The sequence below is a fragment of the Ursus arctos genome, unplaced genomic scaffold, assembly GCF_023065955.2.
Source record: "Ursus arctos isolate Adak ecotype North America unplaced genomic scaffold, UrsArc2.0 scaffold_4, whole genome shotgun sequence".
Classification (NCBI taxonomy): domain Eukaryota; kingdom Metazoa; phylum Chordata; class Mammalia; order Carnivora; family Ursidae; genus Ursus; species Ursus arctos.
In genome coordinates, this window is record NW_026623056.1 from 65,521,374 (window position 1) to 66,674,806 (window position 1,153,433).

The 1,153,433-nt window shown below is 35.8% G+C and overlaps 1 protein-coding gene, 2 non-coding genes and 2 pseudogenes across 24 annotated transcripts; 1 reads left to right on the forward strand and 4 right to left on the reverse strand.

Moving 5' to 3' along the window:
* The first annotated feature begins 49,351 nt into the window (after positions 1-49,351).
* On the forward strand, positions 49,352-49,458 carry LOC113257233 (U6 spliceosomal RNA). The gene has a single exon (XR_003316887.2). It is a non-coding gene; the product is annotated as a U6 spliceosomal RNA (small nuclear RNA).
* A 14,546-nt stretch (positions 49,459-64,004) lies between these two features.
* On the reverse strand, positions 64,005-862,990 carry ROBO2 (roundabout guidance receptor 2). Of its 22 annotated transcripts, none has more exons than XM_048214918.2 (29): positions 862,787-862,990; positions 570,574-570,900; positions 232,924-233,081; positions 230,019-230,139; positions 217,894-218,032; positions 189,740-189,867; positions 185,187-185,198; positions 167,960-168,084; positions 163,909-164,080; positions 159,202-159,407; positions 154,795-154,876; positions 154,215-154,377; positions 152,468-152,634; positions 148,278-148,399; positions 140,423-140,654; positions 137,400-137,524; positions 134,869-135,040; positions 125,282-125,464; positions 115,117-115,159; positions 113,554-113,681; positions 107,854-108,135; positions 102,350-102,506; positions 93,535-93,795; positions 88,830-89,035; positions 78,737-78,919; positions 76,341-76,514; positions 69,762-70,034; positions 67,385-67,585; positions 64,005-65,493 (listed from the first exon to the last, which is right to left on the reverse strand). In XM_048214918.2, coding segments are annotated over exons 2-29 (4,359 nt in total). In that variant the 5' UTR covers positions 570,716-570,900; positions 862,787-862,990; the 3' UTR covers positions 64,005-65,491. The 22 variants fall into 22 exon arrangements, with proteins under 22 accessions (XP_048070875.2, XP_044236624.2, XP_044236595.2 ...); XM_044380689.3 differs by lacking the exon at positions 862,787-862,990 and adding an exon at positions 641,539-655,242 and having other exon boundaries at positions 107,863-108,135; XM_044380660.3 differs by lacking the exon at positions 862,787-862,990 and adding an exon at positions 641,539-655,241 and having other exon boundaries at positions 67,394-67,585.
* Positions 296,382-296,497, reverse strand: LOC113257179 (U5 spliceosomal RNA). Its single transcript, XR_003316861.1, has one exon. It is a non-coding gene; the product is annotated as a U5 spliceosomal RNA (small nuclear RNA).
* LOC123000552 (enolase-phosphatase E1-like) lies at positions 812,745-823,384 on the reverse strand (annotated as a pseudogene).
* A 262,204-nt stretch (positions 862,991-1,125,194) lies between the features above and the next one.
* Positions 1,125,195-1,125,999, reverse strand: LOC113256137 (microtubule-associated protein RP/EB family member 1-like; annotated as a pseudogene).
* Positions 1,126,000-1,153,433: the final 27,434 nt, after the last annotated feature.

The following is a 1,153,433-nucleotide window of genomic DNA, read 5'->3' on the forward strand; positions in this document are numbered from 1 at the left end:
CAAAATTACATATAATTATCAACCTTTTGTAGACGCTAGCAGTGGAGGTGGCCAGCTTTGCTGAAGCACTTATAGAAGAATTTCTGATGTGTGATCCTAATTCTCACTGGTATGAACTGAGGTCATGGATTTAAGTAGTAGCAATGCTTTTCCTTGGAAGCAGCCCTTGTGGTATACCATTGGGGCTTTTACTCTCTGTAGGGCTTACAATCCTAGCTCTCAGGCCCTCTTGGAGAATCAGTCAGTTGCTTAATATTTTTTAATAACTACTTTGTGCTTAAACTCACCAGAGTGGCATCTCCTTTTTGTGATAAACAACACCGACCAACAACACATTCGATAAGTTTGGGAAACCCGGGGTTAAGTTTATGATGCAGTTTTCTTTACCAAAGACAACTTTAGCATATTTAATGTGCATGGTGGCCTTCCAAGAAGATAAAGTATGCAGTTTTTCCTTGAATGTATTTAACTACCACATACTTTCTCGGAAGAAAATCACATAAAACCCATGTTCCGTGGAAGATTATTTGAGAAATGTTTCAGTTTTCCCCAGTCTACTTGCCATGAGAAAGACAGTTAGCTTGCCAGCATGCAAATCTTACCATGGTCCTCCCCTTCCCAAAATTCCTCAATAGTTTTCCATTGGCCTACATGACAAAAATATAAACTCTTTGGTGAGACATAATATTTTACCTATGTATTTATTTACTTATGCCTTTCAACATTTAACTCTTAGTTCCTGATCCAACCACATAGCCCTCCTCTATTTTCCCTAGCTATGATCTCCTACATTTAATGCCACGATATTGAACTGCCTGTAGATTACAGAAAAAGCCTTGCCCCTCTCTACCTTTGTACACACTGTTCCCTCTGCCTTTATCCTTTTCTATTAGGAGTGTATCCAACTTTTTACATCTTAAAACTCTCAGCTCGAATTCTGTATTTCTCTGTGATGTTGAACTTGGCACCTGAAGGGCAAATTTGGATAATTCTTCTCCTGATAATTCTCCTTCTACTGCACTTGGCACACACACCATTAAAGTTATTGCCTTATTTAGCTCCAACAGCTTACTTGAAGTGTCCCTCTGCAGTAAGCTATCATTCCCAGAGGGCTCAGGCAGCATTTTACTTCTTATATAATGTCATTAGCATGGGAAGGAGACATTAGTAGAGTTCTTTATAGAATCAAGTCTCTTATATTGTTAGTGGATAAATCAAGTGCCCAGATTCAGATCAATGTGCAGGGAAGTTCTTTGCTTCTGGTCCAAGTTTTCTCCATACAGATACTATTTTGAGTGGGGGACGAGAAGACCCCTATAAGCCCTACTCAGCTCACCCACCACTTCCTTCCTGAACATGGAAGAGTTTCATTCTTCCCTATTCTCAACTCCCAGTACACTTGGGTGTCTCACCCCCCTGTAAATTTCTTTTCTATTCACTCCTTCCTCACATGCACTGGAGTCCGTTATGGAATTTTGCTCCCTGATTCTTGCCCTACGCTCCTGCCTCTTTTTCTCAAACTCCATTCTTGGTTGACAAGCTTTCCCTTTGGCTTAATTTTTCTTAAAATGGAATTGAGAAGTTTTGGATCTCTGAGATTAGAGAAAATATTGAAGGAAGGAATAACTGTTTCAGCCTCAGGATCAAATATCAATAAGAAAATCAGCCATTTACATTGTCGAGCAAACTTTTCATAGCATAACTGCTGTGTTTTTATGCAGAGAGAGAGAGATTTCTTTTTTCCTTTCTTTCTCTGAGTTCTATTTTAAAAGCCTACATCTTTTATTTTACCTCAGTTAACACCCAGAAGTGATGCATTTTATGCCCAAGAAGGTGGTAGTGACAAATACATAGGTGAGAAAACTCTCCTGCCACATTTGCATTCCCAGTGTCCAGCGGAATGAAGACACATCTTACATATATGCAATTGTCTTTTAAATTATCACAAAAATGAACAAATGCATGATATTTCTAAGTAAAGAGCTTTAGGTGTATAATAAGGTCAGGAACCGTTTTTTGTTTGTTTGCTTGTTTTTTTAAGATTATTTATTTGTTTGAGAGAGAGGGAGAGGAGAGAGTGCACACCCATGAACGGGGAGTGGCAGAGGGAGAGGAAGAGAGAATCCTCAAGCAGACTCCCCTCTGAGTGCAGAGCCTGATGCGGGGCTTGATCCCATGACCCCGAGATCATGACCTGGGCCAAAATCAAGAGTCAGATGCTCAACTGACTGAGCCACCCAGGTGCCCTGGTCAGGAATCTGTTTTACAAGTGATCCTGTGAACTGGAAGTTGCCCAGCAGAAACAATGTTTAGGCCACTTCTCAAAGCTTTGCTCTGAAAGGAACAGAGCAGCATTTTGGAGGTTATGTGGAGTCAGAAGTTTTCTATTTGCTTGTTTTCATTTTTGTTTTTTAAGATGGGAAAGACATAAACATATCAATGAAATGAAGAGGAAGGCTTTTTAGGAGAGTAAAAGGTTAAAAGTCTGAAAATAGAGGGCATAAAATTAGGAAGCAATGTCCCTAAGAAAAATGAAGGGAACGTAATCTTGAGCAAACATGAAAGGATTCACTTTGCATAAGAGAGAGACTCTGTCTTTAAGTTGAGAGGGCTGTGGATGTGAAAATGGACACAAAGGCAGTAACGTTTATCACAGAGGATCAGGAATTTAAAGAAATTCGCACCTGAGAACCTCTCTCTATTTAGACATGTATATATGTATTTTTTCTTGTTTGCCAAGAGCTGAGTACATTTTACTCAACATGTGGTAGCACAAATCCATGTAAGTTTCCTCTTCCATTTTATTTAATCATTAGTTTTATCCCTATTTCCACTTTTATTCATCTACTCTGCCCCTATAGGCATTTATTCAAATGTCTTTTACCTGTGATATTTATCTATCTGATGGTGTATTATTCTTAACATATGCATGTGTAGATGCAGTTGGGGAATATGTCCGTGAACAAAACAAAACAAAAAATGCACTGTCTTTATGGATTTTCTACTCTAATATGAGGAAAGGAAGCAGAAAAGAGAGAAAAATTAAATAAGTAAAGCATATAGCTTGATACTTAGCTTTGATACTTAGAAGTGCTATCAAGAAACAAGAAATCAGAAAATAAGCATAGGGAGTGCCCAGGAAAGGTGAGGCTGGAGTTCTGATTGGAGCAGTCAGAGTATCACTGAGAAAGTGACATTGGAACAAATACTTGAAGACAGACCGAGATTCTTCTCTGCTCAGAACCTTTGGAAAGCTGCCCACATTACCCACAGCAGAAAGCATGAATCCTTAGAAAGGCCTGCAAAGTCCTGTACCCCTGCCCACCCTCCAGCTCTGCAACGTCTGGTCCTACTCCCCCTCACTCTTGAGGTCCAGAAACAGTAAAATCTGTGCTGCTCTTAGAACACACCAGTACCTAGCAGAATCTGTATTGGCTCCCCCTCCAGTTAGGGCTCAGTTCCTGCTGATATCCAAACAGCTCACCTCCTTATTTCTTCTACTCTTTGATTAATTGTCACTTTCCCAACAAGGCATGCCCTGAGCATGCATTTAAAATAAAGCAGCTAGATGCTCTGAACAAAAACTGGAGATACATTGTGCCCGTGCTTATGGTGGATGGGAAGAGGGTACCTAGAGATACAAGATACCCTCTGTTCCCTTTAATGGCCCACACTGAGACAACAATTGCCTGGTTTCCTGTCCAGCTCTCCAGCTATGAGGTCCTTCAACCCTCAGGAAAAGGGAGTGAATAAAAATCACTGGATCATCTGAAAAAAAAAAATAAATAAATAAAATGTTAATGTATCTTCTGCCCCCACGCCTGCAGTCCCTATCCCTCTCCCCTGCCTAATTTTACTCCATAAAATGTATCTCTTTCTAAAATGCTATACAAATTGCTCCTTTTATTTATTATCTGTCTCCCATCAACTCCTCTTCCCAGCCCCCCCACGGCACACACACTAGAAAGTGAGTTTCTGGGTGAGAGGACCAGGAATATTTATTTTGTTTTACTCGCGTATGTACTCACCAATCACCCACTTCCTCCCTGCAGGACCTAGAGAAGTAGGCTTTGAATACATTTTTGAGAAACACATGAGCAGAGGGAACACACCATGGGATATCTGGGAGGCAAGTGGGAGATGCCCAAGGGGAGCGGGCCAAGGGAAAAGTGTTCCTTGTTTGTTTAAGGAAATAAGCCCCTGTAGTCCGAATAGATAGAGAGGAAATCGAGACAGTGGCCAAACTGTGTTGGGTCTTGTTGGGCCCTGTAGGATTTTGGAAACCTTGGGAGAATTTTAACAAATCGACTGTAATAGGCCAAGGGCTAAAACTGAGAGACCAGTTAATAGACCAGTGCAACAAACCAGGGTAGAAATGAGGGAAGAAACTTAGCTTCTTATAAAATGTTTGATGTCATTTTGTATTCTTATATATATAATTTTAATTTGTGCAAATATTTATTTTATTCTTTCTCTTTCTTACTATTTTTTTGGGGGGTGTGTGTCACCAATATGTTTTCACGATCTCTCCATGCTGATGGGCAAGCAGCTAGTCAATTGCTTCTAATTACTATGTATTATTCCACTGTCAGCATCTATATCTTTTTTTCCTAATGTGAACTGGAAACAAGGCTAAGGTTGGGATAAGTTGTTGTTAGGGAACAATGTGAGGAGAATGAGGGTACGGAACAAATTGCTAAGGAGAAGGGGAGAGTAAATCAGAAAAGCAATGGTTTGAATTAAACAATGTCGGAATTTGCCAGATGGGGATGGTGAAGGAAGAAAAAGTCAAAGAACTAAGAGAACTCATAAGAAAATGGCCAAAAGGATAAACCCCAGGCCCTTCTGGACATTAATTATAGTAGTAAAAACAAAGACAGCACCACTAACAATAAGGTGGTTTTCCCTAAATACACAAGGTGCCAGGTAGGGATTCACAGACATTAATCAAAGAATGGACTAATACATTTGAAGAACAAAGAAAAATCAGGACATTTGCTACTACATAGAAATCAGCAAAGCAAATTTCAAAAAATAACAAAATGAAAGCCTTAGAAGTGTAGAGTATGGTATTCAGAAGTACTGATGCTTAATCTTCCAGAACCAAACACTTTCGAGACTACAACCAAGTCTAGTGAACGTCTTCACCGCTCGATGAGGAACCGGGATACATTAGAGTCATGTACATGCATGTTGATGCTCTCCGAGATGATGGTGGGAATCAGGGTGGAAAAGTCAGATGATCAGTGTATACTGACTACAGTTGTAGTTGGGATGCAGAGGATACCATCTCAACCTGGGTCCCATTGTTATGTAGGGCAGGGAGGAATAAGAATCCCAGGCAGAGAATGGATATGAGAGAAGTAACACCACGGGAGGACAGCAGATTTAAGGCAACAGAAGGAAATCAGGTGCAGTCTCTGAGGTACAAGGCAGTTTCTTGTCAGTGGGACAAGAGCCTCCAAATGGCACAATAATGAGATCTAAATGAAGATAATGGGAGAAAGTACAGAACCATGGGGTGGTCAGAGGAGCCAAAAAATAGCTGATAAAACAGGCATGCAATTGAGGCAGGGGGAATCGCATAGTTCTAGATCAAATAACGGCAAAGTTTTCTCGGTTAATTAAATAATGAATTTGGAATGAAATCTTTAAGTTAGACAAGTGCTTTAACTCTTTGGATAGAATCCATGCAGCAGGCATGCCTTCCTGATGGGGAAGGGGGGCCTGGTCCCCCGGTCCCCCAGTCCCCCTGTCTTAAATGGCCGTTCATTCTCCTTCCACTTCTCAGAGCAAATAATAAATTAAATTAATTTGTTTCTGATATTTAATAATTTTAGCTTTTTGAAATATTTCTGGTTGGTCCTTCGGCTGACAACTTTTAAAGTAACTAACTTTTTCTTTTTACCTTCATAATATTTGATACCCACAGAAGCCATTAACAGGTCTGAATTATAAATAAATATGCAGAAGTCATTTTCTCACCTCAGTTTTTGCACATCATTCTAAAAATAAAATATGATAAATGAGAGCAGTTTATATTTTGGAGAATCGCAGTGTGCTTATAATTCAAGTGACAAGGTTTGTTTTTAAAAGTTAAAGAAGAAATCCATATTAACGATTTGACTTCTAATTGTGATAACCGCTCAGTAGCCCTGAGCACGTATATTATGTGCAGGAGTCATACACACAACCATCTCTGAGCGTGGTGATATTCACCAAGGTTCACGTTCATTTTGAAGTGAACTTGTGCCCAATTTTGTTTCCACGTATGTTCTACATCTCCCATAGGACTGGTAGTGACTGGATCGTGTCCTAGGTTTCAGTTCACAGAAGGCACCAGTCTCTATTTTCCCCAAGCCCTGGTAAAGAACATGATCATAGGTTACTTCTTTGAGGGTGTGAAATCATGTCAAGGTGGAGAACTGGCTCACCCCCTGCCTCCAGTCTGTTTTCTTCACCAGGTGGGTAGGTTCTTTTTCCATGATGGAGATTGACGGGTTCCAAGAGCCCATGTCTGACCTCTCACCTCTCACCTCTCATCTCTGCATTGTGTTTAGATCCCTTATTGCTTTCGCGTATCTGACACTAGTAGATGGAGGCTTTGTTTGACCATTTTGCTAGCTGAAGTTGAACCAGACAGTTTCTATTTCAGTTCTGTGGGCCCCGAGGGCTAGTCCTATGTATTCAGTTTCTTCATCCAGAGATACTGAACTGTACCATCACATTCCTGGTCATGAAAATCTAAGGTCACCGGCACCACTAGTGCAGGGCCAACTGGTATACCTTGTTAATGGGAACACATTTTTCATAAACCTAGAAGAGGGAGATGGTAGGGAAGGGAACTGGGTGTCTGTCCTATCTCCTTCGGCTGGGTGAATGTTTCTTCAATCAGGACCCCTTCCCCAGTCTTCTGAAAACTCCAGTTTTTTTTATCTTTCTTAAGTTTTGGAGCCCTCATTTTATTATTGCTTCCAGAGGTGAGGTATTCACAATACAACCCTTAGCTAAGCATATTAGATCCCACAAAGGACTGTGGCTAGGCACTTTTTTTTTTTTTTAACTTATAATCCCCAAGAAAATATCACCTAGAGAGTTTCTTGTATAGAGTAGTATTATGTGCAGGGTCACAAGGAGGGAGAGCAGTGTATAAACTTTTACTTCGAGAAAGGAAGACTGCCTATAGTCTTAGAAACCAAGATTTTAGAGAAATCAATCCTAATGCATCCTCACCTGGAACAAAAAGCAGCAGAACATCATTGAAAAAAGTAGTAATCTTAAATTAGTGAAAATGACTTAAAACGTGTCTCTCTCTTACTAGTTTCTGGTCTTAAATTATTTACTGTCTCTTCGTCTCCTCGTCTATAAAGTGGGTAAACTTTTTCTATTTCATATGACTTTTGATATAATAAAATGAGAAAGCATGTAAGCCGCTAACAGAGTATGGTGATCATCACGATAAATAACAAACCCACTTATTTATCATTATGTTGAATTCAACTAATAACCTTTGAATTAGTCAACTGTAATTTCCAAGAATCAGTGTGGAATTTCCTACAAATTAAAAAAAATTAATTTACCTCTCTGGAATATTTAAACATAGCTCCTCTAAAGGAATTCAATGATTGCTTAAGGAACCGTATCTGGAGGAATTAGATGATTTATTTCGTGCCTCATCCTCGATTTCTATTTCCCAAAATAAAGAACCAGAGAAGATTATGCTGTTCCTGTAGCTGCATAATTAGTACCCACTGAAAATGTTTGTATCATACTCCATAATGAATGCATTATTCTCTTGGTTGCAAAAAGCTCTGTCTAGAAGAGGCTGTATGTTTTTCCAGATCATGGAAGTGTTGAAGTCAGTAATTGATATTATTAAATATGTTTACTGCTGATGCAGTGACACAGCTGAAATGTGCTTGCTTTTCTATGCTGAAAATTGATGGGATATTGAATTTGATTTCAATTCTACAGTGGATGTCAGCAAAACTTCAACATGTGAACCAAAGAAAACAGGAACAGTTGATAAATGCCCTTTCTGAATTAGTCTCAGAAATAAGAGCGAACCCAAGGGCTGTGGTAACATATGCTGCAGTTTCAGACAGAGTCTGTCCATGAAGCCATGAATAGCGGCTTCAAAGCAGCTTGATTATCCACAGAATAAGGGAAAGCCCTGTGGAACCCGAGGAACTGGCTCTCAGCCTTACCTTCGGACCAGGGCTTGCTTGCGGCTTGGTCTATGCTTGTGGCTGTCATCCTCAAAGGCACACATCTTATTTGCTTTGGAAAGATGACCTTTTTTCTCACTACACTGGATAAATGCTAAAGAGTGGCAGGAAAAAATAATAAGGCAGATAGATCAGGGAAATATTTCGGTAAAATAATGGCCAGAAAAAGGAATATTTTTGTTAGAAATAATGTCAAATGAATCTGGTTTTTTTTTTTTCTTTGCTTCTGTGGTGCACTGTGTCTAAGTGTGCGTTATTTAGACAAAGATTTATAAATTTATATCAAAAGGTAAATTCACCATGGATAAGCAGAGAACTTGTTCTCTTCCCAAAGAAAATGGCATATCCAGTGTTCTCTGTTTCATAGTTTTAGATTGAACTCTTCTGTGCTTATTAGGCTATTTCCAGGGAGGGCAAGCATTTACATGCATATTTACTAAGTCACTAATGCTCTAGCAAAATAATGTACTTTCCCATGCTTCATCTTACTTAGTCCCTAGAATGAGCAGGTGATCCATGTGGCACGGCATTTTAATCCCCATTTTCCATATTAGTACACTAAGATTCAGGGTAGGAAAATGACTTGGTCAGTGTCAAATAGCTAATAAGCATCTCACTGTTGGCTCTATTTCATCTGTTCCGATTTTAAACTGAGGGCTTTTTGCTTTATGTTTTCATATTATCAGCACACTTTTCCTGCTTGCTTTGGACCATTTACCAACATAACTCAAAATAGGAAAAACTACCCCAGTTGTCTGCTCTGTTGTTTCCTTCCTTAGCTGTGACTAGCACTGGCGATCATGTTGCTTCATGAGCTGGCATCGCAGAACGTTAGACCTGGCAGATGTTAGTGATGGTGTAGTTCAACCCTTATACCAGGTTTGCCAATCCCTTTCTTCACCTACACCCTGTGTACACTTGGCAGACCTTCTCCATTGTTCCTGTTCTAGGGTTATCAACATATCAACTTCCAACTTTACCGATGAGGTATATTCCCTGGGTCTGTTGCAATCTTTTTCAAGTCAGATGTTGACAGATCAACAGGGTAACTGAGGATATGTTATTAATGAATGAGACAAGGTATGGGCAGAGTTATGAGAACTGGTGTGGTACCCTGGGGTCATTACCTCCAGGTGGCCTAAAGGAGCCAGGGATGGGACAGATACTGGAACCCAAGGAGCTATAAGAGAGGTCTGCAGTATAATTGGCAAGGATGAAGATAGGGAAACAAAACACCAAACTCACTTCCTTCTGAGCTACCTGCTATCGTGCCATACCTCTCATTGTCCCAAATTGGAGGCCAGATGGTGTATTAGCTGAAGTATGTTTTAAACATAGCTAATGCTGGGATGCCTGGGTGGCTCGGTTGGTTAAGCATCTGATTCTTGGTTTCGGCTTAGGCCATGATCTCAGGGTCATGCGATCCAGCCCCAGGTCAGGCTCTGCACTCAGTGGAGAGTCTGCTTGAGATTCTCTCTCTCTCCCTCTGCCCCCTCCCCCCACTGCACTCTCTCTCTCTCTAAAAATAAAAAATAAAAAACATAGCCTACGCTAACATATTCTTTGGGAAGCAAAGTGGGTGAGGGGAAAAGGAGTGAGGTAACAAAGGGTGAACAAATATTTCAAAGGTACTTTATTAAAATAGCCCTGTCTTCACAAGAAGCAGATTGCTTGGTTTCACAAAGCATCTCCAGAGAGGTGCTATGAAGCTATGATGTGTCTCGGGAGTCTGAAGGGGCCCATTGGCTAATAATAGCCCCACAAAGTGTCAATCCCTCTGATCTGGACTGTTTCACGCATGGGCAATGAGCGGTCTCACGGTGTTTCCCACTCGGCAGCAATGAGGAAGCCGCAGCATGCAAGAAAATAGGTGGCTAATATGAACCAAGCTTCTGTGGGGTTGTGCCAGTGAGCAATCTAAAGGAAAGTGAACCACCGAACAGAGGCACTCTTGGCCTACGGTGGCAGGAAACGTCCAGCTCTCTGATCCTCAGAATAATGTTAGACCTCGCTAGGGCCACACCACTCAGAGAGCAAGCAAGGCAATGGTGCAGATCCAGGGATATTTACCAGGCCAGAGTGTCCATAAAGGTCAACCTCATAGCATGCAAAGGTGAGGCAGGAATTTGGGGAGAAGAGAGCAAAGTGGGTCTGAAAGGAAAAACAGAAAATATGCATCATGCAGTTAAAAAATGGAAAGATGTTTCTACAAACCAGCCATGTCATATTTTGCAAAACCGTATCTCCAAACCTTATTCTTTTTAAGATTCCCAAAGTTAAAGTGGCAAGAGAGAGTGGTCTCAAGGTAGAGTCTGATTGCCTTGAGGGTAGTATAACAAAATTTTGCTCTGTCCCTTTTAGTGGTTTATTTTCATCCAACATCCTATAAAACTGCCTTGTTACTCACGACTCACCCTTACCATGTTCTCAATGACTGTCCTCACTCTGCCTTCCTGTTTGCTCTCTGTGGAACCACTATCATCTCTTGCTAGGGCCCTTTGCTTATTGCCACACACCGAGGACTCAGTATATTTCTTTCCAGGTCGTTCTTTACAATGATAACAGAATAATCTGATCACATCATTGTCTCTTTTAAAAAGACACTACCATCTTATATACAAATTATTTTGCAATTTAGTATTATAAAATAGTATACCAGTTTTATCTTATAAAAAGGTCCATACTTTTCAATGTTTAATAGATTTGAGCACAATAAGGATGACATAGGGGCGCCTGGGTGGCATAGTTGGTTAAGCCTCCGACTCTTGGTTTTGGTTCAGGTCGTGATCTCAGGGTGGTGAGATCCAGCCCCAAGTTGGGCTCCCTGCTCAGCAGGGGCTCTGTTTGAGCTTCTCTCTGTCGTTTTCCCTCTGCCCCTCCCCTCCTCTCATGTTCTTTCTCTCTCTCTCTCAAAATAAATAAATAAATCTTTAAAAAAAAAATAAGGAGGACATAAATTCCACCAAACAAAATTGAGTGTGTGCAAGAGAGGACACGCACATGAGTGAGCACACATGCGTGTCCAGGTTATTCAATTCATTGCATTTTTTCCGCTCACATTCTCTCTTGATGGAAAGGTTGTCCACTCCTCCTGCTTACATAGACCATTTACATACCTCCATGATAGTCCTCGTGACATAGTTCAGTAATTTTCTCTAATTATCTCTCTTCCTCACTTCTTTAAGCCCGACGGAGAGTCTTAATCATTGAGACTCCTTATAGTTGTTACTCAGTGAATGGTTTTGATTGAAATGTAGAATCGAGTGTTTTAATAGTATGGGGTTTGCTTACAAGCCTATTTATTCTTCATTTTATTCATATCTATATATATTTACATGTGCATTGATAGTTCATTTTGCACATTGCTTTAATTTATAACCATAGATTACAAACATAGAGTCTAAACAAAAAACAAAATAAGGGTGTGTATAATTTAATTATACAAAGCTCACCCTAGAATGTATTTAAAAAGCCATTCAAAGACATTTTTATTGTTGTTTTATTTGGCAAAGCTACTTCTCTAGCCTTTCCTAAAGCGCATTAAGTAGTTTTTGCCTCTTAGTAAAAGCATGTTGATTTGCCACCTAGTCTGGCCTCAGTTTCATAGGCTGTAGAATGGGAGGAATAACATCTATCTCATGAGAGAGTGTATGTAACACTCTGTGCCTAGCCTAGTTCCCCAAAAGTCTATTAGACCCCTCTCCTCTGCCCCATGTTGAAAACTAATTTTTAAAAATACTTGTTATGTATGAATTGGGCAATACAATGTAAATATTGGCCAATAGTCGAAGAATATTTTCATGCATGTAAAGTATGGTGGAAAATCTTTCATTTTCATACCTTCAGGTTCTTTATCATCATGTTCAGAAGAGAAAGTTAAGAAATGCTTTATTGACTTATTCATTCACTCAACAGATATTTATGGGGCTTCAAACTTGTATTCCACATTGTGCTGAGTGCTGGAGATTAAAAAAAAAAAAAAAGAGCACTGGTTCAGGTATGGTCTTTCCCTGCCCCTTAAACAGATAGAGTCACCCAAGTTCTACCGACTTGTGGCAGCACCCGATTACCACTCATGCCTGGGACACAAGTGTTGTTTCTAATCTCCTTCTTGCAGAATTTGCTTCTGGCCTTCTCACCTCAGTCTCTCCCCCATCTTGAAATTTTTACCAGTGTTAGAGATTCATACACGTGTTTTAGTATTTAATTCCTTCTTACACATTGTCTCATCATAGATATTTAGCCCACTAATTTTTTTCTTTTTGATAATTACAATAAATTTTAATTCTAATCACTAAAGAGAATATCATTTCCCCTTTCTGATATTCTAGAAACTAACCTGACCTAGAAGTGCATTTGCATTTATTAATGTCAAACATCATCTAGTTACCCTTAATTGTGATTGGAACCACATGGGGGAAGAAAAGATGCAAAAAAGGACTTGCCTACCTCAGCTGTCTAAATTCGACTAACAATTACTATTTGCAGGTGCTGGGAAATGTATTATAAGGATGCTGCCAGGGAACACCTTGATTTACCCTTGAGGCATGGCATTAGGCCTCCAAGTACATAACCCAGAAAGGAATTATGCAGGTGCAAAACGAATCCACAGATGATTTGCCAAATGCCTAGTTTTGTACTCCTCTGATTCTGAAGACCATGTCATGGGTCTGATTTGTATTAACTTTTGATAAAATCTAATTATAAATAAAGACTAGAAAAACATTATAGAAACAAAGGATATTCAACTACGTGAATACAATCTTGAACAGTCGGAAATTATTCTGATGGCTTTCCCTACCCCTAACCCTGCCCTCGCAAAGTTGCATGGGTAAAGCTTCCTTTGCAAAGATGGTACATAACATTCCATCCATATAATTAAATCTTCTGGCATAGGCAGGAGTGGATATAGTACACAAATAATGTTTTTCACCAGAATGTTCTTTTTGTTTAAGTGATGAGGGAGTGGGGAGTGCCTGTAAATGGGGAATTTTCAAGAAGCTTAGTTGCTCCTTGCATGCATGACAATCTCCCTGGCAACGACTCCAATTGCTAAATACATAATAATAATTTCTTCACAGTAAGGCAATGAGATAAGCTATTAACTCCAGAGCTAATATTACTTTAGAATCGTGTAAAGAGTATAGTTTTGGAAAGGAAGGGTGCATTTTTGTAAATTTCTTCCTCTTTTGACATTTAACTTTGAGGCTGGGGGTAGATGCTACAAATTACTGGGATCTGAGTTCTGGAACAGGGCCTAGACTTCCAATGTGTTGCATGTCATTACCAAGCCCAGAGTTCTGTTTTGTTTTTTTGGCCCTGCCACACTTTCTGACGTCTAAGACGGTTGGTTTTCTTTTGTTTGTTTGTTTGTTTTACTCATACCAGAACCCATTCTTGGCCATGTACCATATTGCTAACACTGATCTACTTCAAATCTGTGTAAATAAAAATGGAGCTCGTTTTCATGTATCTACTTTAGAATTGCAGTTTTTCAAAGAGCAGTGTATGGTGAACATTATTATTAAGTGTTCACTGAGAATAAAAATTTTCTCGATACTACCCTAAACTAGACTATTTTCCCCTAAAACCAATAAAAAAACAAAACAAACAAAACAAAACAACCCAAAAAAAACAAAAAAGAAAAAACAAAGATTAAAATTTCTTTATAATACAACATTAAAAAGTGAATTGAGTTATACTGCTAGATGGATCCTGAAGGATGAGAACGTACTATCTTAGCCCCTCTTTGTTTTTTTTTTGTTTTTTTTAAGATTTTATTTATTTATTTGAGAGAGAGAGAGTGAGAGAGAGAGCACAAGCAGGGGGGAGAGGGAGAAGCAGGGGAGTCCGATGTGGGGCTCAAGCCCAGGACCCCAGGATCATGACCTAAGCTGAAGGGAGCCCCCTTAACCGACTGAGGCCCAGGCAAAGAACCCTCTTTAGTTTTATTGATAAAGAAACTAAGGTCTAATAATGCTAATTTAATCAGCAAGAATACAGCAGAACTATGAATGGAAGGTAGTTTTCTTCTAAATCCAGTACCATTTTCACTCTTCAATGCTGCTGGATTCTATCTAAATCACAAACCAGTTTTTTCGAAATAGAGACCCCAGGTCTACTTGCATCACCGTGATGCTCCCCACACCATAGCTTCAGACCCACCTCCCGAGATTCATTTTGCAGATCTGGAGTGAGGCACATGCATCTGCATTTTTAACAACCTAGAGATCTGATGCACACCGAGATTTGGGAACGCTGCCCGCGTTGTGATGCCTTGGATCGCTATGTAGACTGTAAGTGCTGATTACCTGCTTCCCATACACTTCCATTAAAATGTACAAAATATCTCCAATTCAGATATTGATACTGAGGCTCTTATGAAAAAGAATTTAACAAGTAGGATTTATCTGGGCTAATCTATTTTAGTCAGTGAAGCAATAGACGGAGTATAGGGTCTGGTAACACAAATTAACTCTCATCCTATAAATGGTGTGTGCTGTCAAAATCAACTGTTGCATTTACTTTTTCAGAGAAGCTGATGACTGGCATTGAACAGGATGGAGTAGATATCTTTTTCTCTAGCTAAAAACTGTCTACAGATGGGAACGGTGAGATCCCCGATAAATATTCAGCTAGCAACGCTTGATTATTTTCAGCCCCAAACTCAGAACTGGTGACATTCCGAAGAAGGCTGGTACGTTCCATTTGCCAGCCTAGAAATGACACTGTCGAGAGTCAATATTAATATTATTATGATCATCAGGAACATACTGGTACCCATTTATTTGTGAAAGCGATGATACAGTTTTCAACGGATAATATTCAACAAGGATCAAAATAACATTTTTCGTGTCAGGTTTTAATTTTGGTTTGATTTTGTCTGAAGAGAGTAAGGGAAGGAGGGGACTGAGAGATACTTCATATTGAAGTTTGATTGAAAACAAGCAAATGCCTACATCAGTCTACATACAAGACGAGGCCTCGAGTTTTCTCATTTCAAGCCTGAGTAATTTAGATCGTCTGGAAGGCACGTGGGCGCAAGGCCACAGATTCTAGTCAGTGTCAGTTGCCTTTGTACAGGAGACAATCAAGCAGCAAGGCACACTGTAATTTTTCTTTTATGTTTCAAAGGGTTCTTTAAAAAGATTGTATTCTTCCCTCGCATTTTCATTGCCACAGCTGGTGGCTCCCTCCTAAATGGTATATTAGGGCCCTCGAGCACTTGATGTCTATCTTCTCTTACTTGACTGACACGATGTGTGTCAAAATGTAAATAGTCTAATGCAGAAAGCACATGAGTTCAAGGAGAAATTATAAGACCGTTTCTGAAATGTCTCAGATGGGCTGCGCTCTGAGAAATTTCAGCCTGTGACCTTCCAGCTTTCTCTAATTCTAAGCTGGTGGGTTTATGAAATGTGCTAATGACCACACTAATCTATACCCACTGAAAGGACCGAAACGTTCTCTCTCCCCTACTTGGACACACAGCACTTTCTGCAGTGATCTAAAGCAGATTATTCACAGCTTGCGATATAGCCCTACAATTCCTTAGAGCGAAATTAAATTAAGCCCATTTCAGATTCTTTTACTGGTTATTAGGAATAGTGCATTTCACTTTTAGAACCTTGCTTTAATGAGAGTTCTGTTGTTAACGACATCATTTCGCATCCATAATGCTGTCTGCATCTGACCAATAGACAATTGAATGTAGTCTCGGAATGCTAGAGGTGGCAGGAGGTTAGAGACTTAGGACCATTTAGTTAGGCCTCCCCTTACCTTATTTTTCAGATGCAACATCCTCGTAAGCTGATTTTAACAGCTAAGCCTGCACCTGCCCCTGTGAGGCATCTTCGGTGCCTCCCCTTTTGCCACAGAGCCACTACCTTGAAGCTGAAGATGGAGCAGAATCTCTGTCATGGATCCTGGTAGAGGCAGTCAGATTCTCTAAATACTGGTCTCAGATTTCTGATTCTTTCCTTCCCCTCATCTCTCTTACTTCCCATACTTACTGAGTGTCAAGTTTTGTGAGGTACCCTGCTAAGGATAGAGATTTTGAGATAAGCAAGAAAATATCTGCCCCCAATAAACAAGTAGTTGCAATTGTGTTTCAGTAACATAAGATAAATATTAAAAAAGATATTGTGAGGATGGAAAGGTGAGATTTGCTTGCAGGATGATGAAATGCCCCTGTCTCTCCAACCAGGTAAAAGATGGCTCCTTGTTCCTCTCTTGCATTCTTACAATAGCTCACAGTTAATGGTTTGGCACGATCAGACAGGTCCTACTCTCCCAAACATACCTTGGCATTTCACACCTACCATCCTTTATGTATTTCATTTTTTTCGGATAATATTGCATAATGTAATGCACGAAATGACTCCTACCAAACATGGCCCTCCACTATTTCCCGACCTCTAGAAGCACGCACACGCCTCCCACACTCTCACTGTGGGATCTCAGTGTGTACATTGTGAGGACAATACATAGCAGTCTATTTTACAGAGATTTAGATCATTTTTTTACCTCATGATTTATTCTTGCTTTTTTGAATAAGTAATAGGATCATCTAAGCCCATCTCAAATTTTATAACTGGTTCGGCTTACCAGACCAAAAGACGGTCTCCCTTTGTCATTGTACATTTTACAGAAACATTCTATCGAAGCTCTAGGCTTCTGGTCTCTAAGTCACAAAAACCAAACTTGACATACTGAAGGGTTTCAAACTGCAAGCAGAAAAACTCAAGGCTACAAGAGCAATGAGTTCTGAGTTGCTCACAGACTAAGAGACTTTCATTACTAAGTATGAAAATTATTTGGCTTTTTTGGCTGATTAGTTGCCTAGTGGTCTTCTTTCTTATTTGTATCAGGATAGGTGAGTCTAGGGAACAAGGAAATCTAGAGATGACATGAACAAACTTGGCTTTTGAGGATTGGCTGGTTATTAGGATTCCTAAGAAAAGCTATAAATTCCTGTAAGATTAGGTTTAGTTTCCTTTATATACCTGCATTGATGGTCTCCATTTTGTCCTTGGCATAAGGGACTCCATTTTATTTTGATTCTACAATATGCCTCTAACTTGTGATAAAGGTGATTTGTCTATTGGGGTCCACAAAATGGAGGCTGCTCTGATGGTATTGCCCATATCACAGCTGGCATCTGGGGAAATGCCTCATTATCAAGGAAGTCAATCACAATCCTCCAACTCAGCTTTAGCTAGCTTACCTTACTCTAGAATATAGACCTGCTAATCTTAAAAGAAAATCTCTGACCTCCTGGCCAATCATGTCTTCTTTCCATGGTGCTATTTCTAACATTCTCTAAAACTCACTCTTGCCCAAAATCCCTCTGAAAAAATGCTTGTTAGGCACTGGACTCCCCCAGTCCATGGATAGTTTAACCTTAAATGCATTACATCAAGCTTATTTTTTCTTTAAAGATTTTATTTATTTGTCAGAGAGAACACAAGCAGGGGGAGTGGCAGGCAGAGGGAGAAACAGACTCCCCGTTGAACAAGGAGCCTGATGCGGGACTTGATCCCAGGTCCCTGGGATCACAACCTGAGCAGAAGGCAGAGGCTCAACCAACTGAGCCACCCAGGCATCCCACATCAAACTCATTATTAAGTTGTTTTATTTTTGTCATTTTACAGTTATCTCCTGGTGAAATGTATTTATTTCTGAATTTGTTGTTACTAATCCATTTGCATATAGTTGTGTATTTGTTTCTAATTGGATATGCTCAGTTACATTAAAGCTTCAGTTAACTTAAAAAAGTTAACATACAGCTTCAAATAGAATACTGGTATCATGTCCTTAAATCTCCTAAGGCACTATTTATAATTTTTTTTAGGTTGGGGTAATGTTATCAATGGTTAATTTTAACCATTACATATCAGTTCTTTTTACTCCCACTCTAAAAAGGATAATCTCATTTCATAGTTCTAGGAACCTATTGTCAACTAGGATGGAAATCTGGAGGGGAGTAGTAGCATCCAATATTAAGCAGTTGCTTTACCATTTCATAGTGGAAGTTTTACATCAGTTGAATAGGTAATACATGGATTTCAATGTCAACAGGATAATAAAAGCAATTCATATTTATACAGCATTTTAAATATTAAAACAAATACCAGTTTATTTCATTCTCATTACCCTATGGATAGAAAAATTATTAATAGAGGAATCATTGATGTTTTTCCCAATGGCAGAAATTTAAAACAAACAAACAAACAAAAAACCTCTCATATAAAAACATTCAGTTAGCCTCAAAAAGAGAATTCCTGGAATGTGATTTGGTGTTTTACTTCTTTAGAGCTTTGAAGAGACAGCAGAGCCCAGCCATACCACGTAGAGATACCAACACTTATGAACTCCATAGGCAAGGATATTTTCATCCATATGTACATCACCTAATTCTTGCTGCTCAGGAGCAGGGAACGTGTATGGATGATGGAAATCCACAAATAATCAACAACAAACTTCTTTGGCTCAAAGGGTTTACACTTTATCCCCAAGGAGGCTTTGGCCCTGATCTCTACCTCGAAGGAAAAATTGGCTGCTCTTTCTTCTCCCTTAGACCCCCTTCCCAGCTTGTGGCCATGAGACTCCCCTCCAGGAGTTTGTGTAGTATCTCCATTGGAGGTCATCTTTTTTTCATCACCATCTGGAGGTCTTTTCCCAGGCACTTTAGTTACTCCTCCACCTGATTACAATATCCCACTGATCCTGTTTTGCACTCTCTGCTTCTTAACAGGATCTCTCTTTGGTGTCGCAACACCATAAAGAAGTTAATAATGCATAATGAGCTTGGACATCAATAGTTGGAGCTGTAGTGGACTAAAATTATCCTTCTCTTTCATGTCATCATGAAGGCAGAGTCTGATCATGGGCTCAGTGAATTCCCATGTTGTCAAGACAGACATAGGTGGATGTTTTGTGAACAACAGTAAGCATGTGAGCATAGGCCAGAGCAAATGTGCCTTGCTCCCTCATTCTATTTCATCTGCAAAACTGATAACTTTGCATCTGTCCTTGAAGAACCAGCAACTACTAGTCTGGAAAAAATGACCTTTGTCTCGTAAAATGCACAATATGATCTTTTCAGTTTCCACATAAATCCAACTTGTCTTTCATTGCCTTTGAGTTTGTGTTGCTTAATAAATTATAGTGAGCATGCGTAGCCACACTTTTTAAAAATACTTCTTTTCTTTAAGACATAGCAGACTCGTTGCTTAGCTATGTCAGAAGCTTCCAAAATCATATTCTTTATTTTCCTTTAGTACATTAATAGAAAGGAAAATGGTGTCTGCTTTATGAATTGATTGCTTAGAAAAATGAAACACACTCACAAAAGCTAGTCTTTGGTAAATGAATACATGAATTAACTAATCCTTTGAAACAACTTGGGTACATGGACAAAACATTTGATTTGGGGAGAGGACAAGAAGTAGGAGGCAATTTGGGATCAGTATTTGCTCCAATGAGTGTAATTATTGTGTAAATTGTGGCTCTTGACAAAAATCTCTGAGTCCTGTTGAGATGTTGTTAATGCCCCAGGAAGAAGCCTGCCTTCTCCAGTGTGATTGCTTACAAAGATGCTGCTGCCTCCTTCCTCCTTTTCCCACAGGAGATGGGCAATTTGCCAGTGTTTCATTTTCAAGTGCCATTGTTCACCTAGAGCTTTAGGAAAAGCTTCTGCTTTTTTATTGTTAATCTGAGGCTAAATGATGATCGTTTTTTTTTTTTTTAAATCCTATAACATTGTATAACAAATTTATTAGGCACTGACATTCGCCACTATGGCGCAAAAAGCTTTGTCACTTATTTTTTAACTTAACAAATAATTTAGTAATTTATGCAGCCCTGGAATGACTTTATTGGTTTACAGAATCTCCTTTTATGAGTAATTCATTGGAAAAATTATAAATCTAGAGCCGTTTCAACAACACCTTTCAAGCATCATTCTTCAGTTACGATTCTGACAACAAAGCAGCATGGTAATGTTTATTACATGATTTAATCCTTTTAATGTCATATTTTACATTGCATATGTATACACCACTGAAGAAAAACAGTCCAATTGTCCTACATTCGAAGGAAATCAGATACATTTATTCATTAAAGAAATTGAAGAATAGGTTAAGGATGTTAATGATCATCGAATTTGAGCTCATGCTGGGACCTTATGTGTATTAGGTTTGGCAGTCTTGGATTAATTCTTCATATTTAACATACACTACACATTCCAGGGGGAAATTTCCTGTGTTTTATAATAAAGAGTAAAGCATGATCAAAATGGATGCCAGAATTTGAAATGGTTCTAAATGGTTCTATGCAAAAATGTAAAGCAGGTGATCTTTGCGATTATCACTCTGTCTAACATCCCTTTCAGCATGCGCCCTCCTCCTACCCTCACTTGTCATGGCCTGCTCACCCCCTAGCACTTGTGCGCTGTCACTTGTCCAAAGTCCCCACCATGACAGCACCCTTATGCTTCCAACCTTTCCCATTGCCTTCATCCTCAGCTCAAAAATTTCCTCCAAATGTTACATTCTTTAAGAGTCCTGTCTAGTCTAGAGAACAAGAACATTGATTTGTGTTTAGGAGTTAATAGCTGGTGGTAGCTATTAATGTGACACCCTTCCCAGATATAATTTGCATTTAAACAGCTGCCTTTAACTGAAAGAAGTGGAGAAGGCTGAGGATTTCAGACTGAGGCAGAGCCAATGAGAGTGATTTTTTGCCACCAAGCCCTTCCTAGTACCCCTCAGGTGTTTAATGTGCTTAAGCAAAATTAGGAGGGAAAAAACCAAATAAATACAGCTCTGCTTTGATTCCCAACTCTGATAATTACTGGCTGTGTGACCTTGAGCTGGTTCTTTAGTGTCTTCAATCATAAAACAAGGCTAATAAGGTTTTATGAGGACTAAATGAGTAAGATAGCTAAAACTGAAAGGTTCACTGTTAGAAGAATGTCAGTTAAAAATCTTTGGGTTGCAAATGACAGAAATCTAACTCAAACCAGACTTTCTGACATAGTAGTTGTTGTCTAGGAATGTGTATTTTTTAAGCAAGCCAAACAAGGGTATATTTTGATATGGTATCACACTTCAAAAATCACTGTTCTAAGGAATCAAGGAATATTCCGTAGACCAAAAAAAAGGGGTGGGGGTGAGGCCGGAGATGATGGAGAATATAATGGTCCAGATCTAAAATCATCTGAAAGATGGGGAAAGCAACCTTAGTAGGTCATAGAGTGTACAGATAAGACTGAAATGCCATGCCTAAAGTAAATTGAATTAGTCACTAAATATTTACTCAAGGCTAATCTTTGACGTCGGAGTGAACTCTAATTATAGAAATCACCTCTAGTTGGACCACCGTAACTGAACTAACATGAGTTCACTCCTTAGTGCACCGCAGATGGAAACTGCACCAGGTGGAGTTGTGGCACACAGGAAAGTTTATTTGCAGCAGATCAGGAGATCATAGGGAATGACTTCCAAAGTAGTGACTCCCCGAACAAGGGTAAGTGGGATTCTTTGATTTAGGGTTAGGTGAATATTCAGGAAAGAAAGTTTTGTCATCATGTCTAGAGACAGGCATAAGGTGGTGCATGTGCCTAGAGGAAACATACCTGTACATACGTTGTGTGTTATGTGAACGAGGTTTGTGCTCCTCCCTGGGTGGAGATTTTAGTATTAGTAATGGAGGATAGTCGGAAGAAAGGCAAGCAAGGGCATGAGGCCCCTACCTACCCTTAAAAGGAAAAAGACCCCATCCTGTTATTCTACACCACCCTGGAAGGAGCCCTTCACCCTTTCCCAACTACCTGATAGGCAGATGAGAGTGTGGACAAAAACCTGATTGGGTGACAGGTTCATGAAGGGTTAATCAGATTAAACGACCCGCCAGCATTCTCATAAAAACCCCCTAGACTTAGAAACTCCCATGGCAACCTTCTCGGATCCCCTCCCTCTTCAGGAGCTTTGCCCAATAATCTTTGCTTTGCTGCTCACCGCTCTTCATCTGGTCTACCTCTTCATTCTTCAAAGCAGCATGACCAAAAACCCCAGGCACTAAAGGAAAAGAAATCCTGAAACATTATAATGAGGTAAAGGCAGGAGTCAGTCACCTTAGGGGTCATTTCATGGTCCATCAATGGAGGCATGAGTCGAGGGTTGAGCTCAAACTGGTCTGGGTGGTAGTCTGGGCCTCCAGAGCTCTTCATCAGGGTAGTTGTTACTGCTTGAGGGATAGTTTCACTTTCCATCAAGGGATGCTATGCTGTCAGGTCTTTTGCCTGAGTTGAGAGATAGCTGGAAAGAAGAGCTTAAGAAAAAATGTGGGACAAAAGTTAGTGGGTACAAGCAGGTGGGCAGTAAAGACCATATTTTGGGGTCTAGCTGGTGACACTACTATCAGTAACCTGACAAAAGGGGCAGAAAATGAAAGAGGTACCAAAAGAATGGAGATGAAAAAATGTAATCCCATCTTTCTTTAGAGAGCCAAAACTTGGATGCTTGCAGATACAGAGCAATGAATGTTGACATCAATATCAAGAAAGATTACCAAAAGGAATGTTGAACGAAAGATGTCTAAGCACTCAATGGAGGGCATGTTACTCATTGAGAACCTATATCGATTTTCTAAGAAAAGGTCAGACTTTGTCGAGTTTGGTAAGTCTGGATGATCAGGGAAAAGTGGACATACAGGATGTCTGGAGTTCAATTGCCCATGAATTTACTATGAAAATGGATAAAGGAATCATTAACTACCAAGGTGGAAAAGCTTTTCCTCCACCCTCTTAGGCTTAATGACTGCAGGCCTGTGAATTAAACCAACAACAGACAGATTGACAAGAGAAAAGGCAAATGATGTTTATTAATATTTCACATGCACAGGAGTTCACTAAAAAGTGAAACTCAAAGAAGTGGTTAAACTTGGGAGCTTATATACCATTCTAACGAAAGAAAGGAGATTTGGGCTTCACAGAATAGGAAGTTGTGGGGAGTGATAAGGAAACACAGGAGGAACTAATGGAAGATAAGGGTAATTTCAGTAAAGTTTGTACATGCAAACTTGGTGTTTTTCTTGGTGTTGACGGTCCTCTTCCTGGTTCAGGTGGGATAGGAAGGCGGGAGGTGGCGCATGGGGATAGGGGGAGGGAACACTTTCACAAAGGGAAATTGATGTCCTGCTCTGCTTTTAGATAGATAAGGGGAGGACCGAGAATTCTTCCTGCATATATTGATTCTCAATTACTTTTGGTTCAAAATAATCCTTATAAACCAAAATGGCCTATTTCAGGGTAACATTCTGATGCCCTTCATAACCAAAGATCTTAAAGTAGCGATTCTCTAATTTTTGGCCTTAAAATCCTTTATTTTGTTAATATTTATTGAGGCTAGGAAGACCTTTTGTTCATATTGATTGTATTAATCAATATTTACTGTATTAGAAGTTAAAACTGAGAAATTCACTTCAATAATAATAATAAACCCATTATATGTTAAAATATTTTATGAAAATAACTATTTTTTCAAAACAAAAAATAGTAAGAAGCGGTGTCTTCTTTTACACTTTACAAATTGATGTTTGGCTTCATGGAAGATAAATTCTCACATCTGCTTTTGCATTCACCGTGCTGTGACATAGAGAAAACAGCTGGTGTTCTACTGTGCTTCAAGAGAGCAACTATCTAGGCATTGTCCGTGACACACCTGTCCACCTTCTCAGATTCTGATTCTGTGGGAATTATTTCCCATTCTGTAGGTAGTTGTAGGTGCCTGGAAGATGTACAAAGCCTGTCTTTTTTGGTAGAGGTTCAAATATCTTCCCCTCAACCCTGTGGAAAAAAACAGTTCTGCCTCTGTTTGCAATTCATTTCAACATTCTTTTGTCCCATATGAATTTGGACTTTTTGACTTTTCTTTTCCCTCATATGCCTGGTTCTCTCAGTTTAATGAACAAAGTAACATCTTAAATGCATGATCACTTTATAGCCAAAGGAGAGTTATGATTTTACCTTTTTCTAAAAACAAACAAACAAAAAATATCTTCTAACAGTGAAATTACTGGTTATGTAGAGTATCTTCACTGTATACTCTTAGGGAATGAGAGTAAAATATAAAAATAATGGCTTACTTTTATTGAAATGTAGTTTTAACATTGCAGACCCATCCCCAAAAGATCTTAGAGACCCCCAAGGATCTCAGATGCATATTTTGAGAACTACTGCTTCATAATTTTGAGAAATGCAGTGTCATTTAACACAGATGATAAAAAGGATATTTTTTGAAGTCAGAAAGATGGTGTGGGAAACCCAAAATGTATTATGATAAAAAAGTTTAAAGAAACCGAAGGATACATTTAGCAAAAAAAAAGATAAAATTTAAGGGATCATGATATTCATATTCAAATATTTAGAAGATTTAACAAAGGTAGAGATTGATTCCTCTCCCCTTGAATTACTGGAATATTAGTGACTTGTTTCTCAGAAATAGATCGAAGAATAAGTGACACTGTGAAACTTCCACAACCAGGTCGTACAAGGTGGAGGAGCTGACCCGATCACCTCTCTGGACAGCCATCCTTGGAACCCAGCCATCATGTTGTGAGGAAAGAAGCTCAGGTCACATGGAAAGACATGTAAATGTTCTGGCCAGCAGCCCAGGATAAGGTTTAAATCAACAGTCAGAATCAACCACCAGACATCTGAGTGAACAACACTTCAGCAATCAGTCTTTGGGCTGATGACTGCCAAGCTCTGTCCAACTTGCAAATCATGAAGAAAATTTATGTTTTTGTTTTTGTTTTTGTTTTTGCCATAAGATTTGTAGGTGGCTTGTTATGATGTAAGAAATATCCAAAACAAAGAATAGTTACTTCTTGAACTGTTCTCACAATGATTTTGGTGACAATTACATGGAGTCCAATATTGGCTGGCTATAAAAAGATTTTTTATAGTGAAAATCTATCCAAGGGGCGCCTGGGTGGCACAGCGGTTAAGCGTCTGCCTTCGGCTCAGGGCGTGATCCTGGCGTTATGGGATCGAGCCCCACATCAGGCTCCTCCGCTATGAGCCTGCTTCTTCCTCTCCCACTCCCCCTGCTTGTGTTCCCTCTCTCGCTGGCTGTCTCTATCCTGTCGAATAAATAAATAAAATCTTTAAAAAAAAAAAAAAAAAAAAAAAAAGAAAATCTATCCAAAACATACAATCATAGAATAGGCATGTTTAATGTTGATAGAATTGTACCTTATGGTTATGATGTCAATTCTTTTATCTTCCAGATGAAGAAATGGAAACTCAGCAAGGTTAAATGATTTGCTCCTCTACTCTTTAATGGCTCAAGCAGAACCCAAACCAAGGAATCCTGAAACTTAATTAACTTCATTTTCCACTACACCATTTTTGTTGGGAAGTCTTGGTTTTCCTACTTCCAGAGCTCTTCAAAGAGCGTGACTTCCTACTTGTCAGGAGTGTAATATAATGGAGAACAAGGATGGATGGGTTTTTGACTAGATGATAGACGAAGACCTTTCCAAAATTAAGATGTTATGATTCTATGACTTAACAAGAACATGTGTTTGCAGTCTTATGAGAAATAAATATCTTTTCTAAGCACACTACTTATACCGCTCTGTGGTCCCTCTCTCTGAAAATAATAATTCATATAGTTTTCTTATAATTTTAAATATTGGGGTATTTCCATTGTTAATTATCATTCAAAGAGACTGAGAGTCTCAGCATGCATTTCTGTACTCACTAATTCATTCTTCTGATATTTGTTAAGAGCCCACGTGTGCTCCATGTTTTATACATTTAAGAGACTGAGACTATTAATTCCATCTCATCCAACTCCAATTCTTCCAAATGTATTTTCATTTAATTCACTTTTGGTACTTACTCTATTTTTCTTCATGCTAATTTCACATATTTAAGAAGGGTAAGAATTAATTTGCTATTTTTATTAAATTATAGATTAATTAGTAGAAAACATCAAAAGGAGTAGAATGGAAAAATATTGCAATTACAAGATGTAGGGATTTTTGTCACAAGGCTATATTGGTAGGCTGGAAATATTTAAACTGTCACTAAATGGAATATTTGCTTTCTTTTTTCCATTATTGTAGCTAAAATATATGAGATCTTTAAGAGGGAAAAAAACAAAGCAAAAGGCAAATATTTTCCAGAAGAAAAGCATTTTAATGTTAATTGCTATTGCTATACAAAATTTTGAGGAAAGCAATGCAGGTTAATGATTGACGTGGCAGATCTATGACTGAACTCCCTGGGTTCATATCTCGGTGAGTCCATTTCTTCATTGTCTTACTCACGATGAGTTACAAACCTCTTTCCACTTTCTTCGCTTGTAAAATGGGGATGACCATAATAGTATCAACTTCATATGATTGTTACAATGGGTGATGTGGTTAATATTTGTAACAGTACTTAGAACAATGTTTTGCCACATGCTTTGTGCTGTAAAGACATTTGTGAATTAAAATATGGCCATGTGATAATACTTTGACTACTCTCCTCTTCTGATTAATTAAAAAGTTCAGTTTTGCCAATTTACCTAACATTTTAGGAATAACAGTAGTCTGTCCATTTATGTTTTTCCTTCTACTTTTAAATCCTCTTAAGTTTTAAAATTCAGGTGGTTTACTATCATCATATAATTATTTAAACTTAATCTATACTGTCCATTTAATTTTAATCTAGTTACATTAAATATTTACTTCAGGATTTTTGCTTCAGGGATCTTAAGAAATCTCTATTCACTTCAGGGGTGGAACAGAGATATGTTTCTAAATTTTCATTATATTTACAGTACTATCTTTAATTTTTGATCCACCTAAATTTTAAAATTTTGTGTGGTGTAAAATTGGCATCTAATTTTGCATTATCCATACAAGTAGCCAATTTCCCAGTGAAATATATTATGGCAAACCATATAAAGACGTGTCCATATCTTTGTCATATACCAAATGTCCATATGTTCATGACTCTGGATTTGGAGTCTTGAATATAATCCGTTGGTCTATTTTTTTTTCTTGTGCTTTGCCAGACTTTTTTACTTTTATAAATTTATAGAAATAGCCAATCTTTACCAAGCAATAATGTATCCTCAGGATGGTAACTATCAAACCATAGAATGAAATGAGAAACTTACTTTAAAGCAAACAAACACAAGTGAAAGACATGAAATCGCTGAGGAGCGAAGTAAGGCAAGAAGAAAGTGAGCCAACGGAAAGCAGGAATCAGCAAACAGCCCTTAAATGAAAAGCTTATTAATTCTCGAAGTGGAACTATTGTTAGAATTACACACGAGACTGACCGTATGTGACATTCAGATAGCTGTTTTAGCCCATTTATAATCTATTTAAGATACTAGCTTCCATTACCAATGCAAAACTTGATCATTAGCAATAAACCCTGAAGAATTAGACATCATAACATAGCAATTTTCAATGGGTCCAGGATGCCCTGGTGTCACACTGACAGGTGGACTACGTAGAGCGTGTCATCCTCACCTTTCTCGGGCTTGGTTGTAGACCTAAGATAAGAAAGCGAGTGAATGAAGACTTTGACAAAAGGAACTAAATCACTTGAAAAATGTAAATAATCAGAAAGCTGCTTCCAATGTGACATAGTTTTGTCTACACACCGTTATCTCCAGACAACATTTTGAAATGTATCCCTTCCTGTTGGCTCCTAATATTGGTAATCGTGCTTTATCCTGGATTTTCATAAGAATTCTGGAGGATTTGAGGAAGGCCAATTAATCAATGCCAGTGTGGATAATGATTTATGACCAGAGTAAAAATAGGAGTGCAGACGTTTCAATGTGGTCCCTTCTCTCTGTTGACTAGAATTTTTTTTTCTTTTTCTTGGAATGACTCCAAACATCTTGCTGGCAAAGACGGTGTATTTTTTGAGATAGCAAAGTTGTTTATTGAGCCACTGAGTTCAGTCAGCATCAGTAACTCCTGCAGCAGAAGGAAAATTGGTAAGAAAAGGCTTAGTGTGAATCTTTGAATACAGAGGAACCCAGTAGCTGGTTCAGCAAGTCACAGAATGGGACTTGGAATGTGAACACATTGTATGTAGAGTGTGTGTTTGTGTCTATTTTAAAATATATGGGATAATCTGTCCCTATTCAAGCATTTTTGTTATGTTACCACATTTGTACCTAAGTATTTTGATACTGTTACGGGCATAGCACTCCCAGACAAAAGAAAAGATATGTATATTATTTCCCTGAGCTCCCTTTTTATCCTTCAAAATATCTGATTCAGATATTCAATCAGATTTTATTACCTTTGTTTCCAAATCATAAATTGTTTAACAAATACCCCGTCATTGATGTGTATCAGAGAATAAGATAATATCTTATTTCTTTGATGAGTGATTATGGGATACTACCTTTATACTGCTGAGATTTATGCTACTCTTTTCAGCGAAAGTGAGTGTGGGATGGTGAAATGAACAGTAATAAAGTTGGCAGGCTCAATGCTGCTATGTGTGTCTAATGTCTGAGAAAGGAGTCTGCTTTTATGCAAATATAAATTGGCTGTGAAGCTTGTAATTCTAGAATCCAAACATCTAGCATGTGTCCTCTGTATGACCCAATGTGATTTGAAAGACAGAGTCGAGACAACGGGTGGAGAGGGCAAGGACTGAGAAGGAAAATATTAATGTTGTTTGTGGATATTTGTTAAAGGTCACTGCCTGTTAAAGAGACTCAGGAATGGAAGTACTGCTAAATTACAATCTTAGTAATGAAGAATAGAGGACTGTTGTTATTATTTTTCTATAGCAACAACAAGGGTTAATTAATATCTAACACTGCCTTCAGTATTGAGTAAACACATGATTTCATTTTAGCAAGTGTTGTTGTGAATACTAACAGTCCTTCTTTTGTGAGAAGGAATAACAAAAAGGAGGAGAGCTATGCCCGATAGATTCAACCTGTAAAAAGAGCCTTGTGCAGTCTGAGAGCTGGTAGTCAAGGACAATTCTGAACCATATTAAAAAGGTTACTGGGTCCCCAGAAACCATTGATATAAGAACTGGACACTGTGTCTTATATTCCTATACTGGGTAGCTATTGCCTTCTAGAATTCCTGCTAGCAATTAAGGGTTCTGTCAATGAAGGCTATGTTTTCATGACTCCATCTTTTAAGCACCATCTTTGGTCCAAGAGTATAAATCTGACCAAAGCTGGTAAAAATAGAGTTCTTTGATTCCTGGTCTAAGTCATTGGTCCAGGCCTAGGAACTTGACCATAGACTAATCAGGATAAGTCTCTGAGATTTAAAACCTTAAGATGAAAAACACAGAAGGTACTAAAAGCCATGTTTTCTGCCACATAGAAGAAAGTTTTATAGCTTTAATATTGAGAAAAATATGGTTAGGCAAATGGCAGCCGAGCTAGTGCATAGACTCCTTCAAGCCCTGTTTCGGGGAGTTCCTAAGCCTTACCTGCGTCCCCTACTTTCTTACGTACTGGATATTCATTTATACTTTACATTCCTTGAGTTAAAATATTGCCTGTTTTGTCTAAACAAGCCAACTTGGGATTTTTGTCACTTGTAATTTGGAAACCTAATATAATTGCTAAGGTCAATGATTTTCAGGTAATCTGGACAGAAGGATTGTTATGTATTAACTCTGATGTACTATGTAAAAAATTATGGTACAAGGTTTCTGTCTAGAATTGACCAAAACTTTTTTTTAAAAGATTTCTTTATTTATTTTTGAGAGGGGGGAGGGGCAGAGAGCGAAGGAGAGAGACAATCTCCAGCAGACTCCCTGCTGAGCAAGGAGCCGGATGCGGGGCTCAATCTCACAACCCTGAGATCATGACCTGATCACGAGTCGGACACTTAACCAACTGAGCCACTCAGGTGCCCCCAAAACTTTTTTAAAGAAATTATTTATATAAACTCTATTTCAAGCATTATGCTGAAGAGTTTATGATAGTTCAGTGTTACACAAATTAGTACAAGCATAATTTTAATCCTCTTATAATGTGATTATATCAAATAGAAGATACTAGATCATTCCTCTTTTTATCCCATCTCACCAAAAACTGTAGATTTTCTATATACAAATTAGTTCAAACTTGGGTGACGACTAAGTAAAAATAAAGGTGACAAATCAAAAATAGGTTTGATTTGTCTATCTCTTCGCAAAGCAAGTTCTATAATATTGCCCCTGCTTTTTGTTCAGAGTCCCTGCGATAGCAGCTACCAGATAGCAAACAATGAAGAAAGAACTCATAGCCTTGTGGAAGAAAGTTAACAGTGAAATCCCAACAGCACAGAGAGAGAAAGAGAGAGCGATATGAGAGAAGAATACCTACCGATGAAGGTTGGGTTGTGAAAATAAAAGCAATTCAAATTCAAGGAAGTGTCTTAGAAAGAGAAGGTATAAATGTGTGCTAGATGTAACTGAGCTCTTTCTCCACCCCAGACCCTTTCCTCACATTTGTGTCGATTCCTGATCTTTACATGCACCATCGGCCTTTGCCTTCTCTTCTCTATCTTCTTCAACTTCTTATGAATAGATCCACTCGTTTCCTTATGCAGATTCAGCATACCCAATTTTCCTGAATTAGTCCCAATCGAGCCAGAATAAATTCCCACAGCAGTCATACGACCCTGTCCTTAATTCCAACCTAATCGAATGGGGCTTTCAATCATTATGTTCCTATATTTACCATTAAAGGTCCAGTCATTTTATTTCTCCCCTAAGTGTCCCTTGCTGCTAATTTCTGTAAAGTAGAAATAATGCTGTATATCCCATGGGGCTGCTGTGATTATTAATTTTTAAAATGGAGAGAAAATGCTTAGACAAACCAGCCTCGTAGTACATCTATATTTATTATTTTTATTAGTGATATCTATATTTATTATTTGCCTTCTTCCTATCATTATTATTATTACTACTAATTATTTGCCAGCATTATCTTCCAGGGCCTAATGATGAGTGCATCTATATCCCTCAAACTAACATTCTGGTGTTTGCCCTATTTTTCAGGATTGATATTCTTTCTATGGTGCCCCATCCTAGTTCATTAGTTCAGTAATTCATTTATTTAGTCAATATTTTTCAAAAAGCAGCAGGTAAAAGGAGGCTTAGGTTAAAGACAAAAGATGAGGCAATGGGGGTAGCAAAAATGACTTAGCCAGTTCAGCCTTGGGAGAGATGGAGGTAAACAGGATGACCATATCCATATGTCATAAAAAAGATATGGGTTTTTATTCCTGAAATGGGGTGAGAAAGACCTAAGGAAAGAGATCAGTGTCGTACTAGGTTTTTTTAAACCATGTAACGATGATCCCTAAGCTCAAGAAGAATACATATAGGAGGAAAAACTGACACATAAACATACAATGTAATACAGGGTTCAAAGTGGAATGTATGTACAAATAGGAATGCCAATAGCTAATAGTTATGAATACATATTATATGTGAAGCACTGTGCCAAACCCAATGGCGTGCTGGAGCTGGCTCTTATCTGTACATCGGATCCAATCTGGCACGTATCTATTCTACTTTTAGTGATGCCATGGTGCAATGAATCAGGTCTTTTTTCCTTTCTTTTCTTTATTATTTTATTTTATTTAAGAGAGAGACAGCGTGAGAGAGAGAGCATGAGCAGTGGGGAGGGGCAGAGGGAAAGGGAGAAGCAGGCTCCCAGCTGAGCAGGGAGCCCTATGCAGGTCTAGACCCCAGGACCCCAACATCATGACCTGAGCTGAAGGTAGATGCTTAACCAACTGAGCCACCCAGGTGACCCTCTTTTCTTTTCTCTTTTCAGGGGATGTGCTTAAAGGACAAGCAGCGTCTCCTACATTCTACCCATTTCAATGGTGAGATCCATTCAAACCTCACATTAAATTTACTGTACTGATTCCTCAAGAAGGTTCTTGGCAACACGTCTAGAAAAAAAAAGATAAAGACTCAAAAGAAAGGTCAGCAGGTTAAGCTACAGATCAGCAGCCTCTACTCTGTAATTGATCCTCAGGCTTATGTGAGATTCATCATCTGCCTCTTTTCTCTCAACCTTGGCCAACATTTCTGCTGCTCTGGGTTAATGAAATGGCGGAGTGACCTAGATCTCTGTACCTCAAGTGACTGAGCTCTTGATACTGTGCCCTTGTTTGGCTATGGTCTGTTCCCGGTTAAAACAAGGCTTGAGATCACCAAGGATGCCATAGTGATCTCCAGAGTCTCAGCTATACTACTTTCTGCTGCTTTGTATGAAAGCAATTCTACCTCCTCACAATGATCAGAGTCAATTACCATTGCCAGTATAGTAACATTTTTGTGTGCAGGTCTATTGGCATGAGGAACTTAAAATGGCCAGGTGGAAGTCCTAATTTTAGAACTCTAGACCTGCCAAATTTAAAATTGCTAGGGCAAGAAGCACATAGTCTCTAAATGGGCCACTGGGAATGATGGCTAGAGGGGTTACTTCTGCTTCCATCCCATCATCTGGACTCATATATTCCAAGTATCAGAGACTCAGGATAAAATGGCCTTTAGCTATAAGTAAGTACCATACCTGAATTCAAGTCTCCAAACTAGCAAGGTATTATTGGCAAGTTAGAACTTAAGCATGCCTTTGGGGGGTCATTGCAACATTATATTAGACTGTCAGGCTTTGAGTGGTTTAGAAAATAGTAAGGGTAATGATCCTTTGGGTGGTGCTCAATGTTATGATCACTTTTCTGAAAAATGTGTCCTTTGATCTGAAGAAATATCATACAAGATAAAATGTCAATCAGACACACTGTAAGCCTTTAAATAGTGATCAAGACATTAAGGGCAGGAAAGGAAAACACATACCAGCACATCTGTCAATTATTGCCCACTCCAGGGTGGATGAGGTCTGATGTAGTCATCTTGCCACCAAGTGGCTGATTAATTTTGAGAACTGATAATTCTTCAAGGGCCCAGTATCAAATTGTGTTGCTGGCAAGGCAGACATTTAGCAACAAAATAGCTATATCAGACTTGGTAGAATAAGCTCATGCTGTTGGACTCATACAAAACCACCACCTCTTCTACCATGGCTAGTCCATTTATGCGTCTACTATGTGAGCACGGGCACAGATGAGAACAGAGGGTAGTTGACATGCTGGATGAGTCATCCTGGCCACTAGCTTGTTTAGTGCCTCCTAGTTGGCATTAATTTGGGCTGCAAAGATCTACACACCCATGAGTATATCCATATGCCTTTCTCTAGATTTTCTTTTCAATCTTGCTTTTTCCAAGCTACTGATCAATCAGCCAAATCATTTCCAACTGATCGGGAATCTGGGTATGTCATTATCACAGGCCACTTCTTTCTTCCTGTGAGAGAGAAGACCAGATACACTACACAAACTCTGCCCCCGGGAAAATTTTTTTCTTGCCACTGTCTTCCAGGATTCCTTATGCACAGGACCATCAAGATTCCCTTGGACCATACCATGGAATAAAGCAAGAAAGTTAAAGTATCATTGATCAAGACTGGAATGTATATTAATTACTGTCTGCCTTGGCTGTAAATATATCCATCCCGTTAAAAACTCAGGGGCTAGGAAATGACCACAGGGTGAATCCATGTTTTCTCTGGAATTGGACAAGAACTCCATTTATCACTTGGCATTTCACTATAATGGGTGACCACAATGGGATTTGGGGTCCTTGGTCTCATTATAACTGGAACTTCTAACCAACAACTTTTGAAAAATTCTGGGTATTCCATCACCCCCAATCTACATAGATTCCTTTGGGAAAGGATGAATGGCTGTAGCATAGCAGCGTCCTTCCTCAAATTCACTTGTATCTTCTTCAGTCAAGCTCAGGTCTGGAAGCTGGATGAGGAATAATGGTTTTCCACCAGGGTGGTTAATATCAGCTCATTTGACTTTAATCTTTTTTTTTATTATCTATATTAAGCTAAACATTGTTGGTTGTCCATTTTCCTCGTTCTTGCGAATACCATGTTGAATTAGCCATAACCATAGGTCCTGTGGGTCAGAGCCTCCAGGTTTCTATTCCAACGTTACTACCCATAATGGTAAATACACTCACTCTGTGTCTGATGGTTAAATGCTACCACCTAGTAGCCTCTGCTATTCTGTAATCATATCATCCCCACTACAGCAGGTGCAGTTTCACAACAGCATTTCTTATTATTAATATTGGCCTCCAGTGGATAGCCATCACTCCACCACCGAGCTTCCATTTGCTGGTTCCTCTTTCACTCAGTGCTTTTATTAGTAAAAGAAGTGTCCTTTGAGCCCTTTTAGAAAACATAGCTATTTGGTAGGTTGTTTAAGCTATCATAATAGATCTATTCTTGCATATCTACTTCTCTGAGTATTTTTGTTCCTTCCTCAACATTCTGACTAACGTAGTTCTGTCATTTCCAAGTACTTTAACGTGGACCATCATAATGTGGACTGTCCTTCCAGGAGCCATTTAAACAATGTATTAAGTCCAAGCACTTGTTAGGGTGTTGAACCTGAATCATGAGAGAGAGCCCCATATCATTTAATCCTCCCAATCCAGATTTAGATACAACTCAATTTCTCCAGGATCCTCAAGTCCACTCCTAGCTAAGTTTCCTTGATTCTAGCTGGATATGCTATCCAGGTTTTATTGTTCCTTTGGTGAATAACCTTCATCCTCCTTTAGGAGAGTTAGTACTTCCTAGCTGGGTCATCCTAAGACTTGATTCTAGTTATTGATGTCCTAGCCAGGAGGGGTACTTTTCAGGGGGAGATTTCAGTATGGATTTAGGAAAACAGATGCTTCTGGATGGTCGTTAGGAAAGTAGATATTGCTATCTTTAAGCAATAGTGAGTTCCCACTTCTGTAGACACAGAAGTTTCCAAGTAATTTTAGGTTCAATGTATTCAAGCACATCTACCCAAATATCTCCATAGAGTTTATGGGATTCCACTCTCTTCCAGACTTGAGTAGAGACTTGCCAAGGCTACGGATTTATCATTCTTTATAGCTCTGCTAGATTCACACTTGAGTTCTAGGCCTGAGCCTTAGTGGGGTCCGCTGTTTGACTCTAGGTGAGAAGAGTCTCTGTTAGTGCATGGACGTGCATGGAAGAACTTTCACTTTCATATTATGCCTTGAGGTGGTCATTGACTTATCTGGATTTGTCATTCTCTTTCTTTAGTTCATCAGTGACACCTAACAAAAAAGCAATCAATTCCACAATTCTAAAAATAACCATTACTCCTACATTACTTGAACGCTAGAGATACTGCATATACACCATCTTCCACTTTCAGTCCATTCCAGTTTACCACAAAGGAAGGTTTTGGTAATTGTAAGGCAGTTTTATGCCAGGAGTTACCATCCATCCAGTTTTCACCAGTAATTGCACCTCTGTTGACATCTGGTTGGTAAGTGACATCACTCCAAAAATCCCTTTTGACCATCTATTTCCTAAACCATCTCTGTTAACAATTGTGTTAGATTGGATTCCCCAGAATCATACTCTGAGATAAGATTTGTATGAAATGGAGTTATTAGAGAGTAATAACTGAAACAAATTGGTGTAAAAGTAGGGTAATAGGACTTGAAAAGAAGGAAGGTCAAGCAAGGGTATAATATCTAGAATATTCTTCTAGTTGCCAAATTAGTTTTCTGATGCTGTATAACAACTTACTATAACTTAATGACTTTAAAAAAAAAAAAAAGCCCACTTTAGCTCAAATTCTGCAGGTCGGAAACCCAGGAAGACTCAACTGTGTTCTCTGCTTAAGGGTTTACAAAGCGAAAGTCAAAATTACAGCCAGAGAGAATTCATGTTGAGATTCTTGGGAAGAATCTGCTTCAAAATTCATTTAGGTTGGGGCGCCTGGGTGGCACAGCGGTTAAGCGTCTGCCTTTGGCTCAGGGCGTGATCCCGGCGTTATGGGATCGAGCCCCACATCAGGCTCTTCTGCTATGAGCCTGCTTCTTTCTCTCCCACTCCCCCTGCTTGTGTTCCCTCTCTCACTGGCTGTCTCTATCTCTGTCGAATAAATAAATAAAATCTTTAAAAAAAAAAATTCATTTAGGTTGTTGGAGGAATTTAGTTCCTTGCAAGCGTAGAACTAAAGTCCCTGTTTCCTTATTGGCTATCAGCCAGGAGGCACTCACAACTCCTAAAGACTATTCTACAGCTTTGCATATGTCCTCTTCTATCTTCAAAGCCAGCCATGACCCTTTGAATCCTTCAAGTACCTCATATTTCTGAATTTCCTTTCTGCTACCAACTGGAGTAAAGCCTTGTGAGATCAGGTTAGGCTCATCTACTGTATAAGAACCTAGTTGGTATGTGATTTTGAGGCTGGTTGATAGGAAGCCTCTCCATGATGTAAGGTATTTGTCTCTCATTTGGTTTATGCAGCCTTATTGTTCATTGGAACACATTCTAGTTCCTTGACCATCTGTGATGGAATGTCTATGTCTATGTTCAGTCAAAAGTCAAATTAAATCTGATGTACACACAGAGTAGTTGGAATTAATATTTCTCTACAACAAGGTTAACTGATTTGGAAACTCAATTAAATCTGCAAAATCCTTTTTGCCAGGTTGTATAACATAGTCCTAAGAGTAACACTATGGGGCAGAGATCATGGAAGCCATCTTAGAATTCTGTCTACCACAGTCTGCTACAGAGTTGCCACCGATAAATATTTGAATCAATTAATTTATCTATAAAATGAAGATAATAAACCTACATAACTCACAGGATTCTTGTAAAGATTAGAAGAGAAAATCTATTTAAAAGTACTTAATGTAGTACTTGGCCCATAGTAAGCTGTAACAATTCACTTAGGTAGTGAACTTGTTAGATTCTTGTAGCTATTCTCTAAAGATGAACCTCAAAGGACCAAGCCTCCTAATATTCATGCCTTTGTATAATTACCTTCCCTGGTATCTGGGCTGACTCTTATGTATGATTCACTTGTAAATAGATAATATGTAACAGAAATAATACTGTCTGACTTCTGATGCTAGGTCATAAGAACTCTTATGGTTTCTATCTTCCTCTCTTGAAATGAATGCTCCAGGAAAAGCCAGCTCCCTCAGACTGCTATGTTCTGTGGAAGCTCAAGTTATTCATCTGGGGAAGGAGTATGGAGAGAAAGATGCCTGGGCAGTCCGAAGTTGTCCCACCGCAGGCAGATGATTCACCTGTGATTGAGGAAGTCATCTGGTATGTCCATCCTTCAATGTTCCAATCGAACTTTCGAACGAGTCCAGACCCTTCCAACATCTGACTGCAAACTCATGGGAGACTCACAGAACCAGTAAAGGAAATAATAAATTGTTGCTTAAAACCACTAAGTTGTCATGGTTTCTTATGCAACAACAGACAACCAAAACAGAGTTCTAAGCAAGACAGTAAATTAAGTTGTCGTCGTAGGATTTCCTTATAGTTCCAATTTGAGTTATATCTTTTCCTGGTTCCTACATGATTTTGAGTCTGGTTGATATAAAGATTTTCTGTGATGTAGGCGATCAGTCTCTCATTTGGTTTACGTAGCCTTATTACTCACCAGAACACGCTCCAGTTCTTTGACCATCTGCAATGAACGTCTGTGTCTATATGCAGTCAAAACTTAAATGAAATCTGACATACACAGAGTGGTTGGAGTTAATTTGTCCTCCCTTGGCTCCCACTTATTACAGAAAGACCTGTTCATTTAAGTGTTTTCAAGCTACACGTTCCTGTAGTTGGAAGTTATTACATGTTGATAGTTATCTTCACTGACATTCACTAGCTTTGATATGCCAGGGAATTTTTAATGGAACTGAGAAACAAAGGCAATACAGTTATGCAGACACTGGAATGTGGAATAACACTCCAGTGACTTAAAGAAATGGGATCAGTGTAGCCCTAATAAAATATGAAGGCTTTCCAGTCCCAGATCCTATTATCCCCAGTGATACTCTAGTTGTCTGTCTTTTAAAAGCGCAGATGCAATCCAGTTAGAAAAATGTCACAGCTCTCCTGCAACAATGGCATGCTCTACACTCACAGCAATAAAGATTTTCTCCATCAGTGAACATTGTTGTCTTTGGTCCCTGGCATGGAGAAGTTTCCCCCCAAATCTCACAATCAGTTTGTTTGACAAGTGGGCTGATCTCAGCCACAACAGCAGCAAATTTCTTCTTTAACTTTGGTAAGTCGCCAAAATTAAATAAAGGAAATGATCCAAGAAGAGCAATGAACAACAAGAGCCTAGATGCTCGTTGAGTAGCCTCGCTTGGCATCTGTGTCCAACAGAGTGCCTACATGCGCTATTGTCAAGGGCTTATTGATGATAAATGACAGAGAGGTCATTATTTCCCTGAACCCAATTGCAAAACCTCCTCATTCTTATAAGCACAGTCATGCCTGAAAGACATTTAAAGATATTTGTGACTGTCTAGAAACATGAAGGTTGCAGCTCCAAGCTTAATGGGCAGGAATGTGCTCTGAAGGAAACAACAGAATTACCCGAAAACCCAAGACTTCAAAACGTAGGACAGTGAAAAAAGAGGAAAATAAATTCATAGAAATGTAAGACCCCAAATGAAGAGGATATTGTTTAACAGGTTCCTTTATAGCAAAATTGTCAGCTGCACAAAGACTGTAAATCTATTTAAGTTAGGGATCCATATTATCTCCTAATGAGGAATTTTTTTGCCTTGATTTTTTTCCCCATTAAATCTCATTCTATAAGTCCTTTAAAAAATACAGCCATAGTGTATGTGCCTACTTGGAGGAGCTAAAGGAAATGAATCAACAAATAATTATAGAACTAGAAGGGATTCTAGAATTTTACTAGTTCCATTGTATTATTTGAGCTTTTCCTCTGATACCAGTCCAGGGATAGAGTGGCACTAAGCCACACAGTCAGGACTTGAACAGACGTTTTTGCTTCTGGGTCCTTCACTCATTCCATTGCTTCTCCTTGATGCTGCGAATATCTGTATCAGCGCACATGCTCTGCTCTTCACTTTCGTTTCACTGTAACTCTTAGTTACATTAATCCTTCTGTGGCCAAGGTCCTAGTATTGACGTGATGAGGGAGAAAGAGGAGGAAGACATGTTCCTGTTCTACATCTCTTGGGTGTTAGGGAAAATGGGGCAAGCAGCAAGTTAATGAATAAGAGAAAACTGCTGATGTTTGAATAAGGACACTCTATAGAATGTTAGATTATTGACAAGGGATCTTATAGAATCTGTGAAGTTAAAAGAGTATTAGTCTATTCCCCATTTCAAGAAACAAAACAAAGACTTGTAAGTATAGTTAAAGGGGGCTTTTAAAATCAGACCACAACTTTACTTCTAGGCTTCATTTTGAAGCTCTCCCTGCCTCCCATATGTTCCAGCCATGTCATTTTTTCCTATTCTCTGTTGGTTCATCCTTCATTCTTCCTAACAGAATTCTTTGGGGTTTTTCCAATACAACAGTGTTCTCTGCTAAATATTTGCTTTCTCAGACTGCCTTGTTGCTAATGGAGGTGGCAGGGAGAGGGGGGAAGCTGAAAGGGAATGTGCGACTTCTAGCTTAAGTCAGAGGAGAAGGGCGGAAGGTTTAGCAAATCACTATCTTTCCAGGTAAAATAGGATGGCTGGTATGGCCAATTTGTCTTTTCTCCTCCTCTTGACTGAAGTATATATGTGTGATATTTGGAGCTCCAGCAGCCACTTTGCCACCATAAAGGAAAGACATACCCTATTTCCTGAACCATATCCAGCAAAGTCCTATTGTGAGTTTTTTTCTTATGTGATAAAAACAAACTTTTCTTTGTTTAAACTACTGTTACTGACTTTTTTATTATTTGCAGTGGGTAACATTCCTAACTGATACGTTCTTCCATGGGGCCATGATTATTTTTCCATACCTTTTCCTACACTGACTCTTTTAAAATGTTTCCTCCTTCCCTACATGAAGTGTGTTATTCTACCTTTAAGAAAATGATGAACCATAGCCTCTCCTATTGAATCCTTCCTCAAATCCTCCAGGAGTTATTAATTCCAAACCTTTATGTGTCCTTATAGCTGTTTATACCAACATTCATCAGATATTTCTTATATGTTAATGATAATTTTGTATATAATCTGTATGGCCCCATTCAGTTTCCATAAACTCCATAGAGGTTGTATTAGCATTGAAATTGATCTGTTACTTCAGTTCCCTTACATTCATGATGCTCCAAAACAGGAAGTTCTTGCAAAGACAGCCCACCCACTTCTCAAGTACTGTAGACATGGCGGACATGGCTTGTATGCAAAGATGAGTCTCCGCCTCTGGGTTTCTGCTGCTGCAGCCTCAGGGCTCCTCCTGGTAAACTGTTCTTTCCACCTGGCATTTGTTGCATCTAATAAGTATCTCAGTTCTCTGCTCTACCTTCCAAAAGACTTCCTCTTCCTAGGAAAACGAGGCTCTGATCTGGGTACAGAAATCTAGGGCAGCTCTGAACGGCATCTGACATCCTGTGGGTCCTTGAACAATATTTCACAAATCAATGAGGCCCAGGAAGGCTAAATGACAATGTGCAAAGCTGTTCGGCTAGTTAGTGGTGGAGCCAGAGCTAGAAGTTTCTTTGACTCCTAAGCCCACACTCCTTCCTCTAGATGACCTTCGTGAGAACTTAGAGCATAAGGAAAGCCGAACTGGTAACACTGTTACCAGTAGGTTTCATTCTTCAAGAAAATCTGTTTGCAGTTCAATCTAGGATGTACAGCAGTGTCTCACCGGCCTTGAAAGCCCACGGCTAATCCTGGAAAGCACACTGGAGGACAGCTCTGCTGCTGTTAGAGAATTTACAACGTCCAAATAGAGGTAGAGTTCTACCTGTCATACAGGGAAAAACCAAATAAATGAACATGGGTAGGATTACTGCACGTGAAAAAGTACCTTTCTCATACACACACACACACACACACACACACACACACACACACACCCACACACATCCCTATCACCTCCTTTAGATGGATGTCAGCAAACTCGGAAGATAGAGCAAAGGCAACTAACAGAAGCAAAAAGACAGCAATCAATACTCAGTTGCCCTGGCAACTGGTGGGGGGGAAGCAAAGCTACTGCCAAATGATTCATATAATAATAGTCTTCGTGGAGAGTCCTGCAGCAGCACCATTAACCATCTGGCCTAAAACACAGGAGAGACGAGTAGTGCCAGGGCCTTACATTACTTTAGTCCTGCTTCATCCGATCCCCCAAACCCAGGCTTCTGACCTAAGCTGAGTTCAGTTAAAAAAAAAAAAAAAAAAAAAGACAAAAGCTATGTAGAATGTGTGGTAAGGCAGGGGAGACAGGAATTTCTTTTTTTCTCTTTTATTATCTAAAGTTTTAAAATGAGTCTTGTCTTAGCCAGCTCAGGCTGCCGTGACAAAATACCGCTGCGTGCATTAAACAGCAGAAACTGACTTTCTCACAGTTTGGGGAACAGGAGCCCCACTTCAAGGTGCCCGCTGATTTGGTTCCTAGAGAGAACTTTCCTCGGGGCTTTCAGATAGCCGCCAGAATTCTGCTCCTTCCTCACATGGCCTTCCCTCTGTGGCGTGTGGAGAAAGAGAGAGAAAGAGAGAGATCTTCCTATTATAAAGCCAACAATCCTATCAGAATAGGGCTCCACCCATATGACCTTATTTAACCTCAATTACATATAAGTTTTACATATAAATTTTAACATATAAATTTTAACATATAAATTTTGGGTGAGAATTCATTTCATAGCTTAAAGTTTATGTATTTTTCATATGCAAAATATATTCATTTTACCTCAACAGTCCAAAAGTCTTAACTTTCGGAATCTTAGCATCAAGTCTAAATTCCCAAGTCCAAGTCCCATCTGAATAGCCTCTAAATCAGGTATGAACGAGATTCAGGGTCTGATTCATCCCACAGGCGAAATTTGTCTCTAGCTGTGAACCTGTGAAACCAGAAAGATGAGGTACTTCCAAACTACAACGCTAGGAGAGGTGTGGGAGGGACATTTTCATTCTAAAAAGGAAAAACTGGAAAGAAGAAAGAGGTGACAGGCCCCAAGCTGGTTCAAAGTTTGGGAGTGCAAATTCCATTCAATCTTAAGGCTCAAAAATAACCCTCCTTGCTTTAATGCTCTGCCTTCCAGGCCTGCGGAGTCATCCATGACTGCGAAGGACATCCTTCCTCCTTTGTTTCTGCAGCCTGGCCCTACCCATGTGGCTCTCTGCAGGGCCCTTCCTCATGAGTTATCAGCAGTGGTCTCCTTGTCCACTGAAAAGGGGGAGGAAGTAGGCTTGCCCCCAGGACTATGGTGGGAGGGCGTCCTTCATGATCTCTGAACTGACTCTGGAGTCAACCTTCCTTTTCCTCCAAGTTTAACACACATGTTTGCAGCCTTCCTTCAATCCCTCCTGTTTTCTCTGTTTCCTTTGGTCCCGTGTTTCTGCTGGTATAATCCCCTCTCTGATCCTGCCTTCTATGGAGATAGTGGGTTCAAATCTTGCTTCACACTTGAAGAGGCCCCTTTCGGGCTGCAGGCCTGAGCGGTGGAGACCAGAGTGAGGTAAAAGGGCCCAATGCCTCCACAGGTGAATACAAATAGGCTCATAAGGCAACCCACCTCAAAATACCCATAAGCCCTAGCTGACCAATGGGCTACTTACAACCGGACACAGGTACTAAAAGAGGAAGAACCCATATGTTCCCATACTTCCTCACTTCCCCCCTTCACTACAGCCCCCCTCCCCCACTGCCTTGTGGCAGAGTCTTTCCTCTGGTGTCCTGCCTGCTGCTCCCTTGCAGTGTGTTCAATGAACTTCGATCTGCTTTGTTTTGCCTCAGGTGAACTCTTTCACCACCTGCCCTCCCGGCCTCCACCTGATCGGTCACCCCACGTTTGGTGGCCTGTACAGGGACCCTCTGCTGGCCCGGGGCTGTCTGTGGATTCTTCAAGAATTTCTCAGAACTTTCCCTCCGTGGACTGCCTCCTTGTGAAACTGATGACCTCCAGCTGAAGTTACTCCTTGGTGAGGATCTGAAGTCCCACGGGGAACCAGCCAGGCTGCCCTTGCCATAAAGAGTGAGGGATTCCCCTCTTGCCCTCTGGAGGGATCGTTCCCTCCCACTCATTTCTCTTTTTGCCCCTTTAGCAGTCTAACACTTGTACTCCTCAGACCATTGAAGGTCTCTGGCCAGGGTGGCCCCCCAATGTAGTCTGAAATTCTGAGGGCCAACAGGTGGGACTGCCCATGCCTGTGAGGGTGAAGGACCCTCTCCTCTCCTCTCCTCTCCTCCCCTCCCCTCCCCTCCCCTCCCCTCCCCTCTCCTCTCCTCTCCTCTCCTCTCCTCTCCTCTCCTCTCCTCTCCTCTCCTCTCCCCTCCCCTCCCCTCCCCTCCCCTCCCCTCCTCACCCCTCCTCTCCTCTCCTCTCCTCCTCCATTCCTCTGAGGCCTCCATTCCCATGGTGCAGCACAACTGGCCATGACAGCTTGTCTAGGGTGAATCCTCCCATGTCATAGGCTCTGCTGGGACCCTTTCCTGAGCTGACTCTCAGCCACCTTGCTTCCTTTGCACCCCCCCCCCCCCCGCCTTTTATCCTTTCTCTGAACAGATCCAGGTGCCATCTTGATCTACCGGCAAAACACCTTCCTAGGAGTCTGAGTGGTGAGTCCTCCTCCTTTTTCTGACCAGGTTTAGCCAACCGGTATCTTCTTTCCCTGTTGCAGAGGATGTCCCAGCAGGAATTGCTGTTGCCATTTGCAGTGACCATCTCCTTGGTGGGACACTCTGTAGTCAGTCACCGCACATAAAGTCCGTTACTTTTGCAGGTCAGTGGGACACCCTGGCTGAAATTGCAAACACTAGTCAGAGCTTCATTCCTTTGGTGAAATACCCCCTTGGGAATTGGCAGCTGGTCTTTCCCACCAAGGGACAAACCTTATTCTTTTGGACCCACTCGTGGGCTGTATTCCTAAAAATTGGAATAAATTCGACCCCTAAGGCCTGAGGGAAAATTCTCAAGCCAAGATCCTTCCCATTACATTAAGGAATTCAAAAGCCTCACAATTGCCTTTGCTCTCATGTGGCAGGACATTCATATCATCTTTACCATGCATTGCACCCATAAGGAAAGAACCTGTATCTGGTCTTTGGCTCATAGCTGGGCTGATGAGGCCCACACTTGTATCCCTGACCACGCTGTGGTGGGGGTACAGGCAGGCCCAATGCCAACACTAGATGGGATTATCAAGCAGGAGACCCTGGCAGAATTAATCAGCACTACGTGATAATTTGCCTAATTGAGGGCATACCTAAAGCAGTCATAAAACCCGTAAATTATACAAAGCTTAAAGAAATAACCCAAAGCCCAAATGAAAATCCTGCTTTATTTCATTCTCGCTTAGTGGAGGCCATGAGAAAGTGCACTAATCCAGATCCTCAGGGCCCGGCACGCATGGCAATATTAGCAACGCCTTTCATCAGTCAGGCCTCCCTTGATATCAGACAAAAGCTTCCAAAGCTCGATCAGGAACCTCAGACCTCTTTCCCCACACTTTGGATACAGACTTCAAGGTCTTCAATAACCCAGAGAGAACCTCAGGGCCTGATAGGGAACAGAGAGACAAGCAGCAAGCCCAGTATATGGCTGCAGCTATCACAAGCTCCCTGCCCTTCTCTGGGTCCACCCAGGGGCAGAAGCCATTACAGGTACAAGCTGTTAAGCCCTCCCCCCTTCCGCAAGAGCTCCTCAAGCCTACTTCCATTGTCGCAAGAAGGGCATCTGGCCTGGAAGCATCAAATGCCCCCTCCACCGGGACCATGTCGGGCCCACAAACAATCAGGGTATTGGAGAAGGGACTGCCCTTCCTTCCCACATGCAGGAGGCTCATCCCAGGCCCAAAAGCCCCAAACACAGGCCATCCCAGGTAATCCACAGCCTTAAACCGAGGCCACTCTAGGCAACCGGCAGCTGCCTTTAATTCTGTACCTCGATGATGAAGAACCCAATGGAACAGGGGAGAACAATCTCCTTTCCTTTGATTGACGGGGCCCAGACACTGTGCAGGCTCCCATGTTCTCCATCTTTATGACAGACCCTCAGGTAACCCTGGATGTGGTACAACACCAAATTGAATTTCTAATAGAGTTGGAAGCCACTTATTCTGCCCTTAATGAATACTCAGGCATTACTTCCAGTCCTCTATCCTCATCACTGGCAGAGTCAAGTACCCAAAGAGGGGATGTTTCACTTCCCCATTAATTTGTTCTTAGGGTAACAATACCTTCACCCACTTCTTTCTTGTTTTACCTGATCGTCTCACTCCATTATTTGGAAGGGACATAATGACAAAGGTACAAACTGATCTTTGCCTTTCTGAGATTGATTGCCCCCCACTGGCACTCTTGTCCTCTGAGTCTTCCGCCCCTTCAAACATCAAGGTCTCCATTTTCCAACAGGTGCGCCCTCAGGTATGGGACACCTCCATTCCAGGGTGCTCTCTATCGACGACCCCATAAGGATACAACTTAGAGATCCTCATTACTTTCCCCAGAAAATCCCAGTACCCCTTATGTCCAGAACCCAGACAGGGTCTACAGCTATTCACAGGAAAATTCTTAGCAATAGGACTTCTGTACTCCTGCAGTTCACCTTGTAATACCCTCATCGTGGCAGTAAAACAGTTTGATGGCCCATACAGAATGGTAGAGGACCTAAGAGCTTTTAATGAGTCAATTATCCCTATTCACCCGATTGTTCCCAACCTTTACGCACTCCCAGGACTGATTCCCTCAGACACTCTTTGGTATACTGTGTTGGATCTAAAAGATAGTTTCTTCTGCATCTCAGTGTACCCAGATTCCCAGTTCCTCTTTGCCTTTGAGTGGCAGGACCCCTCCACCCATGTTACCCAACAGCACTGTCCAACTTGGACTGTCCTCCCTCAGGGCTTTAGGGACAGTCCACATTTATTTGGACAACCCCTAGCCAAGGATCCGTCCACCCTTCAACTCCCCAGAGGCAGTGCCTTACTTCAATATGTTGATGATTTACTTATCCGCAGCCCCAGTGAGAACACCTCCAACACAAACACCATCCTGGTACTTTGGAGCTTGGCCTCCTGGGGCTATATAAGGTCTCCTCTTCAAAGACTCAAATTTCCTCTGAGAAGGTTCAATTCCCAGGATTAATATTAACCCCCAGGGACTAAGAACTCTCTGACCACTGTAAGGGTCTCATTTTATATATGAAATCTCCCTCTACAAAACAGCAGCTATGTTCCTTTTTGGGTTCCTTTTGGGTATGGCTGGGTTCTGTTGACTATGAATACCCCAATTTGGATTAATAATAAAGCTTCTTTATAAGGCCCTGAGGTACCTAAGGAGGAGCTTTTGGAGTGTGACTCTAAAATAATGCAAGCTTTTGGAGCCCTCAAACAGGCGCTTACAACGGCCCCAGCTTCACCCTGCCAGAACTCCAGAAGGCCTTCTTCTTATATGCACATGAGAGGAGAAGAATTGACCTTGAAGTCTTGATCCAAATGCTGGCACCTTCCCCTGGCCTGGTCACGTCCCTAAGAATCTAGGTCCTGTGGCTCAGGGAAGGCCTCCCTGCCTCTGAGCACTGGTGTTCGTGGCCCTACTGATAAGAGAGGCCTCTAAATTAACCTTGGGATGAGCTATGACCGTTTATACACCCCATCAGGTGTTGGACAACCTAAATTCTAGGGCATTTCATTGGATCTCTAATAGTAGAATTTCAAAATACAAAACCCTTTTATTAGAAACACTGGAACTAACCCTTAGGCCATGTCAGACCCTAAATCCTACCACCTTACTGTCAGATCCCACAACAAATGCCCTTTTGGAAACTTCTTGCTAAGACACTGTAGATTTGACTTGCAGGGCCAGGCCAGCTCTTCAGGATGTGTCTGTAGATAACCTGGACGCTGTATGGGTCATGGAGGGCAGCAGCTTCAGAGCAAGACGACGGGTCTCCAGGTATGCTGTTGTTAGCTTAACTGAAGTTACTGAGTCCAGAGCTCTGCCAGGTGCCACTACCTCAGCACAGAAGGCAGAACTAATTGCTCTTACCAAGACTCCCAATGGGCGCAAGAATGAAACTAAACATATATACTGATTCAGCTTCTGCCAAAATACCCCAGTTAAACATGCCTCTGAAATTTTGGTCTTGCTAGAGGCAGTTATGCTCCCTGCCCAAATAACTATTTTTCATTGCAAGGCGCATCAAAAGGATAATGACTCAGTCTCTGCTGGAAATAACAGAGCTAAGAGAGAAGCAAAGCCAGTCGCCAGGCTGCCCCTTTAAGCCACTTTGGTTCCTAGCCTAAATCCCTTCTCCCCACAATATACTCAGGAAGAAACCCAATGGACATTTAAAAAGGGCTTTCCCATACCCCAGAAGGTTGGCTGCATTGCCCCCATAATAAACTGTTACTTCTGGGAATGTTACAATGGAAATTTCTTCATAACTCGTATCAGTCAACCTGAGACATTCCCCAAACCCTGCAGACATTCCCCATCTCCCAGGTATGTTCTACCTATTGTCCCCTCACACCAGAGGCAGCCCATAAACCTCCCCCACTTCTTCAACCTATCCAGAGAAGAGGGACTCTACCAGGGAAGGCCTGGGATACAGATTTTAAGCACACACCTCTCTGCAAAGGGTTCAAGTATCTATTGGTCATTGTAGACACCTTTATGGGATGGATTGAAGCCTTTACTCTTAAAACAGTTAGGTCTTCAGAGGTCACCACTCCTCTCCTTGATCACATCCTCTCCTGTTTTAGGCTTTCCCACTTTTTACAGTCAGACATTGGCCCACCTTTTGTCTCTCAAATAACACAGGGAGTTAGCGAAGTCCTCCAGAGAACATACCTTCTGTAGCAGCATGGCACCCACAGTCCTCCTGTAAGGTAGAATGGACCAACCAAATCATAAAAAGGCTCCTCACTAAACTTATGCATGAAACTCAATAATCTTGGTTGACCTTCCTTCCCTTTGCATTATTAAGGTCAGGTATCACCCCAAAATCCACAACCCATCTCAGCACATTTGAGGTTCTTTATGAGAGACTTTTCCACCAGAGAAATCTTTTATTAGACCCCAAAAGTCACCATCTCACGCAGTATGTTGTATCCCTAGGACAAACTGTCTCTACCATTAATGACCACCAAAACCAGTGCAGTTGAAAACCTGACCACTCTTTCTCAGGTAAAATACATCCAAAACTTATATCCAGGGATTGGGTATACCTTAAGACTCTTTCACAGAACAAAAGTCACTTGAACCTGTCTGGACTGTGCCCTATCAAGTTCTCCTGACCACTACAATAGCGGTAAAATTTCATGGCTTCTCCCTATGGATCCACCTTTCCAGAATCAAAACTGCTTAGGCTACAGATGAGGAGCCCTCTACCAACCACAGCTGTGAGCTGTTGGAGATCTACAACTGTTATTCAAATGAGACTCAGGTGATATACACCCAGAGATGTAGAGGTCCATGAATCTGGCCAATCCCCATTCTCTTGTATTCAGTCATTGTGTGATATTATCTTAGGAAAACTCCCTAGATACTTTCTTCCCAAAATTCTCATGATTTCTCCTTCCCAATTCCAAGACTTCATTCTCAACATTTTCTTTCAAGGTGACGTCTCTGAATTTACTTGGTCAGAAATCATTACTTACCTGGAGCTGTCCCTGACCTTGATGCCTTGTTCTCACAATACAATCATCACCCCTTTTTTGGTTAATCTTTGTCTTTCTCATTGTAACCTTCTTTCGGTATATATCAAATCCTAAACATGGATTTCTGTGCTTAAATAATTGGCTCTAAACGTAAATAGCAAAAAGACCTGCCCACTGTGAAATAGGATCCCTGTTCTGCTCTTATATTGTTTGCTGTCACTTTCCACTGGTAATACCAAGGTTCCCCTAAGGAGGCACAATACCTCCCCCAAACAGCCAATTCAACCTATTCTTCCAATTGTAGGCTCTGTATAAATGCCTCTGGGCAGGGCAGGGGAGGGGGGAGACCTGGATCCACTTCCCAGGCCACACCGAAAAAACGGACATCAAGTGCTCGCTTTGGCAGCACGCATACTAAACTTGGAATGATACCGAGAAGATTAGCATGGCCCTTGAGCAAGGATGACACACAAATTCGTAAAGTGTTCTGTATTTAAAGAAAAAAAGAGAATGAATATCATGAAAGCCTCCCAGCCTACACTGTAACAAAGTTCCCAAAGCTAATACGCCCCAGGCAGCCTTAGATCATCTACGGCAGTCTCAAACAGATTTCAAACCTTACGTGCCACCAACCCACTTGTCTTGGGGTGCCGCTTTTCAGCCATCAAGCTACCCTTACATGCACCCATTTGCATGATAGCCACAAGACCACAGGGAATATCAGATTCTCTAGTGCCCCCAGCCCAGTTAGTCCCTTTCAATCTCTTTGGGTGCAGGGAACATCACAGTTCTGCCAAGGCAGACCTCAAAACTGCCCCAACTCTTTCGCTCTGGTTCCAACCCACAAAATGGGGGCCCTGCCAATTCTTTCCCCTAAAAACTGCTCATAGATGTCACCAGACATATGCTTTTCTGGGAAAATCGTATTTCTCCTTTCCATCTAAGATCTCACCAGAATGGTCTTTACATCCATATTTTGACCAACATTCTGTTCATGTTATTTATGTATTCTCTAAGAAGATGGAAACTTTCTCTCCAGCTCCCCTCTGCTTTTTTGAGCTCCCACCAAAATTACCTTTAGCATCCGCATTTCTATCAATAGTTCCCTCTCTTCAATCTTGGGTTTTTCTAGCATGGACCTCAAAACTCTTCCAGCCTCTACCCAGTACCCAGTTCCAAAGGTACTTCCTTGTTTATAGGTATTTGTCACAGTAGCACTCCAATTCTCAGTCCCCAAGTCTGTGTTAGTCAGCTTGGGCTGTTATAACAAATACCATAGATGGGGTGGCTTAAATGATAGAAATTTATTTTTCACAATTCTGGAGGCTGGAATTCTCAGATCAAGGGCCAGCAGGGTTGGTTTCTGGGAAGAGATCCCTCCTTGGCTTGCAGACAGCCTTCTTAATGTTGTTTCCTCACATGGCCTTTCCTTTGTGGCATGTTTCTCTTCTACTCTTCTTATAAGCCTACCCATCCTACTGGATTAGGGCCCTACACTTATGACCTCATTTAACTTCAATCACCTCTTGAAGGTCCTATCTCCAAATACAGTCATATTGGGAGTTTGGACCTCAACATATGATTGGGGGAGAAAAGGTCACAATTCAGTTCCTAGAAGGACTGTACACAACATACAACTTTTTCTGAAACACAACTTGATGAAAAGGAAATAAGTATTCCTGGGGTTTAATAAATGGACATGAATGAACATGAATAGATAGCATAATTTCCTTTTATTATAATAAATTATTCCAGGTGGTAACCAATTATTCTAGCTAGTCAGGTTATTCTAATTAGGTACCATTATTAGCCACAATGAGGTACAAATCTATGGTTCAACTGGTAGCTATAATAATTCTTCTTCTAACTATAATACAAGTATGATGCAAATTTCTTTACAGGAATGAGAAAAATATAAACTAGGTAATGTAATTGAGATTTACTTTGAAATTATGGATAATTACCTGGAGTTTAGAGATAATTAAACCTAAAAACATGTGCCCTCTTACCTCTAGGATTGTCCTTCTAGACCGATTATACACTTCTGTTCTTCTGTAGAGAAGACAGCTGAGTTGGTTACATTATTCTCTAACTCATATATATTATAATTTTTTGTACAGACTAATGACAAGTGTTTTGTGATTGACTTTGCAGAAAAAAATGGGTTTAAATATGTAGGGTGCAAGGATTAATATATCCACTGGAAGAGTCTATATTGTATTTTTCTTCAAACGTAGTATGTACTAATAGCTTTCTTCTAGCAAGTGTACCTACATTTATAGCATGCCTCCAGCATGTATTTCAGTGGCTTCTCTTAAAAAATGATGGGCAAAACGGCTTCACGTATCCACATGGACCCGGACTCTGCATTGTTTTCTAACCACATCTCAAGCTGTATTCATTCTTGTGCTCTCTGATACTGGCATTATCATACTGGGCCCAAATAGGAACAATAGGGTGCCTCTTAGAACAAGATAATTCAACGAGGGCTCAGTGAAGGAACTATTTACAAATATGTGAGTAAGATAGATTGAAACCAGAACCAAAAAGTGCTACCATCCTTAGGACCAAAGGGATTGTGGGATAGAAGTGGCTATGGAACCTGGGAAGAGAGATCCCTTTGGAGAAGACCTGAATGCCATTAGTGGAAGGGCATTACCTGAGACGTTACCTGGGACAACCCCATAGAGAAGGCCAGAGAAATAAATGTCCTGGCTTCTTCATTCTCAGCTTTAAAAAAAGAAAAAAGAAAAAAAAATCAGAGCTCTCCAATGGCCGAATCGAGCTATACGCCAAAGTTAGGGGAATCCGTTATTAAAGCCTATGCAGGTCAGCTCCTGGGGCAGAAAACTGGATGGTGAAGAATATTTTGGAGGGTCAATAGCAATAGCCAGTAAATGGGGTATCATTGTGCTGTGTTTGTGTTTATCTCTCCATACTAAGGGTCTTAGCATATGCCATTCTGTCTCCTTTTTTCTTTTTTTTAAAGATTTTATGTATTTATTTGACAGAGAGAGAGAGAGAGAGCACAAGCAGGGAGGAGCGGCAGGGAGAGGGAGAAGCAGGCTTCCCTTGGAGCAGGGAGCCCGACTCAGGGCTCACTTTCAGGACCCTGGGATCATGACCTGAGTCAAAGGCAGATGCTTAACTAACTGAGCCACCCAGGCGACCCTGCCGTTCTTTCTCCTTGAGCAAGTCTTCTCTTCTATTCAATTTGCTAATTCCTATTTATTCTCTGGATATCAGTTTAGAGAGTCATTTCTTTAGTTAAGCCTTCTTTGGCTCTTTATTATTCAGGACATGTCAGGTGATGCCATGATAATAAATAACACTAAAATCTCAATGGCTTAATACAACGAAGGTTTGTTTCTTCCTAACAAGGCCAACCTTACGGGCCTGCAACAGGCAGTCACACAAGGCCCCATGCTCAAGAAGGGCCAATGCTTGGTTTAACTACTGTTATCATCTTGGTATTTTCAATATGTTTTTTTTTTAATTGTGGTAAAATATGTGTAACATGAATTTTGCCCTTTTTAAATGTACAATTCAGTGGCATTCATTCAGTACAATCACATTTGCACTGGGAAAATTGTGTACTAATCCTGTTCACTAGTGGCACGTGCCCATCATGAGAATGTCCTCCAGCTGCTCGCTGAGCCATCCAGGCCTATGGGGTCTCCAGAACCTCGTCACTTCACCCCCAGAAATATATGGCTCTTCCAATGCCTCAGCAGGAGAAGAATCCTTCAAGAGTCAGGCACCCCTGCTCTTCTATCCTGCCTTATCAAGGTATGTAGTTGGAAAAGGAAGAGTATTTTAATTGTCCTTTCAGATAATAATGGATAGTCTTTTTCTGATAATATGTAAAACGTGACAAGTGGAATTTTCTGAAATTAAGTAGCAATGTAAAATTTGAAACCATATCAGTGAACTTTTTAACTCTGTTACATTAAGATCCATTAGTCTATCATGCACTTTGAATAGACACTTTGTCTATGTAAGACTTTAAGTGCCATGCTTTAGCCATTTGGAAAATGTTGACTCATGGAGTTACGCAGATCTTCCAACTGTTGGCTCGTTTTGTTACATAATATCAAAAATCATATATACCAATATCATTACCAGTGTTACTAGAAATGCCTTTAAGTATTAGGAAGTTGTCGAATTTATGGTGCACGAAAACCATGCAAGTTTTCAAAAATTCTAATTTTTGCTTGAAAGCTCAAATGTCAGCATTAATAATACTCTCATATTTGCTTGAAGTGTTAGACTCACATCTTTCATTTTTGAAAAAAAAGTCTGTTGAGTGTCAAGCAAGCACTAGTTATTTTAAGTAAATATGTTCTATTTTGAAAACACATGTTTCATCTTGGGACTCCCGTTCATATGCTGGTGAGAAGCAAAAGTGCTTTATGGGTACTTCCCAACCACCTCATCCCATATAATATTAAAGAGACAGGTATTCAGGGGTTGAGATTTAAGAAATCAATACTTTTTCCTGCTTTATTGAATTTTCTTTCTTTCTTTTTTTTTGTAAAGGGAATTGCGTGATGGTGAATATCATGGGCTGAATTCTGTCCCCTCCAAAACAAATGTGTTGAATTCTGAACCAGCACTACCTCAAAATGTGACGGTATTTGGAGATAGGGTCTTTAAAGGTAATTAACTTAGAATGAGGACATTAGGGTGGGCCTTAATCCACTATGACTTCTGACCCTCTAATAGAAGGATAGAAGGACACAGAGGGAAGACCATATAAAGACACAAGAACTAGTCAGCTTTCCACAAGTATTTAGTATTATAATAAAAATAGTGTTGACCTCACAATCTCTCTGAAAGTGTCTCGAGGACACCCAGGGTACTGGAAAGATACTTTGAGAACCACTAGGTTATCCACATTAAACACTTCATTTTCTCATTATTATTCCTTGTCTCTTTTTTCTGGGAGGCCACTAACTCCATCTTTTCTAAAAATGTCTGATGATTCACACAAATCTGGAAAGATCTTAAGATACCTATTTACACTGGAATGTTTCAGAATCTGTCTAAAACATGATTACTTAAGAATAAGCAACATCACACGAGTCTCCTTTTGTATGACTATATTTCTAAATGAAAAAAAAATTGTTTTGAACACAGTTTTAAAACTCTATGCCATCTTCCCCCATAATTTAATGAGAAAGAGCGGGTAGGATTGGGGCAAAACTATTCCACAACTAATTACATCGATTTTGTTGCCAACTCATTCATTGTGACTACTCTGACACTATTTATACATTGACAGCTTGTTAAGTTATATTAAGTCTGTATTTTTAAAGCATTTTCTTTGAGGCATATTCTGTTTCTTGCATCCAAAAGCATTATCTGATACATGGAGTATTCTACTGACAACATTTTTAATAAAAATGGAATTTTTCTTATAATTTGCCCCTTGTTTTTAATATGAACTTTAACAATTTGGATTGATACTTAAGGGGAAAATACATACTCTTACTATAGTAAATGAGAAAACCAGAATTGAAATATTAAGAAGGCTGAAACCTGTTGCCTTGTTTTCCCTGATAATTACCACTGAGCAGTCATTGTACTGAGGAAAACTGCCCATTCGTCAACACCTGTATGGAGAAACACAGTTTCACCCATTTAATTGATGAGTGTCTTGTTTCCCAAGAGTATACTGAGCGACTTCTGCGGGGCTCGACTACGTCGTGCGTATTCCATAGCACAGCTGAGTTCCTTTAGTGAGAAGCTCTTTTGTGGGAGCACATGCAGGAATCATTTTTACCTCAAGGACAATTTCTTCCACATAATGCAATACTCAGGCATTTGCTAAATGCTTAGGATGACGCAAGGATCTTCTCACAGAAAAATATTGACTCTATTTGCTCCCTAAGTATATGTTGCTTAAGTGGATTGACCTCTCCAGGTAAAAAATCCTGGTCTACTGCCTACAGTTTAACACCACCAATAAAATTGCCTTGAATAAGGTAATATTTACTGTGACTTCAATCCTCAGCTTTTATAAAGGGTTTATATTAAAAAATGATCTCTTTGAAAAATAGTCGTCTGACTTTTGCAAAGCTGCAGCTGAAGATAGCAGTATGGGTTTACTCACCATGTATACAGAAAATCTCTTACTAAATTTTTGCTGGCATGAGATTTTAGCAGAATAAATCTGTTTGTCTCTTCAGAGGAGTTTCATGCTATTTACTTTGACATAAAGAGGTAAAATGATGCGATAGGATGTTTTGCTCCTCTTAGGTGGGTTTAAGTCCCAACTTACTATTCAACAACTCCGTTAGCTTCTAAACACATTCTCGTTGCCTTCTATTCTGTTTCCACTACTAATTAGCTTGTTTTGCAAAATGTTTAGACTTTAAGCTCTTAGGGCATTTAGTCGAACGGAATGAATGCTTTTACAAGAAAAGTCACAATGCCATTCAACTTAATGTGGTAAAATAATTCAGTGGGTGCCAGGATATTCAAATCAATTCAATATTTAGGCAGCCCTTCAATTCACTGTTGTGTCAGAAACTGGCAGTTGCAAAAGGAGTATAAGACATGGTGTTTTAGTGTCATACATTTGTAAATATTTCACAATCTTTATTTAGAAACCCGCTCTCAAGTCTCAAATGGTTAGGAAAATAAATATACATGTCTTCAAGGGGGAAAACAATCATCTCTAATAGCACTAAATTCAAACATGGAAAACTTGAAATCCCTGATGACAAGCTATAACTAAAGAGTCATATCAAAGTGTGGGGCAGGTACAGTTTATGCCTGGGGAGCTCATCTAGCAAACTCACGTTCGAGAGTACATTGAATGTTGCCCCTAAGTCTTAGAGCAAGTTTATTTTGTCAGCACATAGTTTTGCATGCTGTTTCTATGTGTATGTTTATGAGTGTGTGGGGATATTACAAAATCAAAGTTCTTGTGCATTTTAAAAGTATGGAGTTGTTTTAGAAAAGACATTTGCAGGGAATGGATGATTAATTATATTTTGCCATTTCATAATTATCCACCCTTAGTCTCATGTTCTAATTATTTTTCATGTTTCTAAGCTTTCTGTAGTTGGTCTTTAAAAAGAAATAATCAACAACCCATTAGGATCCTGGGGGAAGGCACAATGAGACGGAGGAAAGACAGGAAGACCAAGATTTGCTTTCAAATCCATTTTTCCCTACTAAGTTTTATTTGCACATTATTATTCTTGTTTTCGTTTGTGTATTCTTTGCAGGATATAGATTTATTTGTTGGTGCTCCTTTTGTAGTTGGTCCTCAGGGAGATTATTGTTGCCAGATTTATCGGCATTGTGTATTGTTCTTAATTTACCCTAATGAAGTTCCTCTTTGAGCCCTGGGGTCTGGTTTGGCTCTACTGCATTCAATTGCACATGTGTAAAAAGTCGCTCTGCCCCGCTTGGGGTTGTATTGTATTAATCATAATTGGTCTCATTCTTCTTGTGTCTGGTATTTCCTGTTACTGTTTACATGAAACTATACACTTTCTAATTGTGAATATTTCACACTATATTATAATTACGATATTTATTTAGCTTGTAGATTTCAGCTTAAAAAGCATTCTTTATTGGGAAACTTACCCCATGCATGGCAAGTTTGGATACATAAAATTTGGAGATAGAATTGAATTTTCCCATTTACAAAAGCATAAATCCCCTTTGAGAATGAGATGTCCTTACCTCCCCAGAATGGAAAAGGAAGCTCGTGAAGGGGGCATAGGAGACTAAGTTTCTTTAGGTCTTCACTAAGTCTAGGCATTCTTACTCTACCTCTTTTCCTTCCATTCACTCTTTCTCCACTGCATCTTTGTTCTATTGTTGTTTTCCAAACATCGCATACCATCGACTTACCATTTACTATTCTATATTTACTACACGTAGCATCTCAAGCCCCCATGCTTTTGCATAGGGAAAGTGCAGCCCTCACATTTATCTTCTTTGTCTAGGAAGAAGAGAGACTGTGGTATTCTTCAGTCTGGGATGCTAGCTCAACTCCTAGAGTCTGAATTAGGTACCCACCTTCCATACGCCAGGGTAACACTCTGCCTGCACTGATCATATTTTGGATTCCACCAAATGGGAGATGTTGGCTCAGTTCACTGGTTCTTTCATCAGACTGTAGTTTCCTGTGGGCTAGAGACTGTATCCTGTCGGCTTCCCCTCCTCCAGGCTATCTCCTCAACTCGATTCCTTTTAACACTGAAATCTCACCTGCCAACACCAAACCTCTGTGCCACCTGTGAACTCCTGAAATTGATTTCTGCAACACTCACAATCATATATGATTTGCTTCGCTTTCTACTTCTAATATAATGTTCACTCTGTGCCTTATATTGCCTCCAACTAGTTCATAATGAGATTGTTACAATTTGTTATTGCCAGGCTCCACTACACTGTGCCAAGCAAAATACTATGTATACAACATTAGTTTATTCATTTTAAAACATTTGGTCATTCGAATGACAAAATATCCATTCCTTCACATATACATATGAATGTATTATATATATGTGATGTATATAATACATATATTTATATGTGCACATGAGTATATGTATACATATAAATATACATAAATGAGCATATGTATACATATATGCAAATATAAGTGCATATATAAACATAAATGTACATTATTATAAGTATACATACATAGAAATACATACATAATTTGTCTAGAGAAATAGAGATTATTGGAAGCATTATTCTGTCTGGGATGCGTGTCTTGACCCCCATAATCTTTGTTAGTGCCTCTTTTCCATAGTCTATGAATCTACTCATCATACCTTAGATTCTACTGAACTGAAATTATTTATATATGTATATGTGTATGTGTGTATATATATATATATATACACACACACATATATATGTATTATGTGTGTATGTGTATGTATATGTGTTTATGTGCATGGATGTGTGAATTTCTTACTACATGTATTGGCTATATAATACATTTTAAGTATATAATTCTTTTTATTTGGCTTATTATTAGGACAGATTCAAAATATCTGTCCACTTGAGATTCATTGATGAAAACAGTTCATAACATCACTATAAATTTTAAACTTTTTTTTTTTGAAGATTTTATTTATTTATTTGACAGAGAGAGAGACAGCCAGCGAGAGAGGGAACACAAGCAGGGGGATTGGGAGAGGAAGAAGCAGGCTCATAGCCGAAGAGCCTGATGTGGGGCTCGATCCCATAAGGCCGGGATCCCGCCCTGAGCCGAAGGCAGACGCTCAACCGCTGTGCCACCCAGGCGCCCCAATAAATTTTAAACTTTTAAATAATAACTATTCAAATGATATTAGTAAGAATTATATGGTATTAAATATTTGGCACGTATTTCATTAAGTTTGTTGTCATATGTATATGGGTTATACATATTTTGTGTTATACATTTTAGCTATAGTTGTAGAATACTTTAAATGTCAGGAAAATGCTAGGAAAAATGAATATCATCAAGATTAATGGAAACAAGGCTTAATCCCTGACAGATAATTACTTGCACAAGAAATGCTTGCACATTTATTGAAATGTTTTAATCGCTCTTCTTAAGCTGAATGCTACTCTCCATTTATGTCTTTTTTTTAAGGCTGCTTCCATTTGTCTGTTCCATCCTTTTTATTAGAATAACCATTACCCATCAGCAATCACTCTCACATCACCTATGCTGGGGCATTTTAATCTATTGATTGCGTTCATCTACCGTCTCAAAATTAATTAAGTAAATTTAAATCCCAACTCCCCCCATTTCATTTTAATTTCTCTTATATCATATTCTTTTATACTTAGTGCCAGTGAAAGTTCATATAACAGTAATCCTCAATTTCTCTTCCGAACTTTCATATTTATTTCTGAGTACACTGATTTTCATGACTAATTAGCTGCATTTTGCTTTCCACAGGGACTTACTGTCTTACTGAGAAATCATTAAGTCCTCTCTCCCTAAATTTTGTGTGAGCCACAAATTTTTTTTGTTGTTTTGCTATTTTTTAAAATTATTTTTAGCGAACTTCCATTTGAAGTAGAACTTTGCAGTAATCATAGAGGAGTCTTGAAAGTGAATAAATTGTACTTTTGTGAGTTGGGAGGGGGAGACAATGAGTGTATTTTCCTGCTTTAGTTTTAGTCTAGTGTTTTGGAGTCTTAACTGTATACAAAAGGATTGTAGAAAAGCTAAAGAACATAATGCCATCATCCCTGTTGCTCAAGTGCTGAGCACTGATCTCAATTAAGTACTTAAACTCTAAGTGGGAAGGATACACGGAATGTCTCCCTGAACACCTTTTCCTGTTGTCTCCACAGAATACCTGAGATTCACACTTTTCTTTCTCATGAGTTGATATTGATTTTAAAAAACTCAGCAAGAAAAAGGCAAAAACACAGCAAGGATTTTTTTGGGCTTCTAATGTAGAGCCTAGGGACAGAATGAAGTTTCTAGGAGATATTTCTCTAAGTGGGTGTCACCAAGTACCATTCCTCAGGACAAAGGGTTTTATGTCATATAAAATTTGAGCAAATTTGAAAAGAAGTCGTAAAGAAATCTCTTTACATGTTGACCTGTTTTCTTATTTTTAAAATACCTATTAAAATTCCACAGACTATTTTGAGAAAGACTAGAATATGGATACTATGACAGGGGGAGTGAAACTAATGCGGACTGTATTGCTTGCAAATGTATTTGGGAGACTTGCTCATTGTCTCTTTCCTCTTGGCTCAAAAACATTCATCAAATAGATACTTTCCCAGAGATCAGGGCCCCACTTCACAGAAGATATCTATTTATGAAGACAAAAGCGATTTCTGTTTGAAAATTCTGTAGGTTTCTTAGCACAATGTCTCAGTACTAGCTTGCAAAATGAATGAATAAATAAATAACCAAAACAAACAAAAAACAAGCCATTTGCCAGAAACAAATTATTCGTAAATGTTGTCTAGAGAAACATTGTGTAAAAATTGTCCAAAAAAGTTGTCTACTACCTAGAAGTTGCATCCATCAAAAGCATTTTATAGGCGAAGGAGTCTATGGTGTCCTGATCTGAGCGCAGTCACCCTGGCCTGTGAATTCCTTATCGGGGACATTGACCTGCGCCCCGGGTATGGTATTTGAATCACAAACCACAAGTGCCTGTCCCTGATTAATTGCCAAGGTAACTGAATATATACGTTTCTAGTAGCCTGACTGCTGCCTGGAGAAAGCGAGTAGGCTGGAAGATCCAAAGGCGGGTCACACACAGCTTTACGATTGTCGCACGTCTGTCTTTCGGACTGATGGCTTTGCAACCCTCTTTTATACTGAACTCCTTCTCTGGGTCTCAAGAAAACTCCCCCTGAGGCTAAGAGCCGAAACCGAGCCTGCAGTGAATTCATTGAGATGAAAGGGCTCTTGAAACCCCCTGGAGACAGCATGTTGTCTTCCCACCCTACGAAGACTTTCTACGTGTCTTTTCTTGCGAATTCTTGCAACTGGCCTTTCAGTTATCGCAGGTTTATTTCACATCTCTGTTACGAAGTGAAATTTAGCATGAACTTGGCTGATCTTCTCTTTGGAAGATATAAAATACACTTTCACAAATTGAGGACATTGAATGTTATTTCTTGTGAAAATGCTTTCCTGCACCACTGGTATATCTTTTATACAGCTAATATGTAATAATCAAGAGACCAAAATGTATGATTTTAATAAACCTTTCCGATAATTTTGCCCTTTTGCCATTTGTAGGTGTTTCCGTAATGCACCCAGATTCAATAAAGCAATGATTGTTTCATAGTTCCTCTACTATTTATCATATTGGTAACTGATACATCTGTCTTTAATCACACATATTATACCGTTGTATTACATTAATGCAAAATTATTTATAATTCCTCTAATACTATTTTATTTTCCTACTATTAATCTAAACTAAATGAAACTCTGAAGTGTATTATCCACTTACCATGTGCTTTAAACATATTTTTAAATAAACTGTTTTAGAGTTCAGTAGTTTTTTTTATTTCATTTTTAACAATACTATATTATCTGAAAGAATACCTGAACTTCTTTTATTTTTAGAAATAATTTGATCTTGTAATTGTACTTAGTGAAAAGAATGAAATATTCATGAAGTACAATAAAATAGGGAATTTCTCTTTTCTACCCAGTCCCTAATATAACTTTTCAACATCCATCATCTTAGAAAAAGTTATTATTAGCTATTCTAAGGCAATTAAGAAATATCCACTGTCTTCCAATTCTCATACTTATTTATATTTAAAGAATAATTTTTAAAGGTGATTTTGTAGATGAGAAGTTTGTATTCTATCTACCTGAAGGTCTTTATGGGGTGGGGAAGATCAGATCTGGAGAGTAGGGCTGAGAGAGTGGAAACTGTAATTTCAAATGCTTTTTATACTCTTCATCAGTGTCATCAGTAAAGTCACTACTGTAAGTCAATGTCAATTTCTAGCTACTACCACCCAACCCATTACCAAAGGAGAAAATCAGATTATGCATTTGGTCACAAAATATCAATGTAGAGTTGCAACAATGACAGAATGGTCTGTGTTTTTCTACAGGCAAGTTTGTTTTACATAAATGGCTTTTTTACAAATTTGAAATGTGAATATATTTTATTTTTTCCCAGTGAGTACACAATACACAATTCTTTGACAATACTATTAACCAATTTTATGCCAATTTCTTTTCTGATCTAACAACATCAAATGAAACACATTAAGATTTTGGACGCTGTTTGGTGACTTAAACAGACTAGTTAAAAAAAAGTCCATCTATAAAACAAAGTATAAAAAGTCTACCCACGGCCACAAAATCCCTTATCTTGCAACACTTTAAAGTCACAATAAATGTTTTTGAAAATGATGAGATAAGAAAAATTAGTAAATTGAACTTCAATGAGAAAAAGGTTTGGGGTTTCATTTGAAGTACACATTATAGAAAAGCAAAATAAAAGTAACTTCATCTCTAAGATAATGTGGAAAGACGTTGCTTTACACCAATTCTCATCATGTAACTTCATAAATACAAAGTACAGAAGCAGATGTACAAATTAGTGAATGTCATGGTTCTTCATATCTTTAATACTGACACACAATCACTTTCCAGTGGCGAAGATAAACCACAGTTTAGAGCTCATCGGTATTAGTATAATTATGTTGTCGATGAACAATTCCATAAATTTGTTGAATAGAAATTTGGAGGTGTTCTATCAAAGCTCATACAAACTTTCAACTTGAATCCCAATGAAGATCTTTTTAAATACCCAGAGCATTAAACTATGACATAGAACACCATTTTATCTGTTTTGTTACTTAGAACAAGCATACTTGCAATGTTTTTACTTCCCTTTGGTTGTAGGACACCTTAAACGTTGGTCTTGATTTTTTCTATATGCTCCCTTGAACTGGATTCAAATCCTGTGAAGGAATCTGCTGTTTTCAAGCCCCTGCACTATCCCACTTTAAATATGGCATGAGAAGATCTGGAGAGGGGTGGGCTGACTCTGCCTGCACACACGGAGGCATACCTGAGTTGGGGTGCTGATCGGCTTTCCCCAGTGGAGACGTGGCATGTTGAGAATGGAGCTGTGTTGTTAGGGGCTTGACTGCATAGTAGCATGGCCTGTGAGTGCAAGGCGAGTTTACACTCTCCAAGATTTCCTTCTGACAAGTTATGCAGGCCTTGTTTAGACCCACAGAAGAGTGAGCTCAGTGAATTTCTAATCACATTCATTCAATGGGATACAAAATGAAAAAAAAATACGGTAGGTCTTATACATGTGTGTATTCTTCTAATGACATTCTGACATACTGATGAGAAGCTTTTCACATACAGTAAGTCGACAAAACCTTTTGATTTTTTGATAGGATTCCTGACTTCATTTGGATAGTCACGGCATTCTTATCTTGCTCTGTATCTGTGTGAGGATGATATACTGGGTGCAAGATTTTACTAGCCAATTTATATAAAACTAGATTTCACAGGGAATGTGCAATGTTTAAAAGAACGTCCTAGTAACCATAAGGTCTGTACCGCCAAAATCTAACCAAAATGGTTATGTTTTATACACTGAAAATAATCAGGAAGATATGATGCTATGTCCTGCGTTATTCCAGAAGCCACTTTCTCTACATTCCAGAAGTCACATACTCTACATTGAAGTCTTGGGTTATTAGTCACATTAGGGATCAACATCTATGTGTAATAAATGTAATGAATTAAAGCTTTAATCTAAAGTGGGTTACAGAGAAGCATAACAAGGGAACACAAATGAACAAAACTTCGTTTGCTTTTAAATAGAAAGAGCAAAGTAGGGAACTGCATAAATAAAAACCAAATTCCTCACATCCTACAGTTGTGTATAGTATGTAGTCATTCTTCACAGGAACTTTTCATCTTCCCTAGACAATCTGACCCAAAAAATCAAACTGCATTAAAATCCAGGCACTGCTGGTAGAAAGTTGATGAAACATTTAATAAGTGTGCCTCAGATTTCTCTTCAGCCAAGAAATGAGCTACATGGCACCAAGAAGATGTTGGGGCCCGTAAAGAACATTACGTTCCTCCACTCTTGCCTGTGTTGATGCAGTCTCAGGGAACAAAAAAGATTAAAAAATGAATTATGTTATCCCTTTGCTGTAACAATATGATATAGAATTGGTGAGTGAGCCAATAATGCATGGGAGTATGAGTTGTCATTCAAGTGGGTCCCGTATTTTAGAACTGATTCTAATCATTACATTGAACATTTTTCAAAGTACCAACTACTGAACACATCATAGGAAAAACATGGGAAAGTGTAACTAGAAATAGAATTTACAGTTGTGTAGGCAGCACATGGAAAAAATGTCACAAGTGGGAATTTCAGGGAAGTTCTCTTCTACTTGCCTGATTGACTATACACGTACAGTGGCTGACATATACTTCAAAGTCATATTCATTTTGACCATACATGACTGATGTTCAGGAATTTCTTCTTCTCAAAGTCGTGGAAACAAATGAGGCAGGACACTGTTATTAATGTCCACTTAACGAGGTTTGGTTTTATTTAAAAAGTGTATAAACATGCATTTTTCTCCTTTTAAATTTTTCTTTCCAATTTACTCATTCAAAATGGGTCAAACATATTTTAGTTGGTGGCCAATTTCTGAGAATGTACCATAAAAGGTTTATTCCAATAAATCTACTTACTGTGAACTGAACATACTCTGAGCACTGCTGTGTAAGCACTTACAATTTGGCTATACATTTGTGGCATAAACTTCACTTCTTAACCAAATAAAACACAAAATTGTCTATAGACTGCATTATTTTTTCAAAGTCATAAATTTAAGTGATGCAGCTCTATCCTCTAGTGTGTACTGTACATGTATTAGAAAGATGAAACGAGATATTGCAATAGAGTTTTTGCATTTGGAAGCAGCCCGAGTATGTCCTAATAATAAATTGCCTCTTTAACTATTTGCTAGATATTCTGGAGTTCATTTTGTTTGTTTCCTTGGGGAACTTCATATTATATTCTGACTTAATGAGTTGGAGAGATTAATTATGGTAATTCAGAAAATGTTTTTTTAAAAAACTGTAATATAAACACAGCTCTTGTGAAACACCTTAATTTCCTTTTGCTTGTTATAATTCTCAGATGGGTCAATTACAATGACAGGTTAAACTGATTCTACATGTAACCTTAATTTCCTTTTTTTTTCTTTTTCTTTTTTTTTTTAGCAAGCTTAGTACATCTTTGCTACCTGTATATTGTAGTGTCTATTTAGCCTTAAGACTTAAATTTCTTTCTTTGACCCCTGCTTTTTGTCGATAGTAAAAGCCACCCTTCTGCTTTTCATTTTATTGACTCAGTCCCTGATATTCAAAGAAGACTTTGCCAACACCACTGTTCCTTCGCATCTTCCTATTCCTACACCCTAACTGCAAACCATCTAACGTGATTGGTTCCGACCAGTATATCCAGCCTGGCTTACAGTACAGAAACTCCCTTCACATTCAGTCTTGTTCTTCATGTCACGAGGAGTAGAGATTTGTGCTTATCACCAAATAAAATTGCAGTGCAAAATTTAAACATAAAAGTTACACAATTAAAAGTTAATATATGGCGCCACAGCCCTATTAATTCACATAGAGTACAACAGACCAATAAAAACAGACAATAGTATGAACAGAGCTAAAAAGAGTGAGCTTGCATAGCAATGCACAAAAGAAATTATATACAGAGGAAAATCCTTTTCTTCCTGGAGGGCGAGTTTTGTTTTCTTTCTTTTGTATATACTCCTGACAAGAAAGAGTTAAGGTGGGTGGTGTACTTAAGAGAAGAACACAAGTAAAATATCTGTGGGATATGTGTGGCTGTGTGTCTTTACATTGCATTTACAGTTCTTTTAATAGTACATAAATAAAGAAATTGTTCATTGCACTGTTTAGTGTCATCACTTCCATGAGTTCAGACCTGGTGGTCCTTCAGAGCAGCTTTGCACGTCTCCTCTCAGTTACTCTACAAAGAGATAAAAAAATCAGAAATAAGTTTGCATTGCAATTAAGTAGTCTTTTATCTTGCCAGGCACAACAAAAAGCAAAGCAAACAGATAATAAATGAAAATAACATCATCAGATACATTTTGGGAGCGTGTAAAGGGGAAGGGAAAGAAAGAAACATTGTAAAATTTGGAGATTTAAAATCCAGGGAGAGCTATCTTTGCATGTCTCCTGTGAGTTTATAGTTACTCTAAAATAAAAGTCAAGGCAAAATCCAAGTAGTCATGAATCAAGTTAAAAACTAGAAACATATTTTAATAATATTATTTCATGGCATCCCCCAGTCTGTGATGTAAGCGTAATAGTAATGCAATCTTTTAGATCAGGAAGTAGAGAGAGGGGGAAGGTAGTTTACTTGCTCTGGGTTGAGAAGACTGGAACCCAGGGCTGTTACTTCAGCAGTGCTTTTATTTTTTTTTTATTTTTATTTTTTTTAAAGATTTTATTTATACATTTGACAGAGATAGAGACAGCCAGTGAGAGAGGGAACACAAGCAGGGGGAGTGGGAGAGGGAGAAGCAGGCTCCCAGCAGAGGAGCCTGACGTGGGGCTCGATCCCAGGACTCCAGGATCACGCCCTGAGCCGAAGGCAGACGCTTAACAACTGAGCCACCCAGGCGCCCCTCAGCAGTGCTTTTAACGTGAATTCAAACAAGCGGCTGAAAATACTCAGCAAGTATAATTCTGACATCGGATAGCAGAATTGGTAAATTTCATGAAAAAAAAATTAACACAAAGAACTCAGTGCTTCTTACTGTGACATACTGTGACATGTTATTTTTCTCTGTTGCCTGGTATTTTATTTTTATAGATTATACTACTGATGCTGGTTCCTTATTCAAAAAGAAATTTATTTATAGAATATGTTATTATAATCAAAGTATTTCAAATTAACTAAAATCAAAGAACGACTTCACAAGGTCGACTGCCTAAATTTAAAAAAAATAAGTAAATGAAGAGCAACTAGGGAATGAGGAGTTCCTGAGGTTCTTTAGAAGGCAGAGAAAACTACAAAGTGGACTATATTTAATTAACTTATAAATATTAAGATTGATTGCCTAAATATAGGTAATTTTCGTATAGGGTAAATCAGACTTGAGATAGAAGAAACATTCATTTAATAGATGGCTGTAAATAGTAATGGTCTACCTTATGACTGAAACTGCTCAAAATCATAATCGATTTTTTTCTCATAGCAAAGCAAGATTGCTACTCTTCTGAAATTTGTTCATTGTACCAATATTATTGATGAGATTCAGGACATGCTACCCCAAAATATGACACCTTGCTATACTGAATATCCAAAGCTGAAGGAGTCTGGAAAACCAACAGAGGCAGGAAGGTCGCTCTGATCTCCCTCCTTCCCCCTCGCTCTTCTTCTCTGAAATAAGTCATAAATTCCCATGTGAAAGTTACCCTCCCTCTATAAGAGGAAGGAAGACATTCTTTTTCCCAGACACAGGCAGTTATGGGGCCGAGAAATCTGTGCAAACAAACCTTGTTAAACTAACCCTTATCTTTCTAGTTACTTCTTTACCATTGACTACTCCCCTACCCAAGCTCCTCGTCTCATAAAATCTTCACAAATTTATTGTTTCTTTGCCTAAAAGATATAAAAGCTTTCTGCTCTGGTCACTTCTTTGGGTCTTCATGCTCTTCTGAAGTCACCCACGGACATGTAAAAATTCAATATAATTTGTGGCTTTTCTCTTGTTAATCTGTCTTGATCAGTTTAAATTTCAGACCCAGCGGGGGACCCTGAGAGGGTCAAGGAAACTTTTTTGTCCCCTACATTATTAACTCACTCATTCTGAGTCACCAGAGCCTTTTAAGTGTCCCCAAGCACTTACATAATTCACCTGTAAACTGTCCTTGACTATTTGAGCCCATATATCCTATGTCGAGAAGGTCGCTGGCATTGCGCTGGTGACTTCCCCTCAACGCCTCGGCTTTCCTCGGTCCAGTGGATCCTTTCGAAGAAGCTGTTCCTGATGAGCTGTGACCTCCTGGAGATGGGAAACTGGGCTTGCTGTAGGGCACCAATGTCTCCTCTGAAAAAGAAACACAAGGTGCTAAGCTGGACAGCAACATGGAGGTGAAATAAAGTTTAAATATTAAGCTCAAGATGGGGTATTTTACCATTGCACTGTTAAGTAAAATTAAAAATAAGAGGTTTAATAAGCCCGGATATTAAAAAAAAATTTCCCTGTGCAGACAACACTGCAGATAATAGGAACTGAAACAGGATTAAATTAAAAGAAATATGGGGAGGGAGCGCCTGGATGGCTCAGTCTGTTAAGGATCTGCCTTCTGCTCATGTCATGATCTCAGGGTCCTGGGATGGAGCCCCGTGTTGGGTTCCCTGCTCAGCAGGGAGTCTGCTTCTCCCTCTCACTCTGCTCCTTCCCCCTTGTTCATCCTCTCTCTCTCTCAAATAAATAAATAAAATCTTTAAAAAAAAATCGGGGGATAAAAATGCAATATTATATACTCATTTGCAAAATTTAAACTCATTAATAAAAGGGAGCCACATACAACGAACCATAGTGTTTAACAAAAGCATTTATGAGTATAATTTTTGGAGTTCAGTGAGGCTCCCATTATATTTTTCAATTAAGACTGAAGAAACATGATTTTTGCTTCACTTTAAATTGTAGAAACATTTTCTCAATCAATTTAGATAAAGAACTATATATTAGTTGAAATAAGCTTCCTAAACGTTTGTTGTTTCTGGGGATAGAAACACATTATTTTAAAGATTGTGTATTTCCTTAAAAGAAAAAGAGAAATACACATTTTCATAAATAAATAATAATAAATGAAAACATATTTTATGTATGCACTCTCTACAAATAACACAATGTGTATTATTAAGTACCTAATATTCTGAAACATTTTTTTCTTTCTTTCTTTCCTTCTTTCTTCTTCTTTCTCTCTCTCTACCTTTTCTGTTTTTTTCTTTCTTTCTAGGTATGAGCTATTATTACTGTGATGAGTATTCCTCTCCTTGGATGGTCTTTATGAAATCGGAAGGATCACATGATTTTTCTCTTACAGCCTGAATGATGTAAACTTCCTAAATGTTTCACTAAATCTAGGTATTAAAACTGACATATTTTGGATCTTGTATATATTACATTTTCTAAAAGCTTAACCACCACGTTGTGACATCATATAATTATTGAAAATGCATGGGTAGTGGACATATCTACAAAAGATTGAGTCCAAATTAAAAAAATAAATGTGTAAAGAAATTCTCAAATGTTGTTGTGTATTTGCGTATATGTTTTAATACTCAATGAAAATGAATCCTGATATGAGAAGAAATGTTCCAGAAAATATATTTCTATAATAGGCCCTAACAGCCACTAACCCTTCCAAAAAAGAAATCCAACCACAAACAATGACATTTATTTTGTGACAGTTCCAGGAAGCTTGATTTATAAACAAGAATATTTCCCAATGAAGTATTCACAATCACCTAAATTTAAGCAGTTGGAAAAAGCGCAGGCCCAGCGTAACCTTTTCTATCCTGAGATATTTACACGCATTCTTGTGCAACTTTGTTATTTCAGTGAATTCAAAAATTTGACTGAAGTGAGTTTTCCTTTCAAAATGACTGGTTACTTCAGTCAAAATGAAACTGGTTGAAGGCAGGGATTAAATTGGCACTAAGATGGGGGCGCCTGGGTGGCTCAGTCGTTAAGCGTCTGCCTTCGGCTCAGGGCTTGATCCCGGCGTTCTGGGATCGAGCCCCACATCAGGCTCCTCTGCTAGGAGCCTGCTTCTCCCTCTCCCACTCCCCCTGCTTGTGTTCCCTCTCTCGCTGGCTGTCTCTCTCTCTGTGTCAAATAAATAAATAAAATCTTTTAAAAATAAATAAATAAATAAAAAATAAATTGGCACTAAGATGAAATTTAGAAGTCTTAAAAGCATTTCAATATAAACATTAAAAGGCAAAAAATCAAATTGTCTCCTGAACAATGCAGGTGAAGCCTGGAGGTCTCTCGAGCTCAAAGACCCCTATGGAGAGGTTAACTTGAGGAACATCCCCATGGGAATCAGCCTTAAGGTGTGGGTTGGTGAACTCGGCTGAGGAATCCTAACTTTTCAGTGATTCAAGGCAAGCTTTTTTCAGAGGCGCTTAAATAACTGCCATTTCTAAAACACCTGGTAGGAAAACAAAAGGTAAGAGTCCACACTTTCTTGGGACTGTGTAGAACACACCTGGTCCAACACTTTGTTTGTGTAGGGCTTTCCGTATATCTTCTTGGCGTTCTGTGGAGTTTATCCATTCTTGGGTTTGTCGCTGCCACTCTAGGGACGTTCTAGATGGACAATCCAATGAGCTCTTTGTGTCTTCTAAGTTGGATGCTGGTGGTGTCTCCAGAGAGCTTCCTTTTCTCTCTGTTGAGTTTTCCACGTTACCAGCATGCTGGCTCGGGCCTATTTGCTGCCTTAAACCCTGACCTGGAGGGGGATCTGGTGGTGGTGGAAGATCTAAAAATTGTGAATAATATTTAGAATGGACTAAAATTTAATGAAAAATACAGGTTTTAATTCAAGATGAAGAAAAAAAACCGTGCCCTCTTAAAAGTCTCACTCATGCAAAAGAAATTTGGGGGGGCGGGGGGGCAAAGGTCAGTTATTTCTATCTAAAATGTATATTATTGAACTCTTTGCTATCTTTGGATCACAGTGCCTTTGAAACAAAATCAACTGATTTCAACTATTATATGTGGAATGTGTTTTCAACTGCACATTGAGGCTAATGTTCAAGGTATAAAAGGCAATTTATGTGTTCTCCATATTTTCTCCATTGTCCACCCCCACCTCCCCAAAGTAGAAATATCATGACACAAAATGACTAGACATTCTAGCAGCTGTGTTAATAAAGGTCCCAGGAGGAATAAAAGCTGTCCTGCCAATCTCCATAGGAAATGTTGCCCTCGGGAAATTAAGAACTATATGCCGTATCATATGCAACATATGACTGCTTTACCCATGTATGTGGTACATTTAGCAACAGTCAAAGGGTTAAGCTAACATTTATTAAATGCAATTAACATTCTGCCTGACAACCAATTCTGGCTGTTCGTTTCATGAGTTAGCTAATGAGTTACAACTAATACATTATAATCTTCCAATGTATTAATTTTAATAAGTAATAACCAATGTTCAGAGTACAGATAGAATATGCTTCATGGTGCTAGAATAGACAAGGCATCATAAAAATTTGAGATGTGGTAGAATAGATAACTTTGCAAAAAAGCTCTTTAAATTAAATATAAGATATGAAAAAATCAAAAGTACAAATGTGCAGCTAATTTTTCATTTTCCTTTCAGTAGCTGTTCGGATCGTGACACCTTTGTATTTTGATTGTCTTCAACTGGGATCTTAGTCTCTTCTTTCATCTTTCTTTAAGTATTCTACTAGTTCTATTATATGACTTGTACCATTACACTAGTTCTAAAATCACTTTGTTGAAGATTATGAAATCTGAACATTCTAAACATTCTTTTGGATTACCTTCTAATTTTTCTGGCATACTACTGTGAACTTCTCTGTTCATTTTTAGAATACCAGTGATTACATTATTTGCTCATAAAATCACATATCATATGCACTACATACTTATATTATTAATAGAGGCTGTTGCACGTAATATTAGTCCATTATTTCCCACGCCATTGTTGTATTTGTGCTCTTATTTCTAATAATAACTGTTTGCGAAATTTGAAAGGAAAAAGCATAAATTTCTTGTGAGCAAAAGATAGCTTCCTTAAGGAAGGCTAAGTTGTTCTTTTTAAAGACTTTGTTAAGAAGCTTTATACTCTCTCTTAATGATAAAAATGAAATTGTCCTCCATTGAATTGACAATAATACTCTCCTTTGCATCTGCTTTGGGAGGTCCCACGCTGAAGCAGCATTCCCAGTTCTTATGTATGTCCTCTTGTTAGATTATGAATTACTAATTATTGAAAGGAACAGTGTTTCCATCTGGGAGAATAAAGTTGCATTTGGAACATTTCTTCCAAAATGAAGAGCTAATCCAATATCTGTTTATAGAATAATCCACCAATGAGTTTAGTGTTCCTTTATATTCAGTGCTGACTTCCTTCAGTTTGCATTATTATAAATGCAAAGTAATTATTTCATTTGAGTGTTTGGACTTAAGACTGCCAGTCATGGGGAGAGGCAGAAATTATTATATTTGCTTTCAATATAACATATATGGTCATTGATTTTTATTCTCCATCAAAGCATCTTCATTTTTAAAATGACCAAAATGGCACCTGCTTATGCTAGCCAAAATTCAGATTACTATTTAATTTAACCTGAAATTATATGGCTACATAATTAAGTAATATACTTGGAGTGTGTGTATTCTAAGAAGAAAGTACATGGCATGCACATCGAAATAAACAGGGAAAAGGATGGGATTAAGGATGACTGTGTCCAAACTAAAAGTATGTAATTAAATATGTTTACTTAAATGTATTATTCCTTTCCATGTTGATTCATTTCAACTAAATCAATTCACTACAGAGTCGGCCTCTGGCCTATGAGGATTTCCTATTGTCAGGCATACAACAGTCCAATGAAGTATGTGCCATTATTATCCTCTTTCTCAGGGTAAAAAAGAAGAAGAAGAAGAAGAAGAAGAAGAAGAAGAAGAAGAAGAAGAAGAAGAAGAAGAAGAAGAAGAAGAAGAAGAAGAAGAAGAAGGAAGGAAAAAGAAATGGAATACCTCCAGCTAGGAGCTCTCCTTCCATGAACTCCAGGCTCACGTGACTAAATCCATACTGAGGAGTTCAACCTAGATGTTTAGATGCATCTAAAATATCATATATCAGAACTGAGTTCTGGACCTTCCTCTACACAATATGCTTCTTCTGTAGTGTTCATCACCTCACTTGGTAGCAACTGCATTCTACAAGTTGACCAAAACTTTGGAGTAATCTTTGAATTCCTTGCTTTATAGCCTGTGTTCATTTCATGAACAAATCCTGTGGGCTCTGTCAAGCTACAGCCAGAATTCAGTCTTTCTCATTGCTTCCACTGATTCCGACTCGGGAGGAACCTCTCACATCCCTTCCCTATATGACTTCTACAGCTTCTTACGTGGTTTCTGTGCTTCCACACAGAAGCACATTTAGTCTATCTTGACATAACAGCTAGAGTGGCTTTTTTAAAAATAGAAGCATAAGTAAGATCATGTTACTCCTTCGCCTTACACACACACACACACACACACACACACACACACACACATCGCTTCAGTTGTTTTCCATTCAAAGTAAGAGCCAATGTCCTTACAGAAGATTGAGGCCCTACAAACACTGGCCCTCACTTACTTGCCTAACTTCATTTTCTATTTTGTTGCTCTTTCTGCCTCAGTCACATTCCTTCTCTTACTTTTCAGCAAATAAGCTTCAGGCTTCCACTTGCTATTCTCATGTCCTGGAATGACCTTTTCCCAATATCAGCATTGCTCTTTCCCTTTTAATCTTCCAGTCCTCTCTACTGTCATCTTCTTGGTCAAGCTTTCCCTGAGACTCTACTTAAAAAAGTCACCTCCACCCCGCCACTCTGGTATTTCTCAACTCACTTCCTATGTTTTTGTCTCCATGACACTTGGCTTTTATTTTCCCTTACATATTTATGTTGGCCTTTATCTTCCCTCAGTAAGATGTAAGCTCCGGAAAGGCAGGGAATTTTGCCTGTTGGTTTCCAGACTATCCTTGGGTACAGGAATGAATAGATTAATGAATAAAGAAATTTGCTTAATGGTACAAGCTAGTTTGCAGCAGAGCTAGTTTGTGGCCAAGCTAGTTTGTGGCAGAGGAAAGAGTCTAACCAGGACATTAGGAATGAGGGGAGAACAGACTGGAAGGAGATGATCTTGGGAAAAAAGGTTGACAGATAGAAAGCTACTTTCTCTGCCTTCTTTCTTCAGCATTTGTCAATATATTGGTTTTAAAGGTGTTCTTTAGCTTATGCAAATGGAATGGAAGATTTGGATCGAGAAACACCTGCGTAGGAGAGTCTTTATTCAAGGGAGAAGACGCCTCCTTGATGTGTGCTGGGTTTTGCATTGCCTTTGAGACAAAGACTGATGTTTTCCAGCATTCCCAACTCTTCTTACTAGACACAAGAAAATATTACATTTCCACTCCAGTCTTTGGCATGATGTCATGTGCCAGTGCTCTTGTCAAGGAAATGAGAAGGGATATGTGTCACTTGCAGGCCTGACTATAGAACCTCCCAAGGGATCACTCAGATTTTGTCTTCCCCTCAGTCAGAAGCCATAAATGTCTCACTTTAAAAATAATGGTATCTCAATATTGGAGAAGCGTACATCCTTACATTACTACTTAGAGGACAGCCACCTGACCTTTATAAATTGTTGTGTCTACAAGCAACAAACTTGCCGTACTAAGTCACTGAGGGATAGAAGTCATTGGTATAGCTGCTGGCAATAATTACCCTGATTAATTTACTCACCAAACATAATTTTTAAACTTATAAAGCAAAAGTTTTAGTGTCAAAATATTTATACACTAAGTGCTACTAAACAGTAACCTTCCCTAAAAGAACAGTTCAATTTTAAATACAAATACTATAAAATTATTACTGACGCATGGATTCACACCAATATAAATCTAGGACACATACATTTACTATAAAATAACATCCTTAAGGATAATCTATAGAGTGCCATCCATAATAAATGTCCTCATGTTATAACTAGAATATCACTGGATCATAAACTTGGGAAGACGTGGGAGCCAAAATTTCCCTTGCAATATCACTACTTTCAAAATATATCTACTAACAGCACAACCTTTTGAAATGCTGCCAAATTTAAGAGTGAGGGACCTGTTTGTTGTTTAGAAAGATAAGCAATATACTGATCATGCTTTAAACTAGGAGGCAGCTTGCTTTAACCAGACATTCTGAAAAAACTTGCAAGAAAAGTATTTTAGGAAGAAAAGGAGCACTCTCTATTTTGTTGGCTTATATTTTTTATCTTCCACATATTCTCAATATAATCTTCAAACATTTCGGAAAAAAATTTTTTTCTTTTCTCTTTCCACAACATTCATAGCAGGAAAACTATGTAAAATTATGAATTCTGAGATTTATAACTACCATATCAATGGGAGTGGTCCCTTTTATCTAGAGGGAAGAAGATCAACACTATTGACTGTTTAAGGTACTCAACTAATCTTCAGATCATCTGAGGCAGAAAGGCTGTGGTGAGCATTTTTTTCACCACAGCATATTCGTTTATAAAGGAATCAAAATCTTGAGTGCACCCTGACCCTCAAATTCCACAGAAACACTTCCCAATGAAAACAAGGTAACGGGAAAGATAAGTAAGCTCGAAAGCTTTTAGAACAAGTTATGGTTGACTTTTAAAGTCTGCCTTGCATTATAAAATGACAAAAGAAAGCACAAAGATGGCTGCCAGATACAGACCCTTCCCCCCAAACCAATAAAGAGTAAGTACTTCTTTCCCAACTAGGCCTCCTTCTGTCCCATAATGATAAGTCAAAGAGACTGAAATGAATGCGAAGGACTCCATCATAGCTTCTCAAAGCGGACTGAACATTAGATTCTTTCGTGGAGCTTTAAAAATACCCATAATTGGTTTTCACCCAGAACAATTAAATCACAGTCCCCAGGGTATAATTTGAGAGCTCCCTCGATGGTTCTAATGTGTGGCTTAGCTAGGTTCATCCTTTTGGTGTTCAGTAAGACGAACTCAGGATAAAGTTTGTGTGCCTATAGGCGATAGTGCTGAGAAGGGGGAAGAAATGTACCTCTGGGTTAGGCATTAGACTAGGCTCTTGACATAAATCATAAATATTACTTAGAATAAAACATCTAGACAAATATTTATATTCCTATTTTTAAATATATGAGAGTTAAGTTGAACATATGGGAAATAAATCCTGCTTTATAGAGATAAACTACTCTTTATTGAACAAGGACATCTCCCAGTAACATTGTGCTTCCTGAAACCAGCAGTGTTTAAGCAAATACTCAAAGACCGAATGCTATACGTAAATAAAAGAATTGAAATAGATCAGCAAACTATGGTCCATGGGCCAAATTCAGCCACTGCTTGTTTATCAATAAAGTTTTATTGGAAATCAGTCACACCCATTCCTGTTTGTTTTTGTTTTCTCTATAGCTACACTCACACTACAGTGGCAGTGTTGAGTGTTTGTGAGAGAGACTGTATGTCCAGGGAAAGCCAAAAATATTTACTATTTGGACTTTTACAGAAAAGTTTGCTGACCCACCCACCAGATGATCTGTAGTATACTTTTAGCCCTGAAATTCATGAAACTAAAAAAATTGCAAAATTACAAATCGCTTCATGGTCCTTTTCAAAAGTGAAATACCATGTAGGCTATCTTAATTTGATGTCAGAAATGTCCCAAATTTAATATCAGAAATGCATGGTAAGTGCACATGCTACCATGTTTTCTTTCCTAACCTCAAAGGAGAATGTTCAATAAAAAGCATTAATGGAAAATGCCAGAATGGCAGCAAGGTCAACACTAAAAAGTGGTATGGCATACATTTCTCGGGGCTTGGTAATACAGAAATAATTCCAGATCGTTAGAAAAGACGGTGTTTTGTTTGAACAAGACCATATTGCTAGGTTTTCTGCCTTGTTATGTAATGAGGCAATGCCTAATCTACCATAGCTACTTTAGTCTAAGTTAATGATTTGCACAGAGCACATGTCGTCAGTGAGGAGACAAGAGAGGAGGAAACAAACCTACCATCTGTCATTCCTTCCCTCCGATGAGGCAAGGCTGGTTGTTGGTCCATTCGCCCTCCCTTGTGTTTTTTAGTGGGCCGAGGCCTCTGACTTTGACTCAGGGCTGCACTGGTATTACTGTCAGTAGAAAATGGGCTGGTTGGTCGAGGTCTTTGAGAGGAGGTAAAAGCTTTGCCTAAAAAGAAAACAAAGGGAATGGGGTATAGAGAATGTTATAAGGCAGTGATTCTGCCTGTTTTGTATTTCTGCTCTTACTTAGCCTAACATCTAAACTTGCCTAGAGATGCCATTTGAAGATCTCAAATTCTGGTGCATCTCCATTAAAAAATATGCCTTGTTGCATTTATTTTATCCAATTTTTAGTAACCAACATACTGTCCACTGAAAAAATTCAAACAAATGAATATAAAACAAATCCACCAACCAAAAACTTGATATTACTTGATTATATTTTTATTTAACCTTGACAATCTTAGTGATATTTTCATGGATAAAGGCAAATTCATGCTGCTTTTACTTCTTAAAATTAAAGAAGTTACTTCTGAAATGAATTACATACTTGTCTTATTTGTTTAATCAGATTTTATCCTTGGAATCTTACAAACTCTCTTTGAGCACAGAAAAAGGTCCTGAAGTAATTGCACTTGAAAAATGTACATGAAAGTTCTGCTCAGAGACATATATTAAACTGACCTTACCAACCTATACAAATACACAATGAATTTTACCTCTTCTACAGAAACTCAATAACATTAGTGTAGAGTATAGGATAGATAGCAGGTTACCTTCACCTTGCATATCCAAAGTGCAATAGGTAATTTCTGATGAATAGTATTGTATCTGAGCAGACTCCAAATTCTCATTGAAAAATGAAATTGTGTTATGTCCTTTTCTTGAGGTTTAGTACATATGCAGGGAAATTTATTTTGTGAAAAGGGTAGCTCATAAATGTTCAACATCTTATGATTTTAATATAATGTTTATTATGGTAAGTAAGGGTTGTTTTATGTGCATGTATTTATTCTCTTGTGCATGTTTTCATTTCACACAAAATTATTGTATGTAGTTACATTTTCTTAAGTCAATGTGACATGATATTGCTTAATGCTTTATTAGCTATTAGCATACATGCAAGAAATGCACCTATGCCTTCTAATTTATTAGTTTCCTTGCACTTGCTCACTGCTGTGCTTATAGCTATGCCACAAAAAGCACTCAGGCAACATAAAGTTTCTGACTTACGCCTTATAAAGCAAGAAAATTCAAATAACGGTTATATTACAACATATTTTAGTTCGGATGCTATATGAAAAATAAACCTCTGCAATGCTTGGAAAATTTTTTTTATATCGCTTGAAGATTCCTAATGCATACTCAAAAGGAATACTGATGGTATAATTCAAAGAAAATTTCCAAAACTCCTTTTTATCACCTGAGAGTTTAGTAAAGGGTCAAAATCGTTTTTCTTTGCTTTACTAGTTGAATACTATTAAGATTTCAAAAATGCGTTTAAAGCTTCATTAGTTTGTTTTGTAGGGTAGCTCCGTTTAATTTGCATATTAAAACCTTCTTATAAGTGCATTTAAGAAGCACAGTCATATAATAGCATGGATCATGCCAAGGTTATTTTGTTTCGGTAAAACAAACAAACACAAATTACTGATCTATTATTAGAATGAATCTCACTTTTGGGGAAAAGAATCAGATACACGAAAAATTATTTAATTGGTACTCAAATGTTCTCAGACACCCAAATTAGATTATGCCGAAGAGCAATACACATGTAGTCATCATTTTATTCAAGTTGCAAATGCAGTGGGTGTATCTTTAATTAGCATCCTTTAAAACAACTAATAAATTATTAGGTTAACATTTTAACAGCCAAACAATTAATAAGACCATCAGCCATTTGAACTGTTAGACTGACAGCCTTAGACCCATTCACCCCATGCTGAGGAAGCCTTCCCAGAAAATGCATTTGCAGAAAGAAATGGGGCAAAGGAAAGTAATGGAGATAAAAGCTGAATAATTTTCATCACTGGGCACATTATTGATTGTGTGAGAATTTTGCAAAGTGTGAGTTATTGCAAATTTAATGGCAATCTCAGTTGCAGCTTGGTTGTAATATGAAAAGGAAGCATATTCTGATTAATCAGCAGAGCCACGAAGGGAAAGGGAAAAAACAGAGAGAAGGTGGTGAGTAGGACCTCTTCTTGGCTCTGCAAAAGCAGCATCAGAAGAAAGTTCTGGTAATAGAGGATCCGAACTGTGGTCATGCATCTTACAGAAAGCCCTGCAGTCAGACTCACTCAGGAGAAAGAACAGGAGAAAAAACAGTACAGTGTCTAAAGGACGAGATTCTCTCATGCAAAGAGCGTTGACTCAGAGTCTACCAACCTGTTCTCGTAAGGCTGGTTCCATCCAGCCTAAAACCAGCTTTATCTGCTGCTGCCACCAGTGCTTGCGCAAAGCTGCCGCTGGCAAGGATGGAGCCATGTGAAGAGCTACCTACACTAGATCTACGACTAGAAAAGCTACGATCCTCGTCAGATGCAGAGCCCCATCCATTTACCATTGAACCTAAAAACAAATGTAGTTGTCTAGTGAGTTTATATACTGGAGAGCCCATCTCCTTGCACACACTCTACTAAGGAACAGGTGGGCTGCCTCAACTCCTCACTCCTCCTTGAGGCACGTCTGCTTTCCTCCTGACTTCTGCAGCCACATGCAAGCATCCTCCAGGGTTTAAACACTCCTAGTGCCGAAGAATGAATCTCATTTAAAACCTGTACCTGTTTGCAACACATAAGCACAACATGTTTTGTATGGTTCCGTTCTTACATTGTTCAAATTGAAATTCTCTGAAAGAGAATTGCTAGGTACACTTTAAGTCCTCCAATTCAGAGAAGAACACTTTTACTGAAATAAATTATAGTGTATTTAAAGTAAACTTATCAAGGACTCAGATGAAGGAAGAGCGTGAATATGTATTTTGAATTTAATGCAGACTCAAACGGTAATTTCCCTTCGATATACCCTGGTATACTGTAGAAGTGCTAGAATCATTTCAAGATTTTAAAATACAAGTTGAAATAATCAGGAAATATAACAACAAACACTATAAACAAAAAAGGATAAATAGTATCAGAGCATATAGACTTAGAACAAAAGAAAAAATGCATCTTTAAAAATTTCTATTAATTTCAAAGCTCAGGATGCTTTCTTTGCCTCTTAGTTGTTTTAAGAACTCCCATTTTCTCTTTACTACTGATCTTTGTTTTAGAAAATTAACCATCATGAAGGATATAACTGGCATTAATATGGATTTTTCTGCAAAACGCAACATGGCAATAGAGGAAAAGAATTGCGCTTTTATGTGTGAAGAGCTGCAAAATATGAAGATATTGAGAAATACTTTTACTCTTAATTTTCAGCAAGTCATTTACAAGTTTAGATTTTTTTCTTAGACCAAGGCACACGGAAACCTAAATCTATTACTTAACACAATTAATATCACAATATTTATTTAAGTTGTGTACGTTAATTTATGACACAACAAAGTGTCAAGTGTAGCTTAGCCTAACTTTTTAAAAAAGAGAGGCAAAAAAAATATTTATAAGAAGCTCATTTATGCTTTCTACATCAACCAATTACATATTCATAAAAAAGAGATTAAAATCAAGTGCCATAGATTTTTCCCCCTTTTCTCCAGTGTTGAAGAGACAACAATATATTAGGAGTATTGCTGTGATGCAGTATTTGTATTTTTAGTTGAGGTGCCAAGATACAATCACACGGGTTCATGCATTTTCAAGAGAGAGAAAACAGAAACCAAAGGGGTTAGAAGAATCTGAGAAGTTAAAAGGGTGTTAAGTGTAGCAGAGAAAGATAGAGTTTTGATTCTATTTGTCAAAAGCACCGAGATACACTTTTTACTTTCCAAACAAATTCCCCTGACACGGGGCACTGCAAGCAAGCCCAGATAACAGCAGCAACTGAGCCTCCTCTGAGAGAACCATTTCTGAGTTAAATAATCACAAGTCAAGGACCAACAGCCCAAAACGAAAGGAGAAATGATGCAATGGGCTCTGCAATATAATGCTACAGCAGATAAGAAAAAAATCAAAGTGATTCAGTCAGTGATCGCCGGAGAATATGAAACCCTAGAACTGAGGATAGGTTTGAAATCTGTGAAAGCTCTGTCCTGGTCCCTTCTGGGTACCGTTTTCTGTTTTTCTAAATGTCTGCTGAGCATCTGCAACTAAATCTATGTCATACTCTCTGAAATCCCCTCTCGGAACAAGCATCTCCTTTGCTCCATCTCCAGTTACATGCTTAGGCACCTCCTGATTGCCTTCTGGTCCCTTCTGTCTTCCTCATTGTCATCTGAATTATTTCCCTCATTTATCACGAATTTTGTTCCTCCATTCAAAACATTACCCAGTTTGCTAGTGCCACATCCAGATACCAAGTGAAGAATTTGAGATCCTTCGCTATCTGGCCCAGCCTACCTTTCCAGCCCTATACCCTCTTCTAGCCTGTGTAGCCCCACTGCCTGACCCACATACATAGCACTACCTCTGGTCCTTTTGACACACCTCTGGCTTGTCACTAACTCTACTGACCACCGCCAAACTTGAAAGTCCAAATCAATATCCCTTTCATCACCCTGATTCCACCTCACCTTTAACTCTGTCTTAGGAAGAATCAATTTCTTTACTTCTTGTGTTTTTCAAACAGTATGCATACAGTAGCCTATCAGGTCTCTACAAACTACAGTTTGTTGCATATAAATGTTTCTTCTGGACAGTGGAACTGTCTGGATATTAGGGACTCCACTCATTTTCATATTTCTTCTATGGGGGCTTTGCCCAGTAGAAATTCAACAAACATCAGGCATGTTGAATTAAATATCTTCAGTGTTCTCATTATTCACCATAAATACTATATGTAATTCTATCCCATGTGCCATTTCCTAGCAATGAACTTATTTTATTTACAGAGAAAAATATACTCATAAGAACTTGTAGAAAATGTATTAAGTAAAGAATATAATGTCAGTCAACTCTTGCTGATAACCAGGACAATAGGAAAAGAAGTGAGTTATTACCCAAAAGGGAAAACTAAAAAATTAATTAATATACATATCTTAGCTATGCTTTGGTACACTTGAAAATTAACATTTGTCAATATCTAATTCAAGAAAATAATGTTATATGAAGTGGCGATTTGATTTTTTTCCCCCTGAATTCTCCACCCACACTCAACCATCTATTTTAATGTACTTTGCCCATTTTTGTTTGTTTTAATTCTCTTTTCTCCACTATAACCAGCCAAGAAATAATTGGGTCTTTTTTTTTTTTTTTCGTGTTCAAGTTGGCTAGCTGTGTGGTTCGAGCTTCAGGATTTATCATTTTGACAAATACAGTCTCTGAACCTGAAAAAGTAGGAAAAATCTTATGCCACAGCAGTGTCACTAAAGAAATGCCACTCAGTGACATCTCTTAACAGAGTTAGCTTTAAAAAAAAAAAAAAAAAAGGTTAGGTTTTTTCAAAAACACCCTTTCTACCTCCTGTGGTAGTGAGTCCTTCACATGCAGATTTCAACTTACAAGTTTGCCAGCCCCTAAACACATGCTACTTCCCAGCCTTTGTGTCTTTGCTCTGACTATCTCCATTGTTAATGCTCCTTGCCAAGACCTCAGAAATCTCAGTTATTCATGAAGGTTTCTTTGGTGCTTTCTTTTTTCTTTCCATGAGAAGAGGAAGTAGCATGGAAGACAAGGCCTCAAATAGGTTTTGATCAATATAGAAAGAAATGTTTTCTTTGCTACTCTAAGAGCTAAGAAACTAGATAGATGACTTCAAAGTTGAAGAGACACATGCTATACAGGTTTGGCCTCGGTGGGCAACAGGAAGCCTCATTACCCCAAGCAAAAGAGAGGCAAGTGCCGTCGGGGTTTAGTATAGTTGAGTTCACCTTCAAAATGGAGGGCAAGAAGGAGACAAAAAAAAGAAGGCAATAAAATTTCTTTCCTCTTTGTCCCTCACTCTTTGTCTTTGATAGCCACTCATCTATATTTAAGTATGATCTATGGAATGGGTGTATTTGTGGGGAATATTTTAAAAGAAAATTTGCAATACACCATGAAGAAAAAAGTATATAACATACATTAAATATCTTCCATGTTGTAAAATTGTTACATTTATTTAGCAATCATTGATTTCACCTCTCTGTGGCTACCATTTTTGTTCTTTCTTTAGATTTAAGCATCAAGAATGATCTGAACATTTGTGTAAACCATTACAAAAAAAGAAGACAATGATAGGAAGGAAAGAAACACACTGATTCATGAATTAGAAAGTAAGCAAGTTTGGGGATAACTGGTTTTCTTTCACAAATGTAAATAGAAACATAAAAATTTAAAATGAACACCTAGTGAATAAGTTCAGGTAGAGATTCTTTACAAATTATAAGCAATCCATACCAATTTGACATGTTATAGCCCCAAACATCATCAATACATATTAAACATTTAATGAAAAATGAATTTATGTCACATAGCCAAATTTATTTGTGTTTACATTTTCAATCTTTGGAAATTTCTCAGGTTTAAAGTTGCTGAAAGGCCAAAAAAATCTCAAATTTATTCAAGCTATTAAAGAAGAACTGCATATAGGACATTAAGTTGTTGCTCAAACGTTACTGAGCAGTAAAATACCATGATAAAGTGGCATCTTGCTGTGTCTCTATTACATCTTCAGCACTAAAATTAATTTATGATCAGTCATCAATTCATTTACATGCCGCTTTATGCTAAATCCTTCCTTGCTGATAAATGCTTATCCTTAGATCCATTAAGCTAGAGTAAAGTCTGTGCTTTATAATATGACCCTGCTAATTGTTGCATTACCATTTTTATGAGATACAAAAACTAGCTGTCCCTCATTTTTTCAGCCAATATTTAATCCAGGAACTCTTCCTATTAAGTGCAATCAGTCTAAATATCTGTTAAATAAAATCTTCAGCTATAAGTGTCTTTGGACAAATCAATCCAGATACTGACCTCTGCATAAATGTAGAAAAACACGTCTAATCTTTAGAAATCCTTCTTTCACTCAAACATATTGAATATGCAACGATTCCCCCTACATTCCTTAGAGGGAAAGAATGTGTAATATGTATGAAAAGCAAAATAAGTCATTACAAAATTTCTTTCTTGGGACATATGGCACCTGTTAACTTGTCCCACTCAGATAAAATTGAATATATGCTATTCCCCTTTTATCTGTTAAATTCTGAAGTATACGCTTAATTTCTTTTTAAATACATCACAGCTGTTGAAGTAGTCTCAGAACAGGATTTAATTATTTGTAGACTTATCTCTGAAATTCTCATATTTTATATAATAGAATATATTAGGTAATATAATATATTATCTAATTCTAAAATATTTTCCTTAAGTTTGTGCAACAAAAGCAAGGCATCAGGTCACACTTCTAAGTGGCCAATTCTCTAAAAGCTGTGTGGTCGAGGACGGTAGTGAGGCTGCCAGGTTTTATTGTTTTCAAAACGATCTGGTTTGGGAGTTCCAGTAAAAACCTCCAAAGACATAAAATACGGAAAATATAAAGCCATGATTTCCTTTTCAGCCCTAGTATTTATGTGGGGTCCAGCAGTTAAGGAAACTTTTATTCGTTTCGCTTCATGGCACTCTTCGTTGTACTTTCTGTGATCAGTGAAGCAGTTAGAATTTTGGCTCCAGGTACAGGACATTTTTCTTCTGTCCTCTCTCACACTGCCTTCTGTTTCTTTTTTCCTGTGGTGGAGTCATTAAAGTCAGGAAACATTTACCCTGGACTCCCATCATGGAAGATAGAGAAAGAAGTATTAACTCCTCTCCCTGTCCTGTTACCCCAAGATGGCGGATTTGGCATTCAGCAGGAAATACGGCAAGCATATTCCTGGAGACTGAAACAACTCTGGGTGTTTACTTTCTAGCCCCAGAGTGTGATGTGCTATAATCAAGATAGTTTTATACTTTATTATAACCAAATAGGTTAAAATTATAGTATAAATCAAATTAAAAAGGAGATTTCCTATAAAAAGTGCTGATATAGTTGATTTTTGACAGCATGAGTCACTATAACTGAATATAGAACTAAATGTAAGTAAATAAATGAAAAAGTTACATCTAAAAATTAAGATTTTTTAAAAAATCTTGATTAAGCGTATAGGGGTTAAGGACCAATGTTTCCAGAGATAAAATTATATGCTGTAGTTGTATATATGTGTATATTTATTCATATGTGTACACACACACATGCATACACACAGAAAGGAAGAAAGAGAGACAGAGAGACAGAGACAGAGATCCATATGTTAAGTAATAGACCAGGAAATCATTTTCTTTTCAAATATGTTAAATTCAGAGACTTAAAAAAAAAAAAAAGTTGGGCATATCCCGAGAAGGGATCATGGTAATTTATCTTAAGAGTAAGAACAATTTATTTTGAAAATTCTTCTGCCATTTATCAGGTGGGTAAACTTAAAAAGACTAAACCCTTCTGTGACCCAATTTCCTTATCTATAAAATGAGAATTAAAAAAGGGTGTGATAGTTAAGTGAATTAATATACGTTAAAACTTTAGGACAGGTGCGCCTGGGTGGCACAGCGGTTGAGCATCTGCCTTCGGCTCAGGGCGTGATCCCGGCGTTCTGGGATCGAGCCCCACATCAGGCTCCTCCACTATGAGCCTGCTTCTTCCTCTCCCACTCCCCCTGCTTGTGTTCCCTCTCTCGCTGGCTGTCTCTCTCTCTGTTGAATAAATAAATAAAAATCTTGAAAAATAAAAAAAAAAAACTTTAGGACAAATCTTCAAACTTTTCTATAAAATGCCAGATACGCTATATTTGAGGCTTTGCTGTCCTTTTTCGTTTTTGTTTGTTCCATGTTTTCTTAGAATCCTTTAAAAAGGTAGGAAACATTCTTAGCTCACAAAGCCACAGCAGAAAAACAGGTGGCTGCTTAGGAGAGTGCCTTGTACCTACTAAGGGCTCTATACGTGCAAGCCAGTATTCTTGTTGTTGATAACATTATCATTATCATTATTATTATTATATCTAAATTCTTGGTCAACAGGTTGGAAGGAATAGGCATCTGATAAATGTTTGTTGTGGGAATAAATATAATATAGCAGGTTTGCAAATACATTTTCCACATTACTGAGTTTTGGAAACCAAATGTTGATTTCTCCCTAAAACCCATGTGTTGAAGCCCTAATCCCTAATGTATAGGGAAGTGGGGTGTTTGGGAGGTAATTAGGTTTAGATGAGGCCATGAATATGGGTTCATCATGATGGGATCAGAGACCTTATAAAAAGAGACTAGGGGTGCCTGGGTGGCTCAGTCAGTTAAGCATCTACCTTTGGCTTAGGTCATAATCCCGGGGTCCTGGGATGGAGCCCCACGTGGGGCTCCCTGCTCAGTGGGAACCTGCTTCTCCCTCTCCCTCTGCCACTCCCCCTGCTTGGGCTCTCTGGCTTTCTCACTCTCTCTCTGTCAAATAAATAAGTCAAATCTTTTTTAAAAAGAGAGAGAGAGGGACCAGAGAGCTTTCTGTCTCTCTCTGCCATGTGAAAACACAGCACACAGATGGCTGTCTCTCCCGGCCCCTTGATCTTGGACTTCCCAACCTCCAGAAGTGTGAGAAGTAAATGCTTGTTGTTGAAGCCACCCAGTCTACTGCCTTTGGTTAGTTACAGCAGCCCAACCAGGCTAAGACATGAGGTCATGGGATATGGAACTACAGATATTTCCCTCTTTTCTTGCTTTTCCATTCATAAACCATTACTTCAAAATTGAAGATGTCTATCACAAATTACTCTGTTGTTATGAAAATGTTGAGAATTAATATAATTATTTCTTTATAAAGATGGATTCTGCACCTTATCAGCTGCTGATATTACTTAATGGGGTTAAGGGTTGGAATGTAATATATCCAAGTAAAATCCTGAATAATTGCATACACAGGCTTATTAGCCCATCTCTGTATTATCATTGGACTATCATTCTGGTGGGCTTTAGAGTTTCAGGGAATGGAATAGAACTGTTTGTGCCATTTAATAAAAATGGGTATTAGTTTCATGAAAATGAAAATCCCTACCAGACGATTTAGGTGAAAGTAATGCCTGATTTCCTCATACCACACACAAATTTAGAACCCCAAGTAATTTACACTAAGATCAGAATCCTCTCTGTGGGCACTTAGCATCTTAAAAACATAAAAAGCCAATGGAAACAGTGTCTGTTTTATTGCCCACCTCATTTAGCACCATTAAACTAGCTTTAAGTGTCTGAAGAAAACATAAGCACGTTAGAATAATATACATCAGTATGTTGATTTCCATAACATTTGGTCTGTACATATATTCACCTCAGAGCCGTCTCTACATACATGTACATGTGTGCACACACACACACACTCCTGCATACATTCACATGCAGATATAACCACAAACCCTATCTATACTCTCTTACATACACATCCATACACTTACTCACACTTCCTACACACACACACACTTTTTTGAGAAAATATATTTACTCTTAATTTATATTTACTTATATTATACTTATGTATTAGAGGACAAATTAATCTTTGATCATATCTTCCCCACAAAGTTATCGCAGAGCCAAAAAAAAAAAAGAAAGAAAGTAAAGGGTTTCCTCTTTGGCTACTTTTCATAAAGTACGACTCCTTTACTGAGAAGATGTATTATTCATAGGGTAAATTCATCATGTAATACATACCTAAACACCCTGAGGTTTTTATACACGGCAGTAAGTAAGCAGTGAATTCAAGGAGGAAAACAGACTGTTTTCTTAGCAATAAAAGCTTCATTTGGAATGAACAGTATACTCACTACAAGGAGAAAGGCAGATCGGTTTTAACCACATTCACATTAAATACCCTAACGTACGTGTTCCTAACAGGTGAGCATGGAAAAGTACGAAATGGCAGTCTCCTGATTTATAGATGTATTTATCATCTCTGACATTATGATACTTAATAAAAGAACTACATAGGCTATAGCTGCCCATTTTTGTGTTATTATTGCATTTTTTACTGCATTCCTAATGGAAAAGAGTTCAGTATCATTACTGAGATATGCAAAAATATGCAGAATTTTACCCTGAAGGAGATTATGCTACAAATTCAGGCAAAGGGGCTTAACATAATAGTGCACTAATAAGTTAGCTCTCTGCATTCAAAGATTTAAACTTTTGCTCTGCCACCTTCAGTTGGGTCTGGATTTCAAATCACAGCAGTATATCTGCAGTCCTTAAATCTTGATTAGCCTGGCAAGCAGACAGCCCCCAGGGAAGACGCAAAACAAAAAAGAAAGTGAACTCAAGCATCACACATTGCGTTATTCAGGAAGGCATACGGAGGAAACATATCGGTCCTTATCCTTCTCCATCACTGCCATAAAGAAGTTCCCAAAAGCGTTGGCTGAACTCTAACGCGTAGTGCAAAATCTGTGTGCGTTGGGAGGGACTGTGGTAAATGCCTCCAAGGACGAAGACGATATCATCAAGATAAATAACAGAAATGGGTGGTTTTCTGAGAAGACCCAATGCCATGCAAAGGCAAGATCTACGTTTGTGGTAATTACGTCTTTATAGTCCTATAGGAGACATTTGTGTATGTGTCAAAGAAGGGATGCCTACTGGAATAGAAAGAGGAAATTTTTATGTTTCTCCATATTGATTGTGTACACATTTGGACTCAAGTTTTTTCAACAAAATGGGATAAACTGAAATCCTTGGCAATAGGTTGCAGTTCTGGGATCATCCTAGGAGAGTAGCGACCGCAACCTTTCACATGGTGAACAAAGCCAGAGGACGCTGGAGGAGTAAACGGCAAAAATAACTATATTTCTTGGGAGAGGAGCGATTATTGAGTCCGATGATATGAAATGTGTAAGTGTACGGCTTATCTCGCTATACATTTTCTCCACTCCAAAAATAATGCCTTGTGCAACCTCAGAGAGGCTCATTCTGAAGACTTGCTTATTTTCATCAGTGAATGATTTTACAGAGTGAAATATCGAGAAGCGTTTTAAGATTACATTCACTTTGTATGTTGCTCCTGATATACAAAATATATCATTTCTAAAGTCAAGGTTTTTTATGTAATAGACTTGGTTCCCCAGTAGAGTGAACTTTTCATGAAAGCCCTGGATATAATTGAGTTTTCTTTCATGTCTTTAAAGCTTTTTAAAATTCATGAATTTTCTTATCATTTTTGCAGCAAAGCAAAGTATTTCCAAATCCTTTTTGAATTTTGTGTTTAATATTAACATATTTAAAATGTTATAGAAATAGCTGGAGTGGAATAAATCTTACATAAGAAAGTATTTGATTTTTGATGCATTTTAATGTTATAAATAGGTCAGTTATTCCTATTAAGTCAGTTCTGTTACCTGTCACAGAGCTGTCTAGATTGTCCATACTGGATCCGGGCGTCTGCTCTAGTGCTCTCAGGGGCCGGGGCATTTCTAAAGCTTCCTCCTCATCATCAGCATCATCATCTGGAACATCTGTTTCCAAATCGGAAATCAAGGCTCCGGACATGTAACCTAATGGTGGAACCGGGGGCTGTGGAGGTTGATTATTGCTTTGAACGTGCCTGGAATTCAAATGGGGGAAAAAGGGGAATTCATTAACATCCTACAAAATTAAAATTAAACAGCATGTTATGGCGACTCATTTTATCTTCTTGCTATTTTTTTTTAAAGCTTTTATTTCTTTATTTGACAGAGAGAGAGACAGCCAGTGAGAGAGGGAACACAAGCAGGGGGAGTGGGAGAGGAAGAAGCAGGCTCCCAAAAGAGCAGGGAGCCTGACGTGGGGCTCGATCCCAGGACCCTGGGATCATGCTCTGAGCCGAAGGCAGACACTTAACAACTGAGCCACCCAGGCGCCCTGTCTTCTTGCTTTCTATTAACTAATTTTGGAGCTTACAGTACTTTTTTACATTTCAGCAGAGACAATGGGCTATGTATATACATGGCTAGTCAAAACAACAACAGTATAGACTGTTACACTCTTCATTGGAATTTATGGGATAATATATGGAGAAAAAATACAAACCCAGCATTTTTGTGTAAATAAATCATCCAAAGGAGAATATGGATATTTGCCACAAATAACTGCTTAAAGCCCCCCTCTTTTTTTTTTTTTTTTGGTCCCAAAAGAATATAATAACTTTATTTACAGTTTAGTGTCAAAATTCTACTCAGCCTGTGTAGTCCATGTGACCTGCTGGCCTTCATGAAGAAAAAATGTCACACGAAGGGTTAATACCAATAACCCTTCTCCCAGCCAGAAGCACACTGCCTGTCCTACTTGGCTTTCCTCCTACGAGTCCCCCATGAACCAGGCTGAGTGGTTGTTTCCACTTTAAGCCAGTTTAAAGTAGAAATGGCTCCTTTATGTTCTAGCTACTTATTTGTGCCTTTGTTTTACGCACCAAAGTCTGAAATACCTCAAATGTAGAAAAGATTCATCTCAGCATTCTCAGCGTTTGGAATGGGAGGTATGCTAAGCATACCCTTTGCAATGCACGAATAACTTTAATCTCCACCTCATGAAGTAGACGGAACTTGTATTATCTATCCCCTTTGTCTCAGAATCTGTTAAAGTGAAGTTCCAATTTAAGCAGCAGTTTCAAATAGCGGGGCTAGCAAAATGGGGAGCTGGACATTGGGGTTCAGTTGAATCATTTTGTGACTACTTAAGAGTTTCTTGTAAATTATAAATGCCATGATATGTATGAAAGTCATGGTTTTGTTACTGTCATTAAGGAGTGAATATACTACATGTCTTAACACATTGTCTTTTCTTTTCGCCTCGATACAAAGTATTTAAAAGAGTCTATTTAAGGCACATGTAAGTCAACTGTTAGGCATTTTTACCCTAAGTTTTTGAATTAAAGATACAAGATGATTTTTAACACTTGCATTTTTGGGGAAAATATTCCATTCTTCTGGAATTTGTTTAACATCAGTCTCCCAACTGCATTCTTGAACTGGCAAAAAGCTCCAATGTTAACTAGATTCTAAATCTTTCAATGTTAAGACAAAACAAAAGAAAACAAAACCCTAAGATGTTAGTTCTGAGAGCCACATCTTTAATTTAACAGATCAGGAACCTGAGGTCCCAAGCCCTTATCTGGCATTCATCATAGCTCGCTCATGCAAAAATCAGGAAGTCTCTACACTACCAATACAGAAAATCTTGAGTGTTGATGACATCTTGTCTCAAATTCTGTTTGTGAATCAAGGATGGACTGAGTCAAGTCACAAGCAAGGGAATGTAAGGTGATATTTACATACATGATTCATTTTCCTCTAATGGTGTGCACTTTTGTCCTGGAAAGGACCAAAGAAACCGACATTCCAGTCTTACATCATTGCTAACACCTCTTGAATGGAACAAATATACATTAAGGCATAAAATATACTCCTTGACTTCAGCAGGAGTAGGAGATAAACTGAAATAGGAAGAGGGTGCAAAACATTTATAAATCTCTTGTAGTGACAAGCACTGTGCTATGCACTACATGGGTCAATATGAACAGAATCCCTGGAGGTGGAGCCTGGGAATTAGCATTCTTAAAATGCTCTTCCTGTGATGTTGATGTGCAGCTCAGATGGGGAGGGCATTCTGTTCCTGAAGGGCAAGATCCTGTGCGAGCACACACAGGCTCATAACTTTTACAAAAGGCGCTGCTAATGACACCCTGGAGGATTGTTGGGCTACATAGAAACATACTCAGTGAAAGAAACAGGGTTTGCCCCATGGGTACCTGGAGCAGGTGGAGAACTACTTTGTTCACTCATGTAGCCAATATCTATGCAACACACACTAAGGGGAGTGCTCTTCTAAGAGTGGAAAGACAGCAGTGAACAACTGAGGTAGAAACCCAAGCCCTTCTGAATAATCACAGCTATAATACAGCTAGATACTGGACTAGGTCCTGTTTAAGAGCAAACTCATTTAACTTTTTTTTTTAAAGATTTTATTTTTAAATAATTTCTACATCCAGCATGGGGCTGGAACTTACAACCTTGCAATCAAGAGCTGTGTGCTCTGCCAACTGAGCCGGGCAGAACTCACTTAATTCTCACAAAAACTGTGATGTGTAATAAAGAATTTGACCTCGCCCAAAGAGAACTTAGGCCTTTGCCATGTGCTCCAGGGAGATAATCTCTAAGTTCTAGAATGTCCTATCTGATAGAAGTGTCTTTGTTCACCTGGAGACCTTAGGCTTCTCCAGAAAGTTTAACAATGTGATTTACAGTAGGGGCTTTCAGTCACATGGTATCAGCTTGCCTTCTGGAGGGGCTAAGATCGAGGTCAGCCATGCAGACAGCCAACCATGTCTTTGTGACAAAGCTGCAAGAAAGACCATGAAACCCAAGGTTCATATGAGCTTCCCTGGTTGTCAGTACTCCATGCATATTGTCATACGTGGTTGCCGGAAAGTAATGCTATCCACAAATCCACTGGGAGAGGGCAAATGGAAGTTCTAGCTTTGGAACTTTCCTGCACTCCTTCCTGTGCATCTCGTCTCTTGGCAGATTTTAATCTGTATCTTTTTAATATAATAAACCATAACTTTCAGTGTCATGGTATTCAGTGAGTTCTATGGCTCCTTCTAGTGAATTCTTGGAACTGAGGGTGGTCTTGGAGACTATGCTCTCACATCGTATATGAGCTCATTGGTATTAGCATCAGCCTTTCACAAATGGGAGGTGGAAGCACAGAAAGGGTAAGCAAGTTGCTCACTGTCATACAGCAGATAAGTAGTGAGAGTGCCAGTGGTTCCAACCACAACTGCCCTCAGTAAAATACCAGACCAGGCAATCTGGAATATCTGGGGGTGGTACATAGGTATCACTATATTGTAAAGTTATCCAGGTGATTCCAAAATGCAGGCAAATTTGATAGCACCTGAGCTAGAATCTGTGCCTTAAATGACTAAAGTACATGCTTGCATTAGTTAACCTGAAGGAAATCCTTTGGCTCTTAAAGCAGTGGGCTCCAGGGTAAATAGTGGTATTTTATGAAGCAGCCTAATGCAAAAGAATGCTGTTTAACAGCAGATTGTCCTTGGCCTTTGAAAAAACATCGGATGATTGAGAAAAAAAAGTGCTTAGAAACCTCTGGTTCTAAGAAAAGAACCTATGTTCGTAATAAGCTTTATATGATTGGCCTGGTTTTACTGTCTTTTTGCTGTATTTTTTAAAGAAACAGTTTATTAACACTGAGAATGAGATTTATCTCATTATCAACTATCTTAGTATCTAAAACTATCAAAAAGAAAAGCAAACTCTATTTCATAAAAATTTAACATCAAGCACATCATGGAAATCAATAGAAGATAATCAGAGGTATGTCATTGCGATTTCAAGAGTCAGACTTAATATGTCACTATTTGGGAGAAGAGAGAGCACATGAAAAAACTTGTACAAAATTGTGAGATCTCGTCCTATTTGTATTCTTTCCATGCTTGCACAGCATATCTAAGTAGATTGCCATCTCTACCCAGGAAAGGGTGTGGATTGATTAGAAAAAAGGAATTTGGGATTTGTAGTTTATTCTAGGTTTTATTTTTTAATGCATCTACTAATATTGCTGGTTTTTTTCTGTCTCATTTAATTCAGCCCAGGGATCTTTTAATAACTGACACTGACCATATGTGATTTGCAGAAGCTTACATTTACATATTCACAACCACATACAGAATTAATCACAGGCACTTTGAAGAATCTAAAAGGAGTCTTTTATTATGGCATTGGAAGTGAGTTCAAGGATAAGCTAATTGCAGCTAACCTGTAAATTAGAAAAGATTCTGGTGTAGCCAAAAGCCGTTTACCCTGAAATTCAGCAGATCTGAATTCTTGCTCCGGTTTACTCTTTAACCAGTTCTGTGACTTTGATCAAATTACTTAATGTTTCCTTAGCCAATTTCTTTATCTGGATGATTAATGAGTTGCACAAAACCACTTCTAAACCCAGCTGCATAGTTCTATGAGAACTTCTTGTGCCTTGATCGTAAGAGAACATTTCCTTATCCTTGTGCTGAAGGCCTGGGTCCCCTGACCTAACGAGAATATTTACCATGTTTGCTTGGCTATATCAAACTGATAGGCTCTTGTCAACTCATCCAGGTGAGCCTGCAGCATGGGCTGCATCTCTTCCCGAGGGGATGGAGTAAGAGTTGCAGTGGACTGCTGTCCAAAGGAAATAGCAGGAGAAGAAGCCACGCCTCGGACAGGAGGGGTTGGGACACGATCGTCATCTTCTTCCAGTTCATCTTCCATACCCTGGTGTAAGTATGTTTGTACTGGTAATGGCGGGCACCAGCTATCACTGTCGTATCTGAAATTTAATGAGAGAAAAAAGCATATTGACACATACACACGTACACATGCACACAATGATACTGGCAACACACGACAACCACAACGGTAACGACAGCACCCACAATGTTCTCTCAGTTGATTTCGTCCTGATTTCAATTTGTCGGTGCTCCCACAGTAAATCACCTGGCTGTTATCTTAATTTCTAATCATAATGACATCTGCTATCTCAATATCTCAATTTATTCTTGGGAGATCTTATTAGCTAATTGTTACCCCACAGTTACAAAAGGCAATAACTTCCCAACAAAGTTACTCACGTGGAAAAACCAAATTGCTAATTAAAGACAATTAATGAATTAATTTAGTGCTTATAGATTTAACTACTTTCTTCTGCTGTTCATCCTTGTATACCAAACAGAATACGCCAATATTGATCATCAAAGAAGTGTCTGAAAATTTTACTTACTCTTATTCTAGATCTATGCCACCCTTTCAGTCCATATGACATGTCAATCATTAAGACTTTGTGCTACAAAATGTATTCGATGGCCCTTTGATGCTTTTAGCTCTCTAATTTTCTCAGTGGAAATTCATGCCTCCCTGTATCTTGACATCTAAAATCTATGAAACAGAAGTTCAAAAGCTAGCCTGATAAAATACATATTAAAAAGGAAAATAATAATTTATAAAAACAGTATGTTTTTAAGGACTCTGGTCAGGGAATATAGAAAATTAATCCAAACAGTTTTCATTGTGACACAACATCAGTGGCATTTCTATTTACATCTTCTCCATATACTATTGTTTTCATGAACCAAAAAGATCCTAGTGTACTTTTAAAAGGAGACTTAAGGATAGAATAAACAATATTATTGAATGTAATTGTCCCATAAATTCCACTTCTTAAATATCTATTGAATCTCCTACTTCACCTCTACTTCCATAATCACAGATCAGAATCATTCTGATGTGAACTAGCCCATTGGCATTCCTGGTCTCTTATGACATCATCTTTATCTCTTTTACCTATCTTCCATACAGATAATGGGATTATATTTCTAAAATATTCATTCACATCACACCTGTGCTTTGAATTATTCAGTGATTATCACTAATATAAGAAAAAGTTCAAATTCATTAGCAGGGACTAAAAGACCCTTCCCCCATCAGATCAGCCCATCTTTCTAGCTTAAATCCGCACTATTTCCCCAACATCAGCCTCCTGTATATTTTTTTCTGAATTCTGGGTCTATATATAACTATTCTTGCATCATCTGCCTGTGAGCTCCTGCTCTTTCTTCGGGTCAATTCGAATGTCCTCGGTTTTGTGAAGTCTTCTCTGCCTCTGCCTTATGGAATTGATTACAACTCTAAAATACTTATATTGTGGTACTCCCCATACTCTATTGGGATTATTATTTTTTAAGATTTTATTATTATTTTTTAAGATTTTATTTATTTATTTTACAGACGAGAGAGAGAGAGTACACAAGGGGGAGTAGCAGGCAGAGGGTGAGGGAGAAGCAGGCTCTCCACCAAGCAGGGAGATTGATGGGAGACTCGATCCCAGGACCCTGGGATCATGAGCTGAGCTGAAGGTAGATGCTTAACCAATTGAGCCACCCAGGCACTTCTATTGGGATTATTTGTTTCTGTTTTTTCTTACTGTTCTATGAGGTCTTTAAATTCAAGAACTCTGTAATTCTCAACTTTGCGTTTCTAGTACCAAATACAGTATCTAGTATATAGAAGATTTCATTAAAGAAACTAAAAATCAAATGCATATTTAAAAAATATATATATATGTCTTTTATACTGTAGTGTAATATATATATATATATATATATATATATATATATATATATATATATATATATATATATATATATTACAGGTGTATATAGTGTATCTTCTCCCTTACAAAAGCTGACCTGTAAATGCCCAGATGATTCTTGAATATTTTTTGAATATTTTCGATTCTTGAATATTTTTTGAATATTTTTACTCAAGTATCTTTACTTATCTTGTTTAAAATGGAATTTATTTAAAAAGCTATACACGGATGTTTGTAACAGCTTTATTCATAATTGCCAAAACTTGGAAGCAACTAAGATGTCCTTCAGTGGGTGATGGATAAATAAACTGGGACAAAATTCACCCTCGGGCCAAATTCAAAGCTTCTCCAGATAACAGAAAATTATTTAGTGCTAAAAAGAAATGAACCATCAAGCCATGAAAAGAAAGTGAAAGAAGCCAATCTGAGAAGACTACATATTGTATAATTACAAGTATATGACATTCTGGAAAAGGCAAGACTATGGAGACAATAAAAAGATCAGTGGTTGCCAGAAGTTAAGGGAAGGGAGGGATGAATAGGCAGAACATGGAGGATTTTCATGACAAAATGCTCTATATGATATTGTAATGGTAGATATATGTCATTATACTTGGTCCAGGCACACAGAATGTACAACACCAGGAGTGAATCCTAATGTAAACCATGGACTTTGGGTGATACTGATATATCAATGTAGGTTCATCAGTTGAACAGTGTATCACTTTCGTGGGAAAGTAGATAGTGGCAGAGGCTATGCATGTGTGGGGGCAGGGAGTATATAGGAAATCTCTGTACTTCTTGCTCAGTTTTGTAGTTAACCTAAAACTGATCTAAAAAATAAAGTCTATTTAAAAAAATCCTTGAGTTGATCATTTGTATATTCCACAACCATGTGTCAGGAAGCTGCATCTATTTACAGAGCATGCAATATCCACTAGGGTAGACTGATACCAAGCAAGGAATCAACAATACCAAGTCCTACAGAACTAGGGAGAAGGTAGGCTGAAACTAATTCAGGGGGTAGGACAAGGCTATGCTGACTATAGGAAAAATGGATATTTTAAAAGGTGGCCCAGAGAAAAAGAGAAGATAACAGTATTTGAAGAACTCTAATAGGTAAGAGCTGACAAATAAAGAGAATTGGCCATAGTTGAGGCAGGGGTGGTGAGGATGTGCCAGATCACACAGGGCCTCATCAGCCCTGAGAAGGACTCTAAGTGATGGATAGTCACTGAGAGGTTTTTTACAGGGAATCATCTGTAGCTGTTCAATTTTCCTCTCTTGTTGAGGCTACCTGAATAATCTACCTCGGTGAGCTGTGAACTGAAGAGCTTGTTTCAGCAGCCCTGTACACTCCGATAGGAATATCTCTTCCAAAATGTCTTTTATACTGTAGTGTAAACAGGCACACTTTAATATGTTACCGATAGTAATTTTTATATACTAGAAAATACCATTGGTTAAACTTGTATTCCATCAAATAACTATCTAAGTACCAATCTGACCTGAAAAAAAAACATTGCTCTAAAATGATGCCATTTTGATCTGTTTCATATGTTGGAGATCATAGTTAAGATTTCATTTGGAAAAAAAAAATTCTGTTATGTACAAAGTTTGCCACCCATGGTCCTAGTTAGATTCATTGCTTCTTGTTTTTCCCATCCAGTAATCAATCCTTCACACCATTTACCAATTGGTCTATGAAAACATCAGAATTGTTTGAATAAAACATTCACTTCTGCTCATTCTATTCTTTCCACTAAATATGTCTAAGCCTCAGCCTACCATTTTAGATGGTTTTTCCAGTTTCTCAAAAAGAATTTTCTACTCAAAATAGATTGGTTTGTTCCCTTCTTCTTCTTCTTCTGCTTCTGCTTCTGCTTCTGCTTCTGCTTCTGCTTCTGCTTCTGCTTCTTCTCCTCCCTTTTCTTCTTCTTCTTCTGCTGCTGCTGCTGCTCTTGTACTTTTCCATCGTGGTCTATTAGTTTAAGGTATTCAACTTATTTTGAATGAACTGTATTCTTCCAATTTCACCTACCTTAATCTTACAAATCCTTCAAGCTACAGGCTATATCCCATAACTTTTATAAACATTTCCCACATGAGGCCAACTAGCACTGATATATTACTCTTCCGAACTTGCACTGACATTTTTGCACATTTATTTGAAAATTGATTATATGCTATGTTATGCCATTTCCAATGTTGGTTTAACTATTGCCTAATATATTTGAGAATTTAACCTTTCACATGTTAATAGTATCTTTTCCTCAAGTGGATTTATGCTACTTTACAATTATGACATTGAATTACTCTTGTTTGGCCACACCTGACATAATACTTTAAAAATAGTAGATGATAAGCCTATTTATTGATTTGAAATGAAAACACACAAACTGATTCATTAATAACAATGCTTATGATTTGATGACATGGATAGAAGTAGAGTATAATGCTAAGTGAAATAAGTCAGAGAAAGACAAATGTAATTTCACTCATATGTGGAATTTAAGTAACAAAACGAATGAGCAAATGGAAAAAAGAGACAGAGAGAAACCAAGAAACACTCTTAATATTAGAGAACAAACTGATGGTTTGTTGAGGCGAGGTTGATAGGGGGATGGGTGAGGCAGATAATGGGGATTAAGGAGCGCACTTGTGATGAGCACCAGGTGATATATGGAATTGTTCAATCACTATATTGTACACTTGAAACTAATATAACACTGGAATTTAAATTAAAAAACAAAGAATGCTTAGGTTTCTTTTCTTAACTTATTTATTTGACTTTAAATGTTATATTATAAAGTCAAACAAAAATATGAGCAAGAATCCTAAAAAAACAAAAACAAAGTAAGAAAACCTGCCCATTTTCAGGATGGAATGTGAGTGCTATTATACTTCATCAATAGTTATATTTAAATTTCCTTCATAAAATATCAGATTTTCCCCCATAAACTAGAGCATGTATTTCCTTTGTTTATATGGCTTATTGAAAAGGATTTCCCACATTGGAATAAAGAAAGAACATGTTTATATATTCAATCTTTCAAATGGAAGTATTCTCTAAAATTTCCCTACTTCATAAGTAGTAAACAATCCTTGCTTCCAATAATCTAAAGGGAACACGTGCATGGAATGAAAATACGTAGAGAACATAAGAGAAAGAAGAAATGATATTATATGCATCATATGTTAAGGTTACATAGAAAAAATTGTAATTAGTTGTACTCAGGTCATTCTTTTATTATTCAAATACCATCAGGAGAGCACAGCCATATAAATGTTATTTTAAAAATTAAACACATTGCAAAATGTATTAAATAACTAAAAAATATTCCAGTAGCTATTCCACTTAGTTAGAATGAGTGTTTCTATTATCACTTTTTCCAAGTGTTTTCTACAAAGATAATCGAGAACAGGAGTGAGCAAAATCCACTTATGCAAAGCTGAGGGAAGTCCCTTGGATTCATCTCACTGGTTTGTGCAAGAACTGGAAAACAGAGAAGGAATAAAAGAAAGACTGGGAGAAGGCTGTTAAGGGAATAGAGGAAAGGAATTTGGGACATGGAGCATAGTTAATGGTCAGGAGGGCCGCTCCTTATCTCTGAGGTATCCATATCTGAATTCATTCCAGAACAATAAATACTAGGTATGCAGTTTCTGAAGAATGACAAGAAAGTAACAGATGACCATGAATGTTAAGAAAAGTGTAGCTCAGTTTTTAGTATTTCCTCCACATTTACAGATACATATCTTATTTGAAAGATGGAATTTCAACTTTTTCTTGTTGTTGTTGTTGTTTTTAAGATTTATTTATTTATTTGGGAGGAGAGGGGCAGAGGGAAAGGGAGAGAGTTTTAGGCAGACTCCATGCTGAGTGAAGGAGCCCGACACAGAACTTGATCTCAAGACTTTGAGACCATGACCTTGAAATCATGACCTGAGCTGAAACCAAGAATCAATGTTTAACCAACTCAGCCACCCAGGCACCCTCAACTTTTTCTTGTGGTAACAGAGAAGACTGTGAAAATGCTTCTGATGTCAAACCAAAAGTCTTTTGGCCAACCATTCCTAGAAAAGGTTTTTTTGTTTTTTTTTTACATATGAAGTACGAGGCATCATATTATCCGTCTTGCCTGGGAAATAATGAGAAAGATGACAACAAATCAATGTTGCATGTGAACTAGCTAAAGGCCAGATACAAATACTGAATTACTAATAAAAATACAATACAGTTCAACACCCACAAAAGCTCGCCAATCTCAAAGTGTAGCAAGAAAGCAAAGCATCAGATTTCTATTGGATTCCTCCGGAATTCTTCCTAGCATCCTATGATAGTAATAAAAATACATTATATTTATAGCTAAGGATAAATACATTTTGATACCTTTTTATCAAGCTGAGAGAGGCATATTGATGAGAGAGAACATTTACTATTGTTGCTATAACATTGAATTAACAATTAAATACTTCTCTGTCTGGACAATGATGATAAGTTTTGATATTCAGTTCTGTGGGGGAGAGTGACCCAAGAAAGGCTTAGAAAGAAATTGAATAATATCGAAGGTTTAGAAACAGTATCAAACATTGTAATAAAAAGTAAAAGACTACCTTTTCAAGATTGAGATTATTCTGGGCTAGGTATATTTCCAAAATGTATCCCTTTCCTGCCATCCTCCTGCCATTGCCTTATCTTACTGCCTTATCATTTTTCATGGTATCCGCTACTCTGCTGCAGTATTCCAGACGTGATGTACCCGCCCCAGCCTCATGCCCTTCAATCCATCATCTACATCCAAAGATCAGACTCCCTATATGACATATGAGGCTTCACAACTGGCTTCAAGGCAACTTTTCAGATCATCTCCTACTCTATGAATATTTCAAACCCAACAAACCTCATACAGCAGGTACCAACTGCTGAAGGAAACACACAAGTAATTAGAATGCAATGTGATGAGTACTACAATTGACAAGCAAGCTTAAGGAATAAAAGAATTAAGAAAGGCAAGTCACCTTAACTAGACTAGGATGGGGTTTTGAAGGAAGAGCAGATTCCTAAAGTCTGCAATCATCTTTTCCTACAGAATACACATCTTTGGTTTTTCTTTGACAGACTCCATGTGGCACATCTACATTATTGATATGTTTTACATAAGATCATGGGCAAAATTAAACATTTTTATAAAAAGTCAGAGAAAAGAGGGTGTGCTCTTAATTTCTTATTTCGAATGTGAACTTTTTAAAAAAGTAAAATAATAATGCTGTGCATATATATGGGAGTTATAATACCACAGAAGCAGGTGAAGACCTTTGGAGAAAAAGAAGGATGTAGAGAAGAAAATATAAAGGTATGTATGTGAATATATGTGTATGTGTGTATGAATACATATATGCACATATGCATATCTACCTAGCATCTGTGTGTATAATGTATATATATAGTATATATGTATACATATTACATAATTTAAAAAGGTAAATGAGGTCTTTTGAAGGAAGCAAATGTTGTAACAGCAAGTTCCAGTCAAGAATATTAATCTGGAGGGGCACCTGGGTGGCTCAGTCAATTAAGCACCCTGCTCTTGATTGTGGCTCAGGTCTTGATCTCAGGGTCGTGAGATCAAGCCCTGCTTCGGGCCCAGCGCTGGGTGTGGATCCTGCTTAAGATTCTCTCCTTCTCCCTCTGCCTCCTCCTCTCTCTTTCTCTCCCCCTTCCTCAAAAAAAAAAAAAAAAAAATTAATCTGGAGACATCAAAGATAGCACTTGTTTAAAAGAAAAGGAGATGGAGCCAAAAAATTATGTGCATATGATCTTTACATAAAATAAGAGAGGAGATAAGACCATTATTCAAATAAACTGAGGTGTCTTAACATCTAAATACTTCAAAATTTAAAGAAATTTGGAAAAAGAAAACCTGTCTTTATTATATATTTTTCCAGTTTCATTCAAAAGCGATGGTGACCCAGAAATTGTGAGGAAGACAGAGCAATTAGAATTATTAAAATAGAAAAAAAAAAGACTGAGTATATTTCTCTTCATTTGCTATTGTTTTTTTTTATTAGAAAATAAAAAGTATGTCTTTCTGTTTTAAATCGAATAACACTTTAACAGAGAAACACTAACTCTTGAGACGTATTTGGGAAGGAATAAGGAAACAGGGCACATTTAAACGTCCTTGAAGGAAATTTTCTAACTTAGAGAGGTTTTGTTACAGAATGTGCATTGGCTTGAACCTCTTTCATCATTCTGGCCCCTAAATTCCCATTGCAGCTAATGATTAAAGTCCCTACAATTACACCACGGGATGGAGCTCAACAGTGGATACTCTGCTACGGCCAGACACCAAGTCATTAGAAACCCGTGAGAGATGATGAAGAAGGTTATTTTAATTCCCCTTCAGCCCCGCTCAGGAGTGGCTCTTTAGTTCACAGAGCTGTGGGTACTCGCTTTCAAACTAACAAGCAATATTATAAATGGAGGCTGCATTACCATGATTGCAGACAATCGAAGGCACTTGACGCCCAAGGATTCTAGGTTCTCCATATGGGCTGTGTTGTATTTATCAGCTGAAATACATAGACAGTGCAAACAACAGGGGGAGGGCAACGAATGTGCTGGGAAGGGGGGCAGGGAAAAGAGTAAGAGACCACCAGAGAAAGACAAAAAAGCCCAAGAGAGAGAAGAGGAGAGCCGTGGGCATTTCGTTGGTATGGAAAACAGTTTTACCCATTTTCTTGCTGTTGCAGCGAATAGTGTTCCAGCTCTGTACCAGGAAGGGGCTGGACTGGGGGAGGAGGTAGAGGAACATTGGCCCAGGTCGATCCATTGTTTTTCTGTGGTTTAGAAGAGTTTTTATTTTTCTTCTTTTTTCCACCTTTCCCACCTGAAAGTAATAATGCATTTATTCAGATAGACCAAATATCCGTAGAAACAGAGGACATCAGATGGGAGGATGTATTTATGTTTCCAAAACACCACAATCAGTATATTACATTTGTTAAAAGCTATAAACAATGAGATGATATAATCAGAAAAACGTTTTTACAAATCGCTCAAAATTATACTGTTTTTTTCCCCAATGCATTAACTACAGTGCTGAATAAACCAAAAACATGGCTTTCTGCAGCAAAAGCACACTTATTGATTTATTCATGTCTGCTGCCTCTACATTTTCATTGTTAGATAAAATAATGGGCCATAACAAATTCTTTCAAATGTCAGATTTTAGTGCGTTTATAATGCTCTTTTGCATAATCTCTCTCAGTGGAAAATGCAGTGTCTAAGGATACAGGCTAAACTTTTCCATTAGAATTTACTCAATTTAATTAATCCAGGAGAGTACAGTTTTCTCTCAAAAGTGACTGATAAAAATCAATCAACTATAATCTGGATACTTGTAAATCTTTCACAATGACAAATTTTATAGAATTTTAAACTAACAAATGGCGTCATTATTTTTGCCTATAGTGAGAGTAGTTCCCAGATGTTTTAAGCATAACATTTCCTAAAATTCCAAAAAGAGCAGGATAATTAATGGAAATGCAGTGATCAGTTTCAGTACTATTGTTAATACAAATGAATTCATGCACAAAACACGAGCAAAAAATAACTTGGCAGCATATAAACCAACTCTGGAATTACTGGAGCTTAACGAAATATAAAAATAAAATTCATCATTTGTATAGTGCCATACTTTTCACTCTTCCAAAATCCAAGTAAATCAAGGTTCTTCCTAAATGGACCACAGTTGATTGCAAGAATGAGCGCTTCTCGAAGAGCATAACAAAGGATTTTGTTTCAATGGAACACAGCAGCTTTCCTTCACTCCCACTATGGCCTATAGTTCTATTTCCAAAAACATGGTATGGACCCCTTGGACCTCATCTTTTGGCACTGCAGGTTGTGAACATTGAATACTTGCAGCCGGGCTATCAACAGAGAGATTACTAGAAGTCTCATCTCCTTTCTTCTACCGATTACTAATCTGCATCAGCCAACTCAGAAAATTATGTCATTTAGTAATAACTTATTCAAGTGCCAGAAAGGGATGAAACTCCTAAACTGGACATAGACACTGTTGCCAATTATGGAATTACGTCTCTCGTCTAGGTCATGGGCACATAAACACACATACTTAAAAGAGCACCCCTACAGACAAAATGCTTTCACCCCTTCCTTTAACTTCCCACCTTTGCAGTAGGAGAGGTATTAAGAGAAAGCAGAGCAGGTATCTTCTGCTTCAAGGATAAGGGCTTAATCTTGGTTTGAAGACTAGTTTCTCACTTGGTAAATTACTCAATAGATATCCGTTCAATTTCCACACAGGTAAAACAGATACAAAGTTCCTACATCTTTATGGTATTTTGAGGATTGAATGAGATAGAGCATGGAAAGGGCTCAGCTTGTACAGAAAGCTCACTAAATGCCTGCCACTATTACCCTTTCCCATCTCCTCCATCTTAGAGCAAACATGGTTCTTGCCATTTCCACAGCCTTTGGTCACACCTGACTTCTCCAACCTCAATGAGTGTCCCAGAAATAGTCTGATTCTAGGAATAAAAATAATAAACCTGCTTGAACAGAAGTCTACAATGTTTATGTTTAAGGTAGGTGAGCCTTAATCCTTTGTTTCCTGATCATTCATCAAAATCACAAACCAGGATCATCTCTTTCGTGCAGTTTCAGAACTGTATTTCAATAATTAAAAGAGGAATGTGTTGGGCTGTGTGTCCTTAGTGGCTTTTCCCCTAGTTGTGCATCCTTTATTCCTTATATATTTACAGGTATGCAATGTTTTCTTCACTCTTCGCTTTAGAAATGTTATATGATCACCACCAGACCAAATGATACAAATAGGGAAGTTCTTACATCTCCATAAGGCAAATTCTGTAATATTAAACCCAGTTGGACTAAACGAAAAGGGAATAATCACTCTCACCTCTAAAAGAATGCTTTCTATCGCCAATTTAAGTAATATTGTATTCAAATGTAGATGAAGTAGTTAATAGATGAGAAAACAGAGGTTCTTTTTAAATGTTACGTGGTCCATATTCATGCAGTAAGAGAAAAAAAAACAATTTAAAATGCAGCAGCTTTACTAGAAATTACTATTTCTGGAGCTCTGAACCCAACTCTGTTGAAGTTCTTGTCCAAGGTCAAAAAAGGCTTTATCAACTCTTCAAATATCAGACTTAAAAATGAATTGGGGAAACAAAGCTGATTCATAGACGGAATTTATAAGGTTTTCCTCCAATGCCCACTTTCCCCTCCTTGGGAAATTTCTGCTCTGTCATTGTGGGGTGTCCTGGTAGGACTATCAATCAATAAGCTTTGTCCTCTCTTAGCATTGACCTAAGAGGTGGGCTCTGAGCATGGTGGTGGGCATATAACAAAAGTTAACGAAATTAAATGTTTATCTAAGATCTATACCTTGAGCTAAGTGAGCCAGTTACTTGCAACCAACGATCCCCAAGCATTTTAAGGGGAGAACGGCCTGCATTATGCTTTAGGGGAACATATTTTGAAGACTGGCAAACATATCTGACCCATTTCTCTTCAACTCAAAATGTAAATATTTAAACTGACATTTATGCTGAATAAACAACTTCTATGTATAGAAAATTATAAAAATAGATCATTTTCAAGTCAGTTAAACACACACTCTATTTCAAAAAATACTCGTGTGTAAAAATATTTCGTTATTACTACTGATATTGTGCTACATATATATAATTATGATTGCATATGGTTTTTGAGAGATCTGAGTTTTGTTGGTTTTTTTTTTTTTTTTAGTGGTTGCATTTTTAACACAAGTGCTCAGAACTTACGTATGGAATAAATTATAATGTTTCAAAGAGGATGAGAAATTCACTGAAATAATTCAGAAATGTCCAACTTTCTTTATTATTGTGATTATTTTAAATTGATTTCATTACTCGTATGCACAAATTAAGAAGATCTTATAATATATGATTAGATATCCACTGGGCAGTTGGATCTTAAATTTGGGCCTTAGAAAACGCATCTATGATTATAAGAATGAAGCAAATTTTGTGATATTAAACTCAATTGGACTAAACTAAAAGGGAATAATCACTTCACTCTCACCTCCCAAAGAATGCTTTCTATTACAATTTAAGTAATTTTGTATTCAAATGTAGATGAAGTAGTTAATATAATTCATAGATATATATAAATGTCACTCAGGAGATTAATGGATTAAAAAAAAGCAGTAAGCACTATTGTGAATCATGTTCTGCTTACAATTACTCAAAAGGTAACTTTTAAAACTCAGTGTCAATCAACATACACAGAATATTTAACGAAGGATTCACAAAAGGTCTTATTAATTCATGGCTTAAAATATATAGATTTTTAAAATATGTATATTGCTTGGGACTTTATAGATCTTGAATGGAATAGGCCTAGGATACATTACTTTTTAATTATTCAGTACAACTGTGGGACTCATTATAAATAAATGACAGTATAAATGACATATAAAGTTATTCAAAATATCCCCCTATATTATTAAGCCAGTTTATATTCATAACAGATGTTTAAAATTTTCTGGATTCTATAATGTATCTAATTCTACCGATAGGTAAGAAGAGCAAATGGCTCATTTTGGAGGGAATAGAGAGCATTGACATTTCAAACTGAAAGGGTTCTATCTCCTGAGGAAAAGTCATTTAGCAAATGTTACCCTAATGATGTAAAAGAGTTAACTCTTTATGGCCTAGGAGCCTGTGACATATCATAATACACTATAATCCTTTACTAAGAACTTGTGGATAAAAAAATTAATAAAAACAAATGGCATATCATTAATATAAAAAAATAAGCAAATAAGATCATGGAATCAATTAGAAATGTGCAGATAAAGTCATCAGTCACACGATGTACATGTTATGGTTGGAAGGTAGAGTGTGTCTACTACGACCTCCTTATTTGAGAAGTGAGGATCCTTGAGCCTGAAGGATATCAGTGCTCTTCATTATGATAGGCATATATTTCTGTCCAGTAAAAATCTGTCCTGATATATGCTATACAATACCTATAGATGCTAGGTTTGGTGGATATATCTCTAGTATATATTAACATCTATAGCATAAAAGAATTATCCATATGAAAGATTATAAGTTTTTTGGAAATTAAGCGTGAAGACTAATGTCATATTAACACTCTTGGTTTGCATGGTAGCAGCACCTTTTTCTAAATATCGTTCAATAGATGATAAATCCTGCTACATACTATTTTGAAAAGATTGTCCAAAAATAGAAAGTCCCATCTCTGGAATCTGATTATTATGAAAAATGCCCCAAATGATTTGCATTTTAGCTGAATTCATCATTTGCTGCCCATGTCATGGAGTTGACTTTCCTGTATGATCTTTTTATTATAAAGTTCTCTTGGCTCTTAGGTTGGGTTCAAGGCAGATCAAATTCATCTGCTCTTTCCTAAATAATATTTAGGAAAATGACACAATTTTTCAGTAAATATGGTGTCGTACACTCAGTACATAAAGAGTGACAGGGATTTTTATCTCCCCCCTTCCCAGAGCATGATTTCATTAGGATAAACTGCTATTGTCATCTGAAAGATAAATGCCTGACAGTGAGTTGTGATTCAGTACTTCTTCACGGTTGTTAGGAACACAGGTCATATGCTGGTGACAAAAAAATATTTCTCCTTACTGTGATGAGACCAACCTGAGAGACTGCCACTCCTCTCTGAGCTGTTGTGAGAGCTGGTGGTGCTGAAATCCTGTGACTGGTTGTGTGGCATTCTATTAGACAATCCCTCAGCCAATCGGTAGTCAGGGATGTAAAGTAAGGCTAAGGGTTAAAGGGCAGAGGTCATAGTGGCATCATGTGATTAGTTCACAGCACAAGCCCATGCAGAACATGCAGTTAGCAACTCAGAAGCAGATGTTGTGGGACAGTGGAGGAATGTTCCGTCTATCCTGCCTAATGGAAGTTGAGATGGATTACTGACCACTCTATTGAAAAAGAGCTAAAAGGATGAAACCGATTGGTGTTGGTGTGTGGTGGCGGTGGCGGTGGTGGTGGTAGGGATTGTGCAAGGTACTGAATACATGCCAAGAATATTTTTTTAGTTTAGGTAGTGAACCTGGTAATGAGTCACTAAACTGAACAACAAATACTAATTTCTATCTCATGCACAAATGATATGAAAAGAACTCCTCGGGGTGTAAGAACCTGACTCACCATTGTTACCTTTGTTCTGATCGGGTAGAGAGTATCCAAATCCCATCAGGTCCGTTTTTTGCTGAATTGAGCTTTTCCACTGTGGATCAGGGAGATCGACAGCCAATTCGTGTATGCTATTGGAATGCAAGATCTGTGTGGTGGCATATGGGGTGGCCTGTGTTATTTGGCTGGAACTGTTGTAAGTGGTTTTGGTCGTGAAGTCAATGCTGCTATAAATGGCTCCATCTGAGAGCATTGTTGCTGTTTTATCCCCTTGGCCTGGAACTGGTGGCAACACATCTGTGGTGAACATAGGGAAATGAAACAATTTAATGATGCACGGGAAGCCCAAAACTATCAGGATTGAAGATGAAAAATAAAAGTGTCATGCCGCACGTTTGCATTTCAGCTGAGACGGGCTTTATGAGTCAATGAAGGGTAGATGATGTACAACCATCGCCAAGCTATCAGCCTCGGTGACAGGCAGGCCTACTGCTCGTCCTTCACGTCTCACTGCTTAACGCGTCCCTTCCCCCATTTTCTTCAACCATGAATGAGATGTTTGGGATATTTCACTACCAAAAAATGCTTTCAGTTGTGCATGTTGCTTTTAGAACCAATGAAATTGTTAGCTCCTTACAGCAGAAATGATAAAAGTGAATCTACAAATCATGGATTGAAAACATCTTTTTCCACTTTACCCCAAAAGATGTAGAATATAGCTGCTGAATAGAAGCCAGATTTTCCAAAATTATACTATACAAGCAAACTAGGAGATACGTTTTTCTGAAGTTCCAGCTTGCTGTTTCTCTGATTTGATTTCACAGTTCCAGTATGGAGTAGAGCGGATGGTAGGAATGTTTTTTTCTTGGGTAACAAAAGAAATTTTTCATGAATAAGTCATTTTCACAATACAGCAGGATTTAACTATAGAAAAAGCAATCTGAGTGATCAGTGAGTTTAATTTATGCTACTAACTCTTAGAAGTGGAGAATTATAGTTTCAAGTTATAATACAGCAAGAGTAAAATTAAACTTTAGTAACAACACTGAATATCAATCAGTCCATTTATCTTTTGGTGTGCTGAATTATCTTTACGTGATGCTTTATAATTCAAAACTGCCACCTCCCTCATGAGCTCTTATTTTTTTCCTTTCTTAGAAGAAAGATACCAGAATTAAAAAAAAAAAAAAAACAACACAATACTGGGACACCTGGGTGGTTCAGTTGCTTGAGTGTCCGACTCATGATTTCAGCTCAGGTCATGATCTTGGGGTTGTGAGATTAAAACCGACGTCAGACTCCACACTCCACGGGGAGTCTGCTTGAGATTCTCTTTCTCTTTCCCTCTGCTTCCCTCCCTACGCCTGCTTACACTTGCTCTCCCTCTCTCTAAAATAAATAAATAAAATCTTTAAAAAACAAACAACACTAAATGACATATTTTTAATCATATAGAGTTAAAAGTGAATCTAATTATAGTATATATTCCTTAATAATCTATGTTCTGAAAGCCACACTTCATAGTACTTGAGCTCATCAATGATTTCTTCATTATAGGAAATTTTCAACTAGTTAAATTACTGTAATATTAAGTAATAAACCAAATTATTTTGCTCCCAAAACCAATTATCATGACAAGAAAAAAGCAGAAAGTGAAACTTAGTCAAAATATCCTCAAATTTTTAGGTTTGGTGATATCCAAAAGTACTTGAAATAAAGACTCTTATAAAAATATTAATTTTGCTTTTGCATTTTACAAAAGCTAAAAATGTCTTCTTTAGCAATAGCAACAAGACATTTATAATCCATTTTACACACTGCATAATTTAGATCTTTCTGAAGTCTGGAATTCCAACTTGCTTTATAAGTAAGTGGATACATAACTTTATTGAAGTAAATATTTTAAATGCATATCAGTGAAATTGTTAAAAGATTCAAATATATAATATTTCACAAACTTGTACAACCAAGTAAAAGTGTTTTTTGATTTCGGAGTCCCATAACTACTTTTTTGCCCTTTTGGCTTTTACCTACAAACTCATTAGAAAATTTGATAATGAAAAAGTGTACTTCATCCTCAAATGTCAATATCATTTTCATTCTCAAAAACATTTAATATTTAATAATCTATCAAAGTTATGAAAATAGATTCTTCACTCTGGGGAAATTTTCCGAGTTTTGTTTCTGCCACCTCCACTGTCTTTTATTGATAATATTAACCGGACAGACATGTTTTCCCAGCACGGGCCCCAACTTCCCAACACTTTGAACTTGAGGCCTTCTAAAACTTTCGATTTAGATTGGGAGCCACTTTAACTGCAAGCTTTTGAAACGGTTGTGTGTTCAAATGTTTAAAAGTGGAAAAAAGTTGTCCAAGGACCTAGTCCTACAGAATGTTATCCTGCCACAACTAAAGCTACAGCACTAGAAATAGAATCTCTCGCTCCCTGCTGGACGAAATCAGCCAGCCTTCAGGTCTAAGTGCTTCTGTATTGATTTGGGGGCTGCATATTTCCTTCAACTATTATTGGGTCCCTCCTACATCTTCAAAAAATAAATTGAATTATATCCAAACGTGGAAGATTATACATGAATATCTGGATGTGGGGGGATCATCCTATAATATCAGGAGGTTTGGAACTCTGGGTCCGCCTTCCTCCAACAGCCTGGACCTGAGTGGGTGTTGCCATCTTTAGGCAGGACCTTCCAGTTTCCACTTCTCACTGTCCACACCTACCTTTCCTTAGTGCTTTGGGCTGACTGGCACTTGTTAATATTTGAGTTTGAAACCTCTGAATTACAGGAACCCTTCCCTCCAGGTGGAATTACTCATGATTCATTCTGCGGTTTTGAGCACCTTAGTGATCCATGCATTTATTTCTTTTTGCCTGATATATTTGAATGAATGAATGTCTCCTGTATCATAAGATACTTAAGAACAGGAACATACAGGATTTATGTCTGGATTTCCATAATTCCTCACCTAGTGTTTTGCAGAGGGTAAGCACTCGCTGAATGATTAAATGACTCTTTTATAGTTTGTATTGACAAAAGGCAGACTTACGCAACAATTAGTAACTTTATTATTCAAAATACTATTTTCATTACATTTAAACATGCATTAGTATTCCATTCTTGAAAAGGAAATGTCAGTATACACAATAATTCTTTTAAGTGACCACAGTTATACAATCATACATGTGAATTCCACCTAGAGGATTGCAGAACAGTGTAGATAAAGGAACTGAGGCTTTGACATGTGTTAGACCTGCCTTCTGCCCCTAGATCTCAAGTTATTCATCTTGATAAACCTTAGTTTCTTGGCCTTTTAAAAATGTAAACATGATTATCTATTATCTACGTCACACATTTATTATGCCAATACAATGAAATAAAATGTACCAAAAAAGTCTATCTATTTCTGGTGCATAGTAAATGCTTACCATGCCTATCACACTGAAAAGAAATACAGTAAACCCTGCAAAAACTTTGTCTTGGCCTTGATGTTCGCCTGTGAAATATATCATATCATAAAAATGCAGTGGATATAGAAGAAAAACCTTGAAAATCTACAAATGTACCCTTTGGCTAAACTAGACTGAGACATTTTGGATGTTAGTGTAGCCTGCTAGAAACTGAAAAAAACAAAAACAAAACAAAACGTTTTCTCCATCTTTGCCTAAAGATACACTTCGTGATGTAAAGTGAATGGTGACTTATAACATATAGCACGTAAAAGAGGGATCAAATCCTTGATTGATAAAAGCCTTCAGAACAGAATTTCCTTTGATGAAATCCTTCTGGGTAGGGCAGAGAGGAATATTCTGCTCTCCCAGTGAGGAGGTGCTCATGTAGAGAGCCTACCCACGAAAAAGTAATAGCCTAGAATCAGAGGGCTCCGAGTTTGGTTACTAGGGAAGGCAGCCACGGTCGGAGGTTCTGGACAAAGAAGAACCCTAAACAGGGTGATTACACAGGGCAAGCCAAAAGCTGAGGAGTCATGCAATGTATTTTTGGTTTCTCATTTACTATACTGATGCCTGTTGGCCACCGCTTGTATGTCAAGCTTTGTGCTAAACCTGTATATACAATCATCCATTTAATCCATATTACACACCTGTGACGGGGGGATGGTTATTTTCTGTATTTTATTTGGAGAATGGGAGAGAGCTCCCCTTCTTCGAGTTGGTATTGACAGAATGCAGATTTAAGCAATAATTAGTAGCTTTATTTTTTTAAATACTATTTTAATTATATTCAAACACTTATTGGTATTCCATCCATAAAGAGAAAATGCCAGTATCCATGATTATTCTTCTAAGTCAGTATATTTATATACTCATGCCTGTGAAATCCACCACTGAGGCTTATAATAGGTTAGTCTAGCCCTGGGTCTCCTCCATTATTAATTCTACCCAGAGGTTTAGAAACCCTCTAGCAGATTCATCCACACTTTCGTGGATTATAGAACTACTCTCCTAATTAATCATTCCATTTTCTACTCGCACTCCATTTCCCACCTGGCCGTAGGCTGGATGACTTAACTCTGTACTTAGAGCCTAGTGTTCTCCTCTTACAAATCCATTGATGCCTTCTGACTACCCTTAGGACAAAGTTTAAAGTTTTTGTGTGGCTTAGAAGGCTCTCTATTATCTGTCCCCCAGTATTTTTTCTTTTTATCACCTCTGCTGCCTTGTACTTTATACTCATTAAGAATTTCATTCATTTCTCAAGTAGGTCAATGTCTCTCTTCTTTCTAGACCTTAAAATACTTAAAATATGGACATTTCTTCTCCACCCACTTTTCAAACAATTCTGCCTAATCTCTACCTCTCCTTCAGATGTCAACTTAAATAATAACACTCCATTCATAGAACTTTCTTATTCCCAATGGGCAGCTTTTTCATGTTTCACGGGTACCGACAGAGCAGCTCCAGCCCATTTACTATTTGCAAAAGTTTCTGCCAATGGAAAACTCATCTATTTCTGCCAAACTAAGCACTGGGATGACAGACTTCTCCAGCCCCATCTTTCTGTAAATACATCACTCTCCTACTGAATGGATAAAAAAGTGGTAGTGAGGAGGTTGTAATTATTTATAGTAGGTCAAATTCTGTTTCTGCAGAGAGAACCCTAGCACCAATTTTGGAGACCTTAGCATATCAGCTACTTAGCACCTTTTGTCTTTCGTTTGGGGTACCAATTACCACTGGTAAAACTAAGTTCTCTGTCAACATGTCATATTTATTGGAGTGTCTACTCTCTATAACATACATCTTATGAGGATAAACACCATCTCTCTTTATACTGATATTTTATTTTTACCCTCTGCCATAATGCCAGGTACATAGGACATACTTAATAAACACATGTTGAATTACATGTAGAGAACAGAAATGACTAGTTGAAAATCATAAGCCCTACTTAGCAGCATGGTTTCAGACTTTACTAATCTTGTGCTAATAGTCCTAAAACAAAAATGTGTTACGAATATTTGTCATCTTGGTTAGTAATGACTTCCTTAAAGCTTAGTCTTACTCAAGGTAATATAGACACAATAGTCTTATATAAAATATTTAGTGAATATACAGCACTGTTAGTACATGTGCTTTAGTAATTTGAATTGTGGAAGAAAATACTCTCTAGTATGTATTTTTAAAAACATTTACGAAAGCCAAGAACACAAATAACAAAGTTTTGAATAGCACAACTTACCTCCACGTCCAAAATTCCCAATCTCATTCGGGCCACTATTGCTATTGTTTACTGGTAAGCTCGTGGCTGGCCACGAATCAGCAAGCCATGGATAACTGGGATCCCCAGCATTTAGAAGACCAGGACGGCTGAAACAGAGATTAAAAAGAAATCAACCCATGGAGCTCAATGAGAAATTTGGACACCTGTCTCCTGCACATTTTAAAATAGATGAAAGAATTTAATAAGATTTTAATTCACTTCAAATTAAAATGTGTAGGTTCTCAAGAATTAAGGAACTTCAGCAGTTCATTAAGACTATATATAGCCTGTCAATGGAAGCAGAAGCGTCCTGCCTGGGATTCTGCTGACATCCAAATGAATTCAGTTGTCTGCCCTGAAACTGATGGGAATTGGTAACATAGCAGGATCCTGAAACAAGGTTTGATGATGAAATGGCACCTCAAGGGAACAATTGCTCAGAGTGACTACTCAGTATCAGCCATTTCCAAGACTTTGGGCTATTGCTTCCTCGATTCCTACAGCCCCATACTTATCTGTCCCCTGTAGGTTGTAACCCCTGTTATGAGCCCTCATGCTTGATTTAGAGGCAAAGAACTTGAGGGAAATTAATGAACAGTATTTATATTGCTCTATCAATAGCACATTTCCAAATTCTCTAAATTGCAAGATATTAGGGGTATATCAAAGATTTTTAAGGTAATTAAAGATTCACTGTGATCTGATCCAGCATCTGAGTATAGTCTATGAGAAAAACTTTTCCCACATCGTATTGAATAAAGAATTTCCATTTTCAATATAAAAGATGGGAATCCGATTCCTTTCCAGATTATTAGCATATTTACAAAGAAATAGCAACATCTATAATCATTGCACTTTATTTTTGATAGACTGTTTCTGTGAAATCCCTAAGAGAAACATGAGTTTCTATGGAAACTACAATAAGAAGACCCAACTGCTTGCTTGCTACATGCACTAGCTCTCATTAGACCTAATCTCCTTTGCTAAAATATTGATTAAATGGGAGATTGGAAGTTATTACCAGAGCCTAATTACCATCTCCATATTGGCAAAGGGGAAATAGATGAGGATATATGGGTTTGTTATCAGCTTTTATCAATTTCAATTGAGTATCTAAAGTTGTGGAATCCAGTCCTATCAATCTACAGCCTATTCATCATCCATGAATCATTTACTTTGTGATCGATTATGTGTAATTGTTCACTCACAGCAATTTAGTGAGAGCCAATAAGGAGTCTTAAACAACAGCAACTTCATTTGCTAATGTCTAATTAATGCAATAAACATCCTGCTAACAAATGAACACATTCCTTGTGATATTTACTACTAATTTCTTCAGGGGCATCTGGGAGATATGAAACATCTGGACTTGATTCCTCTAAAGTGCACAACAGATAGATCATTAAACCTTGTGGTAAGCCATTTAATTCCTCCTAGAATTCTCAGACTTATAAGTGATCGTTTATTACAATAATAGCCTCTTACTATAGTTTCCCCAGTCCTGATTAAAAATAATAATAAAAAAGAATCTCCTTAGCATACCTCCCATTGCTCATTAGTCCTCCATCTCCTCTTTGAAATGTAACTGTTAAAAAAAGAAAGACACACACACACAAGTAGTCAATATTAATTACGATTAATACCAACTACATATTGGTCCTTAGTTTAGAGCTGAGGCCTCTGGGAATTTTAACAAAATATAATTAACATAATTGTACAGAGAATAAGAAGCAGTGGTTTGGCCCAGGGCAAAGCCATCGTTTGCTCCAACTTTAATAAGACATTTAAAAATAGTCCAAGCCAAATGTATGGTTAAGTTGAAAGGGCAATTTGTGTTTGGATATCAAAAAACTGTTACAATTGGTATATATAGTGTCATTGGAAGATCAACATGCACTTATGGAGGATTATCAAATCATGACTTTTAATCTTAATATGTGGGTGTCCTAATTAGAAGGCACAACATAAAATGCACATAACAGAAATTGAAACGAAACAGCAAACAAACAAAATAACATCCTGCCAGTGAAAAAGAATAACAGGTACTGATTTGACGACATATTCCTCATCATCACACATCCTTTTCGGGTACTGCTAATCCCTATGAGTTGAACAACTACAATTACAATAGACATAAACTATAATTAATAGAGAATAATGTGTTGAGTGCTTTGTTTTATCATCCAATCCGCACAAAAAATGAAATTTTCAAAAACTTGATACTGAATATATTCAGTATATTACCTGTATTGTATGTAATAATTGCAGAAACTTAAGTCCTTTATAAAACTCTTGAATTTATTAGTCACACCAACAAGCATCCCGTAAAGCTATACCTGGAGAAGCCCTCTCTCAGGACATTAGATTCCATTCTGCAAAGCTATCAACATAAAAAAAAGTGGGTTTCGAGGCTTGGCCAAAGAATGTAAATATCAGTGTGGATCCATCATTTCTTATCCAAAATCTTTGTAGCCAAATATATTTGGAATTCAAAATGTTTCAGATCTCAGAAAGGTAATACAATGCATACTACAGAGAGGATCTAAGTCAGAAACTCTATTTAATGTGTTTGCAATAAAATATAAATATTCATGATTGGTGGGATAAAGTCTATGAATAGTTGCACATTAGCATGGATTGAATTTTGCCACAAAATGAGTTAACTAGAAGATCATGGGAAAAAATTTGGTGTTTAGAAGTTTATGGACTGCAAAATTGCAATTTTGACTAAAGTGAATATAGATCAGAGAAACCAGTTCCTAGGGATGAAGGAAAAAACTGCTGGTTACCAGAGGGGAGGGAGGTGGGGTAAGGGAAAAATAGGTCATGGGATTAAGGAGTGCACTGGCTGTGATGAGCCCCAGGTGACATACAGAGGTGTTGAATCACTCTATTGTACACCTGAAACTAATATTACACTATTAGCTAACTGGAATTTCCATAAAAACTTGAAACAAAAAACTAAACAAAACAAAAACTTAAGAAAAAAAATTGCACAGATGTGAATCCAACATGTCTTATATTTGGAAAATACTGATTATATTTACCATGATTTCCTAATAAGTAAAAAATAGAGAAAAAATAAAAGAAAGTTTTATGACTTGATTCATATTTTAAATAGAGGATATATTGTCACTTAAAGTATACATATAATAAATACTTTTTAATTTGAATAATCTCTCCATAATTCATCTATTCTTCAAATTTTGACTATGAAGTATGATTGCTCTTTAAATTTTGTAAATTTCCATTATTCAGGTCCCTAGTCCTTTCTCTAAGGTCATTTAATGACATATGTCTCATGACATCATAATCGGGTGATATGATCATGATTCCCAGGGTCTATCAGGAGGTAGTGCTTTGAGGAACATCTGGCTGGCACCTGAAGTATACTGCCTTATCAATTTTTCAGGAAACATCTCAGATTCATTATAAAACAATCCTGACATATCCTTTGTATCTGCCCCGGATTGGCTATGGACGGTTCCTCAGAGAAGATGAAAGAACACTGATTGCTACTCTGTTTCTTGACAGCTTGCCTAAGTGACGAGAATCAAGAATCAGCAGCGGTCCATACCACATTGGGTCCCATTAATAACTGCTTTTAACAACAACAAAAGAAGAAACAATTAATGGAAAAAATTGAGCACTGGAGCTATTAAATAAAGTCCTGATTTGGGGAAAAAAATATGCACACAAAATGTGAAAACAGTGTAGCTAATTAGTTTTCCATCTGATGTGATTTTCTAGTTATGTGGTTTTTTTAAAGGACTATCAAGTGATTGTTTTACTATACTAAAAGAGAGTAAAGATAATGTTGTGAATATCATTGTGAATATGAAAATAAGCAGGCACTGATGGGCTACACCTCAAAATGTGCTATTTAGAAGACATGTATTTAGAAGCTAAGTATTTCTCCTAATTTAGATGCTCTTTTGTCCCCACCCAAACTTTCCATTATTACTAGAGCAGTAAGTAATAGTAGAGAAAAGGAGGACAACTGAAGCAGAGTTGCACTTAACTTTTACATACTAAGCAGTGGTAAATTCTTCACAAAATGTAAATTTTAGGGGCTCCTAGGTGGCTCAGTTGGTTAAGCATCTGACTCTCGGTTTTGGCTCAGGTCATGATCTCAAGGTCGTGAGATCAAGCCCTGCATCAGGCTCCACACTCAGTGTGGAGTCTGCATCAGATTCTCTCTCCCCCTTCTTCTATCCTTCCCTCTTGTGTGCTCTCTCTCTCTCTCTCTCTCTCTCTGTGGGGATTCATCGTACCTGGATAGATAAGATTTAAATGAAATATGTCTCCAGAGGTGAGACTGGTTGAAAAGCTAAGGAGGAGTTCCTGGAATGCTGGGTCTCCTTTGAAGTTTCTGGGCTGAAAACAGCCAGATCCTTATTGCAGCTTAACGCTCTCAGCTAGGGCACAAATACTTAACTTAGATGAAGAACACCCTTACCTTATGGTCACGTATCTATCATACCCTTAGCCTGCAAACACATCACGAACACTGCTTGCTACAATCATGCATTGCCCTGTGTATCTATGTCTTGATTATTAAAGCCTAACATTCCTTTCTATTTTTCTGCTCTTACTTGATGTATTAATAGGACCTGCAATAAAAGCAGAGACTGAGTCTGGCTTGGGACCTTTCACCACTAGAGCATCTGGTCCCCTTGCCCTCTCTTTTTTCCTACTTAGGTGTCTGGAGTAATCTTTTCATTCGCCACCTCAGGGTTTGCTGGCCAAATCCAGCACTCTCTCTAAAATAAATAAATAAATCTTTTTTTTTTAAATGCAAAATTTAAACTTACAAGGCAACACTCAAAATCTTATCAAACAGAAAGAATCCAAATGGCCATTAAGCACTTGAAAGGATGCTCCACATCACCAGTCATTAGGGAAATAAAAATCAAAACTACAAGGGAGGCTACCTCACACCCATTAGGATGGCTACTATGCAAGACACAAGAAATAGCAAGTGTTGGCAAGAATGTGGAGAAATGGGAACGCTGGTGCAATGTTGGTGGAAGAGAAAATGGTGCGGCCACAGTGGAAAACAGTTAACGGTATGGTGGTTCCTCAATAATTAAAAATATAAAATTACCATATGATCTAGCAATTCCACTTCTGAGTATATACCCAAAAGAATTGAAAGCCAGGTCTCGGAGAGATATTTGTGGACGCCTGGTCACAGTAGCATTATCCACAATAGCTAAACCTGGAGGCAATCCAAATGTCCATAAATGGATGAATGGATAAGAAAAATGTTGTATATACATACAATTCAGCTATAAGAAAGAAGAGAATTCTGACATATGCTAAACTTGAGGACATCATGCTAAGTGATATGTCACTCACAAAAAGGCAAGTACCGTATGATTCCACTAATACGAGGTAGTTGGAACAGTCAAAGTCATAGAGACAGAAAGTAGAATGGTGGTTGCCAGGGGTTGGAGAAAGGGGGGAGATGGGCGTTATTGTTTACAGGGTATAAAATTTCAATTTAGAAGATGAAACGAGTGCTGGAGATGGATGGTGGTGATGATAGCACAACATCATGAATGTATTTAATGACACCAATCTGTACACTCAAAAATAGTCAAGATAGTACATTTTATGCTATATGTATTTTAACACAATAGAAAACTGGGAAAAAACATCATCAGGATTAATTTACACACATGTTAGAATATGGACACTATGCTAAGGTTCATACTTACCAATTAAGAATTAAATATTGTGAGTAAAATACTCTTAAATTTCAAAGCACTTAAGATATACCCAGTTTCTATTGGTGTTCCATTCATCATTAAAATCTGCTTTCAAATCTTTCTAGAGACTGTTTTTGGCAAAATATTCCATAGAGACACTTATCTTTGCACCTCTACATACCATCTATACAAAGGCAAAAATGAACAGTACATTATGTAAATACATGACCAACTTAAAATGGTCCATTGACAGAATTTGGTATACATGAAAATTCTCCATTTTGTATGCTTCCATGACAAAAGAAAACCAAAAACTAAAACCAACCAAACAAAAAACAACCCTTATCATAATAAGGTTGATTCACTGTCTTTGTAAAGTAAGGGGGAAAAAGGATGACTATTCAAATTTCTCTTTTACCCCATATTCCAAACTTTTAGATTTGTTCCATTTTGAAAAGTGGACCAAAAGTAACTGAGTCACAGCTGAGTCGTATTAGACCACGAGATGAAAAATAGACTAGAAATAAGGATAAGCGGGGCGCCTGGGTGGCACAGCGGTTAAGCGTCTGCCTTCGGCTCAGGGCGTGATCCTGGCGTTATGGGATCGAGCCCCACATCAGGCTCCTCCGCTATGAGCCTGCTTCTTCCTCTCCCACTCCCCCTGCTTGTGTTCCCTCTCTCGCTGGCTGTCTCTATCTCTGTCAAATAAATAAATAAATAAAATCTTTAAAAAAAAAAAAAAGACCTCTTCCCAAGAAAGCCTTCCCTGACATGCCTATGTAAAGCTGTAGTGCGGTTTCAACCACTTTAAAAAAAAAAAAAAAAAAAAAAGAAATAAGGATAAGCAATTAGAATGAGTAAAATAGAAGTCATATATGGAGTTTTGATTAGCATTTTCCCTCCCCTCCCTTCCTTCCTTTCTCTTTCTTTCAGTTTTTCTTTTTGTGCAGAGAAAAATAAATTAATTCCACAGCAAATTGAAAGCTGTTTGCGGTAGCTTTCGTTTCAATGAAATGTTGAATTTTCTTGAATCTAAAAGCAAGAGGGATGGAAGGAGAGGTCATTGGACAATCTTGCTCTAGTAATAATTCTTATAATCACAGTATATAACTTTGTGCTTACCAGAGATAAATTTCAAAGAAGTGTGAATCCTTACCAGGAAGGAGTCCCTGCTAGTATCTAAAGTTAAGAACTTTCAGGGAACAACATATAGAAGTTTTTACCTAAAACTAACTGGATAGTGCTAAGGTGTCCAAAAAGTTCTACAGATACCACAACCTTAAGTGTTTTAGAATTGCATTAAATATTTTGAATTTATTGCAATATTTTATAAAGGATAAAAGGTAAAGAGATTTTGCAAGTTTATATCATACAGAAAGTACGTCTACTATTATCTGAGAGGATTAATCCTAATCTCATGCCTGCTAAAACTGAGGGGGAAGGGAAATATAGCAATGTGGTAAATTAACATTTTGAGGTAAGGAAGCTTTCAGAGTGCCTATCTCTAGTAGGCCACATTTTCCTACTCCAAATGGAAACTTTAATGTTGCCAGCCAAGCTTCATTCCCTTTCCTGATAAGCTATTTCTCAAATATGAATGTAGATTAATCCTCTTTTAATAAGCATTAACTCAGCCCAGATAATCAGAGTATAAAAATTCCGTAAAATCTTTTAGCTGTCTTTGGATAGTCAAATAATTTGTATTTCACCAATGGTTTTTAAAGCCTATTCAAGAAGTGTTTAGCACTTCACAATTTGCTCACTCATTAAATTGTTTATATTTGCTGTTTCATGGAATCTGTTATTCTCGGAGGTTATACTCACAAACTCTCACTCACCCCTTTACAAGTGAAAATATATATACTTTCATTACAAAGTTGATGAATGAAAAATTGTGAATAAAAGAGAACAACGTAAGTTTGAAAAGAGTCATGTAACCTTTGTGAGGATTATAGAATGGATATACATGAACATGCATTATATATATATATATATATATATATATATATATATATATATATATAATCTTCATGAGAGCTACATGATTTTTACCCAAACTTATGTTGTTCACTTATCTATTCACAAACACTTCTATACATGTGATCAAACATTTACGCTAGATTCAAAAATCACCTAATATTCTCTGTACCTTCTGCCCAAATCTTTTTACAATTCATCTGATGCTACAACTTAGGTGGTGAATTATTCTAGCAGCCAGGAACCTCCCATGGGTGGCAAGAAGACTACTAGCGCTCAATGGAGAGTACGATAAATAACATTGTATGATGCTCAATGAAAGTATAACATGATTTCACATAGAATATGAACTATAAGGATTCCTTTTTTGTCACAGCTGCCCTTCTTTGTACCATGTGCAAAGATGTGGCATGTGATTGTGTCTGAAGAATTTAAATAAAGGATAAACAGGAAAAAAAATTGAATAAGAAGTTAGTGTGTAACATTGCCCTGGGGAAATCTCCACTACCTGCTGTGTAAAGAGGCAAAATAGGTTCAAGCCAAATTCTCCTCTCAGATCATTTTTTAAAAAGATTTTATTTATTTACTTGAGAGAGAGCAAGCAAGAGAGAGAGTACAAGGCGGGGAGAAGGGCAGAGGGAGAGGTAGAAGCCGACTCCCCGCTGAGAAGGAAGCCCAGTGTGGGGCCTGGGATCGTGACCTGAGCTGAAAGCAGATGCTTAACCCACTGAGCCACCTAGGTGCCCCCCAGATCACTTAAATATATAAGTTTGCATTTGATTCTTGATAGTTGTTTTTATAATGTAAGGTGTCATTCCACTAGTGTCTTATGATAAATATGTTAAATACTCTGATATATAAGAAAAATATCAATACTGAGCAGCACGTATTTTTTTCTTCCTTCTAGACAGTCAAATATAATTTTCCACATGACAGAGAGCCAAAGACTAGCCATAATAAGTCAGTAAGTTTTTGTCTGCACAGGGCGAGTGGAAGGCATCCTGCTGAAAGTCAGAATCTCTAACCTGAAAGGTATTTACATATCTTCCCACTAGTTAAAATCTTCCCTGTTCTACCTCTAGTGGTTAAGAAGAGATTTGGAATGAAGTAGGAAAAAGGGAGTGCTGAAATCAAATTTTACCTGCTTTACAATTCTACTTAGAGTCAGTCAAGCTTTATTAAAATGCATGTATATATGTAAATTGCATCACATATATATGTATATCTTAGTATATGTAAATTGCATCAGCTGTTTAAGTATAATCTAAGATCAGAATTGGGGGTTGAAATAAATGAAGTATCTTATGTTACAAAATTAATCTAAATACTTATCCAAAAGTAGATTTTTTTGTTTATTTAGGAAAAAAACTACACTGCTCTCATGAATTAACAACATTTGGACACAATATAGACATTACCATGCAGTGAAAAAGTGAAAATATTAGTCTTTTCACTTTGTGAGTAAAATCATTGTCTCCATGCTCATAAAGTTTATAAGATTCCCACAGAATTTTTTATGAAAATCAAAATATAAGCAGAACTAGTACAAATAGAGTATATTCTCTATAATTTTTATAACACACTTCAATGAAAGAAAAAAATAGCCCTGTATGAAATCTTTGTGATCTTAAATGAATCATTAGCTCATGCATGAAATATCAGAAATTTAAACCTATGATACATACTCCACTAATCATCCCTATTTAAAAATCCCCATTTTTAAAAGTTATATAAGGACAAGAACATGAAAATTTTAACAGGTGGAGGATAGGTTATATATGGAGGGAAATGTGTAAAAAATTCCACCAAGGCTGATATGCAATGCTAGGTACCTACGGTTTGGATTTTCATTTGCTTCTCACCTAGAAGGGAACAGCAGTTGCTAGAAGGCAAATTACTAGTTGAAGGTGAATCCATTCTGAGAGTCAGCCATCTATCAATTAAGTATAAAGGTTTTGAAAGGCTGCTCTCTGGCTTGGCCTTATTCCAAAATATTTGAAGGGCATAGCACCTTCTGAGTTAGCAGTTCCTCTATAAGCAGATGGATATCAATCACGATGAGAAATGATAATAGGAAATGTACTATTCTTGTCAAGCTCAAAGACCAACAGATATTTTCAAATTAAATGCATAGGTTTTGAAAAGAACTGCCATTAAAAAAAAAAAAAAAGGAAAAGAAAAAGAAAAAAGAAGTCTGTCTGACACAATTTTACTAAAAGCACAAACCTACCAGTTATGAGAACTATGTTATTTATAGGAGTGAGCAAATGAGTGTGGAGGATAAAAATGCAACACCTCGAATATGGATATCTTAGAACTCTGCATTGAAACTACAGCAGTCAATCTTACATTATTTTCACTAAAGTCAAGCAAAGGGATAAACACAAACTAGCCCGTAAATTAAATCAGTTCTTCCCAATGATTTACATGATTCATATGTATGTCACAGAGATGAATTGTAACACGGCAATTGATTAAACAGATGGGTTGATGACAATGCCTACAAGGAATGAAGGTAGAAGAGTAGACCACAGAACAAGAAGGAACATTAAAGTATCATGAATGTTCAAGACTCTGATGCTAGTTATTGCCTAGCATCCCTTGCTGGAAAGAATCCCTCAATGATGCGGTGATACAGCAGTCAGATGACAAAGCACCAGGAAGAAGCCATCAGCAACCAACGAGACACGAGAAAGGCAGAATGATTGCAAGTTGCAAAGCATGGAATCCCCCTTTTCAATGGATACACTGTCCTGCTTTCTCTAGTCATGGAAATTTACTCTAATGGTAAATAGTAACCTTAATTTTCATAAGATATGGACGTGAGCCACAATGCTGTAATAGAAATCATATTTAAATGCTGTGAAATAACAAGCAAGACAACCAAGTGGGTGCTATATCTTCTATTTTGCACTACTTAGACATTATCAGTGGCTAAAAAGCCTACAAGCTAGAGCAGCTGATAAGCTTAATAAACTATGAACCTTCTGTCAAAATCAGTTATTAAGGCATTTATAAACATTTAAACTTAAAACTAGAGATAGAAGATAGAATAAAATGTGTCAAAAAATTCTGAAGTATTTGTAGGATGATGTTAAATTAATATTGTTCCCTTGTAAATTTTGGAAAGTGTAAACTATTGTGAGACAATGTATTTCTATGGGTTGTTGTTGTTAGAGGAAACACTTAAAATGAATTGCAATTAAAATTGTTATTGAACATAGCTTCACTACGGAGTTCATTCTTTTAATCACTGATTTGTTAATTCCAGCCCCTCGTTTGTCTCCCTCTCTGCCTTGGAAATGTTTTGAAGGCCACAATTTTTGACATGCTTGAAATTCTGTTTCAGATTCTAAGAAGAAAACATTTTTTTTTGCAAATAGCTAAAACATCTAGGATCTCCTTTTTCTCCTTCTGCCACTCTTTCTTCTCCCTTTTTTCCCTTCTAAAATGCTGATTGGTCACCTTGAAAGAGATAGACTAGACTAGTAAATCACTTAATTCATGCTTCATCAGTCTTATTAATTCTGATGAGATTTTTTTCCTTGTTTTTATTTGTCATCTGGGACATTTCCTATTGTAATCTGCTTCTTGAAATACTAAAAGCTATATTTCAAATATTTTCTTCCTGAGCATGTTAGTAATGATCTCGCTTAAATCCACTTCTCAGATAATGGCTTCATAGCATGCAGTCTGTGTGTGTGTGTGTGTGTGTGTGTATTTTGAAGAACTAGTTGAGAAAAATGGTTACACATTTGTCTGTGTACACTCTTGTTATGCTTCATTGGAGATACAAGCAAAAAGCTTGCCTTATGGTCATAATGTGATATGGTGAAAAGAAATGCATTAAAGCATGTTTATAATTGCATTTTACAGAGCAGGTGTTTAAAACAAGCCAAAACACCCATTCATTCATTCGTTCATTCACTCACTCATTATTCAGTCCCATTCCCTCTCTTCCATTTCATCACATTCTTAAAGACAGGAGATTTTCTTAGGTAGAAATAGTCTCTTACCAGCATAGTTACTGAGTCCCTTTCTCTTCTTTCTTCGCCAATACAACCAGATGCTAAAACCCATCAAAATTACCCAGCAGGCACCACCAATACCGGCTATAAAGGCTGGTTGCTTCACAACATCAGTGATTTGCTCAGTAATGCTGTTATTGTTTTCAGTAATGACAACTTCATTACGTCCCCCTGTGGAAGAAATAATAGTTTTAGTAAACATTATTATGAAAGTAAACACAGGCATGCATACATGGTGTACCAAAGGCACAGAAAATTAGAAAATTCCTATGAAGGCAGGTAATATTTGTGCTCTGAGTGTGTCACAATTATTGATAAGCATATTTAATAAATTTCAGAAGAAGAATCAAATTAGGGGTCTAAACTGTGATTAAGAACATGGCTCCCTTATGTTTTGGTTTACTGTGACTAGATTCAGAACTGCTTCTTGAAATATTGCCTTATAAATAAGTACTAAAATAAGTGTAGGGTGCAAAATAACAGCAACTTTTCTTTAGTTAGGTAAAGTATGTTTTAAGATAGTTAAAAAAAAAAAACCAACTACAATACTGACAAAATTTGCAAATTGTCTTTCCTCTAGAGCACTGCTTAAATTCAAATGTTCATGGCTTAAAAATATGTAATTTAATATTGTCCTTATTTTGATCAAACACCCTCTAATTTTTTGGAATGCATTAAAACTACTGTATAAAACAATGGTAACTATGTACTTCATAGAGATTAGTATCTACAGTATATATATAGTATATATATATATATAGTATCTATTTTATATCTATCTATCTATATATATAAATCATGAAAAGGTAAAACTCATATATTCCCTTAAAACTAAAATAATTTGAAAATCCACTTGAAAGTTGAATTAAAAAGACAACTTTAATAGTAATTCTAAGGTCTATGTTACTAAAATAAAAATTAAAATCTGGACTACTATCACTCTAGAAATAGTCCTGGTTTTGTGAGTTTAGACCTTTCAGAGATAATTAAGAAAACTTATGGAATCATAGAATCACTGAAAAGCAAAGATTAGGTGTTTATTTAAAAGATTAAGATATTTACGCACTGGGAATTAAGTGATTTGTAATGTCAGTATCATATCCTATTAGTTACTAATCAAAGACTTTAAAAATAAATTGAAATAAAAATATAAGTGGCAAATGTCAGCATATCACATCACGTGTTCATTGTTTTAGTTATCATGGCATTATAATATATTGGAAAGAACATGGTCTTTGAAGTTTCTGTTTGTATATCATCTCTGGCACTGACCAACTTAAATAACCAATAACCTTATGTAGGGCACTTACTCTTTTCAAGTACCTGTTTCTGTTAGTTGGCAACAGTACTATTTCAAATATTTGGGAGTCTTATTTAAGATCATGTAATGTAAAGAGGCTGATAAGAACACAGTAGTTTATGAGTCAAAATTTTGACCCAGGTATGGGTAAGGGTTACTGTAAGAGCCACTCAGGGAACCTCATCGATGTAAGTTGTGAGAGTCCTGAAAACTACAGATGACTTGTTTGCCAGTTCCTCCTTTCTTCCAGGTCAGAAAATTAGCCAACATATTCCAGACTGACTTGTAGTTGAAGTGCAGCAAAGTGACTGAGTTATTGGCCAACAGACTTGACCCATATGCTACTGTGACAATGCTTGACATTCTCTCTCTTTCCTAGTGTTAAACAGAAAGAAGGGATCTTTGGAGGATTCTGACTCCTGTAAGAGATGGCAGAGCTATTTATTGGAAGAATTGAAGTTCCAAAATATCTGTGTGGAGTAAAAACTCCAACCTCCATTCTGCTAATCCATGTTAGTCTGGGCTATGAGTAAAAAAAAAAAAAACCCAAAAAACAAAAAACACACTTCTATTTTGTTAAGCCAATCATTATACAGGCTTGTTTGTTATAGCTGTCTGCATTTTTCTTATACATACTTATATTTCATTTCTGAAATGTCTCTTGTGTTAAATTCCAGATATAAAACCCAGATTCACTTACGTAATAAACCTGCTTAACTTTCCCAATCTATCTGTCCTTAGTAATTATATATATATAAACTTAGATAAAAATATATTTAAAATGAATTCATATTTTCAATACGAAGCATACACACAGCTGCTAATTTTTTATAGCTAAGAGTTACTAAAAAGAAAACAAACATATTATAGAACAAAGAGAATAGAAAATTTGTCCTTCCTTTGTGTAAAAGGTCCATAAAATATGATATTTTATATAGTGTAATATTTATGTTAGCAAAGGTGTATTACTATTTCTTATGCTGCTGGTATATTTGAAACAATGTTGTCAGTTGGGCTAATTAGAGCATAGACAAGGGATGTGTGTGACCTGTAACGCTCCATTGTTCTTGCAGACAAAAAATATAATGAAATGTAATGTCTTCCTCCCATTGGAGAGTAATGAAGAACAAAACTAATTTGTTGGACTAAAAATTAATTAGACACATCAGATTCGATTGTACCTATTACTGTGAAAGTTTGCAGCTGTTCCACATATTATTACCAACTATATAAGGTAAGTGTTAAATGGCCAAATGATTAAAGAAACAATAGCTATATTATTAAGCAAGATTACTGAAAATTATAAGTCAAAGTAAATTTGTTATATGGCATACTCTTTGATGCTTATTTATGTAAATGCATGTGGTTGCATTTCTGTGTGTGCAAGTGCAATGATATAGAAGAACTATGGACACTTTCACGTAAAGTCATCTTACCAGTGGGAAATACAGACAAAAGAACAATAATGCTTTTAAACCTGTGTATGGCTATTTATTATATTTATATAATATTTTAATTAATATTCTCTTAATGGAACTTTCTGGAATGTAAATGAAACTGAGAAGGAATAGGTGAAACAGCACATAGTCTGGCATAAGACAAATCTAAAATTATCAGCCATAAATTACATCAAATGCCAATACATGATTTAATTAAAGCAAAGGGGAAATGAGGTAGATCTTGAGTCACTTCGAGTGCTGTTTCTAGTACTGAACAGACAATAGAGAAAGCACAAATTGAAACAGAAAAAGGAGATTAGCTGTCACTAAATCACTTTTCAACTAAGGAATAACAGTTGTGTAGATAAGGTTATCAGACAAGATGTTAAGGTAGATGTGCAGGAGTAATTAAAGAAACAATTAAAGGCTTCTTCAGTACAACATTAGATATTAAAAAGAAATAGATCTCTTGAGTATAAATAGCCTTTTCTGTGTTGAATTGTGCTTGCTTGTGTGTGTGTGTGTGTGTGTGTGTGTGTGTGCGTGTGTGTGCACATGGGTGAGCATGCATTTATACCAAGTGGTACAATTCTATTGGATCACATCTTGAATATTGCACATTCTAACTACCCGAATAGGAAACAGATGTATCACTTATTTGATTATTTTTTTATTTCATAGAAAATTTGGAAACAGTCGTACAATAAACTAAAAAAAAAAAAGGTACTAATTATACATTTGAAGACAGTCTTTTTAAAATACCAGAAACTTAAGCAAAACTTTCTATTTGATTGAAAATACTCTAAATTAGTTTTCTTTTTTTAAGTTACTGTACAGTTGCTAAGTTCTTAATTGACATGGCATGAGCTTGGTTAAATGGTATTCTTGTAATGCTTTACTTGCTTCCAAGTGCAATAAATCCCCCAAATAGTGTGAACAATACACACAGTCACACAAAAAAAGAAAAAAAAGAAAACAACTTTACCTTGCTTGAGATTTATACTTCTTAATAAAAATAATAGAAAATACAGGAAAGAAAAATATAGATCCTTGATAATCTGGATTAGAAATATTCCATTTCATATATGCTATAGAGAGTAAAAAAAATAATTAAAAACCCACAAAGCTTTGTTTATTTATCTAGGAGTTCTCATGGAAAACAATACCCTTTAAATATGTTTCATAAACATTTTTAAGGGAAAAATTAATGGCTTACTTCTAAATAGAATTGTGTGTGTGTGTGTGTGTGTGTGTGTGTGTGTGTGTGTATCAGTTAAATCCTTTTGGGTGTACCTGTACTTCTCTCTTATTCCAATTTATTTTAGAAAATCTCAGAAGGGCAAGATTGTAGGTTCCCTCAGGTTAAGAAATTAATTCAGTCTGTATGACTAATTAAGAAAGGGAAGGCAATTTAAAGGAAAGTTAATACTATAACTTTTTCTCTTTAATGCTTTCAATATATAAAAGAACAAAAATTTGGAGAACATAAAAAAAATCAACAGTATGACTGAATGTTAAGTCTCTTCATATACAATAAATATTTTGTAATAATTTCCCAGAAATTGGAAGTGTACTCTGTGTGCATCATTTCAAAAAACAAACAGATAGTAATGGGACTGCCACATTCTATTGTATCAAACTCTGGGTAAGTACTCTTAAAATATGCAAACTCTAAGAAGAATATTTAAAAACATATTAAAGATACTAATAAGCAAAGAAAAGCAGGAAAAACTGAAGGTATTTGTCTCTTGAAAGAAGGGAAATACACTTGGGGAAATCTGCGCTTATGAGGCTTTCTTTTCCCTTAAAGATTTCAAACCATACAGTGCTAGGCAGCTAGAACCCAAACTGAAAACCTCAATTGTATTGCTATGAGGTGTCAGAGGATACAGCTCTGAGATGACAGAGTGACTGAAAATTTCATTGGGAAGTCATGTGAAAGAGCCACATGAAAGTGATATTTCCCAATCTTTGTATGAAGTCCTCCTCAATCATAAGATGAACTCTTAACCGTGCATGCAGAAAGAAGAGTCCAAGAGTCTGGTGAATATCAAAAGCCAGAAGGCTGAAAAGGCTGAATAGACTTTTCAGCTGATGTCCACTGTAGAGAATATTGTGTTTAAACCTTGAATTTCATCAAGTTGGGAAACCAGATCAACATATTAGGCTTTTCACTGAAGCCTCTTAGGGGCCATGACTTAGAAGTAAATGTCAAACTGAGATTTTGCTCTGAGAAAAAGGTCAAAACTTCAACAGTCCCATACTAACAAAGGTAAAATCCAAGCCCCCACAAAATCAAGATTGTCAGCTAGTAACATAACTCCCTTTAGAATAAAACCCAACATTCTTTAGCAGATCACAAAATTTTATGGTATGCATCTGCAATGTACAGTATACAGTAAAAAACTACTAAGCATGCAAAAACAAGCAAAATAACAACAGCAAAAAAAAAAAAAAAAGAAGAAGGAGAAAAAAACAAGGAAGAGACAACCAAAGGTCAAGAGAAAAAGTAATCAATAAAAATAGACCATGAGATGACACAGATGTTAAAATTAGGCAAAAAGGACTTTAAAGTAGCTATTACAATAACGGAACATGTAAAAGAAAACAAATCGAAATTCTATAACAGAAAAGTGTATTATATAAAATTAATAATTCACTGGATACTTCCATTTCTGCCCATAAAGAAAAAACAGGTATGGGACATGTAATCCCACCATAAATAAGTAGAAAAGTAGGCAAAATATGTAAAAAAAAAAAAAAAAAAAAAAAAAAAAAAAAAAAAAAAAAAGGGCAGGATCGTGAGAAAGGGGAAATAAACAAGGGAGTAAATACTATTTTCATAGCTTTTGACCTAAAGACAATACTAAAATGTGATGCAGTGAAGGGGAATGCAAACGTGGCTAAACAAAATTCCTGAGTTAAAGAGATAGAGGAACTCAGGGAGACTGAGGAAATTGAATTTATAGAACAGAATATCTGATAAAAAATGAATAACATTTTGAGTAAAATAAAATTTTTTTCTTAGTTTTAATTTACTTAAAAGGTAAAGATAACTAATGGTTTAAAGCAAAGCAAATAATAATAATACTTTAGTTTGCATATTGGTATTTACTACATGTATAAGAGTAAAACTATAACAATAGCAAAAATATTGAGAGGAATGAAAATGGAATTATATTTTTTAAGGTCTTGATAGGCAAATCCTAGAGTAACCATTATTAAAAATAAAATTATACCTAAGAATCCAATAGTGGATATAAAAATAGACTACAGAAAATTACATAATCATCCAAAAGAAATTAGGGAAATAGGAACAAATTCAGATAGAATATAAAAGCAAGATGGTAATTCTAAGCCCAAATGCATCACTAATTACATTGAAGTAAATGGTCTAAACATTCCCACTAAAAGGCAAAGACTGTCATGTTGAATTTAAAAAAGACTTAATATGCAATATAAATAATAGAAATGTACAATTTCTCGGTAAAAGGATGGAAACAAAACACAAACAATGCAAAAACTTATAAGATAATGTAGCTATACTAATAGTAGACAAAGTACATTTCAGGACAAAGAATTTTATACTAGGTAATAAAGTGGGGCATTCCATAATGATAAAGGATAAGTTCCTTAATGAGGTATAACAATCCTAAGATGTATTCACTTAAAACAAGTAGCAAAATATATGAAACAAAAACTTAGAGATGGGAAGAAGAAATACAAAAATCTTTAATTACAATAAATTTCCAGACTCCTTCCCTATTAATTGAAAGAATAAACAGGCAGAAAAACAGTAAAGAGCTGAATGATGCTACCAACTAATTTGACATGACATTTATAGAACATTCCACTCCAGAACAGAAAAAATGTACATACTTTTCAAATGCACAAGGAACATTCCCTAAGACCAAATGTTGAGCCATGAAATAATTCTCCATATTTAAAAGGCTAAATTCATACAATGTACATTTTCTAACCACAGTGGAATTAAATTACAAATCAGAAAGAAAAAGCTATTTGTGAAATCCCAAAATATTTGGAAATGTAATAATACACTGCCAAATAACCTCTGCAAAGAAAAAGAAATCCTTAGGTGAAGTGAAAGTATTTTCAACATTGTGATAAATGGAAACATAACACCTCAAAATGTGTATGATTTAGCTAAAGATGTGCTTAGTAAGAAATGTATAACTTTTAAATATCTGTATTAGAAAGGTCTAAATCATTGATACAAACTTCTATCATAAGAAGCAACAAAAAGTAAGTAGAGAAAAATAGCATAAATTAATTAGAAAACAAATAAAACAAGCCAAAAGTTTATACTTTGAAAAGGTTAAAAACATTGATAAATCCTTATCAAGACTGATTGAAATTGAAGGGGGCAAAAAAAAGGGGGGGAGAAGAAAGAGAAAGAGAGAGAGAACATAGATTCTCAGCATAAAAATAAAAGAGATAAGAGATGCCTGGGTGGCTCCGTTGGTTAAGCATCTGCCTTCGGCTCAGGTCATGATTTCAGGGTCCTAGGATCAAGCCCCACATCGGGCTCCCTGTTCAGTGGGAGTCTGTTTCTCCCTCTCCCTCTGCCCCTCCTTCCTGCTTGTGTTCTCGCTCTCTCAAATAAATAAATAAATAAAATCTTTTAAAAAAAGAATAAAAGAGATGACATTACTACATATCCTGCAACATTACAATTAAAGGGGATTATAAATAAGGAGATAATGCAAATAAGCATATAACAATAAATTCAACAACTTAGATAGATTAGACAAATTTGCTGATGGCAAAACCAAAAATCCATTTAACACAACTAACAGAAATAATAACAATTCTAAATAAATGCAAACTCATAAATGTAAACAGAATCCACAAAGAAAACTCTAGGCACAGACATTATAACTGATTATAGAATGAATTTAAGGAAGAAATAATAAAAGGCCCACAAAAACTCTTAGACTGTAGCAGAGAATGGGATATTTCCCAACCCCTTTTTATAAAGCTAGCCATCCTGATTCTAAAACCTGATAAAGAGATTAGAAGAAAACTATTGATCAATATGCCTTATGAACATAGATGCAAAATTCTTTACCAGATGTTAGCAAATTAGATCCAGTAAATTTGTAGAAAACATAATATATTTTGACCAAGTGGGATTTATCCCAAGAAGGCAAGATTTATTCACCTTTGAAATGACTCAATAGATTTTACCATATTAACACAAATAAGAAGAAAGGAGACAGAATATTGTTTGAATACACCCTGAAAAAATATGTCACAACTATTAAAATAAATAAGTGAGGTAAGATGAAAGGGTAATATATAAAATTAAGTTTATATATAATATAGAACAAGTGGAAAGGGAAATTTTATAAATATAAAAATCAAATAGGGAAAAGTTTAATAAAACATGTGGTGATATACTTAGGAAAATAAATAAGCCTCAACTCTCAAAACACATGCAATACCTTTAAGATGAATTATAGACATAAGCATAAGAGCTAAAATTATAAAGCTGCTAGAAGAAAATCTAAGAAAATAAGTTTGCTACCTACAGATCAGACACAATTTCTTAGAAAGCACTAAACATGAAAGAAAAATGTGGTACATTGTAGTTCACTAAAATATAAAAATTTGCTATCAAAAGACACTATTAATTAAAGAAATAGGGAATCCATAGACCAGGAGAAAATATTTGCAATTAGAAATATATGACAAAAATTTGTATCCAGAATATATCAGTTCTCCTATCACATAACAAGAGACAAACAACACAGTTTTAAAAAGGCAAAGACTTGGAAACTGTACAAAAGAAAATATGTGACTGGCCAATAAAACATGTGTAATGTTGTTCAACATCACTAGTCATCAAAGAAAATTGAAGTGAAAACAATAGTGAGGTGCTTTTTCATACTCCTTGGAATGACTAAAATTATGGACTGGCAACATCAAATGTTGGTGATGGTGAAGAAAAACTGCAAGTCATATTCTTTGCTAGTGAAAGTATAAATTTATACAATAATATGAAAAAGTGTTTACAGTTTCTTATAAACTATATCAATCCTATTACCCAGAAATTCCACATCTAGGTATTTCTCCAAAGGAAATAAAACTATATGTCCTCAAAAAGACTTATACAGGAATGTTCATTCCCTCAAAAGAAAAGCAGAGAAACAAAATATGATAAAGTCACACAATTGAATACTGCTCAGAAACGAAACATATGAATTGCATGATACATCTATGTTTTGAGATGTATCAAAACAAAACAGTTTTGTGAAAGAAGCCAGATCCAAAAATATTATATTCTGTGTGATTCCATTTACATATATTTCAAGAACAGGCAAACATAATCAATGCTAATAGGGAACAATTTTCTGTAATGATGATAGTAGATTTAATAGTGATTTCTTCTTTGGGATAATATAATTGGATTACAGTTTCTTTTGGCCTGTTTCTGGTTGGATTTTGACATTTTTCTCTCTTAGAGGAAGCATACAGATTTGAAACATAGTGCACTTTCTCCAGTAACTGCCTGAGTACCTATTATATTTCAATGACGTCAAAATTGCTAATGAAATTGATTAAAAATTATTTTCAAACCAACTTTCAGCATTTAAACACTAAGTGATTATAATTTGAAGAAGTTTGTAGGAAACTTAAGAGCACAAGAAATTGCTAATTATTTTTATAAGAAACCCTGGTCAGTCAACCTATTTGCCTATATGAGTGCACCCTATCACTCGTTGCTGCATATTCACTGTTAGGATTCAGATTAAAAATATCGTCTACCTTGTTACCAGTTTAACTCTGAAGCACAGGCCACACAGAGTACTCACCAATGATTATTGGCTGTGGCTCACTTTTTACTCCAACCCCTGCACTCGTGCTAGCTGCGACCTCTACCCGGTATTGAATACCTGGGAACAATCCACCAATGATTACAGATCGAATGGCTGCATCCACGGTTTTGTTGATATGGAATCGTGTTTCATTCCCCAGGCACCAGATCTATAGAAATGTAAAGTGAATAACAAGAGAATGTAAAATTATCCTTCCTGTTAAATTGATGACAATTTTTTTAGTAGTGACTAATGTATTCTCTCGTATTTGTAAATGACATTTTCTGAAGCCTAATTTTTACAGTTTATTTAGATCTGTGTATAGAGTGTGTGTATGTGCGTATTAAATGAAGAACAAGGAAGCTAAAACTACACCATGTTCCTTTCTATCTTATGATCAACACTGAATGCTTAAAATGCAGTGATTCCCTTAACACTTCTGGGAAGTGGTCCTTGGTTGCAAACAGTATTTGGGTATGGATTAAAACACATAAATTTCTCTGCTTAATTTATTTATCAAGATTTATTATGTGTATGATCTATTAAAATATGGTGATTATTAGTTGTAATATCCAAGGTATATAGGTGCACATCTAAGTAATTTATATTTTATTTAAGAAAATATTAACTTACTCAGAAGTAGTTAACAAGATTAATTGACCTAACTTATAAGTATTGACTGAGATGAAATTAAAGCCAATATTTACATTGACAATAATAAATCTTAATATTGATCAGAACATACGTACACACACAGACATACATGCGTGAGAACAAAGTGGTGGAAAGCCTTTAAAGACTGATGTGAGAGAACCCAGGCTTTTACTGCAAGTAAGAATCACACTTTAAGGCATACTTTGTCCTGGATATCTGTTACTGTCAAATGCATTATAAAAAGAATCATACTGTGTACACATATTTACGTTCATAATCTACAGTATTTCATAATCTACATGGAGATACATAAGTGGGAACACATATGGTTTGTTTCTGAAACAGGTAAATTCCTGAAACTTTTTATTTAAAGTAATTCCTGTGAACGATTTCTTTTATTTACACAATGATATCTATGCTACTAATGTAGGAATATTTAGGCCTAACCAAAATATACACTTTGTTACCAAAATAAGGCACTCTCATATGAGTGTGAAAGTTTACAACTTATGACAAAAATTACCATGTTATAATCAAAATTGGTATTGCAATAAATGGAAGTTCAAGATATTTAGTTCCAAATGATACAAAGTAAAATCCTAACCTCATTAAAATACACAGACCAGAATAGATTGTTCTTTGCTATTAAAACAATGTGCCCTAATCCTTGTAAAATTTATGCATATACATATATAATATTTATATATAATTATGATACTGTAAAACATTTATTCTTATACTTCTTGCACATGTTTCTTTATGAAGTGATGGGGATAATTTTAGAGTAAGTGCTCATGCACATTGTTTCAGTAAGTTATTCATTAATATAAAAAATTCTAATTTTATTTTTTCTTAGACATAACATAATTCAATCTGCAATGCTTTCAGTGCAATTATTCGGTTTCATTTTACATACCAACTCTAAACTTTTAGGGTGAGATGGGCTGTCTATTTTCTATTCTAATAGATCTACCTAGCATGTTGTTAGAATTCCACATACATTTACTAATAGCAAAATCATAGTTTTGAATTTATATAAGATTTAATGAGGGGTTTTACTATCATATGTGGTCTAATCACATCACAGCTAATCAGAATCTTATCTTATTTCCCAAAGTGAGACATCTTCTGTCTCTTAAACATCAGAGGATGGCAAGGAAGCAATGGATCTATAGTTTCTAAACAGCAGCAAGATTATCATTTGAAAAAGGAGATAATGAACTATTTTTGTAAGTAAGCTTTTCCATAATTTATTTTTTCAATGGCACCCCTTTCTCAAGTGAAATATTTTACAAAACCTCAATAAATTGACCAAAGCAGAACTTAAGAGTGGGAGTTGGTGCTTCCCACCCTCCTATCCCCACCCCAACTCTCTAAACCTTGGAAGCATCTTTTCATGAGACCACAGTTTCAAAATACCCCTGCTAAGGTCCCTCACACAGAAATTTAATAACAATGATACAGGACATTTCTGGGATGAGGGCTTCATGACCTACTCTGTACCTGATCTCTCTGAATCTCTGAGGTTCTGGAACCACGCTCTACAAAAACCAAAAAAAAAAAAAAACAAAAAAAAAAAACCAAAAAACCCCACAAAACACACACACACACACACACACACACACACACACACACACAACAAAAACACATCACTGTTATGGTTTACTTGTCCAAGTGAGTTTTTGTTATCTGTGTCTTGGAGTTAGGTTCCAATCCCCTATGCATTTGTTTCTTTACCTGTCACACAAGGATATAAAAATTACTTTACACTCAGACTCAAGAAGAGGGCTTCTGGAGATGAGCTTCATGCATGTGGCCCTGAGACTTCTCTGGGAAGCTTTTCCGTGAGCCTCGCTTCTCCACCCAGGCCCTACCTTGTATTCTTGGATGATTCCATTCTGATGATCTGGAGGAGGAGGATCCCAGGAAACACTGATACTTGTGCTATTGTGGCTTCCAACTGTCAGCACAGTGACAGACTGTGGAGGGGCACTTGGGGCTGCAAGGAAGCAATTAGGATAAACACAAACTGTAGGTCTCGATGTGCATTAATACTGCTTATAGAACACGAATATAAAGACAAGAAGCAAGAGGTCTGGTTTCCAGTCGTTCCGGATTTGCACGTAGTGTTCAACAGGGACAGTTTTCTAAAAAAATGTCCTTGAAATATAATGGATGGATTTAAAGCAAACACAACAGCTGTGCTAATATGTGCTCGATAATAAATTTAACAGCTAACATGCTAATGAGTGTTTTCTATATGCCCAGCACTGAGCTAAGTGTCATATTTAATGAGCACACTAACCTCAAGAAGTAAAAACAACTCTAACAACTCTTATCTCAGCTTTACAGAAAAGGAAGAAGACAACTGTAAGCGAGTTATCCAAGTCAAACACCAAGACAGAATTTGAACCCAGGTATGTCTGGCTCTAGAACTTTGATCCATTTGACTCCAACAGGCAGGCTCTCTTTCTGAAAAAACACTCCGACCAAAAGTATTCTGAGAGAATGTATTCCAAATTTTCATCAACCATTATCTCTGAGTGGTGTCATTAATAATATTATTTTTTGTTTTGTTTTGTGTTTAATAAATAAAAACAGAAACACAGCAATAAATTTCACCAACACAAGAAAAAAATACTTTTTTTTGTATCGGGAAAAATAATTGACTTATACATTGACATAATTTAAGACTTAAAACTTATTTTATATTGATGGGGAAGAAACTCTGAAGTCATAAATGAAAACAGTTCATGTTGGGTCGAGTGTGAAATGGATAGATTTTAATTTCCTACAGTTCCCATCCTTTATGGTTTCTCCTATAACTAATTATAATCACACTGAGAAAAGATGAGTGAGAAAAAATTTCTGATTTTAGACTGCAGCATCTGCTCTCCAGTCTCTCTGAGAGCTGAAAAATACTAATTTTACAGGAAAATTTATCAATTCTCCTTAAATCTTTGAGTAGGAAAAACAAAATGAAATACCAGTTGAAACAAAATTCAAAGAATTTGTGGTACTAAAGGATTTTTATGTAAAAGGATCAATGCTTTTATGGCTCTATACAGTTTAGCCCTTTGAACATATGTACACTTGAATGGTAAAAGATATTTTAAAAGCCTATCAAGTAAGTCTCCCATGTTTCATAAATTTGTCACTGAGGTATGCCCATACATGCACTGAGATATAGGATATATACAGACACGTTAGCACAATATTACTCTGTGTTATTCCTCTGATAATATTGCTACAAAATATGGCACGATGACACAAATCTAAACACATCTTCACCAGTTTTGTAGTTATTAAGTAGACTGTATTGAAAAATAGCACTTGAAAACTGGTTTCTCATTTGCCCTGCTGCTGGCTTGGAGAGAACACCATGCCTGCTTTCTGACAGGTCAATTATTCCAGTGCTCAGCTTCTTCTACAGTGTAAAGGAACCCAAATCTCTGCTCATCATTCCCACACACAGCCCAGCTGAGTTCCATTTGTTACCTTCAGAAGGCCACATAAACTGTAAATGAACGCAACCAAACGGTGAGAGAAGTCTAATCCAGAGGAAAAGTCCAACTTCGGTGAAATTCATTTTTGGAAGTGTGCTTCAAATGTAGCATTCTATATTAAATTCACCCACTGCACTCATTAGTACCACACATTTTCAACATAAAGTAAAATTTAATGGTGGATGAAGATATTATTATTAATTTTTAGTAATTTTTTTCTTTACACATCCTAAAAGTTGATTAACGTCTTTAATGATACGTACTTCCTGTTCGTGCCCATGTATCACAGCGTAAACCAGTGTGGACAGAACATTTTCACTGTGATGCTGATTATAGGATATGTGCAACATAAAAGCTCTTTTGTCAAATACGGACATCTATGGTAGCATAAGCAACCTATATACATTTTCTTAAGATTGCCCTCATATTGATTTACGAAAAAGGGCTTTTTTTCTAGGAGCTGTGTAAATAAAATTAGTAGAAAAGCAGAAAAGGGGGGGTTATTACACTTGGCATCTGACTTTTTGTACTTTGATAACACCATTTATTATAAGCCTCAGTTTAGTGAAGGAGATACTAGTACAGGGACTGGTTCAAATCTACATTAATTTCATGTCCATCACAAATTGACTTTAAAGTATCTGTGTGCAAGAAAGTTTCCAAATGGGGGTGGGGGAGAAAATGTCACTAATAAGAATGTTGTTGCAAATGTGTAAGTGGCCTTCTGATTAGAAATTATGAGTCAGACTGGCAGAGCCCACAGGGAAGGAAGCTTATAAAAGAAAATGTCATGCTTTACTACATCAAAAACAGGAAAGTGACAATGAACAGCCTGCATTCTTGAGTTTCCAGTAACCTGTCCCTATTTAATGAAGCCAAGAGAACTCAATCCATGTTAAGAAAAAAAAATGGGAAAATATTGTAATCAAATTCCAGTGTACTGGTAAAATTTGGAACAAATGTTCACTTAAGAAAAAAAATCCTATTACTTGAATGTCATTTTTTTAAAGTTCTCAGATTCTATGAGATTCTTGGAATAAAATGAGAAAATGCCACTTCCTGAATTCACTTTTTATATTCTCTCTTGTTATTCCTCTAAGGTAGATGATAAGCTAGAACTTCAACAGAAATTGTCTTGGGATGCCTGGGTGGCTCAGCTGGTTAAGCGGCTGCCTTCGGCTTGGGTCATGAGCCTAGGGTCCTGGGATTGAGTCCTGCATCAGGCTCCTTGCTCAGCGGGGAATCTGCTTCTCCCTCTGCCTGCCACTCCCCCTGTTTGTGCACACTCTCTCTTCTCTCTCTGATTAAAAAAAAAATAAAATAAAATAAAAAAAAGAAATTGTCTTCATTATGGTTTAAGTTTGGCTTTTGTTAGAAATCTGAATACTGACCTTCTTCAGTAGTACGAACTATTTTAGATTCACTGTCCATTCCTTGGAACTCATTAAAATATGGTCGAACTTTAATTTCATAAGTCACCCCCTTTTTCAGGTTGACTAAGACAGCACTTCGCTCCGTTGGAACTTTGGCATCTAAATTCTGCCATGTTGATGTCACCTGCAGGCCTGAAGTCTGACGATACATCACTCGGTAGCCTTGAATAAACTGAGGTTGGCGATCAACCTGAAAAACACAGCAAAAAGCTTTTGAAACTAAATGGAAATGTTTTAGACATGACAATGAAACCGTCCATCCTCATTTCTCTTGTCCCTGTTTCAGTCTTCATCAACTATCACTTGTGTGATGCCATTGCTTTGTAATTCATCTCCCTGCTTCTAATATCCAAGTCCAATTCTGAGTTCACATTGCCCCTAAGTTATGATTTCCAAAATGAAGAGCAGGACAACTCTCTCTCTTGCTTAAAATACTCCATAGTATCTAGGATGCTTACTTAATTAATTCAAATTCCTTAAAATAGCACAAAGGCCTGACAGGCCTAGACCTGCCAATTTGTCTAACTTCATTTCTCATCACCCTTTTCCTATATTCAACAGTTCCTATTTTTATGGTTGGATATGTAATGTGTTATTGCTCGGGAATTTCCATTCTTCTCTTTTGTCCATTCATTAATACCTTCACTCACTCCAATCAATTTTTGAGTTCCTACTAATCAAGTTACTGGTCAAGTAACATTCCTAACTAATATCCATAAACAAATGTTATGAATGAGATGGACGAGGAGCTAAGAAAGCCTGGAGGGGAGAGGAAGTCGACAGAATCAGGAAGGGGAGAAAGCATTTCCCCAAAAAAGAACAAGTGCTGAGATTTGCAAGGAGAGTAGGATCATTTATTCCAGAGGAAGAAGTGTAGAAACAGCCCATATAAAATTCCCACGCCTGAAGGAAGTGTGTGAGAAGATGAGGAGCTGTGAAGTTAGAGCATCTATTTTAAAGGCATTTGAAAAGCTTATACCCACTAGCAAATATTAAATGAAAGACATTATCAGTTTCTGGCTCCTTCAAGAGTCCCACTATTGGCACAATTTCACAATTTTCTTGATTCTTTCACTCATTTAAAGGTACGGAGGATAAGCAGCTGTTTTAATGAAAATCAGATTTTTGAATCTGAAGACTCATATCAAATAAAAATGTTAAAATGTTATTTTGTTCATTCATAATGATTACATGAAAACTGAATATATAAAAAATGCAAGCTAAAAATAAAACATGTCCTTATACATTTATTGAACAATCTCTATTAGAGTTTCACCATTGTTTCATTTTCAGGGAGAAAAGGATTTTTAACTTTTAATAATTTTGTAATATCTTGCCATTTTTCTAGAATTGGTGGACTTAAAAAAGTAACTATCACGGAAACTTCTTCAATTAATTTTCCATATATTGTAGCTTAATAGCCAGATTCTAAGAAGCCTTTAACTTGACAAATTTCACTGTCAAATACAGTGTAAAATTTAATGGAGAAGAGATGGCAAAACCTCATTTTGGGAAGGTTGAGGAGAGAAGAAACAGAGAAGGAGATGATGATGAAAATCGTTATTTCAACTTCTTAAAAATTTCTCTATCCAACTGTTAGCACATTGTGAATAAAAGGTATTGTCTCATGTATTAGCTTCTTTTTTTTTTTAAGATTTATTTACTTATTTTAGAGAGTGGGAGAGCGAGCATGCATACATGAGTGGGGGCAGGACCAGAGGAAGAGGAAGAGAGAAACTCCAAGCAGACTCTGCACTGAGCACGGAGACCGATGCAGGGCTTGATCCCATGGCCCTGAGATCAAGACTGGAGTGGAGATCCAGAGCTAGACACTCGTCCAACTGAGCCACCCAGGTGCCCCAGTGCCACGTGTTAACTTCTAACCCTTATTCTACAGTTGCAGCATCTAAAAGTTATTTTAAGTGGGCGCAGAAAATTAAAAAAACAAAAAACCCAGGAACTCAATCAAAAGACAGTGGCATGAAGGGACATTTTTCTATATTTAGAATGTCCAAGCGAGAGAGTCCATGGAGCCGGTGGGCCTGAGCATATGTGTTTCTATACGCAGACGAGTCTTAACAACTAAGAATTCCTTCATCCACCTGACAGCATTCTTACCCTCAAAGATTGGCTGGAATTAGTGCTACACTTGTATGAGGTTCTGTCAAGAGAAGGTTGGCCCAGCTCTGATGCCAAAGCTCATGATCTCTGAATCGTCATCCATGCTACCAGCTTGTGTTTGTACCAACACATGTAGTTTTTGAGAAGCAGTTCTTCTGACAATTACAAAGCAAGGCGACTCAAAAGCAAAAAGTTAAATTTATGAGAGCCAAAGAGAGATGCCTTTAATCAAAACTGTCAATGTTCAAAAATTCCTTGCAGCATATGTTAAAACAACATTAAGCTGGCATTTTATAAACTTCGCTGCATTCGCTTTAAGTGAATTTATATACTGAAAGAAAGACATAACTCACAATAATAGCTTGTTAATACTGAAAGAAGCAAGCTGTGTTTTTAAGAAGAACATTAAGCAGCTGTTTCCAGATGAAGAGAGTCTGTAAATCAGGGTAAATTGGTTTTATCCATGTTTGGTTTTCATTAATTGTTTTAGGGACTTTGTGAAGCTAATGTTTACTACACAACATTGCCTTGCTCACTTCATTGTACACTGCTTTCAACCAGTATATTCTAATGGCCTACTTAATAACTAAATAGTTTAACTTGATTTTGTGCCGTTGCAGTACATTCTTTTTCAGAAGAAAATTTGTTGTTACAGGTGGAAGCAAAAATGAAAATGCTGAACATTACCTTTAAAAAAAATAGGTGGGATTTTTATTGGATATGTGTTCTACACCACTGATTTGTAGAGCACATTTTGACAGGTGGTCATTTTCAAGTTAAACCATATGCTTGTTACTAGTTTTATTAACACTCTGTTTATAAGAAGTAGGATTTTCTTTAGTGTCGATTATAATCAGAGTCTGGCCACAAATCCATGGGTTTGTAGAATTTTTTTTAAAATTTCGTATTATCTGAAATATGAATAAAAAACCGTTGTCTTAAGGAAAAAAGTGAAATGATGAAGCAAGTTTCCATCGTCCAGTCATAAGGTCCCAACTGAGTTACAGCTCAGCCTTTTAAATTTTCTGAGTCTCCGTTTTCTCAATTCACTCAATAATATTCATATTACAAGGGCCTGGATACAATTAAGCGACGATTATAAATTAAAGAACTTTGCAAGTTTCAGGGATGCACAATGATAAAGCATCATTGTTAGGTAAGGGATGGACTTTAAAAAGGGGTCCGTATGTGACCTGAGGTTAGTGCATTAGAACATGCACTACCGTTCCATTAAAACCACATTCCACTAAAATGTGCAAGTGCTCACCACCGTCTTTTCTATTTAAAAAAAAAAAAAATCCATTTAAACTGAAAACTCAAAGTGAATTTTATCTGTTGGGCTTAGCCTGCTAAGGACTGATCTGGATGAAGCTGGGTTCTGAAATTCTAGTTTGTCAATGCATGCTTTCAATTTCAACAGCTGTGATGTTTAAGGGGCAAAGGATCTGTGATTCTTCTTGTCCTTGAACAAAAACAATCCCCCCCACTAGAATAACCATTGTTCTATTTTTTATTTTTTAGAATAACTGCTTTTTTAAAAAAATAAGAGATTTATTGCTATTTTCTTTGTGAAACAGTCATTCCTTATCATGTTTGGCCACCGTTGTTATGAGAGCAGTCACTTTTAGAAAGCGGCCGCGGCTAACTTTTGTTACTTCAAGATTAGCCTTGGTAAACCACCTTAGCTGGCCCCAAGTCCAACTACATAGGCTGGGGAATATATTTCTCTCCTCCAATAACACATCTGTAACTCAAATACTGACAATGTAATACTTTAAAGAACACACACGTTTAGCAAGTTGAAAATATGGCATGGAAATAAAGCGTTTGGTTATAATTTCTTCAGCAATTGACCACAGCCCCAGTCCAATTTTATTTCACTAAATTGACCTCTCAAACACATTCTTAATTTCAGGTGTAACTACAAACTCATGGGGAACAACACCCTTGATATAATTGAACACTTTCTTTTTAAAAACAAAAATAAAAATGTATAAAAATATTGATCATTCAAAACTGTTATTGAAAGGGTATTTTATAATAGATGCTCTGCTCAGAAAAAACAAAAATGAAAAACATGGACTCCAGACTCACAGAACTCAAGCTCATGAGAGAGAGAGATATGCAAACTAGTTAATGACAAGCTTCGTGGGATACAGAGATGAATATGACAAGGTTCCTCTCCTGGAAGAACTCCCAGACTACAAACCTGCAATTTTGATCTAATTTGATTTATTCTTTTAAACTCAGTGACTTTTTAAGTGATTAACTTCATAAACATAATGACTTTGATTCTTACCCAAATAATTTCCACATTTAGAAGCAGCTTAAAAGGCCCCTTCAAAACTCCCAACAGAGCAGAGAAGTGAGGAATTCAATTGAGAGTGAGGAAAAATCTGCTATGAAAAATACAATTATTTCCATGGATTTGCTAGTTTTATATTTGGTCAAAGTTACAGAGAGATAGAAGAGGCAAGGCAGATAATACCCCTGCTGTGCCAAGGGAAAAATGATGAGGTTATTATGTGCCCTCCATGGGAACAGAAGAATAGAAATCATTATATAGAGAAAACAGAATAAAGCTAAGCAAAACAACATTAAAAATGGAATCAGAAACAATGTAATTTTAAATAATTACTCTTAAAATATTATAAACTTAGTCTTATTTATGTTGAAGTATTATCCAATTTTGTACTCCTAGGTCAAAATTTTGATCACATGGTCTGGTTTAAGAAGTAACAAAATGCCCCATCCAGGACCCTATGCCAAATCACCCTTAAAATATACTCCTTTCAAATAAATATTTGTCTAAGTTTAAGTAAAAAGCACAAAACACAGATTTAAAGGAAATAAGTTCTAATCCTATCTTTACCTCTAAAGTAGGTGTGGGATATTAGAAACATCATTCAACCTGAATACATTGGCTTCCTTTTATAAAATTATAGAACTAAACAGCCTTAAACATTATTTTAGGTTTTCCTATTCTAATATGATAATGCCTTTACATTTCCACATATAGATAAAAATGAGTGGTGATGCCTTTTCTGGTACCCGAGGATAAAGTTAATCACTTCTTTGACTAAAACCTCTCTCTATAGGGTACATATATATCTGTTACAATTCTTATCCCCGTGTACTGTCGTTGAGAATTTCCATGTGTCTCTCAAATAGATTTGTGTCTCTTTATATAGTTCTCTACAATTAGAACAAAACTGGTCCATGAAAATGCTTGTTGAACTGGATTTGTTCAATGAATTTATTATTGAAAGGACATTGGGATAATTCTCTTTCATTGCATTTTACACTTCAAATATAATTAATTAGGGGCCCCTGGGTGGCTCAGCCGTTAAGCATCTGCCTTCGGCTCAGTCATGATCCCAGGGTCCTGGGATCGAGCCCCGCATCAGGCTAGCTGCTCGGTGGGAAGCCTGCTTCTCCCTCTCATACTCCCCTTGCTTGTGTTCCCTCTCTTGCTGTTTCTGTCAAATAAATAAATAAAATCTTAAGAAAAAAATATATAATTAATTAAGAACTGGTGAAAAGTAACCAGTTTTCCTTTCTCAACTTCCTTTGTTGATGGAGTTGATAAATGGTAATTTCCCAAAAGAAACTTGGACGTTAGGGACACCTGGGTGGCTCAGTCACTTAAGCGTCTGCCTTCGGCTCAGGTCATGATCCCAGGGTTCTGGGATTGAGTCCCACATCAGGCTCTTTGCTCAGCAGGGAGCCTTCTTCTCCCTCTGCCTGCCACCCTGCTTGTGCTCTCTCTCTCTTTGACAAATAAATAAATAAAATCTTAAAAAAAAAAAAAAAAGAAACTCGGCCTCTAAAAGCAGAAGGTGAGAATCCAATTTCTTACTTAGTCATTCTTCTACTATAACAAAACAACAATAACAGCAATAGGGACATAATTATAAATATTTTCCCATTAATATTATAGTTAAAGTAAAAGATTTCCTAGGTATCCCTAACTCAAATATCCATTACTTATACAATGTACAAGATCTATCACATAAAAAGAGGGCTTAACAAAGGATTTTTAGAGGTTATAATAGACAAATTTTAGATATAAATGAGAAGTTGGCACTAGCTATACTACACATGTGGAAGAACATTACCCGGCTCTTCTCAAAACATAGGCACACACATAGACACAAGTGTTAGTATCCTCTAATGTGGCTATTTCTATGCTATTTGTTGTTTCCACTGCAGTGGCTATCAAGTGATCAAAACATTTTGCATTTTGATATAACAGTGGGCAGGTTGACATTTAATAATGCGTGGAATTGAATAGTCTCAGCATATATTAAAATATAAATGTATTTCTTAAAATCCATTAGTTTTTTACTATATAACTCAAATTATTAAAATTATATTCATGTTTTGGTGCTATTACATGAGATACAGCTAAAGGAATGTACAGATGATTTATTTAAATGCAGAAGAAAACCTTGTCAAATTTAATTTGTTTGTGCTTCAAGTGATACCATTAAGAAAGTAAAAACTAACCCACAGAGTGAATGAAAATATTTACAAATCATATATCTGATAAGGAGTTTGTATCCACAATATATAAAAAAAACCCGTAAGTCTATAATAAGGACAAACAAACCCAACTTAAAATGAGCAAAGAATTTGAATAAACATTTCTCTAAAGAAGACATACAAATGCTCAAGCACAGGAAACAGTGGAAAATATCATTAGTCATTAAAGAAATGCAAATCAAAACCACAAGGATATACCACTCTGCGCCCACTAGAATGGTTAGAGTCAAAAAGACAGAGGATAACAAGTGTTGAGGAGGATGTGAGAGAATCTGGCAAGGGTGTGGAAGAAACTGGAAGTTTCAAATATTGCTGGCGGAAACAAAATGGTAGAACCATTTGGGAAAACATTTTGGCAGTTTATCCAAATGTTTGAGAGTTATAATTTTACTCAGCAAATCCTAGGTAGATACCAGGAAAAATGAGCACATATGTCAAGTTGTTCTCAAATGTTCATGGCCCCCTCATTCATGTTAGCCACAAATGAAAACAACTGAAAAGTGCATCAGCTGATGAAAAACCAGAGGACATCATATATCTGTATGATCGAATGCAATTCAGTAATAGAAAGCAACAAAGTACTGATAGATACTACTACATGGTTGGACCTCAGAAACATTATACGGAGTGAGAGAAGCCAAACACAAAAGACCACCTATTGCATGATTTCATTCATAGCAAAAGAACAGACAAAAGAATAGACAAATCTACTTCAACAGAAAGTGGATTAGTGGGTGCAAAGGGCTAAAGTAGGGGGACTGAAGGAGGAACACTGCTAACGAACACAGGGTTATATTTTCAGGTGATGAAATGTTCTAAAATCAGATTCTGATGATGATTGTGCAATTCTGTAAATATACCAAAAACGGAGTTGTACATTCTAACTCTGATATGTTAACTATCTCTCAATAGAGCTGTTAAAAAAATAAGAAAATGAAACATGTCATAGTTCTATTGCAATCAATCAATTTTTATTCTACTCTTTTATTCTATGGAATATTTTTCTTTTTAGCCATTGATTACACCTTGATTTTAAATGGTGAGGGTTTCTATTACTATTTGTTTGTGGATTTACTTTTTCCTTTTATGGTTTGTTTTCTTAAAGGAATAAAAGAAACTGCCATTAATACTGCCTTTGAAAACTTACCGTCCACGTGACTTGAACAGTGGTGGGAGTCAGCACAACTGGAGTATGAAGACGGACAAGGACATCTCCTAGTTCTTTCTGTACTTGTCTATGGTCCACTCCTTGTGCTGGTGGGCTGATGTCTACAGAGATAACCATTCCCAATATTTAAAAATTCCTAGTAAAATTCCAATGTATATTATACAAGCCATTACTATTAGGTCATTAGAGATAACGGCAGGGCAAAAAACTAAAATCCTTTGTGACGAAAAACATTAAAGCATATTTATATACATACCATCCATGCTAGGACATCATTTGAGAGATGATATTTATCTTTACTAAAATAATATTAATAAAAGTGTTTGTAATCTCTCACTCCCTTCGATTTCATTGTTGTCGAAGATCTATTATTTGCTTATTAAAGAATAAAGTATGTGCCACAAGACTTCTCTAGAAACATCAGTTTCCTATAGATGCTGGCACATGGAAGGCCTTTCCCGAGTAGTTAATGGAGCTATATCTGAAAACTGCTGTTTAGGAATTTGTTTAGTCCCTTGTCCCAATCGGTAGATTGTGTGTTCTTACTCCTTGACTTATTCCAGACTGGAAGCATGGAGAAGAAATAATCAGGGAGACTGGGAAGTGAATTATGTCACTAAAGGTAAACAAAGTGAGGTTTGAAAGAAGGGGAAAAAGACCCCCAAATTCACAAAAATACTATTGACTGAAAAATTTAGGATACTGATAAAATGCTCTAAAGTAAGCAATTTTGAGCAGAACTTCAGTGTCTGACCAAAAAAAAAAAAAAAAAAAAAAAATTAATTAGGCTGTTTTTTGGAAGCGACTGGGGGGAAGTGAGAAAGAGAAAGAACTGCAATATTTAGAATGATATACTCTCAGCCCCATACATTGCTCAGCTGGCCCAGTATTCACCATTCACATAATACTAGTCTGTTGTTCCATATAATGGTTTATGTTCTGTGTGCCCATTAAGGGGGAAAAAAAAGAGAAATTTATAGACTTCCGAGTTCATCAAATTGATATCAAATATTGAATTTCACACAAACTCAAATAAACTACTTTAACTGGTACACTGTAATATTAAGTTGATTTTTTTCCCTCCAACTATCTTTTAAGAAAGGAAGTCTAATTTAAAATAATTGATTTTCTTAATCCTGTTTTCTCCTATTTTCTCAGGCCACAGTGCAACACTGGCAAAAATATTTGTAAGTGCATATCTCAGCCATAACTTAAATTGGATGCACTAACAAATTGGGACATAAATAGAGAAGTTGGGTTGAGGAATGGGCAAAATGGGTGAAGGGGAGTGAGAGGTACAGGCATCCTGTTACGGAATGAATAAGTCACTGGGATATAAGCCACAGCATAGGGAGTATAGTCAATGATATCATAACAGCATAGTACGGGGACAGACGGTAGCTGCACTTGCGGTGAGCATAGCGTGGTGTATAGAGAAGTTGAATCACCGTGTTATATGCCTGAAACGAATGTAATAGCGTGTGTCAACTATACCAAAAAAAAAAAATTGAAAAAAATATAAAATTCTCAAGGACCTTAGCATGACATGGGAGAATGCATAAAATATAAATTTGGCATTACATTACAGTATATAATGAAAGTGTTGCTTTTACTTAGTATTTGGAATTTATATCAACAATTTACAAGTTTGATTTTAAGTAAGACAGCAGGATTAAAATACCTTAAATCTCTTCCATTTGAGATATACCAATTTGAGTAATGCACAAACTTATCTCATGACTCAGGATATATATTTGCTGTTGTTACTTGGAGAATGTATAATGTAAACAATAAAAAAGATGAGTGAAAAAACTGGGACATAAATAATTGGGAACTATGCTTTGGTGATTTCCCCCCCCAGTTCTATCATTCTTCATCCTTAACATAAATAGCAGAGCTATTTTACTTGATCTAGAAAAAAATATTATTAATATTATGTGAATAATATCAACCTTTTTTGACACACCTATGGTCTACTGTGATGTTGATGCTACAAGGATTGGTGTCTTCCTAAAATAAAAGATTTCTAAATTCTATGATACTTAACATCTTTCCAAATAAGACCTCACACAGCAAAGTGTTCTTTGAAAAGAAGTGCTTTGCAGAATGCGAAGCTGCTGAAAGTATGGTGTCAAAAAATGATCCTGACATTCAGACACAAAACATGAGTTTTCCTATTAAATATCCGTTAAGAGAACATAAGTCTTTTGCTCTATATAGTCTCTCAGCTGGAACAAGCCAGATCACAAACAACTTTTCATTAATCTTTTTTGACCTTTTCACCGAGAAGTTATTTTATGAGTCAAGATTTAGTGACTGGCAGAGTTACTGAATGATCAAGGAGGTCTGCCGGATATAATCACACCCAAAGTCTTCCCCACTCTTTATCTTCCGTCTTCCATTACAGCTATGCACAAACACTGACTGCTTCTGTCTACACTGGTAAAAATGATCTTGGTCCTCTGATTTCTTGAGTTAAAGCCATATACATCTTCAAGTCCCATAATTTAATTTACTCATTAAATTCAGACACACTAAAAGCGACCAGATTCAAGCAAGGTAAAATATAACCAGTTTCAGATCTTCAAATTCCTTGTTGTACTTTTTCTTTCTCTGGAGACAGGTTCTTTACCTACAGGCCCTTTATCACCGTGGAAAATTAATCACATTACTGCTTGGAGAACAATAGCAAAGTGGCATTCCCTCCTCCCCTGACTGTCATCATGTCAGCAACGTTCCAAAATCACGTGGTGACTATTTCACTGGATTCCTTTAAGGCACCCTTCTCTGTTATAATAGCATACTAGTTACTATCACTGAACTACATTGTAATTATAATAATATTTTTATGGCTGTATGGTGCTTTTCATTGCATAAAAATACTACTTTGAATTATATCTTGTTCAAAGCCTTTTACAAATAAGAAATAATTAACCCTTTCTCAAGAACTCTGTGGGAAGTCGGTTGTAACAAATAATAAAGCCACAATGTCTATTTTATTAATTCCCTCCATCTACTAGTAGGAAGGGAAATTATAATGCAGTATCTTGTATTAACCCCTCGACTCCAGTGACTTCTTAATTTGAAGATGCAGGCTACTAAAGATGAGAAGAAAAATCTTCAATTTTGAAATGGTAATATTCTGGGTGTTTAAACTTTTATTTAAATCCCAGTTAGGTAACATGCAGGTAACTAGCAGTTAGGTAACTAGCAGTAATGCTAGTTTCAAGTGTACAATATAGTGATTCCACAGTTCCATACGTCAGCCGGTGCTTATCAAAGCAAGTGCGCTCCTTAATCCCCAACACGGATTTCACCCATCCCCCACTTCCTCCCTTCTGGTGACCATCAGTTTGTTCTCTAAGTGAAGAGTCTGTTTCTTGATCTCTCTCGTCCCTTTTTTACTCGTTTGTTTTGTTTCTTAATTTTTTTTTAATTAGTCAAAAGAATTGTATACCTCAGGAAGAAAGCTTGATTTACTCCTTTCTGAAACAAATTGCTCCTTTAAACATCTGGTTTGATTAAAACACACACATACAACAACAACAACAACAACAACAACAACAACAAAACACACACACACCATAGGTATGCTAGTCAGACTTGAGCAGAAGCCTCTCCTGGAGAGCACCTTAACTCAGACTGCTGGGCCACACCCCCAGAGCTTCTGAGCTGGGGCCTGAGAGTCTGATTTCTAACATGGTCCTTGGTGATGCAGACGCTGTCCCGTGGGAGCTCCACCTGGAGACCCACTGCCCTATAAAAATAGAATTCTTGGACAACAGGAGTAATTTTGATTATCCCTATCTGGGTGTTGTATCCATTAAAGGTCACTTCTTGCATTTGTATAATTAATTTCAAAGAAGGAGACAAGTTTCCTCCTTTTGAAATATAGTAAAGACCTAACTTAGTTGATTTACTCTGTAAATGTAACCAGTTATTTTGTTCATTTATTTATTTTTTTACTAAACAGACCCTGGAAGCTCCCAGAGGACACATTCACTAAGGTGAACAACAAGTTCCCTTTTCTTTCCCTGGATCAGGTCTAATGAATCATTGTAACAAGTGATGCAGACACATTTATCTTTGCTCCTGCAACCCCTTTGTTCTTAAAGATCTGCTGAATGCCTCCTTCCAGAACCAGTCAAGTTCACAGCTATTGAAATTACCTTGTGTGCGCACAGGATCTGACATGGGGCTTGGGTCACTGAGACCCTGGGGGTTGATCGCTCTGACCATGAATAAATAGATCGTATTGGGCCGCAATCCTCTCACTGTGTAGAGTGTGGTCTTTACGTGGTTTGCCACCGTCTGCCAGCTATTGCTCACCGATTGGCTGAAACAGGAACGGAACTTTCACTTAAAGAACAGTCATAAAGGTGTCGGCAATGGAGTTGGGTATCAATGACAAAAGTTAATGGCTGAAAATTAAACACACACACGCACAACACTTGAAGTGTTAAGCCCAATAAATGAAACATTTGGATGATTTCGGTTTATTCAACAACAAAGCCGAGCCCACCTAACGGAAGTGCCATGCACAACAAAATTAAACTCAGCCCAGGAGATGTGACAGCCCGTTGCTAATGCACAGCAGCCCACTAAATGAATACCTGTAAAAGGAACAGAGGCCAAGATCACAACATCAAGTTTATACAATAAATATGGTCCTCGTAAATGTATATATATACCTTGAAAAGAATTAACCTGTAGAAAGAATAAATGGACTACAGAGTAAATTATGCCAATACATTTTCCTGTTACAAGGTGTGTTTTCTTTTGCATCAATTCCACATGCAATATTATAATAGAGCCTTCTAAAACTACATATCTGTAAAAGAAGAAAGGAAGCATGTAAGGAATATTTTCCTTTGGTCACATTTTTAATAAAACTGTACATTACATAATATGTGATTTCTCATCTCCAAATGGTGAAGTACCTCTGAATCTAGATGTGGAAACCCCTTAACAGCAACTAGAGATGGGATGCCCATTTAGAAAACTTTGTCTAAGGTCAAATGTTGCTTTTGTTCATAAGGAGGAGAAAATGTGATTTTTCAGGGCTGGCCGTTTGCTTTTCAAAAGTTCTTATACATCGAAGCATGAAAATTACAGAAATGCTGTCTTTTGAAAGTTGGAAATGATGTATTTGTTGATTGTTACCTTAAATAGATTAGGGAAGCCTAAAATGAAAGTAATAGTTTGTCCTAACGCTTAAAAATGACAGTGGCTATTGCTATCTTCATAATGGCAAATAAAAGCACATTGAAACCATATGAACTTCATTTTCCCATTTGTGTAAGCATTTTATCAAATTCTCACAATGACTTTATTATGACATTTGCTAACTTATAGTCTATATCCTTATATCGATGACGATTTTTTTCAATTAACAATTGGATATGGTTTTTCCTTTCAGCAACCAAAAGTGCATGGAATCAATTCCTTAACTGTAGCTTTTCATTTTTTTTCTTAGGCACACCCAATAGCTGTATTAAAATATATAGCACAAAAACAGTGGAATTATTTTAAGTTCCAGGGTTCCATGCCTCAAAAAACAATGCAGAACTTAAAAAGCACCTTGCCTAATTAAATTATTTTCTGCCTAGTTCTAATGACAAAATTCTCATCTTACATCCTTATGATGGTCAGGGTAAAGAAAGGAGCTAAGTGATTAGGTCGTGAGCTAGATCCCCATAGACTTAGGCATGGGTAATACATATTTAATCCTATAATCAAGTTATAAGTGAAAAATAAAAAACCTAGAGTCTAGTCTTGAATAAAATCAGATAAATACTTAAAGTGCACTGTTAAACATGTTCTTAAGATAAAACAGCAGGATAGCTCACGTGAGATTTTAGGATATAGGAGCTAAAGGAACAACCCAATGGAGAAAAAAAAGGAACTGTCCCATACCTGAAAGCCTCAATGATATATGCACTTGCTGGAAGGGCTCCAGGGGTACCTGGTTGCCAGGACAAGGTGACAGTGTTCTTAGTAACATCAGTGACCTGTGGTTTGGATGGTGGCCCTGGCAGGTCACTTAAGTCATAATTTTTACTGATTGTTGCTCCAGATTCTACAGAGGACAAACAGAAAATGCTTCAGTCCTGATTGCATAAGATGCCATAACACTTAAAAGAAGGAAAACAGTCTATTAAAGAAGTTGACCTAGACAATGAGCAATTCATCTTCACGAATCAAAAGTATGTAAATGAATATTTGCTTTTCCTACATGTTACTAAATGTTTACTCTCACGCAAGATCACTAGAATTGCTTGCTCTTCAGGTAGAAGAAATAAATTTATCAAGGACAAATGTATCAAATTGCATATATGCAATGTTATGTGGAGAAATTAAAAAGTGGCATATGACTTAGTTTTTGCATTCCATGAATTTAAAATCTTGATCTCTCCTTCAATTGTTATTTGATGATGAGCTAACCACTGAAATGGGCTCAAGATTCCTTCTGTTGAGATAAGTCCCAAGGCCTCACCTGTCACATCAAGCACAGCACTCCATGAAGTCTCCCCACTTGAACTTGTAGCCACACAAGTATAAGTACCAGTATCGGAAATCTAGTGTGCAAGGAAGGGAGAGAATTCAATTATTTTAATTAATTTGTAGAGCAATTACTCAATCTCAAGAAGGTAATATTTAATTTCTTAAAATCTGATGTATCATTTGGCTGTTCGAATTGTTCATTAGAGTCTATCATGTCCACACAAAATATTAAAATCAACTCATATGATATTATTTTACTCATAACAGGAATTCAATGATTTTTTATTATATTTCTACAAATAATGTTATTTGTCTGGTAAACTCTGTTTATCTGTTCCTCTTGCCTCCATGGTAATACCTTCATCGTCGTATAAATCCAATTTATGATGGGCTTTCGCTGTGTCAGAATTACATATGGACAACTCAGGACAGAATTTTTAAGAATCCTATAAATATTCAGAGATCAGTAATGCAAAACTGTCCCTTCCACCTTCAATACATTATATTTCAATGGATAAAATGTACTCAGGAGTAAATAACCACTGAGAGAACAGGGGCCTGACTTTTTTTTTTTTTTTAAGACATGGAGAAAAGTGAAGGAGAAAAACCCCTAAATCTCTCCCTTTAAATAGATTAGTATTCACTTATATTTAAACTTGAGTAGCGTGACAGAATGAAATAAAATAAAATTATATCATAAACAAACACACAAACCACGTCTATGGAATCACTGCAAGCTGAAAGGGGCCATGCAAATAACCTCATGCAAACGTAAAAGGTATACATTCTGTGATTACACTTTGGCAAAAGGTGCAAATCAATAAAAAAATGTACGTCCGAAATCTTCCTTGTGGTTGAGTCCTGTGCGCCTAGACTATAAACCTATTTATGTACATTAGTTTAGAGGTGAGGCTGGGAAGAGAAACCAATGACCAAACTGAATAAGGCAAGTCACATGACGCAAAATTAAAATTCTGTGATGAACATGAGTCTAACTGTTGATGAAATATGAGGGTTCCTGGGGGAGCGTGTCTGCTGGGTCCACAGTGTAACTGTACTGATGACTCAAGCTTCCACACCTGAGTCTCAGGTAAGTCATTAGTGTGTGAATGTTACTGCTGTGGCACCATTTTAATTGATTATAAATGTCATTACGTATTTTAACTCGAGTTTCAAACTGCTCTGGCACATGGTTCTCTGCCATATTATCTTCGTATGATTGTCTTCTATTATACAGCGGGATGATGGGGGATAGCCATTGTAAAAAGAGCCATTCTTTCAAATGTGGCTGTGCACGCATTATCGTCATTAGAAATCTCTCCATTTAAGAAGCATCACTCACAAACTAAATATAATGAGCCCAGGTTGGACTTTAATACGACGTTCATTTGAATATGGTCTGTGAAAGAGTAAAGAATTTGCATTTTATTATAGCCATTGAACTAAAATGTAGCACTTGTTATTATGTGCAAATGCTGAAAGAAGTGTATGTAGGTAATGCTTCTTAACTGCATCTCCTTGTCATTGAGTAGAGACACAGTCTGACATTAGCTGTGGTAGGTAGGTTTTAATGAGTATTGGAATATTCTACTTTTCAAAAGATACAGATTCGGTTTCCAATTAGCTGGACTATGAGAACACAGTGTTCATCACATTATTCCCCCCACACCCGTCCTTGCATTATGTACCAAAAAAAAAAAAAAAAAAGTAAAGAATAAAAAAGGAAGAAGGAAAGAAATAGTGAGACACAAAGGAATATGACCTATAGAAACCCTCTCTTGACTATATGAGTGAGGTAGTGTAAAAGCATTTTTATCTCCCTTTAAAGACAGTCATCTTACAGGAAAAGAACAACATTTTCATACTGGAGTTTATCAAAAGCCATATCAAAAGCTGAAGTATCGTTGCTAAAACTCACTCTTCAATCACCATCATCATCACCATCATTCTTATTCCTTTAACTTTAAATAATTTCTTTTCGGGTCATGAGTGCTTCATCTCTCTTCTGTCCTTCTCCTTTTATCCTTAACCAAGTGCTTTAAAAAGAGATTAATGTGCCGGCACACTCCATCACCTGCTTTTCTCCTTGTGTGGTTGGCTGCTGACGAGCCCCCGGGAGCTTGCATCTGAGAGAGACAACTGAGAAGCCTGACACGGGGCTCGAAGTTTGTTTGACATCATCAAGCACCCACCTTTAATTGCTTCTTTCAAACACTACTGGGGATCTTGACTATTCAAGCACACCCTTTAATTCAGCGGAACAGTGAAAATGCATTAACCTCCATGGCCCAAGTCTGCCTTTACCCCAAAGAGAGAGGTGAAAGTGTTTACTCAAGGAGAGTTGGCATTAATTTTTTAATAACTCCCATTTGTTCAAAGAAGGTTAACAATTAATTTAGAATCGATAAAGAGACAGGCTAAAATCTGTATCAATTTCTTTGTCTTTTAACTGAATTTGACAGCATTTTTTTCTACTTAAAGCAATAATTAATGCCTCTGTTTCAGAATTAAAATAAAATATATATATATTAATTTTATTAACAAATACACAAATTGAAAAAGGTTTGCGTGCTTTGAGTGTGCATGTACATATTACAAAAAGAGTCCTTCCTTTTTTTAAATGTCTGGGTGATACACTGACAAATACCAAATAAACATGTGATTGTAAATATATTTGTATTTTTTTTTTAAGATTTTATTTATTTATTTGACAGAGATAGAGATAGCCAGCGAGAGAGGGAACACAAGCAGGGAGAGTGGGAGAGGAAGAAGCAGGCTCATAGCGGAGGAGCCTGACGTGGGGCTCGATCCCATAACGCCGGGATCACGCCCTGAGCCGAAGGCAGACGCCTAACTGCTGTGCCACCCAGGCGCCCCAAATATATTTGTATTTTAAGAGAAGAAATAATCCATGTTGTAATCAGTTGAAAATACATGTAATGAAAAATATTTTAGCTTCCTCCCTGGCTTCTGGATAGGAAAATTAAACATTGTTTTTCCGGGGTTTTTTTGTTTTGTTTTATCTTATCTTGGCTCCCAATTTCTACCTAGATAACAGACTCTACTAATTATTCTTCCACCAAATCATTTTTGTTAATTTTTCTTCATGCACTGTATCAAACATTTTAATTCTGGCTCTCATTACCAATCTTCTGACTATTCTAGCAAACTCTTCAGTTTTAGCATAGTGATTGCCACATGGAGGGGAGGCTCTGTACATTTTGTTGAATAAAGTAAATATACTTGTAGAGGGCAGGTGGTTCCCGTCTGGTATTCACACCTTGTATAGTCAATCCCTCACCTTGAACGTGTGTGGGACCTGTTGACTTGCTTCTGGCCAACAGAATATGGCAAGGGTGAAAGAATGTCACACTTGTGATTATGTTACATGAGATTGTAATGCCTGCCTTGCCAGGAGACTCCCTTTCTCATTGACTTTGAGGAAGCAAGTAGTCATAATGGGAATATCAATATGGCAAGGAACTATAGGCAACCTTCAGTCAACAGCAAACAAGATGCTGAGGGTAATCAATATGATAGCCATAAGGAACTGATTGCTGCCAGCAATCATGTCGTTCAGAAGCAAATCTATCTCCATTCAATCTTCAGATGAGACCACAACCCTGATACCTGATTGCCCCTTTGTGAGATCCAGAAGAGGAAGACCCAGTTAAGTCATGCCTAGGCTCCCAAGCTCACAGAAACTATAATTAATAAATGTGTGTTGCTTTAAGCCTCTAAGTGTTTGCTAATATTGTTAAATAGCAATAGATGGCTAATACAATATTCAGAAATAGGCATTTGAGTTGCTTCTGAAGTAAGTTTAATTTGTTAAATTGGCAGGAATGGTTGCTGTCTTCTGTTAAAAGAACAGCAATGACTTGTTCTTGCCTACAGGTTTAAATCTAAACTCCACAGCAACTAAACCTAAAATGTAAGATCTTCCACCAACTAATCAAATCTACCTTTTATGTACTCAATCTTATCTCTGTAGTTTTTTCACATCATAGCTTGGCCAAGCCAAATTATTCATATTTCCTTACAAACTTCCTTTGTTCACAACAGTAAATCAAAAGCATTTGACACTTTCAAATTATTTTAAATATCCCATTACTATCACTAACTTCATGTGTTTAAGATTTTTATTTTATCAGTTGGATACATATGAGTTGGAATGAGAGAATAAAAAGTTTCTAGGTCTGTTATGATCTTATCATTAACATAAGGACTTTCCTTCTAATATCAACTCATCATTTGTAAAATAAGAAATAACATGGCCTATAATAAAAGGTACAGCAACTCTGCTAGTATGGAAGATTTTAAGTTCACAAAGCAATTTTTCCCTAGGGCAATACTTATGTTGAAATGAAGATCCAAATACAAGTCAAGCATTACTTACCCGTAAATTCTTAATCTGCAATGTTCCTTGTTCTTGTATAGTTGCTCTTGGATCTCTACCCAGAAAAGTAAATCCCTCCTTTAACCAGCTAATTACAGGAAGAGGATCACCAGTAGCTTTGCATTTCAGTAATGCTGTACCATCTACTGCTAGTGTTTGGTTGGCTGGGCCTTGTAGAATTATGGGTGGAGGTCTATCTGTCAAAACTAAAGGATAAGGATATTTTCAGTACATTTTAACTTCTTAGAAGTTATACTATTAGATGTATATTACATACATATTACTTATAATTTATCCTGCATATTCTATGTCCATTATGTATCTATCATCTATACATAATATACCTACGGCATATTTACTGAGGACATACCATAGTTTATAACTTACTCTGAATTACCAACAGTAGATGACAATAAAATAAATTCTGACATTATAATATTGTTGAAAGTCTTAATCATACTAAAATTAAAATAAAAATATGGAGAGTTCATGGTAGTTATTCACAAAATGTACATTTTATCTCTTATATGCATATTTAAGAAAGCCATACAGTGTTATATGGGTAGAAACAATTTTCATTTTGGCTCTCATTAAAAATAAAAGTATAATACATAATTTTGCCCTTCAAAGCACCTTGCTACATATATATAGACTATGATATATAGGTTGATGTTAAATTACTAGATATAAACACTTTATTTCCAAGATTATGACGCTGGGCCTTAGATTACAGTATTATAATCTGGATGATAGGATTTAGCTAGTCCTTAGAATTAAGCAGTAATTAGTTATATTTTATTTATTTATGGTATAACAAATTAGGGTTTTTTTGTAAAATCAGTGTGTGTGTGTATATATATCAATTCCTGTGTTCATCTGGGTAAAAGTTCCACAATTTCATAAACTTCTAGCTCAGTGATTTTATGTATTGAATATTGTTTCATAGCAGTATCTTCAGTGCCTTTTAAAGCATTTCATAATGATTTAGGAAATATATCAGAATGTGTAGTATTATTTAAGTGGGTGATGGAAATATGGAGTCAATTGGATGCAAACTTTCATTCAGAATTCATTAGAAGAACACTTCATAACAAAACTGACATGTTCAGGTCCAAGGAAGGCTTTGTTAAGAGAAAGTTCTGTAAACTTCAGCATGGATTTTGGTTAATTACCCAAAATATTTATGCATATTTATATTTATATTGTGTCTATTATATAATTACCAAAAATATGTATATCATATATAAAAATAAAACTTTCATAGAAAGTAAAAACAATTGTGGATTTAGGGATTGTTAAGCAACTGTGAGGACAAAGTGTCTATAAAGAAAGTCACGTTGTGTTACAATGTACATTATCACAATGTCGTTTTGCTTGTTCTCTAAACTCCTTTGTCCACCAGATTGTCTACTTCCCAATCTATATGCATCATCTTTATGATTAGAATTTGAGGTTTTGGGGGGAAAAACATTAAATTAAGCAGCCTTTCTATGGCCTACCATGAGAAAGCCAATCAATTTTAATTTAAAATAGAAGTTATGAAATATATAGCATTGCATGTGCATATCAAGATACAGTGGACTTCCAATCAACCTAGACCTACTATATCAAAATACGTATTAAAATGTGTATGTATGTCTATATACATACATAAAAACCTTATAAAAAACTAAAAAAAATAAAATTTTGTGTATTATCTACAAAAATTAGAACCACTTCTTTCATTATTTTCTTGATCAAATTCTTATTTTAGAAGTAAATAAAATAATCTTCAGATAATGTGAAAATACAATGTTATATTAATTCTGACACATACTGCACAAATAGATACTCAAACTGAATATTCATGGAATTTATTTTCTTTATGGGTCAAAAATGAAAGGCCAATTCACAAAACATTATGAATAATTGTAAATTCAATGAGAAAAATGGGTCTGCATTACTAGAGTAGAACCTATTTATTTAATTTTAAATATTCTTACTTCTTTCAAATTCAATATCTCTACAGAATTCAGGTAACTTCTTATAACCTGTTTTTATTTTTATATCTCTGAAATCATTAGATATAGCCAAGGACATCTAATTAGTTTCTTTCTTTTTATTGCTCAAATGAGTAGTTCCATGTCTTTTTAATGAATTTGATCAATAAAGTAATTGAAAATCTCCTGGCCAGAAGGAATTTTCGGTTTCAAAGATATTATGGGTGAAAGATGACCACAGGTTTCCATGACACTGAGGTCAAAGGTTAAATGAACATTTAGGGTTTCCAGTGATCTGTGAACAACTCCACGGTTTTCTCTACCTATGCATTATAAATCCTCAATAAACCATTCATATAAGATCATAGTGTGACATTTATTATCAACACAATAAATAAATACATTTTTTCTCTCCAGTCCTTTTAGATTCTATTGGCTGTACTCAGAATTCTCATTATAATTTTCTAATTTTCTGAGAGAAAAAGAGCAGAAGAAAAGAAGAAATGAATAGTGCCAATGAATTAATGAGAAGGTCTTCTAAAAGATATTTTGAAATTCAAGCATATTGAAGCATCTTCATTCCACCTATAATCAGTAAAATTATCACTCAACAGAACATTTCATCACCATTAGCAATCTCATCTTATATGAACACTTGAGTTAAAAATACCTCCAAGAAAGGAGTCTAAGTACAAAAATGTAGCAACAGAAACACTGGTATAGATGTTTTGCTTGTTTCTCTGAATGTGACATACATTTTTTATTCTACATTGGAATTTCAATTGGCTCTAAATTACCCTGGGTCACACCCTCCAAAAAATGTTCCAAATGAAAATGATAGCTCACGTACCATTAAATTGTTAACCAATCTGAAAAATTCAAAACTATGAATAGAAGCTAAAATCATCAGCTGATGTAGCAAGTAGTGTTTAGAGTTTTTTGTAACAATAATAATGTGTGTGTGTGTGTGTGTGTGTGTGTGTGGTTAGGTCTTAAAGTTAGAGTTCTTTACTGTCAAAATCAATAACTCTATAACCTTCATTCAATGTTTTTGCAGAAGGATCTTGACTTTGTGATTGCTTACTTAAGTAAAAATCAATGTAGGAATTAATATTCAAGCCAGTTTTAGCAAACTGTTCACAGTCATCTCACTCATCAGGTTTAAACTTGTTTTCAGAAACAAAGCTAGAATACCTACTGTTTTGTGAGATTATGTCATCAACCAACACAAGTTCTCAAAACAGAAGTTTTCCTTTTCATTCATCAGAAATGACTCTGAATATCTGTCATATCATCTGGCTCTTCTAATTCATCAATAAATATGGTTTGCCTTTTCCCATAACAATTTCTTTATTTAGAAACATTTTAGAGTCTGTTCTTTGGAAAATAATATAAGCAGCTAGATTATAGTGGAGGTTTTCATCATTATACTTAGAATGTTTTATTCTTATATATAGAACACAACTTAGGATATGGCCTAAGAATATCTTCTTTTCCCAGTATATGGACCTGGACATTTTTGTTAATGCTGGAAAGCATAAGGACTTCTAAAAAAAGATGAATAATTATCTTCTACTTCTTTTAAAAAATGCATAGGTATGAAGGACCGAAGATCTTGCCCATCTAAAGGGAGAATTTCCTAGCACTGTTACCCTTGAACCTGACTTCTTTCAGTTACATGGCAGTAAATTTCTGCAACATCAGCAGGTGCAGCCATTAACGACTCAATGTTCCCACAGCCAATGTTTATCTGTTCCATTTATTCCTATTCTTGACATGATGCTGAATCAGGCAATACCATGGACAGACATTAAAAAATATTTCCTTTCTATTAATTTTAAATTGCCATTTAATCTACATGTAAATTTGAATTGTATAAAAGTGCATCAAATTTCATGAGCAGAGAAGCAAGAGAATCAGAGAGGTCACAAAACAAAGTTCTTATATATCAGAAACCAGCACCAGGGGAAAATAAAAGGCCCACAAATCTCACAAATATAGGAGAACAAGAGAGAATTTTTAGCTTAAGACATCAAAGAACACAGCTTAAATTCATACTCAGAAGCTCACAAAATATCTAAAGTTCCCTACCTATCAAATGTAACATATAAGCTCTCGGGGAAATAAAAACAGATTATGAAGATCCTTACATCTTTTTCAACAATCACTATAAATGTAGGTGCCTCAGTTATGATTTATAGTATATAATGTGCAAATAAAAAAAAACCCAACAATTTTAGCATCCGTCAGTAGTTTAGAACGTATTTAATTAATTTAACTTAGTGAATGAATAATTAAAAAGTCATAGGATGCCATAATGTGATTAGCTAACTAAGAATTCATCTCTGTTTCCCCTGATAATATTAAAGATGGTATCTCTTCCTCCTCTCATGAAATAAAAATATTAATATCCATTAGAAGCAATCATGTCAGCCTAAGACCAGAAAATATGCAGATGATATATCTATACACTGGGAGTGTGGTGTCATTTCTTTAAAATAAAGAATCACTCTATTTTTAAAAATAAAATAGATAATCTTTGATATTCTTCTTTGAGACAGTACATATAGAATTAGAAACTATTAAAAATGTTATTTTACCTAGATTCAAACTTAGAAGGTAAGCATTCATTTACATGTTTAGCAAGTCAGAAAATTTTACTTGGTTAATAAGGATCTTGAAATAAAAATTACGATTTTCCTAAGACAAATCTAATAGTAACTCGCACCATCAGTAACTTCCAGTTGCGCTTTTGCTAAAATGCTTCCCGCCACAGTTAGGGCCTGGCAGATATAATAACCCGCATCCGAGCGCTGAATGTTGGTAATCGTGAGATCTCCGGTTGGCGAAACAGAGCATCTACTGTTGGGTTGCTGGGGTTGATTTGGAAAAAGCAAGTTCTGTGAAAGAAACAAAATCTCATCAATATCTTTTCCCACTCAGAAGGAAAAATATATTAACAATAGTTATTACAATTATTGGAATATGGTTGGAAAAAGAAAATACATTTATTATAAAAACATCGTGTTGAAATGATTAAATGCCACCTGGTTGAGTTTCACTGGGAAACTTTTTCCAAATCATAGGAAAATAATACGCTTCAAGAAGTCAGCATGCTCTAGTCTGAAGGAATAATCATCTAAAAACCATGGATCTTGGGGCACCTGGGTGGCTCAGCCGGTTAATCTTCTGCCTTCTGCTCAGGTCATGATCTTGGGGTCCTTAGATCAAGCCCTGCGTGGGGCTCCCTGCTCATCAGGGAGTCTGCTTCTCTCTTTCCCTCTGCCCCTCCCCACCTTGTGTGCACATACTCTCTTTCCCCCCCTCTCTCTCAAATAAATAAATAAAATCTTAAAACAACAACAACAAAAAAACCAAACCCTGGATCTTTATCTTAATCCTTTACTTTTTCCCTGACTTACTTTCTCCCTAACATCTTTGAAACATGATTTGCTCATCTGTAAAATGGGCATAACAATACTCATGTGACTCATCAGACATTGTGATAATGTGGAATGTAACATTAACTATGCTTGGTTTTACAAACTGCTCATTACTATGGAATGCAAAATAGACTTTTCACTAATCATTCTGAATACTCAATGTCATTATCTGAATTTCCTATGAAGTTGTTCAAAAGTGTGTGGCTGGGACTGACAGAGAGAGATAGCCAAATCTACTCCTGCTATAGAATTTCTGCAGATTATAATAGCTTTGAAAGGAGCTAGGTATAAATACTACCATCTATGCAAGGTGAAGCAAATCACTGAAAATAAAAAGAAGATACAGAACGTTTCTGAAGTGTGCATGTGCCCTTAAAGAATTTCATAATATGACTTTCTTTCCTATGAAAAATTACTTTGCTTTATTATACATCTCACATTAAACACAAGCAGCCTAACACATAAAATTTTGAAAGTTCCTATATGAGACCAGGAATGTTAACTTGAATGACCTATGTTGCTTTACTGTTGGTCAATTAAGAAAAACATTTGGGTATAACAAATCATATTGAGGTATGTTTCCAAGTTGAATTATAAATAAGAACATATCAATTTTTATGTTGTATTTACTTACAAAAAAGAACATTATAACCCTCTGGGATCTGTTTCTCGACATAGTAATTAATTTTCCAGGTTTGTAATTAAACAGTTTCAATACGTTACAATCAGGAGGTAATAACATTCAATTAAAGGCATAAGACACATTTTCACCTTAAAATGTTTTTACCCTTGAAGTAATACCAATGGAAGAGGATAAAATAGGGTATTAACACTTTTCAATTACGCTAAATGACTTTAATCCTGCGAATGATGTCCTACTTTAATTAGAAGCTCTTCTCTTTATTGCAACATGATGGATGTCCACTTTATTAGATTTGAGTGTGACACTATAAGCCCACTTTACATAAACATTACCATGTTATTAAACCCTTTCTAAAAGAAGTGATGTTTGTGAGCATGTCAGGAATATAATTTCAAAATGCTATTGCCCTCCTATAAAACTTGTATTACTATATAAGGCTAGACATTTTCATGCATATTGAACAATTCGAGAACAAGCTAATTCTCTTGTGGAATCCAAATATATTACTGAAATAAACCATCTAAAAGAGAAGGGTCTAAATTTTAAAGCCACTTGAAAATGATACAATAACTCAAAGTATGCACTTTCCTACAATTAGCCATTAGAATACTAATTTACATAGCACTAATACATCAGATGGGCTTAATTCTCTCTGGGATCTCTTCCTCTACAATGTAATATCAGTCCACCTTCTAAACGATTCGTTGACATGGAAAATGGCATATGATTGAGGTTAACCCATCATCTTTATTCCCTGCTTGTGTGACATAGGCACAAGAAAATGGATTACAAGCAAAACCCACGAATACTACAGAGCTCTTTTTGCCTTGAAGTACCTAGGTATCCTATTAGTGCTAATTGGCATTATCAGCACATATTGAGGAATATGGACCATTAAGTCCAGGCTCTTAACTCTCTCTGCTGATGGAGAGCCATAGATCACTGTAAAAATTGGATACTGGAGACAGTAAGACCAATTTATTTTTCCTAATATTCCAATTCATAATTTGAAACTTTACAATTTGCTCAGGCAATTCTCTTTTGTTCTCATTCACAGTTTCTCTCTCTCTCTCTCTCTGATGCAAGAGAGATAGATGAAGGAAAGAAAACCACACCTAAGATTATAATCAAATCAAATTACCTAACTGGAATTTTTTTCCAGAGATTAGTATCTCTGTTACATGCCACTTTGTCAAAAACAAACAGAAAAAGAAATGCTACTTGATTATCTTTAAAAACCATTAAAGCAGAATGTAGCATATTTAAATACCATGTTTATTGGGCCACAGAACCAATACACATGCAATATCTTACATCAACCTAGAGCTATTTTAGGGCATGTGATTTACACATGACACAGCTATATTTATATAACAATGAGATATGGAAAAATGGGATTTGGGTCAATAAATGGATTTAAAGTGTAAATTTGCAACAAACTGCTTTACATCATTATACTTATAAAATTGACAAATAAGTAATATATTCATATCATTACATTTACTATCAGTGGCTTGACGGAATAACTTTGATGGATCCCAAAGCCTCCAGGGCGGGTGGAGGGAAAGAGCTACAGGAAAGAGAAAAAAATCTCATCAAGCTACCAGGGCTCTCCAGCTTTCATCCATCCCAGCCTTCCAGGCACTGTGTAGGTCTTGGGGCAGAGGTAACCAGAGTAGTGTTGAGCCTCTCCTTCTTGCTGGGCATTAGTGTCTGGGCAGTGGGACACCTCAGATCCTGGCAGCCCTGGCCTGAGCAGAAGTATGAAGATGATAACTAAGGGGAACTTCCTCATGCTTCTCTATCCAGATAATCATACATAAATTCTGATCAATAGGTCCTTTAATATAGTCTAAAAACTTAATATAGTCTAAAAAAGTTCTTGGGCAAAGAACAGTTTTTGGTTTAAGCTGGAAATTCCATTCATTGCCTGAGAACCTAGAGGCTCAGTGCTTTTCCAAGTTTGGACAAGGCCTAAGTGAAAAAAAAAAAACAAAACGTATCCAATTGACTTAGAACAGAGTCTGAAAGGCCATGCTACCCAGAGAGGGCCATGAGTGGACAAATCGGGGCATAGCAAAGACCAGGCAATTGCTGATTCCTTCTGGTATATAATGTGTTATTTCCTATCTAACCGCACTGCGAATGAATCCAGAAGGGATGATAAAAGTAAATACTTCTCCCACTCTTAGATGGAAGTATCCTTAAGTTAATGATAAAGAAAAAGTATTTATAATCTCTATCTATGAAAGGGGATTGCAATTGGTTTCTAGGTGGATTGATAATGGAAATATTGTTTGACTGTTTTACGTGTGCCTAGGATATTCTAAGCATTTTATATGTACAAACTCATTTAATAATCCCAATGTAGCTTGCTGCAAGGAACTAAAATTATTTTTCTGTTCATTGATTTTAAATAGCTACAGAGGTTTCGATTAGATTTTTTAAGATAATTTAGTTACATGGAGTTACATCTCTTCTATGTAAAATACAGAATTTCGGACAATTAACACTAGAAAATAAAAAAAAATTATATTAGAACATCTGATTCTCACTTATTTTAGAATTAACTGTTCTCTTTTTTAGAAAATAAATTCAACATTGATAACAGGCAAGGTGAGACAAACTTTGAGGAATACCAGAGACAGGAAGAGTTCAGAGATTTCAGAAAAGCAGTTAAGGTTCACACTCACCTGGCTGCCTTCTTTTTGCCAAAAAACAGCTGGCTGTGGGTTTCCTTTAGTTTCACAGGGAAATGTCACTGTTCGACCTTGAGCAACAATCTGATCTCTTGGCCTAACCACAAACTGTGGAGGAGCTATAATTTAAAAGGAAAGAAAGTGTATAAATATCAACCATTGACAAAGAAAAAGATATCAAAGGGAAAATCTGGTACTGGGTGGATTGCTCAGAGCCAGACAGAAGCTACGGTTTTTAATTTTTTTCTATTTTGAAAGCATTTTTCAAAACACAATGGGGAAAGGACAAAAGCACTCTATCAAATGTAAGGAAAATAAAAGTAAACTTATTAATAGACACTTCCTAAATGTTGTACATAATAATCCTGTAGCCCATATATTTGCAGAGGAAAATAGATTTTTAATGATGTTCTAATGTTTTTTAAAGAAAAATATGGTTTCCCAATTTGGTTTTGCGACTTAAATAGATAAAGGTAAAAAAGAATCACTTCCTTACTCAAGTGTCTCCTTCCTCTGAAATTAGTCTATTCACAGACATTGACCATTCCTGTAATATTTATAAAACATTGTGCTATGCGCCGGGATACCAGAAGCCTTAGAATATGATCCCTATCATCAAAGTGCTTATATTCTAGAATGAGTTAAAGTGTTGAAGACATCAAAGAATTAAAGAGCTGGGAATTACATACAAAGATAACTAACTATATAATGACATGTTTGAAAGTGGTTGATTCTACTTAATTCATTTCATTTAGATAAATAAGCATTAGTCAGACAATTGCTATGTTCCCCTACTGGACACTAAGATACAGAGTTAAAAAATATCTATCCTGCAGCCTTCAAGGAACTCACAACCTAATGGGAAACACAAAACATGATGATGACGACAGCAAAAGCAAGGTAAAACAATTACCTAAGACTATGCAAAGTTCAATGACAGACATGCTTTCAGAGCACAGCATAGGAGCATTTAAATCATAGTACATATAAGAAACGTGACAGGACTTCAGGAGAGAAGGATCCCTTTGTGTTACGGCAGCTGTGAAAGGCTTTTCACAGAAAATACACATTATGGGGGCTTTGAGGAAAGGGCAGCGTTTAGATAAGTGGAGGAATGAACACATTCCAAGCAAGGAGCTTACTGAGCAAAGTGCAAGAAGCAAGAACACATCTAGCATACAGTGTGTAATCTGGCAGAAATGAAGGGTCTCAGTTGTGTAAACATCAATTGGCTGAAAAACATAGATTTGGATGTAGCCTAAGGAAGTCCTGAGAAGCCAAAGTGGGGGTTTTGTTCAGGATCTTTCTAAGCTAAGAAGTGACAGATGCAAAGCAAAATCATTGGAAACCTTACCCCTCTATGAATATAGTACGGATTGTGAGGGAGGCAGATCAGTCAATAAAGCAGGAACGCTGGTTGGAAGATGAGGGAAATGATGTAGGCAAAGATAATGAGACCTAGGCACGAGTAACTCCAATAGAAAATAACTTAAAGGGATGGTTGGGCGGTGGGTAAAAATCCTGAGAAAGTCCAAGTTTAAATTGGGAGCCAAGTGAAAGACAATAGACAGTATAACGTGAAGTTTTCACAAGGACATCTTCATACCAAAACCCACTCCTTTTGACAAGAAAACAGTATGTTTATTCCATGACTTTTCTCATCATCTGTTTGCACTCTAAATCGTTGGTTAGTCTAGAAAATGGAAGATGAAAAAAAATTTTAAATCAACTCTAATTTTTAAAACCTGTTGTCCAGGGCAACCATCCTAAAATTTGAACTCTAAAGAATTAGAAAAATAAGTGACGTTCAGTGAAAGTCTTTATCCAGAATTCTTTCAGCCCTTTGGGAATATACAAGAGCAGCTCCAAGAACAAAGTAAATGTAGGGTAGCCTCAAACATACAACCAAGGACTCATTCTTACAAGAATGCTAGTATAGAAACAGCAGCAGCAGCATTTTTTTTTTTTTTAATTCACTGAGATTTGTAGTGACTTAGTTTTTGGTGTTCTATTATACTGCCTCCTAACTCAACCCATTCAACACACACCCCAGGGACAGTGGGGATAAATCTACTAAGTGAAATTTTCTTCTATAACTATAGATAACAGTAGCCTCAGTCTAACAGAATGGAGAACCCAGATTTATGGATCTATTTGAACGGAATGTGGTTTATGTTGCCTTGCATTTTCAGGAGATTACTTGCTTCTTACAATCTTCTTGTTATTTCTACACAATTTCACTGAATCAGCAGATACATTGATTTTTGTTCCATGTTTTCTAATAGGAATGATAGATTAAATCAATGTTACAAAATTACTTCAGGGACAAGTCTTATAACACTGCAATGTTCATTTTTCACAGAAGATATGAAACCACCAGATTATTTATACCCAAAAGACTTAAGGTTGGTCTCTATTATCTCTAATATCCAAGAAAAATAATATGTATTAAGCAAAATTTAAAGATCAAATATAGTTCCCACTTCTTAGTAAACTTACCAAAGACAAGTTTAGTGCCAATATGGATACTAACTAAACCAGAAGTATAGAGCAACTTAGCTTGTATCTCATTATCAAAAATTTTAAAAAATCATTTAACAGTCTGATAAAAGTCACACATTCAGCTTACTTGTTCATTTGTACTGCTTTGGACTAGAAAGAATTTAAATTGGCTCACATAACTAGTTGGTAAAATCTTAGAGCCCCATTTTTGCTATGAAGTCCTTCTTTATATAATTAATTTTTAAAATGTAATAGTTGAGAATACACGTGATTGAAGTCACCAAATGAAACACCAAATGAAAAGAATGAAAATATACTTTATAGTCTTAAGTATATTATGCTCACTCTGTATCTGTCTACCCATCTACTTCAGTAAAATTAACATCTATACTTTAATTATAATCACATACTTCCTTGTATTTAATTTTTCAAGCTTTTAAGAACTTTTTAGTAGATAAGTGATTTTGCAAAATGCTTTTGGAATCTAGATCCTACAATTTTAACCAGCTGCAAAAACATAGCCGCCCCCCCCAAAAGGACTGGCAAATGACCACAACTAACTCTCCACTTTTCTGAAAAGATATGATTCATTCATTTATTCATTCAAAATGCACTGATTGACTGCAAATTATGAGACATTCTGTTTGGTACAGGAAATGGAAAGCCAAATAAAAAATTGGCAGATACTTCCAAGTAAATAGGTAAACAAACACAAATGGAGCAGAGTATGATTTGTATAATAATACAAAAAGCAGAGGGCACTGGGTGAGAAAGGTTGGTAGAGCAGCAAATAGACCAGGTGATGAAGAAAGAAGAGGCAAGATGCCAGAGAGGGCTATGGTTGAGTTGGTTTCGAAGCACAAGTAGGAGTTCACTGGATGAAGAGGAGTAAGGTCACTTGGAAAGAGAGAAGTAGACATAAGGCAGAGACATGAAGAGCTGGATATGTTAGGGGAGTGTAAATGGTCTTAAGAATAAAATCATACACGCAGAAGTGATAAAATTAGGGCCAGATAATATATGCTAAAAGAGCTTAAATTTTGCCCTGGAAGCTATGGAAATCTGTTCGAAGACGTTTACGCAAGAAAGATGTAACAAAATTGATGTTTTAGAAAGAATGCTTTTTGTAGAAGAGAAAGGAGAGATGCGAGGCTGGAAAATCTTAGCAAGTTGGGGCAGAAAATCCAGTTGAGACTTGTTAGTCATAGTAGCACCTTAAGAACTCTTAAAGGACAAAGAAATTCTGTAATGTTACAATGTAACATTTACTAGTAATGATATGACCTAAGAAGACCAGGAAATCATCAAATTTTTGAGTTTTTATCCAATACTGAATTTTTTTAAATACCCCTAACAAAATAGTATCAGTATTTGCATTATTCATACTGTGAAGTATTCTTTCATGTGATTTTTATTTATATTGTACTTTTATTCCAAGTTACTATAAATACATTCTATTTCTAAAGTACCCAAATAGTTTCTAGTCATCAGAACTTAAGCCACAATGCTCTCACTGGAACTGGACTTACCTTATCATTTTTAAAGTTAAACAAACAAACAAAATACAGATATTAAAGCTAAGCAAAAAAAATTAAGAGTATTTAAGTGTCTGAAAATGTACATCCTTTCCTATTGTCACTTAAAGTTGGACCACCAAAACAAATTGCATCAATCACTTTTACTTCTGTAGACTCCCTCTGCTCAAGATCTATATTGCAATCTCCTGTGAAGGGCTATCAGCTGAAAGAATTTATTTTTGAGGTTTTAAAATGAAAAACTGCATCAATAATTCTTCTGCTAACATTTCCCATTTTCAGTATTTCTGCCAGGTGGCAGTGAAAATGGTTTGAAAAGACAGTACTTGGCTGATGGCACTGATGGGAGGGAGTAGGCTGAGAGGTGGCATTTTATCAATACAGCAAGGTATTACAAAGTGTGCTCTACATAAAATGGATTTTCTATGATGGCTCTCATTAAACATAAAAAAAAAACATGATTGGGTCCTCAAGATGACAATTCCAAACACACATTTAAACCCAATGTGCATTAAAGAGGTCGAGTTATAAACTCCAGAAGAATATGCTAGTTATAGAAACGGCAATTCTCTTACATATTTCTAAGAAAGAAGACTATAAAATACATATTTATATCCTCTCTAAAATCCAAAAGCGGTAGACACATCTTTTGTAGTTGTGATATAATAACATAGTTGCTTAATCTGTTAAGTGATTATACCTTATTGTTACAGCTACCACAGGAAATGAGATGAAGAAAACAGCGGTACACTTCAGTGTTCGATGGATACTTACAAGTTAAAAACAATAGCTTTAAAGGAGAGCATGTTGTGTGATTTCCAGGAAAGTAGACCCAAATATAAAAAGGTCAATTGAGATTAGAGGTCTGGTATTGTTCACTTGAAACGGCATTTTTGAGAATTTAAATACAATGCACGGTAAATTAGATTTGATTTCTGCTAAATTATGCTTTGATACTGCATTCAGCCCAAGCTGGCTTCAATCAAAGTCAGGCTACAGCTCTGTTATGCTAATGCCCGCTGGTGGAAGTGAGTGGGTGTTATGGAAATCAGATGGCTGAACATGAGTAGGAAGCATAGGCCATGCGTGAGGTGGGCTTGGAGATGAGGGGATGGGGAGACCTAAAGGTTAATCACATCATGTTCTGAGTTGTTTTTACAGGAAAATATGACTTTCTATGGCAGGCATGAGCATGGAGACAGTCATACAGCAGTTGCATATATTACCATGTGACAGCATGGTTATAGGCACACTCAGCAGATCTTGCTTTGGGTATAATATTCGCCTGAGTGAGTAAGCTTTTTATTCTGCAATAATAAACATTTTGTTTGTATCTTAAGCAAGTAGAAAATATTTTTTTTGCTATTTAATATTTTTGCTTGTTAAATTCTAACATATTCTATAAGCATATTTGAAAAGCACACTTATTTATCATATACTTGTGTTAAAGATTTGCTGAGTCACAAATTGCTTAATACAAGGGCAATAATTAACACTAATTGAGTGTTCATTAAATGCCAGGCAGTGTGTTAAACCATTCACAGGCATTATCTCACTTAATACTCAAAGAACCCTATGTGTTAACTACTACCACTATGATATGAAGATCATCAAACTAAATCTTATAAAGAGCACACAGGTTTTTAAAGATTAAAGCACTAGGTCGGAGGTCAGGTTTGACTTATGGTCCATCTAATGCCATAGTTGGACCTCTTAAACACTGAGCTTTTAGATTAATTCAGTTGACTTCAAACCATGATCTGACTCTAGTACCACACAGAAGGGTAAGAATTATACGCTATGATTTCTGATATGGTATAAGGATGTTAAAATCATAACATTATGTTTTTCCTGAGTAATTGCTTTGATTATTAAAGTAGCATAAAACCTACAATCGTGCTCTTTCTGTACTACTGAAAAGTACAACCTTTCTCAAGTATACTAATTTCAAGTCATTCTTTATTCAAAAACCTACACTGCTTTTTCTATAGCTTGCCCTTGCAATGCTTGCAAATTGTTCCCCTCAGTGTAGCATTCCAGCTTCCGTTTCCCGGCCTGAGATTTTACCATCCTGACACTCGTCTCCAGACCAGCTCTGGTATTTCAGCAGAAGAGTCTACTTTTGAACACTCACACATGTGTTGGCTTGTTCCCACGGTTCACCCATCTCATTATCTATTATTCTTTGATCCAACTTGTTGACAGTGATTAACCCGAGCACACTCTATGTTGTACTTGTCTTGTGTTCTTTCCACTTTAAAGTACCTGCTCTTGCTTGCATTGCCTTTTGTCTTTATTCTTCCCCTTGCTAAGGTGTCTTATTTCCTCAGTTCAGTTGTAACCTCTTACTGGAATGGGGGGCTACCATGTTGCATTGAAATGGAATCTTTATTTGGCCTGAAAAAGCCCCAAATAGTGAATGCTAAATGAATGTCTTGAAATAGGAAATTAAAAAAAAAAAAAAAAGTTCTTGCTCTAAAGCAAATACTCAATGGTTTTTGTTTTTGTTTTTTTTCCATTTTATCATACTGGAAGGATAGGACACATTCTCACCAGAGCCAGTGACTCACTTTTGTAGTAATTTGGGTGGAGAGATACCAAACAAAATATGTTGTTTGAAAATAATCTCCCAACTGATTCTGATATGTCCTTCTGTAGAGAATGACCCTGTACCATATTGGAAACTTATGACACAAAGACCACAAATGAGTAGCCACCATCCCAGAGTAACAACAATAATACAGAAAAATAGAGGAATTATGTAACGCAACTAATTCTAGATTTTCCTGAAAAGGCTTAGTTAATAGGCTTACCCCCACCAACAATAAACAGTGAGAAGTCATTTCATTAAAATGCAATATAGAGTGGGAATAAGAGATGTTACTTAGTTTATCATCAGAACAGACTAACTTCTAATTGATAAGTGATTGTTTCTTCAACTTACTTAATTCTATTTAATTTTTACTATTTAACACTTCATTTGACTTCAAAAGAATTTCTGTTAATAATATTGGAAATGCATAATGTCATAAAATATTTCATTTAAAGCTTATTAACACATAATTCATCTCAGAGGAAGCAGGGCATTTATAATGGAAAACATAATTTAGGGATATAGGATTTAAAATAATCACTTTTATAAAGTCTGTTTAATCACATTTTATTCATTTGTCATTATTTTCAAGGAATACAAATAATCAAATTGCTAAATTACCTACCTTTCCAGTTAACCTCTTCCTTACTGAGTCCACGGCAATAACTCTTCTAGATAAGTGCTATGTCTTCTTTCTTAGCCAGTACCTTACTTCTAGCTAATATTAAAAATTCCATGGTAAAATTCCAAAATCTATATACCTTTTCTTTCAATAATACTCTAGTAATTATCTATCTATATGCTTCTTCAATAATCTAATATCTCTTTATAAATATAAATACATATAAATTTATCTATATATTTGCTTCCTTAATGTCAGTATGAAAAAGTAAACATACTAAATGGCATACTGCTTTCCTAAATATGAAAAGTAAAGTAAATGTTCAAGGCCAATAGAATGGCTACAAAGAATCACAATTCTTATATTCTTCATGTATTTAGACTTCGCATTCTACTCTACCTATGAAACATCTCACATATACAAATTTTATTTAATCTTGTGTGAATAAAGATATGTTGCAGTTATGCAGCTATTTTAGAACTACTTTTTTGGAATTCATTAATTGTGGGAAGACTACTTTTTGAGGGTTCATCTAATAGCTAGAACTCAAAAAGTAACACATAGTTATTCAAAATCTGAAGGTTAAATTAAGCCATGGAGTTAGTCAAATGCATTATACAGTGTGACTATTAAATAATATAAGTGGCCTTCTAAATTGACATATACAGAAAGCAATTCCAAGGAGCATCAAAAGTACTGAGTTTTAGTAGTAAGTGTTACACACACACACCCAAGTATGCATAGTTGATAATCACGGTGAAAATCATTTTTCAAAATTTATATTCACACATAATATACTCCTCCCTGAAAAGGAACAGTGCAAATATCAAAATGAAATAATTCTATGACTCTCTAGAGAGCACAGAATGCCTTTGAAAGAGTAAATTCATTTGGTTCAAAATATCTTGAATTTCTGGATTTTATAGGCAAGCATATAAAAAACAATGTTATAATGAACAGCTATATGCACATAGCCATTTGTATTTGGTCTCAATTGTTTTTTAAAGATAACACATCACAGTAATAAAATTTATGCTAGAAATGAATTCAAATATTGGTTGGCACTTTGACCCATAATACTACTTAATTATTTTACCAAAACATTTACTGGTTTTATTTTGCGCCAGGGTCTGAGGGTACTAGGATCTCTGTTCTCTGGAACTCACTGGCTATAGAGGAAACTCATATGGAAACAATCAAATATGACACAACATGGGGAATATGATGAGGGTTGTAATACAGGATGTCCCACCATTATGACAATAACTTGACTCTGTCTGTCTCCAACAACTGGGGAAAGCATGGAGAAAGGAGGGCAGAAAGGGGGAGGGAGAGAGAGAGAGAGAGAGAGGTTGAATTGTTCCTTTGAAATTAAGTAGGTAAGGAAGGGAAAGTGGGAATTTGTTCTTCACAGAAGGAAAAATGCATTATGACAGAGTTATGAGTTTCTCAGACTGCAACAACTATTACCCCGACCAGCCTGCATCACCATCTTTGGCAACCCAGATCAGTCTGTTTGTTAAACTGAAGGATTATGTTGGTGGAACCATGATTTTTTTCCATGTAAATAATCTTTATTGGCTTTAGCAAGTCCAATTTAATCCTCTAATGGTATTAAATATTTCTACACTGCAATAAACATAATAGTTAATTCTTAAAGTAACTAAGTTGGATATGTTTAAGATATTTTAAACTTTATTATATACTAGTTTACTAAAATAGATTTCATTTCGATTATAGGTTAGTATAGGAAATCCTGTAACTACAGGAAATCATTTTGAGATTAAACATGCAAATTTCATAGACCTTCTGAATTCTACAAAAGTTATAAATTGAGAATGCCTAGAAAAATCTGACAAAATTTTAAACAAATTCTGAATTGTCAAGCACATTTTCCTATATTATTCTGTCCATTATCAATAGTAGTTTTACTTTTCTATTTGCTTTCCTAACTGACTAAAATACTGAGAACAAAATAAAATTTTGTTTTCTCTATGGGACTGTTCATTCTCAAAAAACAAAAACAAACAAACAAACAAAAACAAACTATTAACTTAAAAGCTAATGAATTAGTAAAGAAGGCAATATTTACATTATATTTTTAAATGATCTCATTTTTCACCAACAGAAAGAGAATAGTTTAACGAGTAGTGAAAAAAATTCTCTCTAGATCCTAAGCTGGGGAAACTAGACTTCACATTGCGGATAGAAGGGGCTGTAAGTATGGGGGTGTGGAGGAGATTCTTCAAGTAAATGGTGAGACAAGACATCCATTTTCACTCACTTAACCTGTCAACTTGCCAGAACTGTCATGTCAGCACTCCAGCTAAACCACGAAGGCTGATCACATCCCATTATCTCATTTTTTTTAGAGAAAGATTGCATGAAGATGCCAATCAGAAAAAAAAAAAAAAAAAGGAAAAAAAAAACTTGCAACCAAGAAACAAATGTACTGATGCTGAAGGGCTGCTTAGTTAACGGAATTTTAATATGCAACTGCAATGTTTCTTAATAACATTAATTACACGCTTAGTAAGGCACCATCCTAACTCATTAGTGCCTTCTTTTTGTTGTGTTTTATCTCCTACTAGCAGAATGGGGACTATGCGATTGGCCTGCTACCATTAATGTTGCTTAATCTTTTTACAGCACTATTCAAAGCTGCTTGCATAAACATTTTCTAGGCAAGTATTACCTATGTATGCATATGTGTGTATCAATTAACTGCACCAACATTTGGCTTGCCCCTACCACATGTAAGTGTTATGCTAGACCTAGAGACAGCAGAAAGATAAATACAACAATGTATTTACTAACAAAGAGTTAATAGTTTTGTAAGACAGATGAAAATAATATCCCTAATAAATCTAGAAAGCAATGCTTGCCATAAGAGATTGTAAAAGGCATTCAGATATATTTTAACTCAAAATTTAATTTAACTTGTTAGCTTATGTATTTTTAATGAATCTAATTATGAGCTATTCCCTTGAGTGACATTTAATATGTTTAAATAAGTAGTGTCATAATTCAAGTATTATGCATATAATTTTTAGGTGTAATGTACATCCTAATATCTATTTTAGAGTACATAGAAATACACACACACATATATATGTATCATGATATCTCTTTGTCAAATTACAAATTATTATAACATGTAAATGAAAATTTTGACTTTCTTAGAAGGTGTGATTAAAATATTCTTGTTATTTCTTTCTGGCACTAGCCAGTAAAATCTCTTAATACTAATCTGCCAACACTGTTTCAGTACAGAATATTTATATTATTTTGATGTTTAATATTTATAGTACTTTAATTTTAATTACTAAGCTAACATATTTAGGGTTTATTGTATTCTTACTTTAATAAACTCTAAAATTAATGAGTATTTAAGATTTTTGATACTTAGGTTAAGATAATGGAGTAAAGGCTTATTGTTCCACTTTCTTCTATTTATTACAAGAGAAATTAATAATATAGATAAACTACCATAGCCCAAAACCACAAATGGTAAAGAACTCCTGCCAAACATAGTCAAGTCTGTAGAAAATGAGGAAGCATGGTAAATACCAACTAGCCTCTATTCACAATCCCCTATCAATACCAATTTCACAAAAATTATCTGTCAACAATGTGAGAGCCCATCCCATAGTTCTTTGATGAGAAGAAGAAAACATTTAGAGTCAAGAAGGAGACTTGGGAAATATGAGATATGACTTTGTAGAAAACCAGTTAAAATGCAGAAGTTGAGGAGAAGGTGCTGAAAGAAAGGAAAAGCCAAGCCTAATGTGAATGGCAAAATTGCTGGGTGGCCTCCGTAGCCTTCACTTCCTGGAGATATTCCCATGATTATGTTATATCTCATGACAAAAGGAATTTTGCCCATGTAATTAAGGTTACTAATCAGTTGACCTTAAGATACAGAGAATAATCTGATGGGCCGAATCTAAGTGGATGAGACATTTCCATCAGGAAATTTTCTCTAGCTGATAGCAGAATGGAAAGTCAGAGAGCTATAAAGCAAAGCACATGGAAGATCCAACAGACCATTGCTGAATTTGAAGGTTGTGATGGCCATGTGCAAAGGCTGGCAAGTGAACTGGGATGCATTGCTGGCAGCCAGCAAGGACATGGGGACTTTAATCCTATAGCCACAAAGAACTTAATTCTGCCAACAAAACTGAATGAATTTTGAAGTGGATTCTTCTGGAGAGTTTCCAGAAAAGAGTTCAACCTGATCACAACCTTGTTTTGGCCTGTGAAGTGCTTAGCAAAGGACTCACATGAGTCTGTTTGGACTTCTTACCTATAGAACTGTGGCCTAATAAATGGGGGCTAATGAGGGTGCTCAATGTGCGGTAATATGTGATGCAGCAGCAGAAAACTAACACATCTAAAACCATCTTTATTATGAAGCAGGGATTATGAAGAAAGACAAAGAGGGAATTTCATATGGACTACAGAGAGCTTCTAACTTAAAGAGATCTGCTATTTACCATCAGGGTCACTAGCATATGGAGAAAAAATAAAATACTTTTTGATAAACTATTCAAGATAATGTCCACACAGAGGCTCTGAATGACCCTGGTACATCCCATTTTCTCTTCTCCAAACACACAAACTCTAATCTTCAGCAGTTAAATAAATGATTAATAATGGGATAGGGTCTAAAAACAGGATCTATGTAAAATAAAATAAAACAAGCTGCACATTTACTAATTGTTTAATTATTGACAGAAAGAACATAATCAATTAGTCAAAGAAAGAAAAAGAATCTTTATCTTCAAAGAATTACCCAAGAAAACACAGAAATACTTTAAACTAAATAGTTGCCCATAATCTAAATGAAATTACATACCACTGGGCCTCTCTTTTCAAAAAGAATCAAATTGAAAAAATAAAAAACCCTCAAAATGGGATAAAAGAGCTCAAAGGCAGCTGGAGGTGAAGACTATTATATTTAAGGTTAGCAAGGAAATGATGAAAAGAGAAAATAAAATCAAATAAATAAAATATATTTTAAGAAATATATTTTAGAAATAAAGATAATTGCAATTGGAAAAGTTAGGGAGATAAAATAAGCATTAAGAAATCAGACAATATGAAATAAAAATGATGACTTTTAAATGATTATACAGGATTTAATAAATATGGAATAAAGACAAAGGAAATCCAACATAACTCATGGGAGACAGAAAAAAAAATAGTCGAAGATAAAAGAGAAGAAAACACTCTTGAAATAGAGTAAATTAAAGCATGAATCTGCAGATTCAAGGGTCTTGTGTCCTGGGGATATTAGATACAGGGTGATCAGGACCAAGATATAATCCAGCAAGGTTCTAGAAGAAGGGATTACATTGGTCTTCAAATGATAAAAGGGAATGTCAGTCAAAGATAAAAATATTCCATAAACCTCAGACTTCACTACAGTACCATTCCAATACTAAAACAATCCAAGATTTTCACCAAGGCTTGGGAAAAAAAAATATGACTTAATAATTTTATCCCTGTCCTCTACTTTCGAGTCAACGAACAGACATTGTCAAACACACAGGCCCTTTCAAAAGAATTAAGTCAGTGACTAAAACCAGCCAAGCATGAGAAGTAGCCAGCACTTGTTTTTCACTTTAAGAATTAGCATTAGCTTAAGATATTTTAAACGTTTCACATTATGGAAACTCTGTTGGAATGTACAAGACAAAACAGAATGCATTTTTTTAACCTACAATTTAATCAAGACATATGGAGCAATGAAAAACGTGATGCTTAATAAAAATTAAATGGGACTCTGCATAAGGTAGCTAATTAGCTCCAGGTGCTGGAAACATTAAGTGCTTGTAGGAGGGAGATGATTACCTCAGGTCATGGGGTAACAGCTTGTCCAAAGAAGAAAGTCTGCAGGGAATAAAAGTATAGGTTTCCTTCCAAGACACACTCAGGACGCCTTTTGCAGAAAAGTGGATCTTGACATGAAAGGGTTCATATATAATACCTACATGTTTTCTGATTAAAAAAAAGAAAGCCTGGAATATTTCCAATATTAAATTAAATTATATACAGCACATAAAATGTCCCAGATTTCAAGGTGGGATGGACGGTGGTGGTGTCAGAAAGATCAGTTACATTATTTTCTATGTAATGTCTGCTTTATAATTTGCCTTGAATGAAGTTTTCAAATACTCACTTTCTTTTGGACCGCTTGGTGGTCCAAAATAATGTGTTTTAAAGCATGTTAAAACAAAACTACATTTCAGCTTAAACGGAACTTTCTAAAATGAGGATATATTTAATTTTTGTGTTTAAGTAGTGAAAAGATTGGAAAAAAACAAAACAAAAACAATGTCCCTACAGATTTTTGTTTAGACAGTGGCTACTTCTTTAAAATAATAATTCAAAAATGTGCATTTTGCCTCAAACATATATATTTCTCAATACCAACAAACTCTTGTGTGGCCAATCATAGTATTCCATCAAAAGGAAACATCCTTTGAGTCACTAAATAAGGAAATACTTAGAAGATTCCATAAAGTTGTGTATTGTCAGTTTGTTTTTGATATTTTAAACAAGTTTCACCTGATGCACACAGCTTTTAGCATCCATACTGGAGGCAGTGAGCAGCCAGCATATGGTATACATGATGGAAAACGGAGCAGGGCTCAGCTTCACTAGCAAGACAGCTGGTAGATTTGACAGTTCTTTTCCAAATTACTCATCATGTTTTGAGTTGCTGCTAGGAAAAAATGTGTTGCCCATCTCCAAAATAGATGTTCTTTTTTATTTTTAAGCTTGGGAAAGGCTTCCAAGAGAAAATAAGACAGATGGGTATAGGAAGCAAGATATTTATTCCTATTTAGACCATCTTCTTCTGTCAGTTCCCTTATCAGAATTTATCAGAAGAGTTTTCCAGATAAATGAATATTTCGGCATTCTTAGTTAACTCTGTCCTAGGATGTACTTTTGCTTCTCATACAAAGAATGCCTTTGGAATAGTAAAAAGTCAAAGCCACAAGAAGGGCTGGCAGGCTTTGAATAATCAAAGTGGCATTTGTCTCAATTTTGTGGTAACCAGCAAATTATGGAAGCTGCATTAAAGGACTCTTTCTGAAATGTTGACTTTGCCGACGAGCGAGTGAAATCTGGAGAATACTTTTCTCCATTGGCAAGTCTGTGATTATCTGCTTTCAGTGATACTTCCCCCACTGAGGATCCTCTAAGTCCAGAGTTTTTCCTACAATCTCAAAAGCCGACCAGAAGGTGTTTATTCCAACTGCAAATTGCATAGAGTTGCCAATTCTTTCATTCAAATGCAGGTCATAAGAGTTATCCATTTAGACAAAACTCCCAGTTTGGGGGTTTATAATGATTTCTAAATGGGCTTTCCACACAGACTAGCAAATTTTTTTTTTAAATCCTGTATGGAATGTAATTATTGATTTCTGAATCTGTAAGTATTCTAGAACTTGCATATATTTCTTATTTTCTTTCAAAAACTACACAGAAACTATCCTTTGAATTTTCTCTAAATTTAGATATTTGGTACACATTTCTCCACCCAATTTGTATTGGACTTCAAAGCTGGATTTTCTCCCCTTTCTCTGATTTCTGCTTTGTGGAATACCCTTTATGCTATTGCTAAGAGCTTCAAAGTTGAAAAACTTGCATTTCGAACCACTAACAAATATTAATGTACTTTGCTAAGAGCTTCAGAGTTGAAAAACTTGTGTTTTAGTCAACTAACAAATATTAATATACATTAATAGAAAACTACATGAAGTTTTCTATTATTTGACTACTTAATTTATGATTTACTTTATTTGTACCTTCTGACCTTACAAAAAAAAGGTTGGCATATCTATAGCTCCTGAATTAAAATTCATGTGAAAACTTTATGCAAAGAAAAAGCAAGCTAATTTCCTCATTATCCATCTCATTTGGTGATCCAATAAAAGCATATCCAACATTCAGTTTCCAAAATTAATAGCAGTTGTCAAGTTTAAAGTATAGTTCTTCATATTTCTGAACATTGTCATAAGTCATTGGAGATAGATTTATGAAATGACAGACTTTCCCAGAATAAAATACAATGTGTCAAGAAGCTGTTCTTTAGTTCCAGCCCAATGGGAATTTAAGAAATCATTTTAAACAAGAATAAAAACAGAAATAAGTTTGAAATGCCTTGTAGGTGACAAGTACATCTCAATGCTCCCTGTACATCATATTTTCTAATCAATGTATATCTTTTTTTATGTATGAGTTTTAAATGTATTAGAAATTATTAATTTATTGTTTTCTGTCCTGGGAACTTGTGAAATAATATAAATCAAGTGGTCATGGTTTATTGGCATAAGGTTTCTATATATAAAGATCTACAATTTAAATGTTATTTTTTTCTGTTAACTTGCAAAGTTATCTTATTGTTTCCCATTCACTTCTTACTTTTAGATATCATACCACAGATAGTCAGTTATCATTAATAAGAATTCATGCAAATACTAAAAAATAAGGGTTAAAAATTTAACATATTCCTCAACTTCCTACCTACCCAATTGTAAAAAGCATGATCAATTTAATAATTGCGTTTAAAGTAAAAAAAAAAAGCCTGCATTTTATGTTCAAATTAATTGTAAGCCATAACTGTGTTTTAAAAAATATAAAAATATGAAGTAACATATGTCTCAGAAATTAGGAATATATTAACCAATGTTGACATACAAAGCGTTTTCACATAAATAATCAATCTTGGGCTTATTTCCTTCCTACAATAGCTTTACTAAGTCAATACTACTCTCTCCGTTTTATAGACGAAGTGACCTAGGATCAGGGGTATTAAACAGCTAAAAAAGGAATTACTGCTCAGAAATAGCAGACCAGAAACTCAGATTGGGAAACCGAAGTTCTCAATTTTCTATATTTGCTATCTATGCAAGAATACACTACATACCAATAAGTTTGTGAATGTTTCAGCTAATGGAGAAAAATGTTATGTGTTTGGACCAAATATATCAAATGTCAATGTCAAACCAGTGTATTAAGAAAGCTTTTGAAGTTAGATGAACCATTTATAAAGCTGTGTCAAATCAAATAACTTATTAAAGTATCTTTTGATACGTTAAAGAAGTAAATTCATTCATTCATTCATCCATTCATCCATCTATTTATGCATCCATCTGTATATTTACTTATGACACAATTACCAAGATTTGTTTTATTTAAACACATTTGTTGGTTGGTTAAGCTAAACTTTAAAAGAGATACAGAAAGGTTATTAAATCAATGAATTTGAAAAGATCTCGTTTTCCAAATGTTTACAAGTAATTACCACTTAAATTACTACAAATGCAAACTGTTAACTTCAATCTTGTAAAGCCAAATGAAGGATGAGATATATTAAAACCACCAACTTTTCATGCCAAAGAACACAACTCATCCTTCTCTTTTCCTCTTAGTGTAAGCATCTACTTAGAATAACTTGAAGCATTCCACCAAATTTTGTTTAAATAGGCAAACAGACAATAAATATACAGCAGTTAAAAATGCCATTACAAAGCAAGGACTCGAAGCAGTTTAAAATCAAAAAAGTGCATCAAGTAATCTAGCTTCTTAATTTAGTTCCTAATCATTTATCTTAATGAATATCAAGCATAACTAGTAAACGATTATTTTACATATGCAGAAAAAAAGAATTGTTATATTTTTCTCTTTAAGAAAAATTAGCAGTTTAAGTATTAAACACTCATATATTATTTTCCATGAAAATTATCAACTGTTCATTGTTAATACCACAGGTCACTACAAAATGGCTTATCAAAGTGATGAATAGGTCAGGAGCAACTTTTACAGAAGATAGACCTACAAGTAATATTTTAACATGGGTGAATCAACATATTTCATTCTATCAAATCCTACTATGCATGAGTTATGAAGCATTGTACAAAGCCATGCTAAATGGATAGAAGGATGGCTACTTACCAACAGGGCGAGCTGTAGACATTACAATGGTGTGGTGAGAACATAAAGAAGAAATTAAGAAAAAAAAAAAAGAAAAGAAAATTATCAGAATGCATGATGTGTAATGTTACATTTAAGTATGGACAGTAGAGTGATCTCTAGTCTTATAATTCAAGTATGAACAGGATGTCTGAGTTTGACTAAAACTGAAAGTTATAAATATAATTCTAAGAAAATAATTATTTTGCATTCCAGAATTAGCTCTATGCGATTCGAGAGATTTTTATGTAAAGTCTTATTGTCATCACTTACTATAGTTATCAATTTCAAAGAACTTCTTAAACAGCCTGTATTACCCCAAAGTTAAGAACCCGATGAATATAACTATTCAAGTCACAGACTAGCAAATGTCATGTCAATAAAAGAAGGCCTCACCGTCTGATTTAAATAGCAATTGGATTTTAAGCATGGTTAGTCAGAACCATTACAAGGACTACAGAAAAGCCCCTGACGCTGCTTTTCAGCCAGTAATAAGTTAAGATCACATCACTTTTCATCCGTGGACAGGGTGGATGAAAATATAACAAATAGGTTGGAACATCCTTAGAGATTTCAACTGAGTAGCTCCCTAACTACTGTTAAGCTTTTTTCTTTCTTTCTTTTTTCTTTTTCCTTTTTTTTTTTTTTTTTTGGCAGAGGGCAGGAAACAATGACTGACAAGTTGATTCTTGTTCACACTGAGAATGGCTTTCAAACTGCTGCTTCAACAAATTATTATTATTTCTTTATTATACCATAACTCAATCACTAAAATCAGGCTGGCCTGTTATTAATGCACAGCAAATGTGAGAGACACACATGGGCTTAATAATACTTTCTTTAAAGAGAATAATGTCAAATCAATTTAGATAGTAAACCACTTTATATAAAAGCAATGGACAAATATAAAACATATGGTGCCATTATTCAAATGAAGAAGAAATATATTCAGTAGCATTTGAACTATTATGAACTCTTACATTCAGAATATAAACTTACACAGCAAATAAGTGTTTCACCCACGTCCCCGTGGATAAGGTTTTAGTGCATATATAATGTTACTCTAGAATTTAGGGCAGTTTTGTCTTGATGATATCTCATTGGACATGATGAGATAGATATAGCCATTGAAAGCACATATAGGCATTCATTCACTCGACCACTACATCATGATACTAGCTTTGTGCATTCTTTGAACTGATATGGACTTGCCTCTGTAGGAGATTCCTGGTGTTAAAATATTATTTACTATTCAAAGGGGGAGATTAAGATAATTCAAAGAAGAATAAAGCAATTATAGCAGCAGGATGAAAAATCCTAGCTTAGGGACCCTCTGGTGTGTCCTACTGTTTATGAGGTGTTACCATAGCAAGAGGAAGAAAAGAAGAAAGTTGCCCATGCACAATTTCTCTCCTTCCTTGGGGGGAGGAGTGCACAAAAATAACAGCCAAGAACAAGACAATAGACTAACATCATAAAGTTGTGCCTCATTCGAAAGGTATTTCTCTTAATTTTGTCAATGTCCAGTAGGAAAAGAACTTTGTCTTTTCGTTTTGAATTTGCAGTTTTCAGGTGCCACCTCAGGCTGAATCCCCAATATAATATTTCCTTTAGAAACCGAAAGGCATTTTGAATCTATGATATTAAAGAGAGAAAAAGAAGAAACCGCGGCAAAAAATCAGGCTTAAAAAAGTAAAACATATTTCTCTTTCACTTAGTCTAGCGTAATTAAAAAAAAAAAAAAAAGGTTTTGTTGCCCTAAAAGCAAGGTAGTTTTTCCAATGAAGTCTTGATTTATGCAAAGCCAATATGAACAATTGAAAATGGGGGAAAATGTGTTTACAAATATGCAGTTTGTGTTAACTCATTTTGAACCCATTTAAAAACGCTCTATTAGATCATGAATGATTTGACTAGAATATAAATGCTAGGAGGTTGGTTGTTATCAAGCATTATTTCTTTCTAATTCTATGTTTGTCAAGTCAGCAAAGGGAGCTACTTGCTGTTAAGTTTAGTTTTATAGTCTATTTTCACCTTATTTTAAAATGGAAAACAACTGAGTAAAATCTCTGTTTCAGATTTTGACTACAAAAGTCCTTCTCCTTTTCCCCAATTGAACATCATGATAAAATTTTAGCAGAAACATCCCAATTAAACTTCTTGTTTTTGTTACATAGTAACATTTTATCCGGAAAAAACCCAGCAGGTGGATGTTTTCAAAATCAGCAAATTAAACTAAACTGTGTCCCTGCATTAAATGGATGAAAATGGATGTGGCCTCTTGGGTCAGTTGACCCTGTTCTAATAAAACAATCCAGGGAAGGGCTAACATTTCATGTATGTGCATAGAAAAATGAGCACAGAAAAAAATAAGTCGTAGATAATATGCTTTTTCTCCTGTTAACCTCTTAGCATGAGAAGTTCCAACTGCTTTTCCTAATGGTAAAAAATATCTTTAAACAATATTTTACTCCACATTCTATTTTTGTATCATGGAGATTTTCTTTTTCTTTAACCCTGTTTTTGAGGTTTCAGTCTTAGATGAGTAATAAATACATACCACACAGATTAAACTCTCTAATCCATCTACAGGACACAGATTAGGGGAGAGACCATTTAAGGTTTGCTGATTTAAAAAAAATCCTATTAAAAACAAAAAAACTCTATTAGTTTTTTAAGTTAGCTGGAAACATCCATGCGAGAGGAGCATGCTTTGTTAAACGAAATGTTAAACCTGCAACTTTCAACAAATTATGAAAACAATTAGCTGGGAAATATCTCAAAGCAAACAGACCACTTCACGTCTCATTCATCCAAGCATTCAAGTATAAAAAGAACCCTGCTGCTACTTTAAACAAACAACTCCTCACATTTTCTCACCATTTGTTTAGTCAGCAAATATTTTTTAAATGAAACATTTCTTGGCGGGTTGTTTATTTTTTTTTCCCCACTCACTTCAGAAACAACAAATAAACAAGCTTTGGGGAAAATTTGGTCAGGTGAATTGTTTTCCCAAAGGGTTGCCTAGCAAACAAATATATGTAAGTATATAATCACCTACAAAGAACATAGATTAAATGTAGTAATGTGGCTTATCGGATTTTGATAATATATAATCGGCCTATATATTTGATTGGTATATGATCACAGCTTTTTATGATCTGTTAACTCACGAGGAACGAAAATGGTTTAAAGCCACTAACTTGCCGATTTTGTCTAAATTTGTTTTGTACCTAAATTCACACCAGGATGTCCAGATGGGGGAAAAAATGGATTCGGTGGAACAGAAGTGGAGCGATTGAGGAGTGTGGAAATCATCAATATTTTCCAAGTTATCCAAAGTGCATGTCTCCTAAGAGCTAGCTGGAGAAAGATAATTTTTTTGTTTTTTGTTTTTTTCCTTCTTTTTTGTTTTACGATATGGTGCTGAAATCATAGATCAGAAAAAATCATGGCGCCGATGGAGGACCAACATGAGAATCCCTTACATTTCTCACCAATGCAAATTCCTCCAAACCTTTTCACCAGTCTTATGAATTATGGAAGCAAAGCTGATTACACAGGGTGAGATATAACTGAGACTGGGCGGAAAGCATGCAGCTGACCTTCTCACAAAGGATGACAGGAGGAGGCATCAGTTAAAGGTGGTGGAAGAAAGGTGGAAAGACTGAGCAGGGGATGTGCACACCTATCTCTGTTCGAAGTCCTGTGAGTGTAAGTGATGCCATGGGTGATGTCTATTTGGCAAGAATAAGTGTAGATGTCCACAAGGTACTACTTGGTACCTGGGGCTATACAGTTTACTCATGTGGATCAACACGCAGGAACACAGTTAATTCATTCTGCCTCACTGTAGGGTTAAGTAATGCTCTCTTTCACTTACAAGCAATTCCAGGGAGTCTATAAATGAACATTATTCCATGAGTGAAAAAGTGCGTGACACCCAGAAAGTGAAAGTTATTACAGGAGCGACACTGACTATTTCAATTATTTAAGGCCAATGAACTTCACAAATCACTCTCTAAATCAGATTTTCTCATTGTGGGAGCTCATTTGTACCCATTTTTCACTTTGGAAGCAGTGTTGGGTTTTTTATTATTATTATTATTATTGCTTTTTGGATGCTGAAATAAAAGAGAATTTCAAACTAGTACTCTCCTAGTATAAACTAACAAACTAGTAAACAGAAAACAGAGTACTTTTAAAATTGTGATGTTTAAAAGCAGTAAACACTTCAAAACAGTGGGTACATAAAAGATGAGTATAAATCTTTTCTATTCTTAAGATTTACTTTTAAACCATCTTAGCTATTATTTATGAAATAAAAAAATAATTCCTTCAAATAATCATCCCTTTGAACCCCCATTTGAAAGTAATTTTATTTCAATTAATAATAGAAAGGACACAAAATCTAGGCATTTTAATAATAATAATAAAAGAGTGTAAGCTATTATTTTGACTGTGAGTTCACTTACCAGTTTAACCAAATATTAGTCTGTTGATTCAATTGTATTTTGCATCTTAAAGTTTCTTACCTCGGACTGTGAGAGAAGCAGAGGCTTCCACTTTTCCAACCCGATTCTCGGCAATACACATATAGGTGCCTTCATCCGTACTCATGGCCTTTTTAATTCTCAGTGTGTAATCATCTTTGATATCATACCTGTAATAGAAATGAACTGGTTTTATTAAATAACATATTAGCTGTATTAAAATAACACTACATACTCATCTTCATTTTTCTCTTTTGATATCATATTTTAACTAAAACCAAACACATAATATTCAGCCACAAAGTGCAATTGTTAGATTAAAGGTGTCACTAATAAGATCATTAATTTCATATGTGATCTCTTTCGGCCTCATGACCAGTTGCCCATATTTTATACATGTATAACAACTCTTACTGCATCAAAACTATCAAAGGCATTATTAGCTTTTGACCTCTTTTGGTGGTAGTTCTTAGATAGTAAGGAATAGTGTATATTTCAATTTCTAGGTGACTTGTATTTTATTATTTTGTAAGTTACACTGCACTTCAATATATGATTTACTTTTTGGGCATCTTGACTATAGAGCTGAAATATATTAAAGGAAACATTTTTTTTCTCTTATTTGTTGGCAAATTGACACAAATACATTGTTGAAATAATTAAGAAGGGGCCAATTTTTTTAAAAATTAGTAATATTAACTCCTAAAACACCAACATGCCTGGGAATGATTTCAAGAAATGCACATCCTCAGCTCTTTCACGCATATTTATTTTCTCACTTCCACTTTTTTAGCAAGTAGACTAACGCACTAGTTCAGAAAAAGATTCTAAAATTTTAACATGAATTTGTTGAAATACTTGCATATACGAATATACCCTTATTAGATTCTAAGAGATTACATTTACACAAACAGAATAATGAGCTATTATCTTTTCATATCTGATATTTCCTCTTGATATTCACTGATGGTCTTTCTTATTTCACACACATAATTTTACAATAGCATTTGATTGATCACACTGCCTCTCTTCCTCATCTATATTACACAGATAAAGCTGTATTTTTAAAACATTACTTTAATTGGTTCTATCTACTCACACTACCTGTGATTTCCTATTGCTTTCAGGACAGAAACAAACTTTTCAGGCTTGCATTAAAGACTACTATAATCAGATTTCTTTTACGTCTGGCTTTAGCTAAAAGAATAATAGCTCAGGTTTACTGTAACGGAAGACATAGACCTAATAACTGTTCTGTTTGATAGACCTTTGCATGACAAAAAGCAATGTCTGTGAACCAATCCTGCCAACTAAACTTAGTTATCCATGCTCTTCTATCCCCCAATTATGGTGGTTACTTTTCTGTCAGCATGTTTTCAGTTAAACTTTTGCAGATTTACAATGTTGTAAGTTGTTAGGAAAGCTTTCTCAAACTCTTCTTTGAAGCCATCCGTTACTACACTAGAAAACTCTAATTATTCTCTCCTTGAAACTTACTGCTACGCGAGCATTGCGTACTTACTTACATTTTGTATTATTGTCTATTTTGATGCAGGCAGAGATCCTGTCTGCTTCCCTCCCTGCTATATCCTCAGCCCCTAACACAGTGCTTTCAACAACCAGTAGCATAACCACGTGGTTAAGAGCAGACTCTGGAGCCAACTGGCCAGAGTTTTAATCTCGGGCTCTACCTCCTCCAATGCTTATAAAAATGGACAACATACTTAAATTCTCTGGGTCTCAATTTCTTCATTAGCAAAACAGTGCTGATAATAACACCTATTTCATGGAGTGAAAGTGAACTTTGAAGGAGCTGTAACATATAAAGTGCATAAAACTGGCATACAGAAAGCACAATGCATAGTAGATATTTTTTATTATAACTCGTAGGAGCTCAAGAAATATTGGTTGAATATATGATGAATATCTTGTTTCTTATAGATACAAGGGTCAACCAAACCTAAATGATGGCAAGGTTGCAAATTTGCCACATTTATCTATTAAGGTTTTCTTATGAAAACCTTATTTACAACTTAGGGCAAGGACTGGGCTGAAACGCATAAGAGTAACAGTGCATGCAAATGTGCTCTGCTTAACTTGGCCAATTAAAAATGAGAAAAATAATGATTTTGACGATGGGTTCAGAAAAGTTGCTGGTGATATATTTATTGCCTAATAAAAATCATCTGTCCTATGGTTAGTCTATTTCTGCTGGACATGCTTAGCTCTGAGATACAAGGATTGAATAAAAATAATGTATTTTGCAGACATTTCTAATTCATCTCAATATCTGAATTCTGGTTAGAGTTTTGTCATGGTTCTTGTTTAACTTGGTAAAGTCTCTTCAGAGCTCTCTGAAGTTTTATCAAAAGCTAAAAGAGGGGAAGATAAACTTGAATGTCTATAAAGCCCTCTCTGGATCAAACACACATGACAACGTTATTCTAAGTTTTTAAAAAAAATACTTATACTTGGTTTCTGATTTGTCATTGAGGAAAAAAATCAAAAACTGTATGTTGTCTCACAGTTTAAACAAACAAAAAGGACTCACATGCATTAGCTCACAGCATCCTCAAAATAATTTTCTTGAATCAGAAATTGTCATTTTACAGATGAGGAAACTGACCCTTAGTTAAGTGAAATGATTTGCTCAAAGTCATTTTACTACTGAAGAGAAAAATCAGAATTCAAATCTTGAACTCTGACTCTTAACCCAGCACTTTTTCCACTCTGTGTGTACCCCTTTCCTTCAGTAAAATACTTTGAAATTTTTTAAAAGATTTTATTTATTTATTTGAGAGAGAGAGAGTGAGAGCGCGCGTGCACATGTGCGCAAGGGCAAAAGTGGGGGAGGGGCAGAAAGAGAGGGAGAAGCAGACTCCCTGCTCAACAAGGAGCCTGAGGCAGGGCTGGATCCCAAAACCCTGAGATCATGACCTGAGCAGAAGACAGACGCTGAATGGACTGAGCCACCCAGGTGCCCCTGTTGAGTTTTTAAGTGCTAACTTAAGACATATATGCCACATTATCTATATCACTTGGATAGAAATATAATTTCACATTCAGCAAACATTTAGTTATAGTTTCTGGCAGATTTTACCTCAGGTTAGTTGAATTCATTATATAGGGAACAACATGGGGGATAAACAGAGTGAGAGAACTATTTTTATCTTGCTTTAGTAGGTACAAGTATTTACTTATAAATTACAGATTACATAATATTCGAACCCAAAATATGTCTAATATCAGACTTGCTGAGATTTCTCATTTCTTTAAGGAGTATTTAAGAAAGCCAAGAATAGAATGGGAACATTGCATCAGTGTCTTAATTTTTTTGTTCTTTTAAACTGATTTTTGTTTAAGCACTTCAGGATCAGGGATACAAGTAACTGTGCATTCTACTCTATGATTGCAACTTTGTTTTCATAAGAAAAATGAAAAATGAAATATATCTGGGGAGGAATAAAATGAATTAATCTTCACTACTAATGAAAGAGACTACCTTTCAAAGATACCATGCCATTTTAAGAAAATATTAAGCATACTTTTTTTTTCTAATAGACAGTGTTTCAGAAATAGGTTGTAAAACTCTGGATAAGAACAATGATCTGGTGCTATGGAGATTCTTGTAGAATATTTACAGAATTCCAACTCGGTACCAAGAGTACATACACCAGGTAATGGGCCCATAAGCTTTGGAGTGGGAAGAGATTTTGGGGTGATAATTTTTAATGATCTTCCCCTATATAAAGTGCTTCTTCATTGGAATTAGTAGATGCTTATTAAGCATTGTCTCATTTCAATTTACCTTTGAAAATCATTGACGTCTGAGAAAATTATAATGAAAATTTAATTATTTCAATTATTTTATTCAAGAAATCCTAACATTTAAGGAGACTTACATGTCTCTTACATGCCAAGCACTGCATTAAAATTGGGTATACATGCCTTCCGATTTTATTTATTTATTTGACAGACAAAGAAAGAGAGAGAGAACACAAGCACAGGGAGCAGCAGGCAGAGGGAGAGGGAGAAGCAGGCCCCCTGCTGAGCAAGGAAGGATCCTGGCGTGGGACTCCATGTAAGGCTCAACCCCAGGACCCTGGGTTCATGACCTGAGCCGAGAGCAGACGTTAAACCAACTGAGCCACCCAGGTGCCCCATGAGATACATGCCTTCTTTGACTCCAAGCATAGTAAAATGATTCTCAACTGGAAGGGATGAGATACGACTCCACACAAAGGTCTATCAGAACTACCTCTAAGACTTTCTCCAGCACGTACCTTTCCCCAGTCCTAAGGTTTGATATGAACACATTTCTGAGGGCCATGCTGTCTTATCCCAATTAGAAATAATGGCTACAATACACTAGTCCTAATGGCTCCCATCACACAGTGGTGTTGAAATTGAAAAACAAAACAAACAAGAACTACAATAACAAAAAACAGATTTGAAGACCCTCAGATATCCCAGGTTGCTCAGAATCTTTAAATTCTCATTTTTCACTGGATCTTTGCCTGAGGAAAGACTGTGAATATCATCAGCATTATGGATTTATATAAAACTATTTTGGATATATATAAAATGACTGAATCTTTCCATCAAAAGAAACTTTAAAAACCTCCCCTTCTGCAACAATCCAACACCTTTTGAATCCTATGTGCCAAAATCTACCAACCAGTCTTCCAACTTAATTCCTATGACAAATGACCATTTTGAACATTTCTGATCTCTATTAGAAGGTTTTCTATGGATGATAAAACAAAAACACTTCTTCCAGAAGTTCCTACTAATGCTATTACTTCCTGTGCCAACCAGAAAAGTGCACTCTCTCTCTTATATGACAGCCTTTTGAATTTTGCATTTTTTATTAATTATCTCATTTTTAGGTCAACTATTTCTAACAACAAACTGTATAATGTGATAGCAATTATATAATCTAAGGGTTTTTAGAAGAATGAAGAGCATCAATACAAATTCACTGGTTTATATACCTAAATATTCTTATGTGATTCTACTATTTGAAACCATCCAATAATTTCTTATTTAGTCACTCAGAATAAAACCTATTTTTATGATCTTCAAGGTTTTAGATAATCTACTCTTTGCCTACCAGTCCAACTTCATGTTCACCCTCTTCTAACCACATGATTCTTCTTTTCTTTATTTAACATAACCACTTAGTTACCGTGGTGTCTTCATACTACTTGTAACTTCATGGAATGCCCTTCCCCTCCATTTTCCATTGCTAATCCTTCTTGACTTTTAAGGTTACCAAATATTACCTCAAAGATGTCTTTCCTGCCCAAACAATGTGCAGTAGTTTTCTACCCACCAGTGACTTTTAAAAATTACTTTTATTTCTTTTTATTTTCATATCTCCTTTGCTACTTTTATTTTTTTCTTTAAAGCAATATCTCTCTCAAGTTTTTAGTTTCCTTGTTTATTGTCTTTTCAAGAGCATGTGTGCTCCATGAGAACAAGAACTAAGTCTCTCTTGTTCTAAACTAGGTACCCCAAGTCTTATCAAACAGTCCGAGATCTTGGATGTGTTCAATGAACGGTAAATTGAATGAATGATGAACCACCCAACCAATGCCTAAAATTCTTCTGTAGTTCTTTCATAGCAGGATTACTAGTAAAATCAGTGTATGCAGAATGGAAAGATTAACTAATTTGAAATATACCATTCTCCTTTATCAAGAAATATAGTAATACTGTTAGGTTTATACATCAGCAGTTAGCTCTGAAACATTGGCTAAATTAATATCAACATTATATTGTGAATGTAAGAACTCAAAGTATTTAATACATAAATGCTACTAGAAAGACAGACAAAGTAAAGAAGATAACAAATTTTGACCAGCAATCTAGACATTTGGTTTACAAGTTATCATTAACAAAATTCCCCTCTGTAAATTATTAATATGAATAATCTCTCTTCCTACAACAGAATAAATGATATGATTCTGGAAGAATATCTAAAATAAATGTGAAGAGCATGAGAAAACAGAGTTAAAGCGTTGTGTTTTGCTGAAGGCTTTCAAATATAGTATCTCATTATTTGGGCAACTAGGGTGGTTTCTAATCACACATTTTGTGAAAATAAAATAATGACAATAAAAAATATATTGCATGGTGTTCTCAAATATACTCTTTAATCTATCCTCATAAAAATTCTGGTAGGTAAGGAGGTAAAATACTATTTCCCCCATTTTAAAAATAAAAAAACTTATACATATAAAATCCAACCTGCCTCAAGGCAAACCATACATCTCATTAATAAATATACTTTTATAAAATATAGAAATTGGTTATTCTAAGAAGCTAACAGATTATAAATTCTGAGACACAGTAAAGAATTGAAAAATTATTGAGTCTAGTTTAATGTTCTATGTGTAAGTTTAGAAAAATAGTGCTTTGTTATCTAGAACCCTAAAATTCTTCGGTAGCAAAGGTTTAGACCATATTGGAATCTAGAACCTAGATTCTTTATGAACTAGATTACAGAGGTTTAACGTTCTACCAAGAAAGAGCATAGATCTTAAATTTATTTTAAAAAATCATAATGAATAAATATATAGGAGAAACATTAAAGTAAGTGTGGGATTTACTACCAAAATGGCAAGAGCTCCCACAAATTTTTCCTTAATGGTTTTAGTAAATAAATGGTCAATAGTACAATTAAGCTTTTAATGGCTGAGAATTCAGGCCTCATGATCTGGGTATAGAAATTTACACTAGATAAATGTATACTATCTAGTACATAATTTCAATTTTATTATTTGTGGGCTGAAATATCCATGAAAGCAAGGTGTGTATGTGTGTGTGTGTGTGTGTGTGTGTGTGTGTGTGTGTGTGTGTGTATCTATGTGTGGGTGGGTGTGTGTTTGGCTCACTGATGTTTTAAATTACTGAAATAATTGACATCATTTAAAATTTTGACATTTGCACATACAAATTTGGATTTTCAAATCAAGGTCTAGCTTACTCCAAAGTACATACTCTTTCTCCTTCATCACACTGCCAGCCCAATGGATCTAATGCAATGATACACTGTATAGCTGGAGACACTACTCTCCCTTCTAACACCACTCAACCACTGTGCCAATTTCTAGCCTGAACCCTGACAGTATCTTGACAAGCCCAGGAGACTCAAGCACATCGTGTATCTATCAATTTTCACAATAAGAAGCATCTTGTGTCAGAGATGATAAACTTATAATGTGATCAAATTAACTCTTACATGCAAAAACATAAGAAATGCAAGAATTGATTTTAAAGATACTATTTCCAAAAACACTTCAAGGGGCACCTGAATGGCTCAGTCGATTGGGTGTCTGACTTTTGGTTTTGGCTCAGGTCATAATCTCATGGGCCTGAGATCCAGCCCCAGGTTGGGCTTCACACTCAGCAGGGAGTCTGCCTGAAGATTCTCTCTCTCTGCCCCTCCCCCCACTTGCACATGTGTGTTCTCTCCCTCTTTCTCTGTCTCCCTCTCTCTCGCAAATAAATAAATCTTTAAAAACACTTCAAAACCCAGAAAGAAGTAGATATGTGGCTCATTACTAATTTCACATTTAGGCAATATGAGGCAAAAAATGACAAATTTCCTTCCCAAAGGCCACGCATTGAGGCAAACACAATCAGGAAAAATTGTCCTGAGTATCTACTACTCTCTCTGTTTTCTCTAATGGGTCACGATTTTCCTGAGACAATAATTTGCTTCCTAAAACTACATATTTCGCAAGCAATTGGATGGCAAATATTTCCAGCGGCCCAATAAAGGTGGCCTGATTTCTTTTATTTCTTTCTGGGTAAGTTGGTACATGCGTCATAGGAATCTCATTGATGCTTTTCACTATTACATTGGATAATTGGAGAAATTTTCATTTTTCCTAGAAAGCGAATATTGACTGAGTAATATACAAAATTATGAATAATAGTTCCTTACATTTAGAGAGATCTTTTTAGTTTACAACAGAGTTTAATACATGGTTTCACAAGAGTAAATGACTTAGAAAAAAATGCTTATTTCCAAACACCATTTTATAGAAGATGCTGAGATTGCTGTCTTGAACTATAAAGAGACTAGAATCAGTGTCCTCTGCGGCAAGCGCATTCATTCTTCTAATCCAGAGCGACACGCTCCCTTCCATTTGATATGTGTGTTATCACTCTGTACATGTGTGCATTGGGCAGGTGTGTACTTCTGTGCTAGTGATCTTATATTCAGAGTTTCAACAATTCCAGAAAATAACTTTACCAGTTTTTTACTCACTATTACTCTAAAATTCACTGTAATCCTAGGAGGTTCATAAATGTGTTTACTAATACATACATGCTTTACAATATTCTTTCATTAAGCAATCTAATGTACTTAGTTTTGTCTTGATTTGCTCTTAGCCTTCTTTAAATAGTTCAGAATACATTTTAAATACCTAAAGCATACTTTGATATAAAACAGCTACTTCATAAATATGGTACAATATACATGATCACCATGTAGGAGGTATTGTCTGACTTTAATGAAAAGCAGAAAAACAATGAAACAGATGAAAAAAAAAAAAAACAACAAAACAGTACCGGTGAGGAAATCCTGATAGAAATTGGGTGATTTTGATTGTAAAATCTGTCAGTCTTGGACTGGCGTAAATGCAGTCATTGTTGCCAGGTTTGATTAATGACAGTTGTACAATCATGTGCTGACAGTCCCCGCCATAAAGATACCTTTTTTTTTTCCTGATACGGAACACTGCTGAAAAATGCAACCCAATCAGATTTGGCCCCCGGACAACATGTGCTATCATCACTGTACCGTGAATTGAGATTGATTGGTAACCAGCTGTGACAAAGTGGGAAAAGAAGCTCTGGGTTTTGTATTCTATTTTTTCCCAAATAAAAAAAAAAAAAAAAAAGGAAAAAGAAAAAAAAAGGGAAAAGGAAACTGAATTGTGTCAAAACCATTACCATCTGTTCAGCTAAATAATCCACAAAACAAAACAAATTTATTTTAATACTGAAAACAACAGTTTATGTGCACGGTTCTGTTGGTGTGTGATCTCGTATTTGATGATGAATCTTAAAAGTGTTTCCAAAGAGAAAATATTATTCATTTTTAAGGAATAGAGTACTATCTTCTCAAATCGCTACTAAATTTAAACAGTCTATTCTATTTCTTTCTCAGGACAAAACTTTCCTAGGTAGTGGGAAGATTTCCTATATATCTAAATTTACTTTGGAAATATCAAACAAGATTTTTGAAAACTGGCAAAATTTGGTAACATAACCACATTTCATACATTTCTCATACTCTGCGATCCCTGATGCATCGTAAGCTTCTAGGGCATGACCTTTTCCTTATTTTCTGCCTTTTGTGCATATAATTCAGATAATTTAGGGACCTCTCCCTCCAAGCCTTCCACAGTGGCTGTAGAATTTGGGAGGAGAAAAGAACAAGAGAAAACACAGTATGATTTCTATTAACAAGTGTGATTTGACCATGTTTGGTTCAAGCCCGTGTATCTCATCGCCTTGCTTGAACTACATGAGGATTCCCCACTAATAAAACTTCCTGCACGGCTGTTGTCGTTTCAAAAGCACCTTTGTTTTTCATGGAAGGAAATTTATTTTCTCACATCTTTACTTTTTGAAATCACCTACTACTTCTTGCTGCAAGATGTCTGGCTCCAATTCTACAACAAATGTTTTGAATTAGCACTTAAAATTTTATTATGTATCTGCTTTATTAATCATTACGTTGGCCAATAGTAAAAACTATGAATTGAACCAGGAAACATCTAATGGCTATGTAAGTAAATATGCCTTTCCTTTTAGGGAGAGTTAAAAAGTTAGTTTTTATATTTTCAAAATACACTCAATCTAAAGAGCTAACGATCACCCTACACCTTTTAAACTCTTGCAGAAACTAAAGAAATGTCTACAATTCATGAACATGCCATAGTTCTGTAAGTCAATGAAACTTTAACTACGGAGATTTTATATAAAAATGTCACAAAGTCTATTGCCTGCTTTCAACAGAAGGATTTTCAGGATAAAAATTACTCATTAATCTTATGGAGTCATTCATGGATAATTAAAGACACAGCCATCAACTAAATGAAAGCACAGTATGGCTTACAGTAGACATGGAGATACAGCCAGTTAGAGCTCAGTGGTGGTGGTTTTCAGTTGTTCAAAACAGTGCATGCTAACTTTGAATTGAGGCACTCCTATATAAAACATCAACTTTCTTGGAGAAATTTAAATCTTTGCTTTTTTCACTCTTAAAAACTAAAAGTAGAAAAAGCTGGTCAATTTTCCTAACATAATCTTTCTGCTCACAATTTTTCAAACTAATTTCTTCCACAGACAACACTTAAAACTATTATTAAAACTCATGTAAGCGCCTCTTAGCAACCCAAGTTCCAGCTGATATTTTCATACTCTGTAATACTTCAGTATATGCTAAAGTCAAACTCTTTAACAATTGAAGTCTGGGACCCCAAAATGAGCACAATAGGCCATTATTTTGCTGGAAAAGGGATACTGGGTCAAGTTTTCTATACTTTAGAGCCAACCTGGGTCACATTCTTCTTTTTATCTACAACTATACTACTACTAATATACTAATTATCATACACACTACTATATACCACAGTTACAAAAGCTAAGGTTTATATTGGAAGAGGAATTATCTACCTATTCCTTCAGGATTCAGGTCATAAGCATTTCTGGGCAGGGCACCTAAGACCAGTATGAAGGACCGATATCTTCCTTAAAAATGAAAATTAGTGTAATATTCATTGGAAAAGGAAAGAAAACAAAAATCCTGGGAGATTAGACTTGTAGGGAAATACTAAGCAACAAGACAGTCTCCGAAGAGAACTTGCTGTGCTCGAAAGCCAAAATGAAACTTAAAATATTATGGCATTTGACTCTGCCTAAATAACAAAACAATATTTAGATTCTCTTGGCTTCCCCTAAATGCTATCCTTATTACCTCCATCCCTGGCATAGGGGCCTCCCTCCTTGTCAGCCTGACCATAGATGGAAAACCCCTCTACCATGGTCTCCCTTAAGCACAGCAGAGAGAGCAGGGCATTTTCTGACTAAAAAGCTAAAAGAAAACAAACACAAAACATGTTTAACAATACCCACCAGGATAAAAAATACTATAGTTGATTTAATGAAGTGCAGATTTCCGATCCCAGGATAACCAGGCCCAAAAGAACACTGCTGGGGATCCCGGACACCGCCGACCACCTTAAAACCAGAGCCTCTCTCTGGAGCTTGAGCAATTAAACCAAACTGCAGCTGAGCCCTTCTGGAAAGGCCAAAGCATCCTGCTTACCCCAAACCAGGAGTGCCTGCAAGTTTTAATCACTGTGGGCTTCTGCTGTGTGTTGAGTGCCCCTGTCCCCCATCTTCTACTCCTATGACAGACAATAGGGCCTCCAGGGATTAATTCTCTTGGTAAATTTGTGAACAACTGTAAAGTTCATAGCCCATTGTCCTTAGTCACCACCCCGTTTCCATCTTCTCTTGTTATCTTATTCTCTCATGTTTCACCTCTGCAGCGAGCTTTGTCTCCTCTGATACAACCTCTCACAATTTTTTTTTTCGTAATCACCTCCACAATATTTTTCACTGTGCCTTCTGAAATACCGGTTCACAGATTTGTAAAAACCTCCTTATCCTCTCTCACAGATTTTTACCTTCACCTCATGGAAGATTTCCTTAATGGAAATCTGGCTTTTTCCTGAGAGTTGGTAAAAGGGTGAAGGAGGAAAGGATGTGGGAAGTATCCTCTCTGCTATTCCAATTACTCGATGCCTACCATGAACTACTCAGTGAATGTTCTTTAAAATGAGTGGCTTATCCACTCATTATGAAAATAAAACAAACCAAAATCCTATCCCATTGAAAGGGAATCATTTCATTTAGCTTGCATATGGAACCTTAAGAATTTCATCCTCTTTCGAAAAATATGGTAATTAATAGGACTTACTTTATAGGGCTGTTTTAAGAACTAAACTAGTTCAAACATTTAGTTTTGAGACCTGAACTTGGTAGATAGTAAATGCTCACTAAATGTCCCCTGAGGTTATTCATGGCTGCCCCTCACTTCACGTATATCTCTTCCTCCAGTAATAATGTCTCCCTCTTTCTTTGGCCATCATCTCATTGCAGATCTTGGAGATTGTTCTCAACCAGAATGGCTCACTTTTGGAATCTGAAGTTCAAAGTCTGATGCTGCCATAACCTCAGATATTTCCTGCTGTATTAATAGTTTACAAACTTAACCTCTTCCTCTGTTTCTATCAACTCTTTCCATCATCACTTCCTCCTCTATCCTACCTAGATTCTATGTTCCATTAGTTGCTTGCCAACATCCTTACTTTTCTTGTGTTACTACCTCTGTGTCGCATTTCCCCAGCCAGCCCCAATTATGTATTACTGTAATAGTCTACCCTTCTTTATATACCAAGAGTAGACTTGTAAATGCTTCAATTTACCCTCAACTGGCTCTCTAGAGAAAAGTCCCAACTTCTGAACCTGCCCAAGAAGACCTGACCTGGTCTCTGCTCACTTCTCCAGTCCCATCTTGGCTACCTTCCAGTCAAGCCCCCACTGTACTCAGAATTCTCAGGCTCTCTCCTATTCCTGAATCTCTGCATATCTGTGTCTTTACACCTGGACTTTTCTCCATACCTCCCCACTCCCCCATTCTGTCTCCCTAAGGCCTAACTACTTCTGCTTATCCTGACACAAAATTAATGTGTTTAATGTCTCTCCACACTTCCAGAGTTGAAGCTCCACAAAGGCATGGTCATGTCTTTGTTCACAGTCGTATCCTCAGATCATGGTACAGTGAATTGAATCTAGTAGGTAGTCAAGATCAATTTGTTCATGAAGGAATAAATTAAGGCTGTACATACACAGGAAGAAGATGTCTTTCCCCAGGATCAAACATCACTGATAACAAAATGCCAAGTCTGTAGAATAGAGAGGCTGAAGAATCACTTTAGGGGAGCCCCAGGGGCTCAGTGGGTTAAGCATCTGCGTTCTGCTCAGGTCATGATCTCAGAGTCCTGGGATCCAGCCCTGGATCGGGCTCTCTGCTCAGTGGGCAGTCTGCTTCTCTCTCTCATTCTCCCTCTGTGCCCTCCCTCTCCCTCTCTCTCAAATAAATAATATCTTTAAAAACAATAATCACTTTATTTTCTGTTCTCTGAACTTTGATTGAGTTTATTTAAATTATATCTTCTACTCAATTTTTATTCAAAACATTTTCTGTGTTCATTGCCTCCAAATCATTGACTAATACCACAATTAACAATACAGTGCACAGGGCCCCAGAGCAATGCATGGTTAAAGGAGATGAAGTTACAGAGGATACCCTTGCTCATACTTATCCTTGTTCTATGATCTAATCTGTTGCCCAGATAACAAAACTCAAGTTCAATATACAGCAGTAAGAAAAGAGTGAGGTCCCAAAAGTTCAGGATAAAAATTAACTTTTAGGTCAAAATTACATGATAAAAGTATATTTTATCACTGATAATCTTTCATTAGATCAAATGTTAACATTAAAGGGTTTACCTTTACAATATTAAAATTAGAACTTTTATTATTGACACGATATTCACTATTTGCTTGGCAGACAGTTTTTTTTTTTTTACTTAGGCTGTTTTGTTTTGTTTTGTTTTTCTCTTTCTTTTTGGTATTATCTGCAGATAGGTCACTGACCTATCACTGATAATTACATTATTGTTTTCAAAACTGAAGAAAACTTTTAATACCACCTCATACTTGTACTGATTTTCACTATATTTAAATCCCTTAAAAGTTTACAGATTAACTTTGTGTGTGTGTGTGTGTACCATGCACCACTTTGTACTGTATTTATATAAGATTAAATTTAAACCATTCTAGAGATACTAGGATTTTCATTTGGTTCATAAGAGCAGAAAAGAATATCTAATTCTTTGCATTGCTATCCTTAATATGCAACCATCCTTGTGATTTATTCAAATAAAATAATATCTGCTCTTCCTTAAATGGATTACTTGAAATACTTTTAAAACTTAGTAGTATTATTTCCATAAGTGTGTTAATTAGAACATGACAATTTATGGTAAAAAATGCAAACAAGTCACAATTAAGGAAAGCATGTTGGAACCGAAAAAGTGGTGGAGGCAGGTTAAATTATCCTTCAATTTAGAACTAATTTTTGGCTAAAATTCATTTAAGACAATTTGGTTTTACAACAGGACTAAGAATTATAACATCAGGTTTGGAAAAGTGGATCTATCTCATAGCTGTGTATTTGGTTAGAAATTAATCTCAACTTTAAATTCAGTTAGAAAATGACTTCAGAGATTAAATCCACAACAATCCACGAAATCCACAGCTGACAGGCAGTTCCCCTTCTTATACTCTTCTGAGCAGAGAATGAACTCTGTGCAATGGGGACTGCAAGTTCAGAGTGAAATGGATCTATGGATGTGTCATCTACTTAGTGGCCTTATGATCCTCACTGGATAAACTTCCAGAAGACTCCACTGGTGTTCAAAGTGAGTACTAGCTGAGGGAGGGGCAGGGGTGCTCTGCATTATCAGAGGGAAGTTCAGTTTGGACTGTGCTATGGAAGATTCACAAGGCTCTCTCTCCTCTTCTGCCCACAGAAGCCTCCTCATGAAATATAGGTTCTGGAATAATTTAGGAATTCAACACAGCTACATGGGGGCACTTGTCATCATTAAGTGTGTCACAGAAAGTGTAGGTTGCTAGATTTATTTGAAAATAGAAGGTTCAGACCCTTCTCTAATTAAGCTACTCTTAACTAGTTTTATCAATTCAGCAACTATTTAATGAGCAAGAAATATAAAGAAACATTTCATGCCTCATATATTCTAGAAAATATGCAAAAATATACATTCATCTCAAGTCATTAGTGAACCAAAGGACCTTCTTATATTCGATGATGACATATTTCTGTCAAATCCAGCCGTGGTATTATCTGTCTATCTCACTGGTATAACCTTCATAGCTAAGTCAAGAAGGAAAGACTTTGAAATCTGTTTCTTTGAACTATATTCTATTATTTTTGCCCTAACATTATAAAACAAAAATAAAAATGATATAAAATAGCATTCAGATAATCAATGCCTACTTCATCCTTTCTACCAGATCGGGGTTTCTCGACCTCAGTCCTACTGACATTTTGGGCAAGGTTATCTTTATTGTGGGTGTCGTCCTGTGCACAGTCTGCTATGTCGCAGCGTTCTTAGCCTCTCCGCACTAGATAACAGTAGCACCGAGTCCCCCAAATGCGGCCATCAAAAATGTCTGCCGGTGTCATAAAAAATGACATCGCCAAATATCCCTCTGGGAATGGCAGAAGCAAAATTAGCTCTAGTCAAGACCACAGCACTAAAGATATATCCAGTGAGCACCACATATCAGATACAGAGCTGGATATTTGAGACTAAAGATAAATATGGCAAGGGGAGTTGGGAGACAGAGAAATAAAAAATGACAATAATGAGATTAACATGGTTTTCTCTTAGTTACACAGAAATAAAAAAAGAAAATAGCTGATCGCTGTTCAGTAAAACATGGAATGAAGGGTGTTCCAGTCCAAAATGGGAAATGAGCACAAACTTTCATGTCAGAGAGACCTGGAGTTTGAAACCAGCTTTGCCGCAAGTCCTGTGACCTTGAGCACAACGATGCTCCTTGTCCCTAAGCTTCAGTTTCCTGCAGTGTTAAAAAGAGGATTCATACTTCAAGGCTGTTGGGAAGATTAATTTTAACTGTGCAAACACCTAGCATAAAACCAGTGGGCCCTCAAAAAAATACAGTGTTTCTGGGCGCCTGGGTAGCTCAGTCAGTTAAATATCTGCCTTCAGCTCAGGACATGACCTTGGGGTCCTGGAATCAACGCCCATACTGACTTCCTACTCAGCAAGGAGTCTGCTTCTCCCTCTGCCTTGTGCTCCCTCTCAAATAAATAATAAATAAAATCTTTAAAAAATACAGTTTGTTATTACTTTAATATAATTTCCTTTGGGGCACCTGAGTGGCTTAGTCAGTTAAGACACTGACGATCTCGGCTCAGGTCTTAATCCCAGGGTTGTGAATTCAAGCCACACATTGGGCTCCCATGGAGCCTACTTAAAATAAATGAATAATATAATAAATATAATATAATATAATATAATATAATATAATATAATATAATATAATATAATTCACTTAATGATGAATTATTAGGGGCACCTGGCTGGTTCAGTAGGAGGGGCACGCAGCTCTTGTTCTTGAAGTTGTGAGTTTGGGCCCCACGTTGGGTGTAGAGATTACTTAAAAATATAACTTAAAAAAAAAAAAGATGGATTATTTCAGTGTAGCAGTTTAGAGGGTGGACTTGAGGGCTAGAGTGTCTGGTTGGGTTCAAATCTCTCTCTACCACTTGAATTTGCCTGTCAAATTCTTCCTTTGGAACGTAAGGATGATAAGAATACATGTTTCATGAGGAAACAGTGAAAATTAAATGATTTCTTTACATGAAAAGCATTTGAAAAATTAGCTTGTACTCCCTGAATCAATTTAAGATACACACTTTTCCTATTTTAACATCTCTGACATTAGGAATCATTTTCCGTAGATGATATATCATATTTGATTTGGCAATTTTTTCTCCTTAACTCAGAGAAAAAGTACTGCTGGATCTTACAAACAATTCGAGCCTGAATTCAGTGACATATGACATCATTATGTGATTATAAATAGTTGGGTTAAACAAATCTTTTGACTTCCATGTTTATTAAAGACAACCCTTATCATACAGGCAACCAAGTTATAAACCCTAGTATTACTTTTATCCCCCTTTTCCCATGAATCCTGACATATAATCGATCTCTTAAAAAAAAAAAAAGCTTTTCTTTGTACTGCCAGTTGCATTAGTATCCACATTTATATGTTTATAGGAAATAACCCACTGGAGTCCCCTGACTACCTTTTAAACAACTTCCTCCCAGGTATGCCTACCTCCAAACATTCGCTACTCTGAACTCTCCTACATAAAATATGAGAATCAATTTTTTAAACATAGAGACAAAGATACATTTCTATTGAATGTGCTTCAGTGAATCCTCATTTCATAGTGTGTTCAGTATAAACACTTTATTTGGAATTAGAGGCTTTCATAATAAAGCCTCAACTAACCTTGTTGGCCTTAAGTGCCACTCCACTCCACTTCAAGCAAAATGAACTGCTAATTGTTGGCTTATACTTTCCACCACCAAAGGTTTTTCATCCTGCTTCCATATTGCTTGGAATATTCCATTCTGCTTGGAATACTCTTTGCAGCCCCACTTAGGAGAATTCTCTTCTCCTTTTCAGACCCATCTCTAATGTCACATGGGACTAAAGCAGCTCTTCCTTTCTGAAACCCTAAAGAGTCTTGTATATCATAATTTTTATGTAGTTTGCCTTATTTAATAGTTAATTTTATACATATGTCATACCTTTTACTAAAATCCTTGAGAACAAACTCATCTTTTTTTAATCTGTTGCACTAACAACACTAAAAATGTTCAATGAACATGTACGATTATTTTTGAATTTTTGAAATGTAATATTTTATTAGTCTACATTAGAGATTTTTATTATTCCTTTGAGACAATTGACATCTTGCTATAAATTGTGTTCATAGTAAGGATAAAAATATTTTCTTTCTCTCTCTTTATAGAATTTCTCAAATAATGGTAAGAGTATTGATCAACTTTTTTGCTTCTATTATTTGTGGTATAAATGTTGAACAAAACTCTTAGAAAATGTGGATTAATAGATGAAATATTTATAGTTTCATCAAACATATTTTTTATAGCAAGTGTCATTCGTCATACGAATTGCAGTGGTGCAGAATACTTAACCAGGTATTCTTTATAAAGCCTCCAAACACCTATACATTTAATGAAATTCGTTAAAAGGTATTACAGTAACTTTTATAATTGTAACAGTCACAATAATCGTTAAGAATGATTGGTAAAGTTTCTTTTTTTTTTTTTTAAGATTTTATTTATTTATTTGACACAGAGAGAGACAGCCAGGAGGAGAAGGAACACAAGCAGGGGGAGAGGGAGAGAAAGGAGCAGGCTCCCAGTGGAGGAGCCCAATGCAGGGCTCAATCCCAGGACTCTGAGACCACGCCCTGAGCAGAAGGCAGACGCTTAACGACTGAGCCACCCAGGCGCCCCATGATTGGTAAATTTTCTACACTGAGATCTTGTCACAGGTCTACCCCATAGATTTATATCATGAATCACCTTGTCATAAGACACTTCTAGTACTTTAATTTCTTGACAAAGTTTCACTGTGTCTCAACAGGAGCAAACCACTCCCCTCCCCCACTCCTGTCCTACTGCCAAATATGACCTTTGAGAATGAAATTCCAATGAGTTGATACTATGCACCAGCCAAAGTAAATTTCTCCAATAATTGATTCTACTCTGTGGAGTAGGGTATAATCTTACAATGCTTTGAAAGTATTTGTTTTTTGTCTCTTATCTTTGACAATTGTATCTCCTTCACACACTAACAAAAACATTCATCATGTTTTTGTAATACTAGGTCTCAAGTTATTCTCTGTGGGGTTTTTTTTCCTTTCCTTTTCAATTCATAACAGTTGACTTGAATAATTGGGTTGACCAACAAGTTTTCTAGAAGGACCATTATAAGAAATAATAACAATGATAACAATAATAATAGTGATGATGATAGCTCACACTTTAGAAAATATAAAGTCTAGAACTCAGCCTGTCAATTTGTAACTGTTCATAGAACCACTGATAATCAAATATTATCAAGAAAATATAAAATAATGCTCTTTTACTAAATACAACCATTGTCTGACTGCCATTAGGCAATGCAGATGAAAAGATGAGTTAAATTATCATGCTCTAGCAAAGTCCATAGTTCTAAATTTATATACTTATACTATTAATTCTCACAGCAAGTATTTGTTTAGCTTCTTTTGTATTCTCAGGGACTTCATTTTTATTTCCAGATACAGTGTTAAGAAGAGCATTAGAATAGGGGTGCCTGGGTGCTCAGTTGATTGGGTATCTGACTCTTGGTTCTGATCAGTTGTGGTCTTAGGGTTGTGGTGTCAGGGTCTCAGGGTCTCAGGGTCTTGCCTCACACTGGGCTCCCCGCTCAGTGTGGAGTCTGCTTGTCCCTCTCCCTCCCCTTCTGTCCCTTCCTCTGCTTGTGCTTGTGCTCACGCAGTCTCTCTCTCTCACTAAAATAAATTAATAAATAAATAAAATCTAAAGAAGAACATAAGAATATATTGAGTTCAAATATTCTGTGATAATAAAGACATAATTATTTTAAACTTTGTTTCACTGGGCAGTGGGAAGTAATGATAATTTTTAAAATCATGCATACTTATTTAATATGATATATTATACATTACTGAAAGTGACATTATGATAAAGGTTATAAAATCATCTAGATGTACTTCATTACACTGATGTATTTTGTGACCATCTGATAGGTAAGCATCTACTAAGCTGCCTTTTCCTGATCTTAAACCCCAAATGGAGAATGGAAAAACATTGTTTCCACCCAGAACCTCTGGCTGGTGGTCAAGAGTGTGTCCTTGGAGCCAGACATCCTAGATCCCTTACTAGATGACTAACTTTGTCATACTTAATCTCTTTGTGTCTCATTTTTTTATTTGTAATATGGAAATAATAATAGATTTTATATCATAAGGTTGTCATAAGAATAAATGTATTAATGTAAAACACCTAGTGTAGGTCTGGTACAGAGTAAGCACAATATAAGTATAATTTATTAACATTACATTTACAGAAAAGGAAAATGCATTAAAAAACAAGTCTTTTGAATCAATACTAGACTTTTCCCATAAAAACCTAAATAAGCATTTAAAGTCAAAGGCAATTTTGAATTTTAAAATATGCCCATATATGCATAAAAATCTGACAGGATATATGCAAAACATAAAAAGTAGATGTCAGTGATATATGGGTACATGGGTACTTTTCCTTTTCCTCTTTAGGCCCACCCATTTTAAATTTCTGGATTTTTTCCTCCTATAAAAATGTGTTAGCATACTTGTTAAAATGTTCTGAGTTATTGCCATTCAAAGAACCCTACCATTTCAGAATTTAAAGGCACAGAAGCCATCCAATCCAACTTACACGTTCTGCAGATGTGGACTCTGGTACTCAATGTATTTTGTAAATTATTTAAAACAGCATGATGCATTTTGGCAGAGCTGGGATAAGATTGTTAATCTCCTAAATTCGACTTTACCTTGTAGGCCCACATTCCAATACAACTTATTAAGAACAACAACAGCAAAAATCAAACAGAAGTGCATCTTAAGATAACCCCCTGGGTGATTAAAAATCATCTAAGTGATTTTAACCACCAATTGTCATAGAAGGCAAGGACGTGTGTTAATATAGTCAGTTAAAGAATTTTCTCCTTTTTATATTTTGTTTACAGTTAAGGTAAGAATCTAGGTACTAGAAAGTGTGTCTCCAATGGTAAATATCCAATATATCCACCTGTGGCTTGACACAGTGGCTATGTCTTGGTAAGTCTTTGACTTGTCCTATAGTTTGGGCTAAGGAAGATGTTGCCCTAGTCCTGACCCTTGTCTAGTGAATTCTCTAACATGCTACACTTTTATGGATGAAACAAACCTGCTGTGTCTCCTATGTTGGACAACACCCACATGCCAATGACAGGTGGCACTCAGGGGGATCCTTTTGCTCTGTAAACTGGCACCTGGTCTTGGCTCTGCCTCGACACAACACAAGAGCTGCCAGTTAATGGACATCTTTGACTTCAAGGCATTTCCTATTCCAAGTGTGTCTCAGCTTGTTTGTTGACCACTGGCCAGAGCCCAAATTGGATGCCAGTTCCTGTATTGTTCCTGAACTGAGATTCTCAACAGATGGGCCAATGTGGTCACAGGATGGGGCAACTTGCACTCCTCAACTTAAGTGGCAATTAGTTTTGTGTTAACAGCAACTATTAGCACCTATTTGATGAAAACACAGAGAAAGTACCATTTTGGCATCCCTCTGAAAGTTGCTAATTAATTCTGTTTGTAAACAAAATTTATATCTTCAACTTCCAACGAAGTAACTTTGACCTGGTCCAAAGTTAGATTTTCAAAACACTAAGACACTTTATGTGTGGTTTATGAAATTGGTCTAAAAATTACCCTTTACATTAATGCTATATGGTGTTCCTATAAAGTTATTCATAATGTAGTGTTTCTAACTGATTATCTAAAATTTGATCTAAATATAAAATTTCTAAGTGGCTCAAGTCAATAAATAATTAATAATCACATAATTACGAAGCCCATTAGTTTAAAATATTTTATGCTGGACAGATTCTAAATTAAGTCCTGGCCCTAACATGTATAAATGTGTGACTTTGGAAGCAAGTTAGTTAAGCTTCTATTTCTATATCCCTCAAATGGGGACTTGCATTACACTAGAACAATATTGAAAATAACGTAATTAACATGCAAAAGTGTGTGACAAATAGTACGTTCTTCAAATATACTTGCTTTTATTGTTTCATAATCTTCTCACAAAAGTGACGGTTTTCTTATTATGAGCTGACAAATGATATAATGTGTGAAATTTGAAAGTCCCAACCCAGGTATCTTATTGAACTGGGGCTACGATAAAATACCTGGACAATGCACAATCTTCCAGAGGTGGTAACTTTCAAGCTTGGTAAACTGGCTGGCAAAATTTATAAATAAATCTATATGATTTAAAGGCAAAAGTTATATTTATTAAATCAATAGGATTTTATGTGTTTCTATAGAAATTGCCCAAAGAAAGAATATCCATAGAAATTACATACTCTATGTTTTTCACCTTCACTATATTTCTCTTATAGTTTGCTATATAACTAACAAATGCCACCAATCAGCTGAATTTATAAAACTGGAGCACTTGTTATGTGTATCCGTGGTACAGTATATACAGTGCTTTGAATTACTTATATAATTTTAATAACCCTTTGAGTTAGAATGGATGGCATAATTATTCATCCTGTAAGAATGAAAGTGTAGGTTAGTCATTAGTTCCACTGCTTTCCTGGTCTGTATCTTTGGGTTGTAAAACACGGAGTTTAAATAGCTTCTTCAAAGTCATACTCCTAGTTAATGGTAGAGAAATCTGTCAAACACTATTTCTAGAACATAGGGGTATAACTAAACAGATAAATGATTGAACAGTGTCAGAGCAAGCCCAAAGTCTAACATCTCTGGAGATAGCCAAAACATTCTTCATACTATTTGTAGCTATATTAAAAGATCTCACAGTAATTGTGCATGTCGTTCTAATTTTTTTTCCAGACAGAAATGGCTGAGTCATCTGGATAGCTGAAAAATCAGAGAGTAATTCATTTATACTTTTCTTTGTATTTCTGAACCTTAGGGACCAATCCACTTTTCAGATGTCACATACCATGTTTTATATACATTGCTTTTCTCCTGCTCTCAGTTCTTTTCCTTCTTTAAAAAAAAAAAAAAAGTTAATTGACCAATCTTGACCAGCCTACCTAATCAGCATGGTTATTTATCAGGAGCCCAAATTACCACATGTCCTTGAAGCACACAGTGTCTGTGAAGAAGGCCTATCTCCTCAGCAGGGTGTCAGAGCACCTTTTCAGCATCTCTGCATCCCAGAAGCACACGCTCTAAACAATGGAGCTTCAAAACAATTAATATAAGAACATTTTCCAGCACTAAGTGAAAAGAGCCACTTAGTGTAAAAATGCTACCAAAAAAAAAAAAGGGGGGGGGATTATAAGTGGTTCTATTCAGTTTCTTTTCTTAAGGATTCATGTATTTATGTGAATCTCACATTTCATGGAACTAAGAACTCTAAAAAATCTCTCTTAAAATAGACTTGCACTTTAGAAAAAGGAATTTGTCAGTGGCTTCAAGAAAATTGATAGAATTTTGCACCATATATCTTGCAACTCTTATTCTCTAGTCCTTTTTCTATTTTTATGAAATATTCATGAATTATATCCACTATGTGCAAGCCATCAACCGCATTTAGAATTTGCAGGCATACATAAGAATGTAAATGGCATATTTTATTTCCTTTTTGCTCTGACAAGCTATTATGAACATTCCTTTCTGTACTCTAGATCTTTATTAAGAAAGTTAGTGTCATTTTAGAGTTGGTTTAGAAAATAAATAAAAATGAAATTAAAAAAATCATGGAGCTAACTATATGGTGATACAACAAAATTATATGAATGATGAAGGATGTTAAATCTCCTGTTTGCAATTCTTTAAAAGACTGCCAATAATTAACTGAGACACAATCTGTACTGACAGGCCCAGATAAGAAATTACAATTAGATTAATCGCACTCCTCCTTAACTAATTTCTGAGAAGGGATATTTTTATTCTCCTCACCATTATTAGATTGAACAGAATACTGTAGTGTTGCTGTATTTTAATTTAATTTCTATTTGTTTCATTGTAAATTTATTATTTTCTGTTTCACATTACTGCATGGAATTTTCATAGAGCTTCAGGACACATATGTATATTACATATATATGTATTTGTATTTTGATGTAAAAAATATGCACTATCCATATGGTAAAATGGAACACAGCAGAAGATGAAACATCATTTTAGTTTTATAAATACTGGCAACTTTTATCACATGAAACACTTTGTGGAAAAATGTGCTGAAGGCACTAGTCATCAAAAGAGTATTAATTAGCAAAAAGCTCTAGGTTTGCCTGATTAAAAAGATGTGGTACCCAAGGAACAAACTAGGATTACTTTAGTCTTGACTTTCTTTAATGTATTGTGTATGTAAATACTTTTCCACATCACCCAATCTGGTTAGCATAAAAAATAAAACAAACAATAACGGTATATTTATCTTGCTTAAAATGAGTTTTTTTTAATAGACTATCAGTGAGCGTTATAAATATAGTAGGCACTTAATAAATATAGGTGATTCCAAAAGTGTATCTTTTACAACTTAAATTATGCTTTAAAAAAAACCTGTGTTTAAAAAAAGTAATCATTACAAACAATAAAATCGTAACCCTCTTTCCTCTTATCTCATTTTATTCCCTCTACCCACTTTATTGTTATATTGGTGTGTAAAATTCTTGTCCCTAACAGATGAGTCGATGTTTATTTATTTGAGCATACATATACTGAGACCCTGTGGAAAAAAGATATTGATACTTGACAGAGTTGCAAACAAAAGTGGTGACTTCTTTTTTCTTCCTAAAACCTTCAATTGTGAAATAGTAGCATCTTCAGAAGTTTCTACAAGCAATTAACATTCTGACAGTAGCATGTAATAAGGTGAAGGCTCCTTTCTATTTTGTCCCTTTGTTATATGGAAAATAGCCAAATAAACAACTTTTCCCTGGTTGGGACTTAGGGTTATTGCTAGCCTTAGGAATTGCTACTTTTCCCACCTCACCAAAACACTCATCTAATCAAAAAATGTCTTTAATACAACTCACCAAGGGTATATTTTAATTTTATTAAAGATAGTTACTGAGAAAGGTCTGGAGTTTAAAGGCTAAAACAAAGAAAGAGGTATATGAGTACCACTAAAAAAAATATTTTCACAGTAAAGGCCAAAAAAAATACGCCCTTAATTCATCTCTGGTTACTGAAAGTTTGGCACCGATATCTTCTTCTGTGTCGAAGGTTTAAACAGCTATCACAGCATTTCATAAAGTTAAACTTGAATGGAAAAGCTTTTCTTGTCTCCGAAAGAAAAATAGTCACATATTACTTACACAGTAATTACAGGCTATGCAGCTGCCCTACAAAGCTTTACTATAAATGTGTTAAGCATGAACCACGACACAAACCTTATTCAAATTGCATTAAACGTTAAGCCAAAGAAATGTCATCCTCCACACCACTTCACACAATTGCTTACACAAGAACAATGGCCATCTCCCTAGTCTGAGACTTAAATAATGTAATAGAATCAATGTTGTTGATTTAGGCTATGGTTGGTTAAAAGTCATTACTGTTATTCCTCACCAAGTAAAGAGGTCTATTTCCCCCTCATTATGCATAAGTGGAGCTTATGCTAATGCATACAAATCTAAGAATGAATAAGCTTCTTTGAAATACCATTTAACGATTGAGAATTCGAGAAGAAGTACATGGCTTCTATCATGATAAAAATATTGACCTCAATTTCTATACTGCACTGATCCTTACTTTAAGCCTTTCTAACATACAGTTTAAAGCTTACACAGCATTTCCATTTGCTTAATACTTTAAAAATATTTAGCTGGTCACACAAAGCACTGTAGTAGGATCATGCCAGTAATAGAAAAATAAAGAGGCCGGAAACCTATCACAATGTTTTAAGGAAAGTTAGTGGAGGTAAGATTTCTCAAAATTTCAACCTTGTCTTTAGAGCCTTTCTATCTTCCATTCTAAACATGTAATATTCATACTTTTCTTTGAGTTTTATTATTTGAACTCTGAAGCAAATGAATTTGGTAAGACTGGGGAATATTGTAGCAACTAAAGGTGTCAGGCTTATGATCTAACACCTAGAGAAATCTGGGAACAAATCAAACTGGGATTGATTAAGTTTTATTTTACCTTAATTCAAAGACATAGACCCATTAAAATGCAACACACTCTTACAACTTTTTATTTTTGAAACTTTTGTGAACTGGATCTTGTTAAATGATTAAAAATGGCAGGATTATGAGGGATGTTATGTGGATATCATGTAAACCCCCGATATCATGTAACAAAAGGGCATTCTCACAATTCTCACACCCCACAAATCCAGTCTAATCATGAGAAAACATGAAACAAATTCAAGTTTGGGGAACATTCTATAGGCTATCTGGCCAGTACCCCTTAACACTGTCAAGGTCATAGAAACAATGAAAGATTGAGGACTGTCATACTAGAGAACACTGGGGATACGTGACAAGTAAATGCAATATTCTATAATATCCCAACTAAATAAATACCCTAGATTGGATCCTGGAGCAGAAGGAAGACATTAATGGAAAACCTGGTGAAATCAAAAGAATATATAAACTTTAATCATTATGCATTAGCATTTGTTCATTAGAAATGGCAAATGTTTCATCATAATGTAAGATGTTAATAACAATAGGGGAAACTGAGTATCAGGTATATGGGTATTCTCTGTACTATCTTTTCTATAAAGCCAAAAATATTCCAAAATAAAAGTTGTTTGTTTTTAAAAACTGGACAAGGCTGGGGCGCCTGAGTGGTTCAGTCGGCTAAGCATCTGCCTTTGGCTCAGGTTATGATCCCGGGATCCTGGGATCTAGCCAGCCGTCTGGCTCCCTGCTCATCGGGGAATCTGCTTCTCCCTCTCCTTCTGCCCCTGCCCCTGCTCATGCTCTCTCTCTCTCTGTTTCTCTCAAATAATTAAATAAAGTCTTTAAAAAAAAAATGGACAAGGCTATTTACTCCCAGTAATTGAAAATTAACTTTTGTCTACAGTAGGCCAAATTTTACTACATAATTCATCTCTCAATCTTACATCAACATTTTAAAATTACACATTAAGCGCCCTCAAACTTGAGGAAAATTATTGACTACACATAGAGAATAGACACTAATAACTCAGCTCCATAAACTCTTCATGCTTATTAACCTGCTTCTCCACTGAAAAGACTTGAGGAACCTCACATTCACAAACTTCTGTAACAACACTCCTTTAAGTCTAGATCTCTAACAGCAAAGTGATGAAGGAAACAAAGAGGTGACTTTCCCTATTATTTAGGCTGAAAAACTAACCAAATTAGAAGTTTCACTTGTTTTATTCCTATAAATTGCAAAGAACCTCTCACTGACTATTTAAAATGTTTGGTCAATTTCAGGGCAGTGCTGTTGATTATATAACTTTAGAAAATATAGTATCAGATGGTTAGGGATAAATAAATCAAAATTTTGAAATGAATGCATACATTTAGTAAAGCATCCATAGCGGTTGCTGGTGAGAGCAGATAAAAGGCAACTGATGTCTGTGAAAGCATGTTTAATTTCAGTCAGTTGAATGAAACCTAATTTCTTTTTTTGTTTTTAGAAAAAAATTACTAAAAAGGCAGCATGTGAAATTTTATGCTGATGATGATTGTAGTAGGTGTGATGGCTATAGTTTCAGAAGGTAAGACTAGGAGGAAGACAAAACAAATCTTAAATCTAGACGTCATGATTCCAGGGTCCTGGGATCGAGCCCTTCTTCTCCCTCTGCCCCTCACCCTGCTCCTGCTCTCCCTCTCTTTCTCTCTCTCTCTCTGTGTTAAAAAATATATAAAATCTTTTTTAAAAAAAAGCTAGACTTGCTCATTATATATAAAAAAAACACTTGAATGATTCATTTGGTCATAAAGGGCACAGTCTTGGAAAGATTTAGACAATAAAAAAGTTAAATATTTTTATAAAAGGATGATAAACATTTTTGGACTTCCCCTAGAGAGTTGACTGACTGGGTGGGGGTTTGGTGATAGGAAGAATAGAAAAGAGACAGAGGAAAAATGTCCATGAAGAGATGGAGATTGAAAAAGTGACAGGTAGTCCCTAAATGACAAATTTCTGTGTGGATAGTGATGTCAAGTATCCGCTGCCTTTTCAGTATTGTGTTGCACGAAACTTCTAGTTTACTCCAGACCTTAAAGTCTGCTACACGCAGCAGCCTTTGCTTAGTGATGCTCTGGACAAGAAAGGAAGGCAGACGGTATCCAGTGTGTGGGGAAGTATCACGGCAACAGAGCAGGAGTCGGAGGCAATGAGGCTAGGTAGCTAAGAGTTCACCAGGAGCAGAATGGCAGACCTGGAAGGTCCCACCTCAGGAATCTTTGATATTTGGAGATAGTAGATGGAATGGAGGATTGGGCATTTATGTGAAAATTCAATGAAAGAGTGACATTAAAAGCGTGGAGGAGTTCAGTATATTAAACAGCAGCTACTTGGCTTACATATGTAAAAATTGTGTATGTGGAAATAATACACTGAGATATGAGTGTCTGGTGGTACAATCAGGATGTCTATTTTTTTCCTAATTATTCAATGGTTATCTAACAATTTTCCACCCATATGATGTTCTTACCTTCCCCTTGGCAAGTCTGCATCATCCTTTTTCCATCGCACAGTTGGTTGAGGATCTCCCTGGACCTGACAACGAAATTCTACAGCTTCTTCTTCCAGCACCACCTGGTTAATTGGCCTCCTGAGAAATGTGGGTCGTTCTTAGGAAGAAAAAAAAAAAAAAAAGCAACAATGGTAAAATGAAATGAATGTTGTGCACGTTTTAAGTACGTTAAAGAAAAAACATAAATCTGTATCGCAACTATGTCTTGATAAGATGTTATGAATCCCATGTAATTGAATGAAATAAAATATTTTGGAACACAGAAGGAGCTACAATTTGTATATAACACTATACAATCTTTTGGAAAATATTAAATTGATTTTTCAATGAATTCCTGAGCTAAATCATGTAAATCCTATCATTAAAATCTGAACACTGTATTCCACAGAAAGAAGGAAACAGATAAAAATGACTAATCTATCACAATGGCTGAGTGGGAAAATTAAAACTAGAAACCGATGGAAAATATCAAAGAGGAAACTAATTTTAATTCTCCATCAAGAATGCTAGCATTAACTGAACTGGAGTTAAAATAAAAACTTAAAAACAAAAGAATGCTAGAGGAAACAAACAAAAAGTTGTGCTCTCACACAACAGTGTTATCTAAATTGTTCCACATAGGCTATCATTTCACAAGGACCCAATACTTTCGTGAATGTTTTCACTTCATGTACGGAAAGCTCCCTATCTGATTTATTTTTTCTTAAATAAAAAAGCTGTCAATCTGATTTTTTTCTTAAGTAAAAAATACTGTTATTATGAATTATTGTAAACTATTTACTGTCATATATAATTTTCTAGGGCCACTTCCAATTATCTTCTCAGCATTCCAGATTTTTTTCTTTACCTAACTTTTACGTTTATTTCTCTAGTATTCTGTTTTAATTTTCCCATCATGTATTTTCGTTGTTGTTACTTTGCACCTATCTATCCCCTTACTCTGCATTTCAGCACCCCTCTACATAACACTAGGAAAACAATCAATCCCTGTCCATAAAAATCTTACCATCTAAGAGAAATATAAAACAAATAGTACTTTTATGACAAGCACTTTAAGTTCTTATCTAGTTTCTTCCCTTTTTGATAATGGTCTGATACAGGAAACATTACCAGTTAAGTTTTTATTAGCACATGTCTCCAAATTATAGGCAGTGCAATAGTGCTTACTGAAGTAGAAAGAGAAGTCAAGGAAAAGAAAGATGAAATCCATTGGGATTTGACACAATTTATCTGGCCATATGGCCATATTTAGTCACTTAAGACTTTAGCTTCAAATCCAATTTAAAAATGTCAAACAAGTGGCACAAAACTGAAACATATATAGCAAGAAATCTTAAAAAAAAAATCACTTCAAATAGCATATATTAAGAGTATAGGATGGAAGTATGTAATTTTATTGTCTAAATAAAGATCTATATTTATAAAATATATGTGTAAGTTGCAAGAAACGTATTGTAGTAAAGTCAACAATCATTGGCATTCAGAAGGAAGACAACTCCATCTCTCACAGTGAAGTTGACAGTACAGATCAAAATTTTCTCTAAAATAGCAACTTGCATATGCTTACATAGCTGCACTCTGACACCTCAAAATCCCAAGCTGTAAAACAGGCAAATAGAACTTTTCATGGAGAGCTTTTTAAAACACAGAATTTAGAAATAATCCATAAAAACTTGGAAGGAAAAAAAAGGTTGCTCCTGAAGATTTTAGGTAGTCAATCAATTAGCAGCTAAGTGCCCCTTCTCCCAAAGACAGTAGAGCAAATCCACATGTTGAATGGAATGATTTAGTATTATCCTTTTTTTTTTAAGATTTTATTTATTTAAGAGAGAGAGAGGAGAGCACGAGTGGGGGAGGAGCAGAGGGAGAGGGACAAGCAGACTCTGCACTGAGCACGGAGACTGACGCGGGGCTCGACCACATAACCCCGAGATCATGACCTGAGACAAAATCAAGAGTCAGTTCCTCAACCGACTGAGCCACCCAGGTGCCCTGATTTAATTATCCTTTTGAACTCTGGACACTATGTGCGCCAAACAACTATTTTTAGCACTGGTTGGTTGATACTGAGCTATTGGATCTGGAGCAAATAGACAACAGCAGCAGTACAGTAACTCCATGCGAGTGCTTGGAATGCTAATAGCAAAAATGAATCATTAGCACAGAAGGCAGGATTAACTTTTTCTTTCCAATCACTTGGAGATGTTCATCCAATTCACCTAAAAGCTGCAATAACCCAATGCTAAAAGAGAGCTAAGCTACTGCTAATATGGCTCGAGATTGAGAAATCATCTGTCAGTAGACTCTTCCCGCGCACTCTGATTTTAATGGGTGTGTTGTGCTACAGCCTAGTGTATGGAGAGAAGTTACTCCCTCATCCGCTCATTCGTTCAGCACTTGTTAACACAGCTTTTCCTATGTCAGGCTTTGAGTCTGGTAGCTGGTGAATAACCAGCAGCTTGGTTTCATCAGGAAAGTGGTGGGAGATGAAGCTAGTCAGATAGGGAATGGCAAGACCTTGAAGGGCCTTATAGGCCGTTTCAAGGAATATGAACTCTGCCCTGAGAGAGAAAGGGAGCTGCTGCGGATTTTTAAATAAAGAAGCAACATTTTAAATCACACGTGGAAAAGACTGTGTTGGCAGATCGGTGAAAGGTGACCTAGAAGAGAAACGCGAAGTAGTCAATTAGGTCAAATGGTTTTCGTAAGAAATTATTTCAGCTTCGACTGATACAGAGGTTCTATGGATATGGAAAGGGGCACAGAATGAAGAGAGATCAGAACTGAGTGATCAATCAGATGTGGAGGTTGAAGAAGACAAGTCTAGAAAGATCCTCATTTCTATTTAGCAAATTGGAACAGATTGGCAGGTAAAGAATGAATATGGGATGTGTGTGTGTATGTGTGTGTAGATTCTTTCATCACAGAAAGTGGTAGACATGAGAAAAATGAACACCTTATGCTTATGCCATTGTGGTCAGGTTTCTGTTATGTGAAGTTAAATGCATTCTTAATTAAGAAGATAAAGGAGGCTACTTACATAATAGGAGGGAAAAAATAAAAAAGGAAGTATGATTGTATCTGTAGATTTAGAAAAGCTCTTGGATTTAAAAAAATTAATAAAAAAGGAATCGAAAGAAACTTCTTAAGCACGGGGAAGATATTTGTTCAGAAATTAAATGCAAAACTTCTTTTTTTAAAAGTATAATGCTAAAATCATGCCTATTAAGATCAGGAATAAGATGGACATGCCAACATTAATGATCAATAAGAAAAAGAAAGGAAGTATGAATATTGGAGAACAGAATAATAATTTTGATAATTGATCATTGCAACAAAAAAAGAACTACATAGGATCATTGTAGCAACACTTGTAGTACTGGAAAATGGGTGCTTGTATGAAAAATTGTAGCAGATTCATACATTGCAAAACTAGTAAGTCATTGGAATGATAAAGTTATCTCTATATGTCTATCATCTATCTAACATGGAAAATTTTCATGACATGATACTAACTATAAAGTAAATTGTATAACAGTATGTGAGACCAGTTCCATTAAAACACACATAAATATTTTCAGGCCAAGTTTTTATATGCTTCCCTTAGCATGTTACCTGTCACAAAATTGCAACATATGAATATAGTCAATCCAAAGGTTAAACTTTACATTAGACTTGTTACAAAATCAAAGTTACTAAAAGCAAAGTTGTCTCTTCATCTGGGGGACACCATCAGGATCCTTGAGGGTTTTTTGGCTATCATATGTGTCCTAAGCCCCACCGTTTTGTATGGAGACACGTGGAAGCACCTAATTTATAATTTCAAGAAGAAGGAAGATATAGGATCTCCTGCTGCTGTTCTGATGAACTCAGCAGGGGTGGACAACTTCACAATGAACTTCCACTTTTCCCTTCTGCCCTCAAGCAGAGTCTAGTTGCCTAGCAACTAGATAACCACAGGAGAGTATGTGGTATAGAATTTTTGGAAGCCTGACACTGGCTCATGATGGAAAATGTAATTCAATTGATAGGAAAGAAAAAAAGAAAAGACAACGCAAAGAATAAGCCAGATAAAAGTCATTTGCACATAGAGGGCACATCAAGATGGGTTTTATACTGGAGTATCTTTGGTTGTACCTTCCAACAAAGTGACACAGACATGTACTAATATATTAGAGTTTGGTCACAACTTTTAAAGTGTTATTCTGGGAATTTCCATAGCACCCATTACAGTAATTATCTCTAAATTGTATTATTCATTATTCCAATTGTTTTCTGCTAATTATACTAAAATCACTTTCTACCTCAATTTTAACCACCTACAAAAAAACACTATGTTAAAAACTAGGTTTGCCTAACATTTATTTAAATGGAAATACTTTTTTTGTAAGAATTATTTTCCAGTTTCCTTAACTAGACTTTATTTCCAGAAAATCTGAGAACCAGAAACATGAATATTAAAGACTAAAGAAGTTGTCCGGGTAGAAAATGGATTTTTGAAGGCTTTGTCACTGCAGTGGCTACTATCACCATAAGCCAAACATATAGCCATGCCCCTTTCAGACACATAATTACAAGGAAATGTCTTGGGGTTTACTGTTTTCTGTCAAAATCATCTGCAAATAAATGTAAAGTTATAAGGATTAGAAAGTAAGTTGATAAGTAATCACATTCAATACCCATTAATGCTCATGGAGTTTGTACCCCATGAAGCTTTGCACAATTAAAATAAATATGTATGAAAACATCCTGAACTACTAAATCATGAGCAAACTTAATTTTGAGGCATGTAAAATAAGGTCACTGATTTTTCCATGTTACCACCTTATGTCCGATCACATATTGAAAATAAGGGGGAGAAATCTCAAGGGCTGTTTTCCGACTGCTTATCAATTAGATTAGAGTCCCTCTGAATGGCCTGATCCCTAATTATATAGCCATGGAGTGATCAGAGGCAATGTCTTTGCCAATGCAATTAACATTTTTTTTAATGTGAGATTAACTGGATTTGAATCACCTGCATAACTTGCTTACAAGGTTAATCTCTCTTGAGACAGTAGTGTTGTTTGGCAATGTAGTACTATGAAAAGTACAGCTTTCAAGTAGTCAGGTCAATTTAGTTTCAAATTGGCATATTCTGGAAAATCCAACTCCGTGTGTGGCTGTAATAAAATCAAATGCCAAGTCTCACTATCGTTATGTCAATAATGTTCAGAAAACAAAATGTTCACTTTCATGCAAAATACGATAAGTCTGAAATGTGGTTGCATAATATCTCTAACATTTCTTATTTACATGCGACAATGAAGGAAATTAAATCCCCAGTGAACAAATTTCTCAACTGCAGGCAGTCCTTGACTATGGCTATAAAATTGGCAATGGCTGTGTCATGACAGCTATTACCAGGATCATCTTAACAATTTTTAAAATAAACTTTGTGTGACATTATGAAAGTGGTGTTGCAGCAATAATTACATAGGTAGAGTCCTTTAAGTCCTGCAAGACCAAAGCTATGCAATAAAAGGACAGTAGAGCTAACCAGTGCTTGTAAACCTTATCTTTAACTTCAGGTGACCCAGAAGTACTCGCCACCCTATGGTGTCTATTAAATTGGGAAGTCAGATGGTTAGCCTTAGTATGTCTCTTTTTATTTAACTGGGCACGCGTGAGAGGACGGGGTTATGATAGCCATTGAATGTGAATTATTGTGCCCTTCCAAAACAGACTGGATGATAATGATCAGTCTGTCTGAATGTGATTAAATAAATCCTGGCTGCATTAATTTATTTTCTTGCCAAGAATTTTCTTTGTCTGAGAGAAATCATCCTGTGAAGCAAAGACAAACATAGGTAAATGTTTTCAGAAGGGAAAATGCTTCTCTCACCACATTTTACAGGCAAAGGTTCATGTTATTGCTGATACCGTGATGCAAAAGGTCTGCCGAGAGCAGGGTACATGTCTGTTCATCTTACTACTTTATTAAACACTTAAACAAGGCTTGGCACATAGGAGGTGCTCAATTGATGTTTGTTAAATGAGGGAATGAATAAAAAATACTTTGCAGTTCTAAAGTTTGCAAGTAAATATTATTTAAAAGAATTGTATTGCTCTCAATCTTGATTTTAATGATGCCTTATATTTGGAATTCTTACATGAAAGCCACAGGTTTATCAATAAAGTCACAAGTTTTATCAATAAAACTTAAGACATTTCCTAAGGTGTAGTACTAAGATCTCTTCTCTCACAGCTTTGTCTCCCAGTATCTCAACTACACTCAGGCCACCGCCTATAATCTTTCCTCTAATAACTAAAAATCAACATCACCAGCCCCACCCTCTGTACTCATCTCCAATGAAATGGCTACTTCCTAATTTGATTACCCTACCATGAAAGCCATCAATTGACACAGAGATTCTAATAGTCTTTTTAGTGAATAGCAATCAAATATGAATGAACAACAATAGATCACTTGCCATTTGAAGAAAGCCTCCAGTGTAAAAGATAGAACAATGTAGGGAAAGGGGTGGGGAAGAAGTCAGAAGAAATAAAAGCAGGAAGGTCACAAGGAAATTTTATTTAAGAAAAGGGTTAGTAAAATCCTAAGATGCAAGAAATTTTAAGCTATCTATGAAACAAGAACAGAATATTATAAACAAGGAAGAATGAAAGAAAAGAAAGACCTGGGTGGTTTAACATCATATTAACAAATACATGTTTGACATATAAACTGAATAAAAAAGATGGGAGAGTATAACTCCCTGATTGTTTAGACAGAGAGTTTTTAGATTACAATTGCTCATCAAGTGTCCAGCCAGTAAAAGAAAGAAGTGCCAAACCAAGGCATAGTATTGAAACAACTAAAAAGAGAAAAAAGCAAGCAAGCAAGCAAGCCAGAAAGAAAGAAAGAAAGAAAGAAAGAAAGAAAGAAAGAAAGAAAGAAAGAAAGAGAAAGAAAGAAAGAAAGAAAGAAAGAAAGAAAGAAAGAAAGAAAGAAAGAAAGAAAGGGAAAGAAAGAAAGAAAGAAAGAAAAAGAAAAACTGATCACACGGGAGTCAGAAGCACGGTAGACTTCTCAGAGCAACAGAGGAAGCTGAATGACATTGGAGTGGTGATTGTAATATTCTGAGCAAAACATTTTTAAACTAGAATTTTATAACCAGCCAAAGTATCAACCAAGTTTCAGAAAGAATACACACATTATGCTCTGAAATTTGCTCTAGGCTCCAGTCAAATAGAAGGCAGGAGAGAAACACTGTTCTGATATAGGACTTAACCAAGACAGAAACAAAGGGTGCAGGAAACAGAATCCAGCGTGAGAGAAAAGAGGAAATAAACATCAGCATGAGCTTCTGGAGTAGATCTAAACAGCATCGAACCCAGTCAGACTGGCAGGAGGTCTGAGGCCTCCAGGAAGACTGTAGCAAGGGGGGACTTAATAGCTAAGTAGAATTTAGAGGATTTTAAGCCTTCTGTTAGAGATTTCAAGAACGCATGACAGATGTAGACAAACACATGTAAAAGGAAAAAAAGAGGCTTATTACTAACTCAAAGAAGAACAAATAAGTGCCAGAAAAGAAATGCCATCATAATAGCATAACACTAAGCTCAGTCCACATTTACATGGTTATAAGAACTCAAATGCTGAATCTTACCATACCCAATGTTTCTAAAGTCAATATACTGAAGGACAGATAGAAGGGAAAGTGGAAGTGAGAAGGTGGGGAAGGGGATATAAGTGGGCCAAATCATTATCCTACAAATAGGAAGTCAAAATGATGTATAAAACTGAAGAATAAGGACATATTTAGAAATATAGGAATAAATCCCAGAAGAAAAAGATAAAACAGGCTTGTAGAAATGCTCCAAGATGAGGTGTGTGGGGGTGCGTGTGTGTGTGTGTGTGTGTGTGTGTGTGTGCACGCACATATTGCAAGGAGGGGTAGGGCTAGATATTTCTGTACTTCATTGTAAGTTTAGTAATACTTCTAATGTCTATTAGAAGTGTAACATATGAAATCTTTTTTTCATGGATTACTTTGGAAAGCATTTAAAAATCATTTGGGGGACAGGGCACCTGGGTGGCTCAGTTGGTTAATCCCAGAGTCCTGGGATCAAGTTCCATATCGGGCCTCCACTCATTGGAGAGTCTGTTTCTCCCTTTCACTCTCCCTCTGTGTATGCTCTCTTAACTAAATAAATAAAAATCTTTAAAAAAATAAAAATAAATAAAAAATAAAAATCATTTCAGGGGCGCCTGAGTGGCTCAGCAGGTTAAGTGTCTGACTTCGGCTCAGGTCATGATTTTGGAGTCCTGGGATTGAGGCCCCTGTTGGGCTCTGTGCTCAGCAGGGAGTCTGTGTATCCCTCTGCCCCTCTGCCCCCCTCGTGCTCTCTCTCTCTTAAATAAATAAATAAAATCTTAAAAAAATAATAATAAATAAAAATCATTTGAAAAAAAATTGTTATTTTTAAGTGACAGTTAAATTTTGGATGACAGATAGCCCAAACTTACCCATAATTAGAAATTTAATTATGTAATTCTAGTTTCTCTGACTTCAGGATCTTTAGAACTTAATTAACATATGTACAGTGCTAGGGAGTATTCTTTATGAAGGCATCTGGAGGGTGTCATAGATTTTAATGTCCATTAACACTATGATGCCTACTTCTTAATTTTAGATTTGGCACTGCCCACTTAACTAAGCTGTTATGTATGGCCTACAAATATTAAAGAACAAAAACAAACAGAATAAATGATGCATGGCAGAGGGCAGAGCAATATTTTGAAAAGGAAGTTACACTGATCATGTCTTTGTCTAAATAGGAGATCTCTAAAATAGAAGGCGCAATTTTTAAACTAAAAAAACTTCTAAGTTCAAGCTTACTTACTAAAGAGTACAAAATACTTGCCGAAGGCTTTTGTATTAGCCAACACCTATTACTCCTTTTGCTGTTTTTCTTGCCATTTTTAAGTGAATTATATTTTTTAAGCAATTATCAGTTACTTTTTCTTTATAACATATTTAAAGATGGAGTTGCAAAGGACAAGTAAAAATTTTCTGTAGCTACAGTGGGGTTATGGTAGCCAAATTTTTTAAAGCAGAATTGTTGCTACCTGACAATAAAATTGGGGGGGGGGTGTAAAGTGTAACCAGTTATACTTTTATAAACCCTAGGTCAGAAATAATAATATCTAACAATGAAATATGAGGAAGTTTATTAGAAAACATGTACTGGACACAAAAGCACCAAAATAAAATAAGGAAGTCCCCACTCTTCATAGCACACTAGTTCTTTTCTCTCAGAATTGAGCAAAGTACAAAAGGGATCTTTCTCATGCAATCCTTGTCAGGTCCTTGACTTGGACAATCACTAGTGTTTTTATGTTTTATTTCCGGGTTCGGGTGTTGTTTTCTTACCAGTAATGGAGATTTTGGTTTTTCTCTTCAACTTAATATTATACTTATAACCCCTGGGGTCGGTTCTGACTAGTCTACATCCTCAGATAAATGTTCTCAGCTTCTGAAATCAATTCTTCCAGAGGTATGTCCATTAGACACATTCAATCTTTTTGGTTTATAGGTATTTTCAAAATAATTCAGAAATTCCACTATAACTCCTGACATATTTAAGGATCTCCTGTAGTTCTCATCACATCTTTAGGGAACACAGGGTGAATATTTCATAACACAGTCACATTTTGCTAAGTCTAATTGCTTGGGTTATGACATTAAACCCTTTCAATTTCCTTCTGAAGGCAGTATGTACTGTTATAATTCAACATTTTTCTGTTCCTAAGCTTGTGGCAGTTAGAGAAAAATAGTAATGAGTGTTTCTTTAAATAGAACAGCTGTACTTGTGGGTTTTCAATGCTAATGTTCAGTGACCACTAATTTCATATCTTACCAGGCAAAACTGTATTTTATTCATTATGGAGTGAAACACATTTTGAGACTCTTCAGGCTGACTGCATGAAATTTAAGGGCAAACTGATACTTGTCTGAGCTCTGCAGGACAGAAATTTACGTGCATACTTTGAACAATTTTATTTTTGCTATTCAATTCCATTAATGAACTATGGGATTTCTCCTGGTTCTGTCATTTGGGACTTCAAGCTGCTTAGTATCCATAAGGAATATTACCAGAGATTACTTGGTACTCAGAGTGATTGGAAAGAGTGGCCCACACTTGGGTACATATTCACAAAGCACATCTTAACGCTCTAAATGTAATGGAAATCATAATATGGCTCTTTCGTATCGTGGCACTCCCATTGCACCACGGGATGGCACATCTCAAACTGCAAAAGAAATTTCTTTCAGAAAGTATTCAGGATTCTGACACTACCCTCAAACATGTTCTGGAGCAATGACCGGCAATAAAATCTTACCATAGTTCATAGAACCAGAAGATTATTTGGCTGGCACAAAAAATTATTTAAATATTCCACTTATCTCCTGTGTTGTTGTTGTTGTTGTTTTTTTAATCACATGATATGGGGCGCCTGGGTGGTTCAGTTGGTTGGGCATCTGACTCCTGATTTCTGATCAGGTCATGATCTCAGGGTCCTGAAATCGAGCCCCATGTTGGGCTCTGCACTCAGCAGGGAGTCTGCTGGTCTGCTGGAGATTGTCTTTCTCCCTCTGCCCCCGCCCCCCGCACGCAGACTCATAATCTCTCTCTCTCTCAAAAATAAATAAATAAATAAATAAACAAAATCTTTTAAAAAATCCCATAATATCTACCATAGTTAAATCTTTTAAGATAGAGTTTGTTACACACATAAGTATGTTTGTATATATGTATATATGTATGTGCGTATATACACATACGTGTGTGTGTGTAATCATATTACTCCAATAAAGAATCCCTTGGTTCCTAAATCTAAAGAAACATGAATATCATAGCAATGAAGTAGAGAAGCTGATGGGCTCCATTGTAGAAAGGATCTGTCTCTGCTGTTTTCCTGCGAGGCGCCATTTACTCACGTTCCATATTTTGCCTCTGAATCAGCCAAAGAAGCTCTGTTCCCCCATCAAGGGGGAAACAAAAAAGTGAATCATTCTCTGAGTTTTTGTCCTAGGCCCCAAACATCTGTTAACACCCAAGAAGAGCCAGATTCCAAACATGTTCCAGGATATTAGCTTCAAACAAACTTCGGCTGACTCTGCCATCAATACCCCTACCCTCAGTCATACGTGGAATAACCGTTATTGTTCACCTGACACTTCCTTCGATTGGACCTTCCCTGGATTCCTGGACGAACACATACCCTAGACCCTTTTCTAGTAGGAACTCCTAGCCAAAAGCGACAACAAAATTCATTCTTCTCTCCTTTCTGAGTCTCCCAGACAGCTCGTCTGCTATTCTCTGTCACTTACACTATTCAATAAATTCTATTTTCACTTTCTCTGGCTCACGTTTGATTTCCATCCTGCGTGAAGCCAAGGCCCCTCTAGGCTGGTCCTGTGGGATCTTCCCCTGGGTTCTTGGACCCAGCCTGCCTACATCAGCAAGACAGTTTATTTGTTTTTGGTTTTTTTCCCTAATTTTGATTATGTATATGTATTTATGTGTGTGTGTGTGTGTGTGTGTAGCTAGTTTTTTAAATCATAAGCTACACTGTAAATATTTCAATTTGAAATTTTTTAAAGTAGAAAACAAGTGAAATGTCTTTGCACTACACTAATAAAAAACAAGAAAACCAAAAAAACTTACCCTCTGTCTTGCATATAAAGCATACTTGATAAATATATCACAATGAATAAAATTTAGACAGATATAATAATCTCAAACAGACTTTGAGAAAAATCAAGTTTTTACATTCTTATGAAAGGCAAATCCTATAAATACATATGAATAAAGTAAATGAATTATTGTTTCAAAAGTTCTATTTTTTTTCACATCAAAGATTTTATCTGAAAGACAGAACCAGAAAACAAGCAAATCCAGTCCTTCACTACTCACAGTAAGTCATAATTACCTGTCCCTATAAGGCCTGGTGTTTAGTAACAACAAATATATTTAACATCAAAGGAAAAGTATATATAAATAGCAATTTATAATTTAAAAGAGAGTTTTACCAAAGACAGTCAGCTCTGCTGGATCACTGTCTCTTTCTCCCACCATGTTGGTGCCAACACAAGTATACATCCCTGCATCGCTTTTCCTGGTATTGGAGATCATCAGTTTTCCACCACGGATCTATTAAAATTAAAAAAAAAAAGAAGAAGAAGAAGAAAGAAAAAGAAAAGAGGGAGGGGAAAAAAAGAAAAGAAATAAAAGAAAGTAAAAGAAAAGAGAGAAAGAAAATGGAAAGTAAACAGCAAAGAGAAGAGTGACTAATAAATAATTTTGAATATTTAAGCAGACATTTTTTTTTTTCCCTAAAGGAAATAACTCGGTGTCTAAGACACAAAACTTTCCCCCTATTTTGGCATCCGCATGTGTTTTTTCTTCTCTTAACTTCTCCCTCAAGATAAGCCTTCATATTCCCCTGCTAGAAAATGCTTTTGGCCATTCTTTTTCTTTCTTGTCTGGTCCTATTTTGACTCTTGTGACTGCTTCCACCAAATCCTAATGGTTGGTCTTCACTCTGAAGTAGCTTGAATGAATTGCTATTGCTATTTGTTATCAGAAAGGAGCACGAAATAACCGCTTTTGGTAATATAATGAAATCCAACTGACCCAGGGATTCGACAAGCATTTACTGAGCACCTCTATGGGCTGCACAGTGTTCTAGATGCTTGAGATTCAGGAGTAAACCAAATAATAATAAACCTCTGCCTTCGTGGAGCTTAAATTTCAATTGTTAGCATTAATTATCTATGTCTCACCTTGATTGTATGTATGAGATAATTTTTGAAGAGAAGGGCAGGTCAGATAAAAATAAATTTTTAAAAATGATGACAGTATGAGTTGGTGTAAATCATTGGTTTCTAAAAGGTGCTTCCTAATTGTTTCTTAAATGTGAAGCATTTATTGACCAAATAAACCAATGTAATATGTTAAAATGTCTATTTGTTAAAGAGGATATTGAAGTAGAATTACATTTTCAGTATGTGTATCACCAACTCACGGCTTCTTTTCCAATTTTTTTCTTTGTATTTATATCATTCAACAATATTAGCATCACAGTGACTGAATGTTCTTAAAGAGATAGGAGGTAAGAACACGCTGGTTTCCTCTGTTTTTTTCTCATACGCAAACAAACCCATGCAGTGTGTTCTCAACAGATATATGTCAGGCTAAAACTTGTCATGTCACAGAAAGGGACTTTCAATTTTGTTTTTACATGGGAAGACTGCCAACCTGTTCTTACTTATATGCAGTATAATAAACTGCAGGTTATAAAAATGGCCATGGAGGCCATTTCTCCTCCCCCGAAGCCGAGTTTGGCAATATGACTTGATTTGACCAACAAAACTAAAGCAGTGTTTTAGTAGACGAAAAGTGTTCTCAGATTGAGACTGGTCTTTCCTTGCTGCAGCTGGAATCCTAAGACCACCATGGGAACCAGTCCGAGCTGGCTTGCTGGAAAAGTAAAGGCCAACAGAAGAACCAAGATGCCCGGCTGGGTATGTGTCAATGGCCAGACATGTGAGTACATCCAGCCGCCAGCACATCTTGTAACTAAGCCACAGAAGCATGAGAAAACCTAGCAAAGACCAGCCAAGCTGGCCCAGAGTAAAGAATTGTCATCTTACCCACAGAATCATAGTCCAAATAAAATGGTTATTATAAGTCACTGTATTTTGTGGTGGTTTGTTATAAAGCGAAAATTGAATGATGCAAACATGAACTAGAAACCTTTCAACACTGATTTTACTCCATCACCAGGAGCATATTTTCATGTTTCGTATCCAAGCACAGACCACTGAGGACCAAATTCTCCCTGGCCTTGTAGATCCTCATGGTGTCAAGAGTTCAAGCCAGAATCACATGAATATTTGTTTTTATCTCTTATATGGACTATCCGGTTCTATGTTCTGATGTAATCACGATGCATGCATAAAAAAAAAATCTTCATTTATAAGATATTTTTAAAGATAACAGACACCAGACTATATGGACTTTTTATAGAAGTGGCACATTTGTTCAGTTAAATGAGACATTATTTTAAGTAAAACATATTTATTCTCAATAGTTATATTGAATATAAAAATTCTACTAAGAATAGCATCAGAGGTTTGAAGCGTTACCTACTATTTCAGTGAACTGGTTCCCATAGGCATCACAAACAAGTGTTGAGTAGATCCTCTAAAAATATAAAATAATTATATGCCATTCCCCTTCTGTACCTCTTTACAATATTCTGGGTGCCTCATTTTGATATTAATCAAGTGATGAACCTAATCATCAATTTTCCTTGAAAGCAGACTATTTTTCTACAAGAGCTAAACTGCAGAACCAAAAAAAGTCATGTTTACTTTGATTTTACTTTATACCTCTTAAACTCTGAAATGAATTCATGTATAAAATTTTAGTTATAAATATTAAATTTGAAGACTGGAGAAGGTGCTTGAAGTACTCATTACTTCACATTATCATCTCTTATAATTTTGAAAATAGTGTCACAAGAAACGTTCTACTGAATATGGCTACGGCCATCATTTACCCTTTATCACTCATGTGATTCTACAGGACCAAAAGATGCATTTGAGATGTTAAAAAGAGCTTTGTCATTTTGTGCCGCAAAGATATATATACATGTATTTACATAGTCATATATATTTACATATTTGTATATTTTCATATTCAGATTGATATAATTATTAATATATCATCTAGACCTGATTTCTATGATTTTTGTCTCTTTGAAGCCTCATTGTGAAGTTTTAGTTCTTGCTTTTTCTTTCTCACTCCTTTCAATGCAGTGTAACCATAATTAGCATTCAGGGCAGGTCTACAATTTTATTAGTGATAAAATATACCCATTTGAAGACTTGATAGTCAATCTCTGTAGGCATTAATTTTAATTTAACTCACACTTATTCTTTCTTCCTTGTCATCAATTCGAACTTTGTCTTTCTTCCAGTAGATGGTGGGTTCTGGGTGTCCCCTGGGAGGCTGGCACTCCAGGATTGCAGGCTCTCCGGCTGCCACTACGACATCTGTGGGATTTTGCCGGAAGTCATCTCGTAACACTGAAGAAAAACAATTGCAGTGAAAGAAAATTCAATGACAGTAACTTTAGCTTTCTCTTGCAAAAGGTCATTTCAAGTCTTACTTACTTTGTTCTAATAAAAATTAAATATTTACCGAGAACATAGCCACGTCTGTCTTAAAACATTCTAGAGCCAACCTAAATGTTCAACAGGGAAATGGCTGACTGTAGGATCGTGCATCTTTGCTATAAAATCTGATTTAAAATATAAGAAAAGTCTAAGGAAAATAAGAAATACTCATGATATAGTTTTGAGATTTAATACTCAAGGTACAAAATTGTTCATGCAGTATGATCCCATTTTCTATAAAGAAAAAGCCTATATACTTATACGTATATACAAACACTAAAATAAATTGTCAAGTTATACTTAAAACCTCAAAACAAGTCATGTGCACATGGTCTGTGAGCACGTATGCATGTCAATCTGGGACGGGAAGTGAGGTGAGAACTCTTTGAGAACGCCCTTTCTCATGACATGAATATGGACAAGATCCACACTGTTTTCATTACACTTCAGAAGACGGACTCATTGTTCACCCCGCAACGCACTAGCACCCACATACACAGGGCTACATTTTCATTCTCCGTGCATCTCCACCTGCCAAGTGACATCTGGGCAGCGTGACATTCAGAGCAGAGATATCCCTGATAGCAGTTTGGCCAGTCTGAATTTCTCCTCCTTTCATTAGGAGAACAGCAGGTTGGACCTCCATTGTAACCTCCGAAAATCTGGCACGCCTGGCTCTCCAAATGTCACCTATCTATCTGTGTGTGCTTTGCTTTGGCTGGCAAGATGAAAAGCCTGGAGAAATGACTTGTCCTATCAGATTGCAGAATGCTGCGTTACTTTAGCAAAGAAGGGCTATGCTATTTTAGGGGAAACATTCAAAACAGTAGTCAAGACCAGGCCTATACCATATACCTCAACTGCCTCTGCTTTTTCTAACTGCCTGACTTTCCTATTCCTTTGTATTCCGACACTGACAACTTTGTTTCCTAAGTGTATCAAAGAGCAACACACACACACACACACACACACACACACACGCACGGACAGTGTCTTATATCTATGTCTATACATAAATTCATCAAGCTGTTTGAAATCAAAATTAGGTAGCTTCTGCTAGCCTGTTTTGTGAATCATCTGCTACGAATGTGGATTGGGTCACACCAACTGTCTTCCGTGTCCTATAATGAGACCTACTTCAGCACTCTGCTCCTTTGTTGGGCAAAGTCTCTAGGTTAATTGTCATTCTCAAAATAAATAAAATTCCCTGGCCTGCAAATAGCTCCAGAGAGACAACTGAGTGACTTTAAGGGCTTTTCTTCTCTTGTCTCTTGCAACACATCCTTTAACAGGGGTTTCCATCGTAATGAAGTCACGGCCTTTACGAGATTAGAGAATCTCGTCTCCTATTGAAGGAACAGTAAGAAAGAATTCAGCACAAATTGCTCACTCTCAGTTTATAAGCTGATTAATTTACTGCTTTTGCTGCTAAGGAAATGTGTTCGGTTTTAGCACGGTGAACTGCACATTTTTTGGTTCTCTTGTCTCACTGGCAAGAGAGGTGTGATTTATATGCATAAGGATTTGCTTCTGAATGGGCTGAGAGAAGTGTGCATTAAATGTGACATTCAGGCAGGGGGATGGGAAGGGGTTAACACTGTGGTTCCCTTTTGCAGGTAAATCCTCCTGGGAAAGCAAGCTGGTGACTCATTTATATTCTAAATACAGAACAGCTGCCTATTTATGCAATGTTAAGACATGCAAAAATATGGTAACAGAGTGGAGAGCACCCCACCAATATCCGGAACTGGCAACAAATGGTGTTTTGGCAGGCCCTCAATCTGTTCCAAAATGACACATCTGGCCAGTCGAAGGACCTTCTCTAGAACTGGTCTCTTAACAAATGCCATGCCAAAAAGCCTCTGCTCAAATGGTACTTAAGGCCATTGAAAATCATTCAGAAACACAGTGTTACATCAATTTGCAACAAGCCAAATTAAGAAAAAAAAAAATAAAATAAAGGTCCTTTGACACGGAGGACAAAAAGGAGAAAAATATCATAACAAACTAAGGACTGCTACTCTTAAACAATATAACATGTGTTTATGGCATTCACAAAAAAGAAAATGACTCCAATTTGCAAATGAACCCAAGAAATCTAACATCAACTGTAATTTCAGGCTTTCAGACTATTCACCCAGAGAGTAGGGTGAGATAATAGTATAATTGGTACTGTACCCTCTTCAACTGGGAAAATGCTCTTTGGGGTTTGTATAGCATTCAGTTAATTCATTTTTTTTGCTTAGTGATACCATTTCTTTTACCCTAAGTCTTTGGGGTAATAAAATGGTTTCTTCTTTCTCTCAAGGGGAACACATCCTTTTCATCAGGTCCTAGCATTGGAGACCAAAAACTTACTCTTAGTGAAAAGTAAAGCCATTTTTACTCTTCTCAAATTGTCAAAAAGGATAGGTATGTTCTGATATTTGCTTACATGCTTCTGAGGTTTGTCGATCCATTCCTTAATATAAGCAAAGTAAAATGAAATAATAACTATTGTTTCCAGTTTTTGTGCTAATTTTTCATTTCTGTCTTGGATTTTGCCCTATACATTATTGCAGCTGATAAAGAAAAGAAAGTATTCCCTATAGTAAAGAATTCATGCATTTTGGATGAAGGGAAGTAAAACGGTCTTGCAAATGTAGAAAAGCAAAGCAAGTCCAAATTCAGCCTGGTTTTTTTTTTCTCCTGAGCCCCTATTATAGAAAGAATTGAGAGCTACCTTTTTGATGTGGCTTGACAAGTAAGCCAAAACAAGGGTACGCAGCTATATGTGTAATAACTAAAGCTCCAAACAGGTCTTTAAGCAGAGTGAAAAGAAATAAACCCGATTAACTGAGAAACAAAATCTGGTTACAATGACAAAAGCTTAGAGGGTAGTATGAGGTTATGCTTTCAGGAAAAAAAAAAAAAGATTTAATAGATATATACTTTTGATACAGAATTTTCTTGTGGAGCTAAATTTAGAATACAAGGGTTCAAGTCTCCATGGGGGGGGAGGGGTGTGTGGACTCTCACTGGCTAGAACCAAAATATTCATTTCTGTATATGAGCTGAAAACCACAAATGAGAGTTCACCCAGCTACTCCTAACCTAGATTAGACTTGCATTCTTTTTACATTGACAGGCACTATGATTTAGGAAGTTATTTTGGAAGATCAGAAAGTTCTGAATTACTTGTGTGTTTCATAAAATATAGTTCATAGTCATGACATAAAGATTTGTAACAAATTAATTCAATTCTCCAGGAACATACCAAACACAACAATGTGCTTGGCACTGTCCTATAAAATGGTTAAGAAATAGAAAATGAGAATGACATGATAATGTCTGTGGTAAGCTTTTTCTCTACTATCCCTCAATGATCCATCTCCTCTGGCATTTATTCTCATATGCAATCTCCTCTCCTTTACTGTGGGCTGGGCCTAGTGACTCGCTTTTACTGAATAGATTATTGCAAAGTGATGGAATGTCACCTCCAAGATTAAGTTATAAATGATTGTAACTGTCATCTTTTTTACTCTCTCTGTCTCTGTCCTTCCCTCTTTCTCTTCATGGGATTCCTCTGATCATGTAAGATACCCTGTTTCTCAATGGAGAGGCCCGTTTGACAATAATCTAAAGGCAGTTTCCAGGCAACAGCAAACAGGGAACTGAGGCTTTAGTCCAACTACCCTGGAGGACCCAAATCCCACCAAAAACCATATAAGCTTGAGAGCAGAAACTTTCTCAGTTGAGCCTTCACATGATACCACAGCCCTGACCAACACATTTACTGCAGCGTATGAGAGATCCTATAGCAGATGACTAAGTTAACTCTTATCTGGGTTCCTGATCCACAGGCAGCAAATAAATGTTTGTTATTTTAAGTCTCTGAGTCTCGTAGTTTGTTACACAGCAATAGGTAACTCATATATTGCCCTAAAAGAGTTTTACATCTAGTTGTGCCTTTAGAGCTTACATATCTTTGATTCCTGTCTTCTCATAATATCATCTTCTTTCACCTCCAACTCCTCTCCCTTCTGTTCCAAATCAACAGTGCTCAAGAATTTAAAAAATATATAATTTATACTTTTTATATCTTTATGTATTTTATAAAATATTTTGTATTTTATATTTTTTACATTTTTATTTTATATTTTGTCAACAAAGGCAAGGCAAATCATTACTCAGACATTTCCATGTTAGTTTATTAAATTAAATTAACAATAATAATGAGACAAGGCTACGTAATTAAGAGACCAAAAGATGTATTTCTGAATTATAAGGTACACAGGTTTCAGAGTAGTTCTTAGTAATATAGAGACTAAAAATATTACCGATGAAAGTAGTCATACACATTATTGGATAAAGAATACCAACCATTACAAACTAAATAGATTATGAGAAAGGTAATCTAAAAGGAAATCACAAATAAAAACATTGTTAGCAGCAGTTGAAATGGATAGCAACTCCGATCGACACTGATAACAAGCCTTCTTGGCCAGCAGGGTTTCTCTCTGTATGTGCCCATGAGCTGTCAGAGCTGTGTGGCTCAAGACTTCTCAGTAGAAAACATAAGAGAGGAACATCTAATTATCAATGTACGTTAGCATCTGGTGGTCTTTCTGCTTGGAAATCTCCCCCAGATTCCCTTTTGTTTCCTTACTTTTTCCTATTTCTTCCTTCAGACGCATACCATTCTTTCAGTGTCAGCTTCAGACTTATCTGAAAAGTTTCCTTCTACACTCACACTGGACTAGGTAACCCTCTAATGGACTCCCATCTTGAAGGGCATGGAAGACCTCATCGAATGGTCTTGATTGTTGACTGAAGTGAAGAACTGCTCTTCATGAGGTGTGTTGTAGTCTTTTTCTCATATCAAATAAACCACAACACTTTTGTTTTGTTTTGTTCTAGTTGGTTGGATTTAAGGGATAGCATACTTGACTTGCCTACCCACAAGCTCATATAGCTCTAAAATAAAATCCAGGCAGTTCAAGAGGGTCAGATTAAATCAGTAAAGACACAACAGATCTTTGCCAACTAGTAAAACTGTTAGATCAAATTACACTGTCAGTATTAAAATGGACTAGAAAAAAATGTAATAGTTATTCCTATAGCTGGTACATATTGTTTCTCTCTCCCTACCATCACTAGCACCACCACCTAGCACTACGGGGAATGAGCAGCTGTAATGCCAACCAGCCTGAAGCTCAAGTCTTCTATTCTACTTCTGAGGAAGGAACACTGTCTCTTCCTGCTGCACTAAATGGTTGCTGTTGACAGCCATGCTGTGACCCCAGGGGGAGCTCCAGCCTCAGGATGAAACTGAGGCTACGCACTTGAAAAAAAATCTGAGTTCTTGATGACCTATCTGGACAAATAAATCTTGAAGACTGTGCCAAATCTGGACTTTCTAGTTACATGATCTAAATGAGTTTTTTTCATACTTAGACCAGTTTAAATTGAGTTTCCCCTTTCAACTGAAAGCTCCTCACTGACAAGCTATAATAATTCTGCATTTTTCTGAAGTTTCTATGATGGAAAGACCAAATATATCAAAAGAGGAATCATCATTCACAACAAACTATTTTATTATATTTGGTACAATCAAACAAAATAGGGGCGGAAGGCACAGGCTAGCCACCAGCTAAATAGATGATAAAATCTGATATTTAGGGGACAAGTCATAAGTGGTTTCTTCTGCACAGAAGGGGAACGAGAAAGAAAGAACTCAGTGGGGAGACATCCTGCTACCGCTGTGCAAGCTGACACTCTGGCACTCTGGCACCTCTGCAGCATGCTGACAATTCCAAAATGAGACGCTCTCCCCCGCCCCCCCCCCCCCATCTCTACTATGACTCCCGGTGCAAGCAAATTCGCTCAGCAAATGATCTAGATCAACCAGTGATACGAATTGGAGCATGCTGAATAAACAAGGGTGCCCTGTGACTTGTTCATTTTCAAGTCATAGCATTTTGGGCAGCCTGGTATTCTGCAGGGAATAAAACACACAAATACACAATTCACAAGAGGAAGGGCCCGCTCCAGATTTCTTAGCTAAGCCTTTATTCTTGAATCCCTTTTTTTTTTTTTTTTTAGCTCTGTTCTGTCCTCACCAGCAACATAATTTGAAGGCCTGCTAAGAGTGCCAAGTCTTCCTTAATGTTTTCCATTAATGTTTAAAACTTGCTGAAGGATTCTTAGAAATTGCATGGAAACATCTTGCTCTCTGTAATTTGTATCCGTAACCTCTGTAATGCATATGTTCTCCTCGGGGACCGAGTGTTGAGATCATTCATAAACTCTTGGATCGCATGTGGCACTGCAAACTGGTGACATCTGACCACGGCAGACTCCGAGGCCTGTCTCTGGCAATCATTTCCTCTGGTTTGAGTTAAGGAGCCGGCAGTTGGCATACCTTCAACACTTGGAAGTCCTATTTTTGGCAAAGCCTAGCATCTGATATTTGACAGGGATCTGCATACTCTATCCATTAGCTTAGGAGGAAGTTGTGGATAGGAGCTAATTAATGTTTAATCGGCTCCTCTTTTTTCTTCCTTAAAGTGCCATCATCCACAAAACTGCTCATGTGGGATTGATGTTTCCAGCATCACAGAGAGCTCAAAGGAATGAGAGCGTCTTAAGAGATGTGCCCAAATATAGTACGCGAGGAGGAGGATGGTGTCTGGAACAGCAGGTATTAGCCTAAACATTTTCAAGGCAAAGCTTTCCTCTATTCAGAAGAAAAACCTCCTCTCAACACCCTCAAAATATTCTACTCTACTATCCAAATAACTTCTTTCTAGCACCTGCCCCATTTAGGGCTAATTCCAGGCTTGGTTACAGAGATGCCTACAACTTTGGGTAATGGAAAAAATAGCACATTGAATTCAAAATACAGAACTACACAGGCTAGCATTTAAAAAAAAATAGCATCAAGTAATGTTTCTCAAGATGGTAACAGGGAGACAGGCCTTGCTGTCTCAGTTGGAGAAATGTGCAACTCTTGATCTCAGGGTAATAAGTTCAAGCCCCACGTTGGGCGTAGAAATTACTTAAATAAATAAAACTTAGAAAAGAGAAAAGGTGGTAACAAGGGAAATACCAGATTTTTCAAGCTTATGATACTGCCTCCTACTTTCTCTAGATCTAGGTTTGAGTATAAACAAACAAACAAACAAATAATCACAACATCTTTACAGGATTTGTATTTACAGGATGATTACAAACAGCCATCTGTCTGCTTCTAGCTTTTCAATCTGGTTCATGTCCCATGAGCCTCAAGTCTTTAGCCAAAGCAGTTAGGCTCCTAGGTTTCAGGAAGGCTTGTTACAACTGCTTTGCACAATGCTGTTTCTGCCCTTCCCATTTTTCTTCCACATCCCTCTCTTTCTCTTCCTTCTCATTTAACCCTCACTATTAGACCAAAGAAAATAAAAGTTTGAGAGGACTAAATATCATATATATAGATAGGCAAAAAAACAAAACAAAAACGAAAACAAAAGAAAAAAAAACCCTAAAATCAATATATTTAAGTGCACATTTAAATTTAAAATAAACACAAGTATATGTTTAAATTCTAACTTCAGGATTCATCACAGCTTTATAGCTACATATGTCAATTTGAATAAAGGAATAAAGAGTGCTATCAAGTGAATATTAATGTGCTGCTTTATTCTGGATCCCAATAGATTGCCGCCCTTCTCCCGCCTTGTTAGTCCTTATCTAAGGCATTAGCTTTTACAGCATTCTAACACTGCATAGTTCACAGAGGTACTCAATCTCGACAGCATCTTCCTGTCATTCTACCCTGTCCTAGCATCAACGGGTTATTGCTCCAATGTTTCTCTCCCATGGTGTATTCTGATGTGCATGATCAACATGAATTACAATGCCAAGTAACTGCCAGATGTCATGAGTTATAAACTCAATAGTCTAAGGATTATTACACATTAGGGCACCCTACAGTGCAAGGGTGTCCTGGAATTTATGTGTTATTTATTACCTATTGGCAGGGTCTCAATGTAATCTCACCCCTGCTGATGAAATGAGGGTTGGAAGGAGAGGAAGGTCAAGGTCAACCTCCCTCGTCAAGAATGCCAGTTACTTTGAAACTACTGTTGCTTTATCTTTTCTCCCCTTTACCTGAAACTCAATGAAATCTCTGAATAAGAGGAATATATATTAGAATGCATCTATGGACTCTCAACTCAATTATGCTGATATCACAATTTTCATCATGTCACCTATTTTGACAACACATTTCATAACCATAACCAGTAGAGGTCAATTTAGAGGGTACCCGTGAGTCCCTCCATAAACTTAAAAATGACCTCTTTGAAAGCACTCTGTTTATTTTCCTTTTTTTACATAACAGGAACATAGACCAAAGACTAACAGCATGAAACTTATTTAAATTTTTAATGCAACAATGAGAACATTTTTTAAAAATTATGTCCCACAAGCCTGTGGACTCTTCAGTCTTTCCCATCCAATATTTTAAGATTTACATATGTCCACACCACAAAATATGGCCATTATTCTAAGCTGTCATGAATTTTGCTGAAATGGACATAATGTGACATCTTATATTCTTCTAGAAATGTTCTGTTTGATTACTACATGACACAAAACTTGAAACGTTTCCTAATCCAGAATACGGTATATTTATTTTCAAATAGGCTGATTAAAAAAAGCTCTATCATCTCTCTCTTCTATCCCAAAGACCCAGTAACCTTCTTTTCTTTTGCCACCAAATGAATTCTGAATGCCGCAGTTAACATTCAGTAATCTCATTACACATCTACCATGAATCTTCAAAAGCATCACCATGTTTTGACAGGTGAGCAGGACAAGAGAAAGCAAGGGGTATATCCAAGCACTTTTTATTTTTATTTTTTTTAATATTTATTTGACAGAGATAGAGACAGCCAGTGAGAGAGGGAACACAAACAGGGGGAGTGAGAGAGAAAGAAGCAGGCTCATAGTGGAAGAGCCTGATGTGGGGCTCGATCCCATAACGCCGGGATCACGCCCTGAGCCCAAGGCGGACGCTTAACAACTAGGCCACCCAGGCGCCCCGCAAGCACTTTTTATTAATGCAAATGTGCTAAAGACCACATTTAAATTATTTCAGAAAACTCATATATATAACACCACTGACAACAACTGGGAGACAACGTGCTTGACATTTTTTGTTTACCTATTGAAAGCACAATTTCTCTTATCCCTGATGCTAAGTCCACAACCCACCCCCACTCAGCCCATTGCCATCTACTCTCTATGAAAACAAACTGATACCAAAGAACCAATACTGAATATCTTTTCAGGTGTAAGTAATGCTGAGTCCTCATGATGAAAATTTACTGTGTGTTTTCCTGAAAAGTATTTAAACATTCACATATACTTTAATTAGAACTTCACACCTTAAATGAAACTAGAAAGATATCATCTTAAGCATGGAAGTCTTTAAAAAAAATCCCTCCCTTCCTCTGACATACTCTGGAGTCAACCTTGGCCGTGCTCAGCAATAAGGGAATAAATCAAATTGTCTTCGGAGTCTCTGGCTATATTTTTATTCCCTGGGTTCCACTGGTAGTGTGAGGATAAGGACTCCGTACATTTTCATTCCCAAATTAAGACAAAGAATAAACGGAGCCACTTCCTTCCTGCTTGGAGAGGTGCCAACTCCCTACCTAGAAATAACTGCCTCATTCATTGCATGTGATTGTTTTATCTTCTCTACCTGAGAGGGTACCAAAACTTGATAAGAGTTATCAAAGAGTCTATCAAGCCTTCATTATTTTGTCTTTATCAAGGCTATTTGTGATACCAGATTATCAAATTATTATAATCTCAAATTTTGGCCATTTTCATGCATCAAATATCAATTGCTTCATCCCACTGTTCCCCAAAACCATCTATAAATGGTAAAATTAGAAATATTTTCTTATGCTGTCAATGAATAGTCAAATTTATAACTATTCTGAATATCCTACTTGCTCTCCTCCATTTGCCAAGGTGCTTTCATAGGACCTGCAACTGGCATTTAATTTATGCTTCTGAGACTACCACTATTTGGCAAGGAGGCAATAATGGCATTGTGGTTAAAATAATGGATTTTGTCAGAGGACTGTGTTTGAATCTCAGCTCTGCTACTTTATTAACTGAATGGTCTTATATAATCTCTGAGTTTCTTCATCGGAAAAATGGAGATAATAATGCTTTGGATTGTTATGAAGAATTAAAAAAATGGTCTTTGTAAAGCACACTGGGACATAAAAGAAGGACCTCATAAATGAGAATTATTATTGCTACTGGGAATTAGAAATACTGGTAAATAAGAAGGACCTTGTAATTCCATTTTTGTATTGAATTTTAAGTGAGTTTATTTATTTTATTTATTTTTTAAAGATTCTACTTATTTATTCGACACAGAGAGAGAGGCAGCAAGAGAGGGAACACAAGCAGGGGGAGTGTGAGAGAGAGAAGTAGGCTTCCCGCCAAGCAGGGAGCCCGATGCGGGGCTGGATCCCAGAATGCTGGGATCATGACCTGAGCCGAAGGCAAACGCTTAATGACTGAGCCACCCAGGTGCCCTTGAATTTTAAGTGAGTTTAAGTGTCAATTTTTAATTCCTGTGTCTGTCAGAAACTTAGTAATGTTCAAGAACACTGTGTATAAAATATTTCCTATTTTAAGGACCTGATGGTCAGGCAGCCAAACTCTATGCAATTGCTACTAGACAATGATAATAACTAGAAGTGAGTACTATGGGAGTTGGGATTTATATACAATAGCATAATCCAAAATCAAATATGTTTAGATATTTATGTTATGTTGTTAAGTATTAACAGGACAATAAAATGTCATTGATTCCTCCCAATTGAAAAGTTCATGTTTACCTGGTAAATTTTATACAGTTCATTTTTAAAAGGTGATTTTAACATAATATTTAATTTTGCTTTGTTTAAATGATACCAAATAATTTAGAGATTCTTCACTTTCCAATCAGTTCTAGTTGTAACTATAACTTTTATTTAACAGAAGAATTTTCTAAATCAGTCACTTCTTTCCTTATTTTATTTTTTAATTTTTAAGTAATCTGCACACCCAACATGGGGCTCGAACTCACAATCCTGAGATGAAGAGTCACATGCTCCAACAACTGAGCCAGCCATGCTCCCCTCACTTCTTTTTTATTTGATAAGTATGTACTGCATATTTTGTTGTTGCAAGGTGCTAGGCAACACATTTAGGAGTACGAGATACTTCAAGTCAAGATGTTGACTTCAGGGAGCTAAAGAGATTTAGGAGAGTTACCATGTATAAGTCAAAATCTACAATCTGAAAGAAAGGGGAAAAAAAAGCATGCAGTAACTACATTGAGAGGTACATTGAAAATGCATTAAAGCCCAAAGGAGAGAAACACTGAATTCAACAAGGAAGGCATTTTAGAGGAGCCAGCTTCAGAGTTGGGTTTGGAATATGCAGCATATGCTTTAATTAATTACAAAAAGAAAAGAAACATTCTGGAATGTGCTTGCATGCACATAAAGCAATTTCTGGAACAATACCTAAGAAACTAATAATAACAAATGCCTTTGCAGAGAGAAACAAAACTGGGAAGTAAAAGATGGAAGGGGAAGACTTCACTATATTCACCTTATACCTTTTGATTTTACAACCCTGTTAATGTAGTAATTATTTATTAATATTTATATTTAACAACGTATGAGTAAAAATAAAATTGATTATGTGTGTTTTCAAAGTATACGATGTGTCCCAACTGGATTCAACAGAGTTGTAAAAAGGTTATGGAAACGCAGAGACACAAAGTGCAAGTTTATAGAAGAATGGTGGTTTGGAACATAAATGTCAACAGAATATCTGTAGGATGATGATAAGTCTGACCTTAGAGATCAAAATATATAATTTGATTAATTAGCTCTTTTCTAAGAATAAAAATTCAGAAGACTTGAATGTTGAGAAGGTCGCTTCTTTTCATGGAAAGTTAATTGAAGCCCTACCATGAGTTTCATACAAGAGATATGAAGGTGAGGAAGAGGACAACCTTTTGATCCAGACCTAGGCCTCTTAGTGCCTATGTAAAGGACCGGATAAAAAGCAAGAAAGTTATGGAGGAAGGAGTAAGTAGTGGTGCCTCTGCTCTAGTTGAGAGAGGCTTGATGCCATTGCATATTAACTGTTCACAGAGTGCATAAAAGCCAAAATATCATTTACTTAGAAAAAGTTCTTCATCTCTCCCAAATTGTAAGTTGTGAATCTATAAACACATTTTAAATATGTGAATCAAGAAAATTATAAATGATTCTTTCTTTAAAAATACTTATCTTCATTTGAAAGTTCTTCATAGAGTTTTCTTTCTTCTTCTTCTTTATTTTTAAAGATTTATTTATTATAGAGACAGAGAAAGCACAAGGAGAAGAGCCAGAGGGAGAGGGAGAGAGAAACCCAAGCAGACTCCCCACTGAGAGTGGAGCCTGACCTGGGGCTCCATCTCAGCACCCTGAGATCACAACCTGAGCTGACCTAAGCCAAAACCAAGAGTTGGATGTTTAAACAACTGTGCCACCCAGGCACCCCTTCATGTGGTTTTCTTTATTGGAAATGTTTAAAAAAATTGTTCAGTTTTATAAAGATTTTGGTTTATTATCTTTGCTATGTCTATGCCTTTTATATTTCATATAATTTGAATATATAAAAACAATAGCTTTTTATTTTATTTTAAAGATTAATTTATTTATTTGAGAGAGAGAGAGAGAGGGTACATGCGGGAGGAGGGGCAAAGGGGAGAACCTCAAGCCGACTGTCCGCTGAGCCAGGAGCCCAACTCGGGGCTCAATCCCATGACCCATGAGATCACAACCTGAGCCAAAACTAAGAGTCAGATGCTTAACCAACTGAACCACCCAGGTGCCCCTAGCTTTTTATTTTAAAAGTGAAGAAACAGGATTCATATATGTACAGATTAAGCATAATGATATTACTCAATCTTTAATATAACTTTTCTTATAGGATGATAGTTGGTGGTATATCATAAAATGAATTATATTCCATCTTAAACAATATAATTAACTCTCTAGGAAACTTTCTCTATACCAGTAAATTCAATTTTGTCTAATCCTTAGGTTTATGATAATGTCAGCTCATTAAAATGTTAGTTAAAACTCATTAAAACACACACTCAGAGGTAACAGCTTCATTACTGTAATACGAGGTAAAGAAAAAGAGAATGCTCTATTATCATTTAATTGTTTTCAGAATTGAATATATTTGCATAATAAAAAGATTCACTGTATATTTTCAATAGTCTTCAAGTATTAAGCAGCCCAATAATTTAAAAATGTGTTCTCTAAAAATGACTTTGTTACTGCAGAATTCTGGTTGTTCTTCATTTAGAAAAAGTGGCCATATTAGAAATAGAAAATAATTTGAAATAATACTAAAATATGTTAACACAGTTTATTTCTTTTTCAATGTTTATAATGTCTAGCTAGAATAGGATTTCCATACAATAGTGGATGGCTTAATCAAATGCTGCAATTAATTGCCTTCACTAGATACATCAATACTTTGTAAGAATGGAAAGTCAGGTAGAAATTACATTGGAAATTAGCTGTATCTACAATGCAGATGTAATCATTTCATGTTTCTCCCCCATAGTAGCTTAGCCAGAGTAAATACTTGATATTATTTCTGAGAGTTAAGATGTGGAAAATTCGTATAAGTGATTTTTTTTTTAATTCTCTTCCAAATCAGACATGATAAAACCATTACCATTAAAGCACTGCATAAAATATATGTAATTCTAATGTATATTTCCTATCTTGTATCCTAAGATACTTCCCTAATTTTCCTCCCACTAGCCATTTACTCTTGCATGTACTTTGCCAGAAACTTTCTGTCCTTAAAGCATAGTCAATGTCACTCAAAAATGGAGTGTCCTCAGACATACATTCTTCCAAGTTAACCTCTGCCAGTCCTGCCTCCATGCTGATGCCTCTAAAGTGAATGCCTCCTTCCTTGAGCCCCCTGGAGCTCCAGACTCACGTGACATCACCACTTGAGTGTCTAAGAGTATCTTGAATTTAACGTGACCAAAATGGAATTCTTGATTTTTGTCACACAAATGTTTATCTCCCCAATCTTCAGTGTCTTTGTATATGGTATTGCCATATACAAATTGCTCAAGAAGTTATTAATTTTCCTCCACTTCTGTCCACTATGGACACATACACACACTATCCTGTCCATCAGTAAGACCTAAATGACTTTGAAACTTCCTCAGAATCAATTTTTTTTTTTACCTCTATCACTGTCATTTGGTTTAAGTCACTATCATCTCACCAGAAATACTGAAGCTGACTCTTAACAATATTAGTTTTGTCTTGCCTCTCTTACAGTCAATTCTCCACAAAGCAGAGTAATATCATTAAAATTATAAGACAAATTTTGTCATCCCTTTACCTAAAATTATCCAAAGGATTCATCATGTTTTCAAAAAAACAGATAAATAAACAAATGAACAATACCCAAATTCTTTACTTTGGCCTACAAAGCATCTTGGGGTCTGGCTCTCATCTTCCATGACCCTTGCCTCTTACTCCATTCTCCCCCAATGACTTTGGTCCTTCTCTTCTTCTAGCAATGCAGATAACTTCTTTAGGCCCTATTCCTACACTACTCACTCTGAAATTTTCTTCCCCTAAGATCTCCTTTTAGGTCTCCTCTTTTTGTCCATCAAATCTCAGTTTACATGTCAAATCTTTGGGTTCCCCTTTTATGATGACCCAATCGAAAGAACAAGATCACACATATCACATCTCTCTGGTATTTTCCCCCTGCATATCACATATCACTATGTGAAATTATTATAGTTTGTTTGTTTGTTCCTTATCTATCTGCCTTCAATAGAATGTAAACTAATGCCATGAAAGCAGAGACTAAGTTCATTTTGTCTTTTGTTGTATCCCAAGGGTCTGGAATGATATTCTTGGCACAAAATAAGTGCTTGTAAATATTTATTGAATGAATAGATGAGTTAAGAATTTCAATTCTTGTCATTAGCTAAACTGGATATTGTTGATTATTACATATGCATCTTTAGTAGAAAGTTTCCTAAGTTGATTCAATGATTTTACTCAATAAATGTATAGAGAGTTTCTTGTTCTTTATTTTGGTAAATGATACAGTATGCTTTGAAAGAGATTATTGTGGAATGATCTCCCATTTATGAACTTCTCAAGATCATGTTCTGAATATCTGAAAATATTTCAGTTTTCTGGTAGGGTGGGAAAAATCAAAACCTAATAATTGTCAAGACGGCCTGCATAGAAGGTGAGTGGAAACCTCATGATGACCCGGGGAGATAGGTCAGTTTATGACTGAAAAGACAGGAGTTCCAAAATGCTATCTTCATTCAGTTAATAAGAGGAGAAGCCAGAATTTGAAAATAAATCTTCTGTTTTTATTCTGGAGCCTATACTTTAAGATTATTGTAGTGGAAACTTAGGCATAACAGACATATTTTATAATTTCTGTACCTAATTATTAAATATACTAAAAATAATTTAACTTGGTAACTAAGATCTTTGTTATAATCAGTTATCGTATCGTGCTGTGAGACGGTGATTTCAAACATTAGGCTAAGTCTATTCTTAATTCAAAATTCATGATGAAACTTGCTTCTTTGACTAAATCTCTAATATGAACTAGATTTTCTACAATTGCTTTTTTCAGAAAAACCCAAAGAACAAAAGCTAACGGTAAGTGAATTGCTGACCAGTAGGACACTGTTGTCTTTCTGTGTAATGAACTATTGTGGCTTTTCTAAGGGTATGTTCAAGCCCTCAGGATTAGGGAATTTCTTTCTTCTTTCTTTCTTTCTTTCTTTCTTTCTTTCTTTCTTTCTTTCTTTTTTCTTTCTTTCTTTCTTCTTTCTTTTGTTAATATATAAGTCAATTTCTTCTTTCAGCAAAAGTAAATCTTTATGCAGCTTCAATCTTTTCTATTTTCTCATTAATTTTTATGGAATATTAGAAAATAGATGTGGGCATCTCAGGGATATTTCACTTCTCAGAATCATATAGTCACTGTGAGGTTATAATTTTTGCAACGACAAGTACAGCCAGAATTCTGCATCTCCAGCTATTCCTTGCCCTCTGCAGGGTAGGCCCTAGCACCTCACAGGTTTTGGTGAAGGAAATCATTCAATTTGAATCCTGGGATCATTACTTATTAGCCATGGAATTTAGAACAAGTTATTTTCCCTTTCTAAGCCTCTGCTTCTTCATCTGTGAAATGGGAATAATGGTGACCATCATCCAGGGTGGCAATGAGGGTTAAGTGAAAGAATTTTTGGCATTTAGCACATACTTGGCAAAGAGGAGTATTCATTCATTATCATGGCTTTGCATAATCGAATAGAGATATTTATAGTTATATATTTGCCCTTAGAAAGTACACGTCTCCTCACAGTGATAATTCTCTTGATTAAGTTAATAAGTATATAAAAAAATTGTAGGTAACATACAATAGAATGGAAATTTCTCTATTATCACACTCATTTAATAATGTAATATTTAGTAAGTAACATTCAATATGTTGCATAAGCAACTAATATTCATTGGGCTTAAATAATCACTTTAAATATTTACACTAATTCATTTAGATGAAGACACTTTAATTTTGCTTTACATTAATTAAGAAAAAATAATCACTCACTTTTTGGGTAGACTTTCTTAGTAAAAACACATAGAACAAGTGGGTCAAGCTTTTTAGCAAAAGAAGGGATCACAATGTGTAGCAAGTAGATGTAAAAAAATGACTCTACAATAATGCCAAGCAATTTTTATGCCTAATTCTTAGTGACCAACCATTTAGTTTGGTTTAAATGTAGATATTTTAATGCAAAAGTTAGCTTCTTAATACAGACTTTCATAATGCTCAAATTTATGACATTTGTCTCTTCACATTTTTAACTACTGAACACGTGATTTCATTGTTTATCAAATTGGGTACCTGATTCTCAATATTACATAACTATTGCTGATTAAAGATTAAAATAGATCATTTATTTCAAGATCACAAAAAGTAAAAAAAAAAAAGTTGAACTAGTGAGAGGGAAAAAAACCAAACAAATCTGGGGCCTTAGTTCCTAGAGAACCTCAAATTACCTTCCTGATAGTTCCATCTTCCACTCTCCAAACGCCTGTTAGTAAAAGAAAAGCAGTCCAGTACACCCCCTGACATCTTTAATTGACTTCCTAGAGAGTGTTATCAAGAGCTACTCAAGCAGGGCTAATAGTGCCTGCAGATTGCTCACACATGGCAAAGCTGGGTGAGTTGGACTTTAAAAGGGCTGGAGGAAGAGTCTAATCTCTACTCCATGTGGGGGCAAGAACTAAGGGTTATCTGAAAAGCAACAAATAATCCTTCAGCACTCTTGAGACAGAGGGAAGACGTGTAACATGAGCCAGGAAAATCGGGGCATAAATGCAGACCTCCTGGAGGTGCCTCCTATTGCCATATTTAGATTGTGACCCTGAGTTGTGTTAGACGATGGGACCTGAATGACAGGAAAAGGCACTGGCCTCACTGAGCCTTCCTTACGATAATTCACGTTGAGTCTTCTGAGAGCACATGCTTCCGGGAAGAGCCATGCTATGTTGAAATGAGGCAAAAAAGGATCTGGCAGAATCAGACAAGCCCAGTCATTTCAGCGAAGTTGAAAACCTCATCTCCATAGGGAGGGCAGCACATATGGTGCCTAAGATCTCTGCTTGGACTGCTGCCTAGGCACATCGGGATGAAAAGAAGTCTGTTTGTTTTCTTTTCATTTTAGTTTTGCCACTGAATGTCTCGCTTCTGTACTCGATATTTAATTGGAACAGAATGAAAGTTTTGCACACAAATCTCAGCACGTTGTATCTTTTAGCTTTTATTAAAACATCCTATTTTCACATGAATGTTTGCCCATCACTTCCAAGACCGTCCCCTACCTCCCCTCCACCAATTCTTTCCTTTGAAGCAGAGCCAACCCTTGAGGTTTCTTGTACCGCCAACAAAACATAAACAATTATGCTTCAAGTCTAAAGACAGCAACTCCTGTTCGCTCTTAATGTTAGATTTTCAATGATTCGTTCCATTCGCTTGCTGCGTCAAACTATGAAAAAGTTCACTGTACAAGTAAAAACTATGAAGTAGGTTTTAACATTACTGTTTTTTTTCTAGTTGATATCCAATGTCAGCTTCTATGAGGTGTTTTTTTTAAGTGTCCCACTTTTTGAATGTTTCTATATATTTTCTCCTAGTTAGTGTAACTTAAAAGATTTTTCATTAATGATTGGAACTGCTCAAACATTTTGAGTGAGTTTTATTTTATGTTTTATTTAATGAATCTATGTTATCTTCTCAAAAGTGTGAAAAAAGTTCTTGTCATTAATCAAATAATATGCAAGCTTTGATAGTTATAATAGCAATTATATTCATTTTAAATTCAATTAAACTGGTTGCTTTCGAGTCAACATTATAGTTTCATTCTTCTATTTATTACCCATGATAATTTTACCTTTTGAAGTTACAAGCCATAGAATTAAAAAAACAAACAAACGAACAAAAAAACCCGCACCTTTAATCAGCAACAGTAAACTACTCAAGCAATTTCCCTTGCCATCTCCTGGTATTACGCCACACACGTGGGGAATGGTGGACTAAATTACAGGTACAGCCTGGGTGTAAGAATGAGTGCACTACAAGGCAAAGCTAACTTGTCCAAACCATGATGATTCATATGGTGTCCCAACAAACTTAATTAGCAGCACGTCCACTTCCATGGCAAATGAATGGTCATAAACAAATAATAAATAAGTAATCAGAAAGGGAGAAAAAATAGAGAAAATAAGCTATAATGAAAAATAATAATTCTAAAAATTTTTAGGGTATACGATGGTTTCTTAGGACCTTAGAAGAATGTCAAAGAAATATTTAAAGGACAACCTTTCAACTTGTGAAATGTTATAGGTGAGCTAGATACACCATGGATTAAAAATAAATGTCTGTCTGGATGGTACCAGTACTGAATTAAAGTGGTATCATAGCATAAATTTTTCCTGTGTAGAAGATTAATATAAATATTTCCATCTTTATGCCTCAAGATATATTAGTGTAAGTAACGTCTAAATGAAAAGGTTCCTGAATATAAAACCTGGTATGCAATCAGGAGAGTTCTGATTGCAAAGGAGTCTGGGGTTCAGCATAAGTGCATGACCAATGTGATGATGGTGGGAAACAAATGTATAGAAATTGATGAGGCCTGCTAGAGACTGCTACATTTAGCAAGGCAGGATACCGGAAAATGCAAAAACAGAGAAATTAAATTGAACACTCATCATTTCTTGCCCCCCTAACACAATCATGTTTATCTGATAACAACAGAGTAGCAAACGAAATACACAACAATGACCAGAACAAATGTTTTTTAAAAAGGAATGCAATAACAGTTATTGTGCTATAAATGGACAAACTATTCAAGGGAATGGTATCAAAGAAAGGCTCAGTGTAAGAAGATTTTGAGGGAGATGCCAATCTCAAATAAGGCTACACACAAGTTCTATTGTTTAAATTTCAATGAGGGTCTCTGGTTAATCCAGGTCTAATCATTGATGAGAATAAGGAGTGAGAGCAAATGTGCTGGTTTAACAGAAGGAACAACAGAAAGGGCATGCATTTGGAGATACTTGAAACACATCAGAAATCTTGCAATCTCCTAGTGATTCATCCTCACTTTTGTTCCTAGAAGCTCACATTATAAAAAGGTCAACTTGTTATTTGCCTTTGATTTGGGTAATTAATGTAAATTAATCAAATGATTGTTCAATTACAACTCCATGCCATGCACCTGGAAAATAACAGTTAATAAATACAGTTTCCGTCCTCAATGATCTAGGAGTCTAATGGAAACCATGGTTAAAAAAGAGGAGACATTTTATAATTTTCAGAAATAATGAGAAATATTAACTAAATTTTATGTACTTTATTATTATAGCTATTAGACAGCAGCAAAAATCTCAAATTAGTGAAGCTCAATTAGTATCTGCAAATTGAGGAATCAGATTATTTCTTTTAGCCCTTACATCAACCTATGCCATAAATAAAACAGCAATGGAAACAAGCAGGTATAGTAAGTGAATGTGAAATCATAAATTCCAGTTAGTGGATATGATTAGAAATTTAGATGAGAGTAAAAAAAAAAAAAAAAAAAAAAAAAACAATCTTTAAAACTGTAACTTAAAGAATCTATCACATAATTGAGTGTTCAGGAGAAACCATTGTTTACTAAACTCTGCCCTTCCAAAGTCTAATATAGTGATTAGGAAGCTCCTCACTAAATGCTTACTGAATTAAAGAGATGATATGGAAGATCATTTATGGAGCAGATATAATATTTTCATTTTCTTTTACAAGTATTTTGCAAATTTTTGGAGTCGTTTAATAGATAAGGTGGTACATTTATTTTGGACAAGTGAGAAAATAAAGATGTCTATAACACACCCAAGTGGTAATATTGAGTAGGTTTGGATATGCAGATCTGTGGTAGCTAGGCTGAAGAAATGTGGGCACCCAGGTAGGAACTGATGATCCGAGATTAAAAGGCATCATTGACAGATATGGTGGAAGTCCTTAAAAGAACTCTAAGAAACACCAAATTTACAGACCAAGTTGAAGAAATGGAAACTGTAAAGTTTACTGCAATTTGATTCACCTTGAATTATATGGGTGTTCTTGATATTCAAACATATTTCTGCAAATTGAATGAAATTGTCCATGGATTTCTATAATTAAATCATGTTTTATAGAAAAAAAATTTGGGGTTTAGAACCCAAAACATCACATTCATCACACTGACCCTTTTAAAACTAATTTTGCCACCTATAAGTTGGGATTTGTTACAATAATAGCTAACACTTATTGAGTAGTTGCTGTATACTGGTTTCTGTTCTAAACACTTTGCAGGCATTATCTGTTTTAATCTTAAAAATAATCCCAGAGATGGATATTGTTAAATTGCCATCTTACTAACGAGAATATCTAGCCATACAAATATATACTTGGTAATTATTTGCCCACTGTTCCCATGATAGTAAAGAGTAACTGGGAAATTGGAATCCATGTCTGTTTTACCCAAAGCCATGCTCTTTGTATTCACTATAAAAGACTGAAACAGAAGCACATTGAATTTACCTGAATTTAACATACTCAGGAAGGAGAGAGAGACTGTATTTCTGTAACTCGGTCAGTTCCAAACACTATTCCTATGAAATTGGATTCAGAAATCTGTTCTCCTCTCACATTCTCCAAATCAACATGAGATGTAAGCATCTCATTATTCTGATTGTGACTAGTGAGTATACTTTATGGATTTTCAAGAATGATTTTTAAATTATTTTGCCAATGAACTAATTTTTTAAATTATTTCCCACTTACAATGTAATTCAGCAAGGTGTTTATTGTTTTCCTAGGGGGAAAAAATGGAAGGCAGGAAGAAAAATGAAAGGAAAAAAGAAAGGGACAAAGGCAGGAAAGAAGGGGGGTAGGAATAGGGAGGAAATTGAATAGACTTAGCACATCTTGCCTGATAATAGCAGAATACTCAAATTTCAAAGAGTGAGATCTTGCAATCATCTTCTTATTTATTCATTTAATACATATTAAATAAAAACCAACTTTGGGCAAGCACTGTGCCAGCAGGGAATGCAGTGCTGAGCCAACACACACATGAACCTTGTAGACTTTGACTGAAATAAATATTCCCTCCCATCATGAGGACATTAAGCCAAGATTGTGTGACCTAGATAGTAAAAAATATGAAAGTTCAGAGTAAAGCACTATGAGATCATAAGAAATAAGGAAAAAGTAACAATGGGAGAAAAGAGTTGTTTTTTTTTTTTTTATTTAAGTTTGTGGGATCCTTTTAGAATATCAATTGAAAATTTGAGTTTTTATAGACAGGGATGATTTTTAAAGCTACAAAATTCAAAGGAATTATATGGAGAGCACTGGAAATTATAAATGTTGCTTAGTGAAACTTGCTTATAATGAATTTCAAGCTATTGAAACAAATTTTGATATAAGTGGGAATTAAGAACAGATAGAAACCCATTTATATAACATCGGTTATGATTACCTTTGAGAATCAGACTGTTCTCAAATGCATTTGGATCTCTGAAAAATTATATATGACATTAAAAAGAATATAACTACTGAAACTAATGAATGTAATAAAATATGAAAGAAAACTACGGGGTTTGGGATATGTTTTTAACTTTGTAGAATTTCAAATATGCATTCAACAATTAGTAAGTTTGACTATACTTTGACTTTTAATTTCAAAGGGTCAAAAATTAACTAATGGGGTGCCTGGGTGACTCAACCGATTAAGTGTCTGCCTTCGGCTCAGGTTATGATCCCAGGGTCCTGGGATCAAGTCCCCCATTGAGCTCCTTGCTCAGGGGGGAGTCTGCTTCTCCTTCTCCCTCTGTCCTTCCCCCAACTCGTGCTTGTGCTCTCTCTCTCTCTCAAATAAATAAAATCATTAAAAAAAATTAATTACTTATATTGAATGCTATCTATTATCTCAAAAAATTATTCCAAATATACAACATGTAAGCAAGGCATTTTTTTCTCTCACTACCTTTACCTTTACCTTGCTTTGGCTTATGAATGCAACAAGGAAATCTCTAGTCTTTCTAAAAGATAAAGGCTTTAGACTTGTTCTACTTACTTTGCCGTCTTGGATACTGAAAAAACAAAAATCACCTGTATAAGTAGCCACAAATTATATTTATTTATTTTTTCATAATAAATGAAAATAATAAATAATAAATAATAAAATAATTAAATAATAAATAAAAAATAATAAATAATAAAAATATTTTTATTTTTTCAAATAAAAATAATAATTAAAAATTTATTACATATACCAGTTCTAATCATCATCATCATTCTTGTAATATTATCAACAGGCACCATATTGGGTACATAACCTCCAAAACTCACACCACCTTTCAAAAGATTACCTCCAGGGCAAAGACGCATGCTTCTGAGGTTTAGAAATTGACTTTCCAAAGGCAATATAGCTTAGAGTTGGAAACCCAGGGCTCTTTGTCTCTAAAGCATATACTCTTTTTACTTCCCTTACTGGGAAAGGGCTTATGCTAGTTTAAGTTGCATGATTAATATTCCATGTTAACAATAAGGAGTGAAGTGCCTCATTCAACAACAAAGTGGAAGATGTTGATTTGAACACTTTAACAACTGGATTCTCAATTCTAAATAAAAAACAGCTGACTCTACAATGCAATTATTCTAAAATATGCCCAGAGAAAAGTGTCTAGAGCATCTAAAGATTAGCAACCAGATATTTCTCATATGGAAAAACAAAAGCTTCTGGCACACATATTACAAATACAGAATATTTTTTTTTCTGTTTATAGAAGACTTGTAGATTTTTCTTAAACTAGAACTGAACTAGTAGATGCTGAAACAGAAAAGTACTTTATTAAATGGTGGAATTCATTATTTTTATTTTTGCGTCAGTTAAAAATAAGAAGTCCATTGTGCTTACCAAGAAGGTTTGTGACTTACTTTTAACACAACTAGAATGGCTCACTTGATAATAAAATGCTAGCCAATCCCCTATGGTCTTTTTTGAGGTCTGACTTTGCTCACTTGAGAGACACCATTTTTTTCACTTGAATAATTTTGTATAAATAAACTCAAATTTTGCTAGCTAAGCACGTGGAAGTCATATAAAGCACACCTAATCACACAGTTTAAGCATTCAAAATGTAGCATATCGCAAAAACTGCAGAGCTGTTTCTGTCAAAACCTGTCACCTGATGCATAAAATTGTTGGTTTTATGAGTCATTTTTCAGTGAACTCTAATGGAAACATGGCTGGTGGGAGATTTTAATGAAAGATGCAGATTTCTTTTCCTTTCTTTGAATGAAACTCAACCAAAACTGTCCTCTGTGATTAAAATTAACACATTTTTTGGTAAATAGAAAAAAATGCCTTTTCTAATATACTTCAAAGTCTGATAGACTTTACAGGATGTATATTTTCCCTTAACCTCACTGGAAATATATTTGCCAATCTAACTGCATATCCAATAACTTAAAAATTCAATTACCTCCATATATGTTTTTTTTAAACTCAGATGAAAATTAAAAATGCATACCCTTTCTTTCTTCTTATCACTATTTTATTTTTATAAGTTTAATAACCTTTTGTTTCTATCACTAAAAGTAATTATTTTATGCTATAAGCTTCAAGCTCAAGCTTTCTTTTGTAAAATTTAATTAATATTGAGTTATAGAATAGAATATTTGATGAATGTTAATTCCAAAGAAAAATCAAGTTAATTACAGTTTTTATGATTATTTTACACCTTACTTTAAATCAATTGACATATTTAACTGGATATACAGGATTTTTAGAAATGTTTACACCTTTCATTTGATGACCAGTAAAACCACAAAACTTACCTTAGAGAGATAAGATACTCATAAACAATTCATAGATACCTATAAATATCTAAAATAATTTTGTATTTCAAATAAAACAATATAATCCTATTAAATAAAATGGATTATAGATGGACTTTATCCAAATTTCCTCTGATAATTTCTTTTCACATAGATTTGCAGACACATATTTTTATCCTGGCTCGTATAAGTGATTTTATGAGGAAAACACTGCCTGTTGGTCTCAAGCCCAGAACTCAGTGAGAGGCTGGAGGTGACTCTATTGATGTTTCACCACCTCAAAACTTAGTGGCTTAAAAAAAGCCAACTTAGTGGCTTACAACAACTATTTCATTGGCTCATACTTGTGTGGGTCAATGATTAGGACAGGACTTTGCTGAGTGGTTCTTCTGATCTTGTTTGGGGCCACTCATCCATCTACAGTCATCTCGGGGCTCTACGGGAAATGAATGGTTGAAGATGGCCTGATTCACATTTCTAGGAGTTGGTGCTGGCAGTGGTCACGGGAATGGCCATAGGCTATGTGGTTGAACCACTCTCCCCACTTGGTCTCTCAATCTCAAGGGGTCTAGACCAAGCTACTTCATGGTGGCATCCATGTTCCAAGCAGGCAAATGTGGAATCAGCAAGACCCCGTGAGGTGTGTGCTTAGATTATCAATGCTACGGCACTCTATCAGCCGAAGAAAGTCACAAGGCCAGCCTAATTTCAAGAAGTAGAGAAATGGACTCCTTCATCTTCATAGTAATGACAAAGTTATCCATGGCAAGAAGGACTACTAAGTTTTAGTTTAGTGGATAAAATCTTCAATGTTTAACAGTTTGTTTTTATTGTATGTTCTCAGACTTTAACAGATGTTAACAATCCAACGATCCTAGAAAAGAACCTTATCATTATTAAGGGGTGGGGAAAAAAGCACACGTGTTGAATACTCCAACACGGGGCAATCAGAATACTATGCCTCTCAGTTCAGCAAGTTTCATCAAAAATATTAATGGTGCTTTTTGTCCTGTATATACAACAGATAGGTCTTCATGGACTGTGTAGCAATACTGCTAAGTAACTTATTAGTCTTGGCTGTTGCTATGAAACATTTCTGGGCATATATCGATTTGAATCTCAATATATGTGAGAGAAACTCCCCTTAAATACCGATGGGTTATAAGGAGGTTTTCCTTTATCAAAGTGTGATCTCACTTTTCTTTGAGAAAACTTCTGCTTCTCCAGGAAATTAAATGGCATCTGATGGGTTTGTTTACACTTTCTCATTTCCCCAAACCATTTTGTTTCATTTACTGCGTTCTGTCACAGTGAAAGTGATGTGGGGATTTAAAATGGATTCATCCTGCTCAAACAGATGTCAAAGATGAGGTACATTGGTTTTAACAACTATTTAGGGGCCATGAGAGGAACAGTTTTTTCCCATGTAAAAGCCTATCATTAGCATCCAAAGGATTGTTTTCTGTTTTTCTCCATAGCCATATTTTGCTAAATTTAGTCAAATTTATTAGGCAATAGTTTTGTGTATCAGTGCAAAGAACTGACAAGCATCTTTAATTTAAAACATTCTGCTAATGTATTGTAGAGATTACAGTACGTGGAAACAGTTTTGTTTTACTAGAAACCACACTTAGCATTTGAACAGTATAGAAAAATACATATTTTTTTACATCCATAAAGTGATTTTAAAAGAAAATCAGAAATTATGCTCATACCGAACTTCCAAGGACATGACAGAATAATGAACAAATTTGGATATATGCTTATTTTTTTGTTGTTGTACTTTTTTTTGTAGTAGCAGCACTGGGGTGAGATAAAAAATTAATAAGCTCCCAGTAGTTAAATCAGGCGTGGTTAGAGTTTGGTGATATAGCAGTTTTAATACTGTTTAGAATCATTATTGGTTTCAAATCATGTAATATCCTTTGTGAAATATTACCAGATGAGGTGGAGAAGAGAATATTAACTGCCTGTGTCATCATTTTCTTTGTGTTTGTATGCACGTGTGTGTGGCTTTGATGTCTACAATTTTGTCTTAGTAAGTGATTCTTTGACAATTAGATGGTGCTGAAAAGTATTTAATGACCTGAAGTATGATGCTATTAACGCCAGCTAGAGAGAGAAAAAAAAAATCAATACAAATTTTGCTCACAATTAGCAAATAATTCAATGATTTCTCACTGGTTCTCTAGAGAGGAGAGTTGTGGAATCCTTGAATTCAAGGGAAGTTACTCTGGATTTATTTCTACAGAAAAGCTTATCTCACAAGCACGATGACTAAAGGCATAAGTCTAAATGAGTCAGTGCCTCAGGGTAATGGAGTTACAGAGCCAATTACTATATGCCATCCTCGGTAATTATTTCACCTACGCAGCATATTACATATAGTTTCTAAAATATGTTTTATATTTCAAAGAAAAGCTAAGTCTTGCTATCTTAAAATTGACAAAAACACACTTTTAAATTGTTGGAAAGCAACTGGTACTTTTTAAATACTAGGACAACGAATTAAACAAAAACATAACTTTATACATCTTTCTTTCTAAGAACTACCATGGAAATTCTAGCTTTCACAGTTACCAAGTTAAGCTTACATCTGTATTTAAACTGTGCATTTTCCTTATTGAGAGACCCTGTGGATGAACTTCTAAAATCCCTAACCTTGTTTTACAGGATCATTTACTCTTGCAAGAGTCTTCTTCATCATTTTATGAATTTTGGTCAAAAGTCCCTTTTGGATAGCATTTATGATAATTTTTGTACGGCTATTTAAGGGTGAGAGTATTAAAAAAGTATATATAATAACTGAGGGAAGGGGATCTTTTGTGGACAGTGAACAAGCTCTTATTACACCAAATTAGTTTTTGTTTGTTTGTTTGTTCATTTTAACTTCTACCAATCCACTTAGAGATGTATGACAACTATTCGATGTTCTATTTGTTCACCTGGCTGTTAGCAATCCTGACATATTCTTACTTCCAATATATTTTCCCTTAAATTAAAAAAGCATTGCATTTTTTAAAATGTATCTTGCTACTATTAGCACAGAGTGGCTAATGATGCCAGAGGCTTTCTGCTTTCATGTCAGTCATTCCCCTAAGACACCGAATTATCTGAGTCCTTGAAAAGGCTGTATCCAAGAAAAAAGCAAAATATGTCAGTGATACAGCAGGGGATGTCACCAAACTGGTGTGCCACATCAATCACGTACTGATTTTTATTTGCCAAAAAAGGGCAATATGCCATTTAAAGAATGCGAATGGTTCCAAACCAGCTCAGGTTTTGGAACTGAAAAGCAGACACGTAGCACCTCCTGATTCAGTCACAGCAATTAGAAAGGATGCCTCCTGACATTGCAAACATTGGTGACAATTCTGCTGACAACTCTTAACTCGAGATACTACTAACTAACCAGATAGGAAACCTGGGCTCTTCCTCCATACGTTACACAATGTAAATAAAGGTCTTTCCTAATTCCCAAAGCCCAATATGAACAGATGTGCTTTTTTCAGTAATTGCCACCTTTTTTCCATGCAGGATTTTATGTCTGATTCACTCAGACTTCACTGTACAAGCAGCAACTGTTCTTTGTAGAAAAGTCAATGCTGCAAATCAAGAATTCCCATGAACATTTCAACCTCTTTATTCCTCTTTAAAACTTCTCAGGGTATCAAAATGTTAGTTTCAACTAACTAAATATAGCAAAGTATAATTTCCCATCAAAGGACAGACTAATAAACATCAGCAGGCAGAAACAAGTATAAGAGGACATTCAACAGAGTTATTGAGGATATTTACAAGGAGACATGAGTTAATATACACAAAATGTCCATTAAAACATGAGAGTTTTATACATACATATCCACCTAATCAGAGCAAGTGCATAATTACATACTCAACCCTACCAAGCACCATAAAAAGTTTATATTCTCTTAAAACCTCATCCTCTGTCTTAATTAGGAAGTTAGTCTTTCTAATAAAATATATAAATACATGAACCTAACCTAATTTATGCAAATATATGGGCAGGAAGGAGAGATATGAATATTAAAATTCTACTCAGCAGTATTCCTGAATCTACTTTATGTGAAATTGAAAGGAGAATGGTGAATAAATAGAAGAGAAAATTTTAAATCAAAGATGAAGGTATGGACAAGAGCAAATGAGAAATAAATGCAGAAGTAACCAGAAGAAGAAAAGAGGTGAGAATAGTTAGGGACATTATCCGCTTGATTTGTAAAATCATGCAGCCTGGGATGCTACATATAGATTATTTTAGAAGGCTGTAAAGTTGGCAACAATGAGATAGGAATCAAGAAAAAGAAACAATATTTGGTATGAGGGAGGGGCTCTGTGTTAGATAACTCATGGCATTATTTTTATTCCTTCTTTCATCCAAGATGGATGGTCATCTTAACGCTATGCGGGTACATAGCTATGACTTGGGGAATGAGAGAATTCTCCAAAGAAAGTCAGAGTATCTAAATCCTTTCTATTAATATGAGGAGTGATTAAGATGTTAAATTATAGGGGTGCCTGGGTGCCTCTAGGCACCCAACTCTTGGTTTTGGCTTGGGGTCATGGTCTCAGGATTCTGAGCTCAAGCCCTGCATTGGGCTCTGCACTCAGCACTCAGTCTGCTTGGGATTCTTTCTCTCTCCCTCTCCCTCTGCCACTTCCTTGGCTTGCACTCACTCCTCTCAAATAAATAAAATCTTTTTAAAAAACATGTTAAATTATAAATTATATTAGTATCTGATAAGGATAGAAATGTTTTGGAGGAAAAATGAAGATAATTATGTGGGGTTTTTTCCCCTCAAATTGTTCTATTAATGTAAAATTCAATTTCAGTAGAAGTGTGCTGCCTCGAAAATAGGAGCTCCAGAAGCATATACATTGATCCTCCCAATATTATTCGGAGATGGTGCTTCTTGGTACGGACAATAGCTTACTAGTTAAAATACTGAATGGAACTGCACTGCTCTGAGTCAACAAGAGTGAGACAGACTGTTTTATGCACCAGAAGATCCAAGTGATGTTGCCACATTTATCTAAGTTCTTAGATAACAAGGTCTCGGAAATCTAAGGCCTGAAAGGTGGAAAAATCTACATCAAACTGAAGTTATTTTTCTTCTGAGTCTATTTTCCATTCTGAAAAAAAAAAAAAAAGGATCATCATAATAACCAACCTATCCTATATATCTGACAATCTTGTTTTGAAGATTTTTAAACATAATGTGTATGAAATGGTTCTATAAACTTACAATGTTATTGTAAGCAACAATAAGACTTTTGATTTTACATGTATTTTTCATCTGATTGTATCCAACCAAACTCTAGTAGTCCATAGAGGTGTCTAAGGGAACCAAAACGGTTAGACTCGAATTCCATTTTTAAAGTTGGTTTCAGGGCACCTGTGTGGCTCATCCATTAAGCATCTGACTCTTGATTTTGGCTTAGGTCATGATCTCAGTGTTGTGGGATGGAGCCCTGCATGGGGCCCCGCATTCAGCATGGAGTCTGCTTATCCCTCTCCCTCCCCCTGCTTGTGCTTGTTCTCTCTAATAAATAAATAAAATCTTTCAAAAAATAAAGTAGGTTTCTTACTATCTTTAAATATAATAAAAAATAACATGCACTAAGGTACATTACATTTTAAATCTATCAAAGGTGCTGCCGATTTAACTGACTTCATTCAGAGCTTGAACTCAAAGTCTTCCTAAGTACTGAATGCAAAATTAAAGTGCTTATTATCACTGATATTTATATAGCGCTGTAAAGTTTGCAAAACCATTTCAGACACTTTATATAGGATGTTCACATACATTACATTACCATTGATCTTGGATCAGAAGGCTTAGACTTATTCGGTTTTATGATTTTTTTTATTGAAAGCTTGTTCACTTATCGGAAAATAAAAATGAAACTTAGTCACTTGTAAAATGGTGCAAATGAGAATGCTACACACCTAAACTCTGGTAGAGCCAGTTGATGCTTAGAGGCACCTGCTATGTGGGGTAGAGTGTGTCACAGTGCTACAGTTATTTGACTAATTCCAAAAGATATAACATTAGTCACACCAACATGAAATTATACTACAGACTATTTTAATAGTCACCAGTTTTAGATGTTTATCATCAGACTTTTATAATCATGATACCTCTTTAAATACTGTTCAATTACACAGGGTTATCTCTTACATAACAGAAAGGTCTTGTATAATACACTGGCTATGTTCTATTTTTGAACCAGAAATAGCAGCATGCAATAATTCATGATTGTAAATTTTATATTATTCTTACATTTTAACTAATACTTAGAAATCAATTCTAAAATGTTTTCTAGGAAAAAAAAGCAAATTCAAACTTAAAATGCTTTAAAGCTTTTCTTACTCTGTAAACAAAATGTTGATAAACCTCAGCAAAAATGATCCTTCTAAATTTGTGGTTTCTTTGAATTGCCAAGAATAATAGCTTAAGATAGCATTGCTCCAGTGTCTTTACGTCTAGTCACCAAAATTGATTTTTAAAGTTTAGAAACTAGCAGTTTGTTGTCTACCAGAGGCAAAAAAGTCACTTTGAGAACCTCGACCAAAGACGTTTATCTTGTAAATTTTACTCTGGGTGATCATTTTTCTTCAGTTTGATCCCAAAGGCCTCACTCTACAGATGTCCTCTGGAATACCGATTTCTCATGCAGTGCAATTCAGTGTGTAAAGGAATTCTTTCCTTGTTTAAATTCAGACATGAAAGTACATATTTTCCTCTTATATCTCATTTTTAACCCTCCCCAAATGCTTTTTGAGCACTATTTTACAACAATGTTAAATAAGAAGTGTTGGTATTTTTAACATTACGATTGTTATTTTTACTACATATTATTTTTTGCAATATATATACGTACATAAATACACACATACACATTCCTGTCATTCTTTTGGACACATTACATGTTGTGCACAGCACACTTCAAAACATGTTTCTTGGATTAAATTAAAGAATACAATGCTCAAACTGAAGAGAAATGGCAAAGAACTTCTCCATTAAAACAAAACAAAACAAAACAAAACAAACAAAAAACAGTTGGACAATGAACGTCACATGAGGCCAAGCCCCAGGATGAAAGGGAAAATGTTCATAAGGAGGTGGTGACATGTAGAACTATATTCTACTCACTACTCTACACTTCTCACTGGTATCTTCTCCCTTAGACATTGACTCTCCAGACTCCATAAAAATCTTTGTCAGAAACAATTGCACAACAATTTGATATCCATATTCGCTCTGGAAATGATGAAGTACATTTTTCCCTTCCTCTGTCTTCTGGCATATGCTGCAATAAATCCTTCTGGTGCTCAGGGTAGAATAGAACATGTTCTGGAAAATCTAAAAAAGACTTAGGGTAAGAAAAGGAAAAAAAGGGACGCAAGGAAGAAAAGAAGGTTGACTTAAGGCTCTTCCTGGATCTGAGGGCTCAATGCAAGAGCCTCACCTCTCATCCTTCTCCCCCTGCCCCCCACTCCCAGATATTTCGGGAGAGGGAGTTTCTAGAACCAGGTTAATTCACAACAGTGGAAATGGAAAAGGGACCTAGCAAAAACTGATCAATATCAAGGACTGGACTTTAGGCTGTGACTTTCCTTGGGTCCATGTAAGAATCAACAGACAAATAAAATTGGAGTTTCACATAAGTAATGAGATTCAGGGAAATTTTAAGACATCTTATTCAAGGAGAGGCCATGAGAAACTATCAAATGTTTACTTTATTATAAATACAGTGAATTAATTCTTTGATTGTTCATATTACTTGGAATAGAATGAAAAATTTTAAAAACCTTCAATTTATCAGGCCATGACTCATACATACTGCCTGAGATAGTCAGTGTGTATTGTAACTACTAAAACCATATGCACAACTCTTTATAAAAAAAGAAGTCTTTATTACTGTAAATGCAATATTATTATATTTATTTGAAAAATAGTCAATAGGCATTGCTGCAATTTAATTTTTATTTAGATCAAAAGACTCCCAAGTCATCAATGAACTTTGCTATTCAATACAAAGAAAGATGTAAAATGGCATATGAAAGTAATTATAGGGACAAAATTCTAGATTCAATAAGTACATTTTAGCCATCTACATAAAATATTGGGCTTTTGTATTGACCAAATGATGTAAAAATGTATCATGTGTAAAAACCAGGTAAAGAGCATCACGAGAAAGGAAATGGTATGAGCAATGGTCATTTTACTGAACTATCTTTCATTGTTATAGCAAACATATAGTAGGCTAACATGAAAGGAAACAACTTGTGCATTTTAGCTACATGTATGTTATTTGCCTCAAATTAGATTAAGTAAAAATTAAATTGCATGTGCATATTTTTCTGTTATATCATTTATTCCGCAAACACTACTCTGCTGCCCGCTGGACCAGGCACATCAGTGCTTAACTTGGTTAAAAGCCATTTAGAGTATATCAAGTCATTACATTACACTTTAAATATCTTATAGTTTTATTTGCTGATACTTCAATAAAGCCAAAGAAAAATCCATTTAGAGAACAAGGTATTGTATGTATAAGGGTGTCTATCTAGGAGAGACCTACCACATGTTGCAATGTGAAATGTTCTGTTCAAAATGCTTTTCTAGGAAAGAAGAGAAGGAGGAGGGGAAAGAAATGAGAGAAAAATAGGAGAGGGAAGAAAGGAACAGACGATGCTGAAGGAAATGGAATTCTCAAAACTGACTGACATCCTTGCCTTAGAGTGTTGCCTTGCAGTCCCCACTGGGGATAATCAAGATGATGTCTTCTCTGAAATTGCATTAATGCAAGGAACCCTCCTTCTAGCTTAAAGAAGACATTTTTTTCTGTGGATCTTGTTCTATTCTACCCTGAGCACCATAAAGATTTATTTCAGCATATGCCAGAAGACAGAGGAAGGGAAAAATGTACTTCATCTTTTCCAGAGCGAATATGGATATCAAATTACTAATTCATATGATAAGAGGTCACAAAACTATAGAGCTCGATAAAACACAGATTCAATGCAATGGAAAAATCATCAGATTATTCCCTTTTATAAATGACATATTGCTCATATTTTAACATATGTCGTTGATCATCAAGTTCAAGTCCCAAACAAAGCAGATAAGGCAGAGTGGTATTTCAATAAAGCTATGAGTCCAGAGTCTGGATATTTTAAGATATTAATTGCTTCTTAATGACTTACAACATATCATTCATTTTTTGCTATTAGTTTAATGGCTAATGGATAATGGTAAATATTCTATTTGATTAACACTGAGAAAATTAACTGCCAAAGCTGATGGTAATTGTAAAACTTAATATATATATGTATTACATGTAATATATATATATGGGTATATAATAATGTCCTCCCCAATTATAATGATAATTTTTGCCTTTCCCTGAACTTCTAAGTATGTTTTTATTTTAAATGACATTAATAATATAGAATAGTACCTATCTGATATCTGTGTATGTACTACTACTTTGAGAAAGTATTTCAATTCTTATAAAGTCAGTATGAGTTATTCAGTTTCCTAGGATAGTTATTCAGTAACTCAACTTCCACATACACACAAGAAAAGTTATCTCTTATTTTGTATGTACTTAAAGTATAGTTTAGCAGAGGGGTCTGCAAATAACAGCCTATGGGTCAAACTGGTCTATTGTCCCATTTTCTTACAGCTAGTGAGATAAGAGTTTTATTTACATTTTTAAATGGCAACAATTTATATGGTTAAGTACATACATAATATCCTTTATTTATAATATAATAGATATATCTATTTATATATAATTAACATATCTATTAATGCTAATGCAACATATATATTACATTACATGTATATATTATATATTATGTTACATATTCATTAAATATTACATATTACATATATTATATATTACATTACATGTATATATATTATATACATGTGTGTATATATATATACATACTGTATATATATGTGTGTATGAACAACATGGGGTTGGTGGCACTGACTCCCAAGGAAGGTGAAAATCCACCTGTAACTTTTGACTTCTCAGACACTTAACTACTAATAGCCTACTGTTGACTGGAAACCTTACCAATAACATAAACAGTCAATACACATTTTGTAAATGTATTATACACGTATTCTTACCATACAGTAAGCTAGAGAAAAGAAAATGTTATTGAGAAAATCATAAGGAAGAGAAAATACTTCTACAGTACTGTCCTGTATTTATTGAAAAAAAATCTGTCTATAAGTAGACTCACACAGTTCAAACCTATGTTGTTCAAGGGTCAAGTGTAACATACATAATATCACATATGTATGTGTGTGTGTTCCCTTTCCTTTGGTATATATGCCTTTTCAGGTACACACTTGTGAGCCTAAATAGCCTTAAATGTTCTAGCAAAGTAAGGGTGCTCATTCACACATCGTGTATATGCACTCTCTCCCTACATACATTTTATACCAATTTAATATCTAAGAAAACTCAGTGTCAGGTTTGAAATGCTAAGAAATCAGTGTAGGTGGGCAGTGATTTGGACAATTGCTAGTCTTGCTTGTCCATCATGTTGTCACTATTGCCGTTTGCTCAGCCACCTCAGAGACCACCGCTGAAATACACAGAAAGAGAAGGAGATAGAGAAAGCATGGTAAGGGCAAGCTTGAATTTTCAGACCAATCAAGGCTGCAGAGGCTGAAAAGTTTGTATACGAAGCTGAGTATATACCAAAGAAGAATGTGTATTGTAAGACAGTGCAAATCTCCCAGACATCATGTACAAGATAACCTAAGACTTAAGAATGTTTAAGTCACTGTAAGGCATAGATTTTCATTACCATATTGGTACATTTTATTTACTGTCCTAGTTTTGCATACCATACTCTTTTGGCTTCCAACTGATAGACTTTCTGATATGCAAATACTAAGATCAAGAATAGATTGGTCAGAGAACGCAGTGAGTTCACAGAAGGCTGCCATATTTTACTTTGGACATTTTCAAAAGAGACTTCTTTTGATTTTCCAAGAGGAATTTTCAGGGAGTAGGTAATTAGCAAACAAAAACTCAGCCATTTGCTATGCTAGATTGTGAAAACAATGTCAAATTCCCTCACTATCTGCAAGGTTGTGATGGATGATATTTTAATAAAGGAATTTTTCTAGCTCCATTTCACTTAGAAAACTTAGACCTTCTCCAGTTCTATGCAAATATGCTTTTAATGTAAGTATAAGAACCAAAGAAATAAACTAAAATTAGATGCTTTCTTAGAGGTACTTAAAACTATGTATTTCTTTTGCTAACTTATAAAAACTAAACTATTAATGATTATGATGTATTTTTGTTTATAAGGCAATAACCACTACTTCTACTTAAATCCAAATATATGACCCTAGTCACATTATAATTTCAATTCTCGAACACAAGTTTTGTAAGATGAAAGGAAATAGTGTGCAGTAGCATTTTGAGCTTATTTGAAATGGCATCAAATAAAAAAAATATAAATCCTCATATTATGAACAAAATTTCAGAAGTCAAATTAAAAAAAAAAACAATAATTTGTCAATTATTCAGAAAGTTTCAAAGCTGACAGGCCAACTTACTGGTGAACTGGATTTACGCTATCACCACAGGGTAGGACCACTTGAGCAGTTAAAAGCAAAAATCTGTCATCCTTGGTGAATTGTGAAGGACAGAAAATTTGGGTTATGCAAGGTATTTGGGAACATATTTTCTTGCATAGATTGCAATTGCTATGTGTTAATATTCCTTTAGACCTGAGCTAGAAGTAGAGAAGTACGTATATGAGTGTCCGAGGATTGCTAGTATAGAAGACTCACACTGCTTAATGCTAATACAAATTGCACAAACAACGCGAGCGAACGTGCCCTATGCATTATTGCACAGCTATTGCTTCCTAGAGTTGGCAGATATTTCCTCTGGACATACGTTATCCTAGCTGCTTGTTGATGATGCTGTTGAGTTTTGGGGAGCAGTTTTTGTCTTTATTCCTTAGGTTTTAAATAAAAACAACCGTGAAAATTGGCTTGAAAAACAAAGATAACATCAAAATAAGAAAACACCAAATTGCATATATTTTTTGGAAGACAATATTCTGATTATTATTTTTTTATATTACTTTATTCTGAAATCCCATATGGATACACATAAATTCGATTCTATTTTCTTTTTGTATCATCTCATAAGTTCACATCTGACCCTATTAGAATCCTTGAAAATCCCCACAGACTTGCTAACTTGAATAATTAATAAAATAGAATATCTTTATTCTTAAAGTACCGATGTTGATACAGAATGACAGTTTTTCTCTTAAAATAGTAAGTCCCAGAAAATAAAAACTGTAGATGGGGGGATAAAAAGAAATGTTGTGGTAGGCTATTTTTCCCCCATAGAGATAAGTTGCAATTAGCCTTCTCTGGTTCTATAATACAGAGGTTAAAACCATGAAAAGAGAATTTTTTGCATATGCACATATTTTACTACAGCATATTAAATTTTATTCCACAGGGGAGAAAGCTAGTATCTGATGAAATAGTAATTTATTATTATGCTGGAAAATATTTCTTCCCTCTCTCAACCTTTTACCAGCCTAGCTGGATATACTGGATTTTTTAAAATCTGAAACTTGAGAAAATCTTAAGGTAATATAAAACATGGATTGGAGAACCTAAGAGGCACCGGCATTACAAATCACACACATTAAGCTCTCCAAGAACAAGCATAGCTGTAAGATAAACGTTAATTGGAGGATTAAATCCAAAGTCATAATATGTGCTTGATACATATGTTTAAAGTAAGAAAGAAAGATATTTTAAGGAAATGAATCAAGATTCAAAAGAGGAAAGTCTATAAAGAGCTGATCAGATTATAAACTAAATAAATGGTTCTGCTTGGGAAGGGGGTCAACTCGATGGTACCAAAATAGCATGAGAGACACAAGAGATGTATTGAATAATATGGCATTTTATGTCCCACATTAAATTCTGCTGTCAGGTTGAAAGAATGTACGCCTATTCTAATAAGAACTTGGAAAAGACTGAAAGGTAAACACAACCTTTGGTTCCCAGAGGATTATACAGGTCAACCATTAGGTTCTAAAATAAGGCCTAGAGGGAGGTGTCAGAGAATTCTAAAATTCAGGACATTTGAGCCCAAGAGTTTGAGAGACGGAATTAGGAACAGGTTTTGAACAGCAAAGTTTCCCCATATGGTAAAATGATAGGAAGACTAAGTTCACAACATGACTTCATCTCACAAATACACTACAAATTCATTCTTAATTAAGAGGTCTTAATTTCTTCAAAGTAGATGGTGATATGGCATTTTAGTCATTAGATATTTATGTTGTGAATTTTTTGCACGGAAAGTCTACTGAATTCCTTTATTAACACCTATCAGATAAACTTTTAAGATGCGTTCATTTCATGGTCTCCAGTAATCTTGGATACTGTTTCTTTCATGACCTTTTCCCACCCTGTTTCATTCTTAACTGGTCTATGCTGCATATACACATTGATCTGTAGACAAAGCATTGTCAGATGAAATCAATATATCATTCCTTTGGTATTGAGACTGGCTCTTGCTTAGTTTACTTTCATTTTTTTAAGTAGATCAATAGTGCTAAACTGATGCATTACAAATTGGTGGTACAATTAGTATCTGTCCTCAAGCTAGTTAACATGGGAATACAGCTTGATGGGTAGACTTCAGATGGAAAAAATCTTTTGACACTCTTAAATCTGTATTCAAAATTACCTTCAAAATATGAATGTTTTAAAAAGAAAATTGTAATTGAAACAACAGCTACTTTTCACATTTCTTAGTATATACTTGGTTTGAAAAGACATTTTCTTATTAGATTAGATTTTTAATAAAATATGATTTTAAATAAAATACTTTCCATTGATGTATCAGGAAAAGAAGTTCTTTTTGAGGATATAATCCCTGGTCTAGAAAGAAAATAAATGGATTCATAGAGTATTTATTTAAGATACTTAAAAATAAATGTATTGATTTCAAATAAATTTTCTGACAAAATTAGCTATGTTTGTTATCTACATAAAAATGCACAGTTATAATTGTAAAAAAGCCCAGAAAGTTAAGAATTAACTTTATACACTTAACACAGTTGCTTTAAAACCTTCTTTACCTACTTTTTAGTTTGTATCACAGGTTCATCTCACTGCTGACAAAAGACCATAGAACCCATTTTCCTTCAATCTCATCAATACATTCATTAACAGGACTTCATCAATCCCACCACACTAAGAAAATATTAAATCTTCAAAGCATATTAAAATTGATTTCATGATTTGGGGATCAAGTATTCATTATTAGGCCATTTCTTCATTTTATATGTGAATGCATTAAAAATAATAATACTCAGACTAAGTGGCCTTAAAATCAAAGAGTGATATCCAGTGCAGCCATTATCTATGTAACAGTAATAAGGTACACAATTTATTCGGCTTGACCCTTAACACCAAAAACACTGTTACATATTGATTTGTTCTTCCTTTACCTAGGATCCAGTTGCTGGACCTCATCAACATTTCATTATGCACACCAATGGGGAACATGAAGGAGAGCAAATAAACCCCAAGCCTTCTGTGCAGTATACTACAGTGCACAGTTTGAGGGTCCCATCGCCTAGATTTAAAACAGTTTTACTTAGTTACCATGAATGGTGTTAACAGTAAATATCTTATAAGATTGTACCTGTTAAATGAGCTATTCATTCAATCAGTCAGCCAGTAGATTGGTTTCTTTCAATATTTATAGAGTTGTTGTGTTAGGGGACAGAAGCACAGCCCTAACTAGGAATATATAGCCCTTGTCCTCCTAGAGATTACATTTTAGTGAGGCTGACAGATTTTACATAATTATGCACTAACTTAATTCTCATGATTGTGATTACAGCTATACATGGGAAATTTAGGGCACCTTAACTGGTCTGATCATTCTTGAAAAAAATCACATTAAGATACAACTTAAGTTCTGCTGAGAAAGAGGTCAAGATATTGTCTACTATGGGGAAGGGGAGCCTTCTCAGCAGAGGGAATCACATAATCAAAGAGAGAAAGAAGAATAGCATGTGGGAGGAAGTGAAAAAGACTATATAAGACCTTGCAAGGACTGGTAGGTAACATTCACAATATTGGACTTTTTATGAAAAGCAAAAGGAGGTCATTAAAAAGTTTCAAGGAGAAGAGCAACATGAATCGGAGTAAGAGTGGCTTCAGGTGCACCAGATAACAAGCTGTTTCTTATTCCTGTGGAGAAATGCTGCTGCCTTGACCAGGATGGTGGCAGCATGAATAGAAAGAAGCAGATGGATTTGGAATGATACCAAGGAGAGAAAATCCACTGAGTTTGTTGATGCGATCCAGAAAATAAGGGAGAGGGAAGGGACAAGATTGACTTGGCAATTCCTGGACCAAGGAATTTCATAACGGTGGAGACATTCACTAAGGTAGGAAATTAAGGGCTAGCAGAATAAGACAAAACAAAACAAAACAAAACAAAACAAACCAAACAAACAAAAGCAAGAGTGAGCCAAATGGAAATGTTTCCAGGTAGACAGTTGGATATCTAGACCTGAAGCTCAGAAGATAGGTTACTCATCTTTTATGCATTTGAATTATCGGTTTTTAGAAGGTTGAGGCCATAGGTAGATGTGATTGTCTAGGGAGATCAGATAGATGAGAAGTTTGAGAGCACATACAACTAGGTCTAGAGGAACTCAATCATTGAAAGAATGATTTGATAATGACGACTAGATAATGACGACTACATCTAAGAGGGAGGAGGAGCAGTTGCTAGAGAAGAAAAAGCAAAATCACTGGAGTGGAGTCTTGGAGAATGCCAAGCACCCTGCCTGGCCCATGGCAAATATTATATGTGTCATGGAGCAGTGACGATACCAGTTTAACATAGAATAATAGAGCATAATAGAGAACTATTTAGGGAAGTCTAATACGGAATAAGCACCACCTTGTTTATGTTCATCTCTCCTAGCTAAGAAAATGAGATACCCTAGGGGCCCAGGTATACTGTTTTCCTACTCACAGCTGCCTCTGAGATCCTCTTTATCTCTCCCATACTTGTTTTGTTGGCTCCTGCCCAAGACAAAATCTTTTAATTCATGTCCACATGATACCTCACCCCAAGAACTATCATGAGCAGGGTGTGAGAGTCAGAGAGGCTAATAGTGGGAACAGTGGTGGTGAGATGGAAGGAAGCAGAGAAGATTCAACCCTGCAAGTGAGTCCTTCATCACTAGCCTCCAATAGAGGGCAACGTCCCCAATCTAGCCACATGTCCTCACTTCTCCAATAGACCAGAAAACCATGGAAAAAATTAGCCCAGCTCTACTCCCTTAGGTCTTCAGCCTATGTCCAGCCAGAGTCCTCTCCTTCTCAGACCTTGTGAAATAATTCTGGCCACATGGAGTTGTACTGATCACTGAATGGTGGGGCAAGGAAATATAAGGGTGAGTTACAAGCCACGTCAAGTCGGCATACTGCTCTGGTCAAGAAAAATCTAAACCTGAGCTTCAGAGTCAAAACTCTGAATAAAATTCTCCACAATTCACTCTCCTTATGGTGTTAGGGATTAATGAAGAACTACCTAGGGATAGGCAAACATTTTCTCTGGAAAGTTTGGCTTTATAGGCCAAAAGGTCTGTTGCAACCACTTACTTTTGTCACTGTGACCCTAAACCAGCCAGAGACAATATGCTAATAAATAAGCATGGCTGTGTTCCAACAAAATTATCTTAAAAAATTAGGAGGTGGACTGGATTTGGCGCACAAATCATGGTTTGCCAACCCCTAGTCTATAATATCATTAGTGCTTTCATAACCTTCAGGCACTGAATTAAATCAAGTTGTGTAGACTGGTGTGGGGTACCTAAAAACTACATCTAATACTATTTCTATGCAAAATTGCAAACTACTGTTTACAAATGAATTTTTGAAACCTAATAAATTCACAGAGGGCATTGCATTCCTTATACAGAATTCACTTTATGTATACAGGATTAAAAGGGGAAAAATGCCATTCCTTATATTTCCTATAAAATTCTTTAAATGTCACCACTCTAGCTTGAATATGAAAATGATTTTATTTTATTCTATAATCCCCTTTGTCCTTATTCTGAGTATATTCATTAATAGAAACAGAAGAGTCAAAAGCTATTACAAAGATTTGATTCCAAATTGCTAAAAAAAAAAAAAAAAGTACAAAGCAAATCGTATACACACCGTATGCCGCAGAGTGAATTGTTCTGTTTTGTTTTGCTAAATATTTATAGCTATATCAATATCCAACACAAGTCTCTTAATCCTCACCCTTAGTGCCAGGTTTTGAAATTCAAGGGTGTCTCTATATCCAGTAAATGTTGGAGGTTTCACTCTGGCAATAGTGAAACACCAGCATCAAGTCATATAAGTTTATTATTGAATCTGCTGTATAGACTTCCTCATAGACTGGTAGACTCTTAAGATTTGACAGGAATGACAACAACCACCACAAAGCCCCTCTCTAAATTTAGCATAGGTCAACATCTTCTCTAGGACTAAGAATTGAAGTCAACTAGCCTGCCCCCTTTCATCACTTTTATCACAGCTTTTGTCTTTTATGGAGCCAAGTATAGATTCTTCTGTATTCCTTAACTCAACCCATATTTATTGAACAGTATCAGCCAAATACTGAGCTAGATGCTGGGAACACAGGATTCAAGTAAGATAGACTGTGCTTTGGGAAGGCTCAGAGTCCAGCGAGGGTGCCATTTCAGGAAGAACGTGCAAATAAGGTTGTCACTAAAAGCTGAAAAGAGAAGCTGAATTTAATAGAAATCAATAATTATTTACATCTATTTTTGAACTGTAGGTGACTTCAACAATTAATTAGAAAATTATCCTGTAGAGCGTATAGAATGTTGAACTTTTCCTCATTAGTATTTGCTCTCCCATAGATACTTGTTGAATGAATGGACTTTTATGTAAGTACCACATGCTGACCAATCACAAAACACATCCCCATGAATGGATTTTTATATCCCTTCTCAGTTATGGTATCATTATAACCCCTTCACCCACCGTGTAAATTGTTGAAATCTTCTTTATCTCCATCTTGCTTCCATGTCCCATCACCCACTGACTGTTTTGCAGATTTTCCCACATGCAAATTTTGTTTCCATTAACATTGAGATTATCATCACCTCTCATATATTAAGCAGTTGTTTGCTGAAGCCAGCTTATTCTGGGCCACAAGAGCCAATTGCTAAATTTTCCAGTATTTTGTGAGTTTGTTGATAAATTATATACATTTACAACTGGTACTAATGCTGAAAAAGTTTTCAATTTGAAGACTGTAATTTATATAAGAATGAGAAATAGTTTGACAGTAGATCACATATTAGTGGGCAAAGAACTAACAGATTCGGATGCAACTCCATTTGGTAAATTATGGTTGAATTGCAATCATAGATTGGCTATAGATATAAGAGTTGGCAAAAATCAATGAAAGCACTCTGAGATATAAGATTACAATAAAGGATATTTTCTATTTTATTATTATTTATAAATTGTGTGTTCCATATCCTCACACCAGTAAAATTTAGAATAAGTAAATATGTACACACATACATACTTTTGTTTTGGCAACTTGTCTATTAAACATATAGCAGCACATCTCTGATTAATAGCCACGCCCTGCTAATATACGCACATGCATACAAAAGCAATGACAACAAAACTTCAAAGATGTCCTCACAAATAGTAAAAACTTTTTAGCCTTTCCTGCAAGATTTTCCACAAAACTTCCTTCCCAAGCTTCCACCGTATCTTCATGCAGACCTCTGGCTTTCCTCACTCTTCTCGATACAACAAAGCTCTCTTGCGGGTTCCAATCTTTAGACTTTGCTCTTACCACTCTCCCTGTTTGAATTGATCTACCTTCCTCCCCACCTGTCAATTTCTACTCATCTTTCAAGAATTGGTTCAAGTCCTCCCTTCCCTACAGAATTTACTCAAAACCACTAATCAAACCTGGCTTGGATTTCCAGCTATCATTCAGTGTCTATGCCATGTTTCCAGGCATAGGGGATACGATTATAGGATACATGCCTATCCTTGTCTGTTCCACTACTAAACCCACTTGATCCAATCCCATGGTCAAAGCAGAGTGGACCAGGGGAGCCTCTCACTCATTGGATCTGCCCTGCTAATCCAGAGGTTCTCTCTCTCTCTTTCTCAACTGTTCACAACCATTAGTTGGCACCGGAGCTGAGAGGCCATGAAGTTGTAACTTGGATGGGGCCATTTCACATCACAGGTAAGAAATTTAAACAGAGAGAACTAAGAGACACCAAAATGCAGAGGGAAATAGGGTTAGGAGAGAACACTATTTCATAGAGAAGACTACAACCTTGTTTTTCAATTTTGCTACTTTCAACATCACTTTCTGCCCTTAATTGCATGAAATAATGGGGACAGCTTTGTAATAAAACAGTTTTTCACATGAGCAATTGTGCATTTTTTCTATTGCTTTCAACCAAAAGTTGCATGGACAGAACAAAACAGTAACATCCTCCTCTACACTTTGTTGGACTCTCCTCAGACACCAACAGAGTAGATTTTATTGATTGGTTGATTGCATAAAGAACTTCCCATCAGGTTTGGGGAAGGGAGGAAATACCAGTTTGCTAGTCTTCATTTCCATTTTATGATTTCGAACAGTTGGGTACCGGTTGGGGCCATGTGACGGCTTAAAAGTATGTGGAAAAGGCTGATAAAACAAGTCATGTGCATTTAAAGGGTGGTAATAAAATGTAGCTGCTGGCCTATTCACAGAAGCAGTAAATGAGGATGTAAAACAGAGAGGGACTGTATCTGTGACCTACCATTCTCTCATATTCAAGAGGAGTTGAAGATACTTTTAAACTCGTATTTGGGGATTAAATGGCTGATGTGCTTTAGGTTAGGTTATGCTTCTAAAATTTGCTCTGTTGCTTTGTTATACATGTTTCTAAAATTTTCAGATTGGCAAAATGGAGCTTTTTCATAAGTTAAAATTACTTAGCTGATATAACTTTAGATTAGTATTAATTATTCATTTGGTCCTAATCTAACAAAAGTCAAAATTGTATAGTTTTGACTTTCTCTTCCACAGTTATGTGTTTTGACACAAAAAAATGTACTGTTTTGGGGCGCCTGGGTGGCACAGCGGTTAAGCGTCTGCCTTCGGCTCAGGGCGTGATCCCGGCATTAGGGGATCGAGCCCCACATCAGGCTCCTCCGCTATGAGCCTGCTTCTTCCTCTCCCACTCCCCCTGCTTGTGTCCCCTCTCTCGCTGGCTATCTCTAGCTCTGTTGAATAAATAAATAAAATCTTTAAAAAAAATGTACTGTTTTTTATTAGACTGTCAAGATGACAATGTTTAAAACTTCTTGTTGCAGGACACCTGGGTGGCTCAGTTGGTTAAGTGTCTGCCTTTGGCTCAGGTAATGATCTCAGGGTCCTGGGATCAAGCTCCATGACTGGCTCCATGCTCAGCAGGGAGTCTGCTTCTCCCTATGTCCTCCTCCCCCATGTGCACTCTCTCTCTCTCTCAAATAAATAAGTAAAATCTTTAAAAAAAAATTCTTGATGCATTAAGACTTCTTGATGTCACACATATATGCATTATGCAATATAATCTTGGTATGCAGTGGACCAACATAACTACAGAGTATTTCTTGCTATATACAATTTTGTTTAGCCATAGCAAAAACATAAAAATAAATGAAAAATGAGCACTGTTCTAAGAACGTTCAAATGGACATTAACACTAAAATATTCCCTAAGCTTTGATGGGAATGCCCGAAACATAAAATATTTCCATTGTTATGTATTTCAAATCACATAAGTTTGATACTGTATCCCCATTAAATTTCAGTTATAAATAAAAATCACATACTTCCTCTAGGTCTACGAGGAAGAGATCAATCTTCCAAATTAACGAGAGTAAGGACTCTGTGTACTTAGGTAGGTTCAAAATGATAAAGACTTCAGTAATTCCACTAATATCGCATGTACTTCAAAGCTATGCCGCAATGATTTTATTAAACAGGTAACATTTGTCTTGTTGCACTTTCTTGTTAAGTCACAATATTTTTCTGTTCCTGGAATGAGATATCACACTAAGAATTCAATGATAAGATAAATGCCAAGTTTTTAATGAAAAACCAGCTCAGCTCAACTCTGCCAAAAGACACGGCTAATGGTTGCCTGTAAGTTTAAAAATAGAACATAAAATTAATCTTTTTATATCAAGGATCAATGCAAGCTGAATAGTCAAAATTATTTCTCCTTATTAACCATTATCTTTAATGATTTATTGCATTCTTTATTGATAGTTTAAATTATTCCTGTGAGGTAATTAGCAGATCTTGCAAACACAATGAAGCTGACTGAAATGATTCAGGTGAGATGAGTCAGCAATGTACCAGGTGCAGAAACTGCTAGCCTTGCACTTGGGAAAATTACGGTGTATGAATGAACAACTTGCTGCTATTTCCTTCTCTCTCCCTTTTCGCCAGTGGGGGCCGGCAAGCCTTCCACTGCACGCGGTAACCAGCCCTTCTCTCCTTCGGGATTGGAAACTTTTGCCTTGATGCGGTCCTCCCGATCAACAAATAATATCTATTCATGTGCACAGGAGCTCAAACCCTAGCGTTACCACTTCCCAGCTATGCAAATTTGAGCTCACCTCAATTTCTTGAGTTATAAAATAGACATAAAAATTGCATCCGTCTCAGGATAAGGTGAGAATTAAATGAGATGATACATCAACTGCTTATAATCCTGGCTAGCACGTAAGAGATACAATACATACTGGCTCTTTTTATTATTAATTTGGCCCTGTCTTTTCACTAGCCAGAAACATTCTGTCGTCACAATATTTCTATCAGATGCGACTTCACTAGAAATGGCAGCGGGGTAGCCACTCTGGCAACTCCCAAATGCAGAGATTTTTAGGGTTAACTTAATCTGTGTTCCATTGCCTACACACACCTACAAATTGGTCCTACATATTCCACACATTCTGGATGACTTGTCCAGTAAGCCAGATCATTTTCCCTGTAGCAATGGCATTTCTAGAGGTTTCAGGTAGGATTAAATTACAATGTGAACTTCCTTGTCGGTAAATGATGAAATGAATAAGACTCTGATGATAGAACAAGAAATTCAAATATCCTCACCCTGTGTGAACTTGGGAAGCTGAGTTAATCTAATTTCTATTTTTACAAGTTTCTTTTTACATTCATATACAGCTTTGGAGGGAAAATAAATGGAATTGGTAAATTACTTGAATTTCTGAAGTTGATTTGAACACAGTTTTTCTTAGGCAAGCAAAGGTTCCCTTCCTCCCTTTTTTTTTCCCTTCCTTTCTTCCCCCCTCCCTTCTCTCCTTCTTATCCAAACAGTATCAATTATTCTTTTCACTCCCTAAGGAGGTGAGAGTGAGTGTGCGTGTGTGTGTTGTTCGTGCATACATGCAAGCACATATACTTACATTTTATATATTCATCTGTAGTTACATTATACACCTGTTCAAATAGGGCTTGATTTCCCTCTTATCATCAAGAAAAAGAGAAATTTTATAAGCCCAATTTCTATACATTCACATTGTTCAAATCTATATCCGTCATCTAAATCTCACTCCTGATTTCTAAACACTACAAAGTGTCACACTGACTAACAATCAAGCATCTCAAATAAAGCATAGAAAGCTGAACTCTCCTTCTTACCCAATGGTTCCCATCTGTGTTGATGGCTCAGCCATTCACTCTATTGCTGAAGTTAGAAATCTGTAAGCTCTCCTGCATCCATCCTTTTCCCTTACATCACAAAGCACTTCATCAAGTTCTCACAGCTCCATCATCTCCCAGGTATTTCTAGAATCTGCTCACTTCAATCCACTTCCACTGTCATCATAGTCTAATCCACCATTTTTTCTTGTCTGGACAACTTAATGGCCCTCTAACTGACATTTCTACTTCTCTCTTCCTCCTCTCCAATCCATCCTCAATAGGATAACTGATAATTGATAATCACAGAGATCTTTTCCTGCTAAAGCCCTTCCCTGCTTTAAACACTCCTGTGCTTTCTTATCACATACAGAATAACATCTGAATCCTTAGCATGGTCTGCCTATTACTGCCAGATTTGGCTGCTTCGGACCATCCATCCTCTTCATATGCAATCTCCTCCTGTATCCCTCAGTCATGAGTTCCCCTTGCTGGTCTACCACAGGTTCCTTTAGCCTACAAAGTTCTTACCACAGGACCACTACATATATGGTCCCACCGCCCTGCCTAGCACTTTCTCCCTGTCACTTGTATGGGTAGCTCCATCTTTTACCTCAGGGCTCAGTTTCTATGTCACCCCCTCAGAGAGAACATCTTCAGTGACCTTCTCCAAAATAGGACACTCTGCAAACCAGTTTACCACATCAACCATTTACTTCTCTAAGAATACTTTCAGTAATTTGTAATATATGTATTCATTTATTATTCAGCTGTTGATTATGTATCTCCCACTAAGTCAAAACTCCATATGGGCAAAGCCCAAAGTCCATGCCTTTCTCTCTCTCTCTCTCTTTTTTCCTTTGCATCCCTGACAGCAAAAATGCTCATAAACACATAGTGAGCACTCAATAAATGGTTAAGTCAATTGAAAATGACTCAGTAGAGGAAAAATTTAGATATTAGTCATGAGTATGAGTTTAGCGGACACATATATAATTTTAAAAATTAATACTCTTAAACCATTTGATAAATATATCTTTTGATTCAATTCACAATAATTAAGAGAAGGTACCTATGGTGATTTTTTTTTTTTTTTTTTTTTAGGAGAATGTTATAGCTCAGGCTAAACACAGAAAGAAAATCTATTAGCTGTAGATGTCATGCTATGGAAAGGTGGGTACATGGAAGGCTCAGGTACCAATCCTAAACTACATTTTCAAGGGGACAGTTCTTTCCACCAACTCCCTCCAAGGCCCCTCCTTATGACTTCACATACACAAACACACATACACACACAGCGTTCACATTTATCTCTGAAAAACATATAAAAGAGAATGAAACTATGTAAAAATCTCCTCAGTATTTTCTGAAGTAAACAAACATAATTTGGTGGGAACAAAAAAAAAAAAAAGAAAAAGAAGAAGAAAAAAACAGTTTATATTATCAAGTCCAGAAGGCCAGTTGTTTTAATAAAGTAGGACTATATTTATGTATAAAGCAAGTTTTAAAGTCTGACATTACAATTAACTTTCAACACTATTCTAACTTTTAATGTAGGATACTGTTATAAATCGATATTTATTTTTCAACCTAGATAGGACAGTCTCTAGCATTATGCACACACACACACGCATATACACACACACATATATGTGTGCACATTATATATATGTATACATGTACTATATATATATATATATATATATATATACACACACACATATATATATATAAAACCAAAACCATATACTTTCCAAGGACACTAGGACAAGCATTGACTAGTTTAATATTCTCTTTGTTTACTCTTCTCTGCACATTTTAGGATTTCCTGCCCTAATGTTTTGCTCATACCATTCCACTCACATTCTCCCATTTCCTTCACCTGTCTTAATTTGACCCATACTTTAAGATTCAGTTTAAATCCCAGTTCTTCTACAAAATCTTCACTGACTGTCATTGCCAAGAGTTATTCAAGAGTTACTACTTCTTTGGGTAAATATCTGTGCTAATTATCTCCCAAGTATTAGAGACATGGGCATCTGAAGGTGAAGTCAAGTTGGCTTAGAATAAGATAGGAGATTAGTGAGCACGGATATACCACTAAAGAAATATATTATACCCATATAAGTTTAGATGATTTTTAACATTTTTTGGATGATTTTTAACACTTTGCTTGTACTATTTCAGCTCTAATTCAATTCTTAAAGAGTAATGGCAAGCTATTTTTCTGAGCCTCGATTTTCTCATGTGCAAAATGAGGGGCAGAAGTAGAAAATCAGCAATGCCTCACCCAGTTCAAAATATGTTGTTACTGAATTATTAACATATTCACATATTCATTCATTCAGCACTTACTTGGCCCTGGCCAGATGCCAATCATGTTAATAAGCTCTGTAGATACAAATATGCTGTGACATCTACCCTGAAGGACACAAATATGTTATGACACTACCCTGGAGGAATTATTTTTGAGGAAGGGCCAGGATGGGGTAGGGGTATATGAAAACACATACTCTAGGATACTGCCACACATTGAAATATTTTAAATGTAAAAGGCATGCAATCAATAATGCAGTATCTCACCCATGCTGTGAATTTCAGTAAAGATACTTGGAGCGTATTGTGCTTTAGCTGAAACTGTACAGTGGGGAGAGAACTTCCAGGCAGAGGGACCCACAAGGACTGAGACATGAAATTGAGAGGAAGTAGGATATTAGGCAAAATTATAAGTTTGTAGTTATAATAGGTTGACAACAGTTTAAAATGTGCAATTTCATGTATTTCAATCAAGTATAACCTTAGTGATTGCTTAAATTTTTTATTTATGGTGTTTAGTGTTCTGTATTTTGTATTTGTGTCTTGACTCTGCAATTACTTTGAAAACCCATGGCACGAAAGGTCCATTTCTTATAGAAGAATATCACTGAATTGAAATAGTAGCTACTCATTAAATATATAATTAATATGACATGATAATTCATTTAAAAGTGATTTATTTGAATAACATTGTAGACACTAAATAGTAAAGTTGAAGAAATCTTCCTTCATAAACTGGTTAAAAGTACAGACCATCATTTACTTAACTACCATACATTGTGATGATTTTTCTTTTTGCCTAATAAGTAATAGGAAAAAAAGAAGCCAGTCATTTATGTCAACATAGTATTATATTGCATCTAATCCCAGGAAATCTGCTTTTTTAATCATTTAACTCCTAGATTATACCATTCTGACTGCCACAGAGAATATACTTAGACTATATATGGGGCAACTGGGAATCGGTAAATAATGAAAAATAGTAATTTACATAAAAGACTCAATGATTGCCTTCCAGTGGCATAGCTCTAAAAGCGAGTAAAGTGTTTTATTCAAAGAGTACTTGAGCATTCATAAAATGAGGGCACATCATTTTCCAAGCCTTCTATGCTTTTATAAAAAGTCATATAATTATATAATCATAGGCTGACACATCCATGAAAAATAGGTGCAAATCACTGCGAGTGTCCAAGCAATGCTTGCAGGCTTCTGCAACAAAGATGGGGTAATTCAATGAGGGGAGGTCAGATAAATGGAAAGAAACACATTAGCTGTGTTTTGCAGAAAAATACTAGAAAGATATTTTTAAAATCTGTGCCTGAAACATAGTTCTATTTAAATAATTCTGTGGTTCGATCTCATTGAGCTGTCATTTTTGACACAGCAGTTTGGGAGCAAATTGATTCCAGAGTCATACTTCTATCTTAGAAGGACATGGAAAAGACATTTAAAAAAAATGTGTGTTAAATGCCCACCATATGCCCAATCTGTGCCGGGAAGAGTTTGAGATGCAAAGATAACCACGACATTGGGCAGAAAGGTATGACCTACGAGTGATAAATGCCTTCTTAGCCTTCGTGTCTCTTTCTGGGAAAGACTGTCTTGACATGAAAAGCTAGAGAGGGTCTAGTAGGGAAGTGAGAGGTGCAAAATGTCCAACTCAGGCCCTGCTAATCCTCTATCCTGTCTGCACCAAGTTGACTTTGCCTTCATGTGTTAGCACCACAGGAGCGCACAGGCAGCTGTAAAGACTGATGCCGTAATGGCTTCTTGACTTTGGCGACTAGTCTGCCGATCGTAGCGTTTTCCGTGGTGCTACCTCAGCAGCGAAAATTGCCCAAAGAGTATAAAGCAAAGTGCCCATTAAACAAAAGAATACAAATCAGCACATGGATCTGATATTTCATGATATTTCGAGTCGACTGGAATGCAGTTTGATGAGCTCCAAGCTAGAGGCGTCATGTAGAAGGGAAGATAACATGCTTTAACACTAGACATTTTTTTACACTTAAAATTATTTAAGGTTATATATACTTCATTTTCTCATTATAATAAAATATTTACTTAAACTACTGAATATAAGAGAATGAATGGATTACTATTAATTCCTATTGATCGACTTTTATTTTTCTGTTTCTACTTGTCATTTTCCTCTTTCATATCCACTTCAATTAACTTATTTCTAGAGTTTGTAATAGTCTTATGCACACTGAAGGTGCTTACTAGCTCAATGCTTTTGATGATTAAAACCCGAGGCCCAGTAAAAAATGCCTACATAGAGCATTTTCCTGAAATTGTTATGCAAAATTTTGTGGGGTTTTTTTTCCCTACTTATATTAATGCTATTATATGAACTAATCCTTACAAAGCATTAATCCCCGATTATTATGGAAATATTCTGACATACAAATTCATACTGACGTTGCATCACCCTCTGTCAAACGGTATTAGGGCATAATGTTGAAGACGATGACGGAAAATAAAAGTTGGTATACACGGTCAGGTTGGGGTGAAATGAGAGAAAACTTGAAATGGACCTTCTCTCGATTTTGTCATGATGTAGATATCACTGGGGTAGATAATTATATAAAACACAAATAGAAATAAAATCTAAAAAAAAAGATAATACTAAATATTTACATGAAAACAAATGTTCCATGACATTTCCAGACACATCTAATCCATAAAATAACCCTATTTTCCAGATTGCAAAACTAAGGCTCAAAGAGGCAAATGCGCATGTCCACACAGCAAATTACGGGAGAGGCCAGCTTCTAACCCTACGTCTATGTCACAGGAAAGCCTGTGACTTTGTTTTTTCTATAATATCCTATCCTGCAGTCTCTTTTTAAGAGACTGAAGTGGGTAAAGAGGTGAGTTGGAAATTCTAATGGGACTTTGACCTCCAAACGATCTCTACTCTTCCCTTTAGGAGGGCATCTCAAAATCCATGGAACGTGGTACCCTGAAAGGAACCTCAAACACAACAGGAGTTAGCTAACAGCACATATTTTCTATATGAATATCTGACCAGTTCAATTTCCTTTTAAAAACTGAATCAGAGTGACAGACAACACATTTGGTAAAGCTTCAATCCCACCCGTTTGGCTGAAATCATTAGAGGAGCAGGTGGCTTTCATTCTCTTGGACGTTTCCCAGTTGTACAGCTGCTAAATGGGAAGTAAAGCGAGCAGCCACTCCCAGAAGGATGTGTGCCCAGGAAATCTGGCCTTATTGGTGGAGCCCTTCTTACTGAATAGCAAGAGACAGACCAAAATCTACCTTTTAATTTTATTTTGCTTTGAGAAACACACTACACATACCATATAGGTCTACATATTTGGGTATATTAAAAAGCATTTAAAACAATGACTTTTTAAACATACTGACTTGATTAACAAAAGGTAGCAGGCAAAATATTTACCTTAGATATTTACTTAATACAACTCCTTTGAAGTTGGGAATTTACGGACTCAGATCACTCTTTGATTTTGTAGTCTTCTCTCCCATCTTACTAGCATCATCTTTTTATAAAAGAGTTAATTAAGGAAATAGGGGTTTTTTTTTTAATGGGGTGGAATAATTTGAGTACCTATATTTAACTTAGTTCAATGGTTCTCAAGTGTTTAGTATTAAAGAATTATCCCGAATCTTCGCGTAAAATGCAGACTGCCTCATCGTGGTCCCTGAGACCGATTCAGAAGGTGTGGAGCTGGGCACAGTAATCTGATTTTTAACGATTCCTCCAGCCCCCATTTTCAGGAAGTCCATATGGAGATCATACTTGGGAAATAACAGCCGGACAAGGCAGCTCAAAAACTTTAGTCCCAGCATAGAAATGAAATCATTTTAGAGGAGTTCTTGGTTTATTTCCTTTTTAACAAATATCAATTTCCTTATAATGGCATTTCATATTAAACTCGAGTTTACCAGCTAAAGCTCTCAGTCCCAAACAGTAGGGTCTCAAAGCTATGTGTACTGTAGCTTTCATTTTTATTGTTATAGTAAGTGGCTATATAATATTTTTATATTGTGAAATGGGTTTTATTGCAGAAGGCAGAAGCAGAAAGTGCTAAAAAGTAGGTTGCTATAATACACAGAGTTCCATTTCTTCAATCATATGCCACCCTATTGTTATAATATTTATGTCTATGTATTCTTCGTTTCTTTTTTCAATTTTTATAGTAATATAGGTTCTCATGTTCAATTTATTTTATTATTACTCTGCTTATCATATGTAGGTGTTTACAGGTACTATCATTAATTAACCTCTTTATGCTTCAGTTTTCTTATCTCTACCAAAAACATGCTAGTACTACCATTAGGGTAAAGATTAAATGAGATAATATATGAAAAACCCTTATCTATATTCAATACATGATAGCTATTATTTTGTTTTGTTTTTAAAGATTTATTTATTTATTTTAGAGAGAGAGAGAGAGCACACACAGGCCAGTATGAGCCGGGGAGAGGGGCAGAAGGAGAAAGAAAAGCAGACTCTCTGCTGAGCGGTGAGCCCTACATAGGGCTCCATCCCAGGACCCTGAGATCATGACCTGAGCTGAAGTCGGAAGGTTAACCCACTGAGCCACCCAGGCCCCCCATGATAGCTATTGCTAATAATATTTATCATTACACTGTTAGATAGGTCAATGTCGCTCTATAAGCTGACAGAGTATGATTTAAGTTTTCCTATGATAGAACATTACTGAAACCACACATACGAGTTTACATTCCCTTGGAAGACCTTTACAGTCTCTGCCTCTTTCTCCTTCAGAAATTAAAACAATAAATAATGAGAAATTGTTATTCTTCATGAGTAGACATGGGATGGTTTCTCCCTTAAAGCCTCCAGAAGGAACCAAACCTTGATTTCAGACTTCCGACTACCTGAACAAAGAGGGAATAAATTTCTGTTTTAAGCCACCAAGTTTCTGCTAATCTATTCTCTCAGCTGGGAAACAATTGCACCCATTATTTCTTTCTTCCAACCCTTTTTCTTCCAACTATAGACAGCTCTTCTTTCATCCTTCATGGCATATGGAACACGCCACCTTTGGTCAAGCTTTCTTGATCCCTAAACCATTTTTTCTTGATGTTCTCACTGTTATCATTTTTTTAAATGCTACAACAGACATGGAGCGCCTGGGTGGTGCAGGTGCTTAGGCGTCTGACTCCTGGTTTTGGCTCAGGTTTTGATCTCAAGGTCCTGAGCTCAGCAGGGAGTCTGCTTGGGAGACTCTCCCTCTCCCTCTTCCCCTTCCCCCATACATGCACCCTTTCTCTCTCTCCCTCTCTCAAATAAATAAATCTTTAAAAGATAAAATAAAATGCTACAACAGACATATTGTATTGTGTTGTGTTGTTTAAATGGCTGCCTCTACCATATTATTAGCTCTTGGAAAAGGCAGGTTGGCCTTATCCTTTTAAATCCTTAACTCCTAGTATAACAGTAGTTTGCATAGACGTCTCAGTCATATGAATACACAAACACAATTTTTTTCTTCAGTGTTCTTAAAGAAATCTGGGGTCAAATAATGTTTGGAGTGTGACTCTCGAAATAAAATGAAAAAAAAAGAGAGAAATATAAATGAAAGTAATAGAATAAATTATAAATTGTAAAATTTAATATTATTAAGTTAATTTTAAGCTATCTTTGGTAAGTTGAGCCATGCTTAATAAAAAATACCATATAACTAGAAAGGTTACTATTTATATCTGCAATAAAAGTGTACACTTGCTTTGGGATATAGATGTACCCAATAAGTTGCAAAATTATGGTGCTATAATAAGAGTACAGCCCCCTTTGAATAAGGGAAGGCTGATTAAAGAACACCAACAAAATTGCTGCTCCGGTACTCTACCCACCCCACGCTAGACCAAGCTGCCATCACTTCAGACACCAGAACTGCCAAAAAGGCTGCTGTGACTTTTTCATCTACCTCTCTACAGGTTTGCAAATCATAGAAGGATGTTAGTTTCAGTGAGCTATGAATGTTGTCCAAGGTGAGATTAAAAGTGAAATAAACAAGCAAAAAAACTGGCATAGCAACAGGGCTTATTTCTTAATTCAGTTTATATGTTCATATGGTCCTTCTTTAATTTTTTTTGCTGCCAAAATATTCTGTAACACAAACAAAAAAACCCCAAAGCACATTAATATATAATAAAGCCATTTATTTAATAAAAATATTAGAACTGAAAAGAAAATTTTTTAAAAAACCGGTAAAATGAGAAAATTGTAAATATATTAACAATAAAAGCAGTTAATGTATTTGCCATGATTATTCATTAAATTTAGCTCCAAGTTTCTAGGAAAAAAAGCATTGCTTTGAGTACTGATGTCACAATAAAAATAATAATATCAAATTCATGTGAAATCTACCTTCTGTAGGTACCATTTTCTTTCTTTTTTTTTTTTTTTTTTAAAGATTTTATTTATTTACTTGACAGAGAGAGGGACAGCCAGCGAGAGAGGGAACACAGCAGGGGGAGTGGGAGAGGAAGAAGCAGGCTCCCAGCAGAGGAGCCCGCTGTGGGGCTCAATCCCAGGACTCCGGGATCACGCCCTGAGCTGAAGGCAGACGCTTAACGACTGAGCCACCCAGGCGCCACTATAGGTACCATTTTCTGAGTATGAGAATATTATGATCGCGTAGTTAGAAAACAGAAGAAAATATTGTGGCATATCATGGCATTCTTTGTTAAAAATGAATTTACTAATTTTTGAAGTTTTATAATATATCAACTACATAAACCAGAAAGATACAGATCAATGTGGTCTTTGTGGATTGGTCAAATAAGCATTCTATTCTGTCATTAAATGGTCTTGGTGTATAATTAATGACTTGGGAAATGCAATAGGGAGCTTGATGTATTTATTATGTATGCATTATTGAAGTTCTTGGAAATCTTAAAACTATACCCCAAAGCATTTTCCTCTGGTCACATAATCTATGAAAGAAAAGTAAACTATTTCTCCTCTTTGTGGTGTATTACCATTTCCTTTCAAGCCATCTTTCCAGGTTTGTTTTATTTTTCTCAATGGATTAGTTGAATGTGAATACATAATAACAAAGAAGAAAGTAAAATATTTCTGGCCAATCCTATAACTGACAAAACAAAACAGAACAATATAAAAAACCAAAAAAATTCAATCAAGAAAATGTGGTCACCTTCCATGAAAAACACTGGGTACTCTTGCTTTTGCTAGGTATGAATGAATTTGTTCTTCAGTATTGAATGTCCTTCACATCATTTTAATTGCACCGACATACTGCTAATTTTACTTTTCTTCTTTTGTTGAGTTCAAATGATAAACCCAATGTCTACTAAAAGAAAGATGTCAAAAAAAAAAAAAAAAGCCCAGACTTTCCAGCTGCTTGAAATTATCTAACACTGAACATGCACCTACTGAACTCATTATGTTTGCTCACCTCCTGACCGAAACTGCTCATCCTCAGTATTCTAGACCTTGACAAATGACCTCAAAGTGTAATTTTACCCCAATTAGAACCTTGTGGTCATTGTTATTTTTTTTTTCCAAATAAGTCTCAAAGTCCTGTTTCCCCTTCCTCTAAAAAATCATTTTAGGATCTACCCCTTCCTCCCCCCAATTCTATTGCCATTTTCTTGTCATCTCCCTATTATATTTTGCCTGGACTATTGCAGAGGGCACTGAATGGTTTATGACCTCCAGTTTTGACCAATCCCTGCTCCACGTTGCTACCAAATATATCTTTCTATAATACAGACATGATTATGTCACTGTTGATGTTTATAGAATAATATCCACACTCCTTAGAATCATACTCATTCACTATGACTCTAATCTATCTGTCCAAGCTGAATTCCTGGTTCTCCTTTTGTTTCAGTAATTTTCAAAGCCTTAATTTTGCTTTCCCACACCTCCCAGGCAAAGTTGAACATTCACTCTTCTGTTCTTCTGTAACACTGTTTATTTCTCTGGGTCCACACTTACCAACATCTGATACTAATTACAATAATGGTGAACATATGCCCTGAATATGCCTGAATGGTCTTCATGTTAAATATTCTCTCCTGTTGTCAACCCATGGGTGGGGTGATCAGTCATGATTTTTATTTAAAAAAAAAAAGGTCACCGTATCTTGGGACTCATCCCACCAGATAGGCAGCTCCCTGAAGGCAGGGTGGGGTCTCAGTAATCACAGCACTCACTGTTTCTTTGTTTAATTAAACCAGATTGGAAAAGGAATTCTCTATTTATACAAGTTGACTATGAAAGGAGCCACATGTGATAGATTACCAGAGATCTCAACACTGTCTGGAAATCTGTTCTCTTTCAACACAATTCATTGTTCCTCTACAAAACAATGTAAGCCAGTGTTTCCATTTTCTTTTTCAAACATTAATGTGAAAAAATAATCTTGCATCATGAACTGCACTCTATAAAAATCAAACATATGCGACTGTCTACCACCCCTACCCATACAACTGCATATATGGGCCCATTATCTACCTTGTCTCATGAATGGATGATCTGTCTATGTGTCTAGAGTACAGCAACTTCTCCACTTGTCTCTAGCTCCCATCTCCTTGTGCCCACTCAAGGACCTGCTTCAGCAATTTTCCTCTTTCTCTTCTGTATCATTAGTTTTTCCCTCTTTACTAGATGATTCCCATAAGCATTCAGACAAGCTTTTAATTATCCCATTTTAAGAACAGATGAAAACAAAACTCCTCTATTGTCCCAGCTTTCCTCTCCTGATACTCTCCATGTCTCTCTTCCCTGTTGTGCTGCAGAACTCTGGGAGTAACCTCCTTACTTAGGGTCTCCAATTTCTTTTCTCACATTCTCTCTTGAACCCTTTGCAATAAACACTTGTCTGCTGCTACTCCAGCAAAATTGCTCTTATAATGGTTACCAATGACCTCCATGTTGTGGTATCCAATGATCAGTTCTTGTTGCTCACCTTCTTTGACCCTTCACTAGCATTTGACACAGTTGAATATTCTCTCCATCTTTAAATATCTATTTCAATTACCCAAGGGATAACATACTCATTTCATTTTCTGCCAGCTATCAAACAGATTGTGTTTCCTCTCTCTTTTGCTAGGTCCTCTTTATCTTTTCAACCTTTAAAAATAAAGTGACCCAAAATTCAGTCTTGAGATTTCTTCTACCTCTACATAAACTCTGTGTATAGTCTTATCAGCTCTCATGACTTTAATTACTACCTGTTTGTTAGGTTTCCAAAAGTCCAAGCCAGACCTCTTCCTTGGACTCATACCTCCAACCACCTACTTCATGTCTCCATTGTTATATGTCAACCAGACAATGTCAGATTTGACTTATCCATTAAACTGTCACCTCTCATAGTCTTTCCATTTCAGTAAATGCCAATTCCCTTCTTCTAGTTTAGCCCATCAAAGCTGAGTCATCCTTGACTCCTGTCCTTTTCTCATCATCTCACAGAAGCTCTCTAATCCTGATGGTTTTAGCTTCATAATATATATGATTCTAATTACTTCTCAATACTTCCACTGCCCTGACCTGGTTAGTTCTCACCTGAATCATTGTAACTTCCTTCCCTGTCTCAGTTCTTGCCCCCATGTGGGAAATTCAATTCAATGCCAAGAGTGATCCTTTTAAGACATAAGACAGATCATGTCTCTTCTTCTTCAAAACCTTTCAGTGGTCTAGCTTGGTCTAAAAGCCGAGGTCCCCAGAGGAAGCGCCTGACCTGGCTTCTGCTCACTACTCTCACCTCATCCCTCAGCCTACCTTCTCCTGGACCAGGCTGCTGTATTTGCACAAGCCTCCCAGCACTTCCTAATTTGGGACCTTTGCACTTGTTCTCTCCTCTTCCTCGAATATTTTCCACCCACACTCCTCATCCCCAACATAGTTAATTATTATTATTTTTTAATTTCCCTTAAGGCTTCACTCAAAATTCACCTTCTCAGGGAGGTTTTCCCTGGCCACTCGATCTGAAATCACAACTCCCCAGCTGCTCACCTCCCACCCCCCAGACACACATGCTTTCTCCTGTTTCATGCTTTCTCTCTTGTTATACAACTCAATCACCCGAACAATATGTTTTCTTTATTTGCCTCTATTGTCATATCCACTTCTAGGAATAAAGCTCCATGGAGATATTTTGATCTCTTTTGTTCCCTTCTGAATCCTCAGTGCCTAGAAAAGTACTGGGCTCAGAGTCACGCTTGGTAAAAAATTTTAAATAAATGCATACAGTTCAGAAAATTTACTGCACTGACTCATCCCCAAAAGCTAAGAGGTATTAGCTACAGTGGGAAAGGAACACCCTTTACTAATTCAGTGCCCGGGGCAGATGCTAGCTCAGTATAAAACAGGAGTGTGGGGCCAGGCCAGGAGCGAGCAGAGAGCCCCCAGGAAATGGATTAGGGAAGCATTTCTGGGAAAAGTCCTGGCAGGATGGGGCTTTTGGAGCCTTTGCAAAGATTTCAGATCGTTAACAGAGAACCCTGGCCTTGGCTGCTCAAAGATTGCCCAGAGCTTGAGTGTTCCAGTAATGAATACTTCTGGTTTGAGATTCCACTCTTCACCATTTACTGGGATCCAGGAAGCAACTGACCCAGAGATTCAGTCATGGAGCAACAGTACCCAAAACCGGGTTCTTCTGTACAGGGTCTGAGTCAGTAGAATTTGAAGAGGGAGCGGGCAGCTTTTATTTGTAACAACATCCCAGCATAAAGCAAATGTCATGTGTTGTGTGTCTTTATAAAACATACGTCATAACCACAATTGAAGCTACTCTGGCTCCAGAGCTGGCAGCTCTGTCCCTTCTGTACCTGCAATTGTCCCCTCTTGGTTTCCCAACATGGGGTTCCCTGGGAGCCCTCTGGGCACCAATCTCCAGTTCAAAGCCGGCTGTGACTGCTGTGGATGTTCCTCCTTTTGTCAGGGATGTGGATTAAAGCACCTACAGCTGTCTCTGGCTAGCTGGGCTCGCTCTAATCAAATGATCGCGCACACGCAGCGGCCTGGAAAGTGCTTTCAGAATCTACTGCCTGAAGCTTATCCAGTGAGAATTCCATGTGAGTTAACAACTCTCCTCTTCTATATCAGACACATCTCTGGGTGGTATGAGGCTATCCGTCAACCACATACTAATAAGAATTTAGGTTGTTTTTCTAATAGCCAGTCAAAGTCAACATCACTAAAGTGGGGAGGAGGAAAAAAGGTAATTGGAACATTCGAACTTGCTATATCAGGTCATGAAGGAAACAATAAAGGATGAAATACAGTTTTGCATGCGTTTTTATGGTATAAAAACATTTTTAAAGTGCACTGTAAAATGGCTTGCTCCTAGCCTTGTCTTTCAGCTTCACCCAGTTCTCATCCCCATTACCAAACAATACATCAATTTCTTCTGTGTCCTTCCAGGTATGGTTTGTGCATGTATGAGCTAATGTGCATACATGTTCATATATGTACCTATAAGTTCAATTTTCTTAGTTTTAAACAATAGTTTAAAATGGGAATGTATAATTCAGCACCATTATTTTTCCTGCCTAATTAAAGTATCTTGGGAGTCTTCCTGTGTCAATGCATAAAGGCCTTCTTCAAGTCTCCTATTGGTTGTATTTAAGTTGATGACTATCTTTTGCTATTTAAAACAACATTATAATGCATAACGTTGCACATAAAATGCCATTTTTGTGCACACACCAATTTATCTGAAATATACGTTCACACAAGTGGAATTCTAGGGTCTAAGGTTACAGACATTTAATTCATATTGCTAATTTGTCCTCAATAAAGGTTTTATTACTTTGTACCCACACCGGCAATGCATGAGTGGGCTTCAGGGATGACTTCGGACAAATGTGCAAATAGCCTACGGGTACTTCTTTCCTGGGAGACAGGGATAAATGGGTAACAGGAGTAAGGAGAACCCTGAAAGTGGTACCAAATATGTTTATTTTTACTCTGTGCTTATGATAACTAAAAATTACTGAAAGCTTCACTGTACTGGATGTAACACAGTCATACTTGTGAGGCAGCCCATACCAGAACCGATAGAGGCAAGAAAAAAAAAAGCACTATAGATTTTTCTAACATACTTCTAAATGAAATTTTAAGAGCCATAATAATAATAATAATAATAATAATTTTGGAAATAGAAATCTTACATTAAGGGTAGGTAATTTATATGTTATCACAGATGCTGAAAACTCTATACAGAAACAAATTCCACAGACAGATGTATTTATCTAATTATCTGTCATGGCTTCACATTTTTTGAAGATTTCTGCATCGAGTGTTAATTCAAAACCAATGTTGGTACACTCGCTGGTACATACACTTAAAATCATTACACAGCTACCACAGCTACCATTTCTAACAGGGCATGTAAATTAGTTATTGCATGCAATTCACTGATCACTTATAAGATAACCCAATTAAGGAAATAAAGATTAGCGACATACATTATGTAAGAAGTAGTTTCTGGGTTACATGTATTTTTACTGTGCTCTTCTAAGTGTTAACATCTCTAGATTTCAATTTCAGTTTTGTAATGAAAAATGATGTGATCAGAATTTGTGCCTGTGCGTGTGCGTGGGGGGGTGTGTGTGTGCATGCGTGTGTATTATGCACTACTCACTTTGGTCCTTTCCTTGGCCTGATAATTGGAAATATTAGCTAGAGACACATTGTGATGGGGCTCCAGAGCTTCATCAGAATCAATTGAGCTGCCAGAACATTTTTAATGCTATTTGAAACCGTTAATGACAAAGAGGCATTTGCTTACCCATGGTCCAGTCCTTCTCCAGTGAAAATTACTGGTCATGAATCTGGTGAACATTTACAGGAATCTGCAAATGAAACAGCTAAATCCTTGCTGACAAGGAGCCTCATAAAGGCGGCTCATTTATTCTCTCAGGGCACTCATGCCTGCCACCGGATCAATAGAAAATCTCATCTGATATAATCTTAAATGCCATAGTGCAAATGCTCTCTTTGCAATTTTGCAGGAGAAAAGGCCCCACTTCCACTTTAAGGGGCTGACGCCAAATTCACTAAATAAACACAAATAATCTTCCCCTCAGTTTCCTTTGGTCTTAAAACCTGTAGAATGAAAAGGATGTGGTTTTTTTTCTCTCTCATTAAAAAAAAAGTAAGATTCAGACACTTGGGGGTTTTGAAATTAACTACTAAATAAGAGTTTATGATTTAGTTGCATATCTACCAACATACATATTAACTGCTTCAGAGTTTCAAACCGAAGATATGAATTAGCAACTTGTTGCTGTGTAACTGTTCTATAATCTTTACTGGTTTACTCCGCAGAAGCAATGATAATCTCAGTAAAGGACTTTAAAACATGTATGTATTGGAGATGCTAGCACAAACAATTCTAAAGCACAGCTAAAAAGAAAAGGGAGCTTAGAAGTGAGAACTCTGATAGCAATTGAGGAAACAGCAACAATAACATGAAATTTATGGTAACAGGTTTGTTTTTATTTTTTTTTAAGCCCTGCATACGCGAGGCCTCAAAAAATTGGGTAAACACTCAGAATTGTTCCTCTCCACGGAAATCTTTAGTAAAAAGTGAAAGATTTATACGATCTGAAGAGAAACCAGATATGGTAACAGGTTTTTAAGCCCAGAATCTGATAGGATATTACAAAATATGGCAGAAAAGATTTTACTTCTTCTATAAATGCCCTCCTTTATAAATGTCATGACTGCTTACTAGCAATTTGCCATTTAATTAATATGGGGGTCTGTCAATTCTAAAATCTGAACATCGTAATAAAATGCCTCTTGGCAAGAGTACAGATTCTAATATGGTTGGTAAATTAGGAGGTGAGGGTATGTATAAAGGGGCACGCGTTTTCCTTTCTTTTTTTTTTTTTTTTTTTAAAGATTTTATTTATTTATGTGACAGAGAGACAGCCAGCGAGAGAGGGAACACAAGCAGGGGGAGTGGGAGAGGAAGAAGCAGGCTCACAGCGGAAGAGCCTGATGTGGGACTCGATCCCGGATCGCCAGGATCACGCCCTGAGCCGAAGGCAGACGCTTTAACGACTGCGCCACCCAGGCGCCCCTTTCCTTTCAACTTAGAAAAGCTCAACAAGGACATTAAATCTTTTTATTCTTTCCTTTATTGAAAAGGTAAAAGTTAAACACACACATGCGCGTGCGCACACACACACACGCACAGAAAACACACTCATATAAAAACTTATCATGGAACAAACATACTAAACACACAGAGGTGTATGTATTCTGAAAAGTCAGTTAACTACCTGGTATATTTGTTTACTACATTATAAAGACTAGAATGTTCCTCAAAGATAAAATACCTGGATGTAATTCAAGGAAAAATTTTACTTTTATTTTTCATTTCTCCTCATCGCCCCCATACAATTACTATTATAATTATAATTGCACAATTCACTGACACATCTGTACAAAGAATATAATTTGGGGGTTTGGGGAAAAGCATAAATTTTCAGCATAATCAAAACTAAAGATTCAAACTGGTGTAGATTTCATTTCATCTGTTAGTAACATGCAAAGTGAACAAGTTTAACTCCATAATCCTGCCAGTGACCAGGTATGTATTAATATAATAATCTGTTTTTCTGTTTCTTTTTTCCTTTTTTAAAGATTTATTTATTTATTTTAGAGAGAGAGAGAGAGAGATCGAGAGATAGCAAGTGTAGGGCGAAGCAGGGGGAGAGAATCTCAAGCGGACTCCTTGCTGAGCACGGAGACCGAAGAAGGGATCCATCCCAGGACCCATGAGATCATGACCTGAGCAGAAACCCAGAGTCAGGTGCTCAACTGACTGACTCACCCAGGCGCCCCTTTCTTTTTAAATCAAAACTCAAGAAGAGGATAAACATTTTTACACTTTACCAAGTAAAGGCGCTATTTTAAAAAAGTTGTCTTAAAGATGAGAATTCACGTCATAAAAAAGCAGGAGCATCACTTTTACAAAAATCTGCTTTTCTTTCTTAAACTGTGAAGAGTTGCGTGTAGGTAATGGCCTAGGAGGCAACAGGCCAGCAGGAGGCCAGGAGGATTATCCCTAATTACCTCATGTTTCACCTTAATTAACTCCTGATACAAAAAGTAAACCCTACAGGAATGATGGAGAGACCTTAGGCCAGTAGGCAAGATATCTAAGCTCTCATTGTTTGCACAGGATAATCTTTCTTTTGAATTTCCCTTAATTCCTCCAAAAGATCAACTGATGGGCACACAACTGAACAGTGATTAGCTGTGCTACAGAGATATTATGCAATTTTTCATGGTTGTTCTTGGCATGGAAACCATATTCTCAACAAGGCAATGTATCAGTGGATTGTCATAGTACTTTTCATTCTATATGTTTATAAGGTCATATAAATAGCCAAAAAGCTCTTCTAAAAGACTCAGGACAAAGTATTCTGTGGTTGATGTAATACTCATACAAGAAAATATTTGACCAAACCACTAATAACATTTCTTTAAATCCACCAAAACCCATTTTCCAGATGTCCCTGTACCATATATTCCTTGACACCAGAAGGCAATGTGAACTCTTCCTATTTCCTCATCAGTTTGGATTGATAAATACCTACAAACATAAAGGGAGTCACAGCTATTAAAAGCAATACAGCCTTTTCTCCTATTCTTCCTCATAAAGGTGCCTCATCACTGACTACTCACCACATTGCAATCTAAACTGGAAATAAAGTTCAGACATTTGCTAAGTTTAAAATATCTAACTGAGGGGGACAGGGAGTAATACTGAAGCCTAGCACTTAAAAACATGTGTAAAAATCAAATGCACTGCTTGTAGTCAAACTTTTTCTGTAAAGGGCCAGAGAGTAAATATTTTCAGCTTTGGGTGTGGTTAGATTTGACCCAAGGGAAATTTGTGCTGACCTGTGCACCATTAAATAATATTTCTTGCATTCCAACAACATTGTGGGGGGTTATTCCCCTCTTTTACCTTAAACTCCTAAATTCCTAAAAATCTCAAATCCTTTAGTAGACTTAGAAAAAGTTACATGGCAAAACTTTATACTTTCTATAATTAATATTTACCCTTGGGGCACCTGGCTGGCTCAGTGGGTAGAGCATGCAACTCTTGATCTGGGGGGTTCTGAGTTCAAGCCCCATGTTGGGTGTAGAGCTTACTTAAAAAATAAAATCTTTAAAAAATACATTTATCCTTAACTGAGTAATGGCAATTCTGACTTCTGCACATTTTTAATTATTGCCTAATTTTACCTGCAATGTTAACTTATATTTAGGGCAGAACCGTGTCACACACTTACTTTAAAGTCTTAATTGTTATTTAAGGCCGAACTGTAAGGATAATATGAAGATATTAAAGGTATTATGGTAATCTTAATTTTTTGTTAATTAAACCCATCTGCAGCATTGAAAGAAACTACATTATTTTTTAACAAAAAAAGCTTTAAAGTATTATTTTATTCCTATGAAAGAGTACAATTTCAACATTCCCTAGTGATTGAAATAAGAAGTCTTCAATCAAAATAAGTAAATATCTGTGCAACATTCATTCACTAACATATGAACTTATTCACTTTTTTTTCATTGAATTCTAAATTTTTACTCTTTACCTGTTGTGTCTCTCAGCCCTGACCTAGCAGTCTATCAAAGAAGAAGCACCTGATATATCAGAAATAACTGGGGATACAAAGATGTATCATAAGAGAGGTCGCTGCTTTCAAGACCCTCATAGTCTGGTGGGATAGACGGGTAAACAATTCCGTGAATGTTCCTCTCAGAGAAGTACGTCCATGTATATGGATTGAAGCAGCACAAGACCTGAGAGAAACACCACCGCTTGGGGAGGGTCTGAGAAAACTTCAGGGCAAAGACAGTGCCTGGGCTCAAGCTTTACTCAGCATACACTGAAACCTGTCCTTCAAAATCAGTTCCAAAACCTGAGTAAGTCTTTTTTTGTCATGCGATCATCTGAAGACAATTAATTCCCATTGACTGAAATTACCCTCATCTTATTCTGTCGGATTTTTTAAAATTCTTGTAACACATGTTGAGTAATTATAAGAAGAAGAGCGAATGAATATTTCACTTCTATTTTGCCAAATTTCCCATAATTGATTCCAGGTAAGTTCCCCTTCCCCCATGAAATTCTAAGAACATCCATATGTCCTTGTAAAATGTTACATTAATCATTTGGAGAGAGTTTTCCCTCTTTCATATTTCATTGGAACATATGTGAAGAATGACATGCTTTGAACTGCAGAATGCATTTTTTTCATATTAGGAGCAAGCATTGGGATTCCTGTTTATGCCGTGCCGTATTGCCGACCTTTTGATCCCTTGTTATTTATGTGTTTATTTCTAGACTGATTACTAAGTTTAATTATGACATCTGTAGGCTCTTAAAATGTCAAAGCTTGTTGTCCAACAACTGTGAGAAGAAATACTGTAAGTGACACACAGAATAAGAAATGTAATCATGAAATTATCTGTTTTATATAAACACAGCTAAAAGTCAGTTTTGCCTCCTTACATCTTATGCAAGCTCACACACTTAATGTTTATATAGAGGGGTTATGTACATAAACTTACACATGAGATATTATATTTCATAAAGTTTTGCTGTCTTTTAATGACTTCCCCATGTCTGATGTTTATTTTAAAACCAAGGACCCATGAGTAATGATATTCCATATAGAGAACATCAAATAAAATTTTTGCAGCCTCGATGTACTGAGGAATTATTATCCCCCAATTCCTTCATAGTTGTAAAGGAACTGTGGTACTTGGGCATCTTTAATTGGATGCATCCATTTGTAATGTTGTTTTAATACAGCAAATGCCAAGTGAAAAACAACCATTTCTAAGCTTAATATCAAATGGAACCCTGACCTGCTCCAACCAATCCAGGTCTGAGAACCACGTGCCAATTGAAAAACCTTTTTCTCTTGGTCTGATTCAAACTCCTCTATTCTCACTTAGATGTATTACTCCATTGAAATGTTTGGTCTATCACTGGTTACAAATTCCGCAGAATATGTCCCTTAGAGCTTCCTTTCCAATATCTCTTCTTTCTGATAGCTCTCTAGAGGACACCAGACAACCAAGTTTTCAAATGCATAGCCCTTTTATATGTCCGGTAGGTTTAATTTTGCCTCCCACTGTTTAAAGAGTCAGGAAAGTCTTCAAAATGAATTACAGTGCAAAATCTAACTGAAGGGGCGCCTGGGTGGCACAGTCGTTAAGCATCTGCCTTCGGCTCAGGGCGTGATCCCGGCGTTGAGGGATCGAGCCCCACATCAGGCTCCTCCACTGGAAGCCTGCTTTTTCCTTTCCCACTCCCCCTGCTTGTGTTCCCTCTCTCACTGGCTGTCTCTATCTCTGTCAAATAAATAAATAAAATCTTTGAAAAAAAAAATCTAACTGAAGAAGCATTTGAAAAAGTATTCTGAGTTGTATCCAGTACATATACAAGACAATGTAAAAATATGCTATCCGTGCCCTGAAGATGTTTAAAATCTAGTTGTGAAGAGAATACTGGGGCTTGTGAAAAGGTCCATAACACTGGATGAATCGGTGCTGAATTCTAGAAATATAAACAAACTTCGGTTTACCTTTTAAGGATTTAATTCTCCTCCGTGAGTTCAAGTAAAACAAAACAAAACAAAACTCTAAGATAGCATATGACCAGCAGAATGACATGAAATATAAACTCATAATCCAGTCACCCAGAACTGGGATTTCAATAAACTGTAGAGGCTGATGAAGAAGTAATCTAACCAAAAATTTCTGGACAAATAGGAGTAAATAAATAAACATATATTTTTTAGATTAAAAAAATTCTGGACAGATTTAATTCCTTCTATAATATTTTTGTATCCCCAGTGTCTGTGGCTTGGCCATGGAAGAAATAACCAAGAATCCAAAGAACAATCTGAAAAACCCACACAGTCCTATATTTTTATTCTTATAAGGAGCCTCCCAGGGAAGATAGGAAAGACCACAAAAATTGTCCACATAAGTTAAAACTTACTTCAAAAACAAAAACACAAAAACATAATGCCCAGGAATGAACAATAGAAGTTTTGTATTTAGAAAAGAGTTGAATTGTAATTAGAAAGTTACCACTCAGGGTAACATTTTAAAAGTTCACTTAATTCAGCTCTACCTCATTCTATGTCATCTTCAAAATGGAAATCTCAATATCAGTCTCATAGGGTTGCTGTGAGGATTAAATTATCTACATTTTGCTCACTCCCAAATGCTTAAGACCCCAAATGCACAGAAGCCATCTACTAGCCAATATAAAAGTGTTCTTGAACCAATAATAAGCACAGTTTATCAAAGAGAAGCTCCTCAGAAGAAAAGTTGATCACTATTTTTCTCACTTAAAACATACGCAAATTAGCTCTTTTAAAACAATTATTTGTAAAGTGATACATTTAGAAGAAAAAAATGCACTGGATAACTTTTAATAATTAAAGAGCATTTACTGGTTTCTTGGAGCTATGCTCCCCAATGCCTGATTTATTTAACAAGGTCCCCAAAGTGACTCCAGAAGAATCCATGGTTGATTTCACATTATCAATTCTTTTTTTTAAAGACTTATTTATTTGAGAGAGAGAAAGAGAGAGAGAGAGAGCAGGGTTAGGGACAGAGGTGGAGGGAGACAAGCAGACTCCCCACTGAGCGGGGAGCCTGACATGGGGCTTGATCCCAGGATCGTGAGATCATTACCTGAGCTGAAATCAAGAGCCGGCCACTTAACGGACTGAGCCACCCAGGTGCTCCTGCCCCACATTATCAATTCTTAATAAAAGCTACAGGAAAGAAATTAAGTGAAGTTTAGAAGTATTAACTACCAGGAGTGCCTGGGTGGCTCAGTTGTTATGTGATCCTGGCGTTCTGTGATCGAGCCCCACATCAGGCTCCTCCACTGGGAGCCTGCTTCTTCCTCTCCCACTCCCCTGCTTGTGTTCCCTCTCTCGCTGGCTGTCTCTCTCTCTGTCAAGTAAATAAATAAATAAAATCTTAAAAAAAAAAAAAAAGAAATATTAACTACCAGTAATTATTCAAGATGTCCTTAAAGTTTTTGAAACATTTAAAAAGCTCTGCTTGATTACAATTTACCTAGAGTCAGATTATTCAAGTCACCTATACATTCTGCTTTGAGCTAAGCCTATCATTTTTAAGGCCTAAATTCTTGAATGCATAATGATATCCTGGGCCAGAAATAATGAATCACTTTAACCAAAGTCAAGCTCCATGGTTAGAATAATCACAAAATGGTAATTTTAAGTAGAATTTAAAAATCAACTTTAATGCCTCCGTTCCTAATTCCATCATTTTCCCTAAATGCTTATCCATTTTTCTCATCATGTCTCTCCATACACAGTCCCCTCCACCTTATTTTCCACCTGCCACCCATACAGCAAAATATTTGCTAGCCCAGAAAAACCCAGCCCAAGGCAGTACACTGTAGTGCTTTCACCCTACACCACAGAGTCAGGATGCTCGCATTTCATTTTTAGCACCATGACTCCTAGAGCTATGTGATTTTCACAGATTACTTATGGTTTCTGTGGTCTGTTTTCTGGGGATAGTATAAGCTTTTACTTTTGACAGATGTAAAAGAAATTTAAAGGATATATAGATAGAGATGGATACACACACACACACACACACACACACACCTCATATGTATTCTTACCCTTAAAAGGGTAAGATTATATTTAATACTATTAAGTACCACATAAGTGTCAGTCATTATCATGGCAATCCTAGGTCTATTTATTTTTGGATATATTTTTTGATACATGGTTGTCTCTGTCAGTTTGAGCCGCTAAATACATCATCATTTATAGAGTGGCTTAAAAAACAAATATTCACTTATCGGAGTTTGTTTGTTTTAAGATTTTATTTATTTATTTGAGAGAGAGAGACAGAGCATATGTGGGGTAGAGGGGCAGGGGGAGAGGGAGAAGCAGACTCCCCGCTGAGCAGGGAGCCTGAGGTGGGGCTCAATCCCAGGACTCTGAGATCATGACCAGAGCCAAAATCAAAAGTCAGAAGCTTAACCAATGGAGCCACCTGGATGCCCCTCACTTATCCAAGTTATGAAGGCTGAGAAATCCAAGACTAAGTTGCCAGCAGATCCACTGTTCCGTGAGGGTCCCCTTCCTGGTCGGCAAATGGCCATCTTCTTGCTGTGACTTTATATGGCAGAGAAGAAAGAGAGGAAACAAGCTCTATCCTGTCACTTTTCATAAGGGCACTAATCCCATCATGAGGTCTCCACTATCATGACCTAATTACTTCCCAAAGGTCCCACCTCCAGGCACCATCACAGGAGGCCTAGGGTTTCAACATATGAACTTGGGGGAGACACAAACATGCAGCCTATAGCAATGGTTTCGTTTTCATTAAGTTATGATTTCATCCTCAAGAAACTTGAGACTTAGTACTTTCTCAGAGTTTGGCTTTAAAAGGCAGAGAACATGGATTCCAGACTCAATTCAGCAGCTAAAGTTATATTGAATTGTGATTTCAAGACAAAACAAAACAAAATATTGGGTTGTCAAACAAATCACTTCCAGGGGCGCCTGGGTGGCACAGCGGTTAAGCATCTGCCTTCAGCTCAGGGCGTGATCCCGGCATTCTGGGATCGAGCCCCACATCAGGCTCTTCCGCTGTGAGCCTGCTTCTTCCTCTCCCACTCCCCCTGCTTGTGTTCCCTCTCTCGCTGGCTGTCTCTGTCTCTGTCGAATAAATAAATAAATAAATCTTTAAAAAAGAAAAAAAAAAAGAAATCATCTCCATAAAGAGACCTCCAAAGAGACCTCCAAAGAGACCTCCATAAAACATGTCCTGACTGATGTGGGAAACAACAGCAGAAGAAAAATTATTAAATTTCCTTACTACTTACAGCCCAGTGACAAGCCCTTCAATCAGGTAGAGTGACATTCATCTAGGAACTCAGCTGCCTCGATGTTAATACTTTGCTAAGGGCAAAAGGCAACCTTAGCCTGACCCTCCACCCAGGATCCTGTACGTCTACTTTAACATATAAAAATTCCTTTGGAAACTTCTTTTATCTCTACCCCTCAAGATATATGCTGGAGATCATCCTTCAAGCATATGACCCACTGATATACACCTGAAGGGTCTTATGACTGAGTTTTTAAGAAACAGTAATAAATGACCTTTCCCAACAATAGCTAGCCCCCTCAGGATCCTGGAAACCTTGTTTCTAAAATACCTGGGAGACTTACACTATCCTTACTTAATCCCCTCACAACATGAGGAGGGCCACTCCTCATACCAAGGTGCAGCTCTTTCTTCCCATGGGTCCTATCCCTGTACTTTAATAAAACCACCTTTTTGGACCAAAGACATCTCAAGAATTCTTTCTCGACCATCAGCTTCAAACTGTAACATCTCTCCTACATCACTGACTATAAGGACAGCATAAAAATATCTCTTGTTGCCAAAGAATGTTTTCATTAGGGTACCCTCTCTGCTGAACTTTTTGGGGGAACTCTAGATATCAAGGAGATTAATGTACCAAAATAAACTTAACTGTCATTCATTCAAAGTATTTAACTAGGCTATTCTAGTAGTTAACAAACAGTTCTAAGTACCTTCCTAGAATTACTCATTGTAGTTCATTTAAGTATTTTCCTGAATCTACTTGTAATGAGAACTGGAAGGAGAGAAATATGAAAACCAACAAACAGACTTGGCAATTTAACTTGTCTTTTCAAAGACACTCTCAAAGGCTCCCATTAGCACCCATTAGCAACCAAATACTAAGTAGCATCAAGTCTTTGTTAGTTTCTGAAAAAGGAGTTTGAATTCTAGCACTTTTAGAAAGGAAAAAAACAAAAACAAAAAAAAAAACAACTCTGTTAATTCCAGGCCATTTTACAAGACTTGACTTTAATGTAGTCATTAAAAAGAGGCCCAGTAAAAATCTATGTTGTCTATAAACTTGACCCAGAAGTTTTTTACCAAAGTAAATGATTTTTTTTCCTTGTAGATAATCTTACATTGTACAAAATATAGTCTAACTATAGACTACAAAGTTTAATCTCCCTTTCTCTGTTGCCAGCTCTTAAAATTTCAAGAAAACTCAGAGAGTTAATAAAGAATAATCTCTTAGGCTTGGCATCAAGACCTCCCACAGCTACCTTTTCAGTCTAAACACTCACTTCTTGCCACCCAACATTCCAAACTAATTACTGCATCTTCTCTGAAAATCCTCTATTTTGGTTTCCCTGGGTCCAAAGAGATTGCATATGGCTTAGATGGGTAAAACCCAGTTAAGTGTAGAAAGGAAGGTTCATATAATTGGCTTAAAAATGACTCATTATCTCTTTATTGAAGTAAATATTAGTGTATATAATTTATATATAAAAGTGTTACATATATAATAAAGCATTTATAATGTACTATATAATTCCTCATGTTTATAAAATAAAAGGAGACTATATACTTAAATGTTAAAATCATTATTTTGGTACTAAGATTTAAAAGTGTTTAAATTTTTTTTCTCTTTCTATTTGTCTGTCTCTCCTTGCTTGTTCTTATTGCCTTATTCTTCTAAAAATAGCATACATTACTAAAATAATCAAATGGTTTTGCAGGTAAATTTGGAACCCAACACAAAGCTAGGAAAAGCACTTAAGTTTTTTCCACTTCAAGACAATTTAAAGCCCTTAAATGTTATAGATTACATTAAGTAGAAGAAAAAAAATCTTTAAAAATAAATGCTATTTATAAACTCCAGTTTATTGCCAACAAATATTTTATGAATCATACTGAACACTCATGGCATTTATTTATACGTAAATGTCATACATACACACATTGCCTAAAGGAAGACATACATCTTTGCCAAATGGTGTGGCTATTAAAAACAGAGAGGTACCTGAAGAGATTTCTTGTTCAGGATTTTTTGTCAAATTAACTGATTATATTCTCACCTATAAAGCTCCAGCTCCAACCTGGGTAATCAGCCAGAAGATGGACAGAACCTTCTAGGTAAGAGTTAATGTTATGATATAACTCGTGAAGATGAAATTGTCCTAGAGAACGCATTTCCAATCCTCTATAGAAACTAAGGTCTTCGATTACTATCAGTTATAACTAGTTTAAATGTAATTTCGTGAAGATAATTTCCACTGTGTAGATTTTTATGTAGTTTGAATTCACCAAATCTCTTGATTGGTAGGGTACAACAGAGGGACACACCATGATCAAAATCACTGACTAAGCCTTTTTGGTCACATAGGAATTCCCCAATATGCACAGACCGATTCCCTTTTGGATGGAGGGACAAATAATTTTTTTCAGAAGTAGTATTTATCTCTACAGTAACACTATAGATATTGTCTTTGAAAAACCAGATAATATAGTAACACTACACACACAGGTTTTTTTTAAATTCAGATATCTTACCTTTAAATATCCTTTAAGTATTTATAATCTGGAACTTTTGACGTATACTTATATTTAATCAAAACTTGCCACAGTTTTCTCAATGCATTCACTTTTACTATAGACCTCAAAGGATGAACCCTCCATTCCCTCGATAAAGAAAAGTTAAAATTATTCTACTCGTAGTTTCACAGTATTATGGAATAACTTGACCAGATTAGTGTCTTCCTTTCCTATGTTTATCTAATGCTATAAAACAAAATTGACCACATTAAGACAAATGGCATGATGCATTTTTGCTGACTGACTAATTGCAAGATTCAAACTATCCGTCCTCACTGGCAGTTGACAGACTTATATAACTGAGACACTCAACAACAGCAATCTAATCATGTCAGAGTCTAATAGGATGATTGTATCCAGAAGACACTTAGCATGGGGGGGGGGGCTGATATCAACACCTGCAAATAGATATGTGTTTAAGTACAAAAAATTAAAAATCAATGATTCTGCATAATTGTGCTCAATTAGTCTCTAGTGGCTATGGTAACTACAACAGTATTACATAATAATTTTAAAGACCAAGTGTTTTATGTTGTTACTCTTTTTTACTACATTGTCATTGGAAGGTGCTAAAGAGGCTTTTTGTAATTTGCTTTTCAAAGATGAAACAACTCAGGAACACATCAAGGAAGAAATTTATTTAGAGTGAATAAGAGACTGCCTGGCTTTAGAAGTTGTACTTATTCTTCTGTAATTTTCCCAGAAATTATGAATCTTTTGTGTTTGAGTGGTAATTGAGAAAGCACTACCTATCATCATCATTTAGCATATAGAGATGCAAACGGTAACCCAGGAAGTAGAGGAGACAAAAATCCCCAGAACTTTAACTTGGGGGTGGATGGATGCAATTGAGAATGTGAAAATATCTTTAAGAATTTCTCAGACACACTTTTAAAGCCTTATTGCCACATTTGAAAATACACAATTTTCTTGTTTATTTGGATATCCAAAGGATTAGGTTACTGCAGAATGATTTTATAGTAGTTGACATTTTCAGCATGCTTCTAAACTGAATTAGAGGGGAAAAAAAAAGTTCTGAACACAGACAAAATTAGAGCACTTTGACACCTATGGCTTGTTCATGCCTTAAAGAAGTATGAAAAAAATCCATGAAAAATATAATCTAAAAAAATTATAGTGAAATAAAGTTAAATGGCAGATTAATATGTATCACACAACACATTAAATTCCTTTAAAAATTCTACTGATAATTAAATACCTTAGTGAATTGTTATTAACAATTAGACCCTCATAAGGGAAGAACTATATTGTATTATACTCTATTATAATTAGAATCCTGTACAGAATTTATCCTGATGTCATTTTACGGTAAGAATCCAAAAAAACTTGTTGGATTGACTAACGATGGTAACTGAATTAGTGTCAGGTGAGACCTTGGGCATTTTATTGGTCCACAAACATCTAAAATATGATCTAAATAAAACACAGATGATAAAATACAAGCAAAGATTGAATTTAAAAGCTGAATTAGACCATCTGATATTCTTACCCCTTCCAATTTTGCTGCTCTCCTAAAGCATAAATCTCCTTCTAGTCCCTCCAAAACGTTCAATTTTTAATAAAGTAACATCTGGTTTGGGGATGAGGCTATGCTACCTGCTGTTCCCCCACCCCTGCGGGAAAGTGGGAAAGTAAGCAGTTATTCAACATCATTTTTGTTATCCTAGGAACAGCTGTGGTTTTTAAAGGGATAAAGCAGGAGAAATTAAAAATGGGTGTACCTGAACACCGTGTGTGGAATGTATTGTGATATGTATTAAGTTACATTAAAATTAATCTATCCTAATGGAAAATTAGACTGTGGCAATCCTATGTGGGGTGTGGGTAGGAAGAGAGCAAATGCTGGATTCTGTGGTAAACCATTTTCATATATATATATGTAAATAAATGAAAATAGCAAGAAGCCATTAAGTAAATTATTTTCTTGGCAGATTGTTTTTGTGTGTGTAAGCAACCTGTTAGCACAAAAAATGGAGAAATATCGGGCCTATTTATGCAAGCAGGACCTTAAATAAATTCTAAATTAAACAACAGTTAGTAAAGAAAAATTAGCATTGAATTTTAAAGATGGCGTAATATGGTTAGAAAATTGTTGCTATCTCACTATCAACACAGTTGCTGATATTCATGCCAAGAGAAATTTGGTGAGGGAAGATTTTACCTAGGCTATAAAAGCTATAACGACAATTTTTAGAAGTGTTAACATTCTAGGCATTCTTGGTATCTTTATTGTTACTTTTAAAGACATTTTAATATTTTTTAGTGTTATTGTAAATGGAAAAATGGGCATTCAGGGAATGGAAAACTGACTGACCAAAGGTAAAAATGAGCCAGAGTCACTTACTCTGTGTTCTCAAAACCCTTATTTCCAGAAAATGAAATGGAGAAGTTATACTCTTCTGAACACAAAATAGGAAACCGTGACACCAACTGTGTTATCCTCCTAACAATCAGTATAGAAATATGTTTTCATTGGTTTTTTTTTAATAGTAGTTCAATATTTCAACCTTCTTTTAACTGGTGTTTCTTCTTCTCTTTATTATCCTTAATATATTCCACTGAGAGTTTTCTTTCACTTCAAGAATAAGGAGGCGACCAGCCAACGGCATCTCCCTCCCAGAAGCCATTGCCGTGAAAACCTGCACACTAATCAGAAGTGGGTCAAACGGTCTTCACATGAAAGCATCTAACAAGGTCCCTGAGGAAGCCCCTGTAAGTGGCAGCAGGGAAGAGCACGATTGCCTTTTTTATGGAAGATGGATGCTAGCTTCCATTGGCCCATCTTGAAGTACAGATGCTTGCTGCTTTGAAGTTACTATAATCATGGTTGCTTTTGAAAGACCATTATGGTGTTGAAAACAAATTCCCTGAGATTTGGGATCAGAAGCAGTTATGAGGGCTTGCCATGCAGGGAAAGACTGCACACATAAAAACAACCTTTTTTTTTTTTTGGCTGTGGTTTGGTCAAAAAAGAAAAAAAAAACACTTGTAAACTTCATTTCTCAGCTTCCAATTGTAAATGTTTAAACTAACTACAAGTTTAAAAAAAGTCTACTGTGGATTTTAATAAATTGGCAGGATGATTTATAGATGTATATAAAATTACATACTATATAAGACGAACATAAAATTATACTCTATAAGCTTGGTATGTTAAGAGAAGAAGCCCCTTTGGTTGCGAGGAACAACCAAATTGATCAAGTTAAATATGCAACAGTTAGCATATGAATAGTAAATTAATAACTATTGAATAATAATATTATAACATTTGGATCAGTAGGCTATAATAAATTTTTCTCCAAATATGACTATTCTGAACTATGTGATACTGCCCTGGCTAAAGAGCTGTCTTCATCAAACATCATTGTTTGAGAAGTTTATCATATAGCAGTTAATCATTCACAGATTCATTCATATATTTGCAAGTACCTTACTAACATGTAGTCTTTGTGTGGTACCACACTTAGAGGCAATTTTCCTTCTAGCCTTGAGAAACAATATATTTTATATTTGAACCTACAGAATGAAGAGGGAGTTTCTATGTCATTCTCTTCTAGAAGTTTTAGTTCATGCTATTTACCAACTTCAAAACTCTAACCTGTGCTTTTACTAAAAAATAAAAAAATAAAGAAGCAAGACCAAATATAAATTCCCATTCAAAAGCAATCTTGCCACCCTGGTTCACTAACATACTTTTATAAGAGGAGGTTGAGAAGGGGAACTGACATACCATTCAATTTCTATAGGTATAAGAAGTAAAAACATGTAACTGACATTAGATCAATGAACAAAGGAAAATAAAAATGAGATATCATCAAGAAAAGGTGCAATAAATCCAAATACGTTATTGAATAAGGTTGGAAATATAACTAGAGAAAAAGAGTTCTAACACATAAAAATAAAAAATGCTCTATTAATAAATGTGCTTCATTTTAATCTAAAAATGGTATTAAAGTCTTCTGAACGTACCATTTCATGAGTATCCATGGTAAAATTTCTAATATCAGAACAAAATAATGAGAAAGGTCAAATTTTAGTGACATCACAAACTTGTTTTGTCCAAGATTTACTTTGTATGTATAACATGAAACAGACCAAAGTTCATAATACTTCTGCAAATTCAGTAGGAAAAAGACAAAGGAGTAACCTCCTTCAGGAATAAAGAAATAGTACTATGTTTAAATCCCACAAAATTAATGTTTAGCTCAAGGATTTGCTGTTCATCTCAGAACCCCTCAAGCCTGAGGCAGGATTAGGTCAGACTCATGTTCGAACAACTGGAGGAAATCAATGGATTTCACTTTATTAATAATTAAAAGGCTAATGCAGACTGGCAAGTGATTAAAAATGTGTAGAACACATATTTATTACTGCAATTTCAAATACCTCCACAATATATAATTTTAAATTGGGCCACACAAGAAAGAAAGAGGTTATACTAAATAAGAACGAGTAAGAGACAGAAAGAAGAGGCATCTAATTCTGTGTCCATTGTAGGTTTAGCAAAGTTTCTGCCTGCAGCGGGAAAAGCAAGGCTCATAACTAGTTAGGATCCATGACACAAAGCTGGGTTACGTTGCACCTTATTCTGTCACCCAGAACTAAATTAATCCCCATTAGGATTTGTCAAGGGTGACAGAAACAAAGTTTGCACAATGAAGGACATTAAAGCTCTTCTGACAGAGTCAAATAGGTTGAATTTTAGCAATTCAAAAACAGTCTATTAAAGATACACATTAGACCACACAAGCAATACCTCATTTCTAGAATCCACGGTAACTTCATTACTGTAGCCACTAATAGTTTAAATATGATTTATGGAATCAAAGAATAGATGAATACACTTCTAAACGAAATGCCAACCTTCAGTTTAACATCAAAGCTTCCCTAAATATCACTGCTTCGACACTTTTTATTTCACACTGCAAATTTCTTCCATAGATAAAAATCTGTTATGCATGAGCTGGCTAAAATTAAGTTTTTGAAATAATAAGTCTCAAGGGATTAGTGAGAATATGGACAATAGATCTTAGGAAGCAAACGAGCTAGTCCAAACACCCTAAGGTGTGTGTACACTTCTTACCTTACCTAAAGGAATCCTTTTTGATTTGATATGTACATGTCCTCTGATAATACATACTAGGGAATTATAATGAAAACTCGGATTTGAACAAATACTTGAGGTTACAAGCAATTTGCAGGGAGATGTTTTGTCTTATACCCCCTTATTCCTCAACGGCTAGCACAATACCTGGTACTATGAATAAATTAATATACAATAATATTCTCTTCACAATGAGCAGCCCCGTGGGTTCCAAGAGAAATAATTTGGAAGGTGGGGTTAATTCCTTGGGGGGGGGGGGGAACACCGCAGACATGAAACTAGGAGACTCAGAACTCAGGAGGGCATCTAAGTGAAGGCCGACTTGGAATTCAAAGGGACTGGAACACATCCAGAAAGTGTAGGGCAGGGAGAGGAAACATGTGTTTACTTCTCTGAAAGCTGAAAGACGTTCTAATGAGAGAAAGAGACTGGAAAGATGCCCTGAGATGTTGGGATGCTAAGGACTCAGGGGACAATCACCCTGATAAGAACTTCTTTGGACACTGTGTACACTGAATGTGATGTCTGCAGGAGTAATGGATAATCTGGACTGCCATATGCCTTTAGAATATAAATGTTCAAAAATTACTTTAAAATATGGTGTCTATTCCATTTATATTATATTTTGATTATAGCTTTCATAGACCAGGAAGAAAACTAAAGTACTTAACTGGAACTTTTTCTTACACAACAATATTAGTTTTTCCAGGAGGAGTTTAACCAGTTTATAGATCACCTGCTGGTAAGGTAACATAGACAATCTGGCATGCACTCAAAGCTACATGGTTGATGTGGATGAAGGAGCTCAGAGACTGGACTGAGGCCCTGGTTCTTACCATCATCATCCCCACTGAGCCCTACCCCCTATAGGTGGTCTAACCCTAAGGTGGATATTTGGGAAAGCCCACTTCCTCTGTTCTGGATATAGATTTGTATTTATTATACACTATCAGTTGAAATCACAAGTTTATAATCCTCTTTATATTCCTTCGTAGTGAATGTGTTTGACACTATGAAGTGTAAGGCAACAATAGTACAACCCTGTCTTTCTATGGCCTGGAGGAGCACATCTCTGGATTTAGTATCCATACCAGCTACAACTGATATCATAAACACATACCTACATGCACATAAAGTGGCTAAGCCAATGGGATCTTGCTGAAATATCAAAAAAGAAAAAAAAAAGTTAATGGCTTAAGTCAAAATTAAAATTATTCAAAGAGAGAAATTAAAAAAATAAATGAATTAGAATTAATAAACTGGAATATGTGTGAATACACACACACACATATTCTAAATATTAGATTGATTTCTGTAATACTCTCTGATTTTCTTGATTAGTCAAACCTCCAGCCATATTGGGCAGTGGTGTCCAACAGAACTTTCTGTGATGATGGACGTGTTCTGTATCTGTACTATCAAGATACAGCCACCAAGACAAGTGGCTATTGAGCAGCTAAGATGTGGCAAGTGCAAATTTAACATTTTATTTAATTTTAAATAATTTAAATGCCAATAGGTACATGGAACTAGAGGCTACTGAATTGGTAGCATATATCTGGGATGGAGGGCTTTTTTTAAATAAGAAATTAAATATAAAAAAGGAAAGATTTCTGTAGCCAAATCTGAGCTCGCTGTATGTTCTATATTTACAAATGCCAAATCCTCTTTACATCTAAAAATTGCTTTTAGAGAACATTGCTCTTCGAAACAATTTTTTATAGATTTTATTGGTACATTAAAGTTCCTCCCTGATTTACAGTCAATTTACTATGGTGGTAAAAGGCCAAATTGAAGAGTGTGATAAAGTACTCAAGACACATCACTCCTTCCCAGCAGAAACTAGAATTTAGCATTAATTGTAAGGGAAAGAAAGAAGAGGGGGAGAATGAGGAGGAGGAGGAGAGGGGGCAAGGGGAAAGGCAGTGGTGGGGGAGGAGGAAGAAGGGAGAGGGAAAGGGATGGGGAAGGAGAAGAGGGGTAATAATATTGATGATAGTGGAAGGGAACCCAAAAACATTTTCACTTATTCAATGTAAATTGAGAAAAGAACTCCACATCCATTTACATTTTAGTAATATTTTGCTTTTATAGGAAAATACGTATGTGTATGAACGTACAGGAACAGAGTTTGGGCCAGCTACTTATAGATATGAAGAGAATATAATTAAATTTGTTATAAACATCTGACCACTTGGCAAGGGTAAGTGGTGGGACAGCTGATATTCTTTTTCATAATTAAAGCAAAAATACTTCAAAATTTGACCTTCAAACTTCTCCAATTTGAGCAAGCAAAACTAAGTTAAAAAAGAGAATAATCTAGTTGAAAAAATTAATTAAACTTTAACAATTAAGAAAATGTGTTTTAATAAAACATCTTATGACCCTCGAGTGCTACTAGAAATGTACCTAACGTAACACTAAACTAGATGTTTCCACAATGGTGTATAACTTAAATTTTTGTAATTGAAATATAATGAAAAGCATTAATTGTGTTCTATGGTTTGCTTTTTTGGTTTTGAGGTCTTTTTTTTGAGCAGACAGCTCTTTAGTAAACATTCACTACTGTTTCAGTTATAAGAACAGGCTCTGAAGTCTGATAGAATTTGAATCAATTACACTTAGGGTGCCACTAACTGTGCAACCTTGTGAAAGTTATTTCAGTTTCTAAGTCCTATTTTTCACACTTGTAAAATAAAGACAGTATTCATTGCCACTTCTGAAGGTTCCTGTAAAGATAAAACAATAAAATATAAATAAAATGCTTATTACAATACAAAGTGCTTCCTTTTAGACAGCATCCATAGCATTACTGTTAGGATAATAAAATATAAATGGCATTACAAATTTACTTCATAAGACAACATTTCATATTTTTGTTTCTCCCTCTCCTATTGTTGTTGCTGTTGCTGGTGTTAGATTTTACTTCTAGATTTAGGATTAAAAATCTTGTGATAGAGAACCCCTGGACTGAGTGTTAGGATTCCTGTATTCTAGGCTCTGTCACTCACTTTATCGAGAGATTTGAGTAAATCATCAAAACCCTTCCCTGAAGTGTCTTCACTGTTACATGAGACAGGAGAACACGGCAAGGTCCTCCCACGTGGTAAGAGCTTCATGTAATTGGCAGGACTGTGAATAGAAGTGTCTTATTTTATTTGAGAGTTAATTCCAAAGTCCTCACAGGAGGGAAAAGTTTTGTTAACTCAATTTTCCCACAGGAAAGGGTGTGAAAGGTCTCTGGAGGAGGAGTTTCCACAGATATACCAAAGGTAGATGATTAGGTTTCTTCATAGTTTCTGATCATTGCTAAACTTTTTCCAACGTTATCTTCAGATGCATTTTCTAGATCCATGTACTACCCCTAAAAGGTCACATTAGTGATACTATAATGGATATTGAAAAGACCTGAAATGATCAAAATTGTGAACATTAAAACAACAGGACAGTACTACTCAAATCACTTACAGATGATCTATAAATGTTAAAACAAAGAAACACATTTTATATTTGAAATCACAGAGCCTGGATTCTAATAAAACATGGTGGGTGTTTCTATTTATCAGAGAATGGAAACTGTCTCCGAGAAAGAGTCAACAATTCAATGAGCCCACAGCTTTGAAAATGGAAATTTTTGAAGAGGCTGAGGTAGAGAGAGGAAGGTTTACACTACTTAAGGTTTTGACTGTAGGTGGAAATGTCCATAAACCTAGTCCTATTCTACATCTCAATATTTCAAGTTTTCATAACTCAAAATCTAATTGTATCTTCTTGATGGTTCAAGACTCTATAAGGAACATTCATATATGTTGCAAATTTCTTATTGTATGTATTAAAATGACATTTATTGAGTATCACTTGTGTTTCAGGTAAAGTACTAGACGGAGGGCCATGCAGACCAATAAGGCACAACCTCTGTGTTTAAGCAGTGCATAATCTTCTAATTGTTGACTACAAGGCTATCATTTGATTGTTTCTACAAGTTGAAGAGAGGTACTTATCTTCTGTTCAGACGACCTGTTTATTTATCCAGACATGGGCCTGAGCAGTACTTTATATAGTGTTGGACACCTTTTTAGAAAATAACTTTGAATAAAATAAATACTGAATCTCTACAGATTACAACATCAGGAAAGAGATGAATTTGCTAGAAAGATTCTTAGGTTAATAACTTCAGTGAAAGCTGTTATTTAGTCAGACACTGAGGAGGAAGTATTATCTAAATATCTAGGAAATATTAATTAATATATTTTAGTCTGGCATTAACAAGATCTTTTGAGTTTCAGTTGAGGGGTGCCTAGGTGACACAGTCGTTAAGCATCTGCCTTTGGCTCAGGGCATGATCCCAGTGCTCTGGGATCGAGCCCCACATCAGGCTCACTGCTCCTCTAGGAGCCTGCTTCTTCCTCTCCCACTCCCCCTGCTTGTGTTCCCTCTCTCGCTGGCTGTCTCTCTCTGTCAAATAAATAAATAAAATCTTAAAAAAAAAAAAAAAAACAAGTTTCAGTTGATATATAAATTTGAACACTCTGGGAAATAATTCAGCACTAAACTCCCCCAAATATCACATATATTTATGATGACTGTGTATGTAAAGAGGGTATATGAAAAAGTAGAGCCAATCCTGATTTTTTTTTTTTGCAAGTATTTTGTATGTGAAAACCCTCAAGAGAATATATTTTGTTTTTGTCAACTGTCCAGTTCTTTCTAGAATCCCTCTGAAATTTTTGATAAACCTCAGGTAAGTAAGTTGTTCTAAATATAATCTCTTCCCTCCCCAAACACACACACAGATAAAGCCTTAGTATTTTTAGTGATTTTATTTGAGCTAGCCTATGCAAGTTTATTAGAAGTGATAAACATCTATGAAACACTACAGGGGGCACCTGGGTGGCTCAGTCAGTCAAGTGTCTGCCTTCGGCTCCGGTTCTGGTCCTGGGGTCCTGGGATCAAGCCCCATGTTGGGCTCCCTGCTCGGCAGGGAGTCTGCTTCTCCCTCCCCCTCTGCCCCTCCCCCTGCCCTTTCTCTCTCAAATAAATAAATAAAATCTTAAAAAAAAATACTCAGATCTTATAATGGATAAAAATCTATTCTGTCAAAAAGAAACATGGACGAAGCAAAGAGAAAGGAAAATATCCCACATCTTAAATTTCCTGTAGGTGGCACCTCCCCAATCTCCTTTTCCTCCTTGGCAAAATGTAGAAGAGGGTTCTTGATTTAATAACTTCTAGATAAAAATGAATAAATCTACCTTTAGGAACCTAAACAAAAAAGTAGTTAACTTTTTTTTTTTTTTAAGGATTTACTTTTTTTTTTTTTTTAAAGAGAGAGATAGAGAGAGACCTGTGAGGGTGGGGAGGGGTGGACAGAGAGGGAGAGAGAATTTCAAGCAGGCTCTGTGCCGAGCTGGGGCTCAGCTGACTTGGGGCTCAGTCTCATGACCCTGAGATCATGACTGGAGCCAAAATCAAGAATCAGATGCTTAGGGGTGCCTGGGTGGCTCAGTCAGTTAAGCGACTGGCTCTTGATTTCAGCTCAGGTCATGATCTCAGCGTCCTGCTATTGAGCCCTGTGTCTGGTCTGTGCTCAGCACAGCTCTCTCCCTCTCCCTCTGCCTCTCCCCACCACATGTGCTCGCATTCTCTCTCTCTCAAATAAAATAATAAAACCTAAAAAAAAAAAAAAACAGAGTCAGATGCTTAACCAAATGAACCATCCAGGTGCCCCAAAAGTAGCTAACTTTCAGCTCAACTTTGAGTTATCCTAATAATTGGCCTTGAAATTCAACACAGTTCAATGTAGGATTGAGTAAGGAAGACTTTACAAGTCATGATTAATGAAAATAATCATAGATGTGTAACAGAATATAAAATGGGAATGTCAGAAATGTCTACTCTGTCTAATCTGAAATCTTAATTATTTTTTTGATATCCATTTACAGGTTCAAGTCTATCATACACAACTTTCTTTCAATCAGCAGGCTTGCTATTTCCTCTGTGTAGAAAATAAGACAAGAAGTAAACAATCTTTATTTCAATATGTGCTCATTTGTTGGTATGTCCCTAAAATATCTGACTCCACTAGGAATTTTGAGTTCTTTGCAAGGAATCAAGGACAAACTCAGCTTGGGCATTTAATGCGTATTATCCAAGGGGGGGGGGATTTTTTTTAAATGAAATCTCCTAGACACATCAAATTTCTCCCTAGATAAAATAGATTTCATGTCAAAATGGCATCAAGTTTCACATGCTCTCCTCGTTCTCAACAAATCAGAAAATTTCCATGATAAATTTACTATGGTTTAAACACATGAACAGAAAAGGATTAACAAGCAAAACAAAATAGCAATAGCAAAAATAAAGAAGAAATCATATGAGGGTGAAACAAAACAAAACAAAATAAAACAAAAGTAAGTACTCACATCTGTGAATACTTGCAAATAGAATTTCCTGAGATTTTCTATGATTATGTTGACAAGTATCCTTGCCCGAAGTCACTTTTCTTCTTCAGAACCTAAACATTCACAAATATCTAAACTTGTGATTATCTAACCATGGGTAGTGTGTGTACTATAATACATGCCTCCAGGGAACTGCAAATGTCAGGAAGATGCAAAAATAGTCAGAGTGTGAAATCATCAAAGGCATACCGAAAGTTTAGAAGCTATCATTTAAAGGGCCTTCATGCAGAGTTTCTCTGTTGAAAACAGCCCTGCATTATATTTCTGAAGATCTAAGTTAAGCTCAAGAGACTGGAAATCTGATAATGGCTTTATGGGCTAACAGGGCATCCTGGATACTTTAGACCTTCTGTAGATTCCATGGAAACAGAAAATGTAAGAATGCTGTCTTGATTATTCTAAATGTCTGCTTTCAGAAGAAATGGGGAGAAATGCCAGTTTCTCTTTCAAGGGGAAAAAGGAAAAGGAACACTCTGATCTTCCTCTCTTTGAGTTTGGGGCTGGAGTAGGGATGCAGAAATGGCATCAAAAGATGGAGGTTTCTCACACTTGCCATTTGAGATTGTACTAATCAGTGGGGAGAATAAGAGAAACATTTATTTTCACACAGATTTATCACGGAAAATAATCTCTGTAACACTCACTGCTCTGATTTAAAAAGAGAAAAAGAGAGAGAGAGAGAGAGAGAGGAGAAAGGAGAAGCAATTTAGCCTAAGAATTCAAAGTGTTTATAAGAAAATAAAGTACTAATTATTACTTATTGAATTCTAAAAAATCCCCAGCTGCAATTTATCTCTTTTATTTCCCTTTTATTTCCATTTTTATTTCAGTCCTCTGTCTTTTAACCTTTTCCTCAACCTCTCCATTCTCCTCCTTCCCTGTGATGGACAGAGAAGAAACATAATTAATTGGCCAACATTCCATGAAGTCCCTACATCCAGGTCAATGCTGCCATACTTATAATGGGAAAAATAATTAAGAAGGAGAAGTTTAAACAATTCACTTTGCAAAAAGTAAAATTTGCATTATTTTGATTTCTTACAGAAAGTACCATTTTTTTGGCTTGCCATTGATTACAAGAAAAGTAATTCCAATTCAGGTGGTTCACTGATGGAGTTATTTTGATCGACATTTTTCATTTCATAAGTTTAATATTAGTAGCCTATGAATATTATCCCTATTTCAAAGTATGCTCAAAGTAAAAGTGTTGAAACAGAAAATGAGCTCTAGAAGTGACTACCCGCTAAGTCTCCCTGAGTGTTTTAGGACAATCCAAATAACTTTGCTTCTCTCTGGAGATAAAGACAGATTATCTGCCGGGCTGTGAAGTGGAGGGTGGAAGCTAAAAAGTGAGCTGCCACAGGATAGAGACCCTCTTGGGAGACCTGGAAAGGTGGATGGGAGCCTGGAGAGGAGCGTCATCTGGGAGAAGAGTTGGGAGTAGCAAGGCTGGGAAGGAGGTGATGGGTAGAACAGGGAGAGATCCCACTGAAGCAAAGAACAGGCTCCACAAGAGAGGAGTACATTGAAAACGGGTAGCAAGCAGGTCAAGTAGAAGAATTTCAGAGTGTCAGAGTTTAGAGGCATAATAGGGTTTATTCATGTATGGTGATGAAAGATAAAAATTATTTTAAATTATTTAAAATTTTTTTTATCCAAATTGAGAATGTACAAAGATATTATTCCATATTTCACTTTATCCAACAACATTACATTTCTTCAAGGTATATAGCTCAAATTCATTAAAGTTAAGCAAATATTAAGATAGAGAAATTTAGGACAGTATAGGCATCATCAATTTTTAAATTTTTTCACTGACTGCCTACCAGGGGCCAAATAATATGCCACATGCCTTAGATTCAAAAACCAAGTCACCATATTTTATTTAAAGTCATCACAGATTAACAGGAAGACATATGTTGAACAAATACATACGATAAAGTATTGGTAAGTTACCTTAGCTAAGCTATGGAAAAGGGCAGAGAAGTGACACCAAGGAAAGAGGACAACCTTGACTGGTTCTGCATGCTGGGTCAGGGGTGGTATGACCAGACAAGGCTTCACAGAGGAAATGATAACTGAACAGATCTTAAGTAGAGATTTTACGGGAATCTATGCAGAAACAACTGCATAGTTGACCGTGACCTGGAATTAAAAAACAGTTCAAAGAATTTATGATTGCTTCAGTAAAGGCAAAGGGGGGTGTTACTCACCTCAGTAATGCAGAACCTACGTCAAATATCTTTACCTACATTTATGTTTATACCCACATCTGTATTTACCCATAACTATCTAGTGAATAAAACGATACAGGTTTGGTGTCAGACCTGGGAGTCAAACCCTGGCTTTGTCACCTAGTAGATACATGGCTTTGAGCTTTCTGAACCAGTTTCCTCAACTGAGAGGCAACATCAGTTCAGGGGTAGAAAGTAAGAGTGCTGAGCTAAAAGTACTGCTCATTGTTTTTTTGTTTTGTTTTATTTTGTTTTAATTATGGCTCAACTGCATCCTAGTTCTGTTATTATCTTGAGCAAGTTCTTAAGTTCTTGCTCCCCGCTTCCCTTGTTTTATGGGGCGAATAACATTACCCACCTCATGAAGCTCAATGATTTAATACATGCAGGGCTCTTAAAATAATACCTGGTAAAGAGAAATTTCTCAGTAAATATAAGCTGCAGTGACAAATTGAAGAGAATAATTCTTACCCACTCATTTGCAATAAGATAATGGTAATTTCTAAAAATGTTACTTCCCTTCTAACTCCAAATGAGAAAAGAAAGACAAGTCTTATATCTGCTATCTTAAACAAACAAACAAAGAAAAAGATCTAAGATTTATTCATCTTTTCAAATTTCTGTTGCAAAGAACTAGATTTAGTTGGCGTCACCGTTTCAAGAATGCAACAGATACAACTTTCTTCCAGGAAATATAGACATGATCTAAATTACTTCAAAGAGCATACTCCAGAGAGTCAGGACAAAGAAAATAAAAAGTAACCCTCACCTCTGGCATATACCTGATTGTATCTTTCTGATTAGTTCTGAACTGCTTTGTTTTGCCGTCAGGCTGAAGAACTACTGCCATTAGTCACTGATATTAACTATTGTTTATGTCCAACCTAATGGCAAAGGGTTAAACGAAGGTACACAAAGGATTAAACACCAAAAATCCTGGGTTTTCCTTTTGAAATGGATATACCCAACTAAATCAGATATCTGACTCTGATTACAGTAAGTCAATAACCTTCAGTCACTTTAACAACATGGTACAACAGCCAGACACACCAGTCAAGGACCAAGGTCTAACATCTTTCATGTGGTCTTGGGGACATAACTGACTTGTATACACATGCCTACTGGATTTGTATTCCACAAACGGAATTCAGGATACAAAACTCAGTTTGTATACAACATAAAATGCAATGCTTATCAAGCCATAGAAATGAATGAGGATGCTCTCTGGTACAGATATTGAAGGATCACCATTATATATTAACAAAAAATTCAAGGATCAAAAAAATAACGTATAGTATATTGACTTTTGTATAACAAAGGGGAGAGACTAATGTACTTTTTATGTATATATTTGCTTGTATTTTCATAAAATATTTTAGGAGGAAAAACCACAAACCCTGAGAAGAGCAACTGGATGGGCTCACAAAATAATTTGTACTGTCTGTTCTTTTGTACTTTTGAATTTTGAATCAGGTAAGTTTACTTTATATTAAAAAATAAAAACAATATAGATAAGGGATAATTAAATTTTCTGAAATAAAAATCAGCTTCTGGTCAAGCTCATAAATCACTACATAAAATTATAATTTTTAGTAAAAAAGACCTTTTATTCTAAATACATTAGATTTGGAAAAGAATAAACCTGACTTAAGAATTACTGCTTAAAGAGAGTGAGGGAATAATTTGGGCTGATATTTTCTTATGGGTAGAGTAAGACTACTTTCAGGAGAGAACCGCATTTGATTTTAAATGGTAGAGCAAGTGAATGGCATTGGATATTATAACAGCCAAAGCCAATATGTATTCATAGAACTTCAGCTCTATGCCCAACACTCCGCTAACATTTAGTCTGTACCCTCAAGGGGGGTGGCAGTAAGAGGTACATAAAATGTGCAGGTAATTAGAATTTAGCAAGGTTAAGGCAAGTTAAGTGTTGGGCATTCTGGAGATACATAGGAAGGATATTCAACCCGCTTAGGCTTTGTGGGCTGTATGGGACAGTGACTTTAGAATGACCTTCAGGAACCACACACCTAGACTTCTTTATGGACACTTCATTGCTTATGATATTTTAACAATGCAAAATCAGAAAGAATTGTAGTTTATGCACACGACCCTTATAAAAGTTATATAATCCCTATTGTAATGCTGATTTGCTTTCTGCAGCAGTATCTATGACAGGATCTGCTACCAGTGGCTGTATCTCCAAGGGGATATTTCCTGGACTGTGCCTACATCCCTCAAAATGGATGCCGAAGAGCCTTAGGGTCTTCAGAGACAAAGACGGTCTATCTGAGATAGGAATTTTGTAGTCTGAATTAGCTTCCCAGATCTTTGCTCTTTACTAGTTGGAAGTACTATAATAACAGCTCTTTTCACTGAGCACTTAGGAAGGTTTTTAGCTTCTACAAAGTACTTCTGTGTGATTATGCCACTGTACACCGTGGCGTGAGTGAGTGAGCCGTGAGCACCTGTAGTGAAAGCACGTGGCTACAGTACAGTCTATACCAAGTTTCCAGACAAATGTGTAGGGATAGCTCACACGTAAAGGTGTCTTCCTGAAGGAAAAGAAGAAGACAGTTGAGAACCTTTGTTTTGCATAGCATCGAGGCCCACTTAACATCTGAGAACTCTTCATTACGATTAGCTTAGCTTGAATCCAATCACGTTATTAGCTTAGACATCTTCGCAGTAAAGAAGGTCTCGACTAAAGGGTTAAACCAAAAATTACTAGTCCTGACAAGTGCAGTCATGTGTGAAGAGAGAAAGTTATACCAGCATCATCATCTGGAAAGCAATACAGTGATGTTCTACATTAAAATTGCAGTATTTTACAAATAAAAAAAGTACATCCTTTCAATGTCCTGCTCTTGATTATTTATATGACAGCTGCTTGATATGACAGAAAGGAAAACAAAAATGAGAGATTTTTCTTGCCTTTTTTTTTTTTTTTTTTTTTTTTTGAGGGAGAGAAAGAGAGAGCAAGAGTGGGAAGGGCAGAGGGAGAGAGAGAAACTCAAGCAGACACCTCGCTGAGCATGGAGCTTGATGTGGGGCTTGATCTCACGACCCCAAAATCACAACCCCAGCCGAAACCAAGAGTCAGAGGCCAGGCACCCCAAGAAGAAATGCATCTTATTGTCACTGGGAACTGAATGGAGGTTAAATACATCTTCTACTCAGTGACAAGAGGCCCCCAGAAAACATTTTTAGTTCCATTCATATATCTTACCATACTGAAAGCAAGGGTTGTTTCAAAGAAATCTTTGAAATATACTTTTACAGTGAATGCAATGATTAAAACAAGAAAAGAAGTTGCTGAGTCAAATAACTGTTGCTGAATTATTTGGGGATTAGTAAAGGATCCTTGGATGCCAACAACATTCAAAGTTCAGAGTTATTAAATCAGGGGCGTCTGGGTGGCTCAGTCGTTTAAAGGTCATACTCTTAGTTTCAGAGCAGGTCATGAGATGGAGCCCTGCCTGGGGGTCTGCACTCAGTGGGGAATCTGCTTGAGATTCTTTCTCTCCCTCTTCCTTTGCCCCACCCCTACTCACACTCGATTTCTCTCAAAAATAAATAAAATCTTTAAAAAACAACAACAAAGTTACTGAGTCAGTACTTACTAATTTCAGTACTTACTAATTCAGTCAGCACATCTCCATTATTAGTAAACTGACAGCAAAGTACACTTTTTTTTAATCTTTAAAGATTTATTTGTTTATTTGACAGAGAGAGAGAGAGAGAGAGAACGCACACAAGGAGTGGGAGCTCCCTACTCAGCAGAGAGCTTGACACGCGACTCATTCCCAGGACCCTGAGATCATGACCTGAGCTGAAAACAAATGCTTAACCAACTGAGCCACCCAGCACCCCTAGCAAGTACATTTAAACCAACAAAGTAAAATCTATAATGGCAACAGTAAGCAATATTCAGAGTGAACTGAGAATAAGGCCATACAGAAAAATTCCAGTAAATAAACTCAGAGAAACTTAAGGAAGCATAGTGACTTCTATTGAATGCAGCAGGAATCTTTGTAGAGGTTTAAATGACAATATTTTCCCTTGAATCCAATTCTTTAAGGCTCCAGAATGTCAACAGATCCTTAATTAAATATAAATTGCTGACATTGAAATCACATGTAATTTTAAAAACCATTTACTTTTTAACCACATCAATTTCCTAAGAATAACCCCTCAACATCTTTCTTTCACAGAATTGATTCTAGTTGCTCCAACTTATTATTTCTTTCTTGATTCAATCCCAAATTTCTAGGCTTGTAATATTTTCTTGTTAAAAACACCTAGAGAACAAATAGAATGTACACTTGACCTCATAATATTGAAGAAAGCATTCAGATTGTTTGTTTTGGATTTTTTAGTCCAACTTTTTTTTTTTTTTTTCATCTTCTTTGGTGTTAAGGTTGGTATAATCATTCCTAAGAGAAAAAAATAAGAATGCCAAGTGCAGGCCCAGACAAGAGCAAAGCATGGGAGATGACCCTTTCTCCTTCATTTGGATAAAACCACACTGTGAATTTTCTCCCTAGAGAGAGGGCTGCTGGCAGCTATAATTTCTCTGATACACACAATCAAAACATACTTCTTTTTTTTTTCCAGTTCCCCTTTTCACTAGGAAGTAGCTGTTCTGGAGAGAAATAATTCACTTGCCAATCTCTGTACTTGCTTTCAATTTTGTACTGTTATTTTTAAGGACTGTAATTTCTTCATATGCTAGGAAACTCCACAATAAATAAATAATAATAATAAATAATAATAAAGGCCAAGGCCTTTTTTTTAGTAACTTAAAATAAGCTATTAATAGAGAGACAGACAGACAACACATTTACATAGAATTATTTAAGTTCAACAAAGTTAAAATGAAATCCAGAGGCAATATCCCTTGTATTTAGTTTCATCATTAATGCATAAATAAATCAGTTACTAAGATGGAGTAATACTGACAAAGGTATAATTAAATATGACTTGATAATCTGCACATTTTTCCTCTAATACTGTCCTGTCCTTTCCAAATTAAAAAAAAAGGAGTCTAGGGGCGCCTGGGTGGCACAGCGGTTAAGCGTCTGCCTTCGGCTCGGGGCGTGATCCCGGCGTTATGGATCGAGCCCCACATCAGGCTCCTCCGCTAGGAGCCTGCTTCTTCCTCTCCCACTCCCCCTGCTTGTGTTCCCTCTCTCGCTGGCTGTCTCTATCTCTGTCGAATAAAAAAATAAACTCTTTAAAAAAAAAAAAGTCTAAAATTATAACCATATCTTGTTTTAATCATGCCTTTATTAAGATAAATGTATTTCTCACCCATGATTTTAACATAACTGGTTGGGTCAATGGAAAGTATATGGCACCTCCATTTCATCTAAATAGAGAACTTTAACAGTTAACACAGTAGTACATACACTTCTTGAACTGCCAGCTGTCAAAAACACCATTAATAAATAAGAGAGTAGATATTATTCATGAAAAAAGAAGCTTGGCTCAGAACTCTTTAGTAATAAAGCCTTAATCCCTGCCAATCATTCTATCTTAAGAGGAAGGAACTGCATTTAATACAAATCCAATGATAACAGTTTTCACCTGAACTATAAGTAACCAGCAAGGTCTGCCTCCAAGCCTCCACTGTTTGCCCCTACTGAGAGAATTGCATGTTTCCACTCAAGGAGAATAAAAATTCAGCTTTCATTTACATTTTGGGTAAGAATAGTACACTGTTCTTTTGCAAAGTCGACAGAAACAATTATTCTATAGTTTTAAAGCTACTTAGCTTTATAAATTTGCTACTGACAGTTATGTTTTAGAGACTGATACTTTCAGCTTTAGAATGGGGTTCCATTACTTATTTCCTTCTTGCCTACAAACTATAAATGGCATAAGAAGATAGTTAAAATGTAATATTTGGGGAGAATCTTAACACCAAAGTCAGAGATAGAAAGAAACTTGAGGTTTCTTTTAGTAATTCTTAAAATTGACTTGGGCCATTCTTTTGTGTTTGATATCTTCTCCTTTTTGTAGAAATCGACTCTGCATAAATCTGACACTCCTTAATAATGCCCTTTTCTTTTCCTTCTTCCTTCCCTTCACCCATCCTTTCTTCACTCTGGCCTTCCTTCCATCATTCTTTCTCTCCCTTTCTTTCTTCCTGTCTCCTTCAACATAGTTTGTACTGCCTACATTCGTCTCTAGGTATGGAGATGTACAGAAGAATAATACAGAGCCAGTGGTATGGATTAAGATCTTATGGGTCGCAAAAAGTGGAATGCTTCAGTTATCCACCCAACTCAGATCCTGGCATGGGAACGAGTAAGAAAATATTAATGACCTGTAATTGTTGGCAGTTCTAGTGCTCTCTTATTACAAGTGCCTCCCTAAGCAATTTGGTAATTTTGCATTAAGCACCTAGTTTAGTTTCATTGGCTAGTAAATGATGAATGAAAGTGTTTGGTGATAGATAACATGCAGTCCACATTACACACCATGATTCAAATGGCCAAGCAGATGTTAGGTTTTTTTTTTTTTTTAAAGATTTTATTTATTTATTTGACAGAGAGACAGCCAGCAAGAGAGGGAACACAAGCAGAGGGAGTGGGAGAGGAAGAATCAGGCTCCCAGTGGAGAAGCCTGATGTGGGGCTCGATCCCAGAACGCCAGGATCACGCCCTGAGCCGAAGGCAGATGCTTATCGACTGCGCCACCCAGGCGCCCCAGATGTTAGGTTTTTAACTAGAATAGTTACCACGCCATCCTTACATTTCTGTAAGGATCATCACCATTCTCTATGACAACCACTACTTCAGACAAATCACAATAATTCAAGAGCATTACAGCTTTCTGAGAAATAGCATGGTCCTCAAAATCTGATTTGCATCCCCCCAGTTACATCAGCAATAGATCGAAACCCAAAGTTTTAGGTGGTTCTGCAAATGCCTGAGTTCATTCATTAGATGTCAATTATCAATGGTTTCATAACGATTATGAAATTGTGCAGATGACCCTTTTCAAATATTACTGACATCTAACACTAAACCCCAACTTATTAACCACAGATGCTCATCTTTTCATCTACATAGAAAGGTCAGGGAACAAGTTCTTGTAAGAATGTCACTTTTGGAAGAGAAAACTCTACCCGATTTGATAACCAGACAATCTCATACTTCATATGGCTTGGGACTATCTACAGAAACCTGAGTCAGTCACTCCAATGGATAGTGTAGCATCCTCTTGCAAGGAATCAGCACCAAGATTCTAACAAACTTCAATTTGTATTTCAAATTATCTCTTTACTTTTCACAGGTGAGTATAACTCTATGGTATCCACCAGTGATGAGCGTGCAGCTTCTCCATGGCCTTTTAGAGACCGTCTTCCGTGAGTCATTCTGAAGCACTGATCTCTGTTTTCAGCCCCCTGTGCCTTCTGGCAAAGTTTCTTCCCTCTATCTATAAAGAGTTCATAGTTATCCTAGAAAGGTACCAGAAAAAGGCCCACACTTTCAGGAAAGCATGCAACCTGCTCAGTTATGGCCTATAGCCACATACCTACCAGAATCACTTAAATTTTATTTGACTATCTTTTTGTTTTCAAGAGACTCTCATTCATTTTCCAGAACACTTCTACTGCCTCTGACTACAGCTCAGTGACTCATGGTAGGGTAGCATCTCCCTTGGAACACATTTTGTGAAAACCTGTTGCAGCCCAGCACTGGACTAGAACAAAGAAATCGAGGCACTTAGTGTACAAAATTTAAACAGACATTCATCTTAGGGTCCTGTGTAACACCTTCATGACCTTGAGAGGGAGTCTCATTAAATTTTTCACCCTAGGCACCTGACTTTTTAGATGGTGCTCTCTCCTGTCCAAGAATAAGGTTGGCACCTACATGACTCAAATGCCTCCTTACTCCATCCCAGGCACTATATTTGTCTCACTGTGGCCCCAGCTCTGCCATAGTCCTACCCAAGCACAACCTCAGACAACATCGTTCTACTTTTCCTGAATGAACAAGAAAACACCTCTATCTTTTTCTGTGTTAAACCATAATATCACCAACGTTTTAGGTATTTGTAGCCAGAGTCTACAACCCCAATGCAAGATAAGATTTTAACACCCTGTAGGTACTTAACACACCATTTGTGAATTAATAAACTAATGCAAGGTGATTTTTATGGGCGTTCTTCAAGAAAAGATTATATTATACATATATTCATATATATCAATATTGTTAACTGTAAGATAAAGAGTTATATTTGCTATCTCTAAGCAAGCACTAAAACCTTTTGTAATGTTAAATAATCAATTCAGGAAAAAAGAAGGATCTTCACATTTCAAATGTAAGTAGGTAAACGTTTTAAGATATCACAAAATATGCAGGGCACAAGATACAACTAAAGCATTAACGTGCATACACAAACATGGGAGTATGCACAGGAGTGTGTAACATGGAGTTTGTACCTCAAGTGGTCATATTATCTAGTATTTTGACACAGTCCCTTTTTTGAATTTAGTATATTCAGCAAAGTATAACATTAAGTATAGTATATCCAGAAAAGTATCAGCTAATGGGCAAATGATCACTGGGATTCCATATAGCTACCGGTTAGGAGTAGATTCAACGCTCAAGTTTCTTTTTTCTTTTTGTTTCAGTTGTATGTCAGAGACAAACTCACTTCAGAACCCCAGAGTCTGTCATTATACGAACAAAGTTTTCAAATATGTAGGCACATATGAAGTGTCCGTATTATACATACACAGTGACATGAACACATGTGAATGAATAAAAAATTTTATATGGGCTCTTAGATGATTAACTTGGGTCTTCTTTTATTTTGAATGACAAGCAATAAAATGTATTAGACTCCAAAAAAATTTGCAATAAAACAAAAAAAAAGAAAATGATGATTGGAAATTTGGTATGGATGAAACACAAAGAATCAAGGCACCTGATTATTATAAACTATGCCCTTTAAAGACTGAGAACCAGAATCTGTTTAATAGCCAAACACTTAGCATATGTATCATGAATACTCAAAGAAAATACTTACAATGAAGAGAAATATCAGACAAGCAGATGACACTAAAAATACCATCCTATGTATAAAATAAGATGTTTTGTCTCCAATAATTTCATAAGTTAATACTCCTACATGGGAGCAAACTTAAGTTTCCATAAAACTATATTATCATCCAAAAACTCATTTTCCATTTCTACTAAAGACTTTTATAAGATTCTGAAGCTCACTACTCAAATATTTACATAAAGAACCACAAGTGATATACTTGAAGTGTCAGATGCTGGTAAATCTTAGCACTCTAAGAGTTAACATGAGAACAGAATCCCTTTGAGAGGATAAACAGAATAAAGTCCTGGAAACTAGAGGTAATATTTCAACCACAGAGTTTATTACACACAGTTCTGTTGCTAAGCATAACATGTCCCACGGAACCACAGAAAATTACTATTGCTATTCTTGAAGGTTGAGACTCAATCTCCTCCTGATAATTTCATAGTAAAATGAAGAAAATGTCTCTTGGCATCTCCACAACACCTTTAATTTTTCATGCTGAGTGTCTTTTTTTTTTTTATTACTCATCTAAGAAAACTATCAAGAGCTGAGTTACTAACCTTAGTGAGTTATTATTATTTCCGAAGTGGGAGATGATTCTCAGTGTATTAGGAACCAACCATCACTTATTGGGTGTAAGGTGAAGGAGTGGGTCAGGGAAAGAAAGTGAAACTATACTCAAAGGATACTCACAAGGGTACAGATATTAAGGAAATAGATATAAAGGAATATACTAGCTATCTCCTTAGAAAATGGACACTTACAAGTGGACAACATTTCACTTTGGTTAATCACTGATCACTTTTTGGTTAATTACCATTCAGTCAGCACAGATTTCCACCTTGTACTTTTTAATGTATATATTCACACAGGAACATGATCATATAGTACTCCAGGATTCTTTGAGCTCCAAAGTGCAGTGTATCCACAGAATCAATAACAAGCAATGAGATTATACAAGGGAAAGTGCTAGGGTTTCAATGAAAGTGAGGAAGGACGCTGAGCAGAAATCCCACACAATCTGAATTATATTTCCTAGAAGACTTGCCACGTTTCTTCAAACTATTTCCTTAAAAAGTAGCAGAAGAAAAAAATAATAATAATTTTCCCTACTCAAAACTATTTTTCTAGTCCATGCAATTCCCTCGGATTTTGTTAGTCAACACTTTTCTGTCCTCTCCAATGAAATACATTGTCCAATATTTGGTCTACTCACATTTCTATGTCTTTGGGTTCACTAGAATAATTCACTGAAGGCATGTTAATTGCATGTAGGGCATACCATAAGAGCATCATCATATTAGCACAAAAATGAGAAAGTGAGTCACAATTCACTATGAATTTTCTTACTGACCAAATTGAGTGGTTTACATGTAGTCAGGAAGTCTGTAATAACTTTCCACCTCTAACTTGTTTCTTGAACCTGAGGTGTTACACAAAGCAATGAATCATCCTAAGAAGATAGGACAATTCCTTCCAGTCTAATTGTAGGTATGGGACAACTATTTAGACAAAGGTCTATTATAGCCACTGAATGGACCAACAACCCATCAGAATGGTACAGAGATTATTTTAAACTGAAAACATCTGAACAAACCACAGTTGCAGAAAGAAACCTTATCTAAACTTAAGCAGAGTCTCCTGAAAATACAGCTGCCCTTAACCCCCCACCCAGGGAATTTCCTGCTTGAGAGAAGACTAACTCTTAGCACTGAGAGATAGGATTTCAGCTGCTATAAACACCCTCTGGAAGAGCTTTCAGCCAAAAAGGAGACTACCCATTACCTTCAGGATAAAAATGCCCAAGAGAACCATCTAGACTTTTCCACTGAACCCCAAAATCTCATTTTTGTTAAGCTAATATATAAATCTTTACCCCTGGGTATGCTGGTATATACACACCCTTACCCCTGGCTATTCTGTGAGTTACTCACTACTGAGTACTCCCACATTCATATGAATCAAATATTTTCTCCTGTTAATCTACTCTCAGTCCATTTGCAGGCCCCTGACATCATGGACCTAAGTTAATAAAAGAAGAGTTTTCCTTCCAGAGCCATGCTAGGAATTAAAATCATTATCTCCTTACATAATCTCAGTAAACACATAAGTGAATTAAATTTTTTTAATATCATTATTTCATTTCACAAATTGATAAATTGAAGCTTAGAAAAACTGTTTGCTCAAGGTTGTATCAGTTAGTGTAAGGTAGAACCAGCATTCTGGTCCCAAAACAATTTTCTTTCCAATATTTACTATCTTATCCACAGAGCCTCTGATATGTGTGCATATATGTGTATATATCCATATCCATATGTCTATATCCTTTGGTGACAACATGGATGGACCTAGAGGGCATTACGCTAAGTGAAATCAGTTAGATTGAGAAAGACAAATATGATGTCACTTATATGTAGAATCCTAAAAACAAAAACAAAAAAAATCTCATAGATACATAGAGGCAAAGAACAGAATGATTGGCGGCTGCCAGAAATTGGGGGTGGGGCAAAATGGGGGAAGGTGGTCAAAATATTCAAACTTACGGTTATAAAAGAAACAAGTCCTGGAGATGTGATGTACAGCACAGTGACTATAGTTAGTAACACTACACAGCATATTTGAAAGTTGCTAAGAGAGTATAGATCTTAAAAGTTCTCATCAAAAAATATCTTTATGTATGGTGACAGATGTTAAATAGACCTCCTGTGCTAATCATTTTGTGATATATGTAAATATCGAATCACTATGCTGTACAACTGAAACTAAGATAATGTTGTATGTCAATTATATCTCAAGAAGGGAGAGGAAGGAAAGGAAAAAGAAGGGAAAGGAAAGACAAGACAAGACAAGTCAGTCTCTGAAAGCTTCCGTTGACTGGTATAACCTGGTAATTATCAATGTTTCAGTTCCAGCTGAAATACTTCCTGATGATATTCAATATCTCCACATGGATGTTTTAGAGCCATGACAAAGCCCAACATTTCCTAATTCATAATTTCTTTCTTCAGGCTCCTTTGCTTGCTTCAGGGAATGGCACTCCAGTACAGATCAGAAACATGAGAGAATTTTCAAACACTTATTTTTTTTTTTTTCAACTCCCACACTTAAGCCATCAACGTTTCTCTTAATTTTCTCTCCAGAATAGCTCTCAAAACCATCCAATCCTCCCTAACTACACTCCAAGCAACTAGAACATGAATGAGTGCTGTTTTATATAGCCTGCAAGCTAAGGGTGGTTTTTACATCTTGAAATGGTTACTGCATTAAAAAAAAAAATTAAAAATTACTATATCATGACACATGAAAATACTATGAAATTCAAATTTTAGTATCAAAAAAAGTTTTATTGAAGCACAGCTACACTTCATTTACGTATCGCCTACGACTCCTGTACCACTACAAGCGAAGTACTTAGTAGCTGCAGCGGAGACTGTACGGCGGTAAATCCTAAAACACGTACTCCACGGCGTTTTATAGAAGAATTTACCAATCTCTTTTGTAGATTACCTTGATCATTTGGTGGGAGGGATATACTGACCACCCAGGAAATGCTTTATAAACCTTCCAGTTAGCTCTAATCTTCTCTCCTTCAAGCAGCTAGATTCATCTTTACAAATGCAAATCTTACTTCTTTCTTGAAGCCTCGCAAAGTCTTCCCATTGTTTTTTACAATGAAGATCAAAATGCCTACTGGGTCCCACTTTATCTTTTTTCAGACCTCCTCGGCAGCCTTTTTAGTAACACATTGTTCACTGGATTTCAACCACAGATGCCTGTTCCATTCCTTTCTAGTTGGAAATCTACTTCTATTTTTTTTTTTTTTAACCTGCCATTTGCCCAATTTAGTCCCATTAAGGCCTTGGTTTTAGCCCAAATTTCTTCAGGGAAATTTTACCTGACCCTCTCTCTTCAACCCATTACTTAGGCCCCCTGTCCTAGGAACAGTTTCCTTCCTTACTGTACTTATTACAGTTTACTATGTATCTGTGAGATTATGTGATTAATGTTCTTTTCCATTAAGTTATAAATTCCATGAAGGCAAGGATTATGTTTGTTTTGCTCCTCCTTTAGGGCCTGACATTTTAGGTACGCAGCGAACATTTGGGAAATGAATTAATGAAGAAACATTAACAAAATCCTAAATTTATTTTTACTCCCTCCCCCAACCATTAAAAAGATATTTGGGTCAGTTACACACATTTTAAAAGATGGTTTGATGTATAACATTTTAAAACTAATTACTTCCAATACTTTTTCCCTTTAAATTAGTGTTGCCAGATGAAAATAAGATATATTCAAAGAAATGAAACAGAACGGTGTGTGAAACTGAATTTAAGATGAACAAAAAAACCCACTTTTTAATATAGTTATGTTCCATGGAAAATATTTCGTCCCCATACAAAGAAAAAAAAAACCAATTTGTTGTTTACCTAAAATTCAAATTTAACTGGGCATCCTGCCTTCAATCCGGCAACACTGTTTTAAAAAGGTCACTAATGACAAGTGAATTTGATTTGGCTCTTGAGGTTCTACGTAGGCATTAGCATAAACAGCTTACAAAATTATCAAAGAAGGTGCCTGATAGAAATGGAGGGATATAGCATTTTAAATAATAACGCTTGCCTATGGAAGTGAAAAGGTTACCACCTTAGAAATAAGCAAATCACCAGAATTAAAAACCCGATCACCTCACCTAAGCAGAAAACAAACAGACACACAGACAAAAAACACTGTAAACCAAACACAAACAAAAAACCAAGGTCGTGCTACATGCAGATAAGATGTTAGCTCTGAGTCCATATGAAAACCCTTGGATCCTTCCAAAAACGTAAACTGTGGGGAGATGAAAGCACAAAGAGTTAAGTTGAGAGGAGGTGAGGATGGGACACAGCCATAGTACTTTGTTAGGAGAGCAGCTCCTGAAGCTTTGTGAACACAAAAACCACTTTGCTTCTTCAAATATATCTGTAGCTTGAAATGAAAGCTAATAGGAGATCACAGGTCAGTCTTATGTCTGTAACTTAAAAAAAAAAAAAGGCTCCTAACTTTCTCAATGCTTACATAAGGCTTACACTAAACTATCAAAAAGGAATTTATGGATAAAATACAGACACTTGTCATTATCTATACAAGCCCAAGATGACATTTATAGCATTTAATAACAACATATTCTGACAAAGTTCGTTGACTTTAATTACCTGGATGGATTTATTTTCCCCTATTCACCACCTTTCCTCTCTATCCTCTATCTCAAAAAAATCCAAACGTGTGATCAATGAAGCTAATTTTCTACATGTGTCAAATTCATGGCAAATTTTGTATAAAATAAATCCTTCCAGAGCTTCTAAATTTTGGTGGAGTTTAATTGCATTCCAATTCTTGCAAACTACTGCATTTGCCACTAGAATACCTAAGCCACTCCCCCGCCACCCAACAATGGACTCCCTGAATTTGATGACAAAGGAAGAGTTGGTCTGACCAACAGATGTTAGTGAGTCTTACCTTAAGTGCTCAAGTGGAAATTGGGGGAGTCCATCCCTAGCAATGCTGGGAACACAGCAGACTCAGTACTTCAATTTTGACACTTAGCACCTATGTATCCATCTATTTCTGAATTAAGGACTGAATTAAGAGAGCTGTACTTAAGGGGGTGTCTGGGTGGCTCAATTGGTTAAGCATCTGCCTTTGGCGCAGGTCATGATCCCAGGGTCCTGGGATGGAGCTAGTGTCGGGGGGGTCTGCTTCTGCCTCTCCATACCCATCTCCCAGCTTGGGCTCTCTGTATCTCTTAAATAAACTCAAAAAAGAAAAAAAAGAAAGAAATCTGTATTTAAAATGTGTTTTTTTCTATTTTGTCTTGAGAGTCTATTCTTGTCTCCTCCACACTATCTGTTCTGGTGGGCAATACACACCATCATATACTCATGCTCTCACAAGTCAAGGTATTCTTCAGTAATTCTTGATTTCTAAAGGCTTACTGGACAAGGATAATTGCAGAGTACTCTGGGGAGGCACATTTGAGGTCTCTAAATCAGCATAGGTAAATTTTGTTTTTTTTCAAAACAGATACTTTCTGCCTGAAATGACAGATACATTCATCTGTTTTCTACATTTTATCATTATGCTATAAGGGTCTGAAATAATCTCTCCTTTGAATTTCCCTTGATCACATTCCAGCCCTAGTATATAATAGTTCCAAGCCGTCTCAGTTGACACGGAAATGCATTTTCTATTACTGTTCATATCCCTGTTTGCCCAGGCAGATTTTCCCAGGTACTTCAGCCTTTGCAGTTTAATGAACAAGGGAATGTCCCTGAGAAGCGGATAGTATCCAGTTGTTCTCTTGTTTCGTTTACATCTTTTTCCAAAAACTTTTGATTCCTATTTAGATACTCCTGCATTGTTTTCTACTCAAGATAGGTCAGGAAGTCAGTGTGAGAAAGTGCTAATCATTTCACATGAGAAAAACAATTTCGTTCCCATGAATGCTTTCAGCTGGAGAAGAAAACAAAACAAAATGGAATAAATAAAAAGAATTGCAAAACATACTCAGCAACAGTTTTTCCTACAATGATTGTGCAGGTCTTGTAGGCCTACTGTAACAATTTACATCACCATAAGGTTATTTATGCAATAACTGGTTTGACATACATACTATAATCTATTCTGAATTAGGAATTTGAAGAAAGGTAATACAGTTTTATGCCACGGGTTTCTTAATTGGGGTGATGCCTTCAAAGTCTCTTTCTCTAATGAAATTGTTTTCTAGATATAAAATCTCAATATAGAATAATAAATGTTAATGATTTAAACTGTGTGTACTATTCAGAAATAAAGCATAGCTTATATACAGATGCATGTGGATACATATACCGATATATATATATATATATATATATATATATATATATAGGCATATATGTATATATATATATACACACACACATATATATATAATATGATTTTAACTTTGTTTTAATGCTGAATATCTACCAAGCTCAAGAATGAAACCTGCCACTTATAAAGAAGGCCTTATTTTGTTTTCCTGTTGTTATGGGTGGAATTGTGTCCCACAAAAAGTATGTTGTTCTAACCTCCAGTACTTTTGAATGTGACCTTATATGGAAATAGATTAGTATCAAAGGTAATTAGTTAAAATGAGGTCATCCTGAACTTGGGGGGAGTGGAAGGGTGGGGAAGGGAGCTTTCTCTAAATCAAAAATGATCCGTGTCCTTATAAAAAGATGTAAGGAGTGCCTGGGTAGCTCAGTCAGTTGAGCATCCAACTCTTGGTTTCAGCTCACGTCATGATCTTGGGGTTCTGAGATCATGTCCTGCATCAGGCTCCATGTTCAGTGCAAAGTCTGCTTGGGATTCTCTCCCTCTGCTCCTCCCCCTGCTCATGTGCTCTCTAATAAATAAATAAATCTTTAAAAATAAAATAATAAAATAAAAAGATATGAAGAGACAAGAACAGATTGCACTGTGAAGATGGAGGCAGGTTGAAGTGTTAGGTTGCAAGCCAAGGACACAAAGGATTGAGAGCCACCACGAGAAGCTAGGAAGATGCAAGGGAAGACTTTATCCAGGGTCTTAGAGGGAACATGGCCCTGCTGAAAACCTGATTTCAGACTTTTAGACTCCAGAACTACTCATTGGGTAAATTCTATATTAAGCCAGCCAGTTTGCCATACTTTGTTGTGACAGCTCCTGAAAGGTAATACACCTGTTGACCCTTCAATAGTTTCAGAGGGGATAAAGTCTGAAATAAGATCTTTCTGAGAATACATTGTTTCTTATGGCTGAACTAGCAGTTCAGAAGTAGAAATAAAAAATGTGCACCCATCTATATTAAAGCTCTCAAAGGTTTAATTCTCTGCTAATCTTCTTTTAAGAGGAAAGGCAGTTTTTAGCTTGTACCTCTCCTCTACTTTTCCTCAAATCTTGCTTTCTGTTTCCTTAGCTCATCTCCTATTAACTCATCTGATTTAGGGCTAGCCCCAGGCTCTTCCACATTTCCTGTTCCAATAGAAAAAAACTGCGTTTGTGACAGAGCTTGGAGGTTAAGGTTGGGGTTTTGGAGGGAGTCAGAATGCTTGAGTTAGTTCTATTCTTAGTTCTTAGTTCTATTATTTGATTACTGGGTGACCACAGATAAGATTGTAAATCTCTCTAGGTCCATTTTCCACATCTGTGATTCATATAATTTTTGTAAGGATTAAATGATAAAATATACATAAGGCATTTGCAAAAGTGTTTCGTATACAGCAACTTCTCAAAAAATGTGACTTATTGTTTGTATTATGATAATTCAAGAGAAATCATAATGGTATCATCTCATTCCATTTCAAACACTTCTCTCACCACCCCCCATTTTAAGCAATATTTATTATATTTCCTCAAAGTACTTCCCATTTTTTCCCTTAGTCTTCATCTAAGTAAAACACACACACACACACACACACACACACACACACACACACACAAAGAGGAACATTATTCAGCCATAAAAAAGAATTAAATGTTGCCATTTGTGACAACCTGGGTGGAGAGGATTATGATGAATGAAATAAATCAGAGAAAGATAAATACCATATGATCTCATTTAAAATGGAATCTAAAAACCAACCAACAAACAAAAAAAAAATATCACAGATATAGAGAATAGATTGGTGATTGTTAGAGGTGAGGGGCTGAAGATGAGCAAAATGGGTGAACGTGATCAAAAAATACAAACTTCCAGTTCTAAAATAAATGAGTCCTAGGGACATAATGTACAACATGGTGACTATAGTTAATTACACTGTATTGTACAGTATTGTCCCCTATTTTAACCCTTTATTAATATGTATTTTCCCCAAATAATATATAAAATTGTTTTCTTAAAAACATTCATAAATACTATACAATTAGACTTCTTCAATTTGCTTACTCAAATCATGTTTTTGAGATTTTTCCACATTAATGTATGCCTGCCTAGTTTATTTAACAGCTGTAAAGTATCCCATTGTATGGTTTTTCCAACTGTTTATGCATTTCTTCACTCCCAATATCCAATAAATGAGAACAAGCATATATCTAAAAGTCAGTAATTTCACTTTTAGATAAATATCTCAGAGCAATTCTTGATGCATATTTGCAAGAGTAAATGAATAAGAGTCATAATTGCAACAATGTCTGTAAGAGCATTATTTTAAATTGTGAAAATAGTTGGGGCACCTGGGTGGCTCAGCTGGTTGACCATCCAACTCCTGATTTCTGCTCAGGTCATGATCTCAAGGTCCTGAGATGGAGCCCCATATCAGGCTCCACTCTCTCCTTCTCCATTTGCCCCTCCCCCTGCTCACACGCACTCTCTCTAAAATAAATAAATAAATCTTTAAACCTTGCAACTAGCCAAGCATTACAAAACATATGAAGAAGACTGCGAAAGACTTTTTATATAATCATACCCAATCCTCTATCTCCCGCAGAAGTGAACTCCTGTTAACCTCTTAACCATTTGGTGTGCATCCAATTGTTTTTCCTTGTATTTACTAACTCCCTCTTCTTCTCTTCTCTCTCCTCTCTCTCTCTCAATCTCAATTTCAATTTTAATCTTTCTCTCACATACATAATCACAAACAGTTTTTAGTCAGCTACAATGGAATGATGCTGAACAAACTGTTTTTCAAGTTCTTCATTTAACATAGAACTTTCCATGATACCAAATACATCTAGTTCATTCTTTCTAATGGCTGCATGATATTTTATTGTTCCAATGAACCAAAATTTACATATTTATTCCTCTACCGATGCAAAACAATCTATGCTCACATACATAAGTATTACTATAGAATGGAGTTGCAGATGTAGAATTGCTGAATCAAAAACTAATGAGGATAAACTTCTTTCTTTTTTAAAAGATTTTATTTATTAGAGACAGAGCAAGAGAGAGAACATGAGCGGGGAGGAGGGGCAGAGGAAGAGGGAGAAGTAGGCTCCCCACTGAGCAGGGAGCCTGATGTGATGTGAGGCTCGATTCCAGGACCCTGGGATCATGACCTAAGCCAAAGGCAGACACTTAACTGCCTGAGCCACCCAGGCACCCCAAGAATAAACATCTTTTTATATGTATATTGGACACTGTATTTCTTTAGCCATTTTTTTCCTTCTTCGCCCATTTTTCTTTTGGCTTGTTTGTCTCAGAGATAGATGGCTGTTCATTATGGAGTATGTATATCAACACTTGGTAATAACAAATAATAAATAAATAAATAAAAATACTTAATTATATACGCTATTAATGTTTATCCTGGGCTGACACTGGTTTAATAACTTTGTGGTATCTTTCTCCTTATGCAAATTCTGATTTTTTTCATTTTTTTTTAAACATTTTATTTATTTATTTGAAAGGGAGAAAGTGAGCCAGAGAGGGCATGAGTGGGGGGAGAGGCAGAGGGAGAGGAAGAAAACGATTCCCTGCTGAGCAGGGACTTGGACATGGGGCTTGATCTCAGGGCCCTGGGATCATGACCTGAACCAAAGGCAGATGCTTAACCAACTGAGCCACCCAGAGGCCCCAAATTTTGATTTTTTATATTGCAAATTTTCCCTACATTTTATTTTTTGTTTTGCTGAAGAAATTATTTTTCATGCTAAGATTATATTAAATAAGTCTCCTAAGAATCCTTTTAGTGCTTTCATTGTTTTAACATTAAAAATTTTACTTTATCTAAAATTATTTTTTCCCACTTGGATAAGTCTCCTTGCTACTCATATTTAAATCACTAGAACTTGTCAGTTCAACTTCCAAAATGTTTCCCAAATCAACAGTTTCTTGGGACTTCCACTGCTGCCACCCATGGAAGCCTTCATCCATCCCCCTTGTTTAACCTGCTACAATCACCTCTTAATAACCATGATACTGTGACTCTCATCATAGCAATGGAGTTATTTCCACGCAATATAAAGCAGCTTGTGTCACCGTCTGCTTGAAGCTCTCGGTATACATTCGGTAGTATGAATGTATGGCAAATGAAAGAAGTCAGGCTCAAAAGGCTACATACAGGGGCGCCTGGGTGGCACAGCAGTTAAGCGTCTGCCTTCGGCTCAGTGCGTGATCCCGGCGTTGTGGGATCGAGCCCCACATCAGGCTCCTCCACTATGAGCCTGCTTCTTCCTCTCCCACTCCTCCTGCTTGTGTTCCCTCTTTCGCTGGCTGTCTCTATCTCTGTTGAATTAATAAATAAAACCTTAAAAAAAAAAAAAAGCCTACGTACAGTTTGCTCTAATTTATAAAACAGTCTGTAAATGGCAAATCTTACAGAGGCAGAGAGCAGAACCACAGCTGCAAGGAACTGGGGATGGAAGGAAGGGCTGACTCTAAAAGGACACAGTGGAACTTCCTTGGCGTGACAAACATTTTCTTCATTTTGATGGTGGAGATGGTTATATGACTCCCTATGTTTGTCAAAACTCATAGAATTCTACACTAAAAAGAGTGAATGTTACCATATGTTGATTATTCCTCAATAAACTTGACTTAACAAAGAAACTTCTGGTGGCCTTCTACTGTATTTGAAATGAAATGTAGCTTTTTCTTTTTTAAAGCTTTCTTTTAATTCCAAGTAGTTAACATACAGTGTTATGTTAGTTTCCGGTGTATAACACAGTCATTCAACACTTCCATACATCACCCTGTGCTCATCACGACAAGTGCCCTCCTTAATCCCCATCCCCTATTTCACCTGAAACGTAGCTTCTTATCACGGTTTATAATGCTCTGCCTGAAATCAGGCCTGTCTACTTCTCAGTTTCATCTGCCACACTTTTCCTTTTAACTCATTCTGACCCAAGCACACGTGGCTTTTTACTCTCTTGTTCTCTTCTCAGGGCACTGCACTTGCTCTTTTCTAAGCCAGAAATGCCTTTCTTTGTGGTCGTACTGGTTAGGATTACCATCTTCTAAAAAATACCTATGTTCAGGCATTGGCCCCAGGGATTCTGATTCAAACAAAACTCTCATTCAACATACTTCCACACTGTGAGACTGCGTGGAGATAGAGCTATTTCAATTAACAATCAAATTCCTCATCTAAGTCCAGGCCTTAGGCTTTCCAGAGGTATCTTGGTCTCACTCACCATTGTAAAAGTAGTTTGTTAATGTATACTCTTTTTCCAAAGAAAATTTTAAATGGCTTCCAAAATCCATAGTATCACATCAATAAAACTAAGTAGATGAATTTATCAAGGTGAAGGAAAATTAACATGGGAAAATAAGAAAAAACCTTCACTGAGACCAGGACAAAAAAGCTGTGATCTTCTGTATGAATCCTAGAGATATGCCCTAAATTGCTCTGCATTCTCTTGGCTTCATCGTAAACTGGGAAACAATCATTTTTATGACTCTCAGTGTCCATGAGACCAACAACCACTAGCTCAGGAAAGAGAAGACTATTCTTGGTACTGAGTCTGGAGATATATTTCTCCTGGGGGTTCTCACAAGGTGTCCACTGGGCAATGCAGAGAACAACATCCTTAACAAAATTCGTTCGGTAAATAAAGTAACGAGTTTCTCAGGGCTGTTTCTTCTAAAGATTCTCAATGTGGCCCAAGGGTATAATTCCAAAATACAATTCAGTAAAAGCAATTCAGGCATGGAGTTGCAGAAGAGACCCGTGGTGGTAACAGAGAGTAATTAATGTAATTCATCTACACATTTTTCTATAATTACAGTTCAAACCAAGAAAAGATTTCAGATTTTCAGTATCTGTATTTTCCAATATTTTCCAATGTATGTTCTGAGCAGCGTTAGTAAGTTATTGAATTAAAAAAAAGTTTCTGGGGCACCTGGGTGGCTCAGTCGGGTAAGCAGCTGACTCTGGATTTCGGCTCAGGTCATGATTACAGCGTCCTGGGATTGAACCCTACGTCCAGCTCTGTGCTGAGCAGAGTCTGCTTGAGGATTCTCTCCCCCTCTCTCTGCCCCTCCCCACCACTCTTGTGTGAGCTCTCTCTCTCCTTCTCTGTCTCTAAAATAAATAAGTAAATCTGAAAAAAAAAAAAAAAAGTCTCCATGGTAAATTATCCTATACATGAAAAAACAATTTTGAAGCATACTAAACAATTCGATGCCAAATACTCCTCCCCTTTGAACATTTTTGTCTCAGCACTGCCAATCTTGATTCATATAAAACGGATGGACTTGAACAGAAGTATATTGTATTCTTCCTGGTTCTTAACTATGCCCAGACATATGATCTCTTCCCATCAAGCTTTAGCTAAAAACAAGACCTTGTCATAAAGCCACTTTCTCAGAAGCAGCAGTCTTTGTTCAAACTCTCATGTCATTAACAAAACCCCAAAAGTGTGTGTGTCCCACACTGCAAAACTGTATCATCTGGCTACAGGATTTTCTGACAGGAGAGACTGCAACATTACAATATGAACTTGAGCCCAGAACTCATTAAAGGGGCTTATAAGTTAGTCCTTTAAAAAATTAACATAAATAATAGCCTATGAAAAAGCCTGAGCTGATAAGAATTTTTCCTTTATCACAGAATTCAAAGGATCAGTTTCGAAAAGTCTGTTGATAACCTGTTAACAGGAGATTCTATCAGACACAGGCAATACATGACCCGGAAGATTAATAGATCTGTTGAAACAAACAGAAACTAATTATATAGATTTTGTGATGGACCACATGAAATGAGATGTTTAAATCCAGATATTCTGGATTCTCATTTTCCTGACCTCTGGATCTGGTCATGTTTACACAGAAAGAAATAGTTTCCAACTTTCAATGTCTGTATTGAATTAGCATAAGATCAACTTAACAAAAAGACTTCATTCCCACTGATGACTTCTTCATTGCCACACTGGTGCTATTGACATTGACCCCATAAAAAATAAGATGAGGTTAATATTCAATGCTTTGCCCATTAGAAAAGAAAACAAGCATCAACAAAAGCTTTAAAAATGATCAACTGATATTATACTTTTCTTTGGTTAAAAAATTATATCTTAATTATTCATGACTTATTAAACAAATGAAGAAAGCACATTATGGCCTTGTAACGTCTACCGTCAGAATGTCACTGACTTTAGACTCTGGGAAAAAATAGAACTGTTTCCTATAATTGATGTTGCTCCTTTTGGAAACATTGTTGTGCACAGACACATGACGTCAGACAGCCCATTTAAGATTATCATCTACAATACAGGACGATGCACAAATTATAATGAAATATAATGAATTGTCATCATCCCTGAGTCAAGAAGTTTGACAACACATCTATAGTCATGCCTGTCCATAAACTCAAATCCCAGGTATTCTGTGATATCTTAAAAAGTCTACATCTTTCATTATGCAGCTCTGCAGTGCTTTGGCCTGAGTTTAATACAAGCTCTTCTAGAAAGCTAGGGTGAAACACTGAAACCTGCAAATCTTGCTGCCAGATACCCCAGATTATGTAGTGCTCTTTCTACTTATAATGTTGATACAATATATCCTTCCAGACTCACTCTTAACAACTTTAGGCTAATGAGAAAACATGGTTAATTACTAGAGTGATCCTCCTTTTTGCTTGCAGATAAATGCAAACTTTCTGATGTCTAACACATCATACCTCTTTTGTATTTCAAAGTAGATCCACCATCTTGTTGAGGGAAAATGTCCAGGATGAGATGCCTTAATGTTCTCAAAGGCAAACCCTTTATCTCAGTTCACCCCCCATTCCTACTGGTCCCAGTTCATGGGCCTGGAGATAACCTTCCTTCTCGTCATCATTAATCCCTCCACCTGCCATCATAATTCTTTTCATGCTCCCTCCAGCACAGTCATGTCACCTTTCTATTCACCTTCTGTTACCCATTTTTCACTTCTGTAGTAACTGAATGGTGCTTTGACTTTAAAGACGAATTTTTAACTCCAAGACTAAAATTCAGGTGTTCTTATTTAATCACAATGGCAGTATGTTTTGATATGTTTATGTTGCTCTTTGTTCCTTAAAATTAATTATTCAAGATCTGACTATGGTAGAATAGAAATTTGAAGTTGTCACAATAAACCTCCCTAAGATTTATCTTCTAAGATGAAATAAATTAAAAAGGCAAGTCAGGAGTAAAACAAACAAATAAGAGGAAGAAAGCTTTCTTGCTGGAAATATTTTCCCTGAATGCTGTTAGCTATTATTCAAAACTTAAAAGGGAGGAAACCACCAAAACGTACCTTACTGAAACATATATAAATGTATCAGTGAAAGCATTACAAACAACCTGTGGCCAACTGTGCTTGGTAAACCAGGAAGTCAGCAAGTGTGTATTTAGAAATTTGGTTTTCTTGTGTGAAGACATAGAAAGACGGAATTTTCCATTAGGCCTCTCTAGTGTCCTATTCCCTGCACCTGTTCCTCCCCACTCCCTCTTGTAAGTGACCTTAGTCACAAACTTTCCTTCTCCACCACCTTTTTTTTTTTTTTTTAAGAGAGAGTACGGGGTGGGGTTGGGGAGTGGAGAAAAGGGGGATAGGGAGAGAGAGATTCTTAAGCAGGCTCCACACCCAGTGCAGAGTCCCTTGCAGGCCTCGATCTCATGACCCTGAGATTATGACCTAAGCCCTAATCAAGAGTCAAACGCTTAACCGATTGAACCACCCAGATGACCCTCTACCACCTTTTGATAAAAATCCAAGGCCAAAATAACAGTTATTAATCTGCAAGAGTAATTCCTCCCTCTTCTGAGTACCAGAGCCGTCCTTGGCCAACTATTTCCTAAAGTTGCTAGACTTCAGCTAACACTTCTTGCTAAGGAGTGTTATTTTAAAGAAGTCCATCCTCCTTCTTTAAATTAGGACTGCCTTTCAGGGTCTTCTCTTGCCCAGCATTTCAAGTACAGTTGACACAATGAAAGCATTGGTTGATTCCCTTCTATAGCTGAATGATTAAAAGCACTTCCATATTCAGTGGAAGTAGGAAGAGGTACAGAAACTCAAATTCAATTAACCAAGTTAGGGAAACTGATATATAAAATCACAATCTAATTTTTAACAAATCCTTAGAACATAGCTGTCAAATAAATCAGAATGTGTGTGTCAGGAGGATCTTCCAAAAGTAAGCTTCACAGAAGCCAAATCATAATCATAAGGTCAATTTATTAACTTTTAATAAGAAATAGTTAACATCAGAACAAAACTGCAGGGAGCACATTTTTCCATGGATTCTTCTTCTATAGAAAGGGAGAGCATGGAAAATCAATTATTAATCGTAAAGTTGTTTGGTAATTATGGAATGAGAAAAACAAAATGGGTTAGTGAGATGAATCAATGTTCATTGGCATCGTGAAGAGAGTCTGACTCATTCACAGACACAGAGGTCCTGGAATCATAATTCACTGGTTGAATCAAGCTCCATTCCCTTGGACGCATTTTACTAACTTTTGCTTCTGAGTATTCTTTCGAAGTGCCTCTAAGTCTGCCTTATCTTATTAAAACTTTCTCTTTAGAAATGGTAAGCCATTTAATCAGGAAGGGTCCCTTTGGTTTAAAAGCAATTCTAGTTCTGGAAGATAACTGATTCATTATATGTTGATTTCATAGTGTAACTCTCAGAAGGCAATTTTATTTCTTTATTTCCAGGTTCTTGGGGGACACTGTACTCTAGTTCCCAAGAACAGACAACACTGTATTTTTAGCACCTATTGTAGTGGAAAGAAAACCAGGTTAGGAGTCAAGAGAGTTGAGTTGTGGTTTAATCTCTGACACTTTAACTAGTTTTGTGACCTTGGGCAAGACATATAATTGCCCTCATTTGGAAAATAAAGAAAATAATACTTGCTGCATCTACCATAAAGGGTTGTAGCCAGCACCAAAGTATCAATGACTTTCATATATTTACTTTTTTATTTCTCACCATTAAACATTTACTGACCACCTACTATATTCTAACATCTGCTCTAGGCACTGATGTAGTGGGAAAAATGCAGACAAAAATATCTGCCCACATGGAGTTTATAGTTTAGGCTGATGATAGGTAAATGAGAAGAAGATAAAATAAGAAAGGGGACTAGGAAATGTGTGGATGGGGTGATTACAATGTAAAGAGGAGTGACAAGGGAAGGCCTCCTGGAGAAGATGCTTTTTGAAGAAAGACTTGAAGAAAGGGAGAGTTGACCAAATGGATATCTACTAATGAGCTAATGAGGCAGAGCCAATAGCCAGGACACAGACTCTGAGAAAATGAAAGGAAGTGAATGCAGACTTGGCAATGGTGAGACTATTAGCGAAGAGGTCAGAGATGTGGTGGGCCCTGGTGCTGATGTAAGATTTTACCAAATGGAGGGAAGGACAGACTTAGAGAGACTTGTCAGGAGGATTTTGCCATAATTCAAGTAAGAGATATTGGTTGATCGATGCTGGGTGGTGGCAAAGGAGATTAATATATCTGGATATATTCTGAAAATAGAAGAGATACTTTTTCACCATGGATTGGATGAGGGATACAAAAAGATGTACAAGATAAAGATCTTTGGCCTAAGTAAGTGGAAAATTGTGGGTAGAGCAGGTTTTAGAGAGGGAATTAGAAATTTTAGGAGTTTAGTTTGAAGTATGTTAATTTTGAGATTCATTTTGGACTTTAAATGGAATACTTAGTTAAGAGTTTTGGAAGTTCAGTGATGTCCAGACTTCAGATATTACTTTGGTGATTTTCAGCATAGAGAGAGGGTAAAGGCATGAAAATTGTTGAGATCACTTAGAAAATACATTTGGATAGAAAATGAGGAGATTCAAGGGCCATGGGTGGGGGGGTATTCTAAAATGTAAGGTTTAGGCGAAAGGTGGAACCAGCATACATATCAAAGAAGAAGTGGCAAGGCAAACAGGAGAAAAACAATGCAAGGATGCTGTCCTAGAAGTCATTAAGGAGGCAAGTATATCCAGAATGAGAGAGGGATCATCTGAATCATATGCTCATTATAGGTCATTTAAGAGGAAGACTCAGACATGGCCATCAGATTTAGTAATGTGAACGTCACCATGGTTCATGATAAGGGCAGTTTGGGTAGAAAGACTGGGGGAGGGGCGCCTGGGTGGCACAGCGGTTAAGCGTCTGCCTTTGGCTCAGGGCGTGATCCCGGCGTTATGGGATCGAGCCCCACATCAGGCTCCTCTGCTATGAGCCTGCTTCTTCCTCTCCCACTCCCCCTGCTTGTGTTCCCTCTCTCACTGGCTGTCTCTATCTCTGTCAAATAAATAAATAAAATCTTAAAAAAAAAAAAAAAAGAAAGACTGGGGGAAAATGCTGGATTTTAGTGTGGTTTGAGGAAAAACTGGAAAGAAACTGCAGACAGAAAAGATAGATAAAGAGAGACAAGGGGTGAATGTTTACAGTAAAGGTCCTTTGTGTGTGTGCTTGTCTAATGAGAGAAATAAACATAGTCATGTGCTGATGGGAGTGGTCTAGATCAGAGAAAAAGACAGGAGACCATTGCTACAGCAATATTTTTAAGAATAAGGAAGGGAAAACTATGGTATTTGTTTATCTATTAATATATAATCAGAAATAAATTCAGGTCTGAAATACAAGATATTTATGTTGCAATTGTCTCAGTTTGGTTGGTGTCTGTCTTTTTGTTTTGTTTTTTAAGATTCATTCATTTATTTTAGTGAGAGAAAGAGAGGGGAGGCAGGATTCTAAAGTTATCCCTGGCAGATACCCTTCCACTGGTTAATCAATGAGGTATGGCTGTGGAGGGTCTTTGCAGGTGGAATTCAGGTGATCAATTGTGAAATGGGGAAATTACTCTGGATTACAGATGGGCTCAATCCAATCACATGGCTTTTAAAGGGAGAAAATCTTCTCTGCCTGAATTCTAACTTTAAAGACTCAATCCTCTGTTGCTGGCATTAAAAATGGAGGAAATGGGCCACAAGACAAGGAATTCTGGCAGCGTCTAGGTGATACGCATGCCTCCAAAAGACCCTCTCCTCATCCCCCTCATTCAGCAAGGAACTGAATTGTGTCATGAACCGGAATAAGCTGAAGAGCCGATTTGTCCCTAGAGCCTCCAGAAAGAAACACAGCCTTGCCAACACCTTGATTTGGGTGTAAAACCCAGAGGAGAGAAAATGTTGAGCCTGGACTTCTGACCTACTAAACTGTAAGATAATAAATAGATGTTGTTTTAAGACATGACATTTACGGTACTTTATTATGTACCAATAGAAAATTAAGACAAACCCTATTTGCCAAAGGCTGCTCGCTGGCGCACACACACACACACACACACACACACACACACACACAAACCCTGATGTTGAAAGAGGAGTAATAAAACTAGACTCAGGAAGTAAGTTGATATTCCATTCTATTAGCAGTACAATTGTAGGAATAAACATAATTGTATTTATAATCATAGCACTCATGAAGCTTAAATGTACATTTAACTTAAAATTATGACTTGTATTTGTTGCAAAGAAGATTACACTTTGACATACAGATGTTTAAAATATATTGAGCAAGGCTACCCATATACATTAAATGCAAGCTAAGATCATTACCTGTTTAATCATATAAACTGCTCCAAACCACAAAAATATCTAATATTTGGTGGAAAGCAATAGAAGACTGGTGGTTTTGTCTTAAATGCCATAGAATATGATGTGCTTCATACTAAAATTAGCACAATGATAATGAGTTACATTAATATACCAGAGCCAAAGAATCAACCAATAATATGTGCAATTTCTGAATGTACCATGTTAGTTGCTATAGAACAGCATAATTAACATTTAACCTACATTAACAGGCAAATAATGTGGCTAACATTTTAACATAATAGACCAAATTGGCTGTTAATTGGTTGAAAAGATTATTACAGCAATGAATTGAAGAGTATACTGGAAAATAATCACCATCAATTATGCTGGACAAAGTCTTGATAATTTATTCCCGGCATATATTTTCACCTTTTGATTTACAAAGGTATTTAATATCATTATTCCATTAAATAAAGCTAATTTAAGTACCTGATCGGAAGAAAGACATTATTATATAAATGTGTACTCTAGAGACCAAATATGGATATTGAAGTTCAAAGATAATTATGTCAGTTATTAGTTGAAAACCACAAATTAACTAGGTATTTATTTATTTATTTATTTGCATCCATTCCATAATGCTAAATACTAAATACTACAAATACTGTTTAAATGCTAAAAATTCTGTTTCTTCCTGAGGTAAGCAGTGTCCAAGATGGCCACCAGTTGTCTTCATCTCCTGGTACTCCCTTCCTTACATAGTCCCCTCCCACACTATGTAGGGCTGACTTGTGTGAACGATACAATAACATAGAAGTGGGGACATGTGATTTCCAAGAGTAAGACAAAAATCACATTGCTGTTTCTACCTGATCTTGGACTGCTCAGGAAAAGCCAAACACCATACTGTGAGGGCACACAGGCAGCTCTGTGGAGAGGCCCACCAGGGAGAAACAGTCCTCCTGTCAACTACCAGCATCAACTTGCCAGTCATGTGAGTAAATCACCTTGCACAAAGATCCTCTACCCAATCAAGCCAGTTTACCTGAAATCAGCCCTACTGACATCTTAAACTAAAACCTCGTAACAGATTTTTTTTTTTAATGTCTTGGGGGTATCTCACAAGCCAGAACCCCATATTCTTGACCCATATAAATGGCAAAGGATAATGGATGCTGATTACTGTTGAAGCCTCTAAGCTTGGGGTCATCTGTCGCACCGCAATAGTGAACAAATGCAGTCCAACTCAAAAATAGAGTATCAAAATGTTCATTATGATAGTTTGATGCCCAAATCCCCCAGATGGTTAGAAGATAAAGCACTTTGAAAATAATTAGCTTTTATTATGGATATTTTCAAATAGACATAAAATTAGAACGAATCCTGTAACAGACTCCCAGGTCCCTCCCACCCCATCTTTAATATCCACCTGATTTCTTACTCAGCTAGTCTCCCTCATCTCACTTAGTGACACTATTTCATTTATCTTCCCAGTTTTTTTCTTCTGTATTTTAAAGCAAGACTTACATGTCACATATTTTAAGAAACGATATTTTTGATGTATTAAGGAAACTATTTAATTTGCTGGATCTTTACGTGGGTGACTCTTGTCATTCCAATTTTAAGTCAAACATCACCTTTTCATTATGTTCTCCGGAGGACGTCTCTGACCACCCAAGGAGGCTTAGTGTAGCTCTTTATCAAGGTCATTTTTCATATTCTCTGCACTCATAACTCTTTTTTTTTTTTTAAAGATTTTGTTTATTTATTTGACAGAGATAGAGACAGCCAGTGAGAGAGGGAACACAAGCAGGGGGAGTGGGAGAGGAAGAAGCAGGCTCCCAGGAGAGGCGCCTGACGTGGGGCTCGATCCCAGAACGCCGGGATCATGCCCTGAGCCGAAGGCAGACGCCTAACGACTGAGCCACCCAGGCGCCCCTGCACTCATAACTCTTGATCATTTACTTACTTGTTTATTAATTGTCTCTTTTCCCTAGAAAATCAGCTTGAGAACAGGGATGTTAGTCTGATTTCCCGCCTGACATCAATTCACATAACCTGGAACTTGGCAGATGGTACAAGCTCAATAAAAAAATAATAACTTTGGAACATTTCATTGTCTTCATCTTGTTCAGCACATTGGTTTGCAGGCTCTGAGGTTATACTTATTCACCCATATCTTTGCTTTGTACTTGCCTTTCCCTTCGCCTGGTGTTTGCTCCCTTTCTCTTTTCAATTGAAAAGATGTTATTATCACCATTGAAAAGCCATTCATTTATGAAGAATTATGGGCACTGCTTTATGTTTATTTCAATAGCAAATTATGTTAGGCACTTAACATGTTGCTTTGAAACGGTCTTATTTTTTATTTTATTTGTTTGTTTGCTTGTTTATTTTTGCCAACTATGGGTTCCTAAAGGGCAGAATGTTGTTCCTTAGACCCTATGCCCCTTGGTCCATCCCCCTCCTGTATATAGTTGGGCACTTTATCAATGGTAAATATACAAATAAGTGGATTCATGAATGATAAATAGAATCAGTGTTCAATCTGTTGTGTTTCCTTTAAGGTGATAAAAGAAGAAATTATAGCCAAAATATAGAACCTTCTTAAATATTTGGAATGTGTTTTGTAATTTAGTAGATGCAATATCAGTGTATAATGAAGATTTAAAGAAAAATACTCCAACTCATGGATAAGATACCAGTAACCTAAGTCTACAGATAAACACCTCTTATAGCTTCATATGACAAGTGAAACAAATTAGTCTGCTATCTTGCATAAGTCAATTTGTGTCATAAGTACTTATTATGGACTGAATTATATCCCCTTAAATTCATCTGGTGAAGTCCTAACCCCCAATGGGAGTGTATCAGGAGATAGGTCTTTATGAATTAATTAAGGCTAAATAAGGTCATAAGGGTGGACTCTTCATCCAACAGGACTGTGTGAGGACACAGTGAGAAGTTGGCAGTCTGCAAGCTAGGAGGAGAGCTCTCACCAGAACCCAACCATACTAGCATCCTGATCTCGGCCTTACATCATCGGGAATTGTGGGAAAATAAATTTCTGCTGTTGAAGCCACCCAATGTTTAATATTTTGATATGGCAGACTGAGAAGACTAATATATAGTACAGTTGTCCCTGTACCAACAGAGGTTTGAACTGTGGGTCCACTTACATGTGGATTTTTTTTTTATAAACATAGTACAGTACTGTAAATGTATTTTCTCTTCCTTAAGGTATTCTTTATTTTTTTTTAAAGATTCTATTTATTTGAGAGAGAGAGAGAACAGGGAGAGTGAGAGGGAGAAGCAGACTCCCTGCTGAGCAGAGAGCCTAACACAGGGTTCGATCCCAGGACCCCAAGATCATGACCTGAGCCAAAGGCTGACACTTAACCGACTGAACCATGCAGGTGTCCCTTCCTTAAGGTATTCTTAATAACATTTTCTTTTCTCTAGCTTACTTTATTGTGAGAATATAATACATAATACATATTACATACAAAAATGCGTTACTCAGCTGTTTATGTTATAAAGCTTCCAGTCAACAGCAGGCTATTAGCAGTTAAGTTTTGGGGGAGTCAAAAGTTATGCCTGGATTTCCAATTTTACAAAGGGTCAGTGCCCTAACCCTCACACTATTGAAGGGTCAACTGTCCTTTAAAAGCACCATTGTATAAGGAACACAGTGATGGGGTTTGTGGAACTTATAAAGATATATGATAAATGGTCCCCAACATAAAGCCACTTACAAAGAGGGACACAATGACTACCAGTCAAAAAATGTGTGTGCAGGGAGAGGACATGTTCAACAAAAATGATCCAACAAAGGGGCCAAACCGGAGAGTTGGGGACAATCATTCATCAAGAGTGCAGCACTATCAGTACCAGCAAATGGGGAGTCTCCAGCTTCTCTGGCTCCAAGGAGCTTCCCAGTGCCCCTCAGGGTACAGCAAAGAGCTTTTCAGGAGCAATGATGTGGAAAACATGTTCAAGCAGCTACATAAGCAGATATTCATACATCTAACTGTCTAGTTCCAAAAGAAAAATTCTCTCTACAACAATTATGGCCTATTTTCTTTTTTTTTTTTTAAATCAACTCTTGAAATTCCAACCAAAGCAGACGGCCTGTTTTTGTTTTACAGTGACCTCACACTACGCTTTCAATCCAGGTGCTGAGAGAACTGAGCTGACACATCCTACGCTTTCGAGACTTTAATGATGCCCAGAGCTTTCATTTTCTTTTACACACTGACAATGGAAAACATGGTCTCCTTATGTACAACATAAAACCTAATAAAGTATCCAGCTGTTCTTTCCCTGGTGACTCCCGCTGCTTCTCGCTGAAGTACAGCAATGTCAAATTTTCATGAAAGGGTTGGAACACATACTATATAATCGTACCATACCAGAATATCCATAGTATGTTTGCCTTTTTCTTTGTGCCTGCCTTTATAGAGCAAACACGCGCACGGAAGCTTTATTTCCCAGTGGCCTAAACCTACGAGATAATGCATATTCTTAATAGCCAGCGATTCCTACATTGCTCTTTCTTGCAATATTCCAAGAACATTCTTTGTTCGCTTTTATTTTTTTCTGTCTCAAACTACAAATGCATTCATTTCCAATAAATACAAAGAGGAAAAGAACTAGAAATGTATTTATAACATTATAATTGTCTTCATCAGAATAAATGTATAATCACTCATATTCCACATCGCCTCTGCAAAATTCTGCTCAATCTATTTCACAAAGCACAATCATGCTTACTAGGGACTCAGCTAGATTGCAATGATGAACACTATACTTTTTCAACACTGTGATATATACTTCAGAAGAGCTGGTATCTATAGAACGCTAGGATTCTCTTAGGTGACACAGATCCTTGAAAAGCATTTAAAAGTTTGAGGAAATTCTTTTTCATTATGTTATGTGCTGCTGCTTCACCAGCCACACAAAATGATACCTCCTCAGTTCCCATTAGCCACTGGGCTTTGGATATTTGTGGGCAAGCTCAGAGATCGCTGGTAGTAAAAATAAATTAATGTGTTGAATGTTTTAGGGTTCAAAGGTACAAGAAATACAACTATGGAAAAAGGCTACAACAGGTGAATTTAAACGTACAGTCAAGATTTGCTCTTCCATTTGGTCTGATGCGGTCATCTTAGGTATGGTAGATTCCCCGGTGATAGAAGAAAAGGCCAGTCGTGTAATAAGTAATGATTTCTGTTCGTATCAGTAGCCCCACAGTGGGAGGCTTTGAGAATTAACCTCTTGTGTGCTGGTGCTCAAGCAAGGGAGTCAGCAAACTTTTTGTTAAGAATCAAAAATACATATTTTAGGATTTGGGGGCCATATAGTTGCCGTGTGCAAGCAGCCATAAACAAAATGTAAAGTAATGAGTATGGCTGCATTCCAATAAAACTTTATGTTTTAGCACCAAGATTTAAACTTCAAATAATTTCTGTGTTACAAGATATTGGTTTTCTTTTGATTTTTTTCCAATCATTTAAAACCATAAAGAGCATTCTTAGCTTGTGCTTGCCAAATTTGGCCCATAGACTACAGGTTCACGATTCCAGTTCTAGAACAGAAAGGATGACAATACCTCAGACTCTGAAGCTGAACTTTTTTAGCCTAGATATCTTCAGGAATCATTGAAATTGTTAGGGACTCACTGTACCTCAAGCTGTCATTATCTACCATACGGCATGCATTCTTATAGCTGGGTAACTAGTATTATGATTGGTAACTAGTTTGGTACAGCCTGAAACTTTCCAGGCAAGATCTGACAGCTCCTTTAAAAACAAAAGCCATCCCACAGAAAGGACTTACATGAATTTGAACATACGGTTCCTATGAACAGGAACAACCAGGCGGGGTCTTCTTGTTAGTTTTTTCCTACGCATGCTAATGCAAGAGACCTTAAGTGCATTTCTGAAAATGGTGATTTGTCTTTTTATGTCTCATTTTTACCTCACTTTGCCAGAGAACTCAACAGGACAAACTGGCAACAAACAATGATTTAAAAATACAACCATGGACTCCTACAAGTATCAAAGAATGAAAATCACTTACCTAATTGGGAAACAAAGAGCCAAGTCATTTGGAATCAATCAGCAATCATAGTTTCCAAATCCACATTAGCAAGACATGAAAGAAAAGGAAACAGAATAATTCATTAAGATATTTTCTTCAGAAAATGACTTCTACACCGTCACATTACTAATTCTATTGCCAATAAACCACCACTGTTTGGAAAACCAACTGGAGGCATTCTTTTATTGTTCTCATTACCACTTATTACAAAGAAATGATTTTAGAAAAATCTGATAAAAACCTGTATAGTACTTGTATAGCTAGTATGAATTGGACAATCTTACCACTTATGATAGCAAGCACCATAGCACAGTTTTGAAAATGACTTGAATGAAATCTTTATCTGAATATCAGCAGGCAAAGGGCCAAGGTGGAATTTATACAATGAGAAGGAAATTGAACAATTCAGATATGTTTATGGAAAGCTTGCAACTTGGGGCATCTCATTTGCCATCAAATAAAGCTGTTACTCGTGATGTGCAGCAACAATAAAAAGTAGCTGTCTGGTATAAAAATTTTGCCAACAGGGCAAATTCAGGCAAATAAGCAGTTTTCAAATAAATGCATTGGAGAGGAAAGAAAAAAATAAACCCATAAAATGTTTGCATGATGTTTGCTAGCCTCTTCAACTCTTTCTTTAATATATATTATGATGCCTAAAGCCAGCAATTCATGAGTAGGTCATCATTCCCCATAACTTTTCATTTTATGTAAAGGCTATAATAATAATGTTTTCCTACTGCAGACCTAAAAATGACATAGATTTTAAAAGATCGCCCAAACATACAGGAAAACTGAGAAGCAGCTCTTCTTTCTTTTCGATGGATTGCTTTAATGCGATACTGACCAAGATCATTTCTTGCATTTTGAAGCTCTGATGTTATCTATTGATGTAGGTTTCACTAAGATTTCCTATGCAGAGCATCAACATTTACAAAGTTACATTTCTGAGAGGGTTGAGATTCAAGTAATTAAAACACGGTTTCCACATGAGAAAGACAATGAAACATATTGGAAATTTCAATCTCATCACACTTTCTTTCATTATCTGGCCATTTCAACATCTTTTTGGTTGAGATTATCCGTGTAGCCAAATTGTCTGGCTTTTGGACTCCTGATCAAAATCTCTTCGCTCATTTAGTCACGGTCAACATTTACTAGGTTAACTGCAGGTACCTTCTAACCATAATCTAGTCCTGGATACCCCTACTTTAACCACATCCTTTTTTTACAGTATGATTATTAAAAGGTATGAAGTTTTTTTGTGTGTTTATTTATCATTTGCCCTAAAGATAAGAAAAGCTATCTCTGTGTCTCCATCCTCCCCCACAGGAAAAAGTAAATACTTTATAAATGATTAAGTAACCAAGCAATGATTAAATATATTATAAATGATTAAGTAACCTGGTATTCTTTCTATCAAGATACTCCCGCAATCTGGAAAATTAAATAAGCACTTTGGTACTGAGGACTTGCCCAAGAGCTGTTTCTATTATTAGATAGGCCATTCCAAAACAAATCAGTTACTTAAATATAGTAGCTTTATTATCCCAGCCTCACTTAAAATATGGAATCCAAAAATCATTTAAACAACTTAATGGAAATGCAACAGTTCAGGAAAAATCTGGTATTGCTTTGCTAATCTCAAACACCAAATCCTGGCAATTTTCTTGAACTATGACCAAATATATTAAGATATGTTTAAAATACTGAATACTCATCTTTGCAGATACTTAGTATTTGAAACATGTTTAAACCAATGCTTAAGTTTAATAGTTAAATTCTGTGGTTCCTTAAAGATCATCATCTGTTTTTTTTCCCTTTTCATGTTACAAAGATTAATAAATTCTTTAAAAATAATCACCACAACACTGCCTCGTTGCTCTGTATCAACTATGTTCATGTGTTTGCATTCTGCGTTTTCTCTTTAAGACTTATTTATCTGAAAAACATGAGCTTAGTCTTCTTGATGTTCATCTGCTCCTTTTTCAACCACTCTAGTGAGGTCATGATGATCCTGTCTGAGATCTCATGAACAATTCCAGAACAACCAGATGTGGGGGGCTGACCAAAACAAGGGAGGAGCAGATGGTATCTAAAAAACAAAGTGCATTTCCATAAAATTTCCCAAATAACAAGAACTAGTAGAAACCCAACGTGGAAACTCTGAAGTTAAATATTTCTTCCAAACAAAGATTTTTCTTAATTCCCCTGATCAAAATAAAATATGGGCTCTAGCTTGTTTACACATTAAAAATAGGTCTGTGGTCCCTTTTCTCTGATGCTTGTTTTCTAAAACTCAGCTTTAGAATTGGAGATAACTGCATTTTCTTTGTCTACCCAAGCATATTATTACTGACCATAGTTATTTATTGGAAATTTGAAAGTTCAAGGACACTGGGATTAAACTTCCACCAATACTTACAGATTTATTATTCCGTAAAACTGATTATATTGGTTTGTGGAGGCAAGTTTGAGGATTTTCTCGCAAGGAAATGGAAACTTAATTAACAAAATTATTTGGATAAACACCTCATACTGCTTATGCATACATTTAAAAGGCTCTACCATTTCATACTAGAAAGTAATACAAAGACTTTTGTCTTCCCCTAAGTTTTGCAACATGTTCCTAAAAGAAATGAATTCAGCACCAAGATTGGTAAATGCTTGCGTGAGCCAGAATCAATCTACTTTGTAATGGTCTTACTTAATGTTTTGCGTGGACCTAAAGTAATAGCTTATTTGGACGGGATATACAATGCACAAGTTAATCATTAGATTAAAATAAAGTAACAACTCAAGAAACATAATCAATACATATAAGGTATTTTGTTGTTATAGTATTGTTTTTACTGAAGTACAGTTGACATACAATATTACATGTGTACAACACTCAACAGTTTTATATTTTATGTTATATATTATAGTATCCTTTTAAAGGATTTATTCTCAGAGATACTCTAAATATATTTATTTATTTTTAAAGTAATCTCTATATCCAATGTGGGGCTCGAACTCCTGACTCCAAGATCAAGAATTGCAAGTTCTTCCAACTAAGCCAGCCAGGCAGCCCATATGATAGTATTTTTTTAAAGTCCTTTTTAAAAAGTACTATGAACTTGGGGCACCTGGGTGGCACAGTGGTTAAGCGTCTGCCTTCGGCTCAGGGTGTGATCCCGGCGTTATGGGATCGAGCCCCACATCAGGCTCCTCTGCTGGGAGCCTGCTTCTTCCTCTCCCACTCCCCCGTGCTTGTGTTCCCTCTCTCGCTGGCTGTCTCTATCTCTGTCAAATAAATAAATAAAATCTTTAAAAAAAGAAAAAAAAAAGTACTATGAACTCAACTTAAGCTGAGGTAATGTAGTATGTTTCAACATAAAAATGAATTTTGCGGTTCAAACACAAACTTTTGAACATGAGTAGCCTTTATAAAAAAAAAAACTAATTTCCTTTTTGGTCATAAGCATGAACAGAATTGGCTGCCTCATGCTTAGCCTAATATTTTGTGGGCTAATCTTGGAAAAGAGGTGTCGTATTTCTCAGAGCAAAGTTTTCCTTCCAAGGAAGAAAGTAATGTATATCTAATAATTGTGCCCGCCGTATAGATGGAAAAGCAAACTGCTCAGGTTTGAAAGAAAAAAGAGAGACATTTTAAGGCTCCAAATTTATCTCTGTGGCAATGCCTCCCTAGACATAGTAGTTGACATTCTAATAGCTAGGAATTGGTGTTGCTCCTTCTGAAAGTGAACGATTGCTTCCGGATGTAAAATCAGCACTTGAAATTGTACTATACAAACATATGACGAAACGTCATCTCTTGGGGACCATCTCTCCTCCTTTCCTTTTTTCAAGAACCTGTATTTCCAAGCATTTGTTGGACAAAGATATCACCTCTTCCTGGAGACATGCTAAACTTAGCAAAACAAAAGTGGAACTTGTCTCTCCCTTTTCCCTCACAAATATTTGCCACATCCTTTATTTTTGACCTTGGTCAAAGGCTTCACCCATTGATTCAGTTCCACAAAAGAGAAAGCATGCTTTTATTCACACAGGGCTTAGGGAGGCAAGGTGAGCAAGCTTTCCCTGCTTTTGCTCTCCAAGGCTGTGGAGAAATGCCCCATTCTTTCTATCAGCTACTTTCTGTAGAAGGAGCTCATTAGTTTCCTGCTGGACTACTGCTACATTTTCTGTTTCACACACCAACAGACTCCCCCACCCCCAATCCTCGTCTATCCACGCCACCGCTGCTAGAATTATCCTTACATTAAAAGCAAAAGAAAAAGATGAGAAGGAGAAGGGAAAAGAAGAAAAAAAAAGGAAGGAAGGAAAAAGGAAACAAGGAAGACTGGAAGAAAAAGGCAGAGATGGGGAGATACAGAGAATAAAACCTGACAAACAAGTCCCTCGGGACCTCCTGTTGCCCACAGGACAAAACCTAGAGCTTTTTACCTCAACCAAAGAGGTCCTCTGCCCGCTGCCTTCAGCCGATTTAGTCACCTCCCATAATGCCACAGTCTGCACACCGTGCTCCTGACACAGTAGCTCTCTGTTCACCTACAGAGCCCAACAGGACCTTTCAAAAAAACTGCATTTGTGCAAGTAGGACCCCTCTGTCTTACCTTCTCTCTCTCTCTTTTTTTTTTCCCACTAGGCATATTCCTGCTCATTTGTTAACTCGTCTCAAACGCCATTACTCTGAGGCCCTTCTTTTCTTTACCAAGAAGTCACTGGAACCCCCATGCTTTATATTCTACCCTATCCTTAATAGGCTATTAACAGAGCTTCTCTTTTGTGATTCCACAGTACCTTGCACAATGATCACAATTCCACGTGTGTAGTTTATGAGGTTGTTTTTCCCATCAAATCATGAATGCTCAGTAAGTGAATATTAGTACTTACAATGTGGCACTGTCTCTCTTTGCTGATCTCTCCCCTATTAGAGTGCCAGCATTTTTTTTTTTTTAAGTGTCAGCACTTTAAAGCCAAAGTTGCCTTATCTAGCACACACATTAGCTCAGCTGCCATTCAGTAAGGGATTGTGTTTTGTTTCTTCTTTCTTCTTGATGTCTACTCTAAGTCAGAGAATGACCTAGCACTTAGTATACTTTATATCCAAGAATCCTTCAGTAATTATGACCACTAGGAGCATGAGTAGACCCAACTAGGTGGCAGGTGAGTTATGAGTGGGTTTGGGATGTGTGGTAAAGAAGTTGATCTAGATGACTGATTAAAAGTAGAAAATCTTTATATTCCAATGTAAAACTAAATACCATCATGTTCGTTTTGTAATTAAGTTAAAGAGCTTAGACACAGAGATAAAAGATCTAGGGACAGGGGTGGCTATCATTTAGTTAAGCGTCTGTCTTTGGCTCAGGTCATGACCCCAGGGTCCTGGAACCGGGCCCCACATCAGGCTCCCTGTTCAGCAGAGAGCCTGCTTCTCCCTCTCCCTCTGCCTGCCACTCCTCCTGCTTGTGCTCGCTTTCTCTCTTTCTCCCCATTAAATAAATAAAATCTTTAAAAAGAGAGAGAGAGAAAGAGATAGAGATGAAAGAACAGACTTTTTGGCCTCTATCTTTATGATTTTTCCAGGTGTAAAGTATGATCAACTATCGGCTACATTCAAAAGCATAAGAAAATTCATATTAGTCATATGTGTACTTAAACAACCTTTGGAGAGAAGACTGGCTCTTCAAGTTTTAACTCCTTTTTGTTTGTGTGATCTGTGTCTTTGTGAAGGTCCATCTTTCTTGCCTATTGCCATAGACTTGAAAATGTCAAATGTAATGAAACAGATAACCTTACAAAATAGATACGTGCCTTGCTCATACTATCCTATAGGGAATTCTCTTATGGGCTCTGTAGAGTTTTGAGGACCTCCAAGTAAACTTGACTTACAGGGCTTAATAATTACCACCTTTTCTGCAGGTCTGTGTCTCACTAGGGCATACACCATCAAAAAACAATTCCTGAAAAATAGCTTGTGTCAATTTTTTCCCGCCAGGCTTAAAAGCATCTGTCACTCCTCTGAGCACAACCAAAGAGCTATTGCCTCTTCTTCTGCCAGGAAGCCTGTTATATTGTAAGGAATATCAGAGAGCTTGAGAAGTGCCTGTGTGTGTTGGGGAATGAGGAAGGGGAGGTGGGAGAGAAGTGTATATGTGATGTATGAATGAATGAAGCAGTTAATGCTTCCTCTTATCCTGGGCCTGGCCCACCCTCCCCCCAAAAAAGAAAAGAAATCCCTCTTCAAGCCTGAAAAACTATAGCAGACATTTAATAGATTGGATTGTATGAAGAAAGAAAATTAGTGCCCGAAGCTAAGAGCAAGCAATCTGGGACAGGTCCACCGAAGATGTCACTGGAGATGATCTTAAGCTTCATACCGGTCAACAGTGCCCACGGCAGCATTACGCAGCTTGGGGTTTCTTTGGCCTCTTCTCACTTTTCTTTTCTGCCTCTGTCCTCCCAAGATCTTGAGTCATACTTCTTTCAACCCTTGATCTCACTGTTCTTTTTTTTCTCTTTGGCTGCCTGCCGAATCTAAGAATAACTGAAAGTTCTGAAATTATCACTTCCTACCTACCAATTAAAACTTTCATTCTTTTAGGGTAGCTGACTTCAGCTATGCATTTGGAGAAAAGTACCTATAATTTTTATCAAGACAATTCACTTTAAGGTATAGGTGTGGGCAGGAGAACGGATCTTAAATTCTGCCTTTAAAAAAAAAAAAAAAGGAGTGGGGTGCCTCGGTGGCTCAGTTGGTTAAGCGTTTGGTTCTGGCTTAGGTCATGATCTCAGGGTCCTGGGATCCGGGCAATCCGGGCAGCATCTGGCCCCCTGCTCAGCAAGGTGTCTGCTTGTCCCTCTCCCTCTGCCCCTCTCCTGGCTCGTGCTCACTCTGTCTCTGTCTCAGATTAAAATAAAATAAAATAAAATAAAATAAAATAAAATCTGAAAAAAGGAAAAAAAAGAAAAAAATTTTAAAAAGGGAGAACTTACTAAATCTGCATGAATTTATGGTTGAGTGTTTGGGAAAGGCATTCTAATCAGAGGCTTGCTGGCTCCCCTTGCCTCTGATGGATTAATACTCTTTTCAAGCACATTTTAGAAGAAAGTGTCCCCAAAGAATGCACTCTGAAATGTGTCCACCTCACACCAAACTACGCATCATTACGTGAAAAAAAACAATGTGATGATTTTCATTGTTGAAGCAAGGAAAGTGCTACACAAGTCGGTCTTTGTTTTACACACCATATTTGACAGCAGATGGTTATAACAACCTAGTCTACCAACATTTGTAAAAAATCGAGGCATATGTGATGGTGAGTTTTGAACACATGAGATAAAACTCATTGCCAGGTTTGTTTTCAAGAGCCATGTGGGCAATGGTTTGTCACTATTTACTCCAATAACAAATCTACTTCCCTTCACAAGCCGAGGTACTAGTTTATGACAAAAATACGGGCATAGATTTTTGTTCATGGAGATCATTTCACTTAAAAGCTTTGATACTTGCATTCTGTTCATAATAATCAATCCAATCACACTAAAATCTAGGATTCTTTATGTTTTCAACTGTATAGAAGCAGACAACTTCCCTTCTAAGAGTAAAATTAGAAATAGAGTAGAAGAAGTGGCCGAGGAAATTTAGGAAGAGCCAGGTTTAATTAAGGTGTTTCAGACACCATCTTTAGAAGGCATGATTGAATCAACAAATCTAAAGCTGCAACCTCTTCACAGTTAATAAAATGCCTAATGCTGGAATATAACCAAGCCTCAACTGAATCCATTATAATAAACTGGCTTAAACTAGCAGAACTGTAATCATGTGCATTGTACCCTGTCAAGTAATTCTTTTTCGGGAAAGAAAGGAGTCTGCACAGAGTATAGAAAAGAGGAACCTCAGAGCAAGAATTTAGATTTAATTCAACACCAGCTAGAAATGGGGAGGAGCAAATCATCAGACACATTTCCTGATTAAAGCAAGGAACTTGTCCATGGCCTGGGTGAAATTTGCATTAAAACTCACCATCTCCCTCTGTTTTAATCTAGTGTTCAACAAGCATCTTTCTGATGATGAAACTGTACTAACACTAATATTAATAATAGCCCTTAATACTGATTATTAATTTTGTGCCACGCACGAGAGCTAAGGTATTTACAATGTAAATACCTTTAGATTTGTTGATTTAATCATGAATTGTTTCTTTTCATCGTTATGATAATCTAAGAAGATAGGAATAGAAACTGCTCATTTTATAGTAAAGGCCTAGTGACGGTACGTTAACTAGGTCAAGGATACATAGTAAGAAATTGATGGGGTCAGGATTCAAGGCTACAGAGTTCAATTCCAGAACTTTAAACCACACATTCCATTAACAGCACCTCTGAAAAAGCCATCCACTAAGTTGAGGACCAGCCTAGATGACGAAGCCTCTGTGCTAACCACACAGACTTACTGGCTCATCTTCCACCATATCCTTTGGGTCATTGTCCTTATAATTTTGACAAGGACAGGTGATCACAAAAATTTCAGATGGAAACAGAGGCAAAGGCAAATACACCACCTGGTTTCTTTTCTCATTTTAAAAGTATCCAGCAATACAGGTGAACACACATCATGCCTATGAATATTAAATAAAGGGTTTTATTCAACACCACAGTTGTTATCTGAATAACAGTGTTAATTTAATTTCTATGGTAGGGATACCTCAAGCAATTTCAGAGGATTTAAATAGAACAAAGAATATCGACGGTTATACCAATATCATATCTAATCGGAAAGGTAGCCAGCTCAAGCTTGTGAAAAAAGTGGCAGTAACTTTTAGTTAAACTCAGCTAGTGAAATTGGGATTCTTTGAATCTCAGAAAACCTGGATATCAGATTTGCAATAGTGTTTTTTTTTCTTTGCCTTAAATATTTGAATTTAGCTGCTAAAAGGGATATTTTTATTGCTATCAAGTAGAAATTTGATTACTGATAAAATTTGATACAATGCTCGGGGGCATATAAGGCACATCTAAGAAAATACCCAGCTTTATTGTTTTTCAGACTACCCAACTGCAATGCAAGTGTCCTCGAAATGTCATCAACAATAAACTGCGAAAGGCTTCACAGCTCCTCATTAAACAGTCTCCCTAAGGCACTAGGCTGTAAACAGAAATTGCCTGGTTCCTAAGATGGAGCTTATGAATCCAGACATAGACACTGGCACTTTCACTACACACGAAAGTTTATATTTTGAATCTTATTTATGTAGCAATCAGTGCAGAGCACATAGAAGCAAAAAATCACTCTGATAATCATCATAGTAATGGGCCTAATGCATTTCTGTCATATCCCAAACATTTGGGCACATTTTGAAATCTAGATCCGAGAATGTGTATTCCTGATGCCCTGCGGCTCTCTTGTGTCGGTCAGTTCAACAGTACCCTCTCCGATGACAGAAGACACATCTAACTTTTTCACGCTGAGTGACAAAAATCTGCATCAGATAGCATATGATACCTGATTTACCTTTTCTTTAAAAATGGATGAAACAAGTCCAGCAAATATTGAGGGACAATGTCACATGGCTAACTTATTTCATGTTGGAATTTAGAATCATTAACACTAAAAAAAAAGCACTACTGCTTTATCAAATAAACAAAGAATATTAATGCTCCGTAAATACACGTTTTTACAACCTTTCATCAGATCAAAGTTGAAATTTCTTTGGTTGCCCTTCAAGGCCTTTATGACCAACCCACCGAACTTCTCATTCTTCAGTCTTGTGCCTGAGACCTGTACTTCAACGTGATCTTCTAATAACCTCCTCCACACACTCCATGAATGTCTACCCCTATTCGTTTATCTAAATGTGCTTCTTTACCACAGTCCTGGTTGGGTCAAAAGTACTGCTGCTCAAATATACACATGACCCTTCACGACATACTGTATAATTACTAGATATAAACCATACCCAGTTCTAGACCATTCTCTGTCACAGCATGGACACCTAATCATCAAATTAAGTGGCATCTTTTGCAATATGTCTTACATTTGGACTTTGAGGTGAAGTGGGGGGGACCAATGGTTTAACTTATATTAAGAGAGGTGTGTGTGTGTGTGTGTGTGTGTGTGTGTGTGTGTGAAAGTAGCAAAATTACTAAGTGGTAGAGAAGGAATTCAGTTTGAATTTGTCTCATGCTAAAGCTTATGCACGTTAGCCTAACTGAACTCCCATTATTTCTATGAATCCTTCCTTCATGCCCCTAAGCTTCAGAGTTATGAGAATTAAATAATATATATCAAGCACAGTACACATTACTATGAGCTCCCATTGCTTATGTCACTGGGCTTCCCCTCACATGATACTAAAATTAGACATAGGTTATAACCTCAACACGGTCAGTTTATATCAATGGAATTACAGGGTCTGCTTAACTCCCAAAATTGGCTGTACGAATTGGGTGAATACACATCTTTTTTAAGCCTTGTGAAAAGTATAGACCCAGCAAAAGGCACAGGGCAGTGGAGAACCAGAACAATGGTAAAATACTCTGGAGACAAGGCCAAAGAACTCACTTTCACCAGACTGAACTCTTTCTTTTGGAATTGCTTTTTACTCTACTTATGGGCAAAGGGCAGCCTGGAGGATGTTTATGTCTCATAAATGACACAGGATCACTCTTAGTGTAAAGGGAGCCTCGTAAACAAGAGTTTGTGTTGTTGCATCAGTCTGAACATAAGAATCAGTAGTATTTGTTATATTTGGCCATGTGGGCAAGAAGTGAATCTTAAATTCTTAAGCAGTAGGAGAAGAATAAAAATAGAAACAGAAGTTCCCAGAAATCCTCCTGCCTCTCGCTTCAATCAAATTTTATCCACATGTATCTGTCTAGCAAATCTTACATCTGGTATTTCACATTCCATCATTTTTCTCCTTATTAAAAGCTTCGATGCTGATTTACCTCATGCCAAATTAGCTTCATATTATTTATTTTTATCCTTAAAAGAAAGACTCCATCAGTATCAACATTAGATCATTAATTAATGTGGAAAATCCAACTGCCAAGCCCTGTTTAGGCACTAACATGTGTGTTTTAGGGAAACTCGGATCAACACATCAGAAAGCAATACCGCACAGAGAAGTTCAGTGGCTTTGACAAAAGAATGCAGGGGAAGGAAAAAATAAAGAGCCGAGTCCCAGCATTGTTCCTGAGATTACTGCCAAACTATCACAGATTTCAGCAGTTTATGAAAACAGTATTTTGTGTTTTCAAATATGCTCTTAAATTTTTCACAGGATGTATCAGACGGGATGCATTCTTGTCATTTTTGGAAAATGCGGAGAAAACAGGCCTGCCAAAGACCAAGAACAGCATGTGGGAATAACACTTCACATGCTATTTTTATGCCACTTTTTTTTTTTTTTTTTCCCAGAGTATAAAGTGTTGTGAAACATTAGCAGGGGCAACTCAGTGTTAAAAGGTTTTAAACTATATATCTATCTCTTTTATTGCATTGAAGTGCCCTGTTACATTTTTAACATATGCCATTATTATTAATGCTAGCCCATCATCATTACTGTAAATTAAACAGCAGATCAATTGCCACATAATAGCATAGCAAAGGGTATATAGAAAAATGATGAAATGCTGGCAGGTGATTCATATTTTTAAAAAGCTAGATTAAAACTTTAGATTTGGTTAGATGCTGTCAGTCAATAAATTCGGGCTTAATAGTGTGACCTGATAGGATAGGAACATAGGATATGTTCCAGCTCATAAAAAACTGACATAGCAAACTGGTTCCATGTTTTAAAATATTGATTTGCTTCACAATGTGGCCAAACTTTATTCATAAACTCAATGGCAGCATGTGGTTAATTACTCAATTCATTGAGTCCTTATGGTAGCTTCCTATGTGTCTCATCATCACAGGTTATGGGTGTACCAGAGAGGAAAAGGCTTATGGCAATTGCAGCAGGGAGGGGAGGCGTGTAGAGAGGATAGAGGGAGAAGCAGAATGAGGTGGGTACAACAGAACATTTCCAGTCTTTCACTGTTTGCTATAGCATGTAAATGTAGCTACTAAACATAATTTCAGAAATATTGCCCCATGTGCTGCCACGATCCAGAAATATGCTGTCAGACTTCGACAAGTGGGGTCCCTGCCTGTGCCTCACTCTTCTCTTCCCCATACATGGTTCCTGTTCTCAAGGGTATGGTCTCAATCTGCAAAATGAGGTTGCAACGATGGACAAGGGATAAGGGATAAGGAAATAAGAAAACCTCAATCTATAAATTATCCTCAACATAGTTCTCTGTGTTTCTCCGAGGTCCCGCTCACCACTCCCAGAAGATACAGACCTGCCTGTGTCTCTGCTCCTAGGAATGATACACTGCATGAGACGACTGAGGGTATTCCCAAGGAAGCAAAGGTATTTTCCCCTCCAATACTGGATCTACAGCATAGGTTAGGAGTATTCTTATAGAACTATTATTATACAAAGAGGTTAGACTTTGATAGTACTAGTTATAAGTATATTCAGCTACATTATAGGTTAAATAGGCTTTGGAGGGCTGTTCAGAAAACCCAATTCTTATAGGAAACCCATTCTTACAGAATAATATATATATTTTAAAGATTTTATTTATTTATTTCAGAGAGACAGTGAGAGAGAGCATGAACTGGGGGAGGAGCAGAGGGAGAGAGTGAAGCAGACTCCCCGCTGAGCAGGGAGCCCGCTGCAGGGCTGGATCCCAGGACCTCTGGGGGATCATGACCTGGGCTGAAGGCAGACACTTAACCGACTGAGCCACCCAGGCACCCCCTACAGAACAATATTTTTATGGTAAATGACATCCCAAGTTCCAAGTTGTCTATGACTTACCCATGGACTTTTAAAATATGTTTCAATTATAAACTGGAAACAGTCTACACTCTGTTCCTTTATGATATGAAGTACTTTTCACCACATCGGTTAAAGCAAAAGGCTGATTGTCGGTTCTTGGAACAGAGAATGAGTAAGCCAGTTTTCAAAGCAGAATTTCCATGGAGGAGGAATTCGAATAAAACCCAACAAGGAGGAAAAACAGCAAATGAGGGGTACCTCTCGCACCACCGGGGATACTTTGCAGGAATTAGCTTGTGTTGTGTTAATTCTTATCCCTGAAGAAGCCCGGCTAAGCTATTTGAAGCTGCTTTCTCAGAGGGATTATCTCCTTCAATCTGTTTTAATCACAACTAAATGCTTTCAATTGCTATATGCTGAGCTAGAATTAGAGAATCAGAATTCCGCTAGATCTCTGTGATTTGGCTGAAAAAAAAGAAACACACACACTCACACACACATACATACAAATGCATTCTCCAAATTAAATTGTCATCTTCCATTGTTCAGGTTAATCAGGAAACATAAAAAGGTTGTATTTTTAAACAACACAAAACAACATCCATGCATATGCAAAAACCTTATACATGAAAAGGCTTTAGAGTTTAGAGATGATTTTAAGAAATGGTCAAATATATTCTTTAGAAAATGGCTGTATTTGCAAATGATCACTATGGTTAAAAATAAATAATCTGAAAAACAGAATGGCAAGCTGAGCTACAATTTATAGATTAGATATTATTTCTTGCTTACTTTGCCCATTACTGAGATTTTCTGTATTAACAACAAAAGTCCTCACACATTTATTTACTACTCTACCAATTTTTCATGTTCTCAAAGAATGTGTTAATCTATGTGCTGTGATGAGTTCCATTTATGATTAGAATCATCCCATCAGATACAAGCTTGCTCCAGGAAGGCTTTGAGGATGATCAAAATCCTAACTTTCAGTGAATATTTTTCAGACAGCACAAATTGTTAATTGCTATTTTCCTTGGATGAAATGAACAATTATTTTCTTGCACTAAAACTAAAAAACTAAAAATAAATAAATTGAGGCTCAATGAAAGAATTCTATCAACCTAGAATTTTCGATTCCATGAGAGAAGCAATATAACTCAATGAAAGCATGGACCCTGGAACTAGATTGTTTGCATTTAAATCCTGGTTCTAACTGCCTTCAAGGAGTGTAATCTGTCCTGTCAGATGAAGATCAAAATACTACTATTTATCTTGTAAGATTGTTGCGAGGATTACATGAGCATGCAGCTTAATAAGTGCCACCACAAACAGCCCCACAGATGGTTACAATTCATCTTTATCTGAACCGAATTGAAAACAAAGGATTACGTTACAATAAGCCAGGTGAATTTTTATTCTCAATTATTGACACCCCCAATTCCAAGACTTTGATGGCTACTTTATGGACATCGATAGGTTCACATTTTGCCCAAGATGTAGAGCTATCAAATGATTTTATGCTGACATCAGTTGCCTCTTGACACCTCTAAGATATGAAATAACAAGCAGTCAACATCAGTGCTCTTAAATCAAGCCCAAGGGCCCCCATGGCAGCAGACAGTGTCAGCTTGTTACTGCTAAGGAAATGTCAGTCCAGTCAAAGTGTGGTGTGGTTGTCAAATTCCTGGTTGGGTCTGCCCTGGTATAACTACCATCCTATAAGGTAACATTCATAAAGATGCCGTAATGTTGCTAAAAACCCCGAAGCAGAATAGCCAAGGTGGCTCTAGGAGTTCAAGTAAGTTGTTTGACTTCTTCCATCACTGAAACTCCTCCCTCTGCTAGACAGGTTCATTTTCTCTGTTAGGCCCAAGATTTAGGATCAGAGAGCATATTTTCACCCTGCAAACGTTACAAGAATTTGTATAGATTCAGACATCAGTACACACGTGATTACTAACTCTAGTTTGCGATGCTTATGAACCACTTATTTACTTCTTAAATGCTACAGCTTTCAGAATTACTTATGTCTGCCCCCTTATATCATAACTACACTTTAATTTCCTTCCACTTGGCACTGACCCTGATACCCTGCTCTTATCCATTTTCACCCACAGCATCTTTGCAATGGCAAGTATCGTTTACCTCTATGGTGACATATTGGTTGAATCTAAGAGTCTTATTAGAGATTTTCTCTCTTTATTTAAATTTAAGACTAGTTGCCAGTTAATACATATGCTCATTTAAAAGATCCACTTTTTTTGCTATGCCTATGAAGTATGGTGAAATTTTGACTATGTTTCAACTTTCCCATCAACAAGCCAATTTCTAGGCTCTATGCCACAAAAAATAATAGAATGTGTTGGCTGTTCTCAGTCCTATTTTGCCAGTAAATATCGCTGCTCATAGATCCAGTTTTTCATTACACTTGGCGAAGACCTTTGGTAGCATTTAAGGGCTTCTATCTCATAGTGCTGTACAATGACCAATCAGAGTTCCATCTTTTGAGCCCATGCTAGGAAACTACATTCATCACCATACTGCAGTCCCTGGATCTCATCCTTTGCTGACACTTACAGACAGTCCCCTGTGACTTTTATCATGAAGAGTGTGTTGGGGTTAGAACTGGGTTATAGTCTATGATCATTAATCTAAAGTCTCACCGTGGACTTTCCTGTGCAGCAAATTGCAAGTCTCCCTCACCTTCTTCATATACCAGTGTCAAAGGAAAAACTTACATCTGTGCTATAAATCAATTTGAATATATGGTAACAGAAACAAACATATGGGTTAAATTTCCTTGAAATTACACATGCTTATAAAAATTGACCTAAAAAAAGCACTTGGAAAAACATGTTTGGGATTTGATTGAACAAAAATATTTTAAAATATCTCAAGCTGTTTGGCAAATCTCAAAAATGCCAAGTGATTTCCAAGTCTACTCACAACATCCTTTGTCTAACACAGGTCTTTCAAAGCATGAAAATGTGCATGTGAGTGTGTGTGTGTGTATGCGTGTGCATGATTGAGGGAGACAGAGAGAGAGAGAATGAAACAACGGGCTTTGTAACCATCCTCAGGAGTTTCATTTATAAAAGCAAACTAAAGAATTTTCCTTAAAACAACTGTCAGTATTGCAAATATTTATCAGGTACAAGTTCAGCTTTACACACAAGCAGATTCCAAAGGTAGGTACTTGATGTGATTAAGTAATGCCAAAATTATTTGACATGAATTTTCTTAATCAAATGGCACATTTTGTTCAGGAAAAAAAAACTATTCCTTTCAGTTAATTGGAGGTGAAGGCACAGGTTAAAATGCAAATGTGTTACTCTATTAGCATGGAGTAGCTCCTCAGATCACATACTTGATCTCATCATCTACTTTATATTAGGGGCTTGAAATAACAGCTGTAAGAGACAATTAAGTCTCAACTCAGGAAAGCAGATGAGAAAAGTCAAGAGCATGAGAGCATCTCCAAGGAAGGGTTAATATGATAGTCCTGGGCAGCTGGAGATCTTTGGGTAGTGAAAGTGAAGATAAGCATGGGTGGTGTCTAGTATAGAGAATGTATTTGAGGACATGGGTAATAAAACTTTATTGATGCAAGTAATTATGCCTATTTTTCATACCTGTAATTATTATATACATATATGTGTATATATACACACACATTATATATACTTCATATATATATAATGTAGATATATACATACTATATACAACATACATAGGTATAGTTGGCAGGTATAAGGGTACTATACATATATATATGTATGTGTGTATATATATATATAGAGAGAGAGAGAGAGAGAGAGAGGCTCATAATGAAAATCTGAGAGACTGTAATATTCCAGCTTGAAAATATCTATAGAATATGCATACAATATAGCCAATTGAATCAATTAACGATATTATCTAAATAGGTGTTCATATATCTCCTGACATCACCATTTCTTTACTATGGTTGCCTAGCCCTTGGTCATCTACTTGCTAAATTTGCTTCTAATCTTATCTTCAGAGTTTTATGTTCCTTCACATCAATGTGCAAACTTGCCATTAAAAGCTTTATTGAGCAGTATGTTAAGTAAACAATACTTGCAATTAGAACTGATAACTTCCAGTTGACTTCAGAATAAAACCAAAGCTTTGATTGTGCTAACACTCTCATCACCATGACCTCCGTGGAGGCAAATTTTCTCAGCAATACTTCAAATCTGAGTACCCCCTCATTCTATGTCTCCTTTAAGTCATAGAGTAGAGTGAGAAATGGAACTCCTTCCAAAAAACACTAGGTTAAGAAATCAAACTAAACACAAAAATGTCATTTTACCAAAAATGTCAATTATAGAATGAATCTATAATTTTGTAAGATTATTCATATTCATGTGTGTGTATCACCGAGGGGCCAAAAAAACCTCTTCTCCCATTTGATAATTTATCATGCTATGAAACCTTTGTTTTAGGAAAATTACAAAGGCAAGTACTCCATTCAGCTCTGCCCAGATTAGTCCTCTATACTTGAAGCTGCATTCTCCTTGATTGCTCACAACCGTTCCCTGAAACTCTTTCTGCTTTGGTAACACCTGTGCACCATGCCCAATCTCTTGATCAATTCAGCCACTCTTCTGTGCTTCACTGTCCTCCCTGGCACTCAGGACAGTGGCCACTCTAACCTTGGTATACTCCTCTTATCCTTTATAGATAATTCCACTAATTCTGTCTCATCGCTTAGTCATCTGTTCCCTGGCCTCTCGTTCATCTTGCTTTATTTCCTCCACATTGTCTAGGGTATAGCACATTCTTGGTATTGCTTAAATACTTTCCAACTGGATAAGTGAATATAAAAAAAACTCTAGTTATAATTACAACTCTGTACTCATCTCAAGTGCCGTTTGAATTCTAATGCTTAAATTTTAACTATCTAGTGATTGTATTACCTCTCTCTGAAATTTTTATCATTCTGAAATATTTCAAGTATATAGAAAAGCCCTGCAAATATATCTATCGCACAACTTGACACTTATACTGTTTAATTACTTTAAACACATCTAATAAATGAGAAAAATATCCAGACCCATTTTATTACCTTGTTAGTCAATAAGAATCCTTTAAGTTGGAATTATGTGTTATAATTGCGGGTTACTGGAGAACAAATTCACAATAAAGTACTGTTGTCTATTTTTTCATTTCTGAAATTGAGTTTAATAATTGAAGAGATTCCTAAGTTTTAAGGAACTCAATTTTAGTTGCAAGCCACATTCTTTAATATATTTAATTAATAAATTATACATATCAGATAATGTTTTTAAAAAGGTAATGAAAGGAAGTTTTCAAAAATTGTTTGGATCATAGTCTATAAGTGAAATACCACGTTTGACCACTAGAGGGAAGCTACTTTCAAACTCACAAAGAAGAATTATTTCTCCCCCCTTGTGATTCAACAAGTCCCCATCCTTGTCTAGTCAGGTATTTGGTCAACATACTAATCAGTATCCTTTATTAACAACAAACATGATTACGATGTTTAATCAAATAAGAGCCCTGTTTTCTAAGAGCTAGAAACACAGAACCATGTAACTGGCAACTACTGTTTGCGTCCCTCTAGAGGCAAGGGAAAATCTATAATTTGCCTTGAGAAAGTGGAAAGAGATCAGAGGCAAAAGACAGAAGCAGCACCAAAGTGCAATCTTATTCCTTTACCATCTGTCACAATCGCTGCCATTCCCCAAAGGCCATGTTTAAAAATGAGACAAAAGGGAGCTCTTAAGAACTTGAAAAAGGTAAGAGTTCTAAATCAAACTGAATATTAAAATTCAACAATACCAGCTAGAAACTGCTAGAAATCAAGCAGAAAAATGTCTTCCAGTATAAGCCCATAGTGAGAAGAAGGGTTGTAAAACAAGTAGGGAAGGAAGAAGAGAATGAGCCCAAAATAAAACCTTTAGAACTATGTATTTCGTAGAGCATGACTGTATGTCTTGAAATTTATTTACTTAGTGTAGTGAATTAAAATACACAGACATACTTTCAAAAATTATTACACTCCTATGATTTGAACGGGTGAATTCATATTATATGTGATAAATTTCTAATTGTTCAGCTCTTCTATCCCAACAAAAATCCGTCGGGCACACAAATGCAGTAAGCCTAAGTCATGAACTGACCACACTATCTTTCCAGGTTCTCAGCTCTCCACCACTTGGGGGCAGACTAAACAGCATCAGGACAAAGGAGGATAAGCAACATTCTCAACAGATTCTATAATTGCTATGTAAAATACAAATGGGTAAATGGAAGCCACTTCACTTCCATTTGAATCTATCTCACATATAACTGGTGAATGAAGGCATTATGACCCACCCAGAGTATCATTTGAATAATTTCATATTGAAATTTTACAGGGAAAAAAGAAAAGCCATGTTCAGTATTGCCATTCACCACCACTGCCAGCCCCAGCCATTAGTGATAGTGGAAAAAGATACTAGAGAATCTTTTTTTTCTTTTTCTTTTCCTGTTTCCCTACATTCTTCAGAGGTTTCAACTAAAGCTGTCTTACCAATAGAAGGGTCCGTTGTAGTACAAACTTCCCAGCCCAATGACAGATTTCAAATGGATCAATCTCAATGACCAAACAAAGGCTTAGGGTGTATAGATAGTCAGTGCTTGTTCTGTCAGTCAGCATGGTCACATAGGTATCTGTTTGCAGCAAGTCTAGGCAGGTCCAAGGACAAATCCTCCTCTTACTTAAATTAGGAAATTTCTATAGGTACACCTGATCAGTGACTGAAGTCATTTTAATAAGAATCTATATTCCCAGGCATAAAAGAAGTATATTAAATACGGAATATAAAAAAATTGTTATTTCTCTGCCCATAATTAAATTAATATGAATAAAATGTATCAGAGTTCTGTGGATTCATCTTTTGCTTTCTTCAGATTCAAAGGATGGATTTCTGAACACATGATATGGGAGCAATTAAGCTCATAATGGACTTGGCTGGTACCCATATTGTCAATGAAGTAAGACCAAATTAAAATGAAAAATAGAAACATAATTACTTTCCAGGTATTATAATATTGGACAAGGAGCACAGGCTAATCAAGATCATTGACTTAGTCATGTCTCCAGAAGATACATCCCAGATATAAATGGAAAAATATAGAGATTGATAGAAGATGAATGATAACCACTTTCATCTTAGAGAAGAACCGTAAAGACACTAAAGTCATTCTGATGACCTGAAGTACAATAATTGATAATTATTATTACCCTGACATTAATTTCAATAAAACATCAATAATCTTTAACTTCTTAATCATAAAATATAGAAAAAACATTCACTGGTTGGTGGCAGCACCCACTACTTACAGAGTGATTACTGTATTCTAGGCATTGTGTTTCATCATTCAACTGTGCATGTATTGTCTAATTTAGGACTTGAACTTGTGAAGAAGATGCCATCTTATTTTACAAAAAACTGAGGTTAGAGATGTTAAGTAATTTGCAGAAATGGCAGGGACCTGGTGTGAACTTAAGTCAGTTTCACTCTAACCTATAATTTCAGTTTACACTGTTTCTTGTTAATTATAACTCTGGTTTGGTGAGATTCCAGCCCAGAGAAATAGCAATTATAAGTAATAGAAATATTATACTATTATTATCCATTATGATAAAATAGGCCTCTTTGGCAGAGACCACCAGTTTTTGGTGTAATGCTTTTATTTTCCTTTTCTTTTTTATTAATAGAACCCTAGTTTGGGGGGCGGGCATAGTAAGCAGTGACAAAACTACACTGCTCAGCCTTCCTTGCAATGTGAGGCCTTGTAATAAATGCTGGGTAAAGACTTTAGGCAAAAACACTGACCCTTTTTCAAAGGGGACAGATTCACTATCCACTTACCCTTGAGCTTTTCGTCATTTTCATTATCCTGTAAATAAGATGCTGTGAGGACCTTCTTGCAAACCATGTACACAATTATGAGAGGAAGTCCAAAAAAAACTTGCAAACACCTTGGGTGCATTAATCCAAATTTTCTTTATGACATGAACTCTTGGATATCTTTAACTTGCAGTTGAATAAAATCCCTAACTGATAACAGCCTGATTTTCTGAAATGTAAGGAAGTAGAAGATATAAACTCAAAGTCCCTTCTAGCTCTTAAATTTTATGATTTTATTAGATTAAGCATCCCAAAGATAAAGAGAGACAAACAAGTCAACTTCATAGGCATTCACTGTTTGGTCCAACACTGTAAAATTTGATTAAGGAAAGCCCAGACTTGTTGGAATTCATCACAGAATGCCATTCACCCTTGGACCTCGTAACTCAAATATGTGAGAGCAGTTTGATCAGATAAAATCAATGTGGTCTGAATAGTGAAATTTAATTTCCATTTAAAATTGTGTGCTTGTTTATATACCGTCACACTTACAATGTTTCTATTTATGTAGTTACACTAAGACTGGTTTGCAAACAAGACCTTCATGCAGTTCCAAGTTCATAGCATTAGTTTGTAAAGGTCAATTTTGGTTTCTCCATCTTACAAAAAAGGAAACAGAATTGGAGACATGAAGTAACTTTATAAGTCACAGTAATGTGGTTTAGTACTCTTCTCCCTATACCACATTTATTATTATTATTATTATTATTATTGTTATTGTTATTGTTACTATTAGTATTTAGAATGTCCCTGCACTTACAAAATAATGCTAATGATCTAACGAGGCAGGTAAATATAAAATGTCCAAACAGATTGATCTGAAAATTGGTGTAAGAAAAAAGAAATCTACTACTGACATTTAGTCAAAAAGGTCAAAAGAAAGGCTTATTTTTAATAAATAACCTAAGACCATATTCCGTATGGCAGTATTATGTGTTAGTGTTTCTTTCCAATGAATTCAATAAAACAACTGCATGATAACAATTTCTCTGTTGGCCCTCCCACCCAAAGTGGACTGACATATGTTGCTTTGTGTACAATCTTGTTGAAATATAAAAAGTAGATGACACATTTTTAACATTTCCTTGTCAGCCCTGTGATAGAATTCTATGATTCACGGTCTATTCTCTCCAATACTTACACCATGACATGCAAAACACAGAAACTGTAAGTCTCAGGAAATGGTCAGGAAATATCCCTGAACTCTTTGATAGCGGAATCTTATGTGTAAATCATAATCCTGTTGAATCAATGTCATAATTATTGGGCTTAGTTTCTAATGACATATTGACTAATGTTTGTTTTGACCTGAGACAAAACACCTTAAAACAAAACAAAACCTCCCACAACCAAACAAATGAATAAACACACACATCAATAATAGATAGAAGAGAACCCTGTTGAAAGAAAATGAGGCCAAGGCAAGATGCAGTTTTTAAAAGGTCAATAGATTAAATATGGAGTCAAATCAGCTCCTAGACTAAATAAAGTGGGTAGAAATGGGTCTATACTGGGGTTGGATATTTGTAGTTAATATCTGTATAATCATTATCATAATATGCTAAATGGTTGCTGTTGTCCCCTCCTTCCATATACACGACTAGACTACCTTCGGACTTCATTGTGGTTTTGTATGGGCACGTGACTTGTTGCAGCCCATGAGCTGACAGAGAATATGGCATGTGTGTTACTATAGACTAAAGCATTTATGTTGATGCACAGCCTCTGGAACTCTCCTTTCCCTCTGCCATTGTCATAAGGTGTCAACATTCCTTCACCCTCAACAGTGATGGAAAGTCAAGGTCCCAGTTGGCTTGCAATAAGTATTTAACCCAAGGGAGTGACAAAAACTTTTTTTTTTTGCCTTGAAAAATCACTGAAATTTCAGACTGTTTGTTACCACAGGACCCCTAACCCATCTTGACTGATAAAATAAAAATTGGTACTTGAAATAATATATGTACACGAACGCTTTATCTTGTTCCTTTAATCTTCCTTGATGGAGGGTGGAGTAGGTTATATCATTTTCACGTAAGAGGCATTTTCTTTTATTGAAAACAGCTGCTAGGTTCCAATTAGCCATTTTTGAAAATGAAGATAAGCTTCGTACTGTCAGCTGTGAAATTAAGCATGACTCTAAAAGCCATCAGGCAAGACGGATAAAGGTCGTAGATTTATAGATTTGGTTATAATTAAGATTTCTGAATTTTTAAAAAAAGTGTGTGTTGAATCATTTTCATAAGTACCTGACATACTGAATTCCGAAGTGTGGTTTTCTATTTCATTCTCATGATAGAAGAAGGACAGTTTCCTCTCTTTGCTCAGGGTAGACAATTTTCACTCACTAATATTACAAACTATGTGTACTTCTCACTTAAGATAGTTGAAGATTCACATAAGAAAACAGACAGTCATCAAACTCTTCAGCTTGTATGAGGAATCTATCTTTTATACTATAAGGCCAGAGGACAAAAATGATGAATTATCTGACTTTTCAAGGCACACTCACTCAAAACTCTTAAAAGAGATACAGGTTTCTATTTTACTGTCTTACTGCTTCCATAAAGGTTTATGTGTGAACTGAAAGGTAAGACAAAAAGGACTCATTCACTTTCTCTTGTGTCCTGGGTTAGATACAGGAATGTGAATTTTTCTATTTTTCTTCTTTTTTTTTAAGATTTTATTTATTTATTTGACAGAAAGAGAGAGCGAGTGCATAAGCAGGGGGAGCAGCAGGCACAGGGAGAGGGAGAAGCAGGTTCCCCGCTGAGCAGGGAGCCCAATGTGGGGCTCAATCCCAGGACCCTGGAATTGTGACCTGAGCTGAAGGCAGACGCTTAACCAACTGAGCCACCAGGGCACCCCAGTTTTTCTATTCTTCTAAGGGCATTTAGAAACCTGGCTTCAGAAAATACTTCCAGGTAATACAGATAAAGTTTATCATTTGCAAACAATACATGGATGATACGAGGCATAATGGGGATCAAAACATACCTGAAGTCACTAACAGGTTTTTTTTTGTTTTTTTTTTTAAGTAGGCTCCACACCCAATATGGGGCTTGAACTCATGGCCCTGAAGTCAAGAGTCATCCAGGTGCCCCCAGGTTGTTTTAAAAATAGCTCAGTATGGGGGGATGGGTAAATGGAATCAAAACGTACAAATTTCCAGCTATAAAATAAGTCATAGAGATCAAATGTACTACCTGTCGACCATAGTTAATAATACTATATGTTTGAAAGTTGCTAAGGAAGTAGATCTTAACAGTGCTCATCACAGGAAAAAATTATTATTATTATTTTTAAAGATTTTATTTATTTATTTGACAGAGATAGACAGCCAGCGAGAGAGGGAACACAAGCAGGGGGAGTGGGAGAGGAAGAAGCAGGCTTCCAGCGGAGGAGCCTGATGTGGGGCTCGATCCCAGAATGCCGGGATCACACCCTGAGCAGAAGGCAGATGCTTAACGACTGTGCCACCCGGGTGCCCCTCATCACAGGAAAAATTTAAATTGTAATTACGTATGGTGACCGATGTTAACTAGACCTATTGTGGTAATCATTTCTCAGGGTATGCAAATATTGAACCATTATGTTGTACACATGAAATTAATGTAATGTTATATGTCAATTATATCTCAATAAAAATGAAAACAATTAAAAACATAGCCTAGGTATGTAATGACAAAATTACTCAATAAACAAATCATTTCTGTACTTGTTTTACTTATGTAGTATCAAATGTTACAAAAATAAACTGAAGAAAATCTGGAGTTTGACTGCCTTTCATATATATGAATAACTACTAAAGGAGGTAAAATTTTTGAAAACTAAGTTTTCTGAATTGCTTTGAGAGAGGATGATGAGAAAGTGAGGTAGTTATTTGTAAAGAACAATTGGTTGTGGAAAAGAGTTAGCAATCAAAATTAAGGTATATCCTATCAAACAAAGAGAAGAAACTTGAGAAATTAGTTTTGTTTTATTCAAGTGAGTCTGGTTGAATTCCATCGTCCTGTGGGGAATAATGATGGCCATGATGACTGCTGTATAAGGACTTTTATTAAATATTGACTAATTCTTTGTTCTTAATTGTTGACCCAGTGGCTTCAAAATATTTTCAACAATTATATTCACACCAAAGATAATGATGACCTTCACCATCTGACTATATGTTGGAAAATACTGTTGTACAAAAATATGGCTCATCGTCTTTGATGTTGGCAATAGCAACAATTTTCTAGATATGTTTCTTAAGGCAAGGGAAACAAAAGTGAAAAATAAACTATTGGGATAACATCAAAATCAAAAGCTTTCGTGCAGCAAAGGAAACCATCAACAAAACAAAAAGGCAAACTACCGAAAAAGAGAAGATATTTACAAATGATCTATCCGGTAAGGGGTTAATATTCAAAATACATAAAGAACTTATATAAAACAACACCAAAAAATACCCAAAAATCCAATTAAAAAAGGCGAGGACCTGAACAGCCATTTTTCCAAAGATGGCATATAGATGGCCAACACACACAAAAAGATGTCCCACATCACTAATCATCAGGGAAATGCAAGTCAAAACCACAATGAGATATCACTTTATACCTGTCAAAATAGTCAGAATCAAAAGACTAGATATAACAAATGTTGGTGAAGCTGAGGAAAAGAAGGAACCCTCTCATGCACTGACGGTGGGAATATAAATTAGTAGAGCCACTACTAAACAGAAATACCAATGGGGTGCCTGGGCGGCACAGTCGTTAAGCGTCTGCCTTCAGCTCAGGGCGTGATCCCGGCGTTCTGGGATGGAGCCCCACATCAGGCTCCTCCACTGGAAGCCTGCTTCTTCCTCTCCCACTCCCCCTGCTTGTGTTCCCTCTCTCGCTGGCTGTCTATCTCTGTCAAATAAATAAATAAAATCTTTAAAAAAAACAAAAACAAAAAAACCCCAGAAATACCATCTGACCCCGTAATTCCACTACTCAGTATTTACCCAAAGAAAAAGACACTAATTCAAAAAGATATGTGCATCCCTAGGTTTACTGCAGCATTATTTATAATAGCCAAGATATGGAAACAACCCAAGTATTCATTAGTAGATGAATGGATAAAAAGATGTGGTACACACACACACACACACACACACACACACACACACACAGAGGAATATTACTCGACCACATAAAAGGATGAGATCTTGCCATTTACACCAACATGGATAGACCTAGAGGGTATTATGCTAAGTGAAATAAGTCAAAGAAAGACAAATATCATATGATTTCATTTATATGTGGAACCTAGAAAACAAAACAAATGGATAAACAAACAAAAAGTGTAATCAGACCTGTAAATATAGGGAACCAACAAATGGTTGTGAGGGGAAAGGGAAATAGGGGTGGGGGATGGACAAATTGGGGGAAGGGGAGTGAGAGATACAGGCTTCCAGTTACAGAATGAATTAGTCATGGGAGTAAAAGGTACAGCAGAGAGAATACAGTCAATGGTACTATAATAGCATATGGTGACAGATGGTAGTTACACTTGTGGTGGGCACAGCATAATGTGTAAGTTACTGAATCACTATGTTGTACACCTGAAACTAATGTAACATGTGTGTCAACTATTCTCAAATTAAAAGAATGGGGAAAAAATTGCTTACCTATGGAATCTGAGAAATCATATCAAAGACACACTTGCTCAGCGCTACTGAAAACACTGAGATATTTCCAGCGTACATATGATCATACAACACTGTTGGGAATGCTAGCTGTATATAGTTGTGTGGCCTTTGGCAAAAACCAGAAACAAAGCTGCAAAGAATGACTACACAAATTATAGTCTAGTCAGCTGATGAGGAAAAGAAGAAAAATTAGAAATGAATACATACATCGGGGTAAATCTCTTATCACCAAAATTGATTTTTTCATGCATCTTAGATTTTGTTTTGATTCAATAAATTAAATGAGTCAGAATATGAATTTAAATCTACCCACAAAAATTCATAATAAAATGTATGGTGGATTACTTCTGCTATGACATTTCAATTCACTCATCAGAAGACATCTGATGACTTATGAGTGCTTATATTACATTAGCCTCTTTACTCATGACAAAAGGCTGTATCAGGACTAATCCATTATGGGCTTTTTTTTTTTTTCCCCACTTAAAGCTCATCACTACTATCCACATTAAATTCTATATTTAAATGGTAAGACATTGAATTTGTAAATCTTTTTATATAATATAGAATTGTTCTAAATTATTTTTTACCTATCAGAATATTGAATAATTATTTTGAAAACAGAGCTTCAGTAAAATAAGATTGTATAAATTTTTGCAATACTATTTAATTTTGAGACATCTCAAATGGAAAGAAATGCATAGTTTTTCTGAAGAACACACTAAGTCTCCCTGGATTTTTTTTTTTTTTTCTCTTTTCTAGAACCAGATTTGACCTGACAAGCAAGATCCATAGACACAGACAAAATCTTTTCTTCTCATATATCCTCAGTTGTAGTGAGTTGCTACTCCAAACACAACTGGAGCCATTGTCTTGCTTATCTGTTTTCGTATTCTTGGTACATAAAAAAAGAAGTTCATGTCTCCTAAAGGGGCCTCCAAAAATATCTTTCTCAATTTAATTTCTGATAGGTTTTCAACTGGTTGCAATGCTCTATTAGACATGTAGGGAATACAATTTAATCCAAAACTTTTTTTCAGAGACTATCAGCCTATAAATAGGGACTTAATTTTAATGTTTAGATTTAGCTTCCTAACAAGACAGTTAATGTTGCCAAAAATGGCAACATACAAGTGTATATGTAATTGAGTGTATATGTAATTAAAATCTGGTTTGTGATCCAATGAGAGAAATGTAAAATAAGAGGAGAATGTCTTTTCTAAATCATTGGAATCATAGGAGAGGCCATCTTATTCTGAATGACGAATCTCTGGATGGCCATCCTACATAGAAAATGAACTTCAAGTTTTCAACCCTTTTTAATACAAGAAAGAGCAAATGTCTAACTATTACTTTTCCCCCATTTTCTTTTACTGCGAAATGTCTGTAGAAGGAGAGTTCATATTCAGGAATGAAGGAAATCACTTTTATCATTAAAATCTTCTAAGTTTTGCTCTTGCTGTTTTTCAAGTTTTATTGCTTTAAATATCAGCGTCATCCCTAGAGCAGACACAAATGTGGTTCTTGCTGATGTAAATGCTTGATTCTTCCTGGGATTGTCCAGAGGATGTTTCATCTGGGTCACTATCTCTAGAGATGAAAAGATTTACATTTTGTCTTTTGCAGACAGGGCAATTACTTTCACTCGTCTGGGAAGGAAACCAAAAATACTGGTCTGGAGATTAATCTGGGAGCCAAGCTACTAGGAGGAGAGTTGCCAGATAATCAAATTTAATACAAATATTTTTATTTGTTAAATCTGGCAATCCTTTTCATGAGCCTTTCATCATCATCCAGTGGCTTCTTCCGGGAGAGTGTAGATGACAGAATCTTTCCAGAAGCATGAGGCACTAGGCCCACTAGACAGTCAACAGAAGTTCTTTCTGCTCCTGCTTGAGCTATGTTATGTATGTCCAAAGCTGCTATTGTTTTGTAAAATAAGATATTTAAGGTGACAAGGTATCCTTTTTGAGGTTGAGGAGGAGGTGGTGAGGATGCATTATTGAACATTTTTCAAGGATAACTAGAGCGAAAAGAAATACTCTACATCGTCAAATGCAGAGATAATGTCTTTCATACATGATGCCCTGGTTCCTGATGGGAGCAAAACACCAGTATGACATTTGATTTTCAAGCTAAGGTTTCTAAATAAATGATGTAATGACGTTTGAAAACAAGGTTTCTAGGAGAAAGGAGAGCACATTTCTCTAATTCTTGTACTAAACTGTGAGATCTCAATTAAGAATTTTTGTTATTGTAGAACCATAGTAAGAAGGTAAATTTCTCCCACATACATACTGACATAAACAAGTTTTATGTTAGGTGGTTTATGTCTCCATCTTTTTCAAAGAATGATTTATTTTCAAAACTCAATTTGGCTTTCAGAAAATAGTTTATTGATCTATTAGTGAACTTACCTCTTGAAATAGTGTCACACTGGATTTTTTAAATGTACATTTAACAGATGCTAAGATTTTGTTATGGAAGGAACACATTGCAATTTAATGTGAGATGTAGCTCATGATATTAATAATCATACTTTATTATCTTGAATGTATACCTATATACTGCTTTCCCCAAATAATTGAATGCTTTAAAAAGATATAGATGGAGTTATATTCTATTAATCAAATTGTATTCTATATGTACCGAGAGAGCTCCCAAACAAACAAACATGAGGGATTTTGTGAAAGGAAGTTTTTACGCAATTAGAATAAAGTAATATTTTGAAATTTATTTAAACAGGATTCTTTTGAAATCCAATACTTACATAAATATATCATTGGTTACTGAATAAATGCATACATTATTACACTATTTACTATTTGAGCAAACTTGAAAACTGAAGTAGAAAATATATTTATTTTCATTTAATATTTATTCTATTTCTATTGTGACTATGTGAAAGAAGGGAAAACAGGATGCTCTCATTATTTCCTCAACCCAAAATATTTGTGTCTTACTGATTTATTTTTATAACAATAAAGAAATTACCTGAAATAAATATATACGACATAAATTCCTCAAAAATTTTTTTCCTAAAAAAGCATAAGGGATACATACACACATAAATTCTTAGGTAAACAGTCAGGTTCATTCTCATTTAAATGCTATAAAACTAATTTAATACTCTATCTGAAAAACTGGAAAAATTCAAAATTTTAAGTTCTATTTTTACATGGAAGTTCGGCAATTTTTCGAAATCCAAAGTAGTTTTTTGTTTGTTTTCTTTCACTTTCTTTGTGCGTGTGTGTACGTGTGTGTGTGTGTGTGTGTGTGTGTGTGGCTTTTTCTGTACTTACAGCACACGATCGTTTTAAAGTAGGCACTGAACCTGAAGGATGTTATCCTTCAAGCTGAGGATGTTTATGCTTTGCTTAGCTTTGTTTTTTACCATAGGCTTTAATTCAATTTTGACAATGTCCATGTGAACATGGGTGAATTCACAGATTTAAATGTAATGTTTCGGAGTGGCAGATAAAGGGAGAAACCAACAACATCTCAACACCACAGACTATACTCTTCTATCCTTTTTAAGTCCCATGTGAGAACACCATCCCACCATGTGTCAGCTTATAGTGCTGACGTATTGCTGTGCGCGGCACATTCTGGGACGTGGCTATGTAGGCAACCTTCAGTTTTATAGTCTACCACTAAGAAAAGCAATCAGGGTATCTGCAAGGAAATCAAATGAGGCATGCTTCCAGAAGGGCAGCTGAAATTCCTTGGTTTACACCTCTTGTAGGAATGCAGTGTTTAAAAATTCCACAGTGACAATTGGATGTTTATTGTATATTTTAACAGCTACACTCGAAGATTATTTATTTTTCAAATGTTGCAAAACAAGGGTCAAAATCTCCGTAAAATCAAAGCAAAACAGCCATCTACTTTTATTGAGCAACTTTTCAAACGTAACTGCTTAAATTAACTCATTACTGAAGACAACTGATAGAGTCCTTATGAGAAATAAGCATTCCCAGGGGAGCCGAAGAGCTGGGAAAGTAGACTCTTTAAAGACCAGTTATAACAAAACCCGAAGAGATGTAAATAATGCAATATCGAGAACTGCATCTGATCAGTTTAGTGTGAAATACTGCAGACTTACAGATGCGTTTGCCAAAAACTACATTTACCTACGTATCCTCTCCCTAACTGACACATTGCAAATAGATTGACGCCCCTTGTAAGAATAATCTTCTAAGCACAATACAAGATGCACATACCAAATTTATCGCACTGTTATTGGACTAGAAAAGATCAAATTTTCTCATACAAATAAAGTGAAAATGGTTCTTCCAATTTAAGGTCCATAAAACACTTATTAAAGATAAAACCAGGTTATTTAGCAATATTGGAGTTTGTGAGGTGCACTATGGGTGCACCAGAATGAAATAGAAATTTCAGTGATGGAAAATCATCCTCCTTCCCCCTCGATAGTATAATAACCTTTTAAATCATGTTTGACATTTGTAAGTTGAGTGAGCTGGCAGCCCTGTAAAGTCTATGTGGTAATATATGTGGTAAACCCTTTCTGGAGCAGTAATCTCATTGCTGTGTCTAACGGCTCTCACTTCATGTGGCCGGCTGGGCCCCAGGAGACTTATTTGACTCTGCCTTTCTCGAGCCACTGGTTGCTAATGTTCCTTATTATGAGGAAAGCAGAAACGTGCCTTCAGGCAATGGCCACTCTGCTCGAGGTACAACCACCAGCCAACCTTCTGCTGAGCTGTTTTGTTTTAAACGATTAAATATGCACATGCGTTATACAAAGGGGGTTCTTTGTGCTTCAAAAAACAATATGACAGTGATATTTACTCTGCTCCAATTGCTAATCTGACAAGCTCCATCTGGTAAGCAGACCCTTTCCTTTCCCATCACCCTAAATCTCTGAAGGAAAGTGGACACTAGTGGCATATGCCCGTGGCTGGTCCTTATGCTTAATGAGGTAGAATATTTATGGGTTTTAACTTTCAGGACACCTATAAGACATGCTACTTCGTGTTGAGAAGGAAAGCTTTTTCACTAAAGAGAGCTACATGGGTCCATTTTATGTCATTCCACTTCTCATTTAGAAAGGAAGCCCTGCAATTTATCTTCTTACAATGGTGAAGTTGAGATTTAATTCTTCTGAAAACATTCCATGATCTTTGGTGTTCCCAGAGAAACCTTAGCTGCTTATTCCTAGTTCTTGCCTTTATATTTTTATTGCCGTCTCATTTATCTATCTTCCCTACCCAACTGTAAGCATTGTGAAGGCAAGAAATGTAGATTATTTCATACATCTACACAGTAGCTGCTTTCTAATATTAGTCACACGGATAAATGCAGACATTTCCACTCTGTTATAAACATGGAATATTTCTATTATAAGAATACAGATGATGTCAAAATAATCCTTCTAACTTACCCCAAATCAAACATAGGGGTTGGTTATTTTTGCCTTCCACAGTTTACCAAAGAATTTCATTTATCTTGTCCTTTGTTACTCATTAAGCAACTCACTCATGGAGTGTTCAACCTTTCATCCTGTGCAATCTATATTCATACCTGAAAAATATTCTAGGAATTCAAATTTTCAAATTAACATCATATTCTCTACATACAGCTTAACCTATTGTGCTGGGGGGGGGCGTTAAAAAACAATTTACATTTATTATTTCACAGTTCCTGGAGTCAGTTTAGACACAGGTGAGCAGGGTAGTTGTGGCTCAAAGTCTTTCACAAGCTGCAGATAGATTTCAGCCATTGTGGCGATCATTTTAAGTAAGGATTGACTGGGGCCAGAAGAGCAGCTTCCAACTTGACCCACTCAGGTAGCATAGCCAACAGGTTGGTGTTGGCTGTGGTTATGGGTTGTCAGTGTAGACCTGTTGTGCTTTGTAGCAATATAGAAAGACCGGGGCATGGGGGCACTGTTGCATGTTCCTGTCTAGAAACGAATGTGTGTTCAGAGGGAATTAATAATTTCTTTTTTTTTTTTTTAAGATTTTATTTATTTATTTGACAGAGATAGAGACAGCCAGCGAGAGAGGGAACACAAGCAGGGGGAGTGGGAGAGGAAGAAGCAGGCTCATAGCGGAGGAGCCTGATGTGGGGCTCGATCCCGGAACGCCGGGATCACGCCCTGAGCTGAAGGCAGACGCTTAACCGCTGTGCCACCCAGGCGCCCCCAGAGGGAATTAATAATTTCTATCATTGAATGTGGTAGCATATTAAGTCCCATGGATTCCAGGTATGGAGGGATTAAAATGAAAGGTTACTTGTTCATTTTAAGGAGAGAAGTATTAGTGCTGTTTCCTATCAGATGCTGATGAAAAAGAAATCTGAACAGGAAAGATAAAACATTCCCTCACTCAATTTGTATTTTATACACAATCTAAAGCTGACTTTATCCGACTGGGATGCAAAGGCATCTGAGACTTTGGTTTAGAAGGGGGAAATAAATGATGAAATTTCCTCAGCCATTTTCTGGGTCACTTTCTCAATATAAAGGTCATAGCCAGCGGCTGTTGTTGCCTTCCAAGTACATATTTCAGCTATATTAATGTATACTTTTATTTATTACTTAGAGGATATTTAGCATATTTTCCAATAGGCACTTGAAACCACAGTTGATTTTAAAACTTTCAGAATGAAAGAGTGAGATGGCATTAACATCTACACTTGGTGTCCACAATCACCAGAACTTTTAAGAATTTCCAGCCCAAGAATATACATTAAATACACAGAAATATACACAGGTACACTTACTGGCTCATTGGTTTTATTTGCTTAGCTAGTACAACTCACAATTATTTAGGAGTGATTGTGCAAAGTAAAGGAGGTTTGGCCTAATACTTAAGTTCATATGAAGAGAAGCAAGGCTTTAGAGTGATAATAGTTAAATTAAGTGCTCACTATGAACAAGGCACTATTCTCAATAATTTACATGTGTTACTTCAGTCTTTACAACCACCTTCTGGGGTCGGTACTATTATTATCTTCATCTTATTAATGAGAAAACTGTGGCTCAGAGAGGTCAAGTAACTTGCCTGAGAACACAGAGCTAGTGTGTGCCAAAATTTAGCATTTAGCTAGAGTTATGTGTTTAGTGACCACACTGTGCCTCCAGTAATATGTGAAGTTACAATATTTGACAACTGGTTTCTAAACTAAAAGGGAAGTCTCATTTTAGGCATTATTAGGACTACAAAGGGGGTTAGAAGGGGAATTTTTCATTTGACTATGTATGACAACCTTGCAAGTAAATGATATACAAAAACTATTTTTATTCTTGTTCATATGTGAATTTAGATATCCACAATTATATGTGTGATCAGAACTCGTTAAACCTTTGATGAGTAGATAAATAGATAAATGAATAAATACATGGATCTCGGTATAAAATATATCTATTTCATTCTATCATTATAAAGGCTACATACAAATAGTTAGAAGCCACTACTGAGTACCATTTTGTAAACTGCAGTTTTCTAATGCAATTGATTATATTATCAGCAACAATGGAATCTTCTTAGCATCTCTCCCAGTCACCATTAGTAATTATCCTGACAATAATATTACTACAAATTATAACAACATAAAAACATACTGGGGAATCAGACTCTAAAAATCTTATGGAAAGTATGAATAAAAATATCTTTAGGGCGCCTGGGTGACTCAGTCAGTTGAGCATCTACCTTCAGCTCAGGTCATGATCCCGGGGTCCTGGGATGGAGTCCTGCATCGGGCTCCCTGCTCACGGGGGAGCCTGCTTCTCCCTCACCCTCTGCTCCTGCTCTCTCTCTCTCTATCTCAAATAAATAAATAAAACATTTTAAAAACATATCTTTAGAAAATTTTGTCATCCTTTTAAATCAGTAACATATAATTTAAATATTTAGAATGCATCTATTCTTCCAATGTAGATTTAAGACAAATCCCCAGATGCCTCTATTTCAGTCAGATTATAGCTCCTAAACGTCTCCTATAAAGAAATTCTGGAGATAACCATTCTCCAAAATGTTGAGGCTTTAATGAAATGAAATGAAAAGGAAAAAAAAAAAAAAAAACTAGGTGGAGAGAAAGAGACAGAGCAGAAAAGCAGAAGGTGACATGGTTTATTAATAAAAGTAAAGAACACCAAGGGCAACCGGTTGGCTCAGTCAGTAGAGTAGGTGACTACTGATCTCAGTGTTGTGAGTTCAAGCACCAAGTTGGGTGTGGAGCACCATCCCCCCAAAAAGGGAAAGAATACCAAATGGCAAAATGACAAGGTTTAATGTACCACACTTTCTTCTTCCTCTTACCAACATTTTTTTTTCTTTCAGCCTGTTAGCATCAGTATCTTGTGTAGCATAGCAGAGACAGAACTAAAAACTCCAAAGACTGATATAAAAATAACCTCTTTAAAATTAGAAAAAAGAACAGATGGGTTGGGCTGCTACATTCATGCTTCCTACATTGTACTGAATTGAGTTAGAAGGAATAATCATCTCTTGGGGTCCCTGCCTAAAGATCTAGTTAGAGACTGACTCTTAAGCTACTATTGATTATCTTCAATTCCGAGTGGCTGCTCTATAGACTAAATTAACTGTCTAAATAACTCTTTCTTAGAATATATTTTGGAATACGTGAGACAGTTTTGCAAATGATGAAACTCGAGGCAGAGTCAATAGCTTGAACAAGAGCAATAACAAACATGTGATTTCCCTACTGCACTATATATTAAATTCTGTATCAATTTCTTTTTGGCTCTGAATCTATGCTAATCTGCAAAAGTGATTAAAGTTACAGCATATGCATTGCTACCCATGTTGTGTATACACGATATATAACATGTATGGCAGATTTACATGTTTATGGCTGAAAGAATGAGTTATTTTTTCGAAGTATGAGAATATGATGAGTGTTATGGAAATATTTGCATTTCATATTTATTTTCACGACTCTGTCTTTTTCTGTGTCACCCAGGCTCAAAATCTTTGAAGTAACTTGGAGTCCCCATCTCCCTTCTTTTAGTTCCATCTAATTGGCAGACCTTGCCTGTCATTCCTCTGCTCTTTCATCTGTGTCATAGTCTTTATTCTTACAGCTGCTCCTCCAAGTCCCACTCTCAATTAGTCTGAACTCAGATTTTGCGGCCATGACTTAACGCAGCTCCAGACATTCATTCTTTGTTCTCTCCAAATCACCCTTGGCTGTCTCCTAAATTGCTCTTCCTAAAACACATCCTGACACCACCCATGCCACTTCTCTATTCCAGTGTCCCACCCTCCATTTCAATGTGATTTTAAACAACACTTAGCCTGATATTTTCGGTTTGCCTGGATGGAATTCCAATTCACTTCCCAAACTTTATTTTCAAAGCGTGTCGCATTCAGTGAAACACCACTGATTTCATTCACACATGCCTCTCTTCTCCCTCTTTCTAAAACGCTTTCTCCTTCTTCCTCACCATCCACATCCTACTTATTCAAAATCTAGTTCAAATTCTACTTTTTTGTCTGTGAAATTTCCTTGACTCCCATAATTCTATTCACCACAAGAAATGAAAATAACACCTCCGTTTTCTCAGACTTCCTGGCTACTGATCTAGTCTAGACATTAGAACAGATTTTTCATAATCGGTGTTTTATTGTAATTATGTTCACATTTATCTTATCTTCCATACCAATTACAAGCACCTTAAGGGCCTCGTCTATTTAGTCTACAGTGCCAAGCATGCTGACATGGACATAGGAGGCGTAGATGAATGCATGAACGAACGTACATGAATGAATGAATGAATGAATGAATTTGTCCATAACAGAAAAGAATTTGAACTCAAGTCCCCTGCATCCCCATCGAGATGTTCTGTTCACTCCTCTGCTGATGGCAACTCGCTATTTAGTCAGCCCTTCCACACTATACTTCCACAGTATCAAATAACCCTCATGCCGATTTTCCATGACTGATGGAAACCTTTCCCCACTGCAATTCAGTCTCCTTATACTTTCCCCTGGTCTGAAGGCAACATGACGGAGTAAGAAGGCAAAAGGCCTGTGAGTTCAGCAGTCTGGATTCTAGGCTCAGCTCTCCCACATTTCCTAGCTCGGCAAATCCGTTAGCCTCAGTTTTCTCGCTTGTTTGGGCTGGATGATTGGGGAGTTCCTTCCCAGCTCTGAAATTCAGTGGAGGTGAAAGGCATAATCTGCTAGCCTTGACCTTTAGAAAATCATTTTACATGCCTGAGTTCCGAAGAATTATTATTAAATGACTCTGTTCCTCCCTGGTGCTAGCTGGTAGGGTTCTAATACTCATTCTGAGCTCTAATGTTCAAACTTTGTTTGAATATTGTTCAGTTCATGCTGAGAATTTCCCTACATCTGTGTCACAGCCCTCAGAATTTCCCTGGAATTCTTCACCCAAAAGGCTTCATTTCCCTATCACTGAACCCTTTGATGGTTTTAATGCCATTCATTATTTGGTTGAAGAGGCTTTGCTGAATAACCCACAAGCTTAATGCCCTGCCTCCTCGGGTAGCCATCCATTGACAGACTCCTGCATCTGCTGCCTGGTTTTTCAACCTCCTTGGCACTTGTCCAGTGACTCTTCTTACTCTTTCTAACCTTCATATGTATGCCTCTTCATGTCAATGTGCCTCCTATCCCACACATGGTCTGTTTTTCTCCTTTCTACCCATGTTCAAGGTCTGTTTCCTTCCCTTTCTGTCCTGTACAAACTTCTTTTACTGCTTTTGTTTGCCAGTTTCTTTGTCTTCCCTTAAATGTACAGACCCTGAGTGTTCACTGGGGTCTAGAAAAGCAGAAGCATTGATAAAATGGTGTGGACTCGATGTAAATGTGGGAAAATAATCAGAACCAAGTGATAGAAGTACAAGTGTTTAAAGTTAGATCCTAGATGACAGACTATTGAAAATACAATATGGTAAATGTGAGACAGTCAATGGCAAACTTCCAGAGGAGGCAGGGATTCTGTCATCTCATCACAAGCATTCTGGAAGCTGTTTCTTTTAACTGGATCTGCCTTGAAAGAAATCATCTCTGTTCTGTGAAAAGAATGCACTTAGACAAACACCTTAGGGTGCTCATTTTAACGTCCTCTCATTTCCCAAAACCAAGAGATTCCTATTCAGTCTGAAGATCAATGTGCCCAAAGTTTAACTAAATTCAAAAAGATTTATCCAGTAGATCAATATTTATTAACTTTAGCTGAACATTAGAGTCATCTATGGAATCTCAGAAATTATGCTTAGATATCACACCTAGGTTGACTGGTTTGGGCCTAGACATCAGTATTTGTAAAAATTTCCCTCCAGCAATCATGAATCATGCCCTTTGGTATTTATTCAAAACAGTTAAAAACTTATATCCAAACAAACACTTGAAAGCGGATGTTTATAGCAACTTTACTCATAACTGCCAAAACTTGGAAGCAACTAAGACGTCCTTCATAGATAAAGGACAAATGAACTGTGGTACATCTAGATAATGGATACTATTCAGCATTAAAAAGAAATGAGCTATCAAGCCATGAAAAGACACGGAGGAACTTTAAATGCATGTAACTAAGTGAAAGAGCCAATCTGAAAAGGCTATATACGGTATGACACCAACTATATGATATTCTGAAAAAGGCAAAATTATGGAGACAATGAAAGGAGCAGTGGTTGCCAGGGATTGCTGGGAAGTGGGGGGTGATGAGTTGTAGAACGCAGAGAATTTTTAATGCAGTGAAAATATTCTGTATGATAACATAATGATGGATACATGTCATTATATATTTATGAAACCCACAGATTGTATAACAAGAGTAAACTGAAATGTAAACTATGGACTCTGGATGATAATGATTTGTCAGTGTAGCTTCATCAATTATAACAAACATGCCCCTCTGGTGGGGGATGTTGACAAGGGGGAAGGCTATGCACCTGTGGAGGTCAGAGGCATATGGGAAATCTCTGTACTTTCCTCTTAATTTTGCGGTGAACACACAACTGCTCTAAATAATAAACATATCTACCCCAAGTAACTGCCATGTGCAACTGGAGTTGACAAGTCACTCTGGCATAGAGCCACCTCTGGTGGCTGGGAGACCCGAAGGGTTGGAAGTTTATTTAGTGACTGTTTAAGAATCATCTTGATCTTTTATCGATTTTCCAGCTTTGTAGATAACTTAAGACTGAAGAAAAAGGAAAAGCTTTATGTTTCTCCAGTGACAAATGATCTCAAAAAATCACTCCTGTTCATTTAAAAGTATAGGCAAGTCAAGAAGTCAGAATATGAGAGAAAAGCAAAGTCAACCCTGTTCATGTTTTTCCTGGAATAAAGGTGGGGGCTGGGAGGTGGGAGGTGGGTAACATGTCTCCTAAACGGGTTGAATGGCCTCCCGTTACTACTGAGCAAAGACCTAACTCACTCTGTGTCTTGGCCTACAAGCCCCTGCACAGCCTGGCTTCTTTCCTAGCTCTTCAGTCTCATGCTGCACATGCGTCTCCCGACTCCCTCCTCTCTTTGCCTTCCAGAAACAATAGCTCACCTTTCAGCCTTATTAAGGTTTTGCTTCATCTTACCATAGGCCTTTTCCATCTGCCTAGAACATCTCCCCAGTGGTTCTTAAATTTTGCTGTGCATTAAAATCACCTGAGGATGTTCAAAAACTCTCAATGCCTGGGTCGTACTCTGAACAATTAAATCAGATTTTCTAGAGATGAGACCTAGGCATCAGAAATTTAAAGAAACTCAAAATTCCTAAGTTCTTTCTGATGTGCAGCAAAGTATGTGACCCAGTGTCCTAATGTCCTCAGTTCATCTGCTTCACCTCCAACTGGACCTTGGGTCTCTGCAAATTTTCATTTCCTAAGGACAACTTCCTTATTTCATAATCTGGTTAATATCTCTATGTAAAATCTCACAGCACCAACCCCCATTCCTCATATCACAGTGTCAATTTTATATTTATTACTGGGGCTATAGTCTCTATCCCAACATCAACACTACACTGTACAATCTATGTAGCCAGTGACTATATCTGGTTTTGTTAACCAAAGTATCCCCAGTTCCACAAGAACAAACAAATGAAAACAAAATTGGCCAATATCCAGCTTCTTAAATTCATAACATATACAGGTTTAATAAATTATCTGGTCTTCATACAGATTTGTAATGGTGTCATAAATACATTGACCACTTTGCTTCTAACTTTTAATGATAACGTTACTAGATCTGATTTTACTGGCAAAATGCTACTCTCCATAATAATATAATACAGTGTTTTTACACCTTTCAATTCTGGACCCAAGGTATAATCATTTGTATGCATAGTCTTGAATCATCCCTAGTCTCCCTTATTTTTTCCCCAGTACAAATGAATGCAATCCACTAATTGTAGATCTGCTGTAACACATTCTGTTAATGCAGTTGTTCAGGAAAAGTGTGATTACATTTTTGTTTGGGTGTATTTTGTACAAAATCTGCCACGTTGAAATTTTCCTCAGCTGTTGGTTCACAGAGGGTGTCAGACCTGTGGGCTGTCACATGGTCAAATAAGGAAAACTGCACAACAGGCATGTTAATTAGTATTGCCTAAGCACAGCCATAATGAAGTCTAATTGCTTTGCAGTGGCGGTTACCGTAAGACCCCAAACCCTCACCGGTCTTCCGTGAAGAAAAGTCAAAACAATGAGAATTTTGTCCCCCAAAAAACTTGTATGCTTTTAAGCATGCTGGCTTACCATGCAGATACTCTATATAAAGATGTCTGTCCCTTGCATGGTTTTGCTCCATACTATTATCTCTCTACTTTTATCCGTCTCTATCCAGTACCATCGTCTTCTCCACACACACATTTTTACTAACAACTGTTCGTCTGATTCTTGCCATCTAAACTAGCTCCCACAATTTCTAAAAACAATTTCATGCTCGGTCAGTTTTGCAGTCTGTATTTGATCTTAGTGTAAAAAAGAAAAAGAACAAAATTCATCACTACACACATAAAATAACCCTGTGATTCAATAAACCCAAGAACTAAATGGGAAACCTAACAGTTTTTCGTGAACCTAAATTACTACACACAAGATACCACTTTTAATCAAATTTGGGGTGATTCAATGAGGATCTAATAGCCAAATGCTTATTTTATACATAATATTGTCACTGATCCTAAAGGGACAAAAAATAATAAAATCTGTGTGTGGTTATTTGGTCAGTTTCATTCATGCTTATGTTAATTTAATTCAAACTTTTCAAGGAACAATGACTGTCAATTACATTAAATTATACTCTAGGGAGAGGCCTTGTGAACATGTGGATTACAATCTGCAAAAGAAAAAAACAAGACATCAAAGCATTTCAGTGATCTGAATTGCAATCATCTTTTAGAATGGCATCTTAAGGAATTTTAAGAGCAGCATAATCTATGAGTGGCTCCTCTCAAATATCTGAAATCCTCTAAAAATCCCTGTCCCACATAAATAGTCTTTTACTGTATGTTTCCTTAAATTTTATTCTTGCCAAATCAATAGTTTGGATTCTGACAGTCTAAAGATGTGAAAAAAAATAACGTGCTTCAAGATTTGAGGAAGGAAAATAAACTCTGAAGTATCTGGGGATTGCATGTTTCAAAAATAATCCCAGCTTTATTTCTTTTTTCTTTTCAACCAAAAGGAAATATATCATAAAAGCATTTTGAATTAAAAAAAAAAATAAGGGTCTTACTGGTTTGAGGAATAAGAATAATTCTGCAGCTGAATCCAGAAATCCATTAAAAGAAAACGTTAAAACAATATCTGCCAATTTGAAAACCGTGTTGCAATTCCATTTTATAAGTCTTTTTAAGGGCATAACTCTATAGGGATCATGTGCTCATAGAGGGGTTTGTGAGCGTTTATGTGTATATGTTAGTGTGCATATAGTGTCTTACTTAGCAAATACTCATGGGTTTATTTCAAGAGTAGAAGGGATTGCATGATGAATCAGTTCCATAAAACAATGGCTTATGAACTCCAGATGTAATGCTTTTGCACTTTGCCTAATAAGCAGAGGGATTTGTCAAAGAGAGCCTTCTTTTCTAAGAGAGCCCAAATGAACGTAAACCTCTATTTTTAATCTGTTTAGAATTCCAAGTTGTCTTTCGCTGGTACAGAGGAATCAAGAGTGAAACCATTTGCACTTCTATCTCAGCAGCATATGACTCAACATCTAGTAAGGTCCAAAGTTCTGAAATATAATTTAAACAAACTCCTGGCTAAAATGCAACAAACAAATTTAAAAAAATCAGGAATGTTTCACATAGTTTTCAGAGTACACTTCAAGAACAATAGACTAAATATTTATTCAGTACACTCATGTGAAGGATAAGGGAAAACCACATGGACAAAATGGAAAAAAATAAATATCAGCATAGTTCAATACATAAACACTGCTTGTTAAATTCCTCTCAAAATGACAAAATGAGTGTAAGAATAGTCTACAGTGATGATGTCAAGAAGGCAATTTCATCATATTTGCAAAAATGACATTGTCTCATAATTTCGAGTCTTCATGCTTCCATAGGTTCTTTGGATATTTTTAATTCACTTTATTTATCAATGTGGAAGATCTTCAAGATATATGATTCGCTTAATGAAACATGGTATAAGATAATGCCTATAGTAAGCTACCAATTTATAAAACACAAAGCTAACTGCATATGCCCAGATTATTCACAGATGTCAATAGAGATTTGTAAAAGAAAAATAGCAACATTTGTTACTTCCAAGAAGGAAATGGGATACTTAGGGGTTAGGGTGGGAAAGAGACTTAATTTTCCCTACATAGCTTTTATATATATATATATATATATATATTGTAGTTTTTATTTTTTTGGTTTTGTACTAATAAAGCATTATCTTTTTAAAGATAAATAAAATTTAATGTTAAAAATATATTTGATTACTATTGTACACTTAGCTCTCGAAGACATTTTGGTCTTCTTTTCATGGAACATGTATATATTTTGGGAAAATGAGTGATATGTACATAAATAAAGTAAAAAACAAAAGTTTGGAAAATAGCACAACAATGAGTACATGATATGGAGTGAATGGGATCCATGCGTCCCATAAATGTCACAGTGTCTTAAATACTTAAAAAAAAAACTTCAAGTGGGGCGTCTGGATGGCTCAGTCGGTTAAGTGTCTGCCTTCAGCTCAGGTCATGATCCCAGGGTCCTGGGATTGAGTCCCACATCGAGCTCCCTGATCAGTGGAGAATCTGCTTCTTCCTTTCCCTCTGCCTCCTCCCCACTGATCATGCCCTGTCTCTGCCTCTCTTTCTCTCTCAAATAAATAAAATCTTAAAAAAAAACCAACTTCAAGTGAAATTAGAGATTATAGAATTTGTAGAGAAGGAAAAATAAAAGACCAATTGTGTCAAAAATCGCATATTCAGACCACCGTATGGAGACAAGTTTGGCCAAAGTGAGTCCCATTTGATTGTAGCAGTGCGTGCGTGCATGTGTGTGTGCGCGTGCACACGCATGTGTGTTGGTAGACTGCATGGAGCTATGGAGAGTAATGTCCGTGTAAGTGTGTAAGTGCTGAAATGAGGTAAATGGATCCAGTGGCAGACTATTTTTTTCTTGATTGTTGAAAGCAGAACAAGCAACTCTACTTATTTGATTTTCTTTCTCTTTCTTCCTTTTTTTAAAAACTTCTTGAATCATTTTTTAAACTCAAGTATAAATACCTACAGTGACGTGCACAAATCATAACTGTTAGATCAATGAAGCTGTACGAAGTGAACACATCCACATAACTTGTCCCTAGATGAAGATCTGTAACATCACCAGTCTCCCAGAAGTCTTCATCGTGAACGCCCTTCCCCCATACACACACACCCAAGGTTACTAATATTCTTCTCTATCACCAAAGATCAGTTTTCTAGCTGCGGAACGTTAAATAAAGGGAATCATATCGCACAAGCTCTTCTGGGTCTGGCCTCTTTCACTCATTATGTCTATTGGATTCATGCATGTTGATGCATATGGCAACACTTGACACAAACGGGTTAATCTTTTTAGTTCTTTTGGCTAAATAATTACACATATTCATTAGCCCAAGTGCAAATCATGGAAGTGAGAAAAGGTTAATTAGGCATTAAAATCTTTGATTTGTATTGCACTTTACAATTCACCTTGCTACATATTTCTTATTTCATTTGCCCTGTACAATAATACCAGCTATTGGGAGATATTATTATTGTTATTCCTATTATTACCATTATTATTTTATAGGTAAGATTAGAGAGTTTGCTTTACTTACTGAAGGTTTTATTTAAACAGCAAGGAAGGGGTTAATTGTCATTCACACTTAGGCTTCCACCTTCAAAGGAGGTGGCTATAACACAAAAACCACATTATCTACATTACTATTTGAATAAAGAAAATGGAAAAACCCATTTCTCAGCTTCCATGACCTATCACTATTCCTTAGAAAATGTGATGCCAGTGCTGGGTAACATTTATATTGCACCTACCATAGGTCAGACCTTTTCCTAAATGCTTATATTTTCCCATTTAATCATCATAAAAATCATTATGAAGAAGGTACTATCATCAGCCCTCGTTTATAATTGAGAAAATTAACACCCAGAGAGGTTAAGACAACTTGCCTAAGATCACACGGCGAGCTACTCTATCTAGGTTGGTAAACTCCAGTAAAGAGTGAGATAATAAATATTTTAGGTTTTGTGGGCCACACTGTCTTTGTTATGCCTATTCAGTTCTCCCACTATAGCACAAGAGCAGCCACAGACAGTAAGGAAATTAATGGGCGTGGCTGTGTTACAATAAGGCCTGATTTCTAAAAACAGCCCCTGGGTCAAATTCAGCCCACTGGCTATAGTCCGCTGATTCAGTCTATCAATGCTCACAGAGTACTTGAAAACACCATAACGCAAATTCTGAGTAAAACTTAATTTGTGGGTGAAGCCGTAAAAACACTTGCCAAACATAAATATCAAAACATGTTGCAAAAGTAAAGCAGAATATATCTGAACGCAAAAGCATCTCATTAGCTAGAGTCCATCCCAACTTGCTATTCCATAGTGTGTGATTGGAGTCCATCAATGCAAGTGCTCAGCTCAAGCAAGAATCAAAGGCCAAGTGAAAATGAACTCCTGCAACAAGAACTTAACTTTAGGGGCACCTGGGTGGCTCAGTCGTTAAGCATCTGCCTTTGGCTCAGGGCGTGTTCCCGGAGTCCTGGGATCGAGCCCCTCATCAGGCTCCTCTGCTGGGAGCCTGCTTCTTCCTCTCCCATTCCCTCTGCTTGTGATCCCTCTCTTGCTGGCTATCTCTCTCTGTCAAATAAATAAAATCTTAAAAAAAAAAAAAAAAAAGAACGTAACTTTAACCTTCCCTTACTTATTTTATATATGAAACCACCTTTATTGTAGGGCTTGAAAAACCAGAGTTGTGCAAACTGTCATATTGGGCAAAGGCTGGGTTTTATTGGTCTAGGAGTAAGTAAAGAAAACCAGTCAGGTAGGTTCAAAAGACCCAAATAAATAGAACAAACTTAAAATGTATGAATATATCATCATGTGAACTCAATTATGCAATTTTCATCATTTTAAAGAGTCGTTGGTACATATATTTTTATTTTAGAGATAAAAATGTGCCTTCCACATATAAAATAAGTCTGAATAATAAAAGCTCTGCCACTTTTATAAATTGTATGCTTTGCTTGCCCTTGTCTTAGAATCCAGTTTATTTTTAAAACAAACATTCTGAAAATCTTTGATATCACATTCAGCAATCCATCTGCTCCAATGTAAATTCTTTCAAGTGCAGGTGGCCTGTAACGTTGTGTGAGAGCAATTAATGAAGTTTTAAATCTCTTTTGCTCTTTCACGCTCGGCTGGATGGTAAAAAGGGGTCATCATCTTTCATTCTCTAGCTTAACAGTATACACAATTAGATATTTTCATGCCTTTGTATTTCCCTTTTAGATACATATATTATACATGTTTTCTGTAGTTCTAGATGCAGACCAAATAAACTCACCGAAAAATGATGAAAATATTAACACATTAATAATGTTTTAAAAAGAAAAAAAAAATGTTATAAAGAAAATACTTCAATCGGCCACAACTGTCATTTGTATTCTCAAGATTATAACAGCAACTAAAGTAAAAAAAAAAAAAAAGAGGAAAAGAAAAAGAAAAGAAAAAAAGAAAAGAAAGCTTTTTATACTAAATCAATGGTTTAATGGAAAAGTCCAAAAATCAGATATTTATTATGTTTCATTTTGCATGTAAAACTTCTCTTCATGTGTTAGTAATGCATTCACTCTGGTTAAATAACAATTCAATAGCAGATTTATAAATTAATTGATTGGACCCCAATTTTTTCTGACTATAATATTATGCTTTGAGCCTAATAGTGACTCAGATCAAATTATGCTTAAAATAAATGTATTGGCCCTTGTTTAATTTATGACCTTATTCATGTAGATATACTTATTGTGTTTTGCTAAGTACACTGAGAATTAAGTTGCCTGACACTGAACTTACATTTCATAAGGAATGGATGGTGTGAATAGCTTTGCGAAGAGCACATTAGTTTGTTTTAGTCTTGAATACAAAATTTGTGCTTCTACTTTATAGAGAGAAATACGTCCTCACCATTAAAATTGAATTTGTATATTAGAATATATGTCCTTTATAGTAATAATTATGGACACACAGTAAATGCTGAACACCAAAGCATGAAGTTTCTGAAGGAAGCAGCCCATGCAGTAAGTCTTACCGTTCTGGCGACTGCACAAATGGTACCTAGAATGCGAATACTATACTATTGTCTGTCTATATATACCTATAAATTACATAAAAATTATATTTTCATGTCTTAATTCAATTATTAAAAAAGAAATTCAGTCATAAAAAGAGGGGAGAAACACTACACTAATGAACTACAATGGTTGATTTTAAAAGCTTGTAAAATATATTCACTTTTTAGGATATTTCTAGTATTCTTTTTTTTCTTTCTACTTATGTTTAATGCAAAGTAAAATCTTAATATAGAGACTTAGAAGACTTATTGTCTAACCGGAGACTTGCTGTATTGAAGTCAGAAAAAATTTATGCTAAAACTGTCTGTAGGAAAACTTTTGCTTTTTTGTTTTTACAAAAGAATATGATTTTTTAGAAAGTCAAAGTCTGGTTTTAACAGAACAAAGGAATATTGAAAATTTCTCAGAAAATAAAACTAAAGTTAAGAGCAAATCTGATCTGGACAACTCAAGACAGAGAGCAGGTTTGGGACTCATCCACTGTCAGTTGTCATGCTCATAAGAAAATGGAAAACTGAAGCGTCTTCTGTTAGGTTTGAATGTGCAACCATTGAATGGATGCTTTTTCTAGTAGGTTACATTGGAAAGTATAAGCGTCATCCATGATGTCCTTTCTAACCTGACACTTTCTAATCCAGCCAACTTTATATTCCACCTGATTTCTACAGAGGCCTTTGTTATTTTATGTCTTTGCATATTCTGTTCCCTATGCCTGGAATACTTTTCATTCCTCTGTTTCTACTCTGCTCAAATGTCACTCGCCTAGTCCTCGGACCTAGTGTCAGGCACTGCTTCACTTTAATTCTTAGTTACGCTTTCTCAAAGTAGATTTTGATTGGTTTTATGTCATCACTATACAAAAGAGTGGGGTTATATAGACATTATCAATAAACTGAAAAATAGGTGAAAACACTGAAAGGAAGAAAAACCACATCAATTTTTTACAGTCAGAATTAAACATCAAATATTACCAGAGAGTCGTAATAAACTTATAAAGCAAAAAGAACATAAAACACATGACAGTATATTGTTCGTGGGAGCTTCATGAGACTGCTTAGTTATCTTATTTTCTAGTGTAGGACTATGATCAAACTAGTGTGGAAAAAAAATATTTGACTCGTTTTGGATTTATAGCTCTAATCATTCCTTTTTATTACAAGATGGATCAAAAATTGAAAGAATTCATTAGAAAAATGTGCCCATCCTCTCAGTAGCCAAGTCAAGCCAGATCTGTTCTTAGCTGTCTGTTGGAGCTTAGGGGTTGATCGAGCCAATGGAAGACCTGATTTATCTTCTCTAGCTGGAAAAGCAAAGCATTCACATATTTATCCATTATCGATTTAAATTAGCTATAACTGGCTACCTATCTGTTTTGTAGGGTATGTAATGAACCAACTACAAATATTGTAGAAATGCAGCAATAGAAAATACCATTGTGACTTAAGCAAGTTGGGTAAAGTTTCTTGGCAGAAGGGTTGTTCACCTAAACTTCTGGGTGGTGGCAGGCAAAAGTTTAATGATCACACATTTATTGGAAACATAAAATTAGTCTAGAGGTCAGATGAGAATGGAACATCTGATAAGCAGTGAGAAAGATGCTTTGTATTGTAGAACACCCTTCAATGCTAGAGATTTGAGATCATATCTGATGGTTAGCCAAGAATTAGTGAATTCTTTAAACAGAGGAAGGGTATGAGCAACTAACTTAAAGGAATAGTTAAGAAAATGTCCTTTAATTTACACTGAAGCAAATATAGGGCAGTTTTTTAAAAAGTAGCCATAGGGTATTTTTTTCACTCTCCATTAATAACTGAATATCTGTGCATATTTGTGTGTAAGGCACCAAAATCCAAACAATCCCCAAAAAGTACAATGTAACATACAAAATAAACTAAGCCCTAACCACAATATTCTAGTTTATAACATATACTTGGGAAGAAAAGACAGATAACATGGCTGTTTATTCTTAATATCATTATTTTCTTCTACTTTGAAGTCATAATAAATAGAATGTATTTAATTTTGTGTTCTTAATATTTAAGAAAACACCGTATCAAAAAGAGGAGTAAAGAAGACTCCACATGTTAGTATATGTATTCGTGATGCCTTACTTATAATTTTAGTCATTTAACTGCAAAAAACAAACTAGCTGGATCTGGACTAGTCCACTAAGGTTTCAAATATTTGCATGTTAAAAAATGCATATGCATGAATTTTGAAGTAATCATTATGAACACACCCCACAAGTTAAGCAGAATTTCCTACTATACATATTCAAAACGTCTTTTTCAAATGCTAATTTGTTAATTACAAACTTTTTCTCAAGCTTAACTAAACTCATAGACTTCATTGCAATACATTTGCATAATGTTTCCAGTATAGGCTATGCCATCATTAAGTTACTGAAATTTTTCAAATGTGAAAAGGTACATTTTATTAAACCTCAAAGAATTCAGTTTGTTGTTCAGGGCAGTTATATTCAGAAAATACATACAGCTCTGAAAATTTAGCAGTTAAAAATAAGTGAAGCACTACTCATTTTATATGATGATAACTGTGTGTAAGACATTTTCCGTTTTCATAGAGCACTATTTAATTATCCTTCATACCTCTCACACCAACAAATAATCAAGAACATCACTAATAAAATACTGGGGTCTAGAGTCTCAGAAATATGATTAGCATCTCTGACCTTCTGTCTCTTCCTCAGTAAAATAAAAGTGCTGCTGTGAAGGTAATGATGATTTACTAAGTGGTCAACTAATGGCAGCTGTTATCACGATTAGGATTATGACAGTTGTTAGTTTCAAAACAGCCCATTCTGAAGTTCTGAGTTTAAGTCGTATTTCTTGTTTGTCTTTTTTAGTCCTGGTGGCTATTTTGTTCTTGTACTTATTGCTAACATCTCCTCAACAGTAAAGGTGGAAAGACACCACCACGAAAAGCATGGATATAATAAAAATTTTTAAAAAGTAAAACACAAATTGGTCAACTCTTTATAATCTCTCATTATAACCATTGATAAAATTAGCTATTAAAACCGGTCTCTAAAATGCAGTCTGGATATTATTTTACTTACATATAAAATAGGGATAATACAAGTATCTACTCTACAGGCTTGCAAGGATAAAATTAGAAGATCTATGTAAAGTCAATAGCCTTGTACCTGGCTTCTTGTAAATATTTAATATGTATAACAATAATTCATAAACTCTAATCATTCACATATCAACAATCTTACATAAATTAGCATAATTTGTAAAATCAGTATATGTGTTTTTGCATTATATTTATTTCCTAGTAAAACTATTCTTCAGCCCAGGATATAACCCCTGAACACATGTTTATTTATAGGGTTTGGAGAGACATCAGTTACATGGTAATAGGAAAGATAGAATTGAGTTTGGATGTAGGATGCTCAAATAAGCATTAACATACTGGGAGACTACCTGAGCTACTGGAGTTAATTATGACAGGCAACCTCAGTCCATTAGCACAGCCTTTTCCATGGATTTACATAACCTTTCACTCATGTAACAAATATTAACTCTAAATATGTCAATTATGAGAACCCAAACCTAAGCTCTTTGCTTAGAAGAGGCTAATTTTTTCTCATCTCTTCCTATCCTCCATGTTCTTTCTGAAATGAACAAAGAAAACTGCATTTCCTCGAATTATAAAATTATGGAAGCATTTCTAGGTGGAGGCCAGGAGAGATAATACAGAATGACAAAAAAAAGAAAAAAAAGAAAAAGAAAAAGAAAAAAAAAAGAAAAATCCCTATACGTGAGAATGCATCCTAACTATAGCTATCACACCATGCATTCTGAATGGGGAAGATATCAACCCCAACAGGCAAACATAGATTTTTGGGGTGGGAGGAGGCAAAAATTGGAGGTTGGTTTGTATTTTTTTTTTAACATATAATAGCAGAGCTATACATCCAGTACATAAGCAGATACAGAGTTTATCTGTAGTACTAAAATTTTATGGGGATAGCAATTAGGAAAAATTGTTGAAAAAAACTCCTTTCAGGGGTAGTAATGAAAAAAAAAGTGAGAAATGCTATGCTATGGATACTGGAGTTTTGTTTTTTGTTTGTGTTTTTGTTTTGCAATCTGTTAACAGCTGACACAAAGGAACATACCTAGAAAAGCATGGATACAATTAAAATGTATAGAGAGAGTGAAGGGGAGCATATACAACTTTTATATAGAATGTTTAGGGATTTCACAACCTCTCCATAGACTGAACTGATTCAAATTATATAATGCATCAGTAGTGCATGGGTATGTTTGCACAACTCATACAGTATCTCCACTGCACCATATATAAAGGAAGGAACAACTGGATACTATCATTTAGGAAACACATTCTTCCGTCTGCTTTAATAGCTTCATGTAGACGAAGGTGAAAGTCCCAAAGAACAAGAGCAATTTAAAACAACCCTTTCAAAACTACATCATTTCTGGCGTTTCATCTAGAGATAAATTGGGAGAAAATAGTTTTTAGGACATATTTTATATCATATTGTATACCAAACTGTGCCCCTGGCAAACTTAACATCAATTTTTTTTGGACCATTTATACTATAAAACTTTATTATGTTGTTATGTGGCTAAGAATCATAATTTCAATACTGTAAGTATGGGGGCAAAGAGTTAATAAAAACAAGGGTAAACTAAGATAAAGAAGAGATGCATGAGAAAAAACCCTGAAGATATTTGCTTTTATATACCAGTTAATTTTTTTTCAAGCATTCTATTTCTTCACTAATTGCACGTACAACTGCAGGTGTAGAGCAAGTCTGCTGGGGAGAGGAGGAGGGGAACACAAAGCTTCAGACACAATATTAATGATTATTCAGACAACGTGCTCTTTATATTTTGGCAGGTTCTCTGCATACACTCAAATTCCTCAGTGATCTGGCATTATGAGATGCTAGCATTCTGCCTGAAGTTTACCTGAAAAGGTTTTGACACATGATAGATTTGAATGGCAGAAAATTTAGTTTTGACTTCAAGTTTATAAAAATTGCCTCATCACACACAATCTCCTCAAAGCTGTGTCTAAAATTTTGTCTTCAGGAGCACCTGGGATGCTTAGCTGGTCAGCCATCCGACTCTTGATTTTGGCTCAGGTCATGAATTCAGGGTCCTGGGACTGAGCTCCTCAATGGGCTCAGCACTCAATGGGGAATCCACTTGAGATCCTCCCTCTCTCTCTCTGTCCCTCCTCCACTCACGTGTGCATGCTTTCTCTCTCTAAAATAAATAAATAAATCTTTTATAAAATAAATAGATAGATAGATAGACAATTTTTGGCTTCAAAACAAACCAAGTGGGGCACCTGGATGGCTCAGTCAGTTAAGCGTCTGCCTTCGGCTCAGGTCATGACCCCAGGGTCCTGGGATCAAGTCCTACATTGGGCTCCCTGCTCAGAGGGAAGTCTGCTTCTCCCTCTGCCTGCCGTTCCCCCGCTTGTGCTCTCTTGCTCTCCTTCTCTTTGACAAATAAATAAATAAAATCTTAAAAAAAAAAAGTATCAAAGTCAATTATGTATGTTGGTTGGTTGCTCTGTGTGTGCGTGTGTGTGTGTGTCCATCTGTTGAATTATGAGATGTATTTTCATATCTTAAATAGGAATTTCAGATTTTCAAAATGTTCTTTATCAAGTCATTCAGTTACTTCTCTAACTGCGATGTGAATCCAAGACAGTTATCAGTAATTCAGATAGTTTGAAAAATATCCATGTCTCAATACACATTTTAGATATATAAAATAATACCATCCTTGACTTGTTCAAATTCTTAGTACCAAATCCTGATGCATAAATACAGATATGCAACTTTCATTTTTAAATCAATCTTTCTTTTCATTCTAACCCAAAACAGAAGAATATTTTAATTGTCTACTGTGTCACATGTGACTTTAAATTCATCTCTTTGACTCAGTTTATTTATCCACAAAATGATGCTATATGACTATCTATTCTTAGCACTAATTTTTAAATAGCTCATAGAAGGGGAAAATGTTCTTACTAAGAGAAATATGATGATGTTTACCAAGACAATCTGCATAGAGATGCTACATCTTAAAATTCATTCTCTGTATCTATTTCAATCCTTAGCCTGTGATTTTCTTTTATTTTCCAAGATGGAGAGCTTTTAAAAACATCATTAAAATGAACCTGGATCTCAGAATAGTCATTAGGCAGCCATCCATGCTGCAACATATTTCAAAGTGGTTGGGAAGTGACAGGTACAGTTGTTACTCAACCCTATGACAGATAGGTTTTGCTAGTTTTAAATGCCAATTCTAAAAACTTTATTTTCATGAATAAATATAAAACATTCTTACAATATATACAAGTGTATTTTAATAAGTGGCTAGCACTCCCCATCTGCCTGACAATAAAGCCATTTAAAAGAGTGAAACTACAAGAATCATGCCAAGTTATTTGGCTTTAGTGCTTCTTAGACAATAAAAAAGAAAAAAAGACCATATGCTTCCTAATTCTCCCACAACACTTTATATGCAAATTTGGATATACACACATGTATTTTATATGCACTTGTGTGATAAATTTTTCTTGGAAAAAAAGTGTTTAGTTTGGTTAAAAATTTATACTTCAATTTATTCTGCTCAAATGCTCACATAGCAACCAGAGGCATATAGTAGGGCTATAAATTATTCCATTAATAACTTCATTAATAAAATTTTAGTATAGCTTTAACTTATGGGAAAAATCAGAAAAAACTGTCACATTACTTAGAGAAGATTGACATGAAAGTGAAATAAAAGTTTTTAAAACCCTATTTGGATATAATTTTCATGCAATTAAATTAACCATTTTTAATAAAGAATTGGATGGGTCTTGAAATTTCTATACTGTGATGCAGACACCACAATACTCATGATACAGTTGCAATAAAGACCATTTCCATCAACACCACAAAGTTCCCCTTCGACCTTTGCAGTTATTCCTCATCCTGAAACCCAGATCCTGAAAACCACTGATCACCTTCCATCATTACAGTTTTACCTCTTCAAAAAGTGTATATAAATAGCCATAAAGCATGTAATTGCTTGAATCTGGCTTCTTTTACTTAGTATACTGTTTTTAATAGTCATCTGTTACCAGTCTGAATCACCAATTCATTCTTTTTATGGCTATGTAGTGTTCCATTGCATGGGGACACCACAATTTGTTTATGCACCCATTTATGGATACTTGGGTTATTTCTGTTCCTTACCATGATGATTAAAGCTATTATTATAACACTCAGAAAAAAGTGCATGCATAATCACCATTACTCATGCATAAATATCAACAAGTGGAAGTGTTGGGTCACATGGTAAGTGTGTGCTTTACGAGAAACTGCCAATTATCTAAGGGGTTCTGTTTTGCCTTTCCATCAACAATGTATCAGAGTTCCAGTTGCTCCAAATCCTCAACAACACTTGATATTGTCAGTCTTATTTATTTTAGCTAATTTAGTGAGTGTGCAGAATATTTCATTGTGGTTTAATTTAATCATCCCTAATGACAAGAGTGAGTACCTTTTCATGTACTTATTTGCTATTCATAGGTGTTCTTTTGGTAAACTCCCTATACAAATTTTAAAAAATTGAGTTGCGTGTTTTCTTCTTACTGAGTTGTAATAGTAGATATGTGTTTTAAAAACAGTCCTTTGAACAGCAAGTATTTAATTTTTCTGAATTCTAACCCATCATTTTCTATGTGAGTAACAACAGTTCTGGCATTAGGTAATTTCCTTCCATTTATGGACTGATCAACACCAAGCCAAAGATTTGAGGGGACCACTCTGCAATTCTCCAGAGCTCACTCTTTTATCCTCTACCCTAAAACTTCTTTTTCTTTAGTGCTTTACCTTGTAAATGCTAGATTCACCAGACTGTCCAAATTGTGATCTCTTTGTTTCATCTCAGTAAGACCAACAGGCTCAGTTGGGCTTCCCTCCTTTATAGTAGTCCGGAAAGTACCTCCAAGAAGAAAGCTAGAGAAACTATAAGACTCTTCTTTTTGTTTCCCTTTCCTCACACATCACTGCCTGGAACTGCCTGCTATCCAACATTTGAAAAACACTGTTTTGTATATTTTGTCTGGTTTTCTAGTTGTGTAGGGTGGGAAGATAAATTTGAAGCATTATTCCATCATAACTGGTGAAATTAATTTTCATATAGCATCAGTGATAGTGATACCTTGTGTACATTAAATAATTAGATCACTTTGTTCACTGGTTTTGCTTCTTAACAGTTAATTTTACAAAGAATTATTCTTTCTCAATATTTAAGAAGTATATCTCATAACTTGTGCTTACTATTATTTTTTAATGTGATTTATTTTGCTTCTTATCAAGCATGTATTTAATTTTTTCCATCATGCCCTACATCTAGAAAGAAAAACAAATTAAACATCTGCCCTACAAAAAAGTAACTTTTATGGCCATGTTGAAGATCTAAAAAAAAAAAAAAAAATAGACACACCAAATAACAGCATAAATTAAGGCACAAAAATGTTTGAATATTTGAAACAAAACAAATGAGAGTAGATAAAAGGACCATTAGGACAAATTAGAAACTAAGAGAAAAGTTTCAAAAAGAATAGGAACCATAAGGAGGAATACCCTGGAATTAACCCAGAGAAAATTTTATTATTGCTATAATTATATATAAGACATCATCTACACTTTGGTAACAGCTTCGTAAAACTGTTAGATTGATTTTTTGTTTTTCTGTATATTAAGACTCAGATTTATGCATATTCTTCAGCTATAGTTGAAATTATCCAGCCATGATTCTGGCACTTCAGCAAGGATTATCCATGCTCAAGTCTGTCTGACAAGAGTATTTACAGATATCTCCTACCCTTCAAGAAAAGACTTTGGCTTAGAAATAAGTCAATCAGAGAAATACAATTATCATATGATTTCACTGATATGTGGAATTTAAGAAATGAAACAGAGGATCATAGCGGAAGGGAGGGGAAAATAAAGTGAGACAAAACCAGAGAGGAAGACAAATCACAAGAGACTCTTAACTCTAGGAAACAAACTGAGGGTTGCTGAGGGGGAGGTGGGAGTGGGGATGGGGTAATTGGGTGATGGGCATTAAGGAGGCACATGATGTAATGAGCACTGGGTGTTGTATGCAGCTGATGAATCACCGAGTTCTACCTCTGAAACTAATAATACAATATGTTAATTAACTGAATTTAAAAAAAGACTCTGGCTTAAAAATTGCCAAGTAACAAGACTTTATTTCATAAATAACTACGAAGTTTTTTTTTTTACAAAGATAAGCCACATTTACAGTAATGAAACTTTGATAATCTATGATAAAGATATTCTGGCAACAGAGTACCTAATGGATAATGCTACCACTTTTATATTAATTTGAACCCTATATTTATAAATCTTTCCCCATCGCTAACAATTTTTCATTTTGATTAGAAAGCTTAGATTCCTTTTTGGAGATTTTTCAAACCAACTCAATTTAAAACATGAACTGCACTAATTTTCCATCTATGAGTTTAAGATGGCAAACTAAGAAGGTCGAGAGGAAAAGAAAAAGAACATTTTCACTCACATGGTGTAAAATCATAGCCACCTGCACTATGCTTGCAGTGTTACTAACCCAAATGAAAAGCTCAGAATGAAGTACTTCCTTCTACACTCTGCAGGGAAGTGTATCACAGAGCAGGCAAAGGAGAAACTCTTCCCCACTCACACAGGCATGTTAAAAATAGTACTCGAACCCTCTTGCTTCCTGAACTTGTTCAGAAGATGAAAAGGCTGTTGGTTAACCATAAGGAAAAATTTCTCGAAATGATGAAACAACAATAAAAAGGTAAAGTCAGGACCCATGGGAGCATCTCATTTTGCTACAAGGAAGTTCTTTGTTAGTATGTAATTAAGGGCACCTAAAACCAACAGTAAAAGTACACCAGCCTACATCTGAGCAGTGCTGGGATTTTTTTTTTCACTTGTGATTCTATCTTTGACTTCATTATGTTTTGTACAGGGGCAATAAAAAATGTCACTAAAAAATTATTGATGTGATTTTATAGCAAAAGACTAAGAATAGCACACTTCAGAGAATCTAATCACAGTTGATGCTTACTTCCTTACTCGGTGCTGATGTTTCCTTAATCCTTCAGCTGTTGCTTCCAAATACTCTTTAGGTTAATGCTTGACACATCCATTTCTATCCATTTCTGTCAGGAGAGGTGCCATGTTTTTAAAGTATAACATAAAACAAACACACCCTTCATAATTTACTACATCTTTCTGTTATAGTTTTACCAGGACATTTCCTTCTGCTTCTGGAAAGCCTCCAACTATTGAATACTTTTTTAGGAATCCTTAGAGAGATATTGGAAATATTCAGGTATTTATATTGTAATTTTTTTTTAAAGATTTTATTTATTTATTTGACAGAGAGAGAGACAGCCAGCGAAAGAGGGAACACAAGCAGGGGGAGTGGGAGGGGAAGAAGCAGGCTCCCAGCAGAGGAGGCTGATGCGGGGCTCGATCCCAGAATGCCGGATCATGCCCTGAGCCGAAGGCAGACGCTTAACGACTGAGCCACCCAGGCGCCCCATACATTGTAAGTTTTTACAGGTAGAGCAGGTAATCTTGTTTAATGTTATCTTCCCAATACCTGATGCAGAGCAGCTTCTTGATAAATATCTGTTGATTTATTGTAGATGCTAAATAGAAGATATAAAATAACTGCCATAATGCATATTTTTTACACAAAGAACGCAAACTTTCTGAAGACTGAACATGTAAAAATCTAACCTACGTTTAAGTTGATAAAATGACATTTCTTACACAAAAAGTACAAAATAAAAATCATATCATCTATGATATAAAAGGTCTATTTAAAAAACAAACAACTCTAAATTCTCCTTAAATATTTTGTAGGTCATTTCAAACATAAGTAACCCTTCTTTTTATTTTTTTTTTAAGTATGGGGCTCGAACTCATGACCCTGAGATCAAAGACCTGAGCTGAGATCAAGAGTCAGATGCCCAAGAGACTAAGCCACTCAGGTGACCCTCAAACATAAGTAACTATTCTCTCTCTCTCTCTCTTTTTTTAAGATTTAATTTATTTATTTGAGAGAGAGAGCAAGAGCGGGGGCAGGGAGCAGAGACAGAGGGAGAAGCAGGCTCCCTGCTGAGCAGGGAGCCCGACTTGGGGCTCAATCTCAGGTTACTAGGATCATGACCTGAGCTGAAGGCAGACACTTAACCAACTGAGCCACCCAGGTGCCCCATAAGTAACTATTCTTATATAATTTATCTAATTTTTGTATTACTAGTAAATACATCAGCAGCAGTTTTCAAACATCAATGATTAGGGATTCCTGTCTATATTATTTTAATATTTTGAACAACTGAGTTCAATATTGAGGCATTCTAATTAACATGTTCAATGGTATAACAATGTAATACCAGATAATCATATAATTCTAAGAACCAAATTATATCTGAATGACTCCATTTTCTTACTATGTCAGAATGTGGCTGAGTCAACTCTGGCGATAATAAGATTACTTGGCATTTTGTGGGCCAGCATGAAAAGTAGGTCAAAAGCTGCAGTCTTTTTAATGTAAGACAAGAAAGTTAATTTAGGAAATGATATTAATTTGAGCATTCTACAATGTTCCTAAAGAAAAGAATGTTCTTAAAGAAACATTCTAGAATTTTCTTAATTTTTGGTTGTTTCTAAGGAGTGTAAACATTACAGTTATATCATTTAACTAAGGAAGAACTGGGAAAAGTGATATAAAACACAGAATAAATGAAGGTAACTACTTAATCCTCATTTGTACCAACTTTTGTTGACACAGTTCAACTTCCTGAAGCTTGACATTGAATTTAAAACATAATTTTCTATTTTTGTATTTTGAAATGTTTCATGTGCCATTTGTTGTTATGTCTAAATTTTAATTAGAGGGCTTTAAAAAACTACACTTAATATAATGTGCAATATAGTTTTCACTTATTTTTAAAACACACAATAAATTCTAGCTGCCAAATTATAATTGAGAAGAAATCACACCAGGCTATAGAAGAGCTCTTCTGCCAACACAATTTCTGAAAACCATCAGGACTTTGTCTAATACACGGGACTCATGCTATCAGTGATTCATCCGTGCTTGTTATTAATCTCAGAAATATATATTATAGATGATCATCCCTTGTGCATTGCTAGATGTACGAGAGTTGGAAATTTTTGCTTTAAAATGCTGTTCTCTTTTATAGGCAGATATATTGACCCCTTATCTTGGAAAACCCCTTGCTAAACCATGTTTTCATTAGAATTCCTTAAATTATGGAACAATAACCTCAAAGGAGATTGTTTATTAGAGTTTTCTAGGCACCCTATATACTTGTGACTTGCAAATGAATTCTAAATGAATGCTAGACATGCCAAAATCCAAAAGAATAGCCCATGTGGAAAAAAGATGTATCAAAGCCTAAAGGATTTATGTTTAAATTATTGAAATTCAATTGTGGATGCATGGTTTATTTATGCTGATTTGCTTTCTGGCAGCATTGTATGCTCCAAGTCTTCTGGGTTTAGGACAGAAGACAATGACTTCTTTTCTGTATATTTTAATATTTTTTCTACATCACTTGTCCATGTTGATAAGACTAGTGACTGAAAAACGAAAAATGTTCATGTAGCATATGTGTAAGTCAACTTTCTTCTCATCTGTCCTTTAATTGACACAGAGATCTGGATTTTCACTGTAGTGTGAGAAAAGCATTCATTTGATAAAGAAGGTATGAAAACATATTTTTATACCAATAAAGGAAATGCAATCAAATATGGCAACAATGAAAATTTTATATATCTACCTAACATTTGATGGAACTATTACATGAAATATATCTTGGACCCACCATGAACACTGCAGTAGCAAGCTATGTAGAACATGAATTGTTTTATAGGAAGCTTATTATTATAAGCACAAGAATAGCCAGATAGGTCTTGCTATTTGTATAGATGGGTGATGCCCTGTGGAAACCTAGAGTCCGGCTAAGAATCCATGGCTCTTTCATTCTTCCTACACACCTCTGGCTTCTTCTCAGTTGTTGCCAAATCTCCCAAGAACTGTGCTTAGAAGAGAAAGTGAGTATAAAAATGTTACTTAAGATTCCGAATTAGCTAAGGATGTACTCTTGTGGTCTGCAATGATGTTCTTTCGGAATTCTAGGGAAGACACTTTCTTTTTTCTACCTGATCCATGAGATGGGCACAAGCATGTGTCAGCTTACTGACTGGTTTTCCTAAAATAAGGTAAATTGTACTAATAAGCATGGCATTGGATGGTATTTCTTGAGTGTTACTCTGGTTGGTGGGAAAATATGACACTAATACAATATAAACAGGAACTTTTTCTAGTATTAGCCTCAATGGTTTTCTCTCTGGTGGCATACGATAGGCCTCTTTGAAAGCATTCATTATACATATGAGAAGATGCCAGTGTGAGGTTGAGAATTACTACTCTGATGGTATGAAGCTCTTCTGCTGGAATGGACTCAGATAAAAAACTGGAGCACACTCAGTATTTAAAACATACACTATACTTTCCCCCCATTATTTCATATAAATGTCCTAATACCTTTTTAAAAACTTGCTTCTAGGTGTGAATTAAAATATACGCATTTTCCATTGAGCTTAAGTTCCACATTTTATTAGGGAAAAAAAAAAAGAAAACCCTGACAAAAGAGGCTAATTAAAAAACACTAAATGTTTCTCTAGTGTAGTGTATTAACAGCTCTTTAAGAATTATGTTATAACAGTAAGCTGTAATTATAACATGGTATAATAATGATATAATTCAGCAAGCTCAAAGCAATTCTACTACATCCAAATTCAATGAATACCCAGCAGGGAATGGCATTTTACAACAACTTGCTTTCCTGTTCTATGCAGGTCATATAATATTTATCTTTTATTTCACTGAGTGTGATCATGATGCAAAATAATGTGCTCTGTTGTGTAGAAAGGGTTAAGTTATGGCCTTTGTGAGCCATTAGTTGGAGATTTATTGGGGGAGTTAGTGAGTCTATAGTTCAATATGTGGTGATTGAACAAGGACCATAGGTGCAGAGACGGGGAGAGGAAGAGAACCGAGGCAAATGACGTCCCTAGGGCTTTACAACATATGGCCCATCAGTCAAGGGTCAAGCCCCCTCACAAATTGCATGCACTTTACATAGCCATCTGCATCAATAAATTACTACTCTTCTATAGCCAGGCCCTAATGCATGAGCAAGAGGGATCAGTCCCACTTACAAATAAACTGTTTTATTTATTCTTGTTCATTTTGGCCCCACGGTGTGACCTATCTTTACACAGTAGAATTTTTTTCCCATGGTCACTCCAACCTACTAACAAACACCCTAATTTTTAAAAATGTACATTTTTCTTTTCTAGAGTGATAAGATATGTCCCAAAGAGTAACTAAGGTGCAGGTGAAGCAAGTCAGAATGCCCATGAGAAACTGAACCCATGAAGATGAAACTTCAACACATTAATTTATCTTATTTCTTTCCACTGAGATTTCCTGGGATGCCCAATAGCCTGCTTGCTGGGGGAACTTCCAGGAATAGTGTACTTTGCATTTTTAGATGTTGTTCATTTACAAATTAAGACTGTCAGCATGAAAGCAACTAGTTCTTTTGACTACTAGTTAGATGTGGAGAGAACCTTTGAAACTGGTAGTCCTGGGCACATTTGAATCGGCATACAAAATAGACCTTATCTAAGATGCTTTTTGTGTAAATTCAATTATTAGTTTTATTGCCTAATCTCTTATTTGTTTTATGTTTCAGTGCTTTTGCACACAAGAAAATTAAAGCTTTAGGAGTGCCTGGGTAGCGCAGTCATTAAGCGTCTGCCTTCGGCTCAGGGCGTGATCCTGGCATTCTGGGATTGAGCCCCACATCGGGCTCCTCTGCTGGGAGCCTGCTTCTCCCTCTCCCACTCCCCCTGCTTGTGTTCCTTCTCTCGCTGGCTGTATAAATAAATAAATAAAATCTTTTAAAAAAAATTAAAGCTTTGTAGGTCTGAGAATATTTTTTTTTATATCTGAAATATGAAAAAATATATGGTACTTGGTACTCAATAAGAAGCAAACACTTCTGAAAAAGTATCACTACTGGAAAAGTTCATCAGTTTGTAGACATGTGATTGGCTGGTGGTACATTTAAAAAGCCAACCTGTTTTCACAAAAGCAGGGTATTTGGGGAGAAAAAATGCAAAAGAAGATGAAGAGGAAGAAGTGTCTACCATGAGGTAGGTATTGTGACTCTTTCATAAACCACTTCATTTAATTCTTGCAACAATCCTCTGATGTGGGTAATTATTGTCACTATTTTAAAGATGACGAAACTGAGGGTTAGGCAAGATTAAAGGATTTGCTCAAGATCACACAGGAGAAGAGGTAAAACAGGGATAAATAGGGAGCTCTGCCTGGTCTAAAATTCACCACCACTCAATCTTCTAAGAAAAAAGAAAGGAAGATGGAAGGGAGCTGTGAGATCCACAGTGGAACTGTGGAGTCGTAGAATTCTAGGGCAGAGAAGGCCCATATATGCAATATTGTTCAACCAACTCCCTGCTACTTTAACCTCATCTATAAGAGGCAGTACTCATGGGTAGCAGAAATGGGGGAGAAGCAGTAGTTTGGTTCAAGAAGAAAAGTAATACAGATAAGAAAAGAGATGCACTGTGAGTGGAAATGTAAATTGGTGTAACCACTAAGGAAAACAGTATGGAGGTTGCTCAAAAACTCAAAAATAGAACTACCATGTTATCCAGCAATACCAATTCTAGATATTTATCTGAAGAAAACAAAAACACTAACTCAAAAAAATATATGTGCATCCCTATTTTATTGTGGCATTCTTTACAATAGCCAAGATAAGAAAATAGCCTAAGTGTGTATGGATGAATGAAGATATGTATGTACACATATGTATATGTATGTACATATATGTATATATATGTATGTAAATATGTACATACACACACAATAGAATATTATTCAGTCATAAAATTGAAGGAAATCTTGCCATTTGTGACAACACAGAATGGATCTTGAGGGCATTATACTAAGTGAAACAAGTCAGAGAAAGACACACACTATATGCCCTCGATTATATATGGAATTAAACAAACAAACTAAACAACCTCACAGATACAGAGAACAGATTATGGTTGCTGGAGGCAGGAGCAGGGGATGGATAAAATAGATGAAGGTGGTCAAAACGTACAAACTCCCAGTTATAAAATAAATAAATCTTGGGGAAATAATGTGCAAAATGGTGACTATATTTAATAATACTGTATTACATATATGAAAGCTGATAAGAGGGTAGATCTCTACTAATGTAATGTTACATGTCAATTATACCTCAATGAAAAATAATTAATTATAATTTTCCTTTTTTTAAGAAAAAGAAAAGAGAAGGAGTAACTGGAGATCAGTATATGGCTGAAGCTCAAATGTGGCCAGAAATAGGCTCAGTGATTGTGCAGATCAAGGATAGGTTTCAACTCATAAGCTGTCTGGAGCACTGAGCAGAACAGGATTTTGAGTGATGCCCAAGATCAATGGGAAAAAGAGACAAAGACAGAACAGCTTAGAAATAAATAGCATGAGAAAAAGAGGAAGTTTGAAGAAATACCTGTGCCTAATGAGATATTCTTGAACTTATTTGAAAAGCTGGTTGAAATCTCAGTTTGCTCTTATACTTTATGAGACTGGGTCTGGATATCCTTTTGGAAAATACTCTGATCCTGGACATCTTACAGAATATGTAGAATACCTTTATATACACAAAAATATTGAGATACATATCCAGAATTTTTTTTTTCTTATGGGTTGGTATGTGTTAAAAGGGCAAACCTGGATTCCCCCAAACCCTATGCAGTTCTTTAAATACCCCAAAGTAGTCTATCAATGCAAAACTTAATTAATTACCTTTTAAATTGAGAGCAAATAGACACAAGCATGATTTAGTATCAGAAACACAGATGTGTACTTCATGTCTGAGATTGGACTCTAGTTCATGAAACATATTAGAGTGGACACAAGACCAAAGTCTTTTGATTTAGATGGAAAGTATACAGTAAGATTTGCATTGTAATGGATCCATTGACCCCTGGTCAAGATGGAATTGTCAATAGAAGTGTCTTATGTATGGTATGAATCATATCTAATGGTTCTATTAACATCATATTGAGATTGAAGTCTCAAGGAGCATGACTTAGAATAATGGAAATGGAAAAGGGCTTTATTTATTATTTTCATTTCATTTCTGTAAGTGTATTTTTTTCACCTTTATATCATTCTCATAAAAAAGTAGGCAATGATATACTTGTTAAAATTATATCAAAGCACATAAACTTGTAAAAGGCATCCAATTTTAAAAGATGTTTTTTCCCCCAACAATATCAATTCCCTAATGGCCTACACCTTAAGGAATAAGGAGAATAGGGACTAATGGAAAGAAGGGTGGATTGGCAGTGAGCAAACCTAACATATTCTGCTACTCCTGACTCTGACATACTGTGCAACCATAGGCAAATGACTCTATTTCCCTCTCCCACATTCTTCAGTTGGAAAATGGGGATAACTTGATGCCTGCCTTTTTTTATGTCATGGAATGTGAGGATGAATCAGATAATATAAATGAAGCATTTGGAGCACATTAGCAGAAATTGGTTTTGAATTACAGTAATTATTTAATGATGTCTTATTCCAGTTCCATCAGTATTTAACTAAATTCAGTATTTAAGTAGTAAAATGGGCAATCATCAATCCAGACAGTTTTCTCGTTGTTCAAGGTATTTCTGAAGTAATAGAAGTAAGAGATTTTTATGCAGTGGTATCCCTGAAGCAATAGTCTTATATGCCATTTTAATTTTTAAAATGTTAAAGTACAGTATCTTAACTATATTCCCCATTTATTTTAACAGTTAAATGGGAAGGTGGTTCTCTATTCAGACTTGTCAGAAGCACTACAATAACTAATAAAACTATCAAAGAAACATAAAGTGTTAAAGGGACAAAGAGAAAAAAACCTTCATCTTACTATATGTGCAACTATATACTAGAAATAACCAGAGTGTAAAGCTGTGGTTCTAACAGGTTCTGAATGCTGATGCAAGATCATGGCAAAAACAAAAAAGCATTGAATTCTCAAGAAGGATCGAGTGCAGAGATAGAAGGATACTTTTCTCTGCAGAGGCCTTTTTCAAAATGGGGGAAAAATCATAAAAATGTAAAGTTAACACTCCCATGATGGCTGAGAATAAATCTGAATAAAACAGAATAAATCTGGATGGAAATTACAAACTTTGTCCAAATGTACACAAGTAGAAAAGAAAAAAAATCTAGAAGTTCATGTGAAATGGCAGTTGCTACAAAATTACTTTGGTGTGAAGAGAAGCTGAGGATAGACATGACCAACAACAAACAGAGTCCATGTTAGAGATTTACTAACAAAGCTGGAAACGTTTGTCTCTAGATGTTTTAACAGTTAAGAACTAGACCAGGTCCTAGAAACAAACAAACAAACAAACATTCTGTTACTATAACGATTTATATAACTTTGGTTAAAAAAAAAAATTTAGAAAAAAATCATTGCCATACGTTCCATTGGATAAAAGCACATAATTTGAAAATTTAGAAATTCTAATTTAACAAATAGCATTATTTTCTTGGATATGGGCTTTAACAATATATTTATGAATATGTCTCCTCAAGAAAGGAAAACAAAGCAAAAATAAACTATTGGGACTATATCAAAATAAAAAGCTTTTGCACAGCATAGGAAACCAACAACAAAGGTAAAAGGCAACTTACTGAATGAGAAGATATTTGCAAAGAATATATGTAAAAAGGGGTTAATATACAAGGCACATAAAAAAACGTATATAGCTCAACAGCAAAAAACAAACACTCCAATAAAAAATGGGCGGAGGAACCAAAGAGAATTCTTTCCAAAGAAGACGTAGATATGGACAACAGACACGTGAAAAGACGGTTAAAATCGCCAATCATCAGGAAAATGCAAATTAAGACTACAACGACCACAAAGACTACAATTAAGACACCAGTCAGAATGGCTAGAATCCAAAAGACAAGAAATAACAAGTGTTGGCAAGGGAATGTAAATTGGTGCAACTGCTAAGGAAAACAGTATGGAGGTTACTCAAAAAATTAAAAATAGAAACACCATTGGATCTAGTAACTTCACTACTGGAATTTACCCAAAGAAAACAAAAACACAAATTAAAAAAAAAAAAAAAATGGGGGCCGCCTGGGTGGCTCAGTTGGTTGAGTATCTGACTCTTGATTTCGGCTCAGGTCATGATCTCATGGGTTGTGGGATTGAGCCCTGTATCGGGCTCCATGCTCAGTGGAGAGTCTGCTTCTCCCTTTCCCTCTCCCTCTCCCCCTTCCCCCGCTTGTGCTCCCCTCCTGTCTCTCTCTTGCAAATAAATAAATAAGATCTAAATATCTATATGTTTATATAGATATATCCCTACATTTATTGCAGCATTATTTACAATAGCCAAGATATAGAAACAGCCTATGTGTCCATCAGTAGGTGAATGGAGTAAGAAAATAATATATATATATAGATAGATAGAGAGAGAGAGAGAGAGAGAGAGAGGGAAAGAGAGAGAGGAGAGAGGGCATGTGCACAAGAACGGAATATTATTTAGCCATTAAAAATGAGTTATTGCCATTTGTGACAACATGGATGGACCTAGAGGGTATGATGCTAAGTGAAATAAGTCAGACAGAGAAAGACAAACACCACAATATTTCTCTTATACGTAGAATTGAAACGACAAAACAACGCACCAAAGAAACCCATAAAATCTTAAATACCAAAAACAAACTGGTGGTTGCCAGAGGGGAGGTGGGAGGGGGAAGGGTGAAATAAGTAGATGGAATTAACATGTACAAACTTCCAGTTATAAAATAAATAAGTCACAGAGATTAAAAGTACAGCATTAAAAAGTAGCAGATAAATAACTTACAACTTAGCTTTCAAGGCATGCCTTTGTTTTTTTGTTTTTGTTTTTTTTTTAGAATAGGGCTTTTCCTACTTCTATCATAATTTAGAGTTCTTAATTTCCTTACCTGGTCACATGACCCTGCAATTCATTTTGCAACTTGTTCCACTGAGACCCAATACAACACAGAGAACGGAATCTTCCATTTAGTAACTGTGTGATCTTAGGTGTTTTTTATACGTAAAACGGGGATGATATAGAACTATTGGAGGGGGGCGCCTGGGTGGCACAGTGGTTAAGCGTCTGCCTTCGGCTCAGGGCGTGATCCCGGCGTTCTGGGATTGAGCGCCACATCAGGCTCCTCCGCTACGAGCCTGCTTCTTCCTCTCCCACTCCCCCTGCTTGTGTTCCCTCTCTCGCTGGCTGTCTCTATCTCTGTCAAATAAATAAATAAAATCTTTAAAAAAAAAAAAAAAGAACTATTGGAGGGATTAAATTAATAACTAAAGTATTTAGAATAGCACTCAGTTCATAGCCAAGTTAGCTAAGATCATCATCATCACCAGCCTCATCTGTTCTCGCAAAGATTTACTATAATCATTTGCCTATTCTATAATATTCCAATTCTGATTTCTGACATGAAATGAACAGTGGTTAAAATATGCAAGACATCCCAAGTAGCTTTTATGGATTTTTTTTAATGTTTTTTTTCTAGGGAGTTTTTAAAATATATTTTTGGAATTTTTTGTGTGTACAAGAGAGGTATACTTTGCACTTCCAGGCTCAACTTAAAGAAACCCCAGGGGTTTCTTCAGTAGTAATCTATTACTTATAAGGATGTATAGGCAAGGTCCATCCAAAGACTTTTATGGAGAGAATGTTCTCTCATTGTGAATGCACAACTCCCAGTACAGTTATCAGCACAAGTACCCTTCTGTGAGTACTTTGTGCAATAAAAACCTGGTTCCATTTTGATCATTTAACTATTTTTTTCACCCCTTGCACATCTTTAGCAATTTAAGTACCACAATGTTGCCATTTTTCAATTTGCAAAACCTAGATTTCAAAAGGAAGACAGAATAGTAGGATGTGTTTTTCAATCACTAAATATTATCTGTCACATACAACCTATTGTGTCACTCGAGAATATCTGTTCGAGCTTCATCTCAAAGATGTCCTCCAGCTACTGTATGAAACAATGGAGTTGGTGATGCATTTGTTCCGAACCATAACAGTTTTGTGAATGTACAAAACTCAAGTGGTAAAAACTACTAGGTGGGCAGCTTTAAGGCCCTATTTGCCAGGTCCGAGAATATGTCAATCAGTATAAGGATATTTTAGAGTACCATCAACTGTTCTCTCATCTCATTCACACAAACGATGAAATCTGAAATACACTCTTTTAGCAAGAGAGCAGCCAGAGGTTTTTCCATAATGGTGCTGACTTTTTTCCAACTGAGGCAATGAACCAATTTTTTAAAAAAATACAGCACACAGACATGTGTATATGAGCATATATGTCTGTGTATTCCAGCATTTTACTGCTGATATATGAATAGCCATATTGTCATGATTTTTGATTAACATATATTCTTATATATAAAAGCATGGATTCTCCAGAACAAAGGATGAGGCTACAATAAAAACTCCCTTTTAAGCTATTTCCTTAGAGGACTGACAACACAGTGTAGCAATATGTCTTGTTCTTCCCAAGACTAAACATCGTTTAAAAAGGTCTATTCTCAGTCTACAGAAAAGCTTTAACAGCTCATTCCTATTTAAAGTGTCTTTGGAGAGAATATTATCCTTCCCTTGGATCTAAGTGTCGCTGTTTTCTTAAGTGGCTACATTACTTGTAAGATTGGTTCTGTAAACCACCCCTGCCCTCTCCAAGAACATGTTTGCCATTTGGCCACACGCACTCACGAGAGTCCTGTCTCTCTCTCTCTCCCTTCCTGGATTTATTTAAAATGAAGCACCTCGTTTCTATTGCAGACATAGAGAACAGAGGCAGATCTCCAGCTAAATTGCTTTCCCATTCGCTCCCTTCGCCCTGAGATACTGCTTCAGCTATGTGACAGGCCGATTAGAAACCAGGAGTCTGGGAGTGCCTCATTTCATCACTAATTCTGGGTTGGCAGCCTGTCCGTGAAATTCCCATGAAGCCCAGCTACCAGGAAGAGGTTTGCAAGAGGTCAAACAAATGCAGTTGCCTTCACATTTCCTGCCTGGCTGGGGCCTGCTCTGCATCCTCTCCCCCTGAAGCCACCGCCAAAAGGTGAGGTTACCCACTGGGGCAGCACAAGTGTCGGAGCATTGAAGTGAAGGGGATGTTGCACAATTATTAGGTCATTTCATCATTTCAGGGACTCAATTATCGTGACTGACTCTCCTGTCAGTCCCACCGTCATCAAATAATTGTACAAACCTCATCTTCACTTCCACTCCAGATCTATGGCCTGTGTGACCTTGGGTAAGTCATTTAAACTCCCAGAGTCAATTCCTCTTGCCAGATATAACACACTAAATTACTGTTTGAGCTGAATCTTCTTTGTGCTGTACTGTTTCATTTAAACTGATGGGTTTACTGCAATTCAAAACAGTGAATCAACTCGGTTCACCTTAGAGAGATTGCTTAAATCGCAGTTCTAACGATCCCAAAAAGTCATGCTCTCCATCCCGAGTTGCAAGCAAATCTTCAGTCCACTGATTGCTGAGAAATAACACCCCCCCACCTTTTCTTTTAAATTTCACAGGAATTAAAACGCTGTTCAGTTATGCTGTGAGGTATTATCACCTCAATTAGAGAACATTACGCTATTTCAAGAAGTTGGATAAAGGGTTATAATAGGTGTGTCTTCCGTGCCCAATGTGTTAAATGACATATTCAATAAATTATAAGAGTCTTCATATTTTCCCCCAAATCCAGAAATGGGCTGCTGAGGATCTGTGAAAAACATCTTACCCCAGTGCTGTCCTCCCCTTTCCTAATTTCGCTGACCACCTGTTTTGTTACTTCTGTAGGACATTGCGGATACATTAAGAGGAATAAGTTGATACCATGTGAGAGTCATTTAAAAGGAAATTCTAACCAGAATGACAAGAGGATCTCATAAACGGCCTGACCCACAGCATGTCCCACAGGTAGTGCACGGCCCAGCAAAGCTATTAGTGCAAACATTCAAGAGACAATAAAGAAGGCTGGCCAGAGCCCCAGATGGTGCCGCCGTAAAAACACATTCCAAAGCTTGGCATCTGGATTTTGCAGCTGCCATGCAGAGCCCATATGCGGCAATAAATATTGGTTCTGAGGTTGGAACGGCTAGAGGTTAGGGTCAAATGGAACCATCTGAACCATCACAATGGAGCAAACAGACAAAGCCCGGAAGTGATTGTAAAATGGCATGTACTTTCTCATAGCTCTTACGCCTTTTATTATTGTCAGCTGCTGAAATGCTAAGGTCAACTTTTAGGGACTAAGAGTTTATTTGTCAAAGATCAGCAGCTAGGATGCAATTGTGCTTTTTTGTTCCTGCTGTTATTTTGTTCACTTCCAAATATTAAGCTCTACTTACTCTCATCTGTTGTTTTGTCATCATCTAAATTCTTAGTTCTTGTGTTCAGCTATAATTAATCGGTTATGACACAACCTCTTAGTAACCAAGTTTTTTCTTTTTCGGATGCACAATATTTGTATTCATATATTTTTGTTTATTCACTCAACGACTGTTTTATTGATTATCTACTATGGGCCAAGCATCAAAGGTATAGGGATATACAAGACAAAGTCCCAACTCTCACGACGCATATGTTCTACTGATGCTAATTTATACATTCACTCCCCAGTATTTAGTAAGCACGGACCATACACCATAGATTTCTCATCTCAAAGAGAGAAGAAATTTTGTTCAAGTAAACAGACAATAATAAGTGTGTGAATGGGGCACCTGGGTGGCGCAGTCGTTAAGCGTCTGCCTTCGGCTCAGGGCGTGATCCTGGCGTTCTGGGATTGAGCCCCACATCAGGCTCCTCCACTAGGAGCCTGCTTCTTCCTCTCCCACTCCCCCTGCTTGTGTTCCCTCTCTCGCTAGCTGTCTCTTTCTGTCAAATTAATAAATAAAATCTTTAAAAAATAATAATAATAATAAGTGTGTGAAATGCTAAGTGTAATCGCAGAAGATAATTTCCTGAGAACACAGAGAAGGGTCTTTAAATTGGATATGCATACAACAAAAGTATGAGGGAGGGCTTTGCAAAGGAAGAGAGACTTCAGCAGAGAATGGGAGGTTTAGAAGGAATTAGCCAGGGGAACATTCAGGAAAAGAACAACTCAAGAAGAGAGAATGGAATGCTCAGAGCTCAGCCAATGGTTTAGCAGAGGTGGAATGGCAGACAGGAAGAAAATATGGAAGGAAATAAAGGTATGGTAGGCAGTCGTGGCCAGTCTTGAAGGGCTTTGCAAAGCACCCATGAACTAAACGATATTTTGTCTTCCAGGCAACTGAACTGGAGAGATTCATAGGTACATAACTACAGATAAATAGATAAAGGGGATAAAGTCCCAAAGAAAGATATTTTGGAAGTGGAAAAGAAAGAACTGGCTTGTTTCCAGCCAGAAGGTCCCTGAGAAGGCGTATGAACTCGACTTTGAAGCAGAAGTAGGATTTTAGAGAAGAGGATCTTGGGTAATTCGGCAAAAATGAGTATTGGAATTCTTGAAACTCTTACTTGGACTTTTCAAATGATCTGCTCCTCTGAGGAAAGTGCGTATAATTTTTGAACTAGTAAAGTTAAGAAAACTGAGGAAGAACATATGATTAGATAAAAAGTAACACAGCCATAAACCTCCCTAACAGCCATGTTCTCCCCTCCCACCAAAGGATTTCGTGCATTTTTTAAATTATTTTGGTTATTACTTAAACCAGCACTAATCTTGCTTCTAACTTTTGGGTCACCTGAAATTTCTAGATATCCTTTCACTTGAAATCCATACGACTGGATTTGGACTATATCTACCTTTTTAATTTCCTATACATACTTTCCATGGCACCCTGGACTCCCTCTGATGTGCTGGTACTTTCTTTCAAATTGACAGAATGTGTCCCATTCAGAGGTTAGAAAACCCACTTCCTGTCTAGCAGAGTTTGATACAAGTTATTCTGCGCCAGATTCCACTCCAGACATTTTCGCTAAAGAACTGTTTAAATGGCCTCATAGCAAAGCATTTTATTTATGAGATAGATTCAAATCACATGCCCTGACATATTATTATCAAAAGATGTTTACGGCATCATTCCTTACTACAGATTATTTTTCATCAATGTGTATTGTATCTCAACCATTAATGTAATCTGAAAACACTACTGGTAACAATACCTTCAGTTAAACCACTGACCTCTTATCTCATAAACCGGAATTAGAAAATCATAAAAATCTTCAAGGAATCAGATTAGTTAGGCAGTCAACTCTATCCTAAGCTAATGTTGCTGAAAACGTAAGTATGACCACTTTTACCAAGGGTTTTTCACTGTTTACATACAGACTACATCATCCTTCTTTATTTTCAATGTGAGTTTGCATTTCTAAAAATTAATGCTTTTAATTGCGTTCTGTCAATATAGCATGACTTCCTATGATTTCTAGCAATCATTCCTTTTGAAATAGTGTTCTAGTTCCCTACTCAAGTCCAAAACGCATGCCCGTTTTCATGGTCCCTGCATTTGACTACAACAGCTTGCCAATTAAATCTTGCCAGGTCTCGTCATTTCAGCCTTCAAAAGAGCTGCTACCATCCCACCTGCTCTGTGAATCTCCTCAGCAATAAAGACCATTCACGGGGCTGTGTCTGTTCTGCCTGGTCATAACCTTTGGGCTACAGCCTGTTTGCTGAAAAGCCAATCTTTTGCCTGATAAGGCTTGCTGATGGCCCCGTCCGCTTTGTGCCCCATGTATATTTAAATAATAAAACAGAAGCTGGTGATCATAGGGACCCTCATTTCAGATTATCAAGTGTAAATTAGCCAAGTGTTTTGATAGCTCTTAATTATTGACAACAGACAATCTCACGGAAGAGTCTGCACAAGCCATGCATCTAGGTAACATGAAACCTTGCTCCTCTCCTTGGCAGTGACATCTCTGCTGAGATATGGGGAGGGGAGGGGGACCACCAGGTGTCCACCAAGAAGGATAGAATTTGTGGATTAACAAAAAAAAGTGAGAGCTAATGAGGCTGTGTTCTAGGAGAGCTTTCATTAGCAGTGCTGTATGAGTGCATAATTCGGAGACCATTTTCAAAAAGGCTCTAAAAATTGCCTGAGAAATCAGTGGTACACAACATAAATCACCGAGCCAAGCAGGCTGGCTTCCTCGGACACTGCCAGGGTGGGTGTGTTTGCATGCTCCTCGCAACCCTTGGCTTTATACTCCGCTCCTAACAAAAGGCTCTCTTGGGTCAAGCTTATTCCTCTTTACCCCTTTCTCCACCAATATTCTTCACAAATACAGTGCTAGATGGTATGAATTGATCAATTTTTGAAGCTTTTTTGTACGAATTTTTTATACGCATACTTAAGCCTCCCATCATCTTTACGTAAATAAGATATAAGAAGCTATCGAGATGTTTATGCTGAATCAAAGGAGATTTTTTGAGAGAGGTTATTGTTTACACACACAGACACACACCGACTGAGAAGCACACTGAGCATCCTACTCCTTTGATTTCTGTTTATACTTTACGATGTTGATGTTATCCGTATCATGGGCGTAACAAAAGAGATTAAATAATTTTCCCAGATCACATAACTCGTATTTGGTACAGACTTGCTTTTAACAATAAGAGATATTACAAACATTTTAAACATTATGAAATATTAAATAAGTGAAGATTTTTACAAATGTTCCTAGGATGATAAAAATACAAAGAATTTTAGATTTGTCTTTTGCTGTCATCTGTATTTTGATCTATTAATCCCATTTCTGCGAGTGGCATTAAAACGGGAGATCACTGGCACCTAAAGACAAATTATCTAAAGACAAACAAAATTTTGATCAACTGTTGACAATTAGGTGGCTTCATTGGGTTAATGAGTTTATAGACACATTAGCTATCACATACAGAGCTTCAATAATTGATCATTTTGGAATCAAAGATATTTTTTGATGTGATAATTGAAACACATGCTCAGGGCTGACAACAAGCTGGCTTACAACCGTAACTACTCAACCTCCAGACAGGAACACCATTGGTCAGTTTTATGAATGCAGCTAAATGTCTAGAAGTAACTGGAAGCCTTCTGTTCTTACACACCCATAGGATTTCCGTTGGCAAGACTGTTTTCTCATGGCTTTCTATAGAATAAATTAAAATGTACTTTCCAGAAAAAAAATTGTGTTGGCACTTGGGATCCACTTAAAAACAGTATGTCGTCTTCTGCTATGACTACAGAAGACTATGAAACGAAATTTAGCTTCTATTCTTGCTAATGGTTTTCATCCTGTGATATCTATAAAATAGCTTTGCTCTCCAAGTCTACAGGGCTCCTGAATTACTATAGTAAGAATTTAGGTAGTAACTCTAGAAGTATACTGTGTTACCCCAAACTGGTTCCTGAGTTGAGAAACTAAGTTTAGCTACCACTGGACATCTGGTATTTCTCAGCACTTCAGAGGTTAATTTCCTCACTGGAGCCAGTCTCCCAGATATACATACCACCACAAGGTGGCAGTAGAGATTTGTGGTCACATGGTTAGGAACCTCAAAGAATGGGGCTTAGAGCTATTCACGGTTTATGCTACATTTACTACTTACTGGTTGAATTGTTTTTAAAACATGGAATACTTTATTCTAGGCTCATTTTATTAATTCTTACAAAATTTCACATTGCCAACACTTTCCTTTAACAGGTGCCTTTAAGAAAGTCTTTCTATATTTTCAGACTCATATACCCTAAATTGATTTCAAAACCTCAAAAAAGATTTTGGTTCCCCTAAATTCATATTACACTGAATAATATCACATTTACATATTTCCATTACTAAAAGAAAATTCAATCTCCCCAATATGAACCTAAATTCTACCTCCCTAGATGTCTGGGATCTTAGTGAAAACTCTCAAGTCTACTTCTCCCTTGGACAATACAGTTGAAACTTTGTGTTTCAGTGGATTTTTCTCTCTAAGAAAAGATACAGTAGCCTGTTCCTAGTATGCACAAAATTGGCAATTGAAGTTTAATGGAAAGGTCATTAGACCTTGGGTCAGAAGATCTGGGACCCTGTCCTTATTCTGCCACATTTTGCTGGGTGACGTTGAGCAAGACACTTAACCCCTTTGACCCTTGGTTTCCTCTTCTGTCAAAGGGAAATGCTGGCTCAATAAGGAAATAAGGATTAAATAAAAGTAAGTGAAATAAGTACCTAGAACAGAGTAGGTCTTTAACAAATGCTACACTAGAAAGTGCTTTAATTTCTACAACTTGACAATCAACACAAAAAGATTATTGAGAATAAAAACAGGTTATAATAAAAACAAAGAGTAAAACAATTCTCCCCTTTTTTCTAACAGTTTTGAAAGGTTCAAGTTCAAGGTCACATAAGACTACAAGTAAGAACCTTTGGTAGTTTAGTTTTCAGATTTTATGTTCTCAGCTTAGAGAAAGGAGCTCAAACCATCATTCTCTCAAAAACCCAAGAAAAAATTTGTTTTACTTACTTACTACATGGTAAAGCTACTTCTAAGGTTTAGTCCTCTTTTTACTCCCTAGAAAATAACTACCGCATTAGACAAATTAAGCTTTGTATTGATCCAATTAAAATACGAATAGGTTGACTTAATATAGCAATTGTTATTCAGCAGCAGAAAATTATGTTTTTAAAGAAAAAACAAAGCAGCATTTTCCTGATCTTCTCTGTTTAGCTAAACTGTCCTTAAATATAGTGATTAAGCAAAATATAAAATAGAACAACAGAAGAAAAATTACGTCTAATATGTGTCTTTTTAATATTATTTTGAACAAAATATATCAAATATTATATATTAGGATTTTTTAAAGATTTTATTTTTAAGTAATCTCTGTCTCAAAGTGGGGCTCAAACTCACAACCCTGAGATCAAGAATCACATGCTCTACCAACTGAGCCAGCCACGTGCCCCTATATATTAGGAGTTTTTAAGTGTCAATTTGTATTTATGGTTCTAGGTCATTTCTTTACCACTATTTCTGGTTTACCTTCTCAGAATCTAGAGATTAGAATCCATACCTCTCTCTGTGAAAACCACAATCTACTTACGGAAATAACTCATATACTTAGAATGGAAGAATACGCCACTAACCCACTGCTGACATGTTGTCATTTCTCAGTGGCAAAAAAGAAAAGAAAAGAAAAGAAAAGAAAAGAAAAGAAAAGAAAAGAAAAGAAAAGAAAAGAAAGGAAAGGAAAGGAAAGGAAAGGAAAGGAAAGGAAAGGAAAGGAAGAGAAAGAAAGAAGGAGAAATCTGATTTTCCATCATTTTAAAGTTCTGCAGGCCTACTTAGCACCTTGTATGATTTTCGTTGCCTAACTAGATTTGGGTTCTTCCTACCAGGAAAAACTTTGTTTCATGTCAGTACTCACATTTCATAATACTTTGGTAATACTAGATTTAATTTTTAAAAAGATAAAATTTAAGATTTTTTTGCAATAGAGCTATTCAATGAATATTCAACTTATTTCTTGCAGTTTATGTTACATAGCTCTTTATGTGAATAAATTCTAGATTAAATCATTTTTTCTCCATCTGATTTAATTTTAAATTCCCCTTCCATACGAGTATATTTAAAAACTTACAGAAATACTTCCTTGGGTCGAATGAACCTTTACAATTAATTTCTGACTTCAGCTTTTGAAGAAGTCTCCTAGGAGCCACATTATCTTTCGAACATCCTAAATCAAGTCAAAATTTAGTGTTGAAATCGTGTACTTCAGAGGCAGTCCACTTTTTACAGAATCAAATATAAGCATCTGTTGGCCATCTGGAGAAACAGAGATATGTTGGCTTGAACGCTCCTAATCTGTGCTTACTTCTCAAAAATTTGTTTGCAATACTTCCTAGTTTTCTTTGACTTGGATCTTAAAATGCTCCATACACATCCGTGATGCCAACTTCAGTGCACCCAAATGTTTTTCAAAACAACATAAATTGAAGGTTAATACAACTAGTCATATAAATTAACTTAATGTTATTTTGTCAAATAGAGTAATCCACCTTTTCTAAACAGGTGATCAGTTAGAATTCATTTACCAAAAGTTTCTGTTTATTCCTAATTTAAAAATAAGATATGTTTGTTTGTTAAAAAGAACTAAATGTCATTTAAAATGAATGAAATGATTTATGAATAAGCCATGCACATTTGTCACTCTCAGTCACCATATTTTTTTCCCTTGGTTTTTTAAAAGAAGGGGTGGTCTCTCCTTGCTCATGAATCACAGCTGCAAAAAAAAGCAAACACCAAAAAGTGCCACCACTCAGTGGTCTTGAAGACACAATCCAGGTATATCCCAAAGTAAGCCCAAGGACTGCAAAGTGGACAATATACAGGAGAATGCCTATTCCAGTCAGTTAACACTCCAGTGTCTGATTCTGAAGCAAAAGACTTGTGTCTGCTTCTGCTATTTTCTGTGCATAGCTCAGTCGTGGTGCACAAAGACTGTATGTACCTTGTCTAGTTTGATGAATTTATTTTTAAGAAAGGATTAAAAAGATGTTTAAATCTGAAAAGTAAAACCAACCATCTGCTCAGGGGATGTGAGATTTCTCTCCGAGATGCACTGCATTTGGCATATGGTCCCAGCTCTGACCTGCCTCCAGCTCGAGGTGTGAGGAAGATTGGATAATGAAGGAAAAGGGGGAAAGGTATTTCCACCAGTGGAATGATAGAGACAAAATGGAAGGAGGCTGAATATTTGTTGAAAGTCCAATGTGGACAGTCCGGTCCAGGCATCTTTGACAATTACCAGATAGAATCCTTAAAGGGATCTTCCAAAGTAGCCTGAAGGCCTCCATTTTACAGAGAAGACTTAAAATGGCCCCAAGATAAATAACTTGACCAAAATTACAAAGTGAATCAATCAAAAGCCAAGACAGAATTCAGTTCTAGCCCTTTCCAGACCTAAAGTTAAAGTGCTTCTCCGAACTGTAGTGGTTTTGAAGTAGGTTAGTCATTTTACTTATGACTGTACGATAACAATATTTTAGGGCTATAATTCTGACCTCTTGCGTGTGTGGTATTAGTGTGCTATGATATAACAGAGTTGTTCTGTATTTATATACAAAAGAAAATTTCTTTGGAATGGTTCCTTAAAAGCAGGTTTCCCCAAGTAAAACTTACCTAGGGAAAATTGGGAAAAGACAGTAAATCTAATTCTTGATAAATTTACAGTGAGCTATCAGTTTTCCGTGCTTGTAGATACAGGTTCTAGATATCATCATCATCATCATCATCATCATCATCATCATCATCACAGTTACAGTAGCTATCCTCAAATTTTATTAGACTAAGAAATCATTTTTAAAAAGAAACATTCTCTCTGACTCCTGATACTAATACTTGTTTTATATTATATAAATATAAAGTAGGTTTAAGTTCCATAAGTTCCAATGATGTTTATGTCTACAAAATTTTTAAATATAAAACTAATTTCTAAATTCAGATTAACAACATCATTTTAATTTGATAGGTGATATTATTTTTTTTAAGATTTTATTTATTTATTCAACAGAGATAGAGACAGCCAGCGAGAGAGGGAACACAAGCAGGGAGAGTGGGAGAGGAAGAAGCAGGCTCCCAGGGGAGGAGCCTGATGTGGGGCTCGATCCCAGAACGCTGGGATCACGCCCTGAGCTGAAGGCAGACGCTTAACCGCTGTGCCACCCAGGCGCCCTGATGGGTGATATTATTGAGCTGAAACTAAGTATCCCTTGCAATATGAAGATAAGGCTGACCGTCAGGTACTATGTGGGGAGCAACCATCCTTTTCTATTCAAACACCTGCAAAAACTTTACTCTCTCAGCATAATGTGCTGCCTTAAAGTCACTGCTTTTCACTAATACCTCATCTGTGTGTGAAACGTTATTTCTCTCTAGATCACAAACATTAAAGAAGTACCATCTGGAACAAAAACAACTGTAAGAAACAAGAGACACAGAAATCATAGCAGAATACTTTGTCATAGCTGGTTTCCAGGTAACCCAGAAAAAGCTGTTTTGTTGTTTTGCTTTCTAGTTTTCAGTGAAATAAAAATCAAATTAAAAAAAAATGGTGAAGAAACTTTACACTTATGAGAATAAAATTGGTGGACTCGAGTATCAGAAACACTTCTATCAAATGATTCCCCAAACTCATCTTATCGAGTAACTTTCTTTCACAGTGTTATGACTAATTTAACAATGTAATTGTACCTGTTTGACATCAAACAGTAAGGGGCAGATCTGAGATTCCAATCCCGATCAGTTGGATGCCTGGAAACACTACAGAAATGGTGAAAAAGTACTAAAATCCAAAGGGAAAAGAGCACATAACATCTGCAGAGTTCTGTCAAGGAAGATGATTCTATCCCCTCAGAATTTCTGGTTGTAGGGGAAATTAATCTATAAGTAACACAATTACTCTTACTGAAGAGAAGAAGAGGAGCCCATGTATTTGTGAGAAAATAATTGAAGGATGGCAACTGGCCTCCTACTGGAGATGTGAATATCCGATTACTCTCATCACCGTCCACCCACATTATCAGGCCCCCACATTCATAGTATTCTCTGTTAAGCACTCAGACCGAAACCCCGAAGCACAACCAAATTCTGAAATTTTCCAGAAGACAATATCCTCTCGCCTAGAACATAAATAGAGTCTGCTGATTTCCCCCATCGCTCCATGACAACCTACTCTTGCCAGCTCCAGGAATAAAGACTAGACTCAAAGCCTGAGAGCTATTCTGAGCTGCTCATGGGAATAGCATTACACAGTTCCACAGCAACATCATTAGTGATACATTTAAGTTAAATAAAGCAGTTCCAAGCATGGGATCTTTAGTGACATGGACTAAAGACTTCCATCTATTTAGAATGATTCATCTCTTGGTAGATAACCACCCAAATAATAAATGCCATTGTTGACTAGGAGTGAAATATTTTAAAGGTTGCCGCCATTTTTTTTCCATGAGAATTTACCTTAAACCTTTCATTAAATTGAATATAATTCACACTACCCCTCTTTGACTTTCAGCACCAGTTGTCAATGACCAGTTAAGCAATCAAGTGTTTGGGGAAGCAAATAAACATTTAAATCAAACCGCCCATATATCTTCCTGCTTCTTTGACTGAAAAATTATGCCAGAGATAGCTTGTGTAAAATAAGACAAGGTCCAGCTATAATCAAGAGGCATAGTCTCTCTAAGGAATGGCATGTATTTAAATTGAATTCATTGTTTACCAAAAAATTGCTAAATTGCTTTCCTGATAGCTTTTAGTATATTTTAGGGAATCTACACACTATTGCCTCAGAGTTCCATCAGAAAGAAAAATAAGGGGCGCCTGGGTGGCGCAGTCGTTAAGCATCTGCCTTGGGCTCAGGGCGTGATCCCAGCATTCTGGGATCGAGCCCCACATCAGGCTCCTCCGCTGGGAGCCTGCTTCTTCCTCTCCCACTCCGCCTGCTGTGTTCCCTCTCTCGCTGGCTGTCTCTCTCCCTGTCAAATAAATAAATAAAATCTTAAAAAAAAAAAAAAAGAAAGAAAGAAAAATAAAATGCTGAGAGCCAATCCGTCAAAAGACAATTGGTGGCTCATGATTCATGTTTCTTTGAGAATGCTAAAGTGGGCAGTACCTTTGCCGTGGGGCTGAGCTTACTTTGCTACCTCATATTTCCCATTTATTCTTACATGGTGGCTCAGTATCTAATGGTTTAGATGTGGCCCTACCACTAAATTATCTTCTGTACAAATAAGGATTGATCCAACCCACATCATTGGGATTAGAGTAGCCACACAAACTCAGGGTTCAACTTTCCTGCAGAGCACTCCTCTCCCCTTCTTACCTACCCATCCAACACACATCTATATACACACTCAGTAATTTGAAGCCAAACTCAATTTTCAATCCTACCTCAGGGATCTTCTGGGATTCAGGGAAGAACTCATAGATCTCTCCTTGTGCCCAAGAAAGTGCAAACTCATTAAAAAAGTCGTTTAGATTCACTACTCCTTTTCTGTTCACCCAAGAGGCAGGAAATTCCAAATAATGAAGGTAGGGAAGGCTGACTAGTTACAAATAATTGACTTTGTTCACAGTACATACATTTGGCATAATAATACTATGTTCATAAGTTTTTAGTTCACATCATTTAACTAATTTACTTGCCCATAGTGACTACCAAAAAAATGAACTTTAATTCTGATTTAATTAGCAAAACACTCTACTTATCCCAGTTATTACAACAGCACACCTACTGAATGGTACAAAATTTATTTTTATGCCTCAGCCAGACCCTTCAGCTCACCATGATTTCCAACTTTATGAATAACTCAGCGATAGCAAGATCATTCTGTGATACCTGATCTAACTTAAAATTCTTTAAATTGTTCCATTTCAATCCTAACATATTACGGTTCTATTTTTAAAAGTCACATTGTACTAAACATCAGCTGAGGAGAAAGCAGCAGCAAATGGCAGAGTTTTTCCCTCAAGCTTTATGAGAATCAGAACCCATACTTGTTTGCCACAGTTTCTCTCAAATCTCCATCGTATTCACACAGCCTCATCCTAAGGAGAGCTGAGCTAAATGAGTCAGCATGTTAATTATGTGCTCTGGGAGCACAAAGAAGAAATAAAGAAGTTATTACCTTCCCAAGTTTCTCAGGTAATGAGACCCACTTCTGGAAATATGTGGCACTCTACCAGAATCTATCATGAGAATGAGCTTTGCAGTACAATGCACAGAATTAATTTTTTAATGAAAGTCCTCTACCGGTATTCTGAGTCAAATCCACCTGACAAATGTCACTGGTCAATGTCATTACCAGTTAACCAGCACAAGGCCTTTAGAACAGATGGTATAGCGATGCCTTTTCAGAAGTGAGGCTGGCTAATTTCAGCCACCCTCCCATGAAAAGGAAATAAAATAAAATTGGCTCCATGTCACTCAAACATGACAGTACTTTGGATTTCTCCCCCATGATGTTTTTTAGCCTTGAGGCAGATATGACAGGCGCCTTATTAAATTCCAAAAATAAATGTGGAGCAAGAAGGCAGTGCATTCCAATGAGACATCCAACTTGTTAAAATGCAATATGCATAAAACTTGGTTCATTTTATTTTTAGCCATCCTCCTCATCATTTTAAATCAAAACAGAAATATATTTGTAACCACAAACAAGGTAAAATTAGTCCAAAGGTTTTTTTTAATTTTCATTTTAATTTTAATGTTTCATATAAAAACTAGTTTTAACTCATTTGTTCACAAGTACTTAAGTTGCATTTCCCAGAAACATTTCCATCAGTATCTGGAAATAAACCTAAGAAAAAAATAAAAAGATTTATGGAAGATTTCTCACTCTGCATTTTAGCATCCTCTATCCATCTACTAACAATCCCTAGTCAAACCCAATGGTATTTATGGATCCCTGACTTTCTGCAGACTATCCAGCTTCTTATCTGTGTTTTTGTCTCACAAACTATTCCAACCCTACCTGTGTCCAAAAATTTGATTTTCACCTTCTTTCGCCCACATCATCAGAAGTTAATTATTCTTCCTTCTGATTTTTTACAATATGTGTCTTGTTCATCTATTAACACTTAATTCATTTATTTATTCTGCTTCATATGTTAACTAATTTTCTCCACTAGGAATATCTACTTTGTCTACTAGTTACCTTTATTGGGGAAAAGAGCCCTTATTTATTTATTTATTTATTTATTTATTTTTTTTTTTAAGATTTTATTTATTTATTTGACAGAGATAGAGACAGCCAGCGAAAGAGGGAACACAAGCAGGGGGAGTGGGAGAGGAAGAAGCAGGCTCATAGCGGAGGAGCCTGATGTGGGGCTCGATCCCAGAACGCTGGGATCACGCCCTGAGCCGAAGGCAGACGCTTAACCGCTGTGCCACCCAGGCGCCCCTCCCCTTATTTAATCTTACATAACCTAAGCCATCTAGCCTGAGGCCTTATACATATCAGGGACTCAAAAGATGTTAAAAAGAAAAAAAACACATGACCAATTACACATACCACAATGATACAATCACTATTGTTTTGTCACTAATTTACTACAGTGGCTCCAAGGAATTTGGACACTTGACTACCAAGAAGCAATCCAATTCTGAAGTCCCAATATGTGTATGTTGTGTACTACAAAAAACACAACTAAATTTCAGAATGTGTCCCTTTGCTTCAAGGAGTTTTCAACTGGAGTGTAGAGACCAGGCTTTGAGGAAATTGCTGGAGAAACCACTGACTCATCCCCTGTCACAATGATACGCATTTGCCTTGGGATTAAAAGTATCTAAAATACTTAAACTTACTTAAATTCCAATTAGTTAACATACAATGTAATATTAGTTTCAGGTGTACAATATAGTGATTCAGCATTTCCATACGACATCCAGTGCTCATCACAAGTGCACCTCTTAATCCCCATCACTCACCTCCCCTCTGGTAACCATTGGTTTGTTCTCTATAGTTAGGAGTCTATTTCACGGTTTACCCTCCTCTCTTTTTTTTCCCCTTTGTTTGTTTTGTTTCTTAATTTCCACATATGAGATTTTACGGTATTTGTTTCTGACTTATTTTACTTAGCATAATACTCTCTAGCTCTAACCATGTTATTGCAAATAGCAAGATTTTATTCTTTTTTATGGCTGTGTAATATTTCATTGTATATATATATACGTCACCTCTTCTTTATCCATTCATCAGTGGAGGGGAACTTGGTCAGTTTCCATAATTTGGCCCTTGTGGCTAATGCTGCTATAAACATCAGGGTGCATGTATCCTTTCGAATTAGTATTTTTGTATTCTTTGGGTAAAAACCTAGTAGTACAATTACTGGACTGTAAGGTAGTTCTATTTTTATCTTTTTAAGGAACCTCCATACTATTTTCCAGAGTGGCTGCACCAATTTGCATTCCCACCAACAGTGCATGAGGGTTCCCCTTTCTCCACATCCTCATCAACACCTGTTGTCTCCTGTGTTGTTGATTTTAGCCATTCTGACAGGTATGACGTGATATCTCATAGTTTTGCATTTTTAATGCATTAATATTAAAACATTCCTAGAGGAGACAACATTAACCTGGTGTTATAAATCAGAAAGCAGAGATTCAGAGAGATTAAATTGTGTGGGAAAGGCCACCCACCTGCCAATACGTGACAGTGCTGGAGTTCAAGCTCAAGTATGTTAATGACAAAAGCCACGTACTATGCACCTTCAATTACTCCACCGCTTCATGAAGCACAAGGGCATCTCCCAGGGAACCTGGCAGAAACTGGACAAGTCACAAAGCCAAGATATCGTATCCAGAACATTGACTCCATTTTACCCTGATAATGTTCTCTTACAAGCTAACACCTGGGGAGCTAAAACAGCCTTCATGCCCAGCTCCGGAGAACTGTGGCAGATAACTTTCCCTCCAGACCAGGGTATTCCTACAGACACTCCGAAGGCTCCCCAAGTCCTGGGAGTTATAACCATGTAGGTCAATACCTGGGTACCAGCTAGCAGTGATAATCCCAATGATGATTGAATGGACCAAAATTTGGCTTATTTTATTTGTATCTGGTTCTATTGTGCTAAATAATACTTCTCATGTAAGATAAATTAATATTTTGCAATATGATAAGGTAGAATCTGAAATGTGTTATGCAAATCATTTTTATTTTTGGAAAAGAAATAAGGTTAACCCAAGATCAAAAAGATGAGGGGGGCTTTTGCTATAGCTAGAATTCATTCAGAGAATGTCTACTGCAACATCCTACATCAGAAAGTGGACTAAACCAGGTTGGAGGAGGTATTAGGGTTCTCATTCTCTCTCTCCTCCCTCCCCATTTGATGTTTTTGCTTTCATCTAATTAATCTGAAGTCAGGCCATATCTTGAAATATTAAGGCCCACTATATTACCTTCCACATTGAAAACTGCATATAATTTGAATGTCCTTCATTAAATATGAAAAGGAAGGCAGTAGACTTGGTAATACTTTTTTTAAAAGCAAACACATAAAGATACCATCAGCTGCTCTCTCCTCTGCCTTAGAATTTACTCTACATGTTAAAGATTATCCCCTTCTGTTCTTCCTTCTACATTTATTCTCTTTTTCTGTTGAAATTCAACAAGAAAGCTGTTTTAAGGAAGAACATTTGCTGTTTATACCGCCCTCTTGTAAACAAGTCGTGTCACTGTTGATATGTCATATCTATAGCAAAGTTGGATGCATAGGAACTTCCCACACACTGGAGAAATTATTTCAGTAAACTGCAAAAGAGAACATATTCTAGATAACAAGAGAAGCAAGGGAGTATTTGCTTCTCTACTAAATAACTTACCACACCTTAGATTTAAATTGCTTTATCTAAATAATTATCTTTTCCTTTCAGTCAAAGATGGTAAAGCAGAATATCTCTCTCTCTCTCTCTCTCTCTCTCACACACACACACACACACACATACACAAAGAATTTTTGCTTGCCAAAACTTTGATTGGAAAATGGAGCTCTAGAAAAAGGAGCCTTGACAGGGAAGGATGTGGCCATCTCTCTGGCCAAATGCCAAGATTTTGCCTGTTGGTTACATTTTAAGTAACCGTTTTCTTTCATTCTCTCTTTTTTTTTTCCTGACATAAATATAAATGTATCCAATCTTACTTGCAACGTGTGAATCCTTAACACTTGTTAGTGTTGCCAACTGCAATCCATAAGGCAATACATATTTCAGCCCGTATTTGAGTGTTCTCTTAGTATAAAAATACAAGAAAATCAAAATAAGTCGCTGACGGAGTTTATTTTCCACACGTTAGCAAAATATCTAATGAAGAGCTCATAGATTTGGGCGTGGTCCATGTCCGTGTTTATCGTCAAATCTGCTGATAATGATAAAGAAAAGACTGCTCAGTAGTCACTAAAACAGGCAAAGCTTTCAACGTTTGATTCCTTATGCACTTGGTATTTTAGATTCTAATCACATAAAGGGAAGACTGATACAAATGGATGATCTTTTCTTGATACTTAGTTTGCTTCCTGGTATTGATTAATCACACTGCAGTTGTGGAGAGCCCTGAATTAGAGGTCAGAAGATGGATGTTTTTATACGAGCATAGCCACTATTTATTTCCTGTGTGAGCCTGCCACCTGACTTAACTTGTCTGTGCCCCAATCTTCTCCTCTGTCGATTGGGATCCATAATGATTTACCTCTGATCTTATGAAAGTCAAATGGATCGTGCTTATTGTTTTTATTTATTAGCCTCATTCCTGTCAAGTAGAGGAATTACAGAAAGGCATTTAAAATACAAAGTTTTACCGAAAATAGTGTTCTCTTTCAGTAGCACAAGTTGAATTGGAAGGGAAGGAGAACACTGAAATAAAATTTGTTTTCTTATAATAATCGTTTTACTTTTTAATTTGTGTACTTTATGGTGCGAGTCAAAGTTAGAAATAGGAAGATGAGATCATTATTCTGTTCGTACCACTCCCCCAAAAAAGTGTTATTTTTCACAAGTGCTTCTATTTCACCAGACTTAAGAGGATGTTGCAGAGTTCAAATTTGACTTAAAAGTACACAGAACTTTTTGAATAATTCACCTCATTCAATCTTTGATATTTGACTATGACTGTCTCATGACAACCAGTAAAATGTTTAGTGAATCTATCTGTCTGCGAAAGGCCAGTTGATGCACAAATGCTCAAATATGTACAAAGTAGAGATTTCTGCATCAAATAGAAACATTTTATTTATTCATTCAGCAAAGTTTGTGAAATACCTGCCAATTATCCCTGACCTCTTGGCTAATTATCAGACACAAAGAAAAATCAAAATTTCTAAATAGAGTTGTAGCTGAAATTTAAAATTACTAGAATCTGATGTTCATTTTTAGTTTGTTTACAATTTTATCTGAGGTCTAGTCTACAGTTTCCCTAAACACATCTATTTTGTTCTCATATCCCTGTTCTGAGTATAGTAGTATTCCGTCTTCATTAGAAATATGAATAATTCCTGAAATCTGTAAAAATATAAAATTTTAATCAAAATGTTACATACTTCTCAAGATAACAGCTACCTCTTCTATCTGCAGAAGAGAAAACTAGATTATTCCAGTGTAGATGTCTATGACACTAGGATGCTTCTGCATTATACACAGTAGATATCGAACACATTCTAGCAGAGAGTACTTGTTGATGCCCAAGGAGGCCTATTTGCCTAAAAAGGTCCAAATTTAAACAAGTTCTTGTTTTAGAAAAAGATGAAAAATGTGATCATAATGAGTAATAGAAAAGTATCTTTAGTCTACTGAATGAAATATGTCTCTGAAAAAGAAAATTGTATAAAAAATATGGCTGAAATCATAATTAAAATGATTTTAAAGAAACAGTACATGATCTTCACTGAAATAATTTTCATTCAAATTTATTTTAATTTTAAAAGATTACTATTAGTAATCACTCAGATTCATTTTAATTTTAAAAGATCACTGAAAGAAATTCTTCAGCCATAAGTATTCTCAATAAAAATGGCCAAATATAAAGTAGTAATAGTGATGTGGACTTTGTTTTCAGGGACAAGTCGTATCAAAAAGGCATTGAATGCTAGTACCAGAATTTTCTAGCAGAAAGAAGGTTAACTATTCAAATGAATGCTTTTTGAATCACATTTTAATTTTGGCAGAAAGCATGATAGAAATGTTTTAAAAAATATTCTTAAATCTCTGGACCTTTCTGTTTAATATAGAATTGAATTGATTATTTTGCTGATACGTAATATACAATTTTGAGTATTACATTTAAAAAAGAATATATAAAAGAATTATTAGGTCAAGTTCGTATTTTATAGGTAAATTCTACTTACACCATTACTGGCTTTTCCTCTCACATTATCAAATTTATAAGATTTGAGCTAGATAAAGCCTTCCAGGTCATATAACATTTTTTTTTCATTTTTAGAGATTAAAAATTCGTATTTACATTATTTTATTTTTCATGTCTAATCATCCCTTTTATGTATTACATTTTTCTCCTAAACATACTGTTTATTTTAATGAAGCTTATTTAAATATTATAATAATAGATTATAAAATCTACCCAAATGTGATATAAAGTCATTGCTTTTCCAGTGGTCATTTGGGGGGTGAGAAGTGACAAGAACAGCTCTTTCCAGTTTGTCTGATTGAGCTACTCTGTCTTTTCTAATTATAATACTTCAATCACAAAAATGCATAACTTTTAATGTTACAGTGGAAAAAATATATAGCCATAATGCTTAAATACAAGCGATCATCAGAAACCCCCAGAATTAAAGTCAGGTCACCTCTTCCATTGATGTTGACATCATCCTCAGAGCATCAAGGAACCAATCCCAAAAGTCCCTAACCAATAACCATGAAAGCCTTGACATTGAGAAGATAAGCTCTAAACAGACACTATTTGAACCTTTGTCATTGAATTTTTAATTCTGTTTCTCTTTCAATAAACTCATCCCATCTGATGACTTGCCCAGAACAGCGAGTGTTACATGCACAAAGCACTTACATAGGTCAACATGAAAATTACAAAAGAAAAAATGATAAAGAGATTGTAACATTTAATTGAAAAATATTAATAAAAGTCTATTCCTTTTAAGTAGTTTCCTCCTCTCCTTGGGGGATAAATGTCCCTTTCATATGCTAGATAACCTTTAAATAGATGCAACTTTCATTTCAAAGAATGCTCTAAAAAGCAGATTGTCTCTGTGATTCACCTAATTGTATTATTCTCTGTCCACATTCACATGAAATGACTGCAATATCATTCAGGAAGCCAAAAGAATTCCACTGTTGGAAAAGTAATAACAGACATCCAGGCATGATTAGTACTCAAATATTTGACTGCTCTCTCCTAGAACCCTAATCTCACTTCATTTTAACATGAACAACTACCCTAGGGTTTCTGAGATGGTAATGATGTCACAATCCCAAGGGCAGAAGTGGGAGAGGGAGGAGAGAGGAGTCAGGTTTGATTTCAGTAGACAATATGAGTTGTTGCTCTTCTATGAATTTTGACATTGCCTTGGAATGAAGGAAGGATCCTGTTCAAAGCCAGCCCAGACAAAGCAATATTAAATATTTAATTTCCAAAGGCAAAAGCCCAAGGTCCCAAAGCTCCAAGAAAGCTAATGGTCCTCTCCCTAGTTAGGCTGTAAGGAGCAAATGCCAAATACAGAATGAATTTGACTATAATATACAAGGACTTTCTTCAGGAATATTTATAAATCCCAAGGTTCTTTTTAATTTTTTTTTAAAACAGAAACACAAATATAGTCTGCATATTTTTAAATTGTACAAATATTAACTCATACCTGTATGTATATGTTAAGAGGATTCACTAACATGTGTCTTGTCTTGTATATAGATATTAAGAGCCAAATGAGTTTCAGTTTCCTTAAGTATAATTTTTCTTGAGGAAAAAAAACAGATTTAAATTAAATAATGAGAATTAATTTGCTCACGTTTTCTTTTCTAAATTTAATATAAGCATCTGATTATATATAATATTAATTTAAAACATAAAAATCTACATAAACACTCTTTACAACTTGGCTACAATTCTGAAATATCATTTAAAATAGTAAAGTTTATACATAACATGGGATAGCAATACAAAAGTGTTATACCAGTATTATATTAAAATTTGAAATACAGTTAAATTCCCATTAACTTCTAGGCCCTATTATGGCCATTCCATACACCAGATCATGTTCTTTTGCATATGATGACAATGTAACACAGAAGGCCCACAAAGCAGATGTTGCCTTTGTCCTCTGACACCAGCGCCCAATCGTGTGCTCTTGTAAATCACACTGCCTTTACCAATGCATAACTGCCTCACATAAGTTACCCATAACCCACAGAATTACCGAAGAAAATAAAGCAGGAAATACTCTTTCACATCATTTAAAACACCTTCCAAATACAATACAAATAGGCTCCATCTCATTGGCATTACTGAACTGTTCACGATATTATTGACTTGGAATTTTCAGATGTATTAATTGATGAGGCAGAAATCAATCAGATTTGCTATGCAGAGATCAAAACTGACCACCAAGATAAGTAAAACTATTATATGACCTTGTTGTAAACGTCTCTTCCTTTCAGTTTTCCCACATAAGTAGAGAAAATATATTCTACTTCTTTATATTTGGTTGGTTTCTTATATTATAAACACTTGTTTCAAACACAGTAACTTGAATTTAGAAGGTGTATAATATGTGTCAGTAGCAACTGGTGCCAGTAAAGAAAAAAAAAATTTGCTTATGTTAAAGGAATAATAATTTGAAAATTATATATTACAGTGGCATAAACCCAGAAGTATTTTGAAATGTTGAGGCAACTGAAATCAACAGACACTCAAGTATTGCACTAAAAGCTGGACAGGGGGCTCATGGGGTAAACAAAGAATAAATATTTTGAGTTTGCCAACTACTTGAAGTCATAGACATACATAAATGATTGAGAAAAAAATTGAAAAATCTTGTAAAGTCAATAAGGACTGAATATATCTGATTGCCAAAAGAGGTGTTTTGATGAGAAAAGAAGTGGAGAGTAAGTACAAAGCAAGGAGACAGATAAGTACAAGAAATGTCTGGAGGAAGAGCAGGGATTCCATGTGAATAGACTTACAGTTGAGAAACTGAAATGCAGAGATTAGGCTGGAAAGGTCGGTTACAGGGAAATTTACGGAAGAGTGTGAATGCTATGTGATAAAACCCTGACTGTCTTGTGAGTCCTGAACTTGGACAATGGTAGAGAAGAAGACAACGAAAGAGTGATTCCAGAGACTTGTGAAAAAGAGATTCAATCAAATGTAGCAATTGACTGAATGGGAATGGGTCTCCAGCTAACTTGAAGTTGGTGAAGCCTTTTGATTAAGAGATCTGTAATCAGTATATAAATGGACTGGAGGAGGGGCGCCTGGGTAGCGCAGTCATTGGGCATCTGCCTTTGGCTCAGGGCGTGATCCCAGCGTTCCGGGATCGAGTCCCACATCAGGCTCCTCCGCTGGGAGCCTGCTTCTTCCTCTCCCACTCCCCCTGCTTGTGTTCCCTCTCTCACTGGCTGTCTATCTCTGTCAAATAAATAAATAAAAGATCTTTTAAAAAGATAAATAAATGGACTGGAGGAATGAGGTCCAGAGGAAGACAAGACCATTTGTACAATAGCCCAGGCCAGTGGCGATGACAGCTTGAACCAGGTAAGTGCCAGTACTAACAGGAAAAGGAGATAGATGTGACATAAATGACAAAGGCCTTGGCTACTGAGTATTTGTAGGTAGCAAAGAAAAGGGATCTTGACCGAATACTGAATGAAGGGGAATAACCAAATATCCTTATAGAACTTGGATCAGGAGAAAAAAAAAAGGAGAATGATGGGGCCACTAATATGATAAAGAATCCAGTACAAACGTTTAGGGAGAAAGCAGGATGTGTAGTAACTTAACAGAAAGTGATTTCACTATGAGGCTTTGGAAGATTGACAAGCATGCCAGTTAGAGCAGGGATACTCTTCTACCATGGGCACCACTTCTCATGCTACCAATTTCTCCACCAATCCTGGATCGTTCCCTGTAGCATACAAGTGTGCCAACGCATTCAAGAAGCTTCATATGACCATTATCCTTCAGAGCCAACTTTCAGAAAGAATTTATATACATTGTCTCCATCTTTTCATTTTCCATTGCCCTAATCCACTTACTAACACAACTTGGGAACTGTTCTTATCAGATTCATCATTCTTGTATCTAAACCATTACACTTGTTCTTTCCTCTTTCACAATTCTTCCACTTTGGTTTTTATAGGACAGCCTCTCTCTCGCTCTCTTTTTTTAAAGATTTTATTTATTTATTTGAGAGAGAGCAAGCATGAGGGAGCAAACACGAGTGGGGGGGGGAGAGAGGGAGAAGCAGGCTCCCCGCTGAGCAGGAGCCCGATACGGGGTTCCATCCCAAGACCGCAAGATCATGACCGGAGCCAAAGGCAGACACTTAACAGACTAAGCCATCCAGATGCCCTGAACAGCCTCTCTTTGAGTCTTAGTTCGAATATCACCCACTAAGAGAGTTTAGTCTTGACCACGCCAGGTAAATACCTGCCTCTGATCCAGTTACTCTATATACCATTGCTTTATTATATTTCCCCATAGGATTTAATCACCATATTAATTATATTATTTAAATGCTTTTTAATTCATTTTTTCCCCCTCTCTTTCCATAAGCATGCAGCTTCATGATAACTGGAACATTTTCTTTCTTACTAACTTGTGTATCTCCAGTTTCTCTAACATCCTGTGACTCCTAGTATGTATGCATTAAATAGTGACGAAAAGAAAAATCAATGAATTTGAAAAAAGAGGGAACAACACAGCAAGACTGAAGATAGGAGTTTAACCAAGGTGGTACAATATTACTGAATTCAAGGAAAGAAATATTCAAAGGGATCAAATGGTCAATAGCGTGAAGGCTAGAGAGAAAACGGACTGGGTAAAGCATGAAAAGACGTTGGAAAGGATGGTTTCACCAGAGCAATGAGGATGGAGACTAGACTCTAAGAAGAGAGATCTGGGATAATCCACTTCCACAAGTGGTGCTCAACAGATAAAGTGGGGACAAAGAATCACTGGAGAAAAACAAATAGAAATTAAAAGAGAGCCGTAAGCGACATAACATTTCAGAAAAGGGTAACAATCTAAGAAATAAAACACCAGCTCAGGGGTTCACACTGGGAAAGAGTGGAAGTGTCTTTGAAACTGTAAGGAAAGTGAAAAATTTTAAATAACATATTAAGAATTTATAGGTAAAAAGAGATCAAAGATTCTAGCATGGCTACCTCTATTTTCTCTGGAAAGCAGGAGGTAAGATTTTTAAGAACTCGAACAACAGAGTTAGGCATAGCACTAAAAGACCTAATAAAGAATAGGAGAACCTGATCAGGGGTCCTAGCATTTATCTCCACATCTTCCTTTTAAACGTAAGGCTTTTCTTTATCCTAAGGCTCACACCACCAAAAAATGTTGTGATCTTACTGAATAGGATTATTCCAAACTAGTGAGATAATAACTCACAATTTTAAATAAAGTAATTTTTTTAATCAAACCTTTCAAGCACATGTTCAATCACACAAATTCTTTTATTAACTAAAAATTAAACTGTATTTTGAGTAAACATTTTAGAAACATGCTTAAAATAAACCATTAAATCAAAATAGAGAACCTAAAGGCTCACCCATGTTAATGATTTTCACCAAAAAGTTTACGGAAGAACAATTTTGCATTAAAAAAGAAGTCTAATCTTAAGGAAAAACAGAAATTGTTCTTTGAAATATTCTCTACCAATCAACTATTCAATGTTTTTTTTCTTGATTTTAAAAAATGACCTGTGTTTTAGAGAAATTTGAGCTTCTCTATACTTTATGCAGCAACCAACCTTCCAGTTCTTTCATTAAGACAATTTGAAAAAGAAACCAGTTTTCAGATAACAACTTAAAAGATTTACTTGAAGGGTCCTAACAGAAAAGTAAGCTAATGTAAAATTAAGGTACTCTCATAACTAGGTCTCCACTTGATACAGTCACATACATCTAATTCTAGTATTAATATACATTTAACTTTCTTTTCCCGTTATCTTTGACGGAACCCATTGCATTCACTTTTGCCCTCCAAGAAATCATGTTAATATTACATTTGTAGAGTAACTTCTGTTCATATTATTATTGTTGTTATATTTTAAAAAGTAGACTAACACGAATGATTTAAGTAATAAGCCTAAGGATTCTCTGACACTGCCAAAACATGTATTTCCCAGCACCAGGGGAAAATCGCTTAACAAAGCTCAAGGTTTTCATAAACCAGAAAGTACAATAATTTTACTTTTTAAAAAAAATAATTTTACTTTTACATAAATCACTATATACTTTTTACCATCCAACCTAAGACAACCAGATTAAACAATGTTTATTATTGTACAAATCTCTGAAGTAAAAAATTGACCTAACTTTTATCACAGAGGGAATTCTGAATATAAGTTGTTAGGAAAAATAGTAACTTTCTGATCCCAGTGGGTTGAAATCTACATCACCTAAAGGAAACAAAGATATGCAGCACAAGGGAAACATGGTGTACCCTACAAACAATGGACTCCACCCCACTCATGAGCTCATCCAACTTGGCCCACCCACCTAACTTTCCCAAGCCTCAGTTTATTTATCTAAAAGCTTTAATAACACATATGATGCTTATCTCTGGGGATGTTTCTGAAAAGCAAATTAGAAATGTATATAAAGCAATCTCAAACTATATATGGCTACATTATAAAGTTCAGTATTGAATCATACATACACAGATACACAAATGCAAACACACACACCCCCCTCAATAACCAATAGGTGTGTTTATGTCATTACGTGTCATTTGAGAGAAATATGTTACAGAAACCATGCTAAAGGCTTAGAAATTACATCAGTTCTAAATGTGAAAATAGTTTCTTAGCAATTCCTTTCATTGGGTTAGCAGTTATCTTATCAACAAAACATGAGACATGACCCCAGCTGACTGAATATTGAGCCACATAGATAAATTGCATGAGGACTAAAACTGAGTAGTCCCAACTATTTTGAAGTTTGTGTCCTATCCCCTACTTTGTTGACTTAATGAGCTTAACCTGGACTAGAGCATTTCAACAGAGTAACCTCTTCAGGAGATCAGAAATAATTAGGTCTTTTACTGGATCAGTTCTGTGTTTCTCTCTGGGTTTCACTAAGATTTTATTTTTAATCTTGCAAGTAAAATTTTAAAAAGTGTGTGTGTATGTGTATGTTTCTCTGTGTGGGGGGGGGTCAATTACAGTATCTACTCTCCTAACTATTTAATGCAAACCCTTGACAAAATCCTGGAATTTTTGCTAGTTTGCCCCCAATAATGGAGAGAAAATATCAAATGGTTCTGTAAAGAAGAATTTTAATCGTGTGTTTAACATATTATTTGTGGCTGTCAAATAATAAGTCAAATATTAGGGAAATACAGTGTTGGATTTAACTTCAGCCTGGTTTCTCTCCTACACAAATCCACACCCAGTAACATTTGTGTACAGTTTTCAACACGTGAACTGACATATTTGTTATGTCTGTGTTTGCAAGAGTGAGGTAATAGAGTTCATCAAATAAAGCTCTGCACACATGTGAAAACTAGCTCCACTATTTTGACTGACTTGACAGTCAATGACAAGGTAAGGCAGTTGAAAGAACAATCAGGTTATTTGATTGATTTGAGTGGAGAGTATGACTTCTTTCCTCTCCCCCGTCCACTCCAGTGCCCCACCTCAACCTGATCCAACCTGTCAGTCAAACCCATCACATACAAACTAGTTTGAACATGTAGACATTAGCTTGGGAAGAGTTATTGAGTGCAATTCTAAAGAAGAGAACTATCTTCACAAAAATTCAACCTGGTGTTCAATGTTACCTTAACTTGTTCTTTCCTTAGAAAAGGGCAGTGTTGGAGTGTCTGTCCAATAGCAATACAAAGGAATCAAATTTCTAATGATTCTACCAGAATCCTATTTTAGAAGTCAAAATGTATCATAGTAAACTCTTTCCAATAATAACCTTTTGAAAAATCTTGTTCAAGCCCATTAACAGAAAAATTATATATTTTAAGTATTTTTTTTGACCGCCTTAAATGGAATCAGGGATATAAGGCAATATGACAAAGTTGTATGTCTGAATTTTATAAATATTTTAAGAGACATACTTGTTGTTTTTAAATAAGGTTATGATAACTTAGATGACATTTTTAGTCAACATTTCTTAATTTTATCTTTTTACTTATATTTTGGGGTAATTAAAATACTTAAGAAAGATTACTTTTATACACTACAAAAAAGAAATACAGAACCTGTGTTTTCCACTAATATAAAAATGAAATGATAAGCCTAAAAGCCTTTTCGTAAAAAACCAAATTTGCTTTTAAGGTGAAATTCTTTTCATTGTATAAAAGGTCAAGAATTCATTAAATGAAATTACATTTACATTGGCATCACAATTCAAGCTTCTAAGAAAAATCAACTTTGTCAGCACCACTCATTTTGAACTGAGTGACCTTGTCCTTGTCCATAGAGACAATATGAGGAGTTAAATTAAGGCAGATTTACCTCAGCTGATACTTCCATTCTTCCTCCTGTGAGCACTTTAGTGCAGGCAACAAGACCCACAGCAGATCTGAGCTGCACCAGTGTGACAGAAAGCGGGCAAAGAACAGAAAGGAGAAGGTAACAGGGGCTAGAGAAAGGAAATGAGGAATGAGAAAAACTGCGACCAAATGAAATCCAACACTGTAGTCTCATGTGAAAATTAAAGAGAAAGCATTAAACCGGTTAAAAAAGAGGAAAGAAAGAACATGTTTGCATAGTTCTAACAGGGTCATCTTGTTTTCCTAGGATAATAATTTATTGCTGTTTCTTTGTTTCTTAACAAAAAATAAGTTATGTTATTTCAGTCAAAAGAGCTTTAATTGAATCTGGTTTGCATAATTTCAACATAGCTCAATATTTTTATGAGTATAACATTCCTAAAATAGAAAAAAAAAAGGATTCATGTTATATTACTTCTTGCAAATAACAGAGGAGTAGAATTGTATTTCCAAATTTTCATTTCAATAATTTTCAGGTGATAAGGACAATGCTTAACTGAGACTCACAATACATAACTCTACTCTAATTAAAATATTTCTCCCTAAAATCTCAACTTAACAAGAAATACTATCCTAAATTAAAAAACATGAATATCTTCCTGTGATACTGAAACTTGTACAGCATCAAATCTCATACAGAAATTGTATTTCTGGATGAAAGTGAAGGATTTTGTTTAAATGTTTACAGCTTTTTAAATACTATTGTAAGCTTACAAGTGTGAACTCAGCTTCAGTGAAAGTCATTTTTTATACTATTAAGTGCATTTTAATACACTATTCTACACAATCATTTGATGGTGAATATGCTCGTAATTGATTTCAGCTGCACGTAGTATTCTGCTCTCTATCTCTTTAGTATATCATTTTTTAAAAATCAGGTTAATCAAAAATGACCCACACAGAGCTTTATTTAATTTATTATGGAATTTATTTTTTAAAAAAAGGTTGCCGGGTAATGCATGGCTGCAAGTATATTAAAGAAATTGCACTTTGAAGAACAAAAGGGCAAAAAAAATAACAGGACTTCACCCAGGCTGAGTATATTGTTGAAGATGAGTTTCCTCTGAGCAAAAGAATCCAAAGGCTCTCTAGAAAGAATAAAAAGGGGCTTTTTCATGATTACATATTATGCAAAATTGACTGTATTAGAATCCATTAATGAAAGCAAAATAGGAGGAAATATCCTTGAAAAAATCCATTCTTTGTTTTCAATAGAATGAAATAATATGAGCCTGGAGGCCAATTTATTCTATATCTTTCATTAAAAAAACACTGACAATAAATTTCATTAAATTTGTGAGGAAAGTCTATATATATGTTGTGAAATGCCTACTGAAATATCTAGTCATGAAGTGAAATGCTTTAATATACTTTAGAATAGATAAAATTTGCTGCAAAATATTAGTTACAGTAGAATCTAGGTCATGGTTATATGTCATCAGGTCATTATGCTGTTTTCTATCTTTTTGTATATGTTTGAAAATTTTTGTAATAAAAGGCAAAAAAAAAGACCCTATTATGATAAATTAGGCCATTTATGTTAAATCTGTACCTAAGTTTGAACCTCTTCTATATTTAATGGAAACTTCTCAACCAAATGGTATGTATTAATCTTGTAGGCCACTATCAGGAATCTTCTCTAGGTAGAAATAACTGTCTAATAAAGTGTGTCTTATTTAGAACCCACATAATTAAGAATTTCAAACGGATTCTCCTACCTTTTCTCAGACTATGATCCTTTCTATTATTTTAGGAGAAAAGTATAAGTAATAAACTTGTGAGTTTAGTTTAAAAAATAAACTCCCCCCCCCCCCCAAATTGCTTAAACAGTAAAACAAACTTCAGGATAAGTTCAAGAATTAACATAGATTTAATTCAACTATTACAGTAGGTACAATGATTATTAATAGCTATGAAGCATTGTAAGACTGTAAGTCCCAAGAATATTAAATGTTGTTCTCTGTATTTTATGAATGCATTTTTTAAAAAAAATTTATTTATTTATTTGACAGAGAGAGATACAGGGAGAGAGGGAACACAAGCAGGGGTAGTGGGAGAAGGAGAAGCAGGCTTGCTGTGGAGCTGGGGGCCCAACGCGGGGAGCTCGACACCGGAGGCCTGATTCCAGGACCCTGGGATCATGACCTGAACTGAAGGCAGACGCTTAGCTACTAAGCCACCCGGGTGCCCCAGTGTGAATGCATTTTTTAAGGCAATAAGAATTTCTTTGCAGATAGGTAAGCCAAGACACAATTTTGCATAATCTTAAATTAGCCAGGTATCTTTTCCCTAAACCAGCCAATAGATACCCCATTTTTACTTAATTAAGCAATCTTTCAGCTCTGGTTTTCAAGCTCTGGTGGTTTATGAAAAACACTGTCCATTATCTTTGGATTTGGACTATATGATTAGTAAATTCAGAAATTTGTGCCAGGGTTCTAAACTCCTTTTGCTTTCCTCTAGTGAAGGAGCTGTCTTTACATCAGTTGAAAACACATTAGTAAATAGTGTTAGAGAACATGACTTACAACTAGGAGTCCAACAGACGCTGCTACTTTTAAGATCATAGGTTAGAAGTACTCTGATTACAACAGACCATAAAACACAGAAGTGGCACAGCCTTGTTTACACAAATTTAGAAGGACACAGCTTGTAAATTAATTTCAATTACAAAAATATATATTTAACTACTTTAAAGCATGTGAACAGCAGTGAGGATGCGCTGCAAGGGCAAACCCAGCAATTCATAGAACATTAACAAAACAAAATTCCAAGCTAACCACATCAGCTTGATACAATCACACTGAAGTGGACAAACAAACAAAATTAGTAGGAAGGCAAAAAGAGGTTCTCCTCTGGCCTTCAGAAAGCATTGTACTAACTTCTAATAGGATCTGCAAATAAACATGGTCTATGTCACTGTTTCCCAAAGTGATTTTTCTGTCCTTTGTTTTTAATTTTCAAAAGTTAAATACACCTGGGCAATTCAGCTGATCCCAGATAGCACAGATATCTTTACTACAACCTTGCAGAGAGTGTAATGTACAAATTTCAGTCATCAATCTGCAGAAGGCAGGGTAAGTAGCATTGGACTGTGTAACCCTTTTGCCACAGAAGAGAGAACAGCGTAGGCAAGTATGGGCAATCAGTATTCTGCAGGGTACGATTTTGGAGCATGTGGGTCTAAACCTCAAAGAAGGAAACGGACACCAGCTATGTATCACATGAAAAAAAAATTTTAGCTCAAATCCCTAGCTTAGTTGTTCCCTTCTCTTAGGACAGCAAGTTAACAATATTTAGCCTCAGTACCCGTGAAATATGACTACTTTGTACCTAGAACTGTTGTACAGTTTTTAAAAACTGGAACCCTTTCCAATATAAAATATCAACAAAGGTAGAAATATTCTGAAATTCTTTTCAAGGTCTATTTGTTTGAAAGTTGAAATTTTATTCTTTCTAGTTGAACCATTAAAAGCTCACAGATCCAACATTTTAGTAAAACAGTACAGCTATTAATAAAGTAAATTCACCTAAACTTCCAGCTTGTGTAACATAAAAGCTTTGAAGGTGAATAAAACAGCAAGTGAAGGTTTCTGTGTATTGTACACCTCAATGATCTTGGAAATCATTTTCCCAGGGTAGAAGGAGAAGAGGTCACACATACATTCTATTTGATTCTATTTTGACAGGGTGAAGTGGATTACCAAAACAACAGTTCATACATATTTAAAGAGGAAGGAAAGCACTCCTTGGGAGCTACAGCTCTAAGTGCTTTCTACACCAGATGTCTGCTTTTTAATGGGTCTTCTTATTTAGGAAATGAAAATGAAATTAGGAGATGACCACATTTTCCCATAGAACAAATATGTGTATCACAGGGAGCAAATGGACATATCACCGTGCTGTCTCATCATCAGCTTAAAATAAAGGAAAAAAAAACAGTTTAAGTGGAAAAGAAATGCTCTTAAAAAAAGTTTTCTTTGTAAATGCATGTATGTAAAGGCACATGTCCTGAACATCAGTTGTTTCTGATGACCTAAAGAAAATTTGAGGAGAGAAAAAGCAATAAATAATACCTGAAGGGAAAACCCGACTCTACATTGCAAACTAAATTTCTCTCACTTGGAAGTTCTTACATTCTTTCATACTGGAAAATGTTACAATATTTTTTAAGGCCTTCTAGAAATCTTTCATTTCTTTATTACTCAGTGATTCCCACTTTGAAAATCCTCTGTGATGTTCAAATTCTTCTGACAGGAGACTATTGCTAACATATAATCCACAGGAAAAAGATACACCAGATTGGTGAGATTAAAGGATCTTAAGCAGATACTGTTCTCTATACTTAATTCTTCATATTGACAAAATTTCTATAGCAGTTTTTGGCTAGGAGATTATATCTATCTATCTATCTATCTATCTATCTATCTATCTATCTATCTTTCCCAGTTAAACCTTTTTAAACAGGAGGATAAAGTAAGATAGTATATTAATATTTCATTGGAATATCCATTTTTTTCAAACAAATACATATAATTCATTTGTTGAGCAACTATTGTCTATCTTCACAGGAATCTCCTTCCTTTGGGAACTCCTATAATTCCTGTCCAAATGGCTATGTTTTTCCACGTCCCAGTAGACTGGTGCAAGGATGGACACTGGAACTAAACTGAGCAGTGAGTCCTTTTTATCTGAGGGACGCTCTGTAGGATGAATTTGAAGAAGATGCCTAAGAAGGTCAGTTTATGAGGAAAGACAGAAAGACACCAGAAGGAAGATATGAGAGAGGAAAATGAGATTGCATAAGGGTCTGAATGCTGGGGGTAGGCTCAGCTTCCTCTCTGTGCATCGGATCAGTGACACTCTATGAACAAAAACACTTTTATAACAAAAGCCCTTTTAAGTTTAAATTGGTGGAAGTTGTATTTTTGTTATATTTAACAAGAGACTACCAAGTAATACAATGAAACCCTATAAAACTCACTTTTAAAGAGCAAATAACCTTCTATCTACCTTGAAACTGATCTGAGGGATGGGATTTGAGCTTGTAGAGCCATACAGCGCGGAACAGCAGAGCGCTGGGGGGCACACAGAGCACTGTAGAGGGAGCCAAGTGAAGAACAAGGAAACCCAGAGGTTTGAACCATTAGAACCATGGGAAGACAGAGCTGTGCACCAGTCATATTCGGGGCTGCAGTGTTCATGTAATTGATGTCTTCCTTGCCAAAAGTATTTAGATCACATAAGACCTGAGGAGCATAGGAAAGCTTTATCAGTGCATGCATAGAGGTCACTGAAAAACTGTACTTAATACTAAATGCAACCTGTGACTCCATCACTTTGGTTCTGTTTTCATTGAGTCTAGTTCACTTATTTATTTTTGTAACAGAAAATGTGTGATTTCTCCTGTTATACAACATAATAATACTTAGGATGCAAGTTAAACAATAATTAATCTTTTTCAAAAAGATGAATGAGTAACTGTGTTGTATAAGACTGAAAGTTCATTAACGTCTGAATGATAAAAGAGATACTAATCTCTCTTCATTAGTCAGGTGAAGCTAGTTACACCTACTATGAGAGTGTATTCAGAACGTACATGATATTAAGTATACATCAATGGAAGATTCTATGGTTCAACTACATTAGGAAAAAGGTCCATTTAATCATCTTGACAGATCCATGCCTTTATTTTTTTAAAGAATCATTTATAATTTCTATGAAGAATTCTAAGTGAACTTCATTAAAATAGTAAAGACAATAATAGTCTCATATTTGAGATTTATGGGGAAATGACAAATAGAAATGGAAACTTTTTAATATATGTAAAGCATTGAGTTAAAATGAGTAATTTGAATTAAGTAATAGTATTGTGGCATATTTCTTTTTTTTTTTTTTAAAGATTTTATTTATTTATTTGACAGAGATAGAGACAGCCAGCGAGAGAGGGAACACAAGCAGGGGGAGTGGGAGAGGAAGAAGCAGGCTCATAACGGAAGAGCCTGATGTGGGACTCGATCCCATAACGCCGGGATCACGCCCTGAGCCGAAGGCAGACGCTTAACCGCTGTGCCACCCAGGCGCCCCATATTTCTAAGAGAAAGTGTATCTGTATTTTAGTTGATGTCTGGATGTAATTTTTGTGTGTACAGAGAAGTTGCCAGTTTGTGAAGAAATACAGGTATGTGTTCTGAAGCCCTGTTCTGAATATCTTTTATTGTCATCTAAACATCTGTTTGGATATGTCATCGTTCCTATCTTACTAAAGGACTTGCCTTAGAGTAATTGAAAACTGCAACTCTTTACCACATCATAAATATATTTAAAGTTAGAGATCTAAAAAATTCCTGTACAGTTTGGACTTTTACTATGAAGTGAAATTTATAAAGCATTTTTAAATGCTATATCTAATATATAACTGTGATTTAATGAGGGCAAATGTTACTGTTTAACCATTTTATAAATCAAAAAACTAATGTTCATGGAAGCTAAATTACTTCCTCAAGGTCCATGGTCAAATTGCAGGTCCACAATTCAAATCTTTAATTTCCTACCTAAATCTATTATCCTCCAAGGGAAAGAACCCAACGTGAGATATATATATATATATATATATATATACTGAGGTAGTCAATATTGTTCTTTCAAAATTTTACTTGTAAAATAAAGACTAATGAGTTTGGTCATTTAACCAAACTGGGGGTGCAAGATAAATGAAAAGGAGTAATAATGGTCCAGGTAGTCAAAAAGAAGGTGATAAACATAATACTAAAGATATTGGAAAGAGGAGAATTTGATTCATTCATGAACATTTAATTAACATTTTCAGAAAACATTTAAAAATTAAAAATTATAAAAAGACACTTTCAATGGGCCATGTTCTGTGTTAGATTTTAGGTATAGAGTATAACATAAAAATTTATAGTTCTTGATGTCATAGAGTTTATAATCTAGAGGGATGGTCAGATATTAATTAAATAAATATATCACTACATATTACAGGAATTATAAAGGAAAAGTATCATGTGATATGATAACTGAAAGAATTTCTATAAGGAGAATTCTGTAAGGGAGAATTTGAGGTGAACTCTGAAAGTGAAGTAGGAACTAGACAAGCAGACTATGCGGATATAGAGAATTGCAAGCAAAAGGCAGATATGTGTGAGAAAGAACTTGGCACATCAAGAGAGTAGGGTGAGGGGAGGTTGCTGTTGGTGTAGGTATAGATTAGATCACAAAGGGCCTTGGTTAAAGGACTTGCTTTTTAATGTCCAGTCCAGTAGGAAACCATAGAGGGCAAGGCGGTTTAACATTTTCTTTTTTTTTTAAGATTTTATTTATTTATTCGACAGAGAGAGACAGCCAGCGAGAGAGGGAACACAAGCAGGGGGACTGGGAGAGGAAGAAGCAGGCTCATAGCAGAGGAGCCTGATGTGGGGCTCGATCCCGGAACGCCGGGATCACGCCCTGAGCCGAAGGCAGAGGCTTAACCGCTGTGCCACCCAGGCGCCCCCGGTTTAACATTTTCATACATGACAATTGGACCCTACAAATTATCAATTTAAACAGAGATATGTATACTCTTAAATCTGCCTCATAATTTTCTTGAAATCTGTAAAGGATGTATATATTTATTATAAAATGTCTTTCTCGAGATTTAAAGTTATCTTTGGCATGGAAAACCAGGAGCTCGTGATAATGTATCCAAGATGGAAAGAAGATAAGCTAATTTCAAAGTAATTAGATATTAACTAATTTAGATGGAAAACTACTCCAGCCTGTAACATTAATTTACTTTTTTGTGTTCTCTCCTTCTTTATGAAATAAGGGTTAAGCCTAGATCCCAGGTTTCCACATGAATCCAAAAGCTGTGAACGTTAATAAAATTAATAAAAGAACACTCATCTAGATTGCTAGCTCACATGAGTGTAATACCCAAAGTAATACCTCCTACAATTTTTATGTAACTGGTTCCCTTCAGGTGTCACGTTAATAAGCTTGGATCAATTAATAACTGTAATTGAAGCTGAACATAATTAAGCATTTAATTTTGAGCTGTTCAAGTATAATTCCATTAAAATCACATCATGAAACTGGGGCTAAATAAAGAATTATTGACAAAAGATGACTGGGAATGAAAAAGATTCATCACGCAGTGATGCATGGCTTACTCAGGTCCAAACTGACTATTAAGTATGTGTATCCTCAAGTCGACAATAGAAAAATAAAAGACCTACGCACCTATGAATTTCTGATTGTGAGCTTTACATCCTCTAGTTTTCCCTTGACAAAATTATCTCCTGTACTTCGAGGCACCAACATGAGCCACATAGTATCTTAAAATGCATCTTTACATTTTTAGGCTAAAAATAAAAAGTATCTTCATGCTACTGTTCTCCCCGTATCAGCTTACACACTCTCAATGGGGGGTTTTTAAAGGAATACAAAGTAACAAACATATTTTGAAGAAAAATGTCTGTCTAAACAAAACAAAACACAAAATAATCTTCCAGAATTTCATCCCTTCAGAGATAGAAATAACAACTCAGTAGCGGGGTATTTTTCCTTAGAGGCTTTTTCCCCCCCTTGCATATGTGAGATTTTATTTTGGTATCTTGTTTGTTTACAAACATAAGATAATAATCATTTGGTAATTTGCTTCTTTTACTGAACAATATATAGTGAGTATTTTCCACATCAATAAAGTAAATGCAGTTCTAGAACAGAATTTTTAATCTTTGTAGAGTATATTATATTGTTATAGCAAAATTCTTTTAACCAACTTCTTGGTATGGGGTGTGTATGATATTTTAAGTTAATTTCTAACCAAAATATATTGTGAAGAATATCCTTTTGCATAAATCTTTGAACACAATTTAAGATCAATCCCTAGAAAGAAGCAGCTAGACTAAAGCACATGCAAATTTTAAGGTCATTTTCCAAGTTATAGGGAGGGGAAAGGTGATCTTTTGAGATATTTTTAAAATATCTGCACAAGATGCTATTAAACTACAGAAACATGAGCTTACTTCTGAAGTACAGCCTTAAGAGCCTGAGCACCAAATCCATAAATGTGACCTACTTTATAATATAAAGATATTTAGAAACAGCTCAGAGAAACACAGAATTTAAAGGTTTGTTGTTTTCTTTTCTTTCCTTTTCTTTCAAAAAGGAGAATCTTGTAGGAGTCGTCTATTTCAACTGCTCTAAAACACAGTTACACATCAGAATCACCTGGATTGCTTTGTAAAAATACCTGTCCCCCAGCCCCATTCTAGACATAATAAATAATTATTTCTGAGTGTGGAATCTGGGAATTAGTGGTATTTGAAAGTTTCTGAAATGATTTTGATGGGGCCAGCCTGACATTTGTCCTTGGACGGGCACTTTGGAGCAAACTGCCTACTCTAATCCTTTCATTTTGTAGATTAGGAAACTGACTCCACACACATTATGTTGTTTGCCCAACTCTCTAGTTAAACAGGCAGATAGAGACCTCTAAATCTCAAACCAGTGTTCTTTCCACTATATTAATTTGTTTCAATTGTTGTCAATATGGCATACCCATGTGATAATCAGCCCACTGGTTCCACCATTAAATGAGCAATCAGGAAAGAATTGGATTATTTAATGATATTCATTGCATGATCACACAAAGTGGAGCACATGCCTTATGAACCCTGTTTATTGCTAGTTGGATCTCATTTCTTTTTTTAACCTTGAATTTGTTGAAAATTAGATGAAACTATCAAAGCGAAACACTTTTACATGATCTTGCCTTCGGTTAAGATGTCTTCATGTGACATCAGTCCACTAAGATATGAATATTTTGCTAATCAGCAACAATGAATGTTTTTTAGATTGTCCAAGGTAAATAAATATTTAATTCTTTTTTCTTCTAAGTTTTTGGTCTAAGATTTATGGACCATGAAACAAAAGTGCTGAATTCCATTTTTTTCATTACTATTCATATTTGCAGCATAAAACTAACATTACCAAATTAATTCTAAAATAAAGTCATTAATAATAGATTAATATCTTTCTGAAAAACCTTTACTAACTTTATAAGACCAAGCCTGCTTCTTAAAGAATCGGATTTGAGATCTATTTCTTAGAATCTTTAAAAATACCACCAAAAATGGGGAACTATTTATAATATATCAGCCATAATGTTCTCTCCAAAAATACACAGTATCAGTCCATTATTCAAAGCAGTCCAATGGCTTCTTTATTCATTTAAAATTACATCCAAATGACTCATTTCAGACCAGTGTGATCTGAACATGTCTTTCTCTCTGAACTTACTTTCTGCTGTTTTTCTCCTCACCTGCTACAACCAATTATATTGGCCTTCTTTCCCTTCAAGTCTGCCAAGCTCTCATACGTTTAGGTCTTGAAAGCAGCAGCATTTTCTGGCGTACCATGCTTCTGCTCCAGAGATTTACAGGGTTCCCTCAAACAAATTCCTCTTCTCCAGGGAAACCATGCCTAACAGCCATGTCTAAAATGACATCAACAAAATCTATCACAGTAGATTTTAATTCTCTACAACAGTTCTGATTATCTAATTTTTTATTCACTTGTTTGTATATTTGCTTGCTTATTTTTAAAAAGTTACCTTGTCCCCCTTGCCCCCCAGAATATAATCTCCAGAAGAGTAGGAGCTATGTCTCTCTTATTCACGGTTGGAAAAAGTGTTGGGAAGAATGAATGAATGAATGAATGAATGAATGAATGAATGAATATGTATAATAGGTATTGGACAAAGTATAATAGCCAATGTTTCAATTTTTTTGCCAATGTTTCATTAAAAATTTTTTCATCATATGAAATAAGTTTGTTATTTTAATATGTGACAGTGAGATATCTTGTTATTTTAATGAGTGACAGTGAGAAATTCAAGATCTCTCATTATCACAAGAAATATGAAAACATGGTTTTCTTACACAAAACCAAAATTTCAGATTACACCAATAACTCAGAGAGTTATTTTGTCATAAGCCATATGGTCAGAAGCTTATTGTCTGTCTTCAAACAAATATGAGACTGATTTCTCATTTATGACTGCATAGTAGTAATAGTGTCTGCCTACTAAGTATTAACTTTGTCCAGCTTAATGGGTTCTCAGGAGCTCAGTGTTAACAGGTTAGAGTCCGTGAAAACATACTAATAATTATCATACTGTCCATTATCAGCCAACAGAATGTTGTCTGTCATGCCAGCTTGTGAAAACTGTATTTATCAGTTTCAATTCAATCTTCATGTTCTTTAAAACAAAGGAAAATATGAATTAATGATAAGAGTAACTGATACAATGTTAATCTTGATCAACCATATCAAAGCAAAAGTCTCCCCCAATACCACATTTCATCCAAAGAAAAATGTGGTTCTATAGACTAAGAGAACAATATAGTCACAACTTATGAATTCTTAGGGAGCTTTGAGTTCCAGGTGAGATACTTTTTAAAGGGATATAAATGAATGCAAGGTCATGGGATGAATACATTTCCTAATCAGTCTGTTCACACTACATAGAGCTTTGACAAATGGTTTAGAATCACAAAAGAGACTAGGAATTAAACTCAGCATCAGCTAGTTCTAATGCACAAATCTTACTCTTTACAGGAGAGAGCTCATGATAAATTCTGTATCTGAGCCAATTGCTGTCCACAGACAATTCCCACAGTAGGAAAGAATCATCATAAGCTCCTGTTGAGTATGAAATCAATTCTCAGGAGTAAGAACATCTTTAGTGCCCACACTTTTTGAAAAGCAGCAAGGATCTTAAAATGTCAGCGGCAGATAAGGCGTATCATTAATAGACTTCACTCCAAGTATTTAGAGGTTTAAACACAGAGCCGATGAATCTGCAATTGCTTCACATTAACCAAGGATACTTTGAAAACTGCTACACACTAAGAGCCTGTGACTGTCTTTTTCTGATCACTGGAACTTCACCTCTAATCCTGTATGAGGAAATATATATGCCCAGTGTATAGTGCATGCGAAACAGCGAAAATAACGGAACAGAGAACAGTGTTTACAGAACAGTGGAAATAATTTTGAATTTCATCTAGTCACAACATACACAAAAATGTCAATGGGAATTCCACTCTCATTGTTTAACCACCCCTTATCCCAAAATGATGTTGAGATCACATTCTGCTTATGTATATTCTTAAGCATGTTTTCTAATTAAAATGATGGCTGAAATTAACAGGAGCAAAACTATAAATTCATGACTGGGTATTTTGTTTAAATACCTAAATATAAAATTCAGATCAAAACTATAATTCGGACTTGTTTCATATAAAACTGGGGTGAAAATTGATTTTTGATATAGATAGTATGCCTGCCAGAATGGGTTTTATAGATCATATAAAGTGTATACTTTAGAATGACCCTCAGTAATGAAAACAGACATAAAATAATAACTCTCTCAATACTTCCTCTCATACTCCAAACCCCGTCTAATCTTAAATTTCTGATGGGAGAAACAGGACTTAACATCACATACAGATAATGATTTTCCTTACATTCTCTATAATCATAGTTTCTGTTACCAAATGAATCAATTAAATTGATATAATGTCCATATTTAAGTAAAGTTATTTAAACAATATTCTGTATTTATAGTTTATGGGTATAAAATGTTATCTCAGGGCTAGATTACCTCAAATCACCAATCCAGTGATAAAAGGAAAAAAAAAAGTAGCCCCACCAAGTGCCATGTTTGTGTGGAGCCAGTCAGTGAACAGTGTGCCATCATCTAGTAATTCAAGAATATATATGTATGTGAATTTGGAATGTCCATGAAAAAATTTTTTAAAAATGCTAAATGGAGAATAAGATTTTCTTATAGGAGAGTATTGCTACAGTATTTACGTTCAAGTAAAGAAGGCCGAGAACTAAAATTATCTTACTCCAAAAGGGAAATAACATCAAAATTAAAAATATATATATCCTCATCATTACAGGTTGAACTGTGTCCACAAAAGGATATATTGACATTGTAAACCCCAGTACCCACACATATGACCTCATATGGAGTAGGGTTTTTGCAGATGTGGTAAAGTTAAGATGAGGTCATCCTAGAGTAGGGTAGGCCTTTAATCCAATGTGGCTGGTGTCTTTACAAAGAATGAGAGAGAGAGATACAGGAAGGAAAACACCACATGGAGACACAGGCCCAGAGAGAAGACAGCCACGTGGAGACAGAGGCAGAGGTGGGAATTAGGGGTAGCCAGAAACCAAGGAATGGTTTGGGGCTATCAGAAGCTGGAAGAGAACAGAAAGCTTCTCTCTTAGAGGATTCACAGACAGCATGGTCTTTAATTCCAAACTTCGAGCTTCCAGAACTGTAGGAAGTAAAAAAGAACAAATTCTTGCTGCTTTTAGCCGCCCATTTGTAGTAATTTGTAGTCATTTCTTACAGTAGCCCCAGGAATCTAGTCTTGGTTCCCATAACCCCGATCTGAGAAGAAGGTTTCCATATAATTTATTTCAATATTTTCCCTCTCATCAAAGCAAGCTTATTAGTCCTTAAAACCCATCTTTGAAATAAAATCGGTTGTAATTCTTTTTTTGCCTATACATTAAAAAAGTGTATAGCTCCTTCAAGAGTACATTTATTAAGCTACTTTAAGAATACTGCAACTGAGTATCAGCTTTGACATATTCCTACCTCCCGACCTAAGATCTGGTTAATTACACGGGCCAGGATTAGACAGGTTCTTAAGGAAGAAAAATAAAGATAATCTCTCTTAGAGCATATTTTGTTTCTTCCTTTACACATTTACAGGGAGAAAATAATAAATTATAAAAAGTGCTGTCAGGTAGAACATCGGTTAGTCAAACCTCAACAAAGAAAAAGGAAATTGCATATTCTAGGGATAATAGAAACATTTTTCTATTTTTATAGAGCTGAAGTTCTATAAAAGTCTGCTATGAAGTCTAGCAGTTTAAACATGTTCAAAATACAGATTTAAACATATAGATATTTTTAAATTATAAATTCTGTAACAGAAAACATGGCACTTAAAGGTATAAAGCTATTTGTTACAGATAAGCTTCTAAAAATTATTTCCTATATTTTTTTTGGAGGGGGAACGTTTTCTTAATTCCAAGTTATCGTACGGGTTACCATCATATATCACTTATTTGATGTAAAAATTTGGGGTAATACAAAGAAATGGTATGCTAACAAACAAGTGGTATCTTTTCATTGCATCCACTGGATGCTATCCAATATTACATAATGGTTTTGAAGCAGGTGCAAAAATAGAGAACAGAGTACCTGATGGGCTGTTGATCCTACAACTCTAGCCACTCCTTTGGTATCCTGCAAACTTAAGCCAGATTTGGATGGGAGCTCTGACTTAAAATAGATCCCCCGCCAAATTTTAAAATAATATGTATAGGTAAATCATTCTTATTTACTTTCTACTGTAAAGCAGATTAACTTTCTACTTTTTTCAGGGTGGTGACGGTAAAGCCAGGTCACACTGTGGGTCATATTCTGTCCTAAGAAAGAAAGTAGCCAAAAGAGAGAGAGAGACCTTACTGTCATCAAAGTTCTCATGCAGAGGTGATTCTGCCTTGTGGTTTAAAGAGCACAGGCTTTGGAACATTGCTCCTTCACCTACAGACTGTGTAGTCCTGAAGATGTTCCAAAGACATTTGTACTTTAGTGTGCTCTTTTCCAAAATAGGGATGATTATATTCCTATCTGATAGAGTTGCAGTAAGGACCGAATGAAGAAATCCAGGTAAGTCAATTTCAACAATGTCAATTTTAGCCACACACAATCATCAGCAAAATACTTGTAGAGAAGCTGCAAAGCCTCATTCAGTAAAACATGAAGCAGTAAGGAAGGAAAAAAAAATCAAACACATGTAAGTAATAAACTGGCATTGGGTTTTTTGTAAAAAGATACACAAGTTTGATTCAAGAACTTTTACACAACAAGTACAGTCAAATGCTTTAAACCCACCACCTTAAACGTCAGCACCATCACTGGATTCTGATGCTTTAGTTACACAGCAATCTCATTTACACTAACTTTCCCTCCCAAGGAAATGTGGAACCTAATTTATTTTTATCTTATAAGTGTTCCAGGACAAAAAAACACAACAGATTCTTAAGATGATTTGCCAACTTTCAAAATGCCATAAACAGTTTGCATTCTACCCCTAAGAACTGAATGTGATCAATTATTTCATGATATATTTGCAACAAGAATTACTTAATACCGTTGATCAACAAAATCAGAAAAAATGGGTGAGGTGACCTTCCAGCCAAAAATATTCTACCAATTGCATAATCCCTTCACACAGCAAGGGTAGGACCTTTATATGCAATGCTTTATCTTTCAGCACATGTGGAATTGGAGAAACATATTACTTGCTTTATTTGATTCTTCAGAAGCACAGTAGGACACAACAATCCACTCTGCAATGTCAAGACAGACGGGTCTTCCTCCAAAACCCAACTGACTTACAGCATGAGTGGGCATTCGAAATTCTCAGCTGCCAACCTCTCCTGCTGCACTTTATGAGTGGCCGAGCATCTATGTTCCCGTGCCGCTACAAGGCACTGTGGATGAAAACGTCTCTGTTGGGGAAGCTCTAAATGAGAGCTCTGCTAGAAACCATCCTTGCTGAGTATCTCCTGTCAAAAGGCTTTTCAGTTAAATTCAGTCATGTCGTTCAGACTTGAATCATTTGATTTCATGGGGCTGCTACCATCATCCAAAGAGATACCTGACAGGCGAAAAAATAAGTATTTGATGAATGCAAGAAAAGAAGAGAGAAAGAGAAGAAGATATATAAACAGAAAGAGAGGGAGAGGGAGTGGGGACCGACAGTGGGTGCTGAAGAGCAAGAGTGGAAGGGAGGAAGGGAGGAAGGGAGGTAGGGAGGGAGAAGGAAATCAAGTATTAAGGTAAGGGCTTTCTTACATAATGGCTCCATTACTCATGCTAAGGAAAATCAAATTGCCTATGAAGAATAAATTTTAAAGCAATAATGGACTTGGACGGACAGAAGTAACTATATTTCAGAACACGAGCCCCACGCAGGCCGTTTCCGCATGTTGTAGTGGTAGGTGTGATAGGACAGGCACACATCAAGATGCTAGAAGTTGTTACTGTGTCATCCCTCCTGAAATGGCACTAAAAAGTTTTTCTTCAAACCATTCAGCATTTCTCTCTTACTCTAGAAGACAGACAGGTAATCAGATGGAGCAAATTAGAATAAAGTACCATGAGGTAGAAGTGTTCCACACTTGAGAAAATGTGTCTATAGCAGTTTGAAACATATGGTCAAAACTCAGAGAAAAAGCCCAGCAACCAGTAATTTCACAGTTGGCTAGCTTCTCTCTGATCATTGATATTATTCATCACTCTTTCTTTGACTTTTAAGTAGGTGCATACCTACCTGAGCACACCAAAATTAAAGCTACTACTTTAATCAAAATGTAGATTAAGTGGGAATCTACACACCCACCAATTAACTCCAGATAGCATGTATATGCAATTTGTTTAAATCTTAGGAATTTGTGAGCAAACTACATGTATAATTTTTAAGTTAGTAAATCCAGAAGGCCATCCGTAATTTGTTTGTCTTTGAAGATCAAGGTACAATCTTCGTATAAACAATACTTGGGGAGAGGGCTATTGGTAGTTACACAGCATTGCATCTTAATATAAATGTTAGAATACAGGTCTTTCTTTATAGAAGTAATACCACTGCCATTAAAACAAAGATCCAGCTATTATAAAAACTGTATTATATTTTATTATTATAAAAATAGAAGTATAGCAGAGATCTCCAAAGAAAATTCAGGAGAAAAATATTTATTTTCTTTGTACCCTATCCCCACTCATGATTACTTTCTGGGTCTACTCATTTTCTGTAGTTTGACTTGCCTTTTTTTTTTTTCCTTTTTCTTTTCACAACCTTTAACTACTACTCTGTGGTGTGTACCTGTATTATAGTTTTATTACATTTGGAACTGGAAAGTTCTTCTTATAACCCAACTATTTCCCTCAAAGTCTAAACATGTGTTCCCCACTTACTTTTTAAAAATGGAGGTTCCTGGTCTCTGCCCCATACTCATTAAATCAGAATCTCTGGGGGTGGGTCCATGAATGTAGATTTTTAACACATTCTTCAGTAGTTCTTAAAGTTTGGGTATGTCTACCCTAACATACAGTTCATTTATGGGTACAGTCATGCATAAGGTCCAAAAATACATTTTAGGTGACAAATGCAATAGATATTCTAAGCTCAGTTCAGTATAAACATTCCAAGACATGCAGAAATTCTCTGTTCTAATGCCATGCACAGGTGATACAAGGCAGACCAAACTACTTTTATGTAGAATTTAAAGATGGAAAATTTGGGATTATAGCCTCAGCTATAAAAATATACATATATGAGTTTCCAAAATACTTTTATTTTGTTCTTTGGTCTATTCACAGTTCAGACGTCTTGTTATTAAATCAACTTCAGAGGCACAAAGAGCAACACAATAAATATAACAAAAATAATAAAAATTAAATCGTAATTTACATCATATGCTCAAATTCCAAGTTAATCACAGATGGTTGCAATGGAGTTTGTTACTTTTTGGGAGGATTTTCCTCTTACATTATTCTATATCATCTACAAAACTTTTAACAGTGAATTAGTGAGGTACCTAAGGAACGGAGTGTGAAGTTGTAGAAAGAGTACAGAATCCAAAAAGACCTGTGCTCAACTCCAGGTCACCCCATTTTATGAGAGATGTGTCCTTTACCAAGTTACTTAAAATTTCTATAGCTGTCATTTTCCACATTTTGCACAATGAGGATAGTACTATCTTACCTTTCAAGGTTGGTGTTAAAAAACTAGGTAAGTGATAAAACAAAAAACAAAAAACAAAAAACAAAAAAAAAACTAGGTAAGTGATAGAGCACTAATAATAACCAGCCCCTAGTAGGGGCTTGAGAAACGATAACTAGGAGGACAGAAGCAATGACAAAGACATCATGTATGCTAATTATATTCAAATCATTAATACTCATTACAGCAATGGCAGACCTGCAACTGTTCAGTTACGGATTGCCTGAAGTCTGGGGGCTTCACTGGGGGAAGGGAGTGCTCGGCCTATAGTCTCTGAAGTCATCCTTGTTTGTCAGTTGGCATGTCATTTAGAGACAATGAGTAAATACTATGCACTCTCCAGTCACTGTTACCTGAAGGATGACCGAATACAGCACCCCAAAATATGCCACTTTGGCATAAAGATTATTTTGAGCTAAAGGCACTTGGGAAACAGCAGGTACAGAAAGGGCACACTGACCTCCCTTCTTCTTCCTGAAAGCAGGAGATAAAACTCCCATGTGAAAGATGGCCTCCCTATACCAGAAGGAAAGAAACGTTCTTATCACCAGAGATGAGGAGTCCAGGTTGAGAGAATACTGTACAAACAGACCTTGTTAAAATATCTTTTATCTTGGGGCACCTGCTGGTCAGTTAAGCGCCCGACTCTTGGTTTCAGCTCAGGTCCTGATCTCAGGGTCGTGAGATCAAGCCCCATGTCTGGCTCCATGTTTAGCGCGGAGTCTCTCTTCCTCTCCCTCTGCCCCTCCACCCCACTCTCTCCATCTCTCTCTCTTTCTCAAATAAATAAAAAAAAATATTTAAAAAATATATATCTTTTTTCTTGCTTTAGTCTCTCCATATGTTCAGTTACTTTTTTCCACAACTGCCTCTCTTTGTTCAATCTCATATCCATAAGCATTTAGGTTTTGCCATTTCCTTCCATCTTCATTTCATTATAAAGGCTCCCTGTTCATATAAATTTGTATGTTTTTCTCTTTTTAATCTATTTTTTGTTAGAGAGCCCCAGATAAGATCCTAAGATGTTGAGAGATTTTTCCTCCCCTACAAACACATACACACTGCATATATATATATATCTATGTAGTGGCTTTCAGGGTCTTCCTCTTTTAAGAACAATCTTATTGTGACTGTTTTTTTTTTTTTTTTTCTTATTCCACAGTCAGGTCAAGCTGAATTATGGCTCTTCTGATAAAATCTCACAATTGAAGGAACATCTGATCTGCATGTTAGATGAAGAGGGCCATCTGTACTTGACACAAATAGACCAATGAATGGGGACCTCAAACAATGTACAACACAAAGTAAACACCGTTTTTGAAAAACTTACATCACCAATTGGGGGTAATACTGATTTAATTTTTATTTTTTTTAAGTTGTATTTCTTGTGTTCTCTTTGTGGCTCTGAAATTGATCTGATACCAAGGACAGCTACCGAAAGTAACCATGTCTGGAATCTTTGAAATGTTTTCCATTTTATGCCCTTTGCCTATAGTAATTAGGCTATATGATCGATTACACATGTTAGACACATACACACACACATATATGCACACTATCAATATATATTTCATTACTACCATCTCCTTGGAAGTCATTGAAATAAAAATGTTAAAACAAAAGCAGTCCAAATAACAAAACAAAACAAAACAAAACAAAACAAAAAAAAAATGAAAGCAGTCCATAACACCGTCTAAATGTGATCCCCTTTCCAAGAGGAGCTTTGGCGAGTCCTTCCACACCATTTCTTGTACATACATATGCATGTACAAACACAGAAATTAAAAATGTTTTATACAGGGGCACCTGGGTGGCTCAGTTGGTTAAGTGTCTGCCTTTGGCTCTGGTCATGATCTCAGGGTCCTGAAGATAGAGCCTGTGTAAAGGTCCCTGATCAGTGGGGAGCCTGCTGCTCCCTCTCCCTCTCCCTCTACTCCCCCCTCCCCCACACACACTTGTACTCTCTCCCTCTCAAATAAAAAAAAAACTTTAAAAAATGTTTTATACAAATAAAATCACATTTCCCCCCCCATTTACTCTCTATATTCAACAATGTATAATGGGACATTTCCATGTCAACTCATAAATCTCTACAAGTACACCATTTACATGTGGTATAAAGAGACTATCAGAGTCAGGATGGCCTGCACCACTGCCTGCCTACTGTGCAGACAGATGCATCAGCTGAGGGACAAGAGAGCAACCATTCTGACTAAGGAATCACTGACTTCTAAGCTGAATTAGCATTTGTGATTTTTTTTCTCAATACCCTTGTGTTTGCACCCTGGTTATCACCCAGACACCACCATTTAGACAGCAGTGACTCACTGCACTTACTCAAATCTTCACCTAGCTCATTTGATGCCTCTGGCTCCCAGAATAGTGAGCAACCAGGTTCTCTACCTCAGTTGCCAAGGGAAATGGGCGAAGAGCTTATGATTCAAGCCACCTTAGACAAAAACACCGATGCACAGCAAAATCAGAAAACACTTGTATCAAAAAAAGACTCAGGGAGTACTAACCCAAGGAGATGTAAACCCAGGAGGGAATCCTGCAAGAGATTATAAGATCTCTTTCACCAGAGGGGCTAACACTTCACTTTATCCACTACAGAATATTATCCTTCTGGGAATCATTACTATTGATTACTATGTCATTTATATGTATCACACTGTATTGTAATTATCTGTTTACACATCTGTCTCCCTGGAGTCTGGGGTCTTTGAGAGTAAGGACCGTTTTAAGTTTATCTTTGAAGAACAAGCACTTAGAAACAGAGTATATTCTTTATAAAAACCTTCTTGAAATGAAATGCTGTTCTAAGAAGCATTTTAGAGCCTGACCAAAGGAACTCATGTGCAACTGGAACTCTTTACCTTGGTCCTCAAAAGCCCACGTAGTCAGGCGACTATGGCCCTCCACACTCCCATTAGAGAACTCTGACCCAACTACTGAGTCTTCTTTCAATTCTTAAATCAGCCAACTGCTTTTTTGGCTCAGAACCTTTAGTCAGGTGGTGTCCTCTTCCTAGAATTCTCTTCTGGCTCTTTATGGGACCAATTCCTTCTTATCCTCAAGCTGCAGATGAACTCCTCAGTGCTGACCACTCTGACCAAACCTCTCTGCTATTTTCTATCATTGCATGCTGTTAATTTTTTCCCCAGCATGTATCGTAACCTCTAATCATTCTGAAAATGGATTGTTCCTGTTTAGTGTCTTCCCCAGAAGAAGCAAGTTCCATGACAGAATGTCCCTTAGTGGCAGGATTATATGAGACACATCCAACTTTGAGGTCTTAACCTAAGGATAGAATACTAGATCTCTAAACGCATGGTGTTCTATCTGCCTTACTGTGCTTCTCTTTTTCCCCAAGACGAACTTCTGAGCACAGCAAGACGGCAGATGTTTGCAGGTCACAGTCAAGAGGGAATTCTTTTTTATTTATTTATTTTTTTATGAGGGCATTCTTCTTGACTGGCTTGGGGAAATATATGTGCTTAGAATAAATCGCTTCCCCCCATTGCTTTAATGTTTAATGAATATACATTATTCATAAATAATTAATGTAACCAGGAGGTCCTAAGTTTTCTTTTATGTGTATGGGTTACAAAATTTGAAAAGCCATGTTCTGTGGCATTGATTCATTTGTTCACTAGCTTATTCATTCAATCAAATATTTATTGAGCACCTGCTATGTGCCAGGGATACAAGTGTGAACAGGACCAACTGCTGGTCCCTGTGAAGCTTACATTGTATCTGGGGAGTCAGAAGATAAACAAACTAAATAGACTTGGCTGGTGGCCCCTTTCTCCATCTTCAAAGCTACTAATGTTGCATGTCTCTGACCCACCCTCCACAGTCACATCTTCTTCTGAGTACAGTTGGGAAAGGTTCTCAGCTCTAAAAGACTTCTGTAGTTGGATTAGCCCCACCTAGATAATGCAAGATATTCTCCCCATCTCAAGGAACTAACTTAATTAAATCTGCAAGGTCCTTTTGCCCTGCAAGACAACATAGTCACAGGTCTGAGATTAGGATGTGGACATCCTTGGAGGTCCATTATTTTGCCTACCACAGGAAGTGAGATGAATTACTTTCCATTTTCTTTTGTATTTGGAACTTTGGATGTTTGATTTACTCTTGCTTCCATTCTAATGGCAAAAATATATAAGTCAGTAATTTTTTTTCCAGCCATTTTCTGAATAGTTCCCACTTGTGGTTCACTGGAACCACCAGGTTCCCCGGTGAAACTTGTTTTTTAAAGAAATAATTATTTAACCAGTCTCTATTCTGCTCCTCCATGATGCTTACTAACCAGACGCTTTTGGCACAATCCCATTTAAGAATACTCAGACTGTGATTACTCATCACCAGGCAGATAGAGTCAGGTCATCTGTGGCTCAGTAATGAAGCTGTCCACATAAACTCAGTCAACACTACAAGTGGTTGATAACTACAGGTAAAGTCCTCTTTAAACCTGCAAACACAGTAGGTGTGAAATTTCAGCTTGGGAACTTGAAAGAAACAAGATTTCAAAACTGAATCAATGATCTGCCTCCAGATAAATCATGTGGAAGACTTCCTGTCCAGAAGAACTATTTTCTTCATGATACCATTAAAGTATTTTAGGAGATAGCCAATATTTTCATGTATGAGAACACTGGACCTAGTTGAACAGTTGGAGGTTTTGCATTATTCATTTTACTTTGTCTTTTTCCCATTTCTACTTTTTACTTTATAACAAGGAAATTATTAGGGTCTCTCTTTTTTCCTTCTTAATTAAGCCAAGGTATTTCCAAATTTCCCCTTCCTTTTTTGATTCTATTATATATAGTTTTTTTAGGCTCAGTATATGAGTTAAGTTTTCCAATGAATAAATCTAATTATTGAAATTTATTTCCTAATCGGTCCTGATTTTGCTTAATCAGATATGAGCAGCAAATAAAGAATATGTATTTTTCTGTATTTGTATGAGGCTCAAAAGTTTGCTTAACCATGATCTTTTGAATCTCTGTTTATGACTTAATCGTGGTCACTTTTTTACCCTTATAAATTAAAATAATGAAAGAATGACCTAAAATGAGTATTTATATACACAAATAATAAAATGTCTATGTATAATATATGTATATACACCCTTGAACTACCAAAATGTATTTAAGTATATTCTGATATAATACATACTAAATTATTAGGTGAAAAACAATAATAAAAGTATAAAAGAGCTGAATTTAAATAAGCTTGTTGAATTCTGCCGGGGGAAAAGAGATGCTCTCCACATCAAATTTTGTTAATTCGGTAAAATAAATACTAACATCTTTCTCAAACAATTTATGACAAACTTACAAAAACTATTTAGGAATCCCCAAGAGATCTTGGTTTGAGAATTCTGATTCTTTATAACTGAATTCCTACATTTTCCAACTAAAAGCAAGATGATTCAAAACTACATTTTTAATGAAACACTCGGGTACAGATAGCACTGGACTAATTCACACACGCAGTTGTACTACAGTGGATAATAGCTAAACTCACATAACAGGTTTTCTAATGGATTTCTCACGTTCTCATACAAAGCAAGCGGAGCATTGCACTACCTGTCTCTTGCTCCTCTATTAGCTCTCTACTGCTGCCCTCCAGCACAGTGCCAGGGAAGGCTCTAAATATATTTGATTAGTTTCAGGCCTTCATTTTTAGCGAGTCATCACCCTCTTAACAGCAGATGATGCCCCCTAGTTCGAATCAATGTGAGTGGCCCTGGTTACAATGGGCTGGATTAATGATGAAAAATGTGTCGTCAGCCTAGAGGTCCTTGGACATTTATCACCCAATGGGTCTGCCAATTGGTGGGCTGCCCCTGGCTCATCAGCACAATACTTTCCCAGGTTTAAAGAGATAGTGTTCTTTTCAGATTAATTTAATGAGGCCTGGTAGGTGGAGAGAACATGGAAGACAGTTAACTTGACAGTTAACTTGATAAATTTAGGTTCTATACATTTCAGTACTTCCATAACAAGTGTGTTTCCTTCTGAAATTTGCAAGGCAAGTACATACTGTATCTGGAAGTCTATAATTGCTGGTGTTTCATTCTAATTTTTTTTCTTATAAAATAAAGCTAGAAAATTTTCTTAATATAGATATGACAGATTTAAAATGTTTGCTGTTAACTATGATATCTCTAAAAAAACTTAATGCCTGATTAATTCTCAAAATGAAGTAATGTAACCTTAAAATTATTTTATCCTATCTACTCCTTTTTTCCTTAAGTTTATTTATAATTTTGCTGTCAGCTTAGAGTTCTTTTCTTGAACTTGATCACTAATGCATTTACCTTCATTTGGAAGATAGAAAAACAGTATAGAAGCACTTTAGGTAAGTTCTCTTTTTTAAAAAGTTTACATTCAGGGGCGCCTGGGTGGCTCAGCCTTCAAGCGTCTGCCTTCGGCTCAGGTCATGATCCCACGGTCCTGGGATCGAGCCCCGCATCGGACTCCCTGCTTGGTGGGAAGCCTGCTTCTCCCTCTCACACTCCCCTTCTTGTGTTCCCTCTCTCATTGTCTCTCTCTGTCAAATAAATAAATAAAATCTTTAAAAAAAAAATTTTACAGTCTGTATTCATGAATGATTACTTAACATTTCATTGATCAATTCTTTTTTTTTTTAAAGATTTTATTTATTTATTTGACAGAGATAGACAGCCAGCGAGAGAGGGAACACAAGCAGGGGGAGTGGGAGAGGAAGAAGCAGGCTCCCAGCGGAGAAGCCTGATGTGGGGCTCGAACCCAGAACACCAGGATCACGCCCCAAGCCAAAGGCAGACGCCCAACGACTGCACCACCCAGGCACCCCTCATTGATCAATTCTTATACTTCTCTAACTCACCACAGTAATGGATATGTAGAAATTAAAATTTAAAAAATATTTTATATTTATATATTTATATTATTTATTTATATTATTTATTAAGTCAAGTATAACATGAAAGCTTCAATGACAAATCGCTGCTTTGGCAAATGTAACAAGGAAAAAAAGAGATTTCATGTGTAATTTGTATAGTATCTTGTTGATTTGAATCTAACGAAATTGGGAAAAATAACTTATTTTAAAAAACCTGTTAGTCACTGAAAGATAATGACACACTATGTCATGGGTTAAGATTTGGGGAGGGAGAGATGAGAGATTTTTATGTCATTTCCAACATGGAAAATCCTAATAACATTGCCCCTTTATTCTGAAATTCTTTCTTTCAAGAGCCATCTGATATTCAATTTCTAAGAAATTACAATGATTACTATAAAAAAAGACTTTCTGATATAAATCAAATATTACAAATCAAGCTTTACATTATGATTACTCCTTTATCTGGGGGCGCTTGGGTGGCTCAGTCTGTTAAGCATCTGCCTTCAGCTCAGGTCACAATCCCAGGGTACTGGGATCAAGCCCCACATCCAGCCACACGGGGCTCTCCACTCAGCAGGAAGCCTACTTCTCCCTCTCCCTCTACCCCTCCTCCAGCTTCTGCTCTCTCTCTCATTCACCCTCTATCTCTCAAATAAATACATTAAAAAATCTTAAAAAACAAACAAACAATTACTCCTTCATCCAATGCTATGTTTCTAACAACTCGTTAATGTAGTCTTACTTTTTCAACTTTTGCCTGAAGGACAAGAATCTGAGATTTCATGGGAAGTACTAAAAAACACAACAAGTCAAAGACACTGTAAGTTAACAATGGCAGTTAACCTAATGTTGATTCCAGAAAACTTACCAATATTTTTTTTCAGATTAGTTACAAATATTTGTCAACAAGATTTACCCTATAAATTTACCATCCTGGCAATTAATGAGTTCTCAGTAAACGCTTACTGAGCTGAATAAATGAACTCAATATTCTGCAGTCAATGAAAGAAATAGTAAATATAAACCTATTGCATCCAATAACAAAATATTAATTTATGAAAGAGTATGGAATCTGGAATGACCAGAGAATGTGAAGGAGAGATTAAGTAATACTCAGAGAAAGAAGTTACTAAAGGTAACAAATAACCATGTTAAGTGTGACACACGTGAACTTACATGAAAGAGACACAGGCCAATTAGATATTAGCAGTGAATGGGGCCAATGACAAGAAGGAGCTTAACTGGAGAGTCCCCCAGAGGATTTGGAGGAAGGCTGCAAATTGATCTCCTGGATTAAGCTGCCACTGATCTGACTATCAATTGTAACTATAAGAACTAACTGTAAGACTCAGGAATTTTTTCTGGGTGGGACATGAAGTAATAAAAATCAAATCTTTGAATCAGTATCCCATGCTCATTGGTGTTTGCATAAGCTGTCATCTCATAACATAACATAAGTTAGGCTTTGTGACTTTTGTTGTTTTGCTTTTGATTTCGACAGTTGTTTGGGGATAACAAAACAGAATACAAAACTAAGCTAATATCTGAACAGGAAGTTTCCTGATTTCCACATTAAAAAAAAAAAAAAAGACACATACACACGAGTAAAATAAATAATTCTTAGCACAGCTATATTCAACAACCAGAGCTTAAAAAAAAGGAGAGTGCTTCATTTTCGTTCTTGTATTTTTTCAGTTTTACATAATTTTATAAATTTTAAGAAGTATATGGGGTTTAAAACAAGAAATCCTTCCAAGGACTGACTACCAGGATGACTACTAGGGTGATGATATCATTTTATTTACCCTTGCTGATGAGGTCATGGCCTCTTCTCACTTTCTGCTAATACAAGGTCATGATCCAATTAGCACAATGAAGGAAATTTGTCTATTAAATTATTTTGTTGACTTAAATACATGAAGATTCCAAAGGTTCACAGGTTCCTCAAAATTTCCCTGCTGGTCATCTTAGTAAGTCCTCATGCCAAGAAGAGTCCTTTCTGTGTAATTTCTCAAAGAGCTAGGTAGGCCTCTGCCCTGGAAACTGGCATCTTCTCTGAAGCCAAGAAGTAACTATAACATCACAAATTGTGTTCTAAAAGCCATTTTCTACTCCTTCCAGTTTTGATTATCCTACCAGAGTGAAAACTCAAACCATATTGAAAGAATGTTTACCTTTTAAGTTGGCATGCCACATACAAATCAGGCACTTCTGTGAACATATTGTAGAACCATATTCTAATATTTGTAAAGCAGAGTACATGTCAAAATAAAAATGTGCTCTTTCATCAAGGAGGAAAGTATCTTTCAAATTTAATAATAAATGCCTTAGAGCACCGCATTTCTTACCTCTATGACCAGTGGAAAATGCTTTAAAAAATTACTAGCTAAGAAAAGTTACCTCGTGGTTCAAATTAATGGTCAGATAACCTATTTTGCTCATATTGCAATTATGACTAAATCTGAATAGCTTCAGTGCAAAGTTAAAGTTATACTTATTCTAGGGCCACCTGGCTGGCTCGGTCGGTAGAGCACATGACTCTTGACCTCGGGATTGTGAGTTCAAGCCCCACACCGGGTGTACAGATTGCTTAAAAATAAAATCTTTTAAAAAACTTAAAAAGTAAGATGAAATCAGAGAGGGAGACAAACATAAGAGACTCTTAACTATAGGAAACCAACTGAGGGTCGCTGGAGAGGAGGTGGATGGAGGGATGGGGTAACTGGGTGATGCGCATTAAGGAGGGCATGTGACATAATGAGCACTGGGTGTTCTATGCCACTGATGAATCACTGAACTCGACATCTGAAACTAATGATACACTATATGTTAATTAATTGAATTTAAATAATTAAGATAGAAGATAGTAAAAAATAAAGTTATACTTACTCCATAAGAATTGGTTCCAATAGGTGTGTAAAGACATTTTAGCAAAGTAGAGAAATTTGTGGTCGTGCAAATTCAATGACTTTACGAATTGGAAAATATGCATTTTAAATTTTTAGGAAAGCACACTTTCCATTTAAAAAACCCCACATGGCCAATATATTAAACATACTCACAAAGCAGAATATATTTTTTATAAAATTATGAAGGTAGAAACACTGCATGGAGGGTGTATTGGCATTTAAATTTTAATTTTAAACTGTCTTATAAAAGAAAAAAGAAATGACACATCTTCTCTGCCAAGCATCAAAAACTGCATACCCAATTTTTCTAAACAATGTGAAATTGCTTGTTTTCTTCAATGTATAGTTTACCACTCTGTGTAGATATTACCACTCATTTCCACAATTGCTTCCGCAAACAGAATCGTATTCATTTTATGACCATGCTGTGTACTATCCACAATCATCTTACATTTAAAAGAAAAATGCTATTTATAATGTTTATCCCTCTTGCCAGTATACTTTTACAAGTCTTTGACATGTCAACGTGAAAAATTTATAGATGTACAATAAAGCTTCATTGTAAGGATTTTCAAATAAACTAAAATGCATTTTGTGTTTGTCTAAAAGGCTCAGTAATGAAGCCCTGGGGACTTGTTTATGCATAGTGTTTTCCCAGCAGGAGAACCAATATTGGTCAGTTCTCCCGTCCTCAGAGGCTTTTCTCACTAAATGGAACAGCATTAGATTTGTTCTTTAAGTCTAATTAACAACCAAATCATAAATTATAGTCTTCGCCCAATTGGATTAAGCACTCAGCAATATTTGTGTTAAAACATTCCTACTGCTTTGAATTTTATCAGGTAAAAAGGAGAAGCAAGGGCAAAATGGTAAATACCAAAGGCAAGAGAGTGTGCAAGTTTAATGCATTAGCCTCTTATCCCCAGAGATCATGGTTCCTATCTGCCTTAGGTCGCACTTTTAAAGAGTTGAATGATCTAGAGAAATCCCTCATGAGTATTTAGCCCTATCGCCCAGTCCCTGAAAAATTAAGACTCTCTGCTCAATTTATGGCTCTCAACTGGACTAACTGGAGGCACAACAGGTCAAAAGCTAAGGTGCTCCCAATAACTTGTTCTCACAGTAAACTTACATTGCTCATTAGGTGTTATTTTAGGACCAAAGAAAATAATATGCTCAAAGCATAATACCTGTCACCCAGTAAGTCCTTAATATAAGGTAGCTCGTATTATAGTACTTTCCATTATTTTTTTTCACTTTCCATTACTACTAACTGAGCCCAAGAACTTAAACAAATATTCCAGACATGTACAATACCTGTTTATTTAGTATCAAATAAGAGTCTGTATTTGGAAGGCAAGGTTGTTAGTTTATTTTCATCTTCTCAAAGTTCTGTGTTTTTGTTTAGATGTTTGTTTGTGTGTAATGTTTGAAATATTTCTAGGAGCATTTATACGAAATGTACTCATGAGATGCAAACACTTTTTTTCCCTGAGGTTCATGGACATGTTTCTTGTCAGCAGGGCTATTTATGTTAAGATAAACTACCGTAGCACTTCTGTACACCACTATAAATTATAGAAAGAAAACAGATATTCCTATTTCAGAAGTTCCTTCAAGTTACATCAGTATAATGATTTTGTGTGCACACCTCACATTTCTTATAGTCTAAGAGCCTAACTCCAGAATAAAGCTCTTTTCAATTCTAGTATAGAACAGCAGAAACAAATGCTTTTAAGAAAATTTCTTTTTAAAAAGGCTTTAGCCAAGACAAAAGTATAAAGTCTGTTCAGCCAAAATACCATGCTTCCTTGCTAGATGCCGCCTGCCAAGATCCGGTGTGTATTTCACACATTATAATGCTGCTTCACTGTTTCCTCTACAAAGAAGTTATATAGGTTTTGTCGGAAAAGAAAATAGAGTTCATTTTTATCTGATAAATTGGGAGGAATGCTAAAGGAGGCATTCAGGTCAAGATTTGTTTATAGAGCTTTCAGAGACAGCATCTTTTATTTTAAGAAACATCTGGCAGAGCAGTTAAGAACAGAATTCATGTTTACTCTTTTGCACATAGACAAAGCCAACCTGAAAAAGTTGCAAATGATTAGCAGAGTATTTTCTAGCACAGCCCAAATTTGCCAATAATTTTAAGGTAACCGTTCAGTTTTAATTGTATTCTAGTCTCTCATGAATGTCTGGAGTAGAACTGGAACTAACAGAGATACAGATCTTCTTTGCAAAAATTGCATGCATTCTTCAGAAAAAAGGTTCAAATTTCCTACAGAAAAATATTTCATGAAACAGATACGTAGTTTCAAATCCAATGCTAAATCATCCTGCACTATTTTCATGGAGAGATAAAGAACATAGACAAGACTGCTAACATCAGTAACTGAAGCTGATTGCAGTACCACAGAACTCAACCAACTTGTTTAAAACTAATGCCTTTATATTCCGCTTAAGATACAATGACATACACTGCTGTCCAATCCAAATATTTTCTTTTGCTCTACAATTTATTTTTATATTAAGTTATTATATATTGTGTATGTTCACATACCTACATATGTGTTTTATATAATCTCACCATTAAATAAACGTCGTATTTTAAAGACTATTTCAGGGATATAAGACAGAATAAAGTCAGCATTCAAGAAAAGTAGATTGAACAAACACTGTTTTGACATGTTCAAGGTTTGCTATTTCTTTGTCATTGTGATTGAGTGCTTGTAAGTGATACATTGTCCCATACCCCCGATAAAAGAGGGCACAGATATCTTCTTTAAAAAACAGTTATCGTGACACATGAGGTAAATATCATTTATCATCTTTCCATGGTCACTTCTAAGAGGGTTTGTTACAAATCTTATCTTCAGTGTTCTTGTCTCAGCAAACTCGGAATTCCTTCAGTTTCCATATAATCTTTAAGATGTTCCACATTTTAACTCTATCATACCTATTTACAAGAGTTCACAGTGTCAAATCAAAGCAAATTAGTATAATAAGCATTTATAAAATTTGTCACACCAGGAAAATAGAATTCTCAAAGATTTCATTAGGAGATCAAATGAATGAAGGAACCCATGAGAAGACCCTAATTCAGCTAGAATAGCACGAGTCAATTTTTACAAAGTATCTGATTCAATATTTTTACTTAAAAATGTGTTTTATATAAGGAAAATTGCATATAAAACACATCTAGACTTTAAGTCTAGTATTTTGAACTAGAAAGTCAAGTTTCTCCCTCTCTGTCTCTCTCTCTGTCTCTCTCCATCTCTCTCTCTCTCTCTCTCTCTCTCACACACACACACACACACCCAAGTTATATAAATAATTTGGCTTCAAGTTGGAAATATTTGTTCTTAAACTAGAAATGTTATCACTTCCCATGATGCATTGCTTAAAAATATATCAAAAGAATCCTTTTCTCCTAGACTGCTTTTGGGCTCCGTCAAGGCTACAGATCTAAAAATATTTTAATCAAATAACGCTGTGGCAGACTTTTGTAATTTCAGAACTAATAAATGTTTTAATTTTTGATGAATATAAAATGTAGGCAGACGGATGCTAGACTATAAAGAAACATAATAAAAATGTTCTCTTACAATGTAATAAAATGTTATTGCTAGTTTTATCCTGAACAGAGTACATTTTGCTTTAACAACATACATAATACTTTTAGCGGTAATTTTTCTTCCTTCAACTAATCATGAACTCATAGATAAGTATGAAAATGCCACATAAAAGCATACACATTCTCAGACAAAGCCAGTAAGCCCCCGATGTAATCACATACCCAGAAACCTCTCTCGTCACCTTTGTTTCTAGGGCATTGATGAGGAGGCAGGTGTCAGAATTTTTTTCCATAATCCTGACAGGTCATTTTGCATATAAAACACATCTAGACTTTAATAACCCTCTAGGGTAAAGGTAGTTCTATTTTGACAAGTATTAGTGCTTTCCTTCTTTACTTTATCCTCTGGTTGAAAAAAAAAAAAAAAAACCAACATAATACACACTAATTTCCCCATATGTTTGTAAGTCCATTCAGTTGGCTTTTCCCTTCAGAGTAAATCATATGTACGTGAATAAACCTACTTGATTTCAAATCTCTCTCTCTTTTTTCTTTTCTTTCTTTCTTTTCTCTCTCTCTCTCTCTCTTTTTTTTTTTTTGGTAACATGCTAATTCAAAGGAAGATCCACATAATGTCAAAGAGAATTAATATGTAAGCAAAACAAAACAGACTTGAAACTTCTCATGCTTAACATCATAAAAATTATGCTCTTACTCATTTACCTGATTTGAAAATATTATTCCTATATTTTATGGCAATTTAGAGATTGGAAGCCATTTTATTTATGGCATCCATGCGTAACAGTCAGTGTTCTTGTAGTTGGATCAGACCAATTACATCTAACATGTTTTATAATTTATTGGCTTCATCCCTTACTCAATTTTTTTTAAGATTTATTTTTTTATTTGAGAGAGACAGAAAGAGGGCACACGTGCACAGGGGGGAGGGGCAGAGGGAGATGGAGAGAAAAACTCAAGCAGACTCCATGCTGAGCTCAGAGCCCAGTGCAGGGCTCCATCTCACGACCCTGAGATCACGACCTGAGCTGACACCAAGAGTTGGATACCCAACCGACTGCACCACCCAGGTGCCCCATCCCTCACTCAATTTTAAAATGAAGAGGTACAGTCATTCTTTGAAACTTATTTCAATGGCTTATGATGAAAGAAAACACACACATATATACCAATTATAAATTTATAAATTCATTTCAAACATAATACACTTTAGTTTTTATTTTTGAAACAACTGAGATTTGGAACTTAAAAGAATTGCATAATTGCTTTTCCTATAATTTACTGTGGAGACTCTGCAGAAATAAATAGAATTGGAGAGAGGGTCTAGGATTTTTAAAATTTTTTTTAAAAAGTACTAATGTATAGAATTGTTCACAAAATATCCAATGTAAAGTACTCTACAGATTCTGCAGTGGTACTGGAGTATTTTATAAATGCAACAAGTCATTTATATTCCTCTGCCTGTCAAAACAAGACCAAAGACAACTATAAAGATAAAAATCCTCATCATAAATATAAAGATTTTAACTAAATATTTCAAATTGATTTGGCTTGTCTTAAGTATATTTATTTTAAATTGGCATTCGATAACTTTAGGTGCAAAATATTTGGGTGTTGGATAAATGGGCCCATTGGGCACCAAACAGAACTTTCAAATTCCCAAGAATGGCAAAACCAAACCTGTGCACATTAACATTTTAAAATGAAAGAATTAGTTTTACTTCCCTCAATGGCATAAGTTTCAGGTTAATCTAGATAGACAAGTTAGCTTAACAAGATCAAATACTAATTATAGATTCTTCTTCTAACCTAACCACTCCATAGAAGAAATATTTTAATATAGATAGCTTATTTAGTCCTAGATGCAGCTTTATTTTTATTTTTACATTGAAGGATCAGTCTTATTGTCTTCATTTTCATTGATTTCAGTGGGAATTTTGCAGGAGAAACAATAGCTATGATTACATTTGTGACAATGATTACAGAAAATTTATAGCTTTTACATCCTGTCTTGAGAATATTAAGAGTACAAGTTTACAACCAACTGATATTGATGGTGGTTCATATTACATAACATGTATGTAACAGTTCAGCAGACCAGTTAGATCTGTAAATAATAATACCTAATCAAAAGAAGTTAAAGCAACTTTTTATTAACTAATCAGCAAGGAAAAACATTAAAATGCAAACTAGCAATAATAGAAAGGTTGCAAGTTTGAAGCCAGATGGACAGGGTTAGAATTCTAACTTGGCACAAATAGCTGTATGACTTGAGTCACATTATACAATCCCATGGAACCACGGTGCCCAGGTCTGTAAAATGGGAACACTATATCTACCTTCAATAATTGTTCTCAGGTATAAAGCGATAATCATTAAAAACCATGTCCTTGTTACAGAACACAAAACCAACCAACCAAACAAACAAAACCTGTGTCTTTGCAAAAGTCCTATGCAGCCCTCTGGGCTCTGGAGAAACTGCATGGGATTAAAGTCCAGTCTCCATCAGTTGCTTTCTGTTAGAATTTAGATTGTGCTCTTATCTGGATCATCTTTCTCTCCTGCAGGGTCCTTTCATCCTTCTGGTCCTTCAAACTATCACCTCCTATGCTAATATGAGCCATTTATTTATTTTTTTAACCCCCTTGCCATTTAGAGTAGAAAGTTATTAATTTATGGAATCTGTTCTTTATAATAGCATCACTGAACTTTCTGATCTTTAACAACTTTGAGCCTCTTCCCCTGATTTACTTCATTTCAGTTCCCCCATGGCATCAGATATCTTTTCCACTTCTAATCTCCTTAATCTCTGTGATGTTGACATGTTGTATCCCTTCTACTTGTCTGACCAGTCCCTTGTTTCCTTCTGTGGTTTGATTTTGTCTCTCTTCCAAAAATATTCATTCTTCAAAAACTTGTTCTTCAGCATTATTTATGTCTCTGTATAATTTCTTCTTTGGTAATTGGTCTTTGACTACCATTCTCAACAGATAACTTTCACTTCATGTGTATCTAAGATGTTTATATTTCCAATGGTAGATCCCCAAATAAACATATTTTCTTCCAACATAAACTGATCCCTACCCTCACTCTTTTTGATGGGACCTATCTCTATGGCAGCCTTGAACCCACACAAAACTTGCCAAATTTCGCAAGATCTGTTTTCAAGTATCTCCACCATCCATTATTCTCTATTTCTATGGTTACTTAGCTATTTCAGGCTGTGATTACAATTAAATTCATCAGCAAGTTCTGTAAACCACTAAGTGCCAGGCATTATATTAGAATCTGAGCATGTAAAAATGAGCATTATATTATCTCAGTCTTATTTGCTCAATTGCAGATCCCAGAATATCCTCTAAAGCTTTTCTTCCCCAGTTCATTACATAGATAACAGAAGCAGGATATTTTCATGTGAAACCCTTACTCAGAAATACTAGACATATTTTTACTTTCTATACAATAATATAATTACTTGAAGCTGAAGGATTCCCTAATGGGAAGTTAACCTATTTCAACATTTTCTTTCATTCCTAACAAATGTATTGTGCATGTATTTAAGAAAGCACATGTATTTTCCTACCTGTTTTCACTCACATTGTCCCACCAGCTTGAAGTACCCTCTCTCTTCCATCTCCTTGATGGGCAAACCCAACCCCACCATCCATTTTACACACACCAAAACTGCCAACTTTCTATCCATCACTATTTGGCTCCCACAGACCGAAGTAATCCTTTGAACTTTCAACATTCCACCTGTTACCACTTTGAGATCTCATATTTTCCCCTCTAACATAGTTCTTTATCTTCACATTGCATTCCCTTTATTAGAATGTGAGACTTTTAATGGCAAAATTGACATCTAATTCATCTGCCCATCTCCCACAGTGCCTTATGCATTGAGAGGGCTTCATAAATTGTCGTCAGTTGAATGGCTGCCCTGCTAGTTTTGAATTATGTTCAAGAGACCAAATATTTCATGAATCTCAGAATTTAAAAATGAAGTAAGATTTGTAAGGATGAAACACATGCACCTCATAATTAGTCCACATCAGCTCTAGAGGCTCAGGTTACGTTGTCCAGCAGGAAGAAAACCTCCAGAGTCCTTATTTATTACACCAATCTTATAAACATGCTTCTAATCATTCAGCGAACATATCTATAAATATTTTTATCCTGGAGGTTTGGTTGGTGTTTAATGGGATCTAATGATGTCCAGGGCCATGAGGGAATAGATAATAAACCTCAGATGCAACCTAATGTGAAATACATGATGATTAAAGACGGCAGAGAAATTGGCACTGTGCACTCGTGTGATAGACAGCATAGTACAAATCAACAGGAGCGGGGAGATTTTTATGAATCACAGCATATCACTTGAAAATAAGAAAGTTAATCAATTCAACAGTGATTTATTTATTATGCATTTATTACGTGAACAGAGATCTGCACCATGTTCTAGAGGTGATCGAGAGGCTCCAGTCTGTATGAAATATCAAGGCAATTGAAACGACAAAATACACAAACAAGAGCTATCATCACTATCACACAAGTTTGCAGGGCTGCCTTAACAAGATCCCACCCCATGGGGAACTTGAACACCAGAAATGATCTGAGATCAAGGTTTTGGCAGAGACGCTTCCTTCTCAGGCCTCTCCCCTTGGCTTGTAGGATGGCTGTCTTCTCCCTGCATCCTCACATGAGCGTCCCTCTGTAGCTGTCTGTGTCTAATCTCCTGTTTATAAGAACATCAGTCCTGGGGCATTAAGGTCCACTCTAACGATTTCATTTTAGCTTAATCATCTCTTTAAGGATTCTCTCTCCAAATACAGTTACCCTCTGAGGTACTAGGAGTTAGGACCTCAAGCTATGAATTTGGAAAGACACATTCATCCAGTAACAACTCTTACTACCAGGTCATGTGTCTAGTGGAGGAAGTAATTGCTGTGGCAACACTGGAGAAGAAGTAATACTTAGTCTCCTGGAATTTCCAAAGATTATAAAAGAGCAAAAAGAGAGAAAAGCATTAAGCTTTGAAGGTAAGAACAAGCAAGGTTTTTTAGTTTGTGTGTTTTATATTTATATTTGTTTTGCTTTTGAAAACATTTAATGGGTTCGTAACAATAAAACATGAGTTAGCATTGGTGAAACAGAGAATTGCAAAGATGGTCTGGAATCTGATGAGATACAGGATAAAAGCGTAGGAGAGGGAGCAAGATCAAGGAAACATTTTGTTTGTTTATTCCTTCTACCCCCTAAAATAGGAGGAATAACTCGTTGGACACTCAGAAATGCTTGCACAACATTGTCATTGAAAGACAAATTTGGTGACTTGTATTTTACAAAAAGTGCTTGTATTCAGGAGGTCTCAGACAATGTCATTTTTGGCCTGGTTACATCTCTAGACATTCCTTATTAACACCTTTGTTTTTAAAAAATCTCTTCAGCTGTGGGACTGCCTCATCTTTATGGAGAGGCTGTGCAGCTCACCAACTCACTGTACTTTCAGGGATAAAGCTACAAATGGCACCAGGCCCTGCTTCTGTCAGCTCACTATTCATTTAGGCCTGCTCCGTCTACGGTCTGTCTTCTCATCAGCTGATCGATAGGTTGGCAGCTCTCTTTGGCTAAACTACTCAATTTAGGAGGATGGACTGTTGCTCTCTCATGTATTATTCAATAGAATGGGCTCAAATTCAATCCCTCCCCACCCCACCTCAGGCGGAATTAATCATTCCCTCCTTCAGAATTACTGTTCTAGCTTGCACATACCTCTATTACAGTGCTGATCACACTACAGCCTTACAACAATTTATCTGCATGTCTTTCTCGTCTCCCAGACTAAAGACTCCTTTAAAATGAAGATTGTGTGTATCTTTGTTGTCCCAACCCAAAGCACAAGGACTGTACTCTGTTAGTCCTCAAACACCATGTGTTGAATGAATCAATGAATGAGTGAGTGAGTGAATGAATGAGTTATCTGGCTGATCCCACCACCATAAATATAAATTGTTAGTACTATGGAGGATGTCAATATGAGTTCTGCACATATTTGGTCTCAGCTGTTGGAAATTTCTTGATAGGCAGTAGTTTAATCTCAATTGGCCTTAAGATTGGTTTAAAAGTTGCCAAATATAAGCTATTTTCAAAGTAATAAAATGAGCCTCTATGCATGAAATAACCATTTACAAAGAATCAGTTTTCATAATAGCTGGATACAAAAGGCTAAAACTATACTGACTTCTGTGGCTCATGAAGGACTCAAGGTTATCTTAACTAAAACCGATCATTGCACCAGTAAGAGAAATGTTCATAGTTCTACCTAAGAAATGCTTGATTTAATCAACTTTATTGTACTTACCCCAAAACTATGTTTATCCATTTACATGTGACTTTGAATTTCAAAATATTTCCAATTAAATATTTGACCAATTATCTACACTAAAATACTAAGAACAAACATTATTAATACATCCTGAAAAGCCAACATATTTGTGCATCATTCTTCTTAGTTATAGTAGTCAATAATGCATTTTCAATCTAAACATGTTATGTTCAGAGTAATTTGGTTAAGTCCTATCCCCGTCCTCTTTAATTTCTGCAAAGATTTTAGAAAGGGAAATACACTTTACACACCTTAGGGGGCCCAGGCATGTGTGAGAAAATATTAGCTACACACTACACTTATGTCCTGATCTGTTTTTTCATTTCATGTTTAAAATTATATCCTGAGATAAAATGCTTAAGCGGCAGAACAATCCTACCTTAATAAATTCAGACCTAATGTTCTCAGTCATGGGTGAATTCCTTCTCCAGAATGACACGCAGCTTTGGAACATACATGGAAATAAGGAAAGAGCCACTCTATTAGCTTCTTCTGTTAGAAGGAGTTGTTTCTCATCACCTTCAACAATCATTATCTCCACAGCGTGGCAGGAGGTCACCGAATCAAGCCTAACAGAAGTTTAGTGTGAATTCACTACAAAACCTTAAGCTGTTGAAGCTTCCTGGCACAACCAAAAGGCAATTCAGTTTATCTTTGATAGTCCCTCTGTTACAACAGGTGGGCAGCATTAAACACTGGCCATCAAGTGAGATTTAAATAATCTAGTACTTTTAAATGCTACTCTTATTTAATTAGACCCTGAAGGTCGTTGTAGAGGATTATTAGAATTTGTAGTAATAAGCATGTGCAAATTTTATAATGGTCACTACTGAGTTCTGGCAGCAAGTTAAATGGAACTCAGAATCTGGACCAGAAGTAACGCTTTTCCAATTATCATTTTACTTGAGAGCTCTAAAGGTCAGTATTAACATCTAGGTGCTTCTGTGGGATTTTATGGGTGGATATTATGGGCCAAACAAATGCCACATATGAAAGTATACATTAATATTCTTTTTTTAGAATCTCTCTCCCTTCCTCCCTCCCTCTGTCTCTCTCTCATTCTCTCTCTTTACATCTTTATATAACAAGTTTTAAAATATCTGGAAAGCATTTAAGAATTTGCTTTTAAACAGAAGTATGAGATGAGAGCTTTAATGATATGGAGATAACACATCCCTAATGTGTTTATTAACTTCACGGCTTTTCCTTTTAAATTCATTTTCCCTCATTCAACTGCGATGGTATATAGAAAAACGTATAACGGATCACTACAGATAGTTTAGAAACACTTTCTACTCTTTATCTCTTACCCAGATCATTTAACGCTTTTGTTCTCGATTGGCTCGTGTTAAACTTTTTCTTCTACATTTGGTTTGATGACTCAAATGAGGTTTATTTTTCTGGATCTGCTCTGCACCATGGAGCTTAAGCCAAATATGCTCCCTGTTTTGTTTCCTCTTTGTGGTGCCATGTACCACTTACAAGTGTTCTTAGTGGTAAACAGAAGACTCAATGTAAGTGTTAGACCTCATCAACACTAAACACGGGCAAGAATGTCTGTGGCTCTTTTCCAGGCGGTAAATTAATGCATCGCTGGCAGTGGTACTCCAAACAAGCACTGATGCTTTTATCGACCCCCTCCCCCTCTCAAACCCAGCCCGGTATTCAGTCAATACTTGTCATTCCATGGGAGCCACTAACTCACTGTTGCTGTCAGTCTTCCTTATCTAATTACAAATGGGCTCCTGTTCACGAAAGTATCTCCTTAACAGAGGATACCCAGGACTGCAACTTGTTAAGAGACAATTTAACCAAAACTTTACTCGTTGTTTCAGACCTTTTCTTGTAGTCTCAGGGATTTCCTTCATAAAAGCAACCTCTTCTCTGGTTTGTTACGTTTGCTCATTCGTGTCCTTTTGAAAGGCAACAAAGTCTACGGGAGATTTAAGATTATGTATTTATGTGTAAAATTTAAAAAAAAGGACTGGATAGCAACAGAAAAGGGTATCAATCCATTCTTTTTAATGCCATTCATTCTTATTACCTTGCTGTTGCACAAATTTAAAATGTGACTTTTTTCCTGCCTCTTACTTTTGATTTGGTATTTCTCCCGGTCCTACCATCTTCACCTAAAATTTTTATGATTTTTTAAATAAACCAATTTTTTTTCAAAACATAAATTTTGTTAAAAACGTGTGTTCATACACATTCATACACTGAATGTGAAAGAATAAAATATATTTGCATGGCAACATAGCAAAAAATAATTGAAAAGGAGATATGTACATGAGTCTTCTATTTAACTTTTTTTTTCTTTGTAGATTTATTAAGTAAACTTGCCTATAGCAATTCAATCTCCTGAGAAGTGAAGTGTTATTAGCAAGTGACCAGGAGTTTTGAAGCCTATTGTCAAGGATGGAAAGGACACTGACAAACGATACCTATAGGCAGTTACTAAATATTAAAGCTCTCTGAATTTGCATTATGCAAAAGACAGTTTAAAAAAAAAGTCTTTCATATTCAGTGTTTCTAAGGAATATTCTGTGGCTAGGAATGAGAGTAACTAATTTATTTTTTTAAATATTTTATTTATTTGAGAGAGAGAGAGCAGGAGCAGGGTGAGGGGCAGAGGGGGAAGCAGACTCCCCACTGAGCAGGGAGCCCGATGTAGGGCTTGATCCCAGGACTCTGGGATCATGATCTGAGCCGAAGGCAGACGCTTAATGGACTGAACCACACAGGTATCTGGAGAATGACTAATTCTGAAATAAAAGGAATACATATAGTAACTAACCACATACTCTATGTTACTGTATACCTAAGATACAAAGTCCCTCACAATGAATTCTTTAGGAACTATTGGCAGATACCCAAGTCATCCACCATGATATCAATATTCAAGCACACCTAGCATCAGTGTGATGTCTAAACAATAGCAAGAATAGAGAGAACAAGATGATATTTCTGTCCCAACTCAGACTCAAACTTACCATTTTGAAAGAAAAAAGACTAAATTTGCTTTTATTATTCATACACTTTCTATTTTCAAGGTATTTCTGTAATGTACTAAAGAAAAAAAAAGTTACATCTTTTTTTTTAAGATTTTATTTATTTATTTGACAGAGAGAGCAAGCACAAGTACGGGGAGCAGCAGGCAGAGCAAGGGGAGAAGCAGGCTCCTCGCTGAACAGGGAGCCCAATGCGGGGCTCAATCCCAGGACTCTGGGATCATGATTTGAGCCAAAGGCAGATGCTTAATGACTGAGCCACCCAGGTGCCCCATATTTTAAAAACATTAGTAAAAATATATAAATGCAATTATGAGCCAAAAAATTTTATGTAGTTGAGGATTTTTATATATACATGGCAACAATTACTTGTACATACAAGTACCTTGAGAAGGTTAAATATTATTTCAATGAACTAAAATGGTACTTATTTGAAACACTGATTAGTTGCTTAGATTTTTAAAATTTTTCCTTTGTGGGTTCTCCTGAGCATACATTCTCAACTGTTTAATAAAGCAGAATGTGTACATTTTGTGTCAAGCAGGTTTTAGAGATTTCAAATCAAGGCTGTCGAGCATGGGTTAAGGGCAAACACATTGAAGAGCGCATTTTCCTTTAACATATCAAAATCTACAACTGAGTCATAGACATTTAGTTCTACGTGATAGAGCTTTGAAGTATTCTGAAATCACATCCTAATCCGTGTGTTGGCAACTCCAGTTTCTACAAAATGATGAGTTAAGTGGGAAAGAGAAATACGGATTATACATTATTGACAGAGTATGGAGCAGATATCTGCAAGGCCTGCCTTGTCCCATTGCTGTTTCCATCTTTCCTACCTTCTGTGGTATCCCCTCCCCAACACCCTTTCTATTCTCTTGTCTTCTTTTCTGTTGTCTTTACTCTCTTCCTATTGTTAAATTTAATGTCATTTGTACATTGCTCTTCTGCCTACCCCGTTACATGGAAGCTCTGTAAGGACAAATCATTGTCTCTATTATCTACTGTTCTGTCTCTGATATAGTAGGTGCTCAATACACATTTAGTTGAATGTATTAGGAAGCACTGAAGTTTGGGATGATAAATGCAACACTTCTCTTGTACATACACATACATATTTATGAATGAAAGGGAAATCTATGTTGCTTAACTGGAAAGCATGAAGGAAAAAAAATTACTTAAATCAATTCACCCACAATCTTTGTAGGGTATGTGACATTTCTATCCTCTTTAGTACTGATTACAAATCTAATTTCCAATATATGTGATTAATCAGAAAGATGGAAAGGTATACTGAAAACTATCACCAAAAAAATGAAATGATCCTATTATTACATGAAAAGAGAATATGAAATAGGAAAATATTATTTGGTGGTTAAAGCAGATAGGTTCTTAAAACCAAAGGACAGGATGAAGAGCATATTTCATATTCATCTGTCGAGATTTAAACAAATCTTCAGAGGTTTTGGACTTAAAATTTTGTGAAAATGCAAAAGTACTTTGGCTGTGTTTTTATATTTTCCATTCTAATTAATGAGATCGATCCAAAGTCTTCAAACAAAGTCAGGTGGAGGTAAACAAATAGCCAGTGGCTAACACTGACATTCGTTTGAACTACGTTTGTGTATTTTATGTATTTTCTTATCCAAAACCTTAATGAATTCACAAAACAAATTCAAAGATATTCTTTGTAAATAAAGAGTCTAACATTTTGTTGTTTTGACGTACAGAGTGTCAAGTTGGTATTTTTGCTTCCCGGTTTTGGTCAGATTCTCAGTCTTCAGTGTGGAAATTTTATATAATAAAAGTAAACCACAGTTAACCAAAATAAGATGTCACATACTTCTGGACCAAAATTCATTTCTGATAGCTTCAACATATTGCACTTTATTCCTAAGAAAATGAAACAACTTATTTTCATTAATCTAAAATCTTTTTTTGTTTTTTCAGTTTAAGCATGTGTGGATCTAGTAAGACCCACAAATTTTTGGCAGTAGAGATAAAGAATAATCAATTCATAAAATTAAAAAAAACACAAATTGCATTGTGGTCTTACTTTATTATGATATATGCTTCTGAAATGCTATGTATAAGATAAATAGTGTGTACCAGCTCATATTTCCCTATTGGGTTGCATTTTAATTTTAAAGATGTTTGAAACAATAAAAAAATCAATTACAAACCCTAAAACTTACTTTAGAGATTATGTGTTTATGAACAAATAGTTTAAAGATACACAAACCCTGAAAGTACTCAAATGGACAATCTGTCCACATAAACATCATATACATATCTGGGTTTTTAAATTTTTAAAAAATATTTTATTTATTTATTTGAGAGAAAGAGCACAGAGGGAGAGGGAGAAGCAGATTCTCCACCAAGCAGAGAACCCGATGCGGGGCTCGATCCCAGGACTCCAGGATCATGACCTGAGCCAAAGGCAGATGCTTCACCAACTGAGCCACCCAGGCGCCCCTCTTTCATTGTTTATGACTCCCCAGATTCATTCAACCTTTTGGAGGTATCCTTTCCTACTCCTCCTGCACCTGCTCTTTGCTACTTAAATGTAAGGGCCACTGCAGGCTAATTCACACCTTCTCTCTCTCTCTCTCTCTCTCTCTTTTTTGGTTTTAAGAACCTATCTCTCTCTCTCTTTTTATTCTTCAGTGATTCTGTCTACTCAAACAGCACCAACTTCCCTTAACTAGATGGTTCCAAAAACCATTTTCTGCCTCTGACTTCTCTCTCTACTTTTAAAATGACATTTCCAAATCTTTATCTGGGTTTTCCATGAATATATCAAGCTTTACATGTACCAAGCCAGATATTACCCAAATCAGATTGTCTTCCCAATATTCCAGTTTGCACTAATGGCTCCTTGATCTTCTCAGTCATGGATTTAAAATCTTGGAGTTATCTCTTTCCACCCTTGCCTTTGATCCTAAGGTCCATGACTATCCCAGCTTGAAAATCCTATGAATTCTACTTAAACTACTCTGACATATTTATGTCCTTTCCATTACACTATCATCTTCCTGATTTAGGCTTCACAGTTTCTCACTCACATTACTATAACAGCTTCCAAATGATTATCCATTTTAACAATGTTTTCTGTTTCAACTTAGCCTATATTTGCTAACACATAAACCCCAGAACTGTCACTTCATGTTCAAAACTTTTGATGACTCCTCATTACACACTAAGAATTTTGAGTCTAGAATTCAAGAACCTTTATGATATAGTTCCAACCTGCATTTCTGTTCCTGTCTCATGCTACTCACTCCCTTTTAGATGCTCCATGTACAAAGAAAAAACTAACTCTGCAAATAAATTTGGAAAGCTAAGCTTATAGACCCAACAGCTTTATAGTCAATAATATATGCAAGTACTGTGTGGACAGGTAGTAAGTATAGTGGTCAGGGAAACACTCTAGAGTCAACTAAATATAAGCTTTGGCTCTAACAGTTACTAGATGTATGACTTCAGGCAAGTTTTTAATTTCTCTTTGACTCACTTTCCACATCTATAGAATGGAAACAGTAATGGAACTTTTCACAAGGTGTGAAAAATATATGCATTGTTAATTGAAACCATTTGGATTATGTGACTCATTGTATGCTTTAGGGATTAAAAGTGAGTTATATTTTTTAAAAAAATATGTCATGATAACCATTAGTCATATTTATGTTATGACAGGCTTTAAAATATTAAAGAATATCTTCAAAATGTCACTGTCTTATGAAGCCTTTTTATTTTCCAACTCCAAACGTATTTTTTTTTCTTTAGGAAGCCCTATAGAATTTTTTTTTTTTAATTTACCTATATTGTTCTAAGTTTGGCATGGAAGAGAGGTATGTTTCTGTTTTAAGGGTGTTCAATAAAGAGTGAAATTTCAGAAAGAACAGATATGTATCAAATACAGAATGGGAGTAAATGAAAACCATAAATATAACTAGACAAGACAGTCTTAGACAAGAGTATCAGAACAGAACCAAAGAGAAAGACACTTTGGAGCAATCTTGAGATAAACGGGAAAAAACTGAAATAATTCACATATAATGACTCCATATTTCTTCGTGAAATACAGGTTAAAGTTATCTTCTAAGAGTGAAAGACAAAGGTGTTATGGGAAGAGGGGAGATCCACAGGAATGAATAGATTTTTTTTAAGTTAAAAAACATAGCTAAGTTAAAAAAAATGGCTGAGTTGGAAAGTTTTTGGCCTAAATGCTTTCAATTTAAAATCTATTAATGGAGGTTAATATACCACTTTATGGGTTGTGTAAGGAAACCTCTTCTCCTTTGAAAGAGTCATTTATATATTTTAAAATTTCAAAACATTTTAATTGTTCTCTATGCTTGAGGCAATGCTAATTACCATTCCAAGTCTTTTTTAAAATTCACGATTAGAAGGATTTTCTTAGTCAATCGAAGCTATGGGGATGGTACACCTATGACCCAGTAAATGTCTTGGTTAAAAGGTATCATTACTTTATAAACTACCTATTTCAGGAAACCTAGCTTGAGGATAGAATTCTACTCATAAAAGAAAAAAAAAAAAAACATGAGTGAGTGATAAATAAAGAGTTTGGAACACAGTGCAGAGGATTATGATTATTCCATTTACTTTCATTCTTTCTTATACTTTTGGTAAATAAATAAATAACAAACACGTGGAAAGTTGGGGATATATAGCGCATTTAACTTTTAGAATGCCTGAGGCATTGTATATCACAATGAGAAGATAGAACAAGCCAGATGGTAGGTGTTTGGAATCAAGAGCAATTTCCCTTCTGGTCAATTCTAAGACAACAAAGGTTGTAGTTTCTAACCTCGAGAGAATTGAGGGAGATAATATTCCCTCTTTATAACCACTGGGCCTGCTAAAACCCTTCAGATATAATATCTGCAGAAACAAAATATGCATTGCTAACTGATTACAAAAATGTTTTTGAAATGATTAAATATTAATAATGCTTTAGAATAAACTGATATAACACACACGTCTTATTTGTTAAAAAAATAACAGTGTCAAGCCTGTGTTAGGAGAATATATATATATATATATATATATATATACACACACACACACACACACATATATTTCATTTGTTTCATAATTTAATTTCTTATGAAAACTCCTTGAGATGGGCATTATTATCCCTATTTTACGAATAAGGAAATTGAGGGTCAAAAAGGTCAAAATGAGGTATTTTTATGTGGCAGAGCAAAGCCCCTCAGATTCCAAATCTGAGTCTTTGGATCAAACATGTGAAAGGACAAATGCAATGAGGAAAAAAAATACTAAAATATCAAGGTCATTTCTTATTTTCAAAGCAATATACTTGCCAAATTGTTAACTTGAAAAAATAATGGCATGGAAACTTTTCATAAAACATGAACACTCTCCTGGGATTGAAAAAATATAGTACAATATAAGATTTTAAAAATAAATATTTGACATTTTTAAAATCAAACTTCTAAATGACATATCATTATATCAGAGGCTTAAATATATAAAAATTGTTAACATGCCATCTATTCTTATAATCTACCTGTACCTTCTAAATAGCTTTTCTCCTTCACAAAATGTCCTTAACTTCCAAAGTCTTTAAACATACAGGCCACACTTTCTAAATGATGGTGGCTTTTCCTAAGGATTGATTCTGCCTTGTTGATTTACCTTGTCTATCTACCTGACATCTCCACTCCATTCAGAGTTCATTGAAGGCAAACATTCTTCTGATTAATGGCTAATTTATTATTTGCCTTGCAAATGTTTATCTGCTGGGAAATGGGATAAATACTTCAGTTCTGACAAGTAGGAGGGCCACTATTTTAGGCCTGATGGAACGGTCAGTTGATGGCATCCCAGAGGACTTGTGCCGGGCCTTGGTTTTCCGAGACAATCTTCTGAAAAGCTAAGTATCTATTTTTAATGAGTGCAATGGAAAATCAATTAGCTGGTGGTTTATGAGAGGAAATTAAGATAACTTTTGTATGGCATCTTACAAGCGCTATCAGAAATAACCCCCATATGCAATCACTTGACAGTATTGTAACCTACTTGCTTAAAATAAAAGGATACCACCAAAATCATAGACTCGTCGATATATTTACCAATCTTGAAAATAGCATCACTGAAAGCACTTAAAAGAACGCACACACATATAAACACATAAAATTTTAAAATGGACAAATATGAAAATGTTAACAATTTTCCTGTAAATGGTAGGTAATTTTTGTTTCGTAGTTTGTTCTTTTTAATATTTGCCAAATTCTGTATTAAAACATTCCTTTCAAAATCATATAAATAGTATTTAAGAACATATTTTTCACAAAGAAAAAACATATCTGATGTATGTCACAAATGCCACACAGACTGTAGAAAACCAACATCATATATCAAATTATTTTCATCTCTACAGTGACCAATTCTATAGAAAGCAACTCTCATGAGACAATTAAGAATAAGCCTCGAAAGTGTTCCCAGTCTATCCTTCTTCTGGGGAAGTAGACAAAAATGTGTTTATCTATCTGTGTATAGGTATTTTCATTTTGATGTTAAGGAAATCTGCAGTAGGGAAAAATGTCTAATTCATACAAAACAAATACATAGAAACTTGACTGTGTAAAACTATACTTATTGTGAATTTCTCTAAACAGTAAAATTCCAGTAGAATACACTAAATTTATGAAATGATTAGCCTCAATGTAATTAATTAAATAAATGACTATTACAAACTAATACAAAGAAAAATCTCTTCCTGAGGAAAAAAAAAAAATACAGGTAACCGGCAATTCCCATGCTCCAGGTAGTCTGACTAGTTTAGGTGTTAGTTTCTCTACAACTAAAGGTAGGAATTGGAAATACTGCTCTTTATCTTTAAACTTACTTGAAACTACTAAACAATAGAACACAGAGAAATGGAAAGATGAGCCTTTATAGATAATCAGATAGATATGTATATGTACTACCCACCCTGCCCAGCAATTTTAATGATGCTTTTTTGCCAAAATGATGGAGGTTAGTGTTTCATTCTGATACCAATCAACGCAATACACAAGTTGTACATTTGGACTTTGGCCAATAACATAAGACCAGGAAGAAAAGTCATAAAAGTTATCTTTACTCATGAAATATACTACAAATGTGATTATTTCTAAAGAATAAAAGTATCTATTTTCAAGCCCATTTGAATTCGCCAAAGTCTATTTTAATTAGAAAAAGTAAGAGAAAACATGTTTTGTTCTGATACGAACTCTCAAACAAATAATGCCAACAACTAATGCTACCCCACCCCCAAAATTCCATGATTAATTTTCTAAGCAGGATGAGGCAGGGTCCATGTTACATCAGAGGTAAAGGCAATGTGGTGTGGCCCTGTTATTCAGACATCATATATGTAACCAGTCCTGACAACTGCTGATTATATCTTTTTTACAGGACTGCTTTCCTCTTCTTTTTTTTTTTTTTTTTTTTTTGTTTGCCAGTTATATCCTCCAGTGTATATGCCAATGCAGGCAATGTCCCATCACTGGTAATTGTCACTAGGCTGTCTGTCAGTGACGAGGAGAAAAGGGTGACAGCCTTGACATCCCACCAATCATCCCTCTGGAAAATTGATATTGTCCTTCCCAGTAAACAACAGCTCAAGAATCGACCAGTCTCGCCGGCACATCCCCGAACAATCAGCTTCCATTAAGGGCAGAAGCCACACATTTATCCCACCACAGTCCAATCAATAGGCAACTGACTTTTTCTGTCCCTTTTAAGCACTCTCTACTTGTATTCTACACTTAATACCCCCCAATTACAAACACCTTGTGGTCCTTGTTTGCATCACTAAAATTCACAGTAAGATTTAAGACATTAATTTGGGAGGGGTAGAGAATTCCCCAATGTGTATTAAATATTTTATTTTTAATGTCATTAATAGGAAACACTGGAGAGACATAAATTTCTGCTCATGTAGATTTGTGACTTGCCAAATTTTTAAACATTTTCATAACCTTACATCTCTAAAAGCTAAAGGATTATATTGTGTTATTTACCTGTAAAATATATTACAATAAAATGAAACCAGATAACAGTACAATTGATTAACGTATGCCTTTCAACTAAAGTGAAATGCGTTTCACAGGGAAGATACATATTATTTAATTAAAAAAATAACCAATGGTTACTGACTTCATGGCAATGGTTACAGTCTGATTAATGTTCAAAGCCTTCAAATCCCTAACACGTACAGATACTTAAGGATTCTTATCATTTAAAATGCTCTAAAGTATTAGTTATCATACAAGACCATTACATGCAATATTTTAACAGTGATTAAAAATACATGTAATTAGGTCTGTGTTCATACATTTATCTTTTATAAAAGAAATGTATTTTGGATTATTTTAGGCTATATACCCAATGACTCTAAGGAAATTCCAAGATTTTAGACATAAATAAAAAACAACCTAGCCCATAATGACAAGGATTTAATAATATATGGGCAGCCACCCAGATAATACCACCAAGGCAGAATATGGGAGGAGATAAAGAAAAGACAGAATTCAGCTACAGCTGACAGAGAATGTACACTCTTTAAAAGGTGACAGGTGTCAGCTCTAGAGGGAAGGCAGTGGCTAAAGGATCATGCCAGAACACTCACTTGCTGATTTATGAAGCTTCCCTGGTGTCAGTCTGGGAGCATGATGTGCTGCTCTATTTCTGGACCAGAGTTAGGTACAAAGGAAGGAACCAGCCAAGGGAAGCCCATCACTGTCAGATCCCATCCCACCCCCAAGAGTCTCTGGGAGGAAAGCCATGGGGAGGCTTCTGCTCAACTCCCATCACCTTAGTGGGGAACTGTGTCTGTTTCCCTTGTAATCTCTGCCTTTCTGGAACACTTTTAACTCATGAATACCTTCTTAGAGTGACAAAGTAATTTTCAGTAATAGTATTCACAAAATTCCAACTGTATAAACTAATATTCTATTTAGCATAGGAAAATTTTATTAATATTAATGGAAACTTTTTTTAGGAGTTTAAATCTAATTCTGTTACCTGGTAAGGGTGTTTTACAAATGAGTGGCAAGTCAGGAGTCTTACAATCTCTTTTTATTTTATTTTAATTTAGAACTCCAGTCTAGTAGATAATGATAAAGGTTCATTAAAGCTTGGAACACAAAAAATGAAACAGAAGGCCATTTTAGTCATGGGATCCAAAACATCCCACTAGGAATGCTAAAAAAAAAAAAATCCAAGTATCCAAGTGAAGTTTTAAAACTAACACTTTATCTATAACATAGCCTAATGATTTGCTCATGAGCTCAATGAGCACAGACACACATCTGATATATTCATATTTTTTAGAAGCTGAAATCTGAATGTTGTCCATTTGTTTATGTACAGGTACAATCAGAACAGAATCCTTATTCTGTACTCATTCAGTCCTTTCCTTTGAACACTGGAAATGAAATCACTGTTTCCACCCATTTTCTGGTAGCACTTAAAGACAAAACACACTTGGCACAAAACAGTTACCTAAACCTGGTAGAAAACATTTGCATAAATGAGAATGGACAAGTCTGCACAGTCCAGCACCAATTTTGTCCTTCCCTGAGATGAATTCTAGAATTTTGGGGCGCCTGGGTAGCGCAGCGGTTAAGCGTCTGCCTTCGGCTCAGGGCGTGATCCCAGCGTTCTGGGATCGAGTCCCACATCGGGCTCCTCCGCTGGGAGCCTGCTTCTTCCTCTCCCACTCCCCCTGCTTGTGTTCCCTCTCTCGCTGGCTGTCTCTATCTCTGTCAAATAAATAAATAAAATCTTTAAAAAAAAAAAAAAGAATTCTTCAAGATGACACAGGCAGGAGGACTCCATGTGCAAAGGGAACTCACTGGGAGGGACAATTGGGACCATTTTTAATTCAATCATTAAAATACTCCCCTGTTGAGCAGACTTTCTAGTTTTTTTGTTTATATTCCCTGCTATGGGTTATGCACTTACTAGGTGCTGGGGCAAAAAATTAAACTTGGATGTTATCTGCTATAAAGATGTAATTTTCTGATGATATACACACACATTACTATGATATAAACAAATTACTATTAGAGTGTGAGCAATGTAACCAGGTCCAATAGCTCCACTGCCTGGGTCTCTATGGTGAAAAGGAAGATCAAAATTTCAAATCTGACTTGCTATTTTCTGTTTTACCTGCTAGTTTTTAAAGCTATAAATTCACGAATGTAATTGAGGGAAAAGTACTCCCCATGGAGGACAGAAAACTCTATAAAAAGAAGGATTACATGTTGATACTTCTTTTAATTGTACACAGACAAAACTAGCATCAAGGTTAGGAACCATAGTGGTTACACAGCCCTTCTACCATTGACTTTATCATGTTTGGGGACAGATGGCACATTAAGCAAAATTCTTGGAAGGTTTAATGTTGTGGAGATCCAGGTATAATGATGGAATGTCAAGCCACTGGAGAGTTCACTACACCCTCAGCGTTTTACTAAAGGGACACAATCAACACCTTAATGGTGATATTTGGAATCAATCTTATGAGAACCAAATTGGCACATTACAACACTTTTCCAGGCCAAGCAGTAAGTTCATGTCCTTTTCTCCTCTGAATTACAAATTTCATTTCTCTGATCAAAATGAAGACAAGTCTCTCATTTACAAGCTGAGTTTTGCCACATTAATGTTTTACAGGGAAAAATAAAGTTAATGCAGCAGCGAAAGATCATGCCACCTCTCTTTGCAGACAGTTAGAAAGTTCCATACTGCAATAATTCCGATGGAAGTGACACAGAATCTTCCATAAAAATATGACAAAATTGTGAAGTGAGAAGATCCGAGGGGTAATACACCACATATTTTTAAAAATGAACCACCACTGTAACAATGGTAATATACTCCACAAACGTGCTTTTAAGTTTTATCTAATGCTGCCATACTTCCCTAGGGTCTGAACATTGCACAGGAAATTAAGTGATTGTTGAGGAGTGTAGAAAAACATTTATATAGTTACAAAATAAAATATAGTTGGCCCTCGAACAATATAGACTGGAATTGCATGGGTCCATTCATATGTGAATTTTTTACAGTATAGTACTGCAAATGCACTTTCTCTCTCTTATGATTTTTTAAATAACATTTTCTCTTCTCTAGCTTACTTTATTGTAAGAATTTAGGATATAATATAATATAACATACTAAAATATATGTTAATTGTCTGTTTATGTTGTCAGCAGGACTTTTGATCCACAGAAGGCTCTAAGTAGTTAAGTTTGGAGAAAGTCAAAAGTTACACACACATTTTCAACTGCACAAGGTGTTGGGTGTCCCTAGCCCTCACGTTTTCAAGGGTCAACTGTACATAGCAAAAAAATATATATATATATAGTCTAACTGCCACTCTGGTAGACCCTCTTAAACTTAGAACTCAAGGAAAGAAGAGAAGTTCTAAGGTAGGCTGTGAGGTATACAACAAGAGAGTATATTTGGTGGTGAAGAAAGCCAGCTCTTCAAAAAAATATTTTAATGGCTTGGAAATTTAAATTAGACAAGTTGTATAAAATTTTCATAGTATAAATTCAATTCAGAATGTTCTGAAATTCAATTCAGAATATACTCAAGCATAGCATTCCTAAGAATGTAGGATTGATTGCTATTCTACCCAAAGCAGTAGAGGGCAAAGTATTGATATAATTGTCTATTCCACAATAGTAATACTAATTTCAAATACGGTACCATGGTCTTATATAATGTTTAAATAAACATAATAGAATTTTAGGAATCGAAGGGAATCCAGCCTGTCCATTTCAAATATGAGGAATTTAAAGTCTAAAGAGACCTACAGATTTCCCTGAGTCATATAGTTTGTAACAGAGTTGGAGTTGGATGCAGATTTTTCTACCTGGAAATCCAATGAACTATCACCAGATCACCTATTTATTACCTAATATGGGCCAGACGCTAAACTACACTTTTAAAAGAAAATATTTCAAAAGACCATAAATTTTAATGAGTCCAAATTTGTAAATTTTCTCTAAGACATAAGTAGATATGAGACATCTTTCTATAAAACAGCTGGCCTGGACTCCTTAAAATTTCTGTGTTGTGAAAAACAAACAAAAAGGGCTAGAAAACATTCAAAGCAAAAAGAGAAAGAGAGGGAGAGAGTAAAGGGACATTAAAAAAAATTTTCATGATCCTAAATTGGATCATGTACCAAAAAGTAATAATGGACATAATTGGAATAATGGGGGATATTTGGATATGGACTTTTTATTAAATGATGGTGTTGTACCAATTTTGATTTCCTGAGTGTGAAAGTTTTATTGAGGTCATGTAGGACAACGTTCTTGCTCTTGGGAGACGCATGCTGGAGGACTTATTGATCAAATGTCCCTACCTGCAAGTAGCTTTCAAATGGTGTGTGTATATATAAAGAGATAAGGAAACTTTGGCAATATTTGTAAATATTTTATTATATATATTTATTTGTTAACATTTTGTTATATTTTAGTTATTTTAAATATTTATTAATATTTAGTGTATGCACTAATATTAAAACATTTTTATACATCTAAATTTTTCAAAACAGAAAAAAGGGGTGAAAAAGACTCAATCTATGGAGTCAGAAGTCAGCACAGAGTTTCCTTTATCTCTTCGGGTGCTGGTTACACAGGTTTGTTCAGTTTCTAAAAATTCATCACGTTGAATATGAATTTTTTTTTTTACTTTTCTGCATGCATGTTATAATTTAATTGAAATTATTAAAATACAGGAATTGGGCATTATGGAAATCTCATAAACGTACTAACAGATCATCACTGATGTTTTTAAATGTCTCTTAGGCTGGCTCAATGCTTATTTTTTTTTTAAGATTCATCTTATTTATTTTAGAGAGAGAGAAGAAAAGGGGAGGGAGGAGCAGAGGGAGAGAGAAAGGGAAAACAAACTCCCTGCTGAGTGCGGAGCCCTACTCAGACTCATCTCGGGACCCTGAGATCATGACCTGATCAGAAATCAAGAGTCAGGGGCGCCTGGGTGGCACAGCGGTTAAGCATCTGCCTTCGGCTCAGGGTGTGATCCCGGCGTTACAGGATCGAGTCCCACGTCAGGCTCTTCTGCTATGAGCCTGCTTCTTCCTCTCCCACTCCCCCTGCTTGTGTTCCCTCTCTCGCTGGCTGTCTCTCTCTGTCAAATAAATAAATAAAATCTTTAAAAAAAAAAAAAAGAAAGAAATCAAGAGTCAGGCACTTAACACACTGAGCCACCCAGGCACCCCCAGCCCATTCTTTAAAATGTATAAATTATGAACACAAAATATCTCCAACTGCCACAGTAATAATAAGTAGAGTTGTCTTTTCATTTTCTATATCTGATACTGTTCTTACACAAATTCCACGTACCATTTTTATTAAACTTTTTATTTTAGATAATTTTAGATTCATAGGCAGCTAGAAGAAATGATATACGGAGATGCTATATACCCTTGACCTAGTTTCCATCGATGGTCACATGTTGCAAAAGTATAGTACAATATCACAACCAGGATATTGACACCCACATACTATTTTATCTGTGTGTTTCTGTATTAGTGTGGATTCTCCTTATCAAACTATTTCAATGCACTGGGGAACTGATGAAATACCTAGTTGATTCAAACATGTTCATATTAAGAACTAAACAATTCTGTGTTCATATGAATATACCTGCATTTAGTTCTATGTATACCTGTTCAGCTATCCATCCATTCTTCAAGAGGAACCGTTTTTGGTTATGCCAAAAATAAATTAAAACATAGATATAAAAAAAGTAAGACATTTAAACTATTATAAACCCCCAACATAATTTTCTTGAGCTCTTATATGTGCCCCAGACCATGTCTAGGTATTACATGTAAGTTGTTTAACAAATAAAAGCAATCGAGAAAACAGATATTAAACAAATGAACATGCAGATATAATTTCACATTATCAAAAATATCATAACATGAAATGATGAAGCAAAATAGTAGAGAACCCTAAAAAGACATCAGCAAGTACAGCTGACTGCTGTAAGGAGTTTTATAATATACAGCATTATGAAATAAATGGTCCAGGACACAATATGTCATTGGCTTATTGTGATCTCTGTAAGTTAACAGTGTAATGATTTGCAGGACTACTGTCAGAATCAGCTAGAATTCTCGCTTACAGCAATGATGAACTCTCATTCATTGATATTTGTGCATGATGTATATAACATAAAATAACATTTGGAAAATCTATGTATGGGTTCTTTCTTCCTATATAATGTTTAGATGGCAAGAAGAATATTTTTGTTGTATACATTTTCAAAGCTAGGGGAAGTGGTCAACATCAGGGAGTGCAAAAACGTTGTACATATTTAAAAGAAGCAAAATTTGTAACATCAACTTTACTGAAATCTCCAAAGTAATAGTCTTGAGTCCTAACCTGGAAGATTTTTAGTGTTTTCCACCTCTAGTGCCAATCCCCACCTACCCCCTCCCCCACACCTCCTGGCCAAATGCTTTAAACCTCTTGCAAGCTTACTAGAGAAAAAGGGAAATGCATACCATTTATAAAAGATAAGTTATATGATTCATATAGGAGGGAGATTGTTTTTAATGTACAATGCCACATCACTTTTTATCAGGGAGGGAATGACACACAGGCAGGTGTATACTGTTTCCATTAGCAAGATTTCAAGAATTCATTGACACTAAACCTGGCAAGTATAAGATGGTACTTCTTGGATCTTGCCTGTGGAAACACTGTTCTTCATTTGCTTGGAATTATTTTAATTAAATGTAGAAGACAATGATAGCTTTTGTCCTAACACAATGCTTTTATGTAGGATACCTAAACATTTACGGTCAATGTTTGTTAAGTCGTATATGATTTTAATATCCACCTTCCAATCAGAATTATATATTCTTAAAGCACCCAACAATTTCAAAGCTTAAACTATGAAAATAAAAAATCTGATAAAAATTTTTACTGGTACAGACATAATATTTATTCTGAAACTGTTTTATTTTTATTTTTTCTTTTTTAACTATTATATTTCACAGAGTATACTTTTTGCCATATGTCTTCTATTTGTGATATGGGCGAACCATGACTTAAGAAAGTTTACAAATGCCCTAAGTGAAAACTTAGGATTTCAACTCTAAAGTTTTTACACATTGAATGTTAGAAGAGATGAATTATATCTATATTTTCTTAAGAAATTTTTTTTTTATTGGCACACTGAATTTGCAATAGAGAAGTTCTGTTCCTGTATTACTTTCAGATCATGCTTTGTACATAATTTGGATGAAGTTACTAATTTGATAAATATATGAAATATTCCATATATGGATAAATATATGGAAAAACTACATGTTTCAGTAAAGAAACATGAAAGCAGAGAATGGGATAAGAAATAATAGGAAGGATGTAGAAGAGAATTAAAATAAACAAACAAACAAAAACAAAACCCTAATGACTGTTGCCTGTCAGAAGAGAAACAAAGAAAAGAAGACATATTTTTAGAAAATACATGGGAGAGAATGAAAGCTAAAGTATTAAATAATTTTCTAATTGATTTCTTTTTTATTTCTGAATCTGATCTCTTAAGAGGAGACAAAAATAGAGTATCTTTGGGCTATCTTTCAGAAAATAAAATCTAATTGATATGGAATCATCCACATAAACAAAGCTCAACTACTTTTCTTTTGTCATATTGTGAACAAGTGTAAGAAGGTGGATATTACTCTGATAATAGAAAATAATTTATAACCTTTTAACCTTACTTTTCATATCAACTAAAGACTGTATACACATACTGGTCCTTAATAAAGAGTTGAAACATTGCTTGAAGAGTGGTCGCTGGGAACATTTAATATTATGTTAAATTAACAATAGTGGACCCATAGTCAAATAATGCCCGTATTTGAATAGTTCTGGCTCCATATGCAAATGAAGCATCATAAAAATGGTGCTGAGGTTGCATTTTTATGGAAGATGGAACCTTGTGGTGCAGATGCAAAAATCCAATTCCAAATATATAATTATTATTACGGTCATAATGTGTGTTTCTCAACACCTAAACAAACAACGAAAACCCCCAGGGACTGTGAAGCCCTAGGCAGTCATGCTCCATTGGCTCTATCTTTCTGAGAAGTGCAGACCATGAAGCTTACGGGGAGGGAGGGTTGTAATTAGCAGCTTCTTCCAACCCACTGGAGTACTCCTTCTTTTACCTATCTGTGTAACCAGTTAACCATTCAGTCATAAAGGATGCTTTAATAACACTTTATATATTTGAATGCCTATTCTAATAGGAAACTGGGGAAGTTATCATAGCAATACATTATTCTTCGGGAGACCAAATTTACAATACAAGCCATTCAAAATCAACATACAATTTCACATTCAAGTTCTATTTTTTAGTTTAAAATTACAGTATCTGTATTTCTTGAGGTCAATATAAACTGTAACTCCTATGTAATTACATACCAAGAATGCAATAATTATATGCTTGTTGTCTAACTTGAAGTAGCAGTATTGCAACTGTAGTTCAAATATATTTTCTGTACCACATGTTGGCAACTCTTCACATCTAAACTGCATGGTACGCCCCAGAGATAATTCTGAATAGCTTCATCCTAATTACTGAACGATATTATATATATCAGTTTGTAAAATGAAGTAATTCAGGTAAAGCAATACTTTGACTTCTTTTTTCTTTTCATTGTATCAACATCTTCAACTTCTGGGGATCTATTATTAAATAAGTATATTTCAGTAGTAAAAGAAATGGCTAATGCATCTAACACGTTAATCCATTAAAAATATCTCAAGATCATTTAAATAGAATAACATAAATAACATATGCTCTACAAAAATAGCTTCACAGTTTGTAAGGGAAAAGCATTTTCCAAGCCAAGCCTTATACAAACTATAACTGTGTCATTTTTTTTCAAAGAAGTGTTAAAATTTCTGAAAACTTTTATTCCTCTTCACGGATAAAATGCTATCGTAGGTGAATGGCTTTGCTAATCACTGGGAAAGCACATCTCTATTTATTTAGGAGATAAATAAGTTTTCCATAAAGTGTATTAAAACATATGCCTGTGTTTTTGCACTCCACAATTTCTATTAAGATAGCAGTCATCAGAGAAGCTATAATTTATATTCTATATTTGTGTCTATAACACACACACACATACAAATCTGTTATCTCTGATTAAATCTACATTTTTCTCTTTATTCTCCTTTTTTTCTTAAAACTAACTCCCACGCTAATAAAGATCTTGGTGGGGGGACAATTTCAGAAGAAACAAAGAACCACGATAACATGATATATTATTGGCAGGGCAATGTTTACATATTTAATCCCATTGTTGAAGAACTTAAAATATAAAGGACAGGATTAAGTATAGAAATTTTAAATTGTACCCGTCAATTCTCTTAATTTTTAGATGAGCCCAAGTAGGAATTCTCCGTCATTCTAAACCGTAATTTATTTAACTCACACCCTTTTACAAATACAATATATTTATATGAGATACCGTGAATTTTACATCCTTATTAAATTATCCAAGTTTGGTCATAGACTACAGAGAAAGATTACTATGCATCTACTGATAGGAGTTTTTATCCTTCGATTTGGATAGATAGCCACACTTTATTTTCATTTTCCAGACAACGTTAAAGAAATCACCTACTTCACAGGTGCCATTGAGGACTAGAGAAGGGAAAGTACTGGATCCAAGTTCTATCAGCTAGGTGTTCTCCATCCTGAGGATCCACTGCCGAGGTACTGTGTAAGGACTGCAGCCAAGTCTGCACTCGGAAAACTCAGGAACCTGCTAAAACACCCCCTAGTGCAATGGCTGGGAAATTCATTACTAAGATGTAGTAATCATCTTGCAAAAGTACCAGCAGATTGCACACATTACCTCCTGCAGATTGAAGAGGGAATAACTAAAAGAAAAAGGGTAATGATGGTCGGGGGAAATTGAATTTTCATGGCACTTATCTTCCCTGCCATTCTATTTGCATGAGAACAATGTTAGCTGCAGACATTACAGGACCCTAATGAGAACAGGAGTCTCTCCCGATGGGCAGGAGCCAGGATGGGTGATGATGAGACCAATCTATCAGTGAGATTTTAAAAGGTGCAATGGTCCCTGCCTTGCTCAGAGCCCGTGTGGGTGGGCCCTCCATCTAAGGAGAGAAGAAATTAAGAATGATGACTTGAGAGAGTTCAAAGCACACTTGCCTCTCTGTCAGCTGGCCCTTAATGATAACGTACTACTGCTTTCCTTAAAGAGCTTCATGTCTTATTCAGGGTAAATGGTGAAAATGTGGCATTTTAGAACCCATGATGTGTTTTTCTATTGATGCTGTCAGTGTGACCAGCCACTAAAGGAAGAGTTGTTTGTCAGCTCCCATTCTCTTCAGTGATTCATCAAAGAGTGGCAGTTCATGCATGCGGTATCAGAAGAGGAATAAATAACTCCACAGCTCCACACTGAACACTCACATATTTTATGAAGCTGCCACCAGCCCTGGGGCAATTCAGCACGTCAGAAGACAAACTCTTCAGGGGGAGATCTCCTAGCACATACTTTCGGTACGAGCTAATACCTGCTACAAGCATTTATTATCTAAAGATATGAAAACATCCTTTGAGTTACAAAAGCTAGAGAAGCATTTTATCCTTTGGTCCTATTCTTGATGTCGTGAGCACACTAGTAATGATATTCATTATTAATGGATTCAATTTGTAAACCCCTTTTCCTCCAAAGAATTCAACATAAAGTATCCCCAATTACATATATTAACTCACCTCATACGGTGAGCCGTCTGTTTTTCACACACTCAACTACATTACTGCCTGAGTGGAAGCTTTCTAAATCATAGCTATTTAAGGGCAAGTAATAGTCTTCAAACACTGATAGCAGGGGCCATGCCCATACAGGCTGGGGAGACCAATTACTCACAGAGAAACGTTCTACGAACCACTTCTGGTTATCAACAAGCCCTACCCCAAGTCGGAACAGGGGTTTACTGGGTCCTGGCATGTGTCCAACTCACACATCACACATTGCCAACTTAAATCTCCTTCAAAGTTTTGTTAAACTTTTTCATCCCTGCATCAGCCCACAGGAGAACATTTAAGTATACTTTCAGTGACTGGATTTGGAGGCGAGGTACCATGAGATTAATTTTATATGATAAATTTGAGTTATAATTCATGTTTCCCTTCCCTTTGTGTAAATCCAATGGCTGAATTATGAAGTCTTAGCTAAAGGCTAGGGCAGTCAGGGCTGCATTTCAGGATTTCTTCTGTTCCCTGTTATCGCCTCACTCCTACAACTCCCATCAAATTTTAGGAAATATGTACTGATTAAAATTTAACATCTAAGTAGCAATGTTTATTCCCCAGAATAAAATATAGTTAATCTCTAATACAGAAACAAACTGTTTCCCAAAGGCTGACTTAGAATTAGTTTTGAGAACAGAATGTATTTCTTCATACACAATAGTTCTCTTCAACCTACAATATAGTGAAGCAATGGTGTTCAAATTAATTCGTGATCACATGCCAAAAACCAAGGAATGTACAGCTTCACTTGTTACTAACTGCTAACCAGTCCCCACTTCACGAACTCTATTAGCCTTCAGGGTTACCCTATCCTTTGCAAAGGGAGTAGAGCAGATGTGTAAAAAGAACAGCTCTGTTCCCACACAGAAAGCAAAAGAATTCTCCTCCAAGTATAAACTTGTTATAAGTTTCTTCCCTTGGCAATTCAACCTGGGAATTGGAGAATCATTAAGTTTCCATAATGAAATAAAACTTTTAGCACAGGACATTGAAGTTAAATATAGTTTACAATAAGAACATTCAATTAATTTTTAGACATTTGAACCTTTTAATTATATGCTCTCCTAAATATAATTGGGGACACTAATTATTAAGTCTGGTGTCTCTTGCTTAGTAAGTTGGAATAAAACATTGGTTTATTTGCTTATTCTGTTTTAGTGGCCATAAATTAGTAAGTCAAAAATAATAAGAAAGATGTTAGGTGTTTGTCCTATCTGTGCATTATGAGAGATACAACAATGTGGTTTTCAATAGGTACTGTGCATCAGAATCATCTGGACAGCTTATTAAAATATTTATTGCTGAGCTCCATCCCAGAGTTTCTGATTAAGTAGGTCTGGGGTGCAGCTCAGTAATTTGCATTTCAAACAAGTTCCCAAGTGATGTTAATGCTGCTGGTGTGGTAACCGCACTTTGGAAACCACTGATATTGAAGAAAGATTACAGACATTAGAGACAGAAGCATATTCAAATCCTAGGGCTTTTACTCACTAGTTAGCTTAATCCTTCTAAGTTCTAATGAATCGATAAAAAGGAGTTTTCAACGCTTGCACAAATTTGTAACAATTAAATGAGCTGCTATAAAATAATACGATATTACAGGAACTTAATAAGGTGAAAACTTTATCACATACACGCCACTGAACTCTTTGAAAAAAAAAGTTGTAATTTCTCACACCAAACTGCAACAGAGAGGAAAATGTTCTTTCCACTAAATTTCTAATGGCTAATATGTGTGACAATGGATTTAACTAATAATCATTTTCCAACGTCATAGGTACATCTGTACATTAACAACTCAACCAGGCAGTGAATGCAAAACCAGCTGATATCTGGGATTCAATAAAATTGGCAACTGACATCAATTGCCATCAGTTAAACTGACATCACTCTCACTGTGGAAAATACGAAAAATTATTGATATGCATAAAGTTGTGATCTTACAGTATTTAACATGATCTCTAGTCAATTCAGATCTGACTGCATTTCCAGCACAACTTCTAGCCTACATCAACCTTCCCGCACTCCTTCCCAAGTACAGTCTACCCCTTTACTTTCTCAATCCATCCAGAAGGACACATAATTTATGACAATACTGAAGGAAAAAACTAGGAAGATACGTTTAGAGACCTTCATTCCATATTGTTTATTCTTTACATTTTCAAGGTCATGGTTCTTTATTATTTATGATTTTAAGTAAAAAGTGGTGATTGAGACTAACGTGCTGCTAAAATTATATTGAGGACAGGGTGCTTCACTTGCTAGTAGGGTTACTGAAGTATTTTAGCAAATTGGAAAAGTGCTTGGCACTTGCAAGAGTTCTATCATGATCTTAAAGGCAAGAGAAACAATTAGACAGAGGTGGGACATGGTGAGGTTGACGCTCTAAAATGCCTGTAGATAAAATGTAGAAAACAGAATGAACACAGTCCAGAGTGGATGCAGGTGGGTCATTCCCATTGGCGTCCAGGTAAGAAATGATGATAACTAGGCTAGGATGATACAGGTGGAGCAGGAATAAAGAGGATCAGTTGGAGATATATTTAAAAAGTAATGCCTTCCTTGATTATAAAAGGAGGAGGAGAATGGTGTCATGTGCACAGAAAAGTTATGAGTTCAATTTGGGGGATGTTGCATTGAAGAATCTTTGAGACAAAGAAAAGGGGATTCGAAGTTGGCAGTGAGTTTTATAGAGCTCAGAAGGGTGGCCTGAACTGAAAATAGAAATGTCCATGCTATCTAGAAAGAGTGACAATAAAAGCAGCTAATGCAGATGAGGACCCCTAGAGCAAGAAGAGGAGAAGGCTCTGTTACAAAGAAAACCACAGGCCCTAAATGGCATCGCTTAACCATGTTACCAAATCTGGACTTAATCCTTAACCTACTTGCAGCTTCAACCTGCCCCACAAATGTTTAGAAAATGGTAGGAAAATATAACAAAATAAAAATTATTTAAAAAAAAGAAAGAAAATGGTAGGAGATACTTTATGCATAAGAGAAAATTCATTAGGGAATTTAAAGTGTAGATTATGTTCTCAGAATTTGTTTTTAGTTTGATTCCATTATATTTTTGTCACAAATCTACTGAGAAGAAAATGCTTTGCTGCCTTCTGATATCTGAAGTGTTGTCAAATAGAAGATAAAGTAAATTGTTCCATACTACTCGTATTGACAGAACCAAAACCAAATGTGCATAGCTTAGGAGGTAGTTTTCTGCTTAAAATAAAGGAGGTCCTCCTAAATATTAGACTTGTCTAATTAACAAAATAAATTACTTTATGAGAAGTAATTACCATTTAGTATAAGTATCCAAGAAACAGGTGAAGGGCTATTACCCCCATTATAAAATAGTAATGTAAAAAAATAATATTGGGTGGAGGTTGGATTAAATCATGATCAAGTTTCTTCAAATATTTAGACTATGGATTTAACTTAGATGTGACCTTTACTATGAAAATGCATATCTGATATTTTGTGTGTTGTTGAATGTCTTTTTTTTTTTTTTATGTAGGTTACTTCAACTCATTATTTTACTGCTGGTACTCTCTTTTTTCTGTCTAGTTTTCCCACATTATTTAAATGTTCTTGGGAGTAGGAAGTCAAATGTGGCTAAAGGAAAAAAACTTGCTCCATCATCAACGGCTTGACAATTCATGAAGATGTATTAAATATCAGAACTATACACTTCTTGGAGCTCATTTTGGTTGTACTGTTATAATCCTTACTATAGGGAATAATCTTTGCTGCATATTATATGGAAGAACAGTGAAAGAAAAGTGTTGACTTCCTCAATTCACTTAATACTTCATTCATGGAATGGATATAAACATATTTTTAGAAAGACACAATCTACTGAACATGACTCAAGAAGAAATAAAATATCTGAACAGACATATAACAGGAGAATACATTTGTAACCAAAATAAACTTCCCACACAGAAAAGCCCAGGCCCAGATGGCTTCACTGGAGTTTTCTACAAATATTTAAAGGAGATTTAACACCTATTCTTCACAAACTCTTCCAAAAGCTAAAAAGTAGAGAATATTTCCCAACTTATTTAGAGACCAGTATTACTATGATACCAAAACTAGACAAAGATATCTCAAGAAAAGAATACTGTAGGCCAATATCTCTTATAACTATAGATGTAAAAACTCTCAACAAAATACTAGTAAACTGAGTACATCAGCATATAAAAAGTATACACTATGACCAAGTGGTATTTATTCCAGAAGTGATGTTGGTTTAACATATAAAAGGCAATGAGTGTAGTATACCAATTAATAAAAGAAAAACAATAACTACATAATCATTCCAACAGATGCAAAAAAAAATTGACAAATTCCAACTACTCTTCATCTGAAAAACATTCAACAAATAAGGAAGAGAAAGTAACTTCTTAACCTGATAAAGTCCATCCAGGAAAATTCCACAGCTAATGTCATACTTAACAGTAAAAAACTGAGTACCTTCTCCCTATGATGTCTGGTCTTACCATTTCTATTAAATTTTGAAGACTTATTTTATTTATTTGATAAGAAGGAGCAGAGGGAGAGGACCAGAGAGAATCTCAGACTCCCTGCTAAGCATAGAGCCCCACATGGGGTTCATGAACCTGGGATCATGACCTGAACTGAAATCAAGAGCTGGACACTTAACAGACTGAGCCACTCAAGCACCCCCTCTTCTATTAAACTTGGTACTGGAGGTTCTAACCTGGGCAGTTAAGCAAGAAAATTAAGTAAAAAACATACAGATTAGAAAAGAGTAAAATTTTCTCCATTCCTAAATGGCATGATCCTATATTTAAGAAATCCTAAGGAATCCACACATACAGAAAAGAAACCAGTAGAACTAACAAATGAGTTTAGTAAGGTTGCAGAATACAAATAAAATAGAAAAATCAGAAAATATAATTAAGAAAACAATTCCTTTATAATTGTATCAGAAAGAATAAAGTATGTAGGAATAAGTTTAGCAAAGAAGTGTAACATGAATAACTATAAAATATCACTGAAAGAAATAAAAGAATACCTAAATAAATGGAAATATATGCCATATTCATGGAATAAGGAAAGACAATGTTTTAAAGATGGCAAAACTTCTCAAATTGACCTATAGATTCAACACAATTCCTATGAAAATCCCAGCTGCCTTATTTGCAGAAATTGGCAAGCTAATCTAAAAATTCATATGGAAATGTAAGGGACCCAGAATAGCCAAAACAATCTTAAGAAAAAAAAAAAAAGAACAAATTTGGAAGACTCAGACTTTGCAACTTCAGAACTTATTACAAGTCTATACTAATCAAGTCAGTGTGGTCCTGGCATAATAATAGACATGTGGATCAATAGAATATAACTGATAGTCCAGAAATAGACACTTATATCAATGTCTATTTGATATTGGATAATGGTACAAAAACAATTCAATGAGGAAAAAATAATTTTTAAATAAATAATATTGGATGTCTACATGGGAAAGAGTAAAGTTGAGTTCCTACTCATACCATATATAAAAATTAACTTAAAAGTCATCACTACCTAAATGTAAGAGTTAAAACTATAAAACTCTTAGATGAAAATATATGGGTAAATCTTCCTGACCTTGAATTTAGCAATACTTTCTTAGATATAATATCAAAAGCATAAGAAAACAGATGACAGATAATAGATAATACTTCAAATTTAAACAATCCCACCTAAAGATAGTGCACAGAATGGGAGAAAATGTTTGTAAATCAAAAATCTTATTAGGAACTTGTATCCAAAATATATGAAGAACTCTCATCACTCAACAATAAGGATACAATTCAATTAAAAACTTGGCAGGTGTGCTTGGGTGGCTTACTCGATGAAGCGTCCGAACTCTTGATTTCAGCTCAGGTCATAGTCTCAGGGTCGTGATATCAAGCCCTGCATCAGGCTCCACACTCAGTAGGGAGTCTACTTGAGATTGTCTCCCTCTGTGCCTCCCATCTCTCTCTCTCTCTCTCTCTCTCTCTCAAATTAAAAAAAGATTTATTTAAAAAACTTGGCAAAGGATGTAAGTGGACACCTCTCAAAAGAAGATATACGAATGGTCAATAAGCACATGAAAAGATGTTCAACATTATCAATAATCAGGGAATGTAAATGAAAAACAAATGAGATATCACTTAATCACTACTAGGATGGCTAGACTCAAAAAGATGAACAATGATTGTTGGCAAGGATGTGGAGAAACTGGAACCATCATACAATGCTGGTACTTTTGTAACACAATCTGGCAATTCCTTCAAAAATTAAACATAAAGTTAACATATGCCCTAAATCAACTCCTAGGTATTAACTAACAGCATTCAAAATATATATCCAAACAAGAACTTGCACACAAATGTTCATGGAGCATTATTCACAATAGTCAAGAGATAAAATAACTCAAACTTCCATCAATGATGAAATAAACAAAATGTGGTACATCCTTATGTTGGAATATTATCTGGCCATAAGAAAGAAAGAAAGTACTGAGACATACTACGGCATGGTGAAACTTAAAAATATTTTGCAAAGTGAAATGAGCCAGACATAAAAAGGCCATATATTGTATGACTCCACTTATAATAGTTATATATCATATATATAGATCTGTATCTATAGATCTATAGATATATATATATATATATTATATATATAGAAAATTGGATATAGATATCTATATATATTATATATCTATATATCTATATATATCTCCAGTATAGGAAAATCCATCCATACAGAAAATACATTAGTGATTGCCAGAAGCTGAAGCCAGGAGGGAATGGGGAGTGATTGCTAAGGAATATACATTTTCTTTCTAGAAGAGGAAAAAAATTCTAAATTAGACAATAGTAGCTGCACAACTTCAAATATACTAGAAAACACTGAAATGTACACTTTAAAAGTGTGAATGTATGTCAATTATTTCTCAATAAAGCTGTTATAAAAAATCCATGGTATTTAGAGTAATACCGATTTTCTTTACATTTGGAAACCTAGAAATTTTACATCAATGCTGGAGCAGTGCTTTTCTTTCTTTCTTTTTTAAAAAATATTTTATTTATTTATTTATTTGAGAGAGAGAGAGCACTAGTGGGGTGAGGGTCAGAGGGATAGGCAGACCCCCTGCTGAGTAGGGAACCCTATGTGGGACTCAATCCTGGGACTCTAGGATCATGACCTGAGCCAAAGGCAGATGCTTAATGACTGAGCCACCAGGCACCCTAGAGCAATGCTTTTCAATTGTTAATGTGCATATAATCTACTAGGGATCTTGTTAAAACGAAGATTCTGATCCAGTGGGTCTGGGGTGGGGCCTCTAACAAGGTCACCGGTGATGTGGATGCTGCTTGTTCAAAAGGCACACTTTGACTAGCAAGTTCCTAGAGTCAGCACTGCCCTATATGGTGGCCGCCAGACACTTGTGGCTATTGAGCATTGAAGTGTGACTAATTTGAATTAATATGTGCTCCAAGTGTAAAGCATGCATTGGATCTCAATGACTTAACATGAAAAAAATGTTTTAATCTCATTAATAACATTTATACTGATTCTATATTGATATAAAATTTGGGGGGGCACCTGGGTGGCACAGTCAGTTGAGCATTGGACTCTTGGTTTGGGCTCAAGTCATGATCTCAGGCTCCTGAGATCAAGCCCTGTGTCAGGCTCCGAGCTCAGCATGGAATCTGCTTGAGACCCTCTCTCTCTCTCTCCCTATGCCCCTCCCCTACTTTCTCTCTCAAATAAATAAGTCTTTTTAAAAAATTGGATATTGAGTTAAATATAATGTTAATTTCACCTATTTCTTTTTGCCTTTTTAATATGGCTTCTAGAAAATGTTAAATTATTTATGTTGCTTATATTATTTTTCTGAGACATTGTTCTTCTAGTGCATATTCTCAGTCATCAGCAAACTGTGTTGTTGAATGAACTACATACAACAAGACATGACCAGTATGAAGAACATTCTTAGTTGTCATCAGCAGTAAACAGGTCATAGTTGTAGCACAAATGTATGCTGCTGAATGAATACAACAAAAAAATGAAGGGAATATACCCAAAATATTGGGTATAGCAATCCTAAGAAGTGCTGTCAAAGATAAGCAGAAGGAAATTGTTAAAAATGTAAATCTTCATATAATATAACACAACTGAGGGTTGTGCTGGTATAACAGCAGTAGAAAGTATACACTAGAGCAGGGCAAAAGCAAGAGACCTGGTGAAAAATCTAAAGGACAGAGCTTAATGGGAGAGATGTCATGAAAACCAACAGTATATTCATGCCAAAATATAAATTTTACCTATATACACTATGGAAAGGTAAAATCAGTATTGCTTAATTTCTTCAACCTCAGCAAAAGATGTCATTTGCAAATGTAAATTTTAATATAAGACATAAAACAAATATTATTTGGTATTGAGCTAGAAATGGGAAATAAGGTAACTGAGTCTTTTTCTCTGATTGAAAGATGTGTTGGGGACTTATATCAGTAAGTAAGCATAAAATAGAAATACTTCAGCATTGTTACAAATTCAGTGAAGGACCGCATGAACAGCAAATCAAAGCTGTATGCTGGCACAGACCGTAAGCAAACAGACAGGTGTCCACATAAAATTATGCTAGCAATCAGAAAGAGAAGATGCACAAAACATTCATTCTGGCAAAGTGGATGAATGAAACTTTGAGGTTGTGACTGACTGCAGTCTTGTTAAAGTCAAAATGGGGCATTAAAAAAAAAAAAAAGTTGAAAACCAGGCAAAGATAACGAGAACTTTGGTTCACCTCTTACTTTTTTGTTTTTTAATTTTTTCTAAGACACCAGACCAATTCAAAAGGCACTCAGTGATACTATATCAAAATATTTAAGTATTGTTGCTGTTAAGATCAGCAGCAAATTTAACTTTCAATGCAAAACTGAATATAATAATTTTTAAATTCACATAACCTTAACTCAATGACCACACATGAATATTCACTAATTAATTTTACTGAAAATAAAAATGACCCCTCAAAGCAGGTATATTATGCCATCCTGGTACTCTTAAAAAATGTGTTCTAATGAACATAGCAGAAAATAAGCCACTAATGCCAATAATAGATTAGGACTTCCCACTATGAGAACTGATAATGTTGCCTTAATGAGTTTAAGAGATTTAATTTAGATTGTGGGGCAAGATGGGCATGGCCAATGAAGACTTCACTGGCACGACTCGGAGTTCTCATTTGAAAGGATGGCTAGACACATGGATGTGGATAGAGCTGAAAAACACTGCAAGCAAAAAAACACAGCATGTGCAAAGGCTCTGGGGCAGGAGATCGATGAATTTATAAAATTTAAAATATGAGGCTGAAACATAGGGGGAAGAGATGAAGTATAATAAGGAGAAAATAAGTAAGAATCAGCCCATGTAAATCCTCTAAAACAATAAGAAGCTATTGAAGATATTTATTTATTTATTTATTTAAGATTTTATTTATTTATTTGACAGAGAGAGAGATAGCCAGTGAAACAGGGAACACAAGCAGGGGGAGTGGGAGAGGAAAAACCAGGCTCCCAGCAGAGGAGCCTGACGTGGGGCTCCATCCCAGAACGCCGGGATCACGCCCTGAGCCGAAGGCAGACGCTTAACGACTGTGCCACCCAGGCGCTCCGCTATTGAAGATATTTAATCCAGAATATGACTTGACCAGATTTAATTTTGATATATTGGTGAGAATGTAATGAAGGGGAACTATGAGTTAGAAAGAAATTGTAGTAGTCTAGGTGAGATATGATGGCTCTTTTGATGGAAATGAGAGAACTGGGATTATAACAGACTTTTAAGAGGTAAAATCAGTAGGACTTGGTTCTGGGTTGAACACAGGGGTTAAGAGAGGCAGGAGTCAAGGAGGCATAACTAAACGGATACCACTCCCTGGACTAACGGTATGTGAAGAGGACCCTTTTAGGTTGAGAGAATTCATTAGTAAGATTTTGAACATTGTGAGCTTGAAGTGCTCCTGAGACCTTTAAGAACAGTTGTTAAGTGCACTGTTGGAAATATGGGTCTGAAGCTTAGCAGAATGGTGCACCTTAGAGATATAAATTTCATGTTAGCACACAGGTTATAATTAAAGTCATGTGTAGGGATGAAATGGTTTAGGAAGCATGTATAAATTGTGAGAAGGGCATAGAACCAAGCCTTAAGGAATTCAAAGTTTTAATAATCTGGTATACAGGAGCAATCCTCCAAACAAGGAAGGAAAAGAAAAGCCAGAGATGTAAGAGAATAATTTATTTCCCTATTTAATAGAGAATAAATAGAATAAAAACAATCTTCTTTTGATGGGGAATACCTACTTATTCCTGAATCCTCAGATAAATCATCATTTTATTTCTGTGGCATGTTCTTAACCCACTCAGCTTCATTGAATATTCAAATACAGAATTCTACCTTGGCCTATATAACATTGTCATAAATTTCTTATGTTCTTATACATTCTTTTGAGGTAATAGATTATGAAAGAAATAACAAAATTCTACACTAATAATTACATACATTTTTGTCTTGAGACTAAAAATACACCTAGGATGATTCTTTCAATTTTGGTAAAAAGAGGTTAAGTTCTAGGTTCCTATTTGAGTGTCCCTGTTAAAGTGTGGAGTGTCACATTTAATAACAAAATTATGATATTGCAATTTGATTTTAATGGAGAAAATAAACTGTATACTATTAAAAACTCTATTATACTTGCAGCTCTTCCTGGTATCTATTATGTCTTGAAAGCATCTGTTCCTATAGTTAATTAAACTTGATTTTTACATGGTCAAATCCTGCCGACATAGTTTCCAAAAAATTTCCATTCCCTATTAACATTCTGCCATAGACGCACATCCGTTTTTGTTTGTTTTTATTGCTTTATAATGAACTACCAAACTGACACTGTTCTTGAGAAATGGAAAAATAAAGAGCCAGTGTCCTTATGGAAACAACAGCAACAAACTTCTCATTTCAGGATTTCATTAATATCGCCAAATCTGGGTTTCCAATTTATAAGGCTTCCCCCGCCCAGCTTTGAAATATGATGACCTACAGATACTTTTCTGTTGTTCTCTATAGAAAAGGTGGGGGGGGGGGTGTGAGATAGCCTCTCTTTCTTGGCCATAGATATCACATTATTTGACAATCCTCTCTTTTCTGATATAGAGACAAGACAGAAAAGAATCATTGCTTGAGATAAAACATTCCTCTTAATTTTCAGAGGCTTTTTTTTTGTTACTGTAAAAAGATATTAAAAAATGACCTCAAACATGAATGAGTTACTCATCTGTCCTTTTCCACATTTTACTATGAAGAATTTTTCTTTTGTTCTCAATGCAAATGGTCATTGGTTCATTTTCTCTCAGTCGGGACAGTTATGTCACATCTCTTGACTAATACGCATGCATTTGGCACTAAAAGACATTTTAACTGAGAGCTGTCACATTCGTCATCTCCACTCGGCCTGGTTAAAAATTTTATCTGCCGTCTTGAATTAATTTCAGCTTGCCTGAGCCCAGCAGGGGAGTTTAGAGTGGTTTAGTTAAATTCTTCATTTTAAAAGAACATTGCGGTTTCCTATTTAGAGTTTTCCTCCACATCTAATTTCTGTTTCACATTACTGAAACAATGATATAATTATATATCCACTGGAAAGCGGGGGGCAAGAACAAAAATAAAATAATCATCCAATTGTCATATTTTCCTGAGGAAGCATTTTCTTTTGCTTTGCTTTTTTTGGGGGGGGGTTTCCTCTTATTTCACAAATTAGCTATAACCCCACCTAAACAGTACACAATGAAGAAGTAGATATGCAGAATTTAGAGAAAAAAAAAAAAAGAAATGGGAACTAGAGCATGAATCCATAGTAGAATCACAAAAGCGGGGGCGGATTAAAAAAAAGCAAAATAGGAATAAGTTCTAATCACCAAAATATTTAATATAGATCACATCTGGGACAAGACTGAATGGAGCCAAATCAATAATCTACTCTCCTTAAAGCTGTTGTTCAACAGTTTGCTTTTCAGGCAGCCAACACACACACTGGTAGGTGAGGAAGTTCAAGCTGTGAGTTGGATGAGAGGCAGGTTTGAAGCGGACTAATGCCAAGAGAACTATCTAAATCTCCTATAAGCCACTACTGGCCTATGGGAATATAAAGCCCCCGCGCCAAGTACTGAACTCTTGACAGATGTGCTGTCCTTAGAGGTTGCAAGCTGAGTTTTCTGAACCTAGAGACAGCTACCAGCAAGGCTTACCAAGAGCCTGCACGGATACTGATGCTCCAGCCAGGGTCACCAGTCTACAGAAAATACCACTATCTGCATCCGTATGTTGTTGCAAGATACCATTAGAATTCACGGTGTCTCCAAACTTTGAATGACTGTATTTCAGTTAGTAGTGATCTTAATACCTTAAAGCAAAAGGAATCAGCAGAATCATTCTTGTGTGACTGTAATTCTAACAGCAAACTTTCTCAAGCATTTTGTTAAAAAATCTCAAAGGGAGAGGATGTAGCACATGCTTTTACTTTTATTTAATCAGGATCGAGGAAAGTGTACCTTTTAATTAAACTAACCTGGGAGCTTAAAAGTCTATCAAATTTGTTTGTTAACCATAACTATATTATGAAATAGTGTCAATATTCAGTTTCATATTTAATGGCATTTGAATATTTGTAAAATCTCATCTGGTATGAATTATTTGTGTGTCTCTACTCTTGGAAAACCTGTGAAAACTGCACTATCAGGATCTCCCTTCTCCTTAAGATTATCCTCACTTATTGCTCACTTATTGCTGCATTAAACATGTGTTTATGACTAAAAAATTTGTTTCCTTGGACAAAGAACCTGAGAAATAAATGCACAGTGGTTCTTCTTGTGTATTATTTTAACTTTGTACAAGGAATTAGAAACAAGACATTTAGCTAGTTTTTCTTTTCTGTTAAATGTTACAGGAGTAGAGGCAGAAACAAAATTTCCACGCAGAGATTATCAGAAGACAGGAAGACATGCCTACTCACACTTGGGTTTCCCCCATTGCCAATGTCAACAACTCGCAGTGAATCACAATATGTCTTCTTGTAAAACAGGCACTGCAGTATTGTGTTATTAAAATCCTTTTAATCAATAGAAATGATGAAAGTGGCTACATCAAACGTGGTAACCAAAATAGTTGATTGCAAGGGGGTGAGGAGCGGGAGAAAGCATTCAAGGCGGATATGCCGAAGTGTTTTAAACCTATATCCTCTAAAATTTACTAATTCAGCCATCTGGCAAGTTTACTGCTATTATTATAAATTCTTATTTAAATGATAATAAAATCACTTGCTGACAGGAAATTAGTCATGCAAGGACCTGCAGATGCACTGCCTTCTGCCCGGGCCTTGGAACTCTGCGCGCAAAGTTCAAGGCTGCTCATTTGCTCAAACCACATGGGGTAGTGAAATGCTGACAGCTTTAAGTCTTTCAAGGTATCCCCAAACTCGACAGATCTTTTTAACTTTTGGGGATGTGAGTGTGTGTGTGTGTGTGTGTGTGTGTGTAGGGGGGGTGTATTTATAAATGTCAGGTCCTCTCCCCAGTTATTTCATCTTTTTTTGTTAGACCAAATGTTGAATGCCCAAAAGGGAAAAAAAAAAAAAAAAGATGCACCAGTCTATGTAACTTTTGCACTAATTCTTGGCACAACAAAGTTAGAGCAAAGTGTGTTATTAGCTGTAACATTATATTAATACTTCTGTTTTCATTTTCTAGAAGTATTTTGTAAACCATATATGGTAGGAAAGTACATCACAAAAATATTTTACCATACAAACTGTGCTTTACACAGAAAATATTTCTATGCAACTTTTAGTACTATGGTAACAAAGTTATTTTTAAAGTAATTTGTCCTTATAAAGACAGTTTAGTAACGAAACTAAGTATTTTATCTTATGAATATCATGGCTACTCTTATTCAACATTAATATTAATAGTAACACTGTCTAATATAATAGAACTTATATATTACATTACTATTTGAAAAAACCCTACTATCATATTAAATTTCCACCTTCTGTAGCGCTCTCAAGTAGGTACCAGTAGTCCCCTATTCACAGATGAAAATACTGAGCCTCAGGCACATTAAACAACCCACCCAAGGTCACAGAACTACAAAATACTATTACAAAATGCAAACTGCAGCAACCAGTCTCAGATCTTCTGATTCAAAACCTAGAAGACTTGACACAGGATGCTGCAGCTAGTAAACAAGAGTGGAAATGAATGGAAATAAGCCATGTTGTAGCAAACAAGCTGAAAAACAAAGCTGATAGTATTGTTTCTTGTTAGGGAAATAACTTCCTAATAGAAACAGGGGTGTATTGTTTATATCACAGATAAGAGCCCACAGTATATAAATTTACTATGAATTTCTGAATGTCTTATCTCTTTGAAACATTAGACTAGTTATTCTTTTGCAATGACATCATTTGACATTTTTAAGGAAAGGTAAGTTTAGAAAAGGCGCCAGGTAATACGATCCATCATCGTATTTATAATTTTCAATGTAATTGAAAACATCACTTATTGACAGATAACATCACCAAAATGAGTCTTAACCTTGTTTTAACTGAACCGCTCCCCTATTCAACTTAAAGGGAAAAACCCCCAAAGATTATTCTCACAGATTAAACTCATCTTGTATCAACCTATACTGTCTGATCATGCCTCCCCATCTCCCTATGAGCTGGTTTTGGCTCTTCTGCAGGCAGTAATGAAGGGCTTCTGACAGAGCCATTGCCCTTCCCCCTCTCGCTCCACCCCCCTGCGTCTATTTAAATTCAAACATGCACAGCTCATGTATAAGCAAACAGGTGCAGGGATCAGGGGGCTGCCAAACCCGGAGCAGGCAGGAGGTACATGTGTATCTTGCTGATTGTGGCACACCACTGATAGAAGACGACAAGCCCAGACAATGGGGAGGGTCAGTAGGTGGCTCTTTGATTTCTCTGGCTTCCTGACATGGCAGCAGGCTGGGAGTCTGCAGCTCCTGAAAGAGCTCTACCCTATAACATTTAAGTAACAGGAAGGAAATTTTTAGATGACCTAAAGAGCAGTAGCCTGTGCTTTCTAATCACTACCTTCAGCAGATCGGGACGTGAGTGTTACCTCAGAAACTTAAAGACACCCAAAGCCCCAAACCGTGCCCGACATTCCTCAGAATTGTCAAGGAAGAGCAATAATGGCTCACTTTACAGACAAACAAACGAGAAGCATGCTGTAAGATTTTAAATCGTTTTTAACAATGAGCAAGTATTAATTAGAAACCAAGACTGCTGTCAGGTTGTTTATTGTACATGTGGAAGCCATCTTTTCTATCAATACTTTCACACAACTTTATGCTATATTTATTTCAGGTCTCTTCATCAATTATCATATTCAATTGATGATGCGGGGCTAGACCCATAAAAATGACCTTCTTACACCATGAAGAGTGCCACCTTGTTATATTTAATTTTAAAAGATCCATTGTGGTTCTATAGTTTGCCTATTTTTAAGGCATGTGGGAATATTTTGAAACACATAAAGGTTATGCAATGTTTTATTACCATTTTTATATAGTGTCTCCCTTAACTTACAAAGCAATTTAGATATTTTTATTTCTATGCCTTGTAAATGTATATAACCTAAAACACAGTATTTCCCCTTTAGAAAATTAGCTACAAGAATCACAGTAGGATCTTAGAAAATTAAACTTATTTTTGGAACCATAATCCTTATGGCCCAAATGCTCAATTATCAAACATGTCTCCCTTGAATACTTATTCATGTTATTTTATCTTAATACTTTTTAAGAGACCAAGAGAGGATGAACACCTTTTGCTTTTAGAACTTCTGTGTTTGATTTCCTTAGCTCCTAGAGATGTGCAGTCTTCGCATGATCCACAGAGCCCATGTTCATCCAGCTAAGCTGTGCTAGTCCCTCTTCAGATCTCCATTGTGGCAACACTGGACTCTAAACTCTTGAAGCCAACAAATTTCCCCTATTAGTCTTCAGTGTGAATCCAAGTGACATCATTATTTACAATATTAATATTTAAAAGCAAATGGCAAAAGATAAATATAGGTACACTGACAGGGACAGGGATATTGACAGCTTCCTACAATGATCCATCTTTTTACATTTTGATAGATTAAAATAAGACAAAACAAATGCTCAGAGAAGTGTTTACTGCCCATTTTTATCATCACGCTCTACTGAGCACGGTATTAATAAATAATTACTTCACAGGCTCACGTTGTCGTCCATATTTGAGGCCTGAGCCTGATTGAGAACAAAATATATCTAAGTTTATCATAAAAGTTCTTACTTCCATTAACGGAAATTCTACTTACTTTCACCACCTTCCTCCAGTTACCTTTTTATACTTCTTAAAAACTAGTAATACAACTTTGTAGAACTCCAAAGTCGCATATCTTGTCATCATTTCATCTGGAGAGTCAAATATTACTATATTTTATTCAATATTTCATTGAAGTTTACGAAATTTACATAAATTGTGTTAATCTTTTTTTTTCTTTTCAAACAAGGTTATGTACATGAATATTTAGGTATAATATACACAAGTAAAATATAGTATCATTTTTTCAGTAGGACATACTGGGAAGAAAGATGCTATGAAAAAATCATACATGAAACATGTTCTTAAGAATTTTTAAAATTTTAGGGACACCTGGATGGCTCAGTTGGTTAAGGGGCTGGCTCTTGATTTTGGCTCAGGTCATTATCTCAGGGTCCTGGGACAGAGCCTCACATTGGGCTCCGTGCTGTCAGGAGTCTGCTGGAGATTTCCTCTTTCCCTCTCCCTCTGCCCCTCCCTCCACTCATGAGCTTTCTCTCCCTCTAAAATAAATAAATAAATCTTAAAAAAAAACAAAAAAAAAATTTAAAATTTTTAGAGAGGCAACATGTTCACATACGAAATACTCATGAAGAAAACAGATGAGACCATTAATTAAGAGTTAAATTACGTGGAAAAAAACTGTAAGTTCAATAGGACTTCCAAGCAGATAGGGTCAAGATAATGGATCTGTGGGAGAGTAAGTCTTGATATAGGAACTACTATTTAATTTTTACTGTAGGCCACTTGTAAAAGAAAGAAAACGAAGGGTAAACTGGATAAACAAGAAAAGGCATACAGTCAGAAATAAACACTAACAAAAGTGAGAGATTAGGGGTTTGGTCTACCTAGAGAGCCCTTTCCTGATAGAAATTATGAATTAAGAGGGTTTCATAAATAAAGTGGGATCAGATGGTGCATGGCATTCGCAGTCAATCACTGAAGGTTGGTCTTTCTTTTTAACTTAATCCGACAGACAATGCGCTTTAAGAAAAGTGTCAAAGAGAAAGTAAATTTTTCATGACAATAAATTGTCAGTAAGTTTAGAGCATGGAATGGGGTAGCAAAAAGTCTAGAAAGGGTATGAATAAGTGTTTCTAGGAATAGGCCAGTCTCTGTCGTAGGAGGATACTAAAATCGTGACTGTGAAAAAAAAAAAAAAAAGGACAGGAAATGAATGGCAGAGTAATTCTGGAAGAATATCAATATTGATGTATCCAAGAAGTTAGCAAAAATACACAATACTGGATGGAAATGGGGATCATATGCTTTACTTCCTATTGTCTTTATTTGGTTAAAAACAAACAAGCCTTTGGTCCACAAGTATTAAATACAGCTGAAGAAAGCAGTGTGTTATACAGATCTCATGATAGTTGTAAAAGCTAAAGTGACATCTACCACTTTGAGTGAATGAATTGTGTAGTATGTCAGGTATCTCAAAAGTTGTTAAAAAAAAAAAAAGGTGTCGGGGAGGTGAATTGCAGAACTGCCATAAGGCATCACAGTTAGAAGTTTGCTTTTGTTGCTTGCTTGTGTTAAGATACACAGACCCCAGATTCAAATTTGGTTTTGCCAGATTTCAATTAGTGTAACCTTAGGTGAATTACTTCATTTCTCCTGGCCTGACTCATTTTGTTTTCCATTTGCATAGTGACTGCTGGGGGACAAGCCCTGTGCTGATCTCATTTCTCATCTGTAAAAACACACCACCCTGAGCTATGGTGAGGCCAGAATGCAATTCTGCATGGGCTTAGCCTGGCATTGACCTACCTCAAGTCCTGAAAAAAGGTAGCTGCCTTCCCTTACTCCGATGGCAATCTGCAGAAGGCTCCCTTTTAAAGCAAATAGAGAATTGATAGACCTGTGCTCCTTGAAGGCGCTCAAGTGTGGGGAGGAAGTGAAGGGACAGAACGTCCCCCTCCATTAATCCTGGTAGGGAAGTCCAAGAACTGACGTGCCTGCTTCTTGGACAATTTATTTTGTGTTCCATGTATAAGAAATAGGCTCCCGTAGCACGGAAGGCAGACATCACAAAATGATCAGGCAAAGCTACCTTTCAGACTTCACCATTTCTCCTTTCTAGAAAGTTAATTCTATTTTATTAGCATTTCTATTGGAGTAATATACCTAAGATTAAAGTATCATATATGGCGCTGCTCAAGAAAAGGGTCACTTTGGAGGAAAAAAATCTCTAGCTTTCTCTGAAGACATATGTGTTTACATGTGAGTGTGTGTGTTCTTATCCCTTAAGTATATAATTAAATATATTTGTGTATACAAGTATATTCCCCCTATATATATCCCCCATATATATTCCTCTATATAGTAAGAGTTTAAGACTATCAACTGTAAGAATATTATCTCTTGACTAAATTATCTTTTAGAATCCATCTGTATATTTAATTTTAAATTTAAACTTAAATCTTTAAAATTGGACTAAGGTGATCTCAGGATCTGACTGTATACACACGTGGATATATCTAATAGGCTTTAGATACAGATGTGACAAATGGAAGGAATGAAGGAGAAAGAGAGAGAGATTTTTCTAAGTTTTGGTGGCTCTCTTCCAAACACTCAGTAACTTTCAATTTATAAGAATGCAGAAGTGCGCTAACTGGAGACTACTTTTAATTGAGTATATATGTTCCTCAGTTATTTTGAAAGTACATTAGCTGAACTCTTTGCCAGCTTTTCCCATCGGTAACCAAGGAGTGTAACATATGAGTAGGGGGATATAGTAGTGTTAGCACATTTTCTGCAATAGAGTTTTACCCAAGGATGTAGCAGAAATGAAAAATCATTCAGTAAGCCTGTTTGGTCTGCCTCTAATTTATCACGGCTTACATCTCTTGCCTGCCAGCAGAGCCGAATTCATACGTTATTGTCCCAAACCTGTCACTTCCTGGACTGCTTTTTAATCTTCCTCCCTGAATTACATTCAGAAAGGTCACTGCTATCCAATTAGAACCTTATCAAAGATGCACACGCAGTCCGGATTCACGCTTATCGAGAATGGGTCATAAATCCAGAAATTGCACATCACAAAGTGCCATTACCATAATGAATAACTGAGGAGGGGATAAAAAAAGTGACAAAACACCTGTGTATTTTCCAGTCTTTGACTCCATTCTTGGGGGTGTCAAGAAAGGTGAACAACTGGAATGTAGGCAACAGGGCATAGAGAAGAAAAGAAGAAAAAGCAATGGTCCTCAAAAGGGTCAGCAAGAGTGTATCATTCTGTGTGAAGACATATATGTCTAAGAACAATGACTGATGATAAAATAAGTATATCTATTATGAGAGGCTTACATATTTCACGTTAGAATATAAAGGAAAGAGCTAGTACTGCTCGGCCAGAACATAGAAATATATATCCACAACTCATTACATTTCTATACAGACTTTAATTCTTAAGAATCTGAGATAAATATGACTCGCTATAAGGTTAGATTTATGCATTTCAGGAAATACACAACACACTTTCTTTTTAATCCCAAATTATCACATTGGGTCATAACTTCCTGGGAAAGTGATGGTTTCTTTCATCCTGAAAGTGAATGTTCCATGAGAATTTACCACAGCATACCTGTAGGTAACTCACTACCTAACACTCATAGGATGCGGTAAATAAAAATTTTGATTTAAACAAGTGAGAAGTGAGGAGAGATTTTTTTTTCATTTTATTGAGATATAATTGGCATTCAGCACTGTGTAAATTTAAGGTGTACAGAACAGTGACTTGCCAGTAATGATTCACTTTGCAGAGGATTTATTACCCCCCCTTTTTTTAAAAGATTTTATTCATTTATTTTGAGAGAGAGAGAAAGAAGGAGAGAGCGAAAGAGAGCATGAACTGGGGGGCGGGGCAGAGGGAGAGGGAGAAGCCAACTCCCCTGCTGAGCAGAGAGTCCGACTCAGGGCTCAATGCCGGGACCCAGGGATCATGACCTGAGCCAAGGGCAGAGGCTTAGCCAACTGAGCCAACCAGGTGCCCCAGGATTTATTACCTTCTAAGAAGAAGAGAAAGTGGAGTTTCTCTAGATTTTCTTCCAAGAGAAAGTCTTAGAGTATTTGTAAAAAGTGACCCAAAGAATTTTAGGAAAATATTTGATTTTATAAAGAAAACACCCCATTTTATCCTCCTACCATATTGTCTTACGTTAAAGCGCTGGGACACCTGAACCTGGGCTGGACTCACATGTTGACAGGAGTGTAGGAATTCTAATACCCAAAGACCATTAGAGCACAAACTCTCCATTGCTGATGCGTTTGTGATCTGCTCTCTTTGTGTTTTCAGTGTCAGTCAGCAGCAGACTCAATAATGCATATTTCTATGAATGCTGATTCCAGGGAGACTGGGAGGTATTGTAGAATTAAATGTAAATGAATCCCTGACTTAATCTGAGCAGTGCAAATTTAATATCAAATTTATTATATGAAGGAAATACCTCTCTCCTTACCCCTTCAATGTTTAGTGAACAGAGCTGTGTGTCTTTATCCCTATAATGATCTTAGCCAAATTTTTCATTCATTCAGAATCCAGTTATAAAAAAGAGCATTGTTTGCTCCCCTCTCAGCTTTAAAACATTTCATCTTCCTCTGGAAAACTATTGTGGGTTCAGAAAAAAATGCCACAATAACGCTAAAGCCTCTCCATCTAAGGCACTACAAGGTCACGCTGTTAACAGAAGCATTTGCATTCCGTCAGGGTGTTCATGGTCCATGTTTAACAAGCGGAATGTAATTGTCCATTTGTGGAGCTTAAAATTACAAAATCTCCCCAGAACCATATATCTGCAGTTGACAAAGGCAGGGCACACAGCCACCCTGCCTTTATCCCCTCCTGCCTCCGGGTTTCTGTAGGGTTCTGACTTTCAGCTGGTCATAAGGAAGTAAAGATATACTCCCAGTTTTTTGATGTCGACAAGCATGTCATCTACAACTTAGGTTCTGACATGTGGCGTTGTCAGGATTCGCCTTGATGGGAAAGTGATTGACCTTTGCTCATAATTATCAAAACAAGGGGAAGAAAAGTGACTAGAGAGGCAGCTGCTACTTCGGCTGCTGTCCAACTTCAGAGAAAGTGGGGACGAGAGGTCTTTTCAAGTCGCAGCGCAGAAGACATGGCCGACAGGAACACAAAGCTAAACTGGAAAGTGCGACACAGCCCTGATCCTGATGCACTCTGAAGGAGCGTCTGCTGGGAGGCTGCGTTGATCTTTACAGCTCAGAACTGTTAAGTTCCTTGAACTGGTTTCAAAGCTGCCTTATACAACCACACTTCCAAATCACTCAAGTGATGCAGGATTCAAAAACAAACTTAGGCAGCAAATCGTTACTTTCTACGTTAAGCTTTTAAAATGCTGGTGTAACGGACTGCAAGGATGCTTAGTAGTAATACACCCTAGGTAAGTTTTGGTTTGAAGTACTGTTCCAAGGACAGTCTATTACTGGATCTAAAATTCAATAATTTTAAAATTTGAATGGAGTATATTAATGGAATTAAATACATGAAAGATGGTTTATTGATTAAAATATTCAGAAGACCTTTTTTTTTGCCTAATACCAGGTTTGTAACATCAGGAAATTGTTCATATGTATCTAAAATTTTTCATGTATATATATTTTTTCCACATCGGGGCTGTGGAAAGCAGCTTGTCTTCATTCCATACTCTAGAGAATAATCAGAGTAACTCCCGGGAACAACTGAAACATAGACTTTCACATTTTCCTCTACTGCTCTTTTTGTCTGTTCTCTACTCAAACACATTTTCCTAAAGATCCAGAGGTTAGAACGGCTCACATTGTTCCTGACCATTTTTCCTTTAGTAGGATGTAATTTTATAATAAATTCTCATTTTACAAATACTTTTAAACACAGTTCAGTGGCTGACTTATGGTCTAGCATCGACAGCCTTGTACTACTCAACACAGACCTAGACATTTTTCTTTCTTCACAGCCAGACACTTCCAGTCTTGTATCCACGCATATGTTTTCTCCTTGCGAGGAGTGGAAACCTACAATTGGCTAAGCTTCCTTAAGCTCTGCAATTGTTCCTGTTACTCCACATTCTGCCTGCTTGTTCGTGGCCACTTTTTGGCATCAAACAGAACACAGAAACCATCATTCCAAGTCTTTTCATTTCTGTTATTAGTTGTACTGTTGACTTAGACCTAAAATGGAACACTAAACAAGGCGTAACCACACACAGACACACGCAAAAGGTTTTCAAAACCTTCTTCCGGGGCGCCTGGGTGGCACAGTGGTTAAGCATCTGCCTTCGGCTCAGGGCGTGATCCTGGCGTTATGGGATCGAGCCCCACATCAGGCTCCTCCGCTGTGAGCCTGCTTCTTCCTCTCCCACTCCCCCTGCTTGTGTTCCTTCTCTCGCTGGGTGTCTCTATCTCTGTCAAATAAATAAATAAAATCTTTAAAAAAAAAAAAAACCTTCTTCCACATAGTACATTTAGGGGCTTTTAATCATCATTTTAGTCCTTTTATCGATTTCTTCCCGTAATGATTGGTCTCTCTCTTCTGATGATCATAGTTCAGGCTGTATCTCTAACATGAAAATATGTTTTGGAGTATTCTATACTAGATACACGAAAGATTCTGTAACAGTTTGTATCTTTGTATTAAAACAGATCTTCTCCATTCATGATTTTGTCATTATCTTGACAGTGTCAGGGTACCTAAATTATTGAGAACAGGTTCCATAAACCAGATTTAAGTAGTTTGGTAAATTAAGTGTACGCAGTAGACACTAGGATGCATTGTACTATCCTTGATAGTATGAGTAATTAACTGTATTTTCATAAAATAGAATGACAATGAAAAGAGACTGTGGTTGTTCAACAGATTTTGTGTGTTTCAGTGCACAATTGAAGAGTAAATGAAAGCTAGTCGAGAAACTAGAAGTGCTCATGGTATTGGTCTGAACAACTGGACCATATCTTCAAATAATCTATCCTTATTATAATAACGAAGAAACTGTACACTGCAAGGGAAATTTCAGAGGCAATAAGAAAGCTCATGATAGTCTTACAAATTCAAATGGGTGTGAGAGCCATCTATATGTCCCAAGTTTTCCATGGTGTCTGGAATATTGTGAATGCTAAAACTTTTTGTTAAATCTAATTGTTTTTACTTGGAGGCTCTGCACAGAGACCTTCTCTGTCAACGTCACTGTAGTTATGGAGATAGCCCAGTTGTAAGAGAACAAATTCTGAATACCATGGCTGTATTTCATTCATTGAATTTTCAGCTTAGGCATATAGACTGAGCAAAGTACATCTCCTCCTCCACATTTCCTTACTGGACAATCAACTCTTATGGACAGGCAGCCATTTAGAGCGTTACTTTTAAGCAGACTTGTTTGTGCTCACTGGACTGTGCAATTAGAATCCCCTGGCTAACAGGGGGAGCACTGCCCTCAAAACTGGTGGGAGTAGAGCCAGAGTTTTAACAACTTTGATCATCATTTAGTTTGTTATTTCTCAAGTCACAAAAAGTTAAATGCAAATAAAAGCAAAATTGAATTTAAGATATTATATATATCCTATCATTAAATCCCATTGTGATGGCTTTCTTTCCTTGGGAAATGCTCAGAAGTAACATAATAATAGTTACTTTAAAGAACAGTAAACTCTTCAGTAATATGATCAAGAATAAAGTGAAACTCACCAAGGCATTTTTAAGACTAAAAAAAACACATTTTCTTGCCCTTTCTTAGGTACATAAAAAGGTGAAAGATATGGAGATATAATTAGAGTAGTTTTCCTTAAAACAACTAGAATATATTATTCTCCACAAGAACGACAATTAAGAAGCAACAGTTCAGGATATCCTAATGGAAAAATAGTACATTAGCATTTAATGATAAAGCTATTTTTAAAAACATCCCAAATCTGACTTAAGCCAAGATAAAATTTTAATTTAAAAAAATCTATTTTTTTTTTAATGAAGAGAACTCTGAGGTTTATTTTGCAGGTCCTTTACAATCCATTTACTGCTGCCATAGTTAACAATAACATTTCACTTTTGGAATTCATCACCCTGTAATACCGTATGCTGTGTACAACGCGGAAATGTGAGGTATCTGCCAGAAACTAATCATGTACACAAACTCCCAAACCCAAAATATCTGAAAAAGAGGAAAAGCAGTAAAAATCACATCTTTATTACTGCTACTCTCTCTGTATATTGTGCTACATAAAATTCCTTTCAGACATCAAGGACAATGTTTAACTTTGGAAACAAACGTTCTACATATTATGCAAAAAGTTTATATGAGAACTCTCAGCAATTATAAGTCTGCTCTGAATATTTTCCTTTTCTTTATTCCCCCATTTACGTTAAAATGGAGTATCAAGTGTTATCACATGAAGTAAAGAGATGGAAAATCATTTAAAATAAAATCAGTCTCTTCAAGATCCTTCGTGTGAGTTACGGGAAAGGTCAGAAGGGTAGCTAAGCCCAAAGCTTCTGCAACCAGCATTATTTTAAGATACCACTTTCATCTGAAAATCTAGGTTTGATTGTAGAGATAGAACTAAGACCCACAGTAGATTTCAAATAGAAGATCAAGTCAGAACCCTGACAAATACCATGTTGCTGTTCGGCTCCCACATAACTTTTCATATGATACAACTAAAGTTTAAACTCCATCATTGCCAACAATTAAAAATCACGACCCAGGAGTTTTTCGTGTGGAAGGCTGCCAGTAGTATGGTCAAGAGTGTGTAATTGCAGCACAAGGCTCTTAGGACTGGCTTCGAGGCTGATCTATGGAACCACTCAATTCCACAGCTGTCAAAGCCCTGATACCAACTGCAGTTAATGACACTGCGTCATCCTCTAGCTCGTATACCTGCCGCCTTGCAAACAAATAGCCACAGGCAGCAAAGGGTTGGGGGGGAGGGATGCTCAATGAACGGCAGATACCATATTTATCATAATCACTATGATCCACGGTAGAGGAAAATCAATTTCTCTTAATCGAGTAGAGTGACTTATTAAGGGTTATGAGTCCTGGCTGGATAGCTGTACTGATTTGATTATGTTGGGAGGGAAATTAGCAGTGGCCTCCTACACAGTGTTTTCCTTTGTCTTCAGGCTCAGAGTTTGTTATTAAATTATTATCGTATAAAAGCCTTAGTGAACAGGTCATGCTTTGATCAAGAGGACAATGAGACACAAAGTGCTGAAAAGCTTTCAGAAGTGTTGACAGGTAGAGATGTGGACACTCACAATATCCTCACTGCAGAGATGTTGGTTTATAATTGAAAGAGTGTAGATATAGCATATGCCCATGCCAACATTGGAACCTTCTTGAAAGAATCCCAATATGAGCTAACCTTTGTCCTTTGATTTCTCCCTCCTCTTTTTCACACCATAGTCTCAGACATCTGGAAAGCAAGACACCTTGTTATGCTGTCTGAGAAGAGATCAGTAGGTTAAAAGTCACTTACATGTTTTTAATCATTAAAGAATGCTTTGACCCAAATCAGTAGCAAAAAATAAAAAATTAAATGTGCATTTTTTAAACCCTCCAGATTCTCAAAGGTCACAAATCATGGACAAAAAGTGGAAAAGATGCTGTGGAAATAATCTTAAAGTAATTTCTCACAAGAACCACTTTTCCTTGTCTTCTTGTCTCTGATGTAACTTTTGGGAAAGAAAACAGAATAAATTTCAGTTGTTTTCACTTCTGTTTTTCTGAACAGTTTTGGTTGGAATTTTACAAACATGGGAGCGCCATCAGAATTTTTTCCCTCATACAGAAATAAGAAAATGATTAGGTGTCTCTTCCAACATATTTAATAACCAAATATGGCAGACTAGCAAAGATTACCATCCTTTGTAAATAGTTCTATTTTATAAATTATCTGCATGCTCAACCAAATATGTACAATTTTTCTTCATTATAATATTTTTAAATGTCCACTAAAATTACTGGGTACATTTTTGTTAGGAGCAAGCGTAAGAAATTAAAGGAATCCCAAGACAGACTGTGTTTTAGTTGAGCAGAGCACTAGATTTCTTTCTGTTTGTCTTTTGCAAAACACCACAATCCATGAGAGGTACATGATTCCTTTGGTAATCATATACTTGTTTATACATATTAGATTTCAAACATTTGGTCAGTATGTAGCATGATTTCTTTTGAAGGTCTCAAAGTTCTTAAAGGAGTTGCAGTCTAATTTCCTCATGAGTGAAGTTTTATTGTTAGTACATGATATTAACAACGGAGTGATGCAATTCTTAGAAATAGGACAGTATGGGTTCCATAATTTTTTGTTACTTTGAAAATCACACATATATTATTCTCTGTTCCCTCTCTCCAGTGGACTCACCACTGTCCCCTCAAGAAATTACCTGACATGAAAAGGAAATTTTTATTCTATAATCTCCCTTCACCTTTCAACTTTCATTTAAATGGCTTTTTGGTCTCTATCACCCAGAAAAAAATTGAAATTGTACATATAAACCATAATTACTGCAAAACGTTTCAATCATGCATTTTATCACATAATTAAATGAGTACTGCAAGATTAAAGGAAACAGGAAGTTAAAAGTTATTTATATGTTCCTATTCTTTGTTATTTCATATGTTGCATTCTAGAAAAGATTAATAAACATCTATCCATTCATTTCTCTCTTAGCATATATTCATTTTTATAAACCTGCAACCTAGCATACAGCTTAACATACAAAAGATGTTCAAAAGATATTTGTTCAATTAAACTCAACTATATTCTATGTATATCAAGCATGGTTTACATGAATTATTTTCTCTCTTTAGAATTTTTATTTCTGCTAGTAGTCCTCATTTTTCTTGCACTTCCAATTATTGGAGACATTTCCATACTCTAGAGACTAAAGACTGCTATACTGAAAGAGTCAGTGGTCAAAATAGACTTAATGACTGGATAGAAACTTCCATTAGCCTATTAGGAATAATGAAAATTTTCCAAATCTACTGATACATAGTTCATTTATTTCATCTAATGTCTATAAAGGCATTTTTGGCTGATCAAGCAGTAATGAAGAGTGACTTTTTCATAAGGACTTTCCCTGTGGTATAAACAATTTTATTTGTGAGTATAATGATAGCTCAGTCAAAATAGCCCTTTCCCAGAGTTAAAACTACTATAGCTAGTTTGATGATAAATTTGAATCTGATAAAATTGACACATTACACCAAAAAGACCATATTAATCAGAGAGAGTTAGAGAAACATTTGCTACTAAGCTCTATGTAGCATCATTTTATTGCTTATCAGTCAATAATCGCCAAACGCATTCGAGTACTCTGTCTCCTGGCCGAGAGAAATTAAAACTACAATAAATCTTCTGACATACAGTATTACAGTATTATTAAACACCATCATTCAATACTAGGACATTGAATAAAAATCACAACCCTATAATAAATCATATGTATTTTGTAGGTACAGATTACAATATACTTATCTTTATTCTCATAATTTTATGAGCAAGCCACAGAAATATATTAGGTCATATTCGAAAGGAAAGTATGCTTTCAAACTAATCCATTTCAAATACACTTTAAATGACTGACTTCAAAGGAATTCACCTAATAATTTTTTAATGTGTTTTCCCTGTTTTTAACCAGATTTTAGAGTATTATTCTTTTTAAAAACACAGTCACATAAAAAATATACAAATACTTTACCAAAAAGTAGTAGTAACTGTTTTCTAATTAATTTAATACTTCCTTTGCTAAATGGTCAAATTTGATAGTAACTTAGGAAACTAAAGAATTGTTCCTAAATTCCCTAGTCTCACAGGTAAATTATAACAAAGAGTGTGGAAACTGTGTTATATTTATTCAACAAATTTTAATTGGACATTTACAATTGTACCAGGCACTTTGATATGTGTCATAGATTTTAAAAGTTAAGAAATATATAGTTCTGCCCTCATTGAACTTAGAGCTTATCAACATTTTACTTTTCATATTTATGTATCCCAAAGATTGTATATTTCCCCTTAGGTCATTGGCAGTTTTAATAGCTCCTACAGCACCAGACTTTAAATCTCTTGACCAGTGACTCTTTTGTTCCTGGCAGTCTTTAGTCACTAATTGCAGTTGTCTTAAAATTTACATGCCACCTGGGTCCAGCAAAGTAATGTATGAGTAAAGCATTCAAGCTGTGGGTAAATCTGGTTTGTAGGGCATATGGAGATCTGGAGAGAACAAGACTCACCTAAAAGCATATATACAATTAGAACACAATAGTAGCAAAACACTGTGAAGGCTAACAGTCTATCTATACTTAGCCTTTGGGCCACCTGTTCTAAAATATGAATAATAAGACAGAAAATTCAAATGTCTCCAGTGTATCTCAGGGGAAAGGTGCGTGTGGTGGGGGAGGGGATATCCTTCATCCATCAGCTTTAAGTCTAGGATCGTATCAAACCTATGTAATTAGAAAGGTAGAAATGACACCCATGTAAAGAATACACTGGATCTGTACATCTCAGTCACTTTAATGTCATTTTCTCTTTGCTAGCTGTCTAAAACTTCTCCAATAATGTGTATCAAAGGGGAAACCAACAAGAGACTCTAGCACTCCAATAGGAAAAAACAAAATCCAAATTAAAAATCTTTTTCTGTAACTAGTTAATACAAGAAGTTCACACACACACACACACACGCACACACACACAAGAATTTCACACATAAGCAATGTTATTAATATGGCCAATATAACAGATTAGTCAAACGATCATGGGGAATTATATATGTATCGATTTTGAAGTAATCACTAGGAAATCACGGAGGTTACTTTGTTTTTCTGTATAAAAATGGAAAACCTTCCAGGCGCCTGGGTGGCTCAGTTGGTTAAGTGTCTGCCTTTAGCTCCGGTCATGATCCCAGGGTCCTGGGATAGAGCCTCGTGTTAGGCTCCCTGCTTGGCAGGGAGTCTTCTTCTCCCTCTCCCCCTGCCCCTCCCCTGCTCCTTCTCTTTCTTTCTCTCTCAAATAAATAAAATCTTTATTTAAAAAAATGGAAAACCTCCAATTATGCACACACACACACAAGAACATGAAAAGAAGATGATGTACTTCATATGGAACAAGTTCTCAAGTATCTATAAAAAATCACTGTAATAGGAAAAAAACATTTAAACAACATGAAAAGCCAATTCACAAAAAGAGAAAAGAAAAAGACAATACTCACACAACAAAAGTTTTAGCCTTACTCGAAATAAAGTGTAAAATTGCTGAGATGTTGATTTCATTTATCATATAGGTATAGGAAAATGTCCTAAAGGAAGGGTATGAGAAACCTGAACCCTCAGGCATTATTGAGTTTAAATTGAAACAGCCTTATTGAAGAACTCACAAAACTCTTCAAAATATCTATACCCATTGACTCAACAATTCTATGTGTGTGAATTTACTTGAGAAAAATAATCAGGAATGTGTACAAGGATTTTTTATCATAGTATGTCCTTTATAGTTCACATATTCATATATAACCTTGAAAATTAGAAATGACTTAAATATTCAATGATAAAAAAATAAGAAACTTAGCACACAACATGGAAGGAAATGTGCAGCATGGTGAAAAACCAAATGACGTGAGAAAAAATAAAATGCAAATAAGCAAGAAGACATAGCTACAATGGTAATCTGAAAAACACTGCAACACACACACACACATACAAACATGCAAAAATATAGTTATCCACAAATCATTAACAGAGAACTTACAAGTAATTTATTTTTGTACATTTACATTCACATATTTTTCAAGTTTCTGCATTGAATATGTAAACACTGAGAATATAGCTACAGGAGGCCACAAATGACTTTTTCCTGGTTCATTCACAGACATATCCCTAACCTGGCACTGAACCTGGTACCCAGCAGGCACTCAATAATCCTTTGCTTAAAGGAATGAAAAGTATGTATAATTTTTTAAACATTTCCAGTCTTCATGACTCATAAATGAATCAATCTTACAAAACTATAAAGTTACATGTATAATTATCACAACCACTTTATAAGGCTAGAATCATCATCCAACTTTATAGGTGAAAAAAACTAAGAATAAGAATTTATATAATAGTTAATAGGTAATCTTTGATAAGTGATCTGTAACTAGAGTTGAGTAGAAGATCTTCTGTTCCCATTTCATCCTTTGGCCTCTCACCTCAACGACAACCTCATCTGGACTGGTGATCTCCTGCTCAAAATTTTGCTATATATATATGACATATCATATAGCTATGATATATATTAAATAAAATATATATATTAATTGTTTATTTAATTTACTCGCTTGGGCAAGACAAAACTTTACCCTTAACTGATTACATAACCCATAAGGAAGCACCGTCATAATAGTCTTCCTCTTAATTCATTTCTTAGGACAGACAAAATGCCTACTTTAGGCGAAGACACTATTTTAGAAAAAACACCATGTTAAATTTATTAGCAGATAAGAGATACCCAACAGATAATTTATCCACACAATGAAAATGTACTTTTCCTAAATGCATGTTTTCAAAAAAATTAGGGCCAACTTTAAATCAAATTTGTAATGGTGTTCTCGTAAAGGGTAACTCTGTTAATATAAGAGAACTTTGTCATCCATGATGTAAGATAAGCTGTAATGAAAAGACACTGCAGTGATTGTTTCCTTTTTTTTTTAAGATTTATTTATTAATTTTTGAGAGAGAGCATGAGAGTGTGGGTGCGGGGGCAGGGGGAGAGAGAGTCTCAAGCCGACTCCGACAGCGCAGAGCCTGATGTGGGGCTCAAGTCCACAACCCCATGATCACAACCTGAGACGAAACCAAGAGTCGGGTGCTCAACTAACTGCGCCACCCAGGTGCCCCAACACTGCAGTGACTGTAAGACGCATGGGAAAAGACAGAGGATGCTGTGGAATGGGAGAAAGTACAGATGCAGAGATATAAGAGAAGTGAGGCCAATTGTGCGTGAGAATACAGCAGAAATGAGAAGTGATGAGATGAAAATAGGTTTCACGTGGAAGATGGAACACTGGATTATTGCTCTTGAAACAAAAAGACTACCTATGAGAATCCTTCCAAATGCACAAAATTGTAGAGATGTGTGTATAAATTGTAGGGTTGCAGAAGGAAGCATGTGGAAAAACAGTTTTCTTTAGGTTACAATTTCTACGTGACTTTTAATTAACCAAGGGAAAAAAAAGTTTCAAAATCAAATATACAGGAAATATATTCCACAGAGATGTCAACATCTTTCACAAGGAAATAAAAATAATTATTGTGCATCCGTATTCCTTCTTTCTCTCAACCGTAACTTTAAAATGTTGGTAGAATTCCCTTGAGAACTTGTGCTGAAAGCCTGACGTTAAACTACTGGGGAACATACAAATGAAAAGTGCTGAATAATTTATCATGAACTGGTGATTGTGGACAGAAATGTCTAAAAATACGCTGATATAGACTTAACAATCAAGAAGAAAACAACTAAAAATATGAACTGGAAATACCAAACCACAAGGGATAATCTTTTTAATCCAATGTTTGCTACTGTATTTCTCTTACATAAATTGGAATCAGTAAATCTGATTTGTGAATTTTAAGTAGGCCAATTACGGATCAAACAGATGATTACTTCATTGCTTCTATAATAACACTGCTAGGTAACCGATTCGAACTTATATTTAATGGCCATACATTTTCTTTTAAAACATCTTCTGAATACATTTTGGAAATGGACTGTGACAATGGTTTCAGCTTTATTCCTCTCTTCAGCTACAAGTCATCACAATTTTGACTGTAATGAGGTTACTCTGCATCTGTCTGTCACAAATAACCTAGTAACAACTAAATGGATTGCCATCAATCTTTCAATTAGAATGTATAACTTTATTAGCACAATATTTTTCGAACTGATTGTATTACTTTGAAAAAGGGCTTTCATTTACTTTGTCATTTAGGGTCAAATGTGTGCAATCGCTGGGAGCTGAATAAATAATAATAACCTGTTTTGCATGTGTAGGCTGTAGACTCTGCTAACATGTTTTCCTTTAATTATGTAAGCTAAACAACTAGTAGTACATCAGAAGTAGAAACGAACTAAACGTAGACATATTTTTATGACAATCCTGTACATTTTATTCTACGATGTCAATTCCGAAGAACTGCATTCTGTAAAATCCACTGTTAATCAATTTACACATGACAAAAAATTTCATAGAAATTATTGTACACCATATAACTGGTAAATATATACAGTCAAAAGAAATGATCCTTTTGTTGAAGAAAACTCTTCCTATGTCCAAACATCTTTTTGCATATTTCCTTATGATGAAAAGTTTAGACTCATTCATATCACACCTTTGATCAAGCATTCTGAGCACCCGTGTGCAGCCTAGACAGTCTATTTTCTTGTACTTCTCAATCTTTTCTTTGTTTATAAGAGAGAGTAGTAAATGCCTGTTAGTAAAGCAAGTGAAAAAGTGCTAGAATTGGGCTAGAGCCCCAAAATCAGCAGAATTAATAATAACGTATTAAAACAGTAGTAGCATATCTGAAAGAAATGAAAATAATCAATGAAACCAACACCAAGGGACTATCCAACTCCCAGAAAAGGTTGAAAGCTGTGACTGAAAGTGAGCTTCAAAGGCAAATCTATTCCTTCAACATCACCTGGATCTACCTGACCAGCACCGAGAGGGATGAATCCAGAGATGTTCATGTGACAATGATCGTGACATTGGGCAGACAGACTACAGCTTTAGAGTTAATATGGTTTTCCACTAAGGATGCATATCTGGCCTAAATTGAATTAGAGTTCAGGTTTCATAGCAAATAAAGTTTGCATCTAAACACTACATAGAAAATGAGCAGAAACAGGGACCTATCATTATTTAAACTAAATATTTGAAAAGTGCCTGGATTCTCCCCTTTTAAACCCTGTTATTCCTGTATCATGATAATATACTCTTACTTCATCATCATAAATACTTCATATTAGAGCTTAATATTCATAATAAGAGGCCAGTATCCTGTATGGTGGAAAGAAATGTAGAAAGAAGAAAGGAAAAAAGGAAAGAAAGAGAGAAAGGGAGAATAAAGATAGAAAATAAGAAAAGAGCAAAGGGGAAGGGAGGAAGGGAGAAAAAGAGCAAAATAAGTCCTTGGAAGCTGTAAGCAATTTTAACGGATAAATCAATTTGCTACTTTTAATCAGAGCTAAAAATGGTTGCTCGAATAAGACATATACTGGAGTATGCACTTATTTTATAGTTAACATAGGACATAAAAATAAAGATAACTGCACTACTATTCCTAAAGTCAGTATTTCTTCTACCAAAGTGAACCCAAGAATCCAGCGAACACCTCTACTCTCCTCCTACCTTGACTTTATTTTGCACAGTAACCCATTCCCACAAGTCCATCAGATGTGAAGTCATAGAACATGGATCTCATTGTGTCATGCCTCTTTTCTTTTCTTTTCTTTTCTTTTCTTTTCTTTTCTTTTCTTTTCTTTTTTTTTGAGTGGGAGAGAGGGGGATGGGGAGGAGCAAGGGGAGAGGGAGAAAGAGAGAATCTCAAGTGGGGGCCCAGTGTGGAGCCTGATGCAGGGCTTGATCTCACAACCCTGAGATCATGACCTGAGCTGAAATCAAGAGTTGGACGCTTAGTCAACTGAGTCACCCAGGCGCTCTGTGTCATGTCCACTTTCAATGATGCCCTGGATAGAGTCATATTGCTTCTTAGATATTAGAAAAATGAAACAAAACAAAACAACAACAAAAACTCTACCTTTGTGGTCCCTTTAACTTGGCTTTACCTGACCTCGGTGACCTAGGTGGACCCTTATAAGTCAATATTTCAAACTCCACCCCTGCCAAGCTGGTCTTCCTATACCTCTTCAAAAATAAAACAAAACAAAACAAAACAAAAACCAGTTTCTTCATGGCTCAAAGTTTCTGCCTTCATAACATTCTTCCTTTCTGAATATGCCCCATTTTCCTCTCTTCCAATTTCTTGAATTTTGTTTGGTTCAAGAAACATCTCCCCAACAAGGAAGGCTTCACCAACTCCTCTACACCATAGCTCACATCTAGCTCAGGACTCCCTGGTATCCTATGAAAATTGTTTTAAACCGCTTGAACCCTCAGAAGATTCAAGAAAGGAAGGAATAGACATCCCCTGCTTTTATCTGACCTGGCCTTTGGACACTGGGATTTCCTAGAACAATTTCTTTTGTGGAAGTATTTATTTAAATGTTTTATACACACACGTGTGTGTATATGTATGTATATTAAAGCTTCTGTCCTATAGCATCTACTTATATTTATGACTTACTTGCCCACTGTCTATAATGGTCAACAATTTCATATGTGCGTGTCTTATTTTCCCAATTAGTATATAAGCAGCCAAAAAGCAAGGACCACACCTTAGGCTAGATTCATAACAAACTGTAGTAAGTACTTCATTAATTAAATACATAATTGAACAAAAAACTTGCAAAGTTTTCTAATAATCAATCTCAATTAGTTTTTGAGTTCTCTAAGTTCTTCCACATGTCTTTACAAAAGCAATAATCTAAAAAAAAAAAAACTCAAATTATATATCCAGGGAAGGAAAACTTTTGGTTCAGTGAAAAAAACTATAAAAATAAGAACAAACAATAACAACAGGGGCGACTGGGTGACTCAGTTCGGTTAAGCGTCTGTCTTCAGCTCAGGTCACGATTCCAGGGTCCTGGGATCAAGCCCCACGATGGGCTCCCTACTCAGTGGGTAGTCTGCTTCTCTCTCCCCCTCTCCCTCTGCAGCTCCCCCTGCTTGTGCTCTCTCTCACTCTCTCTGTCAAATAAATAAATAAAATCTTTTTAAAAAATGGTTTTAAAACAACAACAACAAAAAACAAAAAAACTACATATCTGCCTGGGAGATATTTAAAGTTGCGGTTCCATACACTGTTATCATTTTCCTGGATGACACAATTACTACATAATTAATTCTATAGTAGAGCTACACGATATAGTGTAAACTAAAAGGCACTTTGTAGAGTGTTTTAAATTTCTACTTTAGTGGTCTAAATGCTGTTGTTCTGTGGATGTTTATGAAAACCAACTGGTTAACTTTGTTGTGAAAGAATTATATATATATATAATATATATATTATTATTATATATAAATATATATTAATATATATTATATATAAATATATATAATATATAATATATAATATATAATATATAAATATATTTATATATAATAATAATATATATATAATATATATATAATATATATATATTATATATATATAATATATATATATATATATATATATATATATATATGGCTAACATCTTTATCGGCAAACTGCTTTTTGGAGTTTGGCTCCTGAACTAGACTTTGTTGTTACTGCTGATTCCTCTCCATTCTTCTCTTTTAATAACAAAGTAATATGGTTTTGATCAAACCATCCTTTGCAGCCTGAGAAAATACCCTCCCAAGCTGTTCCCAGACTTACTGTGGAAGACAGTATGTCGGAAGCAGTGAAATAGCATATTGGCTCAAAGGCCATTAGGCAAGAGCTAGGGGGAAAAAAAAGTCAGGGCATTCACTTTTAATTTCAAATCTATCAGACATGGCTTGTCGACATTATGTCATTGGCCTGTCAGAATGAAAGAATACAAGACAAAACGGTTTTAATACTTCACTGCTTGCAATATTACCGCAACGCCACATGTGGAATAGATCTGAGAAGGAAGCTCTGAGTGAAGCATCATAGCTTCATTTTTTATATTGTCATCACCGTAAGAAAGAGATTTGACTGGACTTCAGCCTCCGGAGCAGCCATTCTCTATGAGTTTAGTACTGGTGTGGCAATAATCTCAGTTTAAATTAGCTAACTTTGGGGATTTCTACATATTCTTTGAGTACGAGAGCTCACGAAGAATTTACACGTTAACTATTTCAGTTCACACAAAAGGGAAGGGATGGCGAGAACTAAGTGATAACTTCAACTCTCTGCCTAGGCAATGCTTACTCATGCACACGTGTGTATGCACGACCACCAAATCTGCATCTGCTTACATCTGCAGGCTTAGATGGCGAGGGGCACTAGTCTGAAATTAAAAACAAACACAAAGTGCCTGTGTTTGTGATCACAAAGTAAACAGTCCACATTTGTGGAGTTGGGAAACAGGTTAATGTTGGATACCATTTTTTTTTTTGCTCTCTCTCCACATATAAACACACATGTGCACACACTCGTATTTTGAACAGCGATCTACTTCGTCTACATAGAACGAGAGTTATACCTCAATAAGCCAAGATCCTGAGCTCACAAAATCAGAATTGTTTATTGCACTTCATACTCACAAAAAGATCAATCCTAAGAATTGTCCCTAAGATCAAATACTCTAGATATTGCTTTAAGTGGAAAGAAATCCAGATCATTGAAATGACACTTGGGAAATGTGACCAAAATCCCCTCTGATTAGCTATACGGCTTTAAGCAGAGATTTGGTACAACCTGCCATTTAATTTCCTCATGAAGAAAAAAAGAAAATAATAACCTAAACGTCATTGGCTTAAAGTGATGATAAAATGGTGTATGAAAATTTCCAGAACATAATCAGTGTTAGACTTATGTAAAGAAAAGGCTGAATTTTTCACTCACATACCAGAGCATGTATACTCAAGATTTTATAAACTTAAGGAGAACTAATGCTCAGAATTATTACCCAAGAAATTCCAACTAATACATAATATAAAATAAATATTTTAATTTCTTTAAACAAATAAATTTAAATAAAATATAAAATAATAAAATACATAATATAAAATAAAAGTTTTAAGAATGATTTCCAACAGAGCATCATGGCTTAAACAAAACAAGCCAAAGAAATCTGGCTTAACTAGGTTAACTGGAAAGTATTTAAAACAAGATCGTTCCTCCCTCAATTCCAACAAGTGAGGGACTTACCTGGATAGACAGTGAAATGGATCTCAGTAAAAGTATTCCAAAAAAATATGATTCACAGCATACACTCACATTGACATAATACTACTAAACATCTACTAAATAATACTCAAACCTATTAATTCACCCAAACACTGACTAATAAGACATTTTGGGGGCTTCTTCATCACAAAGAATGTGTCAAACAAGGCTCGCAACAGCTACGATCAATTTCCAAGTTTAAGTTGCCCTTTCAACTCACTAAAATGATTATTCAATTGTTTCTTCTTAGCATTTTGTCCTAAAGTCTGTATTCAGACTTAGCTGAGATGTATAATATTCTGAATACAGAAGAGGGCAATATACTTAGCTCATAATTTCTTTTAAAGCCAATTTCTATTATTGTAATTCCAGCTATGCTATCGAATTCTATCTTTGTAACTGCTAGAAATCATAATGGTGCCAGGCTAATCTTAAATTCATAGAATAAAGGCAAACTTTCCTTCCATATTTTGTGTAGCTACACCACATTTAAAATTTTACTATCAACTTACAACTATTAATTTAGTATTAGCATATCATCAGTTTTTTGAGAGGTAATTATAATATGAATCAATCCAGATCAGAGGCATAATGTGATTTACTTTGTATCCTTTCAGCACGCATTTTAGAAGCTTCATAATTTGCAAAATTCCCCCAGTGCCTAAATCCTTTTAGGTCACCCAAGTAAAATTATTAGATTGCAATGTCAGCATCACTGTCTTAGTCCTTTGTCAAATCTTCCCAAAGTTAGCCTGCACAATGCATATGCAGGACACACTGGAATAAATGCCAATGCATGTTACAAGTTAAATTAATCATGCGTTCATCCACTTGTTACCATAACTGTTCCTCACAATGCTTAAAAGATGTAATTTAAATGCAGAAAATCATGGTTGTTGATGATGCAAAGCACTAATTTAATAATTTAAAAGAAGTAAAAAAAAATCATTGACACTAACTAGGGTTTATGAAAAAAAAATAGACGAGGATAAAAGTCACTCCAAATTAGTGATTCAAATGCTTACAAGAGCAATATAGAAGGCAGCGTTTAAAAACTGTGGCTCTGGGGGCGCCTGGGTGGCACAGCGGTTAAGCGTCTGCCTTTGGCTCAGGGCGTGATCCCGGCGTTCTGGGATCGAGCCCCACATCAGGCTCCTCCGCTATGAGCCTGCTTCTTCCTCTCCCAGTCCCCCTGCTTGTGTTCCCTCTCTTGCTGGCTGTCTCTATCTCTGTTGAATAAATAAATAAAATCTTTAAAAAAAAAAAATTAAAAAAAAAACTGTGGCTCTGAGCTGCTTCTTGCATTGCATTTTAGTACATGAAATTGGCCAATGTTAATGTCCTTGCATGAAAAATCATTACATGTCAATACGAATTCTGTAAAACCATAAGTCTTAGACTGTCGGCACAGAAGCCTCTAAGAATGGATTGCTGGGTATTCTCTTCCTCACTATCCATTTCAACAAACCTGCACAACTTGTAAATAACATACTTCACATTGTTGGAGCTTTCTATAGTTCATAAGGCACTTTAGCATGCATTACTTTGCTTAATTTCTCAGTCTCCCTATGAGGTTACAGATGATCATGTCCTTTCCTATGTGAAAACACTGGGCAATCCAATGTAGGACTGTTCCTTTACCCAAAGAAACTTCAACACACATCAACTCATATCATTGAATATTATCATCACAGTTGATTCATTTTGATGGAATCAAAGTTTTCATGTAATGGATGGATCCACATGATCTTTATTCCAAAAGAATGTATATCACTTTCCCATGTTGTTTGCTTGTTTTTTATGGAAATTAGTGTTGACCTACTTCTGGCAACTTACATTCAGTTTATAGGCCAGAAATTGTAAATAAAAAATTTCATGTTATTTCAGAGAGAAGTAGAGTGTAAAATAAAAGGGAAAGGCAAATGCAGGCATTTAACAACTAATCAAAATATGGAGCACAGGGTGATGCCTCCCCCAAATTTAAAAGTGCAGTGTAATATACCTGAGAAAGCATTAGTGTTGGTCATCACAGTTAAGGACTTGAAGTAAATGACAACTGTGGAATGTTCTGATATTTAGAGGGGCTGGTCTTTAAGGAAAACGTCACAATGACTTCCCTGCAACTACTCAAATCAATTCTCCAAATCAAATTCAGTTTTTCTCAACTGACCTCCCTTATTTTTTAATTGTGTCTTATCTGAATATCTATGACAGTTTTTCTGACTCACACATCTAGATTCAAGAAAGGATCCTGAAACTCGGATTCATCCAAAAATTTTAGAGTTAAGCCAACTTAGAGTTCTCTAAGGAGAGATGGGTTGATTAAGTTAAGCCAACTTAGAGTTCTCCAAGGAGAGATGGGTTGATTAAATGCTATAGTCAGCTGCTAAAGGTTCCACAGAACTATAAAAGAAACCTCGTTTAATTTTAAGACAAGTGAGGAAGTCTTTAGCAATAAAAAAATGACCATATGGCTTGTAATATTGCCAAGTTATCACATATTATAAAAAAGCTGGACATTCAGGGGTGCCTGGATGACTCAGTTGGTTGAGCGTCCAACTCTCAATTTTGGCTTAGGTCATGATCTCAGGATCCTGAGATCAAGCCCCATGTTGGTGGGCTCCACGCTCAGTGAGGGGTCTGCTTGGGGATTATCTCTCTCTTTCAAATGGATAAATAAATTAAAAAAAAAAAAGAAAACTAAAAAAAAAGAAAGGGGGATATTCTACAGGGCCTGTCAATTTTATGGCAAATAGTTCAGGTGTGTGTTTAGTGAATAAATAAAAACTGTAATGTCAATGAAGTCAATCTTTATTTTGTGAGTAAAGATAATATTTCTAAGTTCTTATCAGCTTGAAAGTTCAGGAAAATGTGCGAAAGTAAGCTATTTAAAGACTTAGAATCATATTGAGCTTCACAAATATTTTTATGACAGCATACATAAATATTAAACGTAGGATTGTCATCACATAGGCCTTTAGACACATGGAACATAAAGATATAGGTATAGTCACATGAAATATTTACAAATGAGAGTAGAGCCGAAATAAAAGTTAAAGCTTATTGTCTGTTGTGACCTATTAATTTCTTAGCAAGTGTGGCCAGATTTTAAGATCTGAGCATATAGTAAAACAAACTGCTAACCTGAATCATATCTGTTTAAAAAACTCATCAAAAGATTACTCCTGAATTTTATGTGGAAGTTTGAAATAGGAATGTGAAGAAGATTGCACTGGAATACATTTTAATGAAGTGGACAGAGGAGTAGAATATATCTCCATGTTCAATTAGTATTTGCTAAAGGATTCTTATTCTTAATTATTAGAATTCATTTGGGATAAAAGAACCACAAACAGTAATAATAAACAGATGAAGGTGTTTACAAATCTTTTTTGAAAGAATTTCAATAGTAGGTGAGTTGTTTTATTTTACTAATCGTGTAACTTCAGTAGACCCAAACTTAAGACTGTTATTTTACTTCATGAAATAGAGTATTTTGACACAAGTAATCTTTTTATATGTAATCTTGTTTCCAAAGTATTTCCAAATACCTATTTCATCAATTCCAAAATATGCTTATTAAAGAAACAATAAAAACATCACCAAACTCGGCGAGCATATTTAAAGTACAAGTCAGTTCTCATTGGGGCCATAAACAGTGTAAGCTACCGGGTGCTTTTAAGTTTTCAAGTGTCGGTACAGAACTCTTCTAATTCCTGTGACTTTGGTCTTATTAATTCTGAACGAAACATTTCCAATATCCAGCTCTGTGATCACACAGGTAGCTGAGCATGTTATTGTCCAAGCAAATGTGTTATGAGTCCTCTGATGATGGACTACACTGAGGCCAGATGTCAGAGGTGCTGAAATTGATCATCCATCAGTAATTTTCTATCTGTCGCAATAGCTCTGACCCATTGAACTAAATAAATATGTTTAATCACTGACTGGTCAACTTATCAAATGGTGCCCTGGGCTAAGGGGAAGGACTTGTCAAATGTAGAACAGATAAAGCGAGAACCACAGCCATAGGCAAGAAAGTAACTGCATCCTTTATCTCTACCCCTTTCATCTCACTTTGGGAAAACAGACTTAGGAAATCGTATTAGGAAAGCAACTTTTTGGCTAAGAGAGAACAGACAAATGTTTCCTTAAAGTTCTGCTTTTTCTTCTACTTTTTTTTTCTATATAAACCAAACCATTCCTATTTTTCAATTAGACTGCGGTTATATAAAGACATCCCAAGTTCAATGACAGGTAATACACTGAAACGCCAATGGTGGAGAACGAGTCAAGCAGGAGCTGATCACAGGGTTATTTTTTTGCCATGTGGCATCAGTGATTTGAGAACAAGCCCACTCGGTCTTGAAGGTAAAGCTCTCCTCTGAAAAGAGAAATACCCTTCACCATTCAAGTAAGCTAAGGGATTCAAAACTGCTGAATATGAACAGTTACATGACAAGCCCATTACATACAAACATTAATCATAGTTAATGAGATAAAAGCTTTCCTAACGTGTGACATTGGGTAAGTGATAGATCAGCCATCCTTTCATTGAATGTGCCAACAGCTATGTGATTATAAAGGCCACTGCCATCACTGTCCAGGAATGGAGCAAACTGAGATTAGATGCACTGCACTGACCACAAACAGTGGGGTCTCTCCGGCAGGATGCATGGAGGTGCACAAAAGAGCACCCTCGGTATTAAGTTCTCTATGTCTTACTTTGCCACTGCCATGAGCTGGCAGTCATGACAGAAAACTCTTGAACTTGTTTATTCACACTTGTTTAATCCTGATTCTACACACTGACTCAGCCTGTGGGGTTAAGAAGATGGATGAGAGGAGTCAGGGCCATGAAGGGGTCAGGGTCATGATGTCGCTAGATCTCATTAACTACATCACTCAAGACACCAGTCACTCCAAAGGTCACTCCAACTGAGGACTCTGGATAGGTAAAGGAAAACCAGTTGGATGAAATGAACTGATTTTTCTGAGAACTGACATCACATATGAAAAGAAACCTACTTGAAATTTGCTTTCTAGAGCCAACTGTACCTACTCATTAAAATAGTTTGAAGAAATGAAGAATACATTGTTGAATCACTATGTTGTACACCTGAAACTAATAAAACACTCTATGTTAACTAGCTGGAATTAAAATCTTCAAAAAATTTTAAAAAGAAATCAATGAAAAAATTTAAAAAGAGAAATGAAGAATAAACCATCTATAAACTCTAAAGCAAAAAAAAAAAGACAAAAATTGTAAAAGAGGCCATTGAAGTCTAGTTAGCTCATGAATTAACAATTACTGTGCTGATTGTTTACCACATAAAATTTGGCCTATCATATATGTTAACTGGTATAAAAGGGTAGAGGAAGGGCTAGCATTCACAAAGGTATCACCACCATTAGAAAGCTGAAAAACAACTTGTTTTGTGTGACAGAAAAATTAATGATTTTAATTTATTTTACAGAGATATTATAAAATAGTTGGCAGTAAGACCATGACATAAAAACATTCAAGAAACCACAATATTAGAATTTGGAAGGACTTATTAAACATGTTTGCAATTTAGATTATTTCTATTTCCTGAGGACATGTGCAAGCCATTATTATGAGACATCCAAATTTCTAATTCTTTGAAGAAATAAAAACTAAAATTATGTTACATCTTATCCACTATGACCAAGTAATAGAGCTATTTATTTATATATATAGTATGTCTATCTTTTATCTTATTGAAGTATTACACAAAATTGAATCCATTTCACAGACTGACTATTATTACAGTGATAGTGTTGACAAATAAATAAAAACACAGTGGAAATAATGATGCTTATTTCTGACAGTAATCTTTTTTTTTTAAGCTCCTCTATAGTTTCTAGCATTTCTAAAATAAGAATATATTACATATAACCAGAAGAACATATCAAAATAAAATGCAAAATAAAGAAAAAGAAAAGAGACATGCACAGCAGAAAGGTCTGTATAGTAACTCAGATAAATACTGGTCCAAAGAGAAGAGAAATGTAATATTGGTCTAATATATGCCTGCTTATATATAAAATTGTAAAATTTAGGTGAAAATATTGTGGTAAATTGCAAATGGACACTTCTAATAGAACACTTTATACACTTAGTGAAACATAAGTAAAAAAAATGCTTCATTTCCTTCTTAAACAAGTTCCAATTTACATACAAGAAATTTATATTTGTTTATTTGCATTAAACTTAAAAAGACCAGAAATACTAGTCCAGAATGTACATAATTTTTGATAAAACACCAATTACCTTAGACCTGAATGCCTGATTGAAAGAAAAAATGACTTAATTACATGGTGACAAGGTGACTAGGGATTGTGTAGATGTGGATACATGATCAGTTAATTCCTTAAAAGCCACAGAAGATTAAGGGAAAACCTCATTTACCAGTAATATTATCAATTACTTGTTGTCAATCAGAATTCACATGAAGAAATGGTTAAAAAAAGAAAGGTATTATTTGAGCTAAGAAGAAAGTCTTTGCACAGACTGGAGGACAAGACAGTTAAAGACTGCTGCTAAATTTATTTAATACCCAAGATTGGCTCCTCTCAGTTTCTTGAAGCCAAATATAAATGATATGTTAGAAATTTTTCCAATAAACTTAGTTCAGTAATCATTTATGACCCTTTATACTAGCTCAGTTTGATTTCCCTTTTCTGGAGGATAAAAGATCTAGTCCAACCCCCTCACCTTAAATTCAAGAAAACAGACACAGAGAGATTAAAAGGTTTGCCAAAAATCATGCGCCTAGTTAAAAGAGCCAGAATCTGGTGCTTTCTGGAAAAAGAAATTCCCAGAATTTCCTTTTCCCTACATTGCTGTCTCATGAAACTGGCTCCCCTATTTGTCATCTCAAGCCTGCCTCTCCTCAGCTAGGGGCTCTGATTAAGTCAGTTCATTTCTCAGGGCCTCAGTTTCTACTTCTGACTAAGACTGATGATCTCTAAAGTTCCTCCAACCTGCCAGCTTCTAAATGCACGGTTTTATGATGACCTGATGCACCCGAAGTTTGCTTCTTTTTTTTTTCTGATTTAATCCCATATTCATTTCTTATGAGAAAGCTTCCATTAATGCCCCTGTAATTAACATCAAACCCAAATGGAATGAATGGGAGATTTTCTTATGCACAGGATAAGGACCCTTAAATAAGAATGAATAATGATAATATTTCCCAGAAGACAACTATGGCAGCCCTCAAGTATGATTAACTAGACCACTCCTTGTCTCTCTTTCTCCACAGAAATAGAACAGTTCATTTGCATGTCATCTGATATAAAGAGAGATTCTAGCATATAATGGGTTATTACCATTGGGTACTTCATTAGTAAAGCTTTTCCTTATGATGTGACAGAATAGAAAAAGACAAAGTAAATTGAGATTCTTACATCTCTATTAATGACATACACATTTGAAGATTAGATTCTATCAGCTTATCCATCAATCCTAAAGAACCAAACAATACTTAGGAAGGGTTTTACAAGTTGACCCCTTTCTAGGTAGTCCTGTTTAACAGCAGGCTTTTGAGAGAAGCTGCTTTTAAAAGAAAATCCTATATGAATATTAAACACAGCATCCCCCCCCTTCTTTTAAGAATATTCAAAGCAGATCCAGGAAGAAAACAAAAATAAATCAGCCTTTCTATCAAGCTGCTCTTGAATTTGGACATGTGGGTCCTGGGGAATTATATGTTATAAATGAGGGGTTGGGCTACAAAATGCAATTAATTTAATTGCTTATAATCTCAGAGGATTTCAAAATAAGATGTGTAAGACGTAGGCACAAATGGGATTTTTCCAAGGACTTTTCATGAAACATGATAATACTAAATTTAAGGAAATTATTTCTACTTTATGGAATTCCTTGTGAATAGGAAAGTGATGAGGATTATTTTGCAACTGAATAGGTCACCAGTACTGTTTTGTTACTTTGTTTCATTATTGTGGAGGCTGATTTCTCCTTTGAGGAAAAACATAAAGCAAAGCCATACCAAAATATATAGTTCTACATAATTTTTAAGGTTCTCTTCTGACCGCATTATCACATTGGTTTTGGTTTGCCTGTAATTCCTTAAGATCCCAAGAAAGAAGTCATACACAATAATCCTTGCCCAACACATTTAGGCAAAATCTGCAACTTCCATCTACTGGTCTTTTTCTTTCTTCAAAGGTCAACAGAACAAGTATATTCTCTCTTGGTCTTGACAGTTCTAGATGTGCTTAGTTAGAACTACCAGACCTACCAACGTCTTCATTGCTCCTGGTTCAATAATCCCAGTTCCTTCCACTTTTCCTACTTGTGACAGTTTTAAACCCTTGATCTCTCTCTTCTAGAGGTACTCCATGTTTCACGGTGAATTTAAGTTAACATTCAGAACTACTGACAATATTCCACCCATAGTTTTAGCAGAAAAGAATCAAGCTGGATCACATTTCTTAATCTCAACTATTAATGCAGTTTAGAGTAATAGACTTTCAGCAGCTATATAATGGACCCCATTCATTATCATACATTAGGGACTCTACTCCCATGAACAGCCACACCCCTTTTACATTAACCTCTGCTTCCCCTTAAAAAATGCCTATCATTAAACTCAAAAATGATGATGGAGCAAAAATGAAAAACAGAAGGAAAATTCACAGAACTGTATGTAGAATGGACCACATGTTGAATTTATGAATTTCAAACAATGAATTTGTAAGTCTGATTAAGCAGTTTTAAACAGATCATGGACAATTCACAAAAAAACATGAAATCATCAGTATTTAAGCAAAACACTTAAATATTTACAAGTTATAAAATAAATTATTCAGGTGCCTGGGTGGCTAAGTCAGTTAAGCATCTGACTCTTGATTTTGGCTCAGGTCATGATCGCAGGGTTGGGGGATCAAGCCTCGAGTTGGGCTCTACACTTGGTGTGTAACCTGCTTGGGATTCTCTCTCTCTCCCTCTGCCCCTACCAGCCTCCCTCTCTAAAATCAATCAATCAGTTCCTAATAAGATATTTGTTATTTATATTTTAATGTATACTTAAGAAAGTTGGACAGCTCCTTTTTTTAAGTTTTTATTTTGAGATAATTACAGATTTATAGAAAGTTATAAAGATAGTACAGAGGTCCTGTGTACCCTTCATCCAGTTTCCCCTCCAACAGTTACATCTTATATAATGAGAGTACAATACCAAAACTAGGCCTTTGACATCGGTACGTGTGTGTGTAAGTGGTTCTATATCATTTTATCACACATACACCTCTATGTAACCACCATCACCATCAAGATACACAACTATTTCATCAACACAAAGATCACCCTCTTGTTCTCCCTTCATGGTCACACCCACGCCTCTACCCCTCACCATCCCTAACTCTCAGCAACCCCTAATCTATTTTCTATCACTATAATTTTGTTATTTTGAAAAGGTTATAAAAATGAAATTATACCGTATGTGACCTTTTAAAATGGCCCTTTTCACTGAGCAAAATGTCCTTGAGATCCATCCAACTCACTGGATCCCATTCCTTTTTATTTTTGAGTCATATTCCATGGTATGGATATAGCATGCTTTGTTTAACCCTTTACCTAATGAGGGACATTTTAGTTGTTTCCATTTTTTTGCTATTACAAATAAAATTGCCATTAAAAATTGTGTATGGGTTTTTGTGCAGATGAAAGTTTCATTTCTCTTAGATAAGTGCCCAGGAGTGGACATTTATTATACAGGAAGCATATAGTTAGTGTTTTAAGAAACTTTCAACTTATTTTCCAGAGTAGCTGTCCAATTTTACATTCCCATCAACAATGTATGAGAGATCCAGTTTCTCTGCAGCCTCACCAGAATTAGGTCATGTCACTATTTTATTCTAATTTTTACTTAATTTTATTATTTATTTATTTTGTCTAAAGGTATACGGTGATATCATTTTCCACTCTTAATGTGCATCTCCTGAAGCTAGTGCTGTTTAACATCGTTTTCATGTGCTTATTTGCCATCCAGAGGTCCTTTTTGGTGAAATGTCTCTTCAAGTCTCGTGCCCATTTTCTAATTAGATTGTTTGAGTTAATGCTGAGTTTTAAAAGACCTTTATGCATTCTAAATGAGTCTTTTGTCAGATATATGTTAGAATATATGTTGTTTGGGGCGCCTGGGTGGCACAGCTGTTAAGCGTCTGCCTTCGGCTCAGGGCGTGATCCTGGCGTTATGGGATCGAGTCCCACATCAGGCTCCTCCGCTATGAGCCTGCTTCTTCCTCTCCCGCTCCCCCTGCTTGTGTTCCCTCTCTCGCTGGCTGTCTCTATCTCTGTCGAATAAATAAATAAAATCTTTAAAAAAAAAAAAAGAATATATGTTGTTTACAAATATGTTTTCCTAGTATATTACTTATCTCTTTATCCTCTTAACAGGATCTTTCAGAGAACAAGTGTTTCTCATTTTAACGAAGTCACATCTATTTTTTTGGTTTGGGTTATGGTATCATGTCTAAGAACTCTTCACCAAACTCCAGACACCAAAGGGTTTATCTTACCTCCTAAAGGTTTTCTAGTTTTATACTTTGTTTAAATCTACAATCCATTTTTAATTTATTCTTCTATAATGTGTGTGGTTTAAGTTGAGGGTTTTGCTCCAATATCATTTGTTGGAAAGACCACCTGTCCTCTTTTAATCCATTTTAAAAACAAATAGTTATTTGAAAGCCAAACTGACCAATGTTAATGACACTAAGTACTGAACTTAGAAACTATCAAAGTCAGCAAATGTCTACAAGTACATATACCATGAAATAAATGCCTGTGAGTATGTTAATAACTCTCAAGAACTCTAGAAAATATTATAAAGGTATCATTGCTATTATCATGCCCCATTTTCTATAAAACTTAGTCAAGTTATCTTCAGATATTAAATGATAGATGGCTCATCTTATGAATTGGATTCTTAATCTTCAAGCTGCTTTGGCCTGCAAACATGTCAATAAGAACTGAAGGTGATGGATTTTCCTGATACTGATATTTGACAACTAGGAACTGTACAGAGAAAATCAAATTACTTGAATAAACTAATGAGCTCTCAAATGTCAATATATAACTAAATAAAAAAGAAAGAAAAGATAACCCTTCCTGTTGTTTCTTTTCTTTAATACCCCATGATTCACAGAATTTTAACACCAAAACAAAGCTTTAGACTTCATCTAGTCCAGCACCCTCCTTGTATGTATACAATCAGATCATCCTCTCCGAGTAAAATAACTAAAACAAATGGCAATGGTTTCCTCTATGTGTCAAATGATTTTATTTGTTTGTTTAAATGACTCAAGGAGGACTCTTCCCTTAGTGGTTAGCAAAGCAGACTCTAGAGGAAGGTTGCCTGAGTTCAAATCCTGCCTTACTGCTGTGTAAAAAATCACAAGTGAATTCTTTGGGCCTCAGATATAACAGAGAGCAAATAACAGGGCTATTCTGAGAACTGAATAAATCATCAGTATAAAACATTTAAAAAAGAAGCCTGGAGTTTAGTAAGCAGCAGTGATTAGTATTACTCATTTCCTACCTGAGAAATCATTCGACTCCTTCCATAATCTTCTTGGCAGAATGAACCCCTTCCTCTGAATCCCCTCAGAATGTCAGCCCAAGGACTCACACATTTTCAATTAACCTGTTAACACACTATGACAGCATGAGTCTTGCTCTGCTTTTTTTTTGGGTTTTGTTTTGTTTTTAACTGAGATTTAAAAAAACCAAGAACATAAAATATAACATCTTGACCATTTATAAGTGTACAGTTCAGCAGTGTTAAGTGTATTCACACCTTCGTGTAACACACCTCCTTTTCATCTTACAACAATGGAACTTTATACACATTAAACAATAACTCTTGTTCAAAATGTCCATATCCTCAATACCTAGCTGGGTACTTAGCAGTTGGAAAGTACTGTAGGAAAATATAGCAAACTGATTTTATATCATCCCTTGAACCACAAATTCATGACTTAAATTTTTACCAGTTCTCTTTCAGAATGCCATCTCTCCTCTTTCTGATATCAACTTAATTCATCAGCTTATCTCAACCCTCATTCTATTGTACCTTAATTTACAGATCTCCCCATCCAGGCTCCCCAATGCTCCCATCTAGTGTACGCTATGTTTAACAAATCTCCTTCACGCCACACTTCCAAGTAGCACTCCTCAATCAAAAACATGAAAGGGCTCCCTTAAGTCTTTGAGAAGAGTAGTAAACTCCTCAGTTTGAGTCATTACCAATCTCCACTTCCCTATTTAAATGATCTCCCTCTACTCCCCTACAAACATTCTCCAAATCAACATGCACTCATTTTCTCCAAGCTAGCCCAGTACAGCCTCAGGGTTTTGCTTTTATACTTCTCTCCAGTTTCCTAAGGCCATTTGCATTCATATTCATCCAGAAGCATTTGGTGCCCTTCCTACCTCCCCATGGACTGCTCCATCTGAAGGCCCTCACCCTACACCGCAGTGGAATTTCACTCCCTGACCCATATAGCAGTGGAAGGTCCTTCGATGAGTTGCCCACCCAGGCTCTCACTAATAACACAAGCACCACTGAGGACATGGACCTCTTAAAATCACTCTCAATTCCTAACAACTAGGAAACCCAATAAAGAGTTTTTAAGTTATTTAAGGAAAAGCACTGAATGTGTTCACTCGAAATGAATAAGCAGAGAAAGCAAGAAGAGGGAAAGTAAGGCAGGGTGATATATACATAAAATGGCCTGTATCAAATAAGACTTCTATTATGGAAATAAAATAGTCACATTGTTTCCACTTATAAACTATAAAGTTGTTATAAAGTCTTGGCATAGACTTTGATGTTAGATAACCTCATAAAAAAACTTAATGATTGTCTTTATAAATACCAGGAAGTACTTGTATAACTGGGAATGGCGTGATTATCAGGAAAAAAAAAAAAAAAGGACAGATGATAAAAAAAAGAGCTCCTCCTCTTCTTAGATGTTAATGTAAGCTTAATTCCCAAAACTTTATTTGTGATGGGACTCAATGGGCCAATGACTAACAGCCAATCAGACTTTTAGAACATGCAATCCAGCTGACAACCTTGCTTGCTGGTTTGTTGGTTATATAACAGGCATAGATTAATCAGGGAATAAGTGCCTACAAATGATAGATTTTCTGCAAAAGCAAAATGAAAATACCAAAATCCCTGTCAGGATTCACCCGGGTCTGGGCCTATATATCTATCTGTCACAATATCAAAGTCCCTGCCTCCCTTACAATCCTTGCTTGATTTCTACCCAGGCCCATAAATACTAACTTATCGATGTCTGAGTAGCCCAGGTGGTACTAGGGAACTTTAGAGAGTTAATAGAAATCACCAAGCAGGAACCCAAATTATTTCTTGTGAAACATATATCCAATTGACAAAAATGTATAAATATCTTCTAATATTTTTTTTAAAATGGGTGACTGGGAATGTTGTTTTTCCTTCTGAAAATCTCCTAAGGGGAAAAAAACCAATTCCAATGATACAGAGTAAAAGAATATATCAATTTTACGATTGAACCTCACCCTTTAGCAGTTAAACCACAAACTGCTACAAATTTCTATGCAAAAATAAACTCACAGAGTTGAACAAAATTTCACCTACTGTTTTTACTTCTATACTCCTATAAAGAGCTCACCATAGATACCGACTCATGCATGAAAGAAGGGTGATCTTTTTTATATAATTATAGAAATCTTGTGGGGGCTGCTTCAGAATAGAAAGGTGCGTATTATACTTATCAGAAATGAATTCAATCTAAAGAAGAAAATTGGAGACCGGCTATTCTGCTGAAACACAAATCTTGAGAGAAAAGCATCCAAGTTGCAGCCTAAATTACATTTTCTAAGTATAATGTCAACCTGTATGCATTTTTATTAAAATCAACTTATATGTACACACCAGTGGAAACTGAATAAATTGAAGGCTTATAGATGGAAAACCCTCCAAAACCTTGAAGATTCCTTTTCTTTACATCTGAAAGAGGTTTCTGGGGTTGAAAACAAACACCAACCACAGCATGCTCTGTCTGGATCCACCCTAGCAACAATACGAATAGTTTTACCATCACTCCATGGGTAGGATTTACATGTTTGCAGAACTCAGGACAATACTGTTTTCAGAAATAATCTTTTGAATAAAGTAGAGGACATCAAGATTTTACTTCATTTATGTGCTTTCCCTGGAGTCAGAGTTAACTCAGGCTAATTTGAGTGAATAGCAACTTGAGACTTGTACTAAGAAGGGTTGCATGCAGTCAATTCAATCAACAGAAACCTGATATCAAAATATAGCATTATACATATTTAAATAGATCATAAATTCAAACATGTTCCCCAGGAGCAGCAATTTCACACCTTCACTTGTGAAGATTAAGGAAGAGATCTGTATTTGAAAGAATTTGACAGAGTTTCACAAAATTAAAAGGTACACACACACAACAGCCCAAACAACACAGATATACATATGCATGTGCACATACACGCACACTTCTACAATCATCTACATCTACAAAACATATACATATGTGTACACACACACACACACACACACACACATATATATATATATATATTTTTTTTTAAGTAATCTCTATACCTAACTACCCAATGTGGGGCTCACAACCTAAAGACCAAAAGTTGCATGGTCTACCAACTGAGCCAGCCAGGCACCCCTAGTTAAAGATATTTTAGATTGATTCCTTGGTGCCTATACATTGATGGCTTATAATACATCCAATTGAGTTTACAGATTTCTTTTAAAACAGCCTCAGACCAACATTGTAGATACAGGGCAGACCAAACTCTATAGAATGCAAACAATATTTGATTCTCATCATTAATTTCTTCTTAATACTATGTTAGTAGGGATTACTCTAATTTGTTTTTTGTGTGTTTGTTTTTTAAGATTTTATTTATTTATTTGAGAGAGAGAGAGCACAAGCAGGGGAGAGGCAGAGGGAGAAGCAGGCTCCCCACCCAGCAGAAAGCCTGATGTGGAACTTGATCATAGGACCCTAAGATCATGACTTGAGCTGAAGGCAGCCACCTAACCAACTGAGCCACCCAGGCACCCTTTTTTTTTTGGGGGGGGGGGTAGCGGTTATTCTTGTTTTAAGATTAATGGCCTGTATTAATTTACTAGGGCTGCAATAAGACTGGGTAGTTCAAACAACAGAAATTTATTTTCTCACAGTTCTGGAGGCATAGACGTGCAAGATCAAGGTGCTATAGGGTTTAGTTTCTTCTGCAGTCTCCCTCCCTGGCTTGCACACAGCCCCTTTTTGCTGCGTTCTCACAAGCTATTTCCTCTGCACTTGCATCCCTGGTGTCTCTCTATGAGTCCAAATGTCCTCTCCTTATAAGGACCCTAGTCAGATTGAATTAGGACCCACCCCAACGGCTGCATTTTAACTTACCACTCTAAAGGTTCTCCCTCAAATATAGTTACATTCGGAGGTACTAAGGGTTAGGGCTTCAGCATACAAATTTGGGGGGAACACAGTTCACCCCTTAACCTGGCCCAAGTACCTTGGACTACAGGCATTTTTCAGTTGTTAATCCTCCCTACCCTGCCAAAAAAAAAAAAAAAAATCTCTGAATTCTCTCTTAAAATTTGTAGAAACACATATAGAAGAATCATGAAAAAATCAGTTGCACCTACATTCTTTATGGTCAAAATCTACGAATATCAGTTCCAGATTGACTCACTGTCTCTTATGCATTTAGATGGAGAGGTTTGTTTGTCTGTTTATTTGTTTAGGAAAGTCATGATGTGATAACTTCAAAGTTACATGTAAGTTAAACAGACTTCAACCATATGACTCAGGAATTCTATCCCTAGGTATATACCCTAGAGAATACCCAAATAAAACCATATGTCTACACAAAAACTTACACAGGAATGTTCATAGAAGTATTATTCATAACAAAAAGTGGAGACAACCCAAATATGCATCAAAAGTGGATACATAAAATGTGGTATATCCGTCTTATAGAATATTATTCAGCAATATAAAGGAATGAAGTACTGATAAGTGTTTCAACAAGGATAAGCCTTGAAAACATTATATGAAGGAAAAGAAGCTAGTCACAAAGACCATATACTGTATGATTCCATTTATATGACATGTCCAGACTAGGCAAATGCAGAGAGATGGAAAGTAGATAAGTGTTTGCTCAGAGCTGAGGCAGGAGGATTTGAAAGGAATGGAGGTTGACTGCTAATGGGTATAGGGTTTCCTTTAGGAGTGATGAAAATGATCTAAATTAAATTGTGGTGTGGGTTGGACAACTCTGTGAATATACTAAAATACAATGAATCATACACTTTCAATGGTAAATTGTATGGTAAGTGAATTGTATCTCAATAAAGCAAATTTTTTATAAAAATTCTCTATCGTTTAGCTTTTTTGGATATTTGTGTCTTTACGGAGTATAAAGGTAATCGGCTTGGATAACATTCATTTACAGCCAAAATAAAAGAAAAAAGGTCACATATTTATTAACTTGGAAATATCAGGGAAACAATTTACCTTGTGTTCATTTTTAATGCCACCTGTGACCTCTATTACTAAAGTCAGTCTACTTCTGTAACCTCTCTTCCTTGTATAGATAAAACATCAATTTAGTTTTGGATTTAAAGCAAACAGGATCATTATGTTTGTAGAGTGTTCCATAGCTTTGCTATTCTAGCAATCTGTGACCTATAAATAATGCAAGACCTTTCCTTCTCTAAATGACTTTCTTGCAGCATGAGTCTTGATACGTAGAAAGAAAAAGAAAGAAAGAAAGAAAGAAAGAAAGAAAGAAAGAAAAGAGAGAAAAGAAAAAAATCACCCCACAGTCATGGAATTGAATCTATTTCTAGTTCCCCAATTAAATTATGAGTCACATCTGTCCACTCTTTTGTAGTTGCATCAAAAGACAATTTTTAAATATTTCACCATGTTCTTTTATTTTTATCAAAGCAAAATCGAATCACAGCCAATCCGAAAAGTTTCTGTGTTTTGCTTTAGAAGTAAGGAAAGCAAAAAAAAGAAAAACAAAACAACAACAACAAAATAGATCCGTTTCTCTGTGACCCCTGACCTTTGAACCACAACCTCCTCGCCACTAAAGCATTCAGCACCTCATTTAATCTTCCCTCTCTACACTGGTATAGTGCTGAGAAAAGGAAACAGAAAACATAATCTGGGGACTTCATCAATTTTTCATGAATTTTCATTTAGGCCCGAACCCCCTCTTGCCCTGGTCGATAGATCAAGCTGCTGTCATATATTTACCACCTGGGGCTACAGCTGTTATCTCGAGGGGCTGCCACTGACTCAGGCTGTAGCACAGGCAGCCACGAAATGTGGAAGGACCCCTACGCTCCTTCTGCTCCAAACACAGGGAGAACTGGTGTTCAAACTGAAATCCTATCTGCACCAGCTACGCCTCTGCTCTCTTGGTGGTCTCATCAGAAAACTGCATATTAACTTCTTCAGTGCCGGGTGCTTTGCTGGGGACCCTGCAATTCTGTTTTCCAAATATGTAAAAATTGCTTTCACCTAAAGACTTTTCTTGAGTTCAAGTGACTTGAAAAGTACTTTCTGGATTACTATTTCTTTTTCAAACCAAGAGGCAAAAGGCAAATATGAGGTAAGTGATTGAACACTCCATATCAATGACTGTTCTTGAATATTTTTTCCCTTCACTGTATTATTCTGTTACATAAAACGGAAGTTTGTACTAAAGGAAAACAATAAAGAGAACATGTACAGTATGGTAAAGAACAGGCTGACTTTTTTCTATATAACCTGTTAAGAAAGACGGTTATCAATACAATTGCACATTTCATCTGAGCGCAGAAACCAAGATTCTTGAAATTTAAATTGAAAACCAAGGTGAAGCAAGGAGAGTCCAAAAATGTGCATGTTTTTCATCAATAATCATATTTCACAATAAAAGTTGTAACAAGTTTGTTTGCTACTTATCCATATACTCTTAATTACCTAGATACCAGAGATCAGTAATTCTCAACTGATTTTGACCTCCCAGGGGACATTTGGCAGTGTCCAGAGATATTTTTCGTTGTCACAGCTGGGGCTGGGGGGTCTTTTTTGGCAGCTCCTGGGCAAAGGCCAGAGATGCTGCTAAACAGTCTACAACAGAGCACAGCCCCACAACACAGAGATCTCCAACCCCAAGGGCAATAGTGCGGAGACCTAGATAGCTTGCTCTAGTTCCCTCACACTCCGTTCAGAGCTAAATTCTTGGGAGAACGGCAGCATTTGCCACCCAATTCCACCACTTACTCCTTCTTCAGCCGCCATGCTCTCTTTCCATTCCTAGAGTGCACAGAGTACTTTTTCTTTAACCACCATGCCGCCTTTGCATTGCGACACACTTTTTCTTTCTTAAAATCATTTCCTTGTTCTTCCTGTCACTTCACTCCCCATAGGCCATCACTCTGATACCTCCTCAGAGCCTCCTCCACCAGTATTTCTTTCCTTTGCCCACCCTTAAATATTGGGGGTGCCAAGCAACAGGAGTGATCTCAGCCCTTATTAACCACTCCCAGCACACAGCCTGCCTGGGCAATCATGTCCACCTCTTTATCTACTCCCACCACTTTATCCTCCATGTAGTAAAGACGTCTTTTCTCAGTTCTAGAAGTTCTCTTTTTAATGAAACATGAGATATTTGTACCTTGATGTCTGACTGGCATATTAAATAATACAGCCAAAGCTAATGTAACTCTCCTGTTCCCATTACAGTTATTTCTCCTATACCTGCCATCCCTATGGGTGTAGCACTATATACCTAGTCACTCACCAGCAAACAAAAATCAAAAAATGAAAACAAACCCTGGGAATCATCCCCTATCCCCTAAATCCCAAAACTGACCATTAAGTGATATGATTTATAATTTCTAAATCTGAGTCAAACTATTTCCTTCTTTCAATCTTCATTGCTAGTTTCAGTTCAAAATCTAATATGTACTCTTTTCTGAATCATTTGACAGCTTCTTAACTCCTCTCTGACTCCAATCATCTTCCCTGTAACCCAATCTTCAATTATTTTTTAAAGATTCCTTTTACGTAACAACAACAAAAAAAATCTACCTTTCCAAATTATGCCTATTAACTTTACATCATGCTACCTACAGTTCTCCAAATACACAGCGTCGCTAGACTTCCATTTCTTTCCTTTACTGGATGAAACAGTGATGTGTCATGATTGAGCATTTATGTTGAGTGTTCTAAATTATGAAAGCCAAACATTGATCTAATCTATAGTTCTTCGTCCATCATTTTATAAAAAAATATACTTTAGTAACAAATAATATTGAAAAAGCACAAAGCTTTGATCCAAATTTCCATATTAATACATTTTATGAAATACATAAGGAAAGAGAGATGACTGATGATCTAATGTGAAAGAGATGAGTAGCATATAAATGGGTATTATTTGATCTTGTGTTGCCTCAAATGGCATGAACTGTTGACACGGCATTAGAAGAAAGAATTTTATTCACTAGCTAAATCCAATTTAGAAGCTTTCTTGTTTTCCTCTCTAGGTCAAAAGTATTTTTAGCATTTCTCAAAGCTCATTGATTTAAAAATAAAAAGTGCTACTGTCACATTACACAAGAAAAAAATCATGGTTTAAATTTTTCCTCCTAAAACGCTTGATTCATTATTAATGATGCAATTAGGAAAGAGAGCAATCTTCAGATTAAATAAAAATACAAGATGTATGTGCGCTGGGAAGAATTTTTAAAAAGCTAAGTTTCAGGGGAAAAAAATGTTTATAGCTGCCCAATAATAAAATGACTGGCCAATTTAGATAAACTTTAACACTAAGAAGAAAAGTTAGTTGAGAATTAAAAATAGATATTTACTACTGAGTAGATAAAATAAAAAGTTTCGATTAAAAAATTTGTAATTGTTATTTATGTAATAGGCCAAATTTCATTTAGTGTTTTCCCGAATATGGCATAATTCACTAAAACTAAAAATTAGAAGAATCAGGATCTGGTCTTCAAATTTCCATTAATTTATTGCCTGAGTCGTCATCACTTAACTACCATGGGTTTCATTTTATCTATAAAATGGGAGAATAATGCCTGTTAGATTTACTATAAAGGGATTTGGTGGGGGAAAAAATCAATGGATTGACATTGAAATATTTCAATATGTTTGAAATTTTCCAGGAATAAGATATTTCAAAATTAAAATAAAAGAGTTAGGAATATTTATTTTTGAGCTTTTGTGTATATATTTCAAATCTCACTAAACTGTACTTCATTTGCTTTTTCTGAACTAAGATATAAAAATGAAATTACCTGGTGCGTTGTGCAAAATTGCCTTGCTAGCTAAGGTTCTAATGCTCCTATCGCAAAGTACTTCACAAAACAAATTTGGGTTTTAGGATTCCTCTAGTCTTTTCCTATTGGATTTACACACTTCAAGCATTAGCGGGTTTTAGATTTCCTGGTACAAATTATAAATCAAAAGACCAGACTCTTGAGAACAAAAGCTTTCATTGAGGTAGCTGAAGAAGAAATAGTATGACTTTGTTTACTAAAAGATGATTTCCTACGTAAAGTTGATAAATTGCTGAGAATTGTAATACATATACACACAAATTTTATAATGTAGTGTGATACCATGTAGCCTGTGAGTACGAGTACCAAGTTAAATACAGACATGAGACCATGAGCTATTATTTAGCACTCCCTTTCCAGCTATATAAATAAGACATAAGCCTCTTGAAATAACTCAATTTTCTTATCTATGAAGACCTACTGATACATCCAGAAAGTTAGAAAGTACAAGCTTTTTTCATACCCAACTGTTGCCATCTTATTAATGATCAATTCCAGATAAAATATTTCCTCAGAATAAATAATATCAAAATGTCATATGGTACTATTTAAATTATGACACCAAATCCTTATCTATAAACCAAAAAAATATCTATCATATATTTTAATTTGTTCTGGAAAACAATGGATGAAGTTATGATGTCAATGTTCAAATAGATACAAAGTACTGATATCTTGATTTACTAGTGGTATATGGGCTGTCTGATGAATAAATAAATATATTTTTTAAATGCCAAAGGCAGGGCAAGCCCTTAACTATTGCTGATTACCAAGACTGAGCAAGACTCCTCCATGTATGAACATTTTGTCCCCACAAAAATCAAATCTCTTCTCTGATGAGTTTTAATGATAGAAAAAAATAAAGAAATATAGCTGTTGTTATTGTTCCTGTATTCTCCCCCACATGCCTACGGTAATGATTCCTGAATTCAGACCAGAAGTAAAAGAGTTAATATAACCTAGAGAGTATATTCTTTTTAAAGTTGTTTGATAAAAATTAGAGTTAGAAATATATATAATATAATATAATATATATAACAGTTATATATGAATAGGTTACAGAAATAGGCAGAATACTGAATTTATGCCCTGTATTTGATGCCATGTTACATGTAAACTTTTCATTTTAATATAGCTGACTTTATATTTCATTATATCTCTCATCAATAATTCGAATTTTAAATATGAGCAGCATCATTGCCACTTTGCTTTAATGTAAAAACGTAATTTCCACCTGGCTTCAGTAGAAATAAATTTATTGCAACACCATGGCTTGACATGATTTTGACCAGCTTTCTTTGGAGAAGGCAAAGTAAAATTATGTGTGACATGCTGATTGTTTTCTTCTTTAGGTATTAAGTACCCATGGGGACAAATCAAAGCTTACTAAAAATAAATCAAAGTAAAAGTGTGCGTTATTTACAAGATTCATTATGTTTACTTACATGCCACTTCCAGAGATGCATTTCGACTCACTGCTTCACCGAGATAGTTCCTTGCAACACAGACGTAGCTTCCTTCATCGGGTTTGCTTCTGCGCCCATGTACAATGCGCAAGAAAAATAAGGATCCGCTGGGCAGAAGCATCCTGTGAGACCGGGGGTCATCCTTGTCAGTCTCCACCCGCTCACCATCCTTGTACCACTCAATGGTGGGCGTTGGCCGGCCCTCTGCCTTACAGTTCAAAGTGGTGGGCTCTCCCTTAGAGACAATAACATCTGAAGGGTGTTCCACAATCCGCGGGGGGAAGTCTTCCTGGCGAAGACGAGATCCTACAAAACAGGAGAGAATGAAGAAAAGTGTTAACATTTTCTTATCTAAAGTTTTTGTTTTTCTTGGGTTCACATTGGTGAAATTAAACTCTTCAATTATTCAAAATACACTTGTTACTATTTTATTTACATTTCATACTTTTGTTCTTGATCCATCTCCTAAGTCATCCCAACTCCTTTGTGGAATGTGATAATATAACAATAAATTAATAGGTTAATTCTAATGAGTCAGGTTTAAATGTTCCATGAATCATGGCAAAGAAAAGTAATAGAGAGTATGAGATTTTCTTTTCGGTACTAAGATGAGCAAGATTAATCTCCTGTCCTCAGAGTGATTACTATCTACTGGGGAACAAAGCCAAGTGGGCAAGTACCCAGAATACACAATGCGGTGTATCATGCTGGCATTGTGTCATCAGACTTCACATATAAAGAGACCCACGAACTATGTACAAATATTAATTTAACAGATGAGGAAGCAGGCTAGGAAATGATATCAATTGCCCAGAAATGTACAGGAAATAAGCAGTTGAAGCAGGATTTGAATGCTAGGACATGTCACTGAGGAATTCAACTATAAACTGAGGAATTCAACTATAAACCATTAAGTTAAAATAAAATAAATACTGCACGGAGGTCCAAGAAATGCATTATAGGAAGAAAGTGGGGGGGGGGGAATGTTAATTCTAACTACAGTATAATGAGGCCTCCACTGAAAAGGCATCATTTAAATTGAGAGGTAAAGAATAAAACTATGTAAATAGTGGGAAAAAGACATTCAAATTGAAGAAACAATATGAGACCACGAGAGTACATGCATCATATATTTCATAATAAGGGAGGAAGTTGATATGACAGGTAGAAGTGAAAGGTAGTCTTGGGAACCCAGACAAATTGGCTTTAAATACTACACTAATGATTGGGATCCTCATTCTACAAGGCTAACAGATTTTGAGAGGGCAGTGACATGACTATCTGTGTATTAGAAAGTTATTTTTGGTGTGCAGTGTAAAAGATAAAGAGCCATGGAGGTAAAAGGACAGTTGAAAGTTACTTAATTATTACAGAGAATAATAAAAAGACCCTGACTTTGAGAAATGATGCTGAAGGTAGAAAAAAGGAGAAATATGGCAGCTCTATTGGGACCCCTCTCACTCCTGAGAGCTTTTTCTGTATCCTTGCTTAATAAACATCTGTTGCTTTACTCAAAAAGAGAGAAATAGAGAGAAAGATATAAGGCATATCATAAAATTTGGTATACTACCATACAGTAAGAAAGAGTGATGGGCACCAATGACTTCCTTGTGAGTGTAATGAAAATGGGTCTATTAAAGGGTAGAAAAAATAGGAAGAGAAGGGCCTGTTGGTATTTTAAGATGAAAAATTTGCATAATATGTTGTTATGAACATTTTTAGTTTGTAAGGTGTCACTGGCCATTATTTGTGAAAGGGTCTTAGCCGTTCCTGCACATAAATCTAAAGGAGATGGTGAGACAAATAACCATGTCTGAGGACAAAAGGAGAGTCTAGACACAAGCTTTAACATTTTCCAACCAATCATCTAATAGAACCACATTTCAGCTCAATAAATATTTACTCCTCGATGTTATTCCACTTTATTTTCACTATTAATTAAAAATTCATATTTTAATTTAATAAAGGGTATTTAATTTGGTAGTGAATGAACCTTTTCTTTTCTGAGGAAGATTAATTTTAAAGGTTGTTGAATACCATTTGTTATCTCATCACATCCAAGAAGGAACTTACACATTGCAAGTGCTGGGCACCTAAAACCAAAGAGTAATTTACAATACACAGGTCAGAATTTTTTTTTTAAAGTACTAAAGAAACCCAAAGCATTTAAATATGGACAGGTAACCTCACTGTGCATCACAATAATAAAGAACGTTATACATTGAAATTACTGAGTCCCTAAAGCAAATGAGGAATTTAAAGAATATAACCAGTTAAGATTTATTTTTAAAAGAAATGAACAAAAAGGATCTCAAAGTATTTAAATGTGAATGGCTAATCACAGTTTGCAAATCAGTTACGTATTCTCAAATGTAATGGTCCAGACTCAGACCCATAGAATCTGATCCTAAAATGGAACAGGAGTTTAATCTCACTTTTTATGTAACAGGCATACAGGCTACAATCACCTTGCTTAGATACCTTTCTTGTTCTTCTCTAATGTCCCACATGCACTTATCTACAGCTTCCCTACGTCAAAGTTGTTCTATTAATAAAACTAAGCAAATCAATCATCCATGTTATTAGAGTGCTATTTAGTTTACCAAATAGTTCCCCACCTTATTAGGCAGGTGGCCCAGAAAAGGCCTGGGGAGGACCTAAAATACACTACTATTTATTAAGTAAATATAAACTAATTGACTCATAAAAGAAAAAAGGCAAAATATCTAAACTGCTTAGCAAGAAGATCTAGAATCCAGCATGTCCAGAATTTTACCCATTTATCACTACAACATATGTAAACCTATTCTAGTGTTGTCACATTTGGATATTCTTGTAGTCATTTTATTCCCACTGTTATAAAAATTTCAAAAGGACATCTACAATCTAAAGGTAAGAGGTAAAACTACCAATTAAAAGAAATTACAGGAGCAAATTTTCATGACCTTGAGTAAGCAAAACTTTCTTAGGCACCAAAAGCACAACCCACAAATGAAACAATAGATAAATTGGATTCATTGGATTTAAATATATGTGCTTGGAAAAAACATCAAAAGAATGAAAAGACAACCCACAGAATCAGAAAAAAAAAATACAAGTCATATATCTGATAGGGGTCTTGTATATAGAACATATAAAGAACTCATAGCTCAATAAAAATACAAATCACCAAATTTTAAAATGAGCAAAGGATTTGAATAGACATTTATGCAAAAAAGCCAGACGAATGGCCAGTAAGCACATGAAAAGATTCTTGACATGATTAGTTATTAGGGAAATGCAAACCAAATCTCAGCAAGATACACTTCACACCCAGAAGAATGACAATACTCAAAAAAAAGGTAAAATAACAAGTATTGCCGGGGATGTGGAAAGCGTGACAGCCTCACACATTGCTGGTGGGGATGTAAAATGGTTCAGGTACAACCCCTTTGGAAAATATTTTGGATTTTCTTGACACGTTTTGGAATTACATATGACCCAGCAATTCAACTGCTAGGTATATATTCTCAAGAGAAAGGAAACTTTATAGCCATACAAAAACTTGTACCTGAATGTAATGTAATGTCCATGACAGCATCACTCATAATAACAAAAGAAAAAAAAAGGGAAAGAACCCAAATCTCCATCAATTGATGAACAGATGAATACATGTTGAATATCCACATAATGGAATATTACTTAGCAATCAGAAAAAAAATGAAGTCCTTATACACACTATAGCATGGATGAACCTCAAAAACATTATACTAAGTGGAAGGAGCTAATCACAAAAGGCCGCATACCGTATACCATTTATATGAAATGTCCAGAAGAGAAAAATCCACAGAGACAGAATGTAGGTTTCCATTTTCTAGGGTGGGGGATAGGGATCAGACATGAATGGGTATAGGGTATTTTCAGCAGGTGATGAAGATATTCTAAAATTGATTATGGTGATGGATGCACAACTCCATGAAAATAATAAAAACTATTATATTGCACACTTTAAGTGGGTGAAATGTGTAGCATATTAATTATATCTCAATAAAGTCATGGGTAAGGCACTGTGAACAAGTTTAATACAAGGAGTAAGAGTTCGTGTTCACTCACACCAACTGCTAGGTTATTTTCCTCATTTATAATTCTTGGTTTTAAATATAATCATCAGGTCAGCAATAGCCAATAGGGCATTAAAAAAGCTGAAATGTCTCGATAGATAGATAGATAGATAAACAGAGAGAGACATGGAGATATACAGAGCTACATCTAAATTTTTAAGATGCTGTTGAAAGTGAGGGGATTAGAGTTGGGAAAAAAGTTGGCAGAGGAGTAGGGGACCCTTTTTTCAGCTGGTCCCCTGAGTCAAGCTGGATATCTACCAGATCATCCTGAACACCCACGAAATCAGCCTGAGACATAGGAAGATACATCTGGATCTCTACAAACCAGTATCTCCAGTGCTGAGTATTCAGGTACGAAGCAGGGAGCCATGAATCCGTGCACAGATATAGGAAGATAAACAGAAGGGGGAGGGAGCCCCTGCGCTTGGGCGCCGGGATGCAGTAGCCACTTGCACTGGGGCGCAAGCCGGATCCGCGGACTAGCACTCGTGGGAAAGCCGCTGAGACGATGAGCCTGGGAACGCAGCGCGTGGCCAGACTGAAAACCGGAACTCCGGAGCGCTCACTGGAACCGGACTGATACTGGGAGCTCGGGAGCTCGGGAGCTCCCGAGTGCGCACGCAACCAGACGAGATGGAAAACCGGCGCTCCGGAGCATGCGTGAACCACACTGAAACAGGGAGCTCCAGAGCATGCGCAAGAACCGGGGGCAGCCGGCGGTGTTAGAAACACAAAGGACAGAGATGTGCCAGCCCTGGAAGTGAGGGCTGGGAGAGCGGCTATGGGGAGCACATCTCGGGATGCTGCAGGGTTTTTAGCAGCACTGACAGAAACAGAGTTAAAGAGGCCAGGAGAGCTCAGTGGAGAGCGGACTGCAATCTCTCTGTCCTGAGACAGAGGCTAGGATACGGGCACTGCTGCTCTGACTCTCAGAAGAGTCACAGAAAACCGCCAGGGAAAGCTGCCAGAGAACAAAAGCCCGGAAATACCGGCTCACATTGTGCCCATCCCCATCCCCCTTTGCAGGGGACAGGGCAACTCTACCCAAACAGGGTTGCCTGAGTATAAGTGCGGCAGATCCATCCTCCAGAAGGCAGGCTGAAAAATCAAGAAGTCCACATCCCTAAGGTCCCTATAACACAAGTGCACACTGCCTGGGTCCTGGTCAATAATTTGGGCTCTGTGCATCCCTGAAACCTCTCCTCATCAGAATGACAAGGAGGAGGAACCCTCAGCAAAGAAAGGACACAGAGACTGTGGCCTCTGCCACAGAAATGATGGACATGGATATAACCAAATTGTCAGAAATGGAGTTCAGAGTAACAATGGTCAAGATGATGTGTAGGCTTAAAAAAAATATTAATGAAAATATTAACAAGAATATGGAATCTCTAAGGGCAGAAATGAGAGTGAATCTGGCAGAAATTAAAAATGCTATGAATCAGATGCAGTCTAAACTAGATGCTCTGATGGCCAGGGTAAATGAGGCAGAAGAACGAATTAGTGAATTGGAAGATGGGATGGTAGAAGAGAACGTAAAAACGGAAACTTGGCTCAAAAAATCCAATCTCAAGAATGTAGATTATGGGAGATTACTGACTCAATGAAACGTTCTGATGTCAGAATCATCGGCATCCCCAAAGGGATGGAGAAAGAGAGGTCTAGAAGAGATATTTGAACTAATTGTAGCTGAGAACTTCCCTAATCTGGCAAAGGAAACAAGCATTCGTGTCCAAGAGGCAGAGAGGACCCCTCCCAAGATCAATGAGAACACACCTACACCACGTCATACCATAGTGCAATTCACAAATATTAGATCCAAGGATACAGTATTGAAAGTGGCCAGGGGGAAGAAAATCCTCACGTACAGAGGGAGGAAAATCAGAATACCGTCAGACCTGTCTACAGAGACCTGGCAGGCCAGGAAGGCTTGGCAAGGTATTTTCAGAGTTCTAAATGAGAAGAACATGCAGCCAAGGATCCTTTATCCAGCAAGGCTGTCGTTCAGAATTGATGGAGAGACAAGGACCTTCCAAGACAGGGAGAAACTGAAAGAATATGTGACCACCAAGCCAACTCTACAAGAAATATTAAGAGGGGTTCTATAAAAGTAAAAACCCCCAAGAGTGATACAGAACAGAAATTAACAATCTATAGAAACAAAGACTTCACAGGCAACATGACATCATTAAAATCATATCTCTCAATAATCACTCTCAATGTGAATGGCCTAAATGCTCCCATAAAACACCATAGGGTTGCAGATTGGATAAAAAGACATGACCCATCCATTTGCTATCTGCAAGAGACTCATTTTGAGCCTAAAGATACATCCAGACTGAAAGTGAAGGGATGGAAAACCATTTTTCATGCCAATGGACCTCAAAAGAAAGCTGGGGTAGCAATTCTCATATCAGACAGATTAGATTTTAAACTAAAGACTGTAGTTAGAGATACAGAAGGGCACTATATTATTCTTAACAGATGTATCCAACAATGGATATGACAATTATAAATATCTATGCCCCCAACAGGGGAGCAGCTAGATACACAAGCCAACTCTTAACCAGAATAAAGAGACATATAGATAATAATTCGTTAATAGTAGGGGACCTCAACACTCTGCTCTCAGCAATAGACCGATCACCTAAGCAGACAATCAACAAAGAAACAAGAGCTTTCAATGACATACTGGACCAGATGGACCTCATAGATATATACAGAACACTGCACCCCAGAATAACAGAATACTCATTCTTTTCAAATGCACACGGAACTTTCTCCAGAATAGACCATATACTGGGTCACAAAACAGGTCTCAACTGATACCAAAAGACTGAGATTACTTCTTGCATATCCTCAGACCACAATGCTTTGAAACTGGAACTCAATCACAAGGAAAAATTGGGAAGAAACTCAAACACTTGGAAACTAAGAACCATCCTGCTCAAGAATGATTGGGTAAACCAGGAAATTAAAAATCAGATTAAGCAATTTTTGGAGACCAATGAGAATGAAAACATACCGGTCCAAAACATATGGGACACTGCAAAGGCAGTCCTAAGGGGAAAATACATAGCCATCCAAGCCTCACTCGAAAGAATAGAAAAATCTAAAATGCAGTTTTTATATGCTCACCTTAAGAAGCTGGAGCGGGAACAGAAGAACAGGCCTAACCCATGCACGAGAAGGCAGATGATCAAGATTAGAGCAGAGAGCAATGAATTAGAACCCAAGAACACAGTACAGCAGATCAACAAAACTAGAAGCCGGTCCTTTGAAAGAATAAATAAGATCGATACTGGCCAGACTTACTCAAAAGAATAGAGAAAGGACCCAAATTAATAAAATTATGAATGAAAGGGGAGAGATCACAACCAACACCAATGAAATAGGAAGGATCATTAGAAACTTTTATCAACAGCTTTATGCCAATAAATTAAACAACCTGGAAGAAATGGATGCCTTCCTGGAAACCTATAAACTACCAAGACTGAAACAAGAAGAAACTGATTATTTAAACAGACTGATTAATTATGAAGAGATTGAAGCAGTGATCAAAAACCTCCCCCAAAACAAGAGTCCAATGCCTGATGGATTCCCAGGTGAATTCTACCAAACATTTAAAGAAGAAATAATACCTATTCTCCTGAAGCTGTTTCAAAAAATAGAAACAGAAGGAAAACTACCACATTCATTCTATGAGGCCAGTATTACCTTGATCCCCAAACCAGGCAAAGACCCCATCAAAAAGGAGAATTACAGACCGATATCCCTGATGAATATGGATGCCAAAACTCTCAACAAGATCCTAGCTAATAGGATCCAACAGTACATTAAAAGGATTATCCATCAAGACCAAGTGGGATTCATCCCTGGGATGCAAGGGTGGTTCAACATTCACAAATCGATCAGTGTGATAGATCATATCAACAAGAAAAGAGTCAAGAACCATATGATCCTCTCAATTGATGTAGAAAAAGCATTTGACAAAATACAGCATCCTTTCCTGATTAAAACCCTTCAGAGTGTAGGGATAGAGGGTACATTTCTCAATTTCATAACAACCATCTATGAAAAGCCCTCAGCGAATATCATTCTCAATGGGGGAAAGCTGAGAGCCTTTCCCTTAAGATCAGGAACACGACAAGGATGCCCACTCTCACCAGTATTATTCAACATAGTACTAGAAGTCCTTGCACCAGCAATCAGACAACAAAAAGGGATAAAAGGTATTCAAATCGGCAAAGAAGAAGTCAAACGGTCTTACTTCACAGATGATATGATACTCTATATGGAAAACCCAAAAGACTCCACCCCCAAATTACTAGAACTTATAGAGCAATTCAGTAATGTGGAGGGATACAAAATCAATGCTCAGAAATCAGTTGCATTTCTATACACGAACAATGAGACAGAAGAAAGAAAAATTAGGGAATCAATCCCATTTACAATAAAACCAAAAATCATACATTACCTTGGAATTAACTTAACCAGAGAGGTAAAGGATCTATATTCTAGAAACTACAAATCACTCTTGAAAGACATTGAAGAAGACACAAAAAGATGGAAAAATATTCCATGCTCATGGATCGGAAGAATAAACATAGTTAAAATGTCTATGCTACCCAGAGCAATCTACACTTTCAATGCCAGCCCGATCAAAATACCAATGACATTTTTCAAAGAACTGGAACAAACAGCCCTTAAATTTGTGTGGAACCAGAAAAGGCCCCGAATCGCCGAGGAATTGTTGAAAAGGAAAAACAAAGCTGGGGGCATCACGTTGCCAGATTTCAAGCTATACTACAAAGCTGTGATCACAAAGTACTGGCACAAAAACAGACACACAGACCAGTGGAACAGAATAGAGAACCCAGAAATGGACCCTCAGCTCTACGGGCAACTAATCTTTGACAAAGCATGAGAAAACACCCAGTGGAAAAAAGACAGTATCTTCAATAAATCGTGCTGGGAAAATTGGACAGCTATATGCAAAAGAATGAAACTTGACCACTCTCTCACACCATACACAAAGATAAACTCCAAATGGAAGAAAGACCTCGATGTGAGACAGGAACCCATCAAAATCATAGAGGAGAACAAAGCTGCAACCTCTTTGACATCAGCCACAGCAACTTTTTTCATGACACATCTCCAAAGGCTAGAGAAACAAAAGAAAAAATGAACTCGTGGGACTTCATCAAGATAAAAAGCTTCTGCACAGCCAAGGAAACAGTTCAAAAAACTAAGAGGCAGCCCATGGAATGGGAGATGATATTTGCAAAGGACACTACAGATAAAAGACTGGTATCCAAGATCTACAAAGAACTGTTCAAACTCAATACACGAGAAACAAATAATCAAATCAAAAAATGGGCAGAAGATATGAACAGACACTTTTCCAATGAAGACATATAAATGGCTAGCAGACACATGGAAAAATGTTCAACATCATTAGCCATCAGAGAAATGCAAACCAAAACCACATTGAGATACCACCTTACACCAGTTAGAATGGCAAAAATGTACAAGGCAAGAAAAAACAAATGCTGGAGAGAATGTGGAGAAAGGGGAACCCTCTTACACTGTTGGTGGGAATACAAGTTGATACAGCCACTTTGGAAAACAGTGTGGAGGAACCTCAAAAAATTAAAAATAAAGTTACCCTATGACCCAGCAATTGCACTACTGGGTATTTACCCCAAAGATATAGACGTAGTGAAGAGAAGAGCCATATGCACCCCAATGTCATAGCGGCATTGTCCACAATACCTAAGTTGTGGAAGGAGCCAAGATGCCCTTCAACAGATGACTGGATTAAGAAGATGTGGTCCATATATACAATGGAATATTATTCAGCCATCAGAAAGAACGATTACCCAACATTTGCAGCAACATGGACGGGACTGGAGGAGATTATGCTAAGTGAAATAAGTCAAGCAGAGAAAGACAATTATCATATGGTTTCACTCATTAATGGAAGATAAGAAATAGCAGGAAGATTGGTAGGAGAAGGAAGGGAAGAATGAAGGGGGGGTAAACAGAAGGGGGAATGAAACATGAGAGACTATGGACTCTGGGAAACAAACCGAAGGCTTTAGAGGGGAGGGGAGTGGGGGATTGGGATAGGCCAGTGATGGTTATTAAGGAGGGCACATATTGCATGGAGCACTGGGTGTTATATGCAAATAATGAATCATGGAACATTACATCAAAAACTAAGGATGTACTGTATGGTGACTAACATAACATAATAAAAAATTATTATAAAAAAAGTGAGGGGATTAATTCTGAACTCCCTTAAATTCAGCCATTACACAATATAGCAGTGACCTTAAGATGGCTAAGCTTTAGGTAGGTTATGAAGTCTTTTAAATTGAATAAAAAATGGGTATTTTTGTGTGGGCGGGACAGGGGAAACTTGAGGGGGACCATAGCTTTCATCAAATTTGCGAAGAGGTTTGAGTCTTTAAAATTAGGAAGGAGCACTAAACTACTAGGTATTCTATATTACCGGGTGAAACAAACCCATTATTTCATTAGAAAAAACAAAAAACCAAGAAAACAGAAAAACAAAAAACAAAGACTGCTGAGTTGTCAGTTAAACTCATTGGCGATTCAAAACTGAACAGTAGAGGGGGCTGTACCTTACATGACGCACCCTGAAACTGTTTTACCAAGACCTTTGACATCCAAAGGCATACTGGAACTACAGGACCCGCAGACCAATTCCAGACCTACACAATCAAAAAATCTGCATTTTAACGAGACCACCCCCCCCCCCCCGATGCTTATGCACGGAAAGTTTGAGAAGCAGCGCTCTAACCAATTTTTGCATGGCCCTCAGAGAATTTTTTTACATTTTTAGTGTTGTTAGAAGACTGAGGAGGAGGAGGTCTAAATGCTGGAAATATCTGCTAATACTTTACAGAAAAAGTTTGCCAATCCCTCTTTAGAGTACCTGTTCGTCACTTTCCACTAATAACTCTAGTTTTTTCACTTATATTTCTTTTACACAGGATCACAAAACTGTTAACTCCAGATATCAGATGGAAAAAACAAACAAACAAAACTTGGACTGCAATGTTAATATTGCTCACGTAATTATTCAGGATCCTTATACGAACAGATAGTCTCAGCAAAGCATAAGATTTTTCTGCAAGTCTAACTAGACTTGTGGCTGATAGCAAGTCTAGATATGTTTTAATATCTCCATTATTAATTGGGCAACCATGTAGTCAAGTGTTAATATTGAAAGCATTTTATCCAACTGTCCTTATCTCTTATTAAAAAAAAAATGGAACTTAGTCGCAGGGTCTTAAAGATGAACATCCAAATTGTGATTGTTACTAACCAAGAAAATAAGCTATAAAATAGTCAAGTGACCTGTTCATAATTAAAAGCTAGAAAAAGCAGAGTTAGAGCTTAGGACCCTTCATCTGAGATGTGCAGGCTTCTTAAAAACTGGATGTAAGAGTAAGTAAAGAACGCACATTACAACTACCCTAATTCCAAAACCCTTTTCTAAGGATGACTGCAGGACAATCAATCAGGTGGATGCCTCTACTCATAATACATCTTCCTTGTTTTCCAAAGTGTAATTCTCAGCCTACCTGCATCAGAATTACCTGGGATGGTTCCTTAAAATGTGATTCTTGGTCCCCACAATGAACAAAAGCATCAGAAGTTACAAATGGAAGGTGTCTAAGACGCTCACTTTTGGCATGCTTACCAGGAGAAGGTCAGGCACTCTGACCTGGGCTAGACCTGGCCTAGAAGGTCATGCACTCAGACTTGGCTAGATGTAAGCATTCCACAGAAACATCAAATTAGTCAGCTACACACAGAAGCATCTTTGAGTAAGATTCTAAGCATCCAAATTTACATAATGGGTTATTTCTGCTTCTCAGAGACACTCAAACAATGATTTTGAAATGACTTTTGGTAAAATAATAAAAGACAAACCAAGTAGTTTATTAGCTCTTCAAATTTTAGAGGGTTGGAGAAGTATAAAATCGTAATTCATAAATATATTTAAATTTAGTTTTATTTAGTCAATAACCACTCATTTTCAGTGGGTGTTACAGTAACTTTTGTTTTCAGAAGTGATTTCAGTTACGTAATATAATAAAAGAGAATGAAGGACCTAAAAGAACACTTGTTGATTTCATTTCATGCGTTTGAAGAAAAACTGCTCCTGCCTCATTATTGACTTGGAATATAGTAGTTTGTTGAACTAAGCCTTACTTTTCACTCATATACTAGACAGTCATATCTAGTCAAGTTAAACAACACACTCAAAAATTCTTGGCAAATATACTCCCTCCAATGAAATTTCTGTGTAGTATCTTTTTTCCCCCCTAAAAACACACAATATTATGTCCTAGTTCATAATAACTACGTGCTTTGTTTTTTTGTTTTTGGTTTTTGTTTTTTTGTGGGCATTTTTTCGTACATGTGCAAAAACTTGGACCTTGGGCAGAAAGAACTGCACTGTGATTGTGAGGAGCGATTGATTATACAATTCTATACGTTTAAGTTGCAGGGACAGAGATATAGGAAGTCTCTGAAGGGATTTTCAGAAGTTAAGAAAGTCTTACAGGATCCTGGAGGTCTGGCTATTGTCAGGCTCAGATTGCTTTTGGCCTCTAGCAAAGCATTAACATTAAGGCATTTGTGAATATTTTCCCCAAAAAAATCTTAATAGAATTAAGCCAGAAAGATTCTCTATGATTACTCAAATTCTGAATGTGACCAGAAATACCTCCTGAAGTCCCCCCGCCCCCAGAGAGGTACATAGAGCTACGTGAATAAATGAAGGCTTCATGACCCATGACAATAAAGAGGTAGCATTGTGATAGGAAGAAAGAATATGGGTTATTAACCAGCAAATATTTATGCCTCACTTTTACCAGGTGCAAATAGGAATACAAATGACTCAACAGCCAGTTTAGATGGTGAAAAGAAACCCTACATAGACTACCAGGACATGTAGTAAGCATTGTTTATCTTATTTTTTCTCTTCTATAAATGGAAGTTTTTTCCCTAGAGTTTCCCCCTTAAAACCCTAATCACATTAACAAGAGTTGATTTTGAAATGACTTTTGGTAAAATAATAAAAAACAAACCAAGTAGTTTATTAGCTCTTCAAATTTTAGAGGGTTGGAGAAGTATAAAATCGTAATTCATAAATATATTTAAATTTAGTTTTATTTAGTCAATAACCACTCATTTTCAGTGAGTGTTACAGTAACTTTTGTTTCTGCATGATAAATTTTAGCTAGACCAGGCTGATCCTTTTATGCTAGATTTCAAAATAACTGAAGTTGTTGCCAAAATAAATGCTATCTCCGTGGAAAGAAATATATCTCAACGGCACTCTAAATGCCATCCACACTGATTAGTGAGCTAACATAATTTGTAATGAAATTGAGTTAATCGCTCTATCAAGTCTGTCCTTAAAATTTTTCTATCATTTTTTTCTTTTTTTTCAAGGAAGGAGGAGGAGCAGAGGGAGAAGAAGAGAATGTCAAGCAGGCTCCCTGCCCAGAACAGAGCCCAACACAGGGCTTGGTCTCACAACCGTGAGATCATGACCTGAGCCAAAATCAAGAGTCAGAAGCTTAACCGACTGAGCTACCCAGGGGCCCCACAACTTTTCTATCTTTAAATTCTTCATGATGACTTAATTCCAGTGTACTTCCTTTACTTTTTTCCCCCTAGAAGTTCTATATATGATAGGATATGGTGAGAAAGTTGATATTTGGGAAACACAAAAACTGTTTTATCCATTTGAACCTTACTGAAACTCTCAGGAGATGATCTGATTTGGCAATGAATTAAATAAATTTAGAAGATTCTCATTCCTTCTAGAAGCACAGCAGTGCCATGTTAAAAATAAGTTTAAATTAGAAACTCCATGAAATTGAGACCTAGAAAAAATAATTTATTATAAAATTTCTCTACGGCTTTTCAATGTCATAAAACTAAAGGGCAGAGTGTGTGAAAGGGAAGTGACAGGTATGCAAGATGTTTTTTGTCAAACTTAACAGGCAGCCTTGATTCTGAAAGTTTCAGTTGTGCAATACTGCACCCAGCAGCATCCCTATTAGCCAGTCTTTTAGGTCTAACAGGAAGAAGCCTGAGCCACCAAAGACCTTCCTGTCCCAAATCCCCACTTTACAGATAAGAAGAAAAAAGAAATAGAGAACAAAACAACCGAAAATTTTCCCCAACCTGAGACTAGAAGAACATGGTTGCCTTAGCTTGAGTCCAAGCTCTGTTTTGAGGATGGGTTTTCCTTCCCCAAGATCCCTCTTTCTTACTCATTCTTTTAGAAGTTTAAAATAGAAAGTCCCAAGCACTAGATTGCAATTTAGTTTGGGTTTGGTTTGGTTAATTTGTTTTTTACCTCTGTATCACTGTATGATTAGGTGTATGACCTGAATCAAGTTACCTAAACTCGTTTATAATACTATTTCTTTATCCTAAAATTGAGGCAATTGGAAGAGTAAAGTGCTATAAATTCATTGTTTCAGGAGCCCCACAACATGACAATGGCTGTCACATCATAATGGATATAACTAAAAGAGAACATAACATGTAGCAGTTTTAAATTTATTACCACAAAGCAAATTTTTAAAGTTACATGCTGTAGATTAATGCTCATAGTTTTCATAAAAGGATAGACTAGAAAGTTTGCCTTGATAGGTCTGTGTCTACTATCAAAAGAAAGGGTTATCAAATGCTTTCTTAGAGAACTCTCCAAAAGTGAATAATGGTTTAAAAGATTTTGTTTAAAAAATAGCTCATGTAACCCTTGGAATTTATTCTTACATTTCTAAGAAATTTATTTACATTGCTAATAAATAGATGGTTCCATAAATCATTTTAACCAAAGACCAACTGATTATATATGGATGTTTATCTTAAAAGTAAAGAGTTTATCAATTATTTAAAATACAACTTTAGTCAAAGATATTTAACATTTCTTGCTTTATTCAGGGTAAGGAGGTTGCTACTTTAGGAGAAAGTAACTAAGGCAGATTTCATAAAACTTCTCTGAATTTCACAATTGTATTTCAGAACTTTATTTAAGTACTCTTAACAGAAATTGCTGAAAATATTAAAAGCGGGACACATTTTCCCTATTTTGTTTTTCTCCACCACCTCATGTTATTTAGTGACTTCATTATGTAAGTTTTAATTGTTTATTATACATTTTCTGGCTGCCTACCTCCCATGCACTAGGCCACTGACCTCACCTAGCAGGTGGATTTAGACAACAGAGCACCAGCATCCAGAGGAAGGCATAACTGCTTGGGTAAGTTAGAACCAGTAGCTTGCAGAAGGAAATCTAAGCCAGGAGTAGACACATGAGACTATCTATGTAACATTGAAGAGAAATTTTGAAACCACAAATCTGAAAGGTTACTAGCAATTTCTAGGAGTGATTTCCTCTTGAGATATAAATTAATTTCCTACTTTGTAAATTCATTTTCCAACAATTCAGTGAGGAGCCAAGGTATTAACCTGGACGTTCATCCAATACTATTTCAAATCAATTTGCTACACCTTACCATGGTTGAAGGCATTTTTTAAAGAGCAATTTGCCACCAAATCAGAGTTTTCATGGGTTATGCAGATTTGCCTTACAATGACAAAAGCAATCTCTAGTCCAGGAAGATATCCTTGAAATTTAGCTTCTTATTGTCATATTTATAATATTTCAATGTGGTTTCAAAATTGCATTTGGCTTTATAAAAGACAGATGATGTGATGGGACAATCTCCAAACTCATTAAATTTGTTAACGATGTTTAATTTCCTAAAACCTCAAGGTGTATTTCATGGAGAGATGAACTAGTTTAAAAAAAATGGCATTCTTTTAATGTAAGCTCCCAATGGAGTGATAATAGTCAACCTTATACTCTATTTCCTACCTAAGCAATGTAGTTTGAAAATTCTGTAGCAATGGCGTTAATCTTTGTAACTGTAGATTCCGAAGACCCCAGTGTCAGCTTCACAAAACTGCATTCCTACCAGCACTGATACTTTACACATGCGCTGAGCTTTGTTAAATATTTAGTCTCTGCTAAATTTGTGTAGAAGTCTTGATATATGTTCTTCTAACCTAAATATTTTATTATCATCTTAAATTGAGATTCAGTGACTAAATCGAAATGCTGACAAGCTTCCTTTACTGTATAGTATACTAAGGACTTTCTAAAAAATGTTTTGAAAATGTTAGTACAATTCAGAAAGTTTTTTAAGAGAATAATTGCTATAACATTACCCCAAAAATTACAACTGCCATAAGCCAAATATATTAGCTACATCATGTCTAAGCAATGCACACAATGACTGATTTGAGCCTTGTTCACTTCCTATCGATATTCGACTACAGTTGACCCTTGAACAACTCAGGGAGAGGGTTGGAGGTTCCAACTCTCAGACCCTTTCAACCCCACAGTCAAAATCTACAAATCTGTGTATAGCTTTTGACTCCCCAAAGCTTCCTGTTTACCGGAAGCCTTACCAATAACATAAACAGTCGATTAACACATATTTTGTATGTTACAAGTACTTTATATTGTATTCTTATAAAAGTAAGGTAGAGAAAAGGAAAGATTGTTAAGAAAATCTTAAGGAAAATACATTTATAATGAATCTGTTTCTTGCATCAATGGTGTTTAGACAGAACAGACCCAGAAATGCCCTTTTTCCAGCCTCTGACTACCCTCCAACCTCTTTTCCAGCCACAACCTTCAGAACCATCTTCTCAGCTATCCTCTGCCTCCAGGACCAGCCAACACTGTTTTTTGGGTTTTTGTTTTTGTTTGTTGAGCTTACTTAGCTCCTTATTGCTGACCAACCGTGAACTCCCATATTCTTCAGAATTATTCCACTAAGGGCCACAGACAATCTCCAGGTCAACATGTATCCACAGTCCTCTTACACTTACCTCTCTCTGGGTTTCTATTTTAACCACAAGTGGCTCAGGAGAACAAGTGCTAATTCAGGGAGTTGGCCGAGGGAAGCTCAAGGGTGCCAAGTGTCTCTTGAAGATGCAAAACCAGCCCAGGAGCTGTGCTCTCCTCTAGGAAATGCAAAAGCTATCCCAATGTGAGGGGTGAAACCCAGGATGCCATGGAAGCCACCATGGTCCCGAAGAAGAAACTGAACCAAGCCCTTCTGGATCTGCATGCCCTGGGTTCTGCCTTGCAGACCCCTATCTCTGTGACTTGCTGGAGAATCACTTCCTGGTTGAGGGAGTGAAACTCATCAAGAAGATGGTGACCACCTGACTAACCTCCACAGGCTGGCTGGCAGGTCCGACACTGGGCTGGGGATAGTTCTTCCAAAGGCTCACTCTCAAGCATGAATAGGAGCCTCCAGAGCCCAGTGGCTCTTGAGGGGTCCCTCGGACATTCCCTTAGAGTCAGAGCCTCTGCCTGGGCCTCTCCCTGCAGCCACTGGGAAGATTTTTAACCACCCTGCAGCCTTCGCACAAAACGTGGACCAGGTGAAAGCAGTAAAACTTTTTACAGCCAGGACAAAACAAAATAAAAAACAAAAAACACATATAAGTGGACCTGTGCAGTTCAAACCAATGTTGTTCAAGGGCCAACGGTAGTTGTCCTTAAGAAGTTGGCCTAACATATGAATCTCATTGCATTACTCTATTATCATTTTTTGATATGGTTCTTTAGCCATCGGTGGGCTTATGAGGAATGGAATCAGATGCAAAATTTTGTGAGCATCTGTGCGTGTGCCTTCTTAAGAAATGATAAGGTACGTCTTTGGCAGTTACTAGAGATTCTCTCCAACAAGAGGACTTGGACTTGAATTTGCTCTTCTCCAAATGCTGGATAGGATTGTGAATGCAGGCAAATTTCTTACTCTCACCACATCTGGTTTTCCTTATCTAGAAAATGTAGCAGTGCCAACCTAATAACATGGCTGCGAAGACTGAATGAGTTCTTTCTATGCGCTGAGCACAAAGTAAGCACTCAGTAAGTGTTTACTCAAATAATGTTAGTATAAAGTATAATTATTTTATTAGGATAATCTCTATCACTATACTCAAAGGAATCTGTGGCCCTATAAAAATAAAGGACTACCATCCACAAAATATAGTCTTTTTTATGTAATATCATGGCATTCAAAATATAGCTTCTATCTCTGTACTGTGATTTTCTACCACTGCTTGTTCCTACCTACCAATTAGACGTCATTCTGAATGATATACCCTACCTACATTTCCCTGAAGGCTCCATGTTTTCAGCAATTCTGCACTCAGATTTGCCACATACTGTATTAAGTTCTAAAGATGAAAATATTAGGTGCTCAATCAATATGTGATATAAATGTATGAATAAGTATATTCCTTTTTTTTATTCTGTTAATGGAGCTAGATTTTGATCAAAAAACTCTAAAACACCTTAAGCATGCTTCCACTGCAGGTCATGACAAATTGGATATGTGGAACTTTAGTACCAGAAATTACTGTCTAGGCATGCTAAAGAAATTATTTGTAGATTCTAGTCATTGAAATTTAATCCAATATTAGTGCTTAATAATTCTTTATGTCCCTCTTAAATATTTTCTTGAAATAGATTATGCCAATATTGATTATTTTTCTTTATAAATATCTTAAGAACGTTGTGTGATGAATACATGAGAAGCTTCTACTTTGGGGTTGTTTTCCATCTTAAGTTTAAAGAGACTAAAAGAATATCAAAAGAAATTTTGTGAGGGCACAATAACTTAATGACACCTAAATGACATGACAGTAACATGAATATTATTAGAATACTGTCTGAAATGAATTTACCAGTAGTTTAAAGGGGGGTTAAAACAAAATCATTTTCGTCCTTTTAAAGCAAAATATTTCTTCCTTGAAATCTCTAAATTACCATTTTTTGAAATTGTGTATCTTTAAAATAAGGCTAAACCTCTTGCAACAAAAGACCCAAGTCAATGATGAGTATGGTGATCCCAAAGATGAAAAGAAAGATTTTCTCTTGAGTGGTGGGAATAACCGTATTAAATTCAGCATTTTTTGTGTTGTGCAATGGCAGGTTGGAATTCTTTTTCTGAAGCCTATACCTTGGGGAGTAAATGCAGTTTATAAAGGTAGCTGAATACAACTTGTACTTATCGCTTTGTCTTTCACTGCCACACTCAGAGTGAATGGGTTTTCACAGTTGACCAAACTGAATGGAAGCGACAGCATCACATTTCTGCAGGGTTATTTGCAGGAGACACACTAAAATTCACTTTTAAAGTGTTTATTCCACTAAAAACACCCTGGACAAAATTTTGATCCAGAATAGGTTGACAAAGAGGCCATATTTAATTGGCTGAGAATAGCTTTTAAGCTTGGAATGAAATATGTTTTTAAATCATTAGGATATTGTAGAAAAATTTCAGATCAGCATTTTGTGCCTCACTTTCTGTACTGAATTGAATTAAAGAAATCAATATAAACTTAAGTTAATCTCTTTAAAAAAATTCTATCCAGTTTTATTTAGTAAATCATAATGAATTTGATATGACATCTGTTGTAAGGCTATACAAATGGCTGGTTAAATTTAGACTGAAAATCAGAGTTGCTTTAGTCTAGTAGATAAAGAATATGAGTTACCTTAATTACCAGGATACTTTTCATTTGGGGACCTACTTCGTCTTCATTTTTCTTTATTTACCGTTCTGTTGATGCCTTTTAAAAGTGAGTGATTTAATAAAACTTTAAATTTCCTTTCAAGGGATGTCTTGTTTCAGAGCAAAATGGCCACCAGATAACATCATTGCTGCAACAGAAATACTGAGTATAGTTTTCAGTTAAAAGATGTGGTGTGCACCGAGAAAAACGAGCTTGTTTTTCTACTTAATGGAGAAAAGCAGCGAATGGGAGTGCTATAAATGTTTTAAAATGATCATTTTCTGCTTGAATTATGTCTCACTAAAATATGTCAGAGACTCAATTCCTTGGGTCTCTCAAAAAACATTTGCAGCTTCTAGAAAACTCACAAAAAATGTTATTTTCCACTCAGTTCATTTACTTTGAAGCCTTATCAGATGAGGGATCAAATGAAACCAATCATCCCCTGGTTTTCCCAGGTTATTACCATGTGGATATGGAATTATCCTCCATCTAGCCACTCTCAAAATGCAATGCTTTCTTTTCACAAAGCAAAAGGAGTGAAACACACAGAATTATTCTAGATTATGCTAACAGAAAAGAAAACACTGACAGGCAGGGGAACAAAAATGTATAGAGTTATAGCAATTATGAAAGACAAGAATAACAATAGCTGAGAATTGGGTGCTATTTTTTAAATGTAGGAAGTTGCTTTTACGGTCAAGCACTCAATATATCAAACTCTGACAAGTTGGATTTTATAAACAAGCAGAAACTGAAAATCTGAAAGAAAATGAAAAGTATGTGAATTGTAAAAGAATATAATGATGTTTGCTTAATCCTCCATGTAGGGATGTTACTTTCAAAAAAGCCAATAATAGCAGTGCTTTGTTTTTTTAAGGGATATACAAACTACTTATTGACGTTTAACAAAATTACACAACATTGTTACTAGTTAGTTTTATTAAAAACTTCCATCACAAATGGGAGAAAAAAATCTTTGAGTTATATGTAAACTACTGAATTAGAAGCTTGAATTGAGTTTAATAATTTCTGGCTCCATTAATGTCTCCTATGGTATGTGATTAGACCTCTGCTCTTCTCTTCGATGCTTACCACAGGGACCCCATTCCCGCTCACTGTGACAGGTATCATTTCTATGGCAAGAGTCAGATCTCCAGGCAAGGAAAGCTCTAGACTTGGTTCAGTTGCCCACATGAACGTTCAATTATAATCTCAACTTCTATAAATCTCAAAAGAAATCCCTCACTTCTCTCCTTGTTCTATATACCTCATCCCTCTCTTCTTCCTGACATAAGTCCATTTACTTCAGGTCCCTAATGCTAGAAATCCCACTTGTGAGGATTAACTCTTTAATTTCCTTCACATCCATGTAGGCATAGATTCCTATGGATTCTTCCTTCTTTTTCTCACTTTATATCTGCCTCTCAATTTCATCACTGTCCAGACTCGATTTCACACTGTCATATTCCAAAAGCTTCATAGTTTATCTGTTTGAAGTAAATGCTATTCCTCTCCCTTGTCACTCTGTAGCCAGAAAAAAATATATAAGGATTTTAGAGAGCTAGGTGGAACTTTTTTAAACAAACAAAGAAGTAGGATAGCCAAGTAAATCTCAAACTTCCATGTGTGTTCTAAATTCTTCTCATTCCCTTGGCCAGTAGAAAGCCATTTACTCAGCCAGCTGAATTACAAATTGCACTTTTTTAAGTCCAGCTTTTGCATCCAGGATTAAGCAAATTGCCCCATGAGTCTTATGATGAAGCACAAAACTCTGAACCAGCATGCCCAGGCTCGGTGTTGACTTGGACAGTATTTCCTCATGCTGCCATAATGTCTTTGCAACACTGATTTATAGTCAAAGGTGCCAGAACATCACTTACTATATTAAAAGTTGGCCACGTTTCTCCATTTTCTGAGTTCACTGCAAATTCGAAAAAATACGTCAACTGCAGGGGAAAAAAATAGGATGCAGAATCCTCCGTTTCACTGAGGTAGCTTATACCTGATATATTTATCTAAGCTACCCATACTGAAATCAAGCGGGTGGGATAGCTGCTTTATACAAGTCCAAAAATGATGTGCAGGTATTGATGAAATCTGGCTGATGTTTTCTATTTGGCTTTTGAGTGCCTTTATTTTATTTTTTAATTTTTTAAATTTTATTTTATTTAAATCCAATTAATTAACATATAGTGTATTATTAGTCTCTGGTAGAATTCAGTGATTTATCAGTTGCATATAACACTCGGTGCTCATTACATCATGTGCCCTCCTTAATGCCCATCATCTTTATTTATTTATTTATTTATTTATTTATTTATTTATTTATCTATTCGTAAGATTTTATTTATTTATTTGTCAGAGAGAGAGTGTGTGAGACAGTGTGAGCACAAGCAGGGGGAGCAGCAGGCAGAGGGATAAGTAGTCTCCCTCAGAGTAAGGAGCCTGATGCCAGACTGGATCCCAGGACCCCGGGACCATGACCTGAGTCTAAGGCAGATGCTTAACTGATGAGCCACCCAGGTGTCCCCGCCCATCACCTTTAAACGTAAAACAAAGAAATATTACCTAGTAAGTAGGGGTCTCAGATTAATTTCTGAACATTTTTCGTGAGATGATTAGCAAAAACAAATAATAAAGAACATGAAACCATGTAGTAGCATTGTTGTACTTGACATGCATTCACTAGACTCCGTATCTATAGGTCTGGTTTATGGAATTTGAACTCAAGTATATAAAAACACTGAAACATTGGGGGGCCTGGGTGGCGCAGTCATTAAGCGTCTGCCTTCAGCTCAGGGCGTGATCCCAGCGCTCTGGGATCGAACCCCACATCAGGCTCCTCTGCTGGGAGCCTGCTTCTTCCTCTCCCGCTCCCCCTGCTTATGTTCCCTCTCTCGCTGGCTGTCTCTGTTAAATAAATAAAATCTTTAAAAACCAAACAAAACAAAACAAAACAAAACACTGAAACACAATTCACAGCAAAACTATATCCACTGTCTAAAGTCTATCAACCATCAAAAAATGAGGAGATTGCATATCTGGTCATTAGCTGACAACTAAGTGATTCCTTTAATTATCCTCGTTGGGGCTCAACAAGGTATTAAACACCCAAGGATCAGTCACAGAAACAAAGGCATGAATAAGAGCACACTGTCTGCCTCTGCCAGGCTCAATAAGCACCACCTTGATGTCCTGATGTTCTTAATGAAGACAAGGCCCCCAATTAGATGACTGACAATTAGGTTGAAAACTGAAGTGTCAAAACAGGAACAAGGGACTGACCCCTGAATACTAAATTATTTTTAGGTGGCATTTAATCACTTTCACAATAGCAAAAGACCAATTTTAGGGGTCACTTTTTACTACAACAAGGAATTCTGCTTTACACTTTACATTTTGCAGGCTTATATCTTAGCTTGGTTTTCTACTATCTTCTAAATTTTGCTGGAATCTTGCTTGATACCCTCCTTCTTTATGATCAGCATGTATCAATGAATATACAGTTAGAAATACAGGCCATAAGCAGATAGTGCATAGATTCTGGATTCAGACAGACCTCAGGCCCAACCCTGGCTTCTAGACGGCAGGTTATTTTTGAAGTAGAAGATACGAGCATCAGATTCTTTAGCCAATAGTAAGAGTGTCTCCAAAAGCTATCCTAGTATTGGAGTTGGGAAGGATGTAGGAGAAGCCCCAGGTCAGCATGGGGGAGAAGGAGGAGTGGCAATTTATATAAATATATATCATATATTTTATATGCTATAAATATATGATATATGATATATGTAAATATATGATACATATATAAATACATGATATATATCATTATATATCATATATCTTATTCTTACATTAGGAACATTGCCTGAAGAACTCCTTGCCTGTAGAATTTTCTTTGCTAAACCAAAAATTTTAAAACACTTAATACACTTTTGCACAAGTCACTGCCTCTCTCCACATAACGAAAATAGAAATTCTTCTTGCTTGCACACTGGCAGGCAGCCCACATTTGCCCGTACTATGATTATTTCTGAATGACTTGGCACAACCTTTAATGGTATGCTTCTTGCATCATAGGATTCGATGTTCCATTTTGCCCATCTCATTACTTTAGCCTCCAGAAGCTTGGTTGCCTGACTGTTATTAATACACAGGGACACTTCTGCATGGCTGTCCTTAGATTCCATACTCTTGGGCTGCCTTACAGAAGAGCTCACCTTTGGATCTCCACTGGCTCAGTTCCTTTGGCTGGGATCCAAGACAGAACTGCCTTATGCTGAATTTCACTGCTGTGGCCAATGATGTAATAACGAGGCTCCTGTATCTATACCTTTTGGATTTTACAGGGTCGTGTTCCCAATATAAGCATAGGCACCTTAAATGTTGTGTTTCTTTTAATCTTGTTTCATTCAACTTTTTTCTCTAACGATCAGGTCCAAATACTGTATACTAAAATGGATGACAGTATCAGCAACCTGCCATTTTCCATCAACTAGCATATAAACAGCACACACGCAAGGTAGAAACACAGTCACAGAATTATGGGAAAAGAATTCTTCTCATTTTTCTCTTTAGTAGGAAACTGACATTCAACATTAATGTCAAATACTTGAGTCATTAAACAAAACACATAACTCCAGTATCTTAAAAAAAACAAAACATAGAATAGACAATTATATTATTTAATATAGCCACTCTTTTTTTTTTTTAAGATTTTATTTATTTATTTGACAGAGATAGAGATAGCCAGCGAGAGAGAGAACACAAGCAGGGGGAGTGGGAGAGGAAGAAGCAGGCTCCCAGCAGAGAGCCTGATGCGGGGCTTGATCCCAGGTTCCTGGGTTCACACCCTGAGCCGAAGGCAGACACCTAACAACTGAGCCACCCAGGCGCCCCTATAGCCACTCTTTTTAAGTGGAATTGTGCCTGGTTATTAATGCAAGGCTTCAAATAACTATATATTTATGAAGAGAATTATATGAGCAAAGATTTTCAAGCTCACTGCACGCATGCCTAAGGCAGCTGTATGCATGAGGAAAAGGACACAGGTCTCCCCTTATAGTCAACTGTAGCTCGCTCAGCTGAAGAGAGCTTTCCAGTTCTTGGCAGAATAACAAATTCTCAAGCAGAGAGGGGATAGGGGTGAGATTTTTTCTTCTGTAAGTAACTTAATGAATGAAGTACTAATTAACATTATGGCATTGATAAATGGAGAGAGAGATTAGGGATGTACTCGATATTCAGACCTTCGCAGATGGACTGTCAAAGCCACATTAATTCCTATCTCATTGGAGCATCTGCTTCTCCCATAATCCACTGCCCCTTGGTACGAACAACACAAACTGTTGTGACTCAATTCGATTTATATCAATCTAATTTCTCTTAATCCAATTTGTATTCCAATCTACTACCTTCTAATCACTTAAATCTTCAGCCTCCATCTGGTAAATTTTCTCTCAAAATTAACCGAGCAGATGCCTCTGCGATTGTATTCCACAGTCAAGCTAATCAGACCCTCACAGTGGCCTATAGAGCCCCCTGAATAGGTACGTGACTTACGGTGTTGCCCTTCCAGTTACAAACTCTGTGAGGTAGGAAGACCATTTTATCTATCATTAATTGGTTCATTTGCATAACACTGCTTGGGAAGAAACACTGGACACAAAAGCAAAGAGAAGAAAACTACAGGAAGAGAGCAAAATGTGCTCATTTGTCAAATGAGCTTTACGATTCAATCTGTCTTCTGTTTAGGTTAACAAAGGTGGGATGAAAATATTATTTCATAGTGCACGGTCTAAAAAGCGACCCTCTGCACGCTATGGGAAGAGAAGAGTTTTGTCTCATCATCACAAAGTCACACTGGGACCCGATTTTGGTTAACAAACATATTCTTAAAATAAGCTTCTGAATTTCAGAACTGCACACTAATTTATTCACCAGAACATATGTGATATAAACAATACAGCCCCTGGCTAGCATTGACTTTCACTCCCATGGAAGTTCCACTGTGATCTATAATTAATGTCACAAATCAAACGTTCCCCTATGAGCAGACTGGACAGCACTACCTGTAGAATAAACAACATTCTGGAAACACAGTAATTAAGAAAAATGTAAATAAATGAAGGATGAAGACATATGAAGACGAACATACTGAACTACTTTGGGGTAGAATAGATTTTCATGCGAAGACTTACGAGATTGGTTTTATTAATTTATAGCCATTCTTCTTACACAGTGTGTCTTGATAATATTTTAAGGATTTTTTTTTCAAATTTCAAAACATCATAAAGAGAACTATTACAATATTCAATTTGGCCACATAAGGAATTGACCTTAAGAAAACTTTTGCTGTTAGAAAAACCTGAAAGATTAGCCAAGAAAACCATTAACTCTAGAACATAGTCTATTTTGGAGTGAAGAATGTCTAAAAAAAAATCAGTCTCACTCACATTATGAAACAGAGAAGTGTCAAAATGCTTTCATAAAGCATAACATAAAGTATAAACAAATGGATTAAACAATAGAAAGTGAATTTGTTTCTTCAGTTCTGACTAGAATAAGATAAAGAAGACGAGGCTTTGAGGTGGCTGAGTAACGGGGCACCCAAAATAACTAGAGAATCCCAGTTTGAGAAGTCAGAGGGCAACATCACTGGACCTTCTGAGAAACTGGTAAGAATGAGTAAACTGGGGGGTGGGAGGGCACTTAGAGTTGGTGATCCATGTGTCTTATCTCAGCACTAAGATTGTGAGTGACACAACCACTCAGTGAATCAAACCAACTACTTCTGTACCCAGCTGAGTCTCACACTTGCTGTTCTTAGCCTGAATCGTTTCCTCTTGTAAAGTGGATTGAAAATTGTATCTGCTTCTATATACTGTGTTAAAGATAAAAGGAGATCATACATGTAAACCACACTTTTTGAATTATAAGTCACCATATAAATATAAGGCAGGAAAGCCGTTGAAGAACATGGAGTCTGAACTCAAATTTGAGATCCAGACTTAGGAGTTGGGAAAGTGCAGGCAACTTACTAATCTTCTTGGTAACTCGGTGTTAAATCATGATGATATTATCTCCTTCCTCATATTAGGAGAAGAAAATGAATTAATACATGTCATATACGTAGTCGAGTGCCTGAGACAGTGTCCCAAGAAAACATAAGTATCAGGTGTAGGATAAAAACGAAGGAAGTTGTCTTTGTATTGTCAGTTCTCACATAAGTTTGAAGGTACATTAACTTTGGTAGCAAAAGAGCAGTGTCTACTTTCTCAATGGCATTGTCCTTTTCAATATTAAAAGCAAACTGAGTTGTAAGAAAAGAATTATTTCAGAGGCTACAATGCAGTCTATAGAAAATATGGTTTACAAAGTACTTTTAGTTGTCTCTCCTATGAAAATAGTGACTTCAGTGAAGTCAGTCATTTTACTAATTACTGACATGCTTCCTGTATCCTGTGTGCCAGGCACTGTGCTAGAGGGAGGGAGCCCCAACGTCAAGGAGTTCAGAGTTTTGTGCCCCGACACAGTGCTTAAACCTTTTTTCTCCTCTGGGCAGTAAAACATCTAAAGCAGACATGTCATGTGTTTCCATGAATGCCGAGGAAGCTCATATAACTGACTCAGAATTGTAAATGTGTAAATCAAGAACTCAATTTTCACGATCCTGGCCCCAAGGAGAATGTAGGGGTAGAAATGAGCAGAGATTCTAGAACATGCAGGAATGATTCTGTACTCTGCTGAGCCACCTGGTACAGACTACCCTGTTCATGCAACACCTCTGATAAAACAAAGAATAACCCTGGATGAATAAGAATGCACGTATGTGGATTTATTAAATAACACATTCATATTCATATCTATTATAAAAAGAACCCCCAAGAGGAACAGATGCTTTTCTGAAGAAAAAACAAAAAAACAAAACCCCGAAAATCTAGATAAGACTGGAAGATTCAGTTGGTGAAGGGTCATAGTCCCAGCTGATATCAATCATTTCCTCTCCAACCTTTTACCAATGACCTCTCAGTGCCAACACCCACCCCCCAAGACCCTCCCAGCAATCACCCACCTAAACTAAATCCAGAATTGTCCAGCCTTGCTGGTAAATTGCATGCAAGACTACAGGATGTATTTTTATTAATCATGGTCCTAGAATTTTAGTTATTTATTTAGATCTTGATTCTTCTACAAAATTTAACTCGGTATTTTTGGTGCCTAGCACAGTATCCTGGCATATGCATATGTTTAACAAATATTAACTCATTTTCAATAACACTAATATTCAATAATCACAACAATGATCAATATAGTTATACCTTGTTGAATAGGCACCAGGTGTTTTACAAAGATTATTTTATTTCATTCTCAGTACAACCGTTGTATTATTATCCCTGTTTTACAGATGAGAAATCCAAGAATTTAAATAGCTCACACAGATTCATATCTACAGTACTCAAGATAAGCAAAACATACTAGAAAATTCTGTGCTCTATTTTTCAAAACGCAAGAAGAATATACACTTCAAATGTGCTCTGGCATTATATTTTTTCTCCAAGATTTTAGGAGGCAGTACATTTATCAGGATAGAGTAGTGGTTTGTTTAAATGAGCTGTTCCAGTAGCATCTTTGAAGGCCCCCTTATCAACTCCTTTACTTAAAAGCTTCAGCATCACCAGGTATATTTATTTTTATTTTTTTAAAAGATTTTATTTATTTGTCAGAGGGAGCACAAGCAGGGGGAGAAGGAGGCAGAGGGAGAAGCAGACTTCCTGATGAGCAAGGAGCCCGATGTGAAACCGAACCCAGGACCCTAGGATTATGACCTGACGCAAGGCAGACTCTTAACGAGCTGAGCCACCCAGAAGTGCCAGCACCACCAGTTTCAAATAGTTGATGGGGTTCAGGACATGCTACTCCAAAATAGGGCACTTTGGCACATTGAATATTTCATGCTGAAGGAATTCGAGAAATGGTAGGTGCACCAAGGACTTCCTGACCCTCCCCTGAAACAGGTCTTCAGACCACCATAGGGAGAGGTGCCCCCCTCATGCCTGAAGGAAAGGTGCATCTTATCTCTGAAGATTAAGGAACACAGAGAGGAATCTCGGAAAAGGCTTTGCTAAGTTTCCTCCAAGTCACTACACTTACCTGTCACCCCTTCCCAGGACTTTTTACTCTTCATCAAACCTATCGTGAAAACACTTAGATTTAACTGCTTCTTGGGGTCTTCATTTCCTTACGAAGTCTCCTGGGTCACGTAAAACATGCATTAAATAAATGTGCATGCTTTTCTTTTGTTAATCTGTGTTTTGTTACAGGAGCCTCAGCCAAGAACTTAGAAAGGTAGAAGGAAAAGATATTTTCTTCCCCTACACAGCCCTTTACAGAATTTGCACTGGTCAATATCAGTCTGCCAAACTTTTTAAGGCAAAACTGGAGCTCTTTTATTGGAGAAGCAAACTCAAAATTTTGTATAAATACCAAGCCTATAGTTTTAATTAAGGCAAACGATCAATGCTTCATACAGATGTATCTGTAAGTGATAATAAGTTATATGTGATGCGAAGTGCCACATTATTTAATATTAGAATTTATAACAGGTGGTTGGTGAGATACAGCTTGGTAAGAGAAGACAATTTGTCTTCCCTCCATTTTTACTTGTTTCCTTTACCTTTTAAAATCTCTATCACTTAGAAAAGCAAGCTTTAATGAACAACAACAACAACCCAAAACAGAAATTGTTGTTTGATGTTTTTCTACCATATTTGCTAAAGCATTTTCCTCCCCACCAACACGTTCTAGACATTTAAATTAGGTGCTATGCATATGAACTAGTCTAATTTAATCCCTAAAAAGTTAAAGACTGTTCATAAGACAAAGCAGGAAGCACAAGAAAGCACAGTGACTTGGGTACAAGAACCATAGTACAGGGGAAAAGAATACAGAATTTCTATAGTACATCTTATGATACAGTCAAAAAAGAAAATTATAAAAATAATGTACCCTTTTAAATAAAACATCAAAACAGCAAAATGTACTTGAGCTATTCAAACTGTTTTCCAACTATTATCATTTTTTTCCTGATCTCAGCAAAAAACAGTAATTTTAAGTCCCATTAGTGTGCCAGAAAGAAATCACAGTACATAATTAAAGCGTCCCTCTAACGGTAAACACGCCGACCACATTTTGGTGTATGTATTACTATAAAACACAAAAAACACAGAAGGGTACTTTCTCTGTTAGTTATTTTCATCAGGAGGTCACTGATTAGAGGAAAACCGAGTAAGGCCCAACCCTGACATAGTGACTGTGTTAGAGCATTCCTCTCCCTTTACCTCCAAGTTCTTAATAAATACGTGGACAGGAACCCCAAATCATCTCAATGCACTGCCCAGCCTTAGTAAGAGGGGGGAAAACACTGCTCTGAACTCTAAAATCTTACTGATGTTCCCAATTTCTTTTATTACTCAAACTCATCAGTATGTTTATCCGGGGTATTCCTATTTCTACACAGCATTCCACAGACTGTACCTTCAGAGACAGTGATGACTAAAAACATATTCTCAAGTGAAATTGGGAAAGAAAGACATGATTGATAATAAACCTAGTTTGTCATGCCCTAATGCTAATATGGAATGCTAACATATACATCATAGTGCGAACATATAAAGAGTTGCATTTTATGTAGATGTGTGTGTATTTATTGCTGACCACAAGGACAATGACTTCTCCCCTTCTACTTATGGCCCGTTTTTCATAAGCTAGGTTTTGCTATATTCAAAATTTTCAGTTATGAAAATTTAAGTGATACAACAAAGACATAAGAACTGAAACCATTTCATTACAAACGATGAGTGTACAGTTTGACATTTTTAAGTCTCTCTTCTCAACACTGGATAAAGAAAAAGGCAGCACTTTACTCACAAAGGAATACTTTCTTTGGAGGAAAAGGCTGCTACACTATGATCTCACTCTGTCTTTAGGGACACTGATGTTGAAATCACATTATTTCTTCAAAGGATTGCATGCATTCATTCATTCATCATTTATTTATTTATAGGTAACATGCCAGTGACTAATACACATCCCAGAAGGAACAAAAAAACAATAAAGGTGATGTTTTCTCTAGGAAGGATTACTCTAAAAGTTAGACAGAAATACAAAGCCACGAACTCACCCAGTCCATGATTTTTTTTTTTAATTGAACTGGCTGTATTAGTTCTTCTGCCATCCTAAAGGAAACATCTGTCAGCAAACCAGCTGAACTAATAAACACTTTAACGTGTTAGAAAAGAGTATGACTTGATCCGTTCAAAATCTAATAGATACATACAAAGGCCCTCTCTGGAATGTGACTAATTGTGTTAGTAGACATTTGCAAGGAAACAAGACACATAAAAAGTCGTCTGTTCCTAACTGCTTCTTTTATATTCTAGAGTCATTGTACAGGTGGAAGGGGACAGATTTTAAAACCAAACCTTAGAAAAAAGATGAGAGAACATAAGTTCAGATGATACTGTGACATTTAAAGGTAGCCTTTCACAGGTGTGGAGAACAGAAAATGCAATTGCATCACATAATAATACTTGGAAAAACACAGAGCAGACGTGAATATTTATGCAACATCTAAATTTAAATCTGTATTTATAATCCATAAGTGGTCTAGTGCTGGTAATAAAAATGAAATATTAACACTACCTGTTTAATGAGAATGCATTCATTTGTACTACACAGGATTTTAATTGGTAATGTAATTGTTGTACACTCTTATATTTGTTATTAAGATCTATATACCCAAATGGTTATCAAAATAGCTAGTTTCGAATAAGTTAGAATGAATGATCTAATTAACAAACTTCATTTACTCTCTTCCTTTGAGTTTCTTTTCAGGTCATAATCTCTGGCTAGGCATAAAGCCACATGACTGCATAATTTCACATTTAAGAACACCATGCCCATAGGACAGTCCTATCTGCTCACCCTCAGTGTGAGGGTCAAGCTGCGTAGTCCTCAGAAAGTAGCATTAAATAAGACAACTTAATAATGCACTAGGGAGGAAATCACTTAATATTCATGTTGACAGAAGAGAAGATTAATCACAGGGACGTTGTGCTCTCAAAGAGGACTCAGGAAGGCCCGAGGTTCCAGTTCCAGGAAAGTTGATTGCTTTAGAGTAGTTCATAAGCAACCCTTTGATGAAATGCTAAGGTTTACTGCAAATTGGCACAGGGTGACAAATGAGGGACCTTCCTTACTTTAACTTCAAATTAATCATATTGTCCCATTGATCTTTGTTTTCTGTCATGTGCTTCTCACAACCTTTTGTCCTCTTTTGTATGGAAAAGCAATCTTTCTAGTGAATTTTAAACAATTATAAGGAATATTTCCTCTCCTGTTTACTTCGCCCTACAGGTAATTTCAGAAGCAGCATGCTCTTTTATCTCTTAGCAAATAAAAATGTGTTCCTCTCACTCTGCTCATTTTTTATGGCAAAGCAAACATAGGAAAAATAATGGTTGATGTTTACCAGGTATTCAGAACACTGAGTTAAAAGCATTCAACCTGTTAAAGACTATTTTTAATGATAGTGATTAAAAATAATTATAACCCTTTTCCCTTGAGCAATTTATTAACCCCCTTTGGATTAAATACTTGTTTGCTGTAATTTTTAAAGGGCAATTGTTTTCATAACTATTAAGCATTTTCCTCAAAACCTATCTACGAAACCACTCAAAAGCTTCGATATTACAAAGATAATATAGGCTTAGTAGATTCATTTCCTATTGATGTTTTGTAAATGATTTCCCTTTTGACTTCCGGTAATCATTGCATTTAACAAAATCATGATGGCCTAACCATTCTTCCATTGAAAAAAATGAACTTCATCCTGCTATGTTTATAGTAAATAAACATAAATGCAATCCTGATTTTAAATAAAAAACAGATTACTATGCGACACAGCTGCAAAGCACACAAACTTTAGGGACGATGAATGTTTACAATCTCTAATACATGTTAACCATAGAACATACTGATTCACAGATATATATGTTGAGCGCTTACAACCAGCCTGGCACGAGGTATATGCTGGTGAACAAAAGAGAGACTACCATCTGGTTGTATGTAAGTATACAGTGTGCAAGCATCTGTTTAAAAATTGTAATAAATGCCATAAAGAAGGTTGTAACAGGAAGAACACATTTGAATTACTGGACAAGAAAGTTGTCTCTAAGTGACTCTTAAACAGAGTCCTAAAAGGTAAATGCAGTTGAGGTAGGAAAGGAAAAGAACATTCCTGGCAGAGTATCCAACAGAGGAGGTCTCTTGAATGGGAAAGACCCTGGTAGGTTCTAGAAACTGAAATAACATCAATGTAGCGACAGCATACTGCAAGGGAAAAGATAGTGAAATAAAGTTTAAAAAGTAGGAAATGAGGGCCAAGACTATGTAGGAATTTATAAGGCCCATTAACGATTACAGGGGTATCATAAGTGCAATAGAAACCATTGAGGCATTTTAAACACCTCAGAAAAGTAACATTATCTGGTTCACATCTTCAAAACCACACAGGTTACTCTAAGAAGAGTCCTGTGGAAGGCTGGCTATCAACCAGGAGGCTCTTCAATAACCCAGAGAAGAGTCCTTTTGTCAATGGAAGCTGATGATTCCCTGATTACTTTTAAACAGCCTGGAAAGACCCTGAATCAGACACGAAGACAGCAGTGGCTCACAGGAGGAAGCGTCTACACACACCACCAGCCCCCCCTTCACCTTAGACGGAATATGCCCAGAAGTCTCTCTGCCCCTCGGCCATGCTTTGAAACCAGCATCCCTCATTTCGAAGGAATGAGAGAAGAAAGAACGGATGAGGGAATTCATTTCATTTTTCACTTACAAGTTAGGCAAGTGGGGGAGGTATCACTTTTCTTATTTCCAGGCAAAAAGCCTAGGCTACAAAGTTATAGGTAACATCACAAGTATCTATTATACAAAAGTCATAAGGGACGTTTATACTGAAAGTACTGGTTTCATTTTAATTTCATCCTACTTCAGAGTTTACTGACATACTTTTTACTGAATGAACAGGTGTTTCTAAAAGGTAAGTTTTGTCTGGGCTAGACACTTGCTCATTAATTGTATTTTATGGGGAAAGAACAGCTCTAGCTTAGAAGGGGATATATGTCATCTCAAAAAAAGAAGGTTACACAGGATAGTTCCTCAGAGGGCTGGAGAGAGAACTGCTAACAATGGTCACTGCTAGAGTGGAGACCGTCAGACAGGGCTAGAGGGGAGACTTCCTTTTCACAGCACAACCTTCTGTAACATTTGGAAGATTTACAGTCGGCTGGTACTATCACAGAAAAGGAAGCAAAGAAGCCAACTAATCAAGGAATCACCCATGATTTCTCCCCACTCTGTAACACGCCACTCATACACGTCTTAGTTCATAAGCTAATCCATCAGCATGTCTTCCAAACCTGGTCCCACTTTCTTCTCATTTGTACTGAGCACCTGCCATTCTTGTCTAAGGGCCAAACAAGATTTCCCTTCTTTCCACTCTTGTCCCATCACCCTACACAATAGCCAGAGATACTTAAAATTAAAATGGAAATCAAACGAGGCTTCTTCTGTGCTTAAAACCCTCCAAGCTATTTTCTTTATATTAGGATAAAATCCAGACTCCCCACTAGGATCTACAACACCCTATTTTATCTCTTGCCTCTCCCCACCCTCATTTTGTACCACCCCATCCCCATTGCTGACAACTCTCTGGGCACATAAAGCTGTAGAGACTTGAACAGTATCCTGCCAAAATTCATGGACATCCAGAACCCTATCATGTGACCTTATTTGGAAATAGGATCTTTACAGAAGTAATTATTAAGGTAAAGATGGAGATATGGTCATACTGGGTTATAGTGATTCCTAATCCAATGAATGTCTCCTTATAAGAAACAAAAAAAGAAACACAGAGACACGGTGGAGAAGTCCATGTGACGAAGTTGACAGAGATTGCCATTATGCTGCCACAAGCCAGGAAATGTGTGGGAGAACCAAAAGCTGGAAGAGGCAAGGAAGGTATTTTAATTTCCTAGGTTTGTCTTAACACAGTACCACAAACCAGGTGGTTTAAAAAACAGAAACTTATCTCATAGTCCAGGATGCCAAAAACCCCAGTCCGAAATATTGGTAAGACTGATTCTTTCTGAGCGCTGCAAAGGAGAATCTGTTTCCGGCCTTTGTCCTAGCTTCGGGTGGTTTGCTGGCAATCTTTGGCATCCCTTAGCTTGGGATAGTTTCGGCCTTCATTTTCACATGAATTCTCCCTTTGTCTTTGTGTCCAAGTTTTCCTTTTTTATAAGGACATTAGTCATATGAGATTAGGACCCCACCCTAATGGCCTCATTTTAATTTATCTCTATAAAGATGCTATTTTCACAAAAGATCACGTTCTGAGGTACTGGGGATTAGGATCTCAACAAATCTTTTTAAGGGAGCACACTGCATACATATGAGGATTCCTCCTACAGCTTGATTTTGGACTTCTGATTTCCAGAACTACGAGAGAAGGAATTTTGGTTGCTTTTAGGCCAGAAAGTCTGTGGTTATTTGTTGTGGCAGCCCTCGAAAACAAATATACCAGCTTCCTCTCCCGTTCTTGAACACATCAAGTTCTTTTCCACTTTAAGGGTTTCGCATGGGTCCTTCCTTCTAAAATGCTTTTCCTATAGATCTTTGCAAGACTGGCCCTCATACAGGTGTTAGCTAAAACATTTCCTTCCACCAAGACTTCTTCTGATGACTCTATCCGAGAAGGCCCAGACTGCCTGGCACAGTCATAACCGTACATAGTATCTTTAAACACCAATTTGTCTTTAAAATGACCTAACAATTGATTGGAGTGCTTAACATACTGTGTCTCTTCTCCTCAGGGACTCCAGCTCATCAGCTCTAGAAGAGCAGGTATTTGGTTTATGTTGCTCATCGTCTAATCCTAGGGCCTAAAAGGAGGTACCCTGTGCATATTTGCTGAATTAATTAACAAGAAAATAAGAAAGTCACTCAATCTAACCACCTTTAGACATTCTGACCAAGAGCTTCAAAGCTTATGTTTGAATAATTGAAGGACTAGAAGTCATTGACTCTTAAGAAAAAAAGAGATTCCACTATAATAGTATAATTTTATTAGCCTATTCTTTTTTTGTTCCACATTGAATCAACATATGTTTCAGTAAAATTTGCACCTATTTCTCTTGACTCCAACTTTAGGCCTTTGTGTTAGGTATAACAAGTTAGCAATTTTCCCACATGATGGTGGATATTTGAAGCGGATATGACTATGAGCTCAACCAATTACTTTTTCTGGCAAAGCATCATCATTCTTTCAACCATTTCTCATACCATGTTTTAAAATCCATCTCAGTCTTCCTTCTCCTCTCTCCCAAGAGATCTCCTTAAATGAATCCCAGTTTGTCCATTCCTGTCTTAAAACTTAGCACTTTCATATATGGTCTCACAGCACACACTAGAGCAAAAGCATCATTCTTTTATTTTAAATCAGAAATCAGCTAACCTTTTTTTTTTTTTTAAAGAGCAAGGCAGTAAATATTTTAGGCTATGGTAGTCATATCATGTGTGTCACAGCTACTTGACTCTGCCTTTGTAGCAGGAAGGTAGCCATAGACTGTGTGTAAACAAATGAGCAGGGATGTGTTCCAATAAAACTTTATTTGTGGACAAGAAAATTAGATTGAACAGAATTTTCACTTATCATGAAATATTATTCTACTCCTGATTTTTATTCAACTACTTCAAAATGTAAATTAAAAAGAAAAAGAAACAATATTATAGTTTGTGGGCCATTTAAAAACAGGTGGTAGGTCAAATTTGGCCCAAAGGCTTCGGTGTGCCCACCTCTATTTCAGATAATGTATTCTAAGATAAAGACCTGGGAACACACTAGGATGCGGAAGTAGGTTGCGTATCACACTGTGGAATATTATTGAATTGAATGTTCACAAAAACATTAAAGTCTTAATTCACATAGTCTGCTCCCAATCCTACCTTTTCTCATGCTGCTTTCATACCATTCACCCTATTCCACAATTGAAAAATGTACTTGAATTATATTTTCAAGATGTTTTCTCTTTAAGTGACTATTAAACTTGACTCTTAAGTGACTAGTTGGTAGGAGATTTCAGAAATTAGCACTAGAAAAAAAATGATTATGCTTTATTCTATACAATGCTCATCTAAACAGAGATTATTCTCAATAGGGTATTTCTTCATTCTCACTTCAAAGAGTCAAAACAAAATGGCTTCTATCACTCCCTTGGGAAATGATGGCACAACAGAAGGAAACATCTCTCCAAGTGCTGTCTTAATTTTACTCGTTTCTGACACATAAGACTGACAGCTTTCTTTCATCATGAAAATATGTTTTCTCATATCAAATTAAGATTCGCACCCTTAACATAAATATCAACCAAGAAGTCTGTGCATTCGCAGTGGTGAGGGGGAAGCAGAGCTCCAAAATAGGACAGTCTCTTCCCTCCAGTTATGACATTATAACAACAACAAGGACAAAAGCTAATGGTGCCTTGTTGGAAAGTTTTGCAAATATACATTTACAATTATTTTGAAAACAACTAAAAATGTGCCAAGAACAAAAAGAAAAAAAGAAGAAAAAAGAGCAGCGAGAGAAATACACATAAGGCAAAGATTTCGACAGGACTGGTTAGAGTTGAAGAAGATATCTTCAACAAGTATACACTGTAAGAAACGAGTAATGACAATTTCAAAAAATCAATATATCAAGTAGTCATCAATAAAAGAAACAAGAAACAAAAAAGTTTGGAAGTATCCTCTATATCCTTTTTAGAAACTGAGATAACCTGGTAATTCATGAATGAATATGTGCCATGTTGGATTAATTCCCGGGGATTTCATACTAAGAGCAGACCTGGTTTTCCCCTCTACTTCCTAAAAGTGTATGTCATCTGAGGCTGAAGATAATATGTTAGTAAAGAATTGAGGACATTTGTCAAAAAATTTATAAAAAGAAGCAAATACTCAGTTCAGCACTGAGTACATACCAAGCATGTTGCTAGTTGTTTTCATGTGTTATCTCAGTTAATGTTCTCACAAAAATACCATGACATCGTCCCCAATCTTCTCATTATGTTACTCACATCTAGCCCAAAAGCAGTTTGTTTTATAGACACATATATAAAGTTCTTTTTAATTTAATAAGTATGGATTAAACTCTTCCTTTTTGAACTCGCAATTGTCTATTGGCTTAACTTTCACTAAATAAGGATGATAAAGAAAATATTGAGAACAAGTAGCAAAAAAAAAAAAAAATAACGTTTGGGAATAAGCAAAACTGATTCTTACTGAGTATACATTCAGCTGATGGGAACATGAGTGCCCACCCACCACACTAGAACACCCTTGTAAGCCATGGATGTCTGCAAGGAATATGGCTAAAGTCAGTATGATTTACAACAGAAATGATGGCTTCATTCATCCAACATTATAACTTTGGTGGTCACTAATAATGAAGTAAAGACAATTCTTAAAATATGTCTAAAAGTTGCTAAGCCCTACCAAGAAATACAACCTGCTTTGTGTTTTTGTTGTGGGGTGTGGACATGTGGGAGTGGGGGGTTGAGGTATATGCTAGGGAAGGAACCAAGAGTTTCTTTTGCTGAAATAATATTTAAATCAAAAGCAAATGAAGAGTTTAAAATTTGATAATCCAAACTTGAGTGTTAATTTAAAAAATTACTGCAAGGATACCAAAGATTTGCTTTTTGTCTTATTCTGAGTAAATAAATGGATAATGGGGGTAACTGTTACATATTTTAATATAACCTTCCAATACACAACACTAAGCAACCATTCCTTAAACATACTTCAGAATCTGTACTATCAAAAACTGCTTAAAAACAAAAAGTCATTTTCCCCAAAAATCTAGATTAGCTATATAAATGAAACAGGAACATCTTCAGCATTAATGTATACACCTCCATTCTTAGTCCTTTAATTTACTGTTCACATATTGCTGTATGATTTACAGGGTGACACTATATACACTTTTTCAAATTAATTTGCTATTATTATACATGATAAATTTTTTGAAAAATTATATAAACTGTGTGTTATTAACAGAGGAACTTATGGAACAAAGAGTTGATTTTGAAACCAATTTTTTCCAATTTCTTTGACATCTAATATCATACCTATACATTCAAATTTTAAAGTTTATGAAAAATATGAGTAACTTTCAATTCATTGGAACATAAAGCAATCTTTATTTTTCTCAATATAATTGAGTGAAGGTAGTTATAAAACTACTAGCAAAATCAAGAAGATGGCCCCCTTCAGAATTATTTCAACTTTTTTATCTCATCATTTCCCATAAGCACTCTCATCTTAGTAAATGTATTAGATTGTTATTGTGCTATTACCAATTACCAAATCTATTATGATGAGACATAGCTCTTCACTTCTCAAAGTGAATGAACGTATCCTAGGCCATTTTTATAGAAATTTTAAAAAACCTATGACCTAGACAAGAATCCACCTTTGTAGCAGGAAATACCTTCAGCTTCAATGCCAACAAAATCCTAGGAGAATGCCAATTACGCCAATTTCACAAAAACAGATGTATGGTGATTTTGCGATATGGACTATTTTACACCAGGGACAAAGGCCAAACCATTCATCTCAATTTACTTAGGACCCAAGGCTTAATTTGAACTCTGACCTCAGAGTGGAAAGGTCATCTGTATATAGCAATAATAGCACAAGGCAAGATTTTCAAAGAGAAACATACATATATACCTTCATATTTCACTAGTTTTTCGATTAATTATGCAAACAATGATATTATTTGACTATTTTAATTGTCCCTTAAAATTAACCAATTCTAAGAAATGTTTAAAATTTGGGCCATTACCCAGGTAACAAAGTGTTTAATCAATAGTATGGATGATGGCCATTGATTGAAACTCCTCATTTAAGGGGCTCTCAATCTTGCTCACTGATAGTCAAATGACATCTGACTAAAGATTGCTAAGAATCTTGTTACTCACTGACTTTAATGGAATTTTGAAAATAGGTCATAGGAATGACAGGTAATTGGGTTTAAATGAAAATACAAAGCGAAACAATGAGCTATTTTTCACAATTAATTTGGAAGAAAGTTTTGATTTTGTCATTCATTTCGTGTAATGAAAAGTAAAAACTTTATTTCTATAAAAATGAGTTGCAACCTTTGAGGAACAACCTATATATATTAAGAATACAACTATTCCTATTTAAGACATCTTCTTTTCAACATGTAATTTATTGCACTACTCCTTCCCAGGGAGCTTCTGAGAATTAATGAAACAATTGCCAATTGCTTGAAGCTCCTTAGGGAAAGAGTGGTATACTACTACTAAACATTACTGTGATTGTCATTATTTTATATGGAGTCCCCTCAGTTTTTTTCCCCAAACGAATTTAGTACCCTTAAACGAATTTAGTGCATTTAAATCACTGAATAAAAATACTTTGTGAGCACTCCTGCCACCCAAATCTGGGGAGACACACAATTCTGGTCACTTTCTAGAAACCCATTTCTTGCCTTCAGTTGAGCATTAATGCCATCAAGACCTTCCTATCCCCCGGGTGGTCATCAACCTTGTGGAAAAATGGAAAGTGAGAACATCAGGGAATTGTTATCACAAATATTTTATTACAGAAAATAATTCATCTTTTCTTCTTCCAAAGGAAAAAATCAAAATAACTGATTGATAAAGCACAAATCATTATTACATAGACTGGCTTCTGATTCAAGTATTTACCTGTCCCCAATTTTTAAATTGTTACAAACTTCTGTACATTTTATCCTGGAATGAAATATGTTTGTATAATATCTTGAAATATTACTAGTATTCAATTCTTAATTTTATTAAAATATATATAATATAAATTTTAAGTTACACAAAACTATATTTTACCACTAATTTTTCATATGCTTGAATTTTATTTTATAAGTTCTTATAAACTAATCTGCATATTTTAATTTCCTTTCTTTTTTTTTTAAGATTTTTTAAAGTTACTTGTCAGAGAGAGAGAGAATGAGAGAGCACAAGCAGACGGAGCAGCAGGCAGAGGGAGAAGCAGGTTCCCCGCTGAGCAAGGAGCCTGATGCAGGACCCGATCCCAGTACCCTGGGATCATGACCTGACCCAAAGGCAGACGCCTAATCAACTAAGCCACCCAGATGTCCCTACTCTCCTTTCTTTGAAAGGAATAAACTAACATAATTTAATACATTGTCCTCTTAAAGTATTTTTTAAAAATAAAGCCAATTCTTTTTGACAAAAAATGTGATAATAAATACAATGAACCCAGGCATTTCTTTTCATGACATTACATAATAGAAAGCTTAAAAACAGTAACATAAGCATATTAATTTTTCTGCTGGCTTTATTTTTTTTAAGATTTTATTTATTTATTTATTTATTTATTTATTTATTTGAGAGAGAGAGCATGAGTTGCGGGGAGGGGCAGCGGGTGAGGGAGAAGCAGACTCCTTGCTGAGCCGGGAACCCCACACCGGGATCCGGAGATCATGACCTGAGCTGAAGGCAGCTGCTCAACTGACTGGGCCACCCAGGTGCCTCTCTGCTGACTTTAAAATTAAAAGAAAACAGGTGTGGCTTTCCCTCTATGTAAGTAAACTAATAACTGTAACACTAAATGTATGTGATGAATGAGAAATTGAATTTATTCACACAAATATAGATAGGAGATAGCCCCATCAAATTCAGAATACACAAATTGTGTATATTCAGAAAGCGATGAATAGATCATCTTAAATTTGCACACACTATTGATGAATTCAGTAAAACCAAGGTTAATGAGTAGTTTTTGCTATGTCTGAAACAAGTAAGGGCCAAGAAGAATTGAATTAAATGGGGCATTTTAATTTAATTCAACAAGTATTTAGTGAACAGTTTTTATGTGCAAGGCTTTCTGCTACCCACAGCAAGAAATAACAAGGAGGAAACAGTTCCTGACATGAAGTAGCCTAACATAAGTGTGATTCATAATGCATGTATGTAAATAATTGTAGAATAATGTAAACCTTTTTAATGTAACTGGTCTGGGTGGAAAATGGGAATAGCATCTAGCTAAATCTAACACTGGACTTAGCCCAAGGTAATCCCTTCTGAATCCTTTTCTCATCCCCAGAATGGCTGAGGTTCCTATATGATATGCTTTCATGGCATCCCAAGGCCACCTCTAAACTAGAGCTGATCACACTGTATGTACACTATTCAGACTTACCACCGGACCTCTTTTACTAACCTGGAAATTCCCTGAACAGCATCACAATCCCATTGTTTTGGGATAAAATTTAGAATCCTTACCTAATAATCCGTGGTCATCCAGCCCAGCCTTCTTCTACCTTTCCTTTATCCACAACTTTCCCTTCTACTCTTCTAGGTTTTCACTGATATTAGGGTCTCTCCTCCCCACTCCCTTCAGGACCTCATCTCAGCCTGGAATGCTCTTCCCAGATCCCACTCCTCACATGACTATCCTGAATCCCACAGGCCTCAATATAAGCATTACTTCCCCGGGGAGGCCTCCAGGCACAACAAAGGAAATTTTGTAGATATTTAAATGCATTCATGACACTGTACTTTTTCTTTATACGACTTAAATTCAATTAAAAATACAGACATATTTAGTATGATTATTCTCTATCTTCCTCACTAAATTGAAAGCTCACTACACTATTATAAGCCCCCAAAACAATGCAGATGCTTGGTAAATATCTTTGGAAGGAACTAATGAATGAATGCACATCTGTGCTATCATCTAAACTAAGAAACGTCACAAACTTGGAAATAGCAAAACAAGATGAAATTTAAAAAAAATAGCAACTTATCCCTTAGTGCCATATTCTGCAGATCTATTTTCCATCACTTTTCCAAGAGTACTAACAATATCACCTATGGTCTTCACTAACCTTCAGAGGAGATGCAGACTCTTTCTCAGGGATGTCACGGGACAGGTGGGCAGCTCTACCACATAACACACAATAATCTTCTTCTTTCAATTATAATAACAAGGCTATTGCAAATATTACTTATATTCTGTTAGAACTTTCCAGGTAACTAAATATTAGAGTACCATGGTTTTAATTTCTATATGAGTTTTGCCTCAAGCTACTAAATGAAGATAGGTTGCTATCAAGCTAAAATAATCTATGCGTAAAAGTTTTTTATTCATTTACTCTATTCAGGAGATATTTGAGAGCTTACTAAAAGGCACTGAAGATGTTTCTTACTTCCAGTATTGCAGTAGAATTTTCTTAAAAGAAAATTGGAACAAATGTAAGTATTTCTTTTCCTGATGGTAAAAACAATACACACACACATATACACACCCCTAATGACAAAATTCAATCATAATTGCAATCAAAGTACATACTTAAAAAACCATAGAACCATAAAATCCAAAGCAAAAAAGGATGACTAGTATGTTAGTAATTAACTCACAAGAATGCTAAGACAAAAAGATAGAAGAGCCAAAGTGTTTGAACTTGGTTGTGTAAATTTTTAGCTAAATTCTAAGCATTTATATATATGTGTGTGTATGCGTGTATCCACGCATTTCTTTGTATATGTGTGCACATATATATGCATGCCTATATATGCATATATTACATACATATGAGTACATGTATACTCCTTAATCTACAAAACATGGAGCATAGATTATTATGATTATGGCCTCAATTCAGCCATTTATGTTTCATTTTAAAAATATTAAGCAACATGGGGCGCCTGAGTGGCTCAGTTGAACATCTGACTCTTAATTTTGGCTCAGATCTTGATCTCTGAGTCCGGAGATCAAGCCCCTTGGTCAGGCTCCCTGGTTAGCAGGGAGTCGACTTCAATTCTCTTTCTCTGCCCCTCCCCCACTCTTGCATGTGCGCGCTCTCTCTCTCTGTCTCTCTCTAAAATAAATAAATAAATATTTAAAAAATATACTAAGCAATATATTTGAAAAAGTAAGTAGTTATTTTTACATTATTTTACCTACAAGCCTTAACAAAATTGTCATAAAAATCATGTCTTATGCCTAAGTTTTGAGTGATCTGTATATTTAGAGCTGTGAAAATTACACCAAATACACTATATATATTTTTGTAACTGCTTCATTCCGATTATTATCCAGTCCTTAATTTTTTAAATTATCCATATAAATAAGAAGTTGCTAGTTTCAGCTCCGGTAGTGATCTCAGGGTCTGGAGATCAAGCCCAGCCTTGGGCTCCCTGCTCAGCACAAAGACTGCTCAAGTTTTTCTCTCTCTGCTCCCCCCCCCTTCTCTCTTTCTCTCTAAAATAATAAATAAATCTTAAAAAAAAAAAAAAGAGGGATGAAGAACAAGTTTTTACACAGGTGGAACCAGAAAGGATGATGTCATCAATGAGGGTCTTATCTACATTATAGAGAAAGCTGGGAAACGAGATAGTGGATCTTTGTGACCAACATCCCTTTTTCTTATTCTGAGGACTTTATCTTGTTGGAACTTGTTTAGATTGGGTGTGGCTTCACCAAGTTGTTTCTCAAATATTTCAGGCCTTCCTACAATCTAATGCTTTCCCACAGAAGGAAACTTTCCTGTTTGTGTAAGATAAATACATACAAAGCATGTCCTAAATCCTCTCCCAAAAGACATTATTAATATCATGTACTCATTTATAAGGACAGTTCAACTACTCTATTTACCTGGTTGAGTTAATGCTGCTTAAAATGTAGTGTTTTATAATAATCACTGTTTTGCCAAACCAGTTCACTTCATAAATGTATCTTTGGTTAACTTGACCCTAATTGTAACATTAGAGCGGCAAAAGTAAGAAATGATATAATAGTTATATAAATTTACAGAATAAATTGATTGGGATAGGGTGTAATAACCTTACCCCACTCATTTTGATTAGTTCCTCAGGGTACGAAAATGTAGTTTAGTTATATTTATATAACACAATTTACAGTTCAGTCCAATTTATATCAGTTTATATGTGGATATACTTACTTAAATGAGTCCTCTAACTGCATATTTTTCTCAAACTCTGTATAACCCTCGCATGGAATGGAAATTGAAGGTACTCAGGAGTATTGTGATATGATAACAAGTCAGGAAATCACAATGCATAGGAAAAAAGGGTCTACTATATTTTCTTTTGCAGCATCTATATTTCTATTTTAGATTCATTGGGAGACACTCTATACTTCTAATCATTTCTATATGCCTCGTCAGCAAACCAGTCCCTCCAGAGCTCACAGACTATTATGAAAATCAAAGCCCCTCCATCAATACAATATGCAATATACTGGCCCAACAACAAAACCAGGAGAATGAATTTTCCGCAGAGACTCCTGATATCAGAGCCATCATTTCCAACATTACATGCTCTGTGTTACAGAACGATGGATACCAGATGCAAAAGGATCTGATGTTAGTAGGAAGAGGTGGTGCTCATTGAATAGAAAAGAAAATCTTTTTTAAAAAAATTAAACTATAAAAGTAGCGTATAGAAACACAGAAGGGTGTGTTCCAGGTGAGTAGGTTTTGTGTGTTATTTCTAAAAAAAAGAATGAAAGCCTCTCTCATTCTAGTTATTCCTGTGTCGTGATTCCGAATTTAATATGTAGGCACATAATTATCAGGGCGATTATCTCATTACTGATATATTACACTCTGGGCAAATATATATAGAAGGCACATACATACTGATGAAATTCTGTAGAGTTAGAATCCTCTCAAGCACTGGGTGCAGTGATGTTTGGCACGCTGCCCATATGCTTTCAAATGAGAGCTATGATGTGGCCCCACAGCATGACAGTAACATAAAACTGACAAAACAAGACCAATTAGAAACTCTAGGAATTGGCCTCCTTCACCTCACTGTCCATCTTAACTTATTTTTTACTTTCTTATTACTGAGATACTGGCTGTCTTCTATTTCTGTCTATCACTATCTTACACCAGGAACAAAAAATATGAGGAATTCTCAAGACTAGATGGAAGAAGCCAACACAGTTTTACAGCCAGCAAAGAATCTCACTTGTACAATCTTCCCTCGACCGTTATTCTCAGGCTGCATAGCTTATTAACCACCAAGTTGGTCCAGAGGACATATTTACTTTGAAAAGTCACTGTCCAGGTTTCCTCCTCTCCACGGCTTACTTCCTTCTAATGGAAGGAAGCAAGATCCTTGACTCCAATAGGGAGTTTTACTCATGAACATATTTGGGGTCAGATGGCATAAACTGCATCAGCTTCTGCATAAAAAAACTGTTATTAAGGACAATTTAATTCATTCAAAATTAATAGAGCCCTATTTTGTGCAATTCGGCTGATATAAAATGGACCAAGATGTAAACATGGGCCTTCCTGTACCCTAACAGAAAGTAGAGCTATCTCCTGGAAAGCTTTGTGAATTTGTTCTTGATTCTGAAGATACTATGTTCTCTATACAAGTGGAACTATTTGAACTTTCCAAAGGAAATCATGTATACAGTAGCTGGTGTTATACTTTTAAATTACAGATTAAAGCTGAGTTCAAATTTATACAAGCTCAAGCAAGTAGAAAGACAAGAAATCAAATCTAAAGCTGAGTTCAAATTTATACAAGCTCAAATAAGTAGAAAGACAGGAAATCACACATAGCAAAGAACTACCACTGTCTTCAAATTTAGAAGACCAGCAAAGAAGGACATGAAGAAAAAATCTTCCCTTATACAGGCTGAAAGATCACTGATATAAGTATACTTGAGGGTGTCTAAATTTTGACTCACCTTTTCAAATTCCCAGTTTAAACCTGAACCCTCAAATATATCTACTCTTGCACTTTCTCTGTATTCCCCCCCACCCAGTCCAATTCTGTCAAATCTACCTCCACTATAGTTTTTGAATCAGTCTCTCTCCCTGCACATCTAGTGGTGTTCTGTTTGTTTATCATCTCACCGTTTTATCCCTAAAAGACTTTCTCTGCCTTTGGTCTTTTCATCTTTAATAACACTTTGATAGAGGTCACATATTGTATTTTTGAATAACGTTAACCCACTTTAAAATCTCTAGATGGGTTTTTGTCACCTTCTCTCCATGACTGAGCCTTTCTCAAGAAACGCTCCATCTCTGCTCCCCAGAGGAATCTCCTCTCTATCCCTATACCTCTGTCAGAAACACCACATCACTGAGAATTGGCGGGAAGATGGCAGAGTACCCAGAGCTCCCCCCCGTCGCACATTTACAACTAGACAGCACCCTTATACAAGTCAGTAAACTGGAGAGTGATCCAAAGGTTGGCAGAACAAACTCCACAACTAATGTTGAAAAGAATCTGCATCTAGAAAGGTTAGGAAAGACAGAAAGGCAGAGGGAGCTGCTAGCAGAAGAGAGGGAGCTGTGCACACGGAGAGGGCAGAGAGACTGGGCCTTGCATCAGGGAGCTCACATGGGGAAGACTCACGCCCATAACGTTTGGCTTTAAAATCCAGAGGGGCTGAAATCTGTGACTTTGTATAACTAGTGGGACTTGGAGCCCGGAGCTTTAAAAGTCAGCTGACTCAGCACTGGGCCAGACTGGAGGATGAGTGAAAGCTGGGTCACAGCCCTTAAAGAGACAGCAACCTGCACAGACAGGCAACATGAAAACAGCAGTTTACACAACACCTGGGGGCAAATGGGAGACAGATCTGTTCATGCTGATTTTGGAATGTGTTGAGGGACTTCTCTGAAACCCAGGGAGCTGGCAGGCGCCATTTTCCTTCCCCACTCCCCCAGCATAAACACAGGGCCATCTGTGGGAGGCGGGGCTACACAGATACTTGAGGCCTAAACTGCCAGCAGTGTGCCAGGCCCACAAGTTCTCCCGAGGACTCTCCCACTCCATGCTAACCTTGGCCCTGGGCTTAGGGCAAATTTTGTTAGTGCACACACCCTGCCCAGCCAAGGGGTGCACAGCTGCCACCATGAACCATGCCCAGCTGCCCCACCATGCCCAGGTACACCCAGCTATTGCCACACATCGCGCCCAGCCTCGTGTCCCCAGCAACCATAGTGCTTCAGGTACCTGGAACAGAGCTAGTGGTCCTGAGCAAATTTTCCTAACAGCCCTGCCCACTTGCCTTCCTGTGTCCCACTAACACCACAAAGGGCAAGCACAGCCCACAACAGGCAGAGAGTTAGCGCAGTCGACTACACTGAAAGGAAAAGTGGCTCAGACACAACAGCAAGGCGAAAACAACACACATAGGATACTCTCCTGAAATGCCAGGTTCTGGTGAACAGGGAACACTGCACTGCAGGGCACCCCAGGACCTGTTCTTCATAAAGTCACTACTTTCAAGAGCAGAATACATAGCTCCCTTTGTTAACACACAGAAACAGACCAGAAAGGCAGACAAAATGAGAAGACAGAGAAATGTTTCCCAAATGAAAGAGCAGGTCAAAGCCATTGGCCAGAGATCTAGGTAAAACAGATATAAGTAACATGCCTGATAGAGAACTTAAAACAATGATCATAAGAATACTCAATGGACCTGAGAAAAGAGTGGAAGACATGAGCGAGACCCTTAACACAGAGATAAGGAATAACATAGCAGAGTTAAGGGCTCAAAAAAGGAAATGAGAAACATGCTTGATAGAACGAATAGCAAGATGAAAGAAGCAGAGGAATGGATTAGTGACCTAGAAGACAGAGTAATGGAAAGTAATCAAGCTGAACAAAAGAGAGAAAGAAGAATTATGCAAAATGAGAATAGATTTAGGGAACTTGGTGACTTTATCAAAAGTAATGGGGCGCCTGGGTGGCACAGCAGTTAAGCGTCTGCCTTCGGCTCAGGGCGTGATCCTGGCGTTGTGGGATCGAGCCCCACATCAGGCTCCTCTGCTATAAGCCTGCTTCTTCCTCTCCCACTCCCCCTGCTTGTGTTCCCTCTCTCGCTGGCTGTCTCTATCTCTGTCGAATAAATAAATAAAATCTTAAAAAAAAAAAAAAGTAATAACATTGGTATTATAGAAGTCCCAGAAGAAGAGAGAGAAAGGAGGGTAGAAAATTTATTTGAAGAAATAATAGCTAAAAACTTCCCTAATTTGGGGAAGGAAACAGGTATTCAGATCCAGGAGGCACAGAAACTCCCATCAAAATCAACAAAAGCAGATCCACACCAAGACATATTGTAATTAATTTGGCAAAATATAGTGATAAAGAAAAAATTTTAAAAGCAGCAAGATAAAAGAAGTCAGTAACTTACAAGGAAAAACTCAAAAGGCCAGCAGGAGATTTTCAATAGAAATTTTGCAAGCTAGGAGAGTGGCATGATATATTCAAAATTCTAAATAGTAAAAGTCTGCAGCAAAGAATACTCTATCTGGCAAGGCCATCATTCAGAATAGAAGGTGAAATAAAGAGTTTCCCAGAAAACAAAACTAAAGAAGTTCATGAGCACTAAACCAGCTCTCCAAGAAATATTAAAGGGGACTCTGAGTGGAAAGGAGAGACCAAAAGTAACAATATAAATGTAGAAAACACAAAAGCAGAACAATGAACATATTTCTGTAAAAAAGCAGCCAAGGAACTCACAAAAAAAGGCTATAAAACATAATAACATATACCTGAAATATGGGGAGGAGAGGAGTAAAGGATGGGTTCCAGCTTAAACCAGCATCAATTTAATATAGACTGCTATACACAGAAGAGGTTATATACAAACCTAATGGTAACCATATCAAAAACGAGTAATAAATATGCAAAGAAAAAGAGAAAGAAATCTAAATATGTCACTGAAGAAAATCAGCAAAACATGAAAGAGAAAAAGACAAGAAAGGATCACAGAAAATCTTCGGAAACAACCACGAAACAAGTAATAAAATGGCAATAAGTACATATCTATCAATAATTACTTTGAATGTAAATGAACGAAATGCTGCAGTCAAAGGAGCACATGGGGTAAGAGAATGGATAAAAAAACAAGACCCATCTATTTGCTGCCTACAGGAGATTCGTTTTAGACCTAAAGACACCTACGGATTGAAAGTGAGGGGACAGCGAGACATCTATCATGCCAAGGATGTCAAAAGAAAGCCAGAGTAAGGGGCACTTGGTTGGCTCAGTTGATAGAGCATGTGACTCTTGATCTCGGGGTCGTGAGTTTAAGCCCTGTATAGAGCTTACTTTAAAAAAGAAGAAGAAGAAGAAAAAACAAAGTAAGAAAAAGAAAGCCAGAGAAGCAATACTTATATCGGACAAAATAGACTTTAAAACAAAGACAATAACAAGAAACAAATAAGGGCACTATATAATAATAAAGGGGACAGTACAACAAGAAGATATAACAATTGTAAATGTTTATGCACCCAAACATAGGAGCACCCAAATACATAAAACAGTTAACAATAAAGGAACTAATTGATGATAATACAATCATAGCAGGGGACTTTTTTTTTTTAAGATTTTATTTATTTATTTATTTGAGAGAGAGAGAGCAGAGAAAGAGAGTACACAAGTGATAGGGAGGGGCAGAGGGAGAGGGAGAAGCAGACTCCCCGATGAGCAGGACCCTGAGATCATGACCTGAGCTGAAGGCAGATGCTTAACTGACAGAGCCACACAGGCTCCCCAATAGTAGGGGAGCTATATCAATGGACAGTTCGTCTATACAGAAAATCAACAAGGAAAAAATGGGTTTGAATGCCACACTATAACAGATAGATTTAAGAGATATAGTCAGAACATTCCATCCTAAAACAGCAGAATACACATTCTTTTCAAGTGCACACAGAACATTCTGCAAAATAGATCACATATTAGCCCATAAAACAAGACTCAACAAATTTAATAAGACTGAAGTCATACCACGCATCTTTCCTGACCACATGCTATGAAACTAGAAGTCAACCATGAGAAAAAATCTGGAAAGACCACAAATACGTGGAGGTTAAGTAACATGTTACTAAATAATGAAATGGTTGACCAGGAAACAAAAGAAGAAATTAAATAAATACATGGAAGCAAATGAAAATGAAAACACAATGGTTCAAACTTTGGGATGCAGCAAAAGCAGTTCTAAGAGGGAAGTTTATAGCAACACAGGCCTACCTTAAAAAGCAAGAAAAATCTCACATAAACAATCCAACCTTACAACTAAAGAAGCTAGAAAAAGAACAAAACACAAAGCCTAAAGCCAGCAGAAGGAAGGAAACAATAAAGATTAGAGCAAATTTAAATGGTATAGAAGCTAAAAAAACAAACAAACAAACAAACAGATCAATGAAATTAATAGATGGTTCTTTGAAAAAAATCAATAAAATTGATAAGCCTCTCCCAGATTTGTCAAGGGAGGAAAAAAAAGGAAGGACTCAAATAAAATCACAAATGAGAGAGGAACAATAACAACCAAGACCACAGAAATACAAACAACTATAAGAGAATATTATGAAAAACTATATGCCAACAAACTGCACAAGCTAGAAGAAATGGATAAATTCCTAGAAACAACCACCAAAACTAAAACAGGAAGACACAGAGAACTTGAACAGACTGATAAGTAAAGAAACTGAAACAGTAATCAAAAAAACTCCCAACAGACAAAAGTCCAGGACCGGATTGCTTCACAGGAGAATTTAAAGAAGAGTTAATACCATTCATCTTAAACTATTCCAAAAAATAGTAAAGGAAAGAAAAGTTCATTCTATGAGGCTAACATTATCCTGATACCAAAATCAGGTAAAGATACCACTAAAGAAGAGAGAACTACAGGCCAATATCCTTGATGAACATAGATGCACAAAAATCCTCAATAAAATTCTAGCAAACTAAATCCAACAATACATTTAAAAAAATTATTCACCATGATCAAGTGGGATTTATTCCTGGTTTGCAAGGGTGGTTCGATATTCACAAATCAATCAACATGATTTATCACTTCAATAAGAGAAAGGCTAAGAACCACATGATCATTTCAAAAATATGCAGAAAAAGCATTTAACAAAATACAACATCCATTCATGGTAAAAATCCTCAACAAAGTAGGTTTAGAGGAAACATATCGCAACATTATAAAGGCCATATTTGAAAAACCCACAGCTAACATCATCCTCAATGGGAAAAAACTGAGAGCTTTTCCCCTAAGGTCAGGAACATGACAAGGATGTTCACTCTCACCACTTTTATTCAATATAGTACTGGAAGTCCTAGTCACAGCAATCAAACAACAAAAAGAAATAAAAGGCATCCAAATCAGTAAGCAAAAAGTTAAGACTTTCACTATTTGCAGAGGACATGAACTATATATATAGAAAACCCTAAAGACTCCCCCAAAAACTGTTAGACCTGATAAACAAATTCACTAAAGTTGCAGGATACAAAATCAGTGTATAGAAATCTGTTGCATTTCTATACGCTAATAATGTAGCATATAGAAAGAGAAATTAATAAAACAATCCAATTTACAATTGCACTAAAAATAAGGAAATGCCTAGAAATAAAGCTAACCAAAGAGGTGAAAGACCTGTATTCTAAAAACTATGAAATGCTGAAAAAAGAAATTGAAGATGATTCAAATAAATGAAAAGATATTCCACACTCATGGATTGGAAGAATACATATCGTTAAAATGTCTATACTACCAAAAGCAATCTACACGTTTAATGCAATCCCAACCAAAATATGAAATGCATTTTTCACAGAACTAAAAGAAACAATTCTAAAATTTGTATGGAACCACAAAGACCCTGAATAGCCAAAACAATCTTGAAAAAGAAAAGCAAAGCTGGAGGCATCACAATTCCAGACTTCAAATAATATTACAAAGCTATAGTGATCAAAAGAATATGGCACTGGCACAAAAACAGACACATAGATCAACAGAACAGAACAGAAAACCCAGAAACAACTCTATGGTCAATTAATCTTGGACAAAGCAGGAAAGAATATCCAGTAATAAAAAGAATGTCTCTTAAACAAATGGTGTTGGGAAAACTGGACAGCAACAAGCAAAAGAAAGAAACTAGACCACTTTCTTACACCATACACACAAATAAATTCAAAATGGATTAAGTCCTAAATGTGTGACCCGAAACCATAAAAATCCTAGGAAAGAACACAGGCAGTAACTTCTTTGACATAGGCCATAGCAGTATTCTTCTAGGTATGTCTCCTGAGGCAAGGAAAGCAGAAGCAAAAATAAACTACTGGGACTTCATCAAAATAAAAAGCTTCTGAACATTGAAGGAAACAATCAACAACACTAAAACGCAGCCTACAGAATGGGAGAAGATTTTTGCAAATGACATATCTGATAAAGGGTTAGTATCCAAAATACATAAAGAACTTACCAAACTCAATACCCAAAAACCAAATAATCCAAGGGAAAAATGGGCAGAAGACATGAAGAGACATTTCTCCAAAGAAGACATCCAGGTGGCCCACAGACACACGAAAAGATGTTTGTCATCACTGGTCATCAGGGAAATGCAAATCAAAACTACAATGAGATATCACCTCACACCTGTCAGAATGGCTAAAATCAACAACACAAGAAGCACAAGGTATGAATGAGGATGTGGAGAAAGGGGAACCCTCTTGCACTGTTGGTGGGAATTCAAACTGGTACAGTCACTCTGGAAAACAGTATAGAGGTTCCTAAAAAAGTTAAAAATAGAGCTACCCTATGAACTAGCAATCGGCACTACTGGATATTTACCCAAAGACTACATAAACACTAATTCAAAGGGATATATGCATCCCTATGCGGATAGCAGCATTATTTACAATAGCTAAGATATGGAAGCAGCCCAAGCTCCATTGACTAGTGAGTGGATAAAGAATACGTAAGACATATATACACATGTATATGTATATGTATGTATATTTATGTATATATATTATGTACACATATTTATATGTGTGTGTGTGTATATATATACATATATAAATATAAAATGGACTATTACTCAGCCATAAAAAGGAATGAACTCTTGCCATTTGCAATGACACGGATGAGCTAGAGAATATTATGTTAAGCAAAGGCAGTCAGTCAGAAAGACAAATACCATATGATTTCACTCATATGTGGAATATAAGAAACAAACAAGCAAAGGGGGAAAAAGAGAGAGAGAAACCAAGAAACAGACTCTTAATGATAGAGAAGAAACTGATGATTACCAGAGGGGAGATGGGTGGGGCGATGGGGGTGAAACAGGTGATGGGGATTAAAGAGCACACTTACCATGATGAGCACTGAGTAATGTATAGAATCGCTGAATCACTGTGTCTAATATAACACTGTATATTAACTAATTGGAATTAAAATAAAAACATAAAAAAAGAAACACCATATCTATTAAGCTCATGCCTTAAATACCCGTTCCACGCTATCCCCTGCACTAGAAATATTTGTCCAAATGGCAGTCACAACGCTCCTTGACGGCGCAAGTTTGGTGAAGCTTTCTCACAGGGCTGCGGACAGCTTTTTAGGTTCTTAGCAGACTGTACACATACCTCAGCTGCAGACGTACTTGAGGGCACTGACCTTATGTGAGTCAGCTCGAGACCTAAAGAGCTCAATCAACAGCACGTAGTAAGTGCATTCCAAATGTAAGCTGAAAGAATGGATGGAAAGTGATGAATTTGGAGAAATAATACGGGGTGGGAAGGGGGATATCCATCTTCTGGTTCCATCTGCCTCTTGCCCCATCCCATTCTTTCTTCTACCCCTCTAATGAAAATGGGTATTTTGTATTCTACAAGATATAATCCTCAGGCCAAATCTGGCTCACCCTCTGTTGTGCTATGACGCATACACAGGAAATGTTTTTTTCACTTTTAAATCATAAAGAAACAATCAAAAGAAAACAATATTTTGGGGAAAAAAGGAAACAAAATTTTGTGATGTAAAAAAATTGAAAATTAAAACTTCTGTGTCCATAAATAGAGTGTTATTAGAACACAGCCCTGCTCTTTCGTTTACATATTGTCTGTGGCCATTTCCTCCCTGCAAAGGCGAAGTTGAGTAGTTGGGACACGGGAGGTCTTAGGATCAGCAAAGCCAGAAATAGTTATGGGCCCTTATAGTTTTAAGACACCCAGTCCACAGTATCACGCTCCTTCCCTGACTAGCCGAGATACAGGAGCCTACAAGAATAGGAAGGCATTGATGGGCATTGGCAGTCAGCTCTGCATTCTTTCTGTTCTCTTGGGCTTATCATGAATGATATAAAATAATCACCAAAGCTCAGGTACTAGCTTGCATGTGATGCCTATCAAACATTTGAAAATGTTTTAAACCGAGAAAGGTGATTTTAAAATCCAATTTCAGGATATTGTTGTGCCCACTACCAATAATTTAGCAAAAATAATGAGACCAGAAGAAAAACACAAAAAAGAATTTGAACCTGGGTCGTCAACCTTAGGTATTATTTTCCATTCCAGTTACCATTTTGCAGCTCTCTATAGAACAGAGACTATAAAATTTTTCACATTTCTCTTAAAGTGTAGAGCCCCAAAGGGTGCATGCCTAAGAAGACCTCACTATTGTTGAAACTAATAAAAGAATTATGTTCTGGATCCTGTTCAACCAATGCGTCTGATTAAAATTCTTGTCTCTTACAAACTAGACTCATATTGTTTACTACCTTTCTTTTGAAATGCAATGCATCTTTGTATTAATCATCTCCTATAACTTAATTCAAGGATAATTTTAAAATATGAGTACTTTTCACCTAAACTTAACTCACTGTCTCCAAATTTTTGTGACTCAGTCATGAAAAGTAGTTGGTGAAATATTTTAAACATGGCTACATTTTTGCCAATCTTTTCCTTCAATATTTAAGAAAAGGTTTAATGGGGTCCATCTTAACATTGTTTCTCACGATCATAGGCTAGGATATACAGAGACAGTAAGTACATCTAGTCTCAGTGGACAGGGATTTTCCAAAAGCATCTGTCTTTGTACTCGCTCCTGTTTCTATCTCCCTCAGACTCTCCCGGTCTTGCAATGAAGTGCAAGGTGAGAGAAGTATTTCAATTGCACTTCAGCCACATTCATTGAAAGAGGATCTCCCTCGTCAGTGATGCAGCTCCCGCCTACACGGGCACTAGAATCTCCTGAATTGGGACACAACCCTCCTAATCTGAATCCTATTCTCTCCTTGCGCCCACTCCGCTATTTATCCCCTGGGCCCTTTCAGTTTTATTGGTTTTTCTGGCTTCTCCCTCTACTTAGATATCTAGATTTCTGATTATTTCCCTGAAGAATTCATTTACATTTATATACCAAATAAAGCATTAGTTCTTACTCTGCTAAGAAGTTTTACAAATCATTTCTAAGCTCATGGGTTAAGGGGTGTGCCAGGGAGGGTTGGGTTCTGATAGCTTTCTAATATTGGATATATAATTTCTTTTTACCATTTTGTTCTCTCCTTTGTAGCACTAATAAAGATGTTCAATCAGACCTCACTTGAAGCTGATCTCTAGACATCACCCACCAAATCGTTACATTTTCATCTCTGATTGCCCTTGGGTATTACCACGTCTTAACAAGCTATTTCACTTCTACAGAGTGAAAAACAGGTTGCAGGAAGCATCACATGGAGCTTTTTAAATGTTGTTTGTATTCAGACTACAATAAAGGCTCTTCAATGAACATGAGTACAAAGACCAGACAAGGCTGCTACATCCAAAAATAAATGTTAAAATGTAAAGTGAGCGCAGGGTGAGAATGATTGCAAAAGAACACTAAGGGTTGGCCTGCCTTACCATCTGGATATTACCAGTCTAGATGACAGGAGAATCATGCTAAAAATAGTATGAAAAAGCGTCACCTTGCATTTTCTAGTTGCCATACACAGGCCATCAAAACTGGAATCTTTTCTAATGATGCATCTCAGATGATTGACATGGTTCCTAAACCTCAAATAATTGTATTTGAACTATGTCATATACCCAATGCAATCAAAAGAAGAGAGATCATAATGATAGCCTCTCTAGTCCCTTATGCTAAACTAGCCTATAGATGTCAACATACATACATACATATATATACATAAATAACGACTTCTTTGTAAATCACACCGTCCCTTACATCCAAGTGCTCATGGGAAACTAACACCTGCCACCCTTAACACTTTCTCATTAGATGCTTCTCTAAAATCTCAAGAGTACTGTAATTAGTTGCTTTATCAAACAAACAAAAAATGTGATTTGGATGCTGTGAAAGAGATCAGCTTAGACGTTTTGCATATAACATCTAATATAACCTCTTAGTTTGATGACCATCACAGACATCACCAAAATACAAGACTGGCTAAATGATTTTGTTTATAAGTGTTCACTTGGGATAGTCTCACCATTTCAGTTGTATCTTAACAGTTCATGAAACACGATTTAAAAAAAAAAAAAAAGACTATTTCAGGTAGTGAAAATTTAGCAACTTCTTTGTCTAAAGCTTTGACAATGTATAAGATCTAATTTGCAAAGGAGCCAAAGTAGTATGAAGACCTTTCTTGTCTGCCTTTTCCCCCCCATTAAAAACAGAAGGTATTAATCACCCGATTTCAAAGGCAGCTGACTGATGCTATTCACTGAGTAGGGCATTCTCACTAATGTGGCCCCATGAATAACTCTCAAGGCTTTCATTATGGCTCTGAGTGGACTCTTAGCAGCACAGTCTCCCTTTAGCAAACCCTCATCCCCTCAGGCTCCAAAAGGATTATAGATAGTGGCTGAAAGAAAGCATCATTGGTAAAAACAAAAGTTTTTAAAGAGACAAAAAAGGGGAGTAAAGTGGACATATTGGAGACAAGTCATGATTCATGGCCTGTACTGTGTTCTGCCTCTCTTTCTCTTACTCAATACACTCTTTAGTTTTACTGCTGGATAAGAGGAGACCAGCCCAGTGCACTTCTCCTAGCAACCAATATCAGTCCGCAAAGAAGGCATGTCATCTGCTCAAAGGGAAAACGGAAGAATTTGGGGTCATACAAAGCCAGACACATGTTCTTTTGCATTTGATCCCAAATTGATTATCAAAAAGGATTCAGTAAATGCTAAATAATTCTGTGTTATGTGAATGTTAACAATCCATAGAACTAAATATCAGCTTGTCCACTTGCTATATAGTAGAGTTTCAAATGCTAGTTCAATTCATTTCATTCAAATGTTTAGTTTTCCACTTTTCCAACGTTCCACACGCCCCCCCCCAACCTCTTCTTCTTCACAGAGATTGCCCCTCCCAGGTACATCCTTGCACCTCCTGGACTAGTTCTAATACAAAGATTACGTGTAAACTGTAGCACCCCGTGTTCAGAACACTTAAACTGAATCCCAAGACAGACCATAAAACAAGTGTCTGCTTGTCTGATGTGCCTGCCATCTACAGCTGCTGCTTAGGAAGATAAAAACCACTTTCTGAAAAGTGGTCGAACCAACCTGGAATTTAAGCTTAACACAATGGGACACACAGACTGGGAGCCTCAAAAATCTGGAAAGAGTTTTATAACAACCCAACTGATGAACATCCAGGTGTTACAGTTTAGCTGAACAGAACAATAATAATTTATAGCCTGGAAAATGTTCTTCTTCAAATAAAAGTTGTTGGATTGTAAGAGAGGGCAGGCATCAAACAACTCAAGTTTATTCATATCTTACAGCCATGTGTGTATGGGGTAGGGGGATAAGAGGGATCTTTGCCCAAAATCCGTACCCACATGTTGTACATATTTTTCTCATTCTTTTTTCTTTCATTTTGTATTACAAGTCGACATTATCCAGGCTGTCAAACACAAAGGCGGACTGGAACACTTAAAACCATACTTAGCTACAAAATCACCGACATGTTTTCATGACGGTGAGCGAGGCACTCCCCAGGTAAATCTGTTAGCACTTCTTTTCTGGTGAAATATTAAACAGCATTTGTGAGGAGGAAAGGAAGCTTAAAGATCAACGGAACGATGGCTGAAGATTTGTGAGTATGGGACTCAGGTACCATGTAAATACTCTTTCACTGTTAGCTTTTAACTCTTGGGACTATCACTGCAGTGAAAAAAAGTGGTTCTGAGACCATCAAATTCATGTTCTAACTCTTCACGGTCCATTTTGCATGAAGAAAACAGTGCTGAGAAATTGCTCAGTTACCTGGCATTTTCTTTTCAAAGGTTACATCCTTCTTACTCAGTTTCTCTTCCAATCAATGATCCAGGTGGGGAGGGCATCACATTATTGGCATTTGGGTGATGGCTTCTTGCGGTAGTTGTTGACATCCAAAGGTAATTTAGAACAGACAAGCTGTTGCATATTTTAAGGAGGGAAAGGTGAAAAGCCTTCCCTAGTTTAAAAGATCAACAATGAACCTTGTTGTCAATAACCACACTGTTGACAATACATTAAAGTTCACTTTAAAACAAAGATATAAACACATCTTAGAATGTCTGTTGCCAGGTTCAAACTGAATTTCCCTTAATTTAATGTAATCCTGAAAATTATATTCTGTAATTATCAGATATGCCTAAATGATTTAGTTTAACTGTATTTTAGCATTTGTCAGTATTTGGAAATAAATATCATAAAACTTCAAAGTGCACCCATAACCTTGATTTATAAAATGTATAACCTTTTCTTATAAAGAAAACTTCATTTAATTATTTGAAAATCAAAAGTTCCTTTTTTGATCATACCCATGAGCATTTTAATTGTAACTGTTGCATAGGTTTTCAACAAATCTTCTAAACAAAAAATGGCTTCAACTGGGGGTCTCTTGTTTAAACTTGAAAAGACATGTAATGGCATAGTTGAGTTATATTCCATGTTCTCCAGTTCATTTCCAAAAAGACTTGGGACCAAAAACTAGGGAAAAAGATCCCACATCAATTCTTACAATGGAAATTAAAAAGTGGCTATTAATTCTGTCTCCTGAGTGAAACTGCTGGGTTGCATATGGTTCTAGTTACAGTGGCCATATGGTAAGTACATTGGCTTAAGACTATTGTTTTCTCAATATTATTATTTTTTAATTCAATTTATTAATAAAGAAACCATGAGTTCTGCTTGTCATTAATGGATAAAAGTGGATGTAAATCATAAGACTAGTGAATTTTGCCTAACATCCATATTCACATCATGAAGCCCACACCAAAATACAGGATTCTACCCTATGTGGATTGGACAATAAACTGATTATTTTCAAAGACGGATGTAAATGGTTTTGGATAATTTTTTTTCAGACTAAATTTTCTCCTCCAATTGTACTCAAACATAATCATAAATGATAAAACATTAAGCTACATTACTTACAATAATAGAATTTAAGGCTAAGTGGATTCTGGAGATTACACAGTCAGATCTCATCTTTCTTAAAGTAAGGATCTAAAGTCATGCAATTAATTAGTAGGAAAGCAAAAGCTGCAGTCCAGAGCTTCTAGCCACCCAAAGTGTGTGGACTTCCACAATAGTAATGATATTGCTTTACTCAGATTATCCCTTCCGATATATACAACCACTCAATATAGAAAACTAATTAATGGATAATTGTCAGAATTATTAGAATCAACGTCTATACTAAATGAAAGAAAGATAAGTGGACTAGAGAAAAAAAATACGAGAGCAGACTGAATGTTGATTTTTACAAAAATATTTTCTGTACTAGGAGTGTTTACTTAGAACAAAGTAAGTTTGTCTCATACAATATTGATTTCATGGTACTCTGTATCAAAAACACCAACTAAAAAATACTCTGGATAATATGAAAATCGGTCAATATGAACCAAAATGCAGGTTTATATGAGCATGTTCGATTTGTTAACAAATTGCTATTTGTAGTAGGTCTCTCTTGTTTATTCCTTTCATTCATAATGCCACTCACTTGGGAATCCCATTTGTTCTGTAATCAGCATATGATGCAATGGAAACACACCTGTCATAGTACGTTTGTCACAGTTGCATAGGTGTGGCCACAGATGACTGCCCTTAAGAGGCAACAAAAGTTCTTAATCAGTCACCTGAAGACTCATGCTTGAAAGATTATATGAAAAATTATCATGAAATGCATCTCATAGTTCATAATTAGCTTGACAGCCAAAGTCCTCTGAAAATTACTTGTAGATGATACTGGAAAGGGAATAACAATATAATAAAAATAATAATAAACAACATTTAAATGGTGCTTATTAAGAACCAGGCACTCTTCAGAACATTTTACATATAATTTCTCTCTATATAACATATATACATATATATGCATGTTTTCCTATATATATACATATTTATTCCTCATACCAACTATTATGAGATACATATTATCACCATGACTATTTTACAGATAAAAAGGCATAAAAAGTTTATGGGGCACCTGGGTAGCTCAGTCATTAAGCGTCTGCCTTCAGCTCAGGGCATGATCCCAGAGTCCTGGGATCAAGCCCTGCATCGGGCTCCTCCACTGGGAGCCTGCTTCTTCCTCTCCCACTCCCCTTGCTTGTGTTGTGTTCCCTCTCTCTCTGGCTGTCTTTCTCTCTGTCATATAAATAAATAAAATCTTTTTTTAAAAAGGCATAAAAAGTTTAAAATATTTATGTAAACTCACTCAGTAGTGTTTGTTGACTGACTCTCTTTCAATAATCTTACACTTTGTGCCCTATGGACAAACTACGTTACAACTCAACTAGATTTATTGCCTTTCCCTTAGCACATCTTTGTCATCTCTGTGCCATTCCTCCTATTTTTCCTTTTATTTTAATGCAATTTCCAATCTTTCTGCCTATTAAAACCCCACTCTTCCTCTAAGTGACCTCTTTGATCTTGACTTCCCTCAGATTGCACCAGCTGGAAATCATCTCTTCTTTCTCTGAGTTCCCACACTATGTTGTATGTATCTTCAACCATTTATCAGACACTACTTTTGCTTTAGTAACTCAAACATGTATTATCTTCTCTTATAAAGGGTGATCTTGTTGAAGGTGGGAACTATTTCACAGGTCATTATGTTCCTCACAGAGCCCACAGCAAGTTGCCTTGTTTATAAGTGAATGCTCAATAAGTATGAGCTAAATCAAATAAATAACCTCAAAGTATCTCAAGCTATTTCTTCTGTTGACATGTTCAGAAAACAGCTGGTCATTTCAGCAATGAGAGTCTGGAACTCTTGTTAAACTCTTTAACAAGAGTTCCAGGGCTGAGAAGTTGGAAACAGTCTCTCAAGAGAAGCATGGTATAGAAACAAACATCTCTGGACCCTAGTTACAGCTCTACCATTAAGTAGCAAAGGGATCTGTGACAAGGCACATAAAATCTCTGAGCTTCAGTTCTCCATGTGTCCAACCAATGACAGAGCTGTAACGCATAACTGCAAAAACTTCTAGCTCTGAGGTGCTATTGTTCCATGATTTATATTTAGTATTACTGAAGTCTCTGCTAAAAGTGAAAAGTTCAATTCAGGTTAATTTCATTTGTAAGACTTTATAGGGTGATTGGAGAAGACTTGAGAGACAATCATTGAAAGGGATTAGAAATTAGTACAGATGGAAATTGAAGGTGTATTATTATAATATAAAATTGTTTCACTATAAAACACCATATTCAAATCATAAAGGCCACCCAATGTTTTCTTTCCAAGGTGAATTAGAAGAATACATTCAGGGCGCCTGAGTGGCTCAGTTGTTGGGCATCTCCCTTGGGCTCAGGTCATGATCCTGGAGTCCCGGGATCGAGACCCGGGTTGGGCTCCCTGCTCACGGTGGGGGGGGGGGGGGGGGGCGGCGGGTTTCTTCTCCCTCTGACTTCACCCCACTGTACTCTCTCTCTCTCAAATAAATAAAATCTTTAAAAAAAATACATTCATCTCATACATTGCCAGTAGGAATGTAGAATTGTACAGTTGCTTTGGAAAACAGTCTTGCAGTTCCTTAAAAGGTTAAATGTGGAGTTACCATATAACCCATCAACTCCAGAAATGAAAATATAGGGGCATATAAAGATTAGTACACAAATACAACAGTAGTATTTACAATAGCCAAAAAGTGGAAACAACATGAACTGATTAATTCTAAGGATAAATGATATGGAATACTACTCTGCAATGTAAAATAATGAAGTATTGATATGTGCTCCAACATGGATGAGCCTTGAAAAAACTAGACTAGCGGAAAGAAGCTAGTCATAAAAGACCATATGGTGTATGGTTCTTATACATGAAATATCCAAAACAGACAGATCTACAGAGATGGAAAGCAGACTAGTGGCTTCCTGCAGCTGGCAGAGGGGTGGTAGGTGAGCAGTAGGATATAGGGTTTCTTTTGTTGGATAACAAAAAAAGTTCTAAAATTAGATTGTAGTGATGGTTGCACAATTCTGTGAATATGTGAAAAATCACTGAGTTGTATACTTTGTGTAGGTGAAGTGTATGGTATATGAATTATATCTCAATAAACTTGTTAGGAGAAAAAAATATTTAATTAGCAAAATTTAGGGATGTCTATATTGGCCCTTATCTCAGTTTCTTTTTTAAAAAGTAAATTTTCCAGTGAAGGCCCTTTGAATTTTTTTCTTAAAAATCCAAAGTAAGTCTATAAAGAGGGTCCAACCTGCCTAATTCCTGACCATTCTTCAGTTTAATGTCAATGATGATAAATAGGGCCCTGGATATGATGATTGCAGTAACAGGGCAGGACAATGTCCACTACTGGGGATATTATTTTTAATCTTCCTCTTCTTTTTCAACTATTAATGAGACATTTATTTGGAGACTAATATTAAAAGTAATCCACTTAATTCTATCTCTAAAACTTCGCTTTTCTGTTGCTAATGCATATATGGAAAGCTGCCCTAAATGTACAGAGAAGTATCAATTTCTAAACTAGATATCATTATACAAGTCAGCGTTCCTTAGTGGGGAGGGAACGTGTATGCTCCTATTAAGGCACATCAGAATCATTTAAAGTAGTTCCTTATTTATACACATACTGTTCAACAATGTGCTAAAAATACAGCAGTGTTAGTGTGGGGTTTGGGGGGTGAGTGACTGTGAAAACCATCATTATAGAAAATACTCTTGGTTGGATGGAAAAAAGCTCATCAAAACAAATGGTCAATTCTCTATCTTCTGCCAGGTGAAAAGCAGAATATTAAACCACCGGAACTCATGATGTCATTTGTGTCAAAATATGCGTGTTTGAGAACTCTCTCTTTCTGTCTCTCACTAGACACACATCATTGGTGCCCACACACAGATACCAAAATAAATAAATAAACTTTATTCAAATGGTTAATGTCTTATGTGTTAAGAAGGGCATGAAAATAAACATCTCAAAAGCATTCCAGGAGCACATTTCCATTTATTCAACAAATATTTGAATATCTACTATGTGTCATTCAGTGCTCTAGGCACTGGAGGAACATTATTAAGCATGACAGATAAAACTAAGTCTCTGCCCTAGGAGCTCAGTGGAAGAGTCAGACAATAAATAAATATTTCTACCTATTTATTGTTGGGAGAAAATTCTCCATGGGTCTTTCGTGTTTCTGCACACATTGCTAACAAAGTCACTAATACTCTTTTATTACGAACTCTCTTTTCAAGTATACTTATATGCCAAATAGTCTTCTAAATTAGAGATGGACTCTCTTGAGAACAGAAGGCAGATCTGCTTATTATCCAATATAGTCAAGGCAATGTCTTCTTCTGGGGCAAACGTTAGGCAGTTTCCTTATTGCCTGTTATAAAACATTCAGGTTCCCAAGAGCAGGCTTCCTCAGCTGTGTGGCTAACCCGCTATGTGTGTATCATCTACCTGGGCCCCACTACACTGCCTCCAAGGCACTTCAGGGGCAAGGTAAATTGAAATGAACATAACATCACGTTGCTTGCTATGGCATGACAATGAAGTCCATCATCTCTGACCCCAGATGTTCCTCCCAGCATTCATGAAGTTGTGGCACTCTTAACTTCTTAGCTTGAAAGTAGAGTAAGGTGTCAGTCCCTTCATTGCTGTTTACACACACACACACACATACACACACACACACACACACACACTTCCAGGAGGTGATAAGTGCTATGAAAACAAAAAAATGAAGACAGGTAAAGGAGGCAGCCCAATACTGTTTTAAGGGAAGTAATTTTAGATAGGGATGCCCATATTTCTGAAGAGATGATACTGGATAGGAAATTTTTAAATCAATTGAAAGATTTACCCATGCAAAAATCTGAGGAAGCACATTTCAGTAAGAAGAAAGAACAAATGCAAAAGCTCTAAGTCAAAAACAGAACATCAAAAAGGAAAGTTCCAAATCTAGGTGGGGGATGTGAGCAGATGAGATCAAAGAGGCAGAGAGAGGCTTGAATAGTCCTGTAAACCATTGTTTACAAGAGTTCTGGTTAGAAGCCATTGCACTATTCTGGGCAAGAAGCTGCCATTATCTTATGTATATGCTTTTAAAAGGTCCCTCTGGCTACTGTGGAAAGCTAAGTCGTATGGGGTAAGGTGTGGATTTGGAGGAGCAGAGGTGGAAGTTGGATAATCATTTCTCAGGCTATTGTAACAGTCCAGTTTTTGACCAGGATGATCGTTGTTAACTTAGTAAGAAATGTTTGGTATCTTATTATTTGAAAGTGCATCAAAACAGTATAATGGATGGGATGGGGGATGGATTAAATAGGGGAGGGGGATTAAGGAGGGCGCTTGTAATGAGCACAGGGTGATATATGGAAGTGTTGAATCACTATATTGTACACCTGAAATTAAAATAACTCTGTGCTAACTAACTGGAATTAAAAACATTATTAAAAAACAGTATAATGGATGCTTAGAAGAATGGATAAATGGATAGATATGTGGTAATCAAGTACAGTAAAATAATGCTAGAATCTAGGAGAGAATATCTGAGTGCTCACTGTACAATTCTTTCAGCTTTGCTGTATGTTTGAAAATGCTTAAAAGAAAATGTTGGGGGGAAATCACAAAAACACACATAAAATCGTTGGTATCAAGATATATTCCAAAGGGTTTAACTAACAAGCTGGATATGGACTATGAGAATAAGTCAAGAATGATTTCTAGTTTGGGGTCAAAAAAGCTCTGTGAATAGTGATCCATTTACTGAGCTGGAAAAGACTAGAAAGAGAAGAAGATTCTATTCTCAGCTTGAGTTGGATATTTTTTCCTGTTTTTAAAAAATTGAGATATAATTGACACATTAGATTAGCTTTAGATATGCAACAGAATGGCTTGATATCTGTATACATTGCAAAATGATCACCACAGTATGTCCAGTTACCATCCAAGTTCGATATACTCTTATTAGATATCAAGCAAAAATGTCAAGTAGCCAGCTGGCTATGTCAAACACTCCTCCAGGCACTGGAGATACAACAGTATATAGAAAAGCCAAGGTGTATTCTCATGGAAGCTATATTCCCCCACACAATTACAGCAATATGAGAATTATCAGCATTAAGATGGATTTAAAACCCATGTGACTAGATAAGAATTCTTAAGGATTAGATGCAAAGGGAGGAGAAAACACTAAGAATTAAGGCCTAGGTTATCTCAAAACAGTTTTGAGTTAGAAATAGGTATTTAAGGGGCGCCTGGGTGGCACAGCGGTTAAGCGTCTGCCTTCAGCTCAGGGCGTGATCCCGGCGTTCTGGGATCAAGCCCCACATCAGGCTCCTCCGCTATGAGTCTGCTTCTTCCTCTCCCACTCCCCCTGCTTGTGTTCCCTCTCTCACTGGCTGTCTCTATCTCTGTCAAATAAATAAATAAATAAATAAATAAATAAATAAATAAAAAGAAATAGGTATTTAGGGTAAGTATACTATATATTAGATGCTATATTAGATCTCTGTGATGGTATAACATACACTTAAAACACTGAAAGAATTGATGGGAATTCCCCCTTAAATGACTTTATGTAATCATTCATTCAAGCTTTATTCAATAATTTAAAAAAAAGAAAATCAATATCAGTATCAATGTATTGATTTAGATTGATAAGTTTATACCTGGAAACACTATAAGAAGCTTACACTATTCTTCTTCAAAAATAAATCTATAAAATGGCCCTCTGTAAATTTCCATTGTCTGTTTGAACTCAGATCAGTAGACTCCTGTTTGTCTAACTGGAAAAAGACAGGATCTGTGCAAAATAAGTTTGCATAAAGTTATATAGTATTATAAAAGAAAAATAACAGTCAAGACCCCAATTGCATATATCCAAAGGTAGAACATTATTAATGCATCTCCTTTAAAGGCAGATTTTTCTAAATCGTTGTTCAAGAAACTTATTTTCTTCACTCTTCAAGTGTTTCTCTAATTCTTTCCATCAGGTTCAAAAAAAAAAAAAAAGGAGGAGAAGAAGAAAGAAATGAAGGAGAAGGAAGAAGAAGAAGAGGAGGAGCAGGAGTAGAAGAGAAGTAGGAGGAGAAATAAGTAAAAGGAAAATCCTTTTTTCCTAAAACTCAAAAAAACAAATTGCACATCTGAAGCAAATGTGTCTCGTACAGACTGCAGGAACTACTGAATCAGATATCACTAGACACACACATCTCACGTAACCAAGTTCCCTTCATTACTATACATGTATCCCAGCATATGCAATGTGCTTACATATCAATATTTTGATTGTCAAAGATGCTATTTTATACAAGCTGCTCAGGGATGAGATGACCACAATTATTATTATTATTATTATTATTATTATTATTATTAGTTTGTATAATCATGACTTTTTTTTTCCTTTAAGATACTCTTTTTTTTTTTATGTTCTAAGAAATCCTTTTGGTTTGTGGTCCACATGTTGCCTAGAATCAAAGGTTATTCAAACAAAGCCAATTCAAAGTGATATTACTACATAGTTGTAAGAACAAATTTCAGGTTACTTACATGCAATTTAAGTTCTGAAATGGACTACATATGGCTATGATAATGAGCCCATTACTAAAAGAAAGACTTCAGCAAAATGTATAAACCTGTATGAGATTATGCATCTACACTATGCACACACATTATTATCTCCCCAACTATCATGTGTGCCATTTTCATTCAAGAACAGTTAAAAATTAAAGATAAGAACATTATTCTCATTTTAAAAACGTCTTTTCACAATTGTTGTAGAATTGCTAAATTGACACAATGCACAGGAAGTTGATATAATTAAAAAGCATTGTGGTAATTTATGTTTAGTTCCCCGTAAATGACTGTAAAACCATAGTCCCATCTGAAAATAAAGAAAATCTGGAGAACAAAAGCTAAATTCAATACATATCCTCCTATGGAACAGTAAAGAAAAAAATGCATATGGTTCATGAATCTGTATCAAATGAGAAAATCTTTATTTACGTCCCAAATAGAAAAGTTTTTCTGTAGCTCTCAACTAACTTAACGTTTATTCTCTATGGATTCCTACAGACACAAGATACTGAAAAATCATAAATAATATTAGCACATATCTCCTATGAGGAGGCAAAACTCCAACATTTTTCATATACTATAAAAATGCACATATAAATAACCCACCAAGCAAATTTCAATGCAAATCTATGTATCATTTGTCACTGAATAAAATTAATTTCTGTGTCTAGCACAAGGATAGTCAGTATATCTTTGAAATGGTACAAGCTTCTCTAAATTTGAAATTCATGGGGAGAATAAGCACACACTTCTAAGAAGGATAATAAGTAAATAGAAATCATAGAATCCTGGAAGAGAAAGAGCTTAGAGATCCTACAAACCAACCCCCTCATTATATATGTGAACATTCAGTCCCAGTGTGTTGAAATAGCCTAGAGGGCAGTGTTGTCTACATCCCAAATTTTCAACAATCCCGATGGAGAGTCTGTCATCATTCTGGAGTAAACCAAAGGCAATCCAATGTCAAATGTATGCTTTATGTACTCATTCAGTAAGTGCCCACAGCTCCCTTTGCTTTACAAGTAGTAGATGCTAAAAATAAAAACTAGTTTCACACACACACAAATTTACCATTACATTTTCAACTTCTCAACCCTGGGCATTTTTCACTACATTACCATGAATTTTGCTGCATAACTGTGATCCAGACATAAACTTCCTCCTTATCTTATAATATTATATCAGAACAAAGGTCCTAGGTGTGTCTCTAGGGCAGGAGGGGTGAGACAGGGGGAGAAGCAAGAAAAGAAGGGAGAGAGGAAAAAAAGGGAGGGAGTCAGGCTGGGAGGGAGGGAGAGAGGAAAGGAGGGAGATGATGTCTTGCTACTGCTGTTCCAGCAAGCTGGTTAATTGCATTTGTTTCATATATCTCCAAACACCCGGGTACATTAATTACATTCTGTAACACCAAGCTCTTCTCATTCCCTCTGTCACTTCCACTGAGCAATTTAATTGTATTCCTCTTAGCTACACACTAATTCAAAAGAAAAAAAAGGAGAAGGAAGGAAGGAAGGAAGGAAGGAAGGAAGGAAGGAAGGAAGGAAGGAAGGAAGAAAGAAAGAAAGAAAGAAAAAGAGAAAGAAAAAAAACTTGGTGATAATTCTGTAGTCTAATATACAGTTTTGAAATATGTAAATTCATGGTTTCTGAGGATATATTATCCAAAAAGTTACATCAAAGTCTTCTTATCATGATAACCGAACACACTCGGGAGAAATATTGTAAAGGTAAGTGTATTAAAGAAAATGTATGGTGAATGATTAGGTATGACTGTGGATATTGTCACAGTGTGATTCACAATGATTCATTCCTAAACAACTACTACTTAGAAAGGAAAAAGAAAAAGCAGTGTGCCCACATGAACGCCTTGCCTACTGTTGCTGGGGGCAAAGGTACTCTTGTAGTCCATGATTGAAAACAGCCACTTGACAGTAGGTAAACTCATCTGTATCGCCTCGTGTTTATAGAAAGCCTTCCTGTTTTGAATCCGACACACCGGGTTCTATGCAGCAGCAGCTGCCAGAAACAAAGTTAGCTCCTACAGACAGGCACAAATAGGCAGTGTCCCAAAAAATGAATTTGTCCACAATGCAAATGCTGGAGGAAAGTTTATGTAGCAACAAGCTACCATGGTGGCTCAAATAGGTGGACCAGTGCACAGATTCTTTACAAGTACAATAGTTACAAATCTAAAGTCCCGCAGTCCACATTTTCAGGAAACAACAACAACAACATGCTCTACTCTTCTCTTTATACATATTCTTGTCATTGATTTAAAAAGTAAAGACCCTAGAAGGTAATACCGTTCTTTCCACTTTCTTCTTATAAACAAACAAAAAAACATGTTAATGATTACTTCCGCACATCATTCAAAAGAGCTATGTAAAAAAAAAAAAAAAAAAGATTTTGTAATCCTCTCATAAGAAACTGACATTCTGGGAAAATATCCCAGGAAACCATATCTGAACAAAAGAGAGGAGAATCAGAGGCAGAATGCTGTCTGCTTGACAGACTGACTCAACCTAGAGGGAGACACCTAGGGCACCTGTTTCAGATCCCCATTGTGTTTGCCACTGGGGACTGAGCTGAGTGTTCTGTGCCCACAGCCAGCCCAGAGCTTATGTTTCCCCCTTCCTGGAGCCTCGCCCAGTCTCACTTTTGACAGTTTTCTCCCTATGATCTAAATTCTTGATTCTGCTTTCACACTAGAAGAGCACTCAGCCGCACACAAGTGATACCCATTGATCCCTGAGATACCCTGTCTCAAATTCCTAACCCATTGAACCTTCGTGGAAGTGTCTATTACTATTTTTCTTCACTTGAATTTCTAAGCCAAAGTTCAGATACAAGAACAAACACTGAAAGGGAGTAGGTACAAGAGTATCAGAGAGATTTGCTTTAATGTTCCTTTTTCTAACGAGACCAGAGAGCCCATTATTTATTATCCAACTCCTCAATTAATTAAGTAAATTACAACAATAACAACAATAGGTGACTACTAACACGTTCCACTTGCAGCAGTTTAGAAACAAAGACTTAAAACCTCTGCCCCCAAAAAGCCCCTGTGCCGGCTCAGAGGGGACCAACAGCCATAATGTCATTTTACTTATAGCCCACAACACACTCAGAAAGAACTGGGTTTTTTTTGGGGGGGGGGGGGTAAGGATAAAAGTATTTTTAACTTACCATCAACCCGAACATATAAAAATCCACAGAGCAGTAGTTGTGTAAACATCAGCCGACTCATTTTGACATATTAAAAAGGATCCAGATTGTTTAAGAAACCAATCCCAGAGAGCAAAAGTACAAAAATAAGTATCAAAAAAAGAGGTAGGTCCAAAGTTTAGACTTTCCTAGATGCTAATTAAAGTCAGGCGGAGCAAATCGTAAGATCAGAAGGGGCTAGTGGCGAGGTCTTGAATGGGGCACATTTAGATCCATCCAAATTAACTGAGGGCACTCCAAAGGCTGCTGTATTTCCACCCTCTGGCTTCCTAAATTCCCACAAATTCAGCCCAGCCGGAGGGATTATTCAAGTGTGTCTAACCCTCTCTCCTCAGGCTCCATTGCCATCCAAAGCCAAGTTCTTTCTTCAGAAGTCAAGAAGATGAAGGGGGAGGAAAAAGACCTAATTCCTAGAAAGTGTTCCACAAACTTGCCAGCGCGCTGCCGAAAAACCATTGGCCTGCCTACTGGTGTTCTTTCCCCGGTCTCCTTCTCGGTAGCAGCTCCACGTCCAGAGTTATTTTTTTTTTTTATTTTATTTTTTTCACTTAACTTCCATAATAAGGATGTGTCAAAGCAACACTTTGCAGGCGGGCCGACTTGGCGGGCCTCTCCTTTGCAGCCTCGTTGCCTCCCTCCACCACTCCCGTCTCCGAAAGAGAGGCAAAGAGAAATCAGGACGACTCGGGTGGAGAATCCGAACTCCTACGTGGTGGGGCTGCAAGGGAGGGAGGGAACGAGGGGCAGGGCTGAGGCAGCGGCCACCCCCGCGGTGCCGCCTCAGAGCGGCTGTGAACCCCGGCGGCGGCGGGCGACTCCCGAGCCGGGCTAGTTGAGCCCGGGAGCCGGAGAGCCGGCGCGAAAGGGAGCGCGCAGTCCAGCCGCCTGGCACGGTCCAGCCGCCCGCCCGGGTCGCAGCCGCCAGTCCCTCCGCTCCAGCCACCGCCGCTGCCGCTGTTCCCGCGGCCCCGCAGCAGAGCGTCCGCCTCCTCCTGCAGCTGCCGAGGGTGGAAGGACTTAGAGGAGGGAAGGCGAGGAGGCGGGAGGGGTGGGGAGGAATGAAAGCTGCTCCGAGTCTGCCCCGGGGAGGGGGGCGGGGGTGATGAGGGGGTGCGCAGAGCTTTCCACCTCCGGAGTCCGCCGCCCGCACGTGCAGGGGGCGCCAGCCCGCTGGGCAGTCGGGGGGGGGGGGGGGGGCGGAGGGGAGGGGAGCCGAGATTCCTAGGGGGACGGAAATTAACAAATTTGGAGCCCAGGCCACCGGTCAACTCCTTCCCCCTCTCCGTGCCTCCTGATTCCCTCCTCCTTCTAGCCTCGGGAGGGGATAGGTGGGCTCTAGTCTCCTGCTCCTCGCGGCGTCCCGTTTAATGGGCAGGTAATTTTCTCGGTGAGTGATTTCATGGAAGCCCTTCCTAATTATTCATCCCTCCGTCTGCCGGAGATGCACGCGCTTTCTGGAAAAGGATCATCCTCCAGGACCCAGGGCGCAGCCTCATTACCCGTTAAAATCACACAAACAGTCACTCTTCACCTTTTAGCAAAATGAGAAGCTGAACGGGAGGGCGAAAAGGAAAGGAAACAAAATATAACCACCTTTTCGAGCGGAAAGGTTGTGTGTGGGTGCTTCCTATGTCGTTAAAAAGGCACAAGAAAAAAGGGGGGGGTTGTACAGAAATCTTTAGCCTCTGCCGGCTCGTTTTCGCCAAGATCTATGGCCCCCTGAGGAATCCCGGGGGGAGGAGGGAGGGGAAGGGGTGGCATCCCCTCTTATGTTACTCAGTCGCCTCATGATCCCTCAAAGATGAGTTTGACGAGGAATTGTGGGATGCAAGGAGTTCAGCAGAAGATGCTTAGGTTGGGGAGAGGGGATCAGAGACTTGGGGGTGAGGGGTGTATCCGAAGCCCTTATCCAGAGACTAGCACCTCTGAACGTAAATTCGGAAAACACAGGATGGAGGAAAGCTGAAAACCCACTGAGCTAAAAGAAGCTCAAAAAGAGCCGAATTCCAGCCCAAAGATGACAAACCCTGAAAATGAAGGCAAAAACCACCAAGTGAATGCCATCAGGACTGGGGATGATTATGGAAAGCCACGTTAGATCAAAGGGATGCCAGTGTATGCGGTGCCCCCGGTGTGGCCGGTGTGGCCAGGCCCACGTGTGATCACAGGCTCACGGGTAGCTGTTTGATGCTTGTTCCGGTGATTAGAAGGCGGGTTATGGGAACTCACGCAGGTCCCCGAGCCCTGCTAAACGCTGGATGGTGAGTCTTTAGTTCCCCCTACTGGAAAATATTAGGAAAGAGGCCCTCCGTTTGAGGCGGCTGCAAGAAGAGCCTTTTGTTTGGTGGATACATTTTGGTGTTGCCACTTAATTTAGCTCTCCCTTGCCTATTATGGGGGTGATATTGTGTGTTTCAAAAAATAATGGTCAGCGACGCTTAAGCAATTAGGAGAGTTCTTATGGCAGCTCAGCATGCTTGAAAATTATGGTGATGAAATAGTCTTGCAAAAGAATAAAACCACTTTTCTTGTGAAGCATTAAGAGTAATTTCACCACACTTTTGATCTACATTATTTAGTTGTAAAATATAAAAAGTGCATTAATGTGCTGAAGTTAAATCACTTGAGTCCTCACAGTAATGATTCTGACGGTGTTACTGTTTTACCACTCTATGAAAGAAGGGCTAAACACGTTCATGTATTTTTTGTTTTTGTTTTGTTTTTGTTTTTTCCCAAAGGGCCAAATCTAAATTAATACAGTAGTCTAGGAAAAACCCAAAATTCATTGGAGTAACATCTCTCTTATCCATCTGTAATACTGAAAAATAACTGATAATTCTTTAAACATGTATTTTAAACGTTTGGACTAAGATTTAAAGCAAGGGACTATAAAGTCTACCTCATTCCTCTAAATAATGTGCCCCCAACACACACACAATTTCTCTCTCAATCAAATTTTCTTACATGTGTGCAATAAAAATACTCTGACAATAGAGTCTCCCTAATAAAAGAATGCAGAAGTTAAAATGATACAGATTTTAAGCCCTTAAACTTTAACATAGATCTCAGAGAGGAAGATATTAGAACATTTCACCTGGAAGAGTTTTCTCATGGCTATTAATTTATAGGACAAAAGATAAATTTCATTTTATACTTGATAGACTCACCATCTATAGATGCTTTTCCTTAAGTGATCTATAAAATCACTCAGAGGTGGAAAGGGTGTGTGTGGGAAGAAGGGGGGATAGGTTGGAGGAGAATGACCTACCATTTACTATTGTCCTCTAGGGCAGAAAAGTGTTGCCTCAGATCTTACAGAAAGTTGTCCTTCCATAGGATATGACAAATGAGCTCATGGGGAGAAAGGCTTATTTAAAGGAAATCGCTTTGGTTATATTTACTTGGCATTTTGGGCCAAGCATCATCATTTTGCATTCATAATACTTTATCTACTGAAAGTGACAAAGAAAGCCAGTGATTTCTGTCTGGTGCCACTTTTTGCTAGATATTACCTACATTATGTAATAATGTCTATAACAAAGGAATTTTTGGAGTTCATGTTTCCTGCTTTTCTCCAAGATAAGTTCATAAGTGATATTTTAAAAGAATGCTTTGTCAGTATCTCATTTGATATTAAATGAGGAAAACTGATGTTGTTATTATTTTTTTTATTTTAAGACTCTTATACCAAGTGATGGTTTAAGATTAGGAGCAAAACTCTCACACTATCAGCAACAGTGAGAGTCAGCTGACAGAAATGTAATATGGACAATGTTAAGTCCAAGGGGAACAAAGACATCTCCTTCTGGGAGATTTGATAAGATCCATATTAGTGAAATGTGTATATTTCAATTAAATTTAACACACTTCTAGTGAGCACTGTCTATGTAAAAAATTGATTTCCCGCTCTAATTTTTTTCTTGAAGTAAAGGAAAAATCTTTAAAAGCTGAGCATTCTACTAGAAGTTGGAAATTCAACTTTAGCAGTGCTTTAGTTTCAAAAACGTTTTTTTAAGGTTTTCAGTAAGACACAAGCTAGAGATGGCTTAGAACAAGGAAGCCCCACCACCACTAAATCAGAGTTTAAGATACAGAAAATTAAGTGGGCTTTTGTTTTCAATATCTTTCCAATACGAATTGTTTTTTCTTCTCTAAACAAGCAGCTGGATAGAGAATGTACATAGAAATCTAAGCTCCTTTTATGTAAAACTTGGAATGGTATTATTATGTACTCAAAATGTGCCTACCAGATAAATATATATTTTAATACATCTAAAGACAACTGTGTGTAAGATACTATAATTAACCCTAATTTGGGTAAGGTGATCAAATGGCCTTCTTTGTGATTGTACTTCTAAGTTGGCATTCATGGAGAACCATAAAATACTCATCTGAAGTCAATCTGCACAATATAGGATGGAAAACATTAAACATTTCTTTTCCATACCAGATTCTTCAAAAATGTGGTATAAATGGAAAAACCCCAATCCATTTTTTTCACTCTTTCCAATACACTCTTGTTATAATTGTAAGATAGTATATAGAGGCAAATCAAAGGTCTGATCCAGGATGATAATTTTAATATCTGCCACCATGTGGTGAGCACTTACTCTGTGTCAGGGATTTTCCTAGTTTTTAAAAATTCATCATAGTGTTTAATTCCTATAAAAGTTGTGTTGTGTGGGTGATATCATTCTTGCTGTGCAGATGAGAATACTGAAGATTAGATATCTCGCCCAAGTTAATAAAAGGTGCAATGCTCCTTTGAATCTAGATCTGACCACAAAACCTACTCTGTTAGGCTATGTTTCCCAGGATTAACTTAAGATACCTTCCACATTATAGAAACACTTTAATAAATTGCTTTGTTTGATACATTTAAGGAAATCCCTGATGCACCAAAGATACAGAAATATGTAATCAGTTTTTGTTTCCAAAATTGAAGAATTGTTTTAAAGCCAAGAGATCGCCATGTATTATCTGTTCAGTTTCAATTTTTCTATGCAAGATTGTCTTAGCATACTATACAGAAACACCACATTTAGATGAAAGGTATGGGTTGTTATCTACAAAAGGATAGCAGACAATTAAAATAAGCAGAGTATTAAAAATCCAGATCAGCGAAGGATGAGTCATTCCCTCCAATGTTATTTTTTATTACACTCCACCTTGTTACAAAAGTGAATTGAGGGAGCAAAAATAAATTACTTATTATTCTTCTGAAATTTGTTCTAAGGATCTAATTTCAATCAATTCACTTTCAAGTATTCATCAATACTTTTATATATATAGTAAGTCTGCTTAGCTCTGTATCTATTGGTGATTAGTACCTTGGACGCGTCACATGTAATTATTAAGATATTCTATTTTTAGAAATCTGGAATTCAAGGTGACTAATATATAGCAATCTTTCATAAAAATAAAGCGTTTCCTCCCAAATACCATCACTTGTGATCAAGAAGAATCATTTCCTTTCTTTAGAATTAATATCAATTTGGAAAATCATTTTCTATCTTGATTGAAAGTGATACTTTCAAACTTAACATAGTTATTGAATCAATAAAGTATTACAGTAAGTGTAATATCGAGGCTTAATTTCTCTAAGTGTGTTCACCTTAAAATTTGGAATTTTTAAAAACACACAAAAACATCTCTGAGTTCACTGAAAATATTCTATCTTCATAATGTTAGAACTCCTCATTCTGAAGTTGTCCATCCTGCTCCCCTGCCTTCATTTTAGTAATCTATGAACCCTCAACCCCTGCCAAAGTTAAAAATTAGCTCGTTGGTAGCAAAGATGATAACCTCTCACCTAGATTAGAAAAGTGTTTTTATAAAATAAGCAAAGTGGTCAATCTCACAAACCACAAGCCCAACTCTGTCCTCTAACCATGACAGGCTAGGTTTTGCACATGTGCGTGCTTTTTTTATTGTTGTTGTTCCATATTTTATTATCTCTATTTAAAGCTTTTGAGTTCTTATTTTAGCATATAGCCTAATTTCAATGACGTTAAGTAATATACTTTTTGCTATTTTTACATCACAATATCATGAACCAAAGAAAATCCCTTTGATTGTTTGCCAAACTATTTCAAGTCCATCTGCTCCAATCTGGGCTTTGTATAATTGAATTTTAGCAATGCATAACTGTAATCCTAATAAGGAAGATTTTTAAAAATCCAAAAGAGAATTTCTGCTGTTCTTAAAAAGAAGGGATTGTCAAAGATGTGAGAAGAGGCTTCTCATATCTATAGGTCTCAGATTTTTACAGTTACCTGCTCACCGAGGGTCTTTTAGACATATTTAATAATGGATTCTTCAAATTCAAAAGAAGTTGCTTATTCTCCTTCACAATAATATCATGGAATTAATCCAAGGGCACATGTAATCCAATTGAACTGCCTCTGTTTCTATCACACAGAAGAACTAATCTATTTGGGAGCACAATCTGATTTTCTTCCAATATCCAAATTGTCTTATTTCTGCCTGATAAAATAACTTCTGACTGCCTGTGGAGTACTTGAAGTCCTTTTTTACACTGAATACTAGGTTTTTAGTTGTTAGATACCATCAGGAAGTCTAGAGAATATTGTTTTGCTTAAAAACATGAGAGATGTAAATACACATTCTCTTCCTTAAGTGATAAAGTGAAATATATGGACGAAATCATCATGGTCCAACTTTACAGACAAACCTGCAAATGAAAGAATAATATGACATATAAATTACTTCATGTCAAAATATTTTAATTTGGATGAAAAGTCTCTCTTTTAAACAGTTTCTACTGATTTATCTTTTACTTAACAAAAAGGAGTACAGAAATAAATGATTTTTGTAATTTCAGCTTTTCTATTATATACGAATACTAATGTCGAGGGACCAATGGACTAAATGATTAAGATTTAAAAGTGCTAGTACAATTTTTGACAACTTAATACAAATTATATGGTTTCCCTATTGCACTAGCTTGTTTTCATTTTTAATATATTTTCTTTATTTCCAATAACTAGTTCCTTACATTTAATAGGAATATGAAAGTTTTTTTTTAAAGATTTTATTTATTTATTTGACAGAGATAGAGACAGCCAGCGAGAGAGGGAACACAAGCAGGGGGAATGGAAGAGGAAGAAGCAGGCTCATAGCGGAGGAGCCTGATGTGGGGCTCGATCCCATAACGCAGGGATCACGCCCTGAGCCGAAGGCAGACGCTTAACCGCTGTGCTACCCAGGCGCCCCAGGAATATGAAATTTAAGTATGCTTACATTTTATCTAATATATGTTGGGCATCTAAATTAATTTATGGTTTTTAACAATGAGAAAAGTTTCACCAAATCTCTGTCCTTTAATTTCTATCTTTTTTTTTTCCCCTAAAGATGACTCATTTAGGATTCTCTCATTCAGTGATCGGGCAAACATGAGTGTTTGAAGTACTGATTGTTATGGACGGGGCCAATGAAAATTATGTGGCACGATGATCACTGAGAGATTTTTTTTTAAGATTGTGTCTATAGCTGACTTAAGTGCGGGTTATTACTAATCTATTATTTAGTTTCTTCCTTCTCCACTTCCCACCAAACACACCCATTAAAAAGATGTTGTATCAGGGCACCTGGGTGGCACAGTCGGGTTGGCGCCTGGTTCTTGGTTTTGGCTCAGATCATGATAGGGTCGTGAGATTGAGCCCCTGTCAGGCTCTGTATTCAGCATGGAGTCTGCTTGAAAAATTCTCTCTTCCTCTCCCTTTTGCCCCCATGCTGCTCTCTCTCTCCCTCTGGAATGAATAAAGAAATAAATCTTAAAAAAAAAAAAATGTTATAACACAAGGCTGGATGAACAAGGTGTCTGGTTGTCTATTTTCCAGCCTTCATTCTAATCATGTTTAAACTATCAAAAAGACATGAAAATTTATTTTAAAGACTTCCAGAGATTTTACAATATTCTTAAGTAAACCATTCACTTGTCATCAGGAAAATTTTAGTTTTCTCTAATCTAAATGTGAAGTAGCCTTTCTACTCCCTTATCTCTGCAAGAAGGGATGATGAATGGGTACCTACATGTGGAAAGACAGAACGTGCTGGCTAAGAGCTTGGGCTCTGGATCAAGGAGATCTGGATTCTAATCTTGGTTCTACTACCCACAGTATGATCACAACAATTGCCTCAGCTGAAACAAAGGCAATAATAATCAGAAGAGCGTTTGCATGATGCACTTAAAGGCCTTGGCACAAAATACATTTTCCCTGGTTTCCAACACTTCGGTCATTGGAGTGCGCTAATGAATCTCTGTCATGGTGGCAGCGATGATGCTAAATGTTAACCCACAATCCTCCTTCCTTCTTTCACTCAGAGCTTGGCCAAATTTCCCCAATGCCCCAGCCTCCCTTGCAGTTAAATGAGATCATGTGATTGAGTTCTAGCCAACGGAACACAGGCATTTCTAGGTCCGGCCTCCAAGATACCTCCCATACCGTCCTCAGTGCTCTCTGACTGTTCTGTCATTCACTTAATGGTCAAATCCTAGAGAAAATACTGAACCACCAGATGGAAAATATGAATGAAAAATGAAAAAAATGATGGTATAGCTCAGACTATCTCACTTTCTCTCAAATACTTGAGACTATGAATTGAACAATGAATAACTTGTAATGTGTTATTGAGGTTTTAGTATTCTTTGTTTTAGCACTTAGCTTATACTAACAAATACAACCAGCTCCTTTGAATTTTGCCTGAAGTAAATGGAAATGCAATATATTTTTTCACAGGACATTAAACCATGATTAATGTTATAACATTTAAATTATAATAATACCTAAGTTTTTAAGAATAATTACTATGTGGCAAGCGCTATAATCTTTTATGTTGATTGTCTTAATTATCACAAAGCATAAGAGGGTGGTATTATTTTTAGCCCCATACTTCAGAGTAGTTAATGTAACCACGAATTGATGAAGAAACTTGGAAAGTGTCAAAATTTGAAACAGAAACCTAACCAGTGTCAACAAAGCCTATGATAACACTGAGAATCCACTAGGTTATTCTACTACAGTTTTCCTATCTTTTTTTCATTGTTACTCCCCTAAGGAGCATGTTTAGACATTTCGTTTTGTAATGACCTCTCCATGGAACTTTAATAGACACTGTATATATGTTTATGTATTATATGCACGTTTTCACTTTATACATAAGAAGAGTAAGATTTTATTCTGCCCTCAAGAACCAATTTTACATTCCTCCCACTAAGAATGCATATCTACACAAACAAACAGTCCCCAAATCTCAAGCAACAAAGGCTCTTTCTTGCTATATTGTGAGTCTACTGGGGGCTCTGCTCTACATCATTCTCATTCCAGGACCTAGTTTGCTGGAGAACCCATTTTCTAAACAAATGGAAAGGCAGAATATAGCTGTTAAATCCTCTGGCTGGAAACAAATGGCACTATTTCTTATAGTTTATGTTTTGTTGCCAAAGCAAGGCACAGGACCCAGGCATTCGCCCTTCATGAATGGCAGAAAGCTGGAAATATTTGTTGCACCACTCTATTTACTATCACACATATCCATTTCCTATGGATATATTTGCTTTTGAAAGGAATTATGTAAATTCATTATGGCAATATGGGTTATCACAGATTGAAGAGATACTCTGACTATTATATGATTCTGGACTGGGCTGAGTAGGGTTCTAAATTCTTGCCCACTTAGAACTTCAGAATGTAATCTTATTTAGAAATAGCGTCTTTGCAAATATAATCCAGTAAAATGAGTTTATACTGGATTAGGGCGAGCCCTAATCTAATGACTAGTGTCCTTATAAGAAGGTGGACACCTGGGTGGTTCAGGGGTTAAGCATCTGATCCTTGGTTTCAGCTCAGGTCATGATCTCAGGATTGTGAGATTGAGCCCTGCCTTGGACTCCACACTGGGCATGGAGCCTGCTTAAAATTTTCTCTCTCCCACTCCCTGACTCTAAATAAAATAAAATAAAATAAAGAAGAAGAAGAGGGCAATTTAGACACACACACAGAAGCCACTGGGAGCAGACAGCTATGTGAAGACAATGGCAGAGACTGGTGTTATGCTGCCATTTGACAAGAAATGCCTGCGGCTCTCAGACCTTGGAAGAAGCCGGAAAGGATTCTTCTCTGGAGCCTTCAGAGGGAGCGCGGTTTTGCCACACTTTGATTATCTAGCTTCTAGAACTGTAAGAGTAATTTCTGTTGTTATGAGCCACCAAATTTGTGGTACTTTTTTACAGCAACCTTAGGAAATTAATACAGCCATTACCTGTTGTAATAAATTCAAAATGGGAAAATAATTTTTTACTTACTAAAGCCAAGTGGAGGGGTACCAGGGTGGCTCAGTCACTTAAGCATCCAACTCTTGATTTCGACTCAGGTCATGATCTCAGGGTCTTGAGATTGAGCCCCAGGTCTGGCTCTGTGGTCACCGGGAGTCTGCTTGAGATTTTCTCCCTCTGCCCCTCCCCCAGCTCTCTTGTGTGCACGTGTGCTCTCTCCCTCTCAAAATAGATAAATAGAAACTTTTTCTTAAGATTTTATTTAATTATTTTAGGGGGGTGGGGCAGAGAGAGAGGGAGAGAAGCAGACTCCCCCCTGAGCCTGGAGCCCTACTAGGCTGAATCCCAGGACACTGAGATCATGACCTGAGGCAAAATCAAGAGTCAGATACTTAATGCACGGGCCACCCAGGCGCTCTGATATATAAAATCATTAAAAATAAAATAAAGCCAAGTGGACAGTTGGTAAATTAGTAGAAGCCTTCAAAAATAATGGTGATATGCATTATATATCTGTTTAAATCACAAGTTTATCCTATATGTACATACACACAAATAGACACATATACATCTAAATTCAAAGAAAACTAAAATTAAAGAAAAATTTAAATTTAAAAAGTTTAATTGAAAAGATCCATTTTAGAATTTCAGAACTGAATGGGAATCTTTAAGATCATCTATCATAATCTCATTATACAGCTCAAGGATAAGAGGGCAATTTAATTTAATAATAGACATCTTATTCATAGATTAGTCTTTTAAAATTCATATTAATTTAACCAAGACAATTTTAGAATTTAGATATTGTCTTTCGTTAATTGTTATGGCAGTTGCCAGTGGTTTCTGATTAAAATCTAGTATATACGTATTAGCACATTTTAAATTCTTCATAGAATTATCAAAATAAAAAAGTAACTTTATATCATGAAAATATTAGAAGAAATGCTAAAGTCTATTCTATAGTCTCTATGTGGAAATATAAATAACAATATTCGGTCCTGGTTTTATTGATGTTTGTTACTGAATGCCTCTGCAAAATGCAGTAGTTTATCACAGATCCAGATTTGCACAACTGCACACTGCACAACTGCAGTGAATAGAAGACAAGTCATTTCCTCTGTTGATTTATGGAACATAGTTTGAGAGAGGGAGAAGGCTTCATTCCCATCATTTTGCAGCTCTTGTTTTAAAATAAAGAAAAGAATTAGCCGAATCTCAGCTTCTACGTCACTAGTCCATTTCCTCCATCAGTTTTCTTCTATGTTCTAAAAAACAATGTATTCTCCAAATTTAGAACATCCCCAAATTACCAAACACATGACCTATCTTGGCAACGTTTTTCATATATACCATAGCCCTGACCTGAGCCAGTCAATCACCATGATCGTTAACAAAATAGCAATAAAAACACCTGCCCTGCACAGGAATAAAGATGTGGAGCCTCTTACCAAGTTGAAGGAACATAGTCTCATCAGTTTGTTACTTTCAATCTAAAGGAACATCCATAATAACAAGGACTGAAATGTATCAGAAGCTATTTTATACAGAGAAACATACATGAAGTCCAGACCAATATCTGAACCAACTTCCTAAATAGATATGCCAATCAATGATTTGTTGTACAGGACTTGGTGCTATGTTTTGCAATAAAACTTCAGTGTGAAAGGGAGGCGGTGGAAAGAAGAAAGAATTTATCAGTTGTCTTATAGTCACCAAAGTAAAAAAACAAACAAAACATAAAAACAAAACCAAACCCAGAAAAGATAGATGTTAGGAGGTTTTGGAAAGGAGTAACACATTCCCCAAATATTCAGCCCCATGCACGGTGGCATGGAGCAGAGTTGGAGGGAAGTGCAAAACCTCATGTACATAGAACCAGGAAAAAAAATAGACAAGAGATATCAGATGGTTTTGTTAAGTTTTTGGAGGACCTAAAACAGATTGGGGACAGGGAAAAAGATTATTCTTTATGAATGACAAAAAATTTGAGGTTCTGAGAAATTAAGTAACACCAATGAAAGAGTGCAAAAACGAATAAGAGTGCTGAATCCTGACTGACATCCAAATCCAGTTCATTTCTACTAAATCGTGCTAATTTAATGCTGATCATTGTTTTCCAGCTATAAAGAGCGTGTGCCAAACACTTTTTTTTCTGGAATATTTTTAATTTGAGGAAAACACTGGAGATTAGCAAAATCAGGGATTTCACAGCAGTTCCTAGTTTATTGGTCTTAATCAATTATGAAAAGGAGTAAGGAAATAAAACAGAAGAAAAGGTAAATAAAGCTGGGGGACAGAAAGGCAGGAAAATGAGGCAGTAGAAAGGAATGTTGGATCAACGTGGTTTCTCTAAGATAAAAGCAAGAGAAAGACGTGATTCCATATTCCTTGGGCTCCCAATTTCACTTCTCAGCTTAGTGAGGATTCTTCTTTCTGATTTCTTCTACCCACTTCACTTTTGTCTTGTAAGAAAACTGAGATATGGCCTCATTAGTTTACACCACTGGATTTAGCCAGTTTAGCTGCAATCCCCCCACCCCAGCCCCACTAAGTTAAATCTGCTAGTGGGTCAGAAAGGTGTACTTGACTCATACCCTTACCAGAGATCTGAACCTGATTCTCCATGGTCTTCAAGGGAGCTCTCACTGCTTAGAGGATTATATTAATTGCTGTAGTTCAATCCAGTACTATGCTGACATAAATGTAGCAAAGATTTTCCTTAACGTTCCTCCTATCATTACAGTGAAAGAGTTAAAGCAACTTAGTGTCATGTAGCAATTTCCTGCTCAGAATTTGGTTTTACGTGGGTTGTCCTATTTACTTTCGCTGCAATGCATGCTCTCTGGGGTGTCCACACTGGCAACGTCTGTGTGTGCTTTTGCATGAACTTTGGAAGCAACAGGTTAGCAATTCATTCGCCGCCCCTTTCACATACGCAATATCAGCTTCCTGGAGATGTCACCTTCTGAGTGTTTGGGCCATCAGTCTGACAAGAGACCTAACCGTATTAGGAGCTGCAGGGGGTTTCTTCCTACCTGTTTCCCTCAGACTGAGATTTCTTTCTGTAATATGATCTTGTCATCACTATTGTCATCAGAAAGACATATAAGGGGTTATTAACATTATTGTTTGTCAGACTTCTATATTCATTTTCCTTGAAACAGTACTGTCTCAACTGAGGAATAGAATTATATTTTGCCTTGTCTCCAGAAATGCTTTTAAATTAGAATTGATGTTTGAGCTACATGACTTTTCACTGCTGATGTAATTTAGTTTTTTTATCTGAATGTTTGATAAGTAGCAGTATGATTCTATTCTTCTAGCTACAAATCCATTAACCACCTCCCCCCCTCAGAAAGCTGTTGCTCTACAACAGTAACTTTTATGCCAAAGACAAACACCAAAATGTATTATCTTAGTCAAAAGCCTGTACCTATTCCTGGATAAATCTCTAAGGCATGAGAAACTTCAGTGGTTAGAATAAAGAAGATCAGGGGAAGAAATGATTCATTTGTTCAATTCACTCAACAAATTTTTATTGAGTGCTCTAATGTCCCAGGCTATAACAGAAATAATGTCAGCCTCATAAACATACATTGCTTTTCTGGATTTTAGTTCCTTCATCTATAAAATGAGAGAGCTGGACAAGCGACTTCTAAAGACTAGTCCCTCCTAAGAACAGATATCCTATTACTTAATTTTGCTCACGTAGAACGTATTCCCAAGAATTTCAGCTCTTGTATTAATAATCGGGCTTGAGCCCTTTACAGAAGATAATCATTGCCTCAAGTGTCAGATTCTGTGAAATAAGGTTACTTTGAAAGCTGTGATATGGGATGGTGTTTATTTTGATAGTCTTTCATTGGCCAATCTGGTCCAATCCTTTATGCTTATATTGACGTCCAGCTGTTCGAGTGTTAGCAGTGTTTCTTCAGGGGCAGGTGTAGACTGGAAGGCGTGGTCATCCCTTGCTGGTTCGTCTGCTACATTACATATGCATAATGTACCTGCCTTATTCTAATATCACAACCCTCTGTTAAAATAAAAGAGGATAGGAGCATCCTTGATATAACACAGCTTATAATGATACATATATCATACCACAAGGGTCAGAATTTACCAGTCGATGTTAAGTAGTGTCTAGGGATTCCATTGAGTTACATTATTAAAGCCTATAGGACGGAAGAAAATTATAGTAGGCTCTCACGATTAAAATGAGAAACAGAGACTTAAGACCAAGCATGAGCATATATACATTTCTGCCGTTCGCCTATCTACTTACAATGAACATTCCGTTTTGACGGTTGATTTGATTGTGGCGATTGGGGGGAAGGAAATTTTTAAAATAAATAAATCGAAATGTTGGGGTGTTCATAGCAGAATTACATCTGCCTGTAGACACTGTTGAAGGCTGTTTCCCTATCAGGTACCACTTAAAGCATAAAACTATGTAAAACATCAAGTTAAAAGCAGCAACAAGGAAACTACCTCTCAAGGAGTGATGCAGAGATTGATATGGGCATCTTCAGTAAGGGCTCCCGGGATTCTTACATGTTAATCCCTAACCACTAAGACCGTAATACTTTCCATTAGCACCCTACCAGCCCATTCTAACACTCCTCGGCACAAATGATACCACCCAGGAGATTTTCCCTAAGAGAGTTGTAAAGATTCTTGAGGTTGTTTGCATTTCAAAAGACATTCACTTAAATCACGAATCTTTTGTCTAACCTTATGTCATCCCCTTTTATGTTCAGTTGGGAGCAATTTGTCTGTTCTTTCAGAAACTTTTGTTAGTTATCATGTTAACTAAATTTCCAAGTCACTACAGGACATTACTCTGGTTTTGACCTTAGCAATAAATTTATATCTGAATTTGTTACACCAGGAGAACTGAAAAGCTCCCACAAATTTAATTATTGGTGTCACATGTTTGATTTTATTTTAAGATGTAACATCGTAGCAGAACCCTAAATAAAGAGCGACAATTTTGGAGGCGTCTTATGAGCTAATGACCGGTTTAAGAAGTCATTAGTAAAGACAAGTCCAAAATAATAATTAAGGGTTGGAATGCAAATGACATCCATTGATCTAAAACATCTAGTAACAAAAATTAAAAGAAATAATTTTTTCATTATAGTGAAATATTTTGTTAGAAGTTTATGGCCACTTCCTTTCAACATAACCATCACACATTCTAAAGGGAGGAGCTAGCCACCCAGTCTTCTGCCTTTAAAGGAAGGCACACTAAATTAATTTACTGCCAAAGGACAGAACTTCTGTCTTTTCAAAAAAGTCCAAGAGAAAAAAAAAACAAAATAAAACAAAGCAGGAAAAGGTCAAACTAGTGGTCATTTCACTAATGCGTCAATGTCTTCACTTTATGGTATTCATATATTCCAAATCATGTCTTTTCCTCTTCCAATATGGTATTCAGTCACAAACTCAAAATAGAGATTTCCAGAGCAATAGTTAACATAGGAAAATGCTCCCAAATGGTGATATGAAGATTAAGCTTATGAAAGCAAATTTGAATTTCTTTTTTCTCTTCTTTTGCTTCATTATTATTCAAAATGCAATCCATAACTAGTACATACAGAATCCCCACGTCTCCAGCCCTGAGTTATTTTTCTCAGTACAGTGAGAGGCTACAAATCCAACAGTAGCTTTTACTCTAAGTACTCCATTCTCTCTCAACACTGATCATAGTATCGTCTATGTTTATGTTCATGGAATACAGACATAATTTCTTTTTGTAGCTGAGATGACTCCCTGTTTTGTCAGTCCCTGTCCCTCTACATTAGCTACTCAAACTGCCTGTTTGACTGCCTCGCTTTCCACACGGTTGTGGACAGTGCCAGACCTGTTTCTGCACTGACACTAATCTTCAGAACAATAAACATATAGGGCTTAAATCTTTCCATCTGATGTCCCTGAGACTCAATCCTGCATCTTCTTCCACCTGACCTCCTCTCAAAGATTTCTGAGATAATAATTCCATCGATGTTGAAATATTCAGACAATGCTCTGCCTAACTTAAATTCAGAAATTTAACTGGGTAGGAACATGCTAAATCAATGTGTAGAGTGGTGTTTTGGGGGCAAGGTTGAGAACCTAGAGTAACTAAGTGAACCCTGTTGGTCTGTGTGTTCCTTCAACATAGAACTGACCTTCTATGCATATATTTGTCATAAATGTACATGATATACAGAGAATCTGAATTCTTAGTCCTGAAAAAAATGTCATATTAAACACCACATTTTTGTACTTCAAGAGATTAAATTAAGGTGTCTAATTGTAACTATAAAACATACTGTAGATATTCTTAATTTTCAAAAATATAGATGCCTTTTATCGTGTCATTTTAAGCATATTTTGTAACTTAAGTGTGATCATAATATTTCTAGACACTCCTTTGGCTATAGATATTATAGACTAACAGACTCATTAAAATGAAAAGTTAATACTTTGGCATGAGAATTTCACTAGTATGGGCAGATTTTAATTTTTTCTGTCTACTTAAATGTTTGAAAGAAGTATTTTAAAATAATTCTGTGTTGATAAGGGGGTAATTAGGGTTTTTTCATACTTGTCTCTAAGAGGCTGTATCCTTTCAACACAGTATCTAAATTCCTTGAACTCTAAAAATACTGAAACCTTTGACATACAAACGGTTATTAAAATTATTGTACATCATGACATTTTAAATCCAATCATAATATATCTCAACTATTTTACAATCTTTTGGAGGCTGTTTGACCTTTTATGACTTTATTTCCTTATCCACTATTTGGTTTACTTTCTAGGACTTGCCTGGAGAGAAAAAAAATGGTTTGTAAAAATATTATTTCTTAAGCCAGTCACAAAAGGACAAACATTGTATGATTTCACTATATGAGGTTCCTAGGGTAGTCAAATCCATAGAGACAGACAGTACAATGTTGGTTGCAGGGGTCTGAGGGAAGGGGAGAATGAGTTGTTAATTAATAGGTACAGAGTCTGGGTTTTGAAAATGGAAAAAGTGCTGGAGATGGATGGTTATGATGGTTTCACAACATTGTAAATGTACCTAATACACGGAACCATACATTTAAAAATGGCTAAAATGGTAAATTTTACGTTTTCCTAAAATGATTAAATTTCATTTTATGGTATATTTTTCCACAATTGAAAAAAATGTATGAGTTTACATGTTTTCTTTGGTAAGTGGATTTTTCCACTGCTTATTAAAGAAAATGTTCAAATACAAGTATAAGGATACAATTTTATACAACTCATCATCTTACCATTCAAGAAATAAACAATGTTTTCATACATTTCCATTTTTCTCTGCATATTGCTTTATAGTTGTAAGTTTAATATTTATTATTCTGTATCCTGCTTTTCTTCCACATAATTTTGGATTAATATTATTAAACTTATAACTACCATTTTATATGGTATATGATATTATATAATATGGATACAACATATTTATTTAATATTCTCTTATAATTTGACATTTAGGTTATTTCCAGGATTATTCTTTGTTTCCTTTAATGACCAACATTGACTTGAACTTATTTTCAATAAGCCATTGTGCACATTTTTCATTTCTTCATTAGAATTTAAGTGTTTGCTTAAATAGATTGACTTAGTGACTCTGAGGACATGAACTTTTTAAGGTTTTTAATATGCACTGCAAAGATGCTGAGAAAAACATTAAAAATTTACACTCTCACTAGCCATGAATAAGAGTATCTATTTCAATAATGCTTTTATATACAGAAAGTTCTCCCCATCCAAATATTTAATAAATTACTCAGTTCTCAGTTTTTTCTGCTTCGTTTGTGGTTTTATTTTTACATTTAACTGTAGAAATCAAGATGTTTTTCAATTTTAGTATATAGTAATGTGAACATCTCAATTACGTTTCCTGAAACCTATTCAATTTTTATTTATTTATAATTCCTCCTCTCTTACTTTTAAAAACATCAAAGCCTCTTTTAATGGTTCTAACAGTATATTGAAAATGATAATGACTAGAATCAATGATTGTGCTTTATGTTGGCTATGCTAAGCATTTTATATATATGAACTTGATTATTGTCCTTTGGATTCTTATTACCAAGTCCCCGTTACTGTGATTCCTCTTTATTAAATCACCCAGCTAGGAGTGGTAGAACTGTGGTTCAAATCCAAATCTGTCTGAATCTAGGATCCAAAATCTTCACTTCAAGAGACAATACAGAAACATCACTTTATAGAAACCGACTAGTTTGTTTAGATTTGTGTTTCAAAATTTTCCACAGAAATTTGAAACAATCTCTTAGCAAAGTTATAAATACTTGCAGATGAAAGAATCACTCAAAAATCTTTTAAAGTGATGAAATCCACAAAATGAAGGGTCTGCTGGTTTGGGCATTCCTAACTGTGTTCTTCCCACGTAGCATTTTCCCTCCTGGAATTCCCTGCTTACCATTCCTATTTACCTTCTTCCTCCCATTCCCTTCAAGGCCCCTCTGTTTATGAAGAATTTCCTAATATCTTTAAGCCACAGAGAATTCTTCTTCCTTTGTAATACTTATTTTTGGGCACACTCATTTAAAATTTATCCTAAGCTTTTTGAGGTTCTAGTAGGAAACCACTGGTACGTTAGATCAGTGATAGAAGAAGGATGTTCTATTTTGGAAGGACGACCTTGTTGGCCAACCACCCACATGGGAAAGGCTACCCCTGGATCAGAGATGGAGAGGGAAGGATGCTTTTTCTTGGTAATCCAGAATGGCAGAATCAACTATGACAATCATTAGGTGGCAGGAGATGCGGCCAGATTATCCTAATGTTCCATTAATTTGTATTTAAAAAAAAATCTCTATATTGAGTTTATACGTGTTAGAATGAGAATAAATTTAAAATATTGCTCTGAACTGATAAGAGCTTTCCCTTACTGTATACATCATGTTCAGAAGCTTTTCTATTCAAATGCAAAATGCATTTGGTCTTGGGCTAGGCTAGGCTTTCAATATTTTATTAATATAAATAAAAAATAAAACAAAGTTAGAAGATGCAGCCTTATGCCCATAGTATTTTTGATTATCAGGTACAGTGCAAGTCAAAAAAGAAATTGACTATTTATTGAATATTTAATAAAAATTGTGTGAATCACAGCATATATTTAAAAATAAAGTTGGGATCTTCAGATACATGTCCGCACACACACACAAACAAAAGTAAAATAAATAAAATCATGCAAATAATACAGTAAGTAGTATTAGAATCTTCATGGGTTTATGGTTCTTCCTGATATGTCTCATTTTTAATTTGTCCTTTTTTAAGTAAATGATTTATATAAGAGACCTAAAAGTCTTTTTCTAAGGATGGGACAAAATGTAATAAAATGTGAATTTTTTTTCAATTTGTTTCAGCCTAAGGAACTGTTAAAGAGCTAGTTTTATTGAACTCTAGAATGTGCAAGAAAACCATGTCCAATCTACATCAGATACACTTTAATTTCTTGGGTTCTGATAGCTATTTGATGTTATCTCTGATGGGGTCAAATAATCTTTTCATAAATCAGCGTGACTTCCCCATTTATTTACTTCATCTTCCTTTTACAGTAGAAGGTTTTCTGTTGTGGTTGTCTTGTTTTTAACTCATTTCCTTTGACTTTATAAGATGACAGGTCATAGACACAAAGTCTGATTATTTTTCCACCTAACGGTTTCTGGAATTAGGTGCAAATTCCAAGGCAACATTCTCATGTTTTAATAGCCTCCTTTTGTTGTTTTTTGGTCTAATGTGTTTTTATTTTAGTTCAAAATTCTAGACAAAATAAAGATCTCCTGGTTCGATAATAACATGAGGTAAGATTATTGTGCACATGAACTATACAGTAAATTAAATGAGATTGACAGCAGATGTAGCTATGGGCTTTAGAGGTAGCTTTAAAGTCTTCGATAATCTATGCTACTGATATCTGATCAAAAGCTTAGTAAATATTGTTTTAATATATGAAGCCCATTTCATAAAGAAATCTACTCTGTCTGAGATGAATGGTTTCCCACTTTCATGCACCTATGGAACTAAGTTCTTCTTTGAATAAACTTGCTCTCTTTACATTCAAACATTTTGAGCATATAGGGTAGCTGGTGCAAGAGAAAAGACATGAAATTTGGAGAGATGTGGATGGCCAGATCCCCGCCCTACCACTCCCGGCAGAGTGGCCTTGGACAAAACCCTTCTCTGGGGACCTGAGTCTTCACCTAGAGAATGAAGATAGCAATTGCATTGCAGGGCTATCGTTAAGGATTAGAGGTTGTTATTAGATTAAGTTCTATGAACATGTCTTTGTAGATTAGAAAGTTCAAATATCGACAATTTTTTCATGCTTCAAGCTAACACACATGAAGGTAATATCTCGGTTACATGGTATTAAATTACTATTACCAGGAGCTGGACTTACAAAGATAAATGGATATGATGTCATTTTTGGTGGCTGAAAATCTTATACGCATATTAAGATAGTCAAAGGGTGCTGTTCACAAGCAACAGTAAAGCATTTTCAGGTTTTTGGTTTTTGTTCTTTTTTTAGAGAAGAGATGTAGATTTACGTATGGGTCTAATTCCCAGTGGCACCATGATCTGACAAAGGAAATGAATATCAAGTGTAAAACTGTAGTGAAAACTACATGTGAGGACATGGATAGTGAGAGGCAAAAGCAATGAGTCAATAAAACCAAATATTAATACCAGATATGGATCCAGTTATGTCTCAAATGTATGAATGTGTTGTGCTAACATGACAAGTCATTTAAACGGGTTTTCCTTTCCTGATATGTTAAGGTTTTAGTTTCCTATGAAGGTAAGGGATCATTGTCTGTTTTTCAAACTGTGGGCCATGGGCTGGGAATAGGCGTATGATGATGGAGAAACCCATCTAGGCCCAGCTTAGATAGCATCTCCCTTCAGTCTCAGCAGGTACATTTTTAGCATTGTACGTCTAAGGGGTTCTTATAAGAAATAAGCAGTTAAAAATGTGGAAATTACTGGCCTATACGTTTAGCCCCTTCTAACTCTAAAATCCATTGATTTTTTATAACTCTACCCAATATCAACACTGCTAAATGTCATCCTAGAATATAATTTGCATAGAGTTGTTTTAATCGTGGGTGGTTATAGGTTAAGTATTTCTTGATCCTTCAGTGACCTTTTAGGAGGCATTCCAAGAAGACAGAGTAAAAATGGAGAGTTCTCTTAAAATATCAAAGGCAAGGAAAAGATATAATCACGAATACCACGTTACATTTCTGTGCTTCCTATAAATCCCTTTCGTGTACACAAAGGCCTTTTCATTACAAACTGGTCACAATTTTTAGAAGTGACAGCACTAATAACAACCCCTAAACGATATTAATCATGTTTAAAGAAAAGAGATTTTGCTTTAGTAAAACATTAGCTAACTCTTGTTAAATTGATTTTGGCCTCCTTGGTTAATTGATTTTAAACACTATTTCCTTAGAGCTCTTATGATGAGCAGCACTGGGGGGAAATGACAAGATTTCTCCTGAAATGCTGGCTAGAAATATGTTTCCTTTTTCTCTTAAATGAGTACTTTCTTTTCTAGAAGACTTTTTGTAAGTTGAACTTTTAATATGTAGGAAGGATACAGTTTAGAAAGCAAATATCTGAAGTTCATTAGAATTCCTTATATATTTATGATTATAATCTATGATTTGTGGTAGTAATACATGTGACAAAATTAACAACAGAAGGGTAACTAATAGAGCGAAAGATTCATTATTCAGCAAAAGTAAGAAAGCGGGAACACAAATGTTGAAAAAGTTTCTGCTTATTCATTTGGGTGAGTTCTCTCTCTCTCTCTCTCTCTCTCTCTCTCTTTAAAGGCCAGCATCAATCCACATTTCCTTTGCTTGTCTGTGATAACAGAATAAAACTTAGGTGGTCTTTCGACCACCCCCAGTCTCCAGCTGCCCTGATTGTTCCTCCCTTAACAAAACCACGTCTTTTCTGATACAGCACCTCACATTTTTATTGAGCTGGTGACGCCGCAGTTTCAGTAAAGACGTAAGAGTCTGACAGTAAGAACTTCCAACATCGCCATGTCAGGTTCTCAGGGGTTTCACACCTTAGAAAGTGCGTGTGAAAACTGCTGGGATCTGTATCACAGGGCTGCCCCATTTGGAGTCACACACTTGTGTGCAGTTCACCTTGTGAGTAGCTTGGGCCACTCCCTATTCAAGCACAGCTGTAGCTGGGGAAAGAATGAACTCCCCTCCCCATTCCTCTCCCCTCCCCGTTGCTATTGTGAGCTTAATCAGAGTTTTGCCCTGGTCTTCCAGTGGACAAATTACCTAAATTGCTTGGGAAAGAGGAATGTCAAATGAGAAAGAAATCCATTTGGTGGTTGTGTAGGGAATCTTGAATAAGAGAAAAGGCCAATTTAGCAGCCCTTAAAAAACTTTTTAATGCATTAAAACTTTAGAGTCTACCAGACCAAATGTTTATACCCTCTCAAATTCAGGCCCAAAAATAAGGAAAATGAGATGTCACACAATGGGACTCACCCTAAAAGTATTTGGGCAGATGTCACTGAAAAAAAGCAACCACAGAGAAACTAATGTTTATCAAAATACGAAATCTGAGTAACTTATGTTACATAATGTTCTAGGTTAGTGGAAATGCATAAAAATTTTCCAGTTTTAGAGACACTGTTTCTAACTACACTCCCTTAATCCCCATAGCCTTTCATATGACAGGACAAGAAAATAATTGAGGCACCTGTGCTAATTAAAATTTGTTTTAAGATCTTAAAAAAGGCTATATTTACCAAGAATACAGAGATACTACCTTACCCCAAAAGAAAGGAAGCATCAATATGCTTTATCTAGTTGCTATCTCTCTACAGGTTTCATAAATCTTTCACCTATGTCTGGACCCTTAAATGCATGGCGACTGAGATGTACTATTTCTTGATGCATTTAAGTACTATACCATATTTATTGAAAATAATATGCATATGAGTGGACCCATGAAGCTCAAACTTGTTCTATGGTCAACTGTATTATTATTTTAATCAAAATCTATAATTTATATTTAAATACATTTAAATAAATCATATACATAATACATTTATATTATATTTAAATAAATTAATTAAATATATTTAAATACATTTACATTATTTGTAAAATAACTTTACATCAAAGTTATATTTGCTTTCTAGACCACATTCTTCTTTGCATCCCACTGTAAGAGCCATGCCTTTGCAATTACAAGCCCAAGTCAATGGGAAAATATAATTTAGTTAATAGAAATTACCTCGACAGCCAATCTTTCAGAAACACATCTATCTTATAAATTAAGGTGTACCTATAATCTAATTTATTTTTTCATTATTTTTCTACTTTCCTTTAAAAATATTTCAATTCTTATTAGATTAGTGATGTGATGCCTAGCGATCGCAAATTGTATTATGACACTAATATTGGCTAATGCTTAAAGATAAAAGGATTTTTATAGAAATTTCTATTTCTTTTTCTTAAATGACTATATCTACAGTCAACTGTATTTTCTAATTCTTACTTTAACATCTGAGATCAAAATAGAAACACTTGTTCTAAAAAAAAAAAAAAGTGCTGTTAAAGAAACTGGAATCAGGTAGTGAAAAGGTATTAGAACCAGAAATCTGCAAATGCAAAAGTGGGATTAATAAAAATCTGCCCATGCAAAGGGAAATAGAGCTGAACTAGGTTTAGGAAGATGCCATAGAAAGTAATCACAGCTGCTGATGATCAGGAGAACTTGAGTTAATTGAAATAAAGACTACCAGGTCAACCCATAGGCATTTGAACTCAGTATTTCTGGGCTTGGGCCTGACAACCTGTATTTTAAAAATTTTATAAGAAATTCTGATAATCAGCCAAATTTGGTAATCATTGATTTATAAGTTTCCATAAGACCAATTTTGACAATAAAAGCTTCTCATGCAGTGGTTATCTTATCTTTCTAATCCATCCACATAACTGAAATTCCTATTATCAGGTGACTCTTCAATTTCCAACAAAGTATACTTACCATTTCCAGGAGACTAAATTCACATATGTCATTCAGATTTGTTGGATAGTGTCATAGAATCATGTGACATTTGTTGTTTGTTAACATAACTTCCCCAAGTTCATACGGAAGTTTCATGACACCTTGAAATGGAAAGCCAGCATAAGAGGTAAAATCCCAAAGACAAAGTTGCAAATCTCCATTGTTTGGTATCTCTCTGCTCTGAACTCATACATCTTAAGATGGACCATGAATAATTTTAAGATATACAGTAGTAGACCCAGGGATACAGAAAACCACAGCATAAAATGTGCATACTCCTGAAGTATCAAATTTATTTATTTATCTTATTTATATTATAATGGACACAAATATATTATGAAGTAAACCATTTTATATATTCATATATCCCTCGTGTGTGTGTGTGTGCATTTGTGTATGTGTATGTATCTCTATATATTTGTTCTTAGGGAGAAGAATACAGTTCAAAGAAATTATAAGCCTACATAAAATTGCTTTAAGTTAGGTGCTCGTATCTCCCATTTAAAAAAAAAATAACATGCCACCAAATGATAAATCAGTTCCTTATTTTTAAAAATCTGGGTAAAAAATCTTTTGAATGAATTTTCAAAATAAGGGACCTAGCAGGAAACAGATGGGACACTCTCACTGGTATTTTGAGGATAGTTTAATAAAGGGATTATTTACAAAAGTTGATGTAAGGCTTAAAGAAAATTGCCCTGGGGCTAGTCATAGGATATATTACCACCCCTAGTCCTAAGCAGGATAGCTATACGGAGATGTCTCTCTGACAAGACTGTAGCCTTTTGTAGAGGGCTGAAGAGATGAAGCCAACTTGGGTCATTAAGTCTGAAAAGGAGCCTGGCAAAAATTCCCAAGTTCATCCTGCTTTACAATCACTTGCAAGTGCCTACCATTGGCCAAATTCAAGTAGAGCCCAAGCTGCTGATGTTGTCTAAATGGATCAGTCTCCCAGGGCATCAAACAGGGTGAAGGGTAGAGATGGATCTTGAGAAGCAAGCAAGAAGATACCCAACACAGGGAACAAGTCATTTTGATGCTACTAATATGTATACCTATTTTGATTTGCATGTACAGATAGACATTCATTCCTTTAACAAGTATTTACTGAGTGCCCATTATGGGCAAGGCTCTGGGCTAGGCACCAAAGATCTAATAGTGAAGCAAACACACAGTATTCTTACATTCATAGGGCTTTCTGTATATAAACAGCTAAAGACAGAAAGAAAATTTTAAGTGCTATAGGTTTAATGAAGTATAATGCAGGATGAAAGGTAGTGAGTGACTGTGGTATGAGTTTCAGTGGTGTTTTACTTAATAGTTCAAGGGCATCCTCTGTGAGATACACAAAATGGCAAGCAGACAGCGATGGGATAATCTGAGGAAGGACTTCTCAGGAAGAAGAAAGGGCAAGTGGAAAGGTCCTGAGACTGGAACAGGTTTGGTGTGTGTAAGGAAGAAAACAAAGGGCCAAGAAGGAGCCAGTAAGATGGTGGAGCCTGATTGGAGAGAAGGTTGGAGTGGCAAGATATGGCCTGCTCACGTGGGCAACTGTGGTTTATTATGAAAAGTGTTTCTTTCATTGTGAGTAGATATCTTTGGAGAGCTTTCAGCAGAATTATGATTTAAGTTTTTTAAAGGATTGATCTGGCTATTCTTCCTTCAAGAAAAGCAGAAAGCAGGTTATAGAACTATTGCAACAGTCCAGGCTAAACATGATGGTGGTATGGCCTGGTGGTAGGTAAGAGAGAGTGAGGACAATGAGATTCAGCATGTGGGTTGAAGATCATTCCTATATGTGTAGTTCAATTTTATTGAAATCAAACAACTAATATGACTTTTGAATGGTCAAACTCTCCCACCTCTTGTTTCTGAAATCAACCAAGTTCAGTGAAAATGACATAAAATTAAACCTAATAACTGATCCTTTGAGTCAGCTTTCTGATTATGCTTAAACAGTCATTTCAACTAAGTTAATAGAATTCTGAATTTATACGAATTAAACTTAAAAGCTGAATATATCTGTAAGCCAAGATCTAACTTGGTTAAAAAGGTGATTTTTTTCATTAATAATTGTTTGGTAAAGAAGTATAATTTTAGAACAATCCTTTCAAAAATTATTTTATCCTTTGGGGTTCTCTAACTAACCAACATACAAATTTGTAAGGACCAGCTGTGACCAAATGTCATTACCATCATATTGCACTTAAATATTTTTTATGAAATAACTCTGTATCTTAACTATAATTCTTATGCAATGAATAAATTAGAACTACCAAGAATATAAAGAACATTGGCTTAGAATTTTTATTTTTTAATTGTTTAAAAATTTGGTTTTAGCCACTGTTAAAAATTTTACCTTAACTTTTACATAAGTTAGTCTGGTTAACAGTGATTTACTCAAAGAAAAAAATAAATTCAGACCCTCAATGAATTTTTTCTCAGTATTTAAGTGAATTGTTGGTAGAGTGAGGGTAAGTATTCACAAACTCTGAATTCTTAGTCCACCATCTAACATTAATGATAATAGCAATAGTAACCATTATAGTGTTTATCATAAACCAATTACTGTGCTAAGTCCTTTAAACAGGTTATATTGCTTAATTCTACTTTTTGAAGTCAGTGTTAATTTATTCTCTTTGGACAGAAACATGCTTCAGTTATTTTACAATCACTGATAATAAAATACAGACTCTATTATAATGAATGTAGCCTCACTTTTCAATGGCTAACATCAACAGAGTAGAAAAATAATAAATGAACGATAGTTTAGACATCTACTCAGCACATATTTCTTGAGCTTTTACTTCATGTCATACCTAATTTCAGGTGCCAGTGATAAAGTAGTGAACAAAATGAGAAAAAAAATCTCAACTTTTGTGGAAATTCCCCATTTAGGCCTTTACATTTTCTGCTTAGTTTTTATTGTGCTTTCGTTCTGGATGATTTTAAGCAAATCTGAAACAAGGCTCTAAGATTCATATCGCAACAGATTTTTCCAATTCTATACCTCTAGCCTAGATCTCAGAGACCTAAAAATAAACGGAACAAGTGCTTTTCATAAATGATGAGCAACCTTCTATGGTTTCTGTTGTTTAAGCTATTCTTTAGTCATTAGTTTCCATAGGAGGCTTCCCTATGCTTTATGTCCTTTATGTCCTTAGAAATCATGGGCAGGGGGTTTGTTTCATTAATTACTCTAACTTCAGTGCCTAGAGGGGGTAGCTCATCTTTGGCAATAACTGCTAACAACTTTTTTCTAGACAGCCTCTGTGTTTTCTGTGTATATGGCTCGCCATCTTATCAGATGCAAAGTGGCTAAAGTTATAATCAAACGTGTCATTATTTTATGTGGCTCAATCAATAGAATCATCATTCTCTCAGTTGCAAAGGAAAGAAATTTGGAATTAGGATTGACATATATTTCTCCCTCACCTCATCTAACAATTAGTCAACAACTATGTACATTTTACCACTTTTATCTATAATTCCTTCAGAACATACATCAGTTACATACATACGTGCAGCGATGAGAACAATCACATACGATGCTAAAAATGACTTCACTCAGAAAGAAAATCAATTTCTATATATGGATACTGTTCTCGAATGGAAAGATATTGCTCTCCCTCTTTCCTGTATTTATGGTCTCAGTTGATTTTTTTTGTAACACCAGTTGTGCAAAGATTAGGTTTAGTTTAATTTGGATTTGGGGTTTGTTTTAGATTACACATTCAGCAAGCCAAACTTTCCTACTACTTTTATTCTTGGAAAAAAAATCATAGAGTGATATTCTTAAAACACAATGATGCTAATAATTTTGATACAGTGTGCTTGAAGCACCAGGAACTCGAATTTAATTTTTCTGATCGTTTCCAGATGGGAAAAAATGAACTATGAGAAGAAAATTTTAAAAATCTGTAATTTTAGCATAAACCAGATATTCTGATAATAATATATATCAGACTGAATTAAATCATGCAATGTTCAAATCCATTTAAAATAATAATGTTTTGCATAATTTCTTAGCTAGTAAAAAATTAACATTCAAATGAAAATTAGCAAAGCCCTTTTGGAGAGTAACTTTAGAACAGACTAAAATTGCCAAAAAAAAAAAAAAAAGTATTTACTTAGACCCAGTGATTTCCCTTTTAGAAATGTAACTTATAGAAATGTATCTCACATATATGCTTAAAGATGTACATACAAAAATGCTGCAGGACTTTTTTGCAATAAAGAAAATTAGACCCAACTTAAAATCCGGAAGTACAGAAATGGGTAAGTTATGATATATCCATAGTATGTAATACTCTACAGCTACTTAAAAACTATAGCAGATTTTATATGTACTTGCATGAGAATATTTTGAAGACTTTTTAAAAAAAGTAAGTTGCAGAATATTATCTTTAGTAAAATCCCAATTTGCTTAATAAAATAAACTGTGTTTCTGTGTTTGCAAATAAATGCAGAGAACACAGACAGAAAAGAGTCCTATGAAAATACGGACAGAGGCACAGTCTCTGAGAAATGTAGTCGGAATGATGGATGATATGAAGACAGATGTTCATAATTTTAACATTTTATACAATGAAAATTTGGTGGGAAAAAAGAAAAGTATATAATGAAAGTTAAAAAAATGGGCATGTATTGATTTTTTAATGCATTCATAATTATCACCTCAATTTATTAATTCATTTGTGATGACTTGTTTATATAAAATATTAACAGTTATAAAAATCACATATTTTAGCAAAGAATTTGAGCTGGAGTAGATTTCCTTATTCCAGCTTTTAAAGGATAGTAGTCCTTCTCATCTGCCTTTCACTTTCCAGAGTTGGTTACCCAAGGTCAACTGTGGTCTGGAAGTAGATGATCCTCCTTCTGACATTGTCAAAAGGTCAGTAGTAGCTTAACGCTAAGTCACAATACTTAGTCATTCACCTCACTTCATCTCATTACATAAGCATTTTACCACTTCACATCATCACAAGAAGGGTGAGTACAATCCGATAACATATCGTAAGAGAGAGAGACCACATTCACATAACTCTTATTATAATATGTTGTTATAATTGTTCTATTCTTAGTTATTGTTAACCTCCTGCTATGCCTAATTGATAAATTTATCATAGGTATGCATGTATAGGAAAAAACAGTATGTATAGGGTTTGGTACTATCCATGGTCTCAGGCATCCACTGGGGGGTCTTGGAATGTATCCCCTGCAGATAAGAGGAGGCTACTGTATCAGCTGAAAGAAAACTATCCCCACTTTCATCAACATGGCTCTTGTAGCCACTGACTGTAAATTCTGTTGCCTCATAAAAGCCTTACATGTTGACTAAAGAAAGTATGGTTTCTATTTTTAGATCTTGAATTAATTCTTATTACCTTGCTTGAGTCTACTGCTTTAAAGTTTCAATAGATTAAGGTACAAATTCCCTTTGACCTTTTACTTAATCTCCATATATTTTCCTCATTGTTCCCAAGCAAGCTGTATTATCTTTTTGATATTTTTCTTAACTAATAGAGATTTTACAACAATTATTAACTACACTTCTTGTTATATTTATTAATATCTACCTTTTGATTTTTGTAATTTTCTTTCATATTTTTTATCATGTATGCTTTTGTCATTACATCAGTTTTATGATTTTACTTTAAAACTTTATTCCTCCTTTAGTTTTTATTCTCTTATGTCTAGGATTTAAACCTCCAAAGTAGTTTCTCTAAATTTCATTTTTTCTCTCACTATAGAGCAATGGTAATAAATATTTTAAGAGTGCTTTATCATTTATAAGGTACATTCTTAGACACTGTCATGGAATAAGTTTACTAGTCCTATCAAATAGTTATTCTTAAAAACAAAAACAAAACAAACAAAATAAAAAAACCCATTACCACCACAACAAAAAACACAATAAAACACTAATATTCAGAGAAGTCAAGAGACTTGTATACAATTTACAAAAAAAACCAAAGACTCAGACTCAGAGAAATCATTAGACATGAACTTGATTATATTCAATAAGTAGCAAATTGGGATTATTTTAATCTAAATCACTTTCTCCATTTCTTTTTTTAAAAATTAATTTATTTATATTAGAGAAGTGGGGGAGGGACAGAGGAAGGGAAAGAATCTCTCCTGAGAGTGGAGCCTGGCTCCGGACTCCATCTCAGGACCCTGAGCTGAAATCAAGAGTCAGACGCTAAACAGACTGAGCTGCCCAGGTGCCCGCTTGATTTCTCCATCACATTGTGTGACCTTTTCTCTTCCTGATTTCCTCTTGCTGTCACTTTCACAGGTATTTTTCTAAAATAACTTTTAAAGTCTTACATACTGTCGCATTTCTCCCACTTCCCTTATCTTTCCTTTAGTTCTCCTCAAACTTGGATTCACATCAGAACTTCTCAGGGAGATTTTAAAATCACACAGCTTTCTTGAACCCATACATACACACACGTATCCACACACGGACGCGTATTCTACTATTCATTTTCCATCATCATTTGGCCGGTGTGTTCATCACTGGTATCTCTCTCTGATTTCTGTATTTCTATCAATTCCATACAGAGTCCTGGTTGGATAATACTTGAATTTTAAAGGTATAGTGACTCCTTGGCCATCATAACAGAACAGGCTATTGTGTCCAGCAATTATGTCCTATCCACAGGACACCTGAACTTTTTCTTCTTAAGATTGTTCCTAGGAGCCATACATCGTGGCGAGTTGTTTTTGTCAAAAAGGGAAAACATCTGAACAATCTCATTTTCAATCACATCTTAATTCTCACAAACTTCTTTATAGTATCTAACTAGTATCCATCTCTTCTTTGTATCTAAGAGGAGCTTCCTTAAATATTTAATTGAGGGGCCAGAACAACCGATCACGTAAGTTAGTCTTCCTAGTTTATCTTCTTTAGGGTGGAAGCCATCTTTTTTTGATGATCTTTTTCCTTTTAACCTGCCATGCTCTCTTACCACTCCTGGACCCAACTGTCCATACCCACTGTTGAAACTCCAATGTGATATGGTGCCTGAGATGTAACAAGTGCTTTTCTGAAACTCTGAGCAAGTTTCTGTGGTGTAGGTTAAGTTAGTCTGTTATCATTACTTCCAGAATAAGCTTCCTTATGGTTTATATCCTTAGAGATCATGAATAAAAATTTTGTTTGTTTTATTAATTACTATAACTTTAGTGTTTAGAAATATTCCTGGCTCATCTTTTTTTGTAACTAACAATCTTCTCAGATTGTCATGTTTCAGTGACTATGGAAGTGACTGTGCTCACCTTTTATGCAGTTAAAGATTAACTAATAGTGAAAACAACCTGAGAAAAGTTCACAAGCAAATGTATTTACAATCCAAGTAAAGCTATTCTGATTTTCTTACATAATATATAGTAGAAAGGTATCACTAAATTCGTTTTCAAGAAAAGCACGTAGTCTAATAATTGACTCATTAAAAAATAAAAATTTGCGGAACCACTGAGTTCTTTGAAAGACAAAGAGACAGAATATTTGTAGATATTCAAGTTTTAATGTAAACGAGGTTCCAATTAGAAGAGAAATGATTCCATACTTTTTATGGTATAATCTTCTTTAAGAATTTGAGGGTATGACAGCTATGAAAAGCAAATTCACATTCTTGGTAAATTTCCTCAGAATCACATACACAAACCATAAATAATCTACTATCATGAAAGAATCAACATCAGACGGCTAATCCATTAGTTGCTAGTCTAGCCTCCTTTCAGCCTTCTGCTCTCATTTATGTCATTCTTATTTTGTTTCCTTAACCCTATAAGGTACATTTTTTATTAGCCCTTATAAAGGGTACATAGGCATATAAATGCCTTCAACAAACCTCTTTTCTTTTCCACCTAGCTTATCAACATTATCAAAAATATAAAATCCATTTGAACAACAAATAAAATTAATCAGTACTGAATGATACCTGCCTTTACAGCATAAACCCATTTATTAAAGTTTTTAAAAAAGATTTATTTATTCATTTGAGAGAGAGAGAGAGAGCATGAGGGAGAGGGAGACAAGCAGATTCTTCACTGAGCAGGGAGCCCAATGTGCGCTTCGATCCTAGGACCCCAAGATCATGACCTGAGCCGAACTAAGAGTCAGACACTCTACCAACTGAGCCACCCAGGTGCCCCAGCATAAACCCATTTTATTTATAAAATATATAGACTAACAAACATAAGGAATGTATACCCAACAAATAGTACACTACTGTCACTTAATAGGATAATAGGGAGTGTCAAATCTGTTCTGGAATCTATGCTTGGTGCTGTCACTACAAATGTAAAGAAGGCATGGGCTCTGTCTTCAAGAAGCTCCTGGAGAGGCTGGAAGCAAATTCTGTTGTCAAATACTTAAAATGCAGTGTCAGACACCAAAGAAGGGCAGTTAGAAAGTGCTTCCCAGTGGGGATGCCATTTGAATGGAGAGACGTTTGACAAGATCTGGGCAGTGGGAAGGAATTTGCAGTTCCTGGGAAAAGCCTGTGCAGGGGCGCCTGGGTGGCTCAGTCGTTAAGCGTCTGTCTTCTGCTCATGGCCTGATCCCAGGGTCCTGGGATTGAGCCCCACATCGGGCTCCCTGCTCTGCTGGGAGCCTGCTTCTTCCTCTCCACTCTCCCTGCTTGTGTTCCCTCTCTCGCTGGCTGTCTCTCTCTCTCTGTCAAATAAATAAATAAAATCTTAAAAAAAAAAAAAAAAGGAAAAGGCATGGCATTTGGGGGAAATGTTGCCCCTAAAATGTACAAGATGAGGATTGCAGGGTAAGAGGGCTGGAAAAGCTGTTAAGGTAGGTGGAATCTATAAAAAGAAAAGTTTATGTCATCACCATGATATTACATTAGATAATCACCTGCAAAATATCTGAAGAAACAAATACCAGCACCAAAACATTTTACTGAAGGCAAAATGTCTATAAATGGGGCTTTCTTCTGACTTTTGCCACTGTTCTCTCAGTAATCAGTCTGGTCCCAAAAGAATGAATGAGAACTTTGATGATAAGCAGCTTTCAACTGAATTCAGACATTTGGTTTAGATTGGTTCCCTGGATAAGTTAGAAATACCATAGACATTATATAGCTCCAGGCTAGTGAATCACCTAACCAGGGTTCCTATTTTCAGAGGGAGTAAAATGTGGAAGTAAGTATACCTTCAATTACAGTCTCTCCTACTTTCAATCCTGAACTATTACTCAACTAGATGCCAGCAAGGAACAAAGAAGCTGAAACCATTGTTGCCTATAGATTTTCTTTATATCTTTTTCTTTTTTCTTTTCTTTTCTTTTCTTTTCTTTTTTCTTTTCTTTCCTTTCCTTTCCTTTCCTTTTTTCTTTTCTTTTCTTTTCTTTTCTTTTCTTTTCTTTTCTTTTCTTTTCTTTTCTTTTTCTTTTCTTTATTTTATACAATTGGCTGAATTACAAGCCACAAAGCTTGTTCTGATATTTAAGAAGCCAACCCAAAGAGCTATGAAGATTTTATTAATGTCAATAGCCATTAAGTCCCAAGGTTTCTAAAAAGTTTAACATGACAACAATATAATCCTGTTATTGAGGCACATTTTCAAAGTGCCCAGAGTTTATTACATAGGAATATACATATTCAAAGTTAATCATCTTTGACTCAGATAAGAGTTTAAACTTTATAAAGCTTTTTAAAAAGCTGATTTACCAACTGAAATACAATTAAAGAAGTGAACATGAATTTCTACATGAAAACACATTTTTAAGTGTGGCTGTATATTCTAGGGCTGCCTCGTTCATAATGAATGGCTAGTGGGTCAGCCAATTCGATAAATTCTAGGCTGAGAGAGAAAAGATGGATTTCGCAACATTCCCAGGAAAGATCCTCTAGATCTGATTGAAGAATCCCCATCTCTAGAAAGCCTGCCCTGAAGCTAGTCTAACTGGGTAGAGAAGTGGCTTGAAAAAGAACAAAGACTGAGGGTTCTGTTGTTGTTGTTGAGAATCTGGTATTTACAACATACTTATCTGACTATTTAACAAGTACCATCTCATCTATTCTCACAGCACTAGGAGTTATGTAACATCATTAAAGTGTTCCTCTGAAAGAAATGGCTTATTTTGTTGTCCCATGGGTTACTCCTGGATATGGCCGTCTCTTGCTCCCATGTTTCCCCAGCTGTAGAGACAGTAACTATCATGGAATTGATGTGCTCCCAGAACTGTAGAAGTGAGGTGCTGATTCTAATTTCATAGAGGATATTGCTTCTAAGGCAGGTAAGGAACTATAGAGGTGCTACAGAACAAGGAACGCTTATTCAGCAGCTACCATATTCACAGATTCATAGAGAAAAATATTAGACCCTCTCCATATGGAGATGAAAAGTAGAGAATAATATAGTCAATATACTCAAGAATGAGGTTGCTTTCTCCTTTGAGTTTTCTTCGTGGTTACACAAGATTCTTAGGGGATATTTCCATTCATCTACCTTAATTGCAGTGTATTTCTGGACATACAGGCATTTGTCAGAATGCTTTGATCTTGTCATTAAACATGAATTTTGAGTATTTCTCTCCTCCTTTTTTTTTTTTTTTAAAGTAAGCTCTATGCCCAACATGGGGCTTGAACTCACAACCCGCAGATCAAGAGTCGCATTCTCCACCGACTGAGCTGGCCAGGTGCCCCTCCCTCCTTTAATACATATTCTGGACATGTACTAAATAAATATTATTGTACTATTTCTCTGGCTTTCATGGGTGTGCCAGATCAAAAAGGAAAACATTAAAAGGTAACATAAACCGCAACTGAATTAATAATTATCTATGGGTTGGATTTAGAGACCGAGACAAAAAGATATCACCGAAGATTAACATCCAAATTGAAGTCCTTTGCCAGTGTTTAGACAAGACTAGAAACTTCAAAGCTAAAACGAAGTTTTATATTTGTGTTAGTTCTTCTTAGAAAATAAAGATGTCCTCTTTCAACACAATGTTATAAGCAGAATCATGACTATCTTATTATTCTAGTATTAAAGGACTTTTGAATATTTTCAGTTACTTTAATAAAGCATCAGTTTTGGAATTTCAAAGAATTATTTGTGGTTATAAAATAGATGATCCAGAATATGACAAATATTTTAATACAAAATAGTTCATTACCAGTATAATTCACATCTTTAAATAGAGCCAGAGTCCTTAAGATTTGGATTTTGGAAATATATACGTGTTAGGATAAAATGTTCAGAAAAAGAAACATTTTATTTGATGTGTAAATTAATGCCTATCCTAATTATATTAATAAATTTAGATTTAATTTGTCAAGTCCCATAATATGGGATATAGAGGTCATACCAAGAGCTGAGAGTGATAATCTAAGGCCAAACAAAATAAAGCATTAATCTGAACAGTAAGAAACTTGAAACCTAAAATAATAGTGTGGTTGAAAGGTAAAATTCATTTTAAGAAAACAAATTCATGCATGATAATTAGTAATACAGGATTCATACACATGTCTGCAGATGTATTTACCATACTCTCTCCAATGACATAATATATTTGAAATGCTTTCATTCACTTACAAAATTCTCACTGATGTTCAGTTTTGTGCTAGACATTATGCTAACACTAAGTAGGTGGAAAGAACACACAAAGAAGACAGGATCGCTAACACGGAGTAGGAAGCAGGAAGATGGTCACACACGTGTGTACAACAAAACATATTAAGCACCAGTGTTTTGGAACAAAAAAGACAGCAGTAATTTTATAGTTCTAAAACCATTAGCTCCTTCAGGATTAGAAGTATGTTCGTAATGACATTACTGTTCGAGTTTGACATTAGGACGGACCCCTTGGCCCACGCATAAAGAATCTTGGCACCAGTAGCCAACTTGAATTCTGGTGGAGAAGAATCATAAATTTGAAGCAGAATGGGGTTTATCATGTCCCTATGAAATTCAGAAGTTACAAGTTTCACCATTTAGAAGACCTTGAAAATCCCCTTTTGAAAATCCCCTCTCAAAACCCCCTCCGCTTGTGTTGCCCAGTGGTATCCATCACTGACCTTGTCTGGAAAGATCTCCTGATCTTAGAATATGAATCATACTTATACTGTGGTTTGAGATAGTTCCATTGTGATGCTCACAATTCTTTTTAATATTTATGGAATGGCGCTTCAATCTGTTGCGAATTCAGAGCATATGTTCACCAGTGACAAGAACCAGAAGAATGCCATACATTTTATGAACTGTTAATAAGTCCGTAAACTGATGGTTTTGTAGCCAAAACTCTGCTACTACTGGCATTAGCCGACATTCCAATTTTGATTTCTGCTTGAAAATGAGTCTGTTCTAAAGTAATAGCTCTGTTCTTGCCCTACTTTTGCTCAAAGTAGTATCAGATTTCATTTATGGAACATAATTTTAGGAAGAAAAAGAAATGGGGCGGCACTGTGGCTTCTTTGTTCTTAGGTGAAGCCAGCAGTCTGTTTTAGATTTGGTGCTTATTCTAGAAAGTTAGCAGGCACACAGTGTCTATTGGGTAAACCTGCCAAATCTAATCCTGACTTTTAAATCTATGGTGCTGAAATGGATAGATTAACACTGATAGCATGTCAGGTCAGGTTTTGGAAAGTACCTCTGTATCTAAGGCAATTCATTATTCATAAATTACAAATGTATATAACAAATGAGATAGTATCTGCAAATGTACTTTTAATCTAAAAACCATGTCCATTTGAGTGATATTTATTTTAATATCATTCTGTTTTGCAGTTTCCATCCCCCATTCCACTTCTTTACATTCAAGATGCCTCTCAGCAGATCAGTGTTATCATTAACGAATGTCTATCAATTATCTACTATATTCAAAGTTCTGCTTTAATAACTGTGTATATAAAAACATGTAAGACATGATCCCTATCCTCAAGGTTTTTTTTTCTATCACCTAGAGTTCACAGTTTACATTTGGGTTCATTCTTGGTGATGTGGATGCTCTGAGATTAACAAATGTATAAGGACTTATAGTCCCCATTGTAGTATTACACAGAGTATTTTCACTGCCTGAAAAATCCTTTGTGTCCAGCCTATTCACTCCTCCGTTCCCTCAAACACCTGCCTGCCGTAATTTTAAAATATCTCAAGAGGCCAACCGTAGGGGGAAAAGTAGCTAAAAATATCAGCGATCCATAAATAAGTTTCGTTTCTTTTTTTTTTTTTTAAAGATTTTATTTATTTATTTGACAGAGAGAGAGATCACAAGTAGGCAGAGTGGCAGGCAGAGAGAGACAGAGAAGCAGTCTCCCCACTGAGTAAAGAGCCCAATGAGGGACTTGATCCCAGAACCCTGGGATCATGACCTGAGCCAAAGGCAGACACTTAACCGACTGAGCCACCCAGGCGTCCCCATAAATAAGTTTCTAATAAGTGTTTGCAAACATAAATACTGAGAGGTTTCAGAAGAAGGAATGACCACTCTGGCTTGAAATGACCAGCAAAGGCATGGATTAAGTGAAATTTAACAGGAGAGGCAGGACCTTGAATAAATGTAGACATAGAGAAAAAGACGTTCAGACTGCAATACCCGCAAAATGTGGGGGGAAATCTGGAGATAGGGCGTGTATATGGTAGGTCTTTGACATTTAATATTTGCTGTTTTAATAATTCTTATTGGACCCAAAGACCTTTAGTGACCTAGCAGGAACATGTCATACATATGACAGTGAGACAATGGTTGAGAAAGTAAACCCATATCTGATTATAGATCATGTGTGAAATAACTTTCTCAGTGGCCTATTTCTCTGGGAGGGTTCTTAAAGGTCAGGGGTCATATTCTTAGCCAAAGTCAAGGACTGATACTTTTTCTTCTCTCTTTTGCTCTCTCTCTGTCTCTCTCAGTGGATGTTAATAAGGCCATCTTGTCCCAGGTAGAAGCATAATATAAAGGAAGAATAAAATAAGTCTGGAAATGTTGGGAGTATAGAGTATAGACTGCCAGAAATCTACCAGGAGGTATATGTTGAGAACCTATGTATTACATTTTACGCGAGTTGCAGCGAAGGTTACAAAAGCAGTGAAATTTACTGTGTCAAGTTACAATGTATCTACCAATACATAAAGGAACAGTGCATGACACAGAATACGCAGGGATATATGCTTTGATAGTGAATTGGAAAGTACGTATTGAACACGCAGAAGGTCAGGACTGAAAGAAGGCCTGCATTAGGAGCCTTCCCACTGGCAGAAAGCGTACAACTCTTCAAAAATGTATTTCATACAAATCTCAGGGGCTCCTCACGTATGTTATCAGTCCTGACACACATTTCTTGCTAAAATCTGGGTCTTTTCTGTTTTTAGTCAAGAACCGGAATTCCTGTAATTATTACTAGAGGGAATACCATTCACTAGACTACAATTTCTCTGGGGGATAAAACAAGAATGACATTTCTAAACTATGTAATGTTATTTTAACAAGGAGTCATTTGACAAAAGCATTTGGCTCTGCTGAGTTGTAAAGACATAGGTTTAAAAAAAAGTGTAAATAACAGTGGACACGTTTTTCATTTTAAGTTAAAGGGCACTGTTATCTGGAGTAAGGGTCTTGTAGGTATCCCCAGTTATCTCCAAGAGGGTTATTGACTTTACTAGCGATAACCTCAGGCGCACTCTTGTACTCACACATGGTCAGATGGAGAGCCACCCGGGCTGTAGGTGACAGTGCCAATCCTGAGTCTAAGGGAGTACATTTCACAACAAATAAATAGGTGTTTGGGATCATCACCCAGTTTGCAGTAAAAATCTTCTCTGTTCCATTAGTAGATGACTATAAATGTACTCTGTATGCAACATTATCAGTCCGAGCAGTACTCCTAAGCACAAAACACAGAAAACCTCGTGGATGTGGACTAATCTGGAGGGAGGCCAGTACTAAATTCAACACAGTGTCATTGATTTTGATTATAAATATTAATTTGAGCTAAGAGCTAATTAAATACTTATAAGTTGAAATCTTGCTGGGACTGCTTCAATAAATAGAATAAGTTTATTAAGGTCATTTAAAAACCGTTTTATTAAGCAAATAAAAATGTTTCCTACAATCAGGCTTACACCCTCAATATTCTTGGCAAATCTTTCTGCAGTGTGTGAGAAGGTACACTTAATTCAAACCTTCCAGAGAATCACCAGTATGTTGGCTTCATTAATCACCAAACTCCCCTAGGCGTGAAAATTAGTCATAGGCTTGTTGTGCACACTAGAGAATATCAAGATGTGAAGGTTTTTAATACTCAATCGTATAACTGTTTCCCTAAAAGGAAATATGATTTATTTAAAATAACTACTATGCACAGTATGTTATGAACCTCAGTTTCCATGCCCATAAATTGTGATTAATAATATTTGTCCTACTGATTATTGTGAAGATTACACATGTATTATTTTTGTCATGCAAGGATTAAATATATGTGTAAGTTTCCTTTGAAACTCTATGAAGTACCAGATGTAAGTTAAGCATTGTTCATATTGTCTGAGACTATGTTCTTTGACTTTACATTTTCAGTCATCCAGATTTCTTGAAAACATCTTCAATTTCTCTTGCTGTCCTTCTCATCCCGGGTTAATGTCTGTACAATCTAGCTGAGTCCTGTTTCCTACTGTCCTTCCCTCCCTCCCTCCCCCATCCGCTTCCTCCCTCCTACCCTTGCATGCAGCAATTCAGAATGTGGCCAAATATATCTTACGGAGCCTCCTTTAAAGATTGTTGTAAACAGTCATCATATTAATTTCTTATTTTCCTTACTTATTTACATTTAATGTAAAAATAAACATCAGCCTTATGCTCAAATTATTCCTAATTGTAAATTAATGAAAACTCTACCTATATTAGCATCTGGGATAGATTTGACAATAACATTTTCAAATTTAAAAAATGGGACTTAGTGATTAAAATGAGATTTTGCCAAATTAGGTTATGTTTTTATTATATTGCTCACTGTAATGCTTTCTTTAGTTTTTGATGAAATATAAAAATTTTAGTACTTTTTTGTGGTTTTATGGGACAGTGAGGACAAAATATTAACATAGGCTTCTCCAGGAAAACAGGATACAATTTCATAAGAGTGCAATCTGTCTAAGGGCAGGTATCAAGCTAACTACATCTTAACAGAGCCTTGCACTCCATCCGACTCATAATATGTCCTCAATAAAGAGGGACTGAAAGAACAAAAGATTTCTCACTAGCTATCTTGATTCAGTCATTAATTAAGGCTTCAGATTAGAATTTCAGGAGAAGTTATAAGACAAATGTTTGCTTATTATTATATTGTTATAATCCTGTTTGCTCACTGCAATCATGTTCTAGTCAATTATTGATAATTAGGAAAGAAAAGGATGACCAATTAAAGCAGTTTCCAAGTTACACAACACATTCGAAAGGTTTATAGTTCGTATTTGGTAACTCAAAAAAGTGCCTTTCCATAGAAACAACCTTACAAATAATTAGGTTCCCAGGCCACAACACAAATTCCTATTTAATCATTAACGTAGCTAAATTATATTACTATCGGAACAAGTCTAAATCCAAAGTTCTGATAGTTGATGGTCTTACTGTACAGAAAAAAAATACTTTTTTCTCCTTTTCTTATTACAGAGTTGTCCAATACTAACATTTCAAAATATATATAGGTTGTCTATTGGGCTCATTTACCAGCTTTTTTCCTCCTTTTTCTTTTTTTTTAACTTTCTCCTACTTCAGGGCTCCCAAAAATCTCGGGAACGCTACCCATCAAAGTGGCAAGTAACTTACCTTTCTTTCCTCTTCCTGTTTAAATAGAGCAATTAGGGTGGAAACATGCTAATTAAACCAATTCACACTGAAGCATGAATGACTGAAAGCCTTTTAACAAGATTCAAGAGAGATATTTGCATTTGTTTTTTTTTAAAGTAGGTCATTAAACCAACTAAACCTTAGTTGAAAGGATTTCAAGCACTATTTCAAAGTAATGTTAAAAAAAGAAATAGATGATATGAGTGAAGACATTTGGGGGCAGTTAGCTAGAACAAATAAAGGTTTATTTTTAATTATTTGTATGTGATTTTTAGGATCATTTTCTCTAAGACAGCTTCGAATTTCACAAATTCTTTATTCCTCCATTTTTCAAGACAGTAAAAACTGCAAGTTGTAAATTTATCTAATTTTATGTTTTTTTAAAAATAATACTTCTCATTGATGGATATCAGTAGCTCATATTACAGGGTATATGGAACAAAAATGGATGAATGGAAGATTAGGTATTAAGTCGGAAGTTTTGAAATCAAGGAGCGCTTTGATTTTTCTCAAAACATTTTCCTTTCTAGTCAAACTACTGTTTGAGTTCTTGTTTTTTAGAATGAACATGGTAGAAAGAAAGTCTCTGTAAAAACAGAAAACTAGACCTGTACACTCTATGGTTTCTTGTGATGCAGTGCTAATCCTGGCCTGTGGAGGTAGATTTCTATTTAGCCGCGGGGACATCAGTCCTTGTGTACAGAAACAAAAAAATTCCTGTATTTTTAGGAAAAACTTAATGTTATGCCAAGATCTCAAATAAGTTTCTCTCATGAAATATTGGTCCAGCTACATTGTTTTTTTCTCACCATGTGTCTCAGAATGTGTGATCTTTAATAACCCACTGTTACTTTCACCAAGGTGGTGCTAAGTCTTCACTGATGTGTCTCAGCAATGGTAATGTGTATCTGTCATTTAGGAGAGCAGAGCTTTAAATGCGTTTACAATTTTTTTAACTGAAGTTAAAATTAAAATATGTATTTGCTACTATATGGATATAGATAGTTTCTTTAGAGTCGTTGATAAGGTACGCAAGAGTATTTGGAGTAAATGACCTAGGAGTGAAAACACATTAATGCCACTGGTCTCATGCCTCCTCTATATTGCATGCCCCTTATTTCACTTACTTTTAGCATAGGATGAATAATTCTGTGGGAGGGTAGGTCTATTTCTAATAATGTATTTTGCTTACGCTACAGGATAGTAAGTAATTTTGGGGAGGACAAGAAGGTCTATGTTCTGGGTGGCGTAAATTTCACATTCATAATAAAAACAAGCATCAGCATCGAAGACCTGGAAGTTCTATTTGGTCATGGAAATTTATAAGGGCCAACCCCTTTAATTTATATAGTTTTCCATATGTACAGCAGAGTGAATATCTGATTAAAAGCTTTTCAAATAACCCTGCTTTTGAGGATATGTGTCCTCCAAGCTGGGGTCAATAGCCTTACTGGAATGAAAAACACGAATTCAGAGCTTTTTGAACTCTGCCATACTCTATTTTGTCTGATAGTTAAAGCCTTTCTACTCCCACTAACGATCTATTCACTTGGTTTCTTATTGCAAATCAATAAGTGTCAGGATATTCATGCTGTGCATATTAATACGCTAAAAGCATTGTATGTTAATCTAACATTAGGGCTTTATGTATATTTTCTATGGTAAAAAAATTCTTTTTCTCTTCTTTGGATTGCCAATTTATTATCTCTTCAAAATCCCCGAAACTCAATAAATACTATGACAAAAACAAAAGAAAACAAAACATTAAGGTGGAACCATGATTTATACAGCTTCCTTGAACAAACACAGAGATTCTAGCTGATGGTGGTTGTAAAAATATGAGCTACATTTCATTGTAATTGGTATTGATGACTTCAAACTGCATAGAGAAAGTGAAAACTAGAAAACAGTGTATACCGTGAGATGATATTGCATTTAGATTAATTACTTATATGATTTAGAATGTTGCAATACAGCATATTACACAATGGTTTGACTTAACTCTTAACCATCAATTCCCATAGGAAAAAAATAATCATAAGTTTCTATGGCTTTTATTTGCTAACGCTAATAACATTGAATTATATGCTGAATATCATGATTTTTAAAAAATTACCAACATTCGGTACAATGAGTGTTTTTTAACTTTAATATGTTGATTTCCTAAATTGTTACATCCATGAAAAACTTCAAACATGAAACAACTTTGTTATTTTAGAAGGTCTATGTTTCTACTATTAATGATTTTGAGTAGACAGTGTATTCTTATGTCCACATGTCCTCACCGGAAATACATGGGCAGGAAAGCTACCTGGTTAAATTGAAGAAACAAAGCCTTCTGGCTAAGGCTTTCAGAATAGTAATTTTAAGAGAGGTGAAGAAACTAAATCAAGAGTAACCCTATAAAGTTTATTTGAGAGAGTGCATGTGTGCACGCCAGAGAGAGAGAGAGAGAAAGAGCCTGAGCACATGCAAGAGCAGGGGGGAAGGGCAAAGGGAGAGGGAGAAGCAGGCTCCCCACTAAGCAGGGAGTCCTATGCGGGGCTTGATCCCAGGACCCCTGCATCATGACCCGAGCCAAAGGCAGGCACTACTGTCTGAGCCACCCAGGAGCCCTGTATTTTATTTTTTAAATAAATAGGGGAAGAGTGAGGGAAATTAAAACAAAAAGTCTTCAATAAGCCTCATAAAGTAAATTACTGGGGTTGCGAAGGAAAACAATAGTGTTACCGTTCTGAGATCTACTGGATCTCAAAAGATAAAAAAAACATAAATATAAACCATTCATTAGTTTAAATCCATAGGCTTAATGCTAATGATAGGATTCAGGAGGAAGAAAGACAGAATAATAAATCTGTTAGGTGTAAAAGCACAAGTATTTCCTTGTTCACACATGCCCATGTGCCTATGTGTGTATACACAAAGCACACACATACACCATGAAAGAAAATTTTATTTCATCTATCATTGTAACTACTTGAAATGTTTTGTTCCAAACATCCTGCCAAATTTCTCTCCACACTGTTGCATCAGTGTTCCAGCACTAAAGGCTGAGTCTTATTGAATACTAGGATTGCAGCAAGGTGAAAAGTCAGAGCATATCGGAGGAAATATTCTCAAAACAAGGAACTAATTTAAAAATTTAAATTAAATATTGTTTCAATAGCACAATACTCTTTTTTTCCTATTTTTTCAAATATTATCCTAAAAAAGTGGTATGTTAATAACACACATTTCAGCCCAAATGTTGCTTAAAATATGGACCCACCTTAAAACAAAATCACTCCCAAACTATTTACTATTACAATAATGGGTAATAGAAATTGAGTTTTTTAGTCTTATCACGTTATATGTTGCTTATACTCACTAGACCATAACTGAGTGCTTAAGAGTGGGATCAGCCTGTACCAATTCAAAAGGTACTCTATTTCATTGGCCAGTTTACCTAACTTTTCTGTGCCTCAGTTTCTCAATTCATAAAATGGATATAATAATATCTCTTGTAAAGTTCTTTAAATACGACAATTTTGTATAAGTCCTCATTAAATGTTATCTATTCTTATCTACTCTATGCAACTTGTTTTCCTATTTTAGCAATTTCACATTAAGTGATTTTCCTTTTTTAAATTATTAAGAGACCAATTCTTCTTTTGGTGAGTGAAAATGAGAATAGAAAGTGTCAATATTTAGCACTTAAGAAACATTTTAATAAGGACTTTAAGGAGGTAATAAATATGAAGAAATAGGATTAACATCTCTTCTACAAATCCTGAATTACGACTTAATATTTTACTCTATATACATTAATTTTCTAAATAGCACAGTGGAGAAATTTGAAGCTTCTCACTGAAGTGGGTCTCTAAATGTGTAGCATCAGAACAGGCAGGACTGGGGTAACCACTTCTTTTCTCAACTAACTCACTGAAACATAGTGCAGGGGCTATCTCTATCCATTTGATCTCAGAGCACAAACTGCAGTTCAGAAAGGAAGTTGTTTTTAGGCTTTGTTGTCAGAACAAGGAATCAGAGGCATGCATGTCTCAGTTCTATGCAACAAAGACAATTACTCCGCTGGGAGAAACAGGGTATTGGAAGTAAAGACTACACCAGCAGAGTGACATGGAAAATAAAGAAATTTAACAAGATAACTCAATGGAAAAGAAGGAAGGACAAAAGAATAGAAGGAAGGTAGGAAGGGAGAAAGGGAGGAAGGGAGGGAAGAGGGAAGGAGGGAGGAAGGAAGGAAGGAAGGAAGGAAGGAAGGAAGGAAGGAAGGAAGGAAGGAAGGAAGGAGGGGGGAAAGGGAGGGAGGGAGGGAGGAAGGGACGACGAAGAAGAAAATAAGAATATTATCTTCTAGATTTCTGACCTTGACCATGGCCCAAACTCCCAAAACACAAGTTAGGTAAATTATTGATAGAGTTCTGTGGAAAGTGCTTTTTAGCCTGACTTATTCACATAATTGACTCAATTCTCAATTTACTGCTTCACTTTGGTGGTGGGGATGTGGCCAAAGAGGATTTTTGGCAACCATCCATTCCCCTACTGACCTCTTCCTAATCAGGTTAACCACAGATGGAAATACTTGATTTAAACTATAGTTTTATTTGGTCCTTGGTGAAACTGGGAAACAAATTTATAGCTCTACCTTCAGATTTGGTACAAATGAGTACTTCATATGATTATTTCAAAAATCTGATTTTCTAACAGGAAATAAGATGAGCAATGCTGTAGTGACCATATCAATAAATAGGCTGCATAAAATTTTAGTTTGTCTTATAATTACCTTTTAACCAAATAAAGTATAGCTTGTATTTATGCATTTTTAATGCAAAAAAGTATAATTTTCAAAAATAAAAGCATATATGTTGACAAAGATCTTTATAGATTACTTTAATGCTGTTTTTTAAATTAATTTATTTTTAAAGATTTTATTTACTTATTTGATAGAGAGAGAGAGCACAAGTAGGCAGAGCTGGAGGCAGAGGGAGAGGGAGAAGCAGGCTCCCCTCTGCGCAGGGCCCAGACTGGATTCCAGGACCCTGGGGTTATGACCTGAGCCAAAGGCAGACACTTAACTGACTGAGCTACCCAGGCATCCCCTCATACTGCTTTGTTTTTCATTCATTTTCTGTATGTGCCAGAGTTAAAACTTTTAAATATTAACAAATACACTTTTAATTCATTTGATGTTTGCCATGCAAAAAAAAAAAAAATCTTATAAGCTAAATGAGATGAATATTTGGGGTAACTTTAAGCTATTTGCATGGGGATACCTGTTTATGCACAAATTAACTTGGTAATCAGCACTGATACAAAGAATATGTGAGACCCACAATATCATTTTGGGGATAGGGTGTAGAATAAAGAAATTTAGAATTACTGATTTGAATATAAAATATAACAGGCTTTTTAAGAAAGTAGAAGTTCAGGGTGCCTGGGTGGCTCAGTCAGTTAAGCATCTGCCTTCAGCTCGGGTCATCATCCCAGGGTTCTGGGATCGTGCCCCACATGGAGCCCTGGAGGCTTGGGTCAAACCTCTCCCTCTACTCCTTCCCCCTACTTGTGCGTACTCTCTCTCTCTAAAAAATAATAAAAAATAATAATAAAAGTGGAAGATCAAGCTAACTTTCAAAAAGTGCATGAATTCTTTTTTTTTTTTTTTAAGATTTTATTTATTTATTTGACAGAGATAGAGACAGCCAGCGAGAGAGGGAACACAAGCAGGGGGAGCGGGAGAGGAAGAAGCAGGCTCATAGCTGAAGAGCCTGATGTGGGGCTCGATCCCATAACGCCAGGATCACGCCCTGAGCCGAAGGCAGGCGCTTAACCGCTGTGCCACCCAGGCGCCCCCTAAAAAAAGTGCATGAATTCTTAATGGCATAAATTCCCTTGCAGCATCCCAGTAAAATATGTTAATACATAGTTTTTGCCTTATCTTTTGTGACTACTTTTCCCCAAAGACATATAGGGGCAAGTAAATATTGTTTGAAGGCAAGGAATTCAGCTATAAACCCTGATGAAGATTTCAGTCAAAGGGAAGTCACACAGAGACTATAGCATTAAGAAAGAAAATAACATCATGGCCACGGCTTTCCCCTCCCCTGCACACCCCATGGTGGTGTGGAGCTTAAACAAAATGAACGGTGCAAATAGGTCTGTAAAAGCATGTTCTTTGTAAATGGTCAAGATCTCTAGAGGGCAGTGTATTAAATTGCAGATATTATCTAGCTAAACCCCAAATCATAAAAGCATGAAATTAGTAATTGACTCAATTTGCCTCGTTTATTAGTAGCTCAGACCTCTGCTTGAATTAATATTGCCCAATGGAATTTCAAGCAGTGGTGACATGGCGTATCACGACAGAGATTAGCGGATGCTTCTATTACTGTACATCAAACGTCCCACATCCTCCAATTAGGTTAGCTCTAATCTAACATGTATGCTTTTGACATTTTTACTGTCAATATGACATCAGTTTTTTATAATATAATGCTCATTTTAGGTAGTGTGGGATTCAGTCTGCCTTAATCTGGCACATTGTTTTTAGCTGCTTCTTGCATCTTATTTCAGCTAGGAGTTTCCTTATTATATTCCCTGTTGGTTTCAACAATATATATATCAATTAAGATGGAGGTTAATTATCTATACATGCCTAATATAAAAATTGATGATAAAACACTGAGCTATGCAAATAGCATAACTGCAATTTTTTACTTTTTAGCATCGTATTTTTTAAGTGATGATTAATATTTACATACATGTTCATATTGGTTTTATAATGTTATTTTTAAAAGCATCTCTTTTAAAAAGAATTACCAAAATTCTCATGTTATTTTAGTAATAACCAAAAAGCGTATTTTTTATCTATGAGAATTAAGAAAATTAATTTAAAAGTAGGATATTCGTACTTTTCTAGTCATTACGGCGATGGGTCACAGGAAATTAAGACACTGTTTTCTGTTTTTAAATAACTAAAAATACATTTTGGGAAGAAATCATTCTTTATAGAACCCACATAAACCTAGGTATCAGACCTTCACCATAAATTTGACCTGCATCTTGAAAGCAGTAACATAATTCAAGCAGTGGCAACTCCTCGGAATTTTAATCTGTAGGAAACAACCCTGAAGATAAACACTCCACATTTTGTAACTTGGATTTATACAAATTTTATCATGGGCTAGGAGTACTACATAGCAAATTATTTAAATAGGAGCTTTGGGGGGTGGGGAGAGAAAAAAAATAGGTGCTTTGACTTTAAATTACTTGAAGTCATTTGTTAATGAGGATATAATACATCTTTGCCATCGTGGTGGTACTAGAAACCAGGGTCAAAATATCCATGAAATATCATAATCTGAATCTGCTTCTGATGCATAACCATAAAGTCATTGTTTTTTTGTAGTCAGTGTGAAATAAAAGAGCATCTTCAAGAAGGAAGATTAAAAAAGTCCTGCCCAAAAATTGTATTAAGAGAAGGGGAGTAAGGGTTACAAATGTCCTTGTAAGATATTTCCAACAGAATTAATGGCCCCATGGAGTTAATGGCCCTAGGACCACAGGCACTTCCACTTGATCATTAATCCTCAGGAAATACTGGCATTGCATGTTATTTTTGAAACTATATATAGCCAAGATTTCCACTCCGTTCCCTCATTGTGGCTTGAGTTATATCTCACCTGTTGAGTTAACATTGAATGTGCAATGGAAATATTTCTGAAGGACATTAGGCATTATTAGCAATAATTATCAAATTGATTATGTCCCCCACCACAGAAATGAACCACTCCAACTTCTATGGAAATAGAGATTTTCTTCATTTTACAATTTTCCTAACTAATGTTTTCCTAAAACTGATATTTAAAAGTCATTCAGTAATTAACATATCTATTTTAAATGATCTCCAATGTTTAATGCTATTCAGATTAATTGTAGCTATTAATTAAAAGTCTAAAATTGAAAATGCTGAGCACAGTAAATTCAGTATATTATGATTTATGCAAGAGGCTGAACGTGAACAAAAGAGGAAAGAAATAAAAAAGTAGAAAAGTATGTTTCAACATAAATAGAGACTACTCAGATCAATCTGTATTCATTAATAATTATATTGTTATTCAACTCACATCAATTTTATATTGATTAATAATTCTGCATGCATCGTTTTGGTTTGAAGATAAATTATACATATATGTATTTAGGTTTTATTGCAGTAAATGTTTTCACATATACATATGTATTTTTGTGTAAAATTGGACAAATGAAAAATGAAAGGATATAAGTAATAATTTAGAAAAATTTTGTATTAAATTATTATAGTAGTATAAATAGTTTTCCTTATTCTAGCTCTTTTTTTCCCCTTTATTGTACTTCATTACTCCACTCCCTCAATTTTCTTCTTTTATTCTTCCTGTACCACCCTGATCCTAATCCAATCTATTCTATGTGAATCAGAATTTATCCTTCTTTTCATATTTTATGAATATCATTTTTGCTGTTTGTTGTGCCCTTCCCACAACCCTTTTCATGTGTTTCTTTTAGTCTTTTTCCAGCAGAATGGTTAACTTAAAGCAAAAGTCCAAACCCTTTCTGGATTACAGTAAAAGCTTCTATCTTCCCTGGAGCCAAACTACACTCGTGAGGCTAGTAGAATATGGATCGCTTATGGTTGAGCCCTTGGAAAAGTATAGGTTTAGCACAGGCTACAGATCTGATTTTGCTTTTTTAATATTTTTTCTAACCTCTTTTAAACTCTGTTTTTAAATGGTTTGATCTGTCATATTGAGTCTTAGAAGAAGGCTGAGCTCCAATAAGTAGGGAGCAAAACAGCTGGTGTAAGTATCTTTTTAGTAGTTCAAATTCAGAGAAAGGAATTTAAAGAAGAGACAGAATGGCAAGTGTAAAGAAAAACAGTTTTGCAGTCATAATCTGAATATAATTCACCACTCTACCAGTTATTTAACTGATCTTGGTCAAGTAACTTAAACTGTAGGAATTCGTTTTCCTCAACAACGACAACAAAAAGTGAGGACATGTTATTATTATCTAGACAGAGTGGACTAAATATGATCATGAATATGAAGTCACATCATTATCTATTGTCAACGACATAATAGGTTCTCAATAAGTATATACTTTATTTTTTTTGAAGATTTTTATTTTATTTTATTTTTTATTATTTTATTTTATTTTATTTCATTTATTTGACAGAGATAGAGACAGCCAGCGAGAGAGGGAACACAAGCAGGGGGAGTGGGAGGGGAAGAAGTAGGCTTCCAGCGGAAGAGCCTGATGTGGGGCTCAATCCCAGAACGCCGGGATCATGCCCTGAGCTGAAGGCAGACATTTAACAACTGAGCCACCCAGGCGCCCCTCAATAAGTATATATTTTAAATCTTTGAGTAAGATCTGGTGAAATCTATTTATTAAAACAATCAGTGTTCTTCAGGTACATACTTCAGATATTCCTTCAAACATAAGATCAGACTCTAATATTTGGTGGGGAAAAAAAGGCATCAAAGCAATCAATGTGGACATTATCAATTGAGTTCATGGATGAATTTTATTAACACGAATAATTTATCCTTTGAGTTTACTTTATACTTTTATTTGGTTTAGATAAATGTATTCACTAAATTATATGTTGTCTACAAAATGAAGCATATACCTTTCAAATCCTTGAGAAAATTTGAAAATTATTGAATAAGTGATTCTTATCCTTGCTTTTAAATATTGAATATGTACATTTCACAATTAAATACTGCATTGAGATAAAAGCAACGCTAAATTCCCTTTAATACTTAGCAATTATTGAAACTGGATATTTTGTTGCTTGGGTATGACTTTCTAATTCAAATAAATAAGAAGATTTCTAATGGGCATTGATTTTTAGAGATTCTCCTAATGGACCATTGTGAAATGGAAAAAAATATATAGATTCATTCATTGATGCTTCCAATATGAAACATCACTTTCAATGTAATTTCTAATATATTTTAATGTTGCATGGAACAATTATATCTAAAATTAAATTTGAGATTATCCATATGCAATTAGAAAATAAATAGGTATAAATTAACATATATATCCCTCCCTCAAAGTTTGTTTCATGATATATCTTCATGTAATAAAAATATACTTCAGCAAAAATTGATAAGTTAATCTTAAAATCCATATGAAAAGTCAGGGGATACCTAGAGTGGCTCAAAAACTCTTGATAAAAAAGAACAAAGTTGAAGAACTCATACTTACCAATTATAAAACTTACTACAAAGCTTCACTAATTAAGATAGTGTACTTCTCCACAGTAAAAGAAACAATCAACAGAATGAAGAGGCAACCTATGAAACGTTGGAAAATAATTTCAAACCATATATCAGATAAGGGGTTGGTAACCAAAATACGTAAGAAACTCATATGACTTAATAGCCAAAGCAAATAAACAATAAGATTTAAAAAGGGTAGAGAAAATGAAGAGAACTTTTTCAAAGAGTACATACAGATGGCCAACAGGGACCTGAAAAAGTGCTTACCATCACTAATCATCAGGGAAATGCAAATCAAAACAACAATGAGATATCACTTCATACATGTTAGGATGGCTATTATCACAAAGACAAGAGATAGCAAAATACTGGAAAGGTTGTGGAGAAAGAAACCCTGTACACTGTCGGTGGGATTGCAAATTGGTGCAATCAGTAGGGAAAATACTGTGGAGGTTCCTCAAAGAATTAAAAATAGAGCCATGATATGATCCAGCAACTCCAGTTTTTGTTAAATATCTGAAGGAAGTGAAATCTCTGTCTTGAAGAGATACCTACACTCCTGTCTTCATTGCAGTGTTATTCACAAAAGCCAAGACATGGAAACAAGCTAAGTGTCTGTCAATGAATGAATGGATAAAGAAAACGTGGTGTAATAGATGTATATCAAATCATCATATTGAACAGTTTAACTTACACAATGTTATATGCCAATTACATCTCAATAAATCTAGGGGGAAAAGAAAAAAAAAATGTGATGTATATATTACCAGAACATTATTTCATCACAAGAAAGAAAGACATTTTATTTGTAACATGGATGGGGCTTGAGAGCATCATGATAAGTGAGATAAGTCAGACAGAGAAAGACAAATACTGTATGCTGTCATATATATGCAGGATCCACAAAAGTCAAACTCATAGAAACAGAGAGCAGAATGGTGGTGGCCAGGGGCGATGGGGTGAGGGAAATGGGGAAATGTTTGTCTAAGGGTACAAATTTTCAGTTACATAATGCATAAGTTCTAGGGATGTAATATTCAGCATGGTGACTATAGTTAACAATGCTATATTATATACTTGAAAGTTGATAAGAGAGTGGACCTTAAGTGTTCTCACCACACACCCACAAAATTGTAATTTTATGAGTTGATGGATATGTTAACTGCCCTTTTTTGGTGATCATTTAGCAATATATATATGTATCACATCATCATGTTGTACAGCTTAAACTTACACAATATTATATATTAATTATTTCCCAATAAAACTGGGGAAAATAATGACAGGGAAATAGCAAAAAAAAAAAAAAAAGACAATGTAGTATTGGCATAAAGATGAACACATAAAGATGAACATAGATCAACGGAACATATCTGAGAGTTCTGAGAAACCCTCACATCCATAGTCAATTGATTTTCAAAAATGGTGCAATACTACTTAATTGGAAAAGAGTCACTATTTTCAACAAATGACACTAGAACAACAGGATATCCACATATAAAAGAACAAAGTTGTATATCTACTTCGTATCATACACAAAAACTAACTCAAAATAAATCAAAGACCTAAACATAAAAGCTAAAACTTAGAAAAAAAAAAAACCCTATTGAGATAAATTTAAGTGAACTTGGATTTCGTGATCATTTTTTAGATAAGACGCCGAAACCAAAAGCAACAACAATAAAAAGTAGATTTATTGTTCTTCATCAAAATTAGAAACTTTCATACTTCAAGAAAGTGAAAAGACAACCCACAGGATGGGAGTAAATTTTTGCAAATCATAAATCTGTTTAAGAACTTATATCTAGAATCTAAAGGATTAAAAATATTATGTCATTAATAAAAAGTCAAATCACCCAATTATTGACAGAAAATCTGGCTAGATATTTCCTCAAGCAATATATACAAAGTACAAGCAAGCATGTGAAAACATGCTCAATAACATAGCCATCGGGGAAATGCAAACCAAAATCCTGATGAGATACCACTCCACACCTACTAGGATCGCTAAAATAACAAGTGTTTTTGTGGATGTGAAGAAATGGGAACCCTCATACACTGTTTGTAGAAACATGAAATGGCACGGTCACTTTGATAAAACAGACTGGCAGTTCCTCACAAGATTAAACATCGAGATGCCATTTGACCCAGCATTTCCACTTTATACATAAATGTTCATAGCAGCATTATTCATAATAACCAAAATGTGGGAACAACCCAAGTATCCAACAATTGGTGATGAGATAAACAAAATGTGTCATGTCTATACAATGGAATATTATTAGGCAATAAAAAGAAATAAAATAGGGATATGTGTTCTAGCATATGGATGACTCCTGAAAAATTATGCTAAGTGAAAGAAGCCAGTCACAAAGGATGACATTGGAATCCACTTACATGAAATGTCTTAGAATAGGCAAGTACATATGTTTACCATATAGTATCTATCTAACATGCAGAGAGAGAGAGAGAGAGAGACAGAGAGAAGATTATTAGTAGTCACCCAGTGATAGGGAGTAGGAAGAGTGGATTGAAGGTGAAAGTGGGGGCTTTCTTTTTGGTGATGAAAATGATAAGAAATTGGGGTGATTTTTGTACATTTCTGTGAATATACTAAAAAAAGTATTGAATTGTACCCTTTAAATGGATGAACTGTCTGGTATCTGAATTATACTCAATGTTGCTATAAAAAAGAAAAGTACTTTAATGACAATGTTAAATCCACTTCTAAAAATGCCCAGTTCGAGTTGCATAAATATTTGAAGAATAGGCATTTTATTTTCCCTTTATATTCAACAATTTCTTTCTTATTTATGCTCTCACGGTAATATGATACGTGGTATTCTGTTCTGAATCTCCTAGCATGAGGGGCAAGGATAGAAAAGTTGATGTTCCAGCTTCCTTCTATCTAACATACCCTTAATACCACGTGATAGCTGATGCTTTCTAGGTTACAATTTTGGACTATTTTTAAGATTTTTGTCTATTTATTTGACACAGAGAGAGAGTACAAGTAGGCAGAGTGGCAGGCAGAGGGAGAGGGAGAAGCCGGCTCCCCGCTGAGCAGATGGCCTGGTGAGGGGCTTCATCCCAGGACCTTGGGATCATGACCTGAGGCAAAGGCAGATTCTTAACCAATTGAGCCACTCAGGCACCCCCAATCTTGGGCTGTTTTTATGGATTTAGAAAGCTAGCATGGCTTCAGTAGGCTAAGGTGAGAAAGGGAGTGCTTTTTCTCCTTTTGGTTACGTAGGAACAATGTGGTGTGGCCACCTGTGACCAAGGAAAGCCTTTGAGATTGAGTTTAGGCTACATCACATTGAGCCACTCTGAAAGCTAGAAGGCAGCCAATACCAGCCACGGAAAAAACATCCCCCATTTGCGGAGTTTTACATGTCATCTTTCTTAAGCTTCACCACCTTCTCATGAATCAAATTAAGTTATTTCTTGGTGTTTGGGACCAGACACGTGTCCTTCTAGCATTATTGCCAAATATTTCAATTTACTCCCGTGATAACCTGGGGGAACAATTCAGCAAAGACTAATTTTCTACTGGGTTTCCACGCAAGGTTCAGAGCAGGGAGTTCTTCAATTGTCCATGACGGTAACTGATTCCTACTTAGTCCTTGACCTTAAGAAACTGTCTAAATCTTGTTGTCAGAAATCTCCTCAAATTGCTCTGCAGTGAGTTCTCACTGAATAAAAGAGAATATCAGGAAGATAATACAAAATACATGAGGAAATGAAGACCTTAAAGTGTAAGTGTGTGTGTGTGCACGCGCCCATGTGCATACACAAAAAAGTAATTAGAAGAAGTTGTTCACTTTCCCAGCACAGTGAACAACAAAACAAAACAGAAACAGAAACCGAACAGAGCCCTCAGGACCCTGAAATACCCTTGTCAGCCTTTGCATGGGCAATTCCCTTTAAAAACCTAAGGGTACACGTGGTATATTTGTTTGTAGAACTTCACATACACAGCAAGGTGATAACACACTTTATTTCCACTATTGATTATAGGGCTGCAGTTTCTCTTCTCAAAACCAGTCAAGCATCTGCTTACCTATTTGATTTTTCTCAGGCATAGACAACTCAGTTTTTCAGAACCTTGAAAATATCCGCTATAATGTTGCTTTCATTTTTTAAATCCAAGATGTATTGATTTCTCTGGTTATTCATTTTGATTTTGTGAGCAATATAGTTTCCACCTGGCAACATAGAGCCAAACTCAGCTATTTAGAAGAATCCATAGCATTTACTCATTGTTAAAAGACACCCAAATGCATTTCTATAAATCTCAGGTCATTAAGAGCACTTGTGATATTCTTTCTTCCGAATAAAAAGATTTCAATATGTATTTTGACAGGAAAAATAGAAAAGAGTGCTCTGTCTCATGTAGGATTAGTATTTTTATTCTGAGATAGACCATAGGAATGATGTATAAAGTAACCTTTAATATATTTCAATTACTTTCTACTTAACAAATAGGCTTATAATGTAAAATGAAACCTGAATCAGAGTCTTGAACATGTACTCTCACTATCTTGAGCTCGATTACTTGCTTTATTCAGGTTTGAATTTTCAATCACTTTACTAGTATCGTTAATTTTAACAGAGTCAAAAAAACAACCACAGAGATAACCAAGAATATTTTCAGGGTCATACATAATTCAAACGTGAAAGTTCATACTCAAATGAAAGAATACTAAGGTTTGGAATCTTGAGCTTTGAACGAATGCACAGAAATTCATATATTTTAGAGTATCTCCAAAGATCTCTGGAGATCGCTTTGAAATATAAATTGGTCTGTGTTAAGCACATTCGTATTACATATATATTTTCTGATGAGGATATATTATTATCTTAAATTCACAGATTATTTTCTTATATTTATGAAGTACTATTTTTAGAAGGATACTATGTGACTGTCAAATGCTTTACATCAAAACAAGGCACACTGGATACAAATCAATTTAATTGTAGTTAAAGCAAAGCAGTAGATATCAAATGGTTAGCTGAAATCTAGTTACATTATCACTTTCCCTTTATTAGAAGTTTAATAATGAATTAAAAATATATGAAGTTAGTCATCTTGACTTTTTTTTTTTTAAAGATTTTATTTATTTATTTGACAGAGATAGAGACAGCCAGCGAGAGAGGGAACACAAGCAGGGGCAGTGGGAGAGGAAGAAGCAGGCCCACAGCAGAAGAGCCTGATGTGGGGCTCGATCCCAGATCGCCGGGATCACACCCTGAGCCAAAGGCAGACGCTTAACCGCTGTGCCACCCAGGCGCCCCAGTCGTCTTGACTTTAGAGAATCAGAACTTGCTCTAGGAAGCACTATTTCCATTTCTAAATACTCTCAAAGAATATCTTATAAGCCATGACAGAATTGTTGTGTTTTTTTTGCATCAGCATAAAGTTTAGTATAGCTTTCTGAAAAATAATCTTCCTATTTACATCTGCCTATAATGAAAAATACTCTAATTATCTACAATTTATTTACCTTTTTAGACATTATAAAAACAACAACATTGGCCGTCTACCCTCCCACAAGATCAATTAGAATGTTCAGAAATCATAACAAATGTTCATTATTACTCCTTATTGAAACACTTTCCTCTCTGGTAAGTTTTCATTTAAAAGGTTTGTTATAATGCAATCCATAATAGACAGTGACCTTGAAACTGGTGGGGAAACTTAATCTCTACACAGTGAGCTGCCGAAATTGTCTAACGACACAGAGCTTCCTTGTATGACATTAGCTAGGATAGTTTACCCCTTGTTAATTCATGCACTGCTTGCCCTCCCTTCAGTTTCAAACTGGCCTGAAAGCATTTACATAGGGATGCCATTACCAGTGTGAATAGCAAATAAATTCATAAAACTATAAAGCAAAGCCTGGAAAAGAAATTGTTGTTCGGTAGCAAATGTTCAGTAGCAAAAGTGAATCATATATTATTAAAGTGAATATGGAATTTATACTCCGATTTAATTGTTTGTTATACTCTAGTTTTTAGCAATACCATAAGGTGAAGTCAGTAATTACTTTTCACTCAGATTCAACACGATGTTCATGTATTTTTGCATTGCTTGATATGAAATTCTTCTTAGCAATGGGATTTAAAAAACAAAATAAAAATGTTTTGTTTTGTTTTCGTGTATTAACTTTTCTAAACATTCCCCTATATTCTCCGATGAATCATTCATTTAAACAGCTTTCAAGATGTGACTCAATAGAAATCTATATGGAGAGTCATTATGTGTCCCATTTGGGGCTGATGGTAGTGGGGCAGGGGTGTCCTATTGAATACACAAGGATATAAATTGTTATAAAATGTCACCATTCATGTCACATGTGAATTTGCTTACCAGCCATTCTTTGTAATGTTTCCTATGGACATACTAAAAACACAATCTAAAGATTAAATAGAAAATACCAGTCATTGCACAGTCATTTCCACACAATTTAGAGAATGTTCCACTCTTCCCACTACACGATTAAAACAAATTAACAAAAATTATGTTCATGGCAATGTAGATCTGTGTGCTTATGTGAAAGTGTTATTCAACCTACAAAAAGGTTATTTTATGTTATTGTAAAATATAAAATATTACAGGATATTGAGATACAAGCTCTAAAATAACATGTAGATAGTTCTCTAGTTCAATATATTTCCATGTTTCATCTACCTGGAAAATGTCTGTTCTGCATGTTTTCTATCACATTGACTAAATTGAATTTCAAATCTCCATTCTTCTCTTTCACATTCTGTGACATGAGCTTGAGGTTTAAATATTTAAGACATATTGCCGCTTCATATTCTCTAAGAACTTCTAAACAAAACACCATGAAAAAAATAGCATGCCCGTGATAGAGGGCTAAGTTTCCTTTCAAAGAGCTGGAATTCAGTGGCAGGTGGGGCTCTATATTTCCACTTCCTATTTGCCCGCTTTATTTATTTATCTTTTAATCTCTAACATGGGGCTTAATCTCAACCAGAGACCAGGAGTTGGAGGCTCTACCTGAGTCAGCTGGGTGTCCCCTAGCTGTCCACTTTAGGAATGTCTATTCCATTGTCATTAATCTAGCATATTTGAGTTCTAGTTACATCTATAACACAGTTAAATCCTGCTTTCATTTGCATAATCAATATATGTATATCATTTTTTAAAATTATACATTTATTTTGGGCAGGGGAAGGGTAGAGGAAAAGGGACAGAATCCTCAAGCAGACTCCCCACTGAGCACAGAGCCTGACCCTGGGACTCCATCCCAGGACCCTGAGATCATGACCTGAGCTGAAAGCAAGAACCAGATACTCAACCAACTGAGGCACCTGGGTGCCGCTGTATGTAATTAAAGGCATGTCTGTAAAGAGAGTTTTGGTGGTATGCAGTTTAGAAACATTTTCTTTTTTAACTCTTAAGAAAACTGACTTAATTTAAAAATATGCTCAGATTTCAGAAACCATTGATGTTTTCACAACTACAGTGATGAAATGACTGTGGTTAAAGTTAAAGGCAGAATTTAAAAATATTATAAATCAGGAGATGCTTTTGTAAGGCCAAAGCTAATAGTTTCTTCCAAAAGTAAATCAGGAAAGAAATCTTGGGGAAAATAGAGGAAACAACTTTAACATCATTGTCGCTGTTATATGAAATGTCAAACTGAGACAAGAGATGTAATAATATTGGTCTACATCAGCCATTCCCAATCCTTGCGCAGAAACACCCTATAGAGCAGTGCTGGGAATTGTTGCAAAGTCCCAAGAACACACTAAAGTACAATGTATTTTCCATGTGTTTGTTACTGGTTTCTTCCATATGTTACATAATAAGATACAAGTTCACATTAAAGCATTTCTGCATTCTAAGCATCTTGTTATTTTCTGTAAGGTACTATTACTGTATTATGGGGGATCATTTCATTTTCTTAACTAAAAAGGAATCCTCATATAGAGTGAGGATAGACTATTATGGAAGATGGGAAGATGAAGACACATCTTAGCTGCCTTTAAGCGCTGCCCTACATTTGCTTTTCTGAATGGTATTATTTAGCCGACTGTAGCAAACCATTACCATCCCACAAAGCCCTTGAAGGGCTACCAATAGCTGGGGGAGAGAGGCCAGAAACATTTCTAAGAATAGATGGTTTTAAAGACTAAGTGAAAAAGGCACATTTCAAGCAGCAGATCTTGTAGGAATTTAGAAACAGAAATTTACAATGAAGGTCATAAAAGGCAAATGTCACATCAGGGGGGTTCCCGGAGTAGAGAAGAATAAATAAGTAAATATATTAGTACATTTATGAGAAACATGAGGTCAGTGACCAGATCACCTTGCATTACATAACTTCAGGCTCCTCCACCTTACTAGATAATCAACCTTGGGCAAGTTACTTTCTTCATGTGTAAGCCCAGGTTAATAATAACACCGGTTTAGTGAAGATCAAATTAGTTAATTCACATGACTTTACCAGATTATGACAGTTTCTGGCCAGCTGTTCATCAAATATTTATCTTTCTCCCAAGTAATAGAATTACACCCCACCCCCACAAGAAAAAAGTTTGTGAAAGGCTTAAGAAATAGGTCCAAAATCTTTGCCTCCAGTTTTAATATATACTAAAAGAAGCAGTTTATTATAGTTTTTGTCTCTTTAATGTTGAGGTCAATTGTTGTCTTTCAAATAAAATATTAGATAACATTTTTCCATTTGCTATATGGATGTGAAAAGCTAATGTATGCAAGAAAGACTCTTTTAGAAATGGAAATAGTGTGACTTGTTAACAGAATCATCAAAATTAGAAAAAGTGTTATGAAATGTTATCTGCCTGTTATAAGATGGAGAGACTTAAAACTTCTCATACTGCCACAACTCATCCTAAATTCTTCATTCTGCAATGTTCCTTCTCCTTGGGTTTGTCATATCCCTTCCCTCCAGTTTACTCAGAACCGCAGTTTGTCAAATGCAGTGAAAACCCTTTACAGGATGATACTGTCTATTGCATTTTGAGCAAGACTGGGAGCCTTTCATAATGGCGCTGGGGTGGGACAATGTCCAATTAATTTTTTATTATCATCCTATTATTTGAATTCCCAGCACCAGATCTCATAATTAGTTAGAACTTTGTAAATGGTCACTATTAAACTGAAATTTGAAAGTTCTTCAGAAAAAGTCATGACATGTCTCTTGTGTTTTTAGTTAACTGCCCATGACATATTGAAATATGGTCCCCACCATACATGAAGACAATATTATTGATAATAGGGTACGGGACATGATGACTTTTTCTTCCTTTATAATAGAGATTGTGGCTTTGGGCTGTGTACTAATGATTATGTCTAATAATAATGTGAATATTATACTTATTATTTCTGTGGTATTGTTGTTAATATAATGTTTTGTATACTGACTTGAATTCTGTAATGATTTCTTTTTTCCAAACAATTTTTAGTGCTTCTTTGCCTCTCTCAGGGTGACAGGTGAGGCAAAAATTTTATAGATACTCACCCGAAGTAGGTAACAGATAAAGTACTAATTTTCAGCAGACTACTGAAGCATATTGCTCATTGAATTTCTAGGACTTGGTCTAAGATTTTGGCACTGGGACTGGGCAGAGTTTAAGTCCAAATGGAAAAATAAAGGGGGTGGGAAGCCCAAACTTGAACAGATACAAATTTTAGGCTTTGACACAGCTGAACTTGGGTCTCAGTTTATCCTGTTGTAAGAGGAAGCAAATAAACACTGTGACCACAAGCCAAGGTTATGTCAGTTGAATATTTGTTCCATAACTTGTGAAATAAAAACACAACTTCTATATGAAATAACTGACTAGCTCTTTAAAAACTTTAAGGATAAGAAAAAGTAAAAAAAAGAACAAAAAGAACATTGAGTTTCCTTATCTGACTTGTTAGCAGCTGATAATGTTATTTTGCTGTTAGTCATCCTTAATATAAGAAATGTCACATATTTATGTACATTATATATATATAATATAGATGCTTGCATATATGGACTTATGTTCATGAATGTGAACAAAGAGCCTCAGTCATGCTCTTTCCTACTAATAAAATGTAACTTTAAAAAATAAAATACAATTAACACTCTTCTATATATTCAAAAATACTTAGAAAAAATCAGCAACAAATAACAAACATTAACCTTTCCAGATTAATGAAGAGATGGTGTTTTTTTTTTTTTTTAAACCTACTTACACAAAGGAAATCCATTCACATAAATATTTTTCTTGAATGACAGGTAGTGAAATGTGATTCATTCCCAAACATAAAATGCTTTGTAGGGATGGGGCCCAACCAAGGAGGTGAAATTTCTGTGGAGACTAGAAACTTGCCAACTTTTTGTTTTACAGATCAATGGGTAAGAAAGGGTTCCAGCAGCAACTTCCTTTAAAGAATTTGTTAATGTGCTAGCTATGATTCTCAGGGGGCTCTTGAGCTAAAGGGGAAAGGAGAAACACACAGTCTCCATTAAGGTATTTGAGGAAAGTCAGCATCGGATGCTAAACAGTGAAGTTGTCAGAGTTTGCATTTACATACGATCAAAACGAAGTTCAGGAAGCGTGTTATTTGAACTGGTTTAATCAGCCTTGCGCTGGAATCACCAGCTTAGATCCTGCTCCTGCTTACCTCTACGCTGCCCGCCACAGGGACTCCCTTTGCTGCCCGCTTACCAATCGCTGAGGGCCCGTATACCACCATTTGGTGCGCTGAATCAAGTGAATAGGTTTTTGGCTGAATCTGGCATCTCTTACCTTTGTTCAATAATTTGCCTCCACAATAGAGTTCTTTTGAACTACAAACCCCATGCAAAATTGTAAATGTTATGGTTTTCCTTTAAGCTCTCTAAACTACCATGTGTCTGTCTATCTAAGCAAATAACACAGGTGAAGAAACATTCTTCTGACAGCTAAAGTCAAATTGATGCATTCCCAGTGTGTGGCCTTTTATTTTGCTCATTTTTTATAGGAAAAATTGAGATGTTCAATCCTGCCAAACATATGTGTTTATCCTTCATTTTTTAATGCATCCCACATATAAAACTCACTTATGTTAATTCAACTGTTCCCAAATTGATAGTATACCTAGGTATATAAGTTCAGTTTATATGGATGTTAGGTAATTAGACCTCTTTCAAATGCAATATGTTTCAAATTTCAATATAGTTTAAATTCCGTAATATTTAGGATATCTTTCTCCTATAGTAGGATTTTTAATCCTATCAGAATCATCTCCATATTAAAGGATGCAAAACACTAATGTTAATTATAGTTTGAGAGGTAGAGATGTCTGAGAGAAATGATGGACAATTAATCATAGAAGATTATATTTGGAACGAAGGAGAGGATTTTGTTATTATTTTAAAGGCATAGAAAAGATATTCCTTGATATAATTTTTCTTGAGTTTTTGATTACTATAAGTAACTATATATAATAAGTGAATATACATTAATTAATACATGAATCTCAAACCAGAAGTTCATAGTACGATGGGAAAAACCTGGATTAAGAACTTGAATTATGGGTCATCTATGTATGGAATATGTAATGTTAGCCAAAGTTCCCTAATTCTTCTCTGACTCAGTTTTTCTTGTCCATACAATGGAAATAACAATCACACATTATTTCATAAAAGTTGCTACGAAAAGTAACACGATGATATATGTGATATTACATGGCTAATGAAAGAAACTCAATAAAAATAATTAAATCTAACGAAACTAACACATGAAGTGTTAATATGAGATGAATTTCTTCTTTAGAAACTATCACATCCTAAATACTCATTTGCCCTTTGTCTATTTTAGTGAAATGCTATTGGTTTATTAAGTATTCTAACTGAGCCATTTGTGATGCTGACACGGGATTCACTACTTTGATTCACTGCCTGAGCCAGGCATCAGTCCTCACGCATCCTACCAGTTTTGTTTCCTGGAAAGACTCCTCTGTCACTTTGCATTTAGCTCTTTTCCAGCTTGTAGATTTAAGCTGGTGAAAATGGAAGCCAACCAAAGGCTTGTCACCCGGCCAGGCCACAAGGCTCCCTCATTTGAAGACATTAGTTTTTCACCATGTTTAGAAGGGTACTTCTAGTCCTGATTTGGCTACAATGTGAGGTCACCTCTCAAATATGAATTAAATAACTGAATTCTGGCTAAATTTATCTCCTGGTAATTTTCCCTCTTTAAATGATATATTATGTTTCTTTTTAAAGAATAAGTTGTGGTCACACAGTGGCATTTTCTTAAAATCTCCTTTCCCGAAAGTAAAGGAAATGGTAGAGTTAGGCCCTTGAGAAAGTGATGAGTACCCTGACCACAGAGAAGCAAAATGACAACGTGGATAAATACCTTGTGTTTTAACCCAAGTTTCAAGTGACTGTGGCCAGTCACAGCAGAAATTGTAATGAGGGGTGTATGGAGAATGGTTCCTCAGAACAAACCAGAAAAGCATTGGTGGAAATGTAAGAAAATGATAGTGGTCCCGGAGGAATTTCCTTTCTTCCAGGCTTAGACTTTGAAGCTTTGAATTCTGAACTTTTGAACTATGTTGGCTTTATCTTGTCCCTTTGGAGAGATTTGCAAGGTACTCTTATAACACTCACTATAATTATATTCTTAAAAATTAATGACACAGTTATTTTCAAAGGAAAATCATCTGCTTCAAAAATTCTACAACTAGCAAACACACACACACAGACGCACATACACAAAGCCCTTCTGATATGATTGGTTCTAACACAGCTTAAGCAAAAACAGTCCTCTTTGTTAAATCTCCAAAGCCCCCCAATAATTTATAATAAAGCTTGTAAGTCATTATCAGAGGCTAGAATACTCTCTTTACAACCAGGAAGAAGACATAAAGGGAAAGCTAAAAGGGTAGAAATCAAGAGAGAAAAACCAGCATGTGGCCAGCCGACACTATAGAACTGAAGCTGAGTATATTCTTCAAAAGAATTATTTTTAACAAATCATTCTCAGTTTGGTATATGATTCAGCAAATGTACTGTCTCAGGTTTTGTGGTTCTTTGGTACTAAGAGACAGAGTACATCAGATTCTCTAAAATAATAAAATTAGGTTATTGGAACAATTTACTGGAGCTTAGAGAGTCTCTTGCAACAAAGATCAGTCTCTCAAAGACCCTGTATGTGCTTTGCAGTCCGGTCCAATTTCTGGTTTAGTATAATGAGAGAAGCCACAGTCACACAAAAGGGGCCTGGTATTTCAATTAGTCATTAAATTTTAAAGCTTCGTTATTCTCCAGAAGGAATACTTTAACATTGTTTTCTATATTAACATGTTTATGTATTGATTCTGAAATCTTCAGTAGGTAAGGTCAGATTTCCTATCCACCTTATTGAATTCTGTGATTTTCACTTATTTTCAAACTCATTGAACCAGTTGATAGCTCCACCTTACAAACAGTTAATGTCTTTCACTTGCCTCAAGTCTTTATTTAATGAATGTATAAGACTCCAAATGCCGTAGTATTAAGACACACATACCTAGATTAAAATATAAATTAATGAAAAGCTATCCATGCTGCATAGAATAAAACTGAGACCGATCATGCAGTTATACAGCTGTCACTGAATTAACTTTTAAAAATGATTAAAAGGGAAATAGCAAGTCTTGAAAAATGTAAACCACTGAAACAGCATTCTAAAATATAAACCTTATTGTAAAAAAGATAAGGTACATAACAAGAGAGAATGTCGCATAGTTAGCTGACAGTATCCATCAATCATTGATGAAATTATAATATTTATGACGGTTTTCTGGCAAACAGTACAAACCTGATGAAAACTTGCATATGATAGTAGACCCTCCTCAATGTTAAAAATTGAAATATTCAAGATTTAACCTTCACTGGAAGCTAGTAGAACAAGAAAGAATAAATTGTAAGACACTTCTAGGAAACATATAAAAAGTTTGAATCATTGTCTTATCACTGATCTTTAACCAGAATATCAGTTATTTTGCATTTTCAAATTTCATATATGTATATATATATGTGACTCACATCATATGATAAGCAATAATTATTGACTTTATGCATATTCATGTTATGTTACATTCATGTAAATTTCCCAAAAGGAGACATTAATTAGATCATTGTGAGACTTCCATAATATGTTAATATATGTTATCATGTTAATATATATTATTAGCATGCATTCAGGTTAAATTAAAGAGTTGTAGATGGTTCCTGGGACACATTGTTACATATAATGATATTAGAAATTTTATAAACATAAGACACATCTGTAAAACCAATGTATAAGACACTGTGTCTCATATATATTCTAGAGAGATTTAACTTAGATCAATTTACCATGGACTGGTTGTCTCTCAATTATTATTGGACAACTATTAGAAATATTTAAAAATTATTAGAAATATTAAAATTTATACATGATGCTTGAGTGCAATGAGAAATTTGGATATTCAAGTCATGTCATGAACCTTCTAATTCACTCCAAATACCAGGAAAAGTATAAACATAACCAAGGAAACAAACAAAAACATATAAAATATAAGCCTTCCAAAGTCAAGACATGGAAATATCTCAGTCACTTCTCTAACACCACCGATGATGTTAAGACCTGTGAGATCCTCTGTTGCTAAATTGTCAGTGTCTAAAATGTAAATAAGCAATTTGAACAAGACGAAAATAGTATTGTGAAAAAGAACTGTACGTGGTAGAATAAGTCCTCAGTCTCTCTAAAACGCATTAGTGTTTTCGTCATCTACTAAGTGTGCATGTGTAATTCCAGAGTATGGCTTTCCCCTTACATCCGCAGTAAAATGGGCACAATAGTAGTTAACTTACTAATTTGATGTGAGGATTACAGAGGTTGTATACAAAGTGCCTACCAAACTCTCCAGGCCACGATAGATGTTTAATAAGTAGTACATTTAGTGTAACATATTCATTCTGCTTGCTGTATAAATGAATGCTGTCTCCTGTGGTGGGGGCATTTAATGCAAAGCCTTGTTACCAAGCTGTTACAAGTAAAATTGTGATGTATAGATGAAAATTCTCCTCTACACCTTAAACCTCCTCTTTTTGGACCCATGGTAAACATCTGCAATACTGTTTGAACGCCTACTGTGTACCACCTGTTTTACCTCGTCGAATCCTCACAAGAATACCAAAATAGAGGCACTATTATTAACCTCATTTTACAGTTGGGAATACGAAAGGTTGAGGGCAGGCGAGTGGACTCGCTTGAAGTCACGTAGCTGGCAAGTGAAAAGTTAGGATTTGAGCCCCGCCTAATAACTGTGACTAATAGGTTTATTAGGTAAACCATGACCTCTTCCACTCCCTATCTTCCCATTCATCAGTGATGCATTTGCTCATATTCTCTCTTCTCTGCATTTTTACTCTCATTATTAAGACTTAATATCCGACACAGAAAGAGGCAGTCTAGTAGAAAGATTTAAACCCTACTTGCTCTCAAGTTCTGGCTCTGCTCCTTACTAGTTTATGACCTTGGAAATTTTTACTTAATTATACTATGACTCAGTTTCTCATAGTGAAATGGAAAAAAAATGGAATAACAGGTAAAACTCACGAGCACAGTGCCTCAATCCGGTTAGGGCCTCAAGAAATATTATATATGTATCATTTATAGCAAATAAACTATGAGGATCTGCATTCAAGTAATTTTTATGAGTCAAATAAAAGATCTGCCTCGTTAAATAAATGTAAAAAAGGACAAGTAGGAAAAATTTATTGATGTGAATATTCCTTTACCAGCGCCCACAAAAGGAAGAATAATTAACATTAAAATACTAATGGTTCAGCAGCTACCTTTTGAATAACGTCATTGTGGAAGTTTCTTTACAGACATGTCTAATTCTTATCACAACTTAACGAAGTATTCTTTTTCATCTCTTATAGACACGGAAGAGCAGACTCGGAATTTAACTTCTAGCCTAAGGTCATACAGCTATCAAACGTCAAAACAAGGATTTAGATTCTACAGCTTATATGCTTTCCACTTTCCAGTCTTTCTCCCTGCATAGCACAGGTACACACAACTTCCCTTTGGTGGAGACCTGGCCCCGAGCTACAGCTATGCCAAGACCAAGGAACAGGAGCTGGAGCATTTGCAGATGTTTAAGGAACCCACACAGACACGAAGGCGAGGAGAGTCAGGAAGGCTGAGGTTACTGATCACTAAGCAGTACCTTGGAGACACACCTTGTCCTATCTCAATGCCAGAGGCCAGCTTGCCAGAACACAGGCCATCTCTGCCCATGGAGGTGACATTCAGGTTGTCTGGATTTTGGCTGGAGACCTCTGTTATAAACCAGAAGATGTGTGGCTTCAGCCTAATAAGCAGGAGATTCTCCTTTCCATTCCTATTTCACCATTTTCAACTAAGCACGCTGTCAGCTCACGCCTTTTGCTGGCTCAGTGACTGTGTCTCCTTCTTCGTCTTGTAGCCTTACCCACTTACTTATATGACATTTTTGCACAGCAATAGGAGCTCTTTTAGAAATGTCCCCCCACCCCAACAAAGGGAGCTTAAAGTCCATTTGGGAAATCAAAGATGTTTAGATGTGATATCTTTATAATAATTAATTACAAAGTGGCCCACAGAAATGTTTTCTAGTCATTAAAGAGATAAGCTAGTAACTAGTCAATTTCTAGGTTGTTATAATGATTATAAATCATCAACAACAGTAAGTCTGAGCTGCTTGCTGCTCACAATTTTAGGTGATACCCAGTGTGTTACTTCCTAGAGCACCAAACAAACAACCTGGAAATATTAGCACTCTTGCCATCATACAGTATAGAAAAGAAATCCTACCATTGCAAAGGGAATAACAGGATCTGAATCAGAGAGAACAACCTATATCAGTCATCTATTGAAACCATATTATTTTATTTAGATGACAACTAAGGCAATGAAGATGATATATTTGGAGTATATTAAGAGCTGGATGAAATTCAAAAGGTTATCGAATAATTTGATCAATCATTTAAACCTTAATATGAATTAAACCCAATGTGATGCCAGCTCCGGTACTATTCATTTTTTCCCTTAATGACCATACACAGGAGAAGCAATCCTGGGTTTTCAACATTTCCAAAGAAAATTTACAACCTTCCACAATGTCCTGCTTTACTGTTGAATGTGTTCCTCTTTGGGGAAATTTTCTAATCTGCTTTTCACCCTTGAAGTTGAACTCAAAACCATATTTTCTTTCTCTTTTTGTTTCACTCATGTGAAATGACTAGTCCTTTTTGTCCATGTTATAATTAGGCTTGAGCTCAGTTGGTCCTGGAGGCAGGGAGAGGATAAAATAAATAGGATGGAATCTGAAACTTATTCTGACTTTTTGTTTCTTTGACTGTTCTTCATGGATTTTATGCTTAAAACTTTAATTTTCTAGTGTTTAAATCTACATATGTCCTAATAGCTCTTTGTAGTACTTTGATAATTTAGGTCTTTTTGATTTACAGGCTGTCTCTCCAGGGACTACTTGGAAAAACAAAGGATAATAAATATGAATAGAGGAGAAGTTATTTGGACAGTTTAATTGCTGCTTATTTTTATACAGTCTACTACTTTATTGTCTGTAAAAGTTTAAGTAGTGCTAATATGGAAATAGAGATAAAAAGTCCAGTGCTCAAATTTGCCAAATTATGAAATATCTAAACAGAAACAGGTCTAGAGAAGAAGCTTGTGTTCCATAAAACGTTTCTTCTTTAATCATTCTGTATAGTCATGGAACTTCATCACTACTAAGTTCCTTTTGTGGTAAAAGTATATTTTTAATCTATCATGTGCACAATTGTGGTTCTATATGCTTTCTGAAATTTTCAGATTAATTCTGCATTTATTTTATATAAGAACTCTTTAAAATGTTAGTCAAGAGTGCAAAATTAATTAAAATGAATATTTTGAAGATGAAATATATAAACTAAGACAACTGGTCCAAATAACCATGTTCACATAATCATGTCCTTTACACATTTTATGATCATATTACTGAGAATATAGATTCCAGGGCTAGTTCCAAAAAATCTGTATTCAAAGGACCAGAACATTTTGTTTTAACCCTAATATACAAAGCTTAATGTTTTAAACCATTGTCTTAGTCTTCCCTTTATCCCCCCAAATTAACGTGGGTAAAAACATATGAACCTGACTTGCTAATTTGTAAGTTGACAGCTGACACGTTTAGATAACAATGCCCTAGGTCCACGCACCGAAAAGTCTCTGGGAAGCATGCTTGACAAACATGCAACCTTGGGATACATGCACCTTATTAGCTATCACATATTTGGATTCATTTTACATTTTCCTTTGAGGTCCAGAGAAAATCTAGACTGGCTTTTCTCCGTGGCACATTAGTATATAAAATATAAATGTTTAGAACTATTGACGGAAATGTTTTATTTTTTTTTTAAAGATTTTATTTATTTGACAGAGACAGCCAGCGAGACAGGGAACACAAGCAGGGGGAGTGGGAGAGGAAGAAGCAGGCTCCTAGCGGAGGAGCCTGATGTGGGGCTCGATCCCAGAACGCTGGGATCACGCCCTGAGCTGAAGGCAGACGCTCAACGACTGCACCACCCAGGCACTCCTGACGGAAATGTTGATTCAGTAGCATTTGTGTCTTTTAACAAGCTTCGGTGCAGATTCTGATGAATTGCCAAGGTTAAAAACCACAGTCCTAAAGAAATTATCTGATTGAATGTGGGCCCAACATTGGCCCAAGGCAAATTTTTACTAATGTTCCTAGATCTGTTAACTGTGCCGAATGCCGATGCCGCCTGAGTCTTCATGTGCTATTTACTATTGGATGCTAACAGTGCTGTCTTAAAGAAACTGCTAGTTGCTTGACAAGTGATGCACCTTTCATTATACAGGAGATTTAATTTTAATAATACGAAGGTCTGAAAATTTTATATTTTTTCTTAGTTCTCTTGCTCCCAGGATTATATTACTTTATATTTTTAAGATGTAAATAGTGCTACATTTTTTGCCAGGTATTAAAAAGGTTATTATAATGAAAATGCTATAAGTGGATTCCTTAAATTATGAAATTCTGTGATAATATATAAACCAACAGAGCCTGTATCACTTTTACACCTTAAAGAGCTGTTCATACCTTCTTAATTTCACAGGAACTCCATGTAAGGTTGACCTCATTTAGGTGTGAGGTTTCACCTCCAAGTATTTATTTAAATATATTTTTTCTTTTTCTCACTTAAAATGATCTTAATACTAGAGTTCAGTGGAAATTTTTAAAATATTTTAAGTTAAAACAATTATTGAAAGTTGTATTTTACATTTACAAGTTAAGTACATAGGTATGCACATCTACATTTATAAGGGGGTTGAGAAAAGAAAAAGATCAGTGTATTGCTGAAAGCCAAGGTGATTAGAAAATGATTAGCAACCCACACCAACAAGAAATATACAAAGATATTTCTACTGTAACTTCCTCTAACTTTCTTCCCAATATTGACCTATGGTCTCCATGTGGGTGTCGATTTGTGTATTGTCTATGTGGAATATATTTTTAAGAGTAATTATAGCTAAAAATAAGCAAATCTTATTCAGCGTTGTTTGGGTAAATTTTGTATCTTAACCTTTAAAATTAACCTCTCCTCAGGAATGCAAAATTGATGAGAAAACTCAACGACAACTTTTGAATAATTTTCACCTCGGTAGCCAGCCAAGTGATAGAAATCATAATTTTGTTTCTCTGAGATACTCCGAAAACTTTCAAATCTCAATCCTCTCTAACATTTCCTGAAGTAAAACATAGAAAGCAAACCATTAAGAAGTTATTTCTAAAAGGAAAAAAAAAAAAACAGTCCATAAAAGAATAATGATTGATAAATTATGAGAACTGTGAGGTGGAATTTAGGCACAGAAGCTTTGGACTCCTAATTTCTGGTTTATTTTGTCCAGCATTTCCCTTCAGTATGCTTATCGGTAAATAATCACTTTATACTTGTAAAATGAAAACTCCTTTTAGTCACCTTCACATAAATTCAATAAAAAATTAAGTTTGAAGAAACAGAAGGAAATGTTTTCTTAAGGCTTAAACAAATGACTTACCATCCATTAGTTATTTAAATTCAGAAAATGAATAACAAACGTACCTATGAAAAGCATAAGTTCATGTGACTGGCAGGGGTGTACCTGTATCATTAATCTGTAATGACAGAAACTTAGCATCCTTGAATATTCGTATTTGTCAATTCCCTGCACTAGAAAACTACCTTTGAGCACTGTCTTTGAACACTGTATTCGCTCTTTTTCTGCTACTTATGCAAACGGTGTCACTTCAGTACTCAATGAACTAGCCACTAAATTGGTCCTTCCACAATAGGTCTGAGATCAATAACTAATTTTGAAAACTGATTAGTTTGCACCAGAGTAGTAGACAGTTCCGAATTTTGCCAGAGGACATAATCAGCCAGTAAATAGAGGTATTAGTGCAGTAGTAATAGGCTGGTAACACAGCCCAACTCCACCATAAACTCTTTTCCACAAAGGGCAAATTGAGTCTTTATAAGCAACTTCACTTGTAAATTAAACTTCTTTTCTGATGTTGAAATAAAGGTTTCTTTTATTATTCTACGGAACTGGTTAATAAGAGTTGTTTGTAAATGAATTCTAACAAAGCAAGCAAGCTCAGCCTTGGGTAACTGTTAGGGAGCCACGGACATTTTTATATATCTCGATGGGTTGTGAATTCCAGATGTTTCCAACATGAAAAATATGTTATGTTCTAACAGTTAATGTTGTATTGCCAGCCATTCAGAAGATGTATCTTTCTATTAGATGGCAACGTTGCTATGGAGATAACCGTACAAGTCTGACCAGGGAGAAGAGATGGGAAGGGAATTGTATTAAAGGAATGGAGAATATCAGTTATGCCAATAATTGAAAATATAGTGAAAAGGTAAACATCTTATCCCCAACTACTTTCAGAACACATACGTAAATACATAATGCACAAAAATGGATGTTGTTTTAGCCTCTTGCATTGGATTTATATTTAGCTTCATCAAGTGACCATGTGGATAAAACCTGACCACTTGAGTATAATGTGAACTGGCACTAAACTGAACACATAGCTTTAAAAATCATTCCAAATGCATAAACTATATGCATTTGGCAATGGCTAGAGGGTCATGTTAGTTCTGTGATAAAATGCAACTTCAGAAAGTTCTAGTGAAATATACCCTTCTTAAAACTTGGAAACAGTTGGGATTCCATGAGCAAAAGAAGTCTGCCAACCCATGATAGGGCACGAGTATAACGTAACACTCCAGGCTGAACTACTGCGGCAGAGTTGCGCCGTTTGGATTGGGATTTTAAATGTGCGTACTCAGTGCGATTTGATGCCTAAACTTGAGCAAAGAGAGGAACAGCAAATTGACAAAAACCACAAACTATATTCTGAATAGAGATTATTTGTTTTAATATTGGATGGGACTTGCATACTTAGAAAAGCAATTGTAATTCAGAACCTTAGCATATCATGATGGCAGTGCTGGGACAAAGCTTTTAGTCTGAAATATTTCTTTCACTGCAGTGAAAAGATTAATATTTACTCATTCATTTTTTCACATTCTAAAGGGCACTATTCCACCCATAATTCCACTTTTGAAGGAAAGCTCTCAGGAAAAAGACGGAAAGAAGAGAGAAATGAAGGAGGAGAAATGAAAAGGAGAGGCAGCTCCTTCACTTGGGTTTCAACGCTGCTCAGAAGATTTCCATGTGGGGAAACTGCACACTTTCTTCCAATCTGGTCATGAACACGATGTCCTCATTTCAAGTTCATCCAGAGTTAAATTTTACTACTTTCTTAACAAAAATGGTTAATTATGTCAAAGGCAGTAGATACTCGTATACATGAGCTACCATTGATTCTTTGTGAATTAGTTGGAAAAACTCACAAATGATGTTGATTCAAATATTTCAGAGGCATTCTAAGTCCTAGTAAAAGACCTAAGATGTGTTCTTTTTTAAAAAATATTTTATTTATTGGGGCGCCTGGGTGGCACAGCGGTTAAGCGTCTTCCTTCGGCTCAGGGTGTGATCCCGGCGTTACGGGATCGAGCCCCACATCAGGCTCCTCTGCTATGAGCCTGCTTCTTCCTCTCCCACTCCCCCTGCTTGTGTCCCCTCTCTCGCTGGCTATCTCTATCTCTGTTGAATAAATAAATAAAATCTTTTAAAAAATATTTTATTTATTTATTTGACAGAGAGGGAGGGAGAGCATAAACAAGGGGAGCAGCAGGTAGAGGGAGAGGGGAGGGAGCAGAGAGCCTGATGTGGGGCTCGATCCTAGGGCCATGGGAACAAGACCTGAGCCAAAGATAGACTTTTAACCAACTGAGCCACCCAGGCATCCCCTAAGATGTGTTCTAATGTTTATTACCTTTAATATTGGGAACATAATATTGATTACTCTTTGGAAAAGCAGGGGCATTAAGGAGGGCACGTGATGTGATGAGCACTGGGTGTTATACACAACTGAAATACTGTTGAACACTACACCTGAAACTAATGATGTACTATATGTACTAATTGAATTTAAATTAACAAATTAAAAATAAAAAAAATTAAAAAAGAATATTCAAGGGAACTAAGTTGAGTTTTCTTTTCTAAAGAAGAGAATATTGGAAGGAAAGTGGACATAATAAGCAAATAAAAATCAGAATCCAGATAGACTATTCTACCATTTATCTGGTAGAAATGCACTATTATTTTTAGTATTTAAAACAAACAAACAAAAAACAAAAACAGCAACAGACTAAAACGTCAATAGTTTACGCACAAAACTATCAATATTTTGAAAGGAGATGATGTATTTAAAATTAGATATTAAACATATATATATATCTATATATGTAAGAGAGAAAAATAGAGAGATATCTATATATAGAGAGATATATGCATATATATGCTTAAACATGGAATTTGAAACAAAGCCTAGATTCTGTTTTCAAGGCACAATCGTTAGTTTTCAGGACCCTCAATTTTGAAGTCTGTCACATGGGAATTATATAAACGTTAGCTGTTAAGATTAGTTTAGACCAACACCTCACTACCCTCCCTTGTTTCCCAAACTGGCCTAATCATAAGACCCTTCTGTTGTATTATTAAAAACGTAAATCCTTTCATGTTCCGTTGAAGATCTTAATTCAGTGGTTCTGAGGTTGGAAAACAGGGAGTTACTGCTTATAGAGGTATAGAGGTTCTGCTTGGGGTGAAGAAAATGTTTAGAAACATATTCATGTTGATTACACAACATTGTAAATGTAATTAATGCCACTGAGTCATACACTTAAAAATGATTAAAATGGTAATTTTTTGTTATATTTTACATTTTATATATATAGTATATATGCATATATGATTCTTTTTCTTGAATGTGTCCATGGAAATTGCAGTTATATGCTTCCTGACTTTGATGTAAAAGCTGGGCTTGTAATTATTTTCTCCATTTTGACAAACTATATTCTCAGATTTTAAAGGTCATTTATATGATGTTATTGTTTTTATTCCTTAATGACAGTAAAATCATTCTAAGAACCATTGGCAACTATTTTTTGGACATCATACAGTGTTATCATAAGCAGAAACCTCAAACCTTTGTTATTTTTATTATGCTTTTTGTGCTGAGACACTGTTTTAAGAGTCTGTCTTCTGTTTATGGTTATAGGAGTTCTTGAGCTAATCTGCTCTCAAGTATGTAGATAAATACATGGTGTTACATGTGGTGAGAGAAATATACACACTTCAGGTGTGGCAACTAACTAGATTAGATCCTTGGCCTAAAACAGAGAGAGAAAATACATTCAGAGAACTGCTCGTATGGTAAGATAATACGAAATGATTCATAAAGTGCAACTGAATGTAAGTTACGTTTTATTAGGTGCCATTTCAATTGCACTGTCCTAAAATATTGGCAGAAGTAGCCCAAACAAACTAGTGGTTGATGAAAACCTACCGGGACATTTAAATGTGCCCTTCTCTAGAGGGCGCATTTATAGGTAAATTTCCCTATGCGTAGGCCTCTGGGTTTATGTTTTACATATTGAAAGAAAGGTGGTCTCAAACTTGATAAACATTTTCCAATTTAATTCTGCCGCCTAAATATTTACTCTGTTGAATAAATAAACGAATCAGTTGGGAACTGTAAATGTCAAGTCACTGAATTTTCTCTCACTTCGTTGCAAGTCACTCAGCACATATAACTGAATAGATATTTGAGAATGAAAGACAGTCAAGGTTAAGACTACAGCTATATGGCATTTAAAAATTCCCTCTAGCAAAGGAGCACTTGAGTATAGATTTACTCCAGTGGAACATAAGCTGCCAGCCTTTCTGTGTACAATGGTAACACACACACACACACACACACACACACACACTCTCACACACATTCACATACAAATTTAAAAAAGGAACATCTGGTCTTTTATGTTAACCTACTGAGATTAAAGTATAAGGGAGGGAGCCGTGTGTGTGTGTGTGTGTGTGTGTGTGTGAGAGAGAGAGAGAGAGAGAGAGAGAGAATGAGAAAGAGGGAGAGAGAGAGAGATAGACAGAGAGATGGAGAGAGACACAGTGGGACAGGGTCTCCTCACAGGTAACCATATTCCCTACCAAATAATACAAAATGATGCTTGATATATCTTGTACTTACTCAACCAGTAATACAGATTGAAAGGACCATTTTGTTGTAAAAGTTCATTTCCAAAGCGAAATTCAACATTCTATCAGGGAAGAGTGCTTGTTGAATTGGAAGTCTATTGAATTATGTGAATACCAGGAAGACAATGATGTCCTTGAGTATATAGAATAGAGTTGCAGCTTTTTAGGTCCAATCCTTATTGTTCAGCATAAAATTAAGTTTGAATTAAATGCCCTCAAGTCCTATTTGCTCCCTAAAGCTGCCTAGGCACACTACAACAATATTGACATATGCTGCCCTTTTCTGGTGATCACTAAACATTCATCCCTTGATTGAGCCCTCACATGGATGTGCAGCTTAAGCATTTAGATTACATCAAGTTTCCTTCATGGGAACAATCATATCTGTTTGTCTCAAACTAAAATGCACATTTACTAAAATTTCTTTTTGTGACTTTCAAGATGGGTGTAATTCACAAGCAGCAGACAGCTGAAGTTAACAGTGTCAATCTTCACAAACTTGTCTATGATAGTAAGAGGTATTTATTCAAAGATAAAGAGATACATATTCAGAATCAATTTTTAAAATGCTGAATAGAATTTATATTTAATTTTCTATCTAGAAATTGTTAAAATTTCAGCATTAGTACATTGTCATGATTTTTGTCAGAATGGAAGGAGATGGGAATTTTTTTTATAGGTTTTGTGATGAATACTGTCAGAAGTCCCTGGTGTTTGATTACAGTAAAATGCTAGAATTACTAACTACCATTTGGTAGAAGTTTGTGTAATGTGTGCAAATCTTAGTCAATAAATTAAAAAATTGACATCTGTACAAGTTAAAATAGAATTAGAGCATTTAGTTTAATTAAAATTCTTCCAGCCGAACTGGGAGAAAAGCAAATGTAGTTTATAAATTGTATTCTTTATTATTACAAATATAACTGCTAAATATTTTATACATAAATATATACATAAACATGTAGAAACATGCTAAATATAGAGAAGACAAAACTATGCCACGTGATAATCTCATGACTCTACAAAAATGTATTTCACAGGTTGGGTATAAAAGTAGTCTGTTAACGGGAGAGTTGTTTTGCCATGACCTGAGGCAGGAATTATTTACGTTCATTGACAATTAACTACTGTACCAGCTGACTTAAAAAAATATTAGTAGACATGGTCAATTTGAAGGTAGGCTGAGTTTTCAAGAATATATTGACTATGTGATGGACCTAGCATCTCACATGCCATTGACTTATGTTGATTCAGAGGGACACGTTACTTCCAAAATAAATTACCAGACACAATTTACCAAAGCTATGTAATCGTGGACCATGTGGATTAAGGAATACATTTTACATCCTGTAGAACAAAGTTGGGGAAAGGCTGCCACTAAAAACTTGATGTGAAAATTGAAGAAAACGAGAATTTCCTGGTCAATGGCTATTTATATATACTATTTGGGCTTTGGAAACAGGAAAAAATATGAAGGTATACCAGTTAGTTACAAGAAAAGTGAGAATATAGACAATTTTCAAATCATGCTTTGTATTAGCCTAAGAATAGCTCAAATCTTATGAACAGGTAGAAGACAATGTTTGTTTGTTTGTTTGTTTGTTTGTTTTAAAGAAGTTACCTGTTCTTATTAAAAAAAAAAAACTAAAAAAGAACAAAAAAGACAACATGCTTAAAATAGTTTATTCTTTCTGTTCTATAAGGAATAGCAAACATGAGGATATTAAGATTAAAAAATAGTATGTCACTTTAAAAAGTTAAGAAAGGGATTTAAAATAGTATCTTTTGCCTCTGTTTCTTTCCTATCTTTATATAAATGCATAATTAAAGCACATACACACATGCACACATAACTTCAAGTTTACTTTTCCTATATTACCTTTACTTCAGGTGATATATATTTGCAGAGAAGTAAATATAATTCAAATATTTCATCAAGTTAGTGTTGAGTGAACCTAAAGGCTGGAAGGCAATAATTGAAGATGACAGCGCTGTGAAAGAAATAGGATCTATTAGGATAGAAGATCATATAACTAGAGTGTTAGTTCACAAATAGGACAGTGGAAATACACTGCAAAAAAATACAAGTTGTAGGAATTAATTTCAGTTCTTAAAATGTGTGAATAAATGGTTGATGGAATTCAGATTGAGTTCACAAGAGTGAACTGAGGCCAAGTGTAGTATTGATGGTGGTTTTAACTTTCCGTATACCTATAAAAGCTGATAAGTTCTTCACTTTTATTACCTTGATGATAACTATACTGTGATTAAGTGATGATTAAATGAATCTATCTTCAACTCATATCCTTAAGACAGTGACGATGAAAAGAAATAAAGCATATCCTAGAGTTTATTATAACCTGGGGGGATCAGTTAAGCATGGCCTGATTCACACCCTAGATTGTTGCTACTCAAAGTGTGGCCCATGAACCACTGCCATGAGATGAGTATGGGAATTGAAGTGTTCAGAAGCCTTCATGGCAACTGAAATGGCTGCAACCTTCTAATATGTAATAATTATCCTAATAATTCACTTTTACTGTATTTTACAAAATCCATGATGTCTTAGAAGTGAATAATAACAATTTTCTCATTATATATAGCTTTGAAATGAGACTCTCCATTGTAGAAAATGAGAGTTTCATGTGTACATATGTTACTCACATGGTAATTGAGGCTTACAAAAGACTAAGCAACAGAAAGACTAATCTGATTCTGTTAGAGAAAGAAGAAAACCATGGACAACTTTGCGTTCTTACTTGAGTAGGAGCTAAATGACTCCACTGACAGAAAGAATGGAGTAATTCCTCAATTACTGTTTTATTACCTCTGTCATAGATCACAATCTTCAAACTGAACACTGTAGAATAAATATAGATATGAGGGATTTTAATCTCCCAAAGTTTAGGAAATTGTGAAGAAAGCCCCTACCGATGTAAATTCATTAAAATATCTGGCCTCTGTGCATTGCATCCCAGGCAATTCAAAAGATGACCACCGAGCCAATTTTAGGGATTTTGGAGAATTTGTGACAAAAAAAAGGGATATTAAAAGTGTATGAGTGATTCTAATTTTATAAAGTAGAAGAAAATAGGTTCAGCTAACCATACTGAGATGGTTTATAATCTCATTGAGAAAGCAATGATTACTATGTCCAGTGTGATTCACTAAGAAGTGATTTTAGAATAAATTTCTTCTCTCTCTTTGCATTGATTTTAGGCAGTTAGAGCACAAAAACAGAGTACACACAAAACTAGTGGGAATCTTGTTGATTTTGCCTGCAGAGTATTCCTTATAGTGGTAGCAGACTCAACTCTTCTTCGGGGAGTGTGCCCTGCCTGCTCTTTTAATTTCATGTCATTTTGATGGGGCTAACTTTATACTCCAGATGCAGGAACTGACATTTTATACAAACAAATGATAATGATACATGGATTTTTTTTTCTAGAACTATTAGAAAAGAGAAGTTCAACTGGGGTTGAAGTTGGCTGGGAGTGCCAAATTTGTGAGAGTTAGTTGGTTGTCATTCTACACTTCTTAGGGAAAAATAAAATCCACATATGGAGAGCATATCTGAGACATGAAGAGAATTTTGGTGACATCTTTAATCCACCAGAAATTAACTACTCTAACTACTGGACTTTTCTAATACAACATCCAATAAAATCCCATCTCTGACTTAAGAGGGTTTGATTTGGGATTCTATCATTAAAACTGAAAGAATTCTGACTTTACACCCAGTATATCTGAACATTAGAAGACTATTTGTACTGGGGACAAGATGAAGGAATGAGGGCTGAATGTAAAGACAATTTAATGAATTGGAAATTAGTAGAATGGCCATAATTAAGCTTTATGGTTATCATAAACAACACAGTTCTTAAGTAAATGCTATGTAATACTTCATTTTTATCTTTATCACAGGAACCATGCTCCTGAATGACTTAGAAGTAATGGAATATAGGACAGTGTTTTAGACAAGCAAACCTGAAAAAATATTTCCATTACAAAACCTTGGGAATACTTGCTAAAATAAATAATAATGATTTTAAAAAGTTTGTATGATAATAAAAGACATCCTTAAAGACAAAAAACAAAGTAGCAACAAGAAAGCTGATAAAAAATATCTTCATTGAAGCTATAGCTGCTCAATGAATCTTTAAGAATCTTAGTACCTTAAAGTGTAATGTTTTAATAATCATTTTGGGGACAGGAGGCAAGGTAAACCAGTTGGTTCCATTGAATTCAGGATGTTAAAGGGCTGCAACCTTAGTGAAAAAGTATATTAGAAGCAAAGTCAACCCACTAACAATTGGAAACAGGTGGATAGTCTCTCAGACTCAACCCAACTCTTGGATTAAGAAAAAAAGTCTCTGAGAGTTCATAATTACATTACTACCTTCCATCTATTTTGGAGTTCAAATTTATTCTTCCTGAGAGAGTAAACCAAGAAACACTCTTAATTATAGAAAACAAATTGGTGTTATGGGGTCGGGGGGGTGGGGAGGTGAGGGGATTGGGGTTTGGGTTAAATAGGTGATGGGGATTAAGGAGTGCACTTGACATTATGAACATTGGGTGATGTATGGAATTGCTGAATCACTTTATTGTACACCCAAAACTAGTACAGCACTGTATATTAACTAAGTGGAACGAAAATAAAAATTAAAAAAAATGAAAAAATATATCTTAACTAAATTTATCAAATTATATCAATATGTAATTGCTATCAATAAAAACAAACCAAAAAAAAAAAAAAAGAAAAGCAAAAACAAACTCATAATTACAGAGAACGAACTGGTGATTGCCACAGGGGGAGGTGGGTGGAAAGATGAGCAGAAAGGGCTGAAGGGAAGTGAAGAGGTGAAGGTAGTGGGAGATACAGGCTTTCAGTCCGGCAATGAATAAGTCACAGAGATGGAAGGGAATATGGTCAATGATTCAGGAATAGCATTGTATGGTGACAGATGGAAGCTACACATTGCATAATGTATAGACTTGTCGAATCACTATGTTGAACACACGGAACTAACATAACATTGTGTGTCAACTATACTTCAATAAAAATAAAAATAAAAATAAAAATAAAAATAAATAAGAAATGCACTCTTCCTGCTTAATCCAGAAAACTTCAAGTCAATAATCTAAAGTTTTCTTTATTGTTAGCACTGGGTCAGGGATGATGTGGAACTAGATAAAACAAAAACAAAAACAAAAACTGAATTCTCTGGAAAAACATAGCCTCGATGTAGACCCCACAGGATTCTAATAAGGCACAACATGCTTAATCCAAAATTGCAAAACACACGAGGAAATACATACCAATATGAGTAACAGTTGAGTGTTGCCCACCACTACAAACTCACAGAATGGAATCCTAGAAACATTCCTCAAAAATAAAGGAAAAAATATCCCATAAGGAAATGCTGAGATGCAATAAGTAATGATGAGCACAGACATAGAAAAACATGTGGGAAAATAAAAACCAAAATTTACTATAAAACAAATAAATAATTTGGAACCTTTGGAGATTAAAACCCCCAGCGAAACAACAACCAAACAATGATGTGACTTGAAGTATAAAGTATTGTTTTCAGATGAGAATGGTGACAAAGCACAAAAGTGCATCATATACAGTTGATTGAATTGAAGGGATTTGGAACTGTTAGCTAAGAGAAGACAACCTTGGGGAAATAAAAATCTTCCTTAAATAATTGTAAATGCTGTAATGTACTGGAACACTTATATTTTATTGTGAATCCTACCAGGCAGTAGAGCAAGAAACAATGAAGCACAGATTTCACTTGTTTTCATTAAGGCCATTCTAAAAGAGAGTGGACTTCCTCAGAAAGAAATAATGTTCTTGTCTCTAGAGGTATCATACATAGGTTGAATGGCTGCTTATATGTGTTCTTACAGGAAAAATTCGAGTACCAAACAGACGGATTAAATACATTGTAATATTTCTTCTGAAGAGATACTATTCTGGGATTATGATTATAATATAAATATTTTTTCTTGATTTGTGAAAAAGGAAGTAAGCCCATTAATAGACCTACAAATATATGGAAATTTTTAATCATATGGTGATTTTTGAATGATAAGAATAATAGTTTCTAAATTCTGCTTCCATCTAAGATGGAGTAACAAGAACTAAATATAGGCTCTGACCTGAAACAATGAAAATATCATACTAGACACTAAACACTGCTTTTCAAGACATTGGACATCAGGCAAAGAAAGGCATTGCCTTTCTGAGAGAGGAAGGGAAAGGATCCCTAGGTTTGTCCCTAGCTTATAGCTGGAGAGAATTTGTAGGCTACACACTGAGAGGGGAATTCAGGTGGAACCCAGCAGTCTTCCTAAATTGAGGAGACACTACTGGGAGTCTGGGGAGGCTACTGACCAAAGTTCACAGGAAAGGGTTCCAGAGAGAAAAGAGCTGCATGCAGAGGATTCTCTTCACGTATTCAGCTGAGTAGCTATCAGTGCACATGAGTGAGCAAATTCCCATCACCAGACAAAGAACCATCTAAAAGAACTAGAGGAAAAAATCTTTGATTATCATAAAGGGCTTGGAGTAGTTATTGACCTGGTAAGCCTGAGAGAAAACCTCATCATTCAAGGGATATCTGGTTAAGTATCCTGAAAACTTTGCTTCACTAGGACAATAATTAGACCTAGACTAAACACTACCATAATCCTACTTAACAAAGCTTAAAAGTAAGACCAGAAAGAATCATGTTACTTCCAAGTATCTTAACCTCATCTCAGAACATAGCTCGAGAATGTTTTGAGGAATATAAAAATGCCTAGTCCCTAAAAAGGTAAAATTCTTGCTATCTGGAGTTCATAGAAGCAGGAAAATACAACCCACAATATGTAATACAAACAAAACCAACCCAGAAATGACAGAAATGGTAGACTTAGTGGATGAAGACATTAGAGAAGTTGTAATAACTGTAATCTGTATGTTCAACGACAGATGAAAGATTGAACATGTTAATTAGAGACATGAGAGATACAAAATAAGGAGGTTAAATTGAACTTGAAGAACTGAAAACTACAATGTATGAGATGGGCATAATAGCTAGTAAGACACTGCAGAAGAAAAGATTAAAGACCTTGAAGACGTAACAGTAAAAGTACTCAAAATAAAGTAGAGGAGAAAAACAAAGACAACAAAACACAGCTACAAGCATCAGTGAATTGTGGAACGACTTCAGCTGGTCTGATAGAGGTGTAATTGTAGTCTCTCAGAAAAAAAAAAAAGAGATGTATTTGGGGTGGGGTTGAATACATGTGTAAAGAAAAAACATCCAAATTTTTTCAAAATTTGATGAAAATTATAAGTCCACAGAACCAAGGAGCTTAATGAACCCAAGCATATATGTACAAGCTAACAAATGCCCTAATTTGTGATAGGATACTTCAGGTTCCAGTTCAGATTTCATAAGAAGTATTAGAAAGATGGTAAGCTCTGTCTTTAGTTTTGTTTTTTTTTTAAATTGATGTACATAGCAATAACCTCAGTAATAAAACTAATAAATTTACATTCTGTGAATGCTTAAATGTAAATAGTTTTATTTCTTAAGACCTGGGCCCCCAAACTAGCACATCATCACTTCCACCATATTCTTTTATTAAAAACCATCACAACACCTACGCAGATTCAAGGGGAAACATAGACCTTCATCTCCTGATAGGAGAAGCATTAAAGCATATGTGGTCATCTTTAATCTGTCCATCTGTCCATACTACTTTTCAATATTCATCTTAGCTATTAGGATTTGGGTAATTCTAAGTTCAGAAATTTGGTATACATAGTTAACCATAAGAAAATAATTTCTCTTGTTATACAGAAATGTCCAACCATTATCCATGGCTATTAGAAAACATTAGGATCATAGCTCTTATTTTATATTGCCTTGAGAATATCCTATTTGCTGGATTTTGAAACCAATATAGGAAAGAGGACAAAAACCCCAATATAACTAAATTTATATCTTCCTTCCCTTTTTCAGTTTCTTAAAACATACCATGTTTCTAGTTGATGGTGAAAATCTTGTAAGATTTAATTTGGAACTACAATACCTATAGATTTATAAAATTACAAATTCTTTTTTTTTTTTTTTTTTTTTTTGAAAAACCAAGAAAACTGTACGTCATTTGTTTGGTAGAGTGTGAGAGTGTGAAACTGTCAGTTTGTTATATTACCATACCTTCAGTTTCCTCCTTGTTTATAAATTACTTGAGAAAATGTTATTATTTGAAAATATCAACTATTTATTTTTGTTGGTTTAGTAAATACAATTATTTTGTTTTTAGTGTAATTAACCTTGTTCATCTGTACTTTTAAAATCTGTGATAATTCGTTCAGGCTAAGGCTAGCATTTAACATTTCACCCTCTATAAAATACATTTGTTAAATAAAGTAAAAGTATAATATAACTCCACAGCATGTATACGAAGTGCTTAGGAAAGTTTTAATTTTTAAAAATGTTTATTTATTTATTTATTTATTTATTTATTTATTTATTTATTTTAGAGAGAGAGGGGGAGAGAATAAAATCTCGAGGAGTCTCTCTGCTAAGCACAGGGCTCAATCTCGAGACCCATGAGATCCCGGCCTGCGCCAAAACCAAGAGTCAGACGCTTAACCGACAGACCCACCCAGGTGCCCTGAAAAGTTTCAATTTTTCGATGACTCTCACTAACTGTATAAATAGTATTTACATGAGACAACTGGGAATTTAACATAAACAGATCTTTTCAGTGGAAAAAAATTAGCTGAGCTGCTAAGATAATTCTAAATATATATATATATATATATATATATATATATATACACATATATCTATTTTAAAATTTAAAACTTTAAAAAATAATATAAACTTTAATATATATATATTTTAAAATTTAAAACTTTTAAAAATAATAATTTTGACTTTCTATAAATTCACCAAAATTTTTCTCCAATTAATCCAAAGTATTCTTTAAAGCAAAAAAATAAAAAGCTTTGAATTAGAGGGGTGCCTGTCTGGCTCGGTTGGTAGAGTATGAGACTCTTGATCTGAAGCACCACGTTGGGCCTAGAGCTTACTTGAAAAAAAAAAGGTTTGAATTAGGTAAGTAAGTCCAGATTGAATTATTATCTGTCAGTTTGTTATATTACCATACCTTCAGTTTCCTCTTTGTTTATAAATTAGGATTTATATTACTTATTTTCCAAGTTCCTTTGAGGATTTAATAACACAGCATAATATTACCTAATAGCATTCAGCACAGTGTGTAGGGCAATGTGTATTGTAAAGATAAAAGACAGAAACTATCCTAAATCTCAGTAAACTTTTTTAACTGCCTAAGGAACCAGGTAGAAAAAAGTACTGACACAAAAAGTGGGTTTTTTCTTTTTGCTTCTTGCAATAGCTCTAGATAACTGTGAATGTGTGTTGTAGTTATCAAATCTATTGTGCAAACCCCAGTTATAAAATAGGGTCATTATTTTCTAGTTTTGTAACTGATTTCAACTACAAAGGAGCAGTAGATTAAATGGTACCTTCCAATATGTTTTACAGAAACTTAGCATGCATTTTTCTGACTTCCCTAAAAATCTAATTCAAAATTTCATTATCTGGGAAGTTTGCGATCACTAAAAGGCAGGGTGGAAACGTGAGAAGAACAAATATAGTTGAATGACGACCTTCAGAATACACAGGAGGGGTCTTTAAATGTTCTTGCCAGGTCTGTAGACACACCTACTAACACAGCAATGAGTGGTACCTAAAGTTCAAGACAGAGAAGGTTGGAGGGTTGGGGAAGGGGAATTTCCCAAACACAAATAGCAATCCTCTGAGTCAGCTCTTTCAATAGGCCATGGTACAGACTTCTATAGAGGACCAACTGAAAGTCAATCTACTGAAGAAATAGTAGAATAAATTTGAAACATTTTATTCCTGGCATATGAAAATACATTCCCTCCCTCTCCACACACAGCGGAAGAACTCACATGAGGTTAGGTAAGCATTAAAGGAGGAGCATTGCATTAAAGTCTATGTATCTACAAAATACTTCTGATAGTAGGATAAGAAGAAAATAATGTCAAAAGTATATATGATAAAAAAGGTATACATCTTAGGATTCTCAATGAACAGGAACATGAACTTCTAGCCATAGTTTGGGGTTCAATATAATAAAATAGAACATAATATTTCAACAAGGTTATTGGTTTTTTTTTTTTTTTCAGCTAAGAGATGGAAAATTAGAGTAATAGAAAATGAGAGATGAAAGACTTCTTGGGAATCTATCCAGATTAACTCCTTATTTATAGATGGGGGAGCTGAAATGAAGAATGAAGAGGAAAATTTAAGTGTATCTCTCTACCTGCTATATGAGATGTTGCCTAATTTATGAATCACTTAATAAAACCAATTACACCTTCAAAAAAAAAAAGGACTGTTCAATGTCAAAGATGGAACTAGAATTGGAGTCATCTAAAACTCTAAAACTAGACTTCTGGACTCCCAGGCGCTAGTGTTTCCTATGAGCCACATTGATAGGTTTCTATTTTGTTTTTCCCTGGAGTCAAGAAGATGGGTATGTCCAGCCAATGTAACTAAGTGCAGAAAAGCAAGACGAGGCACACGGGAGCTTCAGCACTCCCATAAGCACTCTGATAAGTGAGGCCAACACTCCTGAAATGTCAGTGGTGCTTCCTGTGCAAAGAATCAGAAGCAAACTCACTGGACAGAGCTTCCCTTTCTACATTGAAAAGAATTTTGCTTATATAATACGTTTATCTTAAGAGAAATGCCCTGTCTGTGGAAATATGGAGTCAGAACAATAAAATAGAACTGGTTGTTAGATTTGCATGTGCTACTTAGCCCCTGATGTTTCTCTTGTAAAAGTAAAATGTTTCACTTGTAAAAGTGAGGTGTGCTTTGCAAATGAAAACCAGGCATTCCATTGGGGTGATAAAAATGTCAAACTTAGAGCTGCAGGGGTGAAGGATGAAAAGGAAAACAAATCAATGTGTTTCAACAGGAAAAAAAAAAAGTAGAAACCACTAAATAGTTTAAATTTCCAGTTTCTAAATAACTATAAATTTCCTATATAATAATCTAAATAATTCTTCATTTGTACAAACTTCTTTCATAACACAGTGACTGTATAACTCTCAGAAATATATAGCAGGGTCTTTCTAGAAAATTGAACTATAACATGTATTATTATTAAGTCAAGGAAATGTTTTCTTTTAGAAAACTTTTAATAATGTCATTTATTTAATACTTAATTCCTAGTTACCTACCAATTATATCCTAAGAGAGTCCCTTTTCTGTAGTGGAAGAGATCCTATTCTTTAATTTTAAAACATTTGTATTTTTAAACTTTGCTGGTCAGCCAAAAGAAGTTTATTAAGCAATTATTATGTATCAGGCATTGGGTTATGCTCTAGTAATAAAGCAGAGATCAAGTTCTGTTATAGCAACACCCTCCCAAAGATTATGGACAAGTAAGAAAGAGAAACATAATAAATACAAAGAGATTAGTGTTATGAGGGAAAAGGTCACTGGGTCCAAGAGATTATTACTTCTATCATTACAGATTATAGCACAATTCAAGAGTTAACGAGGTAAAGGAGTAGAAGCCTTTCAAGCAAAGACAGCAGCATGTGTGATCCCTCAGCTTTAAAAGAACTTGGCTTAATTAAGGCTTTAAAGGAAGGCCAATGCAGCTGAAACCTTGAAAGTTAGGGAGAAAGTGACTTAATATTGTCCTGGAGAGGAAGGCAGAGGTCAGATCATGAAGGGCCTTGTGAGTCTCACTGAAGAATTTATGCCATAATGGGGTACCTTCTAAACATTTAATATAAATGAATAACATAAAACATTTTGAATAACTTAAAATGGTGGAATGACTTACTAAATTATTTTCAGAATTCTCCCCTTACGGATTGTGCAGAGAAAGCAGTAAAGGAAGTCAAGAATGGAAGCAAGGAGGCCAACTAAAATCACACTGTAATGATGACTGGAAAAGAGTACGCTGGCAAAACAGATCAAGAATGAGGATTGACAACTTTTCCTGATGAGGTAAAGGACATTTTGAGGATGACTCCTAAGCTTTAGACTTAAGAAAAAGTGTGGTTGAAGGCATAAGTTGGTGAGAAGTAAAAAAATTAAGGATGGAAAATATTTGGGGGGGAAATCAAGGGTTCAGTTTGGATATGTAAGTCGAAGCTGCCTTTGAAAAATCTAAGTACAAAGTCAAGCAGGCAGTTGGATATATAAATCTAAAATTCAGAAAAGGGGTTTGGATGAGAGCTGCAAATTTGGACATCCTCAGCCTGGGTGGATTTAAAGCCATTGGAATGGTGGGGTTACCAGGGGAGAGAGTGAACAAGGAAATAGGAACCTAGTTAGTGAGACTAGCTTATAGATCAATGCCTATTTTGTACAAATGCTACAGAGCGTGTTCAATCTGTTTTCAAATCTGGGTCGCCAAACTCTGCATATGATGACTATTGAGTAACATGGGGACGAATTAAAGCGGACTCAGTGTAAATGACAAAGAAAGGGTTATTTTAATAAAATGAATACAATCAAAGAAAATGAAATGCTTTGGTAAAATGCATCTAGTAATTTGAGTGAAACAAGCAATTTGAGCAAAATAAGTGGAGTTTTTGTTTTAGTGAGAACTCCTAACAGCTTCCCTGACTTGACCAAATCATTGTTGACCCTATCCTGAGAACAGCAATTAGACTGATATGGTAAAAGCAAAACAACAAAACAAAACAAAACAAAACAAAACAAAACACCATTCTAAAACTATATGGATGGACCTAGCAGGTATTATGCTAAATACGGTAAATCGGACTGAGAAAGATAAATTCCATATGATTTCACTTACATGTGGAATCTAAAATAAATAAACAAATAGAATACAAAAACCAAATGAATAAAAAAACAAAAAGCAGAATGAGATCTATAAATAGAGAGCAAATTAATGGTTGCCAGAGGGGAGAAAGGTAAGGGGATGGGAGAAATAGGGAGTGGGAAATATAGTGTTCCAGTTACGGAATGACTAAGTCACGGGAACTAAAGGCATAGGATAAAGAATATAGTCAATGATACTGTAATAGTGTTGTATGGTGACAGATGGTAGCTAGACTTGTAGTGAATATAGCATAATATGTAAACTTGTAAAATACTGTTACACACCTGAAGCTAATGTAACATTGTGCCTCAAATGTACCCAAATTAAAAAAAAAAAAAGTCTATGATTCTAATATTTGGTAATTTCAGAATTTCTTATTGACCCTTCCCCCATCTGCCATGCCTCCTCCCAAATTAATGGTTGATACATAAACTGGTCTAGAAACTTACATAGTGTTAAGAGAGAGTCTTAGTAACAGATCCCGTCAACTACAGAACTCATGGGTGTGCAACTTGTTATATGTAATGGTGAGAAAATGGGGATGTTGAACACTCTGCTCTGTGTTCATGAGTCTTTAGATTTCGGGGGGAAAAGAAAATTTCACAAGAAAGGAATCATGTACCTCATCATTAGTATTGACTATGTATTAGAAGTTTTCCTCATGACAGGTTTTACCAATGCTAAAAACTATAATTTTCACAATTCATTTCTCTAAATCACAGAACAAACATGCCTGCTTTCACATATGTTACCATAAAGATTTATCAAGAAATATCTCAAAAACCTCAAAAAAAGTTAGTGGAAAAATAAACATATTTTCAAAACCTAATTAGTGGTAAGTATAGGGCAACTCTTTTCTTCTTTGTTTTTATTATTATAAAGTATTTAAAACAGAGCCACACACCTTTAATTTATTATACCAAATCAATAACAGATATTATCTTTCAATTTCCTGCCTTATTCACCTCCCCTTCTTTCTTAAACCATTCTGTACACTGCATCCTATTTAGTGAAACAGTGTAGGGCTGTTTGATTTTCTGTTTTTGTTTGTTTTTGTTGTCCTGTGTGTGTGTGTGTGTGTGTGTGTGTGTGTGTACAGTTGACTGCTGATTGTGCTATGTGTGGCCAACAATTATAAGAAAGGACCGGAGGATTCGCTGTCCAGCCACCTGTGGTTTGTATGGTGTCATTCATATCAGCTGACCATCTACCAATTTCTAGAACTGTAAAAATTCAAAGATGAGCAGGTCAGCTGGGAGGAACACAGTGTAGGCTGGTGGCCCTGGTAGGGCTACCTAAAAGATCCGACAAAGGAATCAGTTGATGATGGAAGCAGGTCAATTAAAGAGTAGAGAGATAGAGAGGTAAGGGAGAGTGTGAAGCCTCAAAGAAAGAAAAGTTGTGTTGATTGCTGACTCCATTCTCGGGAGCAGTTTTATGAGGTTTGTCTGTACTCTCTACCTATCGGCTCCATGATAATTCTTGTATTCTCATACTGACACACCGTACCCAGTACCACTCTGTTTACTAGAGCTAGTTTATTTTTTCAAACAGAACAAGACAGTACTAAGTGACTACGCCCAAATGTGTATGGGTGGGTAGAGGGTGGGACAACACTCTCTACGTAAAGATGGCTATTTAACCTTATGCGTAATACCAAAAAATTGAGACGAGTATAAATAATTGGTGTTATATCTACAAAACTGAAAATTACAATCTCATTACCCATGCATGCATTGAGTTTGGAATAAAGGCTAAAAAGGTACAATCATATAGTTAGTTTGGTATCAAATATGCGAAAGTGGTTTTCTTTGGTTGATGAGATTATAAGTTATTATTTTACGTCACTGGCTTTTATGTTTACATTATCTAAAATAAGGACTCATTATTTTCTTAATCAGAGTAATAAACTACATAAGAAAAGGAAAATATACTTATTACAAATCAAAACAAAGAACAGAATGCAAGATTATAGTAGATTATGATTGCACCTATGATTAAAAAGAATTGAAGGGTATATCTTGACATGACTTCAATAATTTTTTATGGTGGTAGAATAGGGTTTTCTTTTTTCTTTCTTTCCTTTTCTCCCCCTCCCCCTCCCCCTCCTCCTCCTCCCCCTCCCCCTCCTCCTCCTCCTTCTTCTCCTCCTCCTCCTCCTTCCCCTTCTTCTTCTTCTTCTTCTTCTTCTTCTTCTTCTTCTTCTTCTTCTTTTTTGGTGTTTTCACTATTTTGCATAGCTTTTCTCATAACCTTAAATTTAATTTTTTTTGGTGTTTTCACTATTTTGCATAGCTTTTCTCATAACCTTTAATTTAATAGATAGCATTATCTGCCATATATCAGGCATGTGTAGAGTAGACATTTGAATCAGGTATCCATACTTACGTAAGAGTAAAATGACCTAGCCGTTCTATGGATAGCCATTTATCTTACCTGCCCGAACTTGTATTCTGTTGTAAGGATCAATGGCTGAAATTACAGAAGTATCTCATCTCACTCCTACCTTTCATTTTAGGCTTTTGCTAAGTTCAAGCAGGAAAATGGAAAATCCATCAATGTGGTGGTTTGAGGCTAAGGAGGGGTAGGTCAACATGAATACTGGTTTATGGAGTCACTGAATACTATATAAATTTGGGTAGTTAATCTACATGCTAATCTCCCTTTTAACACTCTCTGGCAATCTCAGTAATTGTCTTGGAATAATGTTTCCAACAACCAGCTCAGGATCAGATATGCTCCTAAGAATATATATATTTAACTAGGTTTTACATTTAGAGAAAAAGAACTAAAGACAAATACAGAAGGTAAAAAACTAAAAATGTGTTAACCACCAAAAACATAATTAATATAAAGTCTAAAGAGACACTGTTGCTGTGATTAAAATGAGTTCTTAAAACCATTTCCTCAACCAATGTTGTAAGAACGACCACACTTTCATAACGGGCATCTTTATATGTAAGAGATGTTCATTTACAGAGAAAGTCTACTAATGTGGACACACTGGTGCTAATTGTAATAGTTGTCTCCAGCCAAAAATTAATTTATCAGTTCTTGCTTTTAACACCTCATAAATACTCAGGCCACACCTTCTCTGACTTGGAGGACCAACACCATTCACAGTAATGTTTTCATTTTCTGCCTTGAAGCTGTTACACATGAAACACTTAGACACTTAAAATTCTTTTCGATTGCAAATGTAATTTCTATTTAACTGAACTTTCAAAATTTGTATGCAACTAGAGGCTATCTGGATATTTTATACATATAACAATATACAAATCACTGTTAGAAGGGGACATATAACAGATTACTTTTCTGTGATAGAGATTTTCACATTATTTTGAAAAGCTACAATTTATCTATGATTCCCTGAACTTAGGTGTCTGTCCTGGAAAGAGTATGTCTATTTCTTTAATGAGAGCATAAATTCCCTTCTGTGTTTTATATCTCTGGTTTATACCTTTATCTCACTTCTTTCTCCATATGGACATCATGTGCTACCTAATATGATTTGATGTGAAGGGCATAAAATCACTTCTGTGGAATTCTTGCTAAAATGCATTACTCCAGTCTACTCATGAGAAAATTTCAGACAAATCCAGATTGAGGAAAAATTCAACAAAATAATTGACCGTACTCTTCAAAAGTGACAAGGTAATGAAAGACAAAGAGAGACCAAGGAACTGTCCTAGATTGGTGGAGAATAAGAAGACATTCAATACAAATGCAATGTAATATCCCGGATTGGATCCTGAACCAGAAAATGAATATCAGCAGGAGTATTGGCAGAATTTAAATTAGGTCTGTAGGTATGTTAATAGTAGTGTATCATTGTTAAATATAGTAATCAGATAAACATTAGGGGAGAGTGAGTAAAGGTATAAGAGAATAATGGATATTATGTTTTGCAAAAAAATTTTTTTAAAACAAAAAATTTTTAAGTATAACATTATTTTTAAAATAAAGAAAAATAAATTCCACATTCTCAGCCCAAAGGGCCTGAATTTGTATTTTCTGTTTGCAAAACATAAGATAATTCTGATAGTTCCTACAAAAGATCTTGGCATTGCAGAAAATTTAACCAGTAAAATCATACTTTGTAACCCTTCTATTACTTCGAAGGTGAAGTGATTTTCCCCATGAAGCAAATGCCAAAAGGACACTGATTAAATTTTATTCATACATCTACTTCTTCAATTCATCAAACCATAAATGCCACAAGAATTTAAAAAATATGATATCATAAAAATTAATAAGGAGTAAAATATAATTATCCCATTAAAATTTTTTCTGATTTGAAACCTTTAACATCTATGAAATGTTGTTCCAAAACTAGTTTTAAAGGTGGTTTAATAAGTGTTGTATTTTTTCCTACTTATGATCTCATGCTATCCATAGGTCACTTTCTAGGAATATGACAACATGGCAATGAAGCAGCAATTTATGTTGACTATGAATGAAATTGTCATTATGTTCAATAATCTTTCTCAAAACAAAGTTTCTAGAACACAATACAATAAAAGCTCTTAAATGGATGAATTGTAATCCTCGATATGCCTTAAAGCATATTTTATGCCACTAAATATTAAACTCCTGAAAACTGTGGATTGACATGGAATTACTGGCAGCATCTGAACTATTTTTATATAAATAATATTCCTGTAATGAAATGTTGTTTCAGGAGAGGTAGGGTTGTGTCTTTATGATAGAGACACATATAATGACAGCTGATGTCTGGAAGGTATTAGACTGTGGTTATAATAATCACTATAATTGTAACAGTTCATGCTTGCGCAACTGCACATCTATTCTTCATTTGTCTCTAAACTAATTTGTTCTACATATGAATGTATAACCTTCATCAATTTAAAGTGCCATCCCTTGGCTATGTGGGTCATTAAAGGAAATACATAATGGATGAGTTCCACCATCCAAACTTAGAGTGGGGAAGTCTTTGTAACCAAGTGTGAAATCATTGCTACAAGGCTGACTTCTGAGATTTAATCAAAATCAAGCATGATCACAAATGACTATCAATCAATTCCAGGATTACTCATATATTTTGTTTTGAATAGAGGAGTTTCATTCACAATTTTGCACCCTATATTGATCATTAGAGCAACTAAGGTCATCAAATTATATGGATAACTTAATGAAGTTAAAGAAATTTCCCATAGGGCATTACTGCTCCGAAAGACAATCAATCCCTAAAAATGTGCTGAATTCTTTGGAAACAGTTTATTCAGGGAGCACAGCACAATATGTAGGATGATAGAATAAGTAATAAGTTTGCTGTAGTAGTAAATCACAAACAATGAGATAAGTAGAGTGATAAAATATATCCTATTTTAGATTAATACTTTTTAGGAGCTCTATAGTATGTGGGATATGAAGAATTAATGACTATTAGGGAAAGATTATAGTATTCTTGGTGATGATGCTAATACTATGACATAATTCTTGACTATTTAACATCTTGTATTTCAATAAATATAATTTTATGTTCTACTTCCCATACATTTCCTCAAACCTAGTTTCAGTTGCAGACGTTTAAAAAGAATACCCCTGTCTTGGCAAAACGCATGTATCCTGAAACACAAAATATGTTTGTCCAGGATCACTCAATTCAGTCTTGAATAGTAAGGACAGTAGACTTTTTTAAGGAGGTGGACTCATTACCTTTAGCTAAGAGTTCTCTTTCTGTGAACATCTAAGAGTAGATTGGATTCAGAAATTGGGAGATTTTTCAGGAATATGCACAGGTGTCAATGCTATGTGAAGAGTGAAATGTGAAAGCTCAATTCTTCTGTGTCTTTTTAAAAGTACAACAGATTAAGTACTAACTTTATTGAGAGTTGAGCAATTTTTGTTTAGATAGTTCTCTTATGTAAATATAAAATTTTAGAATGGAGGTCTGTTTTCTTTCGAATTTATTTTTTTATGGGTGTACTTTTGTGCAACAATCAGAAATAAATGGATCTCTTTTGGGGGGGTGGGGTAACAGAGGATGGGCATTAAGGAGGGCATGTGATGTAATGAGCACTGTTATATACAACTGATGTAATGTACAACTGATGAATCACTGAACTCTACCTCTGAAACTAATAATACATTATATGTTAATTAATTGAATTTAAATTTTTAAACTGCAAAAAAAAAAAAAAAAGGAAAGAAATGGCTCTCTTTTTGGCCAGAAGATTCTTTGCAGTTCAAGTGAAGAGGAAAATATAACTATAGCATATGGAGAGTGGAGGCATTGCATAATACACTGGGGATTAGAGTTGCAAAATAGACTTACGGTTTATATTTCTTTTCAGAGAATTTGCGCACGCGCGAGCTCGCATATGTGTGTGTGTGTGTGTGTGTGTGTGTGTGTGTGTGTGTTTCTAAACATGCATACAAATAGATGAGGCAGGATCATTTCTTTTTTGTGCAAATAAGATGTTATTTCTATTTATCTCATGCAACATCTAATGGTATAGACTAAAGGCCTACTTTATTATTATTTTTTTTAAGATTTCATTTATTTATTTGACAGAGAGAGACAGCCAGCAAGAGAGGGAACACAAGCAGGGGAAGTGGGAGAGGAAGAAGCAGACTCCTAGCAGAGGAGCCTGATATGGGGCTCGATCCCAGAACGCTGGGATCACGCCCTGAGCCAAAGGCAGATGCTTAATGACTGCGCCACCCAGGTGCCCCTAAAGGCCTACTTTAAATCAGTATGAAGATGCTGAGCTATTTATTAAATGTATTAAATGAGTGTAGAAAGTATTTTCAGTCTTTTATTTTTCCATTATGACAAACATTTTATATTCCTTTTCGTGTCTTCCAGAATACTAATTCCAAAGCAAGAGTGCTACTAGACTTCATAACTTCTACATGCTATAAATTTTTTATTTCTATTCTATGTTTAGAAGTCCCAAGAAAAGTTGAAAAAGCAACGTGGTGTGAAAGTCATTCAACCATATAAATTACCTTAAAGCCTTTTCGTGATGATTCTCAATTGAGATTTGGGCATTTATATTAGCATAAGAAATGTGTTCAACATCCTTGTAGATAGAGTACTAGGCTAATAAAAAATATTTGAAAATATTGCTAATGACAGGACAATATAATAAGCTTAAAATTAAATACTCTCACAGGCGTGCATGTGTGTGCACACATGTGTGAATGTTATGAAACATACAATGATACTGTGGTATATTTTTAAATGTAATATAAATAAGTAAATTATGTAAGTCAATAAAGGAATCAAAAGTTTTATGTCTTCCTTTGGGTTGGTAAAGAGGCATATGTTTGACCTGCAGTACATGTGGGTTGAATTGAAATCAAATGAAAACTGGTAGTTTTTACTACTTTACTCTCTGAATAAAAATTAGACTGGCAATGTGCTATGTATTTCTATAAAAATGCAAATTGATTTTAGTTTTGTTTATCTGTTTCACTAATCTCAAAGTTTTTCCTTAATTGGCCCCAAATCAAAGTTTTTTTAAAAAAACCTTTAACTTATGACTAAATCAGTGAAATTAAATTTTAAACATCATTTAAACGTCAAACAAAACAAAGGGACTGATACCAAAACTGGAAATTTGTGAACTCTGCAAGATAGCAGCAGAAAATACTCCCTTTCTCTCTCTTCTATTCAACTCTTGCCCTTATTTTTATTTATTCATTCATAAAACTCTTTTTTCGGGGGGGGGGGTCAGGACTTTCTCTAAGTACTTGGGATACAGAAACAAAAAGATGGCAAACATCCCAACACTCCCAGAGCTTACGTTCTAGTGGAGAGAAAAAGATAGTCAGCTTGATAATTAATCAAAATACATGATGTTAGTGGTTAAAAAATAATTAGGCCGGGAAGATGAACAGAAAGTGCTTGGGTGACAGTGGTTGTAATTTTGCATATGGTGCTCAGTTAAAACTTCATAAACTACACTTGAGAAAAGTTTTGAGGGAAGTGAGGGTGAGAGACATGCACAATGAACAGTGAGGAGTATTCCATGCAGGAAAGCTCCCTGAGATGGGAGTGTGTCTGACACATTCAAAGAACAGCAAATAGGCCAATGTAGAGGGAGTAAGAGGAAGATGAATCAGGATGAAGTCAGAAAGCTCAGGAGAATGGATGGGAGATCACTATATGGGTTTTACCTTTTATTCCGAGTGAGATCTAAAGAGAGATCTAAACTATTGGAGAGTTCTGAGCAGTGCTTTTATATCCCACGTTACATTTTCAAGGGTTACCTTGTCTGTTAGTTTGAAGGAGGAGGAGTAATAGTGGAGACAGGGAGAATCATTGGGAAGCTGTTACAATGACTCAGGGCAGAGATGATTGTGACTCAGGCCAGGCTGGTCACAGTGGATGTAGTGAGAAGTGGTTGTATTTTGGATATGTTTTGAAGATAGTGTCAAAAGGACTTGCTGACGAACAGTTATTATTCACAAGATAAAGAGGAGTAGAGAATGACTCCAGGATTTCTGGTCAAAGCACCTGGAAGAATGGAGTTTCTCCCTACTGAGATGGTGATGAGGTGGAAAATCAGCAGCTCAGCTTTGGATATTTAATGTTTGAGATGCTTGGGGGAGTGTAGGATGTTGAGGAGGGACCAGCAAAGGAAAAGAAGTGGCTGATAACACCAGCAAGGTCTGGAAGTCTAATGAAGACAGTCTGAGTTGGTACTGTTGTTGAGATCCCTGAGAAAATGTATAAGGATGGATTCAGAGAAGAGGAGAAACTAAGTAAATGGAGGCACAGAAGTCTCCCTAAGGTTCTGAACAAGACTAATATGTAAACATGCTTTGGGTAGGAATTGGAAGGCAGTTATATGACTGTATTAGCTTCTACTCCTGCTGCAAAAAATTGTCACAGACTTAGTAGCTCAAAAACAACACAAATGTAATATCTTGTAGTTCTGTAGGTCAAAAGTCAGACACGGGTCTCAATGGAATAAATCAAGGGATTAACTGGGTTGCATTTCATTTTTGGAAGCTTTGAAGCTCTTCTTTCTCCTTTTGGGGTTTCCAGAGGTCACCCATGTTCCTTGGCTCATCCTTCTTTGTCTACCTTCAAAAGCAGCAATGTTACATCTCTCTGACCATTCCTCCATTGTCTCATCTCCCCCTCTCTTCTTTCTTCTTCCATTTTTGAGTGCCCTCGGGTCACACTGAACCCACCTGCCTAACCTAATATAATCTGCCTATTTGGAGGTCAGCTAACTAACAACCTTGTTCATTGCAACCTTAATTCTCTTTTGCCATGTAAATTAACACATTGACAAATTCTGGGGATTAGGACATGGGCATCTTTGGGGAGGGGCTGTTACTTCACCTACTGCAGTGAGAATATAAAATGCTTTTGGATGAGAAATCTTTTTTTCTTGTTATTTCTATCAGCATATTTATTTTTCCACTAAGCCTGATCATTTTCTTTTAAGTAAATAAACCAGTGCAACTCATATACAAAGTAAAATATATATAAAACATATTGTTGCTTAACCAATTATGGCTACACTCTTGAAATGGAATAGGGAGGTATATGCAACAGATGAAGTATAAAAGCCTTCCAAATTGACAAGTAAGAAGTAAAACTTTCACTATTTGCCAATGACATGATGCTATATACAGAAAATCTGAAAGCCTCCACCAAAAAACTGCTAGAACCGATGAACGAATTCAGTAAATTTGCAGGATACAAAACATACAGAAATCTGTTGCACAGCTATATGCCAATAATGAAGCAGCAGAAAGAGAAATCAAGGAATCAATCTCATTTATAATTGTACCAAAACCAATAAGACACCTAGGAATAAACCTAACCAAAAAGGTGAAAGACCTATACTCTGAAAACTATAAAACACTGATGAAAGAAATTGAAGATGACACAAAGAAATGGAAAAACATTCCATGCTCATGGACTGGAAGAACAACTACTGTCAAAATGTCTGTACCACCCAAGACAATCTGCACATTTAATGCAACCCTATGAAAATACCAACAGCATTTTTTGCAGAACTAGAACAAACAATCCTCAAATTTATATGGAAGCACAAAAGACCCCAAATAGCCAAAGCAACCTTGAGCAATAAAATCCTAAATTTGGCATGTGAAAAAAGTTTAGGATGTAAATGGATACCATACAAAGGTGTATCTATAGAAACACTGACTCTATGGAAATTGAGAAATGTTGTGCAATTGTTCAGTTTTTGTTTTGTGTTGCAGAAGTAAAGAAAGAGCCAAAGCCAGCTGACTGCCTTGAAGGAAATGGTGGAAAGAGAGTTAGATTTTGGTTGCCAGGCAGAAGCAAAGTTAGGAAGCATGGATAGGAATTGGTGTTAGGAAAATCTTATAAGACATCAATAAAGTTTAATGAGACAAATATGTGAGATAGAATTTTATGTCAATATTGGCTCAAAATCAGTCATAACAATTATACAGAGGGCAACATGTGGAATCTAATCTTTAGAGATAGGCCTTCTTGAGTAATTATGTTGAAGTCTGTATGTTTCTTTGTGTGGCATTGATAATTTTTCATGCTCTAAACAATTATTGCGTGCTATTAATCTCTACTGGGAAGTGCAACACTATCTCTTACGAGTAGATCTTAAAAGTGCTCATCACAAGAGAAAATTGTTACTATGTGAGGTGATTGATGTTATTTAACTTGTGATCATCTTGCAATATATACATATATCAAGTCATGTTGTATACCTTGGACCCACACATTGTTATATGTCAATTATACTTCAGTAAAACTAGGGGAAATGTCTGTTATGTTTCTCATTTCTGTGAAAAAATTCTCTGTCTTCAAATAAAATGATTATTTATTAAATTCATGTTATATATAATGTAAGGTGCTTGGTTCTGTGACAGTATAAAAATGCTGCTCTTCAGCATTTTGTAACAGCATATATGTGCATAGAGCATAAACGTACTAAAATCTTCAATAAATAGGCAAATACTGAATAGCAGGACATTACCAAACTATATGCATGATTTCACAAGACCACAATGTAGGGTTTTATTAGGAAAAAAACTAAAAAGTCAGTTTTATTTTTTATCTGACTAGATAGTCAGTTTAAACCTGAGTGGGAATTCAATAATAGTGAGTCATTATGGGTTTTTAAGAACAAATGAAGTGATCAAAGCACTATTGGAAAGAGATTAGTCTAACATGATAAATAAAATAGATTATACAGGGAAAAGATCAGAGTTATAAAGACCTGTTAAGATTTTATTTTAATCATTCGAGATTACAATAATTTAAAGTGGACCACTGTGTTTAGAAATGGAATTCAAAAGATAGATGGGAGAGAAACTGTGAAAGAAAACCAGAACGTGAAGTAAAAAAACAAACAAAAACAAAAACAAAAAAACAAGAGAATTTGATGACAGTGGATATAAAAATTACAGAACACAGAAATCTGTGGTAACACTCAACCTCAAGACACCGAGTGCATAAATAGCAACATAAATAGCAAAAACTTAAATTGAGAAACTATTTGGGGGATGGAGGGGTGAAGTGGTTTTGGAGGGAGCATATGAAGTATATAATGAGTTTGCTCCCTTCAAAGGTTCAAAAATGGAAAGAAAATAAAAGTCTGTGCAATTTCATAACCCAAAGATAATCACTGCAAATTACTGATATATTTGCTTCCATACTCTTCTATACTTTTAAAAATATGTATTTAAAAAAAATAAGCTGTACTCTTTATTTATTGGCAAAGTTGAAGAAGTGCAGATGAAAAAAAAGTGTTTTTATATATTGTTTATATAAAACAGTATTTCTTTCCTGCACAACTTGACAATATGTAGCAAGAATTTAAAAAAAATATATTTATAGAATTTGTTCTATCAATACCACTTCTAGAAATATACCATTAGGAAATAATCAGAGATGTCAATGATTTATGTACAAGTATGTCCATTATTGTACTGGTTGTAATACTGAAAAATTGGAAGAAAACTATGTAAAGTTTAGCACAGTTTGTAGTGTATGGGAATTATCTTAAAAGGTTCTTAGAAATTTGGAAGAATTTCCTGGAAAACCTTACTTGAGCCAAGAACTTTTGTTGCTGTTGTTGTTAGGGAGAGGATAATTTCCCAATAAACTTTGTGGAAATGTATTTGATAATGCTAATTCTGAGGACATATTAGGGGTGTGTCCACTTAAATTCAATGTTAATTAATTGACTACATATTAAGTCCTTTTCTATATCATGTGAGAGGAATTAGAAAAAATTCAGAGTCCAGCAATGCTCCCATAAGTACTGCTGCAGTCTTAGTAATTTCTTAAGTTCAGCAAAAATTTAGTCTAAGGTGAGACTGGGTAACAAGAAATTTTATTATAGCAAATTACTTTGGACAAAAATAATGACTTTTTCCATTATTTGCAGCTGGACCTTAAAAGCTTGAAAAATGATTCATCTTCTTTTGTTTTCAAATGAAATGAACCAGCAAATAGATTACAATGGTGTTTCTTTGCGCTAGACTGTCCTCAGTAATAGATTACTTGGGTTCATTATTACTGATGAGTTATTTAACTCCCCTCTGTAGATCTTTAGCTCAATTCACACTATTGACAATTTCAAACTCAAAAAACTTTCTATATTTTGAAGTGGAGGATTTAACCCCATCTCTTCAAGAAACTACCCGGATCCTCTCTCTTAGTACCTTGTATTGACACTCAGTCATTGAAAGTGAATAGACATCCACTTCAGTGAAGTGAATTATTTATGGATATGAGATAGGTGGGAGAAACCAAGCTTTATAAAATGAATAATGAAACTACTAGTGACAATATACTTTCACAAATACTTCAAATGCATTATCCTGATGATTTTTATGAATAAAAATTAAAGCAAAAATAAAAATCTCCAGATGGACAGAAAGAGATTTATAGATGAGTATGGTGCCTTCTTTCCAGTGAAAGATCCCATGGAAACATTTCCATAATTACCTCCTAGGACCAATTTTCTTGGGTTCTTCATGCACCATTACAATGCCATCACTTTTTTATGCTAACCTCTTTGCCTAAGTAACCTCATGCTCAACAAGAAGCCAAAAATTTCATACAACCAAAGGAATTTCAAAACATGAGACCAAGAAATGTGGCCACATTTGACTGTGAATTTCGTATCATTTAGACGTCGTCAAAATTCTATGAGACAGCAACTCTGGGACTCTGTAGAGGGAAAGGCAATTTGAATCAAAGTGGAAATATGGAATTCTTAGGTAGAAGTTAAAATTAAAGTCACCAGATTTAATTGAGATAGAAATAAAAAGATACTGTCTTCCAACCTGTTGGCAGTTTGGCAGTTTTTAAGACAATCATTGCAGGAGAGGAATGCAGAGCCACTTAAGACAGGTCTGTCCCTTCATCATTCCACTGGCTCCATCTCTGAAGGACAGTTTGATCTTTTCTTTGTCCAGAGTAGTACAGGCTTTTTCTGATCTGGCTTTATCCATGTAATTCTATAGAACGTAGTTGGCACTCATTCAATATTTTTGAACAAGTGAATGAATCTACCATGATTTGGTGATGCAAGTTTCAGTCATGTGATCTCCATAATTCTAGTTAGTCCTCTTTTCTAGGTGGCTCCATCTCCTGGGGTTGGATTTGCTCTGGCTCCAGTAGCACCCTGGCTCCAATGTCCCTCCACCCCCTACTACTGTGTTCCGTTCTATGCATCATGCACTTAAGAGCACAAGAAAATATGAGGAGCACATTGTAAATGTGACAACAATATTCTACTCCTTTTAGTCAATTAAAGACACCTCTGCTATGTCGTTTAGGTACCATCCCCCCAAATACATGTGATTTCACTTTAATATTTAGGTATGGTTAACATTTTGATATGGAGGACATTTAATATACTGATGTTTTAGTGAAACTGACTAAAAGTACCTAAAATCTTACTCAAGTTCAAACATAAAATTTGGGTTTTATTAGCCAAATACGTAATGCAACCAGAAGATAAATCAGAAATTGTAAGGTCTTTATAGTTACTTATTTATCTATCCAAAAATTACTTACTGGAAGAGGAGAAGTGAACTAGAAATTTTTTTTTTAATGTTAGTCACTGTTTTTTTGCATTTCACACATATAAACACACTTTCTCATTTTACTAATTCTATATATGACTTATTCTCATTTTTCACATGAAGAAATGAAGCACTGAGAGTCTAAGTGTCAGAGGGGATACACTGTCATTTGGCTGAGTTGGGATTCCTATTTATGGTCTTTTTGATCTAAGGTCCTTGAATATGTAAGTACAACCATGTCTCAATCAGATTCACGGAGCTTGTGCAAAGCACTGGTAGGTATCCATTGGGAATACTAACATAAATTGAATATGGATTCTGGCTTAAGTAGCTTTTAGTTGGTAAAAGCAATAATATAGATACATAAATATACTAGTAATACAAGGTAGAATGTATGGCACAACGATAGATGTAGGTCTGTTACCACTGTAATATATGATAAAATCTTGTTTAGATGAATTTATAGCTTGAGGGCCTATGTATCTTTGTTCAAATTCTCAAACGTTTTGTTCATTGAACAACTGGGAAAAAAAGATGGAACCTAAAAGCAGCAAATGATTTTCCAAAGTCAAATACAATTATGATATAACACTCTAGTATTTTCGATTTACTCATTTTTGTTCGTGAGCCAATGTGTTAAGAAATGGACCACTTCTAGGTCATACAAACTCAAGTTCACATTTTTTAGTTCCTCATGCCATTGTCTTTTCTCATTCATCTTCTAGATCTGAAGTGGGGAAAGCACAGGAGAAAGGGTCAAGCTGCCAGAAACCCCTTCAGTGTGACTCAGAAGCACAACTGCTTAGTTTCAGGTCCGTCAGCACAGTACTAGACAGGACACTGTGTTTTGCATTTAATCTTTCTGATGCATCAGTGATACTTTGCAGAACAGTGCGATTACCAGTAGTTACTTGCTCTTTTCCCTCATTCCTGGCCAATGAGCTAGGCCAGTGAGCCAGAAGAACTCTGATTATAAACCAAAAAGGGGCTAGCATTATTAGCATTTTCCTTTTCTCATTATGGTCATTTCCTTCAGTTCACTGAGTTTGGATGGAGCCTATTTGATGAAATAGGGACTGCGTTATTGCTAATAATCATCAGATATACACGTATGGCCACAGTGCCATTTTAGCTATGCTATATTTAGTTATAATATATGTCTATTTACATGTGTTCTCTTTCTAGGGCAAATCACAGTAAAATTAAAATGTAGATATTGCCTTTCCAAAGTAGTACATTATCAGGGAACATTATCCTCTATTTTCAGAAAGGATGATAATGGTGTTCAGAAGCTAAGTGGCAGGGAGCCCTTCCTCTGAGCTTCCAGCAATGATTCATATTTTTGATAGCTCTGACTGAGGTAAGCTTTGTCTCTGTCAGAGCAGCCTCTTTATACCTGGATGAAGACATAAATCCTGGGAGCACCAGAAGGAATGGAGCCCATATACTCTGCCCTGTATGCCCGAAGCAACTGTGCGACAGCCAGAAACAGAAATAAATGTAAACATCCCCACTATTACTGTGTTCTTCAGGAAACAAAGCTTTATTTCATTGAGTTGTCTTGACAGGGGATAAAAATGAATTCCTGATCACAAGAAGATTGAAAACATGTTACTCTTGCACTCTGTCAGGAAAGTTGGGAGGCAGAGTTTCAGTGACTAAATGAAGTACTAGCATCCCAATGCACAGCATTGAGTCCTACATGGTTTTGATGGAGCCAAAAGCTCTGTGTAGAGTGTGAGGCCTTTACAATGAGTCTTGGGACTCTGGAAGGCCCCTGGCCCAAAAGTCTGTCCACTGATATCTGCGGTGGGAGAAGTAATAAGGAATGACTTCTAGCTTCGCCTCTTAAACTCGGTGAGACGTTAAGACAAGTGGGTATTTTTTTGTAAGCTGGGTTGGATAAAATTGCTTTTCACTTCACATTCCAAGGTAGGTCTTCCTGGCCCACTCTCCTCCCTCCTGAAATATGTCAGCTTCCACCTCAAAATCACACCTTCCCCTCACCCCTCTCATGCTTTAAAGAACAAAGGTGTGAGGTTCTTTCAGTGGAATGCTTTGGTTGGGTCTCAGTTTTATTACTTATGCCAAAATGGTACCTAAAGCTCCAATTATCATTTCTTCCTTGTGTTTTTGAACCAATTGGTTAGTAAAAATACCAGAGTGTAGGACTCTGCCTCCCTCAGCTTTAGAATTTCCAGCTTCTACCATAGTAGTAGCCTGAACATTACACATTCTGTAGTAATAATTTGTTTTGACTCCATTCTATTTGTATTTTTATTTGTTCATAGAAAAGTATTTTCATTCTGCTTTGTAAAAAACGATGAGATTTTATGATTCTTCTGGTATGCCTACTCACATCCCAACACATTTAAAACCAAAGAAAAAAATAATTGGGTAATTACCCCAGCTCACATGACTCCAAATAGTCAAAGATGATTCTAACAATCCTGTCAACATTTTCATCTTTTAGAACAATAGCAGCAATATGACTATCTCATGCCTGATTTGTGGTCTATTTTATTCAGTATCTTAAGTGCCAAGAATGATGCCTATCATCTAAAAAGCAGTCAATGCAAATTATCATTGCAGATATTTGAGTTTGTACATAGCAAAATTGGGTATATTTATAATGGCTACTTCTCATTTAGTCTTTTTTACATTTATTTTTAATAATTAAACGACATTAATAAGAGGAATTCTTTATGGGTCAAACACATATCCAACTGTAATACATCCTAAATCACCAACCATGGAAAGCATATATTCAAGTGATGACATCAATCAATTTATTATGGATCAATTTGCAGCCAAGCATTCCCCTAAACCTGTCTAATGTTTTGGCAAGGAACTTGAAAGGACTCACTAAAAATTTATTAGTGTAGCTTGAAATAGTTTTTTTTTTTTTTCATTCTCTGGCTCAACAAAGAGAATACTGTTTGCCCTCTGAACATATAGATTTTATAGTTTAACGTAGTAATGGATACGCCTGCCAAGAATCACAGTTTTTAATGAGCCTTTATTAAAACCATTGCTGTGTTTTAGCTTTCATTTTATGTACTGCATTTTTATTTAAAACTCATTCTATTTAAATTTGTCTGTTTAGTAATCAAACTTAACTGGTAGCTTGGAATATATGTTTGCATCACTTTGCATCTTCTTTCCAAAAGGTTTGAACCTAAACTAGTTCAATTAATTGATACTAAAGTTGAACACATGCATTATGTAAACTTTAAAAACAAAACTCACATTCATGTTAAAGAGTATGTTATTTTCATATGCAATGCTTTTAAGTAAGCTACAGCTTTGGAAGTCTAAGTATTTCAGAGACTGAATTAAATTTCGAAAGTATCAGCTTGGTGCAGTAGTCATAGCACCAAATGAATAGCTTTATAGTTTACTACATATTATAAATTTAAGATTTTTCTGGTCTCTAGAAGAGACCAAATGGCAAAATTTAAAACTGAGACCAGGAAAGGGTGAACTTTTAAACTGTAATAAAAGTTAGTTGTTGCTATTGACCAAAAAGTGACAAAAAGTTAACTCAAATTTTATTCCTTAATGAAATCTGATATAAATGATGACAGAATATTTATTAATAATATTTCTTCTAAACTATCTCATTTTGAGAACGTTTTATCAATAAGTGAGTTTTGATTTCTTCAAGTATAACTTTCTAGTAAATGTTATCATTTCTTTTAAGCTTTATTGAGGTATAATTGATATACAAAAAATGGTTTGGATTAGTTTGGACATACACATACATCCGTGATACCACCATCATAATCAAGACCTCCAAAACTGTCCTTATGTCGTTTGATATACATGTGCATATGTGTATGTGTGTGCTATGTGGTAATGACACTTAACCCAAGATCTATCCTCTTAATATGTTTTAAAGTGCATAATACTCTATTGTTAACTGTAGATACTATATTGTACAACCAAGATATGAAACAAAGCAAATGCCCATTGGTAGATGAATGGATAAAGAAAATGTGGTATATACATATAATGGAATATTAGTCATCTTTAAAAAAGAAGAAAATTCAGCTATTTGTAACAACATGGACGTATCTAGAGGGCATTATACTAGGTGAAATAAACTAATCAAAAAGAACAAATATTACATGATTCCACTTATAAGAACTATCTAAAATACTTGAACTCATAGAAGCAGAGAATAAAATGGTAGTTGCCAGGGGCTGGGAGGAGAGGGAGGAAATTAAGAATTGCTGCTCATGGGTATAAAGTGGTCTTTTCTTTAAATGCAAGATAAATAAGTTCTAGAGATCTACTGTGTTTTCTATTACAATACTGAGACTTTAGGCTAAGTTGTTTTTTTTTTCTTCTCAAAAAAACAAGATGAAAAAAATATTCTAAAATCAAGAAAAAGAAGAAAGAGTTGAAAGACAAATGATACACTAGTTGGAAAAAAGTTGCCTGAATTTACTGGATTTTGGATTACTACACTTTTTCCCTCTGCTATATGAACAAGATTCTACATTTCCATTTTGAACTGGGCTTTACAAATTGCACAGCCATCTCTGATTGAAGTCTTATATGTCCAATTTTCTTAATTAAAATAAATAGGTAAGTGGGAATTTTTTTTCTGTTTATCTTAATATTTAAAAAAGATAACTAATTGGGCAGTAAACTTTGTCAGTAAATTATCACATTATTTTGTGATAAGCTTACACATGACATGGCAATAAAGCATCCCAAGGAGTTATTAGATTTCTGCAGAGTTGAGAATTTTTTTTTTAAAGATTTTTTTATTTATTTATTCGACAGAGATAGAGACAGCCAGCGAGAGAGGGAACACAAGCAGGGGGAGTGGGAGAGGAAGAAGCAGGCTCATAGCGGAGGAGCCTGATGTGGGGCTCGATCCCACAACGCCGGGATCACACCCTGAGCCGAAGGCAGACGCCCAACCGCTGTGCCACCCAGGCGCCCCAAGAGTTGAGAATTTCTAGTTTTGAAAACTGCTGCAACATTGCAAAGCAAATAGCCTTAGGTTTAAAAATATAAATTAAATTTAAGATTGATTTTCAGTGCAAAAGATTACCATTTTCAATACGAAGTTTAGATGAACCAATCATTAATGGAGAAGACAATTACTGTTTTCTGCAATTAAAGACACAGCGATAGAATGCACCTGCAAGTGCTTGAGTTATATATAAATCACAAAGCCGTTTTTTTATTTATTGTATGACCCCTACAAGTTGTAGGAAATGTCAAAGAAAACATGAAAATGCTGTTATATAAATTTACATTTAAAATTAAATTCAGACAAATGTGGAATTGATTTGTATGAAGAGATAAACCTTCAGGAAAAAATTTCCCATAAAGAATCAACAGCTTCATGTGTACTAAATCTTGTACTTTTATAAAACATGTACTAAAACTTACATTTTAAAGTAATTTATCAGAAATTTATCCCAATATTGTCTATAAAAATATTCTTAACTGCTCCCACACCTCAGAATAATACTTTTAAATTAAAAGTTATCAGAAGTTGTTTGCTATCAAACATTTGCATAGAGTAACTGACACCATTCTGAATAATGCTGATTGAAAATGAAGTTGTTAAAAGTATAAATTTGGATGACTTAATAAATTCATAGAAAAAAAGCCAGAATAAATCTTATGATCAATCAAGATATCATATTAACAAAGTGCTAATGTACTGTATACAATTATGACACCAAAATATATTTTTTGAAATTTGTAAGTTATTACTCATGTGTTCTCCATCATGTTTTATAAGTAATAAATTATTTTAAAAGAAATTGTTCCATATCTTACTACCTTTAACTGTACCTCCCCCCTACTTTTTGAAGAAGGGACTCTACATTCTCATTTTGCACTGGGCTCTACAAATTATGTAACCAATCATGATCACTCTTGTATACCCATATTCTTAATTAAAATAAACAGGCAAGAGGTAAATTTTCATTTCTGTTCGTTTGATATTTGGAAATGTTAACACAGTACTATTTTCTTTCTTTTTTTAAAAAAGATTTTATTTATTTATTTGAGAGGGAGGGAGGGAGAACGAGTGGGGAGAGAGGCAGAGTGAGATGGAGAAGCAGACTCTCTGCTGAGAGGGGAGCCCGTAGCGGGGCTCGATCTCAGGATCATGACCTGAGCTGAAGACAGATGCTTAACCGACTGAGCCACCCAGGTGCCCCATAGTACTATTTTCTTATTGTGATCTTTCTCTTTCCCTTTCCAGTGCTTTGGGTCTCCTTGATTACCTACCTTTCTTTACACCTGCTCATATTTTCCAACAAGATAAGAAAAAATATATAGTTTTCTAGCTCACCAGATTATCCACTTGCATAACTGTCAGGAGCCAGATTTTTAAAAGAAACTTTTTTTTTTTTTTTTTTTTTTTGGTGACCTCAATGAGAAGTTCCCACCAGCCATCCAGCCATATTTGACACAGCTGGTGAATGAGCAAAAGACACAAATTGTTACAGAATCCCCAAACAAACTGCATTCTTCTTTCAGCACCACCTGGGGCCTCTTAATGTATGAAGCAGGAAAGGGAAATATGCAAATGTTGATATTCATTTGCATAGAGCTGATTCCACTGAATAGTTTTCTTGGGTTTCCTAACATTTTCATGGTTTTCTCAGCATACACTCATCAATCATTTTTCTTCTCAGTAAAAATCTGACTTTTTTTTTGTTTGTTTCCATGTTAAATGTTGCCTGAAGGTACTGCAATTTCTGAATTCTCTCAAGGTAAGAATTTCCCTGGAAAATTCTATAATTCTCAACAGAAAAGAAACCACTATTACTGAAAAAGCAAATAGCAATGATCCCAGTGCATAATAAGCAACAGACTACCAGACTTCATTCTTTACTTTAATGGGACTCCTGATTACCATACGTGGAACATAAAAACGAAGCAGAAACATTACGGGCCTGATGCCAAGCTGCAGTGTTCTTCCCTGTGGGTATGGATACCACCCTGTCCATGGATCCTAGCCTTGGTTTATCAGTTATCATCATCAATACCTGACTTTAAGAGCCACTAAAATTTAAAGGCCCCCTTTCAAGCTAAGGCATATCTGTTTTTCTAGTCAGTTTGTGCTTTGGGGGAGAGAATGACCCTACAATTAACTAAAAAAATAAGCCAGCATCTCTCTGTTCCTTAAATGGATTAGTACTCTCCTTATTTGTTAGACATTTGTTAATTAAAAGAAAAAAAACCCAAAAAACATATATGGTGGCTCATAATAAGCGAGGGAGGCAAAACCTTTGTTCTCACATTCTTGTGTGAACTCAAAGAATCCCTTTGGATTTATTCTTTTTCATTTTCCTTTTGAACAACACTTGGAAAGAAATTCATAGCTACCACTGCTGTATGATATATAGGACATTGTTAAAAGAGTAAATCCTAAGAGTTATCACAAGGAGAAAAATTTTTTTTCTTTCTTTTATTGTACTATATGAGATGATGAATGTTACCTGAACATATTGAAAGAAAGAAAAAACAAAAAACAAGATGGAAATGTTATGGTATTAGGTCATGTGCTCTTTTTATTTAATTTCAAATGACCACATAAAAATCACTCTGACAACTTACTACCTCACATATATTTTTAAATATACCCAGGTTTGCAAAAATTGTGTTTAATACACGAAAAAAGTGCCCGTCTACAAAGCCTCCTTCATTTCCATTGTCTTACCATTTTGTTTTGCTGTATCAGACTTTCTTTACCAAAGCTAAGATTGTTGCAAAACCATGTCTCATTCAAGTGCAAATATCTGTGCAATTCGCACCAAAAGGTCAAGTAAAAGATGAGCTTGTTAAAACAACCCCACCTTTATTCAAAAGAACCGTTAGCAACTATTACATTTTAAAACTGATTCCATACATGTTATGGACTGAATGTGTCTGTCACCCCAAAACTCATGTTGAAATCCTAACCCTCAATGTGTTGGTATTAGGAGGTATTGGGAGGTAATTAGGGGAAGAGGCGGAGTTCTCATAATGGGATTAACACTCTCAGATGAAAAGGCAAGAGAAAGGTTGCTTCCTCACTGCTCTCCACTGCAGGAGGGTATGAGATGACCATCTACGAACCAGGGAGAGAATCCTCACCAGACACAGAATTAATGGCACCTTGATCTTGGACTTTTCATCCTCCACAACTGTGAGAAATGAATGTTTGTTCTTTAAGCCCCCAGTCTATGGTATTTTTGTTGTAACAGCTAACATTGACTAAGACAGTAAGGTATTGGGTAAGGTATGTATAAGCAGAAAGGACGAGGAAGTCACAGAGCTGCCTTGCTAAAGTCATTCTCCTCATTCATTCTACCCTTGTCTTTGAGTGATAAGACTAAAATCATTTCATGTTTTGTCCTTAACCTTTTATAATGGGTTTCTCAGTACACAGAAGACACATGATTCATGGGTATCATGTATGCTTCAAACTCCTTGCTCAATGTGGCTAAGCACTGGAATGAAGTGGTAAATAAAATGGGCATCATCCTTGCTGTCATGCAACCTACACTCCGGTGAGAGAGACCAACAATAAATAAACAAATAAAAATAAAGCTTCAAACTGTGATGACTATTATGAAAGAATAAAGTACCACATTAGTAAAACTACAAATAGGTGTTTCAAGATAGAGGAGAGGAAAAAAAGAGAGAGAGAGAGAGAGTTTTCCCTGAAGTTATATTGATGTTTAGAGGGATGAAGTTTCTGTTCCCCTTTGTAATTCCTTCACCTCAGCAATGGCAAAGTCCAATGGATACAAGAGCACATTCTTCCCTGTGAAAATGTGATGTTTTGCTGCCTTCCTCTTTTCTTTTTTCTTTTTCAGTGAGAGAGAAAGAGAGAGAGAGAATGCAAGCAGGGGAGGGGCAGAAGGAGAGAGCAGTGCCCCACATGGGGCTCTATTTCATGACCCTGAGATCATGACCTGAGCTGATATCAAGAGTTAGTCGCTTAACTGACTGAGGCCCCCAGGGGCCCCATGCCTTCCTCTTTTCTTAGAACACAGCTCACTTGTTTTTCATCTTTTGAAATTCTTTTCCTTTGCTTTCTTTCTTCCAACACGTGCACCCAGCACCTTGTTCTATAACCAAATTGAGAAAGCTTACTAAAGTATATGCAGTATTAGCTCCTTATTTGCCATTGATCTTGACGTAGTCACTGTAATACCAGCTTATGTATTGTAATGGATACCAAAAGGCACTGCACGTTTGTATAAGTTTGTCGCAATTACTGTGTTCAACCTCCTGCCAACTCTGAAAGAGAAAGGCATAGCATTGACCAAAAAATAAAAGTAAAAGACATGCTAACTACTGAGAAGTGACATGGATGTTCTCGGCACCAAGATTCAAGAATTATTTCTCTTGTGGCTCTTCAGTAAAGTGAGTACCTTTGATATCATAGTAACTATAGGTAACAGCTATTGATGATATTAAAAAAAAAGATAATATACTAATGAACACTAGTAACACTAAATAGAGCCTAAATTTTCCCTTTTTCCTTTACATTTTCTTATGTATATTTGAGCAGGGAAATGATGAGATTATGTCCCATTATATCTTTGCATTGTAATTCTAAATAGTTGGTCAACATGGAAGGATTTGACTCTTGTTGGTGAATTCAGGAGGCACTTGGCATGGAAGTCTGTGTAATGCCGATAACCTTGAGGTTGCATGCGCTGCGTTTAAGGTCTGGGGCGTACTCCATGCATTTGAGAATAAACCTTAGTGCTTCCCATGGATATAAGTATTTAAGAATAATTGTTACAAACTCCCAACACAAAATGCTTTGGCAAAAGTTCTAACTTTTAAGCTATTATTTTGACTCACAAAATTATATCAGGAACCCAAATGAATTTCTACCTGCTTTGCACTTAACTAATCTTAAGGGGCATTATTTACCAGCAAGAGGTTGGAACGGCCCTGCAGTGGTCCAGCAAGTGAGTGGCTGAAGGAAATAACTGCCACAGTGTTTCTGGGCTGAAAAAAATAAATCTCTTCAACACACACAATGCATTGATTTACATATTCACCAGATTTAGTCTGTCTTTAAAAAAAAAAAGCTTCTTCGAGTTTTTAACTATCTTTGTAATAAAAAATGACTTAAGATGTTGAATCACAGATTTCTTGATTTATTGTAGCACTGATAATACATAGAAATGATGTTTAAAGAAATACTCATATGTAAAATATACACACACCATGCAGGTAGAAACATGTCTCTAATTAATGCTAAATAATAGACCCAACCAATTGTTTACTTAAATTGACACCTGTGAGTAACTGAATGTTTAAAGGCCTTTAGAATGCCTTGCATTCTTTGACGAGTAGGGAGAGCCTGACAACCTCCATAATGATGATCTTCAAAACAGGTAAAATAACCAGAGAGATGTCTCATTAGGACCTCTCCTACCCCATAAAATACTCATTCATACATCAACTCAGGCAGTTTCATGGGGGGAGGCCCATTTGGAGAGAGGGTCAAGGTTTCAGATTATAAAGTCGGGAAGCTCATCATGCTTTGCCATTTCCTTTCTCCTCCTACCCTATTAATTCAAGATTTTTTACAAGGAGCGGCAGTAATTAGACCTGATCTGGACCACCACCAAGGTTTTCTATCAAATTTCTTTCCTGTTTATGTTTGAGTTACTCAGAAGTTATCTGTGTGCCCTTTGGACATTTAGGGCCTATTTTTTTTAAACTCCCTCGGTACAAAGAATGTAATCTTAGCTGACTCGGCTCTGGATTGTATCATTGTATTTCTCCATTTCAACTTAGAAATCTCAGAGGAAAGAGCAAAAGTAGTAATTCATCATAATAGTCCCCTTCCTCCCAATTCAGGGAAAAAAAAAAGACACTTTTTGTTTAAAAGGCTTCATTGGCTAAGATGGACTATCTACTATGCTACCCAATTAACTTTAGTTCAAACAGAAGTTTTATCTATAAATTATCTTCTTACGAAACAATTTTGAGGTTGTTTCTCATATGATTTTTTCACTTCTACTTCTTTTTGAAGTTTTATTTGGGTCATTAGTTGGAGAAACAGTAATTGGAAAACAGAGCAAACATGTTATCGATTAAAAATTATAAGAATACCTAGAATGCTAATTGGCTACTGAGTATTGTATGCTGATAAAGTGGACAGGTTTGTAAATTATTTAATCGACTAAACAGAATTTTAGTCTTCTGAGCAACTTATGTGCCTTGATAGATATTCTTAGGCAATTTATGTTGGGTTGTTCCCACGATACTTAGAATTTCAAAAAAACTACGAGAAAGAGAATCACCACTTCAGAAAGGAAATAAATAGAACTTTCTTATCGATTTATATCTTATTTTTGAATATAAGCCTTATTGTACTATTAGAACTAAAAACTTCTCAGGTGTGATTTGGGGATAGAAGCTGTTATATCATGACCTCTCTAGAAATTTAAGGGATTTGGGGAGCATCTAATCTAGTTATTTCCCATCACAAAAAAGGAAACATATACAGAGAAATAATTTGCTCAGGCTACACAACTCATGACTCAATTATCTTTAGAAACTTGGGTCTTATGTCTATTGTTTAACATTTTAGCCACTTTCAGAACTGGCTTTTGGTTTTATAATCTGAAAATTCCGGCTATGACTGAAAACTCCTATGGGAGATTAACTAGAGGAGTGTTGGGTTTTTTGTTGCCTTCTTAGAAAACTTATAGAACTTCTGATATAGATATTGTATACATTGTTGGTCAAAAATATTTCCTAGTTAAATAATCCACTGATGAATTTTGAGAATGAAAAACACATTCAAATTAGGTAACAGTAATAGCACATATTTGAAGAATCTGGAAGAACTGCAATTTTTAGCTACAGAACATCCATAGTTACAGGCACTGCTGACAAACTTCAGTGAGTTGCATAATTGGGTACACTAAAGTCTTACTTTACAAACTGAATTTCAAAAGTAACCCTTACATAAAACAACAGTTTTCCTCACCTACCCTACTCTTTGTAACTTTGATTGTTCCTTGTCATTTGATCATTGTTGAGTTTGCCTCAATTCCAACCCATTTCTTTTTTATTTTATTAAAGATTTTATTTATTTATGTATTTGTCCAAGAAAGAGAGAGAGAGGGGGAGAGCACAAGCAGACAAAGAGGCAGGCAGAGGGAGAAGCAGGCTTTCTGCTGAGCAAGGAGCCCCAGGTGGGACTCGATCCCAGGACCCTGGGGATCATGACCTGAGCCAAAGGCAGAGCTTAACCAATTGAGCCACCCAGGTGTCCCACAACCCGTTTCTTAATCCTTGAAATTATATAACTCTAATTCCTATTTATTTTTTTAAGACTTCATTTATTTATTTGAGAGAGAGAGACAGAGATAGCAACAGAGAGCATGAACCGGGAAGAAGAGGGAGAAGCTTGTGGGGCTTGATCCCAGGACCCAGAGATCATGATCCAAGCCAAAGGGAGACCCCTTCCTGACTGAGCCACCCAGTCACCCCATCATTTTGGGTTTAAACTGAAATCCACTGCCATGTTTCCCCCATGATTTTAAGGGAGTAAAAAATATATTCGGGAAAGGGTTTCCAGTTCTTCTTGGAAATATAAAGTGGCAATGAATTTCAAAGAGACTCAAATATATCATTATAAGATATAAAGAAAAGGTAACATCAGATCAATAAGACTTATGTTAGAAACAAATTAATAATAACAATCATTTCCATTTCCTCAGAAAGGACTTTGCTGTGTGTCACACTGTTTTTGATCTTAAAAATGAAATCTCCAGAAAGCACAACACTTTTTCTTCTCTTAAAGTAAGTTCCTGCTTAGTTGCTAAATTATCTCAAACTTGTTTATCTCAGAAGTACAGATGGCACATTTTAGAAACTTTCCAAATGCCCACCAACACATACACTATTAAAACCATGTATTTTTCTCAGATCACTTAGGAGACAATCTTGTGAAGAGTATTTAAGTAGACTACTCTAAGCATTGGGAAGTAATGAAAAAAGAACTTGTCTGCCCAAAATCTCTTTTTCAAAGAATTACATGACACTTGCCTCTTCTCATAAGGAAATAACGTGAAAAGTACATTCATGATTAATGCTTTCTGATTATATATTCATTGACTGTAAACATTATTTACATGGTCAAAATGTGTGTGACTTCTAAAACCTTTTTTCAGAGCCCATTCAAACCAAATTTTACCTGCTTTCTCATCATTTCATAAGTGTATAAAGAAAAAAAAATAATTTTAATAGCCTCATGCTTATCAAAGTTCAACAGACTCATCTGTAGTTGTTGAGGATGTATTAGTTTCCTTACATTCAAGGGTTTTATAGTAGCTAATGAGTTAATAAATGCTGCAGATTTTTGAGAACTGTGTCCCAACCAGATGATTAAGACACCTTGAGTAGGAAACAGAAGTAATGCTTCTCTGAGAACAGTCAGTATGTAAGAGGAAATTTTATAACCATTTGACCCAACCTTCCACAGATTTACTAAGGGTAATGACAGCTGTTATTTGTTAGTTTTGTAGCAATGCTTTAATAAACATGATTCCATGTTGATTTTAGGTCTTCCCAAAAATAGTGGGAAAAAGTGAAATCTCAGAGAACTTGTTTCAGTTTAAATAGCTCTTGAGGGGGTGCCTGGGTGGCTCAGTGGGTTAAGTGTCTGCCTTCCTCTCAGGTCATGATCCCAGGACCCTGGGATGGAGCCCCACACAGGGCTCTCTACTCCACCTGCTTGTTTTCTCTCTCTCTGTGTCAAATTAATAAATAAAATTTTTAAAAAATAGTACTCGAGAGGGAAACCTAGGACCCTATTTTCTGACCTCAAGTCCAGTGCTCTTTTCCATACATCATTCTGCCTCCCCAGTAAATTGTATGACAATGAGAGGAAAATATATTTCCTTTTAGAATTTTTAGTCTCTTGGAAAGACCAACTGAGAGTTTTATCTGAGGTAAAATTTGCCTTAAATTTTGAGTTTAATAATCTAGAATTATGAAACTTTAATTTTGAATAGTAAGACCTAAGTATTAAAAGGGTTCCAAAAGATTCTGAATTAAAATGTGAATTTAAAAAATAATCTACTAATAATGACTGAATGGAGAAGGATGCTGCAATTAGACCAAATTCAGCTGAGGTCAGATTCTATTGATCTTTATACCCTCATTTGCCTTGTCTCAGCATATTATTGTCCCTGTGTGTGTGTGTGTGTGTGTGTGTGTGAAAAGATAAAAATCTCCTTGGATTCATTTCTATCTGTTTACATATGGCTATTCAGGGTCAATATCTTAAAAGTTTGGGGATCAAAATGTCTCATTATTGTCCCAAATTCCAAAAACAAACTAAGAAAGATGCTAAAATTTAATAAGAAGGTGTGTTATTTTAGTTTTATAAAAGGAATAAAGCAAGTATCTTGATACTATGTACCAAGTCCTTTATTTGAACATTGATCACTTTGGAGGTGTAATTCCCATCAACTTCCCTAATATACAGGTTCCTCAAAAACAAGTATATAGGACATGAAGAGTAAAATAACTAACTCTCCTAAGGAGAAACTTTTAAAGTATATCTTTCACTCATATTTGTGATTTTTCCCCCCAAATTAACCTTTCACCTCTGCTTGAATTCTCTGTGCCTCTTGAGTAGCAGCTGCTCATAAAAGGATTCCTTAAGTAAATTGCTTAATGTACAGTCCTGAGTGTAAGTGCCACAAGAAAAAAGACTGGCGGTCATGTTGACAAACTTGGCAAGGCTGTGGTTTGAGAATCGTTATACTCTGACATTTACTCAAACCAATCACCTAGTTTTTTTCTACCACATGGTTCCATGTCAATGTCTGCTATATCTGGGTCTATGCTAAGAATGCTCCCTTGTAGGTGAACTACATTTTATCATTTTAGTCAAGAATGAAAGTTGGAACAGTGCCAAAATGTTTGGACTACCCAGTTGGAGCCACATATTAAAACAAACTACCAGAAAAAGAAATTAAGAAAACAGTCCTATTTACAACTACATCAAAAAGAATAAAACACCTGGGAAGATATTCAACCCATGAGGTGAAATACCTGTATATTGAAAACTATGACATTAATGAAGGAAATTGAAGAAGACATAAATGGAAAGATAGTATCCAAAGCAATCTACAGTTTTGATGCAATCCCTTTCAAAATTCCAATGGCATTTTAACAGAACTAGAACAAAGAATCCTAAAATTTGTATGGAACCACAAAAGACCCCCAATAGCCAAAGCAATCTGGGGAAAGAACAAAGTTGGAGGCATCACACTCCTTGATTTCAAACTATATTACGGTAATTAAAATAGAATGGTACTGGCATAAAAGATAGACTCATGGATCAGTGGAATAGAATAGAGAAACTAGAAATAAACCCACACATGTATGGTCAATTAATTTATAACAAAGGAGCCAAGAATATACAATGTGGAAAGCCTCTTCAATAAATGGTGTTGGGAAAATTGGATAGCCACATGAAAAATAATGAAACTGGACCACTATCTTACAACATACACAAGAATTAACTGTTAATGGATTAAAGACCTGAACATAAGACCTGAAACCAGAAAACTCACTAATTCTTTCCCCCACACACCAAACTTGGTCCAAAGCACAGAAAGAAATCAATGTTACAAAGAAACTTCTAAAAAAAATGTTTAGGGTTGACTATTTATCTATGGCTTTGACTTATTTGGAACACGGTATTAAAACAGAGAGGTGGGGCGCCTGGGTGGCTCAGTTGGTTAAGAACCTGACTCTTCCGCTCAGGTCATGGTCTCAGGATCTTGGGATGGAACTCTGCACCTGGCTCTGTGCTCAGCAGGGAGTCTGCTCCCTCTCTGTCTGCCCCTCCCTCCCCTCCTCCTCTTGGTAAATAAATAAATAAATAAATAAATAAATAAATAAATAAATCTTCAAAAAAAAAACAAAAACAGAGGTGCATGTACCAATATCTGTGAGGATTGTTTCATTTAGCCATTTAATTAATGACTGTGTTCCCATTAGACTGCTTCATTATGGTAGGAATTATGTAAATTTGTGTTCCTCTCTCTGGCTTCAGTATCTAATAGACTCCTTATCCCATAGTAAGCACTCAATAAATATTATCAAATGATTAAATGAATCTTTGAGAAGTCAAGAATTCTTATTTTGTCCCATTGTTTATTCATGGTGAAAAACTGCATCTGTTACCCTCATTAAGTTTATTAAAAATATCTGCTATTGGCTACAAGAGAAGAGAGAAGGAAACGAGGAGGGGCAAAAGATATGTGATGTAAAAAATATAGAATTCAACTTCATTATACACTAAGAATCTAAAATGTTGGCTTTACTGAGGGAAACTCTATCATCTTCATGTAGGAAAGGCAGAAAATTAACTTAAATACTAACATTTTTCATAAAAAGTAAATTACTCTGCAGTCTAATGGGATCTTAACCAAATAGACTTACAAATTCAAAATGCATCATTGAATACACTTGTAGTCAAACTGGGACATATCAATATAGAGATGAAAGAGGGTACAGTAAATCTATAGCACAGTGGGGAAAAGGGACGAACATTTAAATAATTATATTACTAGAGCTTGTGTAGCAACGTGGTTAAGAAAACAGATTCTGGCGTTCAAACTGCCTAAGTTTTAATTCCAACAAGGCCCTTTACTGTCTGCGCCCCAAATGAGTTACGTAACATCTCTGCGTCATAGTTTTATCAACTATAAACTGGGTAAAAATGACAGTACATATCACATAGGGTTATTGTGAGGATCAAATAAATCAGTAATTATATATTACTGCATTCCAGGTTCTTTTCATATACTAATTATTATTATTATCTGATGAACTCAGTGAATTATCAGCCATGTGTTGTGTGTCCGTGCAACTAAGTAACCTAATGAATCAAGAAGTTCTTTTGAAATCCCGGTTGTCCTAACAGTATTTTTTGTGAAATAAATCCCCCAGACCTACACATACTGCATTGGATTATATATAGGCAATCTGATTTATTTTACACACAGTTATAAAACATACAGAAATATTTAAATTAAATTATATAATTTTATGCTAATGTAGTATTGAAGAATAATGTTTATTTCCAATATTAAGGTTTTACTTTTTGTAAGGAAAAATTCAAGGCAAAAATGAGTTAGTTTTTGACATGAGAATTGCTAGTGGAGCTCATGGCAGCTCTTCATAATTATCTGTGAACTACAATAATAAACAGGCCACCAGCATACATGTTTTAAAAAATCTCATCTAATGTCATCACATACTTGCGTTGAATTTAGGAGAAGCAGTTCATTTTCCGCCTGACTGATAGAGCAAACGTAAGCCACAGAGCAGAAAAGAAGTTGCTAGTTTTTATTGATAGCTATCAATCTTTCTTTACACTTGTCTCAAAACTATGACTTGATGACAGAAACAAAGATATTAAAAGATGAAAAATGCAGTTAACGCCAGGATCTAAATTCGGGAGCTGCGGGTTCTAGATTTTTATAGCAGTGATAGTAACAGATACTTTCATGAGAATGTCCCAGGACGACACTCTGGTTTTGAGTGAGGACTCGAAATAACAAGCATGTAGCAGACCCACAACAATCTATGTGGACAATTAAAAAAAAAAAAAAAGATTTCCAAGTTATATCTTGCATTTTTATACTTGATTTATAATTTTTCAGTACTGGTCATCTCCTGATGGAAAAGGTAACAGATAGCTTTTGGGGATTTTTTGTTTTTTTTTAAAGATTGTATTTATTTACTGGAGAGTGAGAGCATGAGCAAGGGGAGCAGCAGGCAGAGGGAGAAGCAGACGCCCCGCTGAGCAGGGAGCCCGATGAGGGACTCGATCCCAGGACCCCGAGACCATGACCTGAGCCCAAGACAGACGCTTCACTGACTGAGCCACCCAGACGCCCAACAGCTATGTTTTTTAATTAAGCATTCTCTAGCAAGGGCAAGACAGTGAAGAGGCACTGAAGTGGGAATTGGAAAAAAGGATTTGGGTCTTGGCTCCTCTTCTGTGCTTTGAGATTAAGGCAAAATCTTATTATTTGGACTAGCGGGAATCAATCCTACTATCCTCAAGATAATCTGATACTTGAAAATGTAGATGTCAAAATGCGTATTATAATTTCAAGTGTCAGATCATGAAAGCTTCCCTGACTTTATACTAGTTTTACCTGGATTTTCTCTACTCCCTCTCTCTTGTGTGCCCTCAATATACGACTGCCTTGCCCTTTCTCATCTCATTCCCTTGCTTCATCCCAATTTTAATTCCTCTCGTTTCTGGTGCGCAGGGCCTGTAGTTGAGGAACTAAAGAGCAAAGAGGAAAACATGGCTCTCCTCTCAGGTGTCTTCATACACAGCAGCCGGGGTACAACATCGATTTCCTTGGTACATTCCCACTCTTTTTGTCTCACTCATGTCCTCGCTAAGTATGTCCTCATTCAGAATTTAAGCGAAATTCTGAAACTTAGTTGCTCTTCCAGTGATACTTAGGTTAAAAAACAACAAAACTAAACTTCAAAGGTAGCTTGAGTGAATTCTAAAAAATTATTTTCACTACTTACAGAAGCAATGCTTTGAAACTCTCAAAGAACTATGTCCTTGGCAGAAAAGATTAAAGATGCATAAAGAATATCTCTACCAGAGTTAGTCCTGGACTAGAGAAACATGGTGCAGAAATAATCGTTGGTGGCAGGGGAAAAGCAAATAGGAAATTCAGTCACAAACTCCACTGAGCAACGAAAATGTTCTGGAGATATGAAATATGAGATTTTGGGTGCCCTTGAAGGTTCACACTCATGGGATAAATACAGATAGAACAGGCAAATCAAAGATTCAGGACCAAACTAAGATGGATCTCTAGACAAAACGGACTATGGGACCTGCCAGTTCTTAAATCGTAGACCCTGGCGTCCAGGATGGACATTTGTCAGTCTCACTTGCCAGCAGGTGGAGGCAGTGAGAAAGGAGTTTGTGACTGAACAGGTATAAGGCTAGTACTTGACTTGGATAACAAAATCTTCTCTGGAATCATTCCATTAGTAGATGCTAAGTCTTAAAATATTTTTAGAAGAGTAAGATACCTCAATTATATCTTGGTTCAATACATTTTGTCGGCTTACCTATAAAACCAATTGCTGTATTTAGCAACATTAATATGATAAAATGCATTGAAACAAATTTGAAGAAAAGCTTTTTCCTTAATTCATAGATTTTGTTGTACTCTCTGCATATGATGAACAATTCCTAGATTTCCATTACTGAGTAAGTCTTTGCCCTAGCACAAACATGCATACATCCTTAAGGATATATTAAAGTGTTTTCAGCAAATTTATCGAAAAGTTAAACCTTAAAAAAACCTTAAAATATGACAAAAAGCACTTGAATATTCTTTATATAAATTACCATGTGCTCTAGGGGAGAAAGATGAATTTGATGGTTGTTCTTAGTTGTGTGTGGTGGGTTGGAGGAGGGAGCAGGGAGAAAAAGGGCGGGTTAAGCCACACTAAATAGAAAAAAGGAAAAAAAATGTGTACTAAATTTGTAAATTACACATATGAACATATTTCTTAAGAAATTAAATTGGATTATAAAGTGCCTTAAAAAGAAAACAGTCATATTTCTGAAGTATTTGGGTAAAAAAAAATTATTAATGAACAGACTTTTCCTTAGGACTCAGAAGTGTCCTTTGTCACCTAGAAGGCATCTGTACTAAATATTTGTTGCATTGTATATTACCTATAAGGGATTATGCGCCTGTATCATATTTAAAGAAAGAAAATTAATTTATTATTTCTTTAAAAGATTTATGTTGAGTGCCTACTGTAAGCCAAGAATTTAAAATGGAATAAAACACTTAGAAATCCTTGCTCTTGCGAAGCTTATATTCCTGTGCCAAAGAAAGAATATAAACAAAGATAAAAAGTAAATATATAATACGGTATTTGGGGATACATTCTATAGACAACAATAAATTAGGGAAAGTGGTAGAGAATACCAGAGAATTGCAATTTAATATAGGGTGAAAATGGCCAAATTCATGTTAACCCTCATACTGGGGACTGGTATCAGTAGGCTGTTGCACCTGAGAAAATCAGATTAACTCAGGATCTCATTACAGTGAGAAGCTTTGCTCCAGGGTACCTTTTTTATGTTTGGACTCTGCTTTATTCAGTATTTAATTTATTCCTAAGCAATAATTTGGCTTAGATGATTCAGCCTAAACAACACACGGCTGCGAATGTATTTTTCTTCGTTCTATTTTCCTTTAAGAGTAACTGTGAGCATAGCTGCTGTAAAACACCAGATGGAAAGGAAACAGCTCGACACCATCTTTTCTTCATCTGTACTGCCGTGGTACTCAGTTTCTCATTGTGCACAGGAACTTGAAAATTCCAGGCGTCAGATGTGGTCACATCGATCCTCTGCTGACTACTATGCATTTGCCTTCAAATGAACCACAGGAATGTTCATTTCTTAATGATCAACAGCAGCTTCTCTTGTAATGTGTTGTTTTGTTTTTACATATAGGCTAGCAGCATCGGTCCCAATTTCTAGCCTTAGCTGGCAGGTCGCTTTCCCTTTGGGGATTTTAAAATCACCAAGAATAAGTTAATTATGTCTAACTCTTATCAAGGGCTACAGAGAAAAAAAAATCTTCCAGAGTCTTGGAAAAAATATGACAACTCAGGATGAATTCCTATTGATAATCTTTTTAATGATTTGGCCCAACTTCCATTATGCATGTGTCACGTTATGACACCACCTGAAGTGATAGACCATCTAATGAATTATGTTAGAAGGGTCTTCTCCAACTATCTAAGCTTAGAGTCAAAATTAAAGTTAGTCAAACTGGGAAAAGGGTCCACTCTCATTCCATGACAGAAGGTCATAAAATCCACCATTAATATTGCTCCAGAGGAATAAACCTTCCCTTATGCATCAAAAATATATACTAATGAGTACAAAGTGTATAATAATGAGTGAAATAAGTAGTCATTAATATTCATCTAATTCTAAATGATCTTGGGTGTGTGACATTGAGGTAACGAAATGTGAAATTAACCACACCCCAGGTGGGGGCTTTGCCTAAATTGTTCACTTTGAACAATGTCTCATACTCAAGAGGTGCTCAATAAATCTTTGATTAATAAATGAAAAAAATAATATCTGTTCATGTCAAATAAATCTGGGTAGATGTTAATGCATATCCTTGCAAATTAAAGGATTATCTTTTTTATGGAAAGAAAATGGCTATTGAAGAAATTGAGTAATTTAAAAATAATTTATGAAGATTATAATTAAAAAATATTAAAAATTACTTTAAAATGTTCGTGCTACATAGCAAGATTGTCAAGTGTTTGTGAAATAATCTAAGAGATAATTTAAGTTTTAGATCTTAAGCAGGAGGCACTATCTAAATCTCCGTGCATTTTTTACATTCATTATACAATGGTATTTTCTTTATTTACATAATAATCATCTGCACATATATGAGCTTGCATGCTTTTGACATAGCAACTGGATTAGATTTTTGCTTTTTTCAATCACCCTATTTTTTTAGAAGATAAACAATTGAGAAAAAATTGTGAACAGACTTTGAAATGCCAGATCAAGAGCTCTATCAAACTTTCCCAACCCCCTTGAAAAAAAAATCTGGTTTTATTTATAGTGCTATACTAGATTGGCTATAAAAAAAAAAAAAAGATTTTCCTTTTGAGAAAAGTGGAGGAATGGTTGCATACCTCCTGCATCTGGTACTGGTGGTTTTGAAAACACATGGAACTGCTGTGCAATTACCCTTCTTCCACATCTTAGGGTTGTCACGTGACCTATTCTTCTCTCCCACCAAATACCTCGAAGATGAGGGCTCTGTGCTTGAATGTCTGCAGTTCCTGGCATGGAATCCTTCCCTTCCACCAATAATTGGAATATAACAAATGCCAGCTAGAAATAGTCTTTTTCTTTCTATACGGGATATAGTAGAACACATATTTCTAAGAAATATTTATGCTACTGAAACACCTGAGATGACCCCATATATATATAGAAAAGTTAAGGTAAGTGATTCTTCACACCACCGTACATACTACCTGAGGAAATTCCACTGTCTCAAACAGATGTAAGGAGATTCACTGAACTGATAAAGACTAAGTAAAATTTCTCCTAAAACCTAATTGGGTGGCTGGGTGGGGAAAGTCTCCTGTCTTATATATAAATTTTGTCTAAACTTAAGTTAGGAATTGTTGATATTCATTGACAAAACGAGATTAAGTCAAAAAACAAAATGAGGTTAAGAGTACCAAACATAGGATCTTAGCATGTAAGCCATTGTTATTTCACAATGTTTTTTGAGAACATACCAACTGACATACATATAATAAATTAGACTTCATGTGTGTTCCAGGTTCCTCTATGCGCACTACCTATGCATTCTGTGTATCAGTACCCATCTTAAGGATAGTTGCTTTAAAATTGTAATTTAGTAATTTTTAGTATTTATATGAATTTATTTAATTGGATCTGTTGGAATTATTCATTTGTCATATTTTTGGGGTTGACTTATGTGATTTAATTGTGTTAAAACTGTACTAAAAATATAAAGGCAATTCAAACTGTAGTACTATAAAAATATAGATTTTATATTAATAAGACATACATGTAATTGTTATAACATTTATTTTATGGAAGTATTCTATCCTGTGTTCTCTCCATGAGATACAATATTTTAAATTAAATAATAAAGTACACCAAAAGACCCAGCAATAACGAATATCTGCTACTGCTGATCCTATGGGGGAAATGAACAAACCCTCATGTCCTTTTTGAGAGACAATGTAATACATATACTCATATCCTTTAGTGGTCAAGAGGTTATCTCACCATTTGGAGTGTTCTGATGTGCAAATATATTTTAGAAAACCAGATAAAATAACTACAGAAGTATAAAAACTATACCAAGTCAGTTATGAGCATTTTTGCTTGTTTTTTGTCATTAATTGTTTATGCAACTGAAAAGAAAGCTTCCATGTTGTTTATTGATTTAGTCAACAACATATAAACTCTGTATTTCCAATCCTACTCAAAATTTTTTTAAAAAATGGAGACTACACCGTCTTTGACGACCTTTCATGTTAACTAGGGAAATAGCAACTGAAAAGAAAGCTTCCATGTTGTTTATTGATTTAGTCAACAACATATAAACTCTGTATTTCCAATCCTACTCAAAATTTTTTTAAAAAATGGAGACTACACCGTCTTTGACGACCTTTCATGTTAACTAGGGAAATAGGACATACATTTATGAAGGGAAAAATACACATTGATAAGGTCAATTTGACCTTCAGGACCTGCTAGCTCTTTTATTCTCCTAGCACTTACCTCTTTAAAATCAAGTCATGTTGGTTGGTTTACTGTGTCTGCAGCTTTATACGGACATCTGCACTTGTCGCAGGACATGATTTTTTCTATGTGCTTGATACTGATGTCAGTATCATACCCTCTATTTTGCTTTTTTAAGAATATGAGCCTCCTGTGTCTTAGACATTTTCTGGGGTAGAATTTCCAGGCCTCACACAAATCATCAAAAAATTCACTGGGGTTTCAAAGTTTTACAAAACTGCTGAAACTCTCTTTAATAAAAGTTAAAGCCAGTGTTTTTTTGTGAAGACAGCTGTTTCCTGATGTTGTTATGCAGTTACACAAGAATATAATTAGCATTTTTAATGTGTGTCTAAATTTCAATCCTATTCCAACTACTGATAGATCCGTCATAACTATGAAGTAAAAATGAAAACTGCTTTGCATACTGTTTACGAACCATATGTAAACTGGGTACTCATATTTTGGACACTCAATGTCCATCAGATTTTTAGACCCATGTATAACTAAAAGATCTGAAAGGACTCTCACGGTACAATGTTTAGTTTTCACAGACAGTAGTTACAGCTGTCCACACTATGGACTAAGTGCTAAGTGTAATTTAGCACCCCTGCATCACCCTGCAGCGATGTAGCAATTTACAGCAAATGAAGTCAAGATTTGATTTCTGCATATTTCAACATTTAGAGCTTAACCTATAATATTTTTTTAAATTTTTTTTAAAGATTTTATTTATTTATTTGACAGAGGGAGAGACAGTCAGGGAGAGAGGGAACACAAGCAGGGGGAGTGGGAGAGGAAGAAGCAGGCTCTCAGCAGAGGAGCCTGACATGGGGCTCGATCCCAGAGCTCTGGGATCACGCCCTGAGCTGAAGGCAGACGCTTAACGACTGTGCCACCCAGGCGCCCTGTAACATATAATATTTTAAAAATATTCAGAAATTTGCTAAATGTTAAAAAATTCTCCTCGGTATTCTTAAGAACTTAACATCACAATCATTGGGCTCATGTCCTAAGATATTTAAATCTTAATAGTTCCTGTCTAATGAAAATATGGTAAACTCCCAGTCAACAATATCATCAGAAAATGAAAACTGTGTCAAGTAAGTTATATAAAACCATAATTTCATTGCTTAATTTTAATTCACGGACTTGACAAAATTCTAATTACTAATTTTATCAACTGAATAAGATTTATTCTAAGATTTAAAATGGAAAATAACAGCATTTAAATATGTGAAATAACATCATCTATCCCAACTCTATTCACCCAAAAACATTTACATAAAATATAAAAATATCTCATTATTATTATTATTTGTCTTTGTATCCAATGCCAAATTTAATCAATACACCGTCACAACTCCAATAAATACAAAGTTCTAAAGTTCAAATATCAGTAAAATGAACAATTCAAATGTTGAGGCTACTTTTACTATTTTTTTTTTTAATATTTTATTTATTTATTTGACAGAGAGAGACAGCCAGTGAGAGAGGGAACCCAGCAGGGGGAGTGGGAGAGGAAGAAGCAGGCTCTCAGAGGAGGAGCCTGATGTGGGGCTCGATCCCAGAATGCCAGGATCACGCCCTGAGCCGAAGGCAGACGCTTAACAACTGAGCCACCCAGGCGCCCCTACTTTTACTATTTTAACTGAAAATATCATGTTTTAAAAATTTTCACAGGCAGCTATGGTAGTTTAATTCCTTATATTTAAAGATAGAATTGGTGGGTGCCTGGGCAGCTCAGCCGGTTGAGCGTCAGCCTTTGGCTCGGGTCATGGTCTCAGGGTCCTGGGATCGAGCCCCACTGTGGCTTCCTGCTCAGCAGGGAACCTGCTTCTCCCTCTCCCTCTGCCTGCAGCTCCCCCTGCTTGTGCTCTCTCTCTCTCTGTGTCAAATAAATAAATAAAATCTTAAAAAAAGAAAGAAAGAAAGAGAAGAAAGAAAGAAAGAAAGAAAGAAAGAAAGAAAGAAAGAAAGAAAAGGAAAGATAGACTTGGTGCACCTGGGTTGCTCAGTCAGTTCAGCTCTGACCCCTGATTTCAGGTGAGGTCATCATCTCAAGGTCTTGAGCTCAAGCCCCATGACGGGCTCCATGCTCAGCGGAGAGTCTACTGGAGACTGTCTCTCCCTTTCCTTCAGCTCCTCGCCATGCTTGTGTGTGGATGTGTGTGCACAGGCACTCCCTCCCCCTCCTCTCTCTCAAATAAACAAATCTTTTAAAAAATGTAAAAAAATAAAGATCGACTTAGTATTAAGTGACATGGAATCTCTAAATAGAAATACTGATGTCTCATACCCAATTATTGAGAGCATATATAAAGTTTATAGTAGAAAATAGGTTCATATATAGGTGAAAGGTTAGAAATGATCTTTTCCTTCTGCCAGAGATAGAGAAAACAGTCTTCATTCAAATACACAAAATTGTCAGTGACATTGCAATTAAAGCAATGAGCTCCTCGTGGTGGATCAGGTATAGAACTCCAAGCCGAGGTGAGAACTCCCCCACATAGTTATGATGAAAGAGAAGGCAAACTGTTCAAAGAGCAAATGGAAAGATTCTGATTGTTTCCAAGCGCAAAAGGTCAAGTAAACAAAAAGTGCAGTTTTGACAAAGTGAGGAATGTATAGGGCAGTCTTGGGAGAATTGGAGCTGTCAAAATGAAATTACTTAAAAATATCTTATTCCAAATCAGAAAAATTTTAAATAACCATAAAATAACCAAGCTGGAGTAAATGAAAAGTGTCTTCTTAAATAGGAACATAAAACTTTTTCTCAAGTGCCCTATGATGTAATATAATCCTATTTTGAAGCTATTTTAGCTATTTTGGTGTACTATTGCAGAATCCCGAGAACTTAGCTTTGCTACTTACGAATCCAAAGGAAAGTAAAGCTTCCTTTTTTGAAGATTCCTACTACTGTTCTCAAAGCTACTTTTAAAACATCATTATGTGAGCATGTACTTGGGCCTAATCGTATAGATTTCACCCAATAATTACTAAAGAAATTATATAGCACTGTGCTATAAGTATATACTGTGATAAATGTTAATGAATAACAAGTGTATTATAATTCAATTATAAATACAATAGAAATGTGTAATTTTCATGGCACTAAACATGTGATCCTCTGGCCTCTGTTTGAACTATCTCGAACTTTAAATTATTTAAAAATCTGTAATGATTTGGGTACAGAGCATTTCAACTAGGGAAAGTATCAGCTGGGTATTTTGCATACTACCAATCAGCACGTATTTGTTTCACTTGATGGATTTGTTTGGTAAACTTATTTTACATGTTTACTTTTTAGAGCCAAATAATATTATGGCCAAAACATTGGAAAATAATCGATCATGAAGATTCTTCAAGAACAGAATATAAGAAAAGAAAGATAAATAGGATGATGAAGAGTAGGCAATAGAGGAAGAAAAGGGCAAAAAGGGATTTTTGAACTCCTGGCAGATATGCTGCAATTCGAAGCTAAAGTCTATTTTTTGCTTCTAGTGTTTCAATTTTTACTAACATGTTTAGTATGGAAAAAATTAACACAATGCTTTTTAATACATTTTCTAAAAGGACAAAACCCAAAACAAAGTTACCTAAAGGAAAACTATCCTGGTTCTTTCGTACAAATATGATCCTACTTGTTTTGTTGAATGAAAAAAAAATTGGGTTTTTCTGAATTAATACAGTTGGATTAAGTCAAACCAGTCATGATTCAAAAAATAAGGTGATTCAGGATAGAGGAATATGTTTTCTCCAGGTACTCTGACTCTGATAAAGAGAGAAAATGTTTTTATATTTCTGAGCAAGATTACATTTGACTAGAATAATTTTTAGTTAGGAAGCAGTTCAGAAGCCCAGAACTACTCAAATGAGAACTGCCATAATTTGCTATGACTACTTTAGCTCAAGTCGTAAAGTGTTTCATTCTCAGACATCTCTTTCATATGACAACACTGCCAGTGGCAGGCAAACATAGTAAATAGATCTGTTTTTCAAAGACACAACATCATTCTTCAATAGAAAGAAAATTATATAATAATAATTGGAAATTATTTTATCTTCAAAAATACGTCAAAACAATGGCATTCTTATATACTCTGATGTACCAATCAATTCAAGATAGAAAGATATACTAAATCACAGACATCTATGATTTAAACAGGCATTTATCAGTTTTAGAAGACGACAGCCGGATCCACAGCAATAGCAAAAAGATAATTCAGTTACCATATTTTTGATCCACAGAGATGACATTTTGAAATATCAAAACATGTACAAGATCATATTTGTATACCAAAAACCTAATAGGATCTGAAATGCATTGAATTAACAAGTTGTAATGCAAGTAATGGTAAGAGGTTTTGAGAAATAGGAGGAATGGATGTTTTATCTCCAGACATAATTGACACTGCCACCTCAATAGCAGAGTATAGACTAAAAGAGAGAGGTAGGACTGCTCAAGGGAATGCTTTATTAATCCTTACTACTGAAAAATCGAACTTTTCCCATATCAGTTAGAACTTTTTATCAAAATACAGGCTTCATGTTAAGATAATTATTTAAATTTTGCTTATAAAAATAAAAATGAACAAATTGAAAGTTTTCCAGAGGAAATAATCAGTTTGTTCAATTAGACTTTATGTCGATTTTGAAGAAGTTCCTCTTTCCCATTCCCAAGATTATCCCTGGCCATTCTGCCCCTCTCCAGTGAGATAGAAATGAATTAAATGAATGTATGTATGCAAGTGTCTTGCCAAAGGGACAAGAAATAATAATGACATTGCAAAAATCATTCACAGGCCAATGTTTAATATATACTTACAAAAAGCCAAGAATGTTAGTTTTAAGTATTTGATAAAACTATGAGATATACCCAGGAATGGAATGGTATCCAGTGTTTTATTTGGAAGAGCTGTCATTGAACAGAAACCAGAATAATTATTTATCTTTTGAGGTAGGAGGTTGGCCACACTATGCAGGTCGTGAAGGTAGGTTGAAATGTTGTTGGAGTGTGTGGAAATTCTCTTCAATTGCTTATGTTTCCCCAGTGAATTAACAAGGAAAATAATCAGCTTACAGAAAGGGGTGGAGAGGATGTCTTACAGGTTTGCAGAGAGTGGAAAAAGTATCACATCTTGGGAAGAGGGAAAATGAATTGGCTAGAGAAATGAAGAAGGAGTTCTTGGCTCCATTGAAGTTCATTGGTCACGAAACTAAAATGAATGAAGCCAATCTAGTTGTGTGTTTCCCTCCAGCTCTGCAGGTGAAAAGTAGGTGAGGAATTTAATCAGATTTACATTTTTGCCAGTTGAGGAGGGCAGATGAAGGGAAACATTGCAAACCAGGAGAGCATGTATTTGAGGAAGTGATGATTAGGTTGGTCCAGGAAATTTAAGTCAGGTAAGGAGAGAACTGAAGGCAGTATAGGATTGTCAGACAGTGAGTCAATGAATTAGAAATCCAAAAGTATTGGAAATATTGTTGGCATCTTGGCACTGGATAGGGTGGACAGGACAGACAGGAAATGACAGCTAAAAGTGGAATCTAGACCATGATTTCTCCTCTCTCTCTCCAATTTATTTTAGTTTTATGGAGCTCACACCATTAAGTCCAACCATATACCAACAGTACTTGTTTTGGTCATCGTAGGACCTTTCCATCATGCTTTTTTGTCTTAGAATATAAGTAATTGGCACTTGCCTGAAAACTCTCTCTTTCCCTCCCAAACCACACCTGTCGTAATTCTTACATTTCACTATTCATAACAATTCAAGAAGAGGTAAAAGGACCAATACACCCACAACCATAGAAAATACTGGAAAAGTAATCAGATATCTACTCCTAAAAGACATTAAATTGCTAATGGCATTACATTGATTTTTATGAAAGATCAAAACTTATAATTCCTAAGTTATTTAACTGATCCAGAACATAGAAAAACATAGAAATCTCTCCACCTTGTTCTACCAGGTAGTGTATTCTTAAAACACAAACTGGATAATATTTAGCACACAAGAAAACTACTGTTCAATATTAGGAAGATAATTTATATGAATTATGAAGATAAGCATAAAATTCTGAAACACTGGCAAATAAAACCCAGAAGTATTACAAAAATCTATCATGAAAAATACAAAGGTGGTTAAATATTACGAATTATACAAATGTCATCAATCATGCTAATGAGAGAAACGTGAAAAAATAAACCATGTGATTTTGATTGATGTTGAAAAAGCATTTGATAACATTCGAAACCCATTCCAGACTTTTTAAATTGTTTAGCAAGCTTGGCAAAGAAAGTTGTCTTGATTTGATAAGGAGTATCCACCAGAAACCTTCAAGAAATGTCACACCTAATGGTGAAGTATTAGAGACATTACCACTAAGGTGAGCTGTGAGATAAGGATATTTAAGAGTGGCAAGTGATACCGAGCAATATATGGAACTATTGGATCACTGTATTGTGCACCTGGAACTAATATAGAACTTTATGCTAACCACGCAGGAATTAAAATGTTTAAAAACGTCTAAAAAGAGTGGCAAGTGATAAAAAGGAAGACACAAAATTGTCATTATTTAATAATAGTGTCTACTGAGCACAAAATAATCAATGAAAAAATACTACTTTATTGAAACTGGTTGGAAAGTCAGTGTTACAAGTCAATGTAGAAAAAGTGTTATTATAAGCGATCGGTAAAATATGATAGAAAATATATAATTCACCATAGCAACAAAAATATATGAAAAAACTAGAACTCATTCTAAGAAGTTTTCAAGCCCTATATCAAAATGTTGGGAAAATTCCTCTGTTCTGGAAGGACAGATGCTTTAGGGGAGGCAGAACACCCTTAATATCACCACTTTAAAAGTGCTTAGCCCAGGGGTGCCTGGCTGGCTCAGCTGGTAGAACATGGGACTCTTGATCTCTGGGTGGTGAGTTTGACCCCGACATTGGGTGTAGAGCTTACTCAAAAAAACGTATATATAAAGGTACAGGTATATATAAAACTATATACATAAACTGCTTAGTCTAGTAGGATTTTTTGCCTGATTTTAGGTAATGAAGTATAGTGGCCAATCATGTGGACTCAAAACAGAAAAACTGGGTTCAAATCTTGACTACACAATATACTAAGTATGTTAGTTAATTTCACTCTTCTGAGCCTCAATTTTATATTCTTAATAACAACAAAAAATGATAATATTTTTATTGGACTGTCACTAAAAGTGAGATATGCCATGTAAATTCATTAGTGTGATGTTGGTCACATGACAATAGTTCAATAACCCACTATCATTTTCTAATGGATTATTACCATATCTTCCTAACCAGTCTCCCCACTGCTACCCTTGGCTCTCTTTGGCTCAGAATCCTTAAAAGACTTCTTTTGCATGTGAATAAAAGCAGTCCTTACAATGGACTAAAAGACCTTTTTATTTGGTCTCCTGTTTCCTCTCTTCTACTCCACTCCCACTTCTTTCTCAGGAACCTTGAATTTGCGCTCTTTGTGCTCAAAGCACTCTGCCCTAAGTTTATTACCTCACTTCCTTCATCTCTTTGCTCAAATGTCTCTTTTTGTAGAGAACCTCCCTGACCACCCTATCTAAAACTGAAAAACTAGACAAATCCCAAACTCCCTTCCTAAGCACTCCCTATTCCCATTTTCTTTTAAAAATAGTTTTCCATTATTACTATATAATAGGCATTATATATATATATATATATATATATATATATATATATATATATATACGCTGAGCAGGGAGCTCAAATGCAGGGATCCATCCCAGAACCCCGAGATTATGACCTGAGCAGAAGTCAGACGCTTAACGGACTGAGCCATCCTGGCACCCCAGCACTATATTTGATATGAGTATCTATTATTGTCTTCCCTACTAAAGTGCAAACTACACAGGGGCAGGGATCTTCACCTGTTTTCTTCTTTCCTTTCCCCCTTTATCTAGAACAGTGCCTGGCATACAGTACATATTCAATAAATATTTGTTACATGACTATAATGATTGTTATTCCAACATTACAATGAACTGGAGCTATTGAATTCATTTCCATGCATTAATATGGACTATTAAATATTTAAAATGTGCATGTTTCAAGAGCATATTTTTATGATGATTTTATCATTTTGCTCCCTTTAATTCTTGGTATAGGAAAGCTACCTTCCAGATGTGGTGGTCCTTGATTATCCTGACCCGTGATTTTGTTAATATCCTAGGTAGATCTCTCTCAAATAGTTCTTGATATCCATTTCTTTAAGGTCCTATGCTTTCACAAGTTACAATTAAAAGAAAAAATAATGCCTACATTCCAAATGTATTTTCCATAAGTTACTTTGAGAATCAAATGCCAAGACTAAAAAATCAGCCTCAGTGCCTGAGCCAGTGAGCCAGTCCCATCTCAGGCAGCAATTTGGCTTGGGAAAGGGTTTCTCTCTATCACTGTAAATATGAATCAGATTCGCAACACCTATCATCAGTCAAGCCTTGGGGGCACAGCTATGATTTGGAGAAGCTCATCGGAAGTTGTGTAGGCCTGGCTCCAACAGAGGAGCCACTGTGGTGGATAAATGGTGTGAAGAATGAATAAAAATGATGAAGAACTTCTTAAAGTTCTGACCAAACAATCTGTCAACTTTTGAGGGCATTACAAGATCCAGGAAAAATTGGCCTTTATGTTAAAGGTGATAAGTCCTCAACAGTTAATATTTTCTGGAGGAAGCATGAACCAAAGCAGCCCCACAGAGATTAGAGGATTTTAAGCATTACACACGTGTGAACATTTACAAAAGAAAATGAGCCAATAAATCAGCTTCCTTAACTCTTACTGGCATTGACTAAAACCTGGAGCCCAAATCTTTCAGTGGCATGAGATAATCAAAAGCATTTTTTGGAGTGATGGTGATTCGTACATGGTAAAGACTGCAATGTCACAAGGTAACAAAATCTACTTAACATGATTCTTCCCATATATGGCTGCAATGATAATCCTGATGGAATACACATATGAATTTGGTTGATGCTATTATAAAATTTCATCTAATCCATAGTCACATGTATTTTAATTGGATTTTTATACCCGTTTTCCATTTATCTATATTAAGACTTTTGGAAACTCAGTATTAGCTCTGCTTCTACTAATGTTCACCATTATAATACTTAACTAGATTCATTTAAGAGTCTTTTTCTTAGACTCTTACTATGCTTTAACAATGCTATTTTAATTTGAACGTATTTAACTGAAATATTTTGAATTTCCTCGTCCTAGATGAATATAAATCTATAGTTACAGAGTTTTAGAGATAATTGTATGTTAGCAATCTCAACAGTCGGGGTTCGTTCCAATAAACTTTATGCTTCAAACCACTCACTAGTTCCATCTTACGCAAATAATAATCCAAATGGGAATATGGCAAGTCTCTTGGCTGGAGATGTTATGTCTAAGATGGCTTCCTAAGGCTTGACTAATACATGCACACCATAGAAAGTATGCACTTCAGTTTACCCGGAATGTGATTGCTGGAGAATATTGGTGCTGGAATTCAGGTTTTGTTGAATCAGAGAATATCAGAAAAGAGTTTGGAGAGAACTGTATTTATTGGTTTTAGTAGCAGAACATTTTTAAATGAAGCAATACCTGGAATCTTACTTTAATAACCCAAGTTTCTTTTTAATTGAAGTATGAAGATTGGGTGGGGAAGGCAGAGGGTAAAGACCATCCCACTAACCATCTCCCCAACCCCATTTGTCACCGTGCTACCTTTAATACACCCCTCTGTATTTTAGGACTCAATAAAAGATGCTTTGAAAATAGGTTCTCTTTTTAAAATTTATTTTTAATTTAATTAATTTTATATTAAATGATTTATTACCTAAAGCTGAGAACAGGTGGGCATGGCAGTTTAATGTCATTATTTAAAAGCTGAAACAACAGAGAAGCCATGAACCCAGATAATTTCCCTAGGATCACAGGGCTAATTCTTGAACTGGAATCTGGACTAGTGCTTTTCTCACATCAACCCTCAAAAAGAAAAAAAAAAAAAAAAAAGCTTCCTGAAGCAAAGGTAGAACAACCTCACTAGTAAACCAAAAATGCACATTTAAAAAAGAAAGTGTCATTTTTTTTTTCTTTTTAAATAGGTACTTATGAAACAAACACTACTACTTAAAACCTGTTAACAAATACTATTGGTTAGTCCATAGGAAAACACTACATCTTCCGAGATCTAGCCTCGTTCTGCCCAATAAAACTTTCCTGTGATGTTCCTGCTCTGTCCAATATGGTGGCTACTAGCCACATGGAGTTAATGAGCACTTCAACTGTGGCTTGTGTGACTGAGGAATGAAATAATTTTAGCTAATTTACATGTAAGTTAATGTAAATGTGACTAGGGGTCATCAAGTCAGACAGCCCAGACCTAGTCCTTTACTTCCACTCTATATCATCTTTAACCACACTCTCACCTATCACATTATAGCTTTTCCATAATAAAATTCCAGTTTTATGAATGGAACTGTTCCCTTCTGACTCAAGTCATTCTGTTAGTATCACTCCCATTCCCTTTTAACTTGAGTCATTCTGTTAGTATCACTCCCATTCCCTTCTAACTTGAGTCATTCTGTTAGTATCACTCCCTAATTTCTCACTCCCCTACTCCTAGCCAACTTCTATTCACCTTTTGTGTTTTGATTAGATGTCTCTTTCCTTGTAACCCTTTCCTACCTTAATCCTATTTAGACAATGTCTACCTAAGGTAGATAGCACTTCATCTTGCCTAGGGCAATTGTATTTTTGCTATCCCTTTCCACCCAGAAGAGTGTGAGAGTCTCTGTGGAAAAAGCTGCACCAGTAACAAGCATATGACTTGCCACATGTATTTTGAACAAATGAGTAAATGAATTAATAAATTAATGCTTAAATGTCTACTTAATTGTATTAATCATATTTTTGAAAGTTGGGCAGAAAAAAACATGGATACAATGTCAAGAAATATCGTCATCTCTCAAGCAGGGTAATGACAGGCTAATTCCACACTTCAGTCTAACAGTAGTATGATGAATTGATTATTAGATGGAATATTGCCTAGATATCCATTCTAATAGTCAGGCATGAAGTGATGATGGTCTGGACTAGAGTCATTCAAGCGGCCATGGAAAAGAAGATGTGAGTCTGAAAGATATGTTGATAATTGGGTTGAATAGAACTAAAAAAAAAAAAAAAAAAAAAAAAAAAAAAAGAGTAGTCAGAAATAATGTGTCTTTCATAAGATATGATTTTAAACAAAGATATTACATTTGGAAAGTAAACAAAACTTTGGGCGATGTTTGTTGAAAATGATGCTGTACAAGTAAATTCAGAGGCATCTCTAAGTGTGAAAAGTCTAAGTGATAAAGCCGTAGAAGCAGTTGGTAATACATGACTATTGAGAATGTAACTGGCAAATCAAGCTAAAAGTTGGGGATAGTAAAGCCATATGATTATTTGTGGGGTTTTTTATGGAAATGTGTAGGAAGAAGAAAATAAACTGGTAACTAAGTATTTAAATGCATCCAAGTAAGGAGACAGAAGGAAGTGGAAATGCCAGCAGACTATTTAGAAATATTTTTAAAAATCAGAAGACTAGTGTTTTAAAGAGGGACCATGGTTAAAAGTATTGACTTACCCAGGGAAACTGAATTGGAAAAAAGTGAGAAAATGAAATTTGGATAGATAGAGTCTTAGTGGGTGATGTCTGAGACAGCTCTCGTTCTTATGCCTTGTGCAAAAATAAATACTGACATTACATACTTCTCAGGTGGCCAGAGGGTTCTATTCCAGATCTAAGACCATAAATTCAGAGGCTGGGATTATTGTTCTCTATTGTATTTGGGACCAGATAAAATTTTTTGTTTTGTTTTGTTTTTAAGAGATAGAAAGTAAAAGTCTAGTAAAGGTTTACCTCTTAAAGCTTAATACAAATAATTTTAAAGAAATATTTTGTCATTATTTTTCCAAAGCTTTGTTTAAAAGGGGTCTATAATACATAGGGCTAATATGATCTTTTGTAATAGGTTATTCTCTTAGACCTTAGGGCACAGAACCTCAAACAAAAACTTATATGCTAATATTGTATTAGGAAGTGCTTTTTCAAGGAAGTCACTGTGAGGGAAAAGGAAAGTGGGAGAGCAAAATTATGGAGGTGAATTACCAACCTTTCTACACTTTGTACCAAGCACAATTTCGCCATCTTTAAGAGGTAGTATGAATTACCAAATCTCAGTCCATCTTGAAGTAAGGAAAGGAGAATTTATATCTCATGCTCGCATTTATATTTGCACAGGTTTGCTTCATGAGCTGTTAACATACCCCCCTCCTCCACGAAAATACACACACTTCCAGGTTGCCCACAGGCTCCCTACTGTGTCCCATGACACCTCATGTCTCGGAAACAGTAAGAAAACCTCCAGGAGAAAGGTGGCGTGCGCCACGTGGGCATCAAGCAAGATGCAGTAATGTTGGCCCACACGAAGCCGGTAGTTGCAGTATCTGGAATGAAATAGTCCAAAGCTTCAGAGAGAGATCCTACTAAGCGGTTCTTAGATGCCACGAAGAGGTCTCTGATACAGTTCACAAGACCGTCCGCTTTATTCTTTCTTCCCTGACCCCACAACTCAAGGGTGGCATGCCTACAGCCTCTAATTTGAGTTCTATATTTGTGATGGGGTAATTACGGACAGTGAATGCACAAGTGTGTGAACACAGATATTTTTAGGTAATACATATCCTGGGATAGCGTAAGTAGAAATAATGGCCTCACTTTCTTAACGCTGATATCAATAAATGATGTAATTTTGATACCAGCTCTATTTTTGTACAGCTTAGTCTTTGGAATCTTATACTCTTTAGATACGTTATTTTTTAAAATATTTGTTTCATCAACATGCATTTCATCAATGTGAAGTGGACTTTTGCCTTTTCCACCCAACAAACCTTCATGCATCTTCAAGGCTAAATTAAAAAGTCACTTTGTCTCGGGACGCCTGGGTGGCTTAGTTGGTTAAGCGGCTACCTTCAGCTCAGGTCATGATCCCAGGGTCCTGAGATTGAGTCCCCCATGGGGCTCCTTGCTCAGCCGGGAGCTTCTCCCTCTGCCTGCTCTGCCTGCCGCTTCCTCTGCTTATGCTCTTTCTCTCTCTGACAAATAAATAAAATCTTAAATTAAAAAAAAAGTCATCTTGTCTCTAAGGATGGTATTGTACAGTTGAATCTTACTTTAGTTTAAGTTCTTAAGTCCCTCTGTAAAGAAAAATTGAGGACAGTCAAAATTACCCATGAAAATAATGTAAAACGCCCACTAGAAATAGTATTAAATTCATACATATTACGTTATATATATTGTATTGTTATTATATTATTATATAACTATTAGTTTGTTTATCCAAACCTGTATGAATCTCCCAGGTCTTGGCCTGTCAGTGTTTTCTGTGTGGCTCTGAGCCTCTTAAATCAGCCACACATTTCTTTATCATTCTTGCCCTTGAGTTTCAGGCTGACTTGCATCTATTGTTTATTTAATGGAGTCAGGTATGTGACTCAACTCTACCGACCCAGACCTTCTCACAAAGATTAACCATCTCTCCTTTGCACTTTGATATCACCCTCTTTATGCTATTGGCAGACAGTTTATCATATTTATCATGTCTATTTGGGGGAGATATGACAGTGAGGCATTTCCTACAGCCATCTTCCATTTGAATATAATGTTTTGCCTCCTTAAAGAGACACTAGAGTTAGAATTAAAAATAGGAAGGATTAAAATAAAATCTGATAGGAAAGCATCTGGAATAATAACATGAAAAAAAAAACCCCAAACATCCCTAGGTTTCTAGTAATTTGCTAAATAAAGACCCCTTCCCTGACTTGATCTTTTAGTTGCTGACAACTGTGTTCCTAGACGGCAAAGCTGAGAACTGAAGCTAGCAGTGGTCACGGTCCTCGGGGAATTCTGTTTAGTAAATCCTGCCTTGACATAGGAGCTGACCCCTCCAAAGATTTCTCTGCTGCATTTCCTTAGGGCTCTAACAGTATTGTGCTTGGGTCTCTCCAGAATCATCCACCTTGCTGAAAAGTGAGTTCCATGAAAACAGGGACCATCTCTTATATTTATATCCCTGATGCCCAGCATAGTTTAGAGGATAATAGGTCCTCAATAAATGTTTGAAGATATAATGAAAGTTTTTAAGTTATGCCATGTTTCCACATAAAATCTTCTCAATTCTTACAATCCCCTCAAAGTATGTTATGTTAAATTTCATTAACTGACAATGAGGATAATTTGTGTTTATTTGGTATTTCTAATTGTTATAATATAAAACAGAATTATGCTGAATTTAAACTTAATTCCTTAAGAAGCTTTTTAATTTATCATAAAAAACAAGTGAAGATGTGCCACTTAGATGATTCATTATATTGTTTATGCCCATACTAAGCAAGAAGAGATAATTAAACCCCCTAGTGTGTTCACACAGAGGCTTGATAAATGTTTATTAATTATTATGGATGTGCTATAGATAACAAAAGACAATATATATTGGGTCATTTAGAATCAGCTGGTGTCTAGTTTCAGAATGGAATTTTTCTCATTGCATTGCTCTATTGCCTGAATGTAGCTTCAACTTGAATAACTAAATCAAGGACTCTCTTAAGCAAAACTCCCTAATGCAATCTTGAAAGAGAACATTGTTGAACAACAAGTTCCAGCACCAACTCTACACTAAATATTTTTAACAGTCTTAGGAAACCATTGGTTTGATAATAGCTACTCCTTGGACATCAGAATTTAATTAGGCAATCTTGTATTGGACACCAGATAAAGTAAATGGATAGTTAGCAACCTTAGATCACATGGCATGAAATAAATCATAATACAAGACTTCTTCCATTTACTTCCTTCCTTCTATAGTGTGATACTAAATTGGTTTGAGATAAATGGTTTCCATCATACGCCTCTGTTGAGGACAAAAACCAGAAAATGACACTATTAATATACTGAAGTTGCCTCATCATTCAGAAAGATTAGAATAAAGAACGAAGATAACAGGTCTGCAGATTGTTTTCCTAGCATATTAGAGGGCTTTGCTAATGACTACAAAGCTTAAGATTATTTATATATATATCTCACAAAATGTGAGCATGACAGTAGTGTTAAGTAATTAGGAATATGTCTCAATAATATTTTAGTATTTCTTACATATTTATAGTAGTTTTTCTCTTGTAAGCTTATGAAGTAATTAATCTGATTGTATAGACTTTCCTAATAGATTAAGAGAAACAATATACAAGAACTTTTCAATGAAAATTTTAAGTCAACCATTTATACTTACATGTATTATGGAGTAAATTATACATATCACTGTTCATGATTTTGGGTAATTATTTCAGGAAGAGTCATTATATTTCCTTTTAAACAGTTATAATATAGCTGATTGATGCTTTAGAAAAATTAGAGCAGCTCTAAAATAAGTGATCTAATGGGTGATGATAATATTTTTGTTTGCTATCATGTAAGCCAATGAGGTCATTCTTCTTCCTGTAGGCAGAACTCCAAGTTAATATCCTTTTACAGATATGAGTGTCCCTAACATGGACATACCAAATTGATAATGGAAACTAATTAATGCTGGGAACCCAACACTATTTGAGATACCACTTTTAAGAGTTACTCATCTTCAAAATTCTCCTTCACAGAGTTGCTTAGAGCTTCTATGCAAGAGTTGAGTTTTGAGTGTAATAAAATTTAAGTTTCTTAGGGTAAAATTCTGTACAAGAATAAATCTCTTCCAATTTCATAGATGGGCAAAAAAACTTAACAGTGCACAAATGTAGTAAATAATCATCAATAAATTAATACAAGTAACTTATTTTCTAGAAAGTTCTCAGCAGATTTTGAAAATCATTTACTCATATCCTCAATTTTTTATTTATATCAGAGCTGCGTGTTTTTGTTCATTTTATTTTTTTGTTACTTGAATATATTTTTTGCTTAGCACACTACAGGTAACAGATGCTGAAAGTGCTAAAAATGCTAACGTTATTTTCAAGAAAAAAGAAATACAAAGAGTTTTTCAAAGCTATTTTGTCACTTCGAAAGTATTTGAAATGTAAGTTCCAGAGGACAGAGGGGAAAGTGAATTATCTGAGAGAGGAGGGATGACATTGTATTTTCAAATGTGCTTAAGATTAACTGTATATGAAGAGGTAAAAGCCAGCCAGGTAAGTAAGGCTATGGAACCTGCTAAATAATTCTGATTATTTAGAATCATTGAGTGTGACATTAACATATAGACAGTGCACTTATTTCACCTCTATAAGAATTTGTATTCTTAAAACCAGTACTGTAACTAATAATAATAGCATCAATAAAACCCAAACTTACAACCGACAGATCAAGAGCCAAACAAGATAAATATTACCCGTAAAGAAAATCAACCTACCACACAACAAATGCCCTGGTGATCTTGCTGAGTCAAACCAAACAGTAATTATGGGGGCAGGCATGGAAACCAGCAGAGTTATGTTTGATCACACATCAGGCTTTGCCTTTTTTTTCTTTCTGTCATAGTCAGGGCCATAATCATAGTGCCCCATTTAGATGCCACGTCTGGGTCAAAAGACATATTCAGAGATCCAAATAAGCACTCTGAGTAGGAGAAAACTATTGACCTATGAACATCTTTACTTGCATGTTGATTTTTATTCAACATGAAATTTATTCTGATGTAAAATAGACGATACATAGTTTGAAGCTCTAGAATAATTTTGCAGCAGGAATATGTCCTAATAGTGTCATTATTCCAAATATCGTAATTGAACATATTCCTGAACATTTTGGAAATGGCATGGAAAGTCAGTAAGTCAAACAGTGCAATGTAGCAGATGAGGCTCAGAAACGGAAGTCTCCTTTAACCTGAAGTCTGTTGCAACTGTGCTTCTCTCATTTTAAAATGTAAGAACTGAAGTAGTTCTAAGAACCCTGCACACTTCCAGATTCAGTGACTATATATTTTTCGAAATCAGATTTCAGATTTTAAAGTATAGGAATACATTTACATTCTTTGCATTGAAATATCCTAGAGATTAAGTACCATTAGCTATTGTTTCAGAGCATGGTCTCTTCCGTTTTAAGGATTCACTCTTGTATAATTCTATACACTCTGATCCAATTTCCTAACAGAGAAAGAGATACAGGGCACTGTGGTTAATTGTAGAAAATGATTGCCAATGACTATTTTCTGAGGTCTGGTAAGCCATCTGAAAGATCAAACAGTACACAAAACTAGGTACAGTGTATTGTAATTAAGCATCACAGCTAATGGCCCTCGAACAAAACTCTGCTGGAAGACACAGTGATTAGAGACACCTGCAGGTTAATAATTAGAAGCATCTGAGCACAGAAGCAATTAATATAGGAAAACTCTCCCAGGAGAGAAAAAACTGAGTAATAAACAAAATAAGATTCTTTCCAAATTCTCATTTAAAAAAGTCTGTGTTATTAAAGTATCACCAAGTCCAAACTTTTTAAAGAATGCATTAAAATACTTATATGTAGTTGTTCTGTAGCACAGTCTTTTAAGTTTGCTGTACTCATAAATGTTTTCATTCAGGGTAATCAGCAATGATTGTTTTTCTCCATTTACCAAGTGAGTATCAAACAATTTAGAGCTACTAAGGATCAGGTATGAGAACCAGTAGTAATGATCTGCGAGGCAAAACAAAGACCACTGACATTGAATTTTTATCTAAATTTCTAGAATTTTTAAGAAGGAAGCCTCTAAAAACCTTTTAATTTTTCAAATTAAAAACCATACTAGCATGTCTAATGAACTATTTATAAGTAAAAGTTAACTTGTAAATTGTGAAACTCCTTTTCATATAGAAAGATTTGCATCATTTCAGGACAGCATGCTTTTCTTAATATTCAATAAGTACTTTTGGCTACACAGCAAAATGTGTTCAGATGGCATACATTCCTCTATTTTGTGCTGATGATCCTTTAATCTTTATTGTGTATATGTACATGCATTCCTCATTTCAAAATTGTATCAGTTTTAGACATCTTAAATACATAATATTCAATTAGGTCCCACTGTTCATTTTCTGTTCCAAGCTGATTGCAAAAGTAGATGTTTTGAGGGTATATAGCAAAGGCTAATGTATTCCTAAGCAAAATGGAAAAATGATAAACCAGGAAAAAGAGAGACATTAAAGGACATTAAAGGACTGCTCTGGCCATGTGACCTAATCATTAAAAAACACTTCCAGGGGGGAAAAAATCTAACATTACAGAAATACAGATTCATGAATTATGTATAGTCATAAAGGCCCTTGGAAAACATGTAAAATTCAAGCCCTAAATCATTACTTTGAGAACTACTTCTATTATTTTTCTTTGTCTTATAATGAATAATTTGCAACAGAATCCCAATGCATGTATCTCCTACAGCAAAATTTACTTGGTCAAATATGAAAGATATCATATTCTAATTTATTTTTGCTTTCACTTTTTAAAAATAGTATTATCTTTTTTTCATAGGGACAGATGTTGAGCAGTTTTAGAACACAATGGTTCAGATTTAATTATAATCCAAGTTGACTATGAGCAAACATTCTAGACAGTATAAAGGTGCTATAACATATTAGCATTATTATCATCATATTATCACTATTATTAAATTACTGCTGCAGAATGTCTCCCTTTGTATACAATCCATATCAGATTTGTTCTGCTGCTATAGCTCTGGCTTCTTGATCGCCCTTGTTAGCCTTGATCTTCTAGACTTGAAATAACCTCAGAGGCTTTTATGGATACATTCTGTTTCTGAGCTTATTTTTTTTAATGTTCCTTAAATTTGAATTTTCTTGTCTTCTTATTTTTTTTTCAAGAAGGATGTGACACTTACAGGGATTGTTTAGGGATTGTCATCTGGTCTCTAGCACTTTGATACTCAAAATGATGTCCCACGGGCCTCAGCTGGAAGCTTGCTAAAAATGCAGATTCTTTTCCCTCTAACCCAGACCTATTGAATCACAGGTTTCACTTGAACAAGATCCCAGGAAAACCAAATGCACACTCAAGTTTTAGGAGCATTGCACTTGGCACCAAGTACATACTGGCTTAAAAATGAGTATGTGATTTTTCTCCTCTTTCGTACACATTTCCTGTACTGCACTTCCAATTAAAAAACATCATTTGGAAATGGTATGGAAATTCAGTCGAGGAATGGAAGTTTACACAAAGGTACAACTAGAGAAATCAACTGGTGGATCGTTTTGCTGAATAAGTCTTCCAGCTTGGGTGCGATTGAAATTTACATTCGAATTTCAAAATAAATTAGATTTAAATTTAAGAATCTTATTAAATTATTCCCCTCTCATATGTGTGTTATTCTAGCTGAATACATTATTTGTTTCACATTTTTCTTTAATTTTAGGAACCATGATATATTATCTCTCTTTGTAAGCACCCAAAGACAAAAGGGGAGCCTGAAATGAATCATCAGGAGATTAAAAATAAACATTTACACCATTCATTTTCACATTATTAACATGCAGCTTAGAATTTTCTTTTTTTCTTTTCTTTTTATTTTTTGAAGCTTAGAATTTTCAATGATTATGCTGCAAGACATCAAAGCCTTGCTTCCTTTTCAGCTTCTTTTCTATTTTTATGGTATCTGTGGGCATCTGAGCATGCAGAATTATGTTCTAGACTACATGTTCTCCAGTTACAAAAGTTTCTTCTCTCTACTGAATAAATGATAAAGGAAAATAGTGATAGTTGGCAAAATATGACTTGGTAATTTTGGTTTACAATTTTTTAATATTGGTCTTAGCTCAGACTTACTTATTCAGTATTATAGTTTAGCAATGATCTGACTTACTGAATATAAAACAAGTATCAGATTATTTTTCTAATTTTATACTTATTTCCATGGGAAATGTTTAAAGAGAGCCTAAAATATTTTCCATTAGAAGCCAGTTACATACACTTATTAGAATGAAAAGGATTAATTTTAGTGAAAGAGATTTTGACTTTTTTTTGCTTTTTCTATTCTTTTGAATAGTCGTTGGTAAAGTGGAATAATGGATAAGTCCCTTTGAGTCAATTTTAGTTTTTATTTCACTTCATTTAAGGCTAGCTTCTTAAGGAACTTTCCAAAACCCCAGTTGTTAAAAATGCTTGAGTGAAATTACCATTAGCTGGAATTTAAAAGTTTCTTTTATTTACCTCTGTACCCATTTCTTTTTTCCTTCCTTCCTTCCTTCCTTCCTTCCTTCCTTCCTTCCTTCCTTCCTTCCTTCCTTCTTTCTTTCTTTCTTTCTTTCTTTCTTTCTTTCTTTCTTTCTTTCTTTCTTTTTTCTTTCTTTTGAGTGGGAGAGGGTGGGAGAGGGTAAGAGGGAGAGGGAGAGAGAATCTTAAGTAGGCTCCATGCCCAGCACAGAGTCCAGCCCAGGGCCCAATCTCACAACCCTGAGATCATGACCTGAGCCGAAATCAAGAGTCACATGCTTAACAAATGGACTGAGCTACTCAGGTGACCCTGTATCCATTTTTATAAGGTTGCCTGAAGGTTCCCTAAATGAAGTACTCAACGAGTCATGGGGGCAGAATACACTGGACTGAACTGTGTCCCTTCAATATTGATATAATGAGCCCTTAACCCCCAATGCAACTACATTTGGAGATTCCGCTTTTTGGATGTAATTAAGGTTAAATTAGGCCGTGAGGGTGGGATCCTAATATGATAGGCTCCGTGGCCTTTTATAAAGAGGAAGAAATCTCCCTCTAGACTTTCTCTACACACACACACACACACACACACACACACACACGGCCATGTGAACACAGCAAGAAGGAAGATGTTTTCAAGCCAAAAGAGTATTCTCACTAGAATCCAGCCATGCTGATACCCTGATCCAGGACTTCCAGCCTGGAAACGTATGAGAAAGGAAGTTTCTGTGGTTTAAGCCACCCAGTCTAGGGTATTTTGATATGACAGCCTGAATAGACCAAGACCAATTTTGGTACAGAGGAGAGTGGTGCTGCTGCAACAAAAACCTAAAAATGTGGAAGCAATTTTGGAACTGGGTAATGCGTGCAGCCAGGAAACATTCTAAGGAGCATGCTAGAAATATGAATGCTAAAGGCAATTCTGGTGAGATCTCAGGTGGAAATAAGGAACTTGTTACTGGAAACTAGAGGAAAGGTGACTTTTGCTGTAACTGACAAAGAACTTCACTGAACTGTCTTGTAGTTTATTGTGGAAGATTGAACATGCAAACATTGAAATGAGATATTTAGTTGAGACTTATAAGTCAAATGTTGAAGAACCAGCTTGGTTCCTACTGCTGCTTTTGGTAAAATGTGAAGGAAGAGAAATGATTTGAGAAAAAATTATTAAGCAAAAAGGAACCTAAACTTAAAGATTTGGAAACTTTTTAGTCTATCCATATTGGAAAAAAAGGGGGGGGAGGGAAAGAGAAAGCATTTATGAAGAAAATACCAAAAGTATGGCTGGACTATCACTTGCTAAAGAATTTGTGGGATTGTACAAGGGGAGACACTGCCAGTTGGAACTTGATGGGGTGGAGACAGGATGAAATGAAGGAGGGCTGTATTTCATGGATTTGACAAGACAGGATGAGAGAGCTATTCAGTTGTAAATAAGCTCTATTACATAAGAAGAAGGAGAGATCCCCCCCCCCCCAAGGTGATTCAGAAATCTTGAGGACCACATGCTTGGTTTTACCTGGCCAGATGGCCTTTCCCCTAGGGATTGGACCCTAACCTAGCAGAGCCATAGGAGTGAGACCCCCAACTAGGGCCTTGGGAGTGATGCTGCCAGCCCAGTAGGCCTGGAAGGCAGAGCATCAAACCAAAGAGGATTATTCTTGAGTCTCTTAAGACTCTAAGTTCTAATGGAACTTGCCCTGCTGGGTTTTGCACTTGCTTGGGAACTGTTGCCTCCTTCTTTCCCATTTGTCCCTTTTGGACTTGGAATGTCTAATCAGTGTCTGTCCCTTCATAGTAGTTTGGAAGTAATAACTTGTCTGGTTTCACAGATTCACAACTAGAGAGGAGTTTTGCCTCAGGATTAATCATATGTCCAATCTCATATCTGATTTATATATTTAGATGAGACTTTGAATTTTGGATATTAGAGTTGATAGTGAAATGAGTTAAGACTCTTGGGATTGTTAGGGTAGAATGAATGTATTTGGCATATGAGAAGGCTATGAGTCTAGGGGGTCAGGGTGAAATGTTATGGACTGAATGCTCACTCAAAATCCATATGTTGAAGCTCTAATCCTCAAAGGGACTGTATTTAGAGATAAGGCTTTTAGGAGGTAATCAGGATAAATGAGGTCATAAGGGTAGGGTCCTGATCTGTTAAGATCAGTAGCCTTATAAGAAGAATGGGGGTGAGGGGAGAGATGTCTCTTTCCTTGTGTACACACCTAGGAAAGGCCATGTGAACATCCAGTGAAAGAGGGCCATCTGCAAACCAGGAAGCGGGCTGTCAGCAGAACTTGATCATGCTGGCCCCTGATCTGAAACTTCCAGCCTCCAGAACGATGTTAAAATACATTTTTTGTTGTTTAAGCCACCCAGTCTATGGCTGTTTTGTTATGGCAGCTGGATCTGACTCAGAGAGCAGATATTTATAGAATATCTACTGTGTGTCATAGAACTTTTGAAGATACAAAGTAGAAAATGGTGGTTAAAAACAAAAACAAAACAAACCTGTCTCATAAATTATTTCCTACTAGGAGTAAAAAGGCTCTAAAATATCAACTACTAGTTCCTATTTATCACGCTTCCCACCAACTCCCTTCTTTCCCCCACCTCACAGTTCTAAGATATATATACATAGATATAGATATAGATAGATATATAATTTTTTTCTCTCTCTTGACTGCTTAGTATTCTAGAACTTCTACATGGCCATGAAGCACAGAATAGAAAATTAATTAGGCTTGGTTTCTGACCTAACAGCATACTATACTGAAAGAAAAATAAATTTGGCTGTGTATTGTTTGCATATGATTCAGATTACCATCCTTTGACCAGAACTAAAATATTTCTGAGAAAAACCTTTAAGCTAACATTAAACTGGTCTCTGCATTACAATATTTCCTGTTCAGTGCTACTGCTATTAGAAGCACTAATGTTCAAATACTAATAAAATAATACCATTTTATGTTACATGTTCATATAAAATATTTGTATAATTTGGGAGTCTTGGAAAACATGGACAATGTTCAGGTTTTTTTTTTTTTTTTTTCACTTTTATGGAAAATATAAAATATCTTCCTAGGATTTGGAAAAGTTTTTTTCTAAATTTGATTATCTTAAAAAATGAAGTATCAGGTAGGAATCTATTTATTAACATTTAGGTCATCAAATAGCAACTGTTTGTAGTTTGATTGGGTTAAATTTATTGTTCTGGAAGAAAATGTCAGCAACTTCTCATTGCAGTGAAATAGCAAGAATTTCATAAATTTTACTTCTTGCATGCAATTATTCTGGTTAAGGTCTTATTCCTTTGAATACTTGGGCACTTATTTTTGTAGAGTGGAGAGTGAGGTCAAAAAATGCAGGTGATCTTTACAAGCCCAAAAAGGCAAGGAATGGATCCACCACTAGAATTTCTAGAATAGAGGCAACTTTGCTGACACCCCAATTATAGCACTTTAAACCCATTTTGGACCTCTGACCTCTCAAATGGACTACATTTCTATTGTCTTATGCTACTAAGTTTGTAGTAATTTGTTATAGCAGCAATAGGAAACTCATACACTCTACATAGCAAGGAAAGGATTCTCACTTTAAATCAAAAAAGCAATTAAGTCACAGAAAGAGTGAATTTGGTTACATAGGTAGCATATCAATCAACTGTTCCCATGGAGTCAGGTGATACGTGTTCTTGTCTTAGCTCTGTCATTGACTAACTGGGTAACTTTAGAAGTCATTTTGCCTCTTCTTTGCATCAACTATGAAGCAATTAAACAAAATCATCATCTTTTAAATTTTCTTTACTAATTCCATGCCCTTTCAAAGCTTCTCCCACTCTTCTATTTAAATTTCAATAGACTTTAATTCCAGTTGTCTGAATTATGGTAAAATAAGTGCATGTGTGTGTGTGTGTGTGTGTGTGTGTGTGTGTGTTTCAAAAAACCATCATTTCCTTCTGTCCCCTAGCCTTTGACATGAACTTCTGTGATGGGTTGTGGAGGAAGTGGTGGTGGAATAGCATCTCCACTGGCTTGAGAATCAGTGTAAGAGGACCGTCTTGGCTTTGAAAATCTGTGACCTCAGACAAAACCATGCCAAACCAACCTCTGGAACTTTTTATATAGTTTGAGAATTAATCAGGAGCACCCTCAGGATTTCTTAAGAAGATTTCTGGGCAATAATGAATAATTAATCTAAGGAGAAAAAAAAGTCAAGAAATCTGATGGTAGCACAATCAGTTATTTCATCTAATAACTTACAATTTGGCTTTGGAAGAGTCTTAATGGTGAGATGAAGGGTGGGCAGACAAAAACAGAGTTAATGCTCTTGGAAGTCAAAGGCACTTTTTTTTTTTTTTTATTGGTCTGAAAACAAACAACTAACTTCTATACAGAATGTTTAACCTAAAGCTTTTGTTTAACCTAATGGCACTTAAATTCCTTTTCTCAAATTCCCAGGGTGACTTATCTTCTCAGTCAATCAAATGTGGCTGGCCCACTAACATGCTCTTCTCTTAAACTTGGGAGTCTCAGGGAAATTGACATTCTTAAGCTTAGTTCTGTTAGGCTTCTGTTTGGCTCTTTCTCTCTTCTATTTATTCAGCTAGTGCCATTCTCTATTTCAAGGCCACCAGGGTCGATAACCAAATTAGAAGGAGACCAAAGCCTGGTCCTTCTGGGTGGTAAACTTCAGAATACCCGGTGTGCCTCTGACAAATAGAAAGAAGGAATGAAGAGAGCATTGCCGCTCTTAAGTCAAATGAGCAAATTTTATGAAAAAGCTTTCAGAGCAAAGTATATCTTCAAAGTGTGTGCTACTGTTGTTTCAATTCTTCCCATTTCTGGAACTGACAGTACAAGACAACCTATGGAAGCGAGAAGCGCCACAAATTTCCAGAAACCACATTGTTCACTCCATTCCATAATTCAGAGCACATTTCAGAAAAAAAAAAAAATGGAAATTCAAACAAAAGTTTGTTGACTATACAAGGAGATTTGTTGTTTCTAAAATGCTGAGTGTTCTCAGGAGTCTATATCGATTCCAGACACTACATAAAAAATAAAATAATTCCCATGGTTTACAAGTCATTCAATATACCCTTATTCCGGTTCTGAAATAATTAAAATATTTATGAAGCTTTTTTTCTTGCCCTAGAGCCCATGAACTTTGCCTTAGAAAGGCTTAAATATTGACTGATCCATTGTAATGTGACATTTATTAACCTATGTAATGTTTAATGTGCACTAAAAGTAATCTTGGTTTAACATTATTCTTCTAAGGAACAAAAAATTTTTGGATATATTTTAGTCAAGTAAGAGTTAATAATACAAGATTTGTTTTTCTTATAAAGGATATTTAAAACATCAAAATTCATACGAATTCTTTGCATGAACGAAGCAGAATACCACTTTTATATTACAGTCTTGAAATTGTCCGCATCTAACAATATTTAGGATTTTTATACTGCTATTGTTCACTTTGATAAATGAATGCAATTTTTTTTTCCTGCCCAGACACATTGATGACTCTGGCCTACATAAATATAGAATACTTAACAGATGCAATGGAAAGCAACAGAAGAAAGGATGCAGAAGTCTTAAAAGTAAATGTATTTATTTTCTAGAATCAGAAATATATGAAATTCAAAACCTTAGATCTACAGGTATGAATATTTTTAATGCAAACAAACTTGGTGTTAAAGGTGCATCTAGTTCTAATTTAAAGCTGGGGGAAAATATATGAAAAAATTTCCTGATGCCATAGGATTTTTCTCTTACCAAAGCTTACACAGATTGTGGCCTTATTGATTTTAAGTTTCAGAAATTCACAAAGAGGTTGACTATTAAATTCTCTTCTTGGAATGCAATACATTATTTTAAAATATTATAAGAATTTAAAAAGTATTGACCTTGGGCAATTTATATATTTCTTGCTAATATGCAGAGTTTTTTCTGAAGACTAAAATGAAAATAAAAAGGTTTTAATCCACAAATATAACTGCAAAGAAATAAAAATGTTTTTTTCTGAGTGTTAGGGTTATGAATAATTTCTAGTTTCACTGCATTTTCTGTATTTTCTCAGTGTTTTACGGATGTCTGAGTTGCTTTTGTAATTAAAATTTTCAGGTTACTATCCAAACATCCTATTCGAGTCATATTTTAAGTGTTTCCGGTAAAAACACACTAGCTTCTGGTCTGCAAGACAAATCAAGAAAAAAAAAAAATCACAGGTTAACTTTAGTTATTAGGCAGAGTTGCTCTTTTTGCTCAATTTATAAATACCATTTTTGGATTATGTTTCTAAAATTTAAGAGATACAATCTTTGTAGAATATAAGAAAATCAAAAGTTGTTATTCTCTGTTGGTGACTCAATTAATATTTCAGTGACATTTATGACAAATCTCCAGGTGTTACAATTTTCCAAGTTTAGAGCTTTCATTAAAAAAAAGAACCAAAGAAAATTAAAAAAAAAAAAAAGATGAAGACTTACTGCTGAGCGCCAGCCCTGTCATTACTTCCGCCAGGTTTACATCCCTACAGCCATCTGCAGCCACAGCCCTTCCCTGCTAATTACAGCCATGGTCAGCCCAATTTTGATAGAACCAAAGGCTGGTCTCTTTCAGATCTACTGTTGGCACAGTCAGCCAGACACCGACTTTTCAGGAAACAAGTTGGCTTCCATTCACAGTCACGAATCTCTCAATAATAGGTAACAATCACAGACCTGTTCCTCAGCTCCCAATTTCCATGAAAAAATGTGATTATTTCTTTATAGATTCCACCAATCATTTTCCTAAAGTGAGTTAGTGATTGCTGGAATTTTTAGCTAACTCAATATTTTTCAAAGACAGAATCCTGGATTAAGTTAGGTGAAACTCCACAAAGTACAGAGGAATTAAAATGAGACTAAAGTATAGAATTATCTAGAGAATTCAAAATAGTGGCTGAGGACCAAGGATGTAGAGAAAATAGTTCCTGAGAAGAGCTGATCACCACATGACCCAGAACAAAAATAGAGTCACTAAGTCATATATCATTTTCAACTCCAAAACTACTGAATAAGCCTAATGCCTTCTTCATTTTTGTTGGTCTTTATGGGTATAATGCTACATAGCCTGATGAAGTAAATCTGTTATTTAGAACGCTCTACATATCCTGTTCTACTTTAGAAACATTCCCTGAGTTAATTTCACAATTCCCATACTTAATCAAATAAAAACTAAATAACTAAATATATTTTATGACCCAATTTTATTTCTTTGTGTGGTGGATGAGGGAGCTTTTGGCAGAGTTCCTTTAATGTTTCCTCATTTTAAAAGCCAAAAGATATTTCTCTCTTATACTATATCTCTAAAATAGGAAAAAAGAGAGGAAGGAAGAAGGAAGGAAGGAAGGAAGGAAGGAAGGAAGGAAGGAAGGAAGGAAGGAAGGGCCAATGGGAAAGACAGGTAATTGGAGAATGTGACAAGATGTATAGGAGGGAAGCTGGGTTATAATTAATTAATTTTTTGATTCAGTATGTGGACACTTAAAATCTTGTCTATCTATGTCATTTTGCCTTATCTTTGAGAAAACTGACATTTTGCAAACTAGGCAAGATTCATTTTCTGCTTACAAAGTATCTGCTACTTAACTTATGTATTTCTCTTAATTTAGGGATATAAAGAGAGATTACAGTTTATTTCATATAAGAAGTTATGTTGATTTGTTGGTATATTTAATTTACTAAATTAATATTGATTGAATGCCAGATACTGTCCTAGACCCTGGGTAAAAAAGATGAATGAGACATGGTCTCTAGGAGTTCATAGTCCAGCGAGAAACTATAGTTTAGTACAGAGATATCCCTCCCCAGATTTACACCTGAGATAATCTCCAAAGTTAAGCTCATACACATCATGGGAACTTGGTCTTTCTAGAAAACAGCAAGATCATCTGAACACATGTTTCTAAATAACAGTCTTGATTGGCTATAGGAGAATCTTTTGGAAAACATAAAAAAAAAAAATAGATACCTAAGGTCCATATTATGTCTATTGCATGGAGGTGGGTTGAGAATTTATAATTTAAAAAATGTCCCCAGGTAATTCTTTTTTTTTTTTTTTTTTCTAAGCATGGAGCCTAAGGCAGGAGAGGAGGGGGTCAAGCTTGAACTCACAACCCTGAGATCAAGACCCGAGCTGAGATCAAGAGCAGATGATTAACCGACTGAACAACCCAGGTGCCCCCCAAAATACCCCTCAGTAATTCTGATGAAAGTGAAGTTCACGAATGGCTGCAAGTTTCAAAATCTTCTTTTGGGGAGTGCCTGGGTACCTCAGTGGGTTAAGTGTCTGCCTTCAGCTCAGGTCATGATCCCAGGGATCAAGTCCTGGGATCAAGCCTCTGCACTGGGCTCCCTGCTCAGCAGGGAGCCTGCTTCTCCCTCTCCCTCTGTGGCTCCCCTGCTTGTGCTCTCTCTGTGTCTGTCTCTCTCTGTCAAGTAAATAAATAAAATATTTAAAAAAAATCTTCTTTTGGGGGGCATATATCTAAAGAAGTCAATCATTTGTGGCATGAGACCATACAGCTATTATTTATACTGTTTTCACATAGTGGTAATACTATTGAATTAGAAAATTTTTCTAAATATTATTCTGTCATGCACCAAATAGAAGAAATACATGTTAGCACAATACAAAGCTATTCCTTTGACAGAGGCTTTTGGAATTCAGGATACTCTGTGTTGCAAAATTAGTACATGATTTTAGATCTTTCATAAGCATAATATGATATTTAAGGACAATGTTCAGTCTTTTTTGTTTGTCTGTTTCTTTACTGTGTCTTGCTGTGTATCCAGCAGGGAGTTTTATCCCTTGTCTCCTATCATCTTTTATACCTTGGAGACAAGTTTCTGCATAAACAAGGATAGGAAAGTGGTGTTGGCCATTAGTTTAGTGATACTATCTATTGGAAAGCCCGCTCACTTTTCACCCACACAAATTCCCTGCATTTGTTCAGTTTGAAAGAATATCAGTCAAAAACATCATTAAATTTACCATTTGTGTCCATTTAAAATTAGTATCTTTTTCCTTCATTATTACATTCATTAACCCTTGTCACAACTATCAGTAAAACCTTTAACAAAATATTTTTCTTACTAAATATATATATATATATATATATATATATATATATATATGGATACAACTTTGATAATGTCTTTAAACACATATGTCTCTAAAACTCTCTAAAGATATCTTGAACAAATATAATTATTTTTGTAGATAGCAGCTTATAGGTGTGTTTTAGGAACATTTTTGCCCCTGATCTCTCTGCACTACAAGGCTAAAATCACCCTCCATTTGTTTCTGGGAATATTGCAAAAGCCAAATATTTGTTCAACTCCCAGGATTGCCAAAGCTGCAGACACTTGCAGATTGTAGAAGAAACCAATACTGCCCTTGGAATTTTGGGGGGTCATCATACCACATTTCTCCAGTCTGGGGATCAGGGAACCAATACCCTAATCATGTGGGTTGAAGTTCCTCCTAGATTTGCCCTAATTCAACAGGTCTTAGGAAATTGGGTAGGTTACGTGATATTTCAGTGATTTAAAAATGTCTTTGAGAGTTTAATAACTCAATTAGGAGAAAATATTAAGTGTGTCATAATTACTTGGGATTGGGCATGAAGACGGAGTGGGAGGAACAGAATTAAGATTGTTAAGAACACTTCTAGGGGCGCCTGGGTGGCACAGCGGTTAAGCGCCTGCCTTCGGCTCAGGGCGTGATCCTGGCGTTATGGGATCGAGCCCCACATCAGGCTCCTCTGCTGGGAGCCTGCTCTTCCTCTCCCACTCCCCCTGCTTGTGTTCCCTCTCTCGCTGGCTGTCTCTATCTCTGTCAAATAAATAAATAAATAAATCTTTAAAAAAAAAAAAAAAAAGATTGTTAAGAACACTTCTAAATTAGAGTCAACCAAACTGAAACCAATCCACAGAACTTGCATTGCACTTCTATGCTCCCAGCATATCGTCAGAAGTATAAATAGCCCTAGCAAGTGACAAATTCAATTATGAAATGACTATTTTTTCAATATGAATGAAGGCAATATATTATTTTTCAGGACTCCTCTAGTTCTGATATTCTCAGTTTTAACGGTAAAATAAATTTTAAAAAGTGGTCAGTATCTCCAGTCACAAAAAATATTTCCCCAATGCCATAAACATCCCTGTGTTTCAAAAAAAAAAAAAAAAAAAAAAAAAAAAGTTCTTTAAGTTCCTAACAATGTGTGTGCAGATCTACATGCTTACTAGTGTAAAGACAGTGTACAGAATGTTAAGAGTAACTGGGTTTGAATCCTAAGTCTATTGCTTATGTCACTTTTAGCAAGGTACATGAGCTCTCATCTACATTTCTACATTTCTTCATCTACATAGACAGCATAATGATTTCTATTTCTTAGGGTTTGCAGAGGATTAAATGAGTAATGTAAATGTAAATGTAAAGCACTGAGGAAGAAAAAACCATGCACAGAATGAGTGTTTACTGAGTGTTATTATCTCTTTTCTCTGACTTCTTTTTTTGTGCATACCTATCTCTCTTTCTTGAACTACAATACTCTGGTTAGAATTTAAAGTTTTCACGTAGTCATATATTACTGCTAGAGATAATTATTCCTAATATTATGTAGTGATACACCTAAGAGGAAATATGCATTAGCACAATGCATGCTATTCATTCGACAAATGTGAATTTAGTTCCTACTACTCTATGTTGCAAAAGCAAGGAGTGATTTTATATGTTTCGTAAGTGTAATGTGTCATTTAAAGACTATCTAGATATTTCCCTTTTATTCCCATATCGTTACCATTGTTAATCCATTTATTGTTGTAAAACATAATCTGGTTCCTGTGATTTCCTGTTGAGTTTTTTGGCTGAGATTTTTATATTCACTTTACTTAGTAGTTTTTTAAAAGATTTATTTATTTATTTGAGAGCGAGAGAGAGAGAGAGAGAGAGAGAGCATGAAAGGGGGGAGGGGCAGAGGAAGAGGGAGAGAGAGAATCTCAAGCCGACTCCCCACTTAACATGGAGCCTAAGAACGTGGGGCTCTATCTCACGACCTTGAGATCATGACCTCAGTCAAAATCAAGAGTTGGATGCTTAATGGATTGAGCCAACCAGGTGCCCCCTTAGTGATTTTAACAACAGAAGCAACTTTGAGTATCATCTGATAACTGTATGGATACAATTTCATAAGATGCTCTTAGAAACTTACCAGTGCAATTTGCCCTAATTTATAAATTGAAAGTTGTGATTTATTGTCTTGAGTTGCCTTGTCTAAGTTTTAACACACTGATGAACGGAACAAATTTGTACTTGAGGGTGAGGGCTCCAACTCCGAAAAGAGACTTTGTGGCTAGTTGTTCATTAAGGAGCAATGAATCAAGAAAAAACATGTTATAAAAGAAGAAAGTGGAAGATGAGAGGAAGAAAAAAAATTATTTAGAAGAGCATATTCTTTGGGTAGACAGATTATAAATTCGTAATCCGAAACCCAAGAACTGCAGATGTTTAGGGGCAGCAAACATTCATAAATTAGGGAGGTTGCCAAAAAGAATCTGTGTTGAATAAGAAAAATAGTTGTAATTTACAAAATTGAAATATATATTTCTTTTGTTATATCTGAAATTGGGTTAGATCTACCTTTATGCCCTCTGCCTATAAACATGTATACTGTTACATGCACAGAGTATTCCTAAAGTAGGGCTGAATGCATATTGCCTGATAATTTATACTGAAGAAAATCAGTTTGTATGGGTGTAGGGTGGGAAGAGGATATTGTCAAGCCTCTAATACCTTTGGGTGGTAAGAGGGAGGGCAGAGCGTGTCAAGCAGAGTCCCTGGCAAGAATTACATACCTGATATTTTGATCATTTGCTTCAGGTATTACTGGCAGCCGTGGTGTCATGTCTAAAACTCCATGGAGAAAACAAGGTTCTCTCTTTTTGAAAGCACTTGCCCTTTCCCTTTCTCATGCAGTGTGTTAATTTTTTCCCCAAAACATGTTTTCAAGAACAGAATTGGAAATGTTTTTCCCTAAATAAACATTTCTTTAATTTTTTAGAATTCCTTTCTAATTTGAAACAATTTACAAGACTGAAGCCATAATGCATTCCATTGGAAATTGATGCTGACATTTTCTATGAAAAGACGTAGAATGAATACTCAAGTTCATCCTGGATACCTTCCTGTCCCATGGAACAGCAATTAAATAAAATGCCCCTCCCCTGCCATTGAGCTTCAGTGATTGTGGCCTTTTAAAATTTAAATTTCTATGGGCTAAATTTTGCTTAAATCCAAACTAAGATTAACCCAAACAAATAAAGCAGAGGAAGCAACATCAATGCGCAACACTCAACAATGCACATAAACCTCATAAAATGGTCTTGTTTGGAAGATGATCCCTGAGCCTGTCTGCCTCAGTAGCACTCCCACTCAACAGACCGAGACTGCTGTCTGTATAATGTAGAAATGCCCATTCACCTATATTTCTTACTAAAGTAAAAAACGGATGTCTTATCACAGCCCAAATGACAAGTTTTTCACTGAACGGGATTTCCCTGGAGAGCAAAGGTCAAGCTGATAGTCCATTATATGTCATTTCCTCCTGTCTTGCAAAATAACAGTAATTTAGGCTAGTGTTAATACTCTTCAACATATAAACGCTTAATAAATGTCTGTTGAATTGAACCAATGCCCTTCTCCTTTCCTTGCTTAAAAATAAGCGGTGGTCATGCTTTTCAGTTAAATGTAGCTACTATCTGGTTGTGAGACAGTACATTATATATTCCAAGTCACTTAGTGACTTTACCCTGGTAAGTCACTAGAAATGGCTGAACAATTAACATACAGTTCATTAAGTGAGTAAGATCAGGCCCTTGAGAAAATCCCAGGGCACTGGAAAGTAGCAGTTGAGATGTGCAGGTGCGTCTACTTATAGCTAGTGTGGATTATGAAAATTATCCTACTTTTCTCTTAGTCAGCCTGATTACGTATAAACAATCACTCTCATTTTTCATTTGTTTTTTATTTGCCAAAAATAAAATGAAATACTAAAACAAAATAACTGCCAGATCTATGGCAGGGAAGATTAATGGAACAGATGCTGATTTAAGATTTAAACCCTAAGATACTATTTGAGAATTAAATGTAAGGAAGATATCTAGACAGAATACCTCGGCTAACTAACAAAGACAGTCATCAATATTTCTCTAAACTTGGAGTCTTGGATAGTGCTAAATGTATCATTATTAGTTCCCAAATGGATTAACTTTGTTTTAAGGTAAGTTAATAAAACTAATGTTTTGGCATATAATTAGTCTGGCAGCAATAATATTTTAAAATAGTAATATTGAGAATTCTAAACTTGGAGTAAAAATAAGCACAAAATAATGTTTAAACAGTTGGCCTATGTTTTACGGCAAAGGCTTTATGTGATTGATAACAGAATCATGGCAAATATAAGCAGTGTTCTTCCAAATAGCTAGTTTTGTCTTCAAAATATGAAGTTAAATAACTTTATTGCACAACTGACCTATGTGCATTCTTTCTTGTCTTTTCTTTCTTTCCTTCCTTCTTTTAAAAGCAGTTGAAGTTACTTATCCATATGGAGTAGTAAAAATACATAGAATATTCTTTACTGCTTTGAATCTGGAAGTTCTTTGAAAAACTCATGGACTTCTCTTTCTTTGATCAAATTAAATGGAGTGAAACATGCACCCTCAAGACAATTTTTAGATAGGAAAAGATCAAATAAAAGCAATCACACTGTAATTTGGCTGGTAAGGCTGAAAATAAGGAGCCATTGAGAAGCTCTTTCATACTTCAACTCCTGCATAAGGAGCCCGATTTTTATGTTTAAATTAATATAATCACACTGAAGTACCTACTAAAATACACAGTAGCTATAATTGATCCTAAAATTCTACCTGCAGGAATAAAATGCCTCTTAATTCAAAATGTAATATAGCATTTGAACAAAACATGAATTCAATCAGCTCTGCTTGAAATAATCTGGGTGGGTAGAGCAGGATACTCCTTATAGCTTTTAAAATGTCATTCAATGCCTGTAACAAAAGTTTGTCTATCTACCATGGGCTAGGCTAACCAATATTAGTGACAAAAATATCAGTGACACCTATTTGATAATCTGGAATAATATGGCAAATTTAGTGTAATACATCTGGTTATTACCTTAGTGAACTGATCTATACCCTTAAGCAACCTAGACTATGGTACAACAGAGAAGATCGACTCAGTATTTTATGTGCCAGAGAATGTGTTCTGCCCTAGTGAAAGCAGTGCTACTCAAAGCGTGGCCCGTGGACCAATGATTGTCCACAAACTGCTTGTTACCAGTTCACAGCGTGTTAGGCACAAATCTTGAGAGTGAGCATTGATAGCAATGTAATAGTTATTTGCTGCTGCTGATTCTAGTAGTAATTTAAAAACTGGGGGGGGGGGGGGGCTCCTGCCTGGCTCAATTGGTAGAGCATGCAACTCTTGATCTCGGGTCAGGAGTTTGAGCCCCACTTTGGGTATAGAGATTACTTAAAAAAAATAAAGTGTCAAATATTTATGGATATCTGCATCTGCAGCAGATAGATCATAAAAAATAATTTAAGAATTGATGGTTTTAATTTATATGGCTTTGCCTTTTTATTTTTCTTTGATTGTATTATAGAAACTATTGCGCTAAAAGAGAATGCAAAAGAAAAACAAATTCACAAAAGATGGGGTAGATGATAAGCTTGCCTCTATTTTTGGATGTATTTTAAAAAATGAAAAGAAAAAGCACAGGGTAGAACTAGAATATTCTCAAGGGAAAATAAACTTCATACTTGACATTTTTAATGACAGCTCAATTGCTCAATAATTTAAATTCTGATTTTCTGCCATTCTAACAGTGCTTTCAATTTAGCTATGCTAAATCTATTAGACACGTATCATATTGTGCATTATTAAAATTTGTCTTGACCTTCAAAAAAACTGCAAGCTAGTTCCACATTGTGTCATTTGCCACTTCTAGTTATTTTAGTACAAGTCTATTCTCAGGCCATTTTTGTAACATGGATGGAAAACAGCATTTCGGAAGTTTAGATCATTATAAAGATTGATTTTAGTTGTTTATGTTCCCAAATATACACATTGTCTGATAATCTATTTAGCTAATTGTTAAGCAAGAAAAAAATTTTTTTTGGCTGCAGATATCAAAGTTAAACACAACTTACTATCAAGGGCTAGATAAACTGCCTTTTCTTTATATATGGCACTTTGCTGCTCATATGTGGAGACCTGCATGTACCGACACAAGTACAGTGACACAATTTTTTGATGAATGTCAAAATAAAGGCACACGCTGGGAGTCAGAAATGCTATGATGTCAACTTGAGTTTCTGGCAATTCTACCTTAGAGACATAATGGATGAGAAAAAATGGAACCTGGGATATGAAATACAGAGACCAAGAGATTCTTGTGATTAGTTCTGTGATGTCTGTGGAATAATTTTCCTATTCATCAAGATAAAGTGAGGGAAGTTTGGTAACTTAACTGATATTCTAGAACAAAACGATTGAAGTGAGAAATGATTCAATCTACTTTCTTTCATACAGTGAGGGATATTTTACTGAAAATATAAATCAAGGAAAAGATCCTCAATATTATAAAGCAACAATCAGATTTGTAAACACAAGAAACTGCAGACATGTAGCCATCAAATAAAATATATTGTGAATGGCAGAGTTCCCACATATATCTTAAGCATTTATAGTTTTTTTAATCTATGACCCAGATCTTATTAAATAAGGGAGCCCAGTCTGGAGAAGGATTTTGTTCAACTCAATAGAATGAAGGGTAGTAGATTACTACACCAGAGAACTACACTGGGCCCCCGGGGAATGTGCACTCACCTAGAAACATGCATTCTTTTGAACTAGAAACATTTACATTTCATGACAGTAGAATTCCTTGAGTCTCATCAGGATTGTTTTCATTTAAAGAACAAAAATCTTGTTAAACATCAAGAAAAGGCATTTATTTAGTAAAAGGCAATTTAACTATATTCTTCAAGTATAGAGTAAGAGGTCCTATAAAGTGTAGTGTTTTTCTTGCTTGAAACATTGCTTGGTGGAGTAGTTATTTTTTTTACAGGCATACATGCATTATTATAATAATTATATATGCTTATATATTTAACTTCAGATATTTAGCAGCTCAACAAAACTTTATTGAGTACCTACAATTCTGTATCTACACTGCAGATAAACAGATAAGCCCAACAGGTACCCATGGCACTCACAGTCTCAAATGGGAAAAAAAAGCTATATAAAATGCCCCTTACAAGACAACAGAATAAGTTCTGCACTCGAATGTGTGATATATCAAGAAACAGCGATCTACCGGTATGAAGGCACAAGTGGAGCTACTCAACCCTGATTTAAAACAATAATAACAACAAACTAGTAGGAAAGAAATGTCTGAGCTGGATCTTGAAGGACATAAAAAAAAAAAAAACTAACAAAAAACTAATAGGAAAGTAATGTCTGAGCTGGATTTTGAAGGACATAAAAGGGGAGGAAAAATTTTCATGCTCTTTTGACATAGCATGTACGAACCCACAAAGACAAATAAATGAACAGCAACCTCAAGAGATTGCAAATAATTTGACGTGGCTGCAAGACAAGCTACAAAGACTGTTGGGAGCTAAGTTGATGTAATTAGGCTGATGTTCATTACTAAGTACAATTTTTGCCCTTTCTAACAAAAAATGCCGGTGTTATAGTATGGGATAGTTAAAGAAGAATTTGAGATGAGAGGTGCAATGATCAGGTATGTGTTCTAGAAAGTTGACTCTATCAGTAATGTCGGACCAAATTTAATAGCGTTAGCCTTTTTAGAATGATGACATTAAACTAGGTCAGTGGCAATGGTAATGGAGAGAGGAAAAATATGGGAAGCTGTTAAAGTTATAGTTTATAAGATACTAGACATTGGATACCACTCATTAAATCACCAAAAAGATAAATGTATCAGGTGATGGATTTGTTCATTAACTAGGTGGGAGGAGCCTTTATACACATACACTATGTATGTGTATAATCACTACGATGTACACTTTAAAAGTCTTACAATTTTATATGTCAATTATAAGTCAATAAAGTTGAAATTTAAAAAGCAAAAACATTATTCTCTTCTTCTATGTCAATTGTTAAATGAAAATAGGGCCATGCAGAATAGACATCATTCCCGAGCTTGCTTTGTGGTGGCATGTAACCGTGGGACTAAGTTCTGGTGAATGGGATATAAGAGAAAGTATATTGTATAGCAGCTTCAGGGAATAATTCCTACCTGCAAGATGGAAGGTTTGGCTTTTTTTTTTTTTTTAATCTCTTCCTTTTAATTGCTGCCAAAACTACAGGCATGATTGCTGGAAATCTAACTGCTCCCTTGAAGTCTCCTTTTTAGGAAAGGAGAACAGTGACCTACAAGAGTCTGAGTTTCTGAAGATATCAATAAAACAAAATAAAGGATCATACACAAGCCATTTCTACTTGAGGTCTCCGTTTTACCTATAATAAGATCTCTTCCTAATGGTGCAGCAGTTAGAAGTGGCGGCAAGGAGAAAAAGCAAATAGAGCTTTCTAGCTTGGATGATTACTGAGTTAAAATTCATGTTCTGAGGGAAGATACTGACATTAGGTTTAGAAATTTTGACTTAAAAATACCAGAGTGACTTTAAAAAGGAGTGGTCTAGGTAGTTAAGGATACCAGTCTGGAATTCATGTGAACGGCTGGATATAAAGATTTGAGAGACATAAAAGTATGTGCAGTGGACGTGTCACCTTGCCAATAGATATGATGGCCTTGGAGACCACTCAGAGAACATAAGAGAGCTGAGGAAAGACCTGTATGTAGGGAGCTCCAATGTGTAGGCTGTGGGTGATAGAAGAAATGGGGAGCAAGAGGAAAAGAAGCAATAGTGGTGATGGTGGTGATGGTGGTGCTGACCGTGGTAACAATAGTAGTAATCGGATCATTTCCTCAGGCATCACTAGATGCTGGGCACTTCCATAAGCACCTTACATGTATTAACACTTTCAATCCTCAAAACAACGCTATCAGTAGTACCTAACTGATAAGTGAAGTACTATTATTACCCCCATTTTAAAGGAAGCAGGCAAAAAAGGGAAGTTGCCCAGTATGACACTGTCGGTGGTGTCCATTAGCCTGGCTCCAGTGCCCTTCCTCTTCACTATTCTACCCTACTTTCTCAAAATAGATGGAGATGTTCAAAGGGTCATGAAGATACTCTTAGTGCTATCATGGTGGAGAAAGGGTGAGGATTTGAAAATGATGAAGTTGTTGGCTCTTATTAATATTACAGAGAAGTCAGGGGAAGAGAGAAAGATAGCATTGACTGGATTTGAAATTTTGGAGGTCACCAGTGACTTCACCGAGAACCCCTTTAGTGGAATGGTGAGTCAAAGTTTGATATGGATGGGCTGATGAGAAAGTTCATGCCTTCCTTTTATTTATTTATTTATTTATTTATTTATTTTAATAATAATTTTTTATTATGTTATGTTAGTCACCATACAGTACATCCTTAATTTTTGATGTAGTGTTCCATGATTCATTATTTGTGTATAACACCCAGTGCTCCATGTAATATGTGCCCTCCTTAATACCCATCACCGGCCTAGCCCAAACCCCCAACCCCCTCCCCTCTGAAGCCCTCAGTTTGTTTGCCAGAGTCCATAGTCATGCCTCCCTTTTATCACAAACACATATGCACACACATTTAAAAAAGCATTGTTTTTAAAAAGTGGATGAGGCAATGGAGAGAAAGGGCATACCATTCATCTGTGAATTAAAGGTGAGAGGCTGTGAGAAAAAAAAATAGGGACAAAGGCTTTTTAAAAAATTTGTTGTTAGATCATAGAGAATTAAGTATGATTTATCATATATAGTGAAGAAACCATTAGACTATTTGAAAACGCAGAAGAAAGATGGAAAACTCATGGGCCAAATTGTAAGAAAAGGTAGGAGAAAATGGCGTCAATAGGTTATGTGGTAGGAGCATGTGAATGCGAATTTCCTCTATGTTTTAGTAGTTAGTACAAAATAAAAACTACTGGAAAGTAATGCATTCTTAAGTATGTTCTGAGAACAAAAAAAAAAGGAACAGAACCAAAAAGGACCCAGAGGGCAGCATCCACCATAAAAATAGTATGGGGATAATTATGAAGCCTGGTTTCAAGTATTAGCTCTGCCACAAACTCACTGACAGAACTTTTCCTTAGAATTATGATCTCTCAATTTTCTTATTTGTAAGTGGCCCTACCGAAACAGTATTTTTGCATGAAAAATGGAAATAAAAAGCCTCTGAGAAAAGAATATGCTCCACGAATTTATTATCATCAGGGGACACATGAATAAACTGAAAGCTACCAAGTGGTGTCATGAGAAAAATCCCAGCTCTGGGTCAGCTATGCCATATCCATGCAGTGTCCCTGAGAGCAAATCACTCAGCCTAGCTGGATCCTGATCACATCTTTTGTAAGATTAGGATAATTGTCCTGAGATCAAAGACTTGTTTAAGTATCAAACTAACTAACTTACAAAAAATTCTTTGATAATATGAATCACTACACAAAGGCAAGCAATTCTCTTGGGAATCATGAAATATCATTTGTAACACAAGATAATAACAGCATAATAAATGATGAATACCATTCACATCCAAATCTCTCAGTGGTGGTGAGAGGTAGACTTGCTACAGATGTCACATCTGATTTCCTTATTGTTCTGATGAGTCACACTTAATTTTAAACAGCAAGGCAGTGCTGTGAACAAAGGAAGTGGTCTAGGGGATCATGACTCTGTTGGACAAAGAATGGTTAACTGCCATATGCTATCCAGTAGAACAGGGAGAAGATGCGTGGCCACCACTGGTGGGGTGGGGAAAAGATGTTGCCGGAGATTGTGGCTGAGGCAGCTTCAGTGCACTTATGGGAAATCTTTGTGCTTTCCCCATGTGGTCTCGCCACATCCTCATGGACCTCCATGGTGGGGCTCTCGGGGGAGATGCAAAGTAATAGGCAGGGGCAGGAAGGCAGCCAGAACTAGGAGACAGGAAGTGGAGAGGTACCAAGGACAAGGATGAGGGAGAGGCTGGGAGAGGAGGGAGGAAGCAGAGCTCTGGGGAGGCAGGACTCATCAGACGGTGCTGCTGCACACACTCTACCTGGATTGGAATACCCGGGGGTAAGCCCAGAGCAGAAGAGTAGAAAAGTCACTCAGTAAAATAATCCATGTGGGCTAGTCACAATGACATTTCACTTTTGTATGTGTCCAAAACTTTAGAATATCTAACATTCATGACTAAAAATCTATTGCACACAAAGACTTAGAAGTTTTATATATTCACGATCTTGATAATATTGACTTTTCTCTCTTGAAAGCCATATATTTTTTTGGTCAGGATCTCTTTTCTCTCTGTTATCATGGTCCTTTATCCTCTGACCTCTTACCTGACAAAGGAGATGCTCAGTGTTCATGGAATCAGCCCCATTTTTATGCAACTGTTACCCATATTCAAAATTTCAAACTCAGAACCTCATTCATACCATGGAGTCTTATTTTTAATTGCTTACAGATTCTCCTTGCTTTCCATTGAACTCTACATAAACCTGGTTTTTCCAAAAATTCCATCATCCTTCAGGAGACAAATGCCCCTCCTTCTCCTCACTCTATTTCCAATTACCCCGCCACCAAGCTTATCTTCCAGGACAGAAATCGTGGGGTTATCAAGGCTTGCATTCAACCACTCTCTCCTTGCTTCACAACATTAACACCATATAAATGTAGGACTTCCTTATCCCACATATGAGCTACTGTAACAGCTTAAATACATTCTCTTTATTTTCCTAAATCACTGTTTGCATTGTGTCATCTTCCCATTCAAAATACTGTGAGAGTCCTTAGCAGGTCTTCTACAATTTAACTTTAGATACCAAAATCTTATTCTCATCACTCATAACATGGTTGGAAATTAATGTCTTAAAAAAGTCTTTACTGAGTTTCCGTTATATGTTGGCACTGTGATAAACAGAGCAATACATGGCACAGTCCTGTTCTCCAGGAGTTTAAGACCTACAGTGACGTGGATGAATAATGCAGATCGTGCTATGCTAGAAGAATGAAAATGGTATAATGGGGATACTGAGAATAGGGACTTAATAGAAATTTTCAGGCCAGAAAACAAAGTTTCCAGAAGAAGCAGAAGAATGAGCTGAGTCCTAAAAGACAAATAGGAATTAAGTGGGAAAGATAAGAGATGAAGACATTTTAGGTATGGGGATCAGTAGCTTGAGGATACGTGGTATTTTTAAGGAATCCTAAATTGCTTTTTTTATGGCTGGAGTACAATGGTTAGCTATAAAACTAAAGAGGTAGGCTGGGGTCAAATTATGAGGGACCTTGTGAACAAGACTAAGAAATGTTCATTCTATGCTGAAAGCAATGGGACTTTCAAAAGGTTTTAATTAAGATAACGAATTCCATGACCATATTTGTGTTTTAGAAAAATGCCTGGCAACAGAGTTGAAAAACCCTTGGAAGGGATGATACTGAAGTAGAGAGACCAAGTTAAGAAATTTGGGTTTCTCACAAAGTCTTGGGAAAAGTTACTGCTTAAAACAACCCGTACCACCACCCCCACAGGAAAAAAACACTTTTGTTCACAGTCAGTGCAGAAACCCAACAGGCCAACAAAATTATTTTTGGTAACGAAGATGTATTAAAATAAAAAAAATTAAATATGGGTCTACTTTGCAAAACAAAGAGATCAGCATTTCATAAATCATATAAGTAAAAATAAATCCTTTGAATTCAGTAAGAGGCTAGGGAAATGCCCTCTAATTCCCATGGTTTTCTCTTCTAATTTGTTAGATATTTTTCTCTTGTATTTTATTCATAGATAATTAAGAATAGAGATTCATTAATTTACTGTGACATTATATTCAGCTTTTCAATAAAAAAAATGGAGCTGGGGAATGCAGATGCTACTTCGTAAGAGGATTTAAAAAATAAATTCTTCTTAGTTTTTAACTCCTTGCATATAATATAAACCATATGTAAACAACACTACGCAGAACCAGGATTAAAGAAAACACTTCTGTCTTGAACTGTTGAATGTGTATGTTGTTCTGAACACTCCTCCCCCATTTAATTCCTGCAATCTGTCTGCCAGTACATGCTTCTTAATCATTTGCTGTGCTGTGTTTTCATCTCAAAGACTTGTGTATATTTTATAGAAGGCCAACAGATAGTCAGCACCATGAGATATTTAAATATAGTCTGGTAGATCAGTTTCATCACTACCTAAGAACTTGTTAGAAATAAAAATTATTGGGCCCCACCCAATTCTTAAAGAATAAGAATTTCTAGGCTTATGGCTCAGGAATCTGTATTTTAGCAAGCTTTCCAGATGAGTCTTATGTATCTTAAATTTAAGAATTGTGGTAAAGGATCAATCCAAAATCAGAACAATCTAAAGGCAGTTAATTAAAAAATTAATTTTGCGGGGCGCCTGGGTGGCACAGCGGTTAAGCATCTGCCTTCGGCTCAGGGCGTGATCCCGGCGTTATGGGATCGAGCCCCACATCAGGCTCCTCCACTATGAGCCTGCTTCTTCCTCTCCCACTCCCCCTGCTTGTGTTCCCTCTCTCGCTGGCTGTTTCTATCTCTGTCAAATAAATAAATAAAATCTTTAAAAAAAAATTAATTTTGCTGCTGAGAATGTCTGGGCTTTTAACAGATAACCACAAATACCCACTAAAATTGTACCAAACCTATATGGGGTCTGGTTGAACCAATTATGTCTTCTTATTCATGTAACAATGATCTATAGGAAATAACCCCACTAAGCTTATGTTACCTACTCTTGAGACTCCTACATCAACAGAGACCTGACCAGTTCATCCAACAGGGGATACCAGCACATTCAATAGAAAATACATTTAGGATAAGAAATGAAGGTCCTCAGTATGGACATTTTTTTTAATACAAATTACCCAATAAAACTCAAGGTATAGTATTTTCAATGAGTTTGTGAGAATAAATGTTGGTCACATTTTTCTCTGGGTTATATCAAATATTCTTATTTTGTAAATTAGTTGTTTGATACTGACAATTACAATAACTTAACCAGTGGTATAATGTGCAGAAACCGATTAGAATGCATTACGAATTAAGAAACAAAGCATTTCTTTTTCTTGATGGAAATCAAATAAAAATGTCAAACTGCTGCAATCAGACATCCTAGATATGAATATTCATTGGCAACTGTTCATGGCAGATTTATGAATTCTTTCACCTGCTGTTAGGAGGAAAAAGGAAAACATTAAATTGTCAAATAAAGCTATTAACATAAGCTAAGAGAAAAAAATATATACACAGATGGATGCTGATCTTGGAATTATGCAATCTTATCAAAAAAAGACCTATTTCTTTTATATTGTGAAAACATTAGTTTTATGCCTGCAGATTGCAAAGGTCTGAGATTTGAACTCAGTATCCACGAGCAGCACCCTGTCTTGTGGTTTATGGAGGATAGTGAAACCAAACATCTATCACCTTGTCATGGTAAAGCCACGTGTAAAGATACTCATTAACAATCTAAGTCATACATAGAATGTCTGCCTCATTTCTTCAGCAACATTTACATCAACATCCACACACACTGAACTCTTTTGCCCTAAAGAAAAGCTTTTGATTAAGTTAGAGGATATAATTTAAATGGATGATAACAAACTACTTCAGTGGATTTGTTTTCAAGGTTTAGTAATGAGAAACCATATAAAATGTTTGTTTAGGCATGTTAGGTTACTTATTTAACCATGTGTGAATTTCAGTTAATTTGTGGAACACGGTTTTCATGAGCATTTTTAGTGCTTCCTGATTATTACCAGGGTTGGAGTGCTACGAAAACATAACATTTCCTGGAGCACTTCAGCATTTTCATTTATAGGAAAGGAAAGGATCACAGAAGCAATAAAAACTACATTTCAAATAATTTCATTATTTTCTTACATATAATTTGATTCTTCTTTGGTTCAGATATTTTTTCGCTTATCTTTTAGACTCCTTTCAGGCTATTATCTCTGATACAATCTTTTAAATAGCTATAGAATTTTTTCCCCTTTTAGTTTATGGCTTAAATAAATACATATTTAATACTAATGGGCTGTTTCATGTTAATTAATTGAATAAAATAGTAATGGAACTATTAGACCAAGAAGACTTTGGGTTGTATTACACCCAATAATCGTAAGATTTCAACTAAATATTTGGCACAGCAATCGTGGCATTTTTTTCTACAAGACGAGGCATTTGAAGAGAATTGCAGAGATCTGAAACATTATTGTTCCTCAGCTATGCCAACAAGTTAAAGTAGAAGTGATCTAAATGTATTCCCAACACATCGATTTGGTTGACAAACCAAAGTAAATGGTGCTGAATCCTTAAAAGTTCGCATTATCACATTCATTCATTGTTGGTGGAAGTGTAAATTAATGTTGTCTATGGAGGAAAACTTGCTAACATTTGCTATGGAGGATAATTCATCCAACATATAAAAATTAAAGATGCAAACACCATTTACGCCAGCAATTCCATTTCAAGGAATTGAACATATAAAAATGTTCTACATTCAAAAGTATTCATTGCATCATAGTTTGTGGCAGCAAAGGATTGAAAGCAATCTAAATGTCTATCAATAGGGGACAGTTGAAATAAATCATGGTTCACCCACACAATGGAGTATTTGAAGACATTAAAAAAATGAGGTCGTTCTATATGTACTGATGTGGACTGATCTTTAAAGTTTATTTTTTTTTTAAATTTGGTTAATTTACTTGAGAGAGAGAAGGAGAGAGCACACAAATGGAGTGGAAGGGCTGAGGGAGAGACAGCAGACTTCGCGCTGAGCACAGAGCCCGATGCAGAGCTCCTGATGACCTGAGCTGAAGGCAGATGCTTAACCGACTGAGCCACGCAGGTGCCCCTTAAAGTGTATTTTTAAATTAAAACAGCAAGCCACAAAACTGTGTGTATAATATGCTCTAATTTTAATGTAAGCCACAGAGAGAGAGAGAGAGAATCTATTTTTCTGTTTATCATCTATGTATTAGTCCAGGATATATAAGAGATTCAAAGCAATGATTGTTTCTACTAGGTGAGTGGGATAGGAATACACACATTTTTCATACTAAATCTTTTTGCATTTTAAAGATATTTATCATGTAAATGTACTACATAAATAAATATAAGAAATAAAATTTTAATTGCAAATAATTCATTTCCAAAAGTATGCCACAATATGAAAGGGTATGGATTAAGGCAGATATAGAACAAACGACCATATCCTAAAGATTAAAGCATTGTGCATTACGAACATTTAGGGCATATCCTCCCAGTGGCCTCTCATTTAGTTCTTTTATCCAATCAGCTATATTTTATATCTTAAACTTTTGCAGCCAATGCTACACTTTAAGATTTGATTGTGTTATAGGCCTTCTCCTCCCAAAACTGCACACATGCAAACATCCACAAATTTGCAATAAATCCAGGGGACTTATTTATTGTATCCACTCCAAGGCTATCCATGGATCCCTAATGCTCCATGAATCTTGGGATAACAGTCCCTTGTTTGAATAATGACATAAATGTAGAAATCAAGTATCATTCATTTCATTCTCAAATCATGTATAGGAATGACTCTAATAGTCACTTTGGACAAGACTTTAAGAATAAGTACATGTATTAAATTGAAATTTGTGATTATAATCTAAGCCCAAGTAACTTCTGAAAAACAATACATTTACAGTCCCAAGTGGCCATCTTACCAACTTCCTTTTAGTCATTCTGTACCTTGGCAACATTTCTATCATCACTGAAAAATGTTTAAAAATATAAGCTTGAGAGGAGAAAAAAAATCAACACCTAAATATTAAGAAAGTGTTACTACAGTCCAAGAGTTAAAGAGTAACAATATGGAAGTTGTATGTTTTTAAAAAGATTACTTGATACTAGTTTCAAGAGTGTGATGAGGCCTGATGTTATGTTAAGATATAAATCTCAATATATATATTAATCCAGAAATAAACAGTCTTGCTTAAAAGAGTCTTACCTAAAAGTCTCTTAGATACTACCTGTTTGAATGCACACAATTCCTTAACAATTACTCTAAATTAAGTAACATATATTTCATAGGAAACAGCTGATAATGAATGCTTTTATGTACATGTATATGGACTTTCTTTTAGTATTATATTTGCTATAATCATGACACTTTTAAAATAATAGTAGTGAATACAACATCAACTGCTAAGTACACAGAGTACATAGATGTATTTGCTAATGTAAATTTTATAATTACTACAATATAAAGAAAGATATTAATTGCACCACAGATATCTTGTTCTTAACACAATATCACTGTTCTCTCAGATTGGGGCTGTGTATATGGAGGTTTACATCAGTTATTTTTATGTGTTTATTTGAGCTTCTCATTTTCTCTGTCTTAAAACATCTGAAAAGTAGCCTAACATCTCTTTCCTTTGACCTCTTCTGACAAATTAAATATTCAACAACCCTGAAGCATCCATTACCCTTGAGATGACATCATGATCTCAACAACACTCCTTTAGGCAAATCAACATAATTACCACACATCTAGAACATACAGAGATTCTTCTTAGACAAGGCAGTAAGAGCTTCTGCTATTAAGAGGTCAAGATTAGGTTTAAAGGGTGCAGGTCTTAGATTCAGCACTTTACTTCATATCTGGGTAACAAATATAATTTCCCTTTAATTAATAAATGCAGAAAGACGAAGCTATGAAATCCATATTTATAGGGTATGATGGGAAAGAATATTCTATAACATCTATTTTGGATATCAAAGCATTTATCAAAATACCTTTTCCCCCCAGTTTTTTAAAGGAACAAAGGGAGCTGATAGGTAAACTGAAGCACTTCCTAATAAGTATCCCATTTAAGGGGACAAAGGGATGTGCTCACTCTTTATCGATGATAATTTTACTGGCGTATCTGATTATACAGCTAGAAATCTTAATTCAGGTCTTATTTGTAGTGGATCCCAGATATCCTAATGAGTATCTGAAAACAACAATAAGAGCAGCAATAATATTCACAAACAAGCCCTCACAGAGAATTTGTTATGTGCCAAGCAATATTCTAAGTGTTTTTAGATTATTTAGTCCATTTGTTTCCTTACAACCACCTCACGATGGAGGTAATACTATTATTCTTTTTTAAAGATGTATTTATTTATTTTGAGAGAGAGAGAGTGAACAGGAGGAGAGGCAGAGGGAGACGGAGAGAGAGAAACTCAAGCAGACTCCCCGCTGAGCACAGAGCTTGACTGGGGGCTCAATCTCAAGACCCTGAGATCATGGCCAGAGCTGAAATCAAGAGTCAGATACTTAACCAACTGAGCCCCCCAAGCAGCCCCAGAGGTAATATTATTAACTCATTTAGAGCTGAGGAAACTGAGGTGAAGAGGGATTTACTTATCTTGCTCAAGGTCACAGAGCTTGTGGAGAATTTAAATCCAAACCAAGGAAATTTACACATGTAAACACAACTAAACTACATTGGACATTAAAGAGATGTTTTAAATCACCTTATTTTATTTATTTATTTTTTTCCAAAAGAAAGATTACAAGACTGGAAGGGTGATAATTATCCATGATATCATCCAACAGGTATTTCTTATTTACTGTTAGGTATTGTGGTGGATGCATATAAGAAAGATATGAATGAAAACCTAAAAGCTAATACAAAGGCAAGATTTTTGAAAATGCTCTATTATTATAAATAGTGTCCACTTATATCAAGTAAGAAACTTAAAATATATAAGACAAAGAAACTTTCAATTGTTTCTGTGACTCTCATCTATATAGCCTTATAATGTTAGTGGTTATAAGGGTATATTCAAAGCAGTGTTACTTGACTATTTTATGACTTTACTCTATAGTTTATTTTTCTTTCTCTCTATTAATTTAAGTCAAATCAATATCTCAAACAACTTCCCTGACCCATTTCTATTTAAAAGCCTCTGAAGCCTGCAACAGTCTGCTCTTCTGACTAACCTTCAGATTCTCTATCTACCATGAAGCCTTCCCTGAAAACTTACATACCAATGACTTTAAAGTATGTGATTGAAAATACACACTTGATATCAATTATGCCCAATTGCATATTCAACTTTTACTGAAATTTTTAGGTATTATTTCTTGAAGGCTAGTAGTCTGATTTAATTTTTTCATCATTCCAAGCAGCTCTACCCAATATAATTTTCTTCATGAAGGGAATATTCTATAATTGTGCCATACAATATAGTCGGCACTAGACACATAATGGCTATAGAGCACTTGAAATGTGACTAGAGAGACTGACAATTGAATTTTTAATTTTATTGACTTTTAATTAATTTAAATTTAAAGTTAGTCACATGTGGCTAGTAGCTGCCTATTAATAATGTACATCTGTAGGGATGTATGCAGAGCAGATATTTAATAAATTCTGAGGAATAAATGAATGAGAGAATGCATACATACACAAAACTTCTCATGTTTGTAAGAAATATCTATCTGTACCCAAACTTTCATTTTCAAAAGTAGGACAGACCATTTATGGAAGCAAACCTTCTAGAGATTTATAATCTTAGAATCATAAAGTGAGCCAAGGAGGATAGTCTAGATCATTCAGCCATCCAAACTTTACTTGACAAATGAGACAACTGAGTCCAGAGAAGACAAGTTTCCTTTTTTCAGAGCCAAATTGTGAAGAATCAAGGACTGGAGCTCAAGTAGTTTTGTTCTTAGGGCAATAATATTTGCCATAATATCCTAACATTTTATGGGTAATTAATCTCTGTATATGATCTTCCCATGAGACTGGAAGCTTAGTCTAGTGTTTTGTTTTGGAGTTGCCTGGAAGCAGAGATACCCTGAGGCAAGGATTAGAACACAGGTGGTTTACTTGAAAGGTATGAAGAACACCAGAAGGAGAGTGACGTAGGGAAGGTTGGGTAATAATAAAAAGCATTATCAAGACAGATACTATGGACATTAAAAATCTGGATATAGTTTAAAATGCACAGTTTAGAGTTATTCCAGTTTGGCAAAGGGAGGTGTCAAATGAGGGATCTGGAGTATTTATTTGTCTGCTCTCATCAGTCAACACTCCCAGGCTTTTGGAAATCAGTAGATCTCAATGATGAAGCAAGGCCAAAGACATATCAGTGGGACGTCTCCAGTTTGTGCTCTTGCTCTCTACTTAGTTTTTAGTGCAGACTCAAACTACAGTAGTTGTTCAATTACTAAGATTATATATAGTTCTTTCCATCTTTAAATCATGGAATCTTAATGAACAAAGACCTTTTGAAGATAAAAATACTTTGTACCCCAGGAGCTAATGTAGTGTCTGGCACAAAATAAGTGATTTCCAAATTAGTGTCATAACTTAATCTTGTCAACATAATAGACAAAAGAACAACATAATATTTTGATACTTTACAGCTCTTACTACTCTCAGCAGTAAATACTAATTGATTGTCAACTACCTATTTCTAAATAATTGTCATACATCAACTCATTATTCCTCACCGCAATACTCTGTTAAATATACTAGTTATTACTATATCATACTACCACAAAGCATAAATAGGTTTTTATGTATTTTCTTTTAAAAAACATATATACATTATGACATTTTCAAATTAGTATTTATAATTTAATGCATTATTTTTAACTCTAACATGGAAGTTCTTTTATATTGGAATCACTTTTGGTTTTAAAACCTGGAGATGGAAGCTTAAGGACTTTGGCTTCTCTTACATATTATTATGTTTAACATTAGCTGCAAAATTAGTTGTTTTCTGAATTATACAATGCAGATATGGCCATGAAAGAAAATCAGAGTTTAGGAGAACACATAGAGTTGGAAAAAATATATACTACTTCTCCTCTTAAGTTTATTTTTCCAACGAAGAGTTTCCAAAGCACTTGTTAACACCACCTACAATACACACTGAGCTCCTATTAGATACGGTAGATGTGATGCCTACTATATTTCCTTGACTTTATTTTACTTTTTGAAGAAGAAAATCTTTTTATTAATCACAACATGAAATTGACATGACATCCCATTAGGATTGAGCCAGGATAAATAATGCTGTTATAGAATTTACATTCTTCACATCCATTTCGGGGGGAAATATTACATTATTAGGGCTCTTTTACAAGGTTTTTATGGAATGATTTCAGTAAACCTTTTCTTTTTCAATAGTAAATACCAATATATAGTCTCAAATTGTGCTAAAAAGTAGTCAGTAAGGCAACTATAAAATCTCTAATAACAACTGGCAGGATTAGGACTATTCTGTTAAACATTAAGAACCACATTCTTGTTTTAGCTATTACATCAATGCACCTTTTTCATTGGTAAGGCAACCGCTTGCTGGGGGTACTATGATGATTAGCAAGTTTCTTCAGTTATAGATGCTTGCTTTGTCAAGACTAAATTAAGTTTCTGGGGCGCCTGGGTAGCACAGTTGTTAAGCGTCTGCCTTCGGCTCAGGGCGTGATCCCAGCGTTCTGGGATCGAGCCCCGCATCAGGCTCCTCCGCTGGGAGCCTGCTTCTTCCTCTCCCACTCCCCCTGCTTGTGTTCCCTCTCTCGCTGGCTGTCTCTATGTCATATAAATAAATAAAATCTTAAAAAAAAAAGACTCAAATGAATTTCCTTTCCCAGGTTTGCTCTCTTTTGGAGTAGAAGCAAATAGCTTTGTGTTTTGTATAGAGGGAGGCTAATATTTTGAAATTCAGCTGTTGTAATCTTCTGGTAATTTAAAAGAGAAATGAATTATTATAGGAATAAGTTTATGAACTACTCTCAGTTTTAAAATACAAGGCTTCTGAATAACTTCTCGAACCTACCTTTCCATTCTGGCACACGACTTGGGAAACCCAACACGTGTGATCTGCATTGCAGTAATTCTTCTATCAGCTACATTTTGCCCTCAGTAAGGGTTAGAGTTGTGGTTTCAAACAATTTCTGCATTGGAAGCATCTTTAAATTTTTTTTTTCACTGAACTGAGATTTTTCTCACGTAGGTGCCAATGGAAGGCAATGTAAACATACAGATATATACATTTGCATACCCATGTGGGTGTGTATATACGTCTTTGTAAAGCAGATTACTTTTAGGGCTCCTGGGCGGCTCAGTCTGCTAATGGTTTGCCTTCAGCTCAGGTCATGATTCCAGGGCCCTGGAATCAAGCTGCAGGTCAGGCTTCCTGCCCTGCTCAGCTGGGAGTCCGCTTCTCCCTCTCCCTCTCCCTCTACCCCTCCTCCCAGCTTGTGCCCTCTCTCTCTTTCTCAAACAAATAAATAAAATTTTTTTTAAAAAGTAAGTTACTTTTACCATTAGAATAAAACTAAACTACAAGGACCACTCTGCGAGGACAGGTTAGTCTTCCTCACAACTCCTCTAGGTTGAGGAAGGCATGTACAATTCGCCAAGGGACGTGATGAGGCTGTGGTAAGTCTTTTCATCATGCGTCAGCCCCGCCTTGGCAGGTCTCACCACCACAGCGACATGCACATCCACTTCCTCAAAAGCACTGGCCTCTAGAGTCACGTCCTTCAGAAACAAGATATTCTTGGTTGAGCACCCACGGCTGTTTGCAATCTTTCGGTAACTCTCACTCTCCACTTTGTATCCAATCTTGGTATCAAAGTGACCATCATCAAGCTCAAGACTATCTCCCTTTGTAGAATGGCCGAATGACAGCTTCTGGGCCTCTAGACTCCCTGAGGATGAGATACACACCTTCATTCCAGCCTCTGTCCCTTTCCTGACTGCGGGAACTACATCTTCAAAGAACTCTGCTTTCCTGCCCCCCCAGATGTGAATGCTGCTCTCCACAGATGGCCCTGCAGCTGTTTCCTCGCCCTGGTCTTTCGGTCCAGAGACATCTGCCAGCACACGTTATCCACCATGGCTTGGATCATCTGCTGCAGGTCATCTGCTCCATTCCCAGATGTGGCAGATGTTACCAAATGGAAACTGTTGATATGCTTCTCATGAAACTAATAAAACTAAAATAGTTAGATACATTGGGGCAGTGTTTTCTGGAGCTTATACCAGGATAGCTTGTTCAGCTGATTGCACACATCTCTTCTCACGACCACGTTCAGTGAAGAGATTTCATGTTGGTCACCCGAAATTCATCATGGTGGGAGTATTCACACCATGGAAATCATCAGTGTTACAAATCAAGTTGCCCCCTTCTCCATCCTGTCGTTAAACATTAAGCAGCACCATTTGCAGGTACGCCATTAGGTGGCAAAGACTATGAGGCATCCCAGAACTCATAACTAATTTAATTCAACACCAGATTTATGCATAGAAGCACTTCATTTGCACAATACATAATAATTAGAGGACCAAAGTGTTTTGTCTGAAACCCACATGAATCCAAAGATGAAGTGTTGCTTTATGTAATACTGGTTCTACGCTACAGCATGAGGAAGTAATGATGGAGACTAGGAGTGTCCAGACTGATATTTTTTTTGCAACTAAATCTTTTTTTCTTTAATTCTGGGACCATCACAATGTTTCCAATTTTTATTCTGTTAATGAAATCACTCAAAAAACCTCTTGTCATCTCTCATCTTAATTTCGTGACTGAAAGAACATTTAATACTAAGAAAAGTAAAATAAAAATAAAAATATATAATCTCTGAATACACTACAATTCATCCTAGGAAAGAAAACTTTGCAGTCTTACATTACCATTTACTACATATTAGTACAAGCTTTGTTACAAGCTGGCTGAGTACTTTGGAACGTGCACATGATAATTATATTAATTTTTCTTAACAATCAACCATTGAAAGAAGAATATTCTGGAAAAAGAAACAGATAAAACGGAGCTCTGAACCATGGTGAGAGAGTTTCAGTTGCCAGACAGAATACCCAGTTGCACTGACAAAGGTCACAGAGCGTCTATAGCTCTCCCAGCTGAGGATGACTTTTCAGGTTATCTAAGTTCTGGCTTCCTTCTCTAAGCTCACTCAAGTACATTTCTTATAAGAAACATTTTTTCAGAATTACTTTTATACACAGAATATATGGCAATCTGCAAATACAATTATGTTGTCTCCTTGCCAGTTATCTTTCATTAAAATTAATAGTCATTTTGATTCATCCCTTAGTCTCATGTACATTTCACTGAGTGTGATACTTTCTGTGTATTGGTAACATGCAGTTTCAGAATGAGCAAAATGAGAACCCTATCTAGAGACAAGGTAAACTGAGTTAAGCCTGGCCTGATCCACCTGCTTTGGTAGCTGGTCTGGCACATCCTGGGTTCAACACTGCACTGTGGCCTTCAAACTACGATAAATATTATTTCAATGTCTTTAAAAATGTTCATTTATTTTAAGTGAGATTAGAGACCATTATTCCTCATGTAATTACTTCTAGAAAACTATTGTCAATGTATTTAAGTGTTATTTTTCTATTTCTGAATATGTAACAGGAACAGTGTGGGTGTTATGCTACATCTTCTTCTAATAAAAAAAAAGATACATGAGAAAAAACAAACCCTTGTACAGTAGTAAATCAACTTAGTAGACACAACCAAGTGTGCATTTGGTATATTTAACAAAGCAGACCAATAGCCCTAAATTAACACTGAATTTGCTTCTGTAAAGGAGAATTATTATTGACATTTCCAGCTTGTGGGGCCACTGAGAGTGAATAAGTTGATTGTTGTTCAATTATTTAATTAAGTTCCAGGAAAGATGTGAATCACAAGGTCTACCAGCATTAGCACTAAATTATAGAAACAGACCAGTATTGGTCAAAAAGCGGACTGCAATGATCACTGAGAATATGTTATAGATTGACGGTCATTGTCTGCCAGTGTATTGACAAGGGAACATGCAGAAAACTAACTTTGAAGTTTTTAATTATAATGACTTTAAAAAAGAATAAGGAATCATGAATAGTTCATTGAGCTAAGCATATAGCTTATTTTAGCTTATATGACCTCAGAAGAGCCACTAAATAGGTACAAACATAAAGAGCAAAAATATTCTCAAACCACTTTTGGCCCAGACAACATAATGAGTATTGAGAATAATAAGGTGCCAGCATCAATAGTAAATCGAAGTACAATAGTCCCCCTTTATTCCTGGTTTTCATTTCCATAGTTTCAGTTACCTGTGGTCAGCTGCGGTCTGGAAGCAGATGATCCTCCCTCTGAGGAGGAGAGATCCATATAGGTCAGAGTAGCCTAACGCTAGGTCACAATGCCTGCATCATTCACCTCACTTCATCTCATCACGTAGGCATTTTATCATCCCACATCGTCAAAAGAAAGGTGAACACACAGGGTGCCTGGGTGGCTCAGTTGTTAAGCATCTGCCTTCAGCCCAGGGCTTGATCCCAGGATCCTGGGATCCTGCTCTGCTGGGAGCCTGCTTCTTCCTCTCCCACTCCCCCTGTTTGTGTTTCCTCTCTCGCTGGCTGTCTTTCTCTCTGTCGAATAAATAAATAAAATCTTAAAAAAAAAAAAAGGTGAACACACTACAAGAAGGTATTTTGAGAGACCTCATTTGCACAACTTTTATTACAGTATATTATTATAATTGTTCTATGTTATTAGTTATTGTTCTTAATTTCTTACTGTGCCTAATTTATAAAATAAGCTTTATCATATATATATATTTATATTTATATGTCATAAGTATATATAGGTATATGACATATATATTTATATAACATATATATTTATATATATATATGAAAAAGCAAGGAATATACACGGTTTGGTACTCTCTGCAGTTTCAAGCATCCACTGAGATCTTGGAACAATCCCCTGTAATTAAGGGGGGATTACTGTATTGCCTCTTCAAACTATCATTTGGAGATACAAATGTGGAAACACAAGAAATCCATTCATTTTCCAGGTTTTTAGATTTCTAAACATCTTAAGATGTTTACCATATGTACATTATGAACACAATCCAGCTAGTACAAATGGTAAGAAGGTCTGCATGGTGAAATTTGGACAGAATATCATATTCATTGCAACAAGCTGTAAACAATCTACATAAAATATTTCTTTCAGGGACTGGTATATGTGCACAGAATAACTATTCTGTTAATTACCAGTGTGAAAGAATAACTCCTTTGTTAATTCCCAGTAAGGTATATATGTGTATCTAGTATCTAAATCTGTATCTGTATCTATATCTATATATCCTATGATCAATTGCATCTATCATAGAATGACAGATGTGACCAATTAAGGAAAAGCAATAGATTCAATACAAATTTTTTCTTAAAGGTTTTGGTTCCATACCACAAGCCAAAAGTCATCACTAAATTGGGATATATTGCGTTGTTTCAACCACCAATGGGTTACAGCACAGAGCCATAAGATTATAGGCAATGTGTTGTATTTGATTGCTCACTGTCAAGTTCAGGTGACATAAGTCATGTTCCACAATGGTTAGTTCCAGATCTACTATTAAGAATTTTTATCCATGACTTTGATGATTAAATTGGGAATATGATCATTAATTTTGCAGATAAGATATGGAGAGTGACATCTCCAGCACTATAGAAGAAAAGAATGAGAATATAAAATAACCTTAAAAAATTCTACACGTTTTCAGAATTAATTATGATAAAATTCAAGAGGAACAAATAAAGGTCATTGTAGTATTTGAAAAAAAAACGGTTAAGGGAACATAAAAGTGAAGAAATGTTGTCTATGTATAAACATGTTTGAAGAAAGTTTGAAGCACCACAGAGAAAGGAGTTAAAAAGTCAAATATGGGTACACAATGTATGTTAAGTTTTAAAGAGAGCAAGAGACTTAGTAACTTGAAGGAGGTAATAATAGTATGATGCTGTGGACAAAGGATTTGGAACAGGAGACCTGGGATTGAATCCCAGTTCCATACTTACTAACCTTGAGATCTCAGGTTAAGCCATTCTATATCTCTGAATCTCATTCAAAAAAATGGAGATGTTAATAATATTTAGTTAAACTCAATAAAAATAATTGGGGTAATTTATGTAAAAATACATAGTAAATTTTAAATCACTATATACTACTTTTGATTTTTTAAAATAATTTTTATAAAGGTAATCGTCTCTCAAATTACATTTTATTCACATTGTATAGAATTTTCAGAAGCTTTAAACATGTTAAGATTTTTATATAACATACCCTATCAGAAGGGCTTAAATCCCATTTCATTTTTTAAAACATCCTAACTATAAGATCATTTCTAGAACGTAGATGAGAAGTTAAGCATTTTAAATTGCTAAAAATCCCCAAAGTTGCATTTTGTTAACTATGGTATTGCAGTTTTAACTCTAGTTTTAAGCCAAGGTTATTAGATTCTGGCAGGCTATGAAATCTTTGATTTCCTAAGTTAAAAAAAAATACAGCTATATTTTCATGAATCTGAGAATGTTCATATAAGGTCCAGACTACAATTTGGACATCGTCTAAAAGATCTTTCAGCGGTGCCTGAGTGGTGCAGTCAGTTAAGTGTCTGATTCTTTGTTTTAGCTTGGGTAGTGATCTTGCAGTTGTGAGATGGGGTCCCACATTGGGCTCCACGCTCAGTTTGGAGTCTGCTTGAAAGTCTCTCTCTCACTCTTCCTCTGCCCCTCCTGTCTGGGCTTTCTCTCTCTCTAAAATAAATAAATAAATCTTAAAAAAAAATCTTTCAGAAGGCCTTCCTTCTTGGTTTAATATTTGGTCTTTTCTTTCTCTTCTCCTTCTTCTTTTCCTTCTTCTCCTTCTCTTTCTCCTCCTCCTCTTCCTCCTCTTCTTGCTTCTTCCTTTTTTTTCCTCCTCCTCTCCTCCTTCCTCTTCTTCTTTTCCTCCTCCTTTACTTTCCTCCTCCTCCTCCCTTTTCTCCTCTCCCTCTCCTTCTCCTTCAATTTGCTATTCCTAATTCATTGTTTCTACTATCCTAAAGCCTCTACTCTGTTGATCTTTCTAATGAAGTAAATACATCTTTATATTGCCAGTGCACTAAGGCTTAGATTTTTATTTCTCCTTTAGTCTTAGGGAAAAGAAGGAGACATTGGTGGAGAAGTCAAATTTATAGATTGAATGCTGAGAAAGGAAAATAGAATCCTATACAAATCAATGGCAACTTCTGCTTTCCAGAGACACAGATAGCTTTATGTACATAGTTGTAGGCATGTTATAAGGTATATGCAATTGGAACCCCAAAATCCTATTTGGATAAAACACTTATGGAACTAATGGGATCCAGGTGTAAGTAAGGCTCAGAGAAAAACTGCTGAGGAAAAGGCAGATACTTCAGCATATAATGTTAAATTCAATAATTTAAGCATTTTTCTTAAAAAAATCACACACACACAAAACTATTCATGGTTTTCACTTACTACTGCTCCGTGGTCTGAACCCCACAGCCTTGATGGGAAAAATCATTTCTCTTGATAAGGTAGTTTAATTTGCATACGTGGTTTACTACATACACAGCTCTTTCTATATATCCTGATTTATTAACGTGAAAATTTCACTGATCCAGATGAATTTGTATTAAAATTGCTTGGTAATATGAAACCTGTTCAGGAAGACTAGATAACCATATTATATTCCCGAAAGATTATACTATCATTTATAACAGTTGGAGCCAAACTAACTCGTATTTACTCAATTGCAAACAATGTTACATGAAGCATTTTAACCCTAAATAAACATGCTATTTATACAAACAATGTAAAGTGTTGGAGAAACAAACAAACAAACAAAGATGCCAAAGTCCCTTAGCAACAAGGAGCCAGAATACTTCTAAGGAAATTAACTTCACTAAGTCAATAAAATAACCTAAAACCACTAAATGTGTAACTTCTATATTTAATAAATGATACAATTCAACAATTCCCCCATATTTTCTACACCTGAAAGGATATCGGATCTTTTGTTTTTCTTTGTTTTTCTCCTGCAATCAAACTCTTCTTGCTACAAGATTAGGGTATCCTAAATCTTCCCCTATTCTCACTATACAACAAAGTTACGTCCAACAAAAGCATAGCTTTTTCCTGCTTGTGGTTTCTAGAACAATGCTTTTAAGATATTAACGTACAGACCATTCACCTGGGGATCTTGGAAAAATGCAGGTATAATTCAGCAGATCTGGGGTGCGGCCCCACATTCTGCATTTGTAATAAGCCCCCAGATGTTGTTTATTCTGCTCTCAAGTAGCAGCAAGGTCTTAGACACATGAAGAAGGTGTATTCCACCAAATCTTTAAACCATCACAAAAGTTTTGACATAAAAGTCTTGAAAATCTCAATAGCTCAATAAGAATACAAATAGAATGTAGTGGGAATTACGACTGTGTCCTCAAGAAGTAGCTAAGGAAACTGAACTAAGGAAACTGGCACTAACCACAGAGGTCAATGCCCCTGTAATTCCTGTCAAGAGGAAGTCATGCTTCAAATTTCTCGTTAATACTCATAAAATATTTACTAGAGCAACAATGTAATGCACTATAGATGGGCTGGTACTCTGAGTCTTAGGGTGCCTCTCAAAGCTTCTTCTGGAAGCAGATTTTGAATACATAGTGATATTAATAAATACTATTTCTTTTTTTAAATATTACTATTAAAATCATCATTAAGGACAAAATTGTGAGCAAAGGCTATAATTGATGGCATAGAAAAAACAAGTATAACTAACTATAAGATACCTCTGTATGTCAAATGAAAATGTAGTAAAGATATTGACTCACCCTCCCTTGCTAGGTTAATAGTAAGCAATGTTATCTATTTTTGTTATCTTTAAATCTATGGAAAGAATAGACAGGTGGAATGAGCATTGGATTGGAGACGGAGAAGCTCTGAAGTAAAATTACCACTTGGGATCAAAACCTCCATGGCCTCTGTCCTGGAGCAGTTAAATGCAGATAAGAAGGATGAAATGAGACAACGCCTGGAAGATCCTTAGCACTGTGCCCGTGGTTGGCAACTATAATTACTAGCTTCAATTATTGGTATTGTTTTTTTTAATCAATTAGTTAATTTATACTGTATCATTAGTTTCAGAGGTAGAGTTCAGTTATCCCACCTAGTGCTCATTACATCATGTGCCCTCCCTCAATGTCCATCACCCAGTCACTAGTATTCTTAACGATCTGAGTTCCTGTGAAAATTACATAAATGAGGACGTATTTATAAAGCATCTTTAATGTGCTACTCCTAATAACCATAATAATATCTATTCCACCGTTTATTGACTACTTACATCATATCAAGCATTATGCGAAAAGCAGTAAATAATCTCTTCTAACCCTCATACACGTCCTAACTTTTATACTTTATGTAAGAATTATCAACTCCAGAAAATCACAGTGTTTTACATAAAATCCCTAGAGTTTACGCACAGCAGAACTGGTATTTCAGCTTAGATTTGTCTCACAGTTCTTGGTCGGTCCACCACAACGGTGTGTAATACTGTTCCTTTGTGATTTTGTCGTCATCTGTGAAATGCGATTAACAATGTGGACCTCACCCATTGTTTTAACAATTAAATCAAATAATGAATACTGAAAAGCCAGTACGATGCCTGACACAAAGTTAGCAGCCAACAGACAATCTCTACATATAGACGAGTAATGGCATGAATACCAGGTTTGAAATGGGTTATGCCTCCAATAGCAACAGCTATGCAAGGGTTTTCAGTCTCAGGCTTTGTCGTCAGCTTCTACTTGACCCTTTACCACTGTCTATGCAGAGTTTCCCATCATGCCATTGATTCTATGTAGCCAGATACAACATAACATTATTGTGGCAAAATAAGCATTCTGCCTTTTTGGGATTCCTGGCAGAATATTCCAAACACAACTTTCCTTTTGCTGATGCTGTTAATTGCACAAATGCTCACGTCATCTTGTTTAGACTGTGGTTTCATCCTGTTTTGACTATCATGTTGCCCTTCTGCTGGTCTCCCTGTTGACAGACTTCAGCTGGTACATATTGTGCCTCCGAGTCTGATAGGCATCAGCTGCAGCAAACAGACAACTTCTGCTCCAGCTAGCTGCAGGACACATTTGTGTACTAAATTGTACTTTGAATTCGCCTTAAGAAAATATTTTTAGATTTATGTATGAAAGATGTCCTTCCATCTTGAGCATTTAGAAATGTCTAATCCTCCTTTCTCTCATACGTGCTGAATTAAGTGGCATGAGAAAAACACCGGTGGCCCTTTCTGTTACATGTTCCTACGTGGTGCCTTTTATAAAGCTACCATTTATCTTTCATTAGCACTTTTAAGGCTGATGAGATTGGATTTATTACATGTACAGTAAAAAGAGAAGACAGGGATGTCAGAATTGTTAATGTTCTCTCCTAACAACAACAAAAAAGCCATGTACTGGCCCTCATCCAAACAAATTCCATGAATGCTGGCCAGTTTAGTACAGCTTTGCTACAACTGTCCATTCCCTATCTTCCATCGTGCTTCCCCTTTTATATTCGTGATTTTAGCTTACAGGAATTTTAAAGACCAAGTTTTAGGGACATTGAAAAATGGAGAGGAATTCTGTTCAGGTGCACAGCAGAGTGCTGGAAACATGTGGATGGATATCCGAAGCTCGATCATATGGGGTCACCTGTGTCTCTGAGTCCAGGATGTTATCACATATCTGGGATAGTACAAGAGTGTAATTGTTTCTGTCTGGTTCTTCTCTCTTCCAGTGGCTCCTGCATAGTGCTACAAGACCTTAGTTCTCTGAAATGTTGTCATTATTATGTTGTAGACATTTCCTTTTTTTTTGGCTACCTGGTTTACACCACCCCTTCTCTGTTCCTAAGCACACTCTTATTTTTGTTAGAAAATTATCTCTGCTCACTGTGTGTAGTCTTGATTCTGTGGAAATCCAGCTGCTTTCCTTCTACTACTGTAACAGAAAGGATCAGAGCTTTCTACTCACCACTTAGATATAGCTAAGGAGTAGGCATGTGGTTTAAATCCGACCCATGAGAGACATTCCCTTCAGGGACTTAGAATCTTCAGGAAGTGTCACAAAAGTAGAAAAAATAGTTGGAGTTTGTTTTCTTAATTACAGAGGCCCAAGCAAAAAAGGGGTCCCAAATAGAACATATTTATTACAAATACTCTCCTATAGTTCCTACTTCTCCTTTATCCAGGGCTTCCCAAACCCTGCCCCTTTGTCTCTAAATTTCCCTTGGAATATTTGAGCTCTGCTTACAATTATAATATTTTCTTTTTCTTATCTTAGCAAGACTTGAACCAAAAACTTTGGATGCGTGCAACACAGGAACTGTGCATGATGACATTTTTCTACTTCAGAATTTTTTTTTAGTATGACTGTCTACAGAATCAAGTATCAATCCCTTAGAATCTGGATCAGTTCTGTTCTCCAACATTGCCAGTTACTTTTACCCAAACAAATGCTTTACTCAAAGTGGACTGATTTATTCCCTTGTGCTTGTGTGTGTGTGTGTGTGTGTGTGTGTGTGTGTGTGTCTTCATTCCCCTGAATGGAATACCCAGTACCCACTCCTTCCTAATTTTTTCCTTTTCCCTCTTCTTTGAAACTTACCTATTTTCAAAGTTCAAACCAATTCCCCAATTCCTCTGTGGAACCTTTTCTTTAGTATTAAATCCATGATGACATCACCTCTGTTCAAACTTTATAACAATTATTGCTGTGTAGTGCTAATACTCAATTAGGTTCCTTAGCAGTATTAACTCAACAAATTCTTTATTTTTCCTGTGTGTGCCTTATTTCATCAACCAGGCTTCAAATTCTACCACGGATGGGTCCAAGCTTTGTGTCTCATTGAATTCCTGCAGTGTTTAGCATATTGTCCCATGAAATACTTTTATTTAATTTGCATTTTGGTACTCAATATTTAATTCCCCTTTGGATTTAGGGAATTCTTGCTGTGAGATTTTTTTTCCTGTTATATTTTCAAAAGTAATTATTTGGGTGACTACTTCCTATGCTCTGCAATTTACATGTATTAATTATATCATTTTTTCATTTTTAAAGCACTTTACATTAAAGAAAACATAGACTATGTACATGGCGGCATCCTGTTGGAATAAAGCAGAATGTTCAAATATTTAAAAAGTGACCTTAGTTTGGTGGTTTTATAAACTGATAATAGCTAATGGTTATTCAACACATATCAAGTGTCATACAATGTACAAAGTTCATATGGGGTGGGGGGAAGGTACTATTTTTATCCACTATATTTACAGATGAAGAAACTGAAATTAATGATTTTGAAGAGCCTATCCAACAATCCCCAGGTGATAAGGGGTGGAGTAAGAATTAAAAATAAGCCTGCCTCCAGAGTTCTAATACAGAACAACAATGCCATACCAGCATTGTTGCAATTTCTGGGTACAGATCAGCAAACGACACTTCAAAAATAAAAAAATAAAAAATAAAAATGCAATGATTTAAAAACTATCCCCAGTGATTATAGAGTAATTTCATTTATGTGGTGATTTATACAATGTGATTTTGACAGGAGCTAAAAAGATTGACTGCTCTTAAGACACCAAGACAGGTCCATGATTGAATACTCTAAAAGACTAGAACTATTCCTTTTCAGAACACATTCTAACTACTTAAATGCTAGACTTTCTTTTATTCCAGAAAGTATGTGGCATTTTTATGTCAAATCTCAAAAAAGCGGATTTAAACTATTTTTCGAATACTGTACATTTACATTTCATTAGGTGAAAAGTATTGCCTCTTTAGTTTTAAGAACACTGCACAGGTAGTCTGGAAAATCCTCCAAGTTAACACAAAGGCGACAAGTCAACTAAATTCAAAGTCTGATCTTCGAGTGGATCATAGATGGGGAAAAAAATGCCAAAAGATATATTATTAGGACAACTGGCAAAATTTAGATGCAGACTGTATATTAGATAGTATGGCATGAATGTTAAATATCCTGAATTTGACTACACTGTGGCTGTGAAACAGATTATACTTGTTCTTAGGAAATAACCTTTGAATTATTTGGAGTAAGGGGATATGTTGTCTGCAGTTTGCCATCAAACGAGTCAACAACAATATTAATATATTAATAACACACATGAGTAGAGGATGCTAAAATAAGCCTGGTAAAATGTTAATTTGTGAATCCAGGTGAAGGTTGTATGTGAATTAACTGCACTATTTGAAATTTTCTGTTAAGTTTGGAACCTCTAAAAACATAAAAAGTTTGTGAATAACTGTATAAAATGGTAAGAATACTTTAAAATGATTTAACTCTTTGGGATATAAAATATTTTCTACAATATCTCAACTACTTTAGTATAAATACTTGTATTTATATGAATTAAATATCCATATCGGTAGTTGATTCTTATTATTTTCTTATAAATTGCTTAATGATTAATTTGAAGTCAACACAGTGAATGCTTTTTAGTATATGCATCAGGTAGTATCTTAAATACTCTAAAAATCTGAAGTGTTTCAACTATGTATCAACTATAATATTTAGTGCAAAATAAGATTGATCTTTTTCAACTCACTTTTCCTTGGCTTTTATAAAGTTGCTTGAATGATAAACTATAGCATGGCAAATTATAGTAAAACATTGTAATAAAAATGCACTATCCAAATACAATACATGCAGATGGTAACATGTAGATGACATGAGAAAAGGCATTTTGTCGTATAATAAAACATAACAGAATAAATATAATACACAATTGCATAGTCAGATAATTCAGTACTCCACTCTTAACAATTGATAGAACATTTTGACAGAAAATGACTAAGAATATATAAGATTTGAATAATGCTATCAACCAAATTGACCTAAATGATATTTGTAGAACACTCTACCCAAAAGTAGAATAAATCTTCTTGTCAAGTATATAAGGAACATTTATTGAGATAACTGTATCCTAGTTCATAAAGTATGTCTAAATAAATTCAGAACTATTCATGACTTACAAAGTAATTTTTCTGACCACAATGGAATTAAATTAGAAATCAATAAAAGAAAAATACCTGGAAAATCTCCAAATATTTGGAAATTAAATAATATACTTCTAAATAACCCATGGGTCAAATGAAAATCAAAGGGGGAATTATAAAGTACTTGGATTATCTAAGGGAAAATAGTTACGTGGACTAAATAAAAATGAAAACACAAAATACAAGCAAAAAGCTTAACAAAATAAAGCTATTAAAAACAAAGTCAATATTTTCTCCACCCCAAAGAATTTTTTAAATAGTTAAGACTTTAGACTAACAAATTAGCACACTGTTTAAAAGTAATGAACAAAGTGTTCAGTTAAGAAGATAATAGTTCACTCATAAAAGGGCCAAAGTCAGGAATGTAAGGGCTAAAGATGGCGGTGGTGGCAGAGAATTTGTTTTTAATCTAATGTAGCACTGGGAAGAATTTAATAACTGACACATGGGAAAATCTCATAAGATATTTAACTAATAGAAACATATTAGAAACATTTCAGGCTAAACTGAAGCACAGTAGAAGATCATATAGGAAATCCCTCATTGATGGCTACCAGTATATATGTATTAATCACAACTTCAAGGTCATTTATTCATTCATATAACAAAGATATTCTGAATGACTATAATTCCTGTTCAAATAAATATTAATCAAACATAAATAATAATTAAAAACATATATTCAAATGGTGCATCAATACTAAATATAAGATATAACAGAGATTGTCCCTATAGCTCATCTATCAAATGGGCAAAGCTGATTCCAGAACTAGCCCTGAGTTAGTCACATTAGTTCCAAATTCAAGAATCCCAAGTGTCTATTCATGCTGTTTCTTAGCTATCTTCCTTTTGTCTTTTTTAAAAAGATATTTATTTATTTGAGAGAGAAAGAGAGAGAACACAAGCGGGGGCGGGGAGGAGCAGAGAGAGGGAGAAGCAGACTCCCCACTGAGCAAGGAGACCGACGGATGCAGGGTTCCATCTCAGGACCCTGGGATCACCACCTGAGCCAAAGGCAGGTGCTTAACCAACTGAGCCACCCAGGCGCCCCTACTCATGCTGTTTCAAAAGGACTTCTCAAAAGTTAAAAAGTCAAATGTTATGTGTGCTTTATACATATAGGATACATGGTGTTGGATTTTAGAATGTGAATTCCAGATAAAAACAATTTCTGGGGCGCCTGGGTGGCACAGCGGTTAAGCGTCTGCCTTCAGCTCAGGGCGTGATCCCAGCGTTCTGGGATCAAGTCCCACATCAGGCTCCTCCGTTATGAGCCTGCTTCTTCCTCTCCCACTCCCCCTGCTTGTGTTCCCTCTCTCGCTGGCTGTCTCTATCTCTGTCAAATAAATAAATAAAATCTTAAAAAAAAAATTAATTTATTCTTTAGATTAGGAAACATGAATTATCAAAAACTAGTTTAAATGAGCAAAAGCAAGGAACAAAAATGTAGAACTGTGTTAGAAAAGCTTATCAACACACTTGACAATGCACTGACAATATGGAAAACCCTGCATTGAAAAGCTCTGCATTTCATAAATAGCCCTATATTTCATAGAGAAATTAACATGTTGAATGCAAATTATGTGGTTCTGGGAGAAATACAACTCAGAATCATTGTAGTATTTGTCAAGCTAAACATATACATCAATGATCATTCCACAACAAATAAAAACTGAATATATATGTTTCTGTGTGCATATCTATTAGTGTTGTCTATGACTTATAATGTATTATATATTGTGTTTGCATATATATGTTTGTGTGTACATTCATAGAAGTTTCTCCTTATTTTATTTTATTTTTTAATGGTTTACTTATTTATGTGTGTGTGAGAGAGAGAGCACATAGTGAGAAGGGCAGAGGAAAGAGAGAGAGAGAGAGGACCACCACCAGACTCCCTGCTGAGCATGGAGCCTGACCCCAGGCTCAAATCTAAGACCCTAAGATCATGACCTGAGCTGAAATCAGGAGTTGGACACTCAACTAAGCCACCCAGGTGCCCCCTCCTTGTTTTAAAAATGACTCACTTTATGTATCATACAGAATGTAACACTAAAAATTTCGATTTGAGCTTTGCCAATATCACCCTATTGAAAAACAGCTTCTCAAGATTATTTTTATATTTTTCATAATGCAAATTCCTAATTTTCATTGTTTCAAGTAAGTTTTAAGATTTAGAAGAGATGAGTAACAGGGCTCTAAGCTATCAAGAAAAAGTACCTTGTAACTTGTTTTTGTGGTCAACTCAATAATATGTTTCTTGAGTATTCATTTGTGCTAAGAACTTTGCATTGTATACTGACAATTATTGTAAAAAAGCTTTCTTATTTATTACATATAAGATATAATTTCTTTTGCTTTTGTAAATTTGTGAATGTATAGACTTAGTTGAATTTTTCCAATAGATATTAAAAGTTATTTTCCATTTCTTGGTCCAGCAGAATTCTGTAAATAGCCACCACAAATCTAAACAAAATGTTATTTGTATTTAACAAATGGGATTATCTCAATAATTTGAAGAATGGAATGCTTTGGCCAATGAAGAGATTGCATTTATTTACATATATATACAAATCTTCTCATTGAGAAGGTCATATAATAAGCAGTGTAGACTAAATTCATAATCTGCGTAAATACCACAACAAAATGGCCAGTGGGTACTTGGATAGTTCTCCTATCAAGAAGACAGTAGGAACAATGCTATTAACTTTGGACACTAAATCTAGGCAGCACAAGGACATAGTGGGCACTTTCAATTAATTTTAACTGACTTAAAGAATTAGATTTAAAACTTGCTTTTCCTTGTGAGTGGGTGTGCCTGTGTGTGCATTTACAAATGTATAAGAGTGAAATGAGGAGGAGAATGAGGAGGGAGAGGAGGAGATAAAGGAGAAGGGAAGAACTGAACACGTGTGTGAGGACAGTATCTAAGTGTTCAGGGGTACAAGTTAAGTGCAGCTGTGAGATACATATAACTTTCTTTGTGAGTTCACTTTTGGTGTATTCTCACCAGATGTCAACTACACAGTTGACTCTCTGTTAAATATATCCATACAATACCAATCAAGGTCTAAACGAAAACTGTTGACTCTCTCAATACTCTTGTGTTTCCACATAATATTACGTCTTTTAAATAGTTCATTTCTTCATAATTCTCTGACAGAACACTCTATGCCACAAACTTTAATTTTTCTTAAAATCTTACAATTTTGCTGAAATATCTGATAAGTGGTGGTAATCATATATTACTACGTACTAGTCTGTTTTTGGAGGAGGGGGCTACGCATGTGATCCCACCACACTTTGCCACCTGTTTCTCAATGAGCAAAAGAAAATGTTAAAGGAAACTATTTTGTTGACATATTTGACATCTTCAGACTATATACTCAGACCTAATAGGGATTTGAAACCACCTTTTGTTATAAATGTGGGAACTAAAATCTCATGAGGTAAATTTACTTGTTCAAGATCCCATATCTTGTAAGAGTTAAAAAGTCCTAACTCATTTCTACACTTCTTGACCCTGAAACTGATTTTTGACAAGACACTTGCATTCACACTTTCCTGTCACACTGGATTTAAGAGACATGTGCTTTCTCCCAAAAATTGAACCTTAGTCTATCTCTTTGTTCTTACTGTCTGAATTTGTATGAGTCTGACTGATACATTTTTGAAAAACTACCACTTTGATCAAGTTTTCCCTCAGATGAAACACTGTCCAAATTTTATATTTCTGAAACCTGTCCTGGTGCTAGAATTTTACGCATAACCCATCCTCACCTTAACTGTAAAATGCCATCTAACATTAATCTCGAACAAGAGTTTCCCTCTCCTGGCAGCCATCTTGTTCTTTGCCACCTCCCTATCCCGTTCTTCCCCGCTTCCACATGCACTCATACCCTGTGAACATCCGCCATCATCATTTTTCCTTGTTTATCTTTTCTTTACCTCAGATGGGTTTTTCTGCCTTTTTTCTACTTATCCAAATTGTACTACCCTTCCAGGATCATATCAATTCCCAAATGTTTCTTGAAACCTACCTCCATTACATCTAGTTAACAAAGACACATCCCTTTCTTGAGGGAGCATTTATCTTGTATCACCATTCTATATAGCACTTTATGATGCATTAAATGGTGTCATTTTTCAATTGTTTTATGTGTTTAGGTGTTGTCTCCACAATCAAAGTTGTTAATTTCTTGAGGGCAAAGACCGAGGTTTATATGAATTCTGTAATCCTTGTCATTAATAAGTGTGCTATAACTTATATTGATTTTAACAGAGAGCAGGAAATAGTCTGACATAATATCCAACAATCCTCAAGCTCTATGCTTATTTAGAGACACATTAAATTGAAAATTAGTTCAATAAGTCTTTACTTTCTTTGGATATAATATGAAAGTACTTTAATTAATTCATTGATTTGTGTTAAATATTTTCAGTCTAATGTAGAGCATTTCAGAGTGAAAGCATTAAATGAAGTCAAAATTGTTAATTAATCTTATTGGTGGTCATTGTACTTGTCTTCCCAACATTCATTTTTATTAATTTCAACCTTCCCCTCATGTATAGCAATCATGTAATTTGAAAGGGATTGATTTCTTCTTTCTTCCTTCATTTCATGCATTGCTTTTACTAATCTAAACAAATAAGTATTCTTTTCTATTCCAGTAAATTCCAGTAATCCTGGCCTGAGCCAGTCAGCATGTGGTATTCCCCTGGCTACAAAGCTGGTTCCGTGTTGATCCATTCAGCACAAAAATTAGGTAATTTTGCCAAGACAAATTCTTTCCTTTATAGGTACATGATCCAATAAGTCTTCTAAAAAGTTTAAGACAATTTATGTTGGAACTTCTATGAAATATAACTCAAAGCATTCTAACGATAGTACTTGTTTGTGATGCTTTAAGAGAATAATTAATAATCAATAATTTTTGTCTCACATAGATATGTGTGCTAAAGAAAGGAAAGAAAATGACTGAAAATGGAATGATAGATAACACAAATTTATAAACGTAAAACAGGAGCAAATGACTGCAATGGTCTCCTACAACCAGTTGAGTCTTGGGGAAAAGCTGATTAATATTATAGATATTTTTAAAGGCACTTAAAATCTAGGCCTCATTTTTTTTCTCTCTAGAAGAAACACATTATGTAATGTTATGCCTAAAAATATAACCCTATACAAATTCACACCTTTAGATATTCTAGTAGGTTTTTCACAATAATCCATATTGTCTATGTGCTAAGCCTGCCATGTAGATTTGTTAAAATCAGCAAATGTGTTTTCAAAGTTCTTTAAATAGATCATTGGACTTATCATATTACAAAATTGTGTATTTTTAATGTGAAAATATTCACTTTATTACATACACAAATAGCACTGAGAGAAAAATTATGATTAAACTTATAAAATTAACCTCCCCCCCAATTCTTACTCACCTACCTGGATATTTTTGACCAGGATGTTTCTAAATGTATTCAATGTCTCTAGGTGGTACTTTGTACATAACATGTAGTAATTGGGCTCAATATCTACTGAAGAAGACCCAAGTGCACTGTGATGAGTACTAGCAAGAAGAATGACTATAAGATAATGGGGATAATTCTAACTGAGGTATGCCAAGCTGTGACTTTTGATCTATATTTTGGAAGTATGGGTAGAATAAACAGGCAGAGAAACAGCATAAGCAAAGTCATGGATGGAGGAGAGAACATTTTTGAAAATTCTTGGACTGCCTAGAGGACGTGGGATGTGACAAAGTCCAGATTGTGGAAAATGCTAAAAATATTGTATTTTATTATGTAAGCAATAAGGAACAAACAAATGTTTTCTGAGTAGGAGATAATATTAGATATTGCTTTGGAGAAGATAGTCTGTTGGAGTTATGAAAGCTGGATTAGAAAAGAAAAAAATAAAAAAGGGAGAATTCTGCAAAGAATTAGAATAATATCAGCAAAAATTCAATTCAGGGAATGCAAGTAACAGATGTTTCTGAGGTAATTGACAGAACTGATAGAGGCTAGTCAGTTGTGAGGGTAAGGAAAAAAATGAATGTTACAATGGCTGAGGTCCACAGATATGCAAATATTTCTTGCAATAATCAAGATGGTGAATACCGAAGGAAGAGCACGCATAAGGAGACAGATTGAGTTGTGGGTGTTCAGGAAACTGTGTTCTGGAAACTATTGGAAAATCTACGCAGGGACTTCAGAAAAGAGAGGCCAGGACTGAAGACATAATATCTGTAAAAGCTCCTCATTATACATGAAAATGAAGATGACTAAGGATGTTGCCATAGGAAACACAGCATCTAAAATGTGGTAAAGGGAAAAGAATTTGAGAAGAAACTAAGACAGGAATTGATGGAGGAGAACAAGGATAAAGTGCAGGGAGAGTCATGCAAAAGAGGAATTTTTAGAAGAAACGAAGAGATGTCATGAAATGCTTCCAGGACATCAACTAAGAGAAAAAGTCTGAAAAGACATGACTGGGTTTAGCAATAAGTAGCATTTTTGAGAGGACATTTTCAGTACTGAATGGAGAGAAAAGAAGATTCGAGCGGGCTGCCTATGAAAGCTGAGGAAGCAGAAACTGCAAATATAGACTAAATGAGTTTTGGGGGGTTATGGGAAGAAATCAAAAGGGAAAGTGATTTAGGGAAGGCAGGATTAAGGGAGGGTCTTTGGATTGAAAGGACTCAGGCTTCTTGTGGGCTAAGAGGAAAGAGACCGGGGTGATGCTGAACTAGGAGATGCATGTAGGGAAAAATCCCATGATGGTGGGTAGACTAGAAAAAGTCGCAAGGGAGTGGCTCGAGGGCAGTGCACTGTAAAATGGAAAAGATGGTTTGTTTCTCTGTGAGAAGAGGTACCAAAAGTTCTGTATTTTGGCAGGATTGGCCTGTGAGTTTTATTCAAAAACCATTGGACTATATAAGAATCAGGAACAACAGAGGAGAGAAGGGATGATAAGCATATCAAGGTGACTGAATATACTTAGATATATTTTGTCCGTTATGTGGCAACAGATGTCCTATAAACATGGATTTTTATTGTAAAAGTGAATATTTTATGATGTGTAAAAAAGCCCAGAAAATTCTCACCTAATAATGGGAGAGTGACTCTAAGAACCTAATTAATAAGTGAATTTTCAAACGTGGCTCACACCTTTCAGTAATACACACCTTATTATGTGTTCTACTCATTTTCGTGTACTAATAAGTTGTATTGTTTATACTCCTTCCACATTGCACAGTGAACATTAAGTTAGTGTTAAGAATAATTAAAAAAGAATTACACAATTATAAATATAAGTATACATTATATATTACAGAATATACATTATTCTCTATATAATTATATATGTAGTTATATACACAATTAATATCCAATTATACATATATAGTGTCTAGATGGGAAAGTAATATGAATCAAATAGTATTAACTTAAATAATTTAACTAATTAAAATAATATATTGATACAATATACATGTTATAATTATAAACGATGAATGATAATATATAAATAAAATAAAAATAGGAATCATTTACTGAACACCCACCATATGCTGGCATTATGCTAGACAGGGACTCTATATATTATTTCATTTATTCCTCCTAACCCTGCAGTGAAGTAGAAATTGAGGCTCAAAGAAAGGGGCACCAGTTTATCCAAAGGCACAAAACAAGGCCAAGACGCGAATCTGGGTCTCTCAATACTACATTCAGGGTGTGGCTTTAAATAAGTCTGTGGCCACATCTAATGACATCATTTTACCTTATTTCCTAGTCTCGAGCTGTGGTCGGGGTAGAGAACAGTTGATCCTTAGCTCTACAACCCTTTATTTTAAGACCTTCATCTCAGAGTTCGTTATTATTTTCTCCAACAAATAAGTCTAATTTCTTAGTCCTTTTTCTTCCTTTTACTTGGTTGGTACTGTCATTTTATCATCTTCCAAGAATCTGTGAGGTAGTCAAATCACAGCCGGTGTAACTCAAAGGCCGAGCATAAACGCATTTTCAGTAAGCTTCCCTGTTGTGAGGCAGGCAGTGAGAGTTTGTGGGGGTGAGCACTGGGACAATAGTCTGCGATATGAGGCACTCAGGCAATACTGAATTTGGAGGCCGTGGCTGAATGGCGTGCTCTGCAGAGTTAGGACACTACTCCTAGCTCGTCGAGGAGTACACCAGCGAGCCAGACTCCTTAAACTGAATTGTGAAAATGATGTTATGATAAAGATACTGGATGGTGAGTCTGAACACCAAAAACTCATTTAAGACTGTGCCACGAAATGGGACCTTATTCAAGTTTCTTTGACATTCTGTGCTGCTGTTTTCTCAAATACAGAAGAAAGAATTTGTTAAACAATCTTTCCAATTCCACACAGTCAATAAAACTGTTGGATAAAGCTCTATTTATAAAGAACATCCTGGGACTAGGGCTTACCCTGTTCAGCTAATGGGTTTTGGAGGAAAAACAGACGAATCACCTTCTTTGGGCCTTTACATATAGACTAACTTCAACTTCTCAAATGGCAAATGATCAGAAGCCAGAAGGAAAAAGCAAAGGCAAGATGTATCCATTCATTCCTTTCCTGACATCTAGAACTCTGAAATACCCACCCTGAATTCAGTAAGTCCAAAAGGGCTCTTGTTTTCTTAAGAGGGGTTAAAATAAAAACTACCACTAAATGTTTCAGGCGTTAATGCTGCTGTTCGGGTATCTTCGTTCAAATCGCTTGAGATTTACTGTCACAAACATTTCCGAACGATACCGAAGCAACTCTCCCTGACAAACGACGGAGAAGCCATAACCGTATATTGTCACGTGCAACAAGTTAATGTGGAGCGTTTTCTAGCGTTGCCCTCTCCAAAGGTTCCAACACACAAACATCGGGCTGAGTGTATTTAAACAAGCAGTGTTTGAATTCATTCCAACCTTTCCATTTACAGCAATTTAAGACTATTTGTATTCAGGAAACAAAATAACAAGGGACAGCTGTTTCTCCACTTTGCTCTTACTTCGAGGCTATTTAAAAACACTTTGACAAGTTAAAAATGTAAAAGAGCATCATTATAATTTAGGGTATGCGTACGTCAGGTAAAATTACGGAGACCAGCATAAAATCAATAATTTCCTTTTTAAACCAGTTTTCCTAACAGAGAACTAGCTTATATTTTGGAATACAGGCAATGGGTTAGGTATGTATACATCCTATATCTTCAATCTTAAGAGATTCCAGAATGAGCCCATATGAGAACAGAACCTTACCCATGGGTGGTCCAACATACAAATAGTCCTGTGAAGTATGCTCATATTATGGGGCCATAGCACTCAAGCACACCATTAGCTGCAGACCACTCGGCTGATACGCGGAGACATTACCTCTGCATTCACCATTAGCATTTCAGAGTATAAAGATGTTATAGGATAATAAGTTAACTCATCCACTAATTGCTGAAGGGAAATTCTGGGCTGATGCGGCTACCACAGTCATATCACTAAAGCAGTAGACAACACTGCACCCACAACCTTAAACTGTCTTCATTGTTATTCAACCCAACAACAGAAGGATGATGTAGGAAGGCCTAGGGTGTGGCTTACATTATTCTTTCTAGATGGCAGATTGGAACGCCATGCTTGAAGAATTCAAATGTTCGATGTTGGCAGGGCTATACACAACCAGAAATTTTCAAAGATGATCATCGCTTATTGGAAATCTACCCTTCAGAACTCTGCATATGAAAAATTAGTTTGGAATCAAACTCTAAATTGCTACTTCAAAATGTGGCACTATTACAGCTACTTAAGAGAAAAAACACAAACCCACTGATTGAATGTGCCTAAAAGAATGCTTTTGATTTAAAAAAAAAAAACTAATCAACAGACTTTTCCTGCTTCCTAGGATGTGTGAGTGTTGCTTCTTTTCCTGGGATGCCACATATGAATATTAACAAAAGAACAGTATGCACAGGAGAAAATGCTTTCTTTGTAAACTCAATGGGATGAATGTTAACAGTTTTAGGAATATGTTACGGTAAGGGGGGAAGTGTCCGCATGCATGTGATTATTTTTAGGTAAGTAAATTACCTTCCGAAGGAGACAGATGGCTCTAGGAACACATCTGCGGCTTTGGTTTTCGTTTTCTCGCTACTCACACTGATAATGACAGGGTCATCGAGGAGATGGTCACAAGCTATCCTATGAAACAGACCCTGCCTTGTGTGAAAATAAGAGATAATACAAACTATAGATTTTTTTTTTAAAAGCTAAGACGGTAAGAAGATGGACTTCTCTTATTGTTCAGCCAACTGACAACACTTTCCTTCATGGCTGCTGTACCTAGAGGTAAGGGACTTGTTGAGGGCCATTACAGCGCTGGGGGAGATAAGAGGGCAGATTCTCAGACTGAAGATTACCCATGAATTAAAAACCACCTTATTTAGGGGGAGTGTTTTTGTTTATCTTGAAAGGAAAACTACAACATTTCTCATCCTATTCAGTTCTAAAAAGAGGAATTTGTTGTGATAAGACAAGCCCATTCTACAAAATCCCACGTCACACCCACTGTGTCAGTCGTCAGCTTAGGCCCTTCCACTTCAAACCCACGTTTCTTTGCCATGTTCAAGACACTGATGCTGGATCCTTGAAATGCATCTTCTTTTCCAGCCAGCAGATGTTAAACCTTTTTTGGTAGAAGGTGTTGGGGGGACATTAGAGGAGGAAGGCGTTCTCTACTTGCTTCTGGTATAACCTACAATTCTTTCTCTTAGTACATGACTACCGGTGGCATGGAGGACAGCCAGTGGCACTCGCGTTCCAGCAAGCTTCACCAGCAGCCCCCCAGGGAAGCTTTCTAGTAAGTTTCGTGAGCTCGCAAGCAGGCATCTTTCCCAGTAAGTTTCCACGGGAGCCTGTTAGATGGCTTCATGCTAGCTACAGCTCGTCTGTATCTCCTCAACTCACTCTGCCATCCAGTGGTCACTGCCATACCCTTTCCAACGAAGTCTGACTCTCAGCATTGGGGTCAGGGTAGGCGGTAGGTAATGGGGCCTCTTCCAAGTTTGCTTCTTTTTTGGGTTCTCTGTCTCTACCTAAAGGTAGTAGCTGCTCTCCATATTTGCTATTTCTGAATTATTTGGACTTCTCTTCAACCCTTAGTTATTGGTTACTATCTTGCTATTACTTAATCATTATATTAATATTAAACTTTCCATGTTTAGACGACTCGTGTGGCTTCTGTGTCCTGACTAAATCTTAACTAATACACTCAGTTAAAATACTCAGGACAGGGTGGATAATAAGACATTTTAACTAAGGAAATGAGTGGGTAGCTGAAAGTAATAAAGTTTGGAAAAATTGGAAAACACACAGACCAGGAAGGTATCAAAGAGAATAGCTAAGTGTGGCAGAGACTATAAACTCTCCACTAAAATCTGCCCTTGTCCTCTGTAATACTCACAGACTTCTAGCCAGGCTCAGAACTGCCCAGCATTTACGTGCTGCCTTGCAGTTATGTGTGACCATGGCACCAAGTTCTCACCAGTAGAGTATGAACAGAAGTGACACACGCCTCATCCTTCTCTGGGACCTGAGAGATCATGTATGTCTCCATTATATTCTCTTTGTCCTTTCTGGCCAGAACACAGAGAGAAAGAGAGTGACTCAGCTGTGACCATGCAGATAACAACACTGCTCTAAAGGGTGGCAGAACAACGATTTAGAAGGTACCTACTTCTTAAAAGCCTGTGGTAAGCAGAGATGCCCTATAAACCTGCTTACTTCAAACCCACTTCATAGAAGAAAGTAGACTTTTATAGTTATTAAGCCACTATAACTGGAGTCTATTTGTTATAGCAGTTTAGTTTTACTCGAACTAATATAACTGCCAGAGAAAGTCACTATTGTTCTCTTTTCTCATGCCGCCATCTAACCTAGATGTTATTATCTAGTTATAGTTGTTCTTATATATTAAATTTTTCCACATCCAAATGCATTCAATCCAAAAAAAATATTCTTTCCAACCTGTAGAACATGGTCTTGGTCTTCTTTGCTGTATAGATGCTTGAAATATTTTTATTTTGTCTATTGTTTCCATGTCTAATACCTCCCATCCCTCAAGAACTATTTTAGCTCGTCCATAACTCACTCTGTCTTTTTTTTTTTTTTTTTTTTTGACCAGGCTAATTGGAAGTAACCTCCACTTTTTCTAACCATGAATGCAATTATTTTCTGAACAAATCACAAAGCCAAAAATCAATTCCCAAATGAAATCTCTGCTGTCCAAAATACTTAAATATTCATTTTTTATAATACAATCTTTCTTGTGTTTAATTTTACTCTCATCAAATTGATTACAAAGTACTTGAAAATAGGACAAGTTTGTAACTTTCATGAAGTCCAACCCTATCCCCTAAACAAAGGAAATATTAAAAAGCTTGCTGTTTTAATCTACATCTCCACTAAAAGGAACCAGGGCTCCATGGAGAAATGGATTCACTGTACTGGTCAAGAAATATAAAAGATGAACCGGAAACTTATTGTCATGCTAGAAAGCAAGGAAACCATAACATTTAACTAGCAATATGTCAAAAGAAACCCACCTGAAGAAGTTTCTGCTAACCAAAGATAGGGCAATTTTAGTATCAGTAAGCCTAGTAATTTGCAATGGATTTTTGCACATATATAACATATTTATTTTTCTCCACAGTTTATGGATAAAGAGTTAAGACTGGCACAACTGAAAAGAACTTGTCCAAGTTCTTTCAGTTACAATTCTCATTTAACCACCATTCTCCATAGTTTTATAGGATCAGTGCAGAACCATAAGAAGAAATACCTCTCATTGCCTCTATTGGTCTAAGAAATAATATTACCGTTACTTTGGGGAAAAATAAAGGAAAGAAAAAATAAAAAAAGAAAAAAAAAGAAAAGAAAAAGAACTGAAGTAAAAAAAGACAAGAAATCTACATTCTAACTTCTTAATCCTTCAATAATTCTTAATCCTGTAGGAGTCCACAAGTATTTGTAGAGGTTTCTTCTTTTGACCTTTTAACCCATACTCATCTCTTACTTCTTTAACCTGTATTCTACCACTTTTCACCTTTGCATAACACATTATTCTGTTCTATTATATTTTTTGTAATGTTTCATCATTGAAAATGATCATTCATGAAGAGGATTTATTTTCCGGAAGTTGGGGATAATAGGTATGAAGATTGAATGAGGTGGGACATATAAAGTACACTGAATGTTAAATGTTAATTCCTCAATGAATGTTAGATCTTATTATTGTTGGTGGTATTATTAATTCCTATTTCGTATTCCATGTGTCAATAGCACATGAATTAAAAACTGGGACTCAGAAGTTCTCTTAGTATTATATTAAGAAAACGATAGTTTATGACTATTGTAGGGCTACATAAATGAAACATTTTTAACCTTCACTGATAATCAGTGACATTAAAAATAAATTCTGACATTTAAAAAAATTATTGACTATGCACCATATGCTGCGAAGCAGACTTTATTGAACAAAGTAGACCTGGTCCTTGCCCTCGTGAATATTATAGTCTGATGAGAAAGACAGATACTAAATAAGTAATTAGAAGGGTTATTTTGAAAAAGAACACCCAATGAATCCTGAATCCAATGAATCCAATGAATGTTGTCTTATTAATTTGAATTTATTGATACATAGCCTTATGATGGCAGGCCATGTACAACTCAAATATGTTTGGGAAATAATTTACCTGATAAATGGCACCAAACATTGCTTTTTAAGTGCATTTGATGTCTAGTTTGGGAACATAAAACTAGGGTTTTATCATTTGAGAATTCAATCTCTATTATTATTTTCTGCAGTCGCATACCAAAGGGTGTAGGGCTGTGTGAGTGCTTGACCCTGGCAGATGGAAATATTTTATCACTGAGATTGTTTAGAATTCCCAGTACATAATTATAGTTAAAAGTTGACTAACTTTTGGTCAGTTTTATTACTGTTTAAATTTCTCTATCCGTAAAGCACTCAATATTGAAGGCACTGAGGGCAGAACACTCCTAGTGTCCTTACCACTGACTTTCTGGAGTGATCTTGGAACCACACAGGCAATAACACTATAAACATTAATGATTCTTTTTAATTTAGATATTTTATTATATCTTATTATGTTTGTGGAGCATGTATTATACACCAGGCATGGTCCTAAGTACTTCACAGATATTAACTCCAAAATCCATAACAACCTTTTGAAGAAGATAGAAATATTTTTCAAAAATTAAAGATTTTAGTTCAAAAACTATCCATTTTAAAGAGTCAGTGCTGTTTTTCTATGAGCACAATGACTGTTAAGATTTAAAAATTATTTTGTGCTGTAGGATTGAGTTTTACTTTGTAGCCTGAAATAACAGCTATTGTCTGGGAGGGAATTAATTTGACCTCTTTGAAATGCTAATTAAATTCTTATCTACAAACCCAATATTTGCACTGTTGAGCTATGTAATGGAAATATAAAATCCATAGGCTTGATGAAATGATAAAAGACATTTGTTCAGCTAAATCTTTAAAAAGAAACAATCACTTTTACTCTGGATCTGTGCTCTGTCCCACATGTAAGGACAAAACAAAATAGTAACAATACACAGAAAGCATATTATACTTAACTATACAGTGGTGATTGTTCTGTAGGTTGTTTTGACATTACACAGAGGAATATTTCCTGAATTGTAAAAATTATAACAGACTAAATTAATATGATTTACACTTTTAAATAAACAATTGAATGATTTCAGTTTGATTTCTGTGAGCTGAAGAACTTAAATTTTCACCAGCTTCCAGGTGTTTATTTTTTTTAAGTTTTGATTTATTTATTTGAGAGAGAGAGAGAGAGAGAGGGAGAGCAATTGGGGGAGGGAGGTGGAAAAAGACAAGCAGACTCTGCACTGAGCACAGAGACGGATGCAGGGCTCGATCTCAGGACATGGAGATCATGACCTGAGATGAAATCAAGTCAGACCCTTGACCACCCAGGCACCCCCCCCCAGGTGTTCATTCTTGTAAGTCAAATATCATTACTTTTTTTTTTATTCCTATCAACATATTCTGTTATGATTTTAATTATAATTTTGATTAAAATCATTCTTGGGTAGTAGGAAAGTTTATGGCATAATCTCCAGTAGATCTAGTTGATGGCAAGGGTCCATAATGAACAGATACACAATAGTCCACACTACACTACATATTTTAAATAATAACTGCGTGTTTTCAGACTCCTGCTTCAATTCAAGAAATACTTTCAAAGTACATCAGTGCAGTGAATTTTGTCTGTTACCTACCCACTGGGATTTCCTGATATAAACAAGTTCAGGCCAAACAACTATTACTATCATTTTGTGTTCATTTGGCCATGGCTGAGTTTTTTCCATTTTTAGATTTTTTTTTTAAAGAAAACTGAATATATAACAGTACTATTTTTCCTCTTCATTATGGCCCTACCATGATGGCCATAAATTAAACATAATCATAGTAAAATATGATTATGTGTTTTATATTAATTCTCTAATTCAAGTGATAAGAGAAGAAGAGTAGGCTTACACTAATTTATATGTAATGGACTTTTGTGGACAAAAAAGAGCATTATTTTTCATATTGATTCAGGTGTAGTACTTATTTCCTATCAAAATTAATGTCATGTCATAGAAAATTTTACAAATAAAATCCCCTCTTATGAGAAGGAATGTGCCTGTTCATGTGTGTGGATGATTGAGAGTGCTAGGGGTGTTAATTTAGGCGGAATATAATTGTATTTGAAAATCTGATGCTTAAAATCACTGTGAATCAGAATAATGTATACATGGAACGAATCGATCAACAGGACTTCCCTAATAGCTGACATGTTTGTGGGGCTATATTGAACCAGGATTGAACTCAAGTCAGACTGTCACTCATGATTTACCTGGTGGAGCATTTTGTTTGAGTGAAAGTGAGTTATGTCTTTGATTAGAACACACAGAAAAATAGAGTCATCAGATAGACAGAATAGAGATTGACTTGTTTAAAAACTTTTGTTGAACCAAAGCCAGTATTTATCCTCATTCTCCCAACATAGGCTTACACAACACAGACAGAGATCCCAGCTGAGGCTACAGGATAAAGATAATAGCAGAGCATTTGTTATTGTTCTGAATATACTTTAAACTGAAAAAAAAAAAAAAAAAGAGGCATATTGGATTGAATCCTTTTGCTGTTTTTTGTATACTAGATGCTTATTCATAAAGTTAATGATCAGTTAATTAATACATAGTACCATTTTTCAACCATAGAACATGATCTACTAACCTAGAAGTTTTAAAAAGAATCCCCCAGATTCCAATGTAAGTGGCTCTCAACAAAAGACTGTCACGTTTCATTCCTTCTAGTTTCCTAGAGATCATCATGATGCTCTCCTTTCTTTTCTTCAAGTTACACTTTTTTCATGATGTTTCAGGGTCTTGGGATGAGGAAAGAGGTTTTCAGAGGGTATTCAACCTTACGGGACGGTACTGATGTCAAGAAGCACAACTTCCAGATAAAGCCCAGTAGCTTAACAGAAGGTTCAGCTCAACAAGGGATCAGAGAGACAATATTTGTCTAGAAGAAGGTGTCCAAAGAGAAAACAGACTTTCTCAAGACCTAATCTACCTAACCCCTACTCGCCACTTCCCTTTCACCAACTCTTACTCATGCTTCAGAGCTCAAGTTAAATATCATTTGCACAGAGATGTCGACCCTGACCCTCTGACCTGGTTAAGTGCCTTGTTATACTCTCATAGCATTCTCCACTTCTGTTTGGTATAATTCATTGGTACTTATTTATCTATAAAGCCATGTTTATCTAATTCCCCTGTAAATCTCTGTGCCTTGCCCATAACAAGCACTTGAAAATATTTGTTCAAAGAATGAATGAATAACTGAGACCAGTAAAAGCAGTTACATTTTATGATGGGCTTTGAGAGAGAAAATGTAAGATGGAGAGTTTGCTTTTGAGGAGTCAATACTGGACCATTTTCCTGTAACACTTCTTAATAATTTCCTTCCTCCGTTTGGAGTCACAGCTCTTTGTTTTATCATAAAGGATAGAATTACCCCAACGATATCTTGACAAACACAAACACACTTATCTTTATAGTATACAGTCAACAATACCACAATTTGTGCCAGCACAGTGAATGGACCATGGAGCAGCCATTTGAATCTCCTACCCATCCTTTGTTTGTGTGCTTAGAGACTCTAAGTGTTGTCAATAGCTCTGAATTAGTTTTAATAGGCTAATGGTTGACATTGAATCAAACCACACGTACTTGAGCATGACAAACATCATATTAAAAGTGGTGTTAATATCATAAGTATCTCATGTTTTAGACTGACCTCGCATTTAAAAACAATAGCATAGCAGTTATGGTCACTGCAAGATTCTTAATCATATAGTTCTCATTCCATGATTACACTTACTCATGGAACATTTCCTGATGATGATTCTGCACTAATTCTACTGACTACTGTTTGGCACTAAAATGTATCATTGTAAATTCACTTGAACATCAACTAGTATTGGGAAAAAACATGTTTTTATAAATACATTACATTCTTCTATGGAGTGCCACTGATAAGAAAATTCCCACTCCCCATTTAGTCTTCAAGTATCAATGTCCTGGCACCACAATAGGGACTTTGTTTTCAATTACTCAGCACTTGCTGGCAGAAATCTTCGCCTTTTCCCTTCTCACTGTTTGAGAAGCAAAAAGGATAACACATATCAAGCAGTTTAAAATTCTCCCTGGTGTTATCCACAGGCAGTTAGTCAGAAAGCTTTCTAAGGAAAAATCCTTCCCAAAACAGAAAAATATACTTGAATATTTTGTGAGCACTTTGAAGAGATAGAAATAAATGGGGAAAGCTACAAGCTGTCGAATTCACTCCCCTAATATGTCTTTGCTGTCATAGGAATAGGATTTAATTCAAAACTGAACACCGCTCTGGAAATTTACTTTCCTCAAGAAAAGCGCAGCCTTGAGGAGAAAGTAATTACTAAATATGAGTGAGGAAAGGGAACAATGGACCGAAGCCTAAACAGATCATTATAGTTGTTACCAGAGGGTTTCAGAGTCAGGAAGAGGAAGAAAATGGTATGTACATGTTTGACATTTTAATATTACACTCTCATTAGCTGCTTTCTAAACTCTGAAATGTTTGACATGTAATTTAACTACCCAGAAGATAGGCCATTTTCCCTAGCCCTTACAGAATAATTCTGCTTAAAATAGAAAAAGAAGAAAAAGATGGAAAAAGAAGTAGAAGAAAAAGGTAATATGTAACTATAATTTTAGAAATCTAATGAGAATGGCTGAAAACACAATATCCACCATTTGGGACTATCATGAATCACCGCCAACATTTTTTTAAATTTAGATTCAATTAGCCAACATATAGTACATCATTAGTTTCAGATGTAGTGTTCAATAATTCATCAGTTGCGTATAACCCCCAGTGCTCATCACATCACGTGCCAATATTTTTAATAGAAGTTGTAACTTACTCATTGTTGATTGCATTAATGAATTTTCAGTTTTACTGGACATCACTTATTGTTATTGACTGGGACAAGGTTGAAAAGATTTAAATATTTATGCAAATTCACGTTTAAGATAGTTCTATTTAATGAGCTCCACAAATCTATACCATAACGTACATAAATTCCACGGAAGCAGGTGTTGATGACTTTGAAAATACCTACTAGAGAAGAGGTGGTATTTGCTAACTTATTTTCTGCTTGTTGTTTATACTCTGCTGGTGTAAAAAAAATTCTTCCTGGATCCTTTATAAAAAATTAGATACTAGTTTCCTTTAGCATAAAGAATGAAGAATAACAATTATTATGATCAGTAGGTTGACTACCCTATTAAATGAGTGGAATTTAATAAGCAGTCCAATTTTCTGCTCCTAATTTCAGAGCCACGAGACTAACAATGCATGTTTGAAAATCCTAAGTGGAGAGAAGGCATGACAACAAACTCCTCCAGTATGGACACGGGTGTTCTTTTATCTGAATCCTCACCACGGGCAGATTCTCAGCAAATGACAATTTTTTTTATCATTTTTGCATAGTGGTCTGGTTCAGAAAATAGGAAATTCCTTTATTACAAATTTCTTATTATTTTTCCGGATTTTTTTTTCCATGTTCTTTTCCATTATCACTTTTGGCTCAATGTGAAACAAGTCTATTATAAAGACAGCTACCAGGTGGAATATGGAAAGTTCCTTTTTTATTTCTTGAATTACATGGTTCCTGGACCTATCTTTTAGGACTTTATTATAAAATATATTAAGACACGCTAAGGGCATGTTTTGTATAATATTTAATTGATCGATGGGAAAAAAACGAAGTGACCTTTTTTATGTATTCTATTGCTCCAACTAATTTAGCTGAAAGAATATACTTATATTGCCCAAACTAAGTTAAGCTGCTTCCTATTAATCAGAGGTTAATTTTAACTCATTCCAGAAATGCATGTTTCCAATACAATGGATAAATTGACATATACTATATTTCTTCTGAACGATGACAGCTGCTGAGGTTTTTGTTCTTTTTGGGATGGTGGAGACAAAAAAGAAGTGGAGAGGAGGAACGGGACAGATCCTTCAGGCTCCTAATTGATTCAAGCCTTGTCTTCTACCTCTACCACACTTTCTCTGCACCATCTCTGGACACAAACAGAATTCATAACTGTCTCCACTGCCACAGACATTTAGCCTTTGCCTTAATAGTGCGTTGCCCAGTGCTGGACACACAGTACCTGTTTATTTAAATGAATTTACATTCTTATCCGCATTGCATGAGAATGCTCATTTTCTCAAAAACTTACTAGACTTGATACTTCATTTTTAATTTGCCAATCTAGTTGGGGGAAATATAATGTCATTTTATGTTTATTTTCCTGATTACTAATGAAATTGAATATTATTTTTGCTTACCAAGCATTTGTATTTCTTTTGGGAATGACTTTCTTATATTTTGCCCACATTGCTATTCTGTGGTCATTTTAAAATGCTTTATGGAAAAGATTAATACATTATAATTTTCTAGTTTCTAATTGACCTCTTAAATGTGTCATATTTCACTGTCCTTAAGTTAGTACAAGCAGACTTTTCTTAATTAACAGATTCCTTAATTTTCATCTTCAATTATATCTTATATGGAGTGTGCCAAAGATAGGGACTCTGAGAAATATACTTCTATGTATAATGGTGACTTTCTCCTGAGAGTTACCTGATCGGCCAAAATGAACATAGATATTGGGCTACTTTAATGTAGCATTGAGTAGGGTATTATTTACGATGTTCAGATGCCTTTCGCGAGTTTAGAAACGGTTACTTTACAGGATCACTTATCAAGAACAAACTAATTATAAACTAAAGCATCACTTGTCACTTTCCAGTATTTTTACCGTTTTCTTTAAGCAAGACCATAATGTTTTAAGGAGGCAATTACCCTTGTTTGTACACAAAATTATTTTTAAGTGACATTTTAAAATGTTTGACCAAAAAGATGGACAAAATCAATCTAAACATGTCCTAAGTCTCAGGTTTATATTTTCTACAGATTAGTAAATTTTTGTGGTATTTTAATTTCAGGTTTTTGGCTAAAGATCAATCAATGTTAAAGTCTCAAAAAAGTAATGTTATTTAAACACGGGAAATATCTTAAAATATAATTATTTGGGCTTTGCATATGTATATGTACTTGGAGAGTTGGGCTGCAGGCACAATTTTCTTAATGAGCTATGACAATACTTAAAAGAGACTGTGTGCTATGCTAATTTGAATTTCCTGATAGAAATTGTTTTAATATTCTTCCAAGTTCTAAAGTTTGCCCTGTAAGTATGCCAGTACAAACAATGAGATGTACTTGTTTATTCTGCTTTTTGAGGAGTCTCCTATCCAAGTTGTCTTTTTGATTTGTATTATATTATATATTTATATATGAATATCCTAGCAGAGAAATAATATATTATATTATATATATTGTTATATAAGTATATATATTTATATATATAATTTTTATGCTAGGATACTTTTATAGTAGGGAACATATTATATTTAATTGGATTTCTGATCACTAACATGCCACTAGTCATTTTTGTGGGAAACTTTCTTCCGATAGTAATTTTGTTCTATGTGTTTCATCGTCGCATTTTTTATGTTCAAAAAGTGTTGACTGGGTATCTATTGATATTTTATGAATACATTTTAGAAAGCTCTACTGTCTTATTTTAATTATAATGAGAACAAGTATTTTGTTTCTAAGGGCAATTGAATATTTTCTGAGAGAAACAAAAGGTTTCATCGCAAATAATTTATTCTATCCTACATTAAGGTAGAAAAAGACAACAGATGATTTGTTCTTTTCTGTTACTTTTCTTTCTTTCTTTCTTTCTTTCTTTCTTTCTTTCTTTCTTTCTTTCTTTCTTTCTTTCTTTCTTTCTTGTTTTCCTTTTTGAAATTCAGGACAAAGCCTCAATTACTCCAAGCTTCCCCAAATCCCCTTTCATACCTATAAATTCTTCTAATAACTAAGGGCCAAAATGTTCAAATACCTATGTCCTCTGGGCATGGAATGATCTACTGCAAACATTTTTTTTCTTTGAAAGATCTTTTATCTTAAAAATTCATATGAAGTTTTTAAAAAAATTTAATCTGTAATATATTTACTTCAGTATAATAAATAATGTAGAACTGAAATCATAAAAATCCTAGAAGAAAACATAGGTGGCCAGCTCCCTGACATTGGTCTTAGTGATTTTTTTTGGAATTGACACCAAAAACAAGGAAAACAAATGAAAAAATAAAAAAAGGTGAGACGTGGGCACCTGGGTGGATCAGTCAGTTAGGTGTCTGACTCTTGATTTCATCTCAGGTCATAATCTCAGGCTCATGAGATCAAGCCCCACATTGGGCTCCACCTACACTCAGCAGGGAGTCTGCTTCTCTCTCTCTCTCTCAATATCAATCAATCAATCTTTAAAAAAAAAGGTGGGACTGCATCAAACTAAAAAGCTTCTGCAGAACAAAAGAAATCATCAATGAAATGAAAAGGCAACATACTGAATGGGAGAAAGTGTTTACAAATCACATATCTGATAAGGGGTTAATATTCAAAATATATAATGAACTCATAGAACTCATCACATACACAAAACAAACAATCTGATTAAAAAGTGACCAAAAGATTCGAATAGACATTTTTCCCAAGGAGACATAAAAATGGCCGACACACACATGGAAAGATGCTCAACATCACTAATCGTCAGGAAAACGCAAATCAAAATCCCAGTAAGATATCTCCTCACACCTGTTAGATGGTTATTATCAAAAAGACAAGAAATACAAGTGTCAATGGCGCTATGTAGAAAAAGGAACGCTTGTACACTGGTGGGTGGGAATATAAATTAGTGTAGCCACTACAGAAAACAGTATGGAGATTCCTCGCAAACTTAAAAATAGAGCTACCATATGATCTGGCAATTTCACTTTTTGGTATTTATTTGAAGAAAATGAAAATGCTAACTCGAAAAAGATATATGCAGCCCCATGTTCACTGCAGCATCATTTATAATATCCAAGATAAGGAAACAATCTAAGTGTCTATCAATGGATGAATGAATAAAGAAGACATGGTGTGTATGTACATATGTGTGTGTGGATAATATATAATATATACATATTATATATATTTGTTATAATAACAAATTATTGAGCCATTAAAAAAAAAGGAATTCTTGCCATTTGCAACAACATGGATGTACCCTGAAGACATGTGAAATAAGTCAGACAGAGAAAGACAAATACCATATGAACTCACTTTTACGTGGAATCTAAAAAAAAAAAAAAAAAAGCCAACCAAACAACAACAAAAAGAGATCAGACATACAGAGAACAAATTGGTGGCTGCCAGATGCAGAGAGGCAGGAGGATGGGTGAAATAGGTGAAGGGGTCAAAAGGTACAAACTTCCAGTTATAAAATAGACAAGTCATGGGGATGTAATGTACAGCATAGCAACTATATTATAGTGCATATTTAAATGTTATTAAGACAGTAGATATTAAAAGTTCTCACCATAAGAAAACAAAAATTATGTATGATGACAGATGTTAACTAGAATTACTGTGGTGATCATTTTGCAAGATATACAAATATCAAATCATTATGTGGCACACCTGAAATTATTATGCTATATGTCAATTACACCTCAGTAAAAATTGTGTAGGTAAAATATCCAACAAAAAATAAATAATGATGTAGATCATTTAACATAAAATAAATTAGTTTAGGAAAAAAGCCTTTGAATACTACCCAGATTCCTGAACAACAATGACAAAAAAGGACCAATAACTACAAAAAGCCAGGCAAGCAGTGTAGAGAACAGATACTGAGATAAAATCTTGAAAATCCAGTACAACCTGCCTCTTAGTCCTTTCTTGATGTGACAAAGATTGGTATTTGGTTTTCCAGGTCTGAAAAACCTGGGTTGGACCTGAAAGTGTCTATAGAGGGTAACAATTCACCAAAACTGGTAGATATGGGTGAGCTGATTGCAAAGAATCTGGATGAGATACAACCTAACCAACATTTACAACATGACCCACAAAACGAAATCCAATGTTCCAGATATGCTCTGACAAGCAAAGAGAATAGTTGTGGGACTACTTTTCAAGAGCTGTTTGATTTTATCTCAACATTCTAAAATTTCATCAGTTTTAAGATCTTACATAAGCAATATTGTTTCATTGGTAAGAAAATGGAGCAAGAACAAACACAAAAGAAAAATTTCTCAGTGACTATTCTATTGTTTTTTTTTTTTAAACCTAAAATAAACAATACCGGCATTTTTTCCAGGTTCTTATACTTGGAGAAGCTGCACGTTTACCAATGACTATATAAATCTCAGAAACATCTGATCACAAATGCTAGACTCCTCTCAGGAAGTCACTGGATTCTGCTAGCCTAAATATAGTCTTTTCTCAAACTTTGAATATTATAGACTTTAAGATAATGAAAATCTTTTTGAAAAAAATGTCTACTTATTAGTCATGCAACACTATGAGTTTGTCCACCTCATCATGAAGTCCTTATTTAGTAATGAAACGCTGATTAACACTGATTAACTGATAGATCACTGATTAAAATGGTTCATTAGGGAAGTAACTTGCATCTTATTAATAAACAACCAAATTATCTTCATCTCACAAACTGTCATTAAATAGTTTAGTCTTAGAAGAAATTTCTCTGTCCTCCCCAAGTAGCAATGCTTCATCTCTTAATATCTTTCTTAATTTGAGAATGCTAGTCTCTTAGTACATTTACAAACTGGAATTTTTAAAGCTTATTAGATTATTTTTTGTCCTCAGGTGAATCTTTCACCATTCCTGGGTAAAGTTGCATAAAGCACTATATCTAAAAACTGCATGCTGAATACTCAGCTAAATGATAATATTAAATAGTCTTAATCCTTGTAAACTTTGCCTGTGATAAGTATTCATTCTTCCTCCTTCTACCTCCAAAATATGAATATGGCCTAAGGCTTATCTTACAGCTGGTTATCTTTCTCTCTTTATTCTTCTCTTGGAGATCTCATCTGATAAATGCCTTGTATCTATACAGTAATACCCAAATATTTTCCTCTAATGCAGCTACCTTTCCCAATGTCATATGTGTTATCTTTATATCTATTATTTGTTATATTATTTGATATTCTTCTTTCACCCAAAATTCAATACTAGAAAGTCACTGTGGTCTGACAGAAAGTCATTCTAGACTACAAGGAAGCAAAAGAGTTGGTTTGGGGTCCTGAACGTGCCCTGATTGTATGAGCTTTGTCAGAGTTGTTGAATACCTTTCTCATCTCTAAAACAAGAAGAGAAGAATAGAAATTTGTCTGTTTCTCTACTCTCCGATGTTATATAATGACTAAAACTAATACTCACTTTCCCTCCACCCTTTTTTGTTTCTTTATGAGTCTGCAGTGCTCATGATTTATATCTTTTTATTCTCCTAGGCTCTTGAACTCATCTTAAAAATCACCTGATATTTTGAACTCTAAATTCTGCCAGTCATAATGTACTGATAATTCACTTTATTATGATTCTTGCATAGTAATATCCCCCAAATACATCCCTCCCTTCCTATTTCCAATGTATTCTCTATGATTCTAGATTTTATTACTTCCCTTTTACAATAATACCAAAAACTATCCTAATTGCTCACTGATCTTTTTTTTTTAATTTTCCTATTTCTTTCCTCTGCTTTCCTTAACTGAATTGTTTTTTCTTATTTTTCTTAATTCTTCACTTTATCCTTACATTAAAAAAAAAAGGAAATAAGGTGATTTAAAAAGAACACTTCTGGGGCACTGGGTGGCTCAGTAGGTTGAGCGTTGGACTCTTGATTTCAGTACAGGTCATGATCTATGGGTTGTGAGATAGAGCCCCATGCTGGGCTCTGTGCTGGGTGTGAAACCTACTTAGGATTCTCTTTCTTCCTCTCCCTCCGCCCCTCTGTCCCATGCTCTCTCTCTCTCTCTCTCAAATAAATACAAATAAAAAGAACATCTCCTCCCTAATCGTTTTTTAAAGAACAGACACAATGATAAGCAAAAATGGCATGATAAAAAGGGGTCACATATGGGGTTTGAGATAATAGATGTTTTAAGCTAAGTATCTGATCATTTATTAAGCACCGTGAGAAACTAATTAAGTACCATGGGAAACTAATAAAGCATTTCATTCGTTCGTTAATTCATTGAATGAATGTTTTACTTTCTCTAAACAGATTGTTCCTTAGAGGAGATAGAATGTCTACTCTCCAATGTAATCATTGGGAGAGCCAGGATCCCACCTGGGAAATGTGACTGAGATTAGTGCTCTTTTTCCAAAACACAGCTGCTTCCCTATACCATTACTTCCATATTAATTTCCCACTTTTTCCACTAAGTTATTCATTCCCTAATCACTGACAATATAATGCCCATATCTGGCCGCATTGGCTCTACCTTCTATAACCAGACTTATTACTCATTCCTTTCTGATACAAATGATCAGAACCTCATGATAATTCATCTGAAAAGTTATTTAAATATTTTTTGTATATTAGTTTGTTGTAAAACAGGAAAAACCTCTTCAGAGAACATATATTGGTACTTATTCATTATATTATTCTAAACCACATCAGAGATTTAAAAAAAAAATCATGCATACCGATTTATAATAGGACCTAAGGTACACCACCTGTTATATTAACACTCTTCATTGTGATGTTATTGAGAAGAGTATAAACACACACAGAACTCACTCCATTTCTCTTGCGAATTAGTACCAGGGATTAACAGATAGTTAGAACCAAAGAATGATGAAAGCATTTTTAATTTTTAATTAGTGATTAAGTTTCAAAGTAGGTGGCAAATAAAATCCATTAGTAGGTGTTCTTATCAATGAACGTATCTGTAGGGAGTCTTCCACATCATGGCCTGTCAATCAATGAAGAAAGCTCAAATTCTTCACTAAATGGAAAATAGGCATTTTAAAAAGGATGTTTACTTATGTTACTTTCATGGATGACCTCGGTAGGAAATAAAAATACTGAAGCTGATAACTAATTTGTTGCAGGGTCTGAACTGCAGCTTCAATTACAAGCAACAACCTCCAAGTTCAGGCTAATATGCAGGATCCCAGTCCCGACATTCTGAGGAGGAATATAATTCAATACATCATCATTTAGAAAGAACTCGGATGCATCATTGCACAACAGAACTGAATGACAGCATATACAACTATCTCATGTACATCATATGTAAGACTAACCTTTTAAAATTGCGACAATTAAAATAAATCAGTGTAACTCCTTTGTAACTAGAAGTTGAAAAACCTTCTTCCCGATTTTATTTTTTTTACCTTAGTTTCAAGTGTACAACACAGTGATTCATCAACTCTCTACATTACGCTGCGCTCACCACAAGCACAGCTCCCATCTGTACCCTTGGAGGTGATGACAGTACCATAGACTGCACTCCCTGTGTTGTACCTCCTATTCCTGAACTTCTTCCTCAATTTGTTAATGTAGAGAACGGCAGCTCCAGTATATTGTTTCTAATTTCTCATGAAGCCATCCTAAAAACTTGTCCACAAATCACAAGTCAATAACTATTTAGTTCTAACTGTGATGACACACCTTACAATTTGGTCCAAAGTGTAATACTGAGATAAGAGAGCAATAATAGGTTTTCTTACCATAGGCACAAATTAAAAATTTACCACATAAAGCAGATAGGGCAAAATTATATATGTGCGTGTGTGTGTGTGTATAATATATATATGTTATATAAATCATATATGTATGTATAATATATTAACATATCAATTAACATATAAAGATATATAATAAATACAGCAGGTAAGGCAAATGTCATTATAGATACATTCCAACGCAGAGAATGCCACAAATTTTATCGTCTGAGTCCAGATGTGTATCATTTGAGTACCAGATGTGGTACCTTAACTACAACTTTCTCTATTGTAGACTAAAGTTCTTCCCGATTAAAGGTCGCTGGGAAACCTACTATGTAGTCTTATATATTTATTTGTTTTTCCTACTGTGTAGTTTTAAATGGTAAATATGCCAACCATTTTGGCCGGCATCTCTGAGAAGTTGAGGTCCTTCCTTTCAGAAGATGCAGCTACTTCTAAAGTCACTATCTCTAAAATGTTTCCTTTTCCTCATTTTCCGGCACACTCCTATTTGGCTTTCAAAGCAAAATTCAAGAGATCATCTCCTCAAAAACTTGACCGGATAGGATTTGCTAAAATATTCTTATTTTATAGACCTCTGTGCCACTGAAGGTACCTTATTATTTGGAGAACATTTGCTTTGTCATTGAGATATCTTGAGTCCTAATGCAAGAATAGGAACTCATTTCTGTTCAACTGGGTATTTAAGAGGAAAGTGGAGAAGAATTTTAAAAGGGGAAAAATACATGTGTGCGTATGTGTGTACCTACAACACACATATGCGTGTGCACACACGCACACACACATACACCCAGAAAATAAGCAGACCAATACCCTGATAACTGGAATTAAAATTCCAGAAGAAATAATAATATAGAAAATAATTAACATAGAGACTATGATAAGGAAAATTGTAGACAGTAAATAATCAAAAGGTAAAGAGAAGAGGATTTCAAAAGAAACTTCAAAGACTAATTAAAATCACCCAGATATAGAGAAAGCAGACCTTCAAGCAGAACCATGTAATGCATTAAGAACACAGACAACTAGAGGAAGAAGACTAGATGTAATCTTAGTACAAGAGAAACAAGCCTCAATACAAAGAAGGAAATTGATTTCACATCAAGGGACGGACAGGGGCTCTTTCTTTGGTCTGTAAATGAAAAAGAAATACAGAGGAGGACTTTAATTTAGGATACCACGGCTATGTTTGGAGATGTGCAAGATCCAAGTTTGAAGATGTTCGACCAAGAAGTGAATTAAGAAAAGATTCAATTTGTAGATGTGTAACGCTCCACCACCTCTAAAGAAATATGAAGGAAAAAAATGATTTAACCTTCTTACATATTCAAGCATACCAAAAGATGTGTCTGTGAGGGCAGGCTTTCTACTGTGTCTTAGGAAACAGACAGGATTGCAGAAAACAGAAAATGATCCATAGGCCAAATATTTAGATTCAGTCTGTAAGACATGAAGGATACTTATTTAGATATAAATGCCAACGGTTTGGAATACGCTTCACACACACACACACACACACACACACACACACACACACACATGCCATTCCAAGCACACACACACACACACACACACACACACACACACACACGGAAGTAGGACAGTAGAATTAAGAAGCTTCATGACCAAGAAAGAATAGAGAGTTATGTATTACTGATCCATGCTACAATAAGAGCTAAAAATTCATATCTCAGGAGCTATAAAAAATATATATATACCTACACATATCCAGAAGGAAATAAAGAAATCAAAATAAAAGCAGTGGTCAAAAGTAAAGATGCTCAGCTCTCTTTTCAAGATATCTTGGTGGCAGGGTATGTTTTAAATGATATAAAGAAAGCATTCAAGGGGAGGAGTAAAACCGAAAGCGTTAAAGAGAAAAGCAGACGTCCCCAGCTGTAAAAGTGTTTGGTGAAACCTGTAGTTGGAAAAAAAAATAATCAAAAGTGAAGCGGAGCAGAAACAGCAAAAATGAAAGTGCAAAGGAAAGACATTTATATGGACAGAATCAAGAGAAGAAAAGAAGAAAGAGCTCAGCTAAAAAAAAAAAAAAAAAAAAAAGATTCACCTGCAGAAATTCTAAAGTTTATATACTCATTCAACCATTGTTGATGACAAGCCTACTATGTGTCGGGAACTATGATATGGAACTTTGAAAATGAATAGGCCACAGCTCTAACTCTCCAAATGCTCGCAAGTATTTTGGGATTATTCCAGGAAGGACTATAACCAGAATGCAATATTTATCCTCCTTGCTCTTCATTGGAGTGAATCAGGGCTTATCATGTTTTAATGTTTTTCTTTATAGTGCTTTGCTAGTGAGCACATATGAAGAATTCACATAAATGCTTCACAGTGTGCTTATTAAAAAGAGCACACATTAGACTCAGGAGGTTTAATTCTGGCAAGGTTAAAAATGAGTTCATATTAAGATACTGGCTCCTGGTAAGTACTCAGTAAATGTTAGGTGATATTATATTATTTAATATTCAGATCAACCACAGGAAGTAGGCACTATTATTACTCCCATTCTAAAGAAAGGTAAGAAAAGTTGAAGAGAGATTAAGACACGTAACAGTAATTGCAAAGCTAATAATTGACAGACCAGGATTCAAATCCAAGGGCTTATATGTCTTTCGGTGGCATCTATGCCAAAAGTTTGACCTCAAAGCACAAAGTCACCAACAAATATTAGCCATTACTATTATTAATCTAAGGATTCTGTTATTTATGACATCATTTCTCAGTCTGTGCACTTCTCATCGTTAGGTAACAGGCTGCGATAAATCACTGGCTTGCTTTCTGTACCGTAAACGTACCTGGAGGCCCTTTATGCTTCCAGTTCCCTCTGTCAAGAATGCTTCTCTCCCTTCAGATCTTCACATGAATGAATCACTCCTCAGATTTGGTTCTAAGCTCAAACTGTCCCCTTCCAGAAGCTTCCCTTGAACACCCCGTAGAGGGCCACAGGCTCGCCTCCAGGGCTGCCCTTCACATTAGCCAGCAGTACTGTTGGCACGCATCACTCTCTCATTTGTTTACTTTTACTGTCTCCCCAAAGAATGTGACCACCATGCTCCTTCGCCTCTGTATCCACACAAGATAGGAGATCAGTAAATATTTGCAAAAAGTAAAGTAACTAGGACATTTCCTTATGTGTAGAATGCACCCCATAAATGTTAGTTCATCACTCCACTTGCCCACCCATAGAAGCTTCAACAGAAAATCTGCATTTCAAGCAAAAGCAAAATTTCCCTATAGCTTTGTCATGTGTCAATATCAAGGACCGTGCTCATATATGACTTTCCTAAAAGTGACTCCACCCTCTCTGCTCACCATGGTCTCCCAATTCATTGTAAGTTTTCTCGCAAGTTGTTAAAAGCATTTATAAAATTTGTTTTAGGGGTCCAGGCTGGAGTCGAGCCCGTTAAATAAGTTTAAAGACATAAACTACAATATTTGATTCTGCACAGATACGTAATTTATTTTAAACACGAAAATTACCAAGTATGTAAACCTAGAACGCTAAGCAAAACTGCTGTAATAATTTAAGAAGAGTATAGAAAGTTAAGGTTTTTTAATTTGTTTTGTGTGTATGTGTTTTCTTCCCCCACCTTCCCTCTTTCCTCCCTCTATTCTTTCTCCTTTTGGGTTAGATGGAAAGAAAGGGTTATTTCACTATCTAGGGGAATCTCTTTTTTTCCAGGAAGTATGATCAAGTTAATCAGATGAGAACTAATGACTTTCTCTGAATGCCCCCAAAATAAGCAGGAAAGTGAATAACCCAATTATTACTACAGTCTTTTATCAAGTGGGTGAAAATTTTAACAAATATTACCGATACTTATTACTGTAGCAGCTATATCTTTCAAGGTCTTATCAAAACTGGCTTTAGTAGAATACTTTATGCCTTTTTATCTGTTATACCTGTGTAAATGAGATCAAAAAGAAGATCTCTAAATTTAAGTATTTATCCATGGTCTTGAAGTTTATTCTCTAGAAACAATACAGAAAACAGCTCTTCAGATAACTTTCCATAACTCATAGACTTCCAAGTTCTCCTTCTCTAGGGGCTCACATATCACTTGTTCTTGTCCTTCACCCATGTGCATATGGCTAAATATTTACAAGGTAAGGTACGTAGAGTCCACATCACTACTAAGGGTATTTATTTTACCATTGGCACTCATCATCCCAAGAAATCAATTTTGTTTTTTAGGTCAAAAGAAACTATTCCAAAGGTGGTATCTTACAGTGGTTTTAAGCCCCTCCTCCATGAGCCCAAATAACCTGGAAGGTCAGGTACTAAGAATGGTAGATTTAATAAGTAAATTTGCAAGACAATTAAAATGCTGTATACTCAGAAAAATCATTTCCTATAATATTTTTGTATTGGACTATTAGAAAAATGCTTACAAACCATCCCACGAGGTAGTCATTTCTATTTTACAAATAAGGAAACTGTGTATTGGAAAGAATGATTAGCTTTACCAAAACCAACTGGTTAGTCAGAATAAAAATCCTAGTGAAAACACTTTAGTAGGTTAGCATAAGGGTGTTACTTTTATTTTAAATAGATGGGCACAGGAAATGCCGCAAGTGATTTAGTCTGGATATATTTTATATTGCTACCAGTATTTAATAAAGCTGTAATAAATTTTAATGAAACCCATTTGCTGTAGGGTCAAAAAATGGCTTAAAACACAATCAGAACATGATATATAGAAATGAATAATATAGATTGTTCAGATATAGAAAACCATTTTAATGATAATAACCCACCTACAGCTTTATCCCAAATTTCAAAGCTCTTGATATATTATCTTTACATATAGTATATTTATAGGATTTTCCCTTAAAGTTAGACTCTTATGAAAAAGTTCAATAGCTGTTAATATTCCCACTTACAAAACTAACAGAAGAGCCATTATTACTAAAGTGCAAAATGCACGTGTCTCTAAATTTAGAATAAGCTTCACTTTTGAAAATATGACATTAAAGTCCGCTTTGGCTAGCTTGTTTAGAATCAAAGCTATTATTGATGTTAAATTCGAAACTGAACATATCCATAATGTTTATAAAGTAAGATAGGTTCTCACCAAAGTTCTACAATTTTTTCACTGTTTTTCTATTTGCCTCAATTGTAAAGGAGCTCGGATTGACCGAGGATAAAAGTTGACTGCCGAAAGGCCAATTAAAAAACTTTACATAAAATTTTAATTAATAAGTATCTCATAGCAGTATGATCTACAACAGTGAAAACCAGGAAACAATACAAACATATATCAAAAGAGAAAAATGGGGAAGTAAAGTATATTTACACATTGAAAACCAATAAGCAATGAGAATAAATTAATAATAATATGCAATAACATGGATGAATCTCACACTGAATGGAAGAAGCCAAATATTAAAGACTACTACAAGTATTAAATTATATAAACTACAGAAGAATGCACAACTAATCTGTGGTTTAGAAGTCATGTTGGTGTGGACCTTTGGGGGTATGCGATGACTAAAGGGGCCACGATTGGTGCTTCAGGGATACACCATCAATGATTATATTTTAGTTTACATGTAGGAAATAACCGGATTGGCTAGAGAAAAGGCTGAATCATAAGCTCTTTGTAAATATACACAACACACAACAAGCTAGTTTACCAAGGCCCCAACTCTCTCTTAACTCATGTTCTGGCCAAAGATGATGCCATCAAAATTGGTAATCTCAAGTGTAGTGAGGGTAAAGGGATTCAGAGTAGTGACAAGTGAGTGAGGAGGAATTTGCTGCAAATTGATCTTATGACTGCTTTTAGAGGCACTTCGTTCAAATATTAAACCCGAGTGTGGTTACATTAGCACCACTGGGAAGGCAATGTCATGGCAGTGGTGTCTGGAGTTGCACATTGTTAAGACTTCTGAAAATGCACTTGACAATTCTCTCATCGGTTCCTTTGCCTTAGTGGCAAATTCCTATTATTGTCTTGAAGGTTCAAGTTTGGATACAATTTCTCATCTCGCTTGGAAATCCTAGCTACCAAAAACAGCCCCAGGATACCTTGGAGGTTTGGGGAAAGAATCTCTTTAGGAGTCATTTTCACCTTTGATTGAACAAGTGATATAATCTTCAGAATGGGTGGATATTTTGATTGCACAGTTGAAGGCCAACCCCAAATTCTAGGTGAACATGTAAATCAATGATTTTTTTTAAAAAAACATAGATTACAACCAGTTGCTAAAATAAAGATTCAATCTTAGTTTGAACTTCATTATAATCATATAAAATATAGAAATATCAATAGTTTATATGTGGCCAAATGAGGAAATATTTACTATTCAGACTGCGTTCTAAGTTCTTTTCAATTTGTGTAGCTGGGAGTGTGTATAACACGCAGAGATATGGTAGAATCAAAAGGTTCCTCGTGGACTTGCTATATATTCTTTTTTTTTGTCTGAGCCCTTGACTTAATACATGACATTCCTTTTTCTTGACATTCTATTTCTTAAATCAAATTTGCTGTCCCCTAAATTGGATGGAAAAATCAAGTTTCATTTTGTGTTATGCTCTTTGTCCTTTTTCACTTATAAACTCTACATTGATTTTAGTGAGGCACTCACCACAGCTTATGAACTTGGGCAGCTTCTTTGAAAAAAAGAAAATGAGTTCGCCTGTGAACCCGTTTCCCCCAAGCCCTTCGCAAACTAATTACTGCATCTGCGGTACAAAAGCAAGGGGAACAGAGAACCACACAGAAGGGTAGGGAAGGCAATCAGACAGCATGCCTCTGTCTGCACTACATCCTGCGAGCCAGGATGCTGCCTTATCTTGTGACGATTACCCCTGTATACAGCAAGGAGCCGCCAGTCATTAACTCCTCGAAGAACTTCAAGTGTAATTTGGAGTTGCCAGTGCAGTCTCCTTCTTTATATAATGGCATCCTAGGCCATTAAACTGTAATTTGTATTGTTCTGCTTGGGAAAACAAAGGCACTGCAATGCTCTTTTTTAAAGAGAGAAAGGGAAAGAGTCATTTATAGACATAGAGACAATAGAGGACCGAGGCTACTGGAAAATACTGGCAAGCTCAGTGCACCGGGAAATAACCGCCCTGCATCTAAGGGTACAGGATTCTTTGTCCCTTTGATGCTAAGCAAACTCTAGCCATGCTCTAATGAGGTGCTTTCCTCCTAACCTATGTGAAGCCACTGACATTTGGCATTTTGGGCAGATAGATCAAAAGTGGCCTACAAGCCTGGATAAATGTTTAACACCCAGGTGCTCGACTTGACATTTTCTTGCTATCTAGCAGCTGCCTGATTATTTAAGGATTACCAACAGTCACTGAACATGGAGAAAGGTCCACCTGTACTAATCATTTGCTATAATAGGATCAGTGTTCAACTCTCAGGTTCTTTTGATTATCACTGTTAAACTTTCTCTTAGGTCCCCTAGCTTGCTAGAGGAAAAAGACTTACAGAACTGTGCTATATCAAAGGTCCTCCTATTGAAATATTAGTGCACATTTTTGTGTCTCCAACAATAGATGTTTTCTCTTTAAGCTCAGATAAAGAATACTAAGAAATATTTCACTATATAAATGTGCTGTGTCATTTCTATGGTTATTATAAAATCACATATAAAGTGGATATAATACAAAAAATCTCTCTCATGTCAAACTGCTATAAAGTAATTATGTAGTCTAATTTCTTATCATAAAATTAATACTAAATTGGCAACACCTACATCAGGAGACAGGGGTGTCTGTTCTTGTCCAAGTCCTGTCTCTAACCCTTTATTAGGTGCATGGACTTACACAAGTTAACATCTCTGACCTTCAGTTTCCCCCTAGTAAATGATTATAATAGGTTTGTTAAGAGAGATAAAAAGAACTTTAAACAATATGCTTGGTGGAGTAAGGGCTGAGTAGGGGGCGCTGAGGTTGCACTCCACACCATTGCAGGTAGGAACGGGGAGGGATGGAATTTATGAGTATGTGTTGTGTCAGGTGGAGGCAAGATTATCCCTTCCTTTTCTCCCAAATGTTTTGCCCCAAGTATTATATCTATTATTCATATTATCATGAGCTTGGCATAATCTAAGCACTCAATAGATATGAGTTCTTTCTTGTTACTGACACTTCCCTTTGTCCTTCCTTCCCGTCTGTTTTACTGAAAATAGAATTGGAATCTTTTAGAAATAAGGAGGGTGAGCTGGTGAGATAAAAGAAAATCCTACTCTTTTAAATATGTCCTCTATTTGGACCAGTTGAAAAGAGAAGACTGATAATTTCTCGGAGTTGTTCTAAATTGTTGTTAACATTAGACTTCTTTTTATTGCAATTGAGAATTACTGTCTGGGTGCTCAGCTATGTTCCTATACTGGTAGCCCGATAGGTCGTTGCAGAAAGCAAACGAGAGATGGCTTGTGTAAATACTTTACTAACAACACATACAAGAAAACATATGCCTTTTTTTTTTTCTGTTATCTGACACTTGTCATAGACCTAAATACTTTGGGGTTGATTTTTAATTTTTTTGACATTTTTGGACTTTTCAAATATATTGATTTCACATGTCAGCCAAATCTCTGGCTTACTCTCTCCTGGCTGCTAGGTGAGTAACCAGTTTTGTCACTTCTGAGAGAGTGACAATGTGTACCCCATATCCCATTTATGAATATATATTGAGTGTAATGGATTTAGCACATTTGTGGATATCAAAAGAGAATTTTGCAGTCTGATTTCATCCTTTATCATGTGGGGGTTTTGTGCTTATCTCTTATGTGAGGTTTTGGTAGCTCATGAAATGAATTTAAACGTTACCCTCTGGTGAAAATAACTAAGAATGATATGGTAGGGTTTGGCCAACTATGGTCCACAGGCTAAATCCAGCCAGCTATCTGTTTTTGTATGGTCCACAAGCTAAAAATGTTTTGTTGTTGTTGTTGATTTTTTTTACATTTAAAATGGTTGAAGAAAATCCAAACAGGAATGCTATTTTGTAACATGTGAAATGCACATAAAATTCAGATGTTAGTGTCCATATGTAAAATTTTATCAGGATACTCCTCTATCAGTTTATTTACATGTTGTCTGTGTCTGCTTTCATGCTACAAGTGTACAGTAGAATAATTGTGACAGAGACCATATGGCCCATGAAGCCTAAATAATTACAATCTGGCCCTTTATAGGAAAAAGTTTTTAAGCTACTGGCCGAGGGTATCATTTAAAACTTTAAAACAATTTAGTATTTTCCTAGGTTTAATAAAGGTAAAATATATCTCTCTCATTATGTGCACATTGAACAGAGAGACAAATTAGAAAAATGTGCATCAGATGTGAGGATACAGGAGGCTAAACTCATGAAAGCTTCATTTCCTGGAAATTTATGAATAAATAAGTGGAGAGAGTTAAGTTCTACCTATAAGACATATGGGCAGTGAAGCTCTGATATAGGCTCATACATACATACATACATACACACATACAGGTTAAAAAAGTAAATTTTAGAGCAGAAAGTTAATTAGGACTCCCTGACTGAAATTCAATGGGATAGTGTCCTCCTCTGCACCTTCTCAGATCCTGAGTTTAATGAAAATAAAAACTTAAAACAAAAATTAAGTATGAAGCTACTTGTAACAGAGCCATATTAATTTGGATATTAAGGTGTAGGAAAAAAATACCAAGGAGAAAAAATACCATCATCATCATAATAAATAATACTAATGTTTACTGAGCACTTCTCTAGTCTTAGACTCTATACTAAACTCTTATATACACCATCTCCATTAATTGTTGCAAGAGTCCTAAGAGGTAGGTGTTAATAGCATGACTATTGCTGCAGAAAAAGGAAGGAAGAAACAGTTACACATTTTGTTGATTTCAGATCAGTATCTGAAGTCCAGGAATTTTTTTTTTTTTTTTTTTTTTTTGGGTAAGGGAGTTTTGATGGGAAATCCTACTCTAGTTTTAACCACTAGGCAAGTGGGTTTGGCTCAGATGTCACTGGAAATTTCTGGTGGGAGTAGAAGGGAGTGGAGTTTATAAGAATATGTGTAATGTCATGTGCAGATAGACATAGCCAAATGTAATTTTTCCTTCTTTCTCAAGTAGTTGGCTCTGAGTGTAAGTTATTTCAACTTCTAGAACAATATGCAATATGAAATAAATATTGATTTAATGCTAATTTAATTTAATTTTCATTTGTTTTTTAAAAAGAAGTACCATCAAACCATCCATTTCTATGCCAGTTATAAGAAGAACACCAGCAATGTAGGATTTGACAAATAAAATATATCCATCCTTGGTATATGTATTATTAGATGAGCTATTAGCATAATACTGTGCATTAGGAGGACATGCTCACAGATGAACTTGGGCCAAGCTTTCTTAACAGCTTAACAAGATAGCCTTAGTTCAGTGAAGCCTCTAGTTGATTGATTTTCAGATCCTGAGAATTCCCAACACATAAACAATTAAAATACAGGCTATTTATTACACAATGCTCTGCCAAACTTGAACCTCAGTTTTAATTTCCTGTTGAGTCTAAAATAGTAATGGAAGACAAAAGGAAGTGATGGGTGATTTAAAAGGGATTGAAACTAAAATCAGCCAAGAAAAGAGGATGGAGAAAAGAATATGTACTGATGAAGAAAATTCCTCAATGGTGACATAGACTAATACTGGGCTCTCTAGGATCTTTGCTTTAGGACTCAGCCTGGAATGATAAGAAGGGCATGGAATACGCAGCCGAACAGACCTGGGTTCAAATCCTTTACAAGGCACCTATTGGCCGTATAACCTTGTACGAATTAAACTCTCTAAATCCTATTTTCTACAAAAGTAAATTGGCAAAAATACCAATTGAGCAGGATAAATGTTAAAAAGAAATAATGTGTGAAGTTCCAAATGTAGTTCTTGAAAATTAGGAGATACAAATACTAATCTCTTTCCTTTTCTGTATACAACCCTTTCTAAAGTGTGTGTTCCCTGAATTTTTTCTAGTCTCCTATCTCTTCTTATTCACTGATATTTCTATTGGCCCTGCACTTCATTGTCTAAATCCAGCCATTACAAAAGCTAATAAGATAAATCTTGATTAGTAACAAGTACTCCTCGATCTTGACCAAAGAAATAATGACCATTATTTAAGTATAAATAATTCGTTTGTAACATGGACATGTGCACAGTGTAACTCATGAGGTTCCTTTCCAAGCTAAAAGTATCTCTTAGAATTAGTAGTTACTTAGGATAAAAAGGAAAAGCATTTTGGAGGGAAGACAACATTGCCTCCATATTCATTCACTTATTAAAATCAACAAATACTTAGTGAACACCTACCTTGTGCATCAGAAATGAAATCTGTCGTGAAGGAACTTAGAGTGACTAAGACAGGCATCAGTGAAATAATTTTTTTACTGGGGTGCCTGGGTGGTTCAGTCAGTCAAGCAACCAACTCTTGATTTTGGCTCAAATCATGATCTCAGGGTTGTGAGATTGAGCCCTGGGTCGAGTTGGGCTCTGCACTCCGTGGGGAGTCTGCTTGAGATTTTTCTCCCTCCCTCCCTCTGCCCCTTTCCCTGCTCACTCGCTCTCTCTCTAAATAAAATAAATAAAATCTTAAAAAAATATAAATAATTCTTTTCCTAAATGTAAAATTGTAATTATAGTAACTGTTGTAAATGGGAGTATAAACAAAAACTCTCTGTGAGGCTGTAAAAGAGAAGAGGTCGACATAGAAATGTCCAGAAGCCTTCACTGAGTAAGAGACCTCAGCTGAAAGGGAAGAGGCATAAGCAGAAGAAGAGGGGCCAGGAGACAAAGAGATACAATGTCTGTGAGGAGATGCAAAGCGGACCTTGTGACAAGGCAGAGAAATGAAATGAAAGAGGTAAATGGGAACTTTGTTCATCTTTTACAGAATGCCAGCCTGGACTTGAACTAGACGGCTGACTATAACATGATTTGAGAAGTATTTAAAGATACTACCATTAGAATTCTCTCCCAGACATTTTACCATTCGTTCATCCATTTAGTTAATGAACTATTCCTAACCAGATATAAGCAATCTTCTCTTTGCATGTTAGCGCAGGATCATAAAAATGATGGTGCAAGCTGAAACCATGCAAAGCAATTATAGTATCAGTGGGAAAAATTGATATTTCTGTGACTGCAGAATTATAGTCAAAACATTAAAAAATTTCTTATTCTCAGTTATTGATGTATAGTGAAATAAAAATAGTAACTATTTTTTAATTTAAAACACTGATTTAAAATATTGGAAACATTGAGAATGGACATGTATTATTTCTTCGTAAAAAATGCATCAAGAGTGGGGATGACTGGGTGGCTCAGTGGGTTAAGCATCTGCCTTCGGCTCAGGTCATGATGGATCAAGCCCCACGTCAGGCTCCCAGCTCAGCGGGGAGCCTGTTTCTCCCTCTCCTCGCTGCCCATGTTCTCTCTCACTATCTCTGTCTCTCTCTCTCTCAAATAAATAAATAAAATCCTTAAAAAAATGTATCAAGAGTAGTTTGAACAGTGGTTGCCTTCTCATCATATAGCATCTGATATGGTATGGAGTGAGCATCTTTGCTCTGCCTTGATGAGCTGTCATACTTTTTTCTAAGTTCGGATCAGCTTCCAACATTTTCTCTTCCATACTTCCAATGTTGTGAAATTTCTCTGAGAATTCCTTTACATCCAGAATTTTTCAGAGCATTCCCGTTGGGATATCTTCAGCCTCTTTGTCCCGATCTTTTCCCTAATTTATGTTGGTAAGCTCCCCTTCTCTGTTCCTGTAGCTGCCTATCTGGAATCCCTTGAATGATGACAGTGATACCATTTCCAGGCTGAACTATTTCATTTACATTTAGTTTGATTCACTTCTAGTGGTACCACTTTTCATTCTTCTGCTGTAATTTCTTCTTTGTTGGTCAAGTCCCTCTCTCAGTATTCCACTTTTGCAAACACCACAGGTTATCACTGGGAGATAAGGAGTCAGCACGAATACATGTGTTGCTGTCTGTGTGCATACTGAATAACAGGCATGTGGTGACCAACCACTGACAGGCTTTCAAAGAAGTAACTGATTGGTCACTGATTACAATGCACATCTGTATCTTATAACATTATTTTCAGGTATTTATAATCATCAGGCAAGGTTGAAACACACTGCTACAGAAAATCACAATTGTGGGAAAGAAACACCATAAGGAAAACACACAAGAACCTTTTAGAGTCTTACACTTACACAGATATAATCGATCTTTGTCTCCAGACCAACTAAACTGCCATCAATTATCAATAAGCATGATCGATCTTTATACAAGAACCAGAGGCATGAGTATTTTCTACACCCTATTAGTACAAATCCAGGATAAGGCATGTACATGCAATTTTTTTCAGATCAACCTGTAGAAGAAATAAAGTATACAAAACATCACTAACAATTCGGGATATGTAACTATTCAACAAGCAAAGGTGTACCTACAAGGTTTTGTTTTATGCTCCACGTTCAGTGTCCATTACATTTCAAAACCAGCTTTGATAATTCTGCACAATTCAGCAGAAATCTCATATACACTAACTAGTATTTTAAAATTAAAGTCATTTATTCAGCAGATGAGAAATTAGAATTATTACTTATCTCATACATAATTCTACCAGTCATCCTGGTAGCAATCATTTCTCTCCATAATATCTCCTTAAAAAAAGTCAATAATCTTTTCACAGTGGATAATAACTTATACGGTGAATGTGAAAAGAGTGTTCAACTCCTTTGTGCAATCAACCCAATGTCTTTTGTTAAGTATGTATGACTTCAAATCAGTGTAAAATGGCAGTCTAGCAGTTAAACAGTGTGCATTGCTGGATCTAATTAATTCTACTATTTTATGCCAAAAATTCCATTAGCTTCCATTAAAGGTCTTGATGTAGTGCAGGCTCCTTTATGTTTTGTAGTTAAAACAATCAAACTTCATTTCAAATTAAGGATTATACTGCAGAACTGAAGGAATGCTAGTGTAGCTCCCTAGCGTTGAGTAAGTTACTCACTTTTAACAGGATATTCAGAACATGAGTTAACTGCAAAACGGTTACCTCGTAATAAATACATCAACCGAATACTTAAACCCACAGGAAAAAGGCAGCTGGGAAAAGGCAGTTAGGAGTCTGCCCTATGTGCTATAATTTTATGGTAATATTATAATATGCCATTGAAAATGAAAATTTCACCAAGGTTACTGGAAATGTTGGAAGCAGCAGTGCAGCCAAATTTAATATTATTATCTTCCTTGAGATTTATACCTCTGCTATCTATGCTCGTTTAAAGATGCCACACATTAATAATTCATTATATAGTTTTACAACCCTTCTTTTGGTTGGTAAATAATACTTACTGTAAACCCACTGTGTGTAAAGAATCATCATCAGTATGTGATGACAGATAGATAACGGAGTCATGTGAAAAGTGAACCATAAAAAAGTGAAATGACAGAGCTTCATCAGCTCCCAAAGGGTGAAAGCACCCAGGACTCTTTCTAGTCAATATCAAGAATGTTTGTTTCACCTATTCTACTTTTTTGTGATTGATACCAACTATCTTTTCACTGGGCTTGAAGATCAAAACCAATACTTGTTGGGGCACCTAGGTGGCTTAGTTAGTTAAGTAGCTGACTTGGTTTCTGCTCAGGACATAGTCATGAAATGGAGCCCCAGGTTGGGCTCTGGGCTCAGCAGGGAATCCGCTTGAGATTCTCTCCCTCCCTCTGCCCCTCCTCCTACCCCTGCTCTCTCTCTCTCAAATAAATAAATAAATCCTAAAAAAACAAAAACAAAATGCCAATACTCGTATATGTGAAACAATCACATTTATAATCTATAATAGATAAATTTTAGTTCTCACTTAAGGACTTTTTTTTTTTTTTTTGAGAGAGAGAGAGTGCACATGTGCACACAGGTATGGGGGGAGGGGCAGAGGGAGAGAGAATATTAAGCACGCTCCTCCCTCACTATGGAGCCTGACAAGGGGCTAGATCTCACAACCCTAAGATCATGACTTGAGCCGAAATCAAGAGTCAGTGGCTTAACTGATTGAGCCACCCAGGTGCCCCAGGACTTTTAAAATACAAATACTGATATGAATGCTTTACACGTGCTTTTTTTTACTGCCATAGGCTTATTTTTTATTAATCACTCATCATCAAGCATTACTCGAAAACTCACTATAAATTAAGACTTTATATTAGTAGTTGGGACTAACACTAATATAAAATTAGGTAGTTTATAATTATTATGCTTCAACTGTGGGGAGTTTATTCAAGATAGTTTATAACTGTAGAGAGTCCAACATTTTGAACATTTTTGCCTGTGCCCATCTATGCTTTTCTTTTGGGGAGCTATTCATAGCTTTGGTCACAATCTTGAAATGTATGTTCTGATAAGCCTGAGATATTCTTCTAGATAGAGGGTGAAGCTATGTATAAGTAGAGCTCACACTAAGTATTATATTGGATTACGTGAATTACACCGAGACAGAGGGCAAAAGTTCAGAAAAGGCAAAAATGCTGTAGGTTGGGATAGTAGAGAAGAGCTGCATGTAAGACATGCTTAAATGCACAAATAGAGAATATGTACTGTATCCCTGTTTTCTAGGTGTATAGAAAATAAATACATTTTTCCATTTAATACACTATAGTGATAACTAAAAATCCTATTCCAATTTTATATTTCACTTAGGCTTAAACTCTTAAGCTACATAAAATAATTTGAAGGCCTAGTTAATATGACTGAACAATTAAATAGCATCAACATACTCCATGAAATGGATTTTGTCAAGAGATCAATATTTTCATCGATACTCCTTTCTGAAAAGATGTTAATGCTATGGATGAAATTAGGTTCAATTGATTCTAAAGAAAAAAAACCCCTAGGATATTAATAATTTCTATATTTAGTATTTTCTGTGCAACAGTGGTAAAACCAACTTATTCACTGCTAAGTACAATAAGTTACCAACAATAAACAACAAAAGACTGAAGTATATAAAAAAAATAATTTTTAGATTTCACTTCACATTTTATTCTGTCCACAATTTTTTGTCAATTACTTAAATCTTGGATAAAATAAATTTAATACCTAAGAGCTTCTTTAAAATTCAAAGCTATAGGCTTATCTGTAATTTATATGTCATATTCTACAAATTAGGGGGGAATTGTTTTGAAGAGTTTAAAAACAAATGATGTTTCTTCCTTGCAGTCTTTATGAACAGATAATTATATATATACCTTGCAAAGCAGTAATAAACCTGGATAAAACAGTAAAACCTGTTCTCTTTTCATATATACTGTAGTAGGTATCAGACAGAATCACATACATAGTTACATGTAGATGGGAAAATTTGTTTCCTAATCTAATAACCGTAACATTTAAATTTTGTTTTCATTTTAGAGAAAACATTTTGGAATATTTTTAGGAAAAAAACTGTTTTAAGAAAACTTTGGGTCCCTTTGTGGTTTTATTCTAGATACTTTTTATATCAGTTCCGTTTGTTCCATAAATTCAATGTTGATCATGAAGCAAGACCCAAGTGAATTCAATTCATCCCAAAACTCCGTTGGATGAATCACATCCTTTGTATTTTGAGTCTTTAAGCCAAGTTTTGCATCAAAAACTCTGTCAATTATTTCAGAAAATTTTTAACTTATAGTAAAAGAAATACTTAATTTTACAATGACTACCTCTCAGAGGAAAAAAATGATATTCTAATTTTCAAAATTTTTCAATTTCTCATTGTATGCAAATTCAAGCAGCCACCAGAAATACTGTCTGTTGGGAATATAGGACATTTCTTTCAAATCAAAATAATTAAGCCCTGTCTTCATAATCAAAAATAAAGCCTACTTTCTATTTGCCATTGATCTTGACCTTCCTTCTCCTTCCCCTTCTTTTTTTTTTTAATATTTTTTTTTATTATATTATGTTAGTCACCATATAGTACATCCCTGGTTTCTGATGTAAAGTTCGATGATTCATTAGTTGTGTATAACACCCAGTGCACCATGCAATACGTGCCCTCCTTACTACCCATCACCAGCCTATCCCATTCCCCCTCTCCTTCCCCTTCTTATTAACTGAAGGTGCCTGGCAATTTTATAGCCTGCCTGTTAGAGGGGCCACAAGCACCAATTTAAAGAAATTAATACAAATCATGGTGGTTTATATCAGGTCTTATCTTTTAAAACTGTGATTTGCTAGAAAATAAACTAAGGCACACTATGAATTAAACCAAGAAATAAAATTATTTCTATACAGCTTGACCTTTCAAAAAAATAAGGAGTGTATCAGAAGGAAACTTTCCCTCACCTCTGATACTCTGTGATTCTAAAATTGTTTTTGCAGTTAAAGACAGAAGAGATAACAACTTAGTTGTTATTCCAGGACCAAGGAATCGGATCTTGTGAATAAGAGCATTAAACTTAACAGTATTATTAACTGATTATTCCCAACTGCACTGGAAATACAAGGTTGTCTCATGAATTCCAAAATTACGTCATGAGCTATGTAACATATTTATTGAATGAAGCTTCATCCATTTCAAAGAAGATACAATAATCTAAATCGTGTTTATGTTTTAGCATCTGGACAAGTTTACAGCTTTCTCAATTATTCGATGCCTTGAAGTGCCACCAAAAGAACAAGTACATCAGCCACTTGTCTCCAAAAAGGAGCACATTTATACCAAACTACAAAAAGTAATCCCTATTTGTTCATACTTACCATACAAAATACCCAGTGGAACAAATTTCAGTTTCAATGGCTCAATTTGTAATTCATTACTCCTGTTATTATGCTTCCTCATCTTTGACTTGTTTGAAGACAAAATAAATTCAGTATGTTCATATTCTCCCCATGGTTATTTTGTAAGCCTTTTAACCCCATTCTTTTCTGAATGCTTTTAAAATACCGCTGTTTAAACAGAGGGTCTAAATCTGATCTCCATGGTCAAAAATATTCAATTAAGACTATGTATGGCATACTAAGACTATATATGACATATATGTAAGAATACAACCATAGATAGCTAGACAGATATATAGGTGTGTGTATATATATTTATACATAGATTTCAAAGATGAAAGTTCACTGTGCTACAAGATTTTGAAAAATTCATCTTGAAAAGAGAAATACCTCAAATTTGAAGCTCATCACAAGTAACAAGATCTAAAGAATGATTCAAGAATGTCTTTTGCTGATGAAGAAGCAGTCAAGACCAAGGCAGAAAGGTAAGCATATACATATGAAAACTTCATATGCAGATAAAAGCGAATGTATGTGAAGAGAGAATAAAACTTATTTGTCTAATACAGTTGATTGACTTGATCTTGGAAGTTTTCAAGAACATGTTATTTATGAAATCACAATTTCATCTCAAAAAAAAGCAGAATAAATGTAATAGTCTAATAATCTAATCAGACTTACAATTTTTTTAAAAAAAAGAATAAAACTTGCATCACAATAAAAGAAACTTTCAAGGCAGATATAATCATGGTATGAATAATGTTGCATTTTATTATTGATTAAAAGGATTTGACCATGACATTTCATTCATCAGATTCCACTGCTCATTACATGAAGACAATACACATTTATCAAGTATATGCGTAGCTTCTCACATTTACGTTTTCTTTGAATTCTCTTTTTGCCTTCACTTCTGATGGTCATAGTATTTATTATAACTTTTACCAGAATTGCAGGCTCTCATCACAGTCCTTTTAGATTTTCAGCCTATTCCAAAGATCTTAGAAAAACTATTGTGAAAGAGAGTGTGCAAATAGAAAATTTTCAACTTCATCCCATTACTGCATTAATTCAAATTTCTTTGTCTCAGTTGTTGACATAAATGTAAATCATTGACTGTTAAGGACATAGATTCCCACTAATGAAAATGGAAACCAACTGAATTCTCTGGAACTGGTACAAATCATTCACATGATTCAGTAATAGTCCACTCTGGCAAATCACCATGACATGATGATCACAGCACCCCTTAAAAGGTAGTAAATTGTAATGCATGCACCACTCTGTGCTATCTTCACTTCTCTGCTAATTCAATATGTCCACTAACAACAATGTCAACTCAAGATAAGGCTTTAAAAAATTAGAATGAACAGAAAAATCAAGTTCTACTTGCTCAACTTGGACCCCCAAAGATAACTTAAAGGAATATGAAGTATAATGTGAGGCAGGGGGAACTACACTAATTATGGAAACATTTACATAACAGATGTTTTTAATATGTATTTACATATGTATATATACATATATATGCAATATAAGTTTTTCTTATTATTCATCATTGTTAAGTGACTAAAAAAAAAATAATCTTGAGAAAGCACTTTACCTTAGCCCTTCCTTAGATATGGCTATTATAGATTCTGTAGAAAAATATTTTAAATTAAATATAAAGAACTCATAAATATATAATTTGAAATCATGGAATAAGTCTACCTCATAAACAAAGCCCACATTATGTGAAGAAGTTTTGCTGTATCAAACACCAAGACCCCTGGAGAAGACCCAAAACAGACTTGCCTTATGATGATTTCTGTTTACTAAATAATGATGGAAAAGCTTTTCACTCTACTATGATTAAGGGCATATGTTAATATGCTAGGGGCAATATACAATGTTTGTGAATATCTTCAACATTTCTATACTGTAATTTTAAAATCAGGCTTTAAAATATGTTTTCAAAGTAAGAGAGTAAGAATTAGTGTTATACTAACTATTTTATGAGTAAAACAATGCTTAGCTAGAAAATAAGTAGGAAATTCCTTTCAAGTTTCTCTTTTTTAGTATTTTTGTTTTCTATAGCACTTTTCTCCCTAAATTTTATACTTATTTTCAAACAAATTTTTAAAAATTAATAGAAAGCATATAGTCATTTTGCATAATGTTAATATTTAAGTTGAGGAATAAAAAACCCACTTCTTTATATTTGAACACTTCATGATACGTAAGTGTTAAAACAAAAAGTAGGTGTTAACTTTGAATTTGACTCAAATATATAGTCTGAGAAAAATAACTATTATTTTGAGGTTTTTCTAAGGTTCCATGTTGAGGAGTTATTTTAGCATTCAGATTAATTGGGAATGAAGATTTCAAAGGAGAAAATGATAGTGTACATTACTGAATAAAAGAAATAAGGGGGAAAAAAACACCCTATAGCCATCCTGTCTAAAAGAAATATCGTGTGAGCCACATATGTAGTCTAAAATTTTCTGGTAGTCATATTAAAAAGATCAAAAAGAAATGGATGATTTTAACAATTCTAACAATATGTCTCATTTAACCTAATATATTAAAAATATTATCATTTCAAATATAATCAACCTAAACCAATTATCAATGGCATATTTTCTACTCTTTTTTGTACCTTAAGTCTTTAAAAGCTGGCTATGTTTTACATTAGCAGCATATCTCAATTTGGACACATATGGAGTAGCCACTGTACTGAACACAAAGCCTTGGAAGACTGATTTGTAACCCTCATGAACCCTGTCTTTTACAAGAAATCTACATTTAAGAAAAGTGAGGATAAAAATGCATAGGAGATACCAAAAAATAGAAAATATCACAGTATAATAAGTGTAATATCTTCCCCCTTGAATGTGAAAACATACCAGTAGAATTTTCCACAGAAGTGTAGTCAAGGGCAAGAAAGTAGGTCTGGAAAAACAGCTGAAGGAAGTACCGGAGCATGCTTCTTTTATCAACGCCTTGTATCCAACACCGACTGCCGCCATTAACTTGTAAGACAAAATCACCTCAGTTGGAGGTACTGAGCTGTATACCTCTTACTCATATAGCTTCTATTTTTAATTTCTTTGGTTTAGACGTATGGCTATTTAAAAAATATCTATATTTTTAGAAGGATGACTTTTTAATACCCAGGTGTTTTAAAGTTAATCTTTCCCCTCTCTTCCTTGCATTCTTTGTTCCTCTGTGGCCTTTGCAACATGTGCCTGCTAAATAAATAAATAAATAAATACATGTATGTTGGGTGTAAGGGTGCATATTTATGAGAAACAGGCATGTGGGAAGTCAAACTGTGAAGAGAGCTTTGCTCACAGAGCCCCCTGACCCTTTGAAATACCCTCAGCTGTTCTTAAAACCGCAGGAAACCTATTTGTTTATGGAAGTGTGCCAGGTGTTTCTTTTTCATAAATTTGTAATTGATTAATCATCATCATCTAGGAAAAAGGGCAACACCATGATGAAAGACTGTATTTTCATCCGTACATTAAATAACTAGAGTATTCTGAATGAGAAATGATGAAAAGATAAGGAGGGAAAGAGGAAGAGGGAAAATAGGAGCACAAAGTTAAACATGTGGCTTTATAATTTAATCATGTAATCCCAAGCCATTTAAATGTTACACCTACTTAGTAAAACCCTGCAAATTGACAAAGGCTGTGAAAATTTTATTTTAGAGTTATGCCTGATTTAGTTATTTTTTTCAGAATAATATTCGGTCAAAAGGAATGAAGTATAATGTATGATCATAATTTTTAAAATGTCTATATTTGTATAATATCAGATAATGTTTTATTAAAATTAGTTGTGAATAAAAGAGAATGCTGAAACTAAGTGAAAAAATTTATATTTATGAAAGGCAATATCCTTCTGTGGAAGCTTCCAAAATTTACTATAAAGTGGAAAATGGTTATTTAAGAGAGATGGCAGGAATGGAGAGAAAAATGATAGGTGCTGGGACGTTATGGAAGAGGTGAACAAGCATAGTAAGTTATAAAGCAGATCTTTTCCAGAGCCAGATGACTTGAAATAAAGATCACGTGCCTGCAGTGGACAGTAAGGGAGAATAATTTACCAACCTGGCTTTACACTGAAACATCAGGAATGCACGTTAGCAGGGTCTGGGCTCTATGGCAAGAGGCAACAAAGGAATTGCAGGTGGAGAGTTCATTGGAAACATCACATTTTGAAGAATACAAAGTATATATTAAAAGTAGATTTGAAATATAACTGTAAATGATTGCTAGTTAACAAGAAATGACCATTGTCTTTTTGCCTTAGACTGTAGTTTTATTTGGGCCTTCGTTCTGAATTATGATTTACAGATAAACAATCTATTTCATGGTGACATAATAGGCCAATGTAGAACATTGTATCAATGTAGATCATAGATAGAATCCTAAGTTGTACAACTGACCAACTAGATAAACCAAAATACCTGTATGTTTGTACTGCTCAAAATGTGGCCCAAGGAGTATCATCATCATCATCATCATCATCATCATCTGAGAGTTAGAAATGCATAATCCCAGGTCCCACTCCAGACCTACTGAATCATGATCTGAATTTCAATAAGATTCCCAAATTATTTGAAAGTGTATTAAATGCTGAGAAGTACTGTTCTAGAGTAGTATGTTCCTCTATCTTGCTATTAAATGCTGGAGTTTCTGAAAGCCCAGTTTAAAAGCCCTTTTCTTGATCCCAGAGGCTGGGAAGATGACACAGTAAGAGGACCCTAAGTGCACCTTGTTCCAAGAATATGACTAGGTAACACCGACATTAGTGTAAATAACCCAGAAAACAACCAAGGACTGGCAGAACAAACTCTACAGCTAAAGGTAGTGAAGAGACCACATTGAAGAGGGTAGGAAGAGTGGAGATGCAGTGGGTAGCAAAAATGGACCACAGCCTTCTGTGGAGAGGGAGGAGGGAGGAGCCTTGGGCATAGAGAAGGGGGGAAAACCCCAAATTTCACACTGGGGAGCCTGTATGAAGAAGACATATCCCTTTAGCATTTGGCTTTAAAAGGGAGAGCAGCCAGATTTTGTGAGTTCCTATAACCAAAGAGACTTAAATCCTGGAATTTTAAGAATTCACAAGCTGGGTTCTGGGAAAGCCCAGAGGGCAAGAGGAAGCTGAGTCCTATTCCTTCCAATAGGAAGCAGTTTTAAGGAAAAAAAAAAGAAAAAGAAAAAGAAAAAGAAAAGGTTTGGCACATTTGGGAAAGAAAAGCTATCTACTCATCTCAAAGCATATCCTGGAAAGAGACTCCTCCAGGAACAAAGGAGTTGGCAGGTGACATTTCCCTCCCTTGCCCCCTCACCATAAACACACAGCCACCTGCAGGAACCAGCAGAGAGCTAACACACACTACTTAACTTAACTTACACCAATGCCTGCCCCCCTACACGTTGGCAGATCTGCCTCTTTCAGTCACATTTGCCTCAGTCCAGGCTCTGTGGTTCTCCCCCACTAGAAAACCAGCAAAACCCTTGCCAACACCTCATCTGCTGACCAGTGTGTTTTGTAGGGCCTTGCTCTTGGTGGCGGCAGTGGTGGTGGACCCTGCAGAAGTCCCAGGCTTACCTTGTTAAAATTGTGCACCCCACCTATGCAGCCCCATCCCTGTAGCAGCAACTGCAGGTCTCATTTTGCAAGCACACTTGCCCACACCTTGTTAAAACTTCTTGTCCCACCCCAACCAGGGAACATATACACTGCCTATAACAGGCAAAGAGAGCCTCTGCAGACAACTGGACTGAAGGAGAAGGCAGTCAGGATAGGAAAGTAGGGCACATGCAATACACATAGGAGACAACCCCTGAAATGCCAGGTTTTGGGGAACAGGGGACATTGCACTGCAGGGCACTATAGGAACTCTTTTTCACAAAGCCATTACTTTCAAGAGCAGAAGTAGCTGACTTTCCTAATACACAGAAACAGACATAAAGAGTTAGACAGAGACAGAGGAATATGCCCCAAATCAAAGAACAGGACAAAATCACAGCAAGAGACCTAAGTGAAACAAGTATAAGAAATATGCCTGATAGAGAATTTAAAGTAATGATCATAAAGATACTCACTGGACTTGACAAAATAGTGGAGGACATCAGTGAGACCATTAACAAAGAGATAAAAAAAGAACTAATCAAATGTGAAGAACACAAGAAATGAAATTATAAATACAGTAGATGGAATGAATAGCAGAATACAGGAAGCAGAGGAATGAATTAGTGACCTGGAAGACAGGGTGGTGGGAAGTAATCAAGCTGAGCAAGTGAGAGAAAAAAAAAAGTATGGAAAATGAGAATGACTTAGGGAACTCAGTGACTCCATCAAGTGTAATAACACTCTCATTATAGGGATCCCGGAAGAAGAAGAGAGACAGAAAAGGGCAGAAAATCTATTTAAAGAAATAATAGGTGAAAACTTACCTAATCTGGGTAAGGAAACAGATATCCAGATCCAGGAGGCACAGAGTTCTCCCAGCAAAATCAATCCAAGGAGGTCCACATTAAGACACATAGTAATTAAAATGGTAAAAAGTAGTGATGAAGAAAGAATTTAAAAGCAGCAGGGAAAAGATACATACAAGGGCATACAGTTATGTACAAGAGCACCCCTATAAATCTATCAGCAGATTTTTCAGTTGAAATTTTGCAGGCCAGAAGAAAGTGGCATGATATGTCCAAAGTGCTGACAGGAAAAAAAAAAATCTGCAGCCAAGAATCCTCTATCCAGCAAGGCTATCATTCAGGATAGAAGGAGAGATAAAGAGCTTCTCAGACAAAAACTGAAGGAATCGATGACCACTACACCAGTCCTATTAAGAAATACTAAAGGGGACTGAGTGGAAAGGAAAGACCACACACAAGAGTATGAAAAACAGGAAACACAAAAGCAGTTAAAATAAGTATATCTGTAAAAATCAGTCATGGGATTCACACAATAAAGGACATAAAATATGATATCATATGCCTAAAATATGGAGGAGCAGAGAACTAGTTATTGGTTCAAACACAAGTGGTCATCTACTTAATAGAGACTGCTCTATGCAGAAGATGTTACATACAACCTAATGGTAACCATATATAAAAAAATACCAATAGATATGCAAAAAATAAAGAGACAGGAACCCAAGTATATCACTAAGGAAAGCCAGCAAACCATGACAGTGAGCAAGAGAAGAAAGAATGAGAGAAAAACTACAAAAACAATCATAAATCAATGAACAAAATGGCAATAAATATATATCTGTCAATAATTACTTTGAATTTAAATGGACTAAATGCTCAATTAAAAGACATAGTGTGATCAAATGGTTAAAAAAACAAGACCCAGCTATACACCACCTACAAGAGCCTCATTTCATACCTAAAGAGACATGCAGATTGAAAGAGAGGGGAGGAAGAAACAGTTATCACACAAATGGATGTTAAAAGAAAGCCAGGATAGCAATACCTACATTGGACAAAATAGACTTTAAAACATAGACTGTAACAAGAGACAAAAGACATTATATAATAATAAAGTGTACAATCCAACAAGAAGATATAATAATTGCAAATTTTTATGCACACAACATGGGAACACCCAAATATATAAAACAGTTAATTATAAACATAAAGGAACTAATTGATAATAATAAAATAATAATGGAGGACTTTAACACCCCACTTATATCAATGGAAATATCATCTAAACAGAAAATCAATAAAGAAAGAGTGATTTAGAATGACACACTGCATCAGAAGGATTTAACAGACATATTCAGAACATTCCATCCTAAAACGGGATAATATAGATTCTTTTCAAGTGCACATGGGACATTCTCCACAATAGATCTTATATTAGGCCATAAAACAAGCCTCAACATATTAAAAAAATCAAAGTCATACAATGCATCTTGTCTGACCACAAAGCTACAAAACTAGAAATCAACCTCAAGAAAAAGTCTGGAAAGAGCAAAAATACATGGAGGTTAAGTAACATGCTACTAAACAATGAGTGGGTCAACCAAGAAATCAAAAAAATAAATAAAAATTAAATGAAAAGAAATGAAAATGAAAACACAATGGTTCAAAAACTGGGACACAGCAAAAATGGGTCTTCTAAGAGGGAAGATTATAGCAATACAAGTCTACCTCAAGAAGCAAGAAAAAAATCCCAAATACCCTAAGATTACACTTATAAGAGCTAGAAAAAGAACAAACAAAACCCCACACCAGCAGAAGGAAGGAAATAATAAAGATTACTGTAGAAACAAATAATATAAAAACTAAAAAACAAGAGAATAGACCAATGACCAGGAGGTGGTTCTTTGAAAAGATCAATGAAATTAATAAAGCTCAGCCAGATTCATCACCACCACCACCACCACCAACAACAACAACAACAAAAACAGAAAGAGAGATAGAGAATGGACTCAAATAAAAAAATCAGAAATGAAAGAGAAATAACTGACACCACTGAAATACAAATGATTGTAAGAATATTATGAAAAATTATATGGCAACAAATTGGACAACCTAAAAAAAATTGATAAATTCCTAGAAACATAAAACCTACCAAAACTGATGCAGGAAAAAATAGAAAATTTGAACAGACCAATTACCAGCAATTAAAGTGAATCTGTAATCAAAAAACGCCCAAAAAACAAAAAGTCTGGGACTAGGCAGCTTCACAGGAGAATTCTACCAAACATTTCAAGAATAGTTAAAACCTATTATTCTCAAACTATTCCAAAAAATAGAAAATGAAGGAAAACTTCCAAATTCATTCTATGAGGCCAGCATTATCTTGATATTAAAACCAGATGAACACATCAAAGAGAGAGAGAGAGAGAGAACTACAGGCCAATATGTCTGGTGAACATAGATGGAAAAATCCTTGACAAAACATTAGCAAACAGAATCCAATAATACCTTAAAAAAAACATTCACCACAATTAAGTGGGAGTTATTTCCAGGATGCAAGTGTGGTTCAATATTCACAAATCAATCAATGTGATACATCATATCAATAAGAGAAAGGTTAAGAACCATATGATCATATCAATAGATGCAGAAAAAGCATTTGACAAAGTAGAACAACTATTCATGATTAAAAAAAAAAACCCTCAACAAAGTAAGTTTAGAGGAAACTTACCTCAACATAATAAAAACCTACAGCTAACATCATACTCAATGGGAAAAAACTCTCAGGTCAGGAATAAGACAAGGATGTCCACTCTCAACATGGTACTAGAAGTCCTAGCCACAGCAATCAGACAAGACAAAGGAATAAAAGGCATCCAGATTGGTAAGAATTAAAATATTCAACATGGTACTAGAAGTCCTAGCCACAGCAATCAGACAAGACAAAGGAATAAAAGGCATCCAGATTGGTAAGAATTAAAATATTCACTATTTGCAGATGACATGACACTATATATAGCAAATCCTAAAGACTCCACCAAAAAACTACTAGGACTGATACATGAATTCAATAAGGTTGTAGGATACAAAAATCAATCTGCAGAAATCAATTGCATTTCTGTAAACTAATAATGAAGCTGCAGAAAGAGAAATTAAGAAAACAGTCCCATTTATAATTGCACCAAAAATAATAAAATACCCAGGAATAAGCTTAACCAAAGAGGCAAAAGACCTGTATTCTGAAAACTATGAAACATTGATGAAAGATGACACACACAAAAAAAATGGAAAGACATTCCATGTTCATGGATTGGAAGAAAAAAATTTGTTAAAAATGCCCATACTATACAAAGCAATCTGCAGATTTTTAAATCTATTTTTTTTTAAGAGAGGGGGAGAGAGAATCTCAAGGAGGTTCCATGCTGAGCATGGAGCTTGACATGAGGTTCCATCTCACGACCCTGAGATCATGACCTGAGCTGAAATCAAGAGTTAGATGCTTAACTGACTGAACAACCCAGGTGCCCCAGCAATCTGCAGATTTAATACAATCACTATGAAAATGCCAACATTGTTCAGAGAACTAGAACAAACAATTCTAAAATTTGTATGAAATCACAAAAGACCCTAAATAGCCAAAGCAATCTTGAAAAAGGGAAACAGAACTGGAGGTATCACAATTTCGGACTTCAAGTTATATTACAAAGCTGAAGTAATCAAAGCATTATGGTACTTGCACAAAAATAGATTTAAAAATCAATGAGGAAAGGGGCGCCTGGGTGGCACAGCGTTTGGGCGTCTGCCTTCGGCTCAGGGCGTGATCCTGGCATTATGGGATAGAGCCCCACATCAGGCTCCTCCGCTATGAGCCTGCTTCTTCCTCTCCCACTCCCCCTGCTTGTGTTCCCTCTCTCGCTGGCTGTCTCTATCTCTGTTGAATAAATAAATAAAATCTTAAAAAAAAAAATCACTGAGGAAAAAACCCACAATTATATGGTCAGTTAATCTTCAAGAAAGGAGGCAAGAATATGCATTGGGAAAAATACAGTTTCATCAGCAAATGGCATTGGGAAAACTGGACAGCTAAATGAAAAGAAAGAAACTGGACCACTTTCTCACACTGTACACAAAAAAAACCTCAAAATGGATAAGGATCTGTACGTGAAACCTGAAACCATTTCTCTGACATTGATTGTAGCAACATCTTTCTAGATATATCTCCTGAGGTGAGGGAAACAAAAGCAAAAATAAACTACTGGGACTGCATCAAAATAAAAAGCTTCTACACAGCAAAGGAAACAATAAACAAAACTAAAAGACAGCCTACTGAATAGAAGATATTTGCAAATGACATATTTGATAAAAGGTTAGTATCTATAATATATAAAGAACTTATATAACCCAACACTAAGAAAAAACAATATTCCTATTAAAAAATGGGTAAAAGACATGAACAGATATTTCTCTAAAGTAGACATACAGATGGCCAACAGATACATGAAAAGATGCTCAACATCACTCGTCATCAGGGGAATGCAAATCAAAACCACAATGATATATCACCTCACACCTGCCTAATAGCTAAAATAAAAAACTCAAGACATTAGTGTTGGTGAGGTTGTGGCAAAGAAATTATCAATGCCTACTGTATCAATTCCACTGAGACAAAAGCAAATTTAATATTATATTAATATGCCAAATTAAACAGGTATTTCTTTACCTGCTACCAAAATATACCATCCCTTTTGCCTATCTTCAGTGAAAATCCATAAAAGTAGATTCCACATTCATAATTACAAATCACATTATTTGATAATGTGAACAATTCAATGGCATTTTGTATATATGAATGGACATATATCTGTACACATTGAATTGGAGGCTAAAATATCTATGTGATGTGCTTTTCCTATACTCATCATACATACATGCCAATATGGTACATTGCTTTAAAAGTAGAATAATGAAAAAATTTATTCAAAAAAAAAACAAAAACAAAAAATACCTACTGTGCTATACCCTAAATTTTTTGAAAATCAACTTTTTATGCACTTTCTTTATGGAGATTTCTCTGAGCTAAAGTGGTCCAAATTAGTACACAGAAGAGAAAGAGATAGAGGGTATGTTTATTCTTGGTAAAACTTAAAGCAAAATTTTATTACCATTTCTGTTTCGGTATCCTGATGTTTAGCATTTTATGAATCTATGTCACTGATACATTGTAAATTACAATATCATGATGCCTACTTTAAATCAGTCTTGGAACAAGAAGATGTATGATTAAATCAATTAATTGCTAGGTAATTATTTTATGGATCCTGACTGGCTAACTACAAAACTTTAATAAGTATTTATGTAAGAGTTAAATATTTTCTTTTTTTTAAATAACAAAGGCAATAAAGTATAAAAGTCATCCATTCTTAGAAGATAATTGAAAATATCATCTTTAATGCATGAATATTCTGAACTTCAATCACTTACTAAAAGGTTTTTGTCATACTTGTTGATTGATAAGAGTTAATACAAAGAAGATAAGCTGAAAGCAGAAGTCTAATGATGCCAACTACTTTAGCTGTCTTTAAGCACTTTTGTTTTAAGGTTAGGTGAATATAATTTATTGTCCTATATTTATCATTCATAGGTAACTCATCTTTTTTTCTGTGCATTGATTCATCTCCTTATAAACTCTATAAGCAATGGGAAATGTGAATAATCTTCACCTTGTAGAAATCCTTCCATTTCTCAAGCTATGTATGCTCAGTTGCTCTCCTATTGTCACTCTGCAAGTCGATATTAGAGTCAAGATATGTAGTCTATAGTTCCCTAGTCCTATATATGTCCTCAGAGTATTCAATTACACCCTAGAGAGCAATGGCAAATATTAACAGTGATTTATGGTAAATCATCAGCTATTGTTCCATTATCCATTTATCCCAATGAGAGCTTTGCCTATTTAGAAATTACTGTCCTCCATTCTCACTTTATTTTGGAGGAAAAGATCTTTTGAGGATATTAGTAAAATCATGACAGGGGTTTGGGCAAGCACATTGTCCAAAATAGAGGAATGCGTGTCATATTTCCCATTAGAAGAATCACAACCTGAGAAAATGCTACTGTTTTGCTTTGTTCACCTTTTCAGTGGGTGTTCCCATTAGAATCATCGCTCATATTTTCCTTTCTCAAGCAAATCATTGTTTACATTTCTCTTCTGCTATTTTCTTCCTTATATTTTACAGCAACACTACATTTTAAAAAGCTGCTAGCCTCAGTGCTCACACTGTTACTATCTCCTCTGAGTTCATAGGTTAAAATGAAAAAGAAAAGATTATTAGAATATTATAGAATCTTGGAAAAATAGAACTAGATGTGATGTTAGAGGTCATTCATTGAATCACTAATTCTCATTTATAGATGAAGTGTGGCAGAGGTAGTGGTGTATGCAAATGTGTAGGTCACAGTTTCCTTGGAGTAAGGCTTGGGTTCAAGTTCTTATGTGGCAAAAGCTACCCTCAAGACTTCAGGTCACAGTTGTAGAGATGATAATGACAGCCCTTCAATCTGTGAATTTAGAAATATGATAATGTAGATAAAAGTATTTTGAAAATACAAGTTATTGCTGTTGATAGCTACAAGGAGACTAGATGAGACCTGAAGAAAAAGAATGACTTTCCTCAAAGTATAGAGATAGAGTTGGGACTAGAGTCCTGGTTGGGACTACGACTGGTTCTGGTTACTACTGCTGTGTAACAAACTATCCCAAAGCTAGGTGACTTAAAACAATTTTATTTTGCTCTCTATTTTGTGATTCAGGAATTAAAGAAGAGCTCAGCTGGGTAGTTGGCACTTGCAGCCTCTTCTGTATTTGTAATCAGATGTCAGTTGGGACAGGATCAGTCATTGGAAATATGACCTGAACTGGACAATCTGAGATGGCCCACTAATGGACGGCAGTGGTGCTGGCTATTGGCTAGGATTTCACCTGGATCTGTCCACTGAAGCACCTACGAATGGCCTCTCCGGTGTGAGGGTCTCAGGCTAGTTAGATTTCTTAAACGGTGTATGGCTCCCCTCAGAGTGAACATGTCAAGAAAACCAGGTGGAAGTTACATGGCTTCTAATGAACTAGCCTTGGAAGTACCCAGCATCACTGCTACCATACTTTATTGGTCAGAGCATTCACAATCCCACTCTGATTCAAAGGGAGATGACATAAACCCCAGATCTCAATGGCAGGAGGGACAAGGAATTTGTGACCGTTTTAAAAACCTACCATATTCTGGTTTGGGTCTGGTGTGCACTGTCATATTCTGTCACTCCTACTGAGAAATTATGAAAAGTTATCATTTCCCATATCTCTATGAATGGCCAGATATATATTTCTCATGGTAGAACTACAGTTGACCTGAAAATAAGAAAAGTGTCATATATCATATATTTAAAATTTAGCAGCATATCGTTCAATAAAAAAATCAACAAAATGTAACTGAGTACAGCTGCATGAGACATGAAACCTAGGTACTAGAAATTCAACTATTTAAACAAAATGCCCTCTAGTCTAGCAGGAAAGGAAGAAAAGTAAACATGAATTAAAAATAATGTTGTTAAGTTGCTACAACAGAAATATGCACAGCATGGGCTCTGGAAGGGCTTTACTGCACAGGAAGTTAAAGAAATGGTTGCCGAGGATTGGGATTAGAGGGGGCATCTGGAGGGATCCTTGACCAACAAGGTGGCCAGACCTCTCCCTGTCTGCAGACATGGCATTCCAGATGCACATGCATTTGAAAGCTAAAAAGTATGAACAAAAAATGCAAGTTAAATTTGATATGGCTATGGTGAAAGACAAAAATGTGGCAGTTAAAGACGATGAGTCTGGGAAATTAAGAGTGAGCCAGAAATACAAGTCTCTTCTATCATGGTCAGGAGTTCGTATATAAAGATATATATGGTCATTTAATATTAATAATGTAACTCAAATGATCGAAAAGTGGGTTAGTATTATTAGATTTCTTTGGGGATACTTTCAAACAATGGAAAGAGTGTAATGAAAATATTTCAAAGTAGTCAAAACTGAGTAAAGTTACAACCGAATTTGGAATGAAGAGGAAGCATATTTAAACAAACCATAGATGTTTAATACAAAGCCTATATGAAACATAAATGAAACTGGATTGAAATCAGGTGTCGACTTAATTTAACTTTGCCATGGTATGTGTTGGGTTATGTTCGAATCATCTAGTATTTGCATTTACATACAGTAATCAAGATGGAGGAAGCAACAAGGAGAACAGAGTCTACGTTTTAATTCTCTACGGACAAAACACATGGTCCTCATATCAGTTGGCTCCTGTGATTTTACTGCATGTGAGCTGGTAATTGAAGTGACTGAGAGTTTCCTCGATCAGGTACAAAACAAAGATCCTTTGTGGTTAAAATTTTCTGCACGCGGAATGTGTTAAAGTTAGGATAAATATGCAGGGTATTGTTTCCAGCTCAAAGATTTAATTATTTGTAAGAAGAATGTCTGTTGAGAGTAAGTGGGATGCAGGACAATAATTTAACAGGAGCAAGTGGGGCTTCAAAGCACAGGCTCAATGCAGCAGAACCTTGCTCCCCAGAGCAGCAGTGTAGACATCAGTTGGGAGCTTGTCAGAAATGCAGCATCTCAGGTCCCAACAAACCAGAATTCCCCTTTTAACCAGATTCCCAGGTGATTCTGATGGGCATTAAAATTTGGGAAGCATACATAATGGGTACAGGACACTGTAGGCTTGAAGTGTAGACCTTTTGCATTTATTTTCATGAGTTGGTTGATAGAAAATGAGTTAAGTCTTGAAGAGGAAGAAAACACATGAAGGAACATACAAAAATGAGAAAAAAATTCAAAAGTAGTGGTGACTGAACAAGTTATTAAGGGGCAGAAGTCATATGTATAATTATATATATAAAGAGTGGAATTAAATAATGGAGAGTTAGAAGTAGTCTAACCATTAATAGAATAGTCTGCTATCAAGTGCCTACGGCATTGGTTGGCACGTGGTAGACATTCAATATCAAAATTAATTGAGTGAATAAGCTTCACATATATCACTGCATCACATAAAGTGATTTTGCATCCATTATTTCACTTTGAGTCTCACAACATCCCCGTGAAGTAGGTAGAATGGGTACTTGGCATCATCAGATGAATGCTTTCAACTTGTCTGCTTTGTAATAACTTAAAATCAACAGGTATGACAAAACCTTTTAGTGCATGATTGATGTTAAGAATATTCATGCATTAATGATAACATTTTCAATTGTCTTCAAAGGAGGATAATTTTTACATGATACTGCCTTTGTTTAAGAAAGACAAGATAGTTAACTGCCATATCAATGCTAACTTTGAATAGTGAACTTACTCAGTTTAATTAATTTTCCAATTTGTATCCTACTATGCTACTTTCAAGGATTTAAAGCAGGCATCATGAACAATGTAATTTAAAATATATGAGGGCGCTAGGTTAGCGACATACCATACTTTGTCATTATTGAAAGGGAATTGAAAACGATGTGTCATAGGTGATTCTGGAAACCAGTGGCCACCTTTTGTATCTCTTTCACCTCGGTGCAGAACATTTGGCCATTTAGGCTCCTTTAACATAAGCATAGAAAACAGAATATTGAGAATGTTGAAGTACAGAGAAGTAGTAACTTTTTAAAATCACAGGTGGGACTAGGATATGAAGTCACACTCTCTGATTAAAATTGAAAAAATATTCCTCCGTGGTAAACCTCATTTTTAATTTCAAATTTGAGACATATTGTTTAATGGGTATCTGACCAAGAGATGGTTGTTTGTAGTTATTAGGGACTGTCGTGTAAATCTGGGCCACATTTTCAACATAACTTGCCCCTCCAAACAGTTTGCTTATGTTAAAGGAACAAGTAAAGGTAGAATTCTCATTGTAGAGAAAGAACAAAAGTAATTCAAGAATGTATGACTGCTTTATTTTGTTGGATAGATACTTGATTCATACAAAGGTACACTGGATTATGTATTTTATTAAATGAATAATTTTTTCTTAGATATTGAGAGTATTTTTACGTTGTTGAGGACAGCCACTTTTTACATGACAAACCAAAGAACTTTTTAAAAAAATTCATAGTACAATCTTATTCTTCCAATGTATTGTTCATTCTAAACCTGCTCAAATTCATCATAAGCAAAAGCAATTAAATAAAATTACTTTAAAGGATAATCAGGTTTTCTGTTCCATCTTTAGTTTTAATTGTCTAAAGGCTTAAAAGTTCATATTTTTTTAAACATCTGAACTGGATTCTAATCTCTGGAATCAAATACAGTCAACCACATTATGAAGTTCAACTTGTGTTGAACTCTACCAAACTACTTAGTTTGGGGAGATTTCTCTGAAGATGAAAAAGAAACTGTTTTACTCCATTGATACCCATAAGGGTCCACTGATGTTATTCAATAAAAAAAATTATAATTGCTGCCATATTTTCTACACTGGCTATGCAAAGACACTCTCTTGGGCACCTGATACACGATGTCTCAATTCTTACAGCCATCATTCCAAAAAGTGTTATTATCCTCAAATTATAGAAGAGGAAATGGAAACTTAAAGAAGTTAAATTTGCCAAAGGTCACAACTCAGGCTCTATTTTAAACACTGTGTTCTTACCATGCTGACTGCCTATTGCATCATACAAAATCACAACTCTAACAAAATAGTATTTTGCTATTTTCAGGAGATCACAGAGCTTAGCATATCTGTAAATCTCTTAGGAAGACTGCTTTAGGTAAAGAAAAGGAATAACAATATTATTATACATTATTACACAATAATTATACAATTACACAATAATATAATAAAATCTAGTTCTGAGAAAAAAAGATGGCATATAATATTTAATTTTGAAAGAAATGGTAGAGAATTTCCTCATTTTAAAGTCAGGTAGGGCAACCAACTTGTGGAATGTTTATACGGCATATGCACCGTGGTAAAGATACCATATATTTTATGTTCTAAAGCTGGACCCTTTGAGACTGAAAAGTAATAAACACTAGACAGATGGTAGGACTGCAAACTTTAACTGGGACTGTCCTGGGCTAACTGGAATTTGTGGTCATCCTATATACAGGAAGTTATAAATGCTGATAAAATTGAATTGGTGAATGAAAGAGAGCTGAGACTAACCTGAACTCTTACTCAGAAGTACTTTTTTCTCTAAGGTTCGAATTAATTGTATATATCCTATGGAATTTTTTTTTCTAGAAGAGGTGTGCCAAATAAGGGCTTGGAAGTTTTGTCTGATGCTATTTATTGCTCCCTAGTTACAGAGTGATCTGATGTAATTAATTACCTCTGAAAAAGGATGCTTTAAAAAAGATTAGAGACTATCCCCGGTTAGAGAAAAAAGGGAGATAAAATGCAGGAATGATTCAGCCTTTTATGTCTTCCTGATTCAGAAGCTGTATAATTTCCTTCTTAATCAAACTGCAGTGTTCTTAAATCAGATATTTAAAACATTCCATTAAGTATAAAAAAAGTTGTAAGAACAACAAACAGACCACATTAAAAAAAATCTGCAAATACTAAATATTTTTGCATTGTTTTAAAAATAATTTATATAATTCTAAAACTAATAAAATTGAATTGACTATTCAATAAATGGAATTTTATATCATGTTTGTTATCAGCTAAATAATTCATTATTCCATTTTATATACACACTCTTTAATTAACTTACTGACTCAGAGGTAAAATGCTGCTAATCCATTCATTTCCCCAAGCCCACAAAGAAAAAAAAAAAAAAGTACAAAATGTGTGTGAGTGTAAGAGCAAAAGGTTAGGACTTTAATATGAAGGAATTTTTAATCAGAGGAGAAAGCAGCTGGTTGAGGTTCTCTGTACCTCCAACTGGAGATCCCAGATTGCATGGTGATTAGTGACACCTGTTTCCTACTAGCCTTTTCCTGAATCAGGCAAAGCATGAAGTTGGCTATAGAAGTGTTCTTGGCATTTTGCTGCACTTTCTTTTAAAAACCACATTTTCTTTTAAAGTCAGATATTTATTTTTAGACATGGTGTGTGTATTAAAAAAAAAAAAATCAGAGGCTAAATTTGCCTGCAGGTAATAGGAAACTATTTTACAAGGGGAAAAAGAGAGGATAGTTTTTTCCCCCAGTAATTTGGAAAGAGTCTATTTTAGTATACTCATAAATGTTTTAAAGTTTTTAAAAGATTCACCTGAAACAGTTTTTCAATACTATTTCATTATCAGAATCATATTATTTACATCGAATCGTTGAGGGAACGAATAGCTCAGTACGATTGCCACAAGTTCGCCTCACTCTTTATTCCACTGTGGTTTCACGACTCCTTTGTTTCATGTACCACTTCCTTGGAACCTGTATTCATTTAGTTTCCTCTTTCCACATGTCAGAGTTGGAATGGACTTAAAAGACAATCTGGTTCAACTTGGCCATTGTATAGGTGAGAATTTTGAGGCCCAGAAAAGGGAAATTAGTTATTCAAGATTATACATCTTTAAGGGGCCAGAGCTGAAACTAGGGTGTGGTACTTTGTTATGGCAAACTAATACAAGGGACTAGGTAAGGCTGATCAAGGATCAGGGGATCTATGGGATTAATCATGGGATCAGTGATCCCACTGATTTCAAATTCTTTATGAAGTTCTCGAAATTATGGTCCAAGGAAGAGGGTCACCCTCTCCAGGTGGTTACAACAAAGACAGACTAGAACCCAAGCTCCCAAACACCCAGGTCAGGTGACCACTTTCTAATGCCACATGCTGTGTTTCACACACATAAACCTCACCATAAAAATAGCCTATAGAAATCCTGGGTCCCAGGAGGTAGACCTTTCAGATATTATATTTACTGCTTATGGTTTGGTTCAATACATGATTGCTTTTCGTGTTTTGGCATCCCTGGAATGAATACATTAACTTAATGGTATTGACAGAGCCCCAACTGTGTACTAGACACTGTGTCATACTTAAGGATTCACAGATAAGCCCACGACTGCATCTACAACTTTAATCAACTATAGCCAGCCTGAAATATACATTAATACTTATGTCTAGCACTCCTAAATTTTAATAGCACATTCCAAAATAAAAGAAAAAAAATCCACATTATACTAGTAACTCATGATTAAAGAGAAGTAGTGATATAAGGGTGAAAGCACTAAAATTGTTGTCAGAAAATATTTTAGTCCTTTTTTATTGTTTAAATCCTGACCTTGAATTAAGTCATGTCAACAAACATAAGAGCCAACACTTGATTAGATTTTAGGGACAAGGTACTATTTAGTATAGATTACACGAAACAAAGCATCATTAGAAAAAACAAAGGACTAAAAATTGTAAGATGACTTCCAGTTTTAACTTTTCTATTGACTAGCTTTGACTGTAGCAGAACACAGATTATCATGCTTCACTTTCTTTATCTGCAAATAAGAAAATTTGACTCATCATTTAAGATTCCTTCTAGCTCCACCATGATTCAGATTTGAGAGTAAATATAATTTCAAGCTATGATCTGTTTAGTCAAGAGATGCATTAAACACAGGCTAGCTCAAAAGATACAGAACTATTTTGACATCCACTTGAGAACAATATGTGTGCTCTGTCCTTACTACGTATAATAGAATGCCGGCACAAAAATCGTGTGTGTGTGTGTGTGTGTGTGTGTAATATAGTTATACAGGGGACAGTTATATATATATATAATACATAATGATATAATATATATCATTCCCATTTTTATATATACATACCATTCCCTTTTAATAGAAGCAAAGAACATGGTTCATACAGTCAAAGCATTTCCCACTATAATTCCTTAACGTGTGATCTTCATTTGAAAAAAAAAAGGAAATCAATGGACAATAGTGTCTGCTGCCAGCAACATGATTGAGTATTATGTTGAGGCCTGTATCAATAAAATGTCTGTATATCAGCTTTTACCATGGAGGTTTCATTTTCCCAGCATAGAGGCAGGACAACCATCGCAACTAATGAGAAGGTGACTCATTGGTGCAATCTTCAAGAATGAGGTAGTAAAGTTTCATCTACTTAGGGAATTTCTGGAGGCTCAAGGACGTTGCTTGATCTCTCAAAGTACTGGAGCTGGCAAAGGCACTTACGTGAAGAGAGTTGGAAAGCTGAACAAGAGAGATGCTGGTCAAAGGCAACACCTGAGATTATGCATTGGGAGGCCTCACACCATGTCTATGAAGCGAAGTGGAGGGATAGTTCTCCCCTTTCTAGTCAGCTTCTTTACCCTGAGGAAAATTTCTCTGTGACAGCACAGGCAAGTCTTGTTCATCCAGTCCCGAAGGTCTCCTCCCAATATCTTTGTTAGATAAAAGACATTCCTGATAATGACTTTCAAACAGAGGTAGTGAAGGTTAAGAGTGCTGCAGAAATGGATATTCTCTTTCCCCCTTGAAACAAAATTATGCACTTTATCAATGTCAACTTTAGGTGCCTTCACTGGAGATGATTTAAGAAGCTGTTTATTTGCTTTTTTTTTTTTTTTAAGATTTTATTTATTTGACAGAGATAGAGACAGCCAGCGAGGGAGGGAACACAAGCAGGGGGAGTGGGAGAGGAAGAAGCAGGCTCATAGCGGAGGAGCCTGATGTGGGGCTCGATCCCATAACGCCGGGATCACGCCCTGAGCCGAAGGCAGACGCCTAACCGCTGTGCCACCCAGGCGCCCCTGTTTATTTGCTTTTGCTTCAAGTTATGTTTTATATTTCCTTTTCTAGTCTGCCTTTAATGAAATATTAGACTGTATCATTATCTATTATTTTAACTTCTCATCTTTCAAAGACTTAATCTAGGCCGGGCAGTGTGCAAAATGCTGGGGACACAATGCCCTCTAGAAAGCTTACAAGAGGTAAACAGAGAACGAAACAGAAGACAATGAAGTTAAGTTGGATAGAAATTGCTCAATCAGCCATTGGAACAGGCACGGGTGTTAGATGAGTCTTTCTAGTGAATGTGATTAGATGATACTGACAAAAAATGAGAAGGAGTGAGGTAAATTAGGTTGGGAAAGGAGGTGGGGGAAGAGGATGAATGGACAAAGAATGAAGTTGCACCTTCATTAGAATTTCTCTAATTCTTTCTGCTTTTATAATCCTGGTTCTTTCTTAGAGGCATCTTATTGCTATCCTTTTACAAATTGTGTCTTTTACAGAAAAATTGTTCCTGAAGGCTTACTACGGAAAAAGCTGACAACTTCCCTAAAGACACTGGTGACTCAAATTCTAGCCCTTACCCTCACTTCCTCCCTCCCATTGAGTCAAATCTCTCCATGGCTTAGAAGAGTTCATCACCTTTCTCTTAGGATGAGTCCAAATAACTCATTCGTGTAAGTACATGTCATCATCATTTATAATGTTCGTTTACTTCTCTCTCCCAACAACTGAAGCACTCTTTTTATTAACTGTTTCAGAAAACAAAACAAAATAATAATGGTGTATTTTATTAACAAAGCAATTTGTTACCTGGTTTTAAACAGTATAAACTATTTTTCTGTAAGTGAATCCCTCTTTAGCTACTAGAGGGGCTATCATTATAAGATCAAGATGAATGATTCTCATAACTTTGTGATATTTACCAGAAATTCAAGTCAGGCTAAGACCACTAAGCCTAACTCTAGTCAGTAGAGACATCAACCCAACGCCTTCTTTCTTTTCTTTGGTGACTAAAACATGGAAAAGGATTGGTACAATTAAGGATCTGAAGTTACATATGCTCTTCTTTTCCTTCCATCTAAATTGGTGCTATCTTTAGTGAACAACTTATGAGTTCTATGCCTTTGGGTCTCATGAAATTTCATTTTATAGACTTGGAGGGCCTGAACATAGGATTAGAACTATAAGACCTAAAATGAAATCCCATTTCATTTACTTCTTCTGTGAAGAAGTGAGTTAAATTTAACCTTTCTTTATCTCCATTTTCTTATCTATAAAATAGGGACAATCACCCTCCCAGCCCTTTACTGGGCTGTTGTGTGCATAGCATGGAAAAAAGCATGGCCTTAAACATGTCGCAAAATCCAAGGCACTACAAAAATGTCAATGTTTGCAATTACTTGAGGTTTTAGCAACCATCATCTCCAGGGTCTCTGGACATCAATGTGATTAGGCCCATATTATGTACCAAGATCTCATACCTACTCATCACTAGTAATTTCTTCACTTGGATATATTCAATGTATATATTTGCCACGCTCCTGTTTTAAATTAGAGAATTTCGTAAAACCTTCTCTGCCTCATTCAACAAGACCACATGACCTTTGAAAACAGGACCTTATCTTCCTGTGGCTAGCACTACTTGGGATCTAAACAGGTTGTAAACCTCCCTGGGAACAGGTTGGCACTGCCTTTGGTTATAGATGGAGTACTTCTGGCCACTATCCAGTAAGAAAACAGACTAGGAAAAATAGATAATTAAAACTACAAGATTATATTAAGTCTAATGGACCACCTGACTTTGTGAAATTAATGGAAATTTCAGTAACTACATAAACTTCATTTTTTCCTTTTGATTTTGCAAACATTTTTAAATGACATAATCACATGACTATGCAAAAGTAAACTGCATTTTCATTGGCCTTTTGAAAAAATGTATTATTTTTTTCATCCCAAATTCATTCTTACTGCAGTGGAATGTCTGGAGTTATGACCATAGATGTACTTAATTCTAGTTTAATTAAAAAATTTCCCAAATCCAGGAATGGGGCAAAATATAAAATAATTCATCACTGCATACTATCTCCTGTACAAATATTTTTTTAAGATTTATTTATTTATTTTAGCGAGGGGGAGCGGCAGAAGGAGAGAATGAGTTTTAAGCAAACTTGGTGTTGAGCGCAGAGTCCCATGCAGGGCTCGATTCAGGATCCTGAGACCACCACCTGAGCCTAAACCATGAGTCAGACACTTAACTGACTGTACCACCCAGGCACCCCCTCCTGTACAAATATTTTATAAATATTCTGTATGGATAACTATTTTTGTGATTATTTTCCCATGATTTCAATTGTTTCTCATATTGGTAACTGGGACCTTTTATATTTTATAGACAGAAACATTTCAAAGAATAAAAATAACCCAGTAACATACTTCATTCAGGAATTTCTTCTTGAGCTTGGCCAATAGACTATGAAGATTCAACTTAAAATTTCACAGCATGAAGCCTACCATTACTAGGTGAATCTTGTCTTATTACTGGAACTAAAATTTCACATATTAATAGCTAATTAGTAGTTGATACTATGCATAGGGTATTTTAAATAAATAAATTCTCAATAATGTTACCATAGATTTCTTGCTTCCTGTAACACTGGGTAGGTGAATAGGACGATCATATGTCCAGAGAAAGCGGTACAGTGGTTGACTTAGGGAGTTTTTACATTCCACAACACTTTGAGATCCTCAGGTCCAATCTGAGGCAAATTTAAAGAGAAAAAGATGAGTTTCCCACAAATGATATAGAGATAGGTTAAAAAAAAAAAAAAAAGCATAGTCCATTGCAACAAGAAGTTAGAGTACACTGGAGATGGGGTTACAAGAAAGCAAATCTTTAGGCTTAGTGAAGATGAGATGAGTAGAATCAGGGCCAGAACACATACAGAAGTAGGACTGCGTCTTGAAGTCTCGCTAATTTTCTAACATCATTTTGTTGATGCTTCAAGTATCTCATTCTTTCTCTCGATCTGATTATTGTTAGCATTCTTCATACACTCCTTTTTCTCAGGATAAATTTGAAAATAAAGACATAGCTCAAGTACCTATGGTTATGACTCTTACTCTGAGCTAGTTGTCTCTTAACTAGTCTCTCATAACACACTCTGGTTACTTTAATTACAACACTTACTTATCCAGAATAACACAAGGACTGATCAACTCCTCAAAAGTAAAGAGTAAGTCTTATTTGAATGAGTACTTCTAGAACCGAGAAAGTGGCTGTCCCGTGGAAATCCTTTATTAAATATTCAACGAAAGAATGAATGAGCACAGCACCAAAATAAATAGATTTTTATATTTCTTAGAATGTACTTTATTAAGGATTCATTTAATAAATAATCTAAATATAAAATGAAAAAGACCAATTACCAAATTATTTCCAAGAAATATAAAATTAAGTTTACTAATCATACAATTTACATAATTACCTCATGGGTGGATTTGACGAGTATGGATAGTTTATAACGTACAGATATACTGATGATACATTGTATGTAATGTGAATACCTGGACAGCATTTGTATTTTTTCATTTAAAGGTGATTAGTTGCATAGAATTCAGACTGGATACATGCATGACTGATATTTTCTCCATTAGCTTTCAAGATTTTTGAACTTCCTTTGTAATTCCTCCCCCTCTCTCCTCGCCTATCACACAATAGTGCCACAAGCTGATACCCAAATGCCTGTGTGTAATGACAAAGTGCCAAACTCCCTAATTAGTGCCAGGTCTCAAATTTGATGATCTCAAACATGTTATTAGCAATAACCTTGAGATGTCTATGAGTGAGCTATTAAAAGGGAGGTCTTATCCAAAGATATGCTTTGGGTACCTGGAAAGCCTTAATAACATCTGATCAGCAGTACAGTTCTTAATTGGAAATAATAAAAGAAGCAGCATTATCACAAGTAATCAGGCTTTCTTAGTTATGATACTTAAACATCATAAGACAGGTGATTTATTCCACTATTTGGAGCTTTTCCAGAAAAACTGGAACATAAATAAAACACAGAACAGCACTTAGACTGGGAAGTCACAGTGCAGTTTAGGAATTGTGAAGAAGTAATGCCTCCCCCACTCCCCCCACCCCACAAGTGTAGCAGCTTTAATGCATATAATATAGTTAGCCTTTGACAAATAACACGTCTCGTCTCTGCAGACACTACCATGCAGGTTATTTCCATACCTTGCCAAGAAGCCATATCCTATCCTCAAATGCCATTTAAAGGAACCTGTCTTATATTCTAGTTTCTCCAATGACCTGGAAAGAAGAACCCTGATAAAACCAAAAGAAAACAAACATAAAAAAACCCCACTAAACTAAATTGCTCTGTGTATTATGATGATTGTCCTAAGGAAAGCTAGCTCCTATTTGAAATCACAAACTATTTATGAAAGTACATTTTCTCTCTCCTTCCTGTTATTTCTATTAAAAATGCACAGTATATATTCTAAACATATATTCCCTAATTTGTCCTTCCTTTGTTATATCTATACTAATAAAAAAGCTTACAAACATATCTAAGAAGTAGTCTATTTTCATTAATTTATATGGACTTCATACATTGGAAGCTTAAAGACAAAGTGCAAAAGGAAAAAAACCCAAAAAACAAAAAAGGGACATTTAGAAAAAGAAAAGACTGGTAGTTTTACTGTAAAACATTCACCAAGCTAAGTGTGTTTCAGTTAAATTCAGAATGAGGACTGAAAATAATTGAACTACAGAGAAAATTAGTTTGCCTGTAATGCTAAGAGCAGCCCCTGCTGGTTACTGTCATATAATTGAGACGAGGAATTTTAATGAAAGAAGTTGAAATAATAGAACAGAAGATGCTGAAGAGTCCTTTCTTTGTCAATATATGTGATTTCTCCTTTGACACTTTTTCAATATGTGACCTGCAGTGTTTGCCACAAATCGCATATGAATTATCAAATATCTAACTCTCCCAGTTTTTTTTTTCCTTTGAAGAAATCATTTCAAGAAATAGCTCAACCAACCACCCACCTGACAGAGAGTTTGCCCAGATATAACCCACCCCCCAATAACTCATTGATTATAAGAGGAAAACTAAGGAGCATTATTGGGGTATGTATTTGTAGTTTGAACAGAAAGTATGACTTTATTGGATTCATACATTATTAGATCGTTATTTTTTAAATGCACAATAGAGGCATATTAAAAATAATAAAATAGCATAGAAGCTTCAGATTATGGCTCTCTGTATAAAACAGAACATAAAAATTGAGTTAAAATATTTAAAAATTAGATTCCTTTTTGCTCTTACCACCATTTTTTCTTAGAGGTAATAGGAAAATAGTAACAAAAGGAGTTAAACTGAAATCATTGTGTGCTTTATATTTTTCCTCTCCTTCCTCAATGTGTCCTTGCAAATACTTTGTACTTTATTTCAGCACAGCAACTCTCTGTCCACTTGTCTTTGGCTATACATTTAATAAAAATCTGAAATGATTTGTGTGTGCATACGTGTTACATCTACTTCTTAAAAATCATAGAAATTTTGTTTAACTCTTTGGAATAAGAAACTAAATCTTAAGCATTAATATATTTGCTTAATTTGATGCCATTATGAATTCTTCATTGACCAACACTGGATTTTCAAATTTTCCTTGTTTTTGCATTCTAAGTATTTTGCAAAGTGTGTTCTGTGGAATCATAGTCCTAAAAGATGTTACTTAAAAATAAAGTCGCTAAAGTCTTAGAAGTTTTAAAAATTATGCACCCTATATTTTCTTAAATTCAGAATGCAAATTAGTAGATTAAACTCTGATACATCCTTTAGTAGAGGAACATGTCTAACTTCTTCTAATTCAGCTTTCATAAATTTTTTTTGGTGACAAAGAACCCATTTTCACAGCAAACCTATCAAATCTTGCAGAATTTATCTCCCAGGGGAACACACTGGTATAACCTAATTTTAATTCTTTAAGACTGAGTACTAAGTGTATTTTAATGTCAGTCTTTAGCTCACACCTCCTTATTCTTAGGCATATCAGAATACATAAAACCTATCCAGGGGAAGAAGGTATCATCATGACTGGTCTCACCATACCCCCGGGGCTTTGCCTTTGTGAGCCTGCCTCCCCAAACCCTTCTGTAATGACTGCCAGTCATTCGAGCCTCAGTATCACATTTTTATTTTTTATTTTTTTAAAGATTTTATTTATTTATTTGACAGAGATAGAGACAGCCAGCGAGAGAGGGAACACAGGCAGGGGGAGTGGGAGAGGAAGAAGCAGGCTCATAGTGGAGGAGCCTGATGTGGGGCTCGATCCCATAACGCTGGGATCACGCCCTGAGCCAAAGGCAGACGCTTAACCGCTGTGCCACCCAGGCGCCCCAGTATCACATGTTTAATGCTCCATTATTATCTATGGGATAAATTCCAACCATCTTTCCATGTACATAGTTTGGCCTATGCCCTGCCATCAATATTTGTGCAATCAATTATATATATATAATATTTCTATATATTTATTTCTATATATTTCTATATAATATTCTAAATATATATATTTCTATATATTTCTTTATTTTATTTCAATCTCCAAGCCTTTGCTTCTTCTTGTCCTTCTATCTGTCTGGGATATCTACCATCTATTTCCTTTGGTGACCAATTCCACTCAAGTCAGAATTCGTGATGGTATGTTTACCTTAACCACGATGAGCAACCAAGGGCAAGAACAGCAAGAAAAGCACACTATTTTCTACTTGTTCTCTCTTATTCTATCCAAATTTAGTTTTGAAAGCAATTGATTTTGCGATCCATTAATAGTATGCAAAATGCTAAATCACTTTGGGTTAAAGAATAATCACAGTGAGCTTCAACTGTTTAAACTGTAAGTTGGGCTGACTCTGTGGTATAATTGTACTATAGTAGTATATAAACAATTGGAAAAAATAACTATTTCTATTTCTTCCTTTTAAAATCGACCATTTTTAAAAGCAGTTTCAGATTCACAGCTAAATTGAGCAGAAGGTACAGAGATTCCCCATATACCCTCTTCCCCGCACATACGTAGCCTTCTCATTATCAACATCCCCCACCAGAGTGATACATCTGTTACAAATGATGAACCCACACTGACACAGCACTATCACCCAGAGTGCATACTTTACATTAGGGTTCATGCCGCTACATTCTGTGCTTTCGGACACGTAGATGCTGACATGTATCCACCAGTAAGGTATCATACGGAATAGTTTTACTGTCCTTTTTCTTTTAAAGAATTATTATTTCAAATAATACATTATTATTGCTGAATATCTATAAAAAAACTATGTATGTAATCATACATACTCAAAACATCGAAAGATTACATCTATTAACATAGTTCATATTTTTTTCAGTCTTCAAATCTGTCCAAATGGATACACAATTTTTACAAAACGTTTCATACTATACATTTTATATCTTTTTTTTATTTAACAGTAAAGTACTGTATTATATTTTTAAGATTTTATTTGAGAGAGAGAGAGTGAGCTCAAGCAGGGGGAGTGGCAGAGGGAGAGGGAGAAGCAGGCTCCCCACTGAGCAGGGAGCCCAATGCAGGGCTCCATCCCAGGGCTCCAAGATCATGACCTGAGCCGAAGGCAGATGCTTAACCAACTGAGCCACCCAGGTACCCTAGTAAAGTACAATATTATTGACTGTATTTCCCATGCTGTACATTACATATCTATAACTTATTTATTTATTCTTAACTGGAAGTTTGTATCTTTAATGCCCTTCACCTATTGTTATTTCTTGGTATGGTGACAGATGGTAACTGGACTTAAAGTGGGAATCATTTTATAATGTATAAAAGTATTGAATCTCTATGGATATATACCTGAAACTAAGATATTGTATGTCAATTATACTTCAATAAATAAGCTAATAAAATAGTACAGTATGATGTATACTTCACTAAATATCTCATTATAATTACATTATTTTTAAAGGAACATAGACATTTAATTGTGAGAAATATAAATCAAAATGTATTTAACAAGCATTATGTAGATTTTAGATTTTTTAAGTTTTTTTTCCAGTGTTACAAATCACAATATTTTGAACACCCTGATAGACCTCTCTCTCTCTGCCTCTCTCTATATATATATGATTATCTCCTTAAAACAAACCCCTAAACTTAGAATTGCTGGGTCAAAAGATATACACATTTTAAATACATTTTAAAAGAGTCTTAAAATTATCTTTTAAAAAGTTGTAAGAATTTATAATCGTACCAGTATGAAGATTTCCCATACCTTACTAACACTGGGTAATGTGCGTAAAAAATGAAACAACACAAAAACTATAAATAAGTAAATATGATAAATTCTTAAAAATGAAAATGTACACATTTTACTTTGTCTTTGATTATTAATGAAACTGAATCATTGTCATATTAATAATTATATTAATCTATATATTTTGTTGTTATTCTTATTTTAATAATTTGTTCATTTTATTGGTTTTTAAAACTTTTTATACATCAAGAATGTTATATGAATTGCAAACAAATATGCAGCTTTTAAGAAACCCTTTTAAAGATGATTTTGTTGTATCAGGTAAGTCAATTAATATTTTCTTTTGTGATTCTTTAGTTTTATGCTTAGAAATACCATTACTAACAGCACAGAATATTAATCATCACTTATATTTTTTATTATTTTTGGCTTTTTATTGTCATGCAAATAATATTTTAATACATATTACTTAGATCTCAAGCCACTGACGTGGGGAGAAAATAAAAACCCAATATCCTAACTTTCAATTTTTGGACATTCTGTTAATTTACTAACAAAAGCTTAAGGTAAATATGCTACCATGTTAAATTTATATGGACTGAAAGGTATCAGCAGGTTTCAGAAATAATAAATTGGGATAAGTAGGAGAATCAAAATGCTATTTGACAGCCCTTTAGTAGCTGTGTAGATAGAGATTTGGACTTGTTCTTGTGGCCATTAATTCTCTCCTGTTATAATACAGATTGGAGTTTCCAAAACAACCCTTAATCTATAGAATTCTTTTCATTTTTCCATCCAAAAACCAAATATTAAATTAAATTGACACCTGGGTTGAATTGGAATCCACAAATCATTTCAGGGGGAGAACTGCATGTTTAATTTATTCAAACTAGATCTAAAGATGTTTCAGTATTCCAGTTGTTTGAATTCAACTATTTTAAAAAATGCACATTTACAAGCTCTTTATACAGGATATTGACAAGGACTGAAATTACATTTTCTATAATGCTTAAAAATACGCTAGGCTTTATTCATGTTTTAGAAAAGCTCCTTGAGGGGCGCCTGGGTGGCACAGCGGTTAAGCGTCTGCCTTCGGCTCAGGGCGTGATCCCGGCGTTATGGGATCGAGCCCCACATCAGGCTCTTCTGCTATGAGCCTGCTTCTTCCTCTCCCACTCCCCCTGCTTGTGTTCCCTCTCTCGCTGGCTGTCTCTATCTCTGTCGAATGAATAAATAAAATCTTTAAAAAAAAAAAAAAAAAAAGAAAAGCTCCTTGATAGTAAAATTATAATAGCAGAGATCAATTATAAAGAGCAGTATTCAAAGAAATAAAATCTGTGATTCTTTTATTTAAAATTCTTAACTATATTTTAATTTTTGAATGTAATCAACCATCATTCAAATGCAGTTTTATTCACCTATTCATATCAAGGTGTGAAAGTAGATTTCTCTAACTTATACTAACACCCCTCCATATTCTTTGGCCAAACCTGAGTCTTCATACATTACGATTACAAACATACTTCTAAAATTCTATGAAAGATAGCGGTATCGGTAAAACATATATATATATATATATATATATATATATATATATATATATATATATACACACATACACACACACACACACACTCAAACAATGCCATTATTAAGAAAAATAGACATAAAAATTGACATAAATTCCCTCAGAGTTACTGAGGCTATAATATAGAATTATTGCTTACACCGTTCTGTAAATCATTTTGTTGTTTAAATAAACTGAGCAGGTGTTGTTTGTTTTTACATATATTCCTAGATAAAAACAAACAGACATGTTTTCAGAAGGACCTGACATCGATTTGAGTGTGTTGAGAGGACAGTTCCTCAGAGATGGGGGAGACTGCAGAAACAGCAGAGAAGATGGTAAATGAAGGCAGCAGCTGTCCTCACACACATAAAAGCAGAGGCATGGAGAGGAAGAGTGGTACACGCCACCTAGTTGCTACAGAGAAAAAGCATGATCAGGAACAGAAATAAGAAAGATTCTAAATTGAAATGGGCCACTTTGATTTTTATTGCCGAGTTATCTTTTTTAAAAAAATATTTTATTTATTTGAGAGAGAGACAGAGCACAAGCGGGGGGGGGGGGGGGTAGAGGGAGAAGCAGACTCCCTGCCAAGCAGGGAGCCCGATGTGGGATTCGATCCCAGGACCTGGGATCATAACCTGAGCTGAAGGCAGATGCTTAACTGATTGAGCCACCCAGGGGTTCCCAAGTTGTCTTTTTAACAGCTTAGAAGAAATACACACACACACACACACACACACACACACACACACACACACACACACACTGTTCCCTCATCTTCCCTCTAGGAAGGAAAAACATGAAATGATCCAAAATGATTAACTCTAGGAGGCTATAGAATACAACTCTGTCCTTGAATCTCATTACAATGTGTTCTTACCGCTCATGTTTAGTAAAGGGATGAAAAAGTATAGTATTGAAAACCATGCCAACTGTTGAAATCAAAGAACCTAGGGTAAAATGAGGCACTGAACACGTTAAGAGGTAGAGATACAGATACAGACAGAGATACAGACATGACAAATACTAGGATATTCACTGGCTTATTTTATATTATACCTATCTATATCTTCTTATTGATCAGTCCATCTATATATCCATATAGCAAAATCTATATTCATATAGATTTAGAGAAAGGGAGAGAGAAATTTTTGACAAAGAGAGTTTGGAATGGTAGGTACTCATTTCCCTTCAAAACACAGCTCAACTTTAACTTATTAGAACCCAAATAAGACTAATAGCAGAAAGATTAATCCTCAAATATACTTAAGGAAAGATAAATCTTTTCAAAGTCATGTGCACTTTTGATTTCTAATGTAATTTGAAAGGCAAGAGACCCTTTTACAGAACATTCATAGAATGAGTAAAGGTCATTGATCTGAATCCCTTGTCTTCTGGCAGGGAAATCTAAAAAGTAAGTACACAATAAATCATGCATTCAGGTGAATACTTTCAGGGGAAAAAAAATAGCACCCTTTGATTAGGCCAAAATGGACATATGCATTTTTTTTCATAACATGATTCCATGCAAACTAAAAAATCATACTTCTTTTAGAAAAAAAGAATGGGACAACCAATTATTTTCATTTAAAATTTTCATTTAATTCAAGTTTTAAAAGATTACATTAAAACTCAACTTGTTTCTCCATTAATTATACTTAATAATTCAGAATTTACTGAGTTTCTATTATGTCAAGCAGTATAGGTACTGCTAGATTTACATAGAATAAGAGAAAAAATGGACCATGAAATAATAAAAGTCTCAGAAATAATGTAATATTTTTGAAAAATATAATCTAATTCTTCTCTGTTCACCACCTCATTCTTTTATTTACTTTGTGTTCACACAATTCTCAGAAAGTAGAATGTAGTTTTGTTTTTCATGGGAAAACTAAAATAAACAAGCAAAACAAACCAAAAAACAAAACTTCCAGAGTAGTTAAGATATCACAGACAAAATTTACATGATACACTTAGTTGACCTGATCCATTCTCCTCTCTGTGAATTACAGATACTCAATTTTTTTTTTAAAGATTTTATTTATTCATTCGACAGAGATAGAGACAGCCAGCGAGAGGGAACACAAGCAGGGGGAGTGGGAGAGGAAGAAGCAGGCTCATAGCGGAGGAGCCTGATGCGGGGCTTAATCCCATAACACCGGGATCACGCCCTGAGCTGAAGGCAGACGCTTAACTGCTGTGCCACCCAGGCGCCCCACAGGTACTCAATTTTGATTTCATTAAAGTTTTATTCCATTATTCTCCCCAGAATCCTATTGCCTTAAGATGCCATTATATTCCAGGGTTGGGCTTACCAGAGCTCAGGCCTTGATTTGGGCTGAAACCAATTAGTGAAATTCTTAGCCCTAGACTAAGTGATTGATTAAGGGACTGGTACTTGATTTAAGTTTATCCCATCTGAGCAAAGCCCAGGACTTGTGTTTTAAATTTGAGGGGGAAAATTGGTTGGCCTTGTACATGAGCTGAATTATGTTGCCCCAGTTGCTCCTGGCAGCCATTTTGTGACATCAAAGAGTGCCCTTCAGAAAGTACCTGATACAGGACTTTCCTAAAAGAGTGTAAATAAAAAGTACATTATCATTTGCTCACATTTCAGCATAATATCGTTGGCCTTGGAGCTAATTTTATTTAAATAGTATATAATCCCTGGATCCTATCACAGGGTTAAATTAAAAAGTTAAAATAATGTCATGATTCGATGAATAAGAATTTAACTGTGTGGGAGAATGTATGTGCGTGCACCTGTTCTAAAACAAACTCTTTTTTTAACAAATAAAAAAAATGCTGAGGTTAAGTTCACATTCTTATTTGGACACAAAAATAAAATAATAATAATAAAACCAAGATAAATCTAATGTCGGTGTGACGTTCCTATAAAAAGCTCACTGACTTCCAAAGGCTTACATGAAAATCAGTCCTACAGTTGTAATTTAGCTACATCAGCAGCTAGATTTATCCATTTCTTTTTAAACGTTTATTTGGGAGTGGGGTAGGTGAATTTGAACTTATCTCTTCTATGAACTAAATGGAATATAAAGGGGGCCCTGGGTATATTCCTTTTTAAAAAACTTTTTTATTTAATTTCAATTAGCCAACATACAGTCCATCATTAGTTTCAGATATAGTATTAAATAAATTATCAATAATTATTGAATTATTGCATTATCAATAATTTATTGTGTATAACACCCAGGGCTCAGAACATCATATGCCCTCCTTAATGTGCATCACCCAATTACCCCATCCCCCACCTCCCCTCTAGCAACCCTCAGTTTGTTTCCTATACTTAAAGAGTCTCTCATGGTTTTTCTTCCTCTCTGATGACTTCCCCTTCAGTTTTCCCTCTTTTAAACTATGACCCTCTGCTCTGTTTCTTATATTTCACATATGAGTGAAACCATATGATAATTGTCTTTTTCTGTTTGACTTATTTTGCTCAGCATAAAACCCTCCAGTTCCATCCACATTGATGTAAATGGCAACTATTCATTCATCCTTTCTGATGGCTGAGTAATATTCCACTGTATATATGCACGCCACATCTTCTTTATCCATTCATCTGTCAATGGACATCTCAGCTCTCTCCACAGTTTGGCTATAGTTGACATCACTGCTATGAACATTGGGGTACAGGTGCCCCTTTGGATCACTACATTTGTATCTTTGGGATAAATACCTAATAGTGCAATTGCTGGGTCATAGGGTAGCTCTATTTTTTACTTCTTGAGGAACCTCCATACCATTTTCCAGAGGGCTATACCAGCTTGCATTCCTACCAACAGTGTAAGAGGGCTCCCCTTTCTTCCCATCCTTGCCAACATTTGTTGTTTCCTATCTTGTTAATTTTAGCCATTCTGACTTCAGTTTTGATCCTGGGTATATTTCTTCACATCATCATTTCAGCCTTTATTTTTCCATTGTGTGCATGCTTTCAAGTTTTCTTGCTCTGTATTTTCACATAGAGTAATTTTTTTAAAAATGAGTCTTTTATTCAGGTGAAACAAAGACAGCTTTTTACTTATGGAAACATTTACTTGCCTAAATTATAAGAATTCAGGATTTAATTCCAGATTTAAAGCCTTAATTCAGAATTTAAAGCCTTCATCTTTTAGAGGTACAAGAAAATTAAGTGTATAGGGAGTCCTATGCAGTGCCTTCTTCAGGTAAAATATACACTTTTCCCACAGCATCAGGTAAAATATAACATGTTTCCCACAGCATCTCTGTTGATATATTTTGGCCTGAAAAGCTTGATCACTGTCAGAAAATTTAAATAGATGTGCTGGTATCAACGGTCAAGAAGTCATTTAAATCTCTGCATGTAATGAAATTATGTACTCAAGTACTATCTTGTACTATCTGATCAAAGAATAAGCTAAGAAGAATATTTTACCAAAAATGTTTGAACAATGTCACTTATGATGGTTGATACCAATCCTGGTACATCATTCACCACTCACAGATACCTTTATCTATAACCCGTATGTAGTCCTTACCTACTCTACTGAGTCATAAGAAGAACACCATTCACCTCTCACCGCCCTTAAGAATGAATTTTGGACATTCAGAAAAAGATTTTGAAACATGTCATTCTAACTTGGAATTTTAAATTCCCAACCTCTTCCTCCAGAAATCACTTTTTATTTTGAAATTGTCATTTAATCCTGATGACTAGGCAGTCATGCTATAAATTAATATTAAAAAAAACTGTAGAGAAAAGGTTATACTCTTATAAATACATAAAAAATATGATTCCTGCTTGGTTCTGTTATAGTAAATATCAGCCATATTTACTGCAAAGGAATCTTTACTTATGGTCAAAGACTTGTAGAGTTTAACTGGTCACTTTAATAAAGTGAAGATTAGACACATAAATATTTAATATCTAGGTACCTAAAATTAAAAAGTTTGGAAGTCCCGTCTGCTGCTTTCATCACGAAGAACATGTTTATTTTATTTTACCTTTATAACTTTAAAATTGAAAAATTTCTCCCTGGATTTGAGATAAACACATTTGGAAAACGTATTATAAACAAGGTATTTGTGGCAGGAGACCAAAGCACATTTCAGATATATCCTTAAAAGTCTGAGCCTATAAACTGAGTCCCCACCAAAGTAAAGAGATTAGGAATGTCCTACAGACAGACCAGGCAGGCTAAGAGGCTAAGAACAAGCTAGAGAGGATTATAATAAACACCAGAGTATTTATAAAATACTATCAGAAGGAAGCCATTGGTTTTTCCATAGTTCAAAGGGTTATACTTCCTTAGAATGACCAGGATAAGATAAGGCAAGAATATTTATAAAATAAAGATGGCATAAACACCCAGAACAGAATAATCCTTTCTTTCCTTGTAGTTACTTAATTACCTTTCTTTAAAAATTCCAAATTACTAAAGTAAAATATATTTCAAAGAAATTTTAAAATGCAGTCTTATAATCGCACGTGATTTATAGTAAGCTTTATGTTAGCAATAACTTGGTATTTTTAGAAAGCACTATATTTTAGTTTTTCTAAAAGCCCTGGTAATTTAGTCCTCAAAGATTTTCCTATAAAAGGTAATCTAGAAATACGGGTAAGATACAAAATGTCACTGTCATAGCAATTAACATCCATTAGTCATGAAAGTCAAAGCTTTTTATAAATGTAAATATGTTTCATTCTTTCAGGTCAGAAAATAAACTAACTAAAGATGAAGTGAGGGTAAGAGAATTCAAAACATTGGTCAAGCTTTTAAAACAAAGGTCAAAGGGAACATTTCCTCAATTTATATTTAGTTCTCTCCGGTGTGAGTTACTACTTTCTAAAGAATGAGCCACTGGTACATCTCTCACAAAATATCTAGGCCAGAAGAGAGGGTAGGTAACATGGCAGACTACAGATTTCTTCCAACTCTGTGATAGAAAAGGAAATAATTTACTTTGTTTTCAAATTCCTGCATCCATCAACACACCGAATACTTTGAGGTTTTTCTCACTGAGAACATTTTCTCCTTTTTATGTTATTGAACTTGTACAAATGTAGCCTCTTTTGTATCTTTTATGATTCAAATCAATAAGGCCATATGAAACTCTAAGCAAATTGACTTCAAGTCAGAGAATATATTGATTTAATGATAAAGTTGTTCCTTAACAATAATTTTCCTTATACTATTGCTATTGTTTGGAATTCAGTATTGTATAGGCAAAGAAACCCAGAAAAATGTATTTTTTCTTGAATTTTGAGAGGGAAGATTTAAGAAGTATTTTTCTTGTGTGCTAAAATCATATAACTAATAAAAATATTTTGGCAGGAAAAAGAAATAGGAATTGTATTTAATTTTACATAAAGTACATTATTCTAGCAATAAGACTTAGAATTAGGAGTATGTTTTATTTAAGGCATTATTTCCAGATCATCATCAGAGGACTGAACAGAGAATTGCTGGATTCTATCCATTTTTTGATGCAGTGAAAGCAAAGCTTTACTCTACTTTTACTACCCGCAAAACCTACCTTTGTCTTTTTTTCAGCGGATGACTTTGCTACCTACTTCAATAATAAAATAAATCATCAGTGTGACCGTTTCCTAAATCAGAGCCCCAAATTTCTTTTTGCTTTGCTATAATGTAAGAAGTGTCTTACCAAGTCAGCTCCTCCACTGACAGGCTGAATCCTCACCCAGTGGCCTTTTAAGGGACTGTGACTTCATTTATCCTCCCTATTCTGCCCCGACTTTTCCCACCACATCTCACTCAACCAGTTACAAACATGTGGTAGTAACTCCTGTTTTTAAAGACAAAAACAATCAAGAAATAAAAATAACCCAAACAGCCTCATTTGATGCCATATCTACCTCTAGCTTTTCCACCATGTATTTCTTCTCCTTCACAGAAAATACTTCTCTGGAGAGCTGTGTCCATTCCTTTACTTCTCATTCCCTCATTCACAGCATTTCAATATCTGCATTCATTTCCAGAACCGCAGTTCAAATTCTGTTCATCAAGGTCATCAATGACCTTCAGCTAACTATCTAGAAAGATCAATTTCTCTCGTCATCTAGCCCAGTGGCTTTCATCAGGGACAGTTTTGCCCCCTGACCCGTCGTCATCCTCCAGGGGACAACTGGCAATATCTGGAGGCATTTTTTAGTTGTCAAAACTGGGGATGTGCTATTATTTGCATCTTACAGTAGGCAGGGATCAAGGATTCTGTAAGCATCCTACAGTGTGTAGAATTGCTCACCCACCTAAACATCATTGGGGACCCAAAGGTCAATAGTGTTGAGCTTGAGAAGCTTGAATATCTCAACCTTCAACAACATTCACAGTTGTAAACCCTTGTTTATTATCTGTATCTCCCACAAAGAACATAAACCCAATGAGGATCAGGCCTTAAGTGTCGTGTTTTTTACTGTATTCATTGTGTGTAGAAAAGTTACTTGTCCCAGATTAGGCAGGCAACGTCTGCATTTCATAAGTAATACTTCTCTCACATGATTATTGCTTTATTTAGCAATCTGCTTAGATCTTGTCCTAACGATAAGACAGACTGGTTTCACCCTTGTGGAAGAGTTAACCTAACTTCAATGCCTTACAGTACAACTTCCCCAGAGTAGCTAAAGATGAAGTTCTTGTCACTTTCCATCCTTCCTTCCATCTATATACTAGGAGACAAGAAAACCTCTAGACTCCAGGCTTTCTTGGAAGATAGAACTCCATGTATCTAAGGAAAAATACAGCTCAAAGTAGCTTTTTGGCTCTGTTATTCTTGATATTTATGAGCATTTTAGGATATTACAAATATGTTAAGGTAAATAGGCCTTTTTGAGCTGGTCAAGAATCTCCACCATTATTTGACATTGTAAGTTCTTTGTTAATTTCTGCCTATGAAGAAGTGGATTCTAAGTCTCAGAAAATAACTTCCAAATAGAATTGAAAAACAAGTCTTTTGGACGTTGAGAAATAAATATAGTAGAAATCACCACAGGAATTACCAGAAAGCAGGGTACTTGTGATGAGCACCAGGTGTTGTATGGAAGTGCTGAATCACTATGTTGTACACCTGACACTAATATTACACTGTATGTTAAGTAACTGGAATTTAAGTAAAAACTTGAAAAAAAAAAAGGAATTACCAGAAAAAGAACTTGATGAATAATGAAAAGGGTAGCATTGACAAACTATGTTCTAGATGATAAAAATATTGTGAAGTTTTTTCTTACTATAAAATAATACAAATATCAATAATACCTGATAAAACTATTCATAAAATTTCATCTATAGGAAGCAAATTAATTGTATTTCAAAGAGAAAGAAGCCACCATATTGGTTTTTAATATGCAAGATACAGTTATAATAATCTCATGTAATAACATTTAATTCTTGCATCAAATTTTTAAACCTATATTAAGCTACACTGTCTGCCATTCTCGGTAGCCATTCAGAGCCTGCTCCTTAGAGTTCATACATGCACATCTTGGGAAAGCACATAAAAGCAGGATGGAGTACGCTGTAACAAAGAAATACTACCATTCCTTTCTGCCTCACATATTTTAGATTACCATTGACTGTCAACAATAAAGGTACTTTGTTTAAACAGTAAATTTTAAATTCTTACTGAGAACAGTAGTAAACAGTAATGATTTCACCTTTGACTTTATCAAAAATTTTCATGGATTCAGTACACAAATTATATACGTCAAGTTCAAATAAAATAGACTAAATCACATGTTTAGATAATGAGGTTACAAGAGAATGTCCTCAAATGAGTTTTCAAAGCCCAGTTTACATTAAAAGATGGGCAGATTTCCTCTGAGTCTGTATTTCTATTTGTGAGAGTTATTTATTACTGCAGATTTTCTTTCAGCAATTCTAAAACTCTTTCTACCTGTTCCCACATTTATTGGCGAAAAAGGGAGTTTTTTGTATATTTGTATATTCCGCTGTGTGTATGAATTTGTCTTTGTATTAGAGCACTTAATAAATTAAAACCCTTTCTTTATCACTAAATGAACTGACCATTTTCAATGTAAAAACGCCCAACACCACACAATCTAGGACAACACTAAATTTTACACACCAAACATTCGGTGTCTCCTGCAATGTTTGCAGAGAATTTTTGATTTGTGTTGTTACTTATTCCAAATAGCATCAGCCACAAAATTGCATGGGCTTCTTGAAATTCATCTAATTAATGAGGAAGGATGGAGTAGATGAATTCAATCAAGGGTTTATTTTAAACCTTATTCATATACTTTCACAGTATTTGGGGGCTGATATCTGTTTATATAGTTCTTAAAGAACTATATAATGTCATGATGTCTTTTCTAAACGGCCAAGTCCTAGTTCCCACTAGATAGAAATTTTACTTGTGGACGTGTCTAGAAGTGATAAAGAGTGATGAAGCGAAAGAACTTTTGCATGACTTGTTTACACTGTTTTCCTTTTGAGAAGGACATCTAAGGAAAGTTTCCCACTCAGACCTATAAACTGTCTCTGAGCCCTGTGAAGAGAGGAAAATCAATTTGCTCAAAGTGGTTTTGTCAAATGGTCAGTTTTCCAAAGAATATCACCTAATTCATGAACTGTGGGTTTACACCTTTAAAAGTTCTGTTGGTGATATGTAAGACCTTCAATTAAAAAGTTTAAAAAGTTTAATAACCAAACACCCCAGTCAGCCTGGTAGGAACCAAGATCAAACTTTTTTCTTTGGGCAATTATTAATAGTGACCCTTTTACTTTCAAAAGCATCCTTGGCCTGGAAGATAAGTTATATGGCCATCCTATTTAACAGAAATATTCAACTTCTGTTACTGATGGGAAAAAACAAAACAAAACAAAACTTTTTTTTCCCAAATGTTAACTACTACTTGAGAAATCAGCAAAAGAAACCTAAAAATTCTAAAATGTGAGCAAACAAATGCATTTGTTTTGCATTTATTAATGTAAAACTTCCCAAATGAAAAACTGATTTTTTTCACTTACTGATATAATTATTAAACATTCTTTTTGTAGACTTTATTTTGTTTTTGTTTTTGTTTTCTTGTTATTAAAACCAGCTACACCATAGCTGAGTGGCTTGGACCTGTTACTTGAGCTCATCTGTGAAATGGTGCTAGAAGTAGTGTTGTGAAGATAAAATGAGTTAGTTTATGTAAACTGTTTCTAATATATGCCTGGCACATAGTGCTATATAAGATTTAGATATCACTGTTTATCATAAATTGGTAAATTTTGCAAAATCAGTGAATTAATCTTTAAGTGAACTGACTTTAGGAAAAATGTCTTCTGGCGACTTGATTTTCTAATACTTGACCTACAGCATATGCAGTGTACCCCTAGGGATTTATATAACTAACCCTGATAGAGGTCGAGGAAAAGTGCTAACTGTATAAACCAGCACATTTGAATTTGTACAGTTAATATAACCTCATGTGTTTATTATCTGCAGACCCTTGAGATCTAGGGAAATTTGTATTTCTCTATTGTTCTTCTGGGCAGGCACAAAAGCCTGGATAACCAGTATTCAGGAATATTCTTCCATGTTCATATGAATATTTTGTATCTGATCACCTCTAAGCCAGTAAATGCCTCTCTTTCTCTTATGGGATAAGACTATTGGGCAATTCCCCCACAGATTTTAATTCAGAAAATAGAGTCAAAATATGCTTCTAGATCCCTGGGAAACGTTTCCTTTTCAGTCAACCACAACATCACCAGTATGCTAGGAGTGAGCAATTCAGAACTATAAGGAAGAATACACAACAACTATCACGATCAGCTGTGCAAAATCAGCTTTGTGCACTAGACTCATCATAAACCTCAGAGATCATGTGTCAGGACATATTAGGAAAAAAAGTAAAAAGATATTCATTGGCCATATGTACAGAAGTGAAATCTGTTTGCTAAATTATGGTGCCAATCCATCTCCAATCTGTCTTTTCTGGCCATCGTACAGCTGATATGTCATTTCAGTCCTCATCATTACTCATCCAGACAACTCCATCACTTACTAAGGCCTTTCTCCCTTTCTTCTTTCCCTTCTTCCTTCCATCAGCCATCAAAGACTAAGTGCCTTTATATAGCAAGCACTATTCAGGGACCAAGAAAAAAAAAAGGTCAAAAAATTGGGTTCCTTCCTTGAAGAATATTAAAATTCTATTGGAGGAAGTCAGGAATGTCAAGAATTGATCAATTTCCTAGCTGGTTGGTCAGCTCCAGCTCCCATCTCCTACACACTGTCCCATTACCAACGGTTATTTTTCTAAACCTCATCTCTGTCCTCCCTTACTCATAAACCTTCAGTGATTCCCCCAGAGCCTTCAGGATAAAATCCAAAGTCCTCATCATAGTATAAGAAGACTTTTCAATCTGCTTCAATTTCTCTTTCCAGCGTCAGCTTCAGCCACATCAAACTATGTGCCAATCTTCACTCTTCTTGCATGTGCTCTTTTCTTTTTCTGCCAACCTGTTCCTCCATTATTTGTAAGATTATTATTCATCCTCCAAAAATGACTCTTAGTTACTTTCTCATTGAAGCTTTCTCTAATTCTCCCAGTCACAATAAAGCATTTCTTTAAAGCACTGCTGACTGTGCATACTTTCATTACAGTATTAAAAATAACATATTATGATTTCTGGGTGATATAATCTCTGGTAGAACTCTGAAAAACTAAGAATCATGATTTGCTGTGGGGAAATTTGTTGCATTTCTTCATTTCTGTTGCAATATTGGCAGATAGTAGATGATCAATAAACACTTGTCAAAAAAATTAATGAATCCTACTCAAGGTTCAAGCATCAACCATGTTACCTTTTCCATGACCCCATCTACTCTCCTTGGTATGGAATCCTCATGGACTTAAGAGACATCACTCACTCTTCTCTGCTAACAGTTATTCACAAAGTATTAGAGATAATTGCATCAATACCAGAAAGCGATATATTCTTTAAGGTCCTTTTACTAGACCATAGTAAGGTGGGACTTAATTTCAGAGCTCTTCTTCCTATACTCCTGGGCTTATAAGGAATAATGAAGAATAAAGTAATGGAGTCACCATTCTGTCCAATAGGAAAATTCCCCCAAACCGATCATTCAATGCCAGGCATCAGACAAATTATACTAACGCTGTATTCTCTTGCATTACCCTTGAGAATGGGCTTGAAAAAAATTGTCTTGTGGCCCAGAATTGAGGGTTTTAAGAAGAAAAGCAGGATAAGGACACAATAATATCCTCATCATAATTTTCAAGGGAAAAAGCATAAGAGTCTCTCAGGGATTTTTAGATATTGCAACAGCAGTGAAAAAGAGTTCCCTGGTACCCAATACTTTCCCTCAGCATTCATGAATTAAGGGAAACTTCCAGTAAACTGGACACTGAGCCCAAAACATACAGTAACAGGTGAATACCTGTTACTCATTACTGAGGACTCTTATGGCTTCCAGGGCAGATGCTGATCTCTCTACTTGCCCTGATCTTTCTCTTTCAACATCTTCTCCTATTTCTTGCTCTCCTTCAGTATCACACCTCCCATTTCATCTCTTCTCCTACCTACTTTTCCATGTCCAGGAAAGCACACCATATTGTTTTCCTAAAGGCTCCCTTAACTTTCATTGAAATAGCAAAGGAAATCTGCTAGAACATTCAGATGGTTTCATTAAATCATATGTGTAAATATGTTAACTAATTTGACAATATTTCCATTTATACTTAGATTTTTTTCACATTTAATCATTTTAAAATTTTTATTAAAGATGAACTTTGATGGTTATCAAATATTTGTTTTATACACCCAGACTGTGGAAATATGTCAAATGCCAGGATATAAAACTCTTAAGACTATAAAATGGAAGTGTTTTAGAAAAACATATCTACTCCACAGGAAAAAAAATTGCACATTTACAAAGTTTAAACATAAATATGACCAGTCAAAGTAAGCCTCAAAATATATCAAACATTCTTGTTCTTCTTGTCATTTTATTGTTTCATGGCTTAATCTTATGATAGTCATAAAACTATGGGTGTATTAAACCTCAGCTGCCATAGATTTGCAGAACGATTTTTTTTAATAAACTACAACTACTAGAGCAGAGAGTTATCACAAAAAGGGAGAGAATACTTCCATTGCTTTCAGAGCCAATTTCTAGGATAATTTTTATTACTACACCCTAGAATTCGGCTTTATTTGAAAACTATCAGAAAACCTTGGCAATTGTTTTGCTTATTTGTGTTGAAAAAGACAGTTACTCTGGTATTATAGTCAGAGTCCATTGACAGAGTCCAATCTGTTCATTAGGAACTAAAAACACCTCTATATAATGAACAAAGTAATAAACAAATCTCTGGCAGGGAATGTTATGGTTCTAGTAGAGGAGAGTCAAGACTGATGAGCAAGACAGAAATCATCACTGAATCACTAACAGAGTCAATATTTACTAAGACTGGTAAGAAAATGCTCTAAGTCCTCAAAAAGAAAAAAAAATGGTGGGGGTGGAGTGGGGAGAGAAAGAGGAAAAAATAAATAAAAAGAGAAAAAGAAAACATGTTATCTTGTAGTGAATAGAATACTCTTTAACGATGCTACTCTGTAAACGAAAATCTTTTTAAAATGAAAAGGGAAATGTTTTTAGCAAAACACCTTCTGGCACATTTTTACAAGTAAATAATGGATTTCATATAAGTGTATTTTACTGTGGGATTACCATTCCTACGTTGCATTCACATTTTAGAGGTAGGGTAAAAGATTGTAGGTTGTAGGGATGAACTTCTAGACAAAGGTTGACCATAAAACCAGTTAACTGTTTTTCCAATAATTACTGGCCTCTAGGGGGACATAATTGAAATATATGAATTTCTAGCATCATGGTTTCCAGTGAAAGCTGTGCTTTATAGAACTGACAGGACTAAATAAAAAGATACACTTGCAGCAAAAGAAGACCTCAATTTTATGATTTAGTAATGTTTTAAAATAAATAAATGAAGAAGACTCGACGACACAATTTGCAATCATGTTCAATATTGTAAGAATTAACTTCAGGAAAAGATATAGGTCTATGTTCAGGAAATTTAATGCACTTATTTCACAGATTTCTATAAAACAAAATCTTGCTAATTTTCTAAAACATGAAATGTGTCAATCCTTGGAAACTCCAGTTTCAGTGCAGTAATAGAACATAATTACTATGCTAGTAGGGGGAAAGAAAGGTAATATATAAATAATGTATAAGACTAATTATGTTTTATAATATATCTTGGCTATATATTAAGAGCACATGCTTACAATTAGGCAGATTTCTTTTAGTATCTGTCTCCAGCAATAGGTCATGTGCCTTCATTTTTTATTCTTAACACATTAGAGTTGAGTACATAGTAGGGATCAATAAATATTTGTTGAATGAATGAAAAATGAATGCAAGCACACCACTTAAGAGAAAAGAACCAAATAAAGATGAATAAAAGGAAATTAGAGCAGCAGATCAGAAATCGGTAATTTTGAATATTTCCATGATGCTTCTGTCTTTCTTTTTTTCTCCCTTTTTTTATGTCCCTTATTTTTCCTACTTAAGGTCATTTTAACATTAAGTGGTGGTCTCAGGACCACCCAGACCAGAAATCAGATCTTCTGATTTCAATAACTTTATTCTTAGAGCCTAGTAGCTTAACATCATGGATGGGGAAATATATAGGGCATATATATTTGTAGAAATATACAGTATAGCTTTTTCTACATTAAAAATACTGACATTTTACATTCTTTGAGACTATGAAAATGTGGTATATGCAATATTCAAAAAAGTTGATATCCAATTCTGACATTATCTCAGTTTTAAATTTAACAGAACAAAGATATGCTTAAAGAATTAAACAACTCAATCATTGGAAATATCTTTTCCAGTTTACACATCCTACTCATACATAATTCATTGTATAATAACCTACATTAAAACATTTTTTTCTACTTTCAAAAACAAAAGGCCTAAAAATTACATAAGCCTCTTTTCTGTAGTAGTTGCAAGAGATATTTTTTGCTTATAAAATAATAAATAATTTTTGTTGGCTCTGGAATTCCTCCTTTCTTTCTCTCTCTCTCTCTCTCTCTCTCTCTTCCTCCCTCCCTCCCTCTTTCTCCTTTCTTTCTTTCTTTCTTTCTTTCTTTCTTTCTTTCTTTCTTTCTTTCTTCTTTTTCTTTTCTTTTCTTTTCTTTTCTTTTCTTTTCTTTTCTTTTCTTTTCTTTCTTTCTCACCAGATATTTATAGTCAATCATGCACTATGATAGAAATGAGACTCCACATATGAAACAGACATGGTAAGCACTCTCTGGAAGCTTACAGACTTGATGGGAGCGCAGGCAACTCCTATAAATATCTAAAATGCGGTATCAGAAAAATATAAGATGTCAAGAATTTAGCTAAGGTATTCCATGGTATTGCTGCCTCAGTATCCATTTTGTGCAGCCAAGCAGCCTGTGGGGACCTTGAACTGACAGCAGCCCTTCATGAAAGTGCACATCCTGGATGCCAACCACATAGCCACAAGAAAATGCAAGTTCTTGACATGACTCCCCAATGGCGTTGTGGTAACAGTCTCTCCTGCCTCCCAGCACCTGCCTTCTGCACTCCATAGGTAAAACCCTTGGGGGACTTACCAAAACCCTGCTCTTTTAGTTTGAGTTGACCAATTTGGACCCAGCCTGGGAACCTCAAAGCACTCTACACATGGATCCCCTCTACCTCCTCTAAGTGAGTAATAGACTTCTCTATTTCAATTTCTCTTGTGGTCTTTTGTTGAACTGTGGTTCACCATCCAGCAGCCTGCACTCCAGTTAACACATGTTAATGTAACAATGTCATAACATAAGTTTATAAACTCAGAAAAGTGAAGAGAGAGGGGAAGAGGAAGCTAAAATACAGAGAAAAATACAGTAGCTCCACAGAGCATCTTTCTTTTTAGTAGAAATCTTAAGAATGAGAAAAAAAAAATGCGGTAGGCAAATTGGAGAGGGCAAAGCAGTAGTTATATAACTACAGAGATTATAACTTGCTTTTTTTCTTTTCTTTTTTTTTTTTTTTTAGTTTGAGAACTACTATTAAATATTTCTGACATAACAATGGTATGGTGAATGAAAAGGCAGACAAAGATCAACATCTGCCCTGGAGGTCATCAGAGTTAACAATGAGTGACAGGTGTCCTGTCTGAAAGATTAGCCTGGACCCAGTGTGAAGAAAGATATGAAGGGAAGACATAAAAAGCAAGAGAATCAGGTCTTTAAATTTTCTGTGAGGTAATTTACTTTAATTAATTCAGGAAGAACAGATTGATGTATTTGTGTGTGATGTCAACTTTTATCACACCCTAAGGATGGTTCATTGATATCTGAAGGAACCCAATCTGAAACACACATTCCAGAGGAAGCTTTTACTAGTACTTCACATATCATCTAATCAATAGCAGAAGTTTAACTAGCTAGCATAAAGGATTTACACATTAAACTGGAGGAAGGAGAATTCCTCCACTGGAGGAATGAGAAAGAGTAGTATTCTGGATTAAAAGTTCCACAGGCTCATTGTTCCTCTGTGAACACTGGATGAGAAACTGGACAGTCCCAGAACCTGCTACTTTGGGGCAATGCCCAACATAAGGGAGAGTTCTGTCTCTTGCTCAGCTAGAACTTTGGCTGCTCCTAAGGCCATAATATTGCATTGATTCAGGGGGTGGTCCTCATAAGAGTTCCTAAGGAGAGCTCAAGGAGATTGCTGGGTTTCTGGAACATGTATGAAATACTATTCTTGTTTACCAAGAAGCAGACTTTGGTCTAGTAGCTGCTTTCATTGTAACAGATGAGAGTTTTTCGGAGACTAGACTTCAAGCTACTTCATATCCTGTGGTCACTTGAAGCTATCAGTGTTTACCAAAGAAACTGAAAAATCTCGAAATAAAACCTGGGGCCAGTTTGCAAAAGAGGCAATTCTAGAAGGCCAGATCAAAAGTTATTTATGGCTCAGCAAAGATAAAGGCAATGGGTGTGTGAAGGAACGATTTTGAAAGAGATGTATTCAGTAGAATCAACAGAACTTAATGGCAGATTGAATATTGGGGATCAAAATAAGGAAAAGTATAGAAAAGTTTGTGTCAGTCACTTCAACAAATGTTTTGGCCATTGTATTACATTATTACTTTCCCGTGGCTGCTGTAAAAAATTAACACCAACTTGGTAGTTTAAAACAGAAATTTATTCTCTCAAAATTCTAGAAGCTAGAAGTCTGAAATAAGTATACTGGGTTGAAATCAAGTCTCAGCAATGTTGTACTTCCTCCAGAGGCTTTAAGGAAAAATCTGTTTCTTGCCTATTCCAGTGTCTGGTGGCTGCCAGCATTCCTTGACTTAAGGCCAAATCACCCCAATCTTTGCCACCTTGGTCATATCACTTTTTCTTCCATGTCTATCAAATCTTCCTCTATTTCACTCCTATCAGGACACTTATGATTGTATTTACGGCCCAGCCAGATAATCCAGGATAATCTCCCCTTGTCAAAAGCCTTAACTCAATCATATCTATAATGACCATTTTACTATAGAAGGTAACATTTGTTGGTTCCAGGGATTAGGATCTGCTATCTTTCAGACTATTATTCAAACTACTACAGACATACTTAATTTTAACTGGATGTAGGAAATTCTAGAGCCTGTATCTGGTAAACAGATAGATATGGGGTTTAGGGGTATGAAATAGAAAGCGGGATCATCTGCTGAAAGAAGACAGTGTTGGTGAAACTGGACTCTTGGTGTTGTGAATTTCTGAAGTAGTTGTGGGGGAGAATGGAGCAGAGAGTCGACTAGTTGCTAAGCAGTGTTTTGAAAGGAGTACAAAGACAGCAGGAAATATCATAGGGCAATAATCTGATGAGTTGAATAAATGTTTCCTAGTCACCCACAAATAGAGGAATCAAGGTGACCATTAGTTGGATTAATCAGCAGCTGGAGTTTGCTGAGCATATGTGGCTGAAAAGTGAGCAATGACATCAAGAGTACCAATTAAAGCGGTGAAAGTATTGGATGATGAGATTTAGGCTGGATGGAGAAGCACATGAAGTGAGGAGAAGGCTGAAACATTTGAGGAGAAAGTTAAAAATAGGATTACAAGAAATTAAACAATCAAATTTTATGTTCAAAGAGATTTATTATTTCAAAGGTAGAATAATTGATAGTAGTGTCTAGCCAGTAGTACATGACTAGATAGTGTGGATGTCAAATATAATTGCTGAATAGAATAAGGAAATAGGAGGGTTTGGGCATTCATTCTCAAACTTTAATGTACCTAAGCATTGTCTGGAGAGCTTTCTGAGAAATGCAGATTCCTTGACCCTACTTTTGAGAATTTTGATTCAATACGTCTGGTGTGGAATCCATGAACCTGCCTCTTTAAACCGACGTAATTTAGATGTGGGTGGGAGGAATATGACAGTTTGAGAAACTGCCACAGGATGTTAGAATCATAACTTCCATAAATATTGCTGATAGTGGTATGAAAGCAAGATTCTGGATGAGAGAGAAAAGTATGCCAACCAACCATCAGAGCAGGTGAGTTATAAGGAAGTGAGTAAACAATAGAATAAATAGTAAATGGGGTTAACAAGCACTGGATGACATGAACAAAAAAGGATAAAAGGCTTTTTCATGAAGAAAAAAAAAGGGATGGACTGAGATTTACAGAAGGCACAGAAAATGCCAACCCTGGATGGGACAAGAAGAAGAAATGTGTTGTCTCTACACATGGGCCTTTCGAGAGAAATTCTGTCTTCAAGGAAGAGCCAAGAAATTTACTTTACAAATAAAGTAAAGGGATATCCTGTATGTGTGTGTATGTGTGTATATATGTGTATATGTGTGTGTGTGTGTGTGTGTATATATATACATATATATATATAAATTTATCCCCCAAAGAGAGTGTTACTTATATTTTTATCTCCTACATTCTCTTTGCACATATAAGGAACTCAATAAATGCTTTTAAAATTTTTTCTTCACATTCAAGCTTGATATTAAATCAGTCTATAGAAACTTAATAGCATATTTCATTTCAAAAAGCAGATTATATAAATGTATATTTTTATAACACACATTTTTAAGGGAATAATTTTGATAATTAGAACATTATTTGTTTTTCATTCAAATAGCAAAACTTTGTAACACAAAAATATTATACCACACATGTGTATTTATATATTTTACCTTTAAAAACTAATAGTGTTCTAGTTTAATGTGCTTAGTTAGAAGAGATGTCCTTTCTAAAATTTATTTTCCAGGTTTATTGAGACATAATTGACCTGATGTACTTCTCTAATAAAATATGTCTATAGTTTTTTCCATATTCCAATCATAAAGAAGCAAAAGGAATAATATACATAAGCAAAAAATAATTTAAATTTAAAAAGGATTCTAATGTTACTGGCAACATTATTAATAATAGACAAAAGTAGAAGCAATCCAAATATCCATTAACTAATGAAGGGATAACCAAAATGTCACATATTCTTACAATGGAATACTATTCATCAAGAAAAAGTAATGAAGTAGTGATTCATGCTACAATATAGATAAACCTTGAAAATATTATGCTAAGTGAAAGAATCTAATCACAAAGATCACATATATTATGATTCCATTTTTATGAAAAGTCCCCAAAAGACAAATCTATAAAGACAGAAAGCAAATTAGCGTTTGCCAGGGACCACGTTCAGGGTGTAGCAGGGGTAGTGAAGGGGTAGTAAATACTAATGGATATAAGGCTTCTTTTTGGGGTAATATTCTAAAATTAGTTTATAGGACACCTGGGTGGCTCAGTTGGTTAAGCTTCTGACTCTTGATTTTGGCTCAGGTCATGATGTTAGGGTGCTGGGATTCAGCCCCATGTCAGGGTTCACGCTCAGTGTGGAGTCTGCTTCAGGATTCTCTCTCTCTCTCCCTCTGCCCCTTCCCCTGCTCACTCTTTCTCTCTAAAATAAATAAATCTTTTTAAAAATTAAAATTAATTTGATGATGACTGCACAATTTTGTATGTGTGCTAAAAACCACTGGATTGCATGCTTTAAATAGCATATAAATTATTTCTCAAATCTGTTTGAAAAAGAAAATGCTTTCTAAGATCCCCCTCCAGGATAACCTGTGATCAACCCTATGAAAAGGTCCCCAACAATAGATCTTCCTATTTCATTCCCTCTGTTTTCTTACTTCAAGCTAGTTCCCTCTTTCCTGCCTGCAATGTTTGTGAAACATTTCCAGAGGTGTTGCTGGTAACACAGAGACCCATTCCATTCAAAGTCACACAAGCCCCACTTAAGTCTCTACTTTTTAGATCACTTACACTTGATTTCTTCAAGGCTGACAGCAGAATTACTTCCTACCCCTCCTCTTTCCCTCGGCAATAAATATAAAACACATTCTGGAACACAACTGCAAGTTTCTTGTAAAATAGATCTCTAAAGCCAATTGTAACACGCTGGGTGTCCCAAATCTTCTTCCCAAAGATCAAAGTCTGATTTTCCTGGATTGTTAGCACGATTGAAATGAAAACAGCTTGCTTCTAGCATTCAGCCTTATGATCCTGACAATAAAAAGAATAAATGTGGTAGAAACATCTGTACGTTTTCAGGAATGATAAAGTTCAGCTGGAATTTTTTAAACTGAAATTTTGCATTTGAAGTTTATATCAGCGACTAACTTTAGACAGTCACATACGATCCAGAAATGGGGCTTTGAAGATGAAAGACGAAAAGCAGCACAGCAGAATAAGGTTGGTCAAAAGAAGATGAAATAAACGAGTAAATAATGCAGGAAGTAATCAGATTCAGAGAAACGTGGTATAAAGAACTTAATAAAAGGAAAATCATTTCTGAGGAGAAATATATCATAATGACAGTTTCTTGCATTATATTATGAAGGTAATAAAATTGTAGAGTCAAAAGACTCATCAAAAATAGTCTGCTTTATAATTAATGAGAAATAATAGATGAAAGGCAAAATGAAATGTGTTTATTTCTCTTATCAGAGAAGCCTAGGTGATGTATAAAATATGAATACTTCAAAAGTGAAGAAAAATGTTTTATGTAGAAGTTGGGAAACTTGGTAAGAATTTTGGTATTTTTAACTTTACTGTTGAAATATCTGAGATTTTTTATTTGGGATATAAAGTAAACTTGAGAATCTGAGATGATTATTTTTTTTTGAAAGGTGATAATTTGTACTAAATGGTATCTGTGAGCTCTCCAGGAGAATTGTAAATTGGCACCTTGTTTTACATTGAGGGACTCAAACTGTTTTATGATTCATGCCAGAGTTTGAAATCCTGGGTTTTGTCGAATTGTATATATTTTTTAAAAAGCCTTTTGATACAAAACTCAGAATATTTTTGTGACACAGCGGATAAAAAAAAAAGCTACTAACCAATTGCCATATTATCAGAATTTGATCCTTGTGCTAAAAACATCTAGTTGCTAAACAAATGCCCTCAATGAATGATAAATTCCAGTACTTTTAACATTACCCTTCAATGACAGTCTTTGCAAGGGACAGTTGCAAATAACTAGTCTCCTAAATCAGGATTTTAAACAGAAAGCTAACCATATTCTTTCACCTAAATGACTAGTTGTGATCCTAAACAACTTTATTTTTATGTTACTTGGGTCTATAGCTTCCCCTACTAAATAAATAAATAAGTAAAAATAAGTATATTGCTTTGCTTGGTTTCTGCCTATAGCAAACTTTGAAGTAGGTAAGATCTGTACCAAGTTAGATTTTTTTCTATGTCTTCTTTTTATTGTTTCTTTCCTTTAGGAGTGTAGACGCTTATGAAACTCTTGGCTAACTTTCAGACACAGATGCCTCTCAGACCTTTGCTACATGAATAAACAAAGAATGGCAAACATGATTTCTCTCTACTACACTGACAAACAAAGATATCTGCTGAGGGTCCCATTCTCTTATGTAGACACCTCTTTGATCTGCTCTCAGTTAAAGAGGTAATTGAAGTTGATTTTTTTAAGTAGATCATTTCTCTCTAGCAAAACTTTTACATTTTTATTGACAAGTTCTTATCAAAAATTTTTTGTTAATGACAACATTCAGGATGAATTTATTAAATGTACTTCATGTTGATTTTTTACTTTAAAATACATAAATATTGGTCTACATAAAATAAAAATATTTAGAAGGGAAGCATGGCAATTGTAATAAAGTTGGTTAAAATTTGAATAAATAAGGTAGTTTAAGTAGATATAATCAAACATTCCACTTAACTGAATTTTAAAATCCTCATCTGAAGCAGTATAAACATTATTGTTGTGTCTGGACAATTGGAAAAATAGCCAAGTCTATATATTCAAATATATTATTCTTTTTACAGTAGTTTATCTATGTTAGCATTGGATTAGCATTTTTCACAGAATTTAAGTACACATTTCCATTGTAAGTATATCTAATACAAAACCTTAGCAAACTGTATAAAGATAAATCTAATCTTAAATCTCTAAAATTAACAATGTACAACCACACTAAGATTTCTTGCATGTCACATGTAGAAAATGCATAAGTGATTACAAAAAAAAAAAAAAAAAAAAAAGTTAAAGGAATGATGGATGATGTAATGAATCAAAAAGACCCAAAGCCTGGAAAATTGGTTCATGCTTTGCTGAATGTGTCTGTATTGAGTTTTGTATTTTGTATCATTTGAAAGAGCACTATGTCCATGGAAACAGCCAATAAAATGCTTTTTAGTAAAGTTAACTAAAATGTTCTAGGCAGTGGTTTGAGTTGTCAGGTGAATAAAGCCCTTATTTTGTGACTTTTGTACTGCAAATACATTCTTTCAATCTACATTTCTCTAACAGTAAATGTAAAGGCTCAATACTTCTATCCATGAAACAGCATTGGCTACAAATTTGTCTCAAAGGGAATATTCTTCCTGAAATGGCGAGATCTCTTCAGACCCAGATCTTTAATGTCCTGTGATTACTTATAAGAGCAGAAAGGCTTTCTTAATTTAATGACTTCTAGGCTTAAGTCGCTAAGATTTTTAAGCCTATTCATGGTAGGTTTGTCCTTAGTAAATTGTTACAAGATGAAAATTCAGAAAAACACTATCTTTCAACTAAGGAAAGGTCCTTGGACATCTCACTAACAGTTACTTTTGGAAATGTATCAAAATAACATTGGCAAATGGAACAGAATTTGATGAAGCTATGGTTATCCTGACCACCAAGATTTATGTTTAAGCTAATGTCAGCATAAGGTAAGATGGTAGCAGAGAGAGAGGGACAGAGAGAGAGAGTATGAGTAGGGGGAGGGGCAAAGGGAAAGGGAGAGAAAATCCTCAAGCAGACTCCCCACTGAGCATAGAGCCCAATGAGGGGCTCGATCCCAGGAGCCTGAGATCATGACCTGAGCCAAAACCAAGAGTTGGACACTTAACTGACTGAGCCACCTAGGCACCCCATCTGACTCTAATTTCCAAATTGGATGTTAGGGATAGCTGTTCTTATATAACTCCTAAGCTTACTTTGTATCTATTCTTCTGTGACAATTAGAGAGATATAAAAACCATTTAGCAGAGAATTGTTTTCCATTAATGTTTTCAAATAAAAGTATTTCAGAGATAATCCTGTCTGCCATAGACATTTGCAAGCATCATTTATTCACTCAGTTCTTTAGGGAATGGTGAACTACCATCCAGTTTGGGCAGGTTATGTAACGCTAGTAAAACTAACAGGCCAAGAACTAAAACCATTCTACCTGATGGATTTTATGTTTACATCGGATGGAATTTAAATATTAGAGGTAAGTAATAAATATTTATAGGAATTACCAATTTTTTTTATTAACAGTATCTAAGAACTTTTCATTTTGAAATCATTTGGATGAAAAATAGTTTTGTGATCCTCTGCGTTACCTTCAGAGACTGCCAATTGAGGCCGAGTAAAACTTACAGACCCAATAAAGTTTTTGCTTTTGATACTTCTGACTGCCAGCTGTGGAGATTCTTTTTAAAAACTGCCTTTCGAGTCAGTTCATGCATTACTAAAGACTATCAAATTCTTACCTTTTGATCACATTTGTAAACTAAAATGGATGTATCTAGTTTAAGCACCTAATACACCAAATTTAGCTAAATACACAATAGTCATGTTTATAGTATCCACAGCTCTTCCTAGGTTGATAGTAGTGGTTTTAGACAAGCTACCTTTTATGAAGAAACTGTGGACAGAGTCTCTGTGAAAGATTTACAGTTAGAAAGGAAAACAAAATAAATATAGAGCGTTATCGTGCTTACCACTCTGATCTGCGGCTGTACAACTTAGTGAAACATTACCTTCACATTGATTTGAATGGCTTCTCACCCACCTTTCTTAAGGAAAAAGTGCATATAGAAAAAGAATGGAAAGGATTCTCTATGTGGCAATGATTTCAATGTATAACATTCCTGAAATAAGCTACAACGTGATGTTGGTACATTTTTATGAGAGTAGACATGACTTCCAACTGGAGGATGTTAGCGACTCAGAAGGATTTGCTGTGGTCAGTGAATGTGGGGCAGAGGTTGTCAATGGCCAGCCCATTAAGCAATTCAGAGTCCCTGTAGGCAAAGTTACGCACACAGGACATCTGAGCTCGGTCAAGAAAATCAGAAAGGAAAACAGATTCTACAGGATGGTTCAACTCTTTCATTTTTAATGGTTATTTGTGGCCTGTAAACAAGGTTCAACTCTCTAGGAAAACAACCTATTCGTTTACTGTTTTAAGCATAAACAATGGATAATTTACTCATTTGTTATTTTTTTCTTGTTTTAGCACATTAAGTTTTATTTGTTCTTTGACATGTAACTTCAATCTAGACTTATCTAAAACTTCCATTTTCTTCAGAATTACAAGCCTGTTCTTATTCTTTTGAATAACCTCGGTGTGGAATATTTTCAATTTCTAAGGGCAGAGTTCCTTTCTTTTAAAATAAGCCAAATCATGTTTGAAACCATATCTGTTATCAGCAAAAAAAATATTTTAAACAAACAAATAAATAGATGGGTGAGATGTATTTTTTTTTCCTTCCTTTTAGGTAAAGCTGAAGTATTCATTAAAGCAATAATGCCAATTTTCTTTGTAATTTATAAACTAGTTTTAATGAAAATTTCAAAGAAACAGACATCAAAACAGTATCTAAAACAGAATTGCCTGAATGAATGCATTATCAATGCATCTATCTTGACAATATGCAGAGGTCGATAAAATAAATCAGTTTACCTCTTTATGGTTATATCTCATATACAAAACTGTGATAAAACCAGAACAAAGTGATTCCAAAAAAGGTATAAATTCGGTATGACAAATTCTGTCATTAGAATGTTGTTTACAAACTAGCCTTTTATAAGAACATAATTTTGATAAAATGTTTTAAAACTTCTAACCAAAATTCGACATAGAATTGTTTTGTGGCCAAAGCCTATCTGAAACCTCTTCTAAAGATAACTTGACAAAAATTCATCGTGAGCATCTATGTCTCCTTTGTTGTATGTCAAATAAGATTTATACATGAGGTAAGCCGTAGATCTGGTTTATATTCTTCAATAAGACAGAATAAAAGGGGACTGTAGATTGAAGCCCTCTGTGTATATTTCCCCTTTCGTTAAGGACCATAAAGAAAGAAAATTGGATTAAAATGGTTAAATGTTCTTCGAACAATTCCCACAAATGCCAATAATTATAGATTTTGGTTTCTTTGGTTCTCGTGGCTCTAATCTTTAGGAGCTTATTACAATGCACAACACTGCATCAGATACATTCCACATGACACACATTTAACATCCTCATGTTACAGACCATGGGCCAAGATTCTGGTTCAAATGCAATTAGGTTGAAGCGATGCAATAGGAACCACAGGAACTGTGAGCACTGGCAAATGCTACGCTGTCCCTGCTACTGAGCTGGATTGTACCAGAAAGGAGCCAGCCTTTAAAAGACTTCCATTGTTCCCATCTTCTACAGTTCTGAAGTACACTTGAGTCAATCTTTATGGAATGTGTATTTTAATGATGGTCTTACAAGGGTTTTTTTTGTTGGTGGTGAGGGTAATGGTGATGGTGGTGATGGTGTTGGTGGTGTTTTTAACAAAAGCATAGTGCAAGCTGCCTTAGAATTTCTTATAAAATTGTTTGCCAGAGATTCACATAAGACACAAACAATGAATCATGGAACACTACATCAAAAACTAACGAAGTACTGTATGGTGACTAACATAACACAATTAAAAAAAAAAAAGATTCTGTGGGGAGACATTAATCTGAGCTTGGATCTCTACTCATTTATTGTATAGAAGAGGAAAAGGATCTTCTCTTTCTCTGTTTCTGCTTATACATTGGAAAATATGTTTTCTCCCTAATCGTTATGCACGTACGAAGTGACATTGCATCCTATCACTTAAAATAAACACACCAGAATCTTAAAATGTTCCTAGACTGGTATTGGAAGGAAATAGCGTTTATGAGCTTGGGGTCATCTATTATAAATTCAGATTTACAAAATGAGGAGTTGCCCCTATCACTTCTTTGCCTAATACACACTTTGGGGACACTAAAAAGAATAGGCTAAAGTTTTGATAAACAGTTAATAGACTCTTTGGCAGAAACATAAATCTCTATATTTCATATCAGATGCTGATTTTTGCAAGAAAAATTTTTATTAAAAAATTTTCAAAGTCACTGTCACTGGGAATTGTGTACTGTATCAGTATGTATTTATATCTTACTTCAGTCTAGTGCTAATTTTGGAAAACTGCACTGTGTTGACTGGAGCACAAATTATTCTTTAGATTCTGAGGTCTTTAGCAACTGACTGTACTGCATTGTCCTGTTACAGTCTGTTAAAATTTCTGCCTTGTGAAAGGGAATGTTAGCGGGATCCAGGACATTCCAAATATATGTCCTGCTTGGCTTCCTTGCCCACATGGTCTCAAAACTTTCTCTTTCACAAATGGAATTAGTTTAACTTCCTTTTCACTTCTAGCTAATAGCAAAAGTTTGCTTGTTTTTCAATGGGTTCAAACAAATTTTTCGGAATGGTACTTTTAGACACAGAACCCATCATTCCATGCCTGAACGGTGATTAAGTCTACTTTTCCACACCCTTTGAAAAATAACTTCCTAAAGTAAAGACTTCACTTCATTCCCACCCAATCAACATCAATGGCAGCAACACTTTTTAAAACTCACTATATTCAAGACTTGATCTAGTTTCTAAAAAGGAAAAGCTGTAAATAACTCAGGGGAAAGTTTCCTTCCTAATTGGAGGGTGTATTGCAAATGTCTACATTTTCCAGGTTATAAAACAAAAACAAAAATTTACCTCTGAGTATCAAAGACTTCATTCTTTTAAGAAGCTACCCTATTTCCTAATATACTGACTGTACAGTTTTCTGCAGATTTTTCTGAAGTGTAGTTTTCTATATTTTTCTGGAGTTTTAGATTTTTTACTTTAAAAATTCACACTTCAAGATCTATCACTTAAGAACTATCTAATTTAATCTTCTTAAATGGAGTCTACTATATTTGCTTCTAATTTATGTTACCTCCCCGTCATAATGGCTTACAATGGAAGTGGAATTCCTGTATACCTCACAGGTGTGACTGAGAATTTAAGTCAACTTACCTCTAATTTTGGAGAACATTTTAATGCATGTACTTAATTTAGAATAAAGATGGTTAACTAAATCTTACCAATTGATTAGAAATAGAAATAGAAGAACAAAGAGGGAGTTTTTATTGTTGTTGAAGGTTAACACAATGAAAAATTACTAGCTTTTCTTAAGAAATATTGATATTTAATATTCATTGCACTAATCCCCAGAGACCGAATTGGTCAAAAGCAAGTTTATTTTGAAATGAATTATTCATTCCTGACCAAACTGCATTTGGCACTCATTAGGATGTTAAACCACATCCAAAACAGCTTGTTGGAAATATCTCATTAATATGGACAGAAGATTCATCAGTGGAACTAGACGTAACTAAATAACTAAGATAAAATCTGAGAAGAACAACAAAACCTTTTAAAAAATGCATAGAGGGATCATTGCATGGGAATCACTGATTAAAACTAGAAAAAAATTATTTGATTTAATTCAGAGAAGCATAATTAAATCATTTATCTGATTATCAAAAGCAACATTAAAATAAACAAGTTTAAAATGGCACAAGGATTTTGAAGTCCTTCATTATGAAGTCAAAATTGCCCGAAAGTTTTCCCCCATGCATTGTAACAGAAGCACTTTCCCAGCTTTTCCAGGAGATGTTTACAGATGTGATGGTAAGAGATAGCTCCACATCAAGTAATTTGGGAAAATGTTAGGGTTTTTGTTTGTTTTGTTTTGTTTTAGAGTGGGAGAGGGCAAGGGAGACAGAGAATCCTAAGCAGGCTCCACACCCAGCACAGAGCTGGACACAGGGCTCGATCTCACAACCCTAAGATCATGACCTGAGAGGAAGTCAAGAGTCAGATGTTTCACCAACTGAGCCACCCAGGCCCCAGGGAAAATGTCAGTTTTTAAAAGAAAACTTACTTATAAAGTTTCTTTATTGAACAGTTTATTAGGTTTTATTATTTTAGGGTCTTCAGAACCTTCGATACACTCTATTCCTTGTGGATCTGAGAAAAATTAGCAGTTTTAGGAGCATCCTGCGGACAGCATTTCAAAGAGGACTTCAAAAAAGTGCCAGTGCCAGATGTTTAATGTGGAAAAGTGACTTTAAAAGCTGGAAAGCATCCCTAAGTTAACGTCACTCTAGTATTTAAAAAAAAAAGAAGAAGAAGAAGAAGGGGAGTTAGGGAAAGAAGGGAAGAAAAGGAGTTCTGTGGTGACTGAGCTATTTTACAAGCTTTCAAGATGGAGTTAATGCCATCATGTAAGTACAGCATCAGGGCCTGGGTCAGAGCACCATAGACGTCCTTTACTCAAAGAATGCTGGTAAGAAGAGCAGCTGGAAGTCACAGGGAGCCATCCGTTTCAGCCCAAGTAAGGATTTTTCTCTTGATTTGCTTTTCATAAGGGGACAGGAGGATCTTTTAGGAACTTAAATCTGGAAGGGAAATGGAGCCCAATCCCGAGCATAGTCAAGCACCCAAGATACTTTTTTCAGAATTACCATCACTTAGCTCTCAGCTTTTGACTTGCCTTTGCATTTTCTCCTTCCTCTCCTATTTCCTTTTGAACCTCACTCACATGATGGTGCAATTCCCCTTCAGTGGTATTTGTACATTCCAGAATAATAGGACAATATACTATTTCAATCTTACTTTAACACTTGTAGAAGTTCCTACCAAAAATAACAAAAATAATATAAAATGGAAAAATGCCTCATTTTGATGCATATTGGATTTGAATGTTTTTACCTAATGTTATGGGGGCAAAACTTAATTGAGAGTCATGCTTACTCTTCTTCCTATAAATCATTATCATTCAGCAATCAAAAAATTTTATTAGAATGATTAGGCTATGAGAGGTAAAAATAGAAGCGTTTCTTGTTCATTCATACAGTCAATCAGCAAGTATTAATGAGAGCCTATTTTATTTTAAGAAGTGTGGTAAACATTGTAAGTATAAAAGGTAATAGAGCAAATTTCCCATTCTCTAGAAGCCTTGGAGGAAACACAGAGATTAACAAATGATCAGAACAATGTAATTAATGTAGTGCGAGAGATATGAACAAGGCACAATGCCAGAAAGGGGTGGAAGCAAGGGCATTGTTTGGAGAAATAAAACGTGTACCTGGAAGAAGAGATTTCTAAGTAAAATCCAATAAAAATCAATAGGATTTTTCAAAATGTCCAGGAGTGAGGCAGAGCAAAATCCAGACAGAGAAAAGTGTTTTGAGACTGACAGGTGAGAAAAAGCGTGGTGCTGATGGAAACGGCCATTGTCCAGCACCTCTGCGTATACTGTCCTGGGTGTGTGTCCCTCCAGGCTTCTCACTCCACCACCCTCTGCCTTCCTTGCACAGTGTCTCCCATGTAATAGGTGCTCAAGACTGATGGGTAAGAAATCGTACCTCATTGTTTCTTAATTTTAATTTTCAGTTAATGAACCTAATCGCCTTTCCCTATGGCTAACCAAAGGCGGGTATTTTAAGCTACAGACAATTCTGAAACACAGAGAAAGTAACCAGATTTGGAGAAGCAATGATAGCAATGATGTAAATCTTCAGTTTCCAGCTGACCAGTCACAATTTTAAAACCAAAACCTACACTACTTTTGTCATTTCTATAATTTTGAAAGCCCAATATGAGAAAACGAGGAGTAAAAGATTATTGATAAACAACAGAATAAGTGAACTAAATGTGCTAGAGTCTAGTGAACCACCTCACTGTAGCACATTTCTCTCATTTTCTATCACACCACCTGCTTAAGGATGGGCGCACCCTCCTCTCTGTCTTCTAAGTCTTTTCTCTCAGATCCATAATCTATTTCTCGAAGCTCTCCTAAGTCTATAAACACGATCAAGTGCTCCCATTTTGAAAAAAATAAGTTATTCTTCAACATTTCATCATCCCCTGTCTAGCATTCTTTTTCTCATCAAGCCAAGATCTTAAAGAGAAATCTCAATTCCTCAACAGCTCTATTCTGACATCTGTCTCCATAACTCTTGCTTATTATCACCCAAGGCATTCTGTTAACCAAATCCAAAAGGTAGTTTTCAGTAGATTCAAGAATTAATTAACTTGGAAATTGGCCAAAAAATTACTACTGATATAAATAATATCTTTCCTTTCTTTCTTAACTAAGTCTACTTCTTCACAGAATATAACAACAGTAAGAGATTTAGGAAGATAGGCAACCTCCACCATTTTCTTGAATTCTGTAGATCTCTCTGTTTTGTTGGTTTTTTTTCCTTACTTATTTTCTTTGACTTCATAATCCAGCCTCTAAAATTGTGTATAGCCTTCCCTTTTTGGCTTTGCTGTCCCCTGTCCTCAGAAGAGCTTTTGCCATAAGGACGTGAAGGTTCTAGTCTGGCTAAACTTCTCATTGGCTCAGCAAGTCCCACCTTCCAGTAGACAGTGTAGCCTCTGCTTGTTACTATGTCACTTCAGATAGTAGTTCCCTTTCAAGATGAAGATTTTTTACTGATTAGTAATACATTTATTCTCACAAATACATAGGCATACCTCAAAGATATTGCGTTCAGTTCCAGACCACCACAATAAGGTGAGTATCACACTGAAGTGAGTCAATTGAATTTTTTGGTTTCCCAGTGCATATAAAAATATGTTTAACACTATACTGTAGTCCGTTTGGTGTGTAATGCCATTAGGTCAAAACAAAACAAAACAAAACAAAACAACACAAACAAAACAAAACAAAAAAAAACAAAAAAACCCCACCAGTGTGCATGTCTTAATTTAAAAATACTTTATTCCTAAAAAATGCTAACTACATCTGAGCTTTCGGTGAATCATTATATTCTTGTGGGTAGAGGGTCTTGCCTCACTGTTGATGGTTGCTCGGGTGGTGGTTGCTGAAGGCTGAGAGGGCTGTGGAAATTTCTTAAAATAAGACAGCAATGAAATTTGCTGCATTAATTGACTCTTTCATGAGCAATTCAACGAAGTTTATATAATACTCTAAATCATTTGTTATTTCAACAATCTTTATAGCACCTTCACCAGGATTAGATTCCATCGCAAGAAAATACTTCCTTTGCTCATCCATAAGAAGCAATTCCTCATCTGTTAAAATTTTATCATAAGAGTACCCCAATTCAGTCACATCTGTGGGCTCCACTTCTAACTCTAGTTTCTTGTTATTTCTACCTCATCTGCAGTTACTCCTCCACAGAAATCTTGAACCCCTCAAAGTCATCCATAAGCATCAGAATCGACTTCTTCCAAACTCCTGCTCATGTTGATATTTTAACCTCTCCCCATGAATCATGAATGTTCTTAATGGTATCTAAAATGGTGAATCCTTCCTAGGTTTTCAATTTACTTTGCCAAGATCTATCAGAAGATTAACTACCCATGATAGCCATAGCTTTAAGAATTGTTTTCTTAAATAATAAGACTTGAAAGTCAAAATGACTCCTTGATCCTTGATCCAGCTGCAGAATGGATGTTGTGTTAGCAAGTCTGCAACAATGTTCAGCTCACTCCAGCTGCAGTCTCCATTAACATTTTCAGATAAGTGGGTGCATTGTCAATGAGCAGTAATATTTTGAAAGAAATATTTTTTCTTATTTTTTCATCAATGATCACTAGTTACAGATAACCAAAACAAACACAATAATTATGGAAAAACTTGAAATATTGTGAGAATTACCAAAATGTCACACAGAGACACAAAGTGAACAAATGCTGTCAGAAAAATGGTGTCAATAGTCTTGCTAGTCATACAGCTGCCACAACCCTCAAGCTGTAAAAATGACAATTATCTGCAAAATGCAATACAGCAGAGTGCCATAAAATAGGTATCCTATACTTTATTCTAAATATAATTAATCTGAAGACCAATTATTCCATTTGTGGAAATTCCAGAATTGATGCAGTGAACACCACACTGCAGCATCTAACGTTGCTGGCCCCACTTTCTTTAGTCAAATCTCCCACATCAGACACTGAAGTTGCTACTCAATACCCTCACTCCTTCTTCACGTAGTCACAATCCTTATTTGGGGGGACAGTAATCTAGACAGGTAAACTCTAGTTTTCCACTTCCATTCACAAGTATGGGTTGCTATTTGACCCAGTTCTGGCCTGTGAGACCCAAGTGGAAAACAGAATCTGAAGAAGATTTTAGTTTGCTGATACAAGGAGACAATGAAACTGGTACAACTCCTTACTATTTTTTTTTTTCTGTTGTGAAAGTACATGTGATATCTGAAACTCCAACATTCATTTTATGACCATGAGGTAGCAAATATGAGAGAATAGCCTAGAAAGCCAAGAGATGTTGAACTTGACATTGTTAAATTGCTAAACGGATGCCAACTCCAGATCTTAAGTTGTGTGTGACACATAGTTGTGTTCTTAGAAATCTTTATTTCCTCCCCCTCTCTCTCATCTCCCTGAAAGAATGCATGTCTAATTTACAATGACTCCTTTATGCCCATCTTTTCAAGGTACTACTAAACCTTTCTTTCTATCAAGGTATTTTATAGAAAGGTCAAATTTAAGATCTAAAAATAAAGCCATTATCTTCTCCCCTCAAAACCAAAACCAAAATGTCTATATTTCCTTCTTGAGTTTAATGGCACTATCATCTATCCAACTACCCAAATGGGAAATCCAGGAGTCACCCTTATGCCCACTGTCCCTGTAATTCATACGTCCCATGACTCATTAAAGCCTGCTGATTTGATCAGCTAATATCTCTTAGGTGTTTGCCCTTCTCTGCATTCCTTCTGCTACCATTTGAATACTCTGGTCAATCACTGCAGCTCCAAATTTGTCCCCTTTCTTTCAATCCCCTCGTCTTTATTCATTCATATTATGTCAGAGTAATCTTTCTAAAACTTGCATACGGTTCCATCACTCTCCTTGAAAATTTTAGGAGATCTCCATACCTATAGAATGAGGTCCAAATCGCTAGCTATAGCATGCAAATTCTCATGATGTTTGATTTCGGTGTTGTTGTGGTTGTTCTGCTGCTCTTTAGCTAAACACCCGACCAAATGACACGTTTCCTGGATGATATTCTGCTGTCATTTTTTACTTAAAGTTTTTTATGTGAATAACATAGAAATGTTGCTTTGCTATGAGTTATGCCATTAAAGATGTTGGTAAGATATCCTTAAACTCTCAATTGCTCTTCACCTTCCATTTCCCAGATGTAACAACTGTCAAACACTGGATGTGAATTCTATCATGCTCTCTTTCCTCCCAATTGCTGTGCTTCTGTTCCCTCTGCCAGGAATGGCTTTCATTTTTTGTGTCATGGATACTTATAGACCCAACAGCCTACACTCCACTATCATCTCTGTAAGAGAACATTTCCTCAATTGTGTAGAACTGTAAAGAAAGTATTTTTATGTTTCTCTGTGTTTAGGGTATTCTAGGCAAAGAAAACTGAAAGTGAGCTAAAGGACATGCCTGGAAAGCAAAAGAATGATTGGCTAGATAGTGATCTCCCAAAATATTTATCTCCCCAGAGCTAAGTGCTTCTATTTCAAACAAAAATGAAACCAGGAGCCATCCACTTACATTCCAAATTCCAGTTTACGTTATATTTCCAAAGTGTAAAACATTTGAGAAAAGGTTTTTCGTCCTGTCTCAAGTAAGTTGGGTGGCAATTCCCATAAAAATTTCAAGATTCATTACTTTGGAGTCCTCTCCTGTGGTGTAAACCCCTTTATACACACAAGCATAACCAACCGGTTCTCATTTCTTTGCATCAGATGGGGGCCTGGGGTTTAGAGAAATAGCCTGTTTTTGATTCAGAAACCTCATATTTGCTTTTGGGATAATATAGATAAATATAGATATGAAAATTTTATAACATTGCCTGAGAAAATTAAGGCTTCCTCCACTATTCTCCCATAGGTACATGTTTATACCTCTAACAGTAAACTTATAAGTTTGATTGATTTATAAATATATTTTTTTAATTTGTTGCCCTTTAAGTGTGAGCTATACATTGGATAATAAAAGCCATCACCTTTTCTTTTTTTTCTGAGTCACTAGTTATTTGTGTGTTTCTTACCACATTGGAGATATTTAATAAATAATTGAACAATAGAAGGATACAAATAACAAATATTCAGGCATAATTTATTTCCTTGGAAGTATTCTACAATGCCTCCAAATAAGAATAAAATTGGCATCATATATCTTTATAGCCTATCATTTCTTTTCCCATAGAAAACCAAAGTTTATATTAAATTTATTTATAACTGAAGTTTATATTGAATTTATATGAAATTTCTTTATAAAACTCAGAAAACAGGAATCTATCAACCATGTGACATTCTATTGTATTGAACTAAAATGGAGGATTAGGGAGTTGTGGAAAGAGTTCAGGAAGAGCAGGAAAAGGCAGAGAAATAATAATTCTTACCTCAACTCAAAAGTCAAAATAAAATGACATTTTCACTTTTAAATTTGGGTAACAGAAATAGGAAGATTGTAACTTCCAGACAAAGTAATCAAATTTAGTAATACCAAATATTCAAATAACCACTGGAACAAAAGTAATTATATTACTTACATCATTATAAGTAATTTAAAAACATGACAAATGTTTCTTCCTTTATAATTGTTTATAGTCCCATATTTACATTAGAAATTCAAGTTTCTTTTTGTGCAGACTGAAATCAAGTAAAAATCAGAGTAGAATCTTTTTTTTATTTCTATCATGAGGCAGTTTTCGTGATGCCCAAAATCAAATGAATGCCAACTGTCATGACAAAATAATTAAATATGAATAGTAGTATTTCTTTCATGGATTATTTAAAAAATTTAACATAGGCTTACATTGTGACTAGAAAATGAAGTGGATTAAGGAAGTATGTGAATGAAAACATTTTTTTTTTTTTTTTAATAACTGGATTCTCTCTTTGGGAAAGAGTCATTGACTTTACTACAGAGAGATTATCAGTAAATGTGTGCTGCTCACCCACCATCCTAATCATTATTGTCATGAAGTCAATTTGAGATCACAGGTCACAGCTTTAAATTCAAGTACGGCATAGGGAATTTAATCAATAAATGTTTGCACACAGAAAAAAAAATATGCTGTAAGGAAACCTATTTTAGGAATACATTTATTTAAACTGGCTCAAAAGTATTCTGAAATGTATTTAAGTAAAGATGATATTTGGATGAAGTGCATTTTAAATTAAGCTTGCTTAATATGAGAAGATCTTCTATAGCTAATCATTATCAGGCCTAAATATTTTGCATTTTACTTTCTGCCTCAATAATTCCATTGAAACTGACTTCTTAAAGGTCATCAATAACCCCCTACTTGCCAAACCCAATGGCCTTTTTTATTTCTCATCTTTCTCGATATGCTGAATCATTTGTTATTGCTCACATCCTCCTCTCTCTTTGGTTTATACTAAGACATGTACTTCTCTAGATATGCCTCACAGTATGTACTATTTTTTTTTTCTTTTGGAATTTTTTTAGCAATAAATGTTGGAGTAAACCAGGTAGAGCTCATGAAAAGTTAATTAGCTATTGCATTATTCAAGTATTTGGGATATCCACTTTTCAAAGATGCATAATTATACAGGATTTATCACAGAACTAAGAGCAGAACACACAGAGGTAACAGGTTAGATCAGTGGTTGGCAAACTATACCTATGGGCCAAATACAGTCCACTGCTTTTTTTTGTAACTTAAGCTTTAGCTGAAAATACAGCCACACCCATTCATTTACATATTGTCTATGGCTGGTTTTTTTGCTACAAGAGGAAAGTTGAACAGTTGCTATAAAGTCGACATGTCATGCAAAATTTAAAATATTTACTATCTACCTTTATGCAGAAAAAGTTTACAGGCCCCTGAGTTCGAGGATTAAATGACCTAAGAAGGGGACCATCCTACGTTTTGATGCAAAGAAAAGGTGTCACTTTTTAAAGATTTATGCCAAGAGAGGAGGAGGATGTGAAACTAGTTATAGTCATAAGATTCTTCTAGAGATGACTTTTAGATAAAACTTTCCTTTTTGGCAGCTTTCCTCAAGAATAAATGTGTGGGACCAGCATAACTGGTTACCTACAAAGACCTTAGAAGACCTCATGCCATCTCATCCACTTTTCTGGCTTCAAGAGTGCACACAAGCACATGGATCTCAATCTGTGGTAGGTGCCTTATCCTTAAGACCCAAGCAAGGAAAGAAACCAAAGAGAGGTATAGGACATATATGGTCCCTTCTCATAGCTATTGCATCTCAATAAATTAGTCTCTGAAAGTCTGCATGTTGCAAATAAAATTGATCTACTTTATTCCAAGTAGGAAAGATGCTAGAAACCTTACCAAAGTGAAGTTTCTGCAAGCCTTGTTGGCCTCAATTTCTTCTTGAATTCCATCATACCTCCCTTATGCTTACAAAAACTAATCCTCCTACTCAACCTTTATTTGGGTTAGCCGAAATGGGTTTGTCTCCTTTAGAACCAAAAGATATTTGATTTAAATGGACCTAGACTGGTACCAAGGAAAATGAAGAATCATAGTAGATTCTTGCATGATCCACTTTATATATAATGATATCATTAAAAAAATTAACCCAAATAAGGGTTTAGTATATACACATTTGTTTTGGTTTGGGTTATCATAACAAAATGCTGTATAGACTGGGGAGCTTAAACAAAAGGTCTTTATTTCTCACATTTCTGGAGGCCAGGAAGTAATATCAAGGTGCCAACAAATTAAGGTCTTGGTAAAGGCCCTTTTCCTGGCTTGTAGACACCTGTCTTCTCAGTATGTACTCGCATGGCCTTTTCTCATTGAGTATGTAGGAGAGAGCAAGATTACTCTCTGTTCCTCATCTTAGGCACGAATTTCATCATGAGAGTCATACTTTCATGACCTAATCTAAATCTAATTACCATCCAAAGGTGCCACCTCCAAACACCATCACATTGTGGGATAGGGTTTCAACACATGAATTTGGGAGAGAGAGGACACAAGCATTCCTCCTATAACAACATTTATGTGGAAACTGTGTTGAATCAATATCTATCATCAGAATATTTAGATTTGTCTAAGTTAAATTTTTGATGTTATCCAACCAAATAATTTTTTAGGTGGAATTTCTATGGCTTATAAGTAAAACCCCATTAGAGATTTTCAGAGGACTAGACTTCATGCTGAATGTCTAACTTTTTTCATGTATATACATTTGTAATATATTTTTTAATAGCCTGTATCTTTAAAAGTTGAGATGAATTAATTATTTGAGTTTTTTTAAAGACTTATATTATAAAACAAAATCCCCTATATCTATAGATGACTGTCAGAAATAGCATTTTAAAAATAATCCAATTTAATGACTCACTTCACCCTAGGGGACTATATTCTCTTTCTTTCTGAAAATATATTTGAAATTTTTTTCCAATATTGACTTTTCAACTTGTGAAAAATTGGCTGGAGAGGTCAAATGATGTGTTCCAATTGTATATCTAACCAGCTTATGGCCATTGGCAACACTCAGGACCCTTCAAGATACATACCTAGCTACTGTGAAATGAAATTAATTCAAAGGTTCTTTTAATGTATAAAGTTTTGGAATTGACGCAAGGCTTTTATTAATGATCTGACCTAAAGATTTACTATTTTCTCAAGCTTGTTATACAGTGTCTTAATTGGCATCATCAACAAAGAGAAATAAGTTAGCATACTTTAGTCAACCTCTCAGTAGCTTAACCCATGGTCATCTAAAAATAGTATATTTTGTGCCTCTAATGTAATGAAAATATAAAGAGTTTTACTAGAATTCTATATCTAACATTTCAAGTGGTATTCTATGTACAGGTGGTCCTTGTTGCACAGATTTCTGAAACGCACAGATTTGAGTTATCATGGTTTAGTTAAATAACTCCATGGTTCACAGTTCAATTACCATGGCATATTAACTATAAGTAAATTCATAAAGTGTAGACTTTGCTGCTACCTCTTCAGCCACGAGTCACTACATGAACAAAAGATGTGCATCCCCGTCATTGATGATTTATGTCACTTCTTTCAAAGTCTGTCTATAATTGGTCACTGTGCATCCGTTATTCAGTTTATACACAGAAAGCAAGCTTGTAGTTGTGTTGATACTTGTCTTTCAGTGATTAACCCACGTGCCATTTTACAAAAATGGACAATTGATAGAGGACTTTGGTCAACAAAATCACCTATCAGGATGCTTATTATCTTGAAAACAAAAGAAAACAAATGCTGACAGGGATGTGGAGAAAGTGGAGTCCTTTCATACCGATCGTGAGAATACAACACAGTGCAACCACAATAGAAAACAGCATTAATTTTCCTCAAAAAATTAAAAACAGAATCACCATGTGATCCAGTAACCCATCTCTTGGTATTTATCCAAAAGAATTGAAATCAGGATCTTAAAGAGATATCAGCACTCCTATGTTCATTGGAGAGTTATCCACAATAGCAAGCAGGTGCAAACAACCTAAATGTTCATTGACAGAAAAATGGATAAAGAAAATATGCTATGCATATAACATAAAATAATATTCAGCCTTTTTTTAAAAAAAGAAAATTCTGCAATATTCAACAACATGGATGAATATTGAGGTCATTGTGTTAAGTGTAATATAAACCAGTCACAAAAAGACAAATGTTACATGATTCCACTTACATGAAGTATCTAAAATAATCAAAGTCACAGAAGCAGAGAATAGAATGGTGGTTGCAAAGGGCTAGGAAGAGGGAGGTATCAGGAATTGTTCAATGTATGTAAAGTTTCAGTTATGTAAGGTGATTAAGTTCTAGATCTCTGCTGTACAGCATTATACAATAATGTGTTGTACTATAAAATATAATAGATTTCATGGCAGGTGTTTTTACCACAATAAAATAAAAAATAAAATAAAATGTCAAAGTGCATTAAAGAATCAGAAAGTGACAATGCTGGAAGTAAAATTCAAATTGGACAGGCATGGAATTTTAGAAGCAATAGCTATCTATCTGTGTGAATGTGGACAGTGCCAACTCTCTGAGAGACTCGGAGATGAAGCCAGAGGTACTTGGTGAAGGCGAGCTTGCTGACATAAATGAGGAGAGTGGTTTTGGAGAAAATGATGAAGATGTCCCAGAGGAAGTGAAGCTGGCAAAATATTCCACCTTAAAGGACTCTCACAGATATTTCATTACATTAAAAGCACAAAGAATAAATTGTTGAAGTTGATCCAAACTTAGCAAGAGAATGAGAACTTACAAAGGCATGGGAAAGACACCAGGTCCATAGCATGTGCCATGTGGATATAACAAGAAGAAGGCAAGTACTGTTTTCACTGCTCTCGATGAGAATCTGTTTTTGTTTTTGTTTTTTTTAGAGAGAGAGACAGGTTGGGGGAGGGGGCAGAGGTAGAGAGAGAATCTTAAGCAGGCTCCACGGTCAGCATGGAGCCCACCATGGGGTTCATCTCACAACCTCAAGATCACGACCTGAGCAGAAATCAAGAGTTGGACACTTAACCAACTGAGCCACCCAGGCTCCCCTTGATGAGATCTTTATAAAGAAATAAAATACTTTGTGGTGCCTGGGTGGCTCAGATGGTTAGGTGTCTGCCTTCAGCTCAAGTCATGATGGGTGTCTGCCTTCAGCTCAAGTCATGATCTCCAGGTCCTGGGATCAAGCCCCACGTCGGGCTCCCAGCTCAGTGGGGAGTCTGCTTCTGCTCTCCCTGTCTCTTTCTCTCATATGAATAAATAAAATCTTTAAAAAAAAAAGATATAAAATACTTTAATCCTCAATGTTTCTGGTGTTTTAAATTACAGTATACTAAATTAATATTGGTCTTACTATTTTTTTATAAGAACATTCTTTTCTCATTTATAATACACAGTAAGAGAATTTTTAATGTTTTGACCAAACATTGTCATGGAACAATCATAACTTTTCCCACTGATTAATAAGATTTCTGTACAATTTCAGCTTGTCTGATCATTTTTACAGCCTTGTACTATCTTGAAAAGTGAGGACACCTATATTAGTTTCAGTAACTTTTACTGAATATATATTGTGACAATTTTCAACACAAATACTAATAATATTCCATTATATGTTATTTGAGTGGTAGAAAGGGGTAAGAAGAAGTTCTGAGTAAAGTTGATCCTAAGCTTCTCTGTGCTCTGTTAACTATATGAGACTATCCCTTTTAGAAGCATGGTAAGGTTCAAAAGTAAAGGAGAAGGTGAAGAGCACCAAAGGATTGAACACGCTAATTATCATTTCAGTACCAGTAATGTTCTGAACCCCAGCATTCCAAAGACTAGAACTCTGGTATCTGAACCTTCACTCACCTCGACTCAAGCATTTCTTGGAGGCTGCCTTTCCTCATCCTTCCTTTACACTTTTCAGTTTCTCTTCCTCTCTCTTCCTCCATTCATTCCCTTAACTCTTTTCTACCTGACTGATCTTGGAATAGATCTGTATCTTGATTATTGTTATTTTTCTTCTTTAACATGGGTTGTATTTTTATGACAAAACTTTCACTTTGGTTCAGTATTTATTATCATATCACATCATAGTTCTGTTCAGAATATTCAATAATTTCTATTTCTCTCCTCTCTCTTCTCTCTCTCATACACACAAATCAACAAAATAAATAATGTTTCAGAATAAATGTTTTTCCTTGTATATGACCCTCAGTTGATTTTTTCCCCCTATGTTTCCATGGCACTGGAATTATGTGCATTAAATGAAACTCATTTCAAAGCATTAACTTTTCAATACTTAAACAATTCTCTGGATACACAGGTTAGAGAAATTTTAATTGTATGCATCAATCTGAGTCCAGTTCATCACAATCTCTAAATCCTACAAACATAATTGGCTTCTGGAAACGTGCACAGTATTAACCCTCTGAAAGAAATCACTGTTCATTTTTCCAAGCAATTATGTTTCTGATTTGTTAATTGAAAGGATAAAGACATGAAAAAATATAAACGCTAAAAAACTAAGTTCCATCAAAATTCGTAAAATGTTATAGGTAGTCATATATTCTCAATAAAATATACCATTCATTTGCTAGTGCAATTTTAATTGGGGGGGGGGTGGCATGGCATGATAAATTGGCAAAATATGTAGAAATTAACCCAGGACAATTTGTACCTCATACTCTGGTCCATATGATTTTAAGGCTGTTTTTGTCTGAGACATGAAAAAAATAACTTCAATAGTATCTAAACTCCCTTCAATTTTCAAATACATATAGTTGTCTGAACAACATCCGTAATCATGAAAACTATCTTTTTCCCCCTACTCCCACACAACACCCCAAGCACTGATTATTTTGGTAGTATACCTCAAATAAAATCTAAACCAAAATTATAAAGCAAAGTGCCTCTAGTTCATTTCCCCCTTTTAATACATCTTGTAAAAGAAACTGCTTTTAATCTAACAGTCTTCTTTAGGTTGTATTCTATTAGAGGAAATTAGACCAAAATTGATCTGAGTAGTGAAATTTATCATTACCCACAGAAAATGGACAATGAAATGTGATTAGGCTACATGTGCCCATCATTGCCTTTTTCAAGAGCAAGCCTTGAATAGAAAAGCCTGGATTCAATGAATCAATAACAGTAAAAGCAAAATTGGAGGGCTGTCAAATCAACTTAATTCCTCTCTTCTGATCAAGTGGCGTCCAATCACCTAAAGCACAATGCTAATAATCAAATTAGATTGCTTTTGACTCCTTTTACCCAGAGTCAAAACACACATCTGACTGTAACATTTTATATACTCAACTTCGAAAACCCACTAACATACCGATGTATTCTAGAATTAAATGCTTGTTGCATTCTCGGGATGAGGCAGAGGACAAAATTACTTTTGATTATGCTCTTAAACTAAATGGAACAATTAAAATAATAGGTTGCATTCATCCATTCAACAAATATCTCAAACCTAAAGAACTTTGCCAGCATCAGCATATTAATCTGGTTTATCCCTTTCAATGGCATTTCTTTTGCAAAAAGCAGGCGTTTTTCACTCTTCACAGCTATGGAAGACCTAAATATAACATTCATTCAATCAGATCACATACTTTGCCACCTGGTCTCTAGGTATCTTTCTTGTGGGTTCCCTTAGCCATTTATAACACAGCCCTTATTATACTGTATAATAATTTCCTGTGTATAATAATGGAGAGGAATCATGACTCAATATTCTTTCAAATGTAAATGCCTAGCACAGTGATATTTATTGAATGAATAAATAACTATGAAAAGATAATGTTATGGATGTGGCACAGTCTAAAATTGTGAGACTGTCTCAGTAGAGATAAGATTGGTCTTTAGGAAAAAAGAAAGTTATTTTTAAAATCCTCTTGGAGGGGAGTTTTTTTTTTTTTTTTTTCCTTTTGAAGTTGTTATGGAAGCTATAAACATAGATATGAGGCTTCACTACATCATATTGCCAAAGGCAATGCTTCATTCAAGAAGATAATAAAGAACGCCCTTGATGAAGGGAGTTTTCATTGTGGATTTAGGGAGGCAGGGTGTGTTAGTGGATGCTACACTGTGTATCGTTATATTGTTGAAATGAACTCAAGACTATTGTAGCCCAACCTGCCTTCAGAGAGTTTTCCTGGGATTATGAGAAGAAAAAAAAAAAAAAAAAGATGAGTACAGTTTTAATTTTTCTTTCCCAAGAGTTTTTCAGCTGGCGATTTGCATGAACTTCAGACAGAAGAAAGCAAGTCTGTGGTCAAGTTGTGAAGGTGGAGGAAGAGAAGAGGAGGGCGTGGGTTAAACAACAAATCTCTGAGGAGACAGGTTTCTTCATTCAGATAAAATAAAATGAGATGATGGAGCTACAGCACTGCCAAAGAGTCAGAAGTATAAACTAAAGCCAGGAAAACAATATTAAAGAAGAGGAGAAAAGGGAAAGAATTCCTAAAGGATAAAAGTAAAATGACAAAAAGAAAAGGAGGGAAAGACGAGCTTAGGAAAACAACAGAAGAGTTATGTTGAGATGGAGAGTGGGCATTGCTGTATCCATTTCCCAAAAACAATTTCTTTGTTGAAAGTACTTATAGGGTGTCCAGGTTTAGGATCAGGTCTTGCCCAAGGGGGACCAGCTTTGTTTTGCTTTTCCTTCTCTTAATCTCTCAAAATGTAATTCACCCGAAAGGGACAAGAGACCAGAAGTGACATTTACCAAGCTCCGTCCTTCCAGACGAGGCATTCGTCTAGCAGCAATATCCACAGTCTTGACCATCCTATAGCCCAACAGGCTTTGGTGGGGAGAAACCCATGGCAGAGAGTTCAGCACATCTCCAGGCACAGAGTTAAATATGAAACAATTAAAGTGGAAACAGAGGGAGGAAGATGGCTGTTAGCTACAAAGTTACAGAAAACGAGCAAGGTCATTAGTGAGTGATCCACACCACCTTGCAAAGTCTTGACTTGAAAAGGCATGCATGGTTCGGGGCTATAAAGTGATGTGCGTTGTGTTAATGGATATGTGTTTTTAAAGAAAACCTGGAAGGGTATTTAAACATTTGCAGATGGAGCAGATGGGACAAAAAAGAAAACTGCATTATTCAGATTACACTGCCCTAGTCTGGGCACTGATCTAAAACAAAGGCAAGGGTTAGGAGGAGATTTAATATCAGCATCAGATCTTTGTACAGACACACACATCTGCGTTGATAGGGACCAAAAGGAATCTGGATATCAGGATTCCAAATAAAAAAGAAAAGAGTCTAGGTAGGGGGAAGGCCTGGAGAGGTCTGATAGGAGTTTACGACACTTCCCTTCCCATAAACTCACCCCCTAGTAAAAGATAATTGGAGTATAAAGAACTTTCCTCAGAGGGAGACATCTTGTCATGCAAATTTTGTTTAATTCAACAAGACCTGGATAAACAGATCTGATTAGTAGCTAAAGGAAGTACCACGGTTGCTGCTGCTAAAAGGTTTGAAAAGATCTCAAATACAGTAACTGAGATTAAGCTGACATCTGATAAGAGCAACTATTAAACTCTTTATACTTCTTTTCAGTGTGGCTCAAATTGACAGTCAAGAAAATAAATGCTTCGCAAATTTAAATTGCAATTGTATTTGTATTTAAATTTCTGTAGATGTCTTCTGTGCCTCTTAAGAACTCAGAAAGATATCCCCAGGGACCTTATTTCTTTAATTTTCACTGAAAAGCTTTACACTTTTTAGAAAGTTAATAATTGCTTGCAGAAATGGACCAAACTCTAGACATCAAAATAGGTATAAAAATCTAGAACAAACTTTATTCTTATTACAGGAACAAAATACAATCAATTTCTTTTAAAAATACCTCCATTGATAATCAAAGAAATAGTAGTGTTTGGGGGTTGGGGGTGCTGCGGGGGGAAGAGGTCTAAAATCTGCAGCATACTGAGATGGTTAAAAATAACATTGGGGAGTGGTCTCCACCTAAGTACTCCAGATAGAGCTTTGAAACATCACCAATTTGACCGAAGTTTGTAGGACAGATTTAAAGGCAACAGTGCACTTGAACATCCCACTCTCAACCAGGGTTCATAATGGTCACTTCATTTCAGGGGAGAACATCCACCACTGCAAGTGGGCTGGAGCCACCTCACACCGGCTCGGTTTGCAAGAGCTGAACGCGCACATCTCCCAGCTCTACCTCTTGTGCCATCGGTCTGGTGGCTTGAAATTGGCAAAAAGTACAAATCAGACTTCCCCCACTTCAAGATAGCCAGCTATTAAACATTTATCAACACACCACTGTCACTATCCTCTTTCTGTTTCTTATCATCTATCTGAGCAGTGCCACGGTAAGTAATTAACACTTTGCTGGCAAACCTGTCAATAAGACACCGCGTCAATGGCCAATGTTTATTTTCATTTTCAGTCCATAGCCCAGTAGTGCCTCGGGGCTTCCTTCCTCCACTCTCATTGGCATGTTCAAATAACTGATTTCATGTCAAGATGCCAAACCACAGGCTGACCTGGTGCAGGTGCAGAAAACCCAACAAAAGAATAAAATGGCATAGTTGCTAATAAGCATTCTATATCCAATTCTTTCCAATTTTTGAAGATACCGTACAAATCCCACCTCTTCTGTGCAGCCTTCCTCAGTCCCTTCCCTTCATCATTGCTCTTTATTCTTTGGTCTTTGAGGGCGGCTCATATTTCCACTGTGATGGTTATTTCACCCTGTCTTATAGTAACAGGTTGATGTATATAAAAGGTGATCATGTATTTTTTTGAAAGTCAACAATTTCCTTAGTGTTAACTAATTCAATTGTGCAATATTTTCTGTCCTCCATTATAATGTAAGGTTTTTGAGGGTTGTGACCATAACTTATTCATCATTTAACCCCCTACCCTGGGCAAATAGTTCACATGAGTACCCATTACATTTTAATTCAGTGAATGATAATTAGAAAAGGTATGATTAAAGAAAGAGCAGTTTTTAAGAATCCATAGATTTTAGATGAAAGTAAAATACTTCCCGTATTCTTCTATTACTTTCTTACACATTTGAACATATTTAGTTGATCTGGTTATTGACAGTGTTACCAATAGGGTGTGTCAATGGCGTTTATATGGGTAAGTGTAGATTTACAGTGTATTCTGTCTGGTAAATATATATCCCTTAATAGATCCCATGACATTCTAGCTATAACTCAGAATCTACATAAAAATGGTTACATGAGAAATGTTAACAATATAATTTCATTTATATTCTTGGAATTAACATATGATAGATACTTTATGTCAACATTCTATCTCGTCCTACAAATTAGCAAAACTTTACATATAATTGGTACTTGCTTTTTACTATCAATACTACCAATCTACTTTTTGAAGCTACATTTACTTTATCAAAGGAAAAGCGGAACAAGATACCTAGGAGCAAACAGGGAAAATTATTTAACACATCTAAATATAAAATGAGTAGCAGCCTGTGGAAGAATATAAAACAGAAGAAAGGCAATTAAGAATTGCTCTCTCTCCCTTGTGACGATTGAAATTGTGGCCTAAAGTGGAAATTGACAGGCAAAACTCTTGAATTAGTTGTTAACATATCAATAGGTGTAAATTGCAAGAGGCAATGTTGACTTTGATTGAATGATCCCTATCATAGCTTTGATTTTAGCCTTGAGATGCACAAACAAGAAGTCATTTTATTCTGTCACTTCATATCATAGCAGAGATACAGGGCAACAAGTTCAACCAAGACAAATAGGATATAAAGCTTCACTTTATCTAAGTCCTCCAAGAAGGGGGCTAGGTGCACTGACCCAGTGAAGGGCAGGTGTTAATGATTTCTAATGGTTCATTAAAGATAGAGATCCACTTAAAATTGTGTTTAGTTTGACAGAAAATATCTAGGAGTAACTAGGATGAAGAAAAGGAAAGGCAGGAATAAACAAATATTGCCTCTTTATTGATTACTAGTTAAAAATCTCTATAATACAGGAACTTTAGAAAAAAAAAATGTCTCTACTACAGTATCAGGAAAGCTATACTGGTTAACAATCTTCTACCCAAGCCATTAATATCTGGGTTATAGAGTGAAGTTAAGGCATTCTCATGCCTCAGAATCAAAGATGTGGGAAACCAGAGAAAGCAATCTGATAAGACATTGTAAGGGAGAAGAAAGTAAAAAACAAACAAACAAAAACAAAACAAAACAAAACCCCTCCAATTTATCTATTAATGAATTATGACACTTCAGTTCCCATACTCTAGACTGTGGACCACCTATGCAGCAGGGAGCAGTATGTAGAAAGCATGGAGTTACTGCAAAAGATCAGCAAAGCAGATGTGAACTACTGGATGAATATCCGTATCTCACATAATAGAGGCTGTGTGGCATAATGATTAGGTACATGGATTGAAACTACATGGATTGAAGCTAGACAACCTGAGTTCAAATCCCACCTCCTACCCATGTGACTTACCGAAGTTGTATAAAGTCTCTGAATTGCTTTACCCTGAGATATAAATTGAGGAAATGAATAGTAACTCCTCCAGAATTACTGAGAGCTAAATGAGTTAAAATGTCGGAAGATTTGGGGGCAGTACTTGGTACACAGGAAACAGAACACAAGTGTCTGCCATTAGGATACTTATAGGACAGTTGGCAATTATAAAATAGAACATAATACAAACTTGAAATAAAATATAAATTAATTCAAAATCATAAATATGATAACATGTCTTGTAGCCTTATCTCATGAAGCATCTTCTTTACTAGCTGATAGTCATAGTACAACCATTTTCAAGAGGAAGTTCACAGTATTTTTTTTTCAAATTAACAAAGTGATGAGCCTGAGCGTTTTAAAAGTAAGTAACAACTAATTTTGAACGTGGCCCATTAAAACAAAACAAGCAAACAGACAAAAATCTTTACTCTTTACCTGACAGAGCTGTCAGACAAGCATAAAGGAAAAAAAAACCAAAAAACAAAAAAACAAAACAGCTCTGGGTCTCTAAACATCACTCATCTTCCCAATATACTATCTCACCATCGATGCCAGAAAACTGGGATCTCCAAAGAGATGGATAACCCCTCATTTCAGGAGTTTAAGAGTTTATAACTTGTGCCAGAACAAAAACTCAGAGGCTCGAATCCTGATTTGATATTCAACTCACCCACATTTTAAAAATAAGTATTAATAAAGCAAGATAAAACTAAGGAAGCCTCATACTCATTTTGAAAGGGCAAACCTGGGAACCCCCATAATTAGGAGGAAATCATAACCTACTCTGCTTCATAAAAGGCTTATTTCCTATAGCACTGTGTGCCTCGTATGGGTTAGAAGCTCACTTACCCTTACTGAGTTGATAAAGGTAAATTTAAAAATGAAATAGCTAACAAACATATTTTTCTTTCCAGAGTAGAAATACTGTACTTATGGCGCTCCTGAATTAGACAAATGGCAAAAATTCCTTTAAAGACACTATAAAGTATCTACATGAAGATAATATATTGGGTTTAGTCGTTGAGAGACCTTATGCTGCTTTCTGATTGGTGAGAAAAGTAATAAAGCTGCACTTGAATACTAAGAGATTGAACTCTTTTGGCTTATTTGGGCTCTTAATATAACAGTCACTGAACTAGCTAATTAGCTTGGCACAATTTCAAGCTATTGGATCGTAGGAAGTGATAGAGTACAACAGAAGGCATCTCTTGGCGAGAATAACCATAACTCATCCTTTTCTGGGAGGCATTCTTGTGGAAAGGACTTTTAGCAGCTTTTTGATCTCTGGCACTAATTTGGAATAAAGGAAAACGCCTATTTAATTCATCATGGTAACATTCCGTGGTGTGCAAGCATAGTGAGGAAGCAGCACGCATGATCTATGTAAGTGAGGCATCAGGGCTAGCTACTGCATGCTGTTATCCAGGCATTAAACTTTCTCTTCCGATAAATATTTTAGAAAGTTTTATAGCCAGACAAATTGCATTAGCATATGGAAAGTGTAGGCAAGTTGAGAGCCCTCCATAATCTTTCTCTCTCAGAAAGAATGTATATTAAAATACCCCTAAAATGACTCAAGTGATAGATTCCAGAAAATTCCACTTGCTCATTGTCAAAATTAAGAGGCTTGGTCTAACATGCCTCCTTTTGCAAACATGGATTTCCAAACACCTTGACTACGAGAAGAGAAGGGCTTTGTCAAGCTCACTCAGGTGTCAAATCTGCCTGATAGATGTAACTGAAACTTAGTAAACTGATCCCCTCAGACGGTCTATAAATGTTGTGAAGTTCATCGTGTCCGACCACTGCCCCACATGCTAGCACTGGCAAGTACTCATGGGGAACACAAGACATGCTTCTTTAGAAGCTGAGTTGGCTTATGCTCTGTCCTTTGTGTCAACAGTCTGCCTGGGAGGTAGAGTGTTTCTGCAGCCAGGCTCAGAATACATATGGCAGCCCTGTGACCAGCACTGGGGAAGTTTTGCACTGGGGTTTCAAGTCTAGAGTTCACCAAATGCACTCAAATTTGACTCCTTCCAGAGAGACCAATCTTCTCAAATACTAACCCTAGGAATTTCTTGGAAGTTCACTATGGCCAGGCTAGCCAGTATTCTGTGAGATGTAAAAAGCACCTGCTGCCCTTTCTCCCCTGATGGCACTGACCACCTGACTCCCTGTTTCTTAACCCTGTTATTTTTTGTCAGTGCCCAAATCACCTGTTCTCTCTTTTCTCCTCCTCCATCTCTATTCTTCTTCTCTTGATTGCTACTCTTGCATTCTCTCCCAACTTTTTTCTTTGAAAAAGACTTCTGTGTATGTGTTTTTTAAAGATTTTATTTATTTACTTGAGAGAGAGAGAGAGAGAGAGCATAAGCAGGGGGAGCAGCAGAGGGAGAGGGAGAAGCAGACTCCCCACTGAGCAGGGAGCCCAATGTGGGGCTCCATCCCAGAACCCTGAGATCATGACCTGAGCCAAAGGCAGATGCTTAGCCGACTAAGCCACCCAGGTGCCCCTCTCCCAACTTTTTGATTATGTCTTCTGGGACAAGGCTTCACAAACTTTCCTAAAATCTCAGCTACTTCTCTGAATGTCTCCATCATCTTCTTGACTTAAATGTAACTTGCCTCTTCCCTGAAAATTTCACTTCTACAGTCTTCTCCACTGGCGGCTGTTCATCACTAGAATCCATACACCTCACGTTTGGAAGTTGGTTGGCTTCTTTTCTATTCCATGTTACCATCCAGCCATGCTTCTTTCTGGCTGCCTCATCGTTTTCAGGTAAGCACCCCTTCGGTGCAATATTCACAACCTCCTCCACCCCAGATCCCGCGATCAACCCTAACTCACTGTGTTTTCTCTGTTCATTGATCTCGTGATCTTCAAAGACAGTTAAAGACATATTTTAGCCATCCACTCCTAGATCCAGGCCCTGGATTTTATCAACATCACCCAAAACCGCTTCACATTTTGAATCATTATTTTTACATCCATCCACCCTCTCATCAAGGCCTCTTTTCCTTCTAGCTCTATCACCTCTCTCTTCTCAATCCTCCTCTTCAAGCCAAAACTCATTAATATCTTCAGTTGCTTTGCCCGTTTATTTTTCCCTTTCAGCCTCCACCTATTCTTGATCTCTTTTGAATGTAAATCACCTCAGCAATTATGTCATCTATTTTCTCACAATGCACTAAACTCCCTGGGAAGTCTCCGCACTGGATAAATCTACTGTCTTCACAACTATATCTAGAGCTTAAATCTGCTATTAATGCATTGTTTACCAAGCTAATATTTATTGAGCAATTCTAGGTTTCAGATACCAATTAGGTACTGGGGATACAATAGTGAACAAACCAGTCATGGGCTTTGTAGCATACCTCTTTCCAACTAGAAGGGAATAGAGGCATTGATTAAATAACATAAATAAATATAAACATGCAAATATGACAGGGACAAACTTCTTACTATGGGTCAGTAGGCACTCCAGGATCGTGCATCTACTTATTCACTCTATGTCCATATGGTGTCATGGTCTCCTTTCCTATTATTCTTACTGCATGCTTCCTCTGCTTAGATAATGTTCTAGACAGCTCCTATGTATGCTCTTGTTCTCCTTCCATTTCCAGGTACATGTTAGGTACCACATAATGTATTCTTAGGGCATTTAGTATGTCATCGTGGTAATAGATTTTACTAACCAGGTTAATTCTCAAAAGATGGGCAGTAAAATGGAAGATGAACTACACTTCCAAAGGAAGGTAAAGAAAGTAAAGAAAGAGAAGAAACAAAGTACAGAAATTGGAAAAATAATGTGCAGCAGACTGACTACACACAGAGGAGGAGATTGGCTGCACAAAGAAGGGAGATGATTGTAATACCTGTTACAGGTGAGGTAATTAATTCAAAAGAGAAATGCCTACACAGAGCTACTGGGAAGCTTTCTCTGTGATATCTCTTATAACCCCCCCTATGTGTTTCCTTAAGGAATGTTACAACAAAAATTTACAACATTCTTAAAGGTTTCTGGTAGTTGAATCTTTATTTCTTATATTTTCTTTTTTGGGGGGATAGGAAGAGGGAAGGTTTGTGTGCCCCGGCAGGCTGGAAGAATCCGAGCTGTATTTTAATTACTTGTGCTTAGTGCCTTGTACTGTAATTGCTTGTTTAACTGTTTTTTCTGATAAATTCTAAGCTCCATGAAAGCAAGGATCATGATTAACTTGGATAGCATAGTGCCAATTACACAGTAAGAGATCAGAAATATTTACTAAGTGACTCTAAAAGTGAATGAATACATGAATGAGAGAACATACTGTTACATATTTTTATGACTTCACTAAATTTGTCCGTAAGATACCAGAGGCTAATAATTTAAAGATATACAATAGCTGGTAGGCGGACAGTAATTGCAACAAATTTTAATTCTCTTTTAGGAAGAAATGCAAACATTTAAATTATGTATTATTTTATAATTATCTGATTTTAAAGAGCTGTATCATTGGAATATCTTATTAACTTTAAGGAAAATTATGTTTTATCACTTTTTATGTTTACGAGATCATTTGTGTCTAACAGACAAAGGGAAGTAGTCAATAGATTTATTCAATTTTGGCATCACATTTACTAAAAGGGAGGGGGAGAAAAAGAGAGAGATAGATGAGAAAGAGAGATAAAGAGATAGATATTGGAGAAAGAGCATATTTCCTGATTGTATAAAAAGCATGTGCAGTTGCTAAAGAAAGAATGGGAAAGATGAGTATGAGGAATAAAATAGCTCATTCACAGGAAAATAATGACCTAGATTTATTTTAATAATTATTTAATAAATAACTTGAAAGGACTAGGATTACTCCATTCTTGGCTTCTTGTACATATGTTTTTATGTATCTACATATACACACACAAATACACAGACACATACCACTTAAAGCTCTCCTTCTGGTCTACAACAGAGTGTATTATCTTTTCTTCCTTTTTTCTGCCTCTAAGCCTACTAATGGTTATTTCAAATTTTAATGTTAGTTACAAAATATGTTTAATATTTAACTTGATTTTCCTGGAGAGGAAATAGTCCAGAAACTTCCTCACCATCCAATATGACACCATACTTCCTTGCTTAAATAGTCTATTAACTCTTTGCCATCTCCTGAGTCAGATCTGAACTCCTTTGCATGCCTTGTGTGACTTATCGAAATCTTATCTAAGAATTGCCTCAGCCATAATTTCATTCATAATTAATTCTGCCTAATAATTCTACCACAATGAACTTTTTTTTTTTTTTTTTTTTTGTTATTTCCTGAAGCATGCCTTGCCTTTTTCTTAATGGGTGCTGTGGCAGACTCTTGTTTGCCAAACCAACAAAACGAAATGTGAAAACGTGGGTACTCCATAAAATATGATGCATGTTCCCTTATGTGATATGCCCCCATGTGTACCCATATGCAATAAGATTAATTCTTTTCAGTAGGGTGATTTGATTTTTAGAATCATTAATATTGTTCTCATCTAACCTTCTTCATGAACTATTTAAAAGCTAATAAAAAGAATGATAACCTTAACACTTTAACATTTCAGATGTTTACTAGGGATTAAAGGAATATTTTCATAGAAGGTGGTATAAATCCAACATATTTAAGGCCATAATTTAAAAAGCCCTTTTTGAAACTGCAGTGTTTAAGGAAATGTAAAATACTCCATTTTAAAGAACACATGGTTCTCCTTTGCCCTTTATATTGGTGATAATACAGAGACCCATCATCTATCTGGCATTGACTTGACATTTTTGGCATTTCATGTTTTTTTCTTTTCCCAAAAAACTACAACCTTTTTTTTTTAATTACTAATTTGAAAAAATTACTAGTAATCTTGCCAAGAATTGTCTTCTGTTATCATTTCCTGCTTTCTTTTCTTTTTTTTTTTTTTAAAGATTTTATTTATTTATTCGACAGAGATAGAGACAGCCAGCTAGAGAGGGAACACAAGCAGGGGGAGTGGGAGAGGAAGAAGCAGGCTCATAGCAGAGGAGCCTGATGTGGGGCTCAATCCCATAATGCTGGGATCACGCCCTGAGCCGAAGGCAGACGCTTAACCGCTGTGCCCCCCAGGCGCCCCCATTTCCTGCTTTCAAAAGCTGATCACGAGGAACAAAACTCAACGTGTTTTTAATGACTCGGTCTCATTATGAACATAGTATAGTTCTAGTATATTCAACAATGATAACTGCGGAGGTTATTGAGGACTCTGGGGCTACTGTCCTTAATCTATTTGTTGAGTTTTTAAAATGGCATTTTGGTAATTTCTATATCTTTTCTTTCAATGCATGATGGTTATCTGTTAAGGCCTAAAAAACATTTATCCTTATCTCTAATTGCTGCTGTGGTGTCAAGTCACACTAATGATATATATTTATTGGACGTAAACTATGTGTAAAATAGTTTTCTAAGTTTTCTGTATGTACTAACTCATTTCCTCTTTCCATGAGGCGTGTCCATTTCACACAGGAAGAAATGGAGGCACAAAAAAGTCAGGATGTCTTCCTAGCATCACATGAGTAGTAGGAATTAGACCCCAGTTACATTGGCTTCTGAGCCTGTGGTTTTAATCTTTGTACTATTATATGAGGGAGATCTGTACTGAAAAAATAAGCTATATTATGAATATGTTTAATAAATAATAGCTATATTACAAATTTAGAAGTCAAAGATATGTAGAAAAGAATTAAAACTAATATGCCTCAATGCACACGTATTTATAGAATACCTAATGTATATCAGGAAGCTTTAAATACAGTGGGAGTATTACAGACGTTGTTCCTGATCTGATGAAACTGATAAGCCAATGGGCAAAACGGAAATGGGTCAGGTGTTAAAATTCAGTGAGTGTCATGAAAGAGAAAGTGAAGGAAGCTATTGAATATACAGCAAGGGGACCTGTCCTATTCCAGCAATAGTAACCACTGGTAACATTTTGGATTATAAAGGTAGAGATTTCTTTCCATCATAATGAAAAGTAATCATATTTTATATACTTTTCTCAAATATGCTTATATATTTTTAAAGATTTAATTTATTTATTTGTCAGAGAGAGAGAGAGCACAAGCAGGGGGAGCAGCAGGCAGAGGGAGAAGCAGGCTTCCTGCTGAGCAAGGAGTCCGATGCAGGACTTGATCCCAGGACCCCAAGCTCATGACCTGAGCCGAAGGCAAATGCTTAAGGGGCTGAGCCACCCAGGTGTCCCTCAAGTATATTTTAAGAAGTATAATTTTCATGGAAAATTTATGATGAATTATAAGTATTATAAACTTCTTGCATTTCAGTTACTTTTTGGTTATATCTTCAAAGAGTTAGACATTAAAATTGAAACATTTTTTTTTAAAAAAAGTGCTTCAGAGTAAACTGAATAGCTAGAATCCTTTTAGGTTGACCTTTGTGATTCAATTTCAGGAACACCAAGCCATGGATTCTTAGGGCCACCCAGAGAAAAGCATAAAATTAAGCGTAAAGTGAATTGAAAATTTACTACTTCAAATTACACATTTTCATTTATTAATTTTACTGTTCTCATAGACAATCACTTGGGGGAGTTTATTTGATTCCTATAAATATGTTGGTATAATAAAGCTAAAGCTTTTATATTACAGTGTTTATTGTAAAATAATTATTGGTGTGGAAATTTCTCTTTCTCAAACAAGTAGGATGCAAATACCAATATGATTTCTAGAACAAATGGAACTTTTTAAGTCATCCATACACTTCATGGAATTTATGAAGGCCCTGAAATTGTAAATATATTTTTAGTATCCATGCTTTTTTGAAGGAGAAGATACATGGCTTATGTAAGCCTCTCAGCAGAATCTCTGACCAGGACAATATTAGGGCCACTGGTCTATGAAGCTTAGGTCTTGCTGCATTTTACTTTTAGATGGATTCTTTATAAGTAAAATATTATGTGATGAAATTTATCTCGTAAGCAAGCTTACTTTCTTTATGGCTTGAGTAGACTACAATTTCAAGATTAGCACGAAACCTTGGATTTTCTCAATGATAGAATCAAGAATTATTTTACTGGAGAAATATACTGGAGTATTAGTGGGTTTTAAAGTCATTGTACGCACCTAACTCTATTGTTAAATCCTTTCCTCCTCTAAGCTGAGTGACTCAACCAGAAAACTAATAGCAAACTTCTGATTGTGTCAAATAGGTTCATGACTATATCTTGTCACTAAACTGAAGATCAAAGGTATGGTCCTTTTCCCCCAACTTGGGCCACTGTCACATGCTTTTAGAGATAAGGAAATGAAAACCCAAACTTTTTGCGGGGTGGGTAGAGGAGGTTCATTGTAGCTCTAGCTTTTCATTAACCTTTTGCTTACTCTTCCAAGGCCGTTTGACTACCCTCTGTTCAAAGCTAAGCAAGGCCACAAAAGGATGGATATTTCCTCTTAAAACTTGCAAACCAGGGAAGATAAATGTTAAATTACAAATCATGTCTATCTAAGCCACTTAAATAAAATAATACTTCATTATTTATTATAAATATACATTAGCATTCATTTACCTTATCTAAGGATGTATAGTAAAGGAATTATTCAGGCTTCAGTCACAAATTCAAGTTTAGTAGAACCTTCTATTTTTAGAATAATCTTAAGTAACCAGCTCTTATTAAAAAATAAAGGACTAGTTTTATTCACCCAAATTTCAGTACTAAATGGATCCCAAAATCTTAATTAAAAAGATTTTTTAAAGAACTGGGAAAACCATGAAATTCATAAAATAACACTACAGAAAGGAAAATATAATTAAGTCATCAGAAGTAAATAATGTGTCTATACTTTTGAAAGTCAGAAGTATGATTCACTACCAAATATTGTTCTTATTTTGCATGATTTTAACTGTTTCTTCTATTTTATCAGAGAGAAGTTTCCCAGGAATTTTAAACCTTTGTGCTTTACTAAAATTTACTAAAATTTATGCTTTAAAAGTTGAATTTATGATGATTTGATGCACAATGTCAAAATTAAATAACAGACTATATCAGAGCATTTCCTTTTTCTTGAGAACCCACTGTGCTCCAAAACTTTTTTGGGGGCATGTCTTCCTTTGTCTCAGATATATTTTGGTACTCATTATGCTAAAATTACTGGCAAAAACAAAAACAAAAACCCATGAATAGTTTCGTGGCTGGGTGGTCTATGATTTCAAGAATTAGTTATGGTTTTACCAATTAACTCCTGTGATTGTTCTGTACAAATTTGATTGGAAAAACGTCCTATGTGGAAACTTTTCTTTCTGGGGGTGTGGGAACTTTTTTCCTTTCCATGTGTGGGTGGGGAGACTTTGCATTTGTAGTGCAAATGTTACAATTTATTTAAAATACTATAACGAAATTTTGCCTGGGGTTTTTAATTTTCCTTTAATCAAGTAGTATTTAAAATAAATACACAAACAAGTAATTTTCTTTACCTGAAAATATGGCAAAGGGTGAAGAAAGATAAATTCGTGTGACACTGATTAAAAGTGACAGAATTTTAAAAGGACAAAAGGTTTTAAATTGATGCCATCAGTTTTGCCAGTGCGAGGGCACAGCTTTGAGGAAACATGATTTGATTTGATTTTGGACAGTAGTAGAACAGAATATGTATGCAGTGTTAGTCAATGATATTCCTGGAAATAGAATGCAATTCTTCTGTTCTTTGCTTCATGACAGAATCTTTATGTATTATTTATATAAACCCTTGCTTGTAATGTAAAATTAATATAGAATTAAGACAGAAGTCAAAGAAACTAAGAAACTAAGTAATGGACAACGCCTCCCTTCCCCAATACTTACAAATTACTAAACTCACTTTGTTTTTGCCTTCTTTCTCCTTTCAGTATTCCCTACTCCTTCCCTGTGGCTGTTGAGTAGAATTAACACACTCTATACATCCAACTGATAAGACTTTGTCCTGGATTACACACAACTTTGAACACTCAAGCTGTGTTCTTGTCAAAAAGCCTTAACAGGCACTTTCTTCATTGGATAGCTTTTCTTGAATCTCTGACCAAGTCATAGAACTTCCAAACTAGAGGATGCAGAGAAAGAAATGAATAAGGGAAAAGAAGAGCACGGGCTGGATAGTTTTATAGTATGAAACATTATGACATGTTTGTTGTTTGTTTGTTTGAATCAACAGACGCATTTTTCCTTCTCCAAACTGTAAGTCTTCTCTGTCTGGAGTCAAATCTAATGATGTCCTAATACACATTCCTTTCCATTCACTTCAAGTAGGCGTCTAAGTTCTAAACAGCTTCTTGAAAAGGAATTTGGTTTGCTAAGTCTTTTGGAATATACATTCCTGAATCAAATAGAATCCAATACTATTTGTTTTCTTAAGCAAGAAAAAAGATAAAATATTTAACTTTTTTTTTTCCCAAATGGGGACTACATTTGATTATGGTATTGCCCAATTCTTTATTTAGAGTGTTATAATTTCACTTTTTAATGACAGTAGCTAAGCAAATACATAAAATTCTGCAATATTGTAGACAAGTGTTTGTCACAACCATTAGAGCATTAGAGACATTAGTTTAAATGGAGTCTTTTCCACTTGTTTACTTCAAGTCCAAACAAATGTATAAGCACTTAAAAACCATTTCAAATTATGTTTCAAAAATCTCACTCACATGAAATTATAGAATATATGCATAAATGAAACATTTGTAATCAACTGGAGAACCACAAAGTAATGAATTTGAAGAAATAATTATAACCTAATGCTTGATTGACACCAGATGACATATGCATGTGTGTTTTCCAGTTTTTTGGGTTACTTTGAAAAATACTTTTATCATCTCAATCTATATTAAACAAAATCATATTATACTGAAGCTATCAGAATTTTAAACAGCTTTACATCTATTAAAAAAACACTATAAAAAACAAGAAGTTATTTGTAATATTTAACTGAATTTTTTTTTATCAAGTATGAGTTGGTTCCAATTTCTCAATATGTGTCTTAGGTTATTTTTAAACTAATTAAATTACAGAAATATTATCTTACTCTAATTTCATTGTCCTTGGCAATCATGTTTTCTGGTTTAGAATTCTTAAATATGCCTCAGGATGCCATAATCTTTCTGTTGCTCTTTTTCTATGTAAAATACATAAGACCTAACCTAATTTTTGTGAAATATTTGTTTAGGTCATTTATCTAATGATGTAGGCAATCCTTTAAGGCTCAGATCTGGACCTGTCTCTATTCTGTATCTAATTTCTCTGCCTCACTAATCTCATAAAGTATTATTTAAACTCCTTCTTTATCCTAATGATTCTCAAATTCAGATCCTCAGTCCAGACTTTTTTTTTTTTTGAGTTCCAGTTCATCTATGCTATTGTGTGCCATGTTCTCTTGAATGTTCTGTAGGTATCTTCAACCTAACATGCCAACAAAGGAACACTTAATTTTTACTGTTACAACTTTTACCTTCCCTGACCTTCCTTATCTCAGCTGATGGCATCACCTTCACCTGAGTTACTCAAGCCAAAACTTGTTTCATCCTTTCCTTATTTAAAAAAAATTTTGATAGACTTTAATTTTACAGCAGTTTTAGGCTCATAGAAAAATTGAGCAGAAACTAAAGAGTAAATAAGCCCCTGCTCCCACACATGCACAGCCTCCCCCATTACTAACATCCCTCACCAGAGTGGTATATTTGTTACAGTCAATGAACCTGCACTGACACATCATTCTTACCCAAAGTCCATAGCTTACATTAGGGTTCATTCTTGGTGGTGTACGTTCTATGCATTTGGACGAATGTATCTTCAAGTGTCATTCTCGATTTCTCCCTTTTCTTCCCCACCTCCATCCCTCGTTCACATTCATTTGCCATTTGCATGGATTTCACCAACAAAAGTAGTTCTTGAATTTGTCCTTTTTCACTGCTACTGCCTCTTAACTCACATCTGGAATACAGTAGTAGCTTCCTAAATTGCCTTTCCATTTTCACTCAGGCCAGGACACGCCATACCCCCAGCAAATAGTACTCTGTTAATGTCCAATCAGTGTACTCATGGCCAGATGGCCTTTGATGGTACTTCAAACAAAATCCAATCTCTTTCCATGGTCTTCAGGCCCTAAGTAATCTAGTCCTTGGCTAGCTAACTTCTATTTGTACCACTCTCTCCCAACCTCTGGCCCTTTTAGCCATGCTAACTCTCTGTTACTCAAACTGCCATAGTCTTGCCTGCTCAAGCTCTTTACACAAGCTATTTCCTCTCTTGAATGCTCTGCCACTCCCCACACCCTTCATGTGGCCAGTTTCTTCTTGTCCTTCAGATCTCCGTTTAAATATTCACTTTGGAGAAAAGCTTCCACTGATCACCTGACCCAAAACAGGGTTATAGACCAAAGTCAGCTCCTTGCTAGTTAACCTTAGGCAAGTTCAAAAACTCCTCTGAGCTTCAGCTATCTGTAAAATGAATAATATAATAACCATAGGTATTTCATAAACTTGTTGAGAGTATTTAAATGGTTGATATGTGCAAAGTGCTTAGAATATATTAGCTGCTATATGGTAAGCCCTTAGAAATAATTACGATTACCCTGCCTCTTTTTTCTTTCCTTGTATTTCATCAGCATGTTCAGGGTTTTGTCTTGTTTTGTTTTGTTTTCCCCTCGCATTGTCAAACTCAACCAGCAGCATCGGGTTTATAGTGTTGGGTTCCCTAATTGTCCTTCTCTATTTCTCCCCAACAACAAAACACCTTTTGTTAAAATTTGACTTTAGATTAATTATCTCTTCTAATACCAGTGTTAAAACTTGGAGAATTTTACACAGTAATAATCCAGTTTATTTAAATTATAAACTCTAGAGATGCAAGGGTGGATCAGTTGGAGTAGGTGGCCAACTCTTTCTTTTGGCTCAGGTCATGATCTCAGGGTCATGGAATCGAGCCCCACGTGGTGCTCCTCATTCAGTGCAGTCCGCTTGGAATTCTCTCTCTCCCTCTCCCTCTACCCCTACCCCGGTTCATGCTCTCTATCTCTCTCTCTAAAATAAAATAAATACATCTTTAAAATCTATTATTTTGAATGCTGACAAGGTACTCACTATGTACACATATATTTATATTATAAATTTCTGATATTGACAACCATGTTCTTAACCTTCTCCTTAGAATTTTAAAACTTAAGGTACTAAGATAATACAAAAAAAGAATCTCTATTACACAACATATTGAGAATGTTTTATGTGGGAAGCTAAAAAGGAGAAGCTAGTAGCAACCTAAACTACCTGTTTATGCCATTTACAGTATGTTAGCTTTAGCCATTGACCTACCTTCTCCTTCATTCATCAACATCCATATTCCTAATACAAAAAGTGATATCAGCTATGTCAGCAGAAAAAAAAGGGGGGGATGGATTTTAAGTTGACAGCTTTAGAAGGAAAGAAAAAATGATAACAAGTGGGTAATTAAGTCTGACTTCATTCCTTGTTTGTTCTCTTAAAAATATATCCGTATTAAGAAATATATAAGGCAATCTCATAACTAAAGTGAAAATAAGAAAAAAGCAAATGAGGTTCTAAAATGTGCAGATAGTTCTTCGACTATCAGAGGTAAGGATCATACATTTTATAGAAAATAACAATGGCCAGTATTTTGGTTGATTTTGAAAGTACCACCAAGAATTTTCTGTAAGTTCTTTAAGTACATTTTTTTAAATGCAAAAAATGTGAAGTTTTAGGTGTCAAAGCAAAGCTGGATTTCTTTGTGAATTGAAGATTGCTAATCATCTTTCTCTGCACAATGTTTAGCTTTAATTACCTTCAAAAACATACCAACTGCACACAGCAATAATTTTATACTTATGTTGACAAGAGCTTAACTATACTCAGAGCACCACAAAATCCATCATCTCTAATCCCAATGGCTCTGGAAAAATAACACTAAAGAAACCTCAGCTTAATTTAAATCTATAATAAGCCAAAGAAGGAATAAAGATAACTATCCCCAGATTAGCACACATTCTGACAATTTTAAGAAAATAATTACCACAACTTTCTTATGTGGAATTGCCAATTTTGCAAAGGATAAGTTAGAATGAAATAAAAGGAAAAGAAGAATTTTACCACATAATTATATTGTACTAAAGTAGCAAAATCTGTAGCTGGATTTCAATGCCTCCTACCCCACCAAGTGGACTAATAGTGTTATATTTTTTTTGTTGTTAACAGCTTTTAAAATAAAGTATCCAAATTGCAGGCTGAAGAAGCAGAATACGTTTCCATTGGAAATAAAGCTGTTTCCTTCCAAATTTAGATTTATAAATTTTAGCACTGAATTGTAAAGTAAGCTGCATAAAGCATTCTTACATCAGTTTTAAACTTATGTAGCTTTATAGAAACACACACACAACTTCCTTTGCAGCTTATGATTTTAGTACATAAAATAACTTAGGTTAGAGATTAAAAAAAAGAGTTGATAGGTTTTCGATAAAGTCTGTAAGACATGATCAGAAGTAGCCTAATTACGATAACAACAATAAACATACTCTAATAAAAGTAAATAACAATCAGGATTTACTCCATGCCAGGTATTATTTTAAGGGCTTTTATGAATTATCCCATTAAAAACTCATAAATATATCCCATTTAACTCCTTATAGTCCTTGTTTTACAGATATTGAAACTGACTCCATGGGAAATTGAGCAATTGTCCAATTTCATACCAACAGTAGTGACCAAAGAAAGAATTCCACCTAAGTGCCTATGTCCAGAGCTCCTCTTTTAAGCACTGCCCTGATGACATTCAGTAAATGTCAAATAAATATATACAATATTCATCTATTCATCTACCTAATATTTTTTTCAGAGAAAGAGTAATTTTAAAAATAAAAACAAAAATCAGAGATCTGGTAAATGTTTTAACTTAAAAGGTGAGTAACTTTGAGTTCACTAAGAACTTGTCTTTCATACAAGTGAAGAATTCCAAAACACAATCATCAGTATATCTTCACAATACCCGTCTGCCAAGAGCCTACATTGTAGATGACAATCAAAGTTTCCCTTGAAACAGTTCTGATCCTATTTCATTAACTGCAAGTCATTTTAAAAGGAACCCAGTGGAAGGTAGACCAGCTACCTACCTGTCCAGCCTCTGAATAAAGTAGAGAAAAAAAATCCATACATTAAAAGCTTGCTTTCTTTCTTTGCCAGTGAAAATAGAGTCTATAGGTGAGTAATAAAAGGCCACAAACAAATTATAGTTGTAAGAAGGAAAGCCAGCAGAGTCACAACATTGGAAGTATGCTAGACGGTAGCAGTCACATACTATTTTTAAGTCAAGGATATGTATTTATAATAGCTTATAATTATAACAAAATTATTTCACACAATTCAAGCTTATATTAATTTTAAATTAAAAATAATCCTTTTTTTCTTTATTACAAAAGTAACACATGAATAACATGCTTCATTTTATAAAGGAATGATGGATTTTCTGCTCCCTCCTACTATGAGCCATGTGCCTAGCAAAACTTTGCTCTTGCTGGGACTAAGGGCAGAGTAATCTTAGTAAACGTGAACTTGCTTTCTGCCAAAAATATTGTCCTAATAGCTTTGAAATCCGGAGGGTTGGGAAATCTAATTTGAAAGTATCAATTGTTCTCTGAAGGATTATGCTTGGGGGTTGAATTCACTTTTGATAGACTGGAGTTCGTCTGTGTGGAGCGAGGAGGTGGAGAGCCCCCAAACTATTCTTCCTATGGAGATAAATCGTTTTGCCAAACAAGGTAAGTGTTGTTTTCCTTGGGAAAAGGTTTTTCTCTGTAGATTACTTTCTTGATTAGGATGTAGAATTTAAACCAATGGTTCTCAATCTTGGTGAAACTCAGGATCACTCATGGAACTTAAAGAAATATGCATTCCAGGGTACTCACCTGAGAAATTTAATTTATTTGGTTAGGCTATGCCAAAACTTTAGAAATTTAAAAAACTAAAACCTCTCAGGTGATTCTCTTTGTGTACCTGGGATGGGGACCATTAACTTAGACTGAGTGTAATGGAGAATTTTCTCACTTCTTCTTCTTCCTCTTCTTCCTCTTCTTCTCCCCTCTCCTTTTCCCCTTCTTCTTCCTCCTCTTTCTTTTTTTTTCTCTAAAACCAAGAAGATTAGGAGTCTGGATCTCCCCTGGGTACATTGGTTTGGTATACGATCAATGAAACTTCCATTAAGGAATATTAAGTTATATCCTTTAAGCACTGGAGAAGTAAACTCTGGGGCAAGACAAAGTCTAGTAACTATACGAGTAGTTGTTATATATAGTACCAGTTTCAATTTTTTTCCAGTATTTAATTCCTTTCTGTTATTTCAGGGCATTAAAATTTTATTAAATGATACAGTAAGATTGATGTGGTGAAGTCAGGAAGGAGCTTTCTTCAGCCTGAGGTAGAGTGGTACCTTCTTTGGTATGGGGTGATGGGCAGGAATCCAAAGAAGAAAGACCAGATGACAAGAAAAGTGATCCAGAAGAAGTTTGAAGTGGTCTTATGCCAGAAGTTGACTGAAGTAAAAGACCACCAAAACAGTTTTATGCAACATGTCAGCAGTCTTTAGAGATTTCCAAAATTCAAGCAGAACGCTTGAAGCATGGGATTTGAAGTCAGTATATTGTTACTTGCATGTTAAAAAAAAAAAAAGGTAATGAATAAGGTTAAAATCTGGAGAGGTTTGGGGTATCAAGGTTGCTGCAGTTCATTAAAAAAAAAAAAATGCTTGCAATCCCATCTGCAGATAAAGACTTCGCTCACACCTTTTTGTTTTAATCCAAAGATATAATTATAACCTACATTTTTGCTTTAAAATTTCCCTTTTAAAAATTTAACAATACAGTACGTGTTGCAACCACATGAATGTGTGAATTAATTTACCACATCCATTTAATGGCAAGGGTACCTTTTAAATAATTAATTTGGAAACAACTAAAAACAAACCTTACTGTACTTTGAAGCCATAAGTCAATGGACTTATGACTTCTTCAACCAAAGTCCTGGAAAATTGCCTCCAGTAAATGCAGAAACAAGCATGAATTTATGTCTCCCCTAAGATTTTTGTACTTTTGGAATATTAAGAAAAAAATCCCCCAAAGGTGTTTAAATTCTGAGACTTAGACAGAAGGAAAAAAAGGGTCTTTTTTTTTTTTTTTTTTTTTTTGCTAGAAGGTAGATTGTATCTTTTAAAAACCTTTGTTCTCAGCATTTCTGTAGAGTATGGTCTGAATGAATCCTGGAATTGACCCAAATTCCTGAAGGGCACGCTATCCAACCCTGTCAACACAAAACTCCAGCTTAGGTAGACTGCATGTATAGAAGACTCTAAACTGGGATTAAATTGGGTGGGTCGGGGGATCCATTAAGATCTATACTTCAGAGTATACACGAACCACATACAGTTAAATATAAAATGCTCTGTGTTTGTACATGTGAATTTTTCTTGGGAGAAACACACTGTTCTCAAAGGGAGCCATAACCTTAGCCAAATGTGAGGAGGTTGGCTCGACAATATGCAGATCATTTCAGGTACTCCGGGGTTTCTACTTGGGAATTCTGGCAGGAGATAACCCAGCCTGGAGACTGCTTCCCAGGCTAGCTCTTGGAAGACCAGGTGGAAAGGGTTTTAGTAACCCTTCATCTCCTTTGGGGAAATTGCCTGCCAGAGGAAGCTCAGGGACTTCTGCAGACGCAGCATGGAACTCTCTCTTCAAATGGACCCAGAACTAATCTAGAGATTTTGACTAAAGATGACCAATGGTGTGCCTTTACATCGTGAATGATTCTCTATGGCTCTGGGTGACTTTCAGCCCTCTTTTACTTGTGTTCTCAAGGAATAAACACAGTAAATATTGTACAGCACTCTCAAAAGGAGCTATCAAGCTTTCCTTTAAACAATAAAGGTGGTGGTGGTGTTTTTTTTCCCTTACTCAATCTCTAAACCAGAAATTTAAATTTCAACACATAGTGTTGAGCCAGACTTCCTCAAACACTAAGCCTGTGTGCTAAGGTCTTGCTGCTTAGAGTGCGGTCCCCAGCCTGCAGCGGTCTGTGGAAACAGGATAGAAATGCAGAATTTCAGATGCTACCCTAGTCCTACTAAGTCAGAAGCTGTGTTTTTAACCAGATCCTTAGGTAAAATTTGTATAATACTAAAGTTTGAGAAACACTATTTATGCTATCTAAATTTTATTTCCTATAGGGGTGTGTGTGTGTGTGTGTGTGTGTGTGTGTGCGCGGTGTGTTTCGGGGAAGTGGAATATACCTGGGAGTCATAGTCAGTCCCTACCAGAATTTTCTTACTTTTTAACTTTCTAAAGCTGTGACATTTCTTCATAGAGACTTGAGTGACTACCAGTACTTGGAATTGATGATCTAGCCAGATTTCCTGGGTAAAGCATGACAGCCAATGACTGAGAGTTGTGAGGTCTCTAATTTACATGGGGCTGGAGAGCAGTGGCAGGGGCCTGGCATATTTCTCCACCTCGCCCTGCCACCATAAGATGCCCTTTCAAGATTATCGGTATTATTGGGTTGCCCTGTAATTTTAAGCAAGGCACAAGATCTCTAAATTTGGGGTTTTTTTTAAGACTTTAATTTTATCATTTCACTTTTTGAAAGACCTAAGGATAAGGGTATGGCTTTAGTTTTTTATGTATGCCCCCCACATTGTCCCTTTTGCTTGCACAATACCCGTTGAAATGTAAATTTCTAGAAAATACTAAGAATTATTACTGACTGAAATTGGTGGTTGGTTAGAGTATATAAAATGCGTCCACAAAAATTTAGTATTCAAAGCCATTTTTTGACTAGGTAGTTCTAATTCTGAATGTGTGAAAGATTGCATTAAAACTAGCTATTAGGGGCGCCTGCGTGGCACAGCGGTTAAGCGTCTGCCTTCGGCTCAGGGCGTGATCCCGGCGTTATGGGATCGAGCCCCACATCAGGCTCCTCTGCTATGAGCCTGCATCTTCCTCTCCCACTCCCCCTGCTTGTGTTCCCTCTCTCGCTGGCTGTCTCTATCTCTGTCGAATAAATAAATAAAATCTTTAAAAAAAATAAAAAAATTAAAAAAAATAAAACTAGCTATTAAACTTTTTCTGTACTATACTCAAAATATTTTTTTTTAAATTTTATTTATTTAATTGAAAGAGAGCGTGAGACAGAGAGAGAGAGTGCGAGCACAGGAGCAGGGGGAGGGGCAGAGGAAAAGGGAGAAGCAGACTCCCTGCTGACGTGGGGCTCAATCCCAGAACCCTGGGACCTGAGCTGAAGGCAGACGCTTAACTAGCTGAGCCACCCATGTGCCCCTCAAAATATTTTTTGATCATTCATTCCATTGTATTCTACTTTATAGGTCACATTGTCAGAATATATGAATAATAAAGTGGATATATTCATTTCCTGGTAATTAAGGGGATATATTACCAATGAAACAAATCTGAAATTAAACAAAATGAAGCTTTTGTTAAGCTTATAATTTAATATTCAGTTGCACAAACAAATCTTTGAATTTCTTGACCTCTTCCATTTTTGTGTTGCTCAAAACCTGCCCTATTGGGTTCTAGAATATTATAACAGTGAAAGCAATTCCTTCTGTCCATAATCTGAATTTTTTCTTTATCCGAAAATGAGGCCAATGATACCTTCCACATAACTGTGTTGAACACTTTAAGTTAGCATTTATTGATTTTTATTCACTATATGCCAGACACTCTTTTGATCACTTTACAGTATATCAATGGTTCTCAAACTTAGGGGGTAGACGATTATTTAAGCTCTGTACCTACTTTTACTTGCCTATAAAATAACCTCAAGAATCCTATGAAGATGACCTAGCCAGTGTATTGCTAACTATTTGGAGATGCAAAATCTCAGGCTCTACTCCAGAAACCCTGGGGGTGGGTTAAGGAGCTTTCGTGTTTCTCACGTATGATAAAGTGTGAGAACCTCTGTCCTAAGAATTGCTCATTGGAGATCTTTAAGAAAACTTTCAACGGGGAAGTGAGAACTATAACCATGTTGCCTCAAATTAAGGAATGAAAGAAGAGAATACTGGAGAAGAAGAAGCGTCAAGAACAGATTTTTGTTTTAGTAACGGTAATTGAGAAAAAGAAGAGATTACCAGGAGAACTGAATTTAAAAAAGAAAAAAAAACCTGTAGGTGGTTAGTTGTTATTTTTTTTCCAGTGTTACTGCTTCATATGCTTTTTATTTTTTTCACTTGAGGCACATATAAAATAAAGAGAATATACTTTGGGAATCTAAGAGAATGGTTAAAATCCACACACGAAGAAACATATGTCATAAACAAATTTAAAAAGTTTAAAATTACTGAAAGTCAAAGATACGTTTACCAATAAATTTGCAATACTTTTCAATTTATACATAAAAGTAATTGCCTTTAAAAAAACCTCAAGTGTAACGCCCTATAAAGAAATTACCATAATCTACTTAGTGCTAGTGGCCATGGAAATTGGCCTACTCTTTTACGATGACTGAATAACAAAATCTGTGAAAAGTCAGAGATGGACATTGTTTTTGATTCAGCAATTCCAACCCCATGCCTCTACCCTAAGAAAATAATTAGCAGATGAAATGTCTTTATATAAAATTTATTGATGTGGTCCCCTGTCTTCCTGCCTCAAATGTACACTCTTGGTAGTTTTACTTTCACGCTTCTCATATACTCTATATGTATACCCTCATTGATCTTCGTGTGTGTGTTACATTTTTGTTCACATGTCTATGGCAAGATCCCTTAAAAATCTCTTTTCCTTTTCTTCCAAAACAAATAGAAACTTGTTTTCTTTAAACTGGACACACATTATCACAGAATAAAGATACTGTCTAGCATCCCTTATAGCTAGGTGTCACGCTGACAAATGTGACAACTGACCAGTAGAACATAAACGGAAGTATTATGCGGCGATTTTGGGGAATTTTTCTTAAAATATGGGTGATGTCTGCCCTTTGCCTTTGTCTTCTATTCTGAGCCTGGAAAGTAAGTGTGGGGCCTGGAATTATCTTAGACCACAAAAAAGATGGCGAAGAAGAGAACTACAACAGATGGTGAAGAAGAGAACTACAAGTTGATTTAGCAGCACTGAGATTTCTACAGCTGGACATTTTTTGGAAAAAGGAACAAGCTTCTTTTTTGTTGAAGTAATATTTTTAGGGTCACTTATTCATAGACAATCCTGATCCTAAATGAAATAAGTCTTTGTGAATTGAGGGCTGAAGCTATAGTTTTTCACCTTTGTCCTCAGTACATGTTACATTAAAAAAAAAAATTGTATAAAATCAGTTTTTGAATAAACCATGACAGATTTCTGAAACATAAATATATGTGAACTTCTTAAATACCTATACAAAATTTCCTGGATAATTACAGGTTTAATTTTAGTATTTTTTAAAATATCTATTTCTAAATATTCACATACGGATGTTTTATAAACACCAGATTCTTATAAATCTCTCATGCTTTTGAGTTTGACTTTAGAATCTCCTCTTTCACATCTCAATATTGTATTGCTCAGCAAAGAAATTCTATTTGCAACCTTAAAAAGGTTCAAGAGTTTGAATCAAGAATGCACATGTTCTTTTGTTTTTTTAATAAGTTTCCTGAAATGACAAAGAGGCAAAACAGAAGCAAAACAAAGAAACAATCAAATGAAATTCAAGAAAAATCAAATAAAAATCAATTAAAAATGATAACAACAACATGTCTCAAGAGACAGGGATCTTAGAATATTTACTATAGCTCTTCTCCATATAAAACTGAAAAATTAAATAGGCCATTTGATTAATATTGTTTGATCTATACCATGTCTTCTGAAGGCAATTGATAACCATTTAAGTTATATGGTTCTTCATCTTTTAAGATTATAGTAATAAAGACATTTCTTTCTTTCTTCTCCTTTTGAAAACCACCCAAACAACAAAGACCTCAAGAACCAAGAGCAGGAAGTTTCTTTTATGAACTAAAATATATGGAGATGAAAGAATGATGAATGACTTCGCATAAAGGAAGAAGGTGGGATCTTGGGTTCTAGAGAAGGAATATTTCTGAGAAGCAAGCTGGCTTGCCCAGCAGATCTTACAAATTCTCAGGAATTGGAAGTACCAAAGCAAAGATTGCAGTGGAGACTGAAATAGATATAATTTAAGAAACATATTTATTAAAAAGCAGTTAGAATACCAGAACTCAACTTCACCCTCTCCCAGTATCATAGGAAGCATGCAGTTTATTTTCTGCCAAAACTCATCAGAGAGGTTGCAGATACAGAAACATGGGCGTGGGCTTTGGGCAGGATGTATGGAGAGTAGGCCGATGGGATCAATAGAGAGAAGGCACTGCCCTAATATCATAGCTACTTAGCTTTCAAAGGCCAGTAGTCAAGCTAACAGCCCTTGGGCAGGAGATTAGAGGCTCCTTCTCTAGAGACTGGGAAACAACCCTTAGAAAAGACCAATAGATGCCAACAGCTGGGGAGCTGGAACCAAGCAAAGGGAGGAGGATGCTGGAAGCCCAAACCAGCATAGATTAGATTCACTAGCTTCATGGGTTTATGGAGCCTCAATTGCTTTTGTTTTCTGAAAGAAATTTTGAAGGACAAAGTAATTTTAAAATTATGAGACAGCAATTTACAAGAATAAGTACCTGGAATTTTCAGATTTATGCTTTGAAATCACAAAGTAGACTTCCTGAGAAGTATTGTGTGAGGCGTGCTGTACAAATGACAACGTTAAATGTTAAAACTCATTCAAGTAAAGTGAATAGTCTTTCAAATCAGTGGGTATTTTGACTAATGCTTCAATATCAAGTAAAAGGTGAGTTGCAGTGTAGATTTCATATTGCACAGGGGAGAAGCAAATATTGTGGTTCTCTAAATACCCCTAAGCCCTGTTGTTAGATGTCCTGGATGGCATGAGGGAAACAAACAAACAAACAAACAAACAAAAAAACCCCAAATGAATAGCCTAAGATGTTTCTTCCACTTATTTTTCAGGATACCTTTGTAATGGAGTAATCTTGTGTAATTTATATGAAAAAACCTTCAATTAATGTTTCCATTAATTATTCCTCCTTTACCTGACTATTTTTAAAAGAGATGTCAATTAGTTAATTGTTTTATGTCTTGTGGTATTTCTCAAGTTTTCTTTTACTTGTGTTTAATTTCTCCAGCAAGTGTCTAAATTGTCCGAGGACAAGAAAGATGTATTATATTTCCTATGACTTACTCCTAGCATCTAGAATAGAGACAAACAATGGATTAAAAAAATAAAAGAAAAAGTTTAGTTCATCTAAAACAAATCATTCAGTTTCAGGGTTCATAAGTCAAGCATACAAAATGACCAAATTTTTAACAACATGACAACAAAAAATGATGAAATTATCTCTGCAGACTGAATACAACAATTGAATAATGGAACTGATTTATAAATAGAAGTGTAGAACAGCCATTTCTCTAAATACTGTAAATACATGTCCTCTTTATAGTGAAATACTTTGATTCATTCATTGTAACACAAGTTATACAAGTAAGCAAGACAGGAATAGTCACCCCTTCCTGCCCCTTACAGCATATAATATATCAATATGAATTAAGAATGCAGATTTGCCCAGGGGGTAGAAAGCATAGTGAATGGAACCAGAGAGCTTTCGGTTTAAATCCCTGCTTTGACACTTACTGACTCTTATGTAGTATATTAAATATAGGTGACATTTCTGGCAGTGTACAGAAGCTATTTGATCCCTCATTCTTCACAAACTCATGGGATGAAGAAGGTCAAATAATTTGACCTTTTTGTAACAAAACTAGCTTAGAAACACACCTGAAAGAAATGATGAATTAAAAAAAAAAAAAGCAACTACAAGATTCACGTGGCTTTTTCCTAAGTAAAAAACTGTTAAAAACATGGAAATTTATGAAATGTATGAAAGCTAAAATGCATAGAACACTTAAATGAAAACATTAATTAAAACTAACTTGCATGTCAGTTTTATGAAGATCCTTATTACCATTTCCTTAGGTGTATATATTTTTCTTAATATAATATCTTTGGCATAAAGGCGAACAAGTGGCAGCTATAGAATGTGTATAAAAATCATAAAATATGGGGCGCCTGGGTGGCACAGCGGTTAAGCGTCTGCCTTCGGCTCAGGGCGTGATCCTGGTGTTATGGGATCGAGCCCCACAGCAGGCTCCTCTGCTATGAGCCTGCTTCTTCCTCTCCCACTCCCCCTGCTTGTGTTCCCTCTCTCTCTGGCTGTCTCTATCCTGTCGAATAAATAAATAACATCTTTAAAAAAAATCATAAAATATGTAGCTTCAACAATTTTATATCAGGTAAGACATCCTATGTATTACATGCAACCATAATTATATTAATAGAAATTAGTAATATGCATGATCATAGGAAAAATATTATTATAAGAAGCAAATTTTAGAGATTATTATTATATATTGAGCAGTGTGAGAGAGCAAATCTCTTTTAATTAAAGGCTCTATTTCAAATTAGGATCCACAGGATATAATAATAAAAATCTGTGCTGAGAAGAAAACTTGAGAAGTTAATATATTGATAAAAATAAAGATTTAATTAAATTCATAAATATTGAGAACAGCAATGGTGATGGTAATTCAGCTCCTAACAGTGATGGTTATAGTACTCAGCATACATCACGTTGCTTTTACACAGTCCTAAAGAGAGCCATCGTCCCCTGCTGATGGAGGTCCCTCAGTTGACTAAAACCAAGTGAAAATTGTTGTTTTGGATAAGGACATTTTTATCATTTCCCATAAAGTTTGGGTGGGGGGTAGAGAGTGAGGAAGCAATGGAATGAAAATCACCAGGTTTGTGTCCAACAGATCCTTTTAACTGGTTTTCTACTTGCAGATTTCCTTTATCCCCCCCCCCCCCCCACAGGACTCCCTGCTGTATGATATATTCTTGTGCCCTTCGCCAAAATGAACATTATTTTGCAAAGTTACAGGAGAAAAAATGTGCTCTACTTTTACCTCTTCATGAAATTTTTTGGCCTACAAAACATTTCATAAATGCGTTTGAGTAGTAGCAATGTTATGAAAAGCACTTTATTTTCCCTGACACATCCACAATGCTCTCTCTTTCCCTCTATTTCTACCCCATTTCTTAGCAATTTTAATAGAACTGAGTGGGATTCCCTTCAGATACAGAAATGACAATAAAAGGAAACGAAAAGACGGTGCTTCTCATTTCTAGGGTCAGAGGAGGCTGTTTTCATGTTTTGTAATGTCATAATTGAGTCCTAAATTCAGGAACACGGGGTCTTTCCCAGGGGAGGCGCTTCCTCCACATTCCTCTCTTCCTTTCTGTTTTTCCTAAGAGAAAGCCATTACCTGTCAATTTGCCTCCAAAAGCGCCTTACATTCTATATCCCAGGGCAGGATTCCAAGAGGAGGATCTCTTCTTTCTAATCACCTTCTACCTCCAGAGAAAATGGAAGAAATCATCCCAATCTCAGTGCCTGCTTTTTCACTCGTCCTCAAACCTCTTTACAGTTCTAGACATAAACCATAGATGGCCAGAAAAAGCTAATTATTACTACCAGGGCAATACTAGATGCTTACTGATTTCCTTTTTCTCTGGTTTTGGAAGCTCCAAACTAGTTAGAGGTTTAATCTCTCTTAGTAAGTAAACCCCATCCTAGGAGAGGAAGGAGGTATTCTGAAAACTACACCCTGTCTTCCTAGGAGATCTTCCTCAGTAGATTAAATAAATCTTTCACCAAATTTTACACAGAAATAAAGGAGTTATTTGGGGCTGGACCGAGGCATAGCATTTAATGGGCCAAGTCACAAAATGGCAGCTTTGCGCTCAGCTGGTTACCTAGGGATTTTGCTTGGCCCACTTCCGGGTTTTTCATTTTTTAAATTACATGTCTTTTGTTGAGGCCTAAATTTTCCAGAACTCTCAGATTCTATTGCTCAGGTGGTGTTCCACTCGGAGCTTCCCATACATAAGTTACCTGCCTGACCTCCAAAGGTATTTGAGTTTTCAGTTTCCATATTGACTAATAACATTTTTTGGTCCTCAGGAAAGAGAGGAGTATTTTGGCCTATGTCAGGATTTTTCAAATTCATAACAAAGAAGCGGCATTAATATAATTTATTTTAAAATGAATTTTTTAACAGAAATAAACTGCTCTGCGGGATTACAAAATTTTCTAGATATGTTGGACAAAATATGTGGATAAAATTTTTGTATGATTTTTTTTCAAACTTGATGTGCCTTTTTCAGTAACATATAAAAGTCTATTTTTATCAAATCATGTTATAAAATATTTATTATACTTAATAGTCCTGTTTATTTTTTCTCAAGAAATGTTTACTATCCTTTATTTTTATTATAATATGTAAAAATTGTTTTATATATCATAATGAGGAGTACATAATTTAAAAAGCTGTGTAGAGGATATATGAGCAAAGAGCCTACTGCAAAACATAGTCTTAAAATAATAAGAAAAATAATAATAGTAAATAAACATTAATAAAAAGTGCTTATTATTTATGCCTGACTTCTCTGATGGAGAGTAATCATTATATGTTCAATTAAAATGCATCCAATTAATTTTGTTTTGTCTGATTTGTACATTAACCTTATTTTTAATTTTAGTTTCAAGTCTGATTACTAAGTAATGAGGCCTTCTGTTTGCCCACTACTGCTTACTGGGCGAATAAAAGGCTGAAGTACAGAAGCCAACAAAAGAGCCCAAACTTTATGTTTTTGGCAAATACTATTTAATTTGGATTTAGGTTTCAACAACAGCTTTTATAATAATAGAAAAAGCAGATGATTGCTTTTGGGAATCTTGTTTGTATTACATGTGTTTAATATTTCAGTTAAATTGTATTTTGAATAGATTGGCAATTTGTCGTCAGTTCTCAGGCTTTCCACGGTCATCTATCAATAACTAATCCGAAAAATCATTTTGAGTTAGAGCCGTCCTTTTTACATGACTCTAAAATCTAACTGCCCTCACCTGTAACTGCTCCCCTGGGACATTTTATGCTACAGAAAACATACTTTTCAACACCTTTGTCAGTTTCTCAATAAAAGCGTGTTCCCGTAATAAATATCCTTGTGAATGTTCACTCTGTCCAACATATGCAAATGAATATGTGTCATTTCCTCTGAGTTAAACGAATTCTGAAATGTTATATATGCCATGTCCATAAAATATAAACATTATCTGAGAACAAATCAATAAGCTATTGATGAAATTCTGTCACTGCTGAGGATAAAGACTTTCTAAATCATTATTAGTTATTTTTTGAACATATCAACAAGATTCAAAAATAGAATCAATAACAGAATTAATTTTAGAAAGGCATGTTTATGTGCTGATAATGAAGGAAATAAGAAGTAAACTGGTTTGATTACATTTTTTGAGGTAAAAAAATATTAATTGAAATAAGTTTAAGAGCCAGTTTGGCTTCGATGGTGGAAAGATGTTAGACATGAAATAATTGATTTGACTGATTTTTTTTTTTTTTTTTGCAGTTTTCAATAGACTGAGCCCTGAAAAATCCAGGATTAAAATTAATTAACTAATACTCCACTGTTGGTGCTTTCATTTGACTTGAACTCAGGACCTCCTGTACATACTAGGAACTTCATGGTTCTCTTCAGACAACCCAAGTTCACCAGGGTTTTATTTTGCAATGTAAATTAAATATTAAACTATGTTAAATTACTTTGATAATGTTTTACAAGTTATACTTGAAATGAATATCATCAACCAGGACATTTGGGTCATAGTGAACGAACCTCACCTGATAATAATGATCAAACTGCCTGATTAAAATTTGGTCATCATTGAGAACTTCAGTCATAGTCCAATTATACAACCAGGTAAAGGAGGTATTGTACCTGTTATACTGTACATGTTAAATACTAAATATATGAAAAATTAACCCCAGATACTTTAAAATTAGATTATACATACTGAGATTATAAACATCTTTTTTTTAATAAAGATTTTATTTATTTGAGAGAGAGAGACAGCAATAGTGACAGAGACAGTGAGAGGAGAATGAGTGGGGAGGAGAGAGAGAAGCAGGCTCCCCACTGAGCAGGGAGCCTGACACAGGGCTCAATCCCAGGACCCTGCGATCATGACCTGAGCCAAAGGCAGATGCTCAACGAACTGAGCCACCCAGGTGGCCCTAGAGTAAACATCTTAATAGTTATTATTTTTCCTAACAGTCTGAAAAATATCTACAGCAGCTGTATTCATAGCAGTAGGAAAGGGAAGCAAAATATTAGTTCACTCATGTGGAGGACGTGTATCTACATACATACATACATGCATGCATGTATATACATGCATATATATACACATACAAACACATGTTTGACACATGAAATACAGTTAGTTTTAAAAAACACTACTTAAGTGTTTTGGGGCTTGGAGATAAAGATGAGTTACAAATTATATCACTGACTGATAATGATATGAAAAAGACTTTTATGGCTTAAGATCAGAGCCTTGGTCATTGATATTATCAAGATCCAAAGACAGTGAGTGACCTCCTCGTGAGAGGCTGGGGTCTAAAGTTAACAAGCCTCACTCTTACACCTTGAGAATATTGCCCACTGAATATAGTTACCTTCATTATTGCACTATTGCTTCAAAACCTCCATACTGTTGGCATTTGGGTAGAGTGAGGCAAAATCTGGGTGACATGATAGAGAAGTGTCTAATCTAGGACTTTGGAATTTCGGCTTAGAAGATTTATGAGAGGAAAGGCAGACATATTACAGCAGCTGTGGGCATGACCTTTGACATCGGGCATGATTATACTCTTGGCTCAATTAATTTCTTGCTATATAACCTTGGGCATGAAACTTAACTCCTTTGAACTTCAGCTTTTTCATCCGTAAAATGGCATCTTCTCTGCTGCGTCGTGAAGATGAAAACAGCGTACCGAAAGTGTTAGTTGAGAATATATTGTTACTAGGATTTAACAACTTGGGCAGGCCAAGGACTACAATGAAAAAGAGAGGTGAGAATGCAGAAGGTGAAAAAGAAAAATCAGGAAGCTGGAAATTAAGAAAGGAAAAAAATAGGGGGAACAAGTGAGTAGTTTATATTTAATTTCCATTTCTTCTTCACACACTCCTCAGCTACAATGTAGGTTTGGCTCCTGCCAGCACACTGAAATCAATGACTCTATCAAATTTTATCTGTGACTTCCTAATCAATAAATCCAGTGCAATGACCTGGAGCCTCGTCCAATTCATATCTGCAGCATTTGACCTGCTGACCACCTTTCTTTCTAGTACGTTTCTATCACTTTTTCCTGGTTCTCCTTATCTGACTGTGCCTCAGTCCAATGCTGGCCCTGACTTCTTCAATTGTCCCTTAAATGTCACTAGTCACTCTCCAAGTATTTTGTCCTTGGCCAAATTTAATTAAATTTCATTTTATTCCATGTGGCTCAACTAACTAAACATTAATTGAACAAAACTAAACTTTTCAAATCTTCCCCCCCACCAAATCCCACATCTTTACTCTCTATTCCATTTCCACTGGTCACTGTCTAACATCTGATGCTCTTAGTTTTTCAAATCAGACCATTAGAATTAGACCTAACAGTTTCTCTGATTCTTACCAATCCCTTCAATACAAGTTGCTTAATTTTTACAAAGTACAATTGGTAGTCATACCCCTCACTATTCAAAACCTTCCCTATAAGACATAGCCTGTGAAATAAAATTTGGTCTCTGTTGTGCTCCATCATCTGATTCAACTCTCCTCTTTCGATGACCCTTTCCCACTTTCTCTGTATGCTCACTATCTAGGCAACATCCATCAGTTGCAGGACATTCACAGCTAAATGCCTGTGCTTATATGATCTCTTACCTCAACCTGTAATTCTTCAAGTCTCAGCTCAAATTTCATTTCCATTTGGAGAACCTGCCTTCACTCCTTCCAATCAGAGTTGGAAGTAATGGCAAATTACTTTCTGCATCCTAGAGATTTGTTCCTCTCTTTATTCAGCTGTAGGTTATGATCAATCAATTATCTGTTATTCCTAGCTAGCTCTTCTAGGTAAATGCAGGAGCCCTATGTATAGACATTTGTGGGTTAGGACAGAACTGGTAAGGGAGGACTATTGCAATGCTAAATAATATTTGGAAAGACTTGCTAAGGAATATGATAAACTCTCCCCTCTCACTTGCTCCCCAGACAGCCTCATCTAGAATCATGGCTTCAAGTAGCAGCTACAGGCTAAAAATAGCAAAATGTATCCTAGAGCCCAAAGTTCTTTTCCGAACTATACATTCACCTGGACATGACCTAGGCTCCGCAAACTCACCCTGCCTCAATATGAACTCAGCTTCTTCCTCTCTAAACCTGACTTGTCTTCTTAAATATTCTGTTCTCTCTATTGGTAATACCAAAACTCAACCAGTTGCCCAAGGGAAAAACCTGGAGCCATTCCTGATCCTTTCTTTTTCTTCCTCTCCCACATCCTTTATACTTTATCTCTTAAATGTCTCTCAAGCATGTCTATTGCACTTTGCCATTTCTATGGACTGAATGTTTGTGTCCCTCCCACTAAATTCATACACTGATATTCTAACCTCAATGTGATGGTATTAGGAGGTACAGTCTTTGAAATGTGATTAGGTCATAAGGATGGAGCCCCCATGAACAGAATTAGTATCCTCATGAAATAGACCCCAAAGAATTCTCTTGCCCCTTTCACCATGTGAGGACACAGCAAGTAGGTGGCTGACTATGAACCAGGAATCAGAACCTCATCAGACACTGAATCTGTTGACACCTTGATCTTGTACTTCACAGCTTCCAGAACTATGAAAAATAAATTTGTTGTTTATAAGCCACCCACCCAAGTCTATGCTATTCGGTTACAGCAGACCAAACTAAGATAATGACAGATACACTTTCTTGGATGAGTCTTTTTTATTTACTGCCTAATCTTCTAACCACACTTCTTTCCTCTGACCTATTTCCTCTAAAATCTTTATGGCTGCTATATTGCCTTACATGAAATGCAGATCTGAACCTGACTCACCTGTAGATTCTTCTGTAGTTCTGTATTCCTTTATGGAATTGAATTCAGTTTCTTCAACAGATTATAAAAGACATTCCATGTCCTTCCTCACTGACCTCTCTGGGCTTTTACTCCAGGCTTCACACTTGATGATTCAGATACATAAACTGTGCCCACTTTTCTTCTTCCTGACTTCTCGATTCTGGTACACTGTTCCCAGTCCCTGTATGCTTTTTCTACTATTCCCTTCATTTCCTTCTTTCCCTTGATATTTTCACTTTGCTAAGGCATGCCTTAAGTCTAGATATGTTGTTGCATTGACAGGGAATATCTGCAACTTCCTGAGATTGGGTTAAATATACCTTACTTTTCTGTCATTAGCATTACCCAGTCTTTCCCCTTTGACTGTGTTTACTTTAATCCTCCAGAAAACTCTGAGTTCCTTAGGGTAGGGAACATATCCTAGCTATCTTGGGATCTACAGGGCCTCAACCAACAGGTAATAAGGTAAATAGGTAATACAAAATAGAAGTACGTAATAAGAAAACTCAATAAATTTTCTCAAGTAAACTTTTTACCTACTTTAGATTCTTCGGGTGACCAAAAATTTCACATTTACACATCTTTATAATCTGGCCCACTCAGAATCAAGAATTTCCAGAAACTGAAGTGCTATACTGACTTCAGAGAATTTTCACTTAGATTACACTAACTAGATAGATTCAATTAACATGTAAATGAAATTAATAATTTAGATGACAAGGTTATTATAGTTAAAAGAAGTCTAGCTACCCATTTAAAAGTGGTTGTTTCTATGGTTAATCAATCATTCATTTCTCATTACTTTCGTTGAGAAATTTTCTCTATCTTAGATGGTATGAAATGCTCCATTACTCTTTTCATATTTTAGTATTTTTTTAAGAAAAGAAATTATATATCCTCATTCATCACTAGCATATCTACACAAAAGAAAACTTTAATTGATGAGAAAAATTAAGTGCTTAAAATGAGTAAGTCCATAAACATTCAATAGCTGTAGGTTCTTTTTGAGCATCTAAATGTCAAAACAGTTTTATTTACATAATTAAATTTGCCAAATCATTAGTCCATAACGTAATGGCTCTTGATATCATTCAGGGGGATTGCAACAACTAAGCTCTTAATATTTTAAAATTAACTACAACACTGGAAACGATTTTCACATAATCACTAGAAAGAGCTAAATAAAAATGATCTATTTACAACACATTTGAGGTGTTATAACTTCTATAGGTCTTGCTTTAAAACTCCATTTAATGTTTCTATTTGGTGAAACAGTTATAACAGTGCCCTTGGAAAGTGTTTTGGCTCTAAATCCATCAGTTCTATGACCAGGAGCATCTTTTCACACATTATGTCATACTAAGAGGGAATTGAATTTCTGGTCTTCACTCAAGAAACCTGAGTGTTCGCTTGGGAATTGTAGTTTTGATCTTAATCTTTTAATTCACTGTAGTCTCTATAGACCTCTCCTGGGTCATCTCTAACACTTTTCAAACTATCACTGGTGAAGGATCGGTAAATTTCTTGTGAAAAATTTCTCATCTCTTGCAGATAATATTTTCGTAAAATACACTAAAAATTAATTGCACAAAAATAAAATTAAAAATCCAGAGACAAACCATACATCCAAATTTTAAGTTATTTATTGGTTCCACAAACATAAAATATCTCTGTAAAATTGCTATAAACCTTTCTTGGGTTTACTCAATTATTATATTTATTTTATTACTGACCAGTAACAATGTTCTCCGAACCAGCATTGGTCCACAGACAATACTTGAGGATCACTGAATCCATAACCAAGTCTTCAATTCACAAAGCAGATCTGGAAATGGGAATACTTGCTACTCAGTTTTCTGAAGGGCCCTTAAGCAAAATGAGGAAGACAGTTTTCCTATAACTTTAGATTGACAATGGCTCCTCCATCCTCTTTAAATCCTCCAAAGATAGGACATGGCTCTGGCCATAGTTTTTCCTAGCTCCCACACCTACAACTTGTTGATTAACCCTCAGCGCTGGCAATGTTATTTACTTTTTTATTTACTTTGCCCCCTTCATGTCAAAGTACTTCCATTAATCCTGAAAAAAAAAAAAAACAAAAAAAAACAAACCTATTGTTTCCTTAGCCAATTTTTAAAAGGCAGCATTCCCTGAATTTGCTTAAACTTGCATTTTAACATCTAAATATTATGCTTCCTTTTTAAATATGTATTAGGTTCTGCTCTGGGATTGTCTGTCCTGGTTAGCCATTATGTGGAAAAACTGGATACCATCACAGAAAGAAATGGAAGAAGGCGAAGTCGTAGTAGAGTAAAAAGCATGCACGGAAAGGATGACTTAAGACTCTGCACCCAAGTGCCCGTCAGCTAAGAGATATTATAGTACAAGTGAGCCAGTTCCAAACAGCCTAAAGTTTACAGAGCAAAAGATTGACCTAACTCATATCAAATGTATGTGGATATATAGGTATATATGCAAATCTCTGTAATGGATTATATATGTCATATATATTATACATGAATTATATATATCATAGAAAATATTTTGATATGTTTAAATATACAAAACTGTATTCAATACATGTCCCTCACATGTATTCCCCCTTCCTGGAAAATACATCACAGACAAATAGCATTATGATAAACCAGAATAGCAAATATTATCTGAAATCTCTATTTTAAATATAATCATTTCTCTGAGCTTCAGACTCGAATATTCAAGTTCAATTCTATAATGGATGCCTCCCTCAAAGGTCTCAAAGGAAGTTGATATATCAGTGTGTCCAAAATTGAACTCCTGATTAGCTGCTCAAACCCAATTTTTTTAATGAGGCCTATAACAGATGGCCCCACTCTAGGAATTTATCTTATGGAAACTGATAGTGCATCTTTCTTATGAGAGCATAATAACTATTGATAAAGGATTAATTAAATAAATAACTCAACAGCTATTTAATGGGCTGTTACTCAACTTTTAAATGAATGAGATAGGTTTCTATATCCTGAGTTAGGAAAGTATGATTCAAGACATATTAAGTTAAGAAAGCAAGTTTCAACACAGTAAATAAAAGTGTGATTAAATTTTGCATAATAGTAAAATGACTTGTTTATATAGACATAGATTTTAAAAAAATTGGAAGAACATATGCAAAAGAGCTAATAGTACCCACGTGTGGGTACTCAGATTATAGATAATGTGCACTTTAAAAAATATTTCTATAATTTATGACACTTTAAAAAGCACTTTTATTATTATTTTAATTTTTATTTAAATTCCAGTTAGTTAGGATACAGTACAATATTGGTTTCAGGAGTAGAATTCCATGACTCATCACCTACATACAACACCCAGTGCTCATCACAAGTGCCCTCCTTACTACCCATCAGCCATGTAGCCCATCCCCCATCCACTTCTCTCCATCAACCCTCGGTTTGTTCTCTAACACTAAGACTCTCTTATGATTTATTTCCCTTTCTCTCTCTCTCTCTCTTTTCTTTTTCCCCCTTCCCATATGTTTATCTGTTTTGATTCTTACATTCCATATATGAGTGAAGTCATATGGTGTTTGTCTTTCTCTGGCTGACTTATTTAGTTTAGCATAATAACTCCATCCATGCCATTGCAAATGGCAAGATTTCATTCATTTTTGATGAATGAATAATATTCCATTGTGTGTATGTATATGTGTGTATATATATAGACACACATAATACATTTTCTTTTTTTAAAGGGGGGAGGGGAAGAAGGAGAGAGAGAGAGAGAGAGAGAATCTTAAGCCCGCTTCATACCCAGCGTGGACCCTGAGATTGTGACCTGAACCAAAATCAAGAGTTGGACTCTTAATCAACTGAGCCACCCAGATGCCCCATATACCACATCTTTATCTCTTCATCAGCCAATGGATATTGGGGCTCTCTCCATAGTTTGGCTATTGTTGATAATGCTGCTATAAACATCAGGGTGTATGTACATGTACCCCTGAGAATCTTTATTTTTGTATCCTTTGGGTAAATACCTAGTAGTGCAATTGCTGGGTCATAGGGTAGCTTTATTTTTAACTTTTTGAGGAACCTCTACACTGTTCTTCAGAGTGGCTGCACCAGCTTGCGTTCCACCAACAGTGCAAGAGGATTCCCCTTTCTCCACATCCTTGCCAACTGCCAACATCTGTTGTTTCCTGTGTTGTTTATTTTAGCCATTCTGACAGGTGTGAGGGGTATCTAATTGTGGTTTTGATTTGCATTTCTCTGATGATGACTGATGTTGAGCATCCTTTCGTGTCTGTTAGCCATCTCGATGTCTTCTTTGGAAAAGTGTCTATTCACATCTTCTGCCCATTTTTTAGCTGGATTATTAGTTTTTTGGGTGTTGAGTTTGATAAGTTCTTTATATATTTTGGATACTAACCCTTTATCAGATATGTCATTTGCAATATCTTCTCCCATTCTGTAGGCTGCCTTTTAGTTTTGTTAATTGTTTCCTTCACTGTGCAGAGATTTTTATCTTGATAAGGTCCCAACAGTTCATTTTTGCTTTTGTTTCCTTTGCCTCCAGTGATGTGTCTAGTAAGAAGTTGCTATGGCCATATGGTCAAAGAGGTTGCTGCCTGTGTTCTCTAGAATTTTGATGGTTTCCTGTCTCACATTTTGGTCTTTCATCTATTTTGAATTTATTTTTCTGAATGGTGTAAGAAAGTTATCTAGTTTCATTCTTCTCCATGTTGCTGTCCAGTTTTCCCAACACCATTTGTTGAAAAGATTGCCTTTCCATTATTGGATATTTTTCCTTCGTTGTTGAAGATTAATTGACCATATGGTTGTAGGCCCATTTCTGGTTTTTCAGTCCTGTTCCATTGATCTATGTGTCTGTGTTTGTACCAGTATCATACTGTCATGATGACTACAGCTTTGTAATACAGCTTGAAATCCGGAATTGCGATGCCTCCAGTTTTGTTTTTCTTGTTCAGGATTGCTTTGGCTATTCAGGATCTTTTGTGATTCCATACAAACTGTAGGATTGTTTGTTCTAGCACTGTGAAAAATGCTGGTGTTATTTTGATAGGGATTGCAATAAATGTGTAGATTCCTTTGGGTAGATCTTTTACATCTTTGGTTAAGCTTATTCCTAGGTATCTTACTGTATTTGGTGCCATTGCAAATGGAATTGATTCTTTGAATTCTTTTTCTGCTGCCTTGTTATTGTTGTATAGGAATTCAACAGATTTCTTTTTTTTTTTTAAGATTTTATTTATTTATTTGACAGAGAGAGACAGCCAGTGAGAGAGGGAACACAGCAGGGGGAGTGGGAGAGGAAGAAGCAGGCTCCCAACGGAGGAGCCCGATATGGGGCTCGATCCCAGAACACCAGGATCATGCCCTGAGCCGAAGGCAGGCGCTTAATGACTGAGCCACCCAGGTGCCCCTCAACAGATTTCTATATGTTGATTTTATGTCCTGTGACTTTGCTGAATTCATGTATTAGTTCTAGCAATTTTTTGGTGGAGTTTTTTGGCTTTTCGACATAGAGTATCATGTTGTCTGCAAATAGTGAAAGTTTGACTTCTTCCTTGCCAGTTTGGATGCCTTTTATTTCTTTTTGTTGTCCAGTTGCTGAGGCTAAGACTTCCAGTACTATCTTAAATAGTAAGGGTAAAAGTGAACATCTTTGTCTTTATTTCTGACCACAGGGGAAAGGCTCTCAGTTTTTCCCCCACTGAGGATGATATTAGCTGTGGGTCTTTTCTATATGGCTTTTATGATATTGAGGTATGTTCCATCTATCCCTACTTTGTTGAGGGTTTTTAGATACTGTATTTTGTCAAATACTTTTTTGCATCTATTGAGAGGATCATATGGTTCTTATCATTTCTTTTGTTAATGGGGTGTATCACATTGATTGATTTACAAATATTGGACCTGTCCTGCAGCCCAGGAATAAATCCTACTTGATCGTGGTGAATAATTCTTTTAATGTACTGTTGAATTCAGTTTGCTAGTATCTTGTTAGGAATTTCTGCATCCATGTTCATCAGGAATATTGGCCTGTGATTCTCCTTTTTTAGTGGGGTCTTTGATTTTGGAATCAAGGTAATGCTGGTCTCATAGAATGAGTCTGGAAGTTTTCCTTCCATTTCTATTTTTTGAAACAATTTGAGAAGAATAGGTATTAACCCATCTTTAAATGTCTAGGAGAAAAATAAATAAATAAATAAATAAATAAATAAATGGATGGTAAAATTCCCCTGAGAAGCCATTTGGCCCTGGACCTTTTTCTGTTGGGAGATTTTTGATTACTGATTCAGTTTCTTTCGTGGCTATGGGTCTGCTCAAATTTTTTATTTCTTCCTGTTTCAGTTTTGGTAGTTTGTCTGTTTCGAGAAATTTGGACAATTCCTCTGGATTGCCCACATAATTTTTCATAATATCCTCTTATAATTGCTTGTATTTCTGTGGTGTTGGTTGTGATTTCTCCTTTTTCATTCATGATTTTATTTATTTGGGTCCTTTCTTTTTTTCTTTTTGATAAGCCTGGCTAGGGCTTATCAATTTTATTAATTCTTTTGAAGAACCATCTCCGTTTCATTGATCTGTTCTACTAGGTTTCTTTTTTTATTGCTGTTGTTGTTTCTATATTGTTTATTTCAGCTCTAATCTTTATTATTTCTCTTCTCCCCTGGCTTTAGGCTTTATTTGCTGTTTCTCTTCTAGCTCCTTTAGGTATAAGGTTAGGTTGCATATTTGAGATTTTTCTTGCTTCTTGAGGTTGGCCCGATTGCAACGTACTTCCCTCTTAGGACAGCCTTTGCTGCATCCCAAAGGTTTGGACTGTGTTTTCATTTTCATTTTCTTCCATGTATTTTTTTTATTTCGTCTTTAATTTCCTGGTTAATCCGTTCATTCTTTAGTAGGATATTCTTTAACCTCCATATATCAGTGGTCCTTCCAAATTTTTTATTGTGGTTGACTTCAAGTTTCATAGCGTTGTGGTCTGAAATATGCATGATATGATCTCAATCTTTTTGTTCTTCTTGAGGGATGATTTGTAAGCCAGTATATGATCTATTCTGGAGAATGTTCCATGTGCACTTGAAAAGAATGTGTATTCTGCTGCTTTAGGATGAAATGTTCTGAATGTATCTGTTAAGTCCATCTGGCCCAGTGTGTCATTCAAAGCCATTGTTTCCTTGTTGATTTTCCATGTAGATGATTATTTGACAGAGAGACAGAGAGAGAGAGAGAAAGCACGCGCACAAGTAGGGGTAGCAGGAGAGGGAGAAGCGGGCTCCTCGCTGAGCAGTGAGCCTGATGTGGGGCTTGATCCCAGGGCTCTGGGATCATGACCTGAGCTGAAGGCAGATGCTTAATCAACTGAACCACCCAATTGCCCCTAAATAAAATTAAATTAAAAAAATTGCTCTTTCTGTATCCAAAACAAAAACGAAAACAAACAAACAAAAAAACCAACAAAAACAAACAAAAAACCCAAAGGAAGCTAGATCCTATTGCTCCTCAAGCTGATGCTTTGCAGTACTCTATGATCAGGAGACTTGGTGCCTGCAAGAGGTTTGCGCTGGTCTTCTGGGGGAGGGGCCTGCTGCTTTGATTCTCAGGTGGACTTGCCCTAGCAGAGATGTGCCAGCCAAGCACAGTGGGGCGGGGCTTGGTGTAAGCAGCTCTGGTCCCCACTAGGCGGTGCTGTTTTTCTCTTACTGACGTGGGTCACTGCTGGGTGAAAATGGCTTCACCCAGCTCTCTCATCTCTGAAACAGGGAACTCATGCCAGCCACTCTTGAGGAAGTCCTCACAGCAAACAATTGCTTCTCCTGTGCCGCATCAGGTATCCATCAGATACCTGACTTCACCCTGTGCTTGTAAGAGTTGCGCATGCGCCAAGCAGCATAGCACGCCTGTGTTTTATCTCAGGCCTGTCTGGGTTTCAATGTCCCACACTTCAGAGATGCTGATCCTCTGGGGGAGGGTCTTGCTGTGCTGAGGCCAGTGCAGGCTTGTGCCAGAAAACAGTCGCACAACTGCACAGCAGTTCAGAGTTTATGGTAAATTACAGCAAACAGCAGGCACCACGTTCTGCTGCCTTCAGCCAGCATCTTTGTTCCTATACTGGTGAATGGGACAGTTCAATGGCACCTGCAGGTCCTTTGCCTAAGGAGAGACTGTAGCACCACCAAATGCACTCCAAGCAGGGAAACTGCTTCCCATGTGCAACCCAGGGGATCCTCAGATCACACTGCCTGCTCCCAGGGCTCTGAGTTCCTTTCTCCCTGGAGCACTGCTCAGCTAGCCAGGCGTCACCCTGGCAATGGTGTTGACTTCTAAAACTTCAGACTCTGCACTCCGCTTTTTATAAAAAAAAGTGGTGATATTTAAACTCTCCCCTTTTTCACTGCTATTTGTTTTGGGGAACAATTTTCTTGTCCCCTGTGTGTGTTTTCACTTTTCCCCCCACTCTTTCTCTCTCATTCTCTCCCACTCCTCTCTCCACCATCAGGGGTTTCTCCCCTTCATCTCAATAGTGTCTCTTTTCTCCCCTAAATCAACTCTCTTTAGCTACTAGTTTTCAGGGGTAATTTTTTTCTGCCTGTAGACATGCAACTTTGTTCTCTAAGACCTCCAATCAATTTCTTGAGTGTTCAGAATTATTTGATATTTATCTCGCTATGAGGAAGGAAGCAACTCCTTTGCCACCTTAACCAACTACATTTTTATTATTTTAAAATCAGAAAAAACAAAACAGCTTAAAAAAAGGAAAAGAAAGACATAAGTAAGTGGTCAGGTGAGAAATACAGTAAAGAGAAGAGGAATAAAAAATAGGAGTCCCAAAGAAATGAAAAAGGAAAATTAATCAAGATGGTGCATAGAAACTTAAATAGCATTTGAAAATGGCTTTCCCAAAGAGAAAGCCTGGTAAAGACTAAGCAGTTATCACAATGTCACTAACTTTTAATTTTACATAAGATGAGAGTCAAGCAATTATTTAAGATGATAAAGTAACAAGAGGTTTAAATGATAATCCATGTTCCTAGAACACTGATTTCCTAATGCCCTCAGGCACAAGAGCAGTGTTTGCAAGTTCAGGACTGCCAAAATGTCTCAGAGGTCTGAAGTTTTCCGAGAATAAAATGATGAATGATGAAACCTTAGTCAAAGCTTGAAGCCTCTAAAAACATAAAAAAGCAGGCAGGTAGGTATTGAGCCTTACAAATGCCCACAAAGTAGGCAGCTCTTTTGATTTAATTCTGCACTATCATTTCCCGCGAGCAATTGCTTATTATCAATTTTGAGAAGATAGCTTCATTTTTGGTCAGTCTTAACTGATTTTTGTAAGTAATACCTTCAAAATAAGGAAAGGTAACTTGCTTGGTGAGAGAAGAGACTAATTGTGCTGTATGAGCTATTTCTGAGGTTTGTTTTTTTGAGTGATGTGAAAGCTAAGGGTACTGACTACATTTCAGGGAACAGATGGGAACACAAAATAGCAAATATATTCATGCCAATGTTAACCAACTTTGACCTTTAAAAATAAACAGGTCTTCTAACTACTGACACCCACTGTAAAACTCCAGCTATTATCAGGGATGTGACACCAAGGGCACACAGCCACAAGCCTAGGATTTGCACTTTTAGTCACAAGAATTTCTGGATAAAACCACCACAACCATCTTATTGCACCCATTGTACCAGATTTTTATGGTTTGATCTCAGCTGCTTTTGCTTAATATAATTAAAACTGAGATGAGTGCATGGAAAAGTTGCTTAACAATTAAATCAACATGCATTAAAACAGATGTATCAACAATTCTTATATTTGAAGCAAGAATAGTATGCCATTGTTGAACAGAAATTTCTAAAAAATATTCTGTTTATTCTTCAAGTCTTTTGTATAAAAATGTAATAATTATAAAACAGACATTTACATTTTATTTTCAAAGAACTTTATATTCAAGTAATTGGATTATTCATAATCTCTGGTTCATGACACATTATCATCATTGATCCATGACCCTCTTTCTCCTGTTTTTCTTTCCTTCTCTCCCTTCCTCTTTTCTATTTTTTCTCTCTTTTCTTCTTCAAATTTTAAAAAATATAATGCATAACAATTAACTAATACTCTAACTCAAAAAGTAGATTACCGAAAAGTTACATGATTCATGTGCTCTCTCCCTACTCCTTGTTTGCTTCCTCAAATTGAGAAAATCAATATCCTGCATTTTATCACTGTTATTTCCTTAAGGAAACAAAATTCCACATATATCATATATAGGTATTCTGAAACTGTGATTTTCTTTAACATTTTTTAAAATAAAAACTATCATGTAGTTTTGCAGGTCCTGATTTTTTCACTCAAATTTGTGTTAAGATTATATCATTGATTGCTTGTATTAGCTGCAATTCATGGTTGTATAATATTCCATTGTTGACTAGACTACAATTAATCTCTTCACTCTGTTGAGGAAGTTTTGAGTATTCATATGGTAAATCCTAGCAATTCCAATTCTGAGAACACTGACAGCAAAATTTTTATACATGTGCACAAATGTTCACAACCATGCAATTCATAATAGCAAAAAAAAAAAAAGAGAGAGAGAGAGAAATCAGAAATCTTGATTTTGAATTCTAACAAAAGGAATTCATTTATCAGAACTGTCTAACATTCTCATACAATCATCTGTTGTGAATTCAAGTGAACAGTAAGCAACCGTTTTTTATATGAACTTTAAATTTACTTTTATATAAGAAACTATATTCAATAAAAAATTTTTTGAATATGTTCACTTATCTCCACCTACACTACTAAAACTACTACAACCACTATCTGGAATGGATACTTCGGAATTGATTTAGCTCTGTTTTAATGCTTGGCATAGCAATTCTCACTGATATTTTTGTCTTATTTTGATGATTTTCTGCCTTTCTCCAAATGAGCAGGGATCTTACCACCCTTTGACATCACTGTACACTCAGCACACGGAAGGCCCTCTTGTACAGATAAGATGGTCACTAGAATACTTGTTGAATGAAGAAACCATGAGCACTGCTGTATGGACGTATTACAGGGACTGATAACTACCCTTTGGGTGGTTAGTTTAGTTTAAGACTGTGGATGCAGTGATTAAAACATGTTCTGCAATAACAGTATGTTTTAACTTCATCAAATATAAGATTCTTATGTTCAAGTCTGCTAAAATGCAAATGAAAAGTTTTCATCATTTATTAAGTACCTCCATAATTAACTCACAACACTTCTTTTATATTCTGCCAAGAAAATAATAACTTTTTTTTTTTTGCTGGAAAATGTAAAACTCAACCAAAAATGGGGCATCTATCTATTTCAGAGGCCCCCTGGTGAATATTGTGGCCCTAATTAATGACGGCTTTCTAAAGTGAGAGGTAATTGCTGACACACAGAATGCAAAGGGTTCAACGAGGAAAATGAGCAGTAATGAATATTCACTTTGAAGCTTGCCTGACAGAGTGCTTAGATTATGGAAAGTTGAAGAACTATCTTGAATATGGCTGATAAATGAGATTCCTTTCCTGACCCTCACTTCCATCAGTACTTAAGCAGTATCATTTTTAATGCTTCAGTTTGGGAGCCTTGGCTCTAAAAGTCAAAGATTTATGGTGAGTGAAAAATGTCCATATTAAAAAGGTAAGAGGAGATCCAGATGATATCCACTTTTGACCACTATAATTAATAGCTGAATCTTCAGTGGTAACTAATTGAATGGAGGTCAGCGCGTTGCCATGGTAATGTCCTAGCCAAGCAATTTTACCCATTTTCCAGTCTGCTGCCCCTTTGCATAACTGAAGTTATAAAATGCCTTAATTGCAAGATTTGCAAATGATGCAACATCTGGGCTTGAATTTACATATAAAGGGAGAAGTTTAATGGAGTTATTAGCATATCTGCGTGAACTCCTCAATTTTTATATTTAATTATGAAACCTGCAGTTCCACCAATGAACTTTGTGTATATAATAGGGAAAAAAACCCCAAAAAACCAGCATAGTTAGATATAAGAAGCAGCAAGTCAGTTGTCACCATTTCACTTTAGGAAATACAATTTTTAAAACGGTGACTCTTTACTATAACTTTGTCTTAAGTAATTTAACAAATTTGGTAAATGGTAGATTCATTAAACATTTATAAATCTGCATCATTCTCATGATTCTTTATGTTAAAATAACATTTTTTAAAGTGGACAGGTCATGCTTTAGAAAACCCAGCAAAAAAGAAAAATACTGAACGTAAAATGTTACTCCACTCTTGTAATACAAAGGTAATAATATTAACTATAAGCATTGTTTATAATATTTAATTATAAGCATGTGAGAATCCCTATAACAGTATTAGCCCAAGAGAATAGAATATATAGGTCTTATGAGTTAAGTAATTCAGACAATACAGATAAGTGATATTTTTATAATAATATTGTCCTAAGAGACAAGAATAAGATGTATGGGTTTATAAGTATTGTTATTTTATGTAAATAAATAAATAAATCCACACACCCCCAAAAAAGCCCACAAAATGAAACAAAAAAACCAAAATGTGTCATTAGAATTTTTGTTTATCCTGGCTATTGGGTTCCGAAATAAAGTCTCTCAAGGAAACTCACAAATTTGTAAGGGCATATAAATATCCTAAATACCCATTTGATCAACATAATAGTTAAAAAGATGGAACTACCTTATAGGTCTATATGTAGAACAATACTAGAAACCAGGAAGAACAGTGTTAGAATTAAAAAAAGAAACAAAAGCCTAGAATCCTTCACTATTTTTCCAATGGCATTACTCTATTTTACAAGCATCAGTGAGCTTTCTAGTAGAATTTTATGCCTGAGGCATCTTTTTCTACCAAAACCATGACTTTCAACTGCATTTTCCAGGTTGCTGACATAGCTAATTATCTGAGATTTCATACCTTTCAATGTTTGCAGAAAAGTTGATATACAAAAAAAAGCTGACGAGAAATACTAAAGATAAAAAGGTTAAAACATAAAGACATAAATTTAGGCATATATATCTGATACTGGCAAATTGCATTTAATGCATTATTTTGTAAGTATCAAATACTATATTAAAAAAGGTAATCACAAAGGAAATCTCAACAGAATTTTAGGTACACAGTAAAGCACAAAGATAAAGAGCATGGGATCTGGTGTCCAGGGAGCTTGGTACAAATGCCAGATCTCCCCTTATAAACCAAGTGACCTCAGGTAAACTGCAACATCCCAACCCACCTTCTGCTTCTATAAGGTAGGATTGATAATGCCTACTAACCCTCTCATCATAGAAATTTTTTTTTAAAGATTTTATTTATTTATTTGACAGAGAGAGAGACAGCCAGCAAGAGAGGGAACACAAGCAGGGGGAGTGGGAGAGGAAGAAGCAGGCTCATAGCAGAGCAGGGAGCCCGATGTGGGGCTCGATCCCAGGACTCTGGGATCACGCCCTGAGCTGAAGGCAGATGCTTAACGACTGAGCCACCCAGGCACCCCTCATCATAGAAATTTAACAAGGCAAATAAAGTCCTCAGCAAGATAACTAGTACATAATAACCTTCAGATAATAGTAGATAATATCATTTTAATTATGATCCTCATTTGTGGGTACAGCTACTATCTCTGATAGAAGTGATTGAAATTGGTCAGACAAAGATAAAATCATGGCTGACTGGTAATTCTGAGTTAGCCTGTGATCTCCTAATGAGAGCATAGTCTTTTGCTAATAGCCAATTTGTTGGAAATGAAGCTGCTTTAAAGTCCCATCTAGGCCCATATTTTTTCACTACTTTCCTAAATTTCTTTGCTGCTGGGCTATGAGAAATCCTGCAGGAAGCATAATCCTCTCCTTGGTAAGACAAAGCTAATAGAAATATTTCCTCCGGAAAAATCTGTGAGAAACTGTACCTAGCAGAGAGGGGGAGGTGTTTGGGTGAGAGCAAATGATAGTCTGAAAGAATGAGGTATGAGAGCAAGGAGGCGCAGGGAATGGAGAACTGGGAAGAGCAAGGACCAGTATATTCGCAGGTGGTACCAGGGTAGCTAAAAGCAGCACACGGAAAAAGAAAAGTCCTTTTTCATGTGAATAAACAATAAATTTTAAAAAGGGGAGGCAGGCAGCATTACTAACAAAGGCTTCTAAAGAAAAACATTACCATGCATATTTTTTCAACTCTATCTAGTTTTTACCTTTGACTATGCAAACAACTTTCACTTTCTCTTTGCAATTTGTTAAAACACATTTGAAAAAAAAATGTCTAAGTCAAACAACGTTAGCTCATCATTATGATCCGAGGACGACTCTTTAAATATATGTAAGTCCTGGCTCTCAATGAATGCAGTGGAAACTAATGTAATGGAAACGTAAAGAAAGACTATTCACTCAAACAATATAAGTCAAATAACTTATATTTTTGCTAAACTGTGAGTATACCAAAACATTTAAATTTGAGTGCCTGCTCTCCTGAGATTTATGGTCTCCGAGGAAATGGACACATAAGCCTGGCCAGCCAAAATGAGAGCACTTCATTGGCACTACAAAGATTCAAGAATGGTCATTCCACCAATGGGATCCTTCTCTTGATTTTTGCAGAATTATTGGAAAAGTAGAGCTCATTTCCTTTAGGAGCTTAGAACTGAAATTCTGGAGCCTCTGGGGGCCATCTTTACCACACTGGAAAAATCCTTCCTAAAGATGACAGGGAAGTTGAGCTGAGAGATGGAGAGATCCCGATATTTTCAGTCCCTGAATATACATGGATGGCTGAAATGATCATGCTTTTAGACCATCAGTTATGTGAATGTTCAACATGTCTTCTTCTTTAAGCCATTTGAGAGGGGTTTTGGACTCTTGCAAGTAAAGTAAGGGTTCTGACTAATAAAATTGATTTATAGTTTGTAGGGGTAGAAACTTACGGACAACCACAAATTAATTTTAACAAAAGCCTCTTAGCAGCTAAATTTATGATGAAGTTAATACGAATGTTTTTACTAAACTTTAGCTACTATTAAAGTCTTAAGGTTTAATCCTTTCCTATATTTTCTTAAAATTCAAAATAATCTAAGTGCTCCAAAAACAATATTGCTCTAACTGATTGTGCTATACTATTTCTTAGGCTGTATCTAACATCTTTAGGGTTTGAAAAATGCTTGCAATTTTGAGGGTTATTTCTATTCCAGATTTCTGCTTAGACACAGTTTGAAGCCACCACTTTAAGCCCCACGCTTGTATGTTTATGGTAAAAATAGAATTTTTGTGAGCAAAATGTGATGTCTTGGAAATAACTGCTATCTGCTTGTACCTTCATGTTGCAAAACTGTCAAGTACTTCAACCTGCTAATTATCAGCAAACAGAGCTTGTGATCATTTTGCTAGGAACGGAAACATGTTCTCTCAAAAAAGGCAAAGAAAAGAAAGATGGATAAAAGGAGAGAATGTAGTCTCTGCTAAACATTCTGTGTTAAAAACCTCGGTTTGTAGGAAAACAAACATATTGGTAAAAGTACAAAGAAAAGGAAGAGGATGATAAACAGAAAAATAGTTGATTGGTTAGCCCTGAGGAGAGGAACGTGGGTGGGACAGGGTGAGCCACGCTGGAGACTTCGAAGGTGGTGTCATGTTCTAGCTTTTACCTTGGCGACACAGGAACAGGTGCTCACGGCATCAGAAAACCTTCTATCTAACGTATTTTTAATAGGATTGTTCTGCTTTCATTGACTTTTGTTTCCTATGTTCTCCTTATTTTCCTAGCAAGCTTTTTTTTTTTTTTTTTAAATCTCAATTTCCTTTTGACTATGTTTATGTTTCTCTGGGGATGGGGTTGTGGAAAAGAGATGGATGGATGAGGAGGTTGAAATATAGAGGTAATGTGCATCTGCCTGTTAGATTAAACATATAGCACAGCCACCTAAAAGATTTTTTATCCCTTCAAGGATTTCCTTGAATCCACTTTTTGACCTGACATCCAAATCTATAAAATTTGACTCTAAGGAGAGTTTCACTCTCCTCCTTAAAGTATTAGCAAGATCCCAGTTTCCATTAGAATTCCATTAGAATTTCCATTAGAATTAAGTCCAACATTCTAGACCTTTGGTGACCCAGACCCAGCTTCCTTTTCCAACTCCCAACTACTGAGTACCATTAAAAAATGATTTTAAATTGCAGTCAGGGCAAGGTATCTTTTTCTGTTCCTTTCCTCTCTATGCCATGTACAGTTCTGGGTACATAGTACATGATTTTGTAAACCAATGCAGGAATTAATAAAAACCAGTGCTGTGGTGACTGCTGAATGAAATGCAAAGCTGTTGTCTATTTCCATAAATTTCTCTAAATTCTTCTCTCTTCTATCTATAAAGTCAAGTTCCTTCCTTTTACTCATTCATTTAATCCAAAAGTTTGTTGAGTGTCTAATTGATCTCATTCTTCAACATTTCTCTCTCTCTAATGCCACTTCTTCCATGAAGCCTCTTCTGAAATCCCCAGATAACAGACAACACTCGCTTGTGCTCTCTCTTTCTCTCTCTCCCCCACCCCAAGAGTTATGTTACTTTCCTTATAGTACTTATCTTCGTTTTTATGTTGACTGAAATATTTTGTAAAGGTAAGGACTATCTTACTCCTGCTTAATTTCTCAGAGTGCATCCCCCCCCCCCCCCCCGACATCCTTTGAGTTACTGAAGAAAGGGCTGTTTGGAGAGGGCTGCAAGCTCAGCTGGGCCCAAGACACCCAGTTTCATGTATTCCATGGCCTTCAGGAGATAATGCCCTATTTCTGTTTCCAACTCACCTATAATAAAAAGACTAGGATTCTAAAGGGAAGTACTATGAGAAATATGAGCTTTTTGAAATTCCTCATATTTCTTAATGAAAGAGGCAGATTTTAGGCTTAAAAATAGCAGGAGAGATCATTCATGACATAGAACTATTAAATTTTACAATAATTATTTTGAATTGCTGTTGCTATTTCCTGGAATTGTGACCTTGTGATATTATTGAACCTGTTTAATCCGTAATTTCCTGATAAATAAAACGAGAAACTACTGAGGACTCATTTCAGAGGGTCATCATACTGATTGACTAAGATAATGCAAAATGTGTAGCATAATGCCTGATACAACGTAAGCACACAATCAATGTACACTTTTAATATTATTAACTACCTAGCATCTCCCAGTCTATGCAAAACTCCCCAATATAACTGTGGATGTGGCTAACGTGATGTAAGATACAGGAATTCAGTCCCAAAGCAACATCAGCTCTTTACAAGAAAGTGGGAGAAACAAGAATCTAGTGCATGCATAGCGTTGGAAGGGTGGAGATGGATTATGTGGCTATCAAAAGTATTAATTATGGGGAAGACTTCAGATTAGTCCTAGAGGAAGGTCAGTTCAAGTGGGAATAGGGGTTAGTGATCAGGGGAAGGCAGAAATATATTTATGCAGCAGGTGACACTTTGTGGATGGCTGTTGTTGTAATATATGAAGGGTCAGACACACTGCGAAAAAGACAGAGGGCCCAGGGCAAGACAGGGACGCAGCAGAGGTTTCAGAGAAAAATCAAGGGTGACCATGATGGGTGTGGCTGGTCAAATAAAAATCCAATGTTAATATGTGAATATGATATTTTGTTTTTAGGCATATTTTCCCCTTATCCTCATTTATCGGGTTGTGTTGAACTGAAACGCTTTGTGCCAGCTGCTTGCAATGTCTGGATAGCTTCAGTCATACAGAGCCAGGTTTAGGGGAATATGCTCATGGTCTCTGCAGCCTTGGTAAGTATGGGCTCCAACCTTTGAGTTGGATGTGGCTGCCATTATTGACCTTAATGAGAAAGAACATAGGAAACGTGTTGTTAGCCAAAGATAAGGTGAGTAGTGTCACATGTAGTTTTTAATATTTAATGAATCTATATGGGCACAATCCATTATGTGACAATTTAATTATATGACAAAAAAGTTTGATAAATAATATTGTGGTAGGACATCTAATTCATTATTTAACAAAGAAATCAATACTTTCATAAATCATAGTTCTCTAAAGATGTACTTTTTTTTTTTTTTCTCCAAGTGTGTAAAAACCCTTATTCAGAATCCATAGGCAATTTATTTTCTGGTCAGGAGAAGTTTGAATGGAAGTTTAATTGGACCCAGGACAGACATAAATTCTATTTACTTTTTTTTTTTTTTAACCATTACATGGAAAAGCTTTCATTACAAATATTTTTCAGGAATCCTTAGCTGTATTCAGATAGCATTTTCCTACAGTGTGTTTTAAGAGCGCAAAGTAATGGTAGCAATAAATTATGCATCAAGCTATAACAAATCAAAATAATAATACAAGAATATTTTTGCACACCCTCCTTCTTCCTGGTTTGACTTCCATATATATTGAGTAGGCAGTTTTTTTTTACTTTAATATTTTTCAACAGTCTTAGGTTTGTAAAAATCACAAAGGATTATACATTTATTAAATATATGCTTCCAGATCAGGATGAATTTTAATTGTTTGGACGGCATATCATCATAGAAGAAAATCATGTTCTTCATTCTATTTTAAATATTTGTAAACTAGGAAATATTCCTCTCATTTAACTTAAATCCCACCTCCTTTTGTTAACTATCATAATGTCCTTTCACGTAATTCACATTTATCCAATTTGTAATTTAATAGAGTTATGCTGCTTTTGGATGAATTGCTATACATTCCAGCTTCACATTCTAATTACAAACATTATTGAAAAGAAGAAAACAATCAACATAGTATTTTCTTGCCACTTAGATTGTTTCTGATTGCAGATCATATGTAAGTGAAGTATTTAAGTTTCCTGCATTTCTCAAAAGAATTAGCAGTTTAAAAAACTAGTTTTCAATGATAAAAATGACCTTTTACACAGAGGCCCAAACTACTAATTCTCTATAATAAATTCAGAACCAGGGACAGCCACCAAAAGCCTTCTTTGAATATAATAAAATACATTATTTGTAATTTTTCATCTCATCTTAGCAACTTTATCGCATTAGTAACTGTCATATATTTTATTATTAATGATTTTTTAAAGTAATGAAGCATAAAAGCCTTATGGATGCATTTTCATTTTTGAATGCAAATATTCCCATTTAGTTATTTTGTAAGATCTCACTTAATAGTTTATGGGGTGACATTTGGTTGAAAACTACTGAAAGAAAAAGAAGTTTTCTTATATCACTTAGCACTGAACACTGTAAAATAGCATTTCTTTTCCCAGGGTTCTTTTGTATGTAATGTTGTAGTACCCTAAATGTCAAAGCAGAATTAAGACCAAGTATAAATATTTCTGAACTGGCTGAGACTCAGACCACATAAGATCATAGTGGTCAAGATCTTGAACTTTAAACCTGGCTCTGTAATTTTCTAACCTGGGGATCCTGAGCACGTTTATTAATCTCACTGTTCTTCAGTTTTCTCCTCTGTAAAGTGGGGAAAACAATAATACCTTTCTCAAAGTATTGTCCGAAGATAAAATATTTTTTTAACTTCTGATTTTAAACATAGAGAAAAGTTACAAAAATACTACAGAGAGTGTACATAACCCTACACCATTTTAATGTAACAGTAAAAACTTATGTACCCAGAGAACAGTTATCAAAGCCAGAAAGTTGAAATTACCATAATACTATTAACTAAACTACAGACCTCATTAGAAGATCATATGCTTTTCCCAAAATGTTTTTTTTCTATTTTCCAGAATGAAATCTAGAATCCTACATTGCATTCTTATGTCTCTTCAGTCTTCCTTCAAATTGATATAGCTCCCCACTTCTTTCTTTTCTTTCACGACCTTGGCACTTTTGATGAGAAATGGGCAGTTATTCCAAGGGTGTGATCTTAACTTGGACTTAGCTCATAATTTCTAATGATTATGGGTTTTTTTTTTTTTTTTTTGCATTAAGAATACCACAGAGGTGATATTGTGTCCTTCTCGGTGCCTCATATCAGGGATTAGATGATGCCACCATTTCTGATTACTAGTCATGTTAACCTTGATCACTTGCTTTAGGTGATATCAGTTGGGTTTTCTTACAGGCTACTATTACTCACTTTTTATAAATAAACATATTGGGGTGGGGGATGCACTGAAATTATGCAAACATTCTGTTTGTCTTCAAACTTTTCCCTGATGATTTCATCATTCATAAGTAAAATTTGCCTGGAACAATTATTAGTGTAGTTTTTGTCTAATTATGTCCTTGAGTTTTCTTCAATTCTTCTATATTTATTAATTGGAACATTGTATAAGGAAAAATTGCCTATTGTGCATTTACGTATTCAATTTTTAATTTTTATTAGTCTCATGGATATTTAGTAGTATCATTATTTCTTTTGCTGCTCCAATTGCCTTAGCTTTGGCCATTAAGAACTCCTTCAGATTGGCTCTTCTGTCCTTTTAACATGTACTAATTCATTTTCAATCACTTTCTTATTTTCTAGCACCACAAGATGTTTCAGGTTCATTTTGTATTTTTTTGCCCCCACCCTAGAGTCAACTACTAATCTAAGAAGCAATGGTTCCTTTTTTTAGAGGATAATATTTAGAAACCAGGATCTGGGTGCTAGATATGTTCATTGCTACTGGGATATAATTGCTTTGAAGCAATCTCAACCAACATATGCACATATACACCAACCTTTATTTATTTCTATGTCTATATGTTTATATATTAGAAACCGAAGTGATAGCTCTGATGCGAATTCAACAACCCAGTTCGTTCTAGCCTTCTCCCTTTCCTTATTTGTAGAATCTTTCTCTGATAATGAAAAACCTGGCTCTTATCACATATAATATAGTCACTTATTTGTTCAGTCCTAATTATGGAATGTTTAAAGTGTTACGAGATTCCTCAAAAATTAAAAATAAAACTGCCATGTGATTCAGCAATTCCAATTTTTGGTATTTATCCAAAAAAATCTAAAAAGTGCCTTGAAAAGTTATCTGTACCACATGTTCATTGCAGCATTGTTTACAATAGCCAAGCCATAGAATACACACAATGGAATATTATTCAGCCATAAAAAGAAGGAAATCCAGCCATTTGTGACAACATGGATGGACCCTGAAGGCATTACACTATGTTAAATAAGTCAGAAAAGAAAAACAAATACTGTATAATCTCACTTCAATGTGGAATCTAAAAGAAAAATAAAGAAAACAAACAAGCTCATAGGTACAGAGAACAGATGGGTGGTTTCCAGAAATGGGAGTGGGGGAATGGGTGAAATGAGTAAAGGTGGTCAGAGGTACAAAGCACCAGTTATAAGATAAGTAAGTCTTGGGGATGTAATGTACAAAAATTAAATTTAAAAAAAATTGCTAAACGTTAGGTAGCTATGAACTTGCTAAATTAAAACCCTGGAAGAAAGAAATTTGCTTTCAGAATACAGTATTTGCATATTGTTCCTTTAGTTTTTAGCTTCATAACATCCAATCAACATATCCCTGCTATCCAAAGTTCATCAGCTTAGCCCTTCACTATATATGTGTTAGCTGTTATGCTTCTTGTGAATGGATTTTCCTAGAAGCTTTTAAATATGCCAGGGAAATTTTCATTTTTGGTTAATTTAAAGATGTGCTGGTGGACAAAAAAGCTACCTCTAAGCCCACAGGTCTGTTTGATCCATCCATAAAAGAACACTGGGTATTGTTGTTCACTACACATTTTTTCTGTCTGCTCATCTCTACACAGTTTGCAACCCATGAGCTTTGTGTCCCCTTAAAATTGACAAGATAGTATACACCTTGGAGATCTATTATGGAAAGTAGAAGTGAAAGTGTAGATATTTTGTGAATAATAGCTATTTAATAAAAAAAACTTTTATATTAATGATTTGTTTTCTATGTGTATTAGTTTTACTTAAAGTAAAACTTGAAGTAAATACCTTTGGTTGAAAAATGCAATGCGGGATAAATGAGTAGTGCTTCAGCCTCCATGCGAATTCAAGAGAAGTATCTGGGTACTTGGAATCTTTTGAATAGAAGTGCTAATATATTCAATATGAAGATAAAAAATATTACAGTATATTATGGATATCATTCTGTAGTACTTGCTAATTTGGGGAGTGATTGTGACAAATACCACTCTTGGTTACTATCCATTTACAAGTGCAAAGAAAGAAAACCAAAGAATTAGCCATATCCCAAAGCTGAAATATACAAACAAATATAACTAGGCATAAGTTAATCCTTTCCCTATACTCAGGATAAAGAGCAAGCCTAATGTATGTTAAAAGACGACAGTAGACAGAAAAGTGCTTCACGCTGGTAATAAGCTAAAGAAGAACTAATTTTTATCATTTTGGATTTCCTTAAAGACAGCAACACTATACCAGTATGGATGATTCTAAACACTACATGCTATTTCCTGGAAAACATGTTGACAAACACTTTTTAACCAGTGATTTAAATGTTCCTAACACATAAGAATCTCACTTTCACATATATGTACTCATAATTGGATGAAATTGACACAAATCTGATTTAAATATTTTCCTACAAAGTAAATGTTTTCCATTACTTTCCTTACTATGCTAAGAAAGGGGGGGAAAGCATAATTTGATATGCTGGAGCTAGAGTTAACAAGAACCATGAAGTAGCATGTTCTTTTGAAATATTGACCAGTTCTTTCTTCGGAATTATTTTTCCCTTATAATATTTTAAATATTCATGTTCAAAAATGGAATGAGCAACAGGACCGTCAGATAATCAAATTACCATCTTATCAAGGCTAATGATAGGACTGTCTCTTTCATGAATCATCAGTGATTCATCCCATACAGTCACAAAAGCATTCAAATATGTTTATGGGGGGGGGGCCCATAACTGGATAAAAGTGTCAGAAGGTTATTGAGACAGGATTCATTGAACAAAGTAGAAAAGTTAAGACTGGATCAAATCTACATGACAATGTCTTCATGCTTCCAAATGCTCCTTAAAATAAATGGCAATTTTTTAAACAAAAAGTAACCTGGCTACGCCAACTAATACTATAAGAAGATGTAAACCATCAGTTCTATTTGATTACATTGTACCTGTTATATTAATAATCATATCTCCATAATATTATACAAATACTTAATAGCACATCAAGAAGCAGTTATGGATTCTACATAAATCTGCTTGATCACTAATCATGTGTTCTGTGAATCTGGGCAGCACTGACTTTTATCAGGATTAAAGCTTAGACTTTCCTAGGTTAGACTCAAGCTAGAAGATAATACAAAAAGCATTTTGAAACCATGTTAATACTAGTATGGTTTGTAAAAGAACAAAATATTTTCTACTACCACTCAATGGCTCTTCCCAGGCATTTCAAAAGCTTATTTTTCACCAAGTTATATAAGATAGTGATAGTGTGTGTGCAAAGAGGAGCAGACTGTTATTTTTCAAATTAAAAAAAAAATTAATACATGAATGTGGGAAAAGAATTGTACTGAAAAATAAAATAAGAAAAAAACAGAGAAAGAGGCAAACCATAGGAAACTCTTAAGTATAGGGAACAAACTGAGGGTTGCGGGAGGGGAGGTGGGTGGGGGGATGGGGTAATTGGTTGATGGGCATTAAGAAGGGCACTTGATGTAATGAGTACTATGTATTATATGCAACTGATGAATCACTAAACTCTACCCTGAAACTAATAATATACTATATGTTAACTAACTTGAATTTAAATTCAAAAAAAGAAAATAAATGAAATGAAATTATAAAACTCAAAGTAAAAATCCACCATGCCTCCTCCCGTCCACATACGACCCACCCCTCCTGTCCTAATCCCTTGGAGAGGTATGAGTAGGTGTTTCTCCCAAGTATATTGTTTTCCAGGTTTCAATTCTATGGTTTTATAAAGAACAACAAGAGATGCAGGATTCTCTTTTGAAGGGTTCCATTTTCCTTCCATCCTCCTAGCCCAGGTCAGTTCAGCTCTCAAGTTTGAAGTTCCTGGAGTCCTTCAAAGCTCTTACTAGAGGCTTCTACCCGCTGATTGCCTCCAGGTTTGCCGCTACTCGGGGCTCCTCCCTGTGCCATTACTGTGGTGAACATGGCACATACAGACCTCCTATCTGGGTCCAAAACTGCCTTGGAGTGCATGAAACAGCCATGAAACAGCCACACTCTAGAGCTCTCCATTTATCTCACGCTATTGCACAGGGATTTCATCTATGTCTCGGCCGTACTGCTCACGCAATCTCAGATCTTCCCTACACATCACCATGGCTCACCCTCCATGACACCACTACCATGCTTTCTCTCACTACTGCCCTGCCATCGCCTGGCCCTCCTGCCTACTGTCTCTTCCTCAAACACGGCTGATAGCAATATTACCTCTGTATCAGACGTCTATAGATCTTACATCATTCTCCCTGGAGACCTGAATCTCTTGCTTCTGTCACTCTTCCTACAGTCTACAAATAACACAGAATCGGCCCAACTCTGAGGTCATTTCTGGTGCCCTGGGAGCTACTGTGGCTGCCTACAAGCTGCTTTTATGAACCAGTTCTAACTCTGATCAAATACTGATCAGAACTTTGCCCAGCCACTCTGCCTGATTCTGAGTTGCCTCCAAAGTCTTGTCCATATTGTCTTCCCTGGGTTTCCTCAGCTCTTGTTTGTCTTTGTACCAGGGTTTCTGGATTCAGATTAATTTAGACTGTTGCCTGGATCAGGAATGGAGATTCACAAGTCACAGGGACAGTGCTCCTAGAAGCCATCTTCCTGGAAAAGTCCTGTTCCCATGTTAGAGTTCTGTGAGCTCCTCTTGAATAAGTGATCTCCAGTTTGGGGGGTTGAGGGTTCTGGCCCATAATACTGTCCCATATCACCAAATGCAACTTTCTTTATTGACGGCTTACAAAACTAAACCTGACAAGCAGATGCTAATATTATTCACCAGGATGTGGTATGAGTACCATATTTTTATCCCTGCTTTTATACCAAAGAGATTCAAATTACTTGCCTCTCCTGTACCTGAGATTACTACCTATACATTTCCCTTATAGTTCAGTATCTTTATTCCTTTGGGATTAGCACAATATTTCTAATTTTCAGCAAGAGAAAGTGAGGATAAGTGATACGAATGAACACATGAAATTACATATAGTTATTTTTTATCATAAACAAGCATCACGTAACTATTATTTTTTATAAAATATGTTCAAATAATTAAGTGGATAATTAAGTCTTGGATATATCTCCTTTAAATCATCAACATAAAAACATTGTTTAAAATCCCTGTTGGCTGTTAGCAGAATCAAACTAACAGGCTGGGCCAATATTCTGCTAAAGTGCCTACTTCTGTGAGATCCACAGTGGCCCCGAGGCTTTGCCTCTATATTTCTGTTCTAGAGAATTTTTCTAAGAGTCAGTGATCTAGGCAAGCTTGGAAGCCTAATACAATGGATGATTCTGTTAAATCTTAAAGTTTCAAAATGTCAGAATCTAAGTTAAATAATATATTCCCTTGTTTATAAACTTGTAAGGAAATACCTCCATATACTTTTATCTGAATTTTTAGAAACTTCAATCTTACTCTAGACAGACATCAAAATGCATGGCTTTTATGATGACTGACCAAGAATATATGAGATAAATACTGGAGGTAGAGGGGGGAAGTCAAAAGCCGTGGAAGAGTAAGCATGAAAGCTGGTTGGGCTGAAGAATAAGAAAAAGATGAACATTTGCTATAAGGAACTTCTACTTCACAGACACCGTGCCCAGCCCTTTAGACACCGCAGATCATTTAGTTCTCCTTCGAAGCTCTTTAATACAGACATTATTAGCTCATTTTAGGACTAGATAGACCAGTGTATGCCAAAGGCTCAGCAAAGTTCTGAACAAAAGCAAACATTCTATTCAGAATTCTTGAGTTGTATTCAGCAAAACCTTTTGCTAACTTAGGCCAAAAAATCAACCAACCAATCAAAAAAAAACAAAAACAAAAAACAAAGCTACACAAAAACTCAGTTTAGGTGTGTATGAAGGTGATATGGCAGTTCACAGAATTAGAGAGGCTAGAGACACAAACTGCGAAAGTCAAGAAGCAGGCAGCTCCAGTGTTTAAGTAACAGATGCCCTCCAATAGAAAGAAAATGACTTATTCAAAGTCATTATCAAAATGACTAACAAAAACAGAGGCACAATCAGAAATAAGAACTCTGATCACAGTCCTAAATTTAGTGTTCGTAATGGACTAAATTTTATTCCCCGCAAATTCATTTGTTGAGGCTGTAACCCAAAGACCTCAGTATATGACTGACTGTAGTTGGAGACAGGGCCTTTAAAAGGTCATTAAATTCATTTAAAAAAATTATTTATTTATTTGACAGAGAGGGAGAGGGAGCACACAAGCAGGGTGAGCAGCAGAGGGAGCGGGAGAAGCAGGCTCTCTGCCGAGCAGGGAGCCCAATGTGGGGCTCAATCCCAGGACCCCGAGATCATGACCCAAGCCGGAGGCAGATGCCCAACCGCCTGACCCACCCAGGTGCCCCTAAAAGGTCATTAAATTCAAATGAAGCCATTAGGGTGAGCCCTAACTCGATCTGGCCAATATCCCTCTAATAAGAAGAGATTTAGAAACACAGAGAGAGACCAGGGGTAAGTGTACACAAAGAAAGACTATGTGAGGACACAGCAAGAAGGGGCTGCCTGTAAGTCAAGGGGAGAGGCCTCAGGAGAGCTCAAGCCTGCCTACATGCTGATGTTGGACTTCCCGCCTCCAGAGCTGTGAGACAAAACTCCTGTCATGGAAGGCATCCAGTCTGTGATATTCTGTAACGACAGCCCTAGCAAACGAATACAGTGCTCTTTTCATAACACGATCTCTTTAATTAATGACTCTTGTTTAGAAATGATTTTGTAAGGTCAATATTCTGCACAAATACATCAATTGTAGGCATTCAATTATATGTGTTGACTCTTACTTATTAATGCTTGTTAGGAGTCAAGGTAACATAACACATAAGAGGGAAAGCTGTGGTTCCAGAAAGCACAAATCCCAGCTCTGCTACTTACTAGCTAGTTTTCCTTTGGTCAGATTTCTGAACCATTCCCTGCTTCTTCCTCATCGCTAAAGTGGGGGCCATAATTTTATCCACTCATAAAGTTGTTGTGCAGATTAAACAAACGAATCCATGTAAAGCACTCTGGGCATGGCCTGGCCTAAACTGTTGGCTTGACTTACATTTCATGGGAGGTGAGAGAAAAGGGGCTTGAAAAAGCATTCCTGGGGGTAGAGTCAACCTAATCAGGTCATGTTCCCATGTCACGATTGGTCTGTTTGGTTCATGGTCCCCACAAGGGAATCCTTCAAAACTCTCCAAAAAGACTTACCTTCCTCATCTAATTTGGCCCTCTTTACCCTTTTTGCCTTTTTTCCTTTCTGTGAATGAAGAGAAAGTGTTTTGTCAGACCTTTCCAAGGGCCAATTTATCTCCCTTCCATTTTTTACCCCCAACCAAAAGTGACTCTTTTGGCCCTGAGTCACAAAAGAGTCATAAAAATATCACCATCCAAGGACCTTCTCCACCTACCAGTTTTGGACTCTGAAGAACTTGATTTCATGTGCAGGGACTGGGTGATAAATAACAAAATATTTGTTCTTATCGCTATGTCTCTGACACCCTATTCTATAAATCATCCTTCTTTTTTTGCATTTTGATATAATAAATGTATTAAAAACAATAACTGGTATTAACACATTTAAAATATTTTATTTTCACTAGTCTCAAGCTATATCCCCATTGCCATTTGTACCTTGAAAAGTGTGAGTTTAATTAAAATTACAATAATCCTGTAAACACATTTTGACATTGTGCCCTGTGGGCTAAGCAAGTAATATTTGTCTGAAAGATGCAATGCTATAATGCATTTCTCTTTGTTCTTTCAGCAAATGGAATAAAAAATGTATTTTCTACAACCTATTCTACTAGAGGTTTGATTAACACATTTTTCATTGCGTTGTTATCATGAGAGCCATGGCTCTTATAGCAATTTAGCATAATAGATGAAGAGATGGATCATTTAAATATGTCAGATATTTTTCATCTACAAAAAAAAATGAGACAGTCCCATGCATATGACTTTACTGGATGCCTCTCTAGTACATGTTACACGTGTGTTTCTGAAATCTGTTACAGGAAAAGTCTACTTTTGTGATTATATTTCTAATTAGTGTACCATATGAGTTAAAATGGGCTCTAAGTGATCTGAATCCTGTACGTAGTGATACTCTTCTTGTGACAATATGCCTCTTCTTCGTATATTATTTCCAGCTGCTCATTTTCATTCATTTTGAAGATGAGCTATTAGTTTTCAAATGTTATTTCCTTGATTCTAATGGTATTTGGTAAGGTTTCTGCTCTAACTTCTCTCACGGTGATGCAATCATCTTTAGCCACTATTCGTTAAGCTCCGGTATCCCCAAATGCCAGAGAAATGAATTCACAGGTAAAGCCTGAGGCACTTTCCAGATGGACCTGAACAGCCTAATGCTCAAAAGCAAGCCCATTATGTGACAGCTCAGCAGTGACCAAGGCACTGAATCTATCATTTCCTTCCCCAGATCTGTTTGCTTGGACTTACTGATAGTCTTATTTACAGATAAGGACATTATAGGATCTTATTGAGGTTAAGTGACTTTTCCAATGTCACGCTGCAACTTCGTGATAATTCTTATTTAGAGCTTCTGGTCCCACTTGACAGTTCTTGGTTAAGCCTGCTGAATGATTTTCACTTTGAGGCCAGAGAAAAGACATAGGTTAGCATCTCACAGAGATGGGCCCAGTGAAAGCGTGCCAAATGAATGAGTTAACTAATGCAGGAAGAGATTGTTTTATTAATGAATTTGCTAAACCATGTCTGGGTAACGATATAACTTGGCATTTGCTCAAGCAATCACTTGGTATTTTAGTTTACATCTTTTTGGTAGTGCAGAGAGGGTGAAAAATGTTTCTGACCTAGTTGACTACGTGGCTCATAGTTATTTCTCAACCCTAACAGATGTTAATCTTCTCGGAAGCACATACACTCACGTAGAAAAAAGAACCCATGACTCATGCCCTGCTGGTAATTTGCTCCCCGGGGGTGGACTAGGGAGTTGGAAATTACTTGCCAACTATTTTATCCAGTAGGGCTGCTGGAACAACAACAGCATTAACTGGGTGGCTTATAAACAAGAAACATTTGTTTCTCACAGTCCTAGAGGCTGGGGAGTCCAAGATCATGGAGCTTGTAGAAGCAGGGGCTGGTGAAAGCCCATCTCCTAGATGGCTAACTTTTTGCTGTAATGTCATGTGGCAGAAGGAGCCAGGGTGCTCTTCGGCGCCTCTTTTGTAAGAAGACTAATCCCATTCATGAAGGCTCTACCCTCATGACCCAAGCAACTCCCAAAGGCCCCACTTCCTAATACCATCCTACTTGGCATTAGGTTTTAACATGAATTTTAGGGGAACACCAACATTCAGTCCATAGCACCAACTAACTGACTGAGAAACCAGGTTTGGCAATAATTGTGTATGTGTATGATTTCCCCCCCATGCCCTGTAGCCTGCAGCAAAGAAGAAAAGACTTCTGACATGCTGACCATGCTCCAAATCTATGCACTTGACTAGTTTCCTTTTTTTTCCCCTTTATTTTACAAACTCTTTTCCAACCGCCTCCTGATCAGAGGGATCCACATTTATTACCTTGTTGTATGCATACAACAGAGGCTTACTTTCAGCACCTCTAGTACTCACATTCGGACTTGGATAACATCCCTTTAGATCCATCTCAGACACTGAATCCCTGTTGTGCTCTATGCCCTTGGGATTTAAAACATTTGCTCTTTTCTGTCGTAAGCTGGAGAATGGGAACTCCGACACTATTGTCCAAGCAAGAGAGTATTTACCAGAGGCCTATATGTTGTAACACTAACAAAACATAACAAGTTCCCCCCGCCCAGTATTTGTAGTTTGTTTTCTATTCTAGGCTGAGCCTTTATATAAATTATTGTTTTACTACTAGGATTCTGAAAGATATTCAATCAATTATTAATATTTTCTATTGAATAGAACTGAAATTAGATGTATCCCTTTTCCTCAAGAATAATGAAATATAGCAATGAGATATACTATAGCATACATTTTTTTCTTAATTATATTTATTATTTTGTCTTATTTTTGGAAATAAAAAGAAAAATTAGATATTAAAGTCAGAAGAGAAACCACTGACTCTGCTGGAAGATCCAGTTAAATTTATACACACACACACACACACACACACACACACACGCACACACACACACACATTCTCTAGATTGTACTTTCTGAATTTAGATTCAGTATTGAATTTAGATATCTAAGAGAAAGGTATTCTAGATTTATGTTTCCTATTTGTCCCTCCTCTCTATCTCTTGATGTAACAAGGAGTCACTAAGTTTAATTCTAGAATAAAACTTTGGGATAAGCATGGTTTAAGGAATCTGTAATAGAGGCATAGATTAAACCATAGATATTCTACCTGAACTCATATTATTGGTGTTTTTTTACAGCATATTTATTGTTTAAAAGCTATCTTACATATGAAGAAATCATTTTTAACTAGCACCTCAAACTTTCTAATCTTGGTCATTTCTCCATTTACCACTCAGGTAGCTTGGGCTGAAGTCTCTCCATGGTGCCAGGGAGAGTGAAGGATACAAAAAAAGTCTGCTAAGGGAGGAGGCAGCAGCAGAAACAAGTGCTCAGGGAGTTAGTGCCACCTGATTCGATCTGCCAAAAGATGGAAAAAGATTAGGAAACACAGAATAAAGGTGCATGAAGCAATTCATCATGGCAATGTCGACTTCCAGAATTTCCAGATAAGGCTGGTAATTCGCTTGGAAGGGGGCATTGGTGACTGTCTTGAAGGTGTATTTGCACAGAGAGCAAGCATGCTATTTTTACGTAGATTATATTATTAATCAAGTTTGCTGATAACATATTCTGTGAAGATGTATATATTCACACTTTACTAAAGACTGAAGAAACATCAGCTGTGCATAATAAAGAAAACAGTTACTATATGTGGGTACCTCTCAAGAAGGACGATGTGGATTTTAGATAAACTTAACCTCAACCCCTCCTTCACTGACGTGACTTTTTGGAACCATCCATGTCATAAGACATGGGCATGCCAGTTACTAGGAACTAGTTAGTTGCACTTAGTTCAAGCTCTTTGTTCAACGTATGATGTTGGCGTCAAAGGACTTCAAGTGAGAGATGCAATAACATAACCAATTCTGCACAAGTCACTCTACATTATGTCAACTTCACATACACTCAACACATTTGGAATAATGAGTACCAGTATACAAATTCTAGAAAGAATTTCTCCCACTGAAATAACTCTTTGTAATTTATTGGGATTTGTAATTAAATGTATCTTAAAAACTCCTAAAATATTCATTGTCCTGCTTTTTATTTGTAGTGGGAATCCTGTCAATCACAAGTTGGAAAACTAATAGGGAAATAACAACAAAAAAGACTCAAATATCAGATCTTTCTAGATGTGAGCAAATAAAATAGGAACATTCCATGTGGCAAAAAAACAGTAACCTTTGACTAGATTTTCATAATTATTTAAGAAGAAAAAATAATCTTAGGCAAAAGTAGATACAACAACATTTTAGATCAGTTAGAAAATATGTTTTCTTTTCAAAGCGGCATGAAATGACATAACTGTTAAGTTCTGATTTGTTTCTTGAAATTCGAATTGGAAAAATGAATGTTTTCATCTTAGTAGTTGACAAGGACTAGCTGGGAACTGAAAAAGCATAAAAGCTATCCCCAGTGAATAAACGGGTTATATATCAAGTAGGATAGCATGCTTATTCTGTTTGGACTCATTTAAGGTTTGGAAATCATTTTGGGTTGACTTCTAAAGCCATAAGCTTTATAACTTATGTTAACTCACATGATATGTAGTACCCTTTTTTCTGTCCCAAAGGATTTAAAACTACCACTGTCATAATATATTCAAAGTTACTAATTTGTAGTCATCAATCATTCCTGCCACTTTTTGGTATCCATTTATGTTTCTAGACTTTGTTTTAGGATTACAGCCAAAATTCACACACGTCAGAAAAGAATATTAAACAAGGAAAAATATCCCTTAAACCACACAAGGATTAATTTCATGTTCAGAGACACCATTTACTGCAGAAATAATTAATACAGGCAAACAAGTGAGCATCCCCTGAGATGTACTTCATTTATACTCTGAACCCCTATTACAGACCTCTTCCCTTCCAAATATAGTCTTTCAGTGTTTACTATACCTTAACATTTTTCTTATCAACTTTTGAAAAATCAAATAAAACAATCCTTCAAGGAAATTGAAGCTTAGAAAATGTAAATTTTATTAGTTATGCACAAGGATTCTTAGCTATGTATTAACAGTTTAAGGGATTAGAGGGTTGTTTCATCTTATAAATTTGAATGGCTGGAAATGACAGTTGATGTGAGAAATTTCTTAACAGCTGACATCTGCATGCTAAAGCCAGTTGCTTTCATACATGAATAATATGCCTATCTGGGGGCATGGCTAAGCAGTTATCTTTATCCCTTACATCGTGAATATGTGGGATGCTCTTGCTCTCTCTAGAACTGTTAGACACAATCCATTTAGATTTGCTCTTTGAGGTGAACTACAAAGCTCCAGTGAAGATTTTATATTTCAATGACTGACACCCAATGTAGAGGGTTAGGTTACTGTGTAGAGGGCCTCAAATTAAACCCATAAGTGAGTCAGTTAATTCAAAAGAGGAATGTAAACTGAGTAAGATGAAGGAAGAAACAAATTATGCTTACCTATGCATTTTAAAGTTGGAAAAAACGAGAACCCTTTGCACTAATAAAATGGGGAAGTTCCAGGAAATACATGAACTACTTCTAGAAGTTATTTGAGCCTTTCAGCTTCTTGAAGTAGAAACATATTAAATTGTCCCTTAAGAGTCTAAATGAAAATAAATTATGAAAGAAAATGTACTATTTCTTAAGCTGGATGAAGGGTAGATGTATTGGTTTTTATTATTGTTAAAGATAAGAAGGATATTATTATTATTATTATTATTATTATTATTATTATTATTATTACTATTTAAACTAGACATGCTATGTATTTGTGCCATTTGACCTAGCAGTAGCTTTGGACATGTTTGGTCACTACCGCCATGGAATACCTTTTTCTCTCTCTTGGGTTTCTTGGTACTTTTTGGATTCCTCTTTGACAGTCTCTTTTGTTGACCCCACTTCATTATCCTAACCCAGAACTCCTCTCCCAGACTCTGTGCTTCACTCACTGCTCTCACTCACTAGGTGCTCTCATCCAGGCTCAGCCACTAGATACGCACTTTATACTTGACCCTCCGCAGTCTATATCTCTAGCCTAGGCCTCTCCCCGGAACAGCAGATTTTTATACCCAACTTTCTGCTCATATCTTCACTAGATATCTAGTAGGTATATCAAACAACACATACAGTACTGACCTCCTCCCTTAAAACTGCTCTTAGGACAGTGTTCTCCATTTTGGTAAATGATAACCCCAGTCTTCCATTGCTCAGAACAGAAACCCTGGAATTATCCCATTCTTAAAGTCTTTCTTTTGGTCCCTGATCTATCCTCAAGCTATGCTGAATTATCTTGAAAACACATGCTGATTCAAGGTACTTCTCACTATCCCTGCTACTACCCTACTGAATTATTGCAATAATCCATCTTTCACCTCGATCATTTCACTGGATCAATTGCCTGCCTTGACCTTTGCCCTTCCCCCTCAATCTTTTCAAAATATAAAAAGCAGATGGATCTTTCCAAAAGAATCATATTTCTTCCTCTGTTCAAAACACTCTAATGGCTCCTTATCTCACTCTGAGTAAGAACCATCTTTATACAGGCTTACAAAGTTCTATATTTTACCCCATCCCCTTTCTTCCCTACAACAGCACAGTCCCTGCTAAATGTCCCCTGGTTACTCTTTTCCAGTCATACGGACTTCCCTCTGCTCCTCAAACATGTCAAGTATTATACGGACTTCCCTCTGCTCCTCAAACATGTCAAGTATTTTGATGCCTCAGAGCCTTTGCTCTGCCAGAAAGGCCTTTTCCTCCAAAATGCACACAACTCCCTTCCTTACCTCCTTGAGCTTCTGCTCAAATCACTTCATCAGTGAGGCCTTTCTTAACCTCTCTACCTAAAATTTCTCCCTTTCACTGAATTTTCTATATTTTCTTTACACTAATGTTTCTCCATTGTCCCTAATATCACCTGACTCAAGGTGTTTTTTGATGTTTGCTTATTTCTTGCCTCCCACAGTCCATGAATGCTCCATAAAAAGAGGGGTTTCTGGCTGTGTTTACTGGAGTAAATCAGGTACTTAGAAAAGAATCTCACATAAGACCTTAACAAGTTATTGAATGAGTACATTTTGTATACTCTTGAGATGAATATTTCACAATACAGATTTCAAAAAAGGCAGTGCAGAAAATAAGAATAAAATATCCTTTATGCTGTTTTAAAAGCTTTATTATTTCTTTTAATAAAAATCAAAATCCATTACATAATGAGTTTTATTAAAATTAATGTTTTTCAACCAGGTATTATGCTATCATGTGGGCAAATTAGGATATCAAAATTAATAGGTGAATTTATGTAATTTTACTAGAACGGAGATTATATTAAGAGATGGATTAAGGCAACTTCATTAAGTTGATTGTGATGGGGAAGATGAGTATAAATTTGTGATTAGAAGTTATAGCATTAGAAATGATTTAGTATTGCATTGGTAAAGTTGAAAAATATTCCACTTTATACTATTTGCTATTAGTCAGCATTTTAAAAGAACCCCACTCTCTGGCTGGGAGATTTCTGAGTTTATTACTCAAGATAGAAGGCAGAAAACCTGGGGCTCCATAGGCACCTTGGGAGGCTGAGTATAGTCATGTGACTTGGTGCCACCAATCAGATTCACTCATATACAACTTCGCCATGCAAGGGATCGAGGTGAAAAAACAGACACCACTTGCAAGGTTCTGTTCTTAGCCCGAAGACTTAAGTAATAAATGTATGTTGAATATAAACCATCCCTATATTTAATTATTTATTATAGTTTATAACATGTACAATCCATACTTACAAAATTGTTTCATGTAATGGTCGAAATAAATAAATTAGCAACTCTTTCTTATTAAACTACATCTGTAGTCTTTCCAGGTAAGAACGTAATCACTTTTTTGCTTTAGTGGAGAAAGCCTATGTTTTATGGTTCTTTATATAATCAACAGCCCGTTATACAGTCCTGGGTGCATAGGTGCTCAATAGATAATTGTTAACTGTTAACTATATGAATTATAATAAATGCACTCATTAGGAGTCAAGAAGAGGCCCCATCATCATGGAAAGAACAAGAATTTCAGAATTATCCAGCCCTACTGGATGACCTTAAAAGTTTCCTTAACTGCCCTTTGCTTCACTTCCCCTTCTGTAAAATGGGGATAACAATGCCTACTTTGAAGGATGGAGACAATTAAATCAAGCAGTACATTTTAAAGCAGTTAGCATGTAATAAGTACTCAATTCAAATCATAACTAGTGCTTATAAAGCTAAAGATTTTAGAAAAACCTATATTCTGTAGGTACAAACATAATCCTGTTTGAGACTGCAGAATATGTCCTATCTAACTACGTGGAAAGATACTTTCGAGCATAGTTTAGACAAAATGTGTTAGATAACTATAAATCCTTACATGAGGCCAAAATTGCTGGTGTGCATTAATAAATAGTGAGGGACTTGGACCTAAACGCTTCTCTCTATACGAGGACATAAACCATGTAACAGAATGCAAATTATTTAACAGCAATTTAGCCATGATTTGCAGAGTAATAATATCTATTTCCACCAAGGTTACTCTAATTAGAACCAATGAGACTCATTAAAACTAAAAAATGCATCTAGAGCACCAATGCCTTAGCAGACAAAAATAAAATCAAGCACATTGGTGGGCTAGCTCTTCTTTTCTTACTTAACTTCAAATAAGATGCTTCTGCAATGTTTCTTTAATAATTTGCATCCCTTAATACACTCCAATGCATGTATAAAAATGTTCTAATCAATGCACATATTGGAAAAGTAGTTAAGCCTAAATTCTTATTACTCAGCTGCAAGTGTAGAGGATCATGGCAGAAAAGGTTAAGTCTATTTTTTGCCTGAAGGATTTCAGACACTACATGGATTGATGCTTCACTGGTTCCTCAGTGAAGACAGCAAACAGGACCAGCGGACTGAGAGGAAGGTGAGGTCACAAGGGTCTGTGGAACATGGCAGTAAAGCTCAGTGGGGGCCATTCAGGGGCAGGCTCTCCACCTCAGAGAAGCCTGTCAGAAGATAGAACGAACTCAGCACCTGACTGGGCTTCAGTGGTAAGATTTTCTTCACTGACAGGTGCCTGGAACACCTGTAGCCTCCCAACACTCTCTTTGGGAATAGAAGTCACGTAAGCCAAGTAATGGAGAATATGTAATATCTTGACAGGTGGACAAGATAAAAAGAAAAGATTCTAGGCAAAGGAACAACACGTGGAAAGTCATCAGAGGTTTGAAAGAGAATAAGGCGTTTTGAGAATTGTTAGTGGTCAATGGCTAGAGCCCAGACGGCATGAAGGAAATGATGGGGAAAGAAACTGGAAAGATAGATTTGGCTCAAAAATGAAGAATCTTGCATGCCAAGCTATTCAACTCCTAGACTTATTGAGTATGCACAGATAAAGGGATGGGTGGGAGGGGGATAGGGCTGTTGATAGATCTTACCCAAGGATCTCGATGCATACAAGCTCAAAGGATAAAGGGGATTGTTGGTGCAAGTTCTAAACGAGGCTAATGAGGCTGCCTTTTGATGGAATAATAAAGAAGGAATGGGAAGGGATTGAACCAGAAATAAAAAAGCACCTGTGGAAGACATAGCCCATGATGGTATTAACTAGCATATTTGTATGATTAACCATTAGACCGGCATTTCACCATAATTAATATTTTTGATCGGCATTTCAGTATGTGTTACGGCTAAATGATGGAGTATGTTCTTTATGTACATTCTGACTTAAAAAAAAAAAACAATTGCATAAAGTAGATTGACAAAGATTATACTTTAAAAATCCCTTTGAATAAAACTGGTGGCAGGAATAAATACTTATCTAACCACCTATTTTTTTCAAATACTATTTTTCTAAGTGTTTCACAAATATTAACTCATAGAAACTTCACAGCAACCTATATGAAGTCGGTACTATTATTATTTTCATTCTACAGATGAAGAACTTGGAGCTCAGAGAGGTCAAGAATGTTTCCAGGGCACCTGGGTGGCGCTGGTGGTTAAGCATCCGACTTTCGGTTTACGCTCAGGTCATGATCTCAGGATCTTGAGATTGAGCCCCATGCCAGGCTCTGTGCTCACCAGGGAGTCTGCTTGAGATTCTCTCCCTCTCCCTCTGTCACCCCCCTTCTAAAATAAATAAGTAAATCTTTAAAAAAAATTTTTTCCCAAAGTTCCATATTTAGTAGGTGGTGAAGTTAGAATTTGAACTCAGGCAGTTCCTAACTATTAGCTGTGCTTAAGAAAATATGCAACCAGATCAAAAAATGTCCATAGTTACTTGGAACCACCGGAGCTAGATTTTTGGTTCTATTACCCTCTTATTATGTGGTGGTGCTCGCAAGAATTTGGTTAAAACCATTTTCAGCATGTAATGTAAAGTGGGATGCAATTATGCACTGACTGTGCAGTCTTATGAGACTAGAGTGTAAGAATCTTCTATCTGCTGACAACAGGATTACATCTATACACATAGCAGTGCTTATATAGACAGTAAATGCACAGGGCAGTTTAAATAAAGCAATCAAATGACATGTTACAAAATCTTGAATATATTTAAAAATGTGAAAAACAAAACAAAAGGATCAGCCTAAACTATTTTCTTGCCAAACAAAGGATAAACTAAAGAAGATAATTCTTATACATAATGTTTTCAATGATGGGGTTTTTTCTGTATATATCTAAAATTAAACACAAAATATGAAACAATTTAGGTTTAGCATTTTGCCTCTGTAGCAAATACCTTCTACTCTAATAGTTAGAGAGGGACTATTTTATTTTCACTGTTCGTATAAACCCAGGACCAATATTTGTTATTTTTTATGCATAACATAAGATTAGAACTGGTCTCTAAGCTTTAGTATTTACAAGCTAATTAAGAAGCCATACATTTGTGACTGGTCATATGTATATAAATACGTACATATAAATATATTTTATTTCATAACTTTGTGTCTACTGATGGCTGAGCCATTTAAAAAAGGTGACTATTGAACAAATAAAAATTAGTATTGGATATTAAGTAATGCATTTTATCAGCTTTACTAACACTTTGATGTCCTATACTGAATTAGGAGCCGGGATATCCTCAGTCAGGTAAAACACAGTGACTACAAACTCTTAGGCTGTGGTTCAGACAAGAGTCACGTTGTCAAACATAGTTTTTTTGTTGTTGTCGTTTTGCTTTGCAATAAACCTTTTATTTACAGATGGGTTTTTATTATCCATAGAAAATGCAAATGATGCCAGTTAAACTCATTCAAGATTAATTTTCACTTGAGAATTGCAAAATTCGCCGCTCTTCCTTTACACAGGCAAACATCCACAGCTTCCATTAATGTTTCATGAGAATAAACAGCATATTAAAGGAATCCTCATGGAGAAATGGCATTTAGTCATATCATCTACAGATAACTCTGACATTTGGTGGGACAAAGAAACATCACTTTGACATTATCCTTTGCTAAGATTTTAAAATAAAACATGGCATTGTTCTTTTTTTTGTTTCATTGAGATAAGTTTACTCGGCATCGTTTATAATCCCCCCTACATACTGGTTACAATTTTATGCACAAAAGTATTTAAGTGTTCAATTTCCTCAACTGAAAATGTTTTATATATGCAATTCTTAAGCTGAGCAACACTGATAATTATTTTTATTATTATTGAATTTGCATGAGTTTTGCCGAGGCTGGAGTAAGAGAAAATTCCTTGGGAGCTTCATTAGGACTTCTATCTGAATCAGAAAAGGGAACAGTTTCTCTTGGAGTAAATAACCACTGGGAGCTCAAAGTGATGTTAGGTGCCAATCATGGGATCCGAGTTCACCCCAGCTGAATGATTTAACAATTTTGAGTTATATTACCCAGGAGGGCTGTGCTGTTATGAATCTATCCTCCTCAGTAGGTTTTGCAGTTGAAACTCCTGTCTAATGGTGTGTGCTAATACATAATGATAATGTCCTTCACTGAGCCTCTCTCTAATGGTGTGTGTTACTTTATAATGATAATAAGCTGGAGTGCAACAATAACTTTAATATCCCTACTCTGTTGAGAAGAATATACTCCAAATATTACAGTGCTTATGAATGATCTCAACTCGTGGCTCTCTTAAATTGGAAAACAGCAAGTGAATAAAATGAACAAGAAACATAAACCCAACATCTCTTTTTCAATTCACCACACAAGAAGAGGAATCTCTCTGTGGCAGTTCATTAGGATACACAGGAGTTTGAAGGACTAGGGGCAGATTCTGTTTCTTTCCCTCTTCTCTCACTCTCTCTTCTAACATAGATGCCCAGGGGTTTATGATTACTTACTCTCCAAGTGGCCCTTGAAAATGATTCCTTTTTAGTGGAACAGATGTTAAGGGAATCATTGTGCCAAATTATTCCTGGGGGGTGAACACGCTTTAGTTTTTCTGGTAGGTTCTCCCATCATTCTATTCAGCTAATACAGCAGCATAGTAAAAGCAAATCAAATTAATGTTGTTGTACACCAAGGTATTTAGAGCTTTATTTACACTGGAAAAGTCATCTAGTGAAAATATCCATGTCTTTCCTTTTATTAGGGTCAGTCATTTTAAATATAATATAATGTGGGTGTCAGGGTCTAGCACTTAAGGGGAAAATGCTCTATTATTTTAAAAGAACGTACAGGTGAGAATGCGAAATACCTACTTTATTCCTATGGGAGCATTACATCATAGGAGTCATTAGGTGAGTATGGAGAATCATAATAAAATATTAAAAGTTGTGAAAATGCTAACAACTATATCTATATATCTATATCTATATGGATTTATTTATTTATGTATTTGAGAGAGAGAGAGTGAGGGGGGAGGAGCAGAGGAAGAGAATCATCAAGCAGACTCCCCGCTGAGTGTGGAGCCCAACATAGGGCTTGATCCTGTGACTCATGAGATCATGACCTCAGCCAAAACCAAGAGTTGGACACTCAACCCTGGCACCTCTCAGTTTTCATTTTTGTTGTGTGGAGCTGTCACAGTCCTACAATTAATAAAGCAGTGATTGTGAAATTCCCTATAAACAACTAAACTTTATTACAAGTTAATAGCAAAAAATAATAACAATTGCTGTTTTTGAGCATTTACAATATGCCAAGCAGAGAGTAGTACCTTTACATTTATTATGTCATGTAATTCTTCACAAAATCCTTTGCTATAGGTGCTATTCCATGCTCTTATTTTAAACGTCAGTATCATGCCCAAGGTCAAACTGATAAGCAAAACAGGAGTGACAAGCAGCTTATCCTTTCTGTCTCTGGATTATAAATTCTTTTTAAGAAGGAGACACAGTAAAATCATTCCTCCGGTAGGTCTTATAAGTTGTCTTTGAGGCCAAGAACTTAAGTAGTCGACAGATTTGTCATTTTCTACTCATATACCAAGCTCATACACAAAGTTTCAGAGTAGGAGAAGGACTGAATACACCAAGGAAGCTCTCTAGCTTTCTCATCTAGTGGCTGTCTTTATAGTCATCGTTTTTACTCATCGAAAAAATAGAGGAAGAATAAAAATATCTTATGACATATATTGAATTCTGTTAATCCCATTGTAGCAATAATGACAATAAAAGCAATCTACAGAAAAACACAAAACCTTAAAAGACATAACCTTGGTTAAGGTTCTGACAGAGGTCCTTTTCTAGATTATAAAATTAACTAAGATAATAAAATACGTATTAAATGGAAAGTAAGCTTTTTTTTTTTTTTGAGATTTTATTTATTTATTTGACAGAGAGACAGCCAGTGAGAGAGGGAACACAAGCAGGGGGAGTGGGAGAGGAAGAAGCAGGCTCTCAGCAGAGGAGCCTGATGTGGGGCTTGATCCCAGAACACCAGGATCATGCCCTGAGCCCAAGGCAGACGCTTAATGACCGAGCCACCCAGACGCCCCCTAGGAAAGTAAGCTTTAATGCAGGGACTCCCCATTGGGGACAAATTCCAAATAAAATCTTTAGATGCTGTGCAGTAAAGGGTTAACTAAACAGGCCTAGGGTGTTCAAACCCTACACATTCCAAGGAATAATGGTCCCTTGACAGGCTCTTGGGAGATAACCTCTAAGCCCTTGGAATACCTTGTCTGAGAGTGTCTTCGTATACCTGGGTTTGTGAGTAATTCTAGGTAGTTTACGGTAACAGTGTGATTTATGGTGAATGCTTGGTTTTTTTTGTTGCTGTTTTTTGTTTTTGTTTTGTTTTTTGTTTGTTTGTTTTTTTACTCTTTGCTTTGTTGACCTTATGTGTTGGGTCATGTTCTACTGATCAGACTTCTGGTCTGAGAGTAGAGACTGGGTAGCTAAGTTCAGTCATACAGGCAATTCATGCCTACATGACTGACCCCAGTAAAAACTCTAGACTCTAGGCTCAGTAGAGCTCCTCTAGCTGATAATACTTTATATATGTGGTTACGTTTGCTTGCTTGGAGTATTAAGTACTGCTTTTGAAAATCCAGAGGGAGAGGACAATTGGAAGCTCTAGACTCCACTCTACATGCCTTTTGTCTTTGCTGATTTTAATCTGTATTCCTTAGCTGTAATAAACTGTAACTGTGTGTATAATAGCCTTCCTGAGCTACCAAATCATCCAGCCAGAGGATGGTTCTGGGTCCCAGAAAAAAATGCTAATAATACATCATGGAAACCATGGAGTGGAGAGTTTCTGAAAATGCACACATGGCTTAGGATAAAACATGTAAGATGTTTGTACCTGTTGGACAAAAATGAACTATCAGAAGGCAGATATCAAGAACTGTCAGTCAACTCTTTCACTTCCCTTAGCTTTTATAGCTTCCAAACTTGCTCAACTTTGGAAATTTCCCAAGATCCAACTATTAAGTATGATTGCAAAGTGCATGCAGAGAAAGAAGAAAGGTTCTATTTGGGGAAAAGCAGTAAGGTAGTGAGTTTGTTTTAAAAAAAATTAGCATATTGACTTCTAATTACCTTTTGAAAAATTACTTTTTAAGAAACATTAAGCTATAGTTATTGACAATATGGTATATTAAGTGTTCATGTGGCACTCCTAAGAGACCAGGAGTCTAGCCCAAACTCAGCAACTTGTCAGCTTCAAATTGGGGTGATAAAAAAGATCAGAATATTTAGGACTCAGGAGAATTAATCTTTGACCAATCCCTGCCACTTGCTAGTTTTGTAAATTGGGTGATTCATTTACATTCGGGGCCTCTATTTCCTCATCCCAAAATAGGAATATTGAATTGCATATTCTGTATGTTATGAGGGTCAAAAGTGATGACATATGTAACCCTGTTTGCGCACTGCAAAGCAAAATGCAAATACATGGAATTATTATTTTTTAATTAATAAAGTAAAAATATGTGGTTTACATAAGTGGATTAAGGTAGGATTGTGAGGTATGAAGATACTAACAAGGTTAAAGCATTAATCCATAGTTTGCTGGCAAGGCTGATTATATTCCACCTAGTCCAAAAATTCTGTTTTGGTCCTTGCCTATTTCTAGATTTGATCTCACAAAGTCTTTGTTTGTGCTTCCTTGTGACAATTATCTTAGTTTGCTTTTCAATAGTCACTTGTGTTCCTGTATATAAATTCCTTAAGAACAAAGGCTATCTTGGTAACTCGGTTAGCACCTAGAACTGCATGTTCAAAAGGCATGCTCAGAAGTCTGTTAAATAGAACAATTCTTATTATTAAGCCATTCAATCTCACTGTCCAGGTGAGACCAATAAATTAGTATGCATTAGTGACCAGAACTCTGGAATCCTCAATCCTGGGTTTCCATTTAAATAAACAAAAGAAAACAAAACAACTCAATTGACTTTTCAAAAAAAGGAAAAATATCACTGTAGACCAACTGATTCAGAATCTCTAGGAATGAGAAACAAAACACCAGCATTAAAAAAAAAAAAAAGTTAAATCTTCCAGTTAACTATAATAAGTAGAGAGATCAAAGAACCATTGATCTAGAGTCAGAATTTTAGTTTAATTCCCTTTGGTGGAAATTTTGAATGCTTAAATAATAGATTTATGTTAAATGTATGGAACTTCAATCGAATTTTGGCCATACTCTTGTCATCAAAGAGAAATTATTTCTGAAAAATACCAGGTCTGATGGTTAGGAGCTGAGGAAGCTAGTTCTTTAACATTTAGCAGTAAGTGAAGTATGATAGTTTCTAACTATGTCACCCCCATTTGTTTCAAATTATTTATGCACAGACATAAACAAGCCATTATTTAGTACAGTTAATAACCCATGACAAGTTTCCTTAAAATAAATGGGGTCTCGAAATTCAATTTTATTTATTAGCCAATTTGAATTTTTTTCCTAGGCATTTATCCATCAAACATGGCACTGTTATTGCACATGCATTATGCAGCATGTCAAATTAAACCATTGTTGATAAAACAAACATTAGTTATTGAAATGATCCAAATGCCAGCTTGAAATGCTGTGTTGTAGCTAATAAATACGCCTAACTTCCAGTGCAGAAAGAGTGGGCAAACACGATAATTTGATTTCTATGCATGCAGTTCATAAAAATAATAAAAGAAGAAACTCACACAAAAGAACAATGGGTTCGTCTTCTATTTTAGTGCTAGTCTACGGTGCTGGCACAAGTCAGTCATAATGGCGTAACAAGTATTCTGAGAGATACTAACAAGTTCTCTCATTTTGTTTCTTTATCTAAAAACACATTTATTAGCATCTTTAATCACGTGAAAAGGCCTTTCCAGTGCTGAATTTGATATTATTTCTAAGGTTCATACTTCCTAGAATAAGGAAGATGGTCTGAGATATATGGATTTAGATCCATTAACAAGGAAGGGAATAAATTCCACATGTTTTTATCACTTATGAAGTAAAGAATGTATTTTTTATATGTAAACATCTTGAACACCTACTGATAAGCTTATTTCAAGCCTCTGAATTTGAACTTGATCCTGCATTCTAGTGGGAAGTACTTTTGAGCTGGCTTTAAGGCCGTCTATGACAATCGGCTCAGGTCTTCATAAAAGATGAACTAAACTTAGTTTTAGAGAGATGACCAGAATTCTCACAAGCAATTCCATATGCTTAGTATTTACAAACTTACCCTCCTCCTCTCCATAGCTTTTCCCAGAACTGTCCATGAAACAATGTTTAAGGGTTCTATGAAGAATCCAATGAGCCAGTGATATCCTCTCATTTTTTCAAAAATTTTAATTAATACTTGTATTTTGGATAGAAACATGGCTCCCATTTTAAAATACAACTAGTTGCACAAAGTGAGATTTAAGATATTAATTTTCAACTTTTTCTCAATTTTATAAAGCAGCTACTTTTTAATCTGAGCAAAACCTTTAAAGAAATGGACTTTAATTAATAACTGATATGAATTAGGCACTTTACATATAACTCCCTCCAAACACACACCTTCCTTCCTACAAATGCTCATCATGCTCCTCCTGGAAGACAGGCAACACTCTGGGCATCGGGGATGTCCTAGTGAACATTAGACACTCTGCCTCTGTCCTTAGGAGCTTGCTTTTGGACCATGAAAACAGGCGTTTCAACAGGCACCTACAATTAAAAGAATATTATAACAAGTGTGGCTGTGGGAGGAAGAGAGTGCTATGGGTTCATATTATAAAGGACAATGCAGGCAGAGAAGGATCAGGATAGGCTTCTTGATGGGAGTAATATTTAAACAGATATTCACAGTTGGTAGCATTTCTCCAGGCAAACCTTGGGGCAGGGGTGAGGGGAGAGAGAGAAGAGCGAGAGAGAAGGGGTTTTGGACACATATGAAAGCATTTGCAAAGGACTGGAAAAAAGAGGAAGTGTGCCCTGCTCTAGGAATTCAAATATAGTTATTTTTTTAAAATATTCAGTATCTATAGAAGAGGTTCTCAGCCTTTGCATTATTGACGTTTTGGGCTAGATCATTCTTTGTTGTTTGTCTGTATGGGGGGGGGGGGGACTGTCTTCCTGTCCTGTGTGTTATAGGATGTTTAGCAGCATCCCTTAACTCTACACACTAGATGTCAGTAGCACCCCATCCCAATTTGTGATGAGCCAAATGTCCCCTGAGAGACAAAACCACCCCAGGTGACAATCACTGCTATGGAGGTAAGGGGACTGAGAATGGGACAGGTGTATATGTAGCAAAAGATGAAATGGCAGAGATTAGCAAAGGTGAATGCTCTTCCACCATAACTGATTTCCATTCTGTCCTTCCACATTCAATCGGAGGCTTATAGCCTAGACTTAGCCCTCTACAGTCCTGTCTTTCTCTTCCTATTCAAAGTATGGGAAGAGTGACAGAATGTGTGACACTCCAAGAAGACAAAGCATCATTGTCAAAGTCAAAGAGGGGTAAGAAGCACCTGACTGGCTCAGTTAGTTAAGCATCCAACTCTTGGTTTTAACTCAGATCACGATCTCATGGGTCATGAGACAGAATCCTGCATCAGGCTCTGCTCATCAGGGAGTCCGCTTGAAGATTCTCTCTCTCTGCCCCTCCCCTTACTCATTCTCCCTCCCTCTCTCTCTCTCTCTCTCTCTCAAACAAATAAATAAATAATGGGGGGGGGGGAGTGTGAGAGAAGAAGGTACCGTATGCCACATCCATATGGCAGAGGGACAAGACAGTAGATTGAGGAAGTACTCAGAAATTAGATTTTGAAATAGCTTGGATCACATGTTAAGAAGTTTGAATTTTATCCAGAAGTTTGTAGAACTCAATGGAAGATTTGTAAATAGGGGCTTTCTCTTTAAAGAGAATCACTCTGACAACTCTATGGATTTGCAAGGAATTGAATGGAGTAGGAAATAGCTGGAGGCAAGAAAACCAGTTAGAAGAATAGGTTTATAATCTTACTGAGAAATGTTGAGGGTCAGAGCCCAGCTACTATATGTGAATGGAAAGAAAACAGATTTGAAAGATTTTTAGCAGATAGCATCAGTATTTTTTCATCACAAATATGTTAGTGTAGTGAGGGTGAGGGAGAGGGAGATGTGGAGATGATTTCCAACATTTACTGGGTGATTCATGATGTCATTCACCAATTTTGGGAAATAAGTTCTGTGAATGTAAAAACTCAAGGAATTTTCTATAACGTAGTAGACAGAAATTGAGGTAACACAGATCATCCAATCTTGGTACTGCAAGGGACAAAGTGTGAATCAGAAAGGGAAACATTTAGTAGATCACGCTTTCTTTGTAAGAAAAACATCTAGAAAGAGTTATTTCAACCTCAAAAATTATTATTTTAATAAACTATAGAGCTTTATGAAAAAATGGCTATTTCAGCATCAAATATTATTTTCAACTTAGTAACACAAAGGAAATATTTACCATAGTACCCTAAACAAAATATGGGGGTAGATGTCCAAGAAATATTCAAAAAGTTAAGCGTTAACAGCCACACATTAAAAGTGCAAAGGAGTATAAAATTCACAGGATTTCTAAATTAGCAATGATTTACTTGGTTTTTAATCATAATTAAATGATGCTGTATTTGTTTAGCTTCATGTGGAAAATCATGGGAAACATTTTATGGAATAGAGCTAAAAACATACACATCATAATGATTCTTAATAAAAATACTTATTTTCTTTATTACATGAATGAGTCCAGTGTAAAAGAATGGGGCCTCCACAAAAGTAGTAGGTATTATAATGTAAAGATTGCTTTCTTCTTCGTTCTCTCCCTTCCTTCCCTGTCTTTATTTACCTTTATAATTTTATTTTTAGTTTAAAACAGATACAAACAAAGAAAGAAGAAGAGATGCCAATATACAGATGTGGAGACAAAAACAAGAACAAGTTAATATTACTGTAAAAGTAAGTCACTGTTGCTTTCCCCAAGGTATGTCTGACTTTATTTTAGATAATGTGCCATCTGAGACATATCTCTCTGTTCCCCAGAGACTTTTGAAATAATTACATTTAGGTTGCCCTTCTTTTATCAAGAGGCTGAAGATGCTATCAATCTATTTCTATTCCACAGAGCTTAGAAACCTTCAGTGGAATCTTGGATGTTTTATAGCAAATATTGTGGAGAAAACTGCACCATAAAAATGTTCCTCCATTAATCTTTGGAGGGTTTTGTTCTGGTTTGATCATAGTTCTTACGATGACATTATAGTGTGTTTACTGTTTGAACTCTAGTTTCTAAAACCTGATCCACAGTGTGCCAGGGGATGTTGCAGTTCTATAGATCTAGGGGAAAATTAGGTCACACAACACAATGCAGGAGTTGGTGCTAACCCAGCTTATGTAAAGAGGAAAAATATTACCTTCCCTGTTTTAAAGAAAATTCATGAAACCTTTTTATTTCTCCAGTAGAATGGACTCCCTTTTCCAGAAAACTGACATTCTGCCACAAGGCACAAAATTTATAGACCATATACACAATACATCCTAGTGATTAAACGATTGTGTTGGGAAAAAAAATCTCAGATGATATCTGGTCTAGCCTCCCTCCAAATAATAGGATTCTGTCTACAGCATCCTTGAAAGACAATGATCCTATTTACACAATGCTTCTGTTCTACTGATGGACAGTCCATAGTGAACCAAACTTAATCTTCCAATTTGTATTTTCTACTCAGCTTCCCCTAACAAAAAAGAAGGGGAAAAAGATTTACTTCCACATGAATATGATTGTCCTTGAAATAGCTGAGGATAACTAGCCTATCTCCCACCATTCTTTAATTCCCTATGCTTAGTACTCCCAATGTTCCCAAATTTTTCTGTGATTTACAAACCTCCCATTATCCCTGATTCCCTTCTCAGGACAACCTATTACTTCAGTTTTACCCTGAATGTGTAGTACTCTGATCTGGCCACTAGACTCCTATGGAAGAATTCTGCATATTAGAACACCTAAATTACACTGAAAGCTCGTGTGCAACTTGTATACAACTTAATTTCTAGGGCATTTAACATAACTACTCACTTATTTTTGAAGAGTTTATTTTTTTTTCCAGTTCAATCCCATATTGGTTTTGATGCTTGACTCCATTTACCAAGTTGTTAAAAATAGAGTTAGAGAGGCTATCAGAACCATGCGACCCTAGATTTGAATCCTAACCTGGGTTAATTGTTCCGCCCCAAGAATTTGGTTTAATCTACATATTTGATCTATATCTTCATTGTCTTCATCTGAAACTTTTATAAAAATGTTAAAGAAGATACAAATAGAGTACTCTTATACACTTTTGCATATAAATATTTTAGAAAGATTAGTTCCATTACTGAAAACACTTAGCATAGCCATTCAACAAGTTTTGAATTCACTCAAATATTTTAATCAGTTTATATTTTTCTATACTATTTACAAGTTTGCCATGTGATTTGCAGAAGGCCTTGCTGAAGTCCAACCTCACATGTACATGTTATTATACTTATTTGCTAGCCTTGAAAATCCTGTCAGTTTGACATAGATTGTTTCTTCTGAGCCTTGGCTGGTTCCTCCTATTCAATGCTTGTACAAATGTGTAAGCTAACTATTTGATGAGTTATAATTTTTCTAGAGATTAAGGTTGAGTTTCTTGGTTTGTGTATGTGGCTGTGCCCCCCTGTTCAGCAAGCAGGCCAAACCTCTACCTGGATAGTGCTGTACTAATTACATACTTTCTACAGTAGAGTAAATGCACAAAGTCAAGATTTCTATTAAATATATTGCCGTGTGAATGTACTGAAACTATCCAGGGCTTGGGGAGCACCACTGCAATAAAGATTAACTGGAGAAGGCTGGTCCAGATTTAATTATTAAAGTGTTTCTTTTAAAAAATGTTTAATATAAAGTTAAATTTATGATGTCTTATTCTAAAAGGAATTGATATCCAAAGATATTAACACAGAAGGTCAGCATTTGGGTGTCTTAAGATCATAATATATTTATTAAGCATTAATGTTTAATAAAAAGAAAGACTTGATTAGCTAGGTTATGTTACTTCTAAAGCATGATTACGGCTTTTTAAGTTCAAAATTATATTTCCAGATTTATGCAAAATGTCTTCATTTGTGCCACAGCAACACAGCAATTCCTTTCTGCCCTATCTACCTCATCCTTAACTGTCACACCAATAAACTATTTATTTACCAATAATACCTTTACCACATAGTAAGTGGATTGAGGTAGACAAGATGATCCGCTGAACTTAACATCTACTTGTAGAGTCAATCTATTATTAAACCATGGCCTTTTACATAGGGAGTTAATTTTATTTCAGAGCTGAGAGACCGCCATTGATGTCTAAGGCTAGTTTCCTTCTTTTTTTTTTTTTTTTTCCTTGTGGAAACAACTGTTCATTATCTGGACTAAGAATTTCAGTGCAATGTGTAAAGGCTCCAAGACATTTTGCATATGTCCCTGCTTAATTTGACCAGAAACTATAAGAGACATTCATATTTTAATTTCAGACTTCTTTCTCGGTATGCCAGTGACCAGCTATACCAGAGTGACACTGATGGGGCTCCTATTCCTCTCTAGACATGCAATTCCCAGCAACTACAGTACACACGTTATGAAGCAAGTGGCAGTCCACAGGTAATAACTGAATTCATCCAAAAGAACAAACCAGGAGCCTCTATAAACAGCCAAGATTAAAAAAAAAAAAAAAAGCAACAACACTTCTAAAGGATGCATTTGGGGGAAAAATTGTGGGTAGCTTTTTTTTTTTTTTTTAAGATTTTATTTATTTATTTGCCGGAGAGAGAGAGAGAGAGAGAGAGAGAGGAGAGCACAAGCAGGGAGAAGCAGCAGGCAGAGGGAGAAGGAGAAGCAGGCCTCCTGCTGAGCGGGGAGCCCAATGCAGGCCTCCATCCCAGGATGCTGGGATCATGACCTGAGCCAAAGGCAGATGCTTAACTGACACCCAGCACAACTATGTGAGACATCTTTTTACCTCATTTATTCATTAATCAGAGTAAAAAGGCCAGCATTCAATGTCATTTATATTTTGGAAATTTAATATGTATATTCCCATTAGCCCACATTTATTTTTATAATTTTTAAAAAATTTTTGTTTAATTATCTTTTCTAATTCTTCAAGAATTGAGAAAATATTTGTATAATTACAAGGAATAAATTTACATATTTATGTTGCTATATTGTTATCAGAGAATGATTTTCTGATGATTTGTAAAACATTTACTTTGGTGAGTTAAAGTATTTAGAGAGTAAATTAGAAAATTGAAGAGAAAGAAATATGAAGACAAATGTTCCTTTAATTTGTACCATTAAACATATGTTCTTATTTTGGAACAGATGGAGAATGTTCTATGAGCCTTATAATGTTTTGATAAAACCATTTTTAAATCATTAATATAGAAGGCTTTATAAATATATATTTTTAATTTACATAGTTCAAAAGGTAGGCCTCAAGAGTAGGGGGTAATTCAGGGTTATGAGTCATTTTGGGTTGCCTTTAAAGTGTTTAATGGCATTCAGATATAAAATAATGCAATTAGACATGATTTTCTATCTGCTATTTTCCAAACAGATTATATAGCTTCTTGATGGTCATTGCACGGTCATAGAGGATACAGTATTTTTAATGAATATGGAGTACTAAGTGACAAAGAAGTTTTAAAGAATTAGGAATTAATTCTGAATTACTACATTGGCATTTCATTTTAGATATGAAATTGTGTAATTTTCCCCACTTTCTCCCCATCTTAATATGATCAGATCCTTTCAATTTTATATCAACAGTATCAGCATAAACAAAACTTCACAATTTAGTTAATAAGTGGGTGATGGATACTAAGGAGGGCACATGTGATGAGCGTTGAGTGTTATATGTAAGTGATGAATCACTAAACTCTACTCATGAAACTAATATTACATTCTGTATTAACTAACTAGAATTTAGATAAAAACTTGAAACATTAAAAAAGTCAAATGATAGACATTTTTAACTGAAATTTTTATTGAGACAACATGCAACTGTAAACAATAATGTAGAGATCCTGTGTAACCTTTACCAAGTTTCCCATACTAGTAACATTTTATAAAACTATAGTACAAAATCACAAACAGGATATTAACATGGAAATGATCCACCCACCTGATTCACACTTCTCTTCTTCTGTCTATAGTCATGTGTTTGTGTATGTGTATGTGTGTGTATTTAGTTCTATACAATTTCATCATGTTTATCCACTACTACATTCAACAATTCTATCTTCACAAGGGTCCCTTGAATCTCCATTTTATAACTACAACCACCTCCCTCTTGTCCCCTCTCTCTATCCCTAACCACTGGCAATTGCTAATTGATTCCCCATTTCTAAAATCTGCCATTTGGAATATCTTAATACAAATGGAATTATATAGTATGCAACCTTTTGGGATTGTTTTGTTCTGTTTTACTCATGCTTACTCAATGATTCCTAGGATACATTCAAGATATCACATCTATCGATAATTCGTTGCTTTTTATTGCTAATATTCTGTGATAGGAGTATACAACAATTTACCCATTCACTCATTGAAGGATATCTGGGCTAGCTTTCGGCTACAAAGACTAAAGCTGTAATAAATATTCATGTGCAAGATTTTTGGTAAGGTTTCATTTCTCTGAGATAAATAGTCAAGAGTGCAATGGTTGGCCATATGAAAATAGGTAATTTCATGCTTAATTATATTTCTTTAAAACTGCCAAATTATCTTGATGGAAGTTGTATAATTTTTACATTCTCAACAGCAAAGTATGTACAATCCAGTTTCTCCACATCCTTGTACACATTTAGTGTTCTCTCTTTTTTCATTTTAGCTGTTGTGATAGCTGTGTAGTACTATCTTATTGTTGTTTTCAGTTGCATTTCTCTGATGACTTAGGATGTTGAAATATCTCTTCACGTGCTTATTTATAATTGATATATTTTCTCCCATGAAATAAATGTCTGCTCATGCCTTTCATTCATTTTCTACTTTTTTACACTATTGAGTTTTGAGAGTTGGTAATGTATTCTAGATATTAGTCCTTTGTTGAACATATGATTTGCAAATATTTTTTCCCAATCCAAAGTGTTTTTTTCTCCCCATACTCTTCACATGGTCTTCCACAGAACAAAAGTTTAAGTTTCATTGTGGTCCAATTTATTAATTTTTCTTTTTATGAGTTCTTCATTTCGTTTCAATTCTAAAGAGGTCTTTGTCTAAACCCCGATCTTAAAAATGTCCTTGTTTTCTCCTAAAAAAATTTCTCATTTGTTTTTTCCTAAAAATTTAATAGTTTTACATTTTCATTTAAGTCTTTGATTCATTTGAACTTAACTATTTGTATAAAGTGTGAGGTTTAGGTTGGATTTATTTATTTTTCTATGGATGTCCAATGCTCCAGTGCCATTTGTTGAATGGTTAAGATGTTTCAATATACATTTTAGTTAAATATTTATTCTACTGCTATGATAATACAGATAAAGTCACTATCAAATTAAGGGCTTTAAACACGTATAGTTTTTATTCAGAGCAATTCTTTCCATATGATATATCAAAAATCATAAACAGAACATTGCAATCATATAGTCTTCTGAACACCTTCTACTGATTGCCCAGTACTTTAAGTCAAGCTCCAATGGGAATGAGGGAAAAATTTACTTTGAGGACCATCTGTGTTTGCTCAGCTTGTGATCTTTACCTGCATTTTACAAATGATGATGCCAAGGCTCAGAGAGTTGAAAGATTCAGTCCACACTTGCCCAATCAGTAAATGTCAGAGTCAGTTCTACCTGATGCCAAATTATTCCAATCTTTCGGCTCAAAGTGCCTCTCACTGGATTCTTGTATGTCTTTCCTATTTCTAGATGTGCAATTCTTTGCCATTAGTCGAAACATAATTCTTTAACACATTTTCTATTACTTCTGGGGATACTCTAAGCATTCTCCCATATTAATTTATTTTCCCCTAAGATTATTGAAAATGGAACACCCTATAAGGATATGAAAGCTCTATCATTCTAAAAGCAAACAATTAAATCAAATGCAAGTGTTTGTACTTATTCTCAGGTTTATAGTTGCCTTCTCTATATAAACATTCACTAAAATAGGACCTTACTGTTCTTTTCTTTTAATCTTGAAATGATGCATTTTTTTTTTTTATTCCTAACACACTTTCAAGAAATAAACATTTTCTGCCAGAGCCTATGCTTTGGCTCTGAAGGCAGGCTTTGTGTATATTACAGCAGCCAGCATGTTAATGCTGATTACCAACCTGAGCTGCCTCCTCATAATTACAGAACACAGCTAGCGCCTTTGTGGTTTTATGTATTAAACATTCAGAGATGAATGGAATATGTGGCTCAGAGAAATACAGAGAAAGGGTTGGTACTGAAATGGTGAATTTCAAATGGATTGTCCAAATGTGGAGAATATGGCTTGCCAAGTTACCTGTAATGTGTTTCTTTGGATATCCTCATGCTAATAATTCCCCACACCCACAAAATTATTCCATTTTGACTCACATTTGGAATTCTTGCATTCATGAGAAAGCACAAATAATTTTACAAGGAATCATATATCAATGATCTTGGCCTTTATGTATAATACATGAATTTCATTGAAGTTAGCATGCTTAGCATTCCATGTATAATCTGTAGATGTCATCCTAGTTTAAATTATTCCTTTTTTGAAACTTTTAGTAACAAAAACACTACATAATTTTATACTCTCATTACATGTTGTCATTGACTACTCTGCCCTTTACTGTTCTTAGCTCCCACACTACTAGAAAGCACAGAGGTTAGCATCATATAGGTACGAATATAAATCTTGCAATAGATACTATCATTTTATAAATTACAAGGCTCAAATAAACTTTCTGTGAAAACTTTATACATGCACAAAAGTATAATAATGTAATAAAAACATGCTATACAATTATTTTATATGCACACATTGAGTTTTAAATACTTTCTCAGTTTGTACGTATTCCTCAAGATTTTTTTTCTCTCTTGATCTAGAAATAGAATTATGGATTTCCCACACATAAGTGGTGTAATATTATAATAATTATATTGTGACTATTTTTTTCCCATTGAAAAACAGCTTTGTTACTTTTTAGCTGTGATGCCATACAAGTAACCCAGGCTCTCTGGATTTTTCATTTGTAAAAGTCAATGAGCAATGTCTACCTCAAAGCAGAGTTGGGAATATCATTTATTCATCAGCACGTAAACAAAATTCATTTATATGTTCACTCATTGAGCTCCGACTGTGTACTAAGTACTGTTCTGCTCTCATGAAGTTGACATTCTAATGGGGGTAGAGGAGGTAGGAAAATATCACCAAATATAAACCCAGTTAATAACTACAAATAAAAATAAAGTAAAATAAGGGGACAGAAAGTGACCTTAGGGATGGTCATTGATAACATTTTAAATAGACCCCTTCAGAAATTATATTAAATATGGAATATAAGGACTTAGGAACAAGGTCAAGTATATATTTGTCACTCCGATGGTATTATTTCTTCCCATCTTCTTTTGCTCTTTCTCCTTCCTTCCTGATAACCAAGAACGATGATAAGAGTTTAAATTCAAAGGAAGATTTCTAATTTCACTATCAGTCCTTAACTGTCTCCTGTGATTTGGTTCAAATTCTCACTTTCAGAGAATGAGAAAAAAGCACTGAATAGAGAGAAACCGGATTTTGATCTGATCCTGCTTTCAACTAGATCTGCAACCTGAAAAGAAGAGTCTCTTAATATCTTGGCTTATTCTTCTGAGAGAAGGAGAGCTAGAGGTTCCTAAGTATTCTTGCACTGGATATTCTTTAGTCTCTCTACTCTAAACTTAAATGATTCAGTACAATTAAACATTCCACAGCTTAAGTTAAGATTTCTGATAAAATGCTGAAATACTCTTCATTCTAGAAAAATATGCTATTCTTAATACTTGTATTATGCTTTCTCTTCCTTTTTCTTTAAATAGAAAAGTTTATCTTTATGCAAAATGTGGCAGCTTAATCTCTAAACTCTATTCCTCTTATTTTTGTGCATTAAAAATTACAATAGTTGCTGCCATATGCTTTCTTTCAAAAATATTTTTAAATACATGGTAAAATATTTTCAGAAAATATAAAAAGGAGACATTAAGCCACCATAAATGCAAGAAGGGTTAAGATAGAGTGACTCAACTATACTTTTCATTTCTCTAATACCTGTTTACTTCTTAAAACATATTTCATTCTAATATTGTTTCTGAAAGAATACCAGACATTTAAGTACATTAATTCATAATATCTAAATAATTGTTCTAATTCTGAAAAATCTGATGAAACCACTTAATTTCTGAAAACCATTAGTAAGCTAACATGCTGATCATTAGCTCTTGTCATATATAATTTGCATGTTAGGCTCATCCATTTCAAGGTGATTAACAGTACATTCAGTTATCTGATCTATTTAGTATGGAAAAGTCATCTTCTTCCAATTTCCTGGAGATGCCATCAAGATCCTGGCACCTTAAGTGCAGCTATTTCAGAACTGCCCTTGGATCTGAACCAATGGTTTCATTTTTTAGGCATGCTTGGAATATTCTCAATTCCAGGTCATTAGCCAATCTCATTCTATCAATGATGGAAGCCACCAGCTTTGAAAAGAAAGCTGGGATTAAGAACATTCTTGTTGTCACACACACAAAAATAAAATACTATGTTCAGTTTGATCATGAGCTGCTGTAAAATAGTGTGATTCTGTTTTATAAAAAGTTAGGGACTGTATTATTATTCATCTAGCACAGTATATGGCTCCGGGTAGTTTCATAATAAATGGGTGTTGAAATATGGTCAGTTATTTTACTAGCTGAGTGTATTACTTATAATTATTTGTGATTGGGATATATTTGTAAACTAGACTCTTTCAAAACAGTGATTGTGTGTTTGTTAGTGCATTTACAATGTCAGAAATAATGGCTGGTATAAGGCATCATTCAATAAACATTTCTTGACAGAAACAGTATATGTAAGATAGTTTCAACATCATTTTTTCCCACTTGGCTGAGAGCCATGAAGAAAATGCAGATCTCAACATTATAACCACAAGGAACTGAATTCTGATAACTAGCTGAATGACTTTGGAAGTGGAGTGTCTCCCAGGATGTCCAGAATGGATCTCTGCTGGCAAACGTTTTGAGTATGAAAGCTTAAGTAGAAAACTCTGTAAACCTGTTCTTGGACTTCTGACCTACAGAACTATGAGGTAACAAATGGGTGTTCTTTGAAGTCCTTAATTTTGTGGTAATTTGTTACTCAGTGTTAGGAACGAAATATGGAAGATTTAAATGGCTGGAAGAATACGTTTTAATATTTTGATACGATTTTTGATAAAATGTTGATCTTTGTAACTTAAAGCTATTATCTGAGATTTATATTGATCTCTAAAATCATGTTAAGATTATCTTTAATAAATCTTCAATATGGACAGGATAACTAATATATATGAATAAATCTCTTTTGTAACTCTCCTCAGAAATGCAGTCTTGAGTCTCATGGGAAACTGGCTAAAAAATGCAAATCAGGTGTACTGGAAAAACAGCTCTAAACTGGTGTGTCCTGACATCTTACTCAACACTTGAAGGACACATTTGCTATTCTATCTTGCAAAGCATGTTTTAATTTAATCTAGGAGAAGTAGAGGAAGAAAAACTATTTAAAGTAGACAAGTATGTTCAGTTTCTCCTGAGTTTTTTTTAAAGAAATGTTCTCATTTTCTTAAAAATGAGACATCTTCCTGTAGAAAATATTTATGGTATGTCCTAAGCGATTAATTATTTACTGCATTCTCCATGTCCACATGAAAATCTAACACTAATATCACAGCGTCTCAAGTTCTATGTAATAGAATTTGAATTGCTAAATCCTTATATTATATGCCCTGGCATTTTGATTAATACCATGAATTCCGATGCATTTTCAATTTTCAGAACACATTTTTGCACAGAATCACATGTACATCGCAAAAACTATAAAAATAAAATCAAAGGAAAATTACACTAAAATATAATTCTTAAACATTTTTCTACATCATTTGGTTAGGGAAATTATTTCTAACTATTTTGCCTGATATATGCTCAAAAAATTCACAATGGGTGAATTCCTGGGTGGCTTAGTCAGTTAAGCACCTGCCTTCACTCAGGTCATGATCCCAGGGTCCTGGGATTGAGTCCCGCATTGAGCTCCCTGCTCAGTGGGGAGTCTGCTTCTCCCTCTCCCTCTGCCACTCCCCCTGCTAGTGCTCTCTCTCTAATAAATAAATAAAATCTTTAAAAAAATTCACAATGCATATTTCTGAAATAAATAAATAGCTTGACTCTCAAGAAAAAAAGAGACAAAGCAGACTGAAATGCAAAGTTTACTCTATGGCAGGAGTTGTTAATCTTGGGTCCACAGGTACTTGAGGAGTTTGCAGATAGAATTCTGGTGGTTTGTGATATTGAATAGAGAAAAAAAATCATCTTTATTTTCACTGACTTTTATAAAAGTGGTCAACAAGCTCCAGGTCTGTTAGAATATCTAGGCTTTAGACACTGCAGTACTTTCCTCTTATAGTGCAATTGGTGCTGATCCCTCAACATATCCTCCACGGTCATCAGTATTTTGAAATTTTAATTATTAAACCTAACACTAGATCTTGGAATTTAATGTATCGATAACAAGTTCCATGTACAAGATACTACCTATTTAATCACATAATACTTTGATAACTGTATTTCAATTTGTGCCTGAAAGTATTTTATTATGCATATTTTAAAACATTATTTTGAAAAAGTGTGCATAAGCTCTATAGAGCTTCCACAGTGATTGAGGCCCACACAAATAAAGGCTGACATTCCTTGGGTATTTATCCAAAGAAAATAAAAACACTAACTGAAAGAGGTATATGTACTCCCATGTTCACTACAGCATTACTTACAATAGCCAAGACGTGGAAGCAACCTATGCATCCATTGACAGATGACTAAATGAAGAAAATGTGGTATAACTGTGTGTGCATGTGTGTGTGCGTGCACATACACACACGGAAGAATATTATGTAGCCATAAAAAAACAAGGAATTCTTGTCATTTGTGACAGACAACATGGGTAGACCTTAATGGCATTACACTATGTAAAATAAGAGAGATAGAAAAAGACAAATATGATATGATCTCACTTATATGTGGAATCTGAAAAACAGAAAGAAAACCTCAAACTCATGAAAACAAAGAACAGATTGGTAGTTGACAGAGGCATGGGATGTGAGGTGAACAAAATGGGTTACGGTGGTCTAAAGGTATAAGCTTCCAGTTATAAAATAAATAAGTCCTGGGAATGTAATGTACGGCATCGTGACTATAGTTAATATACTATGTTTTATATTTGAAAATTGCTAAGAGAGTAGAGTTTAAAAGTTCTCATCATAAGAAAAACAGTGTATTTATGTGTGGTGATCGATGTTAACTAGATTTATTGTGGTGATCATTTTGCAATATATGAAACTATCCAATCATTATATTGGACACGGAAAACTAATATAATGTTTTATGTACATTATATCTCAATTTAAGAAAATGGAAAAAGAAAGGCAACTTACTCCTTATCCTATGGGCCTTTAGACCTTGGATTACCATAATTATGATCTTTTTGAAGGAGTCCTGAAGAGATTTCTACAAAAATCACCAAAAATATTTTGTCCTTCAATACATAAATATGATATAAAGTTTCATTCTCAAAAGTTGAAGATCTTTCTGGAATCAACTCAAACATTTTATCCTGTCATTTAGTTGATGTGTTGCTGTCTGAAATGTGGATTGATGGCTGACAGCATTGAGGTTATAAATTATGCATGCCAATTTAGTGAACACAATTAAACTGAGGCAGTATGGGTAATTTAAATAATTACACGTATAAATAGTATTATTAGTCTTGTCAAAATCTGTACCTATACTAAATGTCAGCATTTAGTATCAACAAAGGGTGTTAAGGATTCGGGATTTTGCATCAGTATGGTGGGGAGTCTGATTTCAAGATCAATTACTTGTTAAAATAACATTAGCATAAATTTGTCTGACAACTTTTGTTCCTGACTTTTATCTAAAGTTTGAGTAAGAATATAATATTTTTAAAATTTTATTTATTTTACTAAGCTTAATGGCACATAAAAGTTAAGAACCAGCAATTTATAATACATGGTAGCTTACTACTTATGGTTTTCTATAGTTCTTTCCAATAACAACAATATTTTACTGTATGTGTTTGTATATTATAAATCTACATGTTTTTCCATTATCCAGAATATACTCTTTATTTTTACTCTCCTGAGATCCTACTGTCTACCTAAAGGTGAAGGATAAGGAATTCTTTGGCCAGATTAATTCTGTTTTTTTTCAACTATATCATAACTACATTTAAAGAAAAAACTTCTAGATGTAGGACACACTGGATTAGCAGTGAATCATGTTTCAGTTTCTGGACTACATTCCTGTATAGATAGGCTGTGTTGGTCAGTTTTTGGATTTAATTGACTTGGATTTAATACCAAAGAATTGCCACATTACTAGAAAATTCTTAGATTTATTGTAGCATTTTTGTAACTAAACAGTGAAGGAAAAAATTGTTCAAGGAGCTTAGATAGTATTGCAGTTCAGTTCTATTTATATAGGGTAAAAATTCACTTGAGTAAAATAAAATTCACTTTCACATTAGGTGACTTAGTAAAAATAAGTCTTAGCAATTTTAATCCATTTAATTGATAATTACAGAATGCCAAGTGTATCTTCAACTCAAAGTTAGACACACACACACACACACACACACACACACACACACACAAATGCCTCTGTGGAAGGTATCTTGATCTTATATCGTAAAATCTGTAACATTTTCCAAAGTATATTTTTTAAATTAGAAAATCAATATTTAAAATTTTCTTGTTAAATATTAATTTTTATATTCTTTTTACTGTGCTTTTCAACAAGAGTTTTATACATAATTTAAATTTAAAAATAAAAATTGTAAAAACAGCTATGAAAACTATTATTGCCTAATAGGTTCTCTACAAGATTTTAAATAATGATGAAAACATTGAAATTTTAAATTACAATGAATAAGTTAGAGGACTATTTGAAATGCAGAAACAAATCCATTAAATGGGAATTTATTAGATTCTTTCCTTAGTCATTGCCCTTAATTATGCTCATTGGGGATGTTCTACCAAACTGATAATTATATCTATACATGACAAAGTCATATGCTGTTGCAAACTTGCATTTAGTTAAGTTTCTAAATGAGTAATACAGATAGAAAGCCATATAGTCTCTTGAAAGGAGAAGGATCAAATGTCATCTGGGAACAAGTTGACCTTATAATGGATAAACATTAAAGAAAGAAGGAAGAGTCTTTTCAATCCAATATCCATGCATGCTTACACACATACACACACACACACACACACACACACACACACACACACACACACAGATGCTCTCATGTACTTTAGTATTTTGGAGCATTTGTAACTTTATAAATGATAATATGCTGTAAGTAATCATTTCCACAACTGTGGAAAGTAAGTAAAGTCAGGCTGAATTACTGAATCTCCATTCAGTAATTAGGTGGCTAAGACATGGACATAGGGTGAACTGCCTGAGGCAAGTGAGGGGGAAAGCGATGACCATCTCTACCACGCGCCCTATGCTGTATACCACACAGTGCAAGAAAGAGAAGGAGGGAACGTGGAAAGACTGTCCACAATAAATAAAATGTTTTAAAGGGGTGATTTAATGAAAAATATTTTCTGACATTGATAGAACTCATTCAAATTAAAGAAAAAATTAATTCATTTATTCAACTGGGCATCGACCATGAGGCAGCACACATATTAGGAATAAAGCAGTAAATTGGAAAGTCAAGGAAATCCTCTAATCTTATGAGGCTCACATAAAGTAGAGAAAAGCAAAGAGTAAAGAAAGAAAGAATATAGTTTTACAAAGTAATTAACTGCTAGGAAATGGGTGTAGGACTCAAAAGGAAGCCGTTGTAGAGAAGAGCAAACAGTCTAGTAATGGTAAAAGCTTAGAGAAGTACATCCACTATCCTTCCTTGTTTCATGGCAGAAAAAGGAATAATTGTATCACATACTTGGATTCAGCAATTTTAAAAAGGTAGACTTCCAGTTCTACAAAACCATAACGTTGACTCAAACGAGCACTGTTAAAGTCACAGGCTGAGGCTTGCCAATATGCCTGTCTCTGTACCATCTGAACACAAACCTTTGAGTTCACTTTCCTGGCTGCTCCCCGAGGACACTGTGTGTCAAAGCCTCTACAAATGGGGACCTTTTTTTTGGGAGGGCGGGTCTGTACATGGTGCTTCTGTCTTAAATAACTGTACTTTTAGCTGCTCATAGTCCATGACATAGTCCAAACATCGGTTCATAGTCCATGACAAATGCTTAGGATTATTCTTTCAAGCCAATACATGACGGCATGATTCGATCTTACACTGTGTGATCCAGTTGGGTAACAACCAGCCACGTGTGGCTATTTAGCACTTGAATTGTGGCTAGTCCATATTGAGACATGTTGCAAATGTAAAATATATACTTCAAGACTTTGAAAATATTGGGTTAAATAAAATCTTAATTTATCCGTTTCTACACTTCTTAAAATATGGCTACAGAATAGATTTAAAGTCATATACGTGCCTCCTATTACAATTTATTGGATAGCACTAAGTAGAGGGAAGGAACTCAAGGACTGAGAACTAAGCCTAATCTCTAAAAACCTAGGCCATGAATGGATCTAAACCCAGACAATTTCAATGAGAGACAGCACTTAACCACTTGAAAATGAAAAAACTTGACACTCTTCTACTGACACTACTGTAAATTACATGTATAATTATGGCTACAAGATATCATTCACAAATTACAATCTGCACAAAAATTCCTTAATGACCATCTGAATGTACCTATTGCCATAAACATAGTTAGGATCCTTGAGCTGCATACGTTTGCTTTAAATGATTATTTTTATTCTAAGCACCATTCTCATTTTGCAATCATCCTGAACACTTTAAAAAATACTCATAGTGGGTAAGGAATATCTTCAAGCAACTTTTCAATCCCTTAGAGATACCTCCAACTCACTGTTGAATGCATCAAATCCGAATATAGCTCTATTACTTTTTATATCCAGTTAAGGACACTAGGGGGAGTCTCAGAGAATTACACAGTTCGGAGAAAATCATTTATCTCTGTTAGCCTAAGACCAACTTAACATAATTATGCTGTTTATTTTCCCCAGATACTCAAAGAATTCATCAAAAGAAAAAAAAAAAGAATTCTCCATTAGAGCCTCAAATGTATGCCTTAGATTGCTGTTGAGAATTATTTTGCTATAACACACACACACGCACACACACACACATACACACACACAGAGACATGTATAATAATGTACACACAGACCACATGCACATTTTCCCAATTAATGATAAATTTTTCCAAAAAGACCTGAAATTCAAACAACCACATGTGCATAGAATAACTAACAAACTGATCGTGTGGTTTTCTAAATATACAAACTGATTGAACATTTATAATCAGGCATATACTGTGTTGTCTTTCTTCCCCTTGGCAATAATAACATCCTTTTGTAGAATGTTGTTAGGTATGAAGGTTCTTAATTAATGATCATGAATTCAATCAATGATTCTCAAAATGTGGTCCCTGGATGAGCAGTGTCACCGTCATCTGGGAACTTTGGAAACATGCAAATTCAGCTTTCCCTCCCTGAAGACAAACTGAATCAGAAATTTGGAGCGGGATTCAAAAATCTGCTGTAACAAACCCTGCAGGATTTTGCCTCTTGCTGAAGTCTGAGAATCACTGGATTAGAGGAAAAGTTCACAGTGTGATAAATTGAGAAAATTACTAGTGAGCTAAAATGAAATCGGCATTTATCAGGTTAATGTGGCATTGAAGTTCAAAATCAAAATTCACAAAATACCTAAAGAGTATTAAAATTTTTCCTTAAGGGAATAAACACATCACAGAAAAAAGAAAATCTCCCACTATTTCTACTTTTATGATTTTCTATCCTTGCTCAGAGGAGAAATTGTGAATCCATGAATAGAAAGATAGCAAGGTCAGTGATTCTATCTGTGCTTGGAACAGTGCCTGGCATATAACAAGCATGATGCCATTGTTAGCTGCTATTCTAATTTTCATTGTTTGTTTTGTTGTTAGTGTTTCCTTCACTAGATGACAAATTCCTAAAGGGTATTCACAAGGTGATAAACAAATTTCTGTTGAATGAGAAGAAAGGTCTTATGATGAAGTATTTTTATTTCTATGATACAATGTGAAATATGTTTACCAATGGTTTAAGCACTAGGCTTTGAGAATACTGAGGATTAAAATTCTACAAAAGGACAGCTTGGAAATTTCCTTTGAGGTGCCATTTGAACGGTAGAAGAGAAAAGTGAAATTCCTACACAGATAGCATATTATTAGCAAGGCAAGGTGCTTAACGATATGTATATGGGTGTGTGTGGCAGGTTTCCTAGGACTTCCGTAACAGAGTACCACAGACTGGTGGCTTAAATAAGACACATTTGTTGTGGAGGCTAGAAATTCAAATCAAGATGTCGGCAGGGTTGATTCATTTCAAGGGCTATGAGGGAAGAATCTTTTCCAGGCCTCTTGCCTTAGTTTTATAGATGGCCATCTTCCTCTCTTCTTTTCATATCATCTTTCCTCAATGCTTGTCTCTACATCCGAAGTTCCCCTTTTTTATAAGTATGCCAGTCATGTTGGATTAGAGCCCCCTAATGACCTCTTTTTAACTTTATTACTTCTCTAAAGACATTACCTCCAAATAGTTCCACTCGGAGGAACTGGGCATTAGGACTTCGTGAATTCTTCTTTTTCTTTTATCTTTTTTTTTTTTTTAAGATTTATTTATTTATTTATGAGGGAGAGAGAGAGAGAGAGAGCACATGTGAGCGGGAGGGGAAAAGGGAGAGGGAGAGAGAAACTGAGGCAGGCTCCACACTGAGTGCGGAGCCCCACGCGGGCTCGATCTCACAACCCTGAGAACGTGACCTGAGCCAAAACGAAGAGTCAGCTGTTTAACTGATTGCATCCCCCAGGTGCCCGTAGGACTTCATGAATTCTGACAGTGGGGCCAATATTCAACCCTGAATAGGATAATGCATCATTAGAAGATTTTAAGAAGGGGAATGATATAGTGTACTTTCTGGGAGCCATAGGCAATAAGGATTGTAATGGGAGAAAGGTGAGAGAGGCAAAGGCTTGAGTCACCAGTCACATCGAAAGGCTGTTTAAATAGAAGCAAGGAGGAGGTTTGAGTATCAGAGTCAGGGGGAAGTCAACAGCTATCTGAGATGAAGAAATGTGTTCAGGTGGTTTTTAAGTAAAGGAAGAAACAATAGGAAGTGATTTAAAAATGACCTCTAGGATTTCATCTGGGCTCATTATTAAATAGTGATGATAATAGAGAACAAGCATGATAAAGAATATAGGAAATAAGGTATGGAATAAAATTTGGATCCAGTGTGCAATTAGATACAAAGGTCAATGGATTAAAGGAAATGTGGAGCTAGGAACATTCCATTAGCACAGAACAGGTAAAGAAACCATGAGAATAAATTCAACTACTGAGCAGATCTTAGAGCTTAGAACTGGGAAACATATGTTGAATGGGAAACACTGAAGAAATTAATATCTAAGGATTAGCAGCCATAGATGAGGCTGTAGAAGTCAGAGAAATTATTGAGGAGGAGAAAGGGGGTCAGGAGAATTGAATTACGGAAACTTCACAAGAAGAAAGTCCAGAAAGCAGACTGTTAAATGTTGAAACACTGTGAAAAGTCAGGTCCTTTGAAGCCTGAGAAGAGGCCACTCTATTTGGTAATTTGACTTCCAAGGACAGCAGCATAGAATGTTCCAGAAAGTATCTGTGTGTGTGTGTGTGTGTGTGTGTGTGTGTGTGTGTGTGTGTATTTATGTCACATATTAGAGCTACGTACCACTTTGGGGAAGAGTTCATCTTAATATTCTTTAGTCCCTATTCTACTGCAGCACGGGAGCTGTCAACTTTATTTGCTAATTCATTTGCTTGACCAAATATTTAATAAGCATCTATCATGAGCCAGACACTGAGATCAACTCTGGAAATACACAGCTAAAGTATTATGGCCTCTATCCTCAAAGAGTTTTCAAATTCATGTGGTATTTACATTAATGGAGAGGTGTATAAGGTCTCATTTGTTGCCTCCTGCCATTCTAGAAAACAAAACTTGCTTTTTTGGGGGGGACCTGCAGCTAAGTTCTATGCTTGAACAAACAAGTCAGGCGTTATTTATTTATTTATTTATTTATTTATTTATTTATTTATTCATAAATATATCCTAAGCTAAAAATTTATAATAGATTGTTGTGACTCTTCTTGACATTTTAGGAAGCTCCTGTTCTCCCTCTGTAGTGAAGAAGTGGATAAAAATAGGGACGTCATAAAATGGCAATCCACAGCCTACCAAATCTCAAAACGGCTCAAGTGTTAGGGAAAGTTTCTAGCCAATGTTTGTGTTATCTGAAGTGGATTACTGAGATTTTGAACATGCTTTTACTCAATTCACCCAGACACTACCATTACTGCTCTCTTAAATAGTATTCCAACCATAACTACCTTCACCACTATTGTGATTCCAAGTAGAAAACCTCAAACATCTCACATCATAAATTGGAAAGCATTTTCTTGAATTTATTTATGTATATTGAAGCAAATCAAAGGAATCCCAGCAAATTATTCTGGTCAGATATTGTTTTTTTTTTTTTTTAATTTGCTTTATGTTTTTTTTTCTCTGCTTTTTGTTTTTATTGTTTGAGGAGGCAGGATTTTAAAAAATTTACAAGTAATATCATAAACTGTGTATACAAATATGGCTGTTTCAATTTAAAAATGCACTGAATGACAGTTTTCTGTTTCACAGAGAGATTTTTTAAAAACTGGATTTGCCTGTGCAACCTAGGAGTAGAGTTCTTTCTTCCTGAATATATATCCTTTCATAAATATTACTAACAGGCCAAAAAGCTGGCATTTAAATGTCATTACTATAAATAAACCATAAAATCTGATGCTGATTTGAAGGTTCAGTGTTATAGAGTAACTGGAGAAGAATTATTTTTAAAGGAGATGAGCAATTTGAGATTTATGGTACCAATGATTTCTCTCTTTAAAGAACCCTGACTAATTTAATTAAAGGTTAAGGATAAAAGCCAAGCTAATTGTGTCCTCAGGAAGGGTCAATGGCACCACCATTTTCCTAGTCACTTTGGCCAAAAACCTAGGAGTCACCTTTGACCTCTCCCATGTCCTGTCAAGTTGTATGTATTTTCACATTGACTCATTCTGTCGTATGCACAATGGCTAGCGCAGGCCATACCCATTGTATACTTCCATTACTACAATAATTTTTAGCAAGGATTAATATTAGAGGAACATTTCAGGATACATCTTGAAAATCATAGCAGATATAAAATTTTGTAAATTTAGTATATTTTCTTAACTGATCTTTTCTTTATCCTCTTCCAGTTGATTGGCTGAAGTGTATAATGACTGAATTGTGTATGAACTAAGGATAAACTTCTTCATCTAACCTTTAAAACAATGGTTTAGCTGATTTTATCCTACCCAATTAATATTGTTTCCTCTCCATTACTCCCCATAGCTAATTCTCCACTTCCTAATTCTTGTACTTGCCAGAACCTTCCCCTTTTACCATTTGGGTATCCCTTTTGTACATTCACAATGTGTATTCATTCTCCCTTTTTAATTTCCACCAAACCAATTCTTACACTTAAAAAAAAAACAAAAAACAAATAAATGTATCCCAAGTGAGGTCCTTTAGCTAAGCCCAGCCTATCACATTTTCTCTTTGCTTATATACAAATCTATACTATGCAAATGAGCAATCAAATCTATATTTCCTTACATAAGGTTTTCTTATCTTTCATGAATTTATACTATGTTCTTAATTACCAGAACTTGTGAGTACCTCAAGGGCAGTGACCCTAAACATTGCTACTTCAAGTACATTTGTTATGTTTCTTATGAACTATGTATGTTGAAAGTTTTGTGTAACCAACTATACTTACTAACCAAATGACTACTTTTTTTGCGTTAGATAATCAGAATTACTGTTCCGTGGCTGATACTATTCTAGACTTGAGAAAAGACTCATGCTTTATCTATTCAATTTGCAGAAATATTAAAACTAGCACAGGGACTTCCATGCTTTACGTTTTAGAACTTTTAAGCATCTGGGGCATGGCTGTGCCTAAGGGTCACTTCTTTATTTTGTTATACTCTCATCAATTAGCAACACTGCAGGTGTTTAGTAAAGGTTTAATGCTGTCTAGCCCTACTGGTTCTTACTGGGAGCTAGGAGAAATAGAACAACCCTATAGATTCAGAGAGCAAAGGTAGTTGTGGCTAAAGAAGGTTATTTTTTTTCAAATGTGGCCCTAAGTTTAAAATATAAGATCATGGAGCACTTGGGTGGCTCAGGTGGTTGCGCATTCAACTCTTGGTTTTGGCTTGGGTCATGATCTCAGGGTCCTAAGATCAAACCCTGCATCCAGTTCCATGCTCAGCACAGAGTCTGCTGGGAATTCTTTCTCTCTGTCTCTCCACCCACCTCCTGTTTGTTTGTTTTTTTAATAAGTTAATCCATACATACATATATACATTAAAAAATCTTTAAAAAATATAATATCGTGGTATTGCCAAATAGAGGGCTTCCACTTTTTTTTTGAAAGATTTTATTTTATTTATTTGACAGAGAGAGAGACAGCCAGTGAGAGAGGGAACACAAGCAGGGGGAGTGGGAGAGGCTGAGGCAGGCTCCCAGCAGAGGAGCCCGATGCGGGGCTCAATCCCAGGACCTTGGGATCATGACCTGAGCCGAAGGCAGATGCTTAATGACTGAGCCACCCAGGTGCCCCAAGGGCTTCCATTTTTAACATGAGTGTACTCTTGAGAGCTAGAAGGGTGGCCATTAGGCCAACAGGAGGGAAAAGGTAATTAAATTGTTCTCCCAAATGCTTCTTTACTGTTGAGCTTCTGCACGTCATGTCCTTATCACTTATATTTGCAGAGTAAAATAAAGTATATTACTTTAGCTAATGAAGTTTAGCAGATCAATTAAATGGTATGATCGGATAGTAAGCTACAAGAACAAGTAGGAAAAAATAAATGATGAAATGAAAATAATATAAGACCAAAATAAATAAATATACACATACATACATACATATATACATACATATATATATATATACATAAAGGAACAGCAATCAGGCTAATGTAAACAATCATTTATAAAGTTAACAATATAACAATCTGAGTGATGATTTGGATGAGAAGATTGAAATTAAAAAGCAGATGATAAAAATGATATAACACTAGCCCCAAAGAGAGGTCTCCTATTAATGTCCTAACACAGGAGCAAAGCAATGAAAGATCTAAACAGATATAAGCCAGTCTGGTCAGTTACCCTTCTTCCTGTGTTGGGGGCCTGTGTTGATGGCCCTAGGCAGAGAGCCCAAGGATGAGGGCTAAAGCAAGGTATCTAATGCTTGAGAGCAGGCCCTGGCTGAGACAGGAAATAGGGTTTGTTTTTTGAGTGCCTATTGACATGTGATTTCATCTTCTACATATAATTTCATCTTCATACTAGCCAATTAAGATAGGTGGCATTATGCTTGTTTTTGTATTACAAAAAAAGAGAGAGAGAGAGAGAGACTTTTTTTTTTTTTTTTTTTTTTTTTGTAACTTAACCAAAATTATACCTTTCCTTGGAAGGAGCAATAAAAATTTATGCCCTATTATATCAGCTTCCAAAGTTCAAACATATGGCTCCAGCTGATCTCCATCTGGTCTTAACAGGTAGACCAGCTAGACATAAAATTTCCCTTCAAACACATGAACCAAAAGCTTAAGTAAAGAACTTTAAATAATTCAAATAAAATTCCATTCTTTCTCAGGTGATATTTGCAGTGTGGCATACTTGCTAAGATTTTCTATGGAAATAGTTGTGGAAGCTTCTTTCAATAATTTATTCAAGAAATTTACTGACCTTAACACTACAGGTATAGTAAAAAAATAAAATATTCTCTGATTTCATGGTAAATACAGTTTAAGAAGAAAATAATTTAAAATAAAAGCATAAATAAACATGACTTCAAACTTTGAAAAATCATATGACACGGCAGGATGGGCTTCGATAGTGTAAATGCACTTTTATAGTAGAATGCAGAAAAAACATTTTGACTGGGGACAAAAAAGTTCCACGGTAAAGATGTTATCTTTCATCTATTATGGCTGCAGTAGGAAGCCAATGGAAGAAGTTTGCCCAGGAAAATAATATGATTCCACTTCTATTTTTAAAAGATTCCTCTGGGAGTTGTGGAGGAAGGATCAAAGAGAGTCAGTAGCAGAATCAGGGAGAGGAAAGAAAGCAATTACAGTGTCTAGGAAAAAGTAACAGGATTAGAGTAAGGTGGGAAGAATGATGATAGAGAGACTTGGATGGGTTTCAAGAGATGTTTTGTAGAGAAAAGGCCAGCTACAGTGACGGATATTATATGAGTGTTGGTAGTGGGGGGGAGTTGTCATGGGAATATGACATTTATTCCAGCCAATTTGTGTACAGAGGTGCTATTTATTAAAACAAAGAAGGCTGGAGAAATTCAGGTTTAGGGGGAAAGATAAGTAGCTTGGGCTAAAATATTATGTGTGAAAAGGCTCTTTAATGTCTCGTGCAGATGCTGGGTAGGCCGTTGAATATGGTGGTCCAAAGCTCAGAAGAAGAGGAAATGGGGAATCAGTCGTAGATGGCTGATATCAGAAGTGATGGGAGCCATAATATTGCTAAGGGAAGTGGATGGTGTTAGAAGGGAGGACAGGGACAGAAAAGGAGGCAGAGGAGAGGCAAGAATGAGGCACTGTGGGAGCCAAGAAAGATGGAACATCAACTGCATAAAATACAGCTAAGAGGTCACAAAAGATGATGATTAAACAGCCCATGTTGACCATTACAACAAAGAGGTTATCCATGACCTTAACAAGAGCAATTCAATGGCATTGGGAGTAGCAGGAAAAGATGGAACAGAAAATGGGAGGTGAGAAGTGAAGCCAGACTATGTAGACCACTTTGATGGGGGCTTGGTTGGGAAGAAGAATAGACACACAGGAGAGTAATAAAAAGTTTTAGCCTAATTTGATGATATATAATACAGAACAGATTCTCCCAAATGCTTCTTTACTGTTGAGCTTCTTAATTAATGGGAAGGATTTAGTAATAATAAAGAGTAACAACAAAACTAGTGTTCAAATGTGTCCTGTGTGCTGGGAATTCTTCATACATTCACCCATATAGACTTATTTAATACTCATGACAATCCTATAAAATAGTTACTACTGTTTTGCATGTAAAACAAGGAAACTGAGGCACGGAAAGATGAACTTTTCTAACGTCCCAACCTGGTGAGTGAAAGAGTCAGGATTTAGAGGCTCACTCTAGTTTTGGCTCTTAATATTCTACAATATATTAGCTTTTCAAGAGGGAAAGTTCAAAGTGTAGACAAGAAAGGATACAACAGATGAAATCTATGGAAAGCAGGGAAAAAAGGCATCTAAAATAAATGTGGAGGGATTGGACATTATTAGACAAAAGACCTATTCTTTGTCGGATTTGGAAGCATCTTAATAAAGAGGGCTCATTTATCATATCTCATCACTGACTCAAGGAATCTTCAAATAATAATAAATGACAGTAATCCTTTCTTTTGAGGAAAAAATATATGGATTATGACAAGGCTTAAGGTTCTCTAAACAAGTACTAGTTTTTTTTTTTTTTTTTTTTTTTTTTTTTTTTTTTTTTTTTTTTTTTTTTTACTTCCAACATCTAAGTAGCATACTTCAGAAATTGAAACCCTCAATCCAGATGTCTTTTCCAGTACCCCTAGTAAGTGTTAAATTGCTTCTAATTTGATTAAGCACAAAAGTGATTATTATGTGGTGTTGCTGGCTACATTTCAGGTGTGGCTGAAGCATGTATAAAGTGCTTTTGGATATGCTAACAACTCAATAGTGTTAATTAAAGGCAATAATATGCTTGGCTCTGATTTGGAGGGTTCCTGCTAGGATGGAGACAATATTGAAAGTACAAGAAAAAAAAAAAAAAAAAAGAAAGAAAGAAAAAAGAAAAAAGGCTGAATTTTGAGAATTTTTCTTATATCAGCAGAATTTGTTGGTTTCCACTGTGAAGCCATGTAATATCCTGGCTCAAATAAATGAAATTCTTATGAATTTTCATGAAATTCTTATGTCTCCCAATTTAGTGAAGATGGGTATAGAGGATAAAGGGAATTAAAAAGGAAATCTCTTATTTACTGATAGTAGATTTTCTTCTGGTAATCTTTTCTAAAATTACTAATTTATTTCTTAAAAGTTGAGGAATATATTTTTGGGTTAAAAAAAGTTACCATGTGATAGAACTATATATAGATATATAACGCACATGAAATTTGTTTACTAATTATATTCTACTCTGATTATGGATGAAGCTTCTAAAAGATAATCCATTCAGAAGAGAATTATACCAATGTTTTATTAGAAGGAATAGCAACATTTGGCTCCTTCCATAATTTGGCTATTGTTGATTATGCCACTATAAACATCGGGATGCTTGTATCCCTTGGAATCAGTATTTTTGCATCCTTTGGGTAATTATCTAGTAGTGCATTTATTGGGTTTTAGGATAGTTCTATTTTTAACTTTTTAGGAACCTCCATGTTTTCTAGAGTGGCTTCACCAGTTTGCATACCCACCAACACTGTAAGATGGTTCCCCTTTCTTTGTATCCTAATCAACAACCGTTGTTTCCTGTATTGTTAATTTTAGCCATTCTGACAGCTGTGAAATGATATCTCCTTGTAGTTTTGATTTGTATTTCCCTGATGATGAGTGGTGTTCAGCATCTTTTCATGTGTCTGTTAGCCATTTGTATGTCTCCTTTGGAAAATGTCTACTCATGTCTTCTGCCCATTTCTTCATTGGGTTATTTGTGTTTTGAGTGTTGAGTTTTATAAGTTCTTTATATATTTTGAATACTAACCTTTTATCAGATCTGTCATTTGCAAGTATCTTCTCCCATTCAGTAGGTTACTTTTTAGTTTTATTGATTGTTTCCTTCACTGCAGAAGTTTTTATTTTGATGAAGTCCCAATAGTTTATTTTTGCTTTTGTTTCCCTTGCCTCAGGAGACATAACTAGCAAGAAGTTGTTACAGCTGATGTCAAAGAGCCTACTGCCTGTTTTCTCTTCCAGGATTTTGATGGTTTCCTGTCTCACATTTAGGTCTTTCATCTGATGATGAATGGGTAAAGAAGATGTGGTATATATATATATATATATATATATATATATATATATATAATGGAATATTACTCAGCCATAAAAAAGAATGAAATCTTGCCATTTGCAATGATGTGGTTGAAGTTAGAGACTATTATGCTAAGAGAAATAAGTCAGTCAGAGGAAGACAAATACCATATGATTTCACTCATATGTGGAACTTAAGAAACAAAATAGATGAACATAGAGGAAAAAAGAGAGAGAGGCAAACCAAGAAACAGATTCTTATCAATAGAGAGAACAAACTGAGGATAGGTGATGGGTATTAAGGAAGGCACTTGTGATGAGCACTGGGTGTTGTATTTATGCGTTGAATTACCAAATTGTACATATGAAACTAATATTACACTTTATCTTAACTAACTGGAAGTTAAATAAAACTTTGGAGAAAAAAATAAATAAAATAATGCTAAAAGAAAGAAGAAGAAAGAAAGAAAGAAAGAAAGAAAGAAAGAAAGAAAGAAAGAGAGAAAGAAAGAAAAAAGAAAGAAAACCAACAGATTGCTTTCCATCTTCCTGGGATGGATAGAAAGAAGTCATGTTTAATTTCCTTCTCTCCCACACATCCTCTTCCCTTCTTCCCTCCCACTCTTCCTTCCACGGATAATTACTGCAGATTTACAAGGTTTGTAATTGCCCTACACATATGAAAAATTCCAATTTCTGACTTACTGTTTATTATTTTTTAAGTTTGTTTGTTTATTTATTTATTTTTAGTAATCTCTACACCCAGCATGGGGCTTGAACTCACGACCCTGAGATCAAGAATCTCATGTTCTTCCAACTGAGACAGCCAGGCACCCCTACTGTTAATTATTCTTACAGAATAATTATCAAAGATTTGTTATGGGATTTCAAAGAGAAAAGAAATATTACTCTAGTTTTCTGTATAATATGATCTAAAGAATTTCTAACTGGGAATTTATATTCAGAAGTAGATTCTGTAACTTCTTTTTGGGCATTAAAATAGATGGGACTATGAGCAGCATAATCTACTCTTGCCTAAATTCCAAAGGAAAGGACGTAGGAATTATTCATATCTTAATTTCCTCCCATCCTTACACTTTGATAATACTATTTCAATGATAATGGAGGAAAGAAACGGATAATAGAGAAAAGCTGTGATCATTAATCAATGAAAAATTTTAAAGTATCCATTCATAAAAATGTTAATAATATTCAACCATAAGAAAATTAAAGAAGGGATATTTGGTAGATGCAACATGATGAGCAACACACCAGGAACACTCAAGAGTTGGATCAGGCCTAACAAATGATTTTCTAAGAAACTGAGAGCAAATTACTTGATCACATTTCCATAAGAATCTCGTTGTTTTTTTTTTCCATGAGAATCTTTTTGTCAAGACAGCTCCCTCCCTCAATAGGGACTATCTGACCACAAAACAGCACCATCTGAGCCCCGACTTGTTGCAGGAAATTGAATATTGACCAATTCTTTTTTGAAATGTCCCCAAATTGCTTGCTTGTCCCTTTGCAGCTAACCAATGACTACCAAATTCACCCGAAGATCAATTAGGTGGTCTCCTCCTGCTTGCAAACTTTCTACCTTATGGAACACTTGACAAAGACTCTGTCCATGTTTCCTGTTTTTTCTCTAAAAAACTTACCCTTCTTTCTAACTCCTTTTACAGATAAAAGGTAGAGTGCCTTGTTTGAGATCATATGAACTATTTCAAACTCTGATTTGGGGCTTTGATCTCTAATCCCTCAAATATTTTAAATATTCTAACTTACTAACCCATCCAGATGTTTCATCTAAGTTATTACTTCTGAAAAAATCAAATAGAAATGTCATATAGTTGATTATTCTAGATACCACTGTGGACCAAGATAAAATCAGTGAAAAAAAACAAAAACAAAAACAAAAACGTATGTCTCACTTCCAGGCTAAGCCTTAGACCTGAGGTGAGTTGATGCTACAACCATTTGAAAAGGATTTCATTTCCATAATTTGACACATAGATATTAAAACCCAAAGGCAGAATTTGAGTCAGTAGTTTAACATGAAAAAGTCAAATTGGTAAGTGTGATTTTGCAAGCCCTTGTATTCATGTGAGTGTGCCCATAGGCACACACACAGGCATAGGAAGGACAAAACGCTGGCGTTCCTTTAAAGGGGAACGGTATCAGAAAACCAAGTAAAATGAAGGGAGAGGGTCTTGCTGAGAGGAAAAAAGTGCATCTAGAGAAAAGCGGAAATAATCCGGAAAACAGTTTCGAAAATTTTAACTTTACTCTGGGGTTGGTTGTGTCTCTTCTAGACTCCCTGGATTACTCCTTCGGTTTCGTCCTTAGATCCCCTCCGCTGCCATTATAAGCTTCAGTGCACATCATCCTCCATCCCACAGCCCGAGAATTCCATCTAAAACTCGAACCTGACCATGTGTGTTCCCCATTTAATGCCTCTTTTAATGGTTCCCAATTGCTACTTCCTACCTAGCATCTCACCAGTATCCTCTGCCTCTCCCCAAACTCTACCTTGATCTCTCTTGCTTCTGGTCTCCGCACCTGCTGCTTCCTCTGCTTGAAATAACCTCTGTCCCACTTGCCATTTCCTCCCTTAGCTAACCCCTAATATTCTTTTCAACTTACTGCTTAGAAACCTCTCTCTCTGGAAAGCCTCTTACATTCACCTCCCTCTAAATATCCTAGGTGGTCCAGTAGCTTCCTGCAGTTACAAGCTCCTGCTTTATAGGGCCCCCTTATGTATTTGCTTGTTTCCTTGTCTAAGCCTCCCTAGATTGTGAGCCAACTTATAATACGGTCTGTTGTCCATCTAACTCCTTGTTATGTAAATACTATTTAGCAGAATTCATGGTATATAGCAACTAATTAATAAATATGAATCTAATGAACGAATGCATTTGAAACGGATTTAGATAAACCATAAAAATAAGAAGGAAAAAATATGTAAAAGATAAATGGTTACAAATACTCTTTTCTAAAATGAGACTTAAAAATAAGCTCATATCCTCAACCTGCTTTTGAAAGCTTTTAAGACCTCAGTAAAATATAGTCTTCCTGATTTGTGATTATACCAATAGTACACCAATGATATGTGGTGCACTGACAAAATGGAATGCTTTGCAGAGCTAGAAAATTAGATTAAAACAGAACAAACTGATTGGATTTAAAGATTATATGGGGTCACAGTCTCAAGACTTGCATTTGAGAATTGCCAGTAGTGAGAGTATTATATTATCCATAAATCCATCTTCCATGTAAAGAAGTACATGTTGTGAGCCAGGCTGATGCTGTTGTAGCTCATATCTTCTGGAAGAGTTCCTATCAGTACAGGATGCTAATGCACGCTATGGCATATTATTTGCATGCTATATTATTATTTACTTAGTAATTCAAAAGGGAGTGAATGTGAAGCCTGGCGTTTGTCACAACAGGTACTTTTCAAATATAATAATTCCTACAGTCAAACATAATGCATACATGAGTTAAGAATGCATGGTTAGCACACATATGGCATATTCTTAAGTGGTCAGGTATAAATTCTGGTCAGGTATACCTAAAAATGTTAGGTCAGGTATACCTAAAAATGTTTTATGTAAATTCTGTGTTGAAATTGTTTTCATTTATACATTTAATTTAATGCATTCTAAATTCTTCCACTTCTTGCACTAAGGATTTGAAACATCTCAGTCAAAAATCAAAACAAAACAAAAGCTAACATATTCTAGGTAAAATGAGAAGCAGCTATTAAAATCTTTCTGTTAACACACACATACACACACACACAGACACACACACTCCAACTCTAAAAAATCAACTAAATTAATTTTCTTTGTTGTTGGTGGTGGTTTCTTTTTTTCTTTTTTCTTTTTCTTTTTTTTTTTTTTTTTTTTTGGTTTTGGTTTTGGTTTTGGTTTTGTTTTGTTTACTGAGGGGCTTAATTGTATAAATTGTTACAGGATTGATATTTCCCATGTTAAAATATGGATTTTAAAAGAACTGCCTCTAGCATAGAAACATTTGGGTAGGACAAGGGAGTTACAGCTATGACCATAAATATTTTTAACCTTTTAAAACAAAGATAAAAGTGAATCGTCTGTCTGTAGAGAGCAACTTATATTTTTTGTTCCAAAGGGGGAGTAAAGATTGCTCTCAAACTTCTTGCCTCCTATACTTCTTTTTCCTTCAAAAAGGCAAAGATAACTGCCTGTGACAAGTAAAATATCATGTTATAATTCCCTGATGTCCATTTTGAACATTTAAAAAAGTAACAGAATTACCATGGTGATTACAGGGTATCATGAAAATACAAAGTCAGTTGTTTTAGTATTATTATGGATTACTACAGAACTTATAACATTATGTTGAGTTAAAAATAAAGCATTGTTTGCTAACTGGAAATAATAATAATATAAAGAACTATTTTAAAGAATTAGGACAGAAGCAAATATTGGGTTTAACTCTAAGAATTTTCCGTCTTTAAATGACCTTCTGTATTGCACTCCATATTAAAGATGTACGGAAAGGAGAAAAATGGAAATTATTAAAGTTGGATCAATATAAAAATATTGAATTTTTCTGGGTTTCTAATCCGATTTTCTGTAAGGTAAGTTTTCTTTTTCCTCCATTTTCACCGAGCAAGAGATAAAAAGATATTTTTCTACCCCATCAAGTTTATAGAATAAGGCCTAATTTTGAAAGATTCATTAGAAGAAAACTAACATCCTAGAGGAAGTTCAGTTTTTAAGTGGCTTCTCTAATCCTCTGCCCCTCAAAGTATGGTCCTTGAGACAGCAGCACTGGCAGCAGCTGGGAGCTTATGAGAATTGCAGAATCTCGTGGTGCCCTCTAGACATACTAAATGAGAAACTGCATGGTAACAAGATCTCCTGGAGATCTGTATACACATTAGAGTTTGAGAAGGCAAATTCTATTACACAGCTGCATATAATTCATTCCTCCTCCAAGCTCAAGGAGACTTAGCCAGCTCATAGTCACAATGTTCTTCTAGGATAGGAAGAGGGGTATGTTTTAATTTTATAGACAGCAAAAAATAGTATGCATAAGGGATGTGATTTACCACTTATTACACTGTCAGTAATGATAAGTTTGTCGATGAGTAATCAATATTAAAATGATTTCTTCATCTTATTTTATAACTTGGAGCTATAAAGGGAATGCTCTTTTAGGTAATAAAAACAGACTCTTGCTAACATCATTGAGTTTTTATGGAATTAGAAGTCATATGGTATATAAAGAGAATAATCTCCGGAATGAGTTTACTATCTACGTTGTTTTTCTTATTAACTATCAGTAATTAGAGCTGTATATATCTATGTGATTGCAGAGTAAATGAACCTTTGTGCTTTTTTACTCTATTCTACTGGTGATAAATTATCGTATTTTATCATGCCATCCCCCCTAATCTGAGTAATTTTGTTATTTTAATAAGTTTAATTGATTCATTTCATTGCTTCTCATGCCAAACTCTAATAAACAAATAGTTATTGTACTATACGTGCTAGGACAAAGCGCAGTGTAGGGAATGGTGTGTGTTAAATGATGAATAAGATACAATCTCTGCTCTCTAATACACTCCAGTTCATCAGGGGAGTGAAGACACATATACAAATAACCATGATTAATTTCAACGACAAAGAAAATGCTGTGGGAACACAGAGACCAGTCACTTCTGATTTGTGGAATTAGTTAAGACTTCTTGAAGGAGAAAACATTAAAAACTAGGCCAAGGAGAATGAGGAAAAGCTTGCAAAGGGCATTTTATGTGTGAAGAGAGTAAGAGTATCTCCATGTGCCCAGGGAATTATTACAAAAAATGCCAGGGAATGAAGTAACCAAATATTTTTACTTAGCTACCTGCACTCAGGTATACACGGTTTAAAATATGACTCTTGAAAAAAATACATATGATGAGCTCCTATATTATGTATCTATATATATCAGTGAATTAATCAGGGAAGTAGCAAGATGATAAAGTCCATTCAAAGGAGAGTAAAATATGCTGCTTAACATAAAGTCAGTAGGGAAAAAAAAACCCCAAGAATAGTGTTGCAATATTAAATACAAAGTTGGTTAACAGCCCATTGGACAATAAAAATATAACCTTTGGGGTTATCTTTTCCAGTGGACAGAAATCATGTGTTACTTATCTATCTTCTAGAAGTTAACATCTAACTTTACAGTCTTGCTCTAATCGATACTAAATCAAACACAGTTACAATTCGCTAGGACATCAGCTGACTCTCAGCTGAAGTGTTTGAGGGTGCTCTGGTAGAACTTCGAAAGGGCTCGTCTAGATAATTAAGTTGAGTTTTCAACACCACCAGTTAAGTAGCTATTATCATACCCAGTTGGTAGGAGAAACTCAGTCTTAAAGCTATTAGGCAAATCGCCCAAATCACATAGTTGATACACAAAAGAAGGAAGAGATCTTAATCCAGATTTGTTTGATTTCTAAGCCATAGCCTTTGAACTACACAAAAGGAAAAGTTAATACTTCTCCTGTCCCAGGCAACATCTAGGTGCTAAACTAAATAAACTGTTTTGGTATTTAAAACAAACACCCAACCCCCCGCCCCCCACTAGGACCACCAAACCATGAGGTTTTGGAATCCTGCATAAATAAAGAGACTGGGATCCAAAAGAGCAAAAGGACAGAGGGAGGGTAAGGGAGTCGGTGGTGAAAGACCTGGGAAAGCAGCTAGGATTTTGAATTCTAAGATTGTATATATATTGTGTTCAAAGAATAACACACTTTGGTGTGCCCTGAGGATAGGACAGACAAAAGTTACAGAATCAAGTAAGTGGATGAAGATGCTCTTTGCAATCTCCCCTTGACGAGCTGGAATTTGCTTTGTGGTTCTTCACCACTTTGGATCATATATCAATCTGTGATTCAGAGAAAGTTATGGAGTCTTTGTGCTGAAGTGTGCGTATCTATTAATACACAACATTTTGCCCTCCTATGTACCCACAAAATTTTGCACTCTTTGAGTATTTACATAAGGATACCAATATGTGGCTAGTGAGAACACCCATGCGCATTGTAGACATCAGACTAACCTTCCTATATATAGTTTAAGCACACTGTTCAAGCAAATGGGATTTTGACTAAAACAGGGGGATGAAAAATAGTGCATTTCTTATCTTCCTCTGATTAGCACCAGGACCAAACTGCCTAGCTCACACTGGTCCAATTCCAACCTCTTGATTTAATTAAAAAAAAAAAAATCTACCTTTTCCCAGGTAGGACTAAAAAGATACGAACATAATAATGTGCTTGAAGGCATAAACTCTGAAGCTACATGCCCATGTCTAAATACCAGCTTCCCTAACTTCCAGTTATGACTGTTTTCCTTTTTCTTTTTAACTTTCTATGTTGTAGCTTTCTTGCCTACAAAAGGAGGATAATGATAATACTTATCTGTTATGAGGTTTCAGTAAGTTTCTATTTATATGTATATAAAGTGTTTAAAGCAGTCTTTGGCACATAAGCATTTGCTAAATAAGTAAGTGTTCACACATCCCAACTTTTACTATTTTCACATGTCTATTAAATAGCCAGAGTCTATAATATCACTTCTTAAGGTCTATAACATTTCTATGACTGTATTTTGCAGGATAGAACTATATTTCTAGGCTTTCAAAAATCCTAATATATAAACGACATTCACTGCTGATTTAAAAAATATTAGCCTTCTGAAATGTGAAAAAAAAAAGATTATTTTTCCTGTTCCTAAAATGGAGATAGCAGCTATAAATTACTTATTCTGTCTACAAACTGATATAATTTCACTTAAAATTTCCTGGTACTTCCTGACTAATTAATTATGTAATGTTCAGTATGAGTTCATTAGAAAAATATGTACCTAATGTATATTCTTAACTGCTAAGCTTTATCTTATTGTACTTTGTCTTTTGAATTATTGAATTAATAAACTCTACCATTATCTTAATTGGGGCTTTGCACCTTGATGATTCTATCTCATGGAATTAATTACCATTTTGTTTCTCAGTATCTTGATACAAAAAATCTCCAAGTCCCATAGCTACCATTGATATTTTATTGAAAAGATATTTTATGACTTCATATTTTAGTGTTTATGATTTAATCATATTCTGGAAAATTCTATAGTTTTAAGTAAGGAGCAATCTGAAATTTATACATTACCCCAATAATAGGAAACATTTCCACTCACTATATTAATTCTGATAAGGAAAACTCTGTCTCATAACATCTAATTTGATTAAGAGCATGAAAATTTGCCTTTTATAACATTTTCTTTTGTGGATTTAATGCTGTATTAGTATTTCCGGGTTTCTTTTTCATAAACCTGGATAATATTTAACATTTATTTAAGTCACTCAGGAACTGTGAGTCTTCAAACATTCTAAAGATGAAAAGACCTTACATAATTTCACATCATTTATGCAAACATGATACACTGCTCATCTTCTGGAGTTATGAAGCACATAATATTTTAAGTCTTCTTTAATTTCCACTATGTAAACTTTAGGATGTTTCTCATTATATTCTTTATGAGGAGTTTTGTCATACAAATTGATTAAGAAAATGAAGATATTTACTGATAAAATGGGGACAGAGGTAGAATTTTGAAATGAGCATATTTATAAATCCATATATTTTACAACAAAGAGATTTTTATTTTTTGAGGAGCAGGATACGAAAATTAGATAGAAGACTTTCAGTGGACACAAAGTGAAATTCACATTTTTGACTGAAGATATTATTCCTGCTCAAATTATAAATGTATCTTCAGCAGGATGCGGAAGATTCTAAACTAGATTACCTTCCTCAGTGAATTTCAATAGGTATGTTCACATTTGAACAGTAGAGGGAGCTCTGAAAAAGCTTAGTAAATAGGTGAAAAGTAGAAGTTAATATAAAATTCTAAGTAAAAATTACTAAAAATACTTGAGTCATAAATCAATAAGTTGATTTTACTTTCAAAGTCATGTGCCTTTGAAATCCTTTACAGGGTTAACATGCTTTATTTTTCATTCTTTAATAATTATTTCATTTTAAAGAGCTCTATCCCATTAAATTTATGTATAAATGTACTTAAACATATCTGGACTTTTATAGGTTCTTTTATATGCTTATTCTCTCCATTTTATGCATGTTATAGTTCCATTAACAGTTTGTAAAAAGTGATACTTATTAAGTCACCAAGAACTTTATTGTTTAAAGTTTGGCTTACCAACCCTGTGGGTCTAAATTAAACTGGACTGGAATAAACATAGTTCCATAAAAGCCCAGAACTACCCAATGGCTATAGTTAGTTAATAAACAGTTGATATTTACTGAGTATTTATTGGAATCTTAATGTTTTTCTGGGTACCCTAATAAATATAAAAGGAATACAACCAAGTGAGAATGTTCTCAGGAGCATAGAGAAGCTGTAATGGCAGAAAGAAAGAATTTGGGGCCAGAACTTGGTTTCTGGGGGGCCGGGGTAGAGGCTCCACTTCTGAGATAAATAGCTTATCAGATATAATGATTCATCCATGTCTTTGAGGATTTGATTTGATGATTATATGATATAATGAAGGTAAATTTTCTTAACCTGTTGCTGAATCACAAGTATTCAATAAATAACCCCCTTTTCCATGCATATCCACCAGAGCTAGTAAAAACCCACAATTTATAATCCATATTTCCCAAATCCAAACATTTCTGAAAAATGATATAATTTTCCAGGTAATTCACTTTATAACAAAACCTAGATTGACCCAAACTAATTCAGCAGTAAGTTGTGACCTCAATTGAAAGGAAGCTACATATAGTCATTATATCTTGTACTTTATAAACATCCGTCTTTTTTGGGGAAATGCCTCAAACCATTTATTTTATTTACATTCCCTCTTTTACATAAATATGAACAAAATATGTAATTTAGGAGCCATGACTACAGTGTCCAAGATTTCTGTTGCTAAATGTACAAAAATAATTTTAACGTCTAAGAAGCAGGGGGCTCCGTAAAGCTAAAACTTCAAAGATAAAAGACTTCTTTAAAAAAGAAGCATTAGGTAACAGGGGAATTGGAGGACCTCTTCTTTGTCAATGGTATATAAAATAATGTTCTTACAACTGATGGTGACTACATAAAATAAGCCTGTAAAGATCACTATGTTTTATTTTAGGAATATATTTTCTATCAATTCTAATCAGAAAATGACTCAAAATCAAGCTCAAATTATCATATTTCCTTGACTGTAAACATCCATCATTTTGCTGAACATTACCATCTTTAATTATTAGGTGCTCATACAAAACCCCATGGGATGTTATATCTCATCTAGTATATGTACCATTATAGTCTAGGTTCTGGAAACTTCTGAACTTTAAGACACTTGTCTGCAAGTGTTTTTGGATGAAGTGTTGTGACGGTATAGCCTATACCCATCTCTAAACTGCTTTGAGTATATGATAATGATCATGTTTAATTTATGAGGCTAGAAATTATAGATGGGTGCCTATCATGCAGGAAAAAATCTAAACAATAATCCATCGTTAGATAGGCTGTTCTGGACTGTTTGGGTTCCCCCAAAATTCGTTGAAATCCTAATCCCCAATGTGATGATTTTCGGAGGTGAGACTATTGGGAGGTAATTAGGACAAGATGAGGTCATGAGGGTAGAGCCCTCATGATTGGGATTAGTGCCCTTTTAAGAGCAAGGAGAGGGCTTACTTCCTCTTTGTACTTTTGCCATGTGAGGATACAAGAGAGTCAGTAGTCTGCATCTTAGGAAAAGCCCTCACCAGAACTTGAGCATACTGGCATCCTGATCTCAAACATTCAGACTCCAAAACTGTGTGAAGTAAATTTCTGTTGTTTATGAGCAATCCAGTCTATGGTGCTTTGTTATAACAGCCTGAATCAACTAAGACACAGACCATCCCACATGCAAGGATTTATGTCTACCTTAAGCCACTTAAGTAATAACATTGAAATTATCTAAACATTCTAACAGCATTATGTAGAACCACTGTGAGTTCTTCTTAACCATAGAGACTACTTCTTTATGAAATGATGACAACTTATTTAATTGCAGATTTATCCCATCAATTCTGGCATATATTTACATCATTCAGTAGAACATTGAATGCTAGGGGTTCATATATCATGAAACACTGTTAAGCCAATCAGCTAACAGGTGACAAATCAAAGAGAAAATGACTCAGAATTATTGTACAGTGAAGGCTGGTGATAAAATAATTTATAATACAACTACTAGATTTTTTTAATGATCCTGGTTCTTCACCAGTCATTCAATAGGTGGGATAACTGAAATACCACCAGAATTTCTCCTAAAGAAATATAAGCACTGTATTCAAGAACAGCAATATGGACTATTTTCTATTCCTGAAAATGAAACATAAGAAAATTGGAGAAAATAAAAACACAGTTGTCAATTAAAGAGACCAGTTTAGACTTTATGAAAAAAATGTTCTAGTAGTAGAGTATTATGCAGGTACTCCTACAGGCCAAATGTCTTTAATATAAATGTATGCCAATAATTTTTGATACATCATTAATACCGCCTAAAATGCACACACATGTTATTTCCTTCTTGGTCTATAACAGACCCTTTCTCCCCCCACCACCCCCAGAAGTTTTCAATGTCAGCACTAACTACAAACCCTGAATCTACAGTTTCAATTGCTATGTGAAGAAAACACTATGTTGAGATACTTTTATAATGGTAACTGAGATATTACACCAAGATACACACATTTCCAAAATAAGATAAGTGTAGCATTGGTGAGGCGTGAAATGGTATGAAAAGAATGGCTTATTAAAGGGAATTTATGAATACGCGCTCACAATCACAAACACAGAATAGAATGTGTGTAAGTAAACCAACATGCTGAATAAATATTTTCTCCTAAGAGCACAATCATGCAATTTTCATGAAATACAAAAATTGCAGTTATTTTCAAGGTTACCTCTACTTTTTCTCATCTTCTTCTTTTTAACGATAGGCTGCTTTTGTCTTTTCCTTGTTTCCCTTCTTTTCCCACTGTGGGGCTCGTTTATTTTCTGGTCACAGTTTTATTTTGGCTTTCCCTGCTGTGTTGGTGTTAAAACAAATTAGTTTAGGATATTTTCCTAAAGGTAGCTGATTTAGATTTTTTCTTTCCTATGAATAAAGATAAAAATGGTTTAATAAATTTATTTTAAGGTAGTTGAGTTTTAGTGCCTCTGTGACGTACTTCCCGCTGAGGAATCTCAGTGTGGCACAGTGACATATTTTGAAAGCTGCCTGAGGACTTGGTCTGTTGTTTTATGTGATCAGTGTACTGAAGTCATGCAGTTTTCTTCACTTCTCTTCTTTTTACCTTCTCCCTCCTCTTCTCTCTTTTTTGCCTTCATGCTCCCTCCCTCTCTTCTTTCTCTCCTCTTTCCTTTCCTTCCTTCCCTCTGTTGCAGTGATATGTGGATTGCTGCTAAGATGTATTCTGTAAACATGAATGACTAGAAGAGCATGTTACAAACAGAACCACTTGTGTTAGTTTCCTGTCTCACATTTTTTTAAATAATAGAATTATCCTCAGTAAAGAGCATATGGATTTTTGAAACTGATCTACATTCTTTAGTAAATTTCTACTTCTGATCAGGCTGTGGTGGGGATTTCTCAAGATGGTGTTTTGAGCAATGGAAAAACAGAAAGCAGAGATTCTAGGCACTATTCCAGCCTAAGGAGCAACATCAGGCCAGAGTAGGCCTCTGGCCCAGGCAGCAGGTACTTGGAACTGAGTGAGCTACCAGGGGTATGATAAGGACTCTGCACAGTGCTTCATGCCGCTTCTCTGCCTATGCTCTCATTAGAGCCCAAGTAAGTCTAATTTTAGAAATCCCCTGTTTATGGCACTTCTGTGCAAATAAGAGGCATTCCTTGCATACAGGATTCAGAGGATTCCTGAGACAACTGAATGTCAGAGCTTTTTACCTCATTCCTTTGGAAAGTCCCTTGGTATCCAACTCCCTACTGTACCAGCTAGTGTCAAAGTTCACTTCTGCTAACCTTAACACAGAATCCAGCCTACAGGACAGGGTACAAGCCTCAAGATCCCCTAACGCAAGCAATTTCCTGCTATTTCTGTATTTCAGTAGAAATTTGGTGGACAATAGAACCTATATGCCCTTGTGAAGAAACTTAGATTTGTCCCTAAATGTGTGCTCATAATGACAGAGAACTAAGTGATGAGTGTAGATGGCAATCAAATTTTCTCACTCAGTTTATAGTGGCATAGGAGCAGGTGGTAGATACAAGCCTATAGTGAGGTGTCTACTTTACTACAGAAGTTGACACAGCTGTTCATTTTACTGGATGTTCTAAGATTGTAGTAAACTCTCTTGCATGATTATATTTGACCTCCAAGCTGGTGAGACCGTAAGGGCTACCACCACATAAGTCACCAGTATATGGCCAATCAAAAGACATTTCTCATTATTTATTTACCAGGAACAAACAATAACAAAAATAACCGCTGGTTTTTTGTTTTTTTCATTAAAAGTGAATGTTGAGGGTGGTTCAAGATGGTGGCACAGAAAGAACCTGAGCTCTCCTCCTCCCATGAACCCACTGAATATACAGCTACATATGGAGCAATCCCCTCTGAAAGATACCTGAAAAGTAACTACCCTCTGAAAGATACCTGAAAAGTAACTAAATAGCTCCTCCACACCAATGAATAAAAGGACTGTATGAATACATGTAGGAGAGATAGACATTCTCTCACCAAGAACCCCACCTTTGACACAGTGAACCACGTTCAGGAGGGATATAAAAATAGAAGCTCCTCCCCAAGGAGCAAATGTTTTGTGCCTTACAGCAGGCACCCCAACCCTTGGGACCAGCTCTGGAAAGATCATCCCCTAAAATGTTTGGCTTTGAAAACCAATTGATCTTATATCCAGGAGATTCCAAGGGCTAAAGGAAACATATGATTTTTTGGGGGGTGGGGGGGCGGATGGATGGGGGAAACAAAGGTGAAGAGGATTTGAAACTGATACCACTTTTAAAGGACAGAAGCATGCAGACTCACTTTCCACAGGGCTCAGTGCTAGATCGACAGTCTAGAGTGCCTAGACTACTTGTGGAGATCCATTTGCTAATCTTAAAGAGTCTACTGAAAGATCAGGGATCTGCAGAGACTTTCTCCTGGATAGAGCTTCTGGTGGGCATAATATTTGCACTCTCCCTCTACCTTGCTAGCATAGGCAAGCACACACAATTCCCACACTGTTCTGCTATACCTTGCTAAAGCTCACAGGCACACATGGTTCCTACACTCTCCTATGGCCAAAGTCCCACCCCTGCATTCTCACGCTGCCTTGATAAAACCAGTAGGCATGCAAAGACCAAACAAGGGGCTCCTCTAAATTGCCTGGCTCTAGTGGCCAGCGAGGCTTGCATTCCTGAGTCCCATGGGACTGTAACAATCAGAGAAACAGTTCTTAGCAGATTACTATCAATATGGCATAGCAGAGACAGCAGATTGAAGCACAAACCCAGTTGTCCTGTGAAAAAGATCTATTTACTTCCCCTGGAGTTTCAGCCTGGGGAGTAGGCTTCAGGTTTGTCACACATATAAAGGCTATGGAAGCATTCTCAGGGAATGTAGGCTGGGAGAGGCCATCTTTTTGCTCTTCCTAAGCTTAACTATAACTTGCTGGTACCTCAAAGAAAGAAGCCTACGTACTCATCTGGAGTCTTGGTTTTTGTAACAGTCATCCAGGGTGTAGCTCCAGATCACTTAGCCTGGAGGCTAGAAGAGTTTACAACTGATATCCTACAGGATGTATACTTTCATAAATTAAAAGCTACAGTCTGAGATTTCTGGCTCCCAATCAGCCTCAAACTAGGAGCCGAATAAGATCTCTCTGTCTGGAACACTGAAAGTTATTTGCACACTCTCAACACCTCAGAGCTATCACGAATAAATCAGGATGTTTAGACAATCACAAAGGTTCAAGAGACAACCAAGAGCTAGATCCAGGCTGAATGACAAGATTCATCTTCAATACAAGGATGCTCTTTTAAGACTGAGAGAAGTAGCTGTTTCACCTAACACATATAATCAGAGAGAATCAAGCAAAATGAGGTAACAGGGGCATATATTCCAAGTGAAAGAGTAAGATAAAACCTCAGAAAAATAAAACAAGAACAAACAAACAAAAACATTAGTGAAACAGAGATAAGTAATTTACCTGATAATGACTTCAAAGTAGTAGTCATAAAGATGTTGACTGAGCTGGGCAGAACAGTGGATGAACATGGTGAGAACTTCAATAAAGATACAGAAAATAAAAGAAAGTACCAAATGGAAGTCATGGAGGTGAAGAATACAATAATTGAACTGAGAAAAATATGCTAGACAGGTTTAATAGCAGACAAGGTGAAGCAAAAGAAAGGATCAGTGAGCTAGAAGACAGAACAGTGGGACATACCCAATCAGAGCAGCAAAAAGGAAAACAATAATAATAATCTTTAAAAAAGAAGATAGCTTAAGGGACCAACACGACAACATCAAGTGGAATAATATATTCATTATAAGAATCATAGATGTATGGGGCGCCTGGGTGGCTCAGTCGTTAAGCATCTGCCTTTGGCTCAGGGCATGAAACCAGGGTCCTGGGACTGAGCCCCATATTGGACTCCTCCACTGGGAGCCTGCTTATTCCTCTCCCACTCCTCCTGCTTATGTTCCCCCTCTTGCTGGCTGTCTCTCTCTCTGTCAAATAAAGAAAAAAAAATCACGGATGTAGATGAGAGAGAAAAGGTGGCATAAAAGTTATTTGAAAAAATAATGGCTGAAAACTTATCTAACCTGGGGAAGGAAACAGACATCCAGATCCAGGAAGTCCACAAAGGTTCAAATAAAATGAAGCTAAAGAGATCCACACCAAGATATAATTAAAATGTCAAAAGTTAAAAAGAAAGAGAGAATCTTAAAAGCATCAAAAGAAAAATAACTTGTTACATACAAAGAAACTGCCATAAGACTATCAGATTTTACAGCAGAAATATTGCAAGCCAGGTAGGAGTTGTATGGTATATTCAAAATGCTTAAAGGAAACAAAAACTTCCAAACAATTTTACTGACAAGATTATCATGCAGGATTGAAGGGGAGATAAGAGTTTTTCAGACAGGCAAAAGCTAGAGTATATCACCACTAAGTCAGCCTTATAATAAATGTTAAAGAGACTTCTTTAAGCTGAAAATAAAGGCCTTAATTAGTAACAAGAAAACATATAAAAATATACACCTCACTGGTAAAAGTAAATATACAATAAACACAGTAGATTAACCACTTATAAAGCCAATATGAATGTTAAAAGACAAAAGCAGTAAAGATAACTCTAACTATGATAGTTAAAGTATACAGAAAATCAAAAAGACATAAAATGTAACAACAAAAATATAAAATGAAGAGGAAGTAAAATAATAGTTGTAGAATGCATTCAAATTTACGTTACTGTCAACTTAAAATAGACTGTTGTATAGAGTGACTATTATGCGTGATCCTCATGGTAACCACAAAGCAAAAATGTATAGAAGATACGCAAAAGAAAATGAGAAAGGAAGCTAAACACAACACTTAAGAAAGTCATATACCACAGGGGAAGAGAGCAAGAGAGGAAGAAAGGAACAGACAAACTAAAAAACAACTAAGAAAAATTAGTAGAATGGCAATAAGTACACTCTTACCAATAACTACTTTAAATGTAAGTGGACTAAAGATTCTTCAGTCAAAAGACATAAAGTGGCTGAATGAATAAAAGAAAAAAAAAAGGCCCATCTATATGTTACCTATAAGAGACTTCAGATATAAGGACACATGCAGACTAAAAGTAAAGGGATGGAAAAAGATGTTCCATACAAATGGAAATCAAAAGAAAGCTGGAGTAGCAATACTTATATCAGACAAAATGGAATTTAAAACAAAGACTATATTAAAAGATAAAGAAGAGCATTATATGGTGATGAAGGGGTCAATCCAATAAGAGAACATAATATTTGTAAATATTTATGCACCTAAAATAGGAACATTAAATATAACAAATATTAACAGACCTAAAAAGAGAAACTCACAACAAACAATAAGAGTAGGGGACTTTAATACCCCACTTATACTAATGGATAGATCATTTTGACAGATAATCAATAAAACAAACATTGAAACATCAGCCTTAAATAACCCACTAAACCAGATGGACTTGATAGATATATATAGTATATTCTATCTAAAAACAGCAGAATTTACATTCTTCTCAAGTGCACATGGAACATTCTCCAGGACAGACCATATGTTAGGACACAAAACAAGTCTCAGTAAATTTAAGATTGAAATCATAGTAACCATCTTTAGTGACTGCAATAGTATGAAACTAGAAATCACTGAGAAGAAGAAAACCGGGGAAAAAAAAAACAACCCACAAATATATGCAAACTAAACAACATGCCACTGAACAGTCAATGGGCCAATAAAGAAATCAAAAGAGAAATAAAAAAAATATCTTGAAACAAATGAAAATGAAAATACAACATACCAAAGTCTATGGAATGCAGCAAAAGTAGTTCTTAGGGGGATGTTTGTAGTGCTACAGGTCTACCTCAAGAAACAAGAAAAATCCCAAGCTAATTTTACACCAAACAAAACAAAAACAAAAACAAACTAGAAAATTAGAAATACAAAACAAAACAAAACCCAAAATTAATTCAAGGAAGGAAATAACAAAGATCAGAGCAGAAATAAATTAAACAGAGACTAAAAAGACAATTTAAAAGGTAAATGAAACTAAAAGCTGATTCTTTGAAAAAATAGACAAAATTGACAAAGCTTGACTCACCAAGAAAAAAAGAGAGGGCTCAAATAAATGAAAACAGAATTGAAAGAGGGGAAGTTACAAATCAGTATTAGCAAACCAAATTCAACAATACTCTGAAAGGTCATACATCATCAAGTGGGATTTATTCCAGGGATGTAATGGGAGTTCAACATCTGCAAATCAATCAATTGATATAACACATTACCAAAACGGAAGATTAAAAAAATCATATGATCATCTCAATAGATTCAGAAAAAGCATCTGACAAAATTCGACATCCATTTACAATAAAAATTTTCAACAAGGTGGGTTTAGAGGGAACACACCTCAACAGAATAAAGGCCATTCATGACAAGACCATTAACTTCAAACTAAACAGTGAAAAGCTGAAGATTTTTCCTCTCAGATAAAGAACAAAACAAGGATGCCCACTCTCACCACTTTACTGAACATAGTATCAGAAATTCTAGCCAGAGCAATTAGGCAAAAAAAATAAATAAAAGGTGTCCAAATTGGAAAAAAAAAAAAAAGAAACTATCATTATTTGCGGACAATGTGATTTTACACGTAGAAAACTCTAAAGACTCCACTAAGAAAACCTTTTAGAATTAATAGATGAAAATTCAGTAAAATTGCAGGGTACAAAATCAACGTACAGAAATCTGTTATGTTTCCATACACTAATAAACTATCAGACAGAGAAATTACTAAAATAATCCCATTTACAATGGCATCAAAAACAATAAAATACCTAGAAATAAGTTTAACCAAGGGTGTGAAAGATGTGTACACTAAAAATGATGAGAACTTTATGAAAGAAACTGAAAACACAAATAAATGGACAGATATTCTGTGCTCATGGGTTGAAGAATTAATATTGTTAAAATGTCCATACTACCCAAAGCACTATACATATTCATTGAAATCCCTATCAAAATTCCAATGACATTTTTCTCAGAAATAGAACAAACAATCCTAAGATCTGTATGGAACCACAAAAGACTCTGAATAGATAAAGCAATCTTGAGAAAGAAAAACAACACTGGAGATATCCTGCTCCCTGGTTTCAAATTATGCTATAAAATCATAGTAATCAAACAGTATGGTATTGGCATAAAAACAGACACATCGATCATTGGAACAAAATGGAGAGTCCAGAAATAAACTCTCACTTATATGGTTAACTAATTTATGAGAAAGGAGGTAAGAATATACAATGGGGAAAAGACAGTCTCTTTAATGAATGGTGTTGAGAAAACTGGACAGTTACATGCAAAAGAATGAAACCAGACCACTGTCTTACACTATGCACAAAAATTAACTCAATGGATTAAAGACTTGAATGTAAGACCTGAAACCATGAAACTCCTAGAAGAAAACATGTGATAAACTCCTTGACATTAGTTTGGTGATGATTTTTGGTAGCCCTGAAGAAAATGAGAACACTAATTTTAAAAGATATATGTACCCCTCTGTTCATTGCAGCATTATTTACAACAGCCAAATATGGAAACGACCTAAGTGTCCATTGATGGATAAACGGATAAAGAAAATGTGTTATATACATACAATGGAATACTACTCAGCCATAAAAAGGAAATGTTGCCATTTGTGACACATGAATGGACCTTAAGGGAATTAGGCTAAGTGAAATAAGTCCGAGAAAGATAAATACTGCATGATCTCGCTTATATGTGGAATTTAAAAAATAAAACAAATGAACAAACAAAACTCATGAATATGAAGAACAAAGTAGGGTTTCAGATGGTACAGCATTCCAGTGTAAAATGAATAGGTCCTAAGGATGTGGGGTACAGTGTGGTAACTAAAGTCAGTGGATTGTAGTGCATGTTTGATTGCAGGGATAGATCTTAAAAGCTATTGCAAGGAAAAAAAATGTTTTTGTAACTTTTTATGGTGACAGATGGTGACTAGGCTCATTGTGTGATTATTTTGCAGTGTACCCAAGTGTCAAATTATAAAAGGTATACCTGAAAGTAATAAAATGTTTTATGTCACTTATACCACAATCGAGAAGAAAAGAGTGAGGATTATGGACTGAATGGTTGCATCCCCCCAATATTCATACGTTGAGATCCTAACACCAGTGTAATGATATTAGGAGGTGAGGCCTTTTAACTTACAATACACGAAAAATTTAAATGCAAATCCAAGTTTCCTTTGCATTGTAATCTCCAGAAGGAGGGAATATGGGAACATTTTGTGCTCTAATTGTATTGCAGGTAATTGCTATGGATACCTTTATTAAACTCGATGCTATGAAACTGGAATCCAAGAGTCACAGAATTTTTGAGCTACCGTCTCATGTTTATGAGATCTTCCATGATTTATGGCTATTTTATGCCAATGACTATACACATACAACTTTATTTTGGGTTTAGTATTGAATCTTTTTGCATATTAATACACTATTTCTATTGGGATTAAGTTACAATTCTACAAAAATTGAAAAGCAATTTATTTCATAAGTATGTCAAATTATATGAATTGAATGTTTAATAATACATCCGAAATCACATGAAATTTTTCCATGCACCACTCTTAGAGAGCTTAAGGAAGCAAAACCTCAATAGAGCCAAGAGGACAAGAAGGTAATAGTACAGCATGGAGCCACCTTTACCCATTTGGGGAATTTCAAGTCTATTTGGCTTCAGATGGCTGAGTATTACAAGGAAAGGGTCAGGAGATAGTTCCCCTTCTCTGGATGTCATGACTTACACCATGACCCTGACTTTAGCAGACCTGTTCCCCTTTATTTCTCAATATTCCTCAATTCAGGCAATAAAGTATATGGTCACCCTATATATGACCCTTTTTACTGAGTAAAAATAAAAGAATTTGTAAGGCAAATATTGTCTCTGAGTAAAAGACAAAATACCACACTGCCAATAGAGCATTTTTTGAAAATAAAACAAGTGAGAAAAAAGATCTATTAAATAGGCATATTTGTGTTGTGAAGATAAATAAAGGTTATCAGTTTTCTGCTTTGTTCACTGTTCAGTAATTTACTGTCAATTTGGCATACTTAGCACTCATACTAAAAATGACAACTCGTACTAGAGAAATGTGAACTATGAAACCTAAATCTGCCATGTTCCCACCTCTGTATGCTTGGGGGATGAGTTACTAGTCCCAGGATGGGCAGGTTCCATTTTGGTACACTCAAAAAGGTCATGGCATCACACAGCCTGAAAAGATTAACATGTGTTCGAAATCTGAGCCATTAACTTCTTGCTCTCTAACTGACTGACATGTAGGCCACATAAATACAATTTGAATAAAAATATGAGGGCAAAATTCTTCTGATGGACCTGTGATTGTCTTCCTTGTTAAAACTATTCCATGTTACTACAGGGTCACTGGAGGCTAAGAGAGGGGTGGTAAATTACTCTCATCAAATGTGCATAAGAGGAGTGCAACTGTCCATGGCAAATAAGATGCTTTTCATTTATTAGTGTGTATATATATATATATTTTTCCCCCCCTTTGGCTCATTGAAGCATTTAGGGTCCTTTATAAATACATTTAAAACAGGTTTTCCTGTGTAAAAAAAATGGGGGAATTTGTAAATATGAGTATTATAACATTCAGATGATAGTACACTCTTCGATCATACCTACATCTTAAAAAACTTTTAAAAACAGGACTATTTGTTTATAACCTGGATTTAAAAATCTCCATATTATAGGTGTAAACTATAGTTTAAAAAGACATTGCTAATGAATTGTTGAACTCTATATCCAAAAACCAATGATATACTATATGCTGGTTAATTGAACATAATAAATAAATAAATACATACATACATAAAAAAATAAATAAGATATTGCTTTTTTCTTTCTTTTTTTTTTTTTTTAAGATTTTATTTCTTTATTTGACAGAGAGAGAGAGCAGCAGAGGGAGAGGGAGAAGCAGACTCCCTCCTGAGCGGGCGCCCGATGTGGAACTTGATCCCAGGACCCCGGGATCATGACTCGAGCTGAAGGCAGCTGCTTAACTGACTGAGCCACCCAGGTGCCCAAAAATATATTGCTTAAGACACAATAATTTATAGCGTAAACATTGAGCATTTACTTTCTTGTGATAACATATATTATGTCATGTGGAAAAAAATGATAATATTGTGTCTCAGGGATATACTGGCTATATTCAAAAGCTCATGTTGATCTACAGTGAACATATTTGAGTGCTGGGTAATTGATGCGAAGCACATCAAAACATTTTCATATCATCGATATCTGATAAACAATTGACAACTAAAAAGCAAATAAAAAAGATATGGGGAAATAATTAATTTGAATCCCCAGATTGGAATTATCCCATCAGTGATACAATTTAGCATTCGACAGGCATTTCTCAGTAATGGACAAGAATAATAATTACTCTATGATCCAGCCATTGCACTACTGGGTATTTACCCCAAAGATACAGACGTAGTGAAGAGAAGGGCCATATGCACCCCAATGTTCATAGCAGCAATGTCCACAATAGCTAAATCGTGGAAGGAGCCGAGATGCCCTTCAACAGATGACTGGATTAAGAAGCTGTGGTCCATATATACAATGGAATATTACTCAGCTATCAGAAAGAACGAGTTCTCAACATTTGCTACAATATGGACGGCACTGGAGGAGATAATGCTAAGTGAAATAAGTCAAGCAGAGAAAGACAACTATCATATGATTTCTCTCATCTATGGAACATAAGAACTAGGATGATCGGTAGGGGAAGAAAGGGATAAAGAAAGGGGGGGTAATCAGAAGGGGGAATGAAACATGAGAGACTATGGACTATGAGAAACAAACTGAGGACTTCAGAGGGGAGGGGGGTGGGGGAATGGGATAGGCTGGTGATGGGTAGTAAGGAGGGCACGTATTGCATGGTGCACTGGGTGTTATACACAACTAATGAATCATCGAGCCTTACATCGGAAACCGGGGATGTACTGTATGGTGACTAACATAATATAATAAAAAATCATTAAAATAAAAAATAATAGAAAATAAATAAATAAAACCTGAGCCTAAAAAAAAAAAAAAAGAATAATAATTACTTTTTAAAAGCACAACTTTGCCTTCATGAAAAAATTACAAGAAGCATTTGAAAGGTTCAGAACAAGCAGCAAACAGAGGTTTTGAGTTACTTAACATGGAAAAGGTATGGTAGGTTACAATCTATTAATATATTCAGCAGCACTATTAATGAAAGTTAGTAAGGAAAATCTCATTCATAAAAGAGGTGATGCGGAGTGTCTGATGACATAGCTTAAATATCCCATTTTGCTCTCTAGTGGAGAAAGAAGACAATTTATTAACTAACTGCATCTTCTCCAAATTTCCCAAGTGTTCAGCACAGCTTAATAAAAGATCCTTCAGATAGAGGAAGAGTAGAGATCATGCAAATTGTTTCCTTACTCTTTCTCGTATTATCATCTACCCAAGCAACCACTAATTCAAGTCTGAACAGAAAGGCAAGCAAAGAATTGAGGGAAGAGAGGAATAAGGAAAGGGTAGCAGAATCAGCGTTGATGGCACTCTCTATCATCCTATCATGTACTCACTGAGTTGAGGATTTTGTGATGAAAAGGTGTATTTCATCACAGAGGTAGAATATAGTTGGAATTAGAAGATGACACGTTTGTCAAAAACCTTTTTCTTAGAGAAGAGCATAAAGGAAAACATGATGTTTTTTTTCAGATGTGATATTGTGGACAACACGGAGAGTGGAAGCTAGAGTCCACAGGACAAAATGAATCTGCTTAATCAGAATCCTGGATGTTGAAAATGGTCATTTTTATCCTCCAGTTGTTGTTCAGAAGAGTCTAATAAGAGCAGTTGCATGGAAAGGCTCAGCTGAAACTAAAAAGGGAATCTACCCAGGGACAGAGTTCACACTGCGCTGATCTCCGTAACAGACATAATAAGGAGAACCCAAATGATTAGAAACAAAACAAAACATAAAAGATATTCGTGCCTTAAAAGATACATCAGTAGGAAGTCTGAAAGACACTAAGTAATCCTGACACATTTGTGACTAACATCAGTGAATGCATTCATTCATTCTAATCATGATATCAATGGCTATCAATTATTGAGTGTCTGTTACATGCCTGGCATTATAGGATGTGTTTTACACCAATTATTTTCAATTGACTGGGAATCCTACAATGAAGACAGAATTACGCTGATTTTACAGATGGAGAAACTAAGCCTTAGAGAGGTCAAATATCACATCCAAGTAAAAGCCAAAAAGGGATGAATCTAGGACTGGAAATGTGGTCTGTCTGCCTCCACTACGATATAAACTGCCAGCCTGTGATCTGTGACTACATGTCCCAGATAGTCAGTTCGATGCTGGGCTCAAGAGATAAATCAGCTATGTCATTAAATCTCAAGAGATTTACACTCTGATAGATATAAACGACAAACACAGATGTTGCCAGTTCACAAAGATATAGGACAGGAAGATGCCATAAGACCTCTATAAGAAAAGTTTCCTGAAAACCTAAGTTATGGAGAAGGTCTGGCAGAGTGGAGGGAAATGAGGACGGAACGATGTAGATCTTTGGGTGGATGAACAGCATGGGGGAAAAACTTGACAAGTTTTTCTTGTCTGAGGTTTACAAACATATGCCTTATTTGGGTAAGAGTCGACTGTATCCAAGGGTAATCATAAAAAGAATAAGAGTCAGACAGGAAAATTTATTTTATTATTTTTTTAAAAAGGTTTTATTTATTTGCCAGAAAGAGAGCACAAGCTGGGAGAGTGACAGGCAGAGGGAGAAGCAGACTCTCCACTGAGCAGGGAGCCCGATGCGGGACTTGATCCCAAGAGTCTGGAATCATGACCTGAGCCGAAGGCAGCTGCTTAACTGACTGAGCCACCCGGGAACCCCGACAGGAAATTTTAAATGCGCATCTTATTCTCCCTGACTTCTCTAAAGCTTGCCTTATCTCAGCCACATCAGAATGTTTTTCTCCTCCAAGCTGAAGGACATTCTGGTTCTACCACTTGCCTGGCACACAAATGTTTCCTTTTTCTATCTTTAGATGCCTTTGATCTCAACCACTGTTTATATCTCATACTTTTTAATATGCATAATTTTGCCTATAGCAGGCACTTAACAATGGTCAGGCGTTTATGGTGATGATGATAAAGCAGTTTTTATCAGCTCAGGTTGATCCTATTAAGGCAGAAAGGAAGAGTGCTGTTTAATGTTTGCTGATGCGCCCTATTTCTTAAAATTATAAACTTGAGGTAATGACAGTTAAAGGAAAATATTATCTACATTGTTAACATTTTCTGTCACGGAAGGGGTGAGCTACAGTGGTTTAAGAAAATAAAGGACGGTGGGCGCCTGGGTGGCTCAGCTGGTTAAGCAACTGCCTTGGCTCAGGTCGTGATCCTAGAGTCTCAGGACCGAGTCCCACATCAGGCTCCCTATTCAGCGGGGAGTCTGTTTCTCCCTCTGACCCTCCCCCCTCTCATGCTCTCTCTCTCTCTCAAATAAATACAAAAAATCTTAAAAAATGCTTTGTGTCAGGCACTGTGCTGAGCTAATTACATCTCCTTTAATCCTTACAGTGAGATAGGAGGCAGATAGGAGGTGCCCCAGAAGGGTAAACTGAGGTTCAGGGAGGTGACTTGAACAGCCAACCAAGATCACGCGGCTACTTAACATCAGAACTAGGATTTGTGCCCAGCTTCTTCTGACTCAAATACCTATAAACTTACAGTATTCACAACCAAGGGGTCTGCAGCTCCTTTAAGCTTTTTGCTGATAGATGCAACGATAGGATTTCCGTTATGATATCATGAGCACTGGGTGTTACACGCAACTAATGAATCATTGGACAGTACATCAAAAACTAATGATGTACTATATGTTGGCTAATGAATTGAAATTTTTAAAAAAAGGATTTCCTTTAATACTAAATCTTACGGACATTGTTGAATTGGTGTGTGTTCTAAAAAAGTGGCAGAATGACGGAAGTGCTTCCAAACCAGGCTTTGCGGCATTTGGAAATGTTAAGGTAGGGAATCTGTGATAGCTTTTTTTCTAAATCATTGTTGAAGGGCTAATCGTGTAAATGGGTATCACCGGAGATACCAGAACTAGGTCTGATGCAAAGGTTTAAGGCGCATAGATTTGGGTTCAATAAAAGGAATATTCTGACAATTGTTATGACTGAAAATAATTTTTTTGTGTCCAGAAGTGATAGTTCACATTATGTGTTGCAAGTCAGTTCTGCAGTATGATCATTTGGTATCTGTGTTTTGGGTAGATGGTATTGATCAAATATGCGAAATCCAGAATAAGAGTGTATGCTATTAGAGAAGGAAGGACACCCATGTTAGTTTGGAGAAAAAAAATAAGAGAAAACAAATTGGGAAATTAAGGACAGATTATGCAGTTTTTGTAAAGAGAAAAAAAAGGCAAAAGGAGAGAAAGCAATCCAACCTAATGACTGCATTGTATTCCTTCTAAGAAATTTATGATGCAGAATTAAGGTCTTGGATAACTGTACACAATCCATTCCCAGGTGCTCTAACAAGGAGACCAACCACCCCTCTTGGTAATTACCTTACAGCGAGAAAAGAAATTGAAATACATAGTAATTGGAGGCAAGCTCACATGTGATCCGAGGGGAAAAATCTCAAGAGAAGTTGGGGAAGAATTTGTGCCACGGCAGTAGAATGAAGACACACTGAAGCTGAAGAATTATAGACACAAAGTATGTATTCAAAAAGAAAAGGATCAGAGCAACGTAGATAATAAATTCAGAGTTCTTCTCCATATTATCTGACCCGTTCTACTGGTTTACATTTCATAGAAGGAAATCTCAGGAACCACAGATGCACTAGTGCCCTGGTCAGTGGGCAGAAAATAGCAGGAATTATTACAGCCTCTGGTTGTGTTTCTCATTCTGCCCTTACCCGCATCCAGCAGCTTTTGGCCCAAGAGTTGGAGAAAGGACCAGAATATGAAGTAAACACTCTAAACAAATGGTTATTGATTTTAAACAAGTCTCTAAATGACCATGTTGTTATACTTGAAACTAATGTAACATCATGTGTCAACTATACTTCAATTAAAAAAAAAAGTGAATTATTTGTAAAAAAAAAAAAAATCACAGATGTAATCACCATGTGCCTTGTGTTGGTAGATAAGAAGAGGGGATAGAGATCAAAACTGCATATGTCCATGGGAGTGCCTTACATGTAATCATCATCTGTTTTGTGTATTGTGTTTAAAACTAAGGATTGGAGCTGCTTACCCTGAATCCATGGTCTTTAAGCACAAGGACCTTGCTTTGGTGCACATTACATCTTTTAGCAATAGTCCCAAGTCTGAGAGAGCATAGATACTCCATACCATAATAAATGCTTTTTGAACTGATCTCTATAGGAGTTTAAGCAGAATCTCGACACCTTGGCAGGAATGTTCTCAGAAATTAAGTTTGTTTCTTCCAAATAAACTTTGATTTACTCTGTTAGTCAATATGGCTATGCTTTTATCATAGCCACGTTGTTCAATATTTCAAAATATTTCAAAAAGTGTCTTAACATGCCTTACTCTCTGTCACCTTGTAGGTATTGCTTGTCCAGAGTGAAGGAACTTGGTTGCATCTCCCATAATATGACTGGAGGAGATGCAATCCATTCTTTATCATATTTTTAAAAAGCATTTTTCTGGAGGACAAGGTGTAAAGGCAAAATTATAAATACAACTTCTTTTGTACAAAACGTAAGTTACTTAGAAGAGGGGGAAAGACTCACGTTACTTGTAAGAAATCATTTTTAAAGAAGAGGCATCATTATCCTAATGGCTCAGTGTGGTACTGTAACATAAAATATTTCAAAATCAGTATTGCCATAGCTTGAAGCATCTTATAACTTCATTATGACATTTTCTTCCTCACAACACAAGCAAAATATGTTTTTTTTTCTTCTAACTTAAGTGATTTTGCAGCTCCCTGAATAGTACTTGAAGATTTTCATGCTTCTTGGAATAAATTACGTTCTTTTATTCCTAAAATATGATGCAATTCTTGAGAAGTGTCAGAAGAGAAGTGAAACCCTAGGGAAGCTATTAACAATTCATCATTTCCAATTCATATGGGAATGTGAATTACATAAAGTGCAACTATCACAACCCAGAGAGTTGATCTTAGCTGGGTTTATGTTGAATATATTATCTTAAACAGCAAAAGAGGACATGTTCCTTCACATTTTTGGTGTTTTTATGGCAATTGTTATCAATTTGATAGGAATTAGTTCAGATAGTGTCTACCAGTGTACCAATTATTTTGAAGCTTTGATATTCAATCACTATGTTTAAACAAAGTAAACTAGTAGATTAAAAAAAATCCAGCAAGGGGCGCCTGGGTGGCACAGCGGTTAAGCGTCTGCCTTTGGCTCAGGGCGTGATCCTGGCATTATGGGATCGAGCCCCACATCAGGCTCCTCCGCCATGAGCCTCCTTCTTCCTCTCCCACTCCCCCTGCTTGTGTTCCCTCTCTTGCTGGCTGTCTCTATCTCTGTCGAATAAATAAATAAATAAAATCTTTAAAAAAAAAAAAAAAAAAGAAAGAAAGAAAAAAAAATCCAGCAAAATCAATAATGAGAAAGGCCATAGGATATGGTACTTAGTAGAAATGAACCAGGAATTCTTTTTTTTTTTTTTTTTTTTAAGATTTTATTTATTTGTTTGACACACAGAGAGAAGCAGGGGGAGTGGCAGCCAGAGGGAGAGGGAGAAGCAGGAGCCTATGCAGGGCTCCCCTGCGATCATGACCTGAGCTGAAGGCAGATGCTTAATGGACTGAGACACCCAGGCACCCCAAACCAGGACGTCTTTAAAAAGAAACTTCAAATGACAGAGTAGCACTGAGCAGTAGGTCTAGAATACTATCAATTCAAATTAGAGTAAGAGGTCCAACTCCAAGAACAGAATCAAACAAACTCCATGCATTAATTTCAATGTGATGATACCAGCTTGTAAGCAAAAGGGGAGATCTATTTCTTCTTAAAGTAAGAAAAATGGTACCAATTAAAAACTTAAAAAATAAAAGTCTCCCCTGAAAGTCCCACTCCAGGCAGGAACTGAACTGGCTGACGTGTGGTTTAAGAAACTGATAGTATATAAGAAAAAGAATCCATTTGACTTTATGTTAGGATCACTCGAGTGGTACAGGAATCATAATATTAAACCCATAGAGAATGAAGCAAAATCCTGGCACACTAATTTGCTTTGCAGAGGTAATATTTAAATGGTTATAACTCTCTAGAGGCTTTTTTGACAGATTCCAATTTTTAGATTCAAGCTTTAAGTCAACCACTGCAAGTTTAATTATGGCTACTTTAGACTATAAGCTGTCATCAACCTTGACAACATAAAAATAAGAGTACACTACAGAAGTGGGAAAGAGAGAAGAGCTTGTGAGACAGATGAAATGATAGGATGCTCATAGTGTCATCCCACATAGTGTGTGGGTTCAGACACAGTTAAAAAAATGGAAGAGACAAAAATGTAGGGTCTTTGTCATGTTACTTAAAGCTATATAATAATCAGTGGAAAGATTAAAATATTGACATAACTGTAAAAATTTGTAGCAAATGGAAGGTGACAGTGTAAATAAGCAAAGTGCTTATCTTTTAATGCAAGAAACAAAATATCTAAAGATAAATCAAGTAATAAAAGCATAGATTGTTGTTAGAATTAGGGCAATAACTATGAGAGCAAATAGAAAAGGTGAAAACATGGTTTCTATTGCGATGGATGTTGGGGGTTTTAGGTCAGGCTGTTGTACGATTTATTTACCTGTTCATGACTTACTTAATAAAAATAAAAATTATATAATAATATAGTGTGAATTAGTACACATTCCCTTACAATATAGATCTATCACATACACATGTATTCCACACCTACCAAAGCTGCTGTCTACATTATCTTTTGAGGTAATTAAAGCTTTTGATAAGATGGACATATTTTTTTAGTTACATGGGATCATATCAGTCATGGAATGAACTAAATTAATCAAAAAAAATATCAATTAGAAATGCTGAAATAACTAAACCCCAAATCAAACACTATCCATTGCTGACCGACAACTTACCATATGCATGTGTATCAATGATCACAACACAGATAGATTCACTGAATCTAGTATCTTGAATCACTCAAGTATGTTTTGGCTTTCTTCCCTTCAAATTCAACAATAAGAACACCCACTCCCCCTTTTTATATACAGCAACTTACTGATTTTGTTTTTTATTACTCTGGGTAAAAATACCTAAGCCTCTTTCATTTCCGACTGTTAAGAGTTAGAAAGTCAGGGGCTCCTGGGTGGCTCAGTTGGTTACACGTCTGCCTTCAGTTCAGGTCATGACCTGGGATCCAGCCAAGCATGGGCTCCCTGCTCAGCAGGGAGCCTGCTTCTCCCTTTCCCTCTGCTCCTCCCCCCCAACTTGCGTGCTCTCTCATTCTCTCTCTTTCAAAAATCAATAAAATCTTTAAAAAAAAAAAAAGAGTTACAAAGTTACATACTGACCTGCCTCTAATTTCTTCAAGTCTAAGGGAGAATCAAATGGAAGGTAACTTTCTTCTTTAATACATATAGCTTGGAAATGTGCTACTAATTACGACAGTGAGAAATTTTAATAGGAGATACTAATGTCTCCTGAGGGCTACAACTGGTGAGGTTCTCTCCGTGTATTAAACCACTCTTCTCTTTGAGAAACCCTTAACAAATTACTGGCTGCCTTCACCATACTGATACAGTAATTACTTTTAGAAAATTAATAGTATCCTGGGTGCCCACAAAATCCTTTTTTTAAAAAGTCAATATAAACTTCATTTTTTAATTTAGGTAATGAGAAATTTATTTAGTCATCTTAATTTTAGTCTTTTTTATAAGTTACCCCTCTACAAAGCACTTGACGTTTTATTCCAACTGACATTGAGCTGAGCATACTTGGTATACTATGTTCTCATTTCTGGCTATTTAGAACCAAAAATGAGAGGGCTGTGAGAGTGTGTGTGTGTGTGTGTGTCTGTGTGTGTGTGTGTGTATGTGTATGTGTATGGTTTTTTTGCAACATGTCTTAGGGTACCTCTCTATTAAGTCTCTTCCATGTCTTTAGCAAACTTTAGCAAACTCATATGATCCCTAGATAAATCATTATTAAAAAGTTCTCTGGGGTGGCTCAGTTGGTTAAGCAACTGCCTTCGGCTCAGGTAATCATCTCAGGGTCCCAGGATCGAGCCCTGTGTCAGGCTCCCTGCTCAACGGGGAGTCTGCTTCTCCCTCTCATTCTCCCACTCCCTCTGCACTCACTCTTTGTCTCTCTCAAATAAATAAATAAGATATTTAAAAAAAAAATGCTCTGGAAAAGTTGCAGGCAGGTTTGTAATCTTACCCCACTTTCCTATCCCTCAAATTGTTTTCATAGCTCCTGGAATGGACAAGGTATCTCATACCATTTCAATTAAGTTTACTCTATTACATAGACAATTTAATAGTACTGACCTTGATTTATTTATTGTTCATTTTGGGTAAAGATTTTTCTATACAACAGACAGTTTATACTATTAAATATAGTTCATTTTTGCTGGTGACAAAGTTAGATTTGAACCACCTGCTTGTTGTGTGCAAGCATCAACATCAAATTCACAGTTCATCATGCCATAAATACTCATGCCTTGGGAACTTGCCAGACACGTGCCTTTTTCAGTAATGTGATTTCACCCCAATTCCCTACTATAGAACTGTAACTCAAGGAGCCAGCTAAACCATTCAGAGCAGACACTTAGAAATGTGCCTTTGATATAAAGATGTGCGTAAGATGAAGGTCTTGCTCGATCTTCAATAAAATTAAATCAATTAAATACTCAAAGCCTGTCATTATATAAAAGAAGTTTCCCTACACAGTTGTCAATCTCATTTCAGGTGAATACTAGATGATGGAGCTGAAGAAACTGGGGCATACTGTAAACAGAGGAAGATAAGAAGGCAACATATAAGCAGTTTACACAGTGCTGTTTGCTGTTAGACACACAGTTGCAATATAGGGCAGCAAAGTGGGACACCAGGTAGGAAGCAGTGAGAGATTATTAGGGTTTTAAATAAAAGCATATGTTACAAGACACATACCTTTGTTTCTATTTTTACTTTTGTTATTGCAAAAATAATACATAGCCCTGTTTAAAAAAAACAAACAAACTGTAAACAGCAGAAAAAAGCCCCCAAAGAAAATTAAATGCCCCACTGTAACTCACATCTTATCTATTCCTGGTGATAATCACTGTTAATGGTTTTCTTCCTGACATTTGCTGATATATGTGTATATAATTAATTTTCTTAAAAGAGAACAAATACTTTTCACCCTTTTGTTCCAAAAAAGAGTCCCTTTTTCTCAAACATTTCTCCATATTATGTTGACAGATTTAGCTCATTCTTTTAAACAAGTTATAAAATATTTCATTGTATGTCTGTACCAATAATTGCTTAGCTAGCCCCTCTAAATAGATACATAAGCTAATTTCATTTTGCGTGTGTGATTACAAACTATGCTAAAATAAAATGTGTATGTGCATATTTTGCTATACATTAATTTCCTTGTAGTAAAATTTCTGCATCTCCTAATATGCATATTTCAACCTTCATTAAATACGTCCAAGTTCTTACATTAAGAAGTCCTAACTCCCTGCCCTATCATACTCCAGAGTTATCTCTCATACCCATGATGACAATGAGTATTATCAAACATTTTAATATTTGCCAATCTGATACAGAATTTCATTGCTTAGATTAGTGGGAAAAACTTTTAAGATGTTCAAAAAGTTCAGCAAGATTTAATACAACAACTTCCTTCTAATCTATCATTATAAACATAAATAGCTTCACATTTACATTGACTCAGAAAGGTTAAGGAGAGAAATCTATAGACTAATTGGCTGAAGGTCACAGATTTATTCTGATAATTTTAAATGTATGAGGACCTACAGTGATGAATGATTTTAACATTATTTCACATAAGGGTAATAAGACAAGATTTTTGGAATCCTGGCCAAGGCCAAGCAGCTTGTCAGTAGACTTTAATATCCAACGTCTCTCTTTTCTACTCAGAGATATCTTTCTTTTGATCTCCAACACTCCACTGAAACTCCAAGTTCACAAAGATCTTCTTGTCATTAAATCCACCAGGTCCTTTTACATTCTTATTAAAATCTTGGTAGCAGGTGACATTTTGGTTCACTCTCTCATTGAAAGGCACCTGACCTTGGCTTCCATGTTTCATATTTTTTTTTATTTCCTTCTGTGATTTTGGCTGCTCTACTTGGGATCCACCATAGGTACCTCTTCTTCTGCCCATCAGTAAAATCTTGCCGCTCCTCAATGCTCTGTTTCTGGCCCTTTACCTACTCTAATTACAATTCCTAAAAGATTGTTCTGAAACATTTAGTCATTCACTTATATTCATATGTTGATGACTCAAATTTATATTTTTATCCAAGTTCTCTCTCAAGACCTTTAAGTTGTAATTATGTCCTATACATTGTCACATCCAATCTTCCCTACTGAACTCATCAGCCCTCTACTCTACCACTTGCTTATCTGACCATCCACCAAACCTGCTACTCAGGGCATCCAGAATCTTTCTCAAATCAATTCTTTTCTTACTAATACCCTTCAATGTCTTCCTGTTGCTCTTAAAGTCTAAAGTTACTTAATACGTTTCACATCACTGGTCATGATGTTTCCAGACTAAGCTCCCTTATTTCCATTACTAAAACTGTTAGTAATAGAACTGACTAGACAGAACCAAAGGAAATACTTTCAGTACCTTAAATATCCATGCATTCTTTCATCCTTAGATCAAACTGGGATACCACGTTTCCTGGGATCCACTCAAATATGGGTTACATAACCCACATGGGTTCACAATACTGTTTGTTAATATGATACTTAGTATAGTGCATTATAATTGCTTCTTCAAGTGGGGTTTTTTGTTTTGCTTTGTTTATTTCTTCATTTGTTAGTTTTTACCCCCTCAGTAAGACTAAGTCTGTAAGAGGCTTGTTTTCTGACTCTCTACCATACCATGAAACATGAAAGAGCTGTTCAATAATCTGTAGTGGATTAATTATATGATTAATTATATGAAAAAGAAAGTTGAAGCTAAAACTCAGCACCCCCTACAGTCTTTGGCTACTTCCTCTAAGCTGGTTACCACCCATATAAATCATCCCATGTGTGTAGTTGTACTGCTTCAAGGGTCAAAATAAATGTCATTACCAAGTGAATTCTAGCTAATACACTTCAAATCTGGATTGTTCTTTATCAATTACTTTATTCACTTCATGCCACCTAGAAATACTTAGAAGCTATTATCACAAAAAAATATATATTATTGCTTATAATTTTAGTTTGAACCCCCCCCCCCATATGCTGTGAATGAATTCTTGAAAGACTGTATGTGACACATGACATGTGACACATGAGAGGGAGGTAGCATTTGATGAGACACTGCAGTGGTCATTTTGTGAAGGAGACAGATGATAAATGTTTATCAACTACTATAGTGAAGATGCATTGTGAGAGACAGTGAAAGTAAAACTAAAATACAGTAAGAAACCACAGCAAAGCCATACAGGGAGTCTCCATCAAGAACTTTATAAATACAGCCATCGGTTGATTATCTTAATTGTATTTGACACTGAAAACATTTCAGTAAGAGTATCAGTGCCTGATGACAAGAAACATTCTAAAACAACATAAAGGAAGAAGGAAAGGAGAATAATCTTAGAGGAAACAAATTTACTTTTACCCATATGGAGCTTGAAATGATGATGGGATTTGGTAAGGGCTTTCAAATATTTGGTAACACTCAGATAGACAGGCCACCTCTGGGATGAATGGGGGAAAGTTTTAAGAAGTCAAGAGCCAATGAAACCGAAGGAAGAATTTTCTATTAAATGACTCATTTGAAAATGAAAGAGGATGCCACTGGAGGAAGGGATCCACTATCAGGGACGATGCTTCAATACATTATTGATGGCCACATATCTAGGCTGATACAAAGGAAACAGGATAAGCTAGAGGAAAGTGGATATTGATGGGGTATTCCGAGGTGCAAGGATATTTCCTGCTCTACTTGTTACACTGAAATATCAACTTGATTCTAATCACTAAATAATTTAATTTTAAAATTCTAGGAACAAACAGAGCATTTGCAGAAGAGGGTAGATGGCTTCCTCTCTGCTGTTACATAGGGCATAATCTCGGGAAAATTCTCTACAGAGACTTTGGGATTGCAATGCATTTTTAATAATGATATTTAAAGGCAGTAAAATTTTATACCACAGCTACTGTGATCTGCTCTTTGGAACCAAAATTATAGAAAATGATGGGGATCCTGATTAAAGATTTTGGGGGGAAAAGGATTCAAGAACTTGATACTTGCTCATATGAAATTTAAGAGTTGGAGCAAGTTTGCAATTCATGAAAATTTTTAAAAATTTCCAATGAAAAGTTGCAATGAAAAATTGCATTTTATAGATAATTTGTCACTATTAAATATCCTATTTTAAGTATTAAGTTCTTATTTTTTTAACTATCTCTCTTCCACGACAACGCCCCAAAATATTATGAGTTTGAAAAGCACAAAATTTTCTAAGAAATATCTTGATATGTTAGTGATCAATAGTGTCATAAATATCTGTAAAACTTTTTCAGAGAATTTTTTAAAAATTCACTCTTATGTTGCTCTACTGCTACCTTGATAATTATATTTCATCTTATATTATAACTACTCTTTTTTGCACATTAGAAAGTTGAGAATTGCACAAACTATCAATTTATCCCCACAATCTACACTCTGTGGGGATACAGATTGGCCCTGCTTCCATGGTCATATTTTATGGCAATTGAATGCTCTTAAACACTTTCCTCATCTTTTCTTTGTCATTGGTGTCCTCCCCATCCCACATCCTCAATTTCTCAACGTAAACAGACAACAAAATCCTGGCTATGGTGAGAAATGACTGTTATCTGTCCCACCTTCTCTTTAATTTTATTGCTTTCTCCTTGACTTTTCCACTCAGTTTTACAAAAACCTCCCTCCAATTACCAGCAATAAAAATGATAGATAATGAAATATTTTTCCTTCCATATTTATTTCTCAATATTTCAATATTTATTCCTTATTCTCTTCTTTGGAAATGCCCACTCTTTACCACTGCCACTGATAGATGTCTGGAACTTTTCATTTGTCATCTCCATTGTTCACTGGTGTCCTTTTCTTACCAGCTCTCAAAGACAGGGTACAATCTATTCTGTATTCCAATCCTAATCTCTGCCTCTTCAGTATTTCTTTACAGGGCTGGAAGCTATCTGTATCCCGATTCAATTAGAAAAAAACAAAAACAAAAACAACCCAGAATAAATATTGACTACAAAATTTCATTTCGTTGTCAGAGTATAGAAAATACCAGAACCATAGCAAGCTCTGAATGAATGCTGAATGAATAGAATGTGAATAAACACTTTCCTTTTAACTACTGTTTCTCTCCTCCTGGGAGATGGAAGAATCAATACCAATTAAAAGAAATATTCTGAACATCCAAACACAACATGATAAATTTACTTGGGCCAATAATAAAGTAGTGATTTTTGTATACACACCATTCCAAAGAAGTGAAAAGGTGATTGATTTAGGAATATGGAATGCTATTAAAAAGATACTGATCTCTATCATGTGACTTGCTTTGCATGACATTAAAACAAATAATCCAATCTTACCAGGCCTGTAACAGCAATCATATGATGTCCATCATAGAAGATGTGCGGTTCTTATCCCCATAGCAACATCTGTAGTACTTATGCTAATCACTTTAAATTAACCTTGATATGAAAAAAAAAATACCCTAGGGATATTGCTGTTGTTGTGGCAGTTCAGACGAGTAACGTGATTTTCTAATAAAACTCCACAGCAGAATTAGGATGATAACAAGATCCTGTTAGCAAAATTTTTTAATATGCATTGGTTAAACCATAACAGCAGTACTAACACAGGGGTAATTAGAGGTATCACAGATAATGAGCTACCTTATTGATTATTGCCCTTCTATAACCATAGTTCAAGTAGAGGAATGTGTTTAGAGTAATTTGCACTTAAAAAACACAAGATAATGATAATTTTCCATTTGTAACTTCAAATTCTGGTATGAACTTAGTGCTTTCTTTTTTTCATATGAATACTTTCTGTAATCATCAGAGCTTAAAAACAAACTTTACCCACCTAGACATAAATCTATGGAGCTAAAAACAAAAACAAAAACAAAGGCCTGTTTTGTAAAACATGCATTATACAACTGAAGTACTTAGGCATTAGGGCAAAGGCACACATTTTCATCATCGGCCCAGTGATTTACAATAGTGCTTGAAATGTAATAATTAACAATTTATTTGGAAGTTTATACATAAGAGAAAAGTAAGTGTGCTATCAGATTTTGCAAAATGCCTAAGTGGGAGCCCATTTCATTTTAGTATAAGAAAATTATGGAATTTCTTATTAAATGTCACCTTTATTTTAAAATCTATTTTAATAAAATATAAAATCAGATATAAAATTTTGTATAATTGAACTGCAGCAACTAAATTAGAAGGGAAGAGTATTTTCTGAAAATAAATATAACTGCTTCTGTGTATTGAATTTTGAAGATTCCCCAGAGTAATTAAGTAATTAGGTTTTGCTTCTGAACTGGATTACTTAAATATGGGGTAGCTAATTTTCAAAATTGTGAATCCAGTGCTACTTGGCCCAAGGGACTAGCAAGTGAGATGGAAATATCACCTTCTGGGTAGTTTGGATTTGGCCCAAATCAATATATCAAAGACTTCAACATAGACAGATGAAGTTCTGTATAGAGTAAATCAAGCTGTCAAAATACTTCATGGTGAAAATAAAAATAATTTACTGTCAAACACTAGAGATGGTAGTGATGTAGGGTTGGGAAGTATATTTATTTCCTATTGCTACTATAAAAAACTACCAAAGATTAAGGGGCTCAAAACAACAAAAATGCAGCATCTAGTAGTTCTGGTAGTAAAAAGTCCAAAAAGGGTCTCACTGAGCTAAAATCAAGGTGTCAGCTGGATTCTGTTCCTTCTGGAGGCTCTAGAGGAGAAATTATGTGCCTTTTCCAGATTCTAGAGACCATCTACACTCCTTGGCTCATGACTCAATTCCTCCATCTTCAAAGACCGCAGAAGTAAAAGTAGTTCTTTCATGCTGCCGTATTTCTTACTCTCTTCTCTCTCCTTCCTCTATTAAGGGCCCCTCTGATTATATTGGGCCTACTTACATAATCCAAGCTAATATCCCTAATTTACAGTCAGCTGATTACCAATCTTAATCCATCCACAACCTTAATTTCCTTTGCCCTGTAAACTAACTTATATATTGTTGTTGAGTATTAAGACATTGACATCTTCGGGCAGCGATTATATTGCCTATTACAGATGTAATTGTCAAAAGATGGTCAAGTAATAATTCATTAAGACTTTTTTTTTTGCTTTGTGATACGAAATAAAAGAATTATCTTCCATTAAACTAAATTCCAATTGTTGAATTATATTGAATTAAATTAGTGTGACACAATTAAATGTCCAATAACTATTTAGATTTCTGATGGAAAAAATAAATATTTTCCAACTTATGCTATTTATATATAGTTGACCTTTAAACAATGCAAGGGTTGTGACACCAGCCTCCATACAGTCGAAAATCCATGTATATATATATATTTTTTAAAGATTTTTATTTATTTATTCGACAGAGATAGAGACAGCCAGCGAGAGAGGGAACACAGGCAGGGGGAGTGGGAGAGGAAGAAGCAGGCTCATAGCAGAGGAGCCTGATGTGGGGCTCGATCCCACAACGCCGGGATCACGCCCTGAGCCGAAGGCAGACGCTTAACCGCTGTGCTACCCAGGCGCCCCTCCATGTATAATTTTGACTTTTCTAAACTTAACTACTAATAGCCTACAGTTAAATGAAAGCCTTACCAGTAACATAAATAGTCAATTAACACATTTTATATGGTATGTGTATTACATGCTGTCTTCTTATCATAAATGAAGCTAGAGAAAATTAAATGTCATTAAGAAAATCATAAGGAAGAGAATATACATTTACAGTACTATATTTTATCAAGACAAATCATGTAAGTGGATTTGTGCAGTTCAACCTGTGTTGTTCAAAGGTCAACTGTATAACTTCGTAGGTGGACCACACAAAAAAATATGCCTAGTTGAGAATTTGGAACTGTTATACCATGGAACCACTGGCTACAACCAAGTGGACCACGATACTATCTTTACAGTAAAACTATAGATACAAAATGTAGCCACTGTCACTTCACTTTGTGAAAAGTCAGAAACAAAAACACAACAAAATAACCACCTCTATTATATGTATTTTTAAGTTACCTTAAATACTTTTTAGAATATGGAAAGATATTGCTTTTATAATAAGTTGAATCTTGCCTTAATCAAAATGTTTTAAGTTGAATAATAAGTAATTAACTATACACACAGATAACACTAATATATTAGTAGGTAGAAGTAGGCATTAACTTGAAAGAAGAACAAACTTAGAATAAAACTATCCTTTTTAAAGAAGTACAATAGGATACATTAGAAAATACAAAACACATTCAAGACAAAAGATCATCATAACCTTGGATAATTGAAATCATTTTATACTATGAATTTCAATTTATGTAAGTAGAAAGATATTTTGTAGGGATATATTTCACTAGAGTCAAAGTTAAGGGTATAACTGAACACGATTAGAACATAAAAAATTAACAATGTTAGAATCATTAACGAAAGGGCTATTGAAGAGAGCACACATAATTCTTAAGGCTCAAGGAGAATCATTTTAGTTCCACCAGTGATTACTTATAAGGCTTATCTTGAGAAAACTTCCACATTTTCAAAGGAAAATGTATATCATTTTGACAGAAACATGAAAAACTCTTTTGTCTAAAACTTTTAGGTGATGACAACAGGTTTGCAGTGTTAAGATTTTCTATAATCTGGGGTGCCTGGGTGGCTCAGTCGTTAAGCATCTACCTTTGGCTCAGGGCATGATCCCAGGGTCCTGGGATCAAGCCCCACATTGGGCTTCCTGCTCTGGTGGATCCTGCTTCTTCCTCTCCCACTCCCCCTGCTTGTTTTCCCTCTCTCGCTGGCTGTCTCTCTCTGTCAAATAAATAAATAAAATCTTAAAAAAAAAAAAAAAGATTTTCTATAATCAACTCAGGCCTTTATTTGTCCTATAAAGATAAAAATAGACCCTAAACTTCATTTTACTTCTCAATGAGCCACATGCATTTAAGGCTGTAAACTGTACACAAAAGTTGCTCAATCATTTTACCAGGCCAGGTGACCTAAAAAACTAACAAAAAAAGATCCACTGAAATTATGTCTCTGTGCCATAGATCTCTGTGATGGCAATACTAAATAGAAATAGCAGAAGGATAAGTTCAATCAATGCCATTATTAGACACAGCATGGAGAGAAAAACTCCAGTTTGTTTGAACATCTTTCCCATATAAGTGTAGGCTTGGCACTGACATCCAGTCAATGTGTAGGATATGGGGTATTTCTTGTCTATGCACTTCAGACAACTGGACTTGTACAACTGTGTATGGGAATGTCTGAACCAGAAATGGAATAAATGACTTGGGTCGACAAAGGGGACAGCGAGGATTTTTAAACAAATTAAATAGCCAATGTTGGTTGAGGTTTACTATGCACCCACCTCTCTTCTAAGAACTTTGTATCTTGTGACTAATCTAATAGTGACCTTGACACTGTGAGGTTACTATGGGGAAACAGAGGCACAGCAGATTGAATTATGTGCCCGCAGTGATCTGCTATTAAGTAGAGAAACTGGAATTTGAATCCAGAAGGTTTGACTCCAAGTCCATGCCCTTTTTCATGGTTTGCCTCTGGTGTGGGCACCAGGGCCTGTTAAAGCCACTAACTCTGTGGACAAAACCATTCTACAAATATGGCTGTTTTAAACTACAGAAGATGATTTTTTCATGCAAGAGTATAGAAAGCTGTATAGAAAATACATCTGAACTTAAAAAGCCAAACAAAGTAAGGGCCAGAGGAAGATTTTTAAAAGCATACTAATTTGACTTGGATAATACTACAAAACTTCCGTTAAAATAGATTTAATACAAAGAAATGGCCAAACTAATTATCTTTGACTTTCAAAATAAGTATGTATTTTCCATTTTTAAAAGATTAAATGTAGATGGATCAACATGAAATGAAAGAAACCTTTAAAGATCATGGTCATTAGGGACTTAACAACATCCTTTGCTGAGAACTGACACTTGAGCTAACTTCTAAAGGGTGAATTGTCATTTTCCAAGTTGGGAAGAGTGGGAAGGGTGTTCATAAACAGCTACTGACACGTGAGGGCATGAAGAAGCCGATCATAGTCTCAAAAAGTTGAGCTCACTCTGGTCTGCAAAACAGCCTTGTATAGATGTCTTTAGGTGGGGAGAGGCTGTTGGGGGAATGAGATCTTTAAACTCCTGTATACGAATCTAAGGATGTTGGATTTTCTTCCATCAAAGGCAGTGGGAGGAGTATTAGAAGAAAGTGAAGAGAATGTGTCCAGATTTTTCCCTCAAGGTAAGTCTAGCATCTTTTCCAAAGACAGGGGGAGGAATATGGAATTATTGCCAGTAAAAAGATAGAAAGAAGAGATCTTTCTATGGAAATAGAAGGAATGGCTAAGGGGGGTGATGATGAACACTTGACAGTGATAGCAGGGACAGAACAAAAAGATGATCTAGATTCAAAGTTATTGTAAGTTATAACTGAGAGGGTGTGGTGATGATTAACCATGATGTTGATAATAGTTAACATGAATACTAATTAGTCTTTCCTACACATTCTATTTCCCCTTACAACCATATGAGATAGGTATTTCTGTCACCAACATCAGTTTCACAGATGAGACGTGAAGGTTAAATAATTTGCCATGATTATAGAGCTAGCAAATGGAAGTGTTAAAATCTAAATATAGCCTGTTTCTCTGTGAGCCTGCATTCTTTACCACAATGCGGCAGCTTCCCTCCTTTGTCAGATCCGGGAGCAAAGAAAAGAGATGGCTCTAGGTTTCTGATTTTTTTTTTTTGGGGGGGGTATTGGATGAATGATGAGTTCCAATAGCTTCTAGCTGTGTTCTCACCTGGTCTTTCCTCTGTGCCTGCACACCCGTGGTGTCTCTTTCTCTTCCTATAAGGACACCAGCCTCATTGGATGAGGGCCCGACCCCTATGACCTCATTTAACCTTAATTGTCTTTAAGGAGCAGTATCTCCAAATCACAGTAAGGGTTAAGGCTTCAAAATATGAATTTGAGAAAAACACATTTCAATTCATATAGTCACTGGGGAAAATTAGATTAGTACATCTTGTACAGAGTTAAAAACATAATACTGACAGAAGAAAAGAGATTAAGGTTTATAAATTATTAGCATTTGAAATTATGGAGGGTACCACCCAAGAAGAATGTGAAGTGAGAAATTAATCAGAACAAACATGAAATCCTGAGTTTCAGGGGGAAGAAAAAAAAAGAGAAGACAGTAAAAGAGAGGAGATACAGTAGGAAAAATAAGATAAATTGATGCCACAGAAGGTGTACATTTAATGATTCGTGGAGTTATCAACAGCTCCAAATGCTAGAAAGAAGTATAAAGAGACTGAAAATGCTGTTTCATTCGGCAGTTTGGAAGCCTTTAGTGATCTGAGTAAGTGCAGTATCAGCAGGCTAGGGGAAAAGGAAGATAGTATTAGATAGAGTAGAGGGCCCAGTAGGTGTGGACAACCCTGGAGGGAAAGGAAAGAAGAGAGGAAGCAGCTTGAGGAAGACATCGAGAGAAGATGAGCTGACCCAGGCTCACTCTGAGAGAGAACAAAGGCTCGAAGTTAGTCTTAGGTTACTTTTTCTTAGGCTTTCTATTCACCCAGTAAACAGCAATGCGAAGATGTACGTCACCTTGGTTGAATGTTTTCATTAAATTTTACAGAAGTGGTTCATATTCAGTACTGTTTATAATCACTTTTTAAATATAAGGACAGAATTTTTTCAAGGAAGCCAAAATTCGTTAATAATTTTTATAAGACTAAAATAAAATAAATTTGAAGGTATCTATGGTCATATGGACTTGAAGGAAGAAAAAAAATAACTGAAAGAATTTTGACAATATATTGATCCAAAAAAAAAGTTGTTTTCTAAATGATCTGTTGTAATTTCTATGGGTCTATATATCTTTCAGCACTGATGACTTTGCCATTTACAGAGAGTAAGTAGTGAAAGTAAGATTGTCGTCTTTACTCACTTATCAGTTTAAGTTTGATTGAAGATAAACCTCAATCCTCAGTTGAGAATAAACCTGTATGTTGGCTAGTGAAAAAAAAAAAAAAGGTCAGAAGATCCAGTGAGTAGATGCAACTCTTTATTGTAATTTCATACCTGCTGGAGAGGGCAAACAGCCCAGCAAGAGAAACCCAGGGCTTCAACTCACTCACTGTCTTTATAGGTTAAGGCAGACAGGGTTGTTGTGGCATGGCGCGGGGATGCAGAGGGAAAACTGGCACAGAAAGGTCCATTCTATTTCTACATAAGAAAAGTGCTTATCACTATTATACACTCCTGAATCACTAGGCTCTACAAGACATTCCAAAGCAGTGGGCCTGGCATTGACCTAGCACACAAACAAGATTGACCTTATTTCGCTTTTTTAAGTAGAAGTAGAAGTAAGTGACTTGAACGTGTTTATAGGTTAAAAAGAAAATGAGGGTAGAGGGAAAGAGATTGGGATATAGAAGAGAGAAATAGTCATCTCCATGGAGATCTTTGAGAAAATGGACGGCGATGATGAGACATGGCACTTCAGCTGGCAGTTCACCATAGAGAAGAAGGAAGAACAGACAGGTCAGATGGTGACGGTAAATGCTGAGCTAGAGGAGAGAAAGGCATTTGAGAAATTTCACTTTAATTTCTCAAGAAGGAGGTGGCAAAATAATTCCTGACATGGCACCAGTGTGCAGTAAATTAAGTAACTCAAGGAGACTAGAGACTATTTGGGACAAAGTTGTGGAAATTAGTACGGTAGGAAAATAATGACAAGCAAAATGAAAACCAAGCTCATGGTGATATAAAGAAAAAGTGAGAACCACTAGTTTCCAATCCGAACTCTGCTAGTCCCTTAACATCATCCCAACTCCTCGCATTCAAGTGTGAAATCACCTCTACGAGGTTGGCTCTGCCCTTCCTCCAGGCAGCCCACCATCCGCAGGACCCAGTGGAATCCTGAGTCCTCTGAGAGTTTGCTCCTTCCTCGTTGCCTTCTGAAGGCTGGGAGCTTTCCTGAGCCAGACTCTGCCTGGTCTGGACCTCTGGCCTCTCTCACAGAGCCTCCCTGGCCCAGAACAGCATGGGAGAAATAACTGTGGAAATAAACCAAACACTCATCTCTTCGACAAATTAAAGAATTTATGTGCTTTACAGAAGTTGAACATTGATACTGAGACTAAAATTGACCTGGGATCAGAAGATTTGAAAATGTTGATCATTTTAGTAAGAGCAAGATAAAACATAGCTGTCATAAATTCCCACACACACCTGACAAAGATCTTAGATGGAAAGTAACCTGAGGAGATTTTGAGCTTTTTGAAGGCAGGATGTCTTATGTATCTAGCCTAACACACAGTAGCTGGTTATTTACGAATTATTTATTGAAGAAGTGAGTCCCCCAACTTAAATCAACCCCAGGTCCAGAAACAGGATTGAGATTTAATATATAATTTGTAAATTAAATGGAAAGTTGAATAGAAATACTAAAAATAATGTTTTTTTTTTTTTTTCCCATCAGTTACGGCAGATTTCATGGTCCTTCTTTATGTTTCAAAATTTAAAGCAAATAAGGAAAATGACAAGAGGGGTGCCTGGGTGGCTCAGTCATTAAGCATCTGCCTTTGGCTCAGGGCGTGACCCCGGTGTTCTGGGATCGAGTCCCACATCAGGCTCCTTGCTAGAAGCCTGCTTCTTCCTCTCCCACTCCCCCTGCTTGTGTTCCCTCTCTCGTTGACTGTCTCCCTCTCTGTCAAATAAATAAATAAAATCTTAAAAAAAGAAAAAAAAAGGAAAATGACAGGAAAAGGGTGGTGTTTACTGTACCCTTGCTTCCAGCTCCCAAATTAATGTTTAACCTTTTCTTGACAGGAAGTTTCACATAAAAGGAATGTATCTTAAGAATTAAAAGTGGTTCAGGATGGGTAGTAAATTTATGGGGTTTTTCATTTTCTCACTTTGCTATCTGTATGCCCTAGTATTTCTTCAGTGGAAGTAGTCTGATGTTTGTAAATGAGCAGAGGACTAGAACAAAGTAAGGTCAGTGAAACCATACCACTGCTGGGTTCTTAAAAATAAAATGATTCTCTTTACCTATTGCATTAAGTTCAAACTTCTCCGCCTGAGTCCAGCCCCACCCTCACTGTATAATCCTATTTCTTACGCATTTCCAAGGCCCAACTCCACTCCATTAACCATGTGAGTTCTCATTCCTCCCCTGCGCTTCCCACATCCAGAAGTCATTTCTCTTGCCCCCCTTTAATATATACTCTCCCCTCCTTCAAGATCTTACTTGAGTCACACCACTTCTGAAAAACCTCGTTTTGATTCCTAATGCATGCTTCACTCTGTTACTGAATGCTGTTTTAGGTGAGTAAGTACCATTAAAGCTTCTACCGCATTCTCAGAGAGTCATTTAAAAGGGAAATATCTATATTAAAAATCTTGGCTAGCTGCTCCCCAGCAGGGTCCAAAATTGGGTACGGATCTCCTCAGGTATATTCAATTTTTCATGATGCTTTCATTACAACTGGGCATTTGTTTGAATGCCTGAACTCCAATGTTCCTCTTCTCTCACTGAGATGCAACATTCTCTTATCCACTTCTGGATCGTTGGCCTGATAACTGAAATTCTGTCAGAATATTTTTGTTGGTTAAATTTTAATGCTATAAGCTTTCTGACATATGAAAGTAGAAAAACCTCAATAAAGAAAGATGAGAATAGGCAAATCCTGTTACTGTCTGACCTACTAGTCTCTTTATATTTAGACATTTTTTTCATAGGCTATTTCTAGTAGAATTCCTTTGCCTCACATTCTTTGAACAAGGAGCAGAATCATAATTCTAGGTTATTCTGAAGGTTTAAATACCTAGACTTTTATACTTTACTATTTAGGATGAGTAGTACAACTCAAAAATTTTAGTGTGTGGGGGGGGAAATCTGTGAAAATGTTACTTGATTTATTTAGTCTTGGATTTTATGGCCTCTTATCCATGAATGAAACACTGTGCAGTATTTTTGTTAACCACACCCTATAGCACCCTACCGGATGTATGTGACTATTCCAAGGTAAGAGATCAGTTTTCACACCAAGAAGTTCAGAGTTCCATGGGTGACACAGGCTTTATACATGCCCTACATCAGAAGAGAAATGACAATAGTAAACAATGGTTTCTGAGAATAGATGCCTATTTTAAAGTTGTATTCAATTAAAGCACTACATAAGTGGCACGTTAATGTTGTGAATTTAAAAAAGGAAAAAAAATAACTATGGATTGAAAAATTTAAAGACACCTTCTTTGATAGAAGTCATCATCTTAATGGACACTGTAGAAATTGCCTCTGTGGAAAAGAGAAGGGAGAGGAAAAACCAAGCACTGAATTTTTTTTTTCTTTTGCAAACTTGTACACAGGTGAGCCAGAATCTATTCCTTTTCTGCATACATACGCTCTCCCACATGTGTATAAATATGGGTGGTGTGTATGTGGGTGTGTGTGTTCGATTTCCCCTCTTAACACTTTAGTTTAATTTTGCTTATGTCTGGATGCCAATATGCTTCTGTATTTTTAACCTATTAGGTATAAAAAATACATTCATATAATGTGCATCTTTCTTGAAGGAGCGGTGAATACGTTTTACTCCTGGAGTTATATACCTGTTGCAGGTCCTCAAAAGACGAGTACTTTGCAAGAAGAAAGAATAGTTAATTTTAGCCTATTTTTACTCCAAATACCACATTAATCCTGAGTTGGAAAGTTATCTTCACAGAAAAGAGAAGAATACAAAACATCCCCTTGAATTCATATTGTCTCTCATGCGTGTATCTAATCATCACATCCCAACACGTTGGCATTTCTCTATACTCCTGTCTAAATTTTATGACATCTGCACGGTCTAAAGAGATTTATAACTTAAAAAAAATATTTTATTTGAAGGCATGAATAAATTTGAAAGCATGGAAATTCATTACTAAATACTCTTCCCTCCGACGAAATCCTCTTTTAGTAGAATTTGAATATTTCTTTAAAACAGTGTTTAATATAAAACAAGATGAAAGCAACTGGCTATCTTCCAGATGAATAGAATGGATTATTTTCTTTCAACTCATATCTAAAATTTTCAATAGCTTCTTAGTTTCTCAAATATATGTTGCATTTTAAAAGTTACTTCAACCATGTCTTTATTGCAAGAAACTAATATAAAAAAAAATGACCCTACTATTCTCAAAGTATATAATGATGTCCATAGGGATGGACTGAGAATAATTTTTACTGGCTTTCTTCCTCAGAGTTATCAGTATAGAAGTTTTTTTTTTTTCCTTTGGTTTTATAGGTGCACAGAGGCTCCATACTCATAATACGCATCTTTTTAGTGAAAGAGATATATCGTTTTTCCGCATGCCAATCATGTTACAAAAATTACTTTAAGATGCTAGAATAGTTGCCTAATTTGAGGAGAGGAAAATCACCTGTCACTACTGACAGAATATAAAGTGGTAAGGTCATGATGGTACATACGTTTTACTTATAAGGCAAATTGTCTATCAATGGTAGAAAGTTAACAAATTACTGAAAAAACTTCAGTGACAAATTCTTACAATTTTGATCATATTTAAGGACAGTTTAGGCATAGACAATCACAACCTCACTTAAAACAAACTACTGGTTTCCCACTCTTAGATAATACGGTGGTGGTTAGCTTGCTTGGACAACTGTTATGGACTGAACACCTGTGTTTCCCCCAAGATCATATGTTGAAATCTAATTCCCAATGTGATGGTGCTTGGAATTGGTTTTACTTTTGGGAGGTAATTAGGTCATCAGAATGAGCCCTCATGAATGGGATTAGTGCCTTTGTAAGAAGAGGCCAGAGAGCTTTTCCAACTGGTGAGGATACAAGGGAAAGTCAGTGACCTGCAACTGGAAAGAGGGTTCTCACCAGAATTGGACCATGCTAACTAACACCATGATCTCAGACTTCTAGATGTCAGAATGATGAACAAATACATTTCTGTTGTTGTTAGGACTCAGTTTATGGCATTTTGTTATTGCAGCCAAGGATGAGGAAGACAACAGCCTACAAAAGCAAGCATGTTAGGTAAAGAATTTCATGCTTCCATGGCTGCTGGGGAGATGTCTCATGGCTAACCTGTGTCACAGTGTTGTGTTTTCTGATCACTTATTTTCAACTAATTAAAAACTCAGGTAATGACTTTTTTCACCAAAAGAGGAGATGATAAATTTGGCATTCAGCTATGAAGCAAAGAGACTTGTTGCTGAGAAGAGAACAAAATGAGTTGGGAGAAGGAGGATGGTGGGATAGGACACATGTAGACAAAGCAATATCTGATGTGAGGCCAGGAGATGCAGTGTGTTAGCAGGCACAGCACTCCTTATTTGCTAAGATTGTAGTGTCGGAGAGGAATGCATTAACTCCTGCTCAGACTCTTACTAGGTACATGACCTTAGCAAAAATATTTAACTTCCTTGATCCTCAGTTTCCTCATCTGTAAAATGGACCTTATAACAAACCTGCCATGGGAGCTGGGAGAATTAAATACAATAATGAAGGTAAAACTCCAGTGTTAGTATGCATTTAGTGAGCGGCAGTTTTAATGTTTATTATCAAAATAAACCATAAGCATTTGAAGAGCCAGCAGTTAAGACAAAAGTTAGTGTTTTTTGTTTTTTGGGTTTTTTTTCTTTTTCCCCAACAACTATCACTAAAAGCTCTGATGCAACAACTTCATTCAACCACTGAAGATTACCAGGTAATAGTATAAGCATGTGCTTAGGACACCAAAAACAAAACAGCATAAACAAAACAAAAATCAAAAGACAGAATATCAGAAAAGAGATAAAGCAGCTGCTTTACTTTTTTCATGATGCAAGTTTTATGTCATGTTTTAAAATAAAATATTATAAATTAGTCTATTGAAAAATATACTGGGAAAAACATAACATTTTTAATATTTATGTTCTTTAAAGAATTTGGCTTCAAATGGGATAAGAATGAATAGCAGAGAACACCAAAAGGCATCCACTGAATCTAAGCAAAGAGAAATTCAAACCAGATCAAAGTCCCTTACTGCAGATCCTTAGGGACAAGGAAGTGAAGAATGTTGTTATCAGGAGCTTCCTCTAAAATATTCATGGCACGCTGTACATGCACTTGGTCCAGTTATTGAGTGGTAAAAATAATACAGTTTTCATTTTAGCGTATACTTTCATTCATTCGGAGTAGATTCTTTCTTCATTTTTATAATGCCTCAAGTTCAAGAACCCCTTTTACATACCTAATTTGTTTTGCCCCAGGTGAGGTGAAAAACAAACGACCTATAATGTATTTAACAGAATTCCCATTTCATGACTTTATTTGCTGCAAAGAGCCAAGAAGTAAAACTTTACACTTAAATGATTATTTATATCTTAGCATAACTGAATTTATAAACTTCAAAAATGAAGGAAGAGTAGAGCATAGATGTGGGGAATAGAAGCCAGGCTAATGGAGACTCTTCTGCTAGGAAGGGTAGTGTCCTTAAAGGGAATGAAGGTAAAGAGGGAGACTGAACGTACTTTACAGTAATACCATATGCCAGACCTACTGTTTCCTTTATTCCTGCAGCAGGACAAAATTTTTTTTGAACTAATACCTGTTGTATATCTTATGTCTTAATAATTACCATTCCCCCAAGCTCTCTACCCTTTGAAGCTTATGCATTCATTTTATTGAAGACAGGGTGGGTAGAGCCTAGGGGAAAAAAAGGTCAAAATGAGATTCATTTTTAAAAATAGATTTTGAGGGAAAAAAATAAGATTTTGCATATACCCAAACAAAGAATCACTTTCATGTCTAAACCCAAGTAACTTGAGAGGAAAAGAGGTTTTCAGACTTTCAAACTCTATGGAGGTTGAGCATGGAGTAAGTTATATTGGGAAAGTGGAGAAAAAGGCAGGACATAACACAAGGAAGTGGCCATTATGAGCAAAGTAAGATAGAGGATGTGGGTGGTGGATTTTTAGGCAGAAAGAGTACCCTAGAATGGTATTTCTAGTTAACTGTGACCCAAATGTGGCATGAGAAAAATCTAGATACTAGAGTGCTAGGTAGTCATCAGAAGAATCCATTATCTCTACATTCAAAATATTCAGTATCTGAACCCTTTCAACTGCCTTCCATTCCCCTATCTGGTCCAAGCCCCTACCATCCTAGGTTATCACAATTGCTTCAAAATGTGATCCCCTCCTAGTCTCTCCCATAATCCACCTCATGCACAGCATCACCCACAAGGCTCCAGTCAAAGGTAAATCATAGCAGGTGATTCCTTTGCTCAAAACTCTCCAAAGTTTCCCCATTTATCTCAGAATCAAAGCTGAAGTCTTGAGTTTACAAATATATTTCCAGTGACCTGAATAGTACCTGGAACCTAGCAGAAAGTCACCAAGTATGTGCTGGATGAGTTAAGAATAATTAAATTCATTCCTTTCTCATTCAAAGTAAAAGCTAAGGTCCTTTTTGTTGCCTAGAAGGCTTTAAAATTCTGCTCTCCACACCCCCTTTTCATCTCTCACCTCTCTCTCACTCCTGGCTAGACAGAGTGTTTCCCAAACTGAGCAGGCACACTCTCGCAGAAAGACTGGATTCCTTCTGCCAGAAATGCTCTTCTGCAAGATAGCTGTGTTGTTCTCTATCTGTCTTCGCTAAAGGCTTTGTGAATTCTTCCCTATTTTATTTAAAATTATAATACCCACCCATCTCTCTTTTCTGCTGTATTTTCTACATAATATTTATCATTATGTACTATGCTATATATTTTACTTTTTAATAAATCATCCCTTTCTCTACCTCCCAAATGTAAATGTCAGCATTGTGGGTATTTTCATCCCATTTATTCATTCCTTTTCTTCCAATGCCTAGAACAGTGGTATCAGACATGTTGTAAGTACTCGAAAAGCATGTATTGATTTAGTGAGTGAATATAAAGAATGCCTGGTTTGGGTCACTAAAAAGAAGAGGATGAAAAAAAAAATAAATTAGAAACTCTGCAAGATAAAATGGACAAAAATATACTCAGATATTACTCCTAATGCTGCCACTAATGAACTATATCATCTTAAAATACTTCTTGTACTTCCTCTTTTTAAAATGTTAATGCCTCCTCTACAAGTAAAAGTTGGGTAAGATGTTCTATGAGATCATTTGCATCTGTGAGATATATAGATATATATATATATTTTTTATGACAAATTCAATATTCATTCTGTGCCCCTTTCAGAAAATATTTATAGTTATTTAAGTATGTATCTATATTAGTCTGACTTTTGTCAGAATTTACATGCAATATAGTACTTTTTAAAAGTTTTTCTTCCAAATATAAAGAATTACAAAAGAGAAATTTATAAATTTTGTCGTTAGGCTTTCCAAAATAATGATGACATGAAAGAGAAAAATATAACACATACACGTTTACAGCTGAAATCTATCAGAAAAAAAATGTAAAGGAATCTCCTCTTCCAGACACTTTTCCCCATCTGGTCTAAGGACATACATCATCATGGTTTCTAAATTTTAATTTACAGGAAACAAATACGGTAGTTTTATAGGCCCCTGACCATTACAAAATCACTGATTGCAAGGCCTGTCTCCTCAGAAACTAATCAAAAGGTGACACATTCTGTTAACTTCCTATTATACATTCATAACATCATCTTTCAATTCAATGTCATAAAGAATTTATGTAGGGCATTAATCATGCAAGACCACTAAATTGTTCTCATTTCAGTGATAATTGTTTACTCCTATAAATGGTTTGTGTTGAGTCCCAACAATTCAACTGAATAAAATATCTCCCACTCACCCTGGGTTGGGAGAGAAAATTAACCTACAGAAAGGAAACAACAAACTGAATGTATAATATGATTAGTATAAAAACTAAAATTTTGTAGAGTTCTCTTTTTGATAACAAAGACCAATGGTGTCGAGGATAATTCTATAGTCTCCAATAAAAGGAATCTTGAAAAACAAAATGAAATAAAACAACAACAAAACCATATGTGATCTGCAAACATGTAAAACTAAACCCTCTTTTATACCTACATGACATGGTTGACTCTGAAATCAACTACAGGTATCATGTAAATGAAACTCAATGCACCTTGCTAGTCAACGAAACTAAACCTAATCAAAGCGGTGTCAATCATTTACCAAGAACAAAAGAATAGAAAATCTAATGGTAAATTAATTCAGTAATGCCTGGTGAAATGGCATGAGCAAGTCTTATGATCTGACTTCTACTCCTACGTCCACTAAATGCTTCTATAACCTTGAGATTGACACCCGAACTCCTGTCTCAATTTCCTCATGTGTAAAATGAGAGGGCTGGACTCAATCATCTTGTAGATTTGTCCTAACACCAACATTTTATGAGTCTATAAGGAAACTCAGCTAATCAAAACTTTGCTTTAAAAAAAAAAAAAAGCAATGATTTGTCATCTGCTTTTAGATTTCCCCACTGCCTACTGAATAGAATAAGAATAGGATCAATCTGAGACAGCCCTTTCAGCCCAAGGGTGCCATAACAAATGGCACTGTCTATTCCTGCTTTCTAAATGGAACCTTAGTGTGTGTATATATATATATATATTTTTTTTTTTCTGTAGTAAAGTGTCTACTTTATGAGCATAATAAATAGCAATTGCCCTTTAATGGCAACTTTAGCTGTGACCATTATGGCACAATTTAAGTGCTTAAAAACACTAATGGGAGTGATACAATGTTAATTATACTAAGGATATGAAGCCTGTACACAAGAACTCCTGCAAAATTAAGTAAAACCCTGGCTAATTCTAATTACAGTCTGTCGGGAAGAGATAAGAGAAATTAAACACTCCCCTCTTTTTTTAGCTCATTCCTAATATAACAGCACTATTTGCCCACATTGGTTGAGGAAAACATCATGACTCAGAAAAGTAGGATTCTGAAATAAAAGATTTTTTTCAGCTTAAAAAAGAAAGAAAAGATAAATTACATACATAGAAAATACATCTTTACTTGAAACAATGCTTACTTTCTTGCCTCTAAGCCTGGAGAAACCTGCTTTTAAAGAGCTCATTCATTAAATTGTCAGACACAAATTAATACCATGGGAGTATTTAAAAAATGTTTTTGAACTATTTTGAAGAAATATATTTGAAAACCATGAAGACTCGCCTTCATCTTATCATATATGGAAAAATTAATTTTTTTTAAATGGCTATTTTAAATATTTTTGTTTCTTTCCAAATATCTATCTCTAACTCTCCTTTTCCTTTTACCCATTTACTGAATGCCTCCTATGTTTTAGTACTGGTCATTAAAAAAAAAAAAGGGTAAATGGTCTTGCTGCCCTTAAGGGGTTAACAGTCTAGCAGAGAAAGACAGACAAATAAAAACAAAATAATAGTTCACGTTTACACCTTAGTATCTGTTATTGGATATAGTTTTCTCTCTTTGTCTTCCAGACTCCTTTTATTCCTTCTTCTTCAAATTCTATTGCTTAACTCATTATAAATTGATTTACATGGGTCCCTAACTAAATTGAACTGGAGTAGTAGAAATCAAGTTGTTGATTTATTTGATTTTACTAATTTGTTAGAAATAAAAAGTTCATAAGTTTTCAAAAAAAACCCAAAAAACAAAAAACCCATGTACCAGAAAGCCTGGCACATTTCAAAGTGCTAACATTTTAAAACCGAGGCAAATGACATGTCATAAATAGTGAAAACAATTGGGTGACCTACAATCTTCAATACACACATTATTTTAACGGATCATAAACCAATAACCTAGCATCAGGATAAGAAAAATCCACTCATTGTAGAAAAATAACAGTCCTAACTGATTGAAATCATTTAATTTCATTGAAAAGTGTCCCATAATCTTTAAATTATAGGTATTTGGAGGTTAGGACGAATAGTTATGGCAAGTATCTAGGTACTTAAAAAATGTCATCTTCACCTTAAATCATTTATTATCTGTAACGGACTTTCTAACTTGTCAATATAGCTAGTTTCAAGTGACCCATAGGGCATGTGTCAAATACCCACCTTGGAAGAATATTTGTCATTTCAGCAACTCCACTTTTATTGTATTAAGGTAGTTTCCATGACATGTAATCTGTGTTCCCTTTGAAAAATAATTGTGTCACTCTTCCTAAGTGTATGTTTCTAAATACAGGATACTTTGCACGCTCTGTTTTTCTAATACATGGAGATCTTCATCCTTTCCTGCTGCCAAAACATACTAAACACAAAAAGGTTTCTATACAAATTCACTGGCTCCATTGTGATTCCTTATGACCATTTTCTGAAATTTCTTTGTGTTGTTTACCTTTTAAAAACAAGACTTTAAACCTGGACATAATTTTTCATTCACTTCAGATTTCTCTGAGATTGTTGCCTGGCATGTGAAAACATACACATACACATGATAAAGTCACTAACAATTTTCTCCCCATTTTCACTCACAGGCTTGGAGTCAATGTTTTTCAGACTGCTCCTTCCTGGTAAACAAGCTTGCTTCTGATGATATTTCTTTTTTCCCTTTACTAAATGTCATCATTGTAATCATGCATCTTCTATTTCTGCCTCTTTACCGATCACTACAGTATTTTCTATTTAGCATTGCCAGCATTTCTCACTAAGGTCATCTATACTTCTGTTAGATGGTTACTCAATAGGAACTTTCTTCCCATCACCAGAAAATAAATTTAAAAATAAATAACCTACACAAACATCAAGGAAAGAAAACAGGGTGAGATGATGAGAAACTCTGGAAGCCACACAGGAATGGATACTGCATTGGAGATTGGAGGACCTGCGTGGTGCAGCTCTATAGAGGACCGATGATGCTAGATCACAGAAGCTTGAGATGTGGCTCTGAAGATGGTAGGTGGCTGATACGAACTCATTGTGAACGCAGCCAGTCATTGACTTTCTCTAGCACTGTTTCCTCATGTCTAAATCAAATACTTCAGTACCCTTAGAGGATATTCTCAGAAGGAAAAAAAGAAAAAGGCAGAACATTTAAGAAGTGTTTAATTAGCAGAAGATTGGGGGGAAAGAGATCAAGTTGAAAATAAAATGGGAAAAGTATCTTAAAAGCTTGGACTTTAGGCTATAAGCAATTGGCAGTCATCAAAAATCATCTATAGAAATAAAATTATTGATCTTTTAGTCTTCTTCTTAGAAAGGCATATTACTCACACACATACACACACACACACACACACACACACACACACACACACACACACAACCAGGATGCCATTATGGTATAATCAGTGTATTATTATCTCCCAGAGTCCTGAAGAAGCTAGAAAAATTTAGTGTGCTTAGAGTTTATCTTTTTTTTTTTTTAAAGATTTATTTATTTATTTATTTGACAGAGATAGAGACAGCCAGCGAGAGAGGGAACACAAGCAGGGGGAGTGGGAGAGGAAGAAGCAGGCTCATAGCGGAGGAGCCTGATGTGGGGCTCGATCCCATAACACCGGGATCACGCCCTGAGCCGAATGCAGACGCTTGACCACTGTGCCACCCAGGCGCCCTTAGAGTTTATCTTCTATAAAACAAAAGGAGGCCAAAATATTCCACTGGTAACACTAGCTATTGGCTAGATTCAGAATAAAAAGAGAGATACAGAGACAGAGAGAATTACCTAAGAGAAATCAAGATGAAGCCAAAAAAAATCTAGGATTTGGCATCGCAGATTTGATTCTATCTTCTGACAGAGGAAAGTAATGGGATCTAGCCTCTAGTCTTCATTGGTAATCATCTAATTTAATTTGGATCAGGATAAAAAGAGGAGCGGAACTTATGGCAAGAAAAAGACATCACTTGATAATCAATTCTTGCAATTCACTAGTTCTACTTATGCTAATAAGTAGTCTAGTGTGCAAAGCACAGGTGGATGAATTCCCTGGCAAAATGGAGATGGGACATTCAGTAGAATCTTAGCTTAATATACTATGGAGGTAAATTATTTGTCTAAACATATAGCTTCTTTTGGGTTGCTGGTATTAGAGTGACTTTTTGCTTCTTACTCCTGCCCTTAAAAATACTGAGTAAATCTCCATATATTTAGAAATCTTTAATAAACAAGAAAAGAGTTTATGTGATTATGTTTTTTAAACTTGAAATTTCACTTTTCAAATTAATTCAATTTTTACAAATACTGACTTGATTCTCCTTTTTGGTCAAATATATTTTGTTAAATAATAGAGAAACAGAGAGTATAGACACATGGGTCAACAGTTCGAATTAAGAAATAAGCAGTGGCCCCAAACCATTAGGTGATTACAAAAAAAAAAAAAAAATCCATTTGGCTTTTGAATACACACAATGAGTTGGGGAGAATAGATTTATTTCTCTAATTACCCCATGTTGTATTCGGGCCAATACTGACATGATTTTACATACTCTGAGCACACAGCAACTGTTGGAGGCGAGGAGGGACCTAGAAACATACTGGATATAGAGAGAAAAACATTTTTTGCATATAATCCACAGTGCAAAATTCCATTCTTACAGCTGTGTCTGCATTATGACAAAACTGGTCAATTTCTTCAATACAGATAAGGAATTAAAGAAATTCCTCAAAAAGAAAAAAGAAAATCAAGTTAACTTTTTAAAATACTAAATTGATCACTTCAGTCAAAACAGCTAATTTCAAAGATACATGCAGATGCAAACAGAGTCAAAGTAAGAGCAAATGAAATTGCTAAGTCCCTTATAAACATTGATCATTTTTCCTACTCTATAAATAAAAATGTTAAAAATGAGTTTTACCAAATTTGTAGTAACCTTATATAAAGTAATGCAAACATAGAAATATGAGATTTTTAAAAAGATTTATTTGTTTGTTTATGAGACAGAAAGTAAGAGAGCAAGAGCAGAAGGGGCAGAGGGAGAGAGAAGAAAGATGAGATGTTTTTAAAGGTCAATGTCAGAGGAGAAATGCAGCCAAAGAAGGCAAGGGAAAACAGAAAATACGTATGTTGAGTTACCATCTCTCCAGCATTTATTATGTGCTGAATATGGTGCTTGTCTATAGATAGTTTATCATAACCCTCAAAACAACGCCCAAATGTAGGCATTAATATTGCTACTTTCCCAGTGAAGAATTTGAGGCTCACAGAGTTTGAGAAATTTATCTTACCCAAGATACAGAATTGGTAAGTTGATAAAACATTCCAATTCGGACTCAGATATGTCTGTTTTAAAGCCTTGCTTCCCCTGTTTCTGTCTACTAAAAAGAAAAAAAAGACTGAATGCAATGCAACGTTTTGTGCAGAACAGTGGGGACTCACCTTATCAAAGAGATAGAGTAGTCCAGATCTGAAAGATTGCATCCTGAGCCCTTAAGGTAAAACCCAGAAAGACCCTTCTTAAAACTAGTGGGGTTTATTTGTTTAATACGTGGGCTGTAATGCAGAGGTTTTCCTCATGATTGTTTGATCACGTGAGTTTTACATGAACAAAAGCAGTTTTACATGAAAAGTTGTGAATTCATCTCTAAGGTCCCTCAGTAGATTAGGCTAGACTAATGCCTGGATCATATTATTCCTCTGGACCTGGTTTTCCTTCACAAAAAGAAAGAAAAAGAAAGAACGAAAGAACGAAAGAACAAAAGAACGAAAGAAAGAAAGAAGGAAGGAAGGAAAGAGAGGGAGAGAGGTAGAGAGAGAGAGAGGAAGGAAGGAAGGAAGGAAGGAAGGAAGGAAGGAAGGAAGGAAGGGAGGAAGGAGAAAGAAAGAAAGAAAGAAAGAAAGAAAGAAAGAAAGAAAGAGAGAGAGAGAGAGAGAGAGAGAGAGAGAGAGAAAGAAAGAAAGAAAGAAAGAAAGAAAGAAAGAAAGAAAGAAAGAAAGAAAAAGAAAGAAAGAAAGAAAGAAAGAAAGAAAGAAAGAAAGAAAGAAAGAAAGAAAGGAAAAGAAAAGAAAGAAAGGCTAGCCTAGATGACTCTGAAGATTCTTTCAAGTTATACAACTCAGTAAATGTTGGCATCCATGCTTCTCAATCCAATATTCTCTCTAGTACTCCAACCTATTTATCATTATAATAACAAATCCTGCTGATGGGCTGGTGATCATCAGTGGTCACCAACCCACTAACAGTTGATCAGGTGATCAACGATCCAGTTTATTAAGAGTTGATCATAATCAACCTGCACTAGAGACAGGAAACCAAACATTTCTGGTTTGTATCTTGTCACCTGACAAGGACAGGGACTAAAGATATATTTATTTTGTGATTACAAAAGAATAGAATTTCCCTGTTTGACTGATATGTGGGTGTTCTGAATTTTGTTCTCAGCTTTTGAGCTGATCGACTTATTTTGGGGACATAAGTTCCTTGATTCTCCCTCCTCTGTTCAAGTTGTATTGATCTTGTCAAGTGCATCAATGCGTCAGAACATTGGGAAAAGGTAAGGACTGGTCCAGGTTAAAGGTACTTAACCCTAAACCAGATACTCTAAGGAGAAAAAAAGTGTACTAAATGGAAACACATATTTTAGATCACTTCCTTTTCTCTATTTCTGTTTCTATTTTACAGGTCTTCTAACAAGAGGAGAAGGTCCACATTTGCCATTTTGGTGGTCTTTAATGTCTAACATGCAAATTGCCTGGTACGTAAAAGTGAGGAAGGTAAAATCTGGGACATTTGATAATTTTTTATAGGCTACAATGGTGGTTGTTTCTTTCAAGATGTTAAGCTAGTTTATTAAACTTATCCCTTGATGGTACTGTGTTTATTCACCTTTAACCTTCCATCTTGTTTTGCTTTGTATCTGCAGCCAGGGACTTTGGGACAGTTTGGCCTCCTACATGTTAATTTATTTTTGAAATGATTAGATCATTTTTTATACCTGTGCAAATGTCTGTGGTCTACATCAGGATTCGGCAAACTTTTTCTATAAAGGGACAAGTGATAAATATTTTTATCTCTTATAGACCATATTGTCTCTGCTGCCACTGCAGAAGTCAGCTGTTGTGTGAAAGCCGTTATAAACAATAAGCTTATGACACAATGGGTATGCCCGTGTTCCAATAAAACTTTATTTATCAAAACCATGCCACAAACAAGATTTAGCAGTGAGTTGTTGTTTGATGACCCTGATCTAGATCCTTGGATTTCTGGCCATGCATTCATGTTGTATCTTCAAGCATTAAACTATCGTTGCATATTGAACATAAATGGATATGCAGAAAGGTTTTGGAAACCTATTACTTCTGTCTGAGTTATTCTTTCCTTGATTTGCAGTGAAATCCAACTCAACTTTCTCATTCCTGATCACATTTCATCTCCTCTGGGAAGCTTTTCCAATCACTTTTCCAGTCCACCCCCATCTCACAAGTTTTCTTCTTTATATAACTAGCACATCTTAAATATATTTCACACTGTGTGATATGATGAGTTTATATGTCTTTCTTCTTCATCAAATTTAGGTTTTGATAGAAGGATAAACTGTTACTCATCTTTGAACAGTCCCTATGGCCAACGGCTAATTTTAGCTCGTAATTAAGTATTCAGTAAGTGCCTGTTCAGCAATATGCATCAGGGAGTTTAAGTCTGTAGTAGTATTTAGATAATCTGCAAGCTGATATTTTAGAATAGGTATATGTAGCCTTCAAATATATTAACTTTTTTAACAAATGGGAAATTTGAAGATGTCAAAGCATCATATGATCTCAGATAAAGGGCTATCCTGATCTGCCCTGCTAGCTGGTTGCTACCATGTGACTAACATAAGAATGAAAAATGCTGTGTGGAACTTCCAGAGAGGCCTCTTAAAGAGACCTGACCTGCCTCTGAGAAGCACCCCTTTGACTCTCTAACCCTTTTCTTTCCTTCTTTCTGGAACACAGAAATTCTGAGTCAACCCCAAGTGGACATTCTGGAGCAGAATACAGAGAGTACCTGGGTGTTTGATGACATGGTGGCACTCTGTGCCTCTCGTGGACTGCCTTCCTCCATTTTTTTTTTTTTTATGTACCATCACTTTTATTTCTGGTCTCTATTACAGAAGCCTACCTGATAATGTCTAACTAATACAATGCTATATATCACATTTAACATTAAGTAATTTCAATGTGTTCTAAAACTTATGCCAATGTATCTTTGCCAAAGACAGAAACAAAAGAGAATCCTCCATGGTGATAAAGAACAAGAGAGAGAGTTAATATTATATTTTATAAAGAGTTACTATTCTTTTGGAAAGTCCTGGTGTTTATCTTCTTTATCATTCCAAGGAGAGTTCTCTTTCTGTCTGTCTGTCTCTCTCTCTCTCTCTCTTGTTCTTTATCACCATGGAGGATTCTCTTTTGTTTCTGTCTTTGGCAAAGATACATTGGCATAAGTTTTAGAACACATTGAAATTACTTAATGTTAAATGTGATATATAGCATTGTATTAGTTAGACATTATCAGGTAGGCTTCTGTAATAGAGACCAGAAATAAAAGTGATGGTACATAAAAAAAAAAAAATGGAGGAAGGCAGTCCACGAGAGGCACAGAGTGCCACCATGTCATCAAACACCCAGGTACTCTCTGTATTCTGCTCCAGAATGTCCACTTGGGGTTGACTCAGAATTTCTGTGTTCCAGAAAGAAGGAAAGAAAAGGGTTAGAGAGTATTTTAAACTAAAATGTGAAGTAATATGAACATGGTACTTTCTTATCTCTCTCCATAAAACTATTTCCCATTCCAGGCAAATATTTAGGGTATTTGCCATGTCAGGAGAACAAAATACATGTAGATTGCATAAAACCATTTAGGCATTAGCCTGTTTGGACACTTAGTACTGTATGTTGACAAGATATGTGATGGCTATTTCTTTTTATTTAACATTCTTATGATTGGTTAATTTTTTCACTTTCAATGAAATGGTTATTTTATTTTTTAATTAACTAATTTATTTTAATTTAAATTCAATTAATTAACATATAACATATTATTAGTTTCAGAGGTAGAGGTCAGTGATTCATCAGTTGTATATAATACCCAGTGCTCATTACATCACGTGCCCTCCTTAATGTCCGTCATTCAGTTACCCCATCCCTCCACCCTCCTCCCCTCCAGCAACCCTCAGTATGCTTCCTATGATTAAACAGTTCCTTATGGTTTGTCTCCCTCTCTGATTTCATCTTGTTTTGTTTTTTCCTCTCTTTTCCATGATCCTCTTTTGTTTCTTAAATTCCACATATGAGTGAGATCCTATGATAATTGTCTTTCTCTGACTGACTTATTTTGCTTAGTGTAATACCCTCTAGTTCCATCCACATTGTTGCAAATGGCAAGATTTCATTTTTTTGATGACTGAGTAGTACTCCATTGTGTGTGTGTGTGTGTGTGTGTGTGTGTGTGTGTGTGTGTATACCACATCTTCTTTATCCATTCAGCTCTCCATGGATATCTGGGTTCTTTCCATAGTTTGGCTATTATGGACATTGCTGTTATAAAATTGGGGTGCAGGTGCCCCTTCAGATCACTACATTTGTATCTTTGGGGTAAATACCCAGTAGTGCAATTGCTGTGTCATAGGGTAGCTCTACTTTCAACTTTTTGAGGAACCTCCATACTATTTTCCAGAGTGGCTGCAATAGCTTGCATTCCCACCAGCAGTGTAAGAGGGTTTCTCTTTCTCTGCATCCTTGCCAACATCAGTAATTTTCTGACTTGTTAATTTTAGTCATTCTGACTGGTGTGAGGTAGTATCTCATTGTGGTTTTGATTTGTGTTTCCCTGCTGCCGAGAGATGTTGAGCATTTTTTCATGTGTCTGTTGGCCATTTGTATGTCTTCTTTGGAGAAATGTCTGTTCATGTCTTCTGCCCATTTCTTGATTGGATTATTTATTCTTTGGGTGTTGAGTTTGATAAGTTCTTTATAGATTTTGGATACTAGCTCTTTATCCTATAAGACATTAGCAAATATCTCTTCCCATTTTGTTGGTTCTCTTTTGGTTTGGTTGACTGTTTCCTTTGCTGTACAAAAGCTTTTTATCTTGATAAAGTACCAATAGTTCATTTTTGGCTTTGTTTCCCTTGCCTTTGAAGTGTGTCCAGCAAGAAGTTGCTGCAGCCAAGGTTACAGAGGTTGCTGTCTGTGTTCCTCTCTAGGATTTTGACAGATTCTTTGGGGCTTTCATTCATTGTTAGTCTATTTTTGTGTATTGTGTAAGGAAATGGTCCAGTTTCATTCTTCTGCATGTGGCTGTCCAATTTTCCCAACACCATTTATTGAAGATATGGTCTTTTTTCCATTGGTTATTTTTTCTTGTTTTATTGAAGATTAGTTGACCATAGAGTTGAGGATCCATTTCTGGGTTCTCTATTCAGTTCCATTTATCTATGTGTCTGTTTTTGTGCCAGTATCATACTGTATTGATGATTACAGCTTTGTAATAGAGCTGGACGTCTGGAATTGTGATGCCACCAGTTTTGCTTTTCTTTTTCAACATTCCTTTGGCTATTTGGGGTCTTTCTGGTTCCATACAAATTTTAGGATTATTTGTTCCAGCTCTGTGAAAAAAGTTGATGGTATTTTGATAGGAATTGAATAAAATATGTAGATTGCTTTGATTAGCAAAGACATTTTCACAATATTTGCTCTTCCAATCCATGAGCATTGGATGTTTTTCCATTTCTTTGTGTCTGCCTCAATTTCTTTCATGAGTGTTCTATAGTTTTCTGAGTACAGATCCTTTGCCTCTTTGGTTAGGTTTATTCCTAGATATCTTATGGCTTTTGATGCAATTGTAAATGGGATCGACTTCTTAATTTCTTTTCTGTCTCACTGTTAGTATACAGAAATGCAAGTGATTTCTGTGCATTGATTTTATATCCTGCCACTTTCTTGAATTCCTGTATGAGTTCTAGAAATTTTGGGGTGCAGTCTTCTGGATATTCCAACATAAAATATCATGTCACCTGTGAAGAGTCAGAGTTTTGACTTCTTTGTTGATTTGGATGTCTTTTATTTCTTTTTGTTATCTGATTTCTGAGGCCAGGACTTCTAGTACTATGTTGAACAACAATGGTGATCATGGACATCCCTGTCGTGTTCCTGACCTTAGGGGAAAAGCTCTCAGTTTTTCCCCCATTGAGAATGGTATTCACTGTGGGCTTTTCATATATGGCTTTCATGATATTGAGGTATGTTCCCTCTATCCCTAAACTGTGAAGAGTTTTAATCAAGAAAGGATGCTGCATTTTGTCAAATGCTTTTTCTGCATCTATTGAGAGGATCGTATGGATCTTGTTTTTTCTTTAATCAATGTAGTGTGTCACGCTGATTGATTTGCAGATGTTGAATCACCCTTGCAGCCCAGGAATAAATCCCACTTGATCATGGTGAATAATCTTTTAATGTGTTATTGGATCCTATTAGCTAGTATGTTGATGAGAATTTTGACATCCATGTTCATCAGGGATATTGGTCTGTAATTCTTTTTGGTGGGGTCTTTGTCTGGTTTTGGGATCAAGGTAATACTGGCCTCAAAGAAAGAGTTTGGAAGTTTTCCTTCCATTTCTATTTCTTGAAAGATTTTCAGAAGAATAGGTATTAATTCTTCTTTAAATGTTTGGTAGAATTCCCTTGGGAAGCCATCCAGCCCTGGACTCTGGTATGTTGGGAGATTTTTGATGACTACTTCAATTTCCTTGCTGGTTATGGGTCTGTTCAAGTTTTCTATATCTTCCTGTTTCAGTTTTGGTAGTTTGTAAGTTTCAGTTTCTTCCAGATTGCCTAATTTGTTAGCATATAGTTGCTCATAATATGTCCTTATAATTATTTGTATTTCTTTGGTGTTGGTTGTGATCTCTCCTGTTTCATTCCTGATTTTATTTACTTGGCTCCTTCCTCTTTTCTTTTTTTCTTTTAAATACTCTTAAGGCATTTATTTATTAAAATGTTCTCTGCCAAGATTTCACATTATTTTTAAATTCAAATCAGTCTGTACATTTCTCTACTGAGGTCTCCACCTCAGTGTATTCCATAAAAATATCTTCCCCCGCTATCAGTGTTACCAGTGTCCACACAGTGAGCCCCGAAGTCAGCCTCTAGGTGACTCAATTAGATGTTAATACTGCTGTGCTACAGGGTAAAAGTTCCTAACTCAAACTCATTGGAAAAGGGGTGAAACTTCTGCAAAGTGTACTTTAAGAAGAGGTACTGTTTGCTTGTAAAAAGAAACCAGTGAGTCCTCTAAGAATAATAAAAGGGGTTATTTTACAGTTAAGCACATGATTTGGAGTGAAGAATTTGGATATTGCTCTGCTCATCCAGGCTGCTAATACTCTTCTTGTTCCTCCTGTGGGCTCCCTTCATCAGTTATCACAAAGCCTTCGTGTGTGGCATACAGAATGTCCACAGTCACTGCAATACAGTGTTGTTTTCCCCCTTGTTTTCCTGGCAAATGAATTCAATGTTTCTTAGCTTTCCAAAGTAGAAATCTCTTTCTATCTCCAAGTCTTCGACGGTAAGTTTCAATACCTTGACCTGCTGCCTCAATTCAGCTGCTTCATTCTCCCCGTTGCCCACACCAGGATTCTTCCGCACCACACCCGGGCCAGCCTTAGGGGTTGCAGTAGCTCTGTGTGTTGCAGTGGGCCTCTGTGGGGCTGCAGTACTAGAGCCGAGGGGTTTCTTCCATTTGTTCAGAACTGGAGCAACAAGGGAGGGAGCCACTGCAGTTTTTTGACCTTGTCTAACAGCTACAGGGTCATAGTCTTTTTCATCACAGTTTGCATCAAAAAACTTCTTGAGCCACTGAACAAATTCAAAATTGTCCTGAAACTTTCCTTTTACTAATTTGTCCACAGGAATTACTTTGCCAACAACCATTCTCTTAAAACCTGCTTGTAGTATTTTGAAGTTCTGATGTATTCATGTTGTAGCTCAGCCTGGAATTTCACTTTCTTCAAGGCAACAGAGCCAGGGAACGGCATGTCCATAAACTGACAATGTGCAGCCCCTGAGCACAACTGTTGGATCTTCATCAGATTCAGCTGCAGAGACTCATTGATCCAGGCCAGCATGTCATGCAGACTTAGGTTATCACTGGTGACTGACGTTGAGTATATGTCCACTGTCATCTTCAGCTCTCAGCGGGACTGCGTCCACTGCCTGTGTCTGGCTTTGGTTCCATCTTCATCTCATTCCCCTTTCTCTTTTCTTTTTGATAAGTCTGGCCAGGGGTTTATCAATCTTATTAATTCTTTCAAAGAACCAGCTCCTAGTTTCATTGATCTGTTCTCCTGTTCTTTTGGTTTCTATTTCATTGATTTCTGCTCTCTACTCTTTAAGAATTCTCTTCTCCTGCTGGGTTTAGGCTTTACTTACTGTTCTTTCACCAGCATCTTTAGGTGTAAGGTCAGGTAGCATATTTGAGAGCTTTTCTGTTTCTGGAGAAAGTCTTGTATTGTTATATATTTCCCTCTTAGGACCACCTTTACTGCATCCCAAAGGTTTTGAACAGTTATGTTTTCATTTTCATTTGTTTCCATGAATTTTTAAATTCTTCTTTAATTTCCTGGTTGACCCATTCATTCTTTAGTAGGATGCTCTTTAGCCTCCACATATTTGAGTTCTTTCCAAATTTCCTCTTGCATTGTTGTCTGAAAATATGCAAGGAATGATCCCAATCTTTTGGTACCAGTTGAGACCTGATTTGTGAGCCAGTACGTGATCTATTCTGGAGAATGTTCCATGTGCACTCAAGAAGAATGTGTATTCTGTTGCTTCAGGACAGAATGCTCTGAAGATATCTGTGAAGTCCATCCGGTCCAGCGTGTCATTCAAAGCCTTTGTTTCTTTGTTGATCTTCTGCTTAGATGATCTGTCCACTGCAGTGAGTGGGGTGTTAAAGTCCCCGACTATTATTGTATTATTATTGATGTGTTTCTTTAATTTTGTTATTAATTGGTTTATATAACTGGCTGCTCCCCTGTTAGGGGAATAAATATTTACAATTGTTAGATCTTGCTGGCTAGACCCTTTAATTATGATATAGTGTTCTTCCTCATCTCTTATTACAGACTTTGGTTTAAAATCTAATTTGTCTGATATAAGAACTGCCACCCAAGCTTTCTTTTGATGTCCACTAACACAATAAATGGTTTTCCACCCCCTCACTTTCACTCTGGAGGTGTCTTTGGGTCTAAAATGTCTCTGGCAGACAGCATATCAATGGGTCTTGCTTTTTTATTCAAGTTGATACCCTGTGTCTTTTGATTGGGGCATTTAGCCCATTTATGTTCAGAGTAACTATTGAAAGATATGAATTTAGTGCCATTGTATTACCTGTAAAGTCACTGCTTCTGTATATTGTCTCTGTTCCTTTCTGGTCTATGTTACTTTTGGGCTCTTTCTTCACTTAAAGGATCCCTTTTAATATTACTTGCAGGGCTGGTTTAGTGATCACAAATTCTTTCAGTTTCTTTTTGTCCTGAAAGCTTTTTATCTCTCCTTCTATTTTGAATGACATACTAGCTGAATAAAGTATTGTTGCCTGCACATTTGTCTCATTTAGCACTCTGAATATATCATGCTAGTCCTTTTTGGCCTGGGAGGTCTTTGTGGGTAGGTCTGCTGTCAGTCTAATATTTCTTTTTTTTTTTTTTAAAGATTTTATTTATTTATTTGACAGAGATAGAGACAGCCAGTGAGAGAGGGAACACAAGCAAGGGGAGTGGGAGAAGAAGAAGCAGGCTTATAGCGGAAGAGCCTGATGCGGGGCTTGATCCCATAAGGCCGGGATCACGCCCTGAGCCGAAGGCAGACGCTTAACCGATGTGCCACCCAGGCGCCCCTGTCTAATATTTCTAAACTTGTAGGTTATGGACCTCTTGTCCCAAGCTGCTTTCAGGATTTTTCTCTTTGTCTCTGAGATTTGCAAGTTTTGCTAGTGTACTGTTTCACTTTATGATATCACTTATCTCTCAAATTCTCCCCTCATGATCCAGTAATTGTTTATCTTTTTCTCAGCTTCTTTATTCTCCATCATTGTGTCTTCTATATCACTAATTCTCACCTCTGTCTCATTTATCCTAGCAGTTAGAGCCTCCATTTTTTATTGCATCTCATTAATAGCCTTTTTGGTTTTGAATTGATTAGCTTTTAGTTCTTTTATTTCCCCAGAAAGGGATACCCTAGTGTCTTCTATGCTTTTTTCAAGCCCAGCTAGTATCTTTATAATCATTATTCTGAACTCTAGTTCCCACATCTTACTTATATCCATACTGATTAGGTCCCTGGCAGTCAGTACTGCCTCTTGTTCACTTTATTGAGGTGAGTTTTTCCATCTTGTCATTCTTGTAGAAAATAGTTGCTTTTCTATTTGTAGAGTTGCAGCTATTCTTTTCTTAGATCTCTGGTTGAGTTCATAAGTGTTCAGAATGATTTGATAGCTATCTAGCTGAATTCCTGGGACCAGATGAAACTAAGGTCTCCGACTCCCAAGATATGTGATTGTTGATGCTTTTATGCCTCAAAGCATTTTCAGAAAGTTGAGTATGGCAAAGGAACCAGGTATCCACTTCAGAGAGCAGTGTAGATAAATGAATTTAAGTACAGAGTGAAGCTAGGCAACCTGGATTTGTATCCAGGATGTGTCATTCTAGCTGCGTGCATTTCAGCAACTTACTAAAGCTCTTACTGGCTTTAGTTTTCCTATCTATAAAATGGGAATTACAATATCAACCCCATTGGTTTCTATTATGATAAAATGGATCAATATATGTAAAACCTATATTTAATATACTTATGAATAGTAAATGCCATTTTACCTTTACCTGTTTTTCTTTGCTGCCAATTGGATTTGAGCAGGAATTCATACTCTACCACTTGGCATCTATGTGACCCAGGGAGAGTCACTTAACCTCCCTGAAGCCTCAATCTTCTTATTGCTGAGATGAAGAAACATCAACCTATTAGTGCTACTGTGAAGGGTGATTAAGATATACATAAAGCCAGTAGTCTGATGCCTGACCCATGGTAAGAATTAAACAAACTGTCATCCCTTTGCTTTTCCCCTTTCCTCCTAGTTACTGTCAACCTCCATCCCAGCCGCAAATTTCTAAATAGGCAACTATACTGTTAGAATATGGTGAAATTCACCCAAAGAGCAAATGCATTCTTTAAACATATTTATACTTATGTACGTATACAGATAAGACATTTAAACATATATATTTACATGTACTCATGCCCATTCAAAAAACACTGTACTTGCCAATCAAAATGTGTACATATTTTATTACAGATAAACTGAAGAAAAGCATATGACATTATAAAATATATATGTATTTTAAATATATTTATATAATATATGTATATATTATAAATATATAAAATATATATTTATATATAATACATATTTATATATTATATATATATTTATATATAACTAGGCCTATTTCTCATCTAATAAGTTAAACATAATCTTGCTGAAAAGTTGTCTGGTATTTCCCACATCTGTTTCTTAACTGTGTAAAAAACTCACTATCCCTTTGAGCAACATTTATTTTTAAAGTAAGGAGAGAAAACCTGAACTTGACTTAGAGATTAAGCAATAAGCCATCTACCTAATTACCCATAGGGACTTGCAGACCATTCCATAATATCATTCTGCCTGGGAAGTTCTCCTTCTAACACCAATTATATTTCTTTTGAATGCTATTTTTAGGTCATAATGCTTGTCAAATTATAGAAAATTGAGCCTTGGTTTCATATTTAAAATAAAGGAAATAGAAAATATGATCTCTCAGGTTTTTTTCTAGTTTAATTTTCTATGATTTTATGATTCTCTGGAGATTTGTTTCACTAGAAATGGTTGGGAGAGGGTGAAAGAAGAAAAGAGAATGTGGATGAGAACACTGCTAAATTTTAAAGTGGAGAGACAGTCATGTTCACAGTTCACTAACACCTTGAAAAAAATATAATACGTCATATCACTTTATTGTTACCACCTCTCCAATAATGAAAGGAAATCTACAACTGAATATAAGAATGTGTTTTGGGTCACATTTTGAACTTCAAATTCATTAATCCAACTTTTGTGGAGGCTTCCCAAATTTGGGCTAAGGTCATCATAAGAGGGAGTAAACTCACTCTCTGTACCTGCATAGATCCATTCATGGTGTAAGTAATGATGGGTGTGGGCATGGAGGGAGGAGGGGATAAAAGGACACTTTGGGGGCATCTGGCAGAGTGGCAAAAGAGCCTTTTCAGCTTTTTGTTGCTGACCAAGTCCCAGTTATAGATTCTTACTATAAAGCATACATTATAAGCCCAAATCAAGATTGTAAAACATCCACTTCTCACTTTATGTAAATTGCACAGAATAAAATTCTGACTCTTAGGCATATAATCCTATTAAAGTTTCAAACATATTGCCGAGAAAACTCCAAATAAACCTAGTCTATCAGGTGTCCAAATCTAGCTTTTCACTTCTGACTTTCTGTTTTAAGGCTTTTTTTTTTTTTTTTTTTTTTTGCTTTTCACTTTCTTAAATGCCTCAGGGCTCTCAGTATCACATGCTACCAACCAATATAAAACCTATAAATGAAATTGAGAGTAAATTGAACATAAATGAATAATCAAGAAACTGCACATGTTGCTTTGAAGTCCTCTTAGTTTTTCTACAATTGACAGTTGGAACAAATTGTGTTCACTGCAAAAGAAATGGCATGAATGCTTGACAGAAAGTAGCTGACCCATTCAGTTGTTAACTCTTTATTGAGTTCCACAATATAAAGGACAAAACTTGTTTCTCACTGTATTCCTAATATGTGACACAGTTTCTGACACGGAATAGATGTGTAATAAATATTTTTAGGTGTTGTTATGTAAAGTAGAAAAGAAAAGCTTAGGCTTTATGTGCAAATGTACATAATAGAGAGCAAAAATAATGTGTACATATTTGGTTGGATAAGTTTTAAACTTCCAATAACAATTTTTTTAAAAAAATTAAGTATTTCAGGTTTTTGTTTGCTTGGTTTTGTTTGGTGGTAGTTTGGAAACAAGGAAATATATTTAAGAATAAAATAATAAGCACAACAATTAAGTTACAAATCACCCCCAAAATATGGAAACAAATCAAATTTACTTAAAGCATCAATTTTTCCCTTTCACCCAAACACTGGGTTGAATTGCAAAGATCGCTGAGCAATAAAAAGTCACAGAAGGGGAAAGCAAGAAGATTTGAAGAAACCACATTTAAAATTAGGTTAAAAAATAACTATAATTAGCCACGAGTTAAGGAAAACTGCTAATTTGAACATCCCAGATTAGAAATAGTTGCTATCACAGAACAAAGATTAGCTATTAACAGGGTTCATTAGTGTGGAACAGAAGGTCAGGGAGAGAGAGAGGACAGCACGGTGGAAGGGCAGATCTGAAATCAGCTAGAAGTGAACAAGCTATGAGGAGAAAAAAAAGGTTGAATTTAGGTTATTTTATCCCAATCACTTCCTTAGGGAAAAATGCAAAATAATAACACCCCTCAGATTTATGTGTGTCTCAAACTAAGGGCTGATTTGCAGCGTCATTAGTCAGCAGGTGCAGTTGAAGAACACTGAGGAAGAGAGAGAAAAGGAAGGTTAATAGTCTGTTCTGATAGTCATAGATCTTCTGGGTTTTCCCAGTAATAAGGAAAAATAAATTTTAAAATGTTCCTGTCATAAAGAATATAGTCCTGAAGTCCATCTGTGGGCTGGAGAAACTGAGTTGAGGGTAAGATCTCAGGAAAAACTGACATTCACAAGAGCTTTATGTAAAGTTACAGAAAAAGAAATAAGACTTTAAAAGGATAAAATGAACCCCCCAAAGCCTTCAACCACAATTATCTATGGTTTTTCAATAATAAAGATTAAAGGGCCATAATAACATTTCTTCAACAATGTATTTATTCAGTATCTTTATTTCTATCATTTTTTATAAATAATATTTTCCAAATTCATATAGGTTAGGATAATAAACAGTTTCTTGACATATTAATGAAGCCTAAGAACTGGGTTTTTCTGGAGACCCACATGAATGAATGACAAGTCTCAGCTGCTTTTGAGAATTGTACTAATTTATCCTCAAGCTTGGGATTGTACCTTACACAATGTCTAAGGTCGAGGAGGTGAGGAGAGCTTCACATGAGCACAAAGGTGGGCTATAGGGGGCAGTCTCTGTGACTGAGTGTCTACAAAACTGGGAGAAAATCTTAAACAAAATTTGATCAAACTTCAAGATGTAACTCCCAGTTGTCTTTTTTGTTTGTTTGTTTGTTTTTAATACAGGAAACTAGAAACATGTTAAATTATACCACGAGGATGTAATTATCAAAACCTAGTGTGTGTGGGAATAACAAGACAAGTGAGACAATTTTGTCAACAACTAAATAGCATTTTTTTTACAAAAAGGGAGGGGTGACTGATACATTATAAAAGACAGTGCAATATCAAAAGACTATGATCTGTAAACCTTAGATACAGATTCAAATAAATCAATTCTAATGAAACATTTACAAGACACTTAGAGAAATTTGAACATTAGGTATTTCATGACATTAAGAAATGATTGTAAATACTTTCAGGAGTCTTAATGATACTATGGCTATATTTCAAAAAGTTCTTATATTCTGAAATTTTTAAGAATAAAATGATGTGATGTCTAGAAATTGTTTCAACATTATCTGAGATTGGATAGGTAGGGTTACAGATGAAATAAGATTTGCACAGTTTGATACTTAAGCTGAGTAATGGATACATGGAGTTCCTTACATTAATCTCTACTTTTTTTTCTTTTTTACATTTTGAAATTTTGCAAATTATATATAAAGTCAATGAGAACTATAAAGATGAAATTAAATAATTAAGCAAATTTGCTCCATGACATATATAATTATTTTCAGATATTTGACCTATATTCAATTGTTCTAGTTTTCCCATTTTAAATAATTCATAATAACTTGAGTATTTGTTACTTCATTTTGAGGAAAATAGAAGAGTTACAGAGTTCAAAGAGAAGTTAAAACCCTGGAGTCTACCTCCCACCATGTGCTTTCAATTCTCTTGGTATAACATTCATAGTCCTTATGATGGCTTCCAAGGACTCATGATCTACCGCTAGTTACTAGACAGATTGTCAAGAACCTTCCATGATCATCCTTTCTAAAGTGGTAGTACCATTATTCTTAACTCCTTTGTCAGGCTTTATTTTTCCTTGTAGCATTATCCCTAAATTAAACTATGTTATATATCTCTATGTTTATTTGTTTTCTTATTCTCCTATATTGTAATATTCATGATAACAGTATTTTGCTTTGTGGCTGTAATCCTCAGACTTAGAACAAGGGTTAGCACATTATTAAACACTAAATGAATATTTGCTGAACATGAATTCTGAAATCCAAACACAAGTATTTATGACAAATAGTTATCTGGGTTTTGCTAGAATACTTTTTGTGACGGGTGTTCACAACTCCATAAATTGTGCATTCTACTGCCATCCAGTAGTGATTGTTAGGCTGAATGTTACTTATTCTACTTTCTACCCATTGCTTATTCTTCCTTCGGGTGCTAGGAGAGCATGCTCTATCTGCCACTGAATAAGGATGAGCTCTTTTCCTTGTGAAAGCTTGGCCAAGGTCATCCTCTTGCTTGGAATGCTAGGACTGTACAATAATATTTATTTCATATCCATAGCAGTTATCCAAAGTCAAGCTGCCACCTTGGAGTGCTGCCAGAACCAGGTCTGGTGTCCACTGAATCTGCTTCTTTCTCTTCCCATGGACTCTCCTTCATCAGCGGACAGGTAAAATTTTTCTGCAAATCCTTGAAACAGAATGGGTGTGATGGAATCTCTTTTCTCAGAAAGTACCACTATCCACCACTGAATGTCAGCTGTTCTAACGGAAGGAGCCCTGGGATGATACTATTTCAGCCCACCCTCTTTTTTTCAAGAAAACCTACCCTTATTCTACAAAGGCAACTTTTCTTCTAAGGATAACAAAGGTGATTTTCTAATATTACTCTCATTAAAGACAGAAAGAAAACAAAACAAAAATCCAATTCACCATGTGAACATTGTATATGACTTTAATATGGACCTTAATAGAAAAACTAAAGCTTCTACAGATTCACATCTCCCCATACTCACGTTATACTCAAATAAATAGATTAATGATCATTTGAATATTTTTAAAGCATAGATACACGTTTCACTTATCAGCTGATGTTTCTTAAATTTCTCAACAATTTTTCATTAGTAAAGCAGACAAATTTCCATTGTCATACAAATGAGGAAAGGAGAAATAATAATAGAATATTGAATAGCTCCAAATTGTTTCAGGAGATGTATTATGTATTTATTTTTAATTTTTTTTCAGAATAGTTCCAAAATAAATATATAATCTCTATTTTACAAATAAGGAAACCTCAATTAAGAAATGAAACCTGCCAATGGTCACATAAATAATTAATGATAGATTTGGATTTGAACCTAGTTCCAATTAGTTCCATTATAATTTATTGCCACACTAGTGCATTTAGAGGAATATTAAAAATGAGCATTTTAGGGGTAACATGTCCAAGATCTTAAGAGAATTAGAAACAACCAAAATTAACAATGACAAGTTTGTGAGCAAGTGTATCCACTTTACTTTGATTAATTGAAATTCACACAGTACTTCAAAATGTGCAGAAGTTTTGGATCCCTACTGTGGCTACATAATAACAGGACCTGTATTTCTGACATTATCCTATTAAGTGAATACATACATACATACATGCATGAAGAAAAAGACATCCAGGGACTGTCCACTACACAACCATTTGTAAATTGTTCCTTTTGGAATGCTATGTGCTATTGAAGGATTGAAAAAACATATGTGTAGGCACAACTTTGAATTCCTATGAAAGAAAGAGATTAAAGTTGACCTAAAACCAGGAGGGCTCTAGAGAAGAATGGTAAAGGGAATGCATTGTAGACCCGTGCTCAAATTCTGTTTCCACCTAGTATGTGACCTTGGTGAGTTACTATACACTAGGTAAGTAAGTTTCTTCCTTTGTGAAATATGAGTCATAACAGTACTTGTCTCATAAGGTCATTGTGGGGTTACATAAATTAATGTGTGCAAAACACTTAAAATAGTGCCTGACCTGTATTAAGTGCTATTTAAGTGTTAGTTGCTATTATTATTATTATTATTATTATTATTATTATTATGCTCTTTTATGGGTGGATCCAAAGAAGATTCCATTCTAATAGAATGAAAAGAAATTCTCCATAAAGGGGACTTCTGTTTCCAATTCTTGCAAGTATTAGATTTAACATTTTCTGTTTCTGAACACTAGACTCTTCTTTGAAAATCCATTAATACATTATTTTATTAATAAATGTGGTTTTTTTCTTACAAAGAACTCATATAAACTCATATTTAGTAAAGTAGCAATGGTTATATGGCTAGGGTAATCTTTTAAAATAACAAAATCAAATTCAATTTTATAAACAACACACTCATTGTGCTATTTGTATTTAGATTTCCTGGACATTTAAAACATATAGTCTTCATGGAACTTGAAATGGGATTTTTATTTCCATGAAAATAATTCTCTCTTCTGATATAAAACACTTACATTTACTTTATGCACTTTACACAATTTTTTATTTATGTTGATTTGTAATTATTTGTTAATATATTAATAAGTTAAAGTAATGGAAACATATAATCCAAGATTTCATCTCAAACAAATGATCTACATTATTTGTTAAAAATTGTCATTACTATTTCCCTGATACCTAAGGCTCAAATGTGAAGCTCATATTTTTTTAAAAAGCCTTAATATCATAACTTTTACTAGGATGTTCTTGACCATTACCAAAAATTAAAATAGATCAGCCAACTCCTTATTTTTAGAGAATATTATAAAGAACCTATGTATTCAGTTTTACATAAATTCCTCATTCAATCATTTATTCATTCACATGTTTCTTAATCACTGATCATAACTTCCCGAACAGGGATGTGCGCTCTATTTTCTCAAGCCTTTTGTGGAACAAATAACATTATTTCATGTTAAACTGTTTTCAGATAGCCAGTGTATTTTAATTTAGAGTTTGTAAAATAATATCAGAAACCCAATCTTATCTTTAAAAATTAGGGTAAAAGGCATGCATAGAATAACTACAAATCAAGAATATTTTATTAAATGTCTTGATAGAGGTACAGAGCATGATGGGAATAGGGATGGAGGAAAAAATACAGTGATGAGGACTGGAGAAGACTTCATGAGGGAAAACTGCATTTGAGTTAGTCTTTGAATGACTGGGATAGGGTTTTTGTTGCTAGAGAAGAGAAGAAACAGCACTAATTAAAATCCAGAGGCAAAAGAAGTGTAGGATCTGTTGAAGAATTATATAACCTAGAGTAGCCGGCACACAGATGCTACTTGGGCGTAGCACAATATGAGACTAGAATATTAGAAAGAAGTTAGATCACGAACGGGCATCTGTGAAGAATAGGAGTACTCTCGGTAAGCAAAAGGAAGTCAGCAAGGGCTGTTGAACCACACAGAGATAGCAGCAGAGCTGTTTTAGCAGATGGCAGGGAGGATAGTGAAGAATAGATAATGCTCACATGCACACAAGTCAGTATCTCTACGGAGTCTATTGCAGGGTCTTCATCAATGTCTTTCAAAAGGGAATTTCTGTCTCTGTGACTTAATATAACAGCCCCCACAGGTCACCTACAAATGTATATATAATATATAAAGTATAACTTTTCACTTATATTCATCAGCAGAAAACATTTTTTTAGGCCTTTCTTTTATAGAGAACATACTGAATTAGATTCCTAAGGCTGTCGTAAAAAATGCCATTAAGAGTGGAGGCCGGAAGTATGAAATCAAGGTCTTAGCAGGGCTATGCTTTTTCCGAAGCCTCTAGGGAAGGGTCTTTCCTTACTTCCTCCTAGTTTCTGGTGGTTGCTGGCAATCTTTAGTGTTTGGCTTGTAGAGACATGATTCCAATCTCTCTCTCTCTCTCTCTGTCATCACATAGTCTTTTCTTCATTTCTCTGTTTGCATTTCTTCTACTCTTCTTATAAGGACAGCGCTTGTATTGGATTTAGGGTCTACTCCCGTATGACCTCATGTTAACTGGACTACATCCTCAAAGACCCTATTTCCAAAAAAGGTCACATTTACAGGTATCAGGGGTTAAGACTTGAACATATCCTTTTAGGAGATAACAATTCATCCCACAACACATGCTAACAAAGTTTTAAAATGTGATATTCAGAAACTTCAGTAGTGAAAAATGTTGAACTATCTTTATGAGCCTCATTTAAATATTACATATTACTAAGCAGCAATAGTGGTTAAAGTGGCCATGGATCCTGGAACTCCTTGTTGAGGAAAGAACAGATTATTTTCATCTTGTTCTTCCAGAAAATCTAACTCGTGTGCTGCATTGTGCCAAAAGACCAAATCGCCAGTTATGCTCTGTTTAATTGATTTAAACATCAGATTGTTTAAGGCAGTTAGTTATAATCTAGGAAAAGATCATTGATTACATTTATCAAAACTAATTCTCAAATCTTTCATCACACTATTTTTCAAATCCGATTCTTGTCTCCAATATCCTCTTTCCCTACTTCTGAGTTATTATTTATCCTGTTTCCCCATCCGTGCCCATTTGCCACATACAAAGATAAAGCTCAGTGTCAACTGTAAACATAATAATGTGTGGTTTTCTATCTTTCAGGTTAATGATGAAATGTGAAACAATACTACTCCTGGTACCCTAAAATAAAGGCTATCATCAATAGCCGTATTAGTACCTAGGTCTGCACTAACCAAACCTCACAATTTAAACAGTATTTTCTAAACTTATTGATGAACATGTAGTGAAGGAAATAATCAGAAGTGATGATAAATTATGGCTACCAAATTTCAATCTACTAGAACTGTCACTTTTAAATGAGAGTGGATTGGTCTAATGGGTCTCATAGGTTTTTGGTCATTAGGTGGTGGCCATTCCTTTCTGCATCATTTTCTGTCTCTCACATTTTAAACTAAGTCTCGTTTATGCCTCTTATCAAGTCACAGTTTATTTTTCTGCCAAAAAACTAATGTACTCATGCAAGTGCTCAGTTATATAGTGGACAATGTAAGCACTGTTAAATATTGTTTTACAGATACTTTTAAAGTGTTCTCAGTAGCAAAACATCTCATGCAAAATATTTATGCTATGCATATTTCCATTACTTACTATTCTATCCATAATTTAAATCACTGACATTTGCCAGAATATCAGATGAAGAGAAAGAAGGATATAAGAAATGTTCTGCTTATACATCATGGCAAATCATGATTGTTCATTTTGTGCAAGAAACAGTAAATTATTGCTTCACTCCAGTTATTGACATTAATGATTCTCACGATGAATTTGAACACAAAAAGAAAAAAAAAGTAACAAAAACTGGATGTATTAAGTGAATTATCTGAAAGCTAACATTTTTAAGGAAACTGTTAGAGAATATACTGTGCTCAATCATCTATGGCAAAGTTTGCCATTTTTCATTGGTTGGTTTAATTCACTTTGTTGTCATTGTTTAAAAGTCCTATATACCTTTCCAAAAAAGGTTCTGCTTCTCTTTTTAGTTATTTGCACATGGAATTTGTTGTCTTACTCAAACCATCACAACACTTCCATTTTTGAAATATATAAAGCATGTCCCATTTTTTTCCTAAGTAAAATGTCAATTCTAGGTTTTAGTTTTTATTTTATTTACTTATTACATTTATCACAGTAAATAAGTTTATACCAATAAAGCTAAAACTACTCCTAATTCAGTAATGAACAGGGAATTTATACTTCAGAGCAGAGGAAAAGGAGCATTTGGCACAGATTGCCACAAATTTGTTCAGGTGGAACAGGATTGGGTGACATAACAGTCAAGCAGCAGAGATGGTGTGACAGTTTATAGACAGACGATGAAATTGGACTTTGAAGAGAGGAGCAGCTGTATTCTATTGTATCCTACAATTAAAGCTATTAAGGTAGAAGGAAATCATTGTCACTTCCACCTTCATGATTCTGGGCTGTCTCTCTGCATTGTCCTCATAAAGCCTGATATATTATACATCTCATCATGACAAAACATGTCATGAGCATTTTTAAATTATTACTGTATAATGTATGCTTTTAAGAAACCCAGTATTTAGTATTGTAAATGTTCAAATACTTACTCTGAATTATAGTGGAGATCATGAGAATATATTTTAGAAGTGTTCTCAGTGGCAAAATGATTCATTTTGGAGGCTAACTTTTAATTAATTCCACAATAGTGGAAATTTCATTCTAGTCTCTTCCAGAAACTATAAAAATAACATCCTCCCTTTTGTGGTTATGAAAGATAAAAGCCACAACAAGTCAAACAATGTGTATCATTCAGAAGCTATTTCTATGGTTATAAAAATTACTGTGTGAAAATTGGGGGCAAATGGGATAGACATAAGCCATTTCTACCCGCTAAATATACATATCTCCTCTTCTGTGCCCTACAGACCTAAAACATCAGAAAAATTATAGCCCTATATTTAATACAGAGATTTTAGAGTTCATAATTAAACATTTTCCATTCATTAAGAGGAAATAAAGTTTAGGATGAAGAAAAAAATACACAGGTTCTGAATTCTAGAGAGACCTGGGTTGAAAGTCTAGCTCTGTCATTTATCAACTAAGTGACTTGATTCAAAATAAAAAGATTGTGACGGTCTTAGCTTTGGGGCTGTTTTACAGTGCCTGGCACACACTGACACTTAATACTACCTGTTGAGTAGAAGAATGAATGGTTAGACGTGGAAGAAATGTAGCATGGTATCAATAAATTCCCTTGTGTTGGGGCTCTTTGACTTTGATTGTTCTTTTATTTTCTGCAGGAGCAGACTGGGATAACATAATGTACTGAAATTTATCAGTATTGGAATATTTCGGTTCAATTATTATATGTAAGAAAGTCTTTGATTCACTGCTTTAAAAGACAAACTATAAAATGTAATGAAATTCAAGTCATGCCCCCAAAACTCTAATAGAACTTTAAGAGAAATAGTTTACAATTCTGTCCAAATTAAACTTAACTTTCAAATGGATAAAATCTAGTTTAAAATAAAAACTAAATGATTCTGATACATAAAACTAGAGTGAACAATTTACATACAGGTGCAATAATAACTTTTATTTTTAACACTCATTCTGATATTTTGCAGTATAAGTTATGAGTCTTATGACAAATATGTGTCCCAACCCTCCCTATGGTGTCCAGCCAGGCCTGCTAGAATCATGACTCAGCCTGGAAGCTGCTGTTTATAGTACAAGTCAGGGGATGATTTAGAGCCCCTAAAAACCAGTATTTCTTTTACAAAAAACTATCCTGGACAGCTACCATTTTATTAGAAATTCATATTGTTTTTACTATTTCCTTGTTCAAAATAAAGAAAATTTTGAATGATGCAATCACCATACAAAGATATCGAACTCTCAACTTTATCTTCTAGAACTGATTTTAATAAAATAAAAATTACCTTTTGGAAAAAAAATTACCTTTTATTTCAAGATTTTTGAATCATGCACAGAGCTATCACTCTCTCACTCAAAAGTAATGTGATTCCCTTTGTGAAGAACATAATTAATGCAGTCCCCCCATCTCCCTCTTCTGTGGAGAAATTTACACTTTACAGGAAAGCAGGAATCTCAGTGCTGATTTTGTTTTACAGGGTCACTCCTGTTGGCTCTAAAGTAATTAGACCCTCAAGAATCACCTTACAGCTGTGCTTATATAGCCATATAATGTCTTCCATATTTTTCTCCAAAATTAACCATGTTTGTTGTTTTGTTCCCCAGTCTGGTGTTAAAATAATTTTTCCCCCCAGTGCAGGGGTGTTTGACTCTCATTTCTATACTGAAAGGGAGTTTCCAAACTTTTGGCCAGGTCTTTGAGTAGGTAAGAATACTGTGTCTCTGTTTTTTACAAGGTTTAGCAAAAGGTCTTGTTTATTTATATATTGGTAGGCACTTGGGCTGGGCTGAGCACCATAGTAAAAAAGAATTCGCAGTCTACAAAGCAATAAAAAATTTGTCTTCGTTGTGGATCTGAGGGAGGATTTTTGGATGATGTTGATTTTGGGAAACTGTTTGAATATATACTCTTTAAAAGGAGTGCTGAATGTGCAAGTGTGCTTGTGCACAAACATTTGCTAACTCTGGCCCCTTTCACTCAGTGTTTGGCCTAATAGTTACCTGTAAGAGGAAGGATGCAGGAAGAATGAGCAAGGTACATATTCATTTCAAACTCGTGAAGAGGTCTCCAAGGATACTGATTGGGATGTTCACAACCTACAGCCGATGTCTTTTCTATGATTGTTTAAAATGAGTAATTTTGGACTTGAGAAATGTACTGCTGAGAGTCAAGAGACATATGAGTAGGAGGTGGAGTGAATAGGAGTAGAAGGTGGAGTGCATTCTCCAGGCAACCAAGAGGTAAAAGGCTGGACCTCAGGATACAGAAGCAAACTTAGCACTGAGAGCTGTCAAAAATGGGACTTCTGGGAAGGACATCTCTTTTCTTCTCCCATTTTCTTCAGACTCTAGGAACAGGCATACTTAGCATACAGATTTAAGTGTTTTTTTTTTTCTCCTGTACCATAAATTTTCCTGCTTTTCAGTAAAGGGTATTACTCACGGAGCCTTAATGGGAAGGAAATTGAGGGTAATGACAATAAGGATTGTGTGTCTTTTGTTACATCAGCCCTCCACGACCTTGCTTTGGCAGCACAGATACAAACCATCAGCCATCCAATAAGGACCAAGAGGTGATTAATTTTGGAATTACAGGTGATGGTCAGAAGTAGCGACTAGGTAGATCTTTGAATGGCAGAAAGGAAAACTGGATAAGTGGAAGTGGATGGGGTGAATAGAATACCCATTCACAGAAATGAAACAAACTCCTTTTAATTCCTAAATGTACTAGCACTTAATGGGAAACAGATGTACACTTGGTTACAAATGTATCTTCTTTATTAATGATTTATTTTTATTAGTTATTTTTTCTAGCTTTATTGAGATATGACTGTTATACAGTTAAAGTGTACAATACGATGATTGGATATATGTATATATTATGAGATGAGGTGCCACAATCAGTTAATGTTTCCATCACCCCACATAGTTACCATTCTTTTTCTATGGTGAGAACACTTAAGATTTACTCTCTTAGCCAATTTCAAATATACAATACGATTAACTATAATCAACATGCTGTACATTAGACTCCCAGAACCATTCATCTTATAATGCAATGTGTGTACCCTTTGACCAACATCTCCCCATTTCCCTCATTCTCAGCTCCTGGAAACCACTATTCTACTCTCTGTTTCTGAGTTCAACTATATTTATTTATTTTAGACTCCACATAAAAATGAGAACATACAGGATTTGAATTTCTCTGTCTGGGTAATTTCACTTAGCATAACGCCCTCCAGTTTCATCCAGTTGTTGCAAAAGGCAGGATAAAGAAAATGTGGTGTAGATATACATATGGATATATACAATGGGATAATATTTAACTATAATAAAGAAGGAACTTTACCATTTCCCACACATGCATTTTAATGTCTGGTAGAAAAATGTTTATTCTAAGTAATTATAATACTTCAAAACTCTTGTGCTTAGTCATTGATTCACTAACAAATAGGTTTGAGATAGATATAGATGATATAGATATAGATATAGATATAGATATAGATATAGATATAGATGATATAGATATATTTGGCAAATATGCACCAATACTTTTTCAAGGTACTGGAATTATAACAGCGAATATAATACTAAAAATTTCTTCCTTCTTGAGTTTCTCTTCAAATAGATGAGGCAGACAATAAGTAAGTAAACAAAGTGTGTATCAATCAGGGTTCTCCAGAGAAACAGAACCAAATAGACAGACAGACAGACAGACAGACACACACACACACACACACACACACAATGAGAGAGAGACTTATGACTTACTTTAAGGAATTGGCTCATACAATTGTGGGGGCTGGCAAGTAAAAAATCTACAAGGAAGGCCAACAGGCTGGGGATTCTGGTAAGCATTGATATCATAGTCTTGAGTTGGAAGGTAGTCAAAGAATTCCATCCTCTTTGAGGGAGCTCATTTTTTTCTTAAGGCTTTTGACTGATTATATGAGGCCCACCCACATTATGGAATGTAATCTGCTTTACTCAAAGTCCACTGGTTTAATTGTTAATCATATCTGAAAAATATCTTCACAGCAACATCTAGACTAGTGTTTAATGGAGCAAATGAACACTATATCCTAGCCAAGTTGACACAGAAAATTAAGTATCACAAAGAGAGACAAGGGTATTATTTTAGAGAAGATGGTCAGAGAATTCCTCTTAAAAGATGGGACATTTAAGCAGGGATATGAAAAAAGTGAAGGAGGGACCGTTGAGAATATCTGGAGGAAGATCTTTCCAAGCAAAGGAAGAATGTGTACAAAGGCCCTAGGGCAGAATTATCAGACAGTGTTTGAAGAATAACCATATGATGCCCACTGTGGCTGAAGTGCAGCAAGCAAGAAAGAGAAAAAAAAAAATATCAAGAACCAGCAAGGGGCTATTTGATCTTTTAAGAACTTTGCTGTTTAAGAGAAATGAGAAGCCATGTAGAATTTTTAGAAATAAACTGCATGCTCTGACTCAAGTATTAAGAAGTTCATTCTGGCTATTATGTGATGAATAGACCACAGAGAGGCAAAAAGTGGAAGCTGGAAGATAAGCCAGAGGTCTACTGAAATTTCATCATGGTAGGTTGTGATGTCATGGTGATAGTATGGTTGGTGAGAATTGGTCAGATTATTGATGCATTTGGAAGGTAGACAACAGGATTTGCTGATGTTTCAGGAAAAATTATAAAAAGTAATAGAGAAATAAAAAATGATTCTAAGGTTTTTGGTCTTAATGAGATGAATGGGAGTCAAGATTTCAGTTTGGAACATGTTAGCTTTAACTTTGGGATGCCTGTTAGATATCCACATTGAGAAATCAAATGGTCAGTTGTATATAAGAGTCTTGGGAACAGTAGAAGTAAATTTGGTAGTCATTGAAATATAGAGGTATTTAAAACTTTAATAGTGGGTGAAATCATCTAGGAACTCAAATTAGATGGAAAAGATAATAGGTCTGAGAACAGAATCTGAGACATTCACACATCATTTATTCTCCTACATGAAATTTACAAACATCATCAAGGTCCAAAAAATCAGACTGTTATTGAAACTGCCTTAAATTTATAGATTAATTAGGGTTATCCTCTGTTTTTTACATCCATGTATTCATTTCCCCCTAAAGTGTGATTATATTTAAAATGGAACTTAAATAATAAACGATGGAATTCATTAGGTGAGATGGAGAAGTGGATGCAGAATTGGGCAGTAGGGCAAACACTTTTTATATATGAATTTGTATAACTGTTATAACAATCTTGGAATTGTAAAATATGCTTATTTTACAGATAGGGAAAATTGGGGGCTTGATAAGGTGAAGCTGTTTGCTTAACGTCCCACATTTTGCCTGAAATATAAATAGACTACAAAGACAATTTTAGAAGTGCTTTCATTATACGATGATTCTTTGCTGACCTCAAGGACTTTATAGTATGACTATTAACCGAATTCATTATGAAATATTAATAGGCATATATTTTATGAAACACTCTACTTTCATAGAAACATAAAACCATGGATAATCTGAGTAAGAAATGCCCACAGCTTTTCTAAATTCTTGATATAAAAGTAAAACTCAGACAGACACTGGATTTATTTCACATATGGATTTTATATTTCGTATTCTGGTAACATCGGTATTCTTCTTTACAGGCTATATAAGAGACCTGCACTAAAACGCCATTATGTGAACATTTTCACCCAATATTCAAGGACTTTTATAACATAACTGGTTGACCATATGTTTCTTCCATATGTTTGATAATGCTTTAAAAAGAAAGAACAGAGCACATAAAATCTAGAGGAACAAGAAAAATGGTCCATAACCTAAATGACCCAGAAAAATTATAATATGTAACACCAGAATGAAGAAAGCTTTATGACTGCCAGTGAACAAATGATTAATCATTTAATCATATCTGACTAAGTTAGTAAGTACTTCAGTGGTAAGACATTTAAGTTTTAATCACTTTTCACTTATTCAATGTGAGGCTGTTTGGAGGAATTAAGACATGACAGGGCATGTTTTAGTACTCCATTAATACACAACTCAGGCACACTCAAATATCTTCAACCACTTAAAGCAGGTATTAATTAACCAATAAAACATAACCTGGAGGAACTGAAGGCTATTACATTCTTTTTGTATCTGCAACTCTGAAATCAGATGAGAAAAAAAGGAAAAAAAGGAATGAAAGAAAGTACAAAGTATTGTTAAATAAAGACAAATTAAGAGCACTACTAAAATGAAGATTCCAGAGGCTATTATTATTATTATATTTATCTTTATCTGCTTAAAAATGTTGACCCCAAACAGGTATGCAGAAGTATTTTTCCCTTTTTAAAAAATTGAAGTGAAATTCAAAATAATTACAGCATTAACCATTTTATTTATTTATTTATTTATTTATTTATTATTTATTTATTTATTTATTTTAGAGAGAGAGAGGGCATGAGAGGGGGGTAGGGGCAGAGGCAGAGGGAGACAGAATCCTCAAGCAGACTCCCCAGTGAGCAGGGAGTCCGACACAGGGCTTGATCCAGGACCCTGAAATCATGACCTGAGCCAAAATCAAGAGTTGGCCACTTAACTGTCTGAGCCACCCAGGTGCCCCAAGAATTAACCATTTTAAAGTGTACAATTCAGTGGCATTTTAGTACATTGATAATATTGGGAAGCCACCACTTACATCAAATTCCAAAACATTTTTATTACCTCTGTACTCATTAAGCAGACATTTAATCTCTATTCATCCCAGCCCCTGGCAACCACAATTCTGTTTTCTCTCTCTATGAATTCAAGTCTTCTGGATATTTCATATAAATGGAATCATACAGTTATTCTTTTATTTCTGATTTATTACATTTAGCATAATGCTTTCAAGGTTTTGCCATGTTATAGCTCGTACCAGTATTTTCTTTTTATGTCTGAATAATATTTCATTATATGTATATACCACATTTCATCCATTCATCCATTGATGGACAGACACTTAGGTTGTTTCCACCTTTTAGCTCTTGTGAATAGTGCAGCTATAAACATTCAGGTATGAACATTTTACCTTTTTTCAATTTTGGAGGGTATATACATAGGAATGGAATTGCTGGATCTTCTTGGTAAACTTATAAAGGCAGATTTCCCCTGAATTTTTTGTTAAGTATTTCCATATTTTAGATTCCTTTATTTGTGGAACAAATTCAAAAAATCAGGCATTTATTTAAAAAAAACCTAAAAATTATTTTCTGCTATACAAACTCTTCATGATAGCTTTAAAGTTGAGGGGAAATAGGTGATCCACTCAGTGTCTTGCAGTGGTACAGAACAAAACTTATTTTGGAGGGGAGTGGGAGCCAACAATGGAAGTTGGTGTTCTAACAACTTCACTAGTTTTGGTTACAGCATAAGTGTTAGTAATGAATATGGGTAGAGTGAGAGAGTATCATTAAGAGAAAACTTGAAGGCTTTACAAGATGTAAGGTGTGAAAATAAAGGGTATAGAATTTGAAAAAGCAAGAAAACATATATGAAAAAATAATAATATGTTTAGTATTTAGTGGAAAAGCATTGAACTTCCCAAAGGAATTGGATAAAGAGAAATAAGACCAGAACAAGGGTCTAAAGCTATCTTCAGGTGTTTCCATATCTTGGCCTCAACAAAGATTTCATTGGATGAACTTTTCTTATTTTAACTTTGCTTTGCTTTCCTTTCCTTTCCTTCTTTTCTTCTTCTCTTTTTTCCTCTTTTCTTTTTTCTTTTCTTGTCTAAATGTTTTGGATTTACATAGTAAGGTATATTAACATCCTAGGTTTGTTTCAGAGAGACAGTGACAGAATAGAAAATGCCAAGTGTCAGGAAGACTTGTGTTGATGAGTGAGCTTAACAACTTCAAAATATCCAAGGAAATAAAAAAGGAGATGAAAGCGCTATGGTCGACAGCAACAGTCAAATACATTTTCACAGACATATAAATATGGAGACAACCACAATACAATGCATATGTGTAAAAAGATGTCCAAAACATGCCATTCTTTATTGTCTTTTCTATTTTGAATGTAGGTGTCTCTTCCCAATGAATGTAAACATTCCAATTTTGAAGCATGATATTTTCCTAAAGATTTTATTTATTTATTTGAGAGACAGAGACAGAGACAGAGACAGTATGAGCAGGGGCGAGGAGGCAGAGGGAGAAGGACAAGCAGGTTCCCCACTGAGCAGGGAGCCCAACAACGTGGGGCACAATCCCAGGACCCTGAGATCATGACCTGACTTGAAGGCAGACACTTAACCAACTGAGCCACCCAGGCGCTCCTGGAAGCATTATATTTTAAACTGATGGTTGCCACAGGGGAAGTTGGTGGAGAGATGGGCGAGATAGATAAAGGGGATTAATTTATTTTAAGCAGCAGTGAGAAGAAATGTATAGAATTTTTGAATCACATTAAACACCTGAAACTAATATAACACTTTATATTAATAGTACTTTAATAAAAAAATTTAAAAAACAAACCAAAAAAACAAAAAAATAAAGGATTATATTTTACAATTAAATTATTAGAAATTTAAACTATAGTGTAACAAAAGTATATGTTTTAAAATTAAACTATAAAATTATAATTTATGATTATCTACAATTACAAAAACTATTTAAAATTATTAGATAAATAATTATTAAAAGGTGGGCAACAATAAACATATAGTTATGTGTTTGTAAAGATATAACTACAAATATACAAACATTAACTATCAATATGTTAAAAATGTATATAACTATAAAATATAAAAAAGTCATTCAATTTTGTCTTTTCTTCTGGGTTTGTTCATTTTAGTGGTGAAAAGAAGATAATGGATAAGAAAATCCAAGTTGGTTGAATGAATATCCCCTCTTTACTCTGAGGAGAAAGCTGTCTATGGTAAGTGGTTATGACTAAATTATATAGGAAAATTAATATAAACATTTAGGAAGAGTAAAACATTGAGAAGTTTGACTGTATGACAGCAAAACCCAAAAACATTAAAAAATTGGATTTTTTTTCTTTTCTTTCTTCCTTTGTGCCCTTTTGTAAACTAAACGTCATATAGTTCTCTGTGACAATTTTGCCATCTAAGACAAACCATTTGCAGTAAATTTCTGAGAGACATGAAGAAAAGAATGGCCTTAAAAATATATACATTTTTTTGATTCTACTCTCAAAAGCAGATGGACCAAGAGCAAAATCTATGAAAGAATATTCACGGTCTGAAGAAGTGAACACATAAACAGTTATAATAATATCTTTAATATATCAAATAGAATTTTTTCGGTAATGCAGCTAATTTTCATCTATTCACAATAATAAATATTGGAACCAGATTGATAAAATGCACAGGTACTTTAAAAACATAATGTGCCCAAAAGTTAAAACCACTTTTATCACTAAGCCTATATTTTAAAAGTATTAATAACACCTAACAACATTTTGTTTTGTTTTGTTTTATTCCTAGTCTTTTGTCCCACAGCTGACAAAGTACTGATGAGAGAGAAAAGAGAGGGGGAATATAAGAACTCTGGAAACTAGGGTTCTCATTCTAGAAGGAAGCAATGGTTAACTATAATAAATACATTTTCTTGATTAATTTTTCAATAGAAGCATGTGTATAATGCCTAAATAAGAACCACAGTAAGTAAAATATAATTCTGATTAATGTTATATATACACCAGAAGTTGCTTAAAAGAGTCCATATAAAGCAATACATTCCTGAATTTTCCATCTACTTCATTTTCCATCTCCTTCATTCTGTATTTCCCGCCCAAGACCCTAATTCCTCAGTAACTTCCGAATTCCTTTAGGTCCTCAATTACTCTCATCCAACTTAATATTGTTAACCACAGTGGGGTTGTATGTGGTGTGTGTATGTGTGCGTGCAAGTGCAGACTTACGGGATGAGTGGAAGGCTGGGCATCGGAGGGGATAGGGAGATATCACATTCTGATATAGCTAATACATATCTCACGTGACTACTTATTGATAGTTCAGGTAACTTGCTTCTGATTAATCTTTACTGATGATCAAATAAATTAATTCTGTAATATTTATAGTTTAAGGCCTTTGTTCTATTTAATCTTCTTTTATTTTTCTGTTAATTTCAATCTATCGATTCTTAAAGTTTCAAAAGCCCTAAATCAAAATATAGACTACACAGCATAGGCCATATGATATCCAAGTCACAGACACTAATGCCATGGCATATCCAACTTTTTCTTCACTTAAATTTGACAGTTCCAGTCTGTAACCGTCATTCTGGAACTCCTTCAAATTTAGAGGTGCATTTTTTAAATTCAAAATTACCAAAAATGTGTGTCCTTTCTCCATGAATAACTTTAACAGAGGGACATATCAGTTTGGAAGGGGTGTACTTGTGTCATCTCTCACAGTCTTGAACAAATTATTAGCACTCCAAAATTATCCTTGTGCTCCAGTTTAGGGCTTTGTTCTAGCCAAACGTAAACATTTATTTTTGTTTCTGTAAAATGATCAGCATTTTGTTTTGCTTTCAAACCTTAGTAACAATAGACTCTACAAAGAACGAAAAACCAAAACAGACTTATGCAAATCAGAACTATTGGGGTCCCACTGGGCCAAGACAAGACTACTGATTTTGGAGCTAACTCTGTCAAAAGTGTTCCACACTGACCTGCAATTGAGTCAATAGTGCCATGAAATCCCATTGAGAAATGTAGGTTGTGACTGTGAATACGAGCATCAATCCTCATTTCCTTCTTTTTTAAAGAATTAATTAATTAATTTATTTATTTATTTATTTATCTGAGAGAGAGACAGAGAGCGAAAGAGAGAAAGAGAGAGAAAGCAAGCAAGGTGAGGAGCAGAGGGAGAGGGACAAGCAGACTCCACACAGAGCACAAAGCCCAATGTAGGGCTTGATCTCATGACCCTGAGATCATCATCTGAACTGAAATCAAGAGTCGGACGCTTAACCAACTGAGCCACCCAGGTGCCCCAATCCTGATTTTATTTAACCCTAGTGATGGAGATCCACTCTTCAGCCTTGAGAAAAAGAGATAAATAATGTGTTTCTTCATAAAAAGGAGGAAGTAGAAAGTAGAAGAGAATGTGACACTTGAAGGAAAATCTCTGATACTAGAAAACGTGGATTCATTATGCAAATGCTTATATTTTAGAAGAGCATTTGTCAAGTGAAAAAAGGAACTGTTTAATCAGCAGCCCAGGATGATCACAGATGAGCAGGGCAAGTAATACACAATTGCTTAATTTTGAAATGCTCATTTCAATTTCAGATCTCTCCTAATGTGTGCATTTTGATATCCTTTAAGAAAGCATATTTATTGAAATTACTGTTTCTAAAGTCACTGGCTCATTGTTTTCAAGCACAATTTTATAATTAATAACTGCAAAAATATTTCATTACAATATTATAATGTTTATAAAAGTTAATTTAAAAGATTACCTTTTATATTTAAAAATATTAACTTCATATACTTTCGGCACTTTCTGTAATTCGTTGAATTCATCTAGATTTACATATAGAAATGGAAAATTACAACACAAAACTAGTTTTGCTGAAAGTAACAATAACTCAAATAAAATTTTGAACTCATTTCTACAAGCTCAGGGAATTAAATCTTGCCAAGGCCCTGAGTGAACTTGGAAGTGGATCATGAGCCTCAGATGAGATATAGTCCCCAGAATACCTTGGTTTCTGTCATATAAACCCTTGAGCGAAGAACCCAGTAATGCCATGACAAATTCCTGACCCACAGAAAATGTGAGATAATGTGGGTTTTAAATTACTAATTTGGGGTCATTTGTTACGCAGCGATAAAAAGTAAATGCAGATCTTTTTCATTATTGTGGCTGAGGGACCCTAAATTGACCCGCAGTGATTCCTGACTCCTAGTCTTTATGTAGTGTATACTCCTCTTTCCTTCAATGTTAGTCTGGCCTGTCAGCTTAGTTCTAATAATAATAGAATATAGCAAAGATGATGGGATATCACTTCTGTGAATACCATACATTCATTATATAAGACTCTGTCTTAGCAAAGTGAAGGTAGCGAGACTCTCTCTTGCTGGCTTTGAAGACATAAACCACCAAGTTGTGAGAAGGTCTATAGAGATGGCCCTGAGGGGGAGCAGCCAGCCAGCATTAAAAATGGGGACTTTAGTCCTACAACAGCAAAGAGATGAATTCTGCTAATAACCTTAGGGAGCTTAGAAGATGGTACACCAGTTGAGACTATAGTGAGACTGTAGCCCCCACGAGAGACTGGACTGTAGTCTTCTGAGACCCTAAGCAGAGGACCCAAGTACACTATGCCTGAACTTCTGCCCTGATGGTATGAGTCAGAGAGTACAACCACTCCTGGTGCACTGTGTGAATTTTCTCCTGGACCACTGGGTTTATTCTAAAAGCTTTAATAAAAGTTTCCTTTCAAAAATCTTACTAAAGTGTAGTAAAATTCATTTCTTCTTGAAATAGGAAAAAAACAACTATGTATGTCAGAATATTATTTTTAAAGGTAGTACCATATTTTTTGTTGGAGTCTCTTGCTATTTTCTCATTTCTCTTCTGCCCTTCAAACACATAGATCATAACACTGAGATCCATTGCCATTAGAAAGGATGTGATGAAACAGAAATTAAAAAATACAGCTGTATCTTGTTTCCTGGCTCATTCATTACAGGACCTGAAAAAAATACCCACAGGCCTAGGAGAAAGAAGGTAGGTGGAAGGGAAGGGAGACAATGGCCCTTGTCCTCTTTCCTAGGATACTGATAGGCAGGATGTAGTACTCCAGAGTTTGAATGGGTACATGATGTCTATTGGCTAATGGTGCCTAGAAAGATCTGTAGAGATTCACATGTCTTAAAATGTTTTGAAGTAGTGGAAAAATTGTTGTGTCGCTTGATATTGTACAGAGGTAGCCTAGAGAACTTCAGTCCTGAAAGAATAGGGAAAAGGATGGATTGGCATTATAAAAGGATCTCAGAATGTATAAACAACCCAAGAGAAAGGTGGGACATCCCAAAGTCTTTTTTTTCCCAATAAATACTTAATAAGAATCTAGTAAGTACTGCACCAGTTGCTGAGGACACAGCAGTTAAAATTCATTCCTTGTCTTTATGAAGCTCTTATTCTAGTGTGTGTGAGTGTGTGAGTGTGTGTGTGTGTCTGTGTGTGTTTAAGAAAGTTAATAAATAAATAAAAGGAAAATAGTATGTCAGATAGGAATAAGTGCTACTGAGAAATAAAAAGCAGAGTAGGAAGATAGCGATAGATATGAACTCCTCCAGACTCTTCTGTTCAACTCCAACTCAAAGTCTACCCATGAATATGTAATAGATATTTCAAACTATTTATGATTGGACAGAATCTGAGATTCTCTTCCTACCTTGGAATTCCCTTTCTAAGTAAATGCCCCCCTCAGGAAGCCAAAAACCAAAGTATTATCCTTGATTTCTCACTGTCAATCCATCAGCAAGTCCCACTGGATCTGTTAAAGATAAGGTAAATATGTCCACTTTCCCTCCCTACCACCCTAGCCCAAGCCATCATCATTTCATTTCACCCAATTATCTATTCTTTCTCCCTTGACCTCCTAAATTCTAGTCTTTCCACAGCAACTCCAGTGATCTTTTAAAAAGTCAATCAGGGGGCGCCTGGGTGGCGGAGTCATTAAGCGTCTGCCTTTGTCTCAGGGCATGATCCCAGCGTTCTGGGATCGAGCCCCACATCAGGCTCTTCTGCTATGAGCCTGCTTCTTCCTCTCCCACTCCCCCTGCTTGTGTTCCCTCTCTCGCTGGCTGTCTCTGTCAAATAAATAAATAATATCTTTAAAAAGTCAATCAGATCACTTCACTCACCTGCTTAAAACGTTGATGGCCTTCCATCACTCGGAACAAAAGCTGCACTCCTTTTCCTGGCTTACAAAGCCTAATGGGATTGGGTTTTTGTCCCCATTTCTGACCTCATCTCATTCTGTTCGCCTCTTCATTAACCTTCCTTCCCTCCCTATAACATGCCAAACTCATTCTTGCCTAGAAGTTACTTCCCGGATTCCCCTTAGCTTTGCTTTGCCAATTCCTTCTTGTCATTTAGATCTCAGTAAAAGCCACTGATCTGATAAGGAGTAGTCACCTGGTAAACCCTTCCTGGACTTGCCCAACCCTAATGTCAGTCTAGCACTTGTCATCATTGCACTGTTCTTTTATTTCCAGCACCTCCCAC

What these genes read in the sequence shown, in the direction of transcription:
- ROBO2 (XM_044380626.3), bottom strand. Translation starts at nt 641,599, where the DNA reads ATGAGTCGGCTGATGTTTACACAACTACTGCTCTGTGGATTTTTATAT. An exon ending in GCAGACTTGCCAAGGGGAAG is followed by an intron (nt 189,868 to 217,893) that starts GTAAGAACATCA and finishes TTTCTATTACAG; the next exon opens with GTATGATATCAAAGATGATT. An exon ending in GAGGGAAGGAATGACAGATG is followed by an intron (nt 70,035 to 76,340) that starts GTAGGTTTGTTT and finishes CACAATTTTTAG; the next exon opens with ATCTTCCACCACCACCAGAT.